The sequence below is a fragment of the Dama dama genome, chromosome 29 (assembly GCF_033118175.1).
Source record: "Dama dama isolate Ldn47 chromosome 29, ASM3311817v1, whole genome shotgun sequence".
Lineage (NCBI taxonomy): Eukaryota > Metazoa > Chordata > Mammalia > Artiodactyla > Cervidae > Dama > Dama dama.
Window position 1 is genome coordinate 47,671,155 of NC_083709.1, and position 1,053,901 is coordinate 48,725,055.

The following is a 1,053,901-nucleotide window of genomic DNA, read 5'->3' on the forward strand; positions in this document are numbered from 1 at the left end:
TATCATCAGTCTGATTTCAGCACTGACCATCTGGTGATGTCTATGTGTAGAGTCTTCTCTTGTGTTGTTGGAAGAGGGTGTTTGCCATGACCAGTGTGTTCTCTTGGCAAAACTCTTATTAGCCTTTGCTCTGTTTCATTCTGTAATCCAAGGCCAAATTTGCCTGTTACTCCAGGTGTTTCTTGACTTCCTACTTTTGCATTCCAGACCCCTATAATGAAAAAGACATCTTTTTTGGGTGTTAGTTCTAAAAGGTCTTGTAGGTCTTCATAGAACTGTTCAGCTTCTTCAGCATTACTGGTTGGGGCATAGACTTGGATTACTGTGATATTGACTGGTTTGCCTTGAAAATGAACAGAGATCATTCTGTCATTTTTGAGATTGCATCCAAGTATTGCATTTCGGGCTCTTTTGTTGACTATGAGGGCTACTCCATTTCTTCTAAGGGATTCTTGCCCACAGTAGTAGATATAATGGGCATCTGAGTTAAATTCACCCATTCCAGTCCATGTTAGTTTGCTGATTCCTAGAATGTTGACATTCACTCTTGCCATCTCCTGTTTGACCATTTCCAATTTGCCTTGATTCATGGACCTAACATTCCAGCTTCCTATGCAATATTGCTCTTTACAGCATCAGACCTTGCTTCTGTCACCAGTCACATCCACAACTGGGAGCTGTTTTTGCTTTGGCTCCATCCCTTCATTCTTTCTGGAGTTATTTCTCCAGTAGCATATTGGGCACCTACCGACCTGGGGAGTTCATCTTTCAGTCTCGTATCTTTTGCCTTTTCATACTGTTCATGGGGTTCTCAAGGCAAGAATACTGAAGTGGTTTGCCATTCCCTTCTCCAGTGGACCATATTCTGTCAGACCTCTCCACCATGACCCATTGGTCTGGGTAGCCCCACATGGCATGGCTTAGTTTCATTGAGTTAGACAAGGCTGTGGTCCATGTGATCAGATTGGCTAGTTGTCTGTGATTGTGGCTTCAGTCTGTCTGCCCTCTGATGCCCTCTCTCAGCGCCTACCATCTTACTTGGGTTTCTCTTACCTTGGACATGGGATTTCTTTTCACGGCTGCTCTAGCAAGCTGCTGCTCCTGACCTTGGACATGTGGTATCTCCTCATGGCCACCACTCCTGAATTTGGATGTGGGGTATCTCTTCTTGGCCACCATTCATGACCTTGGATGTGGGGTGTCTCCTCTCGGCTGCTCCTGTGCCACGCTGCCGCCACTGAGGCTTAACCATAGTTGATTTAATTGACCATACTTAATGAACCTCTATATGGTTTCCTGTATTTTTTAACTACAAGTAGTGTTGCAGCGTATGTTTTTGTATATTTGTGAAAGTACACCCATATATATGTATTCCTATTAATATCAGTAGAATTCCTGAGTCAAATAAAAAATTTTGATAGATATTAACAAATTGCTTTCCAGAGAAGTTATATGTGATAGAATAATGGCCCCAAAGATATCCATGTCCTAATCCCTGGAACCTGGGAATATTATTACCTTCCATGACAGATCAACTTGCAGATGGAATTAAGATTTCTAATATGCTGACCTCAAAATTGGGAAATTGACCTGGATTATATAGTGGGTCCTGTATTGTTGCAAAGGTCATTAAAAGTGGAACCAGAAAGATGGTAGGATGAAAAGGACTTGGTTCAATGTTGCTCACTTTGAAGATGAAGGAAGGGAGTTATGAGTCAAGGAATGAAGGCAGCCCCCTTAAAAAGGCAAGGAATGAAGCCCTCACATTTTGCTTTTAAAGCTCTGTGTTGGATTTCTGATGCACGAAATGAAAAGGTATACATTTTTCTTGTTTTAAGTCATGAAGTTGTGGTGGTTTGTTTTAGTAGTCATAGGAAATTAATACACTTTATGTATTTACAGTCCTATAACAACATATGAATGTATTTTCACACATTCCTGCCACTAGTAGTTCCCTTTTTAAAAAATGGTTTCCTTCCCTCATATTAATTCTCCTTCATACATTATTTGAAAAGAAATATTTACAATTTAGTGTCCCGTAGTTAAATTATTTTAGATAAAAGGAAAATCTGAGCTATAATTCTCTCTCATACTTTTCTTCTTTGCTCATTGAAATGAACTCTTTGGAAAATTCCCCTCTGGGGCATGCACCATTTTCTTGTCTGTGGCCACGATGTGAGTAGGATGTATTACTGATGTGTCATTTCTGCAATGCTGTTTAACTGCTGACCAGAATGCACTGCAGAAACACTCTGGGAATAACAGTTGTTCAGTTCTGCCACCTACACAGGTGCCTACACAGCTGGTAAAGCCAGTCTCTGTGAGTGGTGACAGTCCAGTGGTTTTGCTTGGTCTCCAAGTGGAGGTGGCCATGTGTGCCAGAGGCATTGTGTATGGAGCAACTTATGCATCTCTCTGGCAGCTGAGTGCCTCAAGTAACTGTGGTGGGGAAAATGAACAGAGTCAAATATTTCCTGTCCATTCATGAACTACCCCTGTGGCAGACTAGCACAGGTAGCTGTGCTCGGTCCTTTCCCATTTTGCGTCTTTAGTTTGCACTGTAGTGGTGGGCCCTCCTGTTATGCATATACTTTAAACCCTATAGACTGGCTTGACCATCTCTGTGCTTAACATCTGATCAGGATAATTATTGAGCATCTACTATGTTAGGTATTTAGGATATAAACTTAGCCATGCAGAGCTGACAATTCACAGAGACAAATAGTAATCAACAATCACAGGAACAAATGAAAACTGCTATTGTTGCAGTTTCCAGAAAGAGAATACACACACACACACACACACACACACACACACACACCGTGGTTTAGTTGATAAGTTGTGTCCATCTCTTGAGACCCTCTGGACTGTAGCCTGCCAGGCTCCTCTGTCCATGGGATTCTCCAGGCAAGAATACTGGAGTGGGTTGCCATTTCCTTATACACACACACACACACACACACACACACACACACAAAGGAAGAGCAAACTCCAAAAGATTGGGAACGACAGGGTAGCCTAGTGTGCTGCAGTCCATGGGGTTGCAAAGATTCGGACATGAATTAGAGACTGAGAAACAAAAACATATACACACACACACACACACATACACACATACATACATAGATACATATATGTGTAATATGTATTACATATATATATATATATATATATATGTAATAGATTCCACCTTGTCTGGGAGAACATAAGAGAAGCTTGGGTGGGATATGTAAATCTGTGTACATTTGGTAATCCATTCCTACATCGGATGATACCCTCGGTAAAGAATATAGAGTGAGGAAAAGAAAGAACCAGAAACACTGCTTTGCCAGGGAGAGAAGGATGAATAGAGACAGAGGAAAAATGGCCACAGAGTTGGAGGGGAACCAGAAAAGAGCTGTGTCTTAGGAGCCAAGCAAGGAGATTTCAGTTTTATCAAAGAGAGTCCAGTTACGTGAGAAGAGTCCAGTTAAGGGCTAGGAAGAGCATAGAATGGGACATTGTGTCTCGGGATCAATAGATTGTTGCAAGGGCAGTGACATGGTAGGGCACACCTGGATTCAAGGGTGGCTCCTTCCCTTCAACTGTGTGATGTTGGACAAATGGCTGTCTCGCCTCAGATTCTGCATCTGTAAATAAGGATACTATCTCCTTCAAAATGTTATTGTGGGGGTGAATTTAATTACCATATGCAACCCTAGCATTTTGCAGCTTCTCAAGAAAGATTGATTCCTCCCTTCTATTTTGTCTAGCCATGTACATATATAATATTCAGGTTTTGTTTGTCAGTCTCCTTGATATCTTAGCATTGGTGTTGATGATGCACTTGTGAGGGTCAGGGCAGGTCCTGTCCCTGTATATAACTTCATTAGTCAGGGCGCTAGCAAGCTGTTGTGAGCTGACAAATCAGTGCTCTAGATATTGTAAGTACCCACTGGTGTTGCCTCTCCATATGCAGACAGACGGATCATTGAGCACTGGATATGGACACAATACATCTTCGTTCATCATAATGAGTTTTTCCCTAGGGAAAGGCATTCTGGTTGCCAAAATGAATACTTAATTCTTGTCTCAGGTTATCTTTATACACTCAAATTTCCACTATTTGTATAAATCTCTAATGCAAAATATTAGTATAAATGACCAAATTCCAATACATTTTGTTGTTTGCTTTTTAGAGAGAGTATTGATCCTCCCAGATTTTTTTTTTTTTTTTTTTTGATTAGCTAGAAGCAGCCACTCCCTCCTCTTTTCCTTCTTTTTTGTCTTAAATACAGTGAATAGGAAAAAAATGCTTTTTTCTCTTCTGGTTAAGAACTTTGCCTTGCCTTCTACCTCTGATGGTTTTTACAGCGTAACCCTGGCTTTGGCAACTATGGTAACTACTGATTGGGAGATAATGTAATTCAGTGCTTGCTTTAAGTTAACTAAATCCCAGCAGAGAGACTGAAAAATATTTCTATTGTGACTAGAACAGGATACCTAACTTTTAAACTTCTCTAAGAGAGTTGTCCTTGCATTTTCAGTTAACATGGCTTTCATTTCTTATTGACAGTGGGTGGCCATGTTTTCTGAACCAAACATGAGGAGGTAACATTTCATAAGAGAGTACCTCTGCTGTGCTGTATGCTCTGCTTAGTTGTGTCGGACTCTTTGCGACCCCATGAACTGTAGCCCACCAGGCTCCTCTGTCCCTGGGATTCTCTAGGCAAGAATATTGGAGTGGGTTGCTATTTCCTTCGCCAGGGGATCGTTCCAACCTAGGGATCGAACCTGCATCTCTTGCCTGTCTTGCATTGCAGGTAGATTCTTTACCACTGAGCCACCAAGGAAGCCCCATCTATATTAATTGGAATTGTTACAGAATTTCCAGGGCTTGGGGGTCATATAGCTACATAAAACAGGCAGCGCTTTAAATCATAAGGGAACTATGATCACACTAAACTTTTAGAATGGACACTGTAAATATTTTAACCTAGTGATTGGGGCCCTAAAGAGTTGATGGAAAGAGTGGCGGAAAGGAAACTAGGACTCTTGGAATCTCTCGATCAGGCGACCGGGGCAGTACACAGGGACGTGCCCTCCCGCTAGCGTGCAGTCTGGGAAGCTGATGTTGGGACGCGGAGTTCCAAGTAGAGCGCTGGAGGCTCACGCGCGTGCGCAGGGACCCCTGGCGCATTCCAGGGTGGAAGGGTGCCCGTTTGAGTGTCCATGGCAACGCGACGCTTCTGCCTTCTGGAAGCCTTGGCTCCAGCTCCTGCCGTGTGAGACCAGTCCTGGTGGGAGGGACCTGGGCTGGGGGCGGGGGACTGATGGGGTTACAAGGGGTGGGGAGGGGCTGTGGAAACTGCTGGGAACATTTGCTCCAGGGATTGAGTTAAACTAAGAAAATCGCTCCAAGGCTCAGCACAAAAGGATCTTTTCATTCCTGCCCTTTCACCCACGTAGGGAACTATGCCTTTGGAGGTGGTGGTGGAACTTCAGATCCGGGCGGTAAGAGAGACCGACGAACCTCCCCTCTTTGCCCCAAATCACACTCTTTCCTCGGGGTTCTTTTTCCCGGTCTTTTTCACCACCCCTCGCCCCACACACATCGTTAATTGAATCTCTGTCCCTAAGATTCTTTACATTGGTCTTTCTGACAGAATCTAACCTTTAATTCGGATCAGCCTCTTTCCACTGCCCTCCCTTCCCCACTCCAAGCCAACTTCTTTCTTAGCTTTATGTGAAATTTTTCTTTTCATTTAAAACAACCTTGCATTAAGTCCCAAGATTTTATTTTTTGGGTTTTATCTTCTGGGATACAGATTTCTGAGGAGATTAAAAAGCCCCTCCTTTAAATAACCAGGGAAGATTTTACTTTCAAAAAGCCCAATCATGTCCTGATAATTTGCCACCTCTGTAAACCAGTCAAAAATTTTCTAAGCTACTTTCCCTACAGATGGTTCTGGCTTGCTAATTCCAAAAAGGAAATCAATCAATAACTGTTTAATAATTATCCACTGAATCCTGCTTAAGTGAGGTGCTCTGGCAAAGTGACTTCATTTTTCCTCTTTGGGACCAGTCATTCCTTATTTCCTTATTATCAAATAAGTCATTCCTTATTATCAAATTGCCAACATCCATTGGATCATAGAAAAAGTAAGAGTTCCAGAAAAAACATCTACTGCTTTATTGATTACGCCAAAGCCTTTGACTGTGTAGATCACAACAAACAGTGGAAAATTCTTCAAGTGGTGGAAATACCAGACCACTGCACCTGCCTCCTGAGAAATCTGTATGCAGGTCAAGAAGCAACAGTTAGAACCGGACATGGAACAACAGACTGGTTCCAAATTGGGAAAGGAGTATGTCAAGACTGTATATTGTCACCCTGCTTATTTAACTTATATGCAGAGTCCATCATGCAAAATGCTGGGCTGGATGAAACACAAGCTGGAATCAAAATTGCTGGGAGAAATATCAATAACCTCAGATATGCAGATGACACCACCCTTATGGCAGAAAGTTAAGAGGAACTAAAGAGCCTGTTGATGAAAGAGGAGAGTGAAAACGTTGGCTAAAGCTCAACATTCAGAAAACTAAGATCATGGCATCCATCCCATCATTCCATGGCAAATAGATGGAGAAACAATGTAAACAGTGAGAGAAGTTCTTTTCTTGGGCTCTGAAATCACTGCAGATGGTGACTGGAGCCATGAAATTAAAAGATGCTTGCCCCTTGGAAGAAAAGCTATGGTCAACCTAGACAACATATTAAAAAGCAGAGACATTACTTTGCTGACAAAGGTCCATATAGTCAAAGCTATGGTTTTTCTAGTAGTCATGTATGGATGTGAGAGTTGGACTATAAAGAAAGCTGGTCGCCAAAGAATTGATGCTTTTGAACTGTGGTGTTGGAGAAGACTCTTGAGAGTCCCTTGGACTGCAAGGAGATCAAACCAGTCAGTCCTAAAGGAAATCAGTCCTGGGTGTTCATTGGAAGGACTGATGCTGAAGCTGAAACTCCAATACTTTGGCCACCTGATGCGAAGAACTGACTCATTGGAAAAGACCTTGATGTTGGGAAAGACTGAAAGTAGGAGAAGGGTACGACAGAGGATGAAATGGTTAGATGGCATCACCAACTCGATGGACATGAGTTTGAGCAAGCTACAGGAGTTGGTGATGGACAGGGAAGCTTGGCATGCTGCAGTCCATGGGGTTGAAAAGAGTCACACACGACTGAGCGACTGAACTGAACTGATTCCTTATTTCAGCTTTCATTTTCCAATCCTGTAGTTGGTGACAGACTGTCATGTGGCTTTCCCTGAAAGCTATAAGGGACTTTTCTACTGGACATGATTATAAGCCCAAGATCAAGTTTACAACCATGGAAAATCTGGTTCAGTTCAGTTCAGTCACACAGTCGTGTCTGACTCTTTGTGACCCCATGAACCACAGCATGTCAGGCCTCCCTGTCCATCACCAACTCCCAGAGTACACCCAAACCCATGTCCATTGAGTCGGTGATGCCATCCAACCATCTCATCCTCTGTCGTCCCCTTCTCCTCCTGCCCTCAATCTTTCCCAACATCAGGGTCTTTTCACATGAGTCAGTTCTTTGCATCAGGTGGCCAAAGTATTGGAGTTTCAGCTTCAAAATCAGTCCTACTAATGAACACCCAGGACTGATCTCCATATAAGTGACAAGTGCTGTGATTTCCTCTTATGTGCCGCTTGGAAACAAAGATGGAAATTTCCTGGATTTGACCCACTTTGCTGACAGCAAATAGGACTGATTATATCAAGTATGCTGTATCAGTTGTGAACTCTCACAATTGTTCAGTAAGATGAAGGAATTCATGAGAAACTGAGTGGTAAATCAGTGTTCCTCCTCATCAAGGCAAAAAAATTAAACAAGTTTTCATCTCACTTCATTCAACATTACTGGTTAATTTTATTTTGACTTTTAAAAGGAATTCATCAGTGTACAATTAACAGTAGAATCAGTGTTTTTTTTTTTTTTTTACTCTACAGTACTTAGTATACTCCAAAAAAAAAAAAAAAAATCAGATGAATTGATCTGTGCTTTAAAAACCAGCAAACTCAGGCCCCGGCAATCAAGATAGGGAATTCCAAAAAAATAATCAGGAATAACGTGAGCCTAACTTTGACCTCCCATTATTCGGACCTGTGGATCCTGCAAGAGGAAATATTTTTTCCAAATATCTGGGCTGAAGATTGCTGCAGTTAAAATAAAGGATCTCTGTTAAGGCTAAAAATAAAGGAAACCACCTAGAGTGTCACAGTTTGGCTGATTCAAGAAGTGAAGAGGTAGTCTGTGTTCAGGATGTTGTGAGAATGCAAATAATTTCTATATTGAAGAGTAGCTATTACTTTTTCAGTGTTCCTCCAACACTAGAAAATTCACACTTCCACCCAGTCAGAACCTACCTGTCACATCCATTCTCCAGATTCCTATGTGTACATCTGTATGATAGATCAAATGCCATCATCCTATTTTTAAATATGAAATAATTGGTTATTAAAATTATCTAAAGACATCAATTCCATAGGTAATTTAAAGGTACATATTTTCAGGCACAGCAGCATTTAAAGCACACATCCTCGTCAGTCTTTCCCAGTCAAGGAATAATGAGCCGAGTCCACCCTGTATTTGCTGGCCTTTGGTCTTGTGAATTGAGGAGGCACCATGGATAAACTACTTTGTGAGGGTCAATATAAACAGAAATCTTGGAGTTATACTTTGTGCCTGGTATAGCAGTATGCTCCACTTGATGAATTTCAAGTTAAATACTATTACCTAAAGTGTGCTTATATAGAGAAATGGAATTCCACATGAAAAGCTTTAATATACAGGGTCATCCTTGTGGTATATATTTGAAAGGTTATGCTCTTACATTGCAAAGAAGTTATTTCTCCATTTTATTACCTCAATAAAGAAGCATTATTCTTTATTCAGTAGAGATGGTAGGCAGCAGGGCCCATCTCCTTCCATGTTGGTCCACTGATAAAGTATGTGGTGATCCTGCCTCCAAGACTCAGTTCCTCTGACCTCCTCAGTGACTTCGCTTTTCTCCTGTCATGTCATGCTATTTGCTGTCAACAGAATTAAGCCTGAGGCAGGAAGCCCATCTTTGCTTTCTGTGAGCACTGTTGATATGCCCACTTTTAAGTGTTCTTCAGGTAAGTTCTTGACTTGTTCTCTGAATGCAGAAGGATAATATTAGGGTAGTGGGAAATACCTATTTAAAGATCTTCGAGGAGGTAGAGGAAAAGGAGAGAAATATATGTACTGTAATCTCTTTTTTCCATTACCCTGTGAAGATGGAAGAGACAAAACTAGAAAAGCTTGCCAAGAAAATCAGGATTAAGAAGAAATCTTCCCAAGTATAGTAACATATTGTCAGAGAATAAATTAGAAAAACCTATGTCATAGGCGCCTAAATCTACCTCTGCTTCCCATGTGGTGCAGTGGTAAAGAATCCGCCTATCCATGCAGCAGATGCAGGAGACTCAGGTTCGATCCCTGGGTCAGGAAGATCCCCTGGAGTAGGAAAAGGCAACCCACTCCAGTATTCTTGCCTGGAGAATCTCATGGACCGAGGAGCCTGGTGGGCTACAGCCCATGGGGTCACAAAGAGTCAGACTCAGCTGAGTGATTAATGGTATGTCATAGACTCTTAAAATACTGTTTAAAATCTACCTCAGGAAAAGGATAAGGATGTGGCTTATTTGCATGTATATATTTACAGAATGAAGTTGCTTTGTTTTTTTCAAAGTTCAATTTACAGGTGATATCTTGACTTGCAGGATTACAAAATTTTCTGATGTCAACTTTTAAGAAGCAGCAACATTATAATCACTCCAACTTGGTTTCTTTCAAGTTTTCCTGGAGAGATAAAGAGTTGCTGAATAAGTAAATAATAGAGGGATTTTTTTGCTTTCTGTAATATGGCTGTGATCAGTAATGGTCAGCACTGTGCTCTAGCCTAGCCATTAAGATGATAGGACACTTGAAATCCCAAAAGGAAACCTGAAATGTCCTTAGAGGGGCAAGCATGATGGCTGCTGGTTTATGTCATTATCATCAGGGGTGGAAACCTTCAGATCTCCTGGTGCCACAGTGTTGAGATGGTGTCACGGTTGGTTCCACAGTACAAAGAGGACTGGAGCAGTGTGCGGTGAAAGCCAGCAATAGTCCACGATGCTGTACTGCATGTAGCCCAGAAAAAAGCCAAAAGCCACGTCGGTGACGTTGTGCCGCCCCAGCATGACCCTGGAGAGACCCAAGATGGAGGCCCAGAGCACCACCAGCACCCTCAGCGGGATGGCCAGCACCAGGTGGTTGAGGACGAAGCGCGACACCAGGGCGGCTCTGGTGGTATGGCCTGAGGGGAAGGAATACTTGTCCACGGACACAGTGAAAAACATGTCCATCTGGTTGTGGGCCGGGCGGCGCCTGCGGACCAGCCCCTTGATCAGGGACACCAGCAGCAGGTCCAGCAGCAGGGCGAAGAGCAGGTTCATCAGCACCTCGCGCCCGGCCCAGCTGTCGCTCCTGGACAGGCAGTAGAGGGTGCCGAGCAGCCAGGGGATGCCGTGTCCCGAGATCTCCAGCAGCTTCATAAGGGGCCTCATGCTGCCCCAGGACGAGCTCTCCCCCGCGCACACCCCCAGCTTCTTGGACAGCCACAGGTCGATGGCCAGGAGGGAGCGCAGGGCGATGCCCAGGAAGGAAGGGTTCAGATCTATGCGGTCCTCCTCGGGCACCTGGGGCGGGGGCGCCGGGGAGGAGCCCGCCCCAGCCAAGGGGAACGAACCGCGGCGGTGCACTGGGCTCTCCGACGCGCGGAGACGGGCGCTGGGGGGGTCGGCGCCCGGCGCGCGGCTGCCGAGCAGGGACTGGAACTCGAACCTGCTGCCGCCGCCATGGGCCGGACTGCCGCTGCTGCTGGGGTCGCAGGTGCCCAGCGGGCGTCCCTCGGTGTTCCTGCGTGTGCTCTGCATCTCGGCGAGCGGCGCGAACCGCAGTACCTGACCGGCTTAAGAAGGTTCCCAGCCTTGCAGCCTCTTCCGCTTCCGCACTACCATCCTAGAGGGGCGGGGAGAGGAGCCAGGGAGAGAACGATTGTGACACCTGGCGGAGACGTGGGAGGAAACTGGAATTTCCAATTTGCGCAAGGGGAGGAGAGGGGAGGGTAGTGCTATGAGGGAAGAAGATAAGAGTTGGTGGTGGTGCGGAGGCTGGGGTGGGGGTGGGGGGCGGATTTGACATTGTGGGAGGTTATGGAAAATAGAGCCTTTACAAAACTAAACAAAACAATCCCTTCTCTCTCTCTCTCTCTCTCTCTCTTTTTTAAGATTTCTTGCCCAGGGGTGTTCCTTCCTGACAAGCATGATGTGTTCCTTGGAGTTTACCTCCTGAATCAGTACCTGGAAACAGACTGCTTTCCCTCTATGTTCCCTATTATGATTCAGCGAAGCATGAGGTTTGAGAAGGTGATCTTGACTTTCTCATTGCTAAATAGAGAAATTCAAATTCTGTTGTTTGAAGATCATTTACTGGTTCTTATAAAGAACACAGTTTTTATAAACTTATTTTGTGAATTTTGTTTTAAAAAATTACATGTAGGCACCTCAGCACAGTGCAGAACCATAGTTGGAGGACTTGCTTTGAATCACAGATCTGAGCCAAGTTCTGTCAAACTAGTGCTAAGTACCCTGGTGGTTGTTTTCTATTCTTGGAACTCCCATGGCATTTTCTAACTGGAGCAGAGAGCATTTTCTGAATGTTTTTGGAGATGTTAGAGGCAGCTGAGATACTTTCTTACAGAGATTATCAGTAAACTAGCAGACCTCAAAAACAAACGTTTTAGGCCCAGAAAAATACCCTGAACTAACCAAATTAGTTAAATCCTGTATCTGAAATCCTGTAACAAAACAAGAAAGCTGTTTACATTTTCTGAGTTTCCTTAGGTCATATCTGGTTTATTTAGCTACAGTGATAAAGACTAGATTCCATCCCAGTGAATGTCAAATATATAAACAACCAAATGTTACTAACCCTCTTCCCACTTTCATGAAATATTAATTTTGTTACCATCCAGTCACTGACAATCTCAGTAAAGTTTTTCTTTGGAATTTAGAGATTGAGTCTGTTTTAACCTTGATAAGTCTATGATTTTGTCCCAAACAGTATCACCCAGGTGCTTCTTTGGGGAAGAGTATGAGTGTGGGAAGGCTCCAGGATAGGGCCTATCACTTTAAAAGGTCTGGTTGGTGGTGCCCACAAAATGACATGTATGTTTCAAACTGAGAGTCAGAAATGGGAATTCCCTGACAGTCCAGTGGTTTGGTTTCTACTGCAGGAGGCCCAAGTTCAATCCCTAGTCAGGGAACTAATCTCCCAAGTTGTGTGGCACAGCCAGAAAAACAACAACAATAGAGAAGATGACTATTGATGTTTTTGAAAGGTCTAGGGCTGTGTGTAACATTTTTATAAATCACAGTCTATTAATTTAAATAGAGTCTTCCTAACTGGTTGGGTAAGAGAGGAATAAATGGATATTATCTTAGAATATACGGTCAGAATACAAAGGAATCTACTGCCATTTTGATATTGGTCATGGTAAAAAATGGGTGGTGAAAATTCAGTGTATTTTTTTCCTCCAAGAATCTCCTTATTAGTTTTATCAACTTTAAATGTGCTTATTTAGAAGACTTTAAAAATATTTTTATAAGAAACTCAAGAATGTAAAATTGTAAAAGCTGTAAATCAATCTGTAAATGATCTTGGAGGTCATCCAGTCCCACCTCCCTGACTTGCAAAAGAGGAGAGTGAGTCTCAGAGTCACTATAGATGCCATTACTGGTGTCACAAAGCTGTGTATTAGAGATAACTAGTCAAAAATATTATGGATCATTTTTCATTTTATAAGGTGCAATTACATAAGATACTTAATTTTTCAAAAAACTTTTTATTTTATATTGGGGTATAGCTGATTAACAATATTGTGATAGTTTTAGATGAACAGTGAGGGGACTCAGCCCATGTACGTGTATCCATATTCCCCCAAACTGTCCTCGCATCCACCCATCCAGTCTGCCTCATAACATTGAGAAGAGTTCCATGTGCTATATAGTAAGTTATCCTTGTTGGTTATCCGTAAATGCTTTATTTTAAATTTTGAAAAATTGCCCCCTTGTGTGAGCTCTTTGGGTTCATATTCAAACTTTCTACTAGTTGACTCCAGCTTTCTTGTATCTGTTCCATTCTTTAGCTGCAAATACTTGCAGCGAGTAATGAAAACCTTGGACCTTCTGAGTAATTCAGAATTCAGTGTTCTAGAGCAGCCAGGTAAATAAGAAATTATTCATAAAGAATATAAGAGCCATTGTGTTTAAGCAGCTCATGTTGATCATTTATTTCCCATAATCATCCTTGAAAAATTCTTAGACATAGATGAAGAGAAGGGATGAAATATTACTGAAACAATTTTGGAGAAAATCACAGCTCACCCACATTTACTTATTATATCCAAGTCAGTGAGACAAAAATGGATTACAGGGGACAGCTTCTACTTTTGTCATTAAAGCAGACCTGGTTTTGGATCAAGAGCAGATTTTAATCATGCTTGAGGTTAAGCATGGTTTAAAACAGAAATTTCATACCTGAAATCAAACTCTACTGAAAACTTTTTTTTTTTAACAAGATTCTAAAGTTCAGAAAGAGGGTCATGCTATGCTTTTATTTCAGTCCTAGGCCCTTTTATATGAAGGACAGAATGAACATATTTGGCTATGTCTAGACAGGGATCTAGGTATCAGGTGGGCCTTAGAAAGCATTACTACGAACAAAGCTAGTGGAGGTGATGGAATTCCAGTTGAGCTATTTCAAATCCTGAAAGATGATGCTGTGAAAGTGCTGTATTCAATATGCCAGCAAATTTGGAAAACTCAGCAGTGGCCACAGGACTGGAAATCGTCAGTTTTCATTCCAATCCCAAAGAAGGGCAATGCCAAAGAATGCTCAAACTACCACACAATTGCACTCATCTCACACGCTAGTAAAGTAATGCTCAAAATTCTCCAAGCCAGGCTTCAGCAATATGTGAACCGTGAACTTCCAGATGTTCAAGCTGGTTTTAGAAAAGGCAGAGGAACCAGAGATCAAATTGCCAACATCTGCTGGATCATCAAAAAAGCAAGAGTTCCAGAAAAACATCTATTTCTGCTTTGTTGACTACGCCAAAGCCTTTGACTGTGTGGATCACAATAAACTATGGAAAATTCTTCAAGAGATGGGAATATCAGACCACCTGACCCACCTCTTGAGAAACCTATATACAGGTCAGGAAGCAACAGTTAGAACTGGACATGGAACAACAGACTGGTTCCAAATAGGAAAAGGAGTGCGTCAAGGCTGTATATTGTCACCCTGCTTATTTAACTTATATGCAGAGTACATCATGAGAAACGCTGGGCTGGAGGAAGCACAAGCTGGAATCAAGATTGCCGGGAGAAATATCAATAACCTCAGATATGCAGATGACACCACCCTTATGGCAGAAAGTTAAGAGGAACTAAAAAAACCTCTTGATGAAAGTGAAAGAGGAGAGTGAAAAGGTTGGCTTAAAGCTCAACATTCAGAAAACGAAGATCATGGCATCCGGTCCCATCACTTCATGGGAAATAGATGGGGACAGTGGAAACAGTGGCTGACTTTATTTTTGGGGGCTCCAAAATCACTGCAGATGGTGATTGCAGCCATGAAATTAACAGACGCTTACTACTTGGAAGAAAAGTTATGACCAACCTAGACAGCATATTAAAAAGCAGAGACATTACTTTGCCAACAAAGGTCCATCTACTCAAGACTATGGTTTTTCCAGTGGTCATGTATGGATGTGAGAGTTGGACTGTAAAGAAAGCTGAGCGCCAAAGAATTGATGCTTTTGAACTGTGGTGTTAGAGAAGACTCTTGAGAGTCCCTTGGACTGCAAGGACATCCAACCAATCCATCCTAAAGGAGATCAGTCCTGGGTGTTCATTGGAAGGACTGATGCTGAAGCTGAAACTCCAATAGTTTGGCCACCTGATGTGAAGAGTTGACTCATTAGAAAAGACCCTGATGCTGGGAGGGATTGAGGGCAGGAGGAGAAGGGGGCGACCGAGGATGAGATGGCTGGATGGCATCAACAACTCGATGGACATGAGTTTGAGTAAACTCCAGGAGTTGGTGATGGACAGGGAGGCCTGGCGTGCTGCGGTTCATGAGGTTGCAAGGAGCCGGACACGACTGAGCGACTGAACTGAACTGAACTGAACCTGGGATAGGTATCACAGTGTTTTTCTTGTGCTTCATGATATACCTAAAACTCATGAGGCTCTCTCTCTTTTGTTATTTTTGTATTCTGTGGGAGTCTAGCTATGAGTACTTAGCTTTTCTTTTGTGTTACACATAGGATTTTTATTTATGTTCCTTTTTAGCACAACCAGTTGTTTGGGAAGAGAAGTCATTCATTCAGTTAAAATATAGTGAGTATCTGTTGTATTCAGGATGTTTTCCTAGGTACTCAAACAAGACTGTTCAAGGTTGATATCAGATGTGCTTTTAGGAACAGACTGTGGGGCCAGGTCAAGTGGATGACATTTTGAACATCTGGTAGTTTCAGCCAACTCAAATTTTCCTTGTTCTTTGTATTGTGTTAATTCTTATTCATTTCCTCTGTAGTCACTTGTTGAACTTTTAACCACATAGCTGTTAAAGGCTCTACTTTTGAATCCTAAAATGTCATATGGCTGGATTTGACATGTGTTAATAATTTGGAAGAAAATGATATAAATTTTATATAAGTATATATTAATAAAACTTGGAAGATTTATTTTCCCCATTTTTTTCCCCTATAGGTATTTGAAAATGCAATAGATCCTGGAGCTGTAGCAGACATTTTAGAAAGTAGGTACTCCTCTCTGCACCCCCTGCCCCAAAAGAAAGAGAGACTATTGTGTATATGTAATTCATAGATATAAAATTCTGCTGTATTCTAAGTTATGATACTTCCATATTTAACCCATATTTATGTTCGCTATAGTCTGTAAAATTTGAATTATGTTAATTGAATTGCAAACCACTTTCTAGATATAGATGGGATTTACTAGATGGTATGATTCTGTTTTTTATTTTATTGCAATTAAATGATTTTTATATCTTGACAGTTATGTAACCATCTCCATAATCAATTTTACAACATTTTCATCACCACAGAAAGAAGCCATATACCCATTCTTCCTCATCCCTTCCAGCCCTAGGCCATTACTAATAAACTATATGCCTCTATAGATTTGCTTATTCTGGATATTTTTCACATAAATGGAATTATATAATATGTGGTCATTTGTAACTGGCTTCTTTAACTTAGCATAACATTTCTAAGATTCTTCCTGCTACAACATGTGTCAATATTTGACTTCTTTTTATATCTTCATGGATCAGGGATCAAACATGTGTCTCCTGCATTGGCAGGTGGATTCTTTGCCACTGCGCCTCCAGGGAAGCACTAACTCAAAGATCTTTGTTTTTTTCTAAGAGTTTTATCATTTTAGCTCTTACATTTACAATCAATTGAGTTGATTTTTGTAAATGGCAAGAGGTAAGGGTCCAACTTCAGTCTTTCCTATCTGGATATCCAGTTGTCTTCACACTATTATTACTAAGAGTAGTTTTTCCCCTTTGAATAGTCTTGACACTCTTGTTGAAAATCAACTGACTATAAGTGTGAGGGTTTTTTTGGAGGGTCTCAATTCTATTTCATTGATTCATGTGTCTGTCATTATGCTGATGCCACACTATTTTGTTTATAATAGCTTTATGGTTAGTTTTAAAACAAGGAAATTCTTTTTCAAGATTGTTTTTCCTATTTGGGTTCCCTTAGTTTGCCATATGAACTTAAGGATCAGCTTGTCAGTTTGCAAAGAAGCCAACTAGGAAGTTGATAGGCATTGATAGACTGCATTGAGCCTGTAGATCATCTTGGAGAATATTGGCATCTTAACAATATTAAGTCTTCCAATTCATGGCATGGCTTGTGGTGATAATTAATTGAATGTAAGGAATTTAGAAATTGAGATAGATGAAGTGCAACACATTACCTTCGGGGTGATGGTTGGAAGGAATATAATCCTCCCTCCTGTTTGGAAAACTTAAAATTATGGGCTGTCTTGGCTTTTAATTTTCTTGGCATTTAAAATTTTGTTTTTACGTATTCATGTTTTTCATAAGTCTGCAAAGGAAGAATTTTACTTTTATTGTATGTATTTTTTAGCTTTTTTGAGATGTAACTGACATACAACGTTGTGTAAGTTTAAGGTGTACAACATATGAATTTGATACTCAGGTATTTTGCAAAATGATTACTACAGTAGTATTAGCTTATACCTCTATCACATCACATAATTACCATTTTTTTTTGTGGTGAGAACATTTAAGATGTACTGTCAGTAACTTTCAGGTCTATAATATAGTATCATTAACTATAATCACCATTATTTTCTATATTAAAATGTTTTCACTTCCAATATTTTGTGGGAATTATTTTTACTGATTTTTATTGTTATACCATTTGTATTTTAAATTACTTTTAATATTTGAATTCTATTCTTATCCTTATAGACCTTTTCTTTATAAGACATATCCTTGTTGGTGTTCAGTTGCCAAGTTTTGTCCGACTCTTTGCAACCCAATGGACCAGAGCACGCCAGGCCTCCCTGTCCGTCACTGGAGTTTGCTGAAGTTCATGTTCATTGAATTGGTGATGCCATCCAACCATCTCATCCTCTGTTGCCCTCTTCTCCTTCTGCCTTCAATCTTTCTCAGCATCAGGGTCTTTTCCAATGAGTCAGCTGTTGGCATCAGGTGGCCAAAGTATTGGAGCTTCAGCATCAATCCTTCCACTGAGTATTTAGGGTTGATTTCTTTTAGGATTGAATGGTTTGATCTCCTTGCAGTCCAAGGGACTCTCAGGAGTCTTCTCCAGCACCACAATTTGAAAGCATCAGTTCTTTGGTGCTCTGCCTTCTTTATGGTCCACTTCTCACATCTGTACATGACTACTGGAAAGACCATAACTTGGCTATATGGACCTTTGTTAGCAAAATGATGTCTTGCTTTTAATATACTATCTAGGTTTGTCATAGTTTTTCTTCCAAGAACCAAGTGTCTTCCAATTTCATGGCTGTAGTCAACATCTGCAGTGATTTTGGGCCCAAGAAGAGGAAATCTCTCACTGCTTCCACCTTTTCCTGTTCTATTTGCCATGAAGCAATAGGACTGGATGCCATGGTCTTAGTTTTTTTAATATTGAATTTTAAGCCAGCCTTTTCACACTCCTCTTTCACCCTCATCAAGAGGCTCTTTAGTTCCTCTTCAGTTTATGCCATTTGAAGTGGTATCATCTGCATATCTGAGGTTGTTGGTATTTTTCTCGGCAGTCTTGATTCCAGCCTGTAACTCATCCAGCCTGGCATTTTGCGTGATGTGCTCTGCATATAAGTTAAATAAACAGGGTGGCAATAATAAACAGCCTTTTCGTACTCCTTTCTCAATTTTGAACCAGTCAGTTGTTCCGTATAAGGTTCTAACTGTTGCTTCTTGACCTGCATACAGGTTTCTGAGGAGACAGTAAGATGGTCTGGTATTCCCATCTCTTCAAGAGTTTTCCACAGTTTGTTATGGTTCACACAGTCACAGGCTTTAGCGTAGTCAGTGAAACAGCAGTAGTTGTTTTTCTGGAATTCCCTTGCTTTCTCTATGATCCAGCGAATGTTGGCAATTTAATTTCTGGTTCCTCTGCCTTTTCTAAACACAGCTTGTACATCTGGAAGTTCTCAATTTAAGTACAGCTGAACCTAGCTTGAAGGATTTTGAGCATAACCTTACTAGCACGGGAAGTGAGCACAATTGTCCAGGAGTTTGAATATTCTTTAGTACTGCCCTTCTTGGGAATTGGGGTGAAGGCTGACCTTTCCAGTCCTGTGGCCACTCCTGAATTTTCCAAATTTGCTAACATATTGAGTATAGACACTATTTCTAAATATATTTTGAACTTAGGAAAGATAAAAAATTGTTGTTTTATGTCTAATTTATATAGTCATATCTTTTAAGCAAGGTAAGTTTTTATAGGTTAATGGATGACAATTGTATTTTGAATTTTTAAAATGAAAAGTATATTGTTATTTTGGTGATTTATGAATACATTTTTGAGAGAGAAAATACCACATTTTGTCAATACTTTTCAGAGGACAAAATCTATCATTATAACTCAGTTATTCTCACCATATGTCCCAATATATTGGGTCTAGAAATACCTGATTCATTAGTGGTATGCCACTTATTATTATTTTATAATATTTATTAATTTTATTATATATTATTATATTTATATTATATTAAATACATAAATATAAATTTATAAATATAATATAAATGGGGTGTTATGGCAGTTTTACACTTAGTGGTTAATGAAAACTCTGACAATATTCTGAAGTATTAAAATCTAATTTTTTCTTTTTAGGCTTTCTAACCAGATTTGAGTTAATACAGCTAGTGCCTCCAGGTAATGAGCCAGTAAATGAATTTCTAAATTAGTTGTTTTATTGTTGTTTTTGTTGTTGAGTCGCTAAGTCATGTCCGACTTTTGCGACCCCATGGATTGTAGCACACCAGGCTCCTCTCTCTTCCACTGTCTTCCAGAGGTTGCTCAAATTCATACCCATTGAATTGGTGATGCTATCTAACAATTTTAAAAGCATTTTGGCATGACACAATTGTGACTCGCATTTAAAAGTTGTGCTTTCTGTAACACATGCTCCCCCTCCCCAACTGGTCTATTGAATTTTTCCCACTTTCAGAAGAGTAACTTTATGGCTTTGATAAAGTAGTAAGCATAACTTGAACAGGTTCTTTGACTTTCTACTTTTTCAAGATTTTATGTAGTAATCATCAAGTAATTTTTTTAGTTCTGACTCAGCTTTTTTCAAGTGTTTGCTTTTGATGGTGTTGTAATTTGTGGAGTGTGTGTGTGTGTGTGTGTGTGTGTGTGTGTGTGTGTGTGTGTGAGTTTAGCCAGAAGCCATCTTCTCTGTTGATTAGAACAGGGTTGACAAATGACAGCCCCCAGGCCAAATCCAGCTGTGGTCTGTTTTTGTATGACCCATGAGGTAATAAGATTGGCTTCCACATTTTAAAGAACTGAGATTTACTCATATACTATAAAATTCACCATTTTCAAGTATACAATTCAGTTGTTTTTAGTATGTTCACAAGATTGTGTAGCCATCACCACTTATCTAGTTTTAGAATTTTTATTCCCTCCAAAGAAACCCTGTGCTCATTAGCACTCACTCTTCATTCTTTCTTCCTCCCAACCCCTGGCCACCACTAATCTAATTTCTGTCTCTAGTTGATTTGCTCATACTGGACTTTTCATGTAAATGGAATTAGGTAATTTGTGCCCTTTATGTCTGACTTCTTTCAGTTAGCAAAATGTTTTCAAAGTTCATCCTTGTTGTAGCATATTATCAGTACTTCCTTCCTCTTTATAACTAATGATCTTTTATATGAATATGCCATATTTTGTTTATCCACTCATCAATTGATGGACCTTAGGGTTGTTTCCACTGTTTGGATATTATGAGTAGCACTTCTGTGAACATTCCTGTACAAGTTGTGTAAGTATGTGTTTTTGGTTCTCATATTCGGTTATATACTTAGGAGTGGAATTGATAGATCATATGGTAATTCCATGTTTAGCTTTTTAAGGAACTGCCAAACAAACTGTCTGTGGTTTTTACATTTTTAAATGGTTGGAAAAAAATTTTTTTAAAGAAAGAGATTTATTGATCAATGGAAATTATATGAACTTCGAATTTCATGATCTGTGATGTTTTTATCTACACTCATTCATAGAAGTGTTTATGGCTGCTTTTGTGTTACAGTGAGAGTTGACTAGTTGTGACTATATGGCTTTCAAAGCTTAAAACGCTTTACTTTCTGGCCCTTTGCAGAAAAAGTTTGTGACCTCTGTGCAGGAATCATGGGACTTGAGGAGGAAAACATTCTGTAATACCTTTGTTTTGTGTTATGCAAGAGACCTGAGCCAGTGAGAGCAAGTAGTAACTTCCACCTGGTGACACCAGTTCTCAGAGTTTCTCAATGTGGCTGATTATCTGGTGATTTTAAAGTCTCTGTGTGTGAGAAAGAGAGAGAGAGAGAAAGAGAGAGGATACCTAAAACTCAGAAACATCTCACATACTCTTCTGATCTTTGCTACCATACATTTTACCTTTTCCCTTCCCAACTTCACAGTTTTGACTTGTAAAAAGCACTCCCAAATTATGAAGAAACTTTTATTTATATTTTGGTGATACTTGGTGGTCATGTTTCTTGATACTTTTCTGTGGTTAGAAGGACATATGGATATGGATTTTTTAAGTAAATAAGATCATATATATTGTCTTTTACTAGCTTCCCCAATTATATGTCACTGTTATATTGTAATTTTTTAAAACTAATTTTTAATTATTTATTTGTTTTGTTTGTGACTGTGCTGGGTCTTGGAGAAGGAAATGGCAGCCCACTCCAGTGTTCTTGCCTGGAGAATCCCAGGGACGGGGGAGCCTGGTGGGCTGCTGTCTATGGCATCGCACAGAGTCGGACACAACTGAAGTGACTTAGCAGCAGCAGCAGTGCTGGGTCTTTGAAGCTCTGTGGCCTTTCTCTAATTGTGGCGAGCAGTGGCTGCTCTTCATTGCAGTGTGTGGGCTTCTCATTGTGCGGACTTCTCTTGCTGCTGAGCTCAGGCTCTAGTGTGGCCAGGCTTCAGTAGTTGCAGCACATGGTCTTAGGAGTTGCGGCTCCCGGGCTCTAGAGCACAGGCTCAATAGCTGTGGTGCGTGGGCTTAGTTGCTCCCATGGCATGTGGAATCTTCCCAGATTAGGGATCAGACCCATGTTTCCTGCATTGGCAGGCAGATTCTTTACCGTTGAATCTTACCAGGGAAGTCCTTATATTGTAGTTTTTAAAAACATAGGCCAAAAAGCATTATTTTTTATATCATAAAATAATTTCATGAATTTACTTGTATTTTTATAGGTCTGTAAGAAGTATGTAAATAATATTTTTTGTTTTACTTTTTCGCTCCAAATTGTTATGTATAGGTAACTTATTTGTCATTTTCAATAGCTATGTATTTTCCATAGCGTTACTATGAACCTTAAATTCATATTGTTGAACATTAGGATTTCTTTGTCTTTCTTTGTCTTTATATTTACAACAATTATTTTTTCTCTTAATATATTTGTAAAGGATAGAATTGCTAGATTGAACCATATCTTATAAACTGGGAGTAAACTGATCCCGGGCAAGTTTCCATTATTTTTACTGCATTTAACATTGTATAGTGTACTTGCTTCCCATACCCTGGCTAATGCTAGATGCTATCATTTGGATTTTTTTGTGTTTAAAAAGTGTGTAATAATTTCTTTAAAATATATTTTACTGTATTTTTGGTCCCTTCTTTTTAGATGTGATTTGTGACAAACTTAACATTTTAAATTCTTAAAAGTTTCCACTTTCCTATATTATAATTTGTTTTCTTTCCTTCTGTATAACATGATGGTCAGTGTCCTTTGATTACCTGTGGAGCGATGTCTGGATATTAGCATTGCATTTTGGTGTAAATTCCTGATATTTTCACCAAAATTTTAAATCCGTTATGCTTAATACATATGTTTGCATTACTTTCATATTTCATTGTGTGAAATTTTCTTTTTCTTAAGAAAGCATGGGAGAAGGTGGTGAGCCTGGCAGATACCTCAGCTAAAACAGAGGTGGCTGTGGAGGCTTTTCTGAAGACTGTGGCCCTGCTCACTGTGGTGGTTTGGAGCAGATCAAGGGCCCCAGTAGAGTGGACCCAAAGTCTGTCGTTCTTTCTTCCTGTTGGTTTATTGGCCAAGGCAGGTCCTAAAAACAGACAAGAACCCTAAGATCTCAGTGGGTCTGGGGATGGACACTCTTATATATGTCTGTGGTTTCTTAGGTAGGCAGAACAGAGGGAAGAAAGTGACAAGCTAAAATCAGGGCACTGAGTTTTTAATTTGACCCAGTTTTATGTTCAAACATCTATCATAAGTGGCAAGTTATATTTTAGTTTGCTAATGAAATAGAAGCAGCACCAGGTCTTATTTAATTTTTTGTGAGTTAAAAAAGTTACCCAATAGCTAAATATTCTTACGGTAAAAATTTTAACTAACTAAGTAAAGGGCCATATTCATCAACAACCTCTGACAATAATTGCTATTAACAATTTGTTGTGTATCTTTTTTATGCCTTTTATAATACATTTAATATATATAAAATGTATTTAGTATATTCAATGAGTCCTAAAATATATAGATATATGCACAAACACACACTCACATATAAGTACATAAATATTAAATATATCTAATATTTAGTATATGTACATATATATATAGGTTGAATATGTATTTCCTGAAACTTCAGATATATTTTTGACTGCCATTTGTTTTTCACTTGACTAGAAATCCATCTGTGAGAATATTGCAAGAATAGTTCAAAACTGTAATAACTGGAGAGTGTTGAAACTGAATGCATGGTTATAGATTATAACTTAGAAATTAATCAGATATAAAAGGTACAAAGTGAAGGCTTTATTACACTTGTCTTCTTTTTCTTTATTATCCTTCCATTTCAGATTGTAATTTTAGTTGGATTAAACTTGAATCGTTCAATAGAATTAATTTTGTTCAGCTTCAAATATTTATAGATTGATCCATTAGTTTGTGCAACATCTGTTTATTGGAGTTATATCTCAGAAAATGCCCTACCCTGTGCCACTTCTTGGTATTATGCTGGTGGCACCAGGCATAGAGTGGTGACATGAGCCCTCTAGATCTGCTGGTTCTTGATACTAGATAATTAAGTAAAAATGATTTGGTTAAAGTCTCAAGTGGACTGTGCTGTGGAGTCATATGGGCCACATTTAGGTTCTCAGGGATCAATTCTTCATTGGCTGAATTGTTACCTTTTAATTTTGTTGTCAGTATTACTGTGTCTGATATTTTTTCGTAGCACTAAGACATATTCTGACCATTAAGTTTGTTAGATAAGTACCTCAGATTTGCATAGGATTGTATTGCTAAAGAATGGAGAAATCTAGTAATTTGGCTTAGAAGCAATAAAAACTCCTGGGTCTTCAGTTTACAAAGATGGGAAAAAGCAAATAGACACAGGGGGGCAGCATAATCCTGTTTGACAATGAGCTTGGTGCTTTCTTTTATTGACCTATTAAATAAAAACTTCTACTTTCAGATAAGTCATGTATATTCTGTCCAGTTTTTAACATACTCTTTTAATGGGCATCCGTTCCCTGAATCAGAGCCTGATTTTATACTTTGGAGTAATGTTTACTAGGCATCAGCAAGGAAAGAACTCCTGCCTCAGATGATCTGTTGTTTTGTTTTTTTAAGAATTTATTTATTTATATTTATTTTTCTTTGGTCTTCGTTGTGTTGCATGGGCTTCTCGTTGCGGTGGTTTCTCTTGCTGCAGAGCACTGGCTCTGGGCACGTGGGTTTCAGTAGCTGCAGCACACAGGCGGGCTAAGTAGTTGTGGTGCACAGGCTTAGTTGCTCCACAGCATTTGGAATCTTCCTGGACCAGGGATTGAACCTGTGTCTCCTGTTTTGGAAGGTGGCTTCTCATCCAGTGTGCCACCAGGGAAATCCAGTGATCTGGTTGTGAATTTTTACTTTGCCACATGGCGTTAGAACAAGTGTCTTCAACTCTCAGAGCCTCAATTACCTATAAAGAGGTAATCAAATGAGACTCCATACTGGGAAACAAGCTGTCAATTCTGATGTGCTCTATAAATGTTAGCTATGTCTAGAACTAGTATTGTTATTAAAGTCATTATTCCTCTTGAAGTCTCATTTGTTTCATTTTCTGGGGAAATCTTTCTCATTGATGGCATTGATGACTTCCCTATCTGTGCCATTAGATTATTAAGAACACTGAGCTCTTTCGGACATTTCACTTGGCCTATGAGAGTTGCTCAGCCTGTACATATGTCTATTTATTACTTGTAACCTTGGCTCTTGCTGTAACATCCCCTTGGTGTTCTGACATTTTTACTCTGGGTGGCAGTTTGGATCTTTAGAAGATGAGCAAACCAGAGAGACAGAATTGAAAAGCTTTACTGCCTTCTGTTTCTCTAACCCTATTTCAGTCTCACTTCTTTTTTTTTTTTTTCCAGTTTCTTTTAATTTCTGTGATTCCAAAGATAGCAGAACTCACTTTCAACCCTTGGACCTCCCATTTTTATTTTAATTCCTGCTAAATGTAGGAATAATAAGCAGTAGCTATCACTTTGGATGTGGTGATAAGAACTAGCCAAAAACATAACAAAAGAAAAAAGGAAAAGCCCATCATAGAGCATCACACCATGCATACACATGTTCTCGGTAGGAACATATGGCTGCAAACACACAATGTTCATGGAGGCCAGTAGTGCTGGGAACACTGCTGGGCTGGTATCACAGAGCATTTGTGATCATGGGAGGTAAAGCCGGTCATTGTGCTCTGTGCTTCACATGTTTGTCATTTGTCCTCACAGTAGACCTAAGGGACAAGTGCTATTATGAATTCTGCATTTCCCTGAAGAGGAAAAGGAATTTAAGAAATATACAAGATTTGCTCAAAGTCACATAGCTGGTAATTGGTGAAACAACGGTTTGAACCAGCTCTCTATGAACCTAAAGTAGTTTTTTACCACTGTGGTCTGGGCTTCAGTAAAAAGTTGTGTTTTATTGCTAATAATGGGTGAAGAAATTGTTATTTCACTTCCCATTTTCAGGTGGCACTTTTGGGCCCTGATATGAGGAAGTCTATTTCTGGCTAACAAAGGTAGGAGGTCATACCCATCACAGAAAGTGTTTTAAAAGGAGCATTGACAAAACAAGGCCTGCATGAAACTAGTGAATGAAGTAGAAGATTGATTTTAGAATTCCACCCACTTTCCTGCCTCTCTCCCTATCTTTCTCTGAATCATCATTTTATTTATTTTGGCCGAGTTGCATGGCATGTAGAATGTGGGATCTTAGTTCTCTGACCAGGGATTGAACCCATGCCCCCCCTGCAGTGGAAATGCTGAGTCCTAACCACTGGACTGCCACAGAATTTCCTTTATCATCATTTTAAATTGTATGCTTATTTGAATGATTGTTTAATAATTACAGACTGTAAATGTCGGGAGGATAGGTCTTGTATCCATCTTGTTCAGTAGCATCCATCTAATGTCTAGAACTCCTGGCACATAGTATGTTCTCAATGCATATTTCTTGAATATATGAATGAAAAGAAATTATTAAAAAATGAATGAATGATAAGATTGGCAAAGATTTTAGAGAACATTTAGTCTGTGCCCCCCTCTTTTTTTTTTTTTTTACAGTTGTGGAAACTCATTCTTACAGAGGGTAACTAGTACCTACTGAGTGGTTAATGTATTAATCATTATGTTCATTCATTCAAGAAGCAGTTATAAAATAGTACTCACTATGCTCAGGCACTGTTTCACAGGTTTGGGAAAGGGTTGCTGCACTTTACCACTCCTTTCTTTCTTTTTGTAAATTTTATTTTTAATTGGAGGATAATTGCTTTACAGTGTTGTATTGGTTTCTGATGTACAACAACATGAATCAGCTAAGAGTATATATATATCCCCACCCTCTTGAACCTCCCTCCCACCCTACCCCTCATCCCACTCATCTAGGTTTCCACTCATTTCTGGACATTTTGATTAAATTTTAATAGGTCTGTCTTGAATGATATCTCAAGGGACCTATGAATGATGCTGACAGTATGATTCCTTTTCAGGCAAGATTGTCTTGGCTGAGCCCTGTACTAGTAACTGACCTAAGCGCACACCTTTCTAGGGACAATCTTGGCAGGAATTTAATGATGAATGGAACAGTTACTGCTTTCATGGAGCATTCATGGTAGCAGATAATGAATGAATACCTGAACAAAAATAGCAGTTAGTGATAACTATTAGGTTGAAAGTAATATAGGGGGATATGGTAAGGAGTGACAGGCTCCTGTAGGTTGGGTTGCTCCCTTTCTAATGAGATGACATTTAAACCAAGATCTGTCATTCATTGATAAACCTAGACAGTGTGTTGAAAAGTAGAGACATTACTCTGCCAACAGAAGTCCATATAGTCAAGGCTGTGGTCTTCCCAGTGGTCAAATGAGAGCTGGACTATAAAGAAGGCAGAGTGCCGAAGAATTGATGCCTTCAAACTGTGGTGCTGTAAAAGACTCCTCAGAGTCCCTTGGACAAGAGGGAGGTTAATCTTAAGTCAACCTTGAGTCAATCTTAAGGGAAATCAACCCTGAATACTCACTGGAAGGACTGATGATGACATTGAAACTCTAGTATTTTGGTCATCTAATGCGAACAGTTTCTTGTGATCCACACAATCAAAAGGTTTTGGCATAGTCAATAAAGCAGAAGTAGAAGTTTTTCTGGAACTCTCTTGTTTTTTCAATGATACAACGGATCTTGGCAATTTGATCTCTAGTTCCTCTGTCTTTTATAAGTCCAGCATGAACATCCAGAAGTTCACAGTTCACGTACTGTTGAAGCCTGGCTTGGAGAATTTTGAGCATTACTTTGCTAGCGTGTGAGATGAGTGCAATTGTGTGGTAGTTTGAGCATTCTTTGGCATTGCCTTTCTTTCGTATTGGAGTGAAAACTGACCTTTTCCAGTCCTGTGGCCACTGCTGAGTTTTCCAAATTTGCTGGCATATTGAGTGCAGCACTTTCACAGCATCATCCTTTAGGATTTGAAATAGCTTAATCGGAATTCCATCACCTCCATTAGTTTTGTTCATAGTGATGCTACTGAAGGCCCACTTGACTTCCCACTCCAGGATGTCTGGCTCTAGGTGAGTGATCACATCATTGTGATTATCTGAGTAGTGAAGATCTCTTTTGTATAGTTCTTCTGTGTATTCTTGCCACCTCTTCTTAATATGTTCTGCTTCTGTTAGGTCCATACCATTTCTGTCCTTTATTGAGCCCATTCTTGCATGAAATGTTCCCAGTATCTCTAATTTTCTTGAAGAGATCTCTAGCCTTTCCCATTCTATTGTTTTCCTCTATTTTTTTGCATTGATCATTGAGGAAGGCTATCTTATCTCTCCTTGCTATTCTTTGGGCATTCAGATGGGTATATCTTTCCTTTTCTCCTTTGCCTTTAGCTTCTCTTCTTTTCATAGCTATTTGTAAGGTCTCCTCAGACAACCATTTTGCCTTTTTGCATTTCTATCCCTTGGGGATGGTCTTGATCACTGCCTCTTGTACAATGTCATGAACCTCCACCTGTAGTTCTTCAGGCACTCTATCAGATCTAATCCCTTGAATCAATTTGTCACTTCCACTGTATAATCCTAAGGGATTTGATTTAGGTCATACCTGAATGGTCAAGTGGTTTTCCATACTCAATTTAAGTCTGAATTTGGCAACAAGGAGTTCATGATCTGAGCCAGTCAGCTTCTGGTCTTGTTTTTGCTGACTATATAGAGCTTCTTCATCTTTGGCTGCAAAGAATATAATCAGTCTGATTTTGGTACTGACCATCTGGTGATGTCCATGTGTAGAGTTGTCTCTTGAGTTGTTGAAAGAGGGTGTTTGTAATGACGAGTGTGTTCTCTTGGCAAAACTCTATTAGCCTTTGTCCTGCTTCATTCTGTACTCCTAGGCCAAATTTGCCTGTTACTCCAGGTATTTCTTGACTTCCTACTTTTACATTCCCATCCCCTATAATGAAAAGGACATCATTTTTTGGGTGTTAGTTCTAAAAGGTCTTGTAGGTCTTCATAGAACCGTTTAATTTCAGCTTCTGGTTGGGACATAAACTTGGATTATTGTGATATTGATTGGTTTGCCTTGGAAATGAACGGAGATCATTCTGTTGTTTTTGAGATTGCATCCAAGTACTGCATTTCGGGCTCTTATGTTGACTATGACGGGTACTCCAGTTATTCTAAGGGATTCTTGTCCACAGTAGTAGATATAATGGTCATCTGAGTTAAATTCACCCATTCTAGTCCATTTTAGTTTGCTGATTCCTAAAATGTTAATGTTCACTCTTGCCATCTCCTATTTGACCATTTCCAATTTGCCTTGGTTCGTGGACCTAACATTCCAGCTTCCTATGCAATATTGCTTTTTATAGCATCAGGCTTTACTTCTATCACCAGTCACATCCACAACTGTGTGTTGTTTTTGCTTTGGCTCTGTCTCTCCATTCTTTCTGGAGTTATTTCTCAACTGATCTCCAGTAGTATATGGGGCACCTACTGACCTGGGGAGTTCATCTTTCATTGTGCTATCTTTTTGCTTTTTCATACTGTTCATGGGGTTCTCAAGGCAAGAATACTGAAGTGGTTTGCCATTCCCTTCTCCAGTGGAGCATGTGTTGTCAGAAGTCTCCACCATGACCTGTCCATCTTGGGTGGCCCTACACTGCATGGCTCATAGTTTCATTGAGTTAGACAAGGCTGTGGTCCATGTGATCAGATTGGTTAGTTTTCTGTGATTGTGGTTTTCAGCCCTCTGATGGGGAAGGATAAGAGGCTTATGGAAGCTTCCTGATGGGAGAGACTGATTGAGGGGGAAACTGGGTCATGTTCTGATGAGTGGGTCCATGCTCAGTAAATCTTTAATCCAATTTTCTGTTTAAAGGCAGGGCTATGTTCCCTCCCTGTTTGACCTGAGACAAACTATGGTGGAGGAAAAATAGAGGAAAACAATAGAATGGGAAAGACTAGAGATCTCTTCAAGAAAATTAGAGATACTGGGAACATTTCATGCAAGAATGGGCTCAATAAAGGACAGAAATGATATGGACCTAACAGAAGCAGAACATATTAAGAAGAGGTGGCAAGAATACACAGAAGAACTATAGCAAAAAGATATTCACTACTCAGATGATCACGATGGTATGGTCACTCACCTATAGCCAGACAACCTGGAGTGGGAAGTCAAGTGGGCCTTCAGTAGCATCACTATGAACAAAACTAATGGAGGTGATGGAATTCCAATTAAGCTGTTTCAAATCCTAAAGGATGATGCTGTGAAAGTGCTGCACTCAATATGCCAGCAAATTTGGAAAACTCAGCAGTGGCCACAGAACTGGAAAAGGTCAGTTTTCACTCCAATACGAAAGAAAGGCAATGCCAAAGAATGCTCAAACTACCACACAATTGCACTCATCTCACATGCTAGCAAAGTAATGCTCAAAATTCTCCAAGCGAGGCTCCAACAGTACGTGAACTGTGAACTTCTGGATGTTCATGCTGGACTTATAAAAGACAGAGGAACTAGAGATCAAATTGCCAAGATCCATTGTATCATTGAAAAAACAAGAGAGTTCCAGAAAAACTTCTACTTCTGCTTTATTGACTATGCCAAAGCCTTTGACTGTGTGGATCACCACAAACTGTGGAAAATTCTTAAAGAGATGAAAATACCAGACCACCTGACCTGCCTCTTGAGAACTCTGTATGCAGGTTAGGAAGCAACAGTTAGAACTGGACATGGAACAACAGAGTGGTTCAAAATCAGGAAAGGAGTATATCAAGGCTCTATGTTGTCACCCTGCTTATTTAACTTACATGCAGAGAACATCTTGAGAAATGCTGGGCTGGAGGAGGCACAAGCTGGAATCAAAGATTGCCAGGAGAAATATCAATAACCTCAGATATGCAGATGACACCACCCTTATGGCAGAAAGTGAAGAAGAACTAAAGAGCCTCTTTTTTTTCTTTTTCATTTCTAACTCTTTTTTTTTCCATTTATTTTTATTAGTTGGAAGCTAATTACTTTACAATACTGTAGTGGTTTTTGTCATACATTGACATGAATCAGCCATGGATTTACATGTGTTCCCCATCCCGATCCCCCCTCCCACCTCCCTCTCTACCCGATCCCTCTGGGTCTTCCCAGTGCACCAGCCCTGAGCACTTGTCTCATGAACCCAACCTGGGCTGGTGATCTGTTTCACCATAGATAATATACATGTTTCGATGCTGTTCTCTCGAAACATCCCACCCTCGCCTTCTCCCACAGAGTCCAAAAGTCTGTTCTGTACATCTGTGTCTCTTTTTCTGTTTTGCATATAGGGGTATCATTACCATCTTTCTAAATTCCATATGTATGTGTTAGTATACTGTAATGGTCTTTATCTTTCTGGCTTACTTTACTCTGTTTAATGTGCTCCAGTTTCATCCATCTCATTAGAACTGATTCAAATGCATTCTTTTTAATGGCTGAGTAATATTCCATGGTGTATATGTACCACAGCTTCCTTATCCATTCATCTGCTGATGGGCATCTAGGTTGCTTCCATGTCCTGGCTATTATAAACAGTGCTGCGATGAACATTGGGGTGCACGTGTCTCTTTCAGATCTGGTTTCCTCAGTGTGTATGCCCAGAAGTGGTATTGCTGGGTCATATGGCAATTCTATTTCTGGTTTTTTAAGGAATCTCCACACTGTTCTCCAGAGCGGCTGTACTAGTTTGCATTCCCACCAACAGTGTAAGAGGGTTCCCTTTTCTCCACACCCTCTCCAGCATTTATTACTTGTAGACTTTTGGATAGCAGCCATCCTGACTGGCGTATAATGGTACCTCATTGTGGTTTTGATTTGCATTTCTCTGATAATGAGTAATGTTGAGCATCTTTTCATGTGTTTGTTAGCCATCTGTATGTCTTCTTTGGAGAAATGTCTGTTTAGTTCTTTGGCTCATTTCTTGATTGGGTCATTTATTTTTCTGGAATTGAGCTGCAGGAGTTGCTTGTATATTTTGAGATTAATCCTTTGTCTGTTGCTTCGTTTGCTATTATTTTCTCCCAATCTGAGGGCTGTCTTTTCACCTTACTTATAGTTTCCTTTGTTGTGCAAAAGCTTTTAAGTTTCATTAGGTCCCATTTGCTTATTTTTGCTTTTATTTCCAGTATTCTTGGAGGTGGGTCATAGAGGATCCTGCTGTGATTTCTGTCGGAGAGTGTTTTGCCTATGTTCTCCTCTAGGAGTTTTAGAGTTTCTGTTCTTACATTTAGATCTTTAATCCATTTTGAGTTTATTTTTGTGTATGGTGTTAGAAAGTGTTCTAGTTTCATTCTTTTACAAGTGGTTGACCAGTTTTCCCAGCACCACTTGTTAAAGAGGTTGTCATTTTTCCATTGTATATCCTTGCCTCCTTTGTCAAAGATAAGGTGTCCATAGGTTCGTGGATTTATCTCTGGGCTTTCTATTCTGTTCCATTGATCTATATTTCTGTCTTTGTGCCAGTACCATACTGTCTTGATGACTGTGGCTTTGTAGTAGAGTCTGAAGTCAGGCAGGTTGATTCCTCCAGCTCCATTCTTCTTTCTCAAGATTACTTTGGCTACTCGAGGTTTTTTGTATTTCCATACAAATTGTGAAATTCTTTGGTCTAGTTCTGTGAAAAATACCGTTGGTAGCTTGATAGGGATTGCATTGAATCTATAGACTGCTTTGGGTAGAATAGCCATTTTGACAATATTAATTCTTCCAATCCATGAACACGGTATGTTTCTCCATCTGTTTGTGTCCTCTTTGATTTCTTTCATCAGTGTTTTATAGTTTTCTATGTATAGGTCCTTTGTTTCTTTAGGTAGATATACTCCTAAGTATTTTATTCTTTTTGTTGCAATGGTGAATGGTATTGTTTCCTTAATTTCTCTTTCTGTTTTTTCATTGTTAGTATATAGGAATGCAAGGGATTTCTGTGTGTTAATTTTATATCCTGCAACTTTACTATATTCATTGATTAGCTCTAGTAATTTTCTGGTAGAGTCTTTAGGGTTGTCTATGTAGAGGATCATGTCATCTGCAAACAGTGAGAGTTTTACTTCTTCTTTTCCTCTCTGGATTCCTTTTACTTCTTTTTCTGCTCTGATTGCTGTGGCCAGAACTTCCAACACTATGTTGAATAGTAGTGGTGAGAGTGGGCACCCTTGTCTTGTTCCTGATTTCAGGGGAAATGCCTTCAATTTTTCACCATTGAGGGTGATGCTTGCTGTGGGTTTGTCATATATAGCTTTTATTATGTTGAGGTATGTTCCTTCTATTCCTGCTTTTTGGAGAGTTTTAATCATAAATGAGTGTTGAATTTTGTCAAAGGCTTTCTCTGCATCTATTGAGATAATCATATGGTTTTTATCTTTCAATTTGTTAATGTGGTGTATTACATTGATTGATTTGCGGATATTAAAGAATCCTTGCATTCCTGGGATAAAGCCCACTTGGTCATGGTGTATGATTTTTTTAATATGTTGTTGGATTCTGTTTGCTAGAATTTTGTTAAGGATTTTTGCATCTATGTTCATCAGTGATATTGGCCTGTAGTTTTCTTTTTTTGTGGCATCTTTGTCTGGTTTTGGAATTAGGGTGATGATGGCCTCATAGAATGAGTTTGGAAGCTTACCTTCTTCTGCAATTTTCTGGAAGAGTTTGAGTAAGATAGGTGTTAGCTCTTCTGTAAATTTTTGGTAGAATTCAGCTGTGAAGCCATCTGGTCCTGGGCTTTTGTTTGCTGGAAGATTTTTGATGACAGTTTCGATTTCCTTGCTTGTGATGGGTCTGTTAAGATCTTCTATTTCTTCCTGGTTCAGTTTTGGAAAGTTATACTTTTCTAAGAATTTGTCCATTTCATCCAAGTTGTCCATTTTATTGGCATAGAGCTGCTGGTAGTAGTCTCTTATGATCCTTTGTATTTCAGTGTTGTCTGTTGTGATCTCTCCATTTTCATTTCTAATTTTGTTAATTTGGTTTTTCTCTCTTTGTTTCTTAATGAGTCTTGCTAATGGTTTGTCAATTTTGTTTATTTTTTCAAAAAACCAGCTTTTAGCTTTGTTGATTTTTGCTATGGTCTCTTTAGTTTCTTTTGCATTTATTTCTGCCCTGATTTTTAAGATTTCTTTCCTTCTGCTAACTCTGGGGTTCTTCATTTCTTCCTTCTCTAATTGCTTTAGGTGTAGAGTTAGGTTATTTAATTGGTTTTTTTCCTGTTTCTTGATGTAAGCCTGTAATGCTATGAACCTTCCCCTTAGCACTGCTTTTACAGTGTCCCATAGGTTTTGGGTTGTTGTGTTTTCATTTTCATTCATTTCTATACATATTTTGATTTCTTTTTTGATTTCTTCTATGATTTGTTGGTTATTCAGAAGCGTGTTATTTAGCCTCCATATGTTTGAAGTTTTAACAATTTTTTCCCTGCAATTGAGATCTAATCTTACTGCACTGTGGTCAGAAAAGATGACTGGAATGATTTCAATTTTTTTGAATTTTCCAAGACCAGATTTATGGCCCAGGATGTGATCTATTCTGGAGAAGGTTCCGTGTGCACTTGAGAAAAAGGTGAAGTTGATTGTTTTGGGGTGAAATGTCCTATAGATATCAATTAGGTCTAGCTGGTCCATTGTGTCATTTAAGGTTTGTGTTTCCTTGTTAATTTTCTGTTTAGTTGATCTATCCATAGTTGTGAGTGGGGTATTAAAGTCTCCCACTATTATTGTGTTACTATTAATTTCCTCTTTCATACTCGTTAGCGTTTGCCGTACATATTGTGGTGCTCCTATGTTGGGTGCATATATATTTATAATTGTTATATCTTCTTTTTTGATTGATCCTTTGATCATTATGTAGTGTCCTTCTTTGTCTCTTTTCACTTCTTTTATTTGAAAGTCTATTTTATCTGATATGAGTGTTGCGACTCCTGCTTTCTTTTGGTCTCCGTTTGCATGAAATATTTTTTTCCAGCCCTTCACTTTTAGTCTGTATGTGTCTCTTGTTTTGAGGTGGGTCTCTTGTAGACAGCATATATAGGGGTCTTGTTTTTGTATCCATTCAGCCAATCTTTGTCTTTTGGTTGGGGCATTCAACCCATTTACATTTAGGGTAATTATTGATAGGTGTGGTCCCGTTGCCATTTACTTTGTTGTTTTGGGTTCACGTTTATACAACCTTTCTGCATTTCCTGTCTAGAGAAGATCCTTTAGCATTTGTTGAAGAGCTGGTTTGGTGGTGCTGAATTCTCTCAGCTTTTGCTTATCTGTAAAGCTTTTGAATTCTCCTTCATATCTGAATGAGATCCTTGCTGGATACAGTAATCTAGGTTGTAGGTTATTCTCTTTCATTACTTTCAGTACGTCCTGCCATTCCCTTCTGGCCTGGAGGGTTTCTATTGATAGATCAGCTGTTATCCTTATGGGAATCCCTTTGTGTGTTATTTGTTGTTTTTCCCTTGCTGCTTTTAATATTTGTTCTTTGTGTTTGATCTTTGTTAATTTGATTAATATGTGTCTTGGGGTGTTTCGCCTTGGGTTTATCCTGTTTGGGACTCTCTGGGTTTCTTGGACTTGGGTGGCTATTTCCTTCCCCATTTTAGGGAAGTTTTCAGCTATTATCTCCTCGAGTATTTTCTCATGGCCTTTCTTTTTGTCTTCTTCTTCTGGAACTCCTATGATTCGAATGTTGGGGTGTTTCACAGTGTCCCAGAGGTCCCTGAGGTTGTCCTCATTTCTTTTGATCCTTTTTTCTTTTTTCCTCTCTGCTTCATTTATTTCCACCATTTTATCTTCTACCTCACTTATCCTATCTTCTGCCTCCGTTATTCTACTCTTGGTTCCCTCCAAAGTGTTTTTGATCTCATTCTTTGCATTATTCATTTGTAATTGACTCTTTTTTATTTCTTCTAGGTCTTTATTAAACAGTTCTTGAATCTTTTCAATCTTTGTTTCCAGGCTATTTATCTGTAACTCCATTTTGTTTTCAAGATTTTGGATCATTTTTATTATCATTATTCTAAATTCTTTTTCAGGTAGATTCCCTATCTCCTCCTCTTTTGTTTGACTTGGTGGGCATTTTTCATGTTCCTTTACCTGTTGGGTATTTCTTTGCCTTTTCATCTTGTTTAGATTGCTGTATCTGGAGTGGGCTTTCTGTATTCTGGAGGTCTGTGGTTCCTTTTTGTTGTGGAGGATTAACCCAGTGGGTGGGGTTAGACGATTGGCTTGCCGAGATTTCCTGGTTAGGGAAGCTTGCGTCAGTGTTCTGGTGCGTGGAACTTGATTTCTTCTCTTTGGAGAGCAATGGAGTGCCCAGTAATGAGTTTTGAGATGGGTCTATGTGTTAGGTGTGACCTTGGGCAGCCTGTATGTTGATGTTCAGGGCTATGTTCCTGCGTTGCTGGAGAATTTGCGTGGTATGTCTTGCTCTAAAACTTATTGGCTCTTGTGTGGTGGTTGGTTTCAGTGTAGGTATGGAGGCTTTTGGACAGTCACTTATTACTTAAAGTTCCTTGTAGTCAGGAGTTTTCTGGTGTTCTCAGGTTTTGGGCTTAAGTCTCCTGCCTCTGGATTTCAGTTTTATTCTTCCTGTAGTCTCAGGACTTCTCCAACTATACAGCCCTGATAAGAAAACTTCTAGGTTAATGGCTAAAAGATTCTCCCCCGTTAGGGACACCCAGAGAGGTTCACAGAGTCACATGAAGAAGAGGAGAGGGAGGAGGGAGATAGAGATGAACAGGAGGAGAAAAAGGGGGACTCAAGCGGAGAGAGACAGATCTACGCAGCTGTCTGTTCCCAGAATGTTCTCCGTAGCCCAGTCACCTACAAAGATTCACAGAATTGGATTGGGAAGAGAAGGGGAAAGGAGGAAATAGAGGTGTTCTGAGGTAGAAAACAGAGAGTCAAGATTGGGAGAGAATAATCTTCGGTTTAAAAATAGGGCTTCTCTTCTTTTTTTTTTTTTTTGTAAGGTTATAGTGTATTGAAAATGAACATTAAGCAGTAGTAGAGGAGTACTAGAGGACTTTAAAAGAAATAAGAGAAAAAGAAAAATAGAAAATAGAAGAGAAAAAGGAAAGAAAAAAAAAGGAAAAAAAAGAAAGAAAAAGAAAAAAAAGAGAAAAAAAAAAAAAGAAAGAAAAAGAAAAAAAAAATTTTTTTTTCCCCCTAATTAAAAAATCGTAAAAGTCTATGGAAATGAAAGTTAAGGAGTAATGGGGGAGTAATAGGGGATTTTAAAGGAAAATAAAAGAGAAAAAAGAAAAGAAATAAAAAAAAATAAAAAAAAAAATAAAAAAAGAGAAAAAAGTAAAATTATATCTAGGAGTTTCTCTGGAGCTGTTGCAGTCAGTGTGGGTTCGGCTCAGTTTCAGATAGCTCCTCGTTCCAGCTTACGCTTCTCGATATCTACAGGCTCCTCCGGTGTAGTCAATGTTTCCTAGAGGGATTTTAATCTGTTGCACCAGTCCCTTCTGAAGCGGTTCCCTTTGTTTATTTGGCTTCTGTTTGCCGGTCTCTTCAGAGCCTCATTTCCGCCCTGACACAGGCGGGCGGAGGTGGACTCTTATTCAGGTAGCTAGTTCCGTCGCTCCGCGGGGAGGGGCTTGCGCTGCCGGGAGGGGCTGACGCTGCCCTCTCCGTCTGCGCCGCTCAGGCTCCCGGCTGTCCTATATGGAGCGCGCCCCGCACTGCGCGAGGTTCCAGCCCTCGGGTGTTCCACAAAAGCGCGGAAGGAAAAGCTGCGCCTGCTCTCTGTGCCTTCCAGAGCAGTCCAGGCAGCCAGGGGCTTGGTGGGCGCACTCTCCCCAGGTGTGGCGCGCCCCCTCCCTTCCGCGGACCCAGTCTCAGTTTCCGCTGGCGCCAGTCGGGTGCGCGCGCCTTCTGCCCTCCGCGTCCCCAGCCCCAGTCCCCGCCCGCGCCGGTCGGGTGCCTGCGCCCTGTGTCTCGCTGCGACCTTCCCCTCCCCCCTGCCTCCTGCCTCGGGCGGAGCTGGGCCGGTCCGCAGCCTGCGAGCTCCTCTCTGGACCCTCTCGGTCTCTTTGTTCTGCGAACGGCCGACAGTGTGTTCGGGCCGGTTAATTTACTCTCTCTCCTTTGGTCTCCCACAGTTCATGTTGGCAACTCACAGAAGCTCCCTCCGATTGTCCTCAGGGCACTCAGGCCCGGACCCTACCCCAAGCAATGCCGCCTAAGACTCCTTTCCCGGGACGGATCTCCGTCCTTAGCTCTTTTGTCTCACTTTTTATCTTTTATATTTTGTCCTACCTCCTTTCGAAGACAATGGGCTGCTTTTCTGGGCGCCTGATGACCTCAGCTAGCGATCAGAAGTTGTTTTGCGAAGTTTGCTCTGTGTTCAGTTATTCTTTTGATGAATTTGTAGGAGAGAAAGTGGTCTCCCCGTCCTACTCCTCCGCCATCTTCAGCTTCATTCTTTTACAAGTGGTTGACCAGTTTTCCCAGCACCACTTGTTAAAGAGGTTGTCTTTTTTCCATTGTATATCCTTGCCTCCTTTGTCAAAGATAAGGTGTCCATAGGTTCGTGGATTTATCTCTGGGCTTTCTATTCTGTTCCATTGATCTATATTTCTGTCTTTGTGCCAGTACCATATTGTCTTGATGACTGTCTAAAGAGCCTCTTGATGAAAGTGAAAGAAGAGCGTGAAAAAGTTGGCTTAAAGCTCAGCTTTCAGAAAACTGAGATCATAGCGTCTTGTCCCATCACTTGATGCCAAATAGATGGGGAAACAGTGGAAACAGTGGCAGACTTTATTTTGGGGGTGCTCCAAAATCACTGCAAATGGTGCCAGCAGCCATGAAATTAAAAGAGGCTTGCTCCTTGTAAGAAAAGTTATGACCAACCTAGACAGCATATTAAAAAGCAAGACATTACTTTGCCAACAAAGGTCCATATAGTCAAAGGTACGGTTTTTTCAGTTGTCATGTATGGGTGTGAGAGTTGGACTATAAAGAAAGCTGAGCACTAAAGAACTGATGCTTTTGAACTGTGGTGTTGGAGTGGACTCTAGAGAGTCCCTTGGACTGCAAGGAAATCCACCCAGTCCATCCTGAAGGAAATCAGCCCTGAATATTCATTGGTAGGACTGATGTTGAAGCTGAAATTCCAATACTTTGGCCACCTGATTCGAAGAACCAACTCATTGGAAAAGACCCTGATGCTGGGAAAGATTGAAGGCGGGAGGAGAATGGGACAGCAGAGGATGAGATAGTTGGATGGCATCACTGACTCAATGGACATGAGTTTGAATAAACTCCAGGAGTTGGTGATGGACAGGGAGGCCTGGCGTGCTGCAGTCCATGGGGTCACAGAGTCAGACATGACTGAGCGACTGAACTAACTAATGCAAACAGCTGCCTCATTGGAAAAGTCCCTGATGCTGGGAAAAATTGAGAGTAGAAAGAGAAGAGGGCATCAGAGGATGAGATGGCTGGATGCCATCGCTGATGCAATGAACATGAACTTGGGCAAACTTTGGGAGATGGTGAGGGACAGGGAGGCCTAGCATGCTGCAGTCCTTGGGGTTGCAAAGAGTTGGATCCGGCTGGGTGACTGAACAACAATAACTGTCTTTCGTTAGGAGGGAGCAGGCCATGCACCTAGGGAAAGCAACAGGACAAACATCGAAGGTAGATGTATGTGTTTGAGGGACATTGGTGTGTTTGAGGGACAGCAAGAAGGGCTGAAGGGATGCTATGGAATCATTAAAGAGAGTGGTAATAAATGAAGTAGGAGAGGTTATTAGAGTCTTATTATACAGAGTCTTAAAGGCTAGGATGAGATACTTGTATTTTATTTTAATATGATAGCAAGCCTATTGGAAGATTTTAAGTAGGTCAGAGTCAAAATCTGAAACAATGTCATGGTATGTGGAGAATAGATTTGAGTACGGGAAGAATGAAATCAGGGAGACTAGCTAGGAGGTCATGGTGGCAGTCCAGGAGAGAGGAGGTGGGGGGTTTAGACCGTGGTTGTAGCTGTAACAATAGAAGGGAATAGAATTTAGATTAGTTTTGAAGATGTAGTCAACAGGACTTGTTAATAGATGACTATAAGGAGTGAAAGAGTGGAACAAAGAATAGAGCCTGGAGTATTGGCTTGATTAACTAGTCCTGGTTCCTCTAATAGGAAGGTAGGGGAGAGCTTATTTGTGGAAAAAATCAAGTTCTCTTTTGGACCTGTTTTGTTGGAGATGAGCTTCCCAGGGTGGCACTAGTGGTAAAGAACCTGCCAATGCAGAAGACATAAGAAATGCAAGTTCAATCCCTGAATCAGGAATATCCCCTGGAAGAGACAATGGCAACCCACTCCAGTATTCTTCCCTGGAGAATCCCATGGACAAAGAAGGCTGGTGGGCTATATAGTCTGTAGTATGTTAGAGATACTGTAAGACACTAACTTGAAAGATAAATAATATCTCAACAGGATGGGAAGGAAGAAAGAATGTTTTATATGAAATAGCATAAGCTGAGGAAGTACATAGCAGAGGAGGGAAAGACATATCAGTTCATTGTGGCTGGAGCATGTTTTTGAAGAGAGGAGTAGAAAAATATGATGAAAAATGTAGAATACATTCTTTTTGTGCTTTGATCCTTGTTAGAATCTAGCATTCATATTAAATGGAATAAGTAGGAACACATTAAGACATCAGATTATTTGATGTAAGGTTGATTATTTTGTACATTTGAGATAACAAAATGTACCCTCATTAGAGTTCCTCTCACAAATAAAGTAAGAGTCACCAAACAGTAAAGTTTCCTCACAGACTATAATTACTTTTTTGATGGTGCTCTTGGTCCAAACCACTGTGCAGCACCTTCTTTATAGGCCAGAGGGTCTAAGATGGTAGCTTTTCTGTCCTTCAGCTCAGTGATTCTTAATCATATTGCACCTGAAATTATCTTTTGGTGATGAGTATTTTGTATTATCCTTTTGACCATATGGAAATAATATTCGTAGGTAATATGTGCTATGCTGAGTCTCTTCAGTTGTGCCTGACTGCAATCCCATAGACTGTAGCCCAACAGGCTCCTCTGTCCTTGGGATTTTCTAGGCAAGAATACTGGAGTATATTGCTTCCTCCAGGGGATCTTCCCCACCCAGGGATCAAATCTGCATCTCTTCTGTCTCCTGCATTGGCAGGCAGGTTCTTCACCACCTGGGAAGCCCCGCAGATAATATAACCAACTTTATATAGCTCACTGCAAATAATTTGTGTAATATTCAGCCATAATATAAAGGAGAAGCACAAAGGAAAGTGATTTAAAATGAAATGAGATGTATACTAACATGTAAATGTTGAGCAAGCTATAGTATTTGGTATATAGTATTTGTAGTATTCACAAGTGCCAAAAGGATCTTGGTAAATAAAGATCTAGACAAAGCAAAATACAGTTGTTCCTTAGTTTTCATGGCACCTGCATTCCTGAAAATTCAGTGTATTTTTAAATTGTGCAAAAAAAAAAAAAAAAAAGCTTTGTGTTTATATGTAACAGTTAGGTTCTCAGCTCAGATAATTGTAAAAAGGTTTCTTGCCTGAAAGAATGTCTGTAGGATGTTAGAAAGTCATGCAGGAGTGTCTTGGGCATTGCAAGTCACCCTGACCTCTGGTTCCTGCCCTTGAAATTTCCCCACAGATTTACAAAATGTTCTTGGGGTTGGTATCGGTACTGCTGAGAGCCACAGCTGTGGCTCTTCTCTAGGCCACTGGGACACTGACATTCCTGCACCACAAAATCTATTGAACCCTAGTCTACACTGTAACCTTTGAGTGAACAGAACATTGTCTACCTTGTTCCTGTTCTATCCCTAGGACCTGGCCCATGGTATGTCCTTAGAAAACATTTGTCAAAGTGAAGAATGGATGGATGGATGGATGGATGGATGGAAAGAGATGTTCTTTTTTATTTTATTTTGGAGAGTAACCCTTTAGATCAATGCTTGGGAAGGCTTTTGAAAATCATGCATGAGATAAAAAGTAGTAGAAGACATTGCCTCTTGAATACCAGGTGCTGTGATCAAAATATCTGTTTTTATCTGAGTATTGTCTCTGCCATCAACAGTTCAAGCTTTTATTTAGCTTAAATGATGTAGATACATCATCTTCAGAATATATATCTACTCGTGCATTTTCTCCTTTATTTGCAGTGTGGCAAGAGTTGGCCTACTATGAAGAAAACACACGGGACTTTCTCTTCCCTGAGCCACGGCTGACACCTTCGCACCCTGGGATGTGTAGGGAGGTGCTCATGAAGACAGTTGAAGGCTTTCCAGTAAGTGACCGGTGCCTAGCTGGGCTTCTGTTGCGAAAGGGATTCTTGGAACTTGAATGTTTTATTGCTAGTAGGGCCTGTTTGTGGGCAGATCACTTCATCTTGGTTAGTGCCCCTTTATTCTCTTTAGCAGCCCTGATGAGATGCCTTCTCCAAGTACTAAATGATGCTGATTCCCACTATTGATCTGAGACGTGGGAGTCTTGTCTAACCAGGCTAAGTCACTGCCGTATTCACATTATCACATAGTTATAAAAGGCTTACTTCTTTCACTGCCTCTTTTTTTTTAATTTAAACATTTTTTAAGTATAGTTGCTTTATAATGTGTTAGTTTTTGGTGTACAGCAAAGTGATTCAGTCATATATATATATATATATGATATATATTGTTATTCAGTCATATATATTATATGTAATAATATACACTATTATATATTCTTTTTCACATTCTTTTCCATTATGGTTTATTACAGAATTTTGAATATAGTTCCCTGTGCTATACTAGGACCTTGTTGTTTATTTTATATATAGTAGTTTTTATCTGTTAATCCAAACTCTTAATTTATCCACCCCTTCACCTCTCTTTCCCTATGGTAACCATAAGTTTGGTAACTATATATCTGTTTTATCATCTCCTCTTAATGCAGACTAACTGAAAGATATAGCATCAGTTTATTTAATCACAGCTATTGTTTTTGTAACAATAACAGTAAAATAGAGTATTGCTGCCTGTGTGTGTGCTCATTTGCTCAGTTGTGTCCAACTCTCTGTGATGCTGTGGTCTGTAGGGCTCCTCTGTCCATGAGATTATTCAGGCAGTAATACTAGAGTGAGTTGCCATTTCCTTCTCTGGGGGATCTTCTCAACTCAGGGATCAAACCCACATCTGCTTTGGCAGGTGGATTTGCTTTGGTTTTTTTCATGTGATATCTTATTTTCTTCATAACAGTTCTTAAGTCAGCCAAGGCAGATATTATGGTCTCCACTTAATGGAGGGGAAACTGACAAGAAGTTCACAGGCTGATATTTTAAAAATTTATTTATTTTTAATTGAAGGATAATTGCTTTACAGTGTTGTGTTGGTTTCTGCCATACATCAACATGAATTAGCCATAGGTATACATTTGTCCCCTCCCTCTTGAACCTCTGTCCCACCTCCCACTCCATTCCACTCTTCTAGACTGTCACGGAACACTCGGTTGAGCTCCTATGTCATACAGCAAATTCCCACTGGCTATCTGTTTTATATATGGTAAAGTATATGTTTCAGTGCTACTCTCTCAGTTCGTCCCACCCTTTCTTTCCCCTCCTGTGTCCACAAATCTCTTCTCTACGTCTCTCTATTTCTTCCCTGCAAATAGGTTCATCAGTACCATTTTTCTAGATTCTGTATCTATTCATTGATATATAGGATATTTGTTTTTCTCTTTCTGATTTACTTCATTCTATATAACAGGCTCTAGGTTCATCCACCTCAAGAGCTAACTCAAATTTGTTTCTTTCTATGGCCGAGTAACATTCCATTGTATAAATGTACCACAGCTGCTTTATCCGTTTATCTGTTGATGGACATCTAGGTTGCTTCCATGCCCTGGCTATTGTAAACAATGCTGCAATGAACATTGGGGTACATGTGACAGACTGATATTATTGAGGGATCTTAGAAGATATGGCAGCAACTAGTACAACAGTTACTGTTTTGGGGGCATTATCTGAACCCAAGTTCAAAATATTAATTTTGTTATTATCTGGGATGATTTTTAACATTGCAGAAACTCTGAAAGTTTTCTCTACTTTTATGTCACTTGAATAACCTCTGTTTTAAGGGCTACATCTTTGTAAGTTATAAAAAGCATATTTAATATTCACCTTTTCTGTTCCTACTCCATGAGTGGCTATTATTTAATTTAGTGAGGTGTTATTGTCTCCATTTAAGAGTTCTGTGCAGAATAAATGGCATGCAGAACCCCTGTTTCTATGATGTTTATGATGACAGGACTTCTAGTTCTGATACTTCAAACACCAAGCATTCACCAAAAGTTCTCCCTGGGAACTAACATCCTGCAAGCTGTGCCACATAGTGAAAAAAAAAAAGTTCTAATCAGAATTCCTGATGGCCATAACTTTAAGCCCTCCATAATCTTTGAAGATCTGGTGAATATCACTGACATCATTTTTTTTTCCTCAGAGATGTTCTTTGTGTATCACTTATATCCATGGTACTTGTGAGATGCTTGCCTTTATTATTTTGAATTATTGAGATTTTGCTCTTCAGAAGCAGAAAGGGGATTAAAAACTGGTGAGAATTAGGTGGGAGATACTCTTTACATTCGGAGAAGGCAATGGCACCCCACTCCAGTACTCTTGCCAGGAAAATCCTATGGACGGAGGAGCCTGGTAGGCTACAGTCAATGGGATCGCTAAGAGTCAGGCACGACTGAGCGACTTCACTTTCACTTTTCACTTTCATGCATTGGAGAAGGAAATGGCAACCCACTCCAGTGTTCTTGCCTGGAGAATCCCAGGGACAGAGGAACCTAGTGGGCTGCCATCTATGAGGTCGCACAGAGTTGGACACGACTGAAGCGACTTAGCAGCAGCAGCAGCAGCAACTCTTTACATTAACTTTGATTTGCCCAAGTTTTCTCTTAAATAAATTCCATTTGCAAACATTGGGCTGCATCTGGCTAAGTATCAAGACAAGAAGAAAGACACTTTCTCATATTTTCCCAGATGTTATCTCTCTTTAACTTTATAGGCATAATTAGGAAGAAGAACCTGTAGGAAGTTTTATTTGTAGTTATTCATAAATGCAGGTAATCATAAGAGAGAGCTTTAACACCGTAGAGGAAGATCTTCATGCATTAGAGGTAAAATATCAGTTCTTTCAATGAAGTTAATCAAAGTATATTTTAAACAATTTGTGAAGAGATAGAAAGCTCAATTTCTCTTAGATGTTCTGTAAGGAAAAATAAATTGCTGAAGTTTTACTAATGGCTGATATTCATTGCATTCTCACTAGATGCCAGGCCCTGTGTTGAGTTCCTTACATGTATTGTCTTATTCAATCCTTTTTAACCCCTCAAGGTGGCTACTATTAGTTTCCTCATTTTAGGCATGGGGAAGCTGGTATGGAGAATTTATAAAGGGTACTCAGAGTCACAGAACTGGTGAGCAATGGAACTAGGATTCTCACACTGGTCTGTTGTGCTTTGAAGTTTGCACTCAATCTCTGCATTATGCTAATTCTCTCACGTTTATTTCAGCCCAGGGTCCAATTTCTTTTCCTTAATGTTATAGGACATGAGAATAAATGACACGCGAAAGTCAGACAAATTATTCACTTCATATATTTTCTGTTATTAGTTCATTAAGAATTAGATTTATTTTCTCCAGTACAATGTGACTTTTTCTTTGTACTTTAATATTTTTTTTCATTTCACTTGTTACCCTGACAGCCTTTTTTTCCTCCTTTTCCTGCTGAGGTCAAGAATATTGAGGGGAGATTATAATCTGTGTTTTTTGGTTGTTGTTATTAGGTAAAGACTGAATTTGTAATTTAGGCAGAAAGAATATTATTTTTAATTATTAATTTTTAGTTACTAATTTTAATTTTTCCTTAGTGTTTAGGTACTCTGAGTACCCTTTATAAATTTTTCCTTAGTGATTCTTAAAAAATCCTACTGTTAAACCCAGTTATTGACCTAACCATCGTTACCACCATCCCATTGCTAAGGGGATTGCACAGGATACAGACTGTAAATTTCAGCTCTAAACCGTTATGCTAAAATGAGTACTTCTATGAAAAAGAAAATATATTCCTCCTTATTGTCTGTAAGTCACCGCCAGGAGTTGAACTTAAATAGGTGAACAAGATTGAATTACAGACTGTGGATTCCTTACTGGTAGGGGGCCCTCCTCCTGGGGGCCCTCCTCCTCCTCTCTGGGCTAAGTGGAGCTTCATGTAGAGTGGTTAAGTATAGACTCAGGTTATCTGGGTTCAAGCCCAGTTTTGTCACTCAGTGGCTATGTGATTTTGGGTAAATTACTTAATCTCCGTGTACCTTAGTTTCCTCCTCTGTAAAATGGGACTGATAATAGTTCTTCCCTTAAAGGGTTATTCTGAGGCTTGAATGAGGTAATATATGTATGTGTGTGTATTAGTAACTCACTGGTGTCCGACTTTGCAACCCCATGGACTGTAGCCCTCTAGGCTCCTCTGTCCATAGGATTCTCCAGGCAAGAATACTGGAGTAGGTTGCAAATTCCTTCTATAGGGCATCTTTCCCACCCAGAGATTGAACCTGGTCTCCTGCGTCTTTGGCATTGCAGATGGATTCTTCACCACTGAGCAACCAGGGAAGCCCAAAGCAACTATACCCCAATACAAGTGTTTTAAAAATGGTATTGTTAACTATGTTGCATTGTTGTACATTCCATTTCTAGAACATATTCATTTTGCCTAACTGAAATTTTATATCCTTTGACTTAACTTTTCCCCTTTTCCCTCATGTTCCAGCTCTTGGCAACCAGCATTCTATTAGCTGTTTCTTTGAGTTTGACTATTTCAGATTCTGCGTATAGGTAAAATATGCAATGTTTATCTTTCTGTGTCTGGCTTATTTCATTTAGTATAGTGTCCTCTAGTTTCTTCTGTGTTGTCACGAGTGGCAGGATTTCCTTCTCTTTAAAGGCTGAATAATATTCCATTTTATATATATATATATATGTGTGTATATATATATATATATATATATATGTTATGTATATTTTAGACAATGTGTGTAGATTATGCCAGTTACTCAAAAGAGCATTTAGGTTCTTGGATAACTTCATGTTAGGATAGGATGAGTAAAGACCTTCTTTCCAATAATTTTATTTGTTTCTTCTATTTTCAGGGGATTGCTCCTAAAATAGAGTTTTCTACAAGGACAGCCATCAGAGAACGTGTGTTTCTGCATAGAAACAGATTTTTTGTAAGTATAATAAAGAATCCAGAGATAGAAATATCAGGAATTTTCTCTACAAATTTAAAGAATTTCAACCTCAGCTTGGTTTACCAAGTTTAGATGCAACTGGACAGACAGAAACCTGGAGACTTATTGCTAGGTTTGAATTTACATAGTCAAACTTCTCCTTCAGCCTGTCACACTAGAGTGATGATGTTTGGCGTGTATTCATCATGGCATAGTTGGTGGAAAAGCATGATCCAGAAGCTACAATCACAAGCTTGATGTGTAGTCTAGTTATTTTTTGTTGTTGTTTCATGACATTTACTCTTGATTTTATCAACAGTAGTGTTTCCTTCTTTATTGTGCTGAGGCTGAAGCTCAGAGTTGTATTGGGGTCACCCCTTTGGTAACAGTGAGGGTTCTTTTTTTTTTTGGTAACAGTGAGGGTCTTGGGGCATTCTTGAGCACTACCTTCATTTTGCTTGTTCAGCCCTGATTTCCCCTTCACCTTCATTTCTTTCTGTTTTTATTTTACTCCATTGCCCATAATTTTGCAACCAGGCAAAATCCTCTCTAAAATGATACAGAGAATTAATGAATATAGTTTGTAGACCTCACATGGGGTCCTAGAATAAACCTTGAAAAAAAAATGTGGGCTTTGGATTTAGGGGTACTGAAGAAGCAGGGTCACTAATCTGTGTCAATCCATCAATCCCCTGGGCACTGTAACTCATCAATGGAAAAACCAGTGATTAATTTTCAGGAAGGCAATTGCAGGTTTTTAGTCTCTCCTTATTTACTCACTGTTTTCTCCAGTCTGTTTAAATGTGCACAGTGACTTTTCAGTTTATTGCTCTTTTTCTTCTATTCCATTTTGTTAATCTTGTTTTAATCTTGTAATGTAGAGATTTTCCTGTATGAACTTCCCCATCCCTTCCTCCTCCTCTAGTCTTGCAGTCTTCCTCTAGCGTCGTCTAGTGGTGGAGCCTAACAGAACAGCTAGGAAAGCAGAAGGGGATTTGCAGAGTGCCAGGTTCAGTATCATAAAATTGAGTATAGAAAGGTGGGTTTGGCTCCAGTATAGTTGGCTTCTAATTTTTGAATTGTTCTAAAAATTCCCACAGCTATACATACAGCCATACTTTTTCCTTAAAATAAATTGCTTGAGGTGAAATTGCTGAACCCAAGTATATGCCAAATTCTCTCTCTGTCTCCCCTCTCTTGCTGTATTTGTGTATCTGTCAATCATCTGATGGGGCATGGAGGTGTCTGAGACTTTCCAGCTTTCTCATAATACAGATAAATCTCACTGTTTAAATTTCATTAAATTTTTAAAAAAATTTTATTACATTTTGGCTGCACTGAGTCTTGGTTGGTACGTGTGGGATTTTCACTGTGGTGGCTTCTCTTGCTGCAGGGCATGGGCTCTGGGGCATTTGGGCTCAGTAGTTGTGCATGGGCTTAGTTGTCCTGTAGCATGTGGGATCTTCCTGGACCAGGGATCAAACCCATGTCCCCTGCATTGGCGGCTGGATTCTCAACCATTGGACCACCAGGGAAGTCACAAATCTCACTGTTAATAGTTTAAATCTACTAGTGATACTAAGCTGACCTGAAGAAAAATTTTAAAATGCCCTTCCCAGAGTTCACGTTTTATAAACCTGAGATGTTAAATCTTCTACCTTAGTTCAGTTAAATACAGTTATATTCTGATTGAGCTTTCTTCTTTAAAACTATTGTCTCTTCTTTGGGTTTCAGGAAGAAAGATGTAAGTCACGAAGGCCTTTATCTACACCAAAAGGACCAAAATTCCCCTTGAGTTGTGTAAAGATGAAGCCAAGGGAGAGTAATCTCAACAGCGTGGCCCCAGGCATGCAGTCTCGGCCATTCTCTCCATATTGGACCAGGCGTTTCTTCCAGGACCAGCCAGCTCAGCTGAACCTTGGATATACTTTCAAAATACCTGGAGAAAGCAAACCTCCGTTTGTAGTAAGACATGTGAGCCTAAAATTATTTTTCAGAGTCCTTTGGAATGGTGAGGGTGTGAATGAGGGTGGAATAAAGGAAGGTTGGATCATGATAACAGATGTGTAAGTAAATAAATAGAGAAAATCCAAATTTAATAATAATTATGATTAAATTATGTTCATTTCCTAGAGTTATTGTCAGGAAACTCCTATAAAGATGTCTTGTACAGAGGACTTGCTGCATAAATGTCTGCTATCCCTATTTTTAATTTTAGAATTAAAAAAGAAATTTAATTATTAATAGTGTTATCTGCATATGACAACCTGCCACTATCCAGGAAAATCAATGAACTGACAATAGTAGAAGATTCATATCAAAGGGTGGCACATACTCTGTACAAATCTGAAACTAAAGCCTCATCAGTTTTAAGAAAACTGCTTGAGTTTTCATAATAAGATCATTGTTCAGTGGCCAACTTTTAAAAATATATATTTATTTATTTGGCTGCCTCCAGTCTTGGTTGTGGCATGCAAGCTCTTTGTTGAGTCATGAGGAATCTTTTCATTGTGGTGCATGGACTCTCTAGCTGCAGTGCTTGGGCTTAGTCACTCCATGGCATGTGGGATCTTAGTTCCCTGACTAGGGATCAAACTTGTGTCCCCTGCACTGCAAGATGGATTCTTTACCACTGGACCATCAGGGAGTTCACCTGGCCACACTTTAAGAGTAGGAAACATGTGGCTGCGGAAGAAGCAATGATATGCCATAGTCAAGGTCCTTAATTTAAGTTATATTAGATTTAGCCATCAGGAAGTAGTGTACAAATTTAATCACACTTGTTTTCATAGTCTTAATTTTTTTTTTGACTACTATAAAAGTAAAGGAAAATACAGAAAGGTTCAAGAAAAAAAATTACCCATAAGTTCACTAGAATAGTAAAGCCATTGTTTAATTTTATACATTTTCTTTTGACTTTTTGTGATATTCATAAGGCCTTATTTTTTTCCCACAAAGTTGTAATTATACTGTATATGCAGATTCATTTCTTTAGTTAAATACATTTTTGTTATGTTAAAAACACTTCTAGTACTAGTTCTTGTTTTTCTTTTTTTTTTTAATTTATTTAATTGGCAGCTAATTACTTTACAATATTGTAGTGGTTTTTGCCATACATTGACATGAATCAGCCATAGGTGTACATGTGTTCCCCATCCTGAACCCCGCTCCCACCTCCCTCCCCATCCCATCCCTCAGGGTAATCCCAGTGCACCAGCCCTGAGCACCCTGTCTCATGCATCGAACCTGGATTGGTGATCTATTTCACATATGATAATATACATGTTTCAGTGCTGTTCTCTCAAATCATCCCACCCTTGCCTTCTCCCACAGAGTTCAAAAGTCTGTTCTTTACATCTGTGTCTCTTTTGCTGTCTTGCATATAGGGTAATTGTTACCATCTTTCTAAATTCCATATATATGTGTTAATATACTGTATTGGTGTTTTTCTTTCTGACTTACTTCACTCTGTATAATAGGCTCCAGTTTCATCCATCTCATTAGAACTGATTCAAATGCATTCTTTTTAATGGCTGAGTAATATTCCATGGTGTATATGTACCACAGCTTTCTTATCCATTTGTCTGCCAGTGTACATCTAGGTTGCTTACATGTCCTGGCTATTGTAAACAGTGCTTTGATGAACATTGGAATACACATGTCTCTTTCAATTCTGGTTTCCTCGGTGTATATGCCCAGCAGTGGGATTCCTGGGTCATATGGCAGTTCTATTTCTGGTTTCTTAAGGAATCTCCACACTGTTCTCCATAGTGGCTGTACTAGTTTGCATTCCCACCAACAGTGTAAGAGGGTTTTCTTTGTTCCGCACTCTCTCCAGCATTTATTGTTTGTAGACTTTTTGATAGCAGCCATTCTGACCTGCGAAAGATGGTACCTCATTGTAGTTTTGATTTGCATTTCTCTGATAATGAGGGATGTTGAGCATCTTTTCATGTGTTTGTTGACCATCTCTATGTCTTCTTTGGAGAAATGTCTGTTTAGTTCTTTGGCCCATTTTTTGATTGGGTTGTTTATGTTTCTGGACTTGAACTGTGGGAGCTGCTTGTATATTTTTGAGATTAATTCTTTGTCAGTTGCTTTGTTTGCTATTATTTTCTCCCATTCTGAAGGCTGTCTTTTCACCTTGCTTATTCCTTCATTGTGCAAAAGCTTTTAAGTTTCATTAGGTCCCATTTGTTTATTTTTGCTTTTATTTCCATTACTCTGGGAGGTGGGTCATAGAGGATCCTGCTGTGATTTATCAGAGAGTGTTTTGCCTATGTTCTCCTCTAGGAGTTTTATAGTTTCTGGTCTTACGTTTAGATCTTTAATCCATTTTGAGTTTATTTTTGTGTATGGTGTCAGAAAGTGTTCTAGTTTTGTTCTTTTACAGGTGGTTGACCAGTTTTCCCAGCACCACTTGTTAAAGAGATTGTCTTTTCTCTATTGTATATTCTTGCCTCCTTTGTCAAAAATAAGGTATCCACAGGTGCATGGATTTATCTCTGAGCTTTCTGTTTTGTTCCATTGATCTATATTTCTGTCTTTGTGCCAGTACCATACTGTCTTGATGACTGTAGCTTTGTAGTATAGTCTGAAGTCAGGCAGGTTGATTCCTCCAGTTCTGTTCTTCTTTCTCAAGATTGCTTTGGTTATATGAGGTTTTTTTGTATTTCCATACAAATTGTGAAATTATTTATTCTAGTTCTTGGAAAAATACCGTTGGTAGCTTGATGGGGATTGCATTGAATCTATAGGTTGCTTTGGGTAGTATACTCATTTTCACTATATTGATTCTTCTGATCCATGAACATGGTATATTTCTCCATCTATTTGTGTCCTCTTTGATTTCTTTCATCAGTGTTTTATAGTTTTCTATATATAGGTCTTTTGTTTCCTTAGGTATATTTATTCCTAAGTATTTTATTCTTTTTGTTGCAGTAGTGAATGGAATTATTTCCTTAATTTCTCTTTTATGTTCTTTCATTGTTAGTGTATAGGAATGCGAGGGATTTCTGTGTTTTAATTTTATATCCTGCAGCTTTTCAATGAACATAATTTCTATTTTTCATGAACTCTGTTCCACATTGTAGTTCATGATTTATTCTCCAGAATGTTAATGATTGATATTATTGTCAAGTTGATAATTTGACTCAGAATTACCTGTGTGATGTTTGTATATTAGACACAAGAAATGAAACATGGTAAATCCCAAAGTCAAGGTGCTTTTCAGATGACTGGTTATAGCATTGGTTTGCAGGTAGAACAGAGAGGTTGTTTGGCTAGAAAATACAGGATAGCTGTTTTCTTCAGGTAACTTGTAAAACTGCCTGGCAAAATCTAGCACTCTAAACATAGTTTCATACAAATATTGTTAAATTGAGTATATTGGGTCTGATTTATTCCATTTGATATATATATTTTAATAAAATACACAACTTTACTGTATGCCATTATGAACTATATAACCTTAACATGTTGGAAGTTTTCTTAGGGATTTAAAATTTACGTGATACTTTTATTTAACAAATTCATATACAGTCTTTACTATGTGCCAAGCCCTTTCCTAAGGGCTTACAGATATTAACTCATTTATTTAGCCAGATTTCCTGATGATATCTGATGTTTAAGTAGAAAAATTAAAATGTAGAGAACCTGATGTCAAGAATATAAATTCTAATCAAGTTATTTCTTGAAGTAGAATGAAGAATAATAGTAAAACATGACTTCTTGATGTTAAAAAATAAAAAACAAGGTTACAAAGAAAATTAAGGAACTGTACGTCATAGACATTCTGGAAGAGTCTCTATTTCAAATATTTTTACCTGTTGGCAAATCATGTTGTTGAATATAGGAAAATTTGGTCACCTTAACTAAAATAATGTAGTCACCACTGTTCTTTTTTTTCAAGGATATAGACACTCAGACTGAAAGGGGATGTGGAAGGCTGAAAGATCACCTTATGAAAATCCCTGTCTTCAGGGAGGACCCCGCCTAGGCCAGTACTGCTCAGAGTGTTTAGGAACATGAAGCTATCCTATTTTAAAAGAATGTGAAACAAACTCCACTTGCTCTTTACTTGCCTTACCAGTGGTTAGAATATGATCTGTGTCATATTAGCCCATATCTTTGTGTTCTAACCTCAGTGAAAGTAGGGACAAACAGCTTTCCCTGTTGATTATAACATTTTATATACCCGGAGGCTGTGCTTTAATTTGTTCCCAACCTTCTCTTTTCTCACCTGCATGACTGTGATTGAAGGGGGAGAAAGGTATTACAGGGAATGAAGAGAGAGTAGTACAAGCTACAGTGGGTTCAAGTCTCATTCCTTTCCTTTCAGGTGGACAGTGCAAAGCCCTTTGGTGAGAACAATTCAGAGCATCATTCCCAGAAGTCTAGAAGAAAACCTAACTTTTCAAACCTTCCATTTCCAGTGAGAAGAGGTACTTGATTTTCTTGTTAGTCCTGTGTAGTTTCCCCGTGGGAACGATTGCATCCTACCTCTAAGTCTTCTTTCATTCTGAGGAATCACACGTTTGTCTGGAAACTCAGGGCCTAATTCTCAGGTGCCCTGTCCAGGGAGGGGGTTCCCACGAGCAGAGTCTTCAGCAGAGATGCCGTCTGTTTCAGAGTTTCCCTAGGAGGAACTGGGGAGACTGCCCCAAGGAGTGTCACCACTGAGTGTGCTCAGGTTGTGGCTGTTGGAAAAGCAGGGAACATCTTTTCTTGGTGGGATCTCCTTGAAAAGGCACCACAGATAGCTAACAAATAAGACTTGCCATTTCTCAGGCTAGAATGCAGCAGGGAATTGATGGAGACCCGGAGAGGCAACACTTCCTTTACAAGATTTCATGTCAGCAAGGAGGAGAGCCAGTTCTCTCTGAAAATGTGAAGTTAAGGCAGGGGATCTCAGACATTTAGATTTCAGGACCCTTTTGTGCTAATTACTATTGAGAGCCACACTGAGCTTTTCTGTATGTGAATGATATCTATCAACAATTAGCATTAGACATTAAACCTGAGGAATTTATAAAACACAAGAATATACAAGCACACATTCCATTAGCCATCAGAGTGGTGTCTTCATGACATATCATATAGCTTTTGGAGAACTCTGTTATATAGTCATAAGAGAATGATAATGAAAAAGACATCTTACTACTGAGACGTCTCTTAGTAAAAGATTTAGTCTTTTACTTAGTAAAAGACTTACTTAGTCTTTTACTTACTTACTTAGTCTTTTACTTACTTACTTACTTAGTCTTAGTAAAAGACTCTTACTAAAGAGAATGAAAAAGAGTACGTCTTACTATTAGGAGAACAGTTTTGACCTTGCAGAATAATTCCTAAAAGGTTTTGGGGACCAATGGGGAGGCCCTGGATCATACATCAAGAATTGCTGGGTTAAGACATCCCCTTGGTGGTCTGTTTGTTTCCAAGGCAAACCATTCAATATCACAGTAATCCATGCCTATGCCGCAACCACTAATGCCAAAGAAGCTGGAGTTGAACGGTTCTATGATGACCTACAAGACCTTCTAGAACTGACACCAAAGACAGATATCCTTTTCATCATAGGGGACTGGAATGCAAAAGCAGGAAATGATACCTGTAACAGGCAAGTTAACAAGCAAGTTTGGTCTTGTAGTAGAAAATGAAGCAAGGCAAAGGCCAACAGAGCTACAAGAGAACATACTGGTCATAGCAAACACCCTCTTCCAACAACACAAGAGACGACTCTACACATGGACATCACCAGATGGTCAGTACAGAAATCAGACTGATTATATTCTTTGCAGCTGAAGGTGGAGAAGCTCTATACAGTCAGCAAAAACAAGACCAGGAGCTGACTTTGGCTCAGATCATGAACTCCTTGTTGCCAAATTCAGACTGAAATTGAAGAAAGTAGGGAAAACCACTAGACCACTCAGTATGACCTAAATCAAATCCCTTAGAATTATACAGTGGAAGTGACAAATAGATTCAAGGGATTAGATCTGATAGAGTGCCTGAAGCACTATGGATGGAGGTTCGTAACATTGTACAGGAGGTGGCGATCAAAACCATGCCCAAAAAGAATTGCAAAAAGACAAAATGGTTGTCTGAGGAGGCCTTACAAATAGCTATGAAAAGAAGAGAAGCTAAAGGCAAAGGAGAAAAGGAAAGATATACCCATCTGAATGCAGAGTTCCAAAGAATAGCAAGGAGAGATAAGATAGCCTTCCTCAGTGATCAATGCAAAGAAATAGAGGAAAACAATAGAATGGGAAAGACTAGAGATCTCTTCAATAAAATTAGAGATACCAAGGGAGTATTTCATGCAAAGATGGACACAATAAAGGACAGAAATAGTATGGACCTAACAGAAGCAGAAGATATTAAGAAGAGGTGGCAAATATACAGAAGAACTATGCATAAAAGATCTTAATGACCCAGATAACCACAATGGTGTGATCACTCACCTTGAGCCAGACATCCTAGAGTGCAAAGTCTAGTGAGTCTTAGGAAACATGCCTATGAACAAAGCTAGTGGAGGTGATGGAATTCCAGTTGAGCTATTTCAGATCCTAAAAGATGATGCTTTGAAAGTGCTGCACTAAAAAAAAAAAAAAAAAAAGAAAGTGCTGCTCTCAATAGCTAGCAAATTTGGAAAACTCAGCACTGGCCACAGAACTGGAAAATGTCAGCTTTCATTCTAGTCCCAAGAAAGGCAATGCCAAAGAATGTTTAAACTACTGCACAATTGCACTCATCTCACATGCTAGCAAAGTAATGCTCAAAATTCTCCAAGCCAGGCTTCAACAGTATGTGAACCAAGAAATTCCAGATACTCAAGCTGGATTTATAAAAGGCAGAGGAACCAGTGATTAAATTGCCAGCATCTGTTGAATCATAGAAAAGGCAAGAGAATTCCAGAAAAACATCTACCTCTGCTTCATTGACTACGCCAAAGCCTTTGACTATGTGGATCACAACAAACTGTGGAAAATTCTGAAAGAGATGGGAATACCAGACCACCTGACCTGCCTCCTGAGAAATCTGTATGCACGTCAAGAAACAACTGTTAGAACTGAACATGAAACAACGGACTGGTTCCAAATTGGGAAAGGAGTACATCAAGGCTGTATATTGTCTCCCTGCTTGTTAATTTATATGCAGAGTACATCATGCGAGATGCCGGGCTGGATGAAGCACAAGCTGGAATCAAGATTGCCGGGAGAAATATCAATAACCTCAGGTATGCAGATGACACCACCCTTATGGCAGAAAGCAAAGAGCAACTAAAGAGCCTGTTGATGAAAGAGAAAGAGGAGAGTGAAAAAGCTGGCTTAAAGCTCAACATTCAGAAAACTAAGATCATGGCATCCAGTCCCATCACTTGATGGCAAATAGATGGGGAAACAATGGAAACACTGACATACTTTCTTTTCTTGGGCCTCAAAATCACTGCAGATGGTGATTGCAGCCATGAAGTTAAAAGACACTTGTTCCTTGGAAGAAAAGCTATGGTCAACCTAAACAGCATATTAAAAAGCAGAGACATACTTTGCTGACAAAGGTTGTCTAGTCAAAGCTATGGTTTTATCAGCAGTCATATATGGATGTGAGAATTGGACCATAAGAAAAGCTGAGCACCAAAAAATTGATGCTTTTGAACTGTGTTGTTGGAGAAGACTCTTGAGAGTCCCTTGGACAGCAGGGAAATCAAACCAATCAAACCTGGATATTCATTGGAAGGACTGTTGCTGAAGCTCCAATCCTTTAGCCACCTGATGTGAAGAACTGACTCATTGGAAAAGACCTTGATGATGAGAAGGACTGAAAGCAGGAGAAGAGGATAACAGAGGATAAGATGGTTGGATGGCATCACTGACTCGTTGGACATGAGTTCGATCAAGCTCCTGGTGTTGGTAATGGACAGGGAAGCCTGGAGTGCTGCAGACCTTGGGGTTGCAAAGTGTTGGACACTACTGAGTGACTGAGCTGAACTTTAACTGAACTGAACTTTGCTTTATGAGTGAAATACATGAACCTGTGTCAGTACTGAATGTCATGGCAGTGAATTTCAACCATTCCTGAATTAATTCTTAGGCTAGAAAGGGATGGTCATGGCCCACTCTCCTGACCTGGACTTATACCATCCCTGAAAACAGGTTTCCTATCTTAGCCGGAAAGGAGTCTACTTTTAAGGGGCTACACAGTCTCTTGTGATAACTCAAGCCAGTATTCTCTTGGATCACGGTGACTGTTCTATAGCAACAAGTCAAAGATAGGTGACAGAATTTGAGGCAGAAAATGCTTCATCTTCTCTGATATTTAGGTTGAAAACCACCCATGTAGTCCATAAAAACAGCACTGTCTTCCCCATTACCATGAAATCAAGCAACAGAAAGTGTCCTTTCCTGGGGAGGACAGCTGGGCTTAATGCTACCTAAATAACAATGGGGTCATGTATCACATTGGTCTCGGCCTTTGTCTCTTCTTAATCCTGGCAGGTGGAGAACTAAGGTTCCAGAGAGGTTACAGAGTGTGTACAGGTCACACATCAAGTTTTTGGCACACCTACATTTAGAGAAGACGTTCAGACCTCTGGGCTCAGATCCTTGGAATCCCTGTAGCTTCCAAGCCAGACCTTTCCTTAGGTCACCTGTCAGCTCATTCATCCAGGCTTAAGGTAGAATAAAGCAGTGCTTCTCAAACTTCAATATGCATTTGAATCACCTGGGTGTCTTGTTAAACTGCAGATTCTGATTCCATAGGGCTGAGGTGGGACCTGGAATCCTTCTTTTCTAACAAGCTTCCAGGTGATACTGATGCTGCTGGTCCATGGACAACACTTTGAGAAGCAAGGGGAGAAGGGCAAGCCCCCTGGGATCAGTAGCAAGGGGGTTCCTAGGCAAAAGGGCAGGTTTGTGGCTATAGCCAAAAAGGGCCTTAGCTGATTCCCTGCTCAGCTGGGAGTGTGGTAGAAGAGAGCTTTTGGGACAAGATGGCCACACACATACGTGCATGCCCAGAGAATATGACAATTCACATGCTTAAAAAGAATCCCTTTTTATATCTTCCTTCTTGTCGCCAGTGACATAGGAGAATCAGCAGTCCCTTGTCACTGCCGCAGTCCCTTGTCACTGCCTCAGCCCCAGTCAGCTGGGGGAAGCCATGGTGGTCTTAGCATAGCCTTGCAAATATTCATTTCAAAGGCATTTTATTTTCAATCTGGAAAAATCTCATTTAGTCTTGGTTTTGTCTGTGTATTTATTACTTCTAGTAGTTCTTACTAGTATTAGATCTACTTACTGTAATCGTAATGATTTTCACCTTTGCTGTGTTGTTTTTTCAAGCTCTCATGTATTCGTTTTTGTCTGTCTTGGACAAGTATACTCAGAGTTTCTGTGTAAGTAGGATTTTATGTAAACCTAATATAAAGGGAATGCCAGAGAGGCAGAGGCTTTGAATTTTATATTGAGCCACGTGGCTTTATTTTAGGCTGTGGAAACCTGGGCAAATATGTTTTCCAAGCTGCCCAAGGACTACTGAACTTGTTGCTTCACTTTAGACTCACTTTTACCCTTCCTATAGCCATACGTGCTGCTATTAATATAACATTGTTTACCTCAAGAGGACAGAAAAAATCTCATAGAATTTCTGTGACTTCAGGGAGACTTAAAAGTGACGGTATGTTTTACAAGGGATCATTTAAGTTCTCTAATAATTCATTCATTGTGTAATGTTTTGTACTGCTGTGCAATAAATGTAATAGCAGCTTTAGGGGTAACTGGTAATAATGAGTCATTGAAACACCTGTTTCTCTTTCTTCTAGCATCTTCTCTTGACAGCCTTGCAGCTAATGTGAAGGTAATTTTAGAAGTCGTATTTGTAAAATGATTTATTACCAGCTATATAATGTCAATTATTGTGCTTTCTCTCATGAGCAGTTGAAAATACATTTCTAGCTCATGCTGCTTGTGGAATTGCTGTAGTTTAACTTGAGTTGCTTTGCTTTAGTTGGTTTTTTCCCCTCATGTAAACTTTCATTTGTAGGATGAATCACCAGTGAAAGTGTATGTAGGTTCAATACCTACTTTATCAGTAGTAATTTTCATTGCTTTCTCTCGAATTGAATATAGAGAGTTGGTCAATCACTTATTCTTAAAGTCTGATTGGCTTGTTCAGGTGAAGGTGCAAGCTTCCATGTTACAACATGACAATGGATATGCGTAAAGAAAATGGAATACTCTGAGCTTCCTTTGCCATAGCATTTAAATATTTTGTCTAAAAATATTTTTCTTTCCCAAATGCAATAATCCCTAGTCCTCACAAATCAAAATTCAGAGCATGAGTTTATTTTGGCTTGTTAATATATACCAAATGAATTTGGTTATCTTTTCCTTGCCCTTGACTCCTGAGCATTTTGTCTCTAGTCTTCTCTGCTCCCACTCCTCTTGTATGTGCAGGAGATCCTGGGGGCAGGTATTCTGTCTTCTTGCCCCCAGTTCTCTTCCTTGTCCCACCCAACCCCCAGCTCTAAATTAAGCAAACAAAAGCAAAAGCTATAACTAAAGATGAATGCACATTGTCACTCAGGTTATCAAAGAGCCAGATGAACGGATTGTTTTAAGGAATGAATCACCATCATCTTTAGATTCAAGTAAGTTTGGAAAGCCCTCACCCAGTTACAGTAACCAAGGGGATGCTGATTTTCACCAGGAAACTTCATTTGACACCTCCCAGCACTCCAGATCTCCCAGCCCTCTTCTGGATCAGCCCCTTCTCCGAGAAAGGTCAGCAGCCAGCACCCATCTCTTTGCTAGAAGAGTGACTTGTGGTCCGGCAGGAGTAAAGTCAGGTCACTTTATCAGTTTGCTTCCTTAGGAATATTCAGCTGGGGCAGCTTGACATGAAAGATTATTATTCCTTGAAAAATAATCCCAGAAGTAAGAATTGAGATTTTTCTCTTACCTCTGGAAAGCATATCTCAGAATGTTTGTTGAAAATGGGATAGGCAGCTCAGTTAGCATAGATACTATTTATTTCTCCATTATTATCTGTCACTAAAAGTTGGCTTAAAGCTCAACATTCAGAAAACTAAGATCATAGCATCCCATGATCCCAGTCCCATCACTTCATGGCAAATGGATGGGGAAACAGTGGCTGACTTTATTTTTGGGGGGCTCCAAAATCCCTGCAGATGGTGATTGCAGCCATGAAATTAAGACGCTTACTACTTGGAAGGAAAGTTATGACCAACCTAGATAGCCTATTAAAAAGCAGAGACATTACTTTGTCAACAAAGATCCGTCTAGTCAAGGCTATGGTTTTTCCAGTAGTCATGTATGGATGTGAGAGTTGGACTATAAGGAAAGCTGAACACCAAAGAATTGATGCTTTTGAACCGTGGTGTTGGAGAAGACTCTTGAGAGTCCCTTGGACTGTAAGGAGATCCAACCAGTCCATCCTAAAGGAGATCAGTCCTGGGTGTTCATTGGAAGGACTGATGTTGAAGCTGAAACTCCAATATTTTGGCCACCTGATGCAAAGAGCTGACTCATTTGAAAAGACCCTGATGCTGGGAAAGATTGAAGGCAGGAGGAGAAGGGAAAGACAGAGGATGAGATGGTTAGATGGCATCACTGACTCAGTGGACATGAGTTTGGGTAAACTCTGGGAGTTGGTGATGGACAGGGAGGCCTGGTGTGCTGCGGTTCATGGGGTTGCAAAGAATCAGACACGACTGAACGACTGAACTGAACTGAACTGAATATTAGAACCCCAGGTTTTGATTTCACTAGTATAAAAGAAGTCACTAGAGAAAGTTTGGAAATTATAGAAAAATGAAAAGGAGTGAAAAAAATCACCTATCAGTCCTACCACCCAAAGACAAGCATGATTGATATGTGGGGATAGTTTCTTTCTATTTTTCTAGACATGGTTTGTTGGCTTATTTATATCACCATCACACACCAAACTTTGATTGCATGTGTCTGGAGGGCAGACCAGAGATTGAAAGCAGGAATCTTTATTTTCCAATCTTCATTCCCTACTAATGTGATTAACCATCCAGTTTTGCCCCAGACTGTCCTGATTTTAACCATGACAGTCCCGCATTCTGGGAAACTTCTTGGTCCCAGGCAAACCAGGACAGTTGGTCACAGCTCCAAGGAAGTAGCATCAAAGATAATATTTTCAAGATAGTTGGTTTGAATGAAGGATAGGCCAGTCTGCTTTACTCTGCATTGTTAAGTTTGAGAATAATTTCCATCTAAATAACACAGTTGGAGACTTTCCTGGTGGTCCAGGGGTTAAGACTTTGAGCTTCCACTGCTGAGGGCATGGGTTCAATCCCAGCCCCTGGTTGGGAAATTTAAGATCATGCACATTGTGTGATGTGGCCAAAAAGAAAAAAAAAAAAAAAGACACATGAATTACTAATTCATGGTACTTAGTAGACATTTAATAAATATTTGCTGACACAGGAAAAATATAATGCCTCAGAAGGAAACCAGAACTGATAGTCAACCTGTTAGGCCTCAGATAGAAATGGTAACATTTAAGACATTTCTTCTCATCTCTGAGAACTTCCAACCTAGCAGAGGATTTTTTTTTTTTTTTTAAATGTACACAAGAGATCTTTCTACAGGGCAGAACTTTGAGAAAATGCTATCATAATATAATGGAGAAGGATGGTACTCTGGAATGTTTCATGGAGGAGGTGGCATTTTCATGGGGGCCTGGAGGGGAGGGGACTGGATGATGATAGTTAATGGGGGAGGAATGGAAGGAGAGAAGGCAAGGAGTGCTATAAGCTTCTAGAAGTTAGAGCAGCCTGGGGGGTGAGTGGGTGCCAAGGCTGATAGTCAGAAGGGGGCTGTGGAAACCAAGCTGAGGAATTGGGGCTCAGTTGGAAGGCAGTGGGACTTCCCAGCTAGTGCTAGTGGTGAAGAACCCGCATGCAAATGCAGGAGACATAATAGACTCTAGTTTGATCCCTGGGTTGGGAAGTTGCCCTGGAGGAGGAAATGGCAAGTGGCAGCTTTTGCAAGTCAGTCACAGGAATTAGCACAGTTGAACTGTAGAATGATGACTCTGGCTGCAGACCAGAGTTTCAATCGCTTATCTCTAATGAGTCAGCAAATTCTGTGTGTCCAAAGTCACTCTAAACTGATAAATTTGGATCTGATCAGACTGTGAATTTGTAAATAAGACCTTGATCAGGGAAAAGCATAGCATAGTCACACAAAGGTCATCTGGTTTGCCTAAGACCATCCTGGCTTTAGCCCTGAAAGTCCTGCATTCTGGGAAACCTTGTGGTTCTGGGCCAACCAGGGTAGTTTGTTACCTTAACCTCCAGGGAGGTGGCACTGAAAATAATATTTTTAAGACAACTGTTCTGTGTAAAGGATATCCCTTTGTATTCTTAGGGAAGAATCCATTCCCTATTGACCTTAATATGATCACAGAGGTAGCCCTGAACACTGGGTTTTGTTCCAGATTCGTTTGCTCTATGTACGGCAAGCCCAACGCTGAGGTGCTGAGGTTTGTATCAGAGAAAGAATTTATTCACAAGGCAGTCAAGTAAGGAGATGGAAGAATGAGTCTCAGATCCACTTCCCCAAAGGCATGGGGCGGAGATGTTTATGGGATAAAGAAGCAATGAGGTCTTAGGCATGAGGAAATGTGGTTGGGGGTCCAGGAAATGCCATTGGAGGTGGAGAAAAGGTGAAGTAATCAGTGCTTTACTCAGGCATATCTAGGTTACGTGCTTTTTTATGGGGTGTGTGTTCAAAAGTGGAGGTGCCTGTCATGATCTGAGGGTGGAGTTTTTGGCCTTCTGATGTAAAAGAATTATTCATCAGTTGTCTATTCGGACACAGTTTTAAGATCAGTGGTCCCAACCAGTCTTAGCCAGCTTGAATCAAACAAGATCCCACTCCATATTCTTGGAGAATAACTTAAGTCCACCATTACTATAGTGACCCATAATGTCAGAGGCTTTATCTGTAGGGATGTTAAGGAGTCTTGTGATATAGTTCCTAGGCTATGTGAAGCTTGCAGGGTATGCAATTAAAGAAGGGAAAAAGAACAACAAGAAAAACTAAAGCAAGCTTAATCAATAAAGGCAGTTTGCAAACAGGGATTTTTAACAAGCAATTTACTTATCTTCTGTTCTGTAAGACATGCTCAGGGATTCCTGGTAGTCAACCATATGGGTCTTGGTTTCGCTCGCAGTGCTTAGCCTCTGCCTCCTTCACTGTTCTTTTTGCGTGAGCCATTGGGGCTAGCCTCCTCCTGCTCAGACCATAGAAGCACATGAGAAGTACCTTTTGAGTTCCTGCTGACAATACTGAAATCAGCAAGGGCCAAGTTTGCAGGGGTGAGTTGGAAGGTGAGTTTTGGAGTGAGAATCAGCCCAGGGTTTTAAGGGAGGAAATGGAAAACCCTTTTAACTAGCTGCGGGGGAAATGGTAGTCCTAAACGTGGAGGAACACTCTGGAGCCTGTTTCCTAGCTCCAGTGACTGGGTAGTGTCACATCCCTTCAACCCCCATCCTCACTCTTCCCACTGCACTAGGAGAAGGCTATAATCAAGGCACAGCACTGCCCTTGCCTACTGACTCATCATTCTCAGAGATCTTCAAATAGAGTGCTGAATGCACACAGTAACAAGTATAGGGATCATCCTGGCACTGGTTACTCAGGACCAGTGGAAAAGCATTTACAGTGTCCAGCTGGTGCTTATTTTCAAATGCTAGCTTCATTTATAGCTTCAAAATATTTCTATTCCTTCATCTTAAAAATTCTTAGAGGAGTATAGGAGTGATGTGCCCTGCCTTTAAATATGGTCAGCGCTTTAGGTGATGCTTTCATTTGCTGTGAGTCATTTTCCTGGGTTGGTAATGGATTTGTGTACATCAGTCATTCTCTTGGTCTTGTCTTCCTGGAAACCAGAGGGTTTGTGCTCGTTACATGGAGCCAGGATGGGTGGCCTGGGTATGGATCCCAGACCAAGCGGAGGGGCAACTACAGAGGGAATCATTAGTGTGGTGGTGTGACAACTGGATTGATTCCCACATGTCTCTGTCATTTCCAGTGTTCATTATATTTTAATTACAGAGAATGATTTTATCCAAATTGCTAAAAAGTTTTTGGCACTTAAAGATAATATCGAACTTTTCAGTGTGCTTTTTTCATAATCAAATTGCAAATTCTGCCTCAGTTTAAGAATTGGCACTCATTCTCCTCCCAAAAATGAATGAATGAATTCATCATTCAAGTAAAGTGTAGTAAATTCCCATATGGTGTTCAGTACCCACAAAGCCCTGAGATGAGCTATTAGCCTAGGAGTCTCAGTCCCAACTTCAGCCTAGGAGGAGAGACAGACATTAACCAAATAATGACAAAATATCCACCGGGGAAAGTGCTATGAATGAGGGATGGATTGGCTCTAAGTGCATGAAATAGGGAAGTTGACCTCCTCTACAGGAAGGACTTTTCCTGAGAAATCAATAACTGAACTGAGTTCTGATGGGTGGTAAGGACTCAACACAAGTGGGGTGGGGGTTTTGGGTGGCAGCATTCTACCCAAGGGAGAAGTCCTGGAAAGTGCCTGTGAAAGGGAGAAAAAGCTTCATGTTTGAGGCACTGTTAAGACCTGTGGTTAAGTTTATGTCTGAAGGGCCTAAAGGAAATAACATGAAGTAAGATCCTCACGGTGAAAACAGTAGGGATTAAATTTTGTATTAAAAATTTTTGGATTACATTTTTAAAATATAAAATCAGGGTTTGTTCTTTGGAGAAATATCTAAAATAGTAAAGTACAAAGAAGAAAAGGAATGCGCACCCAGACACAGACCATTTTTAACATCTTGGCAGTTTTTATTCCCAGTGCTTTTCTTACGTGCAGGTTTAATAAAGGCATTGAAACTACACTGTGCATACTATTTTATGTATTGCTGCTTTTTTCTCACTTCTAAGTTATAAGTATCGAGCCTTCCTGTTATGCAGTCTAAGTATCCTTTTATCAGCTACATGATAACTCCACCCTGTTTACTCTGTTGAGCAGACCCCACCCCGGGTCCCAGGCCACATGGAAGAAGATCCATGAAAGGGTCTGCGGTCTTCTGATGTCCCACAGAGCTCAGCAACACCTAAACAAGGTCAGGACTTCTGATGAAATTACATCTTTGCTGACAAAATAGTATGGGACCTGGGTCTCACAGTCTAGCAGGGGAGATAGACATTAATCAGGTAACCGCAGAAGCAAGTGTAAAATTGTGATGCTGACCAAGGAGGTACATGGTATCCTGAGGATATTTCACTCCCTGAAAGGGAGTGCTTGACTTGGTTGGCACTCAGGGCAGGCTTTCCTGAGGAAGAGACAGTGGAGCTGCACTCTGAGCGATGAGGAGCAGCTGTTAATACTTCAGAGCACAGGGTGCATCAGGCAGAGGTCCTGAAGTGAGAGGGAGCCTGGTCCTGTGAGAGGACTTAGAGAAGACAGTGTCCACCTGAAGCACATTCACTTCCACTCTGGGCGGGAATCCCAGTACAGGGAAGAGTCCGGGGACATGTGTGGTCTGTGGGAGCCCACAACATGGAAGAAAGTTTTCCTCAAAGTTAATCAGGTGTTTTTTGACTGTTGGACTTTTCTGGGGTTGAGGGGAGTGTTTCCCATCCATACACAGATATACTCAGTACTTCTCCACAGCAAGTCTACAGCCATTAGCTGTGGCCTGTCACCAGCTCAAACCAGTTCAGATGGAAGGTTGACAGTGCACCCCTTAGTTGAGTTTAATTATAACATGTAGTTGAATTGGTCATCTTGACTTATTTAAATGCTGACATATCCTAGATTTATAGGATCATACTTATAAATGAATATTGATTACCCTAATTACCTAGGTGGTGAATTGTTTTATTGCCTCTCTGCAGAGTTATTTGTTTTGCTTTCTTAATTCCAAATCCTTTCAAGGGGGGAATCCCTTTAAAATGTAAAGAGGAAGAAAGAAAGGGAGGAGAGAGGGAAAGTGGGAGGGAAGAAAGGAAAGTGGGAGGGAAGAAGGGAGAGGGAAGAAAAAGAAAGGGAGAGAGGGAGAAAAAATAGTATCTACATACATACATATATCATGAACACAACATATATGGCATACTTGGGATTCATAGATCTCCTAAATGCAAAACTACACATGCAATATCACTGACCTATATTACATCATGAGTGATGCAGTTGCTGGCTTTGTTTGTGTTATAGGAAGAATCCATCTCTGAAGTAAAGAATATCCTCGACAGACCAGGCTACCCTCTGAAGAAATACCGTGCACATGAACAGAAATATTTTTAAGCTGCTGTCCTATGTAAGTAAGCAGCTTAAGTGCTTCTTCTTGATTTGCTAAAACAATTTCAGCTTCCTGCTTTCAGTACAAAGCACCTAGAAAATATGGTGGACAAGAGTCTAGGAGGAGACAAGAACTACGTTCTCCCTTCACACAGTGTAGTGATGACAGCACATGTGTGGGTCTTCCAGCAGCCTTACCTCCTCTTGTGTTCTCCCTCCCCACTCCTTACCTAACGGTCCCTCTTCCAGCTTCTCAGACACGAGCTCTTTTCTGCTATGGGCCCTTTGCACATGCTCTCTGTCTAGACTACTTCTTCCTGACTTTGTTTGGGTCACTTCTGTTTGCCTTTCAGGTCTCATGGCTTTCCATGGCAGCCCCTCCTCCTCTGAGGGGTACACCTTTGTAGCCTCCTGCAGTTTTCTTTCATTGTTGTTCTATTTTTATGTAAGTCTGCCCCTTCTACTTGAATGACACCTTCCTTGGGCCAGGGACTCTGTTTTCTGACCCACTATTTTGTAGCCAGAGTTACAGTGGGGTCCCATTTAACTTGGGTGAACTCAACCACACCTGCCAGGTGTGAGCCCTGAACAGGAGCCTGCCTTCCCCTACCTCGCTGTCACCACCCTTGCATTAGATGACCTTCCGCTGTGGTTGGTGCTCAGTAAATATTTTCTGTGAGTGACTGTTGAAATTCAAGTGATGAGGCAATTCTCAAATTCACTTGTGTGGTAAGAAGTTGGTCATTTTTGTGGGCTGTCATCATTTTTCATGTTTTTTCTTCTTTTGCTTCCTACCCAGGCCCGGCATAAGAATATTTTTTCCTTATTAAGGGCTTTCTGAGTGCCAGGAACTGACCTAAATGCTTCAATTGTATTGAGTGAGTTGCTATTTAATGATCACAAGAGCTCTTAAGAAGTAGGTACTATCACCAGTACCATTTTACGGTAGGGAAACTGAGGCAAGGAGATGTTAAATGCCTTGCTCAAGGTAGCATGGCTAGTGAATGGCCTTAGCTGTGATCTGAACCCAAGTGATGTGGCTCCAGTGACCATGCTTTTACCCATTAAATTTCATTGTCCTCCAGACCTGGAGCTTGTGATAGGAGAAACCTAGGGAGAAAGAGGAACCCAAGCAGTTGGTGGACATTGCCCTTGAGCATCCCCCAGAGGGTCCTATGGTGTTGTATCATGTAGTCCTTCAGTCTAGCAACATCAAGATAATTACAGATCTTTTTGAAAAATAAAGATGTGTGGGATGACGTGCTAGGTTTTCACTGTCATCAGGCTCCTAAAATTCTGATTTATGGTCATTCATGCTTGAAGGCACATGTTGCCTTGCCTAGAGCTGGTCAGGACTCCTCGCCTTCGGCACAGAGGAATGTGAGGACAGCTTGGTAATTTCCCATTTTTGTAGGCTTCTGCCTTAGAACGTTCTGCTTGGTAGATTAAAAGATGGCTTCTGGTCCACTTAATCTCCCATTTCTAAAATAGTCATCTAGGCATTTATACAGAAGACAACCCACATAATTGCCACTTAGGAAACATGGCCCACGTAATTACCAAATGTCAAATTGTGTTGAATTTCATCATGCTAACATCAAGTTACCTAAAGCCCTGAACTAGCTAGTATGTGGACCCTGATGTGAGGGGATAGAGAGAAGGTAAGAAAAAAAGTAGTAAATTCTGTCTTAGGAAATAGGTTTCCTTCAACCTTGTATTGTGGTTTATTGGTTTGCTTTCCTTACGAAAACTCTCCCAAGAAGGAGGCAGAGGGCTGGAGGGGAGACCGAGCAACGGTACCAACTCTGCCTACCGAGTGTCCCATCCCTGTGAGCTGCTCCTGTGATCCCAGCTGCCACCACTGTGGCCGGCCTGCAGCAGGAGCCAGTCCACTTACAATGATCCACCTCAAGGGAGGGCAAGGAACTCAGGCCCTGGAGTCCTCAGACACAGATAAGAATTGCAGCACAAAGAGCTCTCTAAAATTACAGAGCAAAAAGGAAATAAACCAAGAAAGGGGGATGGGGAAGGGACAACAGTGAATTAAAATGCTGCTTTCTGACTCTGTCATAGTTTGTTAGGCCTCCAGCTCCAAATGGTATGGCTGGAATGGCTTCTAACCTCACCCTCTCTGCTGGCAGGCAGGACCCATTTTACTTCCTCCCACAGGGGTCCTTTCGCCTCTGTTAAAATCAAAGCAACAAAGCAAAGCAGCCTACAGATGCCCAGGCTCCAACCTTGGGGGGCCTCCCTCTCTGATTTGGTCACCAACTTGAACGGGATTTTCATTTGATGGCTTGTGGGGATTGACACAACAGAAAACGACACACTTCCCTTCATTCCAGGGGCTCCTGGACCTGTCAGAGTCTAACAGACCACACAGGCAGTGGCCTTGCACACAAATCACATGGCAGATTCCTGGGTTGGCAGTCCTTAGTGAGCAATAGAGTCACCTGGGGGCTTTGTAAAATGCTGATCTTCAGGCCCCACTCCAGACCAACTTAGCTGGAATCTCTGTGGGTGGTGCCCAGCATCAGTTTTTTTTTTTATAAAGATTCTTCAGGGGATTTTAATACACATTTTAGGACTAAGAATCTCCACAGTAGGCGGCAAGTGCTTTAAGGATGGGGGGATTCAAAATACCCTAGATTTTATACTGGCCCTCTCCATGCTCAAAAATAATTGTTCCATGGAATAGAATTAATATGGGCATATTTAACAGTTCAGCTCAGTAACATCTAGCAGTTTCTACAAATTTACTATATGCCAAGGACTATACTTGGAGAAGGAAATGGCAGCCCATTCCAGTACTGTTGCCTGGAAAATCCCATGGATGGAGTAGCCTGGTAGGCTACAGTCATGGGGTCACAAAGAGTTGGACACGACTGAGCGACTTCACTCCACTACTAAGGACTATATTATTCAGGATAACACTAAGAAGTAAATACTCTGTTTGCTTGTCATCATCCTGATATTCTAAAAAAAGCCCAGGTAACTTGCCCAAGGTCACACAGGTATTTGTCTTGCTAACCTAATGTCACCTGGTTCTGGGAGTGTGGGAGAAGGTGCTGCACCCCAAGGTTGGGATTGAGTGAAGTCATTTTCTTCTCCTTGGTTGTGTTGGTTGATTGCCTTCTTCTTAGTGCCACATGGAGTGTGTCAAGTGTCTTCGCATTTCACAGGGGAGACTGAATGAAAGCTGCAGGAGTATCATGAAGAGCTCACTCATTGAGTCAGCTGAACAACCATTTTTGTTCTGTGTATCAAATCACCAGTGTCTGACCCCCTTTAAATCAAACCTGTACCCAGTTTCTTGTAACCAGGTAAGAGTCACTGATTAAAGTGTTTGGGGCTCATGTTTTCTTGTCAAGCTGGACTATTTGTGTTTCAGTTTGTATGTTTGTTTTGAGCTTGAAATAGCAAGTAGCAATAGTTGGGTGGCAGGTTCTTCTCCATTTGGAAAGCACTTCTTAAAATTCTGATGAAAATGTCAAGATGCCTTTTTAGATGTTCCTTATTTTTGGCAGTGGATATGTTCTTGAAATGTTCTTTTTTCCCCCTCCTTCCTCCTTTTTCCCTCCTCCCCTCTTGCCCTCAGCTCTCCCCCACCTCTATTTCCCTTCTCTTGACTTCCCATCCTGTCCTTTCCCCGTTCCTTCCCTTTCCTCTTACATTTTTCATGAGCTCGAGGAAGCTGCTGTTTAGAGGAATAATCTGATATATCCTCCAGAAAAAAAGACTATCATTCTGATTTTCCATTTTTGGTAAATCTGTTCTCTGTGTATGTGTGTGTGGTTGTTTGCTTTTTAGCATTAGGCTTCATTTATTTATTAACATGAGATCCACTGAAAACCTAGGAAGAGGGAGCATTGTTTTTGGAGAATTCAGGTCTTGCTTTAAAGGTTTAGTTTCTAGGATACATTTATAAGAGAAGGCTACTTTCTTTAGATTGTAAACTACTCCTTCTGTCACCTGGCTTCCCTGGTGGCTCAGACGGTAAAACGTCTTGCCTGCAATGCAGGAGACCCGGTTTCAATCCTTGGGTTGGGAAGGTCTCCTGGAGACGGAAATGGCAATCCACTCCAGTACTCTTGCCTGGAAAATTCCATGGACAGAGGAGCCTCCTAGTCTCCATTCCATGGGGTTACAAAGAGTTGGACATGACTGAGTGACTTCACTTTCACTTTTCTGTCACCTATCCCTCCTTTTATTCTAGCAATTCTTAATAAATTTATAAGAGGAAAATAACCTCTTTCAAATATTTCTTTGAAAGAGCTACACTAAATTACATTTCTGCTTTGGCAGAAATGACTGCAAAAACCAGATTTAAATTGGTAGAAGGGTGCCTTTATGAAATGCTTACCCAATTTGAGGAGCAAGAAGAGGATGGAGATGAACTGAAGTAGCGGTTTATCTTTGTGGGTCTACAGACCCAGGGAAGAGAGGGCCTGAAAGCAGGAACCTTTATCTTCCCATCTTACTGAGTGTTTTCCTCTACCATGTCCCAAAACCCTTTCAATTTTACAAGATTCAATGAAAACCAAGTTTTCTTCTCTCATTAGGACCACAGGAATTTGTTCATTAGGGAAATTAGGAAAATGAGATTTAAAATTAAAGGAGAAAAAAGTCCAAAAGCAGAAATAAAACTAAATTCATTTATCCGCTTCTCAGAATTTCAGCCTAGTAAAAGTATGCATGCATGCATGCTTAAGTCAGGTCTGACCCTTTGCGACCCTATGGACTATAGCCTGCCAGGCTCCTCTGTCCATGGGATTCTCTAGGTAAGAATACTGAAGTGGGTTGCTATGCCTTCCTCTATGGGATCTTCCTGACCCAGGGATTGAACCCGTACCTCCTGCATCTCCTGTATTGCAGGTGTATTCTTTACCCACTGAGCCACCTGGGAAGCAACAACAAACATTTCAACCTTGGAAAAGAGAAGATATGCTTAAATTACACCTGCTTGTATATTCTCAGTGTGTCTGAAACTATAGTTGTCAATTTATTATGTTGAGGTCTAATTAGTCATCAATAATTAAAAAAATATTACATTAAGACTATGGTACATTTCTCAGAAAAGGGCCACTTGGGAAGGCCATAAGCAGCTGAAGGAAATCAGTTCTAATGAATTGGTATTCCATAGCAGTTATTGTTTAGGTACACACTGTAACACTTGTTCAGTGTTTTTTTTTTTTTTTTTTTTTTAATGGTTTGAGCATAGCTCCTTAATTCAGTTTAGGAGTAAGATCTTAAATGCCCATTCTTATCTGGAGTCCTTTTGTTACCTTTCACAAATTAATCTGCCTTTTGCTCACTCTGTGATCTAACTCCATCATTTAAGTCATTCCTATTTTACCTTTTTGTTTCTCAAGGAGTTATTTCAGTTTTGAGGAGTTATATTAGGGCCAGGATTGCAGCAGGATTTTGCTTTTGAAATATATAATAATATGAATAATTTTGTGGTACATTAGGGTTCAGATTACTTTGGGAAGATTTGTGTCACTAAACATAATAAAAATTCCCACCTGTCTTGCTTCAGTTTATTATTCCTTTCTTGACTTTCACAGTTGCAGATCTATCAGAGCCTGGGCCATATTTTACAAGCATGTTTCGCAGGGTCTGGGTTTACAGAGGCTCCTGGGAAAATCTCCTTGGTGGAGCCTGGGCCCCCCAAGTAGCAGCTGCTGTACAATGAGGCCATCTCCCTATGGTCGCCTGACCAACCCAAAGTTATAAGTAGAATTATAGACCCTGAATTATAAATAAGATTTTTTAAATGGAGAGTGTACATGATATGTCTAACATAAAAGAAGTCAGTCGATTTTAAATGTGTAACTGGGGAGGACTAATGGATTATGTATGTAAGTTCACCTAACCCCTGAATGCCTGGCCACACTTACTAATAATAAACGCTGTTCTCAGTTCCCTTGAGGAAGCCCTCTGATCCCTCAGAGCAGCAGGAGGAAAGGACATGGCCGCCAGTGCCTGTTTGACTAGTGAACCTCTGATACCACCCGGTGGTACTGCTGTCCTTTCCTAAATGGGGGGCCCATTCCAGCACTCCCGGGGGGACATGCAGGTCTTGGAGAGAACTCCCTTCCCCTTCCCAAGGACTGGGAACTCTGGAGACAATGAGCAGAGCTGCAGCCCTCAGGCTCCTCAGGTCTGCTCCCCTGGTTCCTCCACACAGGGTCTTGGGGCAGCAGTAGTTACTTTGGTCATCAGAGGAGAGAGTCTATGCTTGGCTTCACCCTCAAAACCAGAAAATCTGGCAAAAGCAGGGTCAAGTCTAGGACAGGAGCTTTTCTCTGGTGCACATGGATGGCTGGATTGTTGGAGTTTCTTCAGCAGTCTGAAATCTCACCCTTGGGATTCTGTATCTTTAGAGTGATCCTGCAGCATCCATGTAAGTAAATTTTTATATTGATAGATATACATTTACATATTTCTCTTTCTTTTGTCCTAATTTTATTTTAAAAGTACCCTGTAGCCCATCGTGTAGTTTTAACCCTCCTCGTCATTTGCCATGAGGATCACCTGCCAGGACTCATTAATTTGCTCTTTGTGGTGGCCACAGCTTTGCCTCTCCAAGATCCTCTGGGCAGAAGGAATACATCATATTCTCTGGTGGGGTTTGCTTTGTGTGTGTGGAAGAGGCTTCTCTCAATTCCAGGAGCTCTGAGGGGGCAGCCCTGAGGGCCACCGTGCCTGCCTACAGGTGGTATGTACATTTGGAGGCTACCAGGCTGCTCCAACACCAGGATTAGGGTTGTCAAATGAAGAGGAAGGCAGGAGACCTCTGGCAAGGCAGAGTTCCTTATAAGGTAAGAGAGCTGAAACATATGATGGGTCTTGGGCCTTTGGTTTGTGATTGGTTGGAGATGCTTTTGTTGTGATCTCTCCATTTTCATTTCTAATTTTGTTAATTTGGTTCTTCTCTCTTTGTTTCTTAATGAGTCTTGCTAATGGTTTGTCAATTTTGTTTATTTTTTCAAAAAACCAGCTTTTAGCTTGGTTGATTTTTGCTATGGTCTCTTTAGTTTCTTTTGCATTTACTTCTGCCCTAATTTGGAGATGCTTTTGAATCAGTCAAGGTATGTCGCTGCATGTCTTGCTTAGCCTGGGTGAGGTGGGGTGATTTATTCTAGGTTCTTCCACACAGGAGGCCAGAGCAACAGCAACTTGAAGGGCTTGGGGGAGCTATAGTCTTTTAAAGACCTTACCAGCTAACTTTGGGAGACCTGGAATCCCAGGAGAGAAATGGAATAAAGATTTTTTCCTTCTTCCTGCTCCCTCTCTCTTTTATTCCTGTATTTAGTGCCTCAGTTTGCCAGGTGCTATGTCAAGTGCCTCCCAAGGGCATTTAGTAGGTGTTAAAATTTAAGGTCCTGGAATGAGAGCACTTGGATTTGAATCCTGGATTTGCCCATTTACTGGCTGAGTGACTTGGGCAAATAACCTAGCCTTTTGTGTGCCTCAGTGTCCAGCTGTGTGAAATGCAGGCAATATTAGCATCTGTTTCATAATGTTGTCATAAGTAGATGAGTAAACACACTTAAAACACTTCAAATCAGTACTTGGCACAAAATAAGCATGCAGTAAGTGTTAGCTGTTATTATTCTCATCTCATGTAATTATTGTGGAAAGTACTCCCTCCTCCCCGCCCCCATACCCCACTTTTTTTTTTTTTCCTGAGGACACTGATTCTTAGAAAAGCAGAGTGTCAAAGCCAGTTTCCAAACCCTGGTCTGTCTTGTCTCCAAACCTCATGATCTTTCTGCTACGTTCTGCCACCTCTTGGTTGTTGCCTGTTTGTCTCTAAGGCTGGTACATGCTGAATAATTCAGCCTAAAGGGTTTGAAGACTCTTGAGAGTCACTTGGACGGCAAGGAGATCCAACCAGTCCATCCTAAAGGAAATCAGTCCTGGGTATTCCTTGGAAGGACTGATGCTGAAGCTGAAACTCCAATACTTTAGCCATGTCATGTGAAAAGTTGACTCATTGGAAAAGACCCTGATGCTGGGAGGGATTGGGTGCAGGAGGAGAAGGGGACGACAGAGGATGAGATGGTTGGATGGCATTACCGACTCGATGGGTATGAGTTTGAGTAAACTCTGGGAGTTGGTGATGGACAGGGAGGCCTGGCGTACTGCGATTCATGGGGTCACAAAGAGTCAGACACGACTGAGCAACTGAACTGAACTGAACTGAAAGGATTTGACAAAAATGAACTCAAGAGTCCTTCAATAGAGTGAGAGGGCAACTAAGGTCTCTCAACAGAAGTTGGAATGAGGTTAACCACTTCTTGTTTAGGCCAGCAAGAGATGCTTTCTGCTCTCATTTCCTGTCATTGGAATATTATGTTTGTAAATAGCATTTTTACCCCCCCCCCCATCCCACCCCAAAATAAACAAATATCCCTGTTTCTTTTCCTCCAGGAACTGACACTTACTGAGATTGGTAGCTTGGACTGAAGTAAATATCGCAGCTATTTTAGTGGGATGACTTCCAGGAACAGACTTGTATAATAGGTGTCATTGTTGGCAGTGCTGGATTCATGGCGAGAACTCCTCGTCATGAAAGCTCATTTGTCCTTGCAGGAGGGGAGTTCAACATGGCCAGTGATGACATCCTTTGTTCATTGACTCATGTGGTCCCACCTAGCTCTGACAATTAACTGATTTTTGTAGCCTTGCATGCAATCACTGTTTGTATTTAGTAATATTCTGTGCCCTGTGGGGTATGGGACGAGTTATGCTAAGGAGTAGAAGATGCAACCCTGCCCTCCTGGAGTCTCTGGACCTAACAGGGCAATGAGATGTTTCACATGTGACTATCAAAAGGTATTGCAAACTCAGACATCTTCATAACCAGGCAGGATTTGTGAGGTTAAATCCTCACAGATCAAATCCTGTCAAGGCAGTGGGGTTTGAAATAATGTTGAGTGGTGGGGTCTGGGGAGAAATGGAGAGTGTAACTCTATCCTCCCTGATCTCCCACAAAATATCCAAATTCTTCAGATTCAAATCTGAAACAACAAAAGACTCTATGGTCATGTAAAGCTGGTCTGAAGCTGAATATTCCCCATAGCCACCAGTTTTGTCTCTTATTTAACAACATGAGATAATGACAGTGATTTACACTGAAGCTTGTAGAACTCAATTTCATCATGTAATAATAAGTCTCATGTTGATTAACTTAATAATATAAGGCAGTATCTGATTATGTACTAAGAAGTTGCTATTTCTTTAGGTTCCATGATGAAGTCTTGGGACTGAGGGCCAAGAATTTATTTTTGACATTAAGGAATAGGAAGACCAGGTGAAGAAGAGGTTTGAGAGAAGCGAGGAAATTGGACTCTATTGAAGGATATCTGTATGGAGCATGTATCCTCCAGGGATATCTTCTGAAGTGTCTTAAATATTAGGCCTGGTATTTTAGGCTTTGTGCTGAAGACAATAAGAAGCCACTAGAGTCTGGGGATGGGAAAGCAGACCATTAACCTGATGAACTTTTTCAGGGTGGTTTGGGAGTGCATAGAAGCTGGTGGCAGGGAGACTATAATAAAGCCATTGAAAAAAATCTAGAAAATAGGAATATGAGCCTGGATGGAGTGGGAGGGTCATAGAGATGAAAGTGTTAGTCACTCAGTCGTGTCCAACTCTTTTCAACACCATGGACTGTAGCCCACCAGGCTCCTCTGTCCATGGGATTCTCCAGACAGGAATACTGGAGTGGGTTGCCATTCCCTTCTCCAATAGAAATGAAAGGAATTCATTATGCATTGAGGACAGAAAGAAATGACCAGGCACCTTATTTTAAAGGTGCTTTTATGATATGTGTGGAAGGAGGGGGAGTCTGGCTCCTTTAAGGAAGAAATAGTTAAATGAGCTGAACCAGGGCGGAGTTGCAAAGTGAAAGAGAACTATTTAATCATCAGGAGTGAAGTATTGATTGAAAGAGTAATTAATCTACAAGTATGAGGACACAGTGTCCTTCATTTTGTAGATTCACATTCTTCCTAACGTGAGGCAAGATGAACCCAGGACTAAGAGAATAAAATTGGTGGGCAGGTAAAACCTGGGGAGGGACTTTTTTCATGGTGTGTTTATGGCAATAGGGACAGAATAGGGAAGACTTAGAATTCCTTGGGGGTGGGATGCATATGCTCAGAAACAATGGCGGACCTCTCTTGGATGTAGTTGGTTTTTCCCTCTGAATCTTATCCCTATTGTGATTTTTTTCATTGTTGTCAATAGAATTTAGAGGATCATCAAGATACACATTGTTCATTCAAGAATTAATGGGAAGAGAAAATGCAGGAATGCACCGCATCCAATTATTCATGTCCGAATAGAGGCCAAGTCTTGGGCCACCCACTTCACAAAGAGGCATTATCACTCATGGACAGGCTCCCATGGGAAGCTCTCACCAAAGCAGAGGGATTAGAATAAGTGAATGAACCTGTTTAGACCTGGCTTGTGCCCTCAAACCTCTAGGGGTCAAAGAAGGAAGAAGTTGCTATGATCCTAGGTTACAATAAAAATAATGGTGATTTTTGAGACACAATTCCTAATTTAGGAAACAGAGACTACAGAAGACATTTACAAAGTTGTTTTTGGGTAGGTTCAATTTAAAGGATGCTGGAAAGGCCAAAGGAGAAAATGTCCAATAAAAGTTGGAAATGTGGACCTGAAGTTTGGCTATTGTAGTAGTGCTGCAGTGAAGAAGGAAATACAGGTATCTCTTTGAGATAGTGATTTTGCTCCTTCAGATAAAAACCCAGGAGTGGGATTTCTGGATCATATGATAGTTCTATTTTTAAAAATGTCCTGAGTAATCTTCATACTAGCTGTACCAGTTTACATTTCTACCAACAGTGTATGAGGGTTCCATTTTCATTGTTTTGATTTACATTTCTCTAATGATTAGTGATGTTGAGTGCCTTTTCAACCTGTTGGCCAATTGAGTGTGTTCTTTGGAAGAATGTTGATTCAGGTTCTCTGCCCATTTTTAGCTGGGTTATTTGGGGGTTTTCATTTGTTTTGCTATTGAGTTGTATGAATTTTCATATATTTTGAGTGTTAACCCCTTGAAGATAGATGGTTTACAGATATCTTCTCCCATTCCATAGGTTGCTTTATATTTTGTTGATGGTTTCTTTTGTTGTGTGGAAGCTTTGCAGTTTGATGTAGCCCTACTTGTTTATTCCTATTGTGTTTGCTTTTGGTGTCAAATCCAAAAAAATCATTGCCAAGATTGATCTCAAAGAGCTTTCCCTCCATGTTTTCTTCTAGGAGTTTTATGTTTCGGGTCTTATGTTCAAGTCTCTAATCCATTTTGAGTTGATTTTTGTATGCTATAAAGTAAAGGTCCAGTTTCTCTCTTTTGTATGTGGCTATCCCAGCACCATATATTGAGGAGACAATCCTTTCCCATTATGAGTTCTTGACTCCTTTGTTGAAAATTATTTGACCATATATACATGGGTTTATTTTTGAGCTTCCTGTTCTGTTCCATTGAGCTATATGTCTGTTTTTATGCCACTATCATACTGTTTTGATTACTCTAGCTTTGTAATATAGCTTGAAATCAGGAGGCATGGTGCCTTTAGCTTTGTTCTTTTTTTCACAGTTGCTTTGACTATTGGAGGTCTTTTCTGGTTCCATACAAATTTTAGACTTATTTTTATTTCTAGGAAAAATAACATTAGAATTTTGATAGGAAGTGCATTGAATCTGTGAATAGCTTTGGATTGCCAGACATTTTACAGTATTAATGATTCTAGTTCATGAACATGGAATATCTTTTCCTTTATTTGTCTTTTCTTCAATTTTATCAATGTTTATAGTTTTCACTGTATAGATCTTTTACCTCTTTGGTTAAATTTATTCCTAGGAATTTTGTTCCTTTTGTACTGTTGTAAATGGATTGTTTTATTAATTTCTTTTTCAGTAGTTTGCTGTTAGGGTATAGAAACAGCTGATTTTTGTATATTGACTTTGTATCCTGCAACTTTACTGAATTTGTTAGTTCTAACAATTTTTTGATGGACTCTTCAGAATTTCCTATATATAATATCATTTCATCTGTAAACAGAGATAATTTGTTCCTGATCTTAGAGGGAAAGTTTTAGCTTTTCATTGTTGAGTATATCAGTTGTAGACTTGTCATATATAGCCTTTATTATGTTGAAGCATGTTCCTTCTATCCCAATTTGTTGAGAGTTTTTATCATGAAAGGAATTTTATCAAATGCTTTTATGCATGTATTAAAATCATTATATGATATTTATCTTTCATTTTGTTAATCAATGTGTATCACATTGATTGCCTATGTTGAACCATTCCTCACATCCTAGGAATAAATTCTTCTTGGTTATGGTGTATGTTACTTCTAATATGCTTTTGAATTTGGTTTGCTGATCTTTTATAGCCTCTGTTTTCAATTTTTGCCTTTGTTTTCATTAGGGATATTTGCCCATAATTTTCTTTTCATGTTCTTGTCTGGCTTTGGTTTCGGGGTAATGCTGGCCTTGTAAAATGAGTCTGAAAGTCTTTCCCTCCTCTTCTATATTTTGAGAGAATTTGAGAAGGATTGGTGTTAATTCTTCTTTCAATGGTTTGAGGAATTCACCAGTGAAGCCATTTGGACTTGGGCTTTTCTCTGTTGGGAAGTTTTGGTTATCCCTGCTTTCTTTTGGTTTCCATTTGCATGGAATTTTTAGGCATTTTGAAGCAATATTTCTCAGTGGTTAGCTACACAGTCTTTGGAAGCAGATTCATGTCCCAACTGTGTGATCCTTGGCAAGTTACTTAACCTCTCTAAGCCACAGTTTTCTCATTTGGAAAACGGAGGATAAAAATATTCCTGCCTGAGAGGAGTATTGAGAAGAATAAATGAGATGAAACCTTTAAAAATATTTACTGCATGCCATACATGTAGTTAACACTTGATAAATATTAACAATGGTTGTTATTTTTCTTAATAATCTTAGGCCACTCCAGATTTGAGTTAGAATTAATATTCTAGCACTCCTGACCTCCTTTGACTTTTAATACCTGGTAAAGAACGTTGACTACTGAGGCCAAATTGCTGTGCCATCCAACAGTTGTTTGATCCTGGGCAAGTTATTAAACTTTTTTGTACAGTTTCCTCATCTGTAGAAAGAAGATAATTATAGTACCTACTTCATGATGCTGTTGAGATTAAATGAGTTAATATTTGTTCAGTGCTAAGAGCAGTGCTTGCTACACAGTAACTGTTATGCAAACATTTGTCAGATAAATAAAAATGAGGTTCCTCTGTGTTGTGAGTGGCTTTTTTGTTTCTGGTGTCATGGAATCCCATCCTTTGCTGCATTCATCCTGGCACAGAGAAAACTCCTCACTCAGTGCCTGCAGCAGTTAGATATTAGGTCAGCATCTTAAAAGAAACTGGACCTTTATTTGCCTTAGAGTGTCCTCTCTGTGAAAGGTCATGGTACCTGAGAATAGGGTAGGTGGATGTCTTCCTGGAGTGATACAGGAGTAAACTTTTCCCTGATGCCAGAAATGCAGACTCAGTGTCCTGTCAGCCTGAGTCTGTCTTACTGTTTGTATTTCCATTGCAGGTGGCACGTTTTTCTAACTTAACTGGCCTCTCCTGACTGAACAAGGAGCCTTCAGTTCATGTGTGCTTATTGTGAAGTTGATACATTCTTGTCTGTCTTAACCTTTCTGACAAAATGAGGAAGTTGAGGAATTAAAGCCAGTTTGGCCTGCTGGGAACACAAAAGGAAGTTTTGGTAAGGATCAGTCAGTGTGCTCTGTTGCTAATCAACATTGCTTTCAGTCATAAGGATGAGTTCCATTAGCACTTCTCTGACACTTGGCAAGACCATCGCCCCTACCCCACCGGCTTCCTAGAGACCCAGACATTTCATTATCTTTGGATTCACTTGGGGTAGCACTTTCCCCCCCAAAAGATCTCAGCTTAGACAAAGCTTTCTGCTGGCCTCTGATTATTCTTGTCAAGCTAAAGTGATGACCTTGGAAACACAACACAGGGACTCTAAATGAAAGTTACATTGGAATTCTTGGAGGAAGGTCAAAGTCATCCTTGATGTGCATTCTTTCTACAATCTAAGTCTAAACCTATATCTAAAATCTACAACGCTTTTAGCATTTTGTGAAGGCATGTCCATGAAATGAACCTATGTGATGATGGAGTTGTGCCTTTTCTCCTGGGGCTGCCCTCTCGGGACCATTCAATTCATTTCAGTCAGTCTTGTCTTTGCCTTGGAAAACAAACCTTTCTAGAGGGCCTGGACAAAATAAAGCAGATCCTGGTTGGTGCCAGAACTCCAAGCTTTTCATTGCTTCCCCAGGAAGGCAGACCTTTGTTTCTGAAATACCCAGATGATGCAGCTCTGCTTTGCATTCCCTCAGATGCCGTAAAGTGAGGAAAGAGACTGTGATATCCTTGAATCCCTACTGATAGCTTTCCTGTCGGCATGAGTCACGGAGGAATGGCAGCAGGAAAATTGGGGCGGTGGGTGGAGGGGGGTTGGGGTTGGGATCCACGCACTCATGCTCAGGACTTTGGTTAAATCCACATTTTAGTTTCAGGTTTTCTTTGCCCCCATCTGTTGATAAACAGTACTTTTGTGGGGCAAGCTCCTCTCCAGGTCGTATCCTAGTTCTGTTCTCCTGAGACCACAGCTTATTATCTCCAGGCTGGTGAGGCCTTCCAGGAATCAGTGGAACTCCTCTAGATGAGGCCATTGCTCTCCTTTCTCCTTTTCTCCAACCAGAATAACAGATGTGATATTGATTTCATCTTGGCTGTGGAAGTTCACTAATAACTGTTCTGAACTTTGTGGTATCTTAAAATTGGCCGATGAAATGGAGATTTGTAGATGAAACCACAAGTATCTCTGTAATCCTGGAGAGAGAGCCTCTGAATTAGATAACACTGGTTTTTCCTAGTGAGAAACAGATGGGACATTGATTTTGTGCTTAGAGCTTATTACTTGCTTAGGAGCTTGGTGGCATTATTTAACCTAGACCATTGAGAAATGTCCTAGTCATCTCCACCCATGGTTAATAATTTCATATACTTAGAGGCAGTCACTGAATTCAATACATAGTTCCCAAGGCTAATTTTACAAGACCTGCTTCTGGTTGTTTATGTTATATGGCTTTCACTTAAAAATCTAAGATTGCAGGTGAGGGAGGCACATTTACTAGCATTGTTGTCATTGTTTAGTCACTAAGTTGTGTTCGACTCTTTGCGACCCCATGGACTGTATCCCACCAGGCTCCTCTGTCCATGGGATTATCCAGGCAAGAATGTTGGAGTGTGTTGCCATTTCCTTCTCCAGGGGATCTTCCTGACCCAGGGATCGAACCTGCATCTGCAGCATTGGCAGGCGGATTCTCTACTGCTGAGCCACCAGGGAAGCCCTTTACTAGCATATGTGTATTAAAAAGCCCCCTGTGGGACGCAGGACAAAGTGAATGTCCAGCAGATGGGGACAGTCACATATTTACGAGCTGAGATGGCAAAAGGGAACTTCATGTCATACTCTGGTTTCAGGACACATGAAGGGGTGCTACATGAATGTGCATTTCTGCCTCACACACACATCCTGAGTATCTCAAACCCCTTGGTGTTTCAGGCCATAGAAAAAATATTGTGAACACTTATTTTTACTTAGCCCCTATATGATACTTTACAGGAGAAGGTATTCTAAGTCTTATACTATTTAAAGGAAAATGTTGCATTTTCAAAATGGGGTTTGGGAGTTGTTTACTAAGTTTCATTAGGTTGGATGTTCTGTTTGCTTTAATAATCCAGCTAACATCAGGTGGTGAGAATAATAATCCTTAGTCATGTCACTGATAAGGGTCCTAAAACCCTTGAATGGCAATTGCAGTTGCATCTCTACAGATTACCCATGTAAATGAGAGGTGAGGACATAGGGTTTTTGTGTGTGTGTAAAGGGGAAGATGGACTTCCCTGGTGGCTCAGTGGTAAAGAATTCACTTGCCAATGCAGGAGACTTGGGTTCAATCCCTGGGTCGGGAAGATCCCCTGGAGAAGGAAATGGCAGCCCACTCCAGTATTCTTGCCTGGGAAATCCCATGGCAAGAGCTGCCTGGTGGGCTCCATGGTGTTGCAAAGAGTTGGGCACGACTTAGCAATTAAACAACAACATGGGGAAGAGGCATTAGCATTTATTAAGTGTATTATGTGACAGGGTCTCTGCTAAATGTATCACATATATTTTCTCATTTCATACTTAAAACAATCTCATGAGGCAAGATTTGTTATCCCCATTTCACAGAAGAGGAAGTTTGGCAAGAGTCACAAAGATGATATAAGAAAGCACAGCTGCCTACTCAGTGGGCTCCGTGGTCTCTTGCTGGGCAGTTCTGAGTATATAGAATGCCAATCCAGTTGCATAGAAGCTTCTAGCAGTCTGTCAAGACTCTGCATGACCATTTCCTCTTTCTGTTCTGAGAGGAAGATTCTTTAACACCTGCAAAGCCAGCACTGTTGCTGACCCACTTCTGATTATAAGCCACACAGAATTTTCTCAGGCTTTTCTCGGAATGGGGTGTGTTTAATAAAGAGCCTTGTACCCGGTGGGCTCACAGAGATATGTTGAAAAAGAAAGTCATTTGCTGGAGCTAGTAACACTCTCTCTCTGAAAAGAGTATACTTTGGGCAAGATCAGTATCATAATGGGGGCCCTACTGAGATGCATGAACTCTGGATACCAAACAGTCTCACTAAGGAGTTGTATAGTTGGGTATTTTATCTCACGTTGCCAAAAGAGGAAACTTCTGAATTAGTTTGGCCAGGTAGTGCTAAGCACTTTTATGAGATATTTTTCTCTCAGCAGGGCCGAGGGAGCTGTCCATTCCTTTGTTTTGTCACAGACCAGCGAGTCCAGCAGCAGAAAGCTGCCATGACTCAGGCTCTAGGCAGGACTATGATGTACCTTGAAAGAGCTAGTTCTGTTCTTTGTAGCCACATTTCACAGGGCAAGATTGGTCTTTAACTATTATATTGAGATAAGACTGTCTCCCATTATAGTAATTTTGAACCAAATTCTACCTTCCCTTTCATCTCAGTCATAAATTTGGGCAAACTGTTCCTAACGGTACTGTTATGTCAGCCTTATAATCCCCACTGATTAACATGAAAAATCAGCTTACTGTTCCTCAAGTTGTGCTTTTTCATTCTTGGGTACAAACACAGTTTTGAAAACAGTAATCTGGGTACAGTCTGAATCAACTGACCAGGTCTTTCCCTTCCCACACTCATCAGAGTGAGAGAAAAGAAACAGATAAAGGAAGAAAAAGGCGGGGAAGAAAGAGTGACGGCAATGTTTATTGAGACAGAAATGGAACATTGTTCTTTTTTATGAGTTAACAGCACAGTGTGTTAAGAAGCTGGTTATAAACTCACTCCAAAATAAGGATGACCTGCAGTTCACGAAGAGCTCTGTCAGCTCTAGTACCTCAGGTCGGAGCAGCCTGCCAAGGGGGTTGAACCATTCAGCTCAAGATAAGTTACTGATTCAGCTGAATTTATATTTACTTCCTATAAATAACACCAATATTAGCAGTTTAAAATTCACATTTAATCACGGGTCCATTTTATGTTTACATGATCATTTGGTATCATTCTCTTAAATATTTCAGGTGCAGGTGGTCAATACAGAGCTTTTTTTTCTTTTTTAAACTATTCCATGATCTTTGGCACAGTTTCTGGTTTCTTAGCTAGGCTTAACTTGGCTATGCAGTACTGCAGAAACAGGACTATTTTGGATCTTGGTGTAACTACAAGTTTATGTTAAGCATTATTTACAAGATGAGAGTCAAGCACAGACTTTAATACACTGTCTTCACAAATGAGCAGAAGAATGACAGGCAACAGATTTTAATGAGCAGGGGCTGAGATTACTAGACTACTAGTTAGTTAGAACCATCTTCCCTGGAAGAGGAGACAAGTTTCATTCAATGCAAGAATTCCCTGAACCACTGATACCAATGTCTCATGTCATGGGATTTACTTTGCAAGAATCTAGGATAGGGACAGTGCTTTTCTGGCCAGTGTGGCTTACTTGATCCATCAAACCTATATTAAAATACAACTTAGCTGGTAGCTTTGCCACTGTTATTTGGGTCTGATGGGTAGAAAAACGCAAAGTACTGTCATTTTAAGTGGGTATAATTGACCTTGGGAGAATTATAGTTGGATAAAATACTTATTAAACACATTCAGCTGGATAAAAACCCATCCAGCCTTATATGAGTGACACCTTTGTGTATAGTCTTATGTAGAGCTGATAACGGATTGCCTCCCAGCAGTAGCATCTGGAAGCTCTACATGAGTGGCTGTGCTACCAGAATGTGTCTCTGCTTTGGGGCTGATACTCAGACATGAGACGAACTAGCATGATTTCTCATTCTAGTAGTGCTTATGAGAGAGGAGTTCTGATTAAGCCCCAAAGCAGATCTGGACTGCAATCATAGTTATTATTCAAGTACAAGGAGAGCGCTTTATTTCACATTGAGAGTTCAATTCTGACCTTTATCTGGCAAATTATATGAAAATAATAAATATATACATATATATATATCTATATCTCTAGCTCTCTACTGAACACTGGGCCAGTAGTTACCAGCGTCCCCATACAGTACATTGAGAAAAAGAAATCTCTCTTCTCCCCAAATCTCACACCCATCTTAAAACTGTTATTGCAGAACTGTGGTGGTCTGTTTTCTTTCAAAGTAGTTCCTTTGAAATTGGCTGGAGATGGGTTCAAAGTGGACAATTTGGCACATTAACTTTGAGGGGGCTGTTGTTTAGCTTCATTATAGTCTATACAAATGTGAGAGGTCAAGGGAAATCCATGGCAATAGAAAGCCTGAGTAAAAATGTATAGTCGATGACAGAATATATATATATATATATTTTAAAAACCCAAAACACTGGTCTGTGCATGAGAAAGCAATTTCTCTTTCACATCTATTACCTAATTAAAACAGTTACATCTATTCTATGTACTTTTCAATTCTGTCTCTCATAGAGTTTAAAAATTCCAGATAATACAGCTTTCCTTTTAATCAGTTTCCTCTCATCTTACCCCACCCCCAAATCCCAGAACCTGGTGAGCAAAAGCTGTGAATCCAAATATAGAAAATAATCTGGAGGTCTGTATATCAAATCAGATGTACATTTGGCTGTTAGTGTTTTCCTTATTTAATGTCTGAATTTGCTGAGATGACTCTCCTGGAGAGGTCCTTCACCACCCCCAGTCTTCTGAAGCCAGAGGCCCTAGAACTGTGAGGTCTGGGTGAACGAGATGGTATCGGACTTGTCGACAGCAAAGCCTCCGTTGACGTAGGACTTCTTGGTGTCTGAGTCCTCGTTGTCGAGTGTTGTGGATTCCAAGGTGAAAGGGTTCACAATGTTGACCTCTGATGAAACATCCATCTGCTCCAACTCCTTCTTGGAGAGCTTCTCCACGATGCCAGTCCCAAAGGCGTCTCCAAGGACGTTCACCATGGTCCTGAACCGGTCCCTGGGGAGGACAGAAGGTGAGTCAGACACGAAGCCCGGGTTTCACTTTCCTTCAAGTTGGAGACAGGACAGGACCTGAAGAATTCACTTATAAATTCAGCAAACCACAGAGGGTTCTTCTCAGGGCTGGCTAACCAGAGGCCCCCACTTCACACGCCTGGATCAGGGGTTGTCTCTAAAGGCACAGAATGAGCACACAAGCTGCCCCGGGTCCTCATCAGTCACGATGCCCCTGAATCCAGCATCAATCTCCTAAATTTCCCTCCTCTCCTCCCAAAGAAATGTGAACACAATCTCCACAGATATTTGGGGCGGGGGGGGGGGGCGGTCAGGATTCATTAGTCTTTCACCCTAGCCTCTGTCTTGTGTGCATTTCTGAGCTTTCTCTTGGCTAAGGTGAGAGAACCTGGATGTTTTGTGGGGTGGTGTGTGTGTGCCAAGCAGGAGTGTGTATGTGTGTGTCCCCAGTGTGCTGCTTTCTTTCCCACACAAGGTCAGTCCACGAGCAAGCCAGCAAGGATGCCGCTGAGCACAGGGCCGGAAAACCCAGGCCAGCCTGGGAACAGCTTGCCCCTTGGCACCTCACCTAGTGTTAGCTCCCAGAAGGCCTGGAGGAGAGGCCAGCAGCAGGAGGACGAGGAGGTGGAGATGGGATCTTGGATGCTGGAGCACGGTTGCTAGGAACTGTCTATATAAATGTTCCTGTGAAAGCTACACCGGCAGGACAGAAAAGGCCAACAGTGCTCCCACATGTCCATTCTGGGTGCCCTCCTGCTATATAGAACATGGACTGAACTAGACCCTTCTGTAGACCAGCCTAGTGTCTTTTTGTTCCATGGATCAAGTTGCATCTTTGACTTCTCTGGGTGTCTTGGAAGTGAAGGTCACCAGTATTCCAGGAAGAACCAGGGAGAGGAGAGAGTGCAAATTGACCATCACCACTAGACAAAAGGCAATTGTCTCAATAGTAGGGTATCTTGGCAATAGTAGGGTATCTAAGGGGTAGGGTAACTGAAGTTGGGCCTTAAAGAACCAGCAAGCTGTTGAGGGGACCCCAGAGCAGCCTCCCAAGTGCAAAAGCTTCTCTCCTTTGGGGATGTGACTGTACCTTCAAAGCCACATGGAATGTTTCTGCTTCTCTTTCTACCATTTTTAGCTGCTACTTGCAAACTACATGGCACTGTACTCCCCAGTAAGTTCAGCTGGGTCTGAGTGAAGGCTCAATATGGAGCAGACTTTTCCCCTGATGGCCAGGGGACAGAACCAGACCCAGATACTGAAAGACCACTGTACAGAGTGGGTATCAAGGTTAAAGCCGGGAACCAGGCTCATTCTAACTTTAACCTTGGGGGTCACAAAAGGCATGTTTTTACCCAGATCTGCTGTGTTCCTTAGGGAGGCATGTGTGTGTGTGAAAGAAAGAGAGGGAATGAACTTTCGGCTTAGGTTTGAATGGTCCAACTCATTCTAATCCTAACAATTAAACTTGCTGTTAACTGAGCACATACTGCCAGCCAGACACTGTTCTGGACACACTTCTCACAATAGCTCACTTAGTCCTTACACCAACCCCATGAACTTGACAGAATCATCCCCATCTCTCAGATAATGCAGCTGGCCCCCAGAGAGGTTAGGGAATTGCTCAAGGTCAAACAGCCACTGAACCAGGATTCAAATCCCAATGAACCTTATCCTGAAGCCCTTACTTGTGTCCTGACAGTGCTGACGATCTTGGTAAAGTGGGTTGATGCTGAACTAGGTGGTTCTGAACCTATGGTGCTAACCCAGGGCTGGGATAGGCTAGGGTGGCCTGTGGGATTTGGAATGTCTGAGGCCTTGCCCAGTGTCTTCACCTTATTATTTTATGTTGTTTATCTCATCCCACACCCAGATCCTAACCTTGAGCATTATCAGGCATAATACGCTAATGAACATCACTGCCTTTATAAAATCACTGCTTGAAGTTACGAGAAGTTAATTTTTAAGCACGTTATCAGATGGCCTGGTCAGAGGGACATTAAAGCAGCAACAGATGGCTCATTAGGCAATCTGAGGAGGGGATGATGACAGACTGCAGAGTCTGCAGGGCTGGGAAGCATGCCCTCCCATCCGGCAGAGGCCGCACATTTACTCCAACTCACAGGAGCCAGTCAACAGCGATGATGAGGGTGACATCCTCCGCGGGCAGGCCCACAGCACTCAGCACAATCACCATGGTCACCAGGCCGGCCTGGGGCACACCGGCAGCTCCGATGCTGGCGGCGGTGGCAGTCACACTGTAGACAGAACACACCAGCACAAAAGGAGTTAGACACCCATTTCTCCCCTCCAGGCCCCTGGTCCACAGTGGCTAGTCCCGTGGTCTGTTACTGCTGTGTCCCAACTGGCCAGTCAGAATCTGTTCCCTGCTGAGCACCAGCTCTGCCTCATTAGGGAGTTGTGGGAGACAGAGGGGAGTGTGAGCTTTTTCCAGGGGGAGGTATGGCTCATCATTCTAATACGAGGAAGTGGAGAGGAACTGCATGGGCAGCACACAATGAATGAGCTAGAGAGGAAGGCAAGAGTTTACCAACCGAAGGTGTTAATGGAGGGCTTTATCCACCCATCTATGCATCCTTCCATCCTAAACAAGGGCAGGTACATCTCCACCTGTTTGCTTCCCCCCTTCATCCATCTACTCAGCCAAGCAATCATTTATTGAGGACCTAATATGTGGCAGGAATTTGTACTGCTTTGAAGGATGGTAGAGGGACTGGGTTAGGGGTGCGTGGGCAAGGATATTCCGGGCGAAGGCAAAGGAATGAGGCACTAGCCAAGCAGGTTTCATGTACTTCCTTTACATCACAAGACTCTTGACCTCTCTGGGAACTGCCCTTTAGAGCACTGAGTTGAGAAATAGCTATGACTCCTGTCCAAGGTACAAGTGCTTATTCCTGACGGCTCCTTTCTGTCAGTGGGTGCCCTTTGTGCAAAAGGAGGAGAGATCTGGAATCCAGAAGAGGATTTTAAAAAGGTCCCTCTCAGGTGGATAAAATGTGGCACTAGGGATATTTCTCTTTGGAATAAGCAGTTTTTCATTAGCAACATCTTCCAGATTTAAATCTGCTCATTTTGAAGAAAACTAGGGTTTGCCCTGCCCTGAAAAGTCCCTGGATTTGAATGAGCTTTGAGGGGACCTATTATATTTTCTAGACACACATTCTCATCCTTGGGCCAAGGATGCCACTGGGTTGAAAGCTGAAGATGGAGACACTGTCAGTTTAAACTAGAAGAATCCCTGATTCTATCCACAAATCCATATTCTGTGGGCTCGAAAAGCCTCAGAATTCTCACTAACCTGATTTACTGCTCATTCATCTGCCTGGTGCTGTGTCACAGACGGTATCTGAGGGCCTGGTCAAACACGGACCAGAGTTCTTTAAGTGTGGTTTCCTTCAGTGGCTGTGACCACCAATTTGCAATTAGAGATTTCTGGGGCTGTCCAAATCCCTCTAAAAGTTTTGGGCTTTTGCATAATCCTTTAGATCTGTTCTGACTTAAATAGTCTTTGGAAAAGCTAAGTTCATGTCAGTGCCGGTTGAAAACATTTAAACTGAATGCATCGGTGGGTTTTCTTTGTCAGAAGTGATTTGTGCCCCTACCCGTTGATCCTTATTGGAAGCCTCAACACATAATGGTTAACCATATCCCTATGGCTTGAGGCTGGGCTTGAAACTCAAAATCCGTTTAGTCAAAGAAAACTCTGCCCATTAGCCTTGACCTTGCTGATTAAACTTCAGCCATTTGCCTGGCTTAAGTCTGAAACTTGGAACTGTAAATCTTCAGATGGGGGTAAAAATATAAAAACCTACTTGTTCTGCTTGAATATATACTATTTTGACTTTCAAGGGTTTTCAAAGAAGAAGACACAGTAATCATTGGTAGAAAATTCTTTCCTAAGCACTGAGATCTAGATTTATGTCAGGCCATCTAACTCAGCTTTCCACACAGGACAGGGACTAGGTAGTGAACTAGAGTGAGCACAGGTTTTAGAGGCAGACAGACCCAGCTCTGCTCTTTACCAACAGCATGTCCTTAGACAGGTTAGTTCTCTGAATCTCAGTTTCTTGCCTGTGAGATGGGGAGAATATGTCTACTTTGCAGGGCCGCCGGTAAGATTAGATGAGATAAAACAGGTAAGATATCAAGTACAGCACCTGGATATAGTAGGTGCTTAAAACTGAGGCCATTTTGCTCCTTCAGCCGCTGTTACAACTACTTCTGCTAGTATTACTACTATTACAGAAATAACTACTGTTACTACTACTGCTCCTTTTTTCCTCTAAGCTCTTTCTAGGTCCCAAATCCCCTAATTATCTTGTGTTGTAAGAAAATTTATCTCATTTCCAACCAGTTGTAACCTTTGGTAAGTGAGTATTATGACAAACCATAAAACGCCATGTTTTGGGTGGATGGTGCCTGTGTTTCTTTGATGTCTAGTCCAAAAGAACCATAGAAAGAGAGAAACTATGGGTCCAAAAATCTTATAGCCATCAACCACATAAGCCACAACCGTGACTTGTAAAATGAAAAGAAAAAAAAATTGCACTGGAGACTTCCCTGGTGGTCCAGTGGCTATGAATCCACCTGCCACTGCAGGGGACGTGGGTTCCATCCCTGGTCTGGGAACCAAGATGCCACCTGCCGCGGGGCAACTAAGCCTGTGCCACAATTACTGAGCCCAAGTTCTAGAGCCCTCAGGCCATGTGGAAAGATCCTGCCAGCTGCAACCACGACCCGAGGGAGCCAAAAATAAATATTTACAAACAAAAACAAAATGACTTCTTATTTCATTCTCTCTAGAGCCAGAGAGGATTTTTAAAGTCAGTAATTACTCTGGGCCTCACAGTTGTTATTTGCTCTGGGTCAGTAGTTATCAGCAAGTTTGATTTAAAAATACAATAGAGCAGAGAGAGAGGGTTTTCATGTGATTATTTAGTCTCTGGGCCCAAAGTTTATTCCTCTAGCAGCGAGGTTAAAAAAAAAGGAAGGAGTTAGAAAGATCTAGGAGACTTACAAGTGAAGTAAAGGGAGGGAATTCATCCCCCAAATGGCAAATAACCACAAAGAACTGGCACCTCATACAGTTGCTCCCTGGAAATGAGTTCAGTACAGAGTTGGTGCCACAGGCTGAGGTGAGGGAGGTGGGAAAAGGCACTTGGAGAAGTGTAAGACCAACTGCTAGAATTACAGTGGTTGTGGAACTTTCTCAGGCATGATTCAGGGTTTTACTTTTAACATACTCTCCACTATCCAAACTAGAGAACTTCACTCATGCTCCTGGGCTCCAGCCTCCCTTAGCCACTAATACTCTTTACAGATCATGAGGCACTGGTATAGTTTCCCAGCTATGTTCCAAATGGTCTAGTTTGGACTTGTCCTCAGTTAATTTCAAGCAAACTGCAATAAATATGATTTAGGGTTGGGAAGATCTAAAAATTTACTGCACTAGAACACTGTAAGAACTTACTTTATGCCTAGGATTTATGCCTATGTCAGATGCTGAGGATGTAAGAGTGAATTAACCCTGAAAGGTTCAGATTCAGCAGTGTTTAGGCCTAGGGACCCAGGTTAGTCTTAAACTTCCACTCTAAACTAAGGGCTTCCCTGGTGGCTCAGATGGTAAAGAATCTGCCTGCAATGCAGGAGACCAGGTCCAATCCCTGGGTCAGGAAGATCCCTTGGAGAAGGGAATGGCAACCCACTCCAGTATTCTTGTCTGAAGAATTCCCTGGACAGAGGAGTCTGGTGGGCTATATAGTCCAAGGGTTGCAAAGATTTGGACATGACTTTCAAACTCAACTAAAGTCTTAGGATTATCTCTAATCCCAATTCATCACTTCAAAGGAGCACTGTCCAGTAGAATTTTCCACTATGATGGCATCTATTTCTACAGCAATAGAATCATGTCTACTCTGTCCAATTTGTGCATGTGGCTAATGGCTACCAAATTGAACAGTGCTGTTCCAGAGAAACGCCTCTGGCAAAATTCACTAATGACATTTTCACCATCTACTTGAGCAGGCAATTTCAGGCTTCACTTGACTAGAATTCTCTGCAAGATTTGACTCTGTTGACCATTTCATCCTTGAAAATCTCTCTTCTCTGGGTTTCTATGACACCATGGTTTCACGACTCTTAACCACCTTTTTATTCTCATTCTCCTCTTGGGTTCCCCCCTTTCTGCCTGCCTCTAATACTAGGATTTTCTAGGGCTCACGCATTAGTTTCTGTCTCTTCTCTACAAACTCTCCCATTCCCAACAATTGCTGAGCACTCAGTATGTAGGTACCATTCTAAGTACTTTATATGCATCATCTGACTTAATAATCACTATTTGCATAAAATGTAGGTACTATTATTATCCTCATTTTACAGATGAGAAAACAGAAGCTTAGAGAATTCAAGGTCACAGCTAATCTTGGTGAAGCAGAGTCAAACACAGATAACTGACTCACAACCCACATGCTTGATGAGCATCATCAAACTGATGACTCTGACTTCTGTATCTGCAGTCAAGACCACATTTCTCACTGTATGTTTCCACCTGGATGTCTTAAAGGATTTTCACATTCATTGTATCCAAAGGTATAAGCTGTTAATCTTCCCACCTATATTTAATTCTCTTATAGTAGTCCCTGTTCTGATAAGCACCATCCACCAATACGGGGGGGTCATCTTAGCCTTCCTCTGTCCCTCACTCTGAATTCAGTAGATGCCTCTTGAATTAATTAGCTCTTCACCCGTGGGTCAGTACCTTAATGTAGGCCTTTTCATACTTTACCTGCAGTAATCTTCTAAGTGGTCTTCCAGCTTATAGTTTCTGCCCCCATTCACATTCATCCACTAAATTAACAGTTACCTTTCTAAAATGCAATTCTTTCTATAATATGAAAGACTGTCTAAGACCCTTCCATGAGCTCCTCACACAAGTCCTTCCATGATATGATCCCTGCTTTCTTATCTCCCTATGTTCTCTACATTGTACTCTTTATGCCAGCCACACCAAATCTGTACTGTGTAACTAGGAACTAGGACACGGTTACATCAAGACCCCTGTTCAGCCTATTCCTTTTATTCAAAATGTTCTCCACTTCCTCTATCAAATTCTTACTCCTCTTCTAAGACTTAGCTAAATTTTCCTCTCTTCCAGGAAGCTTTTCCTCACCTTCCCAGGTGGGCCAACCCTTCCTTCTTTGATGCCCGCTGTGTCCCACATTCAAATCTCTATTATAGCCTTTACCATATCACTCAGCACTTATTTGAAGTGAAGTGAAGTGAAAGTCTCTCAGTCATGTCTGACTCTTTGTGGCCCAATGGACTATACAGTCCATGGAATTCTCCAGGCCAGAATACTGGAGTGGGTAGCCATTCCCTTCTCCAGGGGATCTTCCCAACCCAGGGATAGAACCCAGGTCTCCCACATTTCAGGCAGATTCTTTACCAGCTGAGTGACCAGGGAAGCCCACTTATTTAGATATCTGTACACCCAACTTATCTACCCCTTAAAAGCAGGAACTACCCCTTACTCAACCTTGATTCCTTAATACCTACTCTGTGCCTAGCATCTTGTGGGTGCACTGGGCTGAGAACACAGAGACTCCCCGGCTCTGAGACCTGATGCAGTATTACGTACCGCAGTCCTGCTGCTTGTAATACAGATGCAGTTAATCTTGGGAAGAGATTTTGTAGACCACAAAAATAAGTCTACAGCTGGACCATCCATGATCTCCCTCCACAGATGAGTTTTACTTGAGAGCAATTCCAGTTACAGAGATGAAAGTGAGTGTGACTTCATGCCCCACCTGATAGTGATGATCTGCCCAATGCTCAAGTCCAAATCATTCAACTGCGCAATAAACACGGCCGCCACTGCTTCATAGAGTGCGGTCCCATCCATGTTGATTGTAGCACCAACGGGTAACACAAATCTAGTGATCCTCTTGTCCACCCGGTTCTTCTCTTCAGCACAGCGGAAAGTGACAGGCAGTGTTGCTGAACTGTGTGATAGAAACAGAAAAGATACGATGACCTAGGAATGCTGGTCCTCAATCCCTGCCCGAAGTGACACCTCAGTTCCAAAAACTAAATCGAGAGCTCAAAGCATGATGGCACTTTTGGTAGGACCAGGAATCAGAAGTCGCTGTGCTTGTCACTGTCCCCAGCTATGACACAACCCCCTCCTGGGTTGCAGGCCCTGCCAAGAGGGCAAGAAATATCCAGCAGGGTGAAGAAATATGTGTAAGGTCAGAAACCAGGGAGATCATTTCTCAAGGGCAGTTACAAAACCCCCTCAACTGCAATCAGTGCTTCATCAGGTGAGGTGAGAACTGATTAAGGGTTGGCCCACAGACTTCTTCCAGACACCCCTCTTCTTTTAAAAATTAAAAAAAAAAAAATTTGTTTATTCATTTGGCTGTGTGGGGTCTTTTTGACAGGCAGGATCTTCGATCTTCATTGCAGCATGCTAGGTCTCTTAGTTGCAGCATGTGGGATCCAGTTCTCTGACCAGGAATTGACCCTGGGCCCCCTGCATTGAGAGCACAGAGTCTTAGACACTGGACCACCAGGGAAGTGGTGGTCCACCAGATGCCCTCTTCTGTTTACCTGGAGGAGATCATGAGAGCTGTCAGAAGAGCCTGGGCCATTCCCATGGCAAACTGGAAAGGGTTCTTTCGTACAATTATGAAATATATCAGTGGGAGAATTACAATGGAGTGGATTGCAAGCCTGTAAACAGGAGAGAGAAACAGGTTCACAGATGATACTATCTCTTCATTTTTTTTTTTTCCAAATAGCATTTGTACTCATGATATCATTCAACTTTCATTATGGTCCAGTGAGAAAGAGAACAGGAATATATGTCTCCAGTGAACACATGGGGAAGAGGAGACTCAGCAAATCAAATATCTTGTCAAAGTTGGTGGCTAAGCCAGTAGCTGAGTCCACATCTCAGAGCTCACAGAATAGTTATGTCATGCTGCCAAGCCCTGTACCTGCTTTTCCTGCTATGCGTGCTAACATGCTTTCACTTCCTTCTGCTGTTGAATTCTTACTCCTCCTCTAAGACTCAGTGAAATCTCCCCCTCCTCCTGGAAGCCTTCCCTCACCTTCCCAGGTCCAGCTAACCTTCCCCTCCCTGGTGACTCTGTGGTCAACAGTATCATAGCCGTTATCACAGCACTCAGCCCGGACCACGCCACTATCCAGCTGGACAGCACCACCATCCAAGAGGGGAGTCAGTGTGCGTAAGGAGGAAGTTATCCCTGCTCTCCTATAGTCATATTTCATGACTGACCCTGTTTTCTTTGTCATTCCTACATTCCAAACTATTCCTTGTTTCACAAACCAAAGGGCTTAAAAAATGAAACTGATTCAGCAGATGCCATGTAAATGGCAACTCAGAGTTTACAGATCAGTTACGTGAAGCTGAAATGAGAAATGGTCATTTAAAATATAGATCCTGGAGGTCAAGAAAGGGATCTTACAGACAGCCTATGGCTTAGAACTATGAGAAATTGACTTTTAGTTTTCTGTTAGGAACCTAGATAGGTTGATGGGGCAGAAACCAGCAGAACCCTCTCATTAAATAGCTCAGCATAATAAATCTCAGCCATACCATGGCCTGGACACAGCCCCTGGCCTCCAATAAGGTGCATGGTCCCACCTCCATTACTACTGGGGCCCTGGAATTTGACTCTGGCCTTCTTCTCCATTGACCAGCATGACTCTGCTTTTAGTAAACACAGATTAAGAACCGAATCCTATGCAGTGGATACTCCCCAGTGCAACTAAGTTCCAGCAGGTGAGCTGATTCCTCCCGCTGGGTGTTTGGGGGAACTGACCTATGTGAGTCAAACTAATGATGGTTAGTCATTCCCCTGGTCCATATTTCTTAGCATATGTGACATATCCTGCCCCCGGACCGACATCTGGCGGCACCATTCATAACCTATCCCACTACATCTCCCCTCAAGGAACCAATAAGTGTGCTACAGGAAATATGCACACAGCCGTCTCCTGCTTGGCACAGTTCCTACCAACCTGGAGATTCTCCAGCACCCTCTCTGATGATGCAGGGTGTGACAGTGCTTACCAGTTCCCCAACAGGGTTGGAACCAACCACCCATCCCACTCCTGCTTGCTCCAGTCCAACTTAGTTTAGGCCCTGCCTAATTTCTTTCAGGCTCAGGGTACATGGGGACTGTTCTTACTTGTTTGGTTGGTTTACATCCTTGAAGAAGGGAAGGCCAGGAGAGGGCCAAGAGAGGCTACCAGTGGGTTTTTCTCTTAAGAAATGATTTTAACACAGCTAATGAAGGCAGTGACAAAGCATGGTCCAGGCTGTTCTGCCAAGATCTGGAAATCAGCACAGTGTGATCCACCTCCAGTTCAGCTGTTAAAGGGCAGCCCTTCTCCCCACTGCTCTCTTATCCCTGAACCTCATCTTTCCCTGCCGGTGGGAAAGAAGCCAGTTTCACCAACTGAAACCCGGCCTCTCAACAGCAATTCATTGGCTCAAATGAGGTTTCAGTGTCTTCCCTTGAGTCTGACATACCCACTCAGGACGGTGGCCATGTAAAGGCCCAGTTTGCGGAATATTTCCCAGTCTTCAACTTCTATGATCTTCCCGGCAATCAGGAACAAGATACCAATTGGCATGTAGCTAGAAAGTAGGCACAAGAAAAGACATACTTCTGTCATCAAATATTTTCTCAGGGTGGAAATGCTGGGAAAGAAACAAGCCAGGGCATATACCTCGGCTTGGGGTGTGCCCTTAGCTGGGAAGGGCACAGGGTATACACAGTGAAGCTAAGGTCTCAGTTTCAGCCCAGTTGGACGACACTGGCTACAGGTTTCAGCACCCCTGTGCACCTTAAATTCTACCCACCCATGCCACCATAAGGGGCACTCTGGTCCATACCCCATGCCTTGCTCCTATGCACATACACCCTGCTGGCTGTCATGTCTGCAGGTCTCTCTCTAGCTTGACTCTCCAATCATGGCCTCTAGGCTCTTTCTAGACACAGTCATCTTGTTTCCCAGGTAGTGGTATCAGCAACAGAACCAGTTATGTAATAGCTCTGTTGTGATAGCTCTGTTTGTGGAGCTATCATTACATGCTTTGCATTGGGTTAGGTATCTCACATGCATCATGCACTTAATGTACTCCTCCCAACTCCAGGGGTAGACTTTATTATCCTTTGTAACAGATGATGAAGCTGAGGTTCAGCAGGATTAACTGAAATAACTAAGCCCTTTACTGTCACTGTCAAGGTCTATACTTCAAACCAACTTGCTGTGAGATAAGTGAGGCAGAGGTCTCCCAGGTAAGGTGGACTTTTCAGTATCTCCAGGGACAGGGCAGATGCTCAGGTGGTGCAGCTGCTATGCTTGCCTATGGCAGCTTTCATTTGGATGTATTAGGGCTCATGTGTACCTACTGTATCCCTTCTGCATGGGGCCTGATAAGGAAAGCAACCTGTGTTCTGGAAAACTCCTTCAAATTACTTCTTTAAGAGTTCTTTCTTACATAAATGCTGCTTGGTTGCAAGATGATCAAGGACCTTGGTAGAAAAGACAATGGCTGATCTCTAGACTTTCAGTAGTGAACTGAGTTCTAAGTAATATGTGGAATTATTTAATACTCTAGGGTGAGGTGAGTTGAGAAACATAAACCTTTTCCTTCTAGTTTTGAAGGGTCAGCCATCAGGGGAAGCAAGATGGCATTAACTGGTGTCTGCTCACCACATAATGATCTGAACGATTTTCATGGTTGCATCACTCAGAGCATTGAAGAAATCCACCAGAATCTGTCCCCTTTCTCCCATTTTTCCAATGACAATTCCAAAGACGAGGCAAAAGACGATCAAGCCCAGGACATTTATGCCATCTGAATACATGCCTACGACTTTGTATTCCTTTGTTTTGTTCTGTGGATCAAAACCAAGAAAATAATATTGATGCATGATTATAATCTTGTTAGAATGCATAGACCCTGAAACAGGAAGATATGATAGCCAAACAAACTAGTGACCTAGCAACAACTTGGGATCAACGAGTTTAGGAGCAAAAAAAAAAAACCACCTACGCATGTATCAAATTTTACTGCCCCCACCTCTGGCATTGAAGTTTGAAGTGTTCCCCCCACCCCCTTTCAGCAAATCCATACTTGAATATTTCTTTTTTTTTTTTTTAATATTTCTTTTGAAGAGTTCTTATTCTGGGATGTTTTAAATTTTTAATAACTTTAGGCACTTTTCAGTTATTTTAACTAGTAGTTACATTAGGAGTCTGCATAAAAAGATACAAATTAATAATGCAGGAAGCTCAAAATATTTACCAGTGCAGACATTTTTAGGACACTTTACTATCTATTTTATCCTGATAATGAACACAGGAATATTTTTTACTGCCTCTAACCTTAGATAACCAATAGGATTTTATTTTAGATAAAAATTAACCAGATATCTACTATTATGAACCATTTCTTCATTTTATCCTGGGTAAGAATAGCATGGGGACTTCCCAGGTGGCTCAGTGGTAAAGAATCTGCCTGCCAATACAGGAGATGAGGGTATAATTCCTGGGTCGGAAAGATCCCCTAGAGGAGGAAATGGCAACCCACTGCAGTATTCTTGCCTGGAGAAATCTCATGGACAGAGGAGCCTCCGTGGGCTGCAGTCCATAGGGTCACAAAGGGTTGGATACAACTGCATGTGCGTGCACGTGTATGCGCGCGCGCGCACACACACACACACACACACACACACACACACACACACACACACACACACACACACACACATGAGTAGCATGGGATATACCAAGAGATAATTCGATCCTAGTTGTGCAGCATGAGCTTAACTGAGAGATTTCACAGGAAGATAACATATTCTGAGTGGTGCAAACCAGGTTTATAAAGAATTATGTGGATGAGCCACTGGGGTACCAATTATTTCTTACTTATGATCTGACATGATCAGACACATATTTATCGAGCAGTTAGTGTGTTAACTGCATTGGCTACAGCGTAAGGTCTTAAAATGTGGCTGGATAGACAAGACTAACTGTGAGAAACATGAGCCAATGATAGCAAGATGGTGTGTAATTAACTGCACAGCCAAGCTATGAGTTACAGGCATCATGTGGAGACTGGAGACATGAATGAGGGCTGTGAAGATAGTGAAGGACAGGCCCGAGCAGCAGGCAGCCAGGAGATAAGCAGAGATCTAGAAAGCAGACTCCAGAAAAATGGTAAGGAAAGGCAGACATCATCACACACCAGGTCTCTGTACTCTACTCACCCTTTACAGCCGCCACACTAATTTAGACTTCCCTATTCTATTAGGGAGTATTCTATTTTTTCCAACTGTGATATTCATCGCTTTTCACATGAGAGCATATATCACATGTGTATTTTCTCTGTCATAATCCCAGTGCCCATCAGAGCTTGGCTCATGGAGAGTGCTCTGAAAAATCTCTGTGGAACCGTATCAAGAAGCAAGAGCAGGAATTCATTGCGGAGTTGGATCTAGATAGAATAGATTGGGCTCACCGAGAAGTAAGCTGGGAAACCAGGGAGGAGCCAGGTCATGGAGGGCTTTCTGTAGGAAAAAAGAGGGAGCTAACCGTGGCCTATTTAATGTGAATTCCTAAATCTACTGCATTTTTTTTCCCCTTAAATTTTTCCTTCCGGAGTGAAGGCAGAGTACATTCAGGAGAAATCTACTACAGGACTACAAATGTACTACTTCAGGCCAACCTGATCTAATCTCCAGCTGGAGAAAGAAATGGCAACCCATTACGGTATTCTTGCCTGGAGAATCCCATGGACAGAGGAACCTGGCAGGCTACAGTCCATGGGGTCACAAGGGTCGGACACAACTTAGTGACTAAACCACCAGAATCTCGAACAATGAAATCCTAAAAGTTCTCAGAGCCAACTGATTTCATTGATAAGTTTATGGCAAACTCCTGTTGGCAAAACCTATCCTGAACTGAGATGAGGCTACAGATAGCCTATTTTTCTTACTTAGTAGCCACACTGTAAGTTAGTTGCAGATATGTTGATGTGCTTGATTCTAGATTATTATTGCCAATTCCACTTAAAGATGTTGTATAACATATAGTATACACATCAGCTGGCCCTTCTAAAGTGAAAAACTCTGGACTCAGAATCATATTTGGACAGAGAGTTTTAAATAAGGAACTGCAGGCCTGCATTCCATGTTTATGTGGTCTTGCAAATCTAACGATGTTCCCAGAGATACCCAACTCAACTCTGGGTGGCAGAGACAGAAGTGACAGGACTCATTCTTTTCTCTGTGTGGTTCAGTTGCTCTTCATTATTCTCAGAAGTTATACTCTATACAGTGGCCGCCAACACTGACTTAGGGAATATTGAGTCAATGTTCCTAAGGGGAAACAGAGGATTAGGTTCCTAGGAATCAACAGTCACATCATTTTGGTCAAATAATCAATATGAAGCCTTGTTTTCTCTGTGTTTAAGTTCAAAGACACCTTATTTAATATATATTGTTTAATCACTAACATCGAACTCACTTAAACTCATGCCTGAATGAGACTTCTCTAACACGTGTATTTTCTCATATGGACCATCAGCTTTTTCTTGCGTTTGGGAACACTAACTAGCCAGCAGTGAAGCATGATGGTTGGGAGACATTTCAAACAGTGAAATTGCCAAGCTAACACACAAAACTGAGAAAAATGTGGCAAAGACACACCGCACAGAGGACACATATTTACCATGTAACAGCTGAACCAGGGAGGGGATGTGTGTATACATACAGCTGATTCACTTCGTTGTACAGTAGAAACCAACATAACATTGTAAAGCAATTATACTCCAATAAAAAAAGGAAAAAAACAAACTGCTGAACATAGCCTTGTTCAACCTCAGCTGGGACATGTGCATGGGCAAATTACATTTTTCACCACTCTTGGTGTGTCTGTGAATGACCAGCACCATGCTGATTTTCAGGTTACAAATACATTTTAGTACATAGGCAAATTCACAAATGTGGAATCTGAGAACAATGAGGATCTACTTATTTCCATCTCCTGCTCACTCATGACTTGGCCCCTGCCTATTGGGGAAGGGAGCAGACAAAAGGGTGTAAGTGGTACCTTGGAAATGGCAGTTGTCATGATGGCTGTGACAGACACTTCGGTGCTGTTTGTCCCTGGCTCCTCAGAAAGCTTCACTTCTTCACGTGTGGTTTTGTACTGCATGTTGGAGGGGGAAAAGGTCAAAGAAATAAAAAAAAGAATTTTTAAGCTCCTAAGGATAAACCATAGGAATGTTACTTTGGCCAGATAAGTGTCACTGAAAGTTTCCACCTCTGAGGCCTCTATCGGCTTTGGTTTTGGACGGTACTACCCCTGAGGCTTTGGAAGCAAAACTGGGGTTGAGAACTCCAACCCTCTGACCACCATAGCCACCATCAATGGTGTCAAAATGTTCTCTCACTTTTGTAGTAAGGGACCAATTAATGGAGCAACAATGTAGAAGAAAGCATAGGTTTTATCTTTAGGTACTTTAATAGATTCTACAGGAATCCTGTCAATCATTTTTGTTTCTATTTATTTATTCATTTATTATTTTTAACCTGGGGAAAAAACACCACATCACTTTAAATTTAGTCACCATGACTTTAGTAAACATCAAGAACTATATGGTTGTTCCAAAGTCAACAGTCCCTTTAGGGCTATTACATGAGTGAGATTTCTGTTAAATTCCCTTCCTTCACCCCTTTGATTCTGCTGAGCTTCAGCAGAGACGTTTAAGAAAGAGCTAGTATATCATCACAGTGGGCATAAATGTTACTCCTACAAGGCTCTGCCAATACCAAGAACCTTACAAGTGACCACTGTGGCTGAACCGCAAATGCACCCCCTAAATAGAGGTGGTTCTGTGCCTCTTGGAGGTCAGCAGGGAGCAATTTAATTGCCATTTTTGTTGGTCAACATAGAGGTCTCTGTTTGTGTAATTTATGTAAATGAATTCAGCAGCTTGTGATAGACTCAGCTGTCTTAAAGTGCACAGATAAACAAGAGAAGAAGGCTTAAAGGAAATGGAGTGAAGAGATTGTGAAACTTCCCTAAAGGAAAAAAAGTGGCTTTGTTACATTGCTCTGTAGAGTGCCAGCAGTGGGAACGTAGCGATGAAAGAAAATACCAGATACCAGGAACACTAACCACCCACACGGGTCACATACTGATTTCCCAATGTGGGGGTGGAGGTTACCTTTCCCAACTGCATTATATCTGCAGCTAGTCTGAGCTTCTTCACAAATATAAAGTGGTTCTCTGAAACTAGGTGCTAGAAGCCAGATTTGAAAACACTCATTATTTGGCAGGTTCCTGACTTGCTCCAGTTGAAACCATTTGGGGAAAAAATGAAGCCTAAGGGAAAAGGGAGCAGTGTAAGCTACAACAGGCATGCTGCTATGGCTGGAAAGACTGGGGTTGACAGGTGACCGGAAATTCCTCCATTCACAGGTATTAATACATCGCCCCTTTTTTGATGGGCTAATTCCATTTCTTAGGTCATAGAAGAAAAAAAAATCTTAATGGGTAAGGAGGAAGAGTAGAACAGCTTGAGGGCAAAAATCATTATCCTTACCTGCTGAAAACAGGCTTGGACAAGGTTCTCAGGGAACATATTCCTGTTGGAGACATGAAAAGCAGTATCACATTAAGACAAAAGTGGGTTTTGTTTGTTTGTTTTTGTCGCACCCAATACATTGATGGAAATGAGTACGCTATAGAATTAGTACTATGGTTTTGGTCTTGCCTTTGCATAATGCTTCCTGTATTAAGATTTCTTTTTCCCTACTGAGCTTCAGTTAGGGGATAGAAAGCTCTCCTAACTAACCATCACACTTAACTGATTCATTGAGTAGCCAACACGGTTGCTGTCCTTGGTGAAATATGTACTAGCAGGTGGACATGCACAGTTAAGAGACTTCTTTAAGATTTTGCACATTTCTATTTTCATCAATGAGAGTCGACTGCACTTGTTCCCAAATTCTTTATGCCAGTTGCAAATATCATTGTAATTATTGAATGAAATATTATGTAAATCAATGCAATATGAATGTGAAAAGGAAGGAGCAGTTTCTATAAAAACTAAGCTGGAATGCCTGGAAACTCATTCAAGGCAAGTGAGTAAAATTTCTGTTGTTGCATTAGGTAAGGGAAGACAATTGAAATAAAAAGAACAGCCAGAAGAACTCAGATCTCAGCTTTCCTTGCAATTTCTAAGGGTTTTGTTGCTCTACTTCATGAAAACTGAGCCTGGAAATTGTAGATGATGCATTTATAAAGGCAGCCTAGGCAACAGAAATACAAAATTACAATCAACTGACACAAAGAAATGACCTTGGCCCCACATAAAAAAAGGGTAAATAAATGCCTTTAAGTTTTAAGCATAAACAAAATACGTAGTGCATATTTATGACTCTCTGCTTTAAATGCTGTTTTTTTAAAATTAACTGACCAATCTGTAGCCCTGATTGTTTCAGATAAGAGGGTTTCTCCTGTACAATTAAAAAATATATTTCTTCAAGTTGCTTCAGAACCAACTACCCAATACAGCCCAGAATCTTAATGCAACAAGTATCTTTGGGCATCTCTGTCCATCCTAAACCCTGACAGAGACCCTGTTCCTTCCATTCCTTTGTGGAACCATCACCTGGAAAGCAGGACTGGATATGTAACTTGCAGGGTCCAGGGCAAAATTAACAGATACAATAATTTAAAAATTATGAAAAAATTTCAAGATGGCATTAGCAGAGCATTAAACCAAGCATGGGGCCCTGTGCAACCACACAGGCTGTATGCCTGTGAAGCCACGCTGCTGGTCGGACACCCACCTTATCAGGTCTAACATGGCATCCACTGTGCTGACTTCAGGGGTGTTCCCTGTCCTGTCAATTTCATTCACTTTCTGGGTGACACCAGGCTTGATGCTCACCACCAGCACGATACCTGTAACCAAAGATAGCACCCACAGAGCATTAAGAATCCCCCAGGGCACCTGATACCTCTTGTGCATCCATCTTAGAGTACCAGGCAATAGTGGGATGGGGACCCTGAGAAATCTACCCCAAACACCAAGCCTCAGCAGGAACTTCAGCAGAATTACTGCCTTAATTACTTCCCATCTAAATAAAGCAGAAGGAACTCTTCCTGTGTGTTCTTAAAAAATGAGCGGCTGCATTCCAGAACTGCTTCTGGAAACACTTGCTGATGAGAATGCTCTTTTCTTCCTTAGCTTATGAGATCTGCCTAGGCAGGGGTTGGGGTGAGAAGGACTTATTTTCCAACTCAGGGTACTCAGCATCTTTCTGTAACTTTTACCCATAGATGCTGGTATTTTTCTGAGGGTCACAGTGAATAAGCCTTATCTTCCTGTCATACCACAGCCATCAAATATCTGAAAAGCTGTGTGTAACCCACAAAAGGATTTAGGTTAGGGAGGGTTGTTCTGTGTGACTCTTAGGGGGTGCAATGAGAACAGGAGTTCTGAGGAGAGAGAGTTGATTTTGCTATAAAGAAAAACTGTTTAAACAGAGGGCATCTGGGACTTCCCTGAAGGTCCAGTGTTTAAGACTTCATGATTCCACTGCAGGGGATGCAGGTTCAATCCCTGGCTGGGGAACTAAGGCCCTGCATGTTGTGTGGTCAAAAAATAAAAACAAACGCACCATTTTGGAGCTAATGGGTTCTGTTTGAGGTGTCCAAGCAGAGGTGGGAGGTTTTAGGAAAGACCAGGTTGATGGACTGGAGGGGAGTAAAGAAAAGGCACCCCCCCACACACAAAAAAAAAAAAGAAAGAAAAGGCCCCATGCCCTTATCACTCTTCTCAAAGAGAAATGCCCCTCCAATGGGGTAGGAGTTAAGAATGCTGAATGCATTAGTTTTGCTGATAGGAGGAGTCAGTGGGCAATACAGGGGCCATGAATGGGTGTGGTCTACTCTCCCCTCTCAGGGTTGCAGAAAAGATATCAGCCCAGCTTTGTTCTTTGTGTTGGCCTCCCTCAGGAGCCTAATGAAATGTGGTTTTGGTTTAAGGCAGGGTTCAGGGCCTCCTAGGTCGCCCAGCTTAATACCATTAAAATCTTACCACATCCTCAGTTCATCAAAGCAGAGCTGTAAGGGTCAAGCTGGCTGCAACATTTGAGTACACTGCCCCCTCTCACCACTGGGGGCATCCTTCTTAAAATGTCATGCTAGGTCGCAAATGATGGACCATACTTTTTTCACAAAAGTGTCAAAGGTATATGAGCAACCATAGTCCCTTATTAGAATATTCTCCCTCTTTCAAGTGAAATTTATACTTGGCAAGATTTCTATTAGCTCTGGGCACTATGTGAAATTAGAAATGTACTGAAATGCTGTATGTCTGAAATACTTTATAATTATACTCAAACCCACTATTATAGACTAATTATCAAGTTTAAAGATTAGCTCTTTGCTTCACTTTCTTCGACCCAATGATCCAGATAAGGTGAAGAACTGTCCCTCTCTCTGTTTATTTACTAGAGACATTAATAAGCAGTACCATGGCTGAAAGTCAGTCAGTATTATATTTGTTCATATAAAAGGTTCTGTGCTGACTTCAAGCCTAACAGCTTCATAGCAGTTTAACAACTGTACTTTCTGATCTTTAAAAAAGTGTGCATTTAAAAAAACCAACTACTTTTAAATGGAAAGTCACAATTATACAGAAAAAAAAAAAAGGATTCAGAAATAAATTTTACCTAAAACTACGGCAATGAGAGTGGTACAGAAATAATAAACCACAGCACGCAGACCAATTTTTCCAGATACGTTGGAATCCAGTGTAGCAACACCTGAAAGAGCGAGAAGTCAAATTATATTACTCGAAGAAAAATTTCCAGGACTGGTGGCAATTCAATCCTCAAGGTGTGAAAAGAGCTGAGCGGTATGTCTTTATCTGCTAGGTATATCTCACACATTTTGTTTGAATAAATGCATTGGGGGAAAGAACCATTTCAGTATTCCAAATGCAGAATTAAGAGACTGAAGGTTAGTAGGGGGCAAGATCCCCTCTGGCTAAATCCCCACCACCTCAGCTCTTAGTGAGTGCTATGTCTGTGGCTCCTGAGAGGGGTGGTCATGAGACAAGTAAAACGAGTCCCTCTTTGGCGTCTGCTCTAAGGACTTTACCATTGTATCACTCGACATTCTTTTGGGATTCAGTATTAGGGAAAAGTTTACCTTAAAGAACTGAGAAGGTTCTTTCATCACATAATAAAAATTGTATAACTCATGATCATTTCCCTTTCTGCCTTTCCTGTCAGGAATCTCAGAGTCAACTAAAAAGATAACTTTTATGTGTGATTATCAAGTAATATATATGTTCATTACAATTATCTAAAGAAAGGAAAAAAATGTAAAGATGAAAACAAAAATCACTTCATGTCATCAGCTATTTGTTAATATTCTGGTGAATATTATTCCCATATTTTTTTCTCAATTTTTTATAAACAGGGCTGAGATAGTTTTATAGTTTATAATCCTCTCTCTTCTAAATACAATATCATAAGCATTTTTCTTACTGTTACAAATTCACCCTGCAGATAATTTTAAAGGCAACATAATCTTCTGTCATGTGGCTGTACCATATGGTATTTAATCATCTCCTTAGTGATGGATTTTTAGACAATATCAGGACCAAATTCAATAATAAAGCACAGTCATTTCATTATCCTTCCTGGCTAGCAGATTTCCTTCTTTTCATGATTTTCAAATTGCTTTTATGTTTAAAACCATATTCTATATGGCTTTGATTATGAGACTCCTTAAAACCCTTGTTTTAATAAGTTGGGATATAAATAAAAATTTCTGAGGGCACAGATAATCTAAGAAACTCATGACCACATTGTTTAGATCTAGTTTCAAAAGGTCTTTGGATGGGCAAGAGAACCATTTTTGCCTCATTTCAAATAGTCAGAAAAATGACTGAATGTTACTTGACTTACAGTGGTTACAGGATAGATACAGAGGTGGAAAGCATACATCCCCACTTGCTAGAAACCTTTGCCCTCCATCAAAGATGCCCATATAAATGTGGTCAAATGATGCATCTCTCTAACTGGACTGCTTCTATGTGATACACGAAGCCAGGTTGAGAAGCAACCAAATCATCTTTCAGCAAGCTGTCATTTGGAAGTGTCAGACTACCCTGTCCTTTTTCCAAAATGAGAATCACATTTTGAATCAAATGATTCCCACAGAAAATGATTTTCTGAGTCTTCGACACGCAAGAGTTGTTCCAGAACTGTTACCCTGAAGTACAGGGTAGCAGGAAAAATGAAGAGGTTGCCATAAGGCAACCCCAAGGAAAAGGTAGTAAACATGCAGGCTATCCGCAAACACAAGTAGGATTTATATTCACTCCTCACACTATAAAAGGCCGATCCATTTTTTTTAAGTGACTAGGGGATTATGCTCCTCAAATATAATCATACATAGTTGACGTTTGGGAAAAATCTGTAAGGAAGCTATGATGATGATGATGATGACAGAAAAAGACATCTCTCACTCTAAACACACCATTCCTCTGGCTTTGATTGCTTCTTCTGAAGTTATATTTTGAGGGAAGAGGCTCTGGCCTCTAGCAGTTACCCCGCTATGTTGTTAAGGGTTCATTCATCAACCTCCAGAGCAAGACTGCACAATTACCGTACAGTGAGCATATTGCAACAGTCACATCCTAGAATAACCTGGATGGTAAGAGTCTACTTCTTTGGGAAAAAGAATGTGGTGTGCTGAGCAGACTTTGTTTTCCTATTGTTCAGACAATTAAAAACAATAATTCTGTAAGAAACCATAATGACAAAAAAATAGTGAAATAAAATGACAACAAAAGAGATACTGAAAGCTACAACTCAGAAACCAATGAACTAGCTCATATTTAGTTTTAGTCTCTTAAAAAAGAGCAAACAATGATGCAAATATATAAGCTTGCTAAGTATATTATTTGATTATAAAATGTTCCTATTCTATTTTTGAGCTCTATACATTATTTTGATAAACAATTATAATGATTATTCATGACAATAATGGTAGTTAAAAAAAAAAGAAAATTACCAATCTAGATATTTAAGTAACCTGTACAAGCACCTGCTCCATGACCTAATAGAAGATGTATTTTCAGATATATTGTCCTTTGCTCGACATCCAGTTTAAGCATCTCCCAGCCCCTAAGGTGCCGACAAGTGACAGATTCTCAGGGTGGCTGCCGAACTGTCCTCGGGTATGTGTCTCCCTGCCCTCTCAGGATTTTCTTCCAGCAGTGAAACAAATTAAATTTATGTGGGTAATTGTTTCCAGCATATGTTAATATGTCTTAATTTGTCTTAATGATTTGGCCACGGGCTGGTGCCTTTGCTTTTATTCCAGGTCCCAGCTGGCAATAAGAGGCTTCATAGTAATGAGATTCTTGGTGGAAATACTTTATTTATTTATTTTTTGGAAATACTTTAAACACAGCTCCCAAAGTAGTCAGCTCCTGGCTGTTGCGAGTACAGTAACTCTCTTGTAGTTACTTTCAGGAAGAACTTTGTTCCCCATTTCTCAAATCTACTGAGGTCCTGCAGATCTCCTGGATATATCAGAAATGCATTCAAGTCAACAGTCATACTTCTCCACATCTCTAGAGTTACCCCTCTACCTTTCTAGCCCCCACTGATTGAGGGCAAAGGTGGCACCTAAATCCAGACTCTCAACATTTCGAGGATGTTGAGGATGGGGTGGGGTGTGGCTGCCATAAAGGGAGGGAACATATGCAGGGAAACAGTCCAATATTTGAAAACCTCCATAACAGGAACATTACTGAACTTAACATGAATATAAAATGTCTGGATGGATAGTCTAGCCACCCAGTTGCCAGTAATAACAAGGATAATGATATTATTATAATGAAAATTACACTAGACACTGTGTATTGAGCAATGATGAGGGTTGTGTCATCTCCTGATGTTCACTGACTTCCCTGGTGGCTCAGAGGTTAAAGCGTCTGCCCCCAGTGCGGGAGACCTGGGTTTGATCCCTAGGTTTGATCCCTGGGTCGGGAAGATCCCCTGGAGAAGGAAATGGCAACCCACTCCAGTATTCTTGCCTGGAGAATGCCATGGACGGAGGAGCTTGGTAGGCTATAGTTCACGGGGTCGCAAAGGGTCGGACACGACTGAGCGACTTCACTTTCACTTTCATAATCCCACCAGGTCGGCATGACTACTCCCATTTTACAGAGAAAACTGTGGCTCAGAAAGGCTAAGTAACACGCCAGGGTCCTACAGCAGCTGAGCAGTGGAACTGGTTTGACCCCCAAAGGCCAGATCTTAACCACTATATGTGTCACACGGGGTCTATCCATGTGCTACGAAATTCTAGACCAGTGCTGCCCAGTAGACCTTCCTGTGGTGATAGAAATGTTGTCTGTGCTGTCCACTACAGTAGTAGTGGGCACCAGCTACAGATGGCTAGGGAGCAGTTGACATGTGGTTACTGTGACTAAGGAACTGCTTTTAAATTTTGTTTAATCTCAATTTAAATAGCGACATGTGGTTAATGGCTACCATACTGGACATCGACACAATCTCAAGGTCTCACCGGAGTGTCCAACATTTCCTGTGTGCTTAACAATGTTGAATGAACAAACTCAAGCTTAACTCCATTACAATAAACCAGGTGAACGATGAAGATAAACCAAATAAGCCATCATCTCCTCGTGTGCTTTTCCGTCCCCATGCTGACCACAGCATTCTGAAGACTAAGGCTTATTCTTTTCTGGATCCTCAGTGCATTCAGTAAGGTGCTTTGTGAATTTTGTACTAAATGTTCCCATGTGACAGAAAAAGCTACACTTCTTATGTGTGTATGTGTGCTCAGTCATGTCTGACTCTTTGTGACCTCATGGACTGCAGGCTGCCAGGCTTCTCTGTCCATGGAATTTTCCAGGCAAGAATACTGGAGCGGGTTGCCATTTCTCTCTCCAGGTGATCTTCCCAACCCAGGGATCAAACCCGCATCTCTTGCACCTCCTGCATTGGCAGGCGGGTTCTTTACCACTGTGCCACCTGGGAAGCCCACTGCACTTCTCATGGCTCCTTACAAAGTGAGCCCATTTCAAAGATCTCCTGTGTTAGAGATTTAGGAACTTGGCAGGTAATCTCCCTAAGAACCACTCACACAGGGCAGTTTGGTATGGTTCCCAGAGTGGCAAACAAGAACGCTTTTCACTCATAACAGACCTCCGTGTGAGAACATATTTAGCATTTTAGTGTTCCTCTACTTTTTTTTTTTTCATTATTATGTGCTCCAACAGACTTGCCCCTTGCAGAGTGTTTTAGATATTTTTTGCTCATTGCCACCCCATGAAATTTTAATAGCACAAACTGTACATCTGTTCATATACTAAATGTGTGCATGTATACATATACATATACATACATACATATATATATGTGTGTATATATATATATATATATATATATGTGCTCTTTACATTGGAGAAGGAAATTGCAACCCACTGCAGTATTCTTGCCTGGAGAATCCCATGGACAGAGGAGCCTTGTGGGCTCCAGTCCACGGGGTCACAAAGAGTAGGACACACCTGAAGTGACTTAGCACATAGCATATGCTCTTTACATGAGAAGAGTAAGCTTGCTGCCCACCCCCAAAAACTTGCTTCTGCTGCCTTAAGGCCACATTGCTCCAGTTGAGAGTGTGTGGTCTAGCTCAGCGGATGTTGTTCTCTGAACGGTAACTTAATCCAGACCTTGGACTCTGAAGACGGCTCCTCCCCATCAGTTCCTCAGTCACACTAGCCACATATCAAGTGCTCACTTGTGACATGCAGCTGGCGGCTGCTGCAATGGACAACATACAGAGAGAACATTTCCATCATCACAGCACCTGGGTAGAATTTTGTAGCACATGCATGATGTTAGTATAACACAGTGGTGAAGAATATGACCCCCTTGACAAAGGAGAATGGGGAGCTATTTAATGGACACAGAGTTTCAGCTGGCAAGGTGAAGAGAGTTCTGGAGATGGGTGGTGGTGGTGACAGTTATGCAACAAATGTGAATGTGCTTAATGGCAAATTTTATGTTATACATATCTTATCACAATTAAAAATAATTTTAGAAGTTTAAAAACCTTTTAAAATGAGAAAGAAAAGAATAAGCCTCAGTCTTCAGAGCACCATGGTCAGCATGGAGACGGAAAAGCACACCAGGAGATGATGGCCTATTTGGTTTATCCTCATCGTTTACCTGGTTTTTTGTAATGGTTAATGTAATGTAATTAATTTAATGTAAGCTTGAGTCTGTTCATTCAACATTGTTGAGCACGCATGAAATGCTGGACACTCTGGTAAGGCCTAGAGATTGTGTCAGTGTCCAGTATGGTAGCCATTAGCCACATGTGGCTATTTAAGTTGAAATTAAACAAAATTTAAAAGCAGTTCCTTAGTCACACTAGCCACATGGCCCCTTCATTTACCGTGGGGAGGTCAGATGGTGGGCTTACCTGAGCCCCAAACAAGTGAAACATCATTGTGCTTTATCGTGGGGTTTTACTCTAAAGACCCTCCTGGATTCCTTGCTTTCCGGCCACACCTTATGCCTGGTGAGGTCTAGAGGACCACCTCTCCTTACAGCCCACACTTAGAACTCAGTTCTTCTGGGCACTGACACCTGCCCTTAAGGAATTTACAAATGAGAAAGGACCGTGCACTAGTACACCACAAAGCAGGTGTGACAGGATCTGCATAGAGATCAAAGGGTGTTTAAAGATGTTTATAACCACTGAACAGTAATTTTATGCCTGTTGAGTGTAATAACAAAAAACAGGGCTAGCGCTTTGTCTTTGTTTTTTTTTATATCTTTTTCTAGTAATTCATTTATATTATAGTTTACAAAAATTATTGATCCATGTGGACTGGAAATTTAAAAAACTGGATCTTTTCCACCCACTTTAAAACCTGGATGCTCTGTGAAGCACTGGTGCAGAGAACAGGTACCAGGTTCCATGGGCTTTCAGAGGAGCCAGAGGTGTCACCAGGCTGAAGTGACCAGGAGCAACGTGCAACAGTGAGCATCTGAACTGAGGAGAAAAAGATGAGCAGGATTCTGACAGATTCTTTCCTTGGCCACATTTTAGTCAGGCTTCCAAGTCTTCTCTTAGGCCCATCTGTGTACTTCTTTGCAAAATAATTTTAGTAAGAACCTCTTACCCTTGATATATGATCAGGTTCCTTATCCTCCACCGTCTCCCAGATGATTTCTGATTTACTGTGGCCTGTCTTCAACATGAATCTTGTTGTGTCCGTTTAGCCAGAATCCCTTACCCTTGATGTTTTCTCTTAAGAGTTGTCCATCCACCGACCCCCACCTAATTCTCGACTATAAATTCCCACTTGCTCATGCTCTGTTCAGAGTTGAGCCCAATCTCTCCCCTTCACTGCAGAATCCCATTGCAGTAGTCCCTACAACTGTCTGTATGGTCCTAGATAAAGTCTGCCTTTCCAAATTGACAAGTATCATTGAATTTCTTTTCTTTAACAAGTCCAGTTACCACTGGGTCCAAGATTGTCCTTTAAATCCAGGGATAGTTTTGAGGCTGGGCTGTGGCCTAGGGATAGATATAACGCAAAGCAGTCCCAGGAACTCAGGGGCACCTGCTAGCTCTTTAAGGAACCACACTGGTTTTTTCACCTCTGGGGGAGGCTTGGATGAGCTGGGGTGCTGGCTCCTGATCAAAGCAGTAACAATCTATTAGAATTTTTTTTTTTTTTAATAAAAACACTGCAAAGGAAGAAGTTGCCGTGGGCTAAACAATAGCATGTTTTAAAAATAAACACCCGAGGGTAAGTCTCCTCTGAGAACTCTCTGATTAAGCTACCACCCACTAGAGAACAAAATTTCGTGACAATCTCTCTTCACCTTGCCATTAAGTTGTCAGAATTAACTTCATTATTGGAAGGTTTTTTGTTTTTTTTTTTTTTTTGGTCTAGCATTTGATGATGCTTCACAGTTGTGAATGGACACATCATTCCAAGCAGCTCATTGTTGCACTGAGGCATCCTCTTATCCAGATGACTCCTGTGTCTGTTGCCAGCAGAGGCCACTGGCATAGAGAGAGACAAGCACAGACTTTGGTGGGACACCCCAGCCTCAAATCCCAGCCTTCTCCTCCCAGACTCATCAATAAAATGGAGATTTTAAATGTCTCTGCCTCCTAAAGGGTAACTACGAGGAGCAAAGTGAACCATGGCATCTTGCACAACAGCTGTTCTGCAGGTTAGAAACAATATCTAGAGCATGCCTAGGGAGTAACCAGAACTTAAATTTTACTCAGTCAATAGCCTCCATTACTGCTCAATGAAATGATCAATATGAAGTGTGTTGCTGAGCACATGTAAGGCACTTCACAAGTGTTAACTCATTTGTCCTGCACTCCTTCCATAATCACGTGGCCACTAAGGAGATCTTTTTAAAACATAAATCGGGCCATTTCACAAGCAGGTGCAAGCCTCTAATGGCACTTAATATAACACAGAAAATCCTTACCCAGGCTAACGAGGCCCAGGGGAAGGGCACCTGTCTGCCCTGCAGCTGGGTCCACCAGCCCTCTTCTAGAGCCGACCAAGCTCCCTCCAACAAGGCCATTGCCTAGCCTCTTCCCTCTGCTGGACTGTCTCACTCTCCCCTTCTTTTAACTGCTTTTAAGATTTTTCCTCAGAGCCCTTCCCTGAATCTCCAGGCAGAATCAGGCTCTCCTCACTCGGCATCCTGTTCATACCATGTTTCACAATTATTACTAATGCACTCCTTATTAATATCTGTCTTTCTCATTAGACTGTAAGCACCCTGAGGGCAGGAGACCTAGACATCTGCCTAGTCACCAATGTTCACCCAGTGCCTGCACATGGGAGGAACTCCATGAACATGTGTTGACTAAAGTGAAAAGTTGCTCAGTCGTGTCCAACTCTTTGCAACCCCATGGACTGTAGCCTACCAGGCTTCTCAGTCCATGGGATTTTCCAGGCAAGAATACTGGAGTGGGTTGCCATTTCCTTCTCCAAAAGAATAACCAAATCATCTCCATATGGCTACCTGGCTCCAGGCAACTCTTCCCAGGCTCTGGGCCTCAGGCAGCAGAAGGTTCCAGAATGGAGCTCGGGACTCTGCGTCAGTCCCAGGTGCTGCCCTTACGATCTGTGTGATCTTGGAAAACTGGTTTCATCTCCCTTCAACTTCCTGTTTCCTCATCTCTAGAGAAAGAGGTAAGTTCCTACTTATTTTCACTGGATAGCTATGAGGATTAAAAAAAATAAGTTCATTACTTCCCCAGAAAAAACAAGGCTAAAGGCAGGCTATGCTGTCACTTTGTTGATCCGGGGCAGCCTGGATTAATACTCCTGGGATGTTAAAAGGGAAAAAGAAAAGGCAGACGAGAGCATGCAAAATATATTTCTATGCATGCTTCCCCTATGGCATCAGTTTTTCTTAAGTGACATTATTACAAAGAAGCCCCTTTCAATAGGTTCCGTCACCTCCAAGACTATTCTGTGAAGTTAATAAAATTAAACTGGTTCCCAGAAAAATGAATAAAGGCTCTAGCAGCCTTTGTCAGAAGGTCCACATTTGATGTTCAAAACATCTGTCAAGGAGCAGCGGGCGAGTCTCCTGTTTCCTCAGCAATCCAGCTGTTTTAACATTTTTTTTTTAATATCATAAAGGAGAGTGCTATTTGTATTTGGGACCAATTTTTTCATAAGACCCAACGAGCTTTTATAGGAGGCTTCTTGTTCAATAAGCATTAAACACATCTCAAGAGGATCTGAGGAGCTCAGCTACTCTCTTCAAAGCCTGTGCTTTGACATCAGGATAACAAACAGCTCAGGGAGACTTTTCTAGCTTTCTACCGCAACCTAGTTATTATTGAGCTCTCTCTCTGCTTCTCCTTATCTCAAAAAATTGGAGCTCGGGTCTCTGGGTTGAAGCTGCTTGTTTGCTGGGGAACTTAACTCACAAGACAGAGCAGACCTTTTCCTATTGTTTTTGTTTCCAGAATGAACACACTGTGTGAACTCACCTGGGTGGGCTTGATTCTAATATTGGCCCTGCAGGTTCTGATGCCAATGTAGGGACTGTCTAGAAACTTCTGATAGTATCAGACAAAAAAAGAGTAAATTAAAAATTTTTCTCCTAGGCCTAACTAGTAAAATCTAGTTTTGGCAAGAACCCTACTAAGTCAGTTTAATCAGAGCCCCCAACCCCCAATACCTGATCACTCTTCATATCTAATCAGGTTCCTCATTCTCCATCACCCCTGAGTGCTGGAGGGCAGTCCTAGGTGCTGCCCTTATGATCCGTGTTATCTTGGAAAACTAGCTTAATCTCTCTTCAACTTTCTGTTTCCTCATCTCTAAAGATAGAGGTAAGTTCCTACTTACTTTCACTGGATTGCTATGAGGATTAAAAATAAGTTCATTACTTCCCCAGAGAAAACAGAAAATAGCACTTTCCATGCACCATGACATATTAGGGACAATGATAATACTATGTCATAGTGCACAGGCAGTATCTGATTACCCTGGCTGTCTTTATCAAGAATCCTGTTAGGTCAATTTAGCCAGAATCCCCCTTACCTCTGACATTTCTTCACGCTAATTTTCCATCCACTGATCGCTACCCAGGTCACTGGCCATCATTTCCCATTGGCTCATGTTGCATTCATTTGGACCTGAACCCACTCTCTTTCCTCCATTGCAAAGTCCCATTGCAGTGGTCCCTCTACCTACTGTGACAAGCTGGAATAAAGTCTGCCTTACCATCTTTGAGTGTTACTGAATTTTCTTTTAAACAATACTTCCCCATTGACAGCTTGTTCAGGGCGTTCCTTGGAAAGAATGGCACAGGTGGGAGTCACTGCTCTAAACTGTTTCCCCGTGCCTACAAGCTTATGTCCAGGATCCCCAGGAAGGCGCACAAACCCCATGAAGCCATGCCCTCACCTTCCATTCCCTTGCTTCCTCCCCAGGTTTGCAGCCTTCCAGTCAAAGTCTCACTGTCCTCCCAAGATTCTGTGCCTTCTATTTTCTTCTGCCTGGAATGCCTGCCTCTTCATCTGATTCCTCTCTCTTCTTCAAAACTCCACCCAATGTCCCTGTGTCCTCATTCCCACAAAGACTTATCACACAGCATTGCAAATGTGGTCTCCTTTTCTTGAAGAACTGGACATGTCTTTGTGTCTTGTGTGCCCAGCATACAGCCTGGGACATTGAAGATATGAATGAATGAATGAATGTCTTCCAGATCCATGTATTCAACTTATGAGATTCCTTAGAATCCCTGCATGATTTCTCATTTTTTCTTAACAGGAGAAAAATATACACATTTATTTAATACAAGTCTTATGTGACATGGAAGCCATCATAAAGAATTAAGTTCCAAAGAAATGGTGAAAGTACTTGCTTTTATATTAGGTTGACAAAGAGAGGCAATTGTGGAAAAGTGACTAAACTATATGAGACTCACTCCTTTTTTTTTTTTTAAAGAAACAAAACCATGTTAACTCAGTTGAACAGAGCTGTGAACCAGTCTAGTACTGGTTTAGGAAGAAGGAAAGCTCATTCATGGTGAATTCTCTGGGCTTCACTATGTCAGAGACTGAAGCAGGGAATATTTATCTCTTGTCATTTTTCTCTTTGTTACTGTGGCAACAAGTGGCACATTCATTATGGGAACTCCATTCCTTATGTACAGAGTGTATCCCTTCCTTCTTTGGAGAAAAGGTGCTGGAGAAAACCAATTAATATAATAGGTCTTCTGGCTTCAACAGCTGTGTTCTAATGCAACAAAAATGTCTGGTCTTAGGGAAATGTTTAATTCGTGTGTGCAAAGTTGTTTACGTCATCTTGTCTTCTTGGTTCCCAAACAAGGTTGGGAAAAAATGAAGAAGGTGTTTCTTGGAATGCAGGCAGAGTGCAGTGGTTCTAGATGGTGCAAATGAGGTAAGATGTTCATTCTCAACCTGTATGATTTTAAACTCCAGCAGGAAGTTTTAAATTTATAATCATCTTGAATTGGCAGTTTTCGTAGAGACTGAACTATATTAAAAACAAACAAACAAATAAAAACCAATGTTTCAAGAAAAGCAAGCATACTTTTCCCCCATAAGTGAAGTTGACAGTGGATGCTCTTAGCTACCTAATAGCAAGCTTATAGCCAAATGATATGTGCGTCTTCACCTCTTATACCTTCTTGCCAACAAGGGACCCACGGACCAGCAGAAGACCTGAGGTCCGTGACCAGGGGGATGGAGGAAACATCAGTCCCTCACAGGATTAGCTTGTTTTCACCCGGTTAACCAGTGTTTGCTGAATTAAACTGAACCTGTTTCAGGGAGGCACATGGCATGATTCTTTCTACTGGAGGTGTAGATGGCTTCCCAGGACACAGCCACTTACGAGTAAATGAATATGTAGTCTTAAAAAAAATGCCCTCCCCAGCCTAAATAGCACAAGGATGTCACCTGCAAAATCTGAATTTAAAAACGGGGGCCTCCAAATACCTTGAGATGTCACTTTATTTGCTCCATCCTCCATTCTTCAGTGTCTCTTCCGGGCATTTACACTCACTGCTTGGTATGAGTAGCATTTTCTCCGGATATTGGTTTGTCACTCAGATTCCAGCTCAATTACTGTATCTTGAGAGTTAGAATCTAGTCTTATATATCTTGAGAGTTAGAATCTAGTCTTATCTTTTATTTTGCCAGAGTTCAGCTGCCAGCTGGCCTCCTGTTCTTTTTTTATTTTTTTGTAAATAAATGTTTTATTGGCAATGCACCCAGGCCCAATCACTGACATATTGTCTATTGCTGCCTTTCTGTGATACCCAGTTGGAGAGTTGGACAGGGACCATATGGCTCAAAAAGTCTTGAATATTCACTTATCTGGCCCTTTACAAAAAAACCTTCCAGATTCTTGCTTGTAGGGAAACCTATTCACACATATATTCTGATAAATACCATTTGTATTTAAGTCTTAATAAATGCTGTTTATCTCTAAGCCTTAGTTAAACCCTAAACGGGAAACCTCTGCCCCTAGAGGTGAGATCAGATTGTTGTCATTCCAGCTTCTGCATCAGGGGAGTAAGACAGCTTCCTGTGGGGATGCTTGGGGAATCTCTCGGAACAGGAGCCAAGGAGTCCGTTTCATTCCTGTGCTGGCAGCTTCCGTCACTGTAATTTGGGTATTAAAGAAAATGTGACCTAAATTTAAACTCACTGGCTGATAAGACCTGGGCCAGGATTTCCAGAGCCACACTTCTCAGGCATGTTCATAAGCCATTTCCCCTGCTATTTCGCTGGCAGTGGGATACAGATACAGCTTACAGACCTTAATGCTCATGGGGTCTAAATGCATATATTCTGCATGTGGCATGGGTGTGTCCTTCAGGATGTAAATTAAGGGTAGGATTCTACTAGTGCCTAAACTATCTGCCTCTAAAAATGCCTTGAGATGATGTCCACTGTGCCTTCTCTGTGTGTGTTAAAGCAAATTCCAGACATTATGTCATTTCCATCCCTACATAATTCTATACACTTTTTAAAAAAGATCAGTTTCTTACATAATTAAATGCCACTATTAGCACTATCAACAATTTTTAAAAAAGATTTTATTTGTAATTATGAATAACAAGCTCTCTGTTAAAAACCTTTCATTTATTTATTTATCTTTGGCCACACCACACAGCACGTGAGATTAGTTCCCAGACCAGGGATCGTACCCGAGGCCCCTCCATTGGCAGCACGGAGACTTAACCACTGGACTGCCGGGGAAGTCCCTCAAAAATTTCTTGATACCGTCTAATAACCAGTCTATATTCAAATTTCCTTGATTAACATGATGGCTGATCACATGAAGAGATTCTCCCTGTTTAAAAAAAAAGCTATAAAGTAGTTTTATGTCAGCAGAGGCTTTGATGGCAGAGGTTTTGTTACTTTGTTAATTTGGCAACATTATGCATAAGTACAGATTATTCCTCTCTGCCACTAATTTATGTATCCTTAGGGCACTCCCCTGCTTCCAACATGTATTCTCCTTTGTCCTAATAAATGTATGAAATAAGCTCTTGATCTGCTGGATTTATAAAGGCTTCTGAAACTTGAAAGCTGCTCTTCCTGTATATTTTCCACAGCCATCTTCTGCTTCACCCTCCTGGCTCTGTGCTGGGTTGGGAGGCTGAGGGTCACTGCAGGGTCTGGGGGAAGGACCACACACCAGGTAAAGGTGTGAGCTCAGGGGCGGGGGGCAGAGCTGGGGAGCAGAGGGCAGGGAGACTGCCAGAGGCAAGGCTGGAGGGGTACAGAGCAGAATCCACCCCACCTACTTCTTCCGGAAGGAGTGAAGGGAAGAAGGAAGGAAGGAAAGAAAGGGAGGGCTGGGAAAGAAGGAAAAAAGAAGAAAGAAAATACAAAACAAAAAAACACAAGAATAATGTGTGTTTGCCTTGAAAACATAAAGGAAAGCTCAGTGATCATTTTTTCTTACTAACTGAATCTAATCATTGTTAGCCACTTGGTTTTGGTCCTAACTTTTAAAAATGTATATAAATTTTAATAAAATTTGGATTGTATACAACATCTTATCTAATTTATTTTATCCTCCTACTTTATATTATAACAGGAACATTTTCCACCTTCATTAAACATGTTTCCAAAACAAAGTTTTTAATAGGTCCATAGAATCCTAACTTCTGAGTATAACATACATTCAGATTGCTTATAATTTATCACCATTATACAAACAAATATTACCATGAACACCCTTCTACCTAAATCTTTGAACCTATCTCTGATGATTTATGTTAAATTCATCAGAATAGAAATGCAAGGTGGAAAGATCAGAACATGTTCCAAACTTTCCCCAAAAAAGTTTGTTCAAATTATACAGTAACTGAAAGAGTAATTGAGCCTGTTTTCCCATAACCTTGCCTAGTAGTTATTATTTTTTCCTTTTAATCTGAAAACTTAAAAAACAAATTATCATCATTGTACCCATTCCTGCTTTGTTCATGTCCTTTGAATCTTTGACCATTTTATCACTTTATGTCAAGAGGATGGGTAGTGTTTAACTGTGGGGATTTGTGAGGGAAAAGTGTAAAAATTTCCATATCTGTGCTCCACCTTCAAAAAGCAGCTTGGCCATGCAAGTGGAATGCAAATTATTTTCCTAAATTATTTGCAAGGCTGAGCTAGCACTCAAAACAGACTGCAAAAATCTTACTTGTTATCAAATGCCAAATACCAATTTTCAACATCTAATATTATCCAACTAGTATATTCACACAGTATTGTTACCTTTTCTTATAAAATCTGGCTCACTGCATGGGTTTTGGATTTGCTGCCTAATCTGGATCAACTTTCCATACCTTCCTCCATAGATGTAAGTATCAATCACAAAGTAATTTATGAACCTTTGTGCAACTGCATGCAAAATACAGTACATATGTACAACTTTGAAAATTTTTCTTGGGAGAGAGTCCAAAGCTTTCATCATGTTCTCAAAAGACACAAAGAAAAGATTACAACTCTTTGATATGGAGAAAATTCCAAGGGTTTATAGAATAGCCATCTCCACAGGAGAAGGCAGGTAATGTGAATGAGTGACGTGGATGAGGTATCAGGCACTAGGGAGTGGCAGGAACTGTGACATCTCACATGCATTTGCACCAACTAAACACAGGAGCTGTTTCTCAGCTCCAAACCACTGTGGTGTGTGGGGAACTGGCCCCAGTGTTTCCTTATCTTAATTTGTTTCAGAAGAAGCCAGAAATATGGATGTTTACATGAAGTCTTCCAAATTGTAAATGCCTCCAATAATTTGAAGTTTATAATATATGGTACAAATGACTGGTCTGCTGATTTGGCCCTCTGGCTGCAGGCCCTAAAAGAAGCCAGGCATTTCAAAACATAATTATATTCTCTTTAGGTCTGTAATAAGCCAAGAACACCAAGACCACTTAAGAACTAGGCTTCCAATGGACTCTGGTCTGACTGGAGTTGGGCACTTCAAAAGTTCAATGGCTAAATCTACAGCTGAAGCAATGCAGTTGCTGAAAGCAGCAGACCCTGACACCCATCCACCCTTCCCCCAGCCAATGTCCAGTAACTCTACAGAGATCAGTCCTACATCTCTTTAGTGGCAGAGCAGAAAAATGTTCTAGAAGAGGATATGTCAAGAACCCTAATTGCATGGTTATATAAAACTGTGATTTTCAAGTTGGCAACACTAGCAATTGCTGCATTTTACCTACTGCCAGAATGAGGAAAAGACAAGAAAGTACGGAAGGCACAGAGGAGCTAACCATACCCAGACAAATGACATTTTTATAAAGCCAATTAATCTCTACCTACATAAGGGAGTGTGTGCTATAAAGATACTCTGCAACATAACAATTCATAAGGGAAAAAGCATTTCCAAATTCAAGTATGTCACAAGTTCAGGTTTAAAAACACCAGGCTTTTGAAATGTGGTACCAACCTTCATTAAACCTTTCCCACAGCATGTGACTACTGGCCCCTGGGCAGACTTCCAGGGCATGTATGTAGTAGGTTCTGAGTTCTGTGGAGGAGTGGAAGTGAGTGAGAGGAGGGGACAGAGGACCCTGCAGGCTGAAAGGGTAGAGGCAGGATGGCTGCAGCTGAGAAATGAGTCAACTACAGAAAACATGATCCAAACTGACAACCACATTGTGCCTGAGGATGCTGGCTGACGTGGCAGTGACCAAATACGCTTTTTTTTTTTCCTTCCTCACAAGACATTCTACAGCTGGTCAAACGAAGATCTGAGCTGTGATTGACAGTGCTACAGGCAGAGCAATGCCCCTTTGTGAATAATGAAATAGTTCACTCAAGCAAATATATACTTTCCAAGGGAGGTACCTGTGTGTGTATGGTATATTAGATGCATTTTGATTTTTTCCTTAATAAGAAAAGAAAACTCAGGTGATTAGATGGCTCCTTAAACAATCACAGAGAACATCAGTTTTCTAAAGGTACCTGTAATCATGCTGGATACAATTAATGGTAAAATGACGAGTTTCAGCATTCTCATCAGAATTTCTCCAGGAAAGGAAAAGTAGAATTTCTCCAGGTTAGATAGCTTGCTGTATTCTCGAACCAAGACTCCTATAACAATCCCTAAGAAAAACAATGATTGGGAAGAAGAAAGGAACAACATTAGAATTCTTCTGTATAAATTTCTATGAAAAAATATCCCCCACGTACAATTTTTAGTGGCAGGATAAATAATTTTGATGATCTCCCTTGAGTCGGCAAATAATAGACTTAAAAAACAAATCGCATTTTAAAATGTAATGAGTAAATCTGTAAAAAAGTAAATTCATGTGAAAGCTTTTTTCATCTCCTTTCTTCCCCTTCAATTATATCATCATGACAAAACATCAAAGAATACTGTGAGAAGAAAAACAAAGTAAAAAAGTTCAATCTTAGCCCAATATAACAATTGTTTTACACACCACTTTTATTGTCTATCTATAGATATTTTACATATTTTATACTTTACATATCAGTTCATATTTTTCTCATATTCTTTTAATAAAACTTTAGTAATACTCTTCTCTTTTTATTGAAGTAGAGTTGATTTATAATGTGTTAGTTTCACAGCAAAATGATTCAGTTATACATATTTTTCAGATTACTTTCCCTTATAGGTTATTACAAGACATTGAGTATAGTTGCCTGTGCTATATGGTAGGTTGGTTATCTATTTTAAATATATTAGGGAAATGTTCAATATTAAGAGACAGTATGCATTCTCTGAAAGCTTGCCTTAATACAATGTCAAAATGAATTCTTTCACTTGTGAGATGACTCTGACAACTAAAAATCACAAATTTTAAGTATTTCTTCTTTATCTTCTTCCAAACAGTTCTAAGAACATCAAATTGCCCTACTCCACCCTATTGCCGTCAACTGTCACTCCCTACTACCTTCTATTAATCAAGAAAGAACACGGGTTGGGATGACTCACACATCTTTTTTTTCTTAATCAACCTCTGATGGATGACATGCTAATTGGAAGTAAAATGACTAGAGGGCAGGAACATTCAGGAAGGATATAACTGGATATGTTAATTTGCAAATGCAGATAATTAGTATGTGAAAATTTAGAGTTATTTGGGTACAGTTAAGAACACTAGAGCAAATGAAGAGATGTGAATTATAATCAATAGTAGAGTTTTCACTTAAATTCGGGTATATGTCTCATGTCCGCTGTGCTGTGCTTAGTCGCTCAGTTGTGTCTGACTCTTTGCGATCCCACGGACTAGCCCGCCAGGCTCCTCTGTCCATGGGGATTCTCCAGGCAACTATACTCGAGTGGGCTGCCATGACCTTCTCCAGGAGATCTTCCCAACCCAGAGATTGAACCCAGGTCTCCCACATTGCAGGTGGAGTCTTTATCATCTGAGCCACCAGGGAAGGCCATAAGTAACCTTATATGAAACATTTATAAGTTACAGTAGATAAGTAATCTTATCTTTAGCTTTTATTTTCCTACATATTCCACCTTTGCCTTGATCTCTATTTTGTACATACATTACTGAATGGATTTCTGATCAGCCATTTTAAATTATTTTTGGAGCAAACATACACATGTAAACATCTGTGAAACTGCAGTTAAAGCAAACAAACACAAAAAACTCTGTATTTTTGATCCTTTTTGGTCCAGATTTCAAAACTTCAGGGTTAGAGACTCCAGAATGGTTAAGAACACCAAGGATTCAAAATATTTTAAGCAAATATTAAAAGCATGTTGTGCTTACTACTTAATTACCTGTGTTCAGCTGTTTTATATGGAACGTAAATATATTGTTCTGTAAGGATGCTCTGTGATGCTCGGTGCTTTAAACAAACAAACAGAAAAACCAGATACTCTCTTAGTATTCAGGTTGCTTCAAGTAAAATTTTGGCTTGTATGTCAAAGAAAGCTCTTTATGTAAAAATAAAGATGTGTTTGTGCTTAAAAACCAGCCACAAAAGCACTCTGTTGGGTAGCAAAAGAACCCATGTGCTCCAATCTTAGAGTTTATATTACCAACGATTAACTGTGCCTCTAATCATCTCCACCTCAAGTGAATGCAAGGCAGTTAGAAAGAAATATACTTGCTATTTTTCAGCCTTTAACCAGATATGGGTTTCTAATGGTAGAGATAAAAGAGTCTCTACAAGGAGTCGTTTAAAAGCAATCAAAGGTGACAAGCACAAAGAATAAGTTACTGTGTTTAGTAATGAAAGCTTTCTATCAAGCTTGTTCTTGAAGTTAAGTATCACAAATTATATTCTGATATTTGTTGACTGAAAGGAGAATACAAACACCAACCAAGACTTGGAGAAGCAGTTGGGAGATTCTCTCTGGGCCAGAGATGTCATCCCAGGACCCTCAAGAACAAAAAGTACTGGTGAATGACCTCAGCCAGGAGTTAACATTTGTAAATGGATGTGCTACACGTTGGTCTCAAACACATTTGGAAAAATGAGATTCATGATAAGAGAAAAATCACTGGAAGATTTGCCAGGTTCCAAGAAGCAGCCAGGATTTCACAGTGCGCATCCTTCCCTACCCTTTTCCAGAGTCAGAATCTTGGAATGGATGAAGGAACATGGAGAGGTTTATCCGTAGCCAAGGGCTGCTGGGATTAAGTGCCCACCCAGGGGCACACAGGTCAGATGCACATGGTAGGGCCACTCCCAGAACCAGGGAAGATGAAGCTCAAGAGCCTTCCTGAATGGCATATCTACACAGAGGCCTTCAGCAGGTCCAGGAAGTAAGCCCAAAGGTACATTTGTTATCTAGATGGCTTTAGCCCTTTAATTACGAGGAACTCATTCTTGGGCTGCTTTTCCCCACACAGGCAGGAAGATCTCAAGCAGGGACTAAGATGGTTGGGAAGTATATGGTGGAAAAGCAGGCTCGAGTTCTGGTTCCACCACCTACAAAGTACATAACTTGGGTCATGACTTTAACTTCTTCTATTGTTGAGTGGTGGGATTGGAGGTAGGGCAAAAGGGCTGCCCTCAAAGGTGCCTTTAGAGGGCCAAGATGCTGTGATCATCTCTGAGACTTAGTGTCCTCAATTTTAAAATAGGATCATAAAACCAGATCATCGGCTCCTGGAGAGCTGGCCATGTTTTTTACATGAAATGTAAATACATTGGTAAAACAAGGAAGGGAGAAACTAGGGAGAAAAACAAGACCATAGCTAGACATTTCTTATTTTGGTTTAAAACTTTAAACTTAGAAGATATGGACTTCTCTGGTTGTCCAGTGGTTAAGAATCTGCCTGCCAATGCAGGGATGATGGGTTCCACTCCTTGTCCAAGAAGATCCCACATGCTGCAGAGCAAGTCCATACACTACAACTACCGAACCTGTACACCTGAGAACCCGTGCTCTGCCAACAAGAGAAGCCACCGCAGTGAGAAGCCCATGGACCACAACGAGAGAAAGCCCACGTGCAGCAACAAAGACCCAGCACAGACAAAAATAATGTTGTTTTTTTAAATAGAAAAGATACACAGGATGTCATTGTTTCATGCCTATGTTGTCTCAAACAACAATTGCCAGTCCAGTAGCCCTATTTTGGAGGTAATGGGGTGATTTGCTTTCCTGCAAAGTTTATTTAAAAAATATTGTTTATGAAAGAATTCTGGAGATCAAAATAAAAGGTCATAAATAATTAACTGAACCAACCTATCCACTCCTTTCCCCTCACCATTTTCCAGGCCCTACCCAAACTTTGTTCTTATGCATGTGGTTTTTTTAGTACTGCATTCTAGCAGATAACTCAACATCCTGCTCTATTAAATACTGTCCAGCAGAAGAAAATCACTAATTTTAATTTTAAACAAACAAAACAAAAAGAAGCAAAATCTCACCATGGCCCTTCCAACAAAGAATGGGAGCAGTTTGCTAGAGCTGCCAGGCATCAGAGTGCGGTGAGGGGGGAGGGGCAGGGGGCAGCTGGGGGCTGAGGGCATGAGGCGCAGGCCCCGTGCTGGTCTTCCGGCAACACGCACTGCCTGGGTGGCCAGCAGGGGCGGAAGGAGGGCCTCTCGTCCTCAGTCCAGGATCTGGCAGCTGAATCAGTGGCTGTGAAGCCTGATTTGTCCACAATCAAAGGCACTTGTGGAAATCCACTCCCAGCCAAGAGTGAGTCCTTAGGGAAGCCAGTGTGGCCTCTGAAACGTCAACTGAAAGATACCACCCAGAGTTCACAGGGACTTCATGCTCTCTTTTCTTGCTTCCCAGGGGCACCACCCAATCTTTGTTCTTATGCATATATGTTCTTTATAATTATAAAAATTAATCTGGGGATAGTACCTGAATTGCATTTGATTCAGATTTATAAAAACAGCATTGTTCCTGTTTTGGGGAATTTGCAGAAAAGAGATTAAAATCTTCTGTGGTTTTTAATCAAAGCCCCAGAATAGTTCTCTGGTTCACAGATTGAATCTGTCTTGATTAAATAAGAACTATTGGCAAAGGAAAATACATTTTTAATTACCACTGAAATAGTTATCTAGCCATGCTGTCATGTTATGTACTATTTTAAGCACGAGATTAAGCCCCTCAGGAGCTAATCTGAGTGTTGATAACCAGAAAATAAAATGTATGGGATGAATAAAGTTCCTAACAAATGGCTTGGCATATACTGAGCTTCCCTGGCGGCCCAGTGGTAAGGAACATGCCTGTCAAGGCGGGAGATGCAGATTCTATCCCTGGGTTGGGAAGATCTCCTGGAGAAGAAAATGGCAACCCAATCCAGTATTCTTGCCTGGGAAATCCCATGGACAGAGGAGACTGGCAGGCCACAGTCCATGAGGTCGCAAAAGAGTTGGACTTAGTGACTAAACAACAACAACATGCATACTCTGAATAGACAGGAGGACGGTTTCTCTATCCTATACTTCCACTGAAATACACCTGCCCCCTTTTCTCATCTTTTCCTTTGGAGCTGAGGAGCTTCAACAATATAAGCTCTTTACATGAACTCTGACACAAAACACAGATACCCCTGTGTCTGTAAACCTTTTATTTTTAGGCCTTAAAAAATATAGTTACTGCATAAGCAATATTCTAACAACTCTACTGGAAATCAAAAGTGTTAAAAATTTACCCACAATCTCATCAACTCAAATACATGTAAAGTGAAATTGTTTTCATTTCTCATATGCTACTGAGTTGGCCAAGCAGTTCATCTGGGGGTCCTATATCTCATTTTGCCAACCATGGACTGAACTCAGGACACAGCAGTGAAAGCCTGGAATCCTAAACACTTGGCCACCAGTGCTGCACCCAGCGCAGCAGGTAGGGATCGAAAGCAGTCGACGTACAGTTTGGGAAAAAGAAACTAGAGACAGAATTAAAGATGGGATCAGGGGACTCAGGACCTCTTGGATCAAGAGCCCTGTTCCTCGGAGCTGCGTCACTTTAATCTAGTGTCTTGGCAAGCAGGAAGTATCTGTGTGCTACACTGAAGTCAGCCTCCTGTGTCCCTAGTCATGTCTCCCATTTTATTGATTACTTTAAACTATCTTTGTTATTTTCTTGTACAAGGGCTATCACCTAGCTGGAGGTCACAGATCTGCATATGCCTTGGGAAAACATCTTAGTGTGTGCACAAGCAGTGTTCTGAACTTGTGCTGACCCAGCATTCCAAGGTCCACACTATGTTTTTCCTTAGCTTAGCAGGGTATGATGACTCCAACTAATCAGCCCAATGTATTTTCACTTGGGTTATGCTGTATTGCTATACTTTGCTTTTATTCTTTTCCCATGGTGATTTTCTCATGGCTTAGTCAGAGCAACAGGCGGGTGACTATTAACCCCTGCAAACCAGGGAACTCCCCCACTGAGTTTTCAATTCCATTGTCTCTAAGTTTCATTTCTGGAAGTTACTGTATCCTTTTCACAGTATCATTTTTCTGTTTCCTAGTTTCTCTTCCGTCTGTTTCTTTTTTAATCATGTTAAACATATTTACTACATACTCTTTCAGACTGTTACATCAGGTCCAGTTTTTATATTCTCTTGCTTATGTCATTTCCTTGTGTGATTTGTAATTTTTGATTGTAGATTTGTCTTTTGGGAAGGAGGTTGGCTTTCTATGGTTGTGAAATTGTCCCTATACATAATAGGATACCTGTTTCTCCTGGGAGTTTAGGAGTTTTAAGGTCACGAGGAAAGTCCTATATTCTGTGCTGGTGTAAATTTAGATCACACAACCAGGTAAGTATATGTCTGAGTTTTAATTTTCTCATGGGTGCCTCTCTTCCTCTTTACTCTTAGATGTGGGCAGAAGGCAGCTTTCTTGAGGTTTCCCTGGGTCACAGGGTAAAATTTTTCTGGTCTTCTTTCCAAGCAAAGTGAAGTGAAAGTCACTCAGTTGTGTCCGACTCTTTGCGACAACATGGACTATACAGTCTGTGGAATTCTCTAGGCCAGAATGCTGGAGTGGGTAGCCTTTCCCTTCTCCAGGGGATCTTCCCAACCCAGGGATGGAATCCAAGTCTCCCACACTGCAGGCAGATTCTTTACCAGCTGAGCCACAAGGGAAGCCCGTTCTTTCCAAGGGTGGGGCCAAATTTTGAGGTTTTAGGCTTTATGAAGAGGAATGATACTAGCTTCTTCACCTGTATGGGCCAAGATCATATCTCTTCTCTATGTGGATATTAGAACCCCTATCCCCCATCACTAAGGGCTATAATTGGCTTCAGACCTTACTATCAGGTTTTGTTTACACTTCAGGCTTTGTGTTCCCTTTTATTTCTGGTACATGGGAATTTTTCTTTCTTTCTTTTGAGTTTGGGTTACACATTAATTTGGAGAAGGGTATTATATTTCTGTGTGTTCGGGATGGTAGGATTCATCCACACTAGCTCAACTACCATATTACTAGATGCTACAGCACCATCAATTATTTATTCCTTACCCTTTCCAATATGTCTATTTTAAGATGGATAAAGGAGTGAGTGGGGATTAAAGTTGAAAGTCCCACCAAATACAGTAAAGTTCTTGCTATACTAAAGACCTGATATACTGATACTAAAGCAATTATTGCCCTTCCAAGAACTCCTATGTAATCTTGTGAGATCAATTAACCAAAACTCGTTTACAGACCACTTATTCCTGCAACACACTGGAAAGTGGGAAATGGAGATAAGAGTAATGCATAATCAGGGGGCCTTTACATGGTGAAATGCACGTTAGTCTCTCAGTCATGTCTGACTATTTGGGACCCCATGGGCTGTAGCCCACCAGGCTCCTCTGTTCATGGAATCCTCTAAGCAAGAACAGTGGAGTGGGTAGCCATTTCCTTCTCCAGGGAATCTTCTCAACCCAGGGATCAGACCCGGGACTCCAGCATTGAAGGCAGATTCTTTACCGTCTAAGTCACTGGGGAAATATATTAAATCACAAGAGACATTTTGAGGGAAGAAACTAACTCAGCACCAACTGTTTCGGAGGCAGGCTTTGTAGTCAGACTATCTGTGTTCAAATCCTGGAGTCACCATTTTATTAGCTGTGGAATTTCGGGCAAAATACTGATCATGCTGCCTGTGCCTCTGTTTCCCCACCTGTAACAGTGGGCCTAGTAAATTATCAATCTCAGAGTCATTGGTAGATTTAAAAATGAGACTATACAAAACCTGCTCAGAGTAAACAGTGCCTGGTTCATATAAGTATTCAAAAAATGTTAACTATTATTCTAGGTTATATACTCCTGGGTTTTCTCATGAAATCCTCAAAATGGTTGTGGCTGTCATAGGTGAGTCACGGCACAGAGCTCAAAGCAGTAGGGTCAGGGGTTGAGGGGAGAGAATCACATAACATATTTTTAGTGTGACTAAATTTGCAAAGTTATTCCCTTAGGCTACAGTGTTTATTTTGGTAGTGAAATATTTCCTTTTATCTTATAAATGAAAAAAAACTTTAGGGTTAAAATAATGACACCTAAAGAACCCATGAAATGCACTGAATGTAATGTCTGTTCATTTCGCTAGCACGGGACATCACTGAAATAAAAGTCTCAGGATCTGGGTAGCACCAGAAGAAAAAGCCTTTGAAATTCTTGATTCTTCCAAACTAATTTTTATTGTGATTTCAATCACCTAATTAAATTCTGCAAATATGTACTGTCCAAGGGATCTCAGGTCCAGTGGTGGTAGTAAAGATATAAAAATGGCCGGTATAAGACCCTTTCCCTCAAGAAGCTCGCCGTCTAAAGAGAGCCAACCACAGATGCAACTCAGCAGAGGGGGAGTCCAGGTGGCCGAAGGACTAAGGATGCAAGGTGGGAGCTGAGCTTGGGAACACACGGGAAGGCAGGGCAGACGGAGGTAAGAGTGAAGAAGGCTCAAGATAAACACAGATAGAGAACTATTCCAGGATTTCTGTGGAGATGTTTACAAGTCTGAGAGCACTTCAGGGAAACGCTACTTATCTTTCTTCATCCAGCAAGGAAACGAAGCCGCAGCCAGTAGCGCTGCATCAACATCCCACAGGCCAACCCATGGAGCCGCGGAATGGAGGAGGAGGGCTGTTCAGACACAGAGACAGAGGAACCATGTGAGCTGGAGACCTGCTTTTCTTCAACTTCAATGAGCGTACACTCACCCGGGGATTTTGTCAGAAGGCAGACTGCACGCCTTGAGTGACAAGGAGGTAAGTGAGCCTGGCAGGAGCCTCCACGGGACCTTCAGTCACGGTAGAACCTGCAGGTGGGAGCCCGCAGAATCCAACCGGACAGAGCGGAAGGGCCCTGCTGCCGGCCTCAAGCCCAGCACCGTGAGCGCTGGCTCCGACAACACACGCGCAGGGGGAGCTGCTCCCGTGTAAGGGCCCTGAACACGCAAAACTGTTCCTGCCGACTCCTGGTCTCTCACTTAGCTACCTTCTTCACCTCTGGAGGAAAAGCTTCCTATGAAGCCAGCTCACACTGGCGAACTCATCTTGACTACAAGAAAAGAGCCCTAATGATGGCTGCTGGGGGGATGGGGGCTCATCTGCCCTTGAGTTTTCCTTTGAGAGCAAAAGACAACCTGAGTCTAAAGCAGAAACAATATGTCCATTTTTACGGATAAAAATGCCATTAAACCCTCAAGCTTCTGCCCCTACATGCACCCTCAGCTCCAGGGAACCTTCCATTATGGCAACCATGGCTTTCCTCAAGGCAGAAGGGGGATTAATGCATGACCCCAATGGCAAAACCCACAGAGAACAAAGTGCTTCTCTCCCACCCCAATCCTCATTTTTCAGGAGAGTTCTGGTGGCCTTCCAAATACTAACAGGTAAAAATGAGGTATGGCCTGGTAGAGACCACCGAACTTCACAATATGAAAACAAAATACAAATGTTCTTGAAAACTTTTGCTTTATAATCAGGTCAAGAAAGGTTGATATGTGGGACTTCCCTGGTGGTCCAGTGGTTAAGAATCTGCTTGCCAATGCAGGGCACATGGGTTCGATCCCCGGTCCAGGAAGCTTCCACATACTGCGGGGCAACTAAGCCCATGTGCCACAACTACCGAAGCCCACATCCTGATGCCTGCGAACCACAACTAGAGAAAGCCTGTGTGCAGAAACAAAGACCCAGCACAGCCAAAAAAATAAAATAAAATAAAAATTTAAAAAAGAGAAAGGCAGATATGCAAATTATGTATCTGGTAAGGCTCTACTACCTGGGATATATAAAGAACTGTTACAACTCAAGAATAAAAAGGCAACCTCAATTTTTAAAAATGGGCAAAAGATTTAAATAGATATTTCTCCAAAGAAAAATATACAGATGAACAATAAGCACATGAAAAGATGTTCAACATCATTACTCATTAGGGAACTATAAATCAAAACCATAAAGAAAAACACTTGTTAGAATGGTTATAAAAAGCAAACAGAAAATAACATACGTTGGTGAAGACGTGAAGAAATAAGAACTCTCTCACATTGTATGAATGTAAAATGGTACAGCCCCCATGGAAAACTATTTTACAGTTCCTCAGAAAGTTAAACGTACTGTTACCATATGACCCAGCAGTGTTACAGCTGACGTAGGCAATTCTCCTAGGTAGAAGGGAATTGGAAACATATCTTTGCAAAAGAACTCGTACATGAAACATTCATAGCAACATTAATCATAATAGCCAAGAAATGAAAAACAATAACTATCTATTAACTTAATACTGGATGAACAAAATGTAGTGTGTTCATACCCTGGAACATTATTCAGCTACAAAAAAGCGTCAAGTACTAATACATGCCATAGCATGGATGAACCTTGAAAACTTTAAGCTCAGTGAAAGAATCCAGACACAAAAGGCCACAAACGATATGATTCCATTCACATGAAATGTCCAGAATAAGCAAGAGACAGAAAGCAGATTAGTGGCTGCCGTAGGATGGGGGTGAGTGATAGGGACTGAGTGCTAATAGGTATGAGATTTCTGGGGGGTGTGATTGAAAGCGTTCTGAAATTAGACAGTGGTGATGGCTGGACAACACACTGAATATGCTAAAAACCACTAAATGGTATACCTTAAATGTAACTTTTATGTTAAATGAAGTTTACCTCAATTAGAAAAAGCATATACATACTCTCAAAGTGAATTGATTTAAAAAACAAAAAAAAAGAGAAAGGCAAGTAATACTAAGTGTGATTTATTTCCATTTGGATTGGGTGACAATTTGATGACTTTTCCCTGGGGTGGAAGAGAAGACAAAACACATGGAGACTCTTTTTTTCCTTTTAGTTATCATACTATCAGAAAAAAGATTGCCAAAGATGTGGCATTTTGCTCAAGCTTTCACTTAGTATGATATGGATGAGATTATCAGATCTGAAGGCCTTACCATCTGGAAAGACCAATTTAAAAACCCATGTGATGCCAGACATGTTTATTTAACAGCTCAGAAAGAAGATGATCAATTGAAAGAGAAGTTGTGATTACAGATTGTAGTTCATAGCCCACAAAGGAGACGTGTGAGAGCTGATTTTTTAATTACAGGGTATAAAAATCAATCAAAACCACCAATAGAAAACCAGGATTAATCTGAGAACAATATGACCTGACAATCCCTGTAGGAAAAGAAAAATCAAAGTTAGCGGTCACTAATTCATCTGACTAGAGTTCGGGCTGCACAACATCAGTTTGCTAAACTCTAGGGAGGATACACTTGTGGTTCTGGCCCTCACGTGGTTTATAGTCTAGGAGAAGATACAAGTCCCTTCGGAAACTTCCACGTGTCGTCCAGATCTGCAGTTGAGTCTGCTCCAACAGGTACTAGTTGGAGGACCTTAGGGAATCTATTTAACCTCATTAATATATAGTGTCTTCACCAGTCAAACAGATATAACAACAGTAGCTACATCATGTGGTTTCCAGTGTTAAGCGGAATAATAAATTCAGATGATTTAGCTCCACCCACTGCAGGAAGGCTTGGGGTTAGCTGTGACTGAGTAACAACAGAGATAATAGCAGCAACAAAAGTAGAGAGAACAGAGGTTTTAAAATGAGCTTAGGTTCTCTCTGGTACAAGGAAGAACCAAGCAGGAGTATAATGGAAAGAGGAGTCACGAATCCAGATTTTAATTCCATTTCTACCACATACTTAGCTGTCACTTAATGTCTTTGATTGTGGCTGCTTCATTGAAGTGCTTGAAGTATACACTTCAACAAAGGTACATCAGAAATGTTGTGAGAACCAAATGAGAAAATATATGTAGGAAGCACTTTGCTCTCAACCAAAGTCACGCATCCTATTTCACAGTGTAGTTACCTTATTATTCTTTATTGTTCCAATTTCCTTTCCACTCAAATTATAGAGCTATTAATGGTGGAAAGTTAGGAGGCTTAAAGACACACTCCCAGTGGAGGGCTGAATAGAAACTTATTTCAAGCAGGCAGAAGCTCAAGTTTTATTTCACTCAGCTCTTGACTGTCTTCCAACTAACAAATTATACAAATACCAGTCTTAGAAACATGGTGAGAAAGGGTGAAGATCCTAAGGTAGACAGAATAGGAAGAATGCACCATAAGTTAGATATAAACTGGGCCCAAACTCTGCTCGACATTTATTTCCTGGCTCTGGGACAGAGGGTAAACAATTGCCTCTTTGTGCCTTAGTTTTCTCATCAGACTAGGAATGATAGTTGACTCAGAAACATGCGGTAAGTGTTAAAGGGGATAAAGTATAAAGTGAGAGAGTTCTCTTCTCTATCTCCCTTCAGGGAGGGTGGACCTTCCCTGTTGCTTCTGCCTTTCTCTTTGGGGAGCAGAGGGATCAGTGTTAAAAGGTGACTGTGAAAGCAGAGGAATCGGATATTTTTCACTTTTTCTTGTTGCAAAGAATGAAGGTGATGGCTCTTTCATCTGAAAGAAGTCACACACTGCATTGACAGGTGGTTGGTGTTGTAATGGACCTTGAGGCCTCTATCACCATAGATTCTAAATAATGAAAGACGTCTGCAGATGGAGAGCACAAAGACACTTACAAAACCTATTTAATAAAAGAATAACCTTTTCACCACTCTGGGAAACAACAGAAACTTTGCCACCTGCTATAAAAATACAAAAGAGGTACTACTCTGTTCTTAGAGTTTAAATATATTTTAATGATTTTTCACAGTTTAAATCAACGATTGTAAATATCTAAGGATGAGAGTCAGGGCAGAAGTGCAAGAAGTAGGCCTCTGGGGCTCCTGACAGCTCCAGTCAAGCACTGTCATATGAAAGTGAGGGTCCAGGGTGGCCTCATCTTCTTCATTTTTCTTAGAAAAACTAAGAATCTGGGTCATTGTGTGAAACCACTCAATTTTTAAATGTTAACAAAAGCTTAAAGACAATCATTAAACTCTGTGAGGTTGCACCAAATGCCTCTTCAAGCGAACTTCCTCTAAAGTTGTCATCTTTCATTCTGGTTTTTCCACTTAAGACAGTACAGGAACATGATAAAACACAAGAGGGAAAGCCAACTGTGATCCGAGGAAGGTAAACACCACAGGGACCAGGAAATGATTATGATGATCTCATACAGCCTCCGGTGATCTTGAGTAAATCTGGCAAGTGTTATCTGACTAGCTTCTCTTTGCACCACAGGCAGAGAGGGTAAAGTGAGGATGGTGCCCCCCGCCATTGAGAACCTACATTCTAGTAGGCAGGACAGCACATGCACAATGATGAGAGCCTAGGAGAGTCTGATGGTCTACAGAGTTTGCAGAAATTCAAAGCTTTCTTGAAATTCTCATCAGGCTGGAATAATAAAGGGAGAGGTTCAGATGCACCTTTCAAATGAGAATAGGAATTCAAAAGGCAGGTACTATTGAGGAAGAAGGAGAGTGGGAGAAACACCCAAGGACAGAAGAATCAGGGGAAGAAGAAACTAATACTCGTCAAGTCCTCTGTCCTAATCACCTTTACAGTCATCTACTCTAACAAGCCGTCAAAATACAGACAATCTACAGTTGTCCCTGTATTAGTTTAACTAAAGGGGAGTGATTCCAGGAGCCCCTGCAGATACCAAAATCTAAGTCCCCTATATAAAATGGTGTAGCACAGTGAATTCATACAAAGAAGGTCAGAAAACTTGCCTACAGTCAAATGGCCAGCCCCAAGACCAGGTCTGTCTGACCCCAAAGCACAGCTCCCTCCATGAAGATGTTATAAGAATGTATTTGGTCAATGGTCTGGCTGGTGCTCAACAGGTAGTTTATAGAGAGCTGAGACGAGAAACCTAAGTTGGGGCATACCACAAAAGGCCTAGAATACCAAGGAGGAGAATTTATACTTCTCTGACCCTTAGGTCCCTTCATATAAACCAGGTCACTGTGAGAATTAAATGAGATAAACCATGTGTTACATTATAAAGTAGTATACCAAGATTAGCTATTAGTAGAGACAATGAATAGCCACTGAACATGTTTGCATAAGCTGGGCCTGGATTGGTGATAAAGCTGGCTGAGGTATGGAGGGGCTGAGATGTGTAGGATGGATTAGAACAGGGAGATAAGTATAGTTAGGAGGCTGTTCTTGGAAAGGAAAGTGAAGCCATGCCAGACTTGGGGGATGGAAAAGGAGCTCCATGACGAGTGGGAAAGAAAGAAGGCTGAAGAATGAGAATCCCAGATCCATGACGTGGGCCAGGGAAAATTTTGGCTGGATGATGACAGTGGTTTCTTGCAGAGCTTGGGTGAGAGTATGAATGCATTTGTTAATTCATCTGCTTTCCAGAGAAAGGAGGAGGTCAAGAGAAGCCGTCCTGACTGCCACGGCCCCATCGCAAGCCCTGTCTTACTTCACTTGCTTGCTCAAACTAAACCAACCAGACAGGAGCGCAATCTGGCAGGAACCAGTTGACCTGTGTTGTATTCAACTGTCCAGATGTTCACGCTGTTGAGGGCTGGTGTCTTTTGGAGGGATGCCTGGGGTGAAGGGCTCAGCTCTGAAGTCAGATATATCTGATTTGGAACCTTGCTCTCTTGTAGAATCTCATCACTCCTTTTCCTTGTGGCAACTCAAAAGGGGAAGTGGGTGAGCCCTAGTACCAATGTGGTTCTCTAAAAGGATCTGGAACTGAAGGCCACATAGTGACATGGCTTGAATTCAGAAACATTTTTAGAGGGTTGAAGAGAAGTGACTCTCCTAACAACCTGGTTAAGTACTCTTTTAGTTTAGGGAAAACACGGGACTGGAAGGAGGGAAGAGGATCTAATTCCTTGCCCCATACTAAAAATGTACAGCACAGAAGCAATCAGAATGCTGGGTGCCCTGCACGCACTGCCTGGCCTTGCAGGGAGGGAAGGCAAGAGATCCTGCCAGTGGCTGCCTGGTAAGATGGGAGAGATAATGTTCTATGTGGTCCAAGGGAACATTCTGGCTAGAAAGATACCTCTATTGCCAGGAGGATGCTGTGACTCAGAGAGAGAATTATCAGACTGCAACTTCCTAGGGATAAAACCAGATGAATGTTTGGAGGAGCTTAGACAGGCTCAGTAAGCTCTCCATCTCCCTACTTCTGGACATTCCCCTCCACACTGTTATCAGTGTTTCCCAAGAAGTCTGTATTCTGACCTCTTTGTGGGCTGCCCACTCTCCCAGGTGATCCTATCTGCTCTTACAGATTCAATTTCCACCTCTGTGTCCTGGCTCACTCTGTCTCTCAAGTTCCAGGCCTTCAGGGAACCTCTACTTAAGTGATATACCTCAACATGGGACACAGTATGGTAAAAATAAACCTATCTTTCCTTCTCCCAGTAGACTTCTCACTTTTCTTCCTAGATACCTCGTGGTTTTAAAGTAGGTCCACTAGTTATTTGACACTCATCCCATCAGGAGGTGGAGTCTTTGTTCCCTTCCCTTAAGCCTGGGGAGGCCTCTGTAATGGCCTTAATAAAGAAAATACAGCAGAAGTGAGCTGGCATGGAGCCTGGGGCCAGGTTAGAAAAGGGGTGGCTTCTGATGATACCTCTTCTTGGGATACTCAATTAAAGCCCTGAGATCCTATGCAAAAAGTCCAGCTACCCTGAAGCTGCCCTGTTGGAGACCACACGGGAGGGTGGGAGAGAGAGAAAGGGAGAGCGAGAGCAAGAGAAAGAAGACAGCTGTCTGAGTCTTTCAGGCAGCAGACACATGAGTGACGGCCCTTTAGTTGATTCCAGCCCAGCCATCATCTCCCTGTGATCACAAAAGAGACCCCAAGTGAGAACTGCTTATTTGAGCCCAATTAATTGCCAGAACCATGTGGCGTAATAATATGATTGTTATTTCAATCCACTAAGTTTGAGAGTAACTGCTGCTGCTGCTACTAAGTCGTTTCAGTCGTGTCCGGCTCTGTGTGACCCCATAGACGGCAGCCCACCAGGCTCCCCCGTCCCTGGGATTCTCCAGGCAAGAACACTGGAGTGGGTTGCCATTTCCTTCTCCAATGCATGAAAGTGAAAAGTGAAAGGGAAGTCATTCAGTCATGTCTGACTCTTAGCGACCCCAGGGACTGCAGCCCACCAGGCTCCTCCGTCCATGGGATTTTCCAGGCAAGAGTACTGGAGTGGGGTGCCATTGCCTTCTCCTTTGGGAATAAGTGGTTACATACAGACACACCTGGAAGAGTTCCCTGTCTCCCTAAACTGTGCTGTCCTCACATACATTTTTTGGAGGGCTGTGTAGGCTATGATCAGGTGCTGGTCTAAGCATAATTAACTCTGATTTTCACAACTCTGTGACATAACTCACCGAGAGAGTTTGAGACTGAAGGGAGAGACTGAGGTGCAAGGAAGTGAAGTCGCTTGCCCAGGGTCCACAAGAAGTAAGTGACCCAGCTGAGATACCAAAGCGGCCTGGGTCCAAAGTGGTGCACTCTGGGGACATTCTAGACGACTTAGCATCCCATCCCAGGCCCACGCTGAATGGTCACAAAGTTCTGCTGATGCTACTGACTTAACAGCTCTCACACCTGTCTCTCTCCTTTCCATCTGCACAGACACAGACTCGGTTCAGGTCGGCCTCATTTCTAACCAAGACTCTTTCATCAACTTTCTAACACCTCTCTGCTTCTGGTCTTATCTCTTCCAAATTCATCTTCTAAACCAAAGCCAGAATGATCTTTCCAAGGTGCAATCTGGCTGAGTCACTTTTCTGCTTACCGCCCTTTCATGGTTTCCCATCACAGCCTGGCACCTAAGCTCTATGGTCCCGCCCTGCCTCAAGCCCCATCCCACTGTTTGAGTTCTACCCAGGGCCCAGGTCTCCGAGCCCGTGCACACTGCGCCCTCAGCTTTCCTGCTTGACTTGTTGACCATCGCAGCCACTTCAAAACTCAGCTCAAAGGTGTCTGGAAAGTCCTCCCAAACTCCTTTATGTGACATGTGTGTTCACATAACCAGGAAGGAACTGGCTGGCCCCGTAGATGTGAAGTAAAAAAGATCCCTTATCTTCCACACCCCAAAGTACCAAAAACAATTAAATCAGATATCCTCCATGGAAAGTAGGGCAGCAACAGTCCAATGGAGGCTTTGCTTTTCGTAGGAATGAAGACACCGGAAAGAAGGAATTCTGTGCACTTAAAATTAAACACCTCTTGAATCACTGGATCTGTCTGTACGAGCCAGACTCTTAAGGGTGTGTGTGTGCGTGTGTATTTATTACACAACAAAGTTGACTTTTACTGTACAGTCCCATGACTTTTAACATGTGTTAAAATTCTTACAACCACCATCAAAATTAGGATGTGGGTATAGAACAGTTCCTTCACTCTAAAGAACTCCCTCATGCTATACCTTTATAGTGATACACAAATACCAACACACATACAACACACACACACCCTGAGCCTAACCTCTGGCAATCTCTAATTTGTTCTCCATAACTAGGTTTTTTCTCTTTTTGAGAATGTCTTATATATAAAGTTATACTCTACACAGCCTTTGAATACTGGTTACTCTCACTGATTATAATGCCTTTGCGATTCATCCATGTTTTGTGCCTGTCAATAATATGCTCCTTTTTCTTGCTGAATGGATTGCACTTTATAGGTGGACAGTATTTTTTCATTCATTGAAGGATATCTGGGTTGCTTCCTGTTTTGGGGTGACTATAAATAAGAGCTGCTATAAACATTGTGAACAAGTTTTCACCTGAACATAGTTTTTTTCTCTTTCTAGGATATATATACCCAGGAGTGAGATTGCTGGGTCATATGGTGGGTATATATTTAACTTCTGGTGTTAGCTGCTCAGTCATGTCCAACTCTTTGTGACCCCATGGACTGTAGCCTGCCAGGCTCCTCTGTCCCTGGGATTCTCCAGGCAAGAATACTGGAGTGGGTTGCTATTTCCCTCCCCAGGGAACCCAGGGATCAAACCTGGGTCTCCTTCATTGGCAGGCAGACTCTTTACCATTTGAGCCACAGAAACTGCCAAACTGTTTTTTTAGACTGGCTATACCATTTTACTTTCCCATCAGCAATGTTTAAGAGGACAAGTTTCTTTGTGTCTTCATCAACATCGAGTATCGATGGCATCAGCATCGAGGCATGTAGTGGCCTCTCATTGAATTTTTTTAAATTTCCAATTTGACTTACACACATTATGAGATGACTACTATAATAAGCTTAGTGAACATCCATCATTTCATATAGATACAAAATTTAATAAACAGAAAATTCTTTTCACTGTCTCACTATGATTTTCATTTACATTTCCCTAATGGCCAGTAATGTGGAACATCTTTTTGTGTGTTTACATTACAGCCTCTTTGGTAAAGTGTCTGTTTTTTAAAGTTGGATTGTTTTCTCACTATTGAGTTTTGAAAGGTCTTACTATGTTCCCAATAAAAGTTCAGGTATACTGGTTCTATGATCCACAATTATTTTTTCCTAGTATGTAGACTGTTCAATCTCTTTCCCCTCATCCAACTTTACTGAAATATAACCAATTTAAAATTGCACATACTTAAGGTGTACAACTTTATGATTTGTTGTGTTCATTCTCTAAACAGTGTCTTTCATAGAACAAAGTTTCTTTTTTTAAAAAATAAATTCCAATTTATCAATTTTTTTTCTTTTCTGTTTGATTAGAGTATCTAAGAACTCTTTCCTAACTATGGGTCACAATGATTCTGAGAATTCTGTACTTTTTTCTTCTTTTAGATCTCTGTTCCATGGTTAATTTTGTATAACATTGTATAACATAGGTAGAGGTTCTTTATTTTTTTTTTTTTTTGCATATGAATGTATAGTTGTTCCAATACTATTTGCTGAAAACTCTTCTTTCTTCTTTGTCAAGAATCAATTGGGCATATTTGTATGGGTCTACTTCTGGAATTTATATTCTATTTTATTGATCTTTGTGTCTATCCCTTCACCAAACTACAATGTCTTGATGCTTGTCTTAAAATAGGATAGTGTAATTCTTCCAACTTTCTTCTTTTTCAAAATTGTTTTTGTTATTCCTTTGCTTTTCCCTCTATGTGTAGATATCTGATATATCTTAAAAAAGTACTTCTGAGATTTTTAACTCGAATTACATTAAAGCTATAAGCCAATTTGAGAAGAACTGACATAATCATTATGATGTATCTTCCAATCTATGAACAGGTATGTCTGTTTATTTAAGTCTATAATTTCTTTCCTCGGTGTCCTGTAATGTTCAACTGTAGATCCCATGCATACATTTCATTAGATATATAAGCTATTTCAAATAATATTAATATTTTAAAAGTTCCATCTCCAATTGTACATTATTAGTATACAGAAATAACAAATTTGCGTGAGTATTAATTTTGTATCTTGCAACCTTGCTAAGTCACTTACTAGTTTTAGGAGTTATTCTATAGATTCCTTGGGATTTCCTTTGCAGAGAATCATGCCATTGTGAATAGGGTGAGTTTTGTTTCTCTCCAATCTAGTTCATTATTTCTTTTTCTTACTGTATCATTGTACTGGATCAGGCTTCCAGTGAGATGCTGAATAGAAGTGTTTAAGAGTGAACATCCTTGCATTATTCCTGATATTTTAAGGGGAAAGCATTCAGACTTTCATCACTAAATATGACACTGGCAATAGGTTAGGTTTGGGGGGTTTGGGTTTTTTTTTTTTTTTTTTTACAATTCTTAAGAGTTTAAAGCAAAAATTCAATTGTGGTCCTTGTATAATTTTCTTTCTCCTCTCTCAGGTTTTAAAGTAGTTTGTGCTATGTGTGTGCGCTCAGTTCTGACTCTTCATGACCCCATGGATTGTAGCCTGCCAGGCTTCTCTGTCCCTGGGATTTTCCAGGTAAGAATACTGGAGTGGATTGCCATTTCTTTCTCCAGGGGATCTTCCCAGTCCAGGGATCGAACCCGCATCCCTTACATGGCAGGCAGATTCTTGACCACTGAGCCACTGGGGAAGCCCTTAAAGTAGTTTATGACAATTATTTTCAAAGTATGTGGTTATTATCTAAACAACTTCAAATGTTTCTGTAACACTACGAATTCAATAAAACTTAGCTATGAGCACACACTGAGGGCATTTATGGAATAGTTCAGGAGCACAATAGATAAAAGGCAGAACATTTGTTGTAATTACCACTCAATGCCCATTGTCCTTACTATTCACATACCTCCCCACTCTCAGTCTGTTTTAGGTCCAGTTCAAGCTACAATAATTCAGAAGTTGGGGGGAGAGGGTGGGATAAAGGAGTGGCTTTGGCCTGGCCCATCAGATAATTATGTTCCCTTAGTCCCCTGGCTGATTATGGAACCGTCCTATAACCCAACTAGGACTGAGCGAAACTCAGGCTAAAGCCCCACAGTCTGGTCTCAACAGATAGAAACTTTTCTGCTGAGTGTGAAGCAGAGAAATGGAAACCCTGAACTGTGCTGGTAGCTGTCTCATCACCAATGGGAGCATCTCACGGAGAGTGAAAATAACAGAAGAGTGCAGAGACGGTACATGAAAAGAGAACAGGACAAAATGATATTTTTTGAACTCCTGAATCTAGCTGTACCTGAAACCAGTTACCATCTCTGAGCTCTTAAATTATTCGAGCCATAAATTCTATGCCTCACTCTCCACCTTTCTGGCTTAAGCCTGTTTAACCTGGATTTTCTGTCACTTCCAATTAGAAGAGTGGGGAGACAGAATGTGTCACTGATATATTCTGGGTGTGTCCTCCCTCAATCACATTTGCCCTCTTTGAATGAAATAAAGGCTGGCTCACATGAGGGCAAGGTCTTCTAGTCGTGGAGGCCACGGGGCTGGGCCAGTGGGATAAGGAGAGGCAGGAGAATGGTCGTGCCGGTACACGGATGCAGGCTGGTACATGGTGGCAGGATGCTGATACACAGATGAGGGATGCTGGTACATGGTGACAGAGGATGCGGGAGTCCTTACACCACTTACTTCTCAAAATGCCCACAGCAGGGCCTCCAGTATCACCAGACATCATCAGACTAACTTCTCTCCCATCATTTATAGACCTTCATAACAGTGTCCCAAGAAAACCTCTTGGCATGGCATTCAATGCTGTGTGGCTCTGTGCTGGTTATTTTCCCTCTGTCCTTTAGATTTACCTCTTGTCCTTTTTTCACCCTGCTTTGTGTCCCAGGAGGCTGAGTACAATTATAAGTGCATGATAACTGCTATTTAGTACATATGACCAGGAAGCCACTGCATTATGTAGTTTTTATTCATTAAACCTGATTACAAAAGGCAGGAAAAAATAGTTGAGACATGGTACCATTAGCAGAGTATGAAAACTGGATCACGGGAACATGGGTACAAATTCTGCCACATTGTCCCAGCGCCACCGAACCCACGGAGGCATCATAAATATGGCCTCTCCAGTAACTGACGATGGCTATGGTAATGTACACATGAGAAGTTAGGTGCCTGCTTCCTAAACCTCAGGACTTCTCCCAGGCTTCTGGGACCCCTGGCGTCCAAAGAGTCCCTTGAGTCCAAGTGAGGATAAGGCTGGTTGTGGGGCCAGTCCACAGGAGTCCAGTCTCTACAGCAAGCATTCAGCTGGCTTAGAGACCCAGCTTGTTCTCATCTAGGAACAAGCAAAACAAACAACAACCAGACTGTCTGTCCCTCTCCCCAAAAGGTGGGACAGTCCCACACACGTGTTTTGGCCTTATTTCCTGAGATATATACCTCTGACTTGACTTGTGGGTTTTGGTCTACTTTATTCTTCCATTTTCAACCTGTGGTCAACTTTATTTTTATTCCTCCCCACCCTCTTAAAATGGTTCTTATCTGTTAAACTCATGGGTGATTCTACTATCAGCTTATTTTATACATTTCTGTGAAAGATCTTGATGTACCTCGTGGTTGTACTCCACTGTTTCCCCTCCTTGGCACCCGGGCAAATACTTGGTCTCCAAGTCCCTGAAGGAATGACAAGCCTCCTCACCCCAACATACACAGTTTGGAAAGGCCCTGGAATCCTCTGCGTGAAGGACACACCTTTTCCCTCAGGTTTTATGTCAGATTTTCTGGGAACCCTATCTCTTCACAATAACCAGTTTTACAACTCCCAGAAACAGCTTCTTGGTTCATTACACAATCTTAGAAGGCTTCTTTCCAAGTGTAAAAGAAATCTGACTGTCTACCCCACAGCAGGGTTTAGGTAGGGGCAACTTGAGAGCAGGAAAAGAGATGGACCTCTGCCTGAGAAAGAAGGGAGCCAGTCATCCTGGATTTTCTAGACCTGTCAGAACCCTGGAATTACCAGCTTGATGAACCCTGCACCCAGAATGCTAAGTCTAAGCAACCGGGGCTCTCCACCTTTCTCAGCCCATTCCTCACCTCTGCTTCCAAAACCTGTGTCACCTGCCTATTTTCACCATGCGCCTACCCGCCCACAGTTTACCCTTCTCTTCCAACTCCTGTGAAGCCACAACTCTGACCTCTCCTTTGCTGGTTGGCAAAGACAACCAGCTTGTTTATTATTTTACATTACTCATGTATAGAATATTAAACATGTTATATAGCCACAAAAAGGGGCCCAGATGCCTTTTCCCAGAAGAAGAGAGTAGGGCCCCAGAAAACACATACAGATAACACTGTCTTCTAGTGTTTTCAAGCAATAACACTGTAACCAGGACCCACGTTTTACCGTTTGCATGCCTGCCTCTTTTGTTTATTTCTGGGAAACGATAACAAACATTTATAAGATACTTATAAAGTACTTCACATGTATTAGCTCATTTGATAACAATATATTAGATTTAAGGCCTAGAGACGGGTATAAATGCATTTAAGATGACCGTCAAGAGACCAAAAAAAAAAAGAAAACCATGGTTGAGTGTGATCTTTCACAGTAATCCTAGAGGGCTTTGTTTACTTCTGGAATCTTGAAATGTTTTATGTTTGTGAGGATCTTGAGTCTCCTTTCTCAGTATTGCCATCATGAACACATGTTCCAGGGCATGAGAAGAGGCTATAAAAGGGGAGAAAGACTATCTGAGCAAAAAGTCATAGCTGCAAACCTCACTTACTGCCATCTACCAACCCTCTTCCCTAGAACACAGGGCCCTGAGCAGGAGTCACAAAGCGATGAGCAATGCTTCAGGAAACTTCAGAATCTTGCTCTTGGATTCAATAAATCCAGTTTCCTATGGTTACTCACTTGCAGTTAAAAAAGCAGCCAAACCTTACCCAATCATTTCCTCATAAAAACAACAATAAACATAAACTTCTGTTTTCTTCCCCACAAAATAAACAAGCTAGGTAGAGGTTACTGGCAAACACTTCAATTCAATGCAAGTGGCAAACCAGCTACAGAGGAGATCTGGACATTTTTCTCAAGGTCTGTGGGCTCTGCATGGGCAATGGGATCTCCACCTCTGTTATGTGGAACTCAGAATCTCCCCCATGTGAAGAAACCTCAGGAAATTCTCTGGGTGTAAGAAAGAAATCAATGAAGCAGCAGCAGAAACGGGGCAAATCATTTTTGTCTCCTGACAATTAACTTTTGCTCACAAAAAAGTAAAAACTCATCTTCAAAACTTTAACAACCAAGTCTAGCATTTGTCCAAGCTGTTCAAGCTCAAGCTCTACTGGAACAGGAAGCATAGTCAGGCTAATTAATCTCTTATCATAGAAATAATCTCCAGACAGGGACAGGAATGGGCAGAATTTGGACAATGATGTGAAAGGATGCATGAAAAGGGAAACCTAAAAAAAAAAAAATTCATTAAAAGACATAGGAGATGTTAAATACAACATTCAAAAAGGTTCTACTATTCAAGGGTGATTTAGCTCCACACCATGGCCCAACTTTAGGAAGCTGGATGGATCTTCCAATCTCTCTAATTCTATCCAATATCAGGACTGTATGGAACTATTAGTTGGTCTAGTTAGCCCAAAGAATTCTCTGGAGATCAGGCACGCTCTGGTTTCTTGAGGTCAGAACTTCCTCAGGGTAGGAAGGTGCTGTCCATTCTAAGAGTTCCAGGGTCATGCTGAGTTCACACTAAAATGGTCTCAAAACCATTAGTGACCACGTGTGTTCTTCTTCTGAGGCCCCCAAACTAGGAGTAAAGTATATTTCAGATGACTATGGCTTGGATGAGTTCCCCAGAATCTCCACTCAAAAACTCATATACAACTGACTGGGAAACTAGGGAATCAATGGTTCATCAAGGCTTGATCTCTCTCAATTCCACCTCTTCTTTGAAGGCCCAAGGCACATTGAGGCTTTCTTGCAGCGTTTACCACACTTAGGCTCATGTCAATGATTTCTGTGCACATACTGACTCTGATGGACTAAAATGAAACAGACTCAACTCTGCATCTCTTGCCAGTTAACATCAATACTTCTTCAATTTAAATTAAATGCTAAGTGAATAGATTTTCCCAGCAATGAACAACACTTTTCATCTGACCTGCCAGTTCCCTTTGATTAACAGCGGTTGCCTAGAGAATAGTTTTGAGGATTCCAAGGCCATAACAAAGCTCCAGGGTAAAGAGTGTTGTAATCAACTAGTGCTGCCTGCCATGGGACAGGATTGGAAGTAGTGGTTCAAATACAGTACAATTTGGGAATATAAATTAAGCATTATAAGAGTACAAAGAAGGGAAATCATCTCTGATTGGCAGTCAGAGAAGTCTATATGATAAAAGTGAAAAATGAGATCCACTATCAAGGATGGGTAGAATAACAGTGGGTGAAACACAATGAGCAGAAGAAGTAGGACAGGAGAGCATTATACATGCTGGGAAAGTAACTTTTAGACAAGCTCAAGTAGAATAACTTCAAATAGAAGTTTATGTGGAAAAAGAATAAGGGAAAGGACTAAATACTGTAGGATGCCTCAGGTTCAAAGACATAATAAAGAAAAGCCAAGAGACAGACAAGAGATGGAGTAAGAAGGAGACTACTAGGCTTTATTTAGCTATTATACAAGAGTGAAGTCCGTAAGAATGCTCTAAACTATAATTTGGGTGTATCCAAGTTTTCTAGGAAGCAGTCTTACTTAATGGTTAATAACCACAGTTTTGAAGTCAGTTCTGGGTGCAAATCTCAGTTCTGACTTAACCTCAGTCATGTGACTTAAGCCTTGTACATTTCAGTCTCCTTATCTGTAAAATAAGTATAGGTTCAATTGGGAAATAATGTGCATAAAAGTCATAATAAACCCTTCATAAGTATTACCAAATAAGTATAGGGTCAATTGGGAAATAATGTGCATAAAAGTCATAATAAACCCTTCATAAGTATTACCAATTAGGCTTGGTTACCCACAAGAAAAATAAATTTTTTTTGGAGGAGAAACTGTATCTCCCTCATTGCTTCATAATTTGGGAAATTTCATATGAAACTTGTAGAGTGGTTAAGTGGCTCAGAAAATAATTAAGTATATGAAATATATGAACTAGCCATAGAATCAGTTTATTTTCCAGTAATGCTTGGAGGCTTGGAGACTAGCCTTTCTGTGGTTAGGCATTTTTGATAATGGTCCATTATTTTTGTTGACTTAATTCTTTACTGAATTATAGGTAAACAGATAACTATTAAGCAATAGAACAGTGGTAGAATAATATTTTAATTTTACAATCTCATTCAAGATTCTCATCTAAGGGTCTCCTCCTTAGTCAAGTAAGTGCAGTTTTAAGCCCCTGAGAAAAGCAAGTCCAAACTGTTATCTCAGTGCAGCTGTAAAAATGAACACACAGTCTAAACCCTCACTGAGGTCACACCTGAACAGAAGCTCCACTCCCCAAAGCCGCCGCTTTGCTTCAAGAGGCTGACCTGGCAGAGTCACACGATGCTGGGACCAGGGCCTTTCCTGGACACAGGAAGACCTGCTGTGACACCTGTCTTGCCTGTGGACCCAGTTACGGACTCTGTGACCAAGAAGGGCCTGGGAACAAAGACCTCAGCCTGAGCATGGAGGGACTGGTGGGAGGGTTTTGTTTCCTCAGTGCTGGTTCTAGGTCTTGTGGTGGAGAATGAAGCATAACTTCCTCTCTGTCCTGATGCAGTGGGCACCATGGCCCAGGCCTCACACGGCTGGGGCTGGGGCTGGGCGGGGCATCACCCAGGACACACAGCATGAAGTGTCTATGAGCTGGGACGAGGTCTGCCCATCCCGGAAAGCGCAGGAGTATTTGTTGGAAAGGAAATAGTCTACCTCTGGTAATGGAACAGGCAGTCAGCAGATATTTTTCAAACACAGGCTAGTAACATTTCTGGCAATGAGTGAGTCACTGTAACACTTCCTTTCCATTAACAGAGGTGTTACTGTGGAGCTTACTAATTACAACAGAGCCCTCTTTGTCGCCGTTTGGGTCTGTTTCCTCAGCAAGTATAATGAATTAGCTCCTTCTAAATCTATCTGCTGGGTTAAACTATAGCTCCAAAGTGAATTATTGGCTTAGTAGTAACTGTCTCCAATATTGTCTTCTATTAGATATATGTTGAACATTCAAAACAGGAAAGGCTTGCTACTTTAACACACACTGCTGCAGAGCAGTCTGACTGGGCCACTCAGCGTTGTCCAAGACAAGTTCATTTTCTTCAAGAGTGCTCCAGTCCCCATAGTATCTGTGACCCCAGATCTCCAGAGACATCAACACCTGCAGCTCCTCAGGCAGGCAGAGCCGCCTGGCATCAGGCCAGCATGTCACTGACTCCCTACAGGACAGCTACTTCCCGTCTCAGCTCTATTAAAGGTAAGCACAGCTCCTCCCAAGTCATTAACGTGGAAAGATTTCTCTCTTTATCAGCAAGTGCTCATCTGAGTGTGCATATGCTCTCTGATTGCTAACTCCTAATCCCATTTATTTGTACCTTGTCTGTGCAACCCTGGGTTTTCTTCCATCTGAGAAACTATATGAGCGCCACCAAATCCAGCTTTCTATATCTTGTGTGATCATTTGAAGCTTCCTTTATTTCTTATGCCCACTGCTCAAATTTTTGACAGATGGTAAGTTTCATCAACTAAAAATCAGAATCTTTTCAGTGATTCCACAACTCTGGTGGATTCTGATTTGGTTTCAAAACTGAAACCAAATCAGGCATAGGTACTCAAAGCCCAAAATTGTTTCCCTAATTCTTTCATATGTGAAACTGGGATCTAGTCAGCTAAAGGACTGCTTCCCCAATATATTTAATGAAGCAAATGTGTGCAAGATACACATTCCTGTAGAGAAACAATGTAAGCTTTTAGAACTCATCTTACTGTCGTAATGAATAATTTAAAGCTGACACAGAACACTACCCTGGTAACAGTTCCACACATGATTTACATTATTATATCCCAAGTCACAGATGTAGAACAACTGATTCAACATCAAGGTCATTTTATCCTCTAGTAATGACTTTGTGTGTATGTGTGTTAAATCGCTCTGGTCATGTCCAACTCTTTGTGACGCTATAGACTATAGCCCTCCAGGCTCCTCTGTCCATGGGATTCTCCTGACAAGAATACTGGAGTGGATTGCCATTTCCTCATCCAGGGGATCTTCCCCACCCAGGGATCGAACCTGAACCTGTATCTCCTGCAACTCCTGCATTGCAGGTGGATTCTTTACTGCTGAGCCATCAGGGAAGCCAGTAGTGACCTTAACTCTTCCTAAGTTCCCTAAGGAAGAGATCCTCTGACTCTGAGCAATGAACTGAGGAATGACTACACAAGCATAGAGCTAAAGGCTCTTAAATCTAGAAGGAAATTCAGTGATGTGACCCAGGGTCAAGTGTGCAGCACGCAGGCCACTGTTTTCTGATTGTAAGCCCTGGGCAGATACCAGTAATCAATTTCAGAACTTTCGTTTCCAATTCTTTCTCAACAAAGTATCACCTCAGATAGTCGGCTACCTACAAATGGGAGCTGGCACATCAGTGAAATCTTTCTTCTCTTCCAGCTAATCCAACCTCTCTTCCTTCTGATAAGAAACAAAGACCCAGAGAGTTTAACTGCCAGATTCATTTTTTTATATATCATTTTAGAGTCAGTCTCATTACTTTAAGGTCTCCTTTTATTTTCCAGTGCATGCTAAGGGTAATAGGAATGCTTCTGCCCTCTAGGGGTCTATAACCTAGTTGTGAGGGAGAAAAGTTTAACATACTTGATAAGTATGTATAAACTATAAATCTGTCTTAGTGATGCAAATCAAAGGAGGCTGAAGTAGGCAGAGAAGAATGTATGATGGAATTCAAGCTTAGGTTTGGGCTAATTTACTCATTCAATAAACAAAGATAAACTGTTACTATCTCTCTGGGTCATAAATGACTCAACAATTCAACAAATGTATTAAGCGCACCGGCATTGTGACAGGTGATGTGGATATAGTGAGGGGCAGCCAGAATTCCTTCCCTCAAGGGCTCTTCAAGGGTCAGTGGGGAGGGCAAAAATTAGCAAATACTCTAACTACTTGGACTTCCCTGATGGCTCAGATGGCAAAGTGTCTGCCTACAATGCAGGAGATCTGGGATCAATCCCTGGGTTGGGAAGATCCCCTGGAGAAGGAAATGGGAATCCACTCTAGTACTCTTGCCTGGAAAATCCCATGAACAGAGGAGCCTGGTAGGCTACAGTCCATGGGGTTGCAGAGAGTCAGAAAGGACTGAGTGACTTCACTTTCACTTTCTAACTACAGGGTAACAAAGAGCAAGTTGCTATTGGTCCCATGCAGTGGGAAGGCATGATAGTTCTTCTCCAAGCTGCTGCCCCCGCCAGGACTCCCTCTCCGGCTAGAGATCACTACCTCCTTGTTCCAAGGACCAAACCTAGTCAAGCAGTGTGAGGTCAACCTGCCGAACACCGCACAGTCTTTTCCTTTCTATTCCCACTGCTGCCGAGGCCCCCATCTCCCTCTCTACCTGGACCTCGACAGTAATCCCCTGGGTGTTCTGCCCACCTGCAACATCCCCCTCCTTGGATCCATTCGCCACATCCATCTGCCTCAAGGATCTTTTCTAAGCACAGCCCAGACCATGTCACTACCCAGCTTCATCCCCAGGAGCATGTCTGAACTTAGCAGTGTGGCATTCCAATCCCTCTAAGATCTGACCCCTGACCTCTGTGGCAGCTTTGCTTTTTTTCCCCTCATGTACCTCAGTCACACCAAACCACTTAGTTAGAAGGCAAGAAGGGCAGACTTTGAAGGTGGAGAGAATAGCAGGGCAGCCTCGTGGACCAAGGTGGAAGGGTGACGCTGAGCCTGGAGTGGAGACCAACCTGGCTAATGAGTCCGGCAAACCCCACAGGAACAGTGCTCCTCCAGGGTACACACTGCAGTTCTGAGAGTCCCTGGGGGCGTGTTCCTGCCCCTTCTCAGTCTCAGGGGAGAAAGGGGCAACTGCAGCCCAAACCGAACACTACAGAGTCTTCATTCCCTACTTCGACGTGGCACACAGCCAGACCACCATGATACCCAGGAGGTTCTGCAAGGACCAGGGAGATGGGGAGAAAGACGGAGGACAGCAGTCCAAAGGAGGGGAAGGGAAAGTATAGTAAAGCTGGGAATTGTCAGTTGTTATTGGAGTGATCCTGAGCTAGTCCTGCACTGTTCCATGTCTGTTTCCTCATCCATATAATGGCAAAACAATAATGCCTACCTTACAGTTGCAATATTTTTCTCATTGATTTTTCTTAAACATTTCCTAAGATTTCACTAACCATGACAGAAATGAGATTAGAAAAGTGGCTAATTGCACTAGCCTCCTAAGCCGGTGTCTCTGCTTCCACCCTTGTGTCTGCCGTCTATGGTCTAAGAGCAACCAGGAGAGCGGATTAAGACAATCAGACCATGTCACTATGCTCAAAACCTTTTAACAGTTTCCCAACTCCAGTAAAAATCAAAGTCCTTATAAGAGCTCACACCATCCTATTGCCTCTCCCCCTCCCACTCCACTCCCATGCTCTTTCTCATGCATGCTGAGATCTCCCCAGATATCTGTGCACATGTTCCCTCACTTCTTTCCAGTCTCAACTCAACTGTCACCTTCTCAGCAGGGCCTGGTGGCTCAGTGGTAAAGAATTCACCTGCCAATGCAGGAGATGCAGGTTCCATCCCTGGGTTGAGAGGGTCCCCTGGAGAAGGAAATGGTAACTCTAGTATTCTTGCCTGGAAAATCCCAGGGAGAGAGGAGCCTGGCAGCTTACAGTCCATGGGGGGTCACAAAGGAGTTGGACACAACAACAGCAGCGGTAGCAGCAGGGCCTTCCCATTCACCCTATTCCAGCTATAATTGCCCAGTTCCCCTCCCCGCTTTATGTTACTCTAGAACACTCTCACCATCCAACATACTCTATATTGTAGTTCACCTCTTTATCCAGTGTACTGTCTTCTTGTCTCCACTTCGGCATATGCTCCATGAGGACAGGGGTTTTATTTTGTTCCCTGTTATGGGCCCTGGCTCTAGAAAAATCCCTGGCACACAGCAGATGCTTGATATAGATTTGTTGAATGAGCAAATGATTTAAGCACCAGTTATACAGTACTGGTATATTCCAAGGCTGAGCTGATTAGAGGCCCAGCAGCACAGGCTGAAGCACATGAGTTTCATGATAACAAAATACATTCTGAACACTGAGCTGAAGCCGTTCCCCTGCCCCCATCCCATACTCAGGGGTTTCAGAGACATGTAGAAACACAGCAAGACAGCCTATGCCACAGCTCAAATTAGCACTGTTAGATATATACTGCAAGAGCCCCAGCGGAGGAGACACGAGACCGGCTTGGGCAAGGGTATCACTAAGAACATGAAGAAACTGTTCTCAGTTTTAGACAATGGAATCTGAATCTATAAACGATTGCTTCCTTTAGCGTGATGAAGAAAATTATTCAGAAAGAATAAGCTTGTCAGCTCTGTCCTGTAAATAACAATAGCTCTATCCTTTCTTGAAAATCCATAAGCTGGAAATCAGATTTTTCAAACGACTGAAATAAAGCACAACCTGTCTGGGCAGAATGATCAGGCTTTATGTCGTGAGCAGGGTGAGGGTTCCGTGAGCGCTTTGCCAACATTACACATGCTATGATCATTACCGGCTGACTTGAATTACAATGCACAGAATTCTCGCACACTGATTCTGCTTGAACAGAATTCCCACTGAAAGCACAAAAATTCTTCCCTCAGAATTTCTGCCTGTTAAATGAAACGAGAAGCATGCTATGGGGCACAAAACAAAATGATTAATCCTTTCCATATCCTTTTAAAACAATGAATAGTGAGTGCTCTGGAGGCTGGTGTTCACCTTGACAGAACATGTCATCAAAATACTTGAATCACCCTCAGAATTCTAGGCTGGAGCCCAAGCAGGACAGAGACAGACCATGAGAGACCTTATTTCATAAGAAAATATTAATTTCCTCAGAATCAAGGTGTTCAAATCACCTTAAAATGATATTTACTGAGTGCCTGTTACATGCCAGTCATACAACTAGGTATTTTCACATTATCTTAATCAACTCTAATAGCACAGGAGGGAATGATCTATATCCCTATTTTCCAGATGAGGAAATTGAGGATTCCAGAGAATGAGAGATTTTGTCTAAGTCACAGAGCATGACTGGATCAGAATTCAAATCTAAGACTCTTGACTCCAGTCCCCATTCTCATACTACTACACTACGGGAGCAAGGGAAAGGCCTGAAAGAATCGTAATGAATACAGTGAAAATTGTGCCTAATCCCTGGTGGCTCAGACCGTAAAGCATCTTTCTGCAATACGGAAGACCCAGGTTCAGTTCCTCGGTTGGGAAGATCCTGGAGAAGGGAATGGCAATCCATTCCAGTACTTGCCTGGAGAATTCCAGGGACAGAGGAATCCATGGGGTCTCAGGGTCAGACACAACTGAGTGACTGACACACACACATACACAATCAGATTTTACTAAAGGCCTCTCATCTGAAAATCTAAGATGTTATCTCCAGGACCTTGTAGGGTTTAACAGAGAGTGAAAGATAGTCACTTTAACAAAGAAAGTCACTTAACTATTCAGTCTCTTTATTTCATGAGCAACAATATAAGGAAATAGTTAGCTTTAGTATCTCTTTGTCCACAAAAGAAATGAACATTTACACCTAATAAAATGACCTTTAATTTCACCTCCCCTCACATACTTGAAAAAATCAGAGGCTTTCAGCTGGCTGCTAAAAAGTTTTGCCCTTCAGTTCAAAAATCAAAATATTTTAAAGTGTCAGGGTTGAAGAACTATACACAGCAGGGACAAAACACTTCAGTTTTAATCAGAAGATGATATTCTGTCAGGGTAATAAATTAAACTTTTTTCTTTCTTAAGGCCCACACATTGAAAGGTTCAGAAAGGAGGCTACATGAGAGTGTTTGCCATCTCTGTATCAATTAAGACTGTTACAAAAATAAACTTACTATCATGGTCAAAAGGGCTTATGGATGGACTTAGCATCTCTGTTACAAGCTGGTTGCAATTTCACTTCTGGGTTTAACCCAGAATGAGTCAGCACAGGTGACAGAGACAGAGGTGTGACTTTTGTACTCAAGCCCAAAGAATGAAGAATAGAGAAGGATCCTGGGAAGAGCCTTTTGATGGGTGCACTGAAGGTGGTGTAGGCCTGACACTTCTCAGACCAAGAGCTGAAATGCTCAGGACCGCCTGATGTTACTCCTTGAGGAGCAAATGTGCTGAAAGACTTCAGTTGAGTACTTACAGGTTTAATATTGTGTTTTCCTTTCTGGAGCAAAGTATCTGTATCACGCTCCTGGGGCTTACCCACATTAAAACTGGAAAAAATTGCCCATCTGACACCAAAGGCCACATCTGCAAAACAGACATGTTATCCCCCTTGACCCGGAAGATGTATATACGTGACAGGTTCTGAAGGCCACGGAACAATTTTCAAAATCTTTGCCAAACCAGCCTTCAGTGAATCAGTAAACTCAACACCAGCATGCCACACGTGGTCAACAGGTGGGTGTCTCTGAAAATCCCCACAGCTGAAAAGGCAGGATCATTTCGCTTCCACAAGGAATCAGGAGGCAAATGCCAGTCTACCCAAAACCATCCTGAAGAAGGGATTTCACAATTAATTCTGGACTCTTGTCACTAGGAAAACAAGACCATCTCATCTACTTGACTGCAGGAAAATCACGTCACTCTTTTTGAGGAATCTGTGATTTAAAATGTGATGAGGCAGGACAGCCCTTTCCTTAGAGCCACGTGACTCTTCTTGGGGGAAATAGATTTAAGTAGTCAAGACTTGCTCCTCTGCTTCTTGCTTTTCCTCCCACAGATAGCCTCTGCTAAAGTAATTCCAGGATGTTATTTATTTACTAGAAACCCGACTTTGCACAAGGATCTAGAGAAGCAAATCCGACCCTGAGGATCCCATTAACTTCCACAGACTTTTTTGAGGGTGGGGCACCAAGAGAGAAAGCAGGTGACACCAAATATTCTGAGATTGAGAAGCAACAGCTGGAGAGAAACATGCTTGGGGTTGGGAGAGGCACAGGCTACCCCTCCTCCCAGCTCCAGTTTCCAAAGGGAAGGTGAGGACTTCAAAGGAGCCTCACCTGCTGGGTGTCCCCACCTGGGCCAGGTCTTGGAGGAGACAGTCTTGGCTCCAACACCAAAGAGGAGCATCCCAAGGCCCAAGTTGTAAAGGACAACCTGGCAGAAATTCAGAGTCTAAATACCTCTGGGCAATGGCTCAGACATGCACCTGATCCAGTGATGTGTCAGGAATAAATCACTTAAATACACCTTGTTTAAAAACAAGCAAATATGACTTAAATATTATTTTCAATAGAAAAGAAATGTGGCTGGCAGGGGAGCTCAAGGAGGCGACCTCGGTAGATTTGCAGGGTGGAAAGGGAGAAATCGGATAGGTCTCCCTTCCCCTAGACTTCCTGCGGACCATCACCGAACACCCTGAGTTCAAGCACAAATCTGGTAGGTTTTCCATGCCTGGGTGCGGGCAGCGGCTCGCCGCGTGGGCAGGCACCTTTCCAGGCACTGACTAGGTAGAGTGACCGACTGTAACATCCACACTCTCCCTCCCGCCGGGGACCGGACCATTCCCGAGGTTCAGGTGCCTGTTCCAGTTCAACCGCAAACCATCATCCACAGTCGCTCTGTCCGGACAACGCGTGGTTCCGGGGGGGGGGGGGGGGGAGAAAAAAAGGGAGGGGAGCAGATAGCATTTAAACAATTAAACCACATTTGCTTCCAAACGGTAAGAACCGAGACCTACACGTTTCCCTTTCCCCCTTCCAAGCCCCTATGATCATTTTGGGTAAAGCAGGAACCCGAAGCTCGCGGAGCACGCAAACGGGTGTCCCGGAGGAGCTTTGTTCTTCGCACAGAGCAATCAGCACGCTGGAGGGTAAGCCCCCGCGCGGTGTCGGAAGCCGAGGGGGCGCCGAGGAACCGAGCACCGCGTGCGCCAGCGCCATGCCATGCCCATCCTCACACGCGCCCGCCCCGCACGCGGCCTGGGTGCTGGGAGCGCGTGAGGGCGCGCGCGTCGCCCACCCGCCACGCATCTCACCTAGCACCACCGCGACCACGGTGGAGAGCAGCAGCCAGTTATTCCTCAGGAAGCGCTTCCAGTCGCATCCCTTCCTCGCCGGCTTCCCCATAGCTGGCGCCGGGGCTGGGAACCGCAATAGAGGCGGCCGCTATTGTGCGTGGGGCTCGCCCGTGCGCGCGGGGGCCGGGGAAGCCCTGGGACGGCCGGTAGCTCCGCGGCGCAGTGGAGGAGGGTTGCGGGCGCGACGGGGAGAGGGTGTGCGCTAGCTGCTGCAGCCGCTGCTGTCAGCACCGCCGCAGCCAACACCTGAGCTCGCGCGCCGCGCCTGCCGCCCGTGCTGTGCGCGGCGGGCGCGCCCGGCTCCTCCTGCCGCCGCCGCGCTTGCGGCGCCCGGGCCAACCAGCAAGGGAAGAGGGAGGAGCGGCCGGCCCAGGGAGGCGGGTGCGTGCGTGGCGCGCCCGGGGTCCCGGCGGAGCAAGCCTGGGAGGGCGTTCGCGCGGTAGCTGGAGCAGCCGGGTCGGCCCTCAGGGGAGCAGTGTGCTCCGCCCCAGTTTCAGGCTGGAGCCTTTCGCTTTTTTGTTGTTTTAATTGGTCAGGCCAGGTTTTCGGATTTACGGTTTCCTCGGCTCCCTAATCCTTGCGGGGCGGAGGGGCGGAGTCAGTGGCCCCTTTGGCTTGAACTTCAGCCTGCACACCCCCACGCCTCCTCTTTCAGTGCAGCACCCGAGTGGGGAGAGTTGGGGGGGACTGAGTTCTGTCTTGGGTTCCCTTTGCTCCTCGGACTTGCCAACAGCCTAGAAAGCCTGAAGCCTCTAGGAGGAGGGAAAGAAAGAGGGCTAGGGGCAGAACTGGACTTTGTGAGCTTTTCACACGAGGTTTCTAACCCACCGCCCCCAGGGGTATTATTGACTCTCCTGTTTGGGTCCAGGGAGGTGAAGCTCCTACAGGACTGTCTGCGGACCCAGGGCTTGGAGCGGACCCTCTTAGAACTTCGCTTCCGCCCCTGGCGGCTGGCTCTGTGGCCGCCCAAGGCCCCGGAGCTGTGAGACTTGGCAAAGTAATTAAGACTGAGAACCCAACCGAGCGGAGCTGAGTAAAAGGTGGGCGGGCCCAGCCCTCAGGCCAAATGTTTTGGAAAGGCAAAAGCAGGAGAGTTGGAGAAACTAGGTAAGTGCCGCTGAGTGAATTTTCCAATTCTCTTCGGCTCTTTTATTCAGTTTTTTTCACCCTAGCTTATACAAAACGTTTTCCCCCCCTTAACCACACCACCACCTCCGCAACCGCAGCCCTGCACCTTTTTGCTGTTGTAGTCTCCTCCTATTGGGGGATCTCCCCAACTAACGATTTTCTGATAACTAACGCCTCACAATTAGAGCGCCATTCCTTTGGGTAAATGGACAGAAGTGTCCTGGAAGAGAAAGTAAGTTTTATGAACCATGTACACTTTAGTATGAATGAGCTTGTCAGCTCATTTCCAGAAAATAAATTTTGAGAAAGGCAAGATAGAGGGATACCAAAGTCGTTGTGTGCCTGGGGAAGATCTGAAGAAATGTCAGAAGAAGGGAAATTATCAAGAAAGAGGGGACAAAGATTTCCATCCTACAGTAAAAAGGCTGGAAATACTCAGATGTCCAGCATGAAAGGAATGGTAAATATTTTATGGAACTGCCATGCAGCTGTACATTATGCAGCCTCTATAAAGGAAGTTTATGAAATTGCTAAGAGCATAGGATGGCACATGTCATAATAGGGAAAACAAGAAGATTAAAATTGTATATATAGTGTGATCACAACTATGTAAAACAAACATAAAGCCATGTACTTAGAAAAAAGTCTAGAAGGAAACACAAAATTTTAACAGTGCTCATCTTTGGGTGATAATATGATGTCTGAATGTTTTTGCTTTCTATCCTTCGGTATTTTCCGAAGTGTTTACCATAAGCACATCCATGCCCATTACAGTTGTAGATAGGGCCGTATTTAAGGAATAAAGAGGTCCTAAAGAGAGAACAAATTTGAATCTAAGACAAACTTTGTACACTGCAGTTTTTTGAGGTGTAGTAAGACAGTTACACCTGGGTTTTGGGGGTAAGGATATATTTAGGTTTAAATCCCAGCACCACCATTTACCAGTTGGGTGTCCTTGGGCAAGTTATTAATACTTAAATTTTTTGTCTTGGTTTCTGCATGTGTAAATAGAGGCATTCACAGTATTTATTTCATGAGGGTATTGTAAGAATTGAATACAAGAATATATGTAAAAGACTTAGAACAGTGCCTGGCACACAACAAATGTCATCATGAGTTTTACTTGGAGCCAGCCTAGGCATGCATTTTCTTACTTCCTCCTTTGTTCCCTGCCTGTCCTGAAGATACTTTGAGCCATTTCACACACATAAGAACCCTTGTATATTGATCAATAGTAATTTCCTTTAAGTTACTGTCAGGGACCCTAAATCTATTGTACTTTCACACCTAAAGCTCACATAGTACATAGTCATTTTATGCTTCTTTGAACTATGCAGTCTAAAAATAGGGTAATATAAAGAGGAGAATAGAGTCCAAACATATACATTCATTTTGCAATAATTACCATCTCCTGCGTTAAAAGTCAAGAATCTCAGAAGTTCAAAGCATGTAGGCCAGATGAATTATAAACTGTGTTTATGCTTTACTAAAAGGCAGTTCCACTTAAGCTGGTAATAAAAGATAATTAATAAGCAAACAATCATAGTGCACTTAACATTTGCCAGACACCCTCCTAACCACTTTATACATACTGACTACTTTGGTCCTCCTGACAGTTCAGTGAAGTAGGGACCATTATATCCCATGCAGCTGCTGGAAAAATCAAATGAGATCTTGTATATTATCATTATTTTCATTTTAAAGCTGAGGAATTTGAGGTAAAAGAAGGTTAAGTAACTTGCTTAAGTTCCCTCCACTAGTCAGAGAAGGATCAAGGGTTGAACTCAGTGGTCTTGCTCAGCTAAGTGCACAAACTCTGCATTAAACCACCAACCTCTTCTATGAGAAACAAATACAGAATTGTTATGGGAAAATTACTCTTGAGTTACGTGAATTTTACCCTACTCATGATCTTCAAGAATTCCTCCATCCACATCCAGGAATGCTTTGGTGTCCTACAGTGCTGCGCTCAAGTGGAAATTGCATGTGTTTTAGCCGGCAGTGGTTGAACTCTTGAATCACCTCTCCATTGCTGCTACAAGCACTCAATAATTCTACCTGATTTCTCTGCCTAAGACAAGAAATGGTATAGGAAGCATCACTTTGAAGAGGGAGGAGATTAGAGACCCCTTGGTGCTCAAGTTCTGTTCTTTTTAACTTTCTTAGCCTGGGCTAGTCAGGGACACAAATAATTGCAAATTGGACAGGAGTGGAGAAGCATTTCTCTTGTAAACTACTTGAGGGGGTCTTAACTACTCAGCTCCTGAAACAAAATCTCCACTCTTCTGGGATAAGATCTTAAAGCCAAGTGGAAAGAAGTGTTAGGATTTTACCCCTCCAGTAGATCTCCCTTTCCCTTTTCCCTGGTCCCTCAAATTCGTTCATCCTGCTGAAATATACCTTTGGCCAGTTCTCACTACATTGCATTTTGCCAGTGTGTGTGTTTGCCCCTTTCCTTCCTCCTTCCTTCCCTCCTCCTCCCTCTTCTTCGTCTTCTCTCCCTTTTTACCATTTACGTAACTCTGATATTTCCTTTATTGTTATTGTTTCTCTCTCTCTCTCTCTTAAATTATTAACTCATGGACTCTCTTGTTAGTTATTAAAGAAAGGAGACTTTGATATTGCCACACAAGGTTAAGCCAGTGGGTGACAGCCTGGGTGACAGCCTGGCCTTATGTATTACTTGGGATAGAAATGAAAAGGGGCATTCAGAAACAAAAAGTAAGTCATCAGCTTCTGGACATCTCTTAAAATAGTATGCTGGTTGTGTTCTACCACCATAAAACATACGCAGCTGGATGCTTTGTCCTCATGCTGTGATAATGGGGAGAAGGAGGTCATGAGTACCGGAGTCTCCTTTAGCGTCTGCAGCAGTGATTCATGACTGATAGATAGTGAGAAGGATGCTGTCAGCATATTCCAATACCTTTTTTTTAGCAATCTCTTTTTTGTCTTCCAATTTTGATTTGGATTTCTCTTGGGATTAAAAATTAAGGAGTAAAAGAACTATAATTCATTAAATCTCCACAGTAATACTCCAAGCGATATTTTATAAAGATTATTTGGCCTGAATAGACTTGTATGTTAGTTAGATATTCTCGAACTCTTGAATCCAACAGAACTTTGCCCCAAAGTTCAGTTTGAAGAGCAATTGAAGAGCAATTCTATTTCATTTTAGAATATGAAAAAAAAAAATTATCTGCTTCGTAGAAGCTTTGTGTCCTTGAAAAAGTCACTTAATCTCTCTGAATCTCGGTTTCCTCATCGGAAGATATCATTTACAGTAATAAATATAAATGGTTAATACATACTTGAAACATATGAGAAGTATTCAGTCTCACTAGTACTGAAAGAAATGAATATTTGAACCAATATTTACTAGCTGAGCAAATATATTTTAACATAAAATTTTAAAATTCACAATTATGAATTTATAATTTGGACATTTTAAATTATAAACTTAGGAAAATGGGAAAATGGGAAGTGTCACACAGTACCAGTGGACCTAAAAAATGCTATGATTTTTTAAGGATAGTTAGGCAATGTGTAACCTTTCCATCAAAAGCGTTTGTATTTTTTAACTCAACCATTCTACTTCTACAAACTTATACCAACAAAATACTAAAGGGCTGTTCATCCCAACCCAGTTGGAAAAAACTTAACTGTCTAGTAAAGTGAATTGGCTAAAGTTTGAGAAAGTGTGTAAAAATACACTGAAATACCATGCAGAGACTGAAAAGCATATTTTAGCAGAATATTAACTTACATGGGAAAATGGTAAATACCTACATACAGCTATGTTTTGAGATGGCAAAAGTAAGTTATCGTCAGTAGGTGGGTTGTTTTTTATAATAAGAATGCAGTTATTTATTTTTTTTTTATCTAAAAATATAAAACTTAAAATATGTATAATTCCAACTTTGTATGTGTGTGCATGTGTGTGTATGAGAGTAGTGATATGGAAGTTATTAATATGCTCTTTTCCTTTGCATTTCTGAGCACATGTTCTTTGCCCTGCTAAGCCAAGGTGTTCATATGCTTGGGAGATTAGGATTTGTTACAGAGGAATTTAAAGAAAAAAACGTACTAATATTAGACTTCTGTGTGATATGTGGGATTAGGTAGCAAGAAAGATTATTATTGTGAGAAAGAATGTCCCCATATTCCTTCATCTCTTCACTAGAATATCAAAAATCCCAGCTCACAGAATTGCCCTGTAGTGTAGGAATGGAACCTTCTATCTATCATGGATAGATATCTTATCTATCATGGCCATCACTCCAGTGGGGCAGGCAATTGAGACAAAGGGGAATTAGAAGAAAAAACACTTTCTTGTCAAGAGAATAATGGCAGGAAGGGAAGGGAAGAGAGATGTTGGTCCTGTTGTCTCTCTCCAGGCAGACTGCATCCAGTAAGGGGGTACATGTTACAGAAAAGGGGGTGCAGCTCCGTCCCCTACTCCCTATTAGAAGGCTGCTTCCCAAGCTGTCCCTGGCCAACCTGGGATACAACTACATCAACGCAAGTGTGGCAGGACAGTGTGGTCAGGCAGCAAGAGGCTCTGAGATTTCACTTCTCAGCCACTCTGTTCCTGGTAGCAGGGATGCTGGGCTGATGGGATGGTCATGGCAGGATGAGAAGACCCTCCTTAAAGTCTAGGAGAGCACCCATGTGAACTGGCCTGATGCAGAGAGACTCACTTATTTTGTTACTTGGCAGTAGCTGCCATGAGACAAAGGCTGTAGGTAGGGATGTCCCCCAGCTCTAACAAAGCCAAGGGAAAGACAGAACACATCCACACAGCTGCAGATTTCAACCAAGAAGTTGCACAGGGTAAGTTCCAACACAGAGGACAGTGCCCTGGAAACCAGGATCTGAATGAGTCCACACATTACCCTGGGCTGTTAACTTTGCAAAGTCTCTTTTATTCTACAATTGCCCCTCATCTCATTTGCCGAGCAGTCATTTGTCCTACAAAATTGTTTGTATTCTGGATTTGGCTTGTTCTTTTTTCCCTTTTTTAAAAAATATGGACACTTCACGAATTTGTGTGTCATCCTTGCATAGGGGCCATGCTAATCTTCTCTGTATTGTTCCAATTTTAGTATATGTATTTATTCATGGTGGCGATTATTTTGTTTCTCTTCCTGCACTGTTTCCTTTAAGCTGGTATTAGATCTGGAGATTTGATATTTAGCAACGCTAAGGTTGAAAAGTGGATTCTGATATTGCCAGCCTGATTCATCTGTGATAAATTCACCAACAACCTTTTGAATATGATTTTGGCATCTGATGGTAATTCATTCTATCATTCTTTCTGAACACATTTGCTGAGATTCTTCCATAGAAAGAATTTCTGCCTCATCAACTGTTTGGTTACCCTGAAATAGCTTGTATGGAAAAGGCAGGATTCATGCTTTATTTCCCCTTTTTATTGGTTTTCTAGGTAATAATTGGTATACTAGCAACATCCAATGGTGATTGATGAGGTTCTGTTTTCTTATTCTTTGTTAGTATTATTATGAACACATGGATTTACATGTTGTGGGTGGTTTTATGTTTCAGTCAGTTACAGTCATGATTCTTTCCCTTGTTCAATTTTTCCCATCTTTGGTCAGTGGGAGCCCCTTCATTTTGAATCCTCTGTCCTTTTGACAGAACTATTTATCTTCAAAAGTGTCCTGATTTTCTGGCTTAGGAAAATGTCTCAAGACCATCATCCCATACGTTTCTTGCCCTGGAACTCTAAGTCGTTCAGTCACGTCCAGCTCTTTGCAATTCCATGGACTGTAGCCAGGCTCCTTGGTCCATGGAATTTTCCAGGCAAGAATGTTGGAGTGGGTTGCCATTTCCTTCTCCAGGGGATCTTTCTGACCCAGGGATCGAACGCGGATCTCCTGAATTGCAGGCATATTCTTTATCATCTGAGCCACCGGGGAAGCCTTGGAACTAGACACAGCCATTTCTCCAGACAGTGTGGGTTCCTCTTAGTGGAGAATAGTACTTAGAAACAATGATCTTGATGATGGGAGGGCTTGTTGCTACTAGGTTGTCGATGTTTCTAGCCCTTTTTATTGGACAGCACTCAGAAATACATATTTCATAGTAAGAGGCAAATAGATAATGAGTTCATACTGATGTTTCCTGTATAATTTTTTATTATTGTAAAATATTCATAATAAATTTTTACCATATAAACCATTTTTAAATGTATAGCTTTGTGACATTAAGTACATCCACATTGTTCTGCAAACATCACCACCATCCTTCTCCAGGGCTTTCTTATCTTCCTAAACTGAAACTCTGTACCCATTAAACACTGACTCCCCACTCCTTTTTCCTCCAGCTTTTGGAAACCACCATTCTGCTTTCTACATCTATGAAATTCTTTTCCTTTTGTGACTGGTTTATTTCGCTTATCATAATGTCCTCAAGGGTCATCCATGTTGTGGCATGTAATTCCTTACTTTTTAAGGGAGAATTATATATACCCTGTATGTATATGCCACATATTATTTATCCATTCATTCATTCATTGATGAACACTTGGGTTGTTTCCAACTTCTGGCAGTTGTGAATAATAGTACTATGAAAATGGGTGTATAAATAACTGTTCAAGTCCCTGTTTTCAATTCTTCTGTGTTATGTACCCAGAAGTAGAATTGCTGGATCATATGGTAATTCTATATTTAATATTTTAAGGAACTGCCATACTGTTTTTACACTGACTGCACCATTTTACATTCCAACAAGCAAAGCACAAGGGTTCCAGTTTCTCCACATTCTCACCAATAATTGTTGTCTTAATGGTAGGTATCCTAATGGATGTGGATCAATTTAAATTTAAGATTACATAGTTTGGATTAAGCTTCTTTGATTTTACTTTGAAAAGCATAGTTCCTAAAGACATGAATTGAAGTGTTTATTTCCTAATCACACTATGTATAAAATAGTGTTTTTTTTTTGGTTAAGTGTCATCTAATAATAAGACCACTGAATGCAGCTTAAGATTTCTTTGTGGTTCTTTTGTCACTAGAATCTTCCCTGGTGGTTCAGATAGTAAAGAATCTGCCTGCAGTGCAGGAGACCCAGGTTTGATCCCTGGGTTGGGAAGATCCCTGGATTGGGATCCCTTGGAGAGGGTATGGTTACCCACTCCAGTATTGTTGCCTGGAGAATTCCATGGACAGAGGAGCCTGGTGGATTATAGTTCAAGGGGTTGCAAAGGGTCAGACATGACTGAGTGACTAACACTTTCACTTTCACATTTTTCATATGTACCACAAGCGATGTATGGTCAAATTTCCATGTTTAAAAGTCACTCGACAAACATAACTAAACAGAAAACAGAGTCATAGACACAGAATAAACAGGTGGTTTTTTGGGGGTGGAGGGTTGAGAGAAATAGATGAGAGAGATTAAGAGGTACAAACTTTAAGTTACAAACTAAATGAGTCACAGATATGAAATGTACAGTATATGGAATATAGTTAATAATTATGTAATATCTTTGGTGACTGATGACAGCTATTCTTATGGGGATCATTTTGAAATGTATAGAAATATCAAATTACTATGTTGGGTACTAGGAATTAACATAGTGCCATGGGTCAGTCATATGTCAAAAACAAACAAACAAACTCATGCAAAAAGAGATCAGATTTGTGATTACTGGGGGTAGAGGAAAAGGGATTGGATGAAGGTAGTCAAAAGGTACAAACTTCCAGTTATAAAATAAGTAAGTACAACATGATAAGTGTAATTAACACTGTATGTTCTATATGAAAGTAGTTAAGAGAGTAAATTCTAAGAGTTCTCATCATAAGGAAAAATTTTTTTCTATTTCTTTAGTGTATCTGTATGAGATGATGGATGTTCACTGAAGTTACTATAGACATCATTTCATGATGTGTGTAAATCAAATCAGGATGCTATACATCTGAAAGTTACACTTTGTATAAATTATACCTCAATAAAGCTAGAATGAAAAAAAGAATCTATGAGTAGAATTCCAAAGAAAATGGCCTCAGAGTCAAAAATAATAAAATAGCACAACATTATGAACACACTAAATGCCACTGAACTATATACTTTAAAATGGTTAATTGTATATTATGTGAATTTTACCTGAATAAAAAAAATTGAATTAAAAAAAGTCACTTGAAATAATTATTTTCCCTGTGTGGTTATGCCATCAATTTGATATACAGTTAGAACCATAGGTTTCCATTTGTTTTCAATTAAAAAAACTTTTTTGGCTGCAATGCATAGCATCTAGAATCTTAGCTCCCCAACCAGAGATGAAACCTGCTATCCCAACCACTGGACCACCAAAGTCCATTTTCAAATTTTAGAAATTGGTTTTTAAAAATTCAATAATTTTTTAAAGTATGGAAAACTTTCACACAGTTCAGTCAAACTGTAAAACAGCACAGTCAGAGAATTCTCATGTTCATCTCCACTCTCCTTTTCTCCCCTGCTTCCCAACCTACGTAACAGTTAGCAGATAGCCCCTACAGTTTAGTTTGTCCATTAGTTGCTTCTTTTTAGGAAATAGAATGAAATGTTTATATTCACATTCTCCTTCCCTTTATTACACAAAGGTGACATTTTACAAGCCCTGTTCTGGACCTCTCTTTTTTTTTTTCATTTATCCTGGTGCTCACCCAGTGTTACATACAGAGATTTTCCTTCTTCCTTTTTCTGTTCAGTACTCCTTTGTGTAGTTCTTATTATAAAGAAATCTTCCTCATTCCTTTGAACTGCTATGGAATACTATACTGTGTGAATGAATAAACCTGTAGTTTATTTAACAAACTTCCTACAACTACTATGGAGAACCGTATGAAGGCTCCTCAAAAAACTAGAAACAGAGCTACCATATGATCCTGCAGTCCCACTCCTGGGCATATAGCTGGACAAAACCATAATTCAAAAAGATACATGCAACCCAGTGTTCATTGCAGCACTGTTTGCAACAGCCAAGACATGGAAGCAAGCTAAATGTCCATCGACAGTTGGGTGGATAAAGATGTGATAATATATGTGGATTAAGGTGAAGTCGCTCAGTTGTGTCCGACTCTTTGCGACCCCATGGACTGTAGCCTGCCAGGATCCTTCATCCATGGAATTTTCCAGGCAAGGATACTGGAGTGGATTGCCATTTCCTTCTCCAGGGGATCTTCTCAACCCAGGGATGGAACCCCAGTCTCCCAATATATGTGGATATGTAATATATAATTTAATAGATACATATTATTAGATTAAACTTGCTAACATTTTGTTAAGTTTTACATCTGTGTTATGAGGGATAATGTTTTGTAATTCTATTTTAATGCCTTTGTTTTTGGAATCAGGGTAATACTGACCTTATATTATAAAATGATTTAGTGTTTTTTCCTTTTCTATGTTCTCAAAAAGTATTTTTATATTGATGTTATTATTTTCCCTTAAAAGTTGGAATTCACCTGTGAAGTCATCTGGACCTACAATTTCTTTGTATAAATTGTTAGCTACAAATTCAGTTTCTCTAGTGGATGTTGGGCTATTGAGGTTTTCTCTTTCTTTTTGGGTCAGTTTTTGATATGTGGATTTTAATGAATGTGTCCATTTCATCTGTGTTGTCACATTAATAGTTGTCTCTAGCATATCGTTAATGTCTTTTAGGTCTGTTTGATGTCCTCTGTTGTACTCCTCACATTAGTAATTTGTGTTTTCATATTTTTCTTGATTAGTCTGGGTAGGAACTTACAAATTTTATCAGTACCACTCCGATAGAACCAGCTTTTGGGTTCCCTGATTTTCTACACTCTTTTTCTGGTTGGTAGGCCACATTTTTGGGGTTCCCTCATCTCTGATCTTGTACTCTAAAGTTCTGGCTGCTAAGGCAATTTTCTAATGATGTCAGTAGACTTACTGCCTTTAAATAGATTTCATTTTGTATTTTTTCTGGCTTTTCAAGTTGTTCTCACCAGGGGTACATGTTAATACTTCATTATAACCAGAAGCAGAATTGTGAGAGAAATAATTGCAGGTGGCTGGTATTACAGGAAAAGTGCTGATTTGAAAGCAGGATTCTTGGGTTCAAGACTTCTCTATTGCTTACTGATACTGCTATTAATAACCTTGGGTAAATCAAATTGACGGTTTTAGTTTCCTTGTCTGTAATGTGGGGATAACAATAATATCTTACATCACAGTGCTTCTGTAAGTATGAAGTAAAGTAATATGAAATGAAACTTTTATGAACTATGAAAAATTTCATGAATATAGCATGGCTCATATTTAATTTGTACAACTATGGATGCCTTGGAAGCGGAGACTGAGTCTTTTTGATCATGATTCTTCAACACCTGGCACAGTTCCTAGAACATATTTTGGCTTTTAATGAATCTTTGTTGAGCTCAGCCGAAGCTATTTACATGAATGGTTAACAATTCTCACTTGACTCGGTAAATTCATTCTGTATACCTATAGTTATTGGCAACACCTGAATTAGTCTGGATCTGGCTGAATTATTGTTTATTATTATTATTTAGACTAAAAATGTGTACAGTATCATGTAGAAATTTCTTGTATTATTCTTACAGGATTATCCTTTTTCTGGCCACAAACAGAAATATGTGCTGAAAGATCAATAAGTAGTGGGAAATCCCTAAGGGTTGTCTCATAGGAGGAAGAGGTGAAAAGATGCCCAGTTCCTAGTAATGCTGTAGGCTGAATGTGCAAATATAAAGGAGGTCCCTAAGTGATGTGTCACTAAAGCTTATCAATTCTTACCTTGCCACCACATTTCTTTATAGTTTCTGCATGTGGGGCTGTTGTTTGGAGGAATTTAACTATACCACCTACAGAAGACAAATTTGTGTGTTATCTTTATACCATTTCTAGGTCCCCCATGCCCCTCTTCCCCCAAACATGCATTCATATCTCACCAGTTTTAAATTCAAATGTGAAGTTCATTCAGGCTAGATCACTGTTTCCCCAGCTCCAAGATTCTGCATACTACCTCATAAGTCTTATCCACATCTCTGTACCACTTACATTATTTACCTAAGATTTTCTTTGAACTAATTTTCTTTTTCCTAAATGAATGTATTTTAAAAGAAAATTATCAATGTTGCATATTGAAAATCAATACCCCCCCCAAAAGAAAATCAATACCACGTTCCAAGATTATGGCATAAATTAAAAAATAATGAAAACAAAACAATTTTATTAAGTGCTACAAAGAGATCATTGCCTATTGAAGACTCTGAGTTCTGGGCTTGCTGTCTTTTAGGGATATACTGGCTTAAATTATCTCTGAGATCTCTGATTTCAGCTTTCAACATCTATGGTGTTCCAAATTCTTCTCTTCCTACTATTTGTGGATTTCCTCCCTCAGTTCTCACTCATGCAAACTGTCTCTGCTTACCTCATGTACAAATGATTCCTTTTTACCAATGACTGCCTCCATTTTTAGTGTTGAGAGTCACTATGGGAAAAAAAAGAAAACTCAGGAATTCTATGTAAGAAATAGAAAAAGGGGGGAAATTGTGAAAAGCAGGAAGTGATTAGGAGAAAGTGACTCAGACAAAAGTCATCCTGCTTCCTTGACCTAGAATAGTTTCCTCTATTTTCCCAAACATTTTCATTTTCCTGTACTTCCACTTTGAGGTTAGAATTAAAATAAGCATATTCTAAAAAGACAGATGCTTCTAGCAGGATTAAGAAACCATTACTCATTTACACCTTACTGTAAAATAATCCAATTCACTAATTCCCTTAATACTTGAAATTACCTACATTGAAGGAAAAGGAATGAAATAATTTTGATGAGTGCTGTATTTGGAAAACTAGGGGAGTGTAAGAAGAGAGAGGGTTGGTTGAGAAGGCATGGAGAAGTGAAGTCGCTCAGTTGTGTCTGACTTTGCGACCCCATGGACTGTAGCCTGCCAGACTCCTCCGTCCATGGGATTTTCCAGGCAAGAATACTGGAGGGGGTTGCCATTTCCTTCTCCAGGGGATCTTTCCAACCCAGGGATCGAATCCAGGTCTCCTGCATTGCAGGTGGATTATTTACCATCTGAGCCAGCAGGGAATCCCACCAGGGAAGGCCTGGAGAGATAGCAGGTAAATAGAAGAAGGTGAGACTATCTCAAAGAAAAGTTTAGCATAGTTTAAAAATTTCTTTCCCCTCCATCTTATCCTATCACCTTAATTTCTGTTCTAGAGACTCACACATTAGATTAGTGTGGAAAATTATACAGTTTAGCTGCTTCTTAGGTGAAGTCAACTTCATAGGCTAGGATTCTCCCCACCATTAGTAAAACTGTTTCTAGGAGAAAATGTATTCTGCATTTTGTGACAGTATTTCATAACCCAAGAACTGTACAGTGTTCCACACACAGTGGGTAATTAAGAAATGTTATTTCTACTGTCTGCCATTGTAAATCTCGAGTGGGACAGAAAATGTCAGGAAGATTGTTAATATGACATGGATTTTCCCAAGAGAACAATTCAGTTTTACTTATAGTGTCTCTGTGTATTTCAGGTCCTCTATTAGGTTTCTAATCACACTGAGTACAATGGTTCTTCTGATGACTTCCAGGCAGGTTCTCAGTCAGACCTTTTCAAACTATCTGTGGTGAAGGATGAGGGGGTGTATGTGTGTGTGATCTGTGGAAGACAAATCTTAGTAGGCAGCTTGTGCTACATATGGCTCCCCACACTAGTCTGACAATACACACACTATTCACTCAACAAGACAGCTTGACCAACCTTGAGCTTGGATGTTCTGATAATGTCAAATTGTTCTAAGAGCTTCTAAACACACTCTTAATTTCTGGGCTTATCTCATTGAAGACTGATGAAAGAAAGTTCACAGATCACACTTTGAGTGGTCTGGTCTAGTATGTATTTTCTGAGAGTTCCTCTTATAAAATGACAAGAGACCTCTTCAGCTGTGAGGGCTTCCCATGTAGCTCAGTGGTAAAGAATCTGCCTGGTAATGCAGGAGACATGGGAGACTCGGGTTCAATCCCTGGGTCAGGAAGATCCCCTGGAGTAGGAAATGGCAACCCAGGCTAGTATTCTTGCCTGGAAAATTCCATGGACAGAGGAGCCTGGCAGGCTAGGAGTCCATGGTGTCTCAAAGAGTCAGACATGACCAAGCACACATCCCCACCACCACTGAAGCCGTGGGGAGTCCTTCTATTGACCTAAAATATCTGTAGTATTAACAGTGTGGTCCATGCACAAAAATAAAAATTACTGCTTTGTAACATGAATTTTCCAACTCACTTGGCATATTCTTGTTGCTATTCTCATTTTTAAAAAACTCTACCAGAAAATTAGAGACCTAGAGAGTTTGAAGATCTTATTATAATTTTTGCCAATTATTGTAATATTTATATTTTATAAACATAATACAGAAAATAGTTTACAAATCACTTTCTGTTAGGTTAAGTTAATGCTGCAGTAACAAACGATCCCTGAAATCTCAGACCTTTATAACAACAAGCATTTATTTCTTGTTCATGCTGCATATCCATCAGGGGTCCTTTTCAGCTCAGCTCCAATTTGTCTTCATTTTAGGACTCACAGTAAGAGAGCAGTCTAGTGCTGGTCTTGTGGTCAGGGAGAAGAGAAGATGGCAGCTATGTGATGGTTCTTAAAGCTTTACCCAAATGGTACACGTTACTGTCTCTCATATTTCAGTGGCCAAAGCAAGTCACACGACCAGGCCTGAAGCCAATGTGTCAGGGATGTACAGCCTTCCAGAGGGAAAGGCCTGGAAGGAGGGGCAGCAAAGAATTCAAACTCGTAACACTTATGATCCACACTGTAAACATCTGAATGAGAGTTGGGGAAAGAATAGAGAGGCATTTCAAAGTGTGGGGAATCTACTCCATAACTAAAGGAGATAAAATTACTTTTACTAATTTTAATAACAGTTTGAGAACAATTTGCTCTTTTTTTCTAGCTTTATTGATATATAACTGACACATAATGTGTGTTAAGTTATACAATGTCATGATTTGATATATGTATATATTGTGAAATGATTACCACAAGTTTGGTTTAGGTATCTATTGCAATACATAGTTATAATATTTTCTGTATGTGGTGGGAACTTTTAAGACTTACTCTCTGAGCAGCTTTCAAATATACAATAAAGTTTTGTTAGCTCTAGTTAACCATACTGTACATTACATCCCCTGAACTTATTCATCTTAAAACTGAAAGTTTGGGGAGTTCCCTGGAGGTCCAGTGGCTAAGACTGCACTCCCAATGCAGGGAGCCTGGGTTCGATCCCTCATCAGGGAACTAGATCCCACATGCCACAACTGTTTATATGGGTTCAGTTTTTTTAAGATTCCATATATAAGTGAGATCACACATTTTTTGTACTTCTCTGTCTGACTTATTTCACTTAGCGTAATGCCCTCAAGATTCATCCATGTTTTCACAAGTGGCAGGATTTTCTTTCTCATGGCTGAATAATATTCCATTGTATATAGACGTATATACACCGCATTTTCTTTATTCATCCATTGGTGGACATTTAGGCTGTTTTCACGTTTTGGCTATTGTAAATAATGCTGCAGTGAATCTGGGGTACACATATCCTTTCTAGAGAGTGATTTTATTTCTGTTGGATACATCCCAAAAGTGGGATTGCTGGATCATATGGTAGTTTTATTTTTAATTTCTTGAGGAACTTCCACACTGTTTTCCGTAGTGGCTGCATCAGTTTGCATTCCTACCAACTGTGTCTGAGGGTGCCCTTTTCTCTCTATCCTCCTCAGCATTTGTTATCTCTTGTCTTTTTGATAATAGGTGTCCTAACAGGTCTGTGGTGATATCTCCTTGTGGTTTTGACTTGTATTTCCCTGATGACTAGTGATGTTGAGCACCTTTTCATGAAGGTGCTGAATGGCCATCTGAATATCTTCTTCGGAAAAATGTTTATTCATCGTATTTGCCCATTTAAAATTGGATTATTTGTTCTTTTTGTTATTGAATTCTATGAGTTCCTTATATATTTGGATATTAACCCCTTACCAGACATGTGGTTTGTGAATATTTTCTCCCATTCTATAGGTTGCTTTTTCATTAAATTTTTTAAAAAATTTATTGTTTTATTTATGTATATTTGGCTGCACTGGGTCTTCATTGCTGCATGGGTTTTTCTCTAGTTGGACCAACGGGGGCTGTTCTTCAGTTGTGGTGGCATCTCTTGTTGTGGAGCATGGGCTTTAGGGTATGTGGGCTTCAGTGGTTGCAGCTCCCATGCTCCAAAGCACGGGCTCAGGAGTGATGGTGCACGGGCTTAGGTGCCTCACAGCACTGGGGGATCTTCCCAGATCAGGGATTGAACCCTTGTTTCCTGAATTGACAGGTGGACTCTACCACTGAGCCGCCAGGGAAGCCCTGCTTTTTTTGATGTGTGAAAGTGAAAGTGTTAGTCACGCCACTGTGTCCAGCTGTTTGTGACCCCATGGACTGTAGCCTGCCAGGATTCTCTGTCCAAGGGATTCTCCAGGCACGAATACTGGAGTGGGTAGCCATTTCCATCTCTAGGGGATCGTCCTGATCCAAGACTCAAACCTGGGTCTCCTGCATTATAAGCAGATTCTTTACCATCTGAGCCAAACTAAGGAATCCCTTAGTTTGATGTAGTTCCACTGGTTTATTTTTGTCTCCATTACTTGTGCTTTGGTGTCATATCCATAAAAACACCATAAAATTGTTGCCAAGACCAATGTCAATGAGTTTTTTTTCCTGATTTCTTCTAGGAGATTTATGGTTTCAGGTCTTACAAGTCTTTTATCGGTTTAATTTTTGTGAATGGTATGAGATAGGAGTTCACTTTCATTCTTCACATATGACTATTCAGTTTTCCCAACTCTGTCTATTGAAGAGACTGTCTTTTCCTCATTGTGTATTCTTGGTTCCTGTCAGATGTTAGATGGTTGTACGTGTGTGGGTTCAGTTTTGGCTTCTCAGTTCTGTTTTTTTGTGTCTGTTCTATGCCAATACTATAATGTTTTGAGTACTATATTTTTATAATATAGTTTGAAATCAGGATGTGTGATGCCTCTAGCTTTGTTCTTTTTTCTCAAAATTGTTTTGACTATTCAGAGTCTTTTATGGTTTCATATAAATTTTAAGATTTTTTTTTTCTATTTCTGTAAAAATTGCCATTGAAATCTGGACAGGCCCTGATTGACTCTACGGATGGCTTTGGGTAGGATGGACGTTTTAACAATTTAATTATTTATTTTACTCTGTCTTAAAGACTCTCATGTGATTATTTCTTTAGGTGTTACACGTAGAAAATACATCCCCTATGGAAAAAGTATAGATGACTTATTTTAAAAAGAAAAACATCATGGGAATTTACCTCTCTGGGGTATACAGGGATGGCATATTAATAAGCATGATTATAAAGGAAACACAAAATAGAATAAAGTCTAACTGGATACTAACTCAATTTATATCTGAGGTTTCAAAATGTCACTGTCTTTTATCTTGATTTGTGTGGTTCATTTTAGAATATGGGAATATCACAGAAAAAGAGTAACATATTCATGTTCTGGAACTTGTCAGAGAATTCCTGATTTGGTAAAATAAGAGGATATCTGCAGTTCCCGAGAAGTCAGACAGGTCTTAGGAGTTCTTAAAAATTATTAATTTTCTGAGGACAGGAACAAAATTTCCTTAAACCTTTCTTAAAATAGGGCTCATTTCATATCAAAGAATTAATAAGTCCCCTTAAGTACGTAACATACAGCCAGGGAGTAATTGGGCTCACATGGGGTTAGTGCTCTTCAAGATCCTTTTTTTATTTTTAAAAGACTTCATTTTGGAGATGCCTTGTCAGAAGTAGAAAGAAAGAACAAGGACAAATGCCCAGTGCATGTAGAGGATTCTTCTTTTGGGTTTTTTAGCTTTCATTGTCTTTCACTCTTATTGATTTATATACCTAGTAAATGCAGTATTTTGCAGTTTAACAAGCAGTTTACTATTCAGTTGTATGATTTAGGAGGGGGATGTAAAATTTAACGTTTTTCCTTATAGTCCAACATGGAACATATTACATACCTCTCTATCTGCCCCCCATCTAAGCACACATTTATGAATATATATTGTACATATATCTGTTCATATACACATGTACATGTATATACATGTATTTATGTATAGGAATAACATATACATAAATAATACATTGTACATAAGTGAAATAAACTCTTTTATTTGCCTCTTTCCTTTCCCTCCTTGCCAATGATGTCTCTTTTTTCTTTTCCTTTTCTTTAGCCTTCTTTTCCTTTTTTACTGTCTTCCTTCCTTCTTCTTTCTTTCTTTATGCTACCCTTGGGATGGCTTTTTCAACTTTTTGTTTTGACAGCTATAAGGAGTACCTTTTTCTAAGAGCTCTCAATGTTTAAACTTGGGGAAAAGAGTTGTGCTTCTTCTAGCCAGAACATCCAGCTATGTTCGTCTACAATATATATGCCTAGCTTCTTCACAGGGCACAGTGTGGCCAGGGATTGATGCCTGAAGATGTGCCACCGGGGTGTGCCCTTCTGTTTTGACATCATGATGGTAACCCATTATGCTTGTGGTGGGCTACCATGTCTGTATAGACGTTACGGGGTGTGCAGAGTTCATTCATCACAGTCTGTTTTTTTGACCTGACTTTGACACCAGTTCTATAAAGTGGGAATGTCAATGCCATTTTATAATTAAAAGTTAAGTTTCAGACCCAACACTGGGGAGATCCTTAGTGACCTCTTCTTCCTCCTTCCTGATTCCTTTCTCAATCTACACATAAATCTTAGGTGTCTATGTTCCTACATGGCAGCCTGAGAACCCCCAACATTGATCAACCTACCACTGACCTATAATGTTATCCTTCCTCTTGGTCATAATTTATTGGTCTAAAGGTGAATGCTGGATCTGAACCATATTAATTGGGATTCATCTTTAGGATTTTAAAAATAAGAACTGAAAATTCAGTACCTCTTCAGTGGCACAAGTTTTCAGAGGATTTGTCTCCATCATTTCACTGAAAATAGCTCTTATCAAGGTCACCTTTGAGCCCCTGTGGTCCTGTTGCTGCTAAGTCGCTTCAGTTGTGTCTGACTCTGTGCAACCCCATAGACGGAAGCCCACCAGGCTCCCCTGTCCCTGGGATTCTCCAGGCAAGAACACTAGAGTGGGTTGCCATGTCCTTCTCCAATTCATGAAAGTGAAAAGTGAAAGTGAAGTTGCTCAGTTGTGTCTGACTCTTTGCGACCCCATGGACCGCAGCCTACCAGGCTCCTCCATCCATGGGATTTTCCAGGCAAGAGTACTGGAGTGGGGTGCCATTGCCTTCTCCGTGTGGTCCTGTTAGGTGGTCAGTTCTCAAGCCTCATTTCTCTCCACCATACAGCAGCTTTTAGCATGGTCGGTCACTTCTTCCTTCTCTATTTTCTCCAGATGGCTTATGGGATACCCTTTTCTCTTGCTTCTCCTTTTATCTTGCTGGCTATTCCTTCGGAGCCTTCTTTGCAGGCTTGTTCCAAGCTCTCAATCTCTAACAGTTGAAGAGGTCTGGGGCTTAGTCTTCAGGCTTCTTCTACCCTCTGTCTTAGGCTACCTTTGGTTCTCTCTACCTTTACCTCCAGATCCAATACTTTAGCATATAATGTTGACTTACTGCCTTCAAAATATATTTAGCATATGACCATTTCTCACCAACTCTACCACATTTTCTCTTATCGAGATTATTGAAATAGCCTCCTAAATAGGCCCCCTGCCTTCACTTTCCTCCCCTACAATTTAATCTCCATGCAGCAGCCAGAGTAGTTCTACTCAAACATAAATCAGATCCTTTCACTTCTCAGCTCAATATTTTCCAGTGGTTTTCCATCTCAGAGTGAACACCCAGAGTAAACATAGTGATCTTGATCTATTAATATATGATCTGGCTATTGTTACCTTTCCGATCTTGTCTCTTAGCACTCTTCTTTCCTCCCAGTTCTACTCCAGTACACTGGCCCCTTGTCTGTCCTCGAACAGTCAAGTGTACGTTCCCCCTTAGGGGTCTTTGTATTTGCTGTTACACCAGATATTCTTTTTACTTTCTCCCTAACTTCATGGTTTGTTCAAATATAACCAAACAGTAGAAGACTTTCCCTGACCACTTTTATGAAATAACACACCACCACTATCGCTGCAGCCACTCAGAGCCGCTAACCTCTTATGCTGATTATTGTTCTCAATAACAGTCAATACTGCCTTGTATATTATTTGTTCATATGTCTGTTCTGCGACTTTCTCCACTCCACAAGTACACGAGCTCCCTCAGGGCAGACATTTCTTTGTCACTACTATTTCCCTAGTGCCTAGAACAATGCCTGCCCAGTCAGGCTCAAAGGCAACAGCTATTGAGTGAATATATAAATTTAGCAGTCTAGATCTGACAAAGGCAGAGAAAACCAATCTGAAGAAAAGAGAGAATGAAGCTAGCTTGCTGGGAGGAGCAGAGAGCAGATGAAAGGTGAGTCCTGGCTGAGCCTGAGTCACTGATCGTTCCAGGCGCTCAGGTGCATTTCTGATCTCCTGCAGCCCAGTGGTTCAGCTCTCCCATGTAACTTATGGTCTTTAGTGTTTAAGTGACCTTGAGTTGAGTTTCTGTATCTACTAGAGTCCTAACAAGTCCGCCACAGTTATATGCCCAGAAGGAGCTATAGGGCCAGAATCCAGATCTTGGATTTTTAGTCCAGCATCATACAGGCATTTCTGCAGTTCAAAGCACTTACATGATTATAGGGCCAAAGATGTAAGTGCCAAAATCCACTTGAAACAAGGACACAGAGGGTGTCAAATGTGAGTGACTTTCTGCTAAACTTGCTAAATACCTGCTTTTCTCCTATAGAAAGTGCAATCGATTTCCTTATAAATGTACATTTTCAGGATCTGAAAAGGTATAAGCAAACCCATCGTCTTTGAGTGCTCCATTATTGATTGATGTATGATGTTAAAGAATAGACTTAAACATTAATTGCATGAATGACTGGATAAATCCTCCAATGTTAGGTTGGAAGGAATGTAAGAGGCAGTTTCACCCATTCAGAGAAATATGATTGACACAGGATAACTTGCTCAGTGACAGAACTAGAACTGGAACCCTACTATCCCAAGTCTGACCCTCTACCAGCCTCTTTCTTACTACACAAGATGCCTCATTATTCTCTCCCTTGTCCTTCCACTCCCATTCTGTTCGCTAAGGTTACATATAGCTATGTAAATTCTGTTAATAATCTTTCCATCAACAAATTGTGGCTAGTGCTATTTAGTTGTCTATAAAGAGTGTGGTGACAGATTTTAAATGAAGTCAGGGTAACTGAAGACTGTAAGATGGAAGGGAAGCTCACACAAGCTGTGAATGAAATATAAATCAGTCGAAACTCAGCAATTTATGGGCTCACCCATGTGGAAGAACAATAACTTTAGAATATATCGCAAAGGCAGATTTAAGGATTAGACTTTTTAATATTTCTATTTTAGACTGAGAAATAGATTATTATCTCAGAGCTAAATTCTACTTTGCACTATCTGCCCAAGACTCTGGGAAAAGGTATAAATGACCAAATGTAGTGGAAAAACACTAAATGCTGCTTAATTCTGATAGATTTGTTGAGGTGAATGGTATAAAAATAAGAACTATATTATATTAAAAAGAATAAAAAATATTTATTGTCACACACACACAGTTTTAGGTTATATGAAATCAGAGTTTCTTCAAATTTGGAAGATCCACTTTAGGATGCAGCATGGGAATGTGTCACCTCCTACTATATGTCCTCCTTTAAAAAAAGCTATTTATTTATTTGACTATGTTGGGGCTTCGTTGCTGTGTGTGGGCTTTCTTTAGTTGCAGCAAGCAGGGGCCACTCTTCATTGTGGTGCTCATTGTGGTGGCTTTTATTGTTGCAGAGCACAGGCTCTAGAGTGTGGGCTCAGTAGTTGTGGCACATGAGTTAAGTTGTCCTGCCGCATGTGGAATCTTCCTGAATCAGGGATTGAACTCGTGTCTCCTGCGTTGTCAGGCAGATTCTTAATCACCAGACCACCAAGGAAGTCCCTATATGTCTTTTCTTGAGTAACCCTACTTATATTGAAAGCATGGGAGAGAGAACCTAATATGCCCAGTCTGGGCCATATTACACCCACTGACTAGAGAAGAGTAGGATATATGCCCTGCCAAAGGGGAAGGGTAGTTCTTCAAAGCAGAAATGGAGATATATTTACCAAAATAAGAGGAGATGTATGCTAGAAAGGGAGAAATAACAGGTGTCCACTACTGTCCCCTAGATTCGTCCCTTTGCTCTTTCCCTTGTGTTACTATATTATCATAATGTGTTGAGAAAGCAGGATACAGGGCAAAGGGACCTGGATTTTAAGACTTAGATTTGACCTTCAGCTCTCTACAATCTTGGGCTAGTCATAATAGCCTTTGTTTTTTCCATCTATAAAATTAGAGGTTTTTAACATGTTGCAAAGATTTTTTCCTATTTCAAATGATAAGATTACTGTGCAGACTTGGGTGCTGTCCATGGTTCTGCCAATTTAAAGTGAAATCTTTATAACTGGACTTCAGAGGCTTCATTTTGATAAATAAGTCAGACTTGAGTTTATTCTGATTAAACACCTGGAATCTGAAGGCAGACACGCAAGTAGCCACTCAGATTGGGGTAATAGGGAGCTGTGGAAGAAATCTTAGACTGGGCATTAAGAGGATCTGGTGCAGTACTTATCTGTGTTTGTCTGGTATTCATTTACCTTTCTTCAGCTAACAACACCGCAGTTTTCCTTTGATCAGTCAATCATCCCCCATGATGCCATATGATTCAGGTAGAGTTGACCTCTCCCTTTCTTCCCCGCTCCATTGACCCACCATTGTCGCAGTGAGGGATCATAGTTCTATGCAAGATCCTGAGCTGGGCTGAATTAGATGAGAGCTCCAAAAGAGCTTTAGTGGCCTGTGTCAGTTAGGGAAAGCTTCACTATTTTGGAGAACAAATAGGACAGGAACAAAAGTGAAAACAAAATAAAAGAACAGGACTTGAACATAGAATACATTGGTCTCAGGTGCTGAAGAGAGGGCTATGCCAAGGGGTGGATTGCTTTATACAACCTCCCATCAAAATGAGAGATAAGGTCACTTGCGTCCTTGAGGAGGGTGTCCTCCATGAAGCCATCCATTGGAAAGACAATATAAGCATCTGTTCAGGCAGATCAGCAGTACTTTGAATCAAAGACCAGTCAAGAAGCAGAGTGAAGTTCAGGAAGGGTGATCAGTGGTCACATTGGAGTAAGAATGAAGAGTTTAATTTCTCAGCATTAGCTGAGATTTTGATTGGAACAGCAGACATAAAACAAGTACTTTCCTTACTGTGAGGTAAATGCAAGGATATGTCCAAGACATTGTAGAAATATAATGGATGGACATATTGTGTGGTATTGTGATGGGGAGACTGTTCAGAGATTAGTTCTCATTAGAGAGATAAGAGGCACAGTAATATGGGAGAAAAATTCATTGCAAACATAAAGTACAGCACAAGCAAGGAGCAAGGGTAATCAAGGGACAGTCAGTGGGCATGTTCATGAGACTCAGTAGGTGTATTTGTGGAATTATGACCTGTTCAGTGCTAAACTGGCATCTAAGCACAGGCAAGGACAGATAGGAAGTGAGCTGAAGAAGGAAGCAGGGCCAGATCATTAAAGGCCTTAGATACCATGAGAAAGAATTTGGACATTTCCCTGTAGATGAGATTGGTAAACCATGGGCTAATTCTGACCCTCAGATATTGTTTGACCTATACAACATTATTTTAAAAACTGAAATATCATTTAAAAATTAGGAGGTTTCACATGTCAAAAAATTTAGATTTCTGGTCTTTCTAGAAAAAATTAGATCTGGCAATCCTGAACCTACATGGTGATATGGTAAAAAAAAAAAAAAATATGCAGAAACCAGTATTACCTGTCTTCTCTGAATGGGGCAAATGTACTTCCAGTTCCCAACAACCCCCAGTACCACTGATTCCTCAACTGGCAGCCAGCCAACCTCTCTCTGTCTTTTTATCTGCACGGTCCTTGTAGTAATGAGAGTACCTGGGATGCCTATATTCAAAGTCTGAGTTGCCCCCAACATGCTGTATGTATACTGTCTGATCCTGTTTCCTCATCTCTTAAATCCTAACTAGTTTATTTCCAGGGTCCCTTCCTGCTTCATCATTGCATGATATTGTTAATATTATAATTAAAATAGTGATAAAAATGTTCTAGCATTTTGCAGTTTTCAAAGATAAGTACAGCTCCTGTGAGATAAGTACTATATTCCTGATTGAATGGACTGAGGTCCAGAGAGACTAAGAAATAAATTCTGTGCCCTTTCTCTAACACAACACTATACTGTACTGCTGTGCTTGGATTTCCTTCTTTCTAATATTCCCTATGGTTGATGCATAATGATTAAAATAGCAAAATGCAACCAACTAGCATGTATGAGATCAAATGTATGAGGTGCAACTCCAGGCAACGGGACAGATTTCATATGACAAACAAAAATTATATATTTAACCCTCATGTTTCTTGTAAGATGTTTTTGGCATCTTGGGAAAGAAGGAACTAAAACTGAGCCCGTTAAGGTTTTCACTCAGTTCTTTTCAGACAGTTTATTCAAGCATAACATCTTTGAAGCAATTTTGTAATCAAGTCTGAAAACAAGTTTTCAATCCTCAGATGCAAAAAAAGCCTGGGCTAGTGAGGCTGAGAGGGTGTGTCTACAGGGAATGCAAATGTCACTTGTTCCATATACACCAGAAGCTTTGGCTTTTCTTCTGTGTTCATCTAAAAAGAAAGGTAGGAGAGGCAAGGGAAAAGATAAATAAAAGAAGAGGAAGCCAGACTTCTAATGATGGAATGGCTTGCTTTCTTCATGATAACTGACAAGGTAATCAGAATACCAGACTTACGAAGTCATGTCCAGCAGCCAGATGTTTTGCTTCATACAGGTGAATTCGAAGTTGAGACTGATAGACAGAAAGAAGAGACTGATACACAGTTGAATTACAGGAGGCTTAATGATTCACATATGAAAGAAAGGTCAGAGACAAAAGCTCATTACTCCAGTTCATTCAAGAAAATGTGTGGGGGCTTCCCTGGTGGCTCAGTGGTAAAGAATCTGCCTGGCCAGTGCAGGAAATGTGGGTTCGATCCCTAATGCAGGAAGATCCCACATGCTGTGGAGCAACTAAGCCTATGTACCAGAACGACTGAGCTTGTGCTCTCGAGGCCACGTGCCTCAAATGCTGAAGACCACACACCCCAGAGCTGGTGCTGTGCAACAGAAGTTACTGCAATGGGAGGCCGCCACTAGAGAGGAGCCCTTGCTTGCCACAACCGGAGAAAAGCCCGCGCAGTAACAAAGACCCAGCACAGCCAAAAATAAATAAATAAGTAGTAATTAAAAACAAAGAAAATGTGTGAACTGGAAGATAATTAAGATAGTGATGCTAACTCAGAAAGGTGAGGTGGATATGTGTCACTTCTGTTGGGGAAACAGAAAGGCGTTGCTTAGGTGTCTTTATTTTTGTGTATGTGAAGCAGAGTTGTTAGGATCCTCTTGTGAATTAACATTTAAGTGGTATACATTATTTTGCAGAAGAGCTTTTTTGTTTTTGCATGTTTGAGATTCTGATTGGTGGACGGGCATCCCAAGGTGAATTTTAAAAGATGACATTTCAGTCAGCTCCTGTCCCTTTCTCCTGGTTCTCTCTCCAGAGATTAACCACCAGATCAAGAGGTTTGTCTTCCTTCCACCATGGTCTTAACCCTGAATTTTTTCCAGGGTTGATCCTCTGTGGTGAATCACCAGTACCTTACCTAGCTGTAGGGAGTCAAGTCACCTTGATTTTACTGTGGATAGAACCTCTCTACAGCCAAACAAGAGACAGGGATATACAAAACAGAATTGAACATGTCAACCTGAGATGGATCAACGTAATTTGAGTTTCTTTGAACCACCTCTTTGAATCTAGGCCAGCTAAACTATTTCTTTTTGCAGGGAAAAAAAGATCTTTCTGACTGAATTCCTAGGGCAACCCAGAGTTTAGGTCAAATCTGCTTTCTTTGCAGTCACTTAACATTTAAGCCTATTATTCCTTTTCCTGGACCTCACACTCACTTTTCTTGAACTGGCCTCTAGAAACATGTTTCACAAGTGTATTCTCTAACAGCACCCTCTTGATTATTTAATCCCATCTTGCCCCCCTTTGTAACCCTGGTATTTCCTCTTCCATCATTGTTCCCTCCCATTTTAGTCTCCTTAATTGGGTTACTCTTCATTTCTTTGATCTTTCTTTTTGACCTTAAGAATGCTGCATCTTCATTATTTATTTTTTGATAGTCAACTTCTAACTCATCATGAATGAGAATTTCATTTTAAGAGATGAGACTTCTGGTCAAATTGGAAAAGTAAATTAGATTTGCATACATGCCCCTGCTCCAGAATGCAGACACAATGGATAAAATATGAAAAAAAAAAAAAAAAATTAAGTTGACCTTCTGTGATTGCAGTTCTCACAGGTAAAACCTGTTGAATTTTAGAAATTTCATATTGTTCACCTTAAAATAGAAGTGAATTAAAAGCATAAGATTAAATGTCTCAGTATATCAGAAATGAACAAACTATAAGTGGTGGGTGGGGCTGGAGTTACAGGACTGCTGGCCATTGGGTCTGGAAGCAGGCAGTAGCAGTTAGGAATATGGTAACAGAGCCTTGAAAATGTGTCAGGAGAGTTGGAGGACTGGACATAGGATTGTTACCTGAAGCCAGGTACTGGAGTAGGACTCATGTCTCCTGAAAGAAATTTAAGGGAGAAAAAACTGCTACCAGCTAATTCTTGGAGCCTGTACATCCCATCACATGCATGATTCGGAAGGAAGGAGACTTCAGGTTCAATGGTTTGACCAGCAACCGAACCAAGTGGCCTGCTGACTCAGTGGCTTTATTGGTAGTAACCCAATTATCACCCCAGGGTATTTCTGAACTGTCCTTAAGAGTTTGTATTCTGGATTGAGGTCTGGAGCACTAGGTAGAGGCAGCTTCAGAACTCCTAGAATGGGAAATACCAGCACCAAGTATGGGGTTGTATTCAGTGCTTAAAATGTGCATTAGGATGAAGATCTTTCATTGTCAATATGTAAAATTTTTAACAGAATGAGAAAAACTGTCTTCTGGAGAGCTGGAGGTAGGGTTGGAATTAAACCTCAAGGCACACTGGAGGTCTGTATGGAAGAAAGACTGACTTATTGCTGGGTAGAAGATAATACAGGGTTTCCAAAGAAGGTTTCTTTACATCCATGTATTCATCCATTGATCCCCCTTAGCAAATATTCACTGAATATGCACAATGCTCTGTAATCAAATGCTTTTGTTACTTGCTGATTTCTTTACATGAGATGCTGTCCTCCAATTCTCTCTAAAGCTTCTATTTTACATCCCAGCTCAGGTACTATCTTTTCAGAAAAGCTTTTTTCCAATCCTATAGACAATTTTAGATGCCTCTTTTCCTACATATGCCCATAAGATAAATTGTAATACTGTAGTGTAAACACTTGTTTGCAGTGTGATTCTCATGAGCTGTCTCTGCTATCTCGGGTGTCAGTGCAGTATGTGGCACACAGCAGATACTCATAAATATTTGTGGCATGTGAGTGAATAAATGACTATTAACATAAAATGTCAGAAGGAGGCACTGGTGTTGGGTGCTCCCAAATTTGAGGCTTCCTTTCAGTTGCTGTTTAGGTAGAACTTACCTGAATGCCAGAACAGATTTCTTCAGCAGCAGGTGGAAGCAGCGATTCCTGCACAGAAGGCAGCTGAAATCAGTGCTTTCAACACAGATGGGTTCTGAAAAACAAGCCCAACAGGTTTGTGTCAATTAGGGGTAAGTAGTTCTTTTTAGGGATCTGGAAAGGAAGGCCCAGCTAAATAAGCTTCGGACTTCATGGTTCCACCTCTATGCAAATTACTTCTCAGCATCCAAATGAGTTGGCAAAAAAATTGAATCTATATTTTATCATGGCATCCCCTTCCAGGAATTTTAGTAGGTGGCTATAAATCTCTGTACATGTTAACTGAGGAACGTTTCCTGGGAAAGCTCATTTTAGATTAAGACAATGAGAATCAAAGCAACATTTATATAGCTCTATAGCTGAATAATTTTCTGGGTATGTTGATTGAGTAAAATAATTATTCCTTGCAAATACAGGTTATAAACACCTGAGAAACAAGCTTTTGTGGACCAACCTGGAACTCTTAACTCCAGTTTCTTACACTGTGTTAGAAAACAGTCTGGGTTTCAAACAACAAATTTACAGATTTTTGGCACACAAAATTTGTGTTTACTTCTCAACAACTGACAATGGCTCTCTGTTGCCACTGTATGTCTAAACCTTAAACCTGGTGTTCAAAGCCTTCTTACTTTTCCAGACTTATGTCCCTTGATTCCTCTAGATAACCCTGTGTTACAGCCAAACCAAACTGTGTGCTAACTAACTTAACAGTGCTTCCAACTGCTATGCATTTGCTCAAGCTGTTCCCGACTCTTGCATGTTAAAAGCCTACCTTACCTTTGAGAATCAACTGTAACCTTTTCTGATCTCTCTCAATTAAGTATAATCATTTCCTCTTGTAAATACCAAAGGTACTTTATTCCTATACTTAAAAAAAAAAAAAAAGAGTGCCATTTATGGAGCAAATCCTACATACTGACCTTTGCACTAAGCACTTTACAAACTGTTTAATGTAATCCTCAGAACAGTTACATGGGGATGGGCATTAATTTTACATGTGCCTCTTCCATGGTGCTCACTCTGTCTACTGTCTGAATGCAGGGAGGAACAAGGTCCTAGAGCAGGGGTCAATGGATTACAGCCCCACTGCCTGGTTTTGTAAATCCAGTTCTATTGGAACACAACCATGCTTCTATATGTACATATTGCCTCTGGGCTGCTTTTGTGCTGCAGTGACAGAGTTGAATAGTTGTGACAGAGACCATGTGGCCCACGAAGCCTAAAATGTTTTCTGTATGGCTCTTTACAGAAAAAGTTTGCCAACTACTGGACTCAGAGATGGTAAAGGCACATGGCGGAAGGATCCTAAGCCCCTGGATAACACATGGAGCAGAACTCTTCATTCCCCTGCCTCACCAACCTGCATTGAACTGTGATGGAAGTAAGAAACATTTTTATTCCATTAGTGTGTCGAAACTTCTGGGTTCTTTGACCTAGTAGTTAGCCTAGCCTCACTAACACAAGAGTGATGTAAATAAAGCTATCTATCTCGGATTCTTCTTTCCGTGATCGAGGAATATGTGAAGGCTGTGGTTGATTTCTCCTGTTGACTTCTGATGCCTTTTAAAACTTACAAATGAATATAAGAAAATTTCTAGGACCTCAAATTAGGAATATTCTTTACAAAATAACTTCCATGAAAGCCATGGCAACTGAGTTGCTAGTGATTTAATTGGGTAAATAAGCACCATAGAGGAATATGGCCTGAGGTTCCAGTGAGGCTGCCTGCAGACCATGCGGAGGGGCAGGCTGGCTCTCCACACCCATCCTGAGTGTGTCTTTCAGAGGCAAACTACAAACCTGGGAAATGGCTGCACGGGGAGAAGCCTGACTGTGAAGTCAATGCAGGGAATTTTAAAAACTTTCTTGCTACCATGAGCTCATCTAATTCTAATAATGTTCAGTAACAGGTGGGCTGATATGTGTTTCCCCCTTCAGTTCAGTCGCTCAGTCATGTCCGACTCTTTGAGACACCATGGACTGCAGCACGCCAGGCTGCCCTGTCCATCACCAACTCCCGGAGCTTACTCAAACTCGTGTCCATTGAGTCGGTGATGCCATCCAACCATCTCATCCTCTGTCGTCCCCTTCTCCTCCTGCCTTCAATCTTTCCCAGTATCAGGGTCTTTTCAGATGAGTCAATTTTTCTCATTAGGTGGCCAAAGTATTGAAGTTTCAGCTTTGGCATCAGTCCTTCCAATGGATATTCAGGACTGATTTCCCCCATTATTGTACTCAAATGGTTCACAGGCCAGTTTGATTGGAATAAGATAAAGATATCGTTTATTTTGCATTGCTATATTAACAATATTATATTATAAAATCCACTTAAATGGAAAATTTAAGTATATTCATAGCCTGTTAAGACCAATTTCTACTTAATAGGAGATGAGTGCTGTTTATTATAAAAATCCTGTAAGAAAAATCACAGTTTGTTCTCAAATAGATTGGAAATTAAATGTTACATTATATCTGATTTGGGAAATCATAAAATACAGATTGACATTTGAAAAAAAATAAACACCATAGGAAAAAGGATCCAAACAATTTCTGAGTCTTTGTACTTAGCTGGTGTTTGGGGTAGGGTAAGGTCAAACAGAAAACCTGTAACACTCTTCCACATGCCAGAGTTAGAGGAACTGAAACTAAAAAGCAAATATTTATTTGATTATAGTATCTCTCTTGGAAGAGCAGTTTGTGACATCTTTTTTATTCCTTCAATGAAAAATGCTAAGGAAAGGAACCCAAAATGAGATAAAGATGAACTCTCCTATGATCTCTGGCATATTAAAAGTGACTACAATTCCTATTGGTAGTTTGAATTAAGGGCCACTATCAGTTTATCACTGGTCTGTATTTTCTTTGTAACAAGAGTAGCCTTGTCAGTAACCTACACATTCTCCAGCAGTGGCCATTTGGGTTTCTTGCCCATTGCCTGCCTCAGGATCAAGGAATCAAGATGTTTATCCTCCTGTGGTTGTTGTTTCTTTGCTTTAACAGAACATAGTGATCTTGGAACAATAAAGCTAGTTATAGATTAACTGATCCTAACTTCTCATTTCTGTGGAACCATCAAAGTTCAAGTTGGATAACTATTGCTAAGATTATTCATAAGGGCCCTCCCCAAATATTTTCCATATAAGATACAAGCATAGGTGTATACTGAAAATAGTACATCTTTCCTGCTACTCTCCCATTCATCTAGACTGGGGATTGCAAATTGGTATCCACAGCCCACATTCCTCCTGCACACGTGTTCTCTTTGCTCTGCATAAGGTTTCATAATCAGGATGATTGCACACAAAAGTCAAGGTTTGAACTTCTTTTAAAAATTAGGACATCTTAAAATACTGGATCTGCATTTCAATATATCAACAGTAATTTAGAGCTAGAATTATATGCACCTTTCAGTTGGATGTGATCCCCAGCACTGCCTCTTGTCTTGGTCATGACCTGCCTCAGCCTTCACTGCCTGGCCAGTTCCTGTCACCATTGGAGTTCCTCACTCCCACTCCAGGGTTTCTTGCTGTCTCCCCTGCTTATCTCAGTTGTTTTAAATAGAAAGACGGCTGGATTTGGAGTCAGATAACCTTGCTAAGCATTTTAGATCTACCATTATGTGGCTCTGAACAAGTCACTTAATATCTCCAGTCTCCTTGCTTATAAAAATGCCTGAAGCAAAAGATAGAATGTTCAGAAGATTAGCTAAGGTAATGCATGAAAAAACAGTCTTAGTTTCAGGCACTCACTTTTTCCTGCAGAACCATTGCATCCGTCTTTACCTTGGTAACCTTGCATCCAAGCTCTTCATTTCTCCATTCCATGTTTTTGTTTTCCTTTTCTGGCCACACATATTCATGTGGGATCTTAGTTCCCTGGCTAGGGATCAAACCCATGTCTCCTCCAGTGGAAGCAAAGATTCTTAACCACTAGACCACCAGGGAAGTCCTATGAGCTTAACCTTAAGAGCTTTTTTTGGGAAAGCCATGGACAGTTTAAGCAGGGGGCAGGTACAAAACATGATCAGATTGCTTTATGATATGGTAACTCTTTTTGTAGGGTAGAAATCAAATGGGAAGAATATCAGGTTAATCTATGGAATTGCCACTTCCATAATATTGGTCCTATAAGATGACAAATTAATATGATTCCAGCTGATAAAGTGGATTCACAGTAAACCAGTTAGGAGGCTAGTAACAGATGATAGTGGTTTGGAATAGGATGGATTATTGGAAATGAGAAATGGACAGATCTGATAGATATAGAAGGAAAAATCAGTAAGCCTTAGTGATGGTCACTGTAGGGTATCAGGGACAACTCACAGCCCTATGTGCCTTAATGGGAAGTGGTGCCCATGAGTAGGCTGCACTGGCAGATGACCAGGTTAGGTAAGCAGGGACGATTCCACTCTGAGTTCAAAGTGCCTTTGCAACAACCACGAGGAGCTGGACTTTGAAAGTGTCTCTACAGAAATACCTTGCTTTGGCTTTAGCTGGATTCCTAGGGGGATGAATGACCCTAGGCTATGTTAAATTACCAGCCAGAGCTTCCATATCATGAATGTTTTATAAATTAAGGCCCCAAAACTGTGTGATGTAGGCTCAGAGTTTTAATTTTCACAGGTAATTATTTTTGCCCCTCTCAAAACCCCAGGCAGATGATATACTTTTGCAGGGAGTTCAGCTCCATTCTTAGCCTCCTTTGGGCCTGAACTCATTCTTTTTTTTTTCTCCTGTAGGTGTCAGAAATTCAGCTCCCTTGCCCCAGGGGTCTGTAACTCCATCTGAAATTCTTGTGGCCTCCTCCTGGTATCAGCTCATATTGTTCCTCTGACTTGATTTCATGCCATTTTTGGCACCTGAAAATTCCTTTTTCTCTCATCAAACTTGGTTATGTGGAAGTGTTTTTGTTACCTTAGTATTTCTATGTGGCAGGGGCCTATTTGGGTCAGTTCAGTAGGTGGAATGGTCAGACGTGATCTAGGTAGTTTTCTATACATTTTATTAGAGTTATTTTATATTGAAGCATGATATGCTATTCTGCCATTTGCCATAAGTATACATCTCTTGTCACCAGAGAGGAAAATCCTGCAGACTGGTTGCTGTCTAACATTGGGCTTCAAGTTCATAGAATATGAAAATGAGGGCATGACCTAGGTCCTGAGCTTGAAATCCAGTGCTGAAAGGCAGCTAGTTTGCAGGAGCCCAAGAAGGGTATATCTGATCCTTTACATAGTGTATGCTATCAGAAATTGCTGAATAAATGTCTGTATAATTGAATGAGAAGGGAAATAATTTTAATTGAAAAGATGGGAATTCCTGGCATAGCCTTCGTGGTGGAATATAAATCCTGGGATTAGGACAGAGATATATAATCAGGAGTTTTTCCAAGGCCAAGAATGATTTCTAGTCTCAATATAGCATCTATCTTATGGTTCCATGTACTCTCATCTATTCATAAAAATGTAGATGACAACAGTGCTATCTTGAATTCTTAGATTACATTTTTATGGATGGTTCACTTAAATTCAAATATCATATACTAGGTATTTACTATGTACAAAGGTTTGTTTGTTTGTCTTTCTAGGTTCTATGAGTTATAAAGTGATGATTAAGACCCAGGCTCTTCCCTCAGCTACTTTATAGCTTAATGATAGGGGGTGGGGACAAAGGCATACCATTAACTAAAATAAAAATAATTACACCTTACCAAATGCTTTCAGTGTACCAAGCATTGCAGTAAGAATTTTTCATGGATTAGCTCATTTAGCACCATAAAACAGGCTGTTACTATCTTTATTTTGTCAGTGAGGGAACTGAAGCACAGATAGGTTAAGAAATGTATACGAGGTGACATAGCAAGAGAGAGAATGAGCCATGATTGAAACCCAGTCATTCTGATTTCAAACGTCAAGAGTTCAAATATTCTGCTGTATGGCCACCCAACTAATCTATGAAAGATGTTCATACTTTAACAGATGTTGAAACTTAGGCTAAGAACACAAAGGAAGGGTTCAAGAAAAGCTTTATAAGTCTGTTTTTCCATGGTATTGAAGAAGAATGAGTGGTATTTTGACAGATAGTGATGGACAAAGAGGTGTATAGGATTAGGAAATTGTCTGAGCAAAGGCAGAGGATAGAAGGCAGCACCTTGGCATGTTTGGGAAACAGCAAACAAATGTTTCAGATGTCCAAGTATGGGCTGTTTGTGGGAGATACAGCAGGAAAGGAGCGTTAGATGGGACCTGAATTTCAGATAAAGGACTTCAGAGCAGGAAGTAGGGAAGGGTGTGCAGCATTCCTCTCATTGTTGCTCATGAATATCAGTAAAGTCCGTGAGCAGCTGAAGCTCCTAAAACTGACTTTGGTCTACTTTCATTCAAGAGCAGAGTGGAGAAAAAAAAATTGGATGACTCCAGAGGTTTTTAAATCTGCTCTGAGGTTCAAAGGCATGACATATACACACTACTATATATAAAATAGATAACTAATAAGGATTGACTGTATACCATAGGGAGCTCTACTCAAATAAGCTGTAATGACCTATAAGGGAATAGAATCTAAAAAAAGAGTGGATATATCTATATGTATAACTGATTCATTTTTTGTTATATAGCAGAAACTAACCCAACATTGTAAATGAACTATATTCCAATAAAAAAAATTTAAAGGATTTCTTAATCTGGGGGCTCTGGATTCATGAATAGACTTCAGGGGGCCTGGCGCCTCAGGAAATTGGGGACAAAGTTTTATGTTGCATGAATATATATACTGTATTTCTAGGGAGGTGGACCAAATGATGCATCACTTCCTCTAAGCATTCATGGTCAAATGAATATTGCAAACCACTGGTCTAAGGAGAGAAAGTCAACAGTGATCTCAGTGGGGCCTTTCTTGGAGTTAGGAACTAGAACCAGTATCCTATGGTGTATCCTGAAACTTTGAGATTCTGCATAAGTCAAAACTGAGAGTTTGAATTCCCCACTGATAAGCAGAACTTTCCACAGAAATATCATTGCCATGCAGCAGCAGAGGCCTGCCTTGTGTCAGCCTCTGCATCAGGATTGCAGGTTACCTTGGCTAGCAGTCCTAACCAGGGAGGTTTTAGGTAAGGCAATCTTCTCTGTAAAAGTATCAGTAGGAACTGGGTCATTTTTGAGCTTCTGTCCCTGAATGTTTACAAGAGTAATAGGAAGCTGTAACTTCCAGGCAGATGACAGTTGTCTGCAAGGATTTCTACCATTACTCATTTAACCCAACCCACCAGAGTCACTCAATAGTAAGACAGGCTTGACAGTGAGGCAACTTGTGGGCCAGGTCTAAGAGAAAACCCTTAATTTCCTCCTATTTGTCAAGTTGTTGGTAACCTTGCCCAGCAAGCCCTGACATCAACTGATGCCAGCTGAGGTGACTGAGGGTGGGAAGTCAGAAATGCCAGTGATAAAAACAAAGTATCCAGGTAAATCCTTCAGTTTGCAGAAATAGTTGTGGTGGAGGCTGGTTTGGTCATTAATGGTGTGTTTTGCATGATGATACTCCTTGATAGAGAAACAAGAGTCCTGTGTGTATTAGTGATTAAGGCAGTCTGCGGATGATAGAAAACTGAAGACAACAGTGACTTAAACATGATAGAAACTGATATCTCTCATGTGAACCAAATCTAGAGTTGGACAATCTGGGACTGGTTTGGCAGCTCCCATGATCAGCAGGGAACTGGGCTCCCTCTAGCTTGTTCCTCAAACCTAGGGAGCTACTGGCTCCTCAACCTCCAGCCTGGAGGAAGGAGAAAGAGGGGAAGAAAGGAGCCCCCTTCTTTTAAGGATACTTGATATTTGGCCTGTGTGTTCAGTCCGACTCTTTGTGACCCATGGACTGTAGTCCACCAGGCTCCTCTGTCCATGGGATTTTCCAGGCAAGGATACTGGAGTGGGTTACCATTTCCTCTTCCAGGGGAACTTCCCCACCAAGGGATCTAACCCACATCTCCATGTCTCCTGCATTGGCAGGTGATTCTTTACCACTTCTATCTACATCCCATTGTTCAGAACAAAAGGGCCAAAACTAATGTTGAAGATGGTTGGAAGGTAGTTTTCAATATGGGCATCCAACTGACCAGTGAACCATTGGGTGGCCTAGTCCATATATACATATATGAACAATTAGATATCTCTGCATAGTGTCCTCAGAAAAGAGGGAATGTTTTGATGCTATTTTGATAACTCTAGAGATCTTAGTGAGCCTGGAGACGCCTTTATTTAGGTAATTTAGTTAGTTTTCCTCCTCCCAGGAATGGCACCTTTAAATAGACAACATCTTTTATTTTTGTCAGCAGAAGTGTGAGAAGCAAGATCTCTTCATTCACTCAGTCATTCACTCACTCACTCAATCATTCATTCATGTATCAGTACTGTCATGGCAGAGATGATCAGCTCCTCACCACATTTATGTTTCTTATCCAAAGTATAGAGCTATTCCTGGAAAGAAGTTGTCCAGCTTGGGGTAGAGTTCTAGGCCTCTAGCCTGGAGGTGGGCCCATATGAGCTGCTTTTTCTGGTAGAATGTGAACAGAGGAGACACATTGCTTCTGGGAAAGAAGAAAGAAAGTGAAGTTACTCAGTCATGTCTGACTGTTTGCACCCCCATGAACTGTAGCCTACCACACTCCTCAATCCATGGGATTTTCCAGGCAAGAGTACTGGAATGGGTTGCCATTTCCCTCTCCAGGGGATCTTCCTGACCCAGGGATCAAACCCAGGTCTCCTGCATTGTAGGCTTTACCACCTGAACCACCAGGGAAGTCCTTCTGGGAGGAGGTGGTTAAAAAGCAAGCATGCTTTTTCCATCTCCTATTTTCCTATCTGCCTCTGGAAGCAAGGAACCCTGAGGTGTAGCAAATGGCAGAGCCCCAGACCAAAGCAGCCTGGGCTCTAGAATCGCCCCAGGAAAACTGTTCACTTTATTTACATTGGACTGTCACATGAACAAGAAATAAGCTTCTGTCATCTTAAGCTTCTGATATGAGGGTGTTTAGTTAGTAACCTGCTCTGATACCACACTAGGGTGAGGGCTCAAGTCTCACATCAGATAAAACTAGATCCAGATGTCACAGGCAGTACTTAGTAGCTGTGAGATTTCAATTAATCTCTAGTAATCTCTCATATTTGTAAAAATGTGGCTTAATAAAAGTATATACTACATACAGTCAGAGGTATTAATTTGTGTCAAATAACTAATGGGTGGTGTCAAAGGAAGGTAGAGCTTGTTATACCGAATAAAGTAAGTCAGAAAGAGAAAAATAAGTATCATATATTAATGCATATATATATAGAGAGAGGATGTAGAAAAATGGTATTGATTAATCTATTTGCAGGGAAGGAATGGAGACTCAGATATAGAGAATGGACTTGTGGGCCCTGTAGAGGAAGGAGAGGGTGGGGCAAATGGAGAAAGTAGCATTGACATATATACTCTACCAAGTGTAAAACAGATAGCTGATGAGAAGCTTCTGCATAATGCAGGGAGCCTAGCCAGGCACTCTCTGATGACCTAGGGGCATGGGATGGGAGAAGGGAGGGAGGCTCAAGAAGGAGCCTCTTGTATATATGCATATATGTAAATATACATATATATATAATTATGGCTTATTTGTGTTGTACAACAGAAACCAACACAACATTGTAAAGCAGTTTTCCTCCAATTAAAAAATAAATTTAAAAAAGAAGGAAGGACTTCCCTGGTGGCTCAGTGGTGAAGAATCCTCTGCCAGTGCAGGAGACATGGGTTTGATCCCTGGTCTGGGAAGATCCCATGTGCCTTGGGGCAGCTGGGCCCATGCGTCACAACTGTTGAGCCGGTGCTCTAGAGCTCTGGAGCCACGGCTGCTGAGCCCACAGGCCACAGCTACTGAAGCCTGCGAACCTACAGCTTGTGCCTCACAGCAAGAGAAGCCACAGCAGCGGGGAGCCTGTGTACCACAACCAGCGAGTAGCCCCCTCTCGCCTCTACTAGAGAAAAGCCCACAAGCAGCGAGAATCCAGCACAGCCAAAAATAAATAAATAAATAAAATTATTTTTAAAAATTTAAAAAAGGAAGATAAAGGTGCTGTAGTAGTTTCTTAGGACTGCGGTCGCAAAGTACCACCAACTGCGTGAGTTAAAACCAGAAAACTTTATCCTCTAGCCATCCTGGGGCCCAGAATCCTGAAATGAAGGTGTCAACAGGGCCAGGCCCACTCTCAGGACTTTAGGAGCGGATCCCTGCTTGCCTCTTCCAGCTGATGGTGGCTCCAGGCTTCCTTGGCTGTGGCAGCACAGCTCCAATCTTTACCTCTGTCTTCACATGGCTTTTGCCTCTGGCTCTTTGTGTGTCCTTTCTGTCTCTTACAAGGAATGTTCATTATTGGATTTATGGCTCACACTAAGCCAGGGTGATTTAATCTCAGGATCCTAAACTTAATGTACCTGCAAAAGCCCTTATTCCAAAGAAGGTCACATTTTGAGGTTCACATGTGGACCCATCCTTTGGAGTCTACCACTGAACTCATTGCAGGTGGGTATCCCAGTGAGACTGTCTCCTGATTGAGCTCTTTCTCAGTGGGCCCCTGATCTGCACTCCAACCTTCGCAAAGTGTTTCCATCCCTGTTTCCTTGAGATAGTAGGTAATGTGAAAAAGAGGGCTGCAGACAAATGAGTTTGGGAAACTCTGAGTTAAAGCTAGGCAGGAATTTTTACGGCAGGATTTCTGACTCTTTAATGTGCTAGTATTCATTGTAAATCTTCATGAGAGGAAAACATATGGAGTGCTCCTCAAACTCCTTTAATTTGGAAATCCTTTGAAAAAATGTAGTGGAGAACAATGGAGCTCTTCACAGGGTGAGGCTGCCTGGAATATACTGGGAACTGATGTTCTTCTCTTTCTCTTCCTTTTCTCTTGGGAAGGGGAGAACTCCATTCGTAGGAGAGGCCCCATCAGAAATGGTACAAATCACCCCAGAGAGGCTAAAGTCAAGTGGCATGGAAAAGGTCAAATATAATGCCAGATATATTCATCAGTGGACTTCCAGTTAAAAAAACGGAAAAATCCACCAGCTGCCTAAATATCCCAAATGATTGTCACAGTGCTCATGCATCCCTTAGTGGACCATTTTGGGAGTCTAAAGATACTTGCTAGGATCATGTTCCTGTTATAAATATATTGCCTAGTGATACATGTGCCTATTCTAATTAGAGAGGCCGAGTTTTAGAACTGCAAACGGTCTCAGAAATAATCTCTTCTAACCCAGTAATTTTACACATTAGTAAACAGAGGTCCAGAGAGATGACGTAGTGCAGAGTAAAACCTACTCAAGTTCACACAGAGAACCAGGTGCAGAGCTAGTTCTGGAACTTACATCAACTGATTTCAAGTTCAAGGCTCTTTCTGCTACCCCAGGTTTCTTTTCAAATATCACTTTAGAAGGAAAAACTTTTACACTGATGATGCACTGGAAATTTAAGGATTTGGGGATATCCTTCTAATTGAACTTTCTGCCAAAAGTCCTTTTACCTCAACTCTTGATTTGGGGAAATATTTCTAACATTTATTGTCTTTATTTAAGATGCAATTTATTTTTAAATTATGCATGATTTTTTGCATTTGATAAAAATTTAACTGAAGTATAGTTGATTTACTTTTTTGTATTTAATAAAAATTTTAATCAAGGTATAGTTGATTTACAATGTTGTGTTAGTTTTTAGTGTATAGCATAATGATTCAGTTATACATATATATATGTATATTCTTTTTCATCATGTTTTTTTACAGGTGCATTTTTTTTTAATCTTCCTTTTTTTTTTTTTTAAAGCACATTGCTTTTAAAGAGTTCTGATCTGTGTACTCCTGAGCTGCTGACAACCCTTCATTGCACAAGGCTGGATTTTAATCAGTGTTATTAATCAAGATACCAGCTCTATTCTAGGGAGAATGTATTGCTGGTCCAAAGCTCATTTTCTGTGCGTACTTCTTCTAGTTAGAGGTGATTATAATCCCAGGAAATAAACTTGTCTTGGAGTTGTCATGATAAATAAGCCCCATGGACATGATTTTCTGGCATTTAATTTTTTTTTTTTTTGGAAATTGAACACCTGTTGGTGGTACCCATCTCTTTCCTGCAGTCCTTTACTGCTGTGGTTTAACAGTCATTCCTTTTCCCTCCTGGTCTCCAAATGGAGTCACATGCCTCTAGTCCTACCTCATTTTATTTTATTTTTTTATTGGAGTATAATTATGCATGATTTTGAAGTGGGTTAAGTCTATCATCTGACCATTGGTCTCAGTCTCACATCTGACCGCAGACTTAAGTGTAGAAACTTAATGGGACTGTATAGGAAGGAGGTTCGCAACATTTTATGAGATGTCAAATCTTCACTGATTTTCTTGTGACATTATAAGTGTGTGAGAGTAGAGGGGATGCTATGAAAAAGAATAAAGCAGGTGAAGGTTTAGCAATATCTGGAATGGTAGTCTGACAGGAGCAATTGGTCCACTTTTCAATAAAAATGATTAAATGCGCCCTTGATGACATTTGTGCAATAATTCAGCTCACATTTATTATAGGGTATTGGGCTGAACATGCAATTACCTTGTGATATCCCCTGAAATTATTGTATTCTTTTAAAATAAGCCCTTTATATGAGCTTGTTTCATAGCCGCTGGGTAGGATTTTTGTAGGTTTTAATAATCTACAAATGATGTCATAGAGGCTGCTGACGGACAGGAGCTTTGATTTTTTTTTTTTTTTAATTAGGAAAGAGTGATTATTCTAAAGGTCAAAGCCACAGGGGCAAATGAGTAGTTTTCCCTGGACCCAGCTGGGAAAAGATGTGAACCCAGGAGGCCTTGAAAGGTGGAACTGGGATGCATTTTAGAGGCAAATAGTCACTGTTCCCTAATTCCTATAGTGGAGAGGTTTTTTTCCCACTCTTGTAGGCCTCTCCAAATCAGGGGTGTGGGCTCTGTGATATCAGGTGAAACATAGTTCTCAGGAATGAGGTGGGACCTCTGAACATAGCAGTTTGTGATTTGTTTTTTCCTCCAAAAGCAGAGTGTGGCAGGGAAGCAACTACCATTAATTCAAGGGAACTGAGAGCTTATTTGCTCCTGTCTCAGGTCCTTTGTCCTATCTGTCTGTAAAATTCCTCCCCTAGATCTCCTCCTCAAGGTCTCAGCACAAATGCTACCTTCTCAGAGAGAGCTGCCCTGTCTTCCTGGATGTGCCAGAGCACCTCTTTTGTTCTTTACCTCCTCACCCTGGTTCATTTTCTTCAGGCCTCTGCTCTCTAACAGAAATCACCTTGGTTCCGTATTTCCTTATGTGTGGTTGGCTCTGACTTCTACTAGACTGTCAGGTACACATGTTGTATCTCAAGGACCCACATGGGGCCTGGTATAGGAAAGATGGAAGTAGAATCCAGGTAGGTCCCACTAGATTAGAAACTGGGGAGGCTGTGCCTTCTACTGTAAGGTGTCTCTCACACCTAAACTTCTTAACGAGCTCTTAGCACTATTTTCAATTACATATTGGTGAGTTTATTTCTTTAAGGCCTATCTCTCTTACTAGGGCAAGGACTTATAACCATTTGGAGCCAAGATTCATTTTGCTACCTAGTGAAGCCTATGGACCCTACTCAGAATCCTGTTTTAAAATGCATAAAGTAAAAGACATAGGATTACAAAGGAAACCAAATATTGAAATAAAATCATCAAAATATTAAAATATAAATTTGAGATATAGTTAAATATGCTTCTTATTAACACATTATATAACAAAACCTACCATACTTTTTAAGTAGTGATGAACATAATCACTAATTTTCTTGAGATGTCTGAAAAAACTGTAATGTGAGATAAAATCGTCTGTGATTTCTGTTGGGTGATCTGGGCATAGGTATTTTTAATACTGCTGTGTTTTGTTGCCTATGCACATGATTAAATCAAATGATAAATTGCAGTTAGAGATTAGTGAAAATAAAGATGTAATTTTTATCATTCAAGCTCCATTTTATCATTCAACTCCCTGAAGTATGTCCACAGATTCGAGGGGAATCCATGGAGCCCAGATTAAGAATTTCTGCACTAAAAAAAAATCAGTTAAATTTGGTTCACCATTTTAACCCTAGTCCATAAGGTACAGTAATAGGTACTCCTTACATATTTGTGGAAGGAAGGAAAGAAAGATGCAAAAAAAGAAAGAAGGAGGGAAGGGCATTCTTCTTTGTGTCTTCACACTGTTCTGAGTGCTTGCTTGATGAATTAATAAATGAAAGGGCTGCTGCAGGCAGAACACTACCCTACAAAGCTGGTCCTTAATAAATGAGGGGACCCCTTTCCTCACCTGTTCCAGTAACAATCATATTCTGGGTAAGGTCCATTGTATATTACTGAAACCCCCTGAGTGCCTCACCCATAGCTGACACAAAATTCACACTTGAATGATAAAATGCCTCTTAGACTGAGATAGCCATTACACTGTGAATTATCAAGTATGATGGTTCAGTGCTTTGAGACTTCTGTTAGATCAATCACCTCCCCCTTTGGGCTGCCTTGGGGTCCCTTTCAGAAAAGTTCAGAGCTTTTGAAGCTACAGCCCTATTGTTATGACAGCATCTCTGAGTTGGCACTAGCCCCATTACCACCACCTGCCCTTGGGAAGTCATCTTGGAAGGACCCTTCTTCCTGTTTCATGAGAAGAGAAGGCCTGTAAGGAGAGCAGGCTTACTAGGAATCTGGCTCTATCGTCTGACAGAGATTACATCAGCTGGAAAGATCAGCACTTTGAATTACTGGTCTCACTGATAGGACTTAATGAAAACTCAGGGATAGTGGAGATGAAATCTAAATCTTTATTCAGTGTTTCAAAACCAAATCCTAATATGTCAGCGTCACATGCATGCCAACATGCATCTCTTGGTAGCAGACATGTCTCAAAAATTTTGGAATGCTTTCTAAGACAGTTAAGGACAAATGAATATTCATGAAAGTGTTATAAAAATGAAGGATTTATTTCTTAATGGGGCAAAAAGAAATATCTTGGGAAATAAACAGCAGTGAAAGGTGGCTATAAAAACTAGATGTTGTGCATCAATCAGTTCAGTTCAGTCGCTCAGATATTGTGCATGGATCCACTTTATTGTAACTGCACAGTGGAATCTATCTTTCTGTGTTATCACACAGATCAAATAGTAAATGTTCTCCATGCTCCCCACCCATTGTACCCTCACCTTCAGATCAGTTGACTTGCTCAACATGATACCAGGCAATGACAAATTATACCCTCCTTGAATCACAGTGCCCTATGAGTAATGGTTTGGGGCTAGAGATGCTTGTCCAGTATATAATCATCAAATTATCTTTCCTCTAAGTTTGTGAGGTATGTACTTTCTCAGATAAGATAGTCAAGATAATGGAATATGGATTAGGCAATGGGAGAAAATGAACTTCTTGAACTCCATAAAATTCCTGTTCTATCTGAAGATGTGGCAGTGGACTTGTGGATCTGTGATTCCCAAATACTTCTTCCCCTCCACGTGGGATCAGTGGCCTTCTATTTGATGATTTCTCAAATCTGTTATATTTTCCATACTGGAAAAATTACTCCTCATTAGAATCACCTAGGAGTGATTTTTTTTTAAAGAAATAACCACAGGTTCCTGGGCCTCATTTCAGACATTTAAAAAATTCCCCATGTGACTGCACTGAGGGTTCAGAACCACTGCTCTAAAATTTCCACCAACTACTCTTGATGACTTCTGGTCATATAGATGGCCCTAACCTCACTTTCCTGTTCAAAAGACATTAGCAGCTGTTCAAACCAGCTGAGCATCAAATAGAATCTTTTTCTCTGATGTAGTCAGGAAAATTGAACTTTTGGGAGAGAAAGTGACCGAAAGACTCCAATATGTGAAGTCAGAAAGCAATACTCCTGGACTTCATCATTGGGTCTCCAGGAATTTCAGTTGAGTTATTTCAAATTCTGAAAGATGATGCTGTGAAAGTGCTGCACTCAATATGCCAGCAAATTTGAAAAACTCAGCAGTGGCCACAGGACTGGAAAAGGTCAGTTTTCATTCTAATGCCAAAGAAAGGCAATCCCAAAGAATGCTCAAACTAATGCACAATTGCACTCATCTCACAAGCTAGCAAAGTAATGCTCAACATTCTCCAAGCCAGGCTTCAGCAATACGTGAACTGTGAACTTCCAGATGTTCAAGCTGGTTTTAGAAAAGGCAGAGGAACCAGAGATCAAATTGCCAATATCCGCTGGATCATTGAAAAAGCAAGAGAGTTCCAGAAAAACATCTATTTCTGCTTTATTGACTATGCCAAAGCCTTCAACTGTGTGGATCACAATAAACTGTGGAAAATTCTGAAAGAGATGGGAATACCAGACCACCTGACCCGCCTCTTGAGAAACCTGTATGCAGGTCAGGAAGCAACAGTTAGAACCAAACATGGACCAACAAACTGGTTCCAAATAGGAAAAGGAGTATGTCAAGGCTGTTATATTGTCACCCTGCTTACTTAACTTATATGCAGAGTACATCATGAGAAACGCTGGGCTAGATGAAGCACAAGCTGGAATCAAGATTGCCGGGAGAAATATCAATAACCTCAGATATGCAGATGACACCACCCTTATGGCAGAAAGTGAAGAAGAACTAAAGAGCTTCTTGATGAAAGTGAAAGAGGAGAGTGAAAAAGTTGGCTTAAAGCTCAACATTCAGAAAACTAAGATCATGGCATCTGGTCCCATCACTTCATGGGAAATAGATGGGGAAACAGTGGAAACAGTGTCAGGCTTTATATTTTTGGGCTCCAAAATCACTGCAGATGGTGACTGCAGCCATGAAATTAAGATGCTTACTCCTTGGAAGGAAAGTCATGACCAACCTAGACAGCATATTAGAAAGCAGAGACATTACTTTGCCAACAAAGGTCCGTCTACTCAAGGCTATGGTTTTTCCAGTGGTCATGTATGGATGTGAGAGTTGGACTGTGAAGAAAGCTGAGCATCGAAGAATTGATGCTTTTGACCTGTGGTGTCGGAGGAGACTCTTGAGAGTCCCTTGACTGCAAGGAGATCCAACCAGTCCATCCTAAAGGAAATCAGTCCTGGGTGTTCATTGGAAGGTCTGATGCTAAAGCTGAAACTCCAATACTTTGGCCACCTCATGCGAAGAGTTGACTCATTGGAAAAGACCCTAATGCTGGGAAGGATTGGGGGCAGGAGGAGAAGGGGACGACAGAGGATGAGATGGCTGGATGGCATCATTGACTCGATGGACATGAGTTTGGGTAAACTCCAGGAGTTGTTGATGGACAGGGAGGCCTGGCGTGCTGTGATTCATGGGGTCGTGGAGAGTCGGACATGACTGAGTGACTGAACTGAACTGATCCCTTTCCAGCTTTGTCTGGAGTTGACTGTGCTCTATACTCTACCTTTCTGTCACACAGAGTAGCAACCTGTCCCCGGAAGAAGTCCAGAATGTTTCTATCTCTTGTCCTGGCTCATACTTCTCCTTCTCCTCTGCCTTCTCATCTCCACCATTTGAAATCCTACTCATATTGTATCCATGAAGGCCATTCTTTCTTCAAGGCCTAAGCCAGTATCTTTTGCCAATGTGATTTTATACCATTTCGTATTTGTATTTTAGCCTTTTCAAAATTCATATATGGTCCTTTCTAATAATTACTTCAGAAAGTTTTATAGATAGAGCAAATCCTATTAGCATCCTCATTTTAACCTTCTCTTTTGGGCAGTGTTGTGATTTGCCTAAGGTTATAGTCTACATGTCTGTCTGTCCCACCAGAGTACAGTGACTTCAATAGTTAAAGTTAAGTTTCTTCCTTACAATAAATATTTGTGGAACTTATTGCTTGAGTATTTAGCATAGCTTAAGGTTTAGGGTACCTTATTTGAAGGATGCCTGGCTGTATCCAATCCATTTTTTCAGGATGGTTCATAAGTCATTGTTAAGTCTTGGCAAGAAGATTGAGACATCCACCCAGTGGTTCTCAGCTAGGTGTTTGAATCCTAAGAGGGCTTTGGAAATATGTGGTTTTCACAAGGCCTGGAGGTGAAACCACTGGGTGGTGTTTCAGGGGCTCCAACAAGCTCTGGTACCACAGGGTTTTATGTCTTAGTGAAGAAAAGAATTTTAGCTAGAGGCAAAGTAATAGATAAGTGATTTAATAGAACAGGATTCTTGCAAGGCTTATAAGAGGGCAGGCAAGAAGCTGAGCCCTGAGAACTGGGCTACAATTTTATAATCAAGGAACAGTGGGGAGGAGGGGAAGAACTTTTTTGTCTTTCTTGAGTAGACATAATGCTTCCATCATCAGCTCCTCCTCCATAGGCAGGGGAGTTTTCTTGTCTTTCCATGGTCAAACTTGGTCCATAAAAATAAAAATTATTGTTTTTTATGTGTGCAGAGAGCATATCTTAGGGATCATTAACTTACTGAGCTCACTGGGCGGGATGTGGGTCTTATGCCATCATTGTCTTATTGTTTGGGGGCATGCTTCATGCTTCTTTTGAATGATTTTGTTGTGAAGCAAGCCTGCTTAGTTTTGTGGTTAAGCAAACGTACTTTCTTGAGTAATCATTAATTTACATAGGGGTCTCCCAAATTTTTTCTACCTGTAATCCCCTGGTGGGATTAACTATTTAATCACACCTACTTTGTCCATTCACTCTGTCCCTATCATCCTCCATCCAGGTGTATACCCTTTTATGCTTAAAAGGGGGTAAAAGGGTCAACAGCTGATCGTTAGCTACTTCTGGCTGAGATGGGGCACAGGCTTGCCTAGGGAATGAATAAAACACCTGGCTGACTGTCCCTTCTCTGTTGGGAGAACTTTAAGTCAATGTCACTCTGGTTAGCATCATCCTTTTAGCTCTCTTAGATGTTAAACATCAGAGCATGAGATTACAAAAGGTGAAAATTAAAAGAAATACACCAAAAAGCACTAGCAAAATCATTAAAAGAGATTATAGCCGTGATTTTGAAGATCTAAACCATTTTTCCCCAGACAGTTTTTAAATCTGGAAGAGGATTACTTAAGGCTTTAATTTGTTTGTTTTTCGTTAGGCCTCGAATCTTAATGGTTTATATTTTAGGGTCTAATTGAATCTTTTATTCTCAGTTATAGGTTTAATCTGTGCTGTTTCGTTTTCTTGTAATATTCTTTGGTGATGAGGGTGGCTTTCTTGTCCCTCAAGAAACAGTTCAGTTCAGTTCAGTTCAGTCGCTCAGTCATGTCTGACTCTTTGCGACCCCATGAATCACAGCATGCCAGGCCTCCCTGTCCATCACCAACTCCCGGAGTTTACTCAAACTCAGAGTGGTTCCTAATTTAATTAATATTTATTAATTAGTTAACTTAATTAATGAGTTTCTTAAAGAGGACAATTAGGCACAAACAGAAAGCAAATAGAAGCAAGCAGTCATTGATGTTTTAAATGATAGATACAGAGTAAAGGGACGATGTAGGTGATTAAATAGTTAATTACATGAGGGGATTATAAGTAGAAAAAATCTGGGAGAGCCCCTGTATGTTAATAATCACTCAAGAAAAAAGGTTTGCTTAACCACAAAACCAAGCAGGCTTGCTTCACAAGAAAACCGTGCAACAGAAGCATGACCTGCCCCCAAACAATAAAAGAATGGTGGTATGAGACCCACATCCTGCCCAGTGCACTGAGTAAGTTAATGATCCTTCAGTTCAGTCCCTCAGTTGAGTTCAACTCTTTGCAACCCCATGGACTGTAGCACACAAGGCCTTCCTGTCCATCACCAACTCCCGGAGTTTACTCAAACTCATGTCCATCGAGTTGGTGATGGCATCCAACCATCTCATCCTCTGTCGTCTCCTTCTCCTTCTGCCTTCATCTTTCCCAGCATCAGGGTCTTTTCTAATGAGTCATTTCTTCACATCAGGAGGCCAAAGGATTGGAGTTTTAGCTTCAGCATCAGTCTTTTCAATGAATATTCAGGACCGATTTCCTTTAGGATTGACTGGTTTGATCTCCTTGCAGTCTAAGGGACTCTCGAGTCTTCTCCAACACCACAGTTCAAAAACAGCAGTTCTTTGGTGCTCAGCTTTCTTTATGGTCCAACTCTCTTATCCATACATGACTACTGGAAAAACCACAGCTTTGACTATATGGACCTTTGTTGGCAAAGTAGTATCTCTGCTTTTTAATATGCTGTCTAGGTTGGTCATAACTTTTCTTCCAAGGAGCAAGCATCTTTTAATTTCATGGCTGCAGTCACCATCTGCAGTGATTTTGGAGCCTAAGAAAATAAAGTCTGTTACTATTTCCATTGTTTCCCCATCTATTTGCCATGAAGTGATGGAACCGGATGCCATAATCTTATTTTTCTGAATGTTGAGTTTTAAGTAAGCTTTTTCACTCTCCTCTTTCACTTTCAGCACAAGAGGCTCTTTGCTTCCTCTTCACTTTTTGCCGTATGGGTGGTGTCATCTGCACATCTGAGATTATTGATATTTCTCCCGGCAGTCTTGATTCCAGCTTATGCGTTCAGATGAGTGCATTTTTCCTTTTCTCCTTTGTCTTTAGCTTCTCGTCTTTTCTCAGATATTTGTAAGGGCTCCTCTGATAACCATTTTGCCTTTTTGCATTTCTTTTTCTTTGAGATGGGACTGCCTCCCGTATACAATGTCACAAACCTCTGTCCATAGTTCTTCAGACACTCTATCTATCAGATCTAATCCCTTAAAGCTATTTCTCACTTCACTGTATAATCCTAAGGGATTTGATTTAGATCATACCTGAACAGTCTAGTGGTTTTCCCTGCATTCTTCTATTTCAGTCTGAATTTGGCAATAAGGAGTCCATGATCTGAGCTAGTCAGCTCCCAGTCTTATGTTTGCTGACTTTATAGAGCCTCTCCATCTTTGGCTGCAAAGAAAAAAATCAATCTGATTTCAGTATTGACCATCTGGTGATATCCATGTGTAGAGTCATCTCTTGTGTTGCTGGAAGAGGGTGTTTGCTGCCAGGTTATCTAATCTAAAATTGCCTAGCACTGCTATACTGTTTAGAGATGTACTGATCTTAAAAAAAAAAAAAAAAATGTGCTGACCTGGTGCTTGCCATTATGGGCACTCAAGCCTTTTGGTCTTGGATTCTGCCCTTTTGTGTTTCTCTCATATGGCATCTGTGGCTGGGGATCACCTTGCTTTTGCCAACTTCACATTCCAATCAGTTAAGAGGAAATGTGCAGAATCCTTAGTATTTTCCCTTAGAGGACAACATGGTTCTCTGGCTTTCACTGACTCGGCAAAGACTTCTTTGTTTACAAACAAGAAACATCTGACTACAGATATATAAATGAAAATGATAACAAACTGGGCAGGGTGGAATTCCATTATCTGGCAAATTTAAGCCATATTTGGATAGCCAAAACATCATTTAGCAAAATCCAAGTTTTCATTTGAATTAAATCTTACTGGGCTCAGTCAGCTATTTGGAAAAGAAAATCATGTTTTTTGGGGGGGCAGCGGTTATAAGGAATGGTTAAAATGGGTAGTAGAAAATATTCCCTACCTGGTATAAGACTCAAGGACATGGTGTCCCTTCCCTCACTTATAGTCATGCTAGGTCTGAGTGGCAGCATTCATAATGCCATTGGAGTTTCTTCCTAGAGTCAAATCAGGGTTCTTTATAGAACTTTGTTAGCATATTGAAGAGTCTGGCAATCTAAAAATTGTTCATAAGAGGAACATATGGAAAAGTATGTTTCTTAAGAGGTGGACTCTGAAACTTGAATAGCCTTTGAGATAATACATAGCTGAAAAAATTATCAGAGTTCAAAATGTGCCATATCAGAAGGCAAGCCCAGGTCTGATGGGAACTTCTTTTTTTAATTAGAAAAGAGATTAAGTGTGAGATCATGAGAATGGAAGGGATCAGGAAGAAGTCAGTCAAGTGGAGAGGACTGCACTTCTCACAGCCATGTGGTCACACTACATATGTGATTCAAAGTGCTTGGGTATAGCCATGAGAGATTTCATTTAATCTTCTCAACAACCCTGATTTGAGACCAGAGTGCTGAATGTACACCCAATGTCTCTGAGTTGGAAGGTGTCAAATCCAGAACTCAAGCCCAGGACTGACTAAATATTAGCACACTTAGCATTATGATACTTTTCCTTCAATAATGTCAGTAAAGCATTATCTATTTAATGTGTTGTATTAAGTTAGGATAGTACTAGCTGCTGAAACAAACAGACCCTAAATATCAGTAGCTTAACAAAACAAAACTTTATTTCTTACTCATGTTGACTCTAATTGGCAGCAAGGGTCTGCCAAAGAGGCTCATTCAGGGATCCAAGCTGACGTAGGCTCTGCCATCTTTGACGCTAGCTTCCAAGGTTGCTATGGGTACTAACATCCAGAGGCAGGCAGGAGAAGAAAGATGGGGTGGGGACCACATGGCAAGTTTTCATGGTCTGGGTCAGAAAGTGACAAAAATTATCCATTTTTTCCCAGTTTACTGGTCAAGTTCAGTTGGAAATGTAAACTAGTTTTGGGCCCAGGAGGAAAGGAAAAGGAGTATGGTGAATAGTCAACCAGTTCCTACCACATTTGTGTTTTTCTATAGCTATGAGAATGTAAGTATTGTAAATAAACATTGTCACCTACTAAATACCAAATTCTGAGGAGTTAAACGTGAATAAAATCTGAATTCATGCTCTCGAGTCTAGTGGGGGAACAGAAATACAAGCAGAGTGGTACGGATTATATCCATTCCATAGATATCTAGGCCATTTGGCTCTTAGGTTGCATTTATGTGTGTGAGGATCTTCCCTAGTTCAGAATTGCTGCTTTGCCTCTTTTTGAAGCCTTAGAATTGTTTACAGCAGGGTTTGAACTTAGGTGCCAGTCTAGTGTAGGTTTTTCCCCCTTAAACAAACTTTGAGGGCTTCTCTGGTAGTCCAGTGGTTAAGAGTCTGTCTTGCAATTCATGGGATACTAATTTGACCTCTGGTCTGGGAAGGTCCCATATGCCACAGTTCAGCTAAACCCATGTGCAACAACTACTGAACCTGCGCTCTAGAGCCCATGAGCTGCAGCTACTCCAGCCTGCACATCCTAGAGCCTCTGCTCTAAAACAAGAGAAGCCTCTGCAATGAAAAGCTAGAGAGTATCCCCCTCTGGCCACAACTGGAGAAAGCCTGCATGCATCAGGAAGACCCAGCACAGCCAAAAATAACTAACTAAACAAATAAAATTATTAAAAAAAAAAAAAGAACTTTGATTATAAAGGGATCCATCTGTAGGCTCCCTAAGGCAGCCCAAAATCACACTGTTTTCTGCCCACAACCCATTTTCACATTATCAAGCTGAATATACATTCCACTTTGCTAGGCCTAAATAGGCATGCTTCTTAGAAGAGCACCACCTAAACTTGAGGCTAGCTACGGACTGTGTAGGAAACAGGATGAGCAAGATATTCTCAGAAAGTCACTGAGGACAAGGGTGCTATTGAAGACTTAGACAGTTTTGTCAGAGGACTTGACAACCTTCTCTCTTGATACCCGTATTAAGATTTTGTACTGTCTCTTCATATAAGTGTTTTCTAAGTTTAAAGCTAATTTGGTATTAGGCTGATTTATTTTATCTATAATAGTTAGGACATAAATGAGCGAAGATGTTAAATGGTATTTTTAACAGAAAAAAATTTTTTTAATTATTTCATTAGCTTTCTAGGACTTTGAGAATGGATGTCAAAAGCTCACAGGAGAGGAGGACTGCAGAAAAAAATTAAATTCAGCACAAATCTGTGGCTGATGGTGTTTGAAGCCAATTGCCTATAGGTTATTTCATTGGGAGCATTATTCTGCTTCAGAAGAGGAGTTTAGTAATTTACCTTAGAGCATATAGCACAATTAAAAAAATAGATATTTTCTAATACTGAGGTCAAGTAGAAAATAAACATAGAATGGAAAGATGGAGACCAAAGGGAAAACCGATGTATCACTAATCCTTAAATTAGCGGTTCTCAACTGGAAGATACCCAGTACATTCTTAGGGAATGATAGTTTTATGTGAGTATTTAGTATTTTTGCATATTGATTTTTATGGTAATTTAGAAAATATGTAAGAACACTCTAGGTGATCTGTATGAGCACTTAGTACTGTCAACTGCAAATTGGCACTTACCAAGAGCATTGCCAAGGACTGAACACAAAGGCATTTGCCATCTGCCTCTAGGGAGATTGAACCCCATGCTGCTATAGCTATTGACCTTTAACAACCCCTGAGGGAGTTCAGGGTGGAGTGAGGAACTCTTTGCTCCAGGGAATCTGGTGGGACAGGTCTTTAGATGAATGTTTTTAGGAACAGATTTTATGATCTCCTCGCATCTCTTCATATCTAGAGAAGCACTAAATCCCTTCATGGTGACATCAGATCCTCATGACTAACAAAAAACCTTTTGTAAATTGAATGATTCACAGTATTGAACTCCTCCTTCAGCAAAACCTCATATATTGACTTTGCCCCACTGCCTCTTTGGAGCAGTCTCTCAGAGCTATCTGAGATGCTGCCTCCCGGGCTGAAGTCCTTGTTTTGCCCCAAATAAAACTTAACTCACAACTCTCAAGTTGTACATCTTTTTTTAGTTGACAGTACTGCCATGGTATTTTCATCCTTGGGATTGTGTTTGTCTTTATAGTCAATGAGAAAAACAAGAGATGGGGCCTAAAATCTAAAGGATATATTTGCACCCAGCAGAGCCTAAATGTCACTGCAACACACTATATGGATGAAAGTTTCACAGCAAGTTAAATGAAGAGAAGGAATGAAAGAATTGAGTTATCACACCATACACCATAAAAACAGGCATAGGGTTCAAGAGATTCCTATAAGTAGTGATCAATTTTGTCATTACAGCTTTGTCCATCATGCTTACTAATGCCATTAAAATGAACTGTATTAGTTTTATCATTTTGTTTGCATTAAATTTTGTCTATTTGGTTGGGTTCTTAAAATTGTCTGAGGGCAATAAATATAAGGACTTTATAACTCTCTTTAGGTTCCTACATAATTTGAGAAAAAAACCCCAAGGGTTTGTGAGAATTATATTCCATATAATAACTAAAGTTCAGTACAGGTGCTCAGTCGTGTATAACTCTTTGCGACCCTATAGGCTGCAGCACCCCAGGCTTCCCTGTCCATCACCAACTCCCAGAGCCTACTCAAACTCATGTCCATTGAGTTGGTGATGCCATCCAACTATCTCATCCTCTGTCATCCCCTTCTCCTCTTGTCTTCAATCTTTCCCAGCATCAGGGTCTTTTCTAATGAGTCAGTTCTTCGCATCAAATGACCAAAGTGTTGGAGCTTCCGTTTCAGCATCCGTTCTTTCAATGAATATTCAGGACTGATTTCCTTTCGGATGGACTGGTTGAATCTCCTTGCAGTCCAAGGGGCTCTCAAGAGTCTTTTCCAACACCACAGTTCAAAATCATCAATTCTTCAGTGCTCAGCTTTCTTTATAGTTCAACTTTCACATCCATACATGACTATTGGAAAAACCATAGCTTTGACTAGACGAACCTTTGTTGGCAAAGTAATGTCTCTGCTTTTTAATATGCTGTCTAGGTTGGTTATAGTTTTTCTTCCAAGGAGCAAGCCTCTTTTAATTTCATGGCTACAGTCACAATCTGCAGTGATTTTGGAGCCTAAGAAAATAAAGTCTGTCACTGTTTCCACTATTTCTCCGTCTATTTGCCATGAAGTGATGGGACAAGATGCCATGATCTTAGTTTTCTGAATGTTGAATTTTAAGCCAACTTTTTCATTCTCCTCTTTCACTTTCATCAAGAGGCTCTTTAGTTCTTCACTTTCTGCCATAAGGGTGGTGTCATCTGCATATTTGAGGTTATTGATATTTCTCCCGGCAGTCTTGACTCCAGCTTGTGCTTCATCCAGCCTGACATTTTGCATGATGTACTCTGCATATAAGTTAAATAAGCAGGGTGACAATATACAGCCTTGATGTACTCCTTTCCCAATTTGGAACCAGTCTGTTGTTCCATGTCCAGTTCTAACTATTGCTTCTTGACCTGCATACCAATTTCTCAGGAGGCAGGTAAGGTGGTCTGGTATTCCCATCTCTTGAAGAATTTTCCACAGTTTGTTGTGATCCACACAGTCAAAGGCTTTGACATAGTCAATAATAAGAAGTAGGTGTTTTTCTGGAACTCTCTTGCTTTTTCTATGATCCAGCGGATGTTGGCAGTTTGAACTCTGGTTCCTCTGCCTTTTATAAACCCAGCTTAAACATCTGGAAGTTCATGGTTCACGTATGGTTGAAGCCTCACTTGGAGAATTTTGAGCATTACTTTGCTAGTGTGTGAGATGAGTGCAGTTGTACAGTAGTTTGAACATTCTTTGGCATTGTATTTCTTTGGGATTGGAATGAAAACTGAGCTTTTCCAGTCCTGTGACCACTGCTGAGTTTTCCAAATTTGCTGGCATATTGAGTACAGCACTTTAGCAGCAGCATCTTTTAGGATTTGAAATAGCTCAACTGGCATTCCATCACCTCCTTTAGGTTTGTTAGTAGTGATGCTTTCTAAGCATAATAACTAAAGGTGGGCCCCAAAAGTTTGCAGTTACCTTCCTGGTGGTCAAAACTAAAAGAAAAATAAACTTGATTAGCTAAAGATCTATCTTATCTATAAGATAAAAATACTGCATTTTCTCAGAAGGAGTTTTGCTGGCATTTAAACATGAGCAAAAATCCCTAGGGAATACCTATAAACGTGATATGCAGCAGAGGACGGTTAGTCCTTGACAACATCCTCTGTCAGGAAAACAGTGAGTTTAATGCCAATATTTCTATAGCATCTTTTGATGCAAGGCGAAGGAGGATACATGAGAATTAGAATGACTGTCATGGACCAAAGCAAACATACAACTAATTCACACAAAATGATAACTGATTCATGTGAATCATGTGAAAAACCCTTATGAATGTTTTTCAACCATAGTTTCAATATATGCATAAATTTCTTATACAACTTTGAAATCTTAGTATCATTTTCACAATTAACTTTTACGTTTTGGCCTACAGCTATAAATGAAAAAATAAGATTGCCTTTTCTCCCTGTCTCTCTGCTAGGGAGAAAAAGCAACTGGTTCTCTGTTGTTCTAGCTTCCTCTTAGTACATGAAAAAATAAATATTTAATTTATTTATAATCTAATCCTTAATGTTTCAAATACATGGAATTTTCAATAAATTACTCCTGTTTTCACATGTACTGTCAAAAAAGATACTGAGAATTATTTATAGGCATTTGGGGATGGAGGAGACTTTAGTAGTCATATCTGAAGTCAGAACTAGCCAATACATTGCTCTTATATAAGCTTCCAGGTTTGCTATCCCTGTGGCCAATATTATTTTTCTTTGACAATCTTTATGTTTTATGACTAGTTCCTTTTTTCACATCTATAGTTTGTGGCTTATTATTTGTTCCTCTCTTATTTTAGTTTAATAATTCAGTAACCAAAGGACTGTTTGCAGTGAGAAGCATAATTTTGTTGAAATGACTAGAATCTTCAATGTTTCCCATAATGGTTTTTGTTATGACATCATGCTGTGACAGTAGTTCTCAATGTGTAAACTCTGTAATGATCCAGTTGCACAGGTAAGCATGTTCACCTTTAATAAATGAGTAACAAGACTTCCTGTAACCATAACAAGGGCAAATCTGGCCATAAGTATATTAGCAAATAAAGTAGCATTCACATGTTAATTAGGAGATAATTTGTAGGAATATAGGAATATTTTTGATAACATACTCAAATATATGGTACCAATATCTACACCCCTGCCTAAGGCCAAAATGGAGGACAATATCCTGATGTCCTCATTCTGTTTTCAGTTCAGTTCAGGTCAGTCGTTCAGTCATGTCTGACTTTTTGTGACCCCATGGACTGCACAACACCAGGCTCGCTGTCCATCACCAACTCCCGGAGTTTACTCAAACTCATGTCCATTGAGTCGGTGATGTCATTCAACCATCTCATCCTCTGTCGTCCCCTTTTCTCCCTGCCCTCAATCTTTCCCAGCATCAGGGTCTTTTCTAATGAGTCAGCTCTTCGCATCAGGTGGCCAAAGTATTGGAGTTTTAGCTTCAGCATCAGTCCTTCCAATGGATATTCAGGATTGATTTCCTTTAGGATGGACTGGTTGGATCTCCTTGCAGTCCAAGGGATTCTCAAGAATCTTCTCAAACACCACAGTTCTAAAGCATCAATTCTTCAGTGCTCAGCTTTCTTTATAGTCCAACTCTCACATCTATACATGACCACTGGAAAAACCATAGCCTTGATTAGACAGACCTTTGTTGGCAAAGTCATGTCTCTGCTTTTTAATATGCTATCTAGGTTGGTCACAGCTTTTCTTCCAAGGAGCAAGCCTCTTTAAATTTAATGGATACAGTCACCATCTGCAGTGATTTTGGAGACCGAGAAATAAAGTCTGTCACTGTTTCCACTGTTTCCCCATCTATTTGCTATGAAGTGATGGGACCAGATGCCATGATCTTACTTTTCTGAATGTTGAGTTTTAAGCCAACTTTTTCACTCTCCTCTTTCACTTTCATCAAGAGGCCCTTTAGTTCTTCTTCGCTTTCTGCCATAAGGGTGGTGTCATCTGAATATCTGAGGTTATTGATATTTCCTCCTGCAATCTTGATTCCAGCTTGTGCTTCATCCAGCCCAGCATTTCTTATAATGTACTCTGCATGTAAGTTAAATAAGCAGGGTAACAATATACAGCCTTTATGTACTCCTTTCCCAATTTGGAACCAGTCTGTTGTTCCATGTCCAGTTCTGATGTTGCTTCTTGACCTACACACAGATTTCTCAGGAGGCAGGTAAGGTGGTCTGGTATTCCCAACTCTTGAAGAATTTTCCACAGTTTGTTGTGATCCACACAGTCAAAGGCTTTGGCGTAGTCAATAAAGCAGAAGTAGATGTTTTTCTGGAACTGTCTTGCTTTTTTGATGATCCAACGGATGTTGGAAATTTAATCTCTGGTTCCTCTGCCTTTTATAAATCCAACTTGAACATCGGGAAGTTCATGGTTCATGTGCTGTTGAAGCCTGGCTTGGAGAATTTTGAACTTTACTAGCGTGAGAGATACGTGCAATTGTGCAGTAGTTTGAGCTTTCTTTGCCATTGCCTTTCTTTGGGATTGGAATGAAAACTGACGTTTTCCAGCCCTGTAGGCACTGCTGAGTTTTCCAAATTTGCTGGCATGTTGAGTGCAGCACTTTCAGAGCATCACCTTTTAAGATTTGAAATAGCTCAAATGGAATTTCATCACCTCCACTAACTTTGTTCGTAGTAATGCTTCTTAAGGCCCACTCGACTTCGCACTCCAGGATGTCTGGCTTTAGGTGAGTGATCACACCATCATGATTATCTGGGTCATTAAAATCTTTTTTGTATAGTTCTTTTGTGTATTCTTGCCACCTCTTCTTAATATCTTCTGCTTCTGTTAAGTCCATACCTTTCTGTCGTTTATCGTGCCCATCTTTGCATGAAATGTTCCCTTGGTATCTCTAATTTTGTTGAAGAGATCTCTTGTCCCTCCCATTCTATTGTTTTCCTCTATTTCTTTGCACTGATCACTGAGGAAGGCTATCTTATCTCTCCTTGCTATTCTTTGGGACTCTGTGTTCAAATGGGAATATCTTTCCTTTTTTCCTTTGTCTTTTGCTTCTCTTCTTTTCACAGCTATTTGTAAGGCCTCCTCTGACACCCATTTTGCCTTTTTTGCATTTGTTTTTCTTGGGGATGGTCTTGATCCCTGTCTCCTATACAATGTCACAAACCTCCGTCCATAATTCTTCAGGCACTCTATCAGATCTAATCCCTTGAATCTATGTCTCACTTCCACTGTATAATCGTGGGGATTTGATTTAGGTCATACCTGAATGGTCTAGTGGTTTTCCCTACGTTCTTCAATTTCAGTCTGAATTTGGCAGTAAGGAGTTCATGATCTGAGCCACAGTCAGTTCCTGGTCTTGTTTTTGCTGACTTATAGAGCTTCTCCATCTTTGGCTGCAAAGAATATCATCAGTCTGATTTCGGTATTGACCATCTGGTGGTGTTCATGTGTAGAGTTTTCTCTTGTGTTGTTGGAAGAGGGTGTTTGCTATGACCATTGCGTTCTCTTGGCAAAACTCTATTAGCCTTTGCCCTGCTTCTTTCTGTACTCCAAGGCCAAATTTGCCTGTTACCTCAGGTATTTCTTAACTTTCTGCTTTTGCATTCCCATCCTCTATAATGAAAAGGACATCTTTTTTGGGTGTTAGTTCTAGAAGATGTTGTAAGTCTTCGTAGAACCATTGATCTTCAGCTTCTTCAGCGTTACTGATCAGGGCATAGACTTGGATTATTGTGTTACTGAATGGTTTGCCTTGGAAACGAACATAGATCATCCCGTCATTTTTGAGATTGCATCCAAATACTGCATTTCGGACTCTTTTGTTGACTATGATGGCTACTCCATTTCTTCTAAGGGATTCTTGCCCACAGTAGTAGATATAATGGTCATCTGAATTAAATTCACTCATTCCAGTCCATTTTAGTTCTTGGATTCCTTAAATGTTGATATTCACTGTTGCCATTTCCTGTTTGACCGCTTCCAATTTGCCTTGATTCATGGACCTAACATTCTAGGTTCCTATGCAATATTGCTCTTTACAGCAATGGACTTTACTTCTATCACCAGTCACATCCACAACTGGGTGTTATTTTTGTTTTGGCTTTGTCTCTTCATTCTTTCTGGAGTTATTTCTCCACTGATCTCCAGTAATATATTAAGCACCTACGGACCTGGGGAGTTCATCCTTCATTGTTGTATCTTTTTGCCTTTTCATACTGTTCATTCTGCTTACACTCAACATTTCATCAATCAAGCCCCACTGAAATTTACCCCCTAAAGAGATCTACCTTTTGCATCTCTATCCTTCCTGCTATTGTCCTAATTCAGGCCACCATTATCTCTTGTCCATATTATATTAACTTCCTTCTAACTCAACTCCATTATTTTTCTCATGCCCTCCCTTGAATCTATCACCACACAGAAGAGCCATCTTTTCTAAAACACAACATGATCATGTCCCTCCTTGAAAACTTCAGTGAGGCTCTTTTACTTCAAACTCCTTATGTGCCTTCTGAGGTTCTTCATAACCAGAATCCTGCTTCCCTTTGGGCCTTTTCTCATTGGGTGACTCACCCACCGCTCCTCCCCACGCACTGCAGCGTCAGTCACCGTGTTTCTTTCCATTCCTTGAACTGGCCACATGATCTCTCATTTCTGAACTTCACACTGTTTATCTGCTCAAATATTCTTCTCCGCATATTTTTCAGCCATAATATCATGCTTCTAAGTAAACTTAGCTTCGTAGCCAGTGCTGAATTAGACGTCCCTTCTGTCAGTGTTCATAGCATCCTCACTTAGCACCATGGTATCACGTATCACAGTGTATTGCGAATTTACTTGTCAGTAACAGCCTCCAAATATGGGCTGCTTGAATAAAAGGACAAGGTCTTATGAAAAGAATCTCATATGTATATATTAACTGTCGACTAAAAAAGTTACACCATGTGAGAGTTGCGAATTAAGTTTTATTCTGGGCAAAAGGAAGACTTGCATCGCAGGAGACAGTACATCAGATAGCTCTGAGACTGCTCCAAAGAGGCAGTGGGGGAAGGTCAATGTATAAGATTTTGGTGAAGGAGGTGTTCAGTGCAATCAAGCACTTACTTTACAAAAGGTTTTCTGCTAGTCAGGAGAAGCTGATGTCACCATGAAGGATTTTAGTGATTTTCTACATCTGAAGAGATGCAAGGATTGGGATCTTGAAATCAGTTCCTGAAAATATGTAACTATCTAAAGGCCAGTTCCACTGTATTCCCTGGAGCACCGAGTGCCCTACTCCACCCTGAACTCCCCCAGGGGGTGTTGAAGGTCAGCAGCTGCAGCAGCACAGAGTTCAATCTCTGCAGAGTGTGTGAAAGTCACTTAGTCGTGTTCGACTCTTTGTGACCCGGTGGACTGTAGCCTGCCAGGTCCCTCTGTCCAGGAACAGAATCCTGGAATGGGTAGCCGTTCCCTTCTCCAGCGGATCTTCCCAGCCCAGGGATCGAACCCAGGTCTCTCGCACTGCAGGCGGATTCTTCAGTCTGAGCCACCAGCGGAGCCCAGTCTGCAGAGGCAGGATGGCAAATGCCCTTGTTGTTGTTCAGTAGCTGGCAGATGCTCTTGACAAGTGCCAGTTTGTCATTGACAATACACACACAATCAATGTCCAGTAACTTATTAACACCTGGCATTGTGGTTATAAAAGAATGTCAGCATGATACAGACGGAAGGACAGACTGGGGCTTGATCCTGCCTTTGTCTCCTGAGCATCTGTGAGAACTTGGACAGGTTACTTGATCTTCCTGAGCCTTTGTTTCCTCATCTGTAAATGGGGATTATTATAAAATTTTCAGATTCTGTACCCTCCCCGCTCCCCAAAGCATAAGATTTGTGATAGGGAGACCAGAATGTAATCAAAGATAATCTCAGGTACTGGGTGTAGTGTTGGGTAGGAGATGGGTGGCTGAGGAGCCACTTTGAACTAAAGGAAACCTACTGGCTTATCCATTACGTGAAACCAACTCCAGTCTGGCGCAGAATGGAGGACAAAGGAGGCAGTTTATTCCAGGACCCAGGGGACATGAAGATGGTGGTGGGGGAGGGGGGGACATTAGTATGTACACAGATCATTTGGGACTATTGTTAAAATGCAGATAATGATTCAGTAAAACAGGGTGGAGCCTGAGCTTTTGAATTTCTAACAAATTCCCAGGTAATACTAATGCTGCTGATCCTGGGAGCACACTTTCAGTAGCAAGAATACAGAAAATAACCAGTTATGCTACCTCTTACTGGTGTAATGATATGGCAAAACTATTAGCCTCAGTAGGTAATGTGAGAATTCTTTTGGGGAAGAATACTGTATGTGCTTAGAAAAAAAAAATACTCTGATAAATTACTGAGTTTGGGGTGAGGGAAAGTGACTCACCAAAGGACATGTTGAAATAATTATTGATGATCCTAAACTGCCTTCTCAGAAAGTTGAGGGGGGGAGTCCCCATGAACTTCAAGCCTTTTTTATCTGTTCACCAGGATGCGTGTGGCATCTGGGTTTGAGGGCAAAGAGTACTTACTCTGCACAGGAGAGGAGTGCTAGAGGGAATAGAGATTGAATGGGAGAACTGGAGAGAGACCCACATTAAAGAAGTGTCTGTATAGTTATTTAGAAGTTCTTTGCTTGACAATATACTCATTTTTGTTCTTCCCTTCCAAGGAATCCTTTGGACTGCTCATCAATGCTGCTGTGCATATGGTTTCTTTCTTTCTTTGCATGGGGAGTACGTTTGAAGGGGTGGATGAGCTCATAGCAGGGTCACGCTAGCCTCAAAGAGCTCTGTTTGGTTCTGCAGCAGCTACTGGATGGTGGGTAGGCAGGGGAAAGGGTGGCACACATCACATCTCCTATTGTTGAGTAATATGGCTCTGCTGCTGTCAAAATCAGTAATTAAAGCAAAGAGCAATAATGGGTTAGCAACAGCACAGAGGCCCACAATAACAATGGGGATGAAAATAGGTTGCTTGGGAAAAGGTTAGCAGTGCCTGCAGTGTTTACCTAGAAAGAGCGAAGCCATCATGCTGATCAAACTTTATTATCCATGTTCAGTTCAGTTCAGTCGCTCAGTCATGTCCGACTCTTACGAATTTATTATTATGAATATCCATATTCAGGCCTCCTTTGTTTCATAACCTCACAAAATTATAACTCAAGGAAGCAGCACTAGTTTTCTTTTTTTTCTTTTTTTTTTCCATTTATTTTTATTAGTTGGAGGCTAATTACTTTACAATATTGTAGTGGGTTTTGCCATACATTGACATGAATCAGCCATGGATTTACATGTAATCCCCATCCCGATCCCCCCTCCCACCTCCCTCTCCATCCCATCCCTCTGGGTCTTCCCAGTGCACCAGGCCTGAGCACTTGTCTCATGCATCCCACCTGGGCTGGTGGTCTGTTTCACCCTTGATAGTATACTTGTTTCAATGGTGTTCTCTCAAAACATCCCACCCTCGCCTTCTCCCACAGAGTCCAAAATTCTGTTCTGTACATCTGTGTCTCTTTTTCTGTTTTGCATATAGGGTTGTCGTTACCATCTTTCTAAATTCCATATATATGTGTTAGTATACTGTATTGGTCTTTATCTTTCTGGCTTACTTCACTCTGTATAATGGGCTCCAGTTTCATCCATCTCATTAGAACTGATTGAAATGAATTCTTTTTAACGGCTGAGTAATATTCCATGGTGTATATGTACCACAGCTTCCTTATCCATTTGTCTGCTGATGGGCATCTAGGTTGCTTCCATGTGCTGGCTATTATAAACATCAGAACTAGTTTTAAAACATAGAATCTTAACCTGGGATGCAGGAAAGGGCTTAGAGAGGTGGTACCTTTGAATTTCCTATTATGTGCAAAAATTATATGTATATGCATATCTTTCTAGGGAGAGGCTACATAGCTTTCAGCAAATTGCATATTTAATGGACATATAAAAATAGTTAAGAATCATTGACTTCAAAAGAAAGCCAGCTAGCAATCTGTCTATGACACTCTTGCTTATGAACATAATGAAAAAAATGGGGGGGGGGGAAGGAAACTAGGAATCTTGTCAATAAAAATTAAAAGAATCATGCCAGTGTTACACTGTTACAGTCTTAACAATATGAGGTCCAGTCAGAAGATGAAACTTTTGCATCTGCTTCAGTTCAGTTCAGTTCAGTTGCTCAGTCGTGTCCGACTCTCTGCGACCCCATGAATCACAGCACGCCAGGCCTCCCTGTCCATCACCAGCTCCTGGAGTTTACTCAAACCCATGTCCATTGAGTCGGTGATGCCATCCAGCCATCTCATCCTCTGTCATTCCCTTCTTCTCCTGCCTTCAATCTTTCCTAGCACAGGGTCTTTTCCAATGAGTCAGCTCTTTGCATCAGGTGGCCAAAGTACTGGAGTTTCAGCTTCAACATCAGTCCTTCCAATGAACACCCAGGACTGATCTCCTTTAGGATGGACTGGTTGGATCTCCATGCAGTCCAAGGGACTCTCAAGAGTCTTCTCCAACACCACAGTTCAAAAGCAGCAATTCTTCTGTGCTCAGCTTTCTTTATAGTCCAACTCTCCCAACCATACATGATCACTGGAAAAACCATAGCCTTGACTATTAGGACCTAGTTGGCAAAGTAATGTCTCTGCTTTTTAATATGCTATCTAGGTTGGTCATAACTTTTCTTCCAAGGAGGAAGTGTCTTTTAATTTCATGGCTGCAGTCACCATCTGCAGTGATTTTGGAGCCCAGAAAAATAAAGTCAGCCACTGTTTCCACTGTTTCCCCATCTATTTGCCATGAAGTGATGGGACCAGATGCCATGATCTTAGTTTTCTGAATGTTGAGCTTTAAGCCAGCTTTTTCACTCTCCTCTTTCACTTTCATCAAGAGACTCTTTAGTTCTTCTTCACTTTCTGTCATAAGGGTGGTGTCGTCTGCATATTTAAGGTTATTGATATTTCTCCCGGCAATCTTGATTCCAGCTTGTGCTTCATCCAGCCCAGCATTTCTCAGGATGTACTCTGCATATAAGTTAAATAAGCAGGGTGACAATATACAGCCTTGACGCATTCCTTTTCCTATTTGGAACCAGTCTGTTGTTCACGTCCAGTTCTAACTGTTGCTTCCTGACCTGCATACAGATTTCTCAGGAGGCAGGTCAGGTGGTCTGGTATTCCCATCTCTTGAAGAATTTTCCACAGTTTGTTGTGATCCACACAGTCAAAGGCTTTGGCGTAGTCAATAAAGCAGAAGTAGATGTTTTTCTGGAACTCTCTTGCTTTTTCGATGATCCAGCGGATGTTGGCAATTTGATCTCTGGTTCCTCTGCCTGACTTCCCTTGATATTATTCCATAGAAAGTAATGGCAAATTAGTCTCTGTCTCTACAGTAAATAAAAACAGTAAGAAAAACATGACGTCAGAGTGTAAAAGAACAAATTCAGGTTAGATCAGTAGCTCTGTCCCCCAGGGAGTATTTGGCAACATCTGAGACACTTTTGTTTGTCTCAGCTCAGGTGTGCTACTGGGGGACTGCTCACATCCTACAACACACAGGGCAGCACCCACAACAAGGAATTATCTCGTCCTAAATGTCAATAGTGCAGATGTTGAGAAATCCTGAGTTAGAATAAATAAAAATGCCCTAGTTATGAGGAGTATGAACAACTGAAATAGGTACCTTAGGAACTGTAAAATTTCCTTCCGTAAGGTTTTAAATGATCAAGAACCTCCTCCCTAACTCACAAAGCACCTTCATTTTCTGCAGAGGTGAAGGTACAATCTGTGGGGATGAAGCTCACACGAGCTAGACTTGGTATTTTTTAATTTCATGTCCTCACAGTTCCTGTGTTTGCAGAATGAATAAATATATCTATTTATTGCAGATGACCTGCTACTAATTTGACTGTCTTAGAGTCAAATGCTTTTCTAAATAGGAAGGATAATCCTATTCCACCAACTTGAAATTGTAAGGAAATTTAGATAGGAAAACCATCACCTGGTCCAGAATTTAGCCAGACTGGCGGCAAGAGCCTGCTTGGATGTGGTAGCAACTCCTGGTAAAGTATCCATATAAACTTCTCAAAGGACCAGTTTGGAATGGAATCTGCCAGTAATGCAGGAGACCTGGCTTCGATCCCTGGGTCAGGAAGATTTCCTGGAGAAGGGAATGACAACCTACTCCAGTGTACTTGCCTGAGAAATCCTATGGATAGAGGAACCTGGTGGGCAGTCCATGGGGTCGCAAACAGTCGGATAACTGAGTGACTAACACTTTCTTTTACTTTCAGCCCCTCAGAAGGAGAGGTGTCACCAGTACCCAGGTGACCCATGGGCTGTGTGGAGATCCTTTCCCTCTGGATAGAGCATCAAAGCTGGGTGAGTAACAGACATTCCTCAAGCTGCCTTTTGAGCCTGAGGCATAAGAAGAAAAGCAGATTGAAATCTCTGTAACAGGCGTATGTGCACACCAAAATATTATAGTGAGTGAGCTGGGGGAAATAGGGAATCATCTCAGCATCTCAAAAAAATAATCAAGCTATACCTGCAAGTCACCTTATGTTGGAAGTCATATAAGTAATTATTAGTCAATGAACACATTTATAGTCTACTTGTAAAACACTGCCTTTTAAGGGAGAAGATGTGATTGGAGTTTAATAAGCTGAGTTATTAGGATTTAAATTCATGGACACAATTTGTAAATTTATGAACATGGTCTGCATAAAACCTTAACATTAACATTTAGTAGGTTGGAGACATGCAATAGATGCCCATCTTATTCTTAACGAATAATTGTAAAGCATTTTACACTGTTATAGACATTTTACAGAGTCATGGTTCCGCATTTTTAAGTTGGCAATTAGTTATCTACTGGATATTCAGTGCAATAATAGTATTTAGAGTGTTTTCCCAAGCCAGTCTGATTAAATAGCTAATTATAGTGCTAGTTATTGAGGTGATGGCCCCCAAGCTTAAAGGTATTCATAATAGTTAGACATGGCTATATTTGGCAGTGTTTTGCTATTGCTGTAATACACCGAGAGCTATATGAGTTATAATCTTTGCTCATTAGTGGTGTGAGGAATGAATAGTGTGCTTGCATTAGTCTGTGCTCTGTAAAAACAAATGTAGAGTCAGATATACAAAATCAGGAAAAATCAAATGAATGCAGTGGGCTACCTTTTCTGAAAAACTTTGGCATGAGATGCAAAGCTGACCTTTTTAATGGATATGGATCGTTTCTCACATATATTTCATCTGAATTAAAGGTAAGTCTTCTTCCTTCCACCCATTCATTGGTGGTACATAGCACATTAATGGTACATAGCACCATTAAACTAAAGCTTGAAGGGTACTGATTTCCTTTGCTTGTTGTTCAAGAACAATGACCATAAAGAATTCTTCAGTATTTGAATAACAAATCCAAAGCCTAACTCCATGTGCTTTGGGAGACTAAAGTCTCTGAACAACCCCAGATCACTCTGTTAGTCCTTGACATAGGGGCTCTGAAACAACAACAGCAAAGTTTGAACTGAGCTCTCCTAAAAGAAAGATATGAATGTTCCAAACCTCTCTCAAACCGTTCTGTGCTTTAGGTAATCCCTAAGAAGAATCCTGAATTATTAGGGGGAGCAGACCAAGACAATCACAATAAACTTAGAAATAAATTCAGTCAAAAAGAAGTGCAGAGTATGGAAGGTGTTTCTTTTTAAATGCAGAGTAATTATCCTGGAATTAGGCCTTGAATGGAACCAGGTTCAGCAAGTCCAAGTCCTAATTCCTTCTGGTTCACCTAAAAGTACCATTTTCTGTTCCAGTTTTGGTTACTCTGTGAGTCGTATGAAAAGTCCAAATTCAGGTGTACTGACCCATGAAGGTCACAGGAAAGATACTGCTTTATTTGGCAGTAAAAAGAGAATCATATTGAAACAGAGTCCCTCTTATATTTTTAACAGCAACAAGAATGATAAAATAAAAACTGTTTCCCATTAATTAAGTGATCAGGTTGATCTCTAAAAACAAATTAACATCATGTGCCTCATGATATGATATATCAAGAAGGATGCAACATTACTTCTTTGGTTTTCCTGACAAAAATGAATAATCTGAATCTAATTATGAGGGAACATCAGGCAAATTCAACCCATGAGACTTTCTACAAAATAACTAGCTTGTGCTTTTCATAAATATCAAGGCCAAATAACATAAATGAGAGCTACCATTAAGAAGAATAAAGAAACATGAAAACTAATGCAATGTGTGATACAGAATTAGATCCTAGACTGGGAAAAACCAGAGAGTTATGAAACTGTTTTCAGAAAATTGATGAAAAATTAATATGGAAGGTACTCCATATTCTGTATCATCAGGGAAATGTAAATTAATACAACAATGAGATGGTGCATGCATGCTAAGTTGCATCAGTCGTATGCGACCCTGTGGACTGTAGTCCTCCAGGCTCCTTTGTTAATGGAATTCTCCAGGCAAGAATACTGGAGTGGGTTGCCATGCCCTTCTCCAAGGAACGAGATATTACCACACACCTATTAGAATGGCCAAAATCCTAAATCCTGCTGCCATATGACCCAGAAATCCCACTCCTGGGCACACACTGAGGAAACCAGATCTGAAAGAGACACGTGCACCCCAATGTTCATCACTACACTGTTTATAATTGCCAGGACATGGAAGCAACCTAGATGCCCATCAGCAGATGAATGGATAAGGAAGCTGTGGTACATATACACCATGGAATATTACTCAGCCGTTAAAAAGAATTCTTTTCAATCAGTTCTAATGAGATGGATGAAACTGGAGCCCATTATACAGAGTGAAGTAAGCCAGAAAGATAAAGACCAATACAGTATACTAACGCATATATATGGAATTTAAAAAGATGGTAACAATAACCCTATATGCAAAACAGAAAAAGAGACACAGATGTACAGAACAGACTTTGGGACTCTGTGGAAGAAGGTGAGGGTGGGATGTTCTGAGAGAACACCATTGAAACAAGTATACTATCAAGGGTGAAACAGATCACCAGCCCAGGTTGGATGCATGAGACAGGTGCTCGGGGCTGGTGCACTGGGAAGACCCAGAGGGATGGGATGGGGAGGGAGGCGGGAGGGGGGATCTGGATGGGGAACACATGTAAATCCATGGCTGATTCATGTCAATGTATGGCAAAAACCACTGTAAAGTAATTAGCCGCCAACTAATAAAAATAAATGGAAAAGAAAAAAAAATAGAATGGCCAAAATCCAGAACACTGACAACATCAGTGCTGAGGAGTATGTGGAAAAATAGGAACTCTTCTACACTGTTGAGAATACAAGATGTTGCAGCCACTGTGTAAAGCAGATTGGTGGTTTCTTATAAAACTAAACATGCTCTTACCTTACATTCCAGTAGTTATGCTCCTTTATCTTTACCTAAAATAGCTAAAAACGTACGTCTACACAAAAACCTGCAAAATGATGTTTATAGCTGCTTTATTCATAATTGCCAAAACTTGGAAGCAACCAAGATATTCTTCAGTAGCTGGAATGGAATATTTTTCAGTGCTAAAAATTAATGAGCTATCAAGTCATGAAAGAACATGGAGGAACTTTAAGTGCATATTACCAAGTGAGAGAAGATAATCTAGAAAGGCTATATACCATATGATTCCAACTATGTGACATTCTGGAAAAGGTAAAACCATGGAGAGAATAAAGAGATCAGTGGTTTCCAGGAGTGGACGGGAGGAAAGATGAATGGGCAGAACAAAGAGGATTTTTAAGGCAGTGAAAATATTCTGTGTGATGTTATAATGATGGATATATGTCATTGTACCTTTCCCAAACCCATAGAATGTACAACATGAACCCTAAAGTAATATGGACTTTGGGTTATTATGATGTGTCAATGTAGATTTATTCTTAATAAAAATGATGTACTGTTCTGGAAGTGATGTTGATAATGGGGAAGTTCATGCATGTGTAGGGGCAGGGGATATATAGGAAATCTCTGTACCTTCCTCTCAATTTTGTTGTAAACCTAAAACTACACTAAAGAAATAAAAGTCTTGAAAAGAATATACATTGTTGATAATAATATTGTATCAGGTCAAATTTCCTGATTTTGATAATCACAGTGTGGTTATAAGAGGACACTCTTGTACTTATGAAATACACACTGGATTATTTACTAAAGGGGCACAGTGTCTCCAAACTCACTCTCAAAGGTTTAGGGAAGGAAAATTACAGATAGAGATATAAATAGAAATAGAAAGAGATATAAATGGTGATGTGTCTATACAGAGGGACATGCATGTATAACAGAGAAAAAATGGAAAATGTAAGCAGAATTTGGTGAATTTATTTAAAAGATATACAAGAATTCCTTGTACAATTGCTGCAAAATAAAAAGTTATAATAAGTGGCTGCCATTTATTGATCATTTACTTCATGTGAAACCATGCTCTAGATGCCATATAGACATTAGCACGGGTAATTCCCACAATGGATTTAGGAGATAGGATGGCCCCATTTTACAGAGGTGGAAACTGAGGCCCAGAGAAGTAAAGTGATTGTTAAGTGACAGAGGCCTGGTGTCATCCTGGGTTGTCCAATGCCGAACCTGGGGTTTTGGCCGCTATACTCTCCTCACCATTAGAGGTATGTTTTTATTATTATGCATGCTAGTTATCACCCAGACCTTTCTACAGCAAGTTCCTCTGGGATCTCTAAGCTGGCTTTAGTACACTCTTCCTCCTTCAGTGCAGAAGCCTGTCTCTACACAGCCATGTGCACACAAGAGCTCTGGAGTTACTTCTGGGGCCACAGGACAGCCAATCCCTAGGCATATCTCTGGCCTCTTCAATCATTACCCCATCAATGAAGCCCCTGACCAGTCATCTCTTTTGTTGTCCTTATTCTTTTCCTTCTTGGTGCTTGCTTGGGCCCTACACTTCTCCCCAAAGCTCACTGGAACCCCCTCTGATTTCCTTCTTTCTCATTTTTTTAAGTGAAAGTTGGCTCCAATCTGAGATGCTAATGCCTGCTAAATACCATCCCCACAACAGACACACAAAGATGTGCATTGTTCTGTTTATCCTCTGATCATGTTCTTCTTGTGATAGGAATGGCCTTTTCCAATTGTCCAAGTGTTGAATTGTGTCACTCTAAAAGATATGCTCAAGTCCCAACCTCCAGTACCTCAGAATGCCACCTGAGTTGGAAACTGGGCTGTTGCATTAGTTAAGAGCAAATGGGGTCATACTGGAGTAGGAAGGGCCCTGAATCCAATAGGTCTGATGTCCTTAGAAGAAGATATTGTGAAGACACAAGAGGAGAGAATACCACAGATGATGGAGGCAGGGACTGGAGTGATGCATCTGTCAGCCAAGAAATACCAAGGATTGCCAGTGGCAACCAGAAGCTAGGAGAGCAGTATAAAAGACATTCTCTTTCAGAGCCTCTAGAAGGAACCAACCCCAAGGACACCTGACTTGTGGACTTCTAGCCTCTAGAACTGTGTAAGAATAAATTTCTGTTGTTTTAAGCTACCCAGTCTGTGGTACTTTGTTATGGCAGCCCTAGAAGCCTGCTTCAAACTCTTCTTACATCAATCAGTAAAAATCTCTTCTCTTTTAAGGGTCCTGCCACTAGATTGTACCTCTTCTACTCCTTCTGATCACTGAAAAATACCAGCCTCCCAGCTACTCTTAACTGGTTCACTATCCTTTTGTCTCCACCCCTTCCTGTTACCTGCTGATATTCCATGTGTTCAAATGACCCTGTAGATGAACTATCCAATACCTGAGCCTCAGTTTTTTAGCCCCAACTCCAGTAAACTTTACTGTAACTCCCACTTTACTGGAGTTACCTCCACCTTTGGCTTGGAACCATTCCACATCAGAAATCCTTTATATAACCACTTTCAGACCAAATCCCAAATCCTTCCCAATATCATGCATTTCCTTTCTTAAAACTCTTGTTCTTCAGCCTTCTAGTGGCCCCAGCTTCTTAAATTTCAGCCTCTTATTCCAGTCATCCCCTCTCTAGCCTCACTTGTTTCCTTCCTTGACTTGACCCACATGGTTGATGACCTAAGCTACAATTCCATTCAGTCTTTTAATTCTTCTACAGCCTGGCTGTTTTGCCACAGCCACCAGGCAAAACTTAATCTTGAAATCTGCAATATGACGTTCCTTCTGTATCCAGATTGTCAAATGATAGGTTGGAGAAAAACCACATCTTCAGATGGGTTGACTCCTCTACAAAGTCAGGGTCAGCACAGCAGCTCAACTCTTTTTCTTGTCCCCTGTCATTTTCTTTCCCTTTCCCCTCAGGAATGACTGCTGACTTATACTTTTCTCAGGCCCCTCATTCTCAGTAGAGAAGCTGACTCTTTCATAAACTACAATAGTGACTCCTTTGGTAATGAACTGTTCAACATTCTAGGTCTCCTTCTATAAACACACCCACATCCGTATGTACCTTTACCTCTCTCTGCCAATCCAAAAGGATAGAGTGGTGGTGGTTTAGTTGCTAAGTTGTGTCTGACTCTTGTGACCCCATGGACTGTAGCCCACCAGGATCCTCTGTCCTTGGAATTTTCCAGGCAAGAGTAATGGCATGTGTTGCCATTTCATTGTCCAGGGGATCTTCCCAAACCAGGGCTTGAACCCGTGTCTCCTGGCATTGCAGGTGGTCTCCTGCAATGCAGGCAGAGTCTTTACTGGCTCTACCACCAAGGAAGCCAAAAGGATAGAGTGCTTTCCTCCAAATTGAAGCTATTCCTTCTGCTTGTTCTCTTGATCCCAGCCTTTCCATTTACTCTCAGACCCTGATTCTTCTTTCTTATAATGTCAACCCACTGTTAAAGTTTCTCTGATCTTATAATCAACCACTTATTTGATTTAGGCTCCACTCTAACTACTGTGCTCTCCTCCCCTTAACGGTTTCTTGCTTCTCATTCACTCCTCAACTCACTAAAAGCTGACTTCTAAATTCTACAGTGATTTGCTTGTCAATATCATTAAGACCTCCATACTTGTAATCAAGGGGTCATTTTAGCCCTATGTTGCTTGTCTTCTGTGCTAAATTTAACAATTTTAAATTGTTGCAACATTCTCTCTTGAAATTTTCTCCTTCCTTGTCTTCCATGACAATAGTTGTTTCTATTTTTTCACCTATATTTCTGTATTTCCCAATCTCTACATTTTGGTGTTACCTGGGTTTCTATCCTTGGTCTATTACTTTTCCATTGGGTCATGACTTTATCCTATATGTTATTTCCTTAGAACTTCCATGACCCCCAGTTGAAAATCAAGTCCCTCTCTTATACTACTTTGTAGTAGCTTCACTTTTTTGATTAATGTCTGTCTCCACCACTAAATAGTTAACTCTACGAGGACAAGAACCAAGAATTATTTTGTGCATCTACTATATACCCAGTGTTAAGTGCAGTGCCTGGCCCATAGGGAATATGACTCCTAGATCCAGCCAGACAAGTGCATTCCATGATTTCCAAGTTGATATCTCCTGCTCTGACCTCTCTTGAGTCCCAGATTTATATAGTCAACTGCTTACAAGACACCCCTTTTTATATACCTTATAGTCATTTTAGACTTTTATAAAACTAAACTTATCTTCCTTCTTCTAATGTACTTGTTGTCTTCTATTATTTATCTTCAGTCACTCAGACATAAAGAGTCATCTTATGTTCTAATTCATTCTCCTATCTAATCAGTTACTTAATCTAATCTATTTTAGCCTAAATCGCTCTCAAAGTTATCTTTCCTTTCCATGTCTGTATCACTGCCCACATGGAGGGCCCACCATCTCTCACAGAGACTATTCCCCTGTTGCTTGCCTGTACTCTCTGCCTTTGCATATATGCCTTTCTGAGACTGAAGTCATATAACTTAAATGCAAATCTGAACATATCACTCCCCTTTAGAGAGCCTTTTCACAGCTTCTCGTTGCCTTGTTGTTGCTCAGTCATGTCCAACTCTTTGTGACCCCATGGACTGCAGCACGCCAGGCTTCCCTGTCCTTCACCATCTCCCTGAGCTTGCTCAGACTCATGTTCACTGCGTCGGTGATGCCATCCAACCATCTCATCCTCTGTTGTCCCCTTCTCCTTCTGCCTTCAATCTTTCCCAGAATCAGGGTCTTTTCTAATGAGTTGGCTCTATGCATCAGGTGGCCAAAGTATTGGAACTACAGGGGCGGGGCAGGGGGAAATCATCCAAATTCCATGAAACCATGTAAGGTCTTCTGTGATAAGCAGAACTAGTTTTCCCAGTTGCATCAACTGCCTCTCCTTATCTTGGACTTCCTACCCTGATAACACCAAATGTTCACAGGCTCATCCATATATTCCCACACCTTTATTTCTGCAGGTCTCGTGACCAATGATAATCTTCTCTTCATAAAAGTGCATCACACCAAAAGTCATCATCACCAACATTATCCTCCTCATTTATGTTTCTCCCTATCTCCACCTAAAGGACTGAGTACCTTGAGAGTTTAGCCATGTCTTGTTTATTTTCATTGCCCCATATCTTACTAGCACCCAGCCTGACACATAATAGTTGCTTAATAAACCTCTGCCCGCCTGGACTTGCATGTGCTTGGAACATGAATGTGCTGGGAGCTGGCAGTATGACAGTATGGTTTTGAAACCACTTTCCTGAGGTTCTGAATTATTGACCAAAGAAATTTCTTCCTTGTCCAAAGGAAACAAAGACTTACATAATATCCGATATTTACTGATGCCAGTTCTTGTACATATTAGCCTGTTATGAATGGCCAACTTAGACAAGGAACAATAATCCACTGGGTCAATAATGTCATCATGAAATGCTTTATTACTCCCCTGATCACCCCATGCTAGCCTCACAATTAAAACAAAAGTTGTATTCCACATTAACTTTCCTTTGTAATCTAAGAGGATAAATATGTGCCCATAGTCACCAGCTAAATAATGAGAAAGAAAAATGTACTTTTAAAATTTGATCCTATAAATAGTGTACACACACCATTATTTTATTTCTGTCAAATCCCCCAAAGTGAGATTGTTGGATTACGGAAAATTCCTTCACTTAAAAAACAAACAAACAAAACCAAATTAAGCTCCACTGTTTAGGGACTAAAACAGAAGCAGTGAACCAGGAAGAACAGTTGATCATGGAGAGGAAGCAGTGAGCAGTGGCAGGAAGCAAGATGTTAATTCCCTGCCCAAGAATTGAACCTGGGTAGTCTGGATGAAAGCCAGGAATCCTAGCCACCAGACTAACAAGGGATGGAGACTAGAAGCTATTTTCCCCTGGATCTTTGCCCCCTTTAAAAAAATGCATTTCTCATGGAGGCAGAAACTGTAAATGCAGGTACAGAATTTATTATTAGAGACATAGGAGAACAACAAGTGATGGAGCACACAGAGAAACAGTTCGTTTAGTTAGGATAGACGCAAGGTAGAGATGCATACTGGGAGGAAAAGCTTGTGAGCTTCCCTTCTAATGAGTAGGAGTAAAGAGGCAGTTAAATCATTTATATAGGGCAGATCTCTTCCAGGTCTTTGTTTACCTCTAGCCAAATATCTGGCTTCTTTTTCCACACCTAACCCACCCTCCAGAGAAGGCAATGGCACCCCACTGCAGCACTCTTGCCTGGAAAATCCCATGGACAGAGGAGCCTGGTAGGCTGCAGTCCATGGGGTCGCTAAGACTCGGACATGACTGAGTGACTTCCCTTTCACTTTTCACTTTCATGCATTGGAGAAGGAAGTGGCCACCCACTCCAGTGTTCTTGCCTGGAGAATCCCAGGGACAGAGGAGCCTGGTGGGCTTCTGTCTATGGGGTCGCACAGAATCGGACATGACTGAAGAGACTTAGCAGCAGCAGCAGCAGCAATCCACCCTAGGACCCTCCCTAACATGCATATGCATCTTTTTCCAAGATGGAGTCCAGCCCAGAGGCCTAAGGGATCACATAGGAGCATGACCTATTATGGGGTGGTGCCCCCTCCTTTTGACCCCCAAGGAGCCTTTCTGTACATGTGAAATGTCTCCCTTGTCCCAAGGATGGGAAATATGTGACCTTCTGATCTCATGGTTCAGCCCCTTTCTGTTCCTGCCATGACTGTTATCTTAAGGTATCCGCAGGAGACAAAGCCTGGCTATTTAGGCTGTTTCAGTTGTTAATTACATTTCAAAGAGCAAAAAGGGCGCTGGTTCTAAATATCTAACCTAGAACTCACCTACCCTCTGTTTCAGGAAATGCAAACTTGAGGCTAGTTTTAAGTGTCTGGTCTGGAACCCATCTTTTTCTTGCCCCAAGAAATATAAACCTGGAGGCCCGTTGTAAATATCTAACCTGAGGCTCAATCTGTCACTTGCTTCTCAGTGACCTGAAGAAGTTATTTCAGTTATTTCACTCTAGCCAGAGACTTATCTTATTCTTGTTTCCACTTGTCACAATGAACCCCAGTAGAATTGACTCAGAGAGTGGGGCTGCTTTGAGGTGATTCCTCTGATGAAGACCACAGAAATAAATGATTAACTCATCTAGAAGCAAAAAAGTATAAACAGTGTGTCCTTCCTGCTTTAGCTTCAATACTTTGAAAGGATGTTGCATCTGGGATGGGGTGATCTAGGTAGTAAAAGAAAACATTAAAAACAAAACAAAACAGAAACTGTGTCCTCCCATTACAATCTTAGGTTCTGGGCTGCACTGAGAGGTAACTGGCTTCAGTGCCCCTTTCCTAAGAGGGACCACAAACCCCAGCTAAGACATGGAGGAGGCAAGTTACCTAGAGATCTTAAGGCATGCACCTTTTGTAAGAATAACGATAGCCTCCAGGTATTGGATTTTGTGTTTCCTGAGGCTAAGTGCTTTACTGAATCTCTTGACAAGGCAATCCTCTTTCTGATTTTTCTGTCCTCAATGGAGATGTAGAAAATGCGATAATTTTTCAAATTTCAAGTAAACATTTACATAACTGCTGGAAAACGTGAATACACCATTGTACTCTGCCCTACTCAACACACACACACACCCCTCCTAGACTTTTATCAGGAACAAACCTGCCAATAAGGAACAAACTCTTTGAGTACAGTCCCATTGTCTCAGGTGACCCAGGTAGAGTGATTTTTCAGTTAATGTGGAAAGCCTTTAATGAAAATCAGGCCTGGACAGAGGTCTAGTGTTACTAATTCAAAAGAAGCAGGGTCAAAGCTACATCAACAAGAGAGCACGCTCCTTATATGGACTAGACAAGGTAATATCTGGAAGGAAGAACTTTCTTCCTTCTGTTTGTTTTTAGGGAACATCAAAAGGCAATCTGGAGGCAGATCTGTGAGTGGTGAGGCACCCTCATCAAATGTCCCTTCACAGGAGAATGCACCCTATAGAAGGATTTTACAGAAGGATATCAGAGAAATCCTCCATTGGCATCTAGCTGAAACCAGAGGTTGCAGAATATTCCAGGCTCAACAGCTGGCTGGCACTAGGACTCTACATCCCGGCAGGAATTGTAGGGAGTGATAGAAAGGGGAAGAGGAGATACAGAAAACTAGGGCCCAAATAGAAGAGGAGATGGCTAGAAGATAAGGAAACAAAGAAAGGTTAGGAAGGTAAGAAGCCTTCGTGGGGATTCTAACAGTTCTCAAACATGGATGACTTACTCCTCTTCTGAGAATTAAACAGAATCTTAGCTTTTTTTTTTTTTTTAATGCCACAATTTCTGTTTCTGCCCTTAACTCTCTACTTCTTTGGGTCGTACGTGAATCTTTCAGGAAAAGAATGATTGAAATCTTCTCCCAGCAGAGTTCAGGGAAGGTGAGAAAGTAGAAGGAGAGGCAGGCATGCTACATCTGGTGGCATCTGTTCTGTCCCACGATGGATTGCTGGGTAGGGTAGGGCCACAACCAGCCTGAGGGGAGTAGGGTGATTCCCTGTCTTATCTGACTGCTGCCCCACCCTCTCAAGAGGGTCACAGGCTCCTAGCAGTTTCAGACTTTTACTTAATAGCCACAAAGTCTGTCAGGGATTTGAACCTTCACAAAATTTACTTATGCTGTTTACTGCATATAATATGAATTACTGCATCCTACACAAATTATGGGGGCTTTCCTGGTGGCTCAGTGGTAAAGAATCTGCCTGCAATGCAGGAGACGTGGAGACACAGGTTCAATCCCTGAGTTGGGAAGATTCCCTGGAGGAGGAAATGGCCACCTGCTCCAGTATTCTTGCCTGGAGAAACCCATGGACAGAGGAGCCTGGTGCACTACAGTCCATGGGGTCGCAAAGAGTAGGTCACCACTGAGCATGCACGCATGCATATTATGAAGTGTTGCACTCAATGCATAGTATGAATTATTGCATACTTCAGCCTCATCTGCTGCTTCTCTCCTGCAAAATTTTATTCTCCACAGTTTGGAATGTCTTACAGTTCTTCAAACCCACCATGATCTTTCAGGCATCTATACTTGCATATGGTCTCCTCTGCCTGAAATGTTTCTTTTCCCCTTTGCTGTAAAATGTATTTATCCAGGTTTGTGCTCATTGCAGCATGTAATATGTATTCAGGAAATGTTTATGAAATGAAGGAATGAATGACTCCTCATCCCCGCAGAGTTAGCCACTCCCTTCTCTGCACCATCTCAGAACTTTCGCTACCTGTCAGTAGTTTCACTTACCATGCCACATTGCATATTTATGTATTTTTCAGCCACAAATTTTTGTTTTTGTCACCACCATATCGAATTTATTATTCCGTTGACACTATTACAGCTGAAGATGCTCATGGTGACGTGGCACAAAATTTCCTGCCTTCTAGTTTCAAGGAGAATGTCTAACCACTTGTTCCTTCCTCCTGTCTAGGAGAAAATCGACAACAGGCCACTTACGCAAATAAACCTCAACATGTTTATTTAAAATTTCTTGGGGTGGGAGAATTTGAGTTTTCCTCTGAAGAAATGAGAAAGAAAAAGTGTTGAGTGTCTGCAGGGGTTAATAGTCAGCCGCCTGTTGCTCTGGCTAAACCATGAGAAAATCACCATGGGAAAAGAATAAAAGCAAAATATAGCAATACAGCATAACCCACATAAAAGTACATCGGGTTGATCAGTTGGGGTTGTCATGCCCTGCTAAGCTAAGGGAAAACATAGTGTGGACCTTGGAACGCCAGGTTAGCGCAAGTTCAGAACGCTGCTTGTGCACACACTAAGATGTTTTCCCAAGGCATATGCAGGTTTATGCGGAGAAGGCAATGGCAACCCATTCCAGTACTCTTGCCTGGAAAATCCCATGGATAGAGGAGCCTGGTAGGCTGCAGTCCATGGGGTAGCTAAGAGTCGGACGTGACTGAGCGACTTCCCTTTCACTTTTTACTTTCATGCATTGGACAAGGAAATGGCAACCCACTCCAGTGTTCTTGCCTGGAGAATCCCAGGGACGGGGGAGCCTGGTGGGCTGCCATCTATGGTGTCGCACAGAGTCGGATACGACTGAAGCGACTTAGCAGCAGCAGCAGCATGCAGGTTTATGACCTCCAGCTAGGTGATAGCCCTTGTACAAGAAAATAACAAAGATAATTTAAAGTAAGCAATAAAATGGGAGATGTGATCAGGGACACTAACACAACAGATACTCTCTGCTTGCCAAGACACTAAATAAAAGTGATGCGACTGTGAGGAACAGGGCTCTTGACCCAAGAGGTCTTGAGTCCCCTGATCCTATCTTTAAAACTTTAATTCTGTCTCTAGTTTCTTTTCCCCAAAGTGTGTGGCGACCACTTTCGATCCCTACCTACCCTGCTGGCTGCAGCAGGTGTCACCTCCTTTCTTCCACCTCCACTGGCCAAGTAAGTACTTTCTGCAAAGGCATTTCTGTTGCTCTGAAATCTTGAACCAGATATGGAAAGAAATGGCATCAAATGTTCATGATGAGTGGGCTTCCCAGGTGGCTCAGTGGTAAAGAATCCTCCTCACCAATGGAGAATTCCCGGGTCAGGAAGATTCCCTGGAGTAGGATGTTGGCAACCCATTCCAATATTCTTGCCTGGAGAGTTCTATGGACAGAGGAGTCTGGTGGGCTACAGTCCATGTGGTGGCAAAGAGTCAGACACGACTGAGTTTCTAAGCACACTAGCTGGTGCATTTATGATGAGGATGGTACCAAGTGGGCCCCAGAAACCCTGCAGGCGGAGCATCTTAGGTCTGGACAATCTTGTGAGGGGTTGTGAGGAGATCCCAGAGCTTGAGTCTGTGCCCGGGGTCTGAGCCACTACAGGAGGCCACTGACATCTGTCCTGGAAGTTGTCTGGGATGGAACGCCTTCCATCAGGCCTTTGTGCCTGCGCGTCTCGCCCACGACCTGCTGGGGCAGCTGGTGTGGTTGAAGGGGTCTGAGGGCAGGATCTGGAGGTGCCAGGAAGGGGAAGGCTTAGCTGCCTGTGTGGGCCCTCAGGTCGGCGGTGAAGCCAAAGGACTTGTCGATGTGACTTCTCGTCAAACAGGGCGGTGCCAGCCACCCGGGACTCCTCGAAGACGTGACCCCGCTTCCTGTGCAGGACAGTTGGACGCCACTAGGCCCTTGTTGCGGACACCTCCTCTCAACAGGTGAATGGACTCCACGGCCCGGGGCAGGCGGTCAGCACGCAGCGTTGAGGCAGCGCTGGGTGTGGGAAGCCCTGGATGGATCCATGTGCAGTGTCAGACTGGGGACGCGGAAGCAGACGCCCCACGAGTGCTCCTCACAGCTCCCCCGCTTGATGGCCCGCTGCCATGCTGTCCCGATGGATGCCACTGAGGTAGTACTGGGTGACCCGTGCTCGAGAGCCCAAAGTACTGGGGGCCTCAGCATTGTCTCACTCACACTTTCCGCCAGATTGAGACCTGCTACTTGGGCTCCTGAAGGACAGACACCTCTTGTCAGCGTCCTCGGCTATGGAGTTGGGGAAGAGCCGCGCTTTTGTGTCCAGCCGGCTCTGCTTGTTGGAAGCTTTGGACGGGCACAGCACAGAGGGACTCCTCGCTGACGGTCTCGCAGTGCTACATGACCAGCTAGAATGTCCTGGTGGAAATGCCAATGAGGTTCTTCTCTCGGTCCTTCAGGCAAATCAATAGGTGCAGCTCATCACCCCGTGATGAAGCAATCCCCTGATTCCTCAGTGATGAGTTGCACTATGCAGACTGGCTTAGCTGCCCTCTTCAGCCCCTCCACCAGCTTGGGCAGGTCGGCCAGTTCTTGGCTTCTGTGGGAACTCTTAACAATGGGGTTCACGCTGAACTTCATCACCTGCATGTTGTAAGCGTGCTCAAAGATGCTGATGGTTCCTGTCTTCACCAGAAACTGGCCCATAGCCATCAGACCTACAGTGTTCCCCCAGGGCACGTCCCTGATGAACTTTACATAATGCTAGACAGATTCCTGATGGCCGGTTGCTTGATGGCTCTCTTGGTGTCTCAGCTGATGCCTGGCCTTGAAAAATACACAGCCTGGATCATAGTCAGCAGAAGTCTTCCCAGTGGGGAGAACACTCCGTGGTCTAAGGTAGGAAGAAAAGTTAAAGAAACGGTTGGTTTGAAAAAGACCTGAGTACAGCTTGGGGATTGAATGACACTTGCAAAGGGCTGTCACATCACAGGGCAGAGGGATAATGTCATTGTGGCTTTGCGGTTTAGATCTAGACTAGTGATTGGTGACTAAAAGGAAATAATTTGCAGTTCAGAATTAAAATGAATTTTCTAATTCTTCAGTTCAGTTCAGTTCAGTCACTCAATTGTACCTGACTTTTTGCAACCCCATGAATCGCAGCACGCCAGGCCTCCCTGTCCATCACAAACTCCCAGAGTTTACTCAAACTCATGTCCATCGAGTCGGTGATGCCATCCAGCCATCTCATCCTCTGTTGTCCCCTTCTCCTCCTGCCCTCAATCCCTCCCAGCATCAGGGTCTTTTCCATCGAGTCAACTCTTCTCATGAGGTGGCTAAAGTATTAGAGTTTCAGCTTCAGTATCAGTCTTTCCAATGAACACCCAGGACTGATCTCCTTTAGGATGGACTGGTTGGATCTCCTTGCAGTCAAGGGACTCTCAAGAGTCTTCTCCAACACCACAGTTCAAAAACATCAATTCTTCAGCGCTCAGCTTTCTTCACAGTCCAACTCTCACATCCATACATGACCACTGGAAAAACCATAGCCTTGACTAGACGGACCTTTGTTGGCAAAGTAATATCTCTGCTTTTTAATATGCTATCTAGGTTGGTCATAACTTTCCTACTCCAAGGAGTAGGCATCTCTTAATTTCATGGCTGCAGTCACCATCCACAGTGATTTTGGAGCCCAGAAAAATGAAGTCTGACACTGTTTCCACTGTTTCCCCATCTATTTGCCATGAAGTGATGGGACCAGATGCCATGATCTTAGTTTTCTGAATGTTGAGCTTTAAGCAACTTTTTCACTCTCCTCTTTCACTTTCATTAGGAGACTCTTTAGTTCCTCTTCACTTTCTGCCATAAGGGTGGTGTCATCTGCATATCTGAGGTTATTGATATTTCTCCCGGCAATCTTGATTCCAGCTTGTGCTTCATCTAGCCCAGCGTTTCTCATGATGTACTCTGCATATAAGTTAAGTAAGCAGGGTGACAATATAACAGCCTTGACATACTCCTTTTCCCATTTGGAACCAGTCTGTTGTTCCATGTCCAGTTCTAACTGTTGCTTCCTGACCTGCATACAGGTTTCTCAAGAGGTGGGTCAGGTGGTCTGGTATTCCCATCTCTTACAGAATTTTCCACAGTTTATTGTAATCCACACAGTCAAAGGCTTTGGCATAGTCAATAAAGCAGAAATAGATGTTTTTCTGGAACTCTCTTGCTTTTTCAATGATCTAGCGGATGTTGGCAATTTGATCTCTGGTTCCTCTGCCTTTTCTAAAACCAGCTTGAACATCTGGAAGTTCATGGTTTTTGTATTGCTGAAGCCTGGCTTGGAGAATTTTGAGCATTACTTTTCTAGTGTGTGAGGTGAGTGCAATTGTGCGTTAGTTTGAGCATTCTTTGGGATTGCCTTTCTTTGGGATTGGAATGAAAACTGACCTTTTCCAGTCCTGTGGCCACTGCTGAGTTTTCCAACTTTGCTGGCATATTGAGTGTAGCACTTTCACAGCATCCTCTTTCAGGATTTGAAATAGCTCAACTGGAATTCCATCACCTCCACTAGCTTTGTTCGTAGTGATGCTTTCTAAGACCCACCTGACTTTACATACCAGGATGTCTGGCTCTAGGTGAATGATCACACCATCGTGATTATCTGGGTCATGAAAATCTTTTTTGTACAGTTCTTTGTATTCTTGCCACGTCTTCTTAATATCTTCTGCTTCTGTTAGGTCCATACCATTTCTGTCCTTTATTGAGCCCATCTTTGCATGAAATATTCCCTTGGTATCTCTAATTTTCTTGAAGAGATCTCTAGTGTTTCCCATTCTGTTGTTTTCCTCTATTTGTAATTCTTGGAGTAGTCTAAAGGTGAAATACCTAGAAAGATGCTTTATTGTCTTTAAAGGTAAATAAATAAAGATTGGACTTCCCTGGTGGCTCAGAGGTTAAAGCGTCTGCCTGCAATGCGGGAGACCTGGGTTCGATGCCTGGGTTGGGAAGATCCCCTGGAGAAGGAAATGGCAACCCTCTCCAGTATTCTCGCCTGGAGAATCCTGTGGACGGAGGAGCCTGGTGGGCTACATTAGTCCATGGGGTCGCAAAGAGTCGGACACGACTGAGCGACTTCCCTTTAAGTGTTCCTTGTGGGATGACTCACATATCTGATGAGGATTGAATTTAAGGACTTTTTGGCTTTTCCCAACATGGCATTCTTTGTTTCACTTAACTTGTGTTGTTTTAGTAAAAACACTGGTCATTTACTCATTGTAGCACAGTGAGGGATTCCTCATTTATGTGTGTAATGGACAGAGTGTGGTTTGTGGACATAGACTTGGGTTTATGTGGACGTAGATGAGGGGTTGAAACCCTCATTTGTCATTATTTTAGTATACTTTTCGAGAGAACTCAAGTAAATTTCCAACCCTCAATTTCTTTATTTTAAAAGTGGAGGTGACACAATATTTATCTCCTAAGATTGTTATGAATATGAAGTATGTGACAGAGTACCTCATAGTATGCTCTACAAACATTTGTTATTAATATTAATGGTATTGTTGTGATGATTATTGTTAGACATCTTAAAATTTTGATTAATTAATTCTATTTCTAAGATTCTATCTTAAAAACTATTCATGGACACACACAAAGATTTAGCCAGAAAAATGTTTATTATAGCCCTATAATATATAAGTAATTATTATTATAATGGAATAACACTAATACTTTTTAGTGACCAATTTTTTTTTCTGAGAATACTGATTATGAGGAGAGTTTATTTTTATTGTCTTTCTCTTTTTTCCCCCCTTAATTTTCTACTGTGTATATATGTTTTTATAGTAAAGAGATTAATTATAATAAAGTATTAAGGAAGAAGTCAATTCCTCTTCCTCAGGAGTGGTTGGTCTCTGAGTGGGTTGGCAGGGAAGATGCCAGTATCAGATGAGAATACAGGTGGATAATCTTAAAGTTTCTCTCTACCCTGAAGCATTTTATGTAGTCAATGAATAGTACAGATGCTAAGTGCTACAGGAGATTAAAAGTTTGTTGGGTTGTCTGGACTGGCTTGCACTTTTGGAAACCTCTGAAATTTTTATTTGCAGAGGGAACCTGAGGAAGAAGTAACAATAGGAAATATGTGAGTTTGCAGAAACAGTCCTGCTATATCAAATTCACTATTAATTCACCAGGAACAATAAACTGTCCCTGTTGTGTGTCAGGAGATTTTTCTTTATTTAGAAATTTGAAACACACTTTAAAATTTCTCATTCTGTGATCATTTTGCAATCATTTTTCTGAGAGGCTGAGGCATCTGCTCTTGGTTTCTGGCCCTCTACAGGGCAACCTGTGAAACTGAAGCAGCTGAATGTTGACAGGTGACCTGAAATTGTGTCAGTGACATTTTTAACCTAACATTGTACAACAGCATTTCAGTTGAGGCTTTGGTTCCCAATTTAGATATCAAGGAATAGAAAGTCTTTTATTTAATATGCATTAGACACCAGAGTTGTGTCATGGAGCATGGTGGGGTGGGTAGGATGCACAAGTCTATAGCTATTAACCAACTGATATTAGAAATTTCTCAAAAAGAAAAGCAGTCATTACCTACATTTTGGATGTATAGGAAGATGGTAGGTGGCAATTTAGGTCCTAAAGTAAGGCAGTGAGTGTCATCTTGCTGTCCAGGAAGAAAGATAGAGGGGCTGGTTTTTAAAATCTGTTTATTTATTTGACCAAGAAAACAGGAAAGAACAAAAGAGAAAAAGAGAGCGGAATGAATTTCAGTGTTATTGGCCATGGGTAATAGTCCTTATTTAAGGACAAAAAGCTGAGATTGACAACTTGGAAAATTAACTTTGACCTTCATGTAGAGTCTCTGGAAAGTTCTTTACCAGTGATGGTGTTGTTGCTGTTCGGTCGCTAAGTTGCGTCCGACTCTCTGTGACTCCATGAACTGCAGTGCACCAGGCTTCCCTGTCCTCCAGCATCTCCTGTTTGCTCAAGTTCATATCCATAGAGTCGATGATGCTATCTAACCATCTCATTCTCTGCCACCCTCTTCTCCTTTTGCCTTCAGTCTTTCCTAGCATCAGGGTCTTTTCCAATGAGTCAGCTCTTTGCATTAGATGGCCGAAGTATTGGAGCTTCAGCTTTAGTTTCAGCCCTTCCAATGAATATTCAAGGTCGATTTCCTTTAGGATTGACTGGTTTGATCTCCTGGCTGTCCAAGGGACTCCCAAGAGTCTTCTCCAACACCATAGTTTGAAGGAATCAGTTCTTTGGCACTCAGCCTTCTTTATGGTCCAACTCTCACATTCATACATGACTACTGGAAAAACCATAGCTTTGACTATACGGACCAGTGAGGGTGAGTCCTGGCTGCATGAAGAATATTGCCCCCAAAGCTGCCCCATCTTTTTTTTTTTTCCTGACAACATCAGTTTTTTTTTTTAAAAATAGGCCCCCAAGACTGAAACACAAAGATCATCGAAGTTCAGCAACCAAGCTTCATTGTAAGTGTGGTCCCCACAACATAGGTGAGATCAAAACTTATAAACACCACTGACACAATCTCTGAACAGAATGTTGGGAAGTTAACCCCAAAAGGCCAGAGCTTCTTAAGTATTTAGTGGGGAACAGATGGGACTAGCTTGATGCCCTGTAAGTGAAATGACTGATAGGCAGCCAAGAATGCAAAAACTCCTCCAGGGGATCATTGTAAAATGTGAATAGAGTCTAACTGTTCACTGGGAAAATGGAGGTAGTTTACAGATATTTAGGGGAATAAGTCTTAAAGGAGAGGAATTTAGGGGTATTTAGGGATTCTCTAAGACCACTTGGGCTCCAAAATCACTGTGGACGGTGACTGTAGCTTTGAAATTAAAAGACACTTGCTCCTTGGAAGGAAAGTTATGACAAACTTAGAGTATTAAAGAGCAGAGCCATCACTTTGCTGTCAAAGGTCTATATCGTCAAAGCTATGGTTTTTCCATGAGTCATGTATGGATGTGAGATTTGAACCATAAAGAAGGCTGAGTGCCAAAGAATTGATGTTTTTGAATTGTGATGCCAGAGAAGACTCTTGAGAGACCGTTGGACTGCAAGGAGATCAAACTGTTGCCAAAAGAGGGACCCCTTCCAGAGCTTGAAAGTGGGCTCTTGTCTAACACTCAGAAATGAATTGTCTGAGGAGACACATGTGCAGACAAAGCAAGAGACTTTATTGGGAAGGGGTGCCTAGGCGGAGAGCAGGAGGGTAAGGGAACCCAGGAGAACTGCTCTGCCACATGACTCACAGTCTCAGGTTTTATGGTGATGGGATTAGTTTCTGGGTTGTCTTTGGCCAATCCTTCTGACTCAGAGTCCTTCCTGGTTGTGCATGCATTGCTCAGCCAAGATGGATGCCAGAGAGAAGGATTCTGGGAGGTGATTGGACACTTGCTGCCACCTTTTGACCTTTCCTGAACTCTTCCAGTTAGTGGTGGCTTATTAGTTCTATGTTCCTTACCAGGACCTCCTATCATAAAACAACTCATGCAAATGGTTACTATGGTGCTTGGCCAGGCTGGGTGGCTTCAGTCAGTGTGTTTCTCCTGACAAAACCAGTCAATCCTAGAGTAAATCAACTCTGAATGTTCACTGGAAGGACTGATACTAAAGCCAAAGCTCCAATGCTTTGGCCAAATGATGTGAAGAGTCGACTCATTGAAAAAGACCCTGATCTGGGGAAGATTGAGAGTAGGAGAAAGGGGCAACAGAAGATGAGATGGTTGGATGGCATCACCAACTCAATGTTTGAGCAAACTCTGGGAGATAGTGAAGGACAGGGAAGCCTGGCGTGCTGCAGTCCATGGGGTTGCATTGGACACGGCTTAGTGACTGAACAATAGCAACTAGGACCACTCAGCTAAAACAGGATAAAGGGGACGCCCACTTCTATAACTGGAGAGCCATTTACCATTCAGTACTTCCCTCTGCATTGAAACTTAAGCCTCTGAACACAATAATTTTGTGGTCAGTCAATATGAAGAAAGGACAGATTATCCAGGATATCTACTTTTTTGGAGATAAATGCTCAAATGGAGAAAATTAAGGCCTGATGTTACCTGAGAAGGGTTATAATAGACCTTTGAAGGCCCCTTTTAGATCCATAAATCTAAAATTATTTTCAGCCATTTTAATGGGTTATTAATGCAACTAGAGAATTGGAATTCAGAAATGTTAAAATACAGCCAGCTCTGAGCTTGTATGGAAACTGCTTTTGGAAAACATGAAGTACTCAACCTGTTAGTAATTAAGGTTAATTTCTAAACAGTTTCTGCTAAAGTAAGGGTTCTATATCACCTTAAAAATAATAAATAGCTTATGATAAACCTAGATTGGTTTGTTCATCCAGGAATCAGGAATAATTTAAGTCAATAATGTGAGAATAGACCTAAAAAGAAAATTAAGCTTGCAAATAACAGCTTCAGATGTTCTAAAACAAAAGGTGACTTAAAATGCAGTCCGTTTGGAGTTTAGTTTTTCTCACAAGCTCATTAAGCGTGTATTTCTTAAGCTTGCTCTTTGGAATGCTAATACCAAGAAACTAATACAATGAAATCTCAGGCCTCTGGCCAAGGAGAGGCTTGGTGGTGGTTTAGTTGCTAAGTTGTGTCCGACTCTTGCGACCCATGGACTGTAGCCCGCCAGGCTCCTCTGTCCATGGGATTTTCCAGGCAAGAATATTGGAGTTGTTTGCTATTTCCTTCTCCAGGGTATTTTCCCAACCCAGGGACTGAACGTAGGTCTCCTGCACTGCAGGCAGATTCTTTACTGACTTTAAGGAGAGGCTTACTTCTGCTCTTTTTGGTTCTCACTTACGTGAAGCCTAGTAGCTTCAGGATATGCCATCATTTCTTTACAGAGAACTCAGTTTATTTGCCTTGTTGAGATTTTGTTTCTATTTTCTTGGCTAGGTTTCTACATTTCTCTCTTAGGAAAGAAAACTGATGTAAAGAAGGATGCAAGTATGGAATCACTGAGTCTAGGGAAGGTCAAAGTTTGCTACTTGAGATTCTTTTCATTGGGCCAGACATATTAATTGGGAAGTAGTGACACCACCTGGTCTTCTTGGGAATCTTCGCTTAGTTCACTGAAAAAAATGGGCAAATTTTTATTGCCTCTGCTTAAATTGTGTTGGGCTTCCCTGGTGGCTCAGCCGGTAGAGTCTTCAGAATGCTGAAGACCTTGGCTCTATCCCTGGGCTGGGAAGATCCCCTGGAGAAGGGGATGGCTATCCAATCCAGGATTCTTGCCTGAAGAATTCCATGGACAGAGGAGCCTGGTGAGCTACAGTCCATGTGATTACGAAGAATTGGAAATGACTGAGTGGCTAGAACACACACACACACACACACACACACACACACACACACACACACACACACACACACACACACACTGTGTTAGGCACAGTAAAAGCTACATAAGAAATGGAAGGGTCCTGATCTTGAGGGGTTTATTATCTGAGGAGTATTTTATATGCCTTTTCTACCTCATCTTTCCCACTCCTTACTCCAGGTATTCTTTTTTTTTGGGAGGGAGGCAGCTCAGCTCTGTTGTCACATAGAAACACGGAGAAGAGGTCCCCTGGCATTGCTGCTCATCAGGGAGGTTATGTGGGTTTGAAACCCCATCTGGTGACAATATGTGTTTGAGGGTTTTCCTTTTTTTTTTTTTTTTTTAAAATGTATTAGTTTCTGCCATACAGCAAAGTGCCTCAGTTATACACGCATATATATTGTTGTTGTTGTTTAGTTGCTAAGTCATGTCCAACCTTTTGCGACCGCATGGACTGTAGCCCGCCAGGCTCCTCTGTCCATGGGATTTCCCAGGCAAGAATACTGGAGTGGATTGCCATTTCCTTCTCCATACTCCAGGTATTCTTATTTAGGAGGTTAGGAGTGAGAGTGGGGTACTGGTATCTGGATATATTTTTCTGAGAATTCTGATAATAGAATGATTCAGGGGAAGACTCTTGACAGTTTACCTGGAGAAATACTCTAGAAATGAGAGAACCAAAGAACTGAAAGAATTCAGAGTAAGTAAGTTCAAAGCTAGCTAGGGTAATCAGAGGTTTCAATGAGGAGGAGATTCTTGTAGATCTGTGTGAAAAAGCAGAGGATAAAAAAAAAAAATAAGTAATATGATCCCAGAGATATTCCAGGGTGGGGGAAGGTATTTTATCTCTTATATATGTTATTAAGTAATAACCTAATTCTCTAACTTAATATCAGTTTCTATTCTGTATTCTTTATTTGAAAATATTTATTTATTTGACTATGTTGGGTCTTAGTTGTGGCACATCGGATCTTCATTGCATTATGTGGAATCTTTGAGGTACACAGACTCTCTAGTTCCAGCACATGGACTTGGCTGTCCTGAAGCATGTGGGATCTTAGTTTGCTGATGAAAGATCAAACCTGAGTCCCCTGCATTGCATTCTTAATCACTGGGCCACCAGGGAAGTCCCTCTATTCTGGATTCCTATGGAACACATGAAGTGTTCACTAACCTCTGCTTTTAATATCGAATGTGATCACGTTTCTCCTGATTTTGCCAAGTGTATCAGTCAGAATATTTTCAAAAAACCAGAAACCACTTCTTTTGCAAATAAAAGTTCCAAACAAAATTTTCAAACAGAGGGAATTTAATACAGATCTTGGTGTTATGGGTGTTGGAAGGGATGAAAGGAGAAAAGAAAAAGCAAGGGAACTTGAGAAGCGAAAAGGAGAAAGAGTGATACTGAGAGATTAGTATTTGTAGGAAGCAACTATAAACTCTAGGACTGGGGGAATAAAAGGGAAAAAGAGTTGTTATCAAGCCCAGGATCAGACTTCTAGGGATTCCACCTCGCCAGTGCTAGGGCTGTGGAGGATGGTTTTCCTGGCCAGAGCTAGGACCACAAAAGAAGGGCAGTTACTACAGAAGTTTGGATCGCTAATGGGACTCAACTACTTCCATAAACACTGGCAGAAGTGAAAGAGTATGAAAAAGAAATAGTGGTTCTTTCTCTTTGCAGAATTTAGTGGAAAGCAAGCTAATGAGTGAGTTTGGGAAATGTAGTTTGTAGATTAAACCCCAGCAATGCAGAATAGTTGGAGGAAGGTGGATTTGGAGCTGAGGGTCAACAGGTAGATAACTGGTACATCAAGTAGAATGAATCAATATGTACTTCCTTCAGAAAGACATGAACACATCCCAGTCAAAGGTTCATGCATGACTCCCAGCAGGTATTAGTACTGAAATATGCCTAAGTCTCGTGACAGCCATTAGCAGCTAAATCCAAGAAAAATAGAGAATGAATGTTGTGAAGATTGGTGAATACTGTGTGAATGTGCAACTCTTCCCTTGGCTTTTCTCATTTTAACCCATCCATCTACCTGTCCATCCATCCATCGAGTTGTAACAACAACTGGATGTCACTAAGTTGTGTTTGACTCCCTTCGATCCCATGGAGTGCAGCACACCAGGCTTCCCTGTTCTTCACTCTCTCCTGGAGTTTGCTCAAACTTATTACATTGAATTGGTGATGCCATCCAACCATCTCATCCTCTGTTGCCCCCTTCTTTTCCTGCCCTCAGTCTTTCTCAGCATCAGGGTCTTTCCCATGAGTCAGTTCTTTGTATTAGGTGGCCAAAGTCTTGGAGCTTCAGCTTCAGCATCAGTCCTTCCAGTGAAAATTCAGGGTTGATTTCCTTTAGGATTGTTGGAGTTAGTGCCTATCATATGCCAGACATTATGGTACACACTGAGGATACAAAAATAATGTCATACAGTGCTCCTTAACTAGCTTGCAACCCAGGAAGGCAGTGGATGAATTTGATAGTCACATAAAATGCTTCAATAACCATATTACTTGTTCTTTACACTTTTCACAATAGTTTCTCATCTATTCTAAAATTCTTGTAGGGTATTTTTAAAAGGTATTTTCACATTGAACACATTTTGATTTATTTCTTGCTAACATGCTTTCCATGAACGTCATATATGATTTTGTTATAAATATACGGACATTTACATTTTTGCTATTTTGTCACTCAACTGACTCTTAATCTCCTTTTTGATGAATAGACTTTTTCCTCTGACCAGTGACTTTCCTGAATCTCCTCCTCCTTTGTAGGCCTCAGCAGTGCTATCATACTAAAGATTGCCACTGTTTATTATGTGGGCATTTCTGTCTTCCCATGTTTTTCTTCCAACTTTATACAGCATTTTAAACTCTTAGATTTGTCCTTTTTCCCCCCTTATCTTCACCCACTGGCTCTTATAGATCAACTTTAAAGATGTTTTGAAAGATCAGACACTGCTATGACTCCTTCTCTCCTTGCTGGAGGGTCTTGTCTGTTCATATAGGAATTTATATTAAATCAAGTGCACTTTCTGCTTTTTACCATTTTTTGAAAACTCATTGTCTTTAAACATCTTAACAATATATTTGTAATGATAACTATATATTTGTAATGACCAATGTTTCTCAGTGTTCTAAACGGACCACTTGCCTCTGAATCACCCAGGGAGCTTATTTAATATCCAGATTCCTCTGCCAAGTCCAGTTCTACTAATGTATAATCAGTGGTGTGTGGTCCAGATTTGCATATTTAAGTTCCCTAGATGATTTTAGTCACATTTAAGTGTGAGATGCTTTGATAAAGATCTTTGTCTTCAAGCCCGGAAGCTTTGAAATTCTCACTTCCTTTGGTGCTTTTGAAAATACTGTTGTCTTTAACAGAATACTGTCTTATCAGACTTCCCAGATGGGCAATAATGATTTAAGTTTGCCCCCTTTATTCTGAAATCATTTCAGTTTGAATCAGTTATAATTTCTTCTTGTAGTAGCATACAGCCAAGATACCTTCTAGATTTGAAACCCTGCCCCCAAATACTCCCGTGGAGTAGAGCATGTATTGATGTCAGGCTACAGTTGGTGAAAAGGAGGCTCAGAAGGAGTATGGGGCTAGTGAAAGTCACATAGCCAGGTCATTGTAGACTTAGATTGAAGTCTAGACTGCCTGGGATCCTTTCCCTGTGTTTTCTCTGAGTTTAGCCCTCTTTTTCTTAGATTGATGCATGCTTGTTCAGTCGCTCAGTTGTGTCCAACTCTTTCTGACCTCACTGTAGCCTGCCAGGCTCCTCTATTCATGGGATTTTCTAAACAAGAATACTGGAGTGGATTGCCGTTTCCTCCTCTAGGGGATCTTTTCAATCCAGGGATCGAACCTGTTTCTTCTGCATCTCCTGCTTTGGCAGGTGATTCTTTATCACTGAGCCATGTGGTAATGTCTGTGCTAAAAGATGAACACACACATACACATTTCCATTCTTTGCAATGTACCATGGCAGGTTTTGAATACTGATCATTTTTGTACCTACCTTTTACAACAATAAAGTGAAATCTTTTCTCCAAGAGCAAGAAGATGCTTGAAAATGCCCCTGTGAATTAAGTTTATTCCCTGAGTGATGCTGATTGTAAAAGGTGAGGGATGGTACATGCTGAATTGAAGCAAATAGTCATGCTAATTTCAAGGTCCACTGAAATAGCAGAAAACAAGTCAGCTGCCCCCATCTAATAGAAATGAAGCAGCTTGAGGTTTAGCTCCCAGATCTTGAAATTTTATCAACTCAAAACAGCTTATAAGCATTTACATGTATTTATGTGTTTACTTTCCCATCTCTAGATAATTTGCACTGAAAGAAGAGGCTGATGTTGTCAGTCTTCCAAAATGGCTAATAATTAAAAAAAAAAAAAAATTCCAAAAAAAGCGAATAATTCCAAGAAAAGATTTGGCTTTGCAGCATTCTTTTATGTTTAATATTTGAATTTGGGCTTAATGAATTTGGGGCTTCCCTGGTGACTCAGACACTAAAGAATCTGCCTGCAATGTGGGAGACCAGGGGTTGATCACTAGGTACGGAAAATCCCCTGGAGAAGAGAATGGCTACCCACTCTATTATTCTTGCCTAGAGAATTCTATGAACAGAGGAGCCTGGCAGGCTACCGTCCATGGGGGTTGCAAAGAGTGGGACACAACTGAGAGACTAATACTTTACTTTTTAAAAAAATGTATTTAGAAAAATTATAACATTTAAAATAACAATACCACAATAGTGAGAACCAGATAATAACATCTGCCTTTCTCATTTTGTCTCTTGATTTAATATTTCTCCTCTCTATGGTCCATAATAGGAATGATGGGTGATCTCCCACTGCACCAATCAAAACAAATCTCTGTCTCAATCTGTTTTTTTTTTTTTTTCTGTCTCTTTCTCCCATGTATAATTACTGTATCTACTTCATAAGACTGATTAGGGTTGCTAGGTGAAATACAAGGTGCCAAGTTAAATTTTGATTTCAGGTAAACAATATAAACTTTTGCATAAGAACATTCCAATGTCTCAGATAAACAATGAATAATTTTTAGTATGATTATGCTCAAATATTTCAGATATTTTGGACATGCTAAAAATGTCTTATCTGAAGTTAAAATTTAATTGTCATTGTGTATTTTTATCTCTAAACTTTACAGCTTGAAGTAGAAATTAGGTGAGGTAGTAGGTGTACAGTATCTAGCACATAGTAAATGTTCATTAAGATTGTTTTCATAATTGAGCTTCTACAGACCCTAACAAATAATAATAATTAGCATTTACTATTTTGCTATTTCTAAAACCTTCTAATATTTATGACTATTCTGATCCTCTTGATGGGAAGAGGATCCTCTTGATCCTCAGATGATCCTCATCTGCCAGATGAGGAAATTAAGCCTCAAAAACATATTTTACTGACCGTAGAGTAATCCACAATATGCTGTACAATCTTTTATTTCATAGACATGTATTTTTGAATATTGACCTCATTTCTAATCACAGCTACTATAAGTATTATTGAAATGAACATCTAAGAACATAATTTTTTATACCTACTTTATGAGCTCCTTAGGTCGAGACCATGACTATTTTGTTTTCCATTGTCCAACCAAAGATACTGCTAATACATATTTCCTAAATGAATGTAATTTCCAGGTTTTTTGCTAGATTCTTCTAACAATGAAAGTAACAACAATAATATTAACCATTATTAACTATCTGTGATATACTAGGCATATTCTAGAAGACTTGCATTTATTAATAATCATCTTCACACTGCTTTGTGAAAGAGGTAGCATTATTATCCCACTTTATGGATGAGGACTCTGAGGCATGAAGACATTAGGCAATTTCCTGCCCAGTGGTTTGACTAATAAGCAGTGGAGCTAGGAGACAGTTTCAGGTGACCTGAGTCAGAGCCTGCATTCTTACTGATTTCACTCTTCAACCTCCAGCAATGGAATTAATGGCTCAGAGAATACGCATATTGTAAGCAGCTTGATGTATATTGCTAAATTGCTTTTCAGAAAGATTGCACCTATACTTCTACAAGGAATTCATGAGTGTTTCAGCACAGCTTTTCTTTTTTAACTCATTTTTTGTTTGCTTTTTAACTTTTACAATGTTGTATTGGTTTCTGCCATATAATGATGCAAATCAACCGTAATTATACATATATCACCTCCCTCTTGACCGTCCCTCCCTTCCCCCCATTCCACGTCTCTAGGTGATCACAGAGCACCCGACTGGGCTCCCTGTGTTATGCAGCAACTTCTCACCAGCTATCCATCTTACCCACAATAGTGTGTATATGTTGATGCTACTTTCTCCATTCATCCCACTCACTCTCTCCCACACTGTGTCCACAAGTCCATTCTTTACATCTGCATTTCCATTCCTTCCCTGCAAATAGGGTCATCCATGCCATTTTTCTAGATTCCATATATATATCTGTTAATAAACTATATTTGTTTTTCTCTTTCTGACTTCACTCTGTATAACAGGCTATATGTTCATCCACCTCACTAGAACTGACTCCAATCTGTTCTTTTTTGTGGCTGAATAATATTCCATTGTATATATGTAGCATACCTGCTTTATCCCTTCATCTGTCAATGGACATGTAGGTTGCTTCCATGTCCTGCCTATTGTAAATAGTGCTTCAGTGAACATCGGGGTACATATGTCTTTTAGAATTATGTTTTTTTTCAGGGTATATGCCCAGTGCCCAGTAGTGGGGTTGCTGGGTCGTAGTTTTTCTAGCATTGAGTATTCTTATTAAAACCATTTTTCACATCTGTTAGGTGAGAAATAGTCCCTTAATAGTTCCTACGTTGTATTTATTTGATTATATAAGTTTGAACTTTCTTTTTCATATAGTTTAAAAAATACATTTATTCTTTCATAAGGTGTATATTTGTATCCTTACCCTTTGGCATGTTAAGACTAAACAAACCAATCCCATGAGTCTTACTGTCATTTATTGCAGAGGACTTGCAAAAATCATGTTTGATTGTCTTTCAGTTTTGTATTTGGACCTTTGACTTATGAAGTTTAATTATAAAGAGAGAGAAATTTGTCAGTCATTTCTTTTGTGATTTCTTCTGTTGTTCTTTTGCTTTGAAAGCATATTGGCTCAACATTTTAAACTGGACATTGTAATCCATTGTCTTTTCACAGTCTTTACCACAGAAAAACTTTCTTGAGCCTTTGCAAGCTCTCCTTATAGCCTCCTAATTTTTTAGGTACTTGACACCTAAAAAGATGGATTAATTTTTTTCTCTGAACCTTTCCCTACTGACCCCTTTTTCACCTAACAACTTATTCTGAGAGAAAACTTTATCCTTCCTTTAGGGAATTCTTTCCTCCACTAGGATCATGTCTGAAAATATTTAAGGAGCAAGGCTAAGCTATGTCTTTAAAAAATCCAGATTGCTAATCCAGCTGTTTTGAACCATAATAAGGCTTTATATTCTGTCTGGTGTTTTAGCACGTTTCACCCCTTCCCATATGTTACATGACCTCAGCATCCCTGTGAAGCCCACAGTTCAGGCAGTCTCTCCTTTTTCCATGTGAAGAATCAGAGACTGAGAAGTTAAGTGGCCTGGGTCACAGAAGCTCGTGTAGCTAGGACTGGAGGCTGATTTTTAACTTCTACTCTTGCGATCTTTTCACTGCTCCAAAGTTTGGTATAAATTACTTACTATCACAAGTGAGCTAAATACTCACATGGTTATTTTTCCTTTCTCAGCTGTTTTAAAAGGTCCTGATACTTTTCCACTCATGCCGGAATGTTATCAGTTGGGGACAGGATACTCTGTAACATTTGCTTTATGTGCACACATGTTTTAAACATTAACAAATACTGATGTGTATATTCTATTACTGTAGAAGCAAATATTCCCTTAAAGAGGAGCTTGCAGTCATACTTAGCTGGTATTTCTCATAACTTTACATACTAGAAAGTCATTTGTCTTCTGACTGTCTTCTGTGTCAGCCACAAGATGGTACCCTTGCGCATGGGAAAATGCTCAAAATGTTGTGTAAAGTGAAAAAAATGGATTTGAAAACAGTATATTCAGTTGTGTGCACATGTGTATACATGTGTGTACATGTGTATATGTGTGTTTGAAATTGGATGCACAATAAATGGGTAACAGTTTTTCTCTGAGAAGTATAGCTAGTTTACTTTTTGACCTTTGAGTATAATCTGCATTTTCTATAATGAGCCTGCTTTGTGTATGTGATCCCTTATCCAGGAGATGGGAAAACTCTGCTGCCAACAGACATTTCACTCTTATCCTTGTGGTGGAGGGATGTGATGCCTGAATTGACAGCCTCATCAAAATCACAGTGTAGGGAGGGGCGTAGTTTCCCAACAAAGGGATGCCAGGGAGACTGATGCCATTTGTGATCTTGGTCTGAATAGATGTGGCTGTCTTGAGGGTCTTGGGCTGGGCCTGTGTGAAGTGTTCTTTTAGAGATTGGTCAATGATTGGTTGAAAGTCCTGTGTGTGTTAACCCAATATTGGTTGTTTTTAAAATGTGCTATGAGGTGGAAGGGCTTCCTAGGTGGCGCTAGTGGTAAAGAATCTGCCTGCCAGTGCCGGAGATGTTAGAGTCCTGGATTTGATCCCTGGCTCAGGAAGATCCTCTGGAGGAGGGCATGGCAACCCACCCCAGTATTCTTGCCTTTCATGTTTTTCCCCCAGATAAGGAGGAGGAGCCTGACAGAGGAGCTTGAAGGGCTACAGTTGGTAGGGTCGCAGAGTCGGACACAACTGAAGCGTCTTAGCTCACATATATGCGCAAGGTGAAAATTTCAGGACAGCTAATGTTGACTAACAGAACCTTCTGTCATTTTGTTTTGGAGGAGTGAATAGAGAAGGAAGTAGCTCATAGAGGGTTTTGCCTACAACAGCCATTGCTTCAGAGGAGACCAGTTGTTCTAACTCATTTTGTAACTGTTCTTGGAGCAGAAATACTTGGCAGTGGTAGTATATAATCAGAAAGCAATATCACTGAGGCAGTTTCAATAGGGAAATCTTTCTGTATACTTAAGTAGCAAAGTTGTATAGCAGGGGTATGCATTTGGACAGGCATTTTTTAATATTACCTGAAAGCGTCATACTACACGTTCTGTTCATTTTAAGATGTGAAATACAACTGCCAAAGATTTGCACACACTTGGTGTAAATTGTTCAATTGTCACAGTCTGAAAATTTCATGCTTTTCCCCCAGATAAGGAAAAATAATTAATTTCACACTGAGGGTTGAGAAGTCTTTTTTAGACCCCAGCAAGAGAATTTGGCCAAGGGTTTTGCATAACATTTATGTAATTCAAATTGATTCTCGGTGTAAATTGAGTTGGATCTCAGAAACATATCAAGCTTCAACAGTTTGTCATCCTAGGGCACTGGGTCCCAAAGGCTGGTGTGTGGAGGAGCTTTAAAAATCACCCACACCGTGGGATGTTTCGAAAGAACGGCATGTATATTATCTATGGTGAAACAGATCACCAGCCCAGGTGGGATGCATGAGACAAGTGCTTGGGCCTGGTGCACTGGGAAGACCGAGAGGAATCAGGTGGAGAGGGAGGTGGGAGGGGGGATCGGGATGGGGACTACGTGTAACTCTATGGCTGATTCATATCAGTGTATGACAAAACCCACTGAAATGCTGTGAAGTAATTAGCCTCCAACTAATTAAAAAAAAAAAATTACCCACACCACTCCCAAATTCTGATTCAGTAGTTCTTCACTGAATCCTGAGAACTCCCAGCCTTCCCCAGGTAACTCTGACATGCAGTTGGAGTGGGAAACTACTGATCCAGACTATAGCACGTGGAAGCTGTTAACTGCTCATCTTCCTCATTTAATGCAGTGGGTGATCAGTGATGTCTGATAAAGGTGTTGTGCATTCCCCAGGTCCCCTCATGGTGCCAGTAAAAGTCCAATTTTATATAAGGAAGTGGCACTTCAAATCTCAGAAATCACAAAACCCAAGCACATGGGGAACCTAGGGAACACAGAAATCACTTTCCTGTGGTCAGTGTCTAGTTTTCAAATGTGACATTTGAGCATCCAACTTGTGTTTTTCTTTCTGGTACATTTTTGCCTTCTGTAAACATTTATGCAAAGCTATTCATACTAGTCACTGAATGAGGCACTGAGTTGGATAGAAGTATCAGCCATCATTCATGGCTCTGAGAATGCATTGTCCGTCAGAGGCTGGGGGAGGATGGTGGAGTCCTACCGTCACTGCATGGAGTGACATCTCCCACTGTGGCAGCAGGTGGGAAGAACATGAGTGAAATAAGGATAATAGTACAAGTCCCCTTCAAAGGTTCAGTCCAGTTCAGTCGCTCAGTCATGTCCGACTCTTTGTGACCCCATGGACTGCAGCATTCCAGGCCTCCTTGTCCATCACCGGCTCCCAGGCCTTGCTCAAACTCACGTCCATTGAATCGGTGATGCCATCCAACCATCTCATCCTCTGTCGTCCCCTTTGCCTCCTGCCTTCAATCTTTCCCAGCATCAGGGTCTTTGCCAGTGAGTCAGTTCTTAACATCAGGTGGCAAAAGGATTGGAGCTTCAGCTTCAGCATCAGTCCTTCCAATGAATATTCAGGACTGATTTCCTTTAGGATGGACTGGTTGGATCTCCTTGCAGTCCAAAGGACTCTCAAGAGTCTTCTCCAACACCACAGTTCAAAAGCAACAATTCTTCAGTGCTCAGCTTTCTTTCTAGTCCAACTCTCATATCCATACATGACTACTGGAAAAACCATAGCTTTGACTAGACGGACCTTTGTTGGCAAAGTCATGTTTCTGCTTTTTAATATGCTATCTAGGTTGGTCATAGTTTTTCTTCCAAGGAGCACACGTCTTTTAATTTCATGGCTGCAGTCACCATCTGCAGTGATTTTGGAGCCCAAGAAAATAAAGTCTGTCACTGTTTCCATTGTTTCCCCATCTATTTGCCATGAAGTGATGGGACCAGATGCCATGATCTTAGTTTTTTGAATGTTGAATTTTAAACCAGCCATTATTACTTTAGCATTTTTCCTCATTCTTTACTCTATTTTTAGGGTTTTTAGGATAACTACCTGTTTTAGACAAGATTGGGTTCAGGGTGATATGGCCGTAGATGAAAATTACCTATTTTAGCAGGTCTGGGCCCCTTTAAGCAAATACCACTTACAATAGGATTTTCATCTTTCAATCATCAGAGAGTCTCCTAAATTAGTTATAACTAGGAGGCTTCTTGAAGCAACTTCCTAAAGTCTAGTAGTAAGTGCAGATGCTGGTTAAATTTTTTTATTGGAGGATAACTGTCCTTGGGTGGCCTAGCCCATGAATGCCTGGCTCCTTTCCTGACTGCACTCTTTGGCCCTCTCTCTTGCACAGCTTGCAACAACAGGTTGTGTCCAGTGGTTCTTGTAGTTGCTGATATACCTGCTAGAAGCCACTGTAGACTTTTCACTTCTTTCCTAACTAGAGATGGTGGACCCATTCCCCCAAAAGGTACTCACCCTCCCGTCTTCCATCAGCATTCACTGCCCGGAGTGATGAGATCTATAGTCTTTATTTCTCCTGGGCTGGGACATCTCCCTTTTCCCCTACAAGGTCTGAATGGCATTAGTTCACTTCTGTCAAGGCCTCGTTGCTTGTGTAAGAGACCGTGGCTTAGAGGGAAAAGATTCTGTTCTTAATTCACATTGTAAGGGACAGTTTAGTCTTTAATCAGACTACAACACATAGTGGGGCTTCCCTGGTGGCTCAGCTGGTAAAGAATCCACCTGCAATGCAGGAGACCCTGGTTTGATTCCTAGGTCAGGAAGATCCACTGGAGAAAGGATAATGTACCTACTCCAGTATTCTTGGGCTTCCCTGATGGCTCAGATGATAAAGAATCCACCTGCAGTATGGGAGACCTGGGTTCGATGCCTGGGTTGGGAGGACCCCTGGAGAAGGGAAAGGCTACCCACTCCAGTATTCTGACCTGGAGAATCCCATGGACAGAGGAGCCTGGCAGGCTACAGTCCATGGGGTCGCAAAGAGTCAGACATGACTGAGCGACTTTCACTTTTACAACACATAGTAAGTAATTAGCCTTCCCTCCATCTTTATAAGTGTAATTTGGATTTTGCTGGTAGTTGGATAGAAAGTGGCTCCTTTTTGCTTATGAAGGGCCAGCTATATAATTTTCAGGACCCAGTGCAAAATGAAGGAGCAGGGTTCCTTGTTTAAAAAACATGAAGAAAAAGTGTCTTGAAAGGTACTAAAAAGTGCTTTCACCTTTCTTCTGCAGACTCTCTCCTGATTTGTCATGGTGTTTAGAATTTGCTATTTAATGTCATTCTAAGTAATTGAAAGTTAAAAATTTAAATTATTAGCATGAATTTTACTGCTTATGATTACATTTTACAAAAGGAAGTCAAATGCAAGTTACTTGTATGCAGAATCAATGTAGTTGCACAATTTGTATTTCATAGATCATAAGTGTGTATATATTTCATTCTTACCAGAACAGTAGAAATGCTACACAAAAATAACTCAGCTTTTAAATTTCGCTTCTTGATGTATGCATATTCTATCAATATTCTGTGCCTGATGAGTAATGAATAACTTAAAGAAAAAGTAGGCAAGTGCTGTCCTGCCTTTCCCTTTCCTTCTGTGTCACCTTTTTCACCATAAGTAGTTGGCCAATTCAGGGAAGTAATGTGAATAAGAAAGCATACGATAGGGTTCTTGGTCATTCATATTTCTGTCTTTCTTCATTGAAAGCAAATTCTGATTCAAATGGAAAAAGTGGCTTCTCTAAAGTGTCAGTTGACTCGACTGTAGATGTAATAGGCTCACTTTGTACTCACTTTTGGGTCTTTCTGAACTCCTGTATGTGTAGATATACCAGAATTCTGTACTCATGGAGTATCACAAATAGTATATGTGATCCTAGTGACAAGAAACAGAAGCAGACATGCATGTATCTCTTCTGCTTATACTTTTGCTCCACTGTTCCATTGTATTTCACTTACATAACAAGTTCAAAAATAAAATTATTAAAAATGTCAAATGGCAACAGCAGGGTATTTAACCATGTACAGGACTCTTCTCAGCAAAGGTCCTGTGCAGATACACAGGTGCTATGCCCAAGGAGTTTGTGCTACATGAATTCTTTCTAAACTAATTCCTCTTTCCTCAGTACCCTCCAGCCACCTTTCATGGCGATGGCAGAGCAGGTTGAATAGAGATTATGCAGCCATATCTTCAGAATATCAGGGATCCCAGAGGAGGGGATGAGATAGCACCCAGTACCAGAAACTCCCCTTGGAGGCTGGACTGAAAGGGGCCTGAAACAGACCCAGGTGCAGTTATGGCTTGAAAAGGTGCAGACAGGCAGAGTCGAGGATCCGAGGAACCACAGTTCAGTTCTGTCTGTATTTATCGTGAAAGACACAGAAGGACTAAAAGGGGGCCTGTACCCTTGAAGCAAAGTCAGATCGTCCAGGAGACTTGAGCCAAGCAATAGATTTGAATTTCACTCTGTAGGGAATGGGGAACCACTGAAAAACATTAAGAGAGTTATGGGCTGATTTCTGTGTCTTATAGAGATGACTTTGCCACAGTGCAGTAGTGAGAGAGACAAGGCAAGGGGCAGGGGTCAGTTGGGAGGCTGATGCAATAGTCCAATATCTTACAGATCACAACAAAAGGTCAGTAAGGAAGGCCACACACTGGGGGTGTTGAGTGTCCCAGTGGTAATCCAGGTAGGGAAAAGAACTGCTCTCACTGGGCTGGGATTTGTGGGCAGGGCTCCAGCCTTTGGGTGAATAAGTGCTCAGAGCAACACAGGCCACATGTAGAAGCTTAAAGGAGAGAATTATCTAAGGAAGAGGAATCTGGGGATTAGGATTGAGGTGGAATCCAGTAGGAAGAATGAGGTGAAGCTGAGGGGACAGCTTATAAGAGAAACTGACTCAGCAGTTCTAGAAAGTGTACTAGGGCTACTTACGTGCCTTCTGTCCCTCATCAGTCCTGGAGTTTGCCAAGTTCATGTCCATTGAGTCGGTGATGCTTTCCAACCATCTCATCCTGCTGCCCTCTTCTCCTTTTGCCTTCAAAATTTCCCAGCATGACTTCATGTAGTACCCTGGGCTTCCCAGGTGGTGCAGTGGTAAAGAACCCACCTGCCACTGCAGGAGATGTGAGTTCAATCCCTGGGTTGGGAAGAACCCATGGAGTAGGAAAGGGCAACCCACTCCAGTATTCTTGCCTGGAGTCTATGGACAGAGGAGTCTGGTGGGCTACAGTCCATGGGTTGGCAAAGAATTGGACATGACTGAGTGACAGAGCTCATGCACTGAATCAGCAAGTGGAAATACTGTTCTTCCTCTTGTGAGGAAGCCTCAGAACCAGGCCTGGCCACACAGTTTATATATGAATCTTTCTAAAGAACCAAATATATATATATTTTTTTTCCTATCACAAAAATCAGAATATTAGACACTTGTTACTCTTCAGTCACTAAGTCATGTCCGATTCTTTGCAATACCATGGACTGCAGCATGCCAGACCTCTGTGTCCCTCACCATCTCCTGGAGTTGGCCAAGTTCATGTCCATTGAGTCAGTGATGCTCTCCAACCATCTGATCCCTTGCTGCCCTCTTCTCCTTTTGTAGTCTTTCCCAGTGTCAGGGTCTTTTCCAATGAGTCAGCTGTTTGCATCAAGTGGTCAAAGTATTGGAGCTTCAGTTTCAGCATCAGTCCTTCCAGTAAATATTCAGGGTTGATTTCCTTTAGGATTGACTGGTTTGATCTTGCTGTCTAAGGGACTCTCAGGAGTCTTCTCCAGCACTCCAGTTTGAAAGCATCAATTCTTCAGTGCTCAGCCTTCTTTGTGATCTAACTCTTACATCTGTACATGACTACTGGGAAAACCATAGCTTTGACTATATGGATCTTTGTCAATAAAGTGATGTCTTTGTTTTTTAACATGCTGTCTAAGTTTGTCATAGCTTTCCTTCCAAGAAGCAAGCATCTTCTAATTTCATGGCTGCAATTGCCACCCGCATTGATTTTGGAAACCAAGAAGAGAAAATCTGTCACTGCTTCCACTTTCCCCCTTCCATTTGCCTTGAAGTGATAGGACTGGATGCCATGATCTTAGTTTTTTGAATGTTGAGTTTTAAGCCAGCTTTTTCATTCTCTGCTTTCACCCTCATCAAGAGGCTCTTTAGTTCTTCTCTCTCTCTGCCATTAGAGTGGTATCATCTGCATATCTGTGGTTGTTGATATTTCTCCCAGCAATCTTGCTTTCAGCTTGTAACTCGTCCAGCTCAGCATTTCGAATGACGTACTCTGTGTGTAAATTAAATAAACAGGGTGACAATATATAGCCTTGTCATACTCCTCTTCCAATTTTGAACCAGTTGTAGATCAGTTGTTCCATATAAGATTCTAACTGTTGCTTCTTGACTCAAGTACGGGTTTCTCAGGAGAGAGGTAAGATGGTTTGGTATTCTCATCTCTTTAAGAATTTTCCAGTTTGTTGTGATCCATACAGTCAAAGGCTTTCACGTAGTCAATGAGACAATAGTATATGTTTTTATTTTGGAATTCTTTTGTTTTCTCTGTGATTCAGTGAATGTTGGCGATTTGATCTCTGGTTCCTTTGCTTTTTCTAAACCCTCTTGTATATATCTGGAAGTTCTCAATTCAAGTGCTGCTTAAGTCTAGCTTGAAGGATTTTGAGCATAACCTGACTAGCATGGGAAATGAGTGCAATTATCTGGTAGTTGAACATTCTTTAGCACTGCCCTTCTTTGGGATTGGAATGAAAACTGACCTTTTTCTAGTCCTGTGGCCACTGCTGAGTTTTCCAAATTTGCTGGCATATTGAGTGCAGTATTTTAACAGTATCATCTTTTAGGATTTGAAATAGCTCAACTGGAATTCCATCACCTCCACTAGCTTTGTTTGTAGTAATGCTTCCTAAGGCCCACTTGATTTCACACTCCAGGATGTCTGGCTGTAGGTGAGTGACCACACCATTGTGGTTATCCCAGTCATTAAGACATTTTTTAGTATAGTTCTTCTGTGTATTCTTGCCGCCTGTTCTTAATCTCTTCTGCCTCTGTTAGGTCCTTACCATTTCTGTCCTTTATCACGTGCATTCTTGCATGAAATGTTCCTCTGATATCTCCCATTTTCTTGAGGAGATCTCTAACCTTTTTTTATTCAGTTGTGTTTTTCTATTTCTTTGCATTGTTCTTTGAAGAAGGTCTTTTAAAAAATCTCTCCTTGTATGAGACAATACAGATGGGTAAAATGAAATATCAAAGCAAAATATAATTCCAATCATCCTGGGTCACTACTAATATTTGGGGGCATACACATTCCTGATTTTATTTTTGCAATTTCTCCCCTTCATCTTCCAAAAATATTGGTCTTTTAAACTGAATATAGGTTGGAGAAGTGATATCTTTTACCTTTTGAGGTTTCGCTGATATGTGGCTCGTATATAATTCATGTGTGTTGATCTCTAGTCCCTTTCTCTAGAAATAGCACCAGGTCTACTATTTTCTTTTGAATTCCCCAGAGGATTCTAATTCTTTTTTCAATGTCTTCATGAAATAATGTCTTATTGACTAGAGGACTAGTTACCTCAGGAAATGTACATTGAGTATGGTGGATCTGTTATTCCTTAGTTGAAAGAAAGAGAAAATATAATAATATATTCAAGTGAAGTGAAAGTGAAAGTTGCTCAGTAGTGTCTGACTCTTTGCGACCCCTATACCGTTCATGGAATTCTCTAGGCCAGAATATGGGAGTGGGTAGCCTTTCCCTTCTCCAGGGGATCTTCCCGACCCAAGGATCAGACCCAGGTCTCCCGGCATTGCAGGAGGATTCTTTACCAGCTGAGCCACAAGGGAAGCCCAATATATTCAATTAATTAAATATAAAATATTTTATTTATAGTTATGTTATATAAATACTTGAATATATTTGTTATATATAAAATATGTTCATGTTAAATATAGTATATTTAATAGCCTATTTAATATATAGAAAACCTGACATTGTACAGCTCTTATTCTTTCAGTTCGTCCACATGAGCCATAGTTTGAGATTCCATTTTCATCCAGAGGAAAAAAAAAACTGTTAGCAGATCAAAATCCCGAAAGACTTTGACAAACTGAAATAATGAACCAAAAGTACCAAATTTACAGAGCTTTACCTAAGAGAGGTAAAGACCTATATTTGCAACCAAAAATCTAATAAGACTCATAGAAGAAACACACAGCTCTGAGGTGGTGATGAGGCAGCAAACCGTGGCTCAAGGGGAAAGGTTGGAAGAATAGCACTGTTCGTGATGGAGAAGACTGAGAAAGTGATGGTGCTCACTTGTCTGAATGCTGTCATACAGAAGAGGAAGCTCCTCACTAATATAGATACCCATGCAAATATTACTTTTGGGTAACCACAGTGTGCTATTGATTTGTATTTCACTTCCTATCTCTTATTCTTTTTACTATATCTTCATTCATGTACTTGTGAAATTTCACGTTTCCTTTTTAGTTGCTTGCTTTTTAGCCATAAACATAGGACTTTATTAGATAAACTCTCTTCAGGTCTAGTTCATGGTTCTAATTTGTCAAAATCCTTTGGTATTCTGATTTGTTCAATGAGCATCTAAACCAACTCTTCCACTTGTATGCACATTTGATCAGCATACCATTATTATGTTGTAATCCTCCGTAACATAGATTGATGAGAAATAGATTCTTAAGATTATTAAGAAGTATAACTACTTGCCCAAAGCCTTACAGCTAGGGTGTATCAGAGCCCAGACTATACCTGTGTCTTCTGATTCTCAGACCAGTGTTACTTCCATGGAATTAGACTCTCTCAAGATAATTTTAAACTGTCAGTAGAACTAAAAGTATAGGCCCTAGACACCGTGTAACAGAGATTTGCCCTTTGAGTAAGTGCTTTCACAAACATTTTGCAATAAATTATTTTAATAACTTTAGAGTTGGTATTGTTGTCCTCTTTTATAAATCACAGACTCAGAAAGGTTAAGTATTTTTTATCCAAAGTCAGAAAGCAAACTACATATTAGTTTTTGCAAAGAACAGTTTGGTTGGGAAGATGTCTTTCCTTTCTGGGATTCTTAAAACATCTTTGAGAATACCTCTTTAGAAGATCTAGGATAGTAGATGAATAATTCATCAGGAATTATTAAAATGGGAGGACTTCAAGTTCTGATTAGTCCAGATACTAGAGAATCTTTTTACAGTGTACAAAAATTCCAAGATGAAGCAAATTTCCAAAGAGATGCATAACAAGAAAGCATGCAAGCACCATTTGGGATCTGATTATAATTCTGAGACTAGTTCTTTACATTTAGAAATATAGAGGTTGGGGAAATTTTTCAGGAAATAAGAAAGCAGCATCCTTTTGGGCATTATTTGCTCTGTTTAATTAAGAGTTAATGTAAACAAGATTTTGATTTTTTTTCTGACTGATGAATTTGAAGAGGTCTTTTAGCACAAAGCAAAATCCCTACCTTATTTCAATCAGAAATCAGCAAGATTTTAGAGACTTGCTTCACTTTGAATTAGAACAGTAGAATTTAAGAACTAAAAGTTTCCTTAAAAATCCATCCTCTTCTTTGGAACCGAGTTTCAAAGGCATGAAATAGCTTAGTCAAAGTCATCCTCCAGGCTTGGACCAGTACGTGCTTTAAAATTGAGGTCTTGTGGGTGCCCAACTCTGTCTGTTTTCTGCTGCATATGCTTTGTTGCCTTCTAGTTGGGAAAGCTCACTAGGGTACTATATTTTCTTTGGAGATATTCAGAAATTGAATATCTCATTTAGAATGTAAGAACAAAAACCACCTAAAATAATCACCTCCTTCATCCTTTGTTCATGGAATTCAGCGATGTCTTCTTAATGGGAAAGTGGCAAGATTTAGCCATTGTGTTCTGCCACAAGAGGGAGTTGGTAGTCTTCTGTGGTCAAATAGTTTTCTGTTGGTTCATTGTCTAAAAACAACATGGTAGCATTGGCAGTTGGCTCAACGGCTGGCAAAGTTCCAGGGACCGTTATGGCAGTTGCTGTTAAGGCTGTTATGGCAGTTGGTGGTTGGTAAATTCAGCCCCTACTCTGTGCCCAACCATATGTCCAGGCCTTCCTAGTCCTGAAGCCTCCAGTCAGCTCAGAACAAAGACAGTCTGAAAAGTCTTCTCCCTGTCACCAATGCGATCACTTGAGCATTTATGCTCAAAACAGCTCTCTGACAGGAAAACGTTTGTGTTCCTCCGGAATGTGAAGGAAGGTTCATGGTTTTTAAAATTCATGAATTGCGTGGAATGGAACGTTCCTTCTCCGAGTACAGGAAAGAAACAGAGAGGCTGTGTCTTTATGACATCCCAGCTCTGGGTCATCTCAGGCAGGAAAAATCTCGTCAAGCCAATTATTTGGCATGATACAGACCTCTTTCCCTTCCATTCCAAGAAAAGGTTATAAATTTTTTTCACTTTTCAATTCATTGCATTGGATTTACTCGAGAATATTCAGACTTAGGCAGCCAGCTGGAGAAATTCAGTATTTCTTTTTTCTGTTTAAAATTATTTAAAGTCAGTGATTTAGGCTGGGTATATGATCAAAGTGAAAAATTAAGATTCAAGTGGTCTGATTTTTTTTTTTGTTTGGTTGGTTGGTTGGTTAAATACAGCTATGAGGATAGGTTAGAGCCTTGGGAAATTGTGGAGTTTCTCTTTTACCATTCGTATCACCCTTTCTATGTTCTCTCCCGCCTTCTTGGCCCTGTTCCTTCCTGTCTCCTGGATGTCAAATCTCCTCATACCCAAGATCAGACTTCAGTTCCCCACCAAAGCATATTGAAGGATCTCTCTTGCTCTGCTTGTTTTCTCACCTACACTTTTGAATGAAACCTTAGCACTTCTGAGTTTGAAACAAAGACATTTGATTGAATTGATTTACAATAAGATTTTAATAAACTCTCATGTCTGAGTGTAGGAGCACACAGCACACTCTCTAGCTCCTTGACCCTTGGGAGATTTTGATAGCCCAAATGAATACTTGGCGGTGGCATTTTAAGAGCACAATATTTTGGCAACTAGTCGAATGGGGTGAGTTGGAACAGGGCTTCTCAGCATTGTGAGTGGGTTAGTAATCTATGTTTGTTACTTTTTTTGGAGTCTTAAATTTTTTCCCTCCACGTGAGCAAGTCAGGGTGATAAGATGCACCTCGTTTTCATTATGTTTGAGTTGATCTTTCTCATTTGTATATAATCTTTTTCATATACATAAGCCATCTCTATTTCAACTGCCTTCCCTTCCTCATACATAATACTTAATAGCATGTCTATAGAAACTAGAATTACTGTTTGATGATAGTGTATGAAAAATACCTACAACAGACACAGAATTTTCTGAAGAGGGAAATTCCTCTTTTATAAAGAAATCATATTAAAAAGCATGGATTCTTTTTATGAGTTAAAAATATCCTATTTCTTTTTATTCCAAAATAGAAAACGCTTTGTAGTTTTATTTATTAGCTGCATCAGGTCTTAGTTGCAGCATGTGGTATTTTTTTGTTGTGGCCCGGGGATTCTCTAGTTGTGGTTCACGGGCTCAATAGTTGTGGCACACATTTGGTTGTTTGCTCTGCGGCATGTGGGAATTGTGGTTCCCCAACCAGGGATTGAACTCATGTCTTCTGCATTGCAGGGTGGATTCTTAACCACTGGACCACCAGGGAAGTCCTTATATATTCTATATCATCACTTGAAAATAGAAAATATAAAGGAGAAAGTAAAAAAGATAAGTATGATCACAGCTTTGGAGAATAATCACTGTTGAACTATTAACATTTTGAAACATTTGGAACTTTTCAGATATTTTCTTTTGCATTCATAGTCATTTTCAAACATAAATGAGCAATATTGTTTTATGATTATTATTTTGTAACCTGATTTAATTCACTTAATCACACATTGTGAATATTGTTTATATCATCATTTTAAATGCAAGCACATAATTCCTTTGCTTGAAAGTATTAGCATTTACTTAAGATCTCCTACTAATGCAACTGTTCACCCTTAAAAATGGCCAAATATTGCACTCTGAGATTTACCCTTGCTGGAGATACAGCACATATTGTTTTTGAAGAGGGAATTTTCTAATGTTTACTAAAAATACTGTGGTCCTGGGTTCCATCTAGTTTTTCAAAATTGACTTCAGGGAGAGACTAAAAGCCTATAGAGATTTAGAGAAGGATTGGCTATCCTTTGGGTACTAGTTTTTCAGTCAACTCAAGGATATCTTAAGATCAAATGAGAATAATCAAGGGTTTCCACACAGACAATGAGAGCCTTGAGTATTCCATTCAGTTTTCAACTGAGGTTTAACCTACAAGGGCAGATTTTTTAACTTGACTATGCATTTTGTGTCAACTGTATGTGTTTCAACATTTATTATACAAGTATCCTTAGGAATTCTATTCAGACTACTGTTGAATCAGAGTTACTGAAGGGCAATTTAAGCAAAAGATCAAGGACGCCTCTTTTATAGTAATGGACTGGGAGTCCTGTTCTGCCTCCTCGTTCCTGGGAACACTGTTGGAGACTGGCATGGAGAATTTCCACAGGAGGTTGTAACCCTTTCTATTAACCTCAACAGCCATCTAGCCCTTGTGAGATTACCTTAGCTGGTACAAAGGGTTAATTGATGACAGTTGTATATTTATATGAATGTATTTTCAGAACAGAAGATTTTAATTAATTTACTGTGGATAGAGCAAAAATACAAATGAAAAACCAGTATACTTAGAAATGTTGCTGAGTCTCTATTTGTTGAGGATGTGATAGAGGTGGAAAGAATCCGGTCTGGATAAAATAGTGCTGGAGAAGCTGACCATTAAGGGTCCTTTCAATATGAATAGCTCAGACACTAGGAAACATCTCTAGGACAGGACCGTTGCTACTGCAGTATATAGAATTTCAGCTCCAAAATTTGTGTTTGACTTCTAAATGCCTTAAATATTCTTGAAGAAGTTTAAACACATTATTTTTTAAAGGCAAGTTAATTTTCGTCATTTATGCCCTAAAATTCTCTGGTTACTAGGTGTTAATGCAATCAAGTGTTTTAATATTATCTTCAGTTTATTGATTACTTCTGTTCTTGGTGGGTTTCTCTATCAAGGCTGTCTCTTGGGATTGGTGAAACTGATTTTCAATTTACAGAGAAATTAATGGACCAGTGTCCAACTTTCTTCTTTTTTTCTCCTCTCTCTCTTTTTTCCTTTTTATTCTGCCATCATCTTCTCTTTTATTACCAGTATTTCTCCTTCACTACCCTCTTCACCACTCTTCTTCCTTCCTTTAACTCTTCAAATTCTACTTCTTTCTGAGGTAATTTTCTCAAAATTAGGCATCTTTTATGTTTCCCCATCATTCTCCAGCATGATTGCTGCGTTTTCTGGCAAGCTCTATAGGTTCTGCAGAGTTTACTCTTTTGTTTAGGGAAGTGATGGCCTAGAGTGGGATCCTCAGTTTTTCTGTGCTTTGATGCCCATCTACTTCTTTGGTTGAGTATTACCTAAGGGTCCAAAAAATGCTTTTGATCACAAGAATAATGTTCAGACTTACCCCCAATGAAGTAAGATCCCTTTTTCATTGGAGTAACTGAAGGTGGCAAACATCTGACCATGAGCAACTTTAAGGCAAATTCATCATAAAGTGCCTTTTTTAGTGTTGTTTGAAAAATAAGCTGTTGCTATAGGATTTTAATAAAATTGGCCACATGCCGAGATGGAAAGCATGTGGTCATCAACTACAAAGGGAGCTTCAGCTGAGAGGGCTCATTTTGGGATGAAAATTGTCTTCCTGTTTTCTTACTACATCAATGATACAGCAGTTTCTTTTATAATTTCCAGTTGTGCACAAGCCAGTCAGCAGAAAAATGAGTTTCCTTTCCTCGCTAGCTGAGAGAATATTCTTTTAAAAGGGGGAAAGAAAGATGAAAAAGAAGGAATGAAAGAAAGAAGGGAAAAAAATCTATGGCAAAAAATACATTAAAAACTCCTCCCCCTCCACTGGTTTCAGGGAAGTGATTAGTTTGAGACACGGTTTGTTTTTGATTTTATCTTAGCCAGATAAGTTGCTTCATCAGGCACATGAGGTTACTGGGGGAAACTGATGAGCACTTTTTAGTGATTCAATATTGCATAAGTAAATACAGCCTCATTCACTGGCCATTTATTCTCTTGTTTATTTCTGCTTACAGGCTAGAAAAAGAATATCAGTTGATCATTGGAATTTCACTTAGATTTTCTCATTAAACTGTTCACACATTTTATTTCTTTTGGATAGGGAGAAGAGAGATTACATTCCAAACCTGCAAAAACAAAAGAAAAAGTTCAAAGATTACAAGGTCTTTCTCTTCATCATCAGGGAAGAAGCTTCAAATTAGGCTGTAGATTTTCTACTGATGTGCAACTAAATTCAGGGTGTTAAAATGTAATAAAATCATTGTGTTACAACAAGGTGAGGAAATATGGTTAGGAACTTTCAGTAACATTTGATGCAAAGCCTTCACAGTTGTATTTGCAAAGTTGGAGCAAGGTCAAATCAGGACTGCTTATAGAATAGCTGAAGTAGGAATGTGAGGATCTGGAAGCTTGGGCTTCCACCCAGGAATTATCTTGGCCACATGGGTGAATTACCCAGGATGGAACAGTTAGTTCATATACCACAGCTTTGTAAATCTAAATCTCTGTGCATGTAGAACCTTGCAGACACTCAGGATAGAAGGGGAAGAGACCAACCATCAAGTAATTTTTTTTTTTTTTTTTTACAAGAACTGTTGTCTTAGATTGTGTTCCCTAGGAAAGGGGATCTTATTTTTAAGGGAGTGAAGGAAACAGGATTGGGCAGAAAAAGAAATTGAACTGCCCCACAGTTGTAAGAAAGAATTCAGCCAGTCCTTGGGCTCATCAGAGGAATCCCTTCTTTAGGCTAGAGGGCCAGACCTTGGTACTCCCTTACATCCACCAGTCATTACATAAAAGCTGCCCACTGGGAGGAATATAACCTTGAGTGAGCACACTTCTTCTGCAGAGAGCAGTTCCCCAAGAAGGGCAGCTAGGAGCCCTTAGCGGGCAACCATTGCCAGCAACAATACTCAGGAATGTGGTTTCTTTTTTCTTTTCATTTATAAAACAGAGCCAATGCTATCAACCTTATGGGATTAATATAAAGAGTAAATGAGATAACCCTTGTAAAAGACCAAAGCTGGCATGGCAAATGCCAAGAGCTTAATGCATATTAGCAGTTATTATTTAAATGGCATCAGTTTAATATTACTAATACTATTTGTAAAAGCATTATTAGTCATCAGCCTCATCTGTCTGAGCTAGTAAGTATGTATTTTCTGGGTGCAAGATGCAAGTTGACTTTGGGAGAGTGACCATGTCTCCGAGATGAATCATGTTTTTCTTATAACAACCAAATGTAATCAGTCATGTGCCGTTTTGTTGTTGTACGCCTTCACTCTTGAAAGGCATGTTCTGACACAGAGCCCTTTTATGTCAAACAGTGTAAAAGCCATAGGTGAGTTGGATGCTTAAATGATGCCTCCAGTGTTTCTAAGCCTGCTGCCTCCTTGGGAGAAAATGGCACTGTCTGCACGATGCAAGTGCCCTTGTTGAATAAGGATAGCAGAAGGAAATGATGACATTTTTGGGAGATGAAGAATATCATTGCTGTTGTTTAGTCGCTCAGTTGTACCTGACTCTTTGTAACCCCATGGATTGCATCACGCCAGGCTTCCCTGTCCTTCACTATCTCCCAGAGTTTGCTCAAATTCATGTCCACTGAGTTTATGATTCCATCCCACCATCTCATCCTCTGCCGCCCCCTTATCTTCCTGCCCTTAATCTTGTAGTTTAAGTTTTTGCAAATTCTTGTATTCTATTAAAATTCTATCTATCTGACATTTGTCTCAGCATGAAAAAAAGAAAGAATATATATACTGGTGCTTGCTTTTATGTAACATGAAGATTATTTTTTCAAGGTAATTACTGGTTGAAGTGGAGACCAGGGAAGCCTATACTTCTCAGTTCAATAAGTATATTTTTAATTATAAATATTTTTATTTATTTATTTGAATTTTTTTTTTAACCTCAGTTCAGTAATTCCTGATGTTAACTTCAGCAGAAATCAATGTCTGCTAATTATAGTCCCAAGAGCTATTGCAGGCAGCTCTACCTTTTAAAATAAATTTTGGTTCTAAAATTGAATTAAAATCTGGGTCTTGGCATCTCATAAGTACTGTGTACTCCCAAGTTATTTCTATGAAATGTTAAATAAAACATTTATTGAATATGTTACCCCTGTCACCAGGCAGGAGCTATTATTCCTCTGCAGATGGGAGGAAATCATTATAAGGTAATGAAAGGTGAGAAGTAGTTACTCAAAGGAGTCAGCCAGAAAGATTGTATGGCTCAGTCTCATTATAGTAGAAATAACAATCAGAAATCTGTCCTGATCTTTGCCATGAGGGAATATAAGCAGCTATTTCTGACTGCCTGAGGCTAGTGATTCCAATAGCAGTTCAGGTGAATCTACAAGGTTAAAACAGAAGAGGGAACAAAAAAGATCTGATGAGCCACAAGCCAGTTCCAGCCACACCAGTAATGGAGTAAGAGGTTGTGAAGAAGTAGGTACATGAGGAGATTCACCTGTATGTGTCCATGGGTGTGCATAGCTATGGGCATTTTTGGACATTTGGGGTTTGATATGTCCTGGAAAAACTGTAACAACTGATTTGGTTGGAAGGGGCCACTTTCAATCCCTAGAAAGTGGTAACTTAAGGTGATAACTCAGATGAGGTATTTGAAATCTCTCATGAGTACAAGCCTCTGTCTCTATAAGCTTGCATAGTCTTACCAGATGAAAATGTCGAGAATGGTACTAGTGACAAGTTTTAAGGATTTAGGGACCCAGCCATTTTCTAAACTACAGCCAGCCTGGGATTTAGGGATCTGGTTGTCTCCTGAACTACAGCCAGCCTAGAAAGTTTTAGAGTGGAGGAGTGCAGGCGGCAGCAGCAGAGGGAGCCCCCAGTGAATTCTATAAGATGACTGGTTGTTAGGATTCTTATGTTATAGGAACATTTTTTACACTCATCTAATCTGCTCTAAATAGAGACTTCACTGTATAGTGTTGTCTATGTGAATGCCAGACAGACCGTAACCCAAACACATATGTTAAAACACATGTGCACATATACATACTTGTGTGCCTATTCCTCTGGGAGCATTTGTAGAGATTCTAAGTGTATGAGGTATGTCAGGGCCACGTGAATGTGATGCATAGACTGCAAAATTTCTGATCTAGGGGCTTCCCAGGTGGTGCTAATGGTAAAGAACCCACCTGCCAATGTAGGAGACATGAGATCCCAGTGTGACCCCTGGTTCAGGAAGGTCTCCTGGAGAAGGATGTGGCAACCCACTCAAGTATTCTTGCCTGAGCATCCCCATGGACAGAGGAGCCTGGCAGCTACAGTCCATAGGATCTCAAAGACTGGGACCTGACTGAAGTGACTCAACATGCAAGGACAATGAAGGCAAAGGCTTCTGTCTCTTTTGGTCAGTGATATATCCCCAGTACCTAGAAGAGTGCCAGCATAGATGTAGCATTTCACCATCTGTAACAGCAGCCCCAACAATACTACCAAGAACAATTACATTAGCAAACTAGAGAATTTCCCTGGATGAGGAGCACTTCAACTTAGGAAGAGTACTTAGCATGTTGCTTGGTCTGTGTTCCTTAATTATTTAATGAATGGGTGAACTTTTGTATTAGTCTAGTTTTATTTTTTTAATTATGAAAGTAATATCTGGTCATGATAAAAAAAAATACACACATATGCACATTAAAAGAAGAGTATATAATGCAAAGTAGAATTCCTCATCACTCTGGCCACCAGTCTCACTTCCCAGCAACAACTAGTGTTTAAAGTGTGTGTGTGTCGGGGAGAACATACTCTACACTGCCTTGTCCTTGCTCTTGCCTTTCTTGTGTTGAATATCTTTCCTTATCAGATCATGTAGATCTACCTCATTTTCTTTTCAACAAAGACATAAAATATCCATAGTACTGTATCATGTAAATGTAATTAACATAACATTTAATTGGCCTCCAGTAGTTGAAATCTGCTTCATTCTAAGTCATTTGACATTTCAAACAACCTAACAGTGAATATCTTTGACATGCTACAGTGGCACCAATGACAAAACCTCAGTGGGAATGGTGCCTTCTGGCCCACCATTGTGCAGTGCAGTTGCCCTGATCCTTGTACTTTAGTTTTTGCACACATCTCCAAGAATTTCTGAAGGATAAATTTCTAGAAGGACAATTGCTGGCTCAGAGGCTGTGCTCAATGTGAATTTTCATAGCTAATCTCCAAAATGTTGAATGATGTTAATATGAATCCACTGGTTAGTCATTTGTTGGAGTTTGTATTAGCCAGAGAAATAGAATATCTATTTATATCCTACTAGTTCTCTCTTTATATACATATATATATATATATACACACACACACACACATATACATACATACATACATATATATATATACACACATGCACACACATATATACATAGATCTGTATGATCTGATATATATATATATGTGTGTTTGTGTTTGTGTATATACAAAGGAATTTTAAAAATTCTTTATTGAATTTTTACAGTATCGTTTCTGTTTTACTTTCTGGTTTTTTTGTTGCAAGGCATGTGGGGTCTTAGTTCCCTGACCAGGGATTGAACTCGCATCCCCTGCCTTGGAAGGTGAAGTCTTAACCACTGGTCCACCAGGGAAGTCCCTATAAAGGGATTTTTTTATAAGGATTTGGCCCATATGATTATGGAGGGTGAAAAACTCCAAGATTTGCAGTTGGCAAAGTAGAGACCCAGGTGAACTAATGCCTTAATAAGCTCCAGTTCAAGACTGAATATGAAGGCAGGAGATGGATGTCCCAGCTAGAAGAGCGACAGGCAGAGAAAGATTCTTTTCTTAATTACCTTTTGTTCTGTTGAGGCCTTCAGCAGATTGGATGAGGTCCACCCACATTGAGGAGAGCAATCTGCTTTACCCAGTCTACCAATTCAGATGTTAGCTTCATCCAGAGAAGCCCTCACAGACACACCCAGAATAACGTTTAATCAAACATCTGAGCACCTCATGGCACAGTCAAGTGACAGATAAAATTAACCATTGCAGTGTCATTCACCAAAGATTTAAAATACGAAAGAAATGCTACTCACTTTTTAAAATGCAACTTGAGACTAATAAATATAACTTTTATTTCTATCTTGTTTGCATGAGTAAACACACTAATGATTTGTATGTGTTAAATTTTGCTTTCAGATTCTTAGTCTTTGCACGCTGTTAATATTTAGAGCTAGTGAATAAATTCCACCTTTTAAAACACTTATTAATGTATTATGATAATGTCAAACCTAGCTCCTGGCATAACGCCCTCCCATGAAAGTCTAACTTAACCTTCTCTTTGCATATGTGATCTTGCAAACATCAGTGGGCATTTTACATCCAAAGGGCTTTGGGTTCAAACCTTTAGAGATTTCCTCACTGATGTTTCTCAGCTTTTAGTTCATCAGCAAATTCCAAATTCACTCTTGATGATTTTTATAGCTATAATAGTCATTCAATTTCATTTATAAATGAAACAAGTGGCCTTTGATCACATACTCTTTGCAAAGCCTGATGCTCTCTGTTGAATGTTTTTGTTCCCTTTATATTTTTAAAAGCAGTAGCTGCACTAGAGACAGCTTGACCTTACCGTGAGAAATAGCATTTTATCATGAAACTTGGCAGAGCCTTCAATTTCCTCCCGTTTAATATCTGTCAGTCATTCCCTTTGTCCAGGAAATATTCTCTCTGCTCTCCATGTGAAAGTTGTTATCTCTGGTGGCAGATACAACTTCTCTGGGGCCAGATCATCCTCATCCTACAGCTCAATCATGTAGCATTGCCGGATTCCTGTGGAAAACCAATCATGTTCTTTAAAGTGTGGCTGGAAAGTTAATGATGCAAAAGAAAGACTCTGGGTCCCCTACACATTCCATTAAGTTCCTTCCCACTTCCCATAAATTGTGTGCCAATCTTTTTGACCCTGCTGATGAACCCAGCTGGCATAAAATAGAGGCTGAAATGAAAGGAAGAGGTCTTATTTTACCATATCAAAGTATTGAGCTGGAAGGGACTTTTAGACTTTGTCTAATCACACACCTTCCTTATAAAGACAAGTAAGCTATGGCCCAAAATGGGAAATTGATTTGATTAAGATCACCCAGCTCATTGGTGTCAAGGCTGATTGGGGCCAGAAAGCATATATATTTATTAACTTATTTAATTGGTACATAATTTGCATACCACAAAATGCACAGAACTTGTCAAGTTGATGCATTTTGATAAATGGATATATCTATGTAAACATAGCTAACACACCCACATCCAATCAAGATATAGAACATTTCATTATCTTGAGAAATTTTCCATATATTCCTTTCTAGTTGGAAAGTAGGTTTTTCACTTCTGATCTAATGTTTTTGCCTCTAGTGACCTTTTCACCATCACATAGGTACATTCATCATTTGGTGGAAAGACCCCAGGGCTGAAAACAAGGTTCTCCTTCCAGTTCTTGTTCAATTAACTGTGTAATATCAGGCAAGTAGTTTCACTGAGTCAGTTTCTCTAGCTATTATAGGATGGGGTATGCATAGGGAGTCAGATTGTGAAAGTGCGAAAGCTTGCCTTTGATTCTTCTACCCTTCTTCTCTGAAATCATTTTTATCACCCTTGGACTGTGAAATGTTGCTAGTTCTAACTCCAGCTTCATTCTGTGTATTGTTTCGATCTAGCTAAGTACCATTAAAAAGTGAGTTGAGTCGTCCATTTTATGTCAAGGTATTAATAACTTTGTTCCTAGAAATGCTTATATTTAATAATCACAGTGACATCTACAGTTTAGTGGAACCTATGCTGTATATCAGACATGTGTTTAGTACTCTGTATATGTTGCCTACACAGATGCCGCCTTACAGGAGCTATGTGAGGTGGTTGGGTTTTGCATAAGGCCAGTCTGAGGCTCAAGTAGGTTCAGTTACTGGCCCACAGTTGCACAGCTAGCAAGTAGCAGAGTTTGCACCGAGACCCAAATCTGCCCAACTCCACCATCAGGACACTTTCCATTCCGTTCCCTGCCTCAGGGAACTCTTGAAGATGATAGGGACTTCACCCACAGGAATGACTCTTTGAAGGTAAAATTTGAGGTAGCATATCTTTCTGGAGGGAAAATGACATCTGACCAGGGAGCTCATGGACAACTTATGCATCACCCCAATCCTGTCACTGTGATTGTCCTCCTGGTCCCAGGACCATAGTGAGAAAGACCCGAGAAAGCCCTGCAAACTGCACACTGCTTTGCATGAGTTCTGCTATGTTTCACTGGGTTTGGACAATTTTATGGTCTGGGGTTTTGGACTCTGTAAGATGGAGCAAATGGATTTTGGAGGTAAGGTGTTATTACAGCCAATATTGCCTATAAAAAGTGAGATTCAGGCCAGAGTATATAACTCTGTTAATTACAGGAAAAGGGAAAGGAATCATCATGCACTCACTGAAGGAAGTAACTGGCTGAGGACCTCATGCCTGTTAAAGAGGTTCTCTGTCCTCTTTCCCACAACAGAAAGAGAGGTGTCCTGATTTAAGGGTGTGAACTGAATTTTAATCATGCACGCACACAAAAATGCTTAGGAAGTTTTGCCTGAGAGAATACTGAGAGTTTCAGTTGGGGTATCTAATTTCATTCATATACCTTTGCTTCTAGTTGTCTGGGTTGCAAATTTAGCATAGTATTCTTTTTAAAAAGCCCTCTTGGCTATTGAGTTTTTCTGAAGTAGTACGGAGGAGACTTTGAAAAATAAAAGCAACTCAACAGATACAGGGACCAAATTAAGTATAGCACACATAATTCGGAACATACTATCCCATTGCAAAGGATATGCAGGCCCCAGGAGAAACAATTGAGAACAATTCTGCCATGTGGTTTATGGGAGGAATCTAGGTCTGTCTTAAGAGCATTCCAGGCTCTATCCTACTACTGATTAAAACCTCCTTTTGGGTAACTTCTTGACCTTGGACTTGCTGAAAGACACTCTTAGGCAATGAATCAGTGCAGTCCTTAGTTTTGTTGGTAATGCACAGATATACATGCCATCCTTTGGCCAGTGCCAAGAGGCAGCTCTAGAAATGCCTTAGTCATTTTTGAGCTGAGCTGAGTCCGGAGACAAACTTTGGCCTTTGAACTTTGGAAATGCTGAGGCTCAGTAAACTTGATTAGTTTTTGTGCTGATGAACTTCCACAAGTCCTTCTTATCTTTTAAAGAAAGCTACCTGAGGTCAGAGACTTCACAAAAGCAGATGATAAAGCATGTAGTTGCATTCATAACAGAACAGTGGAGGCTTTGAGGGGTTGTTTGACTAAAGAAGTTCATACCCAGCTGTGGCTTTGTCTGGTCAGTGGGGTACAGAAGTTTGATCATCTTTACCTCAACAGTTTTAGCCTTTAATGGCACAAGGATATCAAGATAGGACAGATCTCAGAGTATAAAAGAAAAAGAGGGTCAAGTATGTTTGTTCACTGAGGGATAAATGATGGGACCAAATCTTGAGAGGTAGCCACCATACTCCAGGCTGACATAACTTTCCAAAGAGATAACTTACCTCCTGACCACATCAATAAACCAACAAGCCACTAAGGACTAGAGCTCTGAAGGAGGACCCCAGTGCTCTTAGTCTAAAGAGTAGCCATTTACATCTGCTAAATGTGTAAGCAATAGGACTTGTTTTGTGCAAAGGGATACGTTTTTCTTTTACAGTTCACGAAATATGTCAGTGGTTCACCAAAGAATATTTATTTTTGACTAATGTCAAAACATTTATTTATGACCAATTCATTCCTTTGACCACTCCATCAAAGTGTTTCCTGGAGTCTATAGCACAGAGGTACAAGGACAAGCGGAACTGCCTGATACCACACCTAGCCCTTCAGGCTTGTCTTGGTCCTGATTATCTCTATGCCCTTGAAAGCCTGTGGGTGGCCAAGTGGAAGAAATCTCTCTACAAAGAGACAGCCTAACCCAAGACAGGGTTCATTTAATGACCATCTATAAAGGCATGGCTATTTGGTTACCATTCTGTGCTCTCTGATACTGGAGATCAGGAAAGTCTCTTGCTTTTACCCAGAAGATGCCCTACTGTGCCTCAGCCATCTGTGTTTTCATGCCCTTACTAGCCAAAAAGATACAAGCTGAACTGTGAGCTACTTTAAGATTGGAGATCAATGATTGAAGCCTTGAATAAAAAGTCTAATGTAATTTTAGTAGTTACAGGCCAACCTCAGGTTTTCCCCTGTTCCTGAGTCATATGCCTTCATAACCTTGAGGAAATCAGTTAGCTATCCAAAAGAGGGCATTACTGGGTGTTGCCTGAACCTTACTGATATTAGCAAGGCTCAAGACAATGGCTGCATTTTTGTTTAAAGGAGGAATACAGTGAACCAAAACAAGCTTCTTCTATAATATCAAAAATCCCCCTTTCCACACCAGTTGCGAATCTAACTTCATGAACAATGGTAGTTAAAGTTTACACTGAACATTTTGTGAAAAGGAGGGTATTAACTCTCTAGGGATTAAACTAAATCTCCTTAGATCGAAGACACAAGTAGAGGCACTACAAGTTTCATTTTTCCTTCCAGATTCAGAATCCAGAAATTTTTTTAAAAACAAAAAAACTGTGCTTTCATTTTCTCTGAAAATGACTTCTTTGTGCTCTAGATTTCTAGCTCAGAGATAAAATTGGATTCTTTAAAGAGGCTCAGAAACTAATTTTAAAAACCTAAGGCTCATCAATAAAGGACAGAGAGTATTTTGGATACCATTTTATGATCCTAGTTCTAGGGACCATCATATCATGTTCAAAAGAAAATCTTTCATCGTTGCTTAATATCCATTATTAGGCAATACAAATTAAAACTTTTTGTTCTTCTTGCCCATGAAAACTGTACTAATTCTGGTCAGTTAAATGGAAAGTTTGTTTTCGGTGTAAAATCTGAATAATAAGAATCTGAATAAAAAAATTCTTAGAGAAAGGTATTTTTCTGTTTTAAAGTATATTTTTGAATATTTTGCAATAAGCTTAAGCACTCAACAGTATTTTCTGAGATATGTAAAAGATTTTTCCTCACTCCTCCCATCCTCCCATCTTGATTTATATTTTATTTAATTGTTTTCAGTTTTAGAAATTTAAAAAATATATGAAAAATAATAAACTATTATCCAGTACCCACTCACATTTTATTATATTTGCTTTTAGTATTTTTTAACTAAAAAATAAGACATTTTAGGTCAAATCAAAGTCCTGTTTATTCGCCATTCTCTGTCTTACCCCATTCCCAGAGTAAATTGCTATTATGATTTTAAGATGTATTCTTAAAATATTTCTAATATTTTTTATGTGCATACTTATCAGAGGACAATATGTCCTGAGGTACATGTATGTTTTTTAAATGTATAAGAGGGACAGTTTATCCTACCTTTTTTTTTTCGATATATATCATTTTACAAGTTGCTTTTCTTGTTCAATATTGATTTAACTATGAATGCCGTGATTAGTGGGCTTTTCAGGTGGTGATAGTGGTAAAGAACCCATCTGCCAATGCAGGAGATATAAGAGACAAGTTCTATCCCTGGGTCAGGAAGATCCCTGGAGGAGGGCATGGCAACCCATCCCAGTACTTTTGCCTGGAGAATCCCATGCACAGAGGAGCCTGGTGGGCTACAGTCATGGGGCCAAAAGAGTCAGACATGACTAAAGTGACTTAGGACACACACACACATCTTGATTAGTGGATGAGCCTTATTTGTTTATATTATTTATGGCATATGACATATTTGGAATTACATATACCATTTTAGTTTTTTTGTTTTTGTTTTTCCATTTTGCTTGCTTTTCCCCTCTTCTCATCTTCTATTAGATGGTTACATTTCTTTATTTTCCATTTTTTTTACTAGTTTGGAAAGTTACACATTCTATTCCTAGTCCTCTAGTTCAGTTCAGTTCAGTTCAATTCCGTCGCTCAGTTGTGTCCGACTCTTTGCGACCCCATGAATTGCAGCACGCCAGGCCTCCCTGTCCATCATCAACTCCCGGAGCTTGCTCAGACTCATGTCCATCGAGTCGGTGATGCCATCCAACCATCTCATCCTCTGTTGTCCCCTTCTCCTCCTGCACCCAATCCCTCCCAGCATCAGGGTCTTTTGCAATGAGTCAGCTCTCCACATCAGGTGGCCAGAGTATTGGAGCTTCAGCTTCAGCATCAGTCCTTCCAATGAACACCCAGGACTGATCTCCTTTAGGATGGACTGGTTGGATCTCCTTCAGTCCAAGGGACTCTCAAGAGTCTTCTCCAACACCACAGTTCAAAAGCATCAATTTTTTGGCACTCAGCTTTCTTCACAGTCCAACTCTCACATCCATACATGACCACTGGAAAAACCATAGCCTTGACTAGATGGACGGAGGTTCGTGACATTGTACAGGAGTCAGGGATCAGGACCATCCCCATGGAAAAGAAATGCAAAAAGGCAAAATGGTTGTCTGAGGAGGCCTTACAAATAGCTGTGAAAAGAAGAGAAGCAAAAAGCAAAGGACAAAAGGAAAGATATTCCCATCTGAATGCAGAGTTCCAAAGAATAGCCAGGAGAGATAAGAAAACCTTTTTCACAGATGTACAGAACAGACTTTTGGACTCTGGGAGAAGGCGGGGGTGGGATGTTCTGAGAGAATAGCATTGAAACAAGAATACTATCAAGGGTGAAACAGACCACCAGCCCAGGTTGGATGCATGAGACAAGTGCTCAGGGCTGGTGCACTGGGGAGACCCAGAGGGATGGGATGGGGAGGGAGGCAGGAAGGGGGATTGGGATGGGGATCACATGTAAATCCATGGCTGATTCATGTCAATGTATGGCAAAAACCACTACAATATTGTAAAGCAATTAGCCTCCAACTAATAAAAATAAAAAAAAAATAAAAAAAAAAAAGAAAGCCTTCCTCAGTGATCAGTGCAAAGAAATAGAGGAAAACAACAGAATGGGAAAGACTAGAGATCTCTTCAAGAAAATTAGAGATACCAAGGGAACATTTCATGCAAAGATGGGTTCGATAAAGTCCTCTAGTTAGGTAGCTTTAAAATTTTGTTATACATAGCTCATGTTATTTTTAAATAAATACTAAAATTTATTTATACTCTTCTTCTAAACAAGGAATTTAGCACATTTTTTACTGCAAACAATCCTCTTCAGTTTCCCATAGTAATTATTGTTTAGAGTTGTAGTTCTACCTTGTTTTTAAATACAAAAGAGTGTTTATTATTCTGAGTTAACATATTTTTACATATAAAGTTGATTTGCTTGTTTTCTTTCCTCACCACTGCTCTTGAATTCCATCTTTTGTTTGGGCTTCCTATTCTTTCTTGCTGAAGTCTCTCAGTAGTTCTTTTGGTGAGGATCAATTAACTCTCTTGGACTTTGGGTGTATAAAAACTGTTTTTATATTACTTTCATTCTTGAGTTATCATTTATCTGTTAATTTTATTGTGTCAGTTTTTCCTCTTAGAGATGTAATTCATTCTCTCTTCTGGCATCTGTTGCTTCCTAAGAGAAGTTTGCTGTTAGTCTGCAGACAGTCTAATTGAATGATTTTTAATTTGAGGTAATCTGCCTTTTCTGTTTGATTTTCAAATTTTCTTTTAATATTCTATAGTTACACTACAGAGTGTCAATATTTGGAATTGTTTTTACCATGCTCATGACTCAGTGTGGTTTTTATTTATTTTTAATCTTAAATATTTTTCTGGTTCTAAAATCTCTATTTTCTCTTTAAATATTGCTTCTTTCCTGTTTCTCTATTCCATTTGTCAATGTTAAAAAAAATGCACAATGTGAGAGTTGCGAGTTAAGTTTTATTTGGGGCAAAATGAAGACTGCAGCCCTGGAGACAGCAACCCAGGTAGCTCTGAGAAACTTCTCTCAAAGTCATGGGGGAAAGATCAGTATATATATATGATTTTGGTAAAGAGGGAATATATGCAATCAAGCAGATATTTTTGCAGAAGCTTTCTGCTAGTCGAGAAACAGTTGTCACCATGAAGGATTTTAGTGCTTTTCTAGATATGAGGAGATACAGGAATTGAGCTCGTAAAATCAGCTCCTGAAAATATCTAACTATCTGAAGACCTGTCTTGCCAGTTTTTCACTGAGCACAGAGTGCCTCATTTCTGCTCTCCACCCTGAACTCCTTCCAGGGAGTGTTGGAAATCAGCAGGTACAGCAGCACATGATTTAATTCTTGAAGAGGTAGATGGCAAGGGCCAATTTGTAGCCAACACATTCTTTTGGAATTTCTACTAGAATTATACTTTTCCCCCTTTTCCCCTCCATGTCTCTTAGTGTCTTGTTCAAATCTTTATTTCTGTAAATTTGTCCGTTCTATATTTGCTGTTATTTTTTCAGCTCTCAGTTCACTAATTCTTTTCTCAGTTGTTTCTTTTTTTACTTAAATGAGCATTTTTTTTTTTTTTTTTTGTATTTCTACTAAGTTCTTTTCCAAATCCAGTAGTTCTTGTTTCATAATCTTATTTTTAGATTAAAGATTTGTATTTTTCCTTTTTGTAACAAGGATACTATTTTAAAAACATTTTCAGATATTTTATTTTCCTGTCCTGAAAATCTCATCACCCACATTGCAGTGACTGGCAGGAAGAGGGGAATGCCCACTATATTTTCTGTTGTTGTTCTTTTTTTTTTTTTTAATTATTTATTTAAAAAAAGACATTAATCAGTTTTCATCACCAAGTTAGATTTTGTTTGGATCCACAACAGGATAATAAGCCTGAAATCCAGACTCCTTTAAATGTAGAGAAATTATTCTAACCAGCCTTGAGGTCTAAGCAAGAAGCCAGAATCAATAGGGGAAGTGAAAGTCTAAAACCCACCAGTTTAAGGCCTGGGTATAAGCAGGACCAGCTATGTGGATGTGCAGCCTGGCCAGTCACATGGGAACTCCTGCTTAGAAGGGCCCCGTACTTGGTTTAATGCTCTGCTGTTACTATCTAGAAATTCTTAATCATTGTTGAACAAGCAGCCTTTATTCATTTTGTACTGGGCTCTGACAATTATGTAGCTTATTCTGGTACTAGGGGAGGTCCTGAAAGACAGGAAGAGGAGGTACAAGGAAAAATTAACTTTTACTGGCCTCAGGGCATTGGGGGTAGAAGAAGCAAGAGAAAAGTGAGTGAGACACATAGATTCATTTCCTCCTTGGCCCAGGAAAGAGGATATTATATCACTGGAGAGGAACACCAGAGGGGGTCTTTTTGTCCCATTTAACATTTTGAACTCTGGAAGGAGAATTCAACCACCTACCTCCAAAATGGAGATAATAAAGCATTCTAAAAGAGACTTTAAAATAGTTTTTAAAAAATTCCCAAGAGATATAAAGCAGTAGGATTGTAAATTTATACATGCTGTACTCAGGTGAACAGAGAAAATGTAGTTTAAAGAAAATTTCTATTAATTACCCAGATTTCATTAATAGTTCCCATACTTACAGAAGTGGAAAAAAAAAATCTCAATTTTAAATCGACTCCAATAAGCCTGGTCCACTGCAGTAATTGAAACAATCCTAAGCTTAATTTTTGTTCTTGAATAAACTTGCCCAATTACTCAGAAATCCACCTCTTCTCCCTTTGTTCTCCTAGTTCTCCTAGGTCTCACGTCTAGATGATACAGCAAGGTCATGCACCTTGAAGAATGGAAACTTCTTCCTGAAGATGGTAAACTGGCAAGATAGGAACCCTGATTGCTGATGACACTGTGAAGATTCCATATCAGTTCTACCTCCTCTGAACTTCTTTTAGGTGAGAGAGAAATATATTTCTATTTTACTTAAATGATATTTATTTTAAATGTTCTCAGATGTTCAGACAATTTTAATTCTGATACAGATACTTAGGCTGATTCTAATTTTTTGCTGTTGTAAACTATGCTTCAGTTAGCATACTTGTCCAAACAGCTTCGCACATTTGTCTGAGAATATTTTGGATACACTCCTAGAAGTTGAATTATCAATTAAAATATTTATGAACAGTTTTTATTGTTTTGTGAACTATCTTGCCTAACTTGGGGAGGCATTCTTAATGGGGATTCTCTTGGGCAGTGAACAAATTGGGTAGAAATATGTAGGACACTGATATTGGGAAAAGGTTGACATACAGGGTAATGTAGGTGAGAGCCAGATGTCCCCACGTCAAGCTAAAACTCTTCTATTTCCTTTATTAAAATGACTGAATCAAAATCAAAATTATAAAAAAAGTAACCCAATAAAATATTTGTGTTTCAACTATCAGATGTTCTATCAATTGTTCTTAAGATATTCATTTGATATAATTGTAAGGCAATAGATACATGCACAAGCTATTCTTCTGGGCCCATTTTCTTCTATGATTTTTAGTAGACTCTGGATTGTTAGATTATTATTGTTAGGTTACTATTGGATTATGTGAAAATCAGTCTAAAAGCGTCTTGGAAAAGTACATTTCTGAGCTTCACATATTCTGATTCAAGTGACAGGGGTGGGACCCAGGAATATGAGTTTTAACTGTCATACTACTTTGAGAAGCACTTATCTGGATACTTCAAAGACTTTTTTTGCAGCGATTGGTTGAAATCCCATCCATCAGTAAATCTTACTGATTCACTGTTAATTAATTTTTTGGTCAGCAAAGCTGACCGAAGCTGGGCAAAGAGGTAGAACTGAGATTGGCAGTTCTGGTCTTTTCCATCAGTTGACTGACATTTTATGACTCTGGATTTAAAGTAATGGCCACATACATGAATAATGAATATGATATTTTAGGAATTATTTAATGTATTTTTCATTCCTTGTAAATCAAGACGCCATATGGCTTCCCATCCTTTTAATCAATGAGTTTCAATGCTTCAGGGGCAGGGTAGTTACTGGCTAGAACACCAAAGTCATCGCTCAACTTTGACTGTCAAATGAAGCTTTTTAATGTATTGTATCCCCAGGGAGAAAGTGCTGTTGAAAGCAAGGCTACATCAAGAGAGAAAAGGAATTTCTAAATTTTGAAGCTCCCTTTATATATCATTTATTTCTAATGATATTGGATTCTTATTAGAGAATGAAGTCTGTAAAATCTCTACTTTCATACTTTATTGATTTTTTTTGTGTGTGTAGCCATGTTCATGATCAGTTTTTATAATAGGTCTTTCCTTTAATGGATGTCAAGTTCTTTAGCAATTAAAACAAGTGACTTAAAAAAAACCAAAACGAGTTGATTGTAACAGTTAGTTCCTCTGAAAACCTATATATTTGTTCTTTTGTCTCCTAGATCAATAAAATATATTAAAATCTCTTCTATAACTGTGTTTTATCTGTTTCTTTTTAACTTTTGTAGTCAAATTGTACTATAATGTTTAAAAAACAAAAGTTAAAAACAAACAAACTGAACAAAGTAATCCCTGCCGTATTCCTTCCTATTTCCAGAAGGAATAGGAGCTACTCTCAGAAGCAGCTACTTCCAACTTTGCTTATCTTCTGGTTGTTACTACCGTATTTCAAAGTTGCATGTAACTTCGTGGTTTTTTGGTTTGCTTTTAATTTTTATTGCAGTAGAGTTGATTCACAGTGTTGTGTTAGTTTCATATGTACAGCAAAGGGAATCAGTTATACACACACAGGTACCCACTCTTTTTCAAGATTGCTTTCTCATGTAGGCCATTGGCAGAGAATTGAGCAGGGTTCCCTGTGCTATGCTGTAGACTCTTGTTAGCTGTCTATTTTATGTGCAGCAGTATGTATATGTCAATCCCAGTCTCCCCGTTTATCATCCCCTGCTTTCTCCCTGGTAACCATGTTTGTTTTCTACATCTGTGACTCTATTTCTGTTTTGTAAGTAAGTTCATTTGTACCATTTTTTAAGATTCCATATATAAGCAATATCATGTATTTGTCTTTCTCTCTCTGACTTACTTCACTCAGCTGACGATTTCTAGGTCCATTCATATTGCTGCAAATGGCCTTATTTTGTTCTTTTTCCTGGATAAGTAATATTTCATTGTATATATGTGTATATATATAGTATATATGTATATATACATATATTCTTCATCCATTCCTCTGTTGATGGACATTTAGGTTGCTTCTATGTCCTGGCTATCGCAAATAGTGCTGCAGTGGACATTGGGTTCATTTATCTTTTTGAACTGTGGTTTTTCTCTGGGTATATGTCTAGGAATGGGATTGCTGGGTCATATGTAGCTCTATTTTTAGTGTTTTGCAGGGGTCCCCAACCTATTTGGCATCAGGGACCAGTTTCGTGGAAGACAATTTTTCCAGACTGGAGTGGGTGGGATGGTTTTGGGATGATTCAGGTGCATTACATTTATTGTGCTTTTTATTTCTATTATTATTACATCAGCTTCACCTCGGATCCTCAGGCATTAGATCCTGGAGGTTGAGGACCCCTGTTTTAAGGAATCTCTGTACTGTTCTCCACGTGGTTGTACCAATTTACAGTGATCAGTGTTTTAACTGGTGCTTCAGGTGACCCTATTGCACACTAAGGTTTCAGAACCAGGGACTAGACCTTGTTAATTAGCATGAATCAGTAAGGACTCTTGGATCAGACTAGTTGGCTGATACTTTGATTCAAGGGGCTTGACCTAGTCAGTTTCTATTGAGACAGTGGGAAAGGCTGGCAGGGTACAGCCCTGGCTGAGGGGTGTCTGGTAACAAAGCTGCTCAGAAAGGTCAGCCACCAGGTATGTGTGTGAAATGAAGAGCTCTGATCAGCCCTGAACACACAGTTTCTTCCTCATTTGAAAAGCCATGTTCTACCAAAAGAGCCCAAGCCACCCAAGGGCTTTCAACAGTTGCTCCTGGATTTGGTGAGAACTAAACCCTGGACACCATGTTAAAATTTAGCTCTTGGAGCCCCACACCAACAGATTGTGGTTCTCTGGGTATGCGGTGGGCACCAGGAAATGACATTTTAAACAGGCGCCCACAGTGATGCTGATGTCAGTGGTATGTAAACCAAGCTCTGAAAAACACTGGTTTTATGGGCTGCTATATTGAGGCTTTGTGAGACCAACTTGTGAGACTTTCAGATTTTAACCCTGGTTCAGCTTCAGGAGGTCCGGGCTCCTCCATGGGTGTACAGGTAGCAAACCCAGGTCACCATGTGCAAAGTCACTGGCCGAGCTCTTCATCCCAGTGCCTGGTTCCAAAGTGAGGATGTTGATGTCAGCAAGAAGCTTCTTTGTTTCAGGTCTCCCCAGCTCCCTCACTGCACTCCAGTCTGGTTTTGAATTGTCATTCTCGTGTCCCTGCCCTTGCTTAGGAAACTTTGCTCTGTGCAAAACCCAATTTGCTTCACATGAGCCTAACTGCTTGTGTTTGAAGTCAGAAGCAACACTTCAAAGAGGCTCCTTCCGAACAGAAATACAAAGAGCTGCACATATTTGGCCTCCAGGCGGCGCCAGCCTTTTGGAAAAGGAGGCTGTTTATGTAACAGATTGGCAGTTTCAGCGGCTGTGTAAATGTCATTCTTTAAAAATAAAGATGAAACTCTCAGTTAACTCAAACAGGAGCAAATTAAAAAGTAGAGTGAAACATCTATTTCATGAACACAATTCATTTGCTGTCTCTGGTACTTCAAAATGATACCTTTTCTCCAAATGATAACTGGCACCCTCCCACTGGCTTTAGCTAGGCAGTGACAAAACAACAGATCAATTCACTCACTCCAGTGAAGGAGAAAAATTCAGTCAGTTAGGATGGGCTTCATGTAACTCACACACCTGGAGACTGAATCCTTTATATGCAACCAAACTTACAAGCAGAGTGACTGGAACGAAACAGGTGTTAAGCTCGACCCCCATAACGTAATAAAGAAGTTTTGTGTTGAGTCTCAGTTGTTTTTAAACCCAAGGCGTGATTATTTTTCTTTGTGAACTCATCAAGAGGGTCCTTGAAATATCAATCTTCAATCATTTTAAGGGTATGTCTATAACATATAAAGTCATCTCGTTTTGAGGGCTTTGTGTCCCGTGTGCAAAATCTCAACCTTAGCTTCAAAATGGAATTACTTGGGAAGCTTTTAAAAATTCCAAGGTTCAGGCACATATCCCAAACCAATTACGTAAGGATCTGGAGTTGGGACCCAGGCAACAGTCCTTTTTTAAGTTCCTGAGATGACATAATGTGAAGCCACCGCTTTCTGTTTGCAGCTATTTTCTCTGGAGTTCAGACCCTAGTCGTTGGGGCTGGGTGCAGGGACCAATCTCTAATACTCACACTGCTTCTCCCAGTTTCTCTTTTCCTTGGGTCTGGTCCAAACCTCATGCAGAGCAATCCCTGGGGTTCACCATTTCCAGTATCTTATGCACATCATCCAGACATGTCTGAAATCCAATGGTGGCTACCCCTGACTACAAGTTTGCAAACTCACCACCTAGTAATTGACTGGTAAATAGGAAAGATAGCTCATAGGTTGTCTAGTATGATGATTCCCGATTCCAGTCCAATTTTTATCCTGAATAAGAATAACTCAGGGAGCTTGTTAAAATACGTATTTCTATGCTTAAACTCAGAAAGCCCCTTTCATTCGTCAGGAGAAAGACCTGGAAAGCTGTATTTTAACAAGCTAAGCTTCTAGGAGAAACTGATCTAACACTTCCAATACAGAGAGGTAACAGAATCTCAGAGGATGTAACTTATTTGGGGTCACTTGACTAGTTAGGAGAAGGTTAGAATCAGGTGTCCTGACTACTATGAAAAGAAGTCATGCTAGGAGAAATACAAGTTTTGCTTTTTAAAAATATTTTAAAAATCAATGAATTTTCTTTCCAACCGTATCAGTTAGATATTCTAGAAAGAGCAAAGTCTTCCAAAGTCAGATCTGTGTTCTAGCCCCTGCTTAGCAACACATTAGCTGTGTGGTTTGAGGCCAGTATTTTCATCTCTCTGAGTCCTAATTTCTTTATCTTTCAAGTGGGGTGTTACTTGTCTCATAGGGTTTTGTGAAGATTAAATGACATAATATTGCTGTGGAGAGGACTTATTTTGAATGCGCATGAGAAACTGTTTAGAAACTCCTAAAATGAGGCCAGGGAGAGGATTTTACAATGAGTTAGAGCCAGAGAAATATTGTTTCTGCTGCTTTTGTGATTCCACTTTAACAGCATGCTATGTAACCTACAGATAATAAACAGATGTGGAAATGGAGGCCCAGCAAGGTGAAGTGACTTGCTCAAGATCACATAGTCCATTGCTTTCAGACACAGGTTTTCTGACTTATAAATAAATCATCGCTCTTTCTTCTACATCTCCTTGTCACCAAGGGAATTTCTTCCAGTCAGGAAGCTTTTACATTAGATGATCATAGTACTGTGTTACCTACCTGAATTTCTTGGAAGTAGATACAGACACCAAAGATAGGATGAGGGAAGGATTGCTCAGCCCACTAACCTTATCCTCCTAAATCTGGTTCAGTGGTGGAAGGGAACTTAGGGCACTTTAGCAAAGCACAAGGGATCCAGGGAAGGACCCCTTGGATCCTTCTAGGATAGATAGGTCTAAACGGATCCTCATGCGGGTTCAGACCTTACCCTAAGCAATGTTGAAAATGCTCACCATTTAGCCCTGGGCTATCTGGGGCCCTGCAGGAGAGATGCTAGATGGAAACTGGGTCAGTGTCTTTCTCAGGGCTAGTGAGGTGGGGATAGACCTTGGAATCATCACATTCTGCCTGTTTTCCACACCTGAAAGTGTTGTCAACACAGGAAGAACATGGAGTTGAGATGACACTACAATTTGAGCAAAAATCCTTTGCTGAGTAGTGTTGCTAAATATTTGTTTGGTAAATCTGGCATCCTTATGAGTGATTAAGAATTTGCTGGAACTGAATTGTTTCATTTATCTATATATAGCTAATTGATCAAATTCACAGGTTAGTTGGCTTAGGGCTTCATTTCACTTTGTGGTATAGACTTTGATCATCACTGAAGGTATTTCTTATGTTTGTAATTTGTTTTAATTGTGGCACTGGGGTGTTTAGTAAAAATAGGTGGAAAGGGGTGTTTCTTCTGAGAGCCCTTCTCATTTTAGTTGTAGGTTGATGGGAGTGGGCATGACTGCCCATGTCACATGTCAAATGTGCCCATAGCCACACTTTGAAACTTTGAAAGTCAGAGGTAGAAAAGGGCCATGAATGCTGCCCCACCCCACCCCTCATGCAGATAAACTTCTGTAGTGTCTGGGTGCACAAGAATGAATGCTACGTCTCTTAAAGGCAACGGTGTGGCTGAGGGAGTGAGAAAGTGAAAGCAGAGGGCAGGCAGAGCAGCCTGGGGACGGCGAACAGCATGGGGCCCACTGCTTGCTGGGCCAGGTCGGCTGTTTGGTATTCACCTAGGTAACCTGTTGCCAGGAGGATGACGATAACTTCCCCACGACAACACTCAAGCAAGGTCCCTGGCACTGCAAACAGGGCCAAAAAAGTCTGCCCTTCGTTAGGCCTGCTGCTTAATGAGCATGGATTTGTGTTGCAATCATTTTCATTTCCGGAAGGGTGGAGAGGGCAGAGGGCACTCACCAGCTTTCCAGCCTCTCCAACCATCAGCTCCTTGACAACACCACTTTTTCTGTCCATCTGCATACCCTGGAACTTGTTTTTACAGTTGCTTGTTTTGAGCTGGTTCTACGCTTTCTTTTTTAAATTTGTATAAGGACTGAATACTATATCCAGAAAGCTCCTTTAGAAGCAGAAGATTTACAACCTGCTTGGCAGTTTCCCTCATACAGATGACCTTTCATTGTCCCCTGACTCAATTTCTTCACCTGTAAAAGAATCAATTCCCATTTCCCAAATTTGACTGAACTATATCACACTGCTGAGTCACACTTGCTGTAACATTGGTCTTGAAATTTAAATTCAATCTCCCTGAATTATGACACTAGCATATTGCCTGCCTCATGAAGAAGTCACTTTTGTTTCTAAGTGCTTAAGCCCCTAACAGTAAACCTTGTCCTTCTCTTTCCTTAGAAGGTCAGCAGAACAGATATGGTGGCAATATTCCAGGTAGAATTTGAGGAATCCAAGAAATTCTCAAAGAAAAATGGTTTTCTCTTTGGTGTTGCCTGAAATTCCACCTTTTTGTAAAGCATTACTTGAACTTTAAAAGAATATAATTTTTCTTGGAAGGATATCATCAATCAGGTGTAACACTCGGCAGTGATGGGGAAGCAAAACAGATGAAATAGGAAACTTCCTATCTCATTGCATTGCAGTTATATCTAGAGCATCTCTTCCTCAAAGTTCTGAGGGAAGTTAATAGCATGACTTGAAAACAGAGTCTCATAGCTGGGTTCATTTGGGAAACATTGTGTTAAATCAACTCAAACAGGTCTCTTTTCTACAGGTGTTTGTCAGAGAATTTAATGTTTAAATGCACAGTATGAATCTCCTTACTGTGCAATATTTCTCAAGCTTATTCAACTAGGAAACCATGTTTTTTCCCACAGAGCAGAGGGCTGTTGTTCAGTAGACTGAATTTGAGAAGTTAGATCAGAGCAGTGTTGAAAGGTCTTTGATAAAGATCTTGTTCTGTCACTCTTATCTGCTTAGAAAATGCTAGAAATCTCTCCCAGTCTCTTAAGATATTATTTGCTCATTCTTTAGGAAATTAAAGTCAATTTTAAAGAAAAAGCTTAGTTTTTAAACTTGTAAAATGAGAATAACAATTATCTTTCTCATAAAGTTGTTATGAGAATTGAAGGGGATATCCCAGATGAGGCATCTGTCACAGAGTAGACAATGTTATAAAGGTTAACAAGGAGTTGAAAAAACTAACAAAATGGAGAGTCCCCTAGTGTTATAACAGTAAAGATTGTAAACAAAGAGCAATGCTTTGCCCATCCCAGGAAAACTGATACCACCATGTATAAGGTTCAGAATGCATAGCATCTAATACCTAGTAGACATTCAGTACCTTTACTGAATGGATGGATGGGTCGATGAATGCCTAAATCTGCATCTACACTGAATGCAATCTGCATCAATAGGGACCACATGAGGATGGCTCTTGCATTAGTTACAGTGTATAGAAGTTTCTTTCTACCTTATCTAATAGTCCAGAGGTGGGTGGGCTGTCTAGGGTGGGTAGACTGCTTTCTACCTCAGGGAATCATCCAGAGACCCAGGTGGGCTGGTCTGCTCTGCTGTCTTCAATATGGTGCTTTCATTTCTGGGCACAAAGCTGCTATAGTTATCCCTGTTCTCAGCCACGAGGGCAGGGGAAGAAGGAAGACAAGAGTAAATGGTTTGTTAAAAATTAGATTATGAACCAGAACATAATCATGTGACTGTACTCAGCTACAAGGAAGGCGAGGATGTAAGTCTTCAGCTAGACAGCCATGTACTCAGCTAAAACTGGGGTGTGGGTGGTTTTATTATCACTAAGAAGAAGAGTAATAGGGGATATTGAGGCTCAGTTAGCAGTCTAACTGAGCTCCAAAATCACAGCAGATGGTGACTGCAGCCATGAAATTAAAAGACACTTGCTCCTTGGAAGAAAAGCTATGACCAACTTAAGCAGCATATTACAAAGCAGAGACATTACTTTGCCAACAAAGGTCTGTCTAGTCAAAGCTATGGTTTTTCCATACACATCATGTATGGATGTGACAGTTGGACTATAAAGTAAGTTGAGCGCCAAAGAATTGATGCTTTTGAACTGTGGTGTTGGGGAAGACTCTTGAGAGTCCCTTGGACTGCAAGGATATTCAACCAGTCAATCCTAAAGGAAATCAGTCCTGAATAATCATTGGAAGGACTGATGCTGAAGCTGAAACTCCAATACTTTGGTCACCTCATGCAAAGAACTGACTCATTTGAAAAGACTCTGATGCTGGGAATGATTGAAGGCAGGAGGAGAAGGGGACGACAGAGGATGAGATGGTTGGATGGCATCACCGACTCAATGGACATGAGTTTGATTAAACTCTGGGAGTTGGTGATGGACAGGGAGGCCTGGCGTGCTGCGATTCATGGGGTCACAAAGAGTAGGACACAACTGAGCGACTGAACTGAACTGAATAGCTCCCTGTATGCCTGTATTTATTTAGCATCTTCCTCATTAGACTGTAAGCTCCATGAAGGCTGCAGTCCATAGGGTTGCAGAGTTGGACATGACTGAGAGGCTGAACTGAACTGAATATCAGCCTGTGTCTCAAAAACCTGCTCCAACTTGATGCCTAGATCTAGGAAAGAAAGGTATAGTCAGTAAACAGTGATCATTAAGGTCAAAGTGTTGATCCTATGGTATTGGGTTGGAGTATTTTCTTCCATTTCAGGGTTTTATGTAAAGAGATATAGGCAAGCTGAAGTGGGTTTGGAGGACTTCAGCCAGGATAGTTAGTGATGCTATGAGACTCCAAAGTATATGAAAAATATTTGGAGGAATTAAGTATATTTAACAGGGAAAAGAGAAAATTTAGGGATAACAATATACCTGTCTTTAAATGCACAAGGACTCCAAAGTTGAAGAATGGTTAGACTTCTTCTGTGTGACTTTAAGGGATAAAAGACAGGGGCTCAGACTTTAGTCCAAGATGCTCTCCCTCCCAGGCCCTTGCACCACTTTACAGCTCAGCCATTTTGAATATCTTTGTGCTCCTGTAATGAATCATATTTCTCTCACTTCTGAGCCATTGTTCGCATCCAGAACACTCTTCCTCAATGTCTCTCTTCCCATAAGATCTTCACTGGACCATTTCCTGCTTGTCTTTCAGGTCTCACCTTAGACATTCCAAACTTTGCGAAATATTGCTTAATACCCAAATCTGTGTTTGGTGTCTGCCTTTTATATTCCTATGGCATCCCACATTTCCTCATCATAACCCATTATGTTCTATCATAATTATGTAATAGGTGGTACTTACCACCAACCACTCCCACTCAAGTGCAGGCTCAGCGGATTTTCCTGCCACTCAGTCATTTCTCTGGGTGTCAAGACACCTTCTATTTCAAGCTATTTCAAGGGGCTAGTGAATGTCCTGATCTGTTGAAAAGGGAGAATGAAGTTCAGTAATGGTAGTTTGAATGGTATAGTGGATTGAATAGTGTCACTCAAAAACATGCAACTTAGAATGTGATCTTATTTGGAAATAGAGTCTTTACTGGTATAATTAGTTGAGATGAAATCATACTGGATTTGTTGTTATTGTTGTTTAGTCACTTCAGTCATGTTTAACTCTTAGTTACCCCATGGACTGTAGCCCACCAGGCTCCTCGGTCCATGGGCTTCTGCAGGCAAGAATACTGGAGTGGGTTGCCATTTCCTTCTCCAGGGCATCTCCTAATCCAGGGATCAAACTCATGTCTCCTGCTTGGCAAGTGAATTCCTTACCACCGAGCCACCTGGGAAGCTCTCATACTAGGTTAGATGGGCCCTAAATCTGGAGAAGGCAATGGCACCCCACTCCAGTACTCTTGCCTGGAAAATCCTGTGGATGGAGGAGCCTGATAGGCTGCAGTCCATGGGGTCGCTAGGAGTTGGACACGACTGAGCGACTTCACTTTCACTTTTCACTTTAACGCATTGGAGAAGGAAATGGCAACCCACTCCAGTGTTCTTGCCTGGAGAATCCCAGGGACAGGGGAGCCTGGTAGGCTGCCGTCTATGGGGTCACACAGAGTCGGACACGACTGAAGTGGCTTAGCAAATCCAATGACTGGTGGTGTTCTTATCAGAAGAGGAGAGGACACAGAGAGACACACACAGAGAAGAAGGCCATGTGAATATGGAGGCAGAGATTGGGGTTATGTTCCCACAAGCCAAGGAATGCCTGTGGCCTCTAGAGCCTGAAAAAGGTAAGGAAGTTTCTTTCCCAAGAGTCTTTAGAGGGAGCATTGGCCTGCTGATATCTTAACTACAAAGTGTAAGAATAAACTTTTGTTGTTTTAAGCCACGCTGTTTGTAGTAATTTGTTACGGTAGCCCCAAGAAACTAATACAAATCAGCCATCTTTCTTCCAGACCATCTTATGGTGACCTGCACATAGCAGTCAGTAGTGGGTACTAACCATACAGCAGTGGGAAAAGCAGCTAATGTTATCCTTCCCAGGAGTGACATGCAGCAGCTTGCTTAAATGGCAATAGGTGATTTGTATGCACTAGCTTAGCTCCCTCCTGGCTACCCTGATGCTTTTGGTGGGTAATAATGAAAAATTTCTCAACGTTGACTCCACTTTTTCCAAATTATCCTGAGTCCAATCCCTCTTCTCAGCAAGGGCCACCCTTTCCCAGGTGTAGCCTTCTACTTCGTCTCTAGCTTGTTTCCCAGTCTTGTTTCCATGTAGACTGTGTTCTAGCACCTAGCTGTGGGGCTGGTCCCTTGTTGAACAGGTGAAAAAACTAATACCTTATAAAGATTGAGTTTCTCATCACTGAAGGTGTTTTAACACAGAGTAGATGCTGCTGGCAGGGATACTGTATCAGATAGATGGTCAGACTAGATGGATTTTAAAGTTCTCTGCCTCCCTGGAATACTGTAATGCTTTATTGTAGGACCCTGCAGAGCTAGAGATCAGTCCTTGGTACAATGTCTACATATTTTTATTTATAAAACATGCTTTCTAACCTCTTGATTTCTCAATGTGGTGGGTGGGGTTATAGTGATTGTTACCTAATTATAAGACAAATTGTGATGTGTTAGAAATACCCACTGGGAAGTATTTTACCATTCAGAGGTATTTTTATTTTTCTTTCGCTGTCACATTTGTAAATTTGGAGGATTATTCTGATTATTATTGAAACACTGATTATCAGAAATGAGCTGCCAAAGAAAAGAGTAAGAGCCCCAGTGGGAAAAAAGGAACTTCACACACAAGTGTAAAGGTACCCTGGCCAGTTTTATGCAGGCCTGGGGTCATAGGCTCAGAATGTTATTGCTGGAAGGGACCTCAGAGAATTTTTGGTTTATATTCAAGTAACTTGAGGCCCACAGAGGTGGAAAACTTCTTGACCCCACACAGCTGTCCAAGTAGACAGTATACTGGAGGAATGAAAAATGTTCAGGCCATTTAAATGTTAAAACTATAGACTGGCAATAAGGCAGGATTTGAGAGTCTTATTCCTCACCATCAGCCTTTTGTGACAAATGCTGTTGGTATCTTACTTCACAAACTGTGGAGCTTAAGAGAAGCAGGCAGGGACTGCAACCTGTCAGCTTTCTCTTGATGGCCTGAGAGCAGTAAGTGTCAGACTCCTATTCTAACAGAGTAACAATACTAAACATTTATTAGGTGCTTACCATGCCAGGCACTGACCTAAGTTAAATGCTCCATATGTTTCATGCTTTCCATCCTCACATTGCCGTCTATGATAAAAACAATTATTATCATCCTCATCTTACAGATAAGAACACTGAGGCACAGAAAGCTTGAGAATCTCATCCAAGGTCATATAGCTAGAGACAGGCATAGCAGGATTCCAATACAGGCCTTTCCACCCAGACATCAGGATGACTGTCCTATAAACTATTCCTTAACCTACATGATCATGCTTGGGGTCAGGAAGACTTCATCTTTATCAACCCAGGGTTTGGCTCCTTTAGGTTTCCCTGCTTCACAGAGGTTGATCTGCCAGTGGGTCATGCTTTGGGATGGGACTACAGTTTGCCAGTCCACAGAATGGCCAGTGAGGGTCCCTAGATTCCATCTGTTGCCTGATTTACTGTGACTTTCTGAGGTGTGAACACCTCTACCTGCTGCCCCTTAGTGGGTGGAATGGGTCCCTGTCTGCTTTAGACAACTGGAACCCCAGGAGGAGCTGTGTCCAGATCATTCTTCAGGGGCTACAGCATCATATGGGCTGCCTTGATGTCACCAGAGGAGGCCTGGAGAGGTCTTTGTCTCTTGCTCCAGCCTTCTTAAGCTGCAAAGGGTGAGTCAGTCTTGGACCTCTGATCAGACTCTATGGAACATGACTTAACTGCTACAGAAGCCCTGAAGAAGCAGCATGCAAGGCTTTTCCCATCAGCAGACCATGTGACCAGAAGACCATATGTGCTGGGCTATACTAGCATTGCACTGATAACAGTGATGAGTGGGGAGAGAGTGAATGACCCTGGAACATATCCTAACATGAGTCAGGTGCACACGGATCCTTTCTTCTTCTTACTTTCTTTTTGCCCAAAGTTTTTCTGGAGCCTCAGGTTTATGATGTGATTTTGGTGGGATCTGACTTGAACAGCTAACCGTGAAACATTTGATTGCATTGGGCTTTGGCATGTTGGTCACTGACCACAACCTCAAGTATACCAGGGGAAAATGGTAGATAGGAAAGAGTTAGGCCCAGGTTAGGGAAACTAATTGTCTCCCTAGGGATCATATGTCACATGGGGCTGTTGCTTGTGTACAACATCAAGGGCATTATTGCCGTTGACTAAGAAGTGGATGGTGCCTGCTCAAGTTGTGCAGTGTTGTGACTATGATCGAGCCTTTGTTCAGTGAGTTTGAAGGCCCTGTCCATCCAACTTCACAAAGCAGAAAGTTCAGATCTATTTGGGACCTCTGCTTGTCTTTCACCCTTCATGCTGCCTGATTCTGCATCCAGTTCCAATGTGTTTGTTTTTTTCCCTCCACGAACATGTAATTCTTAGACACCAGCTATGTGACCTATGTGGTTTAGCCACTGAGTCGTGTCCAACTCTTGTGACTCCATGGACTGTAGCCCACCAGGCTCCTCTGTCCATGGAACTTCCCAGGCGAGAATACTGGAGTGGGTTGCCCTTTTCTTCTCCAGGGGACCTTCCTGATCCAGGGATTGAACCCAGGTCTCCTGCATTGCAGGCAGATTCTTTACTGACTGAGCCCACTAGGAAAGCCCTTGATTCAGCTCAATTCTGACACTATCTATGTGGAAATAGAGTTCAGATCCCACAGGTTGTCCTCCCACATACATTTCAGACGCCAGTCACAAGTCCAGGTTGTTGCCTTAGTATCTGACTGACTGACTATAGATCAGAGGTTCCAATGACCTATTCTTTGGGTTCAATTATGAATAATTTGCTAAAACAGCTCACAGAACTCAGAGAAAGTTGCTTTCTAGATTCTTGTTTTAGTATAAAGACGTGTAACTTAGAAACAGCCATATGGAAGAGATGCCTAGGGTAAGGTTTGGAGAAAGGGCAAGGAGTTTCCATGCACTCATATGTCCACCAACCCGCAAGCTCTCTGAACGCTTTCCTTTTGGGTGTTTGTGAAAGCTTCATTATGCAGGCATGATTGCTTATATCATTGGCCATTGGCAATTGATTCAACTTTCAGCTCTTCTTTCCTCCTCAGAGGCCTGGAGTGAGGCTGAAAGTTCTAAACCTGTAATCATATTGTTGGTTTTCTGGGCACCTGGTCCCCATTCTTAGGTGCAGTCCAAAAGTCACTTCATTAACATAACAAAACACTGTTATTACTTTTATGACTTAAGAAATTACAAGGAATTTAGGAGTTATGTGCCAGGAAAGGGGTCAAAGACCAAGTATATATATTTTTAAAAGATAAACTGAGCATCTTAAATATTTTAAGAGTTTATTTGAACAAAAATTGATTTGGGCAGTACCAAACCAAATGTGTTTAGGAATACTATACCAGCAGGAGCTTGGGGAGAGGTTTCTTTTTAAAAATAATTGTATTTTATTTATTTTTAATTGATTGATGATTATTTTACAAAATTGATTTGATTTTTGTTATACATCAACATGAATTAACCATAGGTGTACATATGCCCCTCTCTCTTGAATCTCCCTCTCACTTCCCTCCTTTTCCCACCCCTCTAGGTTATTACACAGCTCCATTTTGAATTCCCTGCATCATACAGCAAATTTCCATTGGCTATCTATTTTACAGATGTTAGTATGTATGCTTCCATGCTACTCTCTCCATTCATCTCATCCTCTTGGGGAGAGATTTTTATAGTCAACATGGCATTAGTACCACATCTGTCCAATGGCCTCCCTGTGAAATTAATTTAACCATTTCCCCCTTATTTGTCATCTTCTCACACATGAGATGGAGAAGGCAATGGCACCCCACTCCAGTACTCTTGCCTGGAAAATCCCATGGATGGAGGAGCCTGGTGGGTTGCAGTCCATGGGGTCGCTAAGAGTTGGACACGACTGAGCGACTTCCCTTTCACTTCACTTTCATGCATTGGAGAAGGAAACGGCAACCCACTCCAGTGTTCTTGCCTGGAGAATCCCATGGACGGAAGAGCCTGGTGGGCTTCTGTCTATGGGGTCGCACAGAGTCAGACTCAACTGAAGCGACTTAGCAGCAGCAGCAGCAGCAGCACACATGAGAGATTGATCACAAAATTGATATCAACACTACTGTCAATCAGAGTTAAGTTGTTCTTTTCTCATTGTGGAACTCAGGTTATTATGTCAGATCCATGGTAGAATGGTTTTTCTTATTCATCTCATTGCCCATCCTGTTTCTGTTTTTCCAAGTGCAGTGAGACCATCTGATAGTAGTACTATCGCTGGCTTGTTGTTCAGTCGCTCAGATGTGTCCACCTCCCTGTGACCCCATGGACTGCAGCACTCCAGGCTCCCCTGTCCTTCACTAGCTTCCAGAGTTTGCTCAAATTCATGTCCATTGAGTCAGTCATACCATCCAACCTTCTCATCCTCTGTTCCGCTTCTCCTGCTGCCTTCAATCTTTCCCACCATCAGGGTCTTTTCCGATGAGTTGGCTCTTTGCAACAGGTGGCCAAAGTAGTGGAGTTTCAGCTTCAGCATCAGTCCTTGCAATGAATATTCAAGACTGATTTCCTTTAGGATTGGCTGGTTGGATCTTCTTGCAGTCCAAGGGACTCTCATGAGTCTTCTCCAGCACCACAGTTCGAAAGCATCAATTCTTTGGTGTTCAGCCTTCTTTATGGTCCAGCTCTCACATCCGTACAAGACTACTGGAAAAACTATAGCTTTGACTATATGGACCTTTGTCGGCAGAGTGATATCTTTGCTGTTTAATATGCTGTCTAGGTGTGTCATGGCTTTTCTTCCAAAGAGCAAGCGTCTTTTAATTTCATGGTTGCAGTCACCATCCACAGTGATTTTGGAGCCCAAGAAAATAAAGTCTGTCACTGATTCCATTGCTTCCCATCTATTTGCCATGAAGTGATGGAACTGGAAGTCATAATCTTAGCTTTTTGAGTATTGAGTTTTAAGCCAGCATTTTCACTCTCCTCTTTCACTTCCATCAAGAGGTTCTTCAGTTCCTTTTCACTTTCTGCCATAGGAGTGGTGTCATCTTCATATTTGAGGTTGTTGATATTTCTCCTGGCAATCTTGATTCCAGCTTGTGCTTTATCCAGCCTGGCATTTCACATGATGTACTCTGCATAGAAGTTAAATAGGCAGGGTAACAATATACAGCCTTGAGAGAATGTAGTGTACCAGGGAGACTACAGTAACTATTGGGAAAGTGCCAATAGCCAGAAATTTGAGAAAATTAGAAGAATTCAGGATTCAGTTCGGTTTATAGATATATAACACCACCTCAAAGACAATAAAGAGAGCTAGAATATGTTAGTCACAAGATTGTGTTTTAATTTTTTACTGAAATACAGTTTTTCCCTCTGTAATCAACTTCATTTCTTTTTTAAAAATGTATTACCTATCATCTTTTGTTTTTTGTTTACATTTAATTTAAATTTATTTATTTTTAATTTTTGTCGGGTAATTGCTTTACAATACTGTGTTGCTTTCAGCCATATATCAACATGAATCAGTCATAGGTATAAAAATATCTCCTCCCTCTTGAACCTCCCTCCCATCTCCCATCCCATCCCACCCCTCTAGGTTGTCACAGAGCACCTGATCTGAACTCCCTGCATCATACAGAAAATTTCTACACGCTATCTAATTTTACCCATGGTAATGTATACGTTTCAATGCTACTCTCTCAATTTGTCCTACCGTCTCCTTCCTCCACTGTTTCCATAAGTCTGTTCTCTATGAATGCATCTCCATTGCTGCCCTGCAAATAGGTTCATCAGTACCATCTTTCTAGATTCCAAGCTTGCTCAGTAGTTCAGTTGTATCAGACTCTTTGCAACCCCATGTGTTATAGCCCACCAGGTTCCTCTGTCCATGGAATTTCCCAGGCAAAAATACTGGAGTAGGTTGCCATTTCCTTCTCCAGGGACCACCTTCATTTCTATCAAAGATAATCATAATAGTAAGACTAATTTGTTTGCAGAATAAGTCTAGTCTCATTAAACTTGACCTGATTATTTACATAAGAGAAGTAGGAATAGTCACTGACCATATACACTCTGCTGGAACTTTTCACAAGGAATCTTAGATTGGACTTTTAAAACCGTCTCCAGGCTAAGAAGACAAGCCAAGGATTTACCATCAATCATTGCATGTAAGCAACAGTTAGAACTGGATATGGAACAACAGACTGGTTCCAAATTGGGAAAGGAGTACATCAAGGCTGTATATCGTCACCCTGCTTTTTAACTTATATGCAGAGTACATCATGAGACATGCTGGGCTGGATGAAGCACAGGCTGGAATCAAGATTGCCAGGAGAAATATCAGTAGCCTCAGATACGCAGATGACACCACTTTTATGACAGAAAGTGAAGAAGAACTAAAAAGCCTCTTGATGAAAGTGAAAGAGGACAGTAGAAATGTTGGCTTAAAGCTCAACATTCAGAAAACTAAGATCATGGCATCTGGTCCCATCACTTCATGGCAAATAGATGGGGAAACAGTGAAGCAGTGTCAGACTTTATTTTTGGGGGTTCCAAAATCACTGCAGATGGTGACTGCAGCCATGAAATTAAAAGACGCTTACTCCTTGGTGTTTTGCCCGATGTCCGAATCCCCGAGCGGGAAGAGAGAAGGCTTCCAAGACAATGCAACTCGCAAAAAGGGAAGTTTATTACTGACTTGAGCCAGGGCTCCTGCCGCATCCAACACAGTGGTGCAGGGTCAGAAAGCCCCGAGCCCCATCTGTTACACCAAATTTATAGGGTATGCATAAGCGGTTGGTAGCTGGCTTAAGCGGATTGGTTACATGTTTGCAAAGCAATTTTATTGGTACAAACTTTCGCGGACTTTTTTCAAACTTGGGCGTTCACAGGCTTTTCAGCTTTCCCTTTGTTTCTTACTGGGCGCATATTGATTGGCTGGCTCCAGGTGGCCTGATGGGGGTAGGGAATCCCACCATTTCAGGGGAAACCGAAACTTAGGTCCGGGCCGCCTGTGATAGTGTTAGCCCTGGCAGCCTCACACTTGGAAAAAAAGCTTTGACCAACCTAGACAGCATATTAAAAAGCAGAGACATTACTTTGTCAACAAAGGTCCATCTAGTCAAGGCTATGGTTTTTCAAGTGGTCATGTATGGATATGAGAGTTGGACTATAAAGAAAGCTGAGTGCCGAAAAATTGATGCTTTTGAAGTGTGGTGTTGGGGAAGACTCTTGAGAGTCCCTTGGACTGCAAGAAGATCCAACCAGTCCATCCTAAAGCAGATCAGTCCTGGGTGTTCACTGGTGGGACTGATTTTGAAGCTGAAACTCCAATACTTTGGCCTCCTGATGCGAAGAGCTGACTCATTTGAAAAGACCTTGATGCTGAGAAAGATTAAGGGCAGGAGGAGAAGGGGACAACAGAGGATGAGATGGCTGGATGGCATCATTGACTCAATGGACGTGCATTTGAGTGGACTCTGGGAGTTGGTGATGAACAGGGAGGCCTGGCATTCTGTAGTTCATGGGGTCGCAAAGAGTTGGACATGACTGAGCAACTAAACTGAACTGAAAAGTAAAAGTATTACATTTAATGCTGATAACACTAAAGGTATGCCTATTTTAATGAAACTAACAAACCCAAGGGCTTCCCTGGTGGCTCAGACGGTTAAGAATCTGTTTGCAATGCAGGAAACTTGGGTTGGAACCTAAACGACCTTTTACTTACCCAAGATTATCCTAGATCACGTGAAGTTGAAAAACATTTGAGTTAGTGTTTATATTTCTGATAGTATACTTAATTTCTCAATTTATATGTGCATGTTTGTCTTTCTTTTGTATGCTGCACTACAGCCTACAGCTTGTGGGATCTTAGTTCCTCTATCAGGGATCGACCAGGGCCCTCAGCAATGAAATCTCCAAGTCCTAACCACTGGAGCACCAGGGAATTCCCCATGCTTATCATTAAGCCAGTTAAATAGAGCTCTCTGTAAACTAATTTTGCAATACTATCCAGAAGTAGAAAAATATTATACATCTGTTTTATGTAAGAAAGGTGAAAGTGGCTCAGTCATTTCTGACTCTTTGCGACACCATGGATAGTCCATGGAATTCTCCAGGCCAGAATACTGTAGTGGGTAGCCTTTCCCTTCTCCAGGGGATCTTCCCAACCCAGGGATCGAACCCAGGTCTCCTGCATTGCAGGCGGATTCTTTACCAGCCGAGCCACAAGGGAAGCCCCTGTTTTATACGCATGTATATATATATATATATATATACACACACACACACACACACATACACATACATATATGTATATACACACACACACACACACACATACATAAACATACAGACATACAAATCTTACAACTTTCACTTAAAATTTTTAGCCATGAGACAGGTATGATAATGCAAAAATCACAGGTTTATGAAAGAATAGTTGACTCCAAATTGTGTTTCTGGCAGATGATATAAGTGTACTTTCTCAGTTGGCTTAAACTTTTACTAATATTGTGGAGAAGATTTTTAAGATTTTTCATTTGTTTAGTTTCCAAATAGCCTTTCCCCCATTTTTATTTTTCTCTTCTGATTTAGAATTACCTCCCTAAAATTTGCTTTTCAAAGAGATGGTCCTCAATTCCAAGAGAAGACTGGGTAGAACATTTACATTTCAAAGACATAGGGGAAGAATTCAGCTTCCTTCAAGGACTTTTGCTCCTAAATCTAGAATTTTACAATAGCTACAAGCCTTTTGAGATGAATAGGGGAAATTTAGGTTTGGTTAAAAGGATAGTTGGGCTTTGAATTGTCTCTAGAGCAGCATTTTGGTTCTTATAAAGACTTGATTTTTAAGACTAGTACAGTTATTTTTAATTCCTTAAAGAATTGGGTTGCTGCTTGAATGATATCACGGCTGACCCATCCAACTGCCTTATCTCCCTTCTTTATGTCAAGGAGTTCTTTTTAACTAATATGGAAGCCAAAGATCCCTATATTCTAGATTTAGAGCTGTTTGCCTTTGAATGTTTTTCTTCCCTTCTGGGTACATAATTTCTTTTAGCTTAGGGGAAAAGGCCTTAAAAACAAAAGAACAAAAGCAAAACAAAACAAAACCAAAAAACCCTTCCTATCAGGCTCTGAATATTAGCTTCCAATTTATCCAGCTTTTGACCTTAGCATTACTTTGAAGAATCCTTTCAAATGTCTTGTAGGTTTTTCTGGCAGTACTGAGTAAGATCGTGGGCTTAAGACGCATCCCTAAAGAGGTACAAAAGAAACTGTTTTCCTAAGTCCAGAGCCACTCCCCAAGATTGCTAAAGGAAAGAAAGACTTAGACGATTTCCCTGAGAGCTGGCAGCAGTAAGACCTTAGCCACAAATAGAATGCAACCCACATTTCTGCCCCCAGCCTGATGGTTGCCAAGACAAGTTCTCGTGACACAAAATGAGGCAAACAAGAAGGTAGTAGCTGTCCCTGGGAGAGAAAGGATTAGGAACCACTGGCTACCCGAAAGCAGATTTACAAGCCACAATTCAAAGACCTTATTCTCAAAAAAAATTTTTTCTGCCTGCCAATCTGATTGTAATGGAGAGGACAATGTGAAATTTTACCTTCTTCTCTTGACCAGGCACCATAGATAGAAATCTAGAAGGGCTGAGTTTAGTAAGAATTCTCACCCTTTGCTAGCTTCTGCCAGTTTTTCCAGAATCCCATTTACAGGCTCTGAAGCAAGTGGGGGTGTTCCAGTGAGTCTCATCATGGGCACCAGAAACAGTAGAGGAGGAAAAGAAATTTACCTCTACCTTCACTTGGCTGAGACCCCATTTTCTCTATGCAGCTCCTAAATGGATGTTTATCTAGGTTGGAAGTTCTCCTCTGTGGCCACTGTAATTCAAAATTATCTTCGATAAAGTTAACCTGCTTGTTCAGCCTTAAAATTTTATTCACCCGAGGCTTCACACTGGTCTGCATCCAGTTGAAGTAGACTGGTTTCTAAATTGAACTCAGTCTGAGTCTGGCCAGTTTCTGGACCCAGTCTGGAAAAAGAAATGTTAAAATAAAGTCTGAAAGTTCAAAATGCAAAAACCACAGAGGTAGGAGAGAAGTACTTACCCAGCACCTCCAAAGGTGCAGCAAATTCAAGGGACTCAGCAAGTAGCTTCCCCTGGTTGTTCATTTCTCCTGAGGACTGTGGGGACTTTCCTTTAGTTCCCTTTTCTGATGTCAAAACTGTCAAAAGATAAATTGAAACATTAACATTTTTATGCGTTTATTTGAGCAAAAATAGATTGAATCAGGCAGCACCAAACCAGAAGTTGTTAAGAGCACTAGCGTAGTGGAAGCTTGGAGAGAGGATTTTTAAGAGAAAAAGCAAAAGAAAAGTAAGGAAGTTACTGATTGGTGATAGCTTAAAGCCTCGTGGTAGTTCATGATTGACTGTCCTTAGTGGTTTTAATTTTGTAATCTTGGAACATTTATAAGCTTAGATTTTGATTTGCTTATGTAGCTATGTCACCATAGCCTTAGAGCACATCAGTCTAATGGCCTTCTTGTTTAATTAATTAAATAATTTCTTATTGTAAAGCACAATATCATAATGTCTGATTCATCTCAAAATATATCTACCTAAATCTCACTTGAATATCCCTAGTCTCCTCATCTTTTGCAGCACTTCCCTATCCTCTCACTTCCATTGTCCCTTGCATGGATTACTGAAGTAGCCTCCTAACTGGTCTCCCCACATCTCTTTTGACCCTTTCCAAAAAAAAAATTGCAAATCTGATAATGACAGCTCAACCTCCTTTTCTCCCCTACTCCCACCCTCAACACAACTCCTGTGATTCTTCTTTGCCCTTAGGACAAAGACCACAGGTGTGAACATGGCCCCAGGCTCTGCCCTCTGCCACCTTCCCAGAATCATCTTGCTCCTTTGTACTCTCAGCTTTACTGCTCTGTTCAGGTCCTAGAAACCTGCCGTTCTCTCTGCCTAGGACATATTCCCTTCTCTCTTCCACCCCTTGCATCATTAAAGTGAAAGTCGCTCAGTTGTATCTGACTCTTTGCAACCCCCTGGACTATGTAGTCCATGGAATTCTCCAGGCCAGAATACTGGAGTGGGTAGCCTTTCCCTTCTCCAGGGAATCTTCCCAACCCAGGGATCAAACCCAGGTCTCCTGCATTGCAGGCGGATTCTTGACCAGCTGAGCCACAAGGGAAGCCCAAGAATACTGGAGTAAGTAGCCTATATCTTCTCCAGTAGATCTTCCCCACCCGGGAATTGAACTGGGGTCTTCTGCATTGCAGGCAGATTCTTTACCAACTGAGCTATGAGGGAATCTCATTTATTTCTCACTCTTGGTTCATGCCTCACTTCCTCATCAGATCTTGACGTGGATCAGATTGTAACCTCCATATGTGATTATTTATTTTATGTCTTCCTCCCCCGTTTGACCCTAAGCTGTATATCTTTTTTAGTACCCTACCCCCGTGTATTCAATACATATTTGTTGTTGTTGAAGGAATCATTTTGCCCTTTGGAAGGAGGAGGGAAAACTGTGTCACTGTGAGAGGACAGGCATGCCCACAGCCATGGATCCCTCACACCAATACCAGCCCCTCTGTCCTCCCAAACCAAACACCATATCTCCCTCTTCTGCAGGTGCTTTCAGCCTGAGTACATTTCCAAATCACTTTTGTTCTTTGTCCCCACTGTAGTTATAGACTTCATTATAAAAAAAATTGTTGTAAAATACATATAAAATTTATATGCCATTTTTAAGTATACCATTTTTACCATTTTTAAGTGTTCAGTTCAGTACACTTATACATTTGTTTTAAGTACATTCAGGACTTCCCAGGTGGCTCAGTGGTAAAGAATCTGCATGCCAATGCAGGAGACACGGGTTTCATCTCTGGGGAAGATCTCCTGGAGAAGGAAATGGCAAACTATTCCAGTATTCTTGCTTGGGAAATCCCGTGGATAGAGAAGCCTGGTGGTCTACAATCCATGGGGTGGCAAAAGAGTCGTATATGACTTAGTGACTAAACACACACACAACACATAGTTGATTTATTGTGTTTCAGATGTCCAGCAAAATGATTCAGTTATACATAAATATATTCATTATTTTTCAGATTCTTCTCCTTTATAGGTTATTACAATATATTGAATATAGTTCCCTGTGCTATATAGTAGGTCCTTGTTGTTATCTATTTTATATGTACTAATTTGTATCTGTTGATCCCAAATTCCAAATTTATCCCTCCCCCTTTCCACTTTGGTAACCATAAGTTTGTTCTGTTTTATAAATAAGTTCATTTGTATGATTTTTAAAATATTCCACATATAAGTTATATCATTTATCTTTGTCTGACTTACTTCACTTAGTATGATAATCTCTAGGTCCATCCATGTTGCTTATAAATGGCATTATTTCATTATTTTTTATGACTGAGTAATATTCCATTATATATATGTATATATGTATAGGTATATATATATATGTATATATGAGTGTGTGTATATATATGTATATATACACATACATACATCTTTAAATTTTTTTTTTTAATTTATTTTTGACTGGACTACACAGCACATAGGATCTTAGTTCCCCTACCAGGAATCAAACTCACACCCTCTGCAGTGGAAGTACAGAGTCTTAACCACTGGACCACCAGGGAGTTCTCCATACCACATCTTCCTTTTTTTTTTTAATTGTTTTGTTTTATTTATTGGACACATAGCATGTTCCCCAACCAGGAATCAAACCCATGCTCCCTTCATTGGGAGCTCAGAGTCTTAACCACTGGATCACCAGGGAAGTCCCCATACCACATCTTCTTTATCCATTAATCTGAACAGACTCAATATTTTAAATGACATGCTTTAATTATAAGATCAAAGGATGATATCTCCCTCATATTGATATAATGGAGTCTTAAACTGAGTATTTACTTCTTCCCCCCAAAGTATCTGCTAAGTCTTTCACTAAGCTGGCTACAAGTTAGACATTCCCCGCTCTGAGAAATTAACATGTACAGCAAAAGTCTGTGCCCCAAATGGCAGTTATACCTGGATGAGGAAGCAGGTTCTGTGAAGTTCTGAATGCTATGTTATGTATTCAAACTTTATCAGACTCAGAAGGGAGAGATCAAGGTGGCCCTGAAGGACAGAGAGATATATTAGTTTCCTATTGCTGCTGGTACATACTACCAAAACTTAGTGACTTAACAAAACTATAATCTCTTTTAGTTTTGGAGGCCAGAGGTCTAAAATCAGTTTCACAGGGCTAAAGTCAAGGTGTCAGTTCAGTTCAGTTCAGTTCAGTCGCTCAGTTGTGTCTCACTTTTTGCGACCCCATGAATCGAAGCACGCCAGGCTTCCCTGTCCATCACCAACTCCCGGAGTTTACTCAAACTCATGTCCATCGAGTCGGTGATGCCATCCAGCCATCTCATCCTCTGTCGTCCCTTTCTCCTCCTGCCCCCAATCTCTCCCCCATCAGGGTCTTTTCCAATGAGTCAGCTCTTCGCATCAGGTGGCCAAAGTATTGGAGTTTCAGCTCCAGCATCAGTCCCACCAGTGAACACCCAGGACTGATCTGCTTTAGGATGGACTGGTTGGATCTCCTTGCAGTCCAAGGGACCCTCAAGAGTCTTCTCCAACACTACAGTTCAAAACCATCAATTTTTCGGCACTCAGCTTTCTTCACAGTCCAACTCTCACATCCATACATGACCACTGGAAAAACCATAGCCTTGAGTAGACGGACCTTTGTTGGCAAAGTAATATCTCTGCTTTTTAATATGCTATCTAGATTGGTCATAACTTTCCTTCCAAGGAGTAGGCATCTCTTAATTTCATGGCTGCAGTCACCATCCACAGTGATTTTGGAGCCCAGAAAAATGAAGTCTGACACTGTTTCCACTGTTTCCCCATCTATTTGCCATGAAGTGATGGGACCAGATGCCATGATCTTCGTTTTCTGAATGTTGAGCTTTAAGCAACTTTTTCACTCTCCTCTTTCACTTTCATTAGGAGACTCTTTAGTTCCTCTTCACTTTCTGCCATAAGGGTGGTGTCATCTGCATATCTGAGGTTATTGATATTTCTCCCGGCAATCTTGATTCCAGCTTGTGCTTCATCTAGCCCAGTGTTTCTCATGATGTACTCTGCATATAAGTTAAGTAAGCAGGGTGACAATATACAGCCTTGACGTACTCCTTTTCCCATTTGGAACCAGTCTGTTGTTCCATGTCCAGTTCTAACTGTTGCTTCCTGACCTGCATATAGGTTTCTCAAGAGGTGGGTCAGGTGGTCTGGTATTCCCATCTCTTACAGAATTTTCCTCAGTTTATTGTGATCCACACAGTCAAAGGCTTTGGCATAGTCAATAAAGCAGAAATAGATGTTTTTCTGGAACTCTCTTGCTTTTTCAATGATCTAGCGGATGTTGGCAATTTGATCTCTGGTTCCTCTGCCTTTTCTAAAACCAGCTTGAACATCTGGAAGTTCATGGTTTTTGTATTGCTGAAGCCTGGCTTGGAGAATTTTGGGCATTACTTTACTAGTGTGTGAGATGAGTGCAATTGTGCGCTAGTTTGAGCATTCTTTGGGATTGCCTTTCTTTGGGATTGGAATGAAAACTGACCTTTTCCAGTCCTGAGTCCAAAAACTCAGGCCACGGCTGAGTTTTTCAAATTTGCCGGCATATTGAGTGTAGCACTTTCACAGCATCCTCTTTCAGGATTTGAAATAGCTCAACTGGAATTCCATCACCTCCAATAGCTTTGTTCGTAGTGATGCTTTCTAAGGCCCACCTGACTTCACATTCCAGAATGTCTGGCTCTAGTAGGGCTGAAGCGAAAATGTTAGTTGCTTAGTCATGTCTGACTCTGTGTGACTCCATGGACTGTAGCCCTCCAGGCTCCTCTGTCCATGGGATTCTCCAGGCAAGAGTACTGGAGTGGGTTGCCATTTCCTCCTCCAGAGGATCTTCCTGACCCAGGATTGAACCTGGTCTCACAAATTGCAGGCAGATTCTTTCCTATGTGAGCCACCAGGGAACTGTCCGTAGGGCTGGTTCCTTCTATAAGCTCTGAGGGGCATTTGTTTCCTTGCCTTTTTCAGTTTCTAGTGACCTTCTGTATTCCTTGGCTTGTGGCCCTTTCCACCATCTTCAAAGCACATCATTCCAGTGTCTGCCTTTACCATTGAATTACCTGCTCCTCTGAATCTGACTCCTCCTGCCTTCCTCTTAAAAGAACTGTTTTGATTACATCAGGCATACATGGATAATCTCCCCACTTTAATATCCTTAACTTAATCATATCTGCAAATTCCCTTTTGCCATATAAGGTAACACAGTCACAGGTTCCAGGTATTAGGATGTAGGGATATTATGTGTGGATGGGTGTTATTCAGCCTACCACAGAAGGCTGGATATGCTTCCTGTAGAAGCATGTGGACTGGCCTTAACAATTGGCAGGCCCTGTAGAAGTGGGTGGAGACAGCATCTAGTGAGGAGGTAGATGCGTGCTATGTAGTCTGCCCCTAACTGGGTAGGATCTTCTTTTTTCTGTGTATGATTCAATAGACATGTGCCCAAGGCCCACTGTGAGCCCAGACCCTCTTCATTTTACCTGTTTGAGTATTCTGTATTTTGCAAGTACCCACTATGTGTTACTGACCAGTGATCAATGCCCTGGATGTGTAGCAGCAATGGAGACCATTGGCATTGAATGCTCGTAGATCTTTAAAAGATTCACTCCTTGTCTACATTGTTGGGGCACCTCCAAGTGCCAGATATTATGTTAAGCTTTTGGACACAGATAACTGACATGTAGTTCGCTCATCCAGGGTATCTTTTTATTTTTTCTTTCTCAAGTTTCATATCACCGAAAAGTACTGCATTTATAACTGACAAAAAAACTAAAACATAGTATCTATATGAAAATATAAAGGAGTTGCTTTCAATGCCTTAGGTGAGAGTGAGTCTAAAGTGCACTTTTTCTTGTTTTAGTGCAGATGAGAGTTAGAGAAGGTAAGAAAGACATCCTTTGTTTTGGAGGTGATTGCAGAAACATAGATGTTTTCCAGGAAAGGGACAGATATCAGAGAATGGAGAATAACCAGAATGCTAAGTGAGGACAGACTTTGGGACCTGGGCTTAGTAAAAATTCCTAGTAGGTTCTGGAAGTTCAGTGCAAATGCTGATTTAAAGATGAACTGGTCTATGGCCATACCACCCTGAATACACCTGATCTCATCTCAAGATGAACTGTATGTTCTTCCTTAAACTCTTCTTTCTTTCATGCTTGCCCAGTGTTACGCCCTGGCATATTCCTGAGAGTTCTCATCACCACATTAGGGGGTCCTCTACTCTTTACAGTTGTTTCAAGGGGAACTTGTCTCTCATCGGGGATACACAAACAGCCCCAGAATAGGTCCTATGCTAGCCTCAAAAATAAAATATAAAGGAGAAAAAAATGTGATTGGGTTTGAGGTTTGGAAAACCGAATTTATGCATTTAAAGGTCAAGAGTGTGCTACAGAATATGGGCTTTGCATTCACACTATTTGTGTTCACATCCCGGCTTAAGGCTTTTACCCACTGGGTGGCATGGATGATTTATTTCATTTCTCAGTGATTCCTTGGACTTGTCTGTAAACTGGGGACACAAATAGTACCTAGGGTATCAGGCTATTGTTAACGATTAAGGTATTTAACATATTACTCAGCATTTAGTAAGTTCTCAGTAAATGTTAATTGTCATTCAGTGGGTAAAGATGCTATTTAAACTTATATGGATACATATATGGATACATATGGATATATATGGATACATATGGTAAGAGAAAATGATGACTAAAGTTGCTCCTTTTTCTAAGAAACTTGAAAGAAATCACCCGAAGCCAAAACAAATTAAGTGACTTACAGAAAATGGGGCAAAACAAGTCAAATGATTTATAGACATTGGTGCTTACTGAGTCATTGGCAGGTTCCTCCTTCCTTGCATTTTCCTTAGCAATTTATTTGAATCCTGGAATATGTGTTCAGATTGACCTCAGTCTCTTTATGAAGAGATATTTCAGAATCCAGGTCTGCTGCCAAACTATGTCAAAGCAGGGGAAAACGTTTGAAGCAATCAAGGAAGAATATTAATCATAATGTTAGCTACCATATCACAACTAACATTTGTATTCACCTATGGTTGCCAAAGAGCTTTTTCACCTGTTTTAGTTCATATAGTTTTCAAAACAATCCTATGAGGTACCTATGATGAGTGTTATTATTAATTTGGTTTTACTGATGAAAACACTAACATTGAAAGAAATTAGATAATGTGTCTAAGGTGTCACAGAAAATAACTGGCAAGGTTCATGACTCCATATTCGGTGCCTTTAGAAAAAATCATTATTCTATGCTGTCAGCATCACTGTGAAACAATTTATATAATAATAAACTCACCTTGTTCTACATAACCAGAGAGTGTTGTTTTTCACAGTGGTCACTTTTTTTTCTTTTTACAGTGGTCACTTTTGTACAAGCATTTTTAGGATACTTTTCCAGTTATGACACGCATACATACACACGCACATTTCATTATTTTTTGATTCCTTCCCATTGTTGATCCAAAATGCCAAGTAATTCATTAACCTTAGTTCCAAATGACTTTTTGCTATCTTAAAAACTCAAATCTGCCCTTTTCAGATGTGACTTGAGACCAGTATAGATATTCAGATAAGATCCACAGGCCCTCATGATACAGCCAAAAGATTTTAAACCAGAGTAGCCTTGATGTATTGGGATAATGTGTCACTTCCTCAGGGAACTATTTTGAAGGGCATCACTCATTTGAGTTTGAAAGTTCTGGTATGTTTGTTTAAACACAAGGGTCATATTACTTTATAGTTGTGGTTTTAGGATGTCAGTAAAATAAACCCCTTTCTTCCCCACCCAAATTAACTACCAATTGAGAAATGAGACCTGGAAAGCGGATAGATAGAGATCAAAGTGTGAACTATTACTGAGAAACTGATGGGAGAACTAATTTCTTAGCTGTAGCCAAAAGGTTAGCAACCTAACCCAGGTTGCCAGCAACCTAACCCAAAGTTAGAGGGGTTTTCTCACCAAACACCCCCACCCCCATGTTGGAGCCTGTCTCACTAAGGTCTCATGCTGAAGAGGGGCGGAGCAGTGTGTCTGAATTCTACAGCCAGACTGATGAGAGGGCAGAGGAGGGTTGGGTGCAGGGAGCAGGAGAGAGATGTGAATACAAAGCCCATGTTTGTTCCAGTACATCAAGAAGAATTTTGGATCATGCACAAATAAGCACTGGGTAAGGTAGTGTGTGATAACAGCTTGGAGACTGAAGAGATGGTTCCATCTGGGAAATCAGGGAAATATTTTGGAGGATACGGCATTTGAAGTAGGCACTGTGTAGGATTTAAACACTCACAAATGAAGAAAGTGCTCTCTGGGAAGAGGGAACAGTGTAACCATAGATAAGGTGATGATGAGAAATTATCAGGAATTGAAAGGTGAAGGAATTGAAAATAGTACATGTGGAAGTCACATTGGGTTGGGATGGGGTAAGCACCATTTTCTTTTCTGTTTGAAAAATGTTTGGCTGCATTGGCTCTTCGTTGCAGCACCTGGGATCGTCTGTCGTGGCACATGGACTCTAGTTGTGGCGCAGGCTCGGAGCGCAAAGGCTCAGTAGTTGGCACAGATGCTTAGTTGCTCCGAGGCATGTGGGATCTTAGTTCCCTGACCTGGGATTGGACCCATGCTCCCTGCATTGCAAGGTGGATTCTTAACTACTGGACCACCAAGGAAGTCTCAGCACTATTTTCAAAGTAGAAAGCACAGGAGTGTGCAAATAAGTGTGAGGGATCAGGGAAAGACCTCATGTCAAAAATTCTAAGCCTAGGTAGCTGTTAAAGAATGATGATGGCATTAATAATATATGAAAGTCAGGCAGTGAGGCTGGTTTTTATAGTTATTTATTACTGAACATGTTTATTTGGATGTACTATTTATTAGAGGTAAATACTTATTTTCATGATTTGTCCATTCATTTAAGTAACAGCTTTTATTGAGTCTTTATGATGTGCTAGGAGGTAGGGATTTAATAGCAATCAAACATAGCATGGAGCCTGCTCTTGAGGAAGCTCATTGCCAAGTGGATGGGGGACCAGGTCACAATAGATCACATGATGTGAAATTGCTACTGTGGTAATGATGACAGTGGAGATGTTCAGGGTGCTTTGAAGGTCTATAATAAATAAAGGGGTCTTACCTGGTTATGAAGATAAGGAAACATTTAACGAAGTGACACCTGAGCTGAGATCTGAGAGATAAGTAAGAGTTAACTGGACCAAGAAGAAAATTCACCCTCCAGGCATGCAGACATTCACGTCATGGGGTATTTGTTGTTTTCTGCTGTGTAGTCGGTAAGCTGTGTCAGTTTCTTTTGTGACTTCATGGACCGTATCCCGCCAGGCTCCTCTGTCCATGGGATTTCCCAGCAAGAAGACTGGAGTGGGTTGCCATTTCCTTCTCCAGGGAGTCTTCCCGACCCAGGAATTGAACCCACGTATCCTGCATGCAGGTGGATTCTTTACCACTGAGCCACCAGGAAACCTCCTAGTGGAATGTTACACAGCAGTAGTTTCCCAGGTGGTGCTAGTGGCTCAGAGCAGAGAGGGTGCCCCTCAGGGCTCCGGACAGGAGGGAGGAAGGGATGGATGGAAGGCCAGGGCCCCTGTGTTGTGCAGAGGTGGGGAGGTGGTGGGGGTAGAGGTGGGAGCAGAAAGCACACAGTACCTTGGGCCTGGCCCCTCTCCCTTGGTGCTGGATTTTCTTCCTTTGCCACGCCCAATCTCTGCGGCTGCGGCCCCCTCCCCCACCCCGGTATGATTATTTCATCTGTTAGATGCGACTGTTTTGTGTAGCACTGTGGGCTGCCCCTGCCCCTCTCCAGTCCCCCATGTGTGCGCCCCCACTGAGATGTATGCCCCTTGCCCCTCTCTACATTAATGATTTATATATTAAATGATTATTTACTATATCAGTTAAATATTCACAAATTATTTATGTAAATAATATGGTTTATATATTATTTGTATTAATAATATTAATATTATCAATGTATATTAATATTTTTAAGTTAATCTCAAATAAATAACCAAACAAAAACATCCTCATGACTCCCCAGGGGGAAAAAGAAGACTCCTCCTGCCAGTGCAAGAGAAACAAGAGATGTGGGTTCAATACCTGGGTCAGGAAGATCCCCTGGAGGAGGAAATGGCAACCCACTCCAGTATCACTCCCTGGAAAATCCAATGTACAGAAGAGCCTGATGAGCTACAGTCCATGGGGGTAGCAAAAAGTCTGACATGACTGAGCACATCATCCTAACCCTCCTGCATTGCAGGCTGGTTCTTTACCACCGAGCCACCAGGGCATCCCCTAATGGAATATTACACAGCAACAAAAACGAGTAACTCTATGCTACTCACATACCCTGGAATGTGAAGTCAAGTGGGCCTTAGGAAGCATCACTACAAACAAAGCTAGTGGAGATGATGGAATTCCAGTTGAGCTATGTCAAATCCTGAAAGATGATGCTGTTAAAGTGCTACACTCAATATGCCAGCAAATTTAGAAAACTCAGCAGCGGCCACAGGACTGGAAAAGGTCAGTTTTCATTCCAATCCCAAAGAAAGGCAATCCCAAAGAATGCTCAAACTAACGCATAATTGCACTCATCTTACATGCTAGTAAAGTAATGCTCAAAATTCTCCAAGCCAGGCTTCAGCAATACAAAAACCATGAACTTCCAGATGTTCAAGCTGGTTTTAGAAAAGGCAGAGGAACCAGAGATCAAATTGCCAACATCTGCTGGATCATTGAAAAAGCAAGAGAGTTCCAGAAAAACATCTATTTCTGCTTTATTGACTATGCCAAAGCCTTTGACTGTATGGATCCCAATAAACTGTGAAAAATTCTTCAAGAGATGGGAATACCAGACCACCTGACCCGCCTCTTGAGAAACCTATATGCAGGTCAGGAAGCAACAGTTAGAACTGGACATGGACCAACAGACTGGTTCCAAATAGGAAAAGGAGTAGGTCAAGGCTGTATATTGTCACCCTGCTTATTTAACTTATATGCCGAGTACATCATGAGAAACGCTGGGCTGGAGGAAGCACAAGTTGGAATCAAGATTGCCGGGAAAAATATCAATAACCTCAGATATGCAGATGACACCACCCTTATGGCAGAAAGTGAAGAGGAACTAAAAAGCCTCTTGATGAAAGTGAAAGAGGAGAGTGAAAAGGTTGGCTTAAAGCTCAACATTCAGAAAACGAAGATCATGGCATCTGGTCCCATCACTTCATGGCAAATAGATAGGGAAACAGTGGAAACAGTGGTTGACTTTATTTTTCTGGGCTCCAAAATCACTGTAGATAGTGATTGCAGCCATGAAATTAATAGACGCTTACTCCTTGGAAGGAAAGTTATGACCAACCTAGATAGCATAATAAAAAGCGGAGACATTACTTCGCCAACTAGGTCTGAATAGTCAGAGCTCTGGTTTTTCCAGTGGTCATGTATGGATGTGAAAGTTAGACTGTGAAGAAAGCTGAGCACCAAAGAATTGTTGCTTTTGAACTGTGGTGTTGGAAAAGACTCTTGAGAGTCCCTTGGACTGCGAGGAGATCCAACCAATCCATCCTAAAGGAAATTAGTCCTGGGTGTTCATTAGAAGGACTGATGTTGAAGCTGAAACTCTAATACTTTGGCCACCTGATGTGAAGAGCTAACTTATTTGAAAAGACTGTGATGCTGGGAAAGAGTGAGGGCAGGAGGAGAAGGGGATGACAGAGGATGAGATGGTTGGATGGCATCACTGACTCAATGGACATGGGTTTGGGTGGACTCCGGGAGTTGGTGATGGACAGGGAGGCCTGGCGTGCTGCAGTTCATGGAATCGCAAAGAGTTGGACATGACTGAGCGACTGAACTGAACTGAACTGATGCTACTCACAACTATTTGGGACTCATGACTGTAGATGAATATTGGTAACGTAATGTTGGGTGGAAAAAAAAGCTATACTTCATGATACCTTTTAATAAAGTTTAAAAACAAAAAAAATTAAATAACACATTGCTTAGGTATACAAATATATGTGATTTTTTTTAAAGGCAATGAAAAATAATCAGAAATTTTAGAGAGTGAAAATTTAGAGGAGGAGGCATGGGGGAAGGGATGGGAGGTTCATAAAGGGACCTGCAAAGTGTAAATTTTTGTAAAACATGGTGTTCTAGATACTGGGCTGGATGGGGAGTTCTAAAGAGATCATTATATTATTTAAAATAAATAAAGAGGGCCACATACCAGTCAATTTTAATGGTGTGAAAACTAAGGATCATGAGTAATCCAGTTTTGGGCACCTGACATTTTTTTTTTTAAAGGGATTATGCTAAGTATTGGAGACTTAAAGAACATTGGGATAGCTGAAATAGAAAAGCAGAGGAAGAAAGATAGGAAATAAGGCTACAGAGATGCCTGAGCTCTGGACCATCTTGTAGACTTTTCAGTCAGTTTTCCCATTAGACCAAGAGCTGTGGGAACCATTGAAGAGTTTTAACCAGGAGACAGGCTTCAAAATTTGCATCTCAAAATTTGCCTTCAGTATAGTGACCAGACTGAAGAGAGACCAGAATGAATGTGGATGAATCACTTAGCATTGTCTAGTCAAAAGATAGTGGGAGTTTAGGATGAGGTAGATGTTGCAGTGGTAGCGGTGATGGTGATGCTGGTGTTGGTGATGCTAATGGTGGGAGTGGTTGTGGTAGTTTTAGAGTTGATGGTGGTTTCAGTGTTGAAAATAGAGCTAAATGGACAGGTCTGAGAATATTTAGGAAGTAAAATCTATAGAATTTAGGGGTAGAAGTGATATATGTTTTGATGGAAAGGAAGACAAGACAACAGGGATAATCCCTTGACTTTTGGCTTGTCAATTAAGTGGGCATGGTGCAGGAAGGAGAAATCAGTGATTCAGTTTGGGGCATGCTGGGTTTAAGATGCTTTTTCAAGTTCTACTTCTTTTGCAACTCTTTTCCACAGATAGTGATTCACTTTCCTCTTTGTTCCCTAAATGAGAGCTCACAAACTCAAATTCTTTTGGGGGCCAGGTGTGTAACTGGAGTGAATGAACTGGAGCAAGTGAAGCAGGCTGAGTCGGAGCGAGATTCAGAATGGTGAGGACTTAAGTGACTGTAGAAAATATGACCCATTAAAGAGGGGGTGGTGGTGGCTGCAATTCAGCCTAAGTGTTGTTGATTCAATTTTTCAAGAGGAGCAAAAAAAATCATGATTTTAATGTTTATTGTTGTTACTTAGTTGCTAAGTCATGTCTGACTCTTTTTCAACCTCATGGACTGTTTTCCCACCAGTCTCCTCTTTCCATGGGATTTCCCAGGCAAGAATACTGGGGTGGGTTGCCATTTTCTTTCCAGGGGATCTTCGCGATGTCAGGGTTGAACCTGTGTTTTCTACATTAGCAGGTGGATTCTTTACCATTGAGCCACCTAGGAAGTCCCTAATGTTTATTAGTTAATGACTAATTTAACACACCAAAAAGCCTACTATAAGGGCTAATCCTGTGGGTGGGCCAAACAGAATTAGTCTGTGATTCATAGGTAACTAGATGAGAATTTTGGTTCTAAATCACTTATTAATATTAATTTATTCATTATATTATTGATCAAGTACATTTCAATAGAGTTATTGGGATAGAAATTTTCTGATAACATAGCACCATTAAGAGCTACATGCATTTGACTTTTACCAAAATGTACATGCTCATTTTCTATTCCTTTTCAAATTCTTTTCCCATTTAGATTATTATAGAATATTGAACACAGTCCCCTGTGCTATACATTAAGTCCTTGTTGGTTATCTATTTTATTTTGTTTTAAATTATTTTTTGCTGCACTGGGTCGTCATTGCTTTGAGCGGGCTTTTCTAGTTGTGGTGAGCAGGGGCTACTCTGTAATTGTGGTATGCAGGCTTCTCATTGCGATAGCTTCTCTTGTTTCATACAAAGCATGGGCTCTAGGGTGCACAGGCTAAAGTAGTTGTGGTTCTTGGGCTCTAGAGTAGGGGCTGAGTCGTTGTGGAGCATGGGCTTAGTTGCCCCAAGGCATGTGGAACTTCCCAGGGTATGGACTGAACCTGTGTTGCTTGCATTGGTAGGCAGATACTTAACCACTGGACTATCAGGAAAATCCTGATTATCTCCTCTACTTTACATATTTTTAAAACCTTTTTATTTTGTATTATGATATAGCTGAATGACAGTGTTGTGATAATTTCAGGTGAAGAGTAAAAGGATTCAGCCATACATATACATGTATCCATTCTCTTCCAATCCATCCATTCTCTTCTTTCATTGATCAATGCAAAGAAATAGAGGAAAACAATAGAATGGTAAAGACCAGAGATCTCTTCAAGAAAATTAGAGATACAAAGGGAACATTTCATGCAAAAATGGGCACAATAAAGGACAGAAATGGTATGGGCCTAAGAGAAGCAGAAGGTATTAAGAAGAGGTGGCAAGAATACACAGAAGAACTATACAAAAAAGATCTTCAAGACCCAGATAACCACAATGGTGTGATCACTCACGTAGAGCCAGACATCCTGGACTGTGAAGTCAAGTGGGCCTTAGAAAGCATCACAAAAGATGCTGCTGATAAGGTGCTGCACTCAATATACCAGCAAATTTGGAAAACTCAGCAGTGGTGACAGGACTGGAAAAGGTCAGTTTTCATTCCAATCTCAAAGAAGGGCAATGCCAAAGAATGTTCAAACTACGTCACAATTGCACTCATCTCACATGCTGGCAAAGTAATCTCAAAATTTGCCAGCTGAGGCTTCAACAGTATATGAACCAAGAACTTTCAGATGTTCAAGCTGGATTTAGAAAAGGCAGAGGAACCAGAGATCAAATTTCCAACATCCGTTGGATCATCGTAAAAGCAAGAAAATACCAGAAAATTATCTACCTCTGCTTTATTGACTATGTCAAAGCCTTTGACTGTGTGGATCACAACAAACTGTGGAAAATTCTTCAAGAGATGGGAATACCAGACCACCTTACCTGCCTCCTGAGAAATCTGTAAGCAGGTCAAAAAGTAAGTTAGAACTGGACATGAAACAACAGACTGGTTCCAAATTGGGAAAAGAGAACATCAAGACTGTATATTGTCACCCTTCTTATTTAACTTATATGCAGAGTACATCATGAGAAACGCTGGGCTGGATGAATCAAGATTGCAGGAAGAAATATCAGTAACCTCAGATACGCAGATGACACCACACTTATGGCAGAAAATGAAGAACTAAAGAGCCTCTTTGTAAAAGTAAAAGAGGAGAGTGAAAAAGTTGGGTTAAAATTCAACATTCAGAAAACTAAGATCATGGCATCTGGTCCCATCACTTCATGGCAAATAGATGGGGAAACAGTGGAAACAGTGGCAGACTTTATTTCTTTGGGCTCCAAAATCACTGCAGATGGTGGCTGCAGCCATGAAATTAAAAGACGCTTCCTCCTTGGAGGAAAAGTTATGACCAACCTAGACAGCATATTAAAAAGCAAAGACATTACTTTGCCAACAAAGGTCCGTCTAGTCAAAGCTATGGTTTTTCTGGTACGTCATGTATGGATATGTGAGAGTTGGACCATAAAGAAAGCTGAGCACCGAAGAATTGAGGCTTTTGAACTGTGGTGTTGGAGAAGACTCTTGAGAGTCCTCTGAACAGCAAGGAGATCACACCAGTCAATTCTAAAGGAAATCAGTCCTAAATATTCACTGAAGGACTGATGCTGAAGCTGTAATTCCAATCCTTTGGCTACCTGATGTGAAGAACTGACTCATTTGAAAAGACCCTGATATTGGGAAAGATTGAAGGCAGGAGGAGAAGGAGATGACTGGCGATGAAATGGTTGGATGACATCAGTAACTTGATGGACATGAGTTTGAGCAAGCTCCGGGAGTTGGTGATAGACAGGGAATCCTGGCATGCTGCAATCCATAGAGTCGTAAAGAATTGAACATGGCTGAGTGACTGAACTGAACTGGACTGAACTGAATTCTCTTCCAAAGTCCCCTCCCATCCAGGCTGCCAGATAACCTTGAGCAGAGTTCCATGTGTTATACTATAGGTCCTTATTGGTTATGCATTCCATATGACAGTGTGTACATGTCCATCTCAAAGTCCCTAACTATACCTTCTCCCCACCCTTCCCCCCAGCAATGGTTATCTAGTTTAAATACAGCAGTGTATACATTTCAGTCCCAAACTCTCTATCTGCCCCTTTCCCCTCTCCTCCCCTTCCCCACTGTAAACATAAGTTTATTCTCTATATGCTCAGTTTTAGAACTTCATTTTTTAATATTTAAAATATTCATTTTGAAAAATATTAAATCCTCAGAAGGGTTGCAAGAATAAAATGATTCCTTCACCCAGATTCACCATTTGTAAGCATTTCTTCCCATTTGAGTTCTCTTTCCCCAACCTCCTCAGCCACTGCCCAACCCCCACCCCCACCCCCCCCCCCCCCCCCCCCCCCCCCCCGCCATTTAAACCATTCTTGAGTTGGTTGCAGACATCATCCCTGGTGGCTCAGAGGGTAAAGCGTCTGCCTGTAATGCAGGAGACCTGGCTTTGATCCCTGGGTCGGGAAGATCCCCTGGAGAAGGACATGGCAACCCCACTCCAGTATTCCTGCCTGGAGAATCCCATGGGCAGAGGAGCCTGGTGGGCTATATATATAGTCCATGGGGTCACAGAGAATCGGACACGACTGAGCGACTTCACTTTTTCATGACCTCGAATACTTTGGCGTATATTCCCTGTACAGTGACATTCTCTTACATACTACAATGTAATGGTTAAAATTCAGGATTGATATAATACTATTATCTAATATACAGTTAATATTAAATCTTATAATCTTTTTCTGATCCAGAAACCAGGGTGAATCATTCATGGTATTTGGTTTTCATGTATACTTACTCTCCCTTAATCTGGAACACTTCCTCATGTCTTTTATAACAGTGACTTTTTTGAAGAGTACAGCCAAGCTGTTTTTTAGAATGCCCCTCAGTTTGAGTTTGCTTGATTATTTCCTCATGATTAGATTCAAGTTATGCATTTTTGTCAGGAATACTATGTAAGTATTGTTGTGTCCTCAGCACATCACATCAGGAGGTACATGATGTCACTTTGATCATTTAGGGTGGGTTGTACCTGCCAGATTTCCCCATTTACAGGAACTTGCTGTCTTTGTAATCAGCAAGTAATCTCTGGGGAATGGAAACAGTTTGAGACACTGCAAATATCTTATTCACCAACAACTTAACACCCCATAGATTTAGCGTCCACTGAACATTCGCATCTGAATCTATTCCTACTATGGGGGTTGCAAATTTGTGATTTTAAAAAATCTTCTACATGTATTAGCATTCCACTGTAAAGAGGAGATTTGTCCTCCCGTTTATTTGTTTGTTTACTCTGTCTTTTTGTATCTGTATGGGCACTTGGATTGTTTTGTAGCCAATGTTTTCTAACCTGTTGCTGTTTTTATGCTAAACTTGCCCACAGTTTTATGCTAAATTGCCAGCACCTTCAAGCTGGTTCCTATGTTCTTTGACATCGCCCCACAGTTTTTGAGGATTCACTTTCTGCCACACGATGCTATGGCTTGCTTTGTATTTACTTTCCCAGTCCTGGTCCCGGAATGTGCCGTTTACCTAAAGGGCGCTGCTTGTATTTAGTGGGGAATGTGTTTAGAAATACAAATCAGAGACTAGGTGTGTGAATCACTACTGAATGTCATTGATCCTAGCTGCTTTCAGTGGACAGAACTAGGAGGCATGTGTTTTCTAAAAAATTAATGGGTTCATTCTGATACTCCTAATTCCAGTCAACACTAGAGGGCTCTTACTTGCTTCCACCTCAGTCCATAGGTGTATTTTTCTTCCCCCACAGTGAGTACCTGGCTCCTAATAACATCAATGTCTTTGCTTATTTAAAGAATGTATTTTAAAGCAAGGGAGTTTTCCTCTTATCCTGCCTCCTTTCCCAGCTACTGGGATAATTTATTTTGACATTCCTCAGTTCCTATAATTTTTCCTAGTTAACTTTTCCCCCTACATTTTAAGCATGTTCAGATTTCTATAAGTGTATCTTTGCAAAGATTTCACCATGTAGAAGTACTGTGTTAACCTTATTTGTCATTAATCATGTGGAGAGCAATTCCCTTGTTTTGAGTGAGGCTGAAATGAAGGTTGTTGACAATAACTTCCATCTGCTTGGCAGTTTACACTTTGCAAAGTACTTCTTTACATGTACTACTTCATTTACTTTTAATGGTTTGAATTCTTTAAGTGCCAGACAAAATGAAGAAAGGGCTTCATGAGTGTTTCCCAAGGTAGGACTCAAATAATACCTGCTGATTTTTAGGAAGATGCATTTAGAATCTGGCAGATGAAAACAGGTATTATATAAAATCATGCATAATCCTCACTAATAGATGATCTAAAAAAATTTTTTTTAACATCCAAACTTTATTTTCAATATTTTTGGCCATGACATGCGACTTGTGGGATCTTAGTTCCCTGACCAGGGATTGAGCCTGGCCCTTAAGCAGTGAGAGCCTGAGTCCTAACCACTGGAATGCCAGGGAATTCCCTAGATGATCTAAAAATTTTCATACTCACCTCAGCACTTTTTGCCATTGCCATTTTGTAGGAATTTGTGTCTTTCCGAGATTGATGTTTTAACAATACATCTGCTTTCTAAACATACACCAAATTAAAAATGCCTTTAAAGCAGTGGTTCTCAAATGTGGCTGTATCACTGGCCACCAGGGAAGCTTGGGTCACAGCTACACAGAAGGTACCTTGACCTGGATCTGTATTCTTGTTTAAACATTGATACTTGTCAGACACAACTGAGTGACTGAGCAGATACTTAAAGTATGGGCTTTCCTGGTGACTCAGTGGTAAAGAATCCACTTGCCAATGCTGGAGATGCAGGTTTGATCCCTGGGTCAGGAAGATTCCCTGGAGAAGGAAATGGCAACCCATTACAGTATTCTTACCAGGGACAGAGGAGCCTGGCAGGCTACAGTCCATGGGGGTCTCAAAGAGTCAGACATGACTTAGCAACTAAACGAGAACAGCAACTTAAAGTATGCAAGAATGTGTTTTGAACTTGACCTAGCATTTGAAAAGTACTGAGCATATTATTTTACTTTTTTCATTAGCCAGCCATATTCTCTTTATTCTAAGATTTACCTGATTTTCATGTATCAGTGTTTCTAAAATCATGTCATGACCTAAAATTAAATGTGTGTGTACATACATTCATTATAACATTCTGAAGCCATATCTAAAGTAGGGTTCTTAAAACTCAGTGTGCATCAGAAATATTTGATTACTTGTTATAAATGTGAAATCTTAGGCTGGTTTTGGGCTTTTTGAAAAGGCTTTTTGGGCTCCAAAATCACTGCAGATGGTGACTGTAGCCATGAAATTAAAAGACGCTTACTCCTTGGAAGGAAAGTTATGACCAACCTAGATGGCATATTAAAAAGCAGAGACCCTAGTCAAGGCTATGGTTTTTCCAGTGGTCATGTATGGATGTGAGAGTTGGACTGTGAAGAGAGCTGAGCGATGAAAAATTCATGGTTTTGAACTGTAGTGTTGGAGAAGACTCTTGAGAGTCCCTTGGACTGCATGGAGATCCAACCAGTCCATCCTAAAGGAGATCAGTCCTGGGTGTTCATTGGAAGGACTGATGTTGAAGCTAAAACTCCAGTACTTTGGCCTCCTGATACGAAGAGCTGACTCATTTGAAAAGACCCTGATGCTGGGAGGGATTGGGGGCAGGAGGAGAAGGGGACAGAGGATGAGATGGCTGGATGGCATCACCGACTTGATGGACATGAGTCTGAATAAACTCGATGGACAGGGAGGCCTGGCGTGCTGTGATTCATGGGGTCGCAAAGAGTCAGCCATGACTGAGCGACTGAACTGAAACTGAACTGAAGGTTAACCAGCACCCTGGATGATTCTGATTCATCAGGTCCTTGGACTTTGCTTTGAGCAGTGGTTTACCAAGAGTAGACTTAGCTCCCCTCCCCCACCCCACCAAATAGTATCCATATCACCTAGGAACTTGTTAGATGTGTACATTCTCAGACCCTACCCTAGATCTACTGAATAAGAAACTCTGGAAGTGGGGACAAGCAGTCTGTATTTTTACAGGCCTCTTGGAATTCTGGCACTTCCCTGATGGCTCAGACAATAAAGAATTCACCTGCAATGCAGGAGACCTGGGTTCGATCCCAAGGTTGGGAAGATTTGCTGGACGAGGGCATGGCAACCTACCCCCGTGTTCTTGCCTGGAGAATCTCCATGGACAGAAGAGCCTGGTGGGCTATAGTCCATAGTGTCGCAAAGAGTTGGACTGAGCAACTAAGCACTGCACAGGAATTCTGATGTAAGATAAAATTTCAGAATCATTATTTTGAGGAACACTGCCAGTGTTTCCCATACTTCTTTGATGATAAGAATCACCTTGCATGCTTTAAAAATCCCAAATCTGGGCTCCATCCTGGATCTACTGATTTAAAATTCCAGGGAAGGTGGGAAAGTTCCAAGGGAACAGGTTGGAATCTGTAGATTAATAAGCTTCCCAGGTGATTCTTATCTTCAGACAAATTTGGGAAATACTGAGGTGGAAAAGCCAAGAATTTGCCAATTCACAGCCTTATATTCCCTATTTAGGTTTATCTTGGGTTTTATGTATATCATTGCATTTAAATTTTATAACAGCTTTATGAACTAGATAGTATTATCAAACCCATTTTATAGATGACAAAACTGAGGTTTGAAGAACTTAAAAAACAAACACACTGGGTCATTTAAATAGTAAACCAGAGAGTTGGAACTCAAACTAGGAACTTTCTGACTCCAGAGCCTTTGTTCTTAAACTGTTGTTACAAATGTAGTATAGCCTTGTGGACAGATACTTGCCCAGAGACATTCCTTGGGTCATTACTTCAGTGTTGCCACCTGTAACCCCAACCCATCCTTGACCTCCCTTTGCTCACTCCTTCCTTTACTGTTATATTCACTGTTCTCTTATTGATGAAAAGTATCCATCCTCTTATCTTCTGTTGTTGTTCAGTTGCTCAGTCGTGTCTGACTCTTTGCAACCCCATGGACTGTAGCACCCCAGGCTTCCTTGTCCTTCACTGTCTCCCACAGTTTGCTCATACTAATGTCCATTGAGTTGATGGTGCAGTCAACCATCTCATCCTCTGCCGCCCCCTTCTCTTCCTGCCCTCAATCTTTCCCAGCATTAGCATCTGGTCTTTTAGGCCTCTTCATTACTCACCTGTTGCTTCTTCTCACAAAAGGATTGTCTTTTGTGAGTCAAAAGACATGCCTCAAGACACTATTTCGGTCTCATTTCTTCTGTGAAGAACCCCTGACCACACTAAGCATCAGTGACCTCTCCCTTCTGGAGCTTACAGTCACATTCTTGGTCTGCACGGTCTATTTAGTCCCCATCATGGAGTGCCCTGCTTACACATCTTAATCTTTCATCTAGATCTGAAGGTGCTGCTCTGACTCTGGCCAGGTAGTAGGAGTGCTAAAATATCTGTTGATCTTCAATAATGTCAGTGTAGTTTAAGAATCACAAAAAATGAAGATGGATTTTTAAAAGCAATTAAGGGGAGTTGTTGGAACGTCTGGGAGAATCTGTGAAGGGGGTTACACTGACTGTCATGTGAGCCATCATTGGGTTGTTTGCAAGGGTAGTTAGATGAATTTAATGATTATTCCTTCAAATTTAGTTTACAGGAATCTTACCCTGTCTTCCAGACTTAGGGAAAAGGGGGTGGGGCAGGAATCTTGTTTTGGTGAGGATGGAATGACAGTGGAATTGGGAGAGGAGGATGGAGATGTGATGTGTGCTTTGTAAAGGGGAGTGGCTTTAATTAAAAAAAAAAATTCCATTGTCATCTCATTCCAGACTAGAATGTATTTTCTTTTAAAAATACTATGGCTAATGCCTACTCTGGTTCCCTTCCAGATGTTAAGGTAGCATCATGTTTTGGAACAACAGCATCCTATGAGGTAACATGAGACCTACATGTTCTGGAAGAACATGTCTAGGTGTCTCTGAGCTAGGGTCAGGGCCAATGCTGGGGAAAGGGCTCCACCTACTGACCATCTATAGTCACATTGTTTCCTGACAGAAACCTTTAGTTGGGTTTGACTCAGAGCTCTTGCCTCCGAGAGGGTGGCCCCAGAGGCCCAGGGAGGTTCTCTGCCAACACTCATTGTGTTTCATGCGGAAATTCATGAGGATGTAGCCACACAAAGTGAGGTATTCCAAAAGTATGTTTTCTATGAGAATCTCTTTCAGGAAATGAGTTTTCTTTTGAGGAAAAATATCAGCAGCCTCAGTGTAGAAAATGATAGAACTACTATTTGGTTGAATATTGTTATGTAAAGTTATGGTTCCATCACATGGATTTCAGAGACAGCTGTGTTATTAAGGGATGGACAAAACAGAGGGTGATCTTTAGGACTTAACTCTGTTTTAGAAGAGTTTGAATCCATTAGTGGTTTAAATAATTAGTGGTCCATTTCATTTAAAAGTAAAATTATATTTTCTAACATATAGAAAATTTTATTCTATTTCTTAGTGTATGTTGATGGAAGTGACGAGATACTGACAGAAAGAGTACCAGTATCTCTACCATCCAGTGTCAAGTTCCTTGTTTAGTTGATGGTTATAATTGTTTATCTTCTCAAGACCCTGCTGGGTCACTTTGAAAAGTGCCTTAGAGGTTGACTGGATGGATGGATGGGATTTGTTTCTCCCACCATGAAGATGCATCTAAGACACTTGATTATAGGCGTGAGAAAGGCTACTTCCTAAATCAACGGTGATCCAAAATTAGACTCTTTTGCTTTTTTTGGTGGGAGTGGCATCTTAAAGGAAAGATGTTTTCATTGAGTCAGTACACAGGGGAATGTGAGAGAGTGGGAAGACTAAGAGAGAGGAGAAGAAAATGTTCCTTTGGCAACTGAAAAAGGACTTCACAAGCTACATCTTGGCAAATTGACTTCAGGGGCATCCCACTATCACCCTCAGCAATACTTAATCCCTCGGGAATTCCAGCCCTTTGGATCCTGATAAGCAAAATCACACTTAACCTTCCACTGAGGTGCACTATCAGGAAGGTTTTACCTAAACTAGAATGAGAGGAAAGGAGTGCTGCTTAGCCTAAAATAGTAGTACTGACAGGCAACACTTACTCGTACCAGACACTGTGTGAAATGCTTTCCACAGATCACTTCATGGATGCTCCCTACAGTTCAATGAAGCAGGATTAGCATAGGCTCAGGGTTGGGGATTAAGGAACTTGCCTAATGTTGCAGAGCTAATGAGTAAGAAGGCTAAGATCTGAACCCAGTTCTGTGGGGCTCTAGAATCAGTATTCTTCCCTGTGTGACATTCTGAACCTCTAATCAGAAATTGCTAGTGGACTTATCTTAGAGTTAAGGAAGCTATGAAAGACACCATGGCCCCTCTCTTTTTTAGGTATAGGGAGCTTTTCTGTGCTATGGTTGACAGGCCCCTATTTTCTTTTCTATTTTCTTTTGACTGAAGACCATGTAGCTTCCTCAGGCTTGTGTGTGTGTATGTGTGTGCATGCATGTGTATGCATCTTTTTTTGTTTGGAGCAGGTCTCTTGAGCCGAGAATAGAGGGACTGAAGACATGGAGAGAAGTCAGCTGCACAGTGCCAGGTGATGGAGCCTGAAGTAAAGAGCAACGAACTGGGAGTTGGGGATTCTAACTCTGGCTCTGCCATATACCACGACAACAATAATAATAGCAGCAGCTAACATTTGAGTACTCACAATGTGTCAAGTACTGTTCCAAACACTTTGTGCGTCTTAATTCGCTCACTCCTCGTGACCATCCTATGGATAAGTACTGTTCTTATTTTACTGATGAGAAAATTGAGTCACACAGAGTGCTACTTGCCCCAGGTCATACCAGCTAATAAATGGTAGAAAGTTGGCTTAAAGTCAGGCAGTCTTGGCTTACTACACTAACTATTATGTAATACTGTTTCTCAGCTAACTGATTATGTCAGTTAACTTTTTTAGGTTTTAGTTTTTCCCATTTATAAATTCACTTTTTTTTTAAAGTAAATGTTGAGTTCCAAAGGCCATGCACACAGAGTACAAGATGCAAAGAAGAAGGAGTCCGCATGCAATTTGCAGCACCAGGAAAAGCTGGGATTGGCATCGGAACTTACCTTATGGCTGAACCTCTTACACTGGTCCTAAAATGGCCTCCTAGGCAGAGGTAGAGTTCAAGGTGACTTTGGGAACTTTTTGATTGAAGACAGGATATTGGGCACAGGGACACTGCCAGAAGGAATGAGGTTAAGGAGTCACATTCAGGACCATTACTATCTTAAGTCAAATTCATGTGGGGAGAGGCTGGAGGCAGGGAGACCAATGAGGAGGCCAGAGAACTGAGGTCCTCAAGTTGGATGGAGGAGGTAGGGATTTAACAGTGGGACCAGATGCCAGAAATATCAGGAAAGAGGGTGGTGAGGGTGAGACAGGGTAGAGGAGGTAGGGAGCCAAATGGTTAAGTGAGAGATTGACAATGGCTTGCAGAGAAGGATGGTTCCATTGCTCACTTCTTCAAACTAAGATTCCTGTGCCCTCTGTACTCAGATATGCTTGACCAGAGCTATGGGATTTATATGACTGAAGCTCAGAGCAATGATCTTTGGAGGAATATGATAATGACAGGTATGGGCCAGGCATTCCCTCCCACTCACAGCATCTTTTGTCAACAGAAAAATATTGCCCTACAGGTAGGTTCATGGCCTTCATTCTGGAGGGATTTTCCTTCCCCAAGGAGGCAGATGGCTTCGTGCCAGTAGGGCAGACTCTGAAGTCAGAAGACTGGAATAAGTATAGGAGCTGCTGACTAGTTAGTTGTGTATCCTGGGCAGGAACTTTCATCTTTCTGTGCCGCAGTGTATACATGGGAATAACATCACCCACTTTATAAAGTTGTTGTGAGGATTAAACAGGTTAATATATGTAAAGTGACTGGCCTGAGTTAGCCCATAGGAAATATTAATTATTGCTGTTGAGTGAAAGAAGGAGCAGAGAGATGAAATGATTGTTTGAGGACTCACAGCTCAGCATGCTAACCCAGGCCCACCTAGCTCCAAGCCTTCCTTAATTTTCACTGTGCCACATTAGGCTGAGAGCAGAGTCTGAACAGAGATGAGAAAGAAGTGAAAAGGACTGTGGAAATAGTACATCAGATGGCAGAAGGATGAAGAGGAATACAAGAAGTAGCAAGGAAAAATTATGAGGAAGGTCAGAATAAAGAACTAAACCTTTCCTGTTTTTCTGATCATTAAATTGAAACAGCCTCACTGTAAAAATTAAAACATCATAGAACTAAATTATGTGGTCTAACTTCCTCCCCTGCTTCTCTCTCAGATTTTGAAAAAACAAAAGCAAACACAGGACTTTATGGTATCATAGAAAGCAGGGGAGACTCAAAAGAGCAGAGGTGGCTGATAAGGCTGGATGCAGGACAGCCTGGGCCACAAGGTTTGGTGATCGGGAGGGCAGAGAGGGGACATCATGGTAGAGGTTCGAGTGGCAGATGATGCAGATTTAATAGTTAGACTTGGAGTGAATCTGGGGTGGGAGGGAGGGGGCAGTGGGCATAGACAGCTCCAAGAGAAGGAGGCTGGAGTGGAGAGTTGTGGGAATAGAAAACATTTTGTGCTATAAATCCCTTTGGGAGCCTCATGAAGCTTAGAGACTTCTTTCCAAAAAAGGTTTTAATACCTAAGATAAGAGACCTGAGATTACAAAAGGTTGCCCCTTCTACCCACCAACCTGTTGGAACCCCTATAAAGACACTTCCAGTTTTAAGATTTGGTACTTTAGTAAAGTTTCTATCCTTAGAAAGAAACGACTTGCTGCCCTCAGAATCCTCTAAACCCTCTCTGTATAGAAACCCAAAGATACCTCCAGAATGCACAATGAGTCTATGTCTCTGGCTCCAGACTAATTTTAAACGAGGACCTATCTTCAATTTGGATACCCTAAATGTAGAGAAGTTGTATAAAACATCAACATTACCACCCCATTTACTTACTTCAGAGGGATGCTGCCAGAGTAGAAAGTGTTTTGGAAACTGTGTTCTGATCAAATCTTCATAATGTTCTCTCCCCCAAATTTCACTGGAAACCAGAGGCGGGTAATCCTGGGTTATTGACTCATCACAAGAGGTTCTTGGTATGCTCCACATGCTTGGAAGACAGCTGATGTGCTTTTCTATGGTGTTGGATCCATTCCCTCAGCCCCATATGGGCATATTTGGAGTTTAAGTTTGCAAATAAAACAGAAAATCACCAGTGACCAAGTGGAGGGTTGATAGCAGCTATGATCAGGGTGGACTCAGGGCATATACACTAGGGAAATGAGTTTCTGAGACTTTTTGTATCATCATTCAATCAGAAACTGGCTGAGCCTGCCTATGAAGTAATTATTAATACAGTAGAGGAGGGGTCTACATAAATAATCCCATTTACTGTACAATTATATTTTCGTATTTTCGCCCAGCCACAGGAGTATGTCTATAGGAAAAGGGTTTTTCTACTTCTCGCTCATAGCTTGAAATTAAAATCATCACCCCGACTACATCCATTGTTGGAAGGACTATTTTGGGTTGGCCCTGTGTAATGTGAAATGAAGAAAAAAAGTGTGTAGCTGAATCTTGATATGGAAATCCAGACTTAAAAACATTCTCTGATGGTTTGGCATTCGTGGGATAAATTGGTCATAGTTTTCAACAACTCAGATCAAAGCCAAATGCTGTTTGCATTCAGACAGTGATTCAGGGACCATGTCTTATTTGGTTTCTTTGAAAATAGAGCACAGACATTTTTTCATACCTTTGAGAGAAATCTTTTGGCCGCCAAATTTGTGCCTTGTAAATATTATTGTACCCTAATACAAAATTTTACATCTTGTCTCAGATGTCTTTTTCAGTTATTCCACCATCCCCAAGTGAGTGGCTTGTTGCAGGGAGGGTCTCCTGATGTTAAACAGAAAAAATAGGCCAACTGGTAAAGATAAAAAAAAAAAAGAGAGAGTAAATAAAACACATATGGAATGTCTGCTTTCAGAGTTAAAATGTATATGAGTGTGTATGCAAATCAGCCATCCAAATAGAAATCTAGACTGAGCCAACCTTAGGCACAGCTATGAAGGAGAAAAGGCCTTTTGCTCCCCTTATCTAGCTATTCCCTCCTCGATCACCTCTAGTTCTCTTTTTTCTCAGACTATTTTTGATCCTTCTCAGTGAGAGAATCAATATTCACTTTGTAACTCCTCCCTCTGCCATGCATACACTTCCTTTCACGTCTACTGCCCTTCAGATGCATGTGTCCTGTGCCTTTTCTATGGGCTTTGCTTGTCAGGGAGGAGCTCCAGGGTAAGTGAGAATTATTTAAATGACAATTCTAAAAAAAAAAAAAAAAAAAAAAAAAATGAGCTCTTAGCCAGTTTTTTATTTTAATAAACAGATTTTATTTTTTGAACTGTTTTCTGATTTTGTTTTGTTCATTTAATGGACTTTATTGAGTGTGTATCATACAGAGCACAATGGCTTTGGTGTAGTGGGAATTATAGAAGGAAATGGCGTCCCACCCCAGTACTCTTGCCTGGAAAATCCCAGGGATGGAGGAGCCTGAGAGGCTACAGTCCATGGGGTCACAAGAATCAGACACGACTGAGCAAATGCTCTAGTTGTTAATTGGGGGTGAGAGTCATATACACAAAATGTTAAGCAGCGTGACAACATGGAGGAACAACTTGGAAATGATTGTATCATCTGATTTTGTCTAGTGAATGCTTATATTGTACATTCAGTGTGGTAGACACTTTTCTAAGTGCTTCTCAATAATAACTCATTTAGTCTTTAAAACAAATATTTTACTCATGTAGTCTTCAAAACAATGCTCTGTTATTAATTGCTACAGTCATTCCCATTCTGAAGATGGACAGCTTGGCAGGGAGAGGCCAAGTGACTGCCATAGGGTCACTCAGCTGCTAAGTTTGGAGCCAGGACTAAAGTCCAGCTGTTTGGCTCCAGGGTCTGGGTCCTTAAATCATCCTGATGCAGCATCTCCAGCTTTAGGCGATGAGTGCCAAGTGCGAGACAGACATGGACTCTGAGTTTGAATGCAGGACCCATTCTAGGTGAGCTGAAGAGGTCAGAGTGCTTAATGGCAGTGGTCCTTACCCTGGATGCCCATTAGAGTGATCTGGGAAGTTAAAAAAAAAAAAAATCCCCATGCTTTGACCAGGTATTAAATCAGAATCTCTAGAGGTGAGGCCTGGCCAGTTATATGAAGTATTCTAAAGGGGCAGACAGCATGGAAACCACTGCAGGGAAAAGGCAAGTGGGCTGGAGCTCATGAAGTTGGAAGGAGAGAAGGCGGTCAGATGGGAAATGGGGAGGCAGAGAAAAAGTTCCTTTCTTTTTTCCCTTTTCCTCTTCTCTTCCACCACCATGCTTCTGGATCTTCTTCCAGCCACCCTTCCTTTTTTTCTCCTGTTTTCTGACTTCATTGTCCCCTTCTTTCCTTGGCTTCTGTCCCCTCTCCTTTCAACCCTCTATCCCTTTCCTTCCTACATCCTCCTGCTGCCCACTCTCTTGCTTTTAGTTCACGACCTTTTGGTCATCTCACTTAATACTGTTCCTCCTCCCAGCAAAAAGAGAGCAGAGGGTAAAGCTTTTGGGTCAATGCAAGACCCATTCATAGTGCTCCTGAAGGAAATTAAAGGAAAGCCTGGGAGTACAGATTGAACTTCCAAGTAGTATAATTAGGATTAAATACTGGTAAGAACTGTGCTGTATTCTTTGGGGACCAAGAGCATATTATCCTTGGCTCTGTGGTGAGGGGAGAGAGGAGAGCTTAGAAGGTGAGTTAGTTTTCTGTTGCTATTGTAACAACTTACCCTCAATATGTTGGCTAAAATAATCCATATTCATATCTTAGAGTTTTCTAAGATGGAAGTCTGACCTGAGTCTCACTGGCAGGGTTGTATTTCTTTCTTGATGTTGTAGGAAAGACTCTGTTTCATTGCCTTTTCCAGCTTCTAGAGGCTGTCCACATTCCTTGGTTCATGATTCCTTCCTCCATCTTCAGAACCAGCAACACTGAACCTCTCTTGTCATGCTTTCATTATATTACAGTACTTCCTCCTCTTTTCTTCTGCCTTTTCTATTTGTAAGAGCTCTTATAATCACATTGGACCCATCTGGATAATCCAGGATAATATCCTTATATTTAAGGTTATTTTATTAGCAACCTTAGTTCCATTTGCACCTTAATTCCCTTTGCCATGTAACCTAACATATTCACAAGTTCCAGGGATTAGGATATAGACACTTTAGTAGGGACATTAATCTTTCTACAACAGAAAGCCTCACAGAATAGGAAGAGAAATGGACAGTAAAGTTCATTTCATGTAGATAACAGCAGATACAAAGACAGAGGGGCTTTGGACAGTGTTCAAGGTAGGTTTTGAAGAACTATAGTTTAGTATCACTTTGTAGTATCATGCAACAAGCCATTACATTGCCACTTATACAGTATGTATTATTCTTGAAGTTTACATATTATTATGTTTACCACATATTTCAGCAAAAAATTTTACAATAAACAGTACTCTTTGAGGGCAATACAGTATTACAGCTAACAGCATGTGCCATGGAGCCATGGAGGGTAGGTTCTAGTCCTGTCTCTACCACTTATTAGACTGATACCTATAAAGATTCAGTAAGGTCAAGAATCTCAAGTACTTTGCTCTGTCCCTCAGTTTAGTTCAGTTGGTCAGTCATGTTTGACTCTTTGCGACCCCATGGACTGCAGCATGCCAGGCTTCCCTGTCTATCACCAACACCTGGAACTTGCTCAAAGACTCATGTCCAGTGAGTTGGTGATGCTATCCAACCATCTCATCCTCTGTTGTCCCCTTCTCCTCCTGCCTTCAATGTTTCCCAGCATCAGGGTCTTTTCCAATGAGTCAGTTCTTCCCATCTTGTGGCCAAAGTACTGGAGCTTCATTCAGCTTCAGCTTCAGTCCTTCCAATGAATATTCAGGACTGATTTCCTTTGGGATTGACTGGTTTGATCTCCTGGCAGTCCAAGGGGCTCTAAAGAGTCTTTTCAACACCAGCATCAATTCTTTGGCGCTCAGCTTTCTTTATGGTCCAACTCTCACATCATATATGACTACCAGAAAAACCATAGCTTTGATTATACAGACCTTTGTAGGTAAAGTGATGTCTCTGCTTTATAATATGCTGTCTAGGTTTGTCATAGCTTTTCTTCCAAGGAGTAAGCGTCTTTTAATTTCATGGCTGCAGTCACCGTCTGCAGTGATTCTGGAGCCCAAGAAAATAAAGTCTGTCACTCTTTCCATTGTTTCCCCATCTATTTGCCATGAAGTGATGGGATCAGATGCCATGATCTTAATTTACTGAGTGCTGAGTTTTAAGCCAAATTTTTCACTCTCCTCTTTCACTTTCATCAAGAGGCTCTTTAGTTCCTCTTTGCTTTCTGTCATAAGGGTGGTGTCATCTCCGTATCTGAGGTTACTGATATTTCTTTCTGCAATCTTGATGCCAGCTTGTGCTTCATCCAGATCTTATAGGTCTTCATAGAACCGTTCAACTTCAGCTTCTTTGGCATTAGTGGTTAGGGCATAGACTTGGATTACTGTGATATTGAATGGTTTGCCTTGGAAGTGAACCAGGATCATTCTGTTGTTTTTGAGATTGCACCCAAGTAATGTGTTTTGGACTCTCTTGTTGACTAGAGGGGTACTCCATTTTTTTCTAAGGGATTCTTGCCCACAGTAGTAGACATAATGGTCATCTCAATTAAATTTGTCTATTCTGGTTCATTTTAGTTCGCTGATTCCTAAAATGTCAACGTTCATTCATGCCATCTCCTGTTAGACCACTTCCAGTTTGCCTTGATTCATGGACCTAATATTCTAGGTTCCTATGCAATATTGTTCTTTACAGCATTGGACTTTACTTTCATCACCAGTCACATCCACAACTGGGTGTTGTTTTCGCTTTGGCTCAGCCTCTTCATTCTTTCTGGAGCTATTTCTTCATTATTTTCCAGTAGCATATTGGGCTCTGCCCCTGGCACATAATAAATGTGAGCTGCTATTATTTCCGTGGGCTTCCCAGGTGGCGCTAGTGGTAAAGAACCCGCCTGCCAATGCAGGAGACACAAAAGATGCAGGTTCCATCCTTGAGCTGGGAAGATCCCCTGGAGGAGGGCAAGGTAACCCACTCCAGTATTCTTGCCTGGAGAATCCCATGGACAGAGGCGTCTGAGAGGCTATGGTCCAAAGGGTTGCAAAGAGTCGGACACAACTCTTTGAGGTGACTTAGCACACATGCATGAGCTATTGCCATACTTAAACTATGTCTTATGCTAATGGCTTATAACTTGCCACTCTCACTTTCTCTCTCTCTCTCTTTTTTAACCGCACTGTGAGGCTTGTGGGATCTTAGTTCCACAACCAGCGATTGAACCTGGGCCCTCAGCAGTGAAAGTGCAGAGTCCTAACCACTGGACTGCCAGAAAATTCCCTCACTTTCTCCCTAATGTCCATTTCTTGATGGGAAAAAAGAAAGCAGTGATAGGAAGAACATTTTTGACCTATGTAGCCTGCTGAGATAACATTGTTATTATCAAGTTCAAACTGTTTAACTACTGAGTCCTTAATTCAATCTAGAATTTAAGGACTCTCTGCCCCTGCTGCTTTTGCCAGCAAACCCAAATGGTATCTATAGCTGAGTTTTAAATGACATTTGGTTACAAATGTAGAAGACATAAAAGCAAGGGGGTGGGGAAAGATGTGTTCCTGGCTAAACTGAAACTTTCTAAGGTAGGATTAATATTAATAACAACAGTGACAAAAGTGAGTGGAACTCAGAGATGCCTGGATACTAATGTTTTTATTTCTAAATATAATTCCAGGAAAATCTTGGCTCTGTTTTATTTGGGAATGAGATAAATTCAAGTTTCTATAGGAATATGTATAGGGAATACATATATTTCCTATTAGGTGCTGAGTTGTGAGATTACATTTGTTAATCAGTAACTGAGAACATGTAAAAATGGCCTGGCTTTTCAAGTCAATTGTCTGACAATGAAATTGATATACCACTCTATCTGGTCCCTAGAAGTTGACCAGTTGTTCTGAGAGGGGGCCTTGTACAATTATTAGGGAAATGGGCTGTTTCTTGCTTAATATTATACTGAAAAAATAGTATAGGATCTTGAAAGATCTTGAAAACAGCATGAGTTATAACTTTAAAAAAATTATATCACAAAAACTATTTGATTATTAGGTGAAAGTGAAAGTCACTCAGTCATGTCCAACTCTTTGTGACTCCATGGAGTCCATGGAATTCTCTAGGCCAGAATACTGGAGTAGGTAGCTTTTCCCTTCTCCAGGTGATCTTCCCAACCCAGGGATCAAACCCAGGTCTTCCACACTGCAGGTGGATTCTTTACCAGCTGAGCCACAAGGGAAGCTCAAGAATACTGGAGTGGGTAGCCTATCTCTTCTCCAGCGAATCTTCTGGACCCAGGAATGGAACTGGGGTCTCATGCATTGCAGGCGGATTCTTTACCAACTGAGCTACCAGAGAAGCAATTACTAAGTAGTAAGTGCCTTTACGTTTGTCTCACTTATCTTTGTACTCTCTATGGTGCATTATAGAAGACTGTCGGTACTTCTATGAGTTGGTGTCAGCTATTTGTTTAACAAATAAAAGGGATCTACTGGCTCCTACAAATGAAATAGTCCAGTGGTCAGATGGAGATCAGGTCTGGCCCCTGCTTTCTGCAGCCTTTTCCACCCTGCCATCCACAAAGTATCAGCTCTCTCTGTAGGCTGAGAGGAAGACAGCTTCACCTCTGTGTCTCTTCACAACACACACAACACACACAAGTCACCTTTCTAAGTGGCTCCCTAGAAGCTACCATACCAAAGAAACTTCCTCTCATGAGAACATCTCAAGAGCCTAAACTGAGTCACATGCTCATCAATGAACCTATCCTTTTATCAGATGAATGTCATGTCATGTATTGATTGGCTTGTGTATGAATTTATCAGCAATTTACTTTAACCAAGGGAGGGAGATTTCTCTCAAGAGTCATCAAGCCCATTCCTGGAGCTGGGACTGGGGTTCATTTCCCCTGAAGGTCTGAAACTCTGTCCCTTAATCAATAGAGGAAGCCCCTGGTTGCACATGTGTGCTGGTCATTGTTGCAGTTCCCATTCAGTCTTTGCAATAACTCATGTAGTTGAACTGAGGTCCCCAGTTGCTCAGGAACTAGCTCAAGTTCTCCCAGTAAGTGGTGAAGTTAGAATTTCTAGGTTTTCTGATTCCAAAGTCCATCCTTCTTCTAACACACCACCCTTCCTAAGTGAATGAACAAATAAATGTATGTTGGAAGCAGGACTCTCCGCTCTGAAAGGGTAACGGAGTAATGGTTAATGTGAGAGAATCTTTCTCTTTGAAGTCTGGCCATTCCTTAGGAGCTGGGTGACACTAGGAAGACATCATGCCTCTCTGCTTGTTTCCTCACTGATAAAATGGCAGTTGTGCTGGATCTTACCTCATTGGCATGTTGTGAGAATTAAGTGAGGTAATGCTGATAATGACCTTGGAACAGGGTTTCCAGCCTGAAGTAGGTCAACACCCTTGTGTAAGGTAGGTCTACTTTGGGGAGAAATTGGTTATTTGTCCAATGGACAATAAAATTACACTTCTCCCTTCTCTACAGGATTAAAAGGGGATAGAAGTGTTTATACATGTGAAAACCTCCTGAGTGCTGCAGCATCATATGAGTTTAGAATTTTTAGAAAATTTCCAAATGTGTTCAAACTACCCTGCAAGGGTATTCGGAACTTGAAGTGGGTAAGGGAGAAGTCTGAAAATCTACAGAATCACTTTCTTTTCTTAATTCTACCCAAAGCTCATTCATTGTTCTTCGTTATCCTGATGGTATCCTAATGCTGTCCTGCCCTTTTCATTTCTTCTCATCTTCCTCTCTGCATCCTCATGACATCTTTCCTTCTTTTTTACTCCCCATAATTTAGTACAAATAATTTTTTGGAGAAGACTTCAGTGTGTGATGCAAATGACATGATTTGGAATCACGTTAAGGAGGTAGTGGGGTGTCAGATAGGGAAGGATCATCTTGTCATTGGAGGGGGACGCTCACCCTGCTGATTCTAAGCGTTGCACAGAGACTGACTTTTTTTCTCCAAGAAACAGGAAATAATATTTTAATCTTCAATTCGCAGTGAAGAGCCTGGGGGCATAGAAAGAGAATGACAGGTGTTTGGACTCTTTTGGAGTATTGAAATGATTGTGCATATATACAAAGGCAATAGTTAGTGCTAATCACCATCTCTGGAAGTAGGGAAGCCATTCTTTTACTTCCTCATTAATTCATACTTTCAATTAGCATTAATTACTGACTAATGCCCAGCACTATTGTTAGACCATGAAGGGCTTATAAAGTAATGCAAATTCTGTCTATTTATAAGGTACTCACAGAAGGCAGTTATAGATAAGATAGCATCATGATGAGGTAATTAATTTTATAATACTGTATGTAAGTGGCCAGTTTGAATATTAAGTGAAACTGGAAACTGCCACAGGAAGCTGGCTGCCTGTGAAATATTGTGTATATCTATGAATTTATTTTTGTTTAGGTAAACTGTAGATATACCTTAGTAATATGTCAAGTAATATCCTGTAAGCCTTTGTAGAGTATTAGATGCATCTCAGTTGGGCTTGTACAAAATTGGAGGAAAAATTTCACCAATTAAAAAAAGATGGAGAGACATTGTATAGTGTAAAATATTGCACATTTTGGTCAGTTGTGTGTGGAATGATACATTTTAGACTCCGACTTATAGTTTTGGCCTTAGAAAGGAGAAAAGGCATGATGCTATGAACTTACTGAATATAAATAATAATTTTTAAAAATTATATCACTAATGTATAAGCAGGAGAGCCTGGGCTAACTACACTTGTGGCAAAATTAGTAGAAAGATCAACTTAAAAGTTTTATTAGGATATCAAGCACTGATAACATTCCACTATTTGTACTACTCACTTAGAAAGTGGAAGTTTTTCATCGTACACATTCAGTTCCCCTCTTTAAGTTGGCAAACACTGACTTTTTCCACTGTATTTCTATATAACTGGACTCTTACCAGTTCCGCTGTGTGTGTGTGCATTTTAATAGTTACGCATACTATCACTAGTGTTGTTAGCTTAACTTATCTGCATTTTGGAGTTAAAACTCTCTACAGACCCTTTACAGGAGTAGGAATCTGATCATAGTTCTTTGCAGGTTTATAAATGCTTTGCTGTCAGATCACTCAGACTGACACAAACAGTAGCCCTCCTGAAGCTCTGCAGTCAGGATGTTCCCTCCGGAGTCTACTGTGTCCACTGCCGCATCACTGAGATTGTGAATATTCCTATTTTATATTCTAGCTTTTGTGTGAGCAGATACACTGGACTCTGCTTTTTAAAGTCCTTTCTGATGCTGATTCCTTCTCTTGAAATATTCTTGTTTGTTTATCAGTTCTCTACCCATTCTTTGAAGTCCAGCTGAAACAGCCAAGCTACTTATTCAATATTCTATAGTAGGAAATTATTCCTTCCTCCTCCACACTCAGTTGTACTTGTGTGACATTGATTACAAGATGCCTTTTACTTATACATCTGCAGTATATTTTATACACATTCAAAGCGCATGCATGGTTATTGTGTAAGGTAGCAGTGTTGAAAAGTCTTGGGGCTTCTAGACTGGCAACCCAGATCTGTCTCCTACTCTCATTAACGGCTTCCCTGGTGGCTTACATGGTGAAGAATCCGCCTGCAATGCTGGAGACCTGGGTTCGACCCCTGGGTTGGAAAGATCCCCTGGAGGAGGGCATGGCCACCCATGGAGTATTCTTGCCTGGAGAATCCCCATGGCCAGAGGAGCCTGACGGGCTACAGTCCATGTGGTCTCAAAGAGTCGGACACAACTGAACGACTAAGCACAGCAGCATGATGCAGTAAGCATGCAGCAAATTCAGAATAGCTTAACTGCCGTGAAATAAAAAGCTCAACAACATCAACAACAACAACAAGAAGCTTCCAGCTTTCTTACTCCTAAATAGGAGACTGCCAGTGGCCATCTCATATGATTACTTTGTTGAGATAATATCTGTAAAGAGCCTCTGTTTGTTTGCTGTTTCCCAGGCCCTGGGCAAAATGCTTTCTGTAACATGTGTAATTCCTTTGCCCCCAATCCTGGGACAGAGTAGGTACTCATTAAATATTTCCCAAATGAATGAGAACTGGATTTGGGCTGGCAGCAGGTCCCTGTCTGCTGAGTCAACTGCCCTGAGTCAGCTGTGGAGCTGCATGCAACTGAGGACTCCAGAGAGGAAAGATACAGCTGGGTTGTTGTTCACACTTATCTGGCTGAAAGGCTATCATGGTATGATTTCTAAGCACAATGGAGAGCTCATGGGGAAAGAAGAGTGTCATTTCTGAATTGCAACTATTTCCTTTTCCACCATCTCATTATTCTTCCCTCCCCAGTTCCTGCTGATCAATTCAGTCCAGAAGAGGCACAGATCTCATTCTGAGTCACTCTATGGTTGTATTTGGAACATTGTATTTTTACTATATCCCATGGAATATACCCTTAGAAGAAATGGAGTAGCCCTCGTGGTCAAAAAAAGAGTCCGAAATGCAGTACTTGGGTGCAATCTCAAAAACAACAGAATGATCTCTGTTTGATTCCAAGGCAAACCATTTAATATCACAGTAATCCAAGTCTATGCACCAACCAGTAATGCTGAAGAAGCTGACGTTCAACAGTTCTATGAAGACACTCAAAATCTTCTATAACAACACCCAAAAAAGATGTCCTTTTCATCATTGGGGACTGGAATGCAAAAGTAGGAGGTCAAGAGATACCTAGAGTAACAGGCAGATTTGGCCTTGGAGTACAAAATGAAGCAGGGCAAAGGCTAACAGTTTTCACAAGAGAATGCACTGGTCACAGCAAACACTTTTCCAACAACAAAAGAGACGACTCTACACATGGACATCACCAGATGGTCAATACTGAAATCAGGTTGATTATATTCTTTGCAGCCAAAGATGGAGAAGCTCTATACAGTCAGCAAAAACAAGACCAGGAGCTCACTGTGGCTCAGATCATGAACTCCTTATTGCCAAATTCAGACTTAAATTGAAGAAAGTAGGGAAAACCACTAGACCGTCCAGGTATGACCTAAATAAAATTCCTTATGATTAGACAGTGGAAGTGACAAATAGATTCAAAAGATTAGATCTGATAGAGTGCCTGGAGAACTATGGATAGAGGTTTATGACATTGTACAAGAGGCAGTGATCAAGACCATCCCCAAAAAAAGAAATTCAAAAAGGCAGAATGGTTGTCTGAGGAGGCCTTACAAATAACTGAGAAAAAAAGGGAGGCTAAAGGCAAAGAGAAAAGGAAAGATATACCCATCTGAATACAGAGGTCCAAAGAACAGCAAGGAGAGATAAGAAAGCCTTCCTAAGTGAACAATGCAAAGAAATAGAGGAAAACAATAGAATGGGAAAGACTAGAGATCTCTTCAAGAAAATTAGATAACAAGGGAACATTTCATGCAAAGATGGGCACAATAAAGGACAGAAATGGTATGGACCTAATAGAAGCAGAAGATGATGGCAACAATACACAGAAGAACTATACAAAAAAGATCTTCATGATCCAGAAAACCACAATGGTGTGATCACTCACGTAGAGACAGACATCCTGGAATGTGAAGTCAAGTGGACCTTAGGAAGCATCACTACAAACGAAGCTAGTGGAAGTGATGGAATTCCAGCTGAGCTATTTCAAATCCTAAAAGATGATGCTTTGAAAGTGCTACACTCAATATGCCAGCAAATTTGGAAAACTCAGCAGTGGCCACAGGACTGGAAAAGGTCAGTTTTCATTCCAATCCCAAAGAAAGGCAATGCCAAGTAATGTTCATACTACCACACATTTGCACTCATCTCACAAGCTAGCAAAGTAAAGCTCAAAATTCTCCAAGCCAGGCTTCAACAGTATGTGAGTCATGAACTTCCAGATGTTCAAGCTGGATTTAGAAAAGGCTGAGGAACCAGAGATCAAATCTCCAACACCCGTTGGATCATTGAAAAAGCAAGACAGTTCCAGAAAAACATCTACCTCTGCTTTACCGACTATGTCAAAGCCTTTGACTGTGTGGATCACAACAAACTGTGGAAAATTCTTCAAGAGATGGGAATACCAGACCACCTTACCTGCCTCCTGAGAAATCTGTATGCAGGTCAAAAAGCAACAGTTAGAACCAGGCATGGAACAACAGACTGGTTCCAAATTGGGAAAGGAGTTCATCAACGCTGTATATTGTCACCTTGCTCATTTAACTTATATGCAGAGTACATCATGTGAAATGCCAGGCTGGATGAAACACAAGCTGGAATCAAGATTGCAGGAAGAAATATCAATAACCTCAGATATGCAGATGACACCACCCTTATGGCAGAAAGCAAAGAGGAACTAAAGAGCCTCTTGAAAGTAAAAGAGGAAAGTGAAAAAGCTGGCTAAAAACTCAACATTCAAAAAACTAAGATCATGGCATCTGGTCCCATCACTTCATGGCAAATAGATGGCAAAACAAAGGAAACAGTGAGAGCTTTATTTTCTTGGGCTCCAAAATCACTGTAGATGGTGACTGTAGCCATGAAATTAAAAGAGGCTTGCTCCTTGGAAGGAAAGCTATGACCAACCTAGCATATTATAAAGCAGAGACATTACTTTGCTAACAAAGGTCTGTCTAGTCAAAGCTATGGTTTTTCCAGTAGTCATGTATGGATGTGAGAGTTGGATTCTAAAGAAAGCTGAGGGCCAAAAAATTGATGCTTTTGAACTGTAAAGTCCTTTAGACTGCAAGGAGATCAAACCAGTCAATCCTAAGGGAAATCGGTCCTGAATATTCATTGCAAGGACAGATGCTGAAGCTGAAACTCCAATACTTTGGCTACCTGATGGGAAGAACTGACTCACTGGAAAAGACCCTGATGCTGGGAAAGATTGAAGGCAGGAAGAGAAGGGGACGACAGAGGATGAGATGGTTGGATGGCATCACCAACTCAATGGACATGAGTTTGAGCAAGCTCTGGGAGTTGGTGATAGACAGGGAAGCCTGGCATGCTGCAGTCCTTGGGGTCTCAAAGAGTCAGACAGGACTGAGGTACTGAACTGATCTGAACTGATGGAATGTAAGGACATTGTAGATCTATCTTACTGGCAAAAAAAAAAAAAAGAAAGAAAGAAAATCAACCAAAGCATTGTACCTATTTAGTGCTAAATGTCTTAGAAATTGTAGAAGCTTTTGAAAAATCCCACCTAAATAAAAAATGACATTTGTACCCTCAGGTTCTTATAAGTGAAGAGAATTTCGGGAATCTCCAGGTTGATGACTCATAACTTTTCCAGTGTTTTATTCTCATGAGCCATTGATTAAAATAGGGTGTAACATTGTATGTTTCTCTCCCAGCAAAGCTATTCCCATCAATTTGGAAGTTTTGGAAGCTTCTTCAAGCCCCTGGGATATAATTTTATGCATAAAACCATTGTATTTGAAATGATATTTGAGGTACGTTGGAAAAGTTTATTTTTGCAGCCTCCACTGAGGCTTGTCTTGTTCCTGGGGAGCAGTGTGTACAGTGCACAAATCTGGATGAAGAGTATTTCCCATGATGCACTGAAAGGTCAGTGTTCCCATCTTGCTCTGCTCCTGAAGGCTGGAGTTAATGAGGAAGAGTTTGTATGTGAATGTCAAGCATGTTGCAATAACTAGCCACAATGGAATAGTCATGGCAACTTCCATCACTTGGTTTTTTTGTTTTTGTGATGTTGCTGCATGCTTCATTTTATGAGTATTTTCTTTTCTTGTGTGTGGTTGAACCCATCTATTGCCATCTTGGGCTTGGATACTTGTATTTAAAAGGAGAGGAAGAACAGAGGGAGAAACTGGAAAACTGACAGAATGATATATCCTAAGAACTTATTACTTTATTTTACTCCCTCCACTTCTGCTGACAAATATTCTGGTGATTAATATTCTGATGAGTCTGTGACTTTGGGAAAGGGAAAAAAAATGCCTTCCCTGAAGAGAATCTTGAAAAGCAGATCGTAATGAGACATAGGAAATATTGTGAAAACTGGACTTTTTGGTGACTTCATATCTTGGATACAGACCAACTCTAGTAATATTATTTCTGAAATAAGATAAATGAAAATTGTTAACAGTATTTGGTAAATCATTTGTATACTTGAGGGCTTTTATCTTGATCATAGCATCTACCACCTGAATGGTAATTTATATTTCAGTGAGAGCCCTGGAATAGAATATAAGGAGTGGTGACAATCTAAGTGTCTTAGATATCCTCATTTGTTTTATTCATGAGGGTGAATAATATTCTCACTGTAGACAGGTCTAACTGGAGAATATCCTGTGCTTTACATACATTGACTCCCAAGATGGAAATCTGCACATCTGTGGCAGTACATGTAGGGGACCACTAATAGTTGGCTTTTTGGGGACAGCCTCTTGAGGATTGTGACCAAATCAAGCAGAAGTGCTGGGATCACTTCATAGGTAGGGTATGAAGCTGAGGATGTTGAATTCTTAAGAAGACTGGTCCACTCTATAGATGCAACATACACAGGGAATGTGCCTCTATTCCTAGCAGTCTGTATTTACAATTTTACATCCTTGTAACACTTTCATCACCTTCTTCTCTTGTCTGCCTATTCTTTACTTTAAAAAGTTGCCAAAGTAATCTTCACCCATCCATTTTCAAAGTTACATGCATCCCATCGTATATTAGAAAGGCTCTTTAGCCATTTTGTCACTTTTCAGTTTTTCTCTACATTTTACTACTGATTTTTTCTTTTAAACTTGTTTATGCTTTGACATCAACTCTTGTCGAAATGCTGACACTTTTACACGTTAAAAAAAGGACGAGCCAGTTCAACAAATAAGGCCCAAGAGGAAGGTGAAGTGTCTCCCGGCTGTTAGCCAGTTCTGGAGTTCTTTGACTCTCAGGGCACGGGAAGGACTGTGTGCTTGGTCGCGTCGAGAGGGAGACACAGACTCGGCCTGCGAATTGGCCAGCCTGGTGACCAGCGAGCCCGCCCCTCCTTCCCCCTCCCGCGCTCACACTCAGGAAGCAGCTGGCTACAGGCCGGCCTTCGCGGCCGCACACACATCCACTCTCCTCCCAGGCCGCCTCCTCCCTCCCTCCCTCCCTCTCTCTTCCCCCTTCCCCTCTCCCGCAGCCGCGTCCACACTGCGCCGCCAGGGCAGCCCGGAGCGCTGCGCGCGGGCACCGGAGCTGGGGCCGCCACCACTGCCCCTCCCCGCAGCCAGGTTCGCGGCCCGCTACCGTCTAGGCTCGCACCAGCGTTCCCCGACGGAACCGCCGCAAGCAATTAGCCAGCATCCCGAACCGGCCCCCAGACGCACCCCAGGCCCAAGGCAAGGATGAGCAAGACGCGTGAGGCACAAAGCCGAAACTCAACTTTTTAAAGATATTATTTGCTTTGTGTGCGTGTGTGTGTGTGTGTGCGCGCGCGGGGGGTGGAGGGAGGGGGAAGCGGCAGAATGAGCTGATGCCGAGGGTACAGCCACCCCACTTCTGCCTGCCTCCTCCCCCCCTAAAGCTACTGCCCTAGCACACGCGCGCGCACACACTGCACTTGGGCCGGGTTTCGGCGCTCTGTCCCCCGGCTTGGATGGGAGTTTTCATTTCCGAAGGAGGCAGAGCCAGGGGAGCGCGCTGAAGGGCTGGAGCCCCAAGTTTCTCCTCGCCAGCGCTGGCTGCCCGCTGTCATTCGCTCAGGCTGGCCGGGGGAAGGGACCCGCACGCCAGGCTTTGTTGTGGAAATCCCGGGTTACCTGGTAAGTGGATGCCATAGGAACTTTGCTAGTAGGCGAGTCGAGAGAAGCCGGGCGCTTGAGTGGGGGAGCTACAACGCTCAGAGATACAAACTAGGGATTAGAAATATTTACCCTCTGAGCTGCTGGCGTGGTTTAAGAATACGGGCACCCCAACACCCATATTCTCTAAATGATCTGTTTACTGAGATAGCAATTCTCAATTAGGAATCAAGCTGTGTTCTTGTCAGTTGCCTAAAAGCATTGAAAGTAGAAGAGGGAAAGGAAATCAACAAGGTTTTCAAGTTTTTCTATTTAGGAAGACTTTTTGTTTTGGGCTTTTCTTCTAAAGTAGAGGGTCCAGAAGACTACAAAATCAGGGCAAGTTACAGTACGCAAGGGCATGGTCGTGCACGCCACCCATGAGTCCCCCCTGAAGGGAAACTTTGGAGAAGTGGGAATTGATGGGTTGACATGAGGTCTCTCTCCCTCTTTCCAGTTCCACGTGCTTGTGGAGCTCTAACGAAGGCTGTTTTCCATGCTGTGTCTCACCCAATTCGATGTCCCTCCCTATTGCCCAGAGGTCCTCCGGTAAGGGGATACGTTAACTCCTCGTGGGGACGGGTCCAGCGACCCGCATCTGCCAGGTCTTGTAACTAGAACTATAACCCACATCGCAAACTGCGCAGATTCAGACTCTCACACACCCCACCAGGTTCGTCACCTCGCGTTTACATTTTTATAGGGCTCGACAAAATGTCAGCACTGTTTGGAAAATGTCTCAGTCTCAGGGACTTTGTCCTGCGCAAGACTCCAGTCCCTATAAATGACCCTGTGTGTATTTTGAAGTCGCCCGAGGCCGCTTTCTGGAAAGCGTGAGTGAGCAGCCGGCTTTCTCCTAAACACACCTTGCCTGGAGCGACACTTCCAACTTACTCACTGGAGCCGACAAGTCACTTCGGTGATGAGGAAGTCACCCAAGTGTCTGGAAAACTTGGCCCTGACGGATTTGTCATCCTATGGGTGATTCAATTAGGTACCTGTAGGGAGAAACTTTCTGAAAGGTCGTCTCTGGTTTCCCGAGTGGCACCCTACACTTCTTGGGGGGTGCTTAAGAGGCAAGAAGTGAAAGAACAAGGCTTTTTAGGACGCTAGCGCGGTGCGGGCTCTGGGCCACGCAGGGCGTTCGGCGCGGGGACGTGCGCTCCCGGGAGCGGCGAGCAGGGCTGCGGCTTCCCCTGAATCCCGGCTTGGGCCGGGCAGCGCGCTGGTTTCTGCCTCCTGGGCTCCGCAGCCGCCGGCCATCGGCGGCGCGCATTCGGTCCCGACTTACTCGGGACTGGGTTGCACAACAGGAAGCCTGAACGAGTTTGTTTTGTTTTGCTGCGCTCGCTTGCGGACAAGGCCGAGGGTTAGGGGCAGAGCGGCCAAGGAGGGGGTCGCAGCAGCGCATCCCAAGCAGGTCTCTGTCGCCTCGGCCCCGGACCCGCCCCTCGCTCCACGCCAGAGAGCCCAGGGGCGCGGGCCTTGAATCCCCGCGGGCCAAGATGCGGGGCGGCGAGGGTCATGAACTGATAAAGGCTGCCGTCTCCTGCTCTGCCTCACGCGCTTCTTCGCTCGGCAGGTCCCTGGCACCCTCCCCCCACCACCCGCTTGGTATTCCTCACCCGCTTACTACTTTTTCCCGGGGGCATCATATGGGCCCTTAGCCCAGCAGCATCTAAACCCAGGACAGAGGTGGAGGGTACTTCCGGAAATTCGAGGACTTGCAGCCCCCTCCTACATAGAAGAGGGATTTGCACTCTCTCCCCACCTACTTCCAGGACTTAGCATCTCTCCTGAGTTTGGGCCTGGGGCTCTGGAGTTTGAGGAGAGGAATGTTCTGCAGCTCCCCCCAGTGGACCAGTTCCCTTTAGGTTGTGGAAGGAGGGAATCGCAAGTAAAGATCATAAGGCTAGATGGGGATCTTGGTGATCACCTACAGATGAGGAAACTGAGGCCCAGAGACTTTCAGGAGTTTTGCCCCAGACCTCAGAGCCAGTTGTTACAGTCGCAGGGCAAGCACTCAAGTTTCCCAGTTCAGAGAGCATTTCTTGGCCTGAAGGTGAACTCAAGACAAATGCAGTCTCATTCTGCCCGCTCTGAAAGCTTTGATGAGTCATGATTTCTGCCTTGGGAGTTAGCCAGACGTCTGTTTCCCTCTCTGTAGCATTTCCCACTGGACCTCCTTTTTAACATAAATGGGGAAACTTTTTTTTTTTTTGTAAAAGATTGATTTGTGTTGGTTTAAATTTTCTCATTCCTTCTTTTCTTCCTCCTCCAAGTTTTCTTAAGGTGAAGTGTGAAACAGGTGCAACCTGCAAAAGTTTGTAGAAAAAAGATCTGCCACAATGAATATTTGAAGCCATTTAGAAACAGGAGTGTGTCATATTACACGTTATATTTGCAGTTGGGAGCTGTTGAAGTTTAAGGATCACCTTTGAATACATTACAATTTTCATATGTTTTCACTAGTCGTCTGTGTAGCCAGACTAGCACTAACATTACCTTGAAAAGAAGAATGGGGGATTTCTTTTCCAGTCACTTTCAAATTCCTTTCCTTATTGGTAGTTGAAGTCCTTTCCTTTGTTGTTCAGAGGACTCAGTAATCTTTCAGTGTGAATAACTGATCTAATTGTTGCTCTAACTCCCTCTCCTCTTGGTTCACATTAAGCCAGTTTTAGAGAGCGTCTTGTGGCTGGTCCCTGATCTCATCCAAGTTCCTTTATAGTAGTGGGTTTGTCAGATATTGAGTACTTAGGGTCAGACGATGTTCTTGGGAGGAAGTGATATGATTCAGAATAGAAAAAGCAACTTTTTTTTTTGGATGGACTCCAGGGTCCACCTAGCAGGTGCCATTCCTATTAGGCCAAAATAGGCAGGGTGGGGAGGTTAAATAGCAGCAAATTATGTTTTGTACTAGCCTTGCCTTCACTTATATGGCAGAAAGTGGTCTCCATAGTTTCAGAAGATAGCTTCGTGTTCTCCGTCTTTTTCTCTCAGTATTCTTTTCTGCTGGTAACTTAATTTGATGACATTCTTTCTGGTGTTGTCTCTCTCATATTGTCGTTATGGATCTCAATTTGGAATGTTAATTTGTAGTTCTTCCAGGATATATAAGGAGTAATTCTTGAGGGAGATAATTCAGTAAGTGCCATCCTATGCACATTCTCTTTCTTGGAGAAATCATTTTCTGTGTTTCTATAATTATTTTCTGTAGACATTATTATAAAGAATGCTGAAATGCAAGACTTGACATTTAACTTTTCTCAAAGTTTAGTTGGGTCATAGGCTCATGACTGAAAATAAAAACACAAACAAATGGCATATAGGAAATCTGTGCAATGAAACTGTGCTGCCTTATGCTTTCCAGGAGGGTTACATTTCCAGTAAGGTCTTTAAAAGGACATTAATACATAGTTTGATTAAACTGAACACAACTGAATAAGTAGCATCTTCATTTCAAGAAATGGAACATTACCAATACCCTAGAAACTTGACTCTTACTCTCTTCTCATTGCTGTCTTCCCCCATCTCTTGCAGCCACTGTGTTCTCCTCAAGTGTAATGACTGCCTTAACTTCTAACCGATGTAATAATTTTGCCCATTTTTTATGTGTTATGTAAATGGGATAATTCAATATGCACTCCTGAGTTTGACTTCTTTTGCTGATATAATAGCCTTTTAGTAGGTCAAATAATTTGGACTCCCCTTTAAAGTTTAGGGAAACAGTTTGACTTGCAGTAATTAGTTGTCCAGGCATTACTTAATATGGTAGAGTTAAGGAAAAACACTAATGAAACAGAAGCCCTGTTCTCTATCCTGATGACTGTCTGATTAGGGAGACTAAACAGATATGAGTGAAACCATAAAGTGAAGCCAGCTTAGGGTGAGCAAGGAGAATGCTGAGGAGCAACTTCCACCATGACAACCCAAAATGCATTTGGCAGTCTCTCTGTTAGGACCAACAACCCCCATGACAAAAAAATGCCTGGTCTCAGTACTGAAGTGACTGTATTTGTTTTGTGGCTTTCAGCTAGGATTTTTCATTGTTCACGAGTATGCCAAGATAAAGACAAGAATAATATGCCTGTTCAGAAGAGTGGGATAGACTTTTTATGCTGCTTTGTTCTAATAGAGAAAGGAATAGACTAGGAGGAATAGACCAGGAAGCACACAACTGTAATTAAACTGGTTCCACAAGACACAGAGCTTAGGGTTTATGGTCACACCTTACTTAGACTATATTTATTCAGGCAATAAATGATAAATATAGGATATGAATATATAAGTATATAATTATATATTGATTTATATGATAATTTTCAGTATAAATAGGCAATACAGTGTGATAAATACAAGTATAATAAATGTATGTGCATACATGTATATGAAAAGTCAATATATATGACATATGTAATGTGAAAAATATAAATATATAGGTATATCAGATAATTTATGTACCTATAAGGACTGGGGAGAGCTTGATAAATTATACAGAGTACCAAAACTTAATGAAATTAGAATTTAGACAGGAAGGTAAAACACAGGCAAATAACTATAAGGCAATGTGGAAAGTTATGAATGTTAAAGGAGATGTATGTAGAATGAAATAGTCAACATGTATCACATCGTTCTAGGTACCAGGCACTGGGCTAAACAAGTAACATGCATCATCTCATTTAATGTTCTGTAATGCCATGAACTAGGTATAATAGTATAATCCTCACCATTTTACAGATCAGTGACAGAAGTAGATTAAGAGAGGATCAGAGAAAGCCAAAGGTGGGGTGGGCCTGGCAGGTGACTGGAATCTGGATTTGGGGGAAGAGAGGGCAGAAGAAGGGAGGAAGGGAAGGACCGCTCAGGTGGATTCAAAGACAGTGTATAGAATGAACAGAAACAAGGATCCAACCATGTTCTACTTTGGGAACAGAATCAGGAGACTGAGTTGTAAAACTGAGATAATGAAGGCTCTAAGTAGCTGAGCGCAGACTTGAAGTAAAGAAAGCTGATGTGGAGCTAATCTTGTCTGACATGATTTCTTTAGGCCAAGAATGGGAACAACTGCACATTCCTTTGGGTGCACCAAGTCTTGCTGAACTACAGATGAGCAGATAGGATTACAGTGCAAGATCAGACCCTGTTCCAGGCTCCTTGATAAAAAGATCAGACTTTTTCAGTGTTGGTTATTTCTGAAGCTCTGAGCCAGATCTGTGAAGTTTTGTTTCTAGGCCTGCTGGATATTGTACACAGAAAATTAATCAGATGCTAGGGTTATGTATGATTTCTTGTTATTCCTGTGTGTGAAGAAATGGATTAATGTTTTCCCAACCTTTGCAGTATGACCAATAGATTCCACTTCTGTCTGTAACTGACTGAGTCATTCATGTAGGGCTTTTTTTTTTTTTTAAATAAATATGTTGTCATATTGGTTAAGGGCCTAGTCATTGTTGTGGACGTTCATACTTCTGCAGTGATGTCAGTGAACATAATTTAACTTGTATTAAACTTCTGTCTACCAACAGCTAAAAATAGTTACACTGGTTACTTTTCAGCAATAACTAACTATACTGAAGGAAAGAAATCACTCAATTATACATGTGATAGGGATAATTTAATATGCCTGAATATTTTGTTTAATGAGTGCTAAATTAAGTTTATTTCTAGAATCTTCCATAGATAGATGTTTATTACTGTTTTGAAAGAACTGTGAGTTTTAGCTTTGCAAATAGCTATTCACATGGCTGAGTAATTATTTATGTGTTACACTAGGTGACCAAGAATGCACTTTAATTTGCCATATTTTACAACCTATGTATCTCCTTGTGTGAAAATGGATTTTTCTTTTTTAAAGAAAAATCTCCAGCCAGTTACTTTTCTTTTATATTTCTGAAGAAGCCTTTGTGTCTCAAACCATGGCCATGTGGTGTTCACTTTTTTGCAATTCAGGTAATTAATTCAGTGGTGACATCATTGGGAATGTGTTCATTTTTCCATTTCAAATTCCTTCTCATAGGATCTGATGTTAACTCATATTAAGAACACATTTCAAAAAAACTCAGTTCTTGAGGACAGTTAATTTAAACTTCACCCCCCCCCCCCCCCACCGCCCCTTTCACATTGTAAAACTGAAGTTTTATTTCAGGGAAGGTCATCTACCCCTTGCAACAAGGAAGATATAAAATTGTCAGTCAGCTTGATCTCTGATTCTGTCAGTCAGTTGGTTAATTGGTATTTGTAGAGCACATTTGATCAATTGATACTAAATAGAAGGCAAAGTGAAAGATAACAGTGGTAGGAGTGTGCGTGTTCATTGCTCAGTCATGTCTGACTCTTTGTGACCCCATGGACTGTAGCCTGCTAGGCTCCTCTGTTTATGGAATTCTCCAGGCAAGAATACTAGAGTGGGTAGCCAGTCCCTTCTCCAGGGGCTCTTCCCGACCCCGGGGTTGAAGTGGGTTCTCTTGCATTGCAGGCAAATTCTTTTGAGCCACCAGAGAAGCCCCGGTAGGAGTATAGCTTTGTGTTATTTAATCCTTAGTTTTCATAAAGCTAAAAACGTCAAACATTTAGATTTTCTCTTCATTACAGCTATATTATGGGATCTGTTTTACTTTAGCTGTTTAATTCTGTCTGTTTCTACAGATTTTCTTGGTAGGTACCTGGGCTGGCAGATATCTCAATGCTTTTATAACAGTAGCTTTTATGCGTTTTTTTGTCTGTAACCCACCAGAAAATATTTATATATATTAATATAATATATTTGATGCACATTGATAGCTTGTTTAATTCTAGTCAGTTCTATTTCATTAAAAAATGTTTCTCCATTAAATAATTGATTTCAGGGCTCACCAGTGGATTTTGACCAATTTGAAAAATAGTACTTTAGAAACAACACTTTGTTAAACATAGATCTGAACTTACAGCCCGTATTCAACTTGGGCCAGTGCCTTGGCAAGGGCATGGTGCCTTTCTGAACTTACCTATGTTTGTCTCAAAAATCCTTTTCATTTCAAGTTTGTTCCCATTTTGTTTTTTTTTTTTTTTTTTTGCAGCTGACTAAGGGAATCCCTAACTGTCCCCCTCTCTTTTGCTTCTTTTGGTAGGGTCATGTTTTTCTAGAACTTGCTATACTCATTGGTGAGTTCATGACTGAGGCAAAGTTGATGAAACACTTGTAGGTAATTACTACTAAAAGTAGTGACATTTAGTAAGTTAGGGGGATATGAGAGTTGCATAGATGCACTGAAGTGTAAAAAGTAGATTCTAAGAAATGTTATTGAACTTCTAATATTGTCCTCCAGCAGTATTTTCCTGAAGGTCCTGAACTTCTAGAAATTTATAATCACTAGCATTGTTTGGAAGGTTGTCAAAGCTGCTTCTGATTTTTAAGTTAGGATTAACTGACTACAGAATAAATTCCTGCATTGGATTTGGTCATTTTTTTCCCTGCTGCTTTCCCCTACCCTCCCCTCTCCTCCTTTGTGTTCCTCTTCTCCCTTTCCCTTCCTTTTTTTTCTTCAGTGTGCTGTTCATATTTACTATCCACAGTTTTAGTATCATAGCCACTTATTTGATTAAAACGGCACTGCCAGATATTTTACTCCATAAACTTAGGGGAAGATTATTTTTATTTTTGAGAAAATTTTATATAAAAAGTTAAAATGTGTATCTCTAATTCAGTAGCAAAGAGTTGGAATCATAGATAAAACAATGTCAAGATTTCTATCAAATGGGATCCATAAGTTCATTATATTGTCTTTACTGATTGGTCTTTGGTAGAATGTTTTTGACTTTCTGAAGGGAACACTGATCTGTCTTCATGCTTTTAATTGAAGTATGGTATAACGCAAAGCTAAACATCTTTAATTTTATTTTAATGGTGACTATATTGCTTGAGTAATAGCTAAACATCTTAGTATTCAAAATAAATATGTTAATATTCTTAAATTACCTATATTAGACCTTGGGAGTGCCCCAGTGGCCATGTGATCTATACGTACGAACTACCAGGTGTAACCTCCTTGAGTTTTCACTCCACATCCTAACGACATGGAATTATTCCAGCCCTGTTTCTGTGTGACTTCTGTTGTAAAGTCTGTGAGTCTGTCAGTCTCACTGTATAAAGTTATGAAACCACAGAAATGATCAGCTATACTTTGTGCTGGTTACTTAATATACTTTCAATTTAGAGAAATGATATTGTACACATCCAGTGCATTTCCTCTATAATATCCTCCAGCTTCACAGGCACATGTTTGCACTTTTCTGTTGTTAAAATTGCAGACAAGAGTAATTTTGATTTATTGGTGACATCTAATATAGCTGTGTTTATATTGTTGCCAATAAAATGACTTACACGATTGGTTTTTGTTTATACAATCTTTTCTGAGGAGTCAGTCACCTGTGTTAGGACAAGGTACATTCTGCTTATTAAAATGAACTCCTGGGATCTAAGAACATTCAGCTCTATCTGTCCTTGATTGAATTGCAAAATGTGCTTTACACTGCAGCCGTGCATGAGAATAACTTATACTATCTATCAATAGGCTTTTCATTTCTATATTCTTCTGCCTACAAAGCTGTAACTAGAGAACCCCATGGGAATAGCATGGGCCTATTAGTGATCAAGGCAGCGATGTTGAAAAGGCAATGTTAATGAAATTATACAATCATTAACCCGAAGGGGAAAAATAAAAAGAATCAATAAAAACTCTATTTTAGATGGTTTATATGTATATATAAGAAGTCAGCCCAGGGGCGATTTGTTTGCTGACCAGTGTTTTGTGTCTCATTATCAGTTTTTCTGTTCAGGGTAAGAAATGCTTGTGGCATAAAAGGAATGGAAAATGTAACAAAGGCTAAATGTAGCCTAAGGAAATGAAATGATGTATGAAAATTAATAATTAACTGGCTCATCAGATGAATTATGACTCTAGATGAGTCTATTAATAATATTAAGTAAGAAAAGGGCTTTTGGATGTAAATAGACATTATGGAACTCATGTTTTTGGAATTTTCTTGAAGAGATGAGTTAACATTGCTTTCTTTAATCTTTTAACCTACAAGGCATAGCACCTCGAGTGTTGGGTAGAAGGTACAAGTATGATCTTGTATTTTGATTAAAGTCATAGCTTTTCTAGAAATCTATTGAAATTATCATTAAATGATTTTGTGCCTTGGTTTCCTTAGGAGTTAAGTAATTTCCTCTCTGACCTGACTTACAACAGTGTGTTTTAAGAGTTTTAATGTGGTCGAAAGGAAAGATTTATTAACTTCTGTTGACTTGTAGCAGAATGAGTAAACATTTTCATTGTTTTAACCAATGGAGTATTAAAAATCTACATGTGTTAATATGTCATATCCAAAGTACACCAAATTTGTTCTTCTGGATGTTCCTTGCTTTTTCTGTTTCTACTTTTTTTTTTTTTCCCTGATGATGCCTGGGTTAGTCATTGAATGGAGGACAGAAGAGAAAGTAATGCTGGAGAATGTAAATTTTTAAAGAGAAAAACGCTGTTCCAGTGTAATCCTACCAGTCAGGTTTTGATAGTGATTAGTTATGATTTTACTTTCTGGCAAAGTATAGGAAATTTTAACTCAGATGTTCATTTTTCAGGGTGAATGTTTTCTTTCAGCACACTGCTGATGTGAAAGCCTCCTATCAGCCTTTGTTTTGATGGAGTTGGTAGAGAGTGCTGTTCTTTTTTTGCTTTCATATCCACCCAGTCCCTTTGATTTAAGTGTTGCAGACATAAAATCTACATATTTGGGCTTCCCTGATAACTCAGGGTAAAAAATCTGCCTACCAATGCAGTGGACATGGGTTTGATCCCTGGTCCGGGAAGATCCCACATGCCTCAGGGTAACTAAGCCTGTGGGCAACAACTACTGGCCCATGATCCAGAGCCTGAGAACTGCAACTACTGAAGCCCATGAGACCTAGAGCCCCTGCTCTGCAAACAGAGAAGCCGCCACAATGAGAAGCCCCCACTCACCCCAACTAGAGAAAGCTCGAGCAATAACCAACACCCAGCATAGCCAAAAACAAACATGTTTTAAAAAACTACACATTTATCCTTCATTATAGTTAATGAGTACTTTCTATAATCTTCCTTTTCTTAATTAGCCAAAAAGACAAAATTTCAAGTGATTACCACCAAATTCTTCATCTTTTGTGGATGAAAAACTGTCCAGAGAAGTTATAAATGGTTTGCCACAAGTAAAACTCGGGTCTCCTAAATTCTCGTTGGGAACGCTGTTCGCTCTGACTCAGTGAGGATGGGTCTTTCTTACAAGTTAGTTGTTTATTCCTTTTTTGTTACCAAGTAGGCTCAAAATTACATGTGATCATACGACCTAGCCAAAAAGCACATAAAATACTATATAATGTGAAAAAACAAATTGATTTTTAAGTTCTGGTATCTAATGTTTGAAAAATCTGCTTGTAGAATTAATGTGAAAACTGGATTATTTGGCATATTTTTCACACAGTGTATTTTATTTTTGTCTTGAGGCTGGTTTTTCTCAGCTCACACAACATTGACTTATTGGTTTTTCTTTATGGTATTAATCACTTTACTTTCTGGCTGTTGCTTTTTTAGTAATAAAATTTAAGTACGTTTTTTGTTGTTGTTTTTACTTTCACTCTAAAGCTATTTAAAACAGGAGTGTGATTTATAAAAAATAAAAATAAAATAAATATTCAAGCAAGTTTGAGTTCTTATAACTAAGTTCTTAGTGCTTTAATTATTTTTCCTTTTACAAACTCACTTTCTTAATGGTCTAGTACTTACTTACATGTTTTTATCCAGATTTTTGATGAGAATTCCTGCTTGTATATGATCTTACTGCCAGAACCAACTCCTTTATTTTTAAAAACCTGGAAATGGGCATAGTCTGCAAATCTGCAGACACTTGTCACTTGGACCATGGTCTTAGTGACTCATATTTCCAGTCATGTTGTATAATTCTTCATTTTCAACAAATTGCCAATACAATATATTTATTTTGCCTTTTTTTTTGATTGGTGCTGAATAAGTGCTTTCTTGTGCAGGGTTCAAAGTGCTTCAGAAAACACTATTTTATCAATGAGTGGAGAGTAGATGGCCGATGTCATCTGGCAAAGCACAGAGACATTAAGTGACTCTTGCCCACAATCAACCAATGAATCAACAGACCGGTTGGTAATACACTTGAGTTCTTCTAAATGGGTGCAGCAGAAAAGGCATTGGGATTTTTCCAGCATTAAAAAAAAAATCTTACAATCAGTCTGATAAAGGGTTATTTCTTATTGTTTCATAAACAAGCTTAAATGATGCAGGTTTGAATACTCTGCATTGCGTTTATTTGTCCCTTCTTGGCTACTGTAGTGGAGGGAAAGATAGGAATGAGACCTAGGATTGTTTCTGAGGACTAGATGGCATGTCAATATTAAATGTGGCAGACTGATAGAATTATTAGTAGAATGGAGACTTGATAAAGTTAAAGAAAGCATGCTAGATTTATATTGCTGGTAACCTTAGAAGTTCCTCAATACATGGACGTATACAGTCAGCTTTGCAGAAGGCACAGTGAGTGCTTGGCTTGAAAATTAAATACTACAGATTTCCTCTGCTATCTGAAAGTAGAGTGGTCATAGGAAATCTTTCATCAGCTGAAATGGCATAAAGTTAAGAAGCAATTACCTTAGGATACATGTTGCTAAGGGATGTACAAAAAAATTGAGGAGCTTGATGGTGCCAATCTCACTGCTTGGGATGAGGACAGCCTCTGTAATAGCCCCCAGCAGAACAAATGCTGAAAGTTGTTTTTGTTTTTCACTTTTTTTTTCTTAAGAGTGAAAATCCCTCCTCAAATTTCTTTTGGTTACTAAAAACGGTTACTTAGATAAATCTTCTGAAAGTGAAGTGGCATAAAGTGAACTTTTGAAAAGCAAGGGATACCTGTATTTCTGATTTTCTAAAATGATAAAGAAAAAAGAAAACCTTCTCACAAAAATTTACCATGGTTTGATATCCTGTGCTCGATGATTTATGGAACATTCTTTTGGGAGTTGAGTTGGAAATATTCATCTAAGACATTGAGTAGATCATAGAAAAAAGGAGGACTCACACAGTTGAGGATATCTGGCCATTACTACTTTGCACCCAGTCTGTATTTCTTGTTTGTCCAACGTTGGCTTCTTTCCATGACTGTCATGTTTACTTAAAAGAATTCAAATTGTGACTGAGTCTGTCATTTATTTGTAGTAGTGGCACTTAGTCCTTAGTCATGGCATGACATACGTTTTGGGGAACTATAGATCAGGGGAGGAAAAAGCCTTTCTTAATGATTTGTAACCAGGGAATACTGACACACAGATGGATGATGATGTCCTGTGGCCACATCATTACTTTTGGTTCTCCCTCTGCCACTTGAGAAAGGGGGTGGTAGGATGGCAGATGGAAGCTTCGTGGAATTACTGTCAGTTTACCGTGCGTGGTACATGGTGAACATACTTACCTTGAGAAGGGTTGTTTTGTCCTTATGCTCTCTGTAAAGCATTTCACACAGCCTTATCCTTTTCTAGGATCTTGCTGAAAGGTGAGAGTATTGTGATGTTGATTATATGTTCATCCCCATAACTCAGGATCAATATAGAACTAAGACTCTAATGCTGCTGTAAATATTTAGATATATGGATATATGAAACCTTTATGAAATTCCCATGCCTATTTTTAAAACTCTTTTGTTAATCTAGGGACCATGAAAAAAATTCTCTGTTAATGTACTCACTGTCTCATTTTAGAGGTTATATCATCTTTCTGTTTGTTTACTGGAACCTTTGAGCAGTAGTCTTAACAGCTCATGAAGGTGATGCGTTTGGGTTTCCCAGGATGCACCATAGCAAATGTGAACTATTACAGACAGATCCTCTATGGAGCAAAGTAAGTTTCATTTTGCAAGCTGGCACCAGTAGATTGGTTATAGTTGCCAAGAGCACTGTATTGAGAATGGTTCAGTGGCAAACAAAACGAAACAATGCAGTGATCCATAATCCATGTCTACCATGAATGCAGGAGGGGAGAGTGCCTGCCAATGAACCATGTATTCGATAAGCATGTTCTACATAAAAGACCGTTTTGCTGAGTGCTTCCTGATATGAATGCTACACAGGTTGAAAACTCATTGTAACTTATTTTCCTTTTTACTTTTAAAAATGCCTGCATTTATTTTTTTAAACAGGCTAATAAACCACACCATGGATAACTTATTGGACTTTGCCTGAAAGGAATCATTAGTGTCATTGGATATTTGACCAACCTGGCTACAGGTTTTTTCAGAATGAATGGAAGGTCATGCAGCATGAATCTCCACCGGACATCAGGAACCCCACAGGGGCCTGGCATGGTCAGTGGCCAACACATCCCTCCCATTCAAGCCCATTCGGGGACTCCTGGCCCCTCACCCTGTGGCAGCACAACAAGCTCTGCCATTGGAAGCCTTGCTGACAGCCTCCATCTCAAGATGCCCTCAGGAGGAGGGATGGCTCCTCAGAGCAACATGAATGACAGCCCCATCCATCTGCCTGCCTTGAGCCCCAGGAGACAAGTGCTCACCAGTGGGAAGCCACGTTTCCAGATCACCCAGGCTGGAGGCGTGTCAGGGCCACACACATTAAAGCCAAAGCAGCAGGAGTTTGGAAGCCCCTTTCCTCCAAATTCTGGGAAAGGTAGGATTGTCTTTCTGGGATCTTTTAAAAGTGGACACTGTTGTTTTTCTCTTCCTCGTCTCTGCTCTGCAAGCAAATCCTATGGAAAAATACATGATTCAGTGTCAGGGTCAAAGTCTCATAATGATATGTAGCTTCCTAGGAAAGGATGTAGATGTGTACATTTGTGTGAGGACGAGGGCACCACAGTGGTAAATGTATTGTTTCATGGACTGTGAAACAGGGTTGAAGATGAGATTGGAAACAGGGAAGTAGCATAAGTGTCACAGAGGAAAACAAGAGCATGTTTAGGAAGATCCTGCCCTCTGGATGCACAGAGCTCTATCTTGTCTTACCAGGATCTGGATTCTGCAGACCATGGAGGAGACGGATGACTGCAGCTGTTATTATTATGTTAGTTGGATGCTAGAATAAAGGTGATGTTTGGAAGGAAAAGGATTTAAAGTGGAGAAATTTTAATATCCAATACAATGAGGAACAAGTACATAAAATGATAAAAAACTATTCTAAGGGCAAAACCTATAATCTTTATAACATAGCTAGTGACAATAGAGAAAGCAGCTAGAAGAGTATAATGAAAAGATGTATTTTTGTGCTTGTGGAAAACTAGAAAAACTTGCCAATTTGAGAGAAATGAGTGCAGAGAGAATGCTTCCAATTTAGAAGGCTTTGAATTACCTTAACTTTTTTCTTACCATAGATTTTGAATTAAGAATAATTGTTGGAGAATACCAAATTATTTGAATGACTTGCTCTGTCTAGAAACTCGTGTTGAGTTAATGAGGTTGTATTGCTAATGATATGTGTATCTGGGCTAGAAAAAGGAGCATGTATCCTATGTAAAACATAGCTTTGTTATATAGAATAGCATGATTATATATTCCTCTAGGTATTTTTACCATTTAGCTTTTTTTTTTTTTTTTAACCATTCAGTTTTAAATGCCTATACTCAGTGTTTATGTGTGTTCATTCTCAGTCATGTCTTACTCTTCCCAACCCTATGGACTGTAGCCTGCCAAGCTCCTCTGTCCATGGGATTTTCCAAGAAAGAATACTAGAGTGGATTTCCATTTCCTCCTCCAAGTGTTTATACCACCAAATAAAATTACTAGCAGCCCTGTAAGTGGCTATTCACCTAGTTAGCTCATAACTTCACCAATTATGATGAAAAATGATTTATATCAGGCAGGTAACCCAAAAGTTGTTTGTTTTAGTGTCTGTGTATTTCTGAGTTGGAGAAGTTGATACAAATGGGTAGATTAAAAAAACCTAAACATATGTGTAACTTTTTTTCTTTTCTGTTTTACTCATTTATTTTGGTCTAGGTTTGTTTTGAATTGTTTTATTTCTCAGAGCTAACATATCTCGTGTAAGTACAGGAAAATTTTCCCTGGGGGCTGCATCCAAAATAGCTCTGTCATTGTCAGATTGCTATGTTCATGACATGGCAAGCTAAGTTTCTTAATGTCAGGCTCATGTGTTTGTATTTTCAGGGGTTGAGGCCCAGTACAATCTTTCAGCTCATGCTTGACTAGTGAACTGTAGCTTGCTTTTATATGTATTTGTGTTTGAAATCCTGACTTGCAGGAGTGGTGATAATATTAATAACTTGTACTTATTATATAATAACTTAGCAAGTGTTAGGCATTGTGTTAAGTGCTTTCCAATACATAGTCTCAGTTATTCCTCACAACAGTCCTGAGCTGTATGCTCTTGTTGAATAACTGACAAAGGAATTAAAGTCTAGAAAAAAAATAAGTAACTTAAGCCTTGTCAGGCAATAAAGAGTTTGGGAATATTACTTTGATAGTGACTAGAAGTGTTTATAATTATAATCATAGTTTATAAAAAAAATGCTTCAGGTACTTAAGGAATAACACACTCTCAGGGTCAGTTCATCATGGAACTCATGTAAAAATTAGCACTGCTTCCTGATTCTCCTCTTGGATTTTCTGGCTCCTTGCTTAGCTTCCAAGCTTGCAGTGCCTTTTCTGGATCTGCATGTTTAGGGCATGCACGGACATGAGTAAGGAGTTGAGGACAACTGAATTATTATTCTGCCTCACCTTACAGGTTGGATTCCACTAGTGGTCTGTATGTTACCAGGAGTGGCTGATTGTGTCCCTTTCAAATCTTGCTTGACAATTTCTAAACTAAGCCAATAACTGAGAATGGTGATGTGGGACTGTTTCGACTTCATCCAGTCATTTGTTCTACAAATAATTATTAAGCATATGTTATGGGTGAGCTGACTGTTTTGGGGGTTTGTTGCTGTTCAGTCGCTAAGTTGTGTCTGACTCTTTGAGACCCCGTGGACTGCAGCATGCCAGGCTCCTCTGTCCTCCACTGTCTTCCAGGGTTTGCTCAAATTCATGTCTGTTGAGTCGGTGATGCCGTGTAACCATCTCATCCTCTGCCGCCCCCTTCTCCTTTTGCCTTCAGTCTTTCCCAGCATCAGGGTCTTTTCTAATCAGTTGGCTTTTTGTACCTGGTGGTCAAAGTATTGTAGCTTCAGCTTCAGCATAAGTCCTTTCAATTAATATTTAGGGTTTATTTCCTTTAGAGCTGACTGTGGCTTAGATCGTGAACTCATTATTGCAAAATCCAGACTTAAAGTGAAGAAAGTAGGGAAAACTGCTAGGCCATTCAGGTATCACCTAAATCAAATCGCTTATCATTATACAGTGGAAGTGATGAATAGGTTCAAGGGATTAGATCTGGTGGACAGAGTGTCTGAAGAACGATGGATGGAGGTTCATAACATTGTACAGGAGGCAGTGACCAAAGCCATCCCAGAGAAAAAGAAATACAAGAAAGCAAAGTGGTTGTCTGAGGAGGCTTTACAAATAACTGAGGAAAGAAGAGAAGCGAAAGGCAAGGGAGAAAGGGGAAGATACACAGCTGAAAGCAGAATTCCAGAGAATAGCAAGGAGAGATAAGAAGGCCTTAAATGAGTTTTAGGGATGTGAGAGCCAATAAAACATAGTTCTGGCTCTTAGGGAGTTGAGAATTCAGGAAAATAAATGAACAGTTAAAATAAAGCATGGTTGAGACTCTGGTAGACATACACGCAGGGTGAGAGGGCAACATTTGAAGGGGTTCCCAGCCTGAGCTTGATAGGTGGATCTGGGAGAAGAGTAGGGTATCTAGACAGATACCTAAAGAATGAGGGGCTAACTTTACAATCACAGAAGAGTATGTCCTCTGTGTGTGTGTGTGTGTGTGTGTGTGTGTGTGTGTGTGCGCGTGCGCGTGCATGCACATGCCTGTGAAGGGCAGGGACTATCTGGAATTTGCTCTGGGTAGAGAGGAAAGCATGCTCAAAACCTGGAGGGGAGAGACCATAGTCCATTTCATGGACTTCTGTCTGGTTTCACATTGAGGGGAGGTGTGGAGACCTGGGTAAGAGATGAGGCTGAAAAAGAATAAGCAGTAACCAGGTGAAGGGTCATCAGTGACATACTAAGGAGTTTGGATCTATCTTGAGGGCACTGGTAATCTGTGGAAGGATTTAACCTCGGGGTTGATGTGATAAGCTTGAGACTGACATCTCTCCCTGATTTTGCCACTGCTTTCCTGTGCACTATTGACAATATCATGATCCAAAAGGATAAGTGCCAAAGAACTTGTGACTCTGTGGGTGTATTAGAGTTTCTCAGAGACACAGAACCAAAAGGAGGTATATCTATATATCATTCTATATATTGCCAATAGAATAAGTTACCTAGGGATTGTCATACAGACAAACATCTGACTTGAAGACTCAAAAATTTCCAGTGGGAACCTCAGGAGAAATATAAATTTGATTGTAATGTTTATGTTACTTAAGGATTGAGTTCTGTTCCTATGAAAACTCAAATAACCATGGATTTAACATTGTAGAGTGTGGTTCCCGAATGGTGTGCCAAGTGCTCTGGGGTGCCACAGAAGACTCGGAGAGAGCTATGAGATATTTTAAATTTTGAAGGAAACATCGGATATGTGACATCCCTGCAGGCAAACTGCTAGTTTGAGGAGGTTCACAGTTTCAATATTAGATTACAGTATGTTCTTTTTGATGATATTGTAACTTTGAGAAACTACATAATTGGTAATTGTGACTAAGAAAAGCAAGTAGTTTGTATATCCATGTTCAGAGCAACATTTTTCACAATAGCCAAAGGTAGAAGTAACCCAGGTGTCCATCATTGTAAATGAATGGGTAAACAAAATGTGTCACATCTATCAGTTCAGTTTAATCTCTCAGTCATGTCCGATTCTTTGCGATCCTATGGACTGCAGCAGATATAGTCATATTTATACAATGGAATATTTTTCAGTCTTCAAATGGAAGGAAATATGACATATGCTATAATATGGATAAACCTTGAAGACATTATGCTAAAGAAATATGCCTGACAGAGAAGGACAAATATTGTATGATTCTTCTTATATGAGGTTCCTACAATAATTAAATTCATAGAGACAGAAAGTAGTGGTTACTGTGGACTAGGGAAGGAGAGAATGAGGAGTTATTAATTAATGGGTACAGGGTTTCAGTTTGGGAAGTTGAAAAAGTTCTGGAGATGGGTGTTGGTAATGGTTGTACAACAGTGTGAATATAGGTAAAGTCACTAAACTGTACACTTAAAAATGGTTAAAATGGGACATTTTATGTTACATATATTTTACCACAATAACAAAAGCAAGTGCTAAATGAAAATCAGTGTGGAATAGGAGGTGAAGGTAGTGATGTCCAATCTGATTCCAAGATTTGAGAAGTAGTAGAAAGCATGATTGAAATGCACATCCCATTAATAATTGTGGTTATTTAAAAATGAAATAAAAATGATTTTAAAAATTTGTTATTTTTTTTCAAACAGATAATAAGTTATTAGTACATAAATACTATGAAGCTATTGACACCTAACTACTTGATAAGCAGAACTGTTAGATGTTCCTTTTGGCCAAGGGGCACCATGAAAAATTTACTGAGACACTAAGAATTCCATGCACTGGGAGCATTTGGGAACCTGTGTCATAGGAGTTCATTTTTCTCACAGAAAGAGCAGTTAAGGGTGGGTGATTACTGTTAATGGTTACAAGCTCAAGGAAGACAGGCCCATGATCATAACTGTTTTTGTCAGAAAAGACAAAAAGTTCTACTCCCTTGGAATCCACCTCCTTTCATTGGCTTTTCCAGAAGCTGCATTCAACTACTTCCACTTGTAGGTAACTAATCTCTTAAATAAAACTTATTCTTCATTCCTGAATAGTTTTCTTTAAAAGTTGGATTATTTTTTTCATTACATTTTATATTACCTTCTATTGTATTTTACTTTTTGGCATTTGCCATCTTTATCTCTAAAGTAAACTGAAATACTTGGAAGTAAGTTGCTGACCTTGTGACCCTTTACCCCCAAATTCCTAAGCAGGTATCTTTCATGCTATATACCTAAAATACATTAATGATAACCAAGAAATTTAACTTTGACACAACAGTATTACTTATAAACAGTTATATCTTAAAATATAGTTCACATTCAAATTCATTATGTATTTTATTTTACTTAATCATGGTTTATAATATAAGGTATTATTTCCCCCCCTTATAATCCAGTGTTATTTGTAGCCATTTAAAAAAAAATCTAGGATCTAATAAAAGATCATTCACTGCATTTGGGTTATGTTTGGTTGTTATGTTTCTTTGGTGTCCTTTAATCTAGAATGACCTACTCTCCCTGACTTTTTTGTGTTTTTCATGACAAAAATGTGTTAATATTTTTTTAAAGTTCAGGTCAGCTGTCTTGTCTCACAACCTGATCAGTCCAGTCATTTTGTCATAATTGGGTTCAGGTTAAACATTTTTGGCAAGAACACTACATAGGTGATTTGTGTACCACCCATTGTGTTATACCAGGAAGCACTAAATGTTCATTTGTCCTAGTATTTGTAATGCTGCTTTTGGTTGTCTGTTTAAGGTGGTGTCGCTAGATCTCTACATTGTAAAGGACACTTTTCAAAATTAACAAATAATCATGTGTGAATATCTTTAATAACCTTTACTAGGATTTATTGATGACCTTTGTCTGAATCAGGTATTATATTGCTGATTGCATAAAGGTTACTTTCTGATTGTATCATTCCTTCTATGTTTATTAGCTGGTCTTCTTCTGGAAAGGAGAGCTTCTCTCCCTTCTCTTTTAGTGTCATTGCAGATTCATTTATTCTTTTAAAAAATTCACTGTGCTATAACTCATTACCATCACTATTTTTTCTGATGGTCAAACTGTCCCGGATTTGACCAATGGAAGCCCCTTCAGGTCAGTTATTATGTCCTTTTGACATGTTCCCATTAAGTTCTTCCTTACTTTGAGACACAAAATATTCTAGCATCGCTTGTACTTCCCTGCCCCAGACCTGGAATCAACTATTTCCCCGAAAAGTTAAGGTTCCCTTTAGTGGGAAATGATATTTGGGAAACTGGATTAAAGGGTATTCTTATTGGCTCTGGGATATCATTGCTTCTAGGTCCTTGCTATGGACAGAGTGAGGAAATACGCCAGAACAAGGTAATGAGTTCCAGTTAAAATATAACATTACAGAGTTCTTCCTCACACTTCCTCATTGCAAAGCTGTCAGTGAGAACTGACTGGTTCTCAGGAACATGGGTATATTTTTATTTTCTCTGTACTACAACTAAGAAAAATTTACCTTTAGCTTTGTATTTCTAAGATGTGGAAATTTTTTAAAAAAATGATTGCTTGCTGTAATTAAAATGTAAATTTTAATGTGCTGAAATAATAATTTTTATATTGATCTTTGTCACTGAGTGTGGAGGACATTCTGCAGCTGGCAACTTTCTGACCCTCTTATAATTGGTGAGTATAGAGTCCCAGTAACAGTGTGCCGATAGTGGTGTTTCTCCCTGCTTTCTTCTCAACAGTTACAGACTGTAATTAGACTGGGAGAAATGCATTTTTCAAAGCATCTGGGAAGTTGATTTTATGATCCTCACTATAAGTGTGTTTGACACAGCTATTTAAATACAGTTCGCGGTACCCCTAGGACTATATAATTGGAAAGATTTTCATTGTAAAGGTTTTTTATTTTACTTCGGGGCCTCTGACATTTCTTGTTGGGTTCTGCTGTCCTTGGAGACAAAGGGAGTTAGTTATTCATTAGTGCTTGTGGGTTATTCATTATTGTTGGTCAGAAAAAGCAAAATAATATCAACAAAGGACACCAAACTAATTGGAACTTAAAAATTCTTTTGTGTCACTTAAGGTTGGTGTCTCTTATAAAGACCTCGTCTAAGAAAATGTGTTGTGTGATCCTGGGAGGTCTAAAAACTAGTGTATTTTAAATACTACATCAAGTTTTATTTTTATGTCTGTGGTTTATTAATTCAATTGGTTATGATCTGGAGCTTAGGTTAGAGCTTAATTTCTTAGTGGGTCAACAAGCTTCATATTTTTCTCTCACTGTTGCATCAGAAATGTTAAAGTCTGCCACTGATTTAAAAAGTTACTTTCCTATATCTTTGCTTCACTTATGTTTATCCCTGGTAAAATAACAGACAATAAAAGAATCTGCTAACATCACTGGGTGAAGCATCTTAAATGTAGTCATGTTAGAATTGGGGCAAGAATAGCAACTGGGGATCCCGCATTTTTGAAGTGTTATAGTTGATATATTAGCTTAAGAAAGTTGGGGCAAAATATGTGGTTACTTTTTACCCCCCTCACTTCTGCTTTTTAATCACTTATATTTCCTTGCACTTCCAGTGTGGCTTCCTGCAGAATTAGAGCAATTAAAGTTAATATTCCATAAAAGATTCCAAAAATAACCAAACCAGTCAGAGACCAAAGGCTTTATTTCAGTTGAAGTAACCAGAATTTTCATTTTGTCTTGCCAAAAAGGCAGGTGATACACGGTGTTTAGTTTTGTTTACTCTTTGGGCTGCACAGGGTTCACTTTGTGTGATTTATTGATGCTGGATATAAGTCAAATTGATGATGGATTTCCAAGTATTACTGAATGGCAGACACGGTTTGTTCCAGTTATAAAAGTGGTTTGTCAGTCTCGTAACGTTCTACCTTTAAAAGAATATTCCATTTAACACCCCTGCCCTCTACGTATACCTCAAATGCTATGGGACATGAAGTTGAAATGTTACATCTGTTAGTTACCTACAGCATTTTCTAAAGCTGTTAAATAGCAACTGCTTTTTTTTTTTTTTTCTTTTTTAATTTATCTGACTGCTCTGGGTTTTAGTGGAAGTGTGTGGGATCTTTGTTGCTACGTGAGAGATCTCTCGTTGTGGCATGTGAGATCTAGTTCCCTGACCAGGGACCAAACCTGAGTCCCTTGTGTTGGGGGCATGAAGTCTTAACCACTGGATTACCAAGGAAGTCCCTAAACAACAACAACTTTGGATTTGTACAGTACTTTGTATTTCATAACCTTTCATAGTGCCTATTTCATATGATTTGATTAAAGGCATCATCCCATAGGGTAAGGTAAGTATAACTGACCCCATTTTAGGGATGAAGAGACTGAGGCTCATTTTTCTAGAGATCTCATTTTTCATGTGCTGCATGGATTGACATTGAATAGGACTCTGCAGTCTGAGAGCCCCTGTTACAAGAGTGCTGAGAAATCTTGCCTATTTTATCCATTAGAATCTAAGATTACTGCTATTCCTGAAATAGTATACCTTTATAAACTCAAAACTGTTCAGTGGTCATTTCTATCCATAAGCTGAGGCTATGGGCCCTTGCTCCTGTTTTAGAAAATTGTACTTGACAATTTTCAACAACAGGTCCTTCTGAGCAGTGGGGGCCTTGTCTACCCAGGAGACATCAGGCAGCCTTTACATGATGGGTACCTGAGTGACATCAATATATGTACAAGCACGAAGTCTTTAAACCCAGACCAGAGGATATCATAAATACATGAATAGATTTGCTCCTTCTGACATGTCATGTTTTAAGGATACAATGGATGGTGACTTGTATTTAATACCTATTTTCATGGCTGCGTTATTTGAATAATGAAAGAAATAGAGGTTCTGTAATTGGACCTGACATCATAAACAAGTTAAAAAATGAGACTTGTGGAAGAGGATCTTGTTACTCAAGGATACTCCAAGGCCAACAGCATTAGCATCTTCTGGGAGGTGGTTAGAAATGCCCAGTCTCAAGACTCCCCCATATCTACTGAGTTGGATCTTGCATTTTAATGAGATCCCCAGATGATTCGTGTGCACAGGGTTGGCTGAAAGGTGACTGCACAAAGCCCTGTCTCAAAAGGGGTGCCCTGTGCTTGGGGTATAATGCTCTGTGGTGACTGACTTGACAGTCTTACTAATTTTATCTTTGAAATTCTATTTTGTAAGTGAAGTCTGGTGGGACACTGAAACTTGTGAGGGACGCGGGCTTGAAGTCTTAGTTCAAACGTATGTAGCTCCACACCTTGCCAGGATGACCACTGGCTCCCCTGCCCCACTGTGTCCACTCCTGCCCTGTGCCCTCAGCAGGGACCTTGAGCATTGGTACGGTGAGGTCAAGTCAGATATGTATGCCCCATGTGCTCAATCATGAGTGATGCTTTGGACACCTTTGAAGGCTTGTGTTCACTCTGTCAGTATCCCTGTGTGGAAGCAGCACAGTGTTAAATGGCAAATAAAAAATATCATGGTAAGTCAAAAGATGGGAGAAGAAAGGAAAATGCTGTTTTCCTGCTCTTTGAACAAGGAATCCAGCATTTTCGTTTTGGTCCTTGTAAGTTATGCTTATTGAAATTTGACAAGCTTTAGTAGAAGAGATGGAGAAGGAAATGGCAACCCACTCCAATATTCTTGCCTGGAAATCCCATGAACAGAGGAGCCTGGAGGACTGCAGTGGGTCGCAAAAGATTCAGGCAGGACTAAGCGACTGAGTGTGAGTATAAATATAAGAGACAGAGCATGGGCACGATTCAGAAGACCCACATCTCTCTCATTCATGCTTTGCTGGTGTGTGACATTGGGCAAGCCACTAGACCTCCTTGCCTCAGTTTCCTCATCTGTAAAATGGGGGTGATGTCTTATGCTCCTTTCCAAATGGGCTGGGTCTAGGTTAAGGGCAGACCTGGCAACATGTCTTTGAGTAGGAGTGTGTCCAGAACACCTCTCATCTTTGGCTTTGGTTTCATGCAGATGATAAGCAAACCTGGCATCATGGCCCGAGAGTGGGATGGAGGTGAAGGGCAGGGGAGAATGGGAGAAGAAGGTAAAAAACCTCATTATCAAGTCCTTGGGAGTGGATGGAAAGCATAAGTCAAGAACTGAGGAAGGCAGGGACTGGGGGTTATGGGTAGGGAGAAGTGAGCATCAGACAACTCGTGAACTGCACGCATGGGTTTCCCAAGGGGTTACCCACTTGTGTGGAAATCTCAGGCACTCATGAAATTGTGGAATAGAAAAGATGTTTGCTCTTGAGACTTAAACATGATGCTAAATATGAGAATACCTTTTATGCTGTCAACTTCCAGAGACGTATAAAGTAGTGTTCTTCTCTTATTGTAAGGGCAGTATGGATCTCCATGGGGCTTCCCTGGTAGCTCAGCTGGTAAAGAATCTGCCTGCAATGCAAGAGACTCCAGTTTGATTCCTGGGTCAAGAAGATCCCCTGGAGAAGGGCTAGGCTACCTACTTCAGTATTATTGGGTTTTACTGGTGGCTCAGACAGTAAAGAATCCTCCTGCAGTGCAGGAGACCTGGGTTTGATCCCCGGGTTGGGAAGATCCCCTGGAGGTGGGCATGGCAGCCCACTCTAGTATTCTTGCCTGGAAAATCCCCATGGACAGAGGATCCTGGTGGGTTACAGTCCATGGGGGTCACAAAGAGTTGGACCTGACTAAGCACAGCATAGCACATGTGTCTCCATAATCCATAGCACTTGTTGCTGAATGGGATGGCCTCACCCTGATACTAGTTCATTCATGGATTTATCCTTTGAAGTAATGGGCATTAGCTTAGTCATAAATTCCAAGTCTAGGCAGTTTGAAAAGCTACTTGTTGTGTGGCTGAGAACCCTAAATTCTGTCTTCACAGTTTGCCTCATAGCTAGAGAGAAAAAAATTAAAACACAATAACCAAACCTTGAGATGAAATAACAGCTTTTAAACTTGTCTTCCATGATAGAGTGATCATATAATTTATTATCCAAACCAGAACACTTTCAAAAGTGAAATGGAGCCCTATTAATAATTATGCCCGACTACCCTGGATGAACTGGAATGAAGGCAGTGTCACTATGCATTTAGGGGGAAGTCTCATTGTGTTTAGACTCAGCATCTTACTCAACTGCTTTAATGTAAAGTAGTTCAACCTACTTGACAGGATTAACCCTATTTTAAGTTATTTTTTCAAAGTTCTTTCTTGGAGCTATTGAGTGATTATTAGTATATTATTATGTAGAATATATTCGTTTCTAGTTGTTACAGGATTGAAAATAAGTGAGCTATCAATTATTTAGCATTTTGTATAACTATGCTTAGCTTTACGTATTTTACTTTAATCCTTTGCAGCTCAATGGAGTATCCCCATTGAAAACACGAGGAAAGAGAGGGTTAGAAAGATTAAGAAACTTAACCAAGAACATATGGGTATTTTAGCCTCTGCCTCACTGACTTCACAGCCCTAAGTACTTGTATAGGATGTTGTTCTGCTTTTTTGGCACAGAGTTTGCCCTAACAGACTAGGTTCTTGGCAATTGAGTACAGTTTCCTGAAAGACATATCTATCATAATTTCTCCTATGAGTAGTGTAATATCTGGTATATATTTATTTTGAAAAGAACAGTGAGATGAAACAGAAAATCACTATCAAGTAAATTTTGCAAGTGCTTGTGTTAATTTGTGTTAAAAGTGCCCCATCTTACTTGATTAAGATAGTAGTTTTGGTGGCAATCAGGTAGGCAATGTGATATAAAAAAGAAAGATACAATAATGGCTGATTTTCCTGAACCCTTACTCTGGGGTCACTGCTGCACTGGGCAGAGCTGCTGGGCCATACAACCAGAGAACAATCCAGGAGGCCTAACATGATGGTCCTGGAGGTCAGTTTCTTTTTAATCCTTGTAACAACCCTACGGGTCATTAAGATTTAAGAAAACTAAGGTTTGAAGAGGTAATTTAGCAGCCATCACATGGCTAGCATGTGGCAAACCTGGGAATCAAATTCAGGTACTGTTTGAACCCAGTGCCTTGGGTCTTAACCATCCTACTATGTTCTATTGGGATGAGTTAGGTTATGGGGGCCATGCTGGAGATCAGGGATTTCTGGCAAGTGCAGTTATTCACCAAGTATCTTATTGAAGCCTTTTATTGGTTTCAGGTAGCTGAAATGCACTGTGTTAGCTCATGTAAAAAGGGTTTATTGTAAAGAACCAATGGTGTTTCATGGCACCCCAGAAGAAGATGAAATGGCAACCCACTCCAGTGTTCTTGCCTGGAGAATCCATGGACAGAGGGGCCTGGCGGGTACAGTCTATGGGGCCACAGGGAGTCGGACACGACTGAGTGATTTTCACTTCACTTCAGAAGAAGATGAACTATCAGATCTTCTGAAGACTATAAGAACAAGCTACTTCACCATACTCCTTCTCCCTAGGCAATGTGATATTTAATCTCTGTCTTCTTTTTGAACATTACTTCATTCTTCTCCTGAAGATTGCTTTTCTGTATTATTATTATTATTATTATTTTTGGTGTCTGTATTAGTCAGGTTCTCCAGAAAAATAGAACCAAAAATAGAACTACAGGCTTCCTTGGTAGCTCAGCTGGTAAAAGAACCTGCTTACAATGCAGGAGACCATGGTTTAATACCTGGGTTGAGAAGATCCCCTAGAGAAGGGATAGGCTACCCACTCCAGTATTCATGGTGGCTCAGCTGGTAAAGAATCTGTTTGCAGTACGGGGGCCCTGGGTTTGATCCCTAGGTTGGGATGATCCCCTGGAGGAGGGGATGGCAACCCACTCCAGTATTCTTGCCTGGAAAATCCCCATGGACAAAGGAGCCTGGCAGGCTATAGTCCATGGGGACACAAAGAGTCAGACACGACTGAGCAACTAAGCACATGTGTGCGCGCACACACACACACACACACACACACACACACACACACAATTTATTATAAGGAATTTTGCTCTTAGGTAGGCAGAGATGTACCAAAATCTGCAGTTGGCAAGCTGAGTACCCAGGAGGGCTGATGGTTTAGTTCTAGTCCAAGTATGAAGGCCCAAGAACCAGGAAGGCCTATGGTATAAGTGCCAGTTCAAAAACAGGCAGCCTTGAGATTCAGTTAGAGTGAATGTTCCCATTTGAGTCCACAGATGGGAAGATACCAAGGTTCCAGCTAAAAGCTGTCAGGCAAGAAAAGTTCTTCCTTGGTTGCTTGCAGGAGGATTCATTTTTTGTTCTATGTATACCTTCAACTGATTAGAATAGGCCCACCCACATTGGGGAGGGCAGTCTCCTTAACTCAGTGTGCTATTTCAATTTTAATCTCATCTAGAAATACTTCACAGACATACCCAGAATAATGTTTGACCAAATATCTGTTCACCTCATGGCCCAATTAGGTTGACCCATGAAATTAACCATCATGATATCTATGGTCTCAACATGACTTTCTTCCCTAGACCTAAATATGTACTCAGAACTTCTGTGCTGTGAGTCTGCTGGGTAGTGTTTCTCTATCCCATTTTTAGGTTCCTTGGAAAGAAGGAGAGTCTGGTTGGTCCAGCTTGTGTCAGGTCTGGTTGGGTTAGGGAGCAACTCATGGAATAAACATGGGTCCCATCTACTCAGAAAAGGAACATGTAGATTGAGTGATACCTAGGATTTAGTCTCCTAAATAAAGGTGGTTTGGGGATAAGCTTCAAATAAGAGTGATGTTTCCAAAGGTATCACAGAAATGGTGTTCTTTGGCTGGCATGATTCCAAAGTAAGGGAAAAGATTTTGGAAGTATGGCCACCAGCAAAAGTTAATTCTAAGAAAAGTTATTTTTTTAAATTATTTTTCTACTTAAAAGATAAACTACTAAACTGTGATTATCATTGTGATACTTTGTATTACTTTTCAGTAGAGGCCACTAAAGTTTATAAGGTAACTCATTTTTTAATGTTACCTAGATTTTCAATCCTGGATGTGGGAATTAAGAAAGAGCATGTAATAGCTGATCTGTTAAGCATTTATATTTATGTTTCATTGAGAGTTTATTGAAGGTGAAGATTGCCAGGGTTCAGATACTCAGACCTGTGAGTTCTATTTGAAATCACCTTGAACAATGCAACAATTTGAAGTGGTTTGGCTGTCAGTTTAGAAAATTTGAAGCATAGCTATTTCTTGTTGCCTTGGATTATATATTGAGAGAGTATTTATTCATGATTTGAATACTCTTGGCATATATGCAAGTTTTATGCCAGTTTGATTAGGAATATGTCAGGCACAAAACACATGCGATTAATCAATGAATTAAATTTTATAAAAGTTGGAGTACATGGATTGGGTGTTGAAAGTGTATTTTCTTACATATTTGGCCCAGGTAATTTCCCCATGTACATAGAAGCAATTTCTGTACAATTATCTATACATTATTGTGACAGGCAGAATCTAAGTTGGGCCTTGATCATTCCCATCTCCTGGAATTCATGCCCTTGGGTAACAGCCACTCCTTGGGTATAGACTGGATGTAGGGACTTGCTTCTAACCATGATAAAGATGATAAAATGTCATATCTATCATTAAGTTACAGAAGGTTTCACTGTTGTCCTGCTTGCAGACTCTCTTAATTGTCTTCTTGGTTTGTATCTTTGAGGAAGAACACTGTGATTTTGGATAGGCCCCTGTTGCAAGTAACAGAGAGGGGACTCTGGCCAAAAAACAGTGAAGAACTGAGTCCTCATTCTGTCAACTGTCTGGAAACTGAATTCTGCCAACAACTATGTAAGATTTGAGATTTGAAGTGGGTCCTTCCACAGCTGAACTTTCAGATGAGACTCTAGTTCTCACTGACACTTTGATTACAAGCTCGTGAGAGACCCTGAAACAAAGGACCCACTCTAGCCATATTCAGATTCCTGAAGCCCAGAAACTGAGATAATAATATATGTATGCTATTTTAAGCTTTTAAGTTGCTGGTAATTTGTTATGTGTGTGTGTGCTCAGTCTCTCAGTGGTGTCCGATTCTGTGACCCCATGGACTGTAGCCCACCAGGCTCCTCTTTCCATGGAGTTTTCCAGGCAAGAATACTGAAACAAGTTGCGATTTCCTGCTCCAGCGGCTCTTTCTGACCCAGGGATTGAACCAGTGTCTCTTAAATCTCCTACATTGGCAGGTAGATTCTTTACCACTGTGCCAGCTGGAAAGCTGTAGATAACTAATCATATTATTGTCTGGACTTTTCTCTCTTTCAGGAAGCACTAGAAATTATGTAACATCTAGGAGCAGGTGGGTAGGAATTAACCTTTGGGGTTTTCTTTTAGGTTTTTATTTCATTTTTTAATTTTTTTAATTGAAGTATAGTTGAATTACTGTGTTGTATTAATTACTTCTGTACAGCCAAGTGACTCAGCTATACGTATTTGTACATTATTTTTCATATTATTTTCTATTATGGTTATCACAGGATACTGAATATGATTCACTGTGCTATACAGTAGGACATTTTTGTTTATCCATTCTGTATATACCAGTTTGCATCTGCTAATCCTGAACTCCCAATCCACCTCTCTCCCACCCTCCTCCCACTTGGCAACCACAAGTCTATTATATATATCCCTGATTCTGTTTCTGTTCCATAGATAGGTTCATTTGTGTCATATTTTAGATTCCACATGTAATACATATGGTATTTGTCTTTCTCTTTCTGACTTACTTCACTTGGTATGATAATCTCTAGTTGCATCCATGTTGCTGCAAATGGCATTATTTTATTCTTTTTTATGGCTGAGTGGTGGAATTAACGTCTATTGAAGGCCCATGGTATGGAAGAGATGGTGACAGGCTCTAAGATTCAGCAGAGCCAAACCGTAAGGGCTTTTTCTATTACCTCCATTTTACAAACGTGGAAATAGACATTCAGAGAAGTGAAATTATTTGCTCAAGTTTACATGAATTATAAGAGACAGAATCAGGGTCTGAATGTAGGTGTCACTCCAGTTTCTCTTTTCCTTCCATGCATCTGGCCAACTCCTCCAAGCTATGGCAAACACTGGTATGACATTTTTGCCTAGGAAAAAAGGATTAAACAAAGACATTTCATCTTTAAGATTCACCAAGTAACCAAGTACTCTCTGTGGCTTGTTGAAAGGACCAATCCCCCACATCCTGGTCTTTCTTCTCAGTGTCATATTCCCACCAGATATTATATTGCTTCTCTCTTCCTGCCCTCCATCTCCATCTAAACCTGCATTTCATAGCCCTACTTTTTATTAATTTCTTTATTATTCTCAAACAAAATTCATGAACACTATTATCTACCTATGCATATAATTTTAAAAATTTGATACAATTTTATGACTAAAGTACAAGGAAAATGAAAATAATTTATAATAAAATAAAGTGCATTTAAATATGAAAATATTCTAGCACACCTACACTAAAAGACATAATGAAGTAGATAAACTTGGACCTAAAAGTGAAATTAGTTAGGATTCTGATGATTTAGAATTGTGTTTGTTGTATTGGTGACTCAGATATCTAGTTGTTTGCTTTCAGTGATAGGATTTCATGAAATGGTGGACAATACTTCATAGTATTTCTATCAAAATGATAATTCACTTGATTTTCACTATCATTTTATTTTAGATAATTAAGTGTAAATAAGAATTATGAAAATAAAATTGACTTAGGTTCTAAACTCAGATGATTATTAACAGGTTTTTACCTACATGAATGTTTGGTGAGACACGTGAAAATCATGTGGGATGATTTTTTATTGTGTGGCATCCCTTCAGAACTGAATGCCAATAATGGTAACAACCCAGAATGCCCCCACAACTTCCAGATGGCTCCTACCAGGCAGTGTCCCCCAAACCCGCTAATATAAATCTAAGTTTGCTTTTAGCAAAAGAGATGATCCACTGATTAAAAGTATCATAATTGTCAAAGGTGTTTATTTTTTAATTGGGTCAATACCTTAAGACAAAGAAAGGCATCATTTATGGTAGAACTTGTTTGTGGGGGTTAGAGAAGTGCAGTGTGAAGAATGAAGAGGATCTCCTTATTGCAGCCTTTAAACTACTTAGCATATGTATACTCTCTATATTTTTGATTCTAGCCTTTCCTCTTATATCCTTTTTCTGTAAGCTCCATATACACTTTATATGACAAAATAGATGTCTTTCTAAAGAAAATTGTTTTTACATTTTCTGATTGTATTTTTAAGAGCTTCTTTATGTTTCTAGTGCTGTCAAAAAAATCAACTGATGTTTTCTGCTACCAACATGATACTGTGCTAGCTACTAGGGAGTCAAAGGTGAATAAGATGCAGCCTGAAATCTCAGTATATTTGTGATTTTAATTCAATCTAGCACAGCATTTACAGGGCAAGGCACAATGCTAGGCATTCTGTGATACATGCACACTTATATGTACATACATTTACATTTACGCTTTTAGGGAGCTGACACATACATATAATTATGAAGAGAATCCATATGAACACAATCAAATGTGAAGAAAGGAGAAACTTTAAAAAGCAAGAGGATCTTCTCAACCCAGGGATTGAACCCAGGTCTCCCACATTGTAGGCAGCTGAGCCATCAGGGAAGCCCCTAAAAAGCAAGAGATTTTATAAATGATAGTTTATTAACAAGGGTAAATGAATTTTATAGGATTTGTGTACTTATCTGTAACTCGTAACATGTAAGTATATAAAGCCTTTGAAATGATATATATTATGTGAACCGATATATATGTATATAATATAACTGTATATACTGTAAGTAGCTCCAGCAGGAATGAAGAAATGGAGCCAAAGCAGAAACAGCGCCCAGTTGTGAATGTGTCTGATAGTGAAAGTAAAGCCCATGTTGTGAAGAACAATATTGCATAGGAACCTGGAATGTTAGGTCCATGAATCAAGGTAAGTTGGAAGTAATCAAACAGAGATGGCACGAATGAACATTGACATTTTAGGAATCAGTGAACCAAAATGGACTAGAATGGGTGAATTTAATTCAGATGATTATTATATCTACTACTGTAGGTAAGAATTCCTTAGAAGAAATGGAGTACCCCTCAGAGTCAACAAAAGAGTCCAAAATACAGTACTTGGGTGCAATCTCAAAAATGACAGAATAATCTCAGTTCATTTCCAAGGCAACAATTCAACATCACAGCAATCCAAGTCTATGCCCCAACCACTAATGCCAAAGAAGCTGAAGTTGAATGGTTCTAGGAAGGCCTACAAGACCTTCTAGAACTAACACCACAAAAAAAAAGAGATGTCCTTTTCATCATAGGGGACTGGAATGCAAAAGTAGGAAGTCAAGAGATACCTGGAGTAACAGGCAACTTTGTCATTGGAGTACAAAATGAAGCAGGGCAAAGGCTAACAGAGTTTTCACAAGAGAACACACTGGTCATAGCAAACACCCTCTTCCAACAACACAGGAGACGACTCTACACATGGACATCACCAGATGGTCAATAATGAAATCAGGTTGATTATATTCTTTGCAGCCAAAGATGGAGAAGCTCTATACAGTCAGCAAAAACAAGACTGGAAGCTGACTGTGGCTCAGATCATGAACTCCTTTTTGCCAAATTCAGACTGAAATTGAAGAAAGTAGGGAAAACCACTAGACCATTCAGGTATGACCTCAATCAAATCCCTTAACGATTATACAGTGGAAGTGACAAATAGATTCAAGGGATTAGATGAAAACCTGTATGTGAGTCTCACAAAACTCACAAAACCTGTATGTGAGTCAAGGAGCTACAGTTAGAACTGGACATGGAACAATGGTCTGGTTCCAAACTGGGAAAGGAATGTATCAAGGCTATATATTGTCACCCTCCTTATTTAACTTATATGCAGAGTACATCATGTGAAATGCCAGGCTGGATGAAGCACAATCTGGAATCAAGATTGCAGGAAGAAATATCAATAACCTCAAATATGCAGATGACACCACCCTTAGGGCAGAAAGCAAAGAGGAACTAAAGAGCCTCTTGATGAAAGTGAAAGAGGAGAGTGAAAAAGTTGGCTTAAAACTTAACATTCAAAAAATGAAGATCATGGCATCTGGTCTCATCACTTCATGGCCAAATACATGGAGAAACAATGGAAACAGTGACAGACTTTATTTTTTTGGGTTCCAAAATCACTGCAGATTGTGACTGCAGCCATGAAATTAAAAGAGGCTTGCTCTTAGGAAGAAAAGTTATGACCAACCTAGACAGCATATTAAAAAGCAGAGCCATTACTTTGTCTACAAAAGCCCGTATAGTCAAAGCTATGGTTTTTCTAATAATCATGTGTGGATGTGAGAGTTGGGCCATAAAGAAGGCTGTGCACTGAAGAATTGATTGCTTTTGGTGTTGGAGAAGACTCTTGAGAGTCTCTTGGGCTGCAAGGAGATCAAACCAGTTAATCCTAAAGGAAATCCACCCTGAGTATTCATTGGAGGGACTGATGCTGAAGCTGAAGCTCCAATACTTTGGCTACTTGATGTGAAGAGCTGACTCATTGGAAAAGACCCTGATGCTGGGAAAGATTGAAGGCAGGATAAGGGGATGACAGAGGATGAGATGGGTGAGTGGTATCACCAACTCAATGGACATGAGTTTGAGCAAGGTCCAGGAGATGTTGAAGGACAGGGAAGCCTGGTATGCTGCAGTCCACAGGATTGCAAAGAATCATACACGGTTGAGTGACTGAACTGTATAATATACAGTTATATACAGCTATATATTTTTAAATATATTATTATACTAAATATGAAATCTTTTATTAAATTAATAGGTTAAAGTTCCCAGGGACAGCTTTTTCCTCCATTGTTTTATACATTAGAAGTATATCTTCATACATAGATACTTTAGGTCACATGGAATATCTTTAGTTTACATTGACAAGAGAAGAAGATAAGCTATCTCAAGTGGATAAGTTGAAATAAGACATTAAGAGGAGCTTCCTTCGAGAGACACAAGGGTGTTTGATTGATGACATGTTTCAGGGAAGAATTGGTGTTGCATTCTCTGTTGTTTTTAATGATAAGGGGTGATTTTGTGTAGTGAAGGAAGCTGGGATAAATGGCCATCCAATGATGTATCAGCTATGGTCCAGTTGGGAGAAGAACAACTACTTCCATTATTTTAACAGAAAATCTAATATCAGAAATTAATGGATTAAGCATATATTGAAGGGCTGAAAAGGGGAAACGAACAGAACTCTGAGGTAACCCATAGGAAACAGGTACCAGCTTAGGGCTAAATGACTGGAAGGAAGGAATTCTAAGTTACCCAAACCTAGAAGCTGAGAGGAGGAGCCTGCAGGCCTGGAACCCGTATCTCTGAGAAGGTGCAGTGAAATAAATGCATCATTATCATAATGGATGATATCCATCCCATATACAATCAAGAACCACAAGACTGAGAAGAAAGATGTGTGTGTGTGTGTGTGTGTGCATGCGCGCGTGCATATGTGTGTGTAAAATGTATGCTTACAGTTGTGGATATGCTACCAGCGGCATCTTGATAGGGTGCACATATGGGCTATTCCTAATTTATATTGCAGTAGAAGAAAGAAGTGATGTCACTTTACTGCATCTCTGAACTTGTAGTACCTGTTCTTAGGTCTTGTGCTATTCCAGAATTGAGCTGGAGGATCCCAGAGAATTTTCTTAGAGCTGTCAAACTTTAAGAGGGGTCCATCTGAGGCACTCCATCCTGTAGAGTTAGGAGTTAATGGAAACTTGAGGCAAGAAGTTTGTTTGATTCTTTCTGCATAAATCAGGCAGCTGATTGTCCTGGTGAAAGATGAAGAGCCAGGATGAATGTGTTTTACTGAAGTATTTGGCTTTTTCAGGTTGTGAACCTGTCACCTCTAGTTCTTATTTAAATTTATAATCTTAAGAGGGAAAGCGTTCATAATGTGGGTAATATGGGTGATGAAGTAGTGTGATAAATGTCTTATTTGATGCCTCATCAAATAACACGGCATGTGGTCTCTGTATGTGCATGTTTCTGTGTTGGCCTGTGGTCAGTTGTCTTCAGTGAATTGTATTTGGGGAAATGAGTTCTTGTGATTTAATACGGAAATGAAATTTCAAGCGGTACAAGTGACAGATTTTTTTTCCTGTGATAGGAGGTAGAATTGAAGCATTAGAGGTCATTCTAGTCAATTCCTCCATTTTACAGGTAATGACATGTGGAGGCAGTACATGACGTAGCTTATTGATTAAAGGTGTAGACCGGAAGTATGATCGACCTGAGATTGAATCTAAACTCTCCCTAGGATCACCTTTAGGATCTTGAGCAAGTGACTAAGATATAGCATTTATATGTAGCTCATAGAAACTTAAAAAATTAAGATATTTTCAGAGTTTTATATCATTTTTGGTACATAAATTCAAAGTGTTAGTCGCTTAGTCATGTTTGACTCTTTGCGACCCCATGGACTGTAGCCTGTCAGGCTCTTCTCTCCATGGAATTCTCCAGGCAGAAGTTCTGGAGTGGGTTGCCATTCCCTTCTCCAAGGAACCTTCCCAACCCAGGGATCAAAGCCGGGTCTCCTGCATTATAGACAGATTCTTTACCATTTCAGCCACTGAGGAAGCCCTCATTGGTACATAAGACATGCTAATATGTTAAGTAGTATAGTGTGAAATTAGCACAGTAAACAACAGACTTTAGACCAGATAACCAGATCTTTTGAGCTCAAGGTCTTTGCCTTGTCATCTTTCACCAGATGTAAACTTTGTGAGGACAGAAGATTGTTACTTCACTAAGAATTTGAGAGCCCACTGCATGCCTGTATGAACAAGACAAAATCTCACCTAATGTTCTAGTGGGACTAGCAATCAACAAGTAAATACCTAAGACATATTTTCATAGAGTGTTAAGTGCAATAGAGAGAAACAAAGCAGATTAATGGGGTTCAGAGGGATGGGAATAACATTTTAGAAAGGGTGTCCAGAGAGGGCTTCTCTGATTTAAGTGAAGAGTAAGGCATCTGAAGATCTAAGAAAGAGTATTCCTGGAAGAGAGAAAAGCAAGTGCATAGGACTTGATATGATTCCAGTGTAGCTAGATCATTTATGTCCTTAGAGACTATAAAGTAGGGAGTTCAGAGATTTTAAGTGTGATGGAGACTCCCTTGAAGGACTTTAAGTAGAGAACTAATATGATCTAACTTATAAAAAGGAGATTCTAGTTCCTATGTTGAGAATAGAGTGGATGGGAGGGCAAGAGTACAAACAGGAAAACTGGTTAGGTTATTGCACTGCCCCAGGGAAATAGACAGAGGGATCAGACTTGAGATGAGTTTTGATGATAGGACTTGCTGAAGGATTGGATATGATGATAAGAAAAAAGAATTCTAGATGTTTTCCTGAGCATATAGTCAATGGCAGTACCATTTCCCTACCCTCAAAAAATTGAGTTTGAGGGTAGGTAGGAAATCAGGACTTTATTTTGAACCTATTGTATTTGTGATACCTATTTACTCCTTCAAAATGAGGATGTCAAATACATAGTTGGATACACAAGTCTGGAGCTCTGGAGTGAAGTGGAGCTAGAGACAGAAATGTGAGAGTTAACAGCATAGAGATGACATTTGATATCATACCCAGAGAGAGAGTGAGGATGGAGAAAACAGCCAAGGACTGAGTCCTGGGAAACCAACATTGGAGGCTAAGAAGAGGAAGAAACTGCTAAGTACAGCCAGTTAAGTAAGAGGAATATAAAGATAGAAAATGTCCTGGAAGCCAAATGAACAAAATGTTTGAAGAAAAAAGGAGTGATCAACTTGGTCAAAATTTCCTGAAAGGTTGGGAAAGATGAAGCCTGAAAATTCTCTATTGAATTGGGGAAGATGGAGGCCACTGTTGGTCTTAACTCGAGAACAAAGTCCATGTTGTGCCTGGCTTTTTCACTGCTATGTTTCCTGTGAAATGCATTGTGTCTGGAATATGATAGAAACTTAAAAGCATCTATAGAATGCTGGATGAATGAATGAATTGACAAGCCAGACTTTCCTCTGTTTTTTAGTTTCAGTGCAGTCTTTGCTTATTTTAGACTTTAGTTATAGTAAAACATGTAGATGGTTTTCTCTCAGCTAACAGTGTAATATTGACTGAACATTTATCTCACGTGTTAATTAATGAAAAGTATACAAACCACCATAGTTCTAAACACTGTTCTATTAATACATTATACATTAGAATGAAGTAGTTAAAGAAGTGATTGATCCATTAACACCATACCTACTGTCCTCCCTGTTCATGAGTCTACAGGCTCTCTGAGTCACCCTGGGGTTTATCAGTTACCCAAAAGCTGCTGTATCTTTAATGTTGACTACTTTTAGTAGAACAGATCAGATGTTACTTCAGGCCATTTCAGTCTGGGCCATACAGATGTTTTCCCCTTACTTTGAGATGTAAACCAGTGAGGACACTCTAAATTGGTTGCAGTAGGAAAATCCCAGCCTTGCAGTTTCTCAAACAGTTTTCAGAAGTACCCTGAGGTGACACTGTGAATTTACAGGGAGACTGTGGGATTAAATTTTTTTTTAAAGGAGACAAAAATAGTTAATATCTGTCAGTCATTCTGTGAACCACTGGCTCAAGGTAGTTCATAGTTTCAATATTAGATCACTACATTCTTTTTTAATGATATCATATCTTTGCAAAGCTGGGCTCTTGGGGTTTAGTGTCCTTAAAAATCAGGATTGTATACAAAGTAATGTGGAGCAGAAAATGAGGTGGGGGAGTTCAAGCTCATTTCAAAATCTGAGGAGCTGCTAAGTGCCAGTAGTATACACATCTTATTAAAAATTGTGGTTATTTAAGAACAAAATAAAAATATCACTTTCGTATCAGTTTGGTTCTAGTTTGTGAATGGTTACCAAGTTGTTAGAACATAAATACTCATTAAGTTGTTTGGATCTACCTATTTAACAATGGAACTGTTATTATTTCTCTTGGCCCAGGGGTGCCATTAAAAAATTACTAAGACACCAGAGAGAGTTTGAGAACCTCGGGTTTAGCCTTTTAGGCTTCTAGCAAGAAGAAAAGGAGAGAGGGAACCATTCAGCTGCTATCTCCAGCTTGGTCTAATTACTGCCTAGCATCTCAGCTAAGTCCATGCAACTTCGCATTCTTGAGTCATTTCTGTGAATGATTGGGTGAATTTGCAAAATTAACGGATATTGATGAACATTTTTTATATGATAGCTGTGTCAGCAGTCCTACTTATAAGTGGCCAATGTTACCTCTCACCCAGGAAAGAGCATTTTCTGTCCCCTTCCTCCCCCTTGAGCACTGTGTTTATGGTTAAAGAGACTTTTTGAACTAACCTGGGTCTCTCTTGTAACCATTCATTTCTATTTTATTTGTCCCTCATGGCAATGTATTTTGAGCACTAGATAACTACCTTACATGTGAGCTATCAGAGCATAGCCCTGGATCTCTAGAGAACACTTTCTGGAGATATTAGAGGATATATTTAGTTGTGATGTATTATATTTGGCCATTAAAACCTTAAGAAATTAATATCTATTCATTGGAGGAGTATGGTGCTTTTTGTGTGTGTGAGAGATTCAAGAGAAGAAAGTGAAAAAGATCCATTTCACAGGTTCATGTGCAGTACCATGTGATTTATGACTTTCTGAAATGGGAATTGTGCTTAGTGAAATTGTAGGTTTATGATCATTTGCAAAGATGAAAGGCAGAGAAAAGAGTGAATTGCATGACGTGGCTTTGTCCATTTTGCTCAGGGCTATAATAAGGGCTCAGGATGCCAGAGGTATATCCTTTTATCTTCACTTTTGTGCTTTTTTGTTGAGTGGGTTGACTCTCCTGGATTGTCTCCCTGGTCACTTGTCACTTTATTCGTGATACTGACCTTCTTACTGTTAGCCTTCAGAATTATTCTCAGTAGTGGGAAGGGTGTTTGATTTTTACCCACCATAGAGAGATTCTTTCCTATCTGTCTGTTTCTTCTAATCTCCATCTTTCCCTTCATACTTTCACCATCCTCTCTGTTCTCTTTCCATCTCAGTCTACCTTTCTTCCTCTCTGTCCCTCTCCTCCAATCTCCATATCTCCTCTTCATTGCTTCCATCACAGCAGAGTCTTCAAGCCCCATATCTCACTCTGACGCATCACCAAAGGAAAGAGTTGCTCATGTTGAATTGTGGCCTTTTACCCCAGACCTGAATTGACCATCAGAGCTTTTTGATATTAATATTTTCTGTGGATGGGACACAGGTGATCTCTATAAATGGATTTTACCCTGGGATGAGTTAACCGGATTTCAGTTCCCTCATCAGTTTACTTGAAGTCCGTAAAATTTGGAAATGTTAGCCTGTGTTTGCTGCTTGGGTTTAAATGTCTCTAATACTAGAACCACATTATCTCTAGAGCAGCACTGCTGTGTAGAAACATTATGGTAACCACAAACTTGAGCCACAGAAGTAATTTAAAAATGTTTTAGTAAGCACATAAAAAAGTAAAAAAATCAAATAGTGAAGTTAATTTTATTTTATTTTGAAGTTAATTTTAATTAAAGTTAAATTTAAAGTAAAATTAAAGTTAATTTTTTGAAGTTAATTTTAATAACATATTTTATTTAACCAAATATATTGAAAACATTATCATCCAAATGTGTAATCAGAATAAAAAGAGATTGATGAGATATTTTACATTCTTTTATTCTTATTGAAATAGATGGGGAAACAGTAGCAATAGTGGCTGACTTTATTTTTTGGGGCTCCAAAATCACTGCAGATGGTGATTGCAGCCATGAAATTAAAAGATGCTTACTCCTTGGAAGGAAAGTTATGACCAACCTAGATAGCATATTAAAAAGCAGAGGTCCGTCAACAAAGGTCCGTCTAGTCAAGGCTATGGTTTTTCCCGTGGTCATGTATGGATGTGAGAGTTGGACTGTGAAGAAAGCTGAGCGCCGAAGAATTGATGCTTTTGAACTGTGGTGTTGGAGAAGACCCTTGAGAGTCCTTTGGACTGCAAGGAGATCCAGCCAGTCTATCCTAAAGGAGATCAGTCCTGGGTGTTCATTGGAAGGACTGATGCTGAAGCTGAAACTCCAATACTTTGGCCACCTGATGCGAAGAGTTGACTCATTGGAAAAGACCCTGATGCTGGGAGGGATTGGGGGCAGGAGGAAAAGGGGACAACAGAGGATGGATGGCATCACTAACTCGATGGACATGAGTTTGAGTAAACTCCGGGGGTTGGTGATGGACAGGGAGGCCTGGCGTGCTGTGATTCATGCAGACACGACTGAGCGACTGAACTGAACTGATTCTTACTAAGTCTTTGAAATCTGGTATGTATTTTATACTTAAAGGACACCTCAGTTTAGATGAGTTCCACTTCATTGCTCAAGAACCACATGTACTAGTGGCTACTGTATTGGACATTGAAACTCCACATAGTAGGACATGGAGAAAAAAGATAGACTTTAGGCAGCTAAGAACTGAAAGTATTTCTGGAGTTTCATGCTTCCAGAATTCTGTGTGAATGGAGCAAGTGCTTGACTAATAGAATGAGCTTGGAAAGCACCGTCAAGTTCAATGTCAGTCTTTTAATTACTTTAATCAAATAGCTGGTTGGCTGGGGGTGGGTCTGGGGACTTGACCTGAAAGGATAGAAGGCTGCGGTGGGGGTCACTGCCTGTCTTTCTGTATAATCAATCATTCAATTCCCCTTCTTCTCTATTTCCACACTCCCGCCCCACTGTGCTTGAATTTTCCCAGTTCTTGGAAGTCTTGGACTTAAAAAAAAATAAAGATTAGTCCTTATGGTGAAAATACTCAGAAGTTAAGAGCTCAAGTAGATCCTTTAAGTCCTGCTACACATTCTCTTCCTTTATATACCTTCTTTCATGTGGCGAAGGAGATTTACCTTTACCTTTTTGTTGGAAGTTACAAAATGATATCTTATCCCAGAAAGGCTCAAAAGTCAGCAAATTTAAGTAATGTATTTTCATAGTTTGCATGTTACAGTGACAAGAAGGTGCCCCTTTTGAATAGAGACAAGTTAGAACAGGCCCTGCTCCTTTCACTTTGGTTAAGCATTATCTTGTGTTCTTGGGGTTACTCTTGCATAACACTATCACAGCATAAACTGAAAGCAACCCCCCATTTAACTTTGGTCTGAGTCTGCCCTGAGGATGAAGGGATAGGGGTGTGGGGGTGGGGAGTTGGTGAGTTGTCAATAACTAGGTAAATAAAGTGGGAATACCAAGCTTCCATTTATTTTCTTCCAAATGAAATGAGTTTGATTAGATGAGAAACCTTCAGTGTTTCTCCTGAAGAAGGTCTATTTTCCATTCCCTATGTGTGAAGAGGAAGGTAGAGGGTGCTGCCTGCACTAGTAGAAATGGGGAACTTCTAGTTCTGTAATCAGTTATCTGGCTTTTCTTAGAATTGAGCAACTGGAGACCCTTGGATCTCATGTAACATTTGTTAGTCTCAGTTTCTAGTTTTCTGAGTTTTGTAGAATCCTTGAAGTGTTGCTCATCTATGCTTTTGCAACAGAGAGGTAGGATCTGAGTGGTGGGGTCTCCATTAGTGATAGACAAAGAAATATCTAGAATGTTTGGTCAGGGAGTGTGTTACGCAGGCAAATAAGGGACAGGTAGGAGATGACAAATCCATAAGGGTCCATTGGTGTTTACCATAGTAAATTTGTTTGCTGAGTGGTATCTGGGGCTTTGTGATAGTAAGCTAAAGAACTGTGTTTAGAAATAGAATTGGAAAAACCCAGAGATTGAATGATTTCCATGTGTTAGGAATGTGGAGCGTTGCTTGGATAAAAGAGAAAAGGAAGAAAAGAATCCAAGTAATGTCCTACTAGGTTAATTCAGTGTTTTGTTTCCAAGGGACTTCAAAATTTTAAATATATTTACTATTGTAGCAATAAAAAAGAATTTAACATGTGAAAACATAAAATCACCCTCCATTCTGCCATAGAAAGTCAACTAGTTTAGTATTCTGTTGATTCTGAGAGTTTCAAGGGCTAATTTATAAGTGAACATGGTTCCCCATAAAAAAAGCTGTGTGCTGAAAAATTGATGCTTTTGAACTGTGGTGTTGGAGAAGACTCTTGAGAATCCTTTGGACAGCAAGCAGATCAAACCAGTCAATCCTAGAGGAAATCAGTCCTGAATATTCATTGGAAGGACTGGTGCTGAAGCTGAAGCTCCAATACTTTGGTCACTTGATGCGAAGAACTGACTCATTGGAAAAGACCCTGATGCTGGGAAAGATTGAGGGCAGGAGAAGAAGGGGACGACAGAGGATGAGATGGTTGGATAGCATCACCGACTGGATTAACATGAGTTTGAGGAAGCTCTGGGAGTTGGTGATGGACAGGGAAGCTTGGTGAGCTGCAGTCCATGGGGTCAAAAAGAGTCAGACACAACTGAGTGACTGAACTGAACTGATGGTTCCCCTTGGTGACGATATCCTCAGAAGCAAAAGGCTCCTTCTTTGCTCATTATGAGTCTACCTTTTTTTTTTTTTTTTCTTTTTAAATAAACTTTTTGGATCAATTTTAGATTTACAGAAATATTGCAAAGATAATGCAGAGATACAGCCCAAAGACAAGTTCCTGATACTTCCCTGAGGGCCATCTGACTAAGCTTACTTGAGGATTAACAGTGAATTTTAAGATATTTCCCAATCAGATTTTACTGACCTATATTTTTACTTTACTGACCTATAAATTACTTTATATTACATTTGTCAAAACTAAGAAAGCAACCTTGGTATATAGTTATTAATTAAACCCAAGGCTATATATTCAGATTTCATGAGTCCATTGTGAGTCTTTATCTATTAGTTATTTTTTAGAGTTTGTTTGATATTTTTTGTGATATTACTTTATTTAAATAATGCCTTTTTTTTCTCTGAAAACTACATACTTTAGGGGAAATTTATCAAAAAATTTTTCAAATGCGTAATTTAAAAAACTTATATTCCATTGTATAATTACTCATTTATTTATTGACAAACAACCCTTGGTGGTTTAGTCACTAAGTTGTGTCTGACTCTTGCGACCCCATGGACTGTAGCCCACCAGGCTCCTCTGTCCATGGGATTCTCCATGCAAGAATACTAGAGTGGGTTGCCATTTCCTTCTCCAGAGGATCTTCCTGACTCAGGGATCAAACCTGGGTCTCCTGCATTGCAGGCAGATTCTTTACCAACTTAGCTACAAGGAAAACCAGTCATTGATGTGGGTTTAAACAACCCTTAGGCTCATTTTAATTTTAGCTACTATAATTTTTTTTTTTCACCACTTCTCTGACAGTGTGTTCTCAGAGAAAGTTTCTACAAGTAGAATTATTGGATCAGTGGACCTGCCTTGGTGTATGTTGCCAAGTTACTATCCAGAAACATGGTACCAATTTACATTCCCAAAGTATCCTTTGAGATACCTTCCTTCACCTTTATCAGCACTGAACATCATAATTTTAATTCTTCTCAATGTGATAGGTGAAAAGTTGTGTATCTTTATTATTTTACTCTGCATTTCTCTGTCACTAAAGTTGTCCTATATTTTCTTAGCTTATATAAATGAACATTTATGATTAGTTTTAAATCATCACTGGTTAAATTTATACTTACTTGAAGGTATGATATAAAGATTTAAAAAGTCTTTTTCTACGTAGTTAATGTACCCCCAAACTATAGTTGAATATTGCTTATCCTGTTCTCAGTGAATTGTCTTTTTTTTAAGTAAAATACGGGTGTTTCTATCTGGAATCACTCCTCTGTTCCAGTGATTTCTCTGTATCTTTGGCCAGTACCAATATTATTTTACCATTAGGACCCTTTTTATTCAGGGCTTGGGCAAATTCCTTATCTTTTTATTCCAAAGTGTTCTAGCTCTTCCAACCCTTCCCGATGAACTTTGGAACATTTTGCCAGTTTTCAAAAAGGAATATATACTGTCCAGTTTCATTGGAATTGCTTTATAATTGCTAGTTTTCTGAGTCAGTAATATGGCCTGGTTCTCTATTCAGTCTTTTAAACAATTCTGTGTTTCTCAAAGTGATTTGTAATTTTTCTTAAATAGATCCAACACCTTTCTTGTTAATGTTATTATGTTTTGTTATTGTTGATGTTGTTTTTATGGTGAATGGAATCTTCATTTCCACGTATCTTCTATTTAGTTTTTGTTGGTAGAGGTAACTACACAGGACTCGATTGGACCTTATTTATTTTTTTACCCCTTTTGCCTAGTGCATTATCTGACACGCTATAAGTGTCAGCTTTCAGTTCTTAATTTTGAGTTTTCTCACTGTGCTATCATATTCTATAAGTAGTGATATCTCTGTTTTAATATTTATATGTTTTATTTCATATCTTACTAAGTTGTTTATATCTTCCCAAGCAATGCTATAGTGGTGGTAGTATTATTTTCCATAATTTTAATAGGGATGCTTCTGGTGCAGAAATTCTTAACATCCTTAGAGATCTATGGATAGGCTTTAGTGAGAGTCTGTTAACCCCTAGAATATATGTGCAAATTTGATTCGATGAGAGAGATTGTGTGAGAGAGTCTTTATATTTTCTTTATATAATTATATATTTTATATTGTATTAATTTTATAATTTTAAATCATATAAAATGTATCTCTTTATTTCTTTACTTCTTTTTACCATGAGATTATTATCATTTGTTAGAGTTCATCTTTTGTTTATTTTAAAACACCTGTCTGTTGAGCTTTAAGGATATGTCCCTGTAAAATAGCTGGTTTTGGCTCATGCTACTGTTAGCAGAGGGGAAAATAGCTATTGAGGAAATCCAGGCAATTGTGAGATTTAAACTTTGTAGGAGGCTGGAGATACAAATGGCACAGGGAGAGATTATCTTAATAGCATTTTGGTACACACTGAACTCATGAAGACCAAGAGAAAGATGACTGACAAGGTGTTTTTAAAATCCACAGTGTTTGAAGCATTCAGATGTTTGAGTGACAAAACATATTGAATAGAGACTATAGCCATCTCACAAATGTTTAATCTTTTGCTTAAACCAAAATAAGTATCAGCTAGTTTATTTAGGATAAAGCTTTTTTTAGTTCCTTTGGTGTCAGAGTTTGGTTAAAGACTGTGAAAGAGCCTCAGGAAAATGATAGAGACTATTTCATTGGACCATTAAAACCAATTAAATATAATTTACAGTTTTTTTTTTCAGGAGTTAAAAGAAATGAAACTTGAAAAGCCCATTTAAGAGCTCTAAATAAGTTCTACAATGGAAAAAATGCAGTTATGTTTTAGGAAATGACAGGAGGAAAAGGATGAGGCCAGTTCTTTCCTTTAACCTTAGCAAATTTCATATCAGGTAGATGCCTTTAGTCAGCAGCAGTTATTGGGGATTCTGAAATCCAGTTTCAGTTTGGAAAATGCTACAGTGATGGTTGTAGTTTACTCAGGAAATACTCACAATTCAAATCTTAGTGAGAGTCCTTAGAAATCCTAAAACAATCGAAAGAGGCACTTAGAGAATACGCATGTAAATTGTAGTCATACAGAATCCCTTATGGAGTTGCAGAAACATTTTACCTTAAATAAGATCTTGAGAAGCCTACTTCCTATCTGCATACCTAGGAACACAATGTGGTCTATTTGGTCCTATGTACAGTTACTGACTTCATCATATACATTGTTTTGTGTGTGCAAAAGCACTCCAAATGCTGATCAGCAAAAACATTGTTAAGCATTAAAAATAAAAGAAGTATTTTAAGAAAATTTATTGCTTCTTAGACTCATAAATTATATGTGCCCTCCTTGAAATAGGGTGTTTCCTTTTCTAGCAGATAGGGGAGGTGGAAACACAGCCAAGAATTACTTTTCCCTGATTATTCTTTATGTAGTTTGCTAAGTCAAACTGGAAAAGGAAAAATAAATGCCAGAATAATGAACAGAAGATATGAGAGTGAACAAAACCCAGGAGCTTTAACTACTTTGATAGTCAGCTAGAATTCTGCATTTAGACCTACCCTGCTTAGCACAGGGCACTTTGACATACTCTGTGCTGACTTAGAGCTGAAAAGAGAGGTTTCCATCCTGGAGGCATTTAACAAGGGAAAACTTAACTATAACATAGGCAGAGATAGGGTAATAATAAAAATATGTAGTTTTGTGGGAACCTAAAGGACCTGGAGGAACGGGAAAGGTAGAGAGTTTTCAAGCTTTTCAACTCAGAGGTGAATTTAAGAAGTTCATTCCAGGCCAGAGTAGGAGGTGGGGGCAAAGACTGGGGATATGGAAATGCTAAGGAAGAATCTGCAGTCTTTTGTGACTTATGGTGAGAGAAACAAGCCTGTGGAGCTACATACTATGAAGTCCTTCAATGCAGAATCCTTCAGTGTGTTGGCAGAGGTAAGTTCCTGAAGGATGTTGAGGAAAGGAATGACATGATTTGAGTTTTGTTTTAAGAAGACAGCTTTGGTAGAAAATAACCATATAATTGGGGGAAAGAATAGCCATGTGCTTCTGTTGTTTATTTATTTCCATCCTTCTTCCTCTGTGTATTTATCCCTTTATTCATTCATTTAAGGAAAAAGACTGAGCATATACCACTACATCCTTGCACTTTTCAAAGTGCCTTTATAATACTGTCTGTCTTATTTCCTGTAAATACCCTATGAATTAAATAGGGATGATGTTATGGTTCTTATTTTATATTTAGATTAGAAAACCTGAAAATTGCTCAAAGTCAAGAGCTAGGAAGTAGTAAATTTGTATTAGAATTTAGATTTTCTGATTCCTTAAACAAATATGACTTCTTCCTTTTGTACAAGACTTAATTCTGTGTGGAATGCTGAGGACTGTGGGCCACACTGATCTTTTCTCTGAGAGAGGGACAATTTTTGTGAGGTCTAAGGTCACATACCTACCAAGCAGTAGAATCCCTTTTAGCCAGCATGATTTGGTTTGATTATTGTTCAGATGACTTTAAAAGAACTGTTCAAGTGGGAAACCAGAAAGCTGCTCTACCTTAATACCTTAAACATGTTATAGCAACCTAAAGCATCTAAATGAATATTTATTTACCAGTCTTCTGATTTGGGACCAAGATCTTTTTAATCATCATGGGTCTTCTTGGAGTCTACTTCAATCATCTGTCTTGTATATTTCTTCTATAATTTCAAAGTATTGATTTATTTAATGTGGAGTGAGAACTGAAAACATTTGTGATGCAATCTTGAGTACAGAATCATTTTAGATTTTAACACTGCCCCCAAGATCTTTTACAAATATCTACCCCACACCTAATTTAGCAATAGGTTTCTTAGAAAAAGTGTTTGAGATTTTTTTACTCTTTCCAATGTAGTTTTTATAGAAAACCAACCTGCCTTCTTCTTCTACTCACTTTATGTAATGTTTAATTAAAGTATGTAAATATAACAGCATACAACTGTCATAAACATGCCTATCATAAATGGATTTGGGAACAAGCACAGTGACTCTTGGCAAATATCCTACTCAGTTGGTAGAAGTGAAGTACACTGGCATATTTGAAAGTAACTTCCTAGTCAAGAAAATTCACTGTACTGTAGGCAATAGTCAGTATATTTCATAGAGGGAATGGGCAGCATAAGCTGTTTCAGTTGGTTGAGAAATTCAGGTCCAATGTAACCTACAGCAACATATACCACTAAAGAAATTCAGAGTATGGGTGGGTTGAGGTGGTCTGGAAAGATTCTTGGATGGCTTGGAACATTAGTTGGGGCTGGAAAGACAGGTGGGGATTTAGGAAGGGAAGTTCTGGTTGTGTGGGTGTGTGGGTTTGTATGCCCAAGCAGAGAAAAGCAGAGAGGTAGGGAATAAATAGGGAGTGGTCTGGTGTTCTCAGCAAAGGAAGGAAGTCCATTTCCTTGAAATACAAAAATGTGGACAGTCAGACCAACTTCATCTATTCAAAATCCTCTTCTAAATTCTATCTCATGAAGGAAATCTTCTCACAATAGGTGGGTTTGGGGAGGATTTGGATTATTTCTTAATGTAAACAAAATCATTATGGTTCCCATACAAATTAAAACATTTTGTTCTAGTTCTGTGAAAATGCCATTGGTAATTTGTTAGGGATTGCATTGTATCTGTAGATTTCCTTGGGTGGTATGCAGAGTCAGATGCGGCTGAGGAGCAGCGTGGTCATTTTAACCATATTAATCTTCCAGTTTGAAAGCATGATATACTTCTCCATCTGTTTCTCTTGTCTTCAATTTCTTTCATCAAAATCTTATAGTTTTTGGAGTACAGATCTTTTGCCTCCTTAGGTAGGTTTATTCCTAGGTATTTTATTCTTTTTGATGCAGTGGTAAATGGGGTTGTTTCCTCGATTTCTGTTTCTGATAGCTAGTTGTTAGTGTACAAAAATGCAACAGATTTCTATATATTAGTTCTGTTTCCTGCAACTTTGCTGGATTCATTGATGAGCTCTCGTAATTTTCTGGTAGTGTTTTTAGGATTTTCTGTGTGTAGTATTATGTCATCTGCAAACAGTGACAGTTTTACTTCTTTCTTTCCAGTTTGGATTCTTTTTATTCGTTTTTCTTCCTCAATTGCTATGACTAGGACTTCCCTGGTGGCTCAGATGGTAAAGAATTCACCTGTAATGTGGGAGATCTGGGTTTGATCCCTGAGTTGGGAAGATCCCCTGGAGGAGAGCATGGTAACCCACTCCAGTATTCTTGCCTGGAAAATCCCCATGGGCAGAGGAGCCTGGAGGGCTACAGTCCAGTCCATGGGGTCACAGAGTCGGAAACAACTGAGCGACTAAGCACAGCACAGCATACATGACTTCCAAAATGATATTGAATAAAAGTGGTGCGAGTGGGTATCCTTGTCTTGTTCCTGATCTTAGAGGAAATGCTTTCAGCCTTTTACCATTGAGTATGATGCTAGTTGTGAGTTTGTGAAAAAATGGACTTCATTATGTAAAGGTATGTTCCCTCTGTGCCCACTTTCTGGAGAATTTTTTTTTTTTATCATAAATGGATGTCGAATCTTAAAGAAAGCTTTTTCTGCATGATGATCTTATAGTTTTTATTCTATAAAATGTGTTAATGTGGTGTATCACATTGATTTGCAGGTATTGAAAAATGCTTGCATCTTTGGGATAAATAACAGTTGTGAATGGTATATTGATCCTTTTAATGTATTGCTGAATTTGGTTTGCTAGTATTTTGTTGAGGATTTTTGCATCTATGTTCATCATTCATATTGGCCTGTAATTTCCTTTTCTTTGCTATGGTTTTGGTATCAGGGTGAAGTTGGCTTCATAGAATGAGGTTGGAAATGTTCCTTCCTCTGCAATATTTTGAAATAGTTTCAGAAGGATAGGTGTTGATTATTTTCTAAATGTTTGGTAGAATTCACCTGTGAAACCATCTGGTCCTGCACTTTTCTTTGTTGACAGTTTTTAAATTACTGATTCAATTTCATTACTGGTAATTGGTCTATACATATTTTCTATTTTTTCCTGGCTCAGTACTGGGAGACTGTACTTTTCTAAAAATAAATATGCCATTTGTAGCAAAATGGATGGACCTAGAGATTATCATAGTAAGGGAAGTGAGAGAGAGAAAGACAAATTTCATTTATCTCTTATATGTGGAATCTAAAAAAAATTATACGAAAGATGTTATTTACAAAACAGAAATAAACTCTTAGACATAGAAAATAAATTTATGGTTACCAAAGGGGAATGGAGGGGAGGAATAATTAGGAGTTTGAGATTAACAGATATACATTATTATATATGAAATAGATAAACAATCAGGACCTACTGTATAATACAAGGAATTATATTAAATATCTCCTAATAATCTGTAATAGAAAAGAATCTGAAGAAAGTATATATATGAATAACTCAATCACTTTGCTGTACACCTAAAACTAATACAACATTGTAAATCACCTATTCTTCAGTTAAAAATCATTGTGGTAGCTATTTTGTCTCCCACCTCCAATATGGACTACATCTATCCCATCTCAGAAGATTAAGGGCTACCCTATTTCAAGAAAGCTGTCAGAGAAGCATTTATGATTTCTCTTAGTAATCCATTCTGGCCCTCTGTAATAATCCTTTACATGTTTAAAAATCATTATTAAATCTTTCTTCCAATACCTGAAAAGAAAGTGAAAGTCAGTCATGTCCAATTCTTTGTGACCCCATGGACTATATAGTCCATGGAATTCTCCAGGCCAGCATACTGGAGTGGGCAGTCTTTCTTTTCTCTAGGGGAATCTTCCCAACCCAGAAATCGAACCCAGGTATCCCACATTGCAAGCAGATTCTTTACCAGCTGAGCTACCAGGGAAGCCCTACTTCTAATGCCTAAGCTGGATTATTCCAAAGTGATAGAACCATCATTTCATATATTCTTTATTCTAAATTTACTCACTAGAAAGACATTATAAAGCATAGATTTCATATTCACAATTTTAAATCAGCCATGAAGGATGTTGGTACTGTAGGTATATATCTGTGTTAGTACTATGTGTGTATGAGTGCATCTGTATTTCATATATATGCATGTATGAACATAAATATGTGTCTAAAACAGTGTGTAAATACTATATATATATATATATACACACATATATACACAAATGCACATACATACATACACATACATCATAGCCGTTAGAAATCAAAAGATAAAGGTGCCAAAGGCAGTCTTACTGGTGTTACTTAAAAATCAGAATGTTGAGGTTCTGGGATCGCCTGGCAGGGTAGGTTGATTGTTTGGTATCCTTTTTCCTTGATCATTTCTGGCTGTTCCTTTCTGGCCACTTCCTCCTCCTTTCTGTGCTCTGTACTCTGTCACAGGTTAAATAAGAATTGACCCTCATATCAGTTTGCTAAACTCCTTTTGATTATTAAGTGGGTTTGCTACTAAAAATGGATTAAGATATCAGTCTCCTTAGGGTTATTTGCTTCTTAAGGGAGGATTTTTGGACAGAAGTCTTTGAATACCTAGGTCCTGAAGACCCAAGGCCTAGAATCTCTAATGTGGGATCAAGTAGTTGAAGGACTAATCTCACTAGTTTGCCAGGGATACATTGAAATTTCATCGATGTGCATTCAAAGCTGGCCTTTTCTGTATGCATAGCTTATCTCGAGCAGTGCTATCCAATAGAAATACAATGTAAGGAACACATGTGAGCCATGTATGTAACTTAAATTTTTGTGTAGCCAAACAAAAATGTAAAATGAAACAAGTGAAATTAATTTTTATTAATTTATCTTTTTGTGACTTAATCAGTCTCTTCTTTTTAAAAAAATTATTCTCCATCATGGTTTATTACAGAATATTGGATGCAATTCCCTGTGCCATACAATAGGACCTTGTTGTTTATCCATTATATGTTGTTTATCCTTATAATAGTTGGCTTCTGCTAATACCAAACTCACAATCCACCCCACCTCCACCGCCTTCCTCCTTGGCAACCACAGGTCTGTTCTCTATGTCTGAGTCTGTTTCTGCTTTGTAGATAAGTCTATTTGTGTCATATTTTAGAGTCTACATACAAGTGATATCATATGGTATTTGTCTTTCTCTTTCTGACTTACTTCACTTTGTATGATGATTTCTAGGCATATCCATATAGCTGCAGACAGCATTGTTACATTCTTTTTTATGGCTGAGTAGTATTCCATTTTGTGTGTGTGTGTGTGTGTGTGTGTGTACAAATGTATACCATATCTTCTTTGTATATTCATTTGTTGATGGACATTTAGATTGTTGACATGTTTTGACTATTGTAAATACTGCTGCTTTGAACATGGAGGTGAATGTATCTTTTCTAATTATAGAGCTTCCCAGGTAGCACTAGCGGTAAAGAACCTGTCTGCCAATGCAGGAGACATAAGAGACCTGGCTTCAACCCCTGGGCTGAGAAGATCCCCTGGAGAAGGGCATGGCAACCCACTCAGTATTCTTGCCTGGAGAATCCCATAGACAGAGGATCCTGGCAGGCTATAGTCAATTGGGTCACAGAGAGTTAGGCATGACTGAAGTGACTTAGCACACAAGCATCTTTTCTAATTATAATTTTCTCTGGATATGTGCTTAAGTGGGATTGCTGGATCATATGGTAACTATTTTAGGTTTTTTTGAGAAAACTCCATAGTGGCTATACCAATTTACATTCCCACCAACGGTGTAAAAGGGTTCCCTTTTCTCCACACCTTCTTTAGCATTTGTTATTTGTAGACTTTTTAATGATGGTCATTCTGACTGATGTGAGGTGGTACCTCATTGTAGTTTTGATTTGCTTTTTTCTAATAATTAGCAATGCTGAGCACCTCAGCAATGCTGAGATACAGATGTGCCTGTTGGCCATCTGTATCTCTTCTTCGGAAAAATGTCTATTTAGGTTTCTGAAATTAATTTTAGTAATAGATTTCATTTAACGTATCTAAAATACTATAATATTTAACATATATAATCAATGAAAAATTTCACCAATGACATATTTTACTGTTTTTCTGTTAAGGCTTCTGAATTTGGTTTGTACTTTTTGTAATACATCTCTATTTGGATTAGCCACATTTTAAGCACCCAATAGCCACATCAAGCTGGTGGCTACTCATTTGAATAGTGCAGGTCTGGAGACCTGAGAGTGCCCCATAGTGAGGACAAGGAGCCTGACATTCCCAAGTGGTAGATCTCATTAGGTACAGGGAGCCTGTTGTCAGACAGCCTCCATCAACCAGGGCATTTCCATGGTGTCCATGGTCATGCCCAATTAGTAGCTGGACTCAGGGTTTTTTGTTGAGCATGGGACTTTAGAATACCACTGTGTGTTTGATTTTACCTCAGAAGGAACAGATTGATTCCTATAGAACGCTGAATAAAGAGAATTGTTCCTCAGAAAGTTGTTGAGCAACAAGTATAGGATTTCCTGGAGAATAGCCAAGCCTGAGCAGGTTTTCTATAGATTGGCTGGCACGCTTTCCCCCCCCCCCCCCCCCCCACTTCCTGGAGATGCAGGAGAATTAAAGATGTAAACCAGCCAAGTATTACAATGAGGGACTGTAAAAGACACAATGTACCTGAAACTGACCAGTTTGGAAGTTATTTCCAGAGGTCTCAGTTGGATCAGGAAGGGTCCATAGCAGCAAACTCTTTTCGCTGCTACTCAGACTCCTGAGGCACCCCTGTGAGTTTCTTTACGTTGCTGAGGGCCTCAGCGCCACAAGATAAATATGGTATAATTTTATTCCAAGACTTCGAGAACAGCAGTGTTATTTTTGTATTAAAACAAATATGGCTATTTTATGAGCACAATGCAAAATTCCCTTGCATTTTAAAACATAAAACACAAGTCCTGTAAAAAGAGTTGAGAGTGAAGTACTCTGGGACACCCAATCTTTTTCTTTGGGCTTGGAGCTCATTTTCCTTTGCTTGTTGGGAGTACTTGTAGAAGTGCTGCCTTTCCTATGTACCCCACCATACTTCTTCCAGTCTTGACTTTATTGCATCTTTGGGTTCCAGAGCATACACAAAAAGACAAGGAAACTCTGGTAGGGTCATAATTTTAAAGAGGAAATGTCCAGTGATAGGAGCAGTTATTTTGAAATCAATATTCTGAAAGAAAAGGACAACAAATGCCTTTAAAGGTTAATTTCAGTGGAAATTAGTGTAAAAATTATATACCCTACACATACACATGTATGTGTTTTCTTCCCCAGAGTAGCCATAGTTCTCTTCCCTCAATCTATATTATTTCTTTTCATTCGAATATTTCTTTTAGTGAACTTCAGTGAACAGGGATATGCTTTTTAGATCTTATTCCTTTTAGCATTCCAATTCATATTTTATTTAACTAGTTAATTAATTTTATTGAAATATAGTTGACACATAATATATGAGTTTCTGATATGTAACATGGTTATTCAGTATTTGTATTTATCCAACTTATATTTTAAATCTTTTCTGACATTTTTGCTTTACTCGAATTATGAGACTAACACATTCTAACAATTATGAGATAACACATAAGGTTATCTGTTAGTTTTATGATCTAGTGCCATTTTATAATCTTGTTTATGATTGTTATTGTTTTAGAAAAAGTTTTCTGAAGGGAAACCTTAAGAACAGAGGGTCAAAGTTAGGCTTTAGGTGATGAAATAATCATGAGAAAGATAAGATATATGTCCATCATTGACATATTATGATTTTATCAATTGCAATTTCACTTGTAAAAAGGTCAAGTTAAATGGTTGCAGAAATAATTCAGCATGAAAAAACTAAAGTCAAAATAGTAACTTAGTTTATAATGTAATTCAGATGGGTGAGAGAGGATCTATCACCCTTTATTCTGATAAAGGTCTAATGATTCAGAGTGAGGAAATAGACACTATTTGCTAATACTCCTGAAATCTGATGATTGTAGTGGATAATGCTCATTGTCCATGATCCTTTTTCTACTGCACTTAGGTATAACCTCACAAGACTTTTTAAGCAGCTGTTGGTACAATCAAGTAGAAACTATTTAATTTTTATATTTTATATTTTATTTAACATTCAAGATGTAGTCCAATCAGAGAAGGGAAATAGGTGATGGAAAACCATAAAAAAAATTTAGATCACTCTTTTAGTGAAAAAAAAAAAGAAAGGGATCTAATGATGATCAGATTCCGTACAGTTCCCAAAGTCTAAGCCTTCTGTTCTATTTGTTGCATTTAATAAAAGATAGAGGACACTAGTGTAGTAATTCTCAACCTTATTTTCTCATTAATGACAAAAGTTCTAGAGTTGGCACCCAGGTCTCTAGAAATGGTACAGGATCTGCAACACGTAACTTAGGTCTGCTCATGGGGTTACAAAAGTATGAGAACTTCATCTTCCCATAGTCACAGAGGAAAAGAAGCTGTCGACTACTGTGGCTAGAGAGAACAACTCTTTAATAATTTGTTTTAAACTCATTTCCTCATGATGAAGAATTTACAGCAGCACCAGCCACGGCTTCAGTAGTTACAGTGGTTTTAGCACATCTCTCTACTAGCCATTTCAGAAGTCTGAACTCCAGGGAAAGCCTGACTCACAGAAGAATGCTTTGGGACACGAGTGCTTCAGGGTTTAATTAAAGAAAGCTAACGCTGAAAGAAAGATGTCAAATAGGCACAAAATACAGTGATGGAAGGTATCTGACTCATGAAGAATGACACACAGGGAGAACACTTGTTCAGAAAGTTGTTCACTTTCCTGTTGTCAGTAAGTGAGAGAGCGCTGGTAACACTTGTATTATGCTGTCCATAAATGGTTAAGTTTCCTTTGGTTGCTACATAGAGGCCTTCCGAGTTCAAGTAGCCACAGTGGTTTTAGCAGTGCGGGGTGAGGGGATATTTGGCACTTGATTTTTTTTTTTAAATTGTAAACTGATAGGTTTAGGTGTGTTTCAGGAAGGAAGTTAGAATGTTGGAGGATGATGAATATCTTCTCTTTTACAGTTAAGTGCTCTCATTCTCGAACAAAGAAGAGCATATTCATATTTTATTCTCATAGTGAAGTAAAAATTCCCTCTCCTGCGTCAATTCTATTCTGGGCAGAGGTTAGAGATGGAGAGGGGTAAACACCTGGTATCTACTAAGAGATCACCTCCCTCCCTTTTGGTCTTCCTTTTAGCTACTTTGCTTTACACTATCTGAAGCTCTGTTTGGAAATCGGCTTTGCCTGAAACAGACTGGGAACTCCTTTCTTAAGGAGTGGAGCTGGGTCTGTCCATGGAATTCTGCAGGTCAAGTATACTGGAGTGGGTTGACATTCCCTTCTCCAGGGGATCTTCCTGACTCCGGGATTGAACCCTGGTCTCCTGCATTGTGGACAGACTCTTTACCATCTGAGTTACCAGGGAAGCCTGATAAAGATCGTACTTCTAGATTTTTCAGTCACGCCTCAAGGCTCACTATTGATCCTGAAGTAGAGATTTCTTCTTGCTTTCACCAGGAACTACTGTTTTTGCTTTTTTTGCATATTTAAAAATATTTGTGTCATAGTATAGACTTAATTCTATAATTCTATAGTCTAATTTTTTTTCTCAGTTAATGTAAAGTTGCCATAAATGGTTAGTTCACGTTGTCATAATTTTTATGAAAGTGAAAGTGTTAGTTACTCAGTTGTGTCCCAGTCTTTGCAACATGGACTCCTCTGTCCATGGAATGCTCCAAGCAAGAATACTGGAGTGGGTTGCCATTCCCTTCTCCAGGGGATTTTTCCGATCCAGGGATCGAACCCAGGTCTCCTGCATTGTAGACAGCATTCTTTACTGCCTAAGCCACAAGAAGCTTAGGCAAAATTTATGAGAGCTTAGGAAGCTTTTGTAAGTTTATGGCTGCATAATATTCTGCTTAGAGACTCTGCATAACCATGTCTTATGTTAGATATTTAGGTTACTTCAAAGGGTGTTTTTGTTATAACAGGTAACCCACTATTAACATATTTGCACAATACACATTTCCCCCTTATTTTTTGGACTATTTCCTTAAAATTATTTTAAAGTAGAATGAGTGAAGGGAAGAGCATCTTGATGACTATACTTATTGTCAAATTTCTTTCTAAAACATTTCTCTGATTTTCACGTCGTGGAGTTAAGATTGGATGTGGCCACTGGTGCCTAATGAGATTATACTGTGTGAAAGATTCCCTAGATTCAATGCAACTGAAAATTATTCTCACTGGAGGTGATGTTGAGTCATCTCCCAAGGGAATCCTGGTCTCAAAAAATACTTTTAATCAATTGCTATGGACAAAATAAAGGAAAATGTCTCCCAATTAGAAGGTTTACATAGCCTTTAGTGGAGGGAATTTTTATTTTGATTATTTTTTTTTAGGTTTACATTGTCTCATGTAGGTGTTTTGGGGCCTAAAACCTGGGAGTGAATACAGCTTTAATAAATTGAATTTTGTTTTTTATGAGATAGCACCTGAAAAGGCCTCATACATAGTGGAACTCAGTAATATTTGTGAGTAAATGAAATGCTATGGGAAACTTGTCATTGTAAGTAACCGTGAAATGAATGTTTTTTTTGTTTTTTGATCAACATAATAGAAATTAGACTATTCTGCTTGAAACTTAAGATATTTTTCCATCTAGGTTTTCTTAAAATGAGGTAGGCTTCTCCAGTTCATTGCTATAGCCAGTATTTGCAAATACTGTAACAAAAAACTGTTTAAACATAAAAACAAATATTCAGTCTGTCACATCCCAACCCATGTGGGAAAGCGAAATCCTTTTTTACAGTGGGAATTCTTAATATTATAAATTGTTTGGTTGGAACAACAATGATTTAAAAATTCACAGTATTAATAAGTGAAGGAGACATACTGATGTAAACTACAGACATATTTAGTGCATGAGATCGTTCAGACTCCTCACCTTCAAAACAAAAACTTTTCCTTCTTCTGTTTTTTTTTCTTTTTACTTTCTTTCTCTTCTTTCCTTTCTTTTTCTGACAACCACGTCAAGTTTTCCTGGCTGTGGCCAGGGAGCAGCGCTCCAACTATTAAGCTGTGTGAGAACAGTGAACTTGGTCAGCAAGGATCATTTGTCTCCGGTTGTCAACAAAGGCTTGTTTTACTAGGAACAATGACTATGCAGGTTTGTGCAAAGTGTTGTGTGCAAAAGCGTTAATCAGTAAGCAGCTTGAGCCATACTCAAAATCTCTTTTACATAGATATTTTGCTTTTTGGGGGTGATTGTTGTCTCTGTCAATTGGCACTATCTGAAAAAGAAGTTCATCAGTATGCTGAGATGCTCTCTACAGAGAAAGCTTGACTCAGTCCTCTGTTTCTTTCTTTTGATTCTCTTTGATCAGTTTTCACCAGTGCATTGCCCTGTTACTATTGATGTTTAAGTACAGCGAAGTGATTAAATGATAATGATCTTGGTTTCTATCCAAGATGACAGATTTTTGTAGCTTTGGGAATTCTTCAGTGCCCTGATGGAGTGCATTTTTTATACGCTCACACACCCAGTCATGCTTTCACAAGCACACATACATACACATTTCACACTCACAGAGGACCTTAATTCCAAGAAGTACAGAAAGGATGACTGTTGGCTATGAGAAAGGGTGCTAGTCTAAAGCCAGTAGGAGTAAGTGGGGGTGAATGAATTCTTCTGCTCTGTTTGGCACTTACCAAAAGGACTGAATCACTACAAGAAACATTCTGAGCTTAATTCCAGCATGACTGAATCACTGAGATCAAGTTGTTAGAAATTTGAAGCTGATAGAAACTTCACTTTGAATCTGAAGGAGTCATACATATGTGAGCCTTCTCTCTATGTGCTTATTTCAGGAGACTCTTCCCAGCATTTCCCACTCAGTGACCAAACCCTCTCCCACCCATGACATTTCTGTTAAGTTCACTGGGGTACAGCTTTCTGTGTCTGACTGAGGCAAGTGATACTCGTGCCAGGGAGTATATGGAGTGGCATGTTCTAAAGTCCTTTGAACTTCAGAGAGTGTTAGTGACAGGGCAAAGAGTATGGTGTCTAAGAGCTAGGACTGTGGCCTCTAATGCAGATAGACTTATGTTCTAATCTTGACAATGTCTCCTAATTGCTGTGTGACCTTCAGCAAGTCACTGAACCTCTCAGTATTATGAATCAACATACAAATAATGTATTAACATAACAATAGTTTAATACTAATTGAGTTTTCACTATTTACTGGGCACTATGCTTAAGCATGTTACATATGCTCTCTCATTTAATGCTATGACAATGCATTCAGGAACATCCTGTTATGTGTGTGAAGAAATTCAGACCCAGAAAGGTTAAAAATGAGCAATCAGCTGCATCGTTTGAACCATATTCTTTCCATTACACCACTCTGCCTCTCCCTAAATGTCCTGATGTGATTTTTTTAAATACTAGGTTTCCTGTTTCTGAAAGATTGAATTATGAGATAGGGAGAAATGGTTGACCAAGGATCTCCCCACATTCAAAACTGTGTTTACTTTTAATCTCTAATGGTTGGGAAACAGGGAATGGGGGATAGACCTATAAGAAGTGATAGTCTAACTAATTGCTGGTCAAAGTGTTTTCCAGCAAGCAGCTTAGGGGTAGTGAGAAATGGAAAGGAATATAAAAGGCTGTGGCATCCCATGGTCACATGGTCCTGGGAGAGTCCATGAAATAGTATCATTGACAATGCAAGAAAACTCATATGAGGGTCCAGTGAGTCATTTTAGTCAAAGGTCTTTCAGCCCTAAGGCTGAATATATGAGGATATAACTAAACTACAGTTTAGTAACTAAACTACAGTCATTATATCAAGCCTTGGGGTGTGAGTCTTTGGAAATGCTCCTTGGAGCATCCTGTAAGCCCTATAGACTTCATTGTCCTTGAACAGAGCTTCCTTTAGCCAAGGTGAGGGAACTGAAGGAAGTTCTGGAAGTTCTGCTTCACAAGAGAAGCAGTAGTTAACCAAGAGCATCAGGAAATCACCTCATCTGCTAGTCCTAAGAACTGAAGATAATCTGGAAATACTCTCTCTTTGAAAAAGGGGTCACCAATATATTTGTGTCATTGATACCAAAATTATGTGATTGGTCTTTAGAACTCATCCTCTTATAAGTATTACTATCATGTGGTAGTCTTGGAAGCAGAGACTTGATGATATTCTAGAGTAGAAGAGAAACAGGCCCAAACACAAAACATTTTGCCTTTGTATACTAATTCCACTGGAGTTATTAGGATTAACATTCTACTCTTTGGTATAGCCAGCGTTTCCTGGCGTAATTTTAACCTATCACCTTCTTGTATCATAGTGCCAAATATTTACACTTGATTTAGTAAATGGAAATTTTAGGAGAAAAAAGAAAGAATAGGAATCATATAGGTAGTTTCCTTATATGGGATGCCTTTCCTAGATCTTATAACTACATCATCTTTATTATGAGCACTTTCAGAAACCCCTGATGTTGGTGATGATAATGATGATGATAGCTATTGTTTTATAGTAGTTTACCTGATGTTAGTCCTTGTATAATATTTAGAAGATTTTTTATATATTAACCCCAAAACAAACCAATAAGTTAGAGATTATTATCATCTATATTTTAGTTAAAACATTGTGATTCAGAGAAGATATCTAATTGCTCAAAGTCACACAGATAGTGGCAGAGTGAGACAGGAACCTAAAAAAGTATAGTGCTCAAGTTAGACTCTTTTGTTTCCTTTTTTAAACAAATTTTTTGACTTGTAAACAGTGAATTAAAAAAGCTAATACAAATCTTACTTTTACAAAAGCTACAGGTTTAAAGAAATTATTTCTTTTGATTTCTGGTAACTCAAAAAAGTATTATTTGGGCAAATTATTGTAGATGAGAGGGAAGGGCTTTACAGGAGCATGATGCCAACCATAGACCTTTATCAGCTTCATAGATGCCACTGTTTTAAATTCCATTCCTTACATTTGGTTTGTTTGTGGTATATACTTTAATAATATTTCATGAAGGTCTATGAATTGGAATACTAAAAATTTAACAGTACTGTCTATAAGTAGCAAAGCCTTGATCTTTGAATGTCTGAAAACATCTTTATTTTGCCTGACTGATTGAATGATAGTTTAGTTGGACACAAAATTCTAGATTGACAGGAAATTTCCTTGGAACTTTTAAGATGTTAGTATGTGGTCTTTGATTTTGTTTTTCTAAAGTTTGCTACTCATCTAACTATAGTTGCTTTAAGAGTTTTGCTTTCTTCTGATTTTTTCCTGTTTTTATCTCAGGTATTAGGTGTAGATTTATCTTTGCTTATCCTATTTATGCTTTCAATCTGAGGATTTATTTCTTTCTCCAACTGTAGGAGACCTTTATAATTCTCTCCATTTTTTCCCCCCTGGAATTATGATTAGACATGTAATGGAGTCCTTCAGTCTATCTTCTGAATCTTTTAATTGAACTTTAATATTTAAAGAAAAAAAAACATTTTTTCCCCTTGTGTTTCCTTTTGGATGGAAAAATAATACCCCTGTAGTATTATCTTCTAATTCACCATTTTTCTTTGGGCATGTAGAATAATGTTTTTACCTCATTTATTGAATTTTTCTGGTTCAGTTAGTATACTTTCCAAAATTTTAAAATGTTTCTTTTTTATGTCTGTGTGTATGTGTGTGCTAAGTCACCACAGTTGTGTCTGACTCTTTGTGACCCCCATGGACTGTAGCCCACCAGGCTCATCTGTCCAGGCACAAATACTAGAGTGGGTTGCCATGGCTTCCTCCAGGGGATCTTCCCTACCCAGGGATTGGACCTGCTTCTCATGTCTCCTGCATTAGCAGGCAGGTTCTTTACCTGGGAAGCCCTTTTTATGTCTACCTGTTTTTATTTTTTTATTTTCTGTTTTCATGAATCTGTTCTTATTTTTAGAGGATATTGCTTCTTTATTTATCTTATTAACCATCCTAAATCTATGTACTGTAAACTCTTTGTCTGTTCTGTGAAATTAATTTCTTTTGGGCTAAATTCATAATTTGATGGTTGGTTTGACTTTCTTAGAATTAGATCCTTTTATGTGTTTGGAATTTTAGTTTGTGCATTCATTTTGAATGTGAGGTATTTTTGCTTTCTTCTATCATTTTATTTCTCACATTTGTCCTTCTTGACCAATGCTTTTGTGGTTTCACATTTACCTTTACCTGGTGCCTCAGACCCAGTCCATGATAGAATATTGTAACAGTGTTTATTTTATCCTTGCTCTGTGATGATTTGGGGAATATCACAGCTTCATGGAATAAGCAGACAGCCTGACCCAATTCCTCTCTTAAGACTTTCTTCTTTCCCTGTGCCCATAGCTGCTGGTAAGGCTTAGGAGTCTTAAGCAGTAGATCCTCTGTTACTTCATCCAGGTTCCTTTCACAAATCTGTGGTACTCAGACATTTGCAGAGGAGGGAGGGAGCCTCACTTCAGTCTCTGGCTTCAAGCAGTAAGCCAGGCTCATCTCTATCTAGCACGTGACCATTTAGACACTCATATCCCTCAGAAATCCAATCCTCTCTTATTGCTGCCTGCTTCTGATTTGGGAGTCCTGCATTTCTTTAATCTCAACTGCACTTTATTTCTGTTTCTTTTCTAGTTGATGGAGATTTATCTTGCCTTTGAGACTGATGATATCTTATTGATTTTCTTTTTTTTTAATTAAATTTTAAAATGTGAAATGTGTGTTTGGATCGGAGAAACTGTTTTGGAGCTTGGGTTTACAGGGCTGATGACCTGAATTGTACTATTTTCACTTTGCTAGTCTGCCTGCTTTAAAAGTTATTTCCCCAGAAATGCCAGAGTACCACTGTATTGCTGTCTGCATGTCCTATTTCCCTCTATTGTAGAATTGCTTCAGAAATTAAGGGACTTACTTTCTTCCTAGTGTTACCCTTGATTGGGTAATATTAAGAATCTATTTCAAGACTTCATGTTTAGTGTAAATGTCAGTACTTTCTCAAGTTAAAGATGATAATATTAAGGACTAAGTAAGTTTACAGAAATTATTCTCCAAAGCCAATTTTCAGGAGATGTGACATTTGATATGATGTGTACTCAAGTATTAACTTCCACTTGCCTTTCATGTGTGTTGTTATGAAATAGCTGAAAAAGCTGAAAACCTTGTTAGGGTTTTCTTTCTTTTTATAAAAAATAAGAAATAATGTGGTAGTAAAGACTTTCTTTATATCAAAGCTTTTAAGAAGGCAAATGTTAATAAAACTGCAAATATTTAATTTATTATTTTCACATCTTATTAAATCCAAAGAGCCAAAAAATATCCATGGTTCAAGGCACTTTTAAATGTACCTTGAGTACTTCAAATTTAAAGGTGACATTGTGCTATAGGCAACTTCACCAGTCCTCCTTTAAAGTCTATTGAAGGCCTACAGTAACTTTCCTGTCACTCCGGTAGCTCGTGTGTTTATACTTAGATCCTGAGCTCTGGGAACTGATCATGATAACCAACTTAAATTAGATCACTTGAAATCCTTTCTGTGTGTACAATAACTTAATGTCAGCTATTGTTTTCAAAATTATTATGTATTTAAAATGACTCTTTAAACTATTTCAAAAAGATAATTGTGCATGGTAAAATTTTCACACAAAGCATATTCAGTAAAAGCAAGTCTCTGATTCTATCAGAGATAAATAGAATCTATCTGTCCCCCTCCTCAGAGATAGCAAGTGTTGTTGCTCTGTACTTTCTTCCTGAGACCTTCTATGCACGTATGTGCATATTCCATTTTTTAAAATAAAAGCGTATCATACACCCCATTCTGAGCCTTGTTTTTTTTTACACCTAACTACTTATTTTAGAGCTCATCCTCTATTAGAATATAGAAGCCTGCCTCGTGATTTTTTACATTAAAAGTGATAATTATTGCTAGAATCTTCTGTATTCCATAAACATTATCTAAGAGCTGTTAATAGCCATCAAAGATTTATTTTATTTTAGAGTAGAATGGACTCTATCTGGCTCTCCTGGCCAGTAGATTTTGAACTTGGTATGCGAGTAGATAATAGATCAGCGTTTCACTATATGGAAGTCAGCTCCTAAATTAGCCTTTCAGTTCTGTATTTTCAACAATAGGTGGCACCAGCAATTTCTGTATTTTGGCTGTATGTAGATGGGAAGCATCATCATTTTGATCTTTTTTTTCATTTTATATCGTTGTGTTCACAGATTATTAAGAGCAAAGATGTATTTACCTGAAAGCCTAGAGGCTTGCAAAAGCATGCATACATACATGGGGGATTAAGAAGCACTTTGTAGAAAGGTGCCTGGAATACTATGCTGCTTTCCTTCCCTTGCTCTGAATTTGTAGCAGTCGTCTAGTGAGGTCAGACATTTAGTTAACACATTTAATTATGAATAAAATTTTACATATATAAAATAAATCTTTGCAGGTGAATCTTTTGAGATTGATTTTGGTCGAAATTTGTTCCTTGTCCACACATGAGAGTTTATTGTTGCAGTGAGGAGTCATGCATTCTCACGCTTAACCTGTGACATCTGTGTTTACAGTTCTCATCTCTGTCTCTCCTCCTCCTGGTATCCCGTGTTCCCTGTCAGCTGTAAATAGAATGTCCCTCTCAGCCTTTAAAAAGGTAAATTCATTATTATTCCCTTTTCTTTCTATTGGCGCCTTAGACTTCTCTCCACCGATTTCTAATTCATCCTTTTGTATTTCAAAAAATTGCCTTTATTTCTGTTTTGTGGTAGTCTAAGGCTTTGGTCACATTATAACTGTAATTCTCCTGTCCCTTCCCATTTTGTTCTTTTCAAATATAGGAATGATAATCCTCTTGAGGATGGAAATCAATTGAGGGGTCCTCAGCAAGATGTTCTAAGTTAAACATTCACTGATTCCAGTGAACTGCGTGATTCAGTACAGGTATGAACACGCACTTTCTAACATCACCATCTCTTTATGCACATCCCTTTGGTTCTCGGGCAACCTCTGGAAATGAGGAAATGAAGGGGGGTTCTACATCCCTCAACAGTATTGGCTTTTCACCTGAAAAAGGTAGAAAAGCAGAAGCATTGCTTCTCCTTTCTTTTCCTTTCTGAAGGGAGTTCAGAACTCCTTGGCCTTCACCTGAAATCATGCTTTGCTTTCATTCCATGATGATATTTGTGGGTTTCTGTCTTCATAGAACCTTTTGATCTTATAGAAGTCCTGTTAGGTCTGCTGTGTATCTGTAAGTTGAGACCTTATACTTTTCCAGAGCTCTTAGATCTTCCTTTGTGTTCTGTAAATCAGTACTTTACTCTTAGGCTTTTATTAAAAAAAGTAATTTTATTTACTTATTTATTTTTGGCAGTGCTGGGTCTTCATTGTTGGGCTTTTCTCTAGTTGCAGCCAGCAGGGGCTACTCTATAGTTATGATGCATGGACTTCTCATTTTGATGACCTCTCGTTGCAGAGCACAGGCTCTAGAGCGCGTGGGCTTCAGAGCACGTGGGCTCAGTGGTTGCAGCTCTTGGGCTCTAGAGCACACCAGCTTAGTTGCTCTGTGGCATGTGGGATCATCCCGGATCAGGGATTGAACTCATGTCTCCTGCACTGGCAGGTGGATTCTTTAACATTGAGCTACCAGGGAAGCTCCAGGCTTTTTCAGGTTTTATTCAGGTACTTTTAAAAATATCTCAATGGCTTATTCAATTTACTGTTTCAGTAAATGACAAGTTATGCAGAAATACCAGAGCACACATTAAGTCTATTTGTGCTGAAAGCTTCTGGTTTCTCAGACCCATATTTTGCCATTGTGTTGGGACAAGAGTCTGTACCAAAGAGGCCAATATAATCCTGGAGTCACTGCCTTTTCTGCAGTTTTTGCTTTAAAACCGTCAATAGTTCTTCCCAACTTTCCATTCAAGACAGACCATCATTATGTGGTGCTAACCTTGTGTGTGTGTGTGTGTGTGTGTGTGTGTAATATAACATGACCTGGAGCCATCTTTGGGAGTCTGGCAACACAGACCTGTCTTTCTTGGCCCATGAGAGATTACCTACCAAGAGAGAGAGAAAGAGAAAAGTAGGGATGCTTTGTGAGGTTCCAACTGGAACCTGTCTCATTCTGCATACTCCTCATCAGCAAAGTGAAGGGATGGAACATAGTATCGTCTTCCTGCAGACCTCTCCCTTGGTTCTTACTTATGTGCTAGGACTTCTGTTTCTTTTTTTCCACAAGGTTGCTCTCACTGGATTTTGTATGTATGTATGTGTGTGTGTATATATATATATATATGTATGTATAAATATGAATATGATATATTGAATATGTATGTATGATCAACTGTGCCCCTCTCAGAGATGAATAATTCAGATTCTTTTAAAAATACCTGGTGGAGTGATAGTCTAGAAATTTACTTCAAATAATTAATTAATAATACTAGCCATCAATTAAGGTCATGCTATAAGCTAGACACTTTACACCGATTATCTTTTTAGTCAACAACTTTATGAGGTGAGTACTATTACTTCTTTCTCATTTTGTGGTGGAGGAAATCAAGGTTCAGAAAAGTTAACTAACTTGCCTAAGATCATACGATAAGGGGTAGCCAGAAGGAGACTTGGCTCTTCATTTCATACCTTGTTATCTCCATACTTTGAAGCAATGGTATAAAATTCTACTTCAGTAAGCAGCAGGAAGCCATATAGTTCTCTTATCTTGCTTAGCTTTTTCTCAGCATTCACTCTCCCTTAGGCATAGACAGGTTGCGATACAGTTTGAGCCTAGGCATAGCACTGTTTTGGAGGAGGAAATGGCAACCCACTCCAGTGTTCTCACCTGGAGAATCCCATGGACAGAGGAGCCTGGTGGGCTGCAGTCTACAGGTTTGCAGAGAGTCGGATACAACTGAGCTACCAAACAACAATAGCACTATTTAACCTTCTGTAGAGAAGAGCCCGTATTTCTGTTTGAGTTTTGTAATTTGTTTTTATTGGTAATTATTTTCATTTTTTCAACATATATTTATTCTAATGACTGTGCACTAAATGCTGAGCATACATTATTCAAAAGAAACATGTGGTTGTATCTTCATAGAGGTTTATGGATTAGTTGGGGAGAATACAGGCTATATGTATATACAAAAAGATGTATATTAAAAAAGAGATGAAACACACTTCTGTTCATCCTTATTTGTCAAGATATTGAAAAACAGAATTAACTTGAGCATCCAGTGCACAGTCTGCTGAAAAAATACGCATATGAATACATTGTCTCGTGGGCAGGAATTTGTAATTCAAACCAGTAATGTTTGAAGTTGATTAAAGGAAAATAGTCAAATTCCTGAATAATGATTTAAATGTGCTGGAACACTACCCATTACCCACACATTATATAAATATATTTTAAAATTCTGGCCAGTTGTTGAAATAATAATATTTCAAGTAGGTGGTGCTAATAGGTATTCATGCAATCATAGAATGTTGAGTTAGAAAGTGTTGTTTGACCTTCCTGTTCTTCATTTTCCCTGAAGAAATTAAAACTCAGATAAATTGCATATGCAGTGTTCCTGTACTTCCCAAATTCATGATTCGTAGAATGAATAGACTCTGGTTTATTCAGGGTCTCAGGAGTTCAAGTTGTCAACATTTCATCCTCTCACACATTAGCAATGTCAATGACTTGGAAATTAATATGGTTTGAACTTTATGATTCTTTCTCTTAGATGTGGTTGAAGTAGTGTGAGCTCATCATCAAGAAACAGTTAGATCTTCTCTTCAGCCTGCCTTGTCTGAATTTCATCTTCTACTACTAAGTGGCTTTTACTAGTTCTTGTGAGTCAAGAGGCAATTTTACTCTGTGTGACTAGTTTAGCAGACCACATTAAAGCATTTGTGTTCCTTGTTAGGCTGCAGGAATGAGTTTTCTTAATGCCATCACTGAATTCCAATGGAGGAAATAAATTACTCATGCATTTTCTAATGGTTAAAAAATTTTCCAGAGTCTTAGCTGTCTAGTTCTCATCATGCTGAGGTTCCATTACCAAAGAGTAATTGACATGATTTTGACTAGCAGGCTGATACTACTTAGAAAACCAACTAAATAAAATATCTGAGTCATGGGATCCTAGGACAAAATTTCAAAGAGTAAACTATATGAGACAAAATTTTATAGTTATGGGGAAAAATACTAGACTTGGGAAAAAAGCCTGTGGTTTTGCCTTATTAACTTATTAACTTTGTCAGTGTGGACAAGCTACTTCACCTCTCCAAGCCCGTTTTTCTCATCTGTAAGCCTGAAGATAGTCATATTAATAACTACTGCAACAGTTTCATATGATTGTTGAGAAAATCAAATGAGTTAACAAATGTGAAGGCTCTCTAGAGAAATACTATGAAGATCTTTGTAAATATAAGGGCTTAAAAGATTCATAGTAATGATAATAATACTCAAAGTGACCACTGTGATCTAAATCTTGGCTTAGAATCATAAATGAGAGAACATGGAATGCGTGTTTGGATGCTCTTATGTGTTGGTATAGTGACAGTGTTTGAAAAATGCAAGTCACTAAAGGAATGATTTTACTGTTTAGCGTTGATGTCAGTAAATGAAAATAGCTTGAAATATCTCCTTTGTGTCAAAAAAGATTAAAAGTAGCTTTCAAAGATATAAATAATAGAAAAAGATGAAAAGAAGCTTAAGTGAGGAAATGAAGTTAAGGGAAAGTGGGTTGAAACAAAGAGTTAAGTTAGGCTCCCCAGCACATCTCATCATCTCATCGGGCCCTGCACCGTTTGTTAGAGGTGATTCAAAGATCGTGTTCTCACTTTTCCTGCAGACAGTGCAAGAAGGGAAACATAATCAACAGTGTGACTCATACTGCCCTTAAGATTCAATAATGAAGCAGGGCTATTCCTAATGAGACATAGGACAAAAGATTTTCCCAGGGAGTCATAAAAGAGGACAGTGTGTGGTGAGCAACATCCCACAGAATGTCTTGATGATAAGTATTTGTGTATTTGTTGACGTTGTTATCGGTATAATTGCCAGATGAAAAATTGACAAATTCACTGTTTGTTAGCAAGTTTTTAGTTGCTTGTATTTAATCAAGATTGAAGTATGTTAGGACTAGAAAGAATCTCTGAGATCGCCTTGGTCCCTCCTTAAGTCTTGTGGATTAGGGAACTCTGGCCTGCAGGAGTTGAGTGAAGCCTCAGGGTTAGGTGGTGGGTTTATATCCGAGCACAAAGGTCTTCAGTGAAGATAGTTTCCTCTGAGCCCATTCTGTGTGACTGTGGGAGCTTGGCCTGTCTTGGTATAAATACTATTTGGCACTTTCAACATGTTTCTAATTTTGAGTTTAGCAGTTTACTGTGGTGGGTTTTTTCTGGCTGTTCATTGTATAGAAGCCATTGAATTTGATAGCATCTTTGTATATTGTTTGTTTTGTTTTGTTAAGCCTGCAAAATTGGATCTGAAATTTACAGGGAACAGGTCTCAAAATGCATAATTTCTAAAATTTGTAATTATACTGCCTGGAATGCCCCTCCTTATAAACTTAACACTATTGTCAAAGACATAACTAGAAAATGTAGAAAAGCATCAGTGTCATATGCAAATTTAAAAATAACCCAAACCATAATTTTAAAACATAGATGGAGTTTTAAAATATTGGCTAAAAGCCTGAGGGATTTTAGATTGGCTTCTATAGTGAACTTACTTGCTCACATTCATGGAAGGTGGCTTCTAATACAAACAGCAGTTGTTTAAGAGGTTCCTGTAGCATTTTACAGGCAGAGTAAAATAAACTTCTTTTATCAAGGACTCATGAAATCAGCTGTGAGAATAAACAAGGAGGCTTAGGTTCTAGAGAAAATGAGAGTGGGTCTCCAAAAGAATCAGTCAGTGGGTTTGAGGGATTTTAGAGAAATTTGACTTTATATGGTCAATTTGTGAGGCAATTTGTGTCTTTGAGAGGCACACACATGAACTTTTAACATAGGGCAGTGAATCATAGAATGCAAACATTGGAAGCATTGGTTGTGAGAAGACATCATATCTAACTCACCCAAGTGTTTAAATGGCTTGACCAAGAGACACAAAGGACTGAGACTTGAAAATTCTCACTCCAACTCTAAGATGTATGGGGATTGCTGGAGTGGAGGGGAAGAAGAGACAGTGCAGATGTTACATCACCCTTTCTCCATCTGTCTTTTCTTTCCTAATTTGAGAAATTAAAAATTTGGGCCAGATTATCTCAAAGCAATTGCATAAATCTAAAAAGAATCCCTCTTGTGGAGCATAGGTGTGGGAGATGTAAGTATTTTTTTGTTCGTTTGTTTTTGTTTTTTTTTAATTTAATTTAATTTTTATTTATTTTTTTATTTTTTTATTAGTTGGAGGCTAATTACTTCACAACATTTCAGTGGGTTTTGTCATACATTGATATGAATCAGCCATAGATTTACACGTATTCCCCATCCCAATCCCCCCTCCCACCTCCCTCTCCACCCGATTCCTCTGGGTCTTCCCAGTGCACCAGGCCCGAGAACTTGTCTCATGCATCCAGCCTGGGCTGGTGATCTGTTTCACCGTAGATAGTATACATGCTGTTCTTTTGAAACATCCCACCCTCACCTTCTCCCACAGAGTTCAAAAGTCTGTTCTGTATTTCTGTGTCTCTTTTTCTGTTTTGCATATAGGGTTATCGAGATGTAAGTATTTTAAAAGTAATCTTTCTCTTTCCTCAAAAAACTCGAGCCTACCTAAAAATATTTTTTCTCTCTCTCATTTTGTAAGGAATAGCAGTTAAAAGAGTTAACCTGAAGGCTACTGAGATGAACAGAATCGAGTCATAATCTATTATTTCCCTTCTGCTTGGTATATAACTCTGTGTATGGACACGTTGGCTCAAGAAATGGAATGCCACATCTTTTTCATCTTACTGACAGCAAAATGAGTTTGATGTCTTTTCTCTCAAATGGGCTTCCCTGGTGGCTCAGAGGTTAAAGCGTCTGCCTGCAATGTGGGAGACCTGGGTTCAGTCTCTGGGTTGGGAAGATCCCCTGGAGAAGGAAATGGCAACCCACTCCAGTATTCTTACCTGGAGAATCCCTGGTGGGCTATAGTTCACGGGGTCACAAAGAGTTGGACATGACTTCACTTTCACTTTCACTTTTCACCATCTCAAACGTATGCACTTGTTAAGCCAATGTGTTAAGATGCAAAACATATACTACTTTTTTTGTTTTTAACTTGAATTGCTTAGCGTGTCAAGTATAACATTCCTCTGACCTTGGTACTGCTTAGTTTTGGTTCAGGTGATGCCTTTATTCTTTCTGTTAAAGTACCACTGTTCTTTGACCCTTACACCCCCAAACTTGCCTACTGAATTAGTGATCTGTGCAAGCCCTTGACACTAGATAATGACATCATGACCTGAAATATTTGGTGAGCTCTGGTGCTATGGGATTAAGTAAAGTCTTGGCTGGATCTGTTTATGATGGTCATTGGCGATGACTGTTAAGTGATTCATGAATGAAAAGGTTTAACACAAGGGTGGGCCCATCTAAGCATCTCATTTCTGTGTGTCCATTTTCTAGGAGGTAAGGTGAGTCAGTGTAAAGCTTTTTGGAATGATTGAGTCATGAAGAATCTGATGCAGAGAGGTTGTCTTTTAGATAGGTGTGTAGTGGGAGAAGCAGGGTAGATAGAATATTTTGCTTGGGAGTTGCAACAGAAGAAAAGAAAGAGAAAGGTACGCTTTGCTACAGTGTCTAGAGAAGTTGTGGTCCATAATGGTTTACATTTATACAAAGCTTAGAGCTTGCAAAGCATTGTCACACACATGGTCTCACTACTCTGGGTGGAGAAAAGGGAGGGAAGGAGAGGATTCTGGAGGTAGTACCAGTGGCATGAATGGTCAAATACAAAGACATCTTGAGGGTCCTCTGGGCCTGTGGCAAAGCTCCAACTCCGTCATCCCTAGAGCCTATGTAGCTTCTCCCTCCTCTTTCTGGTTCTGTCCAAGGCAGCTGATTTGGACATCTTCCCAGACCTGTATATAGGATGGAGACTCCTGACTAGTTTCATGGCATAAACTATTCTTGGGCTTGCCAAAAAGGTGGATCACCTTTGCCCCACCCCCACCCCCACCCAACTGTTTTGCATAGAAGATGGAGATGTGGTAGCCTGAGAGGCAGGAGCTCTAGGTTTTGTCTAGTTTTGTCAGACTAGAGACAAGCCATGACCTAGCTCAGGTTATCAATTTCCTCCTCTTTACGTTGGGAAATTTGCCCGGGTGGCTTCTGGGCTCCCTTTTAAGAGCTCTTAGAGATTATTCCTAGTGCTGGAACTTCTTCTTGCTTAAAGACAGATGATACTGCCTTCTCAGATTATCTGATTCCTATCATCTCATTTGCCTTGGCCTCTTTCTTTCATTGTCACTACACGCAGTGCTTTTCTCACTTTCTGGCTCTTGGTATTTCCATATGTTATCTTTGCCCCTTTCACTCATGGTATAATCACATGTTAGCCAGAGTTAAGTGTTAGACTTTCCATTTTGTGTGTTGGTAGTTCTTTCTTTAGGCATTCTTTGATATCACAAGCGGGTTTGGGAAAAAAAAATTAGATCAGGTGCCTGAATTAAATCTAGATAATTTTCAAAATCTCCTCTATTTTACGATTGATCTTTATTTGCTCATTCATCTAAAGAAAATGTGAGGAGAATTTTTTCCAGCTAGTTCATGGCCCTGTATTTTTTAAAATATATTTTAAAAATTTATTCATTTTTAATTGAAGCATAATTGCTTTACAATATTGCATTGGTTTCTGCCATAGATCAATATGAATTAGCCATAAGTATACATATGGCCCCTCCCTCTGGAACCTCACTCCCACCTCCCGTCCTTTCTGACCCCTCTAGCTTATTACAGAGCCCCAGTTTGAGTTCCTGGAGTCAGACAGAAAATTTCCATCGGCTACCTGTTTCACAGACGGCAGTGTGTGTGCTTCCATGCTACTCTCTCCATTCGTCCCACTCTCTCCGTCTTCCCACCTCCCGTGTCCATCAGTCTGTTCTCTAGGTCTGTGTCTCCATTGCTGCCCTGCAGATAGGTTCATCAGTACCATCTTTCTAGTTCCGTATATATGTATTAATATAAGGTATTTGTTTTTCTCTTTCTGACTTACTTCACTCTGTATAATAGGCTCTAGGTTCATCTACCTCATTAGAACTGGCTCTAATGCATTCCTTTTTATGGCTGAGTAATATTCCACCATATGTATGTACCACAACCTCTTTACCCACTCATCTGTCGATGGATGTCTGGGTTGCTTCCATGTCCTAGCTGTTGTAAATAATGCTGCAGTGAACACTGGGGTACATGTGTCTTTTCAGTTTTTATTTTCTCAGGGTATATACTTAGTAGTGGGATTTCTGGATTGTATATTAGTTTTATTCCTAGTTTTTACAGGCCCCTCCATACTGTCTTCCATAGTGGCTGTATCAATTTATATTCCCACTAACAGTGCAAGAGAATTCCCTTTTCTCCACACCCATTCCAGCACTTGTTGTTTGTGGATTTTTTGACAATGGCCATTCTGACTGTTGTGAGGTCTCATTGCAGTTTTTATTTGCATTTCTCTAATAATGAGCAATGTTGAGCATCTTTTCATGTTTTTATTAGCCATCTGCGTGTCTTCTTTGACGAAATGTCTGTTTAGATCTTTTATGGCCCCTTTATTATATGTGTATTTTATACATGCTTGAGGGTTTCAAATACAAAATTATTTATTTTATTTTTTATCTGTATATTTTTGGTTAACAAAAATTTTTAAAACAATTTCAAACCTAAAAAATAGTTGTAAGACTAATACAACTTTTTGGATTCCTACATGCTCCTTACCCAGATTCCCCAAATTTTGGCATTTTACCTCCTTTTGTCTTAATATTCTTTCTCTGCTCTTCAAAAATGTCAAGTTTTGACATATATCTATACATCTCTATATATGTATTATTTCTGAATCATTTAAGAGTAAGTTGTAGACATGATCCAATACCTTGAAATATTTTGGTGTATATTTCCTAGAAGAGAAAGAAAGAAAAAGAAATCTTTCTCTTATCTTTCCTTTTCCTTTTTGCTCTGGGATGCAACCTAGAATGTCACACGTTGTTTCGTCATGTTTCTTGGTCTCCTTTAATCAGGAATAATTCCTTAGTCTTTTGTCTTTTTTAGTACTTTTTTTTTTTTTTTTAAACAATTTGAAGAGTTGATGTTTTTGAAGAGTACCTGCTTCTCATGTTGTCCATATTGCTCATGGCGGTGTGCTTTGGGTCTAAAGACCTCCGAAGTAATGCTTTATTCTTCTCAAGGAATCAAATTGGGGCATCAGTGTGTCCAGTACTGGTAATGTTAATTTCTGTTTCTTGGTCAAGATAGTGTGTGCCAGATTTCTCCTCTCTAAAGTTAATTAATATTTTGTATTCAGGAATTTATAAGTGACACAAGCTTTTGGTATGGAAATACTTTGAGATTATTTTAAATATCTTATTCTTCATCGAACTTTTACTCTCTGCTTTTAGTTACACTGATTATTTTCTACTCTCATCATTCCTTCTAAGTTTATTAATTTAATTCCACAGTAACAATTATTTATTTATATAGTATGTGATGGATTTTAATTTTCTCAACACATTATAAACCATTGCTGTCAATATTTATTTTGATGCCCAATATGTCCCAGATTTGTCTAGTGGGATCCCTTTCAAACTGTCTCAAGTCCTTTTGAAATGTCTCTATCATTCTTTGAGCAGCTTTTACTTTCTGCTATAATTAAATGTTCTCAGGTTACTTAGTTCTTTCTTGCTCCAGCCCTGGAATCAGTTACTCTTCTCAAGAGCCCTGATTCCTTTTGGTGGAGAGTGGTGTTTAGAAACCCAAGGTCTGTGTGGTAGATGTGTTTATTGCTACTGAGATATCATAGCTACTAGGCCCTCTCAGCAGGAAGAACTAGGAAATATATATATATATATACATATGTATTATATACTGTGTACACAAGAACATCTGTATGTTTTTCTATATCTAACTATAGATACTAAAAAAAACTTGAGTTCATACCAATACCTCTAATTCCCAATTTAATACCACAAGGCTTATCTTAGTTGTATCTCTTTCTACATGTGTATCTCCTTCTCAAACAGTGAGAACCCTACTCCTATTATTCTTGGTATATTTACTTATTTTCTCAACTTTCTGGCCACATGGGCTGTTTCCTGAGTCCTCTCCAACCTAATAGTCATCTGGGACAAGCCCCTTTCTCTCTTTTGTCCATTATGGGTCTGCTGCCCATGCTAACTATACCAGCCAAGGCCTCTCCCTTCCCTTAGCTCAGCTGCATTATTTGTGACTTTTGAAAAAATACTAATATTTTTCACTGAAAGATGCTTAGAATAGTAATCATGTTAGCTAAAGTCAAATTTGTAGCTAGTATTTTTTCATCTTTCTCCCTGTTCACTATGCGTATGAGAGAAGTGACTGATTTATAAATATTTGAGTAATATTTTGAGGGTTTGGGGTTTGAGCACATTTATTAAAGAGTGGGTTCAGTGGGTTAGCAGTGCTTTTCAACAATTTTTATATCTTGAGGCACATAGAAAATGGTGTATTTATTCAGCACACCAAGTTAAATGGCTAAGATTTGTGGAGGGTGCAGTCAAACGGGCCCGGGGACTGTGAGTATTCAGATTCCCTTGTCTTGTTACACCTGTCACCTAGTAAGGGCATACTGTTTTAGATGCTCAGGTTTAGACCATGGCATTCCTGAACTGCTCAGATAGTTCAAGGACCTAAATTTAGTGTCTGTAGCCTTGTGCCTGGAGTTGGTCAGTTCTCTGTTGGATTTGTGCCGGTGGTCAAAGGGGACTGTGTAAGAGGCCATGAATATCTCAAGACAGCCTCCTGGCCTGCTAGGTGCAGAAGCTCAAAGCACTTGTTATATTAATGGATGGACTCACTAATCACCTCAATTAGTGGAGGATTGCTATGTAAAGCGCAACATAGAAGATAAAATTAAACTTTAAAAAATATCTATTCCAAATTCATCTATTTATTCATTTAGCAATTACTAAGTTCTACTTATGTGGCAGACACTGCTTGAGTTAGGAAGTATACAATGCTGATCAGTTTTGGCTCTCATAGGTCTTATATTTTAGAGGAAGAAACAGATAATAAAGAAACAAGAATTATTTTCGATGGCAATGAGTGCTATGAAAAAAATGAATCCAGGGTAGTATTTTAGGCTGATGGTAGGGTGTAGCCTGATTTGGTGTATTATGATTTGTAATTTTAAATGATCAATTTGACTGATATGTACAGAATACATATTAGGAGGCAAAGAGTGAGTATGGGAGACTAGGAGAAAAATGATGATTATTTAGACTTGGCTGTCCAATTTGGTAGCCACTAGCCATATGTAATAGTTTTTCTGAGACATTCTATATAGTATGGATGAGCCTGGAGGCATTATGTTAACTGAAACATAAAGAGTCACAGAAAGATAAATACTGTATGATTCCATTTATATGAGTTATGTAGAGTAGTCAGATTCATAGAGACAGAAAGTAGAATTGTGGTTGCTGGGGCTGGCAGAGGAGAGTAGTGTTTTAATAGGTATAGTTTCAGTTTTGCAAGATGAAGAATTCTGGAGGATGGTTGCACAACAATGTCAATGTACTTGCCTCTTCTGAAATGTACTCTTAAAATGATTAAAATGGTAGATTTTATGTGTATATTTTGCTACAATTTTAAAAATATGAATTAAAAAGAACTGGAGAGTGTATTTTACTACAATTTTTTAAAGAACAGTTAAAAAGAAGTAGGGGGCTTCCCCAGTGGCTCGGCAGTAAAGATTTTGCCTACAGTGCAGGAGATGCAGGAGAGATGGGTTCTGTCCCTGGGTCGGAAGATCCCCTGGAGGAGGGCATGGCAACCCACTCCAGTATTCTTGCTGAGAAAATTCCATGGACAGAGGAGCCTGGTGGGCTATAGTTCGTGAGATTGCAGAGTCAGACATAACTGAAGTGATTAAGCACAGCACACACAAAAAACTAGCTAAAATTTTCTACATGAGAACCTGGGAGATAAGCATAAATTTGGGGAGTAAGAGAAAGATGAGAAGAGAAAAAAAGGTAGAAAAGGGTAGTAAGATAGCATGAAGTTGGGGTCAAAAGAAGGGGAGAGAACCAATTCAGCAAATCTCAAGAAATAGGATATGGAAAGACAGTTTAAAAACATTAATGTATCCCCTCCTCTACCCCAAATTTATTAACTTAAAATCATTGTTTTCTCAGTTACATTAGCCACATTTTAAGTGCTCGGTAGAAACATGTGGCTGTCCAATATGCTGTCCGCCATACTCGACAGTGCACATATAGCACATTTCCATCATTGTGGAAAGTTTTATCATATAGCTCTGGAGTTCTGGTTTAGACCACAGTGGTTGTAATGGAGGTGGAAAGTAGATGGATTGAGAATGGATTTGGGAAATATCATCAACAGGGCTTGCTGATTGATAGGACATTATGGTAAAAGGGAAGCAACAAATAAGGGATGATGTGTGGTTTTTCTGCTTGATCAACTGGGGTAGATGATAAGATTGAGTTAGGAATAGGATTGAGTATACAAATCAAGAGAGTTCTACTTTAAGGCATCTCTTCTAGAGTAGAATCTAAATAAATCTTAATGGAAATAGAAGGAAAAGTCCATTTTGATGAGTTTTTCAATCTCATAACAGATGCTAAATAAGTCCCATATGTTTGTAAGTCCTCATCTTGCTTTAATTTTAGAGAGGCCATTATTGTCTGTTGGTTGTTTTATTAAATACTATTTCATGCTGCTGCAAAATTTAATTCCACAGAAATCCCTTTGTTTATTTTAATTTTGTTTGAATTGTGATTTGGGATGCCAACTGAAAGTGACCAGAAAATGGGGAGTTTGCTCTTGATTCTTTGTTGTAGAGTTACTTATTAAGACCACAGATAGAGTACCCTAGCTCAGGCTATATGACAAGTAAATTAAATTATATTAGCTTTACCTTTTTGAGTGTAACACTTTAAGATATATAAGGAAGTCATGTCTTCTAAAGAAAAAATATAGGGGTTGAGGATAACTGCAAGTGGCCTCCCTTAGAACCAAGCAATGTCAACTAATGTCAAGAAATGACATTTCTTGGCCTCTTTAGAGAAGGTGCTACTTTCATATACAAGGACAGCCCAGACTGAGCACTGTTATGTGGGTGCATACACTTGCAGTTTTTCTGTCTTAGAAATTTTTGCCAGAGTTGCCCCCTTTTAGGAAGGAGTCACTTGCCTGTCCATGTTTAGGGTAAGAGGCCCTATATTGATAGTTGTCATGGGGGAGCAGGCTAAATAATATTTTTATTGCCACAATGCTTTTATGTCTAATGGCTTGCAAACAGGTTTCAAGGTCTGAGCCAAGTGAATGAGTCACGTCTATGCTCTCTGTGTTTCCCTGCACATCTTTTCTGAAACATGAAAGTTCTCTTTGGCTTCTTGGGTTAACCACTTTTGTGCTCATGAACCAGTCACTCTGCTGCCCTGCTTCACATTTCCAGACCCTCTTTATTGTTCCTTGGGAATGGGAGAGATCACAGAACAGGCTGACAAAAGCAAACTGGGGTAAACTTGGGAAACATTACCCTCTCCTTTGTTTGCTTCACTAGCACATTTTCCAGTGCCTTGGCTCTTGGCAGCAGCAGTCCCCTTAGCGTAGCTCTGTTCCCCTTTGAATGTTCACCCTTTAGTGTATTGAGATCTCCATTCTCTTCTGCTGTTATACAAATCAGATTGATTCCAATTTGCTATTCAAGAGAGGAGGAGTTTTGATTTTTAATACAATGCATGTGACATTCTTTGTCTGCTTCATCTTTTTGTTGTGACAACCCCCTCCCCCATATCCTGCTCATCAGATAGAGGATGAATATTTACAGATCCATAGCTATAGTAAGAATAAACTTACCAGGAACATATGAGGAGTTTTGAAACCTAAGTCCTGGACTGCCTTGGACTGGATGTGTACTAGAAACCACAGAAATAATTGGGATAGGGCTAAAAACAGAGAACAACCAGGTATGTATCACAGTGAATTTATATGTGGCAGTTGAACTTGGCCCTCTCTAGCCTTCCTTCAGAACCCTGATGGGGTTCTCTAAGTCCAGTGTTTTTGCCAGTTCAACTCACATTTTCTCCTTGCATGGAATTAATTTGGAACTAGGGGAGAAAAACTGCCCTGGCATCTGTCTATTTAAATAGAAGGAAAAGTCAAAGACTTTTACAAAAAACAGTTTTCTCTGAGCATATGTAAGGAATTTATGTGGCATGATTTTCTCAGACATTAGGAAGGCTGCAATGGGACCATCATCATACCAAACAACATAGAGTCCAGCATCAAAATAAGAGTCTTATTTGATTTTAGAATTGCATTAGAATCTTATTTTTGATTTTTAAATTCTCCTGTCTATATCCTTATATTGCAGAACTGTTTTAAGAAAGGGGGATTTTGAAAACATCTGAGTTCATCTTTCTTTTAAAGGCAGGCAAATGCCAACTAAATATCATTATACTGTTGAAGAAAACAAACATTGAGAGCTGGAACATGGCTTTGTAGTAACACAATATCATGAGGAAACTTTGAAGTAATACAATTACACAGACATATTTTCAGAGTCTAGAGCTTTCAGTAGGTGTTGAAAATGGATGCTGATGATGGAAACATTCAGTGCATCAAAATTGAATCGTAGAAAGATGATTCCATGGGCTAGACTCAGGCAATGGCATTATGGTGAAGCTTCAGGGTTTTGGATGTTTGGAAGAAGAAAGTAGAACGTTGGAAGATCCAGGAATCTTTTCTTAATTGAGTGGTAATAAAACCAAACATACTTTTTTTCATCATAAATGGTAACTGATGTGTCCGCCTCCACAGAAACTTGTCATATACTTAACAAAAGGAGTGTACTCCCTTCCCACCTGAAAGTGAGTGTATATATAACATACGCATGCCAGAATTACTTGTATGTGCACATATACACATGCATGCATTTTTATTTTTGGTTGTACTGGGTCCTCATTGCAGCGTGAGGGCTTTCTCTAGTTGCAGTGAGTGGGAGCTACTCTCCAGCTGAGGTGTGTGGGCTTCTCATTACCCTGGCTTCTCTTGTTGCGGAGCATAGCTCTAGGGTGTGAGGGCTTCAGTAGTTGTGGTGCATGGCCTTAGTTGCCCTGAGGAATGTGGGATCTTCCCGGACCAGGGATCAAACCCATATCCCCTGCACTGGCAGACAGATTCTTAACCACTGGACCACCAGGGAAGACTGGGAAAATACTTTTAAAGTCCAGATGATCTTCTTCGGGAGTTTCCTCTTGGGTAAGTGATTAACAAGTCACATGCCGTTGACCAGCCTTATCATTCTTTTCCAGCATATGAAGTACACTTTATATTCTAACATGTTTCCCAGCTACATGATTTGTAATCCCATGGTTTAGATGCTGCGGTAGCTGAGGGAAGTTTCATTTTATGCAAGATACTGAATTATGAAATAATGTTGGTTAGGAAAGGATACAGCCTAAGACTAAATATTAAAAAAAACTAAAATCATGGCATCTGGCCCCAAATACTGTATGGCAAATAGAAGGGGAAAAGGTAGAAATAGTGACAAATGTATGTCCTCTTCTTGAGCTCCAAAATCACGGCAGATGGTGACTGCAGCCATGAAATCAGAAGATGATTATTTCTTGGCAGGAAAGAGATGACAAACCTAGACAGTGTGTTGAAAAGCAGAGGCATTACTCTGTCAACGAAGGTCTGTACAGTCAAGGCTATGGTCTTCCCAGTGGTCACATACAGTTGTGAGAGCTGGACTGTAAAGAAGGCAGAATGCCAAAGAATTGATGCCTTCAAACTGTGGTGCTGGAGAAGACTCCTAAAAGTCCCTTGGACACAAGAGATCAAACCAGTCACTTTTAAGTGGGATCAACCCTGAATATTCACTGAAAGGACTGATGATGAAGCTGAAGCTCCAGTATTTTGGTCACCTGATGTGAACTCTTTGGAAAAGTCCCTGATGCTGGCAAAGATTGAGGGCAGAAGGAGAGGAGGGCGTCAGAGGATGAGATGGCTGGATGGCATCACCCATGCAAAGAACATGAACTTGTGCAAACTCCAGGAGATGGTGAGGGACAGGGAGATCTGGCGTGCTGCAGTCCATGGGGTTGCAAAGAATTGGACATGATGGGGCAACCGAACAACAACAGCATTCTTGGAGATTTTATGACCAGGGATAAAGAACATTCAGAAGTTAAATGAAAACCCAAAGAAAGAAGATGGTGTGACATGCTCTGCTCAAGCTGTCTCTCTTTCTCTGTCTTTTAATGTGGATTTCTGTCCCTCATGCTTAGGGAGATGCTCAATAAAATTACAAAGCAGAAGATACATGCTGCAGGTGGAGATTTTGATTGGCCACTGGTTCTGACACATGTTGTGACACTGAGTGATTCAGAAGATGTTTCCCCCAAAGTCTGCAGAAATTCTCTTCCTGCTGAGGCTAACCATTTGACATGTTAATAGCTCTGAAACAGAATATGGGTCAATTTTGCCACTGCCATCTTTCCACACAAATGCTTACTTGAAAGCTTTTATGACAAGATGATCAGAGAGCAGAATTTATTTCTGAGCAATTATCTTACTTTCTGTTAAAGTTTGTTCCATTAACTTTCATCATGAGTTTTGTTTGATATATGCTAGAATTCTGGGGCAGCAGAGACTCTGGCAAATACTATTAGTGAGATAAGTATCTTTAAACCCAGCACACACACTCTCCATTATTCTCTATCCCTTTATTTTGCTTTATTTTTTTTTTCATAGCACCTCTCTCTCTGAAATTGTTTAATTTTGTTTTGCTTAATGTTTATTTTCTGTCTTCCCATTAAAGTGCAAGAGCCGTAAAAGCAGGGTACTTGATCTATGACCCTGGTATCTAGAACAGTACGGGGAACTTTGTAGGTGCTTAATAAGTGTTTGTTGAATGAATGAATGAAGGGATGAATGGATGAAATTATGGAACTCCAAACCTGTCTGTATTACTTATTCATTATATAACTATTTGTATATTTATCAAGTTCCTATTATGTACCCCATGTTTTTTTAAAAAAATATTTATTTATTTATATGGGTGCATTGGGATCTTTGCTACGGGATCTTTGTTGCTTATTTGGGATCTCAACGTTGAGGCACACAGACTCACTAGTTGTGGCTCTCGGCTTCAGTAGTTGTGGTACATGAGCTCCAGAACACGAGCGCTTCAGTAGTTGTGGCACTTGGGCTCTCTGATCATGTTGGGCGGGCTCTAGAGTGCTTGGGCTCAGTAGGTACAGTGTGCAGGCTTAGTTGCTCTGTGGCATGAGGGATTTTAGTTCTCTGACCAGGGATCGAACCTGTGTCTCCTGCATTGCAAGGTGGAGTCTTAACCACTGGACCACCAGGAAAATCCCTACCCCATGCTTTTTTATACTCAGAGTTTCAGCAGTGAAAAGATACAGTGCCTATGTTTATAGATTATAATGTGTAGTGCTGTGCTGCCCAATATGATAACCACATGTGGCTCTGTAAGTCTAAATGCAAATTAATAGCATTAAATAAAATTAAAGGTTCTGTTCCTTAGTCACACTAGCCACATTTCAAATGCTTACATGTAATTGGTGGCTACTATACTGGATAGCACAGATATAAAATATTGCCATTATCATGGAAAGTTCTACTGCATAGCACACATTTAGTAATAAAACAGATCAATATTTGGGCATTTGCACTTGCAGAAGGATATAATGCTGTGGTTTTCCTAGTGGTTCAGATGGTAAAGAATCTGTCTGCAATGCAGGGGACCTGGGTTTGATCCCTGGGTTGGTAAGATTCCCCGGAGGCCATGGCAGCCTGCTCCAGTATTCTTGCCTGGAGAATCCCCATGGCAGAGGAACCTGTCAGGCTACAGTCCCTGGGGTCATAAAGAGTTGGACATAACTGAGTGACTAAGCACAGCCCAGCACAGAGAATAAGCACATGTTTCAAAGAGAGCACATAGGAGTGGCTTCTGGCCTAGAATGTGGCTGTCAGGGTTTGTCAGAGATGGCTTTTTGGAGGAAGGGCTTCTGAGCTGAGAAATCAAGAATGCATAGGAATTACAAAGGCAAAGGAGAGTGTCTGAGTCGAAGGAAACAGTTGGAGGAGAAAGGCCTAGGATAAGAGTCTTAGTGTGGTTAGCTGCAGGAGGACCTTGTACTTTATTCCAAGGCCTACCCATGGATGGACAGAATGCATGGCCATTCATAAGCCGCCTCCCATGCAGGCAGATATTTTTGTCATGGCAGCTTCTGCCTCTTCTCAGGCCCAGCCCACTATCAATCTATAACAGACTCCTAATGGAACTTCCGTATTCTAGTTTTGATTCCTTCCCATTTTATCTCCAACATACTCCAAATTTGATCATGTTATTCACTTGCTGAAAACACTTTGTTGCCTTCCTCTACTTCTTAGGATAAAGCCCAAACTCCTTGATGTACCTGTGAGGCTCTCTATGATCTGACCTCTGTTTACTTCCCCCGAATTTCTTTTCCTACTCTTCACCTCTCAGGCTATGATTGAGTAGCATCACTTCTCCAAATGTTTCATTTCTCTTGCCTTTAGGCTTTGTACCCGCTGTTTGTTCTCTCTGCATGGAAAACTATTCCTCTTCTCTGGTTCCTCTTTGTTTCCATACTTGCTTTTCAGACCTCACTTCAGAGTTTCTTCAGGATCCCTCTGATATCAAAATTAAGGTGAGGTGCCTGTATGCTCTGTCACACCTATGTGTTCCCCTCTTGTAGAACATGTCACACTGTCTTATTTTGCCTACTTTTGTGTCTGTAACTCTCAGCCCTGGGACTGCAAGTAATCACATCTTCTTTGTTTCCTTTTTTGCCCTAAGTTCCCAGGACAGTGCCTCAGTAAATATTTGCTTATGGAATAAATGAACAGATTTGATGATCCATCTTCCTTTCTAAGGTGTGATCAGTAGCAAGTATGGTTCTGAAATGAAGGTGCCCATTAGAAGACACTCTTAAAATTCAACCACTGGGGGAGAAAAGAGGTGGAAGCATGCTCATGAATAAAGTAAATCAATGACCCTTGTTATTTGTTTTTATGCTTAATTTTTTAAATTGAGGTGTAATTTCATGTACAACTCAACACCATGCATGGGAACATGGAATCCAGTGACTTAATAGAATTGTGCAACTGTGACCATAAACCAGCTTTTGGAACATGTTTGTCATTTCAAAAAAATTACTCCTGTGATTTTACAGTTACTTGTTCTTACTCCCAGTCTCAGGCAACCATCGATCTACTTTTCGTCTCTGTGGATTTGTCTCTTCTGGGCATTTCATGCAAATGGAATCATATAATATTTGGTCTTTTGTGTCTGACTTCTTCTTCTTAACAAAATGTTTTTAATATTCATCCTTGTAGTGAATATCAGTATTTAATTCTTTCTATATTTAATGATATTCCATTGTATGGATGTACCATATTTTATTTATCCATTTATCTGTTGGTGGATATTTGGGTTGTTTTCATTTTTTGATTATTATGAATAATGTTGCTAAGGACATTCACATATGGATCTTTCTGTGGATGTATGCTTTCATTTCTCCTGGGTAGATATCTAGGGGTGAGATTGCTGGGTAAATTTATTTTTAAGTGTAAATTCACAGAACATAAATTTTACCATATTAACCATTAAGTGTACAATTCAGGAGTGTTAGATGCATTCACACTGTTGTGCAACCAATACCCAGAACGCTTTTCATTTTGCAAAACTAAAACCCTATACTCATTGATTAACAATACCCCATTCTCCCTCCCACTTAACAACCAACAACCATCATTCTACTTTCTGTCTCAATGGATTTGACTACTCTAGGTACCTATGTAAGTGAAAACATACAGTATCTGTGTGTGTGTTGTGTGTGTGACTGACATTAATTACACTTGCATAATGTTCTCAAGGTTCATCCAGGTTGTACTATGTGTTAGAACGTCCTTTATTTTTAAGGCTGAATGATATTCCTTTGTATGTATGTACCTCATTTTGTTTATCCATTCATCCGTGGATGGATACTTGGGTTGTTCCCACCTTTTGACTATTGTGGATAGTGCTGTTATGAACATGTGTGTACAGGTGTCTCTTTGAGACCCTGACTTCAACTGTTTTGTATAAATACCCAGAAATGGAGTTACTGGATCATATAGTATTTCTGTATTTAATTTTTTGAGGCACTTCAATGCTATTTTCCATAGTATTGGAAAATATTGGAAAGTATTTCCATGTTGCACCGGGGTTTTCATTTTTCCACATCCTCCCCACCAATTGTTATTTTCTATTAAAAAAGTCTTTTTAAAAAAATAGAATCATTTTAATGGGTGTGATGTTTAACTTTTAAACAAATTTCCAAAGTGTTTTCCAAAGTTACCACACCATTTTACATTCCTACCAGCAATGTATCTTGTGTGACCTTTATTCTTAAGGGTTAAGTTTAACCAAGGCTGCATACTCTTTTATCCCACCACCTTGTGTTATGAGTTGATGGTTAAATGACACAGTCTCTTTCCTTGCAGAATAGGGGATTGGCAGGATTGTGGCAAAACTTGGTAGGTCTCTTTCTGCACTGATGTGAATGAAACCTCCTCAGGGAATCTCTGTCTTAGAAGTCTGCTGGAAAGCTCACTGCCTAAAGTCATCCCAGTGAGAATTCATTTTGTGGGTTTTGTTAGAGTAAAGCCCAGTGGACCATGAATTTACACAATCACGTGGAATCCAGAAAAAATGTACATAAAGAACAGGGTGCAGATTCTAACATTCAAACAATCTGAAATAGCTGTGTAAACAAGTTTTTATTGAGCACTTACCATGTGGCCACAACTGAGCTAGATGCTGGTGGGTTTTGGGTTTCATAGACACCCAGGAAATTTAATCTTGTTGGGGAGACCAATTTAATCCAAAGGAAACTACAGCTGAAATGTCTAAGATAGCATTTACTTAAGTGGGTAAGTGCATGGTACTGATTATAAGTATGGTAGCAGCTCTGAGTAGAGGACTATCTTTGAAAACTGGAGGTGTTGAACTTGGCTTCCTGTATAAGGGAAGGTAAGAGCATTTGGGGTGTACTTGGGAGAGAGAAATGGGGACATTCCAGGTGGGGACCAGAGGAGAAAAGGGAATTAGGGCAGGTGAAGCTACACCATGAACCTGGTGTAGGCCTGTAGGAGCCCTTTCTTCCCTGGACTAGCAGGATAAGTGTTGTATTTCGTTCTATATTTTGAGGCTTTACCATTTTCTAGGGAGCCTTGCTTATTTTTAAACTGAAGGCTAAGATTTTCTGGATTGTAGATTCCCAAGATAAGAAAAAAAATTCCCCAGGGCAGCTTACTAATGTTTGCTCTTAAAAAAATATCCTGCTTAGAGGTCATAAATAGCTTGTTAGATATGAATTTAAGTAGGCCAAATTTGAAATTCTATTCTAATTCAAAGCATGTTGCAAAGCCTTGTTTTCAGATTGGCAATTCAAATGCGTTCCCAGATAATACAGAGGGATGTTAAGATAAACTAAGGCCACAACAAAATAGGAAAGGCAACTGGATGCCATACTTCACTGATAACAACTGGCATGATAATCTGATGGTTACTTTCTGGTTGGATTGTTCAAAGATGGAATGATTAACCACACCACAGATCCTTTATTCATTTCAAAGCTATCATAATAGGTGTTTTCTTGAGACGGTCTTTGGGATCTCTGTTACTGGAATTAGGCTCATTTATTAAAGCTTGAGTTAATAACTAAAGTATGTATTGTTCTGAAGAAGGCTTCTTTCATTGAGTAAATACTTACGGTACGCTTGCTATGTGCCAGGCATTGTTCTAGCACTGGAGATACCAACCTGAACAGAACATCATCCTTACATTCTGTGAACTGTGTACCCTAACTTCACACCACGCCATAGACTGATGTCAACAGAAAAAGTTAGGGATGAGGTGACGGGATGTCTCATCTCCTTATGCCTGCGTAGTTTTCTCACTTGTAGTTTTGGTCTAGAGCAGTGCTTCTCAACTGTGGGTGGTTTGGGGAATGCCTGCGTGTATTTTGAAGCTTCTCTGGTGGCTCAACGATAAAGAATCCACCTACAATCCAGGAGCCGCAGGAGACATAGGTTCAATCCCTAGGTTGGGAAGATCCCCTGGAGGAGGAGGATCTCCTCCAGTATTCCTGCCTGGAGAATCCCATGGACAGAGGTGCCTGGCAGGCTATTCCATGGGGTCGCAAAGAGTCAGACATGACTGAAGTGACTTAGCACGTATGGAGAGTATTTTGATTGGCATAACTGGGGGGGATGTTACTGGATTCTGGTGATTAGGGGTCAGGGATGCTGCTTAACATCTGCAATGCACAGGACAATTCCCCACACAAAGAATCATACAGCCCCAAATGTCAATAGTACCAAGGTTAAGAAATCCTAGTAGAGAGGATCATAAAATTATAGGAATTCTACCAAGGCTCTAATGAGTTTCTCTGACAAAATGATTAAGGTTGTAGAGAAGAGTGAAGTGGAATGAATATGACATATAAGAATCCAGGAGCATGGTGTGTGCATTGAGAATAACATAGACTTGTCATGAATTTTCGAAAAACTTGGGAAAAAGAAGCCCATCTTGAGAGGGTTGCTCTCAGTATGACCCTATTGTCATTTGGACTAGAGGATTGTTTGTGTGGAAGACTAGTCCTTGGATTGTAGAATGTTTAGCATCCCTGACCTGTGCTCGTGAGTGCCACCACGTCCAGGCATTATGACAAATTCAGAGACCTTATGTTCTTCCAAGTGTCCGTAGGAGAGGTAGCATGGACTGATGTTAAAAAACTTCAAGAAGCACTGAGCTAGGGTCAAGATGTGTAGGTTCTAGGTGAACTTGATGACTCCCAGTAAAAGTCATTTTACCTGTTTGAGCTGAGTGTCTTCATCCATAAAATGAGGAGATTGGGCTAGGTCAGGGGACTCCAAAGTGGAGGATAGGTATCTGTTTTTGTGCAGGAAGAAAGTCTATAATTTTGTTTATTTTTAATGTGTTCTTTTAAAATGGTGCTTTTATGTATATGTTTTGTAATGTACCTGGCATGGACGTTAGCATGGGTACATAATTTATATTAAAATGAATGTACATTTATGATGGGCATGCTCAGTAGTGTTCTGCTGAGGGAGTGTACCATCAGAGAAATTGGGGACCTTTTCCTATTCCAATAGCCTAAGTTTCGGGAAGGAATGTCATGACAGCTGGAGACTTTCTAGCCATGGATTCACCTCTACTGAAGGGCATACAAGGTGATGGATATCAGTTTTACCAAGAAGTGACCACCCACAGAGCTTCGTCTCCTGGCATGTGGAGATTGGCATAGGGCTCTAGGCAAAAAATTACATGTTCCCTGGTCATATAGATCCAGAATTCGTGAAAACGGGCAAGCCACTGGGGTTTTCAAATTATTCTCTACATGGGTGTGGAAAATACTATTCCCTGACAGAAAATTTGATTCACACTTTACAAAGAGCATGGGGACATGGTTAAATTGCATAATCTCCACTCACAAAAGGGCCCTGAGTAGAAACAGCCTTTTCTAACCCTGCCCACTTCAGCTGGAGCAGAATAGCACACTTGTTTTCAAACACTCATGCTACACCATGTTGAGCAACTTAGTAGATTTTATATTCTTAAGACCACTCTTTGGAAGCTGCTCAGAGGCGCAGTTCTCACTCAGCCCCTTTTCCATTGACGTCAGGCTGAACTGCAGGGAGACCAGAAGTTGTCCGAGGCCATTGCAGTCTCAAGATTTAAATAGAAATCTTTTCCGTCCCCCATTTCCAAGCATGTTAATTATCAGCTCTCCTTTTGTCATTTAACTTAGGGGAATGTGTATTTGGTAGTCATATAAAGAAGCCATATTTTAGAAATCAGCTAGTTTCTTAGATTACTTATGTGTAGCAGGAACTGCTTTGACAAGTAAAAGTTTCTCCCCAGGGAGTGAAGTAAAATGAAAACTACAGGCCTGTTTAGGCCTGCACTTGACAGAAAAGGAGGTTAATGTGACGTTAGTAGAATAGAAGTAACTTTGCTATTGGTCTAGAGAATGGTTATTAAATCACACTCACTAACTGTGCTGTTTTAAGCACCCTGTCATTGCCCCCAACTTTGCTCAAAGGAGGTATAGTATTTCTGTGATGGTTAAGGTAGACGTACTTTACTTTAGCCAGATAAAGCGAAGTTAGAATTGTAGAATCTCTGACCTAAGAGTAATCATAACAAACCATTACATTTGCATCTCTGTCTCCTACCCTGCTCAGAGACAGTGTAATACAGCGGTTAAGGGCATGGACGCTGGGCCAGTCTGCCAGCTCTGAATGCCCCCTCTTCCACTCATGAGCTGTGTGGCTTTGGGCAACCTACTTATGCCCTCTGTGTTGCTGCTTCCTCATCGGCAGTGCAGGCACAATTAGAAAAATAATGCTTATGTCATAGCATTGCTGTGAAGATGAAATGAAACATCATCTATAAACATCTTTCCATGTATAAGGTACGTAGCAGTATGTTAGCTATTATTATTAGCTATTATTATTAGCTATTATTAACTTTAAAGAGGAATAACCATTAATCCCAGATTTGTAACCTGTCTCTAAATTACTCTGTAAACATCATTTTGAGGAAAAGGCAAAGTGGGAAAAATGCATACTCTAATTCTGCAAATGTTTTCTTTTGCATTCTGAGTTTACGTAAGGCTGGAGAGGCAACTTCCTCTGCCTACAGTGGGGGAACTTAGGAGGCAGCTACAGTAGAGGCTGCTTTGTGTGAGGAGAGGATTTGGGGTTAGATCAGAAAATGGAACTGGTTTACAGAAAGAGAATTTTGATTACTTTTCACAAATCATTAGAAATTGAGAAGTGTGACCTGGAGGTAGGGAATGAATTTCATGACTTTCTAGGAGCCCTCTAGTCTAAGATGCTGTAGTTTTCAAAGGGCAGGTTGTCTTCATCAGCTTATAGCCCCTCCTGCCCCCTCACACAAAAAATACATGAAAGTCCAAATAAGAATGTTAAAATTGTTGTTTTTCAGTATCAAGGATTTGGTCCCTCCCAGCTTCCTCCTAGTGCAATATGCCAAGTATCTACATTAAAATGTGAGAGGTATGTTAATCTCTCAATTGTACCCAGATTTGACAGGTCAAATTTCAATAGACTGTTAAACAGCTCAGCTTTGGCGTAAATTGACCCAGAGTTCATATCTATCAAAGATGTTCATTCAGGCAGTTACCACAATTCTGCATTTTTCACAGATATATCATTTCATTTATGGATGGTTCAAACTCCTCATTAGACCTGAGAATTTGAGGTGTGAGACCCATGGTTCTTCCAGCCCAGTGACTTACTGTGGGAGAGATTAGAAAGCATTTTGTTATTTCAATGAACTCAAAGGTTAGGGAATATGGAGGTTTCTTTAAATGTCTAAAGTGTCTATTTGGGAGTTTCCTAAACTATGCCTGCATAAAGAAAGCTATGCCTGCATTTTTGACTGGTAGGCATTCTGAGTTTTACATTACATAGTTTTCCATTGGAAATAGTAATTTTCATCTTTAGGACATAAACTTCTTTCAAGGTTAGGGCATTACTAGCTGATTGTCTTTGTGTATTGAAATTTGGTGAGATTTTTTTTTTAATTGTTTATTTAATAATGCTCTATTTGTAAGTATCCAAATATTCAAATGTACTCCTCTAAAATAGACATCTTATTTCCACTTTCATATGCATAATTTTTTCTCTTTCAAGATCCTGCTTAAAAATACCTGAGATTTTAAGTCAATCTTTTTGTAAATTTTTGAAAGACTCTCATTATGGCCTCCCTGAAATTTCTTCTTTCCAGAATAAAAACTGAAAAAAAAAGAATAAAAACTGATTGTTTTAATAATGTCTTCAGTGAAAGTATAGGAAATAAAACTAACCTGCAAATCCCCTTGAACATTTTAAGATCTTTTTTCCAGACAGTTCTGTTATAGATTTCTTAGTTTTATTGACCAGAACGCATATAGACTTTGCCTTCATAATTTTATAGTGGAAGCATCTTGTACCAGTTATTCACTTTCTCTTCTAGACCTTCATCTCTCCTTTGTTCTAAATCCTTACTATCAGTTTTCAAATTAGATTCAGGTATCTTGCGTGTTAAAACAAGCAAGCAAGCAAGCACACAATGAGCATTAAAACAAAGCAAGACGAAACAAAACCAGCCAAACAAAAAACTAAAAATCTTCTTTTTGACCACATCCGATCTTTCTTTGAGTGCTACCTAAATTTTGTTCCTTTCATTCAAATTTCTTTAAGGAGAAATCAACCACATTTAAAGTATCTACCAATCAGTTGAAACTGCTTTGCTTCAGGTCATTAGTGACCCCTTCCATCAGCCAGGATTCTTTGTCTTGTCTTGTTGAACCAACTCCAACTGGCTCAGGCATAATGGAGAATTCTTGGCGCACATAAATTAAAATCCTGAAGTGAGTGCTGGCCTTAGGTGAGGCTTAATCCAGTGCCTGAAATGATTCACCAAGGACCTGGATTGTCTCCATGTCTTTGCTTTGCCTTCCATGTTTTGATTTCCTTCTTTGGCTCTTTAGCGCCATACCTCACCTCTATCCTTTCCCCTCTTGCAGTGATATATTTGCAAGCAATTCCAGATATACATTCTCACATTAAATGTTACAAGAATAAGACTTAGAAAATGTCTTTTTTTCCCCTCAGAGGCCCCAGCAAATATCTCCTTGCATCCCATTGTCTCTGCTTGAATTTCTGCCCATCTTTGAACCAATCAGTCACTCTGGCCAGGAGTTTTGATATGGGGATTGGCTGAAGCCAGTCATGGCTCATTTTTGGAGCTATGCATGGGATCAGTAAGTCCAGATCACATGACTAGGAGTAGGGAAAGAGTGGTTCCCAAGGCAAAATATGGATGCTATTAACAAAAAGAGAGAAGAAGGTTTGGAGAAGTGTAATAACGTTCCTTCTTGGAACTTGACTCCCTTGGTATCAGCTCTCTTCTATCATGATATCTCTACTTTCTTGGTTCTCTTCACATCTTAGACTTGCTTACTTTAATTCCCTTTGATCACTCCTCTTACTCTGCTTATCAATAAACATTGGTTTCTTCAGGATTCAATCCTTTCTTCTTGCTCCTTTTGCTTTCTTTGTTTACTTTTGTATTATGTATCTTCTCAGCTTCTGCTTCCATATTAATGCAGGAGTCTCCTACTCTCAGATTATAATGCATTCCTGAAAATGTGTCAGATGGTTACATGTACAAAAATGACATAGTTGTAGAGGGCATTGGGATGTGTGTTGACAAAAATGGTTACAAAACTAATCATTCTTCTTTTAGATGTTATCATCAATTAGAAGATATTTCCCAAAATATATACCTATTTTCCTTAATATAGTGCTTTTTCTTCATAATATGTCATGCTTTCATCAACTTAGATCCAGTGACTATCTGTAACACAATAATTTCTGACTTTTTTAGTACTAGTGTCAAACTTTTCTTTTTCATACTACCTCTTTTCTTTGGGCTAATAAAAACACTAAACCCCAAATACAATAAACCCCAGTAGCCAAAAAACTATACAGACATTGAGTGGAGACATTGTTACCCAAACTGAATATCTGGCTGGTAATATTGTCACTATATGATTACTCAAAATACTTTTCATTTGAGGAAACAAAATCCATATTTGGTATGTGGTATATGAAAAGTGATTTGTGAATTTTAGTGTATGGTGTTCAGAGGTGAAATGGATGAGAGTTTATTGCAGCTTACATTTCTAACTCATGTATATCCAGTTGCCTCCAAGACATCTCCATAGAAATGTCTTCAAGGGCACCTCATCCTTTCAGCATCCCTCATGCATTCTCTAACTCAGGTGGGGACACCACCACCTCCCCTAGTTGTTCAAAACAGAAACCTGAGATTGTTCCTGACATGACCTTTAATTTCATTCACTTGCTGGGTCATGAAATTGCCCTACCTCTTTATCACCATTACCGCTTGCCCTAATTCAATCCCATGTCATTTTTCAACTGGTCTTACTTTCTTTATCTTTGTTCTATACCAAGGGTCAGCATACTTCTCTGTAAAAGGCCAGAGAGTAACTTATAGGCTTTATAGGTTGTATGGTCTTTCCCAACTGCTTTAACTCAGGTTTGCAATAGAAGTCATTGACACTGTGTAGATAGATGATTGTGGCTGTGTTCCAATAAAACTTTATTTATAGATGGGGAAATCTGAATTTCCGTCCCCGCGGCGCAAGCCCCTCCCCGCGGCGCCAGCCCCTCCCCTCGACGGAACTAGCTACCTGAATAAGAGTCCACCTCCGCCCGCCTGTGTCAGGGCGGAAATGAGGCTCTGAAGAGACTGGCAAACAGAAGCCAAATAAACAAAGGGAACCGCTTCAGAAGGGACTGGTGCAACAGATTAAAATCCCCGTAGAAAACACGGACTACACCGGAAGGGCCCTATAGATATCGAGAAGTGTAAGCTGGAACGAGGAGCTATCTGAAACTGAGCCGAACCCACACTGACCACAACAGCTCCAGAGAAACTCCTAGATATAATTTTACTTTTTTCTTTTTTATTATTTTTTCTTTTTTATTTTTTCTCTTTTATTTTCCTTTAAAATCCCCTATTACTCCCCCATTACTCCTTAACTTTCATTTCCATAGATTTTTACGATTTTTTTAATTAGGGAAAAAAAAAAATTTTTTTTTTCTTTCTTTTTTTTTTTCTTTTTTTTTTTCTCTTTTTTTTCTTTCCTCTTTCTCTTCTATTTTCTATTCTTCTTTTTCTCTTATTTCTTTTAAAGTCCTCTAGTACTCCTCTACTACTCCTTAATTTTCATTTTCAATACACTATAACCTTACAAAAAAAAAGAAGAGAAGCCCTATTTTTAAACCGAAGATTATTCTCTCCCAATCTTGACTCTCTGTTTTCTACCTCAGAACACCTCTATTTCCTCCTTTCCCCTTCTCTTCCCAATCCAATTCTGTGAATCTTTGTAGGTGACTGGGCTACAGAGAACACTCTGGGAACAGACAGCTGCGTAGATCTGTCTCTCTCCTCTTGAGTCCCCCTTTTTCTCCTCCTGCTCATCTCTATCTCCCTCCTCCCTCTCCTCTTCTTCATGTAACTCTGTGAATCTCTCTGGGTGTCCCTAACGGGGAAGAATCTTTTCGCCATTAACCTAGAAGTTTTCTTATCAAGGCTGTATAGTTGGAGAAGTCCTGAGACTACAGGAAGAATAAAACTGAAACCCAGAGGCAGGAGACTTAAGCCCAAAACCTGAGAACACCAGAAAACTCCTGACTACATGAAACTTTAAGTAATAAGTGACCGTCCAAAAGCCTCCATACCTACACTGAAACCAACCACCACCCAAGAGCCAATAAGTTTTAGAGCAAGACATACCATGCAAATTCTCCAACAACGCAGGAACATAGCCGTGAACATCAACATACAGCCTGCCCAAGGACACACCTAACACATAGACCCATCTCAAAACTCATTACTCGGCACTCCATTGCTCTCCAAAGAGAAGAAATCAAATTCCACGCACCAGAACACTGACGCAAGCTTCCCTAACCAGGAAACCTTGACAAGCCAATCGTCTAACCCCACGCACGGGGTAAATCCTCCACAATAAAAAGGAACCACAGACCTCCAAAATACAGAAAGCCCACTCCAGACACAGCAATCTAAACAAGATGAAGAGGCAAAGAAATACCCAACAGGTAAAGGAACATGAAAAATGCCCACCAAGTCAAACGAAAGAGGAGGAGATAGGGAATCTACCTGAAAAAGAATTTAGAATAATGATAATAAAAATGATCCAAAATCTTGAAAACAAAATGGAGTTACAGATAAATAGCCTGGAGACAAAGATTGAAAAGATACAAGAAATGTTTAATGAATTTTATATAATTTTCATGTGTTACAAGATACTTTTCTTTGGCTTTTTTAAAACCTTAAAAATATAAAAATTCTTCTTCGTACACAGATCATACAAATGTCTTGCAGGCTGCAGTGTGCTGACCCAAGTTCTACAGGGTTGCCAGAATGAGATAACCAAAATATAAATCTGAACATTTTGTTTGCAGGCTTAAGTCCATCATCAAAGTTCTGCCAACATGAGACAACAGAATAAAGTTTACCTTCCTTGAAATACTCTGTTAATTCCTTCATGATCAGAGATCCAGCCTTATATCTTGCCTATTCTAGGTGTCAGCTGCACAATTCACAATGTTGACTTCCTTGCAGTTCCTTGCCCACACTGAACTTTCTTTTTTCCCTGAGGCCTTGACAACTCTTATTGGAACGTCTTCCCCTTTTCCTTTCCCTCCCTCCTCCCTTCCTTTCTTCCTTTCCTTGCTTCCTCTCTTTCTTCCTTTTTTCTTCACAATGTATTAGAATTGTTGCTTTGTTTGCTCCACTAACAGATTTCCTGTTAGTGTCCTGTTAGGGACACTTTGTATCCCTGTTATCTCACTCCTAGCCCAGTGCCCTGCTAAAGTAGGTACTCAATAAATATTTGCTGAATGCATGCATGCATGCATGAAAGGATGGACAAATGAATAAGTGAAATAGAATAGGTAAATGAGCCAATTTTGTTATTTTGCTAACAACCCTAACCAATGTGTTGATGAGCTCATAGGTTGAAACCAGTACGAACTGTTCTTAACATAGGAATAGATTGGGTTCCAAAAGTTTGTTTGTAAATTGGTTGTTCAGAACTTGGAATATGTTTTCCCATATATATGATGTTGTAAATTTTGCCTAATTGTTAACCCTACTCTATAAAGGATTATTGGATACATCATGTCACTGAATTGTAGAGTTGAAATTTTAAAAAATTAGAAAATAATAACTGAGATGTCATAGTTTAAATTCTATTAAAATATTATAAGCCCATATTTCATCTCAAGAAATGTTAGAAGATGTTTCCTGACATTTTGTAATATTATAAATAAAACTGAATGTTGGTAAAGGTTTAGTGGAGAAAAAAAGGTAGAGGGAGAGATTCTGAAAAATTTTATGGGAAACAATGTTTTCAAGAACAGGATTTTACTCTTTTCATTATCACTTCAACATTTACAGTTCTCTTTGCTATGGTAGACAGCATATTAAAAAGCAGAGACATTACTTTGTCAACAAAGGTCTTCCTAGTCAAGGCTATGGTTTTTCCAGTGGTCATGTATGGATGTGAGAGTTGGACTATAAAGAAAGCTGAGCACAGAAGAAGTGATGCTTTTGAACTGTGGTGTTGGAGAAGACTCTTGAGAGTCCCTTGGACTGCAAGGAGATCCAACCAGTCCAACCTAAAGGAGATCGGTCCTGGGTGTTCATTGGAAGGACTGATGTTGAAGTTGAAATTCCAATACTTTGGCCACCTGATGCAAAGAGTTGACTCATTGGAAAAGACCCTGATGCTGGGAGGGATTGGGGGCAGGAGGAGAAGGGGCCGACAGAGGATGAGATGGCTGGATGGCATCACCGACTCGATGGGCATGAGTTTGAGTAAACTCTGGGAGTTGGTGATGGACAGGGAGGCCTGGCGTGCTGTGGTTCATGGGGTCGCAAAGAGTCAGACATGACTGAGCGACTGAACTGAACTGAACTTGCTATGGTAAATGTTTATCATTAGAACTTCTTTTGGCTCATTGGAAAAGATTTTTTTTTTTTTTTTTTTTGGCTGCACTGGGTCTTTGTTGCTGTGTGCAGGCTTTCTCTAGTTGTGATGAGTGAGGGGCTTCTTCTTAGTTGCAGTGCCCAGACTTCTCATTGCAGTGCTTCTCTTGTTGCTGAGTATGGGCTCAAGGCCGTATAGGCTTTGGTAGCTGTGTTCCTCAGACCCAGAAGTTGTGGTGCACAGCTTTAGTTGCCCTGTAGAATCTTCCCTGAGCAGGGACTGAATCCACGTCCCTTGCATTGGAAGGTGGACTTTTAACCCCTGGACCATCAGGGAATTCCATCATTTTTTGACTCGGAAGTAAATGATACATAGACACATTTTAGAGGCAAAAAATCCCCAAACTGTTTACTTCTAACCTCCTTCAGCAAAATTTCATTTTATTTTATACCAGCCTTTTTTCCTGCTTTAGAATTATTGTTTCTCTCTCCCTCTCCCCCTCCCCCATTTCTTATCATTTTCTCTCCAGTTCATCAGTGTTTTTCTTGTGGTATTTGATTTCCTTGTATCTTGATTAAGAGGTCAGGTAGGCACATGTAAGATCAATGATAAGATCATTAAACTCAAGTCACTTTCATTTATTGAGTTGTTTATTAAATCTTTCCTGTATTTGATATATATTTATCAAAATGCCTTCTAAATCTAAGGCAGAAGGCCAGCTCTGCATCAGTTAGAGGAAGATGTTTGGAAGGACAAAGTGAAGTTAGTGGGAATGAAAGGAAGTTTAAAGAGCAAGAGCAAGGATTGGTATTCAGAAACCATGATGATCTAAGTCTACATAACAGAATATATTCATTGTAAAAAAATCCTAACATTATAGAAATTCTTAATTTCCTCTTAAACTCCTCCATCGCAGATGACGTATATACACCCAGATTTTATTTCATGTGTATATGACCATATATTATTAATAGTGATTTTTACAAATTGGGACCATACCTTGTTTCATCAAATCTAAAATTCTTCTTTTAAAGATGTACGGTTATTTTGCATATCACTAAAAAAAGAAAACTTTGCCAATTATATATGTTGATTGCTCTTCCATATCCATTTTTCACCCTTCCCCACACTGCTCTCTGTTTTGGAAGACTGATTGATTTGTATGGATCATATCAATGGCCTTTCTTGCCCTCTGGCTTCCAGGTGGATCTGGCCAACTAGGAACCCCTTCAGGAGTTAAGAGGGAAGGAAAAGAGTGAGGAAGGAGGATTTATTCCTATCCCTGTTTCAGGAGACCTTGTGCTGAGTGTGCTCCTTGAAAGAAGGGCACTTTCTTCTGAAGGTGGAAGATTCTTAACTATGTGAGTGACTCCCTATCCCCACAAAAAAGTCTATATTGGTGTGTGAACACACAGACTTGCCTGTGAATACTCACAGAAGCATTATTCATAATAGCTAAAAAATAGACGCAACCCAAATACTTGAGACTAGGTAAACAAAATGTGATATATCTATATAATGGGCGATATATCCATATCTATATCTATATATAGATATATCTGTAGATATATAGATATCTAAGGGAGTTGGTGATACGCAGGGAAGCCTGGTGTGCTGCAGTCCATGGGGTCACAAAGAGTTGGACGTGACTGAGTGACTGAACTGAACTTATATCCACAACAGACAGGTCTGCTGTCCCAGGTCTCTCCAGGTTTCTTCTCCAACCAGGGGCTTCCCTATCCCTGGAAATTTTTCCCTCCATGCAGTGCCAACCTATGTTTTTTTCCCCCCTTCTTTCCTCCCTTCCCTTTCCTTTCTCCCCTCTCCTCCTTTGTCCTCCCCTCTTCTATCTAGCAAGCAAATTATTGATCACACTTATTGGAGAACAGTTCTATTTGCGTTTCTCAGTCCTAGATGCTAGTGGTGCCTCACTTTCAATTGCCCACCAAGGAGAATATCCACCCCAGAAAAACAAGTCTCTCCCTTTGGAGAGGGTGTCTTCTAATACAGCTGCTAAGAAAAAGAAGATTATCTTTGCATTATTACATTTGTTATTCTATTCAGTTGCTGTGTGCTATTTCATTTTATGAATGAAATAAACTTTTGTCAACTTTCTCCTGAACAATATCCTTATTCTATCTCATATTTTCAGATAAGAATGTGAGGACTCTCTATTGTTGAATTTAGATTAGATTTAGATTAGACAGTGTTTATCCACAAATTTGCTTTTAATCCATGCCCTTCCACACTGCCAAAGATAATCAAGAGTTGGCTGTAATCACTCATACTTTGATTTGGAATATGTAATTAATTATATGTAAATATTGTATCCTGTTAATAGGTGTTTTCAGTATAAATGACCTGAGTTAAAATTTTTTTTCTAGGTCTTTTTTTTTTTAATAATCAGAAAGTAATTTTTTGGTGTTCCCTATTGATTTTGTATGCCAATAAAAATAAAAGGTATTGACTTTTGTAATATGAATTTAATTTGCAATTTAACAGAATTTAACTAAGTAATTTAATTAAAGTACCTGCTATGCTAGACAGAAGCAATATGTATAGAATTATCTGTAATTCTCTGCCCTCAAGGATCTGAAAGGCTAATGGAAAGTAAGACATGTAAATAACTAACATGTAAAAGATCCAAAGTAATTGTCAGGATCCTTTCAAGGCAGGAAGAGAAGGCATTCCTCCATCAGTTCAGTTCAGTGGCTCAGTTGTGTCCGACTCTTTGTGACCCCATGGACTGCAGCACACCAGGCTTCCCTGTCCATTACCAACTCCCAGAGCTTGCTCAAACTCATGTCCCTCGAGTTAGAGATGCCATCCAACCATCTCATCCTCTGTCTTCCCCTTCTCCTCCTGCCCTCAGTCTTTCCCAGCATCAGGGTCTTTTCCAACGAGTCAGTTCTTTGCATCAGGTGGCCAAAGTATTAGAGCTTCAGCCTCAGCATCAGTCCTTCCAATGAATATTTAGGACTGATTTCCTTTAGGATTGACTGGTTTGATCTCCTTGTTGTCCATGGGACACTCAAGAGTCTTCTCCAACACCATAGTTCAAAAGCATTAATTCTTCAGTGCTCAGCTTTCTTTATGGTCCAACTCTCACATCCATACATGACTACTGGAAAAACCATAGCTTTGACTATATACACCTTTGTTGGTAAAGTAATGTCTCTGCTTTTTAAAATATGCTAAGTTTGTCTTAGCTTTTCTTCCAAGGAGCAATTGTCTTTTAATTTCATGGCGTCAGTCACCATCTGCAGTGATTTTGGAGCCCAAGAAAATAAAGTCTGTCACTGTTTCCATTGTTTCCCCATTTATTTGCCATGAGTTGATGGGATGGGACGCCATGATCTTAGTTTTTTGAATGTTGAGTTTTAAGGCAGCTTTTTCACTCTCTTTGACTTTCATCAAGGGGCTCTTTAGTTCCTCTTTGCTTTGACATGTAAAGCTAGTCTAATTGAAAGTGATTTAGGAAGTGTTACTATTTAATTTTTTTAAAATATAAATTAACATAATAAGAAATAATTGGATCTGAAGGAGACCTTTGAAATACATCTAATTCATGCTCTTATTGTACAAATGAAGGAACTACCTTCTAACCTGGCAGAGGAGCTTTATAAGGTCACACCCCTTGGAGTAAAGGAGTCAGGACAAATGAAGATTCATATACTTTTCTCTGGTACAGTGTGCCGGACCATGTGGTGAAGCTACAGGAAGTTAATGAAAATGAGGTTAATTAAGTTAATAAAAAATACGTGAAATCTTTGCTTAGGAAATTTATTAAGTCACCAGTGAATGGCATGGTAATCTTGATGTAGAAATGTGGATTCTTTGCAAGACTCCTGATCTATATGATTGGTGTTATTTTCACAGAACTCTGGGCTCTGCTGGTTGAACTGAACCCCAAAACTCTTTGAATTTTTCCTTGAAGTTCTGTGTTGAATTTATATTTTTGTGCCAGACATCTATTAATACCACCTGATTTCAGTTTTGTATCTCAGAAGTAAATGGAAGTTGTGTACTAGTCTTTCATTTGGCAGTTCCTTAATAATCCAAAGATAGTCAGATGTCCCTCCAAGCCTCTCTAGGGCAAATTGCACCATGGGAAATGCTTTCCAGACAGCACAGTAGCCTGACTATCATCTTTGTCAGTCACACATAACTGTTCTTCACTGGGCTTGAGAAAGGACTTTAGAGTGAGAGAGACCAAATGCCATTAACCAGCTCCTGTGTGGTCCTTTGATGAGTTACATTCATCTGTGCTACTCATTTCCCATATTTGTAAACTAGGAGTTGTTGGAAGAATCATATGAGGTGATAGATATAAAGCATTTTAGATTGATGCTTTTATATATTGTTCTTCTATCCCTGTCATGTCCCACTCTTTGTGATCCCATGAACTGCAGTATGCCAGGCTTCCCTGTCCTTCATTATCTCCCAGAGTTTGTTAAACTTGTGTTCATTGAGTTGGTGATGCCATCCAACTGTTTCATCCTCTGTTGTCCCCTTCTCCTCCTGCCCTCAGTCTTTCCCAGCATCAAGATCTTCTCCATGAGTTGGCTTTTTGCATCAGTTGGCCAAAGTATTGGAGCTTCAGCTTCAGCATCAGTCCTTCCAATGAATATTCAGGACTGATTTCCTTTAGGATTGACTAGTTTGATCTCCTTGCTGTCCAAGGGACTCTCAAGAGTTTTCTCTAGCACCAGGATTCGAAAGCATAATTTCTTTGGCATCCAGCCTTCTTTATGGTCTTTATGTACATGACTACTGGAAAAACCATAGCTTTGACTATACGAGCCTTTGTCAACAAAGTGATACTATGCTGTCTAGGTTTATCATGGCTTTTCTTCCAAGGAGCAAGCATCTTTTAATTTCATGCCTGCAGTCACCATCCACAGTGATTTTGGAGCCCAAGAAAGTAAAATCTGTCACTGTTGCCACTTTTCCCCCATCTATTTGCCAGGAAGTGATGGGACTGGATACTGTGATCTTTGTTTTTTGAATGCTGAGTTTTAAGCCAACTTTCTCACTGTCCTCTTCCAGCTCATCAAGAGGTTCTTTAGTTCCTCTTCACTTTCTGTCAGTAGAGTGGTATCACATAATATGTGTTCAAAAAATGGTGGCAACTTATTGAACACCCCAATTGATCCTATTCAGCAAGACTATTGCTTTTTGAAGACACTAGTGGTAACTAGTCTTCAAGGTAGCATCCAGTGATCTGGATTTCTGGTGGTTATACCCTGTATTGTCCCTTTCCATATTGAATCAGGGCTGGCCTCTGTGACAAATAAAATATTGCAGAAGATATGTGACTTTCAAAGCTAGGGCATAAAAAAGTACCAAGGAGCTTCTGTCTTGGTCTTTTGAATCACTCACTCTGAGGGAAGCCATCATGTGGTAAGGGCGCTGAAGCAGCCCTGTGGAGAAGCTCGTGTGGAGAACTGTGACCTCTCGCTAACAGCCAGTGCCAGCTTGCCTGCCATGGAGTGAGTCACCCTAGAGACAGGTACAGCTCAGGCAAATCTTTCAGTAATTGCAGCCCCAGTGACGTATGACTGCAGTCTCATGAGAGACCTCAAATCAGAGCTGCCTAGCTGAGATGCTGCCAAATTTTTGACCCAAACAAACTGTGAAAAATGATCAATGTTTATTGTTGCTTTAAGTTATTAAGTTTCAGAGTAATTTGTTATTGTCTAGTTTTTTATTTCTTCTCTGGGGAAACCACGACTCAGGGAAAACTTGCCCACATAAAAGAAGAAGATGAAGAGTGAGCGCTTCTAGATTGCCAACAGTCTCTGAGATGTTGGTTCTACTCTTAAGTCTTTATACCTTCTCATTACCTCCCCCAGTTTTAATCCACTTTTCAGTTCATATCTCTGTTTTGTCCTATCATTGATAATCAAATATTCCTAAGTGTAGAGAAAGCAAGTTTTCTATACCTGGTGCCCCATAACTTATTACTGCAAATGGTCAAAATTGGGGTGGGGGGGCAGTAAAATGTCTGGACAGCCAGGCAGGTGACTTAAATGGCTGTAGGCAGTATGGACTTTATAAAGTGGTAAAAAGGAAAAAAGTGGCTGAAGTGAAGGGTACATGTCCCATCTAAAGGGACTCACATCTCAAAAAAATCTTTAATACTCCATGCTTAGTTAAACTCTTTGTCTACAGAATTCAGCTAGTTGGTACCAATTTGATAAATCTGACCAAAATGAACAACCATATTAATAAGCCTAAAAGGCCAAAAGCTCTCTCTATGTGTATACTTAAAGGATGGATACATTTGTATCTTTGAAGAGCTATACTTTATTACTTACCTACTGCAATATAACAAACCACTCTAAAACTTTGTTGCTTAAAACAGTACATGTTTTTTATGTCTCACAAGTCAGTGAATTAGTGGAGTGATTTTCCTAGACTGGACTAGCTCACAGGAATTTGATGACCTAGGATTCTTCACTCACTTATATGGGCCTTTAGCTGAGAAACTGGGACAGACTATCTCTCCGTGTGGCCTCTTGATCTCAAGAGTGGTAGCCCAGACTTCTTTGCACAGTGATCACAGGGTTCCCAGCAGCAATAAGTTCCAGTGCTCAAGTGCTTTTCAAGCCTCTGCTTGTGTCATATTTGTGAACGCACCGTTGGCCAGAGCAAGTCACATAGCCAGGCACAGATACAAGGAGTACATAGACTTCACGTGTTGGTGGGGGGAAAGTTACTGCCTGTGCCTGGGAAACTTTACGGTAGCTTTTGTTTCCATAGGTAGAGAAGGCTATACTTGGTGGGAAAATTTCCAGATATATGAATGAGAGTTGGATGGTGGTTAGGCAAAAAAAAAGATAAATATCCACTACAGTTCTTCAGGCACTGACAATAGCAGCCTAGATATCATGGAGCATAGTTGTGCTGGAGTACCTAGCTGTCATCCATCAGAGCTCAGAGAGATAGGGAAGTGCAGGCAGACTGGAGTGGGCCTCAGGATGGTGCCTGCAAGCCTCATGGATCAAGGAGGATAAAGGAAAAACTGGTGTCTGCATGGAGTAAGTATTGTCTGTGGTCAGTCGCAGTGTCCAGGAAATAGATGGGGCCTGATCACACCCACAGATCCTTAAGGGAACAATTCTGAATGGCTTCTGTGGAGAAGAGCTATGCCTAAAGCCCTTCACATTTCTTTCAGGTGAAAGCATCCCCAGAGTGGGTAACTGCCAGGCATCTGCCCACCTTTAAGGACTGACACCCACCTGTGCCTGGATTCACTCAGCTCATCTTACCTACATGGGGTGGACACCTGCTTCAACAACCAAGGGAACTTGAAATTCCCTTTGCTCCCTACCTCCAAAATAGGGCATGTCACTCTGGATAGCCAGACAGATGGTAGCAGACACACAGTAGAAGAGTTACCGCCCCCAGTACCTGTACTTGGGTAAATCTGAACAAAACAAGTTTGAGAGTTTGTTCACTAGCTATTTGCCTCCTGCCACCCCTAAGTTTTGTGTGTGAGACAGGAGGAATTTATGGTCCATTTTTTTTTTTTTTTAAATAACAGTCTAGTAACTTGCCTTAGGGAAGGGAGAGTAGGACAAAGTTATGTAAGGAAGGGAGGCATGTTCTCTGATGAAACTGAAAAGAAAAGACCTCAATTAAAATTGCAAAGAGAAAATTTTCAGAAAAAGATTTCTAATGACAGTCCTGACATTTGATGAGCACCAGCTATGTACAATACAGGGCAGTAAGTCACAAAGAGTATTTTCATTTGATCCCAAAATGACCCTAACAGTTTATATGAAGGTTTCCTCATCCTGAGTGTGCCCAATGAGCTAGGAAGAGACTGAACCTCGTAATCTTTCCTTGTGTCTTACTACTTCCTGTGATTATATGGGGGATCAGGGTAGAGATATCTGGGGAGGGTGGGGTTATCACTGATGTAGGACTGAAATAGTTTTGGAAATCATGCTGATAAGAGTGTGATGTGTGCTTGCGTGCTCAGTTGCACAGTTGTGTCCAACTCTTTCTGACCCCATTAACTGTAGCCCACCAGGCTTCTCTGTCTGTGGGATTTCCGAAGCAAGAATACTGGAGTGGATTGCGGTTTCCTTCTCCAAGGGATCTTTCCCACCCAGGTATTGACCTTGCGTCTCCTGCATTGCAGGTGAATTCTTTACCACCGAGACACCAGGGAAGTCACTGTTGATAGGAAACTCTGCTCCAGAACACTTTGCCCTCAATTCTCCCCAGACTTCACCCTCTCCTAGGCATCCCCATCCTGTTCACTGTCCCAGGATCTCTATCTCTGCCCCTCACTGACCCTCTCCAGCTCAGCCTTGACATAGGTAATCATTGGTAACTTGGAGCTGGAGAAATCTCTAAATCAGGCATCTGTCAAGTGGCAAAAAGAATGTAGTTGGAGGTCCAAGTAGATGACACAGGCTCATGGAAAAATTCAAGTTCGAATTTCAAATCTACTTTCTTGTAGAAATTCTATTACACAGGTAGTTAATTTCTTTTGCTAGAAATTAATTTTAAACGGAGGTTTTTAAAAAGGGCTTATATTTCTTCTCTTTCTGTGAGAGGTTGCATCCTGGGTTAAAAACTAGAGAAACTGAATAAGTAGGATTTCCAAATAATTTGTCATCCAAACTGAGCATTTTTGGGAGTGGAAGGAGGCACTATTAATAATACCCCGGGACTATCCCGGATGAACAGGTCCGTATAGCTAAGGGAATTTTAGTATAGAACACCTTTGAAAGTTTGGGACTGCTTGCACATATTTTATAATTTGATGACAAGTTGTTTTACATAGCGTCTTCATAATTTTAAAGAAAATATATGCATGTCTCCAGGGCTGACTTCTAAATGGTGAAAGGAAGAGTAACTTTTTGGCTTGCTCATTATTAATAGTCCATTGCTTTTAAACTGCCATTAAGTTTCTCTTGTCTGGTTCACACATTTAGATTCTGTCCTTCATACTGAACATTTGCAAACTATCCAAATATAAACATCTTTAATGAAGCAGTAAGATACTGAGGTGAAACAATGTCCAAGGTGTGAATTATTGCACCATACATAACTCAGATTTAAGTGTGACTTTTTGTGATTGCAGAATGGCTGTTTGCCAAGTTGTATAACAGAAAGCATGGTAATTACAGCCCTAAATAATTCATATTATCTTTAAACATCTATTTTTAAGTTGGTAGAAACTGTAAAATAAAAACTCAGATAGTAAAACCTCATCCTCAATCTTGTTTATTTAAATAACTGGTGTTTGTTTATGTTAAATACCCTCAAAGATGTTTGTTTCTTTTCTTAGTGACTTTTGATATTATTAATTGATAATTGATAAGGGTTAGATAATGGTAAAGTGTCTTTGGTGAATGATTTCCTATAAATCAAAATATATTGAGAATAATTCTATACACTAGAAAATGGTATATCAGGCCATGTGAATTTCTTTAGGAAATTTAGATTATTATTTTCCTAATTTTATCATGGTTAAACTGTGATTTGTTTAACATGAGCTATATGCGCTTACAAATTTGGAATACCTAAGATATCCTAAAGGAGATCAGTCCTGTGTGTTCATTGGAAGGACTGATGCTGAAGCTGAAACTCCAATACTTTGGCCACCTCATGCAAGGAGTTGACTCATTGAAAAAGATCCTGATGCTGGGAGGAGTTGGGGGCAGGAGGAGAAGGGGACGACAGAGGATGAGATGGCTGGATGGCATCACCGACTCAATGGACATGAGTTTGAGTAAACTCCGGGAGTTTGTGATGGACAGGGAGGCCTGGTGTGCTGCAATTCATGGGGCTGCAAAGAGCTGGACACAACTGAGCGACTGAACTGAACTGAACTGAAGATATATGTAGGACAGGCCTTAGGCAAAACTATGTAACAGGTAAAATTCAACAACACTCAGTAGCTTTTCTTTGTTTTAAGCAGTCTTGACACTGGATGTTCCTAGTTTCAGATTTTCTGTATCTCCACTCTGATCCCCAGTTCTTCCTTATCCTGTCTCTTTGCCTTAAGATTCTGGTCTCTACTTAACCTAAAGACTTTTTATTAGTGTTAATGATTCCTGTTATCTCCTATGCCACCATTTTTTTTTTTTTTCTTTCTTTTGGTAGGATATCTTTTAAAAAAGTGACTTAGAAGAGTGAATAGATACTCTGGCACTGTGGCAATGTCAGTCATGAGGACTAGAATTTTATGGGTAGGGGTATCTTGCTTAGCACCCCTGAGTGTCCAGTCTGCCTACCCTTCTTTAATTATGCAAGTGACCACAGTCATTCTAGTTCACTTGGAAATAAGACTGTATCTTTAAGAATAAGAAAATCCCATGAAAAGATGTACTGAAATGTGAAGCTTTTGAGAAAGGATGCAGTAATTGCCAGCTTTGTGCCATAAATCACTATATTTCCCTGAAGGTAGAGATAATCAACGTTCTTTGACTCTCAGTTTCAGCTGGAAGAATCGAGGAAGAAATATTTCACATTGATTTGTCTCATCCAGGACTCAAGCTGTGATGGGAATTAGTGAATTCTGAAGAATGGCTGATACATCTGCTGGAAACATTCAGCATTTGGAATACTCCTGTTTTCCTGTTATATAGTTTATTCAGTATTGCTTTTTTTCTCTGCACCAACTGCATTTTCAGGGAGAAAGAAAAAAAATAACCTCTCAGATTCACCAGGAACCCTTACCACAGGAAGGTTTCTTACTAGGCCTCTGGGATGCTGGCTTCCTGAACTCACCAAATCTTAGTGTGTTTTTTAAAGCTTTCTCTTGTACCCTGGGAATGATTGGTTTCATAGAAGCTCAAAGAGATCTTAGAAATCAATCTGCTCAATAGTATTTTGTTTTATTCTTCAGAGCCCCAGGGTTCCTCTGGGTGTCTCAGAAGCTATGAGGGGCCCATGTGTAAGAAGGTAAGGTCCTTTGCTTCAACCCCAGAATCTTCATTTTTGTTTGTTCTATACAATAGGCTCTATGTAAAATTCTCTTGGCCATGTCAATCAGAATTTTAAAGCTTTTGATCTGTTTGAAGTGATTAGTCCCAAGTGTTCAACCTAGATAATGGCAATGTCTAGGTCTAGAATATGTCTCCTGGTCTGTGGACCTCTTGTTTTGTTATATTCCTCTACCTTATGGAAAGGAAGCCAAGGCCATAAACTGCCAGCTAGTAGACAGAGGCATGAAGAGCTCATAAAGAGCATTTTTTAGAAAATGCTTAACCTCACTGAATTTGGGAATATAGATGAAAGCAATGTTTCTCTTTTTTTCCTTTATCAATTAAAGTGTCAAAGATGATAATAGTGGATAACCAGAATATGTTGAAATTGCAGTTCTCAGTTTGTGGTTTGGGGGTATAAATTTGGGGGGAAGCATATTTACATAGAGAGCTTGAAAAATATTTAAGATGCATTCACATTTTCACCTGGTAAGCACTGTTGCAGCCCAGCAGATGTTGATAAACCACATCCCTTTTGACTGATCCATGTATACATTCTGACTGGGGAATAACCAGGCTATATGGGGATTAAAGGTACTGACTCTTGTCCGCCATATAGCCCAACAACTCATTTTTAGAAATTGATGCTAACAAGATAATTTGAACTATAGTAGAAGAAATGTGGGTAGAAATGTTCTTTGAAACATTTTTCACTGCTTTTTAATTGTGAAATGCATAACAGTAAAGAAACAGTTAAGCTAACTGTTAATGTCTGTATGGTGAAATATTAAAACTGAGTTTACAAGTTGTTTCTTGAGAAGTGTTAAAATAATTTTAGATACATACAGTTAAGTGAATAGACTTCATATAAACTATAGACTGTAATGATTTCAAAATATGAATAGAAACAGAGAAAAGATTAGGGAGAAATAGATTACAATGCTATGATTATCTCTGGGCAGTGAGATTATGAATGATTATTCATTTATTTTTTGGCTTTTAAAATATTTTTCCAGTTATCCACAATGTGCATGTGTTACTTTTGTAAGAGGAGGAGAAATTAGTTTTTTCTCTTCCTGCAAATTACATTTTAAGTGCCACCAAAATCTTGGTTTGGGGTTATTTTCTGATATAAACCAGGAGTGAGGAAAAGGCTAGAGCCTGCCTTCCACTGTGTTGTTTTGGTTTTGTGAACAGAAGAGATTTTCACGTGTCATTTGTCATTTGGCACACTCATAGTTCTCTGCTGGCAACAATTACTCCCTGAGTCTTTTTAGCATCAAGGAATTCTGGGTTTATGTTTGGGAAAATATAATGGCAGTGTGGGGGTTCAATTAGGATTTAGCAACTTAAACACAACTTCTGGCTCACAAAAATGAGCAACCCTCAATGTCAGTTCTGGCTATGTCACTTCCTATCTATGTGACTTTGACTGAATTTGGAAACTCTCTGAGCCTCAGTTTTTTTCATTTGTCAAATGAGAATGATATCTTTTTTATGGTGTTATTAAAATAAGAAAAGACAGGTAATATGCCTAGCATAGTACATAGCACTGAAGTGGAAGAAACCTTCAGTTTGTGTTTATGCCATTGCTTTATTTACTCCAGGCCTCTGTCCTTTATTATGGGAGTTATGTAAAGGGAGAAGTACTTGTGCTTTGAACTTTTATTCCTTATCTAGTACTTTGGGGACTTGGATAGATATAATCCTGAGAATCAGGATAGTCCTAGATGGGTATATCATTCTGACAACTCCCGGAGAACAACAAATGGCAGTTTCTGCTTTTCAGGACCTGTGGACTGACATGACTAAGAACTTTGTTAGCCTGTGTGTATTAGAGGATATATAAAAATTGCAGTCCTTTGTCTTCAGTAGCTGGAGGTCCAGCTTTTTATTCTGTGTTTGTGACTAGGAGAAAGCACCTAGAACAGAATGAGTTCCACAACTGTGGAGGAGACATTTCTTTTCAGTTTCCTAAGTCTGCCTCCATCCACCTAAGACCCATTACCCTAAATCTCTATTTGCCTCTTAACTCTTTCAGAAAACTGCTGTCAAATCCTTCATTCTGGGAAAAAATATCAGTATTAACAGCTTTTGTTCCTACTTTTCTTAGGTGCATTTGCTTTTAATGAGAAGGCATGGAGCTAAAAGCAAGGGGTTCTAATGGAAGAACTCTAAGGTTCAGTTAGCAAGAGAATTTTGGATATGAACAGACCATCCAGAAAGACCTTAAAGTAATTCCTGAGGAAACCTCCTGTTTGGATTATCTGATCTTTAAAAGAAAACAGAGCTGAGTACAGAAGACCAGTTGCTTAGGGAGGGTCCCCACTGCTGGTGCGTTGTTCATTTGTTCCTTTTCCTTTGTGTCCTTGGCCTGTTTCTGAGTCATCTCCTTCCTGCAAATGCCACCAGCCATATTTGCTGTGAAGACGGTCAGATCTAGATTCTTGCAGATGTGAGGGCTCATGTTGGAAGAGCCTAAAATTAAACCAAGTCAGATGCCAATATATGTCAAATGCAAATGAATCATTAAGTAATTAAAAATTCAATTTATGTTTACCGTCTCATGGAACATAGCCTGGGAACCTAGATGCAAGATCGGCATACATCTCTGAAAGCAACTGCAGCATGGGGTTTAAAAGCCAGTAATTCCAAAGGGACAATTAATTTAAAAGGGAGGGTAATTCACAGTTTACAGACGTAGCATCTGCTTGTTTAGCATATGCAATAAAAAGCAAACTAATGGTAGATTTATAAAAATGTCGGTTAAATAATTTATGATCTATACATACTAATTGTTTTTGCTTAATCCAGCTCTTTTTTCCCTCTCATAACCCTCACTGAGATACTGTTTTAGAACAGGATGTGGTTCTTATACTCTGATTTAAATATTCTAAGTTGAAAGCATTTATATGTTTTTTGGTGTGCTCTTTGTCTTTGGAATTTTGGAACTTGTTTTTTTTTCCTTTAAATGAGTGAATTGAAAATTACCTATTTGTGTATATATTTTCCCTGACATATCCAAGTAATCTTTTTGAGCTGAAATTCACAGGTTATCTAAATATATTTAATACAGGAGTCCTATTTAATTTGCTGATATTAAGAACTTTAATGCATCTTATTGTAATATGAAGGAAGTCACATGTTTCTGCTTTTTTTTGCTTATTTGTATCTACATTTATTCTGTAGGAGCAAACAATTATTTTAATTGCTCTTTCTTCTAGAGACAGGTCCCTACTGCAAAAGGTTTTCATGAAATTATCTACTTATGTAGAATTTCCTACAGAGGCCAAAATATACTGAAACATGGGGTTAAAACTGAGATAGAGATGTGGAAATCTAAGGGTTTTTCAAAAATTTGTATTTTTTTCTGTATGGATATACGTGAATATGTGTGTGTGTGTTTTAACTGGGTACTCAGACTGGAATTCGTATCTTATTTTGCTAAAGGCTCAAGGACATAAATCATTTGAAATAAGGATCTTCCAGTTTTTTTTCAGTGAAAATTCTGGATATAGAGTTTTCCAGTAACAATTTTTACTTCAGAAAAATCTCACCCCTCAGGGATCACTTTGTGTGTCAAAAATATATTGCTCCTAAGTATAGTAATATACTTGCCTATAATTAGAATATTATGAGCATCTGAAAGACTGCTTTTTAAAAACTTAACTTATGCCCCACATCTTTTCAAAGAGAATTTGAAGCTGTTTACAAAAAAGAAAAGAAGATGTATATGACATGATAAATAGGAAGAGTTAGGGGTAAAGTTAGATGGGAAAGCGGGTGATAAAATAGGAGAAAATAAATTGCCATCTGAAGTTGGAGCATAGTTACTGAGTTTGCGCTTACCTGGTGGCTCAGACAGTAAAGAATCCACCTGTAACATGGGAGACCTGGGTTCGATCCCTGGATTGGGAAGATCCCCTGGAAGAAGGCATGGCAACCCATTCCAGTATTCTTGCCTGGAGAATCGCTGTGGACAGAGCACCTGGCAGGCTACAGTCCATGGAGTCACAAAAAGTCAGACACGACTGAGTGACTAAGCACTGCGTAAAACACAGCACAGACCTGAGATTAAGGTCTTAAGGACTTAATATTGTATGAGCCTTTACTGGAATTTAGCAACTTAAAACCAAACTTAGTTTTCCCAGTTGTACTTCTTTTTTGGTTTATTTCTTCACTGATATTGGTATGCTCCCCCACCTCCCATCCCTTGCCAGACTGGAAGGAAAAAATAAGCAGTGAGCTCTTACTGACCTGTAGAAAAATTTCGATGGGATATTACTGAAGGATACTCCAGGCAGAATGTGGCCCCCAGTGGTTTTGTTAAGTCCACACCATGTTAAAAAATACAGAGATAACAGTTAGAAATGAGAGGATTTCCCATAAAATTCAGATTTCTGACTTCTTTGAGAAAGTTTAAAGAGCAACCAAGCATTCTGCCTACTTTCCTACGTGATAGCAAGCAGACCTTGACCTCTTCACATGGAGCATCTGTCTAATCTCAGAGGGCATTTTTGAGCATTTCCTCTGATGAAGACAGCCCTGCTTGCAAAGAGCTTGCAATCATTCTAACAGAGAGAGGGGATAAGTATTGCCTAGCCTGAGCTTTTTTCCTAGTGATTTTCTTGTGATTTTTGTCTTATTACCCTTACCTGTGGAGAGAACATTACCTTCATTCAATATTCATTCATTCTTTACAAACACTTTTATATGGGGTTGCTACCAAAATTCAAACCTAGGTAACGCTATGGAGTTGATATTTTGTTGTTGTTCAGTCATTCAATTGTGTCTGACTCTTTGTGATCCCATGGACTGAAGCACACCAGGCTTCCCAGTCCTTCACCATCTCCTGGAGCTTACTCAAACTCATATCTATTGAGTCAGTGATCCATTCCAACCATCTTATCCTCTGTAGTCCCCTTCTCCTCCTGCCTTCTATCTTTCCCAGCATCAGGGTCTTTTCCAGTGAGTTGACTCTTTGCATCAGGTGACCTGATGCAAAGTATTCAGCTTCAGCATCAGTCCCTCCAATGAATATTCAGGGTTGATTTCCTTTAGGATTGACTGATTTGATCTCCTTGCTGTCCAAGGGACTCTCAAGAGTCTTCTCCAACATCACAGTTCAAAAGCATCAATTCTTCGGCGCTCAGCCTTCTTTATGGTCTAACTTTCACACCCTACATGATTACTGGAAAAACCATAGCTTTGACTACATGGACCTTTGTCAGTAATGTCTCTGCTTTTTAATATGCTGTCTAGGTTTCTCATCGCTTTTCTTCCAAGGAGCAAGTGTCTTTTAATTTCATGGCTGTAGTCACCATCTGCAGTGATTTTGGAGCCCCCCAAAATAAAGTCTCTCACTGTTTCTGTTGTTTCCTCATCTATATGCCATGAAGTGATGGGACTAGATGCTATGATCTTAGTTTTCTGAATGTTGAGTTTTAAACCAACTTTTTCACTCTCCCCTTCATCTTTGGCAAGAGGCTCTATAGTTCCTCTTTGCTTCCTGCTGTAAGGGTGATATCATCTACATATCTGAGGTTGTTGTTATTTCTCCTGGCAGTCTTGATTCCAGCTTGTGCTTCATCCAGCCAGGCATTTTTCATGATGTACTCTGCATATAAATTAAATAAGCAAGGTGATAATATACAGTCTTGATGTACTCCTTTCCCGATTTGGAAACAGTCTGTTGTTCCATGTCCAGTTCTAACTGTTGCTTCTTAACCTGCAGATTTCTCAGGAGGCAGGTCAGGTGGTCTGGTATTCCCATCTCTTGAAGAATTTTCCACAGTTTGTTGTGATTCACACAGTCAAAGGCTTTAGTGTAGTCAATGAAGCAGAAGTAGGTGTTTTTCTGGAATTCTCTTGTTTTTTCTATGAGCCAGTGGATTTTGGCAATTTGATCTCTGGTTCCTCTGCCTTTTCTAAATGCAGCTTGTACATCTGGAAGTTCTCAGTTCATGTACTGTTGAAGCCTAGCTTGGAGGATTCTGAGATATTTTAGAAAGTGCTAAATAGCCCTATGAAAGAGTACTTTGAAAATACTGTCACGTTGGGTTTGGGATAGTCTTAGATGTTTACAATCAAGTCTATATTTTCACTGGGATAAACTGCTTGTGGTGTATCAGTTATTCAGTTTGGGCACTGAATGACCTTGGTGGGCCAGATAATCTGACACCCTTGTTAGTGCCCGATTTAGTGTTAGGAATGAGATAGCTAGAATCTGTATATATTAAGGGTTGGAGCTTAGCCATTACTCCAGAAAAGAAAGCTTATTGATAGTAAGAAAGGCAGATGCAAATACAAGATTTTCCAAGTAAGTCAGAAAATATATATTTATGCAGATTGATTCCAAGCCTGAATGTGATTCATTTTGGGTTCACAATTTTTTTTTTTCCCTCAGATCCTAACATTTGGAGTTAGAGCTAATTTTCAGTTTTTACATACCCTTAAATACAAGGTACCTGATATAAAAGAAACATCTAATGAAAAAGAAATATTTAGCAAATCTCTTCATTTTGGGGATAAAAATGTCTCTTTGGTCATTATTTCCTTAAATACAAACAAAACACAGAGATTTCTCAACCTTTGATTATTGATTTCCCTTAAAAATTTTTTTCCTTAGAAGCCAGCCCTCTCCAGTCTTCTAATCTTTGAGTCAATTGACATTTGGGCATTTGTTTTTTGTGTGGTACTGTAGTTCTGAATTAGACTCATTGAAAACCCGCAACATCTAAACACCGTTGACCCAGTTTTAAACTTAATCTATATTAAAAGAAAGAGTTCAAACTATCTTAGATTCCTTCCATATGACTGCTTTTATCATAAATTTTTGTGTTATATGATACCTTATCAATGCATCAAAGGCCACATTGGATGATGTAAGCAGTTTTTGTCTCAGATGGTTAAAGTTTAAAACAATGAAACAGCAAGAATCTTTCCTTATTCCAAATTTTGAAGTCTGCATCTGATTTTCAAATTAAGCAGATGAGGGTTATTCCATCTGTTTCTTTCCTTTTTTAACACTAAAAATGGAAGCCTGAAGACAGCTTATAATTTCTTTTAAGGTAAAGAACAGAATGCAATAGGTTAAATTTTAATCTAATCTCTTTCTAAGCAGCTTCTGTAGAGTCTTTCTTATTAGGCTTGGGTACAGCACATTTCATTTTTGAAGGCTTAACTTAAGCTATTCTTGAAACTCTTTTAGTGAATAAAAAGAACTCTTTTATCTCTACCTAGTTTTGGCAAATGTGTATTTGGCAAATGTACTTATATGTGTATTGTCATATTCATCCCTGCAGAATTGAATTGTAATAAATACCCCTTCCATGATGGAAAGTCATAGCATTTCTGGAGTGAAGGTCTGGTATGCTAAATATGACTTACAGGTGATATTAATAAAAGGGCATTCACCATGTACAGGGGTGGTGATAAATCTTATCCTTAGATAAAAGCTTGCTCACCCTCACATGACTTCATTTGTGTGATCTATATGTACTATGAACACAGTTCTAGGTATATGATTCCTTAAAAGTTATTAATTGATCAATTCAATAAATTTTTCTATTTTACTGTGTTCCCTGCCTGACTCTGTGTGTGATCCCCAGTTATGAGATTCATGATTTTTACTTAGTATTTATAGTGGAAGTCTTTCGAAAGTCCCTGCTTCCATGAATTTAGGTAGTTACTAGTAAAACACACACCCTGAGCATACAGATGTTGGACAGAACATGGGTATTTTTCTGAAAACTTTGCAGAGTGTGGAAAGGAGTTCCGCTATATGTTTTAGTCCCAAATGAGACTTTCCTACATTGGGGTTAGAGCATTGTGTTCACTGCATCAAGTACTTGATCTTGGGCATGTTGTATTGGGTATGTGCTTGGAGAACAAGATGTGCATGCCCCTAGGTGATTATCTCAAAGGCTTTAATACACTGTACATGTCATATTGCATTAGAGGTTTTTTATCAGGCTGGGAGGGTGCTCTAAACCCGAGTCTCATGCGTTGGTGGCATCCTCACATGTGGTGTTGCAAAACTGATCTGTTGACTAGCCCAGTTTCCCTCATCCTAGCCAGACCGACTTGCTTGGTCTTCCTGGCAGTCCTGCTGCCACCCATCTGTTCAAAAGAGTGGCCCTCATATCATTTCATTGCTGATTCTTATCTTTACTACTTGTTAAGATTCCATTTGAAACTCATCATTCTCTCTCTCCCTGTATATGAAGATACTGTTAGATTAGCATTCTGTGACTATTCACCAATTGTTGATTATACACCTATGGTTTATTTTATATTTTATTTTGATATAATTTCAGACTTAGAAAAGTTACAAGAATAGTACAAAGAATTTCCTTATATTCTTTACTCAGATTTCTCAAATGTTTTTACTACATTTTTTTTTTTCTGAACCATTTAGAGTAAGTTGCAGACATGGCGTCCCTTTGTTCCTAAATTCTTTAACGTATGCTTCCTAAAAACAAGAAAATTCTTTTACATAACTGCACTACAGTTATCAAAATCAGGAAATTAATATTGACCCATACTGTTATCTAGTATATAGACCTCAGTGATTTTGCCAATTATCCCAGTGTCCTTTATAGCAAAAGAAAATCCTGGATCACGCATAAGTGACAACTGTGAGATTAGCACCCAGATCTTTCAGCTCATTCTCCCGTGTTCTATTTGTCTCTTTTTCCACCAAAACAACATTTCTGAGACCACCATGGAGTTATCTGAAAGCCTTGGTAAACTTTTTAGGGCTTTCAAAGCTGTTTAGTAACTTTCAGAATCTGGGGCTACTAATGATGTTATTTTTTTTTTTTAAGTCAGTGAATGCAAAGTAGAAATCTTGATGTTATTCTCTATGCTTTCCTTGTGTATGCCAAGCTGTAGAGGTCTCATTTATGAGACTGAGACAAAGAGAGCTACTGGTAGACAATGTTTGACAGCAGCAGAACCTTGGCCAACGATTAACTGGGGTTGGAGATGCCAAGAATCAGAACAATTAGCTCCTTCCTCCTTCCTCATTGAAAATGGTGGTGATGATCTTTGATCCCATAGGAAAAAATATCAGAATACTGTAAGCTTGTTTAAATAACTCATCATTTATAAATTAAATAACGCATGTCTTCCTACAGTGCTACCATGATTGTCACCTTCTAAATAAATACAAATAAATAAATCTAGTAAATCTGGATCATATAAACCAGTTAGAGAATCTGTGTTCAAAAGAATGATTTTTCAGTGATTAGACAGGCTCAGCTGGTAAAGAATCCACCTGCAATGCAGGAGACCTGGGTTCAATCCCTGGGTTGGGTAGATGCCCTGGAGAAGGGAAAGGCTACCTACTTCAGTATTCTGGCCTAGAGAATTCCATGGACTGTGTAGTCCATGGGGTCACAAAGAGTTGGACACGACTGAATGACTTTTACTTTGCTAAGACCTAACTAGGAACCAAGGCTTATATCTTATTTCCATAGAATTTCTTGCTTAATGTATCATAGGGCATCCCAACACAGTAAAGGAGAATAAGCACAGAAGAAAATTTGACACTGTTCAAAGGTTTGGAGGACAGTTTGATGCTCATAAAATCAGAAAATGATACATAAATCTTTCCTAAAGTACAAATGTTGGTTTATTTCTCAAAATGTTTCTATTACTTAATACTCTGAGCATCAGGATCCTTTGTTCAGTACATAATGTGCAGGATAATTGGGTAGACATGAGCTAAAGATCCTTTAAACAACTCGCTTTTATCGCAATTCAGTTTTATTCCTCTATTCAGACATGATGACAGTCATTTAGTGACTTTGTTGTGGGAACATTTCTTTGCATATAATGTACAGAACTGTTCAGATGTAGTCTGTTTTGAATCATTATCCATTTCTTTGGGTTTTCTTGGATGAATAAAGTAGAGTCCAGTTAACAGCTTCAACTAAAAAATATCTGAAAGGAATGACATATATATATATATATATATATATATATATATATAAAATTAGAAAAAAAAACCCTTCAGTTTTGGATATGCTTTAGCAAGTCATTTACAACAGTGATCTGGTCTGATGCTTTGGCAAGGAAGAGAGAGAGAGAGAGAAAGTAGAAAGACAGTTAGTCTGACTTGCTTGCTGAGTTTTAATTTGAATCCTTTGCTAGCAAGGAGGGAGAGATAGATTGCCTTTAACCAGGCCAGTTGTGTTATCTCTACGCGTTAGGAACAGACTTTACGCTGGAACCAGGACCAGCATGCCCTTCCCATTGCTCTGCACCTCCTTGCCCTGGGCCCCTGGGAGTGTGTTCTTGTCAGTACCCTTAGGGATGCTGACAGTGCTTGGCCATTGGAGAGGAGTACCAGACCAAAAATCGCATCTGGAAAAAACACTTTGAGAACAAACTAGGACTTAAAGAAGAGGATGGAAAAGCCATATGCATGATAAAAATCAGCCACTGCATCTGTTAGAAAATAAGTGTTTTTCTTGGGATTAGAGAAAAGTTTATGAAAAGTGGCTTATGTGGGTAAAGGAACCAAATGTACTATGGGCTCAGATAATCCCGACTTCAACTTCAGATTCCAGTGCTGCTACTTTTACTAGCAAACATAACCATCTTGAATACATAATATCTCTGATCTTCATTTTGTGCACCAGGAATATCTTATTCATTCAGCAAGCATATATTGGGCACCTACTCTGTGCAAGTACTTTATCAAGCATTAAAGTTCATAGGTGAATAAGATACTGTTACTCTCCTCAGGGAGCTCAGAACCTATGAGACTCAGAGAGTCATGAGGTATATGAGAATGTACAAGAGATTACTTAGCAAATTGTCTAGCATGTAGCTAGGGCTTAATGTATTTTATTTTCCTTGCTGTTTGTCCTCTCAGCTTCCACGAAAATGGGGAAATCGAATGATTTCCCAAGAATTTAGCAATTATAGTCAATTATTCCTATTACCTCCCACATAAAACCTCTTATTAGGAAATGCTATAATTTGGAATTTGATGCATACCAGTTAGATGCATACCTCCATGGCATGCATACTTCTGTGGTACTGAACTGAGTAAGCAAACATGATCTCCTGTTCCAGCTTTGCGTCACTAATATTTGCTCTTGGGTGATTCACTTCACTTTGGGTTATTTGATTGAATGGTACAATGAGGACTGTGGATTAGACATGGTCTTTGTCCTTTAGGATCCAATGTTAATGGGTTTACTTCTGATTTTCTACCTAAATCAACGTCACCTGCATTTTTGTCTTTCTTATATTCACTTTCTGGCTCTCCTCCAAAAGCTTTGTTGGAGTTACTGATGAACAGGAACGATGCTTGGTTTCAGCTTTGATTCAGTTGATTCTGTCCTTTCATTCATCTTTTCTTTGGTTTTGGGGCAGATGGAGGAGGAAAAAGAAGGGAAGATATGGCTGTCTCTGCTTCTTAAACTTGAGGTAACTTTTGGGTTTTCTGCTTCCTTTGATACTTAATGTCTTCACCAGTGTTATTGCTTTTGCTTGTAGCCACTGAATCCCTTAGGCTAACTTATAGAATACCCCAAATCATAAATGGTTTGAACTGGAAGAGGAATTCATTGGCTATTTTTGTATGAAACTGAAGTTCGGGAAGGAGAAGGAACTTTTTCTAAAATGTGCCATTGGTTAGCAATCAGTCAGATCTTGACTTCACATCTCTAGTGCAGCTCTCTTTCACTTGCCATTGTTGTAAGAATGGTTATTTGTATGGTTTATTCTGCACATCACCTCTTAGGCAACTGAACATCATGATCCTGTCTTTTTTTTTGATAAAGGTTTTCTTGAGCCCCATCTTCCTTATACTTTGTTCTCTCTTTGCCTTATGGGGTTCTGCCCTCTGTCTTCTGGGCCAAGGCTTTCTTTTCTACTCTTCAGTGTATTCAGAGTAGTTCTAGAAAAGGATCTGAGATGCTCTTAGTCACCCATAACCTTCTGTATCTATTCCTATAAACATATTAATCATGGGTAATCAATTTTTTGAATGCTTAATATGAGCAACACACTGTATCAAGTACTTTCCATTAGAACTATATGATGTGTTACTGCTTTCCCCATTTTCCAGAGGGGGAAATGGAAATATGTAGAAATTCCATATTTTATTTGGGGTTCCAAGTCCTGTAAGCAGTTGTTCCTGGATTTGAAGCCAAGTGGTTTCACTCCAGGGTCTGTGTCTTTAAATATTATGGCTTCCCACCTGGTCCTTCCTGCTCACACCATCCCCAACCCCAGAGACACTTTCTCTTCTCATTGCAGATTCCTTTTGGCCTATAGCCCTAAACATTGGAGATTCTCAGAATTCTATCCTTCTCCCAATTTTCCATTCCCTTACAATCTTACCTGCATTGGAGACTGTATTCTAGCTCTGTTTCCTGGCTCTCCCTTCCAATTGCCTTTGTAGTTCTATCTGGATTTCTACACAGACACCTCATACTCAACTTGTTCAAAACTGTGTGGCATCTTAGGTGACTGGAGTGATTGCCTGTCAGGCATCAGCCTGGAGGGGGAGATATTTTGAAAGTCTCCCAGGTTCTGCAGCAGTGAAAGTGTAGTTCCATGTCATAATGTGTAGGTCTAGATATTAGAAAATATTTTTTGTTTACCTATAAACAAATAAATTAGAAAATTTTTTTTTCCTCTGTGGAAAAGAATGCAGTTTTTAAAAAACGTATGATTTTTTTTTTTTTTTTTTTGCTTTGGACATTCAAGTAGATGTTTATATCAAAAGGAACACTGCAGGGATGATGTTGGAAATGGCTTCCTCACCATGTTTGAGGACCCCTTTAGCTTTTCTTATCCTGTATCCATGGAACATGAAAGGCAGAATTGCTCTAGAGCCTCTCACACTGTGGATAAGACACAGCCCAGGAAGATTTCCACGTTTCAGTAGCCCAGTGTATCAAACCATAGCATAATACCATACTATGATACCTTGAAAGGGAAACCAAGAGCAAAATTAAGAATTAATCTCTCACCACTTCCCTTCCCTACTTCTAGTCTTCAGCTGCGCTGCTATCTTTGGTTTGCTGCTGCTGCTGCTGCTAAGTCGCATCAGTCGTGTCCGACTCTGTGTGACCCCATAGATGGCAGCCCACCAGGCTCCGCCGTCCCTGGGATTCTCCAGGCAAGAACACTGGAGTGGGTTGCCATTTCCTTCTCCAATGCATGAAAGTGAGAAGTGAAAGTGAAGTTGCTCCATCATGTCCGACTCAGTGACCCCATGGACTGCAGCCTACCAGGCTCCTCCGTCCATGGGATTTTCCAGGCAAGAGCATTGGAGTAGGTGCCATTGCCTTCTCCGATCTTTTGTTTAAGTGGCACTATGTATTGCCAAGATTAAGCATCTCTTTGTTCCTTTTAAGTCTGATTTTTGCCATGCTTGGCAGTGTTCATTTAGGTTTTACTCCCTTCTTCCCTGATCCATGAATTTTTGTCCTTAAATAGCCCTCTCACCTAGTACAGTATTTTTTGCCTCCCAATATTGTTTATTCTATGCTTATAAGATGTTCTTTGCCATCTAATTTTAGATCCTACATAATGCCCTCTAAGCAGCCTCTTCTTTGGATAAAAACCATGGTTAAGATATTACTTTCCATAAAATAGTTTTGGTGAAGATGAAGGCAGCTGTGGAGATGGGAGAGGGGGCCCAGGAACTAATGAAGTCTGATCCTTTCAAAGTTGACTTAATCCTCCCTCTTATCCCAGCCAACTTTGTGCTGCTCTTTGGAGGATGGATGGACCTCTTTAACAAGAAGGAATGAGATTTTGCATTGTTCAACTTTGTCACAACAACAAAAGCCCTGGAAAATTCCAATTAATTAGCAAGCTGTGGGCTAACGAAAGAATAAAACTGAAGAGAAATGCTATAAGCATGCACATGTGAGGACAATGCTGGTTCCAAATATTTGGGGCTTTTTGTATAATTTTCCCAGGGTTTGCCTTCCTGAGACCCAAAGAGATAAGATGAGAGACAAAGAGCAAGCGTTTGTCAGAGTCAAGCTGTAATAACACTGTTGGCTTTTCAGGACACTAAATGACCCACCGTCATCTGAAGAAGAAAGTTAAATGTGAACTCACACAATCAGGGAAATTAAAACCAGAATACAGACCCTTTGCCCATTTCATGTTTAGAGAAAAGCATGGCAACTGGCCTGGCTTAAAGTAAATTACAAAATAAGGTTGAAGTTAATTATTGTGAAGGATCAGGAAATCACTGTATTATTGTATCCTTGAATGAGGGAGTACTTGCAAACAGTGTAGCTTCTGAGGTTCTATTCCCAGTTTGGTCACTAGTTTTCCCCAGTGACCAAGTTGTTCAACTATCATTTCTATTCTTCAGTGTGTTGGTCTATAAAATGAAATTGTTGTACTAGATGATAGCTGAGGTGTTTTCCGGTTGTAATATTTTGAAGATTAAGAAAATGATGTGTTTTGGAACAGAGTAAATGAAATGGTCATTTTTAAAGTATGTATGTGTGTGTGTGCTCACATACACACATTCAGACATAAAGAATAAGGTATCAGCTTTGGATTCAGGTAAATTTATGTGACTCTCCGTTATGACTTGGGGATGATTGCTTAATCTCTGTGAGCTTCAGTTTCTTTTCTTCTGTTGGAGGTGATGATAGAGTGATGCCCAGGCATTGATGGTATTTCTCCTATTTGTCCTCATGTATTACTAGATAGTCTGAGGGTTGACTACAAGTTGCTCCATTTAGGGACCTGGTTCCAGAGAAGTTCATTTGGCCAAAAGAGTCATTTTTCCTGAGTCGGTGGCTGGGTAGGTGTTTTTACATGATGAATCTGTTGGTGATTGACCTCATGGGTGAAAATAATTTAGACCTAGAATCACCAGGCTGTTGGCATCCTGTTAGACTCTTTTTTTGTGTGAATTTTGTCACTTTCCTTTCCCTCATCTTCCATGGGCAGTTATTTCGTCTGCAAATATTCTTCAGATAGCAGTGCTCTTCAGGCTCCTTGAAAGGATGTTGCTTGGCAGTCATACTGAGTTGTATAGTGCCCCCTCAAATTCATGCCTACCCGGAATCTCAGAATATGCTGACTTAATTTGGAAATAGGGTTTTGTAGTTGTAATCAAGTTAAAAGATGATTTCATACTGGAGCAGGGTGGGGCCTAATCCAATAACTGGATCTTAATGTAAAAAAGGAGATTTGGACATGGATCCCAAGATGAGAATGCCACATGAAAACAGAAGGCACGCAGGAAGAACACCACGTGATGACAGAAGTAGAGATTGGAGTGGTGTGTCTCCAAAGCAAGGAATTGTCACGGGTTGATTATTGGCAACTGTCAGAAGCTAAGAAGAGGAAAGATCTTCCACTAGAACCTTCAGAGACAGCATGACCCCACAACACTTTGATTTAGGACTTTTAGTTTCCAGAGCTTTGAGAGAATAAATTTCTGTAATTTAAAGCCACTCAGTTTGTGGTACATTTGTCATGGCAGCCCTCAAAAACTATTGCAGCAAGTAAGGTACCTGTTAATACTAATAATCAAGGCCGGATGAGAGGAAGAGAGACAAATAGACACTGACTAAGAGGGGAGAGAAAATACAATGCATCCACAAAGGGGTGATTTGGATGTGTTCATTGTCATCATGGCTCCTCTGTCCAGGGTAAGTTAAAGCTCTTTTTACTCTTATTGTCCGGGCTCAGAACAGGTGTTGTGGAAAGACAAATCACTTGACAAAAATTGGATTTTTAGTAAGTTAACGTTTTTTAAAATTTGACTTTCATAAAATCAGTGTACTATAAACTACAGTGATTACCAATGAAATTCTGAATGTTGCTCACTCAATGAATAGTAAGAGAAGTGCTATTACATGGTTTGTCAGTTGATTTGAATATTTTTTTGAAGTCACCTACATGCTTTCAGAGGTTGAAAATGATTAGCATTTCTGAAACACTAACTTGGCTGTAGAATAGATTGGAAAGTACAGAATTCCTTAGGATCAAATTATCAGTTGTAATTTGGGAATCTTAAAGTTATAATGAGAAAAATAAATCTTGTTACCTAAGAGGCAAGGACTTTGCAGAGAAGAGCATGGTAATAAGACAAAACTCAAATAGGCTGGGGCTGTGTGGACTCAGTTGCTTTCTGAAAAGCTCGGAGTGAAGACAGCTCGTGAATTCTGTCATCAGGCAGCGAGGCCGGTATCACATGCCACTTTACTTTGTTTTTAATCTTCAAGTTGTGCCAGACCTGCTTCTGTGTGAGAGATGTACTTTCTGACAAAATACGGCATTTTCCTGGCATTAGGCCCCTTTGGAGTTTTTACTGGTGTGCATAAATTCTGTAAGTTTGCATTTCCCACACATATCCAATGTGGTAACACTTGGCTTTCTGCATTTGTGGTGGTCTCAAAGCTTGTCAATGCCAACCTGATTATTTCCTTGTCACTACTGGGGCTTATTCTGAAGAAGTGAAACCAGGTGTTCATTCATCCGTTATTAAAAAATGATCTCCCATCTACCATGTCTGATATGAGAAAGAAACCAAGGGAGCAAAATAAACCTGTTTTGAAAGGACTAAAAATGTTTCGTAGAGTAGAAATGAAAATATTTCTAGTAAGCTGTCTCCTTTTCCTCTTTTTCTTCCTCCATCCTGATAATAGAGTCCACTGGAAAGGTTCATTTATATTATTTCATGTTCAGAGTGATGCTAACGATGATGATGATAACAGTGATGACATTAATATTAATGTTAATTCTTGGTTGTTCATTATTGGCTGAATTTAAGTACTAAATGTCAATAAATAAACAAATCTCAGGACATGAGTCTGAGCTTTTCTAAGCTACTTATTGAAACCTTATTGGTTTGCCTTTTAACTCCTGGTTTTCTTCTCCCGAACATATGTCATTCTTGGTCACAAGAACCATCAGTGATTTCCAAGCACAAATTCATCATCATTGATGGAAAAGTGACTAAAAGAACCTTCTCCAGCATTAAGAGTCCATGATATGTTATCTTTGCATCGATAGATCATGATCATCCGTGTTGAAATTTGGGGCTGCGAGAAGGCAAATTATACAAAGCAGGAGAAAAAATTCCTCAGTATTTCACATATGACCTTGAGAAATGGTTCATTTACTTTATTAATTCAACACACATTTGTTGGTCATATGTCATATATGAGACTAAGGACTAGAGCTACCAACTCATGTGAGACACAGGCCTTGTTTTCTAGGAGCTATATAGTCTTAAGTCTAAAGATTAGGTCATCTCCATCTTTGTCTGGTACCGTGCTCCCCTTTGGCTGAGTACATTTCAATCAGCCTGATTTTCTTTTCCTTTCTCCGGCATGCTGGATCAGCCTTTAGGTCTTTGTACTTGGCAGCTTCCTCTGCTTAGGACTCTACCCATGTTGTTGCATGGCTAGTTTCACCATTTGTGTCTCAGCTTATGAGCCATCTCTTTCACAGGCCTTCCTGCTAATCAGTCCAAAGTAACACCCTCCCACCACTGCTCATGCTTCTCAAGCCCATCTATTTGTTTTGTTTTCATGGCACTTACCCTTGTTTGAAATTATCTTGTTCATTTATCCGTTTGTTTCATTGTGTGTCTCCTCACCGTGAGAATGCACACTTTATGAAAAAGCAGATCTTACTTGTCTCATTTACCATTTTGTTGAATGAGTGGATGAATGAATGAATGAATGAATGGATAACTATAATAGATTATATTATGATCTGTAATGGAAGCATTAACAAAGAGTTATAGAAATTCATTGGAAGGACTAATGCTGAAGCTGAAACTCCAATACTTTTGGTCACCTGATACAAAGAACCGACTCACTGGAAAAGACCCTGATGCTGGAAAAGATTGAAGGTGGGAGGAGAAGGGGATGACAGAGGATGAGATGGTTGGATGGCATCACTGACACGATGGTCGTGAGTTTAAGTAGGCTCTGGGAGTTGATGATGGACAGGGAAGCCTGGCGTGCTGCAGTCCATGGGGTCACAAAGAGTCGGACATGACTAAGTGACTTAACTGAACTGAACTGATAGAAAAGTAGGGACAAGAGTGGTAACTTTCATGTCTGAGGTTGAGAATGTCTCCACAGAGAAGATGTGTGAGCTGGACCATCTGCTTAGGTAGATGAAACTCCTCTTTCCTCATCGAGACCCTCCTCAATTGACCCACCTGCTCCTGACAGTCAGTGAACAGTCCACATCATTCACTGATAGAGTTGACTTAATACCTGACAGGATAAGCCCAGTAATCATGACCCTTGCCCTCTCTGGACGCGTGTATCAGGGAAGTGAAAAACACATGTTTCCTAAAAACTTCTCTTTCATGCTTGAGAAGTTGCTGAAAGCTTGTCTTTCCAATAAAGAGAGCTTGGAATTGATGTAATGGATAAAAGGAGCTTATGAAACCTAAGTAGGCATTCTTGATGAAATAAAAATAGAAACTTAAAAGAAGCATCATTTTTGGAAAGTTAAAAAAGATTTTTTCTCCTACTGTAAGAAAATATGTGTGGATGAGGCATGTGCTTTAAACCATAGAATACAATTTGCATGTTTCTTCAGGGTGCTGCAGCCATGGCAATTCAGAGTTTTTTGTCATTCCTGATAGACATGCTTGCAATATATACATCCATTAACAAGATTATCACTTGAAGACACAATCATATTTTTACTGAAAAGGTTTTTTGAGGATACAATTTATTGATATTTAATGAAGCATGAAGCTTCTAAATGAACCATGAAAGCAATAGCTAAACTAATTAACTGCACATAAAGGCTCCCAGAATACATATGTGATGTGGGCTGTGTGCTTATCAATCGTGCCTGGTTACACTGACATCCTGGATAACATGCTCCTCATATGTGCTTTGTGGAGCAACAGTAAATCCTTCTGTAATGCATGCAATAAAAGAGGAAATAACCATTTAGATTTCCTGCAAATGTGGATGGGATATTTAAGTCAAGCATTGCAGGGTTTATAGGTTATAATTTAGAAGAGTTAAGACTAGTAATAACAACATATTATTTCCACACACTTGATTTAAGCCTCTATCTGTGCTGTTTCATTGAATGATAAATTGTTCCTTGGTTCTAAAAATACACATCTTCCTCCCTCCCCTTCCCTTCCAAAGAAAGACCAAGGATGCTAAACTAAATAACATGAGATGAACATTTCATTGTGCAACAGGAATTCTTTTGGACTTTTTTCAACTGTATGTGAAGATATGCTCTGTTGAGAGCTCCAATTTTAAAAAGAAAGCAAAACCACTCTGACTTTGGTGGTTGTTGCAAGTTGCATCAATTTGGGAGGCAAACTATTCACCCTAACAGAGCATTCACATTGACCTTTATCACTGTCCATCTTTCTTTTTATCCAGTGGCTACCTACTCAGCCATGGACACCTATTCTCTGCCTTATTATCACAGAGTTTAGCTCTCAATGAGTAGCTTATGATTTCCTCATACAACTTTCTGAAAATGATATTCTTATACTAATAAGAGTCTGACAAATCAAGACCCATGGTAATAGTGCATATGAATGATAAAGAGGCAGGCACTCTAATGGACATTAGAGCAATACTTCTTGAACTTGAATGTGCACTAGCATTTCAGAAAGGGCCTGTGAGAATGCCAGTGGGTTGGCCCTACTGATTCAGTTGTTACAGGGTGGGTCCTAGGATCTGCATTTCTAACAAGTCCCCAGGTGACGTTGATGCTCTTGGCTCAGGCACTGCACCTTGAGAACCGTTGCAGTGCTACATGCAGATTAAGGTAGGGAAGGGCATTTCAGGAAAACCCTTCAGGGAAGTCACAGTCAGGGGAGGACATAATTTGTCTCAGATACCCTCCAGACTCCTATCTGATATCCTTTTCTTTCTTAAAAAATATTCATTCTTTCTCTAAGACATCCTGGGCCCTCCTCACTAGATAAGAGTTTGAAATTTATTCATACTTCGGTGTAAGTGACTCTTGGCAGCTTAAAGGGTTGTCCTTAACAAGGATATGTACATTTTAATGGGGGTGAAATGAAAAGAATAAAGCTCTGAAGAAGACATTTCAGATATCCACTCTGCAAAGAAAACAAATGGGCTGAATATTGAAAAGGTAAAATGACCAGTTTATAGAGCAGTCACACTGAACAACTACATAAGAATCTGTGTCATGGCCAGGTCATAAGCTTGGGAAAATGATTTGATTGCAGACTAAATGGGCCATGTAATGTGTCACTGGTTCCAGGTGTAATTGTCCTTGATATCACTGGCTGCACAATCGTGTTTATTCTCCTACTTTTTACTGGGTTTTTAGTCTTTTGGCAATAACTTAGTAACATGTGACCTTTTCAGTTTTTCATCCATCAATACTAGTATTTTTTCTTTAAATAGCTTTCCCCCCGAGTATAAAAATACATGTTTACCATAGAAAAATTTTAAATACTAAAAAATGATAAAGAACAATGTAAAATCATCTACTTGTATCAGTATTTCCCAGATACAGAAGTATCCTTTGTTAATATTTAGGAGATAAATATGTATGAATATCTTGTGATAGATAATAGTGGTAATAAATATCTAAACAAAGTTTTGTTTTCTTGCATTTTCTTTGTCTGCCTTATGCTATGAACTTTCCCCATGTATTCTTTGAAAGTACAGTCGATATTTTTTTATGTGTGTGAGAAGTATACTATATTTAAGTTTGGTTTCTTTTTTGTTAAAGCTATATTATCACAAATATCTTTTTACATGATGGCAGATTATTGTGTCTAATGACCATTTTAAATACCCTTGACTGTAATACCAAGTTGGTTCCCAGACAGGTTATATCACATTTTATACTTTCTACTCAATCTGCTAGCAGAACATTGAGAGTGTCTATTTCATGTTTTATCTGCTGGATTCTTTTTTGGTGAATTGTTTATGTCTTTTGACATTTTATTCCATAGGAATGTTTGTCTTTATTATTGATTTGTAAGGCCTCTTTACATATTAAGTCCATAATGCTTTATTATATAGAATGCTGGTAATTGCTTAATCATTCATTTGCTTTTCAATTTTGTTTATGGTACTTTCTGAGCTAAAATACTTTTGTAGTTATATCTATTTATCTTTGCCTTCTACATCCTAAAATTAAAAAAAAATCTTAGATATAGTTTATTTCAGCTATTTTATATTTTACTTTTAATAAATGTGTATTAATAATTCTTAACTCTTAATTTCCCTGGAATTTATTTCGGTATGTTATGGCTGATCATATTTTCAAATGATGACTGAAGCCATCTTTCCCATTCCATGTGCTTTTCTTTAGTGTGACTTTATCAGTTCCTTTATTACCAGTTCTTTTACCAGTTCCTTTATTTACCAGTTTACTTTATTTTTTTCACCCCTTTGAATTTGGGTGAGTCCTGAGACTTCTTTGGCCAACAACATATGGCATAAGTAATGCTGTGCCTGTAGTAGGCATGGCTCTTAAATGTGCTGAGTCAGCCTCCGTGCTGTGAGAAGCCCAAGCCATATGCAGAGGCCATGTTTAGATGTTTCCACCGACAGCTAGGATATGAGGGAACTGCTTTAGAAGCCTATGCAGCTCTAGTTGACATCTGATTGCAGTACATGAGAGGCCCCAAGTGACTGGTGCCTTGCTGACCCAGTCAACTCCCAGAACCACAAGAGATAATAATAAATTGTTGCTTTAAAGATCTTAAGTTTTGGGGGTACTTTGTTATATAGCAATAGATAATTGGAACATATATAATGTGAATACGGAGTTAGCTTTAATTTTTTTTTCTCAAACAATAAACACTTGTTTCGCCACTATTTAATGAAGGATCTCCTTTTCCCTACTTGTTTGTAATGGCATCATATGCTAGTTGTTATATATCTGAGTTAACTGAGAACATGATCTTTTTCTTCTGTCTGATTCTTTGTTCAGTTTGACTACTCTTCCTTCTGTATTTCAGTTTTTTACTTTCAGAGCTGTATAATGTATTTATCTTCTCTTTAAAAGACTTCTTGACTGTTCAGTTCAGTTCAGTTCAGTCGCTCAGTTGTGTCCGATGCTTTGCGATCCCATGAACCGCAGCACTCCAGGCCACCCTGTCCATCACCAACTCCTGGAGTCCACCCAAACCCACCATGACAGTTAGTATAGTTTATTATTTCATATGGACTTTAGAGCCCTTTGTCAGGTAGTAAATAGAGAAGATCCTGTTAGGACTTTGCATTAAATCAACAGTTCCCCACTTGAGCGTTATTGTCCCTTAGGGATATTTGGCAATGTCTGGGTAGCATTTAGCTTTGATTATCAACAGCTTGGGGGAGTGCTGCTGGCATCAAATGGGTAGAGGTTAGAGATGCTGGTCTACATCCTACAATGCACATGGTCCCCCTCCCTCCCTTAAAAAAAAAGCCCAAAGAATTATTTGGCACAATAATAAGGCACACACTGTCATTAAGCAGGGGCTGAGAAACCCTGCATTAAGTCTATGAAATAGTTTAGAAGAATCAACATACTTACTGTATTTAGTTTTCTCACCTAAGAATGGGTCTATAGATTTTTTTCATGTCTTCAGAACAATAAGTCATTCTTTTCCTATTACATGCTAATCTTGGGTATTTTTAAATTAAACTCCTTCCATTATGTTTTGAAATTCATAATTGATAGTATAAAAGAAATCTATTGCTTTTGTCATGTTTATATTATGTGCTGTCACCTTCATGTATTTTCTTTTCCTTTATGATGATTTTTTAGGGGATTTTATGGTATATAGAATTTCTAAATTTAATTTGGTAAAAAGGAGAGAGGGTAAAGTCAGTGTTCACCAGAAGATGTTTGAGCTGGATGGGATTTGTGAGATCACTTAATCTCTTGCCTTCATTTAAGTGATGATAAATGTGAGGCCTGGAGAAGTTAATTTACCTGCCTTGTGTCACGTAGTAGAAGCCCAGAGTAGAAAGAAGCACATTCACAGAAAAGCCGTTGGATGAAGGTGTTGAAATTTCTTATAATTTACATAAAATATGAAAGTTGACACTGTGTTTTAAGTTTTTTCGAGTGTTACATACAGTGGGGAATGACCTTAGAAATGTTCTCTTCCAGTTCCTTTCCCTTCTACATTCTCAGGAATATCCTGGCAACCCTTTCTTGTATTGTTTCAGGGACAAGAACTCTGCCTTACCAAGTGTTCCCAAGTCACTTCTGGTTTTTAGAAAACTCTTCCTTTGATTAAACTGTTTTCTGCCTTCTTGAGGTTCACACAACTCTAAGTTGAATGATGTTGGAGGAAGCAGAGCTTTTATTGGCTACAGAAATAGCAACTAATAAAGGTTTGAAGGGCAATGGGGAAAAAATTGTCTTACTATTTGGTTGAGTAACTGAGATACGGGGTTGGGAGGGTTTAAAGTTCTGGTTTCCAGTTGTACAAGCCCATGTCAGCTGGGGCATCCTGTAAATATCTGTTGAATAGAACTTAATTTTATATGATGATTTCTATTTCTACTTCTTTTTTTTTTTTTTAAAGGCCTATAGATAAGAGTTTGGCCCAAGGAGGACTAAGGATCTGAACCCAAAATGCCTCTGGTTCTGTTATTTTCCAAAGGGTCTCCTTTGGTCACAGCCTCAGCCAGGGTTCCCCCTGGCTGTGGAAGGTATGAACAAGTTTAACTAGAAACAGACAGTTCTTAACGCTTCACTACCAGGCAAGGTCCCTATGCCATGGGGACTCCCTCCAAACTCTCACTGACATAATGAAGAACTCTTTCATTGTTTTAGACTCCTGAAGGCAGAATTTTTCTTCAGAACAAAGATAGTAAGGCCACAATGCAAAGGAATTCCCTCAGTGCTTAACTGCTAATGGGATAGTCTTCTGCAATTATTATTATACCTAGAAATAATCTCATAGCCTCACTCATTGCTTGTAAACTTTCTTTGAGATGGGCGTATTTTTAAAAATTATGCTGTCAAGTTTGATATGCTAAAATTAGGTTTTTTTTTCCTTTTCCTTAATAAGGTGCTTGCTGTCCCCAAGCAGCCTGAACATTGGTTCCATGGCAAATTTGTATTTGGCAGGTAAATAAGCAGACACTGGTCCCACTAAAACCTGTGGTTCAGCAGTGGTTCTACTGACACCCAAGGTTTAAGGTGATTTGAGCAAACTCAAACTGAACCTCTCTTTTAAACTATTGAAGGTAAACAATCTCATTACTCTTTTATCCTGAAAATTCATACATTTTGTTTAATCTGGGAGAGTGGTGGCTGTTGTATCCTCTATCTAGGCTTGTAGATAAAAGGGAGGGGAATCTGGCTAGATTAAAATTTGTGGACTCAAATGGAATTGATTTGGGGGCACAGTTGTAAAATAGAGAGTCTCTGTGTCCTTTTCCATTCTTTATTCTCTCCTTTGTACTTACCCCTTTTCTCCTCTGGCTTTTCATCTCTTCATGAACACTCCTGTCCCAAACTCAGCACTCATGGTAGAAGAGGAATCTTCCATCTGCCATTTTCATTCCGTTTGAAAACAAAAGACATTTTTGACTGCCTCAGAGGTATTTGTGCTATTAAGCAAGTCCAGTGAATGTAGTAGGATGAAGTAGAAAGTGGGATTGGTTGGGTACTAATCCCTTGGATTTTTATCCTGACTTTGCAATTAAATAGCTGTGTGACCTGGGACAAGTCACTTTACCTCTCTGAACTTGAGTTTTACCACCAGTAAAATAAGGAGATTGGAAACATGACCTCTTAGTTCTTCTTGACGTATAAATCTATGAATTCAAAGCACAGTGGGAGCATGGATACATCGTTTTCTCATGAGGGAAACTCTTGAAATGATTTCATTATCTATTCTGGTTTGAAGATAGTCTTTTAGATTATGAGAGATGAAAGGTTTTCAATGTGATCAGTGGGTAGGAAGGGAAATGAATACTTATTGAGTATTTGGTTTGTGCCAGGCCAGGAGCAAGATAGTTCATTATATGTTCTCACTAAGCCACGCCTGGCGGGAAGTTTAATCTAAGTGATTTGGTCAAGTTCACACAGCTACAAAGCCACAGACCAAACTTAGCTTCTCAGTGTTATGACTTGGCTCCAGAAGGCATAGACCCTTCTCATCTCCATATTGCTTACCCTGTCACCCATACATCCACATTCTTTTCACCTTATTTTTATTTCACCGTGAAAGCAGAGAGCAGCCACATGTCTGGGGACAGTTGGTGGCTGGTTAGATTCTGCTTTTAGGTCAATGCAGTTTTGAAAGATGGAATTTTAAGGCAAAATTTTAGAAAAGATTCCCTTTGGAGGCTTCATTTATATTGTTTTTAAGGTTGAGATTTCTGATAGAAAGGAGCCCTGTTGAACTTCATAAGAGGTTGTCCCTTCAAGGCACAGCTCATATTTACATTTTGTTTAACTTGACATACTGTTTAACTGTCTTTGTGCTCCTTTGTGTGAGTGTGTGTGTGTGTGTACACATGTGCATGCAAATATCTATCATATTCTTACATCCCGAATATTTATCCTGATGAAATGTGCACACAAGACTATAAATCAGTAGAAAAATCAGTACTTTCTATAGTAAGATTCATGGAGATGCTTACTTTTGTGTTGTGTTCCTACATATTGTCATTGTCATCATCATCATTGTTGTCTTCTCAATGTTCCAACAGCTTTTGGATCTTACCTTATTTTAACAGACGTCATTTTGTGTTGTAATTCTGTTAATCTGTTTTGCCTTCTCTTTCTATGCAATTTAACCCCTGACTGAGTGACTGAAGAAATGAAGTTGATTTTATGTACCAAAAATTCCTGAAAGTGAGTGGGGTATGTAATGGACATTTAACTACTGCTGTAAGGGTTAGAATAGTGTCATCTTATACTTGGCATGTGTGACACCATTTATGGCATCTACAGGGCACAAATTAAAGTATGGTTCCTTACTGTTGCTTATATATGGAAACCAAGATGTGGGAAGCTGTGAGTGAGTGAGTGTTCCAGCTTTGGGAGAGAAGAACACGTTTCCATTTGTCCTATCTTCTCCCCATTTATTAACAATACTATCTGTCTTGTCATGTGGAGGGTGATGGTCAAGGATATATGAGCTCATGGACATCTTTGTGTATTTTTGGACCAGGGCTACCTGAGTTTGAATCCTTACTCATCAAATTACTGTTTCCAGAACCTCAGGTTGTCTCCTCTGTGAAATGGGATGGTAATAATTAGGGTGGTTGTGTGAGTTGACTGGTTAATCCAAGCACAGAGCCAGGCATCCTGGTACCAAGTGAATCTGCCACTAATGGCATGTTTATATTAGCTAACTAATGTTAGCTTTCATTTTGTTTTTAATGTAGAGATGTATTGTTATTATTATTGAAGTAGTAGTAGAAACAGTACTAAAAGTATAAGTTCTTGGTGAGGAAGTATGATCACCAAGTCAATATCTAGGTAATCTGTGTGTCTTCTTTGTGATATTTATGAATAGCTAAGAAGAGGGAGAGGGGAGAGAGAGAGGTTTGTTATACTTCTGTTTTCATGGAGGGCTTCACAGAAAAGGTGACAAGTCCAACAGTTTGGGAAAGGCTGTGTCCTTGGAGAGCAACTGTGTCTGTAATGAGGTGTAGAGTCCGCCTGCGGGGTGCGAAAGAGGAGGACAGGCTAGGAAGACAGGGGCAGCAGAAAAGAGGTCTTCTCCACCCTCACCCTGGGCCTCCCAGCGACCTCCCTGTTTTAAATAAGAAGATACTCTTCTCCTTTTAGCCTTTCTCCCCATCTACCTGTGGAAAGTGGCTCAGTATTTACAATAAAAGGTATGGACATTATCTGTCCGTTTACATTTAGTTAGTGTCTGCCCTGAGCAAGGTGTCATCTGGGGGTGAGGGGTTGCGGGTGAAGGTAGAGAAGGTAAGTTTTCTATCCTAATGTTCCTGCCAGTTTCCTGCCAGTATAAGAGGGAAAGATCAGATAATGGTACAGGTAATATATAAAGTAGAAAGGATCAGTAACATAAAAGATGCAAAAATAACATTACCTGGGATTTTAGAGGAGGGATAAAGCACCTGAAACTTGGAATAGGAGGCAGGACTCTGGAAGGTTTGTTTCAAGGAGGGACTAGCCTGATAGCTGATCTTTAATGATGGGAGTTGGGGATTGTAGGGTTATTAGAGATGGTGGGCAGGGATTCCCAACTCCTGGAATGGCATATGTATGAAGGGGCCTCCTGTGAGCACAGCAAGGAAACTAATGGAGCTAGATCTCGTCTAGGATCTGCGATAATTAGTAAGAGTTTTCCTGAGCCTATTTTAACTCTAATAAAACGGGGGAGGGGTTGAGAGCTAAAGCATTCTCAGTATTCAAAGTTAAATGTTAACTCCTTGTGTAGTTAACAACTAACTTATTTTTTCCTCTGCAAAAGAAAGGGAGAGAGAAAACACAATGCATTAACCACATTTTTTTAAAATTGCCGTTACTTATGTGGTTGCTTATTTTCAGGGTAATACATATGTAGCGATTATGAAGATGTGTGCAAACTTGAACAACAGCAGACACACCTTTGTGAGTTCCCTGTGTGGCTTCTGCAGGGTTCTCAGAGAGTTAGCTATTTTCTAACACATTCCTAGTTTAGCCATTAGAAAATTATGGGTTTTATTTGTATAAACTCAGCAGCTAAAATAGCACTTCCAGAAAGGTGGGTGAGCTCATCGCCGTCTGAACCAGGCAAGTTAATGACCTGCCCAGTATTGTTCATGCTGGCCAGTGCTGGCTGACTTCACCAGCAGTTCCGCTTGAAGAGAGATATTGTTTCTTAGGCTGCATATGTTAGATGCTTTCCTCTCTGCACACCACCCCTTGCTGAATGTCCTAGCAGTGCCTGAATGTACAAGCCCTCTGCTCTACTTTATGAAACCAAAGAGCCGGTAGCCCTGTAAGTATAAGCAAAGTATTCTGAGCACAGCTGTCTGAGGCCCCCAGCCAAGAAAAAGATATAAACAGATATATATATATATATATATATACATATATATAAAAAGATATAAACCTTTATCTCCACACTTTTACACAAACTGCCTATGGAAGCTCCCCAGTGGAAGAGCTTTTTACTTTTAAACACTTTTAAATGTCAGTGACCAAACATCCTGAGAACAAGAATAACCTAAGCAGATACTTTTGTTGGTGATTCTGATCACTTTTCAAAATGAATAATAGTAAAGCATGGAATGGAGATATATGGAGGAAGAGCATTAGGGATTATAGAATTTGTATTTTCTGTGAGAAGGAAAATTTGCCATGATGTTGAGCTTTTTGGGACTTAGGATATTGCCTTCATAATGTTCTGGTGAAGGAATGAATGGCTGGAAGAGATGAATTTCAATGGACTTTAACATTGTAAATGTTGAGTGAGTACTAGGACAGAGTGGCTAGAAAAGTAAGAAGCAGATGGTGGGTGAAATGCCTTTGATTATACCAATAAGAGCAAATGTGTTTGACTCTCAAGATGTTATTCTGCAGACGGTCAAAATGGAGAAAGAAGAGCAATGTAGTTTTAACTGAATGCTCTTCAGAATGAGTGCCAAATATAATCCTGGTACATTGGTCCTATCCTCTTTTAAATGAGTAATTTTTGCTTATCGTCTCCTTCCACTATGCTTATCAGCAGGACTGTTTAATTTTTATTACTAAGCTAATCCCTATATTAAAGACATAAGACATTCTGTCGTAGGTAGGAGAATAGGTGCCTGATGTGAACTTTATTCAGGGTTCTGTCCTTACTGGAGAAAAACCCAACTCACTGTTGAGTGGATTGAAACTGCAGATGCTAATTTAGAAATCCATTTGCCAGATTCAGGTGACTTTTCTGATAAGACTTTTGTTCTTTTCAGTCTTACGTGTTCGTGCGCACATTCTTGGGAAGATTGCTGCTGGGTAGTGTTGCATGTCAGAGATGAGAGAAGTTTAGTTATTAACCCCACGTAGAGGGTAAAGGGGGGCAATAGGCAGACTGTGGAATGAGGAAAGGGCCAGGCTGAAACATTTCCAAATGGTATTTTTGTTGTTTATCCTTGTTAATTATTAATATTAATTATTGATGAAAGGCAGTTTTGAGTTACATGCCACACATTGTTCAGGAATAAATTATCACATTTCTTATCTGAAACTATAGTAGATATTAAACTGTTTGAAATAATCAATATTTTTTAATTTAGCAAGATTTTCCCCCTTTAACATTAAGGACAAAAATTCATTAATTTCTGGCTCATAAAGAGTTTTTGTGAAAGTGTACTCTTCCCTCAGCTTTGGGTGGCTTTTAACACTTAATGAGTATGTTAAGAACTTTATTTGGGGCTTCCTAGATGGTGCTAGCGGTAAAGAATCTGCCTGCCAATGCAAGAGTTGTGGGTTTGATTCCTGGGTTGCAAAGATATCCTAGAGTTGGAAATGGCAATCCATTCTAGTATTCTTGCCTGGAAAATCCCATGAAGAGAGAAGTCTGGCTGGCTGTAGTCCATGGGGTCGCAAAGAGTTGGACACGACTGAGCACATATACACAAGAACTTGATTTAACCAAATTAGGTCAATAATTTAAAAATATCTTTAGAACAAAGTACATTTTTTATAAAAGACACGTAGACAATGCATAAAGCTTTGTAGGTTAAAATTGCCAATTTAGTTGTGGATATTGTGCTTTGTCTCAAATATGTGGGCCTTTTCAGATAGGCACTCTATGATCATCTGAGCTTCTTGGACATGGAATTTTTAGGCATCTCCATATTTTGTAGTTTATCATATAGGTTTAAACGAAGTATGTTCTGTTCAGAACCCAGTGGGCAGATACATAAAGGATTGAAGATAGCTCCTGGGGTCAGAACTGGCTGATGATCAGTGTGTGTGTGTGTGTGTGTGTGGTTAGGGATAGAAGAAGAGGTGGGGAGAGAAAGAGGGGTTGATGTGGAAGGTCTCTCTGACAGAAAAGGAACTGATGTGACTTGGAGATGTTGCTCTCATAGTCAGGCTATAAAATTCAATGTTTAATTCTTAGGCATTACAGTCTTTTTGAATGTTATTAAGATTCATTTTAGCCTCAGTCTTAAAGACTGTGTATTGGGCTTCCTGTGGCCTTTACTCATTCTGTTTATTTAACTCTGTAATATCATAGCAGTCACAGCATTAGCAACCCAAAGAGTTATTTGATTGAGAAAATAGCATATACGGTTTAACCATCTCTGGAGTTTGCCTGGAGCTGACCTGTATTGGTGTACGTTCCCAGTATGGAGAGATGGTAATAGTGGCTTGAAAACTTCACCTAAGGTGGAGTAAGTAGTCTGATCCTGGATCAGCTCATTCTCTCTGTCATCTGAAAGACTTTCCCATTGACCTCACCTAGAGCTTGGTGTTGATCTCTGTAAGAAATTGATTCACCACTTTTTACAAGCCCCAATCTAAGACCAGAGATTCTCTGGGGGACCTGGGAAAGTCAGCCTTATCTTTATGAAGGTCATGGCTATTTCAACCTTGCTTTTGATGGACTCACTTCATTTTGGGAAGAAAAATTCTGCAGTTGTGAAAAATGAGAGATGTTTGCCTTTTTCAAGGGAGTTGACAGCTACTGGTGGAGACAGTTATGAAGAGAACAAGTAACTCTTTTAAATGAACAACATGTTCTTGCTTAAATATTTCCCAGAACAATTCTAAAGAAATATAATACAGGTAAGTTTTGTTATGTTCTCATTGTGAATTATATTTACAGGAAACAAAAATAAGATTAGAATCCTAGAGGAGGAAAAGCAAGCTTTTTTGTACCAGTGGCTTATGTTTTATGTGTCATGAATTGTAACCATTTATAAAATTATCTGGTTTCTTGCCCCTACTCATGGTTGAGTTTTTCCCTCTTTTTCCACCTAGAGAGCTTTGAATTATTTTTATTCATAAATGAAAAATGTGTTACAGCTTTATTTCCTTTTATTAATAGTTCCTTCTTGCCCTTAACCACATCTCTGACTTTTTGGCATGTAAAGTCCAATGAGCTCATGCTTAATCATGTATAAACAGCCATCTAATTATATGGTTTTGAATTTTCATTTGACCGGCTAAACAAAAATGACACAGAAAAGAGAAAGCTGACAACCTTCTTGTCTTTGGATACCTGGCCTTTCTCTCCCTCACTTTCTCTTCATGCATTTAGTAAAATGCACGTTAAAACTTATCAAAAAATCAGTTTGTACTTGCCAAGTTTCTGAGGTAAATTTGTTCTTTTCAAGGCTACGTGTCAAAAAACAAGTCAGTTAAGCTGAATTATTGTCTTTACAAATTTCTTTCGGACTCCAGTCTTTCTTCCTCTAGAGGGAGGTGTTACTAGAATTGCTTGTGCTACTGGTGTCAGATGACAGAGCAACCAGTATTCACGGGACAAGATTTCTCAATCTTCATCTCCTTACCTTCACTGAAGTACAATAACAAGGATCCCTGTTGCCATATCTTCCCACCCTCCCCAAGATTACTCTGATTGACACATTTTTGAAAGAAGATAATAGGAAAATCTCTCCAAACAAGGGTGCTTACTGTGTTTAAGAGGAAGGAAGATGTTCTCTATTCCACCCCCCCTGCCCTTTTTTTCTCATTGCTTGGTTCTAGAATTTGAACATGAAGCAAAGTCTCTTCTGAAATTTGTGATGGTTTCACCATAAATAGCTTGCTGTGCTTGAAAGCAGAAGACCAAAGAAAAGATAAATTCCTTTATTATTATTATTTTTCTGGATATTTAACAAGATGGGTACCTAAAAGAGTAGGTTTTATTATCTAGTATTTAATGAGAGAGAAGAAAGGGATACCTGTGAAATTTGGTGAAAGTGATTTGTTTTCTCACTAATTCTTCAACTTTAAGATATAACTTGGTTTCTCAAAGTACTGTGACTCTGAAGCATGCATATCTTTAAGTGCTAAAATTTATCTAATTTTATTAACCTACCAAGTAGGTTCGTGTGTGTGTGCTCAGTCGCTTTAGTCATGTCCACCTCTTTGTGACCTTATGGACTGTAGCCCACCAGGCTTCCATGGAAAACTCCAGGCAAGAATACTGGAATGGTTTGCCATGCCGTCTTCCAGGGAATCTTCCCAACCCAGGGATCAAACTCATGTCTCCTGCATTGCAGGCTGATTCTTTACCTACTGAGCCACCTGGGAAGCCCACTAAGAAGATTTATTTAGAAGCAAATTATATTGACTCTATTTTGAGAATTTATAGAGTTAGAAAGACCTAAGATGATTGCCTAAATAGTTTTCTTTATTGAAAATATTTTAGCAGTATCTTTATAATTTTTCTGCTCATTGTAAGTAGCTAATATTACCCAGTGATTCTTAGTTATTAATTGTAATATTTTATTTCAAACTGTAGATTTATATCAAAGTTCATGTTCCTCTAATTGTGCAAGAAGATCATAGTGAGATATCTGTCTTTCTTTGTGTTTTTGTTGTTGTTGTTGTTATGGCTGTTCAGAATAAAGAGAAGAACAGATTCTGGCAGTTTATACTTTGGTTCATGTGGAGCAGTCAAAAGAGGAGGTACTTTGACCACCAAATCAAGACCTTCACTTAATTGACGTTTGGAGAATTGGGAGAGGTTTTATTTCTTTCGTTCCTATCTATATTTAAAGCCATAAAATTTTTATGTTCCTTATGATTTGTTATTAGTTATCATCTAAGAATTTGTAAATTATTTAGGAAATAAGTTTCAATTCAGTTAGTATTCAACTTTTTATTCATATTTATTTTCAGCTTTCATATTCAAACTCAGATAAGTAATAATACTTCAATAAGATATTACTTTAGGGAGAATATAAGCACTACTTATTTTTTAATTGAATGAAAAATTCTTTAAAGTCTATAGTGCTTTGCAATTTTCAAATTTGTTGCATGATTTCATATAATCCCATAATTACCTTTTCCCCTGTAACTCTTCCCTGCTTCCTGATTCCCATTGGTAAACACTAGTTTGTTCTCTATGAGTCTGCTTCTTTTTTGTTTTGTCCACTGCTGATGCTGCTAAGTCAGTTCAGTCATGTCTGACTCTGCGATCCCATAGACGGCAGCCCACCAGGCTGCCCCATCCCTGGGATTCTCCAGGCAAGAACACTGGAGTTGGCTGCCATTTCCTTCTCCAATGCATGAAAGTGAAAGGTGAAAGTGAAGTCACTCAGTAGTGTCTGACTCTTAGCGACCCCATGGATTGCAGCCCACCAGGCTCCTCCATTCGTGGGATTTTCCAGGCAAGAGTACTGGAGTGGGGTACCATTGCCTTCTCCAGTTTTGTCCACTAGTTTGTTGTATTTTTAGATTTCACATATATGTGATATCATACAATATTTGTCTTTCTCTTTTTGACTTACTTCATTTAGCATAATGCCCTCCAAGGTGATCCATGGTGCTGCAAATGGTAAAAAATTTTTATGGCTGAGTAGTATTCCACTGTCTATTTATGCGTGTGTGTGTGTGTATTTGCCATATCTTCTTTATCCATTCACCTGATGATAAACACTTAGGTTGCTTCCATACTTTGGTAGCTGTAAATAGGGCTGTTATGAATGTTGGGGTGCATGTATCTTTTCGAGTTTGTGTTTTGTTGCTATTGTGTTGCTGTTTGGATATATATCCAGGAGTGGAATTTCTGGGTCATATGGTAGTTCTATTTTTAACTTTTTGAGGAACCTCCAGGCTGTTTTCCACAGTGACTGCACCAATTTACAGTCCCACCAACAGTGCGGGAAGGTTCCCTTTTCTCCACATCCTTGTCAACATTTTTTTTTAACTTTTTATTTTGTACTGGAGTATAGTCAATTAACAATGTTGTGATCTTTTCAGGTGAGCAGCAAAGGGACTCATCCATGCATATGCATGTATATATTCTCCCCCAAACTTTCCTCTTATCCAGGCTGCCTCATAACATTGAGCAGAACTCCATGTTCCTCACCAACATTTGTTATTTGTGTTCTTTTCGATGATAGTCATTCTGATAGGTGTGAGGTGATGTCTCATTGTGGTTTTAATTTGCATTTCCCTGGTGACTTTAGAAGTTGAGCATCTTTTTGTGTTGACCATCTGCATTTCTTCTTTGGAAAAATGTCTATTAAATTCTTCTGCCCATTTTTTTGATCTGGTTGTTTGTTTTTTTGATGTTGGGTTGTATGAGTTGTTTATATATATTGAATATTAATCCCTTATCAGTCATGTCATTTGCAAATATTTTTCTCCTATTCCATAGGTTGTCTTTTCATTTTGTCAGTGGTTTCCTTTGCTAGCCAAAAGCTTCTAAGTTTAATTCAGTCCCATTTGTTTATTTTCGCTTTTGTTGACTTTGCTTTAGGAGATGGATCCCCCCAAAATTACAAGCAACACTTTTTAAAAAATCGAGTTTATTTATTTTTAATTGAAGGATAATTGCTTTGCAGTATTTCATTGCTTTCCACCAAACTTCAACATGAATCAGCCATAAGTTTACCCATGTCCCCTCCCACTTGAACATCCCTCCTACATCCCTCCCCATCCCACCCTCTAGGTCGTCACTGATCCCCAGTTTGAGTTTCCTGGGTCATACAGCAAATTCCCATTGGCTATCTATTTTACATATGGTAATATCTATTTTACATATGGTAATATCTGTTTCCATGTTACTCTCCATACCTCCCACCCCCTCCTTCTCCCCTGCCCTGCAGCAGCCATGTCCGTAAGTCTGTTCTCGGTGTCTGTCTCCATTGCTCCTCTGCAGGTAGATTCATCAGGACCGGCTTTCTGGATTCCATATGTATGCATTAGAATATGATAAATGTCTTTCTTTTTCTGACTTACTTGACTCTATATAGTAGACTCTAGGTTCATCTACCTTATTAGTTCAGTTCAGTTCAGTTGCTCAGTCGTGTCCGACTCTTTGTGACCCCATGAATCGCAGCATGCCAGGCCTCCCTGTCCATCACCAACTCCCGGAGTTTACTCAAACTCATGTCCATGGAGTCGGTGATGCCATCCAGCCATCTCATCCTCTGTCGTCCCCTTCTCCTCCTGCCCCCAATCCCTCCCAGCATCAGGGTCTTTTCCAATGAGTCAGCTCTTCACATCAGGTGGCCAAAGTATGGGAGTTTCAGCTTCAACATCAGTCCTTCCAATGAACACCCAGGACTGATCTCCTTTAGGATGGACTGGTTGGATCTCCTTGCAGTCCAGGGGACTCTCAAGAGTCTTCTCCAACATCATAGTTCAAAAGCATCAATTTTTTGGCACTCAGCTTTCTTCATAGTCCAACTCTCACATCCATACATGACCACTGGTAAAACCATAGCCTTGACCAGACGGACCTTTGTTGGCAAAGTAATGTTTCTGCTTTTTAATATGCTATCTAGGTTGGTCATAACTTTCCTTCCAAGGAGTAAGCATCTTTTAACTTCATGGCTGCAGTCACCATCCAAAGTCATTTTGGAACCCAAAAAAATGAAGTCTGACACTGTTTCCACTGTCTCCCCATCTGTTTCCCTTGAGGTGATGGGACCAGATGCCATGATCTTAGTTTTCTGAATGTTAAGCTTTAAGCCAACTTTTTCACTCTCCTCTTTCACTTTCATCAAGAGGCTCTGTAGTTCCTGTTCACTCTCTGCCATAAGGGTGGTGTCATCTGCATATTTGAGGTTATTGATATTTCTCCCAGCAATCTTAATTCCAGCTTGTGCTTCTTGCAGCCCAGCGTTTCTCATGATGTACTCTGCATATAAGCTAAATAAGCAGGGTGACAATATACAGCCTTGACGTACTCCTTTTCCTATTTGGAACCAGTCTGTTGGTCCATGTCCAGTTCTAACTGTTGCTTCCTGACCTGCATACAGGTTTCTCAAGAGGCAGGTCAGGTGATCTGATATTCCCATCTCTTTCAGAATTTTCCACAGTTTATTGTTATCCACACAGTTGAAGGCTTTGGCGTAGTCAATAAAGCAGAAATAGATGTTTTTCTGGAACTCTCTTGCTTTTTCAATGATCCAGCAGATGTTGGCAATTTGATCTCTGGTTCCTTGGCCTTTTCTAAAACCAGCTTGAACACCTGGAAGTTCTCGGTTCACATATTGCTGAAGCCTGGCTTGGAGAATTTTGAGCATTAACTTTACTAGCCTGTGAGATGAGTGCAATTGTGCAGTAGTTTGAGCATTCTTTGGGATTGCCTTTCTTAGGGATTGGAATGAAAATTGACCTTTTCCAGTCCTGTGGCCACTGCTGAGTTTTCCAAATTTGCTGGCATATTGAGTGCAGCACTTTAACAGCATCATCTTTCAGGATTTGAAATAGCTCAACTGGAATTCCATCACATCCACTAGCTTTGTTCATAGTGATGCTTTTCTAAGGCCCACTTGACTTCACATTCCAGGATATCTACCTTATTAGGACTGACTAAAATGTGTTCTTTTTTATGGCTGAGTAATACTCCATTGTACATATGTACCACAGCTTCTTTATCCATTCATCTGTCCATGGACATCTAGGTTGCTTCCATGTCCTACCTATTGTAAATAGAACTGCAATGAACTTTGGGTTACATGTGTCTTTTTCAGTTTGGTTTGTTCAGAGCATATGGCTAGTAGTGGGATTACAGGGTCATATGATGGTTTTATTCCTAGTTGTTTTAGGAATCTCCATACTGCTCTCCATAGTGGCTATATCAATTTGCATTCCCACCAACAGTGCAAGAGAGTTCCCTTTTTCTTCACACCCTCTCCAGCACTTATTGTTTGTAGATTTTTTGATGATGGCCATTCTGAACTGTGTGAGGTGATATGTTATTGTAGTTTCGATTTGCATTTCTCTAACAAAGAGTGATGTTAAGCATCTTTTCATGTGTTTATTAGCCATCTGTATATTTTCTTTGGTCTGTTTAGGTCTTTGCCCATTTTTTGTTTGGGTTGTTTGTTTTTCTGGTACGACTTATATGAGTTCAAGCAGCACTTTAATCTAGATTTTTTTCATACTGGCATCAATCTGTGTTATGATTGCTTTTTTGTATTGATGAAAAAGAATTTGGATTGAGTATGAAGTTCTTTTCATTTGATCTAATTTCATTATTATTGTTCAGTTATTGTTGATATAGTGTCTGAATTTAGCACCTGTAAGGTGTAGAGATAAAACAGTCACAATTACATTAATACTAACTCATATTCCAATTATATTTACAAAGATGCTTGGATTACTCTAGTTCTAGGTTCAAAAATGCCATTAAATAAAGGACACACTGGGAACTTGCACTCTGTAGGCTTTAGATTGTCTGTGTTGAGATTTATGAGTTAGAGTTTTAAAAAATATTTTGGTAGTTAATGTTACATAATTTTACACAATGACAAGTTTCAAGTTGCTTGAGCCAAAGGGTAAATATTTCAGCCTTCTCCAGTTTTAATTGAATCTGTAGTGGATGTGACTTACTCTACCAACTCTCATATAATTTAAAGAGTTCTTTAAATTGTTTCCTTTAAATGAAAACAAATCAGACTCCAAAACTCTGAAATTATTATCAGTCATTGTTGGTTGGAGTACCCAATGTCTTGCCAGAGAGACAAGATCCTGGGGTCTTTGTATAGAGCAGAATATACCAAGAGCTTTTCTGATTTTTGGTCCAGGTTACTACTGAGGTGGGTGCCTACTTAACCAAGCCCACATGGTCTCTGGAAGTCTAATGCTTGCCAAGCAATGTGCTTGGCACAGAAACCTTTGCCAGAGCTGGGAGCCCCTAGACCTAGAGCCTAGGCTTTTTACATTTCCCATTGCAATCCTTCTCTCCACCTGCATTGCCTTCACTGAGAGCTGCCTCACTACCCAGGGTACTGTAAAACTGATGTTCTTCCCAACTTTGGGCAGTCTCTCCTCTGGCTTTCTCTTCAGAGGTACTCAGAGCGCCTGGGTAATCTCAGTGGATTTTGACTTCCCCACAGGACTAGAAGAAATAATGAAATCAAGCAGTGTCTACTTTTGACCCTTTTATAATTTTTCCTGAGACAAAGGAGCACAAAATACAAGTAGCAGCTCAACAGATTTTCTTGCATGTACCTAGGCTGTTGAATGGACATTGGAGCACAAGTTGAGAATCTACAGCCTAGAAGCAAAAGATATCTGTTCATAAGACAGTTGAACAATGATGTGTGACTTCTGGATGCAGGAAGCCAAGTATTTTCTGGTTCTTAGAAGTATGGGTGACAATTTTTAGTATAAGAGAGTGTGATCTCCATAACTGCCTCTCATTTCTTTGGGCCATATGATTCTGGGCATCCCATTTGAACTTGTAAAGCCTATGTAGAATGTGTCACAAAAAATTATGATACAGTATATGTTTCTTTGGACAGTTTTGAGGAGTTACTATGATGTTAGCCCAGTAGCTTTTAATGATGACTGTATAAGTTATGACTTTTAGATACTAAGAAGATATCCCGGTTATAAAGAATTGAATGGGATTTCCCCTTAGAACCAACTCTTAGATCCTAAAAAACAAGTTCTGGTGATTTACATTGACTGCCTTAGACTACTCTCCCTTCATGTCAAGATGTGTATGTGTGTATGTATAGGGTATAAGGAGAGATGCAGCAAACTAATATTTCCAGCTCTTCAGGGACTTAAGAGATAAGGATATATCAACATTTGTATTCACCAGGGATCTCTTTCTTTCTTCTACATCACAGCTCACTTTTAAGAGGGAACTTCTCACCTTGTGACCTTGAACTATATTTTTGTTAAAAGTGATATTATTTATTCATTCATCCATTTGTTGAGCACCTACTCTCTGACAGGGGATCCCAGTCATTGTTCCATACAGTGAGAGGTTTTGACAGTGGGCAGCTTTGCCAGTTCTCTTCCAAACACATTTTTCTCACTTCCCTTTGGTAAACCTCTTCGTATTTCCCTCTCCCCTCAGGTCATTAAAAGGCTCAGGTCAGGTTTCACCTCCTCCACCAATCTTCCTCTAGTTAACAGCTTTTTCTTGTCTAATCGATTTCTTTGCTTGGCACATGGCAGCTCAGTTTAAGATCGGATGTTTCCTCCTGTCAGAATGGTGGTGGTGGTTTAGTCGCTAAGTCGTGTCTGACTCTTGTGACCCCATGGACTGTAGACCACTAGGCTCCTCTGTCCATGGGATTTTCCAGGCAACAATACCGGAGTGGATTGCCATTTCCTTCTCCAGGGGATCTTCCTGACCCAGGAATCGAACCTGGGTCTCCTGCATCTGCAGGCAGATTCTTTACCGACAGCTATGAGGAAGCCCCATGGCTATCATCAAAAAGAGCACATACGGGGCTTCCCTGGTGGCTCAGATGGTAAAAAAAAAAAAAAAAAGGAACACATATAACAAATATTGTGAGGATATGGAGAAAAGGGCACACTCCTACATTGTTGGGGGGGAATATAAACTGGTGCAGCCATGGTGGAAAACAGCATGGAGGTTCCTTGAAAAACTAAAAATAGAACTACTCTGTACGTGCTAAGTCGCTTCAGTCATGTCTGACTATTTGTGACCCTATGAACTATAGCCTTCCAGGCTCCTCTGTCCTTGGGATTCTCCAGGCAAGAATATTGGAGTGGACACAGACATAAAGAACAGACTTTTGGATTCAGTGGGAGAAGGAGATGGTGGAATGATTTGAAAGAATAGCATTGAAACATGTACATTACCATATGTAAAATCAAGTTCAATGCATGAAATAGGGCACCCAAAGCTGGTGCTCTGGGACAACCTAGAGGGACAGGGTGGGGAGGGAGGTAGGAGGGGGGTTCAGGATGGAGGGTACACATGTATACCTATGGCTGATTCATGTTGATGTATGACAGAAACCATCACAATATTGTAATTATCCTCCAATTAAAATAAATTTTTTTAAAGAAGAATACTGGAGTCGATTGCCATGCCCTCCTCCAGGTGACCTTCCCCACTCAGGATATGACTGAGAAATTCCACTCTTGGGTATATATCCAAAAAACACTAATTCAAAAAGATACATTCAACCTGATGTTCATAGCGGCAGTATTTACAACTGTCAAGGTATGGAAGCAACTTAAGTGTCTATCATCAGGTGAATGGATAAAGAAGATATGAGATACATACACACATACACGTACACACACACAATGGAATGCTACTCAGCAATAAAAAAGAATAATATTTTGCATTTGCAGCAATGTGAATGGACTTGGAGAGGGCATTATGCTAACTGAAATATGTCAGAAAGAGAAAGACAAATATTGTATGATATCACTTATATGTGGAATCTAAAAATAAAACAAACTAGTGAATAAAACAAAAAAGAAGCAGATTCATACATGAAGAAAACACACCAGTGATTACCAGTGGGAAGAGAAAAGAGGGCGGGGGCAATATAGGGGTAGGGGGAGAAAGGTTATATGGGATTATATGAAATCCCATGTGTGAAGCTTTTTGAAAATTGTAAAGCACTGTAGATTTTAAAAGATCTTTCATTCAATTAGAAAAAAAATTAGGTGTTTCCTAATCATTTCGTGTGTTGATTAAAACTCTTTCCTACTGGTCAGAGGCTCTTTGGGGGAAAACCTAATGGCCTAGGCCTCTATTAGTATAGCACAGCAGTAAGTCCACAGTTAGTGCTTAGTAAGTGTGATCTGTTCATGGTTTTGGGGAAACTGGGGCAGTTTTCCCATAAAAGCATGCTTCCTTCCTCTTTTTTTCTCATCTTTTCTTATATTCATGGAAGTCCCCTTTTTACAGAGCAAGTGTAATTTCACCTTGAATTCATATATCTTTATAGATTAATCACATGTGTAAGCCTTGATGTAAGTCTACTAGATTCTATAGTAAGCAAGAATGTTTAGCTTATCTATGTATCTGGACTCCCTCGAGTATATACTATAGCACAGGGCAGGAGCACAGATAAATGAATACCTAATCAGTGAGCAATGCATTTATGCCAGTACTGGTATTTCAGCTTTTCAGAGTATTGGTTTGCTTATTTAACAAATGTATCTGCTCTTGTCCCATGGGATTGTTAGAAAATTGGTCCAGAGAAAAGCAGTAAAGTGTGCTTACATTTCCTCTTTGGATTTCTAGGCTAATTGTTGGTGAACTTTATTTAACACTCTTGCTTCACCAAGAGTCTCTATGGAGCAAAGCAGCTTTCAGTTAACTTGGCAAATCATTACAAGAGAGAACAGAAAGGTCAGCATAAGCACTCTGTACTAATTAGTTGATAATTGATGTACAATAGCTGACTGATGGGACTTTAGAATATAAAGTTTGGGAATGCTGTTTAATATATCTTTACATCTTTATGAGGTGGTTTGGAGCTGTGTGTTCTCAATAACATCTTCTCAGGAGTGCCCAGTGGTGGGGAGTAAGAAAACTGAGACTTCATGTCCAGGAATCCAGGGCACTGAGGGGTACAGAAAGGAATATGATATTTTTTAATCTCTCAGAGTATAAATACGATTCCATTTAATGCAGGGATAAAATGAAATGAGTAATGCTGGTGATTCCATACTTGGTGGCCAACATTCCTTAATACTGACTAAGGTTAGAAGAGTGTTAGTGTGAAAGTTATATTCTTTGTGGGATAAACTTGGTAGATTCAAGCCGAACTCCAGGGGGCAAAGTGGTGGGACATTGCCACAATTCATGGGAATCTTAATTAATCTGGATTAGGACTTAATCTGTTTATTATCTGATATTGAGTAATTAATTTCAAACTGGAGTTACAAAAATGGAGTTTATATGACCTCCTCCTTTTAATTTTTTAAATTTATTTATTTTTCCTCCTCTTTATTTACTTTTTAATTGGTGGATAATTGTTTTACCATGTTATGTTGGTTTCTGCCATACAACAGTGGGAATCAGCCATACTTATGTATATCACCTCCCTCCTGGCTCCCATCCCACTCCTCTAGGTCATCACAGAGCACCAGGCTGGCCTTCCTATGTTATGCAGCAGCTTCCCACTAGCTGTCTATTTTACAGATGATAGTTTAAACTTGATCTCCTAAATCTTTATCAACCAAGTACAATATATAATCTGCAATCTTACTCTTAACTTGCTTCCCTAACCATTGCTTTCTCATGCTGTCATTTACCACCTTGTGGGCTTCTCCTCATTGTTTGTCCAGCTTCTCTTTAATGTACTCTTCCATCCTTTATCCTCATCTCCACCAGATTAATCGTGGCTGAACTTGGCTTCTAGTGAGATGCACCACTGTAGCACAGGGTTCCAGGTGCATGTCAGCAGGCCAAATACAGCGCAGCATCTGGCTTAGCTGGTTTGAAGTGAAGCCTATGAATTTGCATTTTTGAAAAACTTCCTGGTGACACTAATGTGCAACCAGGTTTGGTGCCATTGGTGAATACATAATGTCCAGGTGTTAATTCAGGCCCACCAGCCTGACTAAACAAGTCCTCGATTTTCTCCCCTTTTTCTGGTGAGATCCCCTTTTTGCAGGCAACTCTGATTTCTCATTTCCTTAATACACGCCATGCCTCCTTCCTGCTGTTTCCATGTCTGCACCTTACTATGTCCTCATTCATGTGCTCATTTGTCCTTCAGTTTTAGCTTATTGTTTTCTAAAGAGTGTGCTTTAGTATGTTAGTCTTGGGTGAGTCAAAGGGGAAAAAAGCACCCTACACAAATGTATTTTGTGTATTATTTGCTCCTCTCGGAGATTTATTATGTGTATTTACATTTTATAAAGGCTCTGAGAAGACCTGTAATAAAGAGATATGGTTAATTAGAGTTTCCCAAAGTTATTTGACTGTGGATTTGTCCATGACCTCACGTAATTTGTTATCGTTGAAAACCTTTGAACTTCCTGAAGACATGCTTTTTTGGTTAAGATTGTTCTTCAGTGAATTATCCAGTACATAGAGATTTCCCCCTTTTCTGAACTCCTGTCTCTGTACTTAAGTTTCATGCTTTATTTTTACAGTCAAGTATCATTATCTGGTTATTCCTAGGTAAGTACCTCTTATCTCTACGGAGTTATTAGCACCATGGAGGCAGGATGCTCTTCTCAGTAGTCCTTCCCTCTCGTAAGTTTTGTGCAATTTTGACTTTGTAACATACATTAAATTTAAATGTTTTGTTCCTGAATAAGGAAGCTAGCAATTTCATTCTGATTCTCTTCTTTTGGTGTTTTAGTCATTTACCCTTGCTTTACTAATATTTCAGAGTAACACATTGCTACAACTTCATGAACACATGTAAGTATGTACATGTGTTCATGAAAGTTGTCACCCCTATATCTCTGCAGTGAAACATTACAAATTTGATAAAACACTATACAATAAGCCTAGTATGTTTAGTATGCAAGAATTTATCTCTAGTTTCAAGGAGGAGTATGAATGAAAGCTGGGGAGAGTCTAAGAGTAAGAAGATGGAAGTGAGGAAAGGCCTGAGGTCTGCAGTCCATCAAGGGGAGGATAAATCTGCTGTGTGTCAAGTGGAAGGTCTTGGGTTGGGAGGTATCAGCACGTAGTCCTTAGTCATTCAAGAAAAGAGGTGCTAGAAATAACAGAAAGGTACCATAAATGAGTTCTTTAATAAAATATAACTAACATTTATAATGCATAAGTTCAAGGCCCTAGATATATTACATATATTAGATCTTTTAATCCTAAAAACAACTCATTGGGGTAAGTAATAGTAGTATTAACTCCATTTAGAGATCAGAACACTGAAGCACAGAAAGCTTGAGTAACTTGCTCAAGGTCACATGGCTATTCAGTGGTGGAGCTAGGGTACAGATCCATGCCTATAATTATTGTGCTGTTTGCTGTTACCTCTCTCTTCTTTTCTTTGTCTGATTTTCTACTTTTCCAACAACCTACAGCTCTGTAGTGTCCACTGATTTACCATTCCGTTCTTAAAGATCCACTTCTGCAAAATATTTCTTTGAAATTCATGATCCTGGATTGGAAAACAGTTGCTCTAAAGGTTACTCTTGGATAACTGGTAATATTTGAATATAAATGGTGTATTACATACTAGTACTATATCATTGCCAAATGTTTTAATTTGATGATTGTGTTATGGTTACATATTTTGAGGTGAAGGGCATAATAATTAAAACAATAACAGGCTTATATATAGCGAGAGATGGGTCGATGGTTAGATAGATCAACAGATGGAATTTATCAATTGATAAATTAGATAAAGAAGATTCATGCACTGTTCTTAGAACTATTCTGTACATCTGAAATATTTTACAATGAGAGATTGGGAAGAAAACCCTGATCCTTAAATATGGTAAAGTATATGATAATATATACTAACCCTTTCAATCCTTATAAAGGTACTAGGTACTATTTAGGTATTAGGTACTAGGTACTATTACTTTAGGTATTCGGTACCATTACTTTCCTCAGGACCTCACAGGATACTGAAGCATAGAGACTTTCAAGTACCCTGCTCAGTGTCACATAGTCAGTGGATGGGTGAGACAGACTGAAATCCTGGTATGCTTTATTTCTGTTTCCCAAACACTCTGCATATGTGTTGGGTTGAACCATATAGAAATTGCTCTTATTTGTTCATGTTTGACCTGTAAAGAAAGACATTTCATATGACCCAACCTAGGAGCAGGGCTCTCTTTTATAGAATGGCTGTTTTGGTGTTCCTCTTCATCGTCAGCTCTTGGAATCTTGATGGGACTCTTGATGGGACTCTTGTCTGTCTTGCTCACCATTGTCTCCAGAGACTGCCCAGCTCATGGTTGGCATTCGATTAGTCAGTTGAATGAACAATAAAAACACAAAAAGAACTGATTACTTTTCCTTACCACCTCTCATATATGTTGTGTCATTTATGTTCCCCCAATATCTGTGTCATTTTTAAAGGAACCAGTGAATAAACATAAATCGTTCTGAAAGATGCAGCCTCAGCAGGGATAATTGTGACATAGTCAGCTATTTGACTTCAAGAGAACTATTTTAACTAATGAAGATGTTAATTAAAAACACGGTTTTGCTAAGATGACCTGTCAGTTCAGGAAATGCAGAACATTTGTACTTCCCACCAGCATGCAGCGATTTTGGCTAGGATGTATGTGGTACTTAGAATGCCATCTACTCTAATCCTTATTTGAGCAGCAAACACATTTTTACAAAACATTGTACAGTCTCTAAAAATAAGCAGTCTTTAAAAATGAAATCCAGCACACAAGTAGTTGGCACATCTGGTAGTCAGAAAAGTTCTATGGTTTGTTTTCAGGGAATGACAAGCCAAGGAACGTTCAGACTTGGCCAGTTGAAAACTTTTCTTCTATCTGTGATGACACCTGGTTTTAAAAAAAATTGGCTCCAGGCTCAAAGCAGAAAGAACATTGGAAATGGGTAAAGAATTAAATAGTATCATTTACTTGTATCTTGTTTTATGCAGGGAATTATGAAGAACTGTTTTCTTTTTACTTCAAGAAAGAATGCAGGAAAAAAAGTGATGACAGGCATGAACAATAATAACAACAGCTGCAACAAAATTCACAACATAAATTCAGAACCTACTATGTGCTAGGCAATGTGTGGAGTCCTTTGTGTGTATAATTAACACTAGGTGCACAACAAGCTTATGAAGTAGTGTTCTTTTTATTCCCATTTTACAGATGAGAAGACATAGACATAGAGATAAACACAAATATGTACGTAATTTGTCCAAGTCACACAACCATCCTGGGTTTTGGGTTCCCAAGCAGGCTGTCTTCAGAGCCCAAACTACAATACGCTAGACAATTCTGAGCAACTTGGAGGTATTCACTCTGTCCAGAATTATGCAAAAAATTGAAGTTAGATGCTTGCGTTGAGCACAGTGGTTCTTGGTCAAAGTATTACGTCCCTCCACGTGTGAGAGTGATGATGCCATTTTCCAGAACATTCTTAAAGCTGCTCCACAAACATTATATGTTTCCAAGAAATTTACCATTTAGCTTCATGGACACTGTATGTAGTACCTGTCAGAAGTTGTCACTCCTCTATGGTTAGATGAGGCTCAAGTTGACTAGTGAATTCAGGAGTAGGAGGTGTTATTGTGAAAATGATGGAGAGACTGGGGAGGGGAAGACTAATATTTCTTTATTACAGTCAGAGAAAAAGTACTATGAATGTGAGAATCCAGGGTATAGGGTTACAAGGGCAGCCTTGACCAGTGTAAAATTCTAGCCTAGGAAGATGGATTTATAATTATCCATTATAATTATAATGGATATAACTCCCACAGCTGCATTTTCCACCAGTATCTCTCATTAGTCACACTGTGGAGAAACATCAAAGGACTGACTTAGTTGGAGTCTGGTTTTGAAAAATGGCACGGTTTTAAACAAGACCAGGAGGACTTTAGTGGAAATAATGTCTCAGTAGTTAATATCATATATTAAAATCTTTTATTTTCATTCATTCATTCATTCTTAGCTTCATTGACAGATTTTATTGTGTACTGTACAGGCCTTAGGCTAGGTGCTGAAGAAGCAGTGATGTCTCAAGCAAGAGCTTTGTCTCTAAAAAGCAATCAAGTATAAATGGATGACAGTCATGTAAACATTTCAGTTCCCTGAAGGTGCTGAGGCAAATTTGTTCTAAAAGACTGAGGGGGAACAAAAAGAAGAATTGATTAGATTTGCCCAGCTGGTAGTGTGTGAAGGGAGTCATAGGGAAGATGATCTTTGAAGAGAGAGGCTGATCACTAGGTAGACAAGTTAGGGTAAGGCTGTACCTAGCAGAGAGAAAAGTGTGAACAAGAGAGGGGTTAAAATAATTTTTTCAGCAGCCTTATTGGCATTTATCTATTCTAAGGTATGCATTATTTCACATCAGAATATCTGTGAAATATTAACACCATGTACCAGTTTGATGTTTTTACTGATATATGAAATAATGGTATGACTTATATGGCACCTAAGATTTGATGAAATGATGTATTAATATGCTTGGGCACCAAATAGCATTTCTTGGGTGTGCTGTTCCAGCTGCTAATATGTCTTTGTTTTAGAGGTAGGTATTAATATCTTTTTATTGTGAAGGAAACAGGCATGAAATGGGTGAGTTCCTTAGATAAATATATAACGCTGAATTGGACAGAATACTTGACATCTAATATTGCTTTTAGTAGCAGTGGCTGGTAAGGATGGAACCTGGGGATGGAATTCAAGTGTCTTATATACTGGACATTGCCTTTTTCCAAGATAAAAAGGGAATTTGAAAAGCAAATTGCATGTAGCTTCCACTCTCTTGGAGTAAAGATGAAACCCTGATGGTACAGTGTTATATGAACTATGAAAATAGAGAGACTATCTATGACTGATGTTTCAAGGCACAAGAAGATGCATCAGATACAAGCAGCAGAGAGAGGGGTAGGTTCTGGTTTGTGTATCTAGAAAAAGTTAGGAGACATTTCTGTTGGATCTTAGAAAGTATTCAAGAAAGGAACTAAGTATCCAGCACTTAGATATGCAGGTGCCATGAAAATGCATTCTCATAGAATTTGTTTCTGCTCTGTCAGTAAATCCCTGTGTGACCTTGGGCAAGTCAGTTACCACTTGGATTTTAGTTTCCCAGAGGCCTGGACTGGAGAAGGCTTCCTGCTTGCTAAAGATACTGTGACTCTCCTAGCACTTTGGAGATGTGAGTTCATTGATGAGAGTGTTGGTGATTATGCTGAGGTCTTGTTTATCCTTAGTTTTGTGGGCTCTTGGAAGAGAATGTTACAAAAGATGGAAAAGTCATTTTTTTGGCTATTAATTTTTGAAAAGACAAAATAAAAAATTATATTCTCTAAAGCTAAGTAAGGAAGGTTACTGTGATGCTTTTCTACTACTTTGATCCCAAATATATCAATGAGAAAGATGAGGAATTTGGTGAGAAAACTTTAGAGCCTAATTTGCCAGAAAACCTAGGATCATATTTCTTTTCATTTGCCTGAAATGGGAACTGAGACTTGACCAAGTAGTTTGCAAAAAACGTTTGAAAAAGTATACCCATGTAAAAAGAATGTCTAGAATGATTCAACGACTATTATTATTTTTTTTAAATGAGTCATGGCAGTGTTTACCTTTCTCCTCTTTGCTTTTCACTTTTCCGTAACGGCACAGATTCTTGAGGGTTTCTTTCTTTTTTTTTTTCTTTCCCCTCTGGTTATGTACCAAAGTTTTACTACATTCAAAGATTGTTGCTAATGAAATGAAAAATCTATGTCAAATTTGGTTAACATACTACTTTTAAAATGATGTTTTAAGGCTGTCTTGTCCTGATTTTTGAAAAAACTGGGTATATGTCCAATGACAATATATTAGGATGAAGAGGAAAAATAAAGATTGGAGAGCCACAGCCAGACTATATCCTTTTAAAGAGACTTTTTGGAAGGCCAGACTTGAATGAAGTGAACCAGTTAAACAAGTTTTTGTCAGTAGTGTCAACTTTCCTTGCTGGGTGATTTAAGATATTAGCTATTTTGGAAAATACATGGTTTGAGATAAATAATCCCATCTACTTACCACCTTAACCCTTTAGGTAAAGAGATGATAAAATATGATTCTTCATATAACTGGACACTTGAATGTAGAAGGAGCAAAATGTAAGCATATTTTGTATGAGTGGTGATTATAGAAGAGTTTCTATTGTAGCATTATGGATTTTTCATTGGAATTAGAGAAAGCTTTTTGGTATCACTAATACTGAAAAAAAAAAAAAAAAGATGATCTAAGGACTGTCTTTAAAGATGAGTCCTGATATAAGTGTGCACATATGTGTATTTACTGATTTCTGATGTAAGGGACATGAAAGCTAACCTGATTCATTTGTTTTTAGGGGCTCTTGGCTTTGGGCCTCAGTGCAAGTCCATTGGAAAAGGCAGCTGCAACAATCTAGTGGTCACCAGCAGTCCCATGATGGTTCAGCGACTGGGACCCATTTCACCTCCAGCAAGCCAGGTCTCTACAGCATGCAACCAGATCAGTCCTAGCTTACAGAGGGCAATGAATGCAGCCAACCTGAATATACCTCCTTCAGATACCAGGTCTCAAATTACTTTTTTTTCCCCCTTCTTATGTTATAATCACACCCATGAGTGTTTTCCCTTTTCTTCCTGAACACATGCCCACACAACACACATACAGACACACTCATTCTCTCTCTCACTCACTCAAGCAGCTCTTGTACTTTGAGCTTTGTAGGGGAAGGTGTATAAAAACTGTGTGCCATAATATCGTCTTAATTGGGAAGAATGGTTTAGTACTTTCTGTCATAAAGTGTGAGTGAAATTAATGCCAACTTTGAGATTTGGGGGCCTCAGTGACTAAATGCACGCATGTTAAGTCGCTTTAGTCATGTCCTACTCTTTGCGACTCTGTGGACTGTAGCCCACCACGCTCCTCTGTCCATGGATTCTCCAGGCAAGAATACTGGAGTGGGCTGCTGTACCCTCCTCATGGGGATCTTCCCCACCCAGGGATTGAACCTGCATCTCTTATGTTTCCTGCATTAGCAGGTGGGTTCCTTACCACCAGCACTACCTGAGAAGCCCCCAGGGACTAAATACCAGTATATTAATCTTTTGATTCCTGGTAAAGGTCATATCATGGCCTGGAAAGATAAGATGTTCCATGTACATCTGTCTTAGCTGCTCGTTTTTTGGTGTTTATGTTGCAGTATCCTAAAGCTGCTTTACAGTCTGTTTTGTCTGTCCATCCACCCGTTCACTTGTCTAACCAAGTAATTTAAATATCTATGTTCTGCATAATACAATAGTTGAAGTTTAGGGAGATAGTTGAAAAGTTAAAGATAGAAATTGTGAACTTGCAGACTTTATGATGTATCTGGGAAGGCATACTCTCATGTGTGAGTTACATAACATTTCAACACAATGCCTGATTAGGTACTGAAATAAGTAGGTTCAATAAATGCCATATATCTATCTCATGGGAGATAATTAAATAGGGAAATTATCTCAGACAGACTTTTATATCTCTCAAGGTTGATATTACAGGCTACATAAAACCAAAATACTCTGTAATGTGTAAGGTCTATTTCTATGTTTGAAATGAATTATTTCATCTTTTACAAGTAGTCTTCTTGAAGAAATACAATCCAAAGTTTCTGCCTAAGTCCCGGATCTGCTGTAACTGTGATTTTGCAAAGGAATTGGACCTCCGTTCTGTGGACCTATGTACCCTTCTTGGGGGACTGGAATCTGCTGAGATGCCTTGCAGTTCTGGGTTCTATTTCTTCCTCTTCTTCCTCCCCTTCCTTCTTTTCCTCTAATCTTTCTCCCTCTTGTGTCTCTGTACTGTCCTAGCTGCTATTCAAGACTCTGAAATCACAGTTCCTGGATGATTTTTTATGCCAATTTTTTTAATGAGATGGGAATATGTTTTTTCACCTGAGATTTTTTGTGTGTGTGATGGAAAGCTGCTTCTGTCATTTTCCTGTTGATGATTATGCCTTGAGGGACTCTTCAGACTTGCTGAGTATTGCATGTAAAATTAACTGTACTCATGGGGTAGGTGTCATTGGGATGTCTTCAGCTTCCTGTCTGTGGCAAGTCCAGCCCATGCCTTGAAGGCAGAGAGTCATAATTAATGGAGAAACTAAAGGTAGGCAGGGCACAGGCTGCTCCAACCATGCATGTATCTAGTGCAGTCTCTTTCATGGGTCGAGCAGGGAAGGGTCATTATCTCAATGTTCTCTAGCATATTTGATTCCTTAGCATAAATTTTTATACTTAAAAGACAACATCTTAGAGATGCATTAGCATATGTTTTAACTATGTATTCTGTGAGTCCTTCTATGGAAATAATTTTTTTGCAGGATGAGCAAAGAAACAGGAGTTGGGAAGTAGCTTGGTAAAATATCAAATTCACTTTTAGCAATTTGGAAAGGTTGCATTTGTTTGTGATACTTAAACTGGTTTGTGTATCCCTTAAGAGGAGAGATAGGATAGGAGGCAACAGTTCAACCTGAAGGCATTTTGCTATCTAGAGATAAAGATAAGATGGAGAGAGAATCAGCTTTGTGTTTTATTTATTGGGAGCATGCCTGAGGGTGGGGGGCGTGGGGGGGCGAGGAGGAGGAGTTGGGATGGTGAGGCTGGGTAGAAGCTTAAACTGTTCAATCTGAGTGATGGTTGCCCTATAAAAAACTGTAAAATTTATTACTGTTTTTCCTGATTATCTATGTAATTCTTACTAATTGTAGAAGATGTAGAAAATTGTGGACAAGCACAAGAGAGTATATGATAGTCATCCTGAATCCTATCACTCATAGGCAACCATGGGTGAAATTTTGACATATATCCTTCTTGTTGTTGTTTAGTCACTAAGTCGTGTCCAACTCTTTATCGACCCCATGGACTGTAACCCACCAGGCTCCTCTGTCCATGGGACTTTTCAGACAAGAACACTGGAGTGGGTTGCATTTCCTTCTCCAGGGGATCTTCCTGACCCAGGGATGGAACCTGCATCTCCTGCATTGCAGGTGGATTCTGTCGAGCCACCAGTAGGCAAACATATACATCATAATGACCTACCTAGTATTATATTTATTTTTTTCAGTTAATATAACCAATTTCCTTTGTCATAATCTTTTGTGGTAAAAAAAAAAAATCTTTAGTATCATATAATGTCTTCTTCCTGCCCAAGATTCCATTTTTTAAAAAGTATATAAATAAAGCTCTGATTTTTATCAGTCTTTTATAACTGGGCATTTGTTTCCATTTATTTCAGTATTATAAGTAATACTTTATTGGATCAATTCTGTAACTCTTCCGTTGCACATCTTTTTCATGACATATATATGTATATATACGTATACATATAGATATATAGTCATTTTCTTGCACCCCTTTTTGAGGAATTCCTTCTTGTAAGTATTTCTTTTGAGCCATTTGGCTTGGCCATCACACCTCTTATGGCCCCAGTAGTTACCTGAGCTCTTGCTTCACCAGCCACCCTAACCTGTTTCACTGATGATTTCTTAAGTTTTTCATATTGCTTTCATTTTGTTTGAGTTATATTTCATTCATATATAGCTTCAAATTAACTGGTCATAGGAAATAACATGCTTAGGATTAGATGAACATCCAGAAATGGATATTTCTCTCAGTATGGTGATAAAACCACAGCTCTTTGTCACTTTCTTTCCCATAGGCCTGGTGTGGATAGCAGCAGGGATTATAGAAAATAATCTTTTGGAATCTTTCTCAATCATTCAACATATTGTTTCAGAAAGAAAACAGAAAATGTGGGTTCCATTTATAGCTTGTGTGCCTTTAAGTCTCTTATACCAGATCTTTTAATCAAGAAGAGCATTATGGACCATGTGTTGGGTATGATATGGGGAAAACAATAGAGGATACATCTGATCCAACTAAGTGACTGCTTATCAAATCTGCTGCTTTATTTGTACTTATTTAAGGATTCTTGGCAACCACCCCCCCTCTGCCTTTTTTTTGTTTTTTTTTTTTGTATCTTTGGGAGGAATTTCACAGAACGTTGGTTTTATTCTTTGTGAAACAGAGGTTATTTTAAAATTCCAATTTGCTTATGTCACAGGCTGTATTAAGTGGAATAATATATAGGGAAAATACTTTATAAGTTAAAAATGGTTATCATTATATTAATTTACTCACCTTAATCAACATTTTTTTTGGGGGGGGGAACTTCATCTAACACTCTGGTGGGTACTGGCAGAGATAAAAATAATCGCTTTTATTGGAGGTCTTTGAATTTTATTGAGGAAGACAACACCCACAGATGCCTGAAGTTAGCTATGTTTAAGGTTCAATATAGATAGAATATAATTTTTCTGGAAAGAGAACTTTTACTGAGAGCTACTATCTTTGGGGCAGGTTTCATGGATTAGAACTTTGAAATATTAAAAGATCTGAGTAATTGCTCAGAAGAGAGGTGAGCTGCTAGGCAAAGGCCATTTGTTGGAAGTTTTGTTCTTATTAAGTATTCAAGAAGAGAGCTCTCCATTCATATTATTGCCTTAGTGAATAGGACATAGAATTGCTTTCTGAAAAAATTTTGATAACTGTTCTAAGGAACACTGAGATATCTAAGGAGTTAAGGAATGTGCCTGCATGGAATTATGCTCAAATTTAATCAAGTCATATTTAGGTGTATTAAAAAAAAATAAGAAACAGCTTTTAACAATGGAACAAATGAACATGTCTCACTATAGGCAGCCCTCAAACCAAATAGTATAGTTTCAAATGCAAAACGTATACAGGTGGGTAAAATACTTCCTATTTGCTATTCATTGCTTGACTGGTTTGATCTCCTTTCTTGATCTCTCAAACCAGTCAATCCTAAAGGAAATCAACCCTGAATATTCATTGGAAGGACTGATGCTGAAGCTGAAGCTCCAGTACTTTGGCCACCTGATGTGAAAAGCTGATTCACTGGAAAAGACCCTGATGCTAGGAAAGATTGAAGGCAATAGGAAAAGGGGGTGACAGAGGATGAGATGGTTAGATAGCATCACCCACTCAATAGACATGAATTTGAGCCAACTCCGGGAGATAGTAAGGGACAGGGAACCCTTGCATGCTGCAGCCCATGGGGTTACAAAGAGTTGGACACTGAGTGACTGAACAACAAATTCACTGCTTAAAATCTGAAATGCTCTGGTATGACAGTGACCAGGCAAATGCACCATTTAAGAATGTTATATAAACCATCTCAACCTCAGGGTGTAAGGCAAAGTCAGTTGTCTTTGCCTTATATATGTCATGACTACTGATTTGACTTGGGTCGGAAAGCAATTCCTGAATCTCCCTGGGGAAGGGACTAAAAGGCCCTTGACATCCTATCACCAGGAGCCTTGAGCTGAGCTCTGCAGGGAGAGCTACATGCTGTGGGTATGCTGGGAAAATAATTGAAAGCGTTCATGGGGAATTAAAAAACAGATGGTTCAGAAGCTACTTTGGGACTTGCAAAGGACTTCAGCCCAAATATAAGGATCTGGACAGAGAAAAGAAAATCTGTACTAAGGGCAACTGGACTTAAATTCTTGCTGTGTTTGTCAATAGTAAACATTACCTCACTGGAGGAAAACACCAGATTGACAACAGTGTTCTCTCTCACCTAATACTGTACATTTCAGAGTCGAGATGTTTTCTTGCTAATCTCTCATGCTTGTAGGAAACAGTGTTCCTGGCTTCTATTTTGTGAAAAGAAGTAAGAGGAACAGATGGGATGAGAATACTTCTATTCTCCCTCAGTTCTGCAACAGGTTGCTTTATAACAGCTGGAAGTAGTAAGTGGGCTCATCCTGGGAAAGACAGACATTCTATACAATATTTAAAATTTCTTTGTCAGAAAAAAGATCTCTGTAGAAAGCCAATAAAAGCACAAATTAAAAAGCTGGCTTTTTAATATACACTATTCTGAGTTGGGAGTATGGTGAATTCTGTCTAGCCTCTTTGGGACAATGTTTCCATCCAAAAGGCATAGCTTTTCCCTTCAGTGATTTTTAAAGCTGATATCATGGTTAAAGCAAAATGAATTTTAAAGTGGCTAGACTACAACACAAAGCATTTTGATATTCAGGCAAACGTTGTGACATGTGAGGCATGTTTTATAAAGGGTAAGGAGGACAGGAGAAGAATTGTTGCTACAGTAATTAAAGCAGATGCTTTGCTCTCCGTGCAAATCTGCTCTGATTTGAGGACAGTGGCTCATGGAAGATCCCAAACTACAGGTGTAATTAAACCTTGCATGACCCACATGCAGAATTCCAAATATGACTCTACTTCAGATTGTCACTCCCTTATATATTACAGCTGTATGTTATATATAATTTTTTATTTCTGGGTCAATTTGATGTTGTGACTGACTACTGACTACTCATAGTGTGAATTGCTGTCTTTTATAGAAATATGTAAAATTCCTTGATATCAGTGGAACAGATTTGTGAAATTATTATTAGATCCTCTGGATGACCCTTTGACTTTGATTTACTTTTTTTTTTTTTTCCAAATTAAGCATCGGTTTATGTTTTACCTTACCAAATAGATTTCACTCAAACTGGGACTCTGTTTAGACTTGTGTTCCTAACAATGCCTATTGGTAGTGTGTTGCACATAGTAGGCACTTAATAAATACTTGTTTATTTGGTTTGCCATGACAAGTTTCAATAATTATTCCTAGGTCTCTAATTTTTCCCTGTAGAAAGAAAGATATATAAAAATATAGCAAGGACTATTTATTATCATTGAAGTATCAGATTATTTATAACAATAGACCTTTGTTTTATTATTCCAGCAAGCATTAGCCTTTATTTTTCCTCTTGGTAAAATGTTATATACCTGGAACTAAAAGTCTTGGGCTTTATCTTAGCCAAAGAATGTGTGTTTAGCTGAGAATGCAATTAGGGGAAATACTTAAGAGATTGTCAATGCAATGTTCTTTTAGTTTTAAGCAATCCATATCCTGCTGAAATGTTTGTCTTTTTTTTTTTTCCTCCTCTTCCGGCTGCCGTTCCAGGTCCCTTATTTCGCGAGAGTCTTTGGCCTCCTCAACTTTGAGCCTGACAGAAAGTCAGTCGACCTTGAACGTGAAACAAGAGTGGTCGCACGGCTATAAGGCTCTCCCTTCACTCTCCTCGAACCACAACTCTCAGAATGGCACTGATCTAGGGGACCTAATTAGCCTTCCTCCTGGGACAGCCATGTCCGGCAACAGTGTCTCTAACTCATTGCCATCCTACCTTTTCGGTATGGAAAACAGCCACTCTCCTTACCCCAGTCCCCGACACTCTTCAGCCAGGTCCCACTCGGCCCGCTCCAAGAAGAGAGCACTGTCCTTGTCCCCGCTGTCCGACGGCATCGGGATAGACTTCAACACCATCATCCGCACCTCGCCCACGTCCTTGGTCGCCTACATCAACGGGTCGAGGGCTTCCCCCGCCAACATGTCTCCGCAGCCTGAGGTCTACGGGCACTTCCTGGGCGTGCGGGGCAGCTGCATTCCCCAGCCGTGCTCGGCGCCGAGTGGCCAGAAGGGCGCGCGGGGGCCCGGCGGCGGCCTGGCTCTCCCGGCCTACGACGAGGACAGCGCGCTGGAGTACGAGCGCATGCAGCAGCTGGAGCACGGCGGCCTGCAGCCTGGCCTGGTCAACAACATGGTGGTGCAGCACGGCCTGCCGGACCCTGCGGGCCCGCCGGCCGGCCTGCTCAAGACCGAGCGCCTGGACGAGTTCCCCGGTGGCGTCCTGGACCTGCCCCCCGCACCCCCGCTGCCGCCCCAGCCCCAAGGCCCCCCGCCGCCCTACCACGCCCACCCGCATCTGCATCACCCAGAGCTGGTCCACCAGGCCCAGCCGCTGGCCCTGCCTCCGGCCGCCCTGGAAGAGGAGGGGGAGATGGATGACGCCGGGGGCAAGCACTGCTGTCGCTGGATCGACTGCAGCGCCTTGTATGACCACCAGGAGGAACTTGTGCGGCACATCGAGAAGGTTCACATAGACCAGCGCAAAGGAGAAGACTTCACTTGTTTCTGGGCCGGCTGTCCCCGAAGGTACAAGCCATTTAATGCCCGCTATAAACTGTTGATCCACATGCGAGTTCACTCGGGGGAAAAGCCCAACAAGTGTTCGGTGAGTCTGCTAAAGCCCCCTGGAGTTCATTGAAGGTGTATGTGGTTTTCCAAACTCTGCCGCAAGTTGGGGAGTGTTTTCTTTTATGGACTTTGGGTGCTGGAGGTCTAGGTGTCCATGAGATTTGACTCCTCTTCAGCCTGAGGAAGGAGAAAGTTTCTTTAATTACTAGTGGCTGGGGTATCTCTCCACTTCTAGATTCTCTTCTGCAAATGTATAAGATCAGGGGAGGTTCATCTGCCACACTGTCCAAAATCTTAGAAAATTGATTCCCATCAGGCACCAACTTAGACTTGCTGAAATGTGCAGGGCAGAGAAACACACTGCACCACCAGCAAGCTTTAGCTCTTTTCCAAAGTAAATATTCAGTGACTTCCCCTTCTCTGCAATAACTGGGTGAGTATTAGGGTTAGAGTGATGGTTCTGATATTTGGAAAGGAACTCACACTTAGCAACTTGGCTAGTAAAATTGTTGCTGCATACACCCACACGCCTGCACACTGCACACTCCAAGGTTGTCAGATTAATTAATGATTTATAGCCAGCGTTAAAACACTCAAGGATACCACAGAAGCAGAATCTGGATCTCCCTGAACTTTCAGGAGAGGAAATTGGGTGAAAATGTATAAAGAGAAAGAACCCAGAGGGGACCTTGCCTTTGGTGTTGAAAGAAGTTGGCATGTTGTCTTTCTCCCCATCTCCCCCTTTCACAGCATCAATCCTGGAACTACCTCTCTTTCTTTGCAAAATTTACTATTTTTGAATAATATGACTCTTAAATGGTTGCACAATCATTTCACACCTAACAGAAACCCTCTGGGTTTACAAGCCGGACATCACACTGGGGGTCACAGGGTGGCTTTGCACAATCTCAGACAGCTCGCTTAACTCTTCAGAAAGGAAGAGCATGTGTTTTATGTTAGTCCAGATGGACAAGAATATTTCTTTTAGAGTTAAAAATCTGAGAATTGTAGGTATTTCCTGGATATTGAATATGCTGCAGGTCACTTAATGTGTGAAATAATATATATATATATATATATATATATATATATATATATGATTTTGAAAAGGAGCTTATTTAGATGGTGGCCCTGCAGCCAGAGTCCCTTCTTTTTGTATTATGTCTTGATAATAAAGAATCTGGCCCATGTTTGCCATGTTAATGTTTGATTATAGATTGGCCAAGTTGTCGGATTCATGTGAAAGCAAACCAAGCAGGTGGTAGTTGTAAGGCAAGTATTAGAAGCACGTTTTTCATCATCCAGTGGGTACTTTTGAAAAGGTTTTAAGAATTTCTGGAGGAATGAAATTGCATTTCTTGTCGTTACAGTATGCCCCATGTTATGATTTTTCTTAAGGAAAACTTGAAGCTGATACATTGTAAGAATGCCAGGTTATATGACTGAAAAGAATAATTGCGTTCCAGCCAACAAAACCTTACTCTGTCAGTAAGGCTCTGCATTAAAAATGCCAGAAAGAGACAAGCAGTTGAAGGCAATTCCATTTACTCTGTTTGGAACACACTGGCCTATTGCAGGCAAGAGAGACATTCAGTCTCTGAAGGAAAACAGTCCAACCTTTTAGTTCTGACTAATCCTGGCTGAAAATAGTTTGCTGGATTTGGCTTTACTGAAATAAACATAAAGGCTTGAATTATCCAAAAAAATTTTTTTTTTGCATTGCAAAATTAATTTTTGTGCAATAAGATTTCCGTATTTCCCCACTGTTCCCAGATTTTGAAAAAACATATAACTTTGTAAAGTTGACTTTTGCTAAAGTGCATGGTGACTATTAAAAATAGAAATGCCTCAATGAAAGAATAAGCTGAGAGGTGAATATTTGCAGGCATCTGCATAGCTTTTCATGATATTATTCAAGATGGGTATGGGAAATGATTGCTCTCTCTCCCCTGGTCTGCTTACTCCCCACTGCTAGATGGAATCTTTGCAAAATTTAGATTGCTAGATTTAATAGCATATCAGATCAAGGCCCACAAAGCATTAAATTACATGTTATAGTGCAAATGTATTAGTACAGGGTTTCTGAGGGCCTGACTAATATTGTAGCTCTCATCTTGGGACTATATATTTTTAGCAGGGAGACATCCATTTTCCTATAAAACATACATATCATGAACATTCTGTCTTCTGAAAGCTGTTATGTTGCTACATGTCATCTGCTTGATTTGTAAGGTTGTAGTTAACTGGTAGCAAATAATTTTGCTCTGAAAGTTTAGTAGTCCTCTCAAGTTGTAGCCCATAGAGAGAAGACATATTGTGTGTAATGTGGATGCACATCTGAAAAAGATGCATTTTTCTGCCTTTTGCAAAACCAGTCTTTACACTCTCAGAATCCAAACCGAAAGAACTATTAAAACTCATCTGTTTCATCTCTCACTTTTTAAGAAACTGATGGTAGTTGATTCAAAGCTCAAGATCTTTGCCAAGTAAAATGACCACATTCTTCTTTTGGAGACATGAAGTGATCTTTGGGTTTTTATGGCTGTGTCACATGCTACAAAGACTAGGAGTAATTTAAATTAAAAGGCCTAGTCCACTTTTGTTTTACTTATGTTTAACTGCCATTAATTTTCTGTGGACCACAGTTAGAGTTAGTCATCCTTTTCACTCACTTAGCTTATTGACCCAGGAAAGATGTGATGACCCAGTTGTGTTTGGTGACCATGACTACAGGCAGCCCAATGAGCTTCTGGAAGTCATGGTAAAAGGAGGGTGTGTGAAAGGGCTATTCAGTGACAGCCTGCTTACAGTAAGAGGCTACCACTGGTGTCCTCCCTTGATGCCAAATTCCATTTCATGCATGGGAGAACACATTCTCAGAGTCTCTGACTGTAACTCCTCAGCCTTACCCAGAACTCTGGGATTTAGATCACTCAGGACTTTAGGTGGCAGAACTGGGGGAGGATTGCTAATTTATTACTTGGTTAACTTACTGGAAGAAGAGAATGGTTTCTTTTCTCTTTCCCACCCAAACAACTCCACCCTTCTGTAGATCTCATTCTTACTGCTTCTCTGGAAAGTCAAACCAGCTGCCCTCTTTTCAATCTTGGCTTGATTACAAAGATATTCCCAGCCAATGGCAAAGTGCTGGAGACGGGTAAAGGCCTTAGCAGGCAGACAGACAGACCTCAGTTAAATCAGAAACTGGAATATGTCAGTACTATATTAAAAAATACCTGAGTCCATTCACTTTTGTCTACTAATACAGCAACTTGTAGGTATGATATTATTCTATTTAGACCTTCCTGAGCTTAGACCACCCTTAACATTGATGAATCTCAGAAGTATCAAAACTTTTGAGCATTTCCAAGTATAATTTTGCTGAACTCAATTTTTTTTTTTTTTTTCTGAGATGATAAGGTTTCAAATTCTCAAGTCAGAGCAAGTAGTGAAGCCTTATAGTTAGTTTCTTTCCCAAATCCCTGTTTCATGTTCATTAAAGGACAACATAAAATATAACCCAAAACTATAGGTGTACACTGTGTGCTGTGCTTAGTCGCTCAGTCGTGTCTGACTCTTTGCAACCCCGTGGACGGTAGCCCATCAGGCTTCTCTGTCCTTGGGGATTCTCCAGGCAAGAATACTGGTGTGGGTTACCATGCCCTCCTCCAGGGGATCTTCCCAACCCAGGAATGGAACCCAGGTCTCCTGCATTACAGGCGGCTTCTTTACCATCTGAGCCTTCAAGGAAGCCCAGGAGTCCTGGACTGGGTAGCCTGTCCTTTCGCCAGGGGATCTCCCCAACTCAGGAATTGAACTGGGGTTTCCTGCATTGCAGGTGGATTCTTTACCAGCTGAGCTACCAGGGAAGCCCATAGATTGTACACTAACCGTCCCTAATGATAGCTACAGTTAAGTGTTCCAACAGAGTGCTCACGGAGAATGTTTTTACCATTGTAGGTCTTTTTGCCATTAAATTGAAGAGTGTGCAACATCTAGATAGCATTCCCAGGAAGATGTGCTCTGAGTGAGGCCAGGCACACTCTGTCTGCTAGTACTTCTCATGAGAAAGCCTATCTGATCGGAGCAAAGTGAGCAGAGGGAAAGGCTTCCACTGCCAGGATCACAAACCCTGATCCTGGCCTTTGTACACAATAGAAAGCAGTTGTGCTGGGAGGTTAGGGAGTGTTAATAAGGGAATTAGGGGGAATGTGGGTCGCCACTTAAATGTTGCTTATTTTTCCTGGATGAATTTTATCCAATAGCAAAAAGGAATTTTGCAAAACTTTTACCCACCCACAGATTTTCACGAAAATGTCACTGACCAAAGACAGCTTTGAATCTTGTATGAATTGACTCATTTCTCCACAGGCATTTTGCCTGGCAAAATTCACAGTATTTGCTTTGGCTTGACTATTGGGTCATTTGCTTTTTAAGTAACATTGGATTATGGAATACAAGAAAATAAATACAGAGCCGGGGCCATGTCCCCATTCCTCTTTTATGGCCTGATTTATGGGTTCATGAGCCAGCTTTAGCCATGTAAGACATTTCTTGAGGAAAAGTAAATTCATTGTAAAATGTGGAAGAAGGCTTCTTCCCCCCACATCCTTTATTATTTTGATAAGATTTAGCATTGATGTGGGAGAAGGCAATGGCACCCCACTCCAGTACTCTTGCCTGGAAAATCCCATGGATGGAGGAGCCTGGTAGGCTGCCGTCTATGGGGTCGCACAGAGTCGGACACGACTGAAGTGACTTAGCAGCAGCAGCAGCAGCAGCATTGATGTGGTGACCACAAATTAACTGAATAGAAGGAATCTCAGAAAAATATCATCTAAGCATAACTGTTAGTTATCACTCCATAATCTTCATATTGGCAACAGTTAATAAATTCTCATAGTGTCACATGTTGGAGAATATGGAGAAGGGAATGTTTTAACATTACTAGTGAGAGTAAATTAGTCTAATCACTTTGGGGAAAAATTTTTGACTATCTAGCAAACATGCAGTTGAGAATGTATAACGAAACTCTAAGTGTCTTCCCTGGAGCAACTTTTGGTGGCAGGAAGACGTACAAAGAGATTTTTATTATACCTTTGTTTTTTAAAAACTATAAAAGACTTATCTGTCCATAGATAAGGTACATCAGGAAACTGTGGTTTATTCCTAATGAAATAATATGAAGAAATTTAAAATTAATGTACTGTAAATAAGCCGATATATCTATATATTGATAGATAATATGGATAAATAGATAACAATATTAAATGAAATAATTCTCTGCAAGAAGGTATATACAGTGTAATATAATTTATGTATATTTAAACATATGCTGTGGTGTTGGAGAAGACTCCTGAGAGTCCCTCAGACTGCAAGAATATCCAACCAGTCCATCCTAAAGATCAGTCCTGGATGTCCATTGGAAGGACTGATGCTGAAGCTGAGACTCCAATACTTTGGCCACCTCATGCGAAGAGTTGACTTATTGGAAAAGACCCTAATGCTGGGAAGGATTGTGGGCAGGAGGAGAAGGGGACGACAGAGGATGAGATAGCTGGATGGCATCACCAACTCGATGGACATGGGTTTGGGTGGACTCCGGGAGTTGTGATGGACAGGTAGGCCTGACGTGCTGTGGTTCATGGGGTCGCAAAGAGTCAGACACAACTGAGTGACTGAACTGAACTGAACTGGCTGAAACATATGCTAAGCAGTATTATATAGTTGTTGTAGAAACATAGATACATAATTACTTATTATGTAATACAAAATACAATAAAATCATGTAGGCAGGATAACTTTAGGATAGTGGATACTTCTAGAGACAAAAGAAATAGGAATATATGGGATGTAGGGATTTTGCTTTATCTTTTATCCAAAGAATGACAGAAATGAAACAAAGATGGCAAAGTATTAAAATTATTTTAAAAAAATTATTTTAGCTTGGTGGTGGTAATATACTCTATGTGTTGCTGCTCACTTGAAATATTTTACAACTATAAATATAAATTTTTATCTAAAAAGAAAAGAAAATCAATGAGTATAACAGTCTAGCTCTGTTCTATACATAACAGCTTTTAAGATGAGGAGGAAAATTAAGTGATTTTTCTAAGACTAATAAGTTGTTTGGCCATTGTCTACTTATTCCAAGGATGTGGTTTTCCACCTTGACTGACATTGGAATTGCCTGAAAAGATTTATGAAATACCCATACCTTGATCCTACCCCCAGAGTCTGTGATGTAATTGGTCAGGGATGTAGCTTTCCTGGTGATTCTAAAGTACAGAAGGGTGAGAATCAGTGCTCTAAAAGCTTCCACATTCTGACACTGAACCCAAGAGAGATGAAAACCTACCCTGTCATCTCAGGTAAGGAGTAAGGAGGCACTGTTTAATAGAAAGTACATTTTCATTATCATCAATGCCCTGACAATGATTAGGGTACTCTCGTGTTCCCTTGGAATAAAATTCAAGATGAGAGAAGATTACAGAGTAGCTCAGGTAGTGGCAGAAGGCTTTCAACTGAGTGTCCATTTCATATTCAGAGTATTCTCTCTCTATAATTAATAGTCATTTAAAGATTGGGATGAGACTCTGCTGAGTAATGAATGTCATTGCCACCTCTTTGCCTCTTGAGTTAAAAGTGGAACTGACAAATTTGTCACATTATTCTCATTTCTAAAGGTAAGATAGAGTGTTTTTCCTCCCAACTACCATTCATGCAGCCTTTCTGCTTTTAATATAAAATGATCTTCAAAACATTTTTGCTACTATGGATGTTTCTGAAGAGTTGGTAGATTACCAAAATATTGAATTTTTCCTTTTAGCAAATCTGCCTGATATGATTAAATAAATAAAATTAACATTAATATCCTCTTTGTCTCTTGAGGCCGAAATACCACCAGTGAAACATCTGGTAAAGATCAGAGAGAGGATGGTTTCCAAATCGTATCCCACAAGGCATCAGTCTGTCAAATATTTAATGCAAACTCAATGATTTAAAAAGATACAACTAAATCACAAGATTATTTCCCAGCAAGTTTACATAAAAAAGAGATACCACCATATTTATCTGTGTATGTACATATCCAGCATAGTGTAGACATATACATGTCACCATAAATTACAAACCCATTAGTATAGGTAAAAACAAAACCACAGAAATTCTCATCAGATGGGGCATTGACCACAGTTTATAAGGCATCTGTCAAATTTGATTTTACATCCCCAAACACAGTTTAGAAAGCTTCCATTTGGTAGTGGTTTCATTTTATTTTCCTTTGGAAGGTATTTAATCCACTTTACCTGGGGAACTGGCTTTTCATGAACTTTGTCCTGAAAATAAATTCATAGCAGATTTGGGCAAACATTTCATAGAAAGTCATGGTTTATGTTTCTTTGCCCTGCCCTTCTAGTATTAATGAAAAGCAATAGATAATGAGAAAAACTTTTAGAGGCTAAATATTTGAGGCTTTATCCTCATTAAGCAAAGTCATTAACTACATGGTGGTTAATGTTCCTTTTAGTTCATATTTGTTTTGTGGCTTTCCTCTAATTTCATGCTCTGAAATAATGTTTTTAAAATTAGAAAAAATTATGGTAATCTTTTCCTAAGTGATCTGATTAAGGGAATATATTTCAGATCTTTTGAGGTTTATTCATATGTAGATTTTAAAATGTGTTTTTCTTAGTTTCAGTGTGAAAAACTAGTTTGGCAATTTTTTAGTCATGTCTTTTGTGACCTTTGGAATATTTCTTGATTACCTTTGCTTTGAGTGGTTGTGTTGATATCTTTGAGTCCAAATACAATTCAAGAATGTAGAGTGAAAGACCACAATTATGTTTCCATAAAAGAAGTGTTCTGATTCTCTTTGGTGTTTCAAAAGTGTTTTGTTAAAACTTTGGGTAGAATGACGTGGAAAAGAGATTTTTTTTTTTTTTTCTGGGCAGATTTATTGTAATTGCTATTGTAATTTCTATTGTAATGACTGAATCAGGCTTCTGTACTATCAGTAAGACAATGAATGTTGTAATCTTGGACAGTGGATATGTGGCTGGCAAACACAAAACCTGGGTGAGCAGGCTCAATTTTCCATTTACTCCAAGTATGGGCAGCCTCAACCAGAGGAGTTTGGTTGGTTTGGTTAGGTGTCATCACTTGTATGGGAGGTTGGTTTAGATAGAAATTTGATGAGAAAATGGAGTGAAACCTGTGTGTTCTTATTTTGCAGCACACTATTTTTATTTTCTTGGGTCATGGTTCCTAGATTTGAATACAGAGAACAACTAATACTTCTGAATTTTGAAGAATTAAAAATGATTAATTTGAAAGTTATTGAGAAACTAGAAAATGAGATGACCTAGTTCTGGGCAGACAAGGCAATGTGCGTGAGTAATTAAACTTAGTGTGAGCATATAGTTTATTATTCAAATTTGGACATTTTTGAGAGTGAAAGGGATTCTCTTTTCCTGGAATATTGGTATAAACCAGGCTTGTCCTGGGAAAACCAGGATGTATAGTTGTCCTACCCAAATAATATATGCACTGATGTGTCCACCCTGTCAGTACATGCTCGTTCATTCATTCGATCACTCAGTACAAGCCTTGTACCATGCCCTGTTCTGGAAGCTGCAATTGGGTAGGTACAGAAATAATGGGACATTCTCTTAAGGAGGTCATAGCGGTGACAGCTGTGAAAATAGTTATTTACACAGTAATGGAAACGGGGGCTCTGATTTAGGTCCATGCAAGTTGTTTTAATGGGAAGACAGGGAAAGAAGCTTCCAGCTATGTAGACTCTTAAAGGAGGTGACTGCACCTTGAAAGAAGTTAGTGATTCTTGCAGAGACAAGGAAGGAAGGAAGCCATTTGAGTGGAGCACCACAATATGTGATAACTCCGGGGTGTCAAAGAGTCCAGGAAAGAAACAATTCCTAGGTAGTTCGATGGTCCGAGACTAAGTAGGAATGGGAAGGGAGGCGTGCAACTTACTTTGAACTAATAACAAAGGACTTTTACTATCAAACACAGGTAATATTTTGAAAATTAGAAGAAATTGTACACCTAGTTAATACGAATGCAAAATTGGTTAAAACAAAAATCTTCAAAAGCAGTATTACTAAGGTAAGAAGCACTCCACTTTAGTGCCTGTGAAATGAAACTTTGACTTCTCCCAAACCGTCTCCCCCAAACCGTCTCGTAAAGTTTATAGTTTCATTCTTCATTGAAATATATCTCTTGTTAGCTCTAATATGAAACACAAATTTTTCTTTTGCCAAGTGATCAGCCAGAGAAACTGATATATGGAGACAAACATAAAAGTATTTTCTGTGGTGGACTTTAAAGAAAAAAGAAAAAAACCTGAGGAAGATTAGGGACCGAAGGCTATTTGATAAGTTATGTAGAATGACTGAGATATGGACCGAGACCATATACATTATCTTGTGTATGAGTAGCCTTCCATTCGTTAAATAATTTCCTTTTATAACCTGGAAAGAGAGTAAAGTAGTGTTAAGCACTTTGGTTGTACTGGTACTCATCATGTTGAGCTTGTCAGTCCTTTCCCAACTTCCCTCCACCTTCTGACTACCAAGATTTGCTTTGGAATTTTTTTTTTTCTGCTCAGACTGCATTAATACAGAGCAGAGCTAAATGTTTGAGATGGTTAGAGGAATGCACATTAAGTCAGTTCTCATCAAAATAGCACCCATTCCTGGCAATTCAATCTGGAACACCTTAGGTCTTCATGCCTCTCTAAACTGGGCAAGGCAGAGTGAAAGGAGAGCTTGGCCTTTTGTCACTTGAGCTTCCTACACTAAAAGCACTTACCTCTTCTGGGGCTTGAGCCTCCCAAGTTCAGGCCATTTGCCTGTGTGACCAGAGAGCCAGCCTGGACCCAGCATCAGTAGACTTAGATGTTCAGAGTGTTGCAGATAGAGCATCTCACCAATCTTGTTCTTGAAATTACCAAGCTTGTGCAGAACTTGTGCAGAACAGGCTTGTGCACAACAATTTCTTTTCTCTCTCTTTTTTAAGCATGCTTTTTAAAAAATGCTTTGATTTTTAAGCTGGGCCATGGATGTTGGTCCTGGTAAGCTCATCCTGTAATGAGAAATATTGCTACAACTAAACTGTTTTCTGCCACTTCTGCCTTCCATTCCCAGTCACAGTTTCTAGTGTGAAACCACCAAATGTGCTTTGTTAGCCAAGAGAATGGATTTGGGGGTGGAAGAGCAGTTGTAATGAAGGGGAAATGGGGGACCCCACCTTAAACAAAATTCTGAAATGGAAGTTTGTCTTCCGTTACATCTGTAGTGGCTCTTACTGTCTCTTTCCCTCAGAATTTCCATGCTGCCTTAAGGCCCCATGCTTTTGCTCCTTATTTTTTCCCTCCATCTATTCAAGGCTTGCTTTTGGGAAAGAACTTCATCAAAAATAAAATTCATATGTATAAATGGTGAATGACTGAGAAAAGATTCAGTGCACTGGCTTCCCAAGGGGAAGCTACTATTTTCACTAGGAAGAAAGTGTTAAATCTCTCCCTTAGAAATTCCTTCAGAGAAATGAAAAGGGAAAGAAAATTTGTGTTATAAATTCTGAGTTACTGGATTACTTTAATCATCACTATAGCCCTCAGAGTGAAGTAATTTGTGAGTCTGAGACTCATATTCTCTTCTTTTTAACTATGTATTCAAAGATAGTTATTCAAGGCCTACCCATAGCACTTAGCTCAATGATTAGAATAACATATAGTAGTACTCAAATGTATACACATACATATCTGTCTACTTAGCAAGCAATAAGCTTATCTATTTATTTATATCTGAGTGTATGTGTAGATATATATGTATATACGTATATTTGTGTGTGTGTGTATTTTTGGAGTCAGGTGATGGATACATGAAGGTTATTATTATTCTATTGTTTCTACTTGTGAGAAGGTTTGAAAATTTCCCTAATAAGTTAAAAATAAGCAAATAAAGTCTTTGAGTTAACTTCTAGGAAAGAAAAGGACAGTTTGTTCCTTCAAGCACCTCAGAAAATGTTGCCAGCCATTTTTTTCCCTGAGGTATCCTATGTTCTGATCTGAAAGCAAATTAGTTTTTTCCATTTCTCTTAAAGGCCTCTGAAATAATTTTATTTAAAAATGAGATGAGTGATTCTCTTTAGCAAGAGTATGATATTTGAAAAGCAAATGATAGCAAGGAAGTGTTACTGGAATATATTAAGATAATCTAACTTCTGCAATAGACAGCCCCAAATCTCAGTGGCTTGGTACAATAAAGGTTTATTTCTGGTGCGTGTTACAATACAGCTTGCTCCTCATGATTGTTCAGTGACTCAGCATCCTTCTATCTAATAGCTCTGCAATCTAAGTCTACGGTGAAAGAACATGCTGAGAATTGTGCAGAAGTTTTGGAAGCCAGATCTACAAAGGACATGTTTCACTTCTTCCTGCATCCCATTGCCCAAACTCAGTCACATGACCTCAGCTAACTGCAAGGGAGGTTGGGAAGTGTGGTCCTTATGTGTGCACAGGAGCACATTAAACACAGAACACTGTATCTGCAGCAGGGAACTAGACATCCCTCTCCTGCTTCACCCCTAACTTATCCATGCTCTCTGTATCACTTTAAAAAGAAGCAACATTCAAGTCTTGATCTTTGAGTTTTTCTTAACAGCCAACCTTTCTCATCAAAGCAGTTTTGTAAAAGATCATTTCTTTTTTCTTATCAGTGCTGGCTTCTATAACTTGCTTTTCAACTTACTAAATCTTTCCCAGCCCAACCATTTTTTTCTTATTTACTCTCCAAGGATTCCATTGCCATACAGTCACCACTGCTGGGAAAACTTTTGTTATCTCAAGTGAATTACTCAGTTTTTCCCACCTTGTCCAAATTACATGTTCTTGGTGCATAATTCCCCACTGCTCATCATCTTTCTAAGTCATGAGGATGTGTGATGTCTTTATGTCCCACAGGCACTCACCCTTGAGGGAGATCTGCTCATTATCAGGGCAAGGTCATAAATGAATCACAGAGAGATACACCATTTTGAACAGAAATGTGGTGTGAGGGCTATTTTACTAAGACCCTGAAATGCAATATTCCCCATCTGTTCATAAAATAACTTATTTGATACACACAGTGTGGTCATAAATGCTCTCTTCTCTGAATGCTTGCTTTTGGTCATGAACTGGCACACACAAAAGGAAAAAATGACAATGTGCCTCTATGGATACTTTTGGTCCATTTCCATAAATATATTCAAACAAAATGAAATTGCCTGGCTCTTTATAATAGGTCCTTTAGTGTGTTTAAGCTCGCAAAATTACCCCCAAGGATGACAAATTGTAAACATCATGCAATACCACAGCCCTGGTTCAAGGCCTGTCTCAGTGTTCTGCCGACATTCACTCTTCCTAGAGAAGTTTAAAGTGTTTTAGGAAAACAAAGCTAGGCAAACAAGCTTATCAAGAACAATAATAAAAAAAAATCATTGATTCTAATTAGGCAGCGTCACATATAGAGAAACAAAGCTGCTTTTGTGCAGTGAAGTGTCTACCTGTTCTCTGAAACACATGGAGTGCTTTCCAGTGGCTTTAGATAGTCAAGCTGACAAAGTTTCAGGGCCCTGACCTTTTGGCCCATCTCAAGTAATGCAGCTGCATTTGTCGAAACTTGCTGAAGGTGTTGGTGGGAGGTGTGCTGGGATATAAGTATGAGACAGGTGGTTTTTTTTTTTTTTTTTTTTTTTTCCTGAAAGTTCCAGATTACATGATAAATTGAGGTGGGAAGTATTTAGGTTCTTGAGGCAAGGATTGAGTTTGCAGCAATTATCTCTAGTTGTTCCTCTAGTATTTCCCCCAACAGCTCAGTGCATTGACCCACTGCTGGCGAGGACTCCAGCAACTCGGACTGTCTGGGTCTTCCTGATCTTTATCAATCGTGTGTCCTAGAAAGATCATCTTTAGATTGTAACCCTGGTTTTGCGCTATGCTCGTGGAATGGGGTGTTTATGATGGAACTAGGCAATAAGGAGTCATATCTTCTGAGCAGATAATGGAGAAATCACTCTGCTTTCTCCATTGAGGTAGTAAATCAGAATCAACAGCTGTGTTACTGTCACTTCTCTTGAATTCAGAACTTCAGAAAAATGAATTTCACTAGACCACAGGGTCAGGAACATAGATCTTGGTAGATCAATGGGCAGTTTAGTTAAAAATTAAGAGTACATATTGACCATTTGCAGTGTCAATGATTTATTTTCGAGGAAGGGTTTCATAAAAACGTTTTTAGTTGCCTGATTGTACATTTCCTTGGAAGACTGTCTTGCTAATTACCATCAGGGAGTAATAATGGTTCCTGCTGCCCTCCAGCCAAAAAGCCCATTGTGTTCTGAGGGAATGATGCTGCCAAGTGTCTTGACAGGTTCCTGCTGCACTTGTCAAACAGGTGTGCCTGGGAGTGAAATTTTGAAGTTGGATTCTCAGTTAGCCAAGATTAGAATAGGTTTAATTGAAGATGTCTGGAATGGGGGCAATTTAGAATTCTTAAATACAGAATACATACATTTGTAAAAAACATTGTACTGACCATTTCTGAATTATTTGGTTTCATCCTTTATTTTTACTAACATAGACATCGTATACAATTCAAACAATCATAATATAACAGAAAATTATTTTAATATGGAAAATGTCATAAAGTTGTGTGTGTCATTTTTTCACTTGAAAATCTTTGCATATTTGATTTATGTTTATATGTTAATACTGAATCATTCATCTAATTGTAGGAGTGCATGCTCTCTGTGTGGTCTCCAAAAGTGACCCTCAGGTAAAAGACAAAAAGGTTTCTGATGATTGTTTCTATTTCACTCGTTCAACTATTGAGCAACTGAGCAACTATTTCATAACAAACAGTCTTCTAGGACCTAGAGATATAGCAGTGAACAGGTCAGACCCCAAACTCCCTGTCCTCTTGGAGGTCTAGAGGGAAAGATAGTAAATAACACAGACACCTAGGGGAACAGAGTTTCACACTGAGGGAACAGCAAGTGTAAAGGCTTTGAGGCAATAGTGTTGATCTGGTGTTTTCTAGAAACATCAAGGAGTCCAGGGTGGCTGGAATGGAATGAACAAGGATGAAAGAGAAAAATAATTCAGGGGGGAAATGGGATCTAGATTGTTTAGGGCCTGTGGGCCATGAAAGGATATTTTTTTTTTCTTGAATATTTATTTATTTTTATAAATTTATTCACTTTAACTGAAGGAAGGATAATTTTGAGGAGAGGGATGATATGATTTATTTTTTGTTTTCATGTAATTGTTGAATGCTGTATGGAGTGTTTATTGAGGAAGAACAAGGAATAGAAGCAGGAAGACCAAACCTCCATAATTGGGATCATTGCGTTAGCCTTCTCTCTGGTCTTCCAGCTCATGTCCAGTGGTAGAAGTTAGGATAATCAATTGAATTTCTCAACAGATTGGATATGAGGTGTAGGAGACCAAAGTGTCAGCAGTGACTCCAAGATTTGGGGTCTGGGAGGATGGGAGTTACCTTTAACTGATGGTAGGAGGTTTGGGAGAAAACAGAGTTTGGTTTTAGACTTGCTAAGTTTGAGGATCCTGTGGTATGAGTCCCAGCGTGAGTCTAAGATCAGGGAAGTCAAGGCAGATACAGTTTTGGGACTACCTGTGTACAGATAGTATTCAAGGTTGTGAGATTGACTGACTTGATTGAACGAAATAAGAAGTAAAGTCATGAAAAAATTGGTGTCTGCACTCCTGAATCCCATGTAGATTGAGCGAAAGGAGAAGAGAGTAGTCTGAATCAAGTCCTCTTTACCAAACACCTTGTCTCTCCTTTGCCCTACTTTGTTGTGTTGTCCCGACTCTATTTCCTGTGTATCTAGGAGAATTTCAAGGTGCTGTTGAAGACAAAAAGATAGGGCTGAAGAGGTTGTTTTTAGTTGGCTACCATTGATGTATTTGTATTTATGTCTCCAGCTCAGAAGATAGGCAGACAGGAAACAAGGAGGACATGCTTCAAGAGACGAAATAGGTTTCTACCATCAGAGTCGTATCCTCTTGAAACTGGGGGCTTGTTAATAATAGGATCGATATATCTTTCTTTTTTTTTATTTATTTATTTATTTTTATTATTATTATTATTTTTTTCCAGTGGGTTTTGTCATACATTGATATGAATCAGCCATGGATTTACATGTATTCCCAATCCCGATCCCCCCTCCCACCTCCCTCTCCACCCGATTCCTCTGGGTCTTCCCAGTGCACCAGGCCGGAGCACTTGTCTCGTGCATCCCACCTGGGCTGGTGATCTGTTTCACCATAGATGGTATACATGCTGTTCTTTTGAAATATCCCACCCTCACATTCTCCCACAAAGTTCAAAAGTCTGTTCTGTATTTCTGTGTCTCTTTTTCTGTTCTGCATAATATAGGGTTATCGTTATCACCTTTCTAAATTCCATATACATGTGTCAGTATGCTGTAATGTTCTTTATCTTTCTGGCTTACTTCACTCTGTATAAGGGGCTCCAGCTTCATCCATCTCATTAGGACTGGTTCAAATGAATTCTTTTTAATGGCTGAGTAATATTCCATGGTGTATATGTACCACAGCTTCCTTATCCATTCATCTGCTGATGGGCATCTAGGTTGCTTCCATGTCCTGGCCATTATAAACAGTGCTGCGATGAACATTGGGGTGCACGTGTCTCAGATCTGGTTTCCTCAGTGTGTATGCCCAGAAGTGGGATTGCTGGGTCATATGGCAGTTCTATTTCCAGTTTTTTAAGAAATCTCCACACTGTTTTCCATAGCGGCTGTACCAGTCTGCATTCCCACCAACAGTGTAAGAGGGTTCCCGAAATCAGGAACAAGACAAGGGTGCCCACTCTCACCACTACTATTCAACATAGTGTTGGAAGTTCTGGCCACAGCAATCAGAGCAGAAAAAGAAGTAAAAGGAATCCAGATAGGAAAAGAAGAAGTAAAACTCTCACTGTTTGCAGATGACATGATCCTCTACATAGACAACCCTAAAGACTCTACCAGAAAATTACTAGAGCTAATCAATGAATATAGTAAAGTTGCAGGATATAAAATTAACACACAGAAATCCCTTGCATTCCTATATACTAACAATGAAAAAACAGACAGAGAAATTAAGGAAACAATACCATTCACCATTGCAACAAAAAGAATAAAATACTTAGGAGTATATCTACCTAAAGAAACAAAGGACCTATACATAGAAAACTATAAAACACTGATGAAAGAAATCAAAGAGGACACAAACAGATGGAGAAACATACCGTGTTCATGGATTGGAAGAATTAATATTGTCAAAATGGCTATTCTACCCAAAGCAGTCTATAGATTCAATGCAATCCCTATCAAGCTACCAACGGTATTTTTCACAGAACTAGACCAAAGAATTTCACAATTTGTATGGAAATACAAAAAACCTCGAATAGCCAAAGTAATCTTGAGAAAGAAGAATGGAGCTGGAGGAATCAACCTGCCTGACTTCAGACTCTACTACAAAGCCACAGTCATCAAGACAGTATGGTACTGGCACAAAGACAGAAATATAGATCAATGGAACAGAATAGAAAGCCCAGAGATAAATCCACGAACCTGTGGACACCTTATCTTTGACAAAGGAGGCAAGGATATACAATGGAAAAAAGACAACCTCTTTAACAAGTGGTGCTGGGAAAACTGGTCAACCACTTGTAAAAGAATGAAACTAGAACACTTTCTAACACCATACACAAAAATAAACTCAAAATGGATTAAAGATCTAAATGTAAGACCAGAAACTATAAAACTCCTAGAGGAGAACATAGGCAAAACACTCTCCGACATAAATCAAAGCAAGATCCTCTATGACCCACCTCCCAGAATATTGGAAATAAAAGCAAAACTAAACAAATGGGACCTAATGAAACTTAAAAGCTTTTGCACTACAAAGGAAACTATAAGTAAGGTGAAAAGACAGCCCTCAGATTGGGAGAAAATAATAGCAAATGAAGAAACAGACAAAGGATTAATCTCAAAAATATACAAGCAACTCCTGCAGCTCAATTCCAGAAAAATAAATGACCCAATCAAAAAATGGGCCAAAGAACTAAACAGACATTTCTCCAAAGAAGACATACAGATGGCTAACAAACACATGAAAAGATGCTCAACATCACTCATTATTAGAGAAATGCAAATCAAAACCACAATGAGGTACCATTACACACCAGTCAGGATGGCTGCTATCCAAAAGTCTACAAGCAATAAATGCTGGAGAGGGTGTGGAGAAAAGGGAACCCTCTTACACTGTTGGTGGGAATGCAAACTAGTACAGCCGCTATGGAAAACAGTGTGGAGATTTCTTAAAAAACTGGAAATAGAACTGCCATATGACCCAGCAATCCCACTTCTGGGCATACACACTGAGGAAACCAGATCTGAAAGAGACACGTGCACCCCAATGTTCATCGCAGCACTGTTTATAATAGCCAGGACATGGAAGCAACCTAGATGCCCATCAGCAGATGAATGGATAAGGAAGCTGTGGTACATATACACCATGGAATATTACTCAGCCATTAAAAAGAATTCATTTGAACCAGTCCTAATGAGATGGATGAAGCTGGAGCCCCTTATACAGAGTGAAGTAAGCCAGAAAGATAAAGAACATTACAGCATACTGACACATGTATATGGAATTTAGAAAGGTGATAACGATAACCCTATATTATGCAGAACAGAAAAAGAGACACAGAAATACAGAACAGACTTTTGAACTTTGTGGGAGAATGTGAGGGTGGGATATTTCAAAAGAACAGCATGTATACCATCTATGGTGAAACAGATCACCAGCCCAGGTGGGATGCACGAGACAAGTGCTCCGGCCTGGTGCACTGGGAAGACCCAGAGGAATCGGGTGGAGAGGGAGGTGGGAGGGGGGATCGGGATTGGGAATACATGTAAATCCATGGCTGATTCATATCAATGTATGACAAAACCCACTGGAAAAAAAATAATAATAATAATAAAATAAATAAATAAAAAAAAAGAAAACTATAAAACACTGATGAAAGAAATCAAAGAGGACACAAACAGATGGAGAAACATACCGTGTTCATGGATTGGAAGAATTAATATTGTCAAAATGGCTATTCTACCCAAAGCAGTCTATAGATTCAATGCAATCCCTATCAAGCTACCAACGGTATTTTTCCCAGAACTATATCTTTCTTTATACAGGACTTAACAGTGTATGAGCTTCAAGAAATAGTGTTAAGTCAGTTCTGTCATTGGGATGACAAGGAATCCCGGAACAGATTGGATGACTTCTTGGTCAATGTTTGTTGAGGGGATTCGAAAAACGGTAATTTTTTTCTCCCTTTCCAACAGTGAGATTCTGTCTTTTAATAAATTAATCTCTCAATGAATTTGATGGTAGCTTGTGCTCCAGAATTCATGTTCTCAATAATCTGACTGAGTTCTGCATAGACAGCCAGCTCCACCAGCATCTCCATAATGTCGATAGGGAGCAATATGAAATGGCTGTGGGTTTGAGGCTCTCAGGCATTGTACTCAGGTTCATGTTCTGAATGTGTAGATTGTGTGAAAAGGCTCAGGGATTCTGTTCTTGGCCATTAAAGCACAGTGAGTCTATGGAAATAATTTTAAGATCCTATAACTACATTTCTTCTTACTCTAGAAACAGCTTAGTGAGAAACCTTTTGTGTACCATGTATTGGGTTTGTTTACTGTGGATTATGATAGCTAGGGAACAAAACCTTACATTTTAGCTTTTGGAAAATTTTATGATGTTCATGTCTATGGCAATAAAACTTTGTTGGCTCCAACAGGATAGGATGCCTCTTTTGTTTGCCTGAAGTGTTATGTCATGTCTATATCCACAGAAAGGATAGGAATTTTTTTATATTTATTTTTCCCTTCTATTTCCTTCCATCTGCTCCCATTTTTTAGCATCTACTCTTTCACTTTGGTTTTTCTTTCTGTGCAAGAGTTATTGAAAGTGAGAACAAAGAGAAAATGGAGGTTGTAACAGTGCTTAAAATCTGTGTTTGTATTCCCATCTAGTGACCATGAAATCATATTCATTGCTTAAAAACAGTGATATTTGATAAAATTAAGTCTGTATTTTATAGAATTTATATCTCTTCTAGGGACTACCTTGTACGAGGTTAGGGCAGGGCTTCATCATCATACACTATGGACCTTGTGGACCAGATGACTCTTTGTTGAAGAGCAGCTGTCTTGAACATTGTGGGATGTTTAGCTGTATCCCTGTTCTCTCACATCAAAAGCCAGAAGCACCCTTTTATCCCTGGTAGTGACAGAACTGTCTCTAGGCATTGCATATGTCTCCTGATGGACAAAGTTGCTGCAGATTGAGATCCACTGAGCTAGTGAAGCCTGAATTTACCTTCCTTATTCATGTGAAGATAGGGCAGTTATTTTGAGGCTATAGCCACTGCCTGAAACACAAATACTTGGCTTAAAGAATCTTCACTTGGCATTTCCAAGTGAGAGCTAGCAGAACCTCTTCTCTGGCTTCACCAAAGACCCCAGCCATGGCATCTGCAACTTCTGATGACTAGATGAAGAAATGCTTTCAGGATTGTAGTAGGAAGGGATGTAAATTGTTTCAAGTACCTAGTTAACCTGGAATCGCCTTTCCTTATAGAAATATTGATAGAAATGGAAGGTTCCTGCTCTAGAAGAATGGCTGTGTCTAGAATGTATCCTCCTCCGATGGGGAGGTATCTAGAGCAGAACTAGTATGATATTTTAAGTCAGAATTCTAGTCTTAGGTGAGAATAATCCCTTTCAGTGTTAAACTTCTCAATTTTAGTATCCATAGTGAAACCATAGTACTGAAAATATACAGAAATTTAGAGGTCCAAATTTGTAATTTCACTGTGTTCTTGTGATGTTCTTGTAATCCTCTTGATTCTAGAAGTGAAGTCCATTTCACTCTTCCATTTAGAATAAACTGTTGAAAGGGTGCACTGTTTGTGATGACACTGGAGAATGTGCTAAGTCGCTTCAGTTGTGTCCAACTCTTTGCGACCCAGGGGACTATAGCCTGCCAGGCTTCTGTGTCCATGGGATTCTCCAGGCAAGAATACTGAAGTAGGTTGCCATTTCCTACTCCAGGGGCTCTTCCCAACCCAGGGATTGAACCTGTGTTTCTTATGTCTCCTGCATTGGCAGACAGGTTCTTTACCACTAGTGCCACCATAGACACTAGATGTAAATGACTGATTAACAGGAAAGGGCTTTTTCCATCACTACTTAACTTCAATAAGAAAAACCAAAGAATCTTGAGAACTACAACTATGTCAAACCAGCAGTGCTTATAAGATTAAGCTTTTTTGAAATCAGCTAATTGGAAGCAATTTTAAAACAAACAACTTTCTAGCTCATCAGGAAAATCACAGGTATAATTATCAGTAGTTACATATATTATCCTAGAAGAATAATTTTCAAAATATAACACACTGATTGTTTATCTAACCTATTCTACCCATGAGACTTTTTAAGTCAAGACTGGTCTTGGAGATATTTTATAGAATGACTAGTGGCAGTAATAATAGGCACTGACAAATGAAAATGGCCATGTATGGTTTATACGGAATAATAAAAATCCCACTATGCTCTTGACAGAAGAAAGTTAAGTAGAACAGCTATATTTGGACAACACTTTGGAGCCCCAAGGGAAAAATGTTTTCATGGTTTGAGACAGACTGTTGGGAAGCTGAACGCTACCCAAGGTAATAACCTCTTCCATCTGTGAAGTCAGGTTGACAGAGTGGTGTCCTGTGCATAATCTCATTGGATTCTCACAATAATCCTTACAAGTAGAAAAGGTAGTTGCAATTTTCATTTCCATTTTAGAATAAAGGAGCAGAGCAGCCCCCGTGAGTTTACTGAAGTTTTGCCACTGGTAAGTACTAGATTGTAAACCAGGACACAGACTCCTTGACCAGAACTTTTCCCAATCCACCACAGCTTTCCACAAAGCTACTGTGAGTTATGTTTATTCCATTTCATATTCTGTTCTTTTCTGGGGATCCCAATCCTAGTTCCTGCTCCTACCCCCACTAGGACAGCTACATTGCACAACTTACGGCATCATTTATTTTGCATACTCCTTGGTGGATTGCAAGTAGAGGATCCTGGAGTAACACCATGTATGTAGACCATATGAAATTGCATCCATCAGGGAGGTTTTTACTTGTGCAAATTCCAACTGTACAGCAATACAGTGGGTGAGTAGAATGGCTCTCTAGGCCCAGAAGCTTTTAAAGAATCATTTTTTCCCCTCCTTTTCCCCTTCAATAGTATTCCACTTAAAATACCATACAACTCTATGATACTAGTTGTGGAAATAGCCACTTAGGTTCTGCAGAATTAAAAAGAGACACTACTGTTTCTGTTCATTTGGTTATAGAAAGACCCTGCTACCTAACATATAATCATTTCATCTTTTATAAGATGATGTAATTTTGTTCTTTTGAATTTGGTTATTCTAGAAAAGACCCAATTTTATTGTTACAAAAATTTATTGTTATCTATCTCTGAACCATCCCCCAAAAAAAGAAATGCAAAAAGGAAAAATGGTTCTTTGAGGAGGCCTTACAAATAGCTGAGAAAAGAAGAGAAGTGAAAGGCAAAGGAGAAAAGGAAAGATATACCCATTTGAATGCAGAGTTCCAAAGAAGAGCAAGGAGAGATAAGAAAGCCTTCCTCAGTGATCAGTGCAAAGAAATAGAGGAAAACAATAGAATGGGAAAGACTAGAGATCTCAAGAAAATTAGAGATACCAAGGGAACATTTCATGCAGAGATGGTCACAATAAAGGACAGAAATGTTATGAACCTAACAGAAGCAGAAGGTAGGAAGAGGTGGCAAGAATACACAGGAAAATTATACAAAAAAGATCATGACCCAGATAACCATGATGGTGTGATCACTCACCTAGAGCCAGACATCCTGGAATGCAAAGTCAAGTAGGCCTTAGGAAGCATCACTATGAACAAAGCTAGTGGAGGTGATGGAATTCCAGTTGAGCTATTTCAAATCCTGAAAGATGATGCTGTGAAAGTGCTGCACTCAGTATGCCAGCAAATTTGGAAAACTCAGCAGTGGTCACAGGACTGGAAAAGGTCAGTTTTCATTCCAATCCCAAAGAAAGGCAATGCCAAAGAATGCTCCAACTACGGCACAATTGCACTCATCTTACACGCAAGGAAAGTAATGCTCAAAATTCTCCAAGCCAGGCTTCCACAGTATGTGAACCATGAACTTCCAGATGTTTGAGCTGGATTTAGAATAGGCAGAGAAACCAGAGATGAAATTGCCAACATCTACTGGATCATAGTAAAAGCCAGAAAGTTCCAGAAAAACATCTGCTTTATTGACTATGCCAAAGTCTTTGACTGTGTGGATCACAACAAACTGTGGAAAATTCTGAAAGAGATGGGAATATAGACCACCTGACCGGCCTCTTGAGAAATCTGTATGCAGGTCAGGAAACAATAGTTAGAACTGGACATGGAAGAGTAGACTGGTTCCAAATTGGTAAAGGAGTATGTCAGGCTATATATTGTCACCCTGCTTATTTAACTTATATGCAGAGTACATCATGCGGAATGCTGGGCTGGATGAAGCACAAACTGGAATCAAGATTGCCGGGAGAAGTATTAATGACCTCAAATACGCAGATGATATGACCTTTATGGCAGAAAGTAAAGAACTAAAGAGCCTCTTGATGAAAGGGAAAGAGGAGAGTTTAAAAGCTGGCTTAAAACTCAACATTCAGAAAGCTAAGATCATGGCTTTGGATCTCATCACTTCATGTCAAATAAATGGGGCAACAATGGAAACAGTGACAGACTTTATTTCTGGGGGCTCCAAAATCACTGCAGATGGTGACTGCAGCCATGAAATTAAAAGACGCTTGCTCCTTGGAAGAAAAGCTATGACCAACCTAAACAGCATATTAAAAAACAGAAGCATTCCTTTGCCAACAAAGGTCCATCTAGTCAAAGCTATGGTTTTCCCAGTAGTCATGTATGGATGTGAGAGTTGGACCATAAAGAAAGCTGAGCACCAAAGAATTGATGCTTTTGAACTGTGGTGTTGGAGAAGACTCTTGAGAGTTCCTTGGACAGCAAGGAGATCCAACCAGTCAATCCTAGTGGAAAATCAGTCCTGAATATTCATTGGAAGGACTGATGCTGAAGCTGAAACTCCAATACTTTGGCCACCTGATGCGAAGAACTGACTCATTGGAAAAGAACCTGATGGTGGGAAAGATTGAAGACAGGGGGAGAAGGGGATGACAGAGGATGAGATGGTTGGATGGCATCACTGACTCATTGGACATGAGTTTGAGCAAGCTCCAGGAGTTGGTGATGGACAGGTAAGTCTGGCATGCTGCAGTCCATGGAGTTGGAAAGAGTCGGACACGACTAAGCAACTAAACTGAACTGATCTCTGAACCATATATTTTCAAGGAGTATTAGAAATAAACTTTTAAAAATCATATTTTTCCTAATTATTCAGGTGTCTTTTATACTATTTTTTTTCTTTTTTTTTTAAATTTTTTTTAATTTTTTTATTAGTTGGAGGCTAATTACTTCACAACATTTCAGTGGGTTTTGTCATACATTGATATGAATCAGCCATGGATTTACACGTCTTCCCCATCCCAATCCCCGCTCCCACCTCCCTCTCCACCCGATTCCTCTCGAAACATCCCACCCTCGCCTTCTCCCACAGAGTTCAAAAGTCTGTTCTGTATTTCTGTGTCTCTTTTTCTGTTCTGCATATAGGGTTATCGTCACCATCTTTCTAAATTCCATATATATGTGTTAGTATGCTGTAATGTTCTTTGTCTTTCTGGCTTACTTCACTCTGTATAAGGGGCTCCAGCTTCATCCATCTCATTAGGACTGGTTCAAATGAATTCTTTTTAATGGCTGAGTAATATTCCATGGTGTATATGTACCACAGCTTCCTTATCCATTCATCTGCTGATGGGCATCTAGGTTGCTTCCATGTCCTGGCTATTATAAACAGTGCTGCAATGAACATTGTACCCTACCCCAGTTAAAAATATTCTAATATGCTCTTGTGTTTCCCAACAGTTATCTGTCCTCTTTTCATAAATGATCAGGTTTGTGTAGTTTAACCGATCGGCCCTGGTGGGCACTAAGGCTGATTAAGATGGGAGGAAAAAGACCTGCCAGCGTGCTTCATATTCCACACCTGGTCTGGTTTCTCTTGTAAGAATTTGATTTCTATTACAAATATAAAACAGACAACTAAATAAGAATAAGAATACCACAACTTTTCATTTTTATACCTTTTCGAAACATCCTCATATATTATGTGTCATTTTATTGTTGCATAATCTAGTATGGAAGGCAGAATGGGCAGTCTTATTATTTCCATTTTCAGTTCAGTTCAGTTCAGTTGCTCAGTCATGTCTGACTTTTTGTGACCCCATGGACTGTAGCATGCCAGGCTTCCCTGTCTGTCACCAACTCTCAGAGCTTACTCAAACACGTCCATTGAGTCGGCAGATTAGGAACCCGAGGCGCAGAGAAGTTATGTGAGAGAATTGTCCAAGTTAGTAAGTTATACAACAGAGTCTTCTTTATTTATGTTGTTGTTCAGTTGCTAAGTAATGTCCAACTCTTTGTAACCCATGGACTGCAGAACAACAGGCTTCCCTGTCCTTCACTATCTCCCAGAGTTGACTCAAATTTATGTCCATTGAGTCAGTGATGCTCTCTAACCATCTCATCCTCTCTTGTCCCCTTTTCCTATTGCCTTCAATCTTTCCTAGCATCAGGGTCTTTTCCAGTGAATCAGCTCTTCGCATCATGTGGCCAAAGTACTGGAGCTTCGGCTTCAGCATCAGTCCCTCCAATGAATATTCAGGGTTGATTTCCTTTAGGATTGACTGGTTTGATCTCCTTGGAGTCCAAAGGACTCTCAAGAGTCTTCTCTAGCACCACAGTTTGAAACATCAATTCTTTGGTGCTCAGTCTTCTTTATGGTTCAACTCTCATCCATACAGGACTGCTGGAAAATTCACAGCTTTGACTATATGGACCTTTGTCAGCAAAGTGATGTCTTTGCTTTCTAATATACTATCTAACTTTGTCATAACTTTCATTCCAAAGAGCAAGCATCTTTTAATTTCATGGCTGCAGTCACCATCGGTAGTAATTTTGAATCCCAAGAAAATAAAATCAGTCACTGCTTCCACCTTTTCCCCTTCTATTTGCCATGAAGTTTTGGGACCTGATGCCTTGATCTTAGTTTTTTTATGTTGAGTTTCAAGTCAGTTTTATCACACCCTACCATGGACATTGGTATCCTTACTTTGAGCTCTGCGTGTGTGTTTATTTAATGTCTTTCAGAAGTGTGTGAGAGGTAGCTTGGAGAGACAAGTGAATAAGCTTCTAGGAGAAATTAAACCACAAGTCTATCTATATATCTAAAATCCAGATCCCTGGAACTTTTGTGTCTCAGCTTTGATCATGGTTTTTTCACTATAAAGAGAAAGCAAAAAGTTGAAGAAGAATAACACTATAGCAAGGGATCGGAAGAATTTTTCAACAACTTAGAAATTAAGTTTAGAGCCTTCCTGATAGTTGTGAGGTACAGTTGTACAGTATATATTTGGAAGAAGGAAATGTTATGAGGCCTTAGTTCACATCCAATTAATCTCTCAGAATAATTTGTTTACTAGATTCTCTTGCCAAACCCACGAGTTACTTTCTGCAGGGGTGAGAGTTCATCAGTGAAGCGATTTATTATGTTTCTATTACACTGCATATCAATCCTGCTCATGGAAAATGTTAATGGTGTACCTTATATATCATTCATCTTCCACTCCCCCATTCATTATTCCCATCCCCCATCAGTAGTTCTTGTATCCCAGAGGGACATCTCGTTAGGAATATACCAAGGTCAGTGAATGACATGGCTCTGTTTGTTGCGGCAGAATTTTTAAAAGGCTGTCATTACTTAGAATTGCAGGAAGGAATTAGCATTTAAGTAAGACAGTATTACAAAGTCTTGAAAGTGGATCTTTTCATAGCTTCAGTGAGAAAATTCTGAGACAGAAATTTGTTTTTATTTTCATATCTCTCAACTGTACCAGCTCTTCCTTCTTTAATCACCCAATGCCCTGCTGTGTAGAAGGATCTGTGAGCCTCTCACTCTGATACTGAGACCCTGACTTTAAAAAGTTATGAACTATTTCTGACATACATAAAGCTGCAAGAATGCTATAATGAACACTCAGATAAACTGATGAAATAGAATAGATCCCAGAAATGACCCACAAATAAATGGAAGCTTAGCATTTTCGATTTCTGGGTTGTTGTTTTGTTAGTTTAGCTGAATAATGGATCTTCCTGCTACTTTTGGGCATGATGCAGACCCAGAACCTTTGCGTTCTTGAGACATCATCTCCCAGTAAACTCCCCATGTTGATCATATGTGCTAAGTCACTTTAGTCGTATCTGACTCTTTGCGATCCCATGGACTATAGCCCACCAGGTTCCTCTGTCCATGGGATTCTCCAGGCAAGAATACTGGAGTGAGCTGCCATTTCCTATTCCAGGGAATATAGTCAGGATGTAATAAAGATATGTTACTGACAGTGAACAAAGTGCTTCACATTCTACAACAGTGGCACAGCACACACCCTTGATTATATTTTTAGAAAATATTTTATCTTGACAAAATATTCTGGTCACTGTGTGATATTGTAAGACTGTTTGACATCTTGCATTGAAATACCTGCTAGATGTCATCAGTTAAAAGCCCCAGAACAGGGAGGAAACTAGTGGAAGTGGTCATAGGAGATGCTACCTCCCTCTATCTGCCTTCATAGAGGTGCATGGGTGGATCTCTAAGAGAAAGGGACATGAGCATCAGCTGAGCCACTCTTTTGCCTGAAGATGAGCCTTGAAGCCAGGATTTCATGTAGGATCATGTTTCTCTCTATTCCTTCTTACAAGGTAGCCATCCTGTTTGTGCTGCAGGTCTTCACTCAGTGGAGACTCAAACTTTTTTATTCTCAAACCTAGAAGAAACTTTTCCTTTTGTCTCAATGTACAGTAGAGACAATCTTGGTTCTTTGTGGCTCTGAATGGCAGGAAATCCTAAGAAAGGATGCTCTTACTCTAACATATTGGAGGCTTGCTGCTCACCAAACTGGTAGGTGCTTCTTGGGAGAAAGACTTCTGCAAGCAGAACCCTTCCTGTGGAGTGAAGAGTGACTTTTATTCTAGTTTATCCCACCTTTGTTTCCTTTATTCCACTATAGCTTATAAGGTGTCTTTCCCTGATGCCAGCTCTGCCTCTTCTCTTCCCCTCTCTATAGCCTTGTTTTGAAAAATAGATTACATCCCACATAACTCCTAAATTCAGGAAGGGAATAGTCTCCACTACACATAACCTCAGATTAAAGATACTCCACTATAAATTTTTGTTTAGTCCCTTAGCCACGAAATTTAAGTAACTCGAGTAACAACTATACTCCCTCATTCTTCAACGCCACTTTTTAAAAATTATAAATGGTCACCAAATTAAAGAATGGGCCATTGAGAACTTAGAGTTCTAGAGTTATTCATAGGATGAATGCCTTACTTTTGTTTTGAGTATGCGTTAACAATACAGATGACCTTTCAGTTGAAACTTTTCCTGGATGAGGTGTAAGAGTGATGCAGTCTATGTCTTTATAACACAACTGGTGGGGGAAAAAAGAGACAAACACCCATATTTGCATTATTCTAAATAGAGTCAGTTAACAACAAATCACCTGGTTATTTTACTATTATGTAAAAACACAGATTTTAAGTTACTTTCAGTGATTCAGAATTTTTTTTTAATTATCTATTTACTTCTTTGGTGAACAAATTTATCTTTGTCCTTTTTTGTAATTTCCCCTTAAAATATTTTCTCTTGGACTTCTCTGGTGGTCCAGTGGTTAAGAGAACCTGCCTGCCAGTGCAGGGAATACAGGGTCACCTCTGGTCTGGGAAGAGTCCACATGCTGCGGTGCGTCTAAGTCCATGTGCCGCAACTACTGAAGCCTGTGCACCCTGGAGCCCATGCTCTGCAGTGAGAAGCCCGTGCACCACAACTGGAGTGACCCCTGCTCACTGAAACCAGAGAATGCCTGTGCTTCCTAATGTGTTCATCTGACCTGATGTTTCTTTTTTGATTTTCTGTCTGGATAATCTCTTCACTGATGTAAGTGGGGTGGTGGAGTCCCTTACTGTTATGGTATAACTGTCAGTTTCTCCCTTTAGGTTTGTTAATATATCCTTTATGCATTCGGTGCTCTTATGTTGGGTACATATTTATTTACAAATGTTATTTCTTCTTGTTGAATTGACCCCTTTGCTATTATATAATGCCCTTCTTTGTCTTTCATTCCAGTTTATTTTGAAGTCTGTTTTGCCTTATATGAGTATACCTACAACTTTCTTTTCGTTTCCATTTGCATGGACTATCTCCTTCCCTTTACTTTTAATATGTATGTGTCTTTATTTCTGAAATAAGCCCCTTATAAGCAGTATATAGAATAATTTTTTAAAATCCATTCACCCTCTCTGTCTTTTGATTTGACAATTTAATTCATTTTCTTCCCTGGTGGCTCAGATGGTAAAGAATCTGCCTGCAGTGTGGGAGATCCAGGTTTGATCCCTGGGTCAGGAAGACCCCCTGGAGAAGGGGATGGAAACCTACTCCAGTATTCTTCCTTGAGAATTCCATGGACAGAGGAGTCTGGCAAGTTACAGTCCATGGGGTTGCAAAGAATCAGACATGACTGAGCAACTAACACTCACTCATACTTATTGCCATTGTTAATTGTTTTCCAGCTGTTTTTGTAGTTCCTCTCTGTTTCTTTCTTTTCTTGCTTTCTTCCCTTGTGGTTGGATTACTTTCTTTAGTGTTGTGCTTAGACTCTGTCTCAGTTTTGGGGGGCATCTAGTCTAGGTTTTTGCTTTGTGGTTACTGTAAGGTTCTTATGTAGCATCTTATGTATTTAACAGTTTAAGTTGAAAGCAAGCTAAATTTGAACTTACTCCATAGCCTTACATTTTTATTTTCCCCTCCACTACGTTTTATGTTATCAATATTTCATTCTACATCTTTTAAAGTTTATGTATCCCTTAGTTAATTATTACAGTTTTAATTAATTAAAATTAATTAATTTTTAACACTAGCTTTAAAAGTGATTTTTAACACTAGCTTTAAAAGTGATTAATTTGCTACGTTTACCTTGTAACTACCTTTGCCAGTAAGATTTTTCCTTTCACATGCTTTCTTGTTATTAATTAGTGCCATTGCTCTTTAGCTTAAAGAAGCAACTCTTAACATTTCTTGTAAGGACATTTTACTAGTGATGAACTTCTTTAGCTTTTGGTTGTTTAGAAAACTCATTATCTCTCTTTCCATTCTGAATGATAACCTTGCCAGGTAGAATATTATTGGTTGGAAGTTTTTTCTTTTGCACAGTTTGAATATATTGTGCCATTCCCGTGTGGCTTGCAAAATTTCTGCTAAAAAATTTGCTGATACTTTATGTATATAATAAGTTATTTTTCTCTTGCTGCTTTCAGGATTTTTCTATAACTTTTGCTATTTTAATTATAATGTGTCTTTGTGTGAAGCTCTTTGAGTTCATCTTATTTGAAGATTTCTGGGCTTCCTGCACCTGACTGTCTGTGTCCTATCCCAGGTTAAGGAAATTTTCAGCCATTATTTATTCGAATAAGTTATCTGCCCATTTCTCTGTCTCTCTTCTCCTTCTGGGACCTCTATGGTGCAATTGTTACTGTGCTTGATGTTGTTCCATGTGTCCCTTAAGCTATTTTCTCTTTTTTATTCTTTTTTCTTTTTACTGCTCTTTCTGGTTGAGTTCCATTGCCCTGTCTTCCAAATTACTGATCCATTCTTCTGTTTCATCTAGTCTGCTATTGAATCCTCTAGTATATTCTTCAAGTTAGTTATCATGTTCTTCATATCTGTAACTTCTACTTGATACTTTCTTGTATTTGCTTTATCTTTGTTGAAGTTCTCACTATGTTCATTTATTCTTCTCCTTAAGTTCAGTGAACATATTTATGATCATTATTTTAATTAATCAGGTGATTATTTATCTCTGTTTCATTAAGATTTTTCTCTAGGTTTTACTTTTTTCTTTTGTTTGGAACATACTACCCTGTTTTGTTTTTTCTTTTTCATTTTTCTTGACTCTGTTTCTCTGTATTAGGCAAGAGACAGCTTCCTCTCTCAATTTTGAAGGAGTGTCCTTGTGTAAGTGGTGAACTTTATCATTCAACCTGCCCTAGTTCTTTATTGTCCCTTGTACCTTTATGATTGTCTAAGCAGCCTGATTTATTATTTATATGTTCCTGTTGTTGAGAGTATGCCAAGACCTGTCAGTGTTCCAAGGGGAGGGATCTCATTTAGCACTAGTTTCAGGCTGATTAGAAGCCGGACCCTCAAACAGCTTTTAAAGTGTATAAATATGTACAGTCCCGTGGGGTGAAATCATAAACTCTGCTGATTTCCATATCAGGAGATCTGGAGATGGTGTCCCCTGGGTGACAGTTGCAAAAATAGAACTCCAGATGAGTATTTACACTCTTTACTGGAAGGTATCGGTGAGCTGGAGTGAGGCCAAGGGAGTGCTCAAGGATAGTGTCTCCCTGCTTACGTTACCTGGCAGTACCTCTGTACCTCTAGATGTATGATGGCGAGTCTGAAGTCTGTCTCCAATGTGGAAGCTCTGGGACAAGTAATTAGGCCTTTTTAGCATGAAGACTGGGGATGTGTTTTACTTTGCTTTCTGTGTGGTACCCTGAGCGTGGTAGCCTGCCAAGAACTGTTCTTCTGATTGTTACAATCACATAGAACCCAGGCACACAAACCTCCTCGACCACCAGAGCAGATGACCTAGAAGTGTCCCCTGTGTTGACTTGCATGCCCACCGGCTTTAACAAGGTAACCGGAAAGTGAAGGGGGCAGAGCATGCTCTCTGAGTTCAGCAGTGCAGCAGGAGAGTACTTTGTCTGTGCCCTTGCCTTTAGCAAAGGAGCCAGAGAGTGTCATGACTGCCCATGCTTGTTCGCTGTAGTCTGGGAGCAAGAGAGTGCTGCAACTGCCTGTACTTGCTGGCTTTAGCAAGACAGCAGGATAGTGTTGCACCTTCTTGCCTCCAAAGGCCTCAGCAAGACAGTAGGAGGGTGTCACGTCCGCACACACCCACTTGTGCTAGCAGGGTAGAGTGATCGTGCAGAAATGGTGTTTGCCAGTGCCTCCACCTCTGGAGAGAGTCCCAACCATCCCCTGTCCCTCCAGCAGATCCTGAATTAGCAAATGGATCTGCTTCACATATAGCCCTTGGGGTTTGTTGAACATAACTCTTGTTGGTTTTCTAAGCCAGATGTTTTGGGGTAAGTCCCAAGGGTTACTACTCTGAGAGAAGCTCCAGGTTTGTGAGATCCCTTCCTGTTGTGAGTCACCATGCCAGGAATTAGATCCCGTATGTCCCCCTTTCTCAAATCCAGACCATTTTCTCCTTAAGGTAAAGCTTGCCCCTTTATCCAATAAACCTTACCCTTGGACTCTATAATACATAGCAGCTACCTAAACAGATCTCCCAATTTAGACATCAAAGGAATATGTGCGAAATATGATCTCAGTCTTCTTGGACATCACATTTATTATAACATAATTTGTTAATTAAGACAAAGTTATAACGAATAATTTTATATCTGTGGTTATCGTGAAACATGTTCATTAATCTCTCTCCTGAAATTTAGAAGTACTCAGAATGTGGATGTCTTTTTGGTATAGCATGAGGTGGCATCCAAGTATGTAAGGTTTATGTTCAGGGAATGGCTTATTCAAAGGGTGTATACATTTAAAACTGGATAAACATTGGCAGATTTCGTTTCCATAGGCGGTTGTTCTGATTTACGCCCATTAGCCATGTGTGAGAGTGCCAGTTTCTCCCACAACTGACCAATATAGTATGTCAGCAAACTTTAGTATTTGCTAATCTGGTAGATGAAAAATGTTCATTTTCTAAAGAATTCAGTGATCCATTCTGTCTTTATTGTCCCTCAGTTGTTCTCCCTGCCACGTTCCTTTCTTGTCTATTTTTGTCCATCATCTGGTGGTTTCATTTGAGATTTTAGATTGCTTAAAGTCTTTTATTGGGAAGCATGCATAGAAAAGGTGATCTAGAAGAATCCAAAGCTAAGACATTTGTGGGAAGCTGAATTCAAAGATCATGAAAAAAGCAACAAATTATCCCCAAGAGTTAGTCGTTGGCAAGATATTTGATTCAACACACAGTTGACCTAAGATTCCTAGGTTTTTGGAGTGAGATTTTATGAGATGAGGCCTCAAGAATATTGAAGAATTGATAAAGCCTTCTGGTTAGCTTGTCCTGTTGTGACCAATAAATATATCTTTGGCCTCAAATGGCCTAAAATTCAACTAGATGTGAATAACAAGTCCAGTATACCTGCTACAATCTAGGGAAGCTGTAAATGGATAAGTGAACCTCACTTCTGGGTTTGGAGGGAAGCTGAGGATGCCTTGTATTCCTGTAAGCTTCCTCAAGACCAATATCCAGTCTTCTGGTTATATATAATTCCTCATGGCTCCAGAGAAGGCCAAGCCCAACATAAGCATTTGTTCCTTGTCAGTTTAAAACATACTATAAACTAAGTGACTTTGGATTCAGGGCCAAAACTCTGAGTTCCTTTTGTGTCTTTAGGTCACCCTCATGTTCTGACTTTGGCTGGAAAGCCCCTGCAAGGCCTGCAAAGGGAACACTGAGTTGACCTTTTCTGCATTTGTCCTCTGTTTGTGTGCACTTTGCAAGAACTGTCCACTCTTATTGAAAACAGTAGAGTCAAGGTGATTGACTCTTCAGTATTTGTCTAGCAGGAAAATTCATTCATTGTTTAAACTTTTTTTTCAGGCAGCATAGCATAGTGATTAATAGCATGGGCTCTGAAGCCAGATGGCTCAGGTTTAAATCATGACTCTCAGGAGTCTGCCACTCAACATGTTATTTACACTGTGTCTTGGTTTCCTCATCTGTAAATGAGGATAATTATATATGCATACATACATATGTACATATGTGTATGTGTAGCTTAACAAAGTACCTACCTTATAGTAAATGGTTTTGTATGCTTATTGTTATTATTATTACTATTTTTACTTCACACACTGTAAGGATAAGTTAAAAAGATGCTTACTACATACAACTCTTGCAAACATTTTATACATATAACTTCATTCATGATGGGTTTCCCTGGTGGCTTAGACAGTAAAAAATCTGCCTGCAATGCAGGAGATCTGGGTTCGATCCCTGGGTTGGGAAGATCCCCTGGAGAAGGGAATGGCAACCCACTCCAGTATTCCTACCTAGAGAATTCCATGGACAGAGGAGCCTGGTGAGCTACAGTCCATGGGGTCACAAAGAGTTGGGTATGACTGAGCAACTAACATACTTCACTCACAGTAACTTCATGGATGTTATCATCCTCTTTTTATATAAGGAAATTGAGGCACAGAGAGGTTAAATGAATTGTTCAAGGAACTTACCCAAGTCAGAAAATGGCCCAGCTGGGATTTGAAGTTAGGTTCTAGAGCCTGCAGTTGTAACCACTGTGCCATGCATGAAACTCTTCTTCATAGAGCACACAATCTAGTGACTCCAGCATGCTGGCAGTAGTAAAAGCCGCAGTCCCAGCAATAGCAGTGAAGTACTGACATCAGCCTCGTGGTGACAGAGGCATTGCCCTCTACTTCACATACCTTATGAGGGAATTACTGTTAGAATCTCTGTGGATGAGGAAACAGTGGAACAGCTGCCGTGGCGGCTACATATAGCTGAGCCATAATTTGAACCTAAACCCATCCGACTCTAGTGTCTTGGGCCTTAACACCACCCTGAATGTCTCCAACTTGGTTTCCATGTCCTGGATCAGGTGGCCTGCGTATGTCAGGCACACATCAGTGTGCATTCAGTGGTCTTGGAAGCTTTCTTTTTTCTTTCTACCTTTAGCTCTAGCTTCCCTGGTCCTTTCTGGGAAGGCTCATTTGTTTGTTTTTTTTTTTTTTTAAGTCCCAAAGAAGGTTAAAATACGAATTCTCTTATGACACATCATAGTTGATATCATCAAGTCTTTTGTTTGCTTGTTTTGTTTTCATTCAGTGTCAGCTTAAGATCCTCAATATGAATGAATTTAAGGGATTTTCTTAAACCTGAATCAAATATTGATTAAGCCAAGACCACAATTTTGGATCCATTGGGGGTTATAGGTAAGAAGCTAATACTAAGAAGTCTAGAGTTCTCTGAAGATGATGAGGACACTGGGACTCTGAAGAAGTGAAAAGGCAGTGCAGATCATCTTATCAAAGCTCTTTCTAATACTATTTCTGGGATAAGTAAATTGATCTAGATGGGATGAAAATGGGAAATACACACTTTGAAGTCCCCAGGAGCCCAGACAGGACGCTCTCACTGACAGGGCAGAAGGAACCCAGCAAGGAGCAGAGTTCTTGGACATAACATCCCTTATGCCAAGAACTTAACAGGAAATTCCACTTCTGAGTGAAAAGAAGTATTCCTCTATGTGATCCCTTGGAAATGTGGATTTTCCTGTCTTCACTACTTAATTAGTGAAGACACCTGAACATTTAATTTTTTATGTTTTTAGTATTTTTATATTTTGGCAATACTGTACCTCAGTAATTCCCCAATAATTTTGAAATAGTAATATATTTTCATTTCTGCTTTCTTCATGTATTTGAATTTTAAAGCCATGTATGGAAATACACAATTTTATATTATCTTTAATATTTCACATTTATATATAAGTATATATTCATACAAGCATACATATATACTTACATTTGTTTTATCTTAAAACCTTTGTGAAGGAGAAAAAGATATTATTCATTATGTCTGCTATTTAAGATTAGACTTTTCAGGAATTTTTGTTTTTCATTTTTGAGATAAACTCATTAAACTGAGCTATTTTATAGGTGATATTTGTCTCCTTTATATAATGGAGTAATGTATCCCTATAGAACCTGAGCTTAAATGGACACATTGCAGTTGTGACAAGCATTTAGATTATTAAGAAGCATAAAAAACTAGCTCAGATATGAATATTTGTGATTAGTCCACAGAAATAAAGATAAAGCCAACCTTGAAATTTTGTTTGAAGAAAGTTGTGAGGGAGAGCCTTCCTACCAACTTTGTTTTAACATAGACATGTGGATATAGATGTTTCTGTCAAAATTAAGTCATTGGTAACTCCGTTTGAAGACCTGTCTATTTCATTTTGTTTCTGAGGAGGGAATACAGGCATTTTGGGGTGAGGACCTTTGGGCTGGCAGGCTGCCATGTAGGATTTGGCTGTGAAGTACTCAGGCTGTTTGAAAAAGAGAATTGGTATATCTCTTTTGGTCATGATTTTATTTTATTTTTTATTTTTTTATTTTTTGGCCATGATTTTACAACATAGGACTTCCCAGTGCACCAGCCCTGAGCACCTGTCTCATGCATCCAACCTGGGCTGGTGATCTGTTTCACCCTTGATAGTATACTTGTTTCAATGCTATTCTCTCAGAACATCCCACCCTCGCCTTCTCCCACAGAGTCCAAAAGTCTATTCTGTACATCTGTGTCTCTCTTTTTTTTTTTTCTCCTTTTTTTTTTTTTTTTTATTAGTTGGAGGCTAATTACTTCACAACATTTCAGTGGGTTTTGTCATACATTGATATGAATCAGCCATGGATTTACACGTCTTCCCCATCCCAATCCCCGCTCCCACCTCCCTCTCCACCCGATTCCTCTCGAAACATCCCACCCTCGCCTTCTCCCACAGAGTTCAAAAGTCTGTTCTGTATTTCTGTGTCTCTTTTTCTGTTTTGCATATAGGGTTATCGTTACCATCAGGAGGGGGAATCGGGATGGGGAACACATGTAAATCCATGGCTGATTCATGTCAATGTATGGCAAAAACCACTACAATATTATAAAGTAATTAGCCTCCAATTAATAAAAATAAATGAAAAAAAATAAAACATAGGACTTCATAAATATTGTGAAATATCATCATGTTTTTTGCATCATAGTAAAAAGTACTGCAGGTTACAAGGAACAGGACACTAAATTGTAAGGTCCTTGAGGGAAAGGACAATCTTATTTCTTTCTTTCCTCCCTAGTATCAGAAACACACCTTGTATATAGTTGCTGCTCAATAAATATTTATTGAATTGAATTTAGTTTAAATTAGTTAATAGCCAGTTTTAAGAAGATAACTGTTCTGTGAATTTTTACTTATAGTATCTTTTCAAATTTGGCTTAAGGGATAGATATATTATTGAATCACTTTGGGACATGTTGGGATGGGGAAACTAAGGGAGGATTGCCCTTCTCTTCTGTTGACCTTCATTCATTTCTCATTTCAGTAGATACTAATTGAGAACATTTGTTTTTCTCACCCTTCTCTCTCTTTAACTAATTGATTTTCCAAATATTCATCAGACATATGTTTTATATCAAGGATTGGATGAGGCTATGGACCACAGAGGTGTAATACTTTCTTCTAAAAGGAGGCATGTCAATAAATTAATTGTTGCAAGTTGCCTTGATAAGAAGGATTTATCTACATGGTATTAACTGCTCTTCTGTCATTTTTCCCCCCTTTTCCTATCTTTATTCTTCCTCCCTCTGAGAAGTAGAATTCTTACAGGGTTTGTGACAGTAGAGAAGTCCAAATCTAACAAGCTGTGATCAGACATTGTCTAGCCAATCAGCTGTGTTCCACTGTGGCAAATGCATTGAGAGTTTATTAGTGAATGAAATGTGACGTTTATCTGCAAATGATCTAAAATTCATTGGTCCATTACCTGGCTGTAAGTAAGTGTAATACAAAATGGGGATAATGGTATATGGTATAAACAGGGATAGATAAATCTCTGGATGTATTTGAGGGCTAGAGAGAACACTTCTGTATGTGTATGGTGAAGGTGGAGGGAGGAAGAAAGGGTTGCAGGAATAAAGGTGAAGACTTCATGGAAGAAATGGTCAGGTGTATGCTGTGTAATAGAATGGGGTACCTTTGGGCTGTCACCTCACAAAGGAATATGACTGTGCATTTCCATATTAGGAATATGGGTACTCAATGAATATTTATCTCACATATGTGAATCTTATGTTGTTGTACTTTTTTTCTTAAGTCTTCTATTGTTTTCTAACTTTTAATGTGGCTGTTAGTATAACTGTATTTTCATCTCTATGAGAATAGAGTCCACATTGTTTGCTTTATGTTATTCATAGCAGGGGACTTTCAAACTGTTTCCTAGGCACTAAAGGATTTAGTTGGAAGTATTTTCACCAATTTAGGTTTTAGATCTATTTGGAAATTGCTGATTTTTTTTCTATTTTATCTGTAAGGATATTATTTCAGAATCCATTTGCCTTTTCCTCTTTTATCTCAAAACTTTTTATCACCTTCACTTAATGGTGGTTCTATACAGTTTTGGCCATGCATATTTTCAAGACTCTCACTTGAAAGTAAAATATATGTTTTATCCCTGACCTAAATAATGGATAACAAAACAAAAAAATTGATAACATTTTTGTAACTATTCTACCTCTGCCCTCAATATGAGCATAGTAAACTAATATTTATTGCTGTTACCTATTAGCAGTGTTTTAGATTTTTCTCTTCCTTGCTTCCACTTAACATGAATTATTAGCTGAAAACTAGTACAATCATTGCTCTTTCAAATTTGAAACTTAGTCGTGTTTTCTTGGTCAGACCGATCCTATTTAACAATTGCAAGTTGACTGCCAAGTGTATGCACTGTATACTAGAAACTTGTAGATGCTGTGGAGGTGAGAAGTAGAGAGTCTCTGTCTTCTAGGAGTTCATTACCCAGCATGGAGGACACATCTATAAATCGTAACATTATCAGTTAGACTGTGCCAGATGCTACAAATAAAGAACAACGTGGATCTGTGGGAACTGAGGGGAAAGAAAGAATAATCTACACAGAGATTATGTAAATTCATAGGTTTCTTTGGTTAATGAAGTTGTTCCATGATGCCTAAAATCCTGTCTATGCATAGTGCCAGGCATATGTTATAGTGCCTTCTTGGACCATGTTGAATAGTAGTACACGTTAATATTAAAAAAAAATCTAAAGCTCTATGATGAAAGAATATACAGTGGAAAGCAGGTCTGTCTATTAACACATTCTGTTATCTTTCCTCTCTAGAGATACCTGCTTTTCATAGTTTCCTGTGTCTGATTAATTGTAAATGATTTATTTCTGGAAGATCCTTTTAAAATGTCACTGAATTCAATCCTACATAATAAACATTCTACAAATGTGCCAGGTGCTGTATTAGGCACTGGCAATACAAGACTGGAATTCTGATTCCTGAGAGTTCACAGTATGATACACATAAAGATATAACTTGAAATATAACATATTCAGTGATTTGGAAAAGGTATGGGATAAGTGCCCCGATAACTCAGAGGAAGAAATGGATGACTTATTGCCCTAAGTTGGGGCAAGTACAGTTTTATGGAGGTCATGATCCTTCAGCTGGGACTTGGGGATGGGATTTCACTAGAATGAGGTAGAAAGAATCATATGTTCAGAGAAATAGAAGACAGAATACATGTTGAGTATATCAGTAAGGCTGGAGTGTAGGATACATGTAGCAGTAAACATCTGGAGGTTGAGGCCAAATTGTTGAGGACATTACATTTCTCATCTCATGAAGTTTAGATGTCATTCTGTATAAGAATAAAGGGGAATGGTTGAAGGTGTGTGAGAATGGTAGGAATATAAGACATATCTGTCTTTCAGAAGAATACTTTTGGTGGTCCCCTGAAGGATGGAATGGGCAGAGGAGAAAGCATAAGTTTGGGGATAGGGTTGGATTATAACTTTGGCTACTACCTGGACAGGATGACGTGAGAAGGTGGCAGTGGAAATGAAGATAAGAAAGATCTGAGAGATATAACAGAAGGAGAAACATTACAGGCTCTGATGATAATAGGAACATATTGGGCATGCTCCTATCTCAGGACTTTTATCTTTGCTAAGTGATGCTCATGGATGAATTAGACATGGTTTTGTCTAATGGTCTAGTGAGAAACAGCATTTTCAGAGTTCAGAGCAAGCAGTGAGAAAAAAGGGAATCCCTAGAAACCATCAACATTTAAATGGCAGGTGAATAAAGTCATCAGTGATAGAAGCAAAGTGATTGCTTATAACACAGAATGAGACACAGTCTAGAATAGCACAGTGATGAAAGTTTGAACAAGGAGGAAGTGTTCTGTAGTGTCTGATCACTGTTAACACTGCTATGAGAACTCAGGTAGAGTGAAGACTCAGAGCACTTTAGTAATTAGAAAGTCAGTGTTGGCTTCTGAGGGAGAATATGACTTACTGGGCAAGGAAAGAAAGGTCATAGTGAAGGGCCTTGAGGGGAAAGGGAATGAACTATGAGCTACTGGCTATGAAATGGACATCGTGAGAAGAAGCACGACTGAGCATTCCATCTCTCCTCATGCCATCTACTCAGTGACTTGTGCCCAGGGTGGTTTGGTAAATGTGAAACCAGATGTGAGAGCTGGAGGGAAGAGAGTTGATTGCCTGTAGTGTGAAGGATGTAGCTGTAAAGGATGACGCTCAAGGCAGGGAGAGAGTAAAGATTCTGCAGAGCCTCCTTGGGCAGTCCATTTCTGGCAGTGAGCAGTGTCTGTCCACTGCCTTCACGGGCAAGCTGTTTTGTTGTTTCTGTTGAGTATCTAATTTTATGTATAAACTCAAGATCATTTTCTCTGGATCTTTTTTTTTTTCCCTCAAGAAAAGTTTCACATCCTTTCTCTTGTATAACTGGATAGTTGTTTTTCATCACCTCTGGGTCTAACCCTTTCTGACCTGCATCAATGTGAAGGCAGGAGGGTTCTTGGAAAGAAGCAGCACAGTGCCAGATATCACAGAAGGCCCCTGTGTGCAACTTGAGATATACAGATTAATGGCCACAATCCTGACATGGTGTTCTGGAAACAGCGTCAATCTACGCAAGAGGGAAGCCGAGGAGTTTGTTAGGTCACCGGAGCCTGGAACTTGAAGCGCAGCTTAGTGTACGGCATGCTTCTGTTGTTTATAACTTTCTGTAATGTGTGATAACAAAGAGCAGTGTGTGGTAACAAAGAACACTCTGTTACCACGAGTTATTTTAACCACCAGCCTTCGGCTGCTCAGCCTTTTTTCCCCTTCTTCCTCACAGCTCTGTTCCTGGCTTCGTGTCTCTGTCACCCACTTCCACCTCCTCCCCAGCTGCTCCTCCTGTCTCCTTGTGTGAAGTCCTTTCTCATGGCTGTTTCTCCTCCACCACAGGGAACCTGCTGGAGGCTTTTGGCTTCGTAGCATTAGCAGTTTGCCATTATTTTCCCTCCCCTTGGACTAACATTTCTCTCAGACGTTCTTCAAATTTAGAGAATCCCAAGATGAAGGATATTCTATGGGCCCTCTCAGTTTAAGTGAAGTCTGGGGAAAGTGTGCATGTGTGTGTGTGTGTGTGAGAGAGAGAGAGATGAGCGATTTTGAGGGCTTCATAGTTGTTTTCTCTCTTCCTAGAGGACTCCATGTCTTTTTTTTTTTTTTTTTAATTTTATTTATTTATTTATTTTTTTATTAGTTGGAGGCTAATTACTTCACAACATTTCAGTGGGTTTTGTCATACATTGACATGAATCAGCCATGGATTTACATGTATTCCCCATCCCGATCCCCCCTCCCCCCTCCCTCTCCACCCGATTCCTCTGGGTCTTCCCAGTGCACCAGGCCGGAGCACTTGTCTCATGCATCCCACCTGGGCTGGTGATCTGTTTCACCATAGATAGTATACATGCTGTTCTTTCGAAATATCCCACCCTCACCTTCTCCCACAGAGTTCAAAAGTCTGTTCTGTATTTCTGTGTCTCTTTTTCTGTTTTGCATATAGGGTTATCGTTACCATCTTTCCAAATTCCATATATATGTGTTAGTATGCTGTAATGTTCTTTATCTTTCTGGCTTACTTCACTCTGTATAAGGGGCTCCAGTTTCATCCATCTCATTAAGACTGATTCAAATGAATTCTTTTTAATGGCTGAGTAATATTCCATGGTGTATATGTACCACAGCTTCCATGTCTTTTTAATGATACTAAACTTTTGAACTCTGTGGGAGAAGGTGAGGGTGGGATGTTTCGAAAGAACAGCATGTATACTATCTATGGTGAAACAGATCACCAGCCCAGGTGGGATGCATGAGACAAATGCTTGGGCCTGGTGCACTGGGAAGACCCAGAGGAATCGGGTGGAGAGGGAGGTGGGAGGGGGGATCGGGATGGGGAATACGTGTAAATCTATGGCTGATTCATGTCAATGTATGACAAAACCCACTGAAAAAATAAAAAAAATAAAAACATAGAATAAGCTTTATTAAGTGGACCTGGAGAAGTCAGTGTGCTTTGTTTTGTAAAACCTGGCCTCAGACCCTAAATGGTGTCCAAGCACTGAGGATCTCCATGTGACCCTGTGGAGAGAGATGGGCAGTCAGATATGCTGCTGCTGCCGCTAAGTCACTTCAGTCGTGTCTGACTCTGTGCATCCCCATAGACGGCGGCCCACCAGGCTCCTCCATCCCTAGGATTCTCCAGGCAAGAACACTGGAGTGGGTTGCCATTTCCTTCTCCAATGCATGAAAGTGAAAAGTGAAAGTGAAGTCGCTCAGTCGTGTCTGACTGTTAGCGACCCCGTGGACCGCAGCCCACCAGGCTCCTTTGTCCATGGGATTTTCCAGGCAAGAGTACTGGAGTGGGGTGCCATTGCCTTCTCCAATCAGATATGACCATGGTATAAATGATGATGAACTCAGAATGGTCAAGCAGAGGCATTTTTTTTCCTCTGGAGATATTTTCTATGTGTGTTGCCTCTTTTTTCTGGCATGAAATAGCAAGTGAAATCAGAAATTATTGATGTTAACACAGGGTACCTGAAGCAAGAGTTTATGGTAAGCTTTACTGATGATCTTGCATGAGTATAAAGGTAGAGAGTGATTTTTTTTCTATAGCTCTCCTTGCACTTTTTGTGGTATGTTTTTTGTTTGTTTATAGAACACACCTTAAATGATTTTCTTGAACCCCTTTATTCTTAAATCTTGTTGTGCATGCTTTCAGTGGTATAAATCATACCTGAAAATAATATAAAATCAAAGATTTCAATTAAAATAATCTCTGTGTATTGATTATTTGACCTTTGAAAAGTCAATTAACACCTCCATTTCCCAGTTTCTTTACCTGTGGAATGGAGGAATTGAACAGCATAAACTCTACTAAAGTCTTGTTCACTTCAAACATTCATTAATAATAGGACAAATCTGGGGCTGGATATACTGATTTTCACCCAGTATTTCAATTCTATGTGTCTGGTTGCAGCTACTTAGAGGGCTGTGGTAAGGATTATAGACTGCCAGGCTCAGCTGAAAAGAGTGGGGGTATTGATTAGTGATGTCTTGCCTTAAATGCAGTATTTAGGAGGAGTAGTATGTATTCTGAGTTTTTGCCATTTTTTCTCTAACCCTACCAAGAAGGACCACAGGGCAATTATGTTTTCATTTTATACACACACACACAGACACACACACAAATACACATCTCACTTGAACTGAATTACTGATGAATCTACAAGCGTGGATCCATTCCTTTTTATGATGATTTAGCTTCAATTAAATCAAATTTCTTCTCCTGGTTCACATCTTAAAACCAAGAGGAATAGAGAAAAGGGTGCGTAAGTGACTTATTTTAAACAAATCACTTCAAACCCAGATGTGCAAAAAACTTGTTCACTTGTAGAGGACAAGGTACTAAATTATAGCCAGTTATCTATCTAATGTATATCATTGAGTCCTAAAATATGACTTTTTAAAATGGCTGTGGGCTAGGAACAAAATGGCATAGAGGAATATGTATGGGAAATTTAATATAAACTAAATCCTAAATCTACTTCAATAGTGTATACTAGTATTTTTATAATTGCTGTAGGGTATTTGACAAAACTGTGTTTTCAAAATAATCAAGTGAAGTGTGGAAGAGCTACAAAGCAGTATTTTTAGAGTGCTGGATGAAGATGGGTGATGTTAATCAGATTTCAAGGTTCATCTTGACCCGCTGCCTCTTGGGACAGTGATCAAAGTTCCATGAATCCTTCTGATGCGGAGTTATTCATTAGAGTTCTCAGCACATAATTATGGACTGTCAGAAGATTTTGGTTTTGTGTAATAAGTGAGTAGCATGCCTGCAGTTTGCTGAGGTGTTAGTTTAATAACCTCATAAGGTAGGTTGTTTTTCTTCTCCCTCAAGACCTGAGCAAACTGGCTTATATCTTGCCCACCTCATCTCAGATGAAGATAAAACATTGAAGACTTAGATTTCCTTAAAAGTTTATTTATAAGAGGAAAAAACACAGCTTCGTATTTTATCCCCTTTCCCTTTGTTCCATCTTCTTTTGAATTGGAAGCATAACAAATTTTGTTTTTATACTAGAATCTTGATTAGGACGTATACATTTTTCTCCTATCACACATAGTTATATACAGTAAGATATTAGTAAATCACTGCTGATAAACAATACCACATTTAAATTGCTGCCTGCATGATGCTCTTACTCGGAGATGCAATTATTTCCCTTGGTTTTGACAAGGTGTCAACTGTGATATTCACAGAGCACAAACAAATCCTAAGACACTGTAGTGCATTAGAAATTTTTCCAGAAGAAAACTCAAGTATGTGTCTGGGGTTCCCATTCTGACTCTATCTTCTGTCTTTGGATGTTTGTTTACATTTAGATATTAACTGATTGTGCACATGAAGTGGCATTTAAGAAGAATGAGTCATTTTATTTAGTGATCATAATTAATAGGGGTTTCTAGGAATATTTTTGCTTTCATTTTCAAGTTTGAGACTATAAAGAAATTGAGGGTAATTCATAATTAGTCATTTTATTGGTAATGGTGGTGGAGGCGCTTGTTTATAATAGCTTCAGGAGGGAAATTGAGGTGGTTTATTTACTGTAGAATTATTTTGCAAACCTACTGTGTACAGCTTACTGTTGAGAATATCAAGATGCATCAGATACAGAGCCTATCAGTGAGGAGTTTATAGTCTAGTTGAGGAAGTAGATTAGTCAGGATAGGCTGGTTGCTATATCAGACCCCTAAGTACCAGTGGCTTATACAATGAGCTTATTTTATTTCCAGTCAAAGTATATTTTGAATTTGGGGGCTTTCCTTGTTTCACCCAGAGACCCCTGCTCTACCTACCTTTGACTTCATTGTCTGGGAGGACTACAGTATTCTCTCCATTTAGCTATATAAGGAGCAAAGGAAAGGTGGATTACACATGGGACATCTGACGTACATGGGTACGTATGTTGTTCACGCCCTGTTGAGTAAAACTGAGGCACATGGCCAAATATTGGTGCAAGGGAGACTGAGAAATGTAGCCCAGTTTACTTAACAGCTGACAGCCTCTGCTGTTACAGATAATAATGTGCAACAGAGAAAGGATTGAATGTGGTAAGGACAGAGTAAGCCTGGGAGGTCTAGGAGAGAGAACCTGGATGCTTAAGAATATTTTGAAAAGAAATCAAGTGGGTCGTTTTTGTACCATTTGTGTCTGGCAGTCACATTCCCACATGGCATAGTAATCCTCAGTGCCATACCAGAATTTGGGTGCCTGGCCTGCATTGAAAATATGAAGCTTATTGTGTAACCCAAGAATAGCTAAGGATCCATGGTAGCCAATCAGGTCTGGAGCAGACTCTACTCTCGTGACTAAGAGCCAGCCAGGCAAGTCTGGAAAAATGCCCTGTGGAGTAGAAACCTTGCCAGTGGAAATCCAGTTGCTCTATGGAGCTGCATGTGTAAACAAACTGTGAATGACAAACAGAGCCACCTCAAAGGCTGTTTCTTCATAAGTGAAAGGAGTATGAAAGTTGATGATGTAGCAGAGGATGACCCAACAGAAGGACTGGTTTCAGGTATTGCTGCAGACCAGCCTTGTGCCATTTGCCCCTTGCTTTTTCTTAGTCTCAATATTTGCAGTATATCCTTAATGGCCCTAGATTTCCCCCCATTGGCAACTATGGAATTCCAGGTTTCAGCCAACAATGAGACATGTCTTATTCAGGGCCAGAATTAGAGTCAGAAATCTCAGGGGGTGCCAAAAGCTCATCGTATTAAGATCAATAACATTTTACTGTAAGATTTGATGTAATCAGTATCAATACAGAAAAATCCATGGTGGACAAAATATCAAAATTTTAAACAGAACAGGATCATTATTACTAATTTTTCTTTCTGCCTCAGCTTCTATATGATGCAGCATAGCACTGTGCACTGTTGTCTTTATTTAAAATCTTGATATTTTATTCACGGTGAATTTTTTGTATTGATACTGAATACTGAAAATATTACATCAAAATATTATTTATCTTGATTATTGAGTTTTTGGAGCCCCTTTAAATTGTGTATCTGAGGCAGATGCCTCCCAGCTAACTTTAGTCTGAGTCCTGGCTTACTTATTTCTGCATCCCAGTGTCTATCACAATGCCTGAGGTATAGTAGATACTCAAGAAATGCTTACAAATGCAAGAATGCTGGAAAAGATAATGGATAAACTACCAAATGAGGTGTCTTGAAATTGGAATAAAGGATTGTTTTGGAATCATAGTGCACAGTTTCTAGGTGAATTTTAAGGCCATGTTTCATAGAAACCAAGTACGCTCTGAGTCCTTAGGCCTTACAAGCAGACAGATTCCTGCATGGACATTTTTACAACAGCACTTTCCAAGTGCATCCTTAGTTGTAATCTTCTTAAATGATTGTGCATATTTTTCATCTTTTAGGATGAGAGTATTCATGCATGCATGTGTGCTCAGTCATAGTATCTTCTATTTTATCAACAAATATCTGTGGAATACTTCCTTTTTCTTTTTTTATTCTCTTTATTAGATTTTTTGGAAGGAAATGTTTCTGTATGAGCAACTATGATTCATTGAATTTTTCTTGCATATTGATTGCTTTTAATGATCACAGCAATCTTTCAAGGCAGTGTCTTTTTTAATTTTTAAAATTAAATTTTAATTTTTTAAATTTTTAAAAAATTTTTAATTAAAAATTTTTTTTAATTTTTAAAATTCTCTTTCAAAGGTGGAAATAAAGGCTGTTCCCAGTTTTGAGTGGTAAAGCTAGTATTTCAGCCTACATTTCTCAGGCTCTATAGTCCATGCTGTTCTTAGCACATGCTTGGGGACAAAGGCATTTCCTTGGTTGTGACTTGAACTGAATCCCAAAGGCAGAGGAACAGGGTGAGGACTTTGAAACAGCCCTGACCTCTGCTGATTGGAGGTACTTTTCCTGGAGAGGCAGATAAGAAAATCCCATCAATGGAACAAGTTGCTCCAGGCTTGCAGAAGTTTCAGGATCGGACGTGCTATGTGCTTAGTTGCGACCCTATGGACCGTAGCCTGCCAGGCTCCTCTGTCCATGGGGATTCTCCAGGCAAGAATACTGGAGTGGGTTGCCATGCCCTCCTCTAGGGGATCTTCCCAACCCAGGGATTGAACCCAGTTCTGCATTGCAGGCAGATTCTTTACTGTCTGAGTCACCAGGGAACATCAGGATTGGATATTCTCCCTTTTTTAGCTTTCTTCACTTTGGTTTACAGATACTGCAGTTTAGGAAAGCAGCATACCTTTCAGAGCAAGAACAGAGCAGGCATACTGAAAGTCTTTTTCCTAGTCAGGATTTGACCAGGATTTTAAGCAAGTCAAACTCTCTGATCTTTAATCTTTTCTTCCATGAAGATAGAATAGTTCTAATACCTGCACTTACAACCTTTGTTGACAATTGATCAAAATATATGAAGAAAAAAGTATTCGCAGGTTACAAATGTTACTATACAAAAGTTAAATGTTTGGCATTTGTTCCAAAAGCATTATGACCCTATTTGGGAGATCAAAGAAGGTAAAGACATAAACTTAAAGCAAACCACAGTGGAACATGAGTGTTGGAAAACCACCTTTAATATGAAATATCTTGTTTGCATTAAACTGTTTTATATTTGAAGAGTTTGAGTATCACAAAGACTTGGTTCAATTTAACAATTTCCTAAAGAAGCAAAACTACATTTTCAGCAAATAGTCTGAAATTATTATTATTTTTTTTTTTGAGAAAAGAAAGCCTAATAGTTTTCTGGGGGGTGAGAGTAGGGGTGGAGAGCATTTGAAAGGACAGATTTTTCTTATTCAGGACTTTCAGTGGCCTCTCTGGGCTCTAAAGTAGGTAAATACATTTTTAGTAGCTTCACCGAAAGAAAGTACAGCCTGGAGCCAAGAGTTTTCATGCCAAACTTTAAGCTAGAGCAGATTTTTTAAGTCACATTAGAAAGCTCCAGAAGAAGAGGGATTATAATGAAAAATGCTGACCTGTCCTTAACTTAACAGCTGGAATGGCAGTGCTACAATAATAATGATTTCTCTACTGTATTACCCCCAGCCGGGCTGAAAAGGATTCCTTGGTTTCCTTTTGTGGTCAAAAGATGGGGCTATACATGGGAGAGCTATCAGTCATCAGGAATCTATCAGTCACCCTGGGGCAGGAGACGTCTGTACTGCTGGAGCTCTATTGGGCTCCGTAGCTCTCCAGAGAGTCCTGGGACCATGCAAGATGAATTACACAGTCACAGAATCATAAGATTTGGAAGGGAGCTCAAGTTGTCTGGGTCAGTGGTTGCTGGACTGGGTTCTACTAAACCCAAGAGTTGCACAGAAGATTGGGGCAGAGCAAGTGGGAACAGGACTCTATAGAAGCTTTTGGTGGAGCGGGACCATACAAGTAGGGCCAGAATGCTCCATACCCCTATTTTAGCCAAAGAAGCTCCCTCTTATATGCATTGTCGTATTGAGTTTGGCATAAAATTGTATTTGCAAAAAGGGTTGCATTGATAAAAATCATTTTAAGACTATTGATCTGGTGTAATTTTCCCTTAGTCTAGGAATTTCCTTCACAGTATTCTAGAATAGAAGCAATTCCTTCTCAATTTACCTAGCTCTAGTGATGGGGAACAGTATGAATCAGTCAGGGCCCCCTGAGAAGACCAGAACCACATTTGTCATTTCAACAGAGAGAATTCAACATAAAGAATTGCGGTGCTTAATAATTCATAACAGTTTTAAACAATTCCAAAGTACATATGAGAACAATGAAAAGGTTAAGAAGAGTGGAGGAAGTAACTGTGGAAAGTAGCTATCACCCTTTGAAACAGGAACAAAGAGAAGAGGTCAGAACTGTTAAAATCTGGGGGCTTAGAGAAGGATCCTCTGGGAGCTGGCAACCAGATCTCTGAGGAGGAAACTCTTGAGATGAGTCTGGTTCTGGCCTTGCTGGAAAAACTGCAAATTGGAGCTAATTACTGAGGTCAAGGGCTTCCCTGGTGGCTCAGATGGTAAAGAATCTGCCTGCCATGCAGGAGATCCAGGTTTGATCCCTGGGTTGGGAAGATACCCTGGGGAAGGGAATGGGAACCTACTCCAGTACTCTTGCCTGGAGAATCCCATGGACAGAGGAGCCTGGTGGGATACAGTCCATGAGGTTGCAAAGAGCAAACATGACTGAGTGACTAATAAACACTGAGGTCAAGATAGATGAAGGCCTCCAAGGGAAATACTGACAAGAACAGAAAAACGTGGAAGGCGCTAGCCCTTTTTCCCTCTCGTTTTCCTCTAGCACTGCCTATTGGTAGAGGCTAACAGGGCAAAGGAGAAACGAATTGCAACTTCCCAGCTTTAGCATCATAAAGCAGAACACTAGGGCAGTTTTGTAGCTGAGATGCAGTACCTTAATAAGCAGCATAGTAAATTACCCTTTCTCAAGGAACCCAGTGTATTGTTGAATCAACTTTAAGTGAGAAACAAAGAAGCAGACGAGAAAACAAAAACCCTTTCCCTTTTGGGGGAATTTACCGTTCCTTCTAAGTTTTCTTTTCTCCAGGCCACATACACCCAGTCCCTTCCAGCCTGCCTCAAAGACACATGTGGACATTTCAGTTGTCATCCTTTGGATACCTTCCTGTTTGTCAGCATCTCAAGTATGGTTCTCAGTTTGCTGGTACTGAAAGCCTTAACAATATGCATACTTTTTTTCTTAGCAGTTCCACTACTAGGAATTTATCCTTATGAAGCCTTCCATAGTCTGAATAAAAATTTAGCTATATTTTCAAAGTTGCTGATCATTTAAAAAAAAAAAAAACTTCGAATGATCATAAATGTTCAAGAATGGGGGATTGGTACTATTTTGCAGGACTCAGCAGGTATTACAAATGATGAAGAAGAAAATTTAACAACATGAAAACAGTCACATTATATTTTTTAGGCAAAAAAGTCAGGTATGATGGCTTATATAGCAACATTATATCTTTTTAATACATACATGTACATTAAAAAAGGTTGGGAATATATATACTAAATATCCAACATATGATTTGTGATTATTTTGAGGTGGAGATATATTTGATAGTTTTAATTTTCTTGTTTCTAGTTATTTGTATTTTAAACTTATTTTATAATGAAAATATATTTCCCTTTGTAATAAACCAGGAAGTAATTTGGTGGATAAATTGAAGCTTAAGACAGTATAGATATGTTTTGACTAATGCGTAGTATAATGGAATTACAATTCTCCTTCATCTGAAAAATATAGTTAATTAAGACAACCTAAGGTTGCACTCTTTTTCTTTCTTTCTGCAATTATGTCACTTTGTTGCTCCATTGAAAGGTTATAATCATTTAAAATTTAATATTTTTTAATATGAGAAGGTTCTCATGGGATCATGGTTCTCATGGGATAGCAGGTGGAACCTATTAATCAGGCTTTCCCCACACTCTATAGATCTAAAATATATTTTTAATTAGTTTTATTGGGTTTTAATTTATATTCAGTAGAATGTACTCATTTTTAAGTATAAAGTTCTATGAAATTTGACTAATGCATATACCTATGAAACCACCACTCCAGTCAATATAGAGAATATTTCCGTCACTCTGCCAAGTATCCTTGTGTCAGTTTGAAGCCAAAACTTCTGCCAAGTCTGGACTGAGGTGACCACTTCTTTGCTTTCTGTTACTTTAAATTAGTTTTGCGGTTTTAATAATTTTATAGAAATGGAATCATCCACCATGCATAATTTGCTCCTAGCTTCTTTTATGCAGTATAACATTCTTGAGAGTCACTTGTTATTGTATACTGAAGTAGTCCATTCCTTTTTATTGCTTAGTAGTATTCCATTTATATGAATATATCACAGTTTGTCTATTCACACACTTGAAGTGCATTTCAGTTGAGGCAATTGTGAATAAAACTTCTAAAATCCTGAAATCTTTTAAAAACCCGTGTCTAGGACTATATGTTAGCTCCTGTTTAATATCTTTTATTTGATTTATTTCTATTGTGTCAGCCTTTTAAAAGCTAGTTCTGTCATTTCTCATGTATTTGTCATTCTTCTCATTGTGTGCCAACTACTTATTTGATGAATATGGCTTTTATAGTTTCCTTGTGAAATTGCATCAGTAGAAAGATTGCTGGAGTAGTCAGGAAACTATAAACCACTTCCTGTGTATCTTTGAGAAAGTCTCTTTAAACAAAAACTTGTGTCTGTATCTGGAAAAGTGAAAGTGAAAGTCGCTCAGTTGTGTCCGACTCTTGGGAGTTGGACAGCCCCATGGACTCTACAGTCCATGGAATTCTCCAGGTCAGAATACTGGAGTGGGTAACCTTTCCCTTCTCCAGGGATCTTCCCAACCCAGGGATTGAACCCAGGTCTCCCGCATTGCAGGCAGATTCTTTACCAGCTGAGCCACATGGAAGCCTGTCTGTATCTGGAGAATCAAGTGAATTGCAGTACATGATCTTCTTTGATGGCTTTAGCGCTAGAATTCTGGGTTTGGTGCCAATACCTGATGACCAAATAGAGGCAAAATCACATTTACTGAGATCACGTTTGCTTTGTAGGTGACACAGATGGCTAAGACCAAGTAACTGAAGTGTAACTCAAACCTATGTTGATGATTTTAAATAATGCTATCCAAGAAAAAGTCTTGGTACAAGAATAGAGCCCTAAACATGGCTTTTCATGGTGATAGCATTTCCAAATCATTGGAATATGGAAAATAAATCTCTTATGATGTAATAAGGATTAAGTTATAAAATAGAGGAAAACAATAAAATGGGAAAGACTAGAGATTTCTTCAAGAAAGTTAGAGATATCAAGGGAATATTTCATGCAAAGATGGGCTCAATAAAGGAGAGAAATGGTAGGGACCTAACACAAGGAGAAGATATTAAGAAGAGGTGGCGAGAATACACAGAAGAACTGTACAAAAAAGATCTTCTCGACCCAGATAACCATGATGGTGTGATCACTCACCTAGAGCCAGACATCCTGGAATGTGAAGTCAAGTGGGCCTTAGGAAGCATCACTACAAACAAAGCTAGTGGAGGTGATGAAATTCCAGTTGAGCTATTTCAAATCCTAAAAGATGATGCTATGAAAGTGCTGCACTCAATATGCCAGCAGATTTGGAAAACTCAGCAGTGGCCACAGGACTGGAAAAGGTCAGTTTTCATTCCAATCCCAAAGAAAGGCAATGCCAAAGAATGCTCAAACTACTGCAAAATTGCACTCATCTCACTCGCTAAGAAAGTAATGATCAAAATTCTCCAAGCCAGGCTTCAGCAATATGTAAACCATGAACTTCCAAGTGTACAAGCTGGATTTAGAAAAGGCAGAGGAACCAGAGATCAAATTGCCAACATCTGTTGGATCATCAAAAAAGGAAGAGAGTTCCAGAAGAACATCTATTTCTGCTTTATTGACTATGCCAAAACCTTTGACTGTGTGGATCACAACAAACTGTGGAAAATTCTGAAAGAGATGGGATTACCAGACCACCTGACCTTCCTCCTGAGAAATCTGTATGCAGGTCAGGAAACAACAGTTAGAACTGGACATGGACCAACAGACTGGTTCCAAATAGGAAAAGGAGAACGTCGAGGCTGTATATTGTCACCCTGCTTATTTAACTTATATGCATAGTACATCATGAGAAATGCTGGGCTGGAAGAAGCACAAGCTGGAATCAAGATTGCCAGGAGAAATATCAATAATCTCAGATATGAGGACACCACCCTTATGGCAGAAGGAGAAGAAGAACTAAAGAGCCTCTTGATGACAGTGAAAGAGGAGAGTAAAAAAGTTGGTTTAAAGCCCAGCATTCAGAAAACTAAGATCATGGCATCTGGTCCCTTCACTTCATGGCAAATAGATGGGGAAACAGTGGAAACAGTGGCTGACTTTATTTTTTTGTGCTCCAAAATCACTGCAGGTGGTGACTGCAGCCATTAAATTAAAAGATGCTTACTCCTTGGAAGGAAAGTTATGACCAACCTAGATAGCATATTAAAAAGCAGAGACATTACTTTGCCAACAAAGGTCCATCTAGTCAAGGCTATGGTTTTTCCAGTAGTCATGTGTGTATGTGAGAGTTGGTATAAAGAAAGCTGAGCACTGAAGAACTGATGCCTTTGAACTGTGGTGTTGGAGAAGACTCTGAGAGTCTGTTGGACTGCAAGGAGATCCAACCAGTCCATCCTCAAGGAGATCAGTCCTGGTTGTTCATTGGAAGGACTGATGTTGAAGCTGAAACTCCAATCATTTGGCCACCTGATGTGAAGAACTGACTCATTTGAAAAGACCCTGATGCTGGGAAACATTGAAGGCAGGAGGAGAAGGGGACGACAGAGGATGAGATGGCTGGATGGCATCACCAACTCAATGGACATGAGTTTGAGTAAACTCTGGGAGTTGGTGATGGACAGGGAGGCCTGGCATGCTGTGGTTCATGGGGTCGCAAAGAGTCAGACACGACTGAGCGACTGAACTGAATAAAGATCAAGTTATAAAATATAGACCATAAGAGAATATAATCCAATTGGGTAGAACCTCTGTATCTGATAAACGGGGAAAGGTGTTTAGAGATTGACAGCTGATAGAAAATGGAGAACAAGGACCAAAATGTGGGTGAATCTCTAAAGGTTATGGGGTTAAGTAACACTAATCATCTAAAAATAATTATCAGGAGGAGTAGTTGAGTGTATTTAAAGGTATATAAGCCACAAAAGGCTTAGAAAATAAGTGTTTAGAAAAGGGAACTAAATTCCTTCAATTTCTGTGACAAATCCTTGGTATTGAGGATGCTCAGTCATGGTTTAGGTGGAGCAGTTTCAACCTGAAACCAAAGCATATTGAAATGGCCCTGCTCCTCTGGAGACTTCTGGTTCATGACATTGATCATCCCATCCTGGGGCTAGCTTGATGGTAAATTAGCAAGAAGACTCTAATCCCTTGGATTGGGGAGGAAGGAGGAACCAGCCAACCGGAAGGGAGATGAAGAAATGGCAAATACCAGATAGAGGGGCAAAATGACTGTAGCTTGTTCCTTATGCAAATGTGAGTGAATAAAACTGGAAACTTGCCCTTTGGCCCTCAGTTTGAATAAAGGGATTCTACAAGTTTCTTCTTCAGTGACTATTCTGCATTTTAAGCAGGCGTTTGGACACACACAGCTCGATTGCTAAGGGTGTCATATATGTCACATGCTGTTTTATATCCCTTGCATGTTTTAGTTTATTTAAACTTCCTATTAATTTTGTGTACTTTCACTTCCCATGAATTTTGTAAAGTAGATGCTCATTACTATTCCCATATCATAACTTAAGAAACTGAGGGAGAGAGAAGTTAATTCCTTTGAGTAAGGATTTGAATCTTGGCGATCAGACTCCAGGATTTATTCTCTCAACCACCATGTTACATTGCTCTGTACCTGATGTGCCCTGATCAGGGCTGGGGAGGAGTGCTATATTTCCCAACTCAAGCAATCCTGAGTTTCTGCTTTGTGACTGTGAGTTGTGAGTATTTTCAGCAAGCTTTACTCATGTTGTACACCCTGAGAGTCTGTCTGTCAGCTTTTTCAGTCTGGGAGAAGAGCTGCAGACTCCTCTTATGAGGGAGTTCCAAAATGTGGTAGTCCATGATTTTTCAGAATGACCTGGGTATGTAATTCAGAATTCCAGGCCCCATCTAAAATCTTCTGAATCTGAAACTTTCAAGGTGAGGCCTGACAATAGGTGTCACCAATTCCTGGGTGATTTGGGTATACATGGAGGTTTGAGAACAGTTGTCTAAGCATTCTGTATTTAAATGATTGTTACCACCAATGCTCTTTTGCATGATCATTGTTATATATCGGTCCCAGATGAATGTACCTCTGTGTTTACGGCACTATAGAAATCAGGTGGTGGGTATTAGAGGAGCAGGTGTGCAACACAGATGTAGTGGCTGCCAGCTTATAAAGCTGGTTTCCAATTTGAGGCTGGTAGTCATTTAAAAAAGAGAGAGACTTATTTAAGGGGCCAAAATTTAAAAAACAAAGCAGTAAACCCAGATGGAAAAGGATCATAAGTACATGGCATCATGCTTTATGGCTAAAGCATATGATTTTGTTTAAGAGTTATTTTAACTACTAATTTGGTCTTTCAGTTCTGTTTGAGGCTCTATGTGAACTTTAAACGGATGAGCATGGCTTTGTTAGGCTGCTCATGCATATCACAAAGTTCTCTTTTTTAATTCACTCTACTTTTATAGAAGAAAGAAACTAAACAATCACAACAGCAGCACAGTAATATAACAACAGAAAAGCACAGTCCTGTCTAGAAAGCCAGTTCTCTGTTGTGTGAAGAAATCTCTATAATAAACAGGATGTCATAAAAAAAAAAGTTCATGCTTAGCTAGACTTTTCAGTAAATTGTAAAGAGGAAGAAATGTCATGTTTTATTTATAGTGAATGCATTCCATACATAGGAACTAAATTTTGATAGCTCAATAATGGCTATTTAAAATGTTCCTGGAAGTTTATAGAACAGTTTCCCCCTCCCCTTCTGAAAATTAACTCATTATTGCCCAAATATTATTGGTGGATTGGCGATACCCTGACTCTACTGTCGTGAAAGAGTAGACTCACCATGAAACTACTCACTGACCATGTTGGGAACATTGTATGCTGAATCTTGTGCACTTGTCAACTAAGAGCTTTATAGCCTGGCCATTTTCACATTAGTCCAAACTCTGCAATGGTCGTGAATAGCACCGAAGACCCAGCTTTGAAGGATTTGAGTTGTGTGAGAGCCCATGTTCAGAAATGGTCAAGCCTAAATATTATTATTATCAAGATGAACTTAAGAGAGAAGACTAGTAGCTTGAAAGCAGTCTATGGAGGAAGGAACCACTGAGAGAGTCTCAGAACTGGAAATAAAGGATGAGGGGAGGACTATTTTCATGATTAAAGAAAGTACCCCTACACAACTTTGCCTGGCCTTCTCTAGCATCTAAGACAATAGGATGACCTAGCACATGGGTGTATACAGAGAGCTCCACCCTTTTTGTTGTATAGAGCTATGGGGTTCATCCTCTGTCCACAGAGATGTTATCAAAGCAAGTAAATGCAACCCTGTTGCTTTCCCTCTTCAGTGGTGTTTCTTCATGTTCTGTTATCTTTTGTGCTGGAAGAGTTTTTGTGGCTTTTGTGAAACTCTCAGGGTGACTTTTTAAAAGATATATTAAGAAAGTACTTTAAAATGTTAAAGGCACCTTAGTAGTTCTTCTCCTAAAGAATAAAAATGCCAAATTAGGAATTGAGAACTCCAGGGAGTAAGACAAAGGGAAACTGAATTTTATCCTTTTCCTTCTGGTTGGTGTCCTGGGAGCAGAAACATAGTAATAAGATCTCCTAAAAGGTAGCAATATTGGCAGTTGTCACTTAGGCTTTTTCTTAGTTCTTTGTTCCTTAACACTTTGCAGATATCCATGTACTCTTTTTAAAAGTTGAAATCTGAGATCCAGGATAGAAAAGGAAATGTTGGTAGAGACTTCAAGGTCATGGGTGACTTAGAAATAGCTCGAATTTGAACCCTAATTCTAATCCAACCCCAGGATACTCTATTGGCAAAGCTAGTTATCAAATTTATTTTAGGGATACTACTTTCTGATACTACTTCAATTTCCAGAGAATCATTTCTGGATTATTTAAGGAGTTCCTCTGTACTTTGAAAAAAGAAAAAAACAGCAAGGTTTAGATTAATGACATCTACTTGTGATTTTATTTTCCTTATTCATATTGGCCAAGTGGGTACATAACAGATATCTACTGTGAATATTTCCCATCACGTTGTATCTTTGCAATGTACCTATAGGCATTTGAAGCCCATGCCTCCCAATGATGCATTGTCTCTTTATTTAAATTCAAGGAATGTTTTGTGATCATTGCTAATTCCTGAGTGGGAGCTTTTGGCGTATTAGCATGCTTTGAAATTGAAAAGCCTCATAGATCTTTTTGCATAATATTGGTCATAGCATCATAAACCAATTTTAAAGGAAGAAAAAAGATCTCAGTGGTGAAAGGAAAAATTAATGACAAAGTTTCCACCTGTTAGTGTACACCTGCACATCTCTGAGTGCTAACGTACAGATGTATAAAGCAGAGGGGTTAACCTTGCCATTATGTTGTGAAGCTCTTTTCTTTCTTAGCAAGCCTTCTTTAGTTGACCCATAAAAGTGTCCTTATAAATAAGGACAGATTAATTAATTAGTTAATTCCTTAGTTACTTAAATATTGTAGCTTTGGGGTAGAAGATTTTGAATGTGTGGGGCAGAGAAATAATTTTGCCCACTGTTTTTCATCTGGGTGTGTGAGAGAGAATTACATAGAGCTTACACATAAACAGACATACACAAACACAGAGTTACCACCACCTGTTACCTTCTTTTTTGTCTTTTTGGTACCAGAGAGTTTACAAAGACAGCAGTCATTTGTGGGGACATAGTCTTAGGTATCTGAGAGATCTTATTTATCAGATTTTCCCAGGAAATAGTGCTCGTTTGTCCGCTTTCTCATTATTCTTACTCTGTGCAAATCTAAATTTATCCTAAGTCATTATCCATTAATATGCCCAAGAGAGAAGCATTCAGGAGAATGAATCCGTATGAAACCTTTCTATAAGGAATGTGTGCTCACTCACTCATTCCTGTCCAGTTCTTTCCAATCTCCTGAACAGCAGCCTGACAGACTCCTCTGTCCATGGAATTTTCCAGGCAAGAATACTGAAGTGGATTGTCATTTTCTAATCCAGGGGATCTTCCTGACCCAGGGATCAAAACCGCATCTGTTGTGTCTACTGCATTGGCAGGCAGATTCTTTACCCTTACTCACCTGGGAAGCCCAAAGGGAATTGCTAATTGAAGAATCTGAAGCACTTTTCTGTAAAGCCATCTCAACTATGAAATCTCAATTTCAGCAGAAATAGTGAAGGCAGAATTAAGATCCAATATGTAAATTATACATATATATATATACACACACACACACACACAATATAATATGTATTATATATATGTATATAATTGGTTCCAAATTGGGAAAGGAGAACGTTAAGGCTGTATAGTGTCATCCTGCTTATTTAACTTATATGCAGAGTATATCATGCGAAATGCCAGGCTGGATGAAGCACAAACTGGAATCAAGATTGCTGGGGGAAATAGCAGTAACCTCAGATATGCAGATGACACCACCCTTATGGCAGAAAGCAAAGAAAAACTAAAGAGCCTCTTAATGAAGGTGAAAGAGGAGAGTGAAAAAGTTGCTTAAAACTCAACATTCAAAAAACATAGATCATGGCATCTGGTCCCATCACTTCATGGCAAATAGATGGGGAAACAATGGAAACAGTGAGAGACTTTATTTTCTTGGGCTCCAAAATCACTGCAGATGGTGACTGCAACCATGAAATTAAAAGACACTTGCTCCTTGGAAGAAAAGCTATGATCAACCTAGACAGCATATTAAAAAGCAGAGACATTGCTTTGCCGACAAAGATCCGTCTAGTCAAAGCTGCAGTTTTTTCCAGTAGTCACATATGGATGTGAGAGTTGGACTATAAAAAAAGCTGAGCACCAAAGAATTGATGCTTTTGAATTGTGATGTTGGAGAAGACTCTTGAGAGTCCCTTGGACTGCAAGGAGATCAAACCAGTCCCTCCTAAAGGAAATCAGTCCCGACTAGTCATTGGAAGGACTGATGCTGAAGCTGAAACTCCAATACTTTGGCCACCTGTTGCGAAGAACTGACTGATTGAAAAAGACCCTGATGCTGGGAAAGATTGAGGGCAGGAGGAGAAGGAGACAACAGAGGATGAGATGGTTGGATGGTATCACCAACTTGATGGACATTAGTTTGAGCAAGTTCCAGGAGTTGGTGATGGACAGGGAAGCCTGGCGTGCTGCAGTCCATGAGGTCGCAAAGAGGCAGACACAAGTGAGCGACTGAACTGAACTGATACATTTGTATATACATATATGTAATGTTTTGAGTCAGATGGAAGGATCACTTCTGTCTTGGTTACAGTTACATGCAAATATAAGCTAGACCAAGTAGAATGTAGATGAAATGACTACCTATGCACCTTGGTCCTGTGTTCTGTGGGTCTCTGCCTGGATTTGACAGTGATGACACAGTTGGCTGGAGCATGCCCAGAACTTTTCTATCACCCACAGGCTTCCTCTCCCAAATGGAAACTTTCAGTTACACTTCCAGGTACTCTGGAGAGGGCAGAGTATCTTTGGGGTTGGTTTTCTTTAAAAATCCACTGTGGTATTTTAGAATGATTCCCAAATCTTTCATAAAAGAGCTTTGGCAAAATAGCAAAACAGCTGTAAAAGCTCTTGACTAAATTTAATGGCTTAATTTCCCTGTAAGTATGCACTGTAGACCCCAAAGTACCCCTCCTCACATACTTTCATTTCAAGGCACTTTCTGTCTCAATCTGGAGGTAGGCATGCAGTTGGCAAAAAATCTTTTGATGTTCTGGGGGAAAAAATAGCCTAGTATTTGACAGATAGTCTAAAAAGAAATTTTAGGTTTTTCAGATCTTAAGTATCTGTAAAAAGCCACTGTGGGCTGTTACAGACTCAGGGACTGGGTCTTCAGTAGGTTTGCAGGTCCATTTATATTTAAATCTATTAATGATTTTTATTTGTAAATGTCTTTTCTTTAATCCTGCTTTCTCCTGGGGATAGCAACTGGAAGGTTTATGAGCCTGGGTTTTGGAATGGCTGAGGGGCTGATCCAAGTTTGGCTACTAGCTGGGCAGCCTCTCCAATAGTTTTAGGCCCAGAGGCTGAAGGAGACCCAAAGGAACAACCTGCAAGTCTTGAAATCTGGAAGACACGGTAGCCAATTAATTCCCCAAGCATAAAGTTTTAGAGCTGGCTTCTATTTTAGATATCTACTCTGTTCAATAAGTTCCTACATATTCAACAGGGCATTTTTATTGAACCTTGTCTGAGGCCCTAAAGGCTTCATAAAACTATGAGTTTTATAGTATTCAGCTAATCCCATGCATTTATTGGAACTAACATTACTGGCTGAATGTGTACAAGTTACTTACTTTTCTCAGCCTTATTCTCCGTGAGTGAGACAAGGCGTTGGATTATAGATGATTTCTCAAAAATCTCTTATTTTTCTGAAATTAATCAGTGATCAGACCTGGACTTTTTTATTGGTCACAGGTCCATTGAGAACTCAAATAGACATGGTAAACACACAAATACATACACAGAGCAAAAAAATCCCCAAAACCTACAGTAAATAAAGAAGGAAAAAACTCCCTTTACAGCACTGTCTTTCATTGTTTCCATCTTATGACTAATCTGTCTTCTTCTACTGGTCTTATGGAGGCAGTTGTAGGTCCATGTAATTGACATACTTTGCAGTTAACAGTAGGAGGAATGTCTTCTCTGAAATTTTAGCTTTGAGTTCCAGGATCTTCTCTAATATCTGTTATTTTGTTCCTGATTATATGGATTATACTTGGTCATTGTAAACAAATTGGAAAGTACAGAAAAATATAAAGGAAGAAAAATAGTAAATTTATTTCTCAACCACTTAACATGATTTTGGGTATAATGTTGGCCTTTTTCCTTTGCATGTATATAATGTTTCTTTGTCCTTTTCACCTTTTGTGATTTGGAAATTATTGCTTTTAAGTTAAAATTAGTTTTATAATTAGTGTACAGCTTTATGTCTAGTTGTCAAATCATAAATTAAATACTCTGTTGATTTTCCACTTCTGTAACATAAGAAAGATAACATCTTTTGAACTTCCCTGAACTTTAGAATTAAATTATTATGATTTTTAAATTATTTTACTACATTTTTCTTTTAATATTTTAATTAAAAAATTTTAAAGAATTTTCCTTGTCTAATGATCTTAGAAATTGCATTTAATTTTACTTAGAAAATTTAGTTTCTGAACTCATGCTTGCTACCAGTCTTTTCATAATAATACTCCATTTTTGAGCTCTTAATTTTGAGTCCTTTCTCTACCATTTAGGTGTGCTTTGAGAACTGTTTTTAGGAAGGATATTTAGCACAATATTTTATGACTTTGTCCATGATGAGAATTTTTTCTGTTGTCTTTACTTAAGAATGATAACTCCTGGATATTGAAAAATAGTATATAATATTTTTCTTTCAAAGTTCATTGGTTGTTGCTTCACTTTATTTCTAATTATTAATGTTGTGGAGGAGAAGTCTGGAATCAGTCTGTTCTTTGCTATTAACCTTTTTTTTTTCTTGCTTTGATGCTTAATTTTTTCTTGAAATGAGACAGTGTTAATTTTTTTCTCTCCTTGAATCCAGTTGTTATTCCCTATCTTGATTATGGTTTTAAACTTGGCAAATCTGTTTATACTATCTTAGGAGTTTCCTCTTCATGAGAGTTTGCTTTCGTTTTGTGTATAAAGTACCAACTTGAATCTAGTTGAAAAGACAGATTTGAAATTCTCATAAATATTCTGTTGGTCCTTTAAACAAAACTATTTCCCAGGAATGCTTTTACTTTGACACTTTGTGGCTATCTGCTTCTTTCCGCAACATCTTTTTATAGCGCTTTTAAAACAGCATCTTGTGTTCTTCACTCTCTCCTTTGTTCACTCATAAAAAAATTACTTGTTAACATAAAATATTGAGACAATGAATCAGGCAGGGTTCAGTCAGGAGGCAAACCTTGCCAGTGTTTTGAAGAGGTACAATTTAATGTAAAGTATTTTTAACCTATCAAAGGTGTTAAGTGGCAAAAAGGATAAGAGGATTCTGAGGAATACTTGAATGGCAAATGCAGGGAATAGTTGATTCCTCTATGGCTGAGGGGGACTAAGCAAGGAAGAAACTAAGAATTTAGAAGCAAGACCCCCTCTTGTCCAAACAAGGTTGAGAATTAGACCTCATTGGAAAAGGTGTGTTTGCAGCTCAGTATAGTAGACAAATTCACTTGCGTGTTAGCCGACCGGAGCTGTTCCACATGAAGCCATTGCTGAAATACCAGCTGGCCACAGCTGCTGAGCAGGAAGTCACCCACCGTGGTGTCAGTGGGCTTGGGGAGGTCCACAGGAATGTGTGCTCGGGGGTACTGGAAAGACTCACTAGAAAGCAAATACTGCTGGGCCTCAAACACGCTGCTGCAGGAATGCAATAGAAGCAAGGAGAAAGGCACACCAGAACTGGGAAGAGAAACCCTTTCTGCTACTGTGCCTTGCAGGGGCCCTCCGGCTTCTTTTGTTGACAAAGCCTAATATTTTACCAGCTGGCAAAGAAGAAATGTTTACAGGGTTCAGCTTTAGTTTTACAAAGCAGAGCGAAGAAGAGTGAACTGGAGTTGACAGTCAATAAGTTGCTAACTGACACAGATGGTCTCTCTGAGGTACAGATAAAGGAAAGAAGGAGTAGTCTTAGTATTGCTTTATATCAGAAATCTAGCAGCCTGGAGTAGCCGGGAGAGAGCTGGAGCCATAGCATTGGTGATGAGGAGCGTCAGCTTTGTGCCAATGAGTTTCCTTTTCATTCTTGCTTGACCACCAAGAGGAGGCCTGGACAGTGCTCTTGTTCTGCAGATGGGTCAGAAATCAGCATCAAGGGCAAACTGGGAAAGCAGAGAATTTCCCACTCAGGAGTCTTCCCTGCCTGGATGCTTCTGCAAACCCTGCTGGGATTCAGGTAAGTTCCCAGTTGCCCCACGATAATGAGTGTTGATGAGTTTCTGCTGGAGCCTCTCCCACTTCTGTGCCAGAGGGTTACATATATGGCCACGCCTTCTCTACAGACAAATATCATCTGCTCTTTTATTAAACAGAAATACCTTGAAATTTCTGTTGTGTGAGTGTAACCCTCTTTAAATTCCTTAAAGGATGTACAAGTTTTCCCTGTTGTTTCATATTTTGGGGGTCATTTAAATGATATTATGAAAGGAGGCAGAGTTATATGTATACTTATATACCTGAAAGTACCATATTTTTAATGTGCCACAAATCTGTTTTCCTGTACTTATTTTAACCTTATATTAAAAAGTTTAGTCTTCTTAGTTTGTATTTCTTATGCCATTTCTAACTGAATTTAGAACTATGTAGCATCATCTCAGGGCTAAAAATATACTGCATGCTCTAATGGTTTAATTTTTCTATACATACAGTGTAGCCAAACTCTAGCATCTTAAAAAGACCTCTTCATCTGGAATGTTCTCTGCTTGTCAGTTTAGCTAATTAACATCACAGTGATTTGTGGGTTTAGAAACATTTGAGTTTTGCTACTTCCTTCTTTTCTGGCCTGTAGGAAATTTATAAGGTTATTACAGAGAGTTCTATTTTAGTAAGCCTGCTTACTATTGGTAGAACATGACATTTGTGTTACTTAATACATTAAGGCAGAGAGTTGGGAATTGGTTTAAAACAAACAAATTTGATATTAAAGTTTGAAAATGACAGAAAATTTCTCACTTGGGCTGTTGTGCAGTATTGGTATGAAAAGATTCAAAGGGGATAAAATAAAAAGCAAAGAGCTTTATTTAGATGTGGAGAAAACTCCAAATATTACCGTACTTAAAAAAATAAGCCATTCCACTTGTTTTTTACTCATGCTTTGTTCACTATCCCCCCGATGCTTCTTTCTCTACCTGGATTGTGTTGCTAGTCCCCTCTTTGGAAGGATGGCTTTGAGTTGGAGAAAACCAGAGAAGGGACCCAGAAGAGGCTTTGTCTCTAGGAAGGGTCTAGTTTGCAAAATGCACAGCCTGAGGGAGTTCTGGGAAAAAAAACAGAAATTCAGACTTACGGAAGTAAAAACAGCCAGTTCTATATTCTTGATGGGTCATAGGCTTAATATTATTATTTTTAAATTATTTCAGTTAAAAGTATTCAATTATTAAATAATAAATTATTTTGCAATTTCCAGAATCAATCTTTTTTCCTGTTCTAAAGAATTAAGAGCAGTGTCAGTTTTCATCTTCAGGCCTCTCTGCTGTACTCTCAGACGAATTTATAGTGGAGCACTAGTCACATCTGTCAGTACAAATACTAACAGCACCCTGGGGGATTAGGACCCTTCAGCACCAGGACACTGGGACCCAGTTAACATGACTACATGCTCTCTTGACTTTTTTCATCTAATCAGTCTTCAATTTCAGTTTGAAGTCCATGTCCCTATATGAGAAAATGGAAATGGGAATTAAATAGTTCCCTCTCTGACATTGGTTAATTTTACACATTTTCCCTAAGCAGAGTCTGGAATTAAGTGTGGTAGGAAGGGGATGAGCTAAATGGGGATGTAGATCTTGCATAAACAATGTCATAAGTCCAATATTTATATTTTATGAAGTAAAAATTAGAAATGCAGAAAACAAGATGGTCAAGGAAAACCTTGAACTAAGTATATACATTTTGTGTAAGTAGTATCTTTGTGCTTTGTTGTATAAAGGCTTTACATTTTTGTTAGTCACATTCTTCAATAACTTCTATTACTTGTGGATTTTTATCTTATTTAAGAAGGCTTTTTTATCCTAATATTTAAAAAACTCTCTGGTGTTTACTTGTAATACTGAAGACTTTTTTTCTACTCACTTTTGTCTCTTTGTTCCCTGTAGAATTCATTTTTATGTATGGTACTAGGTACAAATATAGAGGGTTTTTTTCTTCAATAAATGTATGCTTTCCCAGAATCGTCAAGGTCTGTCCTTTCCTACTGAAACAGTATGCTAATTTAGCATAAGCTATTCTAATTTTTGCCGTATTCTGTTACTTGGCCCTCTCATCTGTTTCAGTTGTCTTGTGTGTACTTGTGCTTAGTAGCTTCAGTCATGTGTGACTCTTTGCGACACCATTGACCACAGCCCGCCAGGCTCCTCTGTCCATAGAATTCTCCTGGCAAGAATACTGGAGTGGATTGCCATGCCCTCCTCCAGGGGACCTTCCTGACCCAGGGATCTAACCCATGTCTCCTGCAATGCGGGCAGATTCTTTACTGCTAAGCCACTGGGGAAGTCCATTTCAGTGATCTAGTTGTCAGTTATTGTAGAGTCATTTCAGAGCTTAGAGTTTACAAAAAAAATGTCGTAGGGCTTTAAAATATGTTCTGACATCCAGATAAGATATTTCCTCTCATTATTAGCCATTTTCAAAATTTTGTTGACCTTGCAGATTTTCCTCTTAATTTTAATGGACTTCGGAATCAGGAATTTGGTACGTTCCATAAAAATTTTGTGATTTTGATTGAAATTGCATTCAATTCACAGGTAAAAATTGAATCTCTCTGTTTAGATTTTGATATTTTCTCTATTTCTTCATGTCTTCCTTTATGTCCTGTAGTAAAGGCTTATGGTTTTCTTCACATACGTATTTCACTTCTACCAGTAGGTTTTTACTATTGAATATTGGACACACCCACACCCATATAAACACTCACATGTTCTGGATACTTTCACCTTTCTTTTTTTTTCTTTTTTTTTTTTTTACTTTCACCTTTCAATTGGTTGATTGTGTGCAGAAAAGTTATTGTTTCTATTGTGACCTTGTGTCTGAACAACCTATTAAACTCTTTTAAATATTTGCCTTTTATTTCTTTTCAATTGATTTTCGTAGATCTTTTAGATATTCTTTTCTAATATTTACACCTCATTTGTTTTATTAATTACCTTATTTAGGACCTTTGATACACAGTTGAATTCTTAATGGTGAAATGATAACAAACTTGCTTGTATTTCTTCTCATTTTAGTGAATGTGCTTTTAATACATTTTTATCATTTTGGGATTGAATCTTGTCAAGAGCTTTATTAACCTCTACTGAGACAGTAATCTGGTTGGATTTCTGATTCTGTTAGTGTACTGAATTAAATGAATTTAGTGTACCGAATTACATGAATAGATTTCCAGATATTTAATCATTGTTCATTCTTGGTATATACCATTTGTCATGGTAGGATTTGGTTTTCAATCATATTATTCTTTTCTGAAGCAACATGCCAAATACATCACCCCACCTTCCAGGATAATTTGTTACATACCTCTAGAAGTCTCTTTCACACTGTCTGAGTTATCCACTGTATTGTATGTTTTATAAGAGTTAGAATTTTACTTTGTGGGAGATAAAAAGAAATAGAAGAAACAGTAAGTTTCATACATTTTGCTCCTGGGAGTATTGCAACATGTATAAATCACATCCCTACATGGACCTAAGATGGTGTTGGCTCAGAAATACTTTTTTTCTTTTGTGCTTTGCAGAAATGGAACTTAATTTACTAATCATCAATATATTAATCTGATGAGGGTGAAGATTCAAGTGATATAATTGAGTTTATTCCAAAGTTCTTAGTCAACATAACAGCAGTAAGAATTTGTGTCGCTTATACACTATACTTAATGTGTAGCATTCTTAACATACACTATCTAAATTAATCTTCACAGCAGTGATGGGGGCAGGCAGATTTATTATCACCCCATTTAACAGATATGAAACTGAGGTTTGGAGAAGATTAGTGACTCAACTGAGGTCACATAGAGAATAAGTGATTCGACTAAGACTAGACCTCCAAGTCTTCTTAATCCTAAATCAAAATTCATTCCATCTCTGTCTTGGACTTTTTATTTGATGAAAACTTTATGTGGTAGAAACTGACACAGAAGCAAAGAAAGTGTAAAATCCATTCTTTCCCTCCCATCTCTTTCCCACTCTCTCCAGTAATTTCAATATGAGAAAATTAGCAAAGAACCCACAAGGAACATTTCAACATATCATAAACATTTTAATTTTGAACTACCTTTTCCTTCTCTCCTAAATTAAGGAAGTCACTAAATCACAGGGGAAATATATCATTATAATATGACTCTGCATTTGTTGAGCTCCTTTGGGTCAAAGAACATACAGTGCTGTATAGACATTAACTTTCACAACCTGGGTCCTTAGTGCAAGTAGGCAAGGAAGTAATTCAATCTCCATGTTGTGAGTAATGAAGTCATGTTAGGAAAAGGTGTCAGGACGGCCCCAAACCTCAGGGCAACTGAAGCGAGAACTGGGAGGATCAAGACACCTGCAGCCCTCTCTCCCTCCCATGCCCCTTTTTAACCACCTGAAGCTCAGCCCTCCCAAAGAGAAGTTGTCTCGGGACACCCTAATCATTGATGAAGCAAAGGAGCAGAGTAAAACCTGTAGATAGTCCTTATTACATACAAGTGGCATTCTAGCATAGTTCTTCATGGAATATGCAAATAGAAGAAAGACTAGCTGGTTGTTTTTTCCTCTAGAAACATTTCATTATATCATGATGCTGGCTTTCATGATGCTTTTGATAATTCAGATATTTTACTGGATTCTCATGCAAACATTAGACTAAAAAGAATTGTTGGCATCTCATTTTTACACTAAGTGCTTAGTTATATGAGGTTCCAAGTCTAGAATATGTAGTGCCCCTCCCCAACCCCATGTAGTACTGTAATGTTAACAATGGAGCAGCAACCATCACAAAGCAGGTAAATGGAGAGTGGTGTGCAAGTCTATCTGAAGACCAGAAGATTGGGGTGGAACTGTATGTGGAGCATAAAAGAGATAGACCAGAAAGTAACAACTGGAAGGTGGGCTCTGAGTCTAGAAGATCTATAGGTGAGGTGGAGGGTGATAGGGCATCAGAATGGTACCAGTGAGCAGGGTTAGACTTGCTTCTGAGGTAGAGCCTGGTTGACTTAGAGAGAAAAAAAGGGAACACCACTCCAAATGCCACTCATTGGTGAGCTGGCAGAGAGCACCTCCAGATGAAAGGGACCAAGGATTATTCAGTTGAGAGGAACCATTACCCACCGTAATAAGAAACAGATCAACTGAGAGGAGAATCAGGAAGCACACTGGTGTTTAAAAAGACAATACTTGTTAAATTGAAAAACTGAAGAGAAAACATAAATGGGAGACTGAATAAAGGCAGTTAGTCCTGGAGGACTGAAAATTCCATGAAGTGAGAAGTTCAGGGTTTCCAAACTAGGAGTTTGAGTGAAATATTTTCCAGTAAAGTGTTTGGCATATGCTACGGGGACTAGCAGATGGGCTCAAAGAAGCTGGCTGGACTGGCCAGGAGCCTTAGGTTCCGTGAGGAAGGCTACATGTAGAATTCAACTCAACTCCTTAAAAGTGGGAGTTGAGTTCTAGTTCAGGTTTTGAAAATTACAGGAGACTTTCACCTCTACTCCACCAATGAGAATAAGCGACAGAATTCCAAGTGTTTTTAAACCAGTGGCAGAGCCAAGGACACAAAGAAATATACATAAATTCTTTCTCTTCTTAGGAGACAAAAAAACCCAGGACTGCTTTTATTCCTGGAAGAGTGGTAGGAAGAGGATGGATATGTTATAGGCAGCATAAGGAGAAGCTAGCTCAATTTTAACTAACTTTGAGTAGAGGCATGTTGTCTGGCATGACTATTTAGAAAGACAAGGATCCCTAGCCAAAGAGCAAGCCTGCATCGCCCTCTAACTTTTCCATGGACTTTTACCAAGTGCATAGGGGTGGCAGGCAAAGGATAGAGAAGCTAGAAGTGTCCTCCTAAGGTACATGTGGACTTTCTCAAGAGCAGGGACAGTAGCTTGGTGAAGTCTGACTAGGGGCAGGGGGGGAGAGCTCAGAAAGTCCTGCCGCAGCCCTGTGGAGTGCTGTGTAGTCACCATCCAAAGGTTCAGTTCAACCGCTCAGTCATGTCTGACTCCTTGCGCACCCATGGACTGCAGCACGCCAGGCTTCCCTGTCCATCACCAACTCCCAGAGCTTGCTCAAACTCCTGTCCATTGAGTCGGTGATACCGTCCAACTGTCTCATCCTCTGTCATCCCCTTCTCCTCCTACCTTCAATCCTTCCCAGCATCAGGGTCTTTTCCAAGGAGTCAGTTCTTCGCATCAGGCGGCCAAAGTATTGGAGTTTCAGCTTCAGCATCAGTCCTTCCAATGAATATTCAGGACTGATTTCCTTTAGGATGGACTGGTTTGATCTCCTTGCAGGCCAAGGGACTCTCAAGAGTCTTTTCCAACACCACAGTTCAAAAGCCTCAATTCTTTGGTGCTCAGCTTTCTTTATGGTCCAACTCTCACATCCATACATGACCACTGAAAAAACCATAGCTTTGACTAGACGGACCTTTGTTGGCAAAGTAATGTCTCTGCTTTTTAATATGCTGTCTAGGTTGATCATAGCTTTTCTTCCAAGGAGCAAGCATCTTTTTTTTTTCTTTTCATTTAGCTTTATTAATTGGAGGCTAATTACTTTATAATATTATAGTGGTTTTTGCCATGCATTGACATGAATTTCATGGCTACTGTCAGCATCTACAGTGATTTTGGAGCCCATGAAAATAAAGTCTGTTACTGTTTCCATTGTTTCCCTGTCTATTTGCCATGAAGTGATGGGACCAGATGCCATGATCTTAGTTTTCTGAATGTTGAGCTTTAAGCCAACTTTTTCATTCTTCTCTTTCACTTTCATCAAGAGGCCCATTAGTACTTCTTCAGTTTCTGCCATAAGGGTGGTGTCATCTGAATATATGAGGTTATTGATATTTCTCCTAGCAATCTTGATTCCAGCTTGTGCTTCCTCCAGCCCAGCGTTTCTCATGATGTACTCTGCAGATAAGTTAAATAAGCAAGGTGACAATATATAGCCTTGACGTACTCCTTTTCCTATTTGGTTCCTATTTGGAACCAGTCTGTTGTTCCATGTCCAGTTCTAACTGTTGCTTCCTGACCTGCATACAGATTTATCAAGAGGCAGGTCAGGTGGTCTGGTATTCCCATCTCTTTCAGAATTTTTCACAGTTTGTGGTGATACACACAGTCAAAGCCTTTGACATAGTCAATAAAGCAGAAATGTTTTTCTGGAACTCTCTTGCTTTTTCAGTGACCCAACAGATGGGAATTTGTTCTCTGGTTCCTCTGCCTTTTCTAAAACCAGCTTGAACATTTGGAAGTTCATGGTTCACGCATTGCTGAAGCCTGGCTTGGAGAATTTTGCGCGTTACTTTGCTAGCTTGTGAGATTGGGATTGGAATGAAACTGACCTTTTCCAGTCCTGTGGCCACTGCTGAGTTTTCCACATTTGCTGGCATATTGAGTGCAGCACTTTCACAGCATCATCTTTTAGGATTTGAAATAGCTCAACTGGAATTCTATCACCTCCACTAGCTTTATTCATAGTGATGCTTCCTAAGGTCCACTTGACTTCACATTCCAGGATGTCTGGCTCTAGGTGAGTGATCACATCATCATGATTATCTGTGTCATGAAGATCTTTTTTGTACAGTTCTGTGTATTCTTGCCACCTCTTCTTAATATCTTCTGCTTCTGTTAGGTCCATACCATTTCTGTCCTTTATTAAGCCCATCTTTGCATGAAATGTTCCCTTGGTATCTCTAATTTTCTTGAAGAGATCTCGTCTTTCCCATTCTGTTGGTTTCTTCTATTTCTTTGCACTGATCACTGAGGAAGGCTTTCTTATCTCTCCTGGCTATTCTTTGGAACTCTGCATTCAAATGGGAATGTCTTTCCTTTTCTCCTTTGCTTTTCACTTCTCTTCTTTGCACAGCTATTTGTAAGGCCTCCTCAGACAGCCATTTTGCTTTTTTGCATTTCTTTTTCTTGGGGATGATCTTGATCCCTGTCTCCTGTTCAATGTCATGATCCTCCGTCCATAGTTCTTCAGGCACTCTGTCTATCAGATCTAGTCCTTTAAATCTATTTCTCACTTCCATTGTATAATCCTAAGGGATTTGAGTTAGGCCATACCTGAATTGTCTAGTGGTTTTCCCTACTTTCTGCAATTTAAGTCTGAATTTGGCAATAAGGAGTTCATGATCTGAGCCACTGTCAGCTCCCAGTCTTGTTTTTGCTGACTGTATAGAGCTTCTGCATCTTTGCCTGCAAAGAATATAATCAATCTGATTTCAGTGTTGGCCGTCAGGTGATGTCCATGTGTAGAGTCTTCTCTTGTGTTGTTGGAACAGGGTGTTTGCTATGACCAGTGCATTCTCTTGGCAAAACTCTATTAGCCTTTGCCCTGCTTCATTCTGTACTCCAAGGCCAAATTTGCCTGTTACTCCAGGTATTTCTTGATCCTACTTTTGCATTCCAGTCCCTATAATGAAAAGGACATCTTTTTTGGGTGTTAGTTCCAAAAGGTCTTGTAGGTCTTCATAGAACTGTTCAACTTCAGCTTCTTCAGCATTACTGGTCAGGGCATAGACTTGGATTACTGTGATAATGAATGGTTTTCCTTGGAAATGAACAGAGATCATTCTGTTGTTTTTGAGATTGCTTCCAAGTACTGCATTTTGGACTCTTGTTGACTATGATGGGTACTCCATTTCTTCTAACGGATTCTTGCCCACAGTAGTAGATATAATGGTCATCTGAGTTAAATTCACCCATTCCAGTCCATTTTAGTTCACTGATTTCTAAAATGTTGATGTTCACTCTTGCTATCTCCTGTTTGACCACTTCCAATTTGCTTGATTCATGGACCTTACATTCCAGGTTCCTATGCAATATTGCTCTTTACAGCATCAGACCTAGGTTCTATCATGAGTCCTACACACAACTGGGTGTTATTTTTGCTTTGGCTCTGTCTCTTCATTCTTTCTGGAGTTATTTTTCCACTGATCTCCAGTAGCATGTTGGGTACCTACTGACCTGGGCAGTTCGTCTTTCAGTGTCCTATCTTTTTGCCTTTTCATACTGTTCATGGGGTTCTCAAGGCAAGAATACTGAAGTGGTTTGCCATTCCCTTCTCCAGTGGACCACGTTTTGTCAGAACTCTCCACCAAGACCCGTCCGTCTTGGGTGGCCCTGCACGGCATGGCTTAGCTTCATTGAGTTAGACAAGGCTGTGGTCTGTGTGATCAGATTGGTTAGTTTTCTGTGATTGTGGTTTCAGTCTGTCTGCCCTCTGATGCCCTCTCTCAGTGCCTACCATCTTATTGGGGTTTCTCTTACCTCGGCCGTGGGATATCTCTTCACGGCTGCTCCAGCAAAGTACAGCCACTGCTCCTTACCTTGGACATGGGGTATCTCTTCACAGCCAGCACTTCTGACCTTGGACGTAGGATGTCTCCTCTCAGCCGCTCGCCGCTTCAGCATCGCACAGCCAAAAAATCCACAGGTCAACTATAGATTAAATGACACAGTGCCCCTTTTCCCCAACAGTAATCTTACCAAGAAAGATGAGGCCTTTTCTTTGGATAAATATTATTTAGTCTCTGTTTTACTTCTATTAAAAAATGTCTGCAAAAATAAGTTATAAGACCTATAAAGAAACAAGTGAATGTGACTCTTGAGCCCAAGAGATGAAAGAGGCAATAGACATAGATATGGTCCAGTTTTTTAGTTATTAGGTAGGATTTTAAATGACTTTGCTAGGTATTTTCAAGGATCTACTGGAAAAAAATGGTAACATGCAAGAACAGATGTGGAATTTCAGTGGAGAGATAGCAATTTCTTTTTTAAAGTTGAGGCAAGAGAGTCTAGAAAGTGAGAGAAATCAGTAGGCTGAGAAACAGAGATGTGATTTCTGATCCCAGGGCAGTGACCTCTTCTCCTGTGCCATGCTTTTGTGCTCCCTTTTGTACATGTGTGTTCATGGTTGCTAATTATGGAAAAACAAAAATAAATAAAAACCAAAACCAAAGCAAGCCAAAGAAAGCACACACAGGCTGCAGAAATTTGGGGCATAGCAAGCGAGGCTTATAACTAAATCCTGGATTCACTTCCTTTCCCCAAAGAATGGGTATGTTTGCAATTCTATACAGTCCACACAATGAGTGATATTCTTTGTCATTTTCCTTAGCTTTATTTGGAGAAATCACTCAGATACATCAGAAGAAAATGTCTGAGTTCCAAACCCCAGAATAGTGATAAATGTCTATAGATAATTTTAGAACATTCTATTTGCTTTACAGATATTTATTTATTTATTTTTTAACCTGTAAAGGAGATCAAAGTTCATAGCAAGGAGACTGGGCTTTTTGCATAAACCCATCATCAAGGCCTCTTTTCTGAGGTCTTTCTCAGTGAAGACCACTTTTTCTTACAGCATAAAAAGTACTGTCATGTTTTTGCTGAGAATGGTCAAAGGCTTGTTTTGGTATCATGGACAAAGTTGGGTAAACTTTTTTTTTACATGCTGCATTTTTCTGTTCCCTAGGAAGTCAGTTGACCTTTCTTTCTTTCTTTTTTTTTTTTTAAATTTTTTTTCTTTGGAGAAGAGTGGACTGGCTCACACAAAACGTGGCTTTATGTCGTGCTTTTTAGTTGAGAACAAATAATGAGTCTGAAACAGACCCCAAATGCCTGCCTTTTCCAGGAAATGAAAAGGTTTTTCTCTTGATTTGTGATTATCCATTTTGAAATTGTTTTCTCACCTACCGCTGTACTTTACTGTTCAGGTCTTTAGAATAAAAGTTCATGTCTTTGTTACATATTTTTCTTGGGGATGGACCCAATCAGAGAAAATTCAGTTTGAAATTAGTTAGGACCAGCTTCATAATTTGCAGGGCCCAGTGGAAATGAAAATATGGAGCCCCTTGTTCAAAAATTGTTAAGAATATTAGAATTGTGAAAGCAGAGTATTAAACCAAGTGTGGAGCCTTTCTATTGGCGAGGCCCTGTGCAACCTCATAGCTTCACAGCCCATAAAGCCAGCTTCGGAATTTGGATTATCTCAGCTTCTGGTTCCTTAGGACGTGATTGATCATCCATGAAGCTGGTCATCCAGATATTCTAGAGCCATAGTTATGAAGATGAAATTTAGGAGCCTAATTGTCATGAAGTCTGCAGAGCCAGGATGTAAGGCTGGGCACGGTGTGCACTGCACAGTTCTAGGAAGCACCATTCACATTCTTTGTCATCATAGATATAGATAATTATTGTGGCATTTTTTCCTGGCATATGGCAAAAAAAAAATGTCTTAAGGAAGAAGAGTGGTTTTTCAATACACAAAGATGTTATTTGGACAAGTAGTAGCTGCCTTTGCCAACTCCCTTTTTCCTCCCCATCAACATTTTCTCTTTCCCTGCCTACTTGACCTCATGATTTATGTGTGGCTATCTCCCTTTTCCTCTTTCTCCTCTCTTCTCTTCTCTAGTTTCTTCACTCTCTCTTTTTCTCTATTTTGTGTTTTTCCTTTCTCTAGCCTTTACTTTGCTCCCAAAGCCTGGCTCTATAGAAGTCTCCTGAGAAACTGGCATTCAATCTTAGGTTGAATTTCATTCACTCTGTCCCATCTTTAAGGTAGTATTACATTTTAAATCCTCAGTTCTACATCCTCATTTTAAATCACATATTCCCTATCTCATATTTACATATTCTAATCTTTCATGTGTCTCAAGATTATAAGCCCTGAGAGGGAGCTACTCTCTCAGTCATCTTGGGGCCCCTATTTTCTTTGCATGTGGAAAGTGCTTAAGTATAAGAGGTTTTTGGTGCTGCTGGGAGACATTGAAAAATAGGATCAGAAACAGGGATATATATAGAGACACCCTTGATTTCATCTTGCTTGGAATTTAGAGTAACCTGAGGATAGTCAAACTCTACATCTGCAGTCACATGTCTCAGAATAGCCCAAGAAAGAGAAAACAGAGGCTTTTGCCAACTCTATTGATGTCAAGGATGACAACTCCATGTGCTAAAAAGTAGGAAGCCCCAGTTGCATTGTTCATTCTTGGTTCAGGACAAAAAAGTAATGGAAAGGAGAAAGATGAAGCATATCTGGCATCATTTTTTTCTTTTTTGCCCCTTACCCATAAGACTAGGAGGAGAGGAAAATAAAATTTAAAACATCAAGGTAGCATCATAATGATTTTTTAAAAACCTTAGATATCAATGTTAGGGCCAACTTTGTTAAATCCCAGAAAGGTTAATTAGTAGCTCTTGTGGGAAAAGCCTTGAAAACCCTTTAATTGGGCCAATATCTTCATTTTTAAAAATAGAATCTTCTAAGCGTTGAAAGCCCATAGTGGTCAAGTATGTGAAGGAATAGGATACCGAAAACTGCTGTATTCTCGGATGATTTGGTCAAGAGCCACCCCTTCCACCACCAAGAGTTCCTCTCGCCCTGCCCAGAACATACCAAAATTTTAAAAGATTTACTCTGATTTCAAAATTTTCTAGTTTGACTATCCATGATATGCCACCATTATTATTTTAGTTGAGGAACAGCACAGATCTCTAATGGAAACATGTAAGTAAGCCAAGGCCTAGGAAACTGATAATCATGTTTTCAAACTCTGAATTCCCATGAGACAGCTTTGTCACCAGTGTTCCCTGATTCCACCTAAGCCCCTGAACAGGTCTGCATTGGCCTCCTTCTCCCATAGAAGGCCATTTCTGTACTTGCAGAACCCAGAGGCCCTGACTGTTGAATTCACTCCACAGCACATCCTCATGTGACTCTAAGTGAGTGAAAGTCACTCAGTCGCGTCCGACTGTTTGCGGCCTCGACTATACAGTCCATGGAATTCTCCAGGCCAGAATACTGGAGTGGGTAGCCTTTCCCTTCTCCAGGGGATCTTCCTAACCCAGGGATCGAACCTAGGTCTCCTGCTTTGCAGGTGGATTCTTTACCAGCTGAGCCACAAGGGAAGCCCATGTGACTAACCAGGTGTTTATTGTCAGTCTTTAAATTCAGGTAGTTCCGCAGAGCCTAGGAAAACACGTGTATTTGTTCTGTGCCTCTGAAAGCTTGGAAACGTGGAGGCACTGTGGAGCTGAGGGAACATACATTGAGTAGACTGCAGGCACTGCTCTATTCTGAAATCAAGCAGTGACCATGAAGGCAAGGTCTCTGCCCTCATGGAACTGATGTTCTACCGGTGAGTGCAGATGGGTAGTCTGCCCTGCCACCGGGGAGCTCTGTGTCCTTGAATAAGCAGTTTACTGCATGAAGCCATGGTGTCTTCATCTCCTAAGAAAGTGAGACCTTTGAAAGACTTTGTGCTCAACTCAAACATTTCTCTCTGTTCTTCTTTCTCCCTTATTCAAACAGCAAGAATCTGATCCTTGTGAAAAAGACCCAAGCTGGATAAAAGCAAATGTGTACATGTTGCAGGATCCTACAAAGTAACTTGACATTTTTTTGCTTTGATGTTAAAGTGAGTTCTTTGAGGCTTCCATTTGATAAACAGGACAGAACAAAACAAAGTGAAAGCCTGAAGCAAGCTTACATTAAGGGCTAAGCACTTTTGTCTTAACGTAAGGAACACAACCAACCAGTTGCAGTTGTGACTGGTCTATGAGAGAGAGGCCGAACCTTGATACACAATTGAAAGTAGGCAGTCTGCAGTTGGTCAATGGTGTCACTAATTGGGTGGCCTTTGTGGCCACATTTCTTTCCTTTCTTTGGCCTTTAGAGCCTGTTGCCCTCCAGAATTGTTTTGTTTTTGAGAAGTAAGAAAATTAATATGTACTGAGTCTGGATCTTCCTCTGTCTTATAATAATTCTTTTTAGCCTTGAGCACTATTTATTCACCAAAGAAATGCCTACTTGTGCCTGGTACTGTTTTAGGCACTGGAGATATAGTGAAAAACAAGGCAAAGAAGTGCCACTCTCATGAAACTTACATTCTAGAAGAGAAAGATAGGCAGTAAACAAGCAAATGAATAAATAAATAATTCCAGACAATCTGAAAGTGCTGTGAGAAGAGTGCAATAGTAGCCGTAAGTACCTGGGGATGGGGAGGAAGAACTGCTTTAGTTTGAGTGACCAAAAGGTTCTGTCTGCGGAGGTGTCCAATAAGCTGAATCTGGGCAATACAAAGAAGCCAGCATAATTGCTTGTTCCTGCACTGACTGTTCATGGTATTTAATAATAGTTATAAAATTAAACATAAATGTAAAATGAGGTAGCCCATAAGAAACACAGTTTGATGGTCCCTCAATAAGTTAAATGTAAAATTACCATATAATCCAGCAATTCTTTTATACACCTAAAAGAATTGAAAACAGTTGTTCAAACAAGAACTTAATACATGAACAGTGATAGCAGCACTTCTTTTTCTTTTTTTTGATAGCAGCACTTCTTATAGTAGCCAAAAGGTATAAGAAAACCAAATGTCCTTATCAGTGGTGGATGGATAAACAAAATGTGCTGTAACCATACAGTGGAATATTACTCAACCATAAAAAGGAATGAAGTACTGATAGATGCTCGAACATGGATGAACCTTGAAAACATTATTCTCAGTGAAAGAAGCCAGACCAAAAGGCCACATATTATATGATTCAACTTACAGGACATGTCCAGACTAGGTAAATCCACAGAGATAGATAGCAGGTTAGTGATTGATTGGGTTACTAAAAGTAGGGGATGGGAAGTGACTGCTAATGGCCACAAGGTTTCCTTTCAGCATAATGAAAAGATATTGGAACTGGACAGTGGTAACGGTTGCATAATACTGTGAAGGTGCTTAACACCAATGAATTGCATACTTTAAAGTGGTTAAAATGTTATGTGTATTTTGCCACAATTTAAAAAAATTAAACTTAAGTGTGATGTTTGACTCTAGTCCATACCAAGGGACATTTATATATACAGTTAGAAAAAAATCCTGAAAAGTAATTGTAGATTGTCTGGCTTAGCCCTTTGTTTCAGGGAGGAAGTTTAACTTGGTATTTATTTAGCCCCATGGTCTCTGGATTGTTCCCTTGATCATTATGTAGTATCATTCTTTTGTCTCTTGTAACAGTCCTTAATTGAAAGTATTTTGTCTGATACGAGTATTGCTTTTAGAGATTTAGCAAGATAGATTTGAACACAAATATAATTGTACAAATATGCAGATATGCACATCTCTCCAAAGAATCTATTTTTAATGTCTCAAACCATGTATAAATGAATAGGATGTGTTCTCTATGAGCCTTCCCTGATGCACTCTAATGTCTATTTTTTTAACTTTATATTTTGTATTGGAGTATAGCCGATTAGTAATGTGATCATTTCAGGTAGACAGCAAAGGGACTCAGCCATACATATGCATGTACTCATGCTCCCTCAAACTCCCATCCCATCCTGGCTGCCGTGTAACATGGAGCAAAGTTCCTCGTGCTATACCATAGGTCCATGTTGGTTATCCATTTTAAATATGTGTACTTGTCTATCCCAAACTCCCTAACTATCCCTTCCTCCCATCCTTCCCCCTGGCAGCCATAAGTTTGTTCTTCAAGTCTGTGAGACTATTTCTGTTATGTAAATAAGTTCATTTGTATCATGTCTTTTTAGATTATGCATGTAAGGGATATCATATGATATTTCTCCTTCTCTATCTGACTTACTTCATTCAGTATGACAATTTCTGTGTGAACTCAGTCGCTTCAGTCATATCCATCTCTTTGTGACCCCATGGATACATGCCTGCCATGTTCCTCTGTCCATGGGATTCTCCAGGCAAGAATATTGGAGGGGGTTGCCATTTCCTTCTCCAGGGGGTCTTCCCAACCCAGAGACTGAACCCGTGTCTCCTGTATTTCCTGCATTGCAGGTGGATTCTTTCTTCACTCACTGATCCACCTGGGAAGCCCCGATGACAGTCTCTAGTTCCATCCATGTTGCTGAAAATGGCCTTCTTTCATTTTTTGATGACTGAGTAATATTCCATTGTACATACGTACATCTTCTTTATGTATAACTTTTTATTTGTGAAGAACATTCTCACCTGCAAGCTTGTTGACTAATCCTGAAGTCTTAGTGAAAAGAGAAGGCTCTTGAGTTAAGGAGTGGGTGTCAAGAGGTGATATTCATTATTAAGAACACCAGACTTGTAATTAAAACAGGGGGAGAAGATTTGGACAGGTCTCCCAAGACCAAGTTGAAAACATGGCCATAGATAGCGATAGCACAGGGAAAGGGCAAGAACACTGGCCAGGCATTCCAGAGGCAAGATTCTAGTCCTGACCTCACCGTCCCTAACTTGCCTTGTGCCCCTAGAATTTCATTTCAATACATGTATATATGTATTATCTATGGAGATTCCTATCTTTCACAAGCCTAGCGCCTAAAGTAAACATAAATGGGAAAAAATAAGCACCTTTGATCAAACTTTAGGATATTAGCCACAGCAGTAGGCCGATGTTTCTTCATTGAGTTTGGTATCTCATCCGCCTGACATTTCTTAGAATGATAAATGTGAAAATTATGTACCCCCCCAAGTTATTGATGACATTTAAAGAGTTTTCAAACCTCTGGTAAGAATGATTGTTGTGTTCTTTTTTTTAAAAAAGTATCTCTCAAGTGAAGTGAAAGTGTTAATTGCTCAGTTGTGCCTTAACTCTTTGCAACCCCATTGACTGTAGCCCACCGTCTCCTCTGTCAATGGAATTCTCCAGGTAAGAATACTAGAGGGGGTAGCCATTCCCTTCTCCAGGGGATCTTCCCAACCTAGGGATTAAACCTGGGTCTCCTACATTGCAGGTAGATTCTTTACTGTCTGAGCCATCAGGAAAGTCCTAAATTGTATTCCATCACAAGTGGTATATCTCAAGTAGTATTCATTTTAATCAAGTTGTTACAACCTTGTTCTTTCTTTGAGTGTAATAAATAAAATGCTAGCTCTTGGTTTCTTTCTACCAGTTCCACTGATCTATACAGTTATTGGGAAAGTGAAATTCGCTCAGTTGTGTCCTATTCTTTGTGACCCCATGGACCCTACAGTCCATGAAATTCTAGAGGCCAGAATACTGGAGCGGTAGGCCTTTCCTTCTCCAGGGGATCTTCCCAACCCAGGGATCAAACCCAGGTCTCTCACATTGCAGGCAGATAGTTCCTGGGAGGTAGAGGTATATTTAGATATATTTTTGAAGAGGTTTTGATACATTTAGGCACAGGTATAAAGCATTCCCGGGGAAGGAATTGGCAACCCACTCCAGTACTCTTGCCTGGAAAATCCCTTGGGCGGAGGAGGTAGGCTGCAGTCCACGGGGTCGCACAGAGTCGGACACGGCTGAAGCGACTTAGCAGCAGCAGCAGCAGCATAAAGCATTCCATGAGCTTATCTAAGAAAATGTTAGGATTGTCACAATTTCCAACAATCCAGAATTCAGAACGTTCTGCCTGCTTGTCAGTGGCAGCCACTCACCCCCACCTCTGCCCCTACACCTTTTCTTTTCTTCATTTACTCTTCCTACCACACTCAACATTGAAAATAAGCCATGCTATGTCTTGCTTAGGCAGTATTTGAATTCCCTCATCAACACATGAGAGAAGAGAAGCGCTTTCTGTTCTGTTGATTTGAGGCCCATTGTCTGCTTTCATTTTGACCCAGTTTCTTTTTGGGACTGGGAGTACAGGGAAAATTTAGGCCTCACAGGAGATTATCAATGGATGCTTTCAGGCAGTTCTTTGAGACGTGTGCCTGAGTAGTAATTACTTGCCTAGGATCCCGCATTCACCAGAAGTTTATTGTTCTCAAACAGGAGGAAAAACGAATCTTTGTAGTTTATTGTGAAACTTTCTACTTCTTCCAACTACAAGGACCCTGAAGGTAGGTTTAGGGTTTCACTTGCAGGTGTAAAGGCTTACTCTCTTTATCCCCTTTTACATGAAGGAAGGCCTGGCTCTGATGGGGGTGGTTAAAGCCTAGCCAGTCTAATAAAAGTGATGCCAGTGACTTTCAATGGAAACTTGGTATTTGAATATTGGAAAAAGTCACAACTAAAAGGTTTGAATCGCCCTAAAAATGTATGAAAACAATAAAGACTCCTAATCCAGCATTAGTGGGCATGGCAACCCACTCCACTATTCTTGCCTGGAGAATCCCATGGACAGAGGCGCCTGGGGGGCTATATAGTCCATGGGGTCGCAAAGAGTCGGACATGACTGAGCGACTAAGCGCAGCACAATCCAGCATAGTGTTTTCTTTATAGTGATATATACTCTGCGATTTTAAGACCTTCTCAGAGGATTCTTATGCAGAGAGCTTAATGCTATGTGTCCATACATGTGTTGGAAGGAGGGAGTTGTATATAAAGATGAGAGAATCATAATATTAATATGCTCACAGGACACTCCTGCTAGCACCCCTGCACTGCGGGCTTTGGTGACAGTCACCATCTTTAATAACCTGCCTGGCGTGGTCACTGATCCATGCCAGGAATGTGCTGTGTGCTTAGTCGCTCAGTCGTGTCTGACTCTTGCGACCCCATAGACTGTAGCCTGCAGGCTCCTCTGTCCATGGGATTCCCATGCCAGGAATGGACGTCAGCTATATTGCTGATGCCGAGTCCTGGACAGCCCATTTTGTGCCAAGTTTTCATCCTTTATCTATCATGTTGTAGGGCAGGGGTCCTCTAGGAGGAATCCAAGTGGCCATCCTAGTGGCAGGGGGAACTTAGGTATCAGGGCAGTGGGTATTTACCAACCAGTATGAATACATTTGAATATTTCAACAACTAGTACGCAAGCTGCAGGTCTCTGTATCCTAGGCCGGTAACGTGGTTCCTATCAAGACCTGGCCTGCTTGGTATCTCAAAGAGCTGGTTCTTGTTGTTAGGTGTTTGTTTCTTGGCTAGTATGCTTAATGTGATAATTTGCTCCTACGCCCTTGGTGTTCATCTGAATTGCTACCTGATTAGAACCCATTCATTTGTCCTCAGCAATCTCTATGCCTATGATATTCGGTACAATAGAGGTCTGCTGACTACATCAGGAACACAAAACTATTTTGAGTCCTTGCTTGCTCTGAACTCATCTTACTGCTTGTTGTTGACTATTTCAAAGTGAAAAGATACAGTAAAGTCACTGACTCTCCAGAGATGCTTTTTTTTTTTAAGGAGAACTACTTTCCATATTTCCAGGAAAGAGTTGGAATATTTGAAGTCACAAAGTTGTTGGTAAGGTGTTTCCGTAGGGGTCCTAAACGGTGTACAGGCTAGGCCTGGTTGCATAGTGGGTGGCTGGAAGGGGAAAGTATTGGAGAGGGGTTAATTTATTAAGGAAGTTTGCAGTTGGGACATCTGATTGCCACAGAGAGATCTTCAGTGTTGGGAGAGATGCTGCCATCTTTTAATCCTGATCTTAAATGGTTCTTTCATGTGCTCCATGAAGAGATGCTTCTTTCTTGATTAGGTCATTGCCTTCTGAGCGGTTTAAGGCAATTTAAAAATAAGCACACAGTTGAATACTATGATGTAGTTAAGCAAGCTGTTTCTCACTGTGCAAGTTAACTTTTTTTTCTATTTATGAGAATGGTTTTTATTATATTATGCACACGCTGAGCCATGGTGTGACTATACGATAGCCCTGTATAATATCAGCATTTAAGGTGGACTGTTTAAATAGATCCACAGGGGAATAAGTTTTCAGCAGGATCCCTTGTGGTGCGTGAACCATCTCACAGCTTGATTTGTACCTTTATATCTTCTGCTCAATATGTTTTCTTTTCTTGATCCTCATGAACATCATTCAGAGTTAAAAAATACCTTTTGCTTTCCATGGTTCAACTTAACTATTGTATTATGTTTAACTCTAACATGCCTTGTATGATAGAATCTGCTAGAGAGTCAGAGTGGGGTTTGATGCTCAAATGTTACCACTCATCCCTCTTCTTCAGGGTTTGGCTAAATTCAGCATGAACACACAGAACTGCAGTAAATAGGACAAAGTATCTGTTTTATTTAGGGTTTTCTGCTCATGGGTTAGATCACAGAACACTGTGCTGCCCCTTACCATACTGCCTAAATTTTGAGTGTTACCTAGACTTCTCATCTGGAGACTGCTGGAAAAATTGGAACTAGCAAACAAAGACTTTCCTGGGTCTACTGAATAGCAGCTGGTTGTGGAGGGTATAGATAACTCCCTGGTTAACTGGATCCAGTGGATGTCAGAGTTTCTTTACTGTTAATCACAATCTCCTTCCTTAAGGAATGTCTGGATGGACCAGAAGCCTTAAACAGAAAATCTATCTCCTAAGGAGGACCTTGGAAATCCCTTCTTGGATATGTGGATTTGGGAAAGTAGGGTTCTGCCCGCACCCCTTCTATCCCAGCAGAGTTCATCTCATAATAGTTCATTGACCTTGTCTACACTACTTGGAGTTACTTTTCTAGTACGTAACAGAAAGAGTATACAGGAAGGTCCAGGATGTGGCTCTAGAGTTATATTGCCAGCATGAGTCTTTCATAAGGTCTTCTTGGCTTAGCTACTGGACTCCTCTTCTGTGCTCCGGTGATGTAGCATGCTGAGCCCACTCTATCTCTTCACTCTGATAGCATTATGTTCAAATTCTTTCTCCCCATTTATTGTGAGCTCCTTGAGGCCAAAGATCATTGGCGATTTTATATCCTGAGCTCCTAGAATAGTGTCCACATTATAGTAGGTCATCAATAAATATTTGTGAAACTAAAATGAAAGGCAAATGAAGCCATCTGGTAGAGGTCTTTTAGTGGTAGGTCTAAGGGTGTGGATTTAAGCCAGTTTGTAATTGGGAGCAGTAGTTTATTTTGTGAAACGACGTGATTGAAAAGGAATATAAGACTTAAAAAGTAATATATTTTTTTTTTAAAAAGCGTAGACTCATGATTAAAAAGACCTTACTGGATTACCTCATCCAGCCACCCGTTTAAGGTTGACCCTCCTATATAACTTAGTGGTTTGGTTCCAGTATCTGCCATGGTAGCCTAGTCCATTTTCAAATGAGCTAAAATATCTTCTATAGCTTTATAGCTAAGTTCTCCCTTGGAGATACCTAGACAACGTATTGCCTCTCTTATATATATGCACACACCCAGTTTATCATTCCTCATATGATAGGATTTAGGGTTCCTTTATTATCCTAGTAACTATCCTCTATTTTCCAGTGAATGTACATTACTTTAAAAATGTATCACTGGAACTGAAAGGTATATTTCAGCTATGGTCCAGAGTAGAAAGGGTTTTTTGCCTCTGTAATCTCAGAAGCCATATGCACATTAAACACAACTTATCTTATTAACTTTATTGATGATCTTGTCCCATCACTGAATCTTGTTTAGCATTCCATTTTTGAAAACGTAATATTTTCCCAAAAATGTAGTCTTTACTGTTACTTAACCTGGGTATCCCTCAGCCTCTACTTATGTAATTGCTTACTTAGACCCAAGTAGAAAATGTTACATCCTATTCATCTCTCAACACCTGTCAAACCTCTCTAGTTTCGATGTACCTTTCTCAGCTCTGTAACATCTAAGGATTTTGTGTATGTGGCGGGGGGGGGGGGGGGGGGGGCGGGGGGGGGAGGGGGCAGTGAGAGTTGCTCATTTGTGTCCAGCTCTTTGCAACCCTATGGACTGTAGCCCACAAGACTCTGTCCACGGAATTCTCCAGGTAAGAATACTGGAATGGATAGCCATTTCCTTCTCCAGGTATCGAACCAGGGCCTCCTGCATTTCAGGCAAATGCTTTAAAATCTGAGCTACTAGGGAAGCCCGAGGACTTTATAGGTATCCCTTTATTATTATTACTGTCTTTATTCAACTTCATATGAAAATGTTCAGCTGGATGGGGCAAGGATAGAGTTCTATGACAAGTGACTGGAAACCTCTCTTGTGATGGGTATCAACTTTGGGAATGGTTTGTGTTTATGACAAGTTTTACATCCTCCCCTCCCTGCATAATGTATAATATCATAAGAGACCTTGTAAAATGCATTGTTGAAGTCCACATTTTGGTGTAATCAAAGGGAAAAATGCTTAGGCAGATCTGGCCGATTCTGGGTAACATTTTGCGGCCTTCTGGTGATTGCAGCTTCTCTTTCTGGCTTCTCATGAACAATTCCTTTTAATAAACCATTTCAGATTTTTCCCAAGCTCTCTCCCTAGGTGACCTCTATACAGTTTTTTGAATCTATCTTATACTTTAGTTTGAAACCATGAATGACATTTGACAGTTCCCCAGTTGTTGGCCCATCTTGTATTTTCCACAGTTATTCAAAGAGATCTCTTTTGTGAGGACTCATAATATCTAGGCTGTGATTCTGATGCTATGTTTAATTTCATTTTAAGCCTGTTGTCTGATTTTTTCCAGGCCTTGACTGTTGAGACCAAAATTTCTTCTTTTGTTGAATTATTACATTGTGTGTACAAAAGAAAAAAAAAATCATTTTTATAGCAGAAAATGTCCAGAACAGTTCGTCTTTATGCCACTTTCTACTTATGTTAAATGCACGAGGCCCAGTGTGTGTATAGATTTCTTTCAGAAATGGGATTCTTCAAGTAATAGAGCTAGGTATAAGGCTGCAGGTGGCAATAATAGCAAAAATGGATCTTTGGAATTAGAAAGTTGAATCAAAAATGGCCAGAACCTAGAACTGGAAAATCAGCATCAACTCTAGGGCCTCTGCTATCTGGAGTTTGCTATGGCAGCAGTAGTTCACTGAATCTCCACCCCAGCACTATGCTGAGGACAGGCTCAACTCCCTTCTGCCCACTTCCTTCCTCCCTTCCTTCCTGCCTCCCTCCCGCCTTCCCTGCCTCCCTCCCTTCCTGCCTGCCTTCCTTCCTCCTCTCCCTCCCTCCTTCCCTTCCCTCCTTCCTTCGTTTCCTAGAGCTAACCTCAGGCTTAGTTTATCTTTCTTCACTTTATGTTTTAATTCTGTGCTACAGTTTATTAACTCTTCGGAATTTGCATTTACCCATATTTTTGTTTTTTGTTTTTACCATGTTTTTGACTTGGTCAAAATTTTGCCTCACTCCTGGCATTTTGGGGGCTGTTTCTTACCCATTCTCTTGTCCAGGAGGACTTTTTTTTTTTTTTCAGGAGGACTTTTAAGATGTTGTCTGCAATAATTTAGGAACAGATCTCACCATAGACTTCAAGAAATTAAATAATCTATATTTGTCCTAGTAGAACTGAATATTCCTCAGGTTTTTGCTTTTCTTTTCAATCAGATATGAGAAAACTTGCTAATTCTCTAACTCTGTAACAGTTATCGTGAGCAATAACTTGTCACTCATGCCCACAGTCTCTTTCTGAGGATAACTGCTCACCTTCTGCATCACCGTGTTTCACTCCACTTGACCCAGGCTCAAACGTGGCTGACTGGGTGACAGGTGCATGGGGGATCCAAAGACAGCAATCAGTGGGCTGGCCAGCAAAAAGCTCTTTCCACTCAGGGGTGAAATGGGCCAATCAGATTTCTCTGAAAAGACATTTCTTTCCTAACTAAAGACGGGAATAGGAGCAGGCAAACAGGAGCTCAGAAAATGGAAACCCACAGAGAGACCACTGAGACACAAGAAAAAGACTAGGTGCTGTTCCTAAGGGAGAGGGGCAAAGGTTGTTCAATGTCTCCCCCAGTCTTTGGGCAGATCCATATATTCACCTGCATAAATAAATACTTTGTTTTATAGAACTTGGCACTAGGATGTAGGTAGTTTGGAGCCACGCATTGTTTCAAAGACTTCGTTCTTCATTCTGCTGGAGGAGCTTCATTCTCCTGTGCATTGTCCTCTTGAGTAGATCAAAATGTTTTCTCATGTCCTTTCTGTCAGGCATCCCTAGGAGGTCTCCCAGCTTCTCTGGGTACCAGATCCTGACATAAGTTAAAGTGATGAAGAATGATTTTACTCAGTAACGATTGTAATAGAGGAAAAGAGACTCCAATATAGAACTGGCACAATTTTAGATACAAAGACACATGGGAATTCATATCTAAGGAGCAGGATGAGCAGGTCAGTGGATGGAAATTACTAAAAGGAGACCTCAGGGGTAGGGGGCTTCTTGCTTAAATGACTTAGCAGGATTCTTGCTACAACTGGACTAGACAAGCTGAAGACAGGACCCGAGGATGAAGCCTAGTTGAAGGAGGACTCAAAGGAACCTGTGTAACATTTGGTTAAGGAGAGAGTCTTTGCCAGCTCTCAACCTACCAAATTTTTATTGGATTTCTGGAACCACAGATGAATTGAAGCAGCATCTTGTTTTTGTCTTGAATCTTGTTCTCTTCTCCCTTTTGTGTTTCTTGATTATGTTCTCCTTGAGAGGTGTGTCAGTTCCCAATAGCTCAGACACAGTGGGCAAATAGGTCTTTGCATTTGTTGCTTTGGGCTTTATTTACAAGCCCATGGCTGCCAGGAGTTGTGGGGTGAGAAGGTTTTCCTGGGAGTAGTCTGAGTAATACACAGAATACTGTATTCAAGCAGTGTCCTCCCAGCCCTCTAACAGCTGAGGCAGTGTTTGAGACTGAACTCGTCTCTACCCTTGGGATCTGATGTGAGAGCCCTTCCTGCACACTCACTCTCGTGGGGCTGTCAGCCTCACAGTCACTTCAGACCAGGCACACCCAAATACCACCTGGGAGTCCAACCAAGGCTAAGCCAGAACTGCTCCCCTCTCACCTCCCACCTTCCTTAGTACTTGGAAAAGAAGAAAATACATCAAATACTCAATGAACTTCCCTCTGACCCCTGCCTCAAAACTAAGAACTGCATTTATTTCTTAACACTCTACAGTGTATATTAATACTTAAAAAAAATTAATTCTGACAGAACCTCCTCAGGCCTCTTTCCAAAAGAAGTGAGTTTTTCTGAAAATGATTGGGAAGAAAGGCATGAGTGAATGTTTAAAAGAATTAAAATACAGGCATTAAACTGGGACCTTAAGTGGGGCTGTGGGAAGTGGAGGGGGCTAAGGAGAACCATAGCTGAGAGCATTGTGGCTCTGAAACGAGGGGAGAAAAGCCATTTTGGGTTTTCAATAGAAGAATGGCTATTTCTTTGGATATTTCCAAGATTGCCACTCTTGGGGTTTGCCCTGCTTTTTCATTGCACCTTTTTTCTTTTCAAGAAAGTGGTAATGGTTTGGCATCCCGCACATAGCTGCATTCTCCTCATAAATATGTGTACTTTGAAGTCTTCACTCAAATTCAATATAATTTACTTTGGAAAATTGTTTTTTAGGAACATGATATTAATTCAAGAAAGCTCTTACTGCTTTTATTGTTGCTGAAATCATACATTGTTTTTCACAGAATACTGCCATTTGTTTGTATTTCCCCACAGTTTTTGTTTTTGGGAGTTTTGTTCTGTTCTAGTGGCAGCTGAAGTGATTTTGAGTGTTTGCAGCATGATGTTAATTAACCAAATGTTTCAACCTGGAACTTTAAACACCTGGGCTGACATAAATTGCTCTGAGTCAGTGTGGGAATCTCTGGAACTGTGGATATTGAAGATTTGGGGTAAAACACAGTAGATGGTAAAAGATTTTATGCTCTTCTGATTTTTTTAAGCCATAATAAAAACAGATGAATAAGTGTAGGGCTCTGTAGCAGAGTTTGTTCTCAGCAGCAGACATGTCTTATTACTCAAGGGTTAACCATCAGCAGCTCCCAGCATCTGAATGCAGAGAGCACAGGTCGAGTTTATGTTTGACTGAATATGACCCTGTTCCCATTTCACTTCTCTATTCTGCCTATTCTTCAGCTTGATAAGTTAAAAAAACGTGCACAGTTGCAAATGAAAAGTCAAGGCTAGTCATGGGAATTGCTAGAGCAAAGGATTTGGGTACCTAAATCCTTCCACTTATCCTTTCTTGCCTCTGGGGATTCTGGCCAACAGAATGTATGCAATAAGGACCATATATGAATGGAAAATGAAGCACTATTTTTATTAGTAACTGAGCAGGCACCTGATAACTTCACACAGAAAGGGGACTCTGGTAGGGCTGAAGTAAGCCAAAATGTCTGTGCCTGTGAAGCAAGCCCATCCTTTCTTCTATCCAGTCTAAGGTACAAGAGTTAAAATAGAGAATAGTTGATTTGTCAATAGCACAGTTTCTCAGAAGTAGCACTAACAACATTTGAAGCCAGATCATTCTTTGCTGTGAGGGCTTACCTTCTCTCTTCACTAGATTTCAGTAGTGAACTTTCTCCACTCTTGTTTTGACAACGAATATCTCTAGACATTGCCAGACATCACTTGAGTGGACAAAATTGCCCCTTGTTGGGAACTACTGGCCTATAGGAAGCAGACTCCAACTGATCATGGTTTCCCAATGATACGTATGTTATAAAGCACAAGTTAAACCATGTACCCAAGAGGAGAAGGTCTAGAATAAGATGTTTTTATTAACAAATTGAGTGCATAATATGATTGTATTGCTTTCCGCCACTGTTTTCCAAATGTTACATATTAGAATCACCTGGGGATCGTGTAAAAATCCTGATGCCCTGGCCACACCTTTGTGTCAATGAAGTCAGAATCTCTGGGGTGGAACCAGACCATCAGGGTGTTTTTTAAAGCTTCCCAGGGACTTCAACATGCAGCCAAATTTGAGAACCAATCCTTTACAGTACAGTCACTAGTGAGATATGGCCAAATTGCCTGATTTGCCAATATCCTGCCTAATGAACATCTTCTTGCTGTTATTCATTCCACATTACTGGTGAGTAGTTCTCAAACTTTAGCTTGCATAAGAATCACTTGGAGGGCTAGATGTTGAAAAAGAAACCTTTCTGATTCATTAGGTCTGGGGTGGAGCCTGATGTTTTGCATTTCTGAAAAATTCCCAAGTAGTCTTGATACTGCTGACAGGATCCACCTTTGAGAACCACTTCTGATGACCGTCGTTACAACCCTTTTACCTGAGGTGCAGTGGCTTACCTGTCCCAAGTCAGTAGTAACACCCAGTGACAGACTGGGAACTATCTACCAAACTTCACTAGACTTTATCTCTTTTCATCTTCTCATGGTTTTTTCCTTTTTCCATCTTTCATAAGTCACAGCCCACATAGTTCCATTGAAAGTACTCTATTATTGTAATCAACCTTCATAGTCCTCAGAAATACTCAGAATTTCTATTCAGAAATTTCACATGCCTTCCACACCCTTGGGGCTTCCCAGATAGCTCAGTTGGTAAAGAATCTGCCTGTAATGCAGGAGACCCCAGTTCAATTCCTGGGTCAGGAAGATCCACTGGAGAAGGGATAGGCTACCCACTCTAGTATTCTTGGGCTTCTCTTGTGGCTCAGCTTGGTAAACAATCCGCCTGCAATTTGAGAGACCTGGGTTCGATCCCTGGGTTGGGAAGATCCCCTGGAGAAGGAAAAGGCTACCCAATCCAGTATCTGGCCTAGAGAGTTCCATGAACTGTATAGTCCATGGGGTCACAAAGAGTCAGACACAATGGAGCGACTTTCACTTTCACTTTCCATATCCTTATTCACTGAATCTGTTTTTCATTTGCTAGCATTTTAAGAGTTTAGGAAAAGACTTCTTGTTTTCAGATTGTCCTTATCTGGTGATATACCATCAGTGGGGATGTCTTCTATTTTCATTGTAGCATGTTGTAATACTTTGTTTTTGAAATAGACTTTGGGGATTAATTTAGAAATCTAACCATGATTTTATTCTATTTAAAAAAGCTTTTTATTTCATATTGGGGTTGGCCAATTAATAATGTCACGATAGTTTCAGGTAAACAACAAAGTAATTCAGCCATGTGTATACACGTTTCCATTCTCCCCCAAATTCTCATCCCATCCAGGCTGCCATATAACATTGAGCAAAGTTCCATAGGCTATATATTAGGTCTTTGTTGGTTATCCATTTTGTTTATAGTGGTGTGAACATGTCCATCCCAAACTCCCTAACTATCTCTTTGCCCTCAACAACCATGAGTCTGTTTTCTCAGTCTGTGAGTCTCTTTCTATTTTGTAATTAGGCTGATTTGTATCATTTCTTTTTAGATTCCACATATAAGGGATGTCATACGATATTTCTCCTTTGACTGACTTCACTCAGCATGACAATCTCTAGGTCCATCCATGTTGCTGCAAATGGCATTATGTCATTCTTTTGTAGTGGCTGAGTAATATTCCACTGAATATATGTACCACATCTTCTTTATCCATTCCCCTGTTGAGGGGCATTTAGGCTGTTTCCATGTCTTGGCTATTGTAAATAGTGCTTCTGTGAACACTGGGGTGCATGTATCCCTTCGGATCATGTTTTTCTCTGGGTATATGCCCAGGAGTGAGATTGCAGGGTCATATGGTAGCTCTATTTTTAGTTTTCCACAGTGGCTGTAACAATTTACATTCCCACCAACAGTGTAGGAGGGTTCCCTTCTCTCCATACCCTCTCCAGCATTTATTGTTTGTGAATTTTTCAATGATAGCAATTCTGTGATAGCAATTCTATCACAGATATGAGGTGATATATCATTATAGTTTTGATTTGCATTTCTCTATTAATTAGTGATATTGAACAACTATTTCATGTGTCTGTTGGCCATCTGTATATCCTCTTTAGGTCTTCTGCCCATTTTTTTTATTGTAACCATGATTTTAAAACAATGAATTTGTTTTGACAAAATATCTTTGGAATTAGAAGCCTATATGTTCAATATGTTGTTGTTGTTCAGTCGCTAAGTCATGTCCGACTCTTTGCGACCCACGGACTGCAGCATGCCAGGCTTCCTTGTCCTTTACTGTCTTCTGGAATTTGCTCAGACTCATGTCCATTGAGTCGGTAATGCCACCTCATCCTCTGTCACCCCCTTCCCCTCCAGCCTTCAGTCTTTCCCAGCATCAGGGTCTTTTCCAATGGATTGGCTCTTTGCATCAGGTGGCCAAAGTATATATATATATTCAATATAGCAGGTGTTTTGTTTAACCTGTTAGATGCAAGGCTCCATAATTTAAACATGTTATTTAAAGCATGATTGTCTTGCTTTAGAAGTATCAAACTCTGGAGAAAAGGCCATGACTAACATGTCCCTATTTATGTCTCCCATTAAAATGACTACCCATTCAGAAATAAAGAAGGTTTAATAAGTAGATATTTGGTTAGTTAAGTACCAGGGCTATCCAGGTGGCTTTCCTGCAGGATGACCAGAGGATGTCATTTTATTAAACAGGAGGTCTCCGTTACCAGCTGCCTAGAATCCTTTAAAGCAGGGCTGCCTGCCATGATCTTGCCTCTTGACCCACAGATCTTCCCAAGCAGTTCAAGATGGATTGGCTCTGTATTTAGTATTTGCCCTTTGGCTTTGCAGAGTCAGTTTCTCATAGGCATTTCTACAACTCTAGCAAATGCTGTTTGGATGGATTTTGGAAGAAAACAAATATGTCTTAGGAAATATAGTGAGAATTAGCATTGGACTGGAAAGCCAGAACTGGGCTTTCTCTATTCCAGGCTCTGGCACTAACTAGTGGTGTGACCTTGGACAAATCACTTCACTTGTCCTGACTTCAAGCAGGAGGACTGTAAGCTCTTCTCTAGTGCTGCTATCCTGTGATTATTATGTGAATTTATACATTCTGTAGGCTAGGAACTTATGGGAGCATAACTGCTTCAGTGAAGCATGGGCTTCTTTCCACAGTCAGTAACTCAGGGTAATACATTGTGTGGAAGAGGGAGACACATGAACAGAGTATGTTTGGCAGCTTCTCTCTGTTTCCCTTCAGTACTGAAATAATCCTACATTGAACAGCTAGGAAAAAGGAAAATTTTTTTCAATCAAGGCCTTGAATTTTAGTACTCACAACCAATTTTAATATGTGCAGAAATACTCTACTGAATGAATGTGCTGTACCCTCTTGAAAGGATAACTAAATGGCTTATTAAATTCCATGTTAAGCAGGTAGAGTGTGGAAGCACCCTAGGTGTGAAAAGTGTCCTTGAGAATATTAACCCCCTAGAAATTAAGAAGGAATGAGAGTAAGGTCTGGGGCCCAAGCTTGTTACATTGGTTTTCTTCTCTCTCTGAGTTTGTAAGAAAGGGATGGTTCCTAATATTGTAGCAGGCTCTCCAGCTTTATTCAGTGGCTCATGGTGAAAGAAGACAGGGTTATCAGGCAATCCCTCAATTGTGTGAATTAGACAGCCCTGGAGATCAGTGGAGGAGAAAAGCAGGTGATCATAGTTGTAAGGAAGTCCAGTGTATCCTTTTCCTGATTTTTTCCACAGATAACAATACTTGTATACATAGCATTTAATATATCAAAAGGCTGGGTCCATGCCTTTAAGAAAGTAGGATTAAGGAAGCTGTACAAATGTAAACTTTGAAGGAAAAGAATGAACAAAAGAGTAGTGGAAACTTGAGTATGTATGGCCAAACTATATCACAAGCCAAAGGGCCAATCATCTTTATAACATGCTAGCACGATGACTTACAGAATGGATTCTCACACATACTTGTAGGACCAAAACACTAAAGGGACATGCCCAGGAAATTCCTTTTCCTTCTAGTCAGTATAAAGCAGCCTATTGAGACCTGGGAAATCATATTAGATTTCACCTTTAATCTCCCAGACATCAATCTCTTTACAGGTGGTCATTCTCTGAAAAGTATAAGTCAGGAGTGCTTTGGCATTGAGTTCCAAATGATCTTTATCATCTTGATGATAATTTTCCCAACTTAGTTAACAGTTTATTCAGTTGTAAAACTGCAGTGACTCATGTAATTAGAGGTTTCCCTCTGTGTCAACAGAGGATTTTTGGAGCTTGGTAACGAGTTGAACAACTTTTCTGCTGCACTTCAAAAGAGTAGTCAATCATGGGGTAATATTTTTAGAATGTCAAAATTGGAATATGGCTGGACACTAATTATCCTCAAATAAAACTCTTGATTAATTATAAAATGAATTATCCAAGAGTGACAAAAGTTTACTTGGCCTCATTGAAGTTTTATCGGGTTACCTCCTCCCTGCCAGGTAAACAGGAAGAGGGAAAAGATGTTCTTCTCCTGTTTTAATGTTCAACTTAAAATAAACATACAAACAAAACCAGAAAAGCTACAAAACTCACAAAGATGGGTGAGAGACCTTGTAAAAGTTTCATCCAATAAAGTGATTTTTTTTGTACTTCCTGCATTTCATGTCATCCCTGAACGTGGGCAAGCTGAAAGGTGTGTATAAAACATTTCTCAACACCAAAGGAAAATTTCTCCACAGCTGTCATAATAATAGTTCATTTAAAAATGGTTTTAAAAAAAAACTGCTTGAACATTTCACAAGCATAAATGAATCAGAGCAAGTTATGGAGAGAGACTACAAACTAACTAAGTGACAACAAGGACAGGATGAAAATTTGAAGTTTGAAATTCAGGAGAATTCCAGCTATAAATCCCCTGTCGAGGTTATCACCTGATATTCTGCTCTGAGAAGTTTATAATTTATCTCCATTTGCTTGGGTCATAGGTTAAGTTGTATCCGGGTGTGTGAAAGGTCTGACGGGATTCCTTGTTACTGTGTGTGGCAGGGTTGGGGGGTCGGCGAGAGGGAGATGGGGGTGCACCTACATCACGTAGCATAGTACTTGGCTTATGGGATATTCACAGTCAATATATTTATGAAACATGTATAACATTTATGATATGCCAGATACTTCTTTAGATAAAATTAACTCACTTACTCCTCATGGTGCACCTATCAGATAGTCACTCTTATCCCATTTACAAATGAGAAAACTGAGCCTTGGAGAGATCAGTAACATGTCCGTGGGCATAAAACTAGGAAGTGACAGAACTGGAATTTAAATCCTAGGCCTTGTGGTTTGGGAATCTGTCATCTATGTTCCTGTGCCATTCTCTCAATAAAAATTTGTTGAAATGAAAATAACAGTCTTGTCAATCAAGAGTTTATAAAGCAAATTCACATCATTTCATTTGATCCTCAAAGTACCCTGTAAGGAAGGCATAGCTATTCCCATTTTAGGATAGAGAAAACTGAGGCTTGGACAGGTGGATGATTTTTCCAAACTCACCTGGCTAGTAAGTTATAGGGACAAAATGTTGGAACCTGGATGCCCCCTGGCTTCAGTCCTGGTTTTCTCTCTGTGTTAGCTGAATGGATTAGTAACTCCTATGAACCAGGGGCCAGTGCAGTCTGCCCCTTTTATTTCTAGCCACTTCCACTGGTTTTCATTTCTCCTTGAGGTCAGTAGTTACACTTAAATGAAATGAGAAACGAGTGGGGAGGGACTTTTGCATCAAAGAGGGTTCCTCCAAATAACCAGCTTTCCTGCAATTTCTCCCGGTATATCACCAATCTCTAGTATCGTTTTCTCCAACTCCTGTGCCATGCACAACAAGCAGTCACTTATGGTTGGGACTGGATTTGGGAAGTCAAAGGTAAATAGAAAACTCTTAGATAATTCTCTGTTGGATATTTGTTTAATATCTGGACTTCAGTGCTCAAGGCTATAGCTTCAGAGTACTAAAGCCCCCTTGTGGCTCATCTGATAAAGAATCCACCTACAATGCGGGAGACCTGGATTTGATCCCAGGGTTGGGAAGATCCCCTGGAGAAGGGAAAGGCTACCCACTCCAGTATTCTAGCCTAGAGAATTCGCAGAGTCGGACACAACTGAGCGACTTACACTTTCACTTTCACTAAAGCCCCCACCCACCCCTATTTTTCACTGTAGCACCCTTTGAGTCTGAGAGAGCACATTGCTTTCTAGTTTTAGTCCTGTATCCTTCCATTTCTACTATGGACAGAAACTGTAACAACCTTAGGCTGAGTTCTCCACTTTTTCCCCCAATAGGATCTTACTTTCAATTCAAGTTGTCGGTCATTACTAAACAATCTAGTCTTTATTTATAAAACTATTTATTTATATGCCATCTTCTTCCATAGAAAATGATGTAAATTAAAGGAAACATAAAATAGTAAAATACAGGTAGAAAGTAGAGAATAAAATTAGAGAAGACAGAAATTAGAATAGGGCAAGAGCTGATGATAGAGATTTGACTTCTACCTTTTTAGCCAGAAAAAAAAAAAAAAAAAAAGAACAAAAACAAAATCTGAAATGCAATGAATTTCAGAATCCTTACTGACAAATTTAAAGGTTTAAAAACCTTTAAAAGAAAATTCTCACTTGAGGTTCAATTCAGATGGTAATTCCCTGTGAAAATCATTGTAGGTACTGTGTTTATAAAGACGACCTTGAATCTTTCAGTGTAGCACATGAGTCAGGCAAGCTGAAACCTGTGTCATGAAAGAAAAGCAGCTCAACGGCAAGACCATGTGGGAATGCCTAGGAAAGGAAGACCTGTCTTGATAGGAGATTCCTGATTGAGCTTTGAAGGAAGGAGTTGATTTTGATTAAAGAGAATGAAAATATGGGCATCCCAGCCCTGGGGAATGAAATGATCCATGATTGAGGTTATGGTCTTGTGTTTGGGGGAGGCAATCAAGAAGACTGGTGTGGAAGGCAAGACAGGAAGGGAGGTTAGTATGAGACTGTGCCTTTTAAGAAGTCAGATGATTTCCATGGAAGGGTTGTGTCCTGATTTTGCTTGGGGACATTCATGCTGGCATCAGGTTGTATCACAGAAGTGAGGGATTGAAGGGAGGAAAATCAGTTAGAGCACTGTTGCAGTAATAAAAAAGAGAAGTGACCAGGCCCCAACTAGGCCAGTGGCAATGGAAATGGAAGTAGAAAATGGAGAATCTGTGGGAGCTAAAATTTAAAAGATTTGGCCAAATGTGGAGGCTCACTAGGAGACAGATAGGAAGTGCAACAGGAGAAAGTTAGAAGGTAGGTTTGGGGTATACTGAAGTAATTCAACATGCAGAGATCTGACTGAATCATCTGGAGTCTTTTCTGGTTTCTTTGCAGTATGACATAGTGGTCCAGAACTTTGAGTTTGGTTGGCTAAACCTGATTTAGAACCATGGCTCACTAACTCTGTGATTTTCCATAAACAATCCAAGCCTTCATCTTGCCATTTGTAAAATGGGGATAACATCCACCATAAATAGGGTGGTGAAGATTGAGGGAGAATGTGCACATTTGGGAAAGAGCCCACTGTACAGCCGTCATAAGCAATCTTACTGGGATTATTTCTACTCCTAGTACTTTCAGACTGGTCTTGCTCCTTCTCTTTGTATTTCTGCTCTGTTGTCTCATCTTCAGTTCTACTGGAAACATATATTTCTCGAAACATAATCAGAGCCCCAGTGTCCCGGCTCACCTAGCAATAATAGCACTCATAGCAGCATGGTGAAGTCAAGTATGGTCTCACTGCTACTCGATGAGAATCCTCCACATTTGTGTTTGATCCCATTCACCACTCGGGGAAGAGGAGAGACACTCTGGGATACCAAGGGACATTCAGGTTCTGAAGGCAAGATCCTGCACTCCAGGAATTAGGGGTTTGCAGTGCTAAAATCTTCAACCTAGAAGTGCTCTGGGTGAAGTTAAAGTGGCCCTAAGGACTGAAACGCAGACAATAGAAAAAGGGAGTGCCAGGATTTCAGTGTCACTTGGCTCGCCAAACTACTTCTTGAAGACTTGGAAATATGACAGTCTGCAAGAGCAGCAGCAAAAGTGACAAGTGGTAGAAATTGTGATGTGGCCTTCTGTGAATCCCTGAGGGCAGCCAACACTAGGAAAGAGTCTCTAAAGGGTCCGTGGATTGTTTTAACCTTCCTAATTATCAGGTGTGGACTGAGCTTCTTATTGGAAATTCTCTCTCTAATTAACATATTCCTGCTCTGGACATGCTCACAGATCTCTGAAAATTCAAGAAACAGTGGAAAAATGTACGAGGAGCTCTAGCTTTAATTGAAAATATAATAATTAGATTGTGGAATCCTACTTTTAATTATAGAGCCAGATTTTCTTTGGTGTCTAACTTATATTCTGATGATATGATGCCCTGACAATTAATAAAGTTTCTGGAAATCTGTTACAATTTTTAAAAACTCCATGACTCAACCCAGAAGTATAGATAGGACCCATATCATTCCACTTTTCTTGGATCTGTTGCCTGAATTGTTGGAGAATTAAGTCCCTGTGTTGTCATGCACATGAATGGAATGTCATTTCATCTGGAATAGCTGTACTTCTCTTTTGAAGTTGGTTAAGTGGTATATTAAAGCACTGACAATTGCCAGGCAAAACGTCACCCTTGATTTGGACAAAAGAGGCCCTATCCTAGTCCCGTACTTGAACTTCAATGTGCATAGAGACTCACTTAGAGATTTTGACCGAGTGGATCCAAGCGGGGCCTAGAATTCTGTATTTCTAGTAGGTTCCCAGATGGTATCCACTCTTGTGTTGATGGAGCACACTTTTGAGGAGCGTAGCTCTGAAGGACCCCACTCTGGCCCTTCTTTATCTTCTTCTTTCCCTGGAAGATAAGGAACCCACAGATCCAAGGAGATGTGCCTACCCACAGCCTGTGCCCTCTCCTTCTAGACCTTGCTGTAGGTATTTGGAGTCCTAGAATTCTCTGCCCAAATGGCCTCACAGCTTCTTCTAGGGTCTTAACTGACCTCCTTCTCAGGTTCTTTCACCTGAAGTGGGTGAACCCCAGGTCTGAGGGGTGGCTGAGGACCAGTATTGTGGATGATACCCCTCGTGGTGTAGGATAGAACTGAGGTGGGGAAGAGGGGGAAAGTCAGGGTCTGCGGGGCTCTCTGGCACAGCTCTGTTCTACTGCAGGACTCTGAGAAGTTGAAGAATTCTACATTCAACCTGGCTTCCAGCCTCAGGTTCTTTGAGGAACTTAAAAGGAGAATGCCAGGAGGAGCTAGGGGTCTTGTGAACAGGAGTTGCCTATCTTGAAGTGGATAGGGTGAGCAGACACTTCACAGCAGAGGATCTATGGGCCTCCATCTGTACTCTTGTCCCTATTCTACAAATGTTAGGGTAGGTCTAACTGGACAATGCCTTATGACCCTAAAGAAGTGAGATCTTCATCCCGACTTCATTTGGTATTTTGGATACATTTATTTTTCTTGATGCACATTAGAAATATGTATATTAGTTATGCTGCTATACAGTGTATAGCTCTATACTTTTGTTTTATGTGCTCTTCTGCCATCCTTGAATATATTTAGCAGCAGACAAATTCTCTTAAAATAAGATTTTTTTTTTTTACAGTTATAAAAGGTAATGCAAAATTTTTATTATTTACTATAAATGTTTTTATTCTCTGAGGAAAATAAGATGATATGCACTTGCATTTTACAATTTTGGTAGATTTCAATAAAAGTTGGTTCTTGGTGATTAGACTACTGAGGACCAAAGTTCCCAGATATAGATTATAGGACCAATGCTCAGTGAAAGGAGTGAAGGGTCTTCTACTGAAACTAGCGTCTCTTGTTCTATTTTAAGTTTTCATCTGCAGTGTTTGAAACCTCCTGAGCGCAGGGAGCATCTGTTTCAGAACCCTCAGGCCCAGCACAGTAGGCACTCTGAGCAGGACTCAGGGCACGTAGGATCTGCCACTTAGGATGGTGATCTCCCCAGGTATCCTGTGCTGCCTCTGTCTGATCTTCTGAACACCCTACCCTTCCTGCCAAGGTTGAGAGGGTCTGGTGAGTTCTTTGGATTTTGCTGAACTTAACCTTCTGTCTGTCGAGACTCAGTAACTGCCAGGACTTTTAGGCTAGTTAGAGTATAGGCTTCTGTATATTGGCATGAAAAATGAAGGTTTAAGAAGAATGATTTCAAACCTCAATTGTGTCACTTAAAAGAAAGAGACTGGTGCCATTGGAGCAATTTCTAATCGATTTCTCAGTTGAACTGCTTGTTTTCTTATCCTCTTTATATCTCCATGGGTATTTCTTCAGCACCTATGAGCAGTTTCTTTTTCCTTCTTTGCCCCCTTTTTTCCTCTTTCCTTTCTTTAATCTCCTTTTTTGACATTTAAAACTATTGAAGTGAAATTCACATAACATATAATTAACCATTCAGTGTGCAGTACGTTAACATATTCTGGGCATTTAATATAAATGGGATCAAGTGATCTTTGGTGTCTGGCCTCTTTCGCTTAACATGGTTTTGTGGTTCACCCACACATAGCATGTATCAGCACTTCAGTTCTTTTCATGGCTGAATAAAGGGAGAAGACAGGAAGGAAATTGATGTTTTGGAGTCATACATTACATTACATAATGCATTATCTCATTTGATCTTCATAGCAACCCTGTTATCTCCATCTGTAAGATGGAGAAACTGAGGCCTTGAAAATTTAAGAAATTTGCTGCTGCTGCTGCTAAGTTGCTTCAGTTGTGTCCGACTCTGTGCAACCGCATAGACAGCAGCCCACCAGGCTCCGCCATCCCTGGGATTCTCCAGGCAAGAACACTGGAGTGGGTTGCCCTTTCCTTCTCCAATGCATGAAAGTGAAAAGTGAAAGTGAAGTTGCTCAGTTGTCTCCGACTCTTAGAGACCCCTCTATTAAGAAACTTAGGGAGACTCATATTGCTATGTGTAATGGTGTCAAGAATTGGCCCTAGAGGTGTCCGGTTGCAAAGTTCTCTACAGCAGTACATGGTGTCTTTGTAATCTAGTAAGTATTCAATTACTATTTACTTAATGGATGAATGAGTTAATTAGGAGAAAGAAAGTGCTGCCGTTGCTCCTCTAGTGGATCTGGTTTGTGCTGCTTTGGTCTGACACAAGTTTGCAGATGGATCCTGGGAAATGAAATTGACAGGACCCCCACCCACTGGGTTCCCCATTCTCTCAGCTCTGAACCAGACATTCAGTTGGACAGAGCACAGGAATCTTAAGAGATGCTGACAGATTGACGGCCTGTTAGCTGGAGTACACCTCTCCTGGGAGGGTTCCACCAGAACTCTTCTCATTTAGAGGTGGGTGTCTGAATGCCTCCTCCTCCTGGAAACTGGCAAAAGTAAAGGACTGGTTGGGAGGCTGGATTGAACAGGATCCTAGTGAGCTGTCAAATGTGATTGCTGAAATCGTTTCAGTATGAGCTTATCAGACTGTTTAGGAACAGAGAACAGCACAGTACATGTTATTTATGGCATTCACACTCTTGCAGCTAGAAACAAAATATAGAATGTCCCAGACTCAGATTTAAATTAGAATATTCCAGCATGCACAAATTAACTGAACAATAGATTTGAAGGACAAGAAACAGCCTCAAATTTAGAGGAGAGAGAGAGGGAGAAAGAAAGCAAGAGCCAGAGTGAGAAAGATTGAAGAAATATGTCTAATTTTATAGAGCAATTTGAAAATATTTCAATCCTCAAATGCTGGTTGTCCTTTACCAACTGTGGGAATGGGAAAGGCATTCTAGTGTATCCCGTTGTGAGTTATTTTAGCAAAACTCCTACTGTGAGCAACTGCTGAATTACATTGTTTTCTTGTGGCTTTCAGACCTGTTTGGATAAATCTTTCAGAATTTTCTGCAGTTGTTTGAGCAACTTTTAAAGGACTAATGTTTGTTCAATTAAATAGATGTGTCCTGTTAGCCAGGTTACTAAAATTGTATCCTGGTGGACTGTTAACTATCATACCAGTGAAACTTATTAGAGTGTAGCAGATGAGTGAGAGTTTGTGTCCTAAAGATTGGTTGACTTGTAATTATTGTTGAGAGAAAGATGGGATGTTTGAGATTTCAAGGGGGCTCACTGCTGAAGGTCCCCCACCTACCCTGCAGACATCTGTAGGGTATACCAACCCTACTGACAACCAACGTATGTCCTCAAAATCTGGGAACCCACTTGGGGTCAGATAGACCCAGCTTTGAATCCTGCCCCAGCTTTTATCAGCTGTGTGAACTTTATCCTTCTCTGATTCTCTCTTCTCATATATAAGAGTGTTCTTCAGTCACTCAGTTGTGTCTGACTCTTTGCAATCCAATGGACTGCAGCACTCCAGGAGTCCCTGTCCTTCACTATCTCCCAGAGTTTGCTCAAACTCATGTCCATTGAGTCGATGATGCCTTCCAACTATCTAATACTTGGTCACCCACTTCTTCTCCTGTTCTTGATCTTTTCCAGCATCAGGTATTTTCCAGTGAGTTGGCTCTTCCCATCAGGTGGCCAAAGTATTAGAACTTAAGCTTCAGCATTAGTTCTTCCAATGAATATTCAGGGTTGATTTCCTTTAGGATGGACTGGTTTGATCTCCTTGCAGTCCAAAGGATTCTCAAGAGTCTTCTCCAGCTCCACAGTTCAAAAGAATTAATTCTTTGGCACTCAGCCTTCTTTATGGTCCAACTCTCACATCCATACATGACTACTGGAAAAACCATAGCTTTGACCATATGGACTGTTGTTGACAAAGTGATGTCTCTGCTTTTTAATTAGCTGTCTAGGATTGTCATGATACTAATCATAAATGGAAATACAGCATTTTTGATAAACTTTCTCTTTGAGAAGTTTTATTTACGTTCTCTGTATAATCTCAGCCTGAACACCTACAGACAGTCTGGAGACTGCATGGATTTAATTGATGAAAGAGAATGACCTCTTTCTGGCTCTTGCCACGATCACTTAGGGAAGAATTAACCTTCACTGAGTAAGATGTGCTATAAAACTGTACTTCTCAAACGATGTGTAGAAGAGGGTCAGTTTTTTCTCTTTGCGTTTTAAGCCACTATAAATAGAACGTGGTCCTCCTGTTCATGGCTGGATTCACCAGACGTGTTTGACAACACTGGATCTGGTCTATACTCTGTTCAGGGAAAATTGAGTCCACATATCACAGCAATATCAAGTTTCTATATAGGAGTTTATATAGCAAAGTTTCTGTAAGTGTAGAAACTCCCAGTCTCTGTACTTATGGAGTGTCAATGACAAATAGATTGTGACCAGCACTGGTAATCCTAATGCTTCTGTATCAGTGAGAGAGCAGTGAGGTGAGAGCACATCCAGAGCTGACAGAACTTTCTAGTCTCTGACCTCTTGTGGGCTAAACTCTATTTCATATTCTTTCCCCTTATCCCTTGCCTTGCAGAAAACCTAAAATTCAGGCTCAGGATTGCCATGGCTTTCAAAGCTGATACTACCTGTATGGCCCACATGCGACGTGTTTCTCAACAGAAAGAGGGTTTTGGAGAAGTTCTGAGACTTACTTACCAGTGTACTTCACCCAGAGTCCTCAGTTTTTATCAGTCCTTACAGGCATATCTCATTTATTGTGCTTTACTTGATTGTTCTTTGTATTGATACTACAATTTTCACAAGTTGAAAGCTTGTGGCAACCCTCAATTGTTAGATGATAGTTAGCATTTTTTTTTCTTTAGCAAAATGTACTTTATAAACTAAGGCATGTCTTTGTGTTCTTAGACATGATGATTTTGTACAGTTAATAGCTCGTTTCACATGCTAGCACAGGTATGCTCAAAGTCCTTCAAGCTGGGCTTCAGCAGTACAAGAACTGAGAACTTGCAGATGTACAAGCTGGGTTTAGAAAAGGCAGAGGAATCAGAGGTCAAGTTACCAACTTTCATTGGATCATGGAGAAAGCAAGAGAGTTCCAGAAAAACATTTACTTCTGTTTCATTGACTATGCTGTAAAGCCTTTGACTGTGTGGATTACAACAAATCTCTTAAAAGAGATGCTAATACCAGACTACCTTACCTGTGCCCCGAGAAACCAGTATGCGGGACAAGAAGCAACAGTTAGAACCATACATGGAATAACAGATTGGTTCAAAATTGGGAAAAAGAGTATGTCAAGGATGTATATTGTCACCTCACTTATTTAAGTTCTATGCAGAGTACATCATGTGAAATGCTGGGTTGGTTGAAGCTCAAGCTGAAATAAAGATTTCTAGGAGAAATATCAACAACCTCAGATAGCAGATGATACCCCTCTAATGGCAGAAAGTGAAGAGGAGCTAGAATCTCTTGATAAAGGTGAAAGAGGAGAGAGAAAAAGCTGGCTTGAAACTTCACGTTAAAAAATCTAAGATCATGGTATCCAGTCCCATCACTTCCTGTCAAATAGAAGGGGAAAAAGTGGAAGCAGTGACAGATTCTATTTTCTTGGGTTCCAAGATCACTGCAGATGGTGACTACCACCATGAAACTGAAAGATACTTGCTCCTGGAAGGAAAGCAATGACAAACCTAGACAGCATATTAAAGAGCAAAGACAGCATTTTGTTGACAAAGCTGAAGCTGAAGTTCCAATACTTTGGCGACCTGATGCGAAGAGTTGACTCATCAGAAAAGACCCTGATGCTGGGAAAGATTGAAGGCAAAAGGAGAAGAGGGGCAGAGGATGAGATGGTTAGGTAGCATCACTGACTCAATGGGCATGAATCTGAGAAAATTCCTGGTGATAGTGAGGGACAGAGGAACCTGGCGTGCTGCAAAGAGTTGGATACGAGATAGCGACTGACAGTAATAACAGTTAGTAGACTATAGTATAGTGCACATGTAAGTTTTCTATGCATGGGAAACCAAAACATTCTTGTTACTTGCTTTATTGTGATATTTGCTTTATTGCAGTTGGTCTGGAACTGAGCCCACAATATCTCTGAGGTGTACTTGTCTATGTTTAGGAACAAATGCAAACATTTCCTTGGTGACACTTTTTTAAGGCTTATGGACAAGCTAGCAGGCTCACTCCAGATTCTGCTTCCAGGATGTCTTTGGAAAGCAATGAAAAATAGCATAATGGAGTTACATTTAGACACAATTCTCTGAAGAGTTGCAGTGCCTAGTGCTGTTTTCTGAGCTGCACAGAATTTTAGCTAAAAATGCAGATTTATTCTTGGCTACCAGGAGTTTAGAATCTAAATAGTGTGGAAAGCTCAAACTATATGTTATGTCAGATAAGGACTGGGCAGTTTCATAAAATTTTGAGTATGTTTAAAAAAAAATTTGACAACTGGAATATACTGAATACATGGTTTTCTTTAGAAACCAGATTAATTTATTTCAAATTTATTGAGATACAATCTATGTACAATAAATTTTATCCTGTTAAAGAGAAAATACACATTGTTTCACACCTGTATATGCCCATGAAATCATTGCTCCAAACAGGATACACAGATCATTTTCATCACCTTCAGAAGTTTCTTCATTTTGCTTTGCAATCTGATCTTCTTTCAGCCTGCAATTCTAGGCAACCACTGCTCTGGGTTTTGTCATATAGATTAATTTACATTTTCTAGGATTTTAGATGAATGGTATCTTACAGTATGTACTCTTTTGTGTCTGGCTTCTTTCACTACTATACCTGTCTTGAGATTCATCCATGTTGTGTCTCAGTAGTTCATTCCTTTACAATGCTGAGTGGTATTTCATTTTATGGTTATAACATATTTTGTTTCTCTACTTTCCTGTTGAATTGGTACCAGTTATTGGCTATTGTGAATAAAATAGCCATGAATATTTATGTGCAAGTCTTACTGTGGACATATATTTGCATTTCTCTTGGGCAAGTACCTAGGAGTAAAATGTCTGGGTCATATGGTAGGTATACATTTAACTTTTTAAGAAATCAGGATAGAGCATTTTTTGCTAAGTTCAGCCACCAAGCAATGCATAGACATTAAACATAGAAAGTTTAATTTTTATACATGAATGGATAGAACCAAGTTGTGGGAAAGTAAGGATTTTCTGTAAAAATGCATGCCAAAATATGCTTTTAAAAAAAGACTTCCAGGGAAAGCTCAGGGAAAACTGAGCTATCAATAGAGTGAATTCTAATTACGTAGTTATCAAACCAAACATAGAACCTGGAACTTGAACCTCCATCTCCTAGTTGTGTAACACTCACCAGTTGCTCAACCTCTCTAAGGCCTCTATCTGCTTATTTGTGAAATGGGGATGAAAGTTGTGGAATGACAGTTTAGAAAGTTGCCATAAGAATTACATGAGGAAAAAAAAAAAAAAAGAATTACATGAGGAATTCTAGTGGTCTTTTTAGCATAATGTCTAGGCATAGCAAGCCTTTGGATATTAAGTTGTTGACATCTAAGTTGCTTGTAAGAAGGTATCTGAATGAAACCATCTGAGAAGTGTATCAGCTGCATTGGAGACAAAAACAGATTCAACTGCAATTCAACATGTTTCATTGGTGATTGTATGTATCTTGTTTCTGCTCTTTGACTTAGCAAAGCACAAAAATTACTACTTTAGGAGTTTCAAATTGTAGAGACATGTTGCTCCAGATAAACTGAAGAGACTTAAGAGGTGCTTTGTGAATTATCCAAGTGATGCCCAGCTGATCACATGTTGAGTTCAGGAAAAATACAGTTGTTTGCTGTTCAGTTGCTTAGTCATGTCCTACTCTTTGCAACCCTATGAACTGCAGCATTCCAGGCTCCCCTGTCCTTCACCATCTCCCGGAGCTTGCTCAAACCCATGTCCATCGCGTTGGTGATGCCATCCAACCATCTCATCCTCTGTCATCCCCTTCTCCTCCTGCGTTCAATCTTTCCAAGCATCAGGGTCTTTTCAAATGAGTCAGCTCTTCATGTCAGGTGGTCAAATATTGGAGCTTTAGCTTCACCATCAGTCCTTCCAGTGAATATTCAAGATTGATTTCCTTCAGGATAGACTAGTTTGATCTTCTTGCAGTCCAAGGGACTCTCAAGAGTCTTCTCCAAAACCACAGTTCAGAAGCATCAATTCTTCAGTACTCAGCCTTCTTTATGGTTCAACTCTCACATCCATACTGGATGTGAGACTACTGGAAAAACCTTAGCTTTGGCTATATGAACCTTTGCTGGCAAAGTAATGTCTCTGCTTTATATGTGCTGTCTAGGTTTGTCATAACTTTTTTTCCAAGGAGCTAGCATCTTTTAATTTCATGGCTGCAGTCACCATCCATAAGATTTTGGAGCCCCCAAAACTAAAGTCTGTCACTGTTTCCACTGTTTCCCCCATCTATTTGCCGTGAAGAGATGGAATCGGATGCCATGATCTTAGTTTTTTTTAATGTTGAGTTTTAAGCCAGCCTTTTCACTCTCCTCTTTCACCTTCATCAAGGAGTTCTTTAGTTCTTCTTTGCTTTCTGCCATAAGGGTGGTATCATCTGTATATCTGAGGTTGTTGATATTTCTCCTGGCAATCTTGATTCCGGCTTGTGCTTCATCCAGTCCAGTATTTCACATGATGTACTATGCATATGAGTTAAATAAGAAGGGTAACAATATATAGCCTTGACGTACTCCTTTCCTAATTTTGAACCAGTCCATTGTTCCATGTGCAGTTCTAACTGTTGCTTCTTGACCTGCATACAGGTTTCATGGGAGGCAAGTAAGGTTGTCTGGTATTCCCATCTCTAAGAATTTTCCACAGTATGTTGTGATCTACACAGTCTAAGTCTTTAGCATAGTCAATGAAGCAGAAGTTTTTCTGGAATTCTCTTGCTTTTTCTCTGATCCAGTGGATGTTGGCAATTTGATGTCTGGTTTCTCTGCCTTTTCTAAATCCAGCTTGAACATCTGGAAGTTCTTGGTTCACGTACTGTTGAAGACTAGCTTGGAAAATTTTGCGTATTACTTTGCTAGTGTGTGAGATGCATGCAATTGTGCAGTAGTTTGAGCATTCTTTGGCATTGCCTTTCTTTGGGATTGGAATGAAAACTGACCTTTTCCAGTCCTGTGGCCTCTGTTGAGTTTTCCAAATTTGTGGGCATATTGAGTGCAGCACTTCAACAAAATTATCTTTCAGGATTTGAAATAGCTCAGCTGGAATTCTATCACCTCCACTAGCTTTGTTCGTAGTGTTGCTTCCTAAGGCCCACTTGACTTTGCACTCTGGGAAGTCTGGCTATAGGTGAGTGATCACACCGTAGTGATTATGTGGATCATTAAGATCTTTTTTGTACAGTTCTTCTGTGTATTCTTCCCACCTCTTCTTAATATCTTCTGTTTTGTTTTGTTACCATTTCTGTCATTTATTGAGCCCATCTTTGCATGAAATGTTCCCTTGGTATCTCTGATTTTTCTGAAGAGATCTCTAGTCTTCCCCATTCTACTGTTTTCCTCTATTTCTTGGCAGTGATCACTGAGGAAGGCAGATTGGCAAGTTTTCTTCAGCTTGCTTCTGACAGAAAACTGTAAGCTGCCTAGAGCCCAGGGAAAACCTCGGGTGTATTTTTGTTAGAAATATGAAAAGAGCCTCTTTATGTTAGATGCAGTGTCACATTGTATCATTTAAAAATGAGATCCTAACTGTATTAAATTGTTACACAGGGAAGTTGACTGGGATACAACAGAAGTTGTATTTTAAAGCAGAAATGAATAATGGAAAGTTGTCCAAGGCTGGAGTTACCTCATGTGAGGCAGATCAGAATCCAGAGGATAAAATCTTGTCTCTTTCTGCTGGTGACATTAACTCATTAAACTGAGCATCAGTCAAATAAGTTTGGTCATGAGGGGTTTTGCAAAGATCAGAGATCAATTTCTTATTCAGTTGCATCAAAACCACAAGAAAAATGATAGAAATTATTTTGAAATGAATATGAATTAGTAATTCAGGTTTATTTTTTGATAGTCTACATTATCCAGTTTGAACCATCCTCCGAACCTGATTTTTTTCTTCACATAGTATAATGTAGGATATATACTCTAGTATAGAAATTATGGTATGGTACCTACCACACATGATAGGTAGCAGCCTCAGAGACCTTCAAGTTCTTTCAGGGACTTGTCCAAGAATTGCAAATGCTCAGTTCCTGTTACTCTTGAAAAAACTTTGCATCAGATCTGTGTCTTTTTTAATCTCTCAGACCCACTACTTTCTCTCGTGCACAGAAATCTCTGAGCTGCTCTATTTTTGGCTCTGTGAGCAGGTGGAAGTTGATTTGTGGTGAGTGTTACTGTGGTTGTGATCAGGAGATGCGTAACCAGTATCATTTGCTTATATCAGGGTGATAGCAATAAAGAATTTGAAATGAGTCCACCATGTGTGCTTCTGCTAATTATTTATTTTCTTTGATACAGCTCGGCACTAATTCTCACAGTATCAGACATTTATAATCTGATGCTATGTAAATGAGTGGGGAGATATCTAAAAACTGTCTCATAGCTGGAAGCTCAGGCTTATTGGAAAAGCTATTAAATCTCATGATTAAAACCGAGGTGAAAAGCCTGGTGGAAGAATCCATGTTATTAAATAAGTGTTTTTGTGTGTGACTCTTTCTAAAGATCTTAGTCTGCACATGAAGTCAATCTGATTGGTTTAAAGGCTGAGAAATACAGCCCCAAAGACTTTTTTTTTTTTTAATTAGGTTTCTCTAATACTCAGAAAAGGATTGGTGAAATTTACCTTAACTTGACCAGACGTTTGGGTGTAATATAAACGTAAACAGACAATGGCATGCTTGGTTTGAGAGGGGTCTTGACAACTCAAGTCCTTGCCAGGAAGATCTGTAGTATACCCACAAACAAAGCTGCTTTTATGCCAGTTCCAAAAACAAACAAATGGACCTTCTCATCTGCTACCCACCCCTTCTCACCCCACACTGGCCACAAGGGCCCCTGCTCCTCCTGCACACAGACTCGCCCCTGAATTACTGTCCTTGCACTGGGCTGTTCCCTCTATCAGGAACTGCCCTCTGTCCTCATCTACTAACTCTCACCTCTTTCAAGGCTTTGCTTAAATGCCACCTTCCTCATGAGCTCTATTAATACCTTAGCATCTGATCTAAAATGGAAGCCCACACTTTCCCTTCTCTAACTTTTCTTTTTTACTATAGCATTTACCAACTTCCAGCATGCTGTAGAATTTACTTACTCTGTTTTCAGCTTATTGTTGGCCTTTTCTTCCCATCCCTCTCCCTGAAGGTAGAGTTCTTTGCTGTATTGTTCATTGTTCATGGGTGGGTCTAAATGCCACATAACAGACACTCAGTAAATATTTGCTAAATGAATAAATTTATGGTATGAACTTACCATACTGGAAAAAAAAATATCTTGGGTGGTAAGGTTGCCAGATCCTGAGGCTGTCTGATGTAATCCCAGAGATGTGCAGATAGGGTCTGTTCCTACTGTTGAATTTTTTGCCAGATGCATGATATCAGGCAAATGGCTTAACTTTCCGGGCAACCATTACTTCCTAATCATCCCTGAAAATGCTTGTGAGGGACAAAGAAGTCACAAATATGAAAGCACTGTTTAAACATCCTGTATAAACTTTGATCCCGTGTTGTTATTGAGTCTTAATGTTCCAAAGAGCCAAGATTTTTTTCTATTTTCACCAAATTCTTAACCATCATCCTTCGTGTTGCTTTGAATGGAATGAAACGAGCATTTATTGACTGCTTGTTAGGTGACACTGTGCTGGCTGCCTTTCTCAAGTCCCCTCATTGCTCCTCACTACCATTGCATGAAGTAACTGCTGTTCCCTCTTCTGTAGTACGGATTAAGGGCCCAGAAGGGTGCACACGGTAAGTAGGATGGCTGGAATTTGAACTTCAGCCTGTGTCATTCACAGATTCTTCGTGCTCTTACCTCTCAGCAAGAATATATGGTTTTTCTTTTCTAGTCAGGGAAAACTGGTCTCATTAGCTTGTTGTGGTGGGGTGGTTTCAGTTGCTGAGTCACGTCTGACTCTTTGTGACCCCATGAATGGTAGCCTGCCAGCCTCCTCTGTCCATGGGATTTCCCAGGCAAGAACACTAGTGTGGGTTGCTGTTTTCTTCTCCAGGGGATCTTCCTGACCTAGGGATTGAACCTGTGTCTCCTGCATTAGCAAGCAGATTCTTTACTACTGAGCCACCAGGGAAGCCCCTTGTTAGCTTACAGTCATTTATATTCTGTCCCCGATCATAGTGATTCCTGAAAGGCATGTACCATTGTCCCTGGGGACACTTTTCTCCCCAAGTGTGTACACCTGCCTCCCTGGGGATTGGGCATCGTTGACAACAGCTGTTGACTAGGAAACTATGGGTGTAGGTTAAAGATAGTTTGAGAGCTATTGCACTTTTGATTTGAAAGTTACTCACTAAGTCATCCTTCTCACTTCTCCCTTCTTTGAGCCCACTAACTCCAGTCAATTATATCTAAGAATCTGTGAAGTCCCTTATATTTTAGTCTAATGTTTTGCAGGTTTAATTTAATTCAAAGATAATAAACTATGACTTAGGAAGAACATCCCAAGTGTTCCTTTAATTCATGAAAAAGCAACCAGGAAGAGAAGCAATTCATCTTATTTCCTTCCTTAGTGACTTCTTTTTCAGCTGTGGGTTCTGGGCATAGGTCTGTGCATCCTCCCCAGGGCTTCCTGCGCCAGCTCTTGTGTAACTGGGGAGGGAAGATGAGGAAGCACAGCCAAGAACTTACCTCTAAACCTCAACCTGATTGTCCTGTCTCATACTCAACATTCCTCCTATCAGGAGAGGACAAAGGCCACTAACAAGTAGCCAAGTTTATTTCAGTTTCATCCCTCCCTCCTTCCCTCTCTTCCTTCCTCCCTGTCAGGATATAGTTAAAATTTTTGATTACTTTGTAGAAAGAGTTTTGCTTCTTTATCAGTCCAAGCATTCAAAAATCATGTTTTTATGAAGATACCCACAGCCTTGATATGTAGCCATATTTTTGTTTTAGAAGTAGGTTTTCTGGGCAGGGCTCAGGGGACAAGGCTACCCAATTGTTGTTAAAAAATAATGTTGCTTTCAGCCAGTTTGGTCAGTACATCATGGTCTTACTGCTAATGTTCCAACGGCATATTGAACTGACTGACCTTTGCAATCCCAATTTCTGCTGAATTTTTTTCATCAGTTGTAGCACCCATCCTTAAATATTGTTGTTGCCATTATAGTTTGAGAAGTGTGTGTATATTCCTCTTGTAATTTTCAGACTTCTCCCCTGGCTCATTATGTCACCAGGCTATTCATTCTCAGAGTTCTGTCTTTGCTTGTTATACTTCCCCTATTGGGAATCCCTACAAACTTCAAATCTTTGCACCTGAACCCTAGCCACCTTTCACAGCCTCCTTCAGATCATTTTTACGCTGGAAAGACCTCTGGGACTGTCTGAAGGCAGAGATTTATGCCTTCTCCAGACGGTTGTCCTCACTCTTTCTATCCCTCATGTGATATTTGTATACTCCTGGTGTTACTAGTTTGTGTGTGTATATGTGTGCATGTGTGCACGTCTCCACAGATAGATTGCTGACTTCTTGAAAGTAGAGACAGCGTATCTTATTTTTTTTTTTTTCATGGCATCCAGCACCCAAATTCCATCATCTGTTGGGTGAAGAAGTATATCTCACCTGATATTTCCTGCTGCAAACTGAAGATTAGTCAAGGAGTAAACAACTTCTTGAACTGGATATAGTTACTAACCTACACCTAAACCAGCATCTCTTTTTATTTTTTCCAAGCAAATGACTGCCACTATTCAGTGACAAGCATAAGGCTAGCCTGTAATAAGAACTGGTTTTGGCAAACATTGAAGTGATGGTGTGTTGGGAAGAAGACTGGAACAAGTTAGTGGTTTCTGAAAGATAAAAGATTTTCAGAGGGTAATAAAGGCCAAACTGTCTTTTGCAGAAGCACTCAGGACCAGATGACATGCACATGGTGGCCAATTGAATGGTTGTTCCTTGACATTGAAAGCATTTAGCAATGTGATTGTTCAGCTTTCAGATCTGTGTCAGAAAATCTCTTGGGCTGCATTGCCCAAGAGTGAGATCTCAGCAGCTCCTTGTGCGGTTTAAGTGTTTGTGTTCACTTTAGTTATCATCTGATCATATGCCAGCTTGTAATGGAATTGTAGTGGCTTTGCACAACAATGGAGTCCTCAAAAGCCTGAGAAAACATGACAGATATGGTGAGTGGCAGGAACCTTAGATGTCTCATTTAATGCTGGGTGATTGAGTGCATCCATGTGGAGGAGTTTTTTCAAGTCAACATCAGAGCAGAGCAATTTCAGAAAAACATCAGAGCCTTCCCGCAATGAGATGGTATGGATGGGCAAAGGCACTTTTTGCAAATGAGTTCAGAAATCTCAAGGCAGAGGAGTTGCATTGTTTTTTCAGCATTAGGGAATCTCACTGTCACTTCACATGAAGTCTTCTAAAATGCCTCTTTGGAGTTTCTGGCCTGATGTATTTTGGTGAGCTCATTCAGTTCCTTTGTTCTGTTTAGGAATATATGATTCTTCATATTTATTTAGTGTAAAGTGGAAATAAGAGAATAAAGGAATCACAGAACTTAAGTTCTCACGGTAGAAAGAAAATGAGAGAGTTTGACCAGGAGCTCTTTTTCAATAACACTGGTAATTTCAGTAGTTTCTGATACATCCTGACTTCATGGTTGACTCCATGTAAATAGCTTCAGATATGTGAAGCTTTTTCATTGGATGACAGTGCTGCCTGGCCATTCACTTTCTAGGTGAGTAGTGATTGGGGTCAGGCAGTCATTCACTGCATTCAGTTACTTTGAATGCAATGAACTTCTAGTAGAAACTATGGCCCGTTTTTGAATTAGCTTTTGGTGCCTTAACCAGCGAAGAAATGTCATGTGCGGGAAGATTGTAACTGAACCATGCATTTAATAGCCTACCACAACATAACCTTTGAATTTAATAAGCATGTTTAATTGATACAGAATTTGTCAACTGTATAGTATTTACCAAATTCTTATTTATCAGGGCCAGATTGAATATGCCAGTTATTACAGAGAAGAGTCTTTGTTACTGCTGTTGAACTTCTTTGTAGATATGAAAAATGTAACAATGTATTAGATGATAGAGATTGAAGAGGGGATATTCTTGACTTCACGAAAAATGAAAAAATTCAGATAGAATATTAAAATATTTATAGGGTAGGTATGTATAGTTTAGTGCATACTGCAAATGAAAATTCCCTTTGTCTTTTTTAGGCTATAAGTATTTTGTGGTTAACATAGGTTGATAGGACAATGACATTATCTGGCTTTTGTTTGAGTTTCCAAGAAAGGCAGTATGGTGGAAAGAAGATTGATGAAAAGGCCAGAATTTTTATCTGGAATGTTCTCCTCCAACTCTACCTCCTTATTCCCTCAAAAACCCCTTATATCGTGTGTCTCCATACGTCACCCTTCCATGACACGGTAAACTAGCTTTAATTTATTCTTTATATTTCCTCTCAAATACCACTTTTAGGAAGCCTTTGCCTAATTTCCAGTGTAGCTCAGAATCCCCATCATGTTGTCTCATCATCAGATACTGTTTTTCTCTCTATAGAGGAGCTTTCATCCCACTTGTAACTTAATAATTGATTGTGCAAATAGTTGTTTATTATCTATCAAATATACTAGAATGGAAGTTCCATGAAGGAGAGGTCTATCAGTGTGTTCTCTAATGTACAATGACCTCTTCTAGGTATAAAAGCAGTCCATGAATATTTGTTGAAGGAGTGAATGAGCAGTGAGTGAGTGAGTGAATTGTCCCAGCTCTGCCAAGATTCAGCTTTGTCATACTGGGTCAGTTACCCAAATCTCTTGGTCTTAGTGTGTACATCTATCCTTAAAAAGGTGCTGGACTACATGATTTCTTTATTAGTTTCCTGTGGCTGCCATCATGAAGCAACATAAACTGGGTGGCTTAAAAAGACAGAAATTTATTCTCTCACAGTTCTGGAGGCTAAAAGTCTGCTAATCAAGGCATTAGCAGAACCATGCCCCCTCTGATGGTCCTAGAGAAAAGTTCTTCCTTGCCTCTTTCTAACTTGAAGGCACTGCTGGCAGTCTTTGGTGTCCCTTGACTTGTAGCTACATCACTCTGATTTCCTCCCTTGTTTTCACATGGCCTTCTTCCCTCTGTGTGTCTGTGTCTCTCACCTTTTTACTAGCATGCCAATCGTGTTGGGGTTAAAGCCTACCCTACTCCAGTGTTACCTCATCTTGTTTAAATATGCAAAGACCCCATTTCCAAATAAGGTCACGTTCTGAGGCCCTGGGTGGACAGGAACTTTGTGGAGACACTGTCTAACTCAGTATGTCTTCTAAAGCCCCTGCTCGGTTTTTTGGTTCTGTGACTTAGCCTTCTGTGAGTCCGTCCTCTCACATTCACAGCTTTACTCTCTTCATGCTGGTCTTAGACATGTTTCAGGCTGATTTGAGACAAAATCCAGGAGCTGGTATTGCTACCAGCAGGGAATATATCAGAGCTTACTGGCTGATAGGAAATATTTGAGTCCAAATAAAGTCAATATTTCTTGATTCTGAGGCTACATTTTGCTTCTCTCTTTAGGTTTGTCTGCCTTTCATTGCCCTTGGCTCTCTCAGAATTATGTTATGCCCATATGGTACTTTTGCATGAAAGAGTAAAAGGTGTCCCCTATGTTTGGGATTTCAGCTCCCATCACCCTTTCGCCAGGCATATTGGTGCTGAATACAACTGGCCAACCATGTGTTGAGGCCTTGGCCTCTCCAAATGTTTGACAAATGCCTACCTGGACTTTTGTTCCTCTGCCTTGCCTTACCCTTTCACACTCGAGTCATCCAGGTTGGCATCTGTCTGTCTGTCCTGCTTGTGACTGTTCTAATCCTCAGATTCTCTTTTATCCTAACACAAAACATTTGCCACCAAGAGATCAAGCACTGACTAAAAACTGAAGGTAAAGGTGGCCTAATACTTCATTCCCACAAAATAATAAGCTGTTAGTAGTAGATCTCAAGCCTTCCTGTGTTCTCTATTTAATAGAGAGGTGAAATGAACAGTTATTGAGGGCCTGCTATATGCCAAGCTCTATATGTCCAAATGTGTATACAGAGTATGCATCTTATTCCTATTAACATATTTAAATGAAGAAATCATAAAAAAGAAACAATCTCTAAGGACAGAAAATTTATTATAGCATGAGAAATTCTACTTTGAATCTTAACAGAATTGCTACTACTTCCTTTGATATTGGGAATAAATATCACAACAATCATCAAAAGAGAAAATATACAAAGAACAAATGCAGTCTGCTATGGAAGTGATTTTTAAACTCACAGGCTATCTTAAAGTCTGTACTGGTTCATCTTCTGGGAAGTGTGTGCTCTGGTGTTTGGAGAATTGGGACATGGGACATCATGGGCTACCAGAGGATGTAACTCAGTTCACAGGCATCACCATACTGTGATCCCAGTTGCCACAGAGAGCTAAAGATTCCCAAAGGATAGTCACAATTTTGCTCTATTCCTCTCCAAGAAATGGAACAGATGAAGATCCAACATGTGAAAAGGATTAGAAGAAAGCAAAGTTTAGGAGAAATGGTGGATGGTTCCACCAGGTGCCCCCATTTCCTGACAGATCATAAAGATACATAGTAGTTTCCACAGAAATATAGGGAAGAATGTGTCTCACATGGTATTTAAAGAAACAGGAATCTTGATGTTCTCAAGAAATTGTATAACTATCTAAATAATAGCATCAAGAGGGGTTAAATGTTCAGTTCTTTCAGAGCATTATTTGAGAAGAGTTGGGAATGATCATCAACCTTTTCTTCTTTTTGCTCATGACACAGGTGAAAGAAAAAATAATTATCAAAGGATCTATTTTACCTAGATTTCTAGCCTGCCCCCCCCCCCTTTTGACTGCTTTAATCTGCACTCTTCTGATAATTATTAGTAACTCGATGTTTCGTTTATTTATGGGTATTTATCAATGCTCCTATGTGCCAGGCATTGCAGTGACTGCTGCAGAAGATCAGAGTTGCAGAAAACACTGCTCATGCTTAAGGGGTTTACTGCCTCCTGAGTAGGTATGAACAGGTAATGGGGCAGTGGTTTGGCCCCTATACTTATAAAATTGCTATGAAATAATATAAATAAACATTAGAAGGGGTTTTGTTACATTTTCAAGCTTTTTAAATTCTCCTCATGATGTTTGTTTTATAGGCAGCCTTTCCACAAGTGCAAGAAAAACATGCTCAGTGCCTCTGGTACTTCTCTCTCTCCTGTCACCTTTCTGACTTTTGCTGCCAAAAGTAATCATTTTTAATGCTAATTCTCAACCATAAAAATATGGCTTTTGAAATTAGTGATAGAAAGAGAAACCAATATCTTGGTGGGTACGTCAAAACAATTTTTAAAAAACCTTAAAAGCAGATCTGCCCAGTTTCCTAATAGCTAGAGTTTTGTGAAAGTCATAGCAAATTAAAAACTGAAGTATGGGGACAAAGTATCTGTCCCACCTAAACCAAGCTTACCAGATGAAAGCGATTTATCCAAAATCCATTGGAAAAATAATGATTGTGCAGCGACTCCCTCCTACGTGGTGAGGGCCGCTGGACCAGAGATGGCAGACTGGGAGCGGCTCAGTTGTTTTCACCAGGTAGATAGGATGCTAGGTCTTTGGCCCCCTCCCCCGCCTGGGCAGCTTTATGTTCTGGACCCTTTGTGAGTGGACTACCTCTCAGACCTGGGAATCAGGGAGAGCACTTTGTGCTCCACAGCGCAGTGTCTGCTCACTGAGGCCTTGTTCATATCACCAGAGACACTTACAGGCCACCAAATGCCATGTGCCTCTCACCAAGATGTGTCACCCTATTTTCTGCATCCTCTGGGCCTTGCTTCTGTTTTCAACTGCCATTTGGCTATGAAAATCTTGAGAATAGAGACTCTACTTCTTTCCAAGTGCTTTCTCTCTCCAGGACCATAGTGCACCTTACAAATCAGATTCTCTAGAGCAATCAACCAACAGTTGGTGTGCATTTTAGGATTCTTCTCTGACTACAGGTATTTGCAAACAGAGTGTTTCAGAGCCTTAGGATTCTACAGGTGTGGGGGAAAAGTATGAGCAAGTGGTAAGTCACCTGGGCACCCCATTCCCTCAACACATATCTGTCTTGAGAAGCTCCACTTTTGCCTATTTTTTTACTTTGGAATTTCTCTGCAAATAAAGATTCTAGCATAGATACATAGATAAATGTACAATCCAAATACCAGTGCATCATTACTCCCAAGAACACTTTCTTGATAGGACATTTTTAGTATCTTGATCAAATTAATGGGTCCATAAGTTAGAGTTTGGCCTGGAAAACATAACCCACTCACCCTAGAAATTTTTAAGAAGGAAAGGATTAATACAGGAAATTATGTCTTATAGAACCATTGGACAGGCAAGTGGAGAAAGGCTTAGGGAACTGCTGCTGGCTTCCCAAAGATCAAGAGGATGCAGAAATCAAAAGAAAGAGTCACAGATGACCTCAGTCATTTAGAGTATCAAAGCAGGGACTTTGCAGGTGAAGGTCTGGAATCTGAGGCAAATTTCAAGTCTATTCTTGCCCTGGCTCTGTTTGCCATTCCTCGAGGGGAAAATGGCTCCTCCTCTTCTGTTTCCAAAATTGCACAAAGTGCCTCTCACTGGCAGGCTCTAAAGCTGGAACCCTGCTGGTTGGGATCCTAGAAGAACAGACTATTTCCTGGCTCCTCTGGGGGAGAGGAATGCTTACTATGGGCCAGACACCATTCTGAGTATTTTCCATGTATGAACTAAGTTAATATTGGAGCCATCTTATAAGGTGGGTTCTGTTATTATTTTTCCCATTTTATAGCTGAGGACACTGAAGCACAAAGATCAAATCACACAGCCAAAGTTATCCATTTTATCAGTGGCAGAATTGGGTTTAAGAGCCCAGGCAGTCTGGGTCTTGAGTCTGTTCTCCTGACCTTGATCCTAGTGGTTCTCAACTTGGAGCTGTTCTAGGGGACAGGGGACATGTCTAGAAATATTTTTGATTGCCACAACTGGGGAGAGGGTGTTTAGGTGGGAGAAACCAGGGATGCTGCTGAACATCCTACAATGAATAGGGCAGCTTCCTACAGTGAAGGGTTAGTTAAAGTTAAGTCACTCAGTCGTGTCCAACTCTTTGTGACCCCGTGGACTGTAGCCCACCAGGCTCCTCTGTCCATGGGATTCTTCAGGCAAGAATACTGGAGTGGGTTGCCATTTCCTTCTCCAGGGGAATCTTCCTGACCGAGGGATCAAACCCAGGTCTCCCGCATTGCAGGCAAACACTTTAACCTCTGAGCCACCAAGAAGGGTTACCTGTCCCAAAACATCAGCAGTGTGAGGTTGAGAACCCCTTTTCTACAATATGCTGAGAGGGAGCAGAGGGGCTTTTCCTGTCCTTTGACATCTACCACTTGATAGGCTCTTTGGCATCTTGTGCCTTGGGTTGGGGTGGCCAGACCCTCCTCTTTCCCCAGCTGTACAAGGGACTACTTCTCTCTTGGCACATGGACCTGGCTGAGATCAGAGGATACGAGATCCTCCTGTTCTAGAAACTGTCAGATCACCTAGTGTTTGGTCCACATTTTTGATGGTGCTTAGAGCATTATTTTTCATATAGAACACTTTGCCTCTTCCTTTTCCTCCTTGCTCCTCTTGTTCCAGGATGGTCATTCTGCTGCCAAATATAGCACAGACCCATGGGGAGCCTTAGAATAAACAGCCTCCCATCGTGGTCCCAAGCACCTGGCCTGCATGAGTGTGCTACGACCCTGTCCCACAAATGGCCAGCACAAAGCCGGGCCCACTTCTGCTCTCTGCCCGGAAGTCTGTGGAGGGCTGCAGGACCCAGGGCTTGGGCCACGGGTGGCACTCACTGGCCCTCAAGGACACTACCCATCTTCTTGAGCAGCAGCTGGCACCTGTCATACGTGTCCTGGTGGTGTATCTGTTGGAAGTGAGGAGTGGTCCATGCCAGCTGGCTTGTCAGCTGTCACAAGAAGCAGTGAGCAGCAGCCACCTTGTGTCTGCAGCGCAGCTGAGGGGCTGTCTTTGCACACGGGCTATGCGAGGGAGGTGGGCAGCCTCCTCATGCTCCATATGAGCAATTTCCATTCTGTTGTTTTCTCTCACACATGGTGTTCTGGAACGGCTCTGGAAGGAGAGACAGGGAGAGAGACTGGCTCAGTGTTTTAACTTAGGTTTTATGAGCTTTGTCTATAGCTGCATCCATTTTCTTATGAGTAACAGGAACACCTCTTCTGTGTGGCAGAATACAAACCCGTGAAGAACTCTGATGCTGTGGTGGACAGGGCACTGGGCTGTGAGTTATGACTCAAGTCGGTCAAGTTCAGGACCATGGTTTTATATCACCTCACTTCTCCTCATCATAATTTCCTTCCCTGTAAAATGTAGATACTGGAAGATTATCACTTTTAAAGTTTCTTCCAGCTTTGGAGCTCAGACCTGTGAAGGCAGTCCTCTGTGAATTGCTCTAGATGGAGAGATGAACGTGGAGTTCTCTGAGAGTCACCCCTGGCCACATCAATCCTTACCCCTGTGTGGAAAGACGTCAGGTTAAGGATAAAAGAAGATAGTGTAAGCCACATAGAATTTTTCAGGCGCTGGCTCTTTCATCCAGGGAGGTATTATGGGGGGCTAGGTTTTGAAATACACTCGGACCATTTAGACATCATCTCTCTGCCTCTTTACCTAGGAATAGGAGGAGAGCAGGGATAGGCATTGGCCCCTGCAGGTGGGATCAGTGCTCACGCTGAAGGCTGACGGCAACTTCTGAGCCCATGTGAAAGGCTGGACTTGTCCTGGCCCAGCTGTTCAGAGCCAGTGAAAAAATGTAATTGTAGGGTAGGCTAAGCACCATGCCCTGGGTTGGGCCTTTGGAAATGATCCTGAGGAATCTTGGAGCGTACCCTTCTGAGCCATGTAAAAATGACGCCAAGCCTTCTTTCAGCCACTCCAAGGCCCATTACAGTCAACAGACTTTCCAAAGACTGGGAGAGTTTTTAGATAGAATTTACGAAACTGTGCTCTTTTAGGGCAAGTGAGAGATTAGGTACAGAGGGAGCCAGCACACACAGCCCTGGTGTACACAAGAGACACACACTGATGAAAGACTGGCCTTTGGTCCTAGAGCCTAAGCTGCCTAACAGAGGCCTGGTGTGATACCCCAAAGGACACTGACTACATAGAAACATTTGAAGCTAGGCAATACTTGCCTGAAAAATCCCACAGACAGAGGAGCCTGGTGGGCTATGCAGTCCAAATGGTCACTGATAGTCAAACACAACGGAGCTCCTGAGTACACAATAGCCTTAGGAATGTTTCTGATTGCCACCCAAGTCTTTATGTCTCCAAATCAAGAGTACACATAGGTACTTCTTGATTTATAGCTTATGGATATACTTTTTAAAATTATATATGTGTGTGATCTTTCTTTTATATACTTATTATGTGTGTACATGTGCCCATATACACATGTAAGAATTTTTGTATATCATCAGTTTTTCGTAGTTTCTGAAATTCTGCCACTAGATTCTCATTTCCTTTAGTTTCTTTAGAATTTTTCCTTAAATTGTCAATAAATCCCTACTGAAATTCCAACTATCCCTGGGACTACTAGCATCATATTTCTTTTATAAATTGGCATGTAGTAGGGATTGCAATACAGGTGAGGAGTGCAGATGGCAGTAGAATGAGGAAGGAGCTCATTAGGCAGGAAGAGGGAGAGGGTCATGGAGAATGTTGGACTTTATATCTCACATTAGCTTAAGTGGTAGAAGGTAGGGTCACACCATCTAAAGCTTTGAGCTTGGCTGTTCTGCTGTCCAGTCATAAAGAAGACAGCCAGGGATTTTTGTTACTGCTCACCTTAAATGCTGGATGTCCCCCAGAGGCAGGACAATACCAGGCTCCAGCAGGGCTGAACCAAGCATTGTGAGATCCTGCTGAGTGTATGGATTTGCAGCTGGTTTCATGTTTTCTCCCAATAGTCTGTTCCTCTAGGAAGATGAGTCAGATTCTTGGTCTCAAGGCTTCTATCCCATAATCAAGAACCTCCAAGTGACTCCCAGAAATGCTATGGATTACCAGTGTACTATCATTTCATTTGGGCTCATGAAGAAGTACATTAATAAGATTGAGTCTTGGTTGCTAGCATTTGCCTCTTTCTTGGGCAGCTTGGATCCAAGACTTTCTGAAACATCTGACACCTCCCAGGGTTTATCTGGGTCAGAGAGCACCATTAAGAGCTTTTGATAGACATTCTGTCTATTCCTACATTTTCCCTTTAGCCTCTATATACGAAATATATTGTCCTACCCCCAATATGTTGGACCTTAGAAGAATAAGTACAGTTTTAGAACCAGTCAACCTGGTTTTTAAATCTAAGTTCTATCACTTTCCTGCTAAATAACCTTGGGCTAGTCTTTCAAGCTCTCTAAGCCTCAGTGTTTTCAGTTACAGTGTGGAGATGATGACTCCTAATTCATAGGATTCTTCTGGCTACTTAAGGCATTTAAAGTACCAGGCACTTGTTAGTCAGGAAACTGCCTGGTTCCTCTTCCTTTCCCTGATTCTCACCCACAGTCCCATCCTAGGTCTTCAAATGTTCCTTGTCTCTAAATGCTGAAGGCATGACTTGAATTCAGTGATGACACATTTTTTTATAACCAGGCCTGCAGCTAACTTACATTCTCATCTGCTGGTTTTCCCCCTCACTCTATTTTCAAAATTTCCATATGGATGGTTAAATGTGATTTAGAAATACTCCAGTGTTTTTTAATCATATGAGTAACTTTAGTTAAAACCAGTGCTCAGAATAATCTGTTAAGGGAGTTTTCATGCTATTTACCTGTCAGGCAAGGAGTGTGAAAGAGAATTTATAGCAAAGAGCCTAATACTGTAGATACAGGCAGGAGAACATGTATTTTCCCCAATTATTTTGGCAGCTCTTGTGGAAAGTCTGTTGAAAGCAGAGACAACAGGAAAGTAGCTCATGTGTTTTCTTCCCGTTATAGCTGCAACTTGAAGAAGTGAATCAACAGGTAGGAAGGACCTATGTGGGTCTGTAAAGATTTAATCTTTGTATTGTCTCATGTTTCCCCTCATCCTGAAGCACTTCAGACCATAGTGAAAGAAAAGAAAGTGAAGTCACTCAGTTGTGTCCGACTCTTTGCAACCCCATGGACTGTAGCCTACCAGGCTCCTCCGTCCATGGGATTCTCCAGGCAAGAATACTGGAGTGGGTTGCCATTTCCTTCTCCAGGGAATCTTCCCAACCCAGGGGTTAAACCCGGGTCTCCTGCATTGCAGGCAGACGCTTTACCCTCTGGGCCACCAGTCCTCTACTAATTCAGCATATGGCTAGGAGACAACTGAGAGGGGAAAATCCCACAGTGCTCTGGATAGAATTATTTGCCTGACACGTGTATTTTTTCTCTTCTGGACAAGCTGCTGATACAGATATATTTCAATATCTTCAGTGCTAGTATCATTTTCTTTTATGTGGATATGCTGTCATGAATTCAGCCATCCTATTCTTGGCAGATGTTTAAGTTATTTTCAGATTCCTTTGCTATTATAGTATTTGACTAAAAATCATCATAAAGCAGCTAACATTTGTACAATACTTTATACTTGTTAGCCTAAGCCCATATAGTTGATTTAATCCTTTCAACAAAGTAGATACTGTTTTTATCCCACCTTCATAGGTGAACAAACTGAGAAATAGAGATCCAAAAGGCCTAAGGTCACAATTAGAAAATAGTAGAAGCAGAAAGAAGCAGGATTTGAATTCATGAGGTTTAGCTCCTGAGGCCATATGCTTATTCACTACATTACTCTGTCTCCTATTAGCCTTTTGTGTGTGTATGTGTGTATTTGTGGATGTATGTTATATACATCTATACTTAAATGACAGGGAATACTTTTATTGTAGAGCAGTAAGTTAAATTCTTTGCAGTAGGATTGTTATGTAAAGGGTATGTGCATTTGAAATTTGGATAAGAATTGCCAAAATGCCTGCTCCACTCCCACCCCCCAAAATAGAATGCACCAATTTACTCTCTTACAACAGTTATTTCAAGACATATTTCCCACTGCTAGGTGCCACAGAAAATACTGAATAGAGAAATGACACCAAAAAATATGAAGGAAGGAGCTGAAGTTTGAATGTTTCTGATGACAGTTCAGAATAGACTAGAGAGTTCACCACTGAGGGCATTGTAATCCAAGGGGTTAGGTCACTGCTTGTAAATTGAGGAGCTGCAAATTGAGGTCCTACTTTGACTTTGCTCTGGGAAGGTTCAGTTCAGTTCAGTCCCTCAGTCATGTCAGACTCTTTGCAACCCTATGGACTGAAGCACGCCAGACCTGCCTGTCCATCACCAACTCCCAGAGTTTACTCAAACTCATGTCCATTGAGTTGGTGATGCCATCCAACCATCTCATACTCTGTCATCCCCTTCTCCTGCCCTCAATCTTTCCCAGCATCAGGGTCTTTTCTAGTGAGTCAGTTTTTCCCCTCAGGTGGCCAAAGTATTGGAGTTTCAGCTTCAACATCAGTCCTTCCAATGAACACTCAGGACTGATCTCCTTTAGGATGGACTGGTTGGATCTCCTTTCTGTCCAAGGGACTCTCAAAGAGTCCTCTCCAACCACAATTCAAAAGCATCAATTCTTCGGTGCTTAGCTTTCTTTATAGGCAAACTCTCACATCCATTCATGACTACTGGAAAAACTGTAGCTTTGACCAAATGGACCTTTGTTGGCAAAGTAGTATCTCTACTTTTTAATATGCTGTCTAGGTTGGTCATAACTCTTCTTCCAAGGAGTAAGCGTCTTTTAATTTCATGGCTGCAGTCACCATCTGCAGTGATTTTCGAGCCCCCCAAAATAAAGTCTCTCACTGTTTCCCCATCTATTTGCCATGAAGTGATGGGACCAGATGTCATGATCTTAGTTTTCTGAATGTTTAGCTTTAAGCCAACTTTTTCACTCTCCTCTTTCACTTTCATCAAGAGGCTCTTTAGTCCCTCTTTGCTTTCTGCTGTAAGGGTGGTGTCATCTACATATCTGAGGTTATTGATATATCTCCCAGTAATCTTGATTACCTTGGGAAAGTTACTTTACTTCATTTCTTCAATAACATTTTAAATTTGTGTCATCACAGATATTAATAAATGATACATATTAGAGCCAGGAGTCAAATTTAAGTGTGCTTAAAATCCATATTCTAAGTCTTATAGAATGGGATTACTAACTGGTATCTCATGGGGTTGTTCCAAGGATTAAATGAGTTAATGTGTAAGCACCACATAGTATTTGTTCAGCAAATGTTTTGGTCTCCATCCCTTTTGGTGTTCTGTGAAACCAAATAACTAATTCCATGTTCCCCTTTCTAGTATTCCCACAAACAAGTAGACCCCATGCAATGAGAAGCAGCCCCTGGAGGTGCCAAAGACATGCTCAGTAATATTGAACTTGCCCAAACTGTTCTTGTTCTAACCAACCTTCTAAGGTCTTCCAAATATTCCAAGTAGCATTCACACAACCATATCTGTCTGGATCCACTTTCAGTCCTTCATCTTTTGAATGACTTTGTTACTAGCTGTTAACTCCTTCTCCAATTATGTCTCCAAAGACATTTTTGGTATTTGTGAAGGGATTTGTGTAATTTGGGTCTTAAAGTCCTCCCATTGCCTCATAATTTCCATCTACCCATTTTTTAAAAATTTTTTACTTGTAACAGTCCTGCTCTGTCCTTGACCTATCAAATATCAAGGAGTCTTTTTCTTATTTACTACCCTTGCTCTGTTCTTCAGTCAATAAAACAGAGGGTTTTTAATCCATTCCCTCATTCCTCTTAAAGAATTTATAATTCTGATTTTGCAACTCATATATTTGGGTTTCCCTGATAGCTCAGTTGGTAAAGAATCTGCCTGTCAAACATAGGAGATGCAAGAGACTCTGATTCGATCCCTGGGTTGGAAAGATCCCCTGGAGAAGAAAATGATGACCCTCTCCAATATTCTTCCCTGGGAAATCCCATGGACGAGGAGCATGGTAGGCTACAGTCCATGGGGTCACAGGAATCAGACACGACTTAGTGACTAAACCACCACCAACATATATTTACTTATTAATGTCTATTACTTATCCAGAATCTAAGCTTCACAAGAGTAAGAATTGTAATTTCTCTTTGTCTCTATTTCTAGCTTTGGGCCTGCTGTTGAGTAGGTTGTCCACATAGGTTGTTGACTTCAGCCTCTGAATGTTTTCATACCCTGGGACTCCATAGTATTAGTCATTAAAAATGGAATGTTCTAATGCAAAAACCTATTTTAGATCTCTGCCTTTGCCACAAAAGATTTACCAAAGAATTTTAACAAACCTTAAATTTTATAAGGCAATTAATGATATGAGCACCAATGTGAAAATTTTATAAAGTTGGTATAGTTTCATTCCCAGAATAAGCTTCCATCTTCTTCAGCATTGATTTCCTCTAGACAGCTCACTATAATTTTTATTAGTGCTCTGGGAGTTTTATGTTATGTATTGTCTCCAGCACACTGGAGTACTTTATTTGGAAATGGCATATATTTTGGCATAGTAATATTTTGAGTTAAGTTGGTTTTGAGTTTGCAGAATAGTGATGTTAGGAACCAAGTACATTGATGTTGGAAGGAGTGATTGGGAGCTTGGAAGTCTCAACTTGAATGTCATCTCAAGTTCTTCAATGTGCATTTATAGTGTGTATTCTGCAAGGTTGAGCCAATGAAGGTGGATGCATCTATTCTTCGGCATTTCCTTTTTCAATTTGTAGTTTCATAGTAATGATTAAAGTTTGCTTTTGAATTCCTTTCTTCTTTCCCTTCCTGCCTCTTCTTTCTCTGTTCCCTATCTCCATTTTCTTTCCTTCCTCCCTTTTTCCCTTTCCTTTTCCTCCCTCCCTCTCTCTTTTGCCTTCTTTTTTCCCTATACACATACCAATGTGTAAAACTGTGTGCTAAGGAGGATTCTGTACACTTTCCAAACTCTCAATGATCTGACTGCTTATGGTCCGATGGGGGCTACCAGAGAAAGGTAATGTATTAGGCATGCTTTCAAGCTGTGTGTAATACAAGCCATACTACAGTGGCTTAAACAATAGGGAGCTATTGTTCTCATAAAACCAGAATTTTCCAGAGGTAGGAAACTATTAGCTATGTGACTCAGCAATAATAATTAGCAACTGTCAGCTCCATGACTCAGCAATATCAGAGCCCATGTCTTTGTGGTTCTCTTTGCTTTTTGCTCATGGTAGCAAGACAGCCATCATTGCTCTAAACATCACGCTTATATTCCAGGTAGGAAGAAAGGAAAATGATCACACTGGTCACTCCTTCCCTTTTCATCAAGAAAGCAAAAGTTTTCCTTAAATTTTCTCTTTCTCCAAGCAGATATCAATATATGCTTCATTTTTCAGAACTGAGTTATTTTGCCATTCTTCTTTGCCAGAAAGACTGAGAAAGAGTGTTTGACTTTCTAGCCACTGCAGTATAAGTCAGCAAGGGAGAGTGAATTGGAAGTGGTTTCAGGATAATTAATCAACAATGTCTGCTAGAGGCAACAAACAAGTATCAGGTTAATACAAATCATACTAGATCACAGAGGGAAAAGCAGTAAAACATGATGATAGTTTCAGAAATGAGAGAACTGAGTATTATGTGGGGCCCAGAATAATGTTGGGGGGAAGGGAATGGGTCTTCGTGGGCTTATTGGGTAAAAGTCAGAAGGGCTGGTTCCTCCTGGAGAATTTGAAGAGAGAATCTGTTTCCTTGCCTTTTTCAACCACTGCAGTTCTTTGCTCATGACATCTTCTTATCTTGCTTCTGTTGTCACATCTAAGACTATTAACTCAGCTCCTCCTGCCTTTCTCTTATAAGGACTCTGTGATTACATTATGATAATCTCTTGGATTAAGACCCTTAATTTAATCAATCTGCCAGATCCCTTTACCACATGATATAACTTATGGCTTCTTTGGTGGCTCAGATGGAAAGGAGTCTGCCTGCGATGCAGGAGACCCAGGTTCAATCCTTGGGTCAGGAAGATCCCCTGGAGAAAGAAATGGCAGTCCGCTCCAGTTCTTGCCTGGAGAATTCCATGGACAGAGGACCCTGGTGGGCTACAGTCCATGGGGTCATGAAGAGTTGGACATGACTAAGCAAGTAACACTTTCACTTTCATAACGTATCACAGGTTCTGAAGACTGGACATGGACTTTGCCGTGTCTGTGAGGCACCATTGGTCTGCCTACCACAGCGAAACTAGTGAGAACTACTCAGGAGGGCCAGAATAAGATGTCTTTTGAGAATGATAATACATCTGTCTACCAAAGAACAGAAACCAAGGAAGGGAGAAGGAAGCATTCAGATGGCATAGCCATATCATACAGATTATCTTTGCTTACTTCTTTGTATTTGGTTTGTTGAAAGCTAGGATCTGCAAAATGCATCATTTTCAATATTCTTTGGCATGTAATATTCATAAGTGACAGATCTGAAGACTGACTGCTTACTTAGATGCCTAAAGCTATACTTAGAAATTTTAAAACAGTGAAAGAATGCTTGATTTGGACTCTTTCTTGGGAATTTTTTTCCTTTTAAAGAAAGTAAACAGCAAGTTAACATGTTTACAAACAGAACTTCACTTGGGAGAGCCCAAAAGGAATACTTTCATTAATATTTTCCAGTTCCATACACAACTTGTGTTGTTGCTTGGTATTGTGTTGTATAGAGAATCCAAGTTTTAATTGGTTGGTTCTGGAAATTCCAATCAGAATAATTAATGATTAATAATCTCCTTTAGGATACACATGTCGTATTTTTTTCCTTTTAGATAAACTTTAAATATATACAATTTACAGCCTTTAAAAGTCATGGATTTGTAAGCCCATTGAACGCATGACTCATTGCCAGAAGATTGTTTGTTTATTTAAATAGGAAAAGTTCTGTCCCTTAGTTTGTATATTCACTGAGTGATTATGAGATAATTGAATAATCTGCAATATGCCAGGCACTGCAATCAACATAAAAAATATTGACATGAGTGTAACTAAATTTCAAATTCTTTGCAGTAGGTAATAAGGCCTATTGCTGATAAATTTAGTGTCTAGTGCAGCCACAACATAAAATTGAGACATAGGAAATGTTGGTTGAACTGAATTGAAAATATAGTCCCTGCATAAGAAATCTCACAGGCAAGCGATGAGGGACATATAAACAGATAAATTGAACTATACCTTTGTGAAAGCACAGAAGAAAATATCCATCAGAATTTTTAGGGAAGACTCTACTAAGTATCTGGCATTTACCTAGTTTGAAAACAGAAATTGGCTAGATTGAAACAGCAGGGGTGAATGTCAGGAAAGGGAACCGCAGGTGCATAGCTGAGGTTTGTGCTTGGTGGATCTGATAATTCAGGTGTCACTAGAATACAGGTGAGTCATGGGGGTGGTGAGGGGGAAGATGGTAGGAGGTGAAGCTGCAAAATTAGTTGGAGGACTGATGAGTCTTTCTTGCTAGGAAGTTAGATTTTATCCTGTAGGCAACAGGAAACCACTAGAAGCTTTTAGGTAAAGAACTAAGAAAATTATCTTTTCTTTCTACTAAACTTTTTGAAGTTGTGAAATGAATCTTATCTACCAGAGAGTGAATATAAATATGTGTCTATTTTAAATGAAAACAGTAATAAATAAAATAACATTGATGATTCTAATAAGAGATGGATGATTTTCCTCTTAGAATCTTTCTGTATTCCCTTTACCAATCACATCCTCTCTCTCCCCATCAGGGGAAATTACCATTTTAATATTGTTTTAATAATTTTCTTGCTTTTGCTTAAAGTTTTACCACAAATATAAATATCCCTAAAAATATGTTGTTTGGTTTTGCTTGTTTTTATATAATGTGTGTAATAGAATCATATTGAATGAATTTCTTCTAGGATTTTCTTTCCACATTGCTTTTGATATACATGTTGATTTGTAGACCTATGGATCATTGATTTACACAGATATCTAATAGGTATTGAATGATTATACAAAATTTAATTATCCATTTTACTATCATGGATATTTAAGTTATTAAATTTTTTATTATTATAAATAGTACTATTTATATTATTCTTATACTGGAGACATGTATAAGAGATTTTCTCTGGGAGAGAAATGGGAACATCATATATGTACATGTTCAGTTTTGACCTTTTTCCCAATGAATCTATCAATTTATATTCCCACCAGTATGAGTTCTTTCTTCAGATCCTTGCTGTATATAAAATATTCTCTCACTAGAATTTTAATTTGCATTTTCCTATGTATTAGTGTGATCAAACCTCTTTTCATATGTTCATTGGTTGTTTGTATTTCTTCTGTGAAATACAAATTTTTCTGCCTATTTTAAATAAGGTTGTTTTCAACTTAATGATTTGTAGAAGTCTTCCATTTATTCTAGGTAATGTCCTTTGGTGATTATCATCTTCCAGTTTGTGACTTGGATTTTTATTCCCTTTAAGATCTTTTGATTAGCATTCTTGATTTTAAGTCCAATGTTATTTTTTTCATTATGGTTTGTGTTTTTTGTTTCATCTAAGATACCTTTCTTACCTTATGATCTTCAAAGTATTATCCTATTATTTTTTGCCTAAATATGTTAACTTACTGTCTTTCACTTTTAAGTTCTTGATCTATTTGAGAGTTTTTAAAGCTCTTTTTCAATGGTGGAGTCTACTTTTGTTATTTTCCTCTTTATGATCATTTGTTCTGGCAATGTTTTAAAATAATCCATACTTTTCTTATAGATCTGCAATGCCACCTCTGTCATGTATCAGGTTTCCATATATGTATAGGTCTCTATTTATGAGATCTCTATTCTTCCAGTTGGTGTATTTTTCTATCTCCATGTTTAAATATTGAATTACATAATGACTGAGTTGTGTTTTGATGGAGCAAGTACTCAAACATACTTCTTCTTTAAGCCTGTCTTGTCCTCTCTTTCTTGACTGCTTGCTCTTCTGTATACATTTTAGAGTAAGCTCATCAAGGTTCTTGAAAAACTCCTGTTGAGATTTTTTAAAAGGTCATACTGAATCTGTAGTTAAGTTATAAGGTCACTGGTATATTTATAATAGTAGGTCTTTCATCCATGAATATGTCTTGTCTATTTATTTATATCTTCTTTAAGCTCTTCCAGTTAAGTTTTATACTTCATTTACCTAAAAATCTTATACAATTCTTATTTTTTCCTCCATCATACATTGTATATTTTTGTTGTTGTTTTTGCAAATGAGAACTTTTAAAATTTATGTTTTGATTATTGATTGCTGGTGTTTAGAAATGCAACCTTTCTTTTAAAAATGCACTCTGTTAGAGAGTCTAGGAAAAAACCCTCTTATTCATTGCTAATGAGAATGAATGATTACAAACCTCTATAATGGGAAATTTCATGATATCTAACAAATCTACATATTTGTTTACCTTTTGACCTAACAATTCCACTTCTGAAAGTTTACCTTGATGAAACACCTCTACAAATATGAAGCAACATAAAGATAGTTATTTGTTGTTGTTGTTCAGTCATTCAGTTGTGTCTGACTCTTTGTGACCCCATGGACTGCAGCATGCCAGCCTTCCCTGTCCTGCACTATCTCCCAGAGTTTGCTCAAAATCATGTCTATTGAGTTAAAGATGCCATCCAACCATCTCATCCTCTGTTGTCCACTTCTCCTCCTGCTCTCAATCTTTCCCAGCATCAGGTTTTTTCCAATGAGTTGGCTCTTCCCGTCAGGTGGCCAAAGTATTGGCGCTTCAGCTTCAGTATCAGTCCTTCCAATGAATGTTCAGAAGTGATTTCCTTTAGGATTGACTAATTTGATCTCCTTACTATCCAAAGGAATCTCAAGAGTCTTCTCCAGCACCACAGTTTGAAAGTATCAGTTCTTCAGCACTCAGCATTCTTTATGGCCCAACTCTCACATCCCTACATGACTGCTGGAGAAACCATAACTTTGACTATACTGACCTTTGTCAGCAAGGTGATGTCTCTACATTTTAGTATGTTGTCTAGGTTTGTCATAGTCTTTCTTCCAAGGAGCAAGCATCTTTAATTTCATGGCTGCAGTCACCATCTGCAGTGATTTTGGAGCCCAAGAAAATAAAGTTCGTCACTGTTTCCATTTTTACCCCTTTTATTTGCCATGAAGTGATGGGACCGGATACCATGATCTTTGTTTTTTGAATGTTGAGTTTTAAGCCATATTTTTCATTCTCCTCTTTAACCTTCATCAAGAGGCTCTTTAGTTCCTCGTCACTTTCTGCCATTAGAGTAGTGTCATCTGCATATCTGAGTTTATTGATATTTCTCCTGGCAATCACAATCTTGATTCCTGCTTGTGCTTCATTCAGCCTGGCATTTCATATGATGTACTCTGCATATGAGTTAAATAAACAGGGTGACAATATACAGTCTTGATGTATTCCTTTCCCAATTTTGAACCAGTCCCAATTTTGTTCCATGTGAGGCTGTACCTGTTGCTTCTTGACCCGCATACAAGTTTCTAAAGAAGGAGGTAAGATTGTCTGATATTCCTATCTCTTTAAGAATTGTCCACACACACACACACACAAAAGAACTGTCCACAATTTGATGTGGTCGATACAGTCAAAGGCTTTTGAGTAGACAATGGAACAAAAGTAGAGGTTTTTTTTTGGAATTCCCTTGCATTCTCTATGATCCAAGGAATGTTGGCTATTTGATGTATGGTTCCTCTGCCTTTTCTAAACCCGGCTTGTACATCTGGAAGTTATCGATTCAAGTACTGCTGAAGCCTAGCTTGAAGGTTTTTGAGCATAACCTTACTAGCATGGGAAGTGAATGCAATTGTCTGATAGTTTGAATGTTTTTTAGCACTAGCTTTCTTTGGAGATGGGATGGAAAACTGACCTCCAGTTTTTATTCCAACTATACTCCAATATAAAATAAATTATTTTCAAAGTTGGTCTTTAAAAAATTTTCACCAGTGTTTTTAGATGTGCTGCCTCAGAAATGATTTCTTTGAACATCTCATTTGCCATATTGCTAGGACCAGAAGTAAATAGGGAATCAGTTTTGATTTTTAGAAAAATATGTAGGTGGTAGGGTTGAGCATAGGCTGAACAGCAGGGAGAGGCTATACACAGGGAGAAAGTTTCTGGTTCTGATTTATTCACACAATAATGCACAAATTCTGTGTAAATACTTAGATCTCATTATACAAGCAAAGCATGTTAAACAACTCAAAATGAAGAATTTTAATACTCAATTATGGAAATAGTTATTTACCACTTGTGGTATTTTAAACTAGGTTTGTGAGTCAGAGTGTATTTTCACAGCCTAACCTTAAGGAAGACATATACTTGCCAAATTTTGAGTGAGAAAAATGAATCCCAAATCTAGGAACAGGTGTCAAAATTGCAGTCTCTCCTGCCAATATTGCTTATTTGCCAAACATTTTCAACATAAAGAGGGTACCTGAGTACATGTCAGGCCATGGACTATGTTGTGAGATAGTGCAACTGAAAATGCCTTTTTATTTCTCAATGGGAGGATAAAAAGGGATGACACCCTAGTGATGAGACTCTTGCTCTATCAGTTTCATAAATCCGGCAGGTGCATCTCTGCACAATATTTCTCGAAGTGTGGTCCAGAGCTTGGAACTTGTCAGAGATGAAAATTCTCAGGTCCTCCTAAGGCCTTCTTGATCAGAGACTCTGAAAGTGGGGCCCAGAAATTTGTGTTTTAACAAACCTTCCAGATGACTCTGATGCATACTAGAGTTTGAAAACGACTGTTCCTAGGAAGGTTGGGATTGAAACAGAAAGGAAGTGATTCTGAAAGCAATCCATTTACATTGGATTTTTCCATTTTCAAACTGCTTCCAAAATGTGACTAAACAAATCCTTTATAACAGACAAAAAATTCAGAAGTAAACTCATTATCTTGCAGTACAGTACTAGTAGAATAAATTAGATGTAAACACTTGATAAAATTATGCACTCATTAAAGTTATTTAAGAGTATTTAATAATGAGGAAAATCTTTATAATAGAATGTTTAAATACATGTTTTCTTGTGCACACAAACATACTTGCTTACCATGGCATAGACCCCAGGGAAATACGTGAAATACAATACAGGACTTGGAAATACATGAAAATGTATGTTGGTATTCATAGATAGTGAGAATATATGATATTTTTACATATACCTATATTTTTACATATACTGTATGCTTGCAATTCAGGCTTCAGAAGACTAAAGATTACACTTGCCTCACTGCCCTTCTGTGAAACAGTTGGGGGAAGAACCAGTATAGAGAGCCTGATCTGACAGATGGTATGTATGAGGCCATGGCAGAGTGAGGTGCATTGTCCGTGGATTTTACTGTGGAGATATTTTCAGGCCCATTTCATGACATTGTTGACTGCCCATAAATCCTGAAAGTTGAGAACTGGAATAAGAACACAGGAAATGCAAAAACCTTCTTCCCCATGATCCTGTTGCTCAGAAAATCCCCAACATCTGGCTCACGTGTGAAGCCAAGAAAGATACGATTTACACTGGCAGCCAGCCTTATTTTGAGCCTTAGCTAGTTGGCTTCGTGTCATACAGGGAAAACTTTGCTAAGGATTTTATTCCCAAAGAAAATCTTCATACACATCAAACTAAACTAAGACAATTTTGTCTAGCACCTCCTAGGGGATAAAAGTGACCTTATCAGAATTGGTCAGAGGAAAGATTATTGGATATCACACTGTCAGGATTTTTGTTTTACACTGACCAAATTAAATCTGAAATGATGTTCAGAGACTAGGAATACCTTTACAAACACAGAGAATCCATTGTTGGCCTCTTTTTTTTAACTTTTATTATGGAAATTCACAAAAATTATCAAAAGTGCAAAGAATAGTTATAATGAAAATGCCTATCACCTTGCTTTAAAATCGTATTTATGCCTTAATAATGGAAAAAATATTTATATTGAACTTCTGAGTTATTAGTCTTATCAACTCTATCCCATAAATGAGCATTTTTTCTTTTACTTTGAGAGGGGTTTGGTTTGGAATCTTTGTACATTCATCATTTACCTGTGGGGAAAGGGCACAATGCAGTTTCTTTGAACAATTCTCAGCAGAAACTTTAACAGAGAAAAAGATTTCTTTGTTGCCCCCTTTCTCAAAGTAGCAAGTAACATTAAGAAACACAGAGTACTAAATTTTACTAATCCCTTTTGTTGAGTTTTGAACTATAACCGTTTTCAGTAGCTGAAAACAAAAATCACATTTTTCTCCCTAAAATAACTGCTGGAAAACATGTTTTGTTTTGTTTTTAATGCTAAGCATTAGTGTAGGCAGCATATAAGATTAAAGTGAATGCCCCTATATTTGTCTTCGGAATGTCCACGTTCTGACATCATTAGTTGTGGTTGTGACATGAACCGACAAAGCTGCCCTAAAGCAACATTTTCAAGGGGGTGTTCTATTTTCTCACAGGCTTTATACTATAAAATCTGACTTCAGTTCCTCTCAAAGTAATTGGCCTTTAAGTTACAATAAAGCTTCAATTAAAAATTCAACCCACATGAAGTCATGACAGACTATATAATAATAAAATATTGCTAACTCCCAAGGTAAACTACAGTTAAAATGCAAAAATGTAATTAAATTAGCACAAAAATGAAAGTATTAATAATTCCATTTATTACTCTGTGAAGTAGGGCAAATGAAGATATCGTGAATAGAGTGAACAGACTCCAGGACTTGTGTAATTTTGTGTTTCCAGCATATTAAACCTCCAAGCAAAGCCAAACTTCAATTATATCCAGAGTTTTCAAACTACATGGTTCATTTGTTTTACTTCTGCTAACCCTTGCATATAATAATCTTCCTCCAGATTTGAGCCCAGTGCCATCCATTGAAACTCTGGCATTTTCATTGAGGAAGTTTTCGTTGGGGGAAGTAAAAGTAACTATCAAAATGGACACTTGATGTAATGAAAGCTGCTGAGGTACCAGTTGGTATACTAATCTTAAGGCATCTCAATAAAATACTTTGCATTTTTAAAAACTGACTCAATTTGCTATTGCAAGATGTGTGATATGCTATTTCTTTTCAATAGCCTCTTTACCCAAATTGTTGTAGGAACTGGGTGCTTCTGCTATTATGGTAGGAGCTACTTCTGTTTAAGAACAAGTTGGAATAAAGATAATAGAAGACTCTTGTCAAGTTCCATAGCCCTCATTTTCTACATCAGAAACATCATTCTGGTTCTCTACTAAACAAAACTGTTTCGTTTTGACATTTCATACTTCAAAGAACTCCACTCTTCTTTGGACCTATTTTTTTAAATTTGGGGGTTCAGTGCTAAGGATGAACCTTTTTTCTTTGGAAGGGATGAGGGTAAGCTTACTCTGTCATTTAACTTGTATAAAATTTAATGTATTTTTAAATATTAAAATAAATATGGACCCCAACATTGTAAATCAATTCTACTTCAATCACAAATTAAAATAAACATGGATAAGTTTGGATCTTTGAAAACGAATTTTGACTTTCAGGCCGGACAGCTTCAGGTTATATCCTCCAGTCTTCTGAAGGCACAGGCTTAGGCACTTGTTAAGAGTGCCAGGAAGTTCCTACTGGACCTACAGAGCCAGAATCTTGTGAACTCCTAGTTAGCAGGAATTTCTTTTTTTGGTCTCACTGTGTTGGGTGCGTATTTGTTTTTCATTCAGCAGTCAACCCTACTGAGTGCCGAGGCTGTGCCAGGCGCTGATCAGTCTTTGGCAAATAAAACAGACGTGTCATTACCCTCTGGAATCTAAGATTTAATTGCTATCAGTAATTGGCAGTTGACTGATAGGATGTTTACTAGCATCTGTCTTCCTCCTGACTGCTTCTAATACTGTGTGAATGTAACCTTCCCTCCCCCTTTCTCTTATAAAGCAGTGGCTTTTCAGTGATGATTAACTAACTGACTGATGGAAAACTCTGCATGAAGGCGGTTTGCCCAAGGCCTTTTCCATGCTCTACACCTGGCCTTGGTTGCCACACGCCTAGTTTGAAAATTAACTACATGGTAGAAATATTTCCTGCTTTCATCATTCAGATTGTGACAATATTCAGGCTTTTTAAATTGAAATGTTTTTGAGGTAATTATAGATACATATGCACTTGTAAGAAATAATACAGAAATGTCCGCGCGTGTGTGTGTATGTTTGTATGTAATTGTACTGCTTGTTCTTGTATTCACCACCACTGTCAAGATACTGAGCATTTACAACATCCCAAGTTTCTCTCCTGTTTCCTCTTTGTAGTCATGTACTCTTGCCTCCCATCCCTCTATCCTTAACCTTTTTGGCATTAATCTGTCTTCTTTTTTTTTTATTTCTTCTTTGTTTTGTTTTTTTTTATTTCTTCTTGCTTTGTTTCATTCTTTCTTTGAATATGCTGGGTGTTTGCTGCTGTGTGTGGACTTTCTCTCATTGCAGGGAGCAGGGGCTGTTCTCTACTTGAGGTGTGCCGGCTTCTCATTTGTGGTGGCTTCTTCTGTTGCAGACCATGGGCTCTAGAGCATGCAGACTTCAGTAGTTGTGCATGGGCTTAGTTGCCCTGAAGCTTGTGGAATCTTCACAGACTAGGGATTGAACTCTTATCACCTGCGTTGACAGGAGGATTCTTAACCACTTGGACCACCAGGGAAGTCTAATCTGTATTGCTAGAAATTTTTTCAGCTAAAAATGTTACATAAATGCAATTATGCAGCATGTCACCTCTTTGGGTTGACTTTTTTAACTCAGTATAATTCACTGAAAATTCATTTAATTTTTGGTGTGCATGAAAGGGCTTCCTAGGTGGCTCAGGAGTAAAGAATCTGCTTGCCAATGCAGGAGAGGCAGGTTTGATCTCTGGGTCAGGAAGATCCCCTGGAGGAGGAAATGGCAACCCACTTCAGTCTTCTTGCCTGGAGAAACCCATGGATAGAGGACTATAGCCTGGCAGGTTATAGTCCATAGGGTCGCAAAGAATTGGACATGACTGAGCATGTACACATGCACGTGCATCAATAACTTATTCTTTTTTATTTCTGAATAGTACTGTATAATAGTCTACACTTTCTATAGCCATTTACCTGGTGAAGGACAATTAGACTGATTCCAGTTTGGGGCTATTACAAAACTGCTATGAACATTTGTATACAGGTTTATGTATGGATATGTTTTCATTTCTCTGGATAAACAATTGTACAATTTCTGGATCATATAATAACTCTATGTTTGGTTTTATATGAAACTACTAAAGTGTTTTTTACCATCACTATAACGTATGAGTGATCCAATTTCCCCATAGTTGTGTCAGCACTTGTTACCACTTTTTAAATTTTAAACCTTTCTGATAGGCAAGTAGTGATATCTAGTAGTTTTGATTTGCATTTTCCTGGTCACTAATGGTGTTGAAATCTTTTCATGTGCTTCTTTGCCATCTTCTGTGAAACATCTGTACATCTCTTCCCATTTTCTAATTGGAGTATTTATTATGTTAATTTTGAGTTTTAAAAATATTTATATAAGCTTTTATTAACTTTCCATTGAATATGCATTTGCAGACATTTCCTTTCAACATAGCTTGTCTTTCCATTCTTTTTCTATGGGTTTTTTCTAAAAGTTGTGTAGTTTTATGTTTTACACTTAGGCTTATGATCCATTTTGAGTTAATTTTGTAAAAGGTATGAGGTTTAGGTCAAAATTCATTTTTTGGTGTGGATACCCATTTGTCCATGGTGTTCCAGCACCATTTGTTGAAAAGGCTACCCTTCCTCCATTGAATTGCTTTTGTACCTTTGTCAAATATCAGTTGAACATATTTGTGTGGTCCAATTTACAGGTTCTCCTTTGTATACCATTGATCAATGTGTCTATCCTTTCATCAATATCACATCATCTTGATTATTGCAGCTATGGAGTAAGGACTAATACAGAGTGATTCTTCCCCTTTTATTTTTCTTTGTTAAGACTGTTTTAACTTTTCTAGGGCCTGTGCCTTTCCTGTAAAATTTGAGTGAGATATGGAAATCTCACTTCCGTTTAATCTTGTTACTTTCCCCACTTTCAAATATCATTGTCTTAGGATCAGTATTAAAATTTTTGTTTTAATCATCAAGTGTGATTTGTAAAACCCATCAATAAATTATAATCTACTGTATATAGCAATATTTCTCCTTTTCCATTGTATCTTCTTCCTTCTTAATGCCCTAGAATTCCTTCTTTTAACATTTCCTTTCTGTTTGAAGAAATGTCTTCAATCGGTCATGAAAGGGTAAGGTCTGCTAGCATCAAATTCTTCATTATTCTTTATCTGAAAATGTTTTTTATTTTCCCTTTATTGCTAAAGGACAATACCTCTGGGTTTAGAATTCTTAGTCAACAGTTCTTTCATTTCACACTAGAAACCACTTTGTTCTGTCCTCCATGGTTACAGATGAAAAATCCACTGTCAGTTAAACTGATATTCATGTGTAACTGGTATACCCTTTCTCTCTGGCTGCTTTCAATATGTTTTTCTTTATCTTTAGTTTCCAAATTTTTAATTATGATGTATCTTAGTGTGGGATGTTTCTAGGTCCATTCTCTTTACTGTCACTATGTTTCTTGGATCTGTGGGTTTGTGTATTTTTCTACATTTGGGAAGTTTTCAGCCATTATTTCATCATATCCTCTTTTAGCCACATTCTCCTTCTAGATCCTTCTGAAACTTTGATGCTACACATGCTGGATCTTTTGTTACTGTTCCACAGGTCCCTGTGACTCTGTTGGTTATTTTTTTCAGTATGTTTTCTCTTTTTGTTGAGATTGGTTAACTTCTCTTATTTTGTCTTCAAGTGCACTGATTCTGTCCTCTATTGTCTATATTATTGAGTCTATCCAGTTAGTTTTTAAATTTCAGTTACTTTGTTTTTTATATAGCATTTGCTATAATTTCCACTTGATTCTTTTTTATAGCTTCTATTTATTTCTTGATATTTTCTAATTTTTCACTTGTGAGAAAATTTATAGTTAATTAAAGCATATTAATGACAACTGCTTTAAAATCCTTTTTAGATGATTCCATCATCTGATCCATCTGATTTATTTTGGTATTGGCAATAGTTGCTTATCTTTTTTAACTCAAGTTGTGATTTTCTTGTTTCTGGATTGATAGGTGATTTTTCATTAGATCGGGGACATTTTGTCTGTGATGTTCAGAAACTCTGGATTCTATGTCAGTCTTTTATTTTAGCAGTCACCCTGTTTAGGTTTAGCATGTGGTGTTTGCCTACTTTAATAGGCAAAGTTTAATATTTTGAGCCTTTGTGGTGGTATTTTGGTCGGCTCAGTTTGCCTGGTACCGCAGAGGCTCCCACTGGTCCCTGTCAGTTCTGGCTAAGGGGCAGAAAAAGTTTCATCACCAGATGTCTCTCACTGGGGGAAGTGTGTGGTAAGTTTCCCCTGTGAGCGTTTCCAAGTAGAAGAAGAGAGTATCAACCTCATGGGGACAAAGAGGATTTCCAGCTTGGATCACTTGCTGTATCTGGATCCCTCTTACTGGTTCCATTTGCCTACTTGAGTATCGAATTTAAAAGCATATAAATAGTCTCTTTCTTAAAGATTGTCCCTTTTTTTGTCTCTTTATTATAAGTGCTGATATCACAGTTCTCAATGCATTTCTGGGCCTCATTTCATCCTTCCTTATTGGGGCAAAGTTTCCATTGAAATTAATTGTGTGTTGGGTTAAGTAAGTAGCATTAGGCCTTACCCAGGTTGATATGTAATAATCTGCTAACTCAGCCTACTGTGCCTTTGATTGTGTGTGTGCTATTGAATCTGGTCCTGTTTGCTCACCTGCAACTCTCCCCCAGGCCATAGTGCAGCCTGAGTGAGGTACATTAATGGTCCCTTCCTGGTCTATGCAAGAGGCATTACCTTGTTGACGAGTTATCACATTTTATTGAACGCTAAGCCTGATCTCAAGATTTACTTAATATTTCATTGGGAGACCCATCTTGTGCCTCAAAATATGGCTAGCTGTGAGAGATAGCTCATGTTAATTGGAAACTCAATAGTACATACAGTGTTGGAGATGAAAGGTCACATTGTGGATTAATGGTGAGAACACTCACCTAGAGCCAGATATCCTGAAATGCAAAGTCAAGCGGGCCTTAGGAAACATCACTACGAACAAAGCTAGTGGAGGTGATGGAATTCTAGTTTAGCTATTTCAAATCCTGAAAGATGATGCTGTGAAAGTGCTGCACTCAATATGCCAGCAAATTTGGAAAACTCAGCAGTGGCCACAGGACTGGAAAAGTTCAGTTTTTATTCCAATCCCAAAGAAAGGCAATGCCAAAGAATGTTCAAACTATCGCACAATTGAACTTATCTCAAATGCTAGCAAAGTAATGCTCAAAATTCCCCAAGCCAGGCTTCAACAGTATGTGAACCGTGAACTTCCAGATGTTCAAGCTGGATTTCGAAAAGGCAAAGGAACCAGAGATCAAGTTGCCAATATCCATTGGATCATCGAAAAAGCAAGAGCGTTCCAGAAAAGCATCTGCTGCTCCTGCTAAGTCATTTCAGTCATGTCTGATTCTGTGTGACCCCATGTACAGCAGCACACCAGGCTCCTCTGTCCACAGGATCCTTCAGGCAAGAATATTGCAGTGGGTTGCCATTTCCTTCTCCCTAGAAAAGCATCCATTTTTCTTTATTGATATTCACTTCCCTGGTGGCTCAGATGGTAAAGCATCTGCCTACAATGCAGAAGACCCGGGTTGAATCCCTGGGTCAGGAAGATCTCCTGGCGAAGGAAATGGCAACCCACTCCAGTACTCTTGCCTGGAAAATCCCATGGGCGGAGGAACCTGGTAGGCTACAGTCCATGGGGTCGCAAAGAGTCCGACATGACTGAGCAACTGCACTTTGACTTTCTTTTGCTTTATTGACTACACCAAAGCCTTTCCCTGTGTGGATCACAACGAACTGTGTAAAACTCTTCAAGTGATGGGAATACCAGACCACCTGACCTGCCTCCTGAGAAATCTGTATGCAGGTTAAGAAGCAACAGTTAGAACTGGACATGGAACAACAGACTGGTTCCAAATCAGGAAAGGAGTACATCAAGGCTGCATATAGTCACCCTGCTTATTTAACTTATATGCAGAGCACATCGTGCATGCAAAATGCCAGGCTGAATGAAGCACAGGCTGGAATCAAGATTGCTGGGAGAAATATCAATAACCTCAAATATGCAGATGACACCACCCTTATGGCAGAAAGCGAAGAAGAAATAACCTCGTGATGAAAGTGAAAGAGGAGAGTGAAAAAGTTGGCTTAAAACTCAACATTCAGAAAACTGAGATCATGGCACCTGGTTCAGTCAGTTCAGTTCAGTTTAGTTCAGTCGCTCAATCTGACTTTTCGCGACCAGGCCTCCCTGTCTATCACCAACTCCCGGAGTTTACCCAAACTCATGTCCATTGAGTCCGTGATGCCATCCAACCATCTCATCTTCTGTCGTCCCCTTCTTCTCCCGCCTTCAATCTTTCCCAGCATCCAGGGTCTTTTCAAATGAGTCAGCTCTTTGCATCAGGTGGCCAAAATATTAGACTTTCAGCTTCAACATCAGTCCTTCCAATGAACACTCAAAACTGATTTCCTTTAGGATTGACTGGTTTTATCTCCTTGCATTCCAAGGGAATCTCATAAGTCTTCTCCAACACCACAGATCAAATGCATCAATTCTTTGGCACTCAGCTTTCTTTATGGTCCAACTCTCACATCCATACATGACTACTAGAAAAACCATAGCTTTAACTATACAGACCTTTGTTGGCAAAGTCATGTCTCTGCTTTTTAATATGCTATCTAGGTTGGTCGGAGCTTTTTTTCTAAGAAGCAAGCATCTTTTCATTTCATGGCTACAGTCACCATCTGCAGTGATTTTGGAGCCCAAGAAAAGGAAGTCTGTCACTATTTCCATTGTTTCCCCATCTATTTGCCATGAAGTGATGGGACCGGATGCCATGATCTTTGTTTTTTGAATGTTGAGTTCTAGCCAGCTTTTTCACTCTTCTCTTGCACTTTCATCAAGATTCTCTTTAGTTCCTCTTTGTTTTCTGCCTAAGGGTGGTGTCATCTGCATTATTGATATTTGTTATTGATATTTCTCCCAGCAATCTTGATTCCAGCTTGTCTTCATCCAACCCAGCATTTCACATGATGTATTCTGCACATAAATTAAATAAGCAGGGTGACAATATATAGCCTGATGTACTCCTTTCCCAATTTGGAACCAGTTCATTGTTCTATGTCTGGGTTCTAACTGCTGCTTCTTGAGGAAAGTAAAGTGGTCTGGTATTCCCATCTCTCTAAGAATTTCCCCACAGTTTGTTGTGATCCACACAAACTCCACACAAGCTTTGTTGGGATTTCTTACAGGAAAGCAAATCTTTCTTTCTTTGCTAAAATGTTTATTAGTTGAAAAATCTCTTGCTGTTACTAGTTGACGTAATTTACTAAAAAGAATAGGGAACCTGGTGGTAGCTGATGTGTATCCATAAAATCTGTGGTAGAAGATGGTATTCTAGAGAAGAACATACATTTGCCTTCTGGCCTCAAACGTCCATATACCAGAAATTAGTGCCTTGCATTAATGATCCCTAAAATTGTGAAATTCTTTTTATGACACAAGAATTATATTTAATTTTGATTAAAATGTTGAGGAAGAATTTTCTGACTGAATTAAGCTCTATGTGTAGGGAGTGTACCAAATACAAGAGAATGTTTTTTATTGCCTGAGAGAGCCTTAATCATGGCTCTTCACCTTGATTTTGACTCTGATTTTTTCTAGTTTAGGAGAGTTTGGCTCCTGTTTCATTCTTGATGATATTTAAGAGCCAGTGACCCTATAGTGACCCAGGCCTTGATTGTCATACTTTCTTTCTGGCTGGCTACCTGAAGTCTTCTATAGATGACAGGAAAAATAAGGGAAGTTAGAATGAAAGCCAATTTCCTTTCTGTTTCTGAGAGAAATCTTGGTAAAGAAAAGAGTTTGAAACTATCCATTGGTTAAATATGTCAGTGGATATAGATTATTTTTGCCAGGTTTAGCCCTTCTGTCTAAGCAAAACATGAAAGAATCTTATATATTTATTAGTTTGTGCTTATTTAGACATTAAATTTATAAAGCATCTTTTCCTGCGTTTGTAAAGGACCCCACTTTATCAGCAAGGAAAAAAAAAAACAAGAAACTTCTCCTTTGTTTTCCGTCATGGGCCACTTGTTAAAGAGGAATGCAGTCAGACATATAAACATTGTAATATGTAGCAGAACATTTGATCTTTCCAAGTCAGAATGACTAGAGCAGTAACAAGCTGTGTGGAGCCTGGCAGAGTAACTGTGACTTTACTAGGATAGGGGACCTGGGGGAGAGATGGCGTCTCCATGCCAAGATCACCCTGGATAGGAGCCATATTTAATATGAAGGAGGCAGAAAAGAGACAAAAAGAGGCAGTGTAGTCTGTTGATTCCTGTTTTAATTTATGCAGCTGTGTAGGGGAAAAAAGTGAAGTAAAGGTACCCCATGCTGATAGAGGAAGGGCATATCATGGGAAAGAGTATATTTTGGAATGTCATGTTCTTTTCTGTTCTCTGCTTTAGCAAGTAAATACAATAGCACTACATGGAAACAGCAAAGGAATTAAAACGTGCCACTCTGAAAGCCTTAATAAAATCAGACAGACCTGTCCAGGTTTTTTTTTTTTTTTTTAAATAGTGCAAGCAATTACTTTGTATGTAGAATAAGATTAAAGTTGTTCCATGATTTCCTCCCTCCCTCTGTGACAAAAATGCAGAGCTCAGAGCCTACCAGAAACCTCTAGAAACTTTTGAGGTATCTCTCAGGGTTTTGAATATCCTTCTGTGAGAGAATTTGCCAGCAAGTGGCTGGGCCTCCACCTGGGAAGGATATGTCTTCTGGCCCTGCCTGGTTAGGGGATATGATACAGGACATTTCATGACAAGGATTAGCTCATGTGAATGCCTCCCACAGGCCCAGAAAACCAGACAGCCGCGTCACAGTCCCTAGCCACGGTTCCTGGGGTAGACCTAAGTTTGTTATAAACCATGGATAGCCAGGTTCTCTTGCTAGAGTCTCTAACAGAGTCTCTTGTTAGAAAACCTCCAAGAAATATGAATATGCTAGCCAACGGCCTGAATATGCAACTTCTATCCATCTGCTCATCTACCCAATCCTCCATCCAATGAATTTTGAATTCCTTATTCATTCAGAGCGTTGGGAAGATCTTTGTACTAACTCTGTTAAAGTCATCAAGAAGCCACAGACAGCCTTGGATTTTACTCTGAGGTCACCCCTGTTGCAGTGCTCTGTTAGTGACTGAAGAAAGATTTCTAGCCCTTCTAACCCCACCGAAAGTACTGCACCCATTAACTATCTGGAGACACATTTTCAAAAGAGCATGTAAGGTTAGTGTCTACATACTTTTTTGATTTCCAGAATGATACATATCCTGATAAACTGACAAAGTGATAAGTGTATGACTCCAAACCAGCCCTAAAATGAACAAACAGCTCTTTGCACATCTCGGGAAGCAGAATTGTACCCCGGCCAGCAGGACAGAAATCTGCTTGGCTTCACTGCTTGGTCTCAGCCTCTTGTAGGTGAGCCTGGGCAAAACAGCAGAGCTTTGGAGTTCGACTTTTAATTGTTTGTCCCTCCTCTTCGTTGCACTTTATCTCTGCATTTTGACCCATTGCCTGCTGCTCTTTCCAGTCTCTAGTTAGCCAGTGCCATTTGTTTTATTTGCCCCTCTCCAAAACGATTCTGACACCAGCCCTGTTTGCCTTCTCGAGTGAGGAGCATTTATTCCGCGGGCAGTTTCCATGTGTTGCCTCCTACTACTTGCATTTTAATCTTTTTCTTTCAAGTGGAAATGAAAGTCAAGACCCCAGGGACTTGTTTCTTTGTTTCTTTCCAGGGAGGTGTTTCTTTCCAGAAATGATTCCACAGTGGGCCAACTTTGGCTGTTGAGGATCCTAAAAGTATCCTATGACTTCCTCCTCTGTAAAGTCAACTTGTGTTCCCTGCTCCTCCACTGCAACTAGGCCACTTCTCACCCTCCCCTCACCCCATGCGCACTATACGTGCCTATTCAGTGCTGCCTTTGCCCAGGGTGGTGAAATTTCTCTTTTATTTCCTGCCCTAACAAATTGTTCAAGGCCTTCTTAGTCCTAACTGCTCTGTGATCCTTATGTTGTTGTTGTTTAGTTGCTCAGTTGTGTCCGACTCTTTGAAACCCCATGAACTGCAGGACACCAGGCTTCCCTGTCCCTCACCATCTCCTGGAGTTTGCTCAAACTCATGTCCATTGAGTCGGTGATGCCATCCAACCATCTCATCCTCTGTCGTGCCCATCTCCTCCTGCCTTCTATCTTTCCCAGCATCAGAGTCTTTTCCAATGTGTCAGCTCTTCACTCATAATATTGGCCAAATTATTAGAGCTTCAGCTTTTCAGCACCAATCCTTCCAATGAATATTCAGGGTTGATTTCCTTTAGGATTGACTGGTTTGATCCTTATGATCTGCTGTCTATTCCCAATTCATGCCTCCAAAGAGCCTCTGTATTGATGAGGAAGAGGAACCAACATGTAAATTTTACCCCATCTCCCTAATCTCTGTGGAGGCCCTGGAGAGAAACAAATAGTAATGAAGAGATAAATTCTTGGACCTGCCTGGAAATTCAAGAGATCTAAGGTTAGAATTGAATTGTACCTGACATGAGTATGGTGTCATCAGAATTAATTTTGATCACTTTGAAGTATGAAGATTTCTCATGTAAAATAACCTTACGTATGGCAACTTTTAATAAGATACACCTGGACTGATAATTTTTACATCTCATATCTTCATATTCTTGAGATATTCCTTCTTTATGCATTATTTAAGTACTTTTATATGTGGCCATATTGACTGAGTATACTTTTTTGAGATTAACCTTTTTCTACTAAATTGTAAATTCTGTGAGAGTAATGACCCTGCCTTTTTATCATATATTGTCCCTAACACTACTCACCGCTCTTCCTGTGAATGCAGAAATATTTAGAGTATGCTGTCTCTTATTGTCACTAACTCTGCTGATTTTATATTCAATATGCCATCAAGATGAGCGTTCAAATCATGTTTTTCAATTTTGGAACCAGCAATAGATGCCTGGAGCTAATCAGGATGGAAGTAGCAACCCATCCCAGTATTCCAGTATGCCTTGGAGAACCCCATGAGTGAGGAGCCTGGCAGGCTACTATCCATGGAGTCACAAAGAGTCGGACACAACTGAGCGACTAACACTTTCACTTTAAGGAACAGGACAGAGAGGAGATAAGGACAGAGGAACTGGGAGGAGTTTGGGGTAAGAAAAGCAAGTATTTTGCAGAACTTTTCATCCCATAGAGAGACAGTGAATGTCTCCTATGTGTCAGGACCTCTGCTAGTAACTAGGAGTAGTACAACTATAATCAACATACACAAGATCTCTGCTTTCTTGGCTTGCAACCCTCTGAGAGAGACTAATATAATACAGATTTATTTACTTAAAATGAGTTAAGAGTCACAAAAGAAAAGTAAAACGGTGCTTCAAGAGTATTTTAAGAGTGGGGGGATTCTACTGAAGAGCTTCACTGAGAGATTCATCAAGATTCGACCGGCCTTAAACTAATCTGAAGTGCTTTTTTCTCAGCATCAGTGAGAAACACCATACTCATGTCAGGAAGACTTTTCCAGCCCCAGGAACCAATGGCATATTTATAGCCTCTTTGACGTCAACTTGTCAAGCAGCACAGCATCTTTAACACAGCCTGCTCCGCAGAAACATCTCACCCTCATTGCAGGCTGTGGCGGCACTGAAGCCAAACATTCCGTGGTCTCCATTTCAGTAGAGCGGGTTATGCTGGGAGTCAGTCCACCCAGAGCACGCTGTTAGCACGTGTCTCAAGTGAGCCAAAAGGACAACAGCAGCTCTGATTCCCTGGAGTCTGGAGGTACTTCTCTGGCCAACTGGCCTCATACGTAAACCTCTAACCTTGGAACTGGTTGTTGGTAACTGACTGAGAGGCTTAATTCTATGGTCTCAGTGTATTTTTTATATAGTGATGATGACATACAATTTTTGTAGACTCTTAATACACTTCCAAGGGTAAATTGTTAGAATTTTTGCCAAATAATAGCATATCAGGTCTAACCAGCAGGAGTGTGATGGTGCTTGTTATTGGGACACTGCATGTTACAGAAATGTGTGCCAAAAAAAAATAAAAAAAAAGAAGAGAGAGAGAGAGAGGATATATTATGCTGCAGAAGAATGATGTTATTCACAAAGGAAAGCTCAAACAGAATATTAAAATGAAGGCTATGAAGAAGCGATAAAGAGAAGGTGAGCCTTGGTTATATAGCTGACTGGACCTAGGAATTCGGTCAAACAAGTTTCCACCACTGCCTTACTTGAATTAGCTCCCAGTAACAATCAAGGTGATTTGATTTAGTGTACAATTCCACATAGGAAAGCTCAGGATAAGAAATTATGTCATGTTCATTATGAAAAATCATAGTAGCCCACAGCACATCTGTAAGCTCAATGCCAGTTTCCTCTGTGCAGAGAGGGAACTGTGTTCATGTGGCAGTGCTTTAGTCACCTCAGATCTTTTGTTCTGAGGAATGGGGCCTTTTTTTTTGGCTTTCCTTGATGAGTTTCTGAAACCTCTATCAAGCATAATTGCTTTTCAGTGGACTAGCACTCCAAGTCATAACCCATGTGAGATCTGTAATTAGGAAGGAGTGGCTGGCTCAATGTGTCAGGAAGGGCTCTGTTGAGGAGGTGACACTTGTGCTGCATCTTTGAGGACATGCAAGTTACGCTCAGAGCACCGAGGTGGACAAGAAGAATTTTCTCTGCAAGAGGGAGCAGTGTGTGGTAAAGCACAGAGGTGCAATATCTGTAGGAAAGAGCTGTTCAGTTCAGTTCAGTGCTCAGTCGTGTCCGACTCTTTGCGACCCCATGAATCGCAGCACGCCAGGCTTCCCTGTCCATCACCAACTCCCGGAGTTTACACAAACTCATGTCCATCTAGTCGGTGATGTCACCCAGCCACCTCATCCTCTGTCGTCTCCTTCTCCTCCTGTCCCCAGTCCCTCCCAGCATCAGGGACTTTTCCAATGAGTCAGCTCTTCGCATGAGGTGGCCAAAGTATTGGAGTTTCAGCTTCAGCATCAGTCCTTCCAATGAACACCCAGGACTGATCTCCTTTAGGATGGACTGGTTGGATCTCCTTGCAGTCCAAGGGACTCTCAAGAGTCTTCTCCAACACCACAGTTCAAAAGCATCAATTTTTCAGTGCTCAGCTTTCTTCACAGTCCAACTCTCACATCCATACATGACCACTGGAAAAACCATAGCCTTGACTAGACGGAAAGAGCTGTTAGGGGTGCCTAAAAGAGAAGATCATGGCAGCAAGGGGTGGATGAGGGGGATGTGCCAGCTTCATGTGCTTGCCTCAAGACTTTCTCCTAAAAGAAATGAAGGTAGATACAGCCTTTTAAAGTAGTCAAATGATGGAATAACATTTATTTTTCAGGGAATTCTGATGGCAAGCAAGAAACCAAAGACAGTAAGAGATATCATGCAGCCAGTGTAAGAGATGCTGAAAAACCAAGGTGTTATGTGGCAGTGGGGAATGCAGGTGGGAACAGGGTGAAGAGGAACTTAGGAGAAGCTGGGTCAGAACCTTTATCTGGGGAGCTACACTGTGTTCATTGTAGGAGGTGAGATACTGAGAATGGTTGCAGGAGCTGTAGTCAGCTATGAATTGCAGCCCCTTTTAGTCGTTGGGCCTTGGAATGTGAATTTTTCCCTTCAGCTGCAAGACTGACAGAATTTATTGGAGGTTTTTTTTGCAGTTGGCACTATGCTAAGAATCCCACTGGTGCTATGTAATCATGTCTTTATTGCAGAGCTACCATGTAAATATTAATGTTATCTCCATTGTATGGATGAGGAAATTGAGGCCCCAAAAGCTATGTAGTTTTACCAGGGCTTCAACCCTGGGTTCAGACCCTAGAGTCCATTGTCTCAGTTCAGTTCAGTTCAGTTGCTCAGCCGTGTCTGACTCTCTGCAACCTGATGGACTGCAGCACGCCAGGCTTCCCTGTCCATCACTAACTCCTGGAGCTTGCTCAAATTCATGTCCATTGAGTCGATGATGCCATCCAACCATCTCATCCTCTGTTGTCCCCTTCTTCTCCTGCCTCCAATCTTTCTTGAAAGCAAGGGTCCATTGTCTACCCTGCCCCCACCATACCCCCTGCCTAATAGAAAGATTTCTTGGTTTCCCCATAGGTATATAAAAATAGAAAGTTCCAAATAGAACCTCCTGTCTCCTGATTGAACCTCTCCATTCTCCTCTATTTTTTTTTTTACCTTATTAATGACAGCACTCTTTTCTTTTACTAATTTTTCTAGTTTTACTGAAACACTGCCTTTTCTGTCTCCCTCTTGTTCATACCAGTTGGTCACCACCCCCAAACAGTTTCTCCTTCTATATGGGAGAAAAACCAGCCTTGCTTCTCAAACCCTCTATTCCTTATAAGTGCTTCGCACTCTGAATTCCTGTCTCCCTTACCTTCTCCATTGGATTGTAAACTGCTTACAAGTAGGGACTATGTTGTATGCATTTTTTCATGCCTTTTTGTCTTCTAACATTCACTGTATCTTAGCAGTAGTAGAAATGTATAATCCATTTGCTAATTGATTTAGTCAAGAGAGCCTGTAACTATATAATGAAGGTTTAATTGTGCTTAACTCTTTGCTTATTTTTGTGTTAACCTAAATTGGGAGTATAGTTGGGGGTGTGTGTGCTGCAGAATAGTCACCTCTAACTAGAGAACAGTGGGTTAGACCAAGTTGAGGATTGGTTTACAAAAGGACAGATTTCTGTAGGAAAAACATTTGGACTTCATCTGTGACTCAAGCGTTAGGCAGTTTCAAGATCCAGTATGGTGTACGAAGTGCTACAAAATTCCAAAGCCAAGCAGCTCTCTCCCCCATGTCTTTACTCAATGTCAGTTACACTTGCCAACTTAAGAGAACATAAGTTGTATTACCAGACTGTCCCCAGAAGAGGGTCTGTTCTCTTTTTTTCTCTCATATTCTTCATTCACCTTACATTTTAAAATTACATGTTGTCACAGTCTGGGTTTTTAATTAAGAAGGGAAGTGAATTTCATATTAAGTTACTTTAAAATTTGCAGATGTTATTTTCATAGTGAAATAACCCAGTTTTATTTACAAGTGAAATTTTAGTTTTCTCAACTTTTCTCTCCTGTACCTAATGATCATTTTAAATCTGTCATCACATGATCTCCATTTCTGCCTTCCCTGTCATGTTTGAAAATGTCTATGTTAGTGTCCACTGACATGGTTCAATGTTCTGCTCCACCATTAGAATCGTGGTCAGGATATGGGTCTATGCTGTATTTCATTCTGTAAAACTTCATTAATTTGGATTCTGTTGCTTTAGATTTGTGGTAATTTAGGCCTGGCAAATGTAACTGACATTGAGTAAAATGTCTGGCCTTTTATGTATAAAATTGTCCTTTTTCCACTAATTTTCAAAATGTTAGAGCTGAAGGAACCATGAGAACTTGTCATAGATACCTTACTTGACAAATGAGGAAACCAAGTCACAGAGGGTGAAAGAACATTTGAAAGTAACAAAGCCTTGATCTTCTATCTTCAGATTATCAAGATAACATGTAAAAAAAAAAAAAAAAAACTTTAAAGAAATTCCAAAGTAGCTCTCACTTTGAACCCTATACTGATGCAAGCAAGGCTTTCTTTTTTTTTTTTTTTTTTTTTTTAGTTGTGGTTATTCTTTATTTTTTTTTTTTTATTTTTTATTTTTCCAGTGGGTTTTGTCATACATTGATATGAATCAGCCATGGATTTACATGTATTCCCAATCCCGATCCCCCCTCCCACCTCCCTCTCCACCCGATTCCTCTGGGTCTTCCCAGTGCACCAGGCCGGAGCACTTGTCTCGTGCATCCCACCTGGGCTGGTGATCTGTTTCACCATAGATAGTATACATGCTGTTCTTTTGAAATATCCCACCCTCACATTCTCCCACAAAGTTCAAAAGTCTGTTCTGTATTTCTGTGTCTCTTTTTCTGTTCTGCATATAGGGTTATCGTTATCACCTTTCTAAATTCCATATACATGTGTCAGTATGCTGTAATGTTCTTTATCTTTCTGGCTTACTTCACTCTGTATAAGGGGCTCCAGCTTCATCCATCTCATTAGGACTGGTTCAACTGAATTCTTTTTAATGGCTGAGTAATATTCCATGGTGTATATGTACCACAGCTTCCTTATCCATTCATCTGCTGATGGGCATCTAGGTTGCTTCCATGTCCTGGCTATTATAAACAGTGCTGCGATGAACATTGGGGTGCACGTGTCTCTTTCAGATCTGGTTTCCTCAGTGTGTATGCCCAGAAGTGGGATTGCTGGGTCATATGGCAGTTCTATGTCCAGTTTTTTAAGAAATCTCCACACTGTTTTCCATAGCGGCTGTACTAGTTTGCATTCCCACCAACAGTGTAAGAGGGTTCCCTTTTCTCCACACCCTCTCCAGCATTTATTGCTTGTAGACTTTTGGATAGCAGCCATCCTGACTGGCGTGTAATGGTACCTCATTGTGGTTTTGATTTGCATTTCTCTAATAATGAGTGATGTTGAGCATCTTTTCATGTGTTTGTTAGCCATCTGTATGTCTTCTTTGGAGAAATGTCTGTTTAGTTCTTTGGCCCATTTTTTGATTGGGTCATTTATTTTTCTGGAATTGAGCTGCAGGAGTTGCTTGTATATTTTTGAGATTAATCCTTTGTCTGTTTCTTCATTTGCTATTATTTTCTCCCAATCTGAGGGCTGTCTTTTCACCTTACTTATAGTTTCCTTTGTAGTGCAAAAGCTTTTAAGTTTCATTAGGTCCCATTTGTTTAGTTTTGCTTTTATTTCCAATATTCTGGGAGGTGGGTCATAGAGGATCTTGCTTTGATTTATGTCGGAGAGTGTTTTGCCTATGTTCTCCTCTAGGAGTTTTATAGTTTCTGGTCTTACATTTAGATCTTTAATCCATTTTGAGTTTATTTTGGTGTATGGTGTTAGAAAGTGTTCTAGTTTCATTCTTTTACAAGTGGTTGACCAGTTTTCCCAGCACCACTTGTTAAAGAGGTTGTCTTTTTTCCATTGTATATCCTTGCCTCCTTTGTCAAAGATAAGGTGTCCATAGGTTCGTGGATTTATCTCTGGGCTTTCTATTCTGTTCCATTGATCTATATTTCTGTCTTTGTGCCAGTACCATACTGTCTTGATGACTGTGGCTTTGTAGTAGAGTCTGAAGTCAGGCAGGTTGATTCCTCCAGTTCCATTCCAAGCAAGGCTTTCTTATCCACTGTCTTCTGACCCCACCTCATGTCATATTATTCTAACAGTGAAGTTGTCTCTATATCCTTATATGCCAACAGGACTTCAGTCAATCTAGAAATAACTTTGGAGCCATCATTATACTAGAAATGCATCTCCTCACACTGCTTTTCTTCAAAGACTGTACTTTCAATTTTAGTTCAAAGTAACGTTTGGATAGCAATAGCCACCCCAAAGTGGCCACTTCTGGCAGAATGAAAAAGAGAAGAAAGCTATGTGGTCCCCTTCCTTCACAGCTGATGGCGCCTCCTGGAGCTAGAGCTGACTACCTTCTTCTGCCAGCAAGCCCTGAGTTGAGCCACCAACCCCTTAAATTTGGCTCCCAAGCTGACCTTGGATCTTGCAAGTTCTTGAATTTCCTGGGCAATCTCAAGGAATTGGCCGTGAACAACTGCCACCCTGGAGGCTCTTTCCATTGTAAGCCTTTTCTCAAAATGTTGGAAAAGCATTAGTTAAGGTCAAAAGGGACCTTACGTCTTTCTCCAGAAGTTCTAAAACAATGATATGCCTCCTTTGGGGATATGGATGGCTTTAGGACTAACGAAATCTATGGATACTCCTCCTATCGTATCCCCAAATACAGAGATCCAAATGAACACACACATAAAATCACACAGCTTTGCATGCTATTTCAAGAGATCGATGGATTCTCTGAATTCCATCCATGGAGTATAAAAATCAGTTTCCCTAACCTAGAGAGTTCAAATTTCTGATGAGTATTATGTAAATTCGTTTAGCACTATATGGTTAATGATACCTTTGACATTTTTAATAGCATTTGATCTGAAATATACTCATGTGGTAGGTTTATTTGTCCCATTTAATAGATGTAAAATAATAGCAATGATAACAGTATTATTATTGTTTATTGCTAACATTTATTATTTGCTGTGTGCCAGCTACTCCTCTAAGTTCTACATGTACTGATTTCCCTTTATAATGTCCTTTGGAGGTAGGAACTATTATTTACCATACTGCAAAGGTCTTCAAACTAAAGCAGGATAGTAGGGTGCTCACAGGATAAATAGGGCTTCAGGACCATGCATGGGACTGAGTGCAATCTAAAACATCTTCCAGGGACTTCTCTGGTGGTCCAGTGGTTAAGACTCTGCACTTCCACTGCATGGGGCACAGGTTCAATCCCTGGTCAGGAAACTAAGAACCCACATGCTATATGACATGGCCAAAAAAATAAATGAAACATCTTTCAGAGTTTGTGAATGAGTCTTAATTTTGGTCAGTACACTTTTCCTATGACGAACAATCTCCAACCAGTTCTTTAACAACTGAATTGCTTACTCAAGTGCATTGCCCGCGGGGAGACTACCTAATATTGTCCCAAATTTTAATAGATAACATGCCCGACCCCTGGCTGAACTGGTCCCTGTGGTTTCTCTAGAGAGTGGCAAGCTCCTGGATTTCTCCTTGGACTCATACTACTTCATGATGAAGAACTAATTCTCCTAAAATAAGTTGGGGTGAATTACAAAGGGGGAATGAATATTGGGCAGCTAAAAATGATAAATAGACTGATGATCTGTTATTATCCCTTCCAACCATGGCATTTTGTTACATGATGATTCTGTGCCATCCCTTGGTTGAGTGATGGAATGAGTTAATGTGATTGAATCCATGCCAAATGTCCAGTGCCAGCAGCTGGAACCGAGGCTGAGTCCACACCCTGGGTCCAGAGAGCCCATCACATGAAAGGATACAGGAAGCCAAGCCTGTTTTCCTTAAAAAGTAAAAAAGGTAGTTGAGCTAACCACCATATTAATATAAACTATTTTCATGGGAAAAGAATTTTATGTGTGGGGCAATGGGCCATAGTAAAAACTTTATTTTATTTTTAATTAAATGCTGGTTTTTCAGATGCCCTTGGGCCATACTAATATGTGAAGAGTAAATTCGGAACTTGTTGGGTTTTTACAAGGATTTATTGTGTAAAAGCAGCTCTTTGCTCCACTGTAGTTTTTCTGAGTACCCAGTCACTTTAGCCATAAGCAACACATGTGGGGCTGAGCTTTTTATTCAGCACACCTCGCAACATCTATGTGTGTATTTGCATCCAGATTTGATATTTTTACAGGGAAGGTCATGAATATAGACTGCTCCCCACACATGCACACTCCCACACACTTTCACCCCCACTTTTGGCACTTCACACCCTGAATGGGCACCTCAGTGAAGCAGTCAAATTGCTGTAGTTAAGGCATCGTTGATCATGTGCAGCTGGAAGTAGCGTGACAGGGTTGGAAGAACACAGGCTCAGAAGCCACGCATATCTGACACCCAATCAAAAACTGTTCATTTGTAAAAAATTCTCTTTTTCCTCTATGTTTCATTTTGGATATTCTCTGTTGCTGTGTCTTCAGCATCACTAGTCTTGGCTTCTTCAATGTCAAGTCTGCTGATAATCCCCTACAGTGTAATTTTCTTATGCGACATTGCAATTTTCATCTCTAGAAGTTTCGGTCAGTTCAGTTCAGTTCAGTCGCTCAGTCGTGTCCGACTCTTTGCAACCCCATGAATCGCAGCACGCCAGGTCTCCCTGTCTATCACCAACTCCCTGAGTTTACTCAAACTCATGCCCATCGAGTCGGTGATGCCATCCAGCCATCTCATCCTCTGTCATCCCCTTCTCCTCCTGCCCCCAATCCCACCCAGCATCTAGAAGTTTACCTTTTTAGATATCTTCCATGTCTCTTCTTAACTCTTTTAATATAAAGAATATAGTTGTAATAACTATTTTAATGGTTTTGCCTAATAACTCTAACATCTGTGCCATCTATCAATACATCAAAGCCAGATTGATTTTTTTCCACATTATGAGTCACGTTTTCCTAATTCTTTGCACTCCTGATAATGTTTGATCAGATGCCAGACAATGTGAATTTATCTCATTGGGTGCTTGATATTTTTTCATTCCTGTATATATTCTTGAGCTCTGCTCTGGGGAATAGTTAAATCGCTTGCAAATAGTTTGATCCTTCCGTCTTGTTTTGTTAAGGTAGCCCTGCAGCAGTGCTCAGTCTCGGGCTAACTCTTCGTCACTGCTGAGGATGACTGTCCTGAATCCACTACCCAGCGTCCTGTGAACTCTAAGCTTTCTGTCTGACTGGCCAGCATAATAGGGTCCCTCTAAGAGTCCCCAGCGCTGCTTCCGCGAATCCTTCAGTGTTACCTTCACACTCAGTTTGTTCACATGCATGTGCTTACAGTTCTCGGCTAAACACTTGAGGGGACCCTGTACAAAGCTCTTTCTGGACTGTCCTCTTCTCTGTACACTTCTCTATTCTGTCCTGTAAACTCTAGCTGCCTCATATCCACTTGCTCTGTTTCCTCAACTTAGAGTCTACTGCCTTCTGCCTGGGTCCTTCTTCCTGGTGCTGCAACCCAGAAATTTCCTTAAAGCAGTCAGCGGGGGCAGTAGGAGGCCTCACTTCATTTCTTCTTTATCTTAGGAATCCCTACTTTTCATTGCCTGGTGTCCAGTGTCTGGAAAAGTATCTGTTATTGTATATATTTTGTCTGGGATGTGTGTGTGTGTGTGTGTGTGTGTGTGTGTATTTCAGGTCAGAGAGTAAACCTGTCCTTTTTAGTCCATCTTGACTGTAAATTAATGAAAAGTGTGGCATATATGAAGAGGGTACCACTCAAGGATCTTATAGTCTCCTTGCATATTAGTTATTGATTTCACTCAAAAATAAAATTCCCGTAGTAAATTATTTTCATGGGGGTTGGTACACCTTCCTTCCTTCCCTCCATTTTTCCATCTTTCCTTCCTCCCTTTCTTCCTCTCTTTTTTAAATGCAGTAGTGGCCAGCATGTTTAGGGTTCCTCAGTTATTCACTTTTCACAAATACTAATTGAGCATCTCCTGGATACCATATGTACTGCAAGGCACCCACGATATAAAGAGTGATGTGATGGTTCTTGCCTCAGACTAATCATAATGTGGTCATTGATTGAAAATTTCCCACCAAAACACTCATAAGCCAATTTTTTGCATATAGCCTGTGAGTTGCCATTTTGAATGAGAAAAACAAAGGCTTTTAAAAAGAAAGGAAGAGAACATTTGACTAGCAAGTCTTATGGACAATGTTGGCCAAAATAAGTTTGTTCAAGTTTTTCCATAAAAGATTATGGAAAAATCTAAATGAACTTTTTGGCAACCCAATAGAAGGTACTCACTAAATATTATTTGAATGAATAAAAGTTATCTGTGAATGTAATAATCATATTGATGATTTTAAGACCATATTTAGCTCAGTATGGCTTGAAGGGATTTGAAGATAATTTTCCATCTCACTTGCAAAGCAGTTTAATTGAAATTATGTATTGCACCATTGATTTACTTCTGTGAGTGTGGTTGACACCGGGGCCATGCCAGTGAGTAGACATGGTTCTTGTTCTCTAAGCTTATGGTCTGGACTTGTATGAAGTACTGGCTATGTCACAGTACCTAGGCATATATTCATCCCAGACTCGTTGAGTCAGGGAAGGCTTCCAGGAGGAGATGATGGCTAAGCTGCAGGCTGAACATATGATACCTTTGGTGAAGAGGAAACTTTTGAGTGAATTCAGTTATTCCACGACATAAACTACAACTTTAGAAGCTAGAGTCACACTTTTATATCCACTGCCTACTTCTGTCCTCACTAATAGGTTTCAAATAAAATCAGGTGAGCCATCAAGGTGAAATCACTTTGCAATCATGTACAGTACAATACCTGGTTGAAATGAAAAGACCTAAAGTTCTGTCCTGTTTAATACAAAATTCATTAAAAAGTATCCCAGCAGAAGACTGAACCCAGAGGGCTAAGGTCTTAACAAATGTTTGTTTAATTCAATTGAGGACATAAACTCTGAGAGGTGGCAAGGAGAGAAGTTGGGGAATCTGCTGCCCCCCTCCTCTCAGTTCTGGGCTGCTTCCCGAGTTCATCTTTCTTCAGTTCTTCCAGCTCTGCAACAAAGGAGTGCTTCAGTTCAGCAGAGCCGCATAGAGCTTGCACGCATGCTGAGCAGGAGGGCTGTTGAGAGAGACTGTGTAGTAAATACAGAGTGCTCATTGAAATGCCAAGTGTCACTACTTTGGCATTTAATTATCTGAGTTGCTGGCAGCTGGAAGTAGGAAGCAAGCAGGAAAAAAGAAGAAGGGCAGTGAGGAGCAGAAGGCAAAACTGGACAGTGATCTGATGTAGATAGTTGGCCAGGAGCAATACTTTCTAAGCACATCCTTAAAAACACTCACTGTGTGTCAACTGTTAGAATTATCTACATTTTTGAGAAGAAATCTCAGTTAAAATGCCTTATGATTTTTAGGAAATCACCACTTGGAACTTACAGAGGCACAATCAATGAACTCTTAAAATGAAGATCATTTTAGGTTATGTTCAGTGTGGGCTGTCAAAGGTGTCTAAACGCAGCAAGGTCATGTGGGAAAGACATTCTTTCAAAGCAACGCCAGTGCTGTGGGAGTCCTGTCAAATCTGAGTTAAAATGACTTGGCAGCCTGCTGGTCTTACTCATCTCTGGTGGAATAGAGAGGTGTGGGCTCTATGTAGCAGAGAAGGATTTTAATCCCAGCCTTGCCACTTACAGCATGAATTTGGGTTTGTGTGTATGTTGTCAGTTCCCTCAACACTTAAATCCTAAAACACTTAAAGCTTCCGTCAGAAGCTTTCATTGTTTCAGTGCTAGCCTAAAAGTCACTTTCTGTAATACCTAGCACAGAGCTGATTATACTGGGGGATGTATTTAGAAAAAAAAAGAAGTTCTTTTTAAAGCAGCAGATACTTTTTGTTAAGCAAAATATTATGCAGGGCATTTGTGTCTGAAACCAACAGAAGGAGCAGGCTGCTCAAACCAGGGAGAATGACCTCTCCCATTTCTGGACACCTTTAGATCTTTGTTCACATGTCACCTTTCAGGAGACCTCCTCAGACCCCATTCTGCCTAAGTGCCAAGCCTTCTCCAGTCCACCCCTAACCTCTGGCTTTCCTTTCCCCTTACTTAAGTCCTATTTTTCTCCATAGCAGTTACCAAATCTGCCATAGAGCATATTGATCTGTTGAGCTATTGATTTGCTCTTCCCTCGCTGGAATACGTGTCATGTGTTGTGTTCTCTGTTATATCTCTAGCAAAGAGGTATCCCTGGTACCTGGAACAAGGTAAGCACTCAACAATTACATTCTTCAGTGAATGGTGCAAAAGTAGTGGTCAATATTGACACATATGGTTCCTGCTCTGATAGTCTAGTGTTGGGAAAAAACAGGTCATCAGGTAACCATTGAACTGTGTGGTTAAATATTATGCTGGGTGAAGTGTGAAGTATTGTGGGGACGCAAAGAAAAGCCTCTGACCCAGACATGGGAGGTCTAGGAAGGCTTCCTGGAGGAGGCGACCTGGCCACATAAGAAACTGAGACTCATAGATAATAAGTCACTGTCCCGAGGTCAGATAAACTAAAAAGTGGCAGAGCTGGTTCAGAGTAGTGAGATAGCAGTGGCAAAAAAGTGCTGGTATCGATTCTGAACATGTCAGATTGAGAAGCTGCAGAGGTCAGGTTCAGGACTTTAGTCATGCCAATGGGGAGCCAATACAACCATGCCTGCATCATTGAAGACTGATCAGAACAAGGCTCCTTGTAGGGATTGGGTCCAGGGAAAGTTCATATTATTCTGGAGAGTGATAAACAGCATTGTTGGGGAGGGAAAGATGAAATTGTGGATTTGTATGACTCTGAAAAAATGATAGTGGGAAGTCTGGGGTTTTGTCAGAATCTGATTCAGGAGAAGTTGCTTCTAAAACAAATATTCCATGTCTAGGCGTTAAAACAATGGCTAGCATGTATTCAAAACAAATTGTTTTTTAATAAAGATATTTTGACCTAGGAGTTCCAGTTCTAAGAATTTATCCTAAGATAATTTATTCTAACATCATAATCCAATTATATATGTGTACATATAGTACATGTTCATCTATGGAGAGAACATGTTTATGTACTGTATATCATTATTAATAGTATATATGCATATACACAATTGCAAAATAATTGGGGACTATCTAAATGTCCAAGAGGGCACAGATTAAATAATATGGGTAATTCATAATGGAATATTACATGGTTGTTAAAATGATAATTTTGAGATATATTTATATGGAAAAATAATTGTTATTAAGCAAAAAAACTTACAGTATATATATATATATATAGCATGACTTCCTTTTTTAAGGGAAGTGTGTGTGTATGTATGTATAAAATATTTATATCCATGGGATAAAGTACAGAAGGACATACTATATTAATAGTGTTTATATATATATTAACAGTGTTTATCTATGCCATCAGTATATTTTTATTCATGTAATATGAATTAATGTAAAGAAATACAGTGATAATTATATACACTTCATCTGCCTGCCAGTGCAGGAGACAGTAGATGTGGGTTTGATCCCTGGGTCAGGAAGATCCCCTGGAGGAGAGCATGGCTACCCATTCCAGTATTCTTGCCTAGAAAATCCATGGACAGAGGAGCCTGGCAGGCTACAGTCCGTAGGGTCACACAGAGTCACACACGACTGAAGCAAAGTAGCACACACACTCGCAAGAACCCCTTTAAGAAATGGCTAGACCTTTGGCAACAGTTTTTCTCTCTGAGGTCATCACCCCCACCTTCTCTTGGGCTGAGAAGTATTCCCAACTGCGTGTGAACTTCTCTGGAGGGCTTCTGCCTCCCCCCAGTCCTCCCCTCCTGGGAGCTTTTCACAAGGAAGGTCCAGTTTTTAGTACTCAACCAAGACAGCCATCTGTCTTTCAGGTTCAGCCCAGTGGAGGGTGCACCCAGCGGTGTCAACTGGCATTTTGTGGTCATGAAATATTACTATTTTATACTCACAAATAAAAGTTAGCAGCATTTCATTGCTGCATGGTGTGAAATTAGACCTCCTAACCAGCTGGATGCAACAGCCTGGCGTAGAAATGGTGATGACTGCTAGTGTTCGTGGTTCAATTCAATTAGGAATATTTTTTTTTCTTCTCTTTGGTGAAAGGGGTAGTCAAGATGAATGCCTCACAAACTTCTGAAATATGTACTTGTATAAAAGAACTATTAAAGTAGAGTAACATCTCTATGATCTTTGAACTAAGCCGTCATTCTGCCATTATTGATGTAGCTGCTTTAAGCCGTCTAATTAAAATCGGAGTGACAGATTTGTTATTGAAAATCTGAAACCCAGCTCACATCCCATACAGCACATCTGAGCAGGGTATATATCTGCTGTTTTGATGGGCTCTCAAAATTGCTAAGCTGTGCCGGGTGCCAAAAGGAATTCAATAAATCTTTTCTTTTCTTACTGAGCAGCTCTCATTAGTCTTTTTAATAATAGCACTAGTGGATATCAACTTCAGTTCTCTAAAATAAATTAAGTGTGTCCATTAAGGTTGTAATTATAGCATCAGACATGGGTTTATTCTGCTACAAAGAGATGGCCTAGCTGATAGAGCCAAGAGCTCGCCTCTCGGCCCTTTACATTTCCAACATTGCTTTGTGCGTAAAATGTGGATCTAATATCTGAGCTGAGGAGGGGTGGCCTATGAAGATCTTTTGTCATCTGAACTGACAATATTTCTACCCCTTGGAGTCCTGAGCATACGGTATCAAGTGGTGTGAATTCTGCAGATACTAAGTGAAAGCTGATCACCAATGAGCAGCCTGCAGTTCAGAGCCTGCTAAACAAACTGCATGAACCTCAGAGTAGGGGAACATGACAGAAGGCTGCGTTATCTGAAAATTTAGCTAACTTTTTTTTAAAGCCATCTGTCATGATTATTCAGATTCAAGGGCTAAATGGAACAGAAGACATTGCTGGGCGATTAAACAAGTTCTCTGAAAATATTTTCATACCCTTCCCTCTTGTCAGAAGCATTTTTTTTTTTTCCACCAAAGATGTTGTTCGAATGTTTGGGTTTTTTTTTTTTTTTTGGTTTTTTTTGTTTTTTTAAGTTTCTGTCTTCCATGCCATGGGAAAACCTTGTTATTCTGTTAATACTAAAGAATGGAGTGGGATGCAAGTAGATGAGTTTGTAGTGCATAAGGTTTATTCTGGACTTCTGGATCTCACAGCCTTATAATGTCATTCTCAGTCCTGATTGTGATGTCTGGATATTCTAAATTAATCTATAAGAGATTTCTGCAGAAGCTGGCAGAGGGTAACATTTAAGCAGAGCCTTTTCTATCCCCATGCCCAGAAAAGTGCAAAGAATTATGAGCATAAAAAAATGAGCAAGGGGGCAGGAGACTGCATTTCATAGCAAGAATCTACCAACACTCTCTTGTCATTCATTATTTTTCTATCTCTGCCTCCAACTTGGAAAGAAAGTTTCTGTTATTTCTTAATTCATGAACAGTAACACACATTTTGGAAGCTCTGTCCTGTTGGGCAAGTGTGGAAATTTGACAAGATATTTACATCTTTTAAATATGTATAGAAGGTAACCTCCCTCTTTTCCCATCTTCTGACTTCATTATTAAAAGAAAGAAATTCACGTGTTGATGTGAAGGCAACTGAGTGTCATTTCCCTTTAAATAGTACAAAACATATGGGGGCAGGATTGCATTTGTCACAGATTGTCAAAATATTTTTTTTTTAAAGAAACCAAAATCTAGGGATGGTTCCAAATGTGCCTGCTTTCCCTGAGCAGTGAGCAGCTCGACCTTTACATTAGCAGATATATTTATAAATACACATATGGCCTGCCAGGACCTGATTGGCTACTGATCTGATGAGCCAGCGCCAGAATTATGGTGTATCACCTACATGGAGTTTAGTTTTAGTTAGTGTTGTTTTTTTTTTTCCCCAAGTTACTGATTTACCTTAGAGGTTTTCACTTGCAGTCACCTAATTTATCTGCATTTATTGACAGGCACAATTTGTTAATACAGGCTATGGAAGCAGAGAGCGTTTGAATGTTTTGAAGTGTTTTGTGGGATCTTTACATGATGATAGTGTTTTTTCCTCATGAATCCATGACATTTGTCAAGATAGATAGCACCAAGGGGCATAAAGGAGAGCCAAATGTGTTGATTTGGAAGAGTGCAGGTAAAACCTTAAATATTAATGTTTCTAGTCTGTTTCAGGCAGTTGGAGAGTTTTAAAAAAGTAAACACCTAAAAGGTACCTTGAGCTTCTCTGAAAGAGATGACCTGTGAATACAAAAACAAAATAGAATGCCCCACCCAGAGGTAAGCTAAGTTCCAGAAAGTACCAGAGGTCACCAGCACTCCAGGGTGTCAGGAGCACCTAAGGTTACCTTGACATTGCAGTAAGGGCCCTTACTGAATACAGTTCTGAAAGTATTATTTTTCAGACAACTCAGGTCAGTATTTTTCAGTCTTTTGAAACAGAATGCCCTCTTTAGTTAGCAGACACAGTCTCAACTCTCCCCTGCCCTCCTTTGCCCCTCAGGGGATGGGGGTTGGTACGTGTTTTGCACTTCCCTCCTCTGACTTCCCACTCCCTCTGCTGATGAGAATCTTCTTGGCTTCCTGGTTAGAACTGATTTTATAGAGCTGGACTCGCCAGGATCTGTGTTACAAAAATGAAAGAAAGTTTTTTATATTCAAAATATAAGATTATAGTACTTAATATCCTTTTAAGCTACACCACAACCCCTGGAGGTTCTAATCTTTTCCCACCTCAGCTTGGGAATCACTGACTGAGGAGACTTCTCCCAGCTGCCACTTCTTACTCATCCTCCATAAGCATTTGCATGCTTTCTAAGCCAATGCTTTTTCTTTTTTGCATTAACATTTCTGGCTGCTTTTTAATTCCTGAATATTCGCCTTTCGCTAGCTGATGACATTAAAGGACATTTTCCCTACACTAAAACAATGAAGTTGCCTGAGTGAACTACACACTTTTGCAACTAGGTTCATTTCTTTTTCAGCTTCACAGGCACAGTGAAATGTGTAAATAGGGACCTTAATTTTCCCTCAGCTGCAATCTATAGTCTTTAACACTTCTGAGGTGGAAAAAACATACGAACGCTGTTCTTTTAAACTTGTAATAGTTTCATTGTAAATTCCCCATGTACTCTGTCCTCTGTAGTAGTGAGTGATTGCTTTTCCTGAAGACACAAATGGGACTGATTGACTTTTTGAGAATAGCAGAGGCCACATCTGTCTTTAGGGAAGTTCTCTGCCCTCACTCGATGCCTTAATAGCATTAAAATCACTAAGAAATAAAAATTTCAAATGGACCAGAGGTCCTTTATAGAAGTAACTGCTTCCTTATATGTGTGGATAAGGTAGTCCTGAAGCTCTGCTGAATAGAAATATAATCCCACTATCTTCTCTGCATCAGAGAAAGGTTCTGGATCCAGAAATTAATTAGTAAAGAGGAAAAAGGGTAAAATCACGGTTCCTTCATATTCATCGATTTTTTTTTGAGTACAGTAGAATCCATTCATTAATTTATTCCAAGCCAGTTCTTGACCGACCACTGTATGTAATTCATAAAATGTCATGTTGGGAAAGAAAAAAAAGAAAAAGGTGTAAATCCATAACTCTTTACTCTGTTTTCATGTATGGTAGAGAAGGTCTTGAAGAGCTTTATACATCTCACTTACAAAATAAAGTAGAAATGAGTGAGAATTTGTACCATATGTCCACCTATTTTTTGTACTTATAGGAATCACAAATAATCTGAGCTCATAAAATGCTAATTTTTCTTAGAATTTGTCTTTCTGTTAAGATATCTCACCTAGGTCTGTGAGGCTTCAGATAGATTACAATGAAAAACTTGGTTAGCTATCAAATAAACACGTTAAAAGTTTACAAAAATAAATTATTGAAAACATTTATATTTTCCTCTTCTTAATTACGTAGTTTAAAGTGATGTGTATTTTTCAAGCTCTCATTTTATTTTTAACTCTTATTTGCAGGTTACCTTCTTGTTTTGATCATCTTAGTTTTATATTATCAGAGATATTTGTTCCCAGATCTAATTTACTTCTTATTAAAAAATTTCACAGCAGTTTTGTGTGAAAATTACTCCCATAGTGAAGCATCGTAGTAAAAGGAATAGGCTAGGGTTAGCATGGGTAATAAAAACAGGTAAATTGTTTTTGTAATAAAGAATTTGGCCTTGTCCAATGAGAGGTCTCCTTTGCCTTCAACTTCTGGGAGATAAATGGCAACCCACTCCAGTATTCCTGCCTGGAAAATCCCGTCGATGGAGGAGCCTGGTAGGCTACAGTCTATGGGGTCGCAAAGTGTCGGACACGACTGAGCGACTTCACTTTCTTTCTTTCTTTCTTTCTTTCTGGGAGATAACCTATGTCATACTTGATAGGAGTGTCTTTTTTAGAGTGAGAGCTACCCACAACAGATTTTAGGGTGAGCTTACCACACCAGGAAGATCAACCATGAAGTTAGGATGAAGGCTTCATGTTTTTTGATATCAGTCAGCCTGGAGGATGAGATTAACCATGAGAACATTCAATTAATTAGCAAGCCTATGTACCAGTTCAGTTCGGTCAGTCGCTCAGTCGTGTCCGACTCTTTGCAACCCCATGAATCGCAGCACGCCAGGCCTCCCTGTCCATCACCAATTCCCGGAGTTTACTCAAACTCATGTCCATGGAGTCGGTGATGCCATCCAGCCACCTCATCCTCTGTCATCCCCTTCTCCTCCTGCCCCCAATCCCTCCCAGCATCAGGGTCTTTCCCAATGAGTCAACTCTTCGCATGAAGTGGCCAAAGTATTGGAGTTTCAGTTTCAGCATCAGACCTACCAATGAACACCCAGGACTGATCTCCTTTAGGATGGACTGGTTGGATCTCCTTGCAGTCCAAGGGACTCTCAAGAGTCTTCTCCAACACCACAGTTCAAAAGCATCAATTTTTTGGCACTCAGCTTTCTTCACAGTCCAACTCTCACATCCATACATGACCACTGGAAAAACCATAGCCTTGACTAGATGGACCTTTTTTGGCAAAGTAATGTCTCTATTTTTTAATATGCTATCTAGGTTGGTCATAACTTTGCTTCTAAGAAATAAGCATCTTTTAATTTCATGGCTGCAATCACCATCTGCAGTGATTTTGGAGCCCCCAAAAATAAAGTGTGTTACTGTTTCCACTGTTTCCCCATCTATTTCCCATGAAGTGATGGGACCAGATGCCATGATATTAGTTTTCTGAAATTTGAGCTTTAAGCCAACTTTTTCACTCTCCTCCTTCACTTTCTTCAAGAGGCTTTTTAGTTCCTCTTCACTCTCTGCCATAAGGGTAGTGTCATCTGCATATCTGAGGTTATTGATATTTCTCCTAGCAATCTTGATTCCAGCTTGTGCTTCTTCCAGCCCATCATTTCTCATGATGTACTCTGCATATAAGTTAAATACGCAGGGTGACAATATACAGCCTTGACATACTCCTTTTCTTATTTGGAACCAGTCTGTTGTTCCATGTCCAGTTCTAACTGTTGCTTCCTGACCATGTACCAGAGACCTAATAAAAAATCCTGGAAACTAAAACTCTGAGAACTTTTCTGGATTGTCCATATCAATGCAAGGAGTATAATGTATTCTCAGGACAAGTTTTTACATTTGGAACACTCTCAGACTCCTTATGTGTCTTCTCTTGGATGATTTTCACCTGTATCCTTTCTCTGAATGATTCATTATTGTTGTTTAGTCACTAGGGTGTGTCTGACTTTTGCAACCCCATGGACTGTAGGACCATAGCCTGCCAGACTCCTCTATCCATGGGATTTCCCAGGCAAGGATACTGGAGTAAGTTGCCATTTCCTTCTCCAGAGAATTTTCTCGACCCAGGGATCATGAGTATAATAGCTTTCAGACAGTTGTATGCATCTGTCTAGCAAGTTATCAAACCTGAGGTGGCTAGAGGAACCTCTCAAATTTGCAGGTGGTGCCAGAAGTGAAGGAAGTCTTGTAGAGGACTGTGTCCTCAAACTTTAAAGTTTGGTTAACCCCTGCAGTTAGTATCAGAAGCAGAATTCTCTTGAATGACCTTGACTCACTGAAGCATTTAGTTTGGAAAGAGTTATTATAATACAAAGATCAAACTCTATTTTTCTATGAGTGAAGTCTCTCTTAGATAATTTTTGAAATAAGTTGAGGAATAAATATATATATATACACACATATATATTCACTGATACTAGAAAAGGAACAGTATAAACTATACCCACATGTAGAAAGTATTTTATAATGGTAATATAACCTCAAATCTTAAGGTCTCCTTCCCTACCACATTTCATATTATTGAACAAGGAAGAGCACTTAAAGATAACTCATCTAAGAAGTGACCCTCTGACAATCCATCAGAAATCAGACAAAATAAACCAGCCAAAAAACCAGAAATAGAGACTTAAAAGATATAACAACAAAATGCAAGGTTCAGGCCTTATATACATGCTAATTCAAACAACTCTTATTAAAAATATAATTTTGACACAATTGATAAAATTTAATTTGAAAAATTTAGACTGTTTTAGAAAATCCTAGGGCAAATTTGCCAAATCTGATAGTCATGTTATAGTTACAAATATTTGTGGTTATGTTACAAATATTCTTTTTAAATATATGTTGAAGGATTTAAATGGCATGATATATGAGATTTACTTTAAAATATATAAGAAATGAAAGGGAAGAATTAGGTAACTGTTGAAAATCTTAATAATGGTTAAATGGTAATGAAGGAAACTGGAGGTTCACCACCCTATTCTTTCTACTGTTGCATATGTTTGAAGTGTTTTATAACAAATTGCTTTCAAGTATTTTTTTGATAGACTTATTTATTTTGGTTTCCTTGCGTTTTTGTTGCTGTGCGTGGGGTTTCTCTAGTTGTAGTGAGTGGAGGCTACTCTTTGCTGCAGTGCGCAGGCTTCTCATTTTTGCCTTCTTTTGTTCTGGGGCACAGGCTCTAAGTCTATGGGCTTCAGTAGTTGCGGCTCACAGGTTCTAAGCACAGGCTCAGAAGTTGTGGCACATGGGCTTTAGTTGCTCCATGGCATGTGGAGTCTTCCTGGACTAGGGACTGAACCTGTGTCCCCTGCATTGACAGGCAAGATTCTTATCACTGCACCAGCAGAGAAGTCCCTTTTTTTTTTTTTTTTTTAATGAAAGAAAGGTGGAAGTTTTCTGACTCTAAATCCTGAAGAAGCTCATTCTAACTTGTGGAGCCCCCTGGCTAGGACGTCATTATCTGAAACTCTGGGCCCTTGAAGCCTGAAGAAGCTAACATGCCCTACAAAGTTGAACAACTGTACTTCCCAACCCCTGTCCCATTCATAAGATCCAGAGGTAACCACTAATTAGAGTGTAGAATGAGGCAAGTTTAAAATTAAACTAGAAAGAGAAATAAAAGAATTGGGTCAGTTTGTGACATGTACAAATTTTATCCTGAAACAGAGAAGAACAGTCTTAAGCCCTTAAAGTCATCCTGGGGGTGAGGAGAAAGGAATTATATCCAGTTTTATCCTTCCTAAATCAGGCACTTCTCTTTAAAACAGAATTTTGGGGGGTAAATATTGTACAAGGTCAGTGTTTCCATGGAATAGCATACCTCTCTGTGGCATACTAATCTAGATATGAAAACTAATACAGATGTGAAACGCTAACCCACTACAGAGTGTTCCTTAAAAGTTAAGTGTCCTAACACACCTTCTCAACAAAGCCTCTATTTGTGTCACAGATGGCAGGAGCATGCCTGCTTCTCAAGTAGCTTCTTGTTGGCATACTGGTGCCACTCAAAACAGCAGCATCCTCCGGACTGCCTCAGGGGCCATTGCTGACCTGAAGGAGAAGGGTGAGATGTGAGTCAGCTGGTCTTTTTCCAACTCTGGAAATAGCTTAGCATTCTAAAATGTAGTAGGATTTAATTGTTGGAGCCAAATCATCAGTTAAATATACAGCAGTCCTTTTCAAGGAACTGTTATTATAAGCTTAAGTGTAAATACACCAAATAGAGCAGTTACAGTGTGCCCATCAGATAATCATACGCCTATCAGCTAATAGGTGTTCTACAGATTATTTTATTGTGTTTAGACCCGGCTTTGCATCCTGGCAGTACTGATGCCAGCAGAACCTCAGCTTGTCGGTTGTGTCTGCATCTTAATTTTGCAGTAGATCTCTTTTCATTTCCCTTTCTCTCTTCTCACAAACCTGTTATTTATTTTCTCCAAATAGTGTATTCAGAATTTTCTCATTTCTGAAGAATGTCATTTTTAGGTGCAAATGGTGATTGCATGGGCTTCCCAGGTGGTCAGTAGTAAAGAATCCGCCTGCCAGTTCGCAAGACACAGGAGACTCAGGTTCAACCCCTGAGTCTGAAAGGTCCCCTGGAGGAGGAAATGGCAACCCACTCCAGTATTTTTGCCTGGAGAATTCCATGAACAGAGGAGCCTGGCAGGCTGCAGGCCATGGGGTTGCAAAAAGTCAGATACAACTGAGCACACACGCATGCACAGTGATTACATAGAAATCAGGTAATGACTCCTTTTGTTATGCTGGGTCAGTTTTGTTATGATCTAGTCTTACATGGATGGAGGAGCCTGGTGGGCTGCGGTCCATGGGGTCGCTAAGAGTCAGACACGACTGAGCGACTTCACTTTCATTTTTCACTTTCATGCATTGGAGAAGGAAATGGCAGTCCACTCCAGTGTTCTTGCCTGGAGAATCCCAGGGACGGGGGAGCCCGGTGGTCTGCTGTCTATGGGGTCTCACAGAGTCGGACACGACTGAAGTGACTTAGCAGCAGCAGCAACAGTCTTACTTTGTTGCAGTGACACCATTAAAATACAAAATAGAATTCAGCTTCAAGCCTCTTCTGATGTAGGTGACATCAGACAGAAAGTGTTTGTCTTTGTGTGAACAGGAAGGGTCTGAAATGAGCCCCTTCAAATGTTCTCACTTTACGAACAGTAATGTGTCTACCTTGTATTCATCACTTAAGATGAAAACCAAAAGGCTTATTCTTCCCTTCCCTCCTCTTTCCCACCTCCTTCCTTACCTCCTTTCTTTCTTTCCATCTTTTTTTTTTTTTCTTTTTTTATCCTAGGAGACCAAAGTGATATAGCTGGACAAATATAACCAGATTTGAACCTCTGAATCTGCTTTGAATTTAGGGAATACTCATCTTCTCATCCTTTTCTCTTTAATTGCCAGCTTTGCATTAGATATTTGCATTAGAATATTTAACAAATGTTTTCAAAAGTTTGGAAGAGGTTAAACTGTATTGACCAGGCTGAGAGTTCCGTCTGTATTTCAGTGATCAAAGCAATCTCAGCTTCTTCTGCTACAAGTAATCTTGTATCACCATACTCTTGGAGAGGGCTTCTCAGCCTCAGTACCACTGCTATTTTGGGCCAGACAGTTCTTGGTTGGGGTACTGTTCTATGCATTGAAGAGTGTTTAGCAACATCTCGTCCTCTACCCATTAGACTAGTAATGTCTCCCCCTGCCCTCACCCCTCCTTTCTCCCTCCTCCTCACACACACTCAGTTGTGACAGCTCAAAAGTATCTCCAGATATTGACAAATGTTCCCTAGGAAGCAGAATCGCCCATGGTTGAGAATTGCTGCCCTAGGATGTAGCACTGGTAGTCTCTTTCAAATTTTTTGAGAAGATGGCTATGGCAAACTTTCAGGTTGATAAAATGATAATTTCTCCTTCTCCAAATAGTGCATTTGTTTTTTCAAGCTGACAAGGGAAGAAAAAAAATTGCATTTTGAATACCATGTCCGTAAATTACCAGAATTCTCTGTTAAAGGAAAATCAAAACTGTTTATCTTCTCTTAATATAAGAACTGTAAGTGTTTTGTGTTTTTTCACCACTAAAGTATCTCTTTATGACCATTTTAGTTGTGAGTCTTTACCAGCATTAATGAAACAGCAAGGTCTTGTTTACTCTCCACTCTAGGAAACCTCGGAGCTTAAGCAGAAGGATCTTGCCAGATACTGGGTGATTATATATGTGTACTAGCTTTGAAAACCACCCTTAATAATTGTTTTCAAATGACCTTATGTGCCAGCTTTTTGCACTTAAGCAGAGACGAAAGCTAAAACTAAATTACTGGCTTCCTGGTTGAGAGTGAGGGTGTATGAATGCAATGCATGTTATTCATTTAGAATACAAAATGACTGTTCAGTTCTAAATGAAATATTTTATCATAGGTAGCGTTTATCCCCCAAGTTGCAAAGCATATCCTGAACCAGGAAATAGCAGAATCAACTTAAAGCCCCTCATCCAGCTTTCTTCCCTAAAAGTATACTCTGAAAATGCTTCTTTTTGAATTTTACTCAATTTCTGGACAGAGGTGCTGGCTTGCTTAACTTCCCAGCCATCGGGAATGGTTGCTCTGAAAGTAAACATTAGAACTTCTAACAGGGCAAGCATGGAACTTAGAAATTAAGGATCCAAGTTACTTTGGTTAATTCGTACACAGCAAACTGAGTCCTTCACGGTTGTTCTGTGTGGTTGTGAAAGAGAAATCTCCAGGAGAATCAAAAAACTCTCCTGGCCTTTCATAAGCTTTTATACTGCTGAAAATGATGTTTGCTATAAGCAACAACCATGTAACGATCCATAGCCTCTTAAGATCTCTGCTTTCATGGGACTGATCCTGATCACCTTATATCAATTCTGATCAAGTCAGCAAATAGCTGTGCGTCTGGTTTGTGCAAAAACAAAAGGTCTACTTTGAGTGGAAACACTGGGCATTAATAGTTCCTCTCCTAGGTCCTACTCTTCTTTGGAGATATTTCTTGTCATGTTACAGGGAGTCTGCAGGATCTGCTCACTTTTGAGCATCTGCATTTCTAGCCTGAATGTGGATTCTAGGCAACCTTTTATTCAAAGAAAGAAAGATAGGTTAAAAAAGAGATTGATATTCCAACCTTCTGAGTCTTCACTTTGTGCTGACATATTAATCGTCTGTTTTACCTCCTTTGAACAGTGAGGCTCTGTTCAATTTGTCGGGTCACATGCATTTCATTACACTACACCTTTGTGACAAAGGCAGCTTAGGGGTAAAAATGAACCCAGAGATGAGTCAAGCGTTTGGCTTGAGCTCTGTGGCTCAAACATGGACAAGTCATTGGTCCTGACAGTCTGTCCTCTGACACATGGAAAAGACCTGTGGCAAGTCATGTTGATGGAGCCTCACACATTTTCCAAGGAATGTTTTGTCTCTAGACTGTGGAGTCATATTTAAATTTGCTCACTCACTCATATTTAAATTTTACCCAGACAGCCCAGTCTAAACCCCAATGGATGGGATAACTGCCTAAATATACTAAATGTATTTAGTAATTCAGACTTTCTTCCCTGGAATTAAAGATTGAATTTCTTTTAAGAATAATGATGAAATGTTCTATTTTTTGATCTACGTGGCAGTTACATGAGTGTGTTCAGTTTGAAATAATTAATTGAGCTGTATGCATATCATTTGTGTGGTTTCCTAGATATAGTACTTAGAAGATTTATTTTAAAAAGAGTAATGCTGAAACTGACAAGAATAATGAAAGTTTATAAAAGGGGAGAAAGCTTACCCATGGAAAAAATAGAAACACAGCACCTTAGTGAATTTCAAGCTATCATTTATATAGTTTAATCAAATATCTTTGCAAATATACCTCTATTAAGCATTTTTATAGGAGGCTTATCACACAAATATGTATTTTTCATATGTGCATACAGTCATGATTTCATTTTGTAATGCTGAAACTGCTGTCTCCTTTTAAAAAGTATTTCTTTGTTGCTTTACTGATAAGATTTCTGTATTATTTAATTAGACTACAATGGGTATTGAGTCCAGTAGCATTGGACTGTAGATCATTTCATCAACACCCTAATGAGTCTAAGCCATTTACCGTTATCTCCACTACTTATTCAGCTGGAATAATTTTGAGAGTCAATAAAGGTGAGGTTTCACCCTGAATATCATGCCACTTCTGCTGCATAATAAAATCATATTGCCAAGGTCTTCATCCCCTTAAACTAGCACTATGAATTTGAAATCCAGTTTTGAAACCTCTTAAGTTATAACCCACCCCAGTATTCTTGCCTGGAGAATCCCAGGGACGGGGGAGCCTGGTGGGCTGCCGTCTATGGGGTCGCACAGAGTCGGACACGACTGAAGTGACTTAGCAGTAGCAGCAGCAGCAGCAAGTTATAACCCAGAGGTCTCCATGATCCATATAATATTTTAGCCCACACATTTGGTATAACTATATGAATTTAGATTCATAGTAAGGAGGGAGAAGGGATAAGGAAGCTAATCTGAGTTAATGGAAAGTGTAATTATAGTTTGAAAGATATTATTTATGGGGTTATAATTTCTTTTCAAACAGCAAAGTGAAATTTGCACACAACAATGTATGAAGTATTTTCCTCACTTCCTGCTCCTAGTCACCCTCCCTCTTAAAATAATATGTTAACAATTTGATGTCTGTCTGTATATTCTTGATGACTATAAAAACATACAAACATTTGCATACATATGATTTTTTTATTTTTCATTACAGAATGGGATCATACTGTTGCAGGAAGGGGGACCCCTTCCAGGCCCCGAAACTGGGCTCTTATCTGACACTCGAAAATGAATTGTCTGAGGAAACACATGTGCTGACAAAACAAGAGATTTTATTGGGAAGGGCACCCGGGTGGAAAGCAGGAGGGTAAGGGAACCCAGGAGAACTGCTCTGCCATCTTGGGTTTTATGGTGATGGGATTAGTTTCCAGGTGGTCTTTGGCCAATCATTCTAATTCAGAGTCTTTCCTGGTGGCGCATGCATTGCTCAGCCAAGATGGATGCTAGCGAGAGGGATTCTGGGAAGTGGACGGACACGCAGCGTCTTCTTTCGACCTTTCCCGAACTCTTCCGGTTGGTGGAGGCTTATTAGTTCCATATTCATTATCAGGATCTCCTGTCATAAAACAACTCATGCAAATGGTTACCATGGTGCCTGGCCAGGGTGGGCAGTTTCAATCAGCGTGCTTCCCCTAACAATACTATATGTATTTTTCAGCACATTGTATATCATAAACTTTTATCGTGTCCAGGTCAGTCTGTGTAGTCCTTCATCCTTAATAGCCACATCACAGCCTATAGTATATTGATTGTAACTGAGGATTCAGGCTATGTTCTGTTTCTCTGCCTGTATAACACATAAAGCAATAAATATACGGGTACATTTATTCTTATATATTAATACCGGACAGAGAACTTTAAAGAGAAGTGAATTTAAAAAACTGTTGCATATAGTAACTGAAAATGAGTTAGCCAGGTACAGGCAGACAGAGGTTCTTACTGGGTATTTTTACTAAATGCCTGAGAAGAATCACATGTACTATGTCAACCGTGTATACGATCAAGGAGTCCTCAAAAATGTCAATTTTTGGCAGAAATAGATTGCCTGGGGCTGGGGTGGGAACAAAGACTAAATGTAAATGGGCTGAGCTGATTGATACTCTCATCATTGGAATGATTGAGAATGCTCTACAATTGGATTATGGTGAGAGATTCATAACTCAGTAAATTTACTAAAGTCATTTAATTGTACTTTAAAATTGAGTGAAGTTTTTGGTATATAAATTATACCTCAGTAAAGTTGTTTAAAGAGGTAAATTGTTAAAGCAGTTCATAGGACATGTTTTTTTATATCATCAACTAGCATTATCTGAGAAAAAAACTTTCCTTTAGTAAAGTCAATTTCGCCCACCAACACCTGTTTGATTTATTACAGTCTCAGAATTCTTGGACTTTGCTCAATAAATATTTTCTGAGTTTAACTGAATAAATTCTTTATTGCTCCTGCTGACTGCAATAGTCATTTTTCAGGGTGGCATTTTAAAAAGCCATGGTCTTATTATTTAGACACTGATGAGTTTTATTAGTCCTGTTCAGTCATTTACTCAACAGTCACATATGAGTACAAGTGTATGCCAGGCAGTGTTCTAGGCATTTGGAATGTGTCTGTGCCTAAGAAAGTTGAAGATCCCTGCCTTCTTGGAGCCTATGTGCTGCACTGTGCTGTGTTTAGTCTCTGAGTCTCGTCTGACTCTGCCACTCCATGAACTGTCGCCTGTCAGGGTCCTCTGTCCATGGGTATTCTACAGGCAAGAATACTGGAGTGGGTTGCCATACCCTCCTCCACTTGGAACCTATACTCTAGCTTGAAGTCTGAGGAAGGAGAGAAGATCATAATTTCATATTTTAAAGCAGGGCTTCACAAATGAATTGCAGGGTTTCTATTAAAATGCAGATTTTGGGTTAATAGGGATGCTGCCTGGACTTTGGGATTTCTACCAAGCCGTCAGGTGACGATAATGCTGCACACTTTGAGGAGCAAGGTTTTAACCTACAATTTCATGTATATACATAACAGTCATCCTTTTATGAGGTTGTCGGGTATTTCTTGCCCTGTGCTTTCCTCAATTCCTTCTGTTTCCTGGGATCCAGATCAGCAGCACAAGTGAGGATGGGAGGTTTGGTGACCTTGATAATCAGCGGGTACCTTTTCAGCCTTCTTTGCTGGCTGAGAGGTGTGCCGACCGCTCCAAAGAGCAGGAACATAGCTGGTCTTGGAAGTAGCTAGAGCCTTTTGGCTCCTCCTTCCACATTTGATCTGGAGGTTAGGGAGCTCAAATTTTTCTGCCCATTTTTTATAACTCTTCTCTAGATTTTTGATGATTAAAACATAAGCAGCTACTGAAAGTTACAAACCAGTGAATTCTGGTGATTGAATTAGGAAAGACATGGTGAGAGGAAACAATATTTTTGAGTGACTACTCTGTACATTTAAGTATTCTGTGATGCTTAAACCTTAGGAAGTCTTTACTCTTTTATTGTCATTTCCAAACATGAGAACTGTGGTCCTCATTTTGCTGATTTTTTTTCTATTTTTTTTCCCCCCTTTGGTTTGTTCAGGATCATACAATGGGTAGTTAGCAGAACTAAGATTAGAATAGAATTTATATCTGACTTGGAAGAAGCAGCAATATCCTTAACCTTGTACCCTGCTGGAAAGTTCTTCACTAAGGAAAATTTTTTGTCTCTTAAGATCTCCCTCAATTTTAAAACTTTTGAAGTAGAAGTACCATAATTTCCTTAAAAACTATCACTTCACTCTCATGCCTCACTACTACTCAGAAACTATGAAAATACAAGGGCCTTGATACTATTATAAATCATTGTACCTGATAACTTTTGTGAAGATGAAATGTGAAAAGATTCTGTTTCTGTCTCTTATTCTTTTCAAATATTCCAGCAGGACAGGAAAGATATGTTTTAGACACAGGCAACTTTAGAAATATAGAAACATCATCTGTTGGAGAGTAATTGATCCTTGTTATATGCCTAGTAATATTTTTGGCTACCTATCTTCAGAACATCAGATTTAATTAAACATAGTCACTAATTAAAGCATAGAATGTGTGATTGAATTCCTGGGAAATTAGAAAAAGAGAATTCCAGATAATAAGTAGAATTCTCTTCATATGTCGCTCCCTCCACCCCCACTTTTTGGTAGTTTCTTGATCTTTTGTCAAGGGCAGTGCAAAGAGAATGTAATTAATGCAAGTATGTTTGGTATGCCCAGTAATAGATTTTTTTTCACTGAAACATAACCTTTCTATGATGCTTCTGTTATTACTGGCTGTCAGGTAAAAATTAAATGAGCTTGCTCTGAGCTTCAGATTTATCTTTCTGTCTACAAAAGGCTATGTGAGACTTTGAGGAAATACATAGCTTTTATTGATGATTCGGTAAATTAGTACCATCAATCTGTGGTAAACATAATACAGCCTCTCCTTGAAGCTAATAGGGGGAGGGGGTGGGCAGCAATGATGCTTTGCGGCCCAGCAGTGTCTGCCTTCTGCTTGGAAAAATACCTCCAGCTACAGGGGACTTCTAGTGTGCTGAAGCTGTTATTTACGCATGTGGCAGCCAGCAGTTCACGCATCCTTACAGATTGGAAAAAACACCCAATTTACCAGTTTTGGTTCATTGCAGCTTTATGGCAATCAGATTCAAAAATGAAACTGAAAATTGACCTAAGAGATACAGAAGGCCCTTCCATGCATTATCTCCAAAGGGCTTGGCCTTTTGTACTTTCCTCATAGCAAACATTGTCCTTGATTGTCTTCCCAAGGGATAGTCCCCACCAACCAAAGCCCCTCAACAATATTATCAGTCTGGGTTACAAAGATACCACTCTTTTCTTTACCTGCATTTCTCAAATTGAACCACAAAGCAGAGATTGGCTCCTAAATGGCCCTTTTGCTTTGTGTCTAGGATAAGGATCAAACAAGAAACCCCCTTTATCCATCAGTGTTCCTCATATGTGATGTCTGTATCAAAGGATAGTCCCAATGAGCTCAGAGCTGACTTGAAGTCTCGCTGAATCACCAAGGACTTGGAGATGGGATCCCACTTGGCCAAGTACTAAAAAAATCTCTGGTTTCCTGCGACAACTCAGACTTTACAGGGGTGCATAGTCTGACTTCACATCTTATGAGACCAAGCAGCACATCTCCAGCAGGGCCAGAAATATTGTGGGAGCAGTCCATGCCTTGCTTTTCCAACACTCTCACTGCCAGTTTTGTTCAGAGCTCCAGAAGTGCAGGGGATGTGTGAACATGTCAAATTAATGAAAAACAAAGTTAAACATTTCAGAACCTGCAAAAGGGTTCAGTTCCAGAAATGAGCAAAGGTTTAGGAAGAGCTTTATTTTTTTAAGCAAGGTTTATTCATCTTCCATAGACATAAAAATAAGTCTTTCAAAGAACATGAATATTTGAGGCATTTGGCAACATACAGACTCTGGCAGCCTCTCCTTATTTATACCATGTAATTATACTTGCCTTTATATGTGTGTCCTTTTCATTACTGAGCCTAACATGGTCTTTTGTGAAATTCCAGTTATTGATTAGCACTGGCAACTCAAATGTGGCTTTTTATACATCAATAAATCTCTTTTTTCCTCCTTCGTAAAGCACAGCAGATCTTGTTGGACATTTGGGGAGAAAACAACTTAAAATTCACATCCAGATCTTGGCTGCCAATTCAGGACTTTGTTACTATGAGATTTGCCAAGTTTTTAGCTTACTCCTCTTTGAAAGTGCAGAGTTTGGGGGTGGGGGATCCCTGTCGCTAGAGTAAAAATGGAGTGACATCATTAGAACTCGGCTAAATCTGTGGCTCCCGTGAAATTCTGGCCTCCACATCTCCTCCAACCCCCTTTTCGTTTCTTCCTTCTTCACTGCTCTTCAACCCATCCTACACTCCGTTCTCAAACTGAAGGCAAACAAAAAACAGCTCAAAGTCATGACATCAGAGACCAGCTATGAGCCTGTCAGATTTGTTTGAGTAAACATAAATAAACAACCAAAGACTTGGCCTTTTTTTCAAGATATTTAATCCTTTTGCCAGTTGTATACTTAGTTTTCATTAGGAAACTGGGACCCCTTTTAAAAGGTGAAAATTATTATTTCTGGGGAAGAAACTAAGGAAACATGAGTAGGAGCATCACTCAGATATTTCTAGCTTCCCATTAGTAACTTACCCAAATTATCATTGTGTCCAATCCACAGTGCAACCAAGAAAATATAGTAGCAGCCAATTGTTTTAAACTCAATTGTCTTTGGAACTGAATCTCTTTAGAAGAAAAGAACTAAAGTTCTTTGATAACGTTATTTGTGTTTTACAGGTTTATATCAAGATACGTTGAGATCATAATTTATTGAAGAAGGTTACTTTAGCCCATGTATTAAATGGTTCCCTTGTGCTTGAAAGAGTTAATGCAACTTTTTATGCTGCCTGTTCTGCAGTCACTACAGATCCCCTCATTCTTTTGAAATTAATAGACTTGTTCTTACCTTTGTCTGATTGTGCAGAGATTTGCATGTAGACCTGCTAAACTTGCCAACTGTAGCAAATGGTTAGTAACTATTCTCAATATGGGTGAGCCCACAAAGTACAGTTTCAGAACGGAATGCTATTTCTTCACAGCAAGTTTCCTTCTTCCTATTGAATGTTGGCAACCTTGATTTTGGAATATTTTTGCATTTACAATCAAGAAACTTTCAAAGAATTTTATTCTGACTGGCTTATTAGGAACCCATGATTTATGGCATGTTTAATTCCACCTGACTTCCATTGGGTGGTTGCATGGAGAGAAAGTGGAATGTGTTTGGATTTTGTCAAAGCCCAAGAATTGCATATTTTTTGTCACAGATCAGATTCAAGCCTGTATTCAAAGCATCTATTTTCATTTTACTTGTTTATTTATACACACACACATATATATATGTAACATGAAAGTGATTAATATGTGGGTTTGGAGACTAGTGTCACTTATAGGATACTGTTTCCACATCTTCTAGGGTCAGAAGGCCAGTACAAGCCATACAGCCAGAGCACAGTGGGTTTTGATGAACCATTTACTTTCTTGTAATGCAAGAGCCTATTTAGGGTGATCCTTGTGCTGCTGTCAGAGCAATGAGGGTCAGCAGTTGTGGTGACAAATTAGTTTTGACAAGCTTAATGACCCCAAAGAAGAAAAGTCTGTGGCTCTGATAGCAACTGGGGAATAATTGGTGAGCTCAGCCAAATGGGGAATGTGTTAAAATTCCCCAATTCTCTGTGGCAGGCCAATTACACCATTCAGCAAAGGGGTGGAAGGTTGCCATCCACTTCTTTAGCCTTACAAAAGCATCAGCAGGCTGTATTTCAATCAATTGAATTTGGTTTGGCAGGACATCAGGACATTGAAAGAAACAACTGGATCTTTCAAACTATGTTCGTTCAAAAAACTTGGGCAAAGAGCAAAACGAGAATTTTTGTAAGGCACCAGTGGATAATGCTAATCTCATTATTGGCAGACTCTGTTGTCCACTACAGGCTAGCTGTCTCTCATCTGCCTTGGGGTGGGGAGGCCCTTAAACATAGATTTCTTAAAGTGTACAATAAGTAAATGATTATCAGTAATCAGTCTACCCAAACACAATCTTTTCATTAACACAGCCAACAAAAATTTTATTGTGAGCCTACAATGTGTCAGGGCTCTTCTGGATCAGGGAATGAGATTTTGTCCATCTCATTCCAAGAAAAGACACCTGCCTGCATGGAGCCTATATTCTAATGGATAGATACAGTTAAAAGCAAATAAATAAATCAGAATTGCACCATGGTGGCAAGTGCTATGGAGGAAATACATAGTGAGTGTGGCAGATATATTAATTTGCTAGGGGTGCCCTAACAAGGTGCCACAAACTGGGTTGGCTTAAGTAACAGAAATTTGTTTTCTCACAGTTCTGAAGACTCTAGGTCTACAATCGAGGCACAGCAGGGTTGATTCATTCTGAGGGCCATGCGGGAAAGATCTGTTCCAGGCCTCTCACCTGGACTTGTAGATTATTGTCTTTTCCCTATATTTTTGTATCACTTTCCTCTGTGCAAGTCTCTGTGTTCAAATTTCCCCTTTCTATGAGGACACACCAGTCATATTGGATTAGGGCCACCCCTTTACATGACCTCATGTTAATTTCCTCCCTCTATAAAGACCCTGTCCCCAAGTAAGGTCACATTCTGAAGTATTCAGGATCAGAACTCCAACATACGAATTTTGAAGGGAACATGATTCAACCCATAACAGCAGTTAAGCCAGCTAAAAGAAAGTGGTCAGAGAGCACATCTGGAGGGAGTGTTACTGGAGTTGAGACCTCAGAAGAAGAAACCAGTCTTGGGAACAGGTGAAGGCAGAGTGTTGGGGCAGAAGAAACAGCATATAAAAAACCCAGAGATGGTATGTGTCTTAGAGAGAGTAGCTAGAATGCTTTTAAAGATGAGGGAGGGCCTTAGGTCAGAGGTGTGGCAGGGACCAGATCACATGGGCCACGTTGGCCAAGTATAAAGAGGAATTTGAATCTGACTGTGAGCATAATAGGAAGCCAGTAGAGCATTTTAGTCAGTGGAGTTAGGTGTTCTGCTTTTCATTTTAAAGCCTAGACTTCAGAGTGGCTACTGAGAATAAAGCAGTGTGTCCAGTGCAGAGTGGGCTCAAGGCTTTTCTGCAGTCTTCACCATAGCCCACCTTGAACTCTCACCCTATATCTAATCACCAGGACTTGCTGCTGCTTTCTGTCAGCCTGTTGCCATGTTATGTTGCCTGTTTTCCCACCTCTAGGCCTTTGTCAGTGATATTTCTTCTACCTGGTTTTCCCTAAATGCTGTCTGCACATTGAACTCCTATTCATACTTTGACATCCATCTCAAAAGTCACTTCCTATATGGTGTCAGCTCAGATTCACAGAATCCATCTTTGTCTTTGCTCATGTCTTTTATTTCATCACATTGTATTGCATCTGTTGTTTACATGCCCACTTAACCAGTTACTGGGTGAGCTCTGTGAGGGCAAGGACCCCAACCCCATTCATTGTCATGTGCTGAGAGCCTACCTCAGCACCCAGGCCAGCATCAGAGCCCAACACCCATTTATTAAATGAATGACTAGATGACATATAAGTCAGGGCCCTGTGCTTAAGAAGAGAAACCATTAAGAACTGTTTGTTTAGTGGAGTAAAGTGGAAAGAATGAGGGGATTCATAGGCACACCAGCGTCAGTCTGAGTTCAACCCCAAATGAGTTACTTCTGGGCATTGGTGCTTAACTTCATAGAGCCTCCACTCCCTCACCAATAAAATAAACCTAATGATTCATGATCTTTTTTGAAAAAGAATAGAATTTAGGAAACTTATGTGACTGTACCTGGCCCATGGCCTGACACAAACGAGATGCTTGGTAAAATGGTGCTTGCTTCTCCTCATCTTTGGAAAGCCTTATTGTTATTACACATGAGGAAAAGTACAAAAAGATTCACTGAAACTCTGAATCGGGCAGTTGTTCACTTATGGGCTTGGTAGTTGTATATATGGAGGATATTTACCTTTAAAATATATTTTCAGGGAACTGAGAGAGTGGAAGGCAGTGTTGCAACATTCTGGTGAAAAACTGGAGATTTGGAGGAATGGAAGAGTCACAGCTTTTCATTACCAATCAGCTTTTTATAAAGAACTTTAAGGATGTACCATTGGTACCACAGAATACCAGCACTGAAGATCTGATTCATTAACCATGATAATCCCTTTGTGTTGGGGCTTTATTTCCTATTTCCAGGAGGCTGCTTGATTTGCAACTTGGGCATTTCAGGCAGACCATTTTGCAAAGTCTTGCAGCATCTACGGTGTGAGTCTTTGTGTGGACCTGAGCAGATGATGCAAATACGTAATTTCTGAGACAAAAGGAAAACATTAAGAAGCTCTTTCCTTTGTGCACCCGAGCCAGACTGGGAATGAGAATTAAAGAAACCTCACCATGAAGTCTGTCGGCACTAAGATTTCTCTGTTTGTTTTCCAGAGTCGTGGTATATGTATGTGCTTAATAGCAAGGTTTTAAATATGGCTTCTATTTAAAAACTATTCTCTTGTGCTGCTTCTGGGGTGAGGTTCTAATTTTCTGTGTCAGTACTACCCTGGTGGTATATCCTTAGGGCGGCTCGATAAGTGTCTTGGTTGACATGTCTGCAGTATGCAAATCCCATCTGGAGGTTCATCTCGAGCTCCCCATAGCTTGGGCCTTTGTTCCTCATGCACTCACAGGCTCAATGCCTTCTCCTCACTGCCACCTCAGTAGCAACTTTTACAATCTTCTTTTCAGCGCGCTAATTATAAAGGTGAAAGCAAAGATATTAATTGGCTAGGCAGCTAAACTGGAGAAGTGTTATTCAGTCCAGATACATCGATTACTGCATAAACAAGAACAGGTTTGATGTGTAGGCAGTGTAAAAGACTCACAAGCAAGGACTGCAGCCCCACTGCTTGATGATGATTTTACTCTGCTTTTCCATTTGAGACCCCTAGGCCACACCTTCAAAGGAAGAACAGATATATAGATATGGAGCCACTTTGAGATTTTCTTCCCATTCCACGGCACTGCAGGAGGCAGGTGGCTTGGAGGCCTGGTAAAGATTTTTCAGGTTTTTAACTCCAACTGCTTATACCATGTTGTGAGTTCCAGGGCAAGTTCTCAAGGATGGAATTCTTAGATGCTGTGCCGGGGAAGATGCAGGGGCTTAATCAGTTTGTGACTGCAGGTGTAGATTATTCTTCTTTGATGTGCTTGTGAGTTAAGGCAGAAATCTCTCCTTTGGGGGGAGCTCTCATCGTTTCAGCGAAGCTGCAGAAGAGAAAGCCAGATAAAGGCTAAACATCCAAAGTTGTTAAAGGATAGTCAGCCCTCTCATATACAAGGCTGTTTCTGTAATAGAATTACTATGTGGGGATATTCAAAGTTGGCTCAAGGAAGAAGCCACTTTGGTAATGAAAGGAGAAAAAAACATAACTGATTTATGGGATCAAAAGAAAAAAACCTCCATTGTAATGTCTTTTAGTGTACCCTAAAGTTAGAGGTGAGATCCAGTATGCCAGGTTACTTAAGAATGGACTAAGAATCAGGCTTATGTCTTCAAGCTCTTTGACTTTCTGGGAAAAGCCTTATTTGACAGGCCAGAAATATTCTGCTTGAGGTTTGGGTCTTCACAGAATTAAACAAAGGGCATCAAAGCCTGTTCCATGGTGATCTGAAGGCTTCTGTCCAGGACGTTTCTGTTCATTTGGATACCAACAATAGTCTCAAACCCAGGGCATTTTGTTGTAACAATTTAATAGCCTGGATTTTTGGCAGACTTTTGTTTTGTTTATTTTTCTCTAAGTTTAAGACATAAGGAATTGAAATAGGAGAGCACTGCTGTGTCTTAGAACTTAAAATTTTAAAAGCTTCTGAAAGTGATTTTCTTTCTTTCAACTGCTGTATTGAAGAATAGAATTTAACTTTTGTAAATGACCATTGGTAATGTAACCACAACAGTTTTTGTTTTGTTTTCATGGACAGTGTAAACAGGTGGCTTGACTAGACTTGAAGAAGTCTTTTCTTTTCTCCTCTTTTTTTGCCAGATTCAGAAGATGTAGGTTGTAGCAGAAAATATTTATGAGGGGAACAGGCAATGGTATGGTTGTAGCCAAGGTCTGGTGCGTTTATACTATTAATACCTCATTCTGCTTCTTCCTCTTTCCCATAGCCGCCATTAAAGGGTAACTTTTTTTTTTATTGATTATATTGACACATTTTGCTTTTTATGCTGTATCTCTTAGGCAACCAAATGCAATGTGAGGATTTTTGAAGAACTCAGTATATTATTCAATCACCAGGTAAACAGTCTATCCTTAAATACAATTTGTCCGTTAATTTTCCCTATGGTTTTTGAGTCCCTAAATGCTGAGAGAGAAAATTAACCTGACATTTGGGTACTTTTTATGCTTAGCTGTTTACAACTTTATTTGGTAATGATCTGTTCTGAAACCCTGTAAGCATCTTGGATATTTCCTGTTCTTTAATACAATGCCAACTATAACCACTGCTCATAATCCCTCTTTCATTGGTATGATGCATTTTAAGTTTTCAAAATAGTGTATATATGTGTGTGTGTGTGTGTGTGTGTGTGTGTGTGTGTGTATACATATATAAAATCTCTTTGAGCTTCATAACAGCCTCTGGAAGCAGGCTGTTCTCTGTGACAAAACTCCTTCTCAGGTACCATGATATTTCTGTCCTAATGCCTTACATGGAAATCAAGTGCAGAGGGTTTTTGTTGAAAACCCTTGGTTCAACTTCCTAGTCTCCCTCCCTCCCTTCCTTTCTTTCACCCAAAATGACCGTCCACTTTCAGCTTAAATCCTGAAAGACACAGGCAGAGCACCACATGTCTTCGTGGGTGTAGCGACTGGAGATGAAAGAGCTGAATTTCACACACTGTCTTCCCTCACTGCTATTCTGAGAGGCCATGTTTTTGAGACATCTCTCTGATTTACAGCTCTGTTTCCTGGGTCAGCTTCATTTGAGACAACTGCTAGCTTGAGCCATTCATGCGCTCTCTTTCCAGTCTGTCCTCTTGTCCCCTCTACCTCGTGAATTCTCTTGCTTTTGCAGAACTTCTGCTCACCAGGTGGGTCCTTCTGAGTTTTCACATCTCTCTTTTATTTATTTATTTTTACCCACAGTCTTATTCCATATATACCATTGTCTGAATTGTCATGAATTTTGGATTTAATTCCAGATAGTCAAAAGCATATTTTCAGCTGAACAAACCAAATGAAGTAAAAAGCCTCAGCCTCCTTCCCCTTTTACTTTATTCTCATTACCCATCCCAGCGGGGAGGATGAGTAAAGAATGCATCCTCTAGATCCTGAAAGAATTTCTAATATTCATTCTTTCTCTATAAGATACAGAGCTTAATCCTTTCTTTAGACATTTTCTTTTTTTCTAAATAAACAGGGCCTAATTGGAAAAATCTGAGAGAGCTAAGCAAAAAAGAATAGAAAACATTTACTGAACTTGGAAGTGCATATTGAATACTGCAGGAAATTTGCATATGGATTACTTGGTGAAAAAATAGAAACATTCTCCGCCCATTAGTTACTGTGATGGACTCCCACTGACTAAAATCCAAGTACTTTTGCCTTGTTTTATCCAACTGTTCTCTTCTGTAATCATTTCTCTTTAACCACAGGGCAGCTATTCTGTTACTGCACTTTGAATTAGGGAGAGGACGAAATAAGGAATATAGCTGTGCCTCGAATATGAGCAGGCAATCTCTGATTTAATCTTCACACATTGTACCATTATTTCTACACTTTGGCGGAAGTGTTGCCTCTTCATCAGAGGAGGGGCTTCTAAGTTGCATTTTCATCTCTATAGTTGTAAGTGACTATCCTTGGTTTCAATCCTTAGATTCCTCCTTGGTGCCTCAGTTTCTCCAAATGAGAAATGGAGGGTATTATTTAGCAGCACGAAATGGAAACAGGAGGAAAAGAATCAATGAATATTTATAAAAGTAAATTGAGTCTCTGGGATATAAGATCCCATAGAAATTCAAAGCATAATTAAAGTAGGGAGAACAGATTAGTGTTAAATGTATGTGTGAAACACATTTTACATCTCCTTCCAACAAAGACTGAATTTAATTTATTCAGTAAAGAGGAGAAAAAAAGGAAAAAATGGTATTGTGAATTGGGATTCTAAATTTGGATTTTGATATGTTGATTGCTATACTACAGACATAAAGCCACATGTTGACTTTTTCAGCAAATGCAAGTGTGTGTTTTAGGGAGAGGAGGGATATACATAATAAGCAAATTTAATTATCATTGGCGCTACTCCTCTAAGAGAACCACATCAAGTACTAGCAAAAGAATGTTATCAAAGAGATATTTAAAACTCTTTACCTTTAATCCCTAGAAAAATCATTAAATATAGATTAGTTCTTTGTACTATGGTATGAAGCAAGACCATTTGAACAGACAGACTTTCAGATATTGCCTACAGAAAACATCTACATTACTGTGTCATTGTTTGAGGAAACAGCCCAAACTCTGTCACTTTAAAAAAAGAATCGTTGAATATTAATAGATGTGGAAGTTGATGTAGAAGATCAAAATAGTAATTTCTATCAGCCTGTTCCAGGCTTTCCATAATGGCTTGGAAACTGCTGGAAAAAGTTTTGTGTAACATTGATTACAGAAATGGAAAGAACTCATGGTAAATAAAGAGGACCCTCTGTGTTTTATGAACACTGAAGTGCTGCAGTATGCACTAATTTGTTAAAAGAACTAACAAAATACAAATATTCTCAAGAGATTTTGTCATAAAAATGTGTCATATAGAAAATCCAAGCTCACTTTCTTTCCTGGCCAGATTCTCTTGACAAAAGTAAACCTCTTGTTGGGGTAATAAAGACTTGGCTAAATTTTCTTGCAAGATAGAGTTCACCAGAGAATATGTAATACAGACCCCAGGTCCCAGAAGAAATCAGGAAATGGTGACCCTTCATCCTCCCAAGAAGACATCTGTGAATATCTAAACCAAGAGTCACGTGGATAATAATTACAATGTGATTTTTCAAAATGCAAAATAAATAAGATTCATGTGAGGGAAAACCTATGTTTGAGTTGGCAATTTTACCCATAGGAACTTACTACACAAACTGTGGCCTGAGGACCATCAGCATCTCTTGGGAGTTTTTTTGTTTGTTTGTTTATTTTTAGAAATGTAGACTCTCAGATCCCATTCCAGACCTGCTGAATCAGAGTCAGCCTGATAATGAACTCTTCAGGAGATTTGTAAGTGCATTAAAGTCTGAGAAGCGCTGTCTTATAATACCACTTGGTAGGTAATTGCTTTGGGTATTATGCACTGTTTCCATACAATAATTAATTAGGTAACTGATCTTTGGTCACTGAATAAATGATGATCTTTGACATTTGGATGATCTGACCTAATATTACCTATAAGTCCCAGATTGTTCCATTTTCATTCATTGAGCACCTGGGAAACAGGGGTATGGACAAGATAGAGCTCAGGAAATAACTGTGCAGATGATTACTGAAATTTTTATTTAATGGCAGTTGAGTAAATAATTATGAAGGAGAAATACAGTGTGCAAAGAAAATACAAATTGGGTGAACCTGGTCATGTCCAGAAGATCAGAGAGTGCTATGGGATCTCCCTAAATGGTGCTACCCTTTGGAGGCGTCTGGTTCAAGTGGGCCTCTAGTGGATGAATCCCAGATAGGCAGAAGAGCAAAAGGGTAGGTTACCAATCCCCAGTATTTAGGTGGCTAAGAAAGTAGGAAGCTGCTGCTTTTGAGCTATATTTTTTTCCCCTTGAATAAACATTTTTATTGGCCATATGATTTTATTTTTTGAGGTGCCAAAAGTTTGCATGGTTTGCTCAAATTAGAAAAATAATAAACACCACAAGTCCAGAGAGCGTGGAAACAAGAATGCTCTACTGGGGCAGAAGTTCCAGCTCTGCCGTGTTGATTGTTGTTCAGATTCCCTTGGTCTGGGTAGACCTGTGGCTCAGCAGCTTCCTCCTTTCCCTCTCACATTCGTGGAGCTTGTCTTAAAGAGATCAGCAATACTGCATCTCTCTTTACTGTGGCTTCAGCTGACTTCATATCATCCAGAAAGGCCAGAGTTGTTCTTATCGTGCTTCTCTCTCCTCTCTTTCCTTGGTCTTTTCTTGTTGAGGTTGCTTTTCCATCTCAGTCATTTCAAGTTTGAATTGATTTGCATATCTAAGCTGTTAATTATACCAATTACTTGCAATGTTTCTGCATTCCAAAAAAGAAGTCTGAAACTGACCCCTTGCATTAAAGTCAGTGTCAGTTTGCCCTGAAATTTGGAGCTATGGAGACAAGTCCTTTTTTACCCTTAAAAATATATTTTTAAAAGGCCAGCTGCCAACAACTGTATTTTTCAGGTCCCAAATGCTCATGTTTCTGGTGGTGTTTTTCTGTAGTCCAGCATACATTCTTTAACTAAATACTACTCTTGAAAGATCAAAAGGAGTACTCCCTGCTTTCATTTTGTTCTTGGCTGTAGCTCATGGATGTCTGTTTTTTTCCCCTTAATTTACAAAAAGCTTTCTTTCCTTCAGAAGAAAAAGAAAGTGGTTCTGTGGATCATAAAGCAATCACTAGCATTTACTAATACAGTCTGTTCTAAGTTGCTTTACCACCACGTCTTTTCAGTATTATTTACTGAGCAGCTGAAATAATTGGGCTTTGAATTTTTAGATTACTATAAAGTAAGACCTATTGTCACTTATTGCCGAGTATAATTGCACCATATGTATTTAGTGAAGCTATTTATTCATCTCCCTGGTGGATAACTTTGTCAAAATGAGTTGAGATATTTCTGTGTGTGCAGTTGGAATCTAGAAAACATTTGCATTTCATGTAGCACTTAGAAATTATAGAGAATTTCACAAATATTTTTTTTTCTCCAGACCTGAGGATCTGTTCTTTGAGTTCTACTCATCTTTTATTATTCCCCATTGTTAGAACAAGCACTCTTCCTATGAGTCTATAGCTATTCTGAGTGGATTTTAAGCTCTAACCACATAGTCTTAGGAAGGGGGGAAGGGAGGGAGGAAAAGAAAGCATTTTAACATAAACAGCTTGTATTTTAATATATAATAACTCATTCGTCCATTATTCTGCAAATCTGCATTAGAAGTTTTCTGTGCACAATAGTCTATCATGAAGGACCACTCTGGTCCCTGTGCTAAAGGAGCTCATGGTCCATGAGGATGTTATATGGGCATATATGTGGGAGACTAAGCCTAAGCTTGGGGACCAGAGACTGCTTTCCTGAAAAAGGTATATTTAAACTAATCTTGAAAGGATACTTAACCAGGAAAGGAGGAAGAAACATTTTTCCAGGCCAAGGAAATAGCATATGCAAATACAATCTCCAAGAACTGAAAGACCAGTGTGGCTGAAACTGAGGCAGTGAAGGGGAAGAGGGTGAGGTGAGGATGAGGCTGGAGGGAAGGCAGGAGCCAGCTGAAGCAAGACTTTGTAAGCCATGGTTAAGCTTTGGTCTTTATCCAAAAACAAGGAGAAACCTTTGAAGAATTTGACACAGGGGAGTGACGTTATCAGATTTCTAGTTTCAACCAATTACTCTGGCAGCACCGTGGAGACTAGATGGTGGATGGGAGCAAGAGTTAAGGGGGAGACCCATTGATTACTGAAGATCAAGTGGGAGAGGTGGGCCACTCAGACAAGGGGAGGTCCAACATTGACAGAGAGAGGTAAACGTGTTTGAGAGACACTTCTGAGGACCTAGATATTAGAGATAGGTGTGTGAGGAAGGGATGTCAAGGATTATTTCCAGATACTGGGCTGCACTGTTAGGTAAATAGAGTGTAGAGTGAAGTTCTGTTTGGGGGGAAAGGTCATTTTTGAGTGTTGGAATATTTACATTTAGTTATCTGTGGACCAGCTACAGAGATATTGAATAGCCAATAGGACCTGGAACTTAGAGGAGAGGTCTAGGCCAAGTTTAACAATTGATAACCCTGTATTTCTGATGTGATACAGTTTGCATCCTTATATCCAATAAAGGAAAATAGCAAAGTGAACTGTTTTTCTGAAGGAATTTTGCTTCAAATTAGGAATGCTACAATGAATATTTAGGCAAATATTCAATTACTAACCAGTTTTTAAAAAAATTATTGAGGACCTGATACATACTAGGCACCTATTAGATTATGGAAACTTCTAAAACATCTTTCTTTTCTTCATAAGTTAAGTTACTTAGAAGAAAGGCTTAACCACATAGGCATTTAAGAAGCACCAAGTTTGTCACCATTGGTAAATTGGTAGTAAATTCAGGAGCCCCTTCATTTGATTAAATGAATGAAGGTTCATGCCATAAAGTATTTTATTGTTTGGCTGAATATGCAACCTTGAAGTCTTCCAGAATGCTCACATTGACTATTTCACATTAACTCTGACTTTGCATTTGTTTCTCAGCAGCATAAGCATCTGAGTGATTTACAGATGCATACCACTTTTTTTTAACATGAGAATTACAGTTATTAAAAAAAAAGATTATGCCAAGAACATAAGGCTCACAATACTTTTTCATCTTTATCAATGACTTCCCTTTACATTCAGACTTTGGTGAGAATGGTTGGTACAGTTTTAGATAGTCAATGGTATTGTATAAATTTAAGCTACTAATATTTTTCATTTTATGAAGAAACAAAAGAAAAAGTGTGCTTGGATTCCTTCCAGAACATATTTTTTCCTTTACCTCCTTGACCTATTGAAAAATAGCATTCCTTGGAGTTGCATAGAGGAAATGGTTAAATAGTTGGGCCAGAAGGCCATGATTCTGGTTATCCATCTACTACTTACTAGCTCTGTGTCTGTGGCAAAGCACCAAACTTCTCTAGGTCTCGATGTTCTTCACTTGGAAAATGGGGATAATACTACTTGATAATTTGAATACATGAAAGATGATGGTATTAACAGTTAACTTTTATTGGGAATTTACTCTGCCCTAAGTATTTTCACGTCAGGATTGTTGGCTTGGTAAGATGACTAAGGAGATAAAATAAAGCAAGAGACATATCTCAGAAACAACATGTTTTACTAATTTTTATTTCTTTGAAGAATAAACAGTTGTAAATTAAGTTAAGTGAAAAGGCCAACTACTTTATATAACAAACCAATATCCTCATCAAATTAAAACATCTGAGGTGATCCACATACAACGCAAACTTTGCACTTTGGGGTAAGATTTTATGTGGACCTGTTGTTGTTTTGATAAATGGAGTCATGTTCGGAGGGGAAAGGAGGGTTGAAATCATCTTAAGTAGAATAGTCAAGGGGATTGAGATTACAATTCTTAGCTAAGGTATTTGCTTTAGAATTATAGGGAAGAAACTCAGTGCATGCATACAATGATTGAATACTCGGTGGGTTTTAACACCTAAACGGTCAGACTTGGTTAATGAATTTGTCAATACTTTCTTGCCTATGAGTGAACCATGGGCATATATATAGGAAGAGTGATTCCTTTAACAAACAAAGAGAAAGACTCAGAGATGGGATAGGTAGTTTAAAATCAGAGCAAAGAAGAAGAGCAAGTATTGATGGAAAGATTGGGAGATTTTCTGAGCACCTGCCACTTGGCAGTCAGGCATGTGATGGGAGAGCCACGCAGAAAAGTTTAGCTGTGAAAGAAAGAATACTGGAAGTGATGCATTTTGGAAGCAAGTGAGTGGCCTTGCTGAATCTTGTGGGTTGTCACAAAGGATTGTCAGTTCTCTGACTGTGAATCTGCCCCAAGTATCACTCTGAGCTCACACCTTCATAATGGCTGCCAGGGCTAATGCAAGGTTTGAGTTCCATTATTTTCGTATCTGCTTCTTTTTTAAGCAGCCAGATGCATATGACTTTTAGCGAGTACAGAATTTTTATTTAAGCAATGCATAATGAAAATCAGTGACTTTTTGTTGAGAAAAGCGTGGTGTCAGGAAAATATCCCTGCCACACTCTTTCCTCCTGTCACAGTGGTGGAAATTTTACATTTTGAAAGTGAAAAGGCTTAAGATATAATTTTTTAATCCCATCTTTCCTGCCCACTTGCATCTCTTCCAAAGTTTGTCAGGGCCAGATCTGGAATAGTAAGAGCCATTAAAAATTTGGCATCTTGCACTCTGTTTTTTGGAGTAAATTCAGTATGGGCCAATTTATGGTAAATTATTCTCTTCGTGTGTGAATTTCCTCTTCTCTCTTGGCAAATTCATGCTTGTCTCTACCCCCCTGCACACAGATCTTAAATATACACATCTATTACAGAATCTGTGTGGGATATGTGTGCAAGTGTTAGTGTGTGCCCATGGCTATACCCACAAATGCATATGCACATATTTGCACCTATGTGCCTATATGATAGCAAATTGACTTAAACAGTTTGTCTTGAAAGTTTGTGTTGCTGTATGTATGTTAGCATACATTCTGTTGCAACCCGCAAACAGTTTCTCAGTCAAGAGATGACAGAATTTAGCAATCATTTTGGGAAACACCATAGTAAATAAATATATTGCTTAGCTCTGTTAAACCAAGCATGCCAATTCTTAATAAAACTGAAGGCAAGCAGTGGCATTTCTCCTCTTTGCAGTCAGAGAGTTACAGGGGAGCCAATCCACTGCCAACAGGAAAGGCAGAGCCAAGGCCTTGCTACAGCCCCTGTACTCTGAATACAGAAAGCTCTGGAGTTTGGCGTGGTTATATCCTGGGGTTATACGGGGTCGTAATGGCTGCGTCCTGTTCAGAGAGGTTGGCTATCGGATGGTGAGCAGAGGCATAGCAAGGGAAACTGCCCGACCTGCTCTTTGGGGATATTTGACTCAGGCAATTCAGGGCAAGGTCCCAAAGATCTTTTTTCTTTGCATGAGACACTCTGATGAGAGACTCTTTCCTGGCATATTTGAGAGTATGTTAGCTTAACTTAGGGCAATTTAAAACAGTTTCTTTTCATTTATGTATGAAGAAGGCGTACATTTATGTTCCTTGAATTATTCCTAATAACGTGTTCCCAGTGGGTCTGTGTATGTGTAGCTTAAGTTTGGAAAAGGGTGTGGTAGGAAAACAGCCCATTCCCTTCACCAGTATTGCTACAGATCTCTCCAAACATCAATAAATAAGTTAAGACATCGCAACCACAAAAAAATACAACCATATATTGTTATTAGTATTGTTTCCTCACATGATTAGATATTAAAATAATTATATGTTTTGCAGTAATTCTATAGAACATTAAAATCCAGCAAAATCCTTAAATGCATTTTATAGCTTTTGCAGTGTTGACCATTTGATGTCATCATGAATGGTGACTGGGTCTACCTAATTAAAAGGCCTTAATGAGCTTCCTACAGAAAGAAGTCTAGGAAATCTATCTATCTATCTATCCATATATATATATATATTTTTTTTAACAAAGAATTCATTCTCTCCATTTCTTTTAGCATTTATTTAGCAAATAATGTGTGGTCACTTGAGTATATGCCAAGTATATGCCAATAAAAAGATTAGTAAGACTCAGGACCTTATCTTCATAAAGCTCACAGCCCAGTAGGGGAGACAAACAATCTGATTAGCGTACCCCCATGCACTAGCCAGGCAGTGGGTAAGTCTTGATGTGTGTGTGTGATGGGGGGTGGGGAGAGGTGGAGGTGGTGATCCATTGTGCCTTGGTGACACCAGGCATAAAGGGAGGTGTCACGGAGGAGGTGACAGCAAGCTAAAGGGTCAGTAGGATGTCACCAGGCACAGAAAGTAGAACAAGTAGAGGCAACAGGGAACAATGATGCTTCATTAGGGGACTGCAGCTGGACTGGCCTGGAGTCTGGCGGGAAAGGTGGGAGGACAGGTGGGAGGAGACAGGCCTGACCATGTCCGTGTTAAGCCCTCCTTTGACCTGTAGCCTTTCTCTCTCTCCTCTCTTTTTTTGTTTTTCTGCTTCTCGTTTCCTTATTTCTCTTTTACTTCATCTATCCCTATCTGAAATCTGAGCGACCCTTTGGAGAAACTAGTTTTAGAGAACATTTCTGACACTTTTTAAAAATGCAAAAAATAATCCCTAAAATCCAAAAGATGATTTCTCCAATATTTGTTTCCTCACCTTTAGTCTATAGAAAATAGTTTGGGGGTGTTGGAGCAGGCTGGGTCAGATTCAAAATTTGTTCTGAGTGTATAACTATCTCCTGGAATGTAATATGAATAGGAAAGGCAGGATGGAGCCTGGTGATTCTTTTGTATCATCTGCACAGCCTATAAAGTGCTGAGTGAACAAGAAACTCAATATTCCTGGGTCTATTGGTATATAAACTGATGCTCAAAATTTTTTGTAAAGCTGTTTTCTTTAATATAGAGTAGCAAAATATATGAAAGTTGCTTTTATATGTAGACTTTATATATACTTCATAGAAGTATTATGCTTTTGCAGATCCATGTGTATGGAATTAAGTGTGCCTAGATGGTGGTCAGAAACAGAGATACATGGAAAATGAAATAATTTGATTTCTTTTAGGTATATTTACACAGGACCAGTTACATAGCCTTAAATATATTTGCTCTTCTGGCATGTAATCAAAGTGCATTTATTGAGGTCTGACTGTGAACCTCTGAAGGACAAATGCTCTAGTGGATATGTATTTGCAGATTGCATGAAATCAACACTAATAAATAAAAATGAAATTCAGGCAACTTACTTATTCTTATGTTTAAACAACCCCCAAACAGCCAGTTTTTTTTATTATTTACCCACTCATGGAATAATTATTTGCTTGAAATTGTAGTTTTCTGGCATTGTATTGACACAGCATGAATAATATATGATATTCCTTACATTTGTTGAAAAACTGGAGACAGCCATATGATATATTTAAATATCAGTGTTGCACTATGGAGTCTTCTTTTGCCAATGATGAATGTAATGCCCAGGATAAGGTTCCATTTGTCCCTAACTCCTTTCAATTTTTATAAACCAGACACGTGATAATTTCCATAAAAATTTAATATGGTTCAAATGTTGGCACAGAAGTAACATATTTCTCTCTACATTGTCATGTGGCTTCTCAAAAACATTTTTTCCATTTTCAATTTTTATGTTACACCCTCATTTATTTTGCCACCTCATTTAGAGTGCCCTTTTAAAAGTCAGCTGCTGCCCATGACCCAAAATGTTTAAAAAAAAAAAAAAAAAAAGAATTTTCTTAAACCAATAAGAAGCACATTCATACTGCCCATTTTGGTAACCTTTGTTTTATACAGATTTCTTAATCAAAACCAAAAAGCGCAACAAGCCAGGAAGTTGTATTTATGAGCTAGTTAATAGATTCATTTTGTACACTAGAATAACAAGGGAAAACATAGTAACTGGAATCTCTTTTTTACAGTTTAGGAAAACATTACAGAAAGGGTTTTATATTAATTCTACAAAATTTTAATAGTTCCAGAAAATCTGGATAAATGAGTACAGAGGGCCACTTCAGAATTCCAGATAAGTGATATGTACTGAAGTCGTTGACTCATTGAGGCCCAAGTGTCAGAGTGTCTTCGCCATTCTGGCTGCCCTTCCCAGAAGACCAGGAAACTTTGGAGGAAGGCTGTCCTAGGAAACGCCAGTGCAATCTGTTTAGATATTTGGTATCTTTGAAAAATCACTTTGGGGTACACTGATTTCCCTGAAGTCAAGAGAAATCTCAAATTAACCAGGGTAACCCTACCACAATTTTAAATAATTTTCCAATGAGGCCACTGTTCCTTTTGGTAGACCCTTCAAAATGTTATAAAATCAGATATTACTTTTAACCACCAAAAGGAAACATACAAACTCCTTTTCTGTGAGTACATTTCTTCCATTATGGACAATAAGGTGATTAGATTAAAAACATGAGTAAAATCACTCATGTTTTCAAGTGAGAACCTGAGGAGACATCTCCTTCCTCTTTACAGAATTAGTAGTCTGAATGAAGCTTGGAGAGGGAAGAGCTCCATATTACTCAGTATAGTAAATTCATGAACTACATACTTTTTTAAAGCCTCAAAACATTTGAATTATTTTCTTCTCCCTTTATGTAACACTTTAGACAAACTGATGTGGTAAATATTAAGATTTTCTGGAGCATGCAGTTCTAATAAGATGCACTGGGAACAGAAACCTCAGGGTGGCATGAGGCAAGCCATATGTCCAAATGCGAATAACACTGACGGAGAAGCAATATCAGATTGCTCCAGTGTGCTTCTGCAGTCTTTCTGTTTTGATTTCTTGTGCTTTTTTTTTTTTCTTCCTGACTTTTCTTCTGCTTTTCTGCCCCTAGACAACACTCTCTGTTCTCTTCTCAACCTAACTTTAACAATTAGATTTCACTCTTCCACACTTCTGTGGACGAAGCAACAATAGTTTGGTTCATCAAAAGCAAGCCTTTTTATTCTTACTCTAGTTCTTTTTTTGTCTCTTTTTTCTTTAAATCCCATTAAACTGTACATTTTCAACCTGAAAGTACTTTAATAACCCCTAGAACCTTACTTTTCAAATTGGAATCTTTGAACACTCAACATTTAAAAATATGACGTAGGAGGTGGTTAGAAATGCAGAATCTCAGGCCCTGCTCTCTATCTACTGAATCAAATCTATATTTTAATCCTGACAACATGCCCAGTGACTCATGAGCACATAAAGATGGCCAGCACTGTCCTGGAAGAAAGCTGTTGAATCTCAGCTAAACACTAGAGTCAGATTTCTCACCTCTTCTCATGAGTGTGAGGTGGCTCTGGGCCCTCAGCTCTGCCTTTGTTCCCCTCTTTCAGAGTCACAGAAGAAGCCAGCTTTTACTTACACCTTTTGCAGGTATGTCCATGATTCAAGTAGACTTGAACTATTGGGCTTATTGTGGAAGTCACCTTGACTATGTCCACAGCGTGATAAATATTTTCTGACCTTTCCACCAATGGCTTTCATCTCTGTTGTCTTTGGGCTGTACATGGAAGATGTAAACTAGCATATAATTCATCGTTAAGTCCCCAACTCTGCACAGCATATCACAACTCAGCCATCACTAATAGGAATAATTGGTCTTGACTGATGAAATTGTAAAAGCTTCTACCTCCAAGGGTCGTAAACACGGAGCCTTAATTGAAATCAAATGTATATTTTTAAAAGGCATGTCCAGCATTATAGACTCCTTTCTGTTTTGGTTTTGTTGACACTAGTGATGGTAGAGAAACCTGATCAGGAAAGGTTTGCTATTATTACTGCTTTGAATATGAACTTGTGCTTCTCAACACTATAAATTGCTGATTAGGGGAAGGAGTAATATTCTACTTGATTACTGGTTACACATATGGAATAAATCCTATTTTAATGGTGTCTAATGAGTCTTTCATTTTCAAAACCTTACACAAAAGCCTCTAATAGAAAGGGAAAGTAATATTTCAAAGGTCATCTTAATGCCACTTAATGTCAACAATCTGTAATCAAGCCAATATATATAGATGGTGATTACAGTCCAGTTGTGATCCTTTAAATATGAAATAATCTCCTAAATTAACAAAGTGGTGCAAGCTAAGTTTCTCTGGATTTGAGGCAACTTATACTTCTTAATTAAGGCTTGTTCCTTGAAAACAGCCTCAGAGTTAAAGAGATTTTTCTCAGAGTAAGGCTTCATGCAGTGCCGTGTTTTCAAACCCGTGAGATTTAAAGTTCTGTCACTTCATGCATTGTTCTTGTATGTGTCTGTAGTCACTGAAATGTGCAATTGGAAAATAATGGCTCCCCTTCACTGCTTTTTCTCAACAGCAGAATGTAATAGGCGCTAGAAACATGGGATGTTTTGTTGGTCAAGGGGTCACTGAGGGAATTTTTAGGCATGCCTATTTCAGAACTAGAATCTGCTTGGCAACAGATTAAATAGTTAAGAGCTTAAAGAATCTCTAGTATGAGACTGGCATTCTGGAATATTGTCTCATTTGCAGTGTGTATGGAGATAACCCTGCTTTATCCTGGGATGGAGATGTTTCTTTTCAGTCCAGGGCTGCTGCAAGCCCCTATGACTCTTGCCCCAATTAGAAATGAGTGCATTCTGAAAGACATTTTGCTTCTGTCGGGAGATTGTCTTGAGAACATAAACAGTGATTACAATGTGAATTTCATTCCAAACTCACAGGCACACCGTAGCATCAGAATCTCCTAGAAGGCTCCTTAACACTCAGAGGTCTGGGCCTGCACCCCTCAGGTTTCTGTCCTGTAAGTCTGGAGTTGGGCTAGAGAATTTGTGTTTCTGACAGGTTCCCAAGGGTGTGACAATGCTTCCGATCCACACAATGTATCTTTGAGAATCATTGCTCATGCCTCATCAGTATATGACCTTCCCAGCCACATGTAATGATCTTGATTCCATATTCCCTTGAGTAAAATGTGAGTCTTAATCCTTTTGTTTCTCTCATTGTCTATCACATAGTGCCATGCTCCCAGGGCTTACTTGGTGTTTGTCGGGGAGGAAAATAAGAATACTATTTAGATAAAATGTACCCATGTGCACCAGACCCTTTTCCCACCACCACTCCCTGAAACACTACCATTTGTTTTCTTTGTCCTTCTCTTTGTTCTACTTTTCCTCCTTCTGCTACTCCCTTGGATTCTGAGAGCTTGTTTGTTGTTTTTCTCTAATCTTTCTGTATTTGGCCTGTGTTTGAAGAACAGGCAATCTCAGGCCTGATGATCCATCTATGTGTCACTGGGCCTTAGATTCCTGGCTCCACAGCCAGTCCAGGAAGGAGATATCCAGTGACTAAGATATTGGTCAGTCTTTGTGAAGGAGTTGGTTCATGGCAATGACACAAGCAATCAGGTGATAATTTGGACCTTAGATCTCAGGATAGACTTTGCACTTTAGGAATCTTGATGAGAAAGTATGTAGCCAAATTCAAGGAAATTCTCCTGGGGTTCCTGCTTTCCTTTACATTTAGATGTTTCTTTACAAGGTGAGACTCATTCAAGATTTTGAAAACCTGAAAAAATGTAAGCAGAAAACAAGGCAACCATTTACTCAGATACCCAAAACATCCAGTTTAGGTGTATTTTGTAACACTCTTGTATAGTTCTACCAAAATATTAGTTTATTTTTAATGTATTTGCATTTAATTGAACTTACAATCTTAGGGTAAAATTGCCTGAGGGAGAGGAAATACTTGTTTGAATTACAGGTTTATTTCCATCATAAATGGTAATGAATCCACAAAGTTGTTTGCTTTCAAGTTTCATCCAGATACCCTTAGAGAAATGAACAGGTCCTATTTTTTCTTCTTGTAGAATTGTTAGTGTGGCAAGTTCAATCAGATGTTATTCTTTGCATACTCTTGTGATGGGTTGGGTGTTAGACCCCTCATGGAGCCATTTATCAGTTCTTCAGCACTTCATTTTATTGGTTTGGGTGGGGTTCATGGGTTCTTCTCAGTGAATTTCTTCAATAAGAGCAAATGGGTGATGTTTTTATGAGCCCCCAGTACATGGGGTTGCCTTGCTCTAGCCTTTATTCATTCAACTCAGTGGGATCAAATCACTTCACTCCTTAATCTTTTCTCCTGAAAGTAGTATAATGCCCGTACACATACCACAAAGACTTTTGTCTTCTGGACTTCACTGTTACAGAGGAAACATTTGAGATCAGCTGGATTTGCATGATTTTACTGATAATCTTTTTGTTGCCATTTTCAATCTGGGTGCTCATGTTTTCCTCCATCTTTGCTATTTAAAAAAAAATGGTCAGGATGTTATGAGATATAGTTCATTTTTCACTGATTTGCTTGTAATGCAGCAAGCTCTTTGGTTGGATCATTGCTTCTGTTAACAATAATACCAGCAATTTTCTGACTTTGAACATTTACATGGACATTTAACTAGAGAGACCTTGGGAATGCTAGTCTACATTTAGTTTACATCTGATGAAGTAGGCAGTTGGAATTAGTTCTGGGGCATCTTTGGAATCCCATCTAATCACTCTGTGGTAGATCCAAGGGTCTTATTTTTCTGGTACTCACAGAAATCTCATTAAGCTATTCTAAAATGATTCTCCACTCCAGTGTTGGTGCTGAGACAATGCAGGCTTTTCTCTGATCAAGATCTCGGGTGACTGTAGAAGATAGTGGATGTTGGGGCCTACTTGAATCTGGGTATGCACCCCTATAAAATGATGCCCACCCTGCAAAACAACCTCCCTAGGAACTGGGCTACAGGCTTGATGTGTCCAAAACCATAAGCTCATTTTAGAACTAAGTGTGGTCTATCAGGTGACTCCAAAACAAACTGAGTTACACGGAAGTGTACACTGAGTTGTCATTCAGAGTGAACCTTAAAAACAGAGGTTTGGTTGGCAGGGGCCTCTTAGCCATGAGGGGGTTACTTTTGAGCCCCTTGATTCTCAAACATGAGAACCACTTGAAAACCTGCAGAAACAAACATTTAACTCTCCCTCTAGCGATGTGACATTATACGCCTTTCATTCTGTTGAAAAGTAGTTGGCTTTGTCAGCAATCATCTTCTGTTCAGGCTAAATTTACTTTTATGTGAAATAGAAATCAGGAAAACACTAGAATTATTTTAAGCAAAATATCAAAATTGAAATAAACCAACATATGTCTGTGAAACATGTATAACTCTCAATCAAAAATAAGTGCAACTTTCATAAATTTCTTAAAATATTCTGGCATGCAAAATCTAGACAACTTATTTAAATAGATGGTGTTGTGACATGTTTAATTATTCTTCCTCCCTTGTTCATCCTCTACTTAAAGGTGAAAATTGAAATAACCAAAACCTGACCCAACTCTGGGTCACCCCTTCATGAATAATGTTCTAATCTGTTGTATTGATTAAAAGTAAGAGAATTGAGGAATTTTATAACATTTCTTGCAGTAAGTTTAAGTTATACCTGCTAATTTTTAATGTAAACCATTTTCAATTTAACATTCTTTACTTCTGTTCCCCTTACCACCCCTACATTCCTCTCTAAGATGTAATGCTTCTTAATTGCATTAAACATATTACGTTTTGTTCTTGTAGTTTTTAAATTGTAGTTTTCCTTGCACTGGGAACTCTAATGGCATCAAAATTGCTGAAGGGACATATATATTCCAGGGCTTAGCACCAAAGAGAGAATTAAAGGATAAACACCCATCTCACATTTATGCTTCATATGTAGGCATTCTCTAACATGTTTTCTGTTATACTGTCACTTCAAGGATTGAAATCACTTTGACCCTCTAATAGTAGCTGATATTTTGCACACAGAAGACAATAAGTAAATATTACCATCCGTAAATATTACTGACAAACCAATGAAACATTTCTTAAGATCTTCAACTTTCCATTTATAATTCTTCTCTTCAAGAACCAGATAACAAAGTTTCTTTAAAAATAGAGATAAATAAAACTATAACTTTATTTGGAATATGATTTAGTACTAGATGGATTGTCTTCTTGTTCCTTTTTAAAGCATGTTAAAAACTTTATCTCATTAGGCTTGGCATCACCCTATATATTAAAAAGGTCACTCTTGGAAGTTGAAAACTACTTAAGGTAGAATTAAGAAAGCTTATTATCATAATGAGTTAGCAGACACATGTCCTTTTCATCTCTAACTCTTGGGTCTTCAGTTTACTTTTTTTCCTCAAACATCACTCTGATTCTTTCGTTGTTGTTAGTTTATTAGTTGTAAGAAGTTTCTTCCTTCCTGATTCCTTCAATTTAGACCAATTTGGAAATGGAAAAGTGTGTTAATTTTTTAACAAATCTTTAAGACATGCTTTACTGTATTTTTATTAAGCAAGCCAGATGGCTCACAGCAAATTTTCTCTGACATAAGTAATCACAAAAATCAGTTTGGGACACAAATCTGGTATGGAAAGTGGCAAGTATATTCAGAAGAAAAATGCAGTTCACACAAACATATGGATATTTTTAGAAGTAATACTGTTACTATTTGGATTTCATCTTATTTTATTTTTTTGTTATAGGCTAAGAACAAACTAAGGACATTTATTTTTCCTGTCCCCCACAACCCCAAACATTCAAGGTCCTTCTCAGCAACCAAAAATTATTTTCTTTTTGCAGTTTGAAGGTTGCAAGAAGGCCTTTTCAAGGCTCGAAAATCTCAAGATTCATTTGCGGAGCCACACAGGCGAGAAGCCGTATTTGTGCCAGCATCCGGGCTGTCAGAAGGCGTTCAGTAACTCCAGTGACCGCGCCAAGCACCAGAGGACACATCTGGACACTGTAAGAATGGCAGGAGCTTTCCAACTTCCAGCCTCAAGTCCCGGTGTGAGGAAGTGCCCATTTGATAGTGGGATGGTGAAGGTGTTTGCTTTATGACCTGCAGGTTATAGGGACAATGCCAAGGGCAGCAGTGAAACCTGGTAAAGAGCCAGAAGGGGCCCTGTTTGGTTCTTTCTTTTCCTTTTTCTATAGTAACAAGTTATCCTAAATATTACAGCTGCCTGGGACAAAACGGTTCATATATAAAGCAGAGGCACTTTGGGGGCTTTTAGTACAGAGATTTTAGTACAGAGATTTTAGTACAGAGATTTTAGTACAGAGAATGACTGCTAGAGATTGGACCTTAAAATAAATATTTAGATATCAAGATATACTAAGATAGATAAGATACTCTATTGCTAGAAACAGGAAGCACTTTTTTTTCTTATTTTGATTCTTTTTTTCTTGACATAAGAACGTTGAGACTGGCATGCTTTTTGAAAGTGAATCTGGCCTTTTGCTTTAGAAACCACCTGGTATTTTCACCTTCAAGTGATCTAAAAAGAATCAGCAAATCTTTCCCAAGGGTCCTGTTTCATCACTCTTCCTACGTGTTAACAGCCACATATCCACTGACATACAACCTATGAGAACAATTTATTTTTCATTATTATGCCTTAATTCTCTTAGTGCTGAAACACTGTGTTCACTTGCTAATGCCCTTTCCATGACTCGGTCTTTTGTTTTCTCAATTATGTTGATCGTCCTCCTTTGCATTTCTCAGGTTTTGATGCCATTTTTTTTACATGAGGCTAGGTGGACTATATGTAATTTTAGTTCACTTAACAGAGCCATCAGGGTAAATGTCTTATACACATCACAGATCTCTTATCCCACATTCTTGCAAGTAATGTATTCATGACAGTACTTTTTCAGTGTTAACATTCTGATGTCTATTATTAAACTACTTCAGAATTTGAATTTTGAAAAGATACTGTTATTTCTACACACCTTCTCATACATATTTAAGATTCTTCTGATGTTATAGCTGACATATTTATTAAATTTTATATTAGTCTCTATTAGTCATATTGATAGCAGTCATTTTAGCTATATGTCACATAACCTTTCTAAACAGAATTATATCCTAATATACATAATGTGATGGTTAGCCCAGTAAACATCTGAAATTATAATTAGAGTAGTGTGGCTGTAAGATGGACCCTTTCTGATCTAGCTGAATTGAATTCAATGAATTTAGGACCAATAGAATGGAATATTAAATGAATAAATTTGGTGAATAGCAGTATTTTTTAAAAGTAGAAATAGGAAAGAGAATGAATTATGTTTAAATACCCTATTTTGTATGTCTAAAATGGTCTTGGTAGAATCTTATAAATTTTACAATTTGTCATTAAACTTTATCATGGAAGAATGAACATTCATGAGACAAGATTGTCTTGAGAAATTGCTTCTACTCTAGCTAGTTATCTGGAGTTTGAAAGAACTATTGTGAGGCTAAGTGTTATGGTTCTACAATACCCTTCTTTGCTTGGAGCTAATTTTAGCTAATCAAACCAAGAGCATTTTCTAAAGTCATTTTGAATTTAAAAAAATCCCTTTGGAAAACTTTTGAGAAAAACTACCTAAGATAATAATTTCATGATTCAGTTCAATGCAGTAGCTTTTAAAACTTAGCTGTTTTTTTTTTTAAAGTATTTCTCCATTAAATCTTTTAAAACCATCATTTTTTTCTCTGAAATCCAAACTACCTTCTTGTTGCTTAAAGAATTTATTATTAAAATTTAGGTCCACATTCCCTTTCATTAAGCACTCCTTATGCTAATAACTCCTTATGTTAATACTATCAGAATTTTAGATAAAGTATCTTACTTCAATTAAATGGATTCTTTACTTCTAGGAAAATGATTTGCCCATAAAGATGACTGAGTCCATAATTCTAACCCTGGAAAGTGTTATTAAATCATTCCTCTATTAGCATCTTAATGTCTAAACAGGGGGAATAACTTTATAGTATAAATGGAAAATAATGAAGAATATAGTTTGATGAAGTGTAACATGCCATTTAAAGCTTAGGTAATCTGGGTTAAAATGACCAGTACACTTGTACCACTTAGACCAGTCCCTGGCATTGCTGTTTTGGCATACTGATCCCAGGGGAGAGAGTGAAAGCTAGATGGGAGGAATGGTCAGTATTCAAGCCTTTTTCAAGAGTATCTCAAAATCAAATCCAAAATGACATTAACCATTTCTTATCTTTCCAACCCAAGTAATGGTGTCTATTGTAATAATAATGGCATCAATTTATATAATGCATTAATATTCCCCCCAATTTTTATATACAGCATCTCTAATGCAAAATATGAACTTATGTGGTCATAACATGACTGCCAATAAAGATGCTGGCTTATTTCCCCCCAGGCAGGAAAGGGAAGACTAGGGGAAAAAAAACTGTGAACCCAGAAAAGATTCCCAGGTTAAAGAAAACCTTTGTTTACCCAATGGAAACTTCCTTGGCAGATGACTTCAGCCCGTAATTGGCTCATCATTTTGCAGAAACTGTGACTTATTGAGAGGCTGGTTCATCCATTGTTCATTGTTAGACCCCTGATATGTGATACAATGTCTAGCACATTATGGAAGCAAAAGAGCTGCTGAGTGATTCATTCATTCAATCAGTCAGTTAGTCAATGAACAAACACATCAGATAATCAAACTTAGAATTCAAATTAGGATTGTCAAACTAAATGATATATTCATGACTTCATCTTGTTCTTGGAATAAAAATTATCAACAATAGCAATTAAAAAATGAAACACATATATGGTTTTTAGAAAGCAAATAATATAATTCACACAAATGTTGGCCTACAAAAGGACAAGCAAGTGCATGAAAACAGGAACAAAATATAAATACTAAGGAAAACAACCTGAATTTTGGGGGGAGTGGGGTTGGTCGATAGAATAGCATGTTTCTAAAGTGAGATTTCTATTGTAGAGACAGTTTCAGTTCTCTTCCTCACATTTCACCTCATGCAGGCACAAATTTAATATCTCACCAGATGAGGTACTAAGTAGATGAGTGACAGTTAATACATCTTATAAATGCAGTTAATCTTGTAGTTTGGTTTTTTTTTTTCCAGTTCTTATGATAAGAAAGTTTTTATTTATTCTACAGTATAAAAGTCACATTCTCAAACCTTGGGTTTGAATTTAGTTGTTACAGTAGGAATAGTTGCTAAAATTTGAATCAATGTGTAATGCTCTCATTCAGTCATTCCTAATTATCATGTACCAATCACCAGGGTCATAAAAATAAAAAAGATGCTAGATTCTGTCTTGGGCTCCACACCTTACATCTCTCAGGCGCATGGGAGGATTGGAGTAGCCAGAACTTGTTTTCTTTCTCATCGTGCTCAGCCAAGAACTTATTCACCTAATCTAGGCCTAACAGCAGGACTCCTCTGCAACTAATAATATTAATGTTTCTTTGGCTGATTTTTCATGTGTCTGTTGTTTGAAACCTGCTGTCTTCTACTTACTTTCCACTAATTTTCCCTTTTAATTCTCTCCCTCTCTCTTTCTGAATCAGGTTTCTTCTGAAACATTACCAGTCTTTTCTGGACTTTTCTACAGCTTCTTATACCTGAACTCTTAAAGAATATGTGTTTCCTAATTTCTGACAGTACCAGAGATTGTTTTCAGGGGAACATAATTGTAAGTATGACTAGAGATACTAATAATTTTCATATTGAAAAATGCCACAGGAGGTTTCGTGGCAAGAGGGCATTCTGTAGCAGTCTCTTAAAAATCTTCAAAGATAAGCCATCTCTTTGTTTCTTGAAAGTTTATTCTTCTCTTTGCCTTGATGCAAACTTACTGGGCTTTCTAATTAAAATGCATGAGTATCACATAGCAATTCACATCAATCAGTTGGCAACAGTTCATGCTCTGAAGTCAATAGTCTTTGAGTAAATCTTTCTCAGTTACCTTTATGATTTAACCACAGCTCTTTCTTTCTTTCTTATTTAGAAACCTTATGCTTGTCAAATTCCGGGATGCACCAAACGCTACACAGACCCAAGTTCCTTAAGAAAGCATGTGAAGGCACATTCTTCCAAAGATCAGCAAGCAAGGAAAAAGGTAATTTTAAATGAAAATTTATCCAGCCAGGAAAAGCACAATTAAATTCCTCTTGCAGTACTTGGAGCTTCTGTGGGACATTGGTAATCCTAATGCTTCTCAAAGTGTAACATATTTTTGACTCTGAGTAGAGAAGTCTTTCATGAAGTAGTAGCAAGCCTGTGATTTTCATAAGTGATGTAATCAGATATGAGTTTCTGGGGAGGATTTGTATAATAGAAGTTGATGAAATTAGTGAAAGTCACCAAAACTGGAAAGTAACAAAATTAAGTTCAAATAGTTAAAGAAAATTGAATTGGGAAAACAATACAACAAATACTCTTTCTGGTGATAAGTGCTTAATAAATAGCAATAAAAAACATAAAATATCAATTGGCTAAAATTATTAGCTCTGACGAAGACGGTAGGATGAGTATGTATAGAGCATTGTTCCCTTTAAGCTTAGAAAAGACACGTTTCTTAATAGGTACTATATATGAAAGTCTGAGAAAGAAATTGAACCTAAAATCACTTTTGACATCATTGAGGGCTTAGTGCATCTCTCAGAGTTCTTAGAAACTGTAGTATCTCTCAGATTTGGAAGAAAGAAATGCTAAAGATCAACCTGCCAACCCACCTGACTTGTCCTCCTGACTTCATAAGATCTCCAGCAAGCGGTTGACGATACTGTTCTTTAACATCTTGGGAAACAAAGAGCTTACTACCTTTCAAGGCATTTTCTAATACCAGACTTTGTAAGTTTTTGGACCAAAAAATATGTTCCAATTATGGCAGAAAATATGTTGACCTGACCTTGGTTTTTCACTTGTGTTTAGATGGGTACCTCATTCATTTAAGAGCCCTTCATAACAAATTTAAGGGAAGTTTAAGACTAAACTTATTTCAAGTGACTGAACACTGTTGTTGTTCAGTTGCTAAGTCATGTCTTACTCTCTGCGATCCCATGAAGCACACCAGGCTTCCCTGTACTTGACTGTCTCCTGGAGTTTGCTCAGACTCATGTCCATTGAGTCAGTGATGCCTGTGATCTCCTATGGTTTTATTAAACCCTATGGCATGGTTTTCAGGTCACCATGGCTTCAAGCTAGCCAGAATCTTTCATTCTTTTATGATTTATAGGGATTTAGTGCTTTTATTTTGGGATATGCTTCATAACCTTTTTGTCACTTGAGCTTTTTCTTCCTTAGGAGGTGTTAGCACAATGCCAGTTGAGGGCTCATATATGGAAATAATTTGACCTTTCCACTATGAGTTAGAAAAATGTCCAGTTAGAAAAATTTGATAAAAGTTCTTTTTTAAAATAGATATTCTTAATGGCATACAAGCCCACTCTTATAAGTCAGTTGTTAAAATTATTTATTTTTCCTCTATAAATATAGTTGAAAGTGAAAGTGTTAGTCACTCAGTCATGTCTGACTCTGTGACCCCATGGACTGTAACCCACCAGGCTCTCTGTCCATGGAATTCTCCAGGCAAGATACTGGAGTACATAGCCATTCCCTTCTCCAGGGGATCTTCCAGACCCAGGGATCTAACCATTGTCTTCTGCATTGCAGGCAGATTCTTTACTGTCTGAACCAGTAGAAAAGCCCACATAAGTATAGTTAAATCTCTTTAATTGGAATCCCAGTCAACTGATAATAGATGATCATTATCAACATATCATAATAGATGATCATTCAACATGGATTGGAATATGTTCCTGTATTTTAAAACAGCAAAGGAACTAAGTGAATTAATAATAAAAATAAAGTTGTAAGAAGGATGTTTAATAGTCTTAAAATAACACTCCGTTGTTACAATGACATACTGTTAATTGTTTAGGAGGACATTATCCATGTGTATCTTGTAAACTTGAAATAATAAGTTGTGTTTCTTAAAAAATCCTCTTGCTGAATTTCTTCCCCCTAAATCTGACTATTCTCTACCTCCAAGTTGTCCCAAATGTATGAGGCTTTGCTGTATTAGCAAATTTGTTATGAGATTGAAGAGCACCTTCATAGAGAATAACAACTGTGGACTTGACAGAATGTAAGTCTCACACGCAGACAGATAAGCAGTAATATGATATTCAACCCAAGAGAGTAACCTAGGTTGACAGTAGGTATGAAAACATAATGTGATATTTTTAGGAATTATTAATAGCTTATATTGCTCAGACACAGAGTATTTCAGCTTCTTTATAAGGGAAGAGTAGTTATGATTCTGCGAAAGATGTTTGAAGCACTAATTTAAAGAAGATAATCAGATCTTAAGAGTATAAATTTGTAAACAGTTTTTAAGAACCTTTAATAGACAATCTGGATAAAAGGATATTCTTTCAAGGGGCAGAATTACAATCTAATGTCAAATATTACAATATTCTCTTAATTTTGTCTTATGTAAAATGAGGTATTGTCACTCCAGTGATTCAGCTTTTGTTGTTCACTCTTTCCTGCAAGTGACTGAATTGAATTTGGCTGACTTTATTTGCTTAGTCCTTAGTGACAAGTTTACCGTGTTTACTTTCCAAATTTTAACCTGGCCTTTTAATCTGAAGATTTTAAAAATCCTATGTGGATCTTTGATGGACTAATTCATGGAAATTAAAATGATGAGAGTTGCGCTATCCAATAAAAAGAGGTAATGTCACTCCCAGGAAAAGCAGTGCTAATAAACTTGAAATCAGTCAATCCACATTTTCAAACCTTGCGCCGTTGTATTGGTGTGTAGTATTTACATGGTAGAATGTTACTAGACCTCGGAGAGATTCTAATTACTAACTCACATCAGGGCTTGGTATTTGGAATATTTCCTGGCAGCAATGATTTAAAAAAGTAAGAAACAATAACCCTTTTAAAGCAGAATTAAGATTATTTACGACTTTAATTAAAAATTGAAAATTGGCATTATTTCAAAAAGCCTTTACAAAAATGTGAATTCATCAAAAATAACCATAAAAATTCCAAGGTGATAAAGGCACAGTGGAGTAATGGTCCCAGCCCTAGGGAATTGTTTTGTTGAAAAGAATAAAACTCTTTTCTGTCACACCCTGTTAGTCATGGACTCCTTTAATATACCCTGCCTGCCTGCCTGCCTCTAATCCTCTTTTCAACCTCCCCCTGGACACTAAATGACATTATTTTGGTCTTAACATGGCTGGCTTTATGAAGCCTTTCTCTGAAATCATGGCCAGTGACAAGCCACCCTCACCCATAAGACAAATGTTTATTAGGAGGGGTAGAGATCTTGTAAGTGATGCCCTGGTCATGGGCATGGGGCCCTTTCCCACACCTGTTGGATCCTACTGAAAACCAAAAACCTGAAAACTCAGCTAAATATTATTCAAGCTGTGAAAACAAAGGAAAAAGAAAAAAAAAAAAACCTCGTCTGCGAAAGAATTGGGATAATTTGGCTCATTGCATGCAGAGTAACTTTTCTCTTTGTCTGATGTGTGCACACCCACACATCCCATCAGCTGATGTACAGACTTCTTCCATAGAATGTGCTTTGCAGATCTTGAGTCCATTAAATAGAGGGCTACACAGATAAATGAGTAGCAAAATACTCAAGTCACCAGCTATGGTCTCCAGTGAGAATAGAATTCAGTCTACAGAGCAGAAGGCAGAATCTGTCCTTCAATTTTGTCTGATAATGAGTGGGGAAATAAGAAAAAACTAAAGCAATAAGCCACTTGAAATTTTCCTCAAGGCTGTGAGCTTTGTTAGAAATTTTCAGTTACACCTTGCAAGTGCCATCAGCAGGGAGGTTTCCTTCATTTCTGGCCTGCTATCCAAATGGACTTTTAAAAAGTGAATGGAAAGAATACTGGGCCAAAAGTTAGAGATGACGTGAATCCTCTGTCCATTTTACACTTCCACAAAGATTCCAAACTTTGGGTGTGATACATTAAATGTTTGTTAAACATTCACCTTTGACCTGCTGTAGTTAACTTTCACTTTTGTGACCTCAACATGGGCTGTTTGAAACCAAGCAAGTGTAGCATTTGAAGTGTATGTGAATGCAATATGTATGTGTATTTTCTACTTAGAGAACAGCTCTATATAGCTTTCTGGCTAAAATAGAATGGCTTATTTAATGCAACTCTCTTCATGTAGAACCAGTGATACTCTGGAATCTGTTCAGAGCCACCAGCACCCCATATATACTCAAAACTATAAACAATTTCATTAAACACAACATAGGCTCACCTTGTTTGGTGCACTTGTTGAAATCTTCAAAAAGCTATGTGGAAAAAATACATTTTCCCCTAAATGAAAGCATGTATAAAAGAGTTAATGGGACTTACTTTTTATATCAATTATTTTGTGTCATCATCTGCATGGCATATGGAATATACAGATGAAGTACACAGAGGTCCTCCCAGATTTTGAGAGTCTTTTTTCCTTCATCCTTCCCCCTCCTTCCTTCCTTCCTTCTTCCTTCCATTTTTTTTCCTGCTCAGGAATAAATTAAGAATCTAACTCTCAATGGAATGTCAGTCATAGACACATATTATAGACATAACATTTCAAGATGAACTGGTGGCTTCTCTTCTTCCACTCACATTTAGGAAATCATATTGGAATTTGAGTAAAACTGATGTTATTACAGCAATGACATTAAAATGGCACTAGCGTGTGTGTGTGTGTGTGTGTGTGTGTGTGTTTGAGTCACTTATTAACTTTTCTACTTAGCAGTTGTTGCTGACAGATTACTTACATTACACCTCAAAATGATGGTGAGACATACTACCTGTCTGAATGTCCTGATGTCTCGGTTGAGGGTAACAGATTTCAAGAAAGGCACTAGATATGCTTTTGTAAAATAAACAATTTCAGTTCAAAATAGTGATGCTAACTAATAATTAAATGTAAATGAAAAAGAAAGTCAAGGTAACCCCCAGTTGATAATACTGATTTGGAGTTGAAACCAGTTGCCTGGAGGCTTCTTTGTGAAGCAGATCCAATATGAAACCAGCTGTGCTTTTGAGAACATTTTAATGCTACATGGTGATTGGAGCCAATGAAAAGGAATTGAGAATTCCCATTTGGTGCTGGAAAGTGGAAGGGTAGAGATGGTTGTCCATGAGAGTAAATAGATAGTTAGAAAAATATTCTGTTCCTTTCTGGAGAGATCAGAGAAACTGTCTTCAGCCTTGTGGATACAGAAAAATAAATACTCGCATCTCTGAGCCTAGCCCAGTGTCTTTTTTAGCCCTTAAAGCAGTGTTTCCCAAAGTGTGTTCTCTAGAACACAATCTACAGAATCTTATCAGGTAATTCTTTTAGAAAGTTTTTTTGTTATCATATAAACTTGGGAAATAATATTCAGTGGTTTCCCTCTTGTAAGAGTTCTCAGAGCCTTAGATCCACCAATATTCCAGAGGGAAACTAACATTAATTCGATTGATTTAATTCAGTATTACTTGGCCAACAAAACAATCTTCTTTTTCCTCTAGAACATCTTATCAAACTACTCTTCTGTAAATTATTTGAGAAATACATCCTCAAGGAATTTATTCCATTCAATAAATATTTATTAAGCACCTACTATGTGTCAGGCATTGGATTAGACACATGAATGCAAGTGTGCATAAGACAGACATATTCTTTGTCCTCATAGAGCCAAACTATCTTGATGAAATCCAGCAATAATAAAAAAGATGAACAAAAAATAACATAAATGTAGGCAAGGAAGCAGTGAGGAAGTTGACATGAAGGTAAAAGAGGGGGAACTGTTGAGGTGAGATGGTCGGAAACACATTCAAATGACCACTTTAGAAATGAAAAAACTGTATTGCCTGCAAAAAAATTTAAAGCTCTGCTTAAGTTGAAATATTGTACCTTTCTGTTTGAGCTTCTTTTAAAAGATTCTACTGCTGGGAGCATAGCAGTAGATGTCAGAATCATCTTACTTTGTTGTAGTTAAACTTTTTGGCAGCCTTTCCTCAGTAGGCATTAGAGGAACTGGGTGCTAGACAGTGAAAAGCATTACTTGTATCTCCCACCTGAAAAAATGACTCAGATAGGCAGCATTTCAGTCTGTAGGGTTGCAAAGAGCTGGACATGACTGAAGCAGTTGGGCATGCACGGAAATGCACGAGCAGTCAGCATAAGTAGCAAGTGAGACCCTGCATCGGCTCTGGGCTTTAAAAACAAGTGAGAACTAAACTTGCCCTCCTGAAGATTACATTCCAGTGAGAGATACAAGGAGACACGGGCTCTGTGCAGTAGCAGAAATGCTGTGAATAAAGCCACACAGAGCGTGCTTCTGGAACACGGTATCTGGGAGTTCCTTTGTGACTGACAGGCACTCTTAAGGAGTGAAGTTTTAGTCTCTCTCATTTGAAAGAAATGGGGAGATCAGTGGAGTTCTACATTGTTCTTGATTTTATCACAATTCTTTGTCATGTATGGCACAGTAGTTTTCGTTCTATTCCCCTTGAAAATTCTTAATTAGAACCAAAAAATTAGGAGTGTGTGACAGAGCTCTGGCCAACTATGTAAAGAATGAGGGCCTCATGGCAGGTGCTTTAGTGAGCAATTCAGGCTGTACAATGCCTAGCGCAGACACCTTATAGAGATGGTTCCTAGATGATTACTTTTTTTGATTGATTGACAGAAACCTTCCAAACTTCTCCTTTCCTTTCTCTTATTAGATTCTGAGGATTCTTGATCAAAATGATTTCATAATAAAAGCATTTATTTCAGACTTTCTGCTGCCTAAACATAATGTCTTACAATGTCATGACACAGCTCATCATGGCCCTCCTCGGTTTTGTTCTTTGTCTCCACTTCTGAAGAACTGGTCCCTCATGCAATTACAGCTTCCTCTGCTAGTTCTCTCCTGACTTTTCTTTTCAGATTCAGTTGAATTTTGTCTTTGCTATCCATGAGTAATATTTTTCTATTTGTTTGTGTCTTGAGCTCCAAAGATTTATTTTCAGGTGACTTTACACAGGGGCTTGGGTAAGCCTAATGTGAAAACTTTTCATGTGGATACTGGGAAGGTGGCTGGGTCTCAAGAGTAGTTTCTGGATTGGATGTCAGAAGGTATGGGCTTCTTTTATGCAGTACTATGAATTGCTCCTTGACTTTGCTTAAGTTACAGTCCCCCGGTTTTTCCATTTCCCCATCTTCATAGCTATCTTGAAAGGCAAACATAGGGCCTCAAAGGTGAAAGGGTAACCATCTTGGTAGAAAGTGTTGTTACACATACCTGCAATCCAGGATGGTCTATTGTGAACAACAACGGAACAATAGTGTCCTTGAAACTATTTTTCTTTGTAAGAACTGAATATTCTTTTAGAGGAAGACCTCTTTCAGTGATGACTAATAGCTAGTTTCTGTAGGTCATATGGATGCTTCGATGGTGGTGCAAAAATGACCCAAAAGAAAGAAAGGAAGTTGTGACCTAAACCAGAGGGAATTAAAATCAAACTTAAATCTGCAATACTTGGTTCTATTCAGAGGTTAACCTGGGGTCCATGGACCGTAGGGGAATACATGGATGAGTGGGTTCTAGAAAGTCCATGAAATCTCAGAAATTATGTAAAATGTATTTTTCTAAGGAGAAACCCCATAGATTTCACTGACATTCCAAAATTAAGACTTCTTGATGATAAAAAAGAGAGAACCGCCCCCCGCCCCCCGCCCCCCCCCCGCCACCACCACCACCATACACACATACAAAGGAACACAAGCAAACACTCTGGGAGGTGTGTTATATGTCTATTACCTTGGTTGCAGTTATGATATCATGGGTGTTTGCATATGTCCAAACCCATCAAGTTGTATATATATAAGTGCAGTTCCTTGTATATCAATTATACCTCAATAAAGCTGTTATTAAAAAAAAAAAAAAGACCCTCTGAGCCAAAAGAAATGTAAGCTACCTAGTGACTGTTTCACCTGGCTTTAATTATAATAAACCCCCACAACGTTGCCCAACTAAGAATAATCTATGCTTCTTATGTTCTGGAGGATTGACTCCTACTTACCCAACATGTATTGTGTGTCTGATATTTTGATAAGTGCTTGTGAATACAAAAATGGTAAGATAGGCTCCTTTCCCTTGAGGCAGTCAGAGATGTTAAAGCTGGATTTTGACAGGTGGTGGGCTGATTGTATAGCTGGTGAATTCAAGTGTGGGGAGTAGGGTGCAATAAATTAATGGAGGAGTCTAAAGCAATTGCACCAGTTAGGACGGTATGCAGTTTTACAAGATTATAGACACCTGGACAAGGATAGTGGCAGTTGAGAGAAAAATGAGTGGACAGGAAGTGGTGATGGGTTGGATGCCAGAGATGAAGGGTAGAGTCAAGATGGTACTAGTGTTTCTGCCTCTAGGATTGGATGAGCAGCCCACGGGTGACATTTCGTCTTTCTCAGGGAAACTTCAGTTCTGCTTTTAAGGTCTTTTCAGCTGATTGGATTAAAAATTGATTGTAAATGTTAATCACATCTAAAAAAAAAAACCTAGATTAGTGTTTTATTGCATAACTGGGGAGGGAAAGGCTAGCCAAACAGACATGTAAAACTGACCATCTCACCCACAAAATAAAATACATTATGTTAAAATTTAACTGAGGCTACTTTATTTGAAGATGATACTAGTGACAAAAATGGGGCCTGGTAAAACTCAAAATGTAATTTATTTTAGTGCAAATTAATTATTTACTAGGAAAACATAAGGAAATTAATTATCAGATATACTAATCTTACTCACTTTTACTATACCAGTGATGATTCAAAGCAAATTAGTTCATGCCAATTAATTTATAGATACCATGCTAAGAGAGTGGAGGAGAATTATACTTTAAGCAAATAACCAGATGCTTTTTAAAACATTTACTCTATGTCATGGGCTTCCCTAGGAGACAAGGGTTCAATCCCCGAGTTGGGAAGATCCCCTAGAGAAGGAAGTGGCAACCCACTCCAGTAGTCTTGCCGGGGACATCCCATGGACAGAGGAGCCTGGCAGACTACAGTCCATAGGTTTTTAAGAGTCAGACATGACTTAGCAGCTTAAACAGCAACAATTCTGTGTTATATATCAGAGAACTTACAGAATCATACAAGTTTATCATGTTAACTTTTAATTCAATCATTTTTGTCATAAGTTTATGTCATATAATGTTTGTTAATATAGTGTGTTTTTATCATATTAAATGAAATAATGACAGTAAAATGCTTACCATGTTGTCTGGTATGTTATACATGGCCAATAAGAGTTAACTATTACTACTATAATTAAATCATGTTATCTACTAAGGGTTGCTAAGAGAGAAGACAAGTGATTGTTGAAATTTTAGTAAGTTGTTTTTCTCCACTCGAGACTTCTCCATTAATTTATTTTACCCTCAAAGGGATTTTAGCTGTTTAAAAACAATTAAAGGAAACTGAAATCATAATGTAATTATGAATTGTTTATATATCTATTTTGTTTTTCCTTCATACTGGAAACACATTTGTGGTCTTATTTATGGGTTTTAAAATCTTTACTAGACAAACTTACTGGAGAGAATCCATGTCTTTTGGTTGAAAATCCCTACCACTTGTCAGTTTTCCTGTGGATAGTATTATGTGAATGGGAAATGGGTAAATATGGATTTCATACAGAAGAGTTTTACTTTTATATCCATTTTAGACCTTGTTGTTGTTGTTTTGAATTTGCCTCTGTCAAATTGTTCTCATTTGTGAAATCTGGATAGTAACAGCAATCCCCTATAGGTATGTGGTAGCTACTAGTGAGGAAACACAACGCCCAGTGCTTGTTGAGGTCCTATATGAGACAGCGCTCCATCCTTGGAGGAGGTGGTTGTGGCCACAGGGGTAGGAGTTAGAAATGGTATTACAATAGAGAAAAATACCTCGTCATCATCCATTTCTGCTGGGGAAACTGGCTTTTATTAGTGGTGTGTGGGTGTGTGCTAAGTCACTTGGTCATGTCCGACTCTGCGACCATAAGGACCATAAGAAGCTGCAAGTTTCCTCTGTCCATGGGATTCTCCCAGCAGGAATACTGGAGTGGATTGCCATGCCCTCCTGCAGGGGATCTTCCCCACCCAGGGATCGAACCCACCTCTCTTACATCTCCTGCATTGGCAGGCAGGTTCTTTACCACTAGCACCACCTGGGAACCCCCTTTATTAGTGGTGCACAGAGGCAAAAGTCAGACAATAGCAAGAATTTTCTAAGAGGAGAAGAGATTTTTCCTGCCTCAGCTGGTTTATTTGAATTCGTACTTGAAAAGTTAGGGGAACTTGATGAATAGATCTTTGAGCCTTCTGCAGGGCACCACTTGAGTTGCTCATCAAGCAGAATCCAATGTCTGTGGTTCAGTTGTTTTAATAGTGATGGTGATAACAGTGATAATTGCATTTTGCCCACATTTAATACTTTAACATTTCAGAGCTATATTGTATACATTATCTTATTTTATTCTTTTGACTTTTAGAGTCTGGATGACTTCAAGATGACTTTTTTAAAAACTTCTACTCTCTTTAGTTTGTTTCTGAGAAATGGGAAAGTTTAGAAGTGGAAAGGGAGCTCAATATGATGCCAAAGGTGGTATGCTGTTTTCCTGCCAGACCTACAGAATGTACTCCAGAATTAGCTAGTACTGCCTAATGCAAAGCCTTCCATTAAGTCTTTTTTTTTTTTTCCATTAAGTCTTGATATAATGTTTGTAACCTTGGTGTTCCACAGAACATTTTGGAAAATGATTATTCTGCTACTCGGCAATCCAGACCCCTCTTTATAGACTCTAGCAAAGTGTCATGTGACATCTTAAATGCTCACTGTCTCTGCTGTTTGCTGAGGACTAACTCTTCAGTAACTGATAGGGCTGTTCTTTTCACTGGAATAGAAAGATGTTTTTCCTCTTTCTGGGGCTGGGTGCTTGCTGTCCTGCCACTGCACAGGTCAGCTGTGGGCACAGCTGTAGTCCATCGGAATTGTGAGTCCTTAGGTGGAAGCTCATCCTCCCTGGAGTCCAGTATGGGGAATCACATTCAAAAAGTCCCAAAAGATGTTCATAAAGTCTCTTCATGACATCTTCAGCTTTCTGATTTTTAAGACAATCCTTTTTTTGTTGTTACTTAGCAAGTCTAGTATGTCCAAATATTCTTTATATAATTAAGTAAAAAATCTGCCTTCGTGGAACACCCACACAGAAGCTCTCTTCCAAGGATGCATCTTTATTTCTGTTAATGACCTTACTGGTGTATTTCTGTACTAATATTCCTGTTATCCTACAATTTTTACGTATTACCCATCTTCTGGATTTTTTAGTGTATGGATTGCATGACTTTCTGTTCTCTTCATTTCCTTAATGCCACAGAAAACAGTTTCAGGTAGAGTCACAGGAGATGGCAGTGTCATTTCCTGGTTATTGAGGCAGCATTGAACTGAAAAGGTTGACAGGGAGCTGATGTCATAGGGCCTTGTATGTCATACTAAGATGTTTAAAGATAAATGGTGGTCAGATTTCTGATGTAGAAAGATTATTATGGTGGTAATATGGGGCATGAAGTAGGGACCTAGGGTGAAAGGAGATAAGACAGTTAGGTTGGATTATTGTTGTTAATCAATATTGTTTAGATACAGTGGCTTATGCAGTTATGACCATATCCAGCAGGGCCATTATCAGTTCCAGGTTTCTCAGTTTTCTCCAAAATGCTATCATTATCTCAGGTTACAAAAGGCTATCAGGAGAGACTTTACTAAATAAGTTGTTGAATTGTAGGCTCATTATATGTGTGGCTTTCACCTAATGGTATCTAAAAAGGAAATGGGAATTCTCTAGTTGTTTTCAATAACCCCATCCTAGACCCCATTGACTTTCTTTCTTTTGAAAGAAACTAACCTATATTATTTCCAGAGTCTTTCCAAGCATAAAGTTTAAGCATTCTGGTTATCCGTTGCATTTCTCGACTTTATCTTTTTTTTTTTTTTTGCCTTGCTGAAATTTGAGGTACAGATTTCTGTTTCTACATTTTTCTGGGTCTTATCTCTTTGTACTTTCTTGGAACATACTTTTATAATCAGGTTTACAAGTGTTTTTGGCAGCAGAGTTAGTGTGACATTAGAATCCTGAATCCTCTTGACCAGCTAGTGGCCTCTCTTGCTGTCTTCTCTCCTATACTAGACCTTGCTCTCCTCTCTCACTCTACTTCTGGCAATCATTTTTCTCAAATGATTCTCCAATGATCAAACAATTTTCATTTGATCCTCCCAGATATAGAAAATATAGAAGCGAGGTAGCAGCAGAGTTGTGATCTAGTTGATCACAGTGGCTTAACACTGCTATATATCTTTCTGTATATTATTTTTCTATCTTATATAAACATGGGGCCTCTTATACTCAGTAGTAAAAATCACTTACATGAGGAGCTTTTATCACTCAATATGAGGCAAGAAAGTCATTGGTCTCTGAAAAAGGAGGCTCAAAAGGGAAAACAGAAGTAAAGAGGTGACAGAATCTGTCAGGCAAGAAGCTGTGATTCACAGCAGTGCTTTGGACTAGGCTAGCACACAAGCCCCAGCTGTGGGTAATATTTACTCAATATGGACTTTGAATAGAATTGGTAGTACAAGGGACATTGTCAATGTTTTCTCGTTTGTACATGAGCAGATTCAGAAGTCAGGTTTCATTTCTTTGTACTCAAATTAGCAATCAAGGATGATCCATTCCCCTGCTCTTTTAAAAAAATCTTGTATCTTCATATGGAAAAATGTCAAGAACGAGTTCCCAAATTTTCAAGTCATACTCAGCCACATTAGGGTACCCTAAACCTTGGCATAAATGAACAGAGGAACCTAATGTTCATAATGATTTCCCCACCTTCCATCTCTATCCCAGTTATGAGCCCCCTCCCACCCCAGAATATTAAGCTTGAAATTAATCAGAGATTTCAACACAACAAAACACTCACGAACTCAGCACTACTTATATCTCTTCAACCATCAGTGATGGCAAAAAGAAGTGAATTGGCATTTTAAACATCCAGTAATAATACAATGGATGCAGTTACTTATTTTTATTCTTTTCCCTTATAAAATAAAAGCTTAAAGGAAGTGGGAAGAAGAATAAGAACCATTCGATACTCATGTGGCATAGTTTACTGGGCCATTTTCACACCCTTTTACCTCTTTAATCTTCACAATTATACAAGGGCAGTGTTACAATTATTAATTGTAATCCCATTTTAGAGATGAAAGATGTAAGCCTCAGAGAAGCTAAATGTCTTTACAAAGCACTCTCAGTAAGTAGAACTGTACTCCAACTAAGTTGTTCTGACTCCACATCTGGTGCTCCTTTGACTCTGCCATTCTTACTGTGGGCTGTCTTGAGTTTCCAACATGGGAAATTTTGTAACTTGTCAACAAGTTCTTAGCATAAGGATCATTCTGAGAAGCTCTGTAGTAGCCTTCTCTTAGAAGACGGTAGCTGGGCCCCTAACTGATGCCCTGGAGCCCCCATGCTTTGGAGTGCCTTCCTTAAAATTTCCAAACCCTTTTTTGGTGACTGGGCCAGCAGTACCACCCAGGTGGGGAACCCTGAGCCCAGACTAGCACCCATAGCGGTGCCAGCCCTCACTTCTCTCCTTCAAGGCATTCTCTCACCCTCTGCCCCATATGTGGGGTCAACTAGGTACCCTAATGAGCTTTTGGACAGATGCCTTTAGGCTCATCCTGAGGTCTTGTAGGCTGGACCAGATTCCAAGAGGGCAGATCATTCGTGCTGGCTAATGTGACATTTCTTTTGCTGAATTACCCGAGATTGGCTCTAAGTGTGATGCTACATACTGATTTGGGGTGATTCAAATCAATTATATTGACAGGAACCCTGCAAAAATATTTTCCCCAGTCCTCTATACATCCTGGGGATGGTCTAATAAGTGGCAGAAATTATAAAGCATCTGAGATTTTACCCTAGGTACAGGGTAATAAATTAGCCTGCTGCAGTTTCACAGAGGCTGGCTTAAGACACATGCCTCCTGGTCAGAGACAAAGGTGAGGTTATTTCTCACTGAAGTAGCAGTAGTCAGTGTCATCTTTTTCTTATGCAAGTTTCTTAAGTCCGAGTTCCCACAGGGTGACATGAAGAAAACTCAGTGGATTGTGTTACACAAGGGAAGTTCTGAGCTTAGAGTACCCAAATCTTTTCTGCCATCCAAAAGTAGAGTGTTCCTGTGAAACCTTTCATAAACAGAAATATAAAGCAGAGAAGCAATTACACATCTTGCTAACAGATGCACAGAATAAATGGAGATAAAGCATAGATGCTCACGGATGGAGATCAATGCTATGGAGGCTTGATGGTGAGATTCTGAGTGTAGTGTAGTTCCCGGGGAAGGAGGTTGGTGGTGCCTCTCTCACTGCTTCAGATGTGCACTGCCTCCATAAAACCTCACTGCAAAACAAATGCTGAATTCTATATTTGCTTTCCACTTTTGTGAAAGTGAAAAAAACTTTTTTTTTCCACAAAAGTGAAAATCCTCCTTAAATTCCTTTTGGTTAGTGAAAACGGGTACTATGCAGGTCTTTTATAAAAGCTAAGAGGCATAACAGAGAAGGCAATGGCCCGGCACTCCAGTACTCTTGCCTGAAAAATCCCATGGACGGAGGAGCCTGGTGGGCTGCAGTCCATGGGGTCGCAAAGAGTTGGACACGACTGAGTGACTTCACTTTCACTTTTCACTTTCATGCATTGGAGAAGGAAATGGCCACCCACTCCAGTGTTCTTGCCTGGAGAATCCCAGGGACGGGGCAGCCTGGTGGGCTGCCGTCTCTGTGGTCGCACAGAATTGGACACGACTGAAGTGACTTAGCAAAGAGGCGTAAGGCAAACTTTTTCAAAAAGTGAGGGATTTTTGTAACGCATGCAAGTATGCCTGCTGTTTGCTAAGAAAGAAGATACTATCCCGGTCAGTTTTCCAAACCTGTTTGGTATAGAAGCATCCTTAAGAAAGATAGTCTAAAAAGGCAGTCAGTGCCTATGTTGCCACAACGTGGAGAAACTTGAGATGCCTGCAGAGAATTGCCTCTCAACAGTAGGTTCCTATTGCTCCCTCTTGATTCAAATGTACAAGAACAGCCAAATAGTAACCCCAACCTATCCTGGGATGACCCTGAATCTTCAGGATTGTCCCAGAAGAAATTATTTCTAAAAGAAAAGACTGAAGCCAGGAAAGAAGGAACATGATTATATACCTTGTGGATCTGTATATAACTTGCCATTTCCATCCACGTTTGTTTCAGATACTACGGTGCTGCCCGTGGGTAGCACCAGTTATCTCATGTTTTGATGGGGGAGTCGCTCACCTATACCTGGAATTATCTATATCACTAGTCTGTTACAATGCTTAGAATCTCCACTATTACAGTCATTCTTTCCAGGTACTGTCTCCAGAAGATTCCTGTATAATTTTGTTCTGTTATATGGCAAAGGCAATTCTATAGTCCCTTCACTACCACTAATATATCAGTATGGCTTCAATTACAAGTTTTCAAGTAGCTTGTCTGTCTTCTGTGAGTATTATGAGAGGAAGGTGGTTTTAATGGGATTATGGAATCAGAAAAAGTGAGAAATGATGGTTATACTTGGATCTGGGGGAGGTACTTTCAGTAGGCTCTCAGGGGGATCAAGGAATAGTTTGAAACCACAGGAGGCAGAGAAAAACTGCGCATTGGGGAGTATTGGGAAAAAACGGCTGGGTGATGTTTTAGAAGGCACTCCCTAATTTATCCTGGAGCCTATCCTGCTATTGGACTTTAAGAATAGATCTTAAAATGGATTTTTTACTATTCAACCTCCTTAGTTTTCCTTGGCTTTTAAAAAGAATGTAGGCAGTACATTCCAAAATGAGTGTCAGGGGAGTGTTTTTAAAGGAGCAACGCAAATGCAGTTGTGTTTGCTCACTTGCCTGTCAACGTCACCCTTCTATTTCGACACCCAGCTCGGCATCAGCTGAGTGCACTGTATGTGCAGACACCTTCAGCCCTGATAGCACTTGCTCTTTGTGGCTATCACCTCTTTGGCCATTCTGCTGTGCAAATGCTGCCGTCAGTGACTTGGATACAAAGCAGTGATATTTACATTGATATGGTTAAGTTAACTTTGTGGTGGTGAAAGCCTCAGTTTTTCATTTCCTGGCTGGTATTTGCAATGTGGAATTGCAACACTGCATTTACGTGCGTTTTTGCTTTAAAATGTTCTGTGGTGTTGCAACATTTGAGAAATTCCCAGAGACCCTTAATCTTCCTACAAACACTGATTTGTAAGATGAGGGCCAAGTCACTATCTCAAAGTAATATCCCGTGCTCCTGCTGCATAATTCTGGTTTTCGTTTATATATCTTTAGACTGTCCCTGTGCTGTCTCTTAGTTCATTTCACTCTGGAGGATGCCAATAAAAGAATGAAGAAAAAAGAATTTTAAAAAATATTCTCGTTGCTTCTTTTAAGAGCAATTGAAGTTAAAGCTACTTTCCCTATTGTTTTCCATGAAGTTGCATTTAAAATATTTTATTAATGCAAAGACATGCATTCAAGACTAAGGACCAGTGAAGAGTAGCCATGGCAACCAGGAAGCCATTCAGGAGGTTAAAAAAAAATGCAGTAAAGAGTAAGTGTTTTAATCCTTAACTTTAATCCCTTTACTTCCTGTTCTCAAAATGAAATATAAATCAGGCACCATGGAGCGCCGCAATTTTTCTCTGAAAAGGATGTTGGCAAAAGAGGATTAGTAATGGACAGACGTATTTAAAGAATTTAATCACACAATTTGTTGTAAAACTTTTGAGACCACAAGTGACCAGTTCCTTTGAGTGGTGTCAGTGAGAATCTACAAAACATACTTTGAAACTGATTAGAGAGTTGGCACAGGGGGACACCCCTGTTTGCTGTTATTGTTACATCATTTTAGCCTGTGGTAATGACATGAGAAACCAAGGAATTTGCTTGGCTCCCCCAGTGGGGTGGTAGAAGACTGGTGGGGGGAGTGTCTCATTGGTAGAATAGAGATATTCTTTTGATCTTCAAAATACTAGGGAAAAATTAAGTCGCCTGTATTTCGCATACTACCTTTCCTTGAAGTTTGATTACTATGAGAGTTTCACAAAGATGTGTGCTTTCCATTGGCAACAGACTCTTGGGTTTCTGCTAAAAAGCACAGACTTTGCTTTCTGTGGACAATAAAACAGAATTCTCAGAAGGATAAATGATTATTTCTTAGTGTCTATTTTTTTTGTTTGTAAGATTTGCTTTTACATGGAGCCCTGCTAAGTTCTTAATTTCTATTTAAAAATAAAATATCTATATTTCTCCCCTTAAAGTGAGACCTAAAATATGCCCCCTACACTGGCTTTAAATGTTGATTGACTCTGTAGCACATCTGTTTTCCCTTGTTCTACTTTGAAGGATTACAGGGATAAAAGGGCATATGTCTTTTGATGGCACTTTTCCTTACCTCGGTATATGTGCTCTGTGTGTGTGTGTGTGTGTGTGTGTGTGTATACATATATATATATATGTATATACATATTACTAGTGGGCTAAAAGTTACCAGTGCACAGGGCTCTTTACAGAGATCTGAAGTAGCTACAACTTGTATTAGCTCCTTGCATTGTCAGAATGTGAAATTACTTCCAATAATATCTTCCCAAGGGGGTGCTAATAAAAACGACAGGCAAGCAACATGAGGACTAGAGCATTTGAAAGTGGAGTTAGACACAGCAAACCACTGAGCTTGGAGTTCCTTGTAGACCTTGAGAATGAAAGCATACATTCTAAGTCTTGTAGATGGCCGAACATCTGGGGAAGAAAAATAGCATCATGTTCTCCAGCTAAGGGGACAACACGCAATACTGACAATACCTGTTTCTGCTTCCTCACCTTGACCTAGTCTCATTTCTCCCCGTACTGTTAGAACCAGCAAGGTTAGTGTAGCCTTGGACAGGGTTTCTGAGATGTAATGTACACACACACTGTGCTGGCCGCCAGCATTATCCTTCCATGCTGTCTTTGGATTTTTGACTTTCTAGTCTGGATTTCTAGGGTGTGGTAAGTTTTTTGGAGAGGGGATTGGAGTTCACTGCAGGGGGTGGATAAGAAGAAAGACCAAGTAATGTCAGTGTCCAAAGGAGGAATAAGTAGCTTCTAAACATGAAAATAACTTTGGCAGAAGCTGCAAAGACCATAGGAAATCTCTAGAGGAGTCCAGTCTCAGGCTTTACTCTAAAGAACTTCTCTGAACCAGGCCTCCTTTTCTATGACCAAAGAGAAGAGCTTCATTTCACCGAAGTGCTAGAAGCTCATGAGATTCATGCATCATTCTAAGATATGCAGTCCTCAGGTGAGAGCGGGAGAATTACCTTCAGTAAAATTCTTCTATGCCTTGATGAAAATAATACCATGGGCAAGCTCTCACTTTGGTTGGCATTACCTCAGGGGTGAAGAGATCCTGGAACTGCTAAAAGTTGAATGTGGAGCAGTGACCAGGGAGACCAGGGCCGTGACTGGTCACTTACTCAACCAGGGTCCAGAAGATGGAGGGTCTTGTCTGTGTTTGTTGTTAAAAAGGAGACTAGAGTGTGTCATTTCAGGTCCACTCAACTTGAAATTTCCGTGTTCTGCTTCTCAGATTTATGCTGGACTTTGAATCTTTAACAGAGGGTAGAAAGTTGGATTTGTTCCCAACCCTTCCAGGTGAATCAGAGATGGGAAGTACAAAAGTAATGAATGAACATTTCCTATTGGAAAAATTGCTCATTTACACTTTCCAATAAGCAATATATAAATGTGAATACTGTTATCTAGTGAAATCTGGTGTGAATGGGGACTGAGTATTAAAAGAAATTAAACTTTCCAAGTATCTTTTAAAAAAAAACAAACTTCTGTTAAGATTTCACTTGTCTAGTACCTGTTTCATTCTTAGTTGATAATTTCAGCATGCTACCTCCCTCTTTTTTTTTCCCCCCTTTGCATTGCAATGAAGACATGATTTTATCCATCTTTAGGGGCTGCCTTAAAAAATTAATAAATCCTTAGCAGCTATTGATTTGTTTGTTATTCATTCCTTTATTTGCTCACACATTTCCCCAAACACTTATAGAGGAGTACCTTTCATGTGAAAAGAAACACTGTTTTAGCTTATGTGATTAAACAGTCATGGTTTCTGTTTACAAGGAGACTTTTTATCTTCTGTGACACAAACACACATATATAATGTATAAATAAATATTACAGATTGTAGAAAACCACAGTACTATCAGAGTGATACAGAGAAATTGCTGTTGGAATGTCTAAAAAGGAAGAAATTAATTTGGAATAAAGAGATGTGAGATGACTTCGAGGAAGCAGTGACATTGAATTGGACCTTGAAGACTATGCAGGATATATTGTAGATATGCAGAGTCTGAAGAAGAGGGGCCTCCAGATGAGGGAAGCTTGTGGCCAGAAGTACAGCATGAGACGTGAACGCAAATGAACCCCAGGTATAGAGGAGGATGTGTTGGCTCTATGTGACATAGGCAAGGGACATGAAGGCACCCTGCTAGGGGAGAGCCCACCAGTTAAAGCCTGTGAGTTTGGGCCATGAACAGGGCTTGGTGGAGAGTCTCTGAAGGGATTTGAAGCAGGGGTGCTGTTGTCAGCAGAGTACTTGGGGGAAACTAAACTGACTGCTGAGTAGAGGATGGATGGGAGAAGAGAAAGCAAATTCTCTCCTTTGAAATGACAGCCTTCAACTTTCAGAAGTAGGCATTTAAAAATTGTCCAAACACTGATCTATGTGAAAATCAGCCTTAAATCTTTTTCAGACAATCTGTTTTAATTAAATGAAAGGAAGGAAAAATAACTTCTGCAGTTAGTCTCTCCCCACACTTACTAAACTGTAGCATATGAAGGGCTGTAGTCAGAAATCAATTCAAAGGAAGACAATAAGAAGCTGGTAAGATGGACAGGGGACGTAATTACTAGATAGCTGGCTGCTTTAATTAAACCTTGAGAATACTTGAATAGAAAGAATATGCCACACTTGACTGCATGGGTTGGAATGTGTGTGGTCACATTAGGGCAATGAGCTGGTGTCAGGGGGAATTTATGAAGCCATGATAGAAGCAAACCTTTCGTCTTCCTTTGAGTCTTTACAGCCTTATAACCAGGCCTCAAAGGGTAAAGGAGGATGTCTTTCCTGGTTGTGTGAAATTCCACATTAATGTTTCTGTATTTGTCTAAAAAAGAATCTACCCTTCAATTTAATGTTCTGCTTTTTAGATGTTCCTCCAAATGCAGTTTGAATCTACCTTGACTGTGTTCATATGTGTATCATTTTCCAATGAGGAAAAAAAAGCAGGATTCTTGGTGTCAGTTTTAGAATAATATTGACTTAGGAGGAAAATGATGTTTTTACAAATGTAAACAATGCAGAAAATCCAACCTGCATGCCTTTCTGATTTCAACATACTTTTAACTTTAATTCTCCAACTCTATTTAGGATCGCTAGATAACTGTACAGATTTTGGTAAATAAGACATCTATGTAAGTATTAAAATCCTCCAGGGTATTCTGAAAATGTTTTGTTGTTGGTTTTGATTTCTAATATAATTGGATTTGAAAAATTCTAACTGGAAAATTGAGTGAAAGCTAGCTACAGTCTTCTGAGATAGAATAATTTGAGTGATATTCATTCTGCAAAAACTGTGCTAATGTCTTCATTAAGGCACTGTTTGGCCCCAGACTCAGTTTATGTGGCTAAGCAATAACAAGTATCAGTCCTAATAATTATAATAGTTTTTCTTCTTGAGCAAAAAAAAAAAAAAAAAAAAAAAATTAACATTGTACTACGCTAGTCACTTTCTGTTGATCCCCTTTTGTAATCCTATCATAACCCCATATTGTTGGTGTTATCACCACCATTCTACAGAGGATAGTTTGGAAGCCTTTCAAGGTTAAATATCTTGCCAAAGGTGATGTGTTAGTAGGTAGCAAAGATGAAGTTTGAATTTTTATCTACTTGACCCCAAAGTCTCCCTTCTTCTTCCTTTTCATATTGCCATGTTATTGTATGATAATAATAAAGAGAAAAATACCTAAAGATGGGTGGGAGAAAAAAGAAAATAAAGGTACATGTAATAGAGTGCTATAAATGTTTCCACACTGGATATTAATGGGAAAAAAATAAGAATAGAAATAGTAGTTAGCATGTGTTAAACGTTGACTATATACCATTATTGGTGAAATAGCTTATTATCTCGTGTTATCTGTTATCCCCAACAACAACCTTATAAATTACTCACATTGTACAGAGAAAACTGAGCTAAAGAGATTTCTTTAACTACTTAATAGTTGTCTAACATTTCACAAGTAAGGGTACACAAGCTCAAATCCAGGTAATTTGGGGTCCAGAGCCCATACTCTTATTTTTCATGACCCATATCATAAACAATTATTTAAGTGACTGTTAATGGCTTAGAGAGCTGTTAATGTCTGTTAATGTCAATAGAGTGTGGGCTGTTTTCCAGAGATAACTCACTCTTGGATGGAAATTTAGAACCATCATTTGACATCAACTTTGATGCCAGAGAATATTTTCATTAAGTTTGTAAATGGCCCTGAAATGGGGAATGTGGTAGCCCGCTGAGTGATAGAATCAAATGAAATACAGCCAAGAGCTTCTGTACCACCAAATGGGCCATGGACCTTTAAAAAGCTAGCTTCTGAACATAAAGAGCCATCAGATATAAACAGCATCCCATATGAAAAAAAGAGCTGAGAATTTTACCCAATGGCAAGTTTGATTTGAGCTGCACTATCAAGGGCAGGGAACTAGGTTATCTTGGGCATGACTTTATCTTCTAGGCCTAGTATAGTTTGGGGAGCACAGTAAGGAATTCAGTAAATGGAATGAATGAATGAGTGAATAATGTAACATGAATTTTAAGAAACGATTCTTTAGGTTGAATTGATAGAAGTGGAACATTTAGAACAAGGGGCGTGTTTGTTCTGTTATCCTCTCCTGGTCAAACGGCTAGTTCACTGTATTAGCATTGGGATAGCATTTGCACATTTAGCTATCCAGTGAATTCCAGTGTTAAGAGAAATTGGTGTGGTGAATATAAGAATATGCTACATGAGAAAGCAGGGACTGACGTTTTAGATGACTTCTGCACACCAAGCAGGGTTTCAAGAACTTTCTAAGTATTATCTAATTTATTTCGTAAAGCAACCAAGATAGCTCAGTGATATCATCTTCATTTTACAGAAGGGAAACTACACTCCAACAAGTGAATGTATCTGCCTTGAATCACTTGGTAGTTGAACCACAATTTGTCAGACTAAGAGACCGAAGCTCCTCCTACTTAACATTACTCTTATCTATATTAAAAACTAAAGATATCCAACCTGGAGGGGAAAAAAAATAACTGCTAAGGAAGGACTGACAAAGAAACTAAATTACAGCCACTTTTAGGGCTGCAATTCTGTGATACTGCAGCATTTTGAGGCTTCTCATATATTAAAAGAAATATAAAGTAGACCATGAACAGAGTTATTCTATGTGGTCTGAGGGAAGAGGGGAAAAATAAATTCCAGTGAGTGGAAATTACGGGAGGCCGATTACAGATCACCTTGAGGCAGACCTTCCTAATGACTAGACCTATTTAACAGCGGTGTACAGTGAGTTGTAAGGAAGTAAGTTCCCTGTCATTGAAGGGATTTAAGCAAAGGCTGAACTGCCACCATGATAATATGCAGTAAGTTGGCAGTTTACTATCCTACATTTAAATTTAAATTAATTAAAATTAGGTTAAAATAAATAAAGTTTGCTTCCTCAGTTGCACTAGCTACATTTCAAGTGTTTTTTAATCACATGTGACTAGTGCCTACAACCTAGTACCCTACGGAACTTTTCTATCATCCAAGAAAGTTCCTTTGGACAGCATTGTTATAGCCCTGGCGCATAGCATTAGTTCTTACTCTGAAATTGTTTCATCAATCACCGTTTTTTACTAGATAGCTAGTAATTTTGTTGTATCTATACAGGAATTTATTTTTCATGTCTCTTATTGAGACATATACCCTCGTATGTGTATCTATTCAGATATTTTGGCATGTTCATTAAGACAAAATTTTTGGCCTCTCGAGTCAATGCTTAACCAAATAGGTACCTCCTATTATAGAAATACAGGGTGTCCAATTGGACTGTACCTCTTGTTCACGAAGAAGTTTCTTCCAATACTATTTTTCTAAGCCTGCACTCTCATTTCTTTTCTTTGCAAATTGGTCATTCCCAAAGGAAATGAGTTTGATAGCAGATTGTTAGAGATTAATTACCTATGATATGCCAAAGCCACTTCATAAATGTCAGGGCTGAGGAATCCCCGAGAGAGAGAATTTTTTGATTCAACTGGAAATTAATTGTAATTAATATAATAGGTTAATTCATTGTAATTATTTTTAAGCCTTTTGGCAATGAGTTAATTCCCCAGGATCCACATTGCTCAAAGTGTCATAGAGAATGCTTGATGAGAATGTTCTGGTACTAAAACTTAACCCTCTGAAAAAAATTCCTATTTGTTTTTTCTTCTGGCTGAGTTTCTTCAGAAACATATTTTGGTGGCATTTGATTTCTGGAGAACAAAGGAATCCCTGCAAGATGATGCATAAACATGCACAGCCCAGATAGAGGAAGCTTATTGGAGAAAGGGAAAACAAAAGGCCTTTGATTGTACCTCTTTCTCTTTGGAAGTATGTCTTGCTTCAGAGTAACAGAATGCCTTTGCTCTTGGAATAAAATGTAATGGAACCAAAAATTGAAGAATCTGGGCCTTTTTCCCTTTCCTAATTATTTCCACTTGACTCACTTAATCTTGGACGATTATTCAATCATATCTGAAATGAGAAAATGATGGGAGTAGAATTTCCGTCTCTTGTTTCGAGAGCTTATAAACATTAACAGAATAGTCTTGAACAAAAAAACAAATACAAATCACAGTTGACGGTACCTTGTTTTTAGCTATTAGGAAAAATCCCTGCATTGTTAGGGAAGCAGCTCATGTTACCAAATGCGGGAACCTTGTCAAGACTTGATGCGTGATTTCAGTATTAACGTTGAAAAACTATCATTTAGAACAAATATTTCATAATGGGAGATTGTATGCAAGCTAAGGAGCCAGTTTGTTTACTTGCACCTGGATAGGCCAAGAAATTAAGCCCTAAAATGGGTCATTAATGATCAGGATTATTAACACTCAAAGATTCACAGGTTGGTTTCTGAGACTCAGAGATGTCTCTTTTCTTCCTAGTATGTCCATGAACCTTACTGCAGGTTTACGAAGAGAAAGTATGAAAGAGTGAAAGTATTAGTCACTCAGTCGTGGCCTACTCTTTGAGACTGTAGCTCACCAGGCTCCTCTCTCCATGGGACTGAACCTGGGTCTCCTGCACTGCAGGCAGATTCTTCACTGTCTGAGCTACCAGGGAAGCCCCCTTTGAAAAGAAGGACACATGCAATCCTAATAGGTTGCTGAGAGCTAGATCAGGACTTAGTATGAAATAAAACTCCTGCTAGATGGTACTATCTGAAATGAAAGCTAACTGCCAAGTTAAGGAAGTTGCCTGTTACCATAGGGAATCAAACAGAGTCTGAGAGCCATCTACTGGGGTTGCTATAGGGCAGTAGTACATAAGATAGAGGTTTGGCCCTAGTGATGTCTGAGGCTCTTTTGAATGCTAATTATGCTTGTAAATTAGGGTTTTGTTTTTAATTTAGACTCCACAATTGTGCTTTTAATAACATCCATAATGGCCCAGGGGCTTCCCAGGTGGCGCAGTGGTGAAGAATCCACCTGCCAATGCAGGAGACCCTAGAGACATGGGTTCGATCCCTGGGTCGGGAAGATCCCCTGAAGAAGGAGATGGCAACCCACTCCAGCATTCTTACTGGAAATTTTCATGGACAGAGGAGCCTGGTGGGCTCCAGTCCATGGAGTTGCAAAGAGTTGAACATGACTGAGCACACAGGAGATAATAGCCCAGAGCACCACACTTTCATTAAACATATAGTTACTGTTCTATACCTGTGTGTGAGCAGAGCAGGAACTGAAGAAAAGGAAACAGTATGTGTGTGAGAGCATCTATGAGTGCTGCTGATTGGCTCTCTGAATTCCTGAGACAAATAAAAAGGATTTGTGGGTATTTACTAAGTTGGGTGCTCCCAGAAGCAGGCTGTGAGCCAAAGATCCAGGTGCCTGTGAGTTGTTGAAGAACTGCTCCCAGGAGAATACAGGAGAGGAATGAAGGAAGGGGCTAACGCTATAAACATGGATGACCCTACTGGGAGCTCTGCAGTATAATTTACACTTCAGAGTTTGTCCCACTTTGGCACTAAGAAGCACTGGTTGGTCATGCGTTTGTGTGTTGGTGGAGTAGGGGGTATCTGTTAGCTGTAAAATATGCATAAGCGGGGGGTGGGCACAGTAAAACTAGGAGACAGGGCAGTTCAGAGCTAATCCAAGGGATCAGAAGGAATCTGCGCAGAGCAGCAGCAGCCTTTCCCATATAGTAACTCTGATCTGTATCTTCTGGGGCTTCCCAGGTGGTGCTATTGGTAAAGAACCCACCTGCCAATGCAGGAGAAAAAAAGAGACATGGGTTCAATCCCTGGGTTGGGAAGATCCCCTGGAGGAGGACATGGCAACCCATCCCAGTATTCTTGCCTGGAAAATCTCACGGACAGAGGAACCTGGCAGGCTACAGTTCATAGGGTCACACAGAGTCAGATACAACTGAAGCAACTTGACACGCACACATTTGCTGTATCTTTTAAAATTCTCCTTCAGGAGAGGTAATTAAGACATGACCAGTTGTGTTTTTTAAATACATCCACACAGCACTAGAGACTGTAGCATCCTTTAAATAAAGTATTGTGTCTCATTCTTACAAATCCAGTTGGCACTGAATGATTTACCCAGATGCTGGTCCTGCCCTGCCAGATGCCATGGGGTTTTGAAAGTTAGAAAGGCAATCAGCTAACCAGTCCTTGTGGACTTCATAATAGTGCAGACTAAACTCGTAACAAGAAACAAAGCCTTAAACATATATCTGGTTGCAGGGTTGTTGAGAGCAAACGCTGCAGCTCTCCATATACCAGGGAGGCCCTGTGTGGGCTGACCTGGTCAGAGGGGGCTTCATTCAGGAGGGAGCCACAAATTGGGTCTTGGAGAAATTCTACTTGGAGGAGGGAAAGCCATTCCAGGCAAAAGGAATGAACAGCATAATAAATGGGATGTTTGCAGACAGCGAGACAGTGCTCTTGAGAGTAGCAAAGGGTTTTGTCAAGGCCTTGTGGAAATACCTATCTTTGGTATGTGGTGGAATCACATCACAGAAACTCTTCTTGTCTTTGTCTTTTGGGACTGGTGTCCCAAACAAAAGGAGGGGATATTTGTTTCTTGTATGTAAAGAACAGTAAAGGCTCTGTAAAGGGCATTTCCTTGCTGTCCTGGAAGGGCAAGTATTAATCTGGGTTGAACATTTTAAACCCTTTTTATCCCCGAGACAGTATAAAAATCCAAATTGTTTTCAAGATATGAACTTCATGTAACCATTTATTATTTTGAGATCTGAAGATAAACATAATGAGAAATGGTTACATGAGGTTCATGTTGTTGCTTTTCAGTTGCTAAATCACAGCCGAGTCTTTGCGACACTATGGACAGCAGCACGCCAGGCTTCCCTGTCCTTCACTATCTCCCGGAGCTTGCTCAAGCTCACATCCATCGAGTTGGTGATACCATCCAACCAACTCATCCTCTGTCACCCCCTTCTCCTCCTGCCCTCAATCTTTCCCAGCATTAGGGTTTTTTCCAACAAGTTGGCTCTTTCCATCATGTGGCCAAAGTATTGGAGCTTCAGCTTCAGCATCAGTCAGTCTTTCCAATGAATATTCAGGGTTGATTTCCCTTATGATTGACTGGTTTGACCTCCTTGCAGTCCAAGGGACTCTCAAGAGTCTTCTCCAGCACCACAATTCAAAAGCACCAATTCTTCAGGCCCAACTCTCACATCCATACATGACTACTGGAAAAATCATAGCTTTGAATATATGGACCTTGGTTGGCAAAGTGATGTCTCTGCTTTTTAATATGCTGTCCAGGTCTGTCATGGTTTTTCTTCCAAGGAGCAAGCATCTTTTAATTTCGTGACTGCAGTCACCATTCACAGAGATTTTGGAGCCCAAGAAAATAAAATGAGGTTCATGTCATAAGGTCAATTTGGTTTTTATAATCCCTTATTTCTGCAATTCATTTTCTCTTCTCATGACCAGAAAAGTCTCATCTCTTCTAATCAGCATTTTCTTAGAGAATCTTCTGATCAGGATTCTTAGTGGTTCCAAAAGTTTGGTTACCAGACAACAATATCATCATGACCTGGGAACTTCACAGAAATGAACTGCAAACCCACTGAATAATCAGTTCTGCACTGGAGCGTGCAGGTGATTCTGATGCGTGTCCAGGTTTGAGATTCACAGTTAGAGACCATCCCCCATTGAAGAAGTTTCCTCTATCTTTTTTATATTCTTAAGAGTTAAGAAGATACTGCTTTATATAAATAATTGGATTTCTCACTCCAAATATAAAACCATAATATTGATATACGGAAAGGTAGCTCTCCTGGGAGACTCCTTTGTGTGCCTCCTGCCTCACCCAGTTGATAATTCCTGGGTAGAGAATGTTTAAGAACCTTAAATGATCTGGAAGTCCTTTTCTTTGTCTAGTAATCTGGGAGAGAGAGAAGGATACTAAACTTAGTACCATTACTGCATTTCTATGCATATGGCCCTGCTTTGGAAATTTTGCATAAGGTCTTCAAGGACCTTAAGCAAAAAAAAAAAGAAAAAGTCCTTGAGGCTTGTTCAATTTAAGAAGCACTTTGTAGAACCATGTCTAATCCCAGAGAAAACCAAATTAACTCTTACCGCAAAGTTGTATGGAATCACACTCTTGGAAAACATGAATACTTGTTGTAGCTAAGGAAGAATTGCCTGCCTTTAACTCCAGAAGTAACCGTGGCTGTGAAATTCCTTGGAAAGACCTCATCAATACTCATGTCTGTAAAACCCTAGAGTAGTTGGTAATAGAAAGCAGAGAGACATTCATGTCTACTCTTAGTAGAACATGTGGGCCCCAGATCACATTTTAATAATGAAAGATAAATTAAAAGTGATCACCAGAACTCATTCTAAGGCTTGATTTTTTTCCAGTTTTTCTTACGTGGCATGTGTTAGGTTAGTACCAAAATATCAAACATACCTTCCAAAGGCCCTGAGAGGGTTAGGCATTAACTCAGATAATCTTGGGCAGACATTCCAATGTGGCAAAGCTAAGGAGATTATAATTGTCTTGTTCACTACATATGTTAAACGCTGCTTCCCTAAACTTAGGGTCACTGTGCCATTTTCATATTCTTGGACTAAAAGCTGGACATGTGTTTGTCTCTTCATAAAGCTTTTTCAGTTCCAAGAAATACTGTTCTCTAAATAGTAACTTACTGATGTTTTGTATCTGTGTGTATGTTTTTCTTTCTGATCAGAGTCAGTGCACTGGCAACAACCAGCTCTCCATATGGGAAAGCCCATTTGTAGTATTTGTCAGTTTCCATAGTGTAAATGCTGTCGTCATGACCAATTTCAGGCTATCAATATGACATCATTGCAAGTTTGGGAAAAGTAGACACAATTGGCATTCTTAGATTGGTGCAAGCCAGCTCCAGCACATCACTGGTATGTTTGGAAAACTGAGGAAAGAATAAAAAGAAAACAGGAAATAAATTCATAATACTGCTGCTGAGGACAAAAATGATTTTTAATATTGAATTATATTTCCTTACAGTATTTTAGCTGTGTTTTAACATAATTGTTATCACTTTGTATACATAATTTTGTTTTGCCTTTGTATTCATGAATATCATCCTAATGGTTGCATAATATTCCATCAAATTGATGTAGCATCATTTATCAGCTGTAATTAGGGCTTCCCTGGTGGCTTTGAAGGTAAAGAATTAGGGCTTCCCTGGTGGCTTTGAAGGAAAAGAATTAGGGCTTCCCTGGTGGCTTAGAAGGTCTCCTGCAATGCAGGAGACCCAGATTCGATCCCTGAGTTGGGAAATGGCTACCCACCCCAGTATTCTTGCCTGAAGAATTCCATGGACAAAGGAGCTTGTCAGGCTACAGTCCATGGACTTGCAAAGAGTTGGACATGACTGAGTGACTGACACTTTCACTTTCTTAGATTTTAAGTAATTTTTCCTAATTTTTAATATTGCTATAAATAATGCTGTGTATCACTAGAGTGGTGAATATAAAGAATATAAATCTGCCTTCACTTTTCTGGCCATTTCCTTAAGAAATTCTAAGAGCAAATAATTTCAATTATAAGTCTTAAGAAAATATTCCTCCAAATCATGTGGAAAGTTTGTAACAATGTGCACTCCAACCAACAGTGTTTTAGGATGCTTCTCTCACTCTGCTTTCATTACAACTAACTCTTTTGTAAAGGTTTGATAATTTGATAAGTTTTTAAAAAGTTATAGCACAGCATTTATTTCTTTGCAATTGTGCTGAATATTTTTTATGTTTATTCTCATTTTTGTTTCTCCTTTTTAAAAATTTTTGTTCATGTGAACTGGTCCCTTCCCAGGAGATTCTGCTGTCTACCACCTCCCTCACTTATTTGATAATTTCTAGACTGGGAGTGTTTAGAAGCTTTAAATGATCTGGAAGGCCCTTTTCTAATCTACTCATCTGAAAGGAAGAAAGACAGGGACACTAGACTTGTTCCCTCTTTCCCCCACTTACACCTCGGCTTTTTCCTGTTTCTCTACTCCAGGCTCAAGACTCCCTCCACTCCTGCCTTACTATTCGTCACATAATCCAGACACACCACAGGGCAAGCAAATTCTTCCTCCATACATCTGCAGGGCTCACTCCCTCACTTTTCTCAAGGCTTTTTGCCAGTGCCGTCTCCAACAGACTTCCTCTGACCCCCCATCTCAGGTTGCTATCCCTTGTCTCTAACTCATTGTATTTCTTCTCTGTATCACTCTTCTCTGTAGCATTTTTCACTGTCTGCGGTGGTATATATTTTATTTTTTCATCATCTGCTTCCCCTCTAGAGTGTAAGTTCCATTACACAGTATCTCTAGAGCCTAGAGAGTGTCTAATGCTCATTAAATATTTGTTGAATGAGTGAGTATACTCCAGTCCTATATCTAAAGTGAGTGAAAGTGAAAGTGAAGTCGCTCAGTCGTGTCCGACTCTTAGCGACCCCATGGACCACAGCCTACCAGGCTCCTCCATCCATGGGATTTTCCAGGCAAGAGTACTGGAGTGGGGTGCCATTGCCTTCTCTAAAAGGTTAGTTTTATCTTGATAAAGGCAAAATCAATTTATATGTTCTCTTTAAACAGAGAACACATATGTTTAAAGAGGACAGAAGATGATAACTATTTGCAATATCTGTGACAAATATATGTCTTGATTTTTAAAGATATTATGTTTTTAGACAAACAGAGGTTGGTATTTTTATATAACTAAATCTTCCATTGTGATTTTTTTTTCCATTCAGATTACACTTAACAAAATTCTTTTTCATAAATAAATCACATAACTTTGTATCTATACTTTATTCTGATATTTTTATGACTCTTTAATATATAAAGAATTTATTGTGTTATTGTGATAAAATGAAGTCTAATTTTTTTATGTACCTTACTGTTGGGATAGTTTATTGCTTGTAATGACGTTGGTTTTTCTTGTTATCATGTTCCAAAAAATCTATAGGTGTCCAATCTTAATAGACATTCTTAATTATCTCTAAGATATTTTCATCTTATTTTATCTCTGTATTTTAAAAACACTTTACAATATGGACTAAATATACTTGAGTTTGTTTTTGATATCACTACAAGTTCTGATTAGATACAGAGCAAATCAAAGAAAACATAATAGGAAGTTGGGTTCCCAGAAGTGGAAATATCAAGGACTGAAGTAAAATTTGCTTCTAGCCACATTTTTCCTGAAACACCTGCCAGGTGTTATTAGAATTGGAAAGCTGACCCTTGTATTGACTCTCTAAGTCCAGTGCCTAACCTGTAGTTGTTACTTGATAAATATTTGTGCATGAACCTTAGGGCATGATACCCTTTCCAGAAAAGAGTATTCTGAGGAATAGCCTTCCTTTTCCATCTGTCTTCTGTTTTCTCCTTCTCTTAGCTGCGGTCCAGTGCTGAGCTGCATCCCGACCTGCTCACAGACTGCCTCACGGTGCAGCCCCTGCAGCCCTCCACCTCCCCACGAGACGCTGTCGATAGGGCGGTGGGATGCTCCCCAGAGCCCGGGCCTGACCTCTATCCAGGTAATATCAGCAAATTCAGCAAAGGCAGACCCAACCACATCAACCGTCCTTGTCTAAGCCCTTCACTCTGGTTAAAGGGAATGCATATATGAAAATGCTTCTAATATCATCTGTATTTCACTTTATCAGTAAACTGCAATTTATCCCCCTCCTGTCCTTCCCATCTGATTCCTAAGCTGGGTTTGTCAGCAGACTGTTTCTTCTCATAAAAAAAACAAAGTAAAATAATATGTTAGCTCTTTTAGTCCTGGCTTTCTGCCAAAAGTTCAATGTACCCAACCCTCCCAGGTATCTTAAATTTATTAACTTGATTGAGACTCAAAGTCTTTCCCCCTTAAGCAGGTAACAGGCTGCCTGTGGATTTCTTAATGAAGCAGTCATTGTTGTCTTTGCATTGCAAAAGGAAGCCCCATGTCTCTCGGAAAAAAAATCACATCAGTAAATCAATTTGTAAGAATGTCCATTAGTGTTTGTCAACCATTGGGGGAGTAGGGATAGGAGTGCTATTCTGGCACTCCCAGAATAGCTTCCTTCTGCCTAGGTTTGAATAATAGATGACTCTATATTTAGAAAAATTTTATGTATGCAGTGAAAAATGAGAAAGGATTATTATGCAATAAGGACGTTAATTTTTTTTTTTTTTTTTCATTTACTCTGTTAGCCTGGGCTTTTGTGCATTTTCCACTCCCTATAATGGTGATGGACTGGTGCAAACGTGGTTGGTTATAGTCTTCATATATGGAAAGCTCTTACTGTCATGCTATGAATATGAAAGCAAAAGTCCCACAACTCCACATTCCAGACAATGGGAATTTTCTGTTTTCTGTGAATTACAAATTCTACTCCCACCCCATCTGGTTCCAGCACCAGGTTTTGGCAGCAGATTGCTTTTTCTTTTTAAACATACTAATAAGCCATAAAGAATGAAGGATTTACTGATGCATAACAGTGGAACAGGAGAAAGCCATGCTTGTATAACTTTTTAAATTTGACAGTTCTCAACTGATCCAAATGCACAGGAAAGAATATTAAGCAAATGTTTTAAGAGGGCCAGTCATCAAGACATCCTTAATGTTGTCCAAATGTTGGTGGCCCTTTATCAGTTGCTTTGGGTACTTATTCTTGGAGAAAACAAAGCCTTAGCTTTTGAGACCATAAGAGATTAGATGAAAAGTTATTTGAAAGGCTGACCAAGTCTGACAAAAGTTTTGAGTGCAGGTACACACATGAAATATGCCAGTGTACAATGTTATCAACACTCAAATATTTTGTGTTAGATATATACATGAAAAAGCATGACTAGCTTTTGTTTGCACATATGTCTGTTTGATTTGCCAAACATTTGATATATGAACATTTATCCTCACATATTAAATTACAATCAGTTTGAAACAGCCTTTAGGCTATATACCTACTTATTCAGTCCATAAATCCATTATCTTATTAAATACCTGGAACCCAACAATTAAAGAGACAAAATTAAACAGAATCAATTGAAAAATGGCCCAACATCCAATATAAATAGTTTATGATGAGGGGCTAGCCTTGTTGAGTTTAAACCTCCTAGAAATGGGTTCGGGAAGCCATACTATCTTTGTCTATGAAAAACATTAGTACCTTTGCTGTATGTGGAGTGCAGTATATGACTCACTTTCAAAACTCAGGAGTCACAGTTGTCTTGTGTACTTTTGGATGTCTGGTAGTATTGTTAAAGTTTTTTAAAATGGCTTTGTCATTCCAAACAGCATTCCTCTTTTTGTTTGTGATGGTTTTCTGCATTTGATCTTCAAAAAGAGCTCTTAGTTTTGAGCCTCTAACTGTGGCAGGCAAGCTGCCAGAGTGGACAAGGAGCCTAGGTTACCACAGCGTCAACAGAGCATCTTCACAATGACTCAGATTTTCTGTGACTCTGGGAATATTGGAAACAGGCAGAGGGCCATCTTGCTTAACTTTCTTCCTAGAATTTTACTTCTCCAATTAGCTTAAAGCTATGAAAGTTTATCTGCCCTGCTTCTTTCTTTATTCCTGCTTCCCTCGGATTCTGTTTTACTTTCTTTGTTCTTGACTTTAAAAAAAAACAAACTGATTATATTCTGTGTTTTGCTGAGAAGGCAACAAACCCAGAGCAGAACAAGGCAAGTGGAAAAACTAAATCACAAAAATCTGAAGCCTTCCTTTTATAGTTCTAGAAATTTACTTGCCAGGAGTGTATGTTCACACCAGTCTCAAACCTATGCTAAAGATCTATGGAAAGAAGACAAATAGCAAAAAATACCAAAGGAAAAGGAAACTGTTCATCAATTAGTTCAATGTAAAATCTGAAATGTTAAGGTATTTTGATAAAGATTAAGACTTGGTTAAATGGCAAAGGGATTTGGAGTCATTCCGTTAACATTCTATTACACAAAATCAAGAAAACATTTGTTTAAAGATTGTCAAGAATGTATACCTATAAGTGCTAATAAGTTGATTTATCATAAAATATTTTGATGGAAACCTGTTGAGTGTATATGGGCAAGGGATCAAAATAGTTTAGCATGAACATCATGATTTTTTAGAAGCCACAATGTCTGGGGACTTGTGGTTTGAAGAAATCATGGTTTTGAAATGGAAATTTTTAGTGACTAGTAGAGAATGATTTATAAGATTCCAAGACAGGAGTAGTTTGTAGAGTATTAAGGTGAACAGGGAAGATGGCAGTTATGATACATACAAGTCTTGCAAGTTTCCTAACATATTGGCTTCCCTCATTGAAACAAACTTTTCAGTTGATAAGACTAAGTTTGATTGGAAAGGATTGCACAGTAAGACTTTTATTTCTTTGAAAGACAATATTGCCCCAGGTTAAAGCAGCCAAAAAATCACTTGAGGCCACACTGAGAAAGATTTTAAATTGAGTTGTTTACTTGTCTTCTATTCTGAAAATCCCAGGGCTCCCCAGGCCTGCTCCTGGGTTAACATGAGATTAATTTTGTGATCTAAGAGGGAGACCAGGGCAGTGATGAGTAATTCTCAAGGATGGCTCCTTATATTTTCTGTGCTTTTGTTCAGAAGTTCTGTAACCCAGATAGATAAAGCCCCAGGCCAGCCTGTAAATTTAGGTGGTTTATGTGGTAATCTGAGGGAGAAGTATTTTATAGCCAGTAGATCAAGGTGTGAATGCCACATTCAAGTCTAAATGCCTGTGTAGATCTTCTCAGCAGCTCCCTCAGTGAGCTAATAAAGTGGATAAGCCTACAATTAGTGAGTCTACAATATCATGGACAGCCTGGACCACTGCCTGGTCTTGGCGAGAGTCCATTCACGAATAAAACATGCTCTGTGGAAGAAGATCTGTCCTATGAGTGATCATAAAAATTACAGCTCCCTCCAAACTAAAATATACTACAGACTCAATGAAAGATGGTCTTTGCAAATGCCATTAACCATGAAAACATCGTAGAGGCCAGTGTGCTTGAGATATTTGAGTCCCACAGAGAACAGAGACCACCCATTAGGTGAAGAGCTAATGCAACTGAACCAGGAAATGTACAAGAATGAGGGGATTTTATTGATACCACTTCTATTGGATTATTAAATAATTATGTTTTAGAGCCTATAAGTCCTATTGAATTATCCCAATTTTGAATATCCCTATTGAAGTATCCCAATTATCCCAATAACTTTATAGATGTTTTAGGAGAAAAAGCAAATTTTCAGATATCATAGGGGGTTATAGGAGCAAAATACAAGAGTTTCTTAGTGTAGGAATTTTTGAAGTCATAGCAGTTGGTCCTCCATATTTGCAGATGCAGAATTTGAGGATACTGAGGGACTTCAGCATCCAGGGATTTTGGTATTTGTGGGGGTCCTGGAACCAATCCCCAAAGATGCTGAGGATACATTCCCTTTCTTTCTCTCATTACTGGAAAATGAAGGCTTCTCTCTTGCAACATCATCACTTTTTGTAATAACTAGTACCATATTAAATCCATAGAGTATTTAGCATGCTTCATGAAATAGTTAATGTTTCATTTTAATGTAATGTTATGGCATATGTCTTAATGCATTTTCTACATTCTTGAGTTGAGTATATTTGCTATCTTGGGACAGCTTGCAGAGTTGTAAGGGCTAGAAATAGTTTTATATAAATAGGCCTCATATTGTCTAGTCTCAAAAAGTGGTTGTTAGGTCGAGGACTTTATTAGAAGTGTCTAAATTGGTACACAAATTTCCCAATAGGTTAAACTTTATAGGAGAATTGTGAAGATCAAATAACACAATCTATATAAAAGTCCTTAAGAAGGCATATTGCATGATAAAAAAGCAATAGTTATTACTTGCATTATCTCAAAACCACTCCTTTGCTCAGAAGTCACAGGAGTTGAAGAAAGGACAGAACAATTTGGAATTGGTGTTGGACCAACACTAATGGTCCAGTACCAAGAAGGAGGTAGATACTGGGGTTATAGGAAGGATTTAAAGGGAAACATTCAGCAGTAAAGTCGTTGGCAAGTCTCTTTGATGTTACTCTGAACTGCTATCAAAATCTTGCATTGTTTTTGTAACATCTCTTGCGTCTGTGGTTCATCCACAGATTGCATTGACTCCATTGAGGGTACGATCAGCCTCATCCTTCTGTGTTGTAGGCACTGATAGCTTTAATTTACAGCTTTAGTCTCTTGCTCTTGAGCTTTTCCTTTAGTAGGTATCACACCACCTGAAAGACCTATGAAAATAGACTGCTGGGTTCCACCCCGAGCATTTCTGATTTAGTAGGTCTGAGTGAGTCACAAGAACTAGATTTTTTTTCTCCTAATAAGTTCTCAGGTGACACTAGGTGCTATTTGTCCAGGGACCATACTTTGAAAGCCATTGTTCTGTGTCGTAAAGTGTGGGAATTTGACTTCTAGCAAAGCATCATCTGAATTTTGACTGGTGGGAGTTACAATAAGAATTGCCCCTAATTAACTGGATGCGCGGGATCCTTTCACAATGTATACATGTAGCTAATCACCATGATTTACACTTTAAATAAATTACAATTTTACATATCAATTATACCTCAGTGAAGCTGAAATTTAAAAAGAACTAAAAAATGAAGCAAATTTATCATGTGAAAACTGTGATAGAAATCTGTCCACAAAAGGTGATTTTATGATATTGCTGACATGCTGTGTATTTATAATTATAAGTGGAATAATGCTACTCTGGTATTTACAGTTAAATAATTGCAAAGATAATAAAACTGAATCAAATAGTGGGGGAAAATTACCCTATAGTATATATTTCTGTTTTTTATTACGGAGACCCTATAGGTAGATATTAAGTGTGTCCTCCCACACCAGGATTATAATTGTACTGCTCATAATTTGGTTAAGAATGAGATCTTATAACCACCCAACTGAAGAAAATTAAATTCTGATTCCCAGCCTGCACAGGGCGCATTTTTAGGTATACAGCTAAAATTAATGACTGTATGTTTGCAGGCCACCTAATTTGGTGCTTCAGTTTTCCATATCTACTTATTCCCTTGTATTCATGTTGCTTTTCCATGCAAGATGAAGCTGGATTATTCGGTTTCATAATATGTACAGGTTTTTGCTGTAAAAATATTTTTGTGAGTGAACAAAAACAATTCTATACCCTTTAGGGAGGTGGAGAAGGTAGTGAAGCTGGATGATTGTATCAATAGTTGTGTTCTCACTGGGTAAAGCCTAGGATTGTCTTTATACTATTATTTCTCCTATCTCTCATTTTATTGTATTTTGTTGGCATTCACATGGGGTGTGGGAAGGAAAGGTTGGCCCTACTTTGTAGTGTACCCCAACCAAGTCTTAAGAGGCAGATGGATGGCAAGATGGAGAATTCAGGGTAGAATTTTGGAATGAGGAGCTAGTAGCTTTTGTGATTAGGATGCTTTGGGCCAAACTTCAGGGTCCACAGTTTTGCCTTTCTGCTCCAACTGAATTTACCTTCCAAGGAAAGAGAGATGAGGAAGAGGTAGTTGTATCTCTTTCATATGAAGAAAAAGGAAAGTGGACCTTTTCTTTTTTTTTTTTTGAAAGTGGACATTTTCAAGGTGTTTGTAGCCACCGTGAAATTTCTTTCTTTCTTTCTTTTTTAACATTTGTTAGAGCACTGAAAATAAATGTTAAGAAGAGCATAAAACCCCGGAGTGAAGGACATCACTGCATTAGCTCAATATTACTTGTCATGTTGTGCTATTAACAGTAATAAGTGAGCATATTACAGGCAATGTATAAAGAGGATATGTGGAATTGACCCATTCTGGTCCACCAACATCACTGACTCCAAAGACTGCCTTATATAAAGTGTCTTCCTTCATATTGTCAGAGGATTATCTGCCCGTTCAGGTGCCCTGGCCACATCTTGAACCATTAATACTTCTCTAACGGTAGCCGTTGATCCATTAGAAGTTACAGCTGCCTCCTCGGGGCCTTAATCTTCCTGCCTGAGTTTCAAGGCTGCTCTGGACTCACTTTCGTGGCATTATTTCTAGTGTTCTCTGAGTTTTGCTTCTTGGACTCCAATCATGTTCTCTCCCAGTGAACTTAGCTGCTCATATCTGGCTTCTACTCTGACTCTCATCATCTCTGATTTCCGAGTTGAGTCCCTACCTAGCCACATACTAAAAAGTCAGGGATTTATTATCTTTACTGGAACCTTTCCCTGGGGATTTAATAAACGGCCTATTTCCACCTTATAGGAGAGACTACAAAAAGTAAAGTACCCAGTTGACCCTTGAACAACACAGGTTCCATTCACACATGGGTATTTTTGAATAGTAAATACTTCCATACTACACAGCCTGTGGTTGCTTGAGTCCTCAAATGTGAAGAAACTGCAGAGGTGACTATAAGTTATACAATACCTGCTTTGCTCAGGGGTCACTTATATTCATTATTGAAAAGGGAATAAACTCTCATCATTGCACATAAGGGTTTGTTCCTCAGACACATTCACAGGGATGCTTATCAAGTTCTCTGAGAAATGGACTCACTTCATGAAAATGCATTGCATCCAGCTGCACCAGAAGATTTTGCAACTGGTAAAACAATGATCTAGGTTCCATATTTCTGAAGTACTGAGGCAGTTGGGAGTTCTGTCTACACAAGAGGAAGGATGGACAGTATTTAGTGTCTCTTTTCTTAAGTTACATTATTGGTCACATCTGTACAAGCCCCCTGATCACTGTGTAGCCAATCTATGCTCAAATAGAACATTTGTAAGTGGAAATGTTACTTCTTCCTCTAACTCAAAATAATTTCCCTTTTACCGAGATCAGTTACTGATCTGACATACATTAAATGGCATACAGAATGCCTAAAATATTCCTAACACACAGTAAATGTTCAGCATCTGTAGTTATTATTGTTACTTTTATCCAAATACTAGAAAAATATATCTCTGTAAAGCAGATAGAAAACAGGTGCCAACAATTACCCACCACTCACATTGTTTAAGGAATGGGGAAAATATGGAAGCCTGAACAAATTGGAAATTTAATAAGCATCATTCAGTAGAATAAAAGAAAAACAAAATATAATCCTTTATATTTTATATTTCAGTAGTTTGCCCAGTAGTTCATATAGTGTTTTTAGTTAAGAAAATCTACTGTAGTTCTTTTTTTTTTTTTTTTTTTTTTTTTTTTGGTTTCCAATGTTTTATTTTTTTTTTTTTTTTTTTTCTATTTTCTTTTTTTTTTTTATTTATTTATTTATTTTTTTTAATTATTATTATTATTTTTTTTTCCAGTGGGTTTTGTCATACATTGATATGAATCAGCCATAGATTTACATGTATTCCCAATCCCGATCCCCCCTCCCACCTCCCTCTCCACCCGATTCCTCTGGGTCTTCCCCGTGCACCAGGCCGGAGCACTTGTCTCGTGCATCCCACCTGGGCTGGTGATCTGTTTCACCATAGATAGTATACATGCTGTTCTTTTGAAATATCCCACCCTCACATTCTCCCACAAAGTTCAAAAGTCTGTTCTGTATTTCTGTGTCTCTTTTTCTGTTCTGCATATAGGGTTATCGTTATCACCTTTCTAAATTCCATATACATGTGTCAGTATGCTGTAATGTTCTTTATCTTTCTGGCTTACTTCACTCTGTATAAGGGGCTCCAGCTTCATCCATCTCATTAGGACTGGTTCAAATGAATTCTTTTTAATGGCTGAGTAATATTCCATGGTGTATATGTACCACAGCTTCCTTATCCATTCATCTGCTGATGGGCATCTAGGTTGCTTCCACGTCCTGGCTATTATAAACAGTGCTGCGATGAACATTGGGGTGCACGTGTCTCTTTCAGATCTGGTTTCCTCAGTGTGTATGCCCAGAAGTGGGATTGCTGGGTCATATGGCAGTTCTATGTCCAGTTTTTTAAGAAATCTCCACACTGTTTTCCATAGCGGCTGTACTAGTTTGCATTCCCACCAACAGTGTAAGAGGGTTCCCTTTTCTCCACACCCTCTCCAGCATTTATTGCTTGTAGACTTTTGGATAGCAGCCATCCTGACTGGCATGTAATGGTACCTCATTGTGGTTTTGATTTGCATTTCTCTAATAATGAGTGATGTTGAGCATCTTTTCATGTGTTTGTTAGCCATCTGTATGTCTTCTTTGGAGAAATGTCTGTTTAGTTCTTTGGCCCATTTTTTGATTGGGTCATTTATTTTTCTGGAATTGAGCTGCAGGAGTTGCTTGTATATTTTTGAGATTAATCCTTTGTCTGTTTCTTCATTTGCTATTATTTTCTCCCAATCTGAGGGCTGTCTTTTCACCTTACTTATAGTTTCCTTTGTAGTGCAAAAGCTTTTAAGTTTCATTAGGTCCCATTTGTTTAGTTTTGCTTTTATTTCCAATATTCTGGGAGGTGGGTCATAGAGGATCTTGCTTTGATTTATGTCGGAGAGTGTTTTGCCTATGTTCTCCTCTAGGAGTTTTATAGTTTCTGGTCTTACATTTAGATCTTTAATCCATTTTGAGTTTATTTTTGTGTATGGTGTTAGAAAGTGTTCTAGTTTCATTCTTTTACAAGTGGTTGACCAGTTTTCCCAGCACCACTTGTTAAAGAGGTTGTCTTTTTTCCATTGTATATCCTTGCCTCCTTTGTCAAAGATAAGGTGTCCATAGGTTCGTGGATTTATCTCTGGGCTTTCTATTCTGTTCCATTGATCTATATTTCTGTCTTTGTGCCAGTACCATACTGTCTTGATGACTGTGGCTTTGTAGTAGAGTCTGAAGTCAGGCAGGTTGATTCCTCCAGTTCCATTCTTCTTTCTCAAGATTACTTTGGCTATTCGAGGTTTTTTGTATTTCCATACAAATTGTGAAATTCTTTGGTCTAGTTCTGTGAAAAATACCGTTGGTAGCTTGATAGGGATTGCATTGAATCTATAGACTGCTTTGGGTAGAATAGCCATTTTGACAATATTAATTCTTCCAATCCATGAACACGGTATGTTTCTCCATCTGTTTGTGTCCTCTTTGATTTCTTTCATCAGTGTTTTATAGTTTTCTATGTATAGGTCCTTTGTTTCTTTAGGTAGATATACTCCTAAGTATTTTATTCTTTTTGTTGCAATGGTGAATGGTATTGTTTCCTTAATTTCTCTGTCTGTTTTTTCATTGTTAGTATATAGGAATGCAAGGGATTTCTGTGTGTTAATTTTATATCCTGCAACTTTACTATATTCATTGATTAGCTCTAGTAATTTTCTGGTAGAATCTTTAGGGTTTTCTATGTAGAGGATCATGTCATCTGCAAACAGTGAGAGTTTTACTTCTTCTTTTCCTATCTGGATTCCTTTTACTTCTTTTTCTGCTCTGATTGCTGTGGCCAGCACTTCCAACACTATGTTGAATAGTAGTGGTGAGAGTGGGCACCCTTGTCTTGTTCCTGATTTCAGGGGAAATGCCTTCAATTTTTCACCATTGAGGGTGATGCTTGCTGTGGGTTTGTCATATATAGCTTTTATTATGTTGAGGTATGTTCCTTCTATTCCTGCTTTTTGGAGAGTTTTAATCATAAATGAGTGTTGAATTTTGTCAAAGGCTTTCTCTGCATCTATTGAGATAATCATATGGTTTTTATCTTTCAATTTGTTAATGTGGTGTATTACATTGATTGATTTGCGGATATTAAAGAATCCTTGCATTCCTGGGATAAAGCCCACTTGGTCATGGTGTATGATTTTTTTAATATGTTGTTGGATTCTGTTTGCTAGAATTTTGTTAAGGATTTTTGCATCTATGTTCATCAGTGATATTGGCCTGTAGTTTTCTTTTTTTGTGGCATCTTTGTCTGGTTTTGGAATTAGGGTGATGGTGGCCTCAGTTCTATAGAGAAAAAACAAACTGGAATCAGAAACCCACAGATTCACTTAGGTGGCAATGCCCCCAGAATCACAAAGCCAAAATTATGTATTGATGAGTACCAGTATTTGTGTATTCACAAATGGCACAGTTTTTTGTTTGTTTTGTTGTTTATAGACAGTATGCTATGACAGAAAGAATGTGGGGCTACTGAGCCCCCATTCTACTTCTCCACTCACTGAGTGTTTGCTTTGTAAAGGTTACCTTTCCTCTTTGTAAAATGGTGATAAAGTTACTGATTTCATAGGACTGTTGTGAGAATCAAGTGAGTTCACATATAACAATTCAGTATACTCCCTGCATCTGGTAAACAGATACTCAACTGATGCTTTCTTCTTTTCCTTCCTCTTTGCTTAGAAGCTTAGAGAATTACTCACAAACCAAGCCTATGTCTGTGACAGGGATTAGGAGCTCTTCTATCCATTCCTCTTAGTACTGGGTGCCACTACTTGGAGTTTAGAAATTGTTGTCCTGAGATAAAGTATTTCTTCCAAGAAGAATTCAAGTCAAGTTGAGGACTCATAAAATTCCATATTCTAATACCCAGCTTCAGATCTATACATTAGATATTTTTTTTTCAGTTGTCATGAAGTTTAGAAGTAGACTTAGACTGGTCATACAGAGTATTGATAAATATGCTTGGTTGATAAATGAACTTAATCAGCATTGAATCTGTGAGGGTGAAGTAGGTGGAGGAAACAAATAGGATTGATGGCTTTGACCAGCACAATTTTATACAATCATCGTGTTGGCCTTGCTGAGGTATAACCTTGGTCCCTTCTGATATCATTTTGTAAATAGACTCTCCCAGGATGTGTCATTTTTCTCAAAATACACTACAGGTTGTCTAGAAAACTATTTTTGACTATTAGCTTATCTCAAATTTCATTTCCATACTTCAAAAACAGTCCCCTAGACTTTTCATGAGGGTTCTTGGTCATTAAAATGCAACAGCTAATATATTACACTGGGGTCAACTCTGGCCTGCCTGCCTTCTGTTTTTGCATGATCTGAGAGCTCAGGAGGGTTTTCAGATTTTTATATGTAAAATGTAGAAAAGACTTTTAGCCTTTAGGTGAGAACAGTTGCTCAAAGAATTGAGGACATTGCCTCTTGGCTGCAAAGCCTAAAATGTTTACTCTGTGGTCCTTTATGGCAAAGATTTGCCAACTTCTGCTTTATATTTACTTCTGGGACATTCATCAGTCATTGAGAGAGATCAAGGAAGCCTGTGACTTCCATGTATTTCATCATGTTTTGTTTTAAAAGCCTTCCAGTACATGTAGATTTTATTGATCCCTTTAATATTGTATATTTAGCAAATATTTTAGTAGTTTTCTAGATAATGAGTTTGAAGAGATTTTTATATAGCCCAGTGCTTAAAACAGGTCACAGCAGAGCTGTTTAGTTGAAGGGATCCAGACTACTTGTACTGCCCTTTGCCTAGCACCCCTAGTCCTCCCTTGGGCATCCTGTGGAATCCCAGATACAGTGGTATTCAAATGAAAGTATTACCAGTTAAGTCTTCATGTTGCAAGCAAACACCTGCAGATTAAGCATGGGCTATGTTGGGAAGGTGGCCCAACATGTTGATAAGCCCTCTCTAATGTGGCTCCCTCTAAGGAAGAAGCTGCAAAGATGGGCAAGATTTGGTTCTTGTTCTCATGAGCCCAAGAATGACAGAGCCATGCAGTGGAGTAGTCACAGTTTAATTCTACCCAAGTCTGTTTTTCCTAAAAAGAGAAGAGTCTCAGCCCCTTGAATACTCAAGATTAAGTTTCCTGAAATCCAGGTCTCTTGTCGATATATAAGGTAATGTCCATAAGAAAGGCAAAAAGTGGAAATACTGAACTTTAGAAACCCATATAGTCACCTGCCAACAGGAAAGATACTTTCATCCTCAAAAATACACCTTCTATCAGCAACAGAGATGCTTGAAATTCATATAACTGAAGATTGAACCCTCCATTCCACAAGTAGATAAAAGCCTTTGAATTCCTTGAGAGAGGTTGTATGTGGGCATAAATTTAGGATAACATATAAATGACTTATCAGAGTCTTATCTTGAAAGTAAAGTAGGAGGAATCTGAAGGAAAAATGGGAACAGTGTTCAGTTCACGGACAGAGTGTGAAAAAAGAGAGAAGGGGATTTTCTGGAGTCACAACCAAACCAATTCCTCATCTATGGAGATTTTCCCAGGGCTAGGGTTAATTGCAGGCTTTGGTTCCCCACTGTAGCACAGTTCCCCCAAAGGGCTATTGTAAAAAGGAGAGGTTTCCTGGGAGAGTTCAGAGTTGGTGAATCAGCTCTTGAGTTGGCTAGAATACTGCATTAAAAATTAGATTGGCTATCTGTGCTAAAAATCTGTTTCCAGAAAGCATTCTCTGTGAAATGTTTTCAGAGGAAAGTCGAGTGAGTGGAGTTGTCTTGGTAGTATCTGAAAGGGAGGAAATATCCTTTATGGTCAGCATGGTACAGGGAGGATATAGCTGAGGAATGAATAATGAAGAGTTGGAGAAGCCAGGTTTGTTTGTTTTTTTTAACTAAAACTTTAGCTTTTGTGACAAGTCAGATTTTATTTCCAAAAAGAAAAAGAAACGAGGAACATTCCTGTAAGAACTTCCAGGAATGGTCATCCATTCCTGTTCCATCTTTCTTCTTTCTGCTTGCTGAATCTGCTCAGGATGGGCTAACATAATACTCAGCGGCAGTACTGGATTTTTCATGGCTTAGTCTGAGTTGTTTGCTTGTTCAAGTTATTTTACTGACTTTCTGTGTAACTAACTCTCTGCAAGTAAATAAGTATGTAAGTTGGGAGGTGAAGGAAAGAAAGCTAAGGTATGAGATTGGAGGTTTTAGCTATGTCATAAATTGTCTCGAAAGACCGAAGAGGGCTGCATGAAATGTGGGTCCCAAAGCATTTGAGAGAGCTGCCAGATGTTGTGTTCGACTTGTAACCAACAGTCTTTGTTCTGAAATGCAGTTGTTTCAGATGCTTTCCCTAACATGAAGTTAATTACACCTGGTATTTCAGAAGGCTTGATGGTAACCTTTGGCATTTACATGGATGACATCAGTTGTTATCTTCTAGTTGTATCCTGTGTATTCCAGAAAGGCATGTAAGCATGGATCTTCTTCCAAACAAATAACGTCTTTCCTGGCTATAAATCCAGCTGCATGATGTGGAATTGTAATTGGGCAGCCTTCATAGATGTTTGGAGCTCATGTGGGAATATCTATTTGTAAGAGAACCTGAATATTCATGTAACTGTCCAGACATCAATAAATTCTCATTTTACCTTATTTATTTCTGTTCCCCAGTGAACAGCAGTGCTCTTCAGCTCAAAGTTAATAGGCATGTTCTTCAGAGATGTACCCTCTCTTACCTTAATAGAACATCTCCCTAACACATTTGTTTATCGGTTGCCAGGTAGCTCTCCCATCAGGTGACATGAGTGTGCTGGCTTTGTCTTAGTGCTCCGGTGACAGTTACCACTGTTTGCCATCAATTAGCTTGGGGTAGCATGTCAAGGATGTACGGGTGGTGTCATTTTAGTCTGACAGCCACCCGATCTGGTTGAAAAGGGATTGTTTCATTATCCCCTTATCAGGGCTGCTGGATGATGATACTCTACACTGCAAAGCAGGAGGGGAAGAAAGACAGGCAGAAAGAATAGATTTTTAGGGATTGGCAATATTAAAATTATTCATGCCTCAAGGAGAAGGGAAAGATTAGAGAGCTGACTGGGCAAACCCTTAAGAAGCTTCTTTTTCCTAATACAGATGGAATATGGAATGATGCCCTTCCTGATGGAGAGAGAGAAGAAGCAGGGAGGGGTGGGGGGTGGTGCTGTGCCCAGACATTAGGAGGAAAGGAAAAGAGGAACTAGCCCCTTCTACTCATAGGCAACCAGGCAGGGATTAGCTGCCGCCCCTCTCCCATTCTCTAATTAACCTCAGCAGCAAATGCAGCCTTCCAAGTGACCCTACCAGGGCCTGTGCCTTGCTAGAAAACTCTAACTTGTGGATTTCGGTCATGAAAGCATTTTCCACCGAACAACACTGCAACTAAATTGTTTCATGGAGAAATGCAAAGAATTGCAGAAGATATTGGGCCCCAGATTTTCATTACTGAGGACCAAAACCAGTCACCCCCTCCCCCCGCCTGTTTTTGTCATTTTATTCAGAATGACTGAGGGTAAGTTTTTTTCTGTTTTTTTTTTTTTTAATTCTGAAAATTAACCATGGCTGGATCTTTATGCTCTTGGAGAAACAAACACAAAGAAGTGCTGAAAATGTAAAAATACTTCAAGATAAACTAAGCTTCAAGGGGGACAATTGTGTTGACATTTTAGTAACAGCCCATTTTCACTTCTTAACGAAGTGCAGTCATGCATGAAAATAACTTGTTATCTTTTAAACTGAAACACATTATGGGTTGTAACTCAAAGGTGTGTATTACTCATGAAAAATAAAGTGCAACATTTTAACCCTATGAGGATTCTTTCACAGGCCCTGAACCTTTATAGTAACTTGCATTAGAAAAGGGGAACAAAAATACTTATTATTAGAGAGTATGATGTATATACTCTCCTGCATTTTATTTTTATTTTTATTTTTTTTTTACTTTTATTTTTTTTTTTCCCAGTGGGTTTTGTCATACATTGATATGAATCAACCATGGATTTACATGTATTCCCAATCCCGATCCCCCCTCCCACCTCCCTCTCCACCCGATTCCCCTGGGTCCTCCCAGTGCACCAGGCCGGAGCACTTGTCTCGTGCATCCCACCTGGGCTGGTGATCTGTTTCACCATAGATAGCATACATGCTGTTCTTTTGAAATATCCCACCCTCACATTCTCCCACAAAGTTCAAAAGTCTGTTCTGTATTTCTGTGTCTCTTTTTCTGTTTTGCATATAGGGTTATCGTTATCACCTTTCTAAATTCCATATACATGTGTCAGTATGCTGTAATGTTCTTTATCTTTCTGGCTTACTTCACTCTGTATAATGGGCTCCAGCTTCATCCATCTCATTAGGACTGGTTCAAATGAATTCTTTTTATTTTTATTTATTTATTTATTTATTTTTTTATTATTATTTATTTTTTTTTCCAGTGGGTTTTGTCATACATTGATATGAATCAGCCATGGATTTACATGTATTCCCAATCCCAATCCCCCCTCCCACCTCCCTCTCCACCCGATTCCTCTGGGTCTTCCCAGTGCACCAGGCCGGAGCACTTGTCTCGTGCATCCCACCTGGGCTGGTGATCTGTTTCACCATAGATAGTATACATGCTGTTCTTTTGAAATATCCCACCCTCACATTCTCCCACAAAGTTCAAAAGTCTGTTCTGTATTTCTGTGTCTCTTTTTCTGTTCTGCATATAGGGTTATCGTTATCACCTTTCTAAATTCCATATACATGTGTCAGTATGCTGTAATGTTCTTTATCTTTCTGGCTTACTTCACTCTGTATAAGGGGCTCCAGCTTCATCCATCTCATTAGGACTGGTTCAACTGAATTCTTTTTAATGGCTGAGTAATATTCCATGGTGTATATGTACCACAGCTTCCTTATCCATTCATCTGCTGATGGGCATCTAGGTTGCTTCCATGTCCTGGCTATTATAAACAGTGCTGCGATGAACATTGGGGTGCACGTGTCTCTTTCAGATCTGGTTTCCTCAGTGTGTATGCCCAGAAGTGGGATTGCTGGGTCATATGGCAGTTCTATTTCCAGTTTTTTAAGAAATCTCCACACTGTTTTCCATAGCAGCTGTACTAGTTTGCATTCCCACCAACAGTGTAAGAGGGTTCCCTTTTCTCCACACCCTCTCCAGCATTTATTGCTTGTAGACTTTTGGATAGCAGCCATCCTGACTGGCGTGTAATGGTACCTCATTGTGGTTTTGATTTGCATTTCTCTAATAATGAGTGATGTTGAGCATCTTTTCATGTGTTTGTTAGCCATCTGTATGTCTTCTTTGGAGAAATGTCTGTTTAGTTCTTTGGCCCATTATTTGATTGGGTCATTTATTTTTCTGGAATTGAGCTTCAGGAGTTGCTTGTATATTTTTGAGATTAATCCTTTGTCTGTTTCTTCATTTGCTATTATTTTCTCCCAATCTGAGGGCTGTCTTTTCACCTTACTTATAGTTTCCTTTGTAGTGCAAAAGCTTTTAAGTTTCATTAGGTCCCATTTGTTTAGTTTTGCTTTTATTTCCAATATTCTGGGAGGTGGGTCATAGAGGATCTTGCTTTGATTTATGTCGGAGAGTGTTTTGCCTATGTTCTCCTCTAGGAGTTTTATAGTTTCTGGTCTTACATTTAGATCTTTAATCCATTTTGAGTTTATTTTTGTGTATGGTGTTAGAAAGTGTTCTAGTTTCATTCTTTTACAAGTGGTTGACCAGTTTTCCCAGCACCACTTGTTAAAGAGGTTGTCTTTTTTCCATTGTATATCCTTGCCTCCTTTGTCAAAGATAAGGTGTCCATAGGTTCGTGGATTTATCTCTGGGCTTTCTATTCTGTTCCATTGATCTATATTTCTGTCTTTGTGCCAGTACCATACTGTCTTGATGACTGTGGCTTTGTAGTAGAGTCTGAAGTCAGGCAGGTTGATTCCTCCAGCTCCATTCTTCTTTCTCAAGATTACTTTGGCTATTCGAGGTTTTTTGTATTTCCATACAAATTGTGAAATTCTTTGGTCTAGTTCTGTGAAAAATACCGTTGGTAGCTTGATAGGGATTGCATTGAATCTATAGACTGCTTTGGGTAGAATAGCCATTTTGACAATATTAATTCTTCCAATCCATGAACACGGTATGTTTCTCCATCTGTTTGTGTCCTCTTTGATTTCTTTCATCAGTGTTTTATAGTTTTCTATGTATAGGTCCTTTGTTTCTTTAGGTAGATATACTCCTAAGTATTTTATTCTTTTTGTTGCAATGGTGAATGGTATTGTTTCCTTAATTTCTCTGTCTGTTTTTTCATTGTTAGTATATAGGAATGCAAGGGATTTCTGTGTGTTAATTTTATATCCTGCAACTTTACTATATTCATTGATTAGCTCTAGTAATTTTCTGGTAGAGTCTTTAGGGTTTTCTATGTAGAGGATCATGTCATCTGCAAACAGTGACTCTCCTGCATTTTAAAATGACTCTGGTTCACAGTTTGTATTTGTATGCATCTTTAGGTAAGAGGCCATTCTTCATTGGAGATTTACCATTTTAGAGCAACATATGCCTTTGTCTTCCCCATCCTATTAATTATAAGATTAATTACAGCAATATAAATAGCCAAGGAATAGAATCAATGATTTGTTGAGCACTTAACCATGGTCCACACACTGTGCTAAGTGTTTTCTATGTATTATATAATTATCATCATCCTGCGAGGTATTATCCTTACTCAAGATGAAGAAACAGAGCTTAGGCTAAGTGACTTGCCCAAGACACCTTGCTAGTAATTGGTAAAGCTCAGATCGAAACCCAGGCCCACCTGACCCACAGTGTATACTCTTTATTCCTTTAATAACCACCCTGACACTCTCTCCCAAGTGCCTAATTTCTGGTGAGCCCGAAGGAGCTAAAATTTTCACTGCAGTTCAGCTGTTTCCCAAATCGTTCCCAGGTTCAAATGTCTCCTGCAGGGAACCTTGGAGAGAAAAGAGAGAGACAAGACTGAGCTTTCCATTTGAATGGGGCCTCTAATTCTTTTTAATATCTCTGTGAAAGCCAGCTTACCCACTGTACCCAGACCCTGGAAATAAAGCCCTAAAGATGAGAGGTAAGTCCATACCTCTCCCCATGTACCAGTCACCAAGCATTAAATGTCATTGCTCAGTGTCCCAGCCTTACTTTGACACTGATTATAAGAGAATTCACAGTTTGTGGATAGGTTCTCCCTTTCCTATGAGAGTAGGCCCTCTATGAAGTGCAGCACCATGGCCTTTCAAGTAATCATAAATGACTCCAAAAGCAGATTTACTATAACTTCCCAGTGGCCACAGATCTGCCCAGCAAATCTCTTCTTCGTGTATCATTGATGGAGACAGTGGCCTTACAGCCCACAACATAATACAACATGCTCGCTTTGGTAACAGGTGCATACATCTGATTGTTCATGAACAACCCCTCCCTGCCTTCTTTCTTTCCCCATCAGTGGCTCAATATGCTCCTGACAAGCATCTGAAATCTTTATTTCAGAAAAAGCACATCTCCTACTAGCTGTTTGTTTTCCAAACCAAATACTGCAGTTAATTTCTTGCCTGAGTTAATTTTCAGAGCTAGAAATTTTCTTTCAGCCACGTTGAGGCCTCTTTAAGTGCTTTTAGGGTAGGTAGAAACAAAAGTGGGAATATCCTTTTTACCCGTAATCAACATTTTGGTGGTTAAACTATGCACATGCATTGTGTGTGGTGGGGAAAGAGTTTCTAGCGATCTCACACAGCCTTTACAAATGGAGTGTGCACAAGTTCTGATACAGTATCAACACTCTTATGCCTTTCTTTAGGGTCTTTTTTTGCATTCATCCTGCATTTGAGAGGCAATATAGTGTGATGGTTACAGGCTTGTGCTCTGAAATCAGGTTTCCCAGGTTTAAATTCCAGGTCCACTACTTATGAGCCACATGACCTGTGCCAGGTAACCTAATCAGGAGAAACTAGAGAGGAGTTTGCAAAGTACTAAATCGATGTTAAGTGTTGAAACTGGGGTGTGAGGCAGACAAGAAGATGAAATAACAGCAGAGCTATGGTCCAACACCGACGGCTCGAACGCAGTCTGACAGCAGTCTGCAGTGCAGCTCAAAGGCTGCTGACCAGCGGCCTCAGCATCGCCCGGGACTCTGGGAGCTGAATAGAAATTCAGAATCTCAGCATTCACTGCCTCCAAGACCTAGTGAATCCAAATCAATATTTTGCCCTGGTCGTTGGTTTGCAAATGAAAGCTTGAAAAGCAAGATTCTAGTTGCCCATATAGTTTTGAACAGGAATATGCCCTCCAGTTGACTATTTTTAACACCTAAGCCTGACAAGGGAGATCTTCTTCCCTGCCTTCTAAAATGATGAAAACCGAGTCACCAAACGATGTCTATGGAAGTGTCCCTGGCTCTGGGGATGGGCCCGAGACAAGTAGATTTCATTTCAGAATGCTGTGAACGCCTTGCCTCCCTCCAGTCCCACAGTGAATATGTGACAACTGAAGTATTCCCAGGGGTATCCTGTCCATACCCACTAGACATAAAGATTAATTGTTTTCATTTGGGTACAGAGAGAGAGAGCTGCCTATTAATCCAAACTAGACTGAGCCTGTTAAAGACTCAAGCCTAGAATGCCATGGTCCCAGTAGCTGGTGAGATGACATCTGGGGACCACATAGATCAACAAATGCTGCTTTGTCAAAATTAAAAAGCCCGACTGAGTCACCTCCACCTACCTCTATAAGGAAATGGGATGAGGGACTTTGGTGAGCTAAGCCCCAGAGAGAAAGAAAGCCTAAAGCAGCAGGGAGGCCAGCTGCTGGTCCTCTGCTGGAAGAAGGGCTCACAAATTCATCTCAAGACCAAGCTTTTATTTCCTTGGGGAGTCCACCATCTCTTAATCACAAAAGCAATAAGAATTTCCAATATGTTGCTCTGCCGTGCCTAATCAGTTGTTCCAGCTGCCAGTCATCAGCACGGTCTAGGGGCTCACCTAAAAGCCCTCTTCCAGCCCTGAAATCAACACTGACCCCTGAGGTGATGCCCCTGTCGGTAGCCTGTGTGTGCTGGTTTATTTGATCACAACAGTTTTGTTAATATTGCCCTGGATGCTGGAGGGTTCAGTTCTCTTCCTTAGGCTTTGATTGATAGGCCTCATTGTATGCCCCATTAGTAGAGTTTGGAAAATCATTCTGAGTGTGTATGGAAGGAAATTTTTCCTTTTGCGAATGACCTTACCCTTGCACTCTTAACATAGAGATTATCTTCCCAAGGTTAAAAAAAAAATCACTTGGCAAAGCTCAAGCATTTGTCTGTATTTGTTGTAGTGGTCTGGTTTATGTGAAGTTCTCAGGTATGTGAGACATTAAGAGATCAGCACTTGTCTGGTCCATAGTGAAGTGAAAGTCGCTCAGTCGTGTCCGACTCTGCAACCCCATGGACTGTCCATGGAACTCTCCAGGCCAGAATACTGGAGTGGGTAGCCTTTCCCTTCTCCAGGGGACCTTCCCAACCCAGGGATCAAACCCAGGTCTCCCGCATTGCAGGCGGATTCTTTACCAGCTGAGCCACAAGGGGGCCCAAGAACACTGGAGTGTGTAGCCATTCCCTTCTTTAGGGAATCTTCCCGACCCAGGAATCGAACCAGGGTCTCCTGCATTGCAGGCAGATTCTTTACCAACTGAGCTATCAGGGAAGTCCATGGTAGGGGCTAGAAAATTGTGTTTGAAAGAATGAAAGAATATTCTTACACCACAGTGAGATAGAATCCTGGGTAGATAGACTTTGATAGCTGGAAATTCCTAGAAGTCTCTGTAGGATGCATTTGCTATGCCATAATGGAAGTTTCTGAGAAATGTGGATCTTTCAAAGATTCAAGGGCAATCCTACTGAAGCCATCACTACCTGACTCCAAAGTTGTGTCCACTGTATATTAAGGTATATAAAGGTTGGGATTTAGATGAACATTGCAAAGCCGTGCTCTGTAGTTCAGTCCAGTCGCTAAGTCACATCCTACTCTTTGCTACCCCATGGACTGCAGCTCACCAGGCTTTGCTGTCCATCACCAACTCAAAGAGCTTATTCAAATTCATGTCCATCGAGTCAGTGATGCCATCCATCCATCTCAACCTGTCGTCCCCTTCTCTTCCTGCCTGCAATCTTTCCCAGCATCAGGGTCTTTTCACATGAGTCAGTTCTTCACATCAGGTGGCCAAAGTATTGGAGTTGCAGCTTCAACATCAATCCTTTCAGTGACTATTCAGGACTGATTTCCTTTAGGATCAAGGTTTGATCTCCTTGCAGTCCAAGGTGCTCTCAAGAGTCTTCTCCAACACCGTAGTTCAAAAGCATCAATTCTTCGCCACCCAGCCTTCTTTATGGTCCACCTCTCACATCATATATGACTACTGGATAAACCCTAGCTTTGATTAGATGGACTTTGTTGTCAAAGTAATGTCTCTGCTTTTTAATGTGCTGTCTAAGTTGGTCATAGCTTTTCTTCCAAGGAGCAAGCATCTCTTTTAATTTCCTGGCTGTAGTCACCATCTGCTGTGATTTTGGAGCCCAAGGAAAGGAAGTCTGTCACTGTTTCCATTTTTTGCTCACCTGTTTGCCATGAGGTGATGGGACTGGATGCCACGATCTCAGTTTTCTGAGTGTTGAGTTTTAAGCCACTTTCTCACTCTCCTCCTTCGCTCTCATCACGAAGCTCACTAATTCACCTTCGCTTTCTGCCATGTGTGGTGTCATCTGCAAATCTGAGGTCACTGATACTTCTCCCTGCAGTCTTGATTCCAGCTTGTGCTTCATCCAGCTTGGCATTTTGCATGATGTACCCTGCATATAAGTTAAATAAGCAAGATGACAATATACAGCCTTGACGTAATCCTTTCCCAATTTGGAGCCAGTCTGTTGTTCCATGTCTGGTTCTAACTGTTGCTTCTTGACCTTGCAGACAGGTTTCTCAAGAGGCAGGTCAGGCAGTCTGGTATCCCCATCTCTTTCAGAATTTTACACAGTTTGTTGTGATCCACACAGTCAAAGACTTTAGCATAGCCAATGAAGCAGAAGTAGATGTCTTTCTGAAATTCTCTTGCTTTTTCTATGATCCAACAGATGTTGGCAATTTGATCTCTGGTTCATCTGCCTTTTCTAAATCCAGTTTGAACATCTGGAAGTTTTAGGTTCATGTGCTATTGAAGCCTGGCTTGGAGAATTTTGAGCATTACTTTACTAGCGTGTGAGATGAGTGCAATTGTGTGGTAGTTTGAGCATTCTTTGGCATTGCATTTCTTTGGGATTGGGATGAAAACTGATATTTTCCTGTCCTGTGGCCACTGCTGAGTTTTCCAAATTTGCTGGCAAATTGAGTGCAGCACTTTGGCCATCTCATGCGAAGAGTTGACTCATTGGAAAACACCCTGATGCTGGGAGGGATTGGGGGCAGGAGGAGAAGGGGATGACAGAGGATGAGATGGCTGGATGGCATTACCGACTTGATGGACATGAGTTTGAGTAAACTCTGGGAGTTGGTGATGGACAGGGAGGCCTGGAGTGCTGCAATTCATGGGGTCGCAAAGAGTCGGACACGACTGAGCGACTGAACTGAACTGAACTGAACTGAGTACAGCACTCTCACAGCATCGTCTTTTAGGATTTGAAGTAGCTCAAATGGAATTCCATCACCTCCACTAGCTTTGTTTGTAGTGATGCTTCCTAAGGCCCACTTGACTTTGCACTCCAGGATGTCTGACTCTAGGTGAGTGATCACACCATCATGGTTATCTGGGCCATTAAGATCTTTTTTGTATTTCTTGAGTTCTTCTGTGTATTCTTGCCACCTCTTCTTAGTATCTTCTGCTTCTGTTAGGTCCATACTGTTTCTGTCCTTTATTGTGCCTGTCTTTGCATGAAGTGTTCCCTTGGTAGCTCTAATTTTCTTAAAGAAATCTCTAGTCTTTCCCATTATATTGTTTTCCTCTATTTCTTTTCGATGTTCACTTAGGAAGGCTTTCTTATCTCTCCTTGCTATTCTTTATAACTCTGTATTCAGATGGGTTTATCTTTCCTTTTCTCTTTTGCCTTTCACTTCTTTTCTTTCCTCAGGTATTTGAAAGGCCTCCTCAGAGAACCATTTTGCCTTTTTGCATTTCTTCTCTTGGGGGTGGTTTTGTTCACTTCCTCCTATATAATGTTACAAACCTCCATCCATAGTTCTTCAGGAACTCATCAGATCTAATCCCTTCAATCCATTTGTCACTTCCACTGTATAATCCTAAGGGATTTGACTTAGGTCATACCTGAATGATCTAATGATTTTCCCTACTCCCTTCAATTTAAGTCTGAATTTTGCAATAAGGAGTTCATGATCTGAGTCATGAACTGCTATGATGGAATAGCCATCATAGTCAACTAAAGAGTCTGAAATGCAGTTCTTGGATGCAGTCTCAAAAATGACAGAATGATCTCTGTTCATTTACAAGGCAAACCATTCAGTATCACAGTAATCCAAGTCTATGCTCCGACCAGTAATGCTGAAGAAGCTGAAGTTGAACGGTTCTATGAAGACCTACAAGACCCTCTAGAACTAACACCCAAAAAAGATGTACTTTTAATTATAGGGGACTGGAATGCACAAGTAGGAAGTCAAGAAACACCTGGAGTAACAGGCAAATTTGGCCTTAGAGTACAGAATGAAGCAGGGCAAAGGCTAACAGAGTTCTGCCAAGAGAATGCACTGGTCATAGCAAACACCCTCTTCCAACAACACAAGAGAATACTCTACACATGGACATCACCAGATGATCAACACCGAAATCAGATTGATTATATTCTTTGCAGCCAATGATGGAGAAGCTCTCTACAGTCAGCAAAAACAAGACCGGGAGCTGACTGTGGTTCAGATCATGAACTCCTTATTGCCAAATTCAGACTTGAATTGAAGAAAGTGGGGAAAACCACTTGACCATTCAGGTGTGACCTAGATCAAATCCATTATGACTATAGAGTGGAAGTGAGAAATAGATTTAAGGGACTAGATCAGATAGACAGAGTGCCTAGTGAACTATGGATGGAGGTTTGTGACACTGTACAAGAGACAGGAATCAAGACCATCCCCAAGAAAAATAAATGCAAAAAAGCAAAATGGCTGTCTGAGGAGGCCTTACAAATAGCTGTGAAAACAAGACAAGTGAAAAGCAAAGGAGAAAAGGAAAGGTATACCCATTTGAATGCAGAGTTCCAAAGAATGGCAAGGAGAGATAAGAAAGCCTTCCTTAGCGATCAATGCAAAGAAATAGAGGAAAATAATAGAATGGGAAAGACTGGAGATCTCTTCAAGAAAATTAGAGATACTGAGGGAACATTTCATGCAAAAATAGGCTCAGTAAAGGACAGAAATGGCAGGGATATAACAGAAGCAAAAGATATTAAGAAGAGTTGGCAAGAAAACACAGAAGAACTGCGCAAAAAAGATTTTCACAACCCAGATAATCATGATGGTATGATCACTCACACTCACCTAGAGCCAAACATCCTGGAATGCGAAGTCAAGTGGGCCTTAGCAAAGCATCACTACTAACAAAGCTAGTGGAAGTGATGGAATTCCATTTGAGCTATTTCAAATCCTGAAAGGTGATGCTATAAAAGTGCTGCACTTAATATGCCAGCAAATTTGGAAAACTCAGCAGTGGCCACAGGACTAGAAAAGATCAGTTTTCATTCCAATCCCTAAGAAAGGCAATCCCAAAGAATGCTCAAACTACCGCACAACTACACTCATCTCACACGCTAGTAAAGTAACACTCAAAATTCTCCATGCCAGGCTTCAGCAATATGTGAACTGTGAACTTTCAGATGTTCAATCTGGGTTTAGAAAAGGCAGAGGAACCAGAGATCAAATTGCCAAAATCCGCTGGATCATCGAAAAAACAAGAGAGTTCCGGAAAAACATCTATTTCTGCTTTATTGACTATGCCAAAGACTTTGACTGTGTGGATCACAAAAAACTGTGGAAAATTCTTCAAGAGATGGGAATACCAGACTGCCTGACCTGCCTCTTGAGAAACCTGTATGCAGATCAGGAAACAACAGTTAGAACTGGACATGGAACAACAGATTGATTCCAAATAGGAAAAGGAGTACGTCAAGGTTGTATGCTGTCACCCTGCTTATTTATCTTACATGCAGAGTACATCATGAGAAACGCTGGGCTGGAAGAAGCATAAGCTGGAATCAAGATTGCAGGGAGAAGTATCAATAACCTCAGATATGCAGATGACACCACCCTTGTGGCAGAAAGTGAAGAGGAACTAAAAAGCCTCTTGATGAAAGTGAAAGAGGAGAGTGAAAAAGTGCCTTAAAACTCAACATTCAGAAAACTAAGATCATGGCATCCGGTCCCATCACCTCATGGGAAATAGATGGGGAAACAGTGGAAACAGTGGCTGACTTTATCTTTTTGGCTCCAAAATCATTGCAGATGGTGATTGCAGCCATGAAATTAAAAGACACTTACTCTTTGGAAGGAAAGTTATGACCAACCTAGACAGTTTATTAAAAAGCAGAGACATTCTTTGTCAACAAAGGTCCATCTAGTCAAAGCAATGGTTTTTCCAGTGGTCAAGTATGGATGTGAGAGTTGGACTATAAAGAAAGTTGAGTGCCACAGAATTGATGTATTTGAACTGTGGTGTTGGAGAAGACTCTTGAGAGTCCCTTGGACTGCAAGGATATCCAACCAGTCCATTCTAAAGGAGATCAGTCCTGGGTGTTCACTGAAAGGACTGATGTTGAAGCTCAAACTCCAGTACTTTGGCCACCTGATGCGAAGAGTTGACTGGTAAAGACCCTGATGCTGGGAAAGTTTGAGAGCAGAAGAAGAAGGGGACAATAGAGGATGAGATGGATGGATGGCATCACTGACTCAGTGGACATGGTTTTGGGTGGACTCCAGGAGTTGGTGATAGACAGGGAGGCCTCGCAGAGAGTCAGACACGACTGAGCGACTGAACTGATCTGAGCCAGAATTCTATAGTTAATTCCTCCAAGTCTCTGGTCATTATTTTTGTCTCAGGCAATATCCACAAACATTGCCTTGGACTCTGCATGCAAAGCACTCTGTGTCAACACTGAATTATAAGCTTCTACAAGATTATCTAAGCAGAATAGAATTTGTTTTATACTTCTCATTCTGTCTGTTAGAATATAAAGGCAAATCATAGATTTCTTTTTGCTGACAGGTAATTTCTTATACCCTACCTAAGAAACTGTTCCATACACTTTCTTTACCAGCTGAGCCACCGGGGAAACCCATACACTTTCTTTAATCTGCTTCAAATTGAACCCTAAAGTCTCACTTCCTTATTCTTATGGGGTCCCCAGTCAAAGGGTCTCTGCCTGTTTCAGTGTCATTCACTGGCTATAGCAGTGAATGGGAGGGCTATAGATGTATGTTTAACTGTTGATCAGTCAACATGTGACCTCAGCACAGCTGGAGGGAAAGTTTCTGAGCCTTGAAACCTAAACCATACACCTCTTATGTTCCATCTCACATCCCCTTCACTACCTGTCCTTACCTGTGGCCATTTCTATGGCAACCACATATAACTTGACAGCACCTCCCCTCAATTGCACTAATTTTCTGTCCTCAGGCTTTTCTGATGCCCTGATGTGGGGCATCTGTGAGAACTTTTAGCCACTGTGGTACATGTACCTACTTGGAAGTGTGAGGGAAGTAATACCCTTTACCAGTGGGGGACAGGAATTGGTGGATGAATGTTCCTTTCTGTCCTTGTCCTGTTCACGGAACGCAGGATGGTCTCCAATGGCATTTAGATCGTGTTCATCTTCATTTACTGAATAAACGTGAATGATGCATTGGAGACAGTAGTCACCAAGGGTATCTGGTTCTCTAGTCTATCCCAAAACCTGGCTCAGTGTCTGTCACATGGTAGGTGCCCCATAAATACTTGTGGAATAATTGGCTACTGAGAGATAAATGAGAAGAACACAAGTAACTCTATGCACACAGCAAAAATACTGAAATAAGTACAGAAAGGTAGAGGATATGACAGGCAAAAAGCACAGTAGCATAAATTGCTATGACATATTTGAGGTGTGGTCAGTTGTCTGATTTGGCCAGAGATTTGGGCACATTTGGAGGCCACAAATAAGATTTGGACACCATTTGGTGCTGCATCCTAGTAAGTCTCAGTATTTTGATATAATGATTTATAGAGATCTGTTCCCCTTATTCAACTGCAACCTCCTCAAGGACAGGAACCCACATATAGTAGAGTGGCTAGCATGTAGTAGATACCAAATAAATATTGAATTAAAAATGTAATGGTTGGAGGATGGGTGGATGGATGCATGATTGATGGATGATTGGGCCTGGCTATTACATAGACTGAAGGAGAGGACTTTAAATAGGCCTGACTTTCAGTGCATGGCAGGCTACACACAATACCAAATTTCCCAGCCTATTTCATTGCAGCTAATGCAAAAACGAAGCTAATATCGCTGATGTAGACCTTTGGGAAGCAGCACATTTTCTATTGAAACACAAAGCAGAGCGTGGAGTGTGCATACCAGATTTCTCTGTTACTCATGGGTTGTAAACAGCAAGGCAGCACTTCCCTGTGATAAACACACACACACATACAAAAACACCTCCAGGGGATAATAAGTGATGGGTGCATTCAGCAGGTACAACAAAATAAATAGGAGAGTTCACGTCTCCGCATTAAGGCAGAAAAAAAATTAGTTGTGTTTTCACAGTGTCTCTGTGACCTCTTATTATTCCATTAGTTTTTGGAATAGTATATAAAACACCAAGCTTCATGCTGACAAACCCCATATTGAAACTATTGCCACAGTCAATCCAAACAGCCTTCTCCCGTGGGTAAAATTATTATTTGGAATACAAGCAGAATGTGGTTGCCTGAGCGAGCTGAGCATAAATGAGGTAGTGATTCATAGGTGACTCTAGCGAGTTTGCAAATGTGCAGCTTTTCTGGAGGCTGACGGGCAACAGAAGCCCCGCATTGCCCTTTTGAGCCAGTAAGCATTTTCTAGTCTCACCACCTCTTCAAGACCTGGAAGACAGTGGAGGACGCAGGCGTCTGAGGACAGAAGTCATCCTGACACAATGCTGACTTGCCAAAAATAAAACCTTCAAATCAGATCACATTCCTGTCAGTAGCTTTTTGAGCGGGAAGATGATAATTCTGCTTCCTCACATGTTCCTTTAAGTACTTGAACTTTTGTTTCATTGGATTAAGCTTTTGGGGGCTGGGTCATCTGGGGTATTAATTCTATCCTGGAGAGGTTGGAGAAAAGTGTGCTGGTCTAAAAATACAGCTCCTGAACTTCTAAACCTTCAAATCTCTTTGATTATGTGGCTTCTTTTTCTGAATCCTGAACCTGATTTTTCAAATTTTTTTAAATCCATTTATTCTTTAATATCAGTAGAGTAAGTTCAAAGAGAGCAGAGATGGGTATAAAGCTCTGCAGAGCTTTGTATAGAGAAGGCAGTTAAAGAGTCAGCATAATGATGCTGCTATTATTGCCGCATAATGAGATATCTGCTGAGTAGGTCCGGACTTGGAGAGAGCCTCTTTGGTAGTGATAGACTCTAAAAGTGACAGGTCCCCGTTTCTTCTATGATACCGTACCAATTAACTGATCTAAATGGGTACATATTTAAGTTTGAGGTCATGTACAGTTCTCAAAGGCTAGACTGCCCCCAAGAATGAGGCTGTAACTGACTCTCTGTGTCATAACAGACAACAGTGGGAAAGGATCCCAGAGGCCACTTTTCCATATTTTGTGGTGTTGGGAGATGACTCGTTTTTTATAAAGACTGGGTACATTTATTCATCACACCATTGGGAAATGCCCAGGGTCGGTTAGACTCTCAAGTTAAAAGCACGTAGGGTCCTACAGTGGTACTAGGATCCGGGGAAGCTCTGTTCTCAATTACATGGATTTAGCAGTGATGGGGAGGCTAGGAGTGACCCACAGCGCCTCACTGCGGCGCCAAGAAAAGGAGGGAAGCATGGGTCAGCAGACCGAACGCTCTGTTACCTGACTCTCATCCCCTGTGACTGAAAAGTGCAAATACAGAGACCTTCGCCCAGGTACAAACATTACAAGATGGACTAATTACACAGTGTCCAGACGGGGCCCTTGCCGGGCAGGGCAGCTCTTATGAGGCAAACCGTGAACATCAGCCTGGAGTGAGCGGACATGAACTCCTCAGGCAGCAGTAAAGGTGCATTAGCCAGGAACCTGTTCCACCATGAAAACAGAAGCTGTGTATATCCAGTAAGGGGAGAACTGTTCCCTGAAAACCACCAAGAGGAAAACAAACAAGCCCCTAAAATATGCTTGCTGTCAGCCTTCAGTATTTAAAAAGCATGCACTTCATTTGGGGCGCAGTCTGATGCTTGTTCTCCCTTGATTTCAGCTTCCATTTTCTCCAGCAATCACTCAAGCCGAAGCGGAACAGCTGCCGGGGCCGTGCCACCCCCACATCCTGTCAGTCACCCTTCTCCGGGACATACTGTACAGGGGAGCCCCCACAACCCCTCCTCCCAGTTACCGCCACTCGCAGCTGTGGACGCCGGAGCTGAGAGGTAAGGCCATCTGTCTCTCTCTTCTAATAGGTGGCGCCGCTAAACCTCTCTCCACCGAGAAGAGCTTTGACAGTTGCTGAGTTTTATTAATAATCCATTGGTGGGTTGAATTACCCAAAGGTGACATTTTAAAAGTACATACACAGAGCACGTGAATCAAATACCTCATTATCTGTTTAACTTTCCATGGGGGGAAAAAATGAAGATACTGGTAATAATCAACTAAAGTGTCTGATACTGAGAAAACAGATCAGAATTTTCTTGTCTTTCCTTAGTTTGTTTCAGGGATTCAATTTTAAGGTAATGTCCCTATAGGTTGAAATGCTTTCCAGATATAAGATGGTACCTTCAGAACCATAGATCAGTAGTGTTATCTTAAGAGTACAACATAAAAGGGCACAGGATTTTAAATGCACCACCAGAAAGGGGCTGTTCACTGAATACTTTGTGTTGATACCACCCTTGTAAAGAGTTTCTGAAAGAAAATTTTAAAATCTCGACATTTAGGTCCCTGTCTTTGGACTGCCCAGCTGTCTTGTGGTATGACAGTATGCCTCTCCTGTTCTCTCCACTTCTCATCTGGCTTGAATTGACCTATGGAGGGGTTACTCCTAAACATCCACAGGGGAAAAAGTTCTTGTGGGCACCTCTATGCAATCCTGGAGTAGTAGACATTAGGTGGACAAAATAATGGGTTGAATAGGCAGTAAGAATAAAGTTTTGAATCTTTGATGTCACCAGCGATCTGTGGTTTTGTTGCTGTTGGCCTGGTCTAGGAGTTGTTTAATGTGTTAAGTCCACTGAGCCACATTTTAAAAATTTATGCCTACTGTTTATTAATACATCTGTTCACTTAAGAAGCATCCTTTGAGTCCTTGGTAGAGAAGGAACTCAAGTGACAACATAGTAAAGTAATTAAGGCTTGAATCAGAGGGGAGAGTCAGGGAAAATACAAAGGAGGTTATTGTAGGAGTCTTTGTGAACAACATAAAGACCTGAACTAAAGTAAAGCAATAAGATGGAGAGTTTATTCAAGGGCTATTAGGATACTGAATCACTAATTATTAATGTATGTGTGGGGTAAAGAACAAGGACCAGAATTCATTCTTGAGTTATATCCCAAGACATCAAGGTGGAAAATGGTGCCATTAACAGAGGAAAAGAGGGTGTTGAGTAGAGGGAAGGGCGGGGAAGACAGGATGATAATTAATGGACTTTAGGGTTTTGAGTTTTAGGTGGCTGTGAAACATCCGTGTGGATGTATCTGTTAGGCAATTAAAACATGGATCGGAATATGTTATCCTTATCTTAACACTTCTGTGTTCATGGCTAAGTGTAAACAAATGATTAGCCTTCTCCCACAAAACCTGTCAGCAAACCAGAACAAATGATAATCATCTATTAAGTTCACAGACTTGCCAGTGATCAGATATATTTCCGTAAATTCAGTTGAGCTTGTTCATTCTAGGATTTTATTTAGCTTCCAGTTGGGTTTTAAGTGATATTATTCATAGGCTTTTCATCATCCCATTTCATTCTGCCTGCCCGAGAACCATACCCTACAAGGTAGTGAAGTTAAGAAACCATCCATAGGGGCCTCTTCCTCTTTGCCTCATCTTCTTATTGGTACTTGTAGACTCTTTACAAGTATATAAGAAGAAAGTAACCTGTGTGTTTTCTTTTTTGTACACAGCCTTTGAAAGAATAAATGTGGAAAAAGATTGTAGCCATTAATGGAGTAAAAGACAACAGCCACCCAAACACCAGATTAAGTCCCAGCTCCCACAGCTGCTGATTTTTTGAATGTGTTCCTTAGAGGCTCCTGCTGCTTAGCTTGTTTCAGTTTTGTCTTTTACATTTCATTTTTTATTTTATAATTTTTTTTTAAATTTCATCTTTTGTATGTTGGTAACATATTTAAAAACTGTAAGAATGGCACAATGAACACCCATATACTCTGCCCCCATGTTCACCAGTTGTTAACATTTTGCCACCTTCTCTATCTTTCTCTTTCTGACTTGAGAGATCCTTGATTTCTTTATTTGCTTGCCTGTTGTTTCTAAACCAATGATGATTGGTTTAGAGATTGTTGGGATGAGAGATTGTTGGGAATATCAATGAGCATTAACCCTAATTACCTTAGGAAAGATCTCCTCAGAAGTACATTTCTCCTATATAATCACAATGTAATTCTCACACTCAGGAAATTTAACATTGATTAAGTGTTATTATCTACTATGCAATCAATATTCAAATTTCCTCATATGTGTGAATAAAGTTCTTTATACATAGAGGTTTTTATTTTATGATCCAGGATCTTATAAGGATCATATTTTTCATTTCTTTTCTGTCTTCTTTATTCTGATGAATTTTCCTAGCTTTTTAAAAACTTATCATCTTCTTCATCATTATTATTATTGTTTTTTTTTTTCATGACATCAACAGTTTTTGAAGAACTCAGGATATTTATTTTGCAGAATGTTCTGAAATTTGAACTTATTTGATTTTTTCCTCCTAAACAGATTTGTTCATATTTGGCAAGAGTAACGCTTAGGTGATGGGGTGTTCCTTAGCTCTGTTGAGCCTCAGTGTGCAACTCACAGGGAATTAGGATTAGATGAACCAGAGCAGGTAAAGCACCTAGATTGTTACATGGCATGAAGATAGTCAACCTTCACATAGCTGAAAGGTTCAGGTTTGGAAGCCAGGGGATGTTGTCAAATGATTGCAGTGACTGATAATATAAAAAGCCAGGGAAGAGTAAATGGAGAGGCAGGGGAGGGTGGTGTACTTTGTATGGCTGGGTGAGTGAAGTGGATATTTTCACTTTTGTGGCTTTGCCTTGCTGCTCTGCTCTCCCCACGGGATGTGTGCCCCATTCCTCTGCCAGCCCAACTAGAAGGAGCAAGGGCATGGAAGGTTATCTCTTCCAATCATGTTTGAAGATGAGGATGACTTGAAACAGCCCTGAATTATTCACTGTGTTTGCATTAGTGTTCAGCATAAAAACACTAAGAGGAAATGTGCTTACCTTCCGCTTTGGGTTTATATATCTTTGCCTCTGTTTGCCTGGGAAATCCCCCAGTAAAAACTTCAGCAGTTTTCCTAACGGAAATAAGTTTATCACACTTTGCGAATTTTAGTGGGAAACTGGCATTTTCCCCCCGCTTTGCGGACATTGATTCATCATTTATTTAACTTTAACTTGTTAATAAAATGGGCTGAGTCACTGTCATAAGTCAGGAAATGTCCAGTGCATCAATCCAGTTAGCATGAGGTCCTTTGATCCTTCCCATCGTAAAATAAAGGAAATGCAAGTTCTCTCAATTTGACAAAGTTCCATTTTTATTTTGAAATATTATCTGAATGATACATCATTTCAGTGATTTAAGCCAAATCACACCACATCACCTAATGTTGACTTAAAATTATTATGGGAAGTGGTGTTTTACTATGTCATGTTGATTGAGCCAGTGGTGCTTTATGACAGTGGCTTCCCATAAGAGGAACCCAGGGTCTTGGGAAATGTTAATTTACTGAGTTTCAAAGTATGTCTGTTAGACTAGAGAAAATAAACATTGATGGAAATCTTTTTTTTTTTTGAGATGGAGAAATCTCCCAGTCCCAAGAATAAGTCAGCTAGACTTGTGTCACTGATCTTGTCCAAAAGCATGCCTCTCTTCATGCCAAAGAAGGCCACAAATATGGTGTGCTTTGTAGTACAAGTGACAGACGTAGGGGACTTGTGGATTTACCAGAGTGGAGTGACATGTAAAGGGCTTCCTATGAGCCCCACCTCTGAGCCAGAGAAGACTAAAAAAAGGAAAAGATGTGCTCTTCCCTGAAGAGAATACATTCTAGTACTCAGGACTCTAGTACTAGTACTCTAGGACTCAGCATCAAAGAATGGTAGGGACAGTTTTTGAGAACATAGTCTAAATACCTTAACCAATTAAGAAATGTCAGTTCTTGAGTCTATATGAAGTATTGGGAAGAGTTACTATTTTCTATTCATATCAGATGTAATATTGCTAGAGTTCTAGGTACTTTGATGTATGTGCAGTCTTTCTGTGTCTTTGAGTAACCAGGGCTGGTCGTCATAGACAGCATTTTCTAATTCACCATTGGGAACGTTTTGTGTCTTTTCTGGATGCCAATGGGTTAAAAATAGACATTGTTTTCTATGTAATATCTTTGCAATTATGTAAAGTTCTTTTGCTCTTGTCAAATCAACCTGCTCATTGACTTAATTTGGTTGTTTCTTCATTTTAATTCAGGATCTTTCTCTGTCTAAAGAGACAGAAAGCATATTCTCTCAATGTCTTATCATCCTTGACTAAATGTTATCAGCCTTGGGCTTCGCTTAATACTCAATTTGCCTCTTGCAGCTCCCCAGTTAAATCACTGGGTCCTTATTATCCAACTTGTGTCTATTTGCTAACTAGATTATTAGTTCTCTGAGGGCAGGAACCTAAAGTTTCCTTGTAACCTCCAGGTTTCCTATGCTTCTCTTCACAGTGGTAGATCCTAAGGAGGGTTTAACAAGCAAAAAGGATCAGTGAGGGGAATGCCTCAGAAAGGGGGTTCATTACCAAATCCTGTTTCTATCCTGGAGGAGTTTCTAGAAAGGATTACTCCCCTTGATTCATTGGTCCGAAGGGTGGTGAACTTAGTTCTCAAAGGTCCTACATCATGTCTAACCTGCATACTTCTATAGAGTACAGTTCAGTTCAGTCACTCAGTCGTGTCCAACTCTTTGTGACCCCATGAATCACAGCAGGCCAGGCCTCCCTGTCCATCACCAACTCCCGGAGTTTACCCAAACTCATGTCCATTGAGTCGGTGATGCCATCCAGCCATCTCAACTTCTGTCGTCCCCTTCTCCTCCTGCCTTCAATCTTTCCCAGCATCAGGGTCTTTTCAAATGAGTCAACTCTTCGCATCAGGTGGCCAAAGTATTGGAGTTTCAGTTTCAGCATCAGCCCTTCCAATGAACACCCAGGACTGATCTCCTTTAGGATGGACTGGTTGGATCTCCTTGCAGTCCAAGGGATTCTCAAGAGTCTTCTCCAACACCACAGTTCAAAAGCATTAATTCTTCAGCGCTCAGCTTTCTTCACAGTCCAACTCTCACATCCATACATGACTACTGGAAAAACCATAGCTTTGACTAGATGGATCTTTGTTGGCAAAGTAATGTCTCTGCTTTTTCATATGCTGTCTAGGTTGGTCATAACTTTCCTTCCAAGGGGTAAGCTTCTTTTAATTTCATGGCTGCAGTCACCATCTGCAGTGATTTTGGAGCCCCAGAAAAATAGGCTGACACTGTTTCCACTGTTTCCAAATCTATTTCCCATGAAGTGATGGGACCAGATGCCATGATCTTAGTTTTCTGAATGTTGAGCTTTAAGCTAACTTTTTCACTCTCCTCTTTCACTTTCAAGAGACTTTTTAGTTCCTCTTCACTTTCTGCCATAAGAGTCATCTGCATATCTGAGGTTATTGATATTTCTCCTGGCAATCTTGATTCCAGCTTGTGCTTCCTCCAGCCCAGCGTTTCTCATGATGAACTCTATATATGAGTTAAATAAGCAGGGTGACAATATACAGCCTTGATGTACTCCTTTTCCTATTTGGAACCAGTCGTTGTTCCATGTCCAGTTCTAACTGTTGCTTCCTGACCTGCATACAGGTTTATCAAGAGGCAGGTCAGGTGGTCTGGTATTCCCATCTCTTACAGAATTTTCCACAGTTTTTTGTGATCCACACAGTCAAAGTCTTTGGCATAGTCAATAAAGCAGAAATAGATGTTTTTCTGGAACTCTCTTGCTTTTTCAATGATCCAGCAGATGTTGGCAATTTGATCTCTGGTTCCTCTACCTTTTCTAAACCCAGATTGAACATCTGAAAGTTCACGGTTCACGTATTGCTGAAGCCTGGCTTGGAGAATTTTGAGCATTACTTTACTAGCGTGTGAGATAAGTGCAATTGTGCAGTAGTTCGAGCATTCTTTGGCATTATATTTCTTTGGGATTGGAATGAAAACTGACCTTTTCCAGTCCTGTGGCCACTGCTGAGTTTTCCAAATTTGCTGACATATTGAGTGCAGCACTTTCACAGCATCATCTTTCAGGATTTGAAACAGCTCAACTGGAATTCCATCACCTCCACTAGCTTTGTTTGTAGTGATGCTTTCTAAGGCCCACTTGACTTCACATTCCAGGATGTCTGGCTCTAGGTGAGTGTCACACCATCGTGATTATCTGGGTCATGAAGATCTTTTTTGTACAGTTCTTCTGTGTATTCTTGCCACCTCTTCTTAATATCTTCTGCTTGTGTTAGGTCCTTACCATTTCTGTCCTTTATTGAGCCCATCTTTGCATGAAATGTTTCCTTGGTATCCCTGATTTTCTTGAAGAGATCTCTAGTCTTTCCCATTCTGTTGTTTTCCTCTATTTCTTTGCATTGATCGCTGAGGAAGGCTTTTTTTTTTTTTTTCTTTTTTTAATGTTTCCTTGCTATTCTTTGGAACTCTGCATTCAAATGGGAATATCTTTCCTTTTCTCCTTTGCTTTTTACTTCTCTTCTTTTCATAGCTATTTGTAAGGCCTCCTCAGACAGTCATTTTGCCTTTTTGCATTTCTTTTCCGTGGGGATGGTCTTGATTCCTGTCTCCTGTACAATGTCACGAACCTCTGTCCATAGTTTATCAGGCACTCATAGTTGTTTTAATACAAATGTTCATGCATACACACATTGCTGGGAGTCTTGCCTTTGCTAAGGTTCCATTTGCTTTCCTGTGGTCTTTAATACTAGATGCTCAATACTAACTATTCTCACATCTAAATAGCTCAAACTAGGCCTACTTTGCTGTATTGCCCTTCCCAGAACTTCCTGAGTAAACAGGAACATGGATATCTTCACCCACTCACCTTTTCCATAGACATATACACACATTCCCTCTCTACACTTAATCTTTTCTCTCTCATTTTAATCCTCTATTATGTGTGCAATAATGGCTAGATCATAAGTATCATATAAAATATTAGTTTATCAAAATGAACCCTAGCATTGGGGTTCATTCATTTATTGAGTCAGTCAGCTGGTGTTTGGGCACCAGTGCAATATACTAGACACTGAGGATATGTGATGAAGGAGACTGATGGGAGTCCTGCAGTCTTTAAGCACCCAGTCCTGTGAGAGCTAACCAGGTCAATTGGTGGTCATAATTTAGGATGTTAGGAAGGGTTGCTACAGGAGATGGTAGAGGCACCTAACCAAAATTGGGGAGGCAGAAATAGAAATCTGAAGGTCTATAGGACCGTATGTGTATATATATGATGTATGATATTGCCTGACATATATATATATATATATATATATGTATATATTTTATAAAAACTAAGAGGAGTGAGAGCAGGCAAGAGTGGAGCTTCATAAATAAATGTTGGAAGAGCCTCATGAACTGCTATAAGGAGTTTGGGCTTTATCTTGAGAACAGGCTTTGTGTATTTGGCTAAGACAGGTACCCTGGTGACTCTGGTATACATTTCAAAGGCCTCCATATCCTATTATCCATCAAGCAAGAGTTCAGAACATATTCTGGGCCCAACAAAAGAAGAAATTATTAAGAGTGTATGAATGATTTGATAGGATGCTCACCTAATGCCAGGTCACGAGCATCATTCTTTGGGTTTCAGCCCTTTCTATTCAGAAGACAGTTATCCACATTTCGCTTCCCATTAAGGGGTCAATTTCTTTCTAGAAAAGTGACTTACACAGATATTCAAGATTAAGAGAGGTGAGGTCCAAAATCCACCCACCCGACACGTCTACTTGAGAATTGAATGTAATGAAAGTTGTTCTGATGTTGATGCTGTAGGCACAAAGAGGAAGAAAATTCCAATATCCTATTCTGTCTCCTAGATAATGGAGATTACAGCATTGGATCTTAGACTGGAAAGGCTCGAGATCCTTTTTTCTGTTTTGTTTTCCTTAAATCTGTGGGAAACTTCTGGTACTTCTTGATGTTTATTCCAGGGCAGAACAGCCCACCAGTCTTAAAACTTCTTAAATATTGATCATGACCACAGCCATGCTTCATCCTCTGTGGAACATATCAATTGGGTTATAGGCCTTTGGAATGAGCTTTCTTCTCACAGTGATATTCACTTTACTATTAAAAATAGCTTCTTATAAATATGCCACCCAGATTCATTCCCAGTAAGTCACCCATACCAGGAAATTGGTGATATTTGTTACTTTCTTTTTACCTACCCAATGATTCTGAATGGTTCTTTTGGAAGAAAAGTAAAACAACAAAGGCATTGCTGAGCTAGCTTCCCTAGTCCTCTCTAATCTCTCTCTAATTTAAACGTCTGTGTTGTCTGCCAAACTTTTATGAGCCTAATTTAGCTCTACCTTCAAATACATTTTAAGCCTAATCAACTCTACTCCTCCAAACCTTCTTCACCGCTATCCCCTTCTATCTCAAGTACAACAGCCCCCTAACTGGTTTTCCAACATCCGGTCTTGCCTACCCACAACCTTCTACCTTCACCCAACACACACATGGTCTCAGCTCCACACCACAACAAGCGCTTCCCTTAAAGGGTAAATTGAATCACTGAGGGTTTCCTACTGACATCTGTGTTCCCACCATTCTTGGAAGAAAGTCCAAGCTCCTTTTTCTAGTGTGAAGGGCAGCAGTAATCCTGAACAGATGACTGATGCTTTCCCATCTCCACATTCTTCTCTGTGTGACTTCATGGCAAAGCAGGAGATGCTGATGTGAGCTTTTGTGTGTTACTCCACCAAACAAATAACTTGATTTGTGGTTCAAATATTCATTCACATCAGACTGTTTTCCATGGATTTTAAATTTTGAAATGCTCTATTTCCTTGTTTTCAAATTAATTGTAAACACACATCACAGACTATCTATTAGAAAGTCTATAAAAGGAATTATAATTTTTAAGTGCCAGTGGAGTATTTTCACCTCTGAATGCCAAATCAGCCATCTTTGTTTTGTTCCCGCATTCCAAACAGATCCACTTCATGTGAAGCCTGAGATGGTATTTTTTTAATCCCCTTGGGTTTTCAGTCAGGAAAGTGAGTCATGACAGTAACAAGGAAGGCTTGAGGTAAAATAGAATTCTTTTTCTTGAAATCTCTACTTGAATGCCTTAGCATGAAGCAACATGGAGTTCACTAAGCCATTAGAGTATTCAGATGTAGGCAATGTGTTCTTTTCATATACTTTGTCTGAAAGAGCAAGTTATATAGAGCCGGAATTCCTAAAGTGAAAGCCCACAAACCATTCTAGCCCGAGTCAAGATATCCACATTACAAAGTACCTCATCTCTGATATAGAAAAGGCTGGAAAGGAAATCCTCTGCTTAATGTTTTAACAGTGTGATCTGGAAATCAACATCATCTTTTCCCCTCTCAGGTGGAGACAGTTGGAGAAATTGGCTGCTGAGAAACTGTGTATGTTTTTGTAGGTGAAGGACTGTTTGTTCATTAGTGGTGAGGAGTCTTATTGAAGCGAAGAGAAACCAAAAGACAAAGTTCTTTGGGTTAGTCTTTTTTGGTTAGTCTTTGGGTTAGCCTCCTTTTTCTGAGAAATAGTCTTTAGTTGCTTTTCTATTTAGTTGCAAGGAGAAAAACTTTTCTCTGTTTTAATCGTCTTCCTCAGAGTAAATGGCTGAAACTGTTCTCTTGAATAAGATATTCTCCCCTCAGAAACTGGTTTCTGGACAAATACTCAGCTGGCCATTCATACCAGTTCGACAAAGGTATCTACCTGGACACAAGAACTGACACTAAGTTGGGAACCATGTCTATGGAACCAATAGTCTCAACAGAGTAATTTCTTCAACAGCAACAGTCAGCATTTATTATCTTTGCATAGTACTGGATGAGGTGCTGGAAATGCAAAATCATAGCATTTTGAGGATTTAATGCTCTTGTCATCTATAAGAACCAAGAACCCGTCTGTGCACACGCTAAGTTGCTTCAGTAGTGTCCAACTTTTTGCAAGCCTATGGACCATAGCCTGCCAGTCTCCTCTGTCCATGGGATTCTCTAGGCAAGAATACTGGAGTGGATTGCCATGCCCTCCTCCAGGGAATCTTCCTGACCCAGGGATTGAACTCACATCTCTTACATCTGCATTGACAGGTGGGTTCTTTACCACTAGCGCCACATGGGAAGCCCTAACCTTTCTCTAGAGATCAAATTGCAAACATCCGCTGGATCATTGAAAAAGCAAGAGAGTTCCAGAAAAACATCTATTTCTACTTTATTGACTATGCCAAAGCCTTTGACTGTGTGGATCACAAAAAACTGTGGAAAATTCTGAAAGAGATGGGAATACCAGACCACCTGACCTGCCTCTTGATAAACCTGTATGCAGGTCAGGAAGCAACAGTTAGAACTGGACATGGAACAACAGACTGGTTCCAAATAGGAAAAGGAGTACATCAAGGCTGTATATTATCACCCTGCTTATTTAACTTATATGCAGAGTACATCATGAAAAACACTGGGCTGGAAGAAGCACAAGCTGGAATCAAGATTGCAGGGAGACATATCAATAACCTCAGATATGCAGATGACACCACCCTTATGGCAGAAAGTGAAGAACTAAAGAGCGTCTTGAGGAGAATGTAAAGGTTGGCTTAAAGCTCAACATTCAGAAAAGTAAGATCATGGCATCCGGTCCCATTATTTCATGGCAAATAGATAGGGAAACAGTGGCTGAATTTATTTTTCTGGGCTCCAAAATCATTGCAGATGGTGATTGCAGCCATGAAATTAAAAGACGCTTACTCCTTGGAAGGAAAGTCATGACCAACCTAGACAGCATATTAAAAAGCAGAGACATTACTTTGCCAACAAAGGTCCATCTAGTCAAGGCTATGGTTTTTCCAGTGGTCATGTATGGATGTGAGAGTTGGACTATAAAGAAAGTTGAGCACCACAGAATTGATGCTTTTGAACTGTGATTTTGGAGAAGACTCTTGAGAGTCCCTTGGACTGCGGGGAGATCCAACCAGTTGATCCTAAAGGAGATCAGTCCTGGGTGTTCATGGGAAGGACTGATGTTGAAGCTGAAACTCCAATACTTTGGCCACCTGATGCGAAGAGTTGACTCATTTGAAAAGACCCTGATGCTGGGAAAGATTGAGGGCAGGAGGAGAAGGGGACAACAGAGGATGAGATGGTTGGATGGCATCACTTACTCAATGGACATGAGTTTGGGTGAACTCCAGGAGTTGGTGATGGACAGGGAGGCCTGGCGTGCTGTGGTTCATGGGGTTGCAGAGACAGACACAACTGAGTGACTGAACTGAACCTTTCTCTGTGAATTTTTATATATATCGTGTTTCTTTTAATTCATTTCTATAGCCAATTATTGAGTCTCATCTTCAGGAGAAGGTATTAAAAATTCATTTGTGGTTACTACAGTAGTAACCTGACATTCTTCAGATGAAGGAAAAAAATGCATATAAACAGCACATGTTATTACTGACCAAACCACCACCCACCTAGTTTCTTTTCAAATTTATGGATTATATTGACTTCTGAGGTCTCATTTAGCAGTGGCTTTCAAAGGCACCCAGCTGTACTGGCAAGAGTACTGCATTGGATGTCAGTTCTAAAAGTCCTAATGTTGTCAAGAGACTTGTGTTTGCAGTTTGAGACCATGAGAAAGGCCCGGAAGAAGCCATTTTTTAATCTACCTATACCTTGCTTTCTCCTATTTGGACAAAAATCACTCTTTTCCCCTCATTTCTCATCTGGCATTCTCATTCCTGTCTCTTCTGAATGTTTTTCTCTCCTCCGGTGCATTCTGTTGCAAGGCAGACTGAACTCTGTGCCTAACACTGCTGAACAAGAGAAAGCCTTCCCTTAGCCACAGGACCATGAGTTAATCCCGTTGTTTTGACCTCCTCAGAGCTGCCCAAGGGATGACATCACTACAGAACTTTTTTCCACAGCAGTATTTTTGACATGAAATGTCTAAGACCACTCTGGATAAATGTTCTTCTGGTTGGCACCTTTTTGTAAAGAGGATTTGGCAGAATCAGACTTTTCTTTCCTTTTTCCCCTTCACATCAGATTCTGAAATAAGACAAACAACCAAGTCACAGCCAATTCTGCAGTCAAGATATTCCAAAAAGCCTGGCTGTTGGTTAAATGCGTCCTGCATAATTCGTTTCTGTCACATAGCCTGGATGTCCATTCCCCCTCGCTTTGCATTTCCACCGGGGAGTAATAGTGTGATGCCATAGACCCTGTTGCCCTGTGCACAGAAAAAAATACTCTTCTCTGCCTTGGGCATTGAATACTTTGTTTTCTTGACTTATAACTTACTCCATAAACCCAAGTGGAGAAGCTTTCCTGCAGAACACTCCATCCTTTCTATTTCCCTCATTATATATTTCCCTCATTATATATGTGGCTTCTTTAAAAAGCCTTGATGATCATTTCACCTATGACCAACTTCACAGCCCTCATTTTGTCATGCTTTGTGGAGACTCAGGCAGTTATTTTTTAGCCTTAAACTCATCCAACTTGATAAATTATTTGCGGTTAATATTGACCCAGACTCTTGTAAGGAGAAAAACACTAAGCCCTTCCAGGGGATGGATTCAGCTCTTTGAGTAGTTTGGAACCAAGTCTTCAGATGAACATACAGCTCTTGGCCTGCTTCGGTCCTGCCCAGATGGACAGTGTTGCAATTACCCACACTTCCCCAAGGCCGTTTCTTCATTTCTGAAAGCTAGTCTTGATTGTCTCAGAAGCAGAATTCAATTTGCAGTTCCCCCAGTAACGTGCTGTGATTCATTCGAGGACAAATCTGGATTGAACTGAGTCCAAGTGTCTCTTTTGTGAGACAGAAGGGAAGTATAAGTAGATACTATAGTCACCCAGATGAGTCAGCCAGGAATTCATGAAGTGATTCATAAATTGTTATAAAGACCACTAAAGTCTACTAAAATGGAGCGCTGTCTGGCTATACAAAGTGGGGTATTATCATTGGGGGGAGGGGGTTTAGATGTTAAATCAGATGTGAAATCCTTAAAACTGTGCTTTTCTTTTTAGGTTTTGAAAAGGATTCCTTTTTTCCCCTTCTGCAGTCAGCCAACTGCTAAAGCCATTTTTCATTGATTAGTTTTCACAGATGAATTTTAAAACCACTACAGATGATACCCCACAATTCTTTGGGGGAATAAAGAATACCTCCCCCAAATCTACCATAGACCAGTTTCTATTCATTATTTCTACTCCCTGGCAGCAAATCAATAATATTTTTCATGTGAATACAATGAAACTAGCTGTTCTGATGCATTCTTCCTTCTTTGGGAGGTCTATAACCCTCATAGAAGAAAGAAGGTGGGGAGGGGGCGAACTATCCAAGCACATATTAATCTAGTTGATCATGTAAACACCTCTTTTCAAAGTGTTAACCCCCAAAGCAGTGCTAAAACACACAGTCCCACATTGCTTGCCAGCACTGCTTGCATATACAATACAAATGAAGAAAAGTGAGGCGTATTTTATGACATGTGCTTGGTTTGCAACACAGCCTATTAATAAAATTTGTTTGAAGAAACACAATTGTTAATTGACACATAGAAATATTTTGGATTTATACATAAGGGAGAGTGTAACTGAAAGGAGCTATCCAGTTGGAAAGACTAAAGGTATAAGCCTGGCTTGGGCACAAAGAACCCCATTTTAGAACCGAGCGATTTCACCAAAGCAAACTGGGAAACACATAGTCAGATTTATTAAAGGCAGTAGCTTGCTGATGCCCACCCCCCGCCCATCCTCATCACCTGATGGTGAGGAGGAAAACCTCAGAAGCCCACAGGAGTCCTGTTCCATGCTTCCTCAACTTGTCTCTCTACCTTGCTTTGCATCTCCGTTAGAAAATGTCTTACCTTATTGGGATAACGTGGTATCTGGAGAAGTAACTGCATGACTTTGGCAAACCATTTCATGTCTCTGGGCCAGATATGATGGTGCACCAATGTCCTTCACCTCAAATAGTCTATGGTTGTATGGATTTGTGAGCTCAGGATAACTTGTTGGAAAAGCCAGAAAACCACAACTAAGTGCTCCAAGAACTAGAAAATTAACCAGATAAGTAAATGCCTCACTTCCTTTGAACCTCTTTCCATATTGAAATAGTCAAAGGAGAAAAGAGTCCTAAGTTGTTCTGTTTTGAGCTTAATAGATATTCTAACACAATGCTATTGTGTTAGACAGCTCTTAAGCATTGGGTATATTTTAAATCAGAGATACCTTACATGTAGCCTCTGTTCAGAGCAGTCATTCCATAAACATGTATTGATCATCCAAACCATGTCAAACATTCATTGTTTAAAGGACTTTGATACCTAATATAAAATTGTTTATAGTTACCTTCCCACCCTTCACCTTCCATTCTTTGTTTTTCTCTGTAGTACTCCTTTCTTCTAGCTTAATACAGTTTGTGGATTTAAATTTGTTCATTGCCTCCCTTCTCTCACCACAGTAGAGTTTCCATAAACTCAGGGTCATGTGTTACTGTATCTCTGGTGCACCTTCCCTGGTAGCTCAGTTGGTAAGGAATCCATCTGCAATGCAGGAGACCCCAGTTCGATTCCTGGGTTGGGAAGATCCTCTGGAGAAGGGATAGGCTATCCACTCCAGTATTCTTGTGCTTCCCTTGTGGCTCAGCTGGTGAAGAATCCACCTGCACTGTGGGAGACTTGGGTTCAATCCCTGGATTGGGAAGATCCCTGGAGAAGAGAAAGGCTACCCACTCCAGTATTCTGGCCTGGGGAATTCTATGGACTGTATAGTACATGGGGTTGCAAAGAGTCAGACACAACTGTATGAATTTCACTCACTCAGTGCACCCAAAGAGCTTGGTTGGTGCTCAATAAATACCTCATGAATGAGTAAATGAATATGTTATCTCAGATTTTATGACTCCCCACCCCCACCCCAGTAAGAGTTGAGAGTATTTTGCACTTGAAATTGAGACTGAGAGAAGTCAGGGAATTTATTCACAATTAGCTAGCTATTATAGTAAGGGGTAGAGCCACACTCCAAGCCAAGGGGATCTGACTTCTCGTCCATCTCTCTTCTATGACATCCATCTGCTTTTTCTGCCATTTGCAATTTCTCTGCACATGAATTTCACCAGTTCTACATCTTTCAGTTGGGGCCTATTGTTCTATGAAACAATCTAAGATTGAGTACTGCATGTACAGGAGAGCACTTTGCTTCTGGCTCACCTTACTGCAAAGTGGGGAAGCTCAGCGTGAACAGAAAGGGGGAGCAGGCCGCAGAAGGGAAGGAGCATAACCGAGTACATATCCCCAAATAATCAGACAATTTCCAAGGTATGTGTAGATAAATATTTGCAGAAACCTTTCTAGGGTTTTTTTTTTTCTCTCCCAAACCACTGAAACATGGCTCATGCTAAGGTTATATAAACTCCTTCGCTAAATGAGTGGAAATAGTTGACTCAGTTCCCTGATTTGCTATTGTGTGATCTGCTTCTGATAAGCAGTTGTTTTTTTTAATTCTAGTCTGTTGTGTACATTTTTATGCAACAGTTTTCTATTGTTTCAAAGAAGTATAAAAGTCAAAGAAGAGATTGGTAAGCTATGTCAAATGAAATCTGTGAAATGTCAACTGCAGATCAGCAACTGGGGGACAGAGCTGGACCTAGAAAGACATCAGACATTCTGTCTTCTGGCTCTGGGAAACTGCTGTCACTCAGAATGAATGAGAGTGATGATATCTTGACTTGACATGATGGGGGAATGAGATGTTCCATGGGAGGAAAATTATAAATCTCTGCAATTTATACTCAGCCTTAAAATTGTATGTTTTATCATCAAAAAAATTAATTCACCTCCTTTGGAGTTAAAAAGAAATCTTTCTCCTTTGGGAAGAATATTCAGACCATGTTCATTTGACATGTGTGTGCATGTTTTACAAAGACTAGGTTGGAAAATAGGTGAAGACACTAAGAAAATGGGATTTCGAGGCCCCCTCCACCCTACCTTCAGTAATAATAACAACATTGTATATTTTGCTTAGTGAGTTTCTGTTTAAGTATGCATGTTTTTTATTTGTTTGCTTGCTTTTGAAGTAAATGGCTTCAAACTACTCAAGTTTCTTGAGGTTTTTTTTTTTTTTTTTTTTTTTTTTGCTTTTTAAATAACATTCCTGGCATCTCTCTTGCTGTAAGTTAGTGATTGCTTTTGGTTGTTCCCAGGGCCTTGCTTTTCACTGTAGAGCTTTCTCTTCTGCTTCTCTCCTACCCTCTCATATCTGATTCTTATTTGCTATTTTTATTTCTGTGAGCTAGTTAACAAGAAAGCTAGTTTATAAAAACTAAGTTTAAGTTAATAGATTATAAGATTTTTCAATAAAATACTATGTAGTGTTTTTTAGGCGATAACAAAATTGATTCTATGTACTAGAAAGTCTGTCATATTTATGCAGTCATTTCTTACAGTGGACTTTTTAGTGCTAAATTCTTATTTATTTCTTTGTTCCTATCAATTGTCTGGATTATCACGATCACATCTCGTTGCTTTTCATTTCTCCTCAATGTATGTAAAAGTTAGAATTTTTGTACCAATTCTTTTCTTTTAAAAGCAAAGACTGCTTTAGGTGTGCATTTATTTCATTTAGAATGGTATATATTTAAACTTTTATTAATGCTTTATACAGAGTATCATACTAGATTTTGAGATTATATTAAGTTTATGCCATATAATCTTATTTGTTTTAATAACATGCAGTAAAACCCAGCCTGAAGTAGCAAAAAGCAAAATGTAAGGTCAGCTGAGGCCTCAGTATTATTTTATTCTCCCCAGGTTTCTGAGACAGACTATGCTAAAATCTTGTTGTGTGTGTACTTTCACATTTTTTTTCTTTGTTCAACATTACTTTTATAGTAAGTAATATGTGGTAGCCAAGACAGCATGACTGAGTGTGAAACTTGTGTGACTGAATAGATAAGAATGATTTGTAATTAGCATGTAATTATATACTTTCTGGATAGATGTATAGATATATAATTTATATATAGATATATAATCTAAATATAGATACAGGGGTCTGTTGTAAGAAATTAACATTCTAGATGACTCCTAATATGCTCAGATGAACTCTGTTCTTTTAGTTGGTTGACTATGCTACTTTCTTATAACTAGTAATCATAATTCATGTTAGTCACATCATTGCAAATTACAAAAATAGAAAGTTTTATATTGCTGACAGTCCTTTGCCTCCTTCCCCATACACATTTTCTACTCTTTATTAATCAAACTTTTATTTACAAGTTAGATTTATTGTGCTGTGGAGGAGGGAGTTGTGAAATAAAATTATTCTCCTCCATCAAGCTATTGGTACTAAGATCACACTTCTAAATACTGTAACCTGCCCCAGCTATGCATCTCTGCTCTGTCAGTCGTTAACAGGCAGAGTCGTTATCAGGAGAGGAGACTGAAAAGCCACCGAGAGCGTGTTACATCTTTTATTCCCAAACAAAGAAATACAATTAAGAAGCCAAAGAATCTTGCTTCTTCCCCGCAACCCCCCCTCCCCCCACCAAAAAACAAATTTGAGATGCCAAAGATGGCTACTTAGCAATGATGTAGGTTTCCTTCTAATTCAAATCCACCCCTTTCTCTCCCTCCCTAGCGATCTTCTGCTCACAGGATTCTGGTGTTGGTTGGTGGTGTGAATTTCTTCTAGCCCCAAAGTCTGTGGTCTCACAATTCCTCTTTTCTCTCCACAACTTGAGGGCGACCTGTGAGAAACATTGAGGACATGTTCCCCAAGAAAATAGCCTCTATACGGGGAATCTTGGCGTGCAAGTTTTTAATAGAAGTTATGGGGATAGTGTCAGGGTTAGCTTGCTCTGATTTTTCTCAGAGCAGTGGGCCACTCAGCCCTCTTTTCAGACTAATTCCAGTTAAGATGATGTGCTTGGAGAATATGTATTTATCAAGCACAGAACACTGAGTTACTGTTCTCTTCCAGCAGAGGGAAGATACATGTTCTTGATTAAGTAGGCATCCGAACCCAGCAAGTTTCTTTAAGCAGCCTCTGACTTCTCTTCTCCATAACTATTCCAAATCCTCCATTCTTGGTTCCTATGTCATCTTCCTGCATTGTCTCATCAGACCTCAAGAAGGGCAATGCAGAGAGAAATGGGATTTCATCCCATGGTTTCTTACTGCAGCAATACAAATGTAGAAGCTCTACTGTGTTAACTACTGTGATTTGAAATGTCCTCCCTTTGATTCATCAACGGCCCTACACAAAAAGCCCAGGAAAATTAAGTGACCTGTTTCTATGAAATAAGTGGTGTATACATATGGCGACATCTACATGTTGTCATAAAACAAAGCCTGCCTTTCTACACAGAAACAGCCTGTTGAAGTTTTTCAACCTCCTGACTTTTTGGAGAACAACCAAATACTTCACTGCTAACACAGTTTCCCTGCTTATTATCATGATGCTTCCTTTCACTGCATTGACAGAGTCCCTGCTCCTTTCTCTGTCACACTTAGCCAGCTACCTACTGAACTGGCAAATCAAGTGTTAGGTTTGTTTTTTTTTTTTTTTTTTTTGCAGAGGGAGGGGGCATTTGAAAAGGAAAGTTAACTTTATTCTGAATGCCAGCAACTATGAGAGAGAACAGACACTTGTCCAAAGGCTGACTCCCCTCTCCCCCTGACAGTTTTGATAGTCTGTGGTCATTGCTCAACTTTAACATTGTTCGCACAAGTACACTTCAAGGAAACTTCAATGTTAGGAAGCATAAGGTGTCATTTTAAATCTAGTGAATCAGATCCTGCCATTTCCCTTACAATTAGAAGATCAATGGATAGTTATCATTTTATATCTCAGGTTAATTGATAATATCACTTTATTTAAACACCTGTATGTTCTGCCTCATTGGAATTCTCTTGCCTGGAGAATCTCAGGGACGGGGGAGCCTGGTGGGCTGCTGTCTATGGGGTCGCACAGAGTTGGACGCGGCTGAAGTGACTTAGCAGCAGCAGCAGCATGTTCTGCCCCAGAAACTACCAATAATCTTACTGAGATTGGCATGTCTGACTGCAAAAATATCCCAAATCATGTTCCTGTTACACCTTGGGCAATAGTGTTCTTGCCAAGCATAGAACCTACACAGATCTCTGAGTTCTGGATTTCAAACCACACTTGACCTTTGAGGTGTAAGTTACTTTATACTTGACAAAAGAAAATATATTGTCTAAAGAGAATAGGACTAAAGATGCTTTAATAAAATCATAAACAAAATGTTTATGAGCTAAGTGTAAATGAATCAGAAATATATGAATCAAATTTCCCCTAAAATGCAAACGGGTCTAAAAATTAGTGGAAAGGGGGTCTGACAAAAGATGTGCTTTGAATTTCATCAAGCCCAGAGTATTTGAAATGCATTTTAAGAAGCTTGACAAACTCAGACTGTGACTGGATTTTCCCTTTGTTGATCTCTTTTATTCCCTCAATATCTCAATTGAGAATTCAGTGGTTGAAAAATGGGAGAGAAAAGTCTTAAGGTTTTTTTAAAAAGGCTTTTTGTCACGCTCTTACACAGTCAGAATAGGGAATTAGAATTCGGCTTTGAAGACTTTGTCTTTGCTCCTGCTATTTTACACCTCTCATGTTTCCTTTTATAATTGTTTTCTCAGGTTTGCGCCTTCTGCTCCATCTCCTCACCACATTAGCCCCCGGAGAGTTCCAGCTCCTTCTTCAATAATGCAGAGAACACAGCCTCCCCATACCCAGCAGCCCTCAGGATCACACCTGAAGTCTTATCAGCCAGAAACAAGCTCTTTTCAACCAAATGGAATCCATGTCCATGGTAAGCAAGTAACTGTCAGTCCCTTGAGTTTTGAAAAGTGATTCTGTGCTGTTGCTTTTAATTAAGCGTCTTAGTTACCTGTTGTAGATTTCAGCCGTCCTGTTATATACCACCAGGCTTTGGCTTTCATGACTTTCCTCTAAAATTTCACACTTTATCAGCATGAAATCTTGTAGCATCTTCCTGGCTTTGGCCCTAAGGTGGTATGACTTAGGATACCCACAAGTGGTCAGCCCAAGGTAATGATCCATTCATTGACCCAGGGCTTTTAACACCTTGTGGACAGGTCCTAACAACAGCATCTTATTTCTCAGACAATAAATGGTGTAAAAGGCAACAGCAGGGGTTCTTTTGCCTGTGCCTGCCTCTCCTCTTACAGGTCTTTGCCCCCATTCCCATATGCCCAGATCCTCTCCATCCTTCAGAACCCAGATGAAATGGCACTTCTCTCTGAAGCCTTTCCTGATCTCCTTGCTGGACATAATCTCTCCTGGCTCTAAACTGGCTACATATCACCTGTACTTCTGATACAATATATACTTTCGCTCACTTGTAGTTTACTTCTCTGTGAGTAAAACTTGTCTTCCTGGTAATGTGTAAACTTCTTTCTAAAGTTAGAATTTTCTGACCCATTGTTCTTCTTTTTGAGAATTTAGCACAGATCTTCACATGTTGTAAAGACACATAAGTACTGGGTGGATTCATGGAAGAAGAGGGAAGAAGGCAAGAGAAGTCACAATTGTTTTCAAAATGTATTTAACCTAGAACATGCATGGAGAACTAAGTTTAGCTTAATTTCTTTTCTTTACTTGAGCCAATTTTGCTGACTCAGGCAGATATCTTAGTGAACATCCATAGAAAGTTGAGTTGTTAAATCATACAGACTCAAAATATACATAGTCTTTTACTTCCTAGGGACAGATACACATTCTATTTAAGCAGAAGCGATACTGTATATTTAAACTGAGAGTTTCAGCACCTGAGAAGCATGATTCAATTCTCCTCTATCTGTCTCATGCTGATTCCTGAGTTTACTTTATATGAATTATTACTTGTAATTAATGGGTGATATCCCCCAAAAATCTAAATCAGTATTCAAGCTGTGTATGAATAAGTGTGAATAACCTCCCAAGAGGGCAGAACAAAGGAGCACTATGGAGCTCAGTTTGGATAAGAAATCCATCACCTCTCCCTCTCCCTGGTAGTAGTAGTCACACAAACCCCCTATCCTCAACAAAACTTGGGCCTGTGGTGTTAGTTTTTACCTTCTTCTGTCAGTAAATTTCTTCTCAAGCTTTAGTTGTGTGTTTACTCTACCAAGAAATATTCCTTGAGTGCCTACTATGTGTAAAGAAATGAATGTGTGAAAAAGACAAACAGAACGCTCTACTTACCGAGGGGGGTTCCCAACCCTGACAAGGAGCTCTTCTAATGTGGGGGAGATCCAGGTGCTCTGAAGCCACCCTCATCTGTGGGTGGAAGGCAAACAACAGAAGTTCTGGCTTTGTGAAATACAGAATAGGCCACTGATTCTAAGACACACCGTTTTTACCTTCATATTTTAACACTGCTAAAATCTGAATGTATCTCAGTCAGTGGCATTGTGTAATTGGCAGTAATTTTTCTTTCTGGTGCTGTATAGAATAATGGAGCATTTCACAGTCAGTGGTGTCATAGTTCCAATGAAATGCAATATCACACACTTTGATTACAACTGTGAAGCATATTTTAAAATTTCAAAAATTAACCTACTTGTAGAAAAAAAAAATTGGAAGGAAATTCTCCAAAACATTAACAGTTTTTTGTTGTTTTTAAATCGTGGTGGTAGGATAATGGGTGGTTTCCTGTCTTTTTTTTTTTTTTTTCCTTCTGTTTTCTAAAGAAATTCTAAAAAAATTTTTGGGATTAGACCAGTTGGAATGCAAATACCAATCTACCCAGCTGTGTGACTCTGGACAAATTATTGAGCTTGAGTTCTCTTTCATTAAATGAGGGAAGTCTTAACCTATCTTCTCTCATCTGTTGTTATGAGGATTCAACAAGGAAAGCACTTGGTACAGTGTAGGAGCTTAATTAATTAATGTTCTTCCTTCTACTCCCTTTTCTTTATCAGACTATTTGAGAATAGGAATAATATTTGTAGCCTTAGGGTAAGCATAATACTTGATGCAGAGTAGACATTTAGTAAGTATTTACTGAAAAAGGGATTGACACTCTCTCATTCACCAAACAAATAATGAAACAAGATACAATTAATGGATTTACCCTCTCATTTTGTCCTGCCTCTTAGCAAAAGACTCTTCTGCCATATTTCTCATTTTTAGTTGAATAATGAATTTTCACAAGTTTAGTTGAAGCTTGAAATTGTGGAGTTTTTTTTCCACCTTGTTAAAAATTCCCATGAGTAACAAGAAACTGCTAACAGTGTTACGAATCCTCCCTAGTTGGTCCCCAACAAAGGTCCTTCTGCCCAGTGTTGTTCCAGTCGATAGAACAAGACTGAGTTCATTTCAGAAGCAAAGGAAAGCTTCCTTCTTTGATAAAAGGAGAGGCCCCAACTCCTGCCCTATAGCATGGGCTCTCCCAGAAAGACCATAAACCGGGCTTCTTTACAGGGTTCTTTCCTAAAGAAGGGTGGGAGGAGTTCTTGCAGGTCCGGTGCAGCATTTCTGCAAATGGCATGCCGTCCTCATCCTGACTTGCAGTGTTGTGCTCAGTCCTTCTGCAGACTGCATGCCAAGCTGAGGTGTCTGGCACCGCAGTTCTGCGCTGGGAGCTCTAATCCAACATGTTAAGTGCAAGGCCCACTGTAGGAAGTGAAGCCAAACACAAAAGAAGAGATTATACTTGATCTTCTCACCTAGGTTGTGTCCTGTTTTTCCTGGGGACCCCAGTGGACTTTGCCAACGACAATAGCAGCTCTAAAATAAATACATACAACAAGCCTTTCTGGAAGAGATCAAGATATAGTTATGCAAACTGGGAGATCATGACTCTTACAGGAAGGGTGGGCAAGTGGCTACAGTGAAGAACTAGCAAAGGAAGTGTTCATGGATTAGCTTCTGGGCCTCTGCTAGGATTTAAGAGTAGGGACCCAGATGTATACTTACTTCCTCTGCCAAGCTTTTCTTTTTTTTTTTTTTTTTCTGAAAATATTTTTCTAAAACTTTCTTGGCATGACCATTTCTTATCAACTACTCCTTAGGATAAGGGCCAAATTGATCTAATATTTTTCAAGTGGGTGATTCAGTGCTAGGGGCGAGGGGAGCAGAGATCCTCTAAATGAGTTGCTGTTACTGACTGTGCCTTTCAGCTTTGGTTGCACTAGTTTGCTTGATGGTATTATATAGGATTTTGGTAAGAAGGAACTTCATTCCTGATAAAACTATATTTTTAAAGCTCCAAGCAGTGTCAGGGTTGCTAACACGATTGCTGCAATGAGTATTTGTTCTTTCTTTCAAGAAATCCATGGTTTTAATGAACATTGTCACCCCCATCCTCTCTGTGCTCCCTGTAGTAGGTAGAAGTCAGAGAAAAATGTCATCACTGTAGTTTTAGATATGGGAACTGAGACATGGAAGAGTATTAAATGTCTAGGCATTGCTGCCTTGGCAAAGTACATGGGCATCATTAACAAGAAATCCACATTTCCAAGCCACTTTTTTAGTCGACGTATGTCAAAAGCACATCAAAATAAATGATTTGTGTATATATCCATGAAATATGCACTTATATGTAGATGTTGTTGCATTACATAGAACCATGAAAGGTTATTATTCAGAGGGGCTTTGGTCTAATAGATGAAGAAAATGTGGTCCATTGAGTTTTATTCATGCCATACTAATTGATAAGAGCTTAGATGTTGTGTGCTCTATGTATATATTTATTAAGAGGTATTTTGTAAAAGGTATACTGTGAAAAGGTTAATAGCACTGCTTTTTCAAGTTCCCTTAACTAGTGGATGACCCAGGACCAGAACTCAGTTTTGTTCATTCTGCATCTACTTCATCCATTCATATTGTCTTCATTAGTAAGGTGGATAAGGTGTCATTTCTTTTAATATTTGAATGCTGATAGCATTTACAGGTCTCTGTTTGGATGGCATCTCCAAGGTAACTTCCTAATACATTTTAGTCTTTTATTTAAGATGTAAACATAAGGACAACCCTTTCCAATCATGTAAGCTTATTCTTCGGTCTTTTCTTTCTCTTTAGGACTATTCTCTTGCCCGGGCAAGCTTCAGCATTTTGCCTGGATTAGTTGCCTGAGAGTTGATATTTGTACATTGTGTTATGGTACTAATGGATAATTTCTTTTTAAATGTCCTATTCACTTCAGGCTGTTAGAATGCCTTGGGAATTCCTAGAACAGTATTTTAACAACCTTCCTCCTTCTGGACCCATCAAGGAGAGGCCAAGTTCAATTCAACAAGTGTTTATTGATCATCCACTTTTGCCAGGCAAACATGAGTGTTGTTTAATCAGTGCAATGTGATACATGCAGTATCAGAAGGTAGCAGAGGCTCCCAGTTTATTCAGAGGACAATATCAGAGAGAGGGTTCTAGAGGTGACCTTGATTAGGGATTTGAAGATGAATAGATCTTTGGGTAAGCCAAGTGGCAAGCAGTATTCCAGGCAAGGGGAAGCAGAATACAGAGGCAAGAACACAAATGGCAGCATGGGGTATGCCTAGAGAGAAGAGCCTAAGACAGTTTGTGTGTGACTGGAATACACGGCTCAGCTGTGGAATATAGGGAGAGGAGGTGGAGGAACCAGCAAGGCCAGCTTATAAAGGGATATGGGGCCACACTAAGTGTTATGCTGTCGAGTAAAGAAGGCAGTGTGTTATTTAGGAAACTCGGCTAGGGCATTGTGTAGAGAATGGAATGGGTGGGGTAGGAACATGACATCCTAACTCTAGGGATTAGATTGGACTGCCTGTGGAGAACTCCAGAACAACAGTGACTTACGTAAATGGTCTAGTTCACCCAGATATAACTGCTAAATAGGGAAATGATGTCAGAATAATGTGACATTGTTTGTCACAACTGTTTGTTCACACCCAGTCTTTCCTAGGCAAGAGTAGCTGAGATGCAAGGAGGAAATGAAGAAGCCCTCAGCCTATCTGATGCACAGGCAGGATCCCTTTCTTTTCTCTTTTAATAAAATTTGAAAAGTCCCAGAGCTGTCTCCCCAGAAAGGTACACACCAGGCCTGCCCAGCCTTCAGCTGATGACAGATCACAATTCTTCCAAAATACTGGTTCTGTCACCTGCTATCTCAGTTCCTGCAAGCTGTCTCTTCAAGTCAACATTTTTGTGCATTTTTAATAACCACCATAGAGCCTCTAGCCACATTGAACTGGCTGCCCAGATCTTCTCTTATTATTTTCTTATTCCTGCAATTAGTAGGTTTCACAGATTTTGAGTGGTCTGTCCAATCCTAGTTTTCCCAGAGAGCCTGTTATTTGCAATACATGTTTGTACAGAGCAAAGAGCTTCTCATGACTTGTTTATCATGTTATAGCAGCCTGCGTAGTGTACTCTTTCTCATGTGACAAGACGTCTAAAAGTAACAGTACGGGGAGAAGAAGCAACCCAACAGAGCCAGCAGTGTGCCAGCCTCCTCCAGCTTTCTGTTTTGCTGTCTTTAGCAGTGACTGCCATCCTCCACTGTGACTTCCATAGTGGTCACAATATGGATGCTGTTGTTCTCCATTCATTTCTTGTCTCAGTTTCAGGCAAAAATAAGGGAAAAGAGTGAAGGACAAGTGCACCCCAAATGTAACCCCATAGCCATCCTCACATGCAAGGGAGTCTGGGAAGACAGATATATTACTGCATTACTGCATTGCCACGCTTGACAAAATTGAGGTTCTGTTGATAATGTTTATTGGATAGACAGACTGCAAGATGTGCCAAAAATTCTCTGGAACCATCTTCTTCCTTTTTAAGTTGAAGAATAATTGCTTAACAATGCTGTGTTGACTTTTGCCGTACAATAATGTGAGTCAGTCATAGTTATACATATGGGTGTGCTAAGTCACTTCAGTTGTGTCTGATTCTTTTGCAACCCTGTGGACTGTAGCCTGCCAGGCTCCTTTGTCCATGGGATTCTCCAGGCAAGAATACTGGAGTGTGTTGCCAGGCCCTCCTCCAGGGGATCTTCCCAACCCAGGGACTGAACCCTTGTCTCCTGCAACTGTATATACAGCTAGAGCTTCCCCAGTAGCTCAGCTGGTAGAGAATCTGCCTGCAATGCAGAAGACCCCAGTTTGTTTCCTGGCGTGAGAAGATCCCCTGGGAAAGAGATAGGCCACCCACTATAGTATTCTTGGGTTTCTTTGGTGGCTCAAATGGTAAAGAATTTGCCTGCAGTGCAGGAGACCTGGGTTTGATCCCTGGGTTGGGAAGATCCCCTGGAGGAGGGCATGGCAACCCACTCCAGTATTCTAGCCTGGAGAATCCTTATGGACAGAGGAGGCTGGCGGGCTGCAGTCCAGGGCGTCTCAAAGAGTCAGACATGACTAAGTGACTAAACACAGCACAGCATGTACATCTCCCCTCCCCATTAAGCCTCCCTCCCTGCTTTGGAACAAATCTAATCTGTAAAATAGAACAGTCTCACAGGTTCATTCACATTGATTGCATCTTGGAAATCAGTGGTAGAGACTAGAGGCCTCGTTCTGAGGGTCCTGCCTCGTTTTCTGCACCTCTTCCTTATTCCCTTAGGTTTCTATACTTTCCACTGCTTGCTCTCATTTCACCCCTTTGGAGTTGCCATTTTCCAACACAAAGATTTCCATCTTCCATGATTTCCAGTCATTAGGAAATAACCATGAAACTGTCTCCCCAGCCTGAGCTGTTTGATATCAGGGTGGCAGCAGGGAGAAGTAGGAGCTGTCTCTGGCGGCCCATGCTCCCGTGGTTCATAAGCTATCTTCTCATGATTTTAAGTGTGCCCTGCCTGCAGACCCCAAAGAAGCATGCCAGTCAGCTCCCAGACACTAGTGGCATTTCTACACCTCGCTTGGAAAACAAAACATTTCCAGACACCAGCAGGCCTCCAAGAACAAAACATGTTGTCAATGGCTTATCCTACCAAACAGCCCAACCACCTTTCAAACTGAGGAAACCTCAGAGCATTGATACTTAAATGAAATGGAGTGGCAGGTACAAGCTGAATTCTTCCTCTGTGTTGGCTGTTTACTTAACAATGATTGTGCAATGGTACTTTCCGGAAGAGTCCTATGGGTTACAGCTATGACTGATCTCATTTCTGGAGGTTTATGGTGATAAATGTTTAAAGCTTATTTTTTTAAGGCAAATTGTAGAGACAATAAACATACTTCCCTCCCACAGGAAATTTAGTCACATCTGCATATATGAGATTGTGAAATAACAAAGCAGTAAGTCTAGAAATTGTATTGCTTAGAACTTAAGCATCTATCACAATTTCCCCTTGAAATCTCAGGAAGACAAATAAGACTAATAAATCAACGTGTAAAAATCTTCATTGAGAAAGCTGTGACATATTCACAAGGAGAATGAGCCAGTGAGTGTACTACATGTTATTCTGATCAACAGCAGTCACAATCAGGAATAATTTTTGGTATCAGCCATGATGTTATTAATGCCTATATAGTACTAGGGATTGATGATTAAATCCAGGGAAATTCTTAATTGCTCTTATATACTTAATTACTACAAAATTATCCCAAGAGCAATTTTACATAGCTACTACTTGATAAATTCTGACAGTGTGCTAATTCTATAAAACAAAAGTTAAAATTAAGTGTTTATGAGTACAGTCAGAATTTCAGCATGTTGGGTTTTATGACAGGTGTGTAAAACGGTCATCTTAATCAGAGGAGCTATTTGACTGATTATGGAAAACTAAACTATGAATAATCTACATATATAATTAAGCATCTGCACATACAAGCATACTCACTCATAGATTAAACTCCTATATCAATAAGGATAATAGAGGACTGAATCAAGTAATCATCACTAAATTCTAAGTGTCCTGAAGACAGGAATTGTATCTCCTCACAATGCTTGTCACATGGTAATACTTAATAAAATTATTGAATAAATATGAATTAGTAGAAAGGGGAGAAGTAAGAGAGAAATTTTGCCCAGGATTTCTTAAACTGGTTGTTGGAGCAAGCCATTGGCAAAATTGTGACTTGGAATCATGTTTTCAAGGCCCCTCTTTTCTCTGGGCACTTCCTCTTATTTTCCTGTCTGTCTCTTTAGATATTCAGTGCTTACCAACTGCCTGAGACTTCTCCCTAGAGAAAATAGAATGATCTAATGATTCACTTATGCATTAAGGGAAATTTAATGCAGTGCTCTTCCTCATGAGTATTTTGCACATTTGGTACTGAGTGAAGAGCAGTGAAATTCTGAACAGTGGCAGCCCTGTGAAAGAGAGATTTTGAAGCATTCGCAGGGCCCTTAGGGGCAAGTCCCTTGTTTTCAAAAGCACTTTTCAGTTTTCAAAGCATTCCTAGCCTCTAGCTTACATACCCCAAATTTGGTCATATTATCTCAGAAGAGGAGATTTACAGAAGGGGAAATTGTGACTTGCCCAAGGTGATACAGGAAGAGAAACAGTGAGCTTTAGAAAAAAGCTGTAAGAGTCTGTAGAAAAAGTCTCTGGAGTCAGGTAGATCTGAATTGGAATCTTATGAGCAAGTCATGCAATGTCCTGAATCTAATTTTCCTATTTTATTTTTATTGAAATAGATTTGGTATACAATATTATGTTTTTCTCCTGCAGAGAAGCTCTATACAGTCAGCAAAAACAAGACCAAGAGCTGGCTGTGTCTCAGATCATGAACTCCTTATTGCCAAATTCAGACTTAAACTGAAGAAAGTAGGGAAAACCACTAGGCCATTCAGGTATGACCTAAATCAAATCCCTTATGATTATACAGTGGAAGTGAGAAATAGATTCAAGGGATTAGATCTGCTAGACAGAGTGCCTGAAGAACTGTGGGCAGAGGTTTCTAATGTTGTGCAGGAGGCTGTGATCAAAACCATCCCCAAGAAAAAGAAATGCAAAATGGCAAAATGGTTGTCTGAGGAGGCCTTACAAATAGCTGAGAAAAGAAGAGAAACGAAAGGCAAAGAGGAAAAGGAAAGATATACCCATCTGAATGCAAAGTTCCAAACAATAGCAAGGAGAGACAAGAAAGCAATCCTAAGTGAACAATGCAAAGAAATAGGGGAAAACAATAGAATGGGAAAGACTAGAGATCTCTTCAAGAAAATTAGAGATACCAAGGGAACATTTCATGCAAAGATGGGCACAATAAAGGACAGAAACGGTATGGACCTAATAGAAGCAGAAAATAAGAAGAGGTGGCAAGAATAACAGAAGAACTATACAAAAAATATCTTTATAACCCAGACAACCTAGATAGTGTAGTCACTCATCTAAAGCCAGACTTCCTGGAGCATGAAGTCAAGTGGGTCTTAGGAAGCATCACTACGAACAAAGCTAATGGAGGTGATGGAATTCCAGTTGAGCTATTTCAAATCCTGAAAGATGATGCTGTGAAAGTGCTGCACTTAATATGTCAGCAAATTTGGAAAACTCAGCAGTGGCCACAGGACTGGAAAAGGTCAGTATTCATTCCAATTCCAAAGAAGGCAATGACAAAGAATGTTCAAACTGCCACACAATTGCACTCATCTCACACACTAGCAAAGTAATGCTCAAAATTCTCCAAGCCAGGCTTCAACAGTACATGAACAGAGAACTTCTGGATGTTCAAGCTGGATTTAGAAAAGGCAGAGGAACCAGAGATTAAACTGCCAACATCCATTGGATCATAGGAAAAACAAGAGAATTCCAGAAAAACATCTACTTTTGTTTTATTGACTATGCCAAAGGTTTTGACTCTGTGGATCACAACAAACTGTGGAGAATTCTTAAAGAGATGAGAATACCAGACCACCTTACCTGCCTCCTGAGAAACCTGTCTGCAGGTCAAGAAGCAATAGTTAGAACTGGGCAAGGAAGAATGGACTGGTTTGAAATTGGGCAAGGAGTATGTCAAGGCTGTATATTGTCACCCTGCTTATCTAACTTATATGCAGAGTATATCATGCAAAATGACGGACTGGATGCAGCACAAGCGGGAATCAGGATTGCAAGAGAAATATCAATAACCTCAGATACAGATGACATCACTCTTATGGCAGAAAGTGAAGAGGAACTAAAGAGCCTCTTGAAGAAGGTGAAAGAGGAGACTGAAAAAGCTGGCTTAAAACTCACCATTCAGAAAACTAAGATCATGGCATCCAGTCCCATTACTTCATGGCAATAGATGAGGAAACAATGGAAACAGTGACAGACTTTATTTTCTTGGGCTCCAAAATCACTGCAGCTGGTGACTGCGGCCATGAAATTAAAAGACGCTTGCTTCTTGGAAGAAAAGCTATGACCAACCTAGACAGTATATTAAAAAGTAGAGACATTACTTTACTGACAAAGGTCCATGTAATCAAAGCTATGGTTTTTCCAGTCGTCATGTATGGATGTGAGATTTGGACCATAAAGAAGGCTGAGTGCTGAAAAATTAATGCTTTTGAACTGTGGTGTTGAAGACACTTCAGAGTCCTTTGGACTGCAAGGCGATTACACCAGTGAATCCTAAAGGAAATCAATCCTGAATATACCATGGAAGGACTGGTGCTGAAGCTGAAGCTCCAATACTTTGGCCACCTGATGCAAAGAACTGACTCATTTGAAAAGACTCTGATGCTGGGAATGATTGAAGGCAGGAGGTATAGGGGACGACAGAGGATGAGATGGCATCGTGGAAGACAGAGCCATCACCAACTGAATGGATATGAGTGTGAGCAAGCCATGGAAGTTGGTGAAGGACGGGGAGAAGGACAGGAAACACTGGTGAGCTGCCATCCATGGAGTTGCAAAGAGTCGGACACAACTGAGCATCTGAAAAACAACAACAATATTATGTCAGCTTCAGGTGTAATGAAATCTGACATTTACATACATTATGAAATGATCATCACAACTCTAGTAACCATCTGTGTCCCCCTACAGTATTATTGACCTTATTTCTTATGCTCTAGCCTTCTGTTTAACTGGAAATTTGTACCTCTGAGTCTCTCTTACCTGTTTCACCTACCACCCTCCCCTCTACAGACTATCCATTTGTTGTCTCTCTGAGTCTATGTTCATTTTGTTTTGATTCTTTTTTTAAAAATTCTGTTTATAATATGAGGATAGTGATATTTCTCTTTTAGAGTTGTTATAAGATTGAGAGATAATGCCTGGTCTGTAGTATATGTTCAGTTAATTAGAGCTTTTATTACTATTGTTATTTTTCTACCATGCACCAGATTCTGGGTATGCTGGTTACTTCCACTTATATTGTTTAATCCTCACAATAACAGTAATAAAAATATAAATATAATCTAGCTTCCCAGGTGAGACTTTGCCCCCAGTCACATACCTAGTGAGTATCAGAGCTGGTATTATAAACACAGTCTGACTCCAGAGCCCACACTTAACTCTCCTTCATGATGATGCTTGTAGATACAGTACTGTGAGAGTTTTTAGTTGCTTGGAAATTATTTTTGTGTGAAATTTAAATGTGAACCATTAAAGGTGAGGTTACTTAGAGAACTAAAATTATTGCTAGCAATATAGGTACAATGATTCAGGAGACAAAGTGATCTCCCACCAACTACTTGTGTTATGTCTTTGCATACTGATTGCTGACAATGTCTGCCTTTTCCTTCCCGCTGGGTCAGGTAATATGGTCCGCGCTTACATCGCCCTTTCCCATTAGTCCTCATAACATTCCTATAAAGAAGGCATTGTTTATTCCCATTTTACAGCTGAGGAATCTGAATCACTAAAACGTTAAGTAATTTGCCCATGATTTCCTAATCTTGAAATGATGGAGTTGGAAACTACACCAGGGCCATCTGCCAGCAGAGTCTGTGCTCTTAGCCCTGGATTCAGAGCTGTCACAGTCCCTGAAGGGAAGGGAGTGCCGGCTCTCTGAATGCCCCAGTGGTGTTACCCCACAGGTGTGTATATGTGTCTGTGTGTGTGTGCATGTGCACATATGTGTGCATCCTATCACGTGCCATGTTTGCTCAGGTACACATGTGCTGGGGGAAAATGCTTGGAAGCCTGATTACTAAATCAACAAACCAGGTTTACTGGGCTCTTAGCACATTCCTTAAATGCAGTTTTTAAATTATTTGACTTTTTAAATTAGAAAAAAAAATTGCCTTTTCATTTTTTAAAAGTGCTTAGGGTCCTTAAGTTTATGAAGAGCTTAATTTGCTTCCCAGGGTATGTTCACCTTAACTACTGCTTAAAGGTAATGACTGTTAAGATTGGTGAGTATTCTTTTTAGACCTTTAAGAATACTTCTGAAAATGAAATATATGCATGTATATGTACATGACATCTGCCCTGTTATAAAATGGCCTCATAATAAGCATTTTATTTTATGACATTTTTTTTTAACTTAACAAAATATATGCTTTTGCTTTGTGGGTCAATGTATGTAGATCAACTCCTTTGTAATTATACAGTACTTAACAAAAACTTATCATCATTTTTTCATCATCCCACTGTTAAAAGAAATTTATTTTTTTCACTTGTTGCTTTTGTTAACAGTGCTGTATTAAATCTCCTGGTGTATACTGTGTGTTTACACAAGCACTCTCACACACATGCATATCTTTCTGCATACTTTCTTTAGGGAATATTTCTAAAAGGAAAATTGCTGGATTAATGGTTATATACATTTTAAAGCTGGATAGGTACTGCCATATATTCCTTCACAAAGTCCATACCAATTTAGACTCAACAACAGTGCATTAGAGCACTCATTTCCCACCCTAGATATCGCCAGTCAGTTTAATCCTTGCCAATTTGTACACCAAAGTTGTTTTGATTTTTCCTTTGGTTAGTAATATGATTGAGCATGTTTTAATATTCTTATGGAGCTCTAAGGGTGATTTGCTTATAATAGGAATTAAGTAACAGGCACTACTACTTAAGTAGTTATATTATTTATTAAGTAGTTCACTTGCTCTTTCACTTGCCAGTCAGGTTGTGTCATTGGCAGTAGGAAAGTTTGTTTTCTCAATTGGAACTCAAAAATTTATTGAAGAGAAGAAAAATATCCAGAAAATTGTCTCATTGACTATTGTGACTTCTCTGTCAGTTAACTTAAAAACTATAGAAAAGTGTTTAATGAACATTATTACAGATTTAGTGCTGTTTTTTTATTCTTTGGGAGAAGCAGTGACATTTTTTCCAGAAGCAAATGTTTTGTCTTGTATCTGAAACTCATAAAGTTTAGCCTCTAATAAACTGAACTCGTAAAATCAAATTAAATGTTTTCTTATAACTCTATTTTAGGGGCTGCTTAGTTGAAGTCTTCAGGTCTGAACATATTCATGGCAATCCGTGTTTTGTAATTCTTGTGTTTTAATTGGAATTTTCCTTATAAATATGATAAGCAACTCATGGTTTAGAAGGAAAAATGTGAATAACTTTGGTTGGAGTTTCCTAAAGGGAAAAACCCCACACACATCAGAAACATCTGTGTTACTGGTAACACAGCCACTGTGTTAATAAAACAGAGGAACAATACAACACTAGAATTGGTTTGATCTATGCCCATTCAGATAATCGGGCTCAGACCATGTTGCAAAATGATCCTAGTTCCCTTAGAATTTCTAGATGATTTACCTACAATTGTGAGTGTTCTTTTTCATTCATTTTTTGCTTTCTAACCAGATTGTTCTGACTAAGCTCTCTAGTTCTATTGCAAAGTCTTTGAGAACTAGACCTTAAAGATGCAAGTTTATCAAAGTAAATAAATTCAGGCCTTTTTCTAGGTCATTTAAGTATAATGACCAGCTGCTCCTCTCTTGTTAATACATTCTTCCACAAACCCAATCTCATATCACACATCCTAAAGCAAAGCTTCAGATTCTTTAATTCTGTCCTCAGTATGGCATAATGATTCCAAGGATTGAAATTATCCAAATATTTACCCCCAAGGTTGTTTGTGTCTATGGTTCTGGGCTGATGTAGTGCTTTTATCAATACCATTGAGGTCAGTGATAGTACCTACATTTATATTGCAATGTATGTTTTATAAATTACTCTTAGGTACAAAATCATTTTCAGTGCCTGGAAACTAAAAGGAACGGCTCAATAAAATACTTTGTGGATGAATACCTGAATCATCATTATAACTTTTTGAAGACAGTAAAAGATATGTTTCTGCTCCTATTTCGAAATGAAACTCAGATTAGTGGGCTGAGTTCCTTGACCTTCAGATGGTTTTCTAAAAGAGTGCAAAGCATTCTGTGGATGAGTTGAGTCACTTGATTCTCCTGCCCACTCTTGTTTTTCTTCAGATTCGGTGGCCTCCTAATGTATAACAGAAAATGGTGGCTTAGAGCAGCAAAATTCTCCAGGTCACCTTGATAGAGCCAGTTGTATTTCTATCATTTTTGTTTCTCCCTAAATTAAAGGAAAAATTTCAGTGTTAGAAAGGGAAGTGAAGTGAAGTGAAGTCGCTCAGTCGTGTCTGACTCTTTGCAACCCCATGGATGGCAGCCTACCAGGCTCCTCAGTCCATGGAATTTTCCAGGCAAGAGTACTGGAATGGGTTGCCATTTCCTTCTCTGTTAGAAAGGGAAATCTCTATTTTTTTCTGAAACTCCTGATAGGCTATTGTGTACAGGATCACAGATCAAAATCTTTGCGCTCAGCCACAGTTCCTCTTACCATCAGTATCTTCAGCAAAGGCTCTTCTTGTAGGATCATTCACTCATACAGTTATTCTCAAACATTCAGCTTCTGTTATGTGCCTGTTTGGTGTGTTAAACCCACATCAATAGAGAAAATGGACAAAAATCCCTGCCTGCCCAGAGCTCATACCCAAGGGATGATTCTTAGCAAGCAAAGCTTTTGAACTCAACCATGAGAGAATATTCCTCATGACCCATATGTAGGCAAGAAATTATGTCATCTATTTAATCCCTCTAGCACTTGGCACAACTGAGGTGCCTGTTATATACTTAAAAATTAAGAGTTTGGTTTTCAGTGGGATGAGAGTAAGAAGGAAAGGAGAGACCCTGCAGACTAGACATACTCATCAGAGTGTGACCCCCCAGGTGGCAGTGAGAAGACTATCCAGCTGGAGGGGTGGAGCAAAGGATGGCAGATCTTAAATTTGGTTATCCACATTAGTAGTCAGTGTCCACAAGGTCTGACAAGACGAAAAGGCAAATTTCCTGGTGGCCCGATGGAAGGAAGTGACAGGAATTTGGGGATACAGTGACAGACATCAGGTTTTACAAATGCAAAGCCTTCTCTGCTTTGTCAAACCCACCTATATAGATTTCTTTTACTTCAAGTCCAGATTTCATCTCAACGTAATATTCTAGACAGTAGTTTTTGGGGCAGCTTAACTGTGTGTAACAGGGACTTAGCTGTGAGGCAGAAGTTCAGTGGGAGAAACAAGCTATCGATGCAAGTGTGAGATGGTACCCACCTGTAGAGATTAGGATGCTGGAAAAATGTATAGTCATAAACTTGGATTTGGGGAAACAAGAAATCACCTAGTTAGTGGAACGGATATAATGTGGGAGCTTGGTTACAGTTAGACATCAGAAGCCTAGGCCACAAGATCAGTGTGGGGCCATCAGTAAGACCACGACTTCTGAGTCACTCAAATGAGGTCCCATGATTTCACCTTGCCCAAGAACTTACATGCCAGAGAATGGCGCCGCCAGGGGGTGGGGGAGGAGGAGGGGGAACAGAGGTCATCGTGAACCATCTGGATTTCAGAGTCACTTTGGGACAGCCATTATCACTTCATCCCCAAGAGCCCCTGGAATCCAGCAGAAGGGGCTGGAGGTCAGCCTAGGGGGAAAAGATGCCCACTGGAAGAGCTCTCCTTCTGCATTCCAAATTAAATCAGAGCTGTTCTGTTTTTTTTTTTTTTTTCTATTGGTATTTCATTTGGAAAACTTTCCAAAGATTGAAAATCATCTAAAGATGTTCTTAGGGCTTAGCTTACTGTAGAGCCCAGATGGAGCTGATGCTGTGGCTTCCAGTCTAAGAATCACAGGCCTAGACCCTAAGTGTGGGATTCGGTACCCCCTCCCCATGGTTCCCAATCAGAGAGAATCCAAAGGAAGCAATTGGCCAGTGCCTGAGGAAATACTTTCCATCTACTTTCTCCTTCTACCTTCTGGGGGAGGTCCTGTAAATGCAGGACAACCTAAAAGCTGTAGAGAGCCAGGATGGCTCCCAGGGGAGGCTGCAGCATTTCATGTTAATGTCCCTTTTAATCTCCATCTGGAATCTTCTTCTCTGCCAGACCTTTCTTCCAGCGAAGCTTGCTTGGAAGGACAAGGGAAGATAGAATTAAATCTTCATTCTTTGCCATGCTTTCCTTTTTCTGTTTTAGACTCAATTACTCCTAAGTCAAAGGGTTGCTTGTAAACTTTATGCAACATAGTTCCAGTTCAGTCGCTCAGTTGTGTCCGACTCTTTGCAACCCCATGAATCACAGCATGCCAGGCCTCCCTGTCCATCACCAACTCCCAGAGTTTACTCAAACTCATGTCCATCAAGTCGGTGATGCCATCCAGCCATCTCATCCTCTGTCGTCCCCTTCTCCTCCTGCCCCCAATCCCTCCCAGCATCAGGGTCTTTTCCAATGAGTCAACTCTTCGCATCAGGTGGCCAAAGTATTGGAGTTTCAGCTTCAACATCAGTCCTTCCAATGAACACCCAGGACTGATCTCCTTTAGGATGGACTGGTTGGATCTCCTTGCAGTCCATGCAGTATAGCTTGACTCAGTTGAGCGCAAATTTACCTTTGTACTCAGAGAAGGTAGGATGATAAGTAACACCAAGCTTATAATGAGACTGAACAAGCTGGAATTTTCAGTGTGTTTTACTGTTTGCAAAATATTCCCACACTTATTATTTCATTTGATCCTTGTGGTCGCCTAGGGAGGGGTATATACATTGGCAACAGGGTGACCCTCTGTCATAGAGAAATTCCCAACTCATTCTTTTCAACCTTGACCAGTGGCCAAAGTGTTCACTTCACACACTCACCAGAACAGGATGTCCTGGTCTTCCACTCTTCATGTTCTGCACTTCACATATATCCTGAACTTTTGAGTCATAGACGGGTGATGGAGTACAACTGGGCACTGAGTCTCTTTCCATTTGTTCCTGCACTTCTTCCCCTCCCTACTGTGAGGATTATGCTCCCGCAATAGTATTCTTTTCTCCCTTCGATCAGTAGAGACTCAAAGGCTCAGAGAGGCTATGTTTTCCTCAAGGCCACACAGCCAATAAATGGCAAAGCTGGCTTTCATATTCATCTTAAGAATCTTCAGATCTTCTGGTTTAGAGTCTCTGTTTATTTGCCATATGTGCATTGTCACCATCAGGATTCACTGAACCATTTTACTGTAACTGTATATATCAACACATGGCAATTACTGAGACACATTGCAATTAGTTTATTTTGGCAGCTTATCATTTTGAGATTTTGGAAGCCATAGGCCACCACACATTAGGGTTTTGGTTGGTTTGAAAATATTTAAATGAAAATCAGTTACATCTTTTAACCAAAAAGGTTTTATGCATGCCTTTCTTCTCACTCTGCTTTCTCCCATTTCCTTTTTGCTCCTCTCAGCAACATGTTCTGCCCACTCTCATCCCCTTATTTGAACCTTTGCAGAATCAGTAGCAGACCATCTTCCTCTTCCACTACTCCAAGTATACAACTCAGAGGGCCAGAGTGTGGTTGGCTCACAGTAATACATTCTGTTAGCAGCTTACTGCAAACCAGGAGAGGAGCTGTGAGGCTCAGGAGCAGAGGAGAGCACCAGAGTGTGCAGAAGCATCTCCCTGTGGCCTGCGGGCTAGTGGTAGAAGCTGCGGATGAAAATGGCCCCACTGCTTGGAACCAGGTGGATTTGTCGAACTTGATGCCCTCCTGCTGCCACACATCTGACAGGGAGCTAGGGGACCAGGCGATTGCTTCACTGGTCAGCTTTTCAACCACTGTAACCTGGTTCTTTCAATAGGAATGTGCCCAAATGGAATGTTAAGGGTTATTATTTCCATTATTTTCCTTCTCCTAAGTACAGTAGTTGCTTAAATGTCAGTCTTAAATAGCTCAAGTGCTTTTGCAAGCTGGTTTAGTTCTCAACCCGAAGAAAAATCTGTCTTCCTAACACAGTCTGTAAGCTGTTCCTGTAGCTTCCCCATTTATAGACTCTGTATTAAAATGAAGAGTCAGTTTCTCCATCACTCCCAGGGAGAAGCTTCAGAGTTCTGACTACAAGAAGACCTGGCTGAGGTTGTTGGCCAAGAGCAGGGACCAAGGTGAAAAATGGCAACTGGACTATGGAGGCTTCATTTTTAAGAGCAGCATCATTTTAAACGTAACGGTGGCGGGCTATGTGAAAATTGTGTAAGAATTACATGTGCATTATACAGAATCTATAAATACTTCTAAGCTTATTTCATAGTGATGATAATTGCTACTATTTATTGAGGGCCTACTACATGCTGGGGAATGCACTGGATGCTTTTATAAATGCTCTCATGTATAATGTTTTCTGCAGTCCTATAAAATAGATATTATTTTAAATGAAAATAAGGCTCAAGAAGGAAAATAATTTATGCAAAGACACATAGTTGGTTAATGGATTATCCAGGCTTTGAACCCAGATCCAAGTTGTTCATGTAATGGATAGAAAAAAAATAGTGACTAAATCAGAAAACTAGCCAAAAGAAATTTCTGAAATGTCTGTTTCTACTCTTCAGGGTTTTTTGAATTTTTCAATGTTTAGATAATTTCATCAATTTTGTTAATGAATTCAATTCTTTCTCCCTGATGAAAATACTTGTACTCTATGAAATGTTGATCCGAGTAACTCTACCTGCGATCTAGTAGTGAGGGACCTCAACAAAACGGCCAGATTTTGCTTAAACTGATTGGTCTGTAAGCTTAAACCTTGTTATCTGTATGAACTATGTTGCCAAACAGATTAGAGTTTGAGTCCTGGTTCTGAAACTTGGCAGCTATGAGGATTTGGATAAGTTATTTGAACTTTTCTGTTTCCTTGTCTATAAACTGGGGACAGTACTACATAATTCAAAAGTTACTATAAGTGAAAAAAGATTGAAATGTTGCCATTTGCAAAAACATGGATGAATCTAGAGAATATTATACTTAGTGAAGTAAGTCAGACAGAGAAAGATGTATTATATGATATCACTTAATTGTAGAACCTAAAAAATAATACAAATTAATCTATATAAAAAATAAAAACAGACCCGCAGACATAGAAAACATATTTATGGTCACCAAAGGGAAAGGTTGGGGGCAGATGGATAAATTAGGAGTATAGGATTAACAGATACAAACTGATAAACATAAGATAGATGAACAACAAAGATTTACTGTACAGCACAAGGAACTATACTCAATATCTTGTAATAACTGATAATGGAAAATAACCTGTATGTGTGTGTGTTTATATATATATATATATATTTGAGTTACTTTTCTGCATACTTGATATTAAAAGAATATTATAATAAACTATATTTCAGTTTTTTACAAAGTTGTTAGAATGAAGATTTTCTATGTAAAACACCTAAAACAATGCCTATCTCAGAATAAATAAATATTAGTTCCTTTCTTTCCTTTTGAAAGAATTCTCTGAGGGGGCGGGTTGGTGTAACACTAACCAAAATGTCTATGAAAATGCCAAAAGCAAGGAGACTCCAGATGAGAAAGCTCTGAACTTAGTAGAAAAGTATATGATGACTTTAAGCTCTACTCCCCATTTGTTTTAAGGCAGAGACTGGATCCATGAATAATTCCAAATAACTGGATGTTCATAAATATTAAAATGGATGAATTTTCCACTTTTCTCTTATTTGCATAGTATTACATAAACAAAAGTATTGGTTATAAAGACAAGTGATTCAAATTCCATCTCTTTGTCTATAAAATGAGAACATTTGTTTGAATTACCTACTTACAAGACAGGTATATCAGAGGCTGCCTAAGAAGGAATTTTCAAAAGTTTTTAAAATCATACCATGTGAGTAGTAAGTGTATAATTCCCTGGGCCTTTCTCTGAGTAAAGTAGGAGAGCATGAAACATGCTGAGAAGCTGTGATGCCAGAGATCATATTCTTACGGCCTTTAAGAGCTTTACCAGAGACTTATCTAATTTTCCTCTTTCTTCTCATTGACTTATGTCATGGGTTACAGAAGGTATTCAAAGTGGCGTGTGCAAGGGTCACCAGAGAGGAGGAGGGAATGCACAAAGAGCCATAATAATGTTGGAATAGAAGAAATTAGGGTAGCCAAAGGGAGTGGGTCATGCATTTTCTGTCCCTGACCCTGGGACTTTAAGAATATGCAGAAGAACTGTACAAAAAAGATTTTAATGACCCAGATAACCAGATGGTGTGGTCACCCACCTAAAGCCAGACATCCTGGAACATGAAGTCAAGTGGGCCTTAAGAAGATTCACTACGAACAAAGCTAGTGGAGGTGATGAAATTCCAGCCAAGCTATTTCAAATCCTAAAAGATGGTGCTGTTTAAGTGCTGCACTCAATATTCCAGCAAATTTGGAAAACTCAGCAGTGGCCACATGACTGGAAAAGGTCAGTTTTCATTACAATCCCAAAGAAGGGCAATGCCAAAGAATATTCAAATTATTGTACAGTTGCACTTATTTCACATGATAGCAAGATTATGCTCAAAATCCTTCAAGCTAGGCTTCAGCAGTATGTGAACCGAGAACTTCTAAATATACAAGCTGGATTTAGAAAAGGCAGAAGAACTAGAGATCAAATTGCCAATATCTGCTGGATCATAGAAAAAGCAAGGGAATTATTTAAAAACATATATTTCTGCTTCATTGACTATGCTCAAGCCTTTGACTGTGTGGCTCATGACAAACTGTGGGAAATTCAAGAGATGGGAATACCAAATCACCTGACCTGCCTCTGGAGAAACTTATATGCAGGACAGGAAGCAACAGTTAGAACTGGATATGGAATGATGGACTGGTTCAAAAGGGAAAGGAATACCTCAAGGCTATATATAGTCACCCTGCTTATTTAGCTTCTGTACAGAGTACATCATACAAAATACTGGGCTGGATGACTCACAAGCTGGAATCAAGATTGCCAGGAGAAATATCAATAACCTCAGATATGCAGATGATACTACTTTAATGGCAGAAAATGAAGCGGAACTAAAGAGCTTCTTGATGAAGGTGAAAAAGGAGAGTGAAAAATCTGGCTTAACATTCAACATTCCAAAAGCAAAGATTATGACATCTGGTCTCATCACTTCATGGCAAATAGATGAGGAAAAAGTGGAAACAGTGTCAGATTTCATTTTCTTGGGCTCCAAAATCACTGTGGATGGTGACTGCAGCCACGAAATTAAAAGACACTTGCTCCTTGGAATTAAAGCTCTTACAAAGCTAGACAGTGTATTGAAAAGCAGAGATCTCACTTTGACAACAAAGGTCCATTTAATCAAAGCTATGGTTTTTCCAGTAGTCATGTATGGATGTGAGAGTTGGACCATCAAGAAGGCTGAGAGCTGAAGAATTGATGCTTTTGAACTATGGTGCTGGAGAAGACTCTTGAGAGTCCCTTGGACTGCAAGGAGATCCAACCAGTCCATCCTAAAGGAAATCAGTCCTGAATATTCATTGGAAGGACTGATGCTAAAGCTGAAGCTCCAGTACTTCAGCCACCTGATGTGAAGAACTGACTCATTGGAAAGGACCCTGATGCTGGGAATGATTGAAGGCAGAAGGGGAAAGGAGTGACAGAGGATGAGATGGTTGGATGGCATCACTGACTCAATGGAAATGAGTTTGAGCAAGCTCCAGGAGTTGGTGATGGACAGGGAAGCCTGGCGTGCTACAGTCCATGGGGTTGCAAAGAGTCAGACATTACTGAGCGACTGAACTGAATAGCAAGTAATGTTGAGCTTCTTTCCATGTGTTTATTAGCCTCCGTATGTTTTCTTTGGAGAAATGTCTGTTTAGGTCTTCTGCCCATTTTTGATTGGGTTGTTTGTTTTTCTGGTATTGAGCTACATGAGTTTCTTGTATATTACGGAGTTTAACCCTTTGTCATTTGTTTCAGTCCAATTATTTTCTTCCATTCTGAGGGTTGCCTTCTCATCTTGCCAAACTTCTTTCTTATTTGAATTTTTTTCCTCTTCCTATCTTGAATGCAGTCCAGAGAAAAGAGTTGCATCTTTGTATATTCCTTAAGGAAAATCCTTTTTATTGTTCATATGTAATCTTAAATTATATTACTTGATTTCTCATTTATATGTTTATCTTTCTTTCTCACTAAAACATAAACTCCAAAAAAGGCATGAGGTATGTTTTATTCACCACTGTGTCTCCAGACTTGAGTAAGTGCTTAGAATGTAGTTGTCAAGTAAACAAAAGCATAGAAGTTGAAATGTTTGTGTTAAAAGAATAGGGAAGAAAAGTGAAAAGTAATATTTGTAGAGTGCTCTATGCCAGACAGGTGCTCAGCTCTTTACATGGATCATCCCTTAATCCTCTTTAACCTTTGCAGTTGCCTTATGAAGTAGATACTGTGAATGCCCCATTTTACAAATATACAATAGCAAAAATACAGACTCTTAGTCAGTGTTTCTTCTGAAAGGTCAGGTGAACAGGATGACTCCTGAGATTTGGGAAACATCTGAAAATAAGTGTTTGGCTTGGATGCCTGAAATGATACTCTCTGATCACACAGGAGTTGAAGGGCTTTCCCATCTGAAGATATTGAGGGTTGTTGGGAAGCAACTGCTCTCAGCATTCTTTCTAAGTAGCTTCACCAAAGGTTCTTCCCAGCCTGATCAGGCCACACTCTGGTTGAGACATTAGTTCTGAGGCACCTTTCCTGATGCCTGTGATGGACTCCACACGTGGGCTGTCTGCAAGTTGGCATCAAGGTTGGGCAGAACCTACAACAGAGAAGATCCAGTCTTCTGAATGTTGTCCATCTTTTCCTGGCACCTGGAGTTTGGTGGTGGTTCTCAGTCTCACCGTAAAGGAGAAGAAGAGTTTGTTTTACAAAATTATTTGCTATATAAACAAACCCGCTAGGGGCACAGCTGTGGACATAGCACCTTGACAAAGTTTGGGCTGGTGGTATTCATCTCCATCCGTGAGTGTAAGATAGAGCCTCGGTACTGAAAGCCTCAGTACTTTATTCCATCCTCAACTGGTAGGGAAACTGGAGACCCACCTATGCTGTTGGCACTCCCACACACACAGTGAGCTAGGCCCATAGTCTGCAGAAAGTGGGTGATATGTTTCCTTTTCCTTCTCTTACTTCCAGAAAGGAAAGTGATTTTTGCAGCAGAGCTGAAATGCCCTAGAATTTTAACTTAGAACAATGCTCATCAGCTCTCACAAGGGTTGGGAGTTGGGTGACCATTATTTATTCGTTGAAGTATTTATATTCTGGTTCCTTCCACAATGACTAAAGTATACATTTGTAAGGAAAAGATAAATGTAATAAAGCTCTAATATATTTTCTATCCTGAAGAGCAGGAGTGTAAGAATCATTATCTGGCTTTTATTTAAGCTCTTGGTGGGTAATATGTTTTTTTCTCTAAGAATTTAATCAGAAACATTCCTGAAACAAAGTCTGTTAAACCTGAGAGTGCAGATTGCCCTAGAGTTGTGCTGTCCAGTACAGTAGCCACAGGCATGTATGGCCATATAAATTTTAATTAATTATAACTAAATAAAATTTAGAAGTTGGTTCCTCAGTTGACTGGCCACATTTCAAATGCTCTGTAGTTATGCAGCTCCTGTATTGGACAGTGAGATACAGATCATTTCCATCAACACACAATGTTCTCTTAGACAGTGTTGCCCTAGGGAATACCCTTTCATTATCATATTTAGTCATGTGATTCCTTTTTTTCACTGACTTCCTCCACTTCCCTTCCATGCTGGGAAGAAAATCCACACCCAGCTTCATGGACTGCTTTATCATCATTAGGCAGCAAAAGTGACCATGAAATCCCAATCTAATCTATCATCATAGAACTGTCAGTGACCCCATGTGACAAAGAGGAGGGGTTTTTAAGAATGAATTTTAATACTATGTGAGCTCATAGATAATATTAGGGGAGAAAACAGGATACAAAACAATATATATAACATTCCAGTTTTGTATGTATGTGTCTGGTTATGTCGGAATCTTGGAAATAAAGGTAATTTTTATTTTCTTTGCATATACACCTCTACATTTTCTAGTTGATACAGTTAATTCAGAATATTTTTATAATTAGAAAACAAGCTTGTTTTTAGAAGGGGAAAAAAAAAAAGACTTCCCAGAATTAACAAGAGGAGGAATGACCTTGATCCTCAGGAGCTACATAGTAAAGTCAGTTTATCTGCAAATTCCCCCTCCCCCTCCATCCTTGGGTTAAAAAATAACTTCTAAAATAGGGGAGGGGTGATTTTCTAACTAAATGTGAGGACTAACATTTATTGCCAACATAAAAATACATGTGCATTCTTATGCTATTCTAAGTGTATGTGTTCTTGTTCGAACTGCATTATCCATCCTCAAGGACACAGTATTACCTTTTATTTCTTTGGTATCTCTAAAAGCACCTTGACCAGTACTTGATAACATCATTCGCTGACTGGTTGACTGGGTTGACCTTACCATCACTCATGTTTTATGCCCAGGAAATGTACTAACATCTTGCCTCATTTTGCTTTGGGTCCTCGAGGTAGTATTCCTTCCAAACTTACTACATGAAATTCAGCAGCTGAAATACATGAGCCATTCACCAGAAAATGAGTTAGGCTTTCTCTGAGTTTGTGTGTGTGGCAAGATCCTAATGGAATTTTTAAAAATTTTGTTAGTTTTATGGAAATAGCAGTGGGAAGAGGCTATGTTGAAGCTCTTTGATTTGAGTGACCGCACTCAACCACACCAGTGTGTTTGGCAACTTTAGTAACTGACTTCTTGAAGGGAGGGATTTCATAAAGAGGATTTTCTTTCTGTGAGTTGGCTGTGAGAGTGATAAAACATGCTTGTGGGGCCATTCTGGTTTTGACTGTTTCTCGTGTCAGCCAAGACACCCACAGACAGGAATTGCAGTTCACTATGCCCTCTCACTCAGATCCAGACTGACGGGGATGCAGGGAGGTGGAGCCCAGAATGTCAGATTTGAAAAAGTGAAAGTGAAAGTGTTAGTTGCTCAGTCATGTCCAACTCTTTGCAACCCCGTGGACTGTAGCCTTCCAGGCTCCTCTGTCCATGGAATTCTTCAGGCAGATTCTTTACTGTTTGAGGCACCACGGAAGGCCAATATTGGGTTTACTATTAATATTTAACTTTACTGGGTGTATTTCACTGTATCACAAATTTTTATACTCTAGCACATCACAGCACTCATGTAGATTGAAGTCATGCTGTCTCTGAAGCAGGGAGAAGACAGGGAAGAAAGAATGAATTGTTTTTCACAGAAGGGCAGCGAAAGTCTCTATCACTGTCCCTGACATACCTGAATGATTAATGTCCCTATTTGGGGAGTTGCGGGAGTTTAGTGAAAAATGTCTTCTCTTCCTGGAAGGTTAATATTACACTGAGGAATGCTATCAAGGTGTTTATGGGTTACAGATTTGAACAGAGCCAGCATAGGGATATAAATAGCAAATATTGCCTATTTTGCTCAGTGAGGAAACATTACATTCTAATAAACCGACTGTGATGGTTCATGGTAATGTTTTCCTCATAATGGGGAAGCCGTGATTATATGTGCCTGGCCACGGGGTACCCACAGTGAGGATCAGTTCAAGGAACCTCCCAAACTATGAAACAATACATCCAGGTCTTTCAGCACACTCACGCTTGTGGCTCTTTTGAGCTTGCACTGGGTTGAGTGAAGAAATCAGAATGTGTACCGATTAGTGCAGAATCTAGGAACCAACACAGGAGAGAGGTATGTAGCACAGGTCCCAAGGGCCAAAACTGTTCCAGAGGATTCCACCTGAGAACTGGAAGTGAGAGACTTGCCCACTGTCTTATCTGTTCTTACATTTGGTTATTGTTGAAGGATTACTTGTTGCCTTTTGGAAATTTTTATTTCTCTTAATAAAAATTTTGAGAGCTACATTATTGTGACACAACTTTACTTTTTTCTTATTTAGCCAATGTATATAAATTATATTGTCAAATATATTAATGTTAATTGTATAATTAATTCTCAGATTATATTGTGTAACAGGCAAATATTAATTTAATCTTCATTATAATAACTCAATGAGATATAGGTGCTACTTTTAATCCCATTTTACAGTTTAGAAAGCTGAAACACTGAGAGGCTCAATAATTTACCAAGACTACACAGTTGGTCAGGAGTCAGACTAGGATGTGAACCCAGGAAGTCTGACTAGCTTCAGAGTACTTATTCATCACCACTATTAAAATTCAGAAAAATATAAAGCCAAAGAGAGTCCCCCAAAGAGAACTAGAGAAATGTTGCCTTGCAATCTGCATATACATTTGTGGTTGTTCAGTCCCTTAGTCATATCCAACTCTTTGTGACCCCATGGACTACAGCATACCAGCCTCCCCTGTCCTTCACTATCTCCCAGAGTTTGCTCAAACTCATGTCCATGGAGTTGACAATGCCATCCAAACATCTCTGTTGCCCCCTTCTCCTCCTGCCATCAGTCTTTCCCAGTATAAGGGTCTTTTCCAATGAGTCTGCTCTTCACATCAGGTGGCCAAAGTATTGGAGCTTCAGTTTCATTATCAGTCCTTCCAGGTTTGGTTTCCTGTAGGATTGACTGGTTTGATCTCCTTGCAGTCCAAGAGACTCTCAAGAGTCTTCTCCAACACCACAGCAAAAGCATCAATTCTTTGGAGCTCAGCTTTCTTTATAGTCCAACTCTCACATCCATACATGACTACTGGAAAAACCATAGCTTTGACTAGATGGATCTTTGTTGGCAAAGTAATGTCTCTGCTTTTTAATATGCTGTCTAGCTTTGTCATAGCTTTTCTTCCAAGGAGCAAGCATCTTTTAATTTCACCATTTGCAGTGAATTTGGAGCCCAAGAAGAATAAAAGTTGTCACTGTTTCTACTTTTCTCCCACCTATTTGCCATGAAGTGATGGGACCAGATCTTAGTTTTCTGAATGTTGAGTTTTGAGCCAGCTTTTTCATTCTCCCCTTTCACTTTCATCCAGGGCTCTTTAGTTACTCTTTGCTTTCTGCCATTAGGGTAGTATTATCACCTGCATATCTGAGGTTATTGATATTTCTCCTGGTAATCTAGATTCCAACTTGTGCTTCATCCATCCTGGCATTTTGCATCCTGGCATTACTCTGCATATAAGTTAGATAAGCAGGGAGACAATATACAACCTTAAGGTAGTACTTTCCTAATTTTGAACCAGCCCATTGTTCCTTGTCTGATTCTAACTATTGCTTCTTGATCTACATACAGGTTTCTTAGGAGACAGGTAAGGTGGTCTTATATTCACATTTCTTTAAGAATTTTCCACACTCTTTTGTGATCCACACAGTCAAAGTCTTTAATATAGTCAATGAAGGAGAAGTAGATGTTTTTTTGGAATTCCCTGCATCTTCTATGATCCAACAGATGTTGGCAATTTGATCTCTGGTTCCTCTGCCTTTTCTAAATCCACTTGTATATCTGAAATTTCTCATGAACAGTATGAAAAAAACTCCTTGTAAATATTGTTTTCATGGCTATCTAACATTCCCATTAGGTAAATATACCAGTCTTTTCTCCACCACTCTCTCATGGTTGACTGGTTTGACTCAGTTTTCTGTTATGACAACAAGCACTGTGATAACTGTGTTTGTGCAAGACTTATAATTTTCAAAATATACCTTTAGGATACATCCTTGAAAGTGAAATTCCCCTGTCCAAGAGGACACTTTCAGGTTCCACAGCCAAGTTGTCAAATGGTTTTCAGAAGCCTATACTCCTTTGCAGGGTCTGTACACTACACACAGCTGCCTTGGTCACCAGTCTCAGTCCGGCACCAAGAATGAGTCTCAGAAATCTTTGCTAATGTGATAGGTAGAATATGGTATTATATCATTGTCTTGATTTTTATTGCTTTACTGACTAAAGAATTTTCAGTTTGACCATGTGTCTGTGTTAGTCGGTCAGGCATGTCTGACTCTTTGCGACTCCGTGGGCTGTAACCTATCAGGCTCTTCTGTCCATAGAATTCTCCAGGCAAGAATACTAGAGTGGGTAGCCATTCCCTTCTTCAGGGGATCTTCCCAAGTGAGGGATCGAACCTGGGTCTCCTGCATTACAGGCAGAGTCTTTACCATCTGATCATATTAGTTGATAAATTATATGAGTATTTGAGTGGTCTGTTTAGGTCCTTTGCCCATCTGCCTGCTGAGTCCATGCAGAGGCCTTAGGGCATCAAAAAGAGAAAAGCCAGTAGTTTTTCTTTCTTTTTTCTCCTTCCTTGACATGGAATTTTCTTGTTTTTTCCTAGTGTTTACTGCTAACATGGATCTTCCCTGGTGGCTGAGCGGTAAAGAACCGATCTGCCAGTGCAAGAGACACAGGAGACGCGGGTTTGATTCCTGGGTCAGGCAGATGCCCCAGAGGAGGGCATGCCAACCCACTCCAGTATTCTTGCCAGGAAAATCCCCATGGACAGAGGAGCCTAGTGGACTACAGTCCATGGGGTTGCAAAGAGTCAGACAGGACTGAAGCAACTGAGTGTGTGTGCGCATGCCTGTGTGTGCGCGCACACACACACACACACACACACACACACACACACACTGCTAACATGAATTTAATCTTCCTCCCAAACCTTATAGGGAATTTTCTCTTGCTTCTATATAAAGTATACTACTGATTAGTTCTAAAGGATATTGTTTTGTTTTCTACAGTGACTATGGCCTGTTCATAAATCTATCCCTACTTCTGTCTTGACTTTCAGGATTTTATGGGCAACTACAGACATTCTGCCCCCCGAATTACCCTGACTCTCAGAGAACCATGCCACCTAGCAGTCCCTGCAGTGTGATGCCTTCCTTCGAGGACTGTCTGGTCCCCACTTCCGTGGGCCAGGCTGGCTTTGATGTTTTCCACAGAGCCTTCTCAACTCACTCGGGCATTACAGGTATGTTGGTATCTGTGACTTAGACACTCAGACAGACTAGCAGGTGAGATCATGTGGGTTTCTCATGACCAGCCTGGACTAGACTTGACCTAGCACACGACTGCATCAAATCCTATCTAGTCCACCTGAGAAATGTCTTTCTTCTTCATCCTCCCCTCCAGCCTCTGCCAGCCCCACTTCCACCACCCTCACTCAGGTGCCATCATGTTTCTCCCAGACTTAAGCAATAGCCTTCCAACAAGTTTCCTTGAGTCAACTCCTTAACTTTCCCATTCTGCTCTCTGTGCTACCTGTAACCATTACCTTCCAAAAATAAAGGAAAAAGTAAGGTGCTTTCCTGTTTAGATACATTCAGTAATTTCTAGTTGCCCTAGAGAATAAAGTTGACCGTCTGCAGCAAGGCATTCATAGTCCCCAGGAGTTGAGCCTGATCAAACTCCATGGACCTACCCTCCTATCTCATGTATTTTCCTTGTCTGTCTCCGTACCTGCTCTGCACCTGAGCTTTGCCAACACACTTGGCCCCACATATCCCACTCTCTGTCTTTGCTCCCTGTTTCCTCCTACTAGAATGTTCTTTCTTTACCTCCCCTTCTATGATAATCCCATCCATTCTTAAATGACCGAACTTTTATATCACCTCCTTTTTGAGGCCATCCTCACTCTTCCCTACAAAATTTTACTTTCATTGCTACTCAACCCATCTTTCGTGCAAGTCCTGTTTTAGCCATCTTTCTGCACATTCAGCCACTTCTTCACCTAAGGAGCCTGAGGATGGGACCCGCTGAAAGGCCTTGCCCAGCACTGTGGGCTCCCCAGTCCACATTTGCATGCCTGGCAAGTATGATGAAGCATCAGTTGATTTGTGCACTCTTTCTTTTCCAGTGTATGATTTGCCTTCGGGTTCATCAAGCCTCTTTGGGGAGACTCTTCGCAGTGGACCTGAAGACGCCACATTCTTACAGATCAGTGCTGTGGACCGCTGTCCTAGCCAGCTCTCCTCTGTCTATACTGAAGGCTAAAATCTCCCCTAGCCTCCACTGCTGCTGGCATCCAGAATCTTTTTGCTCCTTGTCACCTTTTGTTCTTATACTTTCGCAGACCCTAAGAAAAAGGATGTCAAGCAAATCAACTCAATATGCCACACCACAGATGTGTCTTTGGAGAGCAGGGCTGGATGGTCAGAGCTGGGATTTGTAGGTGTGTTTGCAACTGCTCCTTTTTCCCTCTGGATTTGCCAGTGACCAGCAGGACTATCTTTTCAAAGGGAATTCGGAGTCTCACTACTGGATATCTGTTACTTCCCAATTGTCAACCTTCAAGGGACACCAGTGAGATTATGTGCATGTGAAAATGTAATTTGGAGATCACCCTTGCTGAAAACTCCAAATAAGGATGGACAACCCAGATTGCCAGCACAGTGAATTGCCTCACCCAAGAGCCAGGCGCAACAAGGGAAATCCACATCCAAGCCCAGCATGGGCTCGGCCCAGTTTCCCAGCACCAGCCTGGCATCCAGGGAGCTGGCTGCCTCTCTCCTCCTGGGTACTCCCATGCTAACCAATTGCTTTTCAGTGTTTTTCCAAAAGCAAAATGAGAAGGTTCTGTCAAGCACAGCCCCTTGGAAAGCTTGACAACTTGTTTTGTATTCCTGCAACCTATCTTAGTCCTTTGATTTTAAAGCCTTGTTATTTACATGTACGTTTAAAGGAAAAAATATTTAGAAGTCTGTTCTTTGGATGGAAATAATTATTTTAATCACCCCAGCTACATACGTCTGGCCTCTGCTGTGGCTTGGCCTGGCCCCGCCTTGTAGCTCCTGTGTGCACCAGGAATGTTCTGCAAAGGCTACCAGAGGGACATGGGGTCAGCCACCCCCTTCCCAGTGCTGCCACAGAGAGCCTCGTGTGTTGACTGTTAGTGACTCCACCTTGAGGACTTTATTCAAAGGAAAATTTCTCTTGACTGGTTCACCCATGGCCTCTACTCTGGTGCTCTGCCCAGAGACCTGCTAGAAGCTGTGAGAGCAGGGACACACGGAGATGTGCTCCTGGGTTCTCTCAGAAAACCAAACTAGAGGTGCCTGATGTCCAGCTAGTTTGCACAGCCTCTGCTCCCTCTGTTAGGATCTCCCCTCACCAGTCTCTGTCGCTCCCTTGCCCTTCTCCTCCCTCTTCATTGCTCTCATCCTGTTTTTTTGACTGTAGTTCAGACATACCCACCACCTGAGCAGGGTCTAGCTTAGGGCAGGTAGAGGAGACAGTTCTGGAAAGGTGGCCAAAAAGAAGCAACCGCTTTGTCTGAAACTCTGTTTTGAGCGCCTAGAATTTTCACAGAGCTCTTGGCCATTTGATCTCAAACCTGAATAGGAAGTCATTTTCTGTGACACCTTTTTGTTGCTGTTGTTTTATCGCTAAGTCGTGCCCGACTCCTTGCCGCCCCAAGGACTAAAGCCATCCAGGCTCCTCTGTCCTCTGTGACACCTTTACCAAGCAATTAAAAAAGTCCCAAGTCCGATGACATAGGCTATAAAAATTGCCAAACCCCCCAAAACCTGGTAAATTCTGACATCCCAGTACAATCACATCTCATGATTTCTTTTCTCTCTCTTTAAAAATGTTCTCTGAAGAAAAATGAAACAATGCTCTTTGTCAAACTGGGATAATTACAATCTCCAACAAGACAATTAAACAGCTTGGTGTCAGACTTAGGATCTGGTGACAGTTTGTATCCTGACAGACGTGTCCTTCCAGTCTGCTGCACAGTCGGTAGTGTTCTGCCTGACTCAGGACTTCATTCCCACATGCAGTATAATCAGGCTAATAAAGAACCAAGCGCAGGGTCCGCTTTTACAGTGCTCTCAGTCAATCTCATTTCTCTGGATAGTGGGCTTTGATCTGAGAAGAGCCATCATGCAGACATCTGTGTCTGCGAAAGAGACAAGTTATTCACTTTACAAAAATCTGCTCTGCTGTATGAAAGGACGCACGTCAGACTTTTCTTTCCCAATGAGCTCTCAGACGCACACCAAGTGCCACCCTTCTGGCAGACTTGGTGGATTGCATCACCTGTGTCCTTTGCCACACCCTGCGGAGAAAGGGAAGTTCTGGTATGGTAGACAGTCTATTCATTCTAAATCCCAGAGCCTCTACAGGGAACTCAAAACACATTTCATTCATGTAATGAGGAAAAAGATGGAAAGGTAAGGCAGTTACTGCAGTTGATGTTGTCAGCCTACTTGTGGCTTCTGGCTGTAATTTGACATGGAAACAGGGAAGGAGGACAAAGCCAGAAGAACCCCAGATACTCTGGCTGGAGGAGATGCTCCTGAGCATCAATAGTCTCCCTGCCAGCCTCACTGAGGTCCAAGGGAGCCTGGGGGTGCCAGGTGGCAGCCACACCTGCAGGATCTCCTTCCCTGGCAGGAATTAGCAGAAGCAGGCCCAGTACCACCTGCAAGGCGGAGTGCCCCTCCTACTCCTTTCCCCATCCCGTGTTTCACCTTGGCTACAGGTTTGAGCTCAGGACCCCAGGACATGCCACTTCCAGTTTCCTTCTGGGTGACACGTGCTGGCCTTAGATTCCAGGATCTCACCTGACCTTTAAATTCATTCCTTGCTTGCTTTCACATTGCACAAGATTTATATATGTTTTCATCATTATGTTTGTAACAGTAAAAGTGGAAACTTCAAAAGATCATTCCCTTCCATTTTCTAGTCTTTTTCCTCTTGATATATAACCATTTTCATAAACATCTGAACACAGATTGTCATTCCCCTTTAAAAAAAAAAAGAAGAAGAAACTGATGTTCATGAAAATACACACAGCCCAAAGCCAATTATCCTATTACATTAAAAAAAAAATCAGCATGCCTAGAGATATTTTACTTGCTGCATTGTCTTAATTCCCTAAAGGGACTGCATCACAATGTAAATTGTAATTTAGCCTGTGATCAGTGTTAAATATTCTATTCCTGTAAAATATCTCCCATTACCCATGTCACCCCCCCCCCCCAAATTATTTACGTGATTCTAAAATGGACAAAAGGTCATCAGTCAATCACAGCAAAGTTTCCACTGGTGAACCAGAGCTTTGGTGTTACTCTGTTTTTAAATTAGCAGCTGTCAAGCACATTAGCATACTAGAACAGAGGTAAGTGTTCAACCCCATCTTCAAGAACCTTGCCTCCCAGTTGTTTTGAATTTGGGGAATAGTGGTTAAAAATGTCCAATTTAATTATTTGGTATTTTATTTGACTGTTTTGACCATGTCATTTTAAAGCAGCATTTTTAACAGCACTTTTTGTTGGTGGTGTGGAATTTCTGCGGTTACATTTTTTTTTTCTTTGCAATGAGTAAAGCAAAAAAAAAAAAAACAAAACACTCATTGGAGAGATGGCAAGTGTAAAAAAGAGGAGATTTATTTTGTACAGACAGCAGAGCATCCTGTGTAATGTTGCTGACATAAAGCACTTTGGGGGGAAAAGTGGAAATCTGTTTTCCATAAATCACACAGACTCTTGTACATAGTTATATACACTCACGTAGAGAAATGAACTGCATATATCATACTGGATATGGGGCTGATTTTACTCTAGGGGCACATCTGGTGCTTATTGTCATAAATCTTTTAAAGAATTAGGTACACTTTTTTCTATTAATATGTATAGTTTTGTGATTTGTCACAGTTATGTTTCATATAATCATAAGTTATTTTGTCTCGTTTCATGAAGTCCTTTTTTTATGTCAAAAGTAAAATGAAGGGATTGTGCACTTGGTACATAATAAAACTGGAAATAGAGGATATGCCCACCTGCCTGAAATCCTCTTTCAGCATGTTGTTTTAAAACACAATGGCAGCAACCATTTTTTGTTTGTTTGTTTGTTTTATTTTGTTTAGTTTTTACCATCCGCTTCCCTCATATTGGGTCGGTAATTATAATTAAAAGCAGATGGGGGTGGGGGAGGGAGTGTCCAAGGCCAGCTTTAAAATGCCGCATCGCTTTGGGCCAGAGCTGCAGCCTGGATTTAATTATAGATATGAGGACGAAATGGCAGTAAAAATGAATGTGTCTCTGAATCCTTTACATGTTGGGAGTGTCCATAAATAAAACATGAAGTTTTATTTCATCAGATTTAATTAAAGCTTTTATACATGTTTTATTGGTTATTCTATTAATCTGCTTCAAAAACTGGATAAATGTGTGCTGGTGTTTCGGGTCTATTTGTGCCTTTTCAATGTAGTGCTACATCATGACTCAGAAATGCCTCTAGTGCATGGTCCTCCAGGTGATGGCCATTGGAGTGGGCCCTTTCTTCCCAGTTATCCTAACACCCTGCCAAGAAAGACACAAGCATCAGCTTCCTAATCTGTAAGTCCTCTGATTTCCTGAAGGATAAAGGGGAGGTTGTTCTTTCCCCTGATTCCTTGTCCTGTCTGATCTGCAGCCTTCGGGGGACTGCCTGTCCCTCTGGCTGTGATGAGCTTCTGACCCTAGTTCCCATCCACAGGAGACGGGAAAGGGGGAAAGAGTAGTCAGGAAGCTCGCACAACTGACTGACCAGTGAGCCAAACACAGCACTCTAAAAGACATCACATTATCTCAAGGACCATTCTTAGAATGTTGATAATTTTCTCACAGAAATTTTAAGACTTGAAGATTCTGTTAATGGGAGATACAAAGCCAAAGGGATGATGGCTCCCAGGCACCTCGTCTGGTTCTTCAAGGTGCTGGGGGAACAGGCAGCAAACTCATGTGGTTCAGGGTTTAGAGGTGGAAATAGTGCTGACTGACAAGACTCAGAGAGTCTGCTCCTTGAAGGGAGGCAGCTGGCGAGAGGGTGATTTGGTCCAATCTTTTAGGAGGACAGGGTGGCATTAACTGATAGAGTTAAAGATACACATACCCTGCACTCCAGCTATTCCGTTCCCCTCTCGGGAGTCAACAACAGTTCAGATACAAGATGTTGAATGCCGTCCACAATAGCCAAACACTGGAAATGACACAACTGTCCACCAACAGTGGGAAGAAGACGTGAACTGTGCTCACGTAATGAAGTGACATGTGAGGCATGCAGCAAAGGCAGTGACAGAACTGCAGCCACATGCAGTCATCCAAAGCTGAGTCTCAGGAACTATGCTGAAAGAAAAAACAAGACAGGAAAGAAAATATACAGTGTTATTCTATTTATACACAGTTCAAAAACAAGCAGAATTCAAATGTAGAGTTTAGAGGGCAGAAGTGTAAACAACAGCGAGGAAAATGCTACCACAAAGATCCAGATACTGAGGACCTCCTGTCAGGAAGAAAGGGCACCCAGAGGACTTCTCTGTATGGGTGCTAAGCAACCATACTTAACTTTTCCTGACTCACGTATTAGATTAAATAGATGTTTGCTCTGTACATACACATTTTTTAGTTTTTAGTTCAAATACCAGTGAAGGTCAACTCTTACTGCTCCAGGGGTCTGAAAACTTTGTCTGTAAAGGGCCAGGTAGAATGCACTTTTTGGCTTTGAGTCTCAGCTACTCAACTTTGTTGTTGCAGCTCAAAAGCAGCCAGAGACAATCTACAAATGAATGCATATGGCTGTGTTACAATAAAACTTTATTTATGGACACAAATTTGAATTTCCTGTGGTTTTCAGATGTCATGCGATATTTTTTGTCTTTTGATTTTTCTCAACTATTTAAAAATGTAAAAAAAAAAAATTCTTATTCTAGAAGCCATACAAAATGAAGCAAAAAAGGCAGTAGGCAAGATTTGCACATGGGCCACAGTGTGCCATCCCTAGTCAAATGAGGGAACATTCTCCTGCCCTTCTCATAAATATCCACCCAAAGAAAACTGCAGTAAGGAACCCCTCTGCTTATTCTTTGGCTATGCCAGGTCCTGTTCCTGGAGGAAATTCATGAGCTCTATTGATTAAGCTTTTCTTTGTTTAGATTCTGGGTTCTGCTCCCCGGGATACAGATGAATGCTTAAGAGCCTGGAGTGCCATTCGACTTTATCTCTGGATTTGAAGTTTTTAATAAAAAGAACTGGGCAGAGAGAAATCTGTGAGAATTGGAAAATGAGCACCCATTCTTTCCAAGCTAACCAAATATTTGCTGGATCTTGGCAGCCATAGCCAACCTTTTCCTCTGAAATGCTAAGAGGTTACAAGTAACAGGAGACTTCATTTTTCTCAGGCCATAGCTCTCATGAGAAGCTGGAGTTGCCTCTCAAAACCTGCAGGGTTCTCAGGCAGAGGAGAGTCAAGGTTTTATGCTCAAAGACTCCTCCGAGAAATGGTTGGAGCAGAGTCAGGGTGCCCTGACAGTGCTGATCATCTGTGCCCTCTCCTCATAGCAGGAGAAAGTGCTCAGCACCCCAGCACCTTCTCTAGCCCCTGGTTTCTCATTATGCCTGGCTCCCTAATTCTCAGACTTAAGTGTTTCTCAGCCCTGGCAGTGCTGCCTGTCAGCTACTCATGCTCTTGAGAGAGAATGAGCGTGAATTCACTCGGTCATAAGTGTATGCTTTCTTTGTTTCTCCAGCTTGTGATGAAATGGATAATCGTTTCAGAAGCAAGGCTGTTCATGAGTCCTGGGGCATTTGTTAAATACCAGCGTGGACTGAATCCTCCTCGGAGGGTCACCCTGGTGTTTTTGTGTGCTTGGCTTCATGTGTTGTGTATGGTCTGGATATTAAAGCTGCAAGGAACACAGCATCTTGGATGTAATAATCTGAACTTTATAAAAAGAAGTTTAACCAAAGAAAAGCTTAGAGAACATTCAGTCCAACCTCATCTTTTACAGAGAAGGAAATTGAGGTTGTTTCATTCATTTGTTCATTCATTTAACATTTATGTAAAAAACACAGAGGTAGAAGTGAATCTTATCCTCACATAGCTGACCACAGAGGATCCCAAGAATCATCTGCCTGAGAACATTGCCAGGTGCTTATTCAAAATTCACACTCTAAAGCTGCTGAACACAAATCTCAAGAGTTACTGAGCTGGAATTCTTAGGGTTCAGATGGTTGCAACTACATTCTTAAATAAGCTCTCCAGGTGGTTGTTTATGGAAACTAACTTTGACCCTTTCTCCTCCCCTCCCCACCCCCACCCTCATCCCCGGCCACCTGCCTTGATTTAGTAGAAGAAGCTGATTTAACAGGGCAACACAGTTTAATAAAAGCCAGCAAAGAGGGCCTTCCAATCCTTGCCTGGGGAGACAGGAGAGCAGGGTGTGAGTTTCCTGAGGGAAGGGATGGCTCCCTGAGCTAGTCCTGAAGGTCAAGTTAATCTTAAAGAAGCAAAGAAGCTGCAGAAGGGTATTGGTTTTGTTTAGTTGCTAAATCAAGTCTGAATCTTGTGACCCCATGGACTGTAACCCACCAGGCTCCTCTGACCATGGGATTCTCCAGGCAAGGGTACTGGAGTGGGTTGCCATTTCCTTCTCCAGTGGATCTTCCCGACCGAGGCATTAAACCTGTGTCTTCTGCATAGCGGGCAGATTCTTCACCACTAAGCCACAAGGTAAGCCCAGCAAAAGGATGTACCAGGCAAAAAACATCTTCTGTGCAGAGCTGCCAGGAGAAGGAAAGTAACTTGCCAAGTGTCACCCAATAAGCTAGTTGGAGAGTTGTAGGTTGTCCCTTCTCTGGGCCTCAAGTCATTCTTCTCTGGTCCTGAGCCCCAGCCCATCTTTGTCCACCTCATGTTGCTCAGGGCATTGTTTCCCAAACCAGCAGTATGTTACCAGTTACTCTGCAAAAGAGAGTTCCACTTTCAAGTTAGTTTGGGGAGTGATGGGTTAAAGTTACAAAGACTTTTTTTTTTTTTTTTTCCTTATTGCAGGACCTCTCAGAGACTTTACAATGCTAAAGTGCAATGTGACTCTCCAAGAAAGAGTTGGAGGAGGAAGTCTATTGACTGTGGAATGCTTTTTTCCAAAAAGTACCAGGTTAGCAATGTAGAAAACAGTTTGGTGGGTCCTCAAAAAGTTAACTATACAATTACCATATGATCCAGCCATTTCACTCTTATATACATACTCAAAAAGAACTGATAACTGGGACCAAAAACAGATATGTGTATACCAATGCTCCTAGAAGCATTGACAACAGCCAAATTGACAAAATGCCAAATGCTCCAAAAGCATTCACAATAGCCAAAATGCAGTCCACCAGCTGATGGATGTATAAACCAAGTGTGGTCTGTCCACACTGAATGTATAACCAGGCTTCTGTATCCACAGATTTGGAGCCAACCAACTGTATTCTGTCATTTTACATAATGGGCTTGAGCATCCACAGACTTTGGTATCCATGGAACCAATGCCCCATGGATACTGAGATACAATTATATTGAATGTAACTAAACTTGTGCACTCAAAAATGGTTCAAATGGTAAACTTTATGTTAGGTATGTTTTAGCATAATAAAAAGTGTAATATAAACAGAGCACCTAATAGGGTGCCTGACATGCAGAAGATAATTTTTAAAGTAAGCACCCCGATAGGTAAGCGTTCCTTAGGACACAGTTTGGGAACGGGAACTCCAGACAGAGGTAAAGCCCATGGTGGGGTAATGGTGTTGGTCCTGGGTAGGTGGAAGTGGAGGCTGCAAATGGCACCGGCTGGCAGAGAAAGCAGACGAGGAGAGGGCCAGGTGGTTTGGAGCAACGGCAGAAGACAGTTCTGAGCTCAGAGCACTGCGCCCAGTGTAAATTCTCGGGTAACTGAGGAAGGGAGAGAAAGGCAGATGGAAGGAAGAGGGTGGGTGTTAGTGTAGCAGCAGGAAGAGGCAGTGGGCTGCAGAGGAAGACAGGAGGCGCTGGCATAGTCACCACCAGTCCCAGTGTGTGCAGATGCAGAGATCTGGGCTTCGTTCATTCATCTGACCATCGTTTACTGAACTCCACACCCATGGCTGTGTGCCTCTTACTGTTCTAGGTGCTGCGATAATCAGAAAAGAAAACAGCATTATGCCTATCCTCATGGCATTGCATTCCAGTGGACTGGCATTTCAAATTGTTTGCTCTGGTTATCTGTGACATATGAGGCTCTGGGAGGTCAGTGACGGTTGGTTTCTCCAAGAAGGACATGCTGAGACACAGTTGGGAATGGAAACGGTTTTGAGGATGTTTTGAAGAGTGAAAGCAGAGGGGCCAAAGCTGGATTGGGTGGGAGGCACCGTCAGACTGGGATGCTAACTGGACAGAGGTTCTTTCAGTGCCCTGGAACAGAGGTTGCTCTGAACCACAACAAGAGCACCATGCTGGGTGGAAATAGCTAGGCCATCATACCACCCCCATGCTGAAGTCCATCCTGAAAAGGCTGTGTCTTGGCTATCACTCTCTTGTTCACTCAGTGGCTGAGGTCCTTCCAGAGAGCCAGAAAGCTGAGGAGACACTGAAAAAGTTAATAGTGTCCTCTAACCACATACGATGTGGCTGGGGGGTCTGAACAGCATAGCTCTGTTCCTAATAGGGCATTAGGGAAAAGCAGAGGTCCTCCATCATGTTCCCCAGTTTGTAGTAAAGAGTGTTTTGGGGGTATACACTCCTACACACTATCTAAAATGGATTTCTGACTCAGCTCTTCCTCTGCTAGCTCTAACACATAAACACGCACACATTCTCACACACACACACAGGGTCACTGGGATTTCAGCATCTCAAGAGTATTTTCTCTCAAGGCTTAGTACCCTCCTTCCTGGGGACAGTGGTGAGAAATTTTGAGGGACGTAGGGTGGTAGATGACCTATTGTTTTTGCTCTAAGCCAGGAGTCATCAAGGACTGTCACAGGCTTTGGTGTCAGGCAGACCTTGTTCTCTGTCACTTACACTCTTTGCAGCAGCAGCAGAAGTAATCCCTAGCCTACACTGCCCTGAACCCATTTCTTCTTCCAGCAGGAATAATTATGCTCTTCTCCCAGGCAATGAGATCATGCAGATTATCTGGCATGATCCCAGGTACATGTATAGGACTTGCTAAAGAGTGACCTTCATATTTTAAAAATTACTGATCCTGCACCCAGAGTAGAATGATAATTTGTGAGGAGAGCACAGAAGGGACCATCGTTCTCAAACCAGTGCATGGAAGCAGGAAGGAAATGAGCTAGCCTGAGAGTAAGCAAGTCATAAAATTACCCAGATGACATTGCCCACAAAATCTGTCTTTGCCATGAGCTCAGAGCAACCTGTAGTACACATGTGTGCCTCTTGGACTTCTTCCTGGGCCCATCAAGATAGGTGGTACTGCCTTTAGAAGCAAAGGAGAGGCTCTTCGGTACTGGGCCCTGTGCTTCAAAGGCTCCCCTCTGACTAGCCTCCAGCCATGCCCTGCCTCACAAAGTGGGGAGCTCATTGACCAAAGGTATGTCTCCAGCCCAAACCCACTTTCCTTCCACTTCTAGACCTAGTCCAGGTATCTATCTATGACCTCAGAATTCCCTTTCCAAATAGTCCCACACTGCTTCCTGGGCCAGCCCAGTCTTCTTTCTCGAGTATATCCTCCCCAGAGTGGATCAGGACTTCAGTGTGTACATCCCTGAGCCTGCAGGGTACCCAGGGAGTGTCTTAGGGGGATTGTGGATGGAGCTATATGTGGAGGCTGGGCTGTCTACATCTGGGCATAAAGTCTCCTCATGGTTGAAGATGGAACCAGCATTTTGGAGAGAAGAGGGGTGGGTCACTGGCCTGAGGCCAGGGACTGGCTCGCTTAGTACCATCATTTTTCTGGCAAAGAAATCCAAGGAGTTTCTGATCATTCTAAATCAAACCTGACCTTCTAAGTTATCGTGAAAGTACATTAGTTAACAATTATTTTAGATTTCTTTGGAATTTAAAAATATTTAGATCTATGAGTTTGTGGGCTTCAATTTGCAATCCTGCCCTGGGGACCTATAAATATTCAAGGTGGGCCTGGGGGGAGTCTTAGAGCCTGGAGTCCGTAGGCCCCTAAAGTACAAGGAGAGAAGGTATGCAGTAGATACTCGTGTGTGTGTGTGTGTGTTTGTGTGTGTGTGTATGTGTGTGTTAGTTGCTTAGTCGAGCCCAACTCTTTGTAACCCCGTAGACTTAGCCCACCAGGCCCCTCCGTCTGTGGGATTCTCCAGGTAAGAACACTGGAGTGGGTTGCCATTTCCTTCTCCAAAAGGAACTATAGAAAGAAAGAAAGTGAAGTCACTCAGTTGTGTCTGACTCTTTGTGACCCCAAGGACTGTAGCCTACCAGGCTCCTCCATCCATGGAATTTTCCAGGCAAGAGTACTAGAGTGGGTTGCCATTTCCTTCTCCAGTAGATACTCAAAAGCCTGTTAAAACTCTTTAAGGAATGTCAGAGCATCAGGACTCAGCAAATACCTTGACAGTTGCTAGACAGCAAATGGTGCATGATGCAAACATTTGTTGTACTCTGATGCTTTTTAAAACAAAATACTGTATAGTTATTTCTAATCCAAGAGTTTCCTGACTTGGCTGTGCTCTTCAGTCCCCAGGGAACATGCATAGACCGTGTCTCCATGTATGGGCCATAGAACATGTGTACAGCTGAGACCTTTGTGTTGTCCATGTAGTATATATGTAGTACGGCCCATTAAACTGAAGAGTTTTACGTCACCCCTGCCTCCACATCTGCAAGGCACGTTAAGCTAGCAGTCTCTCTCTGGGAGTATGGGGGGGCACATTTGTGTGGCCCAGCCACACAGCTGGGTCTTCCATCATCAACTCTAGATCACCCTCTGTCTTCTCCCTGGCTTAGACTCTGTGCTCACTTCTGCTGAGTCTTTCAAAAGGCCAGATTCATGTCCCCAGGAAGGGTTTATGTCTGAGGCCTAGGGCTCATGATGGAACAGGCCCACTTATGCTCCAGGCTCCCATGGATGCCTGAGAAATCCAGAGCTTGGTCACCGGACACCATCCAGTCCAGTTGCCTTGCTCCTGCACAGGAACCCAGGTGCAGCATCAGCAGCTTGTCCAAGGCCAGTGAGTGAGACGACAGACCAAGAAGCCTGGGCTCTTCTGTTTAGACTGTGGTCACTTTTCCTCTGCTCCCAGGCTTTCCAGAATTTTTGCCCTTATCAAAACCTGACAGGGCTGTGCTGAGCTATTACTAGTCAGGCTTGCTCACCACCCAGAGCAGAGGAAAGCTGCTCTGGGAATCTCAGGCCGTTGTTCCAGTCTCCTCTTTGCAGTGGACCTCAGGCTGCCTGGCTGGGCTCTGTATGACCTGAGTTCAGTGCTGCTCCAGCCACGCCAACTGCAGTGTGATGGAGGCAGCATGGTGAGAAGGAAAAAGCGCTGGTCTGGGGTCTGGAGACCAGGCTCCCACTGGGTGATGACAGCCAAGTCGCTTCTGACCAGCTCTTGAGCTCCAGAATGAGATGGTCTCAGAATCCACTCCTTCTTCAGCACTGAAGCAAATTGTTTGACTTCTCTGAACCTCAGATTCTTCATCTATTCAATGAGGATAATACCTGAGCAACAGGGTTCCTAGGGACTCATGTATCCATCAAGTGGTTGGGCCCTTAATAAACTTTGGTTTCCCTGCCCCAACTATAAAATTCAACGAGTGGAAGTAGATGATCTGTACAGCTCTGGCATGCTGTCGCTTGGCTTCCTATTTCAGTATTTTCCCCAAGATCCAAGATCCATTTCCCTCTGGGGCCCTTTCCCTCCTCAGCCCTACTGTGTTCATTGGAAAGTTTGCTATGAAACTGTGTTGTCCCTCACCTTCCCAGAACACAAAGGGCTTTGCAGCCAGAGTCATCCACCTGGCAGTTGGCTCTATTAGCAGTCCACCCAGAAGATGGATCCAGGAAGTGACCTGTAACAAGACTGCATTCTGTGCCTCCTGGTTCCAGGGCAACTCTGGTCAGTGGCACATGCCATCCTGAGGCCTGGGAGCCACAGGGCTCATGCAGGCAAGGGAGCCTCCTCTCAGAGCCCGCAGCCCACAGAACAATACCAAGACCTTCCCTGCTGGCCGTCCTCCCCCTGGGCTACAATCTCAGGACTGGTGCAGACAGCAGAGGACTGGGGGTGAGAGTCAAGCTTTCAGAGGGTAAAAGCTCAGCTCTGCACGGCCACATGGAAGGCAGCAGCTCTCTTGTTTATAATTAACAAAAGCCACCCTGGGCTGCTTAAGTGGTGAAGGGGAAGTTATTGAAAAGACAGAGAGTACAAGAGTAAAGAGACACCAGTGATGGAACTGAAATGCTAATCCAGCATACTCGCCCTCTCATCTTTCATCTCAACTCATTTTGGCCTGGCTGTTCTATTCTTCCGTCTCTGCAGACCTGCCTCCTCAGCTTCTCCATCCACACAATGGGCAAATGTTGCCCACCCTACATTCCAAGGTTTATGCTTTACCAGCATAAAGAAAGAATAAATCAGCCAGCCTCTCTCCACGCACAGATAAATATAGCTATAGATATGGATAGATATCCTATCAATCTGGATTTTGGATTCACAAAGAAGGCCTTCTGAAGTGCCCAGCTTTTAAAATATTTATTTATTTGGCTGTGCTGGGTCTTAGTTGTGGCATACAGTAACATGTGGCATACAGTAACATGTGGCATGTAAATTCTTTTTTATTTGTGGCATGTGCAGTCTAGTTCCCTGACCAGAGATCGAACCTGGGCCCCCTGCATTAGAGCGCAGAGTCTTAGCCACTGGATCACCAGGGAAGTCCCTGAGCTGTCCATCTTGACTCCGGTAGCCACCCCTGGTCTGATCATTTACTCCTGGTGCTTGGTAGTTTAGTTAACTCCCCACTCCCCATAATGAGTGAGGGGACAAAAAAGGGGGATCTCTGTGATGCTGGCATAGGCTCTAAAATATATGCATGGCAGCCTTGCAGGCTGAGCCACTCAAAGTCATGACTAAAGTAGAAGGAGTTCCATCATTCCAAGATTACCACAAATCAGGAATAAGTGAATAGTGACCCTTAGACAGCAGGATGTATCTCAAACCCTGCCTCAGTTGACTACTGCCTGGCAGACCTGCTTCTTTCAAGAGTTCCTCAGGATTTAGTTCTCCCTTTCAGATATAATTAACGCTTAAGAGGAAAGAGCGGGGAGAGAGATTTTGAGAATGAGCAGAAATTAAATTTGTTGCTGGTTGACTGGGCTGTTCACAGTCTGTATGCATCACCTCTTCTATCTAAATACAGCTGAGAACTGAGGTATCTTCAGCTAAAGGAAGAAGTGCAGGCTGCTGGGGTGCCTGTCCTGCCCACCCTTGGGCTTCCTCAGTGGGGTTAGGTGTGGTTGAGCAATTCTCCTCTACTGATGAGGTAGCATTTAAAAGAAAACAACAACAGAAACAAACAATAACAGAGTGAGGGCTAACTAGGCTTCCCGTCTAGCTTCCCTTCTCACTACAATGTGTGTGCAGTAATTTAAGTTTTCTTTATTCCTCCAAGACAAAAAAGGTACCCGCTTGACAAGTGTCCCCTCCTTGCCCACTGGCTTTATAAATGCTACTTAGAAGTTGATAACAGTTGTGTGTGTGTGTGTGTTGGGGGAGAGTCAAGGGGAGATGTTTTAATGGGAAAACATTTTATTGATTTACTTCTCAAAATGTGTGTGGTGCACTGATGGGATGAGGGAGGAAATGCAAGTAAGTACAGTCTGGGGCACCTCTCTTCACTAAGATGCTTTACACACATAAGTGCACATACTGCGAGGGATTGCATCAAGCATCTACTGGGGACTTGAGGCCTGAGGCCCAGAGTGGAGAACCCCATTGGGATGTTGTGAAGTTGGAATGAGGTAACATAACAATGGTCAGACTTCAGTGTGCATCTCAATTAGGTGAGGATCTTGATAAAACACACATTCTGATTCAGTAGATTCGAGGAAGGGCCTGACAAGCTGCGTTTCTCAGAAGCTCGCACGTGATGTTGGTGCTGCTGACCAGCTACAGACAGAGACAGACGCCTACATCGGAAGTGGACGTCACCATACAGGCTGACCTGCACGGACCTGACGTCTCCAGCCACGTCCACACAGGCTGTTCCTTTGCACACGCTGGCCAAGGTTATCACATGCTAATTAGTAAGGGGGAAAGTGAAGACTTAAATGCACCTGCTTTGCATTTCTTGCCTCCTGCCTCTTGTATTTTTTTCACACATTTACCTAGGTGTTCAAAATTTTCTGAAATTTTAGTTTAAACTCTTTCAGCAATAGCTTACAAATGTCTACATTTTTGCTTGAATACAACAGACTCTGTTTAGAAATTTGTTACAGATATGAAACTGCACATGTACAAAGAGATAGACATTTTTCCCTTAAAAAGGACAATAAGTTCTACTTAAAGGGAAGTTAGTTAATATCTGACACATTTGGGGGGGTTATTTCTTCACATTTTCCAATATCCATATATTGGAAAATCTAATATCATTTCTTCACATTTTCCAATATCCATAACACTTAATATCCTCAGCACTCTAGGTGCAATTTGGTTGATCCATCTCTGTGTTGTTTTCTTCCTGTTTTGCACAAAGAGCTGCCCTGTACCCACCAGGAAGCATGAGACCAAAGCAAAGAGATAAGAAAAATACCATGGACCCATTCGAATGTTCACCCCCTCCCTAAAGTTTCCCCAAACACAATTGTCCTCCCCAACACTAGCTACCATTTCTGAAGAATAAATCCTTCTGTGCTGCCACAGGTCATGGGGCATGCCCTCTAGGAAGACCCATCAAAGCTTATTATAGTTATTTACTGATGTCTCCCCCACTCTGCTGTTTTGTAAGCTCCCCAGAGAGAGAACTTATGACTTATGCATCATTGTGTTCTCTGAGTATAGCAGAGTGTTTGACACAGAAAAGGTCCTTAATAAACTTTGTTGAATTGAATTGAATTGCAGGTGAATGAAAAAATTACTTCTATGCTCTTTGGAGAAAGTGAAAATTATGGCTTCTGGAGTAAGAATGGGACAGGGACAGAGCTAGAGTGCAGAGCTGTGAGAGATCACCAGGGTGAAGGACTGCATTGGGTTCAGTCTGGCTGGTGAGCACAATGTGAGTGGGAATCAGGAAAGGTAAGAAGGAAACAGGTCCTCAGAGGCTAAGGACCCCCATACAGAGTTTAGAATATATCCTGTGAGATCTGGAGAAGCATGAAACTATGTTAAGCCTGTGACATGATCTTTTTTGGCTTGTAAACAGAACACTGTCAGCAAAATAAAGGATAGATTGGAACAGATTGAGACTAGAGGCAACGATTTGATGATCCAGACCCTGGTCCTTAGAGGTTGGAAGAATAATGTTCAGTGGACTCAGAGTGTAGAATGTGTGTGCAAATGTGCTTGCATCTCTGGTGCCATCTGAGGGCTTCCCAAAGATGTTCAATAATTTTCCTGGAATTTTGAGAACCCCTTGGGTTACATCTGAAAAACAATAACAAAAAAAAAAAAAAAAGATCTCTCCTCCAAAGATATAAGAAGTGTATTTTGCATTAAAAGCCCTATAAATTTAAGATTCTGGGGGTGGCCATTTTGGCAAAATGAATTTCCCAGCAGCCTTCTTAATTTCACTTCCTGCCTTTCATGAAATATATGTATAGAGAAAGCATGAGACTCCCCACCGGGTTCTGCGTTCATGTGCATCTGCCGTCCAATTTACAGTTTGTGAAGGAGGTGTTAATTAGTTGGCAGAAGCACCTGAACAGGGAGTACTGGGTTGGCTGAGGGGGTAGGAAGGTCTTTGGCATTTCCTTATCCACAGAGGCAGGAAAAAAAAAAAGAAAGGAAACTCACATTGCTGTCCAAAATGGCATCCTCCAAGCCAAGGCAAGTGGTGGAATTATAGCAGGTACTTCTTTCTCTAAAAAGTGTCTATTTCTGGATTTGTGTGATTAATAGCAAATTAATACCAAATGTTAATCAGAATTTAAGTTTGACCTTCATATGTGACTCTGTGGATTTTAAACATCTTTCAGGGAAACATGGGTGAATTTGTAACTATTAAGATAAAATTAACGCTGAAGAAGGGATAGGATGAATTCCCACAGGGGTAAAAGCAGAGACCCTGTCTTTCAAGAGTTGAGGAGATGGAGGGTAAAGAAGGAAAGTCACAAATACAGGTGAAGCAGAAAAGACCTTTCATTCGGGCTCTGTAAAAAATAGTCGGCTGGCTTGAAGAAGGTGGTTCAAGACAACAATTTGCTGGGAGGAGAATAAGACTAAATAATGATCAACTCAAGATTTCTTCAATTTGTATGTCAACAACCTCATCAAATCTCTTAAAGCAAAAGAGCAGTTGATGAAATAAAATGAAGACAGTGACAGGATGTCATCTGATAAAACATTTTTGCTGCAGAGATGGCACAGCTGAGATGCAGAGATGGAGAGGTAGCTTTCCCAAGGATATTGATAATGAATCATAACTTGAACCTTGAGTTCCTGGCTTTCTTCCCACTTCATTTTCCAATACACTCCACTGTTTTTTTTTTTAAACATCTCCAGAACACACTTGGGGGAGTACTCCTAGTCTGATCTGGAACAGCAACTCTCAACAGCACTGAGATATTTCTACAGCATTATTGCAGAATAGCAGCAGGGCCAAAGGGAAAAGACATGGACACAGAGGTGTGAAACACCTAGTTATTTTGCCTTTAATGATCATCAAAAATAAATCAATTTTTTTTTTAAGTTGGATAGATATAAACTTGAGTGAGATAATAAATATTGCATGTACCAATGTGCCTGAAGACATTGTGTAAGAAATTCAGAGGAGCTCACATTTACACATATAAAGAATACATGGAGACTGTTTTCTGCTTTGAAAAATGCCAGTGAAACTTTATAAAGTACAGCTTGCTCTAAAGCAAAGCAAAAAAGGAGAAAGCAGCATAAATTGAGCTTTCAGCACACTCAGCAAGAACTCTTTAGGCTACAGGGCACAGGGAACCTGCACAAAGAGAGGAGAGACTGTTTACATCTGATTGTAGGACGGCCGCACCTGGTCCCAGTGAGGCTGAGGTGTCCAAACAGAGAAAGACAGAGTCAAGGAAATTCAGTGCAGAAGACAAACGAGGGCAGGGCCTCTCCGGAAGATCAGAGGGCTCCAAGCCCTGTTGCTTCCTTCGGCAAATCCTAATTAGCCTAGGGAAAGACAAAACACAGTGTGTTTTCCGGACACACACACTGAGAGAGAGGAATTCTTGAGGTATGTAATTAGGAGCAATTAGCAAGGGCTAGAGGGGAGCGGATAGAATGTGGAACAGGCTTGATTGGGTAATAATTTCCCTGGAGAACTGTGGGAGGTGGCCCAATGGGGCTTTTCTGAACTGACTTGCCACAGACTTTGTGCTCTAAAGCTTGAAGATGGAGACTGGAAAATCAAAGGGGATTTTCCTACTCAAATGTACCAATTATTTTCTCTGTGAATTGCTTTAACCCCCCAGTTTTTAGGCCAATATGATACATAGTATATTTTCAATAATGTTTACTAATAAGGAAATAAAGTAAAATGAAGTGATGAAGGAAATTCATGCATATCCTTTCTGACCTCAGCCTGGATGTAAGTTTTGAGGATGTTTGCAGAGGTGGGGCAGGCTATTTTTAGTTACAATTCAGTTGTCTTGTACTAGCCCCCCAAAGCCTATAAAACCCAGCAAAGGGATACAGGGTAAAATTTCCACTGCTTGAAGATTCACTGAGTGTACTAAAAGATAACAGGCTTTCTCCAGCCTGTGTGGACACGATTTGTATTAGAGCAAATGTGTATGTGTGTGCTCAGTTTGTATCAGTGTGTATCAGTGTGTATCTGATTCTTTGTGACCTCAGGGACTGCAGCCCACCAGGTTCCCCTGTCCATGGGATTTCCCAGGCAAGAATACTGGAGTGGGTTGCCATTTCTTCCTCCAGGGGATCTTCCAACCTGACCCAGGTATTGAACCCTAGCCTCTTGAATATTAGAAGGAGGTCTGGTTCAAATCTAAGATCCACTGCTTCTGAGCTAGGTGACCTTATAAAAGCTACTTGATCTTTCTGAGTCTTGGTTTGCTCATCTGCAAAATGGACCTGACTCGTACAGGGCTGTTATAGGGATTGATAAGATCATGGCCCCTACTGGCTCTAGTGAACAACCCCAAGGCGGCAAGCCAATAAGTCCATTTACATAAATGTGTGTTTTGGAATCAGTTTATCTTGGAGCACTCACCAGGAAACTTCATTGCTCAAAATTAGACATTCTAAACCTGGGAGATTTATTAGGATTTTTTATGGCCAAGGTGGATGTTTGGCAGTGCCTACTTTTAAAGATTTTCAAGTTAAATTTATATAGTGAGGCTCTAAGGTGTCAAATTTTGAGACCATTCATCCATTTTTTTTGGAGTTTTCCTAATTTACTTTTTTCATGCTTTATTTCCTAATTAGGGTGAAATATACACAACAAAATTTACCATTTTAACCATTTTTGAGTGTGCAGTTCTGTGGCACTCCGTATATTCACAAAATTGTGCAACCAACACCACCATCCATCTCCAGAACCTTTTCACTTTCCCAGACTGATACTCTACACCCATTAAACTACTCTCCATGCTCCTCTTCCTTATCCCCTGGCAATCATCATTCTACTTTGTGTCTATGAATTTGACTACTCAAAGCATCTCATAGAAGAGGAATTGTATAAATACTTGTCCTTTTGTGACTGGCTTATTTCATTTAATATAAAGTCTTCAATGTTCATCCATGCTGTGCTCTATGTCAAATTGCCTTCATTCTTAAAGGCTGACTATTATCCCAGTGTATGTGTAGACCATGTTTTGTTTATCCATTCATCTATGGATGGATACCTTGTGGCTTCTACCTTTTGGCTATAATGAGTAGTGCTGATGTGAACATGTATATAAGAAGATTTGACCTTCTTCGTGGGTACTGCCTTGATCTACCTCTGATAAAAAGCTGGGTTGGTTTTGGTTGTCCCTTCAAGTACATCACCTCCTCAGATTTTTAGCATCTCGCAAAATATGTTATCCGTAATCCCAGTTCAGTCAGCTGTTGAAACATAATGAGTTTATTATTAACCCCCAAACACTGAAGAGCTGCATTCCAGGTACTTGTCAGAAAGTATAATCTGAAATTTAATGTGGCTCGGTATCCTTCCAAAGATCAGTTGAAAAACATACCTTATTAAATGAGAATTGCCTGAAGCTTTACTCTTTCAAATCTGTCCCTAAGTTAATCCAGACCCATCCCAATAACTGGGATATATTGCTTTATTGTCCACAGAGGTGATCTGACTGAATTATGCTTTGGTGAAAGGGTGAGATTAGATTCAGTTTTTCTGCTCTGCAGTTTTATGAACCTGTATTGTATTTAGTGCATAGATATCATGCAGGATGACGTTCACTTTTTCATTCTGTGTTGTAGGAGGATCCATGGGAGAAATTGTTCTTTGGTGTCAGGTCAGCCACAGCTTCCTAGAGCTACTAGTTTAAGTTTTTTTCTTTCCTATGGGCACAGAATTGTATACAAATTTTGTTCCTGTCTTCACTTTGACTCCTAGGAAGCTTAGATTCTAATGTGCTCTCACCTAAACAAAAGGAATGGAAATGTGTAACATGAACTTTGTGTATTGATGTCACTTCTTGCTGGATTCTATTCTTAAATGATTTTCTCTTTGCCCTGATTTTCTTCCTTATTGTCATTGTGTGTTTGTGTAAATCAGTAGGGAGAAAAAGAAACAGAGAGAGAGGAGGGGGGAGGAAAGAACAGTGAAGGAGAGGATATATTTTAAAATAAGAATGTATCATTCAAAATTTTTGGCTGCAAACAACAGAAAGCAATTCTAAGTAGCTTCACCATGAATTAATTAATTAATTTAAAAGGGAATTCACAGAAAGACTAATAGCTGAGCTCACAGAATCATTGGGAAGATGGAGAGTGGGGCTCAAAAAGTAGGCTGCCTTCCAGAACTCTTGGGCGCTGCGCACTGCAAAGTGCTCTGCACCGGGAGAGGTAGGTAAGACATGAAGTGAGAGAAGATTTGCTTTATAGCCCCAATCCCTGTGTGGCATCAGCCTCAAACATGTGCATCTGACAAGTCCGTCTCTTCCTGGCCGCCCCTCTAGTACATGGTACTACTTCTCTTTCTGACCCTAACACAGCACTCACTTGTTTAAACTTGGCTTCCAGCTCTGTTAAATGAAAGCCCTGTAGTGACTAGTACCCTACTCCTCAGACTGCAGTCCCCTGACAATCTGTTTTGTCTAAGCATATCCACCGCCCACCCCCAACACACACACACACACCGATGTCAAGTGGCTCATAAAACAGTCTTCGACTCTGCAAAAGGCTGTGCTTTAGAAGAGTTCAGGTAAATATAAATTCCTTCATCCTATTATACATCAAAATTTTCACTTATTCTTGCAGTGGAAGTTCCACTCTGCCCTAGGTCAGTTTGAAAGAAGCTCACTTGAAGCTGAAATGTCTAAAAAGTTTCCGATGTACCCAAGGTCCAATATTAGCCTATCTAAAGTTTTTGACCTTCCTTTTGGTCCACAGTCTCAAAGAGAGCATGTCATCACAGTGAGACATTCTGTGTAGAACCAGAACAAGAACTGTGTCAGTCCTGTTCACTGGAGGGAGATTCCTCTCCAGACAACTGGAAGACACATCCCCTTTTGTACACAAGGACCCAGTATTCTCCTCCTATGGTGGGGATGATGGCATTAAGTCAGCACAGTTCTGCTGCTGCATTCACAAGTAACCTTCGAGTTAAAACGCAGTTTCCCATGTAACTTTTCTTAGGAGGGAATGCTACATGAATGCCTGTAGCATTGGCCCCCTTGCCTTGCTGCAGGTAAACACTTTGGCAGACAGGAAATAAACCCTTTTGTGAGTTTGTGAATCTAGTCTGCATGGGATAATCCCCTAGGTCCCCTTAACCGTGACCTTACTGAGGCGATCACTTTTCTAGATCTGTAAAGCTGAGCTTCGCACCATGATGCCCAAGGCCCATTCATCTACTCACTCTAACTTTGTGAGGTCCTGTAGGAACAGCCAACAGGATTCTTCAATAATAACAGTGCTTACACTTACTATGCTGCTGCTGCTGCTAAGTCGCTTTAGTCGTGTCCGACTCTGTGCGACCCCGGAGACGGCAGCCCACCAGGCTCCCCCGTCCCTGGGATTCTCCAGGCAAGAACACTGGAGTGGGTTGCCATTTCCTTCTCCAATGCATGAAAGTGAAAAGTCAAAGTGAAGTCGTTCAGTCGTGTCAGACTCTTCTCGACCCCATGGACTGCAGCCCACCAGGCTCCTCCGTCCATGGGGTTTTCCAGGAAAGAGTACTGGAGTGGGGTGCCATTGCCTTTTCCATACTATGCAGGCACTACTAACTACATACTCTTTTGTAAAAAAGAAAGTTAACTAATTTAATCCTCACAACATCCCTATGAGGTTGGTACTATCATTATCATCATTTTACAGGTGAAAAAACTGATGCACAAAGTTAGAAACTTGCCCTAGTGGTAGAGTCAGAATTCTATCCCAAGCAGTCAGGCTCCTGTGTGGAATGTTATGCTATACTGTCCCCAGGGAGGGGACATTCACATCTTTACAACTGTTATATTTTGAACAGACTACACGTAGCCCATCTGGAGGTTGTTCATGTGAAGTCATGGGATAGAAGCTATGTTTAATGACTTAGAATTACTTTGATATTGGAAAGCAAAACAAAACAAAATGCGGAAGGGAAAAAACCCCTATGTGATATATGCCAAGTTGTTCTGTAAACTGCCCACAAAGTCATGTCTTTAGCGTGAGAACTGGCCAAGGAGACTTGGCCAGAAATTCACAAATGGACGGTGAAGGATCATTCCGGAGAAGCCTTCTTCCTTCCTTGCCTCACGTGATTGTTCTAGATTTCTGTCTCTGTAAGCGCAGTGCTTCACCGGTGATTTGTGACACCTGTGTTGACAGACATCACACACGTGGCGGGGAGTGGGGAGAGTGAGCTGCTAAAGATGATAACGTGGTGGACCCTTCAGCCAGGGTGTCCTTCCCTGTTGAGTGGGTGTCTGATTAGGCCATCCAAGAAGGTCGTTCCCTTGTTCTCTGTACCTCCGCGGCTCGGACCAATCCCTGCCTTAGCTCTACCCTCCTCATCTAACTGGCCTTCCCTCTTCATCAGACAGCCGAATCAAAACACCTAGGTACTTGCCTCCAGCCCCAGTTAGTTATCGTTCTAATTAGATCACCTGGTAGATATCATAGGGGCGGTGAGGGGTGTGCCTCCCTGCTAGTTTCCCTGGTAACCAACAAGAAGACCGGAAGTCAGTTCCCCCAGTGACTGGTAACCTCCCCCTCCCCCATCACGAAGGCTGCCGCCATGTTCTGGGGCCGCTGCCGCCTGCCATCTGCACTGCAGGTGGAGGGATGTCGCTCCAGGACCTTGCTTCAGATAGGTAAGTGCCCCCATCCATCAGACCCTCAGGCCACGGACCAGTACTGGTCCAGGACCTGTTAGGAACTGGGGCACTGCAGGAGGTGAGTGGCAAAACCGGAACTGTATCCCACCTGTGCCCCCTTGTCTGTGGAAAAATCGTCTTCCGTGAAACCAGTACCCAGTGCCAAAAAAGGCTGGGGGCCTCTGCATTAGACCATTGATGTCTCTGTCACGACTCAGGGCTCTTACCTCCTTATAGAGGCCGGGCCAGCCCAGGGCTGGCAGGTCTGTGGGGAGCACCCAGCAGCAGGCGTCAGGCATTCTGACCTGAGGAGCAAGGCTGCCTGCCCAGGACTCACAGCACAAACTGGAGTTGGTTCATTTTGTTATGTTACTGTAACAGTCGTACTTTTTATAGTTTTATTAATTTATGGCTGTGCAGGGTCCTCATTGCTGTGGGGGCTTTTCTCTAATCCTGGAGAGGGGGTGGGGCTACTCTCTAGTTTCCCAGCAGGATATTCCTGTTGAGGTGGCTTCTCTTGTTGGGGAGCATGGGTTCAATACCTGGGCTTCAGTAGTTGTGGCTCCCAGACTCTAGAGCACAGGCTCAGTAGTTGTGGCGCACAGGCTTAGTTGCTCTGTGGCATATGGAATCTTCCTGGATCAGGAATCGAACCCATGTCTCCTGTATTGGCAGGCAGATTCTTTACCACTGGGCCAACAGGAAAGCCCAAGATGGTACATTGTAGCCATTCTTTCTTTGTTCTTTTATAGCAAAAGCCTAAGCATTTCTGGGTTAGAGCATGAGGGTCCCCACCACCACAGCTCCCACAACTAAAGCCCAGGTCATATACATACACCCATCAGGGGGAAGCCTGGGTTGGGATGTTCCCGTCAGTACTAAAGCCATTTTCCTCAGGAAGACTTGCCCAAAGCCAGCCATTTGATCAGAGATTCTCCTCTGGAATCACCCAGGGTCGACTCTTTGTCTACATTGCCTAAGAAACCAAGTCCAATCTACACTCCTCTCCCCTAAGCATTACTGCCTCTCTCTCGGGGCTTGGTACATTCATTTGTACCATCTGTGGTATTAAAATATAAGATTCCTATAGCTAGAAACAATTTCCATCAATAATAAATCGTGATAGAAATATTTGCAATTAAAAAGAAAAAAATATTCCACATCAAAACTTGCAACTTCCTGCCTGAGCAGCTGTGCTTTGAGAATAAAGCCTAGTCCCAACCTGAGCCCAGTTCCTCTTACCCAGTCTGTAAGGAGGGTCCAGCCTCTTTGACACATGGCACTGATCTTAGTCACTCTTGCTGATCCTGTCCAGATCTGTGACCCAGCACTGACTCTTCTGCTGTGTGGAACCCCCTCAGTATTCCATGACTTCGGCTGCAGGTGACCCCTCTGGCCCCAGTGGCTCAGGACCCAGCTTCTCATGGAGTGCCAAGCTACCTGCCTTTTCCCTTTCCCACAGGCTGTACTCTTAGAGTGACTGATTCATTTTCATTTCGATATCTCAGCCCTAGAGGTGAAAGAGCCCTTAAGTAACATGGACAGTCTCCCCATCTCCACCCTCCCATCCTCTAAACAGCTGAGACCCTTGCCTTTATGGTTTAGCAAATAATCTGTTGGCTCAATTAAAAATTCATTTGTCACATCTTCTGTTGTTTACAAAAATAATATAGTTATTGTAAAACATTTTTTAAAAATATCTAGTAGTTAAAGTGAAGGTTCTTATTCACATACCCTGAGACAACCACTGTTAATCGTTTGGTACACAATTATAGCTTAATATCTTAGAACTGTATTGGAGTTATACTATACATATTGTTTTGAAACTTCTTTTTCTGCTTAATAACACAACCTGAAGATCTCTTCTTATCACCACATAAAATACTACCTCATTTCTTAAAATGTTAGATGGAGTTCCATTGCATAAATGTAGAACAGTTTATTAACAAATGTTTATTAGCAAATACTTAATCATGGACATCTGGTTTGTTTTCTATTAATTTGCCCAACAGTGCCCAGTGCATGTCTTGGACACTAGTCTTTGCTTACTTGTGTATTACTGTGGAGCTTAGATTTTGGAACATGGCAAGGCACTTTTGAGCTCTTTCAATAAAATGAGGATGACTGCAAGAGGCTGTGAGAATCAGATGGGATCGTTAACACTGAGGTGGACATGTGTAATTCACTCTAGCTCCCTTGTATCTAAGCTCTATCTACGTCAGGAACTCTCCACTTAGTAATTACTGTCTTGGTTGAGGATAAAGACTTTCTTCCATTAGAAATACCCAAAATGCCACATATTCATCTTCCCAGACTCCTTAGCAGCCAGGTAAAATAATCTGACGTAGGCTCCACCAGTCAGATGATTCACAGTACACTTTGACTTGGGAGTCAGTGACACAACCGCCAAGGTTGGGTAGCACATTTTCTCTCTTTTTGATGGCCATGGCAATAACAATGAAACAAGATAAAATTCTCAGCAGAGAAACAGCAATGGTGCAAACTGAGGGTGTTTTGTGTGGAGAGGGACAGCAGCAGGGGCTTCTTTATTAGAATAATGCTCATGATTTTGGACATTGTTTCTGGCAGCTTAACCTCAAGCCTCATTCTTCAGCTATCCTGACAACTCTGAATTACTCAAAATCCAATGAATAAAGTCATTTTCTGGTTAAATTAGCCAGGAACATTTTCTATTGCTTGTAATTAGGAACATTGTCTGCCACATATGCATAACTGTAAAACACCATATGAACACAAGGGACACAGCAGATGCTTTTGTTCCTCTCTAGCAGCCAGTCTTCCCTCTCCCTTGCTAACAGGTGGACCCTTGACCCAGTTTCAGCAGAGATGTTATAAAGGATGGGCTTCTTGGGACTTCTGAGAAAGAGTTCTCCTTCCTTTCTAATAAGAGAGAGGTATATAAAGAGAAACTTCTGTCACTCCCCCCAGCCTTCCTGCCCCAGCTTTCTCCTCGGGACACTGCACTGTCATGTAAGAACGAGTAGCTTGGAGATCTGGCAACCATTTTCCGACCATAAGGAGAGATGCTGCCTGCACATGGGATGAATGATAAAGTTCAAGACTGTAAAGAGCCTTGGTCTTCAATGACGCAACTGAATTTCCAAAACAAACTTAGTTTGCCTACTTCCAGACTATCTGTTAATGAAAAGTAGCCGTGATTTAAGGTGCTGAAAATAAGATTCTATGACTTGCAGCCAAACATACCCTAAATAGGTACAAAATATTTGATTATCATTATAGCAGCTGTGAGAGGCTAGGTTGATGGCTTTGAGTTTTCAGGATCTCAACTATCTGACACTATTTCCAATTGCAATATTACCCCAAATTGATAAGATGTAATATTGACCATCAGTAGTATCCCTGATGACATCTAGATGGTTTAAGTACAAAGCAAACATTTGGATAGTTCAGTTTAAGTATCTGGCTTTAAAAAATACCAGTGCCTGGGTCCAAGCCCAAAAGATTCTGGTGTAATGGATCTGGATAGAATCTTGGACACTGGAATTTTTAAAACAGCTTTATTGACATCTATTGTATATAGCATAAAATTTACCCATTATAATTATAAACTTATTTATTTAAAAATTCATATTTATAGAATTATGCAGCCATTACCATTATGTAGTTTTACAATGTTTCCACCACCCCCGAAATTTCCTACTACCAGTTTGCAGTCAATTCTTGCTTCTTATCTCGCCTTAGACAGCCACTAATCTGCTTTCTATCTCTATCCATTTGTCTTTTGTGGACATCCATGTAAACAGAATCAGACTATGTGTATTCTTGTTCATCTGTCTTCCTTCACTTTTCATAATATTGTTGAGGTTCATCTGTGTTGTAGCATGGTCTTTTTTATTGAGGAACAGTACTCCCCCCCATAAATATGCCACATTTCATTTATTCAGCAGTTGATGGATGTTTACATTGTTTCCAGTTTGGGGTTATTATGAATAATGTTACTGTGAACATTTATGGGCATACCTTTGTGTAGAAATATGTTTATATTTCTCTTAGGTATTTTATATTTATCTTAGGTATTATATTTCTCTTAGGTATATTTCTAGGAGCAGAGTTGCTGAGTCATTTGGTAAGTTTATGTTTAACTTTTAAAGAAACTGCCAAACTATATTCCGATGTGTACCATTTTTCAGTCCTATCAGCAATGATTAGGGGTTTCATTTTGCTAACACATAGTATTATCAGTATTTTTAATTGTTAATTTGTATTTCTGTAATGACTAATGGTATTGAATATCTTTCCAAGTACTTATTAGCCATTTGTATATTTTCTTTAGTGAGACATCTATTCAAATTTTTTGCCCATTTTTTTCATCAAATTGTCTTCTTATTAGGAGCTTGTGAGAGTTCTTTATATATTCTGTAAACAAGACTTTTATCAGACATGTGATTTGCAAATATTTTCTCCCAGTCTTTGACTTGTCTTTTCATTTTCTCATTGGTGCTTTTTGAAATGCAAATGCTTTTAATTCCTCATGATGTACAAGATATCAGTTTTTCATTTTATAGATTGTGCTTTTGTGTCATATCTGAAAACTCTTTGCCCAACCTAAAGTCATGAAGGCTTTCTCCTGTGTTAACTCTAGAAGTCATATAGTTTTAGCTCTTGCATTTAGATCTATGATCATTTTGAGTTGGTTTTTATTTATATTGTGAGGTTTTGCATATTTTGATATTAACTGTTCAAGTTCCATTTGTTTAACAGACTATCCATTCTTCATTGAATTGTCTTGGCATATTTGTTGAATGGGCACTGTAATTTTGAAAGTGTCCCTGGTGCAGGCAAAGTTGAGATCCAAGCTGCCTGAAGGTGCTAGCATCACTTCTCTGTCTTTCCACAGTAGACAAAGATCTTGATGTGTTCTAGGATCTAGAACACTCTCCTAGCCTGGTAAGAGCTTCGCAATTTTTCCTTTGAGTTTTTGCAAATGCTGTCACCATCTACCTGGAACAGATTACAAAAGTTATCTTAAATAACCACAACCTACACTTATAAGACCATTCTATTATATCCTACATGAGTCATAGGTTGCTAGGTTTGCTTTTCTCATTAAACTGTGAGCTGTTCAAAGGCAAGGTCTGGGTTTTAATAATGAATATGACATTAACAGCTACCATTTTGAGCACCTACTGTGTTCCAGTGCCATGCTCAGTATTTCATAGATATTCTCCTATATAATCATCATTTTTCAAGACTCTTGAGGTGTGTTTTACAGAGGTTAAATAACTTACCCTAGACCACACAGCAAAGCCAGGATGGATCCTTGAGGAATCTGCCTATAAAACCACACATAAAAGAGTCAAGCAAATGTTACTCGGTAGCCCAGTCCTTTGCAGGATATGGCTCCAAGCTCTCCAACCTGTTGCAGACTAATAGCATTATAGTAGCATATGTATATGTAGTCAAAGGGGTGAGGAGGAGAGGCTGGCAGAGACCTTGGGCTTCGGTGGCTCAGGACTTTCCATGTCGTGGCCCTGACAGTCTTTGTTTTTCTTTTTTATCCTGATGACGGTTTGGAACTTTTACCCCATTGCAAGAGTGATGGTTCGTATCACGTTGTCCTCGGCTGGTTTATCGTGCTCTTGACAGTTTCCCTCCAACTCTTGACACTTGTGAGCTTAGATCTTTTCTCTGGAGTGACAGAATATTACACTGAGACTTTTTTTTGGGGGGGGGGGGTGGCTTGTGTTGCCTCTCACCAGCCCTCCACAAACACAGGATGCTTGGCTTGTATTCCTCTATCACTTCTCTCAGAGCCTCTTCACAGGGAAAGATGATGCTTGTGTACTTCCTGGCACTCCTGCTCAGAGCACGTGCACAGAGGTGAGGGCCCACTTGCTGCCTTCCATGGCTTTCTGGTTAGGCATTGTATCTGAGGAACCAGGGATGCCTGTACACAGGAGGCAGAGTGGAAGAGGGCATCCACCTACGATCCTAGCCCGAAAACCTCCAGCCCATCTGGCCCAGCAGCCCCACCAAGCCTAGCCCAGTCCTGTGCTGTCATTGCATAGGACTTCAGAGCCTCTACTCAGGAAGTCAGCAGGGTTTCCAGTTCAGCCTTGGCAGGGAGATGCTAAAGCCTTAGTGGCTGACTCAGCCCAGCAACTTCCAGGCTGTCATCTCCTCAGAGCTCTGCTCCTCGTCAGCTCTGCTGTCTGCCCTACCCGTTCACATGAGGAAGACACACATTTGGCCTAGCATTTTGTTTCCTGGTGGAAACCACAGGGCCTGCCTTCACCCTGAGTCATAGCTTTGCTAAGGAAATAGCCTTTCTAGAACTCAGCCCTCAGTTTAATTAAAAAGCAACCCAACGTCCCTGCATTTTGGATGTAACCTGGGTAAGCATTCAGTGCTCTGCGCCGGCCAGTTGTGTTTTTCAGGAACAGATTTGTTTCAACTTGTTTGTGAATTTACAAGTCACAATGAGCACTTGCTGCTTAGAATTCTTCAAGGCTAATGAGCTGGTAATGCCTAGGGCACACAATATCTGTGGTTGGATCTGGCCCTCTAGACTGTGCCTCTTGAAAACCAAGGAACGGCTCAGACTGCCTCTTGACTTGGCTACTCAGGTCTCATGTGGAGGAATGGAAGAATCTTGACTTACATAACCAAGAAGTCTGAGTCTCACCCTAAGCCTGTCTCTCTCTAGCTGTGTTATAACACTTTGGTCAAATCACTTAATTTCTATAAGATTTAGTTTCTGTGTGAAATTTTAACTAGCTTTGTATTTTCCAACTATTGTCCTATGTATTGCAAACCATAATATTCTCCAGTACAATTGGGCATAGTGGTCAGTTAAGATGAGGAGACTTCTTTGGGAACACCGCTTGTCCTCCTGGAAATTTCAGTGCTTCCTTCAAAGCCGTCCTGTAAGTTTGGATTCATCACAAAGCTCACCCTAATCACACTCCCAATGGAATCCATCCCTTTTTCTCTCCTGCTGCACTCCTTTTCGGGCTTCCCTTGTAGCTCAGTTGGTAAAGAATATGCCTGAAGTGCAGGAAACCTGGGTTTGATTCCTAGGTCTGGAAAGTCCCCTGGAGAAGGAAATGGCAACCCACTCCAGTATTCTTGCCTGGAGAATCCCACGGACAGAGGAGCCTGGCGGGCTACAGTCCATGGGGTCGCAAGAATCAGACACGACTTAGCAACTACACCACCACCACCACCACCACACTATTTTTCAAATTTTTCTACCATAGTCTGCAGTACGTAGTGCCCAATTTATGTTCACACATGTCTATTCATCAACTTGGCTTCCAAGGTAGCTTAGTGATAGAGAATCTGCCTGCCAGTGCAGGAGATGCAGGTTTGATCCCTGGGTCTGGAAGATCCCCTAGAGAAGGAAATGGCAACCCATTCCAGTATTATTGCCTGGGAAATCCCATGAACAGAGGAGCCTGGTGGGCTATAGTCCATTGGGTCATGTAAGAGTCAGATGTGACTTAGCAACTAAACAATACATCAACTACCTGAACTCTGAAGGTGAGGATCTTATTGCAGTCATCTTTGTGATACTCCAGACCTACACAGGTAAGACGCAAGTAGATGCAACAGAAGCATTGATATGAATAACTAATGGCTGTTATTGGCGATCTTGGGATGTGTTTACCCTTAGCTGTGTGCCTGTAACCATTTGTATTGGTTATCCACACACCTTTCTTCCTTCTCTTCCTTGGGAACCAGCTTCTCCCAACTCCAATTCTGTAATCGTGGTTGGGTTGTTGGTTATAGTACCCAGTCCTCGCCCACAGGAGTAGACATGATGTGTCTATCGACCCCAGCCTGACCAACTCTTTCACTTTGGCAGGTGTGTGACTTATGCTCGGCCCACTGTGATTCTTCTCTGAGATTTATTTCATTGCTGTTTGTGGGTCGTTTATCCAATTTTTTAATGTTAATTAATACTTTTGAGCCACCACTACATGGAGCCACAAATCTATGGGCAGTTAACCAAATTCGTGTGACAGCACAGGAGCACCAAAATTCAAGGAAAGGGCTGTGATGTGATGTTTACACACCTGCAATATTAAGTGCACAGATAAACATGACTTTAACTTTTTTGTGTTAATAATGCTGTAAGGAACTTTTCCATCCCATTCTACTTGGTCCCTCTGTGCTGTCTGATGTCTTTGACCATTGCCACCTCCTTGTAACTCCATCCGGCTCTGGTTTCCATGACATAGCTCTCTGCTGGGTCCTCTCTTACTCTTCAGGTCACCCGTCTCTCATCTCCTTTGTGAATTCCTTTTTTTCTGGGCTGTGTCTTCAAGTGGAGAGAATATGTCTTGCATTTGGGTCACAGAAGCTGGAGGACATGAATTAGAATCTGTTGGTGGCTGTCTTCCATTATCTGTGGAAATCTGTTTCCAGCAGGAGAGAATAAAGCCAGGCATATCTGCACCAAGACAGAGAGAGATGATGGGGAAGAGTGTATGAGTGAGTGGGCTTGACAATAGTGAATCCCTTAACTCCAGCAATTCCTCTCCCTTTGATTCTGTTAATCTCCAGTGGCTTTCTAACACATCCCCTTAATACTTAAGTGAATTTAGTCCCTATTACTTAAAACCCAACTTTACTAAAACATAACCCCAACTCATACTTTAGATTATATCACTCTAGGATCATGATTTTTGTACTGGCTTATCTTAATGAAATAAAGACAATGTCTAGATCCCCCAGAGAAGAGAATGGCTACCCACTCCAATATTCTTGCCTGGAGAATCTCATGCACAGAGGAGTCTGGTGGGCTCCAGTCCAGGGGGTCGCGAAGAGTCAGATGTGACTGAGTGACTGACACTTTCACTTCACTAGGTCCCAAACAGGAAAGCCAAACAGTTGTGTTTTTTTCCTAACCACAACTCAGGAAATTTGCACATTTTGCAATAATTCTTTTTTCCTGGATAGACTTTTAAAAATCAGTCTACTCCCTGCCTTCAGCATAGCCCTCTGAGAAACCTGCAGTCCTTCAGAAGGATTCCTATATTTAGATGCTGACTCAGCCAAAAAAATCCCCACCCCACCCCCCAACTCATTTAATTGTGTAGGCCCCACTGGTGACTGACAGTGTTCCTGATTGGGAGCACAGTAAGTGAAGGCAGCAAGTTGCCTTCTGTTATTTTTTGCTTTTTCTCTAGTTTAATTGCTTTTGTACATGTGCCTATTACATGAAGAACTAAGTGAAAACTCTGTGGGACTGAAAATAGCACTCAAAATAACATTATGTCCCCTTAAAATCACCTATTAGACTATGTAGCTAGGAAGGTGTTTTTCAGCAGAGGGAAAGATTTTTTTTTTTTAAGTTATTGTGAATCTGGGGGAAATGATGGCTACAAGGCTACAATTTCACCTAGTCTATACCACCCCCTCTGGCAAATTCTCCCATTAAAATGGCAGGTTTCCAACGCTAAGCCCACCAGTAAACACTTTGTATCTGATGATGGCAAAAGAGGTAAAAGTTGTGTGAAGGTTTCCAAAGTAAAAGTTGTCATTTTCTTAGCTGGATGGGGTTGGGTCTGTATAACAGGAAGCTTTGATAATAAACATAGTCCTGTGCTATTTTTATGTTGTCCCAACTTCCCTCAATGTTGCAGCAGCAGCACTCATTATGGATAATGTAGTGTGGATTGGTCCGCTTCTTGGACTTCTCTGTGCTGGAACACAGGAAGGGGATGATCCCTACAGTTGTCTGGTGAACAACCCTATAGCACAGTAGGCTTCCTAAAAAGTTGGCCAGTGGGAAGAACTGCTTCCTATTCATCTTGTCACCAGAATCTGAGAGACTATCTGAGATGGGGGCAGATAGAGAAGAGGCAGAGAACAGAGTTAGAGAAAAACTCACTTGGGCTTCTGGATCAAGACATGCCTGAAGTCAGTGCGTCTTTAAGTATTTCATTTATTATATAAGCCCCAAATACCCTTTCTCTCTCTTGTCATTTGCAACTGGAAGAATTCAAACCAATACTGACCATTTCACTGTTTGAGTTCTTCCTCTACGAAAAAGGATCCTTCAGGGAACTGTGAGATGCGTGAACATTCACCTTCACCTCCATGCCCAGCACTCAGTTCCCATCTTGTCCTCCTGCTACTGTTTGGCGTCATACCTGTGCTCACTTTGTTAACACCTCCTGGGTTCAATTATGAAACAACTGTTTGTCTTTCCTACCAGGAGCAAGCCAAGTACAAAGCATGACAGAAGTTCTCAAAGTGTATGATACCAGAGGCGGCAGTAAGTGCAGCCCCTGGTCACTTGTCAGAAGTGCACCTTTTCAAGCCCCACCCCAGATCTCTTGAATCAGAGCTTCCAGCGGTGAGGCCCAGGGTTGTATTTTAACCAGCCCTCTAGGGGACTTGAATGGAAGCTAAAGCTTGAGAACTCTTGGCAGAGAGGGTGTCCACACTCATTATAGATTGTAGTGTGTGCGCCCAGTAGCTCAGTCTTGTTCGGCTGTTTTGCAACCCCATGTACTATATAGCCCACCAGGCTCCTCTGTCCATGGAATTCTCCAGGCAAGAATACTGGAGTGGGTTTCCATCTCCTCCTCCAGAGGACCTTCCCAGCCCAGGGATCAAAACCCACGTCTCCTACATTGGCAGGCAGATTCTTTACCACTGAGCTACCTGGGAGGCATGTAGACTCTGGAGCAGACATGGTGAGCGTTTATAATGAGAATATTTGAGAAAGCCATAGTAAAACCAGAATGATGTCATATCAGGAATGCTTCACGGCACAGAGGCTGCAAATTTCAAGTAGTACAATAAGCAAATGTGACAAGTGGGCAGACTGAAACAGGGCTGGGACTTAATGGATCCATTCACTTTTCTACACACCAATACAAGCGAGCTGGGATCCAGAGAGAGGAGGTGGAGATTTGCATGTTCCTTTTGTGGGAGAAATCACTTGTAAAGTAAGCTGTTTCATAATACTTTTCTCAGGTGCTCACATTTTGATAGTCTTGAGTGGCTTCTGACTAGTAATAGGGAATGTTTGGGGGAGGTCATCATTTGAGGCCGGTGTAAAACAGATTTCATTTCTGTCATAACAGCAGCTTTCCAGAAGCACCTTCTAGGGCTACCTGTGACCTGGAAGAAGCCAGGAGTCACCTCCGTTTCTCTTTTGATCACTCAAAGTGCTTGCTGGCTTTACTCACTTAAGGCATCACCGCAGCTGGGAGTCTTGGTTCATTTCTGAACAAGGCCTTACAGAGAGCACAAGTGTTGTATCAAAACACTGCTTCCATCCCCACACCCCCCAGCACACTTCTGAGCCTGAACATTTAGAGTGAACATACAGTTGAGGAAAGAAAGTAACCCCCTCAGCTAGGTGAGGACTGGCCTCATTTCTCTGAGTTTTCGACCTGCCTGCCTCCTCCCAATCCAGCCTACTTTCTAGAAAGGGCCACTGTGGTAAGTGGCATTCTCTCTATCCTTGGGGACAGTCCTTGGTATTAACCAGTGAAAGCAGTATTAACCTGGAGCCTAGAGAAATAGATAACTTGGTCCCAGCTCCAGAACCAATGGAAGGAGGTACAGCAGGATGGGTTCGGGGCAGCAACTCAAGGAGCAGCTCAGAATTGCCTTCTCTGAGGCTCTGTCCTGAAAATTCAGCCTTGCCTCTCAGGTTCAGAAAGCCTATGGGAAATAAAGGGTTTGTATGTGACACTCCTAAAGCAGTGCTTGTCAGCGATGCCTCTTTCTGGAGGATAGCTGTGAATGACTCATGTTTCATCCGTCAGGTGCGCTCTGGCCCATCCATCTCTCAGTCTCTCCCTCTGTTGCCAGATAATTAGTCGGTATTCAATAATGCTGCCTTTGTTAAATGCCTGCTGAATGAGGTAAGGTTCTAGGATGAAAGCCAATGCCTCTACAGACACATGCGCGTGCGCACACACACAGCATGTCTTCTCAGCCATGAGGGTCATTATTTCTTTATTTTTTAAAAAACTACAGCAACAAGATTGTGTAAGCAAAGGTTGCTTTCCTCTTTGCAGCATCTGCCGTGCTACCCCATGTCAGCACAGCTAGTGTCGTCCCTGCTGCCTGCCCATGCTCCCGTCAGGGCTCCCGCAGGCTTTCCTTCTCCTCAGGTGTGACAAGAGCCCAGGATTTGCCACTGGGCAGTGCCAGCTCTGCCACTTATTAGATAATTGACATGAGACAGGAAAGTAGATGCAGTCAAGGAGGGTAGGTTCCCCCATGTAATGGGGGAACTCACCAGGGTTCTCAGCAAAGATCTGAAGATGAGACTTAGAGGAGGGACCTGAGGGAAGAGTGTTTCGGGCACAGCTGGAGCAAAGGTCCTGAGACAGGAGTGTGCCAGGCGAGCTTGAGGAATAAGAAGGAAGCTGGAGTGGTCAGAGGAGAGTGGGTAATGTGGGGAGAAGTGCGAGAGGCGATCAAGAGGGGATGGCAGGGTGGCGTTATCAGGACGTGGCTTTACTTCAGTGACACGGGAGCCACTGCAGGATTTTAAGCAGAGAAAAGGTTAGGTGATCTGATCTGGGTTCTAGGTGAATGACTCAGGATGCTGTGCAGAGAACCGTCTGTAGGGGGCAGAATTAGGGAGCAAGGTGGTGGGCTGGGCCAGGCTGGCAGCAGTGAAGGGGGACAAGTGGTTGAATACTATATGTTTTGAAGGTAGAAGACTAACGTGCTATCTTGATAGATAGGCTATGGGGTGTGAGAGAGAGAGGGGGGATATCTTCAAACTTTTGGCCTGAGCAGCTCGGGGAATGTGACTGCCATCCACAGAGCTGCAGCCGTTTTGTAACAGTTAAATTGGACGCACATCCCATGGAGGGTGGCCCGCAGCAGTCACCCACGAAGTGTCCCTTCCTCTCCAACAGCCTCTAGGTCACTCTACTCCTTCCTCCTCACATTGCCTCCCAGTGGGCTAATGGCAGCATCTTTAAGCTTCAGTCTCCTCATCTGTAACTTGGGATTAGCAGAGCCGGGAATGTACGGAGGATTGTGTAAGAGGAAGCGTTTTGCAAGGGCTCAACATAAAGTAAACACTCAGCAAATGCCGGCTTTTACTAAACAGAAAGAAAAACCTAGCCAGCTGTTGGGCACTTGAGCAGAAGTGATTCTGTCTGGCCTTCCCACCTCCTAGACCTGCAGCTTCACTGGGGGCCTAATGAAGCTTCTCAAACACAGGCCTGATCACGGCACCCAGCCTCCCACATGCGGCGGCTCACAGTGGCACCCTGAGCAAGGCCCGGCTTTTAAGCAGTGTCTGTAGGCCTGTCACAGTCCACTCTCACCTCCTCAGCGGCTGCTTCTCCAACAGCTGATGCTCAGTTCACCAGCCCACTTGTTCAGCTTCCCAACCTCAGGCCGCAGAACATGGTGGCTCCTGCTGTGCCCCCGCACTCCCCAGCCCCTCTCCTCTCACCCTCTCTGTGATGTCCTACCCTAACAGTAGGGCACAGGCCAAATGCCTCCACACTGGAAAGCTTACTTCAACTCCTCCAGAGTCGTTTTTCCTATTCTGTGCTACCATGGTAGAGTGTATACATGTGTTTTCTTGTACTATTCCCCCATCACAAAGTGTGGATGGTAATAAACTAATAGGACACAGACCTATCAGGTTAGAGACACCAGCCACAAGCAGCTGGTGCAGGACAGCTGGGTATCAGCTTCCCACACAGTGTCCTGTACTGATTTGCCCATCTCCTCTCTTGATTCTAGGAGAGGAGACTAGAGACAACTGCTTAGCCGTATCTATTCCCCAAAGGACTGGCTGACATCTCCTAGCCACTCTATGATTGTTTTCTCAACAGTCACAAGAAAAAGGAACACAAAGGTTCTGGCTTCCTTAGAAATCACCGCAGCACAAATTTCTCACTCCTGGTCCTGCTGGACCAAAGATGCCCTCCTCCCCTCTTGCCTTCTGGCTGCAGGAAGGCCACGTCACTGGCCATTCTCTTCCTCTTGCCCAGTGCTCTATTTCAATCAAACACACTCAGATTAGTGTTGAAGGTGTCTTCCCAAAGTAAGTTTTCACAAGTGGTGAAGCCAAAACCTACATCATCCTCCTCTGCCATCCGTTCCAGACCGTGCACTTGGCCTTGAGTGCCCAGCAGGGCACACGTGTGGGGGAGATGGGAGTGGTTTGAATTTACTGCTTCCAGCTCAGCTTGGCAACTTCGACTGCCTATTTTTCCTCACTTGTACACTCAGCTTTTCTAGGCTGATCTTAAAAGTGGGCTTAGGAAATTTATTCCCTCCCTATCAGGAAAAACAAGCTCCAAATAGGCCAAAGTAAATTGGCCGGATATTTGAATAAATGATTATTTTTCCTAAGTGGCCTCTCACACATAGCCAATATCCATGATTTTAGCCCAAAAAGAAATAGAGGGAAAGTGAGAAAAACGAGATTAAAGAGGGTTTCACAGTCTACGTAGACTTCCCCAAATTCCAGGCTAGAAGAGGCATAGGAGATCAGCCACCTCAAGATTTCTCAGACTATGTTCTGAGCAGCCACAGGAGTTTCAAGCAGCCCCATCAGGAGGACAGGAGGTGGAGCAGAGCAGGTGGGGCTCCAGTCATGGCCCTGCCCCCCAGCACCTCTCCAGCTGGCTTCGCTAAGGTCCTGTGTGTTCTGCACAACAGTTTGTTCAAATTGAGAATCTTGAAGTTAAAGATGCTTACAAATGACTGTTCTAAGCCTAGTGCACACATTTCACAAACAAGGAAACCTAAAACGAGAGAAGTCAAATACTCTGCCTGGGCTCTCACAGCGAATCAGTGATGGAGTCAGAGATCAGTTTCAAGTCTTCTAATTCACTTCCCCCTCAGTACCCAGCTGCTTCATGATATTCTATACCTGGCACCTGCCCAGTATCTTTTATCCTATTTGTCTTCACTCCAGGGATTCTGCTTCCCCTGCCACAAATGGTTTAGGAATAGGGTATTCCCAGAACCTTTGGTACCCAGGGATGGAATAACTGGCCAAGAGTGGGTACAAAATCCAAGCAGGACCAGTCAGAGTCCTTTCTTAAGAAATGGTTGTGACACAGTAGTGACACACAGAGAAAGAATAATGTCTGTCTGAGATTGAGAGCGCTAAAATGCCATGTAACTTGGAGCTGTTGGAAGCCCTCTTGCAATCGTGGGAAAGAGTCTGATGAGACTAAAATGAAGATAGAGCAAGTCAGAGCGATGGAGAGAGATGCAGCAGACTCCTAAAGGCATTGTTTGAACCATTGGGCCCAGTCATAACTAAAGCTTGTGCAACCTCTGGACTTTTAAGTCATATGAGCTAACTTTTTTTTTTTTTTTTGGCTGAAATTACTTTGATTTGGTTTCTGTTTCTTATTGCAGCAAAGTGTCCTGACACATGTCCTAAAGTAACTTTTATTTATAGACCGTTTTATAGAATACCAAGCTCTTTTCATTACTCCAGGTCAGAGGTAGATGGAGCCATATAACCCCTTCATCTCAGAAAGTCCCTCTGGTCACAAGGACACATGAAACCCAGGATGTTGCAACATGCCAGGGAGACTTATTTGCTCAATAGATAATCTTTGAGAGCCCTCTAAGCCCAATTCCAGCTCCCCTCACTCTTGATGTGAATCCACAGTCTAGCTGACAGAAAAGTAGATGGGGAGGTATACTGGTTTGAAGGTAAATGACTTGAGGCCTATGTTTGACGTCTTGCCTTCACAATAAAGGAAGGAACATACACACACACACACGTATCAGTCAAGACCTAATCGGGAAGACAGGAACTACTGCAAGAGTTGCTGACAGAGTGGATTACTCAGGGAGTTGGTTATGCAGGAGGATATGAGTGGCCAAATGAAATGGCCATCTTTCCACAGTGTTGAAGTGGAGATGGTATTTCAGCAGGCCAGAGAAGTACAAGATCCTGTTGCATGATTTGGAGGACTCTTCAAGCTTTGCTATTTTTGTTTGGGAAAATTATGTTCTTTCTATCATTTTCACGCTGAATAGATGCTTGCTACTGAGTTCCATGAGCCATGCCTTGGAAACAAACAGTGGGTGTGAGGAGCAAGCCATGTGTCCAGAAACAGCTGGCTTAGGATTTTGTTCCTCTCTTGTACTCATTGTCTTGGTGGTTTCCATTCAGCTGGTTGAAGGGACAAACATTTGTCTGTAGGCCTACCCATTCCAGGGAACTTCATGGTTCTGAGCCTGACAATGTGTCATTAAGAGAAAGATAGGCCTTCCATGGGAACCAGTCCCATTCACAAATCCTGACACTCTTTGCTTATATTCTCTGCCCTGTTTTATTTCTCTTCAGAAGGTGCTAAGCCAAGAAAGGCAGAAGGTCATTGAGAAAGTTATTCATTTATTGGTCTTTTATTTGATCAAACCCCAATTTGTTACAGTTTGCTCCACAGTGGGCTTCCCTGATAGCTCACTTGGTAAAAAATCCACCTGTAATGCAGGAGATGCTGGTTTGATTCCTGGGTTGGGAAAATCTGTACCCACTCCAGTATTATCGGGCTTCCTTTGTGGCTCAGCTGGTAAAGAAGCCACCGGCAATGAGGGAGATCCCTGAGTTTGATCCCTGGGTTGGGAAAATCCCCTGGAGAAGGGAAAGGCTTCCCACTCCGGTATTCTGGCCTGGAGAATTCTACAGACCGTATAGTCCATGGGGTCGCAAAGAGTCGAACACGACGAGCCATTTTCACTTTCTTTTCTTTCACTTTGCTCCACAATAGCATCAGCCTGGCAAGGAAATGCTGCCTAATTTTTGTTGATACTGGGAGAGTCTGCAGTACATCAAGTGGAAAAGAATTTAATGAGAAATGAGTCTTAGGGAGGAGTTGAGACATCTTGTGTTTTACGTATTAGAAAGTGTTGCATGACGTCTCACTGCTTGATCATGGTGCCATTCATTCACCAAACATTTGTTGACTAATCTGTTAGTGTTTTCTTAGTTTTTCCTCAGAAAACAAAACTGATGAGGGCAGAACCATAAGTCTTCTGTAAGTGTGAGAGATTCACTTTACTCTTCACTCTTTTCAGTAGATCACTAAGGTCTAAGCAGTTTTTTAATGGCCAAATCTTAGGTATAGAAGAAGATGTTTTACTAATTCAAGCCCATAGGAAGTTGATGTTACAGAATGGAAAGAATGCAGATTCTGAAGACAGGACTGAATTTGATTCCTGGCTTTACCGTGTGTCATCTTCTTGGGTATTGGTGAATCACATCCTTTCTGAACTAAATTTTCTCATGAAAAAAGGGCTTCACAATACTCACAAAGTAAGAGAGAAATTAAAGACAAAGGAATCTTGAACTTATCAACACTCTGTTGGGACACAAGTGCTCCCATAATTGTGAGAATCGTGATTTATGTAGGACCATCAGACACATCTCTTTGCCAAACTAAAGTGAGCTCACATGACTCATCTCTTCCCCAGTCTCACTGCTTTCTCCCTCTGGTCCCTAATTAGGCTCACAAGGTACTCACATAACGTCCTCTCTGATGAGGCATCCAGCTGTGGACATTTTGTGACCTCTTTCCTCTCTTCCCCCACCTGGAATAACTATGCCATTTTGCTGGTCAGGCTTTGTGTAAATGCACACTGTTGGCTCTCAGCAAACACTTGTTGAATGAATGAACAAGTCTTCTAGATGATCTGATAAATGAAATTATAGTACTACATGTGAATGTCACCATTCCTAAGTACCTTGTAAATAATTTAGGATGGAACTTCCCAAGTAATTGCAGATAACCAAGAGCAGGATTGCTAGTGTGAGAACTGAATGTTCTCACTTTGGTATGCAGGATCAGTGTATAGGGTAAAGGGTAAACCTTTGGAGGAGAAGCTCCTTGGAGTGTTCTTCAGATGATACCCTGGAATCGCAAACTGACACCTGCTATAAGGCATTGCTTTTTGCATTTATTATGAGAAATATAGAATAGGGTCGTTAGATGATATTTGGATAATTACTAGGACTGGCTTTTAGAAACACCACATGAAGTCCATTTCTAATGCCTGAATATCTCACCTCTAATATATAACTACAGTAGGACAAACACTTCTGCAAATTATTTGAAAAGCAATAGTTATTGATGTGCTTAGGATGAAATAATGGCTGGATGCCAAGCTGAAGCCTAAACTGTAGTCTGTGTCCCATAACTGCTGCTCATGTGACCAAATCTCTTAATTTGGCCTCATCATCACCAATCTCTAACCAAGAGAGCTATCTAACCACAGAACCACAGAATTCTGATTATTCTGGTACCTATCCAAGACATTCCTTCTAGAAGAAAATAAACTTGATTATTTGATATGTCTGATGGTGTTGAATTTAGGAAATACTCCCTTTTTGCATAAAATGTATAACTGACATGTCATTTTCAGATGTATTTTACTCCCTATAAATGTAAATTAGGTGAATTGCTGGTTATTCTTTGCTTGCACTCCCCCCGTGTGATGTCTGCCCTTCTCCACCCTGCTGTATGCTCAGAGGAGGATGGGGCTGGCTCTCCAGACCATGTCACCCAGGCATCCTCACCAGAGACTCCTGGTCAAGTAGAGGAGCCAAGGGGAAGCGCTAGCAAGAGATTGGAGCAAAGATTGAGAAAGAAGTCAGGATATTTCTCCCCATGCTATCCTGTTGCATTGTGTTTTGTCCTGGCAGTATCTTCATCTCTGAGTATATACCTCCTTTCAGGAAGCCTCTCTTTATAGCTCTACTTCATATCAGGCTCCAGGAACACTGTTTCTTCGCTTAGGACTATGTGGTAATGACTTCTCACTGTTGCTAGTTTCTAAATGCCCCAATACCCACCTGTTGGATTCTTTAATCCTTCCCTACCTGTACAAAGACTCCAGTAATTAATTTTCTTCAAAATCCAAGTGGAATGTACTTTCTGTTTCCAGTTGGCATCCTGAGTTCTATGGGTAATTGTGACATTAACGTATCATCCTCAGAATGGCTGACAGAAGAACACCCAACTAATAATATAGAGGAGCCAGAAATTGGCCTCAGGACTTGAAACTCTGAACCCTCATCACGTCACTTCATGGAAAGTAGAAAATTCCTTGGAATAACAATGCCTTGTTGTGTCCTTAGCAATTTTTAGACATCTGAAAGTGCCTTAACCTCATAGCATTGCACCAAAAGTATTTACATTTGTAAAAATTCATCCATTCATTCAACATTATCACATATGTATCTAGTACCTACTTTGGGGGAGAATTTGAAAATTTAAGACAAGTAAGACATGATTCTTTTCTTTGAGGAAATTTTCCACTCTAGGAGATGAAGATATACCTAAATAAATGAATCCTGGAACTGTCTTGAGGAATGAGTAGTTGTGTTCACCAGATAGACAAGAGTCAGAAACAGAATTCCATGCAAAAAGAGCAATTTAACAATGGTTGAAAGAGGAAAGAAATACTCCAGTTTTTCGAGGAACTTCAAGTTGTCTATTATGCCTAAAGTGCCAAAGGAAGGAGACAGAAGGGAGCAAAACAAGAGTTTTGGTTAACAAGAGTTAAGAAGGAGCCAGAGCATAGAGGGCCTTGTGTTCCATGCTTAGGGGTCTAGACTTCACATTTAGGGTAGTGTCCCCATCGAGGGCTTTTAAATTGGGGATTTGGCATGAATAGATTAGTAGCATTTTCTAGTAGTCTGATGTTATCATAAAAGATCGGTTAGAGGAGTCTGAACTAGAGACTTGGAGATAAACAAGATATTTTAAGAGTATTGCATTTATCTAGACTCAAAAAGGCTGGAGGAAACTGGCCACTGAGTGGGTGGGAAAAAAGAGAACAAATCCAAGAGATGGCAAATGTCATAGTCAGGATCTAGTCAGGACATGGAACCACACAATAATTTGAATAGGAAAGATTTAATATAAAGATTTAATATAAAAAGTGATCAAGGTAATTAGGAATTGGTTAATAACAAGGAAAACTCTAAAATATAGGAAAAAAGGATATAAGGAATAGTGACATACCCCAGGGCTGAGGTAGAATGCCCAAGGATGAGGAAAACTGCAGATCTAATTAACAAAATTGTAGGTTAAAAAAAGTAACAGACAAACCACGAGCTAGCTTGATCAAGAAAAGAAAGAGTAATCACAAATATACAAATTAAAATGATGAAGTTATAATCACTGAAGTAGAAGAAATTAAAACAACATAAGACACTACTTTTGAGATCTCTATACAAGTGCATTTGAAAACCTAGATAAAGTGGATAATTTCTTAGGGAAATTCAAATGGCCAAATTTAATGCCATCAGAGTTAAAAAGTTTAAGCAGACCGATTTCTACAAAGAGATAGTGTTAATAAGAAACTAACCCACACTAAAAAATGTTACCATACCCAACTGGATTCACAAGTGATTTCTACCAAACATTCAAAGACCAGATTTTCCCAGTGCTTTAAAAGTCATTCTAGAGTATTAAGGAAAAAACAATTCCTAATTCCTTTTATGAAGCAAGTATAAAATTATGCATAAACTAAAGATTATACAAAGAAAGAAAACTGTAGATGAATATCACTCATGAATATGAATGCAAAAATTCTGAACAAAAATTCCTAATCCAGCTGGGATTGAAGAAAATTTACTGAATGGAGTCTTTATAGAGGTATGTAAATTTTAAAAGCAATGATAATATTAGCAAACATATTCCAATACCACATTAAATATAATAATACAATATGACCAAGGAGGATATACTCAAGGAATGCACTATTTCTGCAGATGCTGAGAAAATTTTTGACTAAATTCACTACTTATTCAAGAAAAAAAATCACTCTAGGAAATAGGAATTGAAGGGTACCTTCTCAACATGATAAAATATGTTTATCTTTGTCCTAAAGCTAGTATTCTATTTAATGGGAAAACACTGTAGGTATTTTCATTAAGATCAGAAACAAGGCAAGAATTAAACATTGTATGGAATGTGTTAGCCAATGGAGTTAGACAAGAAAGACTAATTAAAGATATACAAATGGAAAAGGACAGGTAAAACTACCTCTATTTGAAGATGATAACACAGTACTCTGAAAAACCCAGAGAATCAATGATAAAACCAAACAGTAGGAATTCAGTGGTCAGGATACAAAATTAACAAACAAAATAAATAGCCTTCAAAAAATCAGAGGACCTAATGGCAATGAACATCCCATTTACAACAGCAGCCAAGAAGATTAAATGCTTTTGCAAAGCAGAAATACAGACATAGAGAACAAACGTGTAGATACCAAGGGGGAAGGAATGTGGGGGTGGCAAGTAGGAAAACTTGGGACACTGGGGTTTTTTTTACTTGCTTGTTATTTGTTGACTTTATTTTTTATATACATATGTACTTTTTAATTTTTAATTGGAGAATAATTGCTTTACAGTGTTGTGTTGTTTTCTGCCATACAACAGTGTGAATCAGCCATAAGTATACATATGTCTCCTCCCTCGTAACCTGCTTCCACCCCCCAGTCCCTCTAGATTGTCACAGAGCACCGGTTTGAGGTTCCTGTTAAAACAGCAACTTTCCACTAGCCATCTAGTTTACATATGGTAATGCATGTTTCAATGCTATTCTCTTGGTCCCACTCTCTCCTTCCCCCGCTGTGTCCACAAGTCTGTTTTCTATGTCTGCATCTCTATACCTACCCTGCAAATAGGTTCATGAGTACCATATTTTTCTAGATTCCATATATATGGATTAATATATGATATTTATTTTCCTCTTTCTGGCTTACTTCACTCTGTATAATAGGTTCTAGGTTCATCCACCTCATTGGAACTGACTCAAATTTGTTCCTTTTATGCTAGTATTCCATTGTATATATGTATCACAACTTCTTCATCCATCCATCTGTTAGTGGACATCTAGGTTGCTTCCATGTCCTGGGTTTTGTAAATGCAATGAACATTCAGGTACATGTGTCTTTTTGAATTATGGTTTTCTCAGGCTGTGTGACCAGTAGTGGAATTGCTGGGTCATAAGGTAGGTCTAGGACTTCCCTGGTGGCTCAGATGGTAAAGAATCTGCCTGCAATGCAGGAGACTCAGGTTTAATCCATGAGCTGAGAAGATCCCCTGGAGATGGGACTGGCTACCCACTCCAGTATTCTTGCCTGGAGCATTCCGTGGACAGAGGAGCCTGGCAGGCTACAGTCCATGGGATCACAAAGAGCTGGACTTGACTGAGTGACTAACACTTCACTTTTCATGATAGTTATATTCCTAGTTTTTAAGTAATCTTCATACTGTTCTCCACAGCGGTTGTATCAGTTTACATTCCCACCAACAGTGCAAGGGGGTTCCCTTTTGGGAGTCTGGGATTGATATATATACACTACTATGTATAAAATAGATAACTAATGGGAACCTACTATATAGCACAGGGAACTCTAGTTGGTGCTTTGTAGTAACTTAAATGGGAAGGAAATCCAAAAAAGAGGGATATATATATATATATGTATGACTGATTCACTTTGTTCTACAGTAGAAACTGACACAGCAGTGTAAAGTACCTATATACCAATAAAAAATAAAATAAAAATTATAAAAGATTAAATGCTTACTTAACCAGAAATGAGCAAAGCCTATCTATATGAGGACAATTTTGAAACACTCCTAAAAGACCAAAAGCAGAGCTGAACAATTAGAAATCCATTATTTGTTCTTGTATAGGATGAAACATTAAGTTGTCAGTTCCCCTGAAATTAATTTATAAAATCTATGCGACTCCAATAAAAGTGCCAAGAAGTCATTTTATAGACAAGTCGATACTAAAGTTCATATAGAAAAACAAACATGCAGTGATCCTGGGAAATATTGAAGAATACCTAAAAGGGATAGTTAGCACTGCTGCTGCTGCTGCCAAGTCACTTCAGTTGTGTCCGACTCTGTGTGACCCCACAGACGGCAGCCCACCAGGCTCTGCCGTCCCTGGGATTCTCCAGGCAAGAACACTGGAGTGGGTTGCCATTTCCTTCTCCATTAGTTAGCACTACTAGACGTTAAAACATATGTAAAGCTCCCATAATCAAAATAGGATGCTATGACACATGGGGAGACAAATACAAGAATGGATAGAATCTAAAGTTCAGAATTTGGCCCAATACTATTTTTGAAAATTTTCTGTAAGCCTAAAGATGGTTCAAAATACAAAACCAAAACCATACAAACATGATTAGTCACTCACTCAGTCAGTTCAGTTCAGTCTCTCAGTCGTGTCCGACTCTTTGCAACCCCAGGAATTGCAAGGCCAGGCCTCCCTGTCCATCACCAACTCCCGGAGTTTACTCAAACTCACATCCATTGAGTCGGTGATACCATCCAACCATCTCATCCTCTGTCGTCCCCTTCTCCTCCTGCCCCCAATCCCTCCCAGCATCAGGGTCTTTTCCAATGAGTTAACTCTTCGCATGAGGTGGCCAAAGTATTGGAGTTTCAGCTTCAACATCAGTCCTTCCAATGAACACCCAGGACTGATCTCCTTTAGGATGGACTGGATGGACTGGTTCAAGGGACTCTCAAGAGTCTTTTCCAACACCATAACTAGGGAAATACAAATCAAAACCACAATGAGATATCACTTCACACCCACTAGGATGACTACAATAAAAAACACAGAGAATAGCAAGTGTTACTTAGGATGTGAAGCAATTGGAGCTCTCATAAATTACTAGTGGGAATAGAAAATAGTGTAACTACTATGGAAAACAGTCTGGCAGGTCCTCAAAAAGCTAAACATAGAGTTGCTATATGACCTAGAAATTTTACTTCTCAGCATATATTTAAGAGAATTGAAAACAAATATTCACACAGAAGCTTGAACATGAATATTCATACCAGCAAAATGCATAATAGCCAAGAAATGGACACAACCCAAATATCAACTGAGTAAATGAAAATGTAGATAAAATGTCCGCAAAATGAAATGTTATTCAATCAAGAAAAGGATGGGGGAATGAAATACTGACACATGCTATAGCATGGATGAAAATTGAAAACAAAACATTAAATGAAAGAATCCAGACACAGCAAAGGCAGCATATTATGTGAATGGGCAAATCTATAGAGACAGTCAAAAGACGTGGTTGCCAAGGAATGGAGGAATGAGAGGTAACTAAAATTGCTAACATTTACAGGGATTACTTTTGGGGTGATGGAAATGTTATGGAGTTCAGTTCAGTTCAGTCACTTAGTCAAAAATCTGACTTTTTGTGACCCCATTGACTGCAGCACTCCAGGCTTCCCTGTCCACCATCAACTCTCGGAGCCTACTCAAACTCATGTCCATCATGTCAGTGATGCCATCCAACCATCACATCCTCTGTCGTCCCCTTCTCCTCCCGCCTTCAATCTTTCCCAGCATCAGGCTCTGTTCCAATGAGTCAGTTCTTCCCATCAGGTGTCCAAAGTATTGGAGTTTCAGCTTCAGCATCAATCCTTCCAATAAGTATTCAGGACTGATTTCCTTTAGGGTTGACTGGTTGGATCTCCTTGCAGTCCAAGGGGCTCTCAAGAGTCTTCTCCAACACCACAGTTCAAAAGCATCAATTCTTCAGTGCTCAACTTTCTTTGTAGTCCAACTCTCACATCCATACATGACTACTGGAAAAACCATAGCTTTGACTAGACAGACCTTTGTTGGTAAAGTAATGTCTCTGCTTTGTAATATGCTGTCTAGGTTGGTCATAGCTTCTGCAGTCACCATCTGCAGTGATTTTGCTTATATAGTGTTAATGTCTCAATCCTAAAGGAGAGCAATCCTGAATAGTCATTAGAAGGACTGATGCTGAAACTGAAGCTCCAATACTTTGGCCACCTGTTAAGAAGAGCTGACTCATTGGAAAAGACTCTGATGCTGGGAAAAATTGAGGGCAAGAGGAGAAGTGGACAACAGAGGATAAGATGATTGGGTGGCATCACTGACTCAATGGACATGAGTTTGAGCAAACTCAGGGAGATAGCGTTGGACAGAGAAGCCTGGCGTGCTGCAGTTCATGGAGTAGCAAAGAGTTGGGCATGACTTAGTGACTAAACAACAATGTCTCATAGCATTGTGAATATACTGAAAATCCACATAATTGTAAACCTTTAAAATGGTGGATTTTATGTTACATGAATTTTATCTGTCTTCAAAAATGGAAAAAAAAATAAAATAAAAACTCCATACCAACCAGAAACATTGTGCTAGCTAACACAGGAAAAATACTTAAAAGAACAAGCTCCATTCACACAGAGCAGGCAATGAAACTGATCTGGAGACAAAAGGTGATAATAAATTGATCAGTAGCACAGTCCACCCCTTTGGCTTCTCACTCTTCAAACATCTGCACTCCCATGCGCTTTGAAAACAAAGTTGCACATAAATATGAATTATTTCACAAGATCTGCTTGCATTCTTATACCTTTTTCCCTACCTTTTCTCTCTGAAAACAACTCCATTTGAATTCCAAACATTTTTGGATCCCAAGGGTGATTCTACATCACTGCCACCACAATAGAGAAGGGGAATGAGAATAAAGCCACACGGGACAGGTCATACCCTTCCTGGACTCTGAGTAGAAAGGGAAAGTAGGAATGGGAGAGTACCTTATTTATCCCCTTTTTTCTCCCTTATTTCTCACCTCTACAGACTAAGCTTTCTTCGGCAAGACCAGACTGTGGAGGAGTGACAAGGAATGCAGAGTGGTGGCTTTAGATGGAAGTTTCTAGAATGGAATGTAACATGTATTTTTTCCTACACACTGACTGGCTTGAAGATAACTACTTTAGAGACACAGGTCCTTGAAATCTTCCTCTGCATGCTTGAGGTTGCTATTTCCCAGAAGAAGCCCTTTTGTATACAGGGTCTGAGTAAACTGGCTTTAGAAGGGAGTAATACCTGATTGTCCAAGAACTCATTGAGGTCCACAGGCTAGCTCCATGTGGAGCTTCTCAAAAAGTATTTGAGACTTCCCTGGCAGTCTAGTGGTTAAGCCTCCACACTTTGAATGCTGGGGGTGCAGGTTTGATTCCTGGTTGGGGAACTAAGATCCCAGATGCCTCATGGTGCAACAACAACAACAACAACAAGTATTCATCTTTGCGTGCTCAGTCACATCAGACTCTTTGCAACTCCGTGGACTGTAGTCCACCAGGCTCCTTTCTCCATGCAGTTTTTCAAGCAGGAATACTGGAGAGGGTTGCCATTTCCTCCTTCAGGGGGTCGTCCTGACTCAAGGATCAAACCCATGTCTCTGTGTCTCCTGCATTGACAGGTGGATTCTTTACCACTGAGCACCTGGGAGGATATATCTAGTAGCACGTGTTCTCAGAGGAGAGTGTCCCTTTTTTCATGTGGTGAGGTAGCAAAACAGATGGCTCAGCATGCCTTGTTCTCACCTAAACTGTCAGCAAACCAGCCATCCTTTCTCATTTCCACAAACAAACATCCTAGTCCTTGCAAAATGTGAATCAGCAGAGGATCTTCATTCAGCATTGACTTCAGCGGTGAAAAATGAAAGCATTTCACCAATTCTCATAGTAACAATTACCAAAAAGATAAATTTAAGAGATTTCATTTCCAATGAACCCTTTCATGATTCAAGGGATATAGCCTACTTGAATATCCTGAAGTAAAACTTTCAACTATAGTTTTGTGTGGGCAAGAATCGAATGAGTGGAAGAGTGTGAAATTGTAAGCATTCAACTAGTACCTCCAATTAACTGGAATTTTCCTCTTTCTATTTTTGGAAGTGGGGGAGGAAAGTGATACTTTAAGAACTCATATCAAGAATCTTAATAATTTCCAGGACTTTGCTTAGAATCAGTCTGCCTTCCAAGCCTCTAATTCTGTAGAAATAGAACTGATGGTCAAAAAATAACCATGAGTAACTATAAAATCCCCAGTTATCAAAAGAGTCAACTGCGGTCATTTTACTACTGTACTGAATAAGACAGGAAAGAGGAGTGATGCATTTATAAACACTCTCCAGTGAGGTTTTTAAAAAATTTAGATGAGAAAAATTTTGGTCATCATTTAATTAATTGCACAATTTACTTGACTTGGGTCCTAAACTTGCTGGGTAATTGAGATATTATGTGGGTTCATATATAAAGTTGTGTATATACATGCCCTCTTTAAAAATTCTTAGAATGTTTATTTGATTGTAAATCTTTATCTTAAAAATGTGACATGTAACTGAGTTTTTTGGTTTTTTTTTTTTATGACAATATTCATTCAAAGACAGTGTTCTGTTTCCATCTGGATGTTTTATTTTTAGTCCTTGCTTTGTTTAGGAGAATCTTACCTGGGAATCCCTCAATAAGGCACTATTTGACTTCCACTGACCACTTCCATTGATTAGGAGGTCCATCTGGGATTTAATGGGTAAGTGTAGGGGCATAGGGGAAATGAAAGATGCAACAGCCAATTCCCACCACCAATCCACGGGTCCAGGCTGGTCTCACCAGTTTAGCAATTAATCATGCTCCTTCACCAGCTCTTTGTTTACATTTGATGGAACCCCACTGAACAGAAAATAGCTAAGGTAGCAAGGAGAAGCAAATTTGACACATCCCTTCAATTAGAAGCTAATGATTAAGTTCATTTTGTATTCTTTGTACCATAATGACATTATTTATCAGGAATTCTTTTGGTGGTAATGTGGCTGCCTTTTACACTTCCAGCAACGTTTCTCATTCTATTATCACTAAATAATCTTGAGTTCTTGTAAATCCCTTAGCAAAGGCTTCTTATAAAAGAACTTAAAAAGGAATAAATCCTCTGAGATATTACAGGATTCTTGCTGTGTGCCTCCCACAGACTTGCATGAGAATCGCTCAGCTTAAACCCTGTACATTGCTTTGAAGATCCAATCCAGAGTGCCTGTAATTCAGGCAGGAAAAAAAAAAAGCCATAAATACTTGTAACAGAGCTCAGAGCTGCATTGGTTCACGATATTTTGGGTATGGTGAAGAAGGGGAGAGTAAAACTCTGATGTTTCTCTGCAGCACCCATTTTTGGGGGAATTCAGTCTAAGAGAGGTACAAGGAACTAGAATTTCACTTTGGAGAACACGGATAGGGTGACATTAGAGGACGGGTGGAGTTGGAAATGAGAAATCAAATAATTCTTGGATGCCTACGTTTTATTATTAAGAAGTCATTTATATATTTTAGTTAAAACAAGCATCTGAAATCTCGCCTCCCTCTGCCCCCCATGACAGTGTGTATGAACACCTGCCACACTTGCCCTGTTCTCAGGCAGCTGCCAGTGATTTCAGCTTCCCAAGGTATATGGCCCTGCAGCTGCCAGATGAGCCACATTCATGATTGCAGAGTTCCTATTTTTAATCAGACTTGCAGGAAATTGTGGGCATCTCTGTTTTATTTACTTGGTTTTAAGATGTTTCCTGCATGAGTTTCTTTTCTCAGCAGAGAAAATAAATTGTGGGAGATGGTATCTTCAAAAACTTTCTGTTGAGTGGGGGACTCCTCGTTTTTGTTGTCTGTATCCGGGCCTTGAATAACCAAGGTCCTGAGTCTTTTGCCACTATTTTCTACATATTAAACATTTCCCTTCATTTCAGATGTCCCATAAATAGCCTAATAAGTAGAATTTGACAGTAGGTAAGTTGCATAGCAGCAAAGAGCTTTCTGGTACAACTCTGGTGTGGTCAGGAAAGAGCATCGCTTCCTCTCCATTCGACTATGCTGAGTAATTCAGATAATACCAAGTCACCAAAGGAAGGGGCAGGGTCAAGATTTTTAATTATTTCATCAAATCTTTGAGGCTGCTAAGAAGGAAAAGAAGCCTGCTAGTTAACCCTGACAAACCATCAATTGTATGACTGGTGTCAGAGATGTTCAGTGTGATGGAAAAGTGTGGATCTCTGAACTGATGAAAAGTGGTGATTTGTCTACAATTTTTTCTGAGCACTCTGTGTGCCCACCCCTTCAGAAATTAATGACCCAGGACATGGCCCTGATGTCAGAGAACTTGTGGTCCCTTTGGTAGAGATAAGATTCAGTTCAGTTCAGTCGCTCAGTCATGTCAGACTCTTTGTGACCCCATGAACGGCAGCACATCAGGCCTCCCTGTCCATCACCAACTCCCAGAGTCCACCCACACCCATGTCCATCGACTCGGTGATGCCATCCAACCATCTCATCCTCTGTCGTCCCCTTTTCCTCCTGCCCGCAATCTTTCCCAGCATTAGGATCTTTTCCGGTCAACTCTTCGCATCAGGTAGCCAAAGTATTGGAGTTTCAGCTTCAACATCAGTCCTTCCAATGAACACCCAGGACTGATCTCCTTTAGGATAGACTGGTTGGATCGCCTTGCAGTCCAAGGGACTCTCAACAGTCTTCTCCAACACCCCAATTCAAAAGCATCAATTCTTCAGTGCTCGGCTTTCTTTATAGTCCAACTCTCAGATCCATACATGACCACTGGAAAAACCATAGCTTTGACTAGACAGACCTTTGTTGGCAAAGTAATGTCTCTGATTTTTAATATGCTGTCTAGGTTAGTCATGACTTTCCTTCCAAGGAGTAAGCGTCTTTTAATTTCATGACTGCAATCACCATCTGCAGTGATTTTGGAGCCCAGAAAGATAAAGTCAGCCACTATTTCCCCATCTAGTTGACATGAAGTGATGGGACCGGATGCCATGATCTTAGTTTTCTGAATGTTGAGCTTTAAGACAACTTTTTCACTCTCCTCTATCACTTTCATCAAGAGGCTCTTTAGTTCTTCTTCACTTTCTGCCACAAGGGTGGTGTCATCTGCATATCTGAGGTTATTGATATTTCTCCCAGCAATCTTGATTCCAGCTTGTGCTTCCTCCAGCCCAGCGTTTCTCATGATGTACTCTGCATAGAAGTTAAATAAGCAGGGTGACATTATGACAACCTAAATATCATGGATGGGGCTTCCCTGGTGGCTCAGTGGTAAAGAATCTGCCTGCCAATCCAGGAGATGCCAGTTTTATCCCTGGGTCAGGAAGACCTCCTGGAGAAGGAAATGGCAACCCGCTTGAGTATTTTTACCTGGGAAATCCCATGAACAGAGCAGACTAGTGGGCTTCAGTCCATGGGGTTGCACTAATTGTACATAACCAGACAACAACAACAACAAATGTCACAGACAGGGTTCAATGCTGTGAAGCAGGGAGTTGGGAGAAAATCTTGTTGGAGTGATTGAGGGGAATAAGAAAAGTTGAGTCTTAAGGATAGTTCTGTGGGTGAAGGAGAGCATTCTATGGAAAGACAAAGGTTTGATATCTGTGGAAATGGTAGGCAGTAATACATGAGGTCAGACTTTAGAACCAAACTGCCTGGTTTCAAATCTCACCTATGCCAGTTGTTGGCTGTGTGATTTTAGCAAGTTGCTCAAACTCTTCTTGCTTCACTTTGCCTGTTATTGTGGTTAGAATGTTACTTATACACAATAGGCAATAAGCAGGAATTCACTCAGAAAAGACACTTATAGTGGTATGTAAAGGGTGAGTGGGCTGAAACAAGAAGGGAAGAGTATGGAACCTAGAAGAGGGAGGAGTGGTTGTGGGGTATTAGGAAGAGTGAAGTCACACTTGGCCCCTTTGCTATTTCTTAAACACACAAAGCACCAGGGTCTTTGCACAAGTTAGTTCCCTGGTCTAGAATACTCTTTCCCTAGCTTGCTGTCTGATTTTCTCCTTTAGATTTCTTTTTGGTCTCTTCTGCAATGTAATCTGATCAGAGATGTCCCTGACTCTCCCACATAAAATGGTGGTAACCATCCCAGCTCTGTTGCTATCTTCCTTACTTTAATTTTTAAAAATAGCTCTTACTACCACCTGTTATTTTATATGCAGATTTATTGGTTGAGACAGAGAGAGTGTGTGTGTGATCATTCTCTGGCAACGAGAATGGAAGTTAGAGGAGAACAGGATTCAGATAGATAAGAATGGGAAAGAGAAAGTTCTCACAGCTGGAGGACTTGGAAACATATTCAATGATGGGACTCAGAATGTACCACCTTAAAGGATGCTACTTCAGCATCAGGATTATTTTGAGCTAAAGGCAATTAAGAAGCTGCAAATGCAAAAAGAGCTCTTGTTCTACTCCTATTTGCAGAAAAGCAGAGCATAAATTTCTCTTTGTGAAGATTGCCTTCTCTTCCCACTCCTGGCACCAGGAAAACAGCCCTCATTACTAGAGACAGAATGTCAGCACTCAAATGTATCTGCCCAGACAAACCTTACTAAAATATCCCTTATTCTCCATTGGTTTTCCCCACACATTTACCTTTCCCAAATTTCCTGCCTTTAGAAGCTCAAATCTCTTTTCTTTTGTCATTGGTCCAAAATTCCTCATTCTTTGTTAAAATGGTATATAAGCTCCCATTCCCATTTTAGGGATGTTTTCACCTCTTTTCTGTGAGGCTCCCCCATGTGCATATAAAACAGAACTTTTCTACTGTTAATTTGTCTTTCATTAACTTAATTTACATGCCCTAGCAGCTAAACCTAAAAAGTCGAGAATAAAAATGTTTCCTTCTCTTAAAGAAAAAATTAATACCATAAATGAATTCCACTTCCAAGGATATATAGTCTACACTTAAACAATAACAACAGCAAAAAAGAAAAATAAAATCAACAGTAAAATTGTGGAACCCCTTGAAGGCAGGGACTATGTCAATTTTTTGTAACCTCCATACCTGCTTATAACTTTTTTTTTATAATTGACATAAATTTATTAATGCATTTTTAGTTATCACATCAGAAAAAATATACTTTCCAGCCACTATAATTTAGGCATCTTCCAAATTCAGATCTGTTTGGCACAAGCAATGATTATCTACTCAGGCACATCACCCACCAATTTTATACGTCATTCTTTTCCCACTAAAGTCAGAAACCATACACTGTCTTAGAAGAACTCTATACCATTCATTCATAGCACATCAAGGACAAGGAAGAGACATCTCCTTATTTAGATGCACAGGGACATCTCTGAAGGATAAGCATAATTTAGAACCAGCCGTTATTGGTGAGGGAATGTGTCTACAGATGCTGGATGCATTCCTGGGGGCAGGGGAAAGAAGACGCGGCTCCCAAACAGGTCCCTGCTTATATCTTTTCTGTCAGTGAATGAAGAAGAATCATCTCCAGGATAGAACTGACTCATTGGGAGAATGATACATTCTCTTGGCCCATTAACTGACACCCATGACTCAGAGGGCTTGGGGTTGCTCACTGTGGTAGGCTGAATGATCATCCCACAAGATGTCCAGGTCCTAATCCCTGGAACCTGTGAAGGTTACACTGTGTGGCCAAAGGGGCTTGGTGGTGGTTGTTCAGTCGCTAAGTCATGTCCAACTCTTTGCAACCCTATGAACTGCAGCATGCCATGCTTCAGGCTTCCCTGTCCTTCACTATCTCCCTGAGTTTGCTCAAACTCATGTCCATTGAGTCAGTGATGCTGTCCAACCATCTCATCCCCTGCTGCCCTCTCTTCCTTCTGCCCTCATTTTTTCATAGCACATCAGGGTCTCTTCCAATGAGTCAGCTCTTCACTTCAGGTGGGCAAAGTATTGGAGCTTCAGCTTCAGCATCAGTCCTTCCAATGAGTATTCAGGGTTGGTTTCCTTTAGGATTGACTGGTTTCATCTCCTTGCAGTCCAAGAGGTAGATGTGAGTAAATTAAGGTTAAAATGAGGAGATTATTCTGGATTACCTGGAGTAGGTCCTAAATATAATCACAAGTGTCTTTATAACAGGGAGGCAGAGGGAGATTTAACTACGGAAGGAGCAGCCAATACGATGATGGAAGCAAGATGCTCTAGTGTTGGCTTTGAAGATGGAGGAAGAGGCCAGATACTAATAAATGTAAAGAATGTAGCTCTAAAGAAAGAAAAGAAGCAAAAAAGTGCCTTTTCCTCTAGAGCCTCAGGGGGGCTTGTGGCTCTTAATTTCAGCCCTGGGAAAAGGATTTCAGACCTCTGATATCCAGAAACATAGAGAATAAATGCTTGTTGCTTTAAGCCACCAAGTTGGTGGCAATTTGTTACAGCAGCCATAATAGACCCCTACACTCACCGCCCTGTCTTTGTGATGCTTCCCCTAGACACGATACTTACAGAGACATTTGGTAAGGGCAATTACAGTGCAAGATAACAAATCTAGCAGAGTCTTAGGATGTTTCTAATTTTGCTTAGGTTTTTTTTTTTTTTATACTTTTTTAATACTTTTTTTATACTTCACTTCATCAAAATATTAAGTCACTGACTATAAATCATGATTCTCATTGTCTTTCAGTTTGTCCTTCTTGAATATACAGGAGGCAATATGGACCAATAGATAAGAACTCTCTGAGCACCTATTATGTGCCTGTGTTTGATGCAAAAAGCTTTAGACCATTTTGGACTAAGCTTGATCATACTAGTAAGGGAACTGGAATGTGGAGGAACTCATAGGAAAAGTGTAAAGGAAGCTTTGAAAATCAAAATAAGTAACATATAAGAGAGGTTTTTATTGCCTAACACTGTGTTGGGCCCATGTACAGGATCAATAGTATTTAAGTGACATAATCCTTGTTGTTAGTAAGCTTACAATCTAAGGGAAAATATTTATATAGGAAAAACAAACAGATTTTCTTGATTAATAAAATGTATTATAAAACCCTGATAATTAAATCATTGTGTTCTATTCTAGAAGTGGATATGCAGGTAAATGGCATGTCATAAAACTCTAAAAATAGAATATGAATTTATAAAGTAAGGAGCATTTCTAACAATGAAGAAAAATAGATTATTAAGTAAATAATGATGATAGAATCAGCCAACATTTTGAGGGAAAAGGCTTCATTCTCTACCACACATCATTCAGCCGTGTTCAACTTTTTGCAAACCAACGAACTGTAGCCCGCCAGACTCCTCTGTCTATGAGATTTTTCCAGGCAAGAATACTGGAGTGGGTTGCCATATTCCCCTCCAGGGGATCTCCCCGACCCATGGATCAAACCTGCGTCTCTTATGTCTCTTCCATTGGCAGGGCTTTCTTTACCACTAATGCCACCTGGGAAGCCGTCTCTACCACAGTCTGATACCAGAAGAAAGTTGGATTATAGATGGAAAAACACATACTATAATAAATAGAATGAAGTACAGATTAATATTAATTTTGTTTTAAAATATGAAGACATTTTTAAAACATTGCACAAAGAGAAATGGCATGAATTTTAAATTTTATAATTTGATGACAAAAAAATTAAAAATTTTTATTTCCAAAACAAAGAATATGCAAATTCCAAAGTTGAGGCATCTGAGAAATATTTAGGGAGTATGAAAATATTTAGCTGCAAAAGGTATATTGTGATGTATGTGATGTGTATGTACAAAAATCTAGAAGAAAAACACTAATATATTAACAGAAATTATATTTTGTTAGTAGGGTTACAATATAGTCTGTATAGCTATCTTATCTCTCTATGGAGATACATATATAGATGTTAGATAGATGATTGTTGTTGTTTAGTCACTTAAGTCATGTCTGACTCTTTGCAATCCCACGGACCATAGCTGGTCAGGCTCCTCTGTCCACAGGATTTCCTAGGCAAGAATACTGGGAAATGGGTTGCCATTTCTTTCTTTAGGGTGTCTTCCCTACCCAGGGCTCAAACCTGTCTCCTGCATTGGCAGGCAGAGTCTTTACCATTGAGCCACCAGGGAAGCCCAGATAGATGATAGATATAAAATTTACTTGTTTATTTGGTAATTTATTTTCTGGTAAACTGCCACCCCACTGTCTCATTTACTTTTCAGAGTAAGAAACACATCTATTAACATGGATTTAATTATAGGATTTAGTATCAAAATGGAGAGGGGCAAATTCTGAAGGAAAGCAGAAACACTATAAAATTTCCTACTCATTCTTCTATTTATTGCTAGGGATTTCACTGTGGTTTTAAAGATAGAATACGTTGAATGACCATATATCTACATATAGATTATCCATTAGTTTACAAAATAAATCTCAAACTTTAGTATGTTTATTTTGAGTAAACTCTACTTGGAGTGATTTAAAGTATTTTTATTTGTTTTTTCATTGAAAGATAATTGCTTTAAAGAATTTGCTGTTTTCTCTCAAGCCTCAACATGACTCAGCCATAGGTATACACATATTCCCTCCCTTTTGAACGTTGAACTTTATTTAAAGGGTTTTTAATGTTGGATTTTAACTTTGGGAACAACCCTTGTATAAATGCAGCTATAATGAGGGAAGCAAGGCCATGTTGTTTTTCTTCCTTTTCCCCCCTTGTTCACAACATTAGAAGATTCTAATCCATTTTAAGTTAGGGGAGCAGACAGCATTCCCCATAGGATGATTTGCAGATATTTCTCAGAGGGGTAAAGATTAGGCTGTAAAGGACAGAAGAATTGGCTCTTCTGTTGCCAGTGATTCTGTTTTAAGATTTAGTGACAGTGAAATAATGTTTTGGTACTCTGATTGTGAGGTGAGAATTGGACTGTGGTAAGAAAGAGAAAATAAGAAAGTCACATGAGAGATGACCATAATCTAGGAGTTCATCCTGGGGGAGGTAGCCAAAAAAATAAAAACATAGAAAGAGGCTGTTGGCCTTGGAGAAGGGCCACTTAGAAGGACTATATTCAAAGGGCTTGTGTTTGCTAGCCAACTGCTCAGAACCAAAATGTGACAGTATCCTATCGCCTGAATGTGGACCCAGGACAGTAAATTCACCAGTAGGTCCAGGTGGGAAGTTGCTCCCCACTGGGCTTCACCAGTTGCCTGATGATCAGAGGTTGTGTCCATCTTTGTCTTGAGACTAGACTTGGTCCTTGTCATGCTACTTGGTATGAATATCCCCCTCCTTACAACATCAAAGATATTTCCAGCCCAGAATGTGTGTCTGGGGGGTGGGGGTGGGAGAGAATTGGGTCCCTATATTGATGGTGATGGGAGCACCGAATGGCATAGTTGGAAACATCTGGGCTGGAATATGACTAGAAACACCTCTGAGGTAAGTGTTTTCTAACTTGCCTAAAAGTTAAATTTGAAATATCTTAAGCAATGGAATAAGAGCAACATGTCTATAGCTAAAAAATCTCCAACCAATGTATGCTTCCAAAAACAATATAAGCCAGATAACAAGGCAAACAGTATATTGGGGGGCTATTTGGAACAACTGGATCTCCCTTCCCCCCAGGTGGCGATTGTGTCTGCTGTGGTCCAGACTGACCACACGTGGGAGGTCATTTTATTTAGGTTAATTGCTGGAGTGATTGAGAATTAACCTGTATTTTCTGAGCATGTGAATCTAGGGGCTTCGAAAATGGGGTGTTGCTGTCAGAACTTTGCTCTTTGCAGTGGAAAACAGACAAGGATACAGTCTGATGTATCTTGGGGCCCTAAATGAGAGCTCACTACCTGAAACAAGGCAAAATGAGAAATTGATGAGGGGAAATATTTGATTGACTTGTTATTAATGCAAGTAAACTAGATTGGAGACTTCATTTTTGGAACTCTAGATTTTATAATGGGGTGAATTAATGTGTTCACATTTGAGACTCCAAATTTTACTTAGGCATATTTTGAAACTTCTGTGAGATATGTTGGATAGAGTAGATGAACATAATTTGAAACATAAAAGGGTAAATACCATGGAAGAGATGTATATCACAATATTACATGGTTATTTGGGTAGTAGGGATATAAGCAATTTTTCACTCTCATATGTGCTTTTAAATGTTACCTAACCCACCATGCTGAAATGCATGTATATTTGTCTCATGATAAAACCAGTCATCATTTAAAGGTTGTTACCTTATTCTGTGCTGAAACTGTACCTATTTGGTCAATGAGGGGTGTTATTTATTGGAAATTTTTTTGTATCTCTGCTGTGATACAATCTGGAAAACATAAGCCTCACAAACTCCCAGTCTTTCACATTCTCCCTCAGCGCATTCCTTCTAAATAGGGTAATGACCTTGCTTTGGTGTTAATTCTTTCACTCAGCCAAATTGGCAGATTTACCCAAGACAGGAGAATAAGTTGAGTGAAGAGAAAATGAAAGAAAAGTGAAACAATCAAAAAATACTTTTAAAAAATCACAAGGAAATCTTGGTCTTATTTGAGAGATATTGAATCAATGTTATCATTTTTCCTTTAATAGAAAGGTGTGGAAGGAGAAGCTTCCAGCCTCCTGCCACCTAGATGACCACAGACTGTGCCTGCACCAAAGCTGTGACTCTAGGGATTCAATTTCATTCTGTTTTGTTTCCAGGAAGTGCATTTGTACCAGATAACTCTAGCATAACAAAGGTTACCCTAAAAGCTGGTCAATAATTTATATGAAAGAATTTGTGGAATTTTGTTGTTCCCTGATTTTCTTGTTGAAAGGGAGAACAAAACAAGCAAAAGCCCTAAAAGTTTTTTTGAAATGAATGTTACAGCAGTTTCCAGCTTTCAAAGCAACCACGACCATAATCGTGTGCGTTGGAGGGCAACATGCTTCTGTGGTTTGGTTTGTGGCAGAGTTGCCAAAACTCACCGGCCTGTGGCTTCGTTGTTCTCTGCTTGAGAAGAACAGAAAGAATGAAATTTTTTTTTTTTTTTTAATTTCCTTGCTGGTTTTCACAGTTCTTTTCCAGTCAGTGTGTTTGACCAATTTGGCCACAACCCACCTTGTTTCTAGAAATGGGGTTAGTCCTCTGAAGGGTTTACCATAAAATATAATGCAGTACAGTTTTGGCTCAGCCTCCTTGGGGGGCTCTTATGAATCAAGTCTTATGTGTTTTCTGCAGAACTTTCAGATTTTCAGAGTAATTTTAGGTCTTCTCTCTCAGTAAGATGAGATAATGAGGACATGAACTATTATCCCCCATTTAACAGGTAAGAAAAAAACTCTGAAAGCTTCTAGAACTTATATAGGATATTTATTAGTTTTGGTACCTTCTGGCATTCAAATTCCTTTCCTGTTAATACCCTAGTATGCCTTCTGGAGGGCCCCACATGGTACCGCAGAGGCTTCCTATCTCTCACTGGGCAGTTTCAGGCATGTGGCATGAACTAAACCAATAGGATGCTGTCTCCTGGGATTTTGCATCTTGAATGTGACCCTAAGAAAAGGGGACAGAGATAGCTAATGTCCCCAGTTCCTTTCTTCCCATTCTCACTCTTTCTTTGGGCTTTTTTTTCCCCATTTATCCTTTAAAAAATCATTATTTATAGTGAAATCCAATTGAGGTGCAGAGAAGTATTATGTTTAATTTTAATTATTTTAAAATGCTCACATGTATAACGACCATCTGAGTTAAGAAGTAGTCCGTTGCCAACACCCAGCAGTTCCTGTTAAATACCTCTTCCTGACAGCAATTGTCACCTTCCCAAGGTAACCATTAGCCTGACTTTTGTAGGTGATTACTCTCTTACTGATTTTTAATTTTATCACCCAATGATGAATCAACACGCAGTGTAGTTTAGTTCTGCTAGTTTTTGGATTTTATATGAGTGAACTCAGACACATTCATTTGTAACTCTCTTCTTTCACTAAATTTTATCTGTGTGTTTGGGTGAAATTAGTTAATTTATTTTCATTGCTATGTAGCATTCCATTGTATGAATATAACATAATATATTCATCCATTCTACAGCTGAAGACCACCTGTGACATTTGGGCTGTTATAAATAATTGATCCTCAGTGATCAATGCAAAGAAATAGAGGAAAACAATAGAATGGGAAAGACTAGAGATCTCTTCAAGAAAATTAGAGATACCAAGGGGACATTTCATGCAAAGATGGGCTCAATAAAGGACAGAAATGGTAGGGACCTAACACAAGCAGAAGATATAAGAAGAGGTGGCAAGAATACACAGAAGAACTGTACAAAAAAGATCTTCACAATCCAGATAATCACAGTGGTGTGATCAGTAACCTAGATCCAGACATCGTGGAATGTGAAGTCAAGTGGGCCTTAGGAAGCATCACTACGAACAAAGGTAGTGGAGGTGATGGAATTCCAGTTGAGCTATTTCAAATCCTGAAAGACAATGCTGTGAAAGTGCTGCACTCAATATGCCAGCAAATTTGGAAAACTCAGCAGTGGCCACAGGACTGGAAAAGGTCAGTTTTCATTCCAATCCCAAAGAAATGTAATGTCAAAGAATGCCCAAACTACTGCACAATTGCACTCATCTCACACGCTAGTAAAGTAATGCTCAAAATTCTCCAAGCCAGGCTTCAGCAATGCATGAACCGTGAACTTCCAGATGTTCAAGCTGGTTTTAGAAAAGGCAGAGGAACCAGAGATCAAATTGCCAATATGCGCTGGATCATAGAAAAGCAAGAGTTCCAGGAAAACATCTATTTCTGCTTCATTGGCTATGCCAAAGCCTTTGACTGTGTAGATCACAATAAACTGTGGAAAATTCTGAAAGAGATGGGCATACCAGACCACCTGACCTGCCTCTTGAGAAACCTGTATGCATGTCAGGAAGCAACAGTTGGAATTGGACATGGAACAACAAACTGGTTCCAAATAGGAAAAGGAGTACATCAAGGCTGTATATTGTCACCCTGTTACATGCAGAGTACATCATGAGAAACGCTGGGCTGGAGGAAGCACAAGCTGGAATCAAGATTGCCGGGAGAAATATCAATAACCTCAGATATGCAGATGACACCACCCTGATGGCAGAAAGTGAGGAAGAACTAAAGAGCCTCTTGATGAAAGTGAAAGAGGAGAGTGAAAAAGTTGGCTTAGAACTCAACATTCAGAAAACTAAGATCATGGCATCTGGTCCCATCACTTCATGGCAAATAGATGGGGAAACAGTGGAAAGAGTGGCTGACTTTATTTTTCTGGGCTCCAAAATCACTACAGATGGTGATTGCAGTCATGAAATTAAAAGACGCTTACTCCTTGGAAGGAAAGTTATGACTAACCTAGACAGCATATTAAAAATCAGAGACATTACTTTGCCAACAAAGGTCTGTCTAGTCAAAGCTATGGTTTTTCCAGTGGTCATGTATGGATGTGAGAGTTGGACGATGAAGAAAGCTGAGCACCAAAGAATTGATGCTTTTGAACTGTGGTGTTGGAGAAGACTGTTGAGAGTCCCTTGGACTGCAAGGAGAGCCAACCACTCTATCCTAAAGAAGATCAGTCCTGGGTGTTCATTGGAAGGACTGATGCTGAAGCTGAAGCTCCAATACCTTGGCCAGCTGATGCTAAGAGCTGACTTATTTGAAAAGACCCTGATGCTGGGAAAGATTGAAGGCAGGAGGAGAAGGGGACAACAGAGGATGAGATGGTTGGATGGCATCACCGAGTCGATGGACATGGGTTTGGGTGGACTCCAGGAGTTGATGATGGACAGGGAGGCCTGGTGTGCTGCGATTCATGGGGTCACAAAGAGTCGGCTATGACTGAGTGACTGAACCGAACTGAAACAATGATAATATATATAGTTTTGTTCATTTTATCCTGGTGCACGTGGACACAGATTTATATAGGGTGTCTGTGGCTGAGAGTGGTATAGATGGATCGTAAGTTTTATATACCTTCAACCTGAATTCATTATGCCAAACAGCTTTCCAAAGTGGTTGTTCCAACGTGTACTATCGCCAGTAGCAAATGCATGTTCCCGTCACTGTACGTCCTCAACAACACTTAAAAGACTCATCAGATTGTTAAAAATGGGATTATCAAATCACTTGCCCAATTGTAATTGTCTGTTTTGCATTGAATAAAAGTGAAGCAGAACATTTCCCTCAAAGTCTTGTGAGTGGTGAGGTGTTATGGTGGGTGCAGTGGTGACTTTAGGTTTAGTCTGTTTGAATTCAAGGGTCAGCTCTATAGTTTAGCTCTTCGACCTTGGGAGAGGGACTTCATCTGGCTGCGCTTTATTTTTCAAACTGAATAGTAGTAATAGTAGTAGGCATACTTAACCTCATAGTAGTAGTAGCTTAGCCTCATCACCTTATTGTGATGACTAAATGACTCAATAAACACACAGCATTTAGACCAGGATGTGGTACATAATGAGTACTATATAAATGTTTGTTATTGTTATTATTCTGGTAAAAACAAAAGCATGTCTAGGATTCCAAGTTGTTAAAGATTAGGATACTTTTGTGTTGGAAGAAAATAAGGATTATTTATTTATTTATTCATTGATTTATTGATTCAACAAACATTTGAAGGACTCTGGGATCTGAAAGGATGAGAGACATAGGTCCTCCCTTTAAGAGACTCATGATTTAAGGGCAAATGCAAGTACACAAATAAGCAATACCAAGCATAGCATAGTAAGTGCCATAATGGTTGATGCACACCAAGGAGGAAATTATTAATTAAGCCTGAGAATGGGGAGTTGGAGCAAAGAAGGTTTCACTTGGATAGTAGCAGTTGAGTTGGGCTTCACAGTTTGAATAGTTCAACAAACAGAAATATGGAGAAGGGACATTCCTAATAGAGGAAAGTCTGAGGAGAAAAATGACAGAAACATGAGCATTAAGTGCCTATTTGGAGGACTTACATTGGCAGGAGATACTTAAAATATTTTGAAAGAAAATTAAAAAGTGATAGAAAATTAGATGAAGGTCAGATTGTATAAGGATTTTAGGTAATGCTAAGAAGTTTAGACTTTATTCTTTGCCTGATTGGGATTCATGATAAGTTTTAACCAGAGGAATGTCTAGAGCTTTATGACAGAGTGATAATAATTCGTGATACATGGATCACCTTGGAGGGTGAGGGGAAAAAGTATGTGTACAACTATATTTGTGTCCTTACTAGAGGAGTAGGATGAAATGTGCTTTCTCTGTGGTAGCTTCACTTTCTGACAAGGCTCTCCCATTGTGGTCATAAGACCACTATAGTTGTAGATCCCCCAGCCTCTCTTCAAATCCATGAGAACAGAAAGAGTTTCTCTCTCCCCAACCACTACTGGTTGACTGGAAAAGCAAATAGATAGCAGGTGGTAGAACCGAAGAGTTGCCCATTTACAACGGAGAGATCCTTTAGAAGATGGTTGAACAGATCAGACAAGAAGTTGCTAGAAAAATTAAATGAAAAGAAGGGCTGAATAGGAAATGTGATCGTATCAATAGGATGGGATGTGTGGAAACAGTGAGAGGAGAAGGCTACTATGTTTCCAAAGGTAGGGGCCTGAGCATTTGGAGGAGCTGGTATCATTTACTGAGATAAGAAACACAGGCGGAGGAACAGGTTTGGGGGGCCAGATTAGTTTTGTTTTGGACCTGCTGAGCTTGGTTCCTGGCAATCTATCTCCATGGAAAGGTTGACCAGGCAGATGGAAGAGCAGGTCTGTAGGAGGCACGATACCCTGCACACAACTTCCCCATAAATGTTTATTAAATATGAAATAAACAAAGATGAAACCAGTTTCCATGTTAGCATTCCCACAGTGATATTTACTGGTTGGGTCCTTGCCAAAGTGAGGCTTGACTATATCCAACTTAAAAATAATTGCTTACCACTTCTGTGCCCTCCCATATGTTTCCCCTTCCAGTTACTAGTACATTTTTTTTAAAAAATAATTAATATTGTGGGAAAAAAAAGCATCATCCAAATACACTGTAGTCCTTGCCCTAATATTATTAATTACTGGAGCAGTAGGACTTATAGAAAGCATTTTTAACTATATGCAATAACACAGAGTTTGGCAAGGGCCCTGAACTTGGCCTTGAAGTGAACACATTTTTTCTTCCTCATTGTTCTATGGATACTACAATCTTTGATTTCATGCTGTCTTAGCTCAGGCTGCTATAACAAAGTACCATAGACCAGATGGCCTATAAACAAGATTTTATTTCTCACAGTTCCGGAGGCTAGAAATTCAAGATCTCGGTGCCAGTTTGGTTGGGTTCTGCTGAGAGTCTTCTGAGTTGCAGAGTGCTAGCTGCTCATTGTATCCTTGCACAGCAGAGAGAGAGCTGTCCAGCTTCTTCTCCCAGGGGCACTAATTCCATTCAGAGGGCTCTACCCTCTTGACTTAATTAACTCCCCAAAGTCCCACCTCCTAATACCATCACCTTGGGATTAGGGTTTCAACATATCAATTTTGGGGAGACATTCAGTCCATAACATTCCCTTCCTAACACCTACTTCAAAAATATTGTCTTGTCAGAATATGTTAGATATAGGCCCCCATCTTTGTTCCAGAAGTATGCTTAATATAGATATAATTGTCCAAATATAAGAAGGTAACCACATTCCTTTCTCCTGTCCTCAAGTTCCACTCTCAGTGTTTGTGTATTTGTGTGCGTGTTTCGCTCAGTTGTGTCCAACTCTTTGTGACCCTGTGGACTGTAGCCCGCCAGGCTCCTCTGTCCATGGGATTCTCCTGGAAAGAATACTGGAGTGGTTGGTCATTCCCTTCTCCAGGGGATCTTCCCAACTCAGGGATCGAACCTGCGTATCCTGCATTGCAAGCAGATTCTTTACCATCTGAGCTACCAAAGAAGCCCTCTCTACGCTCAGAGTAGGGTTTAAATTCATCTCAAGCAACAATAAAAAAATCTTTCATTTCAACCTGGAAGTGGTAGAAGCAGACAAATTCCATTTCAGACTCTTTCCACAGATTCATGCTCATTTGCCCCCATCACTCTCACACCTATAAGTCCTAGTTGTTTATCTCTTTCACTGAAGTGTCTCCTGCTAAGGCTTGCTAAGCTTACTTATCTTGGACTCCCTCACCCTAGCTTAGTGCTCAACACATAGTAATGTCTCAAACAAAGCACATGTAGAATACAGTGGATCAAACAGTTGTTTATTTGGTCAGGTCTGCTATGAAATCATCACCATGAATGCTTATCTTGCTCCTGTTTAATCTTTTGTAGGGGATCAGTGGCTTTGTTGAGACCAATTAGAAGTTGGGATGATTTACGGGATAGGAGAGAAAAATATCATATTTTTCCATAGTAGTAGAACCAAAGTCTGACTGTGGTTTGCTTTTACATTAATTGGAAACTGTTTAAACACTTATCTGCTAAGGTTTCCTTTTAAGTCTTTCAAGAAAGAGCTTCTCTTCGCCCCCAACCCTACTCATCCCAACCAAGTGCCCAGAACACCACAACAAGGGAATCTCTGACTCACTCTCGCAAAAGTGAAGCTGTATAATAGGATACGTTCTTCTCTGACTAATTTCTTCTTCTCAGCACATGTTGACTCATTAGAAATGGTGAGAAGAAATTTAGCAAAAGTCACTGACTTTTATTGCTTCCTTGGCAAAAAAAATTTTTTTCTTTATGACAAATTAATTGCATATTCACTACTATGTAATTCAACACCCATTTCAAGAGCACCTACTAGGAAAAAGGCACTGGAAACTGCTTCCTTTGGAAGTCATAAAAACGAAGAAACTAAATAAGGGGAAAATCTTCTTAGCATGTTTTTATGGCTGCAAATAAAGTAACTTGGTGAGGTTGAGGGGGACTCTTTGAAGAGAAATAGGGGACAGACCTCAGTGTAGAGAAAAGCTTGAAAAGGAACACTGAGCTGGGGAGTGTCTTTGAACACATGTAGGGAATAATGTTGCTTACTCCTCAGTGGTCTCTTTCAGATGGCAGCAGAAGGGAGGCATTCTTTCTCATTTCAAAGGCAAAATTTCTGGTTCTTTGAGCCTTTGTCTTATATTTTGATAAGTGGCTGTTTGGTTGTGTTTTTCTTCTAAGGTATGACACGTGCTCCTGAGCAGCGCTATTAAAAAAAAAACTTCCTGACGATCTACTCATGCCTGTGAGGTCCAGCTCGAATTCTGCTTCTTCAGTGAATCCTCCTCAGTGTCCCCCAGTGGGCTTTCTCTCACTTCCAGGTGTTCCATGGTATTTCTGTCTCTGATGTCTACTGCCCTGTAATAGCGCATCCCAGGGTAGATGGTTTAAAGCAAAAATAATTTCATTGCTTGGTAGTCTGTGGGTGAGGAATTTTAGCAAGGCTCAGCAGTCATGGGTCATCTCAGCTCTGTGTGTTATTAGCAGTAACATGGGGGCTCCGGGATCCCAGAAGCTTTCATTCCGTGTGTGACGCCTCAACTGGAGCAGCAGGAATACGTGGAAGACAATCAAGCCTCACGTTCCAGACGGATAGTTGGACTTCTTCAGGGTATCTCAGGGGTCCAGCAGAGTGAAAATGGAATCTTTCAGGACTCTTAAAGCTTAGGTACAGAACTGACAGAGTAGCACTGCTGTTGCGTTCTGTTGTTGTTGTTGTTAGTCACCCAGTTGTGCCTGACTCTTTATGACCCCATGGACTGCTGCATGCCAGGCCTCCCTGTCCCTGACCATCTCCCGGAGTTTGCCCAAGTCTATGTTTATGCATCAGTGATGCCGTCCAGTCATCTCGTCTCCTGACACCCTTTTCTCCTTCTGCCCTCAGTCTTTCCCAGTGTCAGGGACTTTTCCAATAAGTCATCTCTTCACATCAGATGACCAAAATACTGGAGGTTCAGCTTCAGCATCAGTCCTTCCAGTGAAAATATTCAGGGTTGATCTCCCTTAAGATTGACTGGTTTGATCTCCTTGCTGTCCAAGGAACTTACGGGAGTCTTCTCCAGCACCAGTTCAAAGGCACCAATTTTTTGACATTCTGCCTTCTTTATGGTCCAGTTCTCACAACCGTACATGACCACTGGGAAGATCATAGCCTTGACTATACAGACCTTTGTGGGCAGAGTAATATCTCTGCTTTTCAACACGTTGTCTAGGTTTGTCATTGCTCTCCTGCTAAGAAGCAATCATCTTCTGATTTCAAGCCTGCAGTCACTGTCTACAGTGGTTTTGGAGTCTAAGAAGAGGAAATCTGTCACTCCTTCCTTCTTTCCCCTTCTATTTGCCATACAGTAATGGGACCAGATGCCATGATCTTAGTTTTTTTTAAATATTTAATCTTAAACCAGCTCTTTCACTCTCCTCCTTCACCCTAATTAAGAGGCTCTTTAGTTCCTCTTCACTTTCTGCCATTAGAATGGTATCATTGGGTATAGAGTTGCATTCTATAGGCCAAAACAAATCACAAGAACAGCATAGATTCAAGGAGAGGGAAGATAGGCTTCACCTCTCAATGGAAGGAGTGTCATGCCCAGGTAGAGAAGAAGCAGCTGATGGTGGCCATCTTTACAGACTGTCCTTTGTAGTTGTGTTGACCCCTTGGCCCCAATAGTTTCTTATTTGTGTAGCTAGCCGATAATTCTGTGAGCTTCTCAAAGGGCAAAACCAAGCTCATATCCACTGCTGTTCCTTCCCACAGTTGGGACTCAAGGACTATTTGGATAAATGAATCCATTTGGGTATGCTCGGGACACAGAGTAGAGAAATACCTTGGAAAGACTGTCACCTTTGGAATCAGAAAGTGTGATTTTGATTCCCAAATGTTGCATGTGTCTATGAAGCTCTAGATATATGCCTTTAGTTTTAATTTCTATTTCCTCAAATATAAATTAAGGAAATAGAGTATAACTTCACAGTTCAGAGAGTGATTGAGTGAACAAGTTATTGTCTGTTGAGTTGTCCAGCACATGGGCTAAGGGTAGGAAATGAGTCTCATTCTTGACTTTTGGCTTATGTCTTCTTTTCTCTCCTCAAATGTTCAGATGCATTTAGACAAACTTAAATTCTGGAAAAAGTTTTCTCAGCGAGTGGTTAGAAGTAGAACAATATGTAAAACACAGCCCAGGGTATAACCGCATTAGAATGCCGTAATTGGCACTTAGCAGAATTGCTGACAAAAGACACTCCTGCATTCTCGTGAACTCCCAGGCATCCACACACATATAGACATCAAATTAAGGGTCCAGTTATGCCAGCAGTCATTGTTCCTTAGGATTACCTCTCACACCCAGAGCTGACTTTTCTTTCAGAAAACTGTCTATGATCTGTCCATGGACTACCTTAGCAAACCATAAGTAACACACACACACCAGAGAACAAAAGAAGCCAGTAGGGAGATGTTTAATGTAGCAGCCTTGACATCATAAAGAGCAGAGAGCCATCTCTCCCTGGCTAATTTGAATCCAGTCAGTCTCTTGTGCAAAACCAAGGACAAACAGCAATCATTTACATTTCTTTCATGTTGTAGTCCTCAACCTTCTCAGTCCCAGCTCACTTTATAAAGCACATATTCTCTGCTGCCCTTTTACTATTTTGAAATTAAATTCATAGATAAAATAGCTTATGTACAAGCATAATTTCAAAAACTTCAATAAAATGTCCTCACTATAGTATAAAAGTCAATGATGAAAAACTAATATATAATCAATTAATATGTGTCTCAATATGTAAATACTGAGGAACACCTCACCTAAGAGAATCAAGGAGTCGTCAAATGCTTGCACGTACATAAAATTCACAGATTCAAAATTAAGATAATATTCAACTAATGGCTTCCTGTTTAAACTTTTTTCATATGTGAAAAATAAAGGTTTTATAAGTACCTGTATGTGTATGTCTATAAATACATATAGGCTCCCTTGGTGGCTTAGTGGTAAGGGACCCACCTGCTAATGCAGGAGACTTGGGTTTGATCACTGGGTTGGGAAGGTCCCCTGGAGTACGAAATGGCAACCCACTCCATTATTCTTGCCTGGGAAATGCCATGGACAGAGGAGCCTAGCGGACTGTACAATCCATGGGGTCGCAAAAGAGTCAGACACAACTTAGTGACTAAACAACATAAATGTGTATATGTGTGTGTCCTGGTGGCTCAGATGGTAAAGCATCTGCCTGCAATGTGGGAGACCCAGGTTCGATCCCTGGGTCAGGAAGATCCCCTGGAGAAGGAAATGGCAACCCGATCCAGTGCTCTTGCCTGGAAAATTCCATGGATGGAGGAGCCTGGTGGGCTATAGTCCATGGGGTTGCAAAGAATCGGACATGACTGAGCGACTTCACTTCACTTCACTTCATGTATGTGTGAATTGCCAGAAATACTACAGTTACAAATGAAAACTGAAACACATGTGTTGTATTTGTGACTCAATGCTGCTTTTGCTGGAAAGGTTCTAAGAAAAACTGAATTCTGTATTTCTTCAATTTAGATGGCAATTTTCATCTGGAAAATTTGGTGCATATTCCAACCATGCAAAACTGCTTGGTGTTTATGTATTAGTTCAGTAAGGATATACACTCGGATTATTATAAACAACTTTTTCACTCACTTTCACTGAAGTCTGTGACATTAGAAAATTGATTGAAGGCAGAACATTTTTTCCTTGTACAAGACTGTCTGCACATTGCAGGATATATGGCATCTCTGATTCCCCACCAGTCAAATGATCCCTGTATCACAGGCCTCCCAGATCATTGTGGTGAAACAAAGACCCTGCAACTGTTGAATTCCACCAATTTTGTACAGTAAATTTCTAAAATGGCTGTTTCCAGTGATATCTCATTGGATCATCATAGACAGAGATACTATTATATTCATTTTTCTCTAGTAAGGAAATAGTCCCATGGAGGTTAACTAACTCATACGTATCATAATTGTGGTGTTAAATCTTCTCATATTTGGTTTAGCATTTCCTTCCTGCTTAGATTTTATAAAAAAACAAAAAAACAAACAAAGGCTTGTGTTCATCATAAGGTAGTCTTTTCAGACTTACTAGGGATTCCTGAGTCACCTTGCAGAAGTGAGGATTTGCTGACTCACAGAACAGATGGAATTTCCTTATCCAGCTATGACTTCTGGCTTTTTCTCATTTGTATTTCATCTAGTGCTTTCATTTTTGCTTACTTGATAGAGAGTTGTGGCAACTCTGACTTTATAGGCCTAGTTTATGGGAGTAAAATCACTTGATGACTGCAAGATAAAGAAAAACGCCTTCAGCTATCAACTACTCCATCTCCTCCTCCTCCTCTTTCTCCTCTTTCTCCTCCTCCTCTCAGAGTGAAGGAGATAGACCCCTTCATGAGTCTTCCTTGAAGACACAGCATTTCAAGGTATACTCTGATGCATTCATACTTTTCTGGTCTTTTTTGCCCTACTTTATTGACATATAACTTTTATTAACCTAAGGTGTCAATTTTTTGAGAGTAAATTATTAATGAACGAGAGGGTGGCAAGAATATGGAGATATTGGCTCCGCCTGCTTTTTGGTGTGTATTTGGGTTTTTTGCTGCAAGAATTTTAGTAGTGAGGGATAGAAAAAAGTAAGGTGGATTCTTCCTCTTCACTTAAATTATAATAGTGACGACTACAGGCATCAACAATGTCAGTCTCTTCTAATATTTTTCTCAAAGTCTCACAACATCCTGAGAGGTAGGTTGATATTATCTCTCTTCTATCTATGAGAAAACACTCTTAGAGATTTTAAATCATTTGCCCAAGGTCACACAGTTAATAAGTAGCTGAGCTGAGATTTGAACTTCAGGGTTTTTTTTTTACACTGTGCCAACCTGCCTCTCCTTTGATCTTTCTTCAGTCCAAGCAGTTAGAACTGTCATAGAATTGAGAGATAGCCAATGCCAGTCTTCTAATTTTACCGCTGAAATCTGAGGCCTGAGGTGTGAATTAAATCACTCCAAATCATCACTTAATGTGGATGGTAGAGTTGGGATGAGAAGCCAGAAAAAGCCAGTCCAGGGCTCTTTCCAACATGCCACCTTGAGGTTCCTTCTCAAACTGCTGGGACACTTGTTACATAATGTTTCAATTTATTTAGGAATGTGACTAATCCACATTTTTTGGTGTTTGATCAGATGTAGAATATAAATAAGGAAAGCACTTAATTGAAAAACTCAAGAAATGGGAGAGTTGGGGAGGGCTGTAGTACAGAGCAACAATGAAATGCAGGCTGAGTGAATTTTTTCAGGCGTTATGGATATGAACTAGTTCACTACATCTGCTGAGATCAATTCCATATTACAGCTAAACAAGCAGGGTTGTGTGGCATTCATGTCTGATTGAATTGAGGATTTGATAATTACTAACCTTCCCAACTGATAGTTTCATGTGTGAATCAAGCAAAAATTAAATGTTTGTTGTATTGCAACCTGTCTCCAAACAACTGTCTGTTTTGTTCAACAAAGCAGTGATCAAAGCAATCTGCTCATCATTTCAGATTTTCTCTCTTCTGAAAAGTCATTATTTAAAATTCATTTTTTGCTATAGTAAAGATAACAAAGATCACAAAGAGTAGAATTTCCTTTCTGAAGAAACACCTGTCATTTGAAGAAGCACAAATACTGTAGAGGAAAAATACATACTTTAATCATAATTTTTTGTCCTTTTAATTATAGTTATCTCAGAGCTTGGTATAAAAATATAGAATATTTAGCTAAAATAGATAAAACAGATCTCAAAATCTCTTTTAGCCACTAAAAGACTCTAATATATTATTATGCCTAGTTGATTCTAAATGTCAGACTATAATCACCAAAATATAAAAGTAATCTGTAGGTTGCTGCTTTAGGCCTGAAATTCTAAAAGGCTAACAGATTAGAATAGTCAGATTATTGAAGCAAATGTGTAGATTCCAAGTTGAAGTTCTTATGTAATAAGAATTAGCTGTGAATCAACCATGTTTGTGACAGTAGTTGACACTAAACAGTATCTATTCCCATAGATCACCTCCTTGCTTTGTTTTTATTCAGGTATGCTTCCTCCTTGGTCTGGCCATATGGCAGGGGGTGGGGTCTTGATTAGTTTCAGCCAGTTACGTTGGTGCCATTCAAGTTGCCAATAATTGGCTAAAGGTGTTGCTAGATGACAGAATTCTGGCCTTTGAAACATGAGGGCAAGCCTCTTGGGAAGACTTCTGGGAAGGGTGTCTCCACTCTTTTCTTTCTTCAAAAATGAAGTAAAGGCTCATCTTCTGCCTATAGGTATTGAGGCCATGAAGGGGAGTCAGCTTGAGGAAAATGAAAGAGAAACAGAGAAATAGAACCTGGCCCTAATCCTGTTGTACCCAGAGATACTCTGTCTTTGTACTTCCTGCTTAGTGAGGAAAGTAATTTCTTTATTGTCTAAAACAGTAGTTCTCAAACTTTAGCCTTAGTCAGAATCCCCCATGGGCCTTAACAGCATGGATTTCTCAGCCCGCTCCCAGAGTTTCTGACAGTATACCCAGGGTAGAAGTGGAGAATTTGCATTTCTAACAAGTTCCCAGGAGATGCTGATGTTGTTGGTCCAGGGATAACACTTTGATAGTCACTGGTCTGAAAGTCAATTGCCATGGGTTTCAATTTCTTGCAGCTGAATGCCTCTTAATTTATGCGCATGCATGCATGCGTGCTCAGTCGCTCACTTGTGTCCAACTCTTTGCACCTCTATGGACTGTAGCCTGCCAGACTCCTCTGTCCATGGGACTCTCCAGGCAAGAATACTGGAGTGGGTTGCCATTTCCTCCTCCAGGGGATCTTCCCCACCCAAGGACTGAACCCATGCTGCTTGTTTCTCCTGCACTGGCAGGCAGATTCTTTACCACTGAGCCACCTGAGAACCCTGTTTATGTGCATAGGCGCTGAGAAATACATAAAGATATTAAGGTCTCCAGCCTTGAAGGAAGTTTCAAGCCTGGTTTGTTTTAAACTAACCAGAAAGAAACATTCTATCCTTCTTGTTCTTTCCATTAACAATAACAGTCCTTAAAAACAAGTTGATCAAAAACTTGAAGCATAACATATTTCTAGAGTAAAGAGTATAGGCCTTGGAGGCAGACACTCCTGGCCTTCGATGAGAGCACTACTATGATGTTTACACTTGTAAATTATTGAGATTCTATAAATTTTCTGATTTGTAAATGGAAATTAAGACTTTATTTTATAGGCTTATTGGGAGGATTATATGAAATAGCATGCAAAATACTTTCTAGAATAGCACCTTATATATGGTAGATTAATTCTCTCCCTTCGTGTACACACACGCACACAATTTCTATTTTTTTCTAACTTCATAACTGAAGTACAACATACAGGATGAAAATTAGAAAGTCCTCACTATCCAAAACTTTGTTATCTAAAAAACTGTATTTATAAGATTGTCAATGGAAATAAGAGTCTTCATGATGCAAAAACACTTGCCAATGACTTATCATGTTAATACACATTCAAAAATCCTCCTTACTAAAGAGTAGTGTCTATTTCTACCAATCCATCCTAATATTTGTAGATGAGTCTCCACTAGATTGTAAATTGTGAAAAGCTGGTAATAAAAACCAATTGCAAATCGAGGTTGCATATCTTGCAAGTGGTACAACATTTCATGACACTAATTAAAGTACTGTTGAAAAATTCATTCTATCACTCTCAAAGTTCCTGACATATGAGGTCTAGCAGCAGTAGACCAATGAAAAATCTTCAGTAAAACATCTGGAATTTTGATACTAGGATAGATTCGCTAAGAATGATTTGAATATCAAAGGCCTAAGAGAGGCTCTTGGTAAAAGTGATGCCTATTTTCACACAGAAATTCTTTCTGCAATCAAACAGCAAAAGACAAATGGAAACAAAGAAGTATTAGATCATTATTTCTTGTCAGATTGACATGAGATTAAATAGTCAGCATTTCATCCTTGGAAAAAGCTAAAATATAATTGATAAAGCCTGAATCTTATTAAATATAAGATAAAATAATTTTCAGAATTTTAGTATCATTTTTGGAGGTACAATTGCACCTGAAATTTTTCCTTCACTCAGTCAGTCAGTTCATTCGCTCAGTCATGTCTGACTCTTTGTGACCCCAAGGACTGCAGAATACCAGGCTTCTCTGTCCATCATCAACTCCCGGAGCTTACTGAGACTCATGTCTATCAAGTTGGTGATACCCTCCAACCGTCTCATTCTCTGTCGTTCCCTTCTCCTCCCACCTTCAATCTTTCCCAGCATAGTGTCTTTTCCGATGAGTCAGTTCTTCACATCAGGTGGCCAAAGTATTGGAGCTCCAGCCTCAGCATCAGTCCTTCCAATGAATATTCAGGACTGATTTCCTATAGGATGGACTGGGGACTCTCAAGAGTCTTCTCCAACACCACAGTTCAAAAGCATCAATTCTTCAGCACTCAGCCTTCTTCATAGTCCAACTCTCACATCCATATATGACTATTGGAAAAACCATAGCTTTGACTAGACAGACCTTTGTTGGTAAAGTAATGTCTCTGCTTTTTATATACTATCTAGGTTGGTCATAACTTTCCTTCCAAGGAGCAAGCATCTCTTAATTTCATGGCTGCAGTCACCATCTGCAGTGATTTTGGAGGCCAAGAAAATAAAGTCTGTCACTCTTTCCATTGTTTCCCCATCTATTTGCCATGAAGTGATGGGACCAGATACCATGATCTTAGTTTTCTGAATGTTGAGTTTTAAGCCAACTTTTTCACTCTCCTCTTTCACTTTCATCAAGAGGCTCTTTAGTTCTTCTTCACTTTCTGCCGTAAGAGTGGTGTCATTTGCATATCTGAGGTTATTGATATTTCTCCTGGCAATCTTGATTCCAGCTTGTACTTCATCCAGCCTGACATTTTGCATGATGTACTGTGCATATAAGTTAAATAAGCAGGGTGACAATATACAGCCTTGATGTATTCCTTTCCTGATTTGGAACCATTCTGTTTCCTTCACTACTTACTGTAAAAATGTAGCATCTGCTTTAAGTGGATTTACTTTAAAATGTTGAGGAAACAGAAATCCAGACACTAGTTTTATGTTGTTTTTTTTTTACAATACCTAAACTTTTTTTTTAAGGAGAGATTGTCAGCCACTTCCTGACATTCTTTTCTTTTCTCATAGTAACAGAAGCCTTAGTGTTAGCTGGCCTGGTGCTGTCCAGTTAAATAATTTTGTCTGGTTGCCTTCTTTGAATCTGTATCTGGCTGATGAGATGTGGTGAAAATATTTTATAAGAGTTCAAGTACAGTTGCTCAAAAGAAAGGAGGTGTGCCTCTCTCTACTTCCCTCTTCCTGCTGTCTGGGATGTGGGCAGAGCCTCCAGCTATCTTGGACCGTGAGGTGAAAACCACACACTCAGATAATGAGATAGAAAGCTAGACCTCTGAGTCCTTGTCTTGACCATGGAGCTCCTATACCACCTCAAAATGCCTACGCTTGAGTTTCTTTACATGATAGGCAAATAATTATCCAATTAAATCTACTATTGTTTGCAGTTTGCTGGAATATATAGCATAATTGTATCAATATGGGCTTCCCTGATAGCTCAGTTAGTAAAGAATCCACCTGCAATGCAGGACACCCTGGTTTGATTCCTGAGTCAGGAAGATCTGCTGGAGAAGGGGTGGGCTGCCCACTCCAGTATTCTTGGGCTTCCCTTGTGGCTCAGCTGGTAAAGAATCAGCCTGTAATGTGGGAGACCTGGGTTGGGAAGATCCCCTGGAGAAGAGAAAGGCTACCCACTCCAGTATTATGGCCTGGAGAATTCCATGGACTATATAGTCCATGGAGTCACAAAGAGATTAAATCTACTGTTATTTGCAGTTTGCTGGAATCTATAGCATAATTATATCAATACATCCTCTAGATTGGCTAAAAATCTATTATTATTCTTCAAGTGTAGTTTTACTCAGTGCTGTGGATGAAAGGCTATGGGAAGTGGGTCAGCACTGTATGTGGGGCCGGAAGGATAAAAGGCTCAAGTTTGATGAGTAGAATTACAAAAAGAAAAACAGTCATATTTAGTTGTTTCATATCTGGTTTACTCTGACTCTAAAAGCACTCAGGCTTCTCAGGTTGTGCAGTGGTAAATAATCCACCTGCCAGTGCAGGAGCTTCAAGAGACACAGGTTCAATCCCTGGGTTGGGAAGATCCCCTAGAGTGGAAAGTGGCAATCCACTCCAGTATTCTTGCCTGAAAAATTCCATGGACAGAGGACCCTGGTAGGCTGCAGTCCTTGGGGTCACAAAGAGGCAGACATGACTGAGCAACTGAGTATGTGAGCATATAGATGCCCTCAGATTGCTATTGTAGATTATACACATCTAATTCTATGTTGTGTCTACAGTGTTTGAGCAGGAAGGGCCTTTGCAATCATCTAATGCCACCTCTGTCCCTTTCAAGAGTCGTCTCTGCAATAGCCCTCTAAGATGGCCATCCAGCCTCTAGCAAAAGACTTTGATAAGAAACTACTAAAGGTAAAAGACAACCCCTTCAGTTGATGGGAAGAGTTTTGATGTGTTAATTTTCAACCTGGCTATTAACAACTTGTACCTACAAGGTTATGGTTCTACAGAGCTGAACTTTCTCTTATTATTTTGATTATTATAGAAAGCTAACATGTTGCCTTAGCATCTTCTCAATTTTAGGCTAAACACCCCCAGTTCTTTCAGTTATTCTTCTTTTGAGGTCGTTCCCAGGCCCCTGGTCCTCCTGATTACTCATTGATACATTCTAAGTTGTCAGCAGTCTTCTTCACAAAAATGTATTTCATCATGCTGTGCCTTACAGGAAAGAGAGGGTCATCATCGGCTATAATTATACTTTTTATAGTTGATGGTTACCATGAGTTCCCTCCGAAGTCTTCTCCTCACAAAACACAAGCCAAATGTCTTTATCATCTTTCTTCAAAGTCCCTTAAACACATTTAATCTCTATCAAATAAGAGGCATGGAAACAGCATCCAAAACAAAGAGAAGCCAGCAAATAAACAGTAAGTTGGGTAGTGAGAAGGCAGAGTTTTGAAATGTATTCCAGAGTGTTTAAATCCTCTAAAGGGAAATGATAAGACTTGAGTTTTTTAAAACACATTCCCCATAGTGTGAGTATAACCTGTTGGACTTAGTAAAATACATGTTGACTGACAATTTTCTGGGTGTGGGGAGACTTGGGCAACAACTGATGCAGCTGAGGATAAGGAAATCAACCATCAGTAGAGGAAATAATGGAGGAAAGAAATAGTGGACTAAACCAATAGTTTCTTATTTTCCTGATCACACACACACACACACACACACACACACACATACACACACACACACACATAAAGCCTTTGCAACTTGCAGTATTCCCAATTGTCTAAAAATAAGAAGCTCCAGGCAGCTACAGGCTCTCTTATCTTTTTCATAGGTGTCTGCCTCCTCTCAGTCCTGGGATTAAATCTTCTCTTGATCACTGTCTTACCTTTCAGCCATTCATTCCCCATTGACAGTATAAATGTCACTTTGAAATAACTGTCCCTGCTATTTAGTTTGTGGATGTTTGAAAACATAGTACTTTTGCAGGAGTGGGTTATATAATTTCATGTAAAACAGCATGGGGTTAGTGGACAAGTACTGCTTCTTCAGGGTTTTCTAGCTTATCTTTTAAGAAAGAGTTTGTGTGATGAGAAAATAAAAAGCAACTCATCTTGCCTTTGGCTCCTCCATTCCCCTAGCCTCACTGCTTTTTTTTTTAAATCACAAATCCTTGTTCTGTCAAGAGGCTAATAGGTCATAAGTAGTGGTTTATTCACTTAAAAGCCAGGTACTATGCTGTTGAACATTCTTCTAGAAATGATTGCTCCAGACTAGTGTGGAGTGGCAATTTCCAAAGGTTTCTGGATTTTCAGTGGGCTAAGCCTAACCAGGCTTCTTGTATCAACTCTCACAGTCTCTCTTCATAACGAGTCTTAGCAAGCCATCTTATTCTGTTGACACAACTGTGGTCCTCATGTGTCTCATAGTGTTTTTTTTTTTTTTTTTTTTTATTAGTTGGGGGCTAATTACTTCACAACATTTCAGTGGGTTTTGTCATACATTGATATGAATCAGCCATGGATTTACACGTATTCCCCATCCCGATCCCCGCTCCCACCTCCCTCTCCACCCGATTCCTCTGGGTCTTCCCAGTGCACCAGGCCGGAGCACTTGTCTCGTGCATCCCACCTGGGCTGGTGATCTGTTTCACCATAGATAGTATACATGCTGTTCTTTTGAAATATCCCACCCTCACATTCTCCCACAGAGTTTGAAAGTCTGTTCTGTCTCATAGTGTTTTTATTTAATCACCAACAAGCGCAAAGGAAGATAACTAGCAGTTTTGGGGTTGGGAGACCTGTGTGCTACCTTGTGGACTAGGTGCTCAGGGCCAGATTTATCAATTGTGCTGTGGGTCAGAATTGACTTCCTCTTTATCTCCATGGTCTTCACTGCCTTTTCAACAGTGTTACCTTATATATTTTGTATTATTAGTCTTCCCCTCATTTTATTTGAAAAGAGTGCTATAGAGCAGAGTGAATAGGTCCATTTTTGTCATCAAATGACTCAAAGCAGTACTTACCTTCTCTGAGGCTCATTTGCAAACATGTAAGGTAAGAAGATTGAATTGGAATTTGCAGCCTCATCCAGCTCTTACATTCTACCACTAGATGATTTCTGCATTTTAAAGGAGAGCATGAAAGTAATATAGATCAAATGCCTTGAATAGCAAGGCATTTCCTTTTTTTTTTTCTGTTTTTATGACTATTTAGGGGTAGAAGGAAGGATATAGGGAGCCACTGTCAATTTTTAAATAGGAGCTATGCAACCCTGGAAGAATTCTGCAAACTGAATCTACTTATTGTGGCTGAATTATGGTTTATTTTTGAGCTTTCAAAGGATGCAGTTTGGTTTATTCAGAGGGTATAAGTAAGAAAAAATTCATTTGGCTCCAAAGCTTCATGCTAAAGACATTTTAAGGATATCACAAAAAAATTGAGATAAATACCCTGAGCTGCTCAAAAAGAGGTCTTCAGTCCAGTCCATTAGGGTTTCCAAGATCCGTGGGACCCTTGTCCTTCATGCCAGGGCCAAATCTTCATCAAAAACTTCCCCTATTTACTTGTGCAATGGGGCTGAAAAAGCCTCACAGAATAATGTTAACTTGTCCTTCTGTTGGCCACCTCTGGCCCTTGAGGAACCCAGCTACAGATGAAAGAGAGTCATAACGCACTTGCTTTCCAAGCGTGCAATTCAGTTCATGGATCCAGAAGACAGTAGTTTTCTAAGTCTTCCATTTTCCAACTTTAAAAAATGAAATCAAAGGTTATTAAAACAAAATAATTAGATATCACGTTTCATCTTCCTCCTTTTTAACAGATGCTTTTAGTGGAAAAGGCATTTTCATTATGCGTCTAACTTTCTTGTTGCAGTGCATTGGTAGAGGTCTATAAAGAGTAACAGCTCGTGCTAAGTAGTAGGGGTGGGCCTGGCGTGGTGGGGGGAAGGAATTGCAGGCCACACTTCCTGATGCACAAGCGGGAAGAAGTCAGTAGTTCTTAAGTGTACAGTGTACATTTAAGAGTCAACAAGTAGACAAAGAAAATCCAGACCTTTGATGACCCCTGGTGAATAAACTAAGCACTGCATTGAAATGCAGTTAGAGCCGCAGACTTCCCTTGCAGGCCAATCCCCTGGATTGCTCCTCTCTCTCAAGTAAGGCAAAGGATTTTCCCCCCTAAGTGCCTGTTTTGTCTGCATTACAGACATGCATTACTGACTTGAAGTATCCGTATCTCTCTAAACAAATCTGATTTTGTTGATCTCTGTTGGTAGATTAAGAAATATGTGTGCATACACTATCTGTGCTGTGATCCTGTTAGACACAAACAGTGCTATTTGGGAATTTAAGCAAGGTCTTAACTTTCTTTCAGATTAGATATATACTTAGTATTGTTTTATGGAAGAGTTATGAAGGACAAATAAGCCTTCTTATGTATCCCAAATTTAAAATCAGAATTTATCTTGTCTATAAACTCTGAGTAGCAGCTGGAATACTCTCCCATGCAGCAAAAGTCTGCCTTTTCATAAACCGCTATATGTGACCAGCATGTGGTACATGTGAGCCAGAAGGCAGGCTTTGTTCTGTCAGCTTGCAGGCAAGGAGAGAGACTTGCTGCTGTCAAAGACGAGTGGGGGCTGGGGGGGAGGAATGTAGGTGTTTTGGGTGTGTACCCAGGCATCTGACTATAAATGTGGTAATGCCAAGTGACATTTGTAGTCACCCAGAAGGGAACCTACCTGATAGAGTTACAATAGGATTGAATTCTAAACAGTTTATAGTATTAACACCAGTTAGCCTATTAGTCGTGTGTGTACCAGAATCACTGGCGTTTAGGTCTTTGTTTCCTGAACTGGAGATATTTTTTACATCCCTATGATATACATGGGGTATTGAATTCTTGAATTTATTCCCTCTCCCCTAACCCTTTATTACCACCACACACCACAATACTAAGAATTACGCCTTTATTTCTAAAAAAAAAGAATTCACTAAAAATTTTTAGTGAATGAGAAACATTGTATATTCCAAACCCTTGCTTCAGCTTCGTGGGAAGCCATCTTGATCTCTTCACTGGAACGACAGGGCCTCATGGAGACACGTACAACCACACAGGCAAAGCGTTTAATCTTCTGCACAGCTGTACAAAGTAGCCTGCACCTGCTGGATCAGGAGGCTAGCATTCTGAGAATTTAATCAACTTGTCAAACAAAAATTTCAAAGTGATAAGAATCTTAAATGTTGTCTAATTCAGTTCCTCCACCACCTACTCCATTCCCAAATGAGCAAATTGAAACCTAGAATTGGGTGATGATTCCAATCCTGCAAAGCTAAGCGTGGGAGTCTGTTCCTTCCCAGTCCAGTTCTCTGTTCTTTGCCTCCTTTGCCATCCTCGGGTTGTGTTGAATGCACCATATCTTTGTAGAGGGAACCACACAACCCTTGGGAATTTCAGATAAACTGTTGACTAAAAAGTGAGATGGGGGAGGAGACACTCTGAAACATTAATAATTTGAGAAACAACTCAATTTGAAGGTACGTTTATTTTTGTCTTAAAGTTTCTCTTTCAAATTAGAGATAATGTCTTTTGATCTTAATCCTCAAAACCATTCATGTTTATTATCTTATTGTATGTTTTAATAGAGAGTTACATTATATACAGAACACTATAATTTGAAAGGTTTGTCATAATATCCTTATTTATGTGGTTGGACATGTATGTTCCACCATATGGCTGAAGGACAAGCAAATTGCTAATGATTTATATACTATACATCTCAGCTGTTAAAACTAATTTCTGATAATTTTCATCCAAATATGATGCATTCTGAAATCTTGACGTTTGCTCATCCCTTGTGAATTGCCTACTTTGATCTAACAAGTGTAGCATTAAAAAGGTTCTCCCTGCATGATGCCAGCAGGTCAGTGAGGCAGAAAAGTGGCTTTGCATGATGTGTTGGAAGACATGTCCCAAATTCTTGCAAGCTCAAGGTCATGGACTGTAAGCTACCAAATACAGATGAGACTATCCACTCCAGACTCAAGGAATCCTTCCTTTCAAAAGAAGATCAGCAGGACCTCTTATGATAAGAGGTTCTTAGTAACTTGTTCTGGGACTTAATAATCCTGAAGGCTCAGTTATCTCACAAAATCCCTTGTAGATATCAAGGCTTATTTCCTAGCTGTCAAGATCTTCCCAGGTGGCAAAGTGGTAAAGAATCTGCCTGCCAATGCAGGAGACTTGGATTCAATACCTGAGTGGGGAATATCACCTGGAGGAGAAAAAGGCAATCCACTCCAGTGTCCTTGCCTGGGAAATCCCATGGACAGAGGAGCATGGTGGGCTACAGTCCGTGGGGTCACAAAGAGTTGGACGCAACTGAGCACACACAGAAGCTAAATACATTTCTTATTGGAGGCAGCAGAGCATAATGAGAAAAGCGGTAGAAATCTGGATACTTGATTTTGCACCCAAACATTCTTCTCTCTAGCTATGTAACCTTGGGCAGCTCATTTAGCCCAATGAGCCCAACATGGGGGCTAGGGAGCTTGGTTCTGTTCTAATATGTGGCTGCAATCTAAAGTTCTTCTTGGCCTATTTATGTGTTAGTGGTTAGGGGAGCCACAGCTCAGGAGAGTGAGCTAGATCTCATTGTGTAGCCTACTATCATGCTGAAGCAAGAGCATTTGCACAAGAGTGATGAAGCATCCCCTGGACAGGGCAGGACCAGGTTTCAGTAGCCACATTGGCTGAAGCCTGGCACCTCTAAACGACAGGACTTCCAAGTCTCTCCTTTGTCTAGATAAGTCTTCCAGGTGCTAGGGCATGTTATGTCTGGGTATGTTGGCAGGGGAAGGGGTGTGTGTGAATCAAATAATTGATCCTCGATTTTCTTAAAAGGGCAGGTTTGGAGGTAAAACAATTGATTTGGAAAAACAATGCTAACCTAAGCAGTTGAACTTAAGGCTTAGATTTCTTGCATATTATACTGTTAAGGAAAACTAATAATTTTACTAATAATTCAACCAATGTAAAAAAAAAAAAAACTCTTCCCACATTAAGACAAGCAAACACCCCCAAACAACAAAACATTACACATTGAAAGGTGACATGAGTTACACTGCTCTCCATATTGCAGTCTTCCTTAGAGAATTGCCTCAGAATCTCCTAGGTTAGGAGGAGGCTACTTTTTCCTGTTCATGCTTATCCAGTGTTACCTTAAATTTCCTACAGTGATGTTCACTTGGCATGGTTTCTAAGGCCTTCCATAATCTGATTGACATCTACCTGTCTGCAGTATCTCCATCCACTGTACCCTTGAGTTCAGATTAACAATTCAGATTAATAATTCAGAATTGTTAACCTTTACTTGAACACATCATGTTATTTCATGCCTGTCCTCTTTGACATACTATTTGTTCTTCCTGGATTGTGTTTGTCCTGTCGTGAACGCCAACTCATTCTTAAAGACCTGGCTTAAATGCCCTTTGTCACTTGTCTTTGCCCTGGGAAGGCATGACTAATCGCCATTTTTTCCTGCATATGCTACACTGCAGTCTAATTTTTCATAAACAAATTTTTGTATCCACTCAGACTATAAACTCCAGCAGGCAATCACTGTGTTATTTGTTGTTCACTGCCAGTTCCCGTAACATAAGAAGTTTTTAAGCTATGTTTTTGAATGAATAAACACAAGCATGCATGAATTCTAAGGGGTGGTAGATTGAGCTGCAACAATGAAGAGATGACTTTTCTCCTCAAAAGGATTATAATCACAGGGAGGAAGTAGATATGTTAGGTTTGGTGGAAGAGATACTGTTTAAACTGGAGTTTAAAAGGTGGTGATAAAGATTGGAAAGGCTGAGCAGTTGCATTGGTAAAAGCAGAGCCATGAACACATGATGTGTGAGGGAGATGATCAGCAATCCAAGGTGGTTGGAACACAGTGAATATGGGAAGGAATGGTGGGAGGTTTATCTGGAGATCTATGTTGGGAGCCCTGGGAAAGCCTGGATTTTACTGGGGAAGAAATGGGGAGCTATTGAAGGTTTTGGATCAGGGGAGTGAAATAATACATTAATACATTAATGCATATGTACTACATTAATACATACATATTATACATATGTATATACAAATGTAACATATACACATGTATCATGTGTATGTAACATGTGTAACATGTGTGACACATGTGTAATATAACATATACATATACATGTGTGTGCATAGTTACATACACATGTATTAATGTATGTATATATGATATATACACATATATTAATGTATATGTAACTACATTAATTAATTAATATACATTAATATATGCTTTGTAGGATTAAATGAGATAATATTTGGAGAGTGTTGAAACAGTAATTTATAAGTTGTACATAGTCAATGAATGTCAGTCATAAATATTTCCTGAAAGGAGAAATAAGGTAAGAAATTGAAGTCAAGGAAAAAACAAAGTATAGCAATTGTCTAGATAAGAGATAATAAAGTTCTAAATTTAGAAATTGTGGGCATGAAAAGGGATTATTGTCAAATGACATTTTAAAAGCAGATTGGAAACAACTTCATCACCAGTTGGTGAGCCAAGAGGAATCAGAAGTTTCTAGCCTTGCTGTCTAGGAGAAGAGTGATATTATGCAAATTATGAGACCAGAGGATAGAGGCGTCTGGGAGGCAGGTGATGAGTACATGTTGGATATGTTGAGTTTGATGGACCCCTGGGACTCAAAGATGTCCACAAACCTATCAGATATATGGCTTTGAGGACTAATAAAGAAGTGTGGACAAGAGATGTGAATTTGTGGATCATCAGCAGAGAGGTATGGTTGACAACATGCAAATGATTTAAATGACCCTCCTCACTGCCAACATAGAGAAAGAAAAGTAATAAGGATAGAAATTGTGTAACAGTACATTTTTATTGGGGGTGGACTTTATGCCTAATACTTGAGAATTTTGTATTAGGAGGAGTATCCTTCTTCATTATGAATCATGCTATTTTGAGTGCCAAGGGCTGCTGAGTATGGAAAAAAGCAGAACACAGAACAAGGCAACATAAATATGCACAAGCTGAGACAACATAATCAATTACAGCCCTCTTATCACAAAAAACATAGGTGTTTTAAAGGGGCGAAGTAAGTATGCTAAGGTCCCACCATAGTGCTCCTTCATAGACTACTAACCTGATCACTGACATACTTTGAAATTGGGAAGCACTTCATCATTAGGAGCAGGTTTGATCACGACATTGAAAGGAAAATTCTGTGTAGCTGGATTTTAAAAACTGAAATGTGACCAAGTGGTTTGGAATGATCACATTCCTCAGTTTGTGGCACACCATCATTGTTGATAAAAGTTTCTCTCTTATTTCATTTTTCTGTTCTTCATTCCCTATCCTACATTTCCAATCCTTTTATTATCACAAAAGGTACCTACACTCATATAGATCGAACATAGTATTGAGTGAAAAAAGTTACATTGGATGAGATGTATGGAATAGTATCATGTATGTTCATTTAATTAAACATTTAATTAAAACATATAAAATATATGTTCATTTAAAATATATAGAAAAAATTATATGTATTATTGGTGGATAAGTTTATATGCATGTACATTGGGGGACCAATAGTACAAAACTTTTTTGTTACCAGGGAAGCTGCTGGAAATTTTACTTCCCAGAGCAGAAATCTTAAGATGTAGAGCACTGGTTAACAAAATTCAGCATGAATCAGAAAGTCCTGAGGGCTGTGCAAACACAGGTCACAGGGCACCACACCAGAGTTTCTGATTAAGTCTAGGGTAGGGCCTGAAAATTAGTATTTCTAACCAGTTCACAGGTGATGGTAATGCTGCTGATCTGGACCTAGATATACTTTGTAACCATAGTTACAGGGAAAGGGGAAAGCCTGGGGGACAGTGGTGTAACCAAAATCTCTTGGAAGACAATAAACTACTGAAATAATTTATTCTTTTTTAGCTTAAATATAGTTGAATTACAATATTATACTATGTTCGGGTGTACAACATAGTGATTCAAAAATTTTATAACATACGCTCTGTTTATAGTTGTAAAAATATTGACTATATTCCCTGTGATGTACAATATTCCTTGTATTTTATTTTATACATAGTGGCTATTAATCTCTTAATCTCCTACCCCAATCTTGCCCCAATCTCCAGTGGTAACTAATAGTTTGTTTTCTATATTTTTATGTCTATTTCTTTTTTTATTGCACTCACTAGTTTGTTTTAGTTTTTAGATTCCACAGATAAGTGATATCATGCAATATTTTTCTTTCTATGTCGGACTTATTTCACCCTCCAAGTCTATCCACACTGTTGCAAAGGGAGGATTTTTTTCCTGGCTGAGTAATATTCCATTGTATGTATATACTACATCTTCTGTCCGTCTCTTGATGGACACTTATGTTGCTAAATACTATTTTCTACTAAAAGGAGTCAGCTTTCCAAAGAAAAGGTGATTTTTGGTCTGTGGCAGTGATTGTATGAGGTGACTCTGAAAGCTGAGAAGTTTCTAAGGGTTAATGTAGTAATGTCAAAAGAGGCCAGATTTTTTAATATCAAAAAGAATGTAGGGAATTTCTTTAATTTTTAGAAATGAATTCTAAAATGCCTATAGGTTAAGTGTCATAATGTCTATAATTTTTTTAGTAGCTCAGCAAAAAGTTATCTAGAGAGATAAAACAAATGGCCTATTGTTAAAAATTGTAACTGTAGATAGTAAGTATATATGTTCACTTTTCTAATTTCCTGTGTATTTGAGATTTTTCGTAATGCAAAAAATATTGACCTTAAAATATTTTAAATTTTCATTATATATGTAGCATATATTTTTATAGAATATCTATGAAATAGTTTTTACTAATTTTATTTATTTTGGCTGTGTTGGGTCTTCATTGCTGCTTGGACTTTTCTGTAGTTGTGGGGAATGGAAGCTACTCTTCCTCGTGGTATGCGGCTTCTCATTATGGTGGCTTTTCTTGTTGTGGAGCGCGGACTCTAGCTTGAAGGGACTTCAGTAATTGTATTCAGTAATTGGTATGCGGGCTCTACCGTTGTAGTTCCTGGTGTATAGAGCACAGACTCAATAGTTGTGGTGCACAGGCTTAGCTGCTTCACAGCATGTGGGATCTTCCTGGATCAGGGATAGACCCTGTGTCTCTTGCATTGGCAGGTAGATTCTTTCCCACTGAGCCACTAAGGAAGTGGCTCTAACATATATTTTTAAAGTGTGTCTGTGTGTGTGTTTGTGCGTGCACAGAGTACCTTTCTCAATTTGCAGATGTTTAAAAATTGTTAGTTCCCTGCCTTAGACTCAAAAAAGAAGAAGGAAAAAAAAAAAAAAAGACCCCAGCCTTGGCTCAGCTTTAATTCTTTTTTTTAGAATGGAACAAAGTTTCAACACACACACACATAAATAAATAAACAAGCAAACAAACTTCTCACCCCACCCCCCCTTCTACCCCATTTCTCTAATTGATTTACTTGGCTTTTCTTTGTTGTATCAACAGAGAGAGCCGTCAGTTTTTAATTCATACTGGATGGTGCCAAAGACATTTTGCTCTTATTCAAATCATAAGGTCAAAGAGAGAGAGAAAGTGGGAGAGAGAGCATGCAATGAGAAGACAGATGGAGTAGGGAAGAGATATGAGACAGATGGGCCTCTCAGAACAAGCTATGTAGCCATGATAATAAAACTGTAAAAACAATTCAGGGAGAATGGTTAAAACGCTAAGAGCTTAACTGCCTGGTTTGCTAAAAATTGCACCACAGGTGACCTATACTCACCCTAACCTAAATAAAATCAGAATTCAGGTTCTTTCCTCCTAATGCAAGTTCACCTTGACCTATTTACATATAAGCTGGCCGAGGTCATTCAAGAATTCATGTCTAGATCAAGGAATACATAATCATAACTCATTCAACAGATATTTATCAAGCTTCAACTATATGCCAGGCTCTTTTCTAGCAGTTTGGGGTATATCAGAGAACAAAACACATCAAAATCCCTGCCCTTAACAAATAAACAAACACAAACAATAAACAAAAAAACCAATAAAATAAATGGGAATGGGTTGCAATTTAAAATAGAATGGTCAAGATGGACCTCATAAGGTTGTGCCATTTGAGCAAAGACTTGCAGAAGGAGAAGGAGTTCACTGTGCTAACGATGGTGGGAAGAACTTCACAGGCCAAGGGAATGACAGGTGCAAAGGCCCTATGGCAGTATCATACCTGGCAAGTCCCAGGAATGGAGCAGAGGCCAGGGGGGTTAAGAAAAATGAGCCTGAGGAACATGATAGGGCAAGAGGTCAGAGGTAACAATGGTCAGGGCACAAAGGGCTTTGCATACACTGAAGGATTTGGATTTTACTCAAAGTGAAATGAGAGCTGAGGAAAGGCATCAAGTAGAAGATTGACACAATCTGGCTTATGTTTTTAAAGGAAGGCTCTGTTGCAAATAGACTGAAGGAGGGCAAAGGTGGACCCAGGGAGACTAGTTAAGGAGCTGCTGCAGTATTCAGGTGAATGGGGATGGTTGCTCAGATCAAGGTAAAAGCACTGAGGTGGAACAGCAAGTGTAATTGGGTCATGTGCTCACAGTGTGGAGAAGCAAAACAAAAAAAAATGTAGTTTCTCACTTCTCCATACCAAATAACAAGATGTTTGCTTTTTCTTTTAGAGATAAACTTTATCCAACATTTAAAATCTAGGAGTGAGTTATCTAGTATATCTTTCTGCAGAGTTCGTGGAACAAGATAATGGGAAGTATCTTTAGGCTGATAGAGGCAGGGGTGGAGGGAGTACATTTAACAAGGACCCAGGAGTCCAAAAGAAACTCCAGGGTCCCACTATACTGGATATCAACCCAAATTTTAAGATTTTTTGGGTAGACTGCCCTTGCTGAGTGGGGTGCCAGAAAAATTGTTGCTTTTGTATTTATACTAACCAGGCTCACTCTCAGGAGGTATTTTCTGGGGCTCCTTAGTGATAGTTGATTTTAGGATGCTAAACATCCTTCCAATTATTAAAGGCTAATATATGAAGTGAAATTGTAATCCTGAAGTTGTTTTTAAGGGATAGCATGAAAGATGTGACACAATTAAAGAACAGAGTTCAGAGAATCAAAAGAACAGAGTGAATTGTGTCTAAGCTGTGTGGCCATCCTCCCCTGAATGCATTTTGCCATGTCCTGGACCTGTAAGGCAAGCAGTTAGAAATAAGGGTTGTGTGTGTGCATGTTCAGTCGTGTCTGACTCTTTGCGACCCCATGGACTATAGACTTCCAGGCTCCTCTGTCCATGGGATTTCCCAGGCAAGAATACTGGAATAAGTTCCCATTCCCTTCTCCAGGGGATCTTCCCAACCCAGGGGTCAAACCCGAGTCTTCAGTGTCTTCTGCATTAGCAGGCAGATTCTTTACCTCTGCGCCACCTAAGTTTTTTGTTTGATCATTTATTGAGGGATAATTGACCAATGATAAACTGCATATAAAGTTTCCGTATGAAAAGTTTTGACATACGTGTACACCAGAAGCAAGACAGTGAACACAGCCATCATCCACCAATGATTCCTACTGCTCGTTTGTAATCCCTTCTTTTCTGTTATTCCTTGATCTCATTTATGTCAATAGAGATTAATTTGTATTTTTTAGATGTCCATAGATCTTTTTTCTGTGCAGCTCTCTCCTCTCTGATACTCTATTCTGAAAACTCTAGCCACCAAGATCCCCCTGGATTTCAGCCATATCACCTCAACTGAAAGAGCTCCAAGGCTCCATTTGGGTTCTCAGTCCCTATGTTGTAGGCTGGAATTTCTCTCAAGGCAAAAAGTAAGCTAGAGCAAGCATGGATCTTACCTCATATGCTTCTCCTCTCAGGGATTACTGTTTTTCATTGTCTGATTCTGCTGTCTTGATATATCTTATATATCTTGATATGTCATATATTTTGTCTGTTTGTTTGAATGTTTCAGGTGGGAAATAACTATCCATGTTATTCCATTTTGTCCAGAAGTCACTGGTAATGTTTGGAAGTCTAAGAATTCTGTACTGCTGGCTGAAAAGAGATTCAAGAGTTATAGATTCTGTGCTATTTATTGGGAACAGAACCAAAATTTTGTTTAGGGAAGTAAAGCTTTTCTTGTACATATTTGCCTTTGACCTGGAAGTTGGTTGCAGTAATATACCAGTGGCCAGGGTCATCTTACAGCTTTCTCATTTGACATTGAAAGTAGAAATTAAAGCACTTAAACTCAGATGATATGTCACCTCTTTTAAAATACCAACTCCCTTAGGAATTAATGTCTAATAACTCTGCTCCTAACAACTTAATCGGTACCAATCATTGGAAGTATACTGCTGCCAGCCAGGTACTTTGCTGAACGTTTTATTACAACCATTAATTCATTTAGCCCTCACGTTGATCCAGTGAGGTAACTTTGAGCTTAAGCAAACTGGCAGAAGTTGAAAAACTTGCCCTGGGTCCTCAAGCTCTTAATAGGATTAGAATCTAGATTTAAATGACACCAACCTCTTGTTCTTCAAAGTGTGGTCCACAGACCAGCAGAATGAGCAGAATCTCTGGTTCTGTTGTTCATTGTCTAGTTGCTCAGTTGTGTCTGATTCTTCATGACCCCATGAACTGCAGCACGCCAGGCTTCCCTGTCCTTCACCAACTCCTGGAGCTTGCTCAAACTCATGTCCATTGAGTCAGTGATGCCATCCAATAATCTCATCCTCTGTTGCCCCTTCTTTATCTGCCCTCAGTCTTTACCAGCTACTTCAGACCTACTGCATCCAAACCTGCCTAATATCAAGATTCCCCAAATGATTTGTGTGGACAGGGTTGAACCTGCTCTGATCCACGCTCAGTCTGCTGTCTAGTCAACTGGTGGAGAGAAGAACTTAAAGGAAGTTGAAGCTTAAGGCAGGTAGGATGATCTGAGGGCTTGCACCACTGTCAAAGCTCAGGCAAGGTTGAGTGCCAAGGTGATGCAGGAGAAGGGGAAGCGAGAGGCTGGTCACATCCCCGGTCTCTAGCAAGTCCCTGGGATGGCTGCCAAGTGAGGATCCTTGGCTTCATGCGGCAAAGAATTCAAAAGCAAGCTGAAGCAGAGTGAAAGTGGTTTTAGTCTAAGAGATGCACACTCCATAGACAGAAAGTAGTCCATCTCAGAAGGCAAGATTGGCCCTGGAAGTATAGGGCTGTTACTTTTTATGGGCTGAGTGATTTCATACACTGATAAGTGGAAGGAATGCTCTAACTATTAAAGGGAAGGGGCTGGGAATTTTCAGGAATCGACCACTGCTTACTTTTTGGCCTTTTATGGTCATCCTCAGAACTGTCATGGCACAAGGGGGGAGCGATTTTTAGTATTATAACCAGTATTATAATGAAGGTATAATCAGCTAAGGACCAGGCCAGTATTGACACCATCTAGGTTCTAGCTGGTTTTTGTTGTATCCTGTTTTTCTCAGGCTGTGTCCCCCTCCTCATTCTTTTCCCATCCTGCCTGTCTCACTGGTGTAGGCACCAGGCAGTCAGAGATGGAATAGCATGTAACATACCCAGTATTTACTGTGTGTCAGGACCCGTTGTAAAGACCTTTACAAGTTTAGTCGCTTAATTTTCACAACAACGTCAGTAGATGTGTTCTCATTTTGTAGATGAGGAAACAAGTTCAAAGAACCTAAGTAACTTGCCCAACCAGTTTATTAATGGCAGGGTTGTGACATGACCTCAGGCAGTGTGACTACAGAATCTGAGCTCTGGATGGCTCCGTCACACTGAGAACGCCTCATGGACCTGGGCAGAAGGTGGAGAAGGAAGGCACTACAGACAAGGTCCTGCTGCTCTGCCGGGTTGTTAAGCTGTGCCTAGTCATGGAAACCCACAACACGCAGGCATCTTTACAAGAGCTAGAAAAGTCTATTTCTTTTGCATGCCTGAAACTCCACGTATTATATTTGTAGGGGAGCATAACTAAATAGTGCTGAAGCTTTCTTGTCTGTCAAAAGAAATGATGAGGGAATAGAGCGTAATCGTTATGGTACATAATCTGCTGATTCTGTGGCAAGCACAGAGAACACAACACACTTGGAGGCTCACTCTGTGCAGTATGGAGCAAAGACAGAAGAATATGAGAGCTGTTGGCCTTGGTTAAAAGGACAAAGGGTTGCTGACTGGCATTTCCTTTGGGGCTTTATAGAAGCTTTAAAGTGAAAAGGACATTGCCGCTTGCTGACACTGGTGAGGCTTTTTGCTTTATGTGGAGAGGCTTAATTGTGTTCATGCTTATTTGTTAGGTTTACTGAGATATATTTAGATATAATCTATATTCCTGGAAGAAAAAAAAATACAAAAGCACAAATCAGCTTGGCTTCAGGGGCACAATTCAAGGCCTATGTCTTTTATTGTGCATTGCCTCAGTTAATTAGCTTTCTAATTATGATTTATTCCAAACTGTTATTTTTAAATCCTTGCCCAGAGAGTGTGTTGAGGTGACTGTTACTTTAGAAGGAATAGGGATTTGGTTCTGTGCCTCTAGCTCTAAGAGCTACGCTGTTCACAAAACCCTTGTTTCTGTGCTTCTCTTTTCCACACCTACCCTTCTTCTTGTGGAGATTCCAGGTCACCCATAGGACTTGCCCAGCAACCAGAAAATGTGACCGCCCAGTTCCATTTTCAGAAATCACCCATCTCCCTTTGTTTTCCACCTCATTTTATTTAGCTCTATTTCTACCTGGTCTTTGGCTTGGTTTTTGCTCCCTCCTTTTTTTTTTTTTTTTTTGTATTTGTTAAGATGAACTTTCTCCTTTGAAACTTGCAGCTTATTACACTTTTGTCCAAGGACCCTTGGAGTCCCATGACACTTTAGCCCTGACTCAGCCTTCTGGCTCCTCCTGATCTTGCCATGAATTGGATAACTTGAGCATCCAACTTTAGTCCCTTCTAAGCCAAACGTTGAAATTAACCTGCTGGACAAGTGCCTTGGCTGGGTATATTTGGAACTCATAGACAAGGGACAGACATACTTACCCCCTGACCCTGTCAGGTCTGGGCAGAATTGCGATCAGAACAGGTGTGACTTCAGATACTGTCATCCTCCTTTGGGTTTATTCTCTCGGCTCTCTCTTCTTCTCCCTCATATCTAGAAGTTGGATGCTGGTGTGCGCCTTTATTCCCTTCAGAACAGTTCTAAGTCCCGTTCCCACAGTAACTTGCCATTTTACTGGATGACAGGTATCTGGTCTATTACACCCAAGCATGGATTTCTTTGAAACATATTAGATGACTATGCTTTCCCTGTTCAAAGTCACTTGTGTGTCTTAATAAGCCATCTGAGTGAGATTTTCTAACTCACATACTGAAGGTGCCTTGGTGCCTTCCTGGAACACAGGAAGTAAAAACAATACAAAACAAAACAATAACAGCAGTAAGACTTCAGTGTTCGTATGACATTGTGGCACATGCTGTGACTGTGTTGGTTGTCCTACAGATCCTTTCTTCCTGGGAACAAAGCCGCTAAGCTGGAGACTACGTTCCTCAGTGCCCTTTGCAGTTCCAAGCGGTCATATGACTCAGTTTGGAACAACTGAACATTTGCAGATGTGATATTTTCAAATACTGTGTCACATGCAAATTAAGATGAGCTTCTGACTCTGAACTTTATCTCTGTCACATCCTGTGGCTAGAATTTGGATAAGACAGCAATCTAGTTTGACTATCCCATTGGAGACACCACCCAGGGAAATAGCAGTGCCCCCAAGAAGGAAAGAACCTAGTCTGTAAATGATTTCTTAGAGCAGAACTGCCCCACCAGCCTATACTGCTGGACTGTTATGTGGAAATACTTTTCTTTCTTTTTATTTATTTATTTTTTTTAATTTTTATTATTATTATATATATATTTTTTTTCCAGTGGGTTTTGTCATACATTGATATGAATCAGCCATGGATTTACATGTATTCCCAATCCCGATCCCCCCCTCCCACCTCCCTCTCCACCCGATTCCTCTGTGTCTTCCCAGTGCACCAGGCCGGAGCACTTGTCTCGTGCATCCCACCTGGGCTGGTGATCTGTTTCACCATAGATAATATACATGCTGTTCTTTTGAAATATCCCACCCTCACATTCTCCCACAAAGTTCAAAAGTCTGTTCTGCATTTCTGTGTCTCTTTCTCTGTTCTGCACATAGGGTCATCGTCATCACCCTTCTAAATTCCATATACATGTGTCAGTATGCTATAATGTTCTTTATCTTTCTGGCTTACTTCACTCTGTATAATGGGCTCCAGCTTCATCCATCTCATTAGGACTGGTTCAAATGAATTCTTTTTCATGGCTGAGTAATATTCCATGGTGTATATGTACCACAGCTTCCTTATCCATTCATCTGCTGATGGGCATCTAGGTTGCTTCCATGTCCTGGCTATTATAAACAGTGCTGCGATGAACATTGGGGTGCATGTGTCTCTTTCAGATCTGGTTTCCTCAGTGTGTATGCCCAGAAGTGGGATTGCTGGGTCATATGGCAGTTCTATTTCTTTTTATTAATTTGTTGCACTGGGTCTTTGCTGCTGCACATGGGCTTTCTCTAGTTGCGGCGAGTGGGGGTCTACTCTACATTGCAGCGCATGGGAGTCTCATTGTGGTGGCTTCTCTTGTTGTGGATCACAGGCACCAGGCACATGTGCTTTAGTAGCTGTGGCACTTGGGCTCCATTATTGTGGCTCACGGGCTCTAGAGTGTAGGCTCAGTAGTTGTGACGCACAGGCTTAGTTACTCCGTGGCAGGTGGAATCTTCTCAGACCAGGTATCGAACCCATGTCACCTGCACTGGCAGGCAGATTCCTATCCACTATGCCACCAGAGAAGTCCTGGAGATGGTTTTCTATGTCATTTAAGCCATTGCCTTTTGGGTTCTTTCTGTTGCAGCAGCTTACTGTTTATAATAACTAATACACAAATCTATGGGGGAGAAATGTTTGAATCATTCCTGTGAGGAACTAGGTTTGGAGACCTGGGTTCTAAATATTTAGCATTGGAAAAGTTCTAAATCTCCATCTTCCCTTGGAAAAGAAATCAATTTATGTGTGGATCCCTTTCCATCTTTTAAAACTGTGGTTTGCAGAGTATTAATGCTCATCAGGATCACCTAGAGGGTTTTTAAAACACAGATCACAGATCCTGAGTTTCCCATTCAAGAGATGTGGGGAGGTGTCCAATATTTGCATTTCTTAGCTCCCAAGTGATGCTGATGCTGCTGGTCTGGTGACCACTCTGAGATGCCCCGAGTACTTGTTAGCCTTTCCTCTAACATCTTAAAAAACACCGACCCAGAATTAGTTTGATGGGTGTGCCATCAGGGCACCGTTGAGGCCTCACCCCAAATCTTACAGCTTACCTCTGAGTTCTCCTGTAGCTCTTGTGGGCAGTTGCTGTTATAAACACACATCTTCCTACCCAGTCCTTGCGCCACTCTGTATCTCTGCCCAAAGACTGACTCCAGCACCAGGGCATCTGGCTCAGTCTGCCTGTAGAGCTGCCCAGACGTGCTGGAGATCTGTGGCTCTCAGTGGAACTCTTCAACCAACAAGGAATGCAACTGGTAGGTGAATACCCAAGCTTCCCCAGCCCTAAGCCAGACAGTTCTGCAAAGCTTCTTTGTGATACTTCAAAAGATCACAGAGAATCACCCCTTAAAAGCACAGAGTCAGGAGCCACATTGCCTGATTTAAACTTCAGATCTGACATCCGCGAGCTGAGAAGTGGGAGTGCAAGTTGCTCAGTCCTGTCTGATTCTTTGTGACCCCATGGACTGTAGTCCATGGAATTCTCCACGCCAGAATACTGGACTGGGTAGCTGTTTCCTTCCCCAAGGGATCTTCCCAACCCAGGAATCAAACCCAGGTCTCCCACATTGCAGGCAGATTCTTTACCAACTGAACCACCAGTGAAGCCCAAGGAAAGTACACCCTCGAGGCGTGAGGGTGAGCCGACCCCAAAGGAGAGGTTGGGCAGATGAGTGTGTCTATGCCCTTGTTTCCTTCCTTAGTAAACCAAGGTGATAATAGTTCCCACCATATAGGGTTTAGGGGATGATTCTATGAGTTAACATAAAGAGTTCTTAGAACTGTGTATACACATAGTAAACTCAACAAATGTTAGCTTTCTATCACATTTCTGAGGCAAGGGCTCCAGAATAATGGGAAAGAAGGCTTCTAACCCTCTCTAACCCTGATGTAACTTCTCTTCATGTCGGGAGCAGAACAGCCATCTCTCTGCCACTCTTGCTACATCAGACAGCTGGCAAAGAGCTATGTGTTCTCTCATTGTTTAGTGCTTTCTGAGAAGTGAAATGACTCTCTCTTCTCCTTCTGTTAGCCTGTTTTCCATGTTGATTTTGGTAAATTACCAGTTGAATTTTTTCTTTTAAAAGGAGACATACAATAAAGGACAGGCTTTATCCTTTCAAAATCATTAGTAATGGAAGCTTTCCAATATAGTTTCTGCTGGTCACAATCCACAGCATGTGATAAATAAGAGTAAAATTACTACTTTCTTTTTAAAAAATTTTAGTACAAATACTGCATCGTCTCTGAAGAAAATTGGGGGAAAAAGATATAAATATCGGCTATAACAATTCCGCTTCCTCCCAAGAATTTGAATATTGCCTCATGTGGCTGTTTCAGTATATGTGTGTGTGAAAGATGATAAATAGATAAGAATGAGATTGCATAATAACTGGTGCTTTATAACATTTTTCATTGAATATAGCATAAACGGCATTCTTTGTCTTGAAATATTTTTCTATAACATTTGGTTTTCTCTAATTTTATTCTCAAAAGATGACTTATCTTGAAATCATAAAGGTACCTTGCTGTCTAACTATTGTCTCTGAAGAGAGACAAATGAGAGATAAAGAAAAAAAATCTATAGATAATTATTCATACAAAACTGAAAGGGATTAGCTGAAAACAGCTGATGGGGAAAGTCTTTCTACATTATTTTTTGAGTGGAACCAGGCTCACCTTCCTTTAAAACTGTTGAAAAATAGCTTTCAGAGGTTGTTTTTCTTTGTTGTTTTTTTTTTTTTTTTTAATTCCTTCTCTTGGTCCCTGTCCTCCTGTGGGAAAACTTATCAAAGATGGGCTAAGATAGATATTTTATCAGCATTAGCAAGGAGAGTTATTGGTTGATTAGATAGAATATAAACTGAATTGTAAGCTATGAAATAATTTTAATTTCAGCTGTGGGGAACAGTGTGAGGCAAAAAGTGGAGAATGAGCCAATAGTTTGTTCTCTAATTTAAAGGCTATGAATGTGAGCTAATTACACAGAGTACATTCCTTTGTGGAACTCGAGAGAAGAGAGATTATTTTTGCCTCTTGCAGGTACATGATGTAGCGGGCACAAGAAATTTACAGACTCATCCTACCCTCTCAGATGGTGGGGACACACTGTCCCATCTCCCACCCAATAGAGGGAAGCTGACTGTGTTCTGCTTTTATGTACTGTGGAAAATCAAAAGGCAACATACCACCAGCCCCAAGCAACACAACCCAAAATTGATTTCTAACATTTATGATTAGATTCTAAGTTTAAAGAAAAAAAAGGACCTAGTATACTAACATATTATACAAAGGTTTTATAGGAAAAGAATTAGGGATAAAAATAGATTAAAGGATTTTAAGTCTATCTTTGAGTAATGGCTACCACTAAACTAATTCAAAAATGATTTAACCAGAAGTAGTTCTTTGAAGAACTTGGAAAGAATGAGAGACCCCATTCATGTAAAATCCTTTTAATATCATTCCAGTTGGCAAGTAAGCAAGAATGCATACCAGGAGAGGTCGAGGTGATTTGGGGAGGATGATGGCCCCCTCCCAATCCAAGGAAACAGTCTGGTTGTGGATTTTAAAGGGAAATGATAGCACACAGAGGGACTTGGGACCATGTAGTGGGGAAAGGGTAATATTGAGATCTTTGAAGCAGAGAATTTAACTTGCATGTGGAAACAATTAGAGATGTTGCTAGTATCTTTAAAAATATGGCACAATCCAAGTGGTAGGAAATTTCTTGAGATGGGGAATCAATCCTGTTTCAGCATATTCAATGCCTTGATTGTGCAGCATGTAAAAGTAGAATATAAGGGGAGAGACTGAAGAAACTTGACATGCTTGTTGATAAGTGGAAAATGGGTCTGTGGGCAGAGGAGAAAGGAAAGTACCTTAGTTAGATATGAAATAAGATGTAACACTTGCTAAATATCCAGAAAAGTAGAGCAGAGTCAACTAGCCTCCTTAATTTGTTAATGGCAGAGCAATGCTGAAGCTCAGATATTAGGTGATATCTATCCTGGGAGTAAAGAAAATCAGGTTGTGAATTAGGTCAGTTCACACATCTTTTGTCCAAATCAGTGTGTGAAGTGTTAGTCGCTCAGTCATGTCTGACTCTGCGACCCCATGGACTGTAGCCTACCAGGCTCCTCCGTCCATGGGGTTCTCCAGGCAAGAATACTGGAGTAGGTAGCCATTTCCTTCTCCAACAAGTGTTGGATAAAAAGAGGGCAACTTGGAAATGGATGTTAGTAAAAGCAAATATCTTTGCATTTTACAAGTGGTCGAATTTCTCACTTTTGAAGTTTTGCCTCAGAGATAAATTTGCCAAACCCCGTCATGTACTAATATCTCAAAGCAAAGTTAGCCCTAACAAGACAGACAAAACTTTGCTTAGGCAAAATAACATGAGTAGTCTTGAAAACAGACATATAAACAGAACCTAAAGAATTAACTTGGGGTGTTTTTTTCTTTTCTGTTATTTGATTTGCATATAAACAACAATGTACCATCAATCCAATTGTGTCTTCTGCCCATAAAGGCAGTTTTCTTTTTCTATTTCTGTTTACTTTTTTCTGGAGGAAGTGAACTATCATTGGTTCCCATTAAAATGTAAATGGAGGCTGTAGTCAAGTCTGTACATGATCTTCTTATTGACTCACAACTGTGTTGGAGGATTTTGAAGCTGGTGATCAACAGGACCAGGCTTTTGACAGTAGGAGCTACACTAGGGAACTAGACACAGCCACCTTTGAAAAATTATAATCTACTTCACTCTTATGTGGAGGGATATGACCAAAAAGCCATCTCACCATGTTATCTTCACTAAGACAATAGCTAATTTTCATGGAAGGACCTTTAGGTTGATGGCATTGGCTATTTACTTTGACCAGCTACTAAAAAGCTCAAGTTGGATTCACTAAACAGTTTGATGACTCAGTTTAGATATGTGACAGTTAAATTAAAAATATATACAATTGATGAAATCATTTAAAAAGGAATTTTAAAAATTGAATTGAATTGACAGCTGGTTTGGCTGAATTATTCATAATGGGTCATATGGGATAATATCTCATAGCCTCAGAGGAGAGCCCATGATGACTTCAGAGTGTGTCCAACTTGGCTGAGCCGAGGCTGGGATTTCTTTCTGCTTCATCAAGGGCATCTTCCAGGCAGGAAGAAATGTATAGAGGGAAAGACTGAGCTGGGATTTGAGCGTAAGAAGGAAATGACTGAGTGGATATGGAAGAAGTGAAATGAAAGTCTCTTAGTCATGTCTGACTCTTTGTGACCCCTGGGACTGTACAGTCCATAGAATTCTCCAGGTGAGAATACTGGAGTGGGTGGCCGTTCCCTTCTCCAGGGGATCTTCCCAACCCAGGGGTCAAATCCAGGTCTCCCTCATTGCAGGCAGATTCTACCCCACATTGTAGGCAGATTCCATCCTGTGTTATAGGCAGATTCCTTACTGTCTGAGTCAACAGGGAAGCCTGAGTGGATATGGAAAAGAATATCCAAAACAGTGAGAAATGCATGGGTCTGGGAACCACATCAAGAAATGAAGCAGTTAGTGTTTACAATAGCCAAGACATGGAAACAACCTAAAGATCCATCAACGGATAAATGGATAAAGTTTTGTGATACATATAGGCAATGGAATGTTACTCAGCCATAAAAAAGAATGAAATAATGCCTTTTGCAACTAAATGGATGGGCCTAGAGAATATCATACTAAATAAAGTAAGTCAGAAAAAGACAAATACCATATGATATCACTCCTATGTAGAATCCAAAATATGACACAAATAAGCTTATATATGAAACAGAAACAGACTCACAGACATATATTTATATATCTTCATATATATGTATATGGGCTTCCCTGATAGCTCAGTTGGTAAAGAATCTGCCTGCAGAGCAGGAGACCCCGGTTCAATTTCTGGGTCGGGAAGATCCACTGGAGAAGGGATAGGCTACTCACTCCAGTATTCTTGGGCTTCCCTGGTGGCTTAGCTGGTAAAGAATCTGCCTGCAACGTGAGAGACCTGGGTTTGATCCCTGGGTTGGGAAGATCCCCTGGAGAAGGGGAAGCCTACCCACTACAGTATTCTAGCCTGGAGAATTCCACAGACTGTATAGTCCATGGGGTCGCAAAGAGTGGACACGACAAAGTGACTTGCACTTTCACTTTTCACATGTATGTATATTATGTTGTACATCTTAAACTAATGCAATGTTGCATGTAAATTCAGTTCAGTTCAGTGACTCAGTCGTGTCCAACTCTTTGTGACCCCTTGGACTGCAGCAAGCCAAGTATCCCTGTCCTTCACCAACTCCTGGAGCTTACTCAAACTCATGTCCAATGAGTCGGTGATCCTATCCAACCATCTCATCCACTGATTTCCTTTAGGATTGACTGGTTTGATCTCCTTGCAGTCCAAAGGACTCTCAAGAGTCTTCTCCAACACCACAGTTCAAAAGCATCAATTCTTTGGTGCTCAGCTTTATGGTCCAACTCTCACATCCTTACATGACTACTGGAAAAACCATATCTTTGACTAGAAGGACCTTTGTCAGTAAAGTAATATCTCTGCTTTTTAATATGCTGTCTAGGTTGGTCATAGCTTTTCTTCCAAGGAACAAGCATCTTTTAATTTCATGGCTGCAGTCACCATCTGCAGTTATTTTGGAGCCCAAGAAAATAAAGTCTGTCATTGTTTCCATTGTTTCCCCATCTATTTACCATGAAGTGATGAAACCAGCTGCCTTGATCTTAGTTTTTTAATGCTGAATTTTAAGCCAGCTTTTTCTCTCTCCTCTTCTCTTTCATTAAGAGGCTCTTTAGTTCCTCTTTGGTTTCTGCCAGAAGGATAGTGTCATTTGCATACCTATTTCTTCCTGCAGTCTTGATTCCAGCTTGTGCTTCTTCCAGTCCAGCATTTCTCATGATGTACTCTGCATGTAATTTAAATAAGCAGGGTGACAATATACAGCCTTGACATACTCCTCTCCCAGGAGATCTTGAAGACTCAAGATCAAAGAGGTGAAGTAAATTTACTGAGTTCACCTTTTTGTTCAAATCATCCTTATCAATTCATTCATATATTTCCCAGAAGAAGGCTTAGATAATTTTGTCCAGTTTTACTGATATATAATTTACACATATATAGTAAGGCTTTTCTCTGAAATTTAGGGATAACATGGTGGCTCAGAACATAAAGAACCCGCCTGCAATGCAGGAGACCTGTGTTTGATCCCTGGGTTGGAAAGATCCCCTGGAGGAGGGCATGGCAACCCACTTCAGTATTCTTGCCTGGAGAATTCTTATGGACAGAGGAGTCTGGTGGGCTACGGTCCATGGGGTTGCAAAGAGTTAGACACGACTGAGTGACTAAGCACACAGCACACGCATCTCTTGCAAAATGTTTGTGAAGACTAAATTAAATAATTTAATGTCTATAAAGAACCTACAGTGATGCCTATAACAGCAAATGCTTAACAAATACAACATGTGTTATTCTCATTATTAATAATATTGTGGTATCAGGTTCAAGTTTGGTTTCCAGATAAAGGAGTTTATTTTACTCTGGCTTGCCCTGAGGTCAGCTGCTTCACAATGCTTATTAATGAGCATAATGATAGAGGAACAGAGAAAAAGAATAGGCCAGACATGGCAAATAGGTGGTTCATGTGGCTCATACTCGCTTTCCTACACCCATGACAGACATAAGTAATCAATTGTGTACTCTTTCCTACCGAGCTTGGATGAAGACTCACTATCTTTCTCAACACACCTTTTTAAGGCAGCTCCCAGCCCAGTGATTCGAAGCGAACACCTGTGATGAAACCCACTTGGGAAAATAAAGTTAGTTCAAATATAATAGCACTCAGGGGAAAATAAGCTGAAATATATTACTTTAAAAAAAAAAAAAGATAGAACAACGGTTTTGAAAAAATAATGAGTTGATTAATACAGTGGGCAATGTTTGTTCGGACAGTAGATACAATGACTATCAAAATATCCTTCTCAAGGTATTATTCTGTCATAGTTAAGGAAAACGTTGAGGGTAGTTTAGGGAAAAAGACAATTTAGCAAACCATATGTTGAACACAGTATTTTCAGTAACACCCACTGAATAATCAGGAGACATCATGCCCTACCTCTACATCCTTCACCTTGCTCTTCTAAGTGGAAACACAAATGCATGAGGATATTTGAAGCATGACATACATTGGATTGCGTGCTGATGTAAAGCCCCGTAAAGAATTTCCATGCCTGATCACATAACAGATGGCTCCCTACAAGAATCATTTTTAATATTAAACAGACAACTTGGGCCTATAAAAAATTCTGCCATAAATCTGTAATCGAAAATATTAAAAAAACAACAGCAACAACAACAACAGCATCCTTCCAAAAAGACTGTAAATTCTCACAAGGAACTTCTTAGGCATTTCAGAGCTTACGTCAAAAGTCAGGATATCTTTTACATTATTTTTTTCAGAGGGAATTTAAGATCAAATGGAAGGCCAACTGACTTTCCAAAACTGAAAAGGAGAGAAGTGGGTGGGGAGGTGGGTGAGTGTGTTTTACTTTAAGTGATCCTCTCATTTGCTTGTTCTCACCAAACACCTTTCTGGCGCCACACTGGTGCAGAGGCCCCCCTGCTTCTCCTGGTCCATCAGAACCTTGTAGATCCCCAGGTCTTCTTGCCCAGCGTGGAGCCCAAGCTCAGTCACTTTTTGATGCCACCCTTTCTAGAACTCTGGACCTCTCTGACCCTCTTGCTCTCCTACCAACCCTATTACTGCAGTGAGTGCCCTGAGGGTCAAGCTTTGTGAAGGTGCAGCAGCTTCCTAAGGTCCTCAAATTGTTGCTGCTGAGACTTTAGTTCAGTGGTTAGGCATAATTTATTCCAGCCCTATTCATTGTTTTTGTTGTTAACTTGTTTCTTAGTGCTGGCCAATACCCCTCCCACCAATTCTTAGCCCGGAGTGAACTTTTACCCCACTCTTTGCCCATCTGCTTTCTTCATGGAGAAAAGGGAGAAAAGGCCTGCCCAACATCCCACTCCTGGAGAGTGACCGTCATATGACACCTAGTCCAGCAGCCCCTTCGAGCCTTGATGATGCTTTTTGTTTTGGGGCACCAGGTAGCTATAATCACCTTTATACATTCTACTCTCATTTAGATCAGAACCCCTGTAGGTTAGGAGATAATTTTAGGAGGCATATGGAAAAACATTTTGATAAAGTTTAAATATTTGTATATCTATTTTAATATAATTTTAGAGAAAAACAGAGCTCATCAGAACCAGAATTTCATGGATTCTTTATTGTGGAGGAGAAGGCTGAGAAAAATCCAAGTGAGGCCATTTAAAGCTGATTTTGAGGACCCAAGATATGTTGAAGGGAGGAGACAGGAAAGGATGACACTGGATACCAACCTGGGGCTGACTGTTCAGAATCAGCGGATGCTTGATGGTCCAAATGAAGGAAGAGTAAGGCAATTGTCTGGACTCCGCATGTGTATATAATCAGCAAATTAAAAATTTTTCTCTCTCAATCTGTCGTTTTTCTCAGGCCATAGTATCTGTCTTCTTCCCTATCCAGACATTATAAGACAAAACTTTCCTGAATTCCAGGCTGTTGAGTCAGGCACTATAATCCTTTAGCCCTTTTCCTGCACCACAGGGTCCATAAACTCACTTAAGAGTTTATGAGTCAACCGGCTTTGTCTTCCCTACATTACTCCAGTCTTTTCAGAGCCATGGCAACTGAAAGAATGTGTTGGTGTTTTGTTGATGTTGGCTATCTTTTGTTTATTTTGATTTATTTATTTTACAGCTAATGAAAGCAGGAAACATCAATGCAGTTTGGGGGTAGTCGGCCCCAGGTGTCTTTGCTCCCCAAATAGGAAGTCTTTTGTTCCCATCCCTTAGCATCTTAGGAGACACTCAAGTCAACATGCCCTTCTTGACCCAGATAGCCTCTGGACTATAATAGTTTTGAACCATAAATTGTCCCCTTCTGTAGAAAGTGAATAGTTCCATAGTTAAAGAGGGGAGGTGAGTTAGGTTTAAATTCTAACATAATAAGACCTCCAAAATTTTTCTTACATAGTCCTTACTATATGGCAAGACCTCCTCCTCCTCTAAGCACTTCCTAAATATCAACTCAATTACTTTAATTTCCTTAATACCTCCATGGTTAGTTATATTTTTCTATCCCTATTTTGTCAGTTGGAAAACTGAGGCACAGAGAAAATAATTAATGTACCCACAAACCTGCAACTAGTGAATATGAAATTTAAAATGATATCTTAGATTAAAATCTGTTATTTTCTTGTAGAAATCCCTCATGTGCAGATCTACCTGAACTCTAAAAAATGATGAGATGTATATGTAAATAAAAATCAGGATATTGACCCCACGGAGCTCCTTAATTTTGTCTACAGTTACCTGTACTCCTCCTGAAAATCAGTATAAATTAATTGGTTAGTAGGCGTATAAATCAACTGATCTAGATTAAGCTTGAGTGGCAGTGAAAGAGGAAGTGTTAGTTGCTCAGTCATGTCCAACTCTTTGTGACCCCGTTTACTCCTCTGTCCATGGAATTCTCCAGGCAAGAATACTGGAGTGGGTTGCCATTCCCTTCTCCAGGGGATCTTCCCAACCCTGAGACTGAACCCTGGTCTCTCTCACTGCATGCAGATTCTTTACCATCTGAGTCACCAGGGGAGGCCATTAAGCTTAGTACAACCCAGTTTTTTACATGGTTCCCTGAAGTAAAATTTAGTCTCTTTGGACAAAAAAAAATGCTCATGTCCTCAAAAACCTGCTCTTCTCCTGTTGCTTCCTCTGAAATGGCATCCATGTGTTCAGGGGTGAGGAAGCCAGCGTGTCTTTGTTGGGTGTGATGTTGATAGGGAAGAGACATGCTGCTCCTCAGGTGTGCACTGGCTAGAATCTGCTGGGTCTCTGGGATGGTGTTCTTTACTCACCTGTGTATTCCTTGCCCTGCTGTCTTCAAATGCTATGACTGATTTGACTCAGGATCCATTCTTTTGACTCAAGTGATGCTCCCATAGTGTTCCATGCCTCCTCCTCCTCCTCGTTCCATTCCTGCAGTTCTGGTTCCCACTGAGCCCCTAGCTGTGTCGTCTCTCTCATCCTCCAACTTGGCAGTTCACCCCCAGCATCTCACCAAGTCATGGCAGACTCCATGGAATGCCCACTGGCTTCAACTCAATCTCTGTGCCATGTGAGAATTAAGAGAACCTTGAAAGTACTAAACCACCAGCACTCCTCCAAAACCCTGTTTGCTGGGTTTCTGGGGCCATCCCATGGCTTTACCTCAGGGTTTGTCATCGCTGATTCAATGTACTTCCTTCTGCCTTGCAGCTTGAACCCAGAGAGGAGGAAAGCAAGACATTGATGCTGGTCACAGCACTCCTGTTCCCTGTCTCCTTTCCTTCCCTCTCTTCCTATTTTCCAGGGACCAGATGCGTGGCTTTTTCTATTAATTTCACATCATGTCTTTTCCCTTTTCTGACTGCAGATAAGATCTAAGGATAGGCCTATCTTTGATATGCTACATGCAACAGGCAGGAATTTAGAAAAATCCTGTCTCAAGAAAATCAGCTGACTCACAGGGCATTCTCTTGTTGCACAATCCAATTTTAATGTCAAGAGTTGGGTATACCCTCCTCTTTCTTCTTGCATACCTTCTGCTGTAATTTCTAATCTCTTCTCAGGCAAAGATGGATACCTGGGTCAGGTTAGGTAAAGGTACTCAGAAAGGCAAAAGAGAAAACCAAATTATTATGTAAAATGATTTCTCATGTGAAAAATACATTCTTCATGACTCTGCTCTAGGAGTAGACAAAACCTGCAGTATCTTGTTAGAGCATGTGACTTCTTCCCTGACAGAAGAAGGTGTGTATTGGTTCCATGCATAAACCTCCACTTTCTTTCTCTTGCTGGTCTTGTATAAACTTCTGGAAAGATTAGAATATAGCACACTCTATATGCCATTGGCTTCTCAGGTGGCACTAGTGGTAAAGAACCCACCTGCCAGCACCAGAGACACAAGAGACGTGGGTTTGATCCCTGGGTCAGGAAGACCCTTTGGAGAAAGAAATGGCAACTCACTCCAATATTTTTGCCTGGGAAATCCCAAGGACAGAGGAGCCTGATGGGCTACAGTCCATAGGATGCATAGAGTTGGACATGACTAGAGCAACTTTGCACACAAAAAACATAAAAAGTGGTATCAATTGTATCACTTAGGAATTATGTTTGACTGTAAGCAAAATCCAGATCCAGAAATAATGGTCTGAAACAAATCAGAGGTTTTCTTTTTCCTACTTAAGGAATATATACCCCTAGCCTGCTTGGCAGTTAGACAGAGCCATAAGAATAATTCTGGCCAATAGGCTGTATGGGGAAATGAAGAGTTTCATTTCTGGGCGTAGATAACAATCAGGTCACCTGAAGAACCTGTGTATTCCAGATGATACAGCCACAAATTGGTGGAGCCACTGCACCTGGGTCCCTGAGAGGATCAGACCTGCCTCAGCCACTGGCAATGGACATGAAATGAGAAATTAACTTTTATGTTAAAACCTCTGATATTTAGGAATTAAATTATTATTGCAGCATAATCAAGCCCAACCTGATTGATACAATGGGAAGAGCAGAGGACAAAAAGCCCGTGTCAGCTTCCTCCAGGAGATTTTTCATCTCATTCAACATCATTTACTTACATCTTATTAGCCAGAACTGTGTTATAGGACCATACCTATCTATAAAAGTGAAAGTGTTAGTCGCTCAGTTGTGTCCAACTCTGTGCAACCCCATGGACTATAGTCTGCCAGTATCCTCAGTTTGTCCATGTTGACAAGTAAAATGAAAGTGAAACATTGAAGATGTGTCAGAATTCCAGCCATTCATCAATATCGTGAGCAACTTTCAAATACTGGAAACTTCAAAAACTAGAAAAGAATACTGGAGTGGGTTGCTTTTATTCCCTTCTCCAACCTGTCTACAAGGAAAGCTATATATCATTTATAAATTTGACATATGCTTCATCTAATAAAAGTGATATTTTCTTAGTAGGAAAAATAGAAAATTATCTACTGGGTAGATAACTAGCATTGTTTGCCATCCCTCTGGTTACACGTCATTCAGATACACTCTTATTTCCAGTGCCATGGAAATAAGCTTTATACCAGCTCACAAAACCAGTTGTTAAAATTTCAAGAATTTTGTGAATTCATGGTTAGACAGTTATTTTTAAGAATGAAATTATATAAACTAGTAATTTTTATAATTATATAGATTATACTAAAAAACAAAGGTAATATTCAAAATTCATCACTTTCTAATTGTTTTACTACTTTTTCCTCTTTGGTCTTTTTTTTTTTTTTATTTTTTATTATTTTTTTCCAGTGGGTTTTGTCATACATTGATATGAATCAGCCATGGATTTACATGTATTCCCAATCCCGATCCCCCCTCCCACCTCCCTCTCCACCCAATTCCTCTGGGTCTTCCCAGTGCACCAGGCTGGAGCACTTGTCTCGTGCATCCCACCTGGGCTGGTGATCTGTTTCACCATAGATAGTATACATGCTGTTCTTTTGAAATATCCCACCCTCACATTCTCCCACAAAGTTCAAAAGTCTGTTCTGTATTTCTGTGTCTCTTTTTCTGTTCTGCATATAGGGTTATCGTTATCACCTTTCTAAATTCCATATACATGTGTCAGTATGCTGTAATGTTCTTTATCTTTCTGGCTTACTTCACTCTGTATAATGGGCTCCAGCTTCATCCATCTCATTAGGACTGGTTCAAATTAATTCTTTTTAATGGCTGAGTAATATTCCATGGTGTATATGTACCACAGCTTCCTTATCCATTCATCTGCTGATGGGCATCTAGGTTGCTTCCATGTCCTGGCTATTATAAACAGTGCTGCAAAGCCACAGTCATCAAGACAGTATGGTACTGGCACAAAGACAGAAATATAGATCAATGGAACAGAATCGAAAGCCCAGAGATAAATCCACGAACCTATGGACACCTTATCTTTGACAAAGGAGGCAAGGATATACAATGGAAAAAAGACAACCTCTTTAACAAGTGGTGCTGGGAAAACTGGTCAACCACTTGTAAAAGAATGAAACTAGAACACTTTCTAACACCATACACCAAAATAAACTCAAAATGGATTAAAGATCTAAATGTAAGACCAGAAACTATAAAACTCCTAGAGGAGAACATAGGCAAAACACTCTCCGACATAAATCAAAGCAAGATCCTCTATGACCCACCTCCCAGAATATTGGAAATAAAAGCAAAACTAAACAAATGGGACCTAATGAAACTTAAAAGCTTTTGCACTACAAAGGAAACTATAAGTAAGGTGAAAAGACAGCCCTCAGATTGGGAGAAAATAATAGCAAATGAAGAAACAGACAAAGGATTAATCTCAAAAATATACAAGCAACTCCTGCAGCTCAATTCCAGAAAAATAAATGACCCAATCAAATAATGGGCCAAAGAACTAAACAGACATTTCTCCAAAGAAGACATACAGATGGCTAACAAACACATGAAAAGATGCTCAACATCACTCATTATTAGAGAAATGCAAATCGAAGCCACAATGAGGTACCATTACACGCCAGTCAGGATGGCTGCTATCCAAAAGTCTACAAGCAATAAATGCTGGAGAGGGTGTGGAGAGAAGGGAACCCTCTTACACTGTTGGTGGGAATGCAAACTAGTACAGCCGCTATGGAAAACAGTGTGGAGATTTCTTAAAAAACTGGAAATAGAACTGCCATATGACCCAGCAATCCCACTTCTGGGCATACACACTGAGGAAACCAGATCTGAAAGAGACACGTGCACCCCAATGTTCCTCTTTGGTCTTGAAGTTTGCAACTATCATATCTTAATGATGGGTATATTTTTAAATGGTATGATTTTAAATGGTCACATCTGTTCCCAACTCTGCCTCAGTGACATCAAGTTAGTATCTTAAAATCAGCCACAGGAGTACTTATGCCATGGAAATCAGCAAATACTATGAATCAGGACCTGACTTACAGTTTTTTTGTTGTCTAGACTTAAGGATAATGAAAAAAATGTTACTAGTGCAACTTAAACTTTGAAGTATGTTGTGATAATAGCTCTTGCATTGTGAATAACACAAAAAAGTGAGGAAATATTCTTCTAGTTTTTGAAGTTTCCAACATTTGAAAGTTGCTCACGATATTGATGAATGGCTGGAATTCTGATACATCTTCAATGTTTCACTTTCATTTTACTTGTCAACATGAACAAACTTATCACCCAACATTCAGGTCAGAACTATACTTATTTGTCAACTGCTTTGTTTGCCAAAGAAAATTCTGGGAGACCCAATTGACTCTAAGAAATGTATAATAAAGAATATGACCTTATTATTTATAAATTACATACTTTATATCAATAAAGTTTTAATGAAATTTATAATAAACGTACATAGGTATAAAATATATGCAACCCTACTCCAGCCAGTGGTTAAACATTGATCAAAAACACCAGTTTCTTCCCAGAAAAAGAACATCCTGAGGGAAAGAACCTCAGTCTATTGCATTTCTTGCACCCAGTTAAAAATGCAGGCTCTTTGGGTGATATGCAGACTTTCCATCAGATACAGATGAAAAGTTGTTGGTGTGTTTGGTTTGTTATAGATCTGTTGTTGTTGTTTAGTTGCTGTTGTGTCCGACTCTTTGAGACTCCATGGACCATACCCCACCAGACTCCTCTGTTCTTGGGATTGCCCAGGCAAGATTACTGGAGTGAGTTGCCATTTCCTTCTCCAGGGGATCTTCCTGACCCAGGGGATCAAACTTGCCTCTCCTGCATTGGCAGGCAGATTCTTTACCACTGAACCACCAGGGAAGACCTTATTGTAGGTCTGCTGTTGCTGCTGCTGCTAAGTCACTTCAGTCGTGTCCGACTCTGTGCTACCCCATAGACGGCAGCCCACCAGGCTCCCCGGTCCCTGGGATTCTCCAGGCAAGAACACTGGAGTTGGTCGCGATTTCCTTCTCCAATGCATGAAAGTGAAAACTGAAAGTGAAGTCGCTCAGTCGTGTCCAACTCTTTGTGACCCCATGAACTGCAGCCTACCAGGCTCCTCCGTCCATGGGATTTTCCAGGCCTACTGGTCTATAAATCAAATGACATAGTATACCCTTAATATACAATAGTGGGAGAAGGAATAGGGTAACTACCATAAGGTCCCATTAACAAAGGAGAGGATGGGAAATATAGAACCATCAGTTATCCATAGCAACTAAGCAATTCTACTTGCCATGAGTAGCATGGACCCTCTATCTTATCATGGGATGAGTTCCTTGCATGGCTGATCTAGCTGAACCTGGTTATTCTCTCTGGGAGAAACTTCTTGGATCCCTGTTCCTCTCATCCTCTAGTTCTTCCCTCTGATGTGACTTGATAAAGATGCCCTTTCTACTGTTACAAAGCCCTCAAAGCCAACTTCCTATTGTTGTAGTCTAAAAGACCAGGGACTATGTTAGCGATTTATTAGCCAGAAGCTATTTCAGGCCAGTCATGAAGGCAGGGAAGTACTTTGGAAATATAGTTTCCCGTAAACTCAGTCTAGTTTTGCTCTGTTTGCTTCTGGTGAAGTCCAAGTTCAGGAAATAATAGCCAAGGGTCTTATTCAGATGTAGACTTTAAGCCGGAGGAGTTCTTGCTATAATTACTGGTCTTTCTGCTCTGCCCATCTGCCTTGTCATAGATGCTGTAGCTGCCTCCTTGATAACATTAGGGATTCCCAGGTGGCGCAGTGGTAAAGAGTCCACCTGCCAATGCAGGAGCCACAGGAGACACTTATTTATTCCCTGGGTTGGGAAGATCCCCTGAAGGAGGAAATGGCAACCCACTCTAGTGTTCTTGCCTGAGAGATCCCATGGACAGAAAAGCCTGTTAGGCTACAGTCCATGGGGTTGTAGAGTCAGACATGACTGAGAATGCATGAACTGATAAATTAGCATCAACAGGCTCTGGCAGGAAGGCTCATCCTCAAGTCCATCACCACCAGCACTATCTGGTGCTTCTCTTGTTTGTCCATCACTATAATTGCTTCAGTTTTGAAGAACAGAAGCCACTGGCTTTAAGGCTCCCTTCACTATAACGTGTAGACCACAGGCAGGGAAAAAGTTAAGGCAGGTCTCAACTCTCAAACACTTGGGAAAATAGTGTTTCCTTCCTTTTCTGTTTGCAGTCTAAGTAGCTCTAGTATGATGTCATCTCTTTAGTAGGATTTTTCTGAAAGTGCCAGAGGTAGCACAGGCCAATATATAAAATATTTGCTACCATTTATCCTAATTGCACAGCCTTAGTTAGCCCAGGCCTACATTCCAACTTAAGTAGGCAAGATTTCGTCAAATTTTCTTCTATCTCATAACAAAAAAAACCCACCATTTTTCCAGTTTAAAGTATCTAAGTTCTTATTGTCCAAAGTCCCATTTTCTCCCACCAATTCAATTTTACATTTTAGGTTTGCTTAAAGCACTGCAGTTTTAGATACCAAATTCCATTATCAGTTGAAAATTATATTCAACTCTGTCAGAAAATTGAAAAACAAGCAGTATAAACATATTAATTATTTTGCTTTCCCCATGCAATGAGATGCCTCAGACTGGAAAAGGTCAGTTTTCATTCCAATCCCAAAGAAAGGCAATGCCAAAGAACACTCAAACTACTGCATAATTGCACTCATCTCACACGCTAGCAAAGTAATGTTCAAAATTCTCCAAGCCAGGCTTCAACAGTATGTGAACCATAAACTTGCAGATGTTCAAGCTGGATTTAGAAAAGGCAGAGGAACCAGAGATCAAATTGCCAACATCTGCTGGATCATCGAAAAAGTGAGAGAATTCCAGAAAAACATCTACATCTGCTTTATTGACCATGCCAAAGCCTTTAACTGTGTGAGTCACAACAAACTGTGGAAAATTCTTAAAGAGACAGGAATACCAGACCACCTGACCTGTCTCTTGAGAAATCTGTATGCAGGTCAGGAAGCAACAGTTAGAACTGGACATGGAACAACAGACTGGTTCCAAATTGGGAAAAGAGTACGTCAAGGCTGTATATTGTCATCCTGCTTATTTAACTTATATGCAGAGTACATCATGAGAAATGCTGGACTGGAGGAAGCACAAGCTGGAATCAAGATTGCTGGGAGCAATATCAATAACCTCAGATATGCAGATGACACCACCCTTATGGCAGAAAGTGAAGAAGAACTAAAGAGCCTCTTGATGAAAGTGAAAGAGGAGAGTGAAAAAGTTGGCTTAAAACTAAACATTCAGAAAACTAAGATCATGGCATCCAGTCCCATCACTTCATGGCAAATAGATGGGGAAACAATAGAAACAGTGACAGACTTTATTTTTTTTTGGCGGGGGTGGGCTCCAAAATCACTGCAGATGGTGATTGCAGCCATGAAATTAAAAGACGCTTACTCCTTGGAAGAAAAGTTATGAGCAACCTAGACAGCATATTACAAAGCAGAGACATTGCTTTGACAACAAAGGTCCATCTAGTCAAAGCTATCATTTTTCCAGTAGTCATGTATGGATGTGAGAGTTGGACTATAAAGAAAGCTGAGCACTGAAGAATTGATGCTTTTGACTGTGGTGTTGGAGAAGACTGTTGATAGTCCCTTGGAAAGCAAGGAGATCTAATCAGTCTATCCTAAAGGAAATCAGTCCTGAATATTCATTGGAGGGACTGATGCTGAAGCTGAAGCTCCAGTATTCCTGAAGCTCCACATCCACCTGATGTGAAGAACTGACTCATTGGGAAAGACCCTGATGCTGGAAAAGATTGAGGGCAGGAGGAATAGGGGACGACAGAGGATGAGATGATTAGATGGCATCACAAACTCAATGGACATAAGTTTGAGTAAACTCCGGGAGTTAGTGATGGACAGGGAGGCCTGGCATTCTGCAGTCCATGGGGTCGCAAAGAGTTGGACACAACTGAGTGACTGAACTGAACTGAACTGAGATGCAGTTAATACAGGGCTGGTGTTACAGCTCCCCGGCTGTGGCAGGTGGCTGCTTCAGCATTTTACCCTTTATTCAGAAGGGGAGAGGCAGAGGACAAAGAGTCCATGCAGGATTTATCTAGTTACCTTTTAAAAAAACTTTACTAAAAGCCCCTTGTCCCAAATAATAGTAACAGTGATAATAATAATAACAATAGTAATTTCTGATAAAATTAATCAAGACATCACCAGAAATGGAAATCTGACAAAGCCACACTCAGATGTATTAAATTCAAATTTTTCTACAACTATAATTATCTTTTTACTGTAACTGGAATAATTTCCAGTGAAGCTGTCTGGTTCAGTTGTCAAGGGCAATACATTAATGTCAAATTTTGGACATGGGTAACCACAGTAGAACTTTTGTGAGAAAGATTATGAGAAACCAAAATGATCTATTGATGATTGGATAAGAGACCTGCCTCAACTTTACAATCCTGTTGAAATCTCTGCATTTTATAAATTCAAAAGAACTTCCCAGCTGGGATGCAGTAATTTCATTTTCTCTAAAATACCAGTGTAATCACATAAAAGGGGAAAAGGCCCCAGGAGAAGTTCTCTTGCTATTAGAGTAACATATATAAAACCCTTCTCAAAAAGGGCTGTTAATCATGTAATTGGAAAGGGCCCTGTGAAGTCATTTATGCCATCTTGGACAGATAAATGAGCATCTTAACCTTAAAAATATATCCAGGGAAGAAGATTTAAACTCTTCTTTTGTTGGCTTAATAATTATTGGCACCATCTTGCAGCAGTATTAAAAATCACTGATGATTCTAGTTCTTTCAAAAGGTATTTATTGAGCATCTACTGTGCTTAAAACACTGCGGGAGAAAAAAAATATGGTCTTTGGCAGCAAAGAGATTATAATCTAAGAATTGGCCATGGTGTGAAATGGCTTAAAAAGGATTCCTGAAGAAGGGAGACTCCACTGGGCTTTGACAGTCACAATTTGGAGAGCAAATTCCAGAAGAGAGATTTCTCATAAATCCAATTTTTGTCAAATTCTCCGCATTCATCCTAATACTTCTTTCAGCCCTGCCTCCACTGGGATCCCTCCATGGGATTGCAAAGAGTCGGACATGACTGAGCGACTGAACTGAACTGAAAGCTTCAAGCATCCTTCAGGCCCAAAGTTTTTGTCTGCATACATTTTATCTAGTAAGCACTAAGGTGCCTCGCCCAGAGCCCGTGAGTTGACCAGGGTCTGTAAATATGTTTGAGATACTAACCCCCCAAAATCATTGACTTCACAATAAGAAAAGAAAATTGCAATATTAAAATTAGCAAATGTTTAGTTCAGTTCAGTCACTCAGTCGTGTCCGACTCTTTGCGACCCCATGAACTGCAGCATGCCAGGCCTCCCTGTCCATCACCAACTCCCGGAGTCCACCCAAACCCATGTCCATTGAGTCGGTGATGCCATCCAACCATCTCATCCTCTGTCATCCCCTTCTACTCCTGCCCTCAATCTTTCCAGCATCAGGGACTTTTCCAATGAGTCAGCTCTTCGCATCAGGTGGCCAAAGTACTGGAGCTTCAGCTTCAGCATCAGTCCTTCCAATGAACACCCAGGACTGATCTCCTTTAGGATGAACTGGTTGGATCTCCTTGCTTTCCAAGAGACTATCAACAGTCTTCTCCAACACCACAGTTCAAAAGCATCAATTCTTCAGTGCTCAGCTGTTTATAGTCCAACTCTCATCCACACATGTCTCCTGGAAAAACCAAAGCTTTTACTCGACAGACCTTTGTTGGCAAAGCAATGTCTCTGCTTTTTAATATGCTGTCTAGGTTGGTCATGACTTTCCTTCCAAGGAGTAAGCGTCTTTTAATTTCATGGCTGCAGTAACCATCTGTAGTGATTTTGGAGCCCCCAAAAATAAAGTCAGCCACTGTTTCCACTGTTTCCCCATCTATTTGCCATGAAGTGATGGGACTGGATGCCATGATCTTAGTTTCCTGAATGTTGAGCTCTAAGACAAATTTTTCACTGTCCTCTTTCACTTTCATCAAGAGGCTCTTTAGTTCTTCTTCACTTTCTGCCATAAGGATGGTGTCATCTGCATATCTGAGGTTATTGATATTGCTCCCAGCAATCTTGATTCCAGCTTGTGCTTCCTCCAGTCCAGTGTTTCTCATGATGTACTCTGCATATAAGTTAAATAAGCAGGGTGACATTATACAGCCTTGATGTACTCCTTTACCTATTTGGAACCAGTCTGTTGTTCCATGTCCAGTTCTAACTGTTGCTTCCTGACCTGCATACAGATTTCTCAAGAGGCAGGTAAGGTGGTCTGTTAAACCTCTACAAAAAAATGTTTGAAACATAGAAAACATTTATTGGCTCCCCAATATGCAACATAGTTACCAGCACTGAAATTCACAAGTGTTCAATTAAATGTTATAAATTGTGGCAGTAAGTCAACTAGTTGAGGACAACTCCAGTCAGGTCTTGATATATATATATATATATATACATAAAACATTTAATGTGGAATGTAAGTGCATTTCAACATCTGTAATAAAAGGAAGGTAGCCTCCAATAGTAGGGGTTCATAGAGCCTCTGAATAAAACAACCACATCTGCATGCTCAGTTATGGCTCACATCTTGCTAACCATTATCTCTGCAACTCACAGGTGAATTCTGAATGATGGGTCAGTATCCCTAGGAAATGACTATAATTGCAGTAGTTCATAAACATCTGAGCCTAAAACCCTAAATCAGAGCTTGACATGAGATGCTATATTCCTTAATCTATTTTTTTTTTTCAGTTAATACAGTGTTCATTAAAAAGGAAAGTTAAAGTTGTTTCAGTTAAAACAGATGCTATTGATGTTATACAGTCACATAATAAATGTTTCTCAGTAGTGGGTATTATCAGATAACGAGCTGACTTTATCTATACGTGCTTGAAAAATCTACTGTTTGCTTTTACCTTGCTAAGAGTGAGGATGCAATGGATAACAAGTATGCATAGGTTGAACTTGGTCATTGAAAAACAGACTGGTCTATAGGATCAATAACTAAGAACATTAGACAGTTCTTTAAACTGTCTTGTAGTGCAGCATCCATGAATTGCTATTTTAAAAACTTGTGCCATTTTAAAAACCTGTTTGTAGGGACTCTATCTTTTATAATTTATTTATATTACTAATATTTTTAATTTTTGGTTGCACTGCATCTTCATCACTGTGTGTGAGCTTTCTCTAGTTGCACAGAGTGGGGGCTACTCTCTAGTTGTGATGCGGAGGCTTCTCGCTGCAGGGCCTTCTCGTTGTGGTGCATGGGCTCTAGGCACACAGGCTTCAGTAGTTGCAGCTCACAGACCCTAGAACGTGCAGCTTCAGTAGTTATGGGGTGCAGGCTCAGTTGCTCCAAGACATGTAGAATCCTCCTGGACCAGGGATCAAACTCGTGTTTCCTGCATTGGCCGGCAGGCTCCTATCCACTGTAGGGATAGGAAATCCCAGAACTCTGTTCAGTCCCATGTAATGATAGAATTTATAGAGCACTGATGTAGTGGTTTCTCACTATGGCAGTGGCACGTGTAGGTGGTACATTAGCAGCACGAGTAGTGTCATCTTATGGGTGAAGGCCTGGTTCCTGCCTGCAGTACCTTGGCAGGTATGATTGTTACACTGGAGCGTGCCTAAAGTGACCTGCATTATAGTTCTATTGCCTTGGGCCAATGTCTGCAGTGACTCAAGGCACATCTGGAAATGATTTCTCAGATCCATTTTCCAGATGAGCAAATTATCTTTCAGCCACTGTACCTGGTTGCCTAGAGAAATGTAAGTTTAATTAATAAGAGAAGGAGTATGGTCTTTATTATCACCCCTGCCTTTGAGCAGATTCAAGGGAGTTCACCTTTGGAAGGAATATAATTTTGAATCTAAGCCACTTACTTCTGGTTTTCTCTGCTGAATCAATTGAACTGAATTAAATCACTGGTAATAGTCATTTGCTTGGTTATTTTGTGCTGCTCCACAAAAAGCTTACAGTTCCCTAAAAGTCCTACCAATGGTTATTTGACAGAAACTATGCATATCTACAACCCCCTGATTTCTGCTTGACATTTGCTTTTTTCTCCCTCACATCTCAAACAATCAGAGCTCGGTGATTTCCCCAGGGTCACACAGTTCTTGGGTGCTGAAGTTTTCACTAGATGTTACATTTTGTGTTTCTGATCAAAGGATTTCATTCCACCTGGGTCTCAATGTACTCTTGGCTATTTCTTCTATTTCTTAATTCAAATTCTGAAAAGGCCGAATAGAACTGTTAATGTTCACATTCAACAAAAACATCTGTTATAGGCAGTTGCCGATTGACTAGTAATATTCATCTTCTCTGCCAGAACTAAATTGGACCTGGGAGAATTTTCACATTTGCTGGTAAACTATTAAAGGCTCCATACTGGAGCATTTTTCCTGAAAGGAGAAATAGCTCACGTATCTCTTCTTAACGCCTAAGAAGAAAATTGCCCCCAAAGGGTAAACTGTGACTTCTTGTGGGAGGAAAAGAGAATTTCAGAAAAAGCGAAATTTCTTTTGCTTTGGCTGAGAAGCTAACTCCTTTTTTCCCAGCCCAATTTAGCAACTCTGTACACCTGTATCCACATAAGCCTCCTTTCCTCATTTCAGTGGGTGAATGAAATCAACATCCAATGTCAGCCCCTCCACTTGTGCACTTACGCACAGAACCCTACTCTTGCGCTCTGTTTCCACTACTGTTCCTTTCCCCTTACCTTATCAAAATTTTCCCTGTCTCCTAGATCCTTCCTATTAGCACACAAAGATGCTATGTCCTGTGCTGAGCGCTTCAGTCATGTCCAACTCTTTGCAATCTATGGACCATAGCCCTCCAGGCTCCTCTGTCCATGGGATTCTCCAGGCAAGAATACTGGAGTGAGTTGCTCTGCTCTCCTCCAGGGGATCTTCCAACCCAGGAATCGAACCCACGTCTCTTATGTATCCTGCATTGGCAGGCGGGTTCTTTACTACTAGCGCCACTTGGGAAGCCCCCAAAGATAGCAATAGCTATCTTATGGAGCTGCAATAGCTCCATAAAAAATCAACTCTTTCCTTGGTTTCATATCCCCTCTAGCCATGTCCTGTTTTTCTACTAGCTTCTTTACGGCAAATTTTTTCAAAAGGGTTGCTTCTGCTTCCTGTTTTCATTCCTTCACCTTCTATCTCTCCTTAGTCCGTAGCAGTCAGGGTGCCATCACTACAACTCCAATGAAACCAGTCTTAGGGAGGTTCTGATGTGTAGAAGGACCCTGTATATGTTCTTGTTTGCCCAGGACAGTCCCAGATTGTACCTGTGGTCTTAGCAGAATTATTAACAACTTCAATTTCACTTTTTAAGAAATCATGGCTTGAACTATAAATTACATGGACTATAAATCATCCTACCAGTGCCCTGATCACTTCTCTGTACTATTTGCCTCAACTTCCCAGCAGTGCTTCTCCTTGACTGTAAGTATTGGCATATGCCAGTCTTTCAAATCACCTGTTTTCTCTTCTCTTTTCTCATACACTCTCCGTAAGTCATCTCATCCAGTCCCTTGGCCTTAAATATTATCTATATTCTGGCTCACAAATTTATACCTTTATCTCTGGCATCATCCCTGAATTCTAGACTCATCTTTACTGCCTGTTTTTGTAGTTCCAAAAAAAACTTTTAATTCTCTTCCATTCTTTACCTATCTTTCCCTTAGGGCTCCCACTCTGAGGAAATCACATCAGCATTATCTCAGCTGCTGGAATAAAACAGTATGCTTTATCCTGTTACTCTCTTTTCTTCAGAACCCATATTCATTCTTCAAGTTTTATTGGCTATTTCAAACCTGTCATCAACCTGACTGCTCTCCATGTCTGCTGGCATCTCTGTGGTCCAAGTTACCCTGTGTCATCACCAGGACCACCAACGGTCTTCCTGCTTCTCTTCTGGCTCCTCCACAGAACAGTCAGAGTTACACTTCCCAACGGTACATCAGGTTATGTTACTCTTCAGATCAAATCCTCCAGAGGCTTTCTATAGACCAATGAAAATTAAACCTACACTTCTGTTCATTACCTTCTTGAACAGAAGAAGGTAATGACTGGTTACCAAGGTAATGCTTGATTTCCTCCATTTCTCTGAGCTCATTTTTCAGCATTCTCTCCCTTTCTCTACTCTGTCCACCACATGGTCTTTCTGCCGTAGCTAAGGCAAGCCAAGCTGATTCCTGCCTCAGAAACTTTGACCCTGCAATTCCCTCCACCTGGGAGACTCCTCCTCTGTGCCTCCTAATGGCTTTCCTCTTCCTTCAGGTCTGACCTCCTCTAACCAAGGTAGCACCAACATCACTCTCTATCCCCTTAGACTGATTCACTTTTCTTTATAGCAATATCACTAATTAAAATTGTACTGCCTTTGTGTATGTTTATTTTCTATCCCCTCCATCATCAGTTTATAAAATAGAACATGGGTCTTGTCTGTCCTGCTTGCTTCTAAACCCATAGTGTCTAGTTTAGTATCACCCTATAGTGAAAGTGAAAGAAATGAAAGTATTAGTTGCTCAGTCAGACTCTTGGCAACTCCATGGACTGTAGCCCACCAGGCTCCTCTGTCCATGGAATTTTCCAGGTAAGAATACAGGAGTGGGTTGCCATTTTCTTCTCCAGGGGATCTTCCTAACCCAGGGATTGAGCCTGGGTCTCCTGCATTGCAGGCAGCTTCTTTACCGTGGAGCCACCAAAGTTATATTGGTTCTGTTATCTGCATATTTTTAAATCTGTCTAATTGAAGGGTACTCCCAAAGCCTATAAACTCCCAAAAGGCAATAGTTGAAGGAGTTAATCAATCTGATTTAGCTTCAAAAGACTGGCACATCAGAGGGCCTGACCTTCTTGTGCCCCTTGAAGGCATGCAGACATATCCATTTTGAACTATGATGACAACAGTGGACTTGCCAGGTGTGAACAGTCCTGGACTCTTTTCCTTGCTAGTTTTTTACTCACTCTTCACATATTTTTAAAGTTGGTTTTCCAATCCTCCTTTGGCTGAAGTTAGGGGTGAGATAGTGGAAAATACATCCATAACTCTCCCAACTCACAAGAAAAATGAAAACATACTGATATTGTCAGAAGAATCATGATAGTCAAAAGGGTAAATTGTTTTTTATGTAAAATATGAAACAAATTATATCATTTACCAGTAGAAGTATCTACCATAAATACATCTGAGCAAATAGTACCTAGTTCTCTTCTTTGATTTTTGTCCTGTGAATCTGTCTCCCTCAAGCCTAGATGCTCAGTTCTCCACAGTTGACCTTAATTCTCCAGTGTGGCTTGGTCTCACTGTAGTGGTTTACAGCAGCATGCTGTAGTCTGAAAGCCCAAGGCCCAGCAGTGGCCCTTCAGCTGGTGTTTCAGTTGGGACAAATAAGTCCTTTGTTGATTGTGTGGAGTAATTTGGGCACATGCAGAGTTTTAAAGTGCTTTATAACATGGTAAATATTACAAGCCAAGGGCCATCTAAATTGCAGCATAATTAAGGTTTGTAATGACAAAATGTTTTCATGTAAAGACATCAATTCAGCTGAGAAAGTCATAGATATCAGGCTCACTGTGACCTGAATGAAATATCCTTCAAGATGGCCACCTCTTGCCCTGATTCTACAATGCCTGAGGGAATGTCATTTGGTTTGGTTTCCTAGCTATTCTGAAACAAGAAAGGAAGTGTCTCCATGGGTTCTCCCCCAAAGTAAGTTAAAAACTTAATTCAGTAATTTTGTTTTATTTCCTATGGAAAGAACCATAATATAGGGGAAAAAAAAAAAAAAAACCTTTGTATTGTATAGTAATATTTATGACAGCATTATTTACAGTGAGGAAAACTTTGGAATAACAAATATTATATATTTAAGAGTGGCCTGGCAAGATTCTTGATAAATTCTCATATATTTCATCATGTAAAAAACATATTTTAGTGTCTACAAAATGATATAGGAAAATGCTAACACATGGAAAAACTGGATATAAAACTCTACTTAGTATGATCCACTGTGTGTGTGTGTATATATATATATATGTGTGTGTGTGTGTGTATGATGTAAAATACTGTAAAGAAAGATACCAAAATGTTAATGGTTGCATCAAATGATAATTAGAAGGATGGGTTTTATTCTATTTTATATTCTTCTTCTTTTCTTTGTAATTTCGAAATTTTGTTTGAGTATGTACTTTTTAAATCAGAAAACTATACATAAATTTACATCCATTTATGTGGTATTTCAGTCAAACATGACTTTTTCTGAAATATATCACATTCTTTCTACATACGTTTCCCCTGTCAGAAGAGTAAGTTTATTTTGCAGAGGTCGTTAAGCTCTAAGTTAGTTACATAGATCATTGAGGACAGAGTTCTAAGAATATGCAATTTTAAAATGTGGCTTAAATAAAGATATAAATGCCATGGTGCCGGAAGCTGTAAGAATTTTCATCGTTAAGAACAATCACAGCAATGAAATGATACAATTAAAATCCTTCCTCAAATTCCAAATGCCCAGGTGCCTGTTACTCATCAGGTGCTTGAGGAGTTAATTTTCCAAAAAAGTGAGTAAGTAACACAAATTGTGACATATCTATTCTTCTACCCACCCCCCCCCCATCTCTGAAAATATCCAGAATTTGCTTTAAAAGCTATGCAAAAATGGCAAACCCCCATACAGAAAAAAGATCAGGGGAGGGAATGAAAGATGAAGCAGCAGAAGAGATAATAGACAAGATAATTACAGAGCTTTAAAAGCCTTGGATTTATTTTTAAGTTGTAAGAGCTCTATTTAGAAAAGCCCATAGCTAACTTTATGTGAATCTTGAATGAATTGTCCTGAAACATGTGAATAGTAACGAAATGAAGGAGAGGAAAGTTTGCATTGTGTTCTGTGCAACGTCAATTCTGGCTGACCTATAGCTAAGGTGGCTCAGTGATCTGTTCTTCACACACAGAGTTAATGCCACTGACCTCCCCATCAGTAGATCAAGGATTAGGGTTTTGTAGGACAAACTGTTTCTCTTTCTCTCTCTGATTTTCCGCCATGGCCCACACAGTGAAACTGCTGTCTTTTCAGAAGAATTAGGAAGCTTCTTTCTGTCTCCTTCTCAATGTTCCCCAAGAGAGGACAAGGTAGAGAGGAGACTAATGCTTTTATTTTTGAACTCACCTGTTCTAGGATAAGTGTTGCTCTTCTCTTTGGAATCTCCCATTGGCCGCATGTAGCATTCTATCCATTGCTGCACTCTAGTTTAAAGGATAGAAGGCTGATAGGATAGCATTAGACCTGGCATCCATTAGGCCTCCAACTGGGAGTCCTACAGTTTCCATTTACACTATCTAAATTGGATGGGCAACCCATGGTCTAGATGCAAGATGCTCCAAATATTAAACTTCAGTCTTTTGTTCCCTATCTCTGATTCTACTATCTAATATTTTAGGTGGTTCCAAATTCAGAGAGGGAATAGGGTTTGACCCTGCTTCAAAGAATCCCAAAAAGCTGCATTTACTTGAGTGGTCTTAAACTGATACTGACCTGTCCATATGATTTCAAGGTGGATCTCTCATATAAGCAATGATATAAAGCTAAATAGTGCCATTATTGTCAATCATGTGAAAGATTGAGATTTAGACTAGAATATGCATTTTAATTGGCCTATTCTAACTGACAAAATTAACAGGTATGAATAGACTTGCCATATGATCCAACAATTCCATACCTGGGTATATATCTGGAGAAAACTCTGATTCAAAAAGATACATGCACCCCAGTGTTCATAGTAACACTATTTACAATAGCCAATATATGGAAGCAAACTAAGTTGTCCATTGACAGAGGAATGGAAAAAGAAGATGTGGTAAAAACACACAATGACAAACACACACACACACACACACACACAATGACATATTGCTCAGCCATAAAAAAAGAATGAAATAATGGCATTTATAGCAACATGGATATTGACCTACATGTAGACCTTGAGATTCTTGTACTAGGTGAAGTAAGTCAGAAAGAGAAAGACAAATACCACATGATATCACTTCTGTGTGGCATCTAAAACATGACAGACATGCACTTATTTACAAAACAGACTCACAAACATAGAAAACAAACTTATGCTTACCAAATTGGGAAGAGGGTGGGAAGGGATAAAGTAGGAGTTTGGAATCAGCAGATATAAAATACTATATATAAAATAGATAAACAACAAGGTCCTACTCTATAGCACAGGGAACTCTATTCAATACCCTGTAATAAACCATAATGGAAAAGGAAAAAAATTACCAAGTGTGATTTAAGTGGAGTTCTAAAAAACAAAATTTCAGCATTCTTGAGAAGAATAGATGAATTATTGATGACTTTAAGATTAGAGGAAACATTGTGACTTCTTGGACAAGGGAATGAATTAGGGATTTACTTTGGAACGTCACTTGCAAGGAATTTTAATCTGGTTCAATTCAGGATCCAAATCTATGCATGGAAATATTGTGTTCCAAGTGTAATACATCTTTTTGCAGCAGAAGACTAATTTAGAGCTGCAGTTCTTGACTCTGTGAAGATGTATTAATATTTCCTTAAGGTAACATAACCTACCTTTAAAACTAAACAGTATGTTTTTAGTCCTGGTCCTGCAAAAAGCAGATGTCAAGACAGGATTAAACAGGCAGAGGTTTTCTTAGGGGAACTGCCTATGTGAGAGAAAATGGGGAGGGAACTAGAGAAAGTTTTCAGACCTGATTGAAACCTGATGCTAAGTGGAAGAGAGAAAAAGGAAAGATTGACTAGAAGCATCCCAGGACGCAAGACAGTCTGGGAGTCCTGGAGTTGTCAGAGGGTCCCTGGTTCTCCCAGGAATAGCCTGCCTTAGCATCCCTGCCCACTCAGCCATTGGCCGAGAGCAGCGTGGCAAGCATAGCCCCAATCATAAATGTGCTGTTGGGCTTCACAATGTCCCAGCTGGGGCCTTAGTCAATTTGTTCTCCCTGGTTGGGGGCCTGCAAGGCCTATCACCATTGCCACCAGACCCAGGGTTTGGCAACTTAGAGGGACAAAACCAGATTGTTTGCAGAGCTGTATTCCCACTGCAATTTGCTGAGATGATCCCACCAGCAGAATGTTGTTTTCACTTACCTAGGGGAGACCTGATTTAAAAATATATTGTTTCTGATAAGTCATGGACATAACTGAGAAGCATTCAGAGGAAAACAATTTTCTAAAGAACGAGATAAGCTCAAGGGGTAGTCAGATTTTGGCAAGAGTCATTCATTTTCTGTCTCCCAAAGTAAGGCAGTGCATACAGCATCCCATACTGTTCTCCCATCAGGGCATGTGTTTACTCTGAATACTAGGTCCCAATTACCTGCTAAATATCAGAATTCCCGGTGTGTGGTGTGCGTGTGTGTGCATGCCTGTATGCACGTGTGCGTGAGATGTGTAGTGTTGAGGAGCTGGGGGAGGAGAAGCGGAGAGAGATCTGAGCGCCCTAGAGCTCAAACACATGTCAGTAATCAGTCAATAACTAGCTGGCACATGTGGAGCTAAATTTAAACATATGTTTTTGGTTTTAAAAACCTTGTTCTGACTGCCAAAGGAAGAGAGGATCTTAAATTTTTCTTTTAACTATCCTGAATTTATAATCGGATGGTCTCATGAAGCAAAACACAATAAAATGCATTTATCGGAAACACATTTATGCTTGTACCAGAAGAACAGGGTCATAATAATTTATCTAAAAGTTTTATGGTGGATTATGCTAGGCATTTCTTTTCCAAAGCTTTTGCATGTTTCACATAGGCCTGTATAATGTAGTTTTTACAATGGGTTTCTCAGATGAATCATGTTTGCTATTCCCAAGATCTTTTCGCATGAGTACAGCGGGATGGAGTGAGGTTTCTTTTTCATGAGGTGAGACTTGAAAGGGCTGCTAGGGTGCAATCTCATCCAGTCTCTTGAATTTACCATGCGATGGGATGGGTCATACATTTTCTCCAAAGCATATGCTAGCTGTGTAGTCCTCTCCAGAGTGACTTCTTGGGTCACCAGGATCATTCCAGGGTGGGATATTTGACTTTCAGAACCGTTCACCCTTGTTAACAAGTTTTCTCTGAGCTGTGCTCAGTCATTATGCTCAACACATAGACCTTGATTTCAGTTGGTAGAAAGTTTTTTTAAAAAGTGGCTATGTGAAACTCACTGTTTCATATTGCAGAAATATTGATAAGATGATTGCACATTGCATTAAAATATCCCTTCCTCTGGGGGAATTTATTACTGGTCTCAATTCCTGGAAACACTGTTCCTCTGCTGCACCTGATAAATGTTTCTTTCACAAGAACTTAGTCTTGATTCTGATCATGTTTTCCTCTTTGCTTTGACCACCAAGAATATCAGAGGCAAATTCACAACTGGCTTTTAACCATCAAACAGACCTCATAATGCACTGGCAGTGTCCTAAATTTACTCTTCTACCTTTCTTTTTTTTATTGGGGTATAATTGACAGGAGGACAAGGAAGCCTGGCATGCTGCAGTCCATGGGGTTGCAAAGAGTTGGACATGACTTAGCAACTGAAAAACAACAAATAATTGACAAAGCATTATATGAGTTTCAGGTGTACAACATGATTTGAAATTGCCATCCCTTTTTATTATTTGATTGTACAGTATTGATTTTTTTTCACACTCCACAACAATTGTGTTTTGGAAAAAGATGTGGTATAAATTAAAAAAAAAGTAAACTTTCTGTAATTCTACAGTAAACCTAAAACCAAATCCAATTCACTCCAGATCCCCAAGAATCTTTCTGTTCATTTTCTCACGACCTCTAGGGCTGCAAATGGTATGGTAGCTCATTCTCGAGAAGAAGGCAGTTAATCACAGCACATGGCACGTGTCAGAGAACACAGCTCTGGTTTACTGCAATGAGAACGCTAGCTGGTCCTGACGACGGATGTACTGATGCATTCCATGAGTGCATGCTGGTGGATGTGTCTAACAGAAGCAGAGAAGGTTTGATATTTACTGGGGGGTAAACAAATAACATGGCAACATTGTCACCTGGTTGGTCCTCCTGCCTCTCCTTCCATCATTTATTGGTCTTCCAGAGCTGAATCACATTGACAAGATCAATTCTCTCTAAAAAGCACATCTCTGGCTCTTGCATTACCACTCACTCGGGTGCCTGAACTCTTGCTTTTGTGCGGCACACACTTTTCCTCTCCTTCATTGCCCTTCCCAGTTTGGCTTTTCCTCCTCAGTTTTCTCCTGTTCTTCACAGCCTTCCCACTGAGCAAAGTAGCATCTGATGCTCTTGTTACACAGCTTTTTTTTTTTTTTTTGAGAGGCCATTACAAATTTACAGAGATAAAAATAACAATATGAATGATGTATTGTGCAAATCTCTTTAAAAGCCTACAAAAACAGCAGAAAGAAATCAATTAGAATTACCATGGCAACTACCAACAATTTTATATGCAAGAATGAAATAACATAAGAAAAGTAACAAAATAGAAAAAGCATACACTGATCGAAATACCATGAAATGTTTGTGAAGTAAACACTATACAGAGACTCCTCATGAAAATAGATTTCATTAAGGTAAATGAAATTAAGGTAAATGAAATATAGTTTAACTCTTCATTACAAAGGAGCCAGGTATACGCAGTGAAATAAACTATTATTGATGAACTCTTAATGATGTAATTTTTCAGTTAACAGTATTTTTGGAAAACAAGTTTAGACAGATTGGGATATAAATTAAAATGTATAAAATGCAATTTTAAATAATAGTGTTTCTAGGGGAAGATTTCTTTACATCTAAGAATATTTAGAACCCATATAGTAAGTTAGATAGAGGTGGATTAAAGAAGTGGGACTTGATATGTAATAGAAGTAACTGATAGAAGTCAGATAAGAACACATAACTCTAGGACATGTGTGATCTGAGCTTCTGTCCTTGTCCCCTGGAGCCAGGTTAGCAACTCCCATTCCTAGATCAGTGGCCTGGAACCTGTCTGGACATAAAAACCACCTGGGTCATTCAGACCTATATATCCCTACATCACTATGTCTGGAATCCACCCCAAACCTATTAGAACATGTGAGGGTGTGACCTGAGCATTAGTATTTCTTTAGGACTTCCTACCACATGATTATACATGTAAGCCCGCATTGAGCCCAAGGTTGAGTTCATTCTCAGCTTGCTTGTCCTCGTTACACACCTACCATATTTACAGGACATTTAGTATCTCCCTGTCGGAGTTCCATTGGGAGGCAAAATAATGCCCCTTCCCAAAAGATGTCTGCCTTCCAATTCCTGGAAACTGAATATGTTATTAGGTTACGTGGCAAAGGGGAACTAAAGTGCAAATGAAGGTAAGATTGCTAATCTGCTGACCTTAAAATAAGGAAATTATCCAAGTGACCCCAATATAACTACAAAGGTCCTTACAAGTTAAAGAGGGAGCCAGAAGAAACAAACCTAGAGAGAAGCACTCAGTCTGACATGCTTGAGCCAGGGGTTTACCAGCCAAGAAATGTCAGAAAGATCGACTTCTAGATCAGCGGGCCCCTTCTGAGGACTGCCTCTAGACCCACAGTCCTCAACCTTTTTGGCACCAGGGACTGATTTCCTGGTTTCCTGTCCATTATTTTCCTAGGGACAGGGAGGGAGTGGGGGATGCTTTCAGGATGATTAAGTGCGTTACATTTATTGTGTACTTTATTTCTATTATTATTATAGCATCTCCATCTCAGATCATCAGGCATTAGATCCCGGAAGTTGGGAACCCCTGCTATAGATGCTAGAAAATGTGAGGAAATGGATTCTCCCCTGGAGCATGCAGAAGAGAAGCAGCTCTGACACCTTGATGCTACCCCAGGGAGCCACGCTTCAGACGTCAAACCTACAGAACTGTAAGATAATCGATCTTTGTTGTTTTAAGCCACTAAAGTTTGCAGTAACTGGTTATAGCAGCAATAGAAAACCAATATATCCTGTCTCCATAAATGATTCCCCCCTCCAAATTCTGAACTTTATGTAGTCCAGAACAGTCAGTACAATTTCTACACCTAAATGTTTCTTGCTCTTCCATTATGTTGCTATGGTGAATTTGCCGTTTGCAGTCCCACAGAAGATTCTGGTTCACTCTGAGATGCCCATTCACTGTTAGATTCCCATTCAGGCTTCTGTGATCCTTTAAGAGATACATCTCCTTCCATTTTTTTATTTCAGCTAAAAGTTGCCTATACTTTTATTTCTTCAATTGCTTCATTCATGCTTTACTGTTCTCATTTCCTTTCAGGAAATCTACACTCTCAGGGTTTAGATAACTTACCCTTTTCTAACCTGAAAATATAAACTGCCTGATTAAACCTCCTTTGGGGGGACAAAAGAGTACTCAGCTTCTATTTCTCCATCACAGCTGGGTACAGAGGTTCTCATTTTCCCCTTTTCCCCTCGAAACAGGGTGATCTGCCCTGTCCCAACCTCTTGAAGTAAATCTGGCTTCTAGGTGATTTCAGGATATGCTCACCTTCCCTTTCTAGATGTGAGCTCCAGAGTTGGTTTTCTGGATGCTCCTGTTTCATAGAAGAGTGAAAAGCACAAATTAATTCATCTCCAGCAGGGCATCCTATTATATGATGTCTCCCACTGTCACCTGAGAATAATGTAAAACTCAAAATGTGACACAGCTAAGGCTCCACTTTTTTTTCAGGAGGTGGGGATACTAAAACAATGTTTATATATCTGACAGTTGTTAATGCATTAGAAAGCTGGCACAGGAGTATTAAAATTTAAGAGAGACATCACTGTTGATGACATTATTCAGAAAATCACACTGGTGTTCTCACTTTGACATAATGGCATCACGTGTATGATGGTGCGCTAACCTTTTGTTTAAGCACTGAATTAGAATCCCCTCTATCACTGTGACCATCCAAATCCTGAGGGAAAAACTTGATATTGTTAATGATAATGTGAAATATTAGATCTTGAATTCCACTCCTCCTGCCAATTCGTTTCTCTCTGAAGACAAAGCATCAGCTATAATTGTAGTTCTGCCCTAACACAGGGATGACTGCATTTTCAAGTTTAATGATACTATTTTATGGTTGTTCTTACCTTGGAATGAAATTTAATCAGTATGGAATCCTTGAAAGGCCACGTGTAAAAATACCTGGGTGAATGTGTCAATATACTGTGTGTGGAACAACAAGTAATGGGACATTGGGCAAGAAAAATGGGGAAGAAGGAGTGAGAGAAATCATAAAGGAGATTAGTTGAGTGTAAACTGGTGAGAGCATGAAATTGGTGTTTATTAGTTCCTTTCAAGTTTCAGAGTTAGAAATGTCATTATGGGTAGAAACAGTCCCAGATTATACTATGTAAATTATATCTCGGTAGAGCTGTTAATTTAAAGAAGGTACGGGGTACCTGCTTCTGCTTGAGATCCAGTGTCTCCTGTAGGTTAAGAGGTGCCCTGGAATCTCAGTCCAATTTCAGAATAAAGAGGCAGCTTAACGGGAGTAGAGGAGTGGGTACAATCTCTTCTTTATTCTTGTCACTTCAGGCAAGTGACATGCACCACTGGTTAATTTAATCCACTCTCTCCTAGAACAGGCAAAGCTTATTTAACTTCATACAAAATGTTTACCAATTCAAAAATCAGCTTTAAATGTGATTATTTTAAAGTCCCTAATGGCTTCTGCTGAGAACTAAAGGTTACAAAAGAAAGCATTTTATTTTAATTTTCTCTTCAGTATTGAGGAGGTTACTATGAAAGCAAATGTTGTAGTGCAAAGATAAATTAGAATCCTGAGTTTGGAAGCAACAGAAAACATGGAATCCTTGTGGGAAAAAATTATGTAAGTAGGTTATAAGCTCCAGAGTACTCTAAATGAATAAATGGTGTGCTGGGAGAATGAATGCATGAATACATGTTGGAAAGTTCAACATATGTTCTGTATAATACTTGGTAAATAAGAAAGTCTAACAACAACAAAAACAATTTGAAAAGAAGTGATACAAGCATGCTTTCCTAGAGTTAGTAGATTAAAAACAGAAGGTCTGATTTTTGTGTGTGTGGTTTTAGCTTTACATTGACATAAAGGAAATACATTGCAGTGATTCTGGTGTTAGCCAGACCTGGGTTTTTGGGTCAGTTCTACTATGAACCAGCTTTTTGAGTTTTTTGACCTTGGGCAAGTTTCTTCACTTCTCTAAGTCCTAGTTTCCTTGTGAGTAAAAAGAGATGCATTTTAAAAAATCCCTTGAGTGTTATTGAGAAGAAATAATGTGTAGCCAGTTGCTCATTAAATGTTAGTCCTCTCCCTTCTCTTCAATAATCCTATTGTGCCTAATAACAATTGAAAATTAGTCTTTGGGGGAAATAATAAAGAAAAAGAGAATAAGAAAGGAAGTTGAATGGACAGGAAATATAAAAGATGGTGAGAGGACCCTTATTGTATTTACTTGTGTGGCAGGTAACTCAACCAAGCCAATCTTATTATTATTATTATTATTATTTTTATTATTTTTATTTTTTTTTTCCAGTGGGTTTTGTCATACATTGATATGAATCAGCCATGGATTTACATGTATTCCCAATCCCGATCCCCCCTCCCACCTCCCTCTCCACCCAATTCCTCTGGGTCTTCCCAGTGCACCAGGCCGGAGCACTTGTCTCGTGCATCCCACCTGGGCTGGTGATCTGTTTCACCATAGATAGTATACATGCTGTTCTTTTGAAATATCCCACCCTCACATTCTCCCACAAAGTTCAAAAGTCTGTTCTGTATTTCTGTGTCTCTTTTTCTGTTCTGCATATAGGGTTATCGTTATCACCTTTCTAAATTCCATATACATGTGTCAGTATGCTGTAATGTTCTTTATCTTTCTGGCTTACTTCACTCTGTATAAGGGGCTCCAGCTTCATCCATCTCATTAGGACTGGTTCAAATGAATTCTTTTTAATGGCTGAGTAATATTCCATGGTGTATATGTACCACAGCTTCCTTATCCATTCATCTGCTGATGGGCATCTAGGTTGCTTCCATGTCCTGGCTATTATAAACAGTGCTGCGATGAACATTGGGGTGCACGTGTCTCTTTCAGATCTGGTTTCCTCAGTGTGTATGCCCAGAAGTGGGATTGCTGGGTCATATGGCAGTTCTATTTCCAGTTTTTTAAGAAATCTCCACACTGTTTTCCATAGCGGCTGTACTAGTTTGCATTCCCACCAACAGTGTAAGAGGGTTCCCTTTTCTCCACACCCTCTCCAGCATTTATTGCTTGTAGACTTTTGGATAGCAGCCATCCTGACTGGCGTGTAATGGTACCTCATTGTGGCTTCGATTTGCATTTCTCTAATAATGAGTGATGTTGAGCATCTTTTCATGTGTTTGTTAGCCATCTGTATGTCTTCTTTGGAGAAATGTCTGTTTAGTTCTTTGGCCCATTATTTGATTGGGTCATTTATTTTTCTGGAATTGAGCTGCAGGAGTTGCTTGTATATTTTTGAGATTAATCCTTTGTCTGTTTCTTCATTTGCTATTATTTTCTCCCAATCTGAGGGCTGTCTTTTCACCTTACTTATAGTTTCCTTTGTAGTGCAAAAGCTTTTAAGTTTCATTAGGTCCCATTTGTTTAGTTTTGCTTTTATTTCCAATATTCTGGGAGGTGGGTCATAGAGGATCTTGCTTTGATTTATGTCGGAGAGTGTTTTGCCTATGTTCTCCTCTAGGAGTTTTATAGTTTCTGGTCTTACATTTAGATCTTTAATCCATTTTGAGTTTATTTTGGTGTATGGTGTTAGAAAGTGTTCTAGTTTCATTCTTTTACAAGTGGTTGACCAGTTTTCCCAGCACCACTTGTTAAAGAGGTTGTCTTTTTTCCATTGTATATCCTTGCCTCCTTTGTCAAAGATAAGGTGTCCATAGGTTCGTGGATTTATCTCTGGGCTTTCGATTCTGTTCCATTGATCTATATTTCTGTCTTTGTGCCAGTACCATACTGTCTTGATGACTGTGGCTTTGTAGTAGAGTCTGAAGTCAGGCAGGTTGATTCCTCCAGCTCCATTCTTCTTTCTCAAGATTACTTTGGCTATTCGAGGTTTTTTGTATTTCCATACAAATTGTGAAATTCTTTGGTCTAGTTCTGTGAAAAATACCGTTGGTAGCTTGATAGGGATTGCATTGAATCTATAGACTGAACCAAGCCAATCTTAGCTAATATTTATATTTGAAGACACACATCCAAAAAAAGGGGGCGGGGGGAGAGAACCAAATTAAATGCATTCAAAACTAACAGGAAGACGCTTTTCACTCAGAAAAGCAAAATAAAACCCTGAAGCAGTGGTTTTAGAAATGGGAAACATAAAATCAATATAATGGTCTCAAACAGCATTTAAAAAGATTAGAATAGAAAGGAACATTTCCAGTTGTGTGAAATATAGTAAGTTTTATTCCATGATATTTGTTTCAAACAGATAGACATACACATACAATGCATATATGTGTATCAGGTCACAGTGTAAAATGTTTTTCTTGCTATAGGTTGAGGTAAAAAAAAAAAAAAATTAAAGCTACTACTCTAAAGAAAAAGAAATAGCCATGTTCCTTTTCAATAAATTAGATTCTCTTTTGGCCTTGTTCATTCAAAGACAGTGTCATTGCTTCTGGGAAGGTAGACTTATTCTCAATAACCTTGTCCTTGAGTCACATCCAGACTATTCGCATATTATTTCAGATAGTGATGTACTTTATCAATATTTCCATACATTTCATCAGGAGATATGTAAGAAACATTGTCAAGCTGAAGTAAGGGGAAAAATGTGAAAGCAAATTGATATTTTCTTCCAGTTCCAGATAGTTCCTCTGAAAGGAAGTACCAAAAATATTATTATTAAGATATGGGAAATACAAAATAGGCTCATCCTGCTTTTTTCTAAAAAAAAAAAAAAAGTTTTCCTAAGTCATCTAAAAGCCATAGAGTGATGAAAATACTTAAGTGTATGGATAAGATGGAAGATATCACAAAGGAATTGGCACTAAGAAAGATTAGTGTTGGCAGAAAAAAACCAAAAACCTGGCAACATGGGAGCTAAGACTTAATGAACTCCTACGCTGGGACCAACATTCCATCAGATGCTTCAGTGGTATTATCTCATTTAATTCTTAGACAAAGGCGCAGGGTACATGCTGTCACTTTACAGCTAAAGAAAGTGAGGCTGTAATTGGTTAAGTCACTAGACCAATACAGTCACAATTCTAATGCAGATCCTCCTGCTTAACTTCAAGTTTGAGCTACATCTGTCCCCCTTCTTTTCCTTGGGACATCCTGTGCTTCCACTATCTGCTGCTTGCTTTTCCTTCACTCCTGTTAGTGCTTCGTGCTCTCTCCTCATCAAAACCTGTTTTCTGGAGTAAATTATTTACACCAAAATGCTGGTGATCATGCTGGTTTTCTTCCCTTTGTAACACAGATCAAACCTTAAGCTAAAGAACTTCCTGCAAGGTGGAATTTAAAAAATCATGGGACATGTCAGAGAAATTTTAGAGATGGGAGAAGAGGAAAGGGAGAGGAAGTGGTTTAGGATGTTCCTGAATCTTTCCAATAAAATACTCTTTAATGTTGCCCATTTTAATAGATGGGCTTCCCAGTCAGTAAAGAATCTGCTTGCAATGCAGGAGACCTGGGTTCAATCCCTGGTTTGGGAAGATCCCCTGGAGAAGGAAATGGCAACCCACTCCAGTGTTCTTGTCTGGGAAATCTCACGGACAGAGGAGCCTGGCGAGCAACAGGCCTTAGGGTCGCAAAAGTTGAACACGAATTAGTGACGAAAACACCACCAATATAAATAAATAGTTCTTTCAAGACGATGAAAAGTTGCCCCACCTACAAGCTACCTCAAGATCAACCTGACTCCTCCATGCGCTTTGCATTCCAGATCCATTTAAATCTCATTTGCTTTGCTTACATGCTGAGGCTTTTTGTATTTAAAATTAAAACAAACTACAGTTAAGAAGGCCACTAAAAAGTTTCTTATTTTAAGCTGTCACCTCAACAGAGACCTCATTTTTTCCTGCTTTTGACTCCACACCCACAGTTAACCCACAAACAACAAATGACTGACACATAAAATTCAGAAAGAAGTAACCACCGTCTTTCGTTCTAGCGGTGCAGGCTTTCCTTTTTGTACAGTTGGCATCTAGGGCTCATATTCTCTCACGGGCTTCCCTGGTGGCTCAGGTGGTAAAGAATCCACCTGCAGTGCAAGAGACCCGGGTTCGAGCCCTGGGTTGGGAAGATCCCCTCAAGAAGGGCATGGCAACCCACTCTGGTACTCTTGCCTAGAGAATCCCATGGACAGAGGAGCCTGGTGGGCTACAGTCCATGGGGTTGCAAAGAGTTGGACATGACTGAGCGACTAAACACACACATACACACACACTCATATTCTCAGGCCCAGATACTTTTAAGAAGCACCATTCTATCCACAAATAAAAATGCTGGCCTCTGCTTTATCTCACCAGGTGCTGTGGGTACTCTTTGGCCTAGGAGTCCTCTTTGGTCTTGATGTTCAATTGTTCAGTTGCTCAGTCGTGTCTGACTCTTTGTGACCCCACAGACTGCAGCACATCAGGCTACCCTGTCCTTCGCTGTCTTCCAGAGTTTGCTCAGACTCATGCCCATTGAGTTGATGAGTCTTTGGTCTAGTGGTTCTGATTTGGCACAGCAGGGAAGCATACGCATAGACCAGTCAAGTGGGAGTGACATGAAGACTTACTACATGGAATGTCTTATTGCTCCTACAGTGCTTGCAAGGGTTCCCATGCAAACTGAACACTTTCCCCCTCAAAGGCTGTATCACTCTTGGCACAGGCTCTGGGTACAGGGGCAAAACCTTTGCGCTAATGCAAAATCATGAAGGTGTTCTTCTGGATTATAACCTGTAAGTGCTATTGCCTTGCCTTTCATATTTAGGTCTATAATACCTCTAGTATTGATTTCATTATGTTGAGCTGTAGGGCTATAATTTCATTCTTTTTTCTGTTTGGAGATCTAATTGTCCCAGCTTCATTTTTCAAAAAGACTGTCCTTTTCCTTCTTCCTTACAGTGTTTCCTTTGTCATAACTGAAGTGTCCAAATATGTGTATGAGTGTCTCTTCATCTGTGCTAGGTCTATATGTCTATTCTTACACTGATACCACGCTCATTCAGTATCAGAGTAAAGTCTTCCTGTCTTGCTCTTCATCTTCAGGAAAATCTTTGCTATTTTTAGCCTTTTGTATTTCAAACTGAAATTCGAATCAGCTTATCCAATTCCTTTAACAATCTCTTGGGGTTTTGATTGAGATTACATTGAATCTATATATCAACATTGTTAGAATTATACTTTTTATAGGATTCAGTTTCAAGTCTATATTGATAGGGTATCTATTAGGTCTTCCTAAATGGCTCTTAGTAAGTTTTTACAGATCTATCTGGAAAGTCATTAGACATTTTATTTGGATGTATTCCTGTATACATAGTATTTTGATGTAATTTCAAATTGAACCTTTAAAATATTTCATTCTCTGTTATCAATGACATATAGAAAATATTGATTTTGTGTATCAAATTTTAGCATACAAACTTACACATTCAGTTATGAATTTGAATACTTTATGTTATATTCTTTTTTTTCTCCATATGCAATCACATATTCTGTAAATAATGTTTTTCTCCTACCTTTCCAACCCTTTATTTTATTTGCTTGCCTTGCTATTCCATAGATAATGTTAAAAGGCATGTTAAAAAGACAGAATAAAATTAAGTATAATTTTGTTATGATGTTAGAGGGAAAACTTGCAACATTTTACTTTAGAGGAAAGACTTTCAATTTTTTACTTTGAGAATTTTGTAATAAGGATTTCTTTTGTTTCCCAGAAGATATCTTTTATCAGCATAGGAAAGTTCCCTTTTTCCTTCTTTTATATGTTTCAGTTATGAGTGGACATTGAATATGATGGCATTGTATCTCTTATTCCTGGGAAAATGTAACTTGATCATATGTTTGCTTGTATTTTATTTAGGATTTTTGCATCTATATTCGTGAGTAAGAATGGCTGATAATATTCCCTTTCCTTATTGCGCTTGTCAGATTTTGGTATCAAGAGTTATACTAGTCTTGTAAAGTGATTTCAAGGCTTCATCCTATTTTTTTATTCTCTGGAAGAGATTTTTTAAACCTGTAATAATTTCTTCCTTAAATGTTTGGTAGAAGTCACTGTTGAAACTATTTGGGTGGGCCTAAAGTTTTTGTTTTTTTTTTTAATGATTTTACATATATGTTTTTGGTTGCACTGGATCTTCTTTGCAGTGTGGGGCTTTTCTCTAGTTGCAGTGAGTGGGGGCTACCTGCTAGTTGGAGTGTGGGTGAGCTTCTCATTGTGGTGGCTTTTTGTCACAGAACTCGGGCTCTCGGCGTGTGGACCTCAGTAGTCGTGGTGCCTGGGCTCAGTAGTTGCAGCTCCCAGGCCCTGGACACAGGCTCAGTAGTTGTGGTACACAGGCTTAGTTGCCCCATGGCATGTGGGGTCTTCCCGAACCAGGAATCAAATCCTCCTCTCCTGCATTGGCAGGCTGATTCTTTACCACTGAGAGAGCCTAGAGTTTTATTTATGGGAAAGTTTTTCATTCCTCTGTCCATTTTATTTGACTGTTCACAGTCTCTATGTCTTAAATGGTTAAGTGGTTCATAGCGTCCTTTTTTCATTTTTTTAGTGTGTATAGAGGAGAAGGCAATGGCAACCCACTCCGGTACTCTTGCCTGGAAAATCCCATGGACAGAGGAGCCTGGTAGGCTGCAGTCCATGGGGTCGCTAAGAGTGGGATACGACTGAAGCTGCAGCAGCAGCAGCAGTGTGTATAGAATCTGTCATGGTAAACCTTTTTCATTCCTGACATTGGTAAATGTGCTTTTGCTCTTATTTTCTAAATTAGTCCTACCAGGACTTTGTCTATGTTATCATCTTGTTCAAAGAACCAACTTTTGACTTTGCTGAAGCTCTCTATCCTATGTTTGTCTTCTTTTTTTATTAACCTCTGGTCCAATCATTATTTCCTTCCTTTTAATTTCTCTGAGTTTAATTCACTTTAATAATTTCTTTACAGGACATACTGCTTAGATCACTGACTTTTAGCCATTTTTATTTTCTAACATTGATTTAAGTCTTTAAATTTCCTTCTAAGTACTATATTAGCTGCTTTACATAAGTTTTGATCTATTGAATTTTCACCAGGGTTTAGTCTCTGTGATTTCTTCTTTTAATCTCCATTGTGCTTTCTTCTTTTATCCATTAATTATGAGAAAATGTATTTCTAAATTTCCATACTTAGGGGATTTTTCTACTTATTAATATCTACCATAATTTCATTGTGTTGGAAAATGCATTCTATTGAGAATTTTATAGCTGTGCAAACTTGAAAAGAATATGTATTTTGCAGCTGTGTGATTTAGGTCACTTTGTTAATAATGTTGTTTATGTCTTATATATTCCTTTTTGTTTTATTTTTTCAGTTACTGAGAGAGATGCACTAAAAATTTCTCACTATGATTGTGCATTTGTCTATTTTTCATTTTAGTTATGTCAGTGCTTTCTTCATATTTTTAGTCCATGTTATTAATTAGGCACATTCAGATTTCAAATTGTTATTTGCTCGTGGACAGTAGGACATTTTATCCTCTTGCTGTAGAATCTATGCTAATGCTTTTCACTTTAAAGTCTACTCTGTTATAGTATACTAAAGCTGATTTCTTTAAGTTAGTATTTATTTGACTTCTCTTTCTTTTTTTTCCATTTATTCTCAAACTTCTTATATCCTTATATTTTAAATATGTCTCTTTAAGCAGTGTATAATTTAGTTTTATTTTTAAATCCATTCTGCCATTCTGCACATCTCTCATTTGAACTGAATATTTAGTCCTTTTATATGCAGTGTAATTACTGATATTTAAGTTAAATCTGTGGTCTTACTTTGTGCTGCTTATTCTAAGTATTCTATTTGGATTACCTTTCTTTAACATTCCAGTTTTTGTCTCTACTAGCTTCCAAGTTGTAATCTTTTCCAGTTTTTTTTTTGAGATGGTTTAATTGCAAAGATCTTTTTTTACCATATCGAACTTTAATGTTAATTGAAAATATTCTGTTGCTTTCTGACTGCCTTTGTTACTGTAGAGAAGTCAATTTTCAGCCTAACTGTTCTTTTGAAAGTAATTTTTTTTCTTATGCTGTTTAAGATTTTCTCCTCATCTATGGTTGTCGATAGTTTCACGAGAGTGTCTAGGTGTGGATTTATTTTGATTATTCTGTTTAGGGTTCAATGAGTGTTTGAAATTGTTTCTTTTTGTCTTTCTTCTTTTGTAATTATTTATTTTTTACTGCACTGGGTCTTCATTGCTCCGTAGGCTTTTCTCTAGTTGTGGCAAGCGGGGTCTTCTCTTCGTTGTGGTACAATGCTTCTCATTGCTGTGGCTTCTCTTGTTATGGAGCAAGGCTGTAGGTGCATGGGCTTCAGTAGTTGTAGCACTTGGGCTCTGGGCTCAGTATTTGTGGCTCCCAGGATCTAGAGCAAATGGTCAGTAGTTGTGGCACATGGGCTTAATTGCTCCACTGTATGTGGGGTCTTCTCGGATCAGGGATTGCACCCATGTCTCCTGCATTGGCAGGCAGATTTTTTACCACTGAGCCACCAGGGAAGCCCTTCGTTATTGCTTTTGAAAAATTCAGAGCTATTACTTTACCTCCATCCTATCCCTTTCATTCCACCCTTTTTTGGTTAGAATGTCTTATGATTATCCCATATACCTCTTACCTTTTCTTCTATGACTTCTTTCCTTTTGTCTCTCTGTGCTGCATTGCAGATATTTTCATTTTCCTATCTTCCAATTTATATATTTTTAATATGACAAAACTTAATTTGCCCTTAAACCCATCTTAATTTTGAATATTACACCTTTCAAAGTTTGGGGTTTTAATGGGCTATGTTAAATTTTAAGGTATCCAGTTCACTTCTGATATTTTTAAGCTTATACTTTATATCATAATTGTAACAAGCATGGTTATTTTATGAACCATGTCTGATAGTTCTAAGAACTCAAGTTGTGAGTCTTTCTGTTGTCTTTCTTCTGTTACTCATCCATTGCATCCTGTTGTCTTATAAACTTAGTTATTTTCCATTACATATTAGATGGTATATTTTGCAAATTATTTGGGGAAAATCTTGAGGCCTGATGTGGTGAAGTCTTCCTCCAGAGAAGATATTCATTTGCTTCTGCAAATAACAGTAGGTGTTATTATTCCAGAAATATCTTAACATACTATAAGAGTTTGAGTTTACTTGACCATTAAGTGATGCAAAGCTGACTGCAAACCCATGAAAGGGCTGGTCTACTTAGAGTTAGTCTTCATATGGAAGGTCTGGTTCTTCAGATTTTCAACTCAAAGGAAGCTTGATGTATCAAATCTCTGCTCCTGGCAGGCTTCAGTCTTCAACCTCTGTGTGTTTATCCCTGGGACCATCACCAAAAGGGTGGCCCAGCTTTGCAGCTGCTTTCCCAGACTTGACAAAAGCCCTTAGGGAAAAAACATTTTTAGGTTTAGGTTTATCCTTCTAGCTTCTTGTTGTCTTCTATGTCTTGACCCCAAATTTCCTTACTATCTTGCAATTCTATGATGCTTCAAAAAGATGCATTTTGTAGTTCATCCAACTTCTTTGGTTGTCCTCAGTAAGAAGAAAATAAAAGAAACCCCATTAGATGTTTGAGGAAATCAACAAGGTATTATGTAGAGATACATACTATTTTGATGGACTATTTAAAGTCTGTACCTGTTTATCTCTAAATAATATCTTAATCATCAAAGTAGCTAGGAAGTGAGTTGGATTCTTCTAATGGTTTCTTTAGAGGAGAGGTGTTGATGATAAGAAAGGGTAGGGGGATGACTGCTAGCTTCATAATTCACCCCTCTGTGCTGGTTGAACTTTTAATCATGTGTACACATGGCAGATGGCTTCCCAGGTGGTGCAGTGGTGAAGAATCCTCGTGCCAATGCAGGAGACAAAAGAGACACAGGTTTGATCCCTGGGTTGGGAAGATCCCTTGAAGGTGGAAATGGCAACCCATTCCAATATTCTTGCCTGAAAAATTGCATGGACAGAGGAGCCTGGCAGGCTAAAGTCCATGGGGTCTCAAAGAGTTTGACCTGACAGGAGACACACAGACACATATGGCAGAAGCCACCCAATGTCTGCAGTATATATTCTCCCTCTTCCTTTTAGTAATAGAGGGACTATGTGTGCAGCCTCTTGGGAAGGTGGGTCTAGCTAGGTAGTGGTTTAGTTTTGGTCAATGGATGTATTACTGACATGTGAAACTTCATAAATTTCACTTCCTTAAATATGAAACCACTTATCCTAAACTTTTTATTTTTCCTTCTTCTGGAATTTAGACATCAAGGTGAAATTGCTTCAACCATGTAGATGGGGGCAATACCCTATGAGGCAGTAGAACAACAAGGCAGAAAGAACCCAGGGTCATGGAAAACCTATGGTTCCATGTTTGTCTGTTACATCACAGAAAATGCATGTCTATTTTTAGGTCACTGTACTTGGGATCTTTTTGTCACAGCAGTTTAGCTATACAATGACTAAAATGATATGTAATATTTGGATTAAATTTTTAAGGTATTTTATGAAAATAATAATGGTTCCAAGAAATATGAGTTTGCTCTCTGAGGGATGGTGATTCTTAGGGAATAGAGTGTATATGACCAAATTATTCATGGAAATCTGGGAGTGTATAAACTTACATGCATTAACCATAAAACTAAGAAATAGGCTGTGAAGCCATAGAGTAGAGAATGAAGAAGTTAAAGGTTACCAAGCTGCGTTGAGTAGCAGCAAATGTGCAACTTTGATGTGAAACTTTCGGTTAATGACAAAACTTCTCTCAGTTAATTGGCATCGATTATATGAGTGATGAGTCTGGATATCTGTGATTTTCTTAATTTGTAAGTAGTTTACACAGATCATAATCTTTAGACAGATCATTGATAGAGTACAGTCTAATAATAACAGATGATGCCATTGAGCAATTACTATGTGCCAAATACTGTGCTGTGTACTCCATGTGTGTTATCCTAGGGCATTGCCCTCATCTATGTGGTTGAAACTATTTCATCTTGGTGTTTGAATTCTAGAAAAAGAGAAAAGGAAAAGTCCTGGGTAAGTCCTCCAACATTGTGATGTAGGTACCATTATTGTCCCCATTTACAAAGCCTCAAAAAGGTCAGTGATTTGCCCAAGGTCACACATCCAGTATGTGACACAGCTGGCATTCAAACTTAAGATGGTTGATCCCCAGATTCATAGACTCAGCAGCTATGCAAGATGGTAGCAATCAAACAGTTTGAGGTGACTCTTAAAAAGCTAAAAGTACTCTGAGTGGAAGAATACACTGTGAGGAAGGGTATTAAAGAGAACAGAAAGGGCAGAGTGCTTGATTCTGGGAGCAGAAGCCCAGGGGTTGGTGGTCGCAAATATACCTGAGACAGAGCATCAGAGTTCCACCCATACATGCTCTGAACACTCTGTAGCAGAGATCCACTGAACATAATTGAGGATGGAGGATCAGTGTTCAGAATTTTACAATTAGGACAGCCAGAATTTCCCCTGGAAATGGTGGTGCTTAAAGTCAAAAAACCCAGCTGAGAGTAGGAGCAGCAGGAGCTACAGTGGCAGGAAGTGAGTGATGTGATAGTGAAGACCTCAGGGAAAATGAGGAATCATGTAAAAGCTAGAGAAAGAAATGGGCTGACGGAAGGTTCTTTAGAAAACAGTGAGATGAGAGAGTTTGAGGAGGACAGAAGCAGGCTGGCAGCATTCTGCTCTCCTCAGAGAAACAGAAATAATGATAGCAATGAGAACAGCAGCTGGCAGAGGGACTGGAGAGGCAACCCAGGGAGAGGGAAGAAGGCTTGGCAGGAACTTGGCATTTTCCCTACCTGGGAAAAGCTTTGTATGACACTTTTTTTTTTTTTTTCCTTGTGGGGCTTAAGGAAATCATGAGCCTCTCTGGAGACCCTTCTACTTGAGCGTCTGTCTCTTGGACTGTCACTTTACTTAGGATGCAGTGTGTGGAACAAAGGTAGAAGGGAGGTACTCATAGGATGAGACTTCGATATAAATATGATTCAGGCAGATACTTAATTTTTTACTTTATGCAATTACCCTATGTAGGGTTGTGATTTACATTAAGCTATTTGGAAAGGGTCTGAAAGAATCGGGTCCATGGCCAGGCTCCAGTCCTGAGTTGTTCTGTAATTGGAAGCAGCTTCCCTAATTTCTGAGACAAAGGAGTTGGGCTAGAAGATGATTTCTAAGACTGCTTGGTTCTCTGATTTTGTTTTATGCCCCAGTGAGGGAGTTTCTGCAAAAGACCGCTTGGAACACAGCTTAAATGATGGATCAGATTTTCTTCCACCACCCCTCTGTAGAGACACATGGACACAAATACCTACCCATATGCTGTGATATATGCCAATGGTTTATTTGCTAACAATTTTAGTGTTTTCCAACCTTTCATATATCATAGCAGACACAGAAACTGATACTTTTACAGACACGACAATAGCTGAGGGGCATATTATCTCGGTGTACATGTAACCCATTCCTGCCCTCACCCTGGAAACTTACCCCAGCCACTAGACAGGTTTGTACTTTTGATTGTATGTTAAAAAACCAGGGAAGTTGTAAACAAAAGGTAATACCCAGACCTCACCCCAGACAAAGAAAATCCAAATAGCTGGAGGTGAGTCCCAGTCTTCAGACCTTTAACCAAGTTCTCAGAAGATTCTATTTGTGATAGTTTGAGAACCATAAATGCAGGGACTCTTACAAAGGCTTCCCTGGTGGCTCAGATGGTAAAGAATCTGCCTGCAGTGCAGGAGACCCGTGTTCGATCCCTGGATCAGGAAGATCCCCTGGAGAAGGCAATGGCAACCCACTCCAATATTCTTGCCTGGAGAATTCCATGGACAGAGGAGTCTGGCAAGCTAAGGTCCATGGCGTTGCAAAGAGTCAGACACCACTGAGTAACTATCACTCCCTCACTCATGTCTTTTAAACCCAAGAATACTGCTTAATATATAAGAAGCACTCAATGAAGATGTGCTGAGTTGGTTAAGTATTGATTAAGTAATATCTGCTCTAGATAGCATAGCCAGAGACAGTCCTAGACCAGGTTAAAAAGCTGGTTTAATTTGATTGGTTCTTTCCTCCATAGTCATAGGGCTATCTTCATAGTCATTCCTAAGTTCTGCCTTTGCTTTCTCTCCTTCCTTTATCCTAGATTTACATCATCTCCCAGCTCTCAAATAGCTGTTGCTAAATACATCACAAGATGTTAACCCCTAAGAAATACCTTCACTTTCCAGATCCCATTAAAATTCCCCAAAGGTACAGAAGCACTAACTTACACCGGGAACATCAGGGCTCTGGCATCTGAGAGCTGGTTTTGTATTATCTCCATGTCACTCATTTATACCTTGTGTGTAAACCCCTACCCTTAAATTTTCTCATCTATCAGATTAAAATAATGCCTCCTTCTGAACACTGTAGCAATGCTTAGAAGTTACTAAGAGTCTGCACATAGATATTTTGTTTATATATAAATAAACCATCTGGTGATATCATACAAGAGTATGTGGCTATCACTGGTTGTATACACACACACACAAACACACACACACACTTAGTAGTATTATTATGCTTGCAAGAGTAAAAATCTATTTGGATTACATTTAAACCTAGTCGGATGACACTGCTGAAGGAGAAGACTTCAGGTTGAATTCAAGGCATTTCTTTTTTTTTTTTTTCAAGGCATTTCTAAACTCTGTCACCAGTACCCAAATTTCTCATGCTTCCTTCGCTCATGGTCTCAGCAGCCCATATTTTTCTATTTTCCTTCCAAACAATGGTCCAATGTTTGGAAATCTACTGTCCATATAGGACTAGGAGACACAAAGATAGGTCATTGAGTCAGGGGTTTTTTCCTCCACTTCTGTATAAAGTTTGGTATTGACCTCAGTCAGTGAGGGGGCGACGCACCTGTGGGAAAGTGCCCAGTCCTCTGCCCTTCCATTGTTCCTGAGCATCCTTGAGTTCAATAATCAGAAGTTCCAGGCTAATATGAACACATCCCAGGGTAGTAATTGCTGGATTATGGATATAACACTTCATTAACTTTTTGCAGGGCAAATATTTTCAAGGGCACCTACCTCAACCACTGCTTTTCTCAACCGTTTTCTAAAGTAAAAAAATTTGAGAGGTCATTAGTTTAAAGTTGCTGGTCACTACCGTACACAGTGTGCCGGCATCTCTCACCTCAGACTCTTTGCCATCAGTACTGACCAGAAGTTATAATTTTTGGAATTTGTCATAAACTAAACTTCATAAAACATTTTAAAGAAAAATACATTTATAGGCATCTATGTGTATATATTCTCTTATGCTAAAAAAATATCATTTTGAGTCCTTTGTAGGAATATTACTTTTAGAGAGTAGGAGCTAGTTAGCTCCTAATTTTTTGAGAGTTCTACATTCTGGTATATTTTTATTGTATAGAAAAAAATTTCAGCACTCATTTCTCAGTGTTCCATTCTTTGGCATATGTGGAGGTGATGATTTAGAGGAGTTACGCCATTTAAGACTGGACAGGGCAGTTTTCACAGGACATTGCTGGTTTGCCTACATGATAAATCCAGTAGCTCTACTCATAGCGCCATGCCAAAGTTACAGTTTTCAGAAACTTCTGCAAAAGGATCTAAACAGTTTTTGCCTTGCCACCAAAATGTGTGTTCATTTTTCTACACCTCCACACCTGGCAGTGTTTCAGCCCAACATTTGCTACAGTATTTTGAGTTCATCTTGTTTATTTTCTGCTTTATTTTTTCTCCTGATGTACATTTCATGTGCAAAGCCTACCATTTCCCATATATACTGCTACTGTTCAGCCCGGCTCCTAAACCACACTCTATTCTTAAATAAGATACACTTCAAAGTAACATAGACTTCAGACTTTAGAATTTTTATTTCTACCCAGCTTTTGTCCCTCATATCCAGAATGGCATTTGTTATATAGTATAAAAATTGCAAAGGTATACCAGAAGTGGCTTCCCAGGTAGCTCAAATGGTAAAGAATTTGCCTGCAATGCGGGATACCTGGGTTCGATCCCTGGTTGGGAAGATCCCCTGGAAAAGGGCATGGCAGCCCACTCCAGTATTCTTTCCTGGAGATTTCCATGGACAGAGGAGCCTGGTGAGCTACAGTGCATGGGATCGCAGAGAGTCAGACACGACCGAGTGACTTACACATACACACATACCGAAAGCTTATATGTGCCATGAAATGTTATTTCTTGGAAAATCATACTTCAGAATATTGATGAGATGTCAATAATACATGATGACAGAGAATGAAGGCTTTTTGGCTTGTTGTTAAAGGGATGCAATGTAGGGGGATGTAAGAGGTCCAGAATGAGAGGATCTAGATCAGTGGTTCTCTCAAAGTTGATTGTCCTGGACCAGGAGCATCAGTACCACATGGAAACTTGTTAAGATGCAGTCTTGGGGAACTCCCTGGTAGTCCAGTGGTTTGGACTCCACACTTCCACCTCAGGGGGGCCTAGGCCTGATCCCTGGTTGGGGACTAAGATCTGACAAGCTGTGCAGCATGGCTGGAAAAAAAATACAGTCTTGGTCCCTTCCCCAAACTCCTTGAATCAGAGATTCTAGGATCCAGCAGTCTGTGATAACAAGTCTCTCCCTGTGTCACATGAATCCTCTGTGCTGCTGCTGTACAATGAAGTGTGAGCGTCAGTTGTTTATATTCAAACCTCATTTCAGCTACAGCCTTGGTTTATGGCCTTGGAAAGTAACCTTACTGAGCATTGCTGCCCCACTTCACTTTCTCTCTCTATCTTCATTTTCTGTGCTCTTTCTAGAGACAGAAAGGCAGGACTTCTGATGTCCAACTGGGCAACGGCAAGCAAGTCTCCACTTCTTACAAATGGCCTATGTTCCCTGCTGGTGCTCTTGGCTCTCCCTTGATTTGAGGTTCATGGTGTTGATTCTCTGAACTGGCCTTCCTGGTAAACTTGTGAAGATAGAGGCTGCCCCTCACAAAAGTCCTCAGGACTTGTAAAACACTTCAGGGTCTTTTGTGCTCAGCAATGGGCCTTCACTATATTCCAGAACTACCAGAAAGACTTCCACTTGCCATTCTGTTATGTTTGTAAATGTGTATAATTATACACTGTATTTCCTCTGCTTCACAGAATTATTGTGAGGGCCAAATGAGAAAATGATCATGAAAGTCCTTTGAAAACCGTAGAGCCCTACACAAATGCTGGGTTTTGTTGTTACCTAATACTCTTGAGAATTTTCTCTGTTTCTCTTTCTCCATCCTTTGTAATTCTAGTCTCCATAGAGAAAATGAGGTTTCTTCACTTCTCCATGAGAATTTAATTGTCTGCCTCATCACTCTCACTTCTCTTGTATGGAGTTAACGGTAGTCAGGACTCTTTTGGTTACAAATAACAAAAACCTATCTCAAGTGATGTAACCCAGAAATGGGATTCAGAGGGAGATGATAAGTGTGGCCCCCAGAAATAGAGGAAGGGTGGTAGGGACCCAAGCCTTGTGGATTCTGCTGGAGCTTTCATTCTCCTGCTGCAGCTCTCATCTCCATCAGTCTTGACTTTGCTTTGGGGACTGGATTGTATTTTCCAGTTTAGCTGGATTGTGACCACATGAAAGAGAACATAGCCACAATCAGCCACAGCCCAGCAACTCCTGAGAGAGCAGATAGCATCTTCTTCCCACTCTCCATGTGTTAATCCCAGGGAAGACCTCTGATTGGACCAGGAGTATGGGGCCTGCCCTGGGTCATGTGACCACCCTTGAAGAAGGGGTAGATGACAGTTCTTGGGGTGCACAGTGTATTTCCAGATTAAGGGTCATGGAAAAGGTAGTTAGGAAAACAAAAACCAACTGACTAAGACTACCTCAGGAACCATCTGGCTCTGTGATATAGTGCCTGAGAGGACACTTGAGTGTGGGTAACACTGCCACTTCCAGTGGCTCATATGAATACCGAAAAGGATGTACAGTACTCACACATGAGAACATACAAGATGGTTCCTAGGCACAAAACCCTAGCTATAAATATAGTATTCATTTTGTTTTGGTTGAATCCAGCAAGTAATTAGCTTATCCTTGGTTAATGAGCAAAAATCTAGATAAGAAATGAAACCCACAACCCTGAGATTGTAAGGAGCAAGCAGATGTGCCTGCCTTCAAGGATCTCATCATCGAGGGAGCTAAGCAACCCAGCATATTTGTAGCACATCCCATGTTTTCTCATGGCAATGTTCACTGATGAAAAGACAAATGAACAGCTTGTGGTTCTACATGGGTATTACATAGCTACAAATCTCTCTGAAATGCAAGCAACAAATAGTCATATCATGTCTGCATTCTTGTAAATGCAATTTTTTTCATTAGGATTTGTTCTTTATTCCTTTGATCGAAAATGCCTACCATTTTCCCCAAACTATCTGTAATGAGACTACAGCCTCTTAAACCAATACACACATGGACCAATAGTGTAGTGTAAATTTATGGCTGAGAGATGCAGAGTTTGAAAAGGCAAGCACTCCCTAAGAGCCAGGGTGACAACAACTTATGAATTTATATGTTGTGATGGATTAGAGTAATTATTTAGACCAGCTCAGGGAAACCCAACATAATCCCCACCCTTAAAACAAGCTATGGATTGCAATTTCATCTTGAAAGCCCTGGTTAGATGGGTACATCTTATCAATAATTTTGAAAACTATATTTCCACTGAGAAATTATAAAAGAAATAACTGCCATTCAATTTCTTGATGTTTTGCATTCTTTCAGAGTCGGCAAACATAAAAAAGTCAGCAGGTGGAGCTCCTATTCCCTTGGCAGGCCTGATAGAAGTCTTTCTCTTGAAAGAACTTTCAATTACAGACTGTCTCTCTGGCAGCCAGTTCTAGGCTCCCTACAGACAGCACCAGAATAATACATGAAAATGTGAGACTGTGAAACATTCCAGAGTGTGTCATAGGTCAGGAAAGAGAAGAGAGAAAGAGGAGCCAAAAATCTTTTATTTTATTATTTTTTTGGGCTATTTCCCCCAAATTATATTTCTTTTCAATTAGCAAAGAATGTGCCATCCTTCATGGGTGAGACCTGGCAGGATATACTAATTCATTGGTTTTCTGGGACACTGCAGTTCTCTTCTCCTGTTTGCATTCTGTCACCCTTTCACAGTGGGGCACTTCCCTACCACTGGATTCAGCATGTGATCAGACAAGAGAAATTGTATTCCAGCAGGAGAACGAAAAAAATAGGGAAGCATAAATTGCCTTGGACTCCCCTTCTAAATCTTTTGTTGTTGTTATTCTGTTGGCAAGTAAATTCACAAAATTTGCTTGTGAATTTCTTTGCTGCCAGCCACAAAGTCTGATAACTTCTCTAAATTTTTCATAAGGGTGGGTGATTGCCATTTTTCAGCAGGCAATTACAATAAAAATTCCCTTTTAACTCACTACATTTGATATGCACATAATTCCTTTAGTGTGAAACCTACTTAGTGTCTTGTTCAATTTGCTGTTTTTAAAGGAGGAGGGAGAAACTGGGTGATCAGATCCGTCTCGTGTAAGGACCTGGCACGTGGTATCATGTGACAGCAGATGGCATGTGAAAGCCTTTGTGGGAAATATGGCCCCTGATAAATAGGCTGTGAACGTGCAAGGTTGTGCGTGTTTCCACAGAGTGTCATCCAGTCACTCTGGCATCTGCAGGAGAGGAAACAGCATCCCGTTCACTTTCAGAATGAAAGCTAATGCAAATGACCTCAGAAAAGTCATGGAGCTGCAGGTACACGCGGCCGTTGTCCATGTGGTCAAATGCAGAGACCAGAGCCAATAGCATCCACTCCACAGGGGCACTGGGCTCAGGCCAGCTGCGGATTTTGGAATTTATCAGACTGTGCAGTGGGAAACCACAAACAACTAAAATCTCAGGGGCTGCAAGTGAAGAAGCAGAGAGAACACAAGGTCCCCAGTTTGATATTAAACTTCCCTGTTTTTTTTTTGGGGGGGGGGCCTGTCCCACCTGTGTTGGATAGAGAAAGGTACTATGGCCTTCCAATGGTGTCCCCTTTTCTGAGATCTTTTAACCTTTGCACACTCTGAGAATTTCATGACTCTTCTCTTGATTTGCACCGAGGAGGAGCTAAATTTGCTCTGTGATACACATCCAAGACAGCATGCTAATGAGAATTATTATTAAGCGATGTAGAGTTGGCACCAGTCTCTTGCAATCTGCTCCGCAGCAGAAGCAGGAAGGGCAGAGACAGAGAGTCAGAAAAGCAGCTTTACTGAATGCTCTTCTAGACCCGATTCGTTTTGGTCACTTTCAACACCAGGCAAAACCAAGCAGAGTTGTAAGCTTTCACAGGCAAGCCATTCTGCTTCCCCACTGTAATGTATCTGGCCTGTCAAAAAGTCTTCTAGATTTTACTGTTGCTTTAAAAACATTCTTCTCTTTAAGAACTGCAAAATCAAGAGTTTCAGTAAATTCAATAACCAGGATACCAGAAAGACTGATTTGCTCTGCATTGCGGGATTTCTTTCATTTTGGTACACTATTCAAACTGACTCATCTCACTCTCAGAATAGGAATTATGTTTCAGAACTTTTTCTGGCATAACTTTCAGAGTAAGCTGTGACATCTTGGTCAGATGGGAGAATTTGGACCACTAATCAATGTGAAACAGAGGGGCCCAAAATTAGAGCTATTATGAGTGCTTTTCAAGCAGTTAGACCAGAACCCCTTTGTGAAGATGAAGTGTGATGCAAGCAATTTGGAGATAAGCCACACGACCAAAATAAAAGGTCGTTTTCACACTTACATTGATTTACTATTAAAGACACTTTATCAGACAGGCTTTTACTGAAATGTAATAATGTGAGGTGATCTTTTTAAAAATTAATTAATTTATTTTTAATTGGAGGATAATTGCTTTACAATGCTGTGTTGCTTTCTGCCATACATCAGCATGAATCAGTCATAGGTGTACACAGTCCCCTCCCTCTTCAACCTCCCTCCCACTCCCCACCCCATCCCTTCCTTCTCCGTTGTCACAGAGCACTGGGCTGAGCTCCCTGAGCTACACAGCGACTTCCCATTAGCTATTTTACACATGGTAATGTATATGTTTCAATGCTACTCTCTCAATTCATACCACCCTCTCCTTCCCCTACTGTGTCCATAAGTCCATCCTCTATGTCTGAGTCTCTACTCCGGCCATCAGTGCCATTTTTCTAGATTCCATATATATGTGTGTGTGTGTGTGTGTGTGTGTGTTAATATATGATATTTGTTTTTCTGACTTACTTTACTCTGTACAGGCTCTAGGTTCATTCACCTCACTAAAACGGACTCAAATGCTTTCCTTTTATGGCTGAGTAATATTTCATTGTACATATGTAACCACAGCTTCTTTATCCATTCATCTGTCGATGAATCTAGGACATCTAGGTTGCTTCCATGTCCTAACTATTATAAACAGTACTGCAATGAACATTGGGGTACATTAGGGTCTTTTTCAGTTATGGTTTTCTCAGGGTATATGCCCAGTAGTAGAATTGCTGAGTCATATGGTAGTTTTGGGCTTCCCAGGTGGCACTAGCGGTGATAACCCATCCGCCAATGCAGGAGATACAAGAGATGTGGGTTCAATCCCTGGATTAAGAAGATCCCCTGGAGGAGGGCATGCCAACCCACTCCAGTATTCATGCCTGGGGAATCCCATGCATGGGAGAGCCTAGGGGGCTACTCCATAGAGTCACAAATAGGAGCCTGATGGGCTATGGTCCATGTGTGCATACTAAGTTGCTTTACTCGTGGCTGACTCTGTACAACTCTATGAACTGTGGCCCACCAGGCTCCTCTGCCCATGGGATTCTCCAGGCAAGAATACTGGGGTGAGTTGCCTTGACCTCCTCCAGGGTATCTTCCCAATCCAGGAATTGGACCTGTATCTCTTACATCCTCTGCACTGGCAGGCAGGTTCCTTACCACTAGAACCAAGGTCCATAGGGTCACAAATAATCAGACATGACTGAAGCAACTTATCACACACACATGGTAGTTTTACCCCTAGTTTTTAAAGAAATCCCCATATTGTTCATGTGAGGTGGTCCTAAGACTGGGAGGCAGCAGGCTCATACCTCTGTCTCCCCTAAGTATTAGACCCTTAGGCCCACAGAGTTCATGGCCATTTGGATGTACCTTAATCTCTCAAATATGCTAAGCTCCAAATTGCATTTGGTATCTCTACAACTACCACATAGATGGTTTCTTTTCTTTTTTTTTTAATTTGTATTTTATATTGTAGCATAGTTGAGTAGTAGTGTTGTATTAGTTTCTGGTATACAGCAAAGTGAGTCATTTATACATATACATGTATCTATTCTTTTTTAGATTCTTTTCCCATTTAGGATATCATAGACTATTGAGCAGCATTCCATGTGCTATACAGTGAATCCTTGCTGGTTATCTATTTTAAATATATATGTCAATCCCAAACTCCCAATCTATCCCTCCTCTCAACCATTTCCCCCTAGTAACCATAGTTGTTTCCCTAAGTCTGTAAATCTGTTCTGTTTTGTACATAATGATACAAGTTCATTTCTTTCATGTTTTTTTAGATTCGACATATAAGCGCTAACATGTGATGTTCATCTTTCTCTGTCTGACTTAGTTTGATAATCTCCAGGTCCATCCATGTTGTTGCAAATGGCATTGTTTTATTCTTTATAATGGCTGAGTGATATTCCATCGTGTGTGTGTATACACACACACATATACCACATCTTCTTTATCCATTCATCTATCAATGGATATTAAGGTTACCTACTTATCTTGGCTATTGTTAACAGCTCTGTAATGAACACTGGGGTTCATGTATCATTTCAAACCATGTTTTTCTCTTGTTATATGCCCAGGACTGGGATTGTTGGATCATATGGTAGCTCTATTTTTAGTTTCCTAAGGAACCTGCATAGTGTTCTCCACAGCGGATAAACCTATTTACATTCCAATCAACAGTGTAGGAGGGTTCCCTTTTCTCTGCACCCTCTCCAGCATTTATTATTTATTGATTTTTTTTTTTATTCTGAGCAGTATGAGGTGATATCTCATTGTGGTTTTGTTTTGCAATTCTCTAATAATTAACAAGTACTGCATTTCGGACTCTTTTGTTGACCATGATGGCTACTCCATTTCTTCTAAGGGATTCCTGCCCACAGTAGTAGATATAGTGGTCATCTGAGTTAAATTCACCCATTTGAGTCCATCTTAGTTCGCTGATTCCTAGAATGTCGATGTTCACTCTTGCCATCTCCTGTTTGACCGCTTCCAATTTGCCTTGATTCATGGACCTAACATTCCAGGTTCCTATGCAATATTGCTCCTTACAGCATTGGACCTTGCTTCTATCACCAGTCACATCCACAACTGGCTATTGTTTTTGCTTTGACTCCATCCCTTCATTCTTTCTGGAGTTATTTCTCCACTGATCTCCAGTAGCATATTGGGCACCTACCGACCTGGGGAGTTCATCTTTCAGTGTCCTATCTTTTTGCCTTTTCATACTGTTCATGGGGTTCTCAAGGCAAGAATACTGAAGTGGTTTGCCATGCCCTTCTCCAGTGGACTACATTCTGTCAGAATCATGGTAATCCAAGCCTATGCCCCAACAAGTAACGCTGAAGAAGCTGAAGTTAAACAGTTCTATGAAGACCTACAAGACCTTTTAGAACTAACACCCAAAAAAGATGTCCTTTTCATCATAGGGTACTGGAATGCAAAAGTAGGTAATCAGGAAACACCTGGAGTAACAGGCAAATTTGGTCTTGGAATACAGAATGAAGCAGGGCAAAGGCTAATAGAGTTTTGCCAAGAGAACGCACTGGTCATAACAAACACCCTCTTCCAACAACACAAGAGAAGACTCTACACATGGACATCACCAGATGGTCTACACTGAAATCAGATTGATTATATCCTTTGCAGCCAAAGATGGAGAAACTCTATACAGTCAGCAAAAACAAGACCGGAAGATGACTGTGGCTCAGATCATGAACTCCTTATTGCCAAATTCAGACTTGAATTGAAGAAAGTAGGGAAAACCACTAGACCATTCAGAATGACCTAAATCAAATCCCTTATGACTATACAGTAGAAGTGAGAAATAGATTTAAGGGACTAGATCTGATAGACAGAGTGCCTAAAGAACTATGGTCGGAGGTTCAGGACATTGTATAGGAGACAGGGATTAAGACCATCCCCATGGAAAAGAAATGCAAAAAAGCAAAATGGCTGCCTGAGGAGGCCTTACAAATAGCTGTAAAAAGAAGGGAAGTGAAAATCAAAGGAGAAAAGGAAAGACATACCCATTTGAATGCAGAGTTCCAAAGAATAGCAAGGAGAGATAAGAAAGCATTCCTCAGCGATCAATGCAAAGAAATAGAGGAAGACAGTAGAATGGGAAAGACTAGATATCTCTTTGAGAAAATTATAGATACCAAGGGAACATTTCATGCAAAGATGGGCACAATAAAGGACAGAAATGGTATGGACCTAACAGAAGCAGAAGATATTAAGAAGAGGTGGCAAGAATACACAGAAGAACTGTACAAAAAAGATCTTCACAACCCAGATTATCACGATGGTGTGATCACTCACCTAGAGCCAGACATCATGGAATGTGAAGTCAAGTGGGCCTTAGGAAGCATCACTGCGAACAAAGCTAGTGGAGGTGATGGAATTCCACTTGAGCTATTTCAAATCCTGAAAGATAATGCTGTGAAGGTGCTGCACTCAATATGCCCACAAATTTGGAAGACTCAGCAGTGGCCACAGAACTGGAAAAGGTCAGTTTTCATTCCAATCCCTAAGAAAGGCAATCCCAAAGAATGCTCAAACTACCGCACAATTGCACTCATCTCACACGCTAGTAAAGTAATGCTCAAAATTCTCCAAGCCAGGCTTCAACAATACATGAACCGTGACCTTCCAGACATTCAAGCTGGTTTTAGAAAAGGCAGTGGAACCAGAGATCAAATTGCCAACATCTGCTGGATCATCAAAAAAGCAAGAGAGTTCCAGAAAAACATCTATTTCTGCTTTATTGACTATGCCAAAGCCTTTGACTGTGTGGAGCACAATAAACTGTGGAAAATTCTGAAAGAGATGGGAATACCAGACCATCTGACCTGTCTCTTGAGAAACCTATATGCAGGTCAGGAAGCAACAGTTAGAACTGGACATGGAACAACAAACCAGATCCAAATAGGAAAAAGAGTACATCAAGGCTGTATATTGTCACCCTGCTTATTTAACTTACATGCAGAGTACATCATGAGAAATGCTGGGCTGGAGGAAGCACAAGCTGGAATCAAGATTGCCAGGAGAAATATCAATAACCTCAGATATGCAGACGACACCACCCTTGTGGCAGAAAGTGAAGAGGAACTAAAAAGCCTCTTGATGAAAGTGAAGGAGGAGAGTAAAAAAGTTGGCTTAAAGCTCAACATTCAGAAAAATAACGTCATGGCATCTGGTCCCATCACTTCATGGGAAATAGATGGGGAAACAGTGTCAGACTTTATTTTTTTGGGCTCCAAAATCATTGCAGATGGTGATTGCAGCCATGAAATTAAAAGACACTTACTCCTTGGAAGGAAAGTTATGACCAACCTAGATAGCATATTTAAAAGCAGAGACATTACTTTGCCAACAAAGGTCCGTCTAGTCAAGGCTATGGTTTTTCCAGTGGTCATGTATGGATGTGAGAGTTGGACGGTGAAGAAAGCTGAGCACCAAAAAATTGATGTTTTTGAACTGTAGTGTTGGAGAAGACTCTTGAGAGTCCCTTGGACTGCAAGGAGATCCAAACAGTCCATCCTAAAGGAGATCAGCCCTGGCTGTTCATTGGAAGGACTGATGTTGAAGCTGAAACTCCAGTACTTTGGCCACCTGATGCGAAGAGTTGACTCGTTGGAAAAGACCCTGATGAGGGGAAGGATTGGGGGTGGGAGGAGGAGGGGAACGACAAAGAATGAGATGGCTGGATGGCATTCCCGACTCGATGGACATGGGTTTGGGTAGACTCTGGGAGTTGATGATGGACAGAGAGGCCTGGCATGCTGCAATTCATGGGGTCGCAGAGTCGGACACAACTGAGTGACTGAACTGAACTGAATGATTAGCAATGTTGAGCATCTTTTCATATGCCTCTTGGCCATCTTTTGAAGTCTGCCGTGGCATCGCAATTTCCCTCTTCTTCCGGTAATTGCCAAATGCTTCTCCATGCCTCCTCCTTTCCGTTCTGCTGCAATTGCCTTTCCTTAGGGTTTTTCCTTATTTCTACTCTAGACCACAGTAATAACCTCTTATTTCACACAGCTAACCATCCTCCACGCTGTTGTCAACGCGATCCTTCAAGACCACAATCCTGATCCTGTGACTGCCTTTCTTGAAGCTGGCTAGAGACACCCCATTACCCCATCTCTTAGTGTGACATTAAGCTTCTCTGTGATCTGGCACCAACCTGCCTAGACTCAAACAACTGTGCCATCATCTAGCGTGTACTTCATGCTTGAGCTGTACTGAGCTGTTTATGGTTCTACAAAGAGGTCATCTCACCAAATCAGGTTTTTCTGTATCTGTGTCTGTGTATAGTTCCTTCTGTCCTAGCTACTTGTTCCTCCTTTTGTCAGTCTGTTACCCTTACCTTTAAAAAATGTATTCAACCTTCAGTTCCTCTATAAAGCCTTTTTAAGTCCTTAGAGTGCCCCCTTCACCTAGACTCAGCTATTCCTTTATTTTCCTCTTTCTCTATATTTTTTCTTTCAGATTTTTCATTGTAGGTTATTTTAAGATCTTGAATATAATTATGTATGCTATACAGTAGGTACTTTTTATTTATTTTATATATAGTAGTGTGTATTTGTTGGATATGGAGATATATTGTCTTCATGTTGTTATACATAATATATTAGATAAATCATTATACTATATATACATATACATATACACATCTTTTTGTACATTGATAATTTATTAAAACATTGTTCTATACCTTGCTTCCCCTCCCTCTTCTACTTAATGTATGTAAGGATTGGATCCACATAAGCATACTTGAACCTATCTTGTTTCTTATTTATGACCTCCTCAGAAGCTTCCTCTAAATTCCCCAAGATAGGGGTAGGGGGCTCCTCTGTGTAACCAGTGCTGCTCACCATGATATACTGTAATCGCCTCTTCTATGGGTTTTGAGTATCTTCAGCTTGGGAAAAAAATGGAAACCTAAAGTCAGCTATAGCTCAAAAAAAAGAAGTGTTTTCACTTTTTTTCACATTAAAGTCTGGAGGATGGCAGGCCAGGGCTCACATGGTGCCTCTTGTCCATAATGTCCTTAGGAATGTGATGGTTTAGCTCTTTCACATGAAACATTTTTGCCCAAGGGCACCTATGTGGAAGATGATCATTTCTGGATGCATAAAAATTTACTTAACAAATACCCTATTAATGGACATTTAATATCTCATCTTTTAAGAAGCCATTTTTTCTATGTAATCCCTGGTAATCCTCTTCCAATGTCTAGGCAGATTTCACATTAAACATCAAGATAATGCACATGAAAATTTTATTCACATTAATAACACTAATAATAACTGTTATCAATACTGAAGACATTATATACATGAAATATTTCATTTAAAACAGCAATCCTCTGATCTGGTTATTTTTATTTCCATTTTACCACATGAAGAAACAGGATTAGAGATATGAACTGATAAACTCATTCAACTCTTAGGCTTAGAATTTGATATTAATTTTGGTTAAACACTCTCAGTATTCTTCATTAAATACCTCATTTCTACTTAAAAATTATTGTGAAAGAAAGCTTTACATTACTAATAGAAATTCAGAGTAGTTTGTCATAAACTCAAGCTAAAAATAAACACAAAACTATTCAAATTTAAAATTGTTAAAGGTACAACTTAAAATTACCTCATGTATATAAGATATGAATGTTCAAATTACCATACAGTTGCACTCATTTCACATGCCAGCAAGATTATGCTCAAAATCCTTCAAGCTAGGCTTCAGCAATACATGTACTAAGAACCTGCAGATAAAACGCTGGATTTAGAAAAGGCAGAGGAACCAGAGACCAAATTGGCAGCATATGCTGGATCATAGAAAAAGCAAGGGAATTCCCAATAAACATCTACTTCTACTTCATTGACAATAATAAAGCCTTTAACTGTGTAGATCCCAACAAACTGTGGGAAATTCTTCATGAAATGGGAATACAAGACCACATTATGTGCCTCCTGAGAAACATGTATGCAGGACAAGAAGCAACAGTGAGAACTAGACATGGAACAATGGACTGGTTCCAGATTGGGAAAGGAGTACATCAAGGCTGTATATTATCACCTTGCTTAATTAACTTCTATGCAGAGTACATCATGCAAAATGCTGGGTTGGATGAATCACAATCTGGAATCAAGATTTCTAGGAGAAGTATCAACAACCTCATATATGCAGATGATACCACTTTAATGGCAGAAAGTGAAGAGGGACTAAAGAGCCTCTTGATGAAGGTGAAAGAGGAGAGTGAAAAACCAGGCTTAAAACTCAACTTCATAAAACAAAGATCATGGCATCTGGTCCTACCTATTGATGGCAAATAGATGGGGAAAATGTGGAAACAGTGTCAGATTTCACTTTCTTGGGCTCCAAAATCACTGCAGACAGTGACTGCCACCACGAAAGTGAAAGATGCTTGCTTCTTGGAAGAAAAGCTATGACAAACCTAGACATGTATTAAAAAGCAGAGACATCACGTTGCTGACAAAAGTCCATATAGTCAAAGATATGGTTTTTTCAGTAGTCATGTAGGGATGTGAGAGTTGCACTATAAAGACTTAGCATCAAAGAACTGATACTTTTGAACTGTGGTGTTGGAGAATACTCTTGAGAGTCCCTGGGACTGCAAGGAGATCAAACCAGTCAATCCTAAAAGAAATCAACCCTGAATATTCACTGGAAGGGCTGGTGCTAAAGCTGAAGCTCCAGTACTTTGGCCACCTGATGTGAAGAGCTGACTCATTGGAAAAGACCCTGATGCTGGGAACGATTGAGGGCAAGAGAAGGGGACAACAGAGGCTGAGATGTTAGGATGGCATCACTGACTGAATGGACATGAGTTTGAGCAAACTCTGGGAGATAGTGAAGGACAGGGAAGTCTAGCGTGCTACAGTTCATGGGGTCTCAAAAAGTCAGATGCAACTTAGTGACTGAGCAACAGCAATATAAGTTGTGTGTAGCACACTTTAGGAAACATTGACTCATAAGACAAAATCAACATTTAAACTCAGTAATTGTTTCTTAGTATATTCTATTGGAAGTGAAACATTGCACAAGTACTACATTATGACAAATATTTATTAGCTGTCCTAGTAACACACTGAGTAAAGAAATTTGTTTCACCAATCTAGTGGTCAAATGAATGAATGAATTGGCAAATAGCATCCATTTCCTTCTCACTTTTGGTTTGCCAACCCAGAAGTTCACCACGTGGTTCATTAAGGCTTCTCATGCTTCTTTACTTGAGCTGTGGTGATCTTCAGAGTGTTATTTGGGGAAGAATCAGGAAACAAGCAAAAATATGAAGTAGTAGCTAACAGGGAAAGTGTTAATCACTCAGTCTTGTCTGACTCTGTGTGACCCCATGGACTGTAGCCTACAAGGTTCTTCTGTCTGTGGAATTCTCCAGGCAAGAATACTGGAGTGGGTTGTCATTTCCTTCTCCAGGGGATCTTCCCAACCCAGGTATTGAACCTGGCTCTCCCACATTGCGGTATATTCCAATCCACTATGTCTTGTGGTTGTGTTTCTCATGGTAATTACCCAGACACCTGCTGAAAATTCTGATTCTTGAGCCCAGAGCAGATTTTCTGAATTTGTGTCCAGAAGTCAGTCTTCTGGAAAGCTCCCTTAAAAAAAGCTATCTATGCACATGATTTGTCTATCATTTTCAGCTACAATTCACTTTAAAGATATGTGATATTAGAAAATATATCTGGTTTCTAAAACATACAACATAGTGTGATTATTTTTTTAATTTGTTGCATTTGAATTATATTATTTTTTCTATGCTTCTGAGTTACTATCCAAAATGAATAGGCATTAGAGAAATTAGGCAGCTTTATACATTTAAATATTCGCTATTCATGAACCAAATGAATAGTATCCATTAATTACCATTAATGTTATGTATTAGGCACTGAGAACTCTTTTCAGAAAGGTTATGAGTGGCTTGAAAATACGGCATAGTGATGGTTTCCCATAACTTCCATTCTCCTCACTTTTCTTAGAAACAAAACCCTATATTTTTAGCCAAGAATGTAGTACTACATTTTCCATCCTCTTTTGCACCTTATGTAGCTGTGTGTCTAAATTCAGTTTAGCAGGATGTAAGTGGAAGTGTTGTGTTCAATTTCTAGAAGTTTCTTAAAGAAAGGGGGCATTCCCTTTTTCCTTTTGAGTATTCCTGCTGTTCTGCAGATAAGCTAGATAGATGCCTATTGACATCTTGAATCTCATGGTAGCCTTGGGATGGAGGTTGTACCTTGCAGAGCAACAAAATAGAAGGAACCAGGGAGGCTCTCACTTTCTCTCCAATTTGTAAGTCTTACTTTCAGACATACAAATTAAAGAGAAAAGTACTTTGAACTTGCTATTGTCACTATTTGGGGGAGCTTTCTGTCACTTGCAATTAAATAAAATCTTAACTAATAGAGATAGTATTTCTTGAACATCTTGGAGGCAAGATGCTAGGAGCATGAACTTTGTTAGGTCAGCCTTGATTGTTTTTAGTGAAATTTTCCTGGTGGCTCAATTGGTAAAGAATCTGCCTGCAATGCAGGAGACTCGGGTTTGATCCCTGGGTTGTGAAGATCCCCTGGAGAAGGAAATGGCAACCCACTCCAGTATTCTTGCCTGGGAAATCCCATGGACAGAGGAGCCTGGCAGGCTACAGTCCATGAAGTCACAAGAGTTGGACACAACTTCACAACTGAACCACCAGAGCTAAATATATAGACCCCTATATGCGGATGGAGGGGAATTAATCACAAGTGTTAAGGATGGTGGACTGGAAGAAAGGATATTTGTGTTACAGAGGTACTAAATATTGCTACAACAGCAAACATACTACAACATATAAATAAAATAGCACATTGTATACCTTAAACTTATACAATATTATATGCCAAATGTATTCAATTTAAAAGCAGTGGTGGACTGGGCCTTTCCTTTTGTCTCTTTTTAAGGTTGTACTTTGTTTACTTGTAGAAACCTTTAAGAAATTTAGCCTCTTGCTGCTCAAGTCAAGGGGATCTCCCTATGGTTCAGATAACAAGAGACAGCTTAATTTATAATGCCTAAGAGTAGGGGTTGGGGTGCAATGCTCTCTTCACCAACAGAAATACCGATGACAAGAAACAGGGTGACTGGGATGGGTGATATAAGCCATGCTGGAGAGCAAAATCGTACTAGACCAAACATGTTCTGTTAAGATATACATTTTTTAAACTGATTATTCAGGTAAATCTCAAGAAAGAGAGTCATAGGGCTGACTGCATAATTTGTAGAGTTCAGTATAAAACAAAAATGTGGGACCTCTTGTTCAAAAATCAGGAAAAATGTTATTAATGCTATTACAATGTAAAACTTTATTTCTTCTGAAAGTCTCTTCCAAATTGTCATGGTGGATTTTTTGTTGTTATTGTTATTTAATGTTGTTCTAACTAAAGATAAATTTAAAATTGTAGTAATTAGCATGGCTTTTAGTATTCTTTATATTCTACAATACCAGTTTTAAATGCAAATGTAAGATCACTGAACCTGTATGCAGAATCATTGAAACCACATAATTCATATTTCATAGCTCATTGTTGCATACGTATTTTATTCTTACTACATTGTGCAAAGCTACCATTTTTTGATTTTCATTTCTGTGTACATTCTTCCAACACTTTCTACTTTTAGTTATTGATGAGTAAAAAGGACTGACTGACATCGTTTTTAGCATAAGTGGTTAGCTAGTGCAGTAAAGGGTATGGTAATTGTCTTCTTTTATGTATTTGAAGCAAACTCTAGCTCAAACAGAAAGCCTGACCTTTTGTGGTTGTCAGAGCCATTGCTTACTCAGACATAAATATAACAAGCTTACCTTGAGCTTGTTTTCAGTATCAGTGAATCCCACTCCTTGTGGTCTGGAGGAATTGTTTTCATGGGGCATCTTGAACACTAGAAGCAAGTTCAGTTCAGTTCAGTCGCTCAGTCATGTCCGACTCTTTGTGACCCCATGAATCGCAGCACACCAGGCCTCCCTGTCCATCACCAACTCCCGGAGTCCACCCAAACCCATGTCCATCGAGTTGGTGATGCCATCCAACCATCTCATCCTTTGTCATCCCCTTCTCCTCCTGTCTTCAGTCTTTCCCAGCATCAGGGTCTTTTCCAATGAGTCAGCTCTTTGCATCAGGTGGCCAAAGTATTAGGCAAAGATAAAGAAATGCAACATGCTTGCATACTGCGACATTGTGCATGTCTCCTCTGCTCATGCTCATTGTCATTTATCAAACATAGGGTCAAAGAAAAATAATAAGACTGCATAGGTAGTGCGTCCATGAAGTTAGCCTTGTAGGGCAGTGAAGACTAGAGGTCTTCTAAGTCATAGGAATTCCCTCTGACTTAATCATTTTTTGACACAGTCAACATTCAGAAAACTAAGAACATGGCATCCAGTCCCATCACTTCATGGCAAATAGATGGGGAAACAGTGGAAACAGTGGCTGACTTTATTTTTCTGGGCTCCAAAATCACTGCAGATGGTGATTGCAGCCATGAAATTAAAAGATGCTTACTCTTTGGAAGGAAAGTTATGACCAATCTAGACAGCCTATTAAAAAGCAGAGATGTTACCTTGCCAATAAAGGTCCGTCTAGTCAAGGCTATGGTTTTTCCAGTAGTCATGTATAGATGTGAGAGCTGGACTATAAAGAAAGCTGAGTGCAGAAGAATTGATGCTTTTGAACTGGAGTGTTGGAGAAGACTCTTGAGAGTCCCTTGGACTGCAAGGAGATCCAACCAATACATCCTAAAGGAGATCAGTCCTGGGTGTTCATTGGAAGGACTGATGTTGAAGCTGAAACTCCAAGACTTTGGCCACCTGATGTGAAGAGATGACTCATTGGTAAAGACTCTGATGCTGGGAAAGATTGAGGGCAGGAGGAGAAGGGGATGACAGAGGATAAGATGGTTGGATGGCATCACTGACTCAATGGACGTGGGTTTGGGTGAACTCCGGGAGTTGGTGATGGACAGGGAGGCCTGGCATGCTGCAGTTCATGGGGTCGCAGAGTCGGACACGACTGAGCAACTGAACTGAACATGATGAAAATGCTCCCCTTGTACACGCTCTCCTTCCCTGTCTTATAAACAGCCCCCACCTTTCTCTCTTTCTTCAGACTTCCATGTAGCACCCTCTTCAAGTTCTTTTGTGAACCCACCTCTCCTCCTGGGGAATTCTGAGAGAAATGTATTCCACATTTTGCCAAGGTGTGGGGGATCTATCTGCTCATTTAAGCTAAGGTGTGGGAGTGTTGGGAGGCAGAAAACACTCATCCTATAAATGAGGATGACTACAGATGCTCCAATTTCAGATCAGTTTCCCCAACATAGAGACACACAAATACTTTTGTTACCAGGTCACTTAGATAGGTTAGCACATCAACAAGACAAACATTCCATTATTGTCCATGACTGTATTGCTGGTATTCATAACAAGAAAATACGCTTTTATTTAGTGGCTTTGAACTCACCTGCTTCTGAATAATGTATGTGTGTGTTTTACTCGCTCAGTTGTGTCCGACTCTTTGTGACCCTATGGACTGTATTCACCAGGCTTCTCTGTCCGTGCCATTCTCCAGGCAAGAATACTGGAGTGGGTTGCCATTCCCTTCTCCAGGAGATCTTCCCAGCCCAGTAACTGAACCCTGGTCTCCTGCATTGCAGGCAGAGTCTTTACCATATGAACCACCAGGGGAGCCTTCTGAATAATAGAACCTTCCATTATTTTCTTTAAAAATGTTAGGCATTTCTTGGACTTCCCTGGAAGTCCAGTAGTAATACTCCATGCTTCCAGTGTAGAGGGTGTGGATTCATCTCTGGCTGGGTATAAACACTGCTCAGCATGGCCAAAATTTTTAGAAAAGCATTAAGCACTTTTTGACCCTCGCCTGCTTTACTAGAAAAAGCCATATTGGCTGAAACTGGTGCTCTGCAGTGAAAAGGCAGAGCAAGTGTTTGGTCCTTCCTTCTCATACTTCCAGGCCTTTTTCCACCTCTGGCCACTTGATTGTGGATGGTAAGCACATTTCCCTTCTGGGCAAACTAATTAGTCAACTCTTTATATTGGGCAACTAATAAGTCAACTAATTCATGCTGCCATTATCTGATAATAGCTTAATGAATTCTACTTCAAGAATTTGCATCTTAATAGGAAACTTTTTTAAGTAAAAGAAGAAGGAGGAGGACCTGAAGGAGGAAGAGGAGGAAAATTGGTTTTAATACCCAGAATTTTGTATGTATCTGAGAGTATGAAAGTAACAGATTACTCAGCTGATTCTTAAGTCTGTGTTATTTAGGAAATAGTTAACCTTATGAAAATGGAAGGAAAATTAAACTGAGGGTGGAACAATCCCACGGTAAGACTTTGCTGAACTCCTTTGACAAACCCTTTGCTAATTCACAATTGTGTTCAGTTGAAACAAAAAAAGCTTCTCAACTATTTCGGTTCAGTTGAATAAGAGAAAGAAGCTTGGCTTCAGTAAATACCCTAGAACCATACTAATAAATGAAGTGGCAGTGAGGTTGGGAAGGCAGAAAATTATAGAACAAACTAGAGACCACTTCCTTCAGGTTATTTTAAATGATAAAGATAAAATCCTTAAGTAGAATTAAAGACGGTTAGATTGAGAGGTTAGAAAACTTTGAGATGGTTTCAATCTAACCCTTAAATAACGTCCTTTAGTGAATCTTTGCTATCTACAAGGGAAAGTATCTCTCACAGCCTTCTGGTTCCTGCACACCTTTCCAGCCTTCCCTTTTCCCACTTCCTGCTTTGCAATTTTTCCTCCATTAACATGAATTGCTTATAATGTTCCCTATATAATGCTGTGTCTTCACTTTATGCCTTTCATCACACATCTTCTCTTTCTGAAAACATTCACCTTCTCTCCAACCTGCCTTTGTCTAGCTGATGCCTACTTATCCTTCAAGTATCATCATCTCCAAGAAAATGTTCCCTTCATCTATCTTCAGACTTAAGGTGACCTAAGTATTCCTCTAGGTAAAGTTCCTAAATACCCACTCACATTTCCATCATCATACTTAACCCCTTCTAAAAATTCCTTTTTGCTAGATGTCAGACTGTGTTACTTTACCATGAACTGGTTGAAAGTCAGGATCAAGTTTGTTTTTCTTTTAATTCTCAGCACCATAATAGACAGTCAATAAATGTTCATTGATTTAATGAATGAATGAGTCATGGAATCTAATGACATGAGAGGAAAATGGCTTTTATGACAACTACCTTGACACTTGTATCCAGGTCTCCTGACTTTAGATCATGAAACTCTTCTCCACAAACATCTAGAAGTTTCCAGTAACAGGAAAATGGTTGGTTGTTAATTTGTTGTTGTTTTTTTTTTTTAAAAAAAAGATAAAAGAAGAGGCACTGAGATGGAAATCATTAAAGCATATAGGTATGTTTTCACTTTAAGAAAAATAAGAAGTAGCTTGCTGAATTTAGATGTCCCTCCACCTCTTCAAGGATAAAATGCTGAATTTATCATACTTGGTGCTCAGATTTATACTTGGTAAATTTATTTCTAAGATTAAAGATATAAACAAGCTCATTAAAGAGTGTCAAAAGCTTGTCAAACATCAAATAGCTGTTACATAACAACATTTTGAAGTCTAGGTTATTACAGATTGCATCTCCATTTTAAAAAATCTCATGTTCTGAAAATTAAGGGCAAATTACCACTTAGGTTTTTCCAAACTCCAAACATTTTGAAAATGTTCAGAGCCATTTGGGAATTCTAAAACATGGCTAGAGATAGGATACATAATAATATTGTTATTCCCACTCAAAATTATTATTGTCATTTCAGCAAAGGGGAAAACCAGATGGGAAAAGGTTTGGATTCTTTTCCTTCATAAATTGTTTAAAAGCCAAGTTTTGTATGAAAAGCTAATTATCTGAAAATAAAATAATTCCCTGCTTCATCCAACCTCCAAACATTTTGTTACTCCTTGTTGATACTCACTCAACATTGATTCCCCTCCTACCAAGAATACCCCAGTTTTCATTCATTCATCCACAGCTCCCTTACCTGAAGCTATGTAATTCAGGAGTAACTCCACTTCCTTGTTAATGATTCTCTCAGAAATGAGGGCTAAGACACAATCCTGGCCAGTGAGGTCAAGGGGAATTTGTTGGGAGTTTCTGGAAAATGTTTTCTTATCTTTTAAATGAGAGACATAGGGAAAGGTTATGTACAGGTAAAGCTGGGACTGCCATTTCATGAAGGAAACAAATAGAAGACAGAGTCAAAAGAACCAGCCTGGGACGGAAAGCCAGCACTGTTGGATTAAGGGAGCCTTGAAGTCTGCCTTACCTCTGGGCTTCCAGTTATGCAAGTCAGTACATTTCATTACCTTTTAAATCACTTGAATTTTTGTAACTTGCAAGAGAAAGAACTCTAATTAATATACAGCAAAATTACCAATTTCATTTAAATTTCTAAAATATCTAATGTAAAACTCCAAGAAAATGTTTTACTTTGAAGTAATTCAACTTCTCCGCATTTTTCTGTTCTTGGGCTAATTATTTGGCATTTGGGGGAGCATCAGTTTTTAAAACTTAAAATTCTCCATCATTTTACCTCTCACACAAAAGACCCTCTATTTCTGCATTTTCATGGATACTCTCAAGAATTCTGAGGTTTTTCCTTTGTACTTTTTGAGTATCATTATTCCACTAGTTAATTGTGAGTATATTAACCCCACACAGAGCAAATTGTGTGACCCTGATGAGTTCCTCAGAGCATTCAATCATCTAAGTGACTCAACTTTTGTATATTCTCATATAATGTCAGTACACATGAAGACACCTAAACTTTACCCTGAACTCTTGAGGTTACTGTATTCAAGTAGGTGCTTCCTTGGTTCCATTTTCCCTAAATACTCAAAGGATTCAATATTGGTGAGTTAATGAAAGAATTCACAGTATAATAAAAATGGAAATACAGTGGTATAATTATTGTCAGGTATAGACAGATGGTAAAATTCCATTATTTTTTATGACTAAGTAATATTCTATTGTATGAGTACACACACACACACACACACATACACAAATACACATACATACCCCTTTGGTATATATACATACACATACCACCTTTCCTTCATTCATCTGTTGGTGGACACTTAGGTTGCTTCTAGATTTTGCTCTTGTAAATAAACTGCTGAATATTGGGGTGCATGTATCTTTTCAAATTAGTGTTTTCATTTTCTTCAGATATGTACATAGGAGCAGCATTTCTGAATCATATGGTAGTTCTATTTTTAAGTTTCTGAGGAACCTCCATACTGATTTCCATAGTGGCTGTACCAAGTCATGTTCCCACCAATAGTGTTGGAGGATTCCCTTTGCTCCATGTCCTTGTCACCTTGTTATTTGTTGGTTTTTTTTATAATAGCCATTCTGGCAACTGTGAGGCACTAGCTCATTGTGGTTTAGATTTGCATTTCCCTGGTCATTACTGATGTTGAGCATCTTATCATGTCCCTGTTGGCCATCTGTATGTCTTCTTTGGAAAAATGCTTATTTAGGTCTTCTGCCCATTTTTTATTTTTTTTTATATTGAGTTATATGAGTTCTTTATATACTTTGGATATTAACCCCTTATCAGACATATCATTTGCAAATATCTTCTCCCATTCGGCAGGTTGCCATTTCATCTTGTCAGTGGTTTCCTTTGCTGGACAAAAGTGTTTAGGTTTGATTAGGCCCGATTGGTTTATTTTTGTTTTCCTTGCCTGAGGAGACACATCCAATAAGATATTTCTAGGAACTATGTCAAAGTGTGTACTGCCTATGTTTTCTGCTAGTTTTTATGGTTTCAGATCTTACATTCAAGTTTTCAATCCATTTGGAGTTTATTTTCATGTAAGTTTTGAGGAAATGATTTACTTTTATTCTTTTACATGTTGCTGTCCAGTTTTCTCAACATCAGTTATTAAAGAGGCTAGCTTTTCCTCACTGCCTCCTGTGTCATGGATTAGTTGACCCTATGTTCCTGGATTTATTTCTGGCTCTCTATTCTGTTCCATTGGTCTGTGTGTCCCTTTTTGTGCCACTACCATTCTGATTACTGTAGTATATTCTGAAGTCAGTGAGTGACAGAGAGCCTGAGATACTTCCAGCCCCTTCCATGTTGCCCACTGGGGCTATGGGTCCTAAGTAGATCTCTTCTCCTTCCCTCCTATAAGACTCCATTTGGTTCTTTCGTTACAGTATTGGTTGTGGAAGAGCCATTCCGCTAGTCTTCAGGTCATTCTCAGGGAGAGTTGCTCTATATATAGTTGTAGTTTTGATGTGTTCATCAGGGGAGGTGAGCTCAGCATCTTCCTACTACATCATTTGATCCTGCCTCTTCTTTTGATTACAAGATATTTTCACTAGGAAGCAAGTAAAAATGTACTACTTTTGATTAAAGTAATTTTGAAGTATTGTAGGGATTCTAAATGATGCAGCCTTCATGCTGAGACTTAATATACTACAATAATAATTATAATAACAACTCAAATTTATTTATTATATGCTGTAAACTAAGTACTATACTCAATTCCTTTGCTATTTTATCTCATTTAGTCCTCATAACAACCCTCTGAGAGAGATTCTAGTATTTCTTTCACTTTAAGCTTCAGTTTTCTTGTCTATAGTAAGATTAAGTAATTTTCCCCAAGATCTCCAAAGCCCATGTTTTTAATCTCTATTTTAAATAGGCAGTTTCTGTTTTAAATAGTTTATTCTAAATAGTTAACCTATATTCTAAATAGTCTTGTACTGTTCTAAACAGTCAGCAATGTGATTGAGTTTCCAAGAAGGTAATATAGTCTTCAATATCCTTAATAGTAGCAGTCAAATCAGAAGTCCTACCTTGTACCAGTATGATGATATATGAGGCATATTGCCAAATAATAGGTATCATGTTTCTGAAAAGATAAATGTTAAAGAGTTCAGTCAGGGGAGGATAAGTATGACGGGAGGATAAGTATGATAAGTAGAAACCATCTCACATAGACTGAACAAGTCATTTAACTAAGTTGTGATCCATTTTTTAAATGACGTTTTATTATTATAGAGAGAATACACAATTGGTTCATTGTAGAAGAATAGAGAATACAAAGAAAAGAATCTCACATCCCACCATCCAGTAACTGACACTATTAACATCTTAGTATGGGCTTCCCAGGTGGTGCAGTAGTAAAGAAAATGCCTGCCAATGCAGGAGACTCCAAGAGACCCAGGTTTGATCCCTGGGTCAGGGAGATCCCCTAGAATAGCAAATGCCAACCTACTGCAGTATTCTTGCCTGAAAATTCATGGACAGAAGAGCCTGGCGAGCTACAGTTCACAGAGCTGCAAAGAGACGGACAGGACTGAGCACACATGCACATGTATATCTTTATCTTTAAAATATATATGTATCTCTTAAATCTTTTAAAATCTAGAATAGTTCCTTTTTTATGACTGAAGACTGAAGGTCAATTGACCTCCGGAATAGTCCACCTTTTGGGTTTTGTCTGATTATATCCTCTTTCACTGTATCCCCTGTGCAAGTGATTTTAAAGGCTTGATGGACTCAAGCAAAACACTATGGATAGAACATCATAAGTGATTTGTATACTTCATGCTTGTTGTATCACATCAGAAGACCTGAAACTTCTCGTTCATCTACCATTAATTTGCTGTAATTGACCTGCACTAGAGTGAGGGCAATCTGAACTCTCTATTGTACAATTTTATTTAACTTCTTGTGACTAGAATATATTCTGTGTGATATTAGTTTGGCACCAAATTAATGTCCAGGCTCCTATAAACCATTTATCTAAGGATTTTAACCTTGATAAACCTTGTCTAAATTGATACATTAGCTAAAGTTTATAAAATGAAGTTTTACTAATTCTATTATCCCTTCTACATTTGTTAACTGGCATTTCAAGTAGAGTGTCCCCTTATCAACTGGTAGGGGCTTCAATTACCAGTTGATGAAATTGCCTGGATGATGTTTATGAACTGTTAAATTCCAAGGAACATATAAAGTTATTGGAAACATCTATAATGCCTGGGGGAAAAAAAGTATATAGCTGTCTTTATATTTAAATCTGACCCTCTGTAAAAAGAAGTGCATCTATTATTCATTGTTCCAGAGGGATGTTTTGAAAAGGCAAATATTAACATAGAGAATAATTTTCTGTAGGTTTTCCTCACAAAGCAAGGAAATACGTGTCTCCGAAAATATTCAGAGTCTGAACCTATCATAGTTGTTAGTCCTCAAGTGTATTCTCCTCAAGTGAAATATTAGAATCATAAGATTCTCAGTAGAATAGAAAATCAATAGAAATAGTGCCTAATTTTGTATCAGCATCCTAGAACCATACTAGTCAACCAACAGAACTCTAGGATAAAGTTCAGTAATACAACCAGATCTCAAGAGTTACAAACTGAGTGGTGTCTTCATCTTTGCATTCTTCATCCTGACAGTGATAGATAACTGCTGCAGGGGCAAAATGGGTGAGTTGGGGAAGTAGACGTGGGTCTGGCTCTCTGTGATGGAAATGAAGATTTCAGGACCACTCACTGACTTGTGGGCCTTAGCTTCTTCCCTCCACCTGGGAACAGTTTACAGCTACCAGTTAGGAGGACTGAATCCTGGAACAACACATTTAACAAAGTGTTAGACCACTTTTAATAAAGACTTTGTATTATTGCCTTATGTCTTTCTGTTCTTCCTCCCTTCCCATTTCCTTCCTGCCTAATCCTTTACCTATCCCATCTCCTTTAGGTTGCAGAAAATCATCAGCCCTAAATTAGAAACTGAAACAGTCTCAGACGTGGTGGGAAGATAAGCCATGTGTTATGTGAGGTGTGTTGTGTGCTCAGTTGTGTTTGCCTCTCTGTGACCCCAGAGACTCCAGCCTGCCAGGCTCCTCTGTCCATGGAATTTTCCAGTCAAGAATACCCAAGTGGGTTACCATTCCCTTCTCCAGGGGATCTTCCTGACCCAGGGATGGAACTCATGTCTCCTGCGTTGGCAGGTGTATTCTTTACCACCGTGCCACCTGGGAAGCCCCATTATATGCAGTATATTATAGCAAATAGAATGTCTGTCCTAAAGATCATGCAGTCATGTGATGCACTCACAGCCGCTAACTTTATTGGTAAAAACACACACAGCTCTGGATCAGAACATGTATTCTAAGTTCAGATATTGATAATATTGGTAATAATGACAAAGGGACCTCGTCCAGGGTGACTTTCACTTTGTAAATTGCCAAACCAGCAAAATTACATGAAGTCAAGTGCAAATTGTTTGCGATGAAGAATGCAAATGGGTAGTCATGCCTTTCTAGGCTGTTGTTGAGTCACTTAGTCATGTCCAGCTCTTTGTGACCCCATGGACTGCAGCGCACCAGGCTTCCCTGTTTTTCACTTTCCCCTGGAGTTTGCCCAAATTCATGTCCTTTGAGTCAATGGTGCCATCCAACCATCTCATCCTCTTTTGCTCCCTTCTCTCTCTGCCCTCAATCTTTTCCTAGCATCAGGGTCTTTTCCAATGAGTTGACTCTTCACATCAGATGTGCAAAGTATTAAGAGCATCAGCTTCAGCATCAGTCCTTCCAATTAGTATTCAGGGTTGATTTTTCTTTAGGATTGACTGGTTTGATTCTTTCTAGTACTTCCCACTATTTTTCATGAAGGTGTATCTCAAGTTTGGTGAGTAGTATGGACCAAAATGAAGTATATAAACTCTGTCAGGCTGGTGGACACAGAGCTATTGGATGCAGTCTTTTGCACTACTCAGGCTGAGTAGAAAGCACATTATTTTCCTTTTTAAAAAAACTTTATTTTTATATTGGAGTGTAGCCAATTAACAATATTGTGATAGTTTCAGGTGGACAGCAAAGGGACTCAGCCATACATATACATGTATCCATTTTCCCCCAGACTCCCCTTCCATCCAGGAGGCCACATAATGTTGAGCAGAGTTCCCTGTGCTACAAAGTAAGTTCATTGTTGGTTGTCTATTTTAAATACAGCAGTGTGGACATGGCAGTCCCAAACTGCCAACTATCCCCTCCGCCCGGCAACCATAAGTTGGCTTCCTAAGTCTGAAAAGCACAGTATTTTCATACGAGAAATCTGCCGCTTCAGAATATGCTGTGGCTCTTACTGTATCATTGATCCCACCTGACTGTTCAGTACAAGAGGTCTGGCATGGCCTACCCCATTTGCCAAGGAGAGAAAAGAGAGCTCTATGTATAAGAAAACATAGCTCAGTGGACCAAGAAAAAGACTAGCCATCTTTTGTAATTTCAGCTGTCTTTTCTCCATATGCTAAAGAGAGAAAAGAGACCTGGACAAGACTTACCTCCCTGGTTCCTTTCATCTCTTTTTTCACTGTGTAGTTAGTGAACCAGTGGCACTCTCATTTCCTTAGACCTTCATTAGGGTGGCTGCTGATTGTCATTTGAATCCCTTTTCCCTATCGATCTTTATTGTTAGAAATATGTCATGAATGATTTGGGGATGACTAGTAAGAAATAATTTAAGCATTCCAGAATCATAGCAATAATGCCATCATCCATGTGTGTTTTGATTCTCTCTCATCGTCCAGCATTTCTATTCCCAATAATGGTATACCCTTTTAGCATAGACTTTCTTACTTAGTCTGTGTTACTCCAAAATGAGTCTGTTTATTTGTGCACTATATTGATACCCAACCTTTTTCATCAAAAGCCATAATACTTTCTACCTGAAAGTTGAAACAGACTTCATGGATGAAGGGCACAGTCCTCTACAAGAGTACCCTTATATTAGACACCAGCCATAAGTTTGGGAGTCCTCAAGCCAACCTCACTTATGGTCAGCAGGCAACAAGCTCAGAGGTTCCCACCATCCCCTTAGTTTTGATAATTCTCTGGAACAACTCACAGAACTCAGGAAAGCACTGTGTTTATGATTACAATTATATTAAAGCAAAGAAATCAAATCAAAGCCAGCCAAAGAGACAGATGCATAGGGCAAGATCTGGAAAGGTTCCAGATATGAAGCTTCCATCATCCGCAGGGACACATCACCCTCCATTTGTAATAATACACATAGTACTGACAACCAGGAAAGCTCATCTGAACCTGTGGTGGCCAGAGATTTTGTTGTTTTGGTATTTGAGATTTTGGTGTTTGATCACTTACTGCCCATGGGACTGACCTTTAGGTTCCAGCCACCTTTGGAGGTTCTGGATAATACCTTTAGTCTTCAGTTCCTCCAGAAGTTTGAACTGATCATGGCCAGTTTTAAAACCCCTATCACAAATCACATTGGTAGACTGTTCAGTGGCAAAATCCCTCTGGCAAACAAAGACACTTTTATCAAGTAAGACATTCCAGGGGCCTAGAGAGCTCCCAGGAGCTGAGGGCAAAGGCCAGAACTCTCTTTGGGTAAAGTTGATTTTTACTACACACACACTCCAATCCTGTTGTAGAATTGTGTGTTTACAATTTTTGGTCAACATTTAACTAACCAATTATGTTCCTTAATCCTGACAGTATTTTGTTCACTAGTCAGAGCTGTATTAGTGATTCTAAAGTTTAAGTAGCACGTGAATTGAAGTATAACTTCCATTTCTGCATGACAAAAATATGCATTTATATGAATAAGAAATAAAGGAGAATTCTAGGCTGATTACATTGGCAGTGAAGTGAACTGAAAGCCGCTCAGTTGTGCCCGACTCTTTGTGACCCCCGTGGACTATACAGCCCATGGAATTCTCCAGACCAGAATACTGGAGTGGGTAACCGTTCCCTTCTCCAGGGGATCTTCCCAACCCAGGGATCAAACCCAGGTCTTCTGCATTGCAGACAGATTCTTTACCAGCTGAGCCACCAGGAAAGCCCAAGAATGCTGGAGTGGATAGCGTATCCCTTCTCCAGCAGATCTTCCTGACCCAGGAATCATACTGGGATCTCCTGCATTGCAGGTGGATTCTTTACCAGCTGAGCTACCAGGGAAGCCCTATGTTGGTACTTAACTTCCCTAAATCATAATAAAACATAAAAGCAAATAGGATAACAAAAACCAAAACCTGAAAACAATATCAATGACAAAACTAGATGATAAAGTATTCCATAAACCTAAAATATGAACAAGTAGTGGCAAGTAGGTCACAGCTACATGACCCATTTGCATCTGTGAAAGAGAAAACCGAGGGAAGGCATCAGGGTGCCCCTGGGAATAGAAGACCCTCAGAATCACCAACAGGCACTCACCAGAAGGGGACAATTTAAAAACAGAATCCAAAACCAAAAAAAAAATGTAATAGAAAAGGATCACAGTTGAGTTCAATATGATTTTAAGAAATTGAGCAGAATACAGGTTTTTAGATGGCTGAAATATGAAGTGCTGAGAAGAGAGAGCTTCAAAGAAAAGGATCTTCACAAACCTAAATTTGGTCCCATTGAATCTTTGGCCAAGGATCATGCTGTGCCAGCATAGGTTCTTGTTGTTCAGTCACTCAGTCATGTCTGACTCTTTGCTACCCAATGAACTGTAGCCTGCCAGGCTCCTCTAGTCCATGGGATTTCCCAGGCAAGAATACTGGAGTGTGTTGCCATACCTTTCTCTAGGGGATCTTCCCGACCCAGGGATAGAACCTGGCTCTCCTGCCTTGCAGGCAGATTCTTTACCGTCCAAGCCACCAGGGAAGACTGGTGGGCCATTATCTCTAAATTAATTTAAGTACTCAACTCAGTCCAATAAAAATGCCAACAGGTTATTATTACTTTTTTTTTCAAACAATTAAAAAACTAATTAAAAGTTAATATGGAAATGCTAAAAAAAAAAAAAAAATCTTGGCATCTAATCCCATCACTTAATGGCAAATAGATGGGGAAACAATCAAAACAGTGACAGGCTTTATTTTCTTGGGCTCCAAAATCACTGCACATGGTGACTGCAGCCATGAAATTAAAAGATGATTGCTCCTTGGAAAAAAAGTTATGACCAACCTAGACAGCATTACTAGGTTGCAGAGACATTACTTTGCCGACAACATTCTGTATTGTCAAAGTTCTGGTTTTTCCAGTAGTCATATTTGGATGTGAGAGTTGGACCATAAAGAAAGTTGAGCGCCAAAGGATTGATGCTTTTCAACTGTGATGTTGGAGAAGACTCTTGAGAGTCCCTTGGACTGCAAGGAGATCAAGCCAGTCAGCCATAAAGGAAATCAGTCCTGAATAATCATTGGAAGGACTGATAATGAAACTGAAGCTCCAATACTTTGGTCACCTGATGCAAAGAACTGACTCATTAGAAAACACCCTGATGCTGGGAAACATTGAAGGCAGGAGGAGAAAGGGATGACAGAGGATGTGATGGTTGGATGGCATCACCGACTCGATGGCCATGAGTTTGAGCAAGTTCTGAGTGTTGGTGATGGACAGGGAAGCCTGGCGTGCTGCAGTCCATGGGGTTGCAAAGAGCTGGACATGACTGAGCGACTGAACTGAACAGGGAGAAAGTCTGAACTACAAATACCAATACCTATTACAAAACTTTAGTGACTAAAACTTGGTTATTTGAATAAGAACAAATCTACAGAAAAGAAGTGATTTCAGAAAGATCCATATAGTCAGCTGATTTATGAGAAATATGATACTTCAATGCAATGGAGAAAGGAAGTTTTTTCAATAAGTATTCCTGGATTAGTTTATTATTTCTGGTTAGATTGTAGTTCTAAATGTGAAAGGTTAAACAACAGAGAGTTCAGAATTAAATATAAAAGAGAATTTTTATGACAGTGAGATAGGCAAAGATTTCTTAAACAATACATAGAAAACACTAGTCAAATTTTTTTTTAAATGCTACTGCTTTAAAATTTAAAACTTCGATTCACCAAAAGATATCATTATGGAGTTGAAAAGGCAACCCACATAGTAGGAGAAGATTGGCTGAAAAGGGGCTTACATTCAAAACATTGAAAGAATTTCCACAAGTCAGTAAGGAAAAATGACAAAAGACTTGACAAGGCACTTCACTAAAGAAGATATCCAAATGGCCAATACAAATATGAAAAAGCGTTCAACTTCATTAGCCTACAGAGAAATTCAAATTTAAAAAGCATTGAGATACCACTATAGTCCCACCAAAATGGTTAAAATGAAAGAGAAAAAAGAGAACTGTTGTCAAAGATGTGAAATAACTGGTACTCCCACACATTGCTGGTCGGGATATATATTGAGACAGTCAACTTTGGGAAACTTTTGAAAGTATATGCTATAGCTGAACATGCACATACTCTATGACCCAGAAATTCTTCTCTTGGGTGTATCCCCAACAAAAATGCAAGCATATGATCACCAAATCCATGTTTTAGTATATTTATAGCCATGCCATTTGAAATAGCTAAAATATGGATCTGACTGAAATATTTGTCAACAAATAGTATAGTGACTAAACCGTGGGATATTTACTTAATCCAATGCTAAACAGTAATGAGAAAGAACAACTTAAACCAGACAACCATAGGAATGAATATAACAGATGTAATACTGAGCAAAAGAAGTTTGAACAAAAAAGTACATATTGTATGAATCCGTTTGTACAATGTACCAAAACAATGGAAATGAATCTGTGCTATTAAAAGAGTGGTTAGCGTAATTATCTTTTGTCTTTTATTTTTTGTCTGGGTATTGATTGTGAAACTGATATCTTTTACTATTGTGATTATGTAACTATTACTCACTTGATACCATTTTATCATGATTGGTTAACAGAAAAATAATAGAATTCCATATAACCAAAACTACCTTTAATAGAAAAACCTATAATCACTTTTTAAAATCCAGATGCATATCAGAATTATCTTGAAATTTTTTGAAAAAACAAATGCCCAAGTATTGCTTTTTTCCTCCAGAGTTCCAGGTATGTTTCTAATGAGCAGCCAGTCTTTAAAAACAACTGGACTATATGATGATTTTTTACTTTTATCTAGTTTGTTTCACTTATTTCTATTTCATATTCAGTGCTCACATTTCATTTTTTTTTCCAATTTCTCCATCTCTTCTTTTTTTGTATTCTTTCTCAAGCCTTTATCAAGCATAGTAGTAATGCTTTTGTATACATATATGTAAATAATATGTACAATAGTATATTTTAGAAAACTTATGAATTCTTGCCTAACTAAAAATTTTATGACATTTTGAGTTCATTTGTTTGACTTAGTGCAAATAGAATGCCAGATTTCTAATTAAAAAATAGATATGCAATAAGCAACAAAGGTTTACTGGGAAGTATAGTCAATATCTTGTAATAACCTATAATGGAAAATAATCAGAAAAATAATATATGTGTATAACTGAATCACCTTGCTGTGCACCTGAAACATTGTAAATCAATTATACTTCAATTATATATATTTATACATATATGTGTGTATAAAGGAAAAAAAGAAGAGTGGTTAGGAAGGGGCTGGCCAGAAGAGGCAGGAGTAAGGAGCTCTAACGAGAGGCTCTGGAGGCTACCAATGTTCTGTTCCTTGTTGTGTATAGCGGTTCCGTGGGTGTGTTCACTTTGTGGAAATTCAGTGAGCGATACATTTTGGTCCTTGCAAATTTCTATATGTGTTTTACATAAAAAAATATTTAAATGGAAAGATAAATAATTCTAGAGAAGAGAAAGTAGGTATGGATTTACTGAAACAAGATTAGCCATAAATTGATGTGTTAAGTATGGATGATGGGTCCATGAGGTCCATTAAATTATTCCTGCTATTTTTATACATGTTTGAAGTTTTCTAAAATAGAAGATAAAATGAAGAAAAGAATAGAAAATATAAAGATATATATGTATTACTTATAAATATAAAGAGGTATAAATATGAGATTAGTGACCCAGGGGAGGAGGAGAGAGATATGGACTAGAGCCATTGTTTTTGTTATAAATATTTTAGGACTTTTTTATTTCATAAACTATGTGCTTGTGTTACTATGATAAATGAAAAACAAAATTTAAATGTTAAAAAATAATAGTAGTTGGAAGACCTATTATTTTAATCACAAATTATAATAAAACCATAGATTTATATTACTCGAGGGAATTAGAATGAAAGAACAGAATTAGAATTGAGACCTGAGATGCTATAATTTCATATACAATTTAACCTTTGCACAGGTGGGAAAAAATTAAAGAAAAATCAGTAACGAGCAGTAACTTCCTGCCAAAGAATACACTGGAAATGGGAATTTTGATACAGAGAGAAATTACATATACCCTAATATAATAAAATATATTTTAGCAGTATAGTACATCAGTTATAATTTTTTAAGCTTATTTGACTACATAATACTATGGTCAAATAAGCTTGAAAAACATTCCACTGAATCCTATTCCAGGGAGAACACTTTGGAGAAATCTGAGTTAAAGATAGTGTTAATAAGCAAAGTAGAACTTCTCATCTTATGGAATTTTTTTTTTTTTCATCTTATGAAATTTATATAAGGTAGTAATCTCCTAGAATGCAATTGATAATTCTAATCTCTCCTCCCAGCTAAGCAGGATTCTTAGGCCCTTTGGCAAACTCAGTAGTTTGGCTAGTCTACATGGATGCACTTGCCAGCTTCTGCTTTAAGGTTGAAAAGGCAAATACTTTCTGTCCTAGGATTGCTGCAGTTTGTAATGGTCATGTGACTCAGTTTTTACCGATATCACAAAAGCAAAAATCAACAGGAAAAGTTTTTGCATTCCTGATAAAAGGGACAGACATTTTATATTTCTTTTTTTTCTATCTTGTTGGAATAAAAATTCCCCCTCCACATACTCCCACCTTCAACTGGGCAAAGCACGACTTGTTCTCATTGTGTGATTATGTCCTTGTAGCATTTTTAGTTAGACTTCAGGAAGGGCTGAAAATAAATGTGTGTGTTCAACCTACCATGTTTAACTGGAGTCCTGTATATTGTCCATATATATAAGCATTTTAAGTAAGCAAATTAAAACATGTTTGAGAATGATTGGGCTTCCCTTGTAGCTCATAGTAAAGAATCTGCCTGCAATGCAGGAGACCCACATTTGATCCCTGGCTTGGGAAGATCCCCTGGAGAAGGGAATGGCAACCCACTCCAGTATTCTTGCCTGGAAAATTCCATGGACAGACCATGGGGTCACAAAGAGTCAGCACAACTGAGCAGCTAATACTGAGAATGATTGACACCATATTCATGGGTCTTGGTTATCATGTGGGGAGAGAGAAAAGGAAATGGGACTAGTAAGGGGTTTAAGGGAGCTTCAAAATCAACTATAGCTATTTTTTGTAATTTAAAAATGAAAGCAAATAATGCAAAATAGTATATTTGATGGATCCTGGAATTGGGTAAATGTGTTTCTTATGTATATTAAAATATTTAAAAATTAAAAGATTACACTCAGAGATACTCTTTATAGTTTTGTAAATAGGTAAATAAGTAATGAAAATAAGAGCCCTAAAATCCCATCCATTTGGGACCAAAAGGTGAGATGTTAGGAAGAGGATAAGGGAGAATATGGAAGAAGACTCCAAATCAGACCAAAATGTAGATGTGGCCTAGCGAAGGGCTGGAAGGTGATATCAGTATCCACCGTGTAATATGTGCATATACACATGCACACATATGCATGCCACATGCATATATACATATATATGCATAATATATTGGTGACTAGATTAAGGGTAGAGTATATATTGCTCTCATTAGATACTGTGGTTTCAATACTTTTAAAACAAATTATTTTCTTATTTTAATAAAAGTGTAATATTGTATAATTTATCCAGGTTTTGTTAGGTATAGATACTTAGGTAAATCTTAACGTCACCATTGCTGAACTCAAAGAGACCCAGAACAGGTAAGCAGGTTTCTTTATTTTTTTTTTTATTTTTTTTTTTATTAGTTGGAGGCTAATTACTTCACAACATTTCAGTGGGTTTTGTCATACATTGTTATGAATCAGCCATAGATTTACATGTATTCCCCATCCCGATCCCCCCTCCCACCTCCCTCTCCACCCGATTCCTCTGGGTCTTCCCAGTGCACCAGGCCCGAGCACTTGTCTCATGCATCCCACCTGGGCTGGTGATCTGTTTCACCATAGATAGTATACATGCTGTTCTTTTGAAATATCCCACCCTCACCTTCTCCCACAGAGTTCAAAAGTCTGTTCTGTATTTCTGTGTCTCTTTTTCTGTTTTGCAATAGGGTTATCGTTACCATCTTTCTAAATTCCATATATATGTGTTAGTATGCTGTAATGTTCTTTATCTTTCTGGCTTACTTCACTCTGTATAAGGGGCTCCAGCTTCATCCATCTCATTAGGACTGATTCAAATGAATTCTTTTTAACGGCTGAGTAATATTCCATGGTGTATATGTACCACAGCTTCCTTATCCATTCATCTGCTGATGGGCATCTAGGTTGCTTCCATGTCCTGGCTATTATAAACAGTGCTGCGATGAACATTGGGGTGCACGTGTCTCTTTCAGATCTGGTTTCCTCAGTGTGTATGCCCAGAAGTGGGATTGCTGGGTCATATGGCAGTTCTATTTCCAGTTTTTTAAGAAATCTCCACACTGTTTTCCATAGCGGCTGTACCAGGACCAGTTGGCTTCACAGCTGAATTCTACCAAAAATTTAGAGAAGAGCTAACACCTATCTTACTCAAACTCTTCCAGAAAATTGCAGATGAAGGTAAGCTTCCAAACTCATTCTATGAGGCCACCATCACCCTAATTCCAAAACCAGACAAAGATGCCACAAAAAAAGAAAACTACAGGCCAATATCACTGATGAACATAGATGCAAAAATCCTTAACAAAATTCTAGCAAACAGAATCCAACAACATATCAAAAAAATCATACACCATGACCAAGTGGGCTTTATCCCAGGAATGTAAGGATTCTTTAATATCCGCAAATCAATCAATGTAATACACCACATTAACAAATTGAAAGATAAAAACCATATGATTATCTCAATAGATGCAGAGAAAGCCTTTGACAAAATTCAACACTCATTTATGATTAAAACTCTCCAGAAAGCAGGAATAGAAGGAACATACCTCAACATAATAAAAGCTATATATGACAAACCCACAGCAAGCATCACCCTCAATGGTGAAAAATTAAAAGCATTTCCCCTGAAATCAGGAACAAGACAAGGGTGCCCACTCTCACCACTACTATTCAACATAGTGTTGGAAGTTTTGGCCACAGCAATCAGAGCAGAAAAAGAAGTAAAAGGAATCCAGATAGGAAAAGAAGAAGTGAAACTCTCACTGTTTGCAGATGACATGATCCTCTACATAAAAACCCTAAAGACTCTACCAGAAAATTACTAGAGCTAATCAATGAATATAGTAAAGTTGCAGGATATAAAATTAACACACAGAAATCCCTTGCATTCCTATATACTAACAATGAAAAAACAGAAAGAGACATTAAGGAAACAATACCATTCACCATTGCAACAAAAAGAATAAAATACTTAGGAGTATATCTACCTAAAGAAACAAAAGACCTATACATAGAAAACTATAAAACACTGATGAAAGAAATCAAAGAGGACACAAACAGATGGAGAAACATGCCGTGTTCATGGATTGGAAGAATCAATATTGTCAAAATGGCTATTCTACCCAAAGCAATCTATAGATTCAATGCAATCCCTATCAAGCTACCAACGGTATTTTTCACAGAACTAGACCAAAGAATTTCACAATTTCTATGGAAATACAAAAAACCTCGAATAGCCAAAGTAATCTTGAGAAAGAAGAATGGAACTGGAGGAATCAACCTGCCTGACTTCAGACTCTACTACAAAGCCACAGTCATCAAGACAGTATGGTACTGGCACAAAGACAGAAATATAGATCAATGGAACAGAATAGAAAGCCCAGAGATAAATCCACGAACCTGTGGACACCTTATCTTTGACAAAGGAGGCAACGATATACAATGGAAAAAAGACAACCTCTTTAACAAGTGGTGCTGGGAAAACTGGTCAACCACTTGTAAAAGAATGAAACTAGAACACTCTCTAACACCATACACCAAAATAAACTCAAAATGGATTAAAGATCTAAATGTAAGACCAGAAACTATAAAACTCCTAGAGGAGAACATAGGCAAAACCCTCTCCGACATAAATCACAGCAAGATCCTCTATGACCCACCTCCCAGAATATTGGAAATAAAAGCAAAACTAAACAAATGGGACCTAATGAAACTTAAAAGCTTTTGCACTACAAAGGAAACTATAAGTAAGGTGAAAAGACAGTCCTCAGATTGGGAGAAAATAATAGCAAATGAAGAAACAGACAAAGGATTAATCTCAAAAATATACAAGCAACTCCTGCAGCTCAATGCCAGAAAAATAAATGACCCAATCAAAAAATGGGCCAAAGAACTAAACAGACATTTCTCCAAAGAAGACATACAGATGGCTAACAAACACATGAAAAGATGCTCAACATCACTCATGATTAGAGAAATGCAAATCAAAACCACAATGAGGTACCATTACACGCCAGTCAGGATGGCTGCTATCCAAAAGTCTACAAGCAATAAATGCTGGAGAGGGTGTGGAGAAAAGGGAACCCTTTTACACTGTTGGTGGGAATGCAAACAAGCAGGTTTCTTTAAAAAATGTAATCTTACTTGAGGTTGATTTCTTTTTGTGTGATGCTATTGCAGAAGCACTAAGTAGTGTGTGTCACTGATCTATATTTAAAGTCAATACTTAAATCTACATTAAACATTTGATTAAATATAGTGTAGAACTACACATTAACAACAATGAAGGTGCAAATCACTTTTTCATTTGGAAGCTTTCTCAAAAGCATATTATGCTCAGTTATAGCTGAAACTAAGCTCGTGCAATGTATGCATAGTACTGTATCTAGAACAGCTGCTCTTTGGTGACCTGTAAGATCTGATAGCACAATTGCTCAATAATTATCCATTCAGCCACAGAAATTCTTGTCTAGGAAATTGAATCCACTCAATTACCCAGTTTGGGTATTCATAATGATACACTGAGTAGATTTTTAATCTAAATGTGTTGACTATTTTTTCTTGTAAATATGTCTCCAAATTGTATTATTTGTCTAGATAGTGAACATGATTTAGTAGAAGCAGGATAATATTTGGAATCAGAACCAATTTCAAGCCCTATCTATGTCATTCACTAGATATTTGACTTGGGTAAGTTATTTAACCTCTTTGAGCCTCCATGTCTTCATCTATAAAATGGGAATATGTGATTACACTGTATATAATTAGTTTAAGTAATCCATGTATCAATAGAATGTAATCAGTACATGTTAGTTGCTTTCTACTTTCATAAAATCCATTTCAAAGGTCACTATCATTGATTAAGATGCTGAGATCCATGAAGCATTAGCATCCACAGCTATAAGGAAAAGCACATCTTTTATTTAACTTGTTTTAAGCAATTGATTTATTTTTTCAAAGTGCTCAAACAAAACCAATGTATTAATTATAGCAGGGCTCTAAATCTACTTGCAAGACCTCCAGGCAAAATCAACTGATAAACCATTTTGTTTATGCCTTCCCGTAGATAATGAGCCTAATAAAATCAGAAGGGAAGCAGTTACTAAAGAATGAAAGGTTTATTTTAGGGATGAAGGGAAAGAAGGGGATTATTCAATGTAATCACAAATATTTTTACACTTGCCCCAAATCAAAATGACCCAGTATATATTTTTTTGTTTTAATTGTTTTTACATTTTCTTAGGTAATTTGTGTGGTTCCAAATCTACACCTACTTGAAACATTGGCTAAAAATCAAACTCGTCACTGCTGCATTATATGGTTAGGGCCTTTAGGGAAAATATTGTTGAATGATGTGCTATCCTGTGCCACTAGCTACCAGGAGGGGACAAAAATGTGTTATATCCTGGTAAGGTAGGGGAGGGGAGAGCAAGGATACAGTTAGGTTGTCATTTGCCTTTGATTCTTCTGTTTGATAAAAAATAAATCATTTTCTCTTGACTGAATGAATATAGTGATGACCTAGGAGATTTTCATGGCCTTCTTGGAGAATCAAAATCAGTTTTTCTCCACTGATTGGAAGTGTGCACTTCCCTTGGGAATTTGATCAGAGTCTCCACTGTGATCTTTCCATTTTACAAAAACTGTGGCTGTCATTATTTCTGTGCTCCAGCTCCCCTCTGAGTATCGCCATGTCAGGGAAAACATAAGTGCTGCAGGGAGTTATGTAAAGCAGAAGAGAGGTTGAGTTCCCTGAGAATCGTTTCAGCTGAGGGTGATATGGAGCAAATCAATAGGTGACTTAAGTATCCCGGCAGCAATCCATAAGACTAAATTTTTTGCTTAAAATGTCTCATAAATCAAACAATAAAAACATGTATCACCAATGAGTCAGGCTCTTGCCAGAAAATATGAGCTCTGCTTTCTAGCCTCAATAAAAAGATCAGCTGGAAAGAGTGACATTCAGAGTAGATCATCCAGAATGGTGAGTCCCCAGAACCCATCTGCTGGGCTGACAGGGTAACAGCCTTCTGAGGAGCTTGTTAAAAATACATATTCCAGACTCTAGCCTGTACTCTTTGAATCTGTAGGTCTATGAGAGGGCCCAGGAATAAATATTTTTAAAAACTTTCCAGGTATGCTAAACAACCTGTGGTTTATCCATACGGTAGTACACAATGTACATACAAAAGAGAATGAGGAGCTTCTTTGTATGAGGATATGGGCTCATCTTCAAGATGTCTTATTAAGTAAAACATGCAGAGTGTGTATCACTTGTTACCAGTGCTGTAAAAAGGATAAACATACATATGTGCTTATGTATGTGTGAAAGGACTAATGCTTTCATCTCTGAGCACTTTGGCTTTCCTGGTGGCTCAGACGGTAAAGAATCTGCTGCAGTGCAGGAGACCTGGGTTCAGTCCTTGGGTTGGGAAGATCCCCTGGAGAAGGAAATGGCAACTCACTCCAGTATTCTTGCCTGGAGAAATCTATGGACAGAGGATCTTGATTGGCTACAGTCCATGGGGTCGCAAAGAGTCAGACATGACTGAGCAACTAACACTTTCACCTCATGTGTGAAGTATCTCTGGAAGGTTATACAAAAAGCTGATAATACTGGTTTTGCCTCTGCAGAGAACGTGGTGGTTGGTAGATAGGAGTGGGGGAGAGATTTTTCCATAGAAAAACATTTTATGCTTTTTGAAATTTGAGCCAAGTAAAAATATTTTGTACTCAGAAATAACTGAAAAATAGTACTTCTATAATACTCATGGCAAAATATGGCTTATAAATAACTCTCTGGTTAACTCTGATTGTTGACTAGGATTTTAACTTCTGGATGAGAATGCAACATGTTAATGTAATAATGTGTAATGTGCAATATGTAACATACCATTCTATAAGAGATTAAGGATTTCACCTGTGAAGATAGAGCACCAGAAAGCCAGATACAGGGCAGTTGATTAATGTGAATGATACATTTCTGGAAACCTCACTTGTTTCTAATAATTCAAGACTAAGTTTCAACAGACCTGACAAAAGAGGGTGGGTTTTTTTGCCAATTAATTTGCTATTTCCTAATGGCTCAGAGGTTAAAGCGTCTGCCTGCAATATGGGAGACCTGGGTCTGATCCCTGGGTTGGGAAGATCACCTGGAGAAGGAAATGGCAACCCACTCCAGTTTTCTTGCCTGGAGAATCCTATGGATGAAGGATCCTGGTGGGCTACAGTCCACGGCATCGCAGTCATACGCAACTAAGCGACTTCACTTTCACTTTCAATGAAAAAAATAAAAACATAGTTTATAATGTATTCAGTCACTTGGAAGGGATATAAACTATTTCAAAATATATACATACAGCCTTTATTAATGTATTATATCACAGCAAATTAGTGAACTTCAAAATCACATTAAATGCAGCCACATTGCTCTTGAAATACATTTAATTAACCTCAAAAACATCCTCACAGATAATATATTTTGATGTGATTCATTGGGTTTTTATTTAGAGTTGATCAAGGAACACCCACTTGAAGAACACTTCTGTTTTTTCTGTGGAACTGTTAAAAGACATTGTGACCGTTGGGCTCCTTGATGCCACTTGTATAAATCATAACTTCCCCCATTTAAATTTTTGTACCAGAAAATGTTTTTAAGCACTGTATGCTTCCTTTTATCAGATAAGAATTGCTGCCAAGAACGTGGGAATTGAATCTGATGTTCAACCACAGTATATGGCAAATTTCCTAACAACTTTTGGAATGATCTAGCCTTGGGAGAGGAGAAGGGAAAAGCAAGGATCACCTGTTTTTAAATTTTATGCAGCAAATTTTTTCAAAAGCAAGCAAAACAATCTTATACTGAATAACAATTTTTACAATGCCTGATTTCAATTAAAATTTGGCTCCCTGGGCAAGGTAAAGCAACTTGAGAGGACAGTATCAAGGCTCCTTTCTTTGAGGGGATTGTAGAGATAGATAGAGCTTCCTAGGTGGCGCTAGTGGTAAAGAACCCACCTGCCAATGGAGGAGACATAATGAGACATGGGTTTGATCCCTGGGTCGAGAAGATGCCCTGGAGAAGGGCATGGCAACCCACTCCAGTATTCTTGCCTAGAGAATCCCAATGGACTGAGGAGCCTGTGCCCCAGGAGTAGTTGTGATCTTGGGCGAGGCAGCTTTTTCAAGCTGAGGACAATTCACAGATAGACATTCAGCTGAGTGCCATAAGTTGTACATGCTACCAGCAAGTGAGGTGATAAATTCCTCAGTCCTGAAGGGAACTATCTGGGTGACTATCTCCTGTGAGACTCCTGTCACAGTCTATCTCCGGTGATGCTTGAATTCACTTTTATCTCTTACTAAGTTATCATTGTATCATTCTTCTACTATATGATCTAGATTCCACTCACTCTTGGCTAACATCTCAGCTGATCCAGGTGACTTACGTGATGAGGTGACCCAGACCCTAGTCTCTCGCAAGTCTGATCCCTGTCATTGTGACTTTCTCAGGCCATGGCTATTGTACTTGTCCAGTCATCGAAAACATTGGCTTAAAACTTAACATTCAGAAAACGCAGATTATGGCATCTAATCTCATCATGGCAAGTAGATGGGGAAACAATGGAAACAGTGACAGACTTTATTTTCTTGGGCTCCAAAATAACTGCACATGGTGACTGCAGCCAGGAAATTAAAAGACACTTGCTCCTTGGAAGAAAAACTATGACCAACCCAGACAGCATATTAAAAATCAGATGCATTACTTTGCCAACAAAGGTCTGTATTGTCAAAGCTATGATTTCTCCAGTGGTCATGTATGGATATGAGAGTTGGACCATAAAGAAGGCTGAGTGCTGAAGGATTGATTTTTTTTTTTTAATGTGGTGTTGGGGAAGACTCTTGAGAGTCCCTTGCACTGCAAGGAGATCCAACCAGTCCATCCTAAAGGAAATCAGTCCTGAATATACATTGGAAGGACTGATGCTGAAGCTGAAACTCCAATACTCTGGCCCCCTGATGCAAAGAGCTGACTCACTAGAAAAGGCCCTGATTCTGGGAAAGACTGAAGGCAGGAGAAGAAGGAGATGAAAGAGGACAAAATAGTTGGATGGCATCACCGACTCAATGGACATGAGTTTGAGTAAGCTCCAGGAGTTGGTGAAGGACAGAGAAGCCTGGTGTGCTGTAGTCCATGGGGTCACAAAGAGTCAGACATGACTGAATGGCTGAACAACAAGTCATTGTCAAGATTGGGCAATGTGGCTCAGAGGGTAGAGCTTTCCAAATTTTACCAATATTTACCAAGTTTTACCAATATTACCAATGGTAGGTACCTTTGATAGGTACCAAACCAGAGTCCTCCCTACTGTCACTGTGAAGCATCTCTTCTACCTCCACCTCATGCCCTGATGGTGACACCTTTCTTTGTGTACTTTCTTCTTATCATAAGGACCCCAAAGTGACAGTGGTCATTTTAACTTAAAATTTAATGGAAGTCTTATTATGTCTTTTGATGGAACATTTCCACCCTCTGCGAGGCAGAACATTTGGATTCATTGTGGTTCAGTGGTAAAGAAACTGTCTACCAATGCAGGAGATGCAGGTTCAATCCCTGGATTGGGAAGATCCCCTGGAAAAGGAAATGGCAACCCACTCCAGTATTCTTGCCTGGGAAATCCCATAGACAGAGGAGCCTGGTGGACTACAGTCCTTGGAGTTGCCAAAGAGTTGGACATGACTTAACAACTAAACATAAACAGTACCTAGAGTTGTAGAGATGGGAAGCATAAATTCACTTGGAGGGATGGTCAACAAGGATACTACTTCCTTCTCTTAGTCCCAGACTGATACACTCTACCTGTTGGGAACATAGCATAATACACTAGTTCCTGATTTAGGGTGTAACTAGATACTAGAGCATAAGCCTCCCATTATTGTAGAGTCTCAAATCCAAGCTGGTGCCTCAGTCAACACTTCAAAATGCTACTCTGTTATTTTTTCTACCACTGGCAACTTCTGGATGGTGCAGTGGATCTCCAGGTCCTGTGTTCATAGCCCTATCTCCTTTGTTGTCAAGTGGTCTGTTAGTCAGATGCAATGTTGCAAAGATCCCATGTCAATGGATCACTCTGTACCTTTGAAGAGATGGTGTCTGAGGTCTTGAGAAATTGGCCATACCTGGAATAGGTATTGATTATAACCAAGATGAATTGCTTCCCCTTGAAGAGTGGCAGGAATGCAGAGTGGTCAATTTGTCATACCATTGGCAATTTTCCATACCATTCTGTATTTTTGGTTGTTTAATGGTGATTGCAGCCTTGAAATTAAAAGATGCTTACTTCTTGAAAGGAAAGTTATGACCAACCTAGACAGCATATTAAAAAGCAGAGACATTACTTTGTCAACAAAGGTCTGTCTAGTCAAGGCTATGGTTTTTCCAGTGGTCATGTGAGGATGTGAGAGTTGGACTATAAACAGAGCTGAGCACCGAAGAAGTGATGCTTTTGAACTGTGGTGTTGGAGAAGACTCTTGAGAGTCTCTTGGACTGCAAGGAGATCCAACCAGTCCATCCTAAAGGAGATCAGTCCTGGGTGTTCATTGGAAGGACTGATGTTGAAGCTGAAACTCCCAATACTTTGGCCACCTGATGCAAAGAGCTGACTCATTTGAAAAGACCCTGATGCTGAGAAATATTGATGGCAGGAGGAGAAGGGGACGACAGAGGATGAGATGGTTGGATGGCATCATCAACTCGGTGGACATGGGTTTGGGTGGACTCTGGGAGTTGGTGATGGACAGGGAGGCCTGGCGTGCTGTGGTTCATGGGGTCGCAAAGAGTCGGACATGACTGAGAGACTGAACTGAACTGAACTTAACTGAATGCCTCTTCTACAAAGGATAATAGAGATAGGGAAACTCTCTAGAGGACATTGACATGTGATACAAAGATCTTCACACATGGGCTCATTCCCATGGGCCCACCCACGCAGAGCTTCCCAGACACCCTTGTCACCAGTCTTATAATTTTTCTTTTTCTGGGTTTCTGAACAACCAGCTCAGTCATTTTCCTCTGCTTGTGAACAGGCATGCTTTCCTGTGGTCTCCCATTCTTCCATGCAAGTTGAATGACCAGATGCAGTACTAGAAGGCCTGCACATTGAGAGGATTTCCCTTTACAGCTTTCTGTCGGAGACACCCTTGAGTGAGGCTGTAGAGCAGAGGCAGTCCATTCTCACCTCACGCTTCACATCGGGATGACCCATCTGTGAGCCATCTCTTGGGCTTTTTCCTCTTCCCTGAGCTCATCATCAGGGGCCCCTCCTGTGGCCATTGGTTCATGCTGAGGGAGAGGTGCAATGCAGCTTATTTGTGCCTTCCATCCTGCTCATGCTTGATCCTGGATTTGCCACTTCCGTCTTATGATGGATTGCTGCTGCGGCCACCCCCAGGGAAGACTTGACAATCTGGAGGAAAGTGCTTGGCGGACAGCCCTCAGCTGCCACTTTGCCAGCAGCTGGAGGAATGAATGCTCCAGCTCCTGCCTGAAAAAGGAGCTTCTGTGCTCTGATGCTGAGACTTTCAGGTGTTCCTTATTTTTTGGTTGCTTTTTATTTTGCTATTTCAAACAGTGCAACTTCAAACGCTCTTAACATAAGCAGACAGTTTATAAAAATTAGAAAGCTATAAACCAAAAATGGAGAAATAATAAGATGATGAGAAATGAAATGAGGAGACTTGAGTTCTAGTCCTAGCTTTGCTGTTATCTTTGAATTTTATATTTGACTAATCATTCCACTTCTCAGAGCCTTAATTGTCCTGTCTACATTATGAGACAGTTGAATGAGACCAATTTATTCCAATCTAGAGCCTACTGAGAAAGTAATAAAAATTCAAGAGCTATTTCCAGTATTTTATAAAGGCTAATGAAAATAATTTATCTATCCTTGATAAGGTTGCAGAGGGATCAGGTTGGGGACACTGCACTGACATTTTTAGGAAAGCAATAGAAAAATCAGATAAATACTGTAGAATAAAAAAATCCCAGAACATCATTGCATGATGGATATTTTCAAGGTCATCTGGTCCAACTCACAAATGCACAAATCCCTCATTTCAATTGTATTAATAAACACATCTTTGAGCTTTTCCAATATCGTAAGTGGGCCTGTTCAATTTCAAGGGGCTCTAATGATTATATCATCTAGAAGTACTTTACTCTTGTCAGTAGTTGCTCTCTTTCTTTCCTCATTCACATTCATGCATCAGTTTATTCTAATTGAGCTTTGGGACCCACCATTCCACTGGGACTGCCAAACCCAATGGTCTCTGGTGTGGTCTTAATTCATTTTTCAGCAGCGTTCAACATATTTGACCACTCCCTCCTTATTGACATGATTTCTTCTCTTGGCCTCCTGGTTAGCATCTCTCTTGCCTTTCCTCCTAGCTCACTGGTTGATCCTTCTCAGTCTTGTATTCTGGCTCCTCCTCTTCTTCTACCCAGCCTCTAAATGTTGTAGTACTCCATGGCTCAGTGACTTGGCCCCTATTTTTTAAGTTGTATCACTAATTTTCATGGCTTCAGGTAGACTAGGCTTTCAAATCATTATCTTTTAATTTCCTCTCCAAAACTTAGATTCAGATATCCAGCTTCATACGTGTCCACTCTTCTTAAATGGCTAATAGGCATCTAAAGCTTATTTTTCTACCCCAATCCATTCCTTCCCAAAGATTACAAATCTCAGGAAAACGGCACAACTTCTACTAATTTTCTTAGGCCAAAAACATCTGCAATATAGTCCACAGTTCCTCCCTTCTCCCTCTGTTTCCCTCCTCTCTCCCTCTCTCTTTCTGTACCCATGCCCTCTCTCTCTCTCTCTTTTTCCTTACCTCTCTCCCTCCAGTCTTCCACAAGTTCTATCACCTCTAATTCCAAAAATTACCCCAAACATGACTATCTATCATTATCTTCATTACTACTACCCCCATCTAAATCATCTCCATGTCTTGCATGGACTATTGTCATAACCTTCCAATTGATCTCCCTCTTGCACTCCTGCTTTTTATAACCTAAACATCATGGAATAGCAAGAGCAATTTATTTAAATAAAATATAATTAGATCATTTCACTCCTCTGTTTAAAACCAACCAAATGTCTGGCTTCTGATCTTAGCTAAAACCTCAATTGTCTTATCTTGTCCTATCATGTCATAAATAATCTGGACTCAACATCTTTGAACTTCCCCTAAATATCCTGACCAAGTTCAGCCAAATTAGCCTTCCCTCTTACCTTGAGATCTTGGTACTTGGTACTTTCCTTTGGATGATTTTCCTTCTTGTCCCTCACAGTTCTGGATGCTTATTATCATACATATCTCAGTTGGGATGCCAGCTCCTTAGAGAAGCCTCTCTGGGGGAGGGAGGTGGGAGGGGGTTCAGGATGGGGAACACATGTAAATCCATGGCTGATTCATGTCAATGTATGGCAAAAACCACTACAATATTGTAATATAATTAGCCTCCAACTAATAAAAATAAATGAAAAAAAAAAAAAAGCCACCTAGTTTTTTCCCATCTTTACGTTCTATTCAATTCTAAAGTTAACACTCTCTGGAATTTTTCTTACTTATCTGTTGTGTCTCCTCACTAGAATGTAAGTCCTATGAGTGCTTCACTGGTGACTCAGATGGTAAAGACTCTGCCTGCAATGCAGGAGACCTGGGTTCGATCCCTGGGTCAGAAAGATCCCCTGGAGAAAGAATCAGCAAACCACTCCAGTATTCTTGCCTGGAGAATTCCATGAATGGAGGAGAGAAACCTGGTGGGCTACAGCCCATGGGGTCACAAAGAGTTGGACAAGACTGAGCGACTAATCCTTTCACTTTCACTTCTATGAGTACACTGTCTTGTTCCTGTTCTCTTTTGAGGGCTTAGGAAAGAGTTTTGCACAAAGTAAATGTTCAATAAAAATTTGTGAAAGGAATAAAAGAATCAGGAGCCTCTGGGACCCAGAGTTTCTTAGCCTAACAAAATAGACAAAATATACAGGATAGAATTGCAGTCCATTGTTATTCAAATCAGTGTCCTTGTTTTAACATAAAATCTTATTAAAAGTCCAAGTATCAACAAATGTTAACTGTTGTCCAACTCTTTCCTTTCTCAGATAAAAGGCTTCTATTTCTAAAATTTGTCATTTGGGAGAAGATTTAAGGCGAAGCACGCAGGGGACATAAAATGTCACTTGCTAAGAGATATATAAAGTTTCCCTTATGATGGAAGTGTTTTCATTTGTATCTACATATTTTCTTTATTTCATATAATCTACAGGTACTATAATTTATTCTAATGAGCTACTTCTGCTCATAGTAAAGTGAGAGGTAACTTTCATAGTAATTTTAATAGAATTTTCTCAATAGGTTTTATTGTCCTGCCTCTTTATATAAAAAAAACTCAAGAAGCTTGTCCAGGTGTGCTAGACTACTTATCTTCTTAACAATCTAACTTAAAAAAATCAAATATTAATCAGTTTGTGTTTTATTTTGCTGAGTAATGAGACCTCAATAGAGAGTTGACAATATCCTAACTTTAGTGATTAGGATCCATTTTGCTTCAGCCAGATATATTCCATGATAAACACAAGCAAACTCAAATTCTCAAACCTGACTGTGACCATTCTTTCCTTCCCCATCACCCTCTTTCCTGACTGAACCATCATCAAAGGTCTAATCATTAGTTTAGGTTATCTAACAAGAAGTAAATTTCTATTATGCTTTTCTAGTAACTGCAGGATATCAAGTGCTTGATATATACCAGCAAATATTGTTTGTGTTTTATTAATACATACCTTCATTCATTTAATCCTAATGACATGTACTATTACAGTTCACCCCAGAACAATGCAGGAGTTATGCAGTGGCCCTCCATATCCACACTTCCTCTGCATCCACAAATTTGCAGTCTACATACTACCATAGTATTTACCTTAGGAAAAAGTCTGAGTAAAAGTGGACCTATGCGTTGCAAACCCAAGTTATTCAAGACCATTATATAGATGAGAGTAGTAACTTGAGAAAGTTTTTTTTTTTTAATTTGTATTGGCATACGGTTGATTTACAACATCGTGTTAGTTTCAAGGGTACAGCAAGTTATACGTATATTCACTCTCTTTTAGATTCCTTTCCCATATAGGACATTACAGAGTATTGAGTGGAGTCCTCTGTGCTATACCTACTAAGTAGGTTCTTATTAGTTATCTGTTTTATATATAGTAGTGTGTATATACCCACTCCAGTATTCTTGTCTGGAGAATCCCAGGGACAGAAGAGCCTGGTGGACTGCTGTCTATGGAGTATTTTTATTCATCCTCTTAAAGTGTTAGAGTTAGATATTCTTCCATGTGTGGATTTATATATATATATAAATATATATATACATACACACACACACACACACACATACACACATACACATACATACGTAGAGAGAAAGAGATGATTAATTCCTTCTTACTATATAGTATAATTTTATCAGTGTAGCATCACATCTCCTTAGCTTTTTTTAGTAGTCACGTCATACTCTTATATTTCTATCCAATGCATTTTTCAGAAGAGTCAAAGCTCCTTATAGCTGCTATACATACTGCTTCAAATACTTCCCAGAAACTAAATAAAAAGAAGCTTCAATGCAGCTGTGTAGTCTGAAAATCAGCTTCCCTTAACATCAAGGGACACATGCATATTCAAGCCTAAAATCCTTTAAAATAGTTCATGTGTAAAAAGATTTTTTAAAAAACTAAAACAAATATTTTTTAAACATTAAAGTAATAAAGAAACATTATTTACCACAAAAGCCACTTGAAGTCCTGCTTATAGTACAGATAATGAAAATAATCGAAGCCCTCGGTAATTGAAGACCTTCCACTATTACACTACACACTTAAGAGAGGAAAGGCAAAGAGTGTGTATCAGAGTGAAGTAAGTTAGAAAGAGAAAGATAAGTATTGTATATTAACATGTGTATACAGAAGCTAGAAATATGGTACTGATGAACCCACTTGCAGGACAGCACTGGAGACGCAGACATAGAGACTGGACTTGTGGACATGGTGCGGGAAGGAGAGCTTGGGAGAAATTGAAAGAATAGCATGGAAACATGTACACTGTCATATGTAAAGTGGATAGCAAGTAGGAATTTGCTATGTGACAAAGGGAGCTCAACCCAGTGCTCTGTGACAAGCTAGAGTCATGAGATGGGGTGGGAGATGGGAGTGGGGTTGAGGACGGAGGAGACATGTGTATACCTGTGACAGATTCATGTTGATGTATGGCAGAAGCCAACACAATATTGTAAGTCAATTATCCTCCAATTAAAAAAGAAAGATAAATGTGTGAAAGAGAACTTTAAAAAAAATATTGAAGTATAATTGATTTACAGTGCGGTGTTAGTTACAGGTATATGGCAAAGTGATTCAGTTATACATGTACATATATTCATTCTTTTTTAGATTCCTTTCCCATATAGATTGTTATAGAATATTGAGTGGAGTTCCCTGTGCTGTATAGTAAGTCCTTTTTGATTATCTATTTTATATATAGTAGTGAGTAATGTGTATATGTTAATCCCAAACTCCTAAATTATCTACCCCCACCATATTTCCACTTGGTAATCATAATTTTGTTTTACACTTAAGCACAAATTTATTGTCATTTATATTTTTCCAGTGTGGTTTAGGCTTTGTTCTGCACATTTATTACTTTGATTCGCTTTGAATTGAAATTTTGGTATTAGGGTAATGTAGAGAATTCTCTGTAGAGAATTTTTTATGCAATAAATTTTTCCTGATTTCTGAAAAAAAGAAAGAGTGTATATATAAGGAAAAAAAGGAGTATAAAATAGTTTGATTTTTCTGATATCTTTCTCCCTCTCCTGCTTCAAATTCTCACAACCGCTAAACTTCCCCTTTGCTTGCTCTCTAATATTTACCCCAGTGTTACTCTCTGGACTTCACTCTTGGCATTGTTTTCCCACTTGTGTTTTTGGAGCCTTTCCATAAAGAGTTCAGTGATGGAATCTAAAGCTTCTTTATTTGGACTTTTTGCCTTGGTAAGATGCCTTACCCTGGGGCTATGATACCACTGCCCTGGCCACGTAAGGAAAAGCTATTCCTCAATTATTGTTGGTTCTTCTGTTTTTCTCCATGTATCGTTGGGTAGATTTTTAAAAACCAAAGTGAAAGATTTTATATTTTATCCTAATATGCTATCTCTTGTTTTATTGAACCTGTGCTAAGATGTTTGGAGAATCCAATTTTGTCATTAGATACTAGCCAACTAAATTTCAGGTTATCCACATATATGATAAAATCCAATTTATTTATTTAGCCAAGTTGTTCATAAAAAAGTAACCAACCATAGGTCAAGGATGAAATTCTGGGATTAGATCACTGGAGATTTCTTTATTCATAGACAATGACACATTAATTTGTGCTCTTTGAAAATGATCATTCTATCATTTATGGATCACCCCAAGTGTACCATCAGCTAATTCATCCTTCTATACTTTGTCCACATTCAGGTGTACCATTTCTTTCTCTTTTAAAAAGTTATGTATGTATTTATTAATTTATTTTTGATTGTGCTGGATCTTGGTTGCTGCATGGGCTTTTCTCTAGTTGCCACCAGCGGGGCTACTCTCTAGTTTCTGTGTGTGGACTTCTCATTGCAGTGGCTTCTCTTGCTGCAGGGCATGGGCTCTAGGACACACAGGCTCATTAGTTGTGGCTCCTGGGCTCTAGAGCACCGGCTCAATAGTTATGCTGCATGACCTTGGTTGCTCCATGGCATGTGGGATCTCCCAGACCAGCGATTAAACCCAGGTCTCTTTCATCTCTTGCATTTGCAGGCAGATTGTATACCACTGAGCCACCAGGGAAGCCCCCCTTTTTAAAAATTTTTCAAAACTTTTTATTTTATATTGGAGTATAGCCAATTAACAATATTGTGATAGTTTTAAGTGGACAGCAAAGGTATTCAGCCATACATTTACATGTATATCCTCCTCCATTCTCCCCCAGGGTGTACCATTTCAATAGCATTCTTGGTATATACTCATCCTATACTCTTTAATGGCATTATAGCACTGCCTATAATGTGGCTACCTATACTAGAATTCCTATTGCCTAGTCTTAGCATTGTGATCTTGGGCTATTTACTGCTCTAAACTTCTGTTACTTTATCTATTAGATGGGAGAAAATAATACTTAAGATCAACTAAGAAAATGCAAATAAAGCATTAACGAAGAGCCAGGTATCGAGTAAGTACTGAAGAAATAGTAGCTCCTCTTAACAGTAGTAGTTAACCTACCCTAAAAGGAAATTAAGTTAGTCTGAGTACAGTTTAGTCTTAATGAGCCCATGCTGAGTCTTATTGAATACCACTTCTCTTTATATTAATAGGAATTTACGTGCTCTCACTTTATGCTGTTTGAAAACCCATCCATTTTGATAATCCATTTTTAAATTTTATATAGGGATTAATGTCTGGCTCACTGATCTGTAATTGCAGAATTTACTATTTTCCCATATGGAGAATTTGCACTGCATTTGCTTTTCCAGTCCTATGACACCTCTCCCTTCTCCACTATTCCTCAGTGGTCACTGTTGCTGGTTCAGAAGTTTCACCTCCTAGTTCTCTCCAACCCTGCAGTGAAGGTCATCATAGCCAGGGCACTTGATGTTCTGAATACTCCCACCTATCTTTGATACCAGGTCCCTCTTAAATAGTTTGTTCTTCCATCTTCAATCTGAAGATCATTGTCTTTTACGCAGAAGACTGGCAGAACAGGAACGCAGTGATCCTGCTTCCTTTTTGTCGTCTGTTATCACCATCTGTCTCGAGCAGAGGGCCTACCTCTTCCTGTTTGTTCCTCTTGCTCATTAGTATAACTTTTAAAATTCTCTTCTTTCCCCCTTATGATACTATACAAACTTTAGCACCCCAAGAGTTTATGCTTTAATTCATTCTTAAAGACGTGTCTAAGTAGTTTATGGCAGAAAATGAAGAAGAACTAAAGAGCCTCTTAATGAAAGTGAAAGAGGAGAGTGAAAAAGTTGGCTTAAAGCTCACCATTCAGAAAACTAAGATCATGGCATCTGGTCCCATCACTTCATGGGAAATAGATGGGGAAACAGTGGAAACAGTGGCTGACTTTATTTTTCTGGGCTCCAAAATCACTGCAGATGATGATTGCAGCCATGAAAGTAAAAGATGCTTACTCCTTGGAAGGAAAGTTATGACCAACCTAGACAGCATATTAAAAAGCAGAGACACTACTTTGTCAACAAAGGTCCATCTAGTCAAGGCTATGGTTTTTCCAGTGTCACGTATGGATGTGAGAGTTGGACTATAAAGAAAGCTGAGTGCTGAAAAATTGATGCTTTTGAACTGTGGTGTTGGAGAAGACTCTTGAGAGTCTCTTGGACTGCAAGGAGATCCAACCAGTCCTCGGTGTTCATTGGAGGGACTGATGTTGAAGCTGCAACTCCAGTACTTTGGCCACCTGATGCGAAGTGCTGACTCATTTGAAAAGACCCTAATGCTGGGAAAGATTGAGGGCAGGAGGAGAAGGGGACGACAGAGGATGAGATGGTTGGATGGCATCATCGACTCGATGGACATGTGTTTGGGTGGACTCCGGGAGTTGGTGATGGACAGGGTGGCCTGGCGTGCTGCGATTCATGGGGTCACAAAGAGTCAGACATGACTGAGCGACTGAACTGAACTGAAGTAGTTTAAATTCACCACTGGTGACCTCAGAAGCTCTTTATGCTTTTTGTTTGTCTTTTCAAAATAAAAGCTCCAATATTTTCAATCTAAAATGACATTTGAAGTAGTTTCTCCCAAAAATATCTTTTAAGGTTCAAATTAAAAGCAAACACTCACACAATGTATAACCCTGGAGAAGTTTAAGGTTCTACCATTTTTAAATGACCTGCCACACATCTCAGTTTTAAATGAATTCTGAAAGTCAATTGTTAAGAAAATATAAGGTGAGTAGATGATGTGGAAAAAGTTATAGTTATGCCAATGGTAGTAACTGGACAGTCTCAAGACATATTGAAACTAATACCAACAGTACTACTGATGGATTGTATATAGGCTATAAGAGAAAGAAGAATCAAGAATTACAAAACCTATAATTATTTTTGTTTGAGCAATTAGGTAGATGCTAAATCTGTTTAGTGAAAGGTGGAAGATTTTGCAGCAGCAAATTTGGAAGGGGTATTAATAATTCTATTTGGTCATGCTTAAGTTTTCTATTAGATCCAAATTGAAATGTTAAGTAGCATATAGGAGTTTGGAGTTCCTAAAAGAGGACTAAGCTGGAGATATAAATTTGAGTTGTCTGCTGAAGATGAAATTTAAAGCCCTGAGACTAGTTGAAATTACTCAGATGAGATCACTGAGGTGAGAGAGTAGAAGAGAAAGCCTTTGGTCACCAAAACATTTAGAGTTCTGGGGGAGAGGGAAAGAAGTTTGAGATGAGGCAAAGAGACGAAAGAAAAGCCAAGGAAGTGTGATATCCTGGAAACCAAGGGAGGGAGGGACGTGTATCAAGAAGGCAGGAATACTGCATGGTGTCAAATGTTAAGAGCTCAAGCAAGATGATCTCAGAGAAGTGAACATTAGCTTTATAGCAAGATGAGGTCATTGGTGATATAAGGTCCATTTTTTTTTTTTAGAGAAGTCAGAGAAATACCCAATTAGAATGATTTGAAGAGAAAATGGGAATTGGAAAGGTAGAGAAAAGCATAGACAATGCTTCTATTTTTATGAAGGAGAACAGAGACATGGAGAGTAGCAGGAATAGGGTATAGAATCAAAGGGAAGCTTTTGTTTGTTTGCTTTTTTAGTTTGTTTCAATCATCTTGAAGGATGCATCAGTTTGGATAGGAAGGATTCAGTGACAACTATATTAATAATATAGTTGAGAAAGAAAAAATGGCAGTGAAAAAAAAAGTTTCCTTTTAAAAATGAAGGTAAGTTTTCCGCCATCTTCCCATGCTGCCATAATGGTGCACATCAATGTCCTGGCTAATGCTCTCAAGAATATCAACAATGTCAAAAAGAGAGGCAACGCCAGGTGCTTTTCAGGCCATGCTCCAAAGTCATCCTCAGGTCTCTAACTGTGATAATGAAGCATGGTTACATTGGTGAATTTGAAATCGTTTATGATCACAGGGCTGGGGAAATTGTTGTGAACCTCACAGGCAGGCTAAATAAGTGTGAAGCAATCAGCCCCAGATTTGTAATTCAAAGATCTAGAAGAATGGCAGAATAACTTGCTCCTGTCCCATCAGTTTGGTTTCATTGTACTGACAACTTCAGCTGGCATCATGGACCATGATGAAGCAAGACAAAAACACACAGGAGGGAAAATCCTTGGATTATTTTTCTAGGGATGTAATACATACAAATAAAATGCCTCAGAGGAAAAAATAAATAGAGTGAGTTGAGTTAGGATAGGAGCAGTGCCTTTTCTATTATAACTAGAGGGGAGGCTAATATGTGTATACAGATACCAGTAGATTGACCATCTGGTGGAAAGATGAGGTAGTTCTTACTGGAGTGGAGTATTTTTGTATAAAATATATACAGACTTATTAGCTTAGATCATGAGGGGAAGAGAATATAAGAGAACTGAAACCATTCACTGCAATAACAGATAAGTGAGCAAACTGGAGCAGGTTTGTCAGTGTCAAATGACCATTCTTGGGGTATGGTCATGGATTTGAAATGATTCTGGTCTGTACTGCTGTGATTCTCTCCATTAATACTGAGATACTGTAAACAAATGTAGAGAGAGAGATTTGTATAAGGCAGGTTAGGATTTTTTTTCTGGTTATATACAAAAGAGATAAGCAACTAATTAATGGTACTAGTAAGGAGATAGTTATAAAGCTGGACAATAGAATTCAGACCTGATAACAAGAGAAGTAAAAGAATTGAATGTGGTCAATATATTCATTCTTCTACTTGATTTGGGCTTATTTTGCTCTTTGGAGGGAATTTCTTGAGATAGAAGCTTATATTACTGGTTTAAGACCTTCCTTCTTTTCTATAAATTTCCCTCTCGGCACTGCTTTAGCTGCATCCCACGTTTTATATGACGTTTTCATTTTTATTTTCTGTTATGAATTTTTAAATTTCCTTTGTGACTTTATGATCCATTGTTTAGAAGTGTGTTACTTAATTCCCAAGTGTTTGGAGATATCCCTCATTTTTCTGTTACTGATTTCTAGTTTCATTTTTGTCAGAGAACATACTTTCTATGATTTCAATTATTTTTAAATTGATTAAGGTTTGTTTTATGTTCAAGATATTGTATACTTGGTAAATGTTCCATGGTGCTTAAAAAATGTATATTCTGTTCTTGTTGGATGAAATGTTCTATATACATCAATTTTCTGTTGGTTAACTGTGTTGTTCAGATCAGTTCTAGGCACTTTCACTGTAAGATCTTTGCCACAAGCATTTCTGTTATTTTCAGATATTTCCATTGCATAACTAATTGGCCATAAGACAATTTTATTGTAAAAGATAAAATAATGAAAAATAAAACGGAAATTAAAAAGGACGTGATAACTCATAAGAAACAAATAGCAAAATTAAAAAGGCTCCATTACAAAATATGAAATATTTGAACACATTTAAGATGTATGTAGGTTCATGGCAATACTGCACAAAGAATTGATTTTATATTATGAGTTGTACCTAAGCACTGTTATCCAAGTCTTTTATACTTTCATATTATTTTATTACTTTTTTTTTTGGTTTGTTGATACCTCTCCTCATTTGGCCTCACACTTTTCTTTTTCCTGAAAATGTCTTCCTTCATTAAGAGGGATGTTGGTTTTCAAACGCTAAGATGCATATTTGTACCTGACCTTTGTATTACACTGTGAAAGGTTGTACAGTGTTGTTTGTTCTTGGCATATTGTCACATGTCTGTTGACAGACACTCCTAAGTTCTATAGGAAATGTGGGTTCAACTCCATGCCTTTGAGACCCTAGGCCTCTTTCTCCTCCAGTGCAGTGACTTTGAAAATAAGAAACCAACTCTTGTGGCAAATTATCATCTGTCAGGTCAATGAAACCGTCAATAACATAGCTCACTGAAACCAAAATGTCAAACCAAAAACTGTCAACCAGTTACCTTTCACAGTAAAACGCCTTACAGCCAATTAGTCATGTGGCCAAAATGTCTGTAGCAAAAATGCTCACAACAAAAATGTTTGCTGCAAAGAAGCTTGCAGCAGAAATACAAGACAGGTTCAGATCTTCTATGTCCTTGATGATTTCTTATTAGTTCTATTGCTTGCTAAGAGGAGGCATTAAAGACCAAACGATAATGGTAAATTTGTCTATTTCTTTTTTCAACTGTATTCATTTCTGCTTTGTGTATTTTTGGGGTTCTACTGTGTGGTGCACACACATCAGGATTGTTTTGTCTACCTGATGGATTGATTCTCTTATCACTATGCAATATGCCTCTTTGCCTCTAATAACATTGATTGCTCTTAAGTCCACTTAATCTCATATTAATAGAGCCACTCCTGTTTTTTAAAAATTAGCCTGTGCGTGGTATACTTTTCTATCCTTTTACTTTCAGCATATCTTGTGGAATTCTAAGTGAGTTTCTTATAAAAAGCATATAGTTGGGTTGTGTTTTTAATGTATTTTTAATTGTTGTAGTTAGACTATTGCACCTAAAGTAACTGTTGCTATATTAAAACTTAGATTTGCCTTTTATTGTTTGTTTTCTTTGGTTCTTATTCCTCTGCTTCTCTTTTCTTGCCTTCCTACAGGTTATTGAAACATTTTTAGAGTTCTGTATTGATATATTTATAGTTTTTTTAGTGTGTCTCTTTGTATAGTTTTCATAGTAGTTGCTCTGGGTATTATAAAATGCATACAGGACTTATAACAGTTTACTGATACTAACATTTTATTACTTCAGTGAAATATTGAATCCCTTTTTTCCATTTATTTTTCTTTACCTTCCCCACTTCTAGCATTGTCTTGGCTATAAGGTGGCATTAAAATATTTGTTTCAATCATGAAATATGACTTACAAAACTCATGAGAAGGATAGTCTTTTGCATGTACCCATATTTCTGTTCTTTCCCTTTTTTCCCTTCTTATTCAAAAATGATTCATCATTTTCTTTCTGTTTGAAGAAAATTCTTTTGCATTCTTGAAGGGTAGATGTGCTAGCATCAAATTCTTTTAGTTTTCTTTTATCTGGTTATGTTTTCATTGCCTCTTCATTACTAAAGGATAGATTTCCCAGATATAAAATTTGATATTGACAACTATTTTCTTTACTCATTTGAAAATGTGGTGGCATATCCTTCTGGCCACCATGGTTTCCAGAAGAAATCCATTGTCATTCAAAGTAGTGTTTCCTGTAGCTAATGTGTTGGTTCACTCTGACTGCTTTCAAGATTTTTTTCAATATTTTTAGTTTTTGAAAGTTTATGTCTTAACATGGATTTTTTTTTAGTTTATATTATTTGAATTTTTCACAACTTCTTTATTCTATGGTTTTAGGGCTTTTCTTCTTTTCTGTTTTTTTTTTTAACCAATATAAGAAATTTCTCAACCATTATTTATTCAAATGCTCGTTCAGTGCTTTCTCCTTTCTTCTCTCCTGTTAGCGTTAGTTGCTCAGCTGTGTCCAACTCTTTGTGACCCCATGCACTGTAGGCCACCAGGCTCCCCTCTCCATGGGATTTTCCAGGTAAGAATACTGGAGTGGGTTGCCATTCCCTTCTTCAGGGGATCTTCCTGACCCAAGGATCAAACCCAGGTCTCCTGCATTGCAGGCAGATTCTTTACTAGCTGAGTCATGAGGAAACCCACTAATACAAATGCTAGATTTTTTGTTATTGCCAAGATTTCTGTAAGTCTTTGTTTAGTTTTTTTTTCCCAGTCTATTTTTCCTCCTTTGTTCAGAATGGGTCAATTCTATTGATCTTTCCTCAAGTTCACTGATTTTATCTGTCACCTCTACTCTGCAACTTTGCCCTCAAGCAATTTTTTATTTCTAACGCTGTATTTCAGTTCTGTATTTTCCATGTCATTCTTTATTATAACTTCTATTTCTCTTCTGTCATTTTATGTCATTTCATTTGTTTCAACAAAATTTGTAATTGCTTATTAAGGCATTTTTAATGTGACTGCTTTAAAATTCTTGTTATTATAGAATAATTTCTATATTTGATTCATCTTGGTTTTGTCAATTTTGCTTTTTGTTTAAGTTGTGATTTTCCTCATTCTTGGTATATAACAGGTGATCTTAAAAAAAACCATATCCTGGACATTTTGGCTACTAGAGTCTGGGTCCTATTAGATCTTTTCTTTTATGACAATTTTAATGATAGTTTAGTTTTGAGAGCTCTTGTGGTACTGTTTTCATCTGCTTGGTTTATCTGATGTTGGCAGGGCTCCCAAAGCTCCATGGTAGTGCTGCCTGAAGGGGTAGAAACTTCTCCAGGCTAGCTTACCTCATGTCTCTACATAGAGGAAAGGAATCTCTGAGTCACAGAGCAAAAGCTTTCTAGACTAGGCAGCCGATTGTGCAGGATTCTTCTCCCTGGTGCTACCCAACCGCCTGGTTTTTAAGAAAGTGCCATGAAACCTCAAACAAGGAAATGTCTTTATTCAAGCATTTGGTGTGTGTTATTCAAGCCAAAAGCCTGGATATCATCTATGATTCTTCCTTCTGTCAACCAGAAGTGAATTTACTGAGACTCAGTGAAGCTTAAGTTCTAGTGCTCCCCACTGGTAACAGCCCTATCAGAAACCTTGAAACCCAAAAGTGTTTACATGGTCACATATTTTTATAAAAATTTCAAAAGTAGCATATTTTAACTTAAGCTAATTAAAACTGTGCCTTTTTCCCCCCTGACTTCCCTTTTATCACATTCTCCTCATGTCATCACTGAGGTGCACTTTTGAGATCTTGCTGCAAGAAAAAGTGGTGTTAGGGATACATTTAGTTTGAAATTTGATGAGATAAGCTTTTTTTTTTTTTAATCCACAGACACTTCTGTATACAGTTATTGCTAGACCTTCTTGCATGGAGTGGCTTTGGGAAAGTTCCTAACCACTCACTTCACTGACTTACCCGGCTTAGTGACATGAGATTCAGGACCTACAGTTATCTTACAATTAGAGCTCTATCTGTCTCACTCAGAAGTATTGTGTAGAGAGAAGAAATATTTGAAATTTGGGGATCCAGAAATTATCCTGTGGATAATTCTTCTAGTAATTAGACTTGTAATATTTAGCATTCATTTAGCTGATAATTAGAGCATTTATTTAGCTGAATATTGAAATATTTGAGACATAATGGTGCCTAGTCAAAATATAACTTCTCCCTTGCCACAAAAATGTAACATATATGATTATAAATATTCATATTTTTATATAGAAACTGAATGAAATTGAATTATCAGAATTTTTCACATAGAACACAAGCTTAAAGCTGTACTACATATAGTAAGTACATCTATGTGTGATGTTGTGTTTTATATATCCCAATTTGCCATAATAAAGAAAACTAAAGTTGATCAACCACGCTAGAACAAAGACTAAATTATCTTTCTTTTCTTTATTTATGATATTATCTTACAAAATCATTGTCATATAACAGGTGATATCAAAGAGTTTGCTGCCAAGTGTCTCAAGCAGTTGATTGATTAAAATTAGTATCTCATTATTACTTTTTCTTAGACTTGGTAATGTTTATAGTTTTTGGCAGCTTTTTAAAATCTGTAATGTGGCTTCTTTCTTTTGGCTTCTTTTCTCATTCTAAAGAAATACTCATTTTGTATCTAATTTGGAATGAGTAGTTTTGTATTTTTTCTTAAAAATGGTCCCATAATACTTGGATCAAATTCTACTATCTTCCCACTTTCAAATCCACATCCATTCTGTCTGGAAGTCCAGGTATTCCTACCTTAAGGTATATATTAATGTCAACTCTGTCTACTTCTCCCCACCACTGTGACTTCCATGTGTAACTACTCTCACCTCTCATCTGAACAACAGCGCTAGCTTCTCTTTCTTGGGCAGAAATACCTTAATTTAGTGTAGCCAGATATACTACTTCTTCTGTATGTTTTTAAGATTTTCCTGTCTTGCTTTCTCCATTCCAAGGAGAAAAGTCTCTTAATTTTTCTTTTTGTCTTGTAAATTTTTTACACTTATATCTTTAGCCATTGTAGAGTACTTTTATATTCTTCTAAGTAACTAACCAGGAATGCTGACATCTTTTTAGAGAGAGAAGTTTTCTGTCCTAAATCAAAATACCAACCTTATCATTTATTATGCTCATTTTAGATTTTGTTTTATACCAGGTATCTATTTGTCTTATTAGTATGGTAGTACATGGTGCTTTTATTACAGTAGATTTAGAGCACTTTTAATATCTGATTGAGTAGGTACTTGATATCATTTTTTAAATGAAAAGTTATTATACATTCTTTTTTCCATATGAATTTTTGACCAATTGAAAAAAATTATGTTGAGATTCTGATTAGAACTGCAGTAAATGTATGTATTATTAATAACATAGGAAATATTGTCTCTTCAATTTCAGATCTTGTTTTATGCCCTTCAATAAACTGTTATCATTTGCTTCATTTAGATCTAATTATTGTCTTCTTAGATTTATTTTGGTAATTCTTTTTTCTATTGTGCTTATGAATGGGATGTTTCCTGTTTCAATTTCTAATTGCATAATATTAGTAGAAAGAAAAGCTATTAATTTTGCATCTGGCTACCACATTACCAAATTCTCTTATTAATGCCCGCAGATAGTTTGCAGAATATCTTCTATTTTCTAAATATAAAATCATACCAACTGGAAATATAGTATTATCTTTTCATTCCCATCTTTTAAACTGCTTCTTTATTTTTTAGCCTTATCAGTCTCCAAAATGTGTTGTATATTAGTGATAATAGCAGAAATCCCTGTTATGTTACTGATTTTAATTTATAAATGGCTACTGTATATAACATGGTTGTTGGGTTTAGGGAAAGCTTATTAAAAAATCTTATTTAGTAGGTGGTACTGTAGACTGAATTGTGTCACCCCATAATTCATATGTTACACATATGTAACTCCTTATGTGACTTTATTGCAGATAGAGACTTTGAGGTGTTTAAGGATACATTAGATCAGAAGGGTAGATCCCTGTCTGCTAGAACTGGTGCCTTATAAGGAAAGGAAGGAACACCGAAGTTGGCTCTCTCTCTCTGCTGTGTGAGGACACAGTGAGAAGTTAGCCATCTGCAAGCTAGGAAGAGAGATCTTATCAGAACCCAACTATACTCATACCCTGATCTCAGACTTCCATCCTCTAGAACTGTGGGAAAATAAATTCCTCTTGTTTAAAGCTACTCGGTCTATGGTGTTTTATTTTGTCAGCTCAGTCGCACTTAACACAAATAGTTTCCCCCTTTTCTTTCCTAACTGAGAATTTTTTGGTGTAAATGCAACCTTATGAAGCCATAAGTTATGATAAACATAGTCATGACATTGTCCTCTAGACCAGCAGTTCTCAACTGCAGTGATTTTTGTCTTTCAGGATATTTAGCAATGTCTAGAGACATTTTTGGTTGTCACAACTAAGGGACACTATTGTATGCTGCTGATATCAAGCACGTAAAAACCACGGATGCTGCCAAATATCTTATAATGGTGGAGAGTGCCCCACAACAAAGACTTATCTGGTTCAAAATGCCAACAGTAACAAGGTTGAAAGACTTTGCCTAGCCAAGCCCCTAAAAACTCCTGTACCTGAGAGGGAGAGAAAAGGAATAAAGTTTCTCAAAACTACCTATAAAATGCCTTATTGCCTGAGACACAGAGGTGCCAGGCTGGGGGTAGTAAAGCACTGATCCTCAGAGCGCTGGTATTTGGTGGAGCTGGACCACTTGCTCTGCTGGCCCTAAAAGTAGAGGTCAGTAGTAGGTTTTGGTATCAGGCTGCAGGCCAGTGATGCTGAAGTCCTCCTTGCCTGTTATCACTGGCATGTGTCAAGTAGAACACAGGCTGGGCAGGTAGAGAAACTGGTTCTTTTTTAGTAGCACATGAACTGGCCCATACCACATTCTCCTCTGGCTGCCAAGACCTTCTATAGAGCTTTCTCTTATTCCTAATTTGACTTAGAATTTTTCTTAGGAATTACTAATGAACTTTATCAAATACTTCTGTAGCAATTATTGACAGAATCACATGTTTTTTCTCTTGTAATGTTTGATGTGTTCAATCATCTTGATAGATATCTTCATTTCAAAACATAAAACGTACAAATTCTTTTAAATTGCATTGGATTTTTTTACTAAGGCTATTCTAACTTTATTTGAGAAGTTTTCATGTTTTTCTACAGTCTAGAGTTGGTGGACTAAATATATATGTGTGTATATATATATATATATATTCACTAGTGTTAGAAAGAATTCATGTCTAAAACCATCTGTGTGTCTTTTAAATTATCAATTTTTAACCTTTGTGATTTATTTTGTAGCCAGTTATGAAACAGTTTTAGTCTTGTACCAATTTTGTTCATTTCTGTCTTTTAATAGTTTCTTGATTGGCCTGGCTTCTTCTGGCTTATACTCTAGTAGTCAGAGTAATCTTTTCAAAACCAAAGTTTAATCATGTCACTGTTTTGCTTAAAATGCTACTCAATAAATATCGTAAAACAAAATTTGAACTCTTTACTATGCTTTCAAGGCTCCTAATGATTTTAGGTCTTATCTATTACAACTCTTTCTTGTGGTACTCTTTCCTTAACCATTTTATTTCACACACATAGTAATGAACTGCCTGCTTCTCAAATATAGGACTCTCTTTCTTCAGGGTCCGTTTTATGGGCCTTCCCCTTTGCCTGGACAGTTCTTCATCCCTTCCATATTTCATATCAGTTTTTACCTTTCTTTCTTCCTAATTCAGTTTTTAAGTTTACTACGTCAGAGGCATTCCCTGGCCACCCCATCCAAGTATATTTCCTCTCACCCCAAGACCTACCCTGTTAGTCAAAGTAGGCAGAGATTTTCTCTTTTCCGGCAGTCACAAAGACTCAAAGTCAGGAGCCACCCGAAATAGTGGATTGGCCCAAAATTTCGTTCAGGTTTCCATACGATGTTTATGGAAAACTTGAATGAACTTTTTGGCCAACCCAATACATTTTTCTCCCAAGGGAAAACTCATATATTGTGTTGGTCACTGAGAGAAATATCTCCCCACTATTCTACCTTAGTTTGTAAGCAGTTCATGGTTTCAGAGCCCAAAGGTTTTAACAGAATCCCAAATGAATTTGTTTAAGATAATTTCTGCCACTGAGAACTTTTAATTCCTTTTGATTCTCTATAGACAAACATTTGTATGCAATCACATATGAATGCCAGGAATAACTTAGAATTGTAACCATGTAGGAATTTATATGTGTACAAGAACACAAATGTTCAGAAAAAGGGAAGGGAGAAATTACATTTTTGATCAAGGTATCAACTACTTTTTATTAAAAAAATTAGTAACTCCAAATGGCTTGCTGAGAAATACTATTTGGCAAGATATTTCTCAATCTGGCTTACGTTGCCTATTGTAATTTTACTAAGCTAACATTTTAACGTTTTTGAATGTATTCCCAAAGATATTTAATGATCGATGAGTCTTTAAAAAATCAGCCAATAAATATGTAACAAAAATGGTCCACTAAAGGAATGCTGAAAATTCACAATATGAACAATGAAGAAATAAACCCATGTGCTATTACTGAATAGATATAATTGCTTTGAAAAAGATTTCACTGACCAGCTTTAACATGAAATTATTACCAAATTCAGTTAATGTGTCTCTTTTCCCACCATATAAACTTTTTGAAAATAGAACCGACCCTGAACAGGAAATTTTCCAAGATAAACATCAAAACCCAAAAGTAAGTGAATACAAGATAGGCCAGTCCATATTCATGGACATTCTGTATTGGTGTGGATAGCATTTGCTAGCATGTACCAACTAAATATTAACATTTTCCTGTTTTCTGGATATAAGTGGTCCAGACTTTGAATGTAGATTCCTTTTATTGTCACCTCAGACTGGGCAATATTCTTGCTCTTAAAATGCTGAAATTCGCTTCTCGGTGAACTTCAAAAGAGGGAGAGCCAGCCTACAGCAGATGCTCTCCTGCTAACTCAGAATCATTCATGGGAGTTGTCAATTTGTTCTTCCAAAAATATCGAGCACGATGAGAAGAAAGCAAATGTTTTTGCTATCAAGACATAGACATTTGGTCAGAGCAATAAAATAGCCTCCAATGCCAAAAAGTAATAAAGAAAATGTGGAATGAGTAACTTCCAAAAGTTATGGAAATAATTTGACTGTGTCTTACTACATGATAAAAACTGACACGATTCCTAACTACCCACAGATGGAAGCACTCCTCACACCACGTGTTCAAGCAGAGTCATCCTTACAGGCTTTACAGCCGTGGTGCAGCCAGGAATTCTGTTTCAAAACCATTATGGATGTATATAAAATGTGTATCCATGTGTGGTTAATTTCTAATGGTGGTGATTAGTTTGCTTAAAGCCAATACAAATTCTCTTATAGCAAATGTTACATGTTTAAAAGATGACTGCATAGGGCCTCAGGTGGGATCTATGAATATAATTGTTTCTAATCTATTTGTAGTTCCCCGGGCTATACAGGTAAAGGGATAAAACACACATTTTACACTCAATTAACAATGTATCTCAAATAGGCATGCACATTCTGCTTCTGCCGCCACAAATTAACCCTTATTTTCTTTGCTGAAAATGGGAATTAATAGAGTTACAGAAGATATGGATAGAAACCCCACAGAATGCAAATTCAGTTTTTATTTACATAAAACTTCATCAGTGTGAAAAGTATTATGATCAACTGGTTTAAATAGGATTGGAGAAGCTGGGAAGAAAAGAGGGAAAAAAAAACTTTTGTAGGCTGTGTAGTGTGAGGAAAGGGGTGGATCTGAGTCCAGGACACCTGGATTTGAATCATGGTTCCTGAATTCTGTGTTACATTGAGAGGTTTCTTCATTGAAGTTCCCTGCCTTGTAAAATTAGGATAATAAAACCTCATAGAGATATGATGAGAGTTAAAGGAAATAATGAATACAGTATGGTGAAGTGTGGGATACATAGTGGATATTCAGTAAGTGAAAGATACTAGTATTTATTAAGTGCCTTCTACCTGCCAGGTGCTTTTGATACGTTGTCTCATTTCAACCTTAAATTTGACTCTGTGGTTTTCCTGTAAGTTGAAGTTGCCTGGATTAAAAATTATTGGTGACTACCTCTCATTCCCAGACACTCTGAGGTGTGACTACCAGTTTGGAATATTAAAAAGCTCGCCAGGTGATTCTAACGTACAGCAAAGTTTAGAAACCACCACCTTCCAGCAATTCAATGAGCTTAAGTACTAGCATATCCATTTTCGAGTAAAGAAAATAGAATTGGGGGATTGATTTACTCAAGATCACATAGTTGACCTGCTTCAAGCATTGAATTTGCACTGGTCATCTATTTTACATTAGGTAATGGACATGTTTCAATGCTACTCTCTCAAATCATCCCACCCTTGCCTTCTCCCACTGAGTCCAAAAGTCTCCTTTTCACATCTGTGTCTCCTTTGCTGCCTTTCGTGTAGTACCATCTTTCTAAATTCTACATAGATGTGTTAGTATACAGTATTTGTCTTTCTCTTTCTAACTTACTTCATTCTGTATAATAGGCTCCAGTTTCATCCACATCATTAGAACTCACTCAAATGTGTTCCTTTTTATAGCTGAGTAATATTCCATTGTGTATATGTACCACACCTTCCCTATCCATTCATCTGCTAAAGGACATCTAGGTTGCTTCCATGTCCTAGCTATTGTAAATAGTGCTGCAATGAACATTGGGATACATGTGTCTCTCTCGGTTCTGGTTTCCTTGGAGTGTATGCCCAGCAGTGGGGTTGCTGGGTTGTATAGCAGTTCTATTCCCAGTATTTAAGGAATCTCCACACTGTTTTCCCTAGCGGCTGTACCAGTTTGCATTCCCACCAACAGTGTAAGAGGGTTCCCTTTTCTCCACACTCTCTCCAGCATTTGTTGTTTGTAGACTTTTTGGTGATAGACTTTCTGACTGGTGTGAGATGATACCTCATTGTGGTTTTGATTTGCATTTATTTATAGTGAGTGATTCTGAGCATCTTTTAATGTATTTATTAGCCATCTGTATGTCTTCTTTGGCGAAATGTCTGTTTAGGTCTTTTTCCCACTTTTTGATTGGGTTGTTTGTTTTTCTGGTATTGAACTGCATGAGCTGCTTATATATTCTGGAGATTAATTCTTTGTCGGTTGTTTTGTTTGCTATTATTTTCTCCCATTCTGAGGGCTATCTTTTCGCCTTGCTTATAGTTTCCTTCCTTGTGCAAAAGCTCTGGGACAACTGAGATAGAGTGGGGAGGGAGGTGTGAGAGGGAATCTGCATGGGGGGACACATGTATACCTGTGGCCAAGTCATGTTGATGCATGGCAAAAAACCATCACAATATTGTAAAGTAATTATACTCCAACTAAAATAAATTAATTTTTAAAAAATCTCATAGTTAATGATTGACTATGTGGATATGGGGGAGATGATCTTGATGTATTATTTTATAATAGTACTGGGTCATCAAAACAAAAAAGAGTTACAAAATAATATGTAGAGTTCAGTGCTAATTTTTTCTTACTTAAAAAGTTAATCATATGTGTAAAAAGACTATAAATATGTTTATCAAATACATTTGTGAAAAATTTGTGGAGAGTAGGGAGAAGATTAAGTTTTTTGCATGGTGATGATTTTTCAAATGTTCAACAAAGAATATTCATCACTATTTTAATGAGAGAAAAAAGTATAAATGGTATTTCTGTAAGAATCAGAAAATGGAGAAGTAACAGGCTTATAAGTTCAAGGATGAACATCTTTAATTTGAGGGGCCTGGAGAACATTCAGATGATACCCAAAGGATGGAGGAATGGCATGATTCTGAAGCCTAGAATAGAGGTGTGACTAGATATATGATTTTTTTCTTGGAAATATCTGTTAGATCTGAAATTACTCTCAACCTTCCACCAATAGTGAGGTAATAAGGAATTATAAAATTCTTACTAATCTAACATCAGGATTTGTATCCTTTCCTTTTAATTTCCTCTGCCGAAATCTTACCTTAGCCCTGAATAACTCATGACTTGAAAATCTATAACTTTTAAGCTGATCTCTTTTATTCTAGGCTATCTTTCAATCTATTCTGTATACCTCTGCAATAGTACCTATAAAGTTCTAGTAAGCCTTCTTCTTAAAGACACAGTTGGCTTCCCATTGTCCATTGAATGAAAATTGAATTTCATAGACAGACATTCATGACTTTCTGTAATATGACCCTTGCTGTTGGTTTTTTTCACCCTACTCTCCTAGGAAACCTGATTATTTGCTCAAACAATCTTTTATGTGTCCACTTTACTTGCGCCTCTCTCCTTTCCAAATGCCCCTCTGTATTTGCACCTTTTAAAATTCTGCCCATTCTTTGAAGCTCATGGTCGTCCAGGAAAGCTCTGTTATTATCCTCTGTTATTTCCATTGGAAGTGATCATAGCTCTGCAAATTTCGCACTCACCTGTATCACTTATATGGCATTTATCCCCCACCTGGAATGTGGTTTACTATTTACAAATCACTTCACAGTCTATGCTCATTTAATTCTCATAAACAATACTGGAATAGGAGATACCAGATCACCATCCATTTCTAGAATTTTGTTCATCTTTAAAACCTGAAACTCTGTACCTGTTAAAGAATAACACTCTGTTCTCTCCTCCTCTCCCAGCCCCTGACAATCACCATTTCTACTTTGTCTCTACAAATTTGACTACTGTATTTACTTCGTATAAGTGGAATCATACAGTATTTGTCATTTTTGGTTTTTTTTTTTTTTTGTCGTTTTATGACTGGCTTATTTCACTTAGCATAATGTCTTCAAAGTTAATCCATTTTGTAGCATGTGTCAGAGACTCCTTCTTTTTTAAGGCTGAATAATATTCCACTGTGTGTGTATACCACATTTCATTTATCCATTCATCTGTCAGTGGTCACTTGGGTTGCTTCCAGCTTTTGGATATTGCCATTTATGCTATTATGAATGTGAATGTACAAATATCTGCTTGAGTCCTTGTTTCAATTCTTTTGGGTATATACCTAGAAGTGGAATTACTAGATCATGTGGTAATTCTATTTTTAAGTTTTTGAGGAACCACCATACCATTCTTCACATTGGCTGCACTATTTTACATTCCTACCATCAGTGCACAGAGTTTCCAATTTCTCCACATGCTCACCAACACTTATTATTTTCTGTTTTTTACTTTGACAATAGTCATCCTAGTGGGTATCAAGTGAGTCTTTTTCATTTTGAGGATTAAAAACAGGAGTTAAACCAGGGGCCAAGGAGGTTATTATAAATAACTGCCTTTTAAGACAGTATATGGTATGCCAGACACTCAGCCTTAGGTCCAAAAAATGGGAGAAAGTGACTGATTCGGTGACCATTTGTAGAGCCTATGGCTTCTCTGGGCTTCCCAGGTGGTTCTAGTGGTCAGAGGAGCCTGGCAGACTACAGTCCATGGGCTCACAAAGAGTCAGACATAGTATATGACTTAGCACGCATGGCTTCTCTAATAGGACAGTTGCTACTCAGCTCCAGTAGATTAAAGTTTTTGTATATCTTCATACATTACATAAGATCTTTTGTTTTTTTTTGTTTTTTTTTCCTTTTTCCCCATTTATTTTTATTAGTTGGAGGCTAATTACTTTACAATATTGTAGTGGTTTTTGGCGTACATTGACATGAATCAGCCATGGATTTACATGTGTTCCGATCTTTTGTTTTTTTAAAAGCACTGAGTAATAGGTTTGAATTTTGGACCCTTGATAAGCCAATAGTCTTTAGGTAACTAGGTTTGAATATAAGGATGCCAATATAGGATCTTGGGTATGAACAGAAGCCTTCCCACATTTTTGGGTGAGAGTCATACTAGTAGGCAATAGAGCAGAAATTCTGGGTCCATGATGGAGTGAGTGCTGAAATTCAGTATCTGCGTGCTAAGTCACTTCAGTCATATCTGACTCTTTGTGACCCCATGGAGTACAGCCAGTCAGGCTCTTCTGTCCATGAGATTTTCCAGGCAAGGATACTGGAGTGGGTTGCCATTTCCTCCTCCAGGGGATCTTCCCAACCCAGGGATCAAACTTGTGTCTCCTGCATTGCAGGCAGATTCTTTACCACTGAGCCACCAGGGAAGCCTGAAATTTAGTGACTAGAAAATGGCTAATATGACAGCTGAGAGTTGATGGCTAAGAGCTCAAATACTTTGGGCTTCTACTTAGCAAGGTATAGAAGGGTCATGGAGAAGGAAATGGCAACCAACTCTAGTATTCTTACCTGGAGAATCCCGTGGACAGGGTAGCCTGGCGGGCTGCTGTCCTTGGGGTCACACAGAGTTGGACATGATTGAAGTGACCTAGCATGCATGCATTGGAGAAGGAAATGGCAACCCACTCCAGTATCCTTGCCTGGAGAATCCCAGGGACAGAGGGCCCTGGTGGGCTGCCGTCTATGGGGTCACACAGAGTCAGACACACGTGACTTAGCAGCAACAGCAGTAGAAGGGTCATGCTGGGGATTTGCCTTTCCACAGAATTTGAAAAGCATATCTTCACCCTTCTGTGTTTTAGACATAACTACTGGCCAAGGATACTATTAACATTCTGCTGCAAATGCCCTTTGGTACAAGTAAGCACTAGGAGATAGTGCTGAGAGAGACTAAAATTCTCTCAAGTTACAGAGAAACATGTGGGACCACTGGGAAAACATTATAGAAGAGGTTGGGTAATGTATGTGTATGTGGGGACCATGACAGTTGTTCTCTAGTATTTGCCCTTGGGGAAGGACTGTCTCTTATTAGTTACATGCAGAACTGTGTGAAGCAGGGGTTGGTGAAACTTCTCTGCAAAGGGCCAGATGGTAAACATCTTAGGCTCCATGGGCCAGGTACAGACTCTGTCACATGTTCTTCTTTGTTTTTTATAATCTCTTAAAAATATAAATAAACTTTCTTAGCTTGCAGGTCTCAGAAAACAGTCCATGAGCCAAATTTGATCCACAGGCTGTAGTTTGCCATCCAGGATGTTAAAGGAACGTCCATCATATTGTGTGATCCTTACCTTTCTGGTACATTGTTATGAGCCATTTGGGGAAGAAATGATTCCTTGCATCTATCATACTTTCTAACATAGTGTCTGTAAATATTCAGGCTCAACAAATACTGTAAGTAAATGAATTCATGTATCAGAAGGGAGTTTTCAAGTATTTTCAGCAAAGTGGTGCTATCATGAATCAGTTCTAGGATATAACCTTATTACAGTTTAGAGGTAAAAGGGAGCAGGGACTGTTTTCTTTTTCTCTGTACGTGAAAAATGCTGGAGTGGTTCTACAGAGACTTGGTGAGAGGTAATGGTAATGCACCTGTATTTCGTGGAAAGAACAAAAATGATAAGCATTGAAAACCCTGTGACAACAATACAGATCTTAGATTTTTTTAATGTCCCAAATTCATGGTAGACACAAAAATTTGGAAAAGCTGACTTCCACAAAAGTAAATGTAGTATGTTTCCAAGGAGCATATTGTTGTTATACTCTCTTTGTGAAACACGTGTTTTAAACAGGAATTTTATGGTGTTTGTGAAAGTAAAAGTTGCTCAGTTGTGTCCAGCTCTTTGCGACCCCATGGACTGTATAGTCCATGGAATTCTCCAGACCAGAATACTGGAGTGGGTAGCCTTTCCCTTCTCCAGAGGATCTTCCCAACCCAGGGACTGAACCCAGGTCTCCTGTATTGCAGGTGGATTCTTTACCAACTGAGCCTCAAGGGAAGCCCATGGTCTTCTTAGCTTTCCAATATAAAATGTAGAACTCCAATAAGGGTTTGAGGGCAGCATTTTATCTCTAGGTCAGTAAAATGATTTCCACTTAATAAATTTCTTTTATTTGGCTTATGCTTGCAGCACCCTGTGCCACTCCCGCAGTGTGCCATGGAGATAAATTAACATTTTCAGGTCTCTAGGATACCGGTATTACACTGTCCTCAGCGAGCTGCACTATGCCTTGCAGAGTATACAGGCCTGAGTGTGTTACAAGGGGCTCAAAAGTGTATGTAACCTCAAAATATTTCATTATTTGCACTCAAGAGCGATATTAGGACTATAAAAAATTATTCCTTTGGCTTAAAGCACAAAATCTACCAGAGTATCCTGTTAAATGCAACACTCTGGAAGAGATAATGACACGCTAATTAATCCATTATCATTAATGAAGAACCCAGGGAAGATCCATTTTTCAGATCACTAATTCTCCAGTGCTCTGCTGAAGGGAAAGCCCTCCAAGCACAAGATTTAATGGTAAAGGAGTTACAATGACCCAGCTCCTACAGGGGAGGAACTGGGTAGGGTTGAAATAAGGATGCCAGGAAGTGAAGCGAGATGAGACAAAGTCTCATTGGACAAAGTCTCAAGCTTACTTTTTAATGTTTATTATTATTTTTTATTAAACTATAGTTTATTTACAACATGAGTTTCAGGTGTACAACACAGTGAGTCAAGATTTATGTGGGTGAGGAAGAACAGAAAAGAAAACTGTGCTGAGAGAAGCAAGAACATGCAGCGTATACAGGTACCTCCTTCACAAAGTTCACCAGATTCAGCTCTGGTACCGAAAGTGCTCTGAAACGGTTACTTAGTCTCCTCAGGAACATAATTCACAAAAGAGACTAGAAATCTCAGAAATAGAAACAAGCTAGTTTCTCAATGGATTCTTAAAAGCTAGAAGGACCTATTATAAATATTGCACTGTTCTAGGTAGTATTAGAGAGATGAGGGGGGAGAGAAACTAACATGTTCTAAGCATATACTCCATGCTCACTCATTCTTTAGTTACCTCATATGATTCTTCCAACCACCCTGTGAAAGAGGTAGTAATCCTATCATTACAGATGAAAAATTTAGTTTCAAATGGCCCATGTGACTTGTACAAAGTGTAAATTTCATTATTTTTTATTATTCTTGTAGTATAGTTGATTCACAATATTAGTCTCAGGTGTTAACATAGTGATTCAATATTTGTATAGCTTAGTACTCTATTTAAATTTATTACAAAACAATCTGCATTATGTTTAATTCTAAAAGGAATAGATAGTTGTATATTGTGATGTAATAAATAGTGAATAAATCATGAAAATATTTCCCTTGTGGTAGAAAAATTGCAAGCCACAATCTGTAATTAATTACCTGTACACTTTTGTGTATTATTGAGACTAATATCCAAATATGCAGGTTATCTTGGGACCAAACTGAAATATGTAAATGAAAGCAGAAGAAAGGTACATGGCTTGGTTTTCTCAGAATACAATTTTGACTAGAATAAGAAAAAAATTTTATTCCAAAACAATGGATATATTTTCCTGTGTTGTACAACATTAGTAGTTTGTACGTCTTAATCCTCTTTGTCTGTGTTACCCCATCACCCACCCCTCTCCTCACTGATAACCACGTATGTTCTCCGAATCTGTGTGGCTCATTTGTAATAAATGTTCTTTTGTTTTATTTTTAGATTCCACATATAAGTGATAACATGTAGTATTTGTCTTTGACTTACTTCACTAAGCATAATACTCTCTAGGGCCATCCACATTGTTGTAAATGGCAGAATTTCATTCTTTTTTATGACTGAATAATATTCCATTGTACAAAGTGTAAAGCTCAGAGCTCAATAATACTTGCTTGGTGTTAAATACTATGCCAAAGGTGTCTATGCATCTCTCAATGTCGAAATAGCTTGGGAAGTAGACATTGCTAGGCTTTTGTTTGTTTTTTGGCTTTGGGGTTTTCTTAATAAATATGTAATCTGATGCTCAGCCAGGTTAATTAATTTGGTCAAGATGAGTGAGGATGCTAGGATTCAAACATACACACAGACAGTTTAAGTTCTAAGCCCTTAAACATGTGGATTTCATTGCCTTTAGGATGAGCAGTTCCTGTCTTCCATCCTTGGAGCAGAGCTTTATATCCTACTACATAACACTGTATTCTATGTGAAATATATTATTTAATGCAAACCATACAGTAGTATTGAAATGTAACAAACCTCCTTCCTTATGTTGCTCCCTTCTTCTTTTCTTTCTCTTTCCCCTCTTCCTCCTTCTTCTAAGGATCTAAACTTCACATGGGTATAGGCCCTCATTTCCAATTAGGGGTGGGTAGGAAGAGATAGGGGACTTCCCTGTAGCTCAGACAGTAAAGAATTTGTCTGCAGTTCAGGAGACCTGGATTCAATCCCCAGGTTGGGAAGATCCCTTTGAGAAAGTAATGGCAACCCACTCCAGTATTCTTGCCTGGAGAATCCCATGGACAGAGGCGCCTGGTGGGCTGCCGTCCATGGGGCTGCAAAGAGTCGGACACGACAGAGCGACTAACTCTACTACTCTTCTAGGATGAGACAGAAGGGAGAATTCCTAACCACATTGATTAAAAGATCCATCCACGTCAGGTAAGTAATCATTTAAATCAAAGTTCAAATCCCTGACAGGTCTGTTGCCTTTCTCTCTATTTCCACACATGAAGTCTGTGTTCAAGAGGGAAGCAAATCCATCCTTATGGTGGTAGAAGAGGCTTCAGGAGCCCAAGTGGGTGTTTTGCCTGCCTTGGCTTCAGGTGTCTATGATGACATTTGTCCCACTTGACAGTGGTACCAGATTGGCCCCTCCTATGAAGTCTGTGAATTGTCCTTCCTTGACTCTAAAGTCACTTGTCTTCACCTCATCTATAGCAGTGTCCAGCAACTGGTTCTGTCATAGGGTACATGTGATGGCCATCAGACAGGCTCCTGGCATCAGGGATCTTTGGAAGTTCTGTCTTTGTATTCCCTTTTGTCTAGTGGTAGCTTTCTCTAAAGCTTCTGCATGAGGTCACCTTTCTCTGAAAGAAGCTTTTTGGTTAAGGGAAGATGGAAGTGATAGGCCCCAGGGAGCTGGTTGTTGGATGCATTACTTATGTGGCCTTCTTAAGACAATTTGACATTCAGAAATCCCTACTAAACCAGCTCTGGCTCCATTGCAAACTTGGGGATAATCCCAGACTTACTATGCCGTCTATAATTTCTAACTGACGGGGAGGAATGGAAGGACTTCATGTCTGATACAGTGTCTCTGCAAACTGGCATATTTACCCATATGAGTTGCAAACTTAGGCCTATACAAAACTCTGAACACAAATGTTTATAATATCTTTGCTCAGAATTTCCAAAAGTTGGAAGCAATCAAGATGTCCTTCAATAGATGAATGGATGAGCAAACTATGGTATATCCACATAATGAAATATTATTCAGTGATAAAAAAGGTGCTATCAAACCATGGAAAGACATGAGGAATCTTAGATGCAGTTTGCTAAGTAAAAGAAATCAATATAAAAGGCTGCATACTGTAAGATTTTGACTTAATGACATTCTGAAGAAAACAAGAATATGGAAACAGTAAAAAGACTAACACTTTCACTTTCACTTTTCAATCATATCTCACACATATTTCAGATGTGGACTTTGATGCCAAGAGAAATCATATATCTCCCAAAGTCACATACAACTGGTGGTAGATGATAACCAACTCTCCTGATCTTCAGTGCTTTTGAAGGATATCACACATGTTTTAGAAACACACAGAAGAGGAGGGAGTGGTGTGTGTTGGGATACTTAGCAATAATAATAATAGCTATAGCTTACTGAATGTTCACTGTGTGCCTGCCAGTAACCCTATTTATGCTTTGTTAGATATTGTTATTATCTATATTACTTTTGTTATTGAAAGAAAATCAATAAGGAGATTAAGTGTTAATATTAATTAAGGAAATTAATATTCAAAAATATTAATTACATGGAAAAAGTGCAACAAATTTCCATTAGTGTGTGAAAAATCTGGATTCTACTTTATCCCTGTCTGACACCAAAGCTTGTGCTCTTGTACACTTTCTTTTAACTTCAAACAATTATTACTTCATTATTATGAAAATAATTGATTCTTAGAGTTAAAAAAAAGTCTAAATGTTATTTCAGTTAGGACTGTATTTGTCCACAATAGCTGGAAGACCCCTCCAATAGTGTAGAGAGATAGAAGCTTATGTGACTCACAGAACAAGACTAGGGATGGAGAGGTAGGTAGAAAAGGGCCATTCATGGCAGCTCAGTGGTAACAGTAGGATCCCAGTCTTATATTTTCCCACTCCATCATCCTTAACATTTAGGTCTTTGTCTTCAGGATTGTCATATCAAGGTGGCCAAAAGACACTGTATCTCCAGGTATTGCATCAACATTCCTGGTAGATAGAGGAAGGAAGGAGTTCTTTATGAAAAAAAAAAAAGAGAGAGACAGCTTTCCAAGAAACCCATATTTCCATCTCATTGTCCAAAATTGTACCAGAAGGCTACCCTAACAGCAAAGGGATCCAGGAGAAATATTTGCAGAAAAACACACTGCCACCCTGAACAAAATCGGAATTGTGCTACCAAGAGTGAAGGGGGAATGAATTTGGTGTAGGCAACTAGCATTGTCTTCCACAAACATGACAAAAGGTTTCCAGGTAAAACAGAAGTTCATTCTACTACTGGCTATCATCTTCCTCCCGTGTAATTACTGCAGTTGGTTTTTCAGTCAAATTTAGAGGACAGAGAACATGGATGGAAGGAGAGAATGGAACAGCTTTAATGATGCAAAAAGGGACATGTGCAAAGAAAAGAAAAAAATAGAGTTGAGCCTGAGCAAGTAAATTGAGGAGTACAAGGTGTGAATTGACAATGGGCCTTACAGGTTAGGCAGAAAAGTTTGGCTGCTATTCAAAAAGACTAAGAAAGTTACTGTTGATTTTGAACAGAAGAGTGAAATATTTCTATAATAAGAAAATACTTATTTGTTGTCATACTGAGATTCTTAATCTCTTTCCAAGTTGAGTCAATATAGTTATCAACACTTTGCTGCTTACCACCTCCAGAGCAACATGCCAGGGAATAGGAATAGATTGCTGGAGCATGATTCACCATTAATTAACAGTATTTTTTTTAGTGATTTATAAAAGACAAAGGAACAATTACCATTCAAGTAGAAATCTGTGTAGATATGATTGTCTCTCCTTTTCTAGGTTGGTTCTGCTACTAATATCTTTTAAAAGGCCATATGGATATGGTTTAAGCTTTAAAATGATCAGCTATTTCCATTCAGGTGCACTGTAAAATTCATTAGAAAATACTTCCTTTCCCACTGCTCCAATGCCTCAGAGAATATCAGTTTTATATTTTCCACTTGTTTAAATTGTAGATGTCAGCAGCAGTAAAAAAGAATTTTATTTTCAGATGACATGACAAGGAGCTTACTTTTCTGAAATATTTTGAGACAGTGTCTAGTGCTGTTGGGAGCTTTCAGGACCCAAAGTCCCAAAATTCTTCAGAAAGTCTGGAACTTGTTCTAATTCTTAAGCAACTTGAGCTTGTTAAGGAATCTCCTGTTCTGTTAAGGGAGTAACTTCTCTGTGATTCTACCTGTGTGTGTGTATGCTTTATTTTTCCCTTCTGTAACAATGTGGTTTTGATGTACTGTGTTTTGGGGCCATTCTAACATATGAAACTTTTAAATTTTACATTGATAAATTTTGATAGCAGCCGATCATATAGATAATATATTGATCAAATTGATATAAATATCAATTCATAACCCACCAACTTGCAGTACATGACAGATTTGACCAAAGGCTACACTGAATATTAACTTTGAATTATGTACACAAAATTGTAAATATTATTTCAGTGAAAATGTAATCTACTTAAGAAACATTTTTTGTCACTGTAAAATTACTAATAGCCGTTTATATTTTTAAATATGCATAAAGGCCTACCTAGTAAGATTGTAGTAAAAAAAATATACTGCTGCTGCTAGGTCACTTTAGTTGTGTTTGACTCTTTGTGACCCCATGGACTGTAGCCTGCCAGGTTCCTCTGTCCATGGGATTCTTGTCCAGGCAAGAATCCTGTAGTGGATTGCCCTTTCCTCCTCCAGGGGATCTTCTTGATCCAGGGATCAAGCCACATCTCTTTCTTCTCCTGCATTGGCAGGTGGATTCTTTACCACTAGTGCCATCTGAGAAGCACACACACACACAAAATACAATCTTTCTTAATTAAAAATAAAAGCTAAAGGAAATAAACAGCCTCATAATAAAAGTAAAATCTGTTAAAATAAAAGTGAAAGTAATAATAAAAAAGAAAACAAACAGCCTCATGCTGCTGCTGCTGCGTCGCTTCAGCCGTGTCCGACTCTCAGCGACCCCAAGGACTGCAGCCTACCAGGCTCCTCTGTCCATGGGATTTTCCAGGCAAGAGTACTGGAGTGGGGTGCCATTGCCTTCTCCAAAACAGCCTCATAGTAAAAGCAAAATCTGTAAAAATAAAAATAAAAGTAAGAGTAAAAATTAAAAATACATAAATATTAGAGTTTCCAGGTTGGGACTCAGTGGAAAGTCTTTAAACAGAGAACTTGACAACACAGTCCTGCTTCTCAAGGTTTGTCTTTCCACTGATGCCTTGTTACTAGGCACGCTAGTAATCCAATGATAATGCTACCACCAAACATCTAATCTCAGAGTTGAGCAGCTCCTCCATTAACAGTCTGAATCTGAGCCAAAGCTGACCTGTGATTCTGTCTTTAAAATTAGGAAACAGAGCCAGGACTGAAACATTAAAAAAAAACATTTTTTTGGAGGAAAAAAGAAAAAGTGAAAGCTAGGTGATGTGACTCAGGAAATACAGTGTTTCCTGTAGGTGTGGAACCCTAATCTGGTCAGGGTAATTGCTGTGTCAGATAAACTCCAGCAACTCAGGAGTTTGACACATCAGATGCATATTTCTTGCTCTCCCAAGGTACTTTTCACTTTGCACCTCAGCCCTCTTGGCACATCGTCTAAGGTCTCAGTGCTTGGCTCCATCATGACAGGCGAAGAGTAATGGACACTTGCCTGTGTGTGTCAGGGGCTGGGGGGCATCTATGAGCCATGGGGCACTTGCTGTGATGGTGGCCCTGGAGGCAGAGGCATGGGCTCCAAGGCTGCCTGCTATTTCTGCAGGTAACTAAACCCCACATTTGGAGGTGGGACTTACTCCATCCCACCTTAGGCAAGTTTGCTCCACATTCTCATCACCCCTCTGAAACCTAGCAAACTGTCCTAGTGAATTCTGTGGTCTGGACTGAATGGCTTCTGATGTCTTTTTCTCCCTTCTATTAGAAGTGCTGTAATTAGCTCACAAAAGGTGAAGTTCTGGGTACATATTAACATTTTGTCAGTCTAGGCCGTTCTTGTTCGAAATAAAATCTTGAGTGATGTTGGGCAATACTCAATCTGGAAGCAAATGAGTCAAAATTTCCCT

At 39.8% G+C, this 1,053,901-nt stretch overlaps 4 protein-coding genes and 2 pseudogenes across 14 annotated transcripts; 2 read left to right on the plus strand and 4 right to left on the minus strand.

Moving 5' to 3' along the window:
• Window positions 1-5,375: 5,375 nt before the first annotated feature.
• Window positions 5,376-69,852, plus strand: SPATA6L (spermatogenesis associated 6 like). Its single transcript, XM_061132317.1, has 13 exons — window positions 5,376-5,493; window positions 11,368-11,505; window positions 15,916-15,964; window positions 19,578-19,619; window positions 42,133-42,257; window positions 47,156-47,233; window positions 48,968-49,207; window positions 53,574-53,676; window positions 59,055-59,089; window positions 59,819-60,015; window positions 65,294-65,387; window positions 66,482-66,584; window positions 69,748-69,852. The coding sequence occupies exons 1-12, from the start codon at window positions 5,455-5,457 to the stop codon at window positions 66,569-66,571; spliced, it is 1,230 nt and encodes a 409-aa protein (XP_060988300.1). The 5' UTR covers window positions 5,376-5,454; the 3' UTR covers window positions 66,572-66,584; window positions 69,748-69,852.
• PLPP6 (phospholipid phosphatase 6) lies at window positions 7,772-11,077 on the minus strand. Its single transcript, XM_061132318.1, has one exon. It carries the CDS (start codon window positions 11,011-11,013, stop codon window positions 10,144-10,146), a length of 870 nt encoding a protein of 289 aa, XP_060988301.1. The 5' UTR covers window positions 11,014-11,077; the 3' UTR covers window positions 7,772-10,143.
• Window positions 69,853-83,928: 14,076 nt separating the features above from the next.
• On the minus strand, window positions 83,929-157,088 carry SLC1A1 (solute carrier family 1 member 1). 2 transcript variants are annotated; one of them, XM_061132902.1, is made up of 12 exons: window positions 156,799-157,086; window positions 122,322-122,462; window positions 105,977-106,069; window positions 104,087-104,201; window positions 102,835-102,877; window positions 101,337-101,435; window positions 97,935-98,119; window positions 96,745-96,852; window positions 94,794-94,916; window positions 93,992-94,186; window positions 88,289-88,423; window positions 83,929-86,148 (listed from the first exon to the last, which is right to left on the minus strand). In XM_061132902.1, the coding sequence occupies exons 1-12, from the start codon at window positions 156,887-156,889 to the stop codon at window positions 85,902-85,904; spliced, it is 1,575 nt and encodes a 524-aa protein (XP_060988885.1). In that variant the 5' UTR covers window positions 156,890-157,086; the 3' UTR covers window positions 83,929-85,901. The 2 variants fall into 2 exon arrangements, with proteins under 2 accessions (XP_060988885.1, XP_060988886.1); XM_061132903.1 differs by lacking the exon at window positions 96,745-96,852 and having other exon boundaries at window positions 156,799-157,088.
• Window positions 157,089-157,156: 68 nt separating this feature from the next.
• Window positions 157,157-832,113, plus strand: GLIS3 (GLIS family zinc finger 3). Of its 10 annotated transcripts, XM_061132893.1 has the most exons (14): window positions 157,157-157,947; window positions 186,122-186,253; window positions 221,942-222,029; window positions 282,661-282,819; window positions 359,812-360,298; window positions 502,609-502,816; window positions 509,289-510,399; window positions 712,239-712,400; window positions 716,432-716,542; window positions 747,802-747,943; window positions 777,509-777,677; window positions 797,429-797,601; window positions 826,719-826,901; window positions 827,787-832,113. In XM_061132893.1, exons 5-14 carry the CDS (start codon window positions 359,911-359,913, stop codon window positions 827,921-827,923), a joined length of 2,784 nt encoding a protein of 927 aa, XP_060988876.1. In that variant the 5' UTR covers window positions 157,157-157,947; window positions 186,122-186,253; window positions 221,942-222,029; window positions 282,661-282,819; window positions 359,812-359,910; the 3' UTR covers window positions 827,924-832,113. The 10 variants fall into 10 exon arrangements, with proteins under 10 accessions (XP_060988876.1, XP_060988875.1, XP_060988884.1 ...); XM_061132892.1 differs by lacking the exons at window positions 157,157-157,947; window positions 186,122-186,253; window positions 221,942-222,029 and adding an exon at window positions 265,543-268,294; XM_061132896.1 differs by lacking the exons at window positions 157,157-157,947; window positions 186,122-186,253; window positions 221,942-222,029; window positions 282,661-282,819 and adding exons at window positions 410,566-410,648; window positions 410,833-410,935 and having other exon boundaries at window positions 360,210-360,298.
• Window positions 162,991-163,088, minus strand: LOC133049053 (U6 spliceosomal RNA; annotated as a pseudogene).
• LOC133048764 (elongation factor 2-like) lies at window positions 234,488-289,638 on the minus strand (annotated as a pseudogene).
• Window positions 832,114-1,053,901: the final 221,788 nt, after the last annotated feature.

Bases quoted from the DNA above. Each gene is read 5' to 3' on its own strand.
- PLPP6 (XM_061132318.1), bottom strand. From the start codon at position 11,013: ATGCAGAGCACACGCAGGAACACCGAGGGACGCCCGCTGGGCACCTGC.
- SLC1A1 (XM_061132902.1), bottom strand. From the start codon at position 156,889: ATGGGGAAGCCGGCGAGGAAGGGATGCGACTGGAAGCGCTTCCTGAGG. The intron at 98,120-101,336 runs GTACCACTTACA...TTTGATCCACAG, and splicing joins TGACAACTGCCATTTCCAAG to AACAAAACAAAGGAATACAA. The intron at 86,149-88,288 runs GTGAGTTGGAGT...TGTCCTCCCCAG, and splicing joins ATCGCTGTTGACTGGCTCCT to GGACCGGTTCAGGACCATGG.
- SPATA6L (XM_061132317.1), top strand. From the start codon at position 5,455: ATGCCTTTGGAGGTGGTGGTGGAACTTCAGATCCGGGCG. The intron at 5,494-11,367 runs GTAAGAGAGACC...CTCTTTTTTAAG, and splicing joins TGGAACTTCAGATCCGGGCG to ATTTCTTGCCCAGGGGTGTT. The intron at 60,016-65,293 runs GTCAGCAGCCAG...TCTGTTGAGCAG, and splicing joins CAGCCCCTTCTCCGAGAAAG to ACCCCACCCCGGGTCCCAGG.
- GLIS3 (XM_061132893.1), top strand. From the start codon at position 359,911: ATGAATGGAAGGTCATGCAGCATGAATCTCCACCGGACATCAGGAACC. The intron at 502,817-509,288 runs GTCTCAAATTAC...CTGCCGTTCCAG, and splicing joins ATACCTCCTTCAGATACCAG to GTCCCTTATTTCGCGAGAGT. The intron at 716,543-747,801 runs GTAATTTTAAAT...TCCTTCTCTTAG, and splicing joins ATCAGCAAGCAAGGAAAAAG to CTGCGGTCCAGTGCTGAGCT.